This window comes from Triturus cristatus, chromosome 9 (genome assembly GCF_964204655.1).
Source record: "Triturus cristatus chromosome 9, aTriCri1.1, whole genome shotgun sequence".
Lineage (NCBI taxonomy): Eukaryota > Metazoa > Chordata > Amphibia > Caudata > Salamandridae > Triturus > Triturus cristatus.
The window spans coordinates 212,929,156-213,993,144 of record NC_140592.1 but is presented as its reverse complement, the minus strand read 5'-3'; the positions used below and the strand labels follow the sequence as shown (position 1 = coordinate 213,993,144).

The window sequence follows — 1,063,989 nt, the reverse complement described above, 5'->3', positions numbered from 1 at the left end:
TAGCGGGGCACTCTTACCAGGCATGCAGACAAAGGCTCATTTCAGGAGCCGGCCAAGCACGCTCCAAGTAGATTGCATTGCTGATGATAGGACTTATCCTGGTAAATGAGATGCTGAAAGCCTGCAGTTTCTATACGCCTTGATGCACATGATTGATAATTGGTCCGATCATATTCAGCGACTGCGCGTAACTGAGGAGTCAGACTTTCAACAATGTCGTGTTTTCAGGATTTTTGTCTGCAAGGTTTTCAGTGCCAGTGGGAGCCTCCTCCAGCATGTATCACAGCCTTCGATGAGCTATAAGTAGAATGATTCATCAGCTCTGAAGTATCTAATTAGAACAGCACATTGCTCTTGGTTGTCCTCTTCTTAAAAGTATAATTGTTATTATTATTATTATTATTTGTTGCAGTAATAGAAAAGGAACAGTGTTAGTATTAATTAATTAGTATTTACAACACTAGTATTAGTAATATAGCAATAGTGATAACAGCATTAATATTAGTAGAATAATTTGTTAGAAATTGTAATAGTAGCATTACTTGCTATAATACAATAATAGACAGTGGTAGTAGTAGAATTATTAGAAATGGTAGTAGTGGTAGTATTGTTATATTTCAGTGGTGCTACAGAAGTAGACTGAGTAATATTGGTGGTATTAATGGTAGTACAACAAATTGTAGTTTTTGTGTTTGTATTTATTTTTATTTATAAAGTAAAGCAATGTCAGGTAGGGGTAGTAGTTATGACAGTAGTAGCATTAGTAGACGCAGTATTAGTAGTAGCAGTAGATCATTTCATGCATCAGAAATACATATTGTTTATCAAGTATGTAAAGTATTAGCTGAATAAGCATCAACTCAATAAGCATTAGTTGCACAAAGCATTGGTTAAATACAGGGGTGGCTCCTCCACTAGGGAGGAGGAGTGTCGCCCCTCTGCTTCTCGTAACAAGCAGAAACATAAAATCGAAATAACTTTATGTTATTACCATTTTATGTTTGGTTGAAGGCTGGCGGGTGGGCGTGGCTGCTCTAAGAGCAGGGGAGGGGTGGTGTGCCTGCCCACTCCTGAGTGTGCAAAGGATGTTTGGTCGGCCCCCTAGGGCCGCCCAAACCAGTCATGCGTACTATGCGTACTAGCACATTCTTACGCTCTTATACGACCACTGATACAAGCACACACTCATCCATACAGCCACTCTCACAATCAAACACTCTCACTTATAGCCATTCATATACTCCAACACACATATATACTGCCTTTCACATATGTATTACTCACACATGTACCAATGAGATATACATTCACTCACTAACACACCCATACGACACTCAACCACCCATACAGTACATCACAGATGCACTCTTGAAACCATGCACCCAGTGAATCACCCACTCACACATCTATGCACAGAGTTACACACACCCCACCCACACAAACACTCATGCACCCATACAGATACTGAGACAACCAATCAATATCCCATATAGACACTCATGTAGCTATTCACAAACCCATGCAGCCGCTTGCACACCAACAGACAGACGGATACAGACATTTACACAGTTTAGTCACTAACCCATGCATTCAGAGAGATACGTTTAATCACTCACTTAAAGAGTCGGTCACGCACCTACTAAATCATTCATTCAGACACTTATACACCCACTCATTCTTCAATACACCTTTCCCTATATATATTAAACATATTTAAACATACAGAAACACACAGTCACTGGATGATGTCATGAGTGATGTCATGAGTGATGTCATTTGAGATGTCATCAGTGATGTCACTGACCATGTCATGAGTGATGTAATATGTGACGTCATCAGCAGTGCATTGCGGTGGCGCGAGTTATAGTTAGCTGAACTAACTATAACGGGGGAATTTCTCTGGTTTTGTATGAGTGAAATGTCCAACTAAATATAACTTTCCCTAAAACCTATGGTTTTTTCAGTGAATATATATATATATATATATATATATTTTTTTTTTTTTCCCACCAATCGCCACACGCTTTCAGGACGCACTCCCAGCCGATTTTAACCCTCCGGTTTATTCAATACGGCAACCAGCGGCTTCATTCTGATCTTGATTTGGGTGCCGACGCGTTTCGAGGCAGATAGTCTCTTCTTCTTGGGCAGTTTCAGGTGAGTGCACAGAGGGCTCGCATGCTTTTTATGTCCCTGCCCATAGGGCGTTGCTCAGTGCTTCATTATTATTCAAGTGCAAAAACAACAATTGATGGACAGAATGCAGAACAATGTCATACATTCACCCCAGTACAGAGATCTGGGCCTAAATCCATCGTTTTTTTGCTCACCATGGCATTCCAGTTTGAACCCAGCTATATGCAAATCAGTCTTGACCCTGTGCCTCATGGGAGCAGTCCAGCCTGAACTGCCAAGCCAGGTCCTCTCTGGACTGGAAACAAGCATCCTAGGACCGGTTTCGGGGTTTCACCCCTCTTCAGCCAGAATAGCTTGATTCCAGTGGCATGGAGAGCACGGGACTCATGTCTGAGCATACCCGTCCCACTCGGGGTGACAAATGCAAAAACAACAATTGATGGACAGAATGCAGAACAATGTCATACATTCACCCCAGTACAGAGATCTGGGCCTAAATCCATCGTTTTTTTGCTCACCATGGCATTCCAGTTTGAACCCAGCCATATGCAAATCAGTCTTGACCCTGTGCCTCATGGGAACAGTCCAGCCTGAACTGCCAAGCCAGGTCCTCCCTGGACTGGAAACAAGCATCCTAGGACCGGTTTCGGGGTTTCACCCCTCTTCAGCCAGATTAGCTTGATTCCAGTGGCATGGAGAGCACGGGACTCATGTCTGAGCATACCCGTCCCACTCGGGGTGACAAATGCAAAAACAACAATTGATGGACAGAATGCAGAACAATGTCATACATTCACCCCAGTACAGAGATCTGGGCCTAAATCCATCGTTTTTTTGCTCACCATGCCATTCCAGTTTGAACCCATCCATATGCAAATCAGTCTTCACCCTGTGCCTCATGGGAACAGTCCAGCCCGAACTGCCAAGCCAGGTCCTCCCTGGACTGGAAACAAGCATCATAGGACCGGTTTCGGGGTTTCACCCCTCTTCAGCTAGAATAGCTTGATTCCAGTGGCATGGAGAGCACGGGACTCACGTCTGAGCATACCCGTCCCACTCGGGGTGACAAATGCAAAAACAACAATTGATGGACAGAATGCAGAACAATGTCATACATTCACCCCAGTACAGAGATCTGGGCCTAAATACATCGTTTTTTTGCTCACCATGCCATTCCAGTTTGAACCCAGCCATATGCAAATCAGTCCTTGACCCTGTGCCTCATGGGAACAGTCCAGCCCGAACTGCCAAGCCAGGTCCTCCCTGGACTGGAAACAAGCATCCTAGGACCGGTTTCGGGGTTTCACCCCTCTTCAGCCAGAATAGCTTGATTCCAGTGGCATGGAGAGCACGGGACTCACGTCTGAGCATACCCGTCCCACTCGGGGTGACAAATTCAAAAACAACAATTGATGGACAGAATGCAGAACAATGTCATACATTCACCCCAGTACAGAGATCTGGGCCTAAATCCATCGATTTTTTGCTCACCATGCCATTCCAGTTTGAACCCAGCCATATGCAAATCAGTCTTGACCCTGTGCCTCATGAGAACAGTCCAGCCCGAACTGCCAAGCCAGGTCCTCCCTGGACTGGAAATAAGCATCCTAGGACCGGTTTCGGGGTTTCACCCCTCTTCAGCCAGAATAGCTTGATTCCAGTGGCATGGAGAGCACGGGACTCACGTCTGAGCATACCCGTCCCACTCGGGGTGACAAATGCAAAAACAACAATTGATGGACAGAATGCAGAACAATGTCATACATTCACCCCAGTACAGAGATCTGGGCCTAAATCCATCATTTTTTTGCTCACCATGCCATTCCAGTTTGAACCCAGCCATATGCAAATCAGTCTTTACCCTGTGCCTCATGGGAACAGTCCAGCCCGAACTGCCAAGCCAGGTCCTCCCTGGACTGGAAACAAGCATCCTAGGACCGGTTACGGGGTTTCACCCCTCTTCAGCCAGAATAGCTTGATTCCAGTGGCATGGAGAGCACGGGACTCACGTCTGAGCATACCCGTCCCACTCGGGGTGACAAATGCAAAAACAACAATTGATAGACAGAATGCAGAACAATGTCATACATTCACCCCAGTACAGAGATCTGGGCCTAAATCCATCGTTTTTTTGCTCACCATGCCATTCCAGTTTGAACCCAGCCATATGCAAATCAGTCTTGACCCTGTGCCTCATGGGAACAGTCCAGCCCGAACTGCCCAGCCAGGTCCTCCCTGGACTGGAAACAAGCATCCTAGGACCGGTTTCGGGGTTTCACCCCTCTTCAGCCAGAATAGCTTGATTCCAGTGGCATGGAGAGCACGGGACTCACATCTGAGCATACCCGTCCCACTCGGGGTGACAAATGCAAAAACAACAATTGATGGACAGAATGCAGAACAATGTCATACATTCACCCCAGTACAGAGATCTGGGCCTAAATCCAGAAACCGGTCCTAGGAAGCTTGTTTCCGGTCCAGGGAAGGCATGGCTTGGCAGTTCAGGCTGGACTGTTCCCATGAGGCACAGGGTCAGACTGATTTGCATATGGCCATGTCTGAACTGGGGTGGCAGAGTGGGCTAAAGAACGGTGATGGATCAAACCCAGATCTGTTGACTGGGTGTGAGTGTTTGATTGGTTCTGATGCTCCGTCCATCACCACCCCCTTTTGTACCGCTTTGTTCGCCATAGGTTGGCAGGGTATGCTCAGACGTGAGTCCCTTGCTCACTTTGCCACTCGATTCATGCAAGCCTGGCTGAAGACGGCTGAAATGCCAGAAACCGGTCCTAGGAAGCTTGTTTCCGGTCCAAGGAAGGCATGGCATGGCAGTTCGGGCTGGACTGTTCCCATGAGGCACAGGGTCAGACTGATTTGCATATGGCCATGTCTGAACTGGGGTGGCAGAGTGGGCTAAAGAACGGTGATGGATCAAACCCAGATCTGTTGACTGGGTGTGAGTGTTTGTTTGGGTCTGATGCTCCGTCCATCACCACCCCCTTTTGTACCTCATTATTATTCAAGGGCATGCTGGGAAAGGTAGTCCTTTCTCGAGAGCTAGTAATACCCTGAGTGGGTTCTGTGACATTCAGTTTGCAACAAAGTATTTTCCCTCTAGTAGGGGTCCAGAACTAGCGCTGGTTGAATTCTGCCAAACCAGCTGTGCTGCATATTCGGCGTTGAACAGTTCTCGCCACAGCCTCTCCAAAATTATGAGATGTTGCTGTCCTGCATGGAAGCGGTACAAAAGGGGGTGGTGATGGACGGAGCATCAGAACCAATCAGACACTCACACCCAGTCAACAGATCTGGGTTTGATCCATCACCGTTCATTAGCCCACTCTGCCACCCCAGTTCAGGCATGGCCATATGCAAATCAGTCTGACCCTGTGCCTCATGGGAACAGTCCAGGCCGAACCGCCAAGCCATGTCTTCCCTGGACCGGAAACAAGCTTCCTAGGACCGGTTTCTGGCATTTCAGCCATCTTCAGCCAGGCTTGCTTGAATCCAGTGGCAAAGTGAGCAAGGGACTCAACGTCTGAGCATACCCTGCCAACTTATGGCGAACAAAGCGGTACAAAAGGGGGTGGTGATGGACAGAGCATCAGAACCAATCAGACACTTACACCCAGTCAACAGATCTGGGTTTGATCCATCACCGTTCTTTAGCCCACTCTGCCACCCCAGTTCAGGCATGGCCATATGCAAATCAGTCTGACCCTGTGCCTCCTGGGAACAGTCCAGGCCGAACCGCACGGAAGGGCCTCCGCGTTGTAATTTTTTCCACCAATCGCCACACGCTTTCAGGACGCACTCCCAGCCGATTTTAACCCTCCGGTTTATTCAATACAGCACCCAGCAGCTTCATTCTGATCTTGATTTGGGTGCTGATGCGTTTCGAGGCAGATAGCCTTCTTGGGCAGTTTCAGGTGAGTGCACAGAGGGCTCTGCATGCTTTTTATGTTCCCGCCCATAGGGCGTTGCTCAGTGCTTCATTATTATTCAAGGGCATGCTGGGAAAGGTAGTCCTTTCTCGAGAGCTAGTAATAACCTGAGTGGGTTCTGTGACATTCAGTTTGCAAAAAAGTATTTTCCCTCTAGTAGGAGTCCAGAACTAGAGCTGGTTGAATTCTGCCAAACCAGCTGTGCTGCATATTCGGCGTTGAACAGTTCTCGCTGCAGCCTCTCCAAAATTATGAGATGTTGCTGTTCTGCGTGGGAGGGCCTCCGCGTTGTAATTTTTTCCACCAATCGCCACACGCTTTCAGGACGCACTCCCAGCCGAATTTAACCCTCCGGTTTATTCAATACGGCAACCAGCGGCTTCATTCTGATCTTGATTTGGGTGCCGACGCGTTTCGAGGCAGATAGCCTCTTCTTCTTGGGCAGTTTCAGGTGAGTGCACAGAGGGCTCTGCATGCTTTTTACGTCCCCGCCCATAGGGCGCTGCTCAGAGCTTCATTATTATTCAAAGGCATGCTGGGAAAGGTAGTCCTTTCTCGAGAGCTAGTAATAACCTGAGTGGGTTCTGTGACATTCAGTTTGCAACAAAGTATTTTCCCTCTAGTAGGAGTCCAGAACTGGCGCTGGTTGACTTCTGCCAAACCAGCTGTGCTGCATATTCGGCGTTGAACAGTTCTCGCCGCAGCCTCTCCAAAATTATGAGATGTTGCTGTCCTGCGCGGAAGGGCCTCCGCGTTGTAATTTTTTCCACCAATCGCCACACGCTTTCAGGACGCACTCCCAGCCGATAATAACCCTCCAGTTTATTCAATACGGCAACCAGCGGCTTCATTCTGGTCTTGATTTGGCCGCCGGTGCTTTTCGAGGCAGATAGCCTCTTCTTCTTGGGCAGTTTAAGGTGAGTGCACAGAGGGCTCCGCGTGCTTTTTATGTCCCCGGCCATAGGGCGTTGCTCAGTGCTTCATTATTATTCAAGGGCATGCTGGGAAAGGTAGTCCTTTCTCGAGAGCTAGTAATACCCTGAGTGGGTTCTGTGACATTTCAGTTTGCAACAAAGTATTTTCCCTTTAGTAGGGGTCCAGAACTAGCTCTGGTTGAATTCTGCCAAACCAGATGTGCTGCATATTCGGCGTTGAACAGTTCTTGCTGCAGCCTCTCCAAAATTATGAGATGTTGCTGTCCTGCGTGGAAGGGCCTCCGCGTTGTAATTTATTCCACCAATCGCCACACGCTTTCAGGACACACTCCCAGCCGATTTTAACCCTCCGGTTTATTCAATACGGCAACCAGCGGCTTCTCCATGTTAATTCCCATAGGAAACTTTAGACACGGATACAGCCCAAAGTGCTGAAGGGAATTACACCAAATTTGTCGAAAAGGTAGCCCTTGGTTCAGAAAGATCCCTTTTTTGTTAAATGGTGTAAATTCGTTCAGTAGTTCATGAGAAATTAGAAAAAGAAAAAGTTTCAATATCTGGGCGGAGCCTAACAACACCTCTCATCGTGAGATCTGATTGGCTGTCAGCACTTCATCCTGGGATTGCTGGCAGCCATCTTGGGACCAATATACATGATGGTACCCCATTGAAATGCATTGTAGTGAATCGAAGATTTTGAGGGTTACCAAAAGGAGAACTATAAAGGGTGATAACAGACTTTAGTTACATTAGAATTCATTTGTTGATGGTACCATACTAATTTCAGGAATTGTGGTGTGTTCCAAGGTGATTTTACCCTGTGAAAAACCTTCTGCTGGGATATCATGATTCATGTTTGAGAGAAAACTAAAGCTAAAATGAGAGCATATTTTCTGTAAATTCACATTATCTTTCTCAGTCATGTGAGAATGAAGTAAATCATGTACATCCAACAAGGGCAGAGACTGTCAGTTGGTTCCTTTGTGTTCTACTGCAGCTTCCCAGAGTGTTGTAAAGAACAACTAGAGCACTGACAGTCTTACTTATGACAAAAGTATGGCACACCTGAAGCCATCTTGATTAGAATAAACTGGTAACACTTAAAACATTTAATTTAAAAAGGAACAAAATGATAGGGTTCATTTTATCATAGAAATTATGGTTAGTGCTGTAGAAAGAAAAATTAGGATATGTTTCAAGTGTGATCTCAAATATCTTCCTGTTTATTTTAACAGGAGCAGCCTGTCCGTTGATGCCTTTGTGTTCTACTGCAGCTTCCCACAGTGTTGTAAAGAACAACTAGAGCACTAACAGTCTTACTTATGACAAAAGTATGGCACACCTAAAGCCATCTTGATTGGAATAAACTGGTAACACTTAAAACATTAAATTTAAAAAGGAACAAAATGATAGGGTTCATTTTGTCATAGAAATTATGGTTAGTGCTGTAGAAAGAAAAATTAGGACATGTTTCAAGTGTGATCTCAAATATCTTCCTGTTATATTTCAACAGAAGCAGCCTGTCCGTTGTTGCCTTTGTGTTCTACTGCAGCTTCCCAGAGTGTTCTAAAGAACAACTAGAGCGCTAACAGTCTTACTTATGACAAAATTATGGCACACCTGAAGCCATCTTGATTGGAATAAACTGGTAACACTTAAAACATTTGATTTAAAAAGGAACAAAATGAAGGGGTTCACTTTGTCATAGAAATTATGGTTAGTGCTGTAGAAAGAAAAATTAGGACATCTCAAATATCTTCCTGTTATATTTTAACAGGAGCAGCCTGTCAGTTGATGCCTTTGTGTTCTACTGCAGCTTCCTAGAGTGTTCTAAAGAACAACTAGAGCGCTAACAGCCTTACTTATGACAAAAGTATGGCACACCTGGAGCCATCTTGATTGGAAACAACTGGTAACACTTAAAACATTTAATTTAAAAAGGAACAAAATGATGGGGTTCATTTTGTCATAGAAATTATGGTTAGTGCTGTAGAAAGAAAAATTAGCACATGTTTCAAGTGTGATCTCAAATGTCTTCCTGTTATATTTCAACAGGAGCAGCCTGTCAGTTGATGCCTTTGTGTTGTACTGCAGCTTCCCACAGTGTTGTAAAGAACAAATAGAGCACTAACAGTCTTACTTTTGACAAATGTATGGCACACCTGAAGCCATCTTGATTGGAATAAACTGGTAACTCTTAAAACATTTAATTTAAAAAGGAACACAATGAGGGGGTTCATTTTGACATAGAAATTATGGTTACTGCTGTAGAAAGAAAACTTATGACATGTTTCAAGTTTGATCTCAAATATCTTCCTATTATATTTCAACAGGAGCAGCCTGTCAGTTGAGGCCTTTGTGTTCTACTGCAGCTTCCCAGAGTATTCTAAAGAACAATTAGAGCGCTAACAGTCTTACTTATGACAAAAGTATGGCACACCTGAAGCCATCTTGATTGGAATAAACTGGTAACACTTAAAACATTTAATTTACAAAGGAACAAAATGAGGGGGTTCATTTTGCCATAGAAATTATGGCCAGTGCTCTAGAAAGAATAATTAGGACAGGTTTTAAGTGAGATCTCAAATATCTTCCTGTTATATTTCAACAGGAGCAGCCTGTCAGTTGATGCCTTTGTGTTCTACTGCAGCTTCCCAGAGTGTTCTAAAGAACAACTAGAGAGCTAACAGTCTTACTTATGACAAAATTATGGCACACCTGAAGCCATCTTGATTGGAATAGACTGGTAACACTTAAAACATTTAATTTAAAAAGGAACAAAATGAGGGGGTTCATTTTGCCATAGAAATTATGGTTAGTGCTGCAGAAAGAAAATTTAGGGCATGATTTAAGTGAGATCTCAAATCCTCTTCTATTTCATTAGAACATTCTGACATGCAGACTGACACAATCACTTTCAATACCAGCAGTAGACTTCCAGTTAACTCCTTGGTGAGCAGTAGCTTTACTACAGTGATTGAATGAACAACTAGAGTGCTAACATTCTGAATTTATGGCAAATGTGTGTCACATCTGAATGCCTTCTTGATGGAATCAAAGTACAAAACTGAAAGCATTTCCTACTGAGGAGACTGCAGTAAATGAGGAAATTAGGAAACTTCGTAACAAATAAGTCTCCCAACATGGCTACCAGAGAAAAAAGAGCCCAAATGTAGCAGAAATATCACCCAGATGTAGCCCACATATAGCCCAATGACAGAAGTGTGCAAAACACTTTTTATTTTTAGTTTTTCTGCAGTTTTATATAGTGCAGACTGGTCAGGTATTGGAGCGTTACATCTTACTTGCAGTTTCCCCCGCTGTGCACTCTGCGCGCGGTGAGATCCTATCAGGCACGCCTGGTCTAAGTGAGGCAGTTCCGTCGAGCTCTCCTGCTGGTCTTTACGCGCATTTGGGAATCCGGTCACTCCTTTAGTGTCCGCTTGATACCCGACCAACCCTCGCCTAATTTTGACACCGCTACACGGTGATTTCCCCACACGGCCACGTTAGTGACCAGCGCCACCTGGTGGTGGTAATTGGTGTTGCGCCTCAGTCTATTCTTATAACAGCTTCGGGAAAAGCCCAGCTGTTGGAGCACTGGCGAGGGAGCTGCCTTAAGGATTTTAAGGGCAGTTGTTCTGTGCTCTTACCCTCTTCTATCATGTCTTCTCCAGAAGACCATTTTTACTCCTCCTACCAGGAATTGGAGGAGGAATGGCCCCCCAACTTCTCCCTCCAGCAGTGGACCAAGCCCTCTCTCTGGCTATTTCTAGGGCACTGGCTCCTCTTAGGGATCAGATTGATAAGCTGGTGAAAAGCATCCCTGGGGTGTTGAGTAACACAGATCTGGTGGTGAAGGGTCCCAGTAGCTCCCATATGGGGAATAAAAGGGCCGTTAAGCATAACGCGGGGTACTTGGAAGGATTTGATAAACTTACGGAGACCTTCCTCAAGAATGCGCGAACGCTAAAACATGCACCCTGCCGGGAGGAGGAGGAGTCCGGAGACAATTACGATGCTGTCACCACTATTTTAGACCCCGACGGCGGGTTTCCCTTAGAGGGAGAGGGTGTATCGGAGGACGATTTCTCCTCCGCTGAGGATAAGGACTCAGGTCATCCCTGGCATCCAGAGTCCCACTCCTCTCAGTCCTGGGTTGGGGATGGGTTCCACTCGGACATGTTCGAGCCTACCCAAATTTACCATCCTAGGTCGGCGGAGTGGACCCCTGACACCAAAGTGGCAGAGTATGTGGTGGGGAAAATCCATCAACCCCTTGAAAGGGAGGTCAGGATTAGGATGAGGGGAGAATGCCCCAGGCCCTCACTGAAGGGGAAGGTGGCACACACGCCTGAAATTGATGAGAAACTATGTACCTTTTTCTCTAAGTATATGAGGGATCCCAAGAAAGGAATTGATAGGTCTTGGACGTGGTGGGGCCCTTGAACCAAATTATTTAATTGGCGGAGCATTCAAAAGAGTCAGTATCCCCTTTGTCCACGGATATTGTGGCTAGTTGGGCGTACTACTCTAAACCCTAAAACACTACCCCCTCCACTACCCAAACACCACTGCACTACCCTAAACCCTAAAACACTACCCCCAGCACGACACCCTACACTACCCAAACATAACTGCACTACCCTAAACCCTAAACACTACCACCATCACGACTCCCTACACTACCCAAACACCACTGCACTACCCTAAACCCTAAAACACTTCTCCAGCATGACCCCTACACTACACAAACACAACTGCACTACCCTAAACACTAAATCTACCACCAGCATGACCTCCTATACTACACAAACACCACTGCACTACCCTAAACCCTAAAACACTACCCCCAGCACGACCCCCTTCACTACCCAAACACCACTGCATGACCCAAAACCCTAAAACACGACTCCCTACACTACACAAACACCACTGCACCACCCTAAACCCTAAAACACTAGAACCCAGCACAACCCCCTACAGTACACAAACATCACTGCACTACCATAAACCCTAAAACACTACCCCCTACACTACACAAACACCACTGCACTACCCTAAACCCTAAAACACTACCCCCAGCACTACCCCCTACGCTACACAAACACCACTGCACTACCCTAAACCCTAAAACACTACCCCAGCACTACCCCTACACTACCCAAACACCACTGCACTACCATAAACCCTAAAACACTATCCCCAGCACGACTCCCTACACTACCCAAACACCACTGCACTACCCTAAACCCTAAATCTACCCCATCACAACACCCTACACTACCCAAACACCACTGCACTACCATAAACCATAAAACACTTCCACCAGCATTACCCCCTACACTACTTGAACACCACTGCACTACCCTAAACCCTAAACACTACCCCAGCAAGACCCCCTACACTACCCATACACCACTGCACTACCCTAAACCCTAAAACACTACCCCCAGCACGACCCCCTACACTACTGCCCTACCCTAAACCCTAAAACACTACCCCAGCATGACCCCCTACACTACCCAAACACCACTGCACTACCCTAAACCCTAAAACACTACCCCCAGCACGACACCCTACGCTACCCAAACACCACTGCACTACCCTAAACCCTAGAAAAAAAACCACCCCATGCCCAATCCCCCTTACCTCTCACTCCTCGTGGTTCCTCTCTCCATGTGGTTCCTGCTTCCCGTCGTCTCTGAGGGGCGGTGCACATTGTTGTGAGGAAACGGAACAGCTTCTGTTTCCTTACAACAACGTGGATCGTCTACATGTTTTTTTAGAATGCATGATCATTTACCATACATACCTTTACAACAAAATTTGTTGTAAAGGCATGCGTGGTAAATGACCATGCGTTCTAAAAAAATGTGTAGTAATGACTTCACGATGTACAACGCATGCGTGGTAATGCATGCGTTGTAATGGTATCGTGAAGTAAAAAAGTCGTTGTAACGGCTGTTCACTGATCGAAGCTGGCCCCTGTTCTTCAGTGAGACATTTAGTTGATTAATTAGGAGGAAGGAATGTGTTTTTTTTATCGAAAAGTGCATTCCCAGCTGTTGTATTGTGAAAGTGTCCGCGTGGCCTGGTTTCACTTCCGGTGAGAAAGTGGAAGAGTCTGTTTGGATCTAAAGGAGTTCTGTTGTTGGACGGGGCCGGAGCGACACGTCATCAGAAAACATAGCTAATGGAAAGCATCCTCCCTGAAGTGTGGAGCAGTGCCATGAGAGGTCAACGAGTGTGCGTCCCACCGCAGTATGACCGTACCGCGTGACCCATGTGTCGCCTCCAGGGTACGGGAGGCAGAAGCAGCATCGCAGGTCTTCTTGAAGACTGTTGTAGCAATAATTCTACATTTTGGTACTAGGGCATTTTAACTTTGTTGTTCTTGCCAGATACAAAGAGAAGATCCTGTGTTATTCAGTGCCCTCGTTACCTTTTTTGTGGGTTGTCACTTCGCTGCCCCGCCGGTGCACACGACTGGGCACCCCACCTTGTGTGCCATCTGCAGGGCCTCTGCCCTCGGATCACTGGTTTCGGTTTCTGGAGTGGCAACATTAACAGTTGCTCCCAAAGGACTAGACTGAAGGTGAATATCCCCTGCACCAGCATTCCACAGAAATTCTTTCCTAGCTCTCCCACGTTGACGAGGACGTCATAATAGCACTGCTCCGCTCGTGACACCATATGACGTCATCGGAGCCATAAGAGGACCTCGTCGGCGTGCTGATGTCAGTCCAACCCATTTTTTCTGTGCCACCGAGGCAAACAGGTGGACCGAGACATTTTCACATGTATACATAGTATTATAAATATATATATATTCACTGAAAAAAACATAGGTTTCAGTCACGTTATAGTAAGAAATTAGCATTGAAAAAAACCTTAGAAATTCACTGAAAAAACCATAGGTTTCAGGGGCATTATAGTTAGTTGGACATTTCACTCGTACAAAACCATAGAAATTCCCCCGTTATAATTAGTTCAGCTAACTATAACTTGCGCGACCGTAATGCACTGCTCATGACGTCACATATTACATCACTCATGACATGGTCAGTGACATCACTCATGACATTACTGATGACATCTCAAATGTCCAACTAACTATAACGCCCCTGAAACCTATGTTTTTTTCAGTGAATCTATCTATCTATCTATCTATCTATCTATCTATCTATCTATCTATCTATCTATCTATCTATCTATCTATCTATCTATCTATCTATCTATCTATCTATCTATCTATCTATCTATCTATCTATCTATCTATCTATCTATCTATCTATCTATCTATCTATATATATTACCTACTGGCGGTAACCAGTAGGTAGTTATAGTTAGGACCTCATTTCTATTCAAAAAGTGTTTTTTCTTTTGCCAATATGTTTGGCGCCGTTTGATGAATCTTTGTGAAATTTTCAAAACTAATGGGGCACACCGGTCAGCTCCTGTCTTGAAAAGTTTCGGGGTGATTTGTTAAGTGGGGGCCGAGAAAAAAGGGGGGGTCCCAAAACATGTTTTCGCATGTTAATTTCCATAGGAATTTTGAAACAGGTTACAGCCTGAACAGCTGAACGGAATTGCACCAAATTTGGCAAAAAGGTATCCCTTGGTTCAGAAAGAGACATTTTTTTAAATGGTGTAAATCCGTTCAGTAGTTCCTAAGAAATTAAAAAAAGACATATATCTATATCTGAGCACCGAGGAGGAGTCGCAAACCCTCCCGGGCACGAGCTTCACTCTGATTGGCTGCCAACACTCCAAACCAGGAAACCAGGAAGTGTTGGCAGCCATCTTGTGACTCGGTAACCGAGTCACAAGAAAAAGGAGGGAAAAAGTGAAAAATGAAGAAAAGGGGGCAGGGTAGAAACACCCTGACCCCTAGGCCTGCTTAGTGGTTCCCACAAGGACCCCAGGGCCAAAAAAAGCATTTTTGTTGTTTAAAACTGCCGAATTAGTGCTGGGTGCGCGAATCCGTCCCCACATTTTGAAAAAAAATAAAGCACGGGCTCCTGCGCTTCGTTTCTTACAGCCCCCGGGGCCAAGTCCCGGGGGCAATGAGGATTAATTTACGGGGGCCCGCGGGGGGCCCCGCAGCCCCAGGGACCGCCACCTCCCCGGGACACTGTTTAATTATATGCGGGGGCCTCATGGGCCCCCCAAGCCCCGGGGACCGCCAACTTCCCGGGACTTTGAAAATGATGGGAGGGGGGCCACAAGTCCCCCCTCCTGGAGCCCTTGATGGCACTTGGCACTGCCAGTCCCCAGGGCCGGCTCCTGCAATGTCCCGGGGTGCCCACTCCCAGGACATTGCCGTTTGCTATGGTAGGGCGGGAGCACAGTTTCTGCCCTGCCAGAGCAAACTCAGCTTTGGTTCATTGAAGCAAGAGCAGGAAAACCTGCTCTTGCTTCAACAAAGTAAAGCAGGATTGCCTTTGAGCAAGGGGAAATGCTGACATGCAGCTCCCCTTGTTCAAAAGCAATGCCGGCTCCCAAAGGAGGCGGGGAGCCAGTGGGACCTTGGGAGCATTGGGGCTCCCCCCACGGTCCCCACTGCAAAGGCCCAGCCCCTGGGGATGGGGTCCCCGGGGCCAGAAGTGGCCCTGGAGGGGAGCAACGCATCCCCCCTTTTTCTTAAAGAAAGAATGGCCGGGCCCCGGGGGATGGGGTCCCTGGGGCCAAAATCGGCCTGGGGAGGTGGGCCCCATCGCCCCCGCCTCAAAACTAAAAGAATTAATGGCCAATCCCTGGAGGATGGGGTCCCTGGGGCCAATAGTGGCCCAGGGAAGCCCTAACTGTAAATATGAAAAAAAGAAGAGGCCATGCCCCAGGGGATGAGGTCCCCAGGGCCAAAATTGGCCCAGGGAAGGGGGGCCAGCCCCTTCTAAAAAAAAAAATAAGCCGGCATTACGTCGGTGGCCCCGCCCCCTCCCTCCATCACTCTGCGAACACGCCCCCTGGCACGTTGCAAGATGAGAAATTAAGTCCTCATGAATACTGAGGGTCCCTGGGGGCCAACTAGCCCACCAGGTACCTCCAGTAAGCGCCACATAGCTGGTTTGCAGAGAGGTGGTCTGAGGCCATGCCCCTTTTTACACCACTCTGCAAACGCGCCTCTTGGCACACTGCTGTTGGAGCGATGAGTTTCTTTTGTGTCCTGAGGACTTCAGGACACAAGTGGACTTCATCCCCAAGCAGCAGGGTACCAGGAGCCGCATTTGCAGAGTGGTGTAAAAAGGGAGCATATCCTCAGACCACTCTCAGCAATCCAGATGTGTGGCGCTTACTGGATGTACCTGGTGGACTAGTTGGCCCCCAGGGATCCTCAGGAATGGAGGGGACTTAATACCCCAACTTAGAACGCGCCAGGAGGTGCGTTTGCAGAGTGGTGGGGAAAGGGGGCATGACCTTTGTCCACCTCTCAGCAATGCCACTGTGTGGGGCTTACTGGAGGTAAGACGTAGGCTAGCTGGCCCCTAAAGAACGCCCAGCAGCGAAGGGGACTTAAATCCCCATCCAAGAGCGAGCCAGGGAGTGCGTTAACAGAGTGGTGGGCAAAGGGGGCATGGCCTGCTATGAGAACTTAGCAATCCTGCTGTGTGGGACTTACTGAAGGTAATAAGAGGGGTAGTTGGCCCCCAAGGTTGTCGTTGGGGGCCAACTACCCCTCTTGTTACCTGCAGTAAGTCCCACACAGTGGGATTGCTAAGAAGTCTAAGCAGGACATGCCCCCCTTTCTCCACCACTCTTTAAACACACCTCCTGGCAGACTACATGATGGGGGATGAAGTCCAATTTACTCCTGAGGGTCTTTGGGGGCCCTCTTGGTACCTCCTCTAAGTCCTATGCAGTGGAATTCATGAGCGCTGGTCGGAGGCGCAGCACCCTTTCTCCACCACTCTGCAAATGTGACTACTACTTAAAGAGGCATCTTTCCGCACCTCTGACTTAGAGGTAGTTTTAACTCCCCTGCCCTATTATGTACTAGGGCCTTACAGAGGAGGTCATGCCAATCAAAGGGGTACCCCAATGCATAGTGTTCCCTAGTGTATGTAGGTGTTTTCACTGTATTCTAAGTGCCTTTTAGCATAGCACTGGCTCTAGGCCCGGTTAGTCAGAGTCAGTTACCACCAGTACCTGTCAGCAAAAAGTTGGGGGCAAAGGATGACTTTGCAACAAGGCCTCTTTCTGCTCCTCTGTTGGTTTGTTGTGCACATCTCATGCTTCTTTCTGCACCTTTCTTTGTCTTTCTGGACTTCTGTTGCCTCTTTCTGCATTTCTCTTGCTTCTTTCTGCACCTTCCTTCTTCTTTCTGCACATGTCCTACCTCTGTAGGCATAGTTAGAAATTAGCATTTAAAAAACATTTGAAATTCACAGAAAAAAACACAGGTTGAATGGACGTTACAGTTAGGAATTAGCATTTAAAAAACCTTTGAAATTTACTGAAAAAACCATAGGTTTCAGAGACGTTAGAGTTAGAAATTAGCATTTAAAAAACCTTAGAAATTCATTGAAAAAAACCACAGGTTTCAGGGACGTTATAGTTAGTTGACATTTCACTCATACAAAACCAGAGAAATTCGGGCGCTATAGTTAGTTCAGCTAACTATAACTCGCGCCCCCGCAATGCACTGCTGATGACGTCACATATTACATAATTCATGACATGGTCAGTGACATCATTGATGACATCATTGATGCCATCTCAAATGACATCACTGATGACATACACCTCCTCATACCCTAATGTAACCTTTTATACACCCACTCTACAATCCAGAATACCATTTTCGAAGCCACAGACACACTAATACCAGTTATTACATACCCACTCTCTGATTCCTAGGTCTACACACACATCCACTCATTCACCCATACAGTCACTCATACATGCTGTCAACCATCAATACGGCAGTATCATATGCACTCATATACCGACACTTACACACCGCCACTCATCCATAGTTACTCACACACCTAGTCAGTCATGCAAAGAATCAATCACACTCCAATTTACTCACCTATATAGTTATACACACACCACCTCACGTATTCAAACATATACTAACACATACTTCCACTCTTATACAATTACTAATACAAGCACTCACTCATGCATACAGCCACTCTCACAAACCCTCACTCTCACATATAGTCATTTATATCCTCCAACACTAAATTATCCGAATATATATGTATTTTTTTCTCGGCCCCCGCTTGCCGCATCACCCCGAAACTTTCAAGACAGGAGCTGACCGGAGCGCCCCACTAGTTTGAAAATGTCGCGATGATTCGTCATCGGGCGCCAAAGTTATTGGGAAAACATAAAATGCTTTTCCTATGGAAACTAGGTTCTAACTATAACTACCTACTGGCGACCGCCAGTAGGTAATATATATATATACATATATACATATATGACGTGAATTCCGCTGTAGGTTCCTTTCTCCCAATATAACGGACACGGACCCAAACTGGTGCTAAAAGGTGTTTTATTCAACCGTCGCCATTACGCGTTTCAGCTCCGCAGAGCCTTGATCACATGACATGGTTGCCTCATTTCGTGTCTATTTTAAAGTAAAACACAAACATTTCCGGGAAAGTCACATGGTCATAGATGTAGAGAACAGACTTCATTGTACCATTGTATATCTATTGTACATTGTGTGTTTTAAAATATAGTGTTTTAAGATATGAAAATTGCTTTTGCGCCATTGACATTTTGAAACACATTTACTATTCATGACTTCTTTTACAATTGATATCTGTATATGTAAATCAACATAACTGAATAGTTATATAATATAGGGTTAAATACCTATGTTTGTACAAATCATTTCCTACAATATCGACCAACTTGTGTAACTCAAATATGATGTGCAAAAAGGTGCTGTATGTGAAAAAGTGCAAAAGTGCAATGTGCTGAGTTCATTGAGAATGAGGCATGTATGTAATAATAAAAATCATAAAAATCATTGTAGAATAACCGCTAGATACTATGAATTCCATATTTGCACATTCAATAACTCCATATATTTATATCAATTGTACAGTCGAAGGGGATTAACTGTGAGTTAGAATACATCTCATATTGATTATCCAGATTAATACTTTCATTTTGAAGATATCCAACGTATAAAATATAAATATATTATAGATAATTATATAAATAAATAATTTAAATAAATAGATATATATGTACATATAAATATAATAAATTCTAAAAGGAATCCCTTAAAAGTATTAATTTGAATTCATATATAACTGCTAATCAGTATTATTATTGACTTATGATGAGGCCAGTATATTTCTACCCTTCTAATTGTATTCTTTTACAGTGATAGTTTGCTGCTCATTAGCTCAAACATGTATGTAAATCTTCTGTTACATTTAACCCTGATGGTGTCTTTGAGTCAAACTGTATTATATATCTCGTTTCCAGTTTCCTCAGCTGTGTGACCCTGTCTCCTCCCCGTCTACTGGGGGGTACTGAGTCAATAACATAGTATTTGAGGGCTGTATTGTCGGAGTTGTGCTTCTCTTTGAAATGGCGCGCCACAGGATATGTGTTGTCTTGATTTGTTATGGCGCGCAAGTGTGGTAGAATGCGTTTGTGCACCTGCAACACAGTGCTGCCTATGTATTGCAGGCCACAAGTGCACTGCAATACATAGGCAGCAAACACCGTTTTACATGTTAGTAATTTGTCAATTTTAAATTCTCTATCACTGAATGGAGTGCTATAGGTAGTTTTATTTATACCATGTGTGCAAGCTTTACATGTTTTGCATCTGAAGAATCCTCTTCTCATTTGTAACCAACTGCTTTTGTCAATAATTTCTGGATTTGTCTTAACCACTCTGTCTCTTGTTGATGGCGCTCTGCTATAGGTGATAGGTACTTTTTGAGGGACAAGTGGACCAATTACTGGGTCACATAGTACCATGGCCCAATTTTTGTGTATAATTTTCTTGATCTCTTTGTACTGATTATTGTATTTCATAATCATACGATATTCTACAGTCCCTTGTTTTATGAAGTCCCCCTCTTTTTCTTTTAGGGCATCACTTCTGCTTTGTTCATATGATCTTTGAATGGCTCTGTCTATTGTACTTTCTTGATATCCTCTCTGTAAAAATCTAGCTTTACTTTCTTTTTGAGCTGCCAATAAATCACTGTTGTTACTGCAGATTCTCCGCAACCATAACATCTCACCATACGGTATACTATTGACCAGATGTTTCGGAGGCATGCTACTTGCGTGTAGAGTTGAATTGCCTGCTGTTTTCTTCCTAAACAACCTGGTTTCAATTTTGTGATTTTCAACATATATCTGGGTGTCTAGAAATTCTATAGAGCTAGAACTAATGGTGGCCGTGAATTTTAGATTGATATCATTGATGTTGAGGCATTGCACAAATTCATGGGCTTCACTTTCTGTTCCCTGCCAAATCACAAAAAGATCATCAATATATAGTCGCCACATTTTTACATTTTTCACCATTTTCTGTTTATGTACACCCATGAGAACCAGTTCCACCCATTTGCCCATATGAAGGCATGCATAACTGGGAGAGAAACTGGCTCCCATGGCGACTCCTCTAACTTGTTGGTATAGCTGGCTGTTGAACATAAAAATGTTGTATGGCATTTTAATTATGTGGGTCTTCTAGATAGAAAATGTCTTATTGCTTCTATTCCGTCTGTATGTTCACTACTCGTGTATAACTAGGTTACATCCAATGCTATCAACAGATAATTATCTTGCCATTCAAATTCAGAGATTTGCCTTAAAAAGTCACTTGTATCACGAACATAGCTAGGTAAGTCTTTGACATAGGCTTGAAGAAAATAGTCAATGTATCTGGTGGTATGTTCTAGTAACCCATCCCTTGCTGAAATAATGGGTCTGCCTGGGGGATTATCTCGGTCCTTATGAATTTTGGGGATAAAATATAATAAAGGAGTAGTTGGATGTTCTTCCTTAAGATATTTATATTCTTCTCCTGTGATTAAATTTCCTTGTCTCCATAGGGATAGTTTTCCATAATATTGTTTATATGACATAGTCAGTTTGGCTTGATTACTACGATTGTAACATGATCTGTCATTAAGTTGGCTGTATGCTTCTTTGTCGTACATGTTTCTAGGCCACAGTACGATATTTCCTCCTTTGTCACTGCTGCGTACTACAACTTCATCATTTTCTTTCAGTTTTTTTATTACGTTTCTATATTGTAGATCTTTATTCTTTAAAGTGGTTTGTTTTCTTGCCACAATTTTATTCAGTTGTATTATATATGCTATGGTGGACTCATGAAATAGATCTATAGAGTCTCTCATCATGATTGGGTTGAAGGTTGATTTTGGTCTGAAGGGGGTAGATATAGTTTCCTTCATATTTTCATTTTCCCTTATCTCTGATCCATTGTTGCTTGCTGAATTGCTGACATTCTCATTCCATAGTTCTTCCATAGTCTGAAGGAGTGTTTGATCAACTTGTGATGTTATTGACATACTTGATCCTTCATTGAACATTTGATTTCCATCTGTTTCCTGTTGTTCATCTTTATCTTTATTTGTTTTCATTTGGCTATGGTATTTTTTTAGTTTCAATTTTCTGACACCTTTATAGATGTCCAATCTTGTTGTGGCATAGTCAAAGTTCACTTTAGGGGCATATGAGAGTCCTAGACTTAACATGTTTGTTTCTTGATTTGTCAGGCTTACGTTGGACAAATTGATAATCGTGTGGTTATTTTCATTGGGTTGTTGTATAGATATTACCAATTTTTCCTGCCACCTCTTCTGTATGGTCTTCGCGTGCCTCTTGTTTGCTTGGCGCCTCTGCCGGCGCTTGTAGTTGGCAAGTCGTCTATGTTGTTCCTTTGTTGCGGCCGTGGACGAAGAGTTTGTCTCCTCTCTTGGCAAATAAAATTTAATTCTTCCCCCGGTGAGGGTTTAGATATTTGACTTGCTTCATTTGTTTTACGCATTTCTGACTCAGAGCCACTCTCACCTAGTGAACTTAAGTCATACAATGACGATTCAATTTGATTTTTCTGGCTTCGCGTAGTTTTCATAGGTCCTTCCACACGGCTAAACTTTGATGTCCTGATCATGTCATATCGTTTGGCAAATGTAAAAATCTGCCCTAACTCTATATATATATATATTATATATATATTACCTACTGGTGGTCGCCAGTAGGTAGCTATAGTTAGAACTTCGGGGGAGATTTACTAAGATTGTGTGCCGTGTTTGTGACGCACAACGGCGCAATATCTTTTTTTCTAATTAACTTTCCAGCATTTTGCATTACTTTGCGCCATGGGGGCATACCAAGGGTGGTGCATGGGCATTCCCATGCAACCACCTAAGGTTTCTCACCCTAGACCCAATTTACTAAAAACAGTAGTTTGATTTTAGTATGAGAAAACTGTGCCCTTTTCAACTAGGCGCAAGGAAGGAGAAATGCTTTCATTTCTTCTTCCTTTTCCAACTTTGCATGTGTGCTGCACTGTGCAGCATGTATGCAAAGTGGGAAAAGTTTTAAATTGTGCCTAGCATAGTATTTTGTATAGGAAGGGTACTGCTACACTCATGCACTCACCCTAGCAATGCGACGCTAAGGTGTGTGCATGGCGCACAGCAGCTGAAATCAACAGCAGTGCAAGAGAAAGGGGAGGAGAGAGCCATATCTTTAAAAATATGGTGCTGCCTTGCTCCCTCCCTGTCACGCAACGCAGCACAGCTTTGCAGGGGGCTGTGATGCGTTGCGTGGAGATTTTGTAAATATCACCCTTCCTTTCCATAGGAAAAGTGTATTTCTGACTCCCCTATATCTTTGGTGCCGGTTTCCAAATCTTCACAATAGTTTCCCCAAAAAAGTGTGCCAATGATTCTAAGTATGCATGGAAAGGTTTGGAGTGTTCTGTCGAAAGGGAGGGCAGGGGGTGAGAAAAGGGAGTGGTGGTAAAAAAAAGTGCATTTTGCACTCAGATTCTCAGAATCTGCCCCTTTGCGACCGGTATTTTTGCATTTGGGATGCATCATCCCAAATGCAAAAATCGCAATTTAAGGAATCTCTAAATTGCGATTACTTAAATTGCGATTGCATTTAAGGAATCCCAAATTGCGATTCCTTAAATGCAATGCATTAAAGTAAAAAAATTAGCGATTTCGCTAATGGGGAGAGCAAATTACCATGAAGTTGAACTTCATGGTAATTTGCAAAAACGTTGAAAAATGCACTTTTGTGCATTTTTCAAAGTTTCATGTTGCGCACACACATGCCCTTAGAGCATGTGTGTGTGCAACATATGTGCACAGATCAATTTCAGGGATGCAATAGGGTGTCATTTTGACACCCTTGCACCCTTGAAATTGCATGAGCGATTTGCGAGTACCAACTGGTACTCGCAAATTGCTCATGCAATCTCCAATTCATTCCTATGGGCCTGGAGGCCCATAGGAATGAATGGGACAGCATTCCTTAATTGCGACTCACAATTTGCGAGTCACAATTAAGGAATGTGTAGGAATCGCTTTTTTTATAGCGATTCCTACATGCATAGGCTTTTGCAATTCCTTGATTGCGATTCCTTAATAATCGCAATTGAGGAATCGCAAAAGTCTACGTTGATGCATGTGCCTGTAATTCCCTTAATGATTTTAGACACGACTACAGCCAGAACTACTGAACAAAATTACATCAATTCAGCAGAATGGTAGCTCGTGGTCCCGAAAGCGACCTTTTTGTGAAATGGTGTAAATCCGTTCAGTACTTTCAGAGATATTAAAAGAAACCACATTTGAATATACAGGGACACAGATCCTCCGAGGATCAGACAGTCCCCGTGCTGAAATTGATTGGCTGGCAGCACTTCAACCAGGAAGTGTTGGCAGTCATCGTGGAACTTGGCTTCAGCCAAGACCCAAAAAAAGTTCAAAAAAATGAAAAGTAGGCAGGGTAGGAATACCCTGACCCCGTAGCTCTGGTCCTGGGATCCCTCTTTGACCCCGCATGGGCAAAAAAGCATTTTGTGCAAAAAATATATTTTGCTCTGAAATCGCAAGTCATGATCCTGCGGCAAAAATCAAAAAAGCACTGGTTCCCGCGCTTCTATGAAGATTTGCCCCCTGGTGGGCCAGGTCCCGGTGGCTTATTTATTTTAAAAAATAATGGGAGGAAGGTGCACAAGGCCCACATCCTCATGGCCAAACTTGGCCCCTGGGACCCCCATGTCCCCAGGACTGGCCGAGTCTTATTTAAAATGGAGGAGGGCCATGCGACCATCCTCCTGTGGCTTTAGGAGCCCCAGGGAACATCACTTCACCGTGGCTTTTGAGTAAATACAGAGAGCACGACCTCCCCAGGGCCATGTCTATAATAATGGGAGGGAGGCCACCACATCCCTGGGTGGCCAGCCCATGAATTGTAAAGAAGGGGGGCCTCGTGGCTCCCCTTCTGGAGCAATTTATGGCCCTGCTATATTCCGGGGTGTGCACCTCCAGGACACAGCAGCTTGTTATCGCTTCTAGCGCCAAGTGAGACCAAACAAAATTCCACTCCCACTAAACGGGAACTGTCAAACCCAGCAAGTGGGAGCTGTTAAACCACTCCCACTTTCTGGGAGGCGAGTTTTCATCTATTTTCCTGCCCACTGTCACGCAGGCAGAGAAACAGATGAAAGATTGCTCTTGCACACAGGGAGCTGCATTTCTAGCAGCTAGGGAGCTAGGGAGCAACGTTGGCTCCCACAGAAGGCGGGGAGTTGGTTGGGACCAAGGGGCCTTGAAGCTCCCCCCGCAGTCCCCACCAAACCACACTGGGTACCCTGGGTGGACTTCAGGGCACCTATGGAGTTATTGCTGTGACCCAGGGAGGGCGGCTGTGCTCACCCCCTCTTCTATTGAATTTTGGCCATGCCCTGGAGGATGGGGTCCCTGGGGCCTAAATCGGCCCGGATAGGGGGGCTGCATGGCTCCCCTCCCCCATTGAATTTTGACCAAGCCACCTGGGATGGGATTTCTGGGCTAACATCAGCCTGGGGCGGGGGACCCATCGGCTCTCCTCCCCTTGTTTAAAAAAATAAATCCTAACTTCTTAGGCTTGAGGAACGCAAAGCAAGTGTGCTTCCACTCGTAGTCCACGTTGAAAAACAATCTGAAATCCTAAAGGGAGGTGACTGCATCGTTGCTCTTTTGGAGCGCAATCTGATCTGGGGTGACTGTAACCAGTGATTTCTCTCTCGTCTCTGCTGGTGAGAGCTGACTGCATGATTTTTCCATTTAATTACCCTGAGTATGAAAATGCCCAAAATAATCTGCAAGTCCCACTAATTTGTCCATGCCCCGTTGTTCTTAAAAGTATACAAAGGTCTTCCCACCTTTTCCCAAGTAGTATGTCATATTTCTCCAGACTTACTGGCCCTGAATTGGCTTCCATATGAAGCTCGGATACAGTTAAAAATTGCATGAATGGCACACAAAGCCATCCACTTCTATACCCCGCTTTACCTCACTCAGAAGCTTGAGCTCTCATGTGGTTCGAGAGCCTCCAGAAGTGCCAGCACCCTATTGCTCAAACAACAAAAATTCAAGAAAAAAAAGACCTACAATCGAGCCTTCGAGTGAACCCTTCTACTGCCCTCTTCAAAAAAGAAGTCAAAGGGCTCTTGATGAAGACATTTCTGCCTCAGTCACGCTTCTCCATCGGGACTGGGGCCATAGGCGCCGATTTGTGGCCCAGCTGCCTGGCTCACGAGAATGTCGGACACTATAAGACTGTGCATTTTTCGCTTTGTAGATTATGTTTTGTTTGCTTGTACCCTTCTTGATGCATAAACTGTAAAGCACTCTGATACCCTCGGTGGTCATAAAAAGTTCTAAATAAATAAATAAGTAAGAGGTCTTCCTGCATTTTACCTGCATTGAAGGAAAGCTTAACAAAAGGCCCTTGAGCGCGTTTCCACAGATTTTGGTGGCATGTTATTGATGCAGAGGAAACAAGGACATCTCCACCAAACAACGAAACACTTACATCATTTAGTTAAGGTTAGTACCCCTATTTGGTGGAGATTCACCTCTTTGCAGTCTTGTTGTCTTCTCTTGACAAGGATTCACATTGTCACAGATGCGAGGATGAAGACGCCTAAAGAACAATCATATTGCCAAAGTTACATGCACACCTCCTGGTCCTTTATGCAGCTGTAGTGTACAATATGCACGAGACATTTACCCAACGAGGTAGCACTTACTAAGTAACCAAATGAAAGTACTCCAGTTGGGTAGACATTTTCTGCAAAACTGTGGACTCTTCTTGTAAAAAATGAGATTTACTTCCGGCCCTGGTGCGGATTTCACAGAAATTAAACCTCGACGGGAAGCACTTACAAATACAAACATCGCATGTGCCCCAGTTGAAGCTTCACTTCAGTAAAACACGAACAATCCTATCTTCTTGGGGTTGACAAAGGCAAAGGAGGTGTATTTTCTCTTGTATTCCACATTGAAAAACAATTTGAACTGTTAATGGAGGGAAATTCATTGTTGATCTATTGGAGCACAATCTGATGCGTAGTGACTGTGATGAGTTGTTTCTTTCTTGTCATCTCCTGGTGAGAGCAGAGCCCATGGATCTCCCTTTTATATACACTAAGCATGCAAATGCCCAAAATGCATAGCACCACTCGCACACCCACTCAAAGACATATACAGGCACTCAGACACCCACTCACAGACCCACACAGGCACTCACAGACCCACTCACAGAGCCACACAGGCACTCAAACACCCACTCAGGCACTTGCATACCCATTCACAGACCCACATAGGAACTCACACACCCACTCACTGACCAACACAGGCACTCAAAAAGCATAAAAAAGTATCTCTGGACTCCTCTGCTGTGAAAAACTATAGGCCTATTTCTCGTTTGCCAATATATTGGAGAAAGCAATGAATAAAGAGGTTATCTTTTTTTTAGATTCCAATAATCTTTTGATTCCACACAACACGGTTTTAGCCCTGGACACCGCCTAGAGTCAGCTCTGCTGGCAGCTACAGAAAATATCGGATGTATGACGTTACAACGCACACTTTTACAACGCATGCACTTACAACGCATTTTTTACAACGCATAATCCATTACAACGCACTACACTTACAACGCATGACACTACAACGCATTTTTAAAAACTACCTTTACAACGCATACCATTACAACGCATAATATAACATTGCATTTAAGGTAAGTATTAGATAGTATAGGGGTAAAAATTACTTTTCTAACTCCAGGGGGTGCAACAGTAGAGTAAATGTTGGATAGTATAGGGGTAAAAATTACTATTCTAACTCCAGGGGGTGCAACAGTAGGGTAAGTGTTGGATAGTATAGGGGTAAAAATTGCTATTCTAACTCCAGGGGGTGCAACAGTAGGGTAAGTGTTGGATAGTATAGGGGTAAAAATTGCTATTCTAACTCCAGGGGGTGCAACAGTAGGGTAAGTGTTGGATAGTATAGGGGTAAAAATTACTATTCTAACTCCAGGGGGTGCAACAGTAGGGTAAGTGTTGGATAGTATAGGGGTAAAAATTACTATTCTAACTCCAGGGGGTGCAACAGTAGGGTAAGTGTTGGATAGTATAGGGGTAAAAATTACTATTCTAACTCCAGGGGGTGCAACAGTAGGGTAAGTGTTGTATAGTATAGGGGTAAAAATTACTATTCTAACTCCAGGGGGTGCAACAGTAGGGTAAGTGTTGGATAGTATAGGGGTAAAAATTACTATTCTAACTCCAGGGGGTGCAACAGTAGGGTAAGTGTTGGATAGTGTAGTGTAATATTATGCGTTGTAATGGTAGGCGTTGTAATGGAATGCGTTGTAAAGGTAGTTTTTAAAAATGCGTTGTAGTGTCATGCGTTGTAAGTGTAGTGCGTTGTAATGGATTATGCGTTGTAAAAAATGCGTTGTAAGTGTAGTGCGTTGTAACAGTTGCGTTGTAAAGGTTGTTCCCCGAAAATATCATATCCATTGTTGATGCAGGAGAGAATGCGGCCTTAATTTTATTAGACCCATCGGCCGCTTTCAACACAGTGGGTCAGCTCGCATTAATCAATCGTCTTGAGAAAATAGGCATAAAAGGAAAGGGTCTGAAATTGATTTTATCCTTTCTTACTAAGAGAGCAAGTAGTGATGCTCAGAAGATATACCTCCACTCCTTTTAAACTTCCCTATGGGGTCCGGTAAGGGTCTTTCTTAAGTCCAACTCTTTCAATGCGTACATCACCCCACTTATTCAGCTGATTAGAGCACACGGTTTCTCAGTCTGTTCTGATGCCGACGATACACAGCTAGTAGTAGCAATTTCATCCAATCCAGAAAAAGTTGCCTTTCAGTTCAGCACATGCATTAATAGTATTGCACAGTGGATGCAACTCTACTCTCTTAAGCTTAAATCCGACAAAACCGAGGTGTTAACATTTGGCAACAACAGAATTTTGGGGAATTCCACTTGGGGCCATCAAATTTGGGTTCCCTGCCAACTCCAGCCCAGAAGGTGAGAAATCAGGGTGTCCTTTTTGACAACAGATTAACCTTGATAGAACATTCAAACCAGGTGACCTCCTAATGCTTTTTCACGTTAAAGATTTTAAAAATGATCCTACCATTAGAATATAGGAAAACAGTAATCATTGCCTTTGGAATATCAAGGATTGATTATTGTAATGCACTATTTGTAGGATGTCAAGCACATCTTCTTAATGAACTTCAGACTCTGCAAAATGTGGCAGCAAGAGTTCTGTTGATATTACCAAAATTCTGCTAAGTTTCCAAATCCATTAGGTAACTTCATTGGCTTCCAATTTGGGAGCGCATCCAGTTCAAAGCCCTTTGCTGGTAGCAGAAGAATCTTCATCATGATGGTCTACTTTGTTACAGGAGATTTTTCACTGGTAAGTTCCCCCATGTACCTTAAGATCTATTTCAGCAAACAAAGTGCAAATACCCAGAATAAAGAAAGCTCATTGGGGTGGAATACATGTTTCCTCTATGGCAGAAAAATGGTGGAATCTACTGCCGGAACATCTATGAGCTGAACCAAACCTTTTGAAATGTAGGAGGGATCTAAAATCTTGGGTTTTCCCTTTGGACCAGCAGGTTGGTACCCCTTAAAAGATGGGTTCACTTTTGTGTTCTGATTATTGACAATGTTGAGAGTTCTTGCCACACATGCAAAGATGCTCATTTTTGGGTAAAAGCACGCTTTATAAACCTTTTTCATATAACATAACTCACAGAGCTACAAAGACACTCATATGGGTATGTGAGTGCCTTTGTAGACACTCACACAAGCTCTCACATAGGCACTCACAGATCAACCCAGGCACTCAAAGGCCCACTCACAAACGGACACAGGCATTTACAGACCCACTCACAGACACACACAGGCACTTATACACCCATGTACAGACTCACAAAGGTACTCACACACCCACTCACACACACACACAGGTACTCATACACCCACTCGCAGACACACACAGACACTGACAGACCTGCATACACACACAGGCACTCACAGACCCACTCACAGACCCACTCACAGACCCGCACAGACCCTCACACACCCACTCTCAAAGGTGACAGGTTACAGTTAGGACTAAAAAGTTTAAAAAACATAGAAATTCACTGAAAAAAATGAATGTTACAGGGACGTTATAGTTAGGCTCAGATTTAACTCATACAAAACCAGTGAAATTCAGCAGTTGTAGTTACCTGAGCTAACTATAACTTATACCCCCACAATGCACTGCTTATGACCTCACAAATTACATCACTTATGACACGGTCAGTCTTATAAACTTTTACAATAATGACTTTGTGAACATGCCCAATGATAGCTTCCCTGGCTTGTTTGATTTTATTCAGGCCATAGTGGATAGGAACTCACTTAAAAGCACTTATGTCTAGCTGGAGACTTTGATACAAAACTTTCTAACATTTACAGCGGGACACAGACGGCACTGTTAGTAGACCTGACTCCAGAGGCAGAGAACTGGAAGCCTTCCTTGCCTCCTCCAATTTGTTTAACGCATTGGATGTTGCTGGCATCAATGCCCCAGGGCTGCTTACTTACAAGGGGAGGAACTGTTCATAAGTGATTGAATATATATTTATATCTCCAAATGTGGTAGATTTTTCTTTACATGGTACAATTATTGGTACAGATTTTGGAGATCACAATCCTATAGAAATTGCTCTTGAGGTTCCATTCAGGGAGAAATTTGAAACCTCTGCAGGACTTTGTAATCTAGTTCCATCAATAAACAACTGCAGGTGGTTCTGGAAACTACCGGCTCCCCTTACATTTTTGGGGAAAGTAATCTCTGAAAATATTGATTTGGTCATGGGTTGTCTAGAGGAGACAGCGGGACAAGAGACAATAGTTAACTCTTTCATTGCCTTATGCACTTGGATCTGCCAGTCTCTTTCCAAACCCCATAGACCGCCAACCTTAACCCCGCGCTGGCTTAATCATGAGTGCTCTCTAACCAACCATCCCCTACTCAAGTCTTTAAACAAAACACCAAGAGATTATGTTGCTATAGCCACCCTGCACAAACAATTTAAAAAAGTAAGGACTAGGAAACAAAACATAATTGTTACACAGCAGTGGGACACATTGACACACATGGCCCAGTCAAAGGATAGTTGGGGGCATATGTATCAACATCTCCATTTGCGATTCTCAAATAGCGATTTTTAAAGAATCGCTATTTGAGAATTGCAAAACGGGATGTATTTAAAAAATCGCAAAACTTTTGCGATTTCTTAAAATTCCTTAATTGCGATTAGCAAATTGCGAAATCGCAATTAAGGAATACCTTCCCATTAATTTCTATGGGCCAGGAGACCCATAGGAATGAATGGGAAGTAATTCTCAAATTGCGATTCGCAATTTGCTAATCGCAATTTGAGAATAATTTCAAAGGTGCAAGGGTGTCATGATGACACCCTTGCACTAGAAGTTGGTGGTAATTTGCGATTTCTTAAGGATAATTCGCAATGCTTTGGTGCGTGTTACATGTCATTTAAGAAATCGCAATTTGCGATTTCTTAAATGCTTACGCAAAATTAAGAAATCGCTAAATTAGCGATTCCTTAAATTTGCGCTGAGAATTTGCCTCATACATCCCGTTTTGAGAATTTTTAATCGCAAACGCTGTTTTTTGCGAATCGCAACGTTTGCGATTAAAAATTCGGTTGATACATATGCCCCTAAATCGTTTTGGAGATCCGTATCAAATATCCGTGTCCTAAATCAGACTACCATAGTATAACTTGAGCGGATCCTTGCCCTATGCTGCCAGTGAGCTCGGTTCATTCTCATCAGTACAGAACACACTACAGGGAGTGACCATTGCCATACAGCAGAGGAGGAGGGGAGGGAGCACCAGGGCCAGACGAGGTTCCCATTGATTTAATCAAAAGTAGCTCTCATCTTTGGGCACCCCAGCTGCTGAAAGTTTTTAAATGAGTTAAGCTACCAATATTACCAATGTTTACCAAGTTCATGGGCCAGTTCTGAAATTGTCACGATTTAAAAAAAAAAGGGACAGTTCTAAACCAAATTGCTATCGCCCCATCTCACTGCTTGACATTGCACTAAAATTCTCAATTGAGTCCTTTACAATAGGATACTAGAAGGGGTAACAGATAACAATATTTTAAATGTTTCTCAATTTGGGTTTCACTCTGGCATTGACACAGAGGAGCAATGCCTGCACTTGAATCTAGGTATCGGTAAATACACAGTGGCAAAGGAGTCTGCTTTATACCTCACGTTTATGGCCCTGTCAATGGCCTTTGACTGTGTCAATAGAACAAAATTATGGCTACTCCTCTTCGAGATGGGATTAGATACTAAATTAATGTATTTATTAGTATCATTACACACAAACACCAAGGCTAGGGTCAGGTTCGGGCAAAATGGAGAAGTAATGGACGAAATAAGCAGCGGGTGGAGAGTTGGACAATATTGCGTACTTTCACCATTGTTATTTATTCTTTATATCAATAAACTCAGCTCCCAGCTAATTTCTAGTACTCCCGATGTTCCCAGGATAAACAGCACCCCATTGCCAGCTCTGCTTTATGCGGACAACGCCGTACTAATTGCATGCACCCCTAACGCCGTGCGCTTGTTTTTTGTTGTTGTGTTTATTGATTTTCTATTTAGTTTACACAGTCTTGGAAACAGTGGGAGTTATGCATAATATTGTATGACAACATATTACAATATAACAACTGATATGTTTGGTACAGTCGTAATATTAGTAGTGATGCCATTGTGTAATCTCCTTTAGTTCCATATAACACTATTAACATAACTTTTAACATGTTAGCGTCTGTCGTCCATCAGATGGAACGCCTTGATAATCTAATAAAGCTGACCATAACTTTGTATTAGTGTTAGTGCGTTGAGGCAGTTAGTGGACTGTGGTTGCTCAGCTGATCATGTCTGCGTGCAGGGTGGGGAACTAATAATCAATCTGTTCTTGTGCGTTTATGGGCACAAATAGATTGTGTATGATCGTGGTTGGGTGGGGAGGTTGCGAGGGGAGGGAAGAAGGGGAAAAGAATTAGCTGATGACAGCGTGGGTGAAGCCAGTGGGGGGGAAACGGCTGCCTATAAGTATTAAGTTAGGCTTGCGGTGACTCCAGGTTAGAGGAAGTACGGTCAGCTTTGATTCCATGTACTGATAGATACTTTTGCCAGTCTGGGGAATCAGTGGCAGTGGGGTGATTTATGATGTTGACCTGTGTCATCTCCTGTTCTGCCACCAATACCCCTTGAAGGTCCATGATCCATGCATGTATAGTTGGTGCTGTGTTGGACTTCCAGGAAATAGACAGATTTCGCTTGGCAAGGCCTAGTGCATGGTCTATGAATTTGCTGATGGTTTTGCGACGTGCGCTGTGTTTGGTTATTCCCAGCAAAAAGTGAGGGCCCTGTACTGTAATCATTGTGTCCGTGGCCTCATATTCCCAGCAAAAAGTGAGGGCCCTGTACTGTAATCATTGTGTCCGTGGCCTCATATTCCCAGCAAAAAGTGAGGGCCCTGTACTGTAATCATTGTGTCCGTGGCCTCAGAGGGTATGGCAGCCACCTCATTCAAGTATGTTGTCAGCTGTGGGCATGTCCATACCATGTTTATAAATGTGACATCGGGGTTGTGGCATCGTGGGCATATGTCAGGAGAATTCACGTACATTTGTGCCAGCCTTTTTAGAGTTTGATATGTATGATGAAGATAATTAAATTGGGTGTAATTATTGAGGCATTTATGGATATTATCTTTAGGAACCCTATAAATTGTTTCCACTTTTTGTTGGTTATTGAGGTTGATAATGCTATTTCTCAGTATCCTCTAAGTGGTGCTTATAGGGGGTGCAGTGTCTGGTCTCAAGGAGTTGTATATCATGGTGATTGCCCTCCTACCTGTGCTGTTTGATCCGGGGAGTGTTATTTGTTCTAAAAAGAGCTGCAATTCCGTTGTGTCGTATGACGGAGGAGCACTGTATAGGGAGGTGTAATATTGGCAGAAGGCCATGTTAATCTCGGTCTGTGTGTTAACAAGACGACCCTTCAGCAGCCTTGCTAGTGTCATGTCTTCTGGCTAGGTACTTTTTGTAGTTTAGAGCACACAACCAATCCAATGTCGTTTTGTATGACAGTCTGGCTTGGGCTAGTGTAGGCCCGATCCGTGGGCCAGCGGGTGCCATGTGCTCGCATCGCTGCATCTCTGTCTCGAGGGCATTCAGTTCCCTGGTAAGGGACATTCGAGCACCATATACTGCTTTTATGGTGTGACCTTGTAAGATCGCTTTAAATGCATCCCATTCTACCCTAGCACTGGAGGCGGAGCCCTAATTTTCTTGTAAATACAATGTGATATTTTGTGACAGGGAGATGCATAAGGGGACATCGTTGAGTGCCTCCAGGGTCCAACGCCATGTAGGAATTCTGGATTTAGTTTCCCCCCACGTCAGCTGTAGTTGTAGAGGGCTGTGATCTGATAATGTACAACTGAGACATTCTGCGCGGCACTCTGGGGAGAGCCTTCTGTGAACAGTTGATTAGGTCTATTCTCATGTATAAATCATGTAGTCCTGAGTAATAAGAGTACTCCCTGTGTTTAGGGAATATTCAGCTCCATGCATCCTGCAAGTGTAGATTGGTGGCCCATGTCTCTAAATGTTGCGACAGGGCGATGGACTGAGCACCTGGGAGCAGGGGCGTGAGCAGTCTATGTCTAGGTTTGGGGTACAATTGTAATCCCCACCCCAGTATGCTGGTACTAATGGGTCATGGAGCAGGGGTGGGGTCATCGACTGCAGAAATATGGATTGGCCAGAGTTAGGAGCATAAACTGAGATCAGCGATAGCGATGAGCCATCTAGTACTCCTTCCAGTATCACGTAACGTCGGTCCGGGTCAAGTGTGAAGTACTTGTAGTGGAGTCCTGGGTGCCCCCCATATCAAGACCCTTCTTGCTTATCTGGAGTACTTGGTTCCCATTACCGTGCCCCTCCATTGCTTGCGCATTGTGGTAAGTGTCTGTGCAGTCAGGTGGGTTTCTTGGAGGAGCGCAACAGAGATTTTGCGTCTCCTTAAATACTGGTAGACCCGGTGTTGTTTAGCATAACCTGCAAGGCCGCGGACATTACATGTCAATAGTAATATTGGAATTTCCTGTGTACCCATTTAACCTGTCCTGGCATGAGGTGAAGGCCCGGGTTCCAGTATTTCAAAGGCGTGTTCCCAACCCGCACACAGGTGTATGCGTCCCGCATATTGTGCGGCTCATTGTGTTTGTCCTGAGTAATGGATACAATTCTGTGACACTGACAGCACAATATAAACTAAAGCGAAACCCAACTCCCACACGCCTTGCACTTGTTAATGGATTCTTTTGTAAGTTTTATGGCTAACCTTGAGATGACAACTAAGTTTGCAAAATCATTCATAATGTTATGTGGTCGCAACCGTATCAAACTTACTAGCATTAGAGCTGGCTCTTACCTTTTAACAAGCACAGGCACTTTTTCTTATCTGAGTTTAGGGTTTTTCCTTCATCAGGCTCCTGGGCCCCACAATTATCCCTGTCTAGAGCAAAACTGTCTAGAGCAATAGGATCACTTCTTAGTCTCCCTTGCCCCCTGTGAGAAGTGCTATAGCGCCTCTGTTGCAAATATACGCTGCTCAATGAGTCCCGATAGCATCATATGGGAAAGAAATTTGGGGCAGAAATGACTGCAATTATAGAGCGTGAAGAAACTCGTTTCTTTAGGAAAATCCTGGCTGTCCCATTAGCTTCATCCTATTATTTGTGCCACTGGAAACTGAGTTTAAACTATATGAGCGACTATATTTGCATTAAACCGCCCTAACTATATAATCAATGACTGTTTGGAATGCAACAAGACCTATTAATCCCATGGCTGGCGTATGTCAAAAAAACCTTTGATGGGATCGGCCTAAATCATATTTTTCGTGATAGAGCACCCCATGCCACTCTCAATAGAAAGCATGTGCAAGCTTTATTGTTATCCCAGTTCCAAATGATAGTATGAATGTTGAACGCTTCGTACCATCTGTTGCTACAAAATCTGGGGCAGATTTACAAGCCCCCTGCGCCACCACTACCTCACTTTTCGTAAAGTACTGGTGGCGCAGGGGGCTCTTCCATATTTACAAGGAGAGGAAAGCAACCCTCTGTGACTTTTCCTCTCCTTATAAATACGGTTGCTTCAAACGCAGCACTGTGCGTGTAAGGGGCGTTCCATGGGTGTTGCTGTGGGTGTTCCTACGCAACACCCATGGAACAAGACACATCTCCAGATTTACGAGAAATCGTAAATCTGGAGATGCGTGTGAATGCTACGCCACCCTAGAGGTGGTGTACCGAGGCGCAACGAGGAGAAATGTTTTCATTTCTCCTCGTTTTTTCCTCTTTCAATGCGTGCTGCCTTCTACAGCACGCATTGAAAGAAGAAAAAGCCTCTTGTGATTGTTTTTGTGCAGGAAGGTGTCCCTTCCTGCACAAAATCAATCTCCCCACGACGCAGGCATCCTTGCACCATGGTGCAAGGGTGCCTGCACCAGCACATGGCTGCAGTTTGTGCGCCAGCGCAGTGCAAGCACAGAGATGCGACATATTCTTATGAATATGTCGCATCTCTGTGCTTCCCAAACTAACGCAGCACGGCGCAGCAAAATGACTTGCTGCACCGTGCTGCGTTACTTTGTTGTAAATCTGCCCCTCTGCACTTACATTTTGCGTTCTCTTCCACTAACTATTTGTGTAATATCAGGGGGTCATCGGGAGTGTTCACTGTTATTCTGCTTTAGAACTGATATGGTGAAATATTTCCTTTCCGCTCGGATACCGGAACAATCCTGAGCTCAGTGTATGCCGTCATAACCATGTATTCAGTCAGTCAATGCTACAGTTTTTCTTTTTCGTGACTTTTATACATTTTATACTAAAACATTTTTAGTCCCCTTTTTAAAACTCAGGAATCTTCAGCACTCTATTCAAGCCAATATCTCCAACAACTTGCGGACGAAGAGACCTTTGCCTCTTTCAGCCCATTTCTCCACGTAGTTGTGACTTCATGGGGCACAATGTATCTTGATTAATTGTATTTATTTTTCTTTTTTGTCGCATTTTCAGGAACAATTCTTAGCACTTTTAGTTTCAGCCATTCTTATGCATTTTTATATATTTCTGTAAGCTTGTATTGTTTATTTTATGTTTTATTTTATGAGCAGAATAAAGTTGAATGTAATTGGATAACATACACACTTACCTGGCATACACTTACTATTAAGGAATGCATTGTAAAGGCATATGCTTGGTAAAGACTTGCGTGGTAAGGGCAATGCTTGGTAAAGGCGTTGAGTGGTAATGAATGTGTGGTGAAGGTATTGTATGGTAACGACCACGCTGTAATGGTTGATTCCTATTTTCTATACCTAACTCCACATATGCATGCCTTAACAATGTATATAGCTTCAAGGTACGTAGGTGTGGAGTTAAGAATAGCAAATCTATACCTCCTTCTGTGGACATGCCTTCTCGATATTTTGGTCGACAATATTCTGGCCATGATATCGTGTGACCTCGACATTCCCTCCTTGATGTTCCATACTACAATCTCCCCCTCTATCCTGCCAGTCAAGTGCGGAAGGGTTTGTACTTGGCTCAGTTTGCAGAGACATTGTGAGATGGCCTCCAGACATTAGTGGTAAATGGCCTCAAACTCCATGACTGAGGCAGCACTGTGGCCCTCAGGAACAAAGTCTGACACCGACGATTGTAATATAATTTCAACCAAAAATGGGACTGGTGGGCCACTGTGTCAGAATTAGCCTCTAAATTTTACTATGAAGTGGTTGAGATAACTGCATGATTAATATTGTGCCATGTGTTGTAGCCATATTTAGAGTTCTCTCTTGTGCATTGATTGCACGATTAGCTCATCCAATCCTGCATTTTTCTGTTCATTTCTGTATGTATTAACCTGTTATCCCTACGACCCTCTTTCCAATATAGTTAAAAGACTCTCACATATTCTTATATTTTAAAGGTTTTTTATTTATACATTTGACTATGGTGGGGTTTTAAGCACCCTGTTACAGTAGAATGTATTAAGAGTTTAGCATATGACTAGCTTGTATTGACACACATCGTGGAACGGATGTAGAACTGTAACATTTTGCCATGTGACTAGGAAGTGTTTACACACACCAAGTGCATGTGACAGCAGCATCCCCTAGCCAAAACTTATAAATGAAGGTGTTAATCTGAGTTAGGCCTCAGGGTTTCTGAATGAAAATCAGAACATTCAATCAAGATCAATGAGTGATGGATCAAATCTGAACATTCAAGGTTAATGCGTGATGGATCAAATCTGAACATGCATTTGATGCACCAAATTTAAACATACACTACAGATTAACACATAGGGTCCGATTCCAATCATGGAAAAAGGCTGTACGAATAGTCGTACGGAGCGTTTTCTCCGTACGACTCGTACCAGGTAAACTCATTCTACAACCTAGGATGTACGATTCGTACAGAAAGCCTTTTTCTGTACGAATCGTACAAAAGACCATACAGTAAAAAAATACCCACGATTCCGATCCGGAACTGCTTGTACGCGATGTCCGCATGTATTTCAGCAGCGTTTTCCAGCCCAGCAAGTACGATTCGTACCGACGTCACTACGTACCTCGCAGTGACTACGGGAGCGAAAAACTGCCGGGAAAGCAGAACCCAACGCCACGGAGCCCCGGTATGCGACGTACAGCCATGAACTCCATCGTACGTGTCATCCCGGTCCTCTTGGCCTACGACCTGGTGCATCGCACCTGATGCACACACCGCAGAAGGTGAGAACAACATGCGTGGGTACGGTGCGTACCACACGTACCCCTATGGCGCCATGATAACAGTGGTAGGGACCGTACCCACACATGAATACGTGGGTACGGTGCGCACCCCTACGGCCCCATGAGTCCTCAGGTACAGACCGTACCCACGCATGAATGCGTGGGTACAGTGCGTACTATACGTACCCCTACGGCACCATGCCAACAGTGGTACGGACCGCACCCATGCATGAATACGTGGGTACGGTGCGTACCCCTAAGGCCCCATGAGTACTCAGGTACGGACCGTACCCACGCATGAATACATGGGTACGGTGCGCACCCCTACGGCCCCATGAGTCCTCAGGTACGGACCGTACCCACGCATGAATGCGTGGGTACGGTGCGTACCCCTACGGCCCCATGAGTCCTTAGGTACAGACCGTACCCACGTATGAATGCCTGGGTACGATGCGTACCCCTATGGCCCCATGAGTCCTCAGGTACGGACCGTACCCTCGCATGAATGCGTGGGTACGGTGCGTACCCCTACGGCCCCATGAGTACTCAGGTACGGACCGTACCCACGCATGAATGCGTGGGTACGGTGCGTACCCCTACGGCCCCATGAGTCCTTAGGTACAGACCGTACCCACGTATGAATGCGTGGGTACGGTGCGTACCCCTACGGCCCCATGATTAATCAGGTACGGACCGTACCCACGCATAAATGCGTGGGTATGGTCCGTACCACACGTACCCCGTTACGGCAGCAGGAAATGTTGGATACGAGGCGTACACACGCAAGGAATGTGGCCATAGAGGACTGGGCCAGCATGTCACCTGCAAATTGTTGTGTGTGTAGGTCCTGGCCAGCAGTGTACAGCTCCAAGGGGGTGGGTGCGTGGGTGTGTGGAGAAGCCTCCCAGCAGTGCCCAGACATATGAGGGGTGGGTGCATATCACTACCATCAGTGCCCAGACAAATGAGGGGTGGGTGCAGAGGACTCCCAGCAGTGCCCAGACACATGAGGGGTGGGTGCAGAGGACTCCCAGCAGTGCCCAGAGAAATGAGGGGTGGGTGCATATCACTACCAGCAGTGCCCAGACACATGTAAATGTTGTAGACTTGTAAAGCGCACAGCTGCCCCAGCAACGGGGCGTCCCGGCGCTGTAGACCACTGGGGAACCCGTCCTGGCTATCCCTGTGAGATGGTCCCTTTCTGGGTATCTCCAAGGTGAAACCAGGCATCCCCGGCATCTGTGGGGGGCCATTGTAGAGATGAGGCAAGCTTAATGCCCAGAGTTGCCGAGTGTGTTCCTGGTTAGAGAAGGTACAGAGGCGAGAATTATCGAGTCCATTTTGACCCTGGTCCACGACCCTGCCGCGTCGGGAATTGAACCCTGGTCCCTGGCCGATTCTCTGCTTACGGGTCTGCAGCCTCTAACTAGTGAGCCACACCTCTCCACATGAGGGGTGGGTGCAGAGGACTTCCAGCAGTGCACAGACATATGAGGGGTGGGTGCATATCACTACCAGCAGTGCCCAGACAAATGAGGGGTGGGTGCAGTGGCCTCCCAGCAGTGCCCAGACATATGAGGGGTGGGTGCAGAGGACTCCCAGCAGTGCCCAGACAAATGAGGGGTGGGTGCAGAGGACTCCCAGCAGTGCCCAGACAAATGAGGGGTGGGTGCATATCACTACCAGCAGCGCCCAGACACATGAGGGGTGGGTGCAGAGGACTCCCAGCAGTGCCCAGACACATGAGGGTGGGTGCAGAGGACTCCCAGCAGTGCCCAGACACATTAGGGGTGGGTGCAGAGGACTTCCAGCAGTTTATTATTATTATTTTGAGAATTTGTAAAGCGCGACTGATACCTTGCAGGCTTCCTGGCGCTGGAGAGTACTCTGCTGACGGATAACCGGGAGAACAGTCAGACGGACAATTATTGGGGGAAAAGCCAGGTCTTGATACGTCTCCTGAATGGAAGAAGCTGTGAAATCTGACGTATGTCAGTGGGCAGGCTGTTCCACAGCTTGGCCGCTGCAACCCTGAAGGATCTGCCCCCTGTTCTGGTTTTATTGAATCTGGGTACCTTTACCAGACAGGCCGAGGATGATCGTAAATCTCTGGCAGGAGTGTACCACCGAAACAGGGCTTGCAGAGGTTTGGGTCCAAGTCCGTGCAGAGCCTTAAAGACAGTGCAGAGGGACTTGAAGGCCACACGTTGTTTTAAGGGTAGCCAGTGTAGCTCAGCCAGAGCTGCTGTGGCCGAAGCCCTCCTCGTCCAGCCCAGAGCCAGCTTGGCGGCGGCAGATTGAATTCGCTGTAGTCGATCCATCAACGTGACTGGAGACTCCAGGAGCAGGGCGTTACAGTAGTCGAGGCGACTGAGTATCGTACACCTGACTATCGACGCCCTGGCTTGTGCCGGGAGAAGAGGCATGATTTTCCGCAGTGAGCGAAGCAGGGCTGTGCAGATCCCCACAGTTTTCGTTACCTGGGTTTCCATACTTAATTTGTTGTCAAGCATGGCTCCCAGGTTGCGAACCGAGGCAACTGGCAGAGGTTTGTCTCTAATCTCTGGGGGCCAGAATTCATTCGGAAACTGGCGGGGTATCTTGGTGCCTGAACAAAACAGGACCTCCGTTTTAGAGGAATTAAACTGGAGGGAGTTTCTGTGTAGCCATCCAGCCGTCTCTCTTAGGCAGTCGTGGAAGGTGGAAAAAGGAATGGCATCTTCACCTTCCCAAGAGAGGATGAGCTGCGTGTCATCAGCGTAATTTATTGTTTTAATCCCAAAGGATTGGATTAGCTTGATTAGCGGGATGAGGTACACGTTAAAAAGAATGGGGCTGATGGAGGAGCCCTGGGGGACTCCCTGGGGTACTGGTGCAAAGGTGGATTGGAATGGGGGAAGGGAGACAGCCTGTTTTCTGTCCCGAAGGTAGGAGTGAAACCAGAGCATTGCAGTGCCTTCCACTCCCACTTCACCAAGTCTCTGCAGCAGCATACCATGGTTGACCGGGGGTGGGTGCAGAGGACTTCCAGCAGTGCACAGACATATGAGGGGTGGGTGCATATCACTCCCAGCAGTGCCCAGACACATGAGGGGTGGGTGCAGAGGACTCCCAGCAGTGCCCAGACATATGAGGGGTGGGTGCATATCACTACCAGCAGTGCCCAGACACATGAGGGGTGGGTGCAGAGGACTCCCAGTAGTGCCCAGACATATGAGGGGTGGGTGCAGTGGCCTCCCAGCAGTGCCCAGACATATGAGGGGTGGGTGCAGAGGACTCCCAGCAGTGCCCAGACACATGAGGGGTGGGTGCAGAGGACTCCCAGCAGTGCCCAGACACATGAGGGGTGGGTGCATATCACTCCCAGCAGTGCCTAGACACATGAGGGGTGGGTGCAGAGGACTCCCAGTAGTGCCCAGACATATGAGGGGTGGGTGCATATCACTACCAGCAGTGCCCGGACATATGAGAGGTGGGTGCATATCACTACCATCAGTGCCCAGACATTTGAGGGGTGGGTGCAGTGGCCTCCCAGCAGTGCCCAGACATATGAGGGGTGGGTGCATATCACTACCATCAGTGCCCAGACAAATGAGGGGTGTGTGCAGAGGACTCCCAGCAGTGCCCAGACATATGAGGGGTGGGTGCAGAGGACTCCCAGCAGTGCACAGACATATGAGGGGTGGGTGCAGAGGACTCCCAGCAGTGCCCAGACACATGAGGGGTGGGTGCAGAGGACTCCCAGTAGTGCCCAGACATATGAGGGGTGGGTGCATATCACTACCAGCAGTGCCCAGACACATGAGGGGTGGGTGCAGAGGACTCCCAGCAGTGCCCAGACACAAGAGGGGTGGGTGCATATCACTACCAGCAGTGCCCAGACACATGTAAATGTTGTAGACTTGTAAAGCGCACAGCTGCCCCAGCAACGGGGCGTCCCGGCGCTGTAGACCACTGGGGAACCCGTCCTGGCTATCCCTGTGAGATGGTCCCTTTCTGGGTATCTCCAAGGTGAAACCAGGCATCCCCGGCATCTGTGGGGGGCCATTGTAGAGATGAGGCAAGCTTAATGCCCAGAGTTGCCGAGTGTGTTCCTGGTTAGAGAAGGTACAGAGGCGAGAATTATCGAGTCCATTTTGACCCTGGTCCACGACCCTGCCGCGTCGGGAATTGAACCCTGGTCCCTGGCTGTTGGACCCGGCCTCGTAGAATGGCCCTCCGTGCCCCCGCACCACCGAAACCTGGTACCTGCAGCCCAAGCACACGGCCCCGCCGAACCTCCCCACCAAGACACACGCACCGACCCGGACGTCCCCGTCCATGGCCTCTCTCCTTTCGGCCACCCCGGGCCCGCGTGCCCACTTCATGCACCAAAATGGCCGCCCGGCCCCGGCGCGACCCGGGCCCAGAGGCGCCACTCCGGCTGGAGGACATCACGCTTCCAGGGGATGAGAGAGGGAGGAGCAGTTTCTATCGCACCTCTGAACCCCCCTGGGACGATGGGTTTCGATCGGCCCTCCGGCCTCCCTGAGGGCTGGCTCCGTGCCTGCTGGGTGTCTGGGACTCCTCCCGACCCGGCCCTGAAAGGATCAAAAGACTATAGCAGGAAATCCCGACAAGCGACCCCCAGGTGACAAGACCCCTGCCTGCACAGACTCCGGACATCAAAGAGGGGTCGACCTATAACAAGGGGTGCTCTGGGTCTGTCCGGCAGATTCGACGCTGGAACAACGAGAGCCTGCTGACGTGGTCGCGGCTCCTGGAACTGAACCGACCGAAGCCTGCTGAGTGACTCGCGGCTCCTTGAAGATCGTAAAAACTCCGAACCTGTGCCTGAGCCTGCTGAGTGACTCGCGGCTCCTTGAAGATCGTAAGACCTCCGAACCTGTGCCTGAGCCTGCTGAGGGACTCGCGGCTCCTTGAAGATCATAAGACCTCCGAACCTGTGCCTGAGCCTGCTGAGTGACTCGCGGCTCCTTGAAGATCGTAAGACCTCCGAACCTGTACCGGAGCCTGCTGAGTGACTCGCGGCTCCCCCAGACTCTCACGGTCCCGCCGGACCCCGACTACGACCGCGCATTTCCCCAGCTCGAGGATTGTGAGCTGTGCGCCGGATACCTCCCTGCTTTGAACCTTACAAAGACTGTCCCGCTACCCCCTACCTTTCCGAGACTCTCGAGCCCGTGCTCACCTTGTACATATTTGCCGTGACAACCTACTCGATAAAGCTTACTTTCTGACAAAACCCAGTGTGGTCACTCTGTGTTGTGTGGTACTACCAGTACGATCCTAGTTGTGAGATTCCTCCTCCTGGGGAGTCTCCCGCCAGTGCCCGGCTACGATACTACGAGGGTGGGTCTCAGGGTAGTCAGGACTCCCTCCCGGGCTCCTCTGAGGTCGCCGTCTAACATTGGTGGCAAGCGACGGGATTCGGGCCCATCACCTAGAGATCGTATAGTGAACAACGGACGCACGACCGACAAAGATGGCAGAAGGAAGCGCCATGAGCCCCGCAGAAACCAACGCCAACAGAGTGTTCCAGGTGGAGCATCTAGAAGAATATACACACAAAGAGCTGAAGCAATTTTGCAAAGAGCTTAAAATCGCTACCACTGGTCTCAACACTAAGGAAGATTTGCAGAAAGCACTGAAAACTTGGGTGGAAACCGAGGCCTCCCGCTCGGAAGACACGGGGGAACACCCCGACGAAGCCGAACCCCCCTCAGGTGAAAGCAGCAGCAATCGGGTGCGAGGCATCGTACCAGACGGGGGCCTATCCCCGGAAGAACTCGCGGACAGAGAGAGAAGCCGCAATCATGAACTCGAGTTAGCCAAACTCAAAATCGAGGGCGAATTGAAGTTAGCGGAGAAAAAACTAGCGGTAGAGCAAATGCGCGTACAAGGCGAACTGGAAGAAAAGAAGCTCCAACGGGAGCACGAAGGAAGGAAGCTCCAACTGGAGCACGAACGCAGCTTAAAGGAACTCGAGCTCAAGGCCCGAAACGAGGAAGGGAGGCCCACGGGAAACCCAGCGACGGCCTCCCCAGCGGAACAGAAAGTCCACATCCCCAAGGATGTGGTCAAGGAATATTATAAAAACGATGACATTCAGCAATGGTTTCGGGCCTACGAGGTCGCCATGACCTCCCATCGGATACCGCAGAAGGACTGGGGGGCGGGGTTGTGGGGGCGGTTTTTGAGCGAAGGAAGGGACACCCTGCTCGACCTACCCCTCGCCCTGCAGACCTCCTACAGCCACATGAAGAGGCTCTCCTCACAAGATATGGCCTCACCCCAGAAATGTACCGCCAACGGTTCCGGGACTGCAGGAAGATCCCGGGCACCACCTGGGTGGAGTATGTAAACTTTTTCAGTCGAGCCTTCGATGGGTGGATCAAGGGCAGCCAAGTCACCACCCTTGCCGAACTCACTGATCTCATGTTGTGGGAACATCTGGCTGCGAACTGCTTCATAGAGCTACGTCAGCATCTGCTGGATAGCAAGCTCACCGATCCCCGGAAGCTGGCTGTAGAGGCCGACCGCTGGACCAACACCCGGGTCTCCCGGGGCATGGTAGGAGAGTACCCCCGAAACAGTCAGGGACCACCCCGCCAGAGGGGGGGAGGGAACCAGGGAGGGCCGAGAGAGTCCCAGCCTAGCCCCCCGAAGACACAACCTCCACCGTTCCCGGCGCCCCCCCCTCCAGTGACCGGGCCCCCTGGGAGACGGGGACACCGGGTGACCGTCACCTGTTTCCGTTGCCAGAAACCCGGGCACTACGCCAATGACCCCGAGTGCCCCATGACCACAATCCCCCCCGCAAGACAGATAGCCAACGTAGCCCTGGGGGAGGAGGTTGAGGAAGCCGAGGAGTGGGAACCCGCAGCAATGGCCCTAGTATCCCTGGGAGATAGGGAGATGATCCCTGGTAGCCTCCTACCCTCCAACACACAGAAATATGGGCAGCTCGTCAAGATCAATGGCCACCAGGTAGAGGCCCTGCGGGACACCGGGGCCAGTATCACCGGTGTCCTCCGGCACCTAGTCCCCGAGGAGCAGATCCTCCCCAACGTCTTTTGCCCCGTGATATCCGCCGACAATAGAGAAAGTATGTGTCAGGTAGCCCTGGTGCCATTTGAATGGGGAGGGGTGATAGGTAAACTCAGGGTGGCCGTAAGAACCTCCCAGCCGGTCGACTGCCTCCTAGGGAACGACCTGGAGAGTTCTCCCTGGAAGCACGTAGAGCGCAAGGCCCACCTAGGCATGATGGGACTCCCCGAGTGGGTGTGCGCCACCACCCGATCTATGTCAGCCCGACTCACTCCCCGGAGAGAAGCCGAGAGCACCCCAGACGAAGAAACCAGTACAGTCCCCGCCGAGGGTCCTCCCGTCCCCCCAGCCGAAGGGTCCGTCGCCCGCGACGAACCCGCCCTATCCGACCCCGCCCCGGTCCCCGGGTTGGGGGATCTACCTGAGTTAGCCCAGTGGCGCCACAAGGATGGGCCCACCCGGGAAGAATTTTGCCGGGAGCAAGCCACTTGTCCTTCCCTGGTCGGGCTGCGGCGCCAGGCCGAGGGCCAAGCCGCAGGTGACCAGACCGGGACACACCGAATCTATTGGGAGAATAACATCCTGTATAGTGAGCAGAAGACGGTGGAGCTGGGATCCGGACGGGTGCTGGTGGTACCCCTCCGCTTCCGAGATCTCCTCCTGGGCTTAGCCCACGACGTTCCCCTCGCCGGCCACCTGGGTCAGGACAAGACCTACAGCCGTCTCGTAACCCATTTTTATTGGCCCAAGATGAGAGCAGCAGTAGAGGCCCACTGCAAGTCCTGCCCCACGTGCCAGGCCAGTGGGAAGAGTGGGGGGAAGCGCAAGGCTCCCCTCCAGCCCTTCCCGGTCGTCAGTACCCCCTTCGAAAGAGTCGGAATCGACATCGTGGGACCACTGGACCCCCCCACCTCCCAAGGTCACCGTTTCATATTGGTCCTAGTAGACCACGCCACCCGCTATCCGGAGGCTATTCCCCTACGCACCATTACGGCCCCCGTGGTGGGCCGGGCCCTGATGGGGATCTTTTCCAGGGTGGGTTTTCCCCGCGAGGTCGTGAGCGATCGCGGCACTAATTTTATATCAAAGTATATGACGTCCCTGTGGCAACAATGTGGAGTGTCCTATAAGTTCACCACCCCGTACCATCCCCAAGGGAACGGCCTAGTAGAAAGGTTTAATAGGACTTTGAAAGGGATGATCGCGGGCCTAGAAGAGCCCCTCCGGCGTAAGTGGGACGTCCTACTCCCCTGCCTCTTGTTCGCTTACCGGGAGGTCCCCCAGAAGTCCCTAGGGTTCAGCCCGTTTGAATTGCTCTATGGGCACCCCGTCCGAGGTCCCCTCAGTTTGGTTAAGGAAGAGTGGGAGGCAGCGCCCCACACCACCCCCCGAGATGTGTTCCAATACGTCCTGGCCCTCCGGAACCAGACCAGGAAGTTCAGGGAAATGGCCGAGGCCAACCTGGAGGCAAGTCAAGAAGAAATGAAGCGCTGGTACGACCAGAATGCCACTCTGGTCGAGTTCCAGCCGGGCCAGCAGGTGTGGGTCATGGCCCCCGTGAAACCTGGCGCCCTCCAGGACCGATGGACTGGGCCTTACAAAGTGGTTGAGCGAAAGAGTCAAGTCACATACTTGGTGGACGTCCAGTCGCCTCGGGACCCCCTCCGGGTCCTGCACGTGAACCGCCTCAAGCCTCACTTTGTGCGGACAGAACTGAGCCTCCTGCTGGCCACCGATGACGGGGCCGAAGATGAGTCGGATCCCCTCCCGGACCTCCTGTGTGTCAAGGAGCAGGATGGCTCCGTGGAGGGGGTGAACCTCTCCCCAGCCCTCACTGACCAGCAACAAGCGGACTGCCGCCAGCTCCTAAGACAATTTGCCGATCTCTTCTCTCTGACCCCCCGGGTCACCAACTGGTGCGTTCATGACTTGGACACCGGGGACAGCCCGCCGGTGAGACACCGGGCCTACCGGGTTCCTGACCGGGTCCGGTCCTGCATTCAAGATGAAGTCTCGAAGATGTTGGCCCTGGGGGTGATCGAGCCCTCTGACAGTCCCTGGGCCAGCCCCGTGGTCCTGGTCCCGAAGGCAGCGGCCCCCGGTGTCGCCCCCGAGCTCCGATTCTGCGTGGATTACCGGGGGCTCAATGACATTACCCGAGCCGATGCCCACCCCATTCCCCGAGCCGACGAACTCATTGACCGACTAGGGGCAGCCCGGTTCCTCAGCACTTTCGACCTCACCTGCGGATACTGGCAGATTGCGCTCACCGAAGGGGCCAAGGAGCGGTCCGCTTTCTCCACCCCCGATGGGCACTACCGCTTCCGCGTGATGCCCTTCGGGATGAAAAATGCCCCGGCCACTTTCCAGCGACTGGTGAATAGGGTCCTGGCCGGGCTAGAACAGTTCAGCGCGGCATATCTGGACGACATCGCTGTCTTCAGTTCAGAGTGGAGTGGGCACCTCCAGCACCTCCGGAGAGTGCTAACCGCCCTGCGCCAGGCAGGCCTCACAGTAAAAGCCAGCAAGTGCCAGATAGGGCAAGGATCCGTAGTCTACCTGGGGCACCAGGTCGGGAGTGGCCAGGTCGCCCCTCTACAACCAAAGATCGACGCCATCCTGGCCTGGGAACCCCCCATCACCCAAACGGAGGTCCGAGCCTTTCTGGGACTCACGGGCTACTACCGCAGATTCATTCGGGGGTATGGCAGCCTTGTCGGCCCCCTCACTGAACTCACGTCTAAAAAACAGCCAAAGAAGGTGCAGTGGACAGCCGCCTGCCAGGAAGCTTTCGATGCTCTAAAAAAGGCCATGTGCACTGCCCCCGTCCTCCAGGCTCCCGACTACGCCAAGGAGTTCGTAGTCCAGACCGATGCCTCCGAGCATGGCATTGGGGCCGTCCTGTCCCAAGTGAATGACCAAGGCCTAGACCAGCCTGTCGCCTTCCTCAGTCGGCGGCTGCTGCCCCGAGAACAGAGGTGGAGCACCATAGAGCGCGAAGCCTTTGCCGTGGTCTGGGCACTCAAAAAACTACGACCCTACCTGTTCGGCACCCATTTCAGAGTCCGAACTGACCATCGGCCCTTGCGATGGCTCATGCAGATGCGAGGAGAAAACCCCAAGCTACTGCGGTGGTCAATCTCCCTCCAAGGAATGGATTTCACCGTCGAACACCGCCCAGGTACGGACCACGCCAACGCTGACGGCCTCTCCAGGTTCTTCCGCTTCAGCGAAGAGAACCCTCCAAGATGATGGGCAGTTCTCTCCGGCTTTCAGCTGGGGGGGACGCGTGTTGGACCCGGCCTCGTAGAATGGCCCTCCGTGCCCCCGCACCACCGAAACCTGGTACCTGCAGCCCAAGCACACGGCCCCGCCGAACCTCCCCACCAAGACACACGCACCGACCCGGACGTCCCCGTCCATGGCCTCTCTCCTTTCGGCCACCCCGGGCCCGCGTGCCCACTTCATGCATCAAAATGGCCGCCCGGCCCCGGCGCGACCCGGGCCCAGAGGCGCCACTCCGGCTGGAGGACATCACGCTTCCAGGGGATGAGAGAGGGAGGAGCAGTTTCTATCGCACCTCTGAACCCCCCTGGGACGATGGGTTTCGATCGGCCCTCCGGCCTCCCTGAGGGCTGGCTCCGTGCCTGCTGGGTGTCTGGGACTCCTCCCGACCCGGCCCTGAAAGGATCAAAAGACTATAGCAGGAAATCCCGACAAGCGACCCCCAGGTGACAAGACCCCTGCCTGCACAGACTCCGGACATCAAAGAGGGGTCGACCTATAACAAGGGGTGCTCTGGGTCTGTCCGGCAGATTCGACGCTGGAACAACGAGAGCCTGCTGACGTGGTCGCGGCTCCTGGAACTGAACCGACCGAAGCCTGCTGAGTGACTCGCGGCTCCTTGAAGATCGTAAAAACTCCGAACCTGTGCCTGAGCCTGCTGAGTGACTCGCGGCTCCTTGAAGATCGTAAGACCTCCGAACCTGTGCCTGAGCCTGCTGAGGGACTCGCGGCTCCTTGAAGATCATAAGACCTCCGAACCTGTGCCTGAGCCTGCTGAGTGACTCGCGGCTCCTTGAAGATCGTAAGACCTCCGAACCTGTACCGGAGCCTGCTGAGTGACTCGAGGCTCCCCCAGACTCTCACGGTCCCGCCGGACCCCGACTACGACCGCGCATTTCCCCAGCTCGAGGATTGTGAGCTGTGCGACGGATACCTCCCTGCTTTGAACCTTACAAAGACTGTCCCGCTACCCCCTACCTTTCCGAGACTCTCGAGCCCGTGCTCACCTTGTACATATTTGCCGTGACAACCTACTCGATAAAGCTTACTTTCTGACAAAACCCAGTGTGGTCACTCTGTGTTGTGTGGTACTACCAGTACGATCCTAGTTGTGAGATTCCTCCTCCTGGGGAGTCTCCCGCCAGTGCCCGGCTACGATACTACGAGGGTGGGTCTCAGGGTAGTCAGGACTCCCTCCCGGGCTCCTCTGAGGTCGCCGTCTAACACTGGCCGATTCTCTGCTTACGGGTCTGCAGCCTCTAACTAGTGAGCCACACCTCTCCACATGAGGGGTGGGTGCAGAGGACTTCCAGCAGTGCATAGACATATGAGGGGTGGGTGCATATCACTACCAGCAGTGCCCAGACACATAAGGGGTGGGTGCAGAGGACTCCCAGCAGTGCCCAGACACATGAGGGGTGGGTGCAGAGGACTACCAGTAGTGCCCAGACATATGAGGGGTGGGTGTATATCACTCCCAGCAGTGCCCAGAACATGAGGGGTGGGTGCAGAGGACTCCCAGGAGTGCCCAGACATATGAGGGGTGGGTGCATATCACTACCATTAGTGCCCGGACATATGAGAGGTGGGTGCATATCACTACCATCAGTGCCCAGACATTTGAGGGGTGGGTGCAGTGGCCTCCCAGCAGTGCCCAGACATATGAGGGGTGGGTGCAGAGGACTCCCAGCAGTGCCCAGACAAATGAGGGGTGGGTGCAGAGGACTCCCAGCAGTGCCCAGACAAATGAGGGGTGGGTGCATATCACTACCAGCAGCGCCCAGACACATGAGGGGTGGGTGCAGAGGACTCCCAGCAGTGCCCAGACACATGAGGGTGGGTGCAGAGGACTCCCAGCAGTGCCCAGACACATTAGGGGTGGGTGCAGAGGACTTCCAGCAGTGCACCGACATATGAGAGGTGGGTGCATATCACTACCTGCAGTGCCCAGACACATGATGGGTGGGTGCAGAGGACTCCCAGTAGTGCCCAGACACATGAGGGGTGGGTGCAGAGGACTCCCAGCAGTGCCCAGACATATGAGGGGTGGGTGCAGAGGACTCCCAGCAGTGCCCAGACAAATGAGGGGTGGGTGCACAGGACTCCCAGCAGTGCCCAGACAAATGAGGGGTGGGTGCAGAGGACTCCCAGCAGTGCCCAGACACATGAGGGGTGGGTGCAGAGGACTCCCAGCAGTGCCCAGACATATGAGGGGAGGGTTTAGAGGACTCCCAGCAGTGCACAGACATATGAGGGGTGGGTGCAGTGGCCTCCCAGCAGTGCCCAGACATATGAGGGGTGGGTGCAGAGGACTCCCAGCAGTGCCCAGACACATGAGGGGTGGGTGCACATGACTCCCAGCAGTGCCCAGACACATGAGGGGTGGGTGCAGAGGACTTCCAGCAGTGCACAGACACATGAGGGGTGGGTGCAGAGGACTCCCAGTAGTGCCCAGACATATGAGGGGTGGGTGCATATCACTCCCAGCAGTGCCCAGACACATGAGGGGTGGGTGCAGAGGACTCCCAGTAGTGCCCAGACATATCAGGGGTGGGTGCATATCACTACCAGCAGTGCCCGGACATATGAGAGGTGGGTGCATATCACTACCATCAGTGCCCAGAGATTTGAGGGGTGGGTGCAGTGGCCTCCCAGCAGTGCCCAGACATATGAGAGGTGGGTGCAGAGGACTCCCAGCAGTGCCCAGACACATGAGGGGTGGGTGCAGAGGACTTCCAGCAGTGCACAGACATATGAGGGGTGGGTGCATATCACTCCCAGCAGTGCCCAGACACATGAGGGGTGGGTGCAGAGGACTCCCAGCAGTGCCCAGACATATGAGGGGTGGGTGCATATCACTACCAGCAGTGCCCAGACACATGAGGGGTGGGTGCAGAGGACTCCCAGTAGTGCCCAGATATATGAGGGGTGGGTGCAGTGGCCTCCCAGCAGTGCCCAGACATATGAGGGGTGGGTGCAGAGGACTCCCAGCAGTGCCCAGACACATGAGGGGTGGGTGCAGAGGACTCCCAGCAGTGCCCAGACACATGAGGGGTGGGTGCATATCACTCCCAGCAGTGCCTAGACACATGAGGGGTGGGTGCAGAGGACTCCCAGTAGTGCCCAGACATATGAGGGGTGGGTGCATATCACTACCAGCAGTGCCCGGACATATGAGAGGTGGGTGCATATCACTACCATCAGTGCCCAGACATTTGAGGGGTGGGTGCAGTGGCCTCCCAGCAGTGCCCAGACATATGAGTGGTGGGAGCAGAGGACTCCCAGCAGTGCCCAGAGAAATGAGGGGTGGGTGCATATCACTACCAGCAGCGCCCAGACACATGAGGGGTGGGTGCAGAGGACTCCCAGCAGTGCCCAGACACATGAGGGGTGGGTGCAGAGGACTCCCAGCAGTGCCCAGACACATGAGGGGTGGGTGCAGAGGACTTCCAGCAGTGCACAGACATATGAGAGGTGGGTGCATAGCACTACCAGCAGTGCCCAGACACATGATGGGTGGGTGCAGAAGACTCCCAGCAGTGCCCAGACACATGAGGGATGGGTGCAGAGGACTCCCAGCAGTGCCCAGACATATGAGGGGTGGGTGCATATCACTACCAGCAGTGGCCAGACACGTGAGGGGTGGGTGCAGAGGACTCCCAGCAGTGCCTAGACATATGAGGGGTGGGTGCATATCACTACCATCAGTGCCCAGACATATGAGGGGTGGGTGCAGAGGACTCCCAGCAGTGCCCAGACACATGAGGGGTGGGTGCAGAGGACTCCCAGCAGTGCCCAGACATATGAGGGGTGGGTGCAGAGGACTCCCAGCAGTGCACAGACATATGAGGGGTGGGTGCAGTGGCCTCCCAGCAGTGCCCAGACATATGAGGGGTGTGTGCAGAGGACCCCCAGCAGTGCCCAGACACATGAGGGGTGGGTGCAGAGGACTCCCAGCAGTGCCCAGACACATGAGGGGTGGGTGCAGAGGACTTCCAGCAGTGCACAGACACATGAGGGGTGGGTGCAGAGGACTCCCAGTAGTGCCCAGACATATGAGGGGTGGGTGCATATCACTCCCAGCAGTGCCCAGACACATGAGGGGTGGGTGCAGAGGACTCCCAGTAGTGCCCAGACATATCAGGGGTGGGTGCATATCACTACCAGCAGTGCCCAGACATATGAGGGGTGGGTGCAGAGGACTCCCAGCAGTGCACAGACATATGAGGGGTGGGTGCAGTGGCCTCCAAGCAGTGCCCAGACATATGAGGGGTGGGTGCAGAGGACTCCCAGCAGTGCCCAGACACATGAGGGGTGGGTGCAGAGAACTCCCAGCAGTGCCCAAACACATGAGGGGTGGGTGCAGAGGACTTCCAGCAGTGCACAGACATATGAGGGGTGGGTGCAGATCACTACCAGCAGTGCCCAGACACATGAGGGGTGGGTGCAGAGGACTCCCAGCAGTGCCCAGACACATGAGGGGTGGGTGCAGAGGACTCCCAGCAGTGCCCAGACATATGAGGGGTGGGTGCATATCACTACCAGCAGTGCCCAGACACATGAGGGGTGGGTGCAGAGGACTCCCAGCAGTGCCCAGACATATGAGGGGTGGGTGTATATCACTACCATCAGTGCCCAGACAAATGAGGGGTGGGTGCAGTGGCCTCCCAGCAGTGCCCAGACACATGAGGGTTGGGTGCAGAGGACTCCCAGCAGTGCCCAGACACATGTGGGGTGGGTGCAGAGGACTTCCAGCAGTGCACAGACATATGAGGGGTGGGTGCATATCGCTACCAGCAGTGCCCATACACATGAGGGGTGGGTGTAGAGGACTCCCAGCAGTGCCCAGACACATGAGGGGTGGGTGCAGAGGACTCCCAGCAGTGCCCAGACATATGAGGGGTGAGTGCATATCACTACCAGCAGTGCCCAGACACATGAGGGCTGGGTGCAGAGGACTCCCAGCAGTGCCCAGACATATGAGGGGTGGGTGCATATCACTACCATCAGTGCCCAGACATATGAGGGGTGGGTGCAGTGGCCTCCCAGCAGTGCCCAGACATATGAGGGGTGGGTGCAGAGGACTCCCAGCAGTGCCCAGACACATGAGGGGTGGTTGCAGAGGACTCCCAGCAGTGCCCAGACACATGAGGGGTGGGTGCAGAGGACGCCCAGCAGTGCACAGACATATGAGGGGTGGGTGCAGAGGACTCCCAGCAGTACCCAGACATATGAGGGGTGGGTGCATATAACTACCATCAGTGCCCAGACATATGAGGGGTGGGTGCAGTGGCCTCCCAGCAGTGCCCAGACATAAGAGGGTTTGGTGCAGAGGACCCCCAGCAGTGCCCAGACAAATGCGGGGTGGGTGCAGAGGACTCCCAGCAGTGCCCAGACAAATGAGGGGTGGGTGCATATCACTACCAGCAGTGCCCAGACACATGAGGGGTGGGTGTAGAGGACTCCCAACAGTGCCCAGACACATGAGGGGTGGGTGCAGAGGATTCCCAGCAGTGCCCAGACACATGAGGGGTGGGTGCAGAGGACTTCCAGCAGTGCCCAGACACATGAGGGGTGGGTGCATTTCACTACCAGCAGTGCCCAGACATATGAGGGGTGGGTGCAGAGGACTCCCAGCAGTGCCCAGACACATGAGGGGTGGGTGCAGAGGACTCCCAGCAGTGCCCAGACAAATGAGGGGTGGGTGCAGAGGACTCCCAGCAGTGCCCAGACACATGAGGGGTGGGTGCAGAGGACTCCCAGCAGTGCCCAGACATATGAGGGGTGGGTGCAGAGGACTCCCAGCAGTGCACAGACATATGAGGGGTGGGTGCAGTGGCCTCCCAGCAGTGCCCAGACATATGAGTGGTGGGTGCAGAGGACTCCCAGCAGTGCCCAGACACATGAGGGGTGGGTGCAGAGGACTCCCAGCAGTGCCCAGACACATGAGGGGTGGGTGCAGAGGACTTCCAGCAGTGCACAGACATATGAGGGGTGGGTGCAGATCACTACCAGCAGTGCCCAGACACATGAGGGGTTGGTGCAGAGGACTCCCAGCAGTGCCCAGACACATGAGGGGTGGGTGCAGAGGACTCCCAGCAGTGCCCAGACATATGAGGGGTGGATGCATATCACTACCAGCAGTGCCCAGGCACATGAGGGGTGGGTGCAGAGGACTCCCAGCAGTGCCCAGACATATGAGGGGTGGGTGCATATCACTACCATCAGTGCCCAGACATATGATGGGTGGGTGCAGTGGCCTCCCAGCAGTGCCCAGACATATGAGGGGTGGGTGCAGAGGACTCCCAGCAGTGCCCAGACACATGAGGGTGGGTGCAGAGCACTCCCAGCAGTGCCCAGACACATGAGGGGTGGGTGCAGAGGACTTCCAGCAGTGCCCAGACACATGAGGGGTGGGTGCATATCACTACCAGCAGTGCCCAGACACATGAGGGGTGGGTGCAGAGGACTCCCAGCAGTGCCCAGACATATGAGGGGTGGGTGCATATCACTACCAGCAGTGCCCAGACATATGAGGGGTGGGTGCAGTGGCGTCCCAACAGTGCCCAGACATATGAGGGGTGGGTGCAGAGGACTCCCAGCAGTGCCCAGAAAAATGAGGGGTGGGTGCAGAGGACTCCCAGCAGTGCCCAGACAAATGAGGGGTGGGTGCAGAGGACTCCCAGCAGTGTCCAGACACATGAGGGGTGGGTGCAGAGGACTCCCAGCAGTGCCCAGACAAATGAGGGGTGGGTGCAGATGATTACCAGCAGTGCCCAGACATATGAGGGGTGGGTGCAGAGGACTCCCTGCAGTGCCCAGACACATGAGGGGTGGGTGCAGAGGACTCCCAGCAGTGCCCAGACACATGAGGGGTGGGTGCAGAGGACTTCCAGCAGTACCCAGAGATATGAGGGGTGGGTGCATATCACTACCAGCAGTGCCCAGCCACATGAGGGGTGGGTGCAGAGGACTCCCAGCAGTGCCCAGACATATGAGGGGTGGGTGCATATCACTACCATCAGTGCCCAGATATAAGAGGGGTGGGTGCAGTGGCCTCCCAGCAGTGCCCAGACATATGCGGGGTGGGTGCAGAGGACTCCCAGCAGTGCCCAGACAAATGAGGGGTGGGTGCAGAGGACTCCCAGCAGTGCCCAGAGAAATGAGGGGCGGGTGCAGTGGCCTCCCAGCAGTGCCCAGACATATGAGGGTTGGGTGCAGAGGACTCCCAGCAATGCCCAGACATATTAGGGGTGGGTGCAGAGGACTCCCAGCAGTGCCCAGACACATGAGGGGTGGGTGCATATCACTACCATCAGTGCCCAGATATAAGAGGGGTGGGTGCAGTGGCCTCCCAGCAGTGCCCAGACATATGCGGGGTGGGTGCAGAGGACTCCCATCAGTGCCCAGACATATGAGGGGTGGGTGCAGTGGCCTCCCAGCAGTGCCCAGACATATGAGGGGTGGGTGCAGTGGCCTCCCAGCAGTGCCCAGACATATGAGGGGTGGGTGCAGAGGACTCCCAGCAATGCCCAGACATATGAGGGGTGGGTGCAGAGGACTCCCAGCAGTGCCCAGACACATGAGGGGTGGGTGCAAAGGACTCCCAGCAGTGCCCAGACAAATGAGGGGTGGGTGCAGAGGACTCCCAGCAGTGCCCAGACATATGAGGGGTGGGTGCATATCACTACCATCAGTGCCCAGACATATGAGGGGTGGGTGCAGAGGACTCCCAGCAGTACCCCACTCCCAGGAGGATGGATGTCATTCACACACTGCATGACACACCACATGTGGGTGTGAGGACATACAACACATGTATACCCACCCATGGCGGATGCCCCACAATACACGCCCGGATTTAATGCCAACAGAATGTATAGTCATGGAAATGCATACTAAAATAAGTTAGCCAAGGGGAACATACACTGTCACGCACAACACAGGAGTGATAGGAATGTCCAGGTGCTGGTCCAGCCACCCAGTTGATGTCTCTCATGTAAAGAATAGGGTTCACTGCGACTAGAGTCAGGTTCCCAAATACCCTGCATCACACGTGCCATTTTTGTGTTAGGCCGTGATTACACACATGCATATTGCTGAAAAGGGGCAATTGGTCCCTGATGCCATTCCTACATACACAAAACACATGTACAGTGACTGGCAAGGATGGCACAGACGAGTTAGCAGGATACATCGGTGAGCATGCATGGCCATTGTTGAAGGGATCCGTCACCAACAAAGGATGTGTTGACATAGGTCAGCACAACAATTGTGCAACTGTTTGCAGGGAACATGTCAGGTGCCACAGAGGAAGGATCACTTCCTGGAACAATGTCTCATAATCCAGAGGAACACACACTACCAATTAATATTTTCACAGACATTGAGATGGCACACAGATACCATGGTCCACCTCATGATCATCATACTAAAACATTTCTCAGAACCCTAACACATTACCAGAACACCAACTTCATGGGCCTCATCACCAACATCAAGTACCTGAAATGCAATAGAGTGGAAACTAAAAGAAAAGGCTTTATTCAGCACACAAAAAAAAGAACTTGTAATAAAACACTATTTACAAAGGCCAATGGCCAGTTCATAGTTCGAGTCCAAGGGTGGACGTATGCCAGTCTGTCCACCCCTACCTTGCCTGCACAAAGTCACCTCAAGGGCTGTCGACCGGGGGGTGGGGGGGGTGGGGGGTATCATAACTGGGAGTACCAGGCACCGCAGTGTCAGGAGTGGGTTGGGTAAGTGTGTTGGGTGCAGGGCTGGACGTATCCACCACAGGGGGTGGTGCAGCGCCAAAGGTGGTGGTGAGCAGCTCGCTGCACACTGCAGCCAGGGCGTCCAGAGGAACCTCTGCACCGGAACGAACACCGGGGCCAATGGAGGGGGGGGTCCGAGGGATGGGGTGCAGCGCTCTCGGGGGAAGTGGTGGACATGGGGGGGGACTCAACTTCCCTGGCCGGAGACTTCCTCAACCGCTTGCGGGGTGGTGTCACTGTGGGGCTGAGGGACAGACTAGCCTTGAAGGACTCTTAGGGTGACCTTTTGCCAGGGGAGCTAAGGGGAGTGGATTTGGAGGAAGTGGGTCATGAGGACTGCGGACTCTGACTGTGGCTGCGTGTCTGCCGTTTGCCCCCAGGCCATGTGGGTGTGACTACATCCCCCTTAGTGTGCGTGCCAGGAGGTGTGCGCTGTGCCTTAGGTGGTGGTGTGCTGGATTTGTCTGTTGTGGTTTGTGCCTGTGACTGTCTGTGTGTGCTTTGGACAGGCATGGGAGAGGGCAGTGTGGATGGGTCCGGGGTAGGGGGGGGACGGAGTGCCGCAGGAGAGACACTGCTTCCATCAGTGAAGAGGCCATGGACTGCAGAAACCTGCGTTGCTCATTCATCGTTGATGACATGCCCTCCACGAACGACACCAACTGTGTGAGCAGTCTAGTGTGTTCATGGAGGACATGCAGCATCGATGCCTGACCAACCTGCAACTGGTGCAGTGTGTCCGCAGACTCTTCACTGAGGGCAGCAGGGGTGACAGGGGTAGGGGCTGCGGTGCCTAGTCCGAAGGAGACACGGTGGGACCCTGCACGGACAGAAGGGACCGGAGCAAGTGGGAGGGCGGAGATGGCAATGGAGGAGGCGGGTACAGATGGTGGGATGCTTCCAGATGTTGTAGCATCCTCTGCCTCCTCAAGGATGTCAGCCTGGGACCCGTCGGTGTCGTACATGCTCTCGCCTCCGGACAGGTCCTCCGACTGACTCCCCTCGCCCTCCGTGCCACTGTCTCCTGCTGACTCCACAGCACTGGTTGCACTGTCGCTGGTCCCTCCTCAAGGTCCATGCCGGTGTCTCCCTCGCGTGTGGATGATGATGCTGTGGGCAAGGAGAAGAAACAAGAAAGCATCAGTCACCTGTATACATCTGACACATGAGCACAAGAACAATAGGTCACAGTGCATATCAGGCAATGCATCATGAGTAACAGCTGGATTACTCCACACATATGTAAGCCCTGTACTGCCCAGTTGGTAGACCCACCATGCAACTTTGACACCAGGAAACTCAATACACAAAAGGCCACAACTTGATTGAGCAATACACTGAGAAGCTAGTGTCTGCGAACCCGGTGAGCACAGCAATACAATGAAGTCATGCCACCTCTTGTTTACCCTGAAAGAAACAGGAGTGGTGCACTCAAGGTTAACTAGCACACCTCAATACTCAAGGTATCACCACACTCAGAGACCTGTAAGTCCCTTGGAACACAAAATAAACAAATGTTGGTACCTTGGGACTCACACAACTGCAACCAATCTACATGTTTGGGATGTGCCAATTGGCCATTTTGCAAAAAGAACACTGATGTGCCTGCATGCAAGACGTTGCACAAGGCAGTGCACACAAAAGTACATCGACACTGTCATTGAAGAAGCTGGCACCTTTTCGGAGGAGCCACTGTTAGAAATAGATTGTGTTGCAGAAAGTACATATACATGGGCCCACGGAGGTCTGGACGTCTTGACACTCGTTAGTTTGTATCACCGACAAATAATGAGTCTCACAAAATCTAGACCACCGTGGGCACATGGATATGGAGAATCTGTGACAACATTTATTTATAACAGTGGCTTCATAGAAAATGTGCAAGCTCATTCAATGACAGTGTCAATGTAGTTTTGTGTGCACTGCCATGTGCGACATAGTGAATGCAGGCACATTAGTGTTCTTAACACAAATCAACTAATTTCCACATGTGAAACATGAACAACTGTTGACAAGTGCTGTGAGTGCCAAGGTAAAAATCATGAAGAGTAACAACTTGAATCATGTCAGTTGTCACCAGGCCATCCGTCACCTGATTACACAGTTGGCTACACATATGACCTACTGCCTGTCATCTGGAGTGGCACCCATGTCCACACCCAGGACAATGCATAAGCTAATGGGCCTGCAATTGGGTGGTATAAAGGGCCAGATGTACTGTGGGGACACCCTCATGGCAAGCCTGAATGTACACACAGATGTCAGCACACACAGTCCAAACTGCGTTGCATCTGAACCACACAAGTGCCAAAAATGTATGAGCAGGATTCTTGTTGGTAAAAAAATGACACAGGCTGCAAAGCAGGTACATTGAGCACTGGCCAGCATCACAGGGGCACTGCCCAGTGTATTTTAGTACAGGCAATTCTCCCACACAAGTCAGACCTGCCACAGAGTTGCACATGTATGCCTCTCCTGCACCCCCCCTCCCCCAATACCTGAGTCTATGTGATTTATACAGATCAAGAAGTGACACCTCTTATTCAGGGTTACAACAACTGTGTGTTAGAAGGCGACCTCAGAGGGGCCCGGAGGGGGCCCTGACTGCCCTGAGACCCACCCTCGAGGTATCGTAGCCGGGCACTGGCGGGAGACTCCTCAGGGGAGGAACCTCGTATCTAGGATCGCACACTCGGCACCACACGACAGAGAGACACCACACGAAGAGTTCTTACGAGCAAATCTTTATCAGATCGAAGTGGTAAGATCTTTATGATCAGCTAGGCAAATATATACAAGCAGAGCGTGGGCTCACAGAGTCTTGGAGGGGGTTTAGGAGGTAGCGGGACAGTCTTTGTGGATAAGAATCAAAATGCAGGAGCGTACCCGGCGCACAGCTCACAATCCTCGAGCTGGGGGATACGCTTGTCGTCGTGGGGTCCGGCGGGACCAAGAGAGTCTGTGGGAGCCGCGAGTCACTCAGTGGGGCTCGGTTACAAGTTCGGTGGTCTTACGATCTTCGAGGAGCCGCGAGTCACTCAGCAGGGCTCAAGCACAAGTTCGGAGGTCTTACGATCTTCAGGGAGCCGCGAGTCACTCAGCAGGGCTCAAGCACAAGTTCGGAGGTCTTACGATCTTCAGGGAGCCGCGAGTCACTCAGCAGGGCTCTAGCACAAGTTCGGAGGTCTTACGATCTTCAGGGAGCCGCGAGTCACTCAGCAGGGCTCAGGTGTTCCAAGGCGAATCTGCCGGACAGTCCCAGAGCACCCCTTGTTATAGGGCGACTCCTCTTTGATGTCCGGAGTCTGTGCAGGCAGGGGTCTTGTCACCTGGGGGTCGCTTGTTGGGGTTTCCTGCCATTGTCTTTTGATCCTTTCAGGGCTGGGTCGGGAGGAGTCCCAGACGCCCAGCAGGCGTGGAGCCAGCCCTCGGGAAGGCCGGCAGGTCGATCGAAACCCACCGTCCCAGGGAAGCGCAGAGGTGTGATAGAAACTGCTCCTCCCTCTCTCATCCCAAGGGGAGCGTGGTGTCCTCCAGCCGGAGTGGCGCCTCTAGGCCCGGGTCGCGCTGGGGCCGGGCGGCCATCTTGGTGCATGAAGTGGGCACGCGGGCCCGGTGTGGCCGAAGGGAGGAAGGCCACGGACGGGAAGTCTGGGTTGGGTGCGTGTGAGTTCTGGTGGGAAGGATCGGCTAGGCCGTGGGTTTGGGGGCTGGTGTGAGGTGCAGGGGTCATGTCTAGCTATGTTACGAGGGCCGGGTCTAACACGCGTCCCCCCCAGCTGAAAGCCGGAGAGAACTACCCATCTTCTTGGGGGTTCTCTTCGCTGAGGCGGAAGAACCGGGAGAGGCCATCGGCGTTGGCGTGGTCAGTCCCAGGGCGGTGTTCCACGGTGAAATCCATCCCCTGGAGGGAGATTGACCACCGCAGTAGCTTGGGGTTTTCTCCTCGCATCTGCATGAGCCATCCCAAGGGGCGATGGTCGGTTTGGACCTTGAAATGGGTGCCGAACAGGTAAGGGCGTAGTTTCTTGAGGGCCCAGACTACGGCGAATGCCTCTCGCTCGATGGTGCTCCATCTCTGTTCCCTGGGCAATAGTCTTCGACTGAGGAATGCTACGGGCTGGTCTAGGCCTTGGTCATTTACCTGGGAGAGGACTGCCCCGATGCCATGCTCGGAAGCATCAGTCTGTACCACAAACTCTTTGGAGTAGTCGGGGGCCTGGAGGACGGGGGCAGTACACATGGCCGCTTTCAGGGCCTCGAACGCCTCTTGGCAGGCAGGGGACCATTGCACCTTCTTGGGCTGCTTTTTGGACGTGAGTCCCGTGAGGGGACCGACCAAGCTGCCGTAATTCCGGATGAACCTCCGGTAGTAGCCCGTGAGGCCCAGAAAGGCTCGGACCTCCGTTTGGGTAGTGGGGGGTTCCCAGGCTAGGATGGCGTCGATTTTGGGCTGTAGAGGGGCGACCTGCCCGCTTCCAACCTGGTGCCCCAGGTAGGTTACCGAACCTTGCCCAATCTGGCACTTACTGGCTTTCACGGTGAGGCCTGCCTGGCGCAGGGCGGTCAGCACCCTCCGAAGGTGCTGGAGGTGCTCACTCCACTCGGAGCTAAAAACTGCGATATCGTCGAGATACGCGGCACTGAATTTTTCCAGCCCGGCCAGGACTCTGTTTACCAGTCGCTGGAAGGTGGCCGGGGCATTTTTCATCCCGAAGGCCATTACGCGAAAGCGATAGTGCCCATCCGGGGTGGAGAAGGCGGACCGCTCCTTGGCTCCTTCTGTGAGCGCAATTTGCCAGTAGCCGCAGGTGAGATCGAAGGTGCTGAGGAACCGAGCAGCCCCGAGCCGGTCAATGAGCTCGTCGGCTCGGGGAATGGGGTGGGTGTTGGACAGGCCACACGAAGGGCTTGCTCCCTCCCCGCACGACAGGGCCCGAGCCCCGGCCCGCCAGGCATAACCCACGAAAAGCACCTGCACCCCGTCTCCCGACGGATCTTCTGCCCTCGGACCTCTACTCATCACGGGGCCCAGCCCCACCAGCTTCCCCGGCCGGGTCAAGCCGCCATCTTGGGGCCTGCACCACAAGGCCGCGTGGCCTCGCCCCGACCCTAACCCCGGGCCTGGCCGGCCCCGACATCCCGGCACCACCATCCACCCAGGAGGTGAGCGGACCACTTGGCAGGTCAATGGGAGAACGAAGCGTCAAGTGCTCTTCCCCCGCCAGGTGCCGATCGCCTCCAGCTCCCCCAGGCGCTGGCTCCACCCCCTGCTGGGTGTCTGGACACTTTCATCCCGGGCCCTCCGACCTCCAAGTGCGAGGGTCCGGACATCAAAGGGCGCCTGCCCTATAACTGGGGCAACTCCGGAGCAAGAAGGCAGTTGTATCCTGGAGTCAAGAGACACCGAGAGAACTCAGCCTTGAAGGACTACTGGCGCTGCCGTAGCCCTATCCTGTGAACCATCGTCTTGCCTGCTGGCGCTGCCGCGGCCTTCTGCAACACCTATCCTCGTCGGGACCTGCTGGCGCTGCCGCGGCCCGTTGTAACGATCATCCTCACCGGGACCTGCTGGCGCTGCCGCGGACCGTACATCGACCATCTTTCCGGGACCTGCTGGCGCCGCCGCGGACCGTGTACCGACCATCTCGACCGGGACCTGCTGGCGCTGCCGCGGCCCGTACCAGCTAAACCACCAAGCTCGAGGATTGTGAGCTAATCATCATCTCATCCGAACTACCTGACTGGTAAACAGACTGTCCCGCTACCCCCTTCCCTACTTTGAGAGACTTGAATCGAGGGGACCCCTGAGTCCAGACCTCCTTGTACCATTCAACCGTACCTTAAGAAGTGCTTATAAAGAACGCTGAATCTTATCCTTGTGTGGTATCTGTCTGTGGTGGGGGGAAGTTACTTGTCTGTACGATCGCTGGAGACGGCTCTCCCCGGAGACCTCTCCCCCTGACCTCGGCCGACCCTCCCGGTCCGTTTAACCTTTCTAACATTGGTGGCCAGCGGCGCGATCCGAATCAACGCGTAATCGTACAGAGAGTAGCTCACCCCACGACAAAACCACGATGTCAGCCAAAGATAGCGGTTCCACTGAGAAATTCCAAATGGATAAGTTAGAAGAATACAGCCACCGCGAACTGAAACAATTCTGCATAGAACTTGGCATTGCTACCACCGGCCTGAGTACCAAAGAGGATCTAAAGCACGCCCTTGAGTCGTGGACGGAAACTGGGATCGCCGGACCCTCCGACCAAAACAGTGTCGCACCAGAGGGGAACGCCACGGCTCCCGAGGAGCGGGGAACGGGCCTCTCGCAGGAGGAGATCCGAGAGAGAGAAAGAACCAGATTGCACGAGTTGGAAATGGCACGACTCAAGATGGATGGGGAACTCAAGTTAGCCGAACAGAAAATCAACCTAGAGCACATGCGGCTCCGAGAAGAGCGAGAAGAAAAGCAGAGACAGAGAGAGTTGGAGGAAAAGAGAATAACACTCGAACACGAGCGCCAACTGGCGGAAATAGAACTTCGGAAACAGAGTAAAGAACTGGGGGTGCCTGAGCGACCGCACACCCCGGGGCCAACCGAGAAAAGAGTCCACATCCCCAAGGATGTTGTCCGCGAGTATGTCCGAGAAGACGACATACAACAGTGGTTTAAAGCCTACGAGATCGCCATGACCTCCCACCGGATCGACCGGAGCGATTGGGGAGCCGGACTATGGGGGAGGTTCGTCAACGAAGGTCGCGATGCCCTGCTGCAGCTCCCAGATCACCAAATGTCGTCCTACGACCACATGAAGGCTGCCCTCCTCACCCGCTACGGCCTCACACCCGAGATGTACCGCCAGAGGTTCAGAGATTGCACCCGGATCCCAGGTACAACTTGGGTAGAATACGTGAACTATTTCAGCCGTGCCTTCGAGGGTTGGATCAAGGGGAGCCATGTCACCACCTACGAACAACTCTTTAACCTTATGGTATGGGAGCACCTGTCGAACAACTGTTTCGTCGAGCTCAGGCAGCACCTCCTCGACAGTAAGCTGACTGACCCCCGGCAGCTCGCCGCCGAAGCTGACCGATGGGAAAGCACCCGAGTGGGCCGGAAAGGGCCACACGAGCAGAACAGAAGCAACCAAGGCCAGCACCGTCCTCGGGGAGGAGGAGGGGGCCAGGGGCGAGGGAGAGACGCCTTGCCAGCAACACCCGTGGCCAGCACCCCGCCTCCGGCCGGCCGGGGCAACCCCCCGTTGCGTCCTGGGTTCCGAGCCAACGTCACGTGCCACCGATGCCAGCGGGTCGGCCACTACGCCAATGACCCGAGCTGCCCGCAGAACCAAACACCCAAGCCCCGCCATGTAGCTGCCGCCGCCCTGGGGGAAGAGCGATTATCGGAGGAACCAGAAGAGTATGAGCCGGCCCAGCAAGAGTGGGAACCGGCCGCCATGGTCCTGGCATGCTTAGGGGGAAGAGACATGGTCCCGCGGGCTCCCCTACCCGCTAACACCAGGAAATACGGTCAGTGGGTGACCATTAATGGACAGCGAGCCGAGGCCTTGCGTGACACAGGCGCCAGTGTGACGGCCGTCCGCTGTCACCTGGTGAAGCCCGAGCAGATCCTGCCGAACATTCTCTGCCCCGTCCGCTCGGCAGACAACTCTGAGAGCATGTGTCAAATGGCCTGCGTCCCCTTCGAATGGGGAGGGGTCTCCGGCCTGTTGAAGGTGACGGTCCGGGACGACGCCCCCGTGGACTGCCTCCTGGGGAATGACCTCGAGAGTTCCCCGTGGGCCACCGTTGAAAGAAGAGAGCACCTGGGGATGCTGGGCCTCCCGGACTGGGCCTGCATAACCACCCGGTCCATGGCCGCCCGTGCCGTCCCCCGATCAGAAGAACCGGAATGGCCAGCACCTTCGCCCCCGGTCGCCCCAGTAGAAGACAACGACGAGGCCAGCCTCCCAGACCCGACGACCGAAGGGGACGCGCAACCCCAGGACCTTCCTGACCTGGCTCAGTGGCGTCAAGAAGGTGGGCCCACCCAAGAACAGTTCCGCCAGGAACAAAAGACCTGTCCCTCCCTCGAGGGACTCCGCCAACAAGCCAGCGCCCAGAGCGCAGGAGACCCCACCGGAACTCACTGGGTCTACTGGGATAACGACCTGCTATACAGCGAGCAAAGAATCGCCGAGCTGGGGGCCGGTCGAGTACTGGTGGTACCTCTCCGCTTCAGAGACTTTCTGCTCAACCTGGCCCACGATGTCCCCCTGGCTGGACACCTGGGCCAAGACAAAACGTACAGCCGCCTAGTGACCCACTTTTTCTGGCCGAAAATGAGGAACGACGTCCTGAACCACTGCCGATCTTGCCCCACATGCCAAGCCAGCGGGAAGAGTGGTCGGAAGCTGAAAGCCCCTCTGCAACCCTTCCCTGTGGTCACCACCCCGTTCGAGAGGGTGGGGATAGACATTGTGGGGCCTCTGGACCCCCGCACGGCGCAAGGACACAGGTTCATCTTAGTACTGGTGGACCATGCCACCCGCTACCCCGAGGCGGTGCCCCTACGGACCGTGACAGCTCCGGTGGTTAGCCGGGCCCTAATGGGGATCTTCTCCCGGGTAGGCTTCCCCCGAGAAGTCGTCAGCGACCGGGGCACGAACTTCATCTCCAAATACATGAAGTCCCTCTGGCAACAATGCGGGGTCACCTACAGATTCACGACCCCTTATCACCCCCAAGGGAACGGACTAGTGGAGCGTTTTAACCGCACTCTCAAGGGGATGATTGGGGGACTGGAAGAGCCCCTCCGTCGCCAGTGGGATGTACTACTCCCGTGCCTCCTCTTCGCCTACCGAGAAGTCCCCCAGAAGTCCCTCGGCTTTAGCCCTTTCGAACTCCTGTACGGGCACCCTGTGCGAGGGCCCCTCAGCCTAGTCAAGGAAGGTTGGGAGATGGCCCCCCTAAAGACCCCTCCAGACGTCTTCAAATACATCCTGGCCCTACGCCACCAGACCCGGCGCTTCAGGGAGATGGCCAAGGCGAACCTCGAGGCCAGCCAGGAGGACATGAAGAGGTGGTATGATCACAATGCCTCCTCCGTTGAGTTCGAGCCTGGACAACAAGTATGGGTGATGTCCCCCACCGAACCATGTGCCTTGCAAGATAAGTGGACGGGGCCCTTCAAAGTGGTCGAGCGCAAAAGCCCCGTCACTTACCTCATCGACATGGGGACCTCCCGGAACCCCCTTCGGGTCCTCCACACCAACCGACTCAAACCACACTTTGTGCGCTCAGAACTCAGCCTCCTGATGGCTACGGACAGTGGGGCAGAGGAAGACTCCGAACCCCTCCCGGATCTTCTCAAGACTCAGGAGAATGACGGTTCCGTGGACGGGGTCCGGCTCTCTGACGCCCTCACTCCGGAGCAACGCCAGGGCTGCCGGAGCCTCCTGCTGCAGTTCGCTACCCTGTTCTCCCTCACCCCCGGGGTCACCCCTTGGTGTTTGCACGACGTGGACACCGGGGACAGTCCCCCTGTCCGACACCAGGCCTACCGCGTACCAGATCGGGTACGGGCCTGCATACAGGAGGAGGTGGCCAAGATGCTCACAATCGGGGTCATCGAGCCCTCGGACAGTCCCTGGGCCAGCCCGGTTGTATTGGTTCCCAAAGCCGCTGCCCCCGGCACCGCACCTGAACTGAGATTCTGCGTCGACTACCGGGGCTTGAACGCTGTCACTCGGACCGACGCTCATCCGATTCCCCGAGCAGACGAGCTGATCGACTGGCTGGGGGCCGCCCGCTACCTTAGTATCTTCGACCTAACAGCGGGCTACTGGCAGATCGGCCTCACACCCAGGGCTCAGGAACGGTCAGCCTTCTCTACCCCCGATGGCCACTACCAATTCAAGGTCATGCCCTTCGGCATGAAAAATGCCCCCGCCACGTTTCAACGCCTCGTGAACCAGGTCTTGGCGGGGCTCGAAGAGTTCAGCGCTGCCTACCTGGACGATATCGCTGTATACAGCCGCCACTGGTCCGACCACCTCCGTCACCTCCAAGAGGTCCTACAGGCCCTCCAGCGGGCCGGCCTCACAATTAAGGCCGGCAAGTGCCAAATTGGCCAAGGGTCCGTGACCTACCTTGGGCACCAAGTAGGAAGCGGGCTGGTGGCCCCGCTGCAACTTAAGATTGCTGCCATCCAGTCCTGGCAGCCCCCCGTCACCCAGACCGAGGTCCGAGCCTTCTTGGGGCTCACCGGCTACTACCGGCGGTTCGTGAAGGACTACGGCAGCATCGTGGGGCCCCTCACGGGTCTCACGTCTAAGAACCAACCGAAGCGGATTAGCTGGACCCCCGATTGTCAAGCGGCCTTCGAGAAGCTGAAGGCCGCCCTGTGCACCGCCCCTGTGCTCCAGGCCCCCGATTACAGTCGGGAATTCGTGGTACAGACCGACGCCTCCGACCACGGCATCGGAGCCGTTCTTTCTCAGTTAAACCCCGAAGGTCATGACCAGCCGGTGGCCTTCATCAGTCGACGTCTCCTGGCCCGAGAACAGCGCTGGAGCACCGTCGAGAGGGAGGCCTTCGCAGTGGTGTGGGCCCTCAAAAAGCTCCGGCCCTATCTCTTCGGTACCCACTTCCGGGTACAAACCGACCATCGACCCCTGCAGTGGCTGATGCAGATGCGGGGGGAGAACCCAAAACTCTTGCGCTGGTCCATTTCCCTGCAGGGAATGGACTTCACCGTGGAGCACCGACCAGGCCAAGACCACGCCAACGCGGACGGCCTGTCCCGCTTTTTCCGCCTCGACGAAGAGAGTCCCCAAGGAGATGGGTGACTCTCCCCGCCTTCAGCTGGGGGGGACGCATGTTGGACAGGCCACACGAAGGGCTTGCTCCCTCCCCGCACGACAGGGCCCGAGCCCCGGCCCGCCAGGCATAACCCACGAAAAGCACCTGCACCCCGTCTCCCGACGGATCTTCTGCCCTCGGACCTCTACTCATCACGGGGCCCAGCCCCACCAGCTTCCCCGGCCGGGTCAAGCCGCCATCTTGGGGCCTGCACCACAAGGCCGCGTGGCCTCGCCCCGACCCTAACCCCGGGCCTGGCCGGCCCCGACATCCCGGCACCACCATCCACCCAGGAGGTGAGCGGACCACTTGGCAGGTCAATGGGAGAACGAAGCGTCAAGTGCTCTTCCCCCGCCAGGTGCCGATCGCCTCCAGCTCCCCCAGGCGCTGGCTCCACCCCCTGCTGGGTGTCTGGACACTTTCATCCCGGGCCCTCCGACCTCCAAGTGCAAGGGTCCGGACATCAAAGGGCGCCTGCCCTATAACTGGGGCAACTCCGGAGCAAGAAGGCAGTTGTATCCTGGAGTCAAGAGACACCGAGAGAACTCAGCCTTGAAGGACTACTGGCGCTGCCGTAGCCCTATCCTGTGAACCATCGTCTTGCCTGCTGGGGCTGCCGCGGCCTTCTGCAACACCTATCCTCGTCGGGACCTGCTGGCGCTGCCGCGGCCCGTTGTAACGATCATCCTCACCGGGACCTGCTGGCGCTGCCGCGGACCGTACATCGACCATCTTTCCGGGACCTGCTGGCGCCGCCGCGGACCGTGTACCGACCATCTCGACCGGGACCTGCTGGCGCTGCCGCGGCCCGTACCAGCTAAACCACCAAGCTCGAGGATTGTGAGCTAATCATCATCTCATCCGAACTACCTGACTGGTAAACAGACTGTCCCGCTACCCCCTTCCCTACTTTGAGAGACTTGAATCGAGGGGACCCCTGAGTCCAGACCTCCTTGTACCATTCAACCGTACCTTAAGAAGTGCTTATAAAGAACACTGAATCTTATCCTTGTGTGGTATCTGTCTGTGGTGGGGGGAAGTTACTTGTCTGTACGATCGCTGGAGACGGCTCTCCCCGGAGACCTCTCCCCCTGACCTCGGCCGACCCTCCCGGTCCGTTTAACCTTTCTAACAGTGGGCATCGGCTCGGGTGACTTCATTGAGTCCCCGGTAGTCCACGCAGAAGCGGAGTTCTGGCGCGACCCCGGGGGCAGCTGCTTTCGGGACCAGGACCACGGGTCTGGCCCAGGGGCTGTCGGAGGGTTCGATCACGCCTAGGGTCAACATTTTCGAGACTTCGGCTTGGATGCAGGACCGGACCCGATCAGGGACTCGGTAGGCCCGGTGTCTCACTGGCAGACTGTCCCCGGTATCCACGTCATGGACACACCAGTCGGTGACCCTAGGGACCAGGGAGAAAAGGTCCGAAAACTGCCCTAGGAGCTGGCGGCAATCTTCACGTTGCTGGGGAGTGAGAGACGGGGCGAGGTTCACTCCTTCTACGGAGCCGTCCTTCTCTTTGGTGCACAGGAGATCCGGGAGAGGATCTGACTCCTCCTCGGACCCATCATCCGTGGCCAGTAGGAGGCTCAGCTCCGTTCACACAAAGTGGGGCTTGAGGCGGTTCACGTGGAGGACCCGGAGGGGGTCCCGGGGGGACTGGACGTCCACCAAGTACGTGACCTGGCTCTTCCGCTCAACCACCTTGAAGGGCCCGGTCCATTTATCCTGGAGGGCGCCGGGTTTCACGGGGGCCATGACCCATACCTGCTGGCCCGGCTGAAACTCGACCAGAGTGGCGTTCTGGTCGTACCAGCGCTTCATCTCCTCCTGACTTGCCTCCAGGTTGGCCTCGGCCATCTCTCGGAACCTTCTAGTCTGGTTCCGGAGGGCCAGGACGTAACGGAACACATCTCAGGGGGGGCTTCGGGGCGCCGCCTCCCAACCTTCCTTGACCAGGCTGAGGGGCCCCCTGACGGGGTGCCTGTAGAGTAACTCAAAGGGGCTGAACCCCAAGGATTTCTGGGGAACTTCGCGGTATGCGAATAGAAGGCAGGGGAGCAGGATGTCCCACTTACGCCGGAGGGGCTCTTCCAGGCCCGCGATCATCCCCTTCAGAGTCCGGTTAAACCGCTCTACCAGGCCGTTTCCTTGGGGGTGGTACGGGGTGGTGAACTTATAGGACACCCCGCATTGTTGCCATAAGGACTTCATGTATCGGGAGATAAAGTTGGTACCGCGATCGCTCACGACCTCGCGGGGGAAACCCATGCGGGAGAAGATTCCCATCAACGCCCGGCCCACCACGGGGGCCGTGACGGTGCCCAGGGGGATGGCCTCAGGGTAACGGGTGGCATGGTCCAGCAGGACGAGGATGAACCGGTGCCCTTGGGAAGTTGGGGGGTCCAGGGGCCCTACAATGTCGATCCCGACCCGCTCAAAAGGGGTACTGACGACAGGGAAGGGTTGGAGGGGAGCCTTGCTCTTCCCTCCACTCTTCCCACTGGCCTGGCACGTGGGACAGGACTTGCAGTGGGCTCCTACATCTGCTTTCATTCTGGGCCAGTAGAAGTGGGTCACGAGGCGACTGTACGTTTTGTCCTGGCCCAAGTGGCCTGCGAGGGGAACATCGTGGGCCAAGCCCAGGAGGAGGTTTCGGAAGCGTAGGGGTACCACCAGCACCCGGCCGGACCCTAGCTCCACCGACTTCTGTTCGCTGTACAGAAGGTCATTCTCCCAATACACCCGGTGCGTCCCCGTCTGGTCGCCTGCGGCCTGGGCCTCTGCCTGTTGCCGGGGCCCGACCAGGGAGGGACAGGTAGCCTGTTCTCGGCAGAATTCTTCTCGGGAGGGGCCCCCCTCGTGGCGCCAATGGGCTAATTCGGGCAGGTCGCCTACCTCGGTGACTGGGGTGGAGTCGGAAGGCGGGTGTTCGTCACTGGCGATCGGCTCTGCTGGTGGGGGAATGGGGGGACCCTCGGCTGGGACCATTCTATCTTCAGAGATCGGGGCATCGTCGACTTCCCTCAGGGGGGTCAGTCGAGCCGCCATAGATCGAGTGGTGGCGCACACCCACTCAGGGAGGCCCATCATCCCTAGGTGGGTCTTGCGCTCAACTTGTCCCCAGGGGGAACTTTCCAGGTCGTTCCCCAGGAGACAGTCGACGGGCTGGGAGGTTCTCACTGCAACTTTTAGTTTACCGACCACCCCTCCCCACTCAAAGGGCACCAGGGCTACCTTACATAGGCTTTCTGTGTTGTCGGCTGAGATGACAGGGCAAAAGACATTGGGGAGGACCTGGTCTTCGTGTACTAAGTGGCTGAGGACACCGGTGATGCTGGCCCCGGTGTCACGGAGGGCTTCTACTTGGTGGCCATTGATCTTTACGAGCTGCCCATATTTCTTGGTGTTAGAGGGCAGGAGGCTCCCAGGGACCATCTCCCTATCTCCTAGGGATACTAGGGCCATAGCTGCGGGTTCCCACTCCTCGGCCTCCTCAACCTCCTCCCCCAGGGCTACATTGGCTATCTGTCTAGCAGGGGGTGCTGCCGGAGTGGTGCGTGGGGCCATGGGGCATTCAGGGTCGTTGGCGTAATGCCCGGGCTTCTGGCAACGGAAACAAGTGATGGTTACCCGGTGCCCCCGTCTAAGGGGGGGGCCGGATACAGCTGGTGGGGGTGCCGGGAAAGGCGGAGGTTGGGACTTCGGTGGACTAGCTTGGGACTCTCTCTGCCCTCCCTGGTTTCCCCCCCCTCTCTGGCGGGGTGGTCCCTGACTGGCTCGGGGGTACTCTCCTACAAGGCCCCGGGAGACCCGGGTGTTAGTCCAGCGATCCGCCTCGACAGCCAGCTTTCTTGGGTCCGTGAGCTTGCTGTCGAGCAGATGCTGGCGTAGTTCCACAAAGCAGTTGGCCGCCAGGTGTTCCCACAACATAAGGTCGGTTAGTTCTTCCATGGTGGATACCTTGCTGCCCTTGATCCACCCATCGAAGGCGCGGCTGAAGAAATTCACATATTCCACCCAGGTGGTACCCGGGATCTTCCTGCAGTCCCGGAACCGCTGGCGGTACATCTCCGGGGTGAAGCCGTACCTTGTGAGGAGGGCCGCTTTCATGTGTTCATAGGATGTTTGCATGGAGGTGGGTAGGTCGAGCAGGGTGTCTCTTCCTTCGCTCAGGAATCGTCCCCATAACCCAGCCCCCCAATCCTTCTGCGGGACCCGATGGGAGGTCATGGCGACCTCGTAGGCCCGGAACCACTGCTGAATGTCATCATTTTTGTAATATTCTTTGACCACATCTTTGGAAATGTGGACCTTCTGCTCCGTCGGCGCGGCCGCCTCCCGGTTCCCCGAGGGCCGCGTTTCTTCGCTTCTCGCTTTCAATTCTATCTCCTTCAGGCTGCGTTCATGTTCCAGTTGAAGTCTCCTTCCCTCGTGTTCTCGTTGGAGTTTCTTCTCTTCTAGTTCTCCTTGTACTCGCAACTGTTCTACTGCTAGCTTTTTCTCGGCTAATTTCAACTCGCCCTCAATTTTGAGTTTGGCTAATTCGAGCTCGTGATGGCGACTTTTTTCTCTGTCTGCGAGTTCCTCCGGGGATAGGCCCCCGTCCGGTACGAAGCCTCGCACCTGGTTGCTGCTGCGTTCTCCTTGGGAGGGTTCCGCTTCGTCGTGGGGCTCCCCCGCTCCTTCTGGGCGGGAGGCTCCGGAATCCACCCAAGCTTTCAGTGCCTTTTGCATATCTTCTTTGGTGTTGAGACCAGTGGTAGCGATTCTGAGTTCCTTACAGAATTGTTTTAGTTCCTTGTGAGTGTACTCTTCCAGCTGTTCCACCTGGAACACGGTACTGGCGTCGTTTTCTATGAGAACCACGGCGTTTCCTTCTGCCATCTTTGTCGGTAGTGCGTCAGCCGTTCACGGTACGATCTCTAGATTATGGGCCCGAATCCCGTCGCTTGCCACCAATGTTAGAAGGCGACCTCAGAGGGGCCCGGAGGGGGCCCTGACTGCCCTGAGACCCACCCTCGAGGTATCGTAGCCGGGCACTGGCGGGAGACTCCTCAGGGGAGGAACCTCGTATCTAGGATCGCACACTCGGCACCACACGACAGAGAGACACCACACAAAGAGTTCTTACGAGCAAATCTTTATCAGATCGAAGTGGTAAGATCTTTATGATCAGCTAGGCAAATATATACAAGCAGAGCGTGGGCTCACTGAGTCTTGGAGGGGGTTTAGGAGGTAGGGGGCCATTCTTTGTGGATAAGAATCAAAATGCAGGAGCGTACCCGGCGCACAGCTCACAATCCTCGAGCTGGGGGATACGCTTGTCGTCGTGGGGTCCGGCGGGACCAAGAGAGTCTGTGGGAGCCGCGAGTCACTCAGCGGGGCTCGGTTAAAAGTTCGGTGGTCTTACGATCTTCGAGGAGCCGCGAGTCACTCAGCAGGGCTCAAGCACAAGTTCGGAGGTCTTACGATCTTCAGGGAGCCGCGAGTCACTCAGCAGGGCTCAAGCACAAGTTCGGAGGTCTTACGATCTTCAGGGAGCCGCGAGTCACTCAGCAGGGCTCTAGCACAAGTTCGGAGGTCTTACGATCTTCAGGGAGCCGCGAGTCACTCAGCAGGGCTCAGGTGTTCCAAGGCGAATCTGCCGGACAGTCCCAGAGCACCCCTTGTTATAGGGCGACTCCTCTTTGATGTCCGGAGTCTGTGCAGGCAGGGGTCTTGTCACCTGGGGGTCGCTTGTTGGGGTTTCCTGCCATTGTCTTTTGATCCTTTCAGGGCTGGGTCGGGAGGAGTCCCAGACGCCCAGCAGGCGTGGAGCCAGCCCTCGGGGAGGCTGGCAGGTCGATCGAAACCCACCGTCCCAGGGAAGCGCAGAGGTGTGATAGAAACTGCTCCTCCCTCTCTCATCCCAAGGGGAGCGTGGTGTCCTCCAGCCGGAGTGGCCCATCTAGGCCCGGGTCGCGCTGGGGCCGGGCGGCCATCTTGGTGCATGAAGTGGGCACGCGGGCCCAGTGTGGCCGAAGGGAGGAAGGCCACGGATGGGAAGTCTGGGTTGGGTGCGTGTGAGTTCTGGTGGGAAGGATCGGCTAGGCCGTGGGTTTGGGGGCTGGTGTGAGGTGCAAGGGTCATGTCTAGCTATGTTACGAGGGCCGGGTCTAACACTGTGCTTGCAAAATTGCTTCTTTGACACCACATCACCTAGTGGGGCTGACAACACATATTTGTGACTAACAACCATCAACAGATTGTTGTGAATAGCCACACAGGCACTGCCCAGTGTGAGTATGCACAAGCAAAATGTTGTATCCCTGTCCAGTGGACACATGTAGCACACATTAACCAAATAAAAGTAGGGCAGGGAACAATGCCATAGAGGCAGACCTATGCAGCACACACAGAGAATGTGCACAGTGTTGGATGACACACATGATTAGGAGGCCAGGGTGTCTCAGGGGACTGTAGTGGGCACACTGCTCCATGGTCCTGGACTGAGATGACTCCACCATGTACAACCGTCATGGCACTATGCATATCTCACACTCATGCACATCATGCCTGAGGCCACAACATTGCACATGCATGCTGCAAGGGTGTCCAGTTGAAAGCTCACACTCCTATGTTGATAATCTACATCAGTGACAACAACTATGGACCCCCTACATAGTGAACAGGTCATGGTGCAGGCAAGGCACCGACACAAGTCACAGACCACCCTCCCACATGATGCAGAAAGCAATGTGTACTTAGATGTACTGGCACCCTAGATGACCATGTGCAAATGTGATTACACACACACCAGGGGACACATGTAAAGGAGAGGAAGGGATGAAAAATATCCCCAGGTGACATTTTGAAAGATAAAATGCACTGCACATATGAACTCTGGGAGTGTATTCATGCAAAATAGCACTTCCTAAAGCTGGCAAAACATAACACAACAAAAAGCCATGTACCTACCCCCTCCTTGCTGCAGTTCCTCCTGTAACTGCCTATCGAGGTCAGGGAAGACCACCGCCAGGACACGTTTCATGTGGTGGTTCAGGTGTCGGCGCCCGCCGTGGCGGCGAGGTGGAGAGAGCTTGAGCTGGACCCGGACGATCCGCCGGGTCCTGCATCGGATGTCCTGCCACCTGTTGCGGACCTGAGCCAGCTGCCGATCACGCCCCCGCAGTCCTCACGGCCCTGACGACGTTGGTCCAGATGACCCCCTTCTCGTAGGCAGTTACCTGTCAGGATGACAAAGTGACACAACATCAATACACCTGCTCCATGTCCCAGAAACACACATCAGAACATCTTTGAAATGTTGAACAGGGCATAGGATGCAGACAGGAATAGCCTCATTCACAACATGCAAGTGGCCTGTGTGCAAGCGCCAATGCAGTACATTGCATTGAAAGTCTACAGGTGGCATGAGGGGTGCAAAACACTCAATGAACATGCCACACACTGTGCAGCACATGCAACAGCAGACTGATGGGCAGCACGTGCCATGCAGTCACATGTCCCACTCCACTAACGCACCCTCAGCAGACTAGACAGACACACACAGCCACTGATCATTGGCCTGTCATTGACTACAGCGGATTCAACCCTCACTCTGCACATGTGCCATTTGACAGGGGGGAGTCACAGGTGTCGTGCCAGCTCTGCAAGTCAGACACAAAGCACGGCTCACTTGTCACATCAGATGGTTAGATCAATAGCCTTCAACATGCAGCTGTGGTGCAACACTTCACATAGACACTCACCCACATGACAAGGAACATTCACACACGTCAATGTCCATGAGGTCGTACACGTCATTTGGACACTCTCACCACAGGCAGCCGAATTTCGTAGCGCGCGCTGCATCGCATTTTGCAATGCAGCGTGCGGTACGAAATTAGTTTTATTTATTTAATTGTTTACTTACCTGCAATTATCCATATTCCGGTTTTTAGAACCCCCCACCCTGCCCCTCCCCGCCTTACCGCCCCACGGAACTCCCTCCACGGGCCGCGGCTGACCACAGGTGCACCCAACTCATACAGATGTGTGGGTACAGTCACCTGTCACACCGGGGGCACCACTGAATCACCTCAGGACAACATGAATAAAAGCCCCCAAGGATTAGCCAGGCTGAATGTCTCATGCACAATGCAGTGAAAGTCACTGTAAGCACCATGCAAGTGAGGAGTGCACACAGGAACTACATGATGCACTGCATGAGTGACATAAGCATGCACCCCCCCCCCCCCGGGACACACTCTGAACAACATTGCATGTCAGTCCCACCTGGACACAATATTGACTGTCACACAACAGGTGCATAGGCAAAGGTAGTGGACTCTGAACTCACCTGCTCCCCTGGTCTTCCATACAGGCTGGTGTACTGTGGGAGGAGGACGTCCAGCAGGGCCTCATTCTCCTCCAGGGTGAATGGCTGGGCCCTCTCCACAGCATGAGACATGGTCCAGGGAAGCACAGACAGCAGCAATATTGTCGACAGGAAAGTTGTGCAGGCAAGTGCCCTCTCATGGCTTCTGGCTGCCTTATATCTGTCTTGCTGAGGGCCATTCATTTTGAGGAGTACATAGTGATTGGTCTGAATCATTCGCATCTTACGTTTACTCCAATCCCTTTAAACATACACCAGTGACAGCATTAGCATCGTTCAAATTTAGAGCATCATGTCAAGTCAACAACCACTTAGCAACAATGTATTTAGTGGCCAACTGATTTTTCCAGGACACCTGCTGGAAAAATTTGAAGAGAAAACTCGGTATCCATGGCAACCTGCATGCATTTAGGGCCTAATACCTGTCCCTTATGTGTCCCCTATGTAAAATTGAAAGCCACACACAGGTACGGTGCGTTTCACGCGTACCCCTACGGCACCAGTTGCACAGTGCGTTTGACATGTACGTGTAAGCACTGGTAGTACACGTACGTGTATGCAACAGTTGTACACATACGTGTACTACCAGTGCCTACACGTACGTGTACTACCATGGCGTACACGTACGTGTACAAGTACGTGTACGCACTAGTTGTACTCGTACGTGTAGGCACTGGTAGTACACGTACGTGTAGGCTCTGGTGCCTACACGTACGTGTACTACTAGTGCTTACACGTACGAGTACAACTAGTGCGTACACGTACTTGTACACGTACGTGTATGCCATGGTAGTACACGTATGTGTAGGCACTGGTAGTACACGTACGTGTACAACTGTTGCGTACACGTACGTGTACTACCAGTGCCTACACGTACGTGTACTACCATGGCGTACACATACGTGCACGCACTAGTTGTACTCGTACGTGTAGGCACTGGTAGTACATGTACATGTAGGCACTGGTAGTACACGTACGTGTATGCAACAGTTGTACACGTACGTGTACTACCAGTGCCTACACGTATGTGTACTACCATGGCGTACACGTACCTGTAGAAGTACGTGTACGCACTAGTTGTACTCGTACGTGTAGGCACTGGTAGTACACGTACTTGTACGCTACAGTTGTACACGTATGTGTACTACCAGTGCCTACACGTACGTGTACTACCAGTGCCTACACGTACGAGTACAACTAGTGCCTACACGTACGTGTACAAGTACATCTACTACCATGGCGTACACGTACGGGTACGCATTTCACACGCTTACAATGGTGATACAGCCGAACACATTCTAGGAATGGACGTCTACGAGTCGCACATGGATGTCCATCAAGTACTTGTCATTGCATACTTTCTGGTGCAGGCCCTAGGGGTGTTAGCCAGTGATCTTGCACAGGTCCTTCCATCTCGTTGCACAATTGATGTGTTCTGACCTGTGGACACATGTCATGTGTGATGGGGCACGATGTGCCACACATCACCTTGACACGTGCCACATGTGTGTCTGTAGTCCAACTGTGTCATGCATAGCAGCAGTGGGTGGCACAGTCATCAACACCCGCACCTGTCTCCTGATGCCAGGGACAGGGACACTTTATGAACTGACCTGTCACGATCTGCGTGGCCCTTTGGGACTATGTCAGCTGTGTGTCTTGTGTTCACATGAGCTTCATGTCAGTGTCCCGTCAATGGCATCTGCTGTTGGTGCATCCAACAGGGGTCTGTGTGGAGATGGGCATGTAACACATCTACGCACACCATGCCACATGTGGATTCCCAAGGCTGTAGGGTCTGTGTGCATGGGACATAATATTTTTGCTGTCATACATGTGTTTGTTGTCTCAATGGCATTGTCTTTGTGTTGTCACGTGAACCCCTTCATTGCACTGTGTTTGACATGTACATTTGACATTCCATGTGACCTGTGCGTGTGCCTTGCAGTCAGCTGTCTGGATGAGATGACATCCTTCAAATGCAGTTATGTGGTTGTGTGTCACTCCGGTGATATTTGTGGCTCTTCACTCAGACTGGTACCCCAAATCTTTTCAGGGCATGTCATGTATACTTGACAATCGACAGGTGTATCATGCATTTTGTAGGAGTGCCAGCAAACTGCCATCTGTGTCCTGGATGTATTGCACCCACCCGACTCCATAGTTAGCTGATGTGTATTAGCAGTGTAGCATGTGCTATGTTCACTGACATTGATGTTTGCCGACTCTCAATCTTCATTCCTCAAAACTATGTTTTGCAGGGCACCACCTGTCCCAAGAATAATGCCAGACTTGGGTGCCATGATGGAACGTGCCTGCATCCGCCGTTACAGATTCACTCAACAGTTGATTGAGGACCTGACAAACAGGCTGGCACCACACCTCCAACCGCAACACAGGTACCCTACTGCGCTGACCCCCAAGATGAAGATGATGGCAGCCTTACATTTTTTTGCAACAGGTACATTTCAATTGACCATAGCTGATGTGGGTGGGAGGTCCCAGACTATGTTCAGCCGTGTCCTGCGTGATGTTCTAGCAGCCATGTTGGAGCACCTTGATGAATTCATCAAATTTCCGACTCCAGAGGGGTTGAGGGATGTCAAGGGGGATTTCTATGCCCTGGGTGGGATGCCCCATGTAATTGGGTCCATTGATGGTACACATGTGGCTTTTGTACCATCACAGGCACAGGAACAAGCCTATCGCAACCGCAAACATTACCACTCGATAAATGCCCTTGTGGTGTGTCTTGCTAACATGCTGATTTCCCATGTCTGTGCACGTTTTCCAGGATCAGCACACGATGCCAACATCATGAGGCGTAGCAGGGGGCTACAAATGATGCTGCGGCTGCACAACGAACGAGCATGTCTTGTTGGTGGGTATAGTCTTTTTGTCCTATGTGTTGCGGTATCTTTGTCTCTTACAGCATCTCGTGGACCACTTATTTACATGATGTTTCCATGTAGGGGACTCTGACTATCCCAACATGCCATGGCTGATGACACCCCTCCGCAACCCAAGAACAGCTGCAGATCACCGGTACAACGATGCACACGGCCAGACCAGGCGAGTGATTGAGAGGACGTTTGGCCTCCTGAAGAGCCGATTCCGGTGCCTGGACAAGACAGGCGGGTCCCTCCCTTATGCCCCGGAGAAGGTCTGCAAAATCTTCCTTGTGTGCTGCATGCTGCACAACATGGCAGTTGAGAAGGCAGTGCCACTCATCCTGGATCCGGATGAGCAGGAACATCCACCCGTGGAGGATCAATGGCTTGGTCACGAGGCCAGTGATGATGAGGAGAAGGGGGATGATATCCGGAGTCAGCTCATACGCAACTTCTTCTCATAATAGTGAGTCACTGGCTATGAGTGTGCAAGCTTGTAGCGTTAAGTGGCATGTGTTGCAATGTGTGGGTCCAGCTGACTGAATGCACAGTGACTTGGATGTGTGTTCTGATGTGTCACTCGAGTGATGATGTCATGCAACACAGTTTTGCAGAGAGACTTGATTGGCAATTTACATGTGTCCAACATTGTTGCTGTTTTGTACACTTCCATGTGTGCGTTGAGATTCTATTTTTGGTGACTTCTCGTGTGTCTGTCATTCCCAGGTATTTGGCACTTGTTGTCTGGTCGTGTCATAGTTGTCCTCCTGCTATTCCTCGTGTGGATTGCAACGTGGGCTGAATCAGCGTTCCATGCACGGACATGTGGAAATGTCAGTTTGGGTAAGTATTGCAGCAAGGCTTTTTTGTGGTGATACAGGTTGGGAATGTGTGGTGACTGCTTCTGTCATGTTGTGGTACCATGCATACATGTCTTCTCACCATGGAGCATATGACATGTAGCATCACTCCCATGACATGATAGTCAGCCTTCTTGACAGTCATCTGTTGTGGAATATGGCGTCTGATGAAGGCTTCAATGTGTGTGTACCTTGGCTCTGAAACATTGCAGATGCGACGGGTGGACATAGTGGGGGATATCACAACAACATGCTCTATGGGGAATTGCAGCCTCTCAGTGTGCAGCAGGATGTGTTTGGCTCATCCCCTTACCTTGTGTGCCAGTTCATTGGGATTGACATCATCCGTGTTGTGAAGGGGGTGTCCAGCGTATGTCCCACATGTTCTGCCAACTGACCTGTGAGTGTGTTAATATGGAGGCATATCCCTTTGTGTGTGTATGTGGAATAAAGGTGTTCAGCACAATCCAAAGTGCCTCATCTCAGTCACTGTAGATCTCTTACCAGTTTGCATGCGTCATCTATGGGTGAATTGACAAAGATTGAGCATATGAGTGTATGTGTACTTTGGCAACATGCATGCAGTGCTTCATGGCTAATGATCTCTATTGTGCATGACGTGCCTGGTTGTGTATGTATTTGTGCAGGTTGCTGCCCACCACGGGACGTGAATGCCTGCTGATGGTGTGTCTCCTTTGCGCATCTCCACATTTTGTTACCTGACACAGTGGCTGTCATTTATGGTGATTGATCATATACTTTCTGGGAGTGACCCATGAGTGAGCTGACACTCCTTCCTTGACATACACCTGTTGCACTGTGCCTTGCAGACCTCCTTGTCTTTGTGTATTGATTTTTGCATGATTTCTAACCCCTTCCGCCTGCTGCTGCCTCACCTGCGGCCCCGCCACTCCGAGTGCCCTGATTCTGCAACCCCCACGCCTCAGAAATGCTCTGCCCTTCCCCCTCCACCCATTTGTAATGCAGCCAGCAGCTTGTCTGTGCCACTGTAGCCCCAGCGCCGTGCCAAAGGCCGGACCGTCTGCGCCTGCAACATGCACAGTGCACGACCTTCTAGTCTTTGCATGACCCACATCACACAACAGGCTCATGCTGCAGCCACTCTCCAGGCAATATCCTTGTGACAATCATCCTCCTGCCATCAGGCAACCCCTAGGCACAGACACGACACCTTTGCATGCTGAGTGTACTACTCCAACTGCCTACACAGCGCTGCCCAGCCTACCAGACCCTGTCATTCCAACCAGGTTATGTGCCTCCTACTCCACACCCGCTCCATCCACCAGCATGACATTGGACTCTGTTATCTCCTCAACACTACAGCCCCACACATCACCTTCATGACAGTAACCTGGACAAAAGCATCCTCAGCACATGACGTCTTCATTGCCATCTCAGACGGATCCAAGATCACCCGCAGGGATGCCAACACCACTCCCGGGGGCTGAATTGGTAATTATTGACAAGTACACAAGTTGCACTGTGCTTTGCAGACCTCCTTGTCTTTGTGTGTTGATTTTTGCATGATTTCTAACCCCTTCCCTCAGAGTCACAAGTCCCGGTTCGCAGCAACTCCCTAGCAACCCTCGGAGTATCACTCATCTACAGATCTGCAGGCCTACTTCCACAATTCCGCGAAGCCATCACCATGCACATCTGCACGCAGGCCCTCACCTCCACAGGCTACATGTGGCTGGGTGCCAGTAACTTCTTGCTGGAGGGGACACACACCACCATCCATCATTGGTCCATCAACATTTGAATCCACGTCTCCAACAAGCAACACAGTGCCACTCACCCCGCTACCGATCCCTCAAAGATGCCGGATGTAAGTCGCCACAGACAAGCTGTGTGGGACACTCAAAACAACACCACCGCCACACCCTGCAAACTCACACACTGGATCAGCAACAGATCCATTAATCTTGCCACATTGACGGACTTTCCTGTGAAGCGCAACAACAGTTAAGGCACCTGGGACAAGGCAGACCTACTGGACTCCTACAGACCAAGCCGGACTCTTGTGCAAACCTTGCAACACAAAGAGACATAATTTTCCTTACAGCCCTGTAAAACACCACACACAGCCATCACCATATCATCAGCAAGGCCAAGTGGAGATCCTTCAGATAGTGCCGAGACACCCAAGCACACGACATCAAGGAGCTCATCAGCATTGTGAGTGAACTGACAGCAGATCTCCATCCAGGACACCCCACCCTTGCAAGGCAGATCACATCCCTTGCTACTTTGTACCACTGCAAGCTCATGGCCATGGACAACTGCCTTGGCACACAGAGGCAGACAGCACTATTTTCCGCTGGACAAACCCCCCTCAGGTCATGGACTCCCGTCAGCAGCAAATACACAACCAGGATCATGTGCACCATCCACTCTGGCTCTCCATCACGCCCCTTACCACACAACATCTCAACCACATCATTCGCCATCCTTGAAGCCCACGTCCTGCGCGTCATGAATGTCTTCTTTGAGTTAGCCACATTCCATGGGTGCAGGAGGCATGCAGAACCCCAGGCCCTTCTTAAACAACGGACGGCAGTACTGCAGGATCTCCTGGTACATCAGCCTACTTCCCTACCCAGAAAATGTCACCAGGAAGACACTCAACTAGCAACTGACCAATTTCCTACATGCAACCAGCTCCAGCCAACTGGCACCAGACAGTTTTACACAGTAATCACACCACTGCAACCGTCATCATTGCCAACACCAACGACTACTTTGCCCTGCTCAACAATGGTGAGGCCACCACCCTTGACCTCTCAACGCCATTCTACACCATGTGCTACCACACTGTCAGCTCACACATCACCAATACTGGTATCCAGAGGAGGGCCCAGGATTCACTCAGGAAGTAGCTCACCAGCAAGGCCCAGCGAGTGTGCCTCCACCCTGCAACATGTAGTACACTGGGGTCATCTGGCCCATGCCACAGGGCTCTTCTCTCAGCGTGACGATCTTCAATGTCTCCATGACCCCCCTCTCCACCATCACATGCACACACAACCTCCTCATCATCTGGTATGCCATTGACACCCAGCTGCTCCTCAAACTCACCAAAGAGTCAGCCATTGCCAGATCCAAACTTCAAGAAGGCATGAGATCCGTTGATGAATGGCTGAACATCAGCCATCTGAGGCTGGACTTTGATGGGACAGAGGTCATTATCTGAGGATTGTCCCCTTACGTCTGGGTCAACTCCTTGCGTCCCACTAGTCTGTGCACCGCACCAGCACCCAGTGAACACGCAGGCAAGCTAGTGTTCATCATGGACCCATCGCACACAATTAACATGCAACTCACCTACATCTGTACCTCATGCTGCAACACCCTCCACATGCTGCTGATGGCCCCCAGATAAATCCACTCCAAGGCAAGACAGACCATCCCCCTGGTCCAGGACACCAGCCGGCTCAAATACAGCACCGGCCTCTTCAGAGGACAACAGCACACATGCAGGAGAACTTATCCACATCCAGGGTGCATCCGCACACCTCATCTGCAACATCCCCCGCCCCAGCCACATCACTGTCCACCTGAGAGAGGTACAATGGCTCACTGTGTGCTGCAGGATCACCTTCAGACTCCTCTACCACACTCAGGAGGCACTCCACAACCCCAGACCCGAACCCACCTTGGACGTGTGTCATCCAGCACCCCGTTGGCCCTACTCCATGCAGCCCACCTTGCCCTGGCCACCATTCATCACATCCACATAACCTCTGCATGCAGGAGATAGTTCTCCCATCTCGCAAAACAGACCTGGTACTCCCTTCCCGGGTACATCAACATGACCCATGACCTCTACACCTTCATGTAACTCTACCAAATTGGTCTGTCAGAGCAATATAGCAAGCCCCCCCTCAGCAGCTTGAGGCCATCACGGGTGAGTGTTAGGCTCCATGTCTGTATTTTGTGATACATTGTGAGCCATGTGTGACCTCGACCGGACTCAGAACCAAGTGTATGGATGGCTGGAGTTAGTTCCATACTTCAACATATCCCCACACGTAGGTTGTGGACTCATGCTAAATGACTGCAACATGAAAATTCAAGTATTAAATATTTAATTTCGAGCTCTGGGGCGGGATTTGTGCACAGAAAATTCGGGAAATGCAGGGACCATAGAATCCAAAGTTCACAGGGGGAGATGGGATCCTGGGCATTTGAAGTCATCAGAGTCAAGCCAACAGTGTTTGGCATCATTGGTCAGACTGTGACCAGCAAGTCCATGTGGCAGATGATGTCAGTCAATGGGGTGATGCTGTCGCATATGAAGGCCAGGTGCCTGGCCAGGTGACCTGGGAGATGTGGATGGCCCGCTGCCTCTCACGGTCTTTTCCGTGGACGACCAACCTTCCTCCGGGGACCCTCAGATGCAGGCCTTGATGAGGTTTGGAACGCTCCGTCGGACAAATCCTCCTCCTCCTCCCTCCCTGTGGCTGGTGCTGGTCTGCGCCTGGTGTCACAGGGAGGGTTGCCCATGTTGTTGGCGATCCGACGGAGTGAATGGCTTATGTCCCTTTGCACCGCCAGGAGCTCAGCCAGTCTTGCCTCCATCCATCCTTGGTGTTGTTGTTGACTGGCGTGTTTCTCGACCTGCTGGTTTTTGATCTCTGTGAGGGTCCCCACTACCTGGCTGATCTCCCTGGTGTCATGCCGGTATGCCTCCATTATGTTGCGGATGTGTGACATACCGGTCCAGCTCCGCAACCACTGGAGAATGACTGTTCCTTGGCGCATCCGGAGGCCCTCGGCCGCTACGACTACATGTAGTTGTAATACGCCAGACGGGCCACCCCAAGAGCAGCGGTCTTAGGACAGCCGCACTCATAATCAGGCCCTATGTTGCTCATATCAATGTTAAAAGTATTGTTGTTAGGAATATCGATTTTGTATCATTTTGTTTGTATTTTACTATATATTTTATTTGTATATGTTATAAATTGTTAGTATAAATATTGTTAATGTTTTAAATTTAATGTAATACTTTTTTGTCATTTTAGTTCCATAGCGGGGTGTGGGGTTTATAAGGGTACTGGGTGGAAAGTAAATGAATTATAATTAATTAATAATTATTTTTTAATAAATATTAATGATTTAATCGAAAATTATTTCTGTTAATTGTATAATTTTTTTTAAAATGTATATTTTAGGTGTGGGTTGTGGATAATGTAGTGGTATCAGATGGGAAGTAATTTAATTATAATTAATTAATAATTTTTTTTTCTAGCAACATGAATTATTTAATTGTTAATTATTTATGTTACTTGTATGATTAAATGTGTTTTTTGATTTAAGTTGTAGGTGCAGATTGTGGGTTTTGTAGGGGTATAGCAGGGTGGGAAGTAAATTATTTAATACTTTTTAATTAATATTAATTGTTTAATTGATAATAAATAATGTTAATTGCATAATACATTGTTTTAAATTTAAGTTTTAGGTGCAGGTTGTGGGTTTTGTAGGTGGATAGAGTGGGAAGGTAATTAATTATAATTAATTAATAATTATTTATTATTATAATTACTTTATTAATTGATAATTAATTATGTAAATTGTGCACTACATTTTTCTTTCCATGGTTTGTTGCTTTTGTAAGGGTAAGGGGTGTGCAGGAACTGGGGCCGATTACGATCCTGGAAAAACCCGGTACAAACCGTGGGTCGGAGCTTTTTCTCCGTCCGACTCGTACCGGGTTGTAAAACTTTACAAACATGCAATTACGATTCGTACGGAAACACCATTCCCGTACGATTCGGAAAAAAGACCAACCGACAGAAAAATACATACAAATGTGATCCGGGACACCGCGGACGTGACGTCCGGACGGAGTTAGGCATGTTTTTACGTACCAGCAATTACGATTCGCACCGACTGCAGTCCGGATGGGAACATTTTTACGGCACCTAAAAAGTGCCGGAAAAGCTAAGTACGCAGCGATGCGAGCTGATTAGGGGGCCCGGTACGTGCCGTACCCCCCCCCCACCCCCCGTATGTACGGAGCATACCCCCGTACCCCCCAGCCCCCCGTATGTACGGAGCGTACCCCTGTACCCCCCAGCCCCCGCAGCCCCCCGTATGTACGGAGCGTACCCCCGTACCCCCCAGCCCCCGTATGTACGGAGCGTACCCCCCAGCCCCCCGTATGTACGGAGCGTACCCCCCAGCCTGGGGGTCCGCACAGTACATATGGGGGTGGGGGTACGCTCCGTACATACGGGGGGCTGGGGGGTACGGGGGTATGCTCCGTACATACGGGGGGCTGGGGGGTACGCTCTGTACATACGGGGGGCTGGGGGGTACGGGGGTACGCTCCGTACATACGGGGGCTGGGGGGTACGCTCCGTACATACGGAGGGCTGGGGGTACGGCGCGCCCATCCGCGGGGGGGCTGGGGGTACGACGCAAACATACAGGGGGCGGGGGGGGGGGTACGGCGCGTACCAGGCACTTGTTTGGACATCTCCATGGTTGCTATGGGAGTTCGCTCCGGACGGTCTTTTTTCCATACAGTTGTACAATCGGACGGATGGGACGGATCGTAATTACGCATTGGGACTTCAGTTTTCCCATTTGTACGTAAAAATGTCCGGGGACGTGTCGGAGACTTTTCCCGACCCAAGGACGTGTGGGGGAATTTTCCCAATGCGATTTGTATGGACTTTTTCCCATACGAATCGTACTTGGCAGTTTGTACGGCGCGTTTACCATTTGTACGGAAAAAAGTCCAGATTCAATTCGGTTGGGGAAATTTTTTCCAGGATCCTAATCGGCACCAGAGTATTTAATTAATGTTAGTACAAAAATGTATTTGGTTACGCGTTTGCTGTCAGCTGCTTTTCGCCCAGCCATATCGCCACACAGCCAGGACTTGGGAGGAGGACTCGCTCCCCCAGATCTGCCCAGGAGCGAGGGAGGAGCCTGCCTTCATGCCCGAGGGGCATGCGCTGAAAAGCGACTGGTGCCTCCCGCGGTGCGGCCATGGCTCTAGCCATCCAGGTGCAGAGCGTGTTAGCACCTTGCAATGCAGTATCCAAGTAAGCAATCCTGCATTAGGAACCTCATCTTGACAAATTAGTTGATCGACTACTGGGGACGTGATCGAGGCAGACCAGGGAGAGGGATTGCCTGGGCTTGAGCAGCTAGAACTAGCCTTATAAGATCTACTAGCCCAGCCACAATTGCTCTAATCTCTGCACAGGGTGAGGGTAACTTGATTAATCCAGGGATGCCAAAACAGGGAGGGAGGACGGGGGCAAAAAGGAAAGGTCCAGCTACAGGTGCAAAAGCCAAACGCCCAAGGTAAGAAGGGAACGGACATTGTGTGAGTAAACACTTCCCATTGACCAAGATGGACTTGGAAGTTTTAATGGAAGGCTGGATGGGCTCACTAATGACCAAAACCAAGTGCAAACTAGATCCCATTAGGTCACGCCTAGTCACTATTGAGCAGGAGTTAATGGAGATCAACCGATGGAGGACAGTAGGGGGTATGGACCCTCGAGGGGGGGCCCCTTCGATTATGGTTCAGCTGGTCCCAGTGGTTTTCAGTCCTTGGTTGTACCAGAGAACGTTAGCAATATTGTCTCTACACTGCCAATGGAGACCCCAAAGGATGGAGTAGGGGTGTCAAAGTCATTGTGCCCATAGCCCGTCCAGGCCTAGCTAGACCTTCAGAAGGAACAGCTGCGAGAGGTGGGGATGGTCATTCAGACTCTACCGTACCAGACCTCATGGGGGATAATCCACGGCAGTTGCTTCCACATCTCCCCCTGGAATGCTCTCCTTATGTGGTGATACTTGGCAATGTTCCAGCACTTCCCCCAGGTGCTGTTGAGGAATTCAACCAGCTAAAGAATAAGGTTTTGCATTGGCTGGATCAGAATACTTCTCTTGGTCTAAGGGTGGAGAAACACATTATTATGGTGCGTAGAGTCTCATGGGTGGGTAGGTCAATCAAATCTTGGGCAGGAGACTGCATAATCATTACTTTCAGCAGACCCCACCTAACAGAGAATTCTAAACTCGGTGTCCCAAAACAATTGAGGGGAGGGCAGTTTCAACCATAAAGCCGGTCCGCCTAGGTTACTTTTACAAACTTCCCCCGACACCCCAAGGAACTAACCGGGTGGGCATCCGGAACTTTTCCACTAACCTAGGACGGCTGGAACAGTCTCGATATGCTAGACGGCTGGTAACTCAAGACATTCCTACTTTTAAACCCTTTTCTCCCTTGGAATCATTGGACACTTGCGATTGACCCACGGCCGATGAGCCAGTGGAGCCAGAATCCTTTCAAGAAGTTATCGCGAGGTATCCCCCAGTTGGGGAGGATGTAACTAAATCTCGCAAATTTATCTCTTGGAATATAGCTGGGCTTGCAAATGAAGATTATTGACCCCGGCTGGATTTCTTTTATTAAAGGATTTAGCATTATTTGTTTACAGGAGAGGTGGGCCACATCGAACACCTTCTTCCTCATGGGTTTTAAGACCTTTTTTGTACCAGCTACTGCCTCACAGATGGGTAGACCGAAGGGGGGCCTGATCATATCTGTTTCCTTGAACATTCCATGCCCTCTGAAGGAAATTTCCACCGATAATGTCTGCTTGTAGGCCATTTCACTTTCCCAAGTGTCGACAAATATGGTGTTGTTAAACTTTTATAATGCAAATGTCTGGCATCAAACTCTTTGTAATATCACTAGATTGGGTACTTTCTTAAGGAATTTGGACAATTAAGGGTGAACTGACAGGTCACCTTGTGATCTGAGGAGATTTCAACATCCACCTTTGCGGGGATCCAGATGTAGGCTTCAAAACCAGGATGGGATGCCCCCGGTCGGTGGGGTTGCATGCTGAACACACCGTCCAGGGGAATAGTCTTAATGCATTAGCTGACAAGTTCGATCTAACTATGTCAAGGACCAGGGTAGCCCATAGTAGGAAGTACCTTCTCCTGACTTTCACTGGAAGGGGGTGCTCAACACTAATAGATGATATATTTGTTTCTAGTCCTCTTTTCCAACTCCCTTTTGATTTTTCGGTTGTGGACAGCATTTATAGTGATCATAATCCGCTGTGTATCTTGACCACCTGGTCCAAGGCAGGGAAGCCCTCCGGGGCTGTCCCTAGTGGATCTTTAAGGGTAGCAGATCAGGGTAGAAGGCTTAGGTGGGTGCAGATATCCCCAGACTCTTTTTACGAGACCCTTCTGTTAACATGCAAGAGGGAATTTGAGATTTGTACTACTGGAGGGGGGGAATCTGATACCGTATTGGAGGTATTCTCAACCATCTCACGTACAATTGGACTCCTTCTTGAGGCTCCACTCACGTCCCGGATGGGACGAGCCATGAGCTGGTGTGATCGTGGCTGCTCTAGGGCAGCTAGGAACCTGAGGTGGCCTTGCGTACCCTTCCAAAGAATCCCGCCACGATAAGGGTGTGTCGAGGGATATACAAATCTGAAATAGTTAGGCGGAAGAGTGAGCTCAAAGAGGAGACTTGGAGTAAACTCAATGAGGCTTGTCGCCAGAAAAATAGCACCCAGTTTTGGAGCACTGTCAACTGCCCTTTTTTGTCAGGGGAAAACTCTGAGCCCCTAGATGCCCATATTACAGAAGAGGATTGGGTCGGCCATTTTCAGGAAATATTTTGCCAGAAAGCAGATATACAACAGGTTGGAGTGGAAGGGAAGTCATCCCTTCTCGTAACAGTTGATGAAGTCAGTAAAGGCATAGTTGGGCTGTCCAAGAACAAAGCACCTGGCCCAGGAGGTATTCCTCCGGACCTTTTTTTTATCTAAACCCCACATGTGGAGGCCTATCCTCACTGCGGTTATAAATGCTGCTATCAGCAAGAAATTGCCTAGCACCTGGTCCCTATCGACCATAGTTATGGTTTTTAAGAAAGGTAATAGGGACAGCACCCTATGTTATAGGCCTATATCCCTCTTGAATTGTTCTGTCAAGGTGTTGGGACAGGTCCTGCCGGAAATGTTGTCCACATGGGCTGATGCTAACAATATAATGACAGATACACAATATGGATATCGCCCAGGGAGGTCCAAAATCAACCAATGCCTGAACTTGTATATGATTGTAGGTAATTACACAGTTGCTCGCTCAGGCAGGATATATCTTGCATTCATGGACTTATTGTCTGCATTCGATTGTGTCAACCGAAATAAGCTATGGAAATGTTTACAGTGCATGGGTGTGGATAAAGAGATTGTCCTTTTCCTCTGAGAGCAACACAGGGACACTAAAGCTGTGGTACGGTACACGAAAGAGGGACAGGTCACTCGGCAATTCCCTATTCAGAGAGGAGTGCACCAGGGTTGCATCCTGGCCCCTTTTTTATTTAAGCTCTATATTAATGACTTGGAGAAGGCCCTGACCGTTACCCAGGTAGATGCCCCACAAGTGGTTCGGTGTGGTCTGCCGGTACTATTGTACGCAGACGACGCTGTCCTCATGTCCAGGACAGCGAGAGGACTGCAAACCCTCCTCAATTCCTTTGTGAAATTTATGGAGGACCGGCACTTGTTAGTTAACAACTCTAAATCCTACGTGATGGAGGTGGGTCCTGGCACAGGAAAGTCCTTCGATTCTAAGGTGGGGTCCACACCGGTTCCCAAAACAGGGGCTTTTTCCTATTTGGGGGTCATGTTGGATGCAATACTAAATTGGGGCTACCTAAGAAGTAAAAAGAAAGGGGATTTGTTAAGAACCAATGAGGCAATTTTTGATTTTGCCTCCCGGCTGGGTAGAAAACCATTAGGTGCAATGCTAGAGATATATAGAGCTAAGTGCCTAGCGCAAGTATCATACGGTAGTGAAATCTGGGGTTACTCCAAGACTGATGAGTTACAAAGAATTGAAAACAGATTTCTACGATGGCTCTTATGTGTGCCTCAGGGAACCCCTACCTTTATGGTTCACGAAGAACTGGGTATGCCCTACTTGTCAGACCTACTGTAGTCTCGCCCTTTCTCTACTGGCTTATAGTGTGGGGGAATAAGGGGATCTCGTTACATAAAGATATCATAAGGGACTATATGGCTCTTCACCATGCACACCGTATCCCCTGGTTAAAATATATTGGGGATGAGTTCCGGACCCTTGGGAGGGCTGAACTCTACAGCAAATCCATTACTATGAAAGATCAGGCTTGGGCCAAGGAGCACATTTTTCGCTTGCAGGCAGTAAAAAGGGAAGAGCTAGAATTAATGAAGGCCAGCGTACGGAGATACATCATCTTAAAAACATTTAAATTGATGGAACCGTATCTCCTTGGGCTCCCTAAAACAAATGATCGTTTCTTACTGACAAGGTTCCGTTTTGATTTATTTCATCTTCTCCTTGCCCATCCCCGAGGATGTAACAAAGGTCAGACCTTGCCTTTTTGCGGTTGCGGTAATAGGTCCCCGCAGGACATGAGTATACATGTACACCTCCCACTCGACCAACACAAATTCTATTCCGGCTAAAATGAGCTCTATTGGGCTATCCCTTGTTTGTAAAATATCAAAAAATCATACAAAAATACGTATATTTATTTTGTATTTAATGTTTTATCCTGTCTATTTTTCAATCATATTTTTTCAAAAGCTTTTTTTTGAATGGTAAAATCACCATAATTTTTCTGTGTCCATATGTTCAATACAAATCAAAAGTGTTGAAATATAAAAATAATTCTATTGAGTATACAAATTTGACGATGATTAATGCAATAAATATATACAAAGCAACTATCTTAAATACATCCCCAAACCATAATCACATTTGTACTAACCTCTCATACAGTCATGGCATACCAAACATACTCATACACTCATCACATCACATTAATTATTTTCCAGCTAAAAATGCCTTGGTACTGAAAACACATGGTGAGACTTCTTCATTAAAATCCATGGTTATGCCGCCAGCTGGAAAAAATCAGGCCAACGCACATTTCAGTGGATACATGTGATTCAATCCACCTTCTTCAGGACCGCTTGCTTACTTTCAGTTAATGCAGCAGAGGTTGGGTGGGGAATCATTTGGTGTGTATCTGGCTGGCTTCTTTTTCACATTGGTACATCCATGTCTCTATCTTTTAATTCCAATTGATCATTGACTATCCATTGGTGTTTAATGCTCCAAGTGTTATGATCACTTCTCTTCTCTTTATTGTCCGGTATTTGGTTGGACGTGTCATCTGTTATATGCATAATTATTGCGGTTATGCAGGGTCCATTATTATTGTTTAACTGTTGTGTTATTCACGGTTTTTAGAGCGTGTACCACCGTCCGGACTCCAGACCGCCGAAAACCCGTCTGTCAGAAACGAGCGGAAAAGGACATGATCCACTTTGTAATGTTTTGCAGTTTTTATGAGGTACCGAGGAAGACTTTTATAATCCCACTTTTAAAAACCCTAAATTTTAACCAAGCATGTCCCGCTTTTACATTTTTATCTTTACTTCCAGGGTCCACTTTATGGTATGTTCTTAGTTTTTTAAAAGTGGCAGTTAGGCTCAGATCGAGTTGTGACTAGTACCTTATACTGAATAGGCTACTAGATACTTTTGGACTCTGTTATTTTATAATGTTTGTGAGATATTACACGTCTTTAGTTGACTGCTCATATTAATTGATTGGGAGCACCCTGTTCCTTTTTATTTGTGTGTATTGTTTTATTTGTAAATTTTATGGTTTTTATCTGAAAAGCAGAATAAAGTTTATGAATTGAATTGTATTCGATTGTTCATTAATTTTGTAAATTGTGTAATTAAGATATTGTTTGTGTTATATATTAGGTGTCAGTTGTATTTGTAGGGGTAAAGGGTAGGCAGTTAATTGAATATAATCAATTTGTTATTAGTTAATTATTATTCATTGTTTAATTGATAATGAACTATGAAATTACTTTTTTTTTAAATATATAGATTAGGTGCAGGTGGTTTGTTTTTCAAGGATTAAGGGTGGGAAGGTAATTAAATATAATTAATTTACTATACGGTAATTATTATTAATATTTTAATTAATAAATAATTATGTAAAAAGTGTTAATATTATAATTTAATAAATATATTTTAGGTGTATTTCAGTGTGTGTTGTGTAGTTTGAATAATTCTAGGGTAGGTAGTTGCTTAAGTAATACAAAGTTTAAAACTATTTAAATATTTAAAAAAAAAATGTTTTTTGTTGTGTTATCCTTTAGTTGTGGTGTGCTTTTTTATTTAAAAAAATATTGTATTATTTGTTGTGATTATTTTGGGACAATAGTTTGGTATTTTAATTATAATTATAAAATTTGTATTAATTTATAATATGTATTAAAGACTGTAACAAATAAGTCATTTGGTTACTTTTAAAATAAATTTATATATACATAATTTTTCTATTTAACAGTGAAAAAATGTTGTTATTTAATAATCGTTCTAAATTTTAAAAAAAATTAAAGTGAACTACTGTGTATTTAATGTTGCAAAGAGTGACTGGTGTGGGAATAGAAATGTTTACACCTCCTCAATCCAATACTTTTCCCTACTGTTGCTCTGACTGGAGTGGGAAAGTACATTTTACCCCTCCACAATCTAAAACTTTCCCTACTGTGCAACTGACTGGAGTGGGAATAGTACATTTTATCCCACCGCAGTTCAACATTTTCCCTTCTGTTGCACTGAATGGAACAGGAATAGTAAATTTAACCAGTCCACAATCCAGCACTTTTCCTACTGTGCAATTCAATGTGTTCCCTACTGTTGCATTTATTGTAGTGGGAATAGTGATTTGTAGTTTTCCTGACTTTTATTTTTTTTGTACTGTTTTATAAATTGGATTGGATATTCCTAATTCATATTATTAAGTTTTTGTCTAGTTAAAATTATAATATTTGTAATTAGTAATGTTTTTAATATGTAATATATTTTTAGCAAATTTTAATTTTTGTATTTTTTATTTTCTATTTGTAAATAAACTGTTATTATTTTTATTTGTTTATGTTATTGGGTGCATCTATATATATATAAATATATATATATATATATATATATATATATATATATAGTCGTTATATTGTTATATAAAACATATTATATTAACACATAAATTAAAATTATTAGTTTAATAATATTTAAAAATTAAATATATATAAATAAATGTATATTATCTACTGGCGGTCGCCAGTAGATAGTTATAGTTAGAACCGTGTTTCCATAGGAAATCTCAAAATTCTATTTTGAATAACTTTGGCGCCGGTTGGCGAATCTTCGCGAAATTTTCAAAACTAATGGGGCGCTCCGCTCAGCTCCCACCCTGAAAGTCTCGGGGTGATTCGTCAAGCGGGAGCCGAGAAAAAAGGGGGGTCCCAAAACGCGTTTTCCCCATGCATTTTTCCATAGGACCTTTAGTCGAAGGTACAGCCCGAACGGCTGAACAGAATTACTTGAAATTTGGCAGAGAGGTAGTCCTCAGGTCAGGGAAGTGCCTTCTGCAGGTCTGGTGTCAATCTGTTCAGTATTTCCTGAGAAAATAGCATTGAAAAGCATATAAATATCTATACGCTCGCACCGAATTCTGATTCGTTGTTAGATGTCAGTCAACATTCGAATCGGTCGAAATCAGGAAGTGTCGGCCGCCATTTTGTCTCTCGCACTGAAAAGGAAAGGGGGAAAAAAGGTGGAAAACGGGAATAGGGGGCAGGGAAGAGAGTTCCTGACCCCCTAGCCTTTGTCAGGGGGTCACAGAAGGACCCCCATGGGTGAAATAAACAATTTTTTATTTTTTATAAAAATCGCGGGGTGCGCGCATCGTGTGCCCAACGCGCGCGCACGGTGCAAGAAGCGCACCGTGCGCGTACGGTGCGCGCACGGTGAAAAACCTTAAAAAAATATATATATTAATAAATACATAACTTAGCATTTAAAAAAACGTACAAATTCACTTAAAAAACCATAGGTTTCACACACGTTATAGTTAGGAATTAGCATTTAAAAAACCTTGCAAATTCACTTAAAAAACCATAGGTTTCACACAGGTTATAGTTAGGTGGACATTTCACTCGTAAAAAACCAATGAAATTCCCCCGTTATAGTTAGTTCAGATAACTATAACTCGCGCGACCGCCACTCTATCACAAGGATGATATCATCAGTGATGTCATGAGTGATGCCACTGACCATGTCATGAGTGATGTAATATGTGACGTCATGAGCAGTGGATTGCGGGCGCGCGAGTTATAGTTATCTGAACTAACTATAACGGGGGAATTTCATTGGTTTTTTACGAGTGAAATGTCCACCTAACTATAACCTGTGTGAAACCTATGTTTTTTTAAGTGAATATTAAAATATATGTGTGTTCATTTTTTTAAATAAGTCTTAAACTAATTAAACACATGCAATTTTTCTGATATTACTGTTACATTTAAATATACCTTTGCGGTCTTGGGACCGACCGACCTCCGGTCGGCGGACCCGAGACCGCAATTACAATGCGACCGCACTATGGGACCAATTACCATGTTGGATGGAAAGCCTCTTCTAACAGTCGGATTCTCCTCGCACATATCAGAGCCCTTCTGACCGAGTCTGTCGGTTTATAGTCCGCCCAACCGATTACGATGTTCATCGTCGGAAGGTAAACCGTGCGGTCATTCTGAATCGGTTCCAACCAGCTCTTGGAGTATTTGTGTCGGTTGTAACCGCATCCTACACCCCTATGGACAGAGTTACTGACCTCGGGATTACGATGTCGATTTCAAACAGCTTTTCCGCGTCAGCCTGTTGGACACGAAAAGGCTATCAGAAAGTGACTTTGGGGGTCCATAGCAGGGCCCCCTTCATCCTGCGGCCTCTGGTTGGGGGCCAAGGGGGTAACTAAGGGACCCCCCTGTAAAACCCTGCCTTGTTTTGGCAGTCACCGTGGGGTGCCTGCGACAGGGTGCAGGGTTTTACACACACCTCCCATTTCCCCATAGGAGCCTGTGCTAACCCGGTTGCCGGCAGAACACAAGCTCCCATAGGAAACAATGGGAATATGGCCAAACAGTGTTTGGTCGCATCATAATCGGGCGGGCGGAACCACGGACAGCGAGTCGGTCAGTCCCGAATCTGAGTCGCATCGGGCGGATAGTTTCTGCTCGACATCGTAATGAGCCCCATGGAGTGGTTCCAAGCTCCCATTTCTCTATGGGAGCTTGTGCTGCGGTCGGAAACTGGTCGCAGCACAAGCTCTCAAGGAGAAATGGGAGCTTTTGTTAATCCCTGCACTGTGTGGTAGGCACCTCACGGTGCCTGCCACACTGTTCAGGGATTAACAGGGGGCACCATAGGTGCCCCCCCGGCCCCCAACCGGATGCCATTGAGAGATGGGGGACCTGGTAGGGACCCCCAAAGTCACTTACGGACAGGTTTTTCATGCCTTGAGCCTGTTGGAAGCCAGTCTGTAAGAACGGCCAGTTTATCCTCCGGCTGCCTACATCATAATTGGGCGGTCCGACTGTAAACCTACAATGTCGGTCGGTAAGCCTCCAATGAGCGGTCGAAGGCTTCCCGACCGACATTGTAGTCGGCCCCTCAATGTATATTATTTATTTTGGAGAACTATATTAGTGACATAGATATTTTTGATTCAATATTTATGTCATTTGCATTATAAGTATACAATGTCGATATTTTTGTGTCGATAATTTTGTAGTTTGATGTTAGTGGCCATGATATTCTGTCAGTGAACCTGGGGAATCTAAACATGGAGCTAGGGTTAATCTGATCATGAATTGAGGAACATTAACATAGATAATGATAATAAATATTAGGGCATTGTTAGCGCGTTTATATCCTCCAAAGGTTTAATGTTTGCACTAACTTGTTATATTATTGGCCCTATTTTGATGTCGGTTGGACGCTTTCTGACTGACATCTTCAGTTTCACTTTCAACCGCGCATTACAATGCCAGCAGTTGAAAGTGAAACCAGCCGGTCGTTCTGGCTGGATTTCGATGGGCTCAAGGAGCCCATTGGTCAGTTGGAGGCCTCACTGTAATCCCTAAGGACTGTGTTTCCGCCGTTGGCGTTCCATGTCGGGCTTTCTGACATGGAAACCCTGTCGGAAAGCGACTTTGGGGGCCCCTAGAAGGGCCCCCATTCCTCCACAGTCTCCGGAAGTGGTCCGAGGTGGCATCATAGGTTAATCTCTGCACCGTGTGACAGGCACCTTCAGGGGCCAGCCAAGCGGTGCAGGGATTCACAGAATCTCCCATTTCTCCATGGGAGCTTGTGCTGTGGCCTGATTTCTGGCTATCTTCTGAAACGGAATAAGACACAGTTGGAAATCTACGATCATGCACAATATGAGGATGATCGGGTTGGGAACCAGGCAGTTTATTTAGGGGTTAATATTACCCCTAATATAGATCAGGTAGTAGAATTAAAACTTGCTCCTGTACTACATAACATTAAACAGGACTTTAGAAGAATGGATAATCTCCGTCTCACGATAATTGGGCCCTTTAATATAATCAAACTGCTATTTTTGCTCAAGGTGAGCTTCCTTTTCAGGACTATACCCCTGCAGTTAAAAAAAACTGGTTTAAAAAAAAGCTAAAGTCAGGAGGGCTTTAAAGTTCATAATGCTGCCTAAAGGTAAAGGCGGCTGGGCCAAACCAAATTTCAGTTTTTATCAGTGGGCTGTCGCTTTACAGTATAGGAAGTCTCTATTCTGGGGACCATAGTATGTCTCCAACATGGCCTAATTGACACCCAGCATTTTTGAATTGCTGGTAGGGGAGTACACTAAGGTGTTCTTTTTGAAAATGACAGAACCCAGCTAATATAAAAAAATTACATTCAAGATCTTTAAAATATGGGGGATAGTCAGGAAGAAGATTGGCCTTGAGCGATCTCATTGTTATACCCCCATGTGATGGTCCCAGTCTTTATCAACAATTTTTAATGATGCATATTGCCTTAGATAGGAAGCAAAAGGGATATGAACATTTGGCCACCTCTTTGAGAATAAACAAATGCTGTCATCTAGGGAGCTACAACTTGAGTTTAGTCTCAATAAGAGAGACTTTTAAAAATATCTATAGTTTAGGGATTTTTTTAAACAGAAAGTGGGGCAAAGAAATTGGATATATTAATGAAACATTACTCTGCAGGATGTAGGATAAGTCAGATCTATGATTATCTGTGGGGGAGGGGCTAATGTCTGACGATCTTGAGAAGCAGTCAAGCAACTGGATGGGAATGGTTGGGGCCACTGAGTGCTGCTTCTATGAGTCATTAGAACTTGGCCATAAGTATTACTTTCTGCAGGGCTTCAGGCACAGCATTTCAAAGCACTTTTTAACTTATACTACACTCCAGCTCAAATAGCTAACTGGTATTTGCTGCCCACGCTGTCAGAGTTTGGAAGCAGGCATTGGTTATATGTTTTTTTTGCTCTCAGGCTCTAGACTCCCTGTTTTAGAGATATCTTGCTTTTTGCTGACCGTCTCACACACTTAAGTGATATTATCTCAACTAATGCTCTTGGGAGTGCATGACAGCGCAGGTGGGGTTGATGGACAATACCTGGTGTTTATTGCAATGGAGGTAGCTCATATTTGCATTGCCACATTCAGCCTCAATTCTAACCCTCCTACATTCCATCAGTGATAGGGCAAAATTGCGAAAAAGAGAGGAAAGAAGACCGGGCCCCTCTGGAGCAATGGCTTACCCAACAATTTAATATTTTGAATAACTAGTGTGTTACATATCCTCTGGGCAATAGTTATCATATATCTTTTTATTGCTGATAAAAATATATTATCATTACTGATGAATTCTGATATATTTAGCTATGTATCCTTCGTGCAATACCCATCTGTATTCCTCTTTGTTGCTGATATAAGTATAATATTATCATTGATGATTTTTGATTTGATTAGCCAAATAAGTAAGTATTGGTGATGAGCTAATCTTTATGTATTACTGAGCATTAAACTTTTACCCCCAGATTTTCCCACCAGGGGACTCTACCCACCAAGTTGTGTTACAATAGCAGCAGGGCTTTAAGTGGGCCGGGTATTGCCGGTCCTCAGCACCGGCAGTTCTAAAAAGCAGGTGCTGAGACAGGTCCCTATCGTGCTCTCCATTTTTGCCCTCACGCTCAGAATGAAAAAAACAATCTTAACTCTGCAGCAGTACCACCCTTCACTGATTTTGTTTAACTTCAAAGAGACTCGCGATAATTCTTCACAGTCTCATAATGTCAGACTGAAGCATTATTAATATTCTATAGAATGGAGCAATAGTTGCTGTTTATTTATCTTATGCAACTAACAACCATTGGCAAATCCAATAGTCTTGGCTTGTCCTTGGCTAGTAGGTGCAATGTTACTTGTTGTATTAGATCTTTGGAGGCAATGACAGAAGTAGCAAATTACCAGTCAGGTGGCACGCTACGCTAAGCACAGATTTTTAGCTTAGGTGTTTTAAGCCAAACCTTAATTACATTGACCACGTCACTTTGAGAGACCCCCCCCAGTTTTTTCATCCCATTTAAAGTCCTGAGTAGCAGCACATACTTTCCCAGAGCACATGCCAGCCTGTGTTGCAACCTGTAAGCTAAAAGTATCATTGTATTGCCACTGGGGTCCTGGGACTGAAGTGTAGAGCGAGGAAGATGCAAGGTTTAAGGGATGAGCAGGGCCGAACTGGGAACCCAGAGCAGCCCTGACAATTTTGTAGGTCCAGCACCCCATGGAAGAGGGGGAGCAGGGTGGGGGTGCAGGTATAAATCACTGCTGCTATTGTTACTGGGGGCCGATATTGCAGCACTGCTACAAACTCGGACCCCAGCAAAAAAAAAGTCCCATACAGCTGGAAAACCAGGTCCCACCCTTCCAGCCTCCTAGGAAAACGCGCAATGCCTGCTACAGCCTGTCCCACCCTGAGGATCAGAGAAAGACAGGAAGAGGTAATACTTGCCCCACAGTGCTACAAAAACATTCGCTGACTGAGCAAGTTCGTCATCTTGTGCTCTTCCACAATGTCAGGTATTGCTAATCTCGATTCTTGTGCAGAGTCTCCTGCACTCCTGGTACACCCACCAATTCAATGCTCTACTCCGCTGTGCAGTGCCCGGCAGCTCACCTCAACTGTTTAAGTGATATTAACATTTCAAATAGTGCTCTTGTTGTCATATCCCGCGTCCCACCATCCTGTACAGATCCTTGGGATAGGGAGCTCCCCGGTATATATATATTATATATATTATCTACTGGCGGTCGCCAGTAGATAGTTATAGTTAGGACCGTGTTTCCATTGGAAATCTCAAAATTCTATTTTGAATAACTTTGGCGCCGATTGACGAATCTTCGCGAAATTTTCAAAACTAATGGGGCGCTCCGCTCAGCTCCTACCCTGAAATTCTCGGGGGGGATTTGTCAAGCGGGGGCCGAGAAAAAAGGGGGGTCCCAAAACATGTTTTCCCCATGCGTTTTCCCATAGGACCTTTAGTTGAAGGTACAGCCCGAATGGCTGAACAGAATTACTTGAAATTTGGCAGAGAGGTAGTCCTCAGGTCAGGGAAGTGCCTTTTACATATATGGAGTCAATCTGTTCAGTAGTTCCAGAGAAAATTGCAGTAAAAAGCACATACATGTCTATAGCCGCGCACCGTGCGCGCACCGTGCGCATACCGTGCGCGCAACCTAACGTGCGCGAGCGTAATTCTGATTGGTTGTTATATGTCAGTCAACATTCGAATCGGTCGAAATCAGGAAGTGTCGGCCGCCATTTTGTTTGTTTTCAGTGCGAGAGTGGAAAAGGAAGGTGGCGAACGTGAAAAGGGGGCAGGGTAGAGAGTTCCTGACCCCCTAGCCTTGGTCGGGGGGTCCCTGAAGGACCCAGAAGGCAGAAAAAAAATTTACTTTTTTTTTTTTAAATCGCGGGGGTGCCTGCACCGTGCGCGCACGGGGAAAACCCATAAGAAAAAAAAATTTAATACGTAGTTTATTGAAAAATAAATATATAAAAAAAATAATAATACATACATAACTTAGCATTCAAAAAACCATACAAATTCACTGAAAAAACCATAGGTTTCACACACGTTATAGTTAGGAATTAGCATTTAAAAAACCTTGCAAATTCACTTAAAAAACCATAGGTTTCACACACGTTATAGTTAGGTGGATATTTCACTCGTAAAAAACCAATGAAATTCCCCCGTTATAGTTACTTCAGATAACTATAACTCGCGCGACCGCCACTCTATCACAAGGATGATGTCATCAGTGATGTCAAGAGTGATGCCACTGACCATGTCATGAGTGATGTAATATGTGATGTCATGAGCAGAGGATTGCGGGCGCGCGAGTTATAGTTATCTGAAGTAACTATAACGGGGGAATTTCATTGGTTTTTTACGAGTGAAATATCCACCTAACTATAACGTGTGTGAAACCTATGGTTTTTTAAGTGATATATATATACTTAGGGCCCACCAAACATGGATGCTGTGCTAATATCACTCTAGTCATGCAGTGCAGTGGTGTAGCTATACCTTTTGCCGCCAGTGGCTGCCGCCCCACGATGGCTGCAGGTAATGGGGGTGGGTGCTGGCGATCCTTGCGTTTGCCACCCCTCAACGGCCGCAGGTAGGGAGGGCCTCCACCCTTAAAACTCATGCCGCCTGGGGCGGACCGGCCCCCACCCTCCCTTGCTACGCATAGGTGCAATGGCGATCACTGACGCGTGGACATTTTACTGGAGAGCAGTCACGTAAATCATATTTCACAGTGACACATGTGCAAGACCATATCCTAGTAGATTGAAAATTGTAATTCTCCTGCTGCAACGTAGGGCCTGATTATGAGTCGGTTGGTGTAATACGACTCATGTATAAACATCAGTTTACGCATGGCTCGAAATTACGAGTTGGAAGGTATTTAAAGTATCTGATAATTATCAAGTGCGTTAAATACCTCAAACTTTATTAAATTTTAGAAGGTCAAAACTGTCAAAATCTAACCATGGAAAAGCATACAGTATTTACCATCATATGGATTTTGGTGAGTTAAACACTAAAATCTGCATGTTATTTCCTACAAACCTGTAATAGGTGCTATTTATCGGACCCAATAAATGACATGCCCTGTGGTATCATTATGTATCAGGTGCAATAAATAGCACCTATACTCATAATCAGTGCCCTAATAATCTACTGTACCTGAAGACTCCTACCAAAAAAGTGTAAACAGATGGAGGATGCTGAATGGGCATTGCTTTGGCACAGGGCGCATGTTTACTATGATGGCCTGTTTTTATTTATTTATTTATTTTTGGAGTTTTATATAACGCTTACATGACCCGAGGGGTATCAGAGCACTTTACAGCTGCATACATGTATAGAAACATAAACATTAGAATACAGTGACTAGCATCTAGAGTACTGGAGTTCACATAGATCATGGTCATTGACCAGATGCATAGAGATGATGCTTGAGGAGAAATTCTTTTAGTTGTCTCTTGAAGTTCGTGAAGGAGGGATTAGTCCTGATGTAGGTAGGGAGAGAGTACCAGATTTTTGGGGCATTCCCTGAGAAAGAGCGGGAGAGGGATTTTAGTTTATGTCTTTTGGGTAGGTTAGGAAGAGCGAGTTGGAGCTTCTTAGGTTTCTTGATTGTATCACTTTTGTGAGTTTGGCTGCGAGGTGGTCCGGTTTGCCTCTGTATAAGGCTTTATGGGTGGGACAGGCAGTTTTGAAAGCGCAGCGTGCTTCGATTGGTAGCCATTTTAGTTCCTGTAATGCAGGGGTGATGAGGTCGTATTCCCTGGTGCCTGTGACCAATTCTTGCTGCTGCGTTTAGGGTGGTTCTCATGGGGGCTATGTGTGTTTTAGCAGTCCCAGTTAGTGTGGCGTTTCCAAAGTCAAGTCTGGAGAGAACTAAAGATTGGGTTGCGATTTTTAGGTCATTGGGGGGTATGAAAGGTTTGATTTTGTTGAGGAGTTTTAGGTTGTGGAGGGCGCCTTTTGCTGTGGAGTTTATGTGGGAGCTCATGTTGAGACTTGAGTTTAGAGAGATTCCTAGAGATTTAGCTGAGATTGCTGGAGTAAGTTTGCAGTTTAGAGAGTCAAGGTTGTTTATCCATTCTTGGATTTGAGGGGGTTGTTTGTGATAGGGGAAAACAAGGATTTAGTTTTTTTCTTGGTTGAGTTTGAGGTGGTTGAGTGTTTTTGTGTGTCAGTTCATGGAAACATTTCACACGGACACATTATTATGTGATATTGGTCTATCCCAGCCATAGGCCCAGTGAAGGAAAAGGCATACTCACTCAAAGAAACTGGACCAAAGACCAGTAGACCATTATCATGTTAAGGTAATGAACAGGTGATGTCCGCAGACACCCAGAGGAGCAAAACATTACTCACGTGCCCAAGGGCAAGGAACTGGCCCTGCTTCTGGTCTACTTCCTCTGCATTGCCCCTATTTGATTCTTAACTTCAGAGGCACATGACAGATTCACATTGTTATTACTGTTATTGAAGTTACCCATGCACTGGCTCCTGCAGCCGCTGTCCCTGATTTCAAAAACAGCACTGATGTTGCTGCCCGTTTGTGGCCTCCAATACCACAATATTTAAATTGTATTTGAAGAACAGTACATTTTTACTTTATTTCAGACATATCAGGCTTTTCACAAATTTAAATTGCAATTAACCAGTGTATTGCACACGTTTTGCACGCAGGAGCACTTTGGTCCTCATAACTAAAAATGTTTTTGGCAAAAGCGGTTGAAATTTGTGTACTGACTTTTGACAACTGCATTGGACTCGACCAATGTGCTAATATGTGATGTATGTGAATTATTGGGAAACTGAAAACTGAGTAACCAAATTATGTAAAACCAAGTTGAAGTAAAGACAATTTTAAGTTAGTACAAGTATATTGAGAATTATAGGAAACATTATAAGGGAAAGATAATGTTAAGGAAAAATCCAAAATTACATCAAACTGGGCTGGAATTTAGGGGTAGCGCAGGTCTTTTGGGTTCAGGAATGTGCAATGTTTAAGGGTGATGACTAGTTGGGGATGGGTAGAGTTCAGCGTAAAAAGGGTTTTTTAGAGTTCAAGGATGGCTGTAGTTTAACAGTGGTAAAGGTTTTGGGAGGGATCAGGAATGGGTGGGATTTAGGGGTGGGGAGGGCTTTTTAAGGTTTACAGATGAGTGCAGTTTATAGGTGATGAGGTTATTTAGTGGTCAAAGGTAGGTGCAGTGCAGAGGTGTTGATGGGTTTTTAGGGTTCACAGATGGGCTACGTTTAGTGCTGACAAGGGATTTTAAGGTTCATTAATGGGTAGAGTTTAGTGGTAGTGAAGGGTTTTTAAGGTTTAGAAATGGGTGAGATTTAGGGATGCTGAGGGATTTTGGGGTTAGAGATGAGTGTAGTTTATGGGCAGAAAGAGTTTTAGGGTTCATGAATGAGTGAAGATTATGGGAGTAAGGGGCTTGAAGGGTTAAGGTATAGGTGGAGTTTAGCAGTTGAAAGAGCTTATAATGGTTCAGGGATGGGTGGGGTTTAAACGTGGTGCAAGTCTTTTAAGGGTCAGGGATGAGTGGTGTTTAGGAGTGATGCTTTTTTAGGGTTCATGGATGAATGGAGTTTAGGGGTGGGGTTTAAGACTAGCTTGGGGTTTTTAGGGTTCAGGAATGGGTGGACGTTTGCTGTAGTAAGAGGTTTGAGGATTCAGGGATGAGGGGAGTTTAGGGGTCGAAAAGGTGGAGAGGGGGTGCCCTGCCGGCTACCTATTTCTGCAGGAGCTTGCCCCAGCAAGAATAATGGTCAGTGGTGCCCTGTGTGGGCACTGGGGTACACCTTAAATTAAAAATATACTCAGCTCCTGCACAGCTCCAACAAATGGGGCTGTTTGCAGGGAGCCGGCAGGGGCATGGGGGCCCTGTGGCTCCCCACATAGCACCTATATAACAGTGGGTGTCTTGGGTGAGACCGGGACACCAAGAAAAACACAGCCGCTCATTTAGCACTCACTGCTTCTTCAAAGAGCACCCAATAATGCCCTGCTTTGGCTATTTACATATTTTTTGTTTTTGGTGATGTCCCTAGAAGGGGCAGGGGAACCACCTATTTGTTTTAAGTTGTGGAGGGCTGCAGGGAATTCTGTGCCCCCCCAGTACCTTTAGAAAAAAAACAATAAGTCTTTTGAGTAATTTAAACCATGACACCAGGAGAACTTACTATGGTTTTGTAAATCACTTATCAGGCTTCGGATTTTGCTCTACAGCTAGGTGTGCCGCAACCTCCAGGGCTGTTCCTTTGGCTGCATTTTATGAGGCCTGAAGATCAACCGTGGCCTGTCCATATAGGTGAAGGGTCACGCCCCCTCACCTTTTACCGGTAAAGAAGAGTTTCTGTCTGGCTAAGCAAAGGTCAGTCTGACAGACACTCTATTTGTTCATGCAGCCAGGAGCTAGACATGCACTAAATGCACAGGCCACTGGCTGCCTCAGCTGAATTTTGCCAGGCTGAGAATATCAATGCCAGGCGGGTGTGACCTCCTCAGCCTGGTAAAAGTGTCTCAAAGCCCTCCCCTGCATGATGAGGGGGAGTGTCACTGATTGGCAAGGACCTGGGTGCTTCATTTTAAAGCCCTGAAGTGCCCATGGCTGAGTGTTAATCATTGACACCTGGTCACAGAGTGGAGTGGGGTCACTGAACCCTTCCCACTCTGTGATGCGTCAGGGACTGCTATCTCCCTTCGCTGGCTGGCCTAAGGTCAGCCAGTGAGAGAAGGCCGCAGCCCCAACCTTCCTGGGACCTCTGAAGAATTCCTCTGCCAGAGCTGCAGGACAGGCAAGTTTTATGTTTTTGAATGTTCGGTAAGTGCATGTTTGTACAAATGTATGATTTTGTTATGAGTGAGTGTTGTGAATGGGTGTGCATGTGCACATTTGTGAATGCATGGGTGTAAGTGAGTGTATGTGTGTGTGTAATCCACCCCCCTTCAGGCCAAAATTACCACTTCCACTGCTGAAGATGTGTACAAAGATACAAGTCCCTCTTATGGTGTTTTTATAATTGCCTTTTTCGGCTGAAAATGTTAATAAAAGACTATTTTTAAAACAATATGTCTCTGGCTATTTATTTTCACATTTTCCTCTACAAAATGTAATAATAAAAACAATGTAAAAAGAAAGGGCAGAAGAAGCGTATTTTAATCAAACTTTATTAAATATTTTTTAAGTAATCAATATCAATGAACATTTCATTTTGTGAATTAATGAAACATAAATTTGATAAAAATTATTCATGATTTTTAGACACAGATGATAGATCTACTTTATATAAATAGAGTTTGGTGTCTGAGGAGAGCAAAAAGGGAAGGGGAAGAGAAGGGGGAAGGGGAGGGGGCAAGAAAGGGGGAAGGAAAGAAAGGGGGAAGGGAGAAGGGAAGAGGAAGTGAAGGTGAAAGGGAAAGGAAAGGTAAGGGGGAGTTGGGCCAAATCCTCCCAGTGCATGGCTGAAAGCACGCCTTATAGTTACCTACTTAAGATAACTATAACAGATGAATTTCAGTGGCTTTGTGCATTTAAAATGGCATTTTTTAACTGAAATCTTCACCTAACTATAATTACAATTTAACCTTTTTTTCAGTGAATTTATAATATATATACACAGACATACATATCTGTGTGTATATATATATATATAAATATATATACATATATATATATATTCACAGAAAAAAACATAGGTTTCAGACATGTTATAGTTAGAAATTAGCATTAAAAAAACCTTAGACATTCACAGAAAAAACCATAGGTTTCAGGCACGTTATAGTTAGAAATTAGCATTTAAAAAACCTTAGAAAGTCACTGAAAAACCATAGGTTTCAGGCACGTTATAGTTAGAAATTAGCATTTGAAAAACCTTTGAAATTCACTGAAAAAAAACCATAGGTTTCAGGGATGTTATAGTTAGTTGGACATTTCACTCATAGAAAACCATAGAAATTCCCCTGTTATAGTTAGTTGAGCTAACTATAACTCGCACCCCCGCAATGCACTGCTGATGATGTCACATATTACATCATTCATGACATGGTCAGTGACATCACTAATTACATCACTGATAACATCTCAAATGACATCACTGATGACATCACTGATGACATCAACCAGTGAATGTGTGTTTCTATAAAATGTAAATATGTTTTATATATATATGCCAAGGTGTATTGAAGAATGAATGGGTGTATAAGAGTCAGGATGGATGATTAAGTAGGTGTGTGACTGACTGTATAAGTGAGTGATTAATTGTGTCTTGCTTAATTCATGTGTTAGCGACTGATAAAGACATTCACACAGTTTAGGTTGTCAGTTGGTGTGTAAGCAGTTCAATGATTTGGTTAGCAACTAAATGAGGATCTATATGAGCTATTGGTTGCTTGTCTGAGTACCTGTATGGGTGCCTGAGTATTTGTGTAGGTGGGTGGGGGGAGTGACTCTGTGCATAGATGTATGAGTGGATAATTCACTGGGTATATGTGTTCAAGTCTGTATCTGTGAAGGGCTGTATGACTTGGTGAGTGTGTGTATGAGTGTCTTGGTGAGTAAATGGATGCCTCAGTGGTACATTTGTGAGTAACTCCATATGTGAAAGGCAGTATATATGAGTGTTGGACTTTATAAATGACTATATGTGAGAGTGAGTGATTGTGAGAGTGCCTGTATGGATCAGTGTGTGCTTGTATTAGTTATTGTATTAGAGTGTAAGTATGTGTTAGTGAATGTTTAAATAAGTGATGTGGTATGTGTATAACTCTACAGGTGAGTAAATGAAAGTGTGATTGATTATTTCCATTACCGACTAGGTGTGTGAATAACTCTATGAATGAGAGGCGGTGTGTTAGTGTATTGATATGTGACTGGATATGATAATGCTGTATTGACGGCTGACTGTATGTATGAGTGACTGTATGGGTGAATGAATAGATGTGTGTGTAGACCTAGGAATTAGTGAGTGGATATATACTAACTGGTATTGGTGTGTTCATGGTTTCGAATATTATAGTCTGTATTTTAGAGTGGGTGTATCAAGTGTTATATTAGGGTCTGATAAGGTGCATCAGATTTGGACTTGGATGATGCCATCAGTGATGTCATTTGAGATGTCATCAGTGATGTCACCAGTGATGTCACTGACCATGTCATGAATGATGTAATATGTGACATCATCAGCAGTGCATTTGGGGATTCGCGAGTTATCGTTAGCTCAGCTAACTATAACAGGGGAATTTCCATGGTTTTCAATGAGTGAAATGTCCACTAACTATAACATCCCTGAAACCTTTGTTTTTTTCAGTGACTTTCAAAGGTTTTTTAAATGCTAATTTCTAACTATAACGTGCCTGAAACCTATGGTTTTTTCAGTGAATTTCTAAGGTTTTTTAAATGCTAATTTCTAACTATAACGTGCCTGAAACCTATGGTTTTTTTCTGTGAATTTCAAAGGTTTTTTAAATGCTAATTTCTAATTTTAATGTTCATTAAACCTATCATTTTTTCTGTAGTTTTTAATTATCAACCCATTCTCAACTTGGTGAAAACGCCTCCTCGACACAGGTCCCCTGTGAACCCAGCGGCACAGCACCGCAGACTTATGTCTGTACCGACTATTGCCTTCGATCTACACTGCGGACAGCAGCGCTCACAATTCAGATGCAGTGGCGATTGCAGATGTCGCAGTCCAGTTCGCAAGACACTTTGCTTCCAGTGCGGCCCGCCCAAACCACGCATCATTGCACGGTGCGCACACGCTGTGTGCTTCAGGTGCTACTAACTCACTGCACCATAAATCATCGCCACGTAGCTGTGCGCCCATCCTGACTGCTGCCTCTGCCCTACACTGGGGTTACACGGTTCACAATTCAAGATTAGTAGAGACGCAAATTGTGTAAGACACTATAATGGGTTAAGAAGATCACATGCTCCCAATATGTGCAGCTCAAGTCAATGTCACATGCCTGTGGGCCTTTGCTGACCGCTGCCTCCGGCCTACACTGTGGAAGACCGACGACACGTGGTGCCAACTAACCCTGTTCAACGCAAGCCGATCCCACATGTGTAAGTGTGTCCTGAGTCCTAAATTGCAGCGACCACAGCACCTGACTCCCTTCGATCAGTGAGGGGTATTTCCATATGGAAGGCCGGCGACACGTGGTGCCACTGAACCTGCACTACGTAGGCCGGTGGGGCCACCAACGTATGGATGTGGCTGTGGGCCCTTGCTCACCGCTACCTCTGTCCTACACTGTAGAAGACCGGCGACTAATGGTGCCACTAACCGTCTTCAACACAAGCCGATCCCACATGTGAAACTGTGTCCTAAGTCCTGAATGGTAGTGACCCTAACTCCGTGAGACAACCACAGCACCAGACTCCCTTTGATCAGTGAGGCATATTTCCATATGCAACGGCGGCAACACGTGGTGCCAATAACTCTGTTCAACACAAGCCAAACAATCCCACATGTAGAACTGTGTCCTGAGTCCTGAATGGCGGTGACCCCAAGTCCATGGCCGCGACCACAGCAGCATACTCCCTCTCATCCGTGAGGCATACGTCCATATGCAAGGACAACAGCACGTGGTGCCACTAACCCTGTTCAACACAAACCGATCCCACATGTGTAACTGTGTCCTGAGTCCTGAATGTCAGTAACCCGAACTTCGTAACAGCGACCACAACACCACACTCCCTTCGATTAGTGAGTGGTATTTGCATATGGAAGGCCGGCAACACGTGGTGCCACTAAACCTCCACTATGCAGGCCAGTGGGGCCACCAACGTATGCATGTGGCTGTGGTCCCTTGCTCACCGCTACCTCTGGCCCTTACTACGGTCAGCACACCTCACAATTCAGATACGAGTCCTGATTCCACATGACGCAGTCCAGTAGCCAAGACACATTGCTCCAAGTGCGGCCCGTCCACACCAAGCATCATCACAAGCTCATACAGTCTCAATACTTCTGGTGCTACTAACCCTCTTTAACACAAGCCGATCCCACATGTGTAACTGTGTCCTGAGTCCTGAATGGCAGTGACCCCAAGTCCGTGGCACCGACCACAGCACCACACTCCCTTCGATCAGTGACGCATATTTCGATATGCAAGGCCAGTTACACGTAGTCCCACTAACCCTCTTTAACACAAGCCGATCCCACATGTGTAACTGTGTCCTGAGTCCTGAATGACAGTGACCCCAACTTCGTGGCAGCGACCACAGCACCAGACTCCCTTCAGTCTTATTTGTTGTTCTTTTCTTTAAATATTTTTTTTATATGTAAATCTATACATGACTAAGATTCTTCTTTGTCCAATCGCACAGGGACACTTCCAAGCCCAAGAAAATTGTTGGGGTTATGATGGTAATGTGGGAAGAGGGTGCATTACCTGCTGATGTGGGGAGAGGCAGCATCAAAGGGCTATCTATCACAGAAAGAACTCCGATATGTTTTACAAATGCCTCGGACAAATGCCAGCTGACGGACTGAATCACAAAATGTTTTTTCAATGTTTATGTAGTGTGAGTTATAAACAGTTCGCACCCAGGTTCGCAGAGTGCCAGCTGCGGCCCGTCCGCTCGACTCACAGACGCAGTACTATGAACCGTCCGCATTATTGTAGCTATCCCTGCCCTGTTCCGTCATACGCCACGCCACGCCACTGCGATTACGTTCCGACATTGGCTCCACATAGCTACCTGTCGCAGGCATACCCGCTGTTGGTGTGCAGGTCAGTGGTCTAGTTCTCAACATCTCATGGCCAATCCCTCTGGGCAGGTTTGCACAAACACCACACCCATTCGGCAAATGCGTCACAGGCCATGTGACCACGCAAATATAATAGATTGACAACGTCAGATCCTTTATTGCCGGTGCTGACTAGATGGCGGACGCTCCACGTGTCTCAACCATAAAGAGTCTTTGAAAAGTTGCACAGAAGGTTAGTTGCACCCTGATCTGTATAGCCATCAGGGGCCTACCCCCCCCCCTTGGCACGGACTTCAGAGCACAGGGTTAGTGCCACCCGAAGCTCATAAGGCCATCAGGGACCTACCACCACGTGGCACGAACTTAACTTCCACAGGCTTAGCGGTCCCAAAAGCTGATATGGTCTCTGCCATTGATGACTCAGGACTCAGCGACATGTGTGAGATCTGCCGGGCCGTGGAGAAGATGATGTGGTCTCCGCCATTCATGACTCAGGACTCAGAGACATATCTGGGATGAGTTTTGACGGGCACGTGGAGTGCCCACTGCTGCACACTCCGGTGGCACCAGGTAATTATTTGCTCATGGATGCGCAGAGGCGGCAGTGTCTCTCTCTCTCTCTCTCTTCCTTCTTTTCCTTCTATCTCTCTAACTCTCTCTCTTCCTTCTCCCTTTCTCACTCCCTTTCTTTCTTTCCCTCTCTTTTTCTCTCTGGCTTTTTTTTCCTTCTCTGTTTCTCTGTGCCTCTCTCCCTTGATATGCCCATTACACACGTTCTTATTTTGTGCTTTATTTTCCAGGCTCTGTTGTCGACATCCATGGCCCCCACAGGAGTGTCCCGCCTTCTTGTTTTCTATTATTTTTGTTACATTTTGTTTATTAGTTTATCATTTATATATATGTTAATAAAAAAATTAATTTTGCAAATAGTTTTTCGTTTATCGTTTACACATATATATTAATAATAAAAGAAAGTAAAAAAAAAAAATGTATAACATTTTTGGTTGTTCTCTTCACTGCTGTGTGACTCTTTCTTGTTCTTATTACTGTTATTTGATGAGTCCAACATGGTGTTAAATTTTGGGGCACTTATCGTGGGAATACTGGTGATGTCTGCAGTTTACACCAACTTCTGAATAGTGTGTTAGATTTATCTCAACTTTACTTACATTAAAGTGCTGATAATGAAATGCAGACTAGCCGGTCCCATACAAAAAGACACGAGGTGCATCTTTGCGATTTATTCTAAATACTAAAATCCTGTATTGAATTGCACTGAGGTAGTGGCTGCACTTACAGTGTACACCCAAAATTAATTAAGAACTCTCATTGTATTTATAGTGATTGGGAATAGTGCGTCAAGTGGTGGATCTTGACGAGATACACTGCTCAGTTCGTATATTGTTCTGCACACGAAAAAAATCACATCACAACTTTCACACCAACTGCAATGCGAAACAAATTCCGGCGATAAGCCACGTTAGCACCAGGTGATTTACACCTGCTTTCTGCTGTTGTTAAGAAGGACGACTACCCGCACCATGAAACGGAACACAGCCAAGAGCCACACCAGAACACCCACAGGTGCCATAGAATCAATGAGCATGATGTAGGGATGCCCATGAGGGCCACAAGACTCAACGCAACAACCCCAGGACCGCCAACGCCCCCCAAACCCGCATCTGAGCAAGTGTGTCCCTGTGGTCATTGTCTTAGCATGATAGGCACGAGCCCTGCAACATCACAGTGTGCTGTCACCTCAGCGTTGGCAGTGAGCCTGGACATGTAGCTATGCACGCATCCTCCTGCATGCTTATCCGGCATGTGCTGGTCCGGAGTACACAGGTCATCGCAGGGGTGTGCCTATCCGGCAAGGGGAACAGGGTGTCTCGGACATATCCGTGTACAGGAAGTGCGGTAAGTGTGTCTCTGTGTTCTGGTGTGGCCTGCCACAAAGGCCGCAGCACTCGATGTTGTAAAGTGCCACGCACAACCTCCAAACGGCACTGTGATTGTGTAGTTTGAATGTAGCAGGACATACGCGAATAGGCATTACAATGGTGTGCCGGGTGCACAAGATACAACAGCGCACTGTAGAAAAGTGTGGGGGCTCATGGGAGGGAGAAGCAGCTGTTTGGCAATGTAACACACAGTAAACTCGCCCATGTGCCACGTGCTGGGCCTCTCATCTATGATAACCACGGTCGCAGACATCCCACAACACCAACGACCGGCCTTTGTACACATCCTGTATGAATGCAGCGTGGTTTTCACTTCTATGCTCGTTCAGTGGTGTGATGTTGGTGGGTTGTGTGACTTGTGCTCCTTGTTGGTGTGTTTCATTTTGGCCATTGTTTGTCTATACTTGTGCTGTACTTAATTGTGCACGTCTGCCATTCTGCCCATCTCCCCCCGTCCCTCCACTCCCTGCTTCTTGCTCTTCCTGGTGCTGTTGTGTCTATAATTTTCTTGCTCCACACATAAACACATGTAAAGAACAAATTAGAATAGTTCCTTGATTCTTTTAGGTTTCAAAACCTCTCTCTATTGGTTTCTTTTTAATTTTCCATATAAACCGTTTTTTTAATATTCAACAACACATAGAAGTCAGAAGTGCAACGTATTCTATCAACACACTTTCTACAACACGTGCAGGTTAAAAGTTCATCACTTTTTTTTAAACTTAACGATATTTTTTTGCAACATTTTCTCGAACATTTAATGGCACGTGCAGGTTAAAAGTTCACAATTGTTTTAAGTTCAAACAGTGCCTTCCAAATGCAAGAAGCAGCTGTGGTTCAGTTGAGCAAATTTATCCTATGATATGTACTCCACGTTGAAACTGCTTTTTTTTTAACAATCACAAAGATGCTTTTCCACAAAATGAATGTGCACCCTACTTTAAAAAAAGAATGCTTTTCAACTCCCAATCACATATCTTTTTGTATGGCAAAAAAAAGTACTTCCCCCATCTTTAAACATATCTCTTATTCTACCAAGGAACTTCATGAGCTACAGACATCTTTCTATACCTTCCAACCATACCTTCAAAATGCTAGTGTGGATCGTAGGACATAGCTATATTTTCAGGTGCAAGAGGTATGCAGAACACAGATGTATTGACTTAGACCTAGGTTTACAAAATGTGGACATTAAATGGTTTACACAGAGAAGATTGAAGTTGCACCTTTGGTTAAAACCTCTTTGCATCTTCCACACCCTGACCTCATGATTGTGCACTGTGGTGGAAATGAGCTAGGCACATTGACTGTGGTAGGTTTGGGACACCTCAGCTCAGCACCATGTGACTCTGGGCAATAGCTCACTTAATAGCTCACATAATTTCCTCATGGTCATTCATCAATGCTTCCAGGGCTTCCCTTTCCATCTTCGTTAGATTGTCTCTATACTGTGGTTTTTTTCATTTTATAGAGATCATGGATAACAGCTTCTTGGAAAAGATCTATTTTGTTCCCCGGGGGCAACTGTGGGTAGGACTTTGATTTGGGTCGTTTTTTGCTCAAGCCAGCCCCTAATTGCGGGCATGCTGTTTCCAGGGATATTTCTCCCCCTCTTCTGCGTTCAAATTAAGCAATGTTAGGAAGTCATTTGATTCTTTTACCAAGAGTGTTGATGTGGGTATTTCCATTAATCTTGATGGCTTTTGTCTGTTTTGATTTTCCAGAAAATATTTCACCAACTTTATTTTACGTATGTATAGGTAGAGATCTATCCTTGTTTGTGCTAGATCCATTCTTTGCACTGAGCAGTAGTTCATACCCTGTTTTAAAAGTGAAATTTCAGCTGGAGATAGTTCATGCTTCGAGAGATTCACCACTTTTTCTTGCGACCCTATTTTCTTCTTTGTGAAGGGATTGTTGCATGTTTAGCGGTTTGGTTCAACCACGAGGGTGATGCACCTTTTTTGAACGCCAGGCAAACCGGAAAAGCGAACAGCTTCGGAAGGCATATATATAAATATATCTATATATATCTATATTCACTTAAAAAACCATAGGTTTCACACATGTTATAGTTAGGTGGATATTTCACTCTCAAAAAACCAATGAAATTCCCCCGTTATAGTTAGTTCAGATAACTATAAATCGCGCGCCCGCAATCCACTGCTCATGACGTCACATATTACATCACTCATGACATGGTCAGTGGCATCACTCATGACATCACTGATGACATCATCCTTGTGATAGAGTGGCGGTCGCGCGAGTTATAGTTATCTGAACTAACTATAACGGGGGAATTTCATTGGTTTTTTGCGAGTGAAATATCCACCTAACTATAACATGTGTGAAACCTATGGTTTTTTAAGTGAATTTGCAAGGTTTTTTAAATGTTGATTCCTAACTATAACGTGTGTGAAACCTATGGTTTTTTCAGTGAATTTGTAAGTTTTTTTAAATGCTAATTTATTTATGTATTATTCTTTTTTTTATATATTTATTTTACAATAAACTACGTATTAAAATTCTTTTTTTGGGGGGGGGTTTTCACCGTGCGCGCTCCCCCGCGATTTAAAAAAAAAAAATTAAAACAATTTTTTCTGCCTTCGTGGTCCTTCTGGGACCTCCTGACAAAGGCTAGGGGGTCAGGAACTCTCTACCCTGCCCCCTTTTCACGTTCGCCACCTTCCTTTTTCACTCTCGCACTGAAAACAAACAAAATGGCGGCCGACACTTCCTGATTTTGACCGATTCGAACGTTGACTAACATGTAACCACAAATAAGAATTACGCTCGCGCACGTTAGGGTGCTCGCACGGTGCGCGCACGGTGCGCGCTTATAGATATTTATATGCTTTTAAATGCTATTTTCTCAGGAACTACTGAACAGATTGACACCAGACCTGCAAAAGGCACTTCCCTGACCTGAGGACTACCTCTCCGCCAAATTTCAAGTAATTCTGTTCAGCCGTTCGGGCTGTACCTTCAACTAAATGTCCTATAGAAAAATGCATGGGGAAAACGCGTTTTGGGATCCCCCTTTTTTCTCGGCCCCCGCTTGACGAATCACCCCGAGACTTTCAGGGTAGGAGCTGAACGGAGCGCCCCATTAGTTTTGAAAAGTTTGCGAGGATTCGTCAACCAGCGCCAAAGTTATTCAAAATAGAATTTTCAGATTTCCTATGGAAACTCGGTCCTAACTATAACTATCTACTGGCGACCGCCAGTAGATAATATATCTATATCTATATCTATATCTATATCTATATCTATCTATCTATCTATCTATCTATCTATCTATCTATCTATCTATCTATCTATCTATCTATCTATCTATCTATCTATCTATCTATCTATCTATCTATCTATCTATCTATCTATCTATCTATCTATCTATCTATCTATCCATATATGTTTGTACAAAACTGGCTCCATGTTACGGACCCCTGGCGCTTCTATTTTCCGGTGCGAAACCCAGCAGAGCCAAGCCGTCACAAATTCACCATACAATTTCCTCCTTGGAAATGAATCGGCACGCACTCACGGGTTCTGAAATTAATATCCCAAATTTCCTTTATTCAGCCTTAAGCATCCAAAATTGAGGGACAACCAACGAGTTTCGCTATCAGCCGATAGCTTGATCACGGTCAGTGAACCTAATTCAAATCACCCTATAAAAACAAAGTGATGCATAGTCACGTGGTTAGATGATGTCACATCTCTGTTTCCCATGGACTTATGGTCCTCGTAGTTTGCACATCTAAGTTATTTTTACGCCAATTCCTAATGTATTTAACAAGTACTGTCTTTCTATCATAGTACATTTGTTATCAATCCTTTGTAAGGAAAACATCCGAACCATTATGTTTGAAAAACACAACCGTGTTGTTAACATTCAAAACCATTATACTCTGATTAGCGAGAAATTCTACCCGTCTCCGTATAATATGTGTTTATGTCAATGTTCGGATTAATACCTGTGTGCATCTTAAACCCAAAGAATGTGTTGCCCATATTTTATAAGACATTGTTGGTTTCTGTTTATTATTAAAATTATCCGGTGATGATTTGATTTTTGTTCGTATGAACAGTGGTCCATATGTTAGTAATTCCACTCCATAAAGGAGGGGATCGGAGCTCCGATTTTTATATGGCCGACACCTTATGCGGTATCAGGTGATAGTGTAAGTACACTTTCACCGATTGTAAGCCCAGTTACATTTATATTTATTCGCCCTCCGGTGGGCTTTTCCTAACTGTATATTATAGGGGCTAATTCCAACCCAGACTTGTAATTGATTAGTTGTGAGACAACATGAGTTATTAAAGAATTGATGCGTTAATAATGTGGCGACTGTGATGTGCATACTACTACTTATCATTCTGACATTCTAACATCTACACCGTCCTCACTTTCTTCATACAGGGCAACTGTATAATATGAATACACAAATCATCATATTAAAATCTTACAGATGAACATATAATTCTTCACTTTGGTTTAGGCCCCATGGGGTATAGGTCCTAAAGTTCAGAATTTGTCGTGACTCTCGACGTCTTAAGTTTTTTTCGCGATCTCCACCTCTCTCATGTGCAGGGATTGTCTCTAGAGCATAGAAGCAGAGTAATTTCCAGTCACCTCCATGATGGCTGTCCATATGTTTAGCAACAGCGTTGCTCATATCCTTGTTGACCGTCGCTCTTACGTGTTCAAGTATACTCTTTTTCAGCTCACACCTGGTACTGCCAATATATTTCAGTGAACAGGGACATTCGATCACATAAAATACGAACTGGCTTTTGCAAGTGATGAGTTCTTTTATTTGCCATTTTTTGTTGTCCGGAAGTGAGACCTCTGTCATGTTTCTCGCAATTTGGCAGACCTTACATGAGTGGCACTTCTTGAAACCCTTGGTTATTAACCATTGTGTTCCCTTCTTTTTAGTGTTGTCCTGATGGTGACTGTGCACTAATTTATCTCTTAAGTTTTTGGCTCGACGGAACGTGATGTTGGGATGTTTGCCCATAATTGCACTTACCACTGGGTCTAGTTGCAAAAGCTTCCAATTTTTGCGTAGGATATCTCCTATTTGTTTTGCTTCTTTGGAATGATCCAAAATTAGTCTTACAGGGGTCAATTGGTTGGTCTCTGGGTTTTTTCCTTTATAATCTGGGTCCAGGATAGTGAGTCTCTTCTTATCATTTGCACGCCTCCAGCATCTTTGAATGATACCTTTTTTGTATCCACGATGTTCAAATCTCATTGCTGAATTTTTGCTATGTTGTTCCCACTCATGTTATTCCGAGCAAATACGGCGTAGCCTCAAAAATTCTCCATATGGAATGTTGTCCTTAACTGATGTTTTGTGGAAGCTGTTTGCATGTAAAGTTGAATTAGTGGATGTTTCCTTTCTGTGTAGCGTGGTTTCCAACTTGTTGTTTGCAACATAAATCTCTGTGTCGAGGAAAACAATTCTTTCGTTGCTGATGTTATACGTGAATTTGATTTTCGCATCCGTGGAATTGAGAATTTTAAAGTATTCCTCGAACTCTTGTGCCATGCCGTCCCACACTATCAACAGGTCGTCGATGTATCGCAACCACTTCATAATTTTTTCCACATATTTATCATTGTTTGGATGCCATGCTACCTGTTGCTCCCACCATCCCATAGTGAGACAAGCATATCCTGGGCTGAAGGAAAAACCCATCGCGCATCCCTTTATTTGTAGATAGATTTCTTCTCCAAATAGAAACACATTTTGGGTAAGACACATTTGGATCATGTCTATCAACATTTGATTATGATGTTTGAGTTTAATGTCTCTTTCTTTTAGAAAATAGCTACATGCCATCAGACCAATATCGTTCTCAATGTTCGTGTACAGTGATATCACGTCCATCGTGATTAACATGTAAAATGATTGCCAAGGTAATTCTTGCAGGTGTCTCAGGAGATCGGTTGTATCTTTCAGATATGAGTTCAAGTTGAGCACAAAAGCCATCAAAAACGGTCGATATAACTGGCTACAGGTTCCAACAGTGATCCCTTTGCAGACACTATCGGTCGGCATGGTGGTTTCAGGGGATTTTTATGCACTTTGGGTAGGAAATATATTGTCGCTGTAATTGGATGTTCGGTGACCAAGAATTTCCTCTCATCCTCATCAATCAAATTCTGTTTTTGCCATTTATAAATTTCTTTATCAAGATTTTCTTTGAAAGTTTTTGTTGGATTCCTGTCCAATTTATTATAGTATTTTTTATTTTTTAGTTGCAAGTGTGCTTCTGTTACATAATCTTCAGTGTTTTGGATGACAATATTCCCACCCTTGTCTGCCATTTTTATGGTTATTGTTTTGTCTTCCATTAGTGCTTTTAAGGCTATCCTTTCTTCTTTTTTCAAGTTGTCCTTATATTTAGATCCCCTTATGTTGTAGATTTCCTGTACCACTGCCTCCTGGAAAATATCGATTTTATTACCAGGTGGTAATTGAGGATAGAACCGTGAGGGTTGGTTTTTCCTGCTGAGACCAGCTCCCAATTGTGGACATGCTGTGGTTTCACCAACCATGTCTGTCTCATTCATCACATCCAGATTGATTAGGGTCAGGAGGGCCGGCATGTCACTGTTTTTTAAGGATGATTCTTTTGTGTTTAATTGTGTTTTTTTCTTTTGTTTTTCACAAAAATTTGCCATTTCTTGATTTTCTTTAAAGATTTTTGCGAGTTTGATCTTTCTGACATATTTATAGATGTCAATTCTAGTCTGTGTTAAGTCCATTGATTGTATAGGACAGAAATTGATACCATATTTTAACAGGGATATTGTATCGTTTGTTAGTTTGTGATTAGATAGATTCATTATTACCAGTTCTTCCTTATCTTTTGGGGCATCTGTCCAATCTATTTCAAGGTTTTCTGCCGCATACTCCTTGTTTTGGTACCTGTCTCCTCGGATCCACTTTTTTCTTTTTCCTCTCCTTGTTGTTTTCTTGCTTCTGATGTAGGTGTCCGCTGTACCCATTTTCGCCCTCTGCCTTTTCCTCTTGGGCCTTGAAATTGGTTTTTTATTTTGTTCCCAGAATCTTTATTGTAGGACCAATCTCATGTCCCCTAAAAAATTCCTCGTGGTTTGTTCCTCACTCGATTCTCCATCTATATCACTTGCTCCTGTTGATGTCAATGATGTAAGACTCGTGGAGCCTTGTGTTCCCATTTCTACTTGGCCTCGTTCCTTGAAGATGTCAAATTTTTTTGCGTATGTGAATATGCGTCCCTGTGCGTAATCTTCCTTATCCCTCTGAAATGTGGACTGTTTTCTGGTTTTTACCACCTCCTCATGTTTGTCGACATATTTATCTAAGTCCTCTTTTAGTTTGGCCATTTCAGGATTCATTTCCATTGTTGCCAGTTCTTTCTCTAAAATTGCTAGCTCCTCTTTAATTTTCGCTAATGATATTTCAATATGCTTTACCAGAATGGCTATCAAGCCCAATGAGGAGTTTAGCACGTAGTCCCCCATTCTTGTAGTAGTTCATTGCTAGCATCCTGTTGGCTGGGCATTAGAGATAGTCTGAGTGCTGTTGGGACCCTCCGTACCTCCAGATATTTGTTTAATGTTGTGAGTTCCCACCATTTATTGATTTCCCTCTTACTCAACTTTTCCCACATTTTGAGTTTACTCCGTACGTCCGTTTTTTTATTGGTTTCTGTGTTTCGTTCTTTACGATTGGTGCCCTTTGATGATGTGTCCTGGTCGAAGAAAGAGGTGATTTGAATTAGGTTCACTGACCGTGATCAAGCTATCGGCTGATAGCGAAACGCGTTGGTTGTCCCTCAATTTTGGATGCTTAAGGCTGAATAAAGGAAATTTGGGATATTAATTTCAGAACCCGTGAGTGCGTGCCGATTCATTTCCAAGGAGGAAATTGTATGGTGAATATATATCTATCTATATATATCTATCTATCTATCTATCTATCTATATATATATATATATATATATATCTATTACCTACTGGCAGTCGCCAGAAGGTAGTCATACTTAGGACCTTGTTTCTATTCAAATGGTTTTTTTTTCTTTTGCCGATATCTTTGGTGCCGTTTGACGAATCTTCGCGAAATTTTCAAAACTAGTGGGGCGCTCCGGTCAGCTCCTGTCTTGAAAGTTTCAGGGTGATTTGTCAAGCGGGGGTGAGAGAAAAGGGGGTTCCAAAACGCGTTTTCCCCATGTTAATTTCCATAGGAACTTTAGACAAAGCTACAGCCTGGACTGCTGAACGGAATTACACCAAATTTGGCAAAAAGGTAGATCCGTTCAGTAGTTTCTGAGAAATTAGAAAAAGAAAAGTGTCGATATCTGAGCACCGAGGAGGGTTCGCAAACCCTCCTGGGCACGAGCTTCACTCTGATTGGCTGTCCACACTCCCAACCAGGAAGTGTTGGCAGTCATCTTGTGAGTAAATAAATAGGTGAAAGACAAGAAAAGGGGGCAGGGTACAAACCCCCAGACCCCCTAGGCCTGCTCAGGGAGTCCCACAAGGACCCCAGGGCCAAAAAAAGCATTAAAAAAAAAAAATCTGCAGATTTCACGCTGGGGTCACAAATCCGGGCGAGAAAAAAAAAAAATGAAGTGCGGCCACCCGCTCTTCGTTATTCTTAAGCCCCCGGGCTAGGTCCCGGGAGCATGCCTATATAAATAGCAGGGGCTGCCGGGGTCCCCCCAGCACTGGGGACCACCATCTCCCCAGGGCTCTAATATATATTTTTTTAAATGTGTGTGGGGGGCTCGAGCCCCCTCACATGCCCCGGGGACCACCACCTCCCCGGGGCTTTGCAAATTAAACACAGGAGCACATGGCCCCCGCAGCCCCCGCAGCCCCTGGGACCGCCACCTCCCCGGGGCTCTGTTTTTTAAATAAAAATATGGATGTAGAGGGGCTCAAGCTGAGGACCTCAGGACTCAAATGGACTTCATCCCCCAAGCGGCAGTGCGCCAAGAGGCGCATTTGCAGATTGGTGTAAAAATGGGGCGTGGCCTCAGACCACCTCTCTGCAATCCAGCGTGTGGCACTTACTGGAGGTACCTGGTGGGCTAATTGGCCCCAGGGACCCTTAGTATTCAAGGGGACTTAATCCCCCAATTTAGAACGCACCAGGGGGTGTGTTTGCAGAGTGGTGGAGAAAGGGGGTGTGGCATTTGTCCACCTCTCACAAATCCCACTGTGTGGAGCTTACTGGAGGTAAGAGGTAGGCTAGTTGGCCCCTAAAGGACCCCTAGCAGTGAAGGGGACTTCAATACTCATCCAAGAGCGCACCAGGGAGCGCGTTTGAAGAGTGGTTGGCAAAGGGTGCATGGCCTGCTCTGAGAACTTAGCAATCCTGCTGTGTGGGACTTACTGGAGTTAATAGGAGGGGTAGTTGGCCCCCAAGGATGTCCTTGGTGGCCAACTACCCCTCTTGTTACCTCCAGTAAGTCCTGCAGAGTGGGACTGCTAAGACGTCTTCGGAGGTCATGCTGTCCTTTCTCCACCACTCTGAAAACGCACCTACTTGCAGACTACGGGATGGGGGAAGAAGTCAAATTTACTCCTGAGTGACTTTGGGGGCCAATAAGCCCTCCTGGTAACTCCTGTAAGTCCTACACAGCGGAATTCCTGAGTGCTGGTCGGAGGCCCAGCACCCTTTCTCCACCCATCTGCAAACGCGACTACTAGTTTGTGGAAATATGAATTTTCATGATCCATTATGTCCCCTATCATAGACCCCAACGGCTCCATGTATAAGCTACAAGTACATGTATGTTCCCTCCTGCTCCAGTTTTGAAGACGCAAATGTATGTGCGTCCACCGTCAACATGTCCTCCTTCAGATCCGCTATGAATGAGTCGGATATTCCATTCCTAAGTATGAAAGGCCACCGACTTTATATGGCTCAGTTACTCTATTTTTCAGTCCAGGCGAGTAGGCCCTGATTCTGCCGTTAAGCCTTTTCCTGCCTTCTGCCTCTGACAGCTCCAGTCTGAGCTCACATCTGCATCCATGAACTTTGTCCTACTCCCTGCGCGGCTAACGGTGCCTGACTTCGGCCTGTCTGCCTGCCAAAAACTGTATTTCACCTTCAAAGATTATCTGCTCCGCTCCTCATCCAATGCATTCCTGTCTAGTAGTTTAGGTAAACATTCTTCCAGCTACCGAGCAAAGAGCCCGGCCTTGCTGTCCTTGTGCAAGTAATTCATAGCCCTGTTACTATGGAAGATTTCTGCCCTCGCATTTCATGTAGACACCTAGACGCTTGTACACGCACTCACAGTCAGTATAGAATAAGATTCCGCCCGAGAAACCTTTCCTATTGGATAACATAGTTCTTTAAACATAGGATGTTAGATATGATTTGGGATTAGGTTGACTTGACCCCCCAGACTTCTGTCTCCACATGTAGAGCTAAAGGTCAAGTCCCCTTCACCCCCTAGTTGCACGTCAATCACACGTCATGCGGCTGCGCGCGCATCCTTGCCAAATATTTCTGCTGACATTGCAAGATTCTCTTATGGATCCACCCATTGCTGACATCATGTGTAACGACGTTTTTTTGGTTACACCCAGTTACGCCTATTTTTAGTTACGCATGCATATTATTATCTGTTTTATCAGCTGTTACGCCTCCTGCATCTGTTTCACTGTAATGCCTTTTCTATAAAAATGATTATCTGTCAATAATGTATTGCCTATCCTTCCTGAACCTTCGTGGTGATGGAATATGATTGCCATGGGTCGACCCATCCTATTTCCTTTGTAAGGAATAAAGCCTTTCAGACCCTCTAATACCACGGATTCTGCCTCTCATTTTACTGAGTTATTCTTATTATATTTCCCGTATCAAAAATAGTACAGGTAATTAATTTATTTACCACATAAATTGGCGCCCGAACAGGGACACTTTCTCATCTCACGCGCCGGAGGTGCGTTGCAGGCCCGGTCTCCTGCCACAGCTGAACGGACAAAAACGCGTACCTGCAGGATTTCCTGTATCTCCCTCCGGCCAAGCGGGGGCGACTGAGGCTGCGATCAACCCAGACGAGGCGGTGAGAAGTGCGAAGTATCCCGACCAGAGCCTAGCTGAGAGAGCAAGATCCGAGGTATACAGAGGCCCGCCAGGTTCCGAAGTTCCGAAGTTCCGAAGTTCCGCGTCGAGTCCAGTCCGGTCCAGTCTAGCCCAGTTCAGTTCCGAGGCCTTCCGTTCCGAGCTACCCGGTGAGTACCATTGCCGGGGAGGCGTTCTGACGTGCACATAGGTTGTGCCGGTCAAGACGGGTTTGGGTACACAAATCCGGTCTGCACTGTTTCAGCAGTGTATCTGTACTGTTTAGCAGTATATCAAGTATGTCTCGTATATAATTCAGTATTATCTAGTATCAAGTATTATGCCGGTAACTAGTTTTCTTCTAATCATTATTGTTCGTCAAATGTTAAATGTTAAATGTATTAATATGTTTTGAAGATTGTGGTATGAATGACTGTTCATTATTGTGTTTATCGTATTAAGTGTGTTCAAGATTAAGTAACTGGATCCGAAATGCCGCTCTTCTCGAAATTAAGACAGATCAAAACTAGGAAAGGGGTACTCGAAGAAGCTGTTCCCATTCCTCCTAGGGACACTCCAGGGTACTTCATGTATCATAAACATGGCCTAGATGCCGTATTATTTCTTGATTTATGGGTGGACTACACCAAGGAATTACCAGAAGGTCAGAAGTGGCCCGCAGCTGGGACCTGGGATGCGGATTGCATCATGAGAGTAGAAGAAGAATTATGGAAAAAGAAAGCTAGACAATCACAGAAAGATGCCATTGAATTATGGCGTAAAGAATCCTATAGACGTACAGAAAAAGCACTCAGACTAGAAGAGAAAAGTAAGGAGAATTCAAATAAAGCCCAAGAAAATCTCTTAATTGAGGAAGGTACCCGAGTAAAATCAGAACAAGTAGATAGACAAAGAAACGCCCTTATGAATGGTATGTATCCTCTACTAGCCGAAGGGTTACCTAAGGCTACCCAAGAAATACCGAAAGACTTGTCACCCCCATTGTTTCCGATAAAAGTACATCCCAAAGGGCATCCCAAAACCGCAGAAGATGTTTTCCTTTCTTCTTATTTAGATGACGCAGCCCCCGAGTATGTTAACACTGCGCCACATAGACCGCTTGCCGATGATACACAACGCCAAGATCCTCCGTCTGTACCTCCACAACAACGAACTCCGACACACGTCCCGACAAGCACACCTGTTTCCACCGCTTTTCCCGCATCCACGGTTTCTGTCTTACATCCAACAAATCCTTTCACGCCCAGCACCTCAGATGGTGCTACAGGAGGTACGACAGACATTTTTTCTACGCCACCCAGAGGAAATAAACTTTCGCTTAGAGAATTAGCACACCAACGTACGCCCAAACTAGCAAATCCCGACATGCTTAAGGAACTTCTAGTAGATTGTGGATATGATCCTGTGCCCGGTAAACGGGACGAAATGCTGCTGTCATCATTACGTATCCGACGAGCTGCAATATATTTAGCGAAGCTACCAGGAATGACTACACATTTAGAAAATATATATCACTTCGTCCAGTCAGGACGAGGTCCTGAAAGTATTAGCAGAGCCATGGAGTACCAGAAAGCAGAGGTACAAGGGCAACTGTTACGTTTCCTTATAAACTGTGTAATCAGAAATCAAGACCGACCGGGGGTAAACCCGGAAGAAATGCAAAAACTTGTCACTTGGGGACAGAATATATCAGAAGGAAGACATGATAGACAGTTATGTATAGTAGCTATATACCGAAAGATCCGCAAAGAAATAGAACGAATACACGAAGACAGATTAGAGGTAGACGAGGTAGAGCTAAACAGAGAGGAGGGGGAAGAATCAAGAATGCCAACAGGACACGTAGAAACGATTGCTTACGTAGGTAGAGGAAGACCTCATAATAATACTAGAGGCTTTAATGACCCGATACGTCCGATATGTCCAGAAAGTAACAGAAATTTCCAAACACCTATAATAAATATAAGGTCTCCTGAACACTTGTTCCAAGCCGCTGATAAATTACTCCGAGAACGAAGGGGATATCATATACTTGATTCTATGGATGGACAAGAATTAGCCAGGTCAGCAGTACTATGGGCTGACAGTCCCGGAAAATACAGTGATGATGCACTAGCACACACGTTTTTGAACCTTACCCCAGACGAACAGCGTTTAGCTGGCATATACATGATCCAACACCTCCTTATATTATATAAAAGCCAACACTCAGATCCTGGTCCCTTACCTGATATATTGACTGAATTACTCACGAATAAATGGAGAGGTTCAGGTACTGATTTAATCAAAGAAATACTAGAATTCAGAAACCAGTATATTCTTTTTGTATGCCCAGAACATGTCTCACTACCCATCAAGGAAAGAACGACGTATTACATGGATAGACAGAATCCCTTACGCGAAGTACACCCAATAAAGGGTGAAGACAATGAGTTTAAACGTGTATTTGTATACGCACCCATATCTAAAATAGAATTATTAGAAATGAAGAAGGTGGTACCCAGTCATGACAAAGACCCAGCGGGATTCCACCGTGAAATTAAAGACATGTTACTCATGGGAGAATATACCTACCCCGACATTATGAAAATACTAAAAGTATTAATGCCTGCTGGCATTTACGAAAAACTCAAAGAAAAGGATTGGGAGGTGGGAGACCAAAAAATAGATTGGACAGCATTAGAAACAGAAGAGAAGACCCGAGCCCCAGGTTCAGGGCTTGGGGACAAGACTAAAATGTTACCAGGTTTGCTAGTACAGGTACTGCCACGTTTATTAACTACGAAAAAGGAAGACTGGGGTGCAATCTCAGCCTGTAAACAAAAGCAAGATGAAGACACTAGTGATTTCTATGCCCGATTCGAAAAATGTTTTGGTATAAATAGTGGAATAAAAGCAAGTAGCGAATCGTATCCACATCTGTTTGTGACAAAATTAGTTGAAAATTCCCTGCCCCAAGTTAAGAATAGAGTATTGAAATTTGAGAGTACCTGGCAAGGTAACACTCCGTCACAAATGTTACAAATGTTACAGTACCATCACAATAGAATTAGGGAGGAACAAGAACATGAACAAAGACGAATGAAAGACACGAAAATGAAAATGCTAGTCTCCCAGACAGTTCCAACTGACGGTCATAAAAAGGGTATGACACAGTCCAGTGATTCAGCAGGTCCTGTGAAAGGGACATGCAACTATTGTAAACAGCCAGGTCATTATATACACGATTGTCCAGTCTTAAAGCACAATATCGCCACAGGTGCAACAAAGGAAAGACCACGTCCACCTAGACAGGATCAGAACCAAACGCAACTCCCTCAGCATGCACAATCTAGGCCAACACCGCAACAGGCAGCTCCACAACTTACCGTAGCTGCATCACAGCAACAGCCTATTGCTGCCACACAAGCAGCAACGCAACAAATGTACCAGTATGCACAGTATGACTATCCTGATTACCAACGATACTCATGAAACAGCCTAGAGAGGGAAGTTGACTTACCCCTTATTGAGGTCCCTGTAGATCAAGAAGGACCTTATGTACATAGTGAACTATTAGGCCAAGATAGAACATTTTTACTGGATACAGGGGCAAGCCGAACAACAATAAAACGTAGTGAAGTTCCAGGGGCACCCCTCTCAGGCTCACAGAATATTTCCCTTGGTTTTTCAGGGAAACCTATCATTAACAAAGTATCACAGCCTCTTCCACTTACGATAGGTCCCTTGACACGAACTACAGATTTATTGCTTACTAAATCATGTCCAGAAAACTTGTTAGGTATAAAAACACTGAAAGCTCTAGGAGCTATAATATGTTGTTCTCCGGAAGGAGTAAGATTATTTTTACGTGATTTCAAAGGACACTATGTGTCCCGCGACATGGATCACCGACTGCAGAATTTACCTACGCATTTATGGGCACAAGGCCCCACTGATGTTGGTTGCATGAACATTACACCATATCGAGTTACACTTAAAACAGGAGTAGTATTGCCACGAATGCGACAATACAAGTTACCCCCAGATGCTGTAGTGGCTTTACTGCAAATCATTGACGAGCTTATTGCCCAAGGAGTGGTTGTGGAAACCGACTCCAATGTATGTAATTCCCCGATAATTCCGATTCTTAAACGAACTGATGCAAAAGCTCCGCCAGTATATTGATTAGTTATTGATCTGCGCGAATTAAATAAATGCATTGTACCACAATACCCCGTGGTCCCAGATATCTCTTCATTACTGACAGCCATTGACTCCAAAGCAACGTTCTTTACTGTAATTGATCTTAAGAATGCCTTTTTCAGCGTCCCGATAGATCCGGAAAGCCAATACTTGTTCGGATTCAGTTTAAATGGACGAAGTTTTAAATTTACACGCGCACCTCAAGGATTCACAGAAAGCCCCAGCATCTATAGCCAAGCACTGAAACGAGAACTTGACAGTATACACATGCCAATAAACACTGCACTGCTTCAGTATGTCGATGATCTGCTGATCACCGCTCGAAGCGAACTTGAATGTGAAACAGCGTCACTGACGGTTTTACAATTTCTGGCCGAAAAGGGGCACAAGGTGTCCCCTTCTAAGCTGCAATTCTGTGTCCAGCAAGTTGTTTACCTTGGTCACTCGCTGTCCAAGGAGGGAAGGCAGCTTACACCTGATCGCATCCAGTTAATTGCTAACATGCCAATACCCAAGACACAAAAGGAGGTGCGGGCTTTTATAGGCCTCACTTCATACTGTAGGCAGTGGATCCCTCAATATGCATTTCTAGCAAAACCACTCATTCAGTTGACAGCACAGGAGGCAGCCACATCGACTGTCCTCCCTTGGACTCAGGAGCATACACAAGCCTTTGAAAGCTTAAAGAAAGCTTTATGTCAAGCACCAGTTTTAGCAACACCATGTTACAGTAAACAGTTTACACTCTTTGTTACAGAACGCGAAGGTACTGCCTTGTCAGTACTCACACAGGAACAAGCAGGATCACACAAACCATGTGCTTATTTTTCTAGCACATTAGATCCCGTAGCTCAAGCTCTTCCTGCGTGCCTAAAATCAGTGGCAGCAACAGCTTTAGCAATCAGACAAAGCGATTCTATAGTATTAGGACATCAATTGACAGTACAAGTACCACATGCAGTAGAGGTTCTCTTGAACCGAACGCAAACACAACACTTGACTATAGCAAGACTTACCGGTTATGAATTAACATTGTTTCAGCCACATATAGAGATCAGACGCTGTAATACATTGAACCCTGCCACACTTTTGCCAGTAAATGGAACAGACCCACTAGCACATGATTGTATTGAAGTTATTACTATCACGACGAAACCTAGACAAGACTTGACAGACGTCCCATTGTCAGATCCAGACCTGACGTTGTATGTAGATGGTTCATGCATGAGAACGAGTGCAGGAGAGTTAGTGGCCGCGTATGCAGTCACAACAGAAACTGAAGTTATTGAAACAAATTGTATTAGCACTTTGTCAGCTCAAGCAGCAGAGCTCATCGCTCTGACACAAGCCTGTATTCAAGCCACAAATAAGAAAGTTAATATATACACGGATTCACGTTATGCATTCGGAGTCGTTCATGACTTCGGCGTGCTGTGGCGAGAGAGAGGTTATTTAACTTCTCACGGGGCCCACATCCAGCACGGACCACTCATTCATGCCCTATTAGATGCAATACATCTACCAACTGCAATATCGATTATGAAATGCAAAGCCCATACGAAAGTTACGATATTATTTCTCAAGGTAATGATTTAGCTGACAGAACAGCCAAACAGACTGCTCAGAATCAGACTCATACAACTGACGTGACAAAGACAATAGATCCGACACCAACACATTGTATGACAGTTAAGGATCCCGCTCTTGATGTAATTGACATACAGACACATGCTACACCAGATGAAATAAAGAAATGGACTGAATTAGGAGGGATCCAAACGGATCAAGGATGGATGACGAAGGAAAAATCTGTATGGTTCCTTCCTGATTCCATGGTTCAAGTTGTCATTAATACAATACATAGTCCAGCGCACCTAGGAGAAAAAGCTATGCTAGATAGTATTCAACACATTTGGTTCAACAAACATTTACGAGCAGCGGCTAAACAAAAAGTCCGTACCTGTATGATATGTTGTCAGTTTAATCCAGGTAAAAGCATCCCCGTAGAGCAGGGTGGATTTCAGCCTCCTGATCACCCTTTTGAAGTCCTCCAGATGGATTATATCCAGATGGAACGTTGTCGAGGATTCAAATATGTTCTCGTAGTTGTATGCGCTCTTTCCCGTTGGACAGAGGCGTATCCCGTCTCAGATTACACTGCCCCGACTACTGCCAAACAGTTAGTTCGAGAATTCTTCCCACAATACGGTTTACCACGTGTTGTCTATTCTGATAACGGCCAGCCGTTCTCATCCGAATTAATGAAACACGTTTCACTTTTGTTAGGATATCAATGGAAGTTTCACTGTGTCCGACACCCCGAGGCAGCAGGTCTCGTGGAACGCCATAACCAAACTCTGAAAATTAGATTGTCAAAAATATGTAGAGAGAAAGGTGTTGATTGGGTAGTAGCCTTACCAGTTGCACTCTTTTACATGAGAATGGTAGCACATTCTCGAACAGGGCTATCCCCTTATGAGGTGATCTTTGGCAGACCACCAAATATGTGGGGGACGCCTATACCCCGTAAAATAACTGATGTTGACTGTAATATGCTGACAGATTACCTGGCTTCCTTGATGTCTGCACTACAATCTTGTCGTTCACAGGTAGCTGCAGCCTTTCCCGATAACACCGAGGTAAAACCCCATGACGTAGTCCCCGGGGACCTGGTGCTAGTGAGGAATTTTGACCGGAAGACTCAGCTGGATCCTAGGTGGAAATCGCCGCAACTTGTACTGCTCACCACGAGGACAGCCGTGAAGATCGAAGGTCGCAAAGGCTGGCTACATTCAAGTCATATCAAGAAATTTCATGGACTACCGTCTGATGTGAACGTCACACCTTGCGTGTTTTCACCGATTGACTCAAAACTCCCTTTGGTTGAAAAGACTGAAACAGAACTCTATAAATTAAAATTACGGTCTAGAAAGTCAGACAATTTGATTGTTTAAGTCCTCTCCAAGGTGAAGCGGTTGAATTTGTCCCTGACATGTATCCCCTAGACCTGAATAGAGAAAGAAATCGGAAAATACAGTTGAGAAAGTATGCGTATTGTAAATCACTGCGTAGTCATTGTACAGTAACGTTATTAATTTTGTTTTTTCTAAGTTTTCTGATCATCATTGTCAGCATACTATTGCACATGTATTACCCTATTTTTAAGCATAATTACAATGTTACTGCTGAACATTCTTTTAGCGAATTACCACCGCATGAATTGTCCTATAGATTTGCGCTGCGTAATAACACTTTCATTAGTATGTTACATCATTCTCATCAGACCAGCAATGCTACCAATTGTTGGATATGTGGCCGACTCCCCCCCTATCAGAAATACAAGGGAGTTTTGCCTCTCTTTCCATATCCGTTCACACACAATGGCTCCTGTGGAGCATGGTTCAGTTTAATCAATTCCTTAGATTCAAATTCAGTAGTTCATCAAGACAATTGGGTATGGGGAAACCTGAACCTAGTTTTGCTCAAAGTCTGCTACCCCAACAAGGAGGGACTTCCCAAAAGAACAGGAACTGATCTAGAAAATGAAGTATATGGATTAGGTAATTTTACACTTAATCTCATGATCCTGAACGTCGAATCCGAAGCTACACCAATCTTGTCCGCCATGTCAGTATTCCCAGTAAAAGGGGAATTATGTGTAAGAAAGAATGGTTCCATACACATGGGCCATAGTAAATGCACTACTGTGATAAAATTCAGTGATCAAGGCAAATCTACATTTAGAGCTTCTCGTCATTCCTATTTTATATGTGGCCAGACCGCATATACACGCTTACCTCTAGATTGGGATGGTACCTGTTACATAGCATTTCTTCTGCCACCTGTTTTCCTAGCCCCACCTGATTATCATAGGAACATCCATTTAGTACACACTAGACAGCAGAGAGATCTCCCAATTGTCGATTACACTGAGACGGCATGGGAAAAATATACAGATTTCAATAAAGGTCTCTTTCCCTATATAGGTACAGTCACCAATAGTAAGCTGATACGTAGATTAACTAGGACCCTTGAAGCCGTAGTAAATGAAACTATTTCCGCCTTAGGCAACTTAACAGAGGAGCAGTCTGCGATGCGGATTGTTGTTCTTCAAAATCGTCTTGTCCTTGACGTCATCCTGGCCGATAGGGGCGGAGCTTGTAGGGTCATCGGATCAAGTTGCTGCATATTCATCCCAGAAAATTCGCCATCTGTATATAAAGCTATAACTCGCCTTCATAAGATTGTAAGCCAGATACACCAGAATCCAGGCACCTGGACTTGGTCCGGTTGGTTTTGGGGCGTGTTGTCAACCTGGGGATGGAGAATACTATCCTTCCTAGGTATTGGCTTTCTCATACTATTCAGTTGTTGCTTATGTCTACAATGTGGGCCGGCGATTTGTGGTCTGTGTGCCACATCGTGTATTCCACATCAAAGTTTTCGCTCAAGATTCCGGATAAAGAAAGAAGAACAAATGATACTATATGAACAAATTGATGGATTGATGAAGATCGATATCTCCTGAGGTCAGTAGGGGACAAGGAGGGAATGTTGAAATATGAATTTTCATGATCCATTATGTCCCCTATCTTAGACCCCAACGGCTCCATGTATAAGCTACAAGTACATGTATGTTCCCTCCTGCTCCAGTTTTGAAGACGCAAATGTATGTGCGTCCACCGTCAACATGTCCTCCTTCAGATCCGCTATGAATGAGTCGGATATTCCATTCCTAAGTATGAAAGGCCACCGACTTTATATGGCTCAGTTACTCTATTTTTCAGTCCAGGCGAGTAGGCCCTGATTCTGCCGTTAAGCCTTTTCCTGCCTTCTGCCTCTGACAGCTCCAGTCTGAGCTCACATCTGCATCCATGAACTTTGTCCTACTCCCTGCGCGGCTAACGGTGCCTGACTTCGGCCTGTCTGCCTGCCAAAAACTGTATTTCACCTTCAAAGATTATCTGCTCCGCTCCTCATCCAATGCATTCCTGTCTAGTAGTTTAGGTAAACATTCTTCCAGCTACCGAGCAAAGAGCCCGGCCTTGCTGTCCTTGTGCAAGTAATTCATAGCCCTGTTACTATGGAAGATTTCTGCCCTCGCATTTCATGTAGACACCTAGACGCTTGTACACGCACTCACAGTCAGTATAGAATAAGATTCCGCCCGAGAAACCTTTCCTATTGGATAACATAGTTCTTTAAACATAGGATGTTAGATATGATTTGGGATTAGGTTGACTTGACCCCCCAGACTTCTGTCTCCACATGTAGAGCTAAAGGTCAAGTCCCCTTCACCCCCTAGTTGCACGTCAATCACACGTCATGCGGCTGCGCGCGCATCCTTGCCAAATATTTCTGCTGACATTGCAAGATTCTCTTATGGATCCACCCATTGCTGACATCATGTGTAACGACGTTTTTTTGGTTACACCCAGTTACGCCTATTTTTAGTTACGCATGCATATTATTATCTGTTTTATCAGCTGTTACGCCTCCTGCATCTGTTTCACTGTAATGCCTTTTCTATAAAAATGATTATCTGTCAATAATGTATTGCCTATCCTTCCTGAACCTTCGTGGTGATGGAATATGATTGCCATGGGTCGACCCATCCTATTTCCTTTGTAAGGAATAAAGCCTTTCAGACCCTCTAATACCACGGATTCTGCCTCTCATTTTACTGAGTTATTCTTATTATATTTCCCGTATCAAAAATAGTACAGGTAATTAATTTATTTACCACAAGTTAAAGAAGTGTTTGCAATGTTCTAGGTTTCGCATTTGCAATTGGCTATTGGCAATGTAAATGTAAAAGTTTTTTAATGTTTTTCGGACTCGAGTGGATGTATGTTTTGTGTAGTGGAATTATGTGGTAAGTTGTGCATTGGAATTATGTGGATAGAAAGTATGTGGTATTTATTTTATAGGAATTATGTAGTGTGGGATTATGTGTTATGGAGAGTAATTATGTGGTATGGTAGTCTGTGTTGTGGAGTGGTAATGTCAGGTTTAGTCTTCCTCGTTTCCATAGAAGCTCGACTATGAACTCAGTGATACAAAAAAAGAAGGAATCACTGAGGAGCACTTCTGGACGTAGTCAGAGGTATGAGCAGGGCCACTGGAATTATGCGACTGTTTGGCTGCACCGACTTTCGCACAAAAATGCATTTTCCGCATTAGCCACATAATTCATCATCTGCTCCCTAATCTGTAGATTTGAACGAAAAAAGCCTTGTTTCTAGCTCCAACGGCTCAAACGTTACCAAAAATGCAGCGACAAATGTTACAGCGTGTTGGAAGGCCCTTTGCAAACCTAGAATGGTCACCTGTTACTTATTGCTAAATGATGGCATTAAATTGGTACTAATGGTGTGCAAGCCACTCTTGCTTCCTTCTGCGCCTCTCTCTGCACCTCTCTTGCCTCTTTCTGCATTTCTGTTGCTTCTTTCTGCACATTTCTTTCTTTTTATGCACTTCTCTTGCCTCTTTCTGCAAATCTCTTCTACGTTCAGCATCTCTCTTGCCTCTTTCTGCATGTCTGTTGCCTCTTTCTGCACTTCATTTGCTTATTTCTGTACCCTCTTGCCTCTTTCTGCACCTCTCTTGCCTTTTTCTGAACCCCTCTTATGTCTTTCTGCACCTTTTTTGCCTCTTTCTGCACCTCTGTTCCTTCTTTCTGGACTTCTTTTGTTTCTTTCTGCACCTGACTTGCTTCTTTCTGTATCCCTCTTGCCGCTCTCTCCACCCCTCTACCCTCTTTCTGCACTTCTGTTGCTCCTTTCTGCACTTATTTTGCTTCTTTCGGCACCTCACTTGATTCTTTCTGCACCCCTATTGCCTCTTTCTACACTTCTCTTGCATCAGTCTGCCCACCTGTTTCCTCTTTATGCCCCCCTTTTACCTGTTTCAGCAACTCTCTTGCATTTTTCTACAGTTCTCTTGCCTCTTTTTGCACCTCTGTTGGTTCTTTTGCACTGCTCTTGCTTCTTTCTGCACCTCTCTTGCAAATGTCTGCACCCCTCTTGCCACTTTCTGCACCCCATTTACCTGTTTTGCACCTCTCTTGCCTCTGTCTGCACCTCTGTTACATATTTCTGTACCTCTTCTGCCTGTTTCCGCAAGTCTCTTGTCTCTTTCTGCAGTTCTCTTGTTTCCTTCTGCACCTCTGTTGCTTCTTTCTGCACTTGCCTTGCCTCTTTCTGCACCCCTGTTGCTTCATTCTGCACTTCCCATGCTTCTTTCTACACCTGTCTTGCTTTTTTCTGACCCCCCCTGTTGCCTCTTTCTGCATTCGTCTTCTCTCTTTCTGTACCTTTCTTGCCTGCTTCTGGTTCTCACTTGACTCTTTCTGCACTTCTCTTGCTTCTTTCTACACCTCTGTTGCTTCTTTCAGCAATTCTCTTGACTTTTTCTGCACTTCTCTTGCCTGTTTCTGCACTTTTCTTCCTTATTTTTGCATCCCTCTTAGTTTATTCTGCACTGCTCTTGATTCTTTCTGCACCTCACTTGCCTCTTTCTATAATTCTCCTGCTTCTTTCTACATCTCCGTTGCTACTTTCAGCAATTCTCTTGGCTCTTTCTGTACTTCTCTTGCTTGATTCTGCACCTCTTTTGCAAATTTCTGTATCCCTCTTGCCTCTTTCTGAACTGTTCCTTATTTCTCCACCTCTTTTGCTTCTTTCTGCACTTCTCTTGCTTCTTTCTGTACTTCTCTTGCTTGTTTCTGCACCACTTTTGCAAATTTCTGTATCCCTCTTGCCTCTTTCTGAACTGTTCCTTAATTCTCCACCTCTTTTGCTTCTTTCTGCGCTTCTCTTGCCTCTTTCTGCACTGCTCTTGCTTCTTTCTGCACCTCACTTGTCTCTTTCTGCACTTCTCTTGCTTCTTTCTACTCCTCTGTTGCTTCTTTCAGCAATTCTCTTGCCTCTTTCTGCACTTCCCTTCCTTCTTTCTGCACTTCTCTTGCTTCTATCTACACCTCTGTTGCTTTTTTCAGCAATCCTCTTGCCTCTTTCTGTACCCTTGTACCCACTTTCTGCACCTTTCTTTGTCTTTGAGGATTGTATACCTCTGAGGCGGAAGCCGGAGGCTTGTTCACTCGTTTTTAAAAAACCTGTATTATTTTGTGTTGAACTTTTTAAATAACCTGCACCTTATACAGAGCTCTTCTCTGTTTTGAGCACCTTACCAGGCTTCCCACTGTCAGCTGATCGAGCGCTGCTCCGTGGGCAAGTTCTCAGGGCCGCCATCGCAGCGAACGCGAGGCCACGCCCACACGTCAGGCCACGCCCACTCCCTAAACCTATGAAAAGCGCTGATTGATAGCGCTGACATCAGGATTGTATACCTCTGAGGCGGAAGCCGGAGGCTTGTTCACTCGTTTTTAAGAAACCTGTATTATTTTGTGTTGAAACTTTTTAAATAACCTGCACCTTATACAGAGCTCTTCTCTGTTTTGAGCACCTTACCAGGCTTCCCACTGTCAGCTGATCGAGCGCTGCTCCGTGGGCAAGTTCTCAGGGCCGCCATCGCAGCGAACGCGAGGCCACGCCCACATGTCAGGCCACGCCCACTCCCTCTCTCCCTAGATGTGCCTTCCACGCAAGCGCAGCGGGCGCGCCGTTTGCGCGCCAAAGGCGCGCCTAAGGCAAGCCCGTCTGCGCCCGTCCGCGACGGGCCGGGACCAGGGGCCACAACCCCTTCATTTCCCGTCATGCAAACTCGGTATTACACCTCCAAGGAACTCCGGACCTTCAACTCCCAGGTAACTCTGACCTGCGCTCATAAATACGCCCCACTCGACCTACCTCCTCAATGCAATGATTGCAAGACTCACCTTAAGCTTAAACCCCATACGTCAAACCAACAAATGCTTAGACTGTTTCTGCTGAATTGCAGATCTCTTTCAATACACTGCACAGAGCTTTCTCTGTTAATTGACGAACAAAAACCAGACGCTCTCTTTTTAACTGAGACATGGCTAACTCCTCACTCTGATCCTGAGTTGGTTCAAATCCTGGGGCAGGAATACCAAATCATAAGACAGGACCGGGAAGGTGAAAGAGGGGGTGGTTTAGCCATCGTCTTCAGAGACTGTTTTACCTGTCGCTGCACCCCCAACCCTTTTCCGGAATGCGAAAGTATGTCGTTCACCCTGGAATTCTCCCCCAATGTAAGTTTCTCCGGAGCACTTATATACCGCCCACCAGGCACCCCCAAACAGTTCTACGAATCTCTGCCCCCGTTAGTCGCCGATTTGGCCCTATCACCCTCTAACTTCACGTTATTGGGTGATCTCAATATACATTTTGATGACCCCAATAACTCCATTGCCAATAAACTAAGCGGGGACCTATCTGCTCTGCAGCTGCTCCAGCTGGTCTCATCTCCTACGCACGCGAAAGGCCACTTACTGGATCCTGTTTTCAGCAACTGCCCACATTTAAAGGCCTGTCCCCCTATAACGCTTCCTTGGACAGACCATGCTCTAGTCCCGTTGCTTTGGACAACTGAAAAATCTACATCTCCTATACCCACTGTCCAAGAAACCCGAAACTGGTCTAAAACACCGTTGACCCAGTGGACCCTGGAACTGCAAAAAACGATTCCCCTAGTCGGTCTGACCCCCTCACAGGCCAATGAATCCTTCAATGAATGGATACAGAACTCTCTCAACACCACGTTCCCCCTGAAGAAAACAGTTTTCAAAAGATCCAGAATCTCAGCTCCCTGGTACTCCACTGAACTACGGGAGAAAAAGCGCTTTTGCAAGAGACTGGAACGCAAATGGCGACTGGAATATGCGGAAGCAGACAAAACTATCTATAGAGACGCCATCAGGACATACAAAAAAGACATAAAAAGTGCGCAATCTTTATACTATTCAAACCAGATCGCAGAGGCCAGCTCCAGCTCGAAAGAGATCTAAAAAATAGTAAAAAGCCTCCCCACCCTCCCCACACCCCCTCCTATAACTGAGAATTCTCAGCTCCGTTGCGAAGATTTGGCCGATTTTTTTTCCCAGAAAATCAATCTTATCTACTCTTCCTTTCCATCCACAGAACAGACCGCTCTGACTAAAGCAGCTCCATGTCCCCCTCAAGAACATACATCCAACGACCCTCCGGTGCTGGCGGAATTCCCCCAGTTACAGGTGGGTCTCCTCACCTCCCTCATGCACCAAGTGAAGTCAGGCTCCCCCAGAGACCCAGCACCCCCACATGTCCTAGTCTCTGCCATTCAAACCATTCTTCCCACACTGCTTAGAGTACTTAATACCTCGATCTCTACCAGTACAGTACCAGTAAAATGGAAGCAGGCCATGGTAAGGGCTCTGGTCAAAAAACCTAACCTTGACACCAAGAACCTCAACAACTTCCGCCCGATCTCCTTGTTGCCTTGGGCAGCCAAAATCTTGGAGAAACACATAAACAGCATATGAACAACCTTTCTCGAGCAACACCATCTGCTCGATCCCTCCCAGACTGGTTTTCGCCCCAAGCAAGGGACTGAGATGGCATTGCTGGCAGTCACAGAGGAGTCCAGGAGAATCTTAGATCGGGGAGGATCGGTGGCAATCATCCTCCTCGATCTGAGCGCGGCGTTTGATACCGTGAACCACGGTACCCTCCTGCAGCGCCTCCTGGACATCGGAATATATGACAAAGCTCTGGAGTGGTTCAGGTCCTACCTGAGTGACAGATCTTTCCAGGTTTATGAAGGTAATGTCACCTCCTCTAGCAAGCCTCTGAGGTGTGGAGTCCCGCAGGGATCATCGTTAAGCCCGACGTTATTTAACGTCTACATGAGGCCACTGGCTGAGATCGTCCGCCCTTATGGTATCAATATCGTTACCTACGAGGACGATACCCAGCTGGTGATCTCCCTGGCACAGGCAGGCGGACCCTCAGCTAATGTAGATCTCGCTGGCTGTATGGAGATGGTCAAGAGCTGGATGACCAAGTCTTGTCTCAAACTTAATGGAGACAAGACTGAGCTCATGCTCCTGGGTCATACCGTACCATCCACCATAGACACTCTTTGGCCTCCTAGCTTAGGTCCTGCCCCTGTTCCCAAAGATGCCATCAAGAGCTTGGGTGTCTGGCTTGACAGGTCCCTGTCTTTCGATCAACAGGCAACAAAACTATCTGCCACTTGCTTCGGCATCCTGAGAGTTATCAGGAAGATCTTGCCTCTTCTCCCCTTTGAAGCAAGGAAAACCATGGTTCTGGGTCTGATTCAATCGCGGCTGGACTATGGAAATGCCTTGTATCTTGGAGCTCCTGCCTTCACCCTGCGCAAACTGCAACTAATACAGAACTGCGCAGCCAGAACACTCTTACAAATCCCCCGCAGATCATCAGCAAAACCCGGACTGAGGACACTGCACTGGCTCCCTATAAAGGAAAGAGTAAACTTTAAATCACTCTGCATTGCTCACCAGACTTTCTGGTCTCTAGGCCCGGCAATCAATCTCCCCCTCATCACACCCTATCTCCCCACAAGACAGTTGCGCTCCACCACTGCGAATCTAGCCATTGTGCCGCCAATAAAGAAATCAAGGTCTGGAGGCCGCTCCTTCTCTTACAATGTAGCTAAGAGGTGGAACTCTCTGCCCCAGAATCTTAGATCTAATCCTGATATTCTCTCCTTCCGCAAACAACTGAAAACGCTCCTGTTCACTACATAACTGTGGAGCTGAATTTGCCTCTTCCTAACCCAAACCTCAGTTGGTATGCTTAGCGCTTGGACGCCTCAGGGCAGCTACGTGCGCTTTAGAAATCTGAGTTCATTCATTCATTCTTTCTGGACTTCTGTTGCCTCCCTCCGCACCTTTGAAATTCACAGAAAAAAACATAGGTTTCAGGGACGTTATAGTTAGAAATTAGCATTTAAAAAACCTTTGAAATTCACTGAAAAAAGCCACAGGTTTTCAGGGACGTTATAGTTAGAAATTAACATTTAAAAAACTTTTGAAATTCACTCTAACAAAACCAGTGAAATTCGGCCGTTATAGATAGTTCAGCTGCCTATAACTTGCGCCCCCGCAATGCACTGCTAATGATGTCACATATTACATCATTCATGACATGGTCAGTGACATCACTGATGATATCACTGATGACATCTCAAATGAGATCACTGATGACATCACTGATGACATCATCCAGTGACTGTGTGCTTCCGAAAAGTTTAAGTATGTTTTATATATATATACATATATATATATATATTCACTTAAAAAACCATAGGTTTCACACACGTTATAGTTAGGAATTAGCATTTAAAAAACCTTGCAAATTCACTGAAAAAACCATAGGTTTCACACAAGTTATAGTTAGCTGGACATTTCACTCGTAAAAAACCATTGAAATTCCCCCGTTATAGTTAGTTCAGCTAACTATAACTCGCACGACCGCAATCCACTGCTGATGACGTCACATATTACATCACTGTATTTAGACACTTATTTACCCATGTCTTCTTCCATTAATCTTTAGCTATACATATATTACAAATATTTATTTTTCAGAAAGACACATATGTCATCAGTGATGTAATATCTGACGTCATCAGCAGAGGATTGCGGTCGCGTGAGTTATAGTTGCCTGCACTAACTATAACGGGGGAATTTCATTGGTTTTTTACGAGTGAAATGTCCAGCTAACTATAACATGTGTGAAACTTATGGTTGTTTAAGTGAATTTGCAAGGTTTTTTAAATGCTAATTCCTAACTATAACGTGTGTGAAACCTATGGTTTTTTAAGTGAATTTGTACGGTTTTTTAAATGCTAAGTTATGTATGTATTATTATATATTTTTTTTAAGGTTTTTCACCGTGCGCGCACTGTGTGCGCACCGTGCGCGCATCCCACGATTTAAAAAAAAAAAAAAACATGTTTTTTTCACCCTTCGGGGTCCTTCAGGGACCCCCTGACAAAGGCTAGGGGGTCAGGAACTCTCTACCCTGCCCCCTTTTCACGTTCGCCACCTCTCTTTTTCAGTGTCGCATCCAAAACAAACAAAATGGCGGCCGACACTTCCTGATTTCGACCGATTCGAACGTTGAATGACATGTAACCACCAATCAGAATTACGCTCGCGCACGTAAGGGTGCGCGCTTATAGATATTTATGTACTTTTAACTGCAATTTTCTCAGGAACTACTGAACAGATTGACTCCATGTGAGAAGGGGACGGTCCCAAGTTTTCGCTTACTGGGGGGGTCCGCCTTGTACGCAGGACTGCGGGATCAGTGGGAGCCTCCGCATGACCTCGTAAGTCCATTGCGACATCCGTGGAGAGGATAACAGTCCCCCCTTGTCCTCTGCCTCCACAGGAACGTGACAGCGGCACCGAGGGCGCGGAGGAAGGAGGGGTTAAACCCGGAAGCGATGCAGCCCCGGAAGAAATAAGGGCCGGAACCCATAGAGACAGGGAGGAAGTCGATGGAGTGCGGGAAGAGTCGGGAAGCGGAGAAGAAGCAGCAAGAGAAGACGGTGGCCTAGAGGACGACGGAGCGAAAGCCGAGGGCGAGGAAGTCGGAGAGGAGGACGAGAAGTGGTACGAAGATTGGTGGTCCCCACCGGAGGACGCTGGAGAGCGGCCGCAACTCCGGAGAGTTGCGGCGGAGCCGGTGAGTACCCGTGAACAGGGAGAAGAAGGTTTTGGGGAGGTGGGAGGTGACTGAACTGGAGCGAAGGGAGGGGCTTGAATTCTGACACTGGGATTTTTGTTTGATTTTGCATGTGCCCTTTTTCTACCCGCCTCTTGGTTTGGTTAGGGATCTGTACTATCCGGGGAGAAAGGGAGGAGGAACAACGGGGGCGTAAGACTGACTAAAGCACGCAGTCGACCTCGAGCAACAAGCAGTCACCCTTCCCTGACCCCCTCTTCATTACCCAGTACCCCACTCTTGACACCCCCCCTTGAAAGAAGATTGCACATGTTGAACCACAGGTGGTGCGGTGGTGGTCACATAAGCCCTAGGGCTTATTAATATAAAAGTTACTGACGGCTCCTTATTGTCTCCTCTCTTATGAGCCTCCGTGGGACACCCTTCGGCCCTGGAGAAAAACAGCAGGAAGAAGATTCTGAAGATGAGCCACGGGAAGCAGAGGAGCCCGAGGAAAAAGCAGACAGCCCTACAAAGACTTTAACGGGTCCACAACCTATCATCTCAAATAAAACCCGTTGAGTGTCACACTATATACAGCCTCCTCGTCTGATTATCCGACCTGCGCTCCCACACTCCATATATGCAAAAGGCACATGGAGTCAAACTGTTCAGTAGTTCCTGAGAAAATTGGAGTTAAAAGCACATACATATCTATAGCCGCGCACCGTGCGTGCACCGTGCGCGCACCCTAACGTGCGCGAGCGTAATTCTGATTGGTTGTTACATGTCAGTCAACGTTCGAATCGGTTAAAATCAGGAAGCGTCGGCCGCCATTTTGTTTGTTTTCAGTGCAAGAGTGGAAAAGGAAGGTGGCGAACGTGAAAAGGGGGCAGGGTAGAGAGTTCCTGACACCCTAGCCTTGGTCAGGGGGTCTCTGAAGGACCCCGAAGGCAGAAAAAAACATTGACATTTAAAAAAAAAAAAATTATAATACATACATAACTTAGCATTTAAAAAACCAGACAAATTCACTGAAAAAACCATAGGTTTCACACATGTTATAGTTAGGTGGATATTTCACTCGTAAAAAAACAATGAAATTCCCCCATTATGGTTAGTTGTGATAACTATAACTCGCGCGACTGCCACTCTATCACAAGGATGATGTCATCAATGATGTCATGAGTGATGCCACTGACCATGTCATGAGTGATGTAATATGTGACGTCATGAGCAGAGGATTGCGGGCGCGTGAGTTATAGTTATCTCAACTAACTATAACGGGGGGGAATTTCATTGGTTTTTTACGAGTGAAACATCCACCTAACTATAACATGTTGTGAAACCTATGGTTTTTTGAGTGAATAAATATATATATTACCTACTGGCGGTCGCCAGTAGGTAGTTATAGTTAGGACCCTCTTACCATAGGAAATCCGCAACATTCTATTTTGAATAACTTTGGCGCCGGTCGACGAATCCTCGCGAAATTTTCAAAATAGGTGGGGCGTTGAGCTCCGCTCCTACCCTGAAAGTCTCGGGGGGATTCGTCAAGCGGGGGCTGAGATAAAAGGGGGGTCCCAAAACGCGTTTTTCCCATGCATTTTTCCATAGGACCTTTAGACAGAGCTACAGCCCGAACGGCTGAACAGAATTAAATGAAATTTGGCAGAGAGGTAGTCCTCAGGTCAAGGAAGTGCCTTTTGTAGGTTTGGTGTAAATCTGTTCAGTAGATTCTGAGAAAATAGCCTTTAAATCAATATATATATCTGAGCCAGCTTACAGTGCGCTTACGGTGCGCTTACCGTACGCGTACGGTGACGTGCGCGAGCGCGATTCTGATTGGCTCTTAGATCTTAGTAAACATTCGAATCGGCCGAAACCAGGAAGCGGCGGCCGCCATTTTCTCTCTCGCACTCTGAGTGGGGCAGCATAAATTAAGCCAAAAAATGTCTAAAGGGGCAGTATATTGAGATCATAACCACCCAGCAGTGATATACGGGTCCCCAAACAACCCCCAAGCCCAAAAATATATTTTTTATTTTTTCGAAAAATCGCCGATTACGCTTACCGTACGCGTACGGAAATTTTTTTATTAAAAAAAAAAATTATCCACACTCTCCACACCCCGTGTGCAAATGGTGCCCGAAGAGCACCATATGTGCATGGCACATAAAAAATATGAGAATAATAAAGAATACATTTCACAACGATGCGCATAATATGTCCCCCATGTGCGCACGGTGCGCGAAGCGCATCGTGCGTACATGGCCCATCCCGCATAACGTGGGCACGCGGTGCGCGCAGCGCACCGCGTGACCACCGTGCGTGCACGGCACTAACTGCGTAAAGTGGGCGCGCGGTGCGCGAAGCGCACCGCGTGCTCACTGTGCGCGCACGGTGCGCGAAGCGCACCGTGCGCGCACGGAACGAACTGCGTTAACTGGGCGCGCACGCCACGAATGGCGTAAAGTAAGTTAGCATTTAAAAAACCGTACAAATTCACTGAAAAAACCATAGGTTTCACACACGTTATAGTTAGGAATTAGCATTTAAAAAAACCTTGCAAATTCACTGAAAAAACCATAGGTTTCACACATGTTATAGTTAGCTGTACATTTCACTCGTAAAAAAACAATGAAATTCCCCCGTTATAGTTAGTGCAGGCAACTATAACTCACGCGACCGCAATCTTCTGCTGATGACATATGTGTCTTTATGAAAAAAAAATATTTGTAATATATGTATAGCTAAAATTTAATGGAAGAAGACATGGGCAAATAAGTGTCTAAATACAGTATTAGCATCAGCAGAGGATTGCGGTCGCGTGAGTTATAGTTGCCTGCACTAACTATAACGGGGGAATTTCATTGGTTTTTTACGAGTGAAATGTACAGCTAACTATAACATGTGTGAAACCTATGGTTTTTTCAGTGAATATATATATAAATATATATATATATATATATATATATATATATTATCTACTGGCAGTCGCCAGTAGATAGTTATAGTTAGGACCTATTTTCCATAGGAAATCCGCAACATTCTATTTGGAATAAAGTTGGTGCCGATTGACGAATCTTCGCAAATTTTTCCAAACTTTCGCCAGATCCGCTCCGCTCCTACCCTGAAAGTTTTCGTCAAGCGGGGGCCGAGAAAAAAGGGGGGTCCCAAAACGCGTTTTCCCCATGCAATTTCCCATAGGATCTGTTGTCGCAGCTACAGCCCGAACTGCTGAACGGAATTACACCAAATTTGGCAAAGAGGTAGTCCTCAGTTCAGACACGTGCCTTTTGCTTAAATGGTGTAAATCCGTTCAGTAGTTCCTGAGAAAATGTTTAGTTAAAAGTACATAAATATCTATGGGCGGGGAGGATCCGCGGAGCCTACCCGCACCGTAAGCGCACCCTCCCCGAACCAAGCGCGCACCCTCCCGATCGCGCGCTGAATGCTAATTGGCTGCCAACACTCTGAATCAGGAAGTGTTGGCAGCCAAAACGCTAGAAGGGGGCAGGGTAGATACACCCTGACCCCCTAGGCCTGCTCACGGGGTCCCAGAAGGACCCCCAAGGCCAAAAAAACATTTTTTTTTAAAAATCACGGGATGCGCATCCCGCTAATAAAAAAAAAAACGAAGCGCGGGCTCCCGCGCTTCATTTTGACTGAGCCCCAGGGGGGCCAAGTCCTGGGGGCAATTTCTTTATTATAGTGGGGGGCCCAGAGGGGCCCCCCAACCCCGGGGACTGCCACCCCCGGGGCTTTAATTTATAGTATGTGGGGGGGCTCATGGCCCCCCCGCAGCCCCGGGGACTGCCACCCCCCGGGGCTTGTTTTTTTAAATAAAAAACCTCTGTTGGGGGGGCTCGAGCCCCCCTACACGCCCAGGGACCACCACCTCCCCGGGGCACTAATTATGTAACATTGGGGGTCCGTTACGGACCCACAAGCCCCGGGGACCACCACCCCCGGGGCTTTAAATTTAGTGGGAGGGGGGCCGCTATATATATATATATATATATATATATTACCTACTGGCGGTCAGTAGGTAGTGGTAGTTAGGACGATGTTTCCATACGAAAAGCATTTTTTGAGAATGTAAATTCCAAACTCCTCTGGCTGTGGAAACCTCTAAAAGCTTCTCCCACTGCAAAGTTGGCACCAATTATAGATATTGGACCCTCAGACCCAACTCTTTAGTACACTTCTGGGCCTGTGGATACTACAGAAGAAGGGAACCCTGCTGCACTGGCGCTTCAGGCCTGCCTTGCTTGCTGAGAAGGAAGCATGGACCTGCCCCTTTCAACCCAGGCTGAGGTGGCTCCCGGGATAAGCTGACTGACCTCCTGTTCTGAGCTACAGGGTCATAACAAGCTCCAGAAGCCTCCCTGCATCTGCCCAGTTGACCTGCTGCCTGGATCTACAAGTGGACCTGTCTGAGCTCTTTTGACCTCTGCTAGAGTGAGTCCCAGATCCCCAAAAGGTGCTCCTCATGTCGTAGTGGCATCATTAGAGAACTTCTTCAAAGAAATAGAGATAGAGAAATTCTGACGTTTTGGTCTCTTCGTGACTATGAGTTTGCTGTCCATGCTGAATGTCAACACGAACCTCCGGTGAATCCGACTCTTCACCAGTGACGACCGTAAATGTGAGATCTGCACTTTGTGCCACAACATCAACAGCCCTCGTTGTCCGCCAACATTAGTTTACAGCATCGACCATCCGTGACGCCTAGCCTGCTCTTTGCGCCATAGCGACAACCATCCAAAATGCTCTTCTTGCCCCTGGCAGCCCCGCCACGCAATCTGGACTCTTCGTGCTAGACTTTTGAAGATGACTCTTTCAGCTGGACAAACCTGATCCCTGTGTCTGACCCATGCTCCATTGCGGTCAGCTTGAACTTGTGACTTTCAACTGGTCTTGCATGACTAGATTGTCGGGAGTGGTGCTTTGTGCTTTTAGGCACTATATTTACCATTTTGACGGGCACGTGGAGTGCCCACTGCTGCACACTCCGGTGGCACCAGGTAATTATTTGCTCATGGATGCGCAGAGGCGGCAGTGTATCTCTCTCTCTCTCTCTTCCTTCTTTTCCTTCTATCTCTCTAACGCTCTCTCTTCCTTCTCCCTTTCTCACTCCCTTTCTTTCTTTCCCTCTCTTTTTCTCTCTGACTTTTTTTTCCTTCTTTGTTTCTCTGTGCCTCTCTCCCTTGATATGCCCATTACACACGTCCTTATTTTGTGCTTTATTTTCCAGGCTCTGTTGTCGACATCCATGGCCCCCAAAGGAGTGTCCCGCCTTCTTGTTTTCTATTATTTTTGTTACATTTTGTTTATTAGTTTATCATTTATATATATGTTAATAAAAAAAATTATTTTGCAAATAGTTTTTCGTTTATTGTTTACACATATATATTAATAATAAAAGAAAGTTAAAAAAAAATTATAACATTTTTGGTTGTTCTCTTCACTGCTGTGTGACTCTTTCTTGTTCTTATTACTGTTATTTGATGAGTCCACCATGGTGTTAAATTTTGGGGCACTTATCGTGGGAATACTGGTGATGTCTGCAGTTTACACCAACTTCTGAATAGTGTGTTAGATTTATCTCAACTTTACTTCCATTAAAGTGCTGATAATGAAATGCAGACTAGCCGTTCCCATACAAAAAGACACGAGGTGCATCTTTGCGATTTATTCTAAATACTAAAATCCTGTATTGAATTGCACTGAGGTAGTGGCTGCACTTACAGTGTACACACAAAATCAATTAAGAACTCTCATTGTATTTATAGTGATTGGGAATAGTGCGTCAAGTGGTGGATCTTGACGAGATACACTGCTCAGTTCGTATATTGTTCTGCACACGAAAAAAATCACATCACAACTTTCACACCAACTGCAATGCGAAACAAATTCCGGCAATAAGCCACGTTAGCACCAGGTATTTTACACCTGCTTTCTGCTGGTGTTAAGCAGGATGACTACCTGCATCATGAAACGGAACACAGCCAAGAGCCACACCAGAACACCCACAGGTGCCATAGAATCAATGAGCATGATGCAGGGATGCCCATGAGGGCCACAAGACTCAACGCAACAACCCCAGGACTGCCAACGCCCCCCAAACCCGCATGTGAGCAAGTGTGTCGCTGTGGTCATTGTCTTAGCATGATAGGCACGAGCCCTGCAACATCACAGTGTGCTGTCACCTCAGCGTTGGCAGTGAGCCTGGACATGTAGCTATGCACGCATCCTCCTGCATGCATATCCGGCATGTGCTGGTCTGGAGTACACAGGTCATCGCAGGGGTGTGCCTATCCGGCTAGGGGAACAGAGTGTCTCGGGCATATCCGTGTACAGGAAGTGCGGTAAGTGTGTCTCTGTCTTCTGGTGTGGCCTGCCACAAAGGCTGCAGCACTCGATGTTGTAAAGTGCCATGCACCACCTCCAAACGGCATTGTGATGGTGTAGTTTGAATGTAGCAGGACATACGCGAATAGGCATTACAATGGTGTGCCGTATAAGTGCACGAGATGCAACAGCGCACTGTAGAAAAGTGTGGGGGCTCGTGGGAGGGAGAAGCAGCTGTTTGGCAATGTAACACACAGTGAACTTGCCCATGTGCCACGTGCTGGGCATCTCATCTATGATAACCACGGTCGCAGACATCCCACAACACCAACGACCGGCCTTTGTACACATCCTGTATGAATGCAGCGTGGTTTTCACTTCTATGCTCGTTCAGTGGTGTGATGTTGGCGGGTTGTGTGACTTGTGCTCCTTGTTGGTGTGTTTCATTTTGGCCATTGTTTGTCTATACTTGTGCTGTACTTAATTGTGCATGTCTGCCATTCTGCCCATCTCCCCCCGTCCCCCCACTCCCTGCTTCTTCCTCTTCCTGGTGCTGTTGTGTCTATAATTTTGTTGCTCCACACATAAACACATGTAAAGAACAAATTAGAATAGTTCCTTGATTCTTTTAGGTTTCAAAACCTCTCTCTATTGGTTTCTTTTTAATTTTCCATATAAAGCGTTTTTTTAATATTCAACAACACATAGAAGTCAGAAGTGCAACGTATTCTATCAACACACTTTCTACAACACGCGCAGGTTAAAAGTTCATCATTTTTTTTTAAACTTAACGATATTTTTTTGCAACATTTTCTCGAACATTTAATGGCACGTGCAGGTTAAAAGTTCACAATTGTTTTAAGTTCAAACAGTGCCTTCCAAATGCAAGTAGCAGCTGTGGTTCAGTTGAGCAAAGTTATCCTATGATGTGTACTCCACGTTGAAACTGCTTTTTCTTAAACAATCACAAAGATGCTTTTCTACAAAACGAATGTGCACCCTTCTTTAAAAAAAGAATGCTTTTCAACTCCCAATCACGTATCTTTTAGTATGGCAAAAAAAAGTACTTCCCCATCTTTAAACATATCTCTTATTCTACCAAGGAACTTCATGAGCTACAGACATCTTTCTATACCTTCCAACCATACCTTCAAAATGCTAGTGTGGATCGTAGGACATAGCTATATTTTCAGGTGCAAGAGGTATGCAGAACACAGATGTATTGACTTAGACCTAGGTATACAAAATGTGCACATTAAATGGTTTACACAGAGAAGATTGAAGTTGCACCTTTGGTTAAAACCTCTTTGCATCTTCCACACCCTGACCTCATGATTGTGCATTGTGGTGGAAATGACCTAGGCACATTGACTGTGGTAGGTTTGGAAATACTTATGAAGGACACCTTTGGACACCTCAGCTCAGCACCATGTGACTCTGGGCAATAGCTCACTTAATAGCTCACATAATTTCCTCATCGTCATTCGTCAATTTTTCCAGGGCTTCCCTTTCCATCTTCGTTAGATTGTCTCTATACTGTGTTTTTTTCATTTTATAGAGATCATGGATAACAGCCTCTTGGAAAAGATCTATTTTGTTCCCCGGGGGCAACTGTGGGTAGAACTTTGATTTGGGTCAGTTTTTGCTCAAGCCAGCCCCTAATTGCGGGCATGCTGTTTCCAGGGATATCTCTTTCCCTTCTTCTGCGTTCAAATTAAGCAATGTTAGGAAGTCATTTGTTTCTTTTACCAAGAGTGTTGATGTGGGTATTTCCATTAATCTTGATGGCTTTTGTCTGTTTTGATTTTCCAGAAAATATTTCGCCAACTTTATATTACGTATGTATAGGTAGAGATCTATCCTTGTTTGTGCTAGATCCATTCTTTGCACTTGGCAGTAGTTCATACCCTGTTTTAAAAGTGAAATTTCAGCTGGAGATAGTTCATGCTTCAAGAGATTCACCACTTTTTCTTGCGACCCTATTTTCTTCTTCGTGAAGGGATTGTTGCATGTTTAGCGGTTTGGTTCAACCACGAGGGTGATGCACCTTTTTTGAGCGCCAGGCAAACCGGAAAAGCGAACAGCTTCGGAAGGCATATATATAAATATATCTATATATATCTATATTCACTGAAAAAACCATAGGTTTCAGGGGTGTTATAGTTAGCTGGACTTTTCACTTGTACAAAACCATTGAAATTCCCCCGTTATAGTTAGTTCAGCTAACTATAACTCGCGCGCCCGCAATGCACTGCTGATGACGTCATATATTCAAGTTTCAAAAGCTTTATTCGACAGCATGTCATAAAAGCAAATACATCCTAACAGTTCCATAAATACTAAGGTAAAATAGCTTAAAAATACATTAAATCATTATGCTGGCGGATAACATCAAATAAAAACATCATCAATGGATAAAAGATCTTGAAAGATCAAACATTGAATAAAATTAATAGACATTTCTTGGTGGCAAAACACTCATTGATCAGCTTCAGTGGATTTCAAAGCACGAAGGCGTAATATCCAAGCCCACCCCAGAAATTTAGCAACAGCAATTACCAAGCAGGGGGTGCAATCAGATTCTAAGATTCTTAAAGCTTCCTTGTAGCTACGTGTTCCCAAATTTAGGCATACTGGCTTTATCCATCTACGGCGGGGAGCAATGTATAGCGGACACACAAACAACAAATGACCAGCATCCTCAATCAAGTCTAAACAGTGGTGACATTTATCATCCTTGGAGATTGACCATTTGTGGGTGAAAGCTTTTACAGGGAGAGACCCAATTCTGAACTGGAAATACAATTTCCTATCCATGGGCCTCTCTATGATATCCCAATATGCCTCATAAGATGGTAAAAATTTTATGTCAAAGAAACGGCCAGTCAAGTTAGAGCCTTGGCCAGCACAAGAGGCAGATGTCAGGGTCATATCCCAATCCAATTTCTTGAGGATTGACTTTGATGGAATACTTGAACTGTTTATATCATTCCATAAATACCCTAGCTCCAGTTTTGTAAGCAAGTTCTTAATTTCTTTAAGCCAAGTGATGGAATGAAAACAATCAGCCCTAATTATGTCCTTCAGGGCACTAGCATAATGTTCAAGTTCCGGCGTTGTCATGATCCGCCGCCAATACAGAAGTGGACGTAATTGTGCCAAATCCTCAATTTTTTTCCTCCCTAGATCGTATTTTAATGGGATCATTGGGGTACTTTGGGGAACACCTGTTAGGCTGCGTAGGAATTTATTTTCAGCCAGCCGTAAGCCACTTAGATTTGCAAACCCCCATAGCTCCGAACCATACAGCGATGCACTAATAACTTTCATATTATAAATTTCCAAGGCAGGCCTAATTGGCTTAGTCAATGAAGATCTGTGCTTGGAAATAATTGCACCTGCAAGCTGGTGGAATTTTAAGACAGTCATGTCAATGTGATTTGACCATTTCATATTATGTTGAAGCGATATTCCTAAATTTGTAAAAGCCTCAACCTGTTCCAATGGAATACCATTATATTTTATTACTCCTCTAAAATTTTGTCGTTGGTTTAGACACATAAATTTAGTTTTAGAGGTATTTATCTCGAGACCCCGGTCCTGACAAAATTCAGCGAATACATTTAACGCTTTCTGCAATCCGCTTGGGGTTCGTGAAACCAACAACGTGTCGTCCGCGAACATGAGAACAGGCACTCTGGATCCTGCCAGAATAGGGGCATCAGTAGGGGACCTGCCAAGGTAATCGACTATCCCATTTATGTATAAAGAAAACAATGTCGGTGCCAGGACACATCCCTGCCGAACACCACGTTCAACGGGAAATGGGTCCGTCACCTCCCCCTGGCTTCCCCATCTAATTTGTGCATAATTGTTCTGATGTAGGCGGACGAGTAAGGTTAGTAATTCCGGGGCCATACCTGCTTGGGCAAGAACCTTCCAAAGTTTAAAGCGAGGTACCAGGTCGAAGGCTGATCGCAGGTCAATAAAGACTGCATAAAGGGTCCCTTTGGACAACTTCACGTTCCTCCAGTAAAGAGCTAGGAAGTAAAAGACTTGATCAATAGAGCTGGTGCAAGGTCTAAACCCGGCTTGATATGGTGACAAGATGTTATTATCCTCAACCCAAGATTGGAGTTTATTTTGTACCAACCGACCTATTAGTTTTTGTGCTGAGTCTATAAGACTAATAGGTCTATAATTACTTGGGAGTGATTTGTCACCCTTTTTATAAACCGGGATTATTTCTGCCCCTTTCCATGAAGAAGGAATGGGTGCGCCCATGGCCACTGAGTTAGCTAGCCATTGAAAGTATTGGCACCAAGATAATCTATCAGTTAAAAACACATCCGCAGGTATCCCATCCATTCCAGGTGCACGGCCCGCTGTTATACTATCCAAAGCTAGGTTGACCTCTTTAATTGAAAACACCTGTGTTTGGAAATAAACAGTGGGAGGAAGTGGTTGCTCTTCTGCGGATGGGACAGAAGCATACTGTGGTTTAAAAAAATCAACCCATTGGTTTTTTGCCACGTGGTTTTGTGGGGAGGGTGCAGAACCGCCTCTGCCCCACTTTAATGTGGCCCAAAATCGTTTTTGGTCTTTAGCCAAGCATGCACGTTTCAAATCCTGCCACTGGTTCTCATCCCAGTCCTTCTTAGCTGTTACCTGAACTTGCCTATAAAGCTTCCTGGCTGATCTCACATCTTCCGCTACTCCTGATCTCAGAGCAACACTCAAGTTCTTGCGGGCTATTTTACAGGATTTGTTAAACCATCCCTCTTCAGGTGGACAACCCTTAGTGATTTTTCCACTACTAGGGGGTTTCATAAAAAACCCTTGCAGTTTAGTGAAAAAAATGTTATGGGCCTCGAGCATAACTAGATAGAAGTCAGAGTTAGTTAATTTAGGGCCTAGATTGGCCACCTCACAAATGATTGTTTTCTTGAGGTCATTCAAGATTTCCACCTTCTCAATGAATCTATCCCATTTGACATGTCGCATGTTGTTTGATGTAACGATATCCATAGTTACTTTCCCCCCCTCAGTTTTAGATTCTCTAGGGGTGTTTGGTAAATGTAACTCTAGACACAAGGGATTATGATCACTTTCATCCCGTGTAATTACAGACATGTCATTCAGACTGCTCCAAACTCTAATATCCACCAAGAAGTAATCGATTCGACTGGCAGACCTTCCGTTATCAAATGTGCTTGCACCCTGCTGATCTGATTTAGTGCGCCCATTAGCGGCTCTAAGCCCTCTTTCTAAACAAAGGGCTTTGAGTTGAATGGCTGCAGCGGACCATTTCTTAACTGGGGGAAGGTCCAACTGGGGAATACCCCACCTGTTGTCCTCTTCAATAGCAAGGAATCGGTCCTCCTGTCCAAGAGGCTCAAAAGTTGTATTAAAATCTCCTCCAACAATTTTTATCATTTCAGGGGGGAGCACTGCAAGCTGGTGGTCCAAGACATTTATCACCTCTGGCGAAGTACCCCCAACCATCCCTCGAGCATAAATATTAAAAATAGCCATACTCTTATTGTTGGGCCAGTTTAGGATTAAAGACATAATATCTAGCGATGGGAGATTAAGTTGAGTGATTTTACAACATAGTGACTGACGTACCCATATTATCAAGCCACCAAGTGGTCGGCCTTTAGCTTTTTTAGTGGCAGGTATACAAAAGTTAAGGAATCCAGGGCGAAAGACTGGGGCCACAGACCAAGATTCTTGGAATAAAATAATATCAAATTGATCCACAAAACTACTCCATACACCGGAATACAACTTGTTATTTATACCTGCAATATTCCAGGATAGAATAGCCAGTCCTGAATCAGTTATGGGAGGATAAAAAGGGTGTTTAATCAATGGTCCTATGGTCTCGCCAGTTTCCCTGTCCTGGCAATCACTAGCGGGACTTAAAATATCTGATGCGACATTTGCCAATGAATCAAATATATTACATCACTCATGACATGGTCAGTGACATGACTCATGACATCACTGATGACATCACAAATGACATCACTGATGACATCACTGATGACATCATCCAGTGAATGTGTGTTTTATATATGTATATCTCAAGGTCGATGGAATAATAAATGGGTATATAAGTGTCTAAATGGATTATTTGTTTTTGAAAAATTGATTGTGTAACTGACTGATTAAGTGTATCATAGTGAATACATGGCTTAGTGAGTAATGTTTAAATATGTAAATATCTGTATCAGTCTCTCACTTTGTGTATAAGTGGCTGCATGGGTTGGTGAGTAGCTACATGGGTGTCTATATAGGTTATTAGTTGGTTTTTTGAGTATCAGCCTGAGTGTCTGCATGGTTCGGTGGGGGGTATTTCGTAGTGCATAAGTGCATGAATGAGTGACTCACTGTTTGTATGTGTTGAAGACAGCATGTGTGCAGGACTGTATGGGTGGATGAGTGTGTGTATGGGTGTGTTAGTGAGTGAATGACTGTCTCAATAGTGTCTTTATGAGTAACTACATATGTTTTAAACTAGTATATATGACTATTGGTGTATATAAGTGAGTATATGTGAGTATATGTGAGAGTGAGAGATTGAAAGAGTTCCTGTATGAATAAGTATGTGTTTCTATAAGTGATTGTTTAAAAGACTAAGTATGTGTAAGTTTCCATAGAAGTAAGTGTGGTGGTGTGTGTATAACTGTATATGCAAATGAATGTATGTTTGATTCTTTATTAGCATGAGTGACTATGTGTGTGAGTAACTCTATGGATGAGTGGCATTGTGTAACAGGATGTATAGGTGTATGAGTACATATGATGAGTGAGTACATGTATGAGTGACTGTATAGGACTGTTGGTGAATGAGTGGATGTGTATGTGGATCTTAGAATTACTGAAGAGGTTGTTGTAACTGGTATTGGTATGTCCATTGTTTTGAAAATTTTAGTCTCTATTTTTGAATGTGTGTATCAAAGGTTATATTAGGGTGAGAGGAAGTCTGCCACTCTATCACAAGGATGATGTCATCAGTGATGTCATCAGTGATGTCATTTGAGATGTCATCAGTGATGTCATGAGTGATGTCACTGACCATGTCATGAGTGATGTAATATGTGACGTCATCAGCAGTGCATTGCGGGCGCGCAAGTTATAGTTAGCTGAACTAACTATAACGGGGGAATTTCAATGGTTTTGTACAAGTGAAAAGTCCAGCTAACTATAACACCCCTGAAACCTATGGTTTTTTCAGTGAATTTCTGAGGTTTTTTAAATGCTAATTCCTAACTATAACGTGCCTGAAACCTATGGTTTTTTCTGTGAATTGCTAATTTCTAACTATGCTTACAGAGATAGGACATGTGAAGAAAGAAGAAAAAATGCACAGAAAGAAAAAAAAGAAGTGCAGAAAAAACCAACAGAAGTCCTCAAAGACGAAGAAAAGTGCAGGAAGAAGGATAACGTGCAGAAAGAACAAAAAGAAGAGCAGAAAGAAGCCTTGTTGCAAAATCATCCTGTACCCTCAACTTTTTCAGATGGATACTGGTGGTAACTGAGTCTGACTAACCAGTCCTAGAGCCAGTGCTATGTTAAAAGACACTTAGAATACAGTGAAAACACCTACATACACTAGGGAACATTATGCATTGGGGTCCCCCTGTGATTAGCATGACCTCCTCTGTAAGCCCCTAGTATATAATAGGGCAGGGGGATTAAAACTACCTCTTAAAACAGGCCACAGGGCGTTTTTGCACACGTTAACTCAGGCCCCGTCCCCTCCCTTCACCACTGTGTAAACGCGCCCTGTGGCTGATCTAAGTTGAGAGATTAAGTCCCCTTGAATCCTAAGGGTCCCTAGGGTCAAACTAGACTACTAGGTACCTCCAGTAAGCGCCACAGAGCTGCGTTGCAGAGAGGTGTAAAAAGGGGCTTGGCCTCGGAACACCTGTCTGCAGCGCAGCTCCCTGGCGCATACTAGATGCCTGTTGGGCTAGTTAGCCCTCAGGGACCCTCAGTATTGAAGAGGAATTAATTCCCCAACTTACAATTCGCCAGGGGGCGCGTTTGCAGAGTGCTGCAAGGAGGGGGCGTGGCCTCCGGCACGATGCCAGTCTTTTATTTATTTTAATTTTTTAAGAAGGGGGGCTGTGTGGTTCCCCTTCTTATTCTAATTTATTGGCCCTGATGACCCCATCCCCCAGGGCCTGTCTCCTAATTATATTTTTTTGACCCCAATCCCCAGGGCCGGCCACTGTTTTTTATTATTTTAAAAAAATATATATTTATAGACACACCTAGGACATGCTGGACAAACCGTACGTACCTATCACCATGACGATTTGCGTGATATTCATTAAAAGGCGACTATGCATACAATTAATCCACGTGGAATGTATTTACACCACTAGTGAAGCTCTGACATGTCTGATGCCCTACCGTGCCTAATCCCGGTAGACACCCTTGTCGTTTATTTATACAAACATGGGTAGCTATTGACGGGCACATTTAATACACATGCACACCAAGCCATTCAAAGGGGATTCGACAAAAATTCGACCAAAACTATGCAAGAAACCCCCCTCACGGTTAATAAAACACACATCCACTGCCGGATGTGTAATACTTTTTATTTTACTCTCTGGAAAGGGGACGAACATCACTTGAGAGTCACAGCGCGCTCCTGGCAGAGCCCAATGCTGTGTTACACCCACCATTGCCTGCTGAGTGCCACACACCTCTGTGTTGTATTCCACTAGCTAGTGCATATGCTATGACACTCTCTAGCCCATGTGCACTGTAACACCACCCCGTGAATATGTCATGCCACACTCGTCTTCGCACGGGTTATATTGCCCCATCTAACGTGCCTTCCTCGATGCCTATGTTATAACGCACAGTGCTATGCCATACATATTACAATCTGGGATCCATATCTTTGTCACAGTGCATATGCAACGTTACACTCCCCAGCACATATTTTATATTACAACTTTAGAGACTAGTTAGGTTACACAACACTGCCCTGTGCATATTACACTCCAAGGCGCATATTGCATAGCACGCGCTAGTGCCTGTGCTATCTCGCGCTCTCCAATGAATCTGTAATTGCGCACAATGTATTGCATATTATATTTCACGCCCGGTTCATCTTATATCACACTTTTTGGTGCATAGTTTATACCATACACTATATCTAGTTTTCATTTTCAATCGTGCTCTCAGAACTATGTTCTATATAACACCTACCCTTTTCACGGGCATTACATTTTGCGATAGGGGGTGGAGGGTCAGGGGGTGTTTCTTCCAAGTGAGCCCGGAGTCACAGTCACAAACGTCCTCTTCTTCCTGAATAAAAGTGAGATTATGATGCATACTTGTTCATATTTTAAGTAGTTCGCACAGACACACGTTTTAAAAACAATAAAGTTCCTAATACCTGCCTTCTCTGAACAGTTAGCTTGCTGCCCCATCCCCCTCCTCCCTATCCTCTGTTGTGTGAATCCATGGACTAGCCTCCTGCCATGCATGGTCTGATGTGCTGCCACTGCCCTCAATTTAGTATGATGTACCAGTCCACTCCTCCTCCCCTCCATTGCCCAATTCTATGCCCCATCATTGACCTCCTGCTTAAACTCTGTGCTTAGCTTGCTGCCCCTATTCTCCTTCCCCCTGCCCTCCGATGTCTTTGTGCATGCCTCTGCTCCATCCTTTTTGCCCACCATGTTCCATGGACCTGCCACTCCTATCTACTCTGAGTGTTCTGTTGAGCTGCCACTCCCCTCCCACCTGCCTAGCATTGTCAGATGACTGTAACCTGTCCCTGCCACCTCCACCCTGCCTGTCCACATGCCATGCCCCTATCCTCTTCCTCCTGTCCTACATGGTCCATTGTACTGCCACACCCTTCTGCCCTCCCTGGTCTGTTGTGCTGCAACTGCTCCTCCTGCCTGCCCCGTGCGGTCTGTTGTGAGGCCCCTTCCCCTGAACTTTCTTGTCTGTGCACAGGTCCTGACCCTCCCTTCTATCCTCCATCGTCCTTTGTGCATGCCCCTGCACCCTCCTTCTTGCCCATCATAGCCATTGTGCTGCCACTAACCCTCCCACTTGCCAAGCATGGTCTTCTGTGCTGCCATGGCCCCTCCCACCTTCCCTGTGTGGTCAGTTAGCAGCCCCTGACCCCCTCCCACCTTCCCTCCATGGTCTGTGTGTATGCCATCACAGTCTCAGTGTTGCTCTTCATGGTGTGTCTTGCTTTTAGTGCCCATCCTGCCTGACCTCCATGGCTATCTTGCTGCTCCTGCCCTGCCCCCTTGCCCCCAGCCCTCTGTTTACATGTGCAGACCCCTACTCCCTCCCTCCTGGTTTGTCTGTTCCATTGTAATGCCCCTGATCCGTCCCTCCTGCCCTTTATGGTCTGTTATGCTGCAGCTTTCTCTCCTGTCTGTCCATTATGGTCAGCTAGCTACCATTGCCCTTGCCCCTCTGTTCTCTGTTGTCCATGTGCATGGTCCTGTCCCCTCCCTCTTGCTTTCTATGGATTGTTGTGCTGCACTCCCGTCCCGCATGCCGTGTGTGATGTATTGTGCTGCTGCAAACCCTGATGCCTGCCCTGCAGGATCAGTTTGGTGCACCTCTCCATGTCCCTCCTGTCCTCTGTTATCTAAGTCCATGTCCCTAACCCATTTCCTTCCATGATCCAATGTACCATACTTGCGAACATTTTGAACTTGGTAAGAGGGAGATTTTGAAAAAAAACTGGGGTATTGATTTTCCCCTTTGAGTTACATTGAAAAAGAGGAGATTGTAGACAGGAGACAGATCAAATAAAGCCCATTTGAGCTTAAAAACATTGGACGTTTCCTGGCTGAATCGGGTCTGTTGGCATGTATGGTTGTACTACCATTGCCTCTTCCTTCTGCCCACAATGGTCTATTACATTGCCACAGACTCTCTTGCAAGTCCTGTATTGTTGGTTTGTTGCCCCTGCCCCCCTTTCCACTGCCCTCCATAGTATGTTGTGCTGCCACGGCCCTTCCTGCCTGCTCAGTGTGGTTAAATTGTTGCCTTTGCACCCTTCTACCTGCCTTCAATTTTCAGAGTCCGTGCCCCTGGCCTCTGCCTCTCAACAGTATCCTAATGAACAACTAGATTGCTAACATTCTATATTTATTACAAAAGTGTGGAACGCCTGACGTCATCTTGATGTAATCAAAACTGTAATACCTAGAGCATTTCCTTTAGAAATTACATATATGAGAGGGTCTTATTGCCATCAAAATTATGGTTAGTGCTCTAAAAGACTAAAATAAGGACATATTTTCTGAGTTTTCAAATAGCGACAAAGCACTTTTAAATTATTTGTTATCTTTATGTTTTTTTATCCAGTTGACCACTTGATTAAATGTTGCACTTAGGGGAGAGGATGTGGTGTTACTTCCAGAACTGCAGACTTTGCAACTGGGGAACCAGGTTGGAGTTTCTGCTTCAGCTCGACATTCTGTGATTCTGGTCAAATCACTTAGTCTCCCCATGTCTACAACCAAAATGAATTTGTTCTTGTGTGATGTAACCAATGCTCATGTAAAGCACTCCAATACCTGACAAGTCTGCACTATATAACACTGCAAAAACACAAAATAATAAATGTTTTGCACACTTCTGTCATTGGGCTATATTTGGGCTACATCTGGGTGATTTTGGGCTACATTTGGGCTCTTTTGTCTCCGGTGGCCATCTTGGGAGATTTATTTGTTATGAAGTTTCCTAATTTCCTCATGTACTGCAGTCTCCACCATGGAAGTCTGCTCCTGGTATTAAAAGTGCATGTTTCAGTCTGCATGTCAGAATTTTTTAATGAAATAGAAGAGGATTTGAGAAGTCACTCAAAATGTGCCCTCATTTTCTTTCTTCAGCATTAATCATAATTTCTATGGCAAAATGAACCCCCTCATTGTGTTCCTTTTTAAATTAAATGTTTTAAGTGTTACCAGTTTATTCCAATCAAGATGGCTTCAGGTGTGCCATACGTTTGTCATAATGAAGACAGTAAGCGCTCTAGTTGTTTTTAAGAACACTCTGCGACATTCTGTCATTGGGCTATACTTGGGCTACATCTGGGTGATATTTGGGCTACATTTGGGCTCTTTTGTCTCTGGTGGCCATCTTGGGAGACTTATTTGTTATGAAGTTTCCTAATTTCCTCATTTACTGCAGTCTCCTTAGTAGGAAATACTTTCAGTTTTTACTTTGATTCCATCAAGAAGGCATTCAGATGTGTCACACATTTGCCATAAATTCAGAATGTTAGCACTCTTTTTGCTCATTAGATCACTGTAGTAAAGCTACTGTTCACCAGGGAAAACTGCTGCTGGTATTGAATGTGCATGTTTCAGTCTGCATGTCAGAATTTTTTAATGAAATAGAAGAGGATTTGAGAAGTCACTCAAAATGTGCCCTAATTTTTCTTTCTGCAGCACTAATCATACTTTTTATGGAAAAATGAACCCCCTCATTTTGTTCCTTTTTAAATTAAATGTTTTAAGAGTTACCACTTTAATCCAAGCAAGATGGCTTCAGGTGTGCAATATGTTTATCATATGTAGGACTGTTAGCGCTCTAGTTGTTCTTTGGAACACTCTGGGAAGCTGCAGTAGAACACAAAGGAATCAACTGACAGTCTCTGCCCTTGTTGGATGTACATGTTTTACTTAGAATGTCAGACTTCATTCTCACATGACTGAGAAAGATAATGTGAATTTACAGAAAATAAGCTCTCAGTTTAGCTTATAGATCACCTTCCAGCCCTCTGTGGGAAAAGCATGAGAAAATATTTTTCTCTCAATCATGATATCCCAGCAGAAGGCTTTTTCACATGGTGAAATCACCTTAGAACATACCACAATTCCTAAAATGAGTATGGTACCATCAACAAATGATTTATAATGTAACTAAAGTCTTAAAACCTTCTATTAACTGCAATGCTTTTTAATGAGGTGCCATCATGTATATTGGTCCCAAGATGGCTGCCAACACTTCTTGGATGAAGTGCTGACAGCCAATCAGATCTCAGGATGAGATGTGTGGTTAGGCTCCGCCCACATATATATATGATTTTACTTTTGATTTTCTCAGGAACTACTGAACAGATTGACACCAGACCTGCAAAAGGCACTTCCCTGACCTGAGGACCTCCTCTCTGCCAAATTTCAAGTAATTCTGTTCAGCCGTTTGGGCTGTACCTTGGACTAAAGGTCCCTATGGAAAATTGCATGGGGAAAACGCGTTTTGGGACCCCCCTTTTTTCTCAGCCCCCGCTTGACGAATCCCCCCGAGACTTTCAGGTTAGGAGCGGAGCGCCCCACCTATTTTGAAAACTTCGCGAGGATTCGTCAACCGGTGCCAAAGTTATTCCAAATAGAATGTTGCGGATTTCCTATGGAAACACGGTCCTAACTATAACTATCTACTGGCGACCGCCAGTAGATAATATATCTATATCTATATCTATATATCAATATATATCTATATATATATCTATATATCTCTATCTCTCTCTCTCTCTCTCTCTCTCTCTCTCTCTCTCTCTCTCTCTCTCTATATATATATATATATATATATATATATATATATATATATATATATATATATGTTTTCCATAAGTTTCCCCAGAGGCGGGACCGCACTCCACAACAGGTAGATTACAAACCTCTATTTCAGAAAGGCATGCGGCTTCCCTTCCCCGTATCTAGTCCTTGGCCTTACGCGTTTCAAAGCATTTGTGCTTCTCGTCAGAGGCCGTGTCAGCAGGCAGTCAATTACAGCTTTCCACTCCCTTCTGCGTGCTTTTATTTAATTGAGTGGCTTCCGGTGTGCCATCATTGTGAATAGTCATTGATGTTGCACGCTGGGCATTGTAGTTACTTCAGCTCAATTCATACCCTCCAGTGGGTCTGTCTGTTACACATACTAAAGGACAACAATGTTCAGCCCTCCAGTGGGCTTCAGGAAAGGACTCCACATGCCTAATTTATATATATATATATTACCTGCTGGCAGTCGCCAGTAGGTAGTTATACTAAGGACCTTCTTTCTATTCAAATGTTTTTTTGCCGATCTCTTTGGTGCCGTTTGACGAATCTTCGCAAAATTTTCCAAACTAGTGGGGCGCTCCGGACAGCTCCTGTCTTGAAACTTTCAGGGTGATTTGTCAAGCGGGGGTGAGAGAAAAGGGGGTTACAAAACGCGTTTTCCCCATGTTAATTTCCATAGGAACTTTAGACAAAGCTACAGCCTGGACTGCTGAACGGAATTACACCAAATTTGGCAAAAAGGTAGGTCTTGGTTCAGAAAGAGCCCTTTTTTTAAATGGTGTAGATCCATTCAGTAGTTTCTGAGAAATTAGAAAAAGAAAAGTGTCGATATCTGAGCACCGAGGAGGGTTCGCAAACCCTCCTGGGCACGAGCTTCACTCTGATTGGCTGTCCACACTCCCAACCAGGAAGTGTTGGCAGTCATCTTGTGAGTAAATAAATAGGTGAAAGACAAGAAAAGGGGGCAGGGTACAAACCCCCAGACCCCCTAGGCCTGCTCAGGGAGTCCCACAAGGACCCCCAGGGACAAAAAAGCATTAAAAAAAAACCCCGCAGAATTCACGGTGGGGTCGCAAATCCGGCAGAGAAAAAAAAAAAAAATGAAGTGCGACCTCCCGCTCTTCGTTATTCTTAAGCCCCCGGGCTAGGTCCCGGGAGCATGCCTATATAAATAGCGGGGGCTGCCGGGGCCCCCCCAGCACTGGGGACCACCATCTCCCCAGGGCTCTAATATATATTTTTTTAAATGTGTGTGGGGGGCTCGAGCCCCCTCACATGCCCCAGGGACCACCACCTCCCCGGGGCTTTGCAACTTAAACACGGGAGCACACAGCCCCGCAGCCCCTGGGACCGCCAATTTCCTGGGGCTCTGTTTTTTAAATAAAAATATGGGTGTAGAGGGGCTCAAGCTGAGGACCTCAGGACACAAGTGGACTTAATCCCCCAAGCAGCAGTGCGCCAAGAGGCGCATTTGCAGATTGGTGTAAAAAGGGGGCGTGGCCTCAGACCACCTCTCTGCAATCCAGCATGTGGCACTTACTGGAGGAACCTGGTGGGCTAATTGGCCCCAGGGACCCTTAGTATTCAAGGGGACTTAATCCCCCAATTTAGAACGCACCAGGGGGCGTGTTGGCAGAGTGGTGGAGAAAGGGGGTGTGGCCTTTGTCCACCTCTCACAAATCTCACTGTGTGGGGCTTACTGGAGGTAAGAGGTAGGCTAGTTGGCCCCTAAAGGACCCCTAGCAGCGAAGGGGACTTCAATACCCATCCAAGAGCGCACCAGGGAGCGCGTTTGAAGAGTGGTTGGCAAAGGGTGCATGGCCTTCTCTGAGAATTTAGCAATCCTGCTGTGTGGGACTTACTGGAGTTAATAGGAGGGGTAGTTGGCCCCCAAGGATGTCCTTGGTGGCCAACTACACCTCTTGTTACCTCCAGTAAGTCCTGCAGAGTGGGACTGCTAAGACGTCTTCGGAGGTCATGCTGTCCTTTCTCCACCACTTTGAAAACGCACCTACTTGCAGACTACGGGATGGGGGAAGATGTCCAATTTACTCCTGAGGGACTTTGGGGGCCAAGAAGCCCTCCTGGTAACTCCTGTAAGTCCTACACAGCGGAATTCCTGAGCGCTGGTCGGAGGCCCAGCACCCTTTCTCCACCCATCTGCAAACGCGACTACTAGTTAAAGAAGTGTTTGCAATGTTCTAGGTTTCGCATTTGCAATTGGCTATTGGCAATGTAAATGTAAAAGTTTTTTAATGTTTTTCGGACTCGAGTGGATGTATGTTGTGTGTAGTGGAATTATGTGGTAAGTTGTGCATTGAAATTATGTGGATAGAAAGTATGTGGTATTTATTTTATAGGAATTATGTAGAGTGGGATTATGTGTTATGGAGAGTAATTATGTGGTATGGTAGTCTGTGTTGTGGAGTGGTAATGTCAGGTTTAGTCTTCCTCGTTTCCATAGAACCTCGACTATGAACTCAATGATACAAAAAAAAGAAAGAATCACTGAGGAGCACTTCTGGACGTAGTCAGAGGTATGAGCAGGGCCACTGGAATTATGCGACTGTTTGGCTGCACCGACTTTCGCACAAATATACATTTTCTGCATTAGCCACATAATTCATCATCTGCTCCCTAATCTGTAGATTTGAACAAAAAAAGCCTTGTTTCTAGCTCCAACTGCTCAAACGTTACCAAAAATTCAGCGGCACATGTTACAGCGTGTTGGAAGGCCCTTTGCAAACCTAGAAGGGTCACCTGTTACTTATTGCTAAATGTTGGCATTAAATTGGTACTAATGGTGTGCAAGCCACTCTTGCTTCCTTCTGCGCCTCTCTCTGCACCTCTCTTGCCTCTTTCTGCATTTCTGTTGCTTCTTTCTGCACATTTATTTCTTTTTCTGCACTTCTCTTGTCTCTTTCTGCAAATCTCTTCTACGTTCAGCATCTCTCTTGCCTCTTTCTGCAGGTCTGTTGCCTCTTTCTGCACCTCATTTGCTTATTTCTATACCCTCTTGCCTATTTCTGCACCTTTCTTCCCTCTTTCTGCACCTCTCTTGCCTTTTTCTGTACCCGTCTTATGTCTTTCTGCACCTTTTATGCCTCTTTCTGCACCTCTGTTCCTTCTTTTGTTTCTTTCTGCACCTGACTTGCTTCTTTCTGTACCCCTCTTGCCGCTCTCTCCACCCCTCTACCCTATTTCTGCACTTCTGTTGCTCCTTTCTGCACTTATTTTGCTTCTTTCGGCACCTCACTTGATTCTTTCTGCACCCCTATTGCCTCTTTCTACACCTCTCTTGCTTCAGTCTGCCCACCTGTTTCCTCTTATGCCCCCTTTTACCTGTTTCAGCAACTCTCTTGCATCTTTCTACAGTTCTCTTGCCTCTTTTTGCACCTCTGTTGTTTCTTTTGTACTGCTCTTGCTTCTTTCTGCACCTCTCTTGTAAATGTCTGCACCCCTCTTGCCACTTTCTGCACCCCATTTACCTGTTTTGCACCTCTCTTGCCTCTGTCTGCACCTCTGTTACATATTTCTGTACCTCTTTTGCCTGTTTCCGCTACTCTCTTGTCTCTTTCTGCAGTTCTCTTGCTTCCTTCTGCACCTCTGTTGCTTCTTTCTGCACTAGTCTTGCATCTTTCTGCACCCCTGTTGCTTCATTCTGCACTTCCCATGCTTCTTTCTACACCTGTCTTGCTTTTTTCTGACCCCCCCTGTTGCCTCTTTCTGCATTCGTCTTCTCTCTTTCTGTACCTTTCTTGCCTGCTTCTGGTTCTCACTTGACTCTTTCTGCACTTCTCTTGCTTCTTTCTACACCTCTGTTGCTTCTTTCAGCAATTCTCTTGACTTTTTCTGCACTTCTCTTGCCTGTTTCTGCACTTGTCTTCCTTTTTTTGCATCCCTCTTAGTTTATTCTGCACTGCTCTTGATTCTTTCTGCACCTCACTTGCCTCTTTCTATACTTCTCCTGCTTCTTTCTACATCTCCGTTGCTTCTTTCAGCAATTCTCTTGCCCCTTTCTGTACTTCTCTTGCTTGCTTCTGCACCACTTTTACAAATTTCTGTATCCCTCTTGCCTCTTTCTGAACTGTTCCTTAATTCTCCACCTCTTTTGCTTCTTTCTGCACCTCACTTGTCTCTTTCTGCACTTCTCTTGCTTCTTTCTACTCCTCTGTTGCTTCTTTCAGCAATTCTCTTGCCTCTTTCTGCATTTCTCTTCCTTCTTTCTGCTCTTCTCTTGCATCTATCTACACCTCTGTTGCTTCTTTCAGCAATCCTCTTGCCTCTTTCTGTACCATTGTACCCACTTTCTGCACCTTTCTTTGTCTTTCTGGACTTCTGTTGCCTCTTTCCGCATTTCTCTTGCTTCTTTCTATGCCTTTCTTCCACTTTCTTCACATGTCCTACCTCTGTAGGCATAGTTAGAAATTAGCATTTACAAAACCTTTGAAATTCACAGAAAAAAACATAGGTTTCAGGGACGTTATAGTTAGAAATTAGCATTTAAAAAACCTTTGAAATTCACTGAAAAAAAGCCACAGGTTTTCAGGGACGTTATAGTTAGAAATTAACATTTAAAAAACTTTTGAAATTCACTCGAACAAAACCATTAAAATTTGGCCGTTATAGTTAGTTCAGCTAACTATATCTCACGCCCCCGCAATGCACTGCTAATGATGTCACATATTACATCATTCATGACATGGTCAGTGACATCACTGATGACATCTCAAATGAGATCACTGATGACATCATTGATGACATCATTCAGTGACTGTGTGCTTCAGAAAAGTTTAAGTATGTTTTATATATATATATATATTCACTTAAAAAACCATAGGTTTCACACATGTTATAGTTAGGTGGACATTTCACTCGTAAAAAACCAATGAAATTCCCCCGTTATAGTTAGTTCAGATAACTATAACTCTCGCGCCCGCAATCCACTGCTCATGACGTCACATATTACATCACTAATGACATGGTCAGTGGCATCACTCATGACATCACTGATGACATCATCCTTTTGATAGAGTGGCGGTCGCGCGAGTTATAGTTATCTGAACTAACTATAACGGGGGAATTTCATTAGTTTTTTACGAGTGAAATGTCCACCTAACTATAACATGTGTGAAACCTATGGTTTTTTAAGTGAATTTGCAAGGTTTTTTAAATGCTAATTCCTAACTATAACGTGTGTGAAACCTATGGTTTTTTCAGTGAATTTGTATGTTTTTTTAAATGCTAAGTTATGTATTTATTATTATATTTTTTATATACTACGTATTAAAAAAATGTTTTTAATTTTTTTTTATGGTTTTTCACCGTGCGGGATTGGGGACCCCCCCACGGCCCCCAACGGAGGCCAGGCCCCGGGGGATGGGGTCCCCGGGGCCAGTAGTGGCCCGGGAGGGGGGCCACGTGGCCCCCCTCCCAAAAAAACCATATTTTTTTAGAAAAGGGCCATGCCCCAGGGGATGAGGTCCCCGGGGCAAATTATGGCCTTTGTTTTATTTTATAAAAAAAATACAAATTGGGGGCAGGCCCTGGGGGATGGGGTCCCCAGGGCCAAAAAAAAGAAAAAGAAGGGGGGCTACACATCCCTCCTTCTTAAAAAGATTTTTTTTTTTTTAAACGGGATCGCGGAGGAGGCCACGCCCCCTCCTTTCATCACTCTGCAAATGCGCCCCTGGTGCGTTTGCAGAGGGGGAACGATTTCCCCTTCAATAATGGGGCCCCCTGGGGGCCAACTAGCCCACCAGGAACCTCCAGTATGCACCAGGGGGCTCCGTTGCAGAGAGGTGTAATGAGGCCAAGCCCCTTTTTACACCTCTCTGCAAGGCAGCTCCCTGGCGCTTACTGGAGGTACCTGGTGGGCTAGTTGGCCGCCAGGAGACCTCAGGATTCAAGGGGACTTAATCTCCCAACTTAAAACACGCCACAGTCTGCATTTGCACAGTGGTCAAGGTAGGGGGCGGGCCCTGAGGTGATACTGTGCAAACACGCACTGTGGTGCGTTTTAAGTTGGGGAATTAATTCCTCTTCAATCCTGAGGGTCCCTGGGTACCAACTAGCCCACCAGGTACCTCCAGTAAGCGCCACGGATCTGTGTTGCAAAAAGGGGCGTGGCCTCTGAATACCTCTCTGCAATGCAGCTCCCTGGCGCATACTGGACGTACCTTGTGGGGTAGGTGGCCCACAGGGGACCACAGGATTGAAGAGGAATTAATTCCCCAACTTAAAATGCGCCACAGGGCGTGTTTGCACAGGTCACCTCAGGCCCCTCCCCCTTCCTTCACCATTGTACAAATATGCCTCTAAAATCAGCCGAACTCCGAATTCCGATTTACTCACCTGAAATCAGGAGAGAACCCAGTGCTGCATCTTTTAGCTCAGCACTGACCCTGAAAAGTAATTCTAAGCGTACTTACCAGTAACTTGTATTTCCTTCCATAGGAATCCATTGTGTGGTTTTCACCAGAAAATTTTCAGTGTCCATTTTTGAAACGTACAAATATTCATCTAAAATCAGCCGAATTACGAATTCCGATTTACTCACCTGTTATCAGGAGAGAACCCAGGGCTGCATCTTTTAGCCCAGCACTGACCCTGAAAAGTAATTCTAAGCGTACTTACCAGTAACTTGTATTTCCTTCCGTAGGAATCCATTGTGTGGTTTTCACCAGAAAAGTTTCTGTCTATTTTCACAAACAAAAAATATTCCTAAAAAATCGTCTGTATGACTTAAACACATTCTTTCAACTGTTTACAGGAGGTTGGCCTGTGCTGGATCAAGGATCCACCACTGAGTAAGAAAAAGTAATGATAACACTACTTACCTGTTAAGTGAATTTTCAGCCATAGGATATCATTGGTGATTCTATGTGAAAAAATTTCCAAGTGTCAACTTTTAAAATACAATAATATTCCTTAAAAATAACTACTGTAACCAAAACGCTTTTACTCAACTGTTTACAGGAGATGTCCAAGGACTGAATCTAGGATCCAGTCCTGTGGTTAGAAAAGTAATCCATAAAGTAACTAATTGCATTTAACTAGAAATTCACATTGAGCTCAATGTTGCTTTGTGTTTCAAATTGGGTTGGCTATTGCAACAACTGTAACTACTGTACTTAAAAGTCTGTTGCCTATTTGCCAAGTATTTAAACAAAAGTAATTCATTCTGAGAAAGTATATTTTGTATTGTAATGTATAATGTAATTAAAAAAAATATCTAAAAATAAATAGTTTAAAAAATGTAGTAAATCAGTATAAAAAATCAGTATAACAATTAATACATTCAAAATTGTCATTTACAAAACCTTTGAAATTCACTGAAAAAAAAACATAGGTTTCAGGCCTGATATAGTTAGGAATTAGCATTTAAAAAACCTTTGAAATTCACTGAAAGAACCATAGGTTTCAGGCCATATATAGTTAGGAATTAGCATTTAAAAAACCTTTGAAATTCACTGAAAAAACCAAAGGTTTCAGGGGCGTTATAGTTAGGAATTGGCATTTAAAAAAACCTTAGAAATTCACTGAAAAAAACATAGGTTTCAGGGGCGTTATAGTTAGCTGGACATTTCCCTCATACAAAACCCTAGAAATTCCCCTGTTATAGTTAGTTCAGCTAACTATAACTCGCGCCCCCGCAATGCACTGCTGATGACGTCACATATTACATCACTCATGACATGGTCAGTGACATCACTGATGACATCACTGATGACATCTCAAATGACATCACTGATGATGTCATCCAGTGACTGTGTGTTTCTGTAAAGTTGAAATATGTTTTAGATATTTATAGTGAAAGGCCTGTTGAAGAATGAGTGGGTGTACAAGTGTGTGAATGGATGAGTTTGTAGGTGTGTAACTGACTCTATAAGTGAGTCATTAAATGTATCTTACTGCAGACTAGTGACTAAACTGTGTGAATGTCTGTATGTGTCTGTGTGTTTGTGTATAAGTAGCTGCATGGTTTTGTGAATAGCTATATGATTGTCTATATGGGTTATTGATTGGTTGTCTGAGTATCTGTATGGGTGCCTGAGTGTTTGTGTGCGTAGGCTGTGTGTGGCTCTGTGCATAGATGTGTGAGTGGGTGATTCTATGGGTGCATGGTTTTAAGAGTGCATCTGTGATGAACTGTATGGTTGAGTGAGTGTATGTATGGGTGTGTTAGGGATTGAATGTATATCTCAGTGGTACATTTGTGACTAACTACATATGTGAAAGGCAGTATATATGCGTGTAAGAGTATATAAGTGGGTATATGTGAGAGTGTGTGATTGTGAGAGTGGCTGTATAGATGAGTGTGTGCTTGTATCAATGATTGTATAAGAGCGTAAGAATGTGGTACTATTTTGATGAGTAAGTGAACTTGAGTGTGTATAACTGCATAGGTGAGTAAATGGGAGTGTAATTAATTATTTGCATGACTGACTAGGTGTGAGAGTACCTCTATGGATGATTGGTGGTGTGTAAGTGTCTATGTAGGTGTATAAACGCCCCTGAAACCTTTGTTTTTTTTCAGTGAATATATATATATATATATATATATATATATATATTATATATATATATATATATATATATATATATATATATATATATATTTCCAAACAAATGCCCAAAGCTTTTAGGAACGCACTCGACAAAGGAGTCCACCATCCGGTTCTGTCAAGGTTAAAATCACACTTTTATTCCATTAAATGCCCAACGCGTTTCAAAGCACACTGCTTCTTCCTCATGGGCTGCTTTATTAACAAATGTTTCACGGACAGTTTTCTTCAGCATTTTAAATATTCAGTGGCCCCACGTGGGCCTGGCTCAGTGCTTGTTAATTAATTATGCATGCCTGTACCTGTAGTCCCAGGAGACAACTTTGTTTTACCCCCAGCAGGTTCCGTGAAAATTCGTCATCTTTAAAAGCAATTAATTATGTCCTTTAGTAGGTAGGAATGCCAAGCTTTCGGGCGTTTGTTTGTTCACATCACTGCACGGCTGCCCTGCCGTGGAGGGCGGCACCATCCAAAGAATTGTGAAGGAGGCTGTTAGTGGGAACCCTCCTGCTTGTGAATGCAGCACGGCGGAGATGGCAGAATGAACTTGTTTGCAGTTACAGAGCCCACTGTGGGCAGAATATATGCTTTTAATATGTGGATTGTGCAGGACTTACTTAAAGGAGAACTTTTGTCTCAACAGGACTCAATGTCCCAGCATGCAAGTAATCATGACTCGAAGTGAGCGAGACCCACTCAGGGACATATAAAAGAAGAGCATGCAGAGACACGCCTGCGCGATCAACTGATGCAGAGACCTCCGAAGAAGGGGCGTGAGCCTTGAAACGCGTAAGGTCGACAAAACTATTCTGCAACAGCGATACAAGTTGCCGTGAAAGCCGCATGGCTTCTCTGCCATTGTGTGCGCCCTCGAAGCTTTCGGGCGTTTGTTTGTGTATATATATATATATATATATATATATAATCAGGAAGTGTCGGCCGCCATTTTGTTTGTTTTCAGTGCGAGAGTGAAAAAGGAAGGTGGCGAACGTGAAAAGGAGGCAGGGTAGAGAGTTCCTGACCCCTAGCCTTTGTCAGGGGGTCCCTGAAGGACCCCGAAGGCAGAAAAAACCATTTAATTTTTTTTTTTAAAAAGATCGCGGGGGTGCGCGCATGGTGAAAAACCATAAAAAAAAAACATTTAATACGTAGTTTATTGTAAAATAAATATATAAAAAAATAATAATACATACATGACTTAGCATTTAAAAAACCGTACAAATTCACTGAAAAAACCAGAGGTTTCACACACGTTATAGTTAGGAATTAGCATTTAAAAAACCTTGCAAATTCACTTAAAAAACCATAGGTTTCACACATTTTTTTTTTTTTCAAACGTGTTTTTATTGCAGAATTAAGAATGAGAACTCCATAATAGCGACCAGTGCCCACAAGGTATCTCAGAGCCCCCCCATCATTGTAGTGCTGTACACAGCCATTCAGCCCACATCCCGGAGGCCAGGCGGCACATCGTTACAATCCTCTGAGTATCCTAGCTATCCTGTCACAGAAGAGCTGGTCAACCTCCCAGGTTAATATCTGCTTTTTACCCAACCGCCTCAGTTCCCAGCCATCCGTCCTTATACTGCTACAACACCCCAATAACTCCCCCCCACCCTACCCACCCCCCCATTACTGCTGGCGTGGGCCCCGATCGTGGGGTCTAGCATACTGTTTCTACTGCTATTGGTTGTTCGCCTGTAGCTCCTAGGCCTCGTGGAACCCCACCCTCCCAGTCTTCCTGCTCTGTGCTCTCCAGCCGGTAGTCCTTCAGAGCCTGTACTATCAGCTCCCATGCCCTCACCCATTCCAATCCCTTCTCATCCCCTGCCCTGGTCGCCTGTCGCCTCCTAAGCACACTCTCACAGCTAGCCCACTTCAGCAACTCAGCCATCCATCTCCCATACGACGGACCCTCCCGGGATTTCCAATGCCATGTAATTTCTCTCTGGGCCAGCATAAGGCCCAAGTCAATGAATTTACTCGTCACTTTTGTCTTCACTGTGTGAGGGAACCAGAGCAATAAACAGGCCGCCATGTCGAACTCCACCTCACGGTCCGTGACAGCGTTCAAGAGCTCCCCCACCTCAGCCCAATACGTCCCCAGCCGGGGACACCCCCACAAGAGGTGGTCGAGCTCCGCTCCAAGCTCCTCACATCTCGGGCACGCCGCATCCTGCACCTGAAAATACCGTTTAATCCTTCCCGGGGTCAGATAGGCCCAATGCAGTACGAAGAAGTGTACCTTCTGGAAGCGGGCATTCCTACTCCCCTTCCATGTCCTCCGCATAATATGACTCCACACGGTATCCGGGATGGGTTTGCCTATACTGCCCTCCAACTTCTCCTTTAGTGCCGTAAGCGGCTCCAAACCCTCCCGCAGCAGTCGGGAGTGGATGCAGGTGACCGCCTTGATTCTCCCCGCCGCCAGCACCACATACTGGCAGGTCTCCACTAGTCCCTCCCTCCAGTGCCTTTGTACCGCCGCGCACACCGCCGCGTGCAGCAGGTAACTCCCATCCGGGAGGCCAAACTGTTCCTGCAGCACCCCAAAGGGCGCGAGCGCCCCGTCCACATACAGGTCTCCCACCATCTGCAGCCCCAGCTCCTCCCACTCCGCCAACGGTGACCAGTCACCGCCATGTGGCCATGTGGCAATGCTGTCAGCATCCCCAGCGGGATCTCCGGCGCATACGGGCGTGCCGCCTTCGCTCTCCTCATGCTCCTGTGCCAGCACTGCCGGAGGGTTCTCTCCTCTATGGAGAGGTCTCTCAAGTCCAGCTTCTGTTGCAAGACTATGTAGGATAAAACGTGTCTCTGGATACCGGACTCCCTCTCATGCTCCGGGCCTCTAAATACTTTAGCGACATTTTGCGTTAAAACCTGTAGCTGTGCCGCCAGGTAGTACAATTCAAAATCAGGGACCGCCAATCCTCCATCGAATTTGGGTCGTACCAAAGTAGCCAAGGCCACCCTCCGCCGTCCCCTCCCCCACAGGAAGCCGACAACCAGTGTCCTCAGCTCTGCAAAAACCCGCTGGGGGAGCCATAGGTTTCACACATGTTATAGTTAGGTGGATATTTCACTCTTAAAAAACCAATAAAATTCCCCCGTTATAGTTAGTTCAGATAACTATAACTCACGCGACCGCCACTCTATCACAAGGAAAATGTCATCAGTGATGTCAAGAGTGATGTAATATGTGACGTCATCAGCAGTGGATTGCGCGCGCAAGTTATACTTATCTGAACTAACTATAACTGGGGAATTTCATTGGTTTTTTTACGAGTGAAATATCCACCTAACTATAACGTATATTACCTACAGGCGGTCAGTAGGTAGTGATAGTTAGGACGATGTTTCCATATGAAAAGCATTTTTTGAGACTGTTAATTCCAAACACCTCTGGCTGTGGAAACCTCTAGAAGCTTCTCCCACTGCAAAGTTGGCACCAGGTATAGATATTGGACCCTCAGACCCAACTCTTTAGTACACTTCTGGGCCTGTGGATACTACAGAAGAAGGGCACCCTGCTGCACTGGCGCTTCAGGCCTGCCTTGCTTGCTGAGAAGGAAGCATGGACCTGCCCCTTTCAACCCAGGCTGAAGTGGCTCCCGGGATAAGCTGACTGACCTCCTGTTCTGAGCTACAGGGTCATAACAAGCTCCAGAAGCCTCCCTGCATCTGCCCAGTTGACCTGCTGCCTGGATCTACAAGTGGACCTGTCTGAGCTCTTTTGACCTCTGCTGGAGTGAGCCCCTGATCCCCAAAAGGTGCTCCTCATGTCGTAGTGGCATCATTAGAGAACTTCTTCAAAGAAATAGAGAAATTCTGACGTTTTGGTCTCTTGGTGACGATGAGTTTGCTGTTCATGCTGAATGTCAACACGAACCTCCGGTGAATCCGACTCTTCACCAGTGACGAACGTAAATGTGAGATCTGCACTTTGTGCCACAACATCAACAGCCCTCGTTGTCCGCCAACATTAGTTTAGAGCATCGACCATCCGTGACGCCTGGCCTGCTCTTTGCGCCATAGCGACAACCATCTGAAATGCTCTTCTTGCCCCTCGCAGCCCCGCCACGCAATCTGGACTCTTCGTGCTAGACTTTTGAAGAAGACTCTTTCAGCTGGACAAACCTGATCCCTGTGTCTGACCCATGCTCCATTGCGGTCAGCTTGAACTTGTGACTTTCAACTGGTCTTGCATGACTAGATTGTCGGGAGTGGTGCTTTGTGCTTTTAGGCACTATATTTACCATACATTTTGAAAATGTCATATCTCTGGTTCTACTGTTTGGATTTTTATAATTTTGTTGTCAAATAATTTATTACATTTTACTCTGGTCTAAATTGGTGTGGGAGGATTCTTGTATTGTGTTTTCACTCTACTACTGTTTGAAGTGGCGCATAAATACTTTACGTTACCTCTAAGTTAAGCCTGGCTGATTTTGTGTCAGGTTACCAAAGGGTTGAGCACAAGTTAATTTAGGGTTTGCTTGTGTTTCACCCTGACAAGAATTGTGGTTGTTGCTTGAGTAGGGTTTCACCCTCCTCATCCAGTAGCCCAATTACCTAAAGGTCTATTATAGCCTCCTTCCAACCCCAAGCATTTATTCTGGTGTGTTTGTGAAATAAAAAAAACAGGTAGTACTAGGATGTCAATGATGACATCAGGTTTTCTATTTAGCCCCGTTATTAGTTGAGTTGGTGGGGGCCACTGGCACTTATTTTTGGGTTGCAACACACTTTTCCAGAATATTTTTCCTGATCAAACATTTCCCGAGAACAAGAGAGAGAAAAACACACACAAAGGGTAATAACAAGGAAGTGAAGGATAGAAAAAACATCACAAAGGGGGAAAGCAGGAACTTGCAAGAGTGAGATAAAGGGGCAGGAAGTGTCTGGTAGTGAATTAAAGAGGAATGAAGAGGATTGAAAAGTGTGCGTCCTTGGATTCGGAATGCAGACATTTATAAGAGCAGGCAGTGGGCTTCTGAGTAGAACTTTGGAAACCAGCACTTATTCTTTTACACAAACTAAGCATTGGTGTAGCCATGTTTTGGTAAGGAATAGGAAATCTACATTGAGTGTAGCAATTTTATTGGATATGAAAATATTTTGTGCCTTTGCTGTCCTGAAATTGTGTAAATGGTAATGGAGAAGTTGAATTTTTTTTATGGGAATTGTTGTATGTGTCCCTAGATCAGTGATACTAAAAGTACGGCACGGGGGCCACTTGCGGCCCTCCTAACCTTTACATGTGGATACATGTGGAGTCCTGGTCAAAAGCAGGCCTGGGCTGCTGGTTACTTTACTGAGCACTAACATTCAGAATGATGCTAAATAAACTGGAAAGCATTTATTTACATGTTGTCTGCAGTTAAAGAAAGGAGAGTAACTAAGGTGTCCGGAATCACTTAACTTCAGAAACTCCTTGATTTTTAAAGACATCTTAGAACAAATGTGTAAAAGAAAAGAAGTATATTCAGAATTCAAAAAAGTGTATTTCATTAACATGTAGAAGCGTTTCACCCTAGTAAATCAGATCAAATTGCTGTAGAAAGCAAAAACAAAGATGGGATTCATGGCATGATATTTAATCTGCACAAACCCAGACTTTCAATGCCCAGATGGGAATTCATTCCACAATTGGACTCCTTGCACTTAGAAAGCTCTGGTACCCAATTTAGCATATCTTGTGGTGGGTGATTACGCATTTTGTTTTATTGTATGATGCATGTTTACAAGAAAGAATATATTTCTTACATTTGTTTGTTTGAATATTGGAGCAGTTTTGTGAAAGATTTTATAAATAATGGATGATATCTCAAAGTTAATGACCTTCTCTACAGGTAGCCAGTGAATTTGACATAGACAGAGACAGAATCAAACTTTTTCGGAGTAAAAACACTTCAACCTAAAAGGCTTTGTATTTTTTAAAGCTGACTGATGCTTTTCTTTTGGTGGAGCTAATTGATCGATTAATGTATTTCTAGGCCAGGATGAACACATTAGCGACAATTATTCAGTGTCTGAAGAAAATAAGAGGGAAGGTTCATCCAAGAGCTTGAATCTAATGCATACAGTCATGGGGATGTCTGAAATGTGTTTCTTCAGATTTAATCCAGGAACTAGAATTAAATCAGAGTCCCTCACTTTAGAAACCGGATTGGGGCATTCGCCCATTGAGGCTGGCCAAAGTTGATGGTGGCCATAGTGAGGCATCCCAGTGGTTTTCTTGGTTATAAACTGGAAGGATTTCTGATTTGGGTGGATTTGTTTGGAGATATTTTTGGTTCATCCAAGTACATGCTGCTACCACAATCGGTGTCTGTACTGAATTTGGATTTCCAGGGAAATCTTTGAGGTTACAAAAATGCGCACATCCTCTGCAAATTGATACTTGATCACATTCAATTGTTTTAATCGTGCCGCCAGGGGTAGTACATAGAAATTAAGGATTAGAGGGGACAAGATTCATCCTTGCTAGACTCTCCAGCATAAGGGTAGTGATGTAGAGAAGAAAACCCTAATTGCATTTGCGTCCTATACGAGACAAAATAATTTATCTACCGGAATGCTGTATCTTTGATATCTAAATGTTCTAGATGTTGGAGTAATAACCTATGATCAATGGTATCAAAGGTAGCAGAAAGGTCAAGGAGTATCACAACTCCTGAGAATTTGCTGTCAGCTGTCATACTCAAGTTATCAATGAGTAACATGGTCATTGATTCAATGCCAAACCAACTTTAAATTCCACTGTGTACAGTCTAAATGAGTGCATTTTCATTAATATGACTAGTTTCTTCTTGCTATTTGGTGCCCAAATCAAGGTTTTCGCTTATATTACTTTATTTTGGAAATAAAAGGATACCGTGCCCACTAACTCATCAGAGATGTTATGTGTTTTTGCCTTTTGCAGTGTGTAGGTGAGGAAGGAAGATTTTGACTGAACATGAATATAAACGCATATGATATCTCACTACGCAATAGGGAAGCTTTGTGTAGACGTTACTGGGCTTTGCCTTATGAGGCCATTTTTTTGGTTGGGGAGAGAATTAATTTAGTTAATTTTTGAGCTAGGCCACTTATTATTTTCCCTTGAGAAATTGCTGCTTATGATTACCAAAAGCACTTCAGGGCAGATTTACTAAAATCATTTTTGTCATTTACTATGCCATGCAATGTCTTGCATTTCCTTGAGTTGGGACAGTGTTCTATAGGTGGAGCTTTGGTGTTCCCAGGCATCCACTCATCATTTTGGAGCATTCCTAGATATGCAAAGACTTGTAAACCTGGGAATGCTTCAAAATGCTATGCCTTCCAGAGTAAGGGGTAAAAAGGAGAAATTTCTTTATTTCCTAACATTGTTTCCTCTTTACACATGCTCTGCATTTTGCCACACATATAGAAGAAGGAAAATGCCATTAAGGAATGTTCTGTGCATGAAGGTGTCCCTTCCTGAGCAAAAACAATGCTGTCTGTAACGCAGGTACCAGCCGTGCCAACCCAAACAAAATATTCACCATGTGAGGAGGCGGCAGGGCCTCATGCCGAGAAGTGTCCACAAGGCACTTTTGACCCAGCCGTGCCCAAAATCCTCCTCCAAAGACAGAGAAAAAAACCTTGCTGAGGCTGGTGCTGATGTACTGGGGTCACACCCCTTGATGGACATTGGCAGTTCAAAGCCTATGAAAAGAGCTGAAAATCCACTGTGTACAGAGGTTTTCAGCTCGTTTTCCCTCCACTGTGTGATATTAATTCTTCACCAGGTGACCGTGTGAAGGGAGTTGATATTGTGTGAGTTGGCAGGTCTGAGGTACCCGTGCATCATGCTGCAAGGGCACATACATTGGCACTAGGCATCTGTTGGAAAGTGGATTATTGGTAGGGGCAAATGTATATCTGCCACTGGCAATAAGGCCACTAACGCAGTATAAGGCTCAGAATAGGTCTTAGAAAATTATTCCTATGCTCAAACCTTGGTAGCTTGGCTGTGAGCAGGCCTGCTTAACTTCAAAGACAGGTATGTAAAAGCATTTAAAAACACCAATTCAGTAAATAATTAAGACACAACTAATAATTAAAATCCAACACCATTTTTTTAAAACAGGAAATATTTGTATCTTTAAAATGACACCAAAACGACAACAATCCAATGTAGGGAGCCGGCGATATGAATTCTCAAAGATTTAGCAATTTCTAGCACATAGAAACCTACAGCACCCGTTCGGGACATCTGGTCGTGATAGACCAGGTCAAAGTCAAAGTTTCAGGTTGACTGCGATGGAGCCCTGCTCGGCTACCACTCGCGGTAGGTCCCAGTCCCAGTTTTTACCTTCGACCTTAGAAACTTTTCTGGAGCTTTTCTTTGCGGGGTACCTCGATGCTCTTCACCAGGCTGTATTCGGAGAGGGTTCGATGGCCTCGGATTTCACCTACTTCCGGTCAAACTCTGGAAGTAGGACCTACAGAGCTTTTTGGCAGGACGAACCTGGACGGCAGGCAGGCTCGCGTTTGAAGGCAGCCGGCTTGGCTGGCCAGGTTGAGTCAGTCCCCTTATGGAGCTTTTTTCCAAAGTTGTTCCAGAGTTCTCCAAACTTCTGGAACTTCTTCCTGAAGTTCCCCAAAGGGTCCCAACGTGTTTCAAACTCACTCCTAGGGTGTGGAAGCTCCAAGATGGTCCTTGAAAGTTGAGGACTTCAGTTCCCACAATCCACTTAGACAAAACCCTTATAAATCCACTGGTAGTTCTCCAGGTTGAGGATTCTTGGTGGGGATGTTCCAGGTGAGCTATTTTAACCTGTAGCTTGCAGGAATACACCTATTTAGCCCTTTTACAGCAAAGTAATCCACAGGCTGTAGTTGCAGATGATGCAGAAGGTGCAGTCTTCAGAGTGCAGGCCTTTGGAAATGCACATCAAACCTCCAGCATGGCCATCTTGCTTTCTTAGGTTTCAAGCAGCATATCTGAGGGGCTCTGCCCTTCTCAAATACTTATTCCAATTTCTCTGGATCAAGCAGTAGGTCACTCTTATCCAATGGGCTGCAGGGTTCCACCCAAAGGTCTGACCACTTTCTGCAGAGCGTGGCCCTATTTTGTCCCAGAGTGCACCAATTCTTCCAAATTCATAATGGCTGATTTTCCAGCAGGGAGACAAGAGCTGGCTAAACACACCCATAGGATGGCTAATCTCCATAGTCTCTCCTCCTTGCATCTGCTCATTCCTTCCTTAATCCTAGCATCTGGCTGGGGATCACAAGGGTAGAGTTGTAAATGACACTGGGGTCCTCCCTTTCCCTTGAAGTCCATTGTTTACAACTCCTCCCCCTGCTCTGGCATTCCTGTGCAACAGGACCCTGCCCTCCCAACAGAGCTGTTTAACCCCCGGAGCTCTTTATCACATCTTCAAAGAAGCCTGGCTAATCCCCTTAACTCTGACCAATCAGGACAGACCACTGCAAGGCTGAATTTGGACTTACAAACAAGATAGTCTCATAACTTCTTGTATGTACATTTTAGGAGAAATTCAACAATATCATATTGCTGGATTTATTAATACCATTCTGGGAAGTTTTTGAATGGTACTTTTATCCTTCTCCTATCAAGAGTTATCCGTTAATAACTTTCTACCATATTAACCTATGTGGCAGGGGGTTTGCAAAGGGAAAAATGACTTGGGCAAATTTTCCAGCACCAGGACTTATAATAACATATTTTATAAGTACTCTGCCTGGATCTACAGGACCCCCACCCCTGGTATATCTAGGGGAGACTTTAGGGGTTCTGAATATGCATAAATATTGCATATCCTCCATCCACAGTGCTCCTACCACCAAAGTCGATTTTGGGTAGCACTTTATCACAATATGGGCAGTGAAATGTGCAATTTCACTTTACCCAGGGCATATAACACTCATTTTATAAGGGTCTACCTTATAGATACCTGGCTCCCCCACCCCTGGGACACCTAGGAGAGACCCTGGGGATACCTAATATGCCCAGACATTGTAGGTTAACCATTTGTAAGTGCCCCAAACAAAAAAGTCGAGTTTGGGCACAATTTACTTTTTATTAAAGCAGTCCTGCAGCACAGGGCTACTTTTAAACTGACCTTAGGCCCAGCAGTGCAGACGTGCAAGTGCAGAAAAGGGCTGCTGGGCTCTAAACTACCATTCCCTATTATATCCTAAGGACTGAGAGGTAGTTTAAATCCCCCTTCCCTATTATGTACTAGGGCCCTATAGGGTAGGTCATGCCAATCACATGGGTACCCCAACCCTTAGTGCACTATTGTGTATGCAGGTGTTTTCTCTGTATTCTAAGTGTTTTCAGCATGGCACTGGCCCTGGGCCTGGTTAGGCAGAGCCCAGGGTCAGTCAGTTACCACATGTACCAGCCAGCAAAATGTTTGGGGGTGCCCAGGGCACAGGATGACGTTGCAACAGCATCACACAGTGTACCAGTAGAGGGTGGCAGCAGAAATGTGCCACATCTTAGTTGATATGGCGCATTTCTGCTTTCTCCCTTTCGTGCAATGCAGCACAGCAACTTTGCTTGCTGCCCTGCGTTGCATGATAAATTTGTAAATCTGCCCCTTCATGTTGATGCAGAGGTGAGACGAGGAGTCCCACAATGCATACTGCAATATTCAACAGCAATCGTTTAGGGCGGTTGAGGAATAACAGATGTTATAGTCGAGTTCTTGCTATGTATTTTCTTTTGGAATGTTGTAGATTGGTTTAATACATTGCTGTGAAGTGCTGGAATTTCTTTTTGGGCCAATGCTGAGTGAGGTGCTTATGCTCACCAGAAGCGGCAGACTAGGTTAGTTTATTGATGCAGATTTGGTAGTGGTGTTTCAACACAGAGGGAGCGAAGTGTCTTAAAGAACTTTTCAGGGGTTTTCCAGATTAGACAGTAGGTGCACATAGTTTTCAGAGGCTCAGACTTGACTTCTCAGGAAAGCCATGTTCTTGACTGTGTGTATCTATGGTCTTCACTCATCAGAGTGGAAGAATGCTGGGAAAACGCTGGCGGAGGCTACAGACGAAAAAAGATAAATGCAAACCACAACGAAGAACAAAATGAAAAAAATTGTGGACAATATCCTAGATTGTCTTAGTGGCACAGAACAAATTTGCTTGACCTTGGAGTCATTGATACCCACCCATTTTGGGGTGAGAACGACATATCTATCTCAGAGGCGAAACTCTCCATTAACTAATCTGACAAACGGCCTAAAATTTGGAAGCCGTTTTATACACATGTTCTCATATGCACTTTTGACTACTTGTGATAAAGTTGCGATCATTGGAGAAGACCACATTAGGAGTGTTTCAGATAACCCCACTGTCCACGCGTCTGTTTGACTTTGACCGAATACATATTTGGTCCTGATAAAGGTGGCTCTAATACGATATCCACCGAAATGTGCGAAGACCTTTCTCTACACAAGGGAATCCTACCAGAGACATAAAACGAGAAAAGAATTGGATGGGAAACAAATCATAGAAAGGAATCAAATTCTTCTATTGTCTCTGTCAGAAGGCAATAGGATCTCATATATGTTCCAAAATTTCTCTTTTTTCAGTGATACTGTTCATGCTGTGTGAATGATAATGTGAATGTAGTATTTCTGAGAGGTGTGATTGCAGTGTTGATGAGTGGTTTTTTTTGTGGGGTTATAAACAATTGTCTAAATTGTGTTTTAAGTCAATGTTTACATCAAAATTGTAAATATATGTATGTTTATTTAATCATGACAAAACAAATATAAATGTGAAAAAGGCAGCTATATAAAAAGATAAAGAAATAGTTTTAAAAAATGTATTTTTTATAAATAATAAAACACTTTTGTATGAATTACCCAGTTTGTATGAATGTACCTTCTTTTTGGGGATATGTCCTTTTATGATAGCTTCTAGTCAGTAACTAAATTAAGTGGGCTAGTTTAGAGGTCTTTTCCCAGTTTCAGAATGCTGGATGTGGCCAGAGGGGAAGTGGCTGCAGAAGCAACTTAGCTTACGTTCTTTGCAAGTGTATTTCAATGAGGCCGATTTCCTTAGCCCTTATTTCAGGTATCCAAAGTACAGTAATGCAGTAATATGGGTAGCCACATGAGCACTGCAAGGCGATCTGCGCTGACGTTCCCTATAATAGCAGATACATTTGTATCCAAACGGCAAGCAAGGCAGACAAAAGTAACAAGACATCTCATGGTGGAAACATTTAATTAGTCACTTTTCAGGACAAAGAGAGTAAAGACAGCCATTCCCACAGGTGATGTTTACGTCACTCTTTAGGATTCAGAGCTCATGGGTACATTAAACATTTGAAAAGGTGGTGCTTGCATTTCAGGGAAACTCATTTTGCATTTCTGGGACCGATAAGGGCATACATCCTTAATTTCAGACAGGCCACACCGATTCCTCTAAGCAGAAGTGGCCTAGCAGCATATGAAGAGAAACCAGCCACTCCCAACTCAGTGTCTGGTTGTCCCTAAAAAGGCTGGAGATGATTTGGAGTTTGCCAACAAGGTATTCTGTTAAAAATGCAACTAAATATCCTGTCCACAAAACCATCAGTCACCGGCCTCATTTAGAATCTCATTTAGAATCTACCTTCGACAGTCTGATGGAGTAAGGGCTGTCAGAGGAAATAGATAACACTGTCCACCCTATTTAGGGTGGACAATGTAATGTCTTTTTTTCCTGTCCATCACCACCAGGTAAAACCTGGTGATGAGAGACAACAAAACAATAATAACCCCCCCCAGACTCTAGGGGAATGCTCCCAGGGTATGAGGGCTATTAGTTTTTTTTGTTTTTCAATAACAAACACCCACTTTGTTTTGGAAAGTTTGGTATATATCTGCCAAAACCAACAGCAGAAATAAACCAACTGTTTTGTACATTAAAAGGAGCTGCCATGATGACAGCTTCCTTCAATGTACAGAGTTGTCCGCTGAGCAGGTGGACAACTCTAAATTGGGTGTGGAGTGCCTCAGGATGCGGACATAATGTCCTCCACCATCTCAACAAACAATAGTTGGTTCGCCAAGCTTCAAATCAAGAACTTATTTGTTATAGTGAATATGGGCTGTGTTCGCTACCCGGCAGAGTAACTGTCTGTGATAATGTATGTTTGTTGGACTTGGCCCTTTTTCCAGAAACTTTTCGCTTTTCTGGGAAAATAAATGTGTAAATGGAAAGACTGAATGTGTGCAGACTGAGTTTCCCCATTTTAAAAATGTAATTTAAGATGGATGCCAAAGCTGTGTGGTTGCGCCGTTTGACTGAGCTGGGTTGACAGTCTAGGCATTCTTTCCCAGCAGCCCCAGCTTTTGGAGGGAAGCCTGGCACCCAGGGTGCTCTACCCCTCCCCCTAGGCCAGTTAGAGCCAGTTTCCCCAGACGCTTCTAGAAGCTTCTGGCACTGTCTGGAAGGTGGGGTGAGGGGCGTCTAAAGGGCGGAGCTGGGCTGCCATGCAGTCAGTCAGAGGGTGGACCTGGGAGAGAGGGGACCTGCTGCGAGGGGTTACCGCCACATAGGCCTGTGTGCTGGGCCCTGAGCCTACCTACCCCCCCCTACTGTCCACAGGGCGAGGGAAAGATATAGTTGGGGCAACGCAAACCTGGAGAAGCCCTCGCAGGAGTTTTAGGCGGTAGGATCAGTCAGGGACCTATGCCTCTGAAGGTGACAGGGTTTAGGCACTGCCCTTTAAGTGAGTGAGGGATCCTGAACTACCCACTGATCTGGCCCGGCGAGAGGAGAATCCAGGGACGACAGGCAGAGACTGAGTAGTCCGCCTGCAGCCACCAACGCAACTTCCCCCCCTCAAGGAACCCTCAATCAAGGGGCAGGGACCAGAGAGCGCTATGTACAAGCTGCCTGCAAAGAGAGAGCGCTATTTACAAGCTGCCTGCAGGGAGAGAGCGCTTTATTCAAGCTGCCCGAGGAAGGAGAGCGCTATATCCGGTGAGCGCTACATCTGAAGTGACTGTGTTCTGCTGGGGGGCGCTGTCTGTCCACTCCCCTGTGATGTCGCCATATTATTGGTAAAGCGACGCCAGTGGGAGCCCACCCCGCGAGATATCGCTGTCAGCGCGAGTGCCCACTGCCTCGGCGCTTATTCCTTACTTCGGGAGCCTACCCCGCGTGTGTGCAACCTTTGAAGGTTTAATCACCACATCGGGAGCCCACCCCGTGTGTGTGCCGCCACGTGGTGTTGGTGTTTGTGCCAGCGGGAGCCTACCCCGCGGCTCTGATGCCCAACGCGGGTGCCTACCCCGCCAGCGTCTTCGGCTGAAGGCGGGAGCCTACCCCGCACTTCAAAACTGACTAAAATCACCGCCGCGGCCCCCGGAGCGAGGGAAGGGCTGACGCGGCTGGAATCAAGGCCGCGCGGGCCTCAAGAACGCTTCGAGGCATTGCCCGGCAACAGGAGCCCCGGCCGCGTCATCGGCCGCGCCCCCGCGACAGCCGCGCACGGATTGGCTGCCGGACGGCAGGAAGCCGAGAAGCAGTCCGGAGGTCGACGGAGACTTCGCTCCGTGGTGGGGGCCCTCCGGAACCGGAGGAGAGCCCCGAGTGCTGCGTCGAAGTCCCGGGTCCCAGGAGGGGGCCCGGGGGAAGTCCTTCAAGAGTGCCGGTGAGTGGAGCCTTGGTCCGCGCGTGTTGGGGGAGGCATCGGGGCATAAGATCGCTGCTCGCCTTTCCCCCCGGGACCGCCTGTATCCGCGAGTGCTCCACCGCCCGAGTTCAAGTGTTCCTCAGCTGCCCCACTTGACAGCGGGCAGCTGCATCGGACCCCCAGAATTCCGTGAAAGCCCCTGGAGGGCAGGCTCCCCCACGGACACACCTGCCCAGCCCCCAAGGAGTGGTGAGTGGGGCTGGGCTCTGACTAGTGCTGCTTTTTTGCCCCCGGACTGGACTAACTTACCTTCCTCAGCTGCCCCGCAGGACAGTGGGCAGCTGCAACGTCCTTGGGTCTGAATAGGCGGGTGGTCCTGTCGTAGGCCTAAGGGTCGCCGGTTGGGATGATGTTGCCCCCCCCCACAGGCTTTCATTGGGGGAGTTCAACCTGCTGGTGAATCCGGGTGTAAAGCTATGTGCAGCGCTGTATTAACATGCTCTGTGGGAAGCGCTATGTTTATGTGCCATGTGCTGAGCGCTATTGCCTTGCCATACTTGAAGTGCCGGGGTAGAGCTGTGATTGCTGGCCTAATGTTATGATAGGTGCAGCGCTAGGGTAAATGCCTGATTTAAAGTGCGATTCAATTGCCCCGTGCAGCGCTATGTTTAGTTGCCATGCCCTGCGCGCTAAGGCCTTGTTTTAACGCGCTATCGCCGTGAAAGGCGCAGCGCTATCTTTGAATGTCATGTGCTTAAGTGCTATGTTAATGGTTATGTCTAGATGCCAGTTTGATGTATTGATGCTCTGCCTAACCTAATTTCCTGCCTCAGGGGATACCCAGGCCGGTCATGTACATTGTGATGCTGTGAGGTTTCCGTTACAGGTGTTCCGGCCTAATGTCTAACATCATGCCCTGAGGTATTTTATTGCAGGATTCATGTGGATGGATGTTACCTTAATTCCTGTCACGTACATTTATTCTACCTGTGCTTCGCAATGGTTCTGGCAGCGGCCCGATTGGCCCTGCCCTGTATATAATTCCCCCCTGTAAATTTGACCCAGCGCCAGTTGGCGCAGTGTAGAGATTACCTGACACCTAGTGGTTTTGACAATACAAGAGTTATTTCTACCTAAACTGGTGTAGTGTCTCTTTTTGTAGTGTGCCTTGTGTGTCGCCTGTGTGTACTGCGTGGATGCTTTGCACATTTCCTCCGGAGTTTGGCCCGCCCGCTCTGCACCACGCTACCCGTTTCCAACATTGGTGTTCAGCGGTGGGATAGGACTTGTGTTTGCGCAGTACCGCAGCGACCACGGGTTGCACTGCAAACTGAGTGTGTAATGTAATCTCAGGTTTTGGGGAATTATTGTTTTTTCCATGATTGTGATTTCCTCCTAGAAGTGTTTTTAAATTGTGTCCCCCTGTTGCACTGTGGGTGGTGTGTCCCGGGTGTACCTTGCCAGGATGGGGTTGACCTACAACGAAGGTGATCTTGGGGAGTACACGGAGCAGGAAGTGATTTATTTCTGCAGGGAGAGAGGGATACCCCCAGTAGGCAACACACGCAGGAAGCTCTTTCTCTATGAGGCCCTCAAGAGGGGGGAACCCTTAGAGATTGGTGGGGACCTGTCAGATTACCCCTCCGCATATTTAAAGGGTGGATTTAGTGGAGACCCGGGGGAGGACCTCCAGAGAGGGGAGGACTCCGACAGTGAGGGGGCCCCATCCATAACCCAGGAGGGTGGTGACACTGACGAGGAGGAGGAAGATGACCGGGGGGAGACGCCAGTAGCGAGTGAGGACACCAGAGTTAGGGAGTCCCGCGCTGGGTCCAGTCCCGGGGGCACTGCCCCGTCCCTTTCCCTGTCCCCAGAAGAGTGGGTAGATAGGAGGGAAGAGAGGGAGCATCAGCTGGCGCTGGGAAGGCTCAAGGTGGAGCTAGCGCGGCTGAGTGTGCAGGAGAAGAGGCTAGAGATGGAGAAGGTCCTAGCGCAGGAGAGGATGGCGGAGGCAGAGAGGGCCTTTGCCAGGGAGAGACCAGCTCAGGAGGGTAGGTTGTCCCCTGAGAGTGGTTTTTGTGGTCTGGATTCACCAGTAAGGGTGGGATCCAGTGGTGGCAGCGAGAGTGGATCCAATGTAGGGGGTCCCACTCCCAGAGCCCAGGAGATGGTGCCTGATTCCCAGGAAGAGGGGGACAGGTTAGAGTTCAGGGGCAGGGGAAAACTGTCCCACCAGTCCTGGGGGGAGTTTGTGGAGGTGTGTGGGACTGCATTGGAGGATTGGGTGGTGAGGAGTGCAGTGAATGAGTGGGAAGGGCTGTGCCAGGTACTCATCCGGGAGCACATGCTCAGAAATTGTTCCCCCAGGTTGCGTCACCACCTAGTACAGTGTGGGTTCTCCGACCCAAGGGAGCTTGCACAGGAGGCAGACCTCTGGGTGAGGGCCAGGGTGTCTGAGGAGGCATTGGGGAGTGACCCTGAAGAGGGTGGTGCAGGGATCTTCCAACCCATCGAGGTGGGAGAGGTGGCGAATAGCCCAGCTAGGTCCCCGGGAAAAGAGAGGGTTGTAGGGCCTCACGACCTATCCATAGGAAGGAGTGAGACGGGGAGGTGTCCCGAGGTGCCCCAACCGCAGTCTCAGGGCCTGGAGAGTTCCGTAAGGGAGCCCCAGGTTGGGAGCCTAGGCTGTCCTGATGTGCCGCCCGGTGAGGGGGAGCCCCTAGTGTCAGGAGGACCCGGGGCATCTGTAATCAGAGCTCCTGAGGTTCTGGGGTTGGCCCAGTTGCAGGGTTTAGATCCTGGGCTGGGATGCCAGGTTCAGGGGTTGCCTGACCTGGCGGGTGGGGCATCTGTTACCAGTGTCCCCCCAGAATTGACTTCCCGGGGTACTTCTCCAGGTGGGAGGGTGCGGAACTCTGGAAGGGGGTGCAGAGGGAGGAAGGTCTCACCTCGGGCACCGGCTCAGCCACAGGGCTTAGATCCTGGGTTGGGAGGCCAGGGATGGGTACTGCCTGACCTGGCGGGTGGGACATCTGTTAGCAGTGTCCCCCCAGAATTGTCTTCCAGGGGTGCTACTCCCGTTGGGAGGGTGCGGAACTCTGGGAGGGGGTGCAGGGGGAGGGAGGTCTCACCCCTGGCACCGGTGCAGCCTCAGGGTTTAGACCCTAGGCTGGGGAACCAGTTGAAGGGTCAAGGCCCTGGACTGGGGAGAGAGTGGTGGTCTGAGGGTGCCTCGCATGGGAGTAGGGTGAGGAACCCCAGAAGGAGAGGTAGGGGGAGGAGAGCCTCGCCCCTGAGGGATGGTCAGCCTGAGGGTGCGGACCCCAGGTGGGAAGACCAGTGGCAGTTCGGAGCTGCAAGGAGGAGGAGGAGAGTGGTCAACGGGTACTACGGGCCTGGGGTTACTGCCCCCCACTCTGTGAGACCGCAAGGGCCAGAGACATCTGGGTGGCCTAGGGGCCAGTCCTGGCCACAACCAGCTAGGGGACCCCCGGGTGGTGGCTCAGTCGGTCGAGGAAGGTTTGAGAGAGGGAACCTTCGGGTTCCAGAGTGGAGGAGAACCTGCGGGTGCTCCTGCAGTTGCGGGCCTGCGTCCACCTTTTCTCGCCCTAAGCAGGGAAGCCCATCAAGGCATTGATCGGTCTACCCTGGCTTTTGGCTGGAAGGGGGTTGTGTTGGACTTGGCCCTTTTTCCAGAAACTTTTCGCTTTTCTGGGAAAATAAATGTGTAAATGGAAAGACTGAATGTGTGCAGACTGAGTTTCCCCATTTTAAAAATGTAATTTAAGATGGATGCCAAAGCTGTGTGGTTGCGCCGTTTGACTGAGCTGGGTTGACAGTCTAGGCGTTCTTTCCCAGCAGCCCCAGCTTTTGGAGGGAAGCCTGGCACCCAGGGTGCTCTACCCCTCCCCCTAGGCCAGTTAGAGCCAGTTTCCCCAGACGCTTCTAGAAGCTTCTGGCACTGTCTGGAAGGTGGGGTGAGGGGCGTCTAAAGGGCGGAGCTGGGCTGCCATGCAGTCAGTCAGAGGGTGGACCTGGGAGAGAGGGGACCTGCTGCGAGGGGTTACCGCCACATAGGCCTGTGTGCTGGGCCCTGAGCCTACCTACCCCCCCCTACTGTCCACAGGGCGAGGGAAAGATATAGTTGGGGCAACGCAAACCTGGAGAAGCCCTCGCAGGAGTTTTAGGCGGTAGGATCAGTCAGGGACCTATGCCTCTGAAGGTGACAGGGTTTAGGCACTGCCCTTTAAGTGAGTGAGGGATCCTGAACTACCCACTGATCTGGCCCGGCGAGAGGAGAATCCAGGGACGACAGGCAGAGACTGAGTAGTCCGCCTGCAGCCACCAACGCAACTTCCCCCCCTCAAGGAACCCTCAATCAAGGGGCAGGGACCAGAGAGCGCTATGTACAAGCTGCCTGCAAAGAGAGAGCGCTATTTACAAGCTGCCTGCAGGGAGAGAGCGCTTTATTCAAGCTGCCCGAGGAAGGAGAGCGCTATATCCGGTGAGCGCTACATCTGAAGTGACTGTGTTCTGCTGGGGGGCGCTGTCTGTCCACTCCCCTGTGATGTCGCCATATTATTGGTAAAGCGACGCCAGTGGGAGCCCACACCGCGAGATATCGCTGTCAGCGCGAGTGCCCACTGCCTCGGCGCTTATTCCTTACTTCGGGAGCCTACCCCGCGTGTGTGCAACCTTTGAAGGTTTAATCACCACATCGGGAGCCCACCCCGTGTGTGTGCCGCCACGTGGTGTTGGTGTTTGTGCCAGCGGGAGCCTACCCCGCGGCTCTGATGCCCAACGCGGGTGCCTACCCCGCCAGCGTCTTCGGCTGAAGGCGGGAGCCTACCCCGCACTTCAAAACTGACTAAAATCACCGCCGCGGCCCCCGGAGCGAGGGAAGGGCTGACGCGGCTGGAATCAAGGCCGCGCGGGCCTCAAGAACGCTTCGAGGCATTGCCCGGCAACAGGAGCCCCGGCCGCGTCATCGGCCGCGCCCCCGCGACAGCCGCGCACGGATTGGCTGCCGGACGGCAGGAAGCCGAGAAGCAGTCCGGAGGTCGACGGAGACTTCGCTCCGTGGTGGGGGCCCTCCGGAACCGGAGGAGAGCCCCGAGTGCTGCGTCGAAGTCCCGGGTCCCAGGAGGGGGCCCGGGGGAAGTCCTTCAAGAGTGCCGGTGAGTGGAGCCTTGGTCCGCGCGTGTTGGGGGAGGCATCGGGGCATAGGATCGCTGCTCGCCTTTCCCCCCGGGACCGCCTGTATCCGCGAGTGCTCCACCGCCCGAGTTCAAGTGTTCCTCAGCTGCCCCACTTGACAGCGGGCAGCTGCATCGGACCCCCAGAATTCCGTGAAAGCCCCTGGAGGGCAGGCTCCCCCACGGACACACCTGCCCAGCCCCCAAGGAGTGGTGAGTGGGGCTGGGCTCTGACTAGTGCTGCTTTTTTGCCCCCGGACTGGACTAACTTACCTTCCTCAGCTGCCCCGCAGGACAGTGGGCAGCTGCAACGTCCTTGGGTCTGAATAGGCGGGTGGTCCTGTCGTAGGCCTAAGGGTCGCCGGTTGGGATGATGTTGACCCCCCCCACAGGCTTTCATTGGGGGAGTTCAACCTGCTGGTGAATCCGGGTGTAAAGCTATGTGCAGCGCTGTATTAACATGCTCTGTGGGAAGCGCTATGTTTATGTGCCATGTGCTGAGCGCTATTGCCTTGCCATACTTGAAGTGCCGGGGTAGAGCTGTGATTGCTGGCCTAATGTTATGATAGGTGCAGCGCTAGGGTAAATGCCTGATTTAAAGTGCGATTCAATTGCCCCGTGCAGCGCTATGTTTAGTTGCCATGCCCTGCGCGCTAAGGCCTTGTTTTAACGCGCTATCGCCGTGAAAGGCGCAGCGCTATCTTTGAATGTCATGTGCTTAAGTGCTATGTTAATGGTTATGTCTAGATGCCAGTTTGATGTATTGATGCTCTGCCTAACCTAATTTCCTGCCTCAGGGGATACCCAGGCCGGTCATGTACATTGTGATGCTGTGAGGTTTCCGTTACAGGTGTTCCGGCCTAATGTCTAACATCATGCCCTGAGGTATTTTATTGCAGGATTCATGTGGATGGATGTTACCTTAATTCCTGTCACGTACATTTATTCTACCTGTGCTTCGCAATGGTTCTGGCAGCGGCCCGATTGGCCCTGCCCTGTATATAATTCCCCCCTGTAAATTTGACCCAGCGCCAGTTGGCGCAGTGTAGAGATTACCTGACACCTAGTGGTTTTGACAATACAAGAGTTATTTCTACCTAAACTGGTGTAGTGTCTCTTTTTGTAGTGTGCCTTGTGTGTCGCCTGTGTGTACTGCGTGGATGCTTTGCACATTTCCTCCGGAGTTTGGCCCGCCCGCTCTGCACCACGCTACCCGTTTCCAACAATGTTGTGGAGATGTTCCCAGTCCTTTGTTTCTGAAAATGAAATGGGGACAGCTGTAAAACACATCTAATTGTAGCTGTGTGTGGTTGTGTGGTTCTCAGTCGTCTACACTTGAGGTAGGTGCAAGTGATGGGACAGTGAAGGAGGAATGGTGCCTTTAGATGGGTCTATGTTGCTGTGCCTAATCGTCATGGCCCCATTGAAATATGTAAGGTGAGAACCTCTTAGGTGTGTTGTAGATGATCTTTGGGGCAGTATTAAAAAAGACACAAGCACTGAGATGTTGACAGTGCTGCTATGGCATGCATAAGAGATTTAGGGCTCTTTAGAAGGATGATCTGTGGTGTTAGAGAAGCACAATGTAAGCTCTCCTGGTGTGTCGGCCACCTTACCACACGCCGCAGGAATGATCTTAGATGTGCTTGCTCTAAAGTAGAATCATAACATCTTCTCCATGAAGATCTTTTTGAATTTAATGTTATGGAAAGAGGATAGCATAAAAACAAAGTATTAGATAGCAGGCAGCGCAAGTATTTCAAATGATATTTGAACAGGAGTTTAACAATGTAAAAAGTATTGCAAATTTGCAAGACATTTGCTGCGGTGCTGCGCAAAGGATTTAAAAAGATAATTATATTACAATTCCTGAAGGATGGTTAGGCTGGTGTGAGTCTAGGCGTGGTTCTTTCTATCAATTTAGGTGCAAATAATGATGCTTGTTTTTCCAAGATGATGTCTGTCCTAGCTTTGGAAATGTATGTGTGTGTTCCAATATTCGTGTGGTGGAGAGCCGGCCATCAAAGTGTATCTATCACATACCTCTCAGCTCACCTGCCTTTGACTGGTCTCACCCTCTAGCCTCCCTTCTTTACTGGTCTTGTTGGAACAGGCACTGGCTCTGACCGATCTGTATATTACAAGTACTTTGTACAGGGTATTTTTATGAACTGTAAATATCTGATTGTTATTATTGGTCTCCTTTACCCACCTATGCTAGGATCGAAGGCTGGGTCGTCTGCTTTGAGGAAAACAAACCTACCATTCAACAATTTGATTAAGTCAAATTTAACTCATTAACCTATGCCTTCTGCCTGAATATATTGCTTAACAGCTGGTAGAGGAGTGGAGTGGGAAGAGCACATGCGTGAAAAGTTTGTTAAATATGCTATCACACTTGCATCACTCTTTAAACAGTGTGCTTTAAACATATGGGGCATATTCTCGAGAACGTGTGATAATCATCGCAAAAGTTACTTAACACAACCTACAACATCGCTGTCGATCGTGGGAATTTTATGCCGTGTTAACCATGTATTCACAACACGGCGGTACCATGCGATAGACACCAGATAACGCGTCAACTGACCGCGTTAAAATCAACGCCATGCCGCAAAAATGCGAAACACGGATGCAAAAAAAGCTGCGATGAGGCCAAGCGCAATACAAAAAGCTCCGAAAACCAGCCACAGGCCATGCAAATCCCACGCGTCTGGCGGGAAAATGCACTATAAAAGCAGAACAAGAAAAACACACCAGAAACAATCCAAAGTGCGCAGCACCATGGATGCACCCTGAATGAGTGCAGAGGCCAACGCAAACCCCACAAGCCCCACAGACCACCAGCAAGGTATAACGGGGTCAGCGAAGGCCAGGGAGAAGAGGGAGAGGAAGACTGGGTGCAGTCCGCAGCAACACAAGACCAGCGTCACGGAGGTGACAGAACACTACCCGCAACTGTCCCACAATCAGACTATCTGGAATGCATCCGGAGTGTCGAGGAGGACAATGGATGAGGCCAAGAGGCACTGGCATGACCTGGAAACCTAAACCAGGCACAAACCCGCTGCCAACACGAAGACAGCAACGGCGACAGAAGGTGGGAGTCCTGCGCCACAGGAGGAACTGGAGGCAAGTCATCAGTGTGGAGACGGTGCAAGGAGGGGGGAGTACGGACACAGCTCGAGAGGACCTGACACAACAACAACAGGGTGAGGAACAAACAGGGACTGGGGGAAGGGGGGGAGATGGGCACAATGGCACACATGCACAATCAAGTATAGCACACTGCACACCCACAATGACCCTGGATCATGTCCCTCATCTCCGTGGCACACTGCAGCAGACACACATAGCAATCAGAGCACATCCACATTGATGACAACGTGGTACAATGCGCAAAGCTGACACTGCAGAACATAGGACACAACTGGCTCCGCACACGCCTGCTACATCTGACAGAGCAGGAAACTGTGAAATAGAAAAGTACGCGTACGACCTCAAATTCGTCATGTAGTCCAAATATACACTGTTCCGCAGCAGTACTCAGCACTTCCTAAACAGTCACAATGTACATTGTCATACAGTCTGCATGTAAACCAGAACAATGCGCCAACATACATGTCAACACAATGTCAACATGCATCTCCCCTTCACATTGCAGAGGGGGACACAACACCTCCAGCAGAGCACAGAAGACAACACATCAGTGATGCCGGAGAGGACCACCACACCTTCGACACCGACGCCCTACAACAGCCCATGGACCTCTCATGCAACCAACCACCAGGAGGCAGGCAGCCAAGCTACTTAGAGGAGAACACAGAGCCTGCAACAGACCACTCAGCAGGAAGCACCCGCAAGCACAGCTGGCTCGCGACACCTCATCCACCCACACACCCATGGTACACCAATGCCAAGTGTCAGCATGCCAAAAGGAGGTTGCCAAACAGGTGTGGGTGGTCTCCGAACCCATGGAAGGTGAACTAGATCACATACGTTGGTGTCTATTGCCCTTCAGGGACCACCCACACCCCAGAAAGGAGACACACACTGCCATAGACACATGCAGATGCACATTCCCAGTATAGAACCATGCCCTGGAGCACACAAATAGCAGTCACACACCCATGTTGGCGACGGCTCAAGCCACTCCCCTTACGAATTTAGTGTGTGACAGCAAAGCTACATATCCAAGCTCTAACCCGCTGCCTGCGGTGACATGTCTGCGTCCGCTGTACACAGCACAATGCAATGCAGCTCTAGGATGATTAGATCCTTTTGTGAGGTCTCTATTCAGACTGGATTGTCGCCGTTGCCCTGCTCTCTGTTATAATCATAGACATTAAGCAGACTTTCATTATGGTGGTGAGGTAAACTTCTAGACCTGTGAAGTAAACGAAGGCACTATATGAAGGGTGTGGTCGACACTGTACTGAGAGCTTAAGGAACTGGATAGAGGACCTGCTCTCAGTCGTTCATATTTAGGCATCCATACTTATTCTGTCATGTACTAGAATATTATACATACATAAGCTTACATTACCAAGTTCATATTAACCCCATGCAATGCAAGGAAATGTTTGTGGATTTCCTCAGGAGTAGTAACGAATGCACATGCATAAGAGTAACTAATGGCCGTCATGATACGTTTGTCAGAAAAGGGTGGGTTATTTCCCACATGTAGTACAGAAAGGTATTAACCACTTGTGGTAAATACCTCCTACTCTGAATTCCTCATGATTCACCTTTTTCCTCCAATACCTTTCAGCAGGTTTGACCTCCTGTAATTTATCAGGGTAAAACTGCGAGGGTGCGAAAATTATGCAACAGGTCAAAACTCCGATGCCTGTGCAAACAGAGGTTTGCACAGGGATCTCAATATAATCCTTAACTCGTAATGAGGTCTAACTATATTATGTGTCTAACCCTCTGGCTCTTGAATCAAACTTTTAATCTTCAAACAAGTCCTGTGCTTAGTCATACTTCAGAATGTATTGAATGCCTTTTAAAGGTATTGCCAATATCTGACTATACTCTAGGAGTCCTCATTTTTAAATCCCATTTATACAAAGTAGCACATAGTAGAAAAGGTTGTCTGGTCAGTTGTGAACTGGAGAGCAAACCTTGTCCAGGGTGTTCTGGACAAGGCATCAAACTTAGCTGTTCAATGAAATCACTCGGACCCTCTAATATAAATCTTCTATAAGTCTGTAGGTCTGGACAGCAGACAAGAGGTGTCTTCTCAGGTGAGGACGGAGTCTTTCTTTGTTTGTTTCTTTGTTTGTTTGTTTGTTTGTTTGTTTCTTTCTTTCTTTCTGATGAAACTGAAAAACAACCAAATCATTCTTGCAGACCCAGCTCCTAATCGATCCTCCTGCTTCAGTCTATACTGATTTCGATCTTCTGTCCTAATGTTCTAAGCACTTACAAACCACTATTGCACACATACAGGCCATTACCACAGGAAGTTAGATGATAAAGATGTCATAACTGCAAACGTCTTCTACCTTATAAAAACGTTCTTTGCGCCTTTGTACGCCTTCCCATGTCTTCCAAATAATTAGCATTGACAGAGGAAAGGCTCTGCCATGGCAACGCCAGGCACTGAACTAGCGACCTGTTTTCCACTGACTCTCTTGCAAGCCTTGATTTGCTCAAGGTTGAGTTTGTCCTTCAATTACTAGAATAGGTGCTCGCATCTTATACAGTGAAATATTTATTTGCAACATTCCCACAAACAGCCTCAAGGAAAAGGTCAGGGGCGAAGTTATCAATAGAGTGCCATGCACAGTGGCGTCACAGCCCAGAGACATGGGGGTCTCTGAACCCCAATTATCGCTGAATGCCACTACCTAAACAGGGGGTAGGGATTCCATTTCCCTTACTTGTATCAGGGACCGTGGCATCCTTGCTAAGCCACTGGATAGACACCTCTTGCTATGCATGGGGCAGGCCCTAGCAAGGGTTGGCAACTCGGTCATTTCCGTTTTCATAACTCACCTAATTAAAACCAGCAGCACACCCCACCCACAATAAATCACAGATTTGTTAAATGCTGACTTGCTGATGACTTGCAAGGAGGGGGTCTGTTCGAGCTTGTCTGCTTTGGAAGGGAAGCAAACGTTATTCAAAGCTTGAAATAATTGAGTTTAATATGTGAGCCTTTCTAATGGAAGAGGTGATCACTAAACTAATATTAATTAAAAAATGTCTTTGAGATCTTAGCAATCAACATTCTCACTAATCCTTCTCTCTTCCTGAATTCTGAAATAACTTTAATTCCTGACATTTCGAGAAGTCCCACCTGGCCCGATGTGGGGATACACCCACACCTGCTCAGCGCCAGGATAGCCTACCTGGCCATAGTGTGCTTTACAAATCAAGGTAACATAACATAATGTAATGTAACGTAAAGCAAAGTAACGTAACATACCATATAACATACCGTGATTAGCTTTCTCAATCGATGTTGCAAAACATATAGTTCCAACTGTGGTGTGAAGCATGGTGTCGATTGACTTCTTTTCAATTTAACATATCTATCAAACCCTCCTCCTTTGGGTAAAATGCATATGCACTTCATTATGCAGATGATGCGGCCCCTGTGCAACAATTGCGACGGACTCATTATGCTGCTAAAAAGTAGTTGTTCAATCACTGGAACAGCAAAAAAATGCCATAAATTACAAATGTCTGAGGTGTCCTTACCTAAGGTATGCCTATTGGTTTACCTATCTGTTCTGGATTAATGGTAATGCTGAAGGGTCTGTTTGCATATTGCCACCTGCCTTCTTTATGAAGATGTCCAATTGCTCCCTAGGAAGAACACAACTTAAGAACACAAGCAATGATAGGCTATTTTGAACTGAAGAGTGACCAATCACTTGTCCACAACACATGCTGTGCAGTCACTCATGCTCCTCAACAAGATGTAATCCCGCTGCACTTCGGCTGCACTCAAAAGTAATATCAGCCATCAGTGGAACCACAATGGGAGTTACTTTTGCAACAAGCTTAGGAAATCAAACTCTGAATTACCATCAAGAGGGAATGTGCAGGTCCTGGTTCAGGTTAGCATAACACTTTTTCTACAACTCTGTACACCTACTTGCTGGTAGTAAACACAGGCATAGCTTCTTTGCACACTATTAAATTCCTACCTGGGAAATCTTACATCATAGAATCTATGTGAGGCGAGGCAGAAGCCTCAATTTCTACTTCCTCCACACAAAACATTTTTTTTACATATTTTTTTTATTACTGGATTTCAGTACAGACTACAATGGCTATCTCCCGTCAGGCCATTACAGACATTGTTTGAGTCCTACATTTTTGTGTGACAGCCTGATGCATTCTGGGTATTGTTACAAAGACCCAAAAGAGAAGGACAAGGCAACAAAATCCAGCACCAGTTATGATGACGTATTGTAGCTACAATATTATAGTATGACCTAGGTGCAAAGAACCCAAAACGTGACCTTCATATGTCCTGAAAAGGGTTGGTACAACCCATCCAGCATAAATTTTAAACAAAGTGGTCTTGCACTCTATTAGTGTCCAAAGTTCAAACACAAACATAGAGTTCGATCTTCCCAAACAACAGAACAGGATTCCCTTCGCTTTCTGAAATGGACGCTACTTGCAAACTCTAGGGAGACACTGATCTTTCATCTATGGACCTCCCCATCTCTTACAGATTTCCAAAAGTCCCTGAAGACCTAGCTATTCAACTAATGAACTGGACCCTGCCAATGCCTGGATACCCTCACGTCTGACAGGTAGAGCTGTACAAATCTACTGATTAATTGATTGACCTGAAACAGCAAGCCTTTTCACTAACACCGAGAGGATAGTGAGGAACAAAAAAAGGGAAAAAGATAAGGGAAAGTGGAAGGGGGGTGGTGGAAGTGGGAGTAGAGATTAAGGTCAGGTGTATGGAAGAGGACAGTGAGCGGTAGGGGAGGTCATCTACGAGGACCAGGCAAGAGTTCACAGGAAAAAGTTGAATCATACCATGACATTTAGCAGAACCTTGGGCTCTGAGGATTTGTCCAAGCCTTGTCATGCAACTATGATACCTCCTCGATAGCCAGATGAAGAGGAAGAATAGGGCACGTGCTGATAGCATTGCCAGAAGTGACAAAGCTTTCCTGTCTCAGCAATGCCGCCGGCCTCTAAGTTTTGGCTTGGCACTTGTTCGCTTGTGGGATGAAAAAATAATATTCAAGTTTATCAGACTTCAGAAGAATTTTAGAAAGAGCTTCTGCAACTTCATTGTCAGTCACAGAATGAATCAGTAAGCTGGATGGCCTCTGAGGAAGGAGACTTAGTTTGTCTTCTGGAAAATGATGGCCGTTTTTCCTTGGTTCAGAATAGCAACCTCCCTTATGTTTCCTCTTCCGGCTAGACGACAAAGGTCTTCAGAAAAAGCAAGGAAAGAGTAATTCTTCCTGGCCCACACATCTGAAATAACTCTTGCAAAACGTACTACCTGAATTAGAAACACCGTCCTCCTAAGTTAGAACCTCTCCTCTGCCCAGCTAAATTAACCTAGAAATAGAATATTCATGTGCCGCAAAGTAAGATGGCAACCAATGTCAGCCATTTTTAAATGCAGGCCTGCATTAGCTCTGGTCAATCAAACTGTGAATGCACATATTTTCTCTACAAATAACGTGCATGCCTATGTGTTAATGTCATATTGAAATAAAACATGTAATGTATGAAAGAAAACGCTTCCAGTAAATACTCTTGAAAAGGCAGCAACCTCCCCCCCACTACAAGCTGCCCTTAACACCTTAACATAAACAATGAAAACAAAGCCCCCAAAAGTGGCCTTGTTAGCAAATGGCAGATAGATAAATATAGAATCAGAACACCAGCCAAGACCACCAATTCCAGCCAGAAAAGAGCAAAATCCATCTCTGGGTGAGCAGTCAGAACAACGGGAAGCCAGTCTCTTGGGAGACACGAAAAACAGGATGGGATGGAGGAAGTACTGTCGAGGCCTTCGAAAAGGAAAGCGTTCAGGCTCTTTCTGGGAGTGTAGACATACCTGCAACTAGTAAGTACTTGTAGATAGGAGAGGGACACGTAGGTATCGAGGAATTGGTTTATTTAATTAGGTAAAGTCATGGGTTACAATCAATAATTGTGCTAGGTTAGAAAATGAATTGAGGCTAGTTTCTATAGAATGTGAAAAAGTCTAATCTGTATTAGAGGCAATATATATTTATTGAATGTGGGATCATTGAGCATGCATTTATTAATGCACAGATACACAGATATTTGTGATGGCATTATTGATGGCATGTTGTATATCTGGTTTAACCACTGCCATATTATGTTCTTTGGTCATTGTAGTACCATTTAAAGTGCGTTAAGACAGTAAGACCCAGATTTATCAAAGGATTGCACTGACCTTGCATCACGCAAGTACAACAAAACCCACAAATCAGATTTAACAAGCCACCCAAAGCGACCTTGTGTGGCCCTGTGTACCGTGGTAAATCTGTAGTAATGCAAGGCAGTGCAAGTCACTGCCTTGTGTTACCCTGCGCCGGGAAGGCATTACATGGGTGGAGAGTGGGTGTGCTTACGCATCCATCCATGTATTTTGGACCATTCCTCCAGGTTTACCCAGACAAGCAAACCTGGGAGTATATCGAAATTGTACGCCTTCCCGATAGAGGCACAATGAGGAGAAATAGCTTTATTTCTCCTTGTTTGCCCCTCTTTCTAAGGAGAGTTTTTTTATGCAGGAAGGTTCCCCTGTGTGTAACACAGGCACCCCTGCACCATGGCGCAAGAGTGCCTGTGCTGAGCCTTGGCTGACACAAGTGCGCCAGTGCAGAGAGAGAGCAGGAATATGCCATATGTTAGTCAATTTGACGCGAGTGCCCTCTCCATTTGACGCAGCACAGCAAGTTGTCTTGCTGCATTGTCCTACGCCAAGTATTGATAGATCTGGACCTAAATCTATACTTCAAACAGAGGCACAGTCATGCCATGCTTCTACACATCTGTGTTATAGGCCGTGTGGCAGGGATTGCCATCAAGTAAATATTGTGGTGTGATTGATATATGAGCCTTTCCTGCCATCAGTTTCGTGTACAACACATTGTCAATAAATGAAAATTTAGATCACGCAAATCAAGTAAAATCACATTTCCACCCGATACGAACTGCATTGTCTGTTTTGACATTTTACATATTTTGTTTTTTTTCAGCTCCCTCAATAGCTTTCTTTGACACATCAATGTAGAGGACTACCTTTTAGCAAAAGTGCAATTCATTTTTGAGCAAAGTTAAATAAAGTCCACGATTGCAACTGGGCAGAATGGTCATTTTACAATAAAGTAAATGCAGGTGAAATAGGACTGTACAAGTAATGACTGCTCCTTGATGACCAGAGATGGGATTGTTGCAATTGGGGTGGAGAGTGACTCTCCAGAATAGAAGTGGAATTGAAATGTCCATAGGGGGGTGGAGGTGGAATTGCTCAGGTAGTAAGACAAAGAAATACAGGACAGAGGACTGAGCATTTGACAGGCTTGTCTGGAGGTGAAGCTTCAGGAGTGGTAAGTGGATATCCGGTGTGCAGCCAGATTTCGATTATCTGGTGTTGATTTGGCAGTGGATGTTTATCCACTGTAAAAATGGAGGTGCAGTTGATTGCTTGTAAATTTTAACAGACTAAATATAACTTTCCTTTCTTGTCCAAATGGTTTAATTCTTACTAAAGACAATTTGGTATTTGCTTTGCGTGTCAACCTTCTCGAACTGCATCAACTATTGCAATACATCTTCTGATGGACTTTCAGTCAGATGGATTCTATACAGAATCTTGGGTTTGGTGACACTTTAATATATCGACTTGGTTTGACAGCTCTGGCTTCAACCATGAAGGGGAATCAATTTAAGCTTCATGCTCTGGTTCACAAACGCTTTATTGCCGGGGCTATTCTGGAAGCTAAAATAACCTCTTAATTGCTATGATCGTTAGAATATTAAATTCACAGTGGTATTCCTTCCCTGAAGCCCTTCTGAGATTGACATACCAACAAAGAGATACAATTCAGCTTCTGTCCAGCCACAATTACTGGACCCACCTTCTAATCATGCAGGCTTATGTGTTGAACGTCCTAAAATGTCATTTAAGATCTAATTCCAATCTTCATGGCTTTCAAAGAAGACTACTGTTAAACTTGGCATCCTTTGCATGGTTTCCCCTGACTTTTTGCCTCTACCTCCTGCATTTTTGATGGTGTACTGGATTTCGTTTTGCTGGCTTAGATGCTTTGGGCACTTTGCCTCCGCTGATAAGTGTCAAATTGCAAGTGCTCCCTATATAAATTGTTGTTGGAATTGGTAATCCATGATTGGCATATTTGATTTACTGGTAAATCCCTAGAAAAGTGCACTGAGTGTGCCAGGGCCTGTAAATCAAATGCTACTAGTGGGCCTGCAGCACTGATTGTGCGACCTACATGGGTGGCTCGGTAAATGCATATCAGACATGCCACTGCAGTGTCTGTGCGCACTATTTTGAATTGCCATGTCGACCTGTTAAGTGCACCCACTTGCCAGGCCCTAATCTTCCCTTTTCTTACATGTAAGTCACCACTCAAGTAGACCCAAGGTACCCCCATGATCAGGGTGCAGTGTATGTGAAAGGCAGGACATGCACTGGTGCATGTGACATGTCCTGATAGTAAAATACTGTGTATTTCGTTTTTCACTATTAAAAGGCTATCTGTCCCATAGGCTAACATGGGAGCTGCTTTGTACCATCTTACGAGCATAACTTTCTATTGGGACAAGATAGAGAAAAGGAATTTAGGCTCTCTCAACTCAGAATTTAATAACACATCTTTTAGGAAGATGTTTTTGAAACTGTATTTTTGAAAATGCCACTTTTAGAAAGTTGGCATTTTCTATTTAACCATTCTGTGTGACTGCTGTTTTGTGTGTTGACTGTCTGGTTTTGGAGTGATAGGGATTGGGGATGTGATTTCACTGTAGACAAACACAATGGGGGTTAAGGTGTTTTCTGCCTTTCCTGGGTGACTCATAGTTGGGCTGAATTAACTTTGGCTGCATTTAAAGTAGTGGGAGGAGATTCACTAGCACCTGAATAGGCAGCGTCTCCTCTGCACAATGCTGTCTCCACCTCCTTTAGTGATGTTGCACCAGAGAGGACAGAACTGTTTTGGACTGGGTTCAGAAACTCACGACAAAGAGAACAAAGAGAAAATGGGGTATACGTATTGGACCTTAAACCCCAGAGCAATAGATCACTTCTGAACTAAAGAGGAAATTATGCCAAGGAGAACAGCTGGAGAGCTGAAAGGAGTGCTGCCCCTTAGCTGTGTGCTATGTGGGGTTGGCCTGCAGTTGCTGCTTCTGCCAAGTAGAGGACAAAGACTGGAACTTTGCTGTGAACCTTTATGAAGAGGAATCTCCAAGGGCTTGTGTGTGCTGGCCTCCTGTTCTTAAGTCTCAGGACACAAAGACTTCACCTGCAACCCACTGACAGGACCTGGACTCCTCTGTGGACTACTGAATTCAAAAGGGCGCCAAGTCCAGTTCTTGGGCCCTGAGAATTGTGTGATTGTTGCTTCAAAGGAAATAAAAACAACTCTGATGCCGTCAGCGCCACCGCCAGTGATGCCGTGACCTGCACCAAGGCCGGGGTGAAGTGCACAATGCACCGCCCCGCCTGCACCGCAGTCCCCACGCCCTGCGACGCTTGCCGATGCCTGCAGTTATCGGCCTTCCTGATGCCAGTGCTTGTATCAACTCCGTCACTGCCAGCGCCAGCAGCCTGTTATCGCAGGGCCGATAACCGGCGAGAGTTTCTTCACAAACTCTTCAACTTTGCATTGCCTCACCGGAACAAATGCCTCACCGTTGCTGCTGCCTAACTTCCCCTGTCCTGGATTCGATGCTGTGCCTCCTTATGGACTCGACGCCTAGCCTCCCCTATGGCAACCAGGCAACCGGCCTCGACCTCGGCACTGAAGCTTCACCTCCACAGCGCCGTGCATCATCCATAGACTTTATTTTCCAAGGTACTGTTGTTTGGGGGTCCATGTGACTCCGTGCCTGACACTGCACATCCCACATTCAGCGCCATACTTTGGATTTATGCCTGTCACGACGTAGAAATAGCCCCAGTTAGAGCAGTTTGTTTCTACAAGTGCTATTTTTGAAATAACTGCTCTAAAGGTCATATTTTGAGACATGTATTTTGGATTTTTGTTGTTTTGGTCTTGTTTGGTTTAGATAAAGATACTTATTTTTCTAACTGGTGTGGTGTCCATTTGTGGTGGTTTCACTGTATTACTGTGTGTTTGGAGTACAAATACTGTCTGCTCGTGCCAACATACCCGGGGGGGAGCAGGGGTTACCTAAAGTGTGTAGCTCCTTACCCTGACTAGAAGCAAGGGTCCCTACTTGGACAAAGATGCCTACCTCTGCCAACTAGAGACCCCCATTTCTAACAACATCAATGTTGATAGCTCCACAAGGTGTCCAGTAGGCTCCTGTGATGGGTCTCACCATTAGTTCATTTCTCCTGTGATGTTGGGTAGGGGTTGAGTTAGAGAGTACTGGAAAAGAGGAATTAAAATCAAAATTTGGTTTTACAGTCTGTAAGTGAAATAGATTTATATAAGATGGATGAAGGGCTGCAATGATGTTTGTATGTATACGGATATCTGTGTAGTTCAAACCTACCTAAAAGTAATGGAGTGCTGTACACGGTCAGTGGCCATTATTGTTCACATTTGTTAATAAAGTGTAGGAAGGAAGCCTAATGTTATCTTAAAGAGCAAGGGCCTTCTTAGATGTCGAGATTTTGTGTTCTTAGAAGAGATAAGCCTCTGATTTTTCCCGTTCTGGAGGATAGTTGAGGCCATCCTGGTGGTTACTAGGATGTTGTTGCAGATTCTAGTCGCGTTGAAAGAGAAAGACTTTCCTTTTTTTTTCTTTCTTACATTTCTTCATCTCCAATCTAGTGGTGTCCTGGTTACAAGTATGTCAAGATACACCAGAGACGGGTAGTTAGTCCTCCAGGTAGAGGGTTCACTGTCATAAACACTGTGTAGATGATACAGCTGGTTTTGAAGGCAATTCGGGCATGCAAGGGGAGCCAGTGGAGTTCCATCCGGATAGTGATGAAGTAATTATGTTTCTTCCTGCCATTGATTCTGTGACATGTGGAATGTCTTTCATGTGGGCCAGTGAGATGCCTGAGAGGTTATGGAGTAAGGCGTTGCCACCATCCTGCTTCAAGAGTACTAGGGCTTGGATGACTGTTAGGAAGCAGCTTTCAGAGAGACATGTTTTGACTTTTTATAGTACAGGCGGCTGCTACAGGGGCACCGTGGTCCTCTTGATGGTCTCTTCCTTGAGAGAAGGGTCGGCATTGTGGAAGAATCCAGGTGACTTGGTTTTCGTTGATAGTTGTTGACTAAATTTTTCCAGCAAGTAGGAGGAAAGCTGTCTTGTAAGAGTGACTTTCAAGTAGCATGTCTGCAGGTGGTGTATTAGTGAATTCTGCTGTTGATATTGATGAGTAGCTTCCAAGGGGCTCCATGCAGAGAATGGAGATGATGTGGGACAGGATGAAGCCCTCGGGTACTCTGCAAGTGACGCGGAGAAATTGGGATCTTGAGATACCTACATATCTGAAATGACGTTGATTGGATGGGTAGGAGGAGACTGAATGGAGGGCACTGCAAGTGCATTCCAATTGCAACAGCAGAGTGTAAATGAAGGTGGGATGCTCGACGGTGTTAAAGTCAGCTGAGGAGTCCAGAAGAATTGTATGTCAGAATATTATAGTAAAAAATATCATCTGAGAAAAAGCTTGTGTCCTAAATATCATTTTTTTAAAAATATCATTTGGGTGTGGATTTGCCATTGTTAACTTGAATGGAGTGACATTTCGAAAAACCATTTTTGGGCACAATAATTATCTCAGACGTTATTCTGACTACAATATTCTGGTACCACACCATCCAAAAGTATTATAAGGAATCATGAATGTAAGTGGTCAGGATGGCATTATCTACTATTGGTAGTGTAGCTGAGTTAGATTTGAAGCATGATGTGAATTATGATTGGTAATCATAAAGGTGGTGAGGAAGTAGACAGCTTGTTCAATTACCTTAATGATGACAAATAGATGGGTGATGTGCAAATAGGTGGAAAGGTTTAGTGTTGGTTTCTTTGGCAGTGAGAGGATCTTGCCCAGTATTGAGGGCTTTTGAATGACCCCTTGAGAAAGGCAGATTTCGATCATGGCAAGTAGAGATAATTGAGCTTTTCCACTGGGGCCTAATTGTTGGAGTCACCTTTGAGGGAGTTTGTGATGTCAGAGAGGTCTGCCTTAAAGAGGAGGTTGAAGAGTAAGTATTGTAGGATGATGTGAGTTGTATGTATTTTGTCACTGAAGAAAAGGTAAATAAATGAGCACATGTTGGTGAAATGTGGCAATGGTGGGTGTGGGCGAGAATTAGCGCAGTGCTTGATCATCTTGAAAAGTACTCTGCTTCGGTTGAGTGCTTCATTGATGAAGTTGTTTTATGTTGTGGGTTTTCTGCATTCTGAAAGTTACAATTTAATAATATGAGGTCATCAGATAATCTGCTTTTTCCTACTATCTTTCATGTTCACAAATGATGGGCTTGTTGTTAGTGTGGTCATCAGGTTGAAATTAGTTTAGATTTTCAATTCTGTGTTTTCACTGTGGCATAAAGGCTTATGTGGCTTTCTAGGGATATGCTAAATTTGTTGAGAAAGGTAGTTGTATCAGGGTGGTGGTAATTGCACAGGAGCAAAGTTCACGTTGAAGGTTTATAATTGATATGTTCTCGAAGGAGAAGGTTTGTTGTTCTCATTTTAGTTGGCCTTGCTGCATTGATTGACCATGAAGCAGGATAATGGGGGTGGTTAGATATAGAGTGTGTGGAAGGCAGATGCCCATCTTGCAGACAGTGAGAAGTGACATGTGAGGAGATCCTTTACTTCGAGTTGTTTCTTTATCCAGAATGTAGGACAAGGATAATTTGCTGATGACCTCAAAGCTTCCCTCATCTTAGGAGAGTGGTCTGCACACTGAATGCTGTAGCCTGTTGGAACAAGAACATCTAGGATGTGTGAGGATGTGCAGTAGGCAATGTTTCTGTGATGAAGTGTGCTTAAAGGTTGTGAAATATGAGGCCTTTGATGCCCTTATAATGAAGTACTTTAGAATGTGCATTAATGAGCATGCGTTGGAGAGTGTGTTTTGTAGTTTGAGGTTGAGTGGAGGTTAGTCGAATATGGTGAGTTGTGCTACCTGTGTGTAGTGTATTTATGCTGTTCGAATATGGAAGTGATTATGGGGATGTTAAGTGTAGAGTGTGTGGTAAGGCCTAGCAAGTGCCAGAGACTGTTGAAGGGACAGGGGTTTAAGATTCAGGCCCTTCTAGGCCCCAAAGAGTAAAATCCCTGTCTTCCTTCACCCCCAGCTGAGGACACCCAGGCAACGGCTTGCTAAGGATGTTGGGTGCAAATAGGGCCACCAACTGGCTAGAAGGAGGGGAGACTGATCAAGGAAGCTTGGGTACATCCTGGGGTACTTTTTGTCTTTGCTGTGGCCTGTGTGTGGTGATTAGCCCAGCTTTGTAGGTGCAAGTGGCGGGAAAAACATTTGATAACTGCTTCTGATAGACCGAGGGAACAGTTTGTCTAACAACAGAAGGCACTGATGGCACCTACAATGCTCCTTCATTGATGCTCTACAGGTTTGAGGTGATTTTATAATGGGTCTATCATGGATAGGAGATTTCAATATGACTCCTCAAAGCAGAAATGGACACAGAAAGGGACTTTCCAGAGTGCAGGTTGCTGAGACTCCTCATGATGGATGTGAAGATTGAAATTAGACTCAAAAGGGGGGTTATAGGGGATAGAAAGCACAATTCTAGAAAGGAGTGCTCATAAGAAAACAGGCATTGGTGTGTGTGGGCACTGTTTGATTTCAGCAGATATGGAATAAGGCTGGGATATTGTGTTGTCTAATGTTCAGGTGGAATAAATACATGCATGATCAAGTTGCAATTGTTTAAAGGTAGGACATTCAGAAGCACCAGATTACACAAGGGAAACTGTAGATGTTTGCTTAATTAATGTAGGTAATCATTAATATAACTAATCATTTACTATCATCTTAAAGGAGTAGTGCACCTAAAGTAGATTAAGTTATTGGTGAGCCATAGTAATTTTTTTAAATGAGGACAAACAAATATTTGAACACCACAAGGAGAGGAAGAGAACTGCTCAACTCCTTAAACATTACATCAATATGTTATGTCAGGATACTCTCCTGGGTGAGTTATTTGCTATTCAAATAGTACGTGCCGGATGGGATACTCCATCACAAACATGATGTTTATCCTGTACGTCACATTACAAGTTCCGTAGGATATAATGGAATAGTAACATGGCGGACAAGATATCCATCACATTTGTGACGTAGTAACCCTGCCCGCCAAATTCATAGTCAGGCCCATAGTTTTCACTATAGAGTTTCATCCCCCTAATACAATGACAAGGTTCCTGAGATTAAAAGATGACAAACACAGGCATACATCACTGATACATAATTAATTTTCAGTTCCCGTTTTGTCTTTTCTCATTGACTTGACCACTTGAGGCAAATTTGTCACATGAAACAGTAATTTATTTTTCTACATAAAAGTAAGCAATTTTCAAAGCTTAATACATAACAAGAGTTACAAAAATAGATACTCCAAGTTTGTCATTTCAGAACTATAAATTCTTTGAATGGGTAATATACTGAGAGTGAAAGAATGAGACTGATATGATTTCAAGTATTACATTATCCTCATTAAAGCATGATGAAAAATAGCTTCACTAACTTAAGCATAATTCTTCTGAAACTTTAAGATACATAGTCATAAATGGCACTCATACATATGAACAATTAGTACATTCAATCAAAAGTCAAGGCTTTTAGAAGACCTACGGTTAGAAGTAGAAGAAAAGCTGTGGACTACAGTGGTTTGATGTCTGTTTTTCTGATGTAGCATGCTATGCCTAGCAAACCACACTGCAACAAGCACTTATAGTTTTACAAGAGTGCCACGGAGAAGTCATGCCTGGCATAGAGCATTATGTAGACAAAGATCATCTGTTGAGAGCTCCTGTAGCACAGATAAACTCAAGGGAGCTGGGATTTACAGAAAATACACAGCCATATGTGTTGATGGGTGCAGCACAAATAATAATTTCAAAACCTGTTCTGTAAAATTATGAATTTAGAGATCTTTTCTTTAACAAATAAAAGAGAGTAAACCCTGAAATGTATGTTTTAAGAAAGCCTAACTATTGAATTTTCGTGTCCACAAACAGGAAGTTTATTACCTATTCCCTCATGTCTGGGTGGTGTGTGATAGCAGCTGGTAAATCGGGGTTATTCCTGTTCTTATACGCTTAAGGGTCTTACCTATCTCCACCACCCACACCTGTATGAGAGTCAGTCTGTTTATTTTCCAGTTTGCACACTTCTCTGTGTGTGAATCCTCTTCTCTTGATTTTGACAGGCTCCTTTAATGTTCAGTTCCTTGCTTACCAGTTCCTTTTCTGTTTAGTAAAACAAGATGGAAAGACCTTCGTGGCCTTGAGGACAAACTAGAGAAAGCAGATGGGGATGAAGGGGTGAAGCGGCTGCAAGTAGAAAGAGTAAGACAATGGCTAAAGATGATGACTGGTGAGTGACTAGGGAATTACCTGAAAGTCCCTATTTTTCAACCCAGGCCTTACATATTTAGTAATGGACAAACTGTACCATCTCAAGTCCGTTGACCAGAAAATGTTGGATCAACACCTCCAAGGGTTTTCTTTAGGAAAACAAGAACACCCTCTTTGACACAATTTTGCTTAAGAAACTTATTCAATGCAAATATAAAGAGAAATTATTTAACTGAATGCTAACAAGTAATTAAACTGAGGCACTTTCAATCTGAAAACAATATTGAGACAGAAAATTACAGAGGGACCTTTAGATTGGGGCCCTACATAATTCATGCAAAAACACTACATGCATCTTATCCTCCAGAGGAGGCCACACCTTGGTTATTGTGGCCTAAATTACCAGTGATAGAGGGGCTAAGGCTAGTTTATTGGAATCATGAATATCAAAAGTAATCAAGCCACCCAACGTGACTTATGACTTTTTTAGGTTGAATCCAAATGTAAAGTGGAATGCCAAAATAATAAAAATGTGTCCTTTTCCAAATATAGAAAATGTGCTTCTTCCTGCTCAGGGCAAGATGAATTAGGGGGAAAATAAGGACATAATAGTTCTCGTGACTGGTGAAATTGATGCCACTGAGATAAATGTTATCGCAACATTTTTTATGGATTCAAAAGCATGAGATTGCAATGCTTTAAGTACAAACACACCAAATACCAAGGTGAAACCTTCAATTTCTGAGATGGGCTGTCCAACGCAAGTGAAAGTAGAAGACAGGATATCCAAAACATAATTTGTTGTAATTCCGCTACCAACACACAAGGGATCTTGAAAGGCTTGAAGGCTGCCCATTTAATTCTTGAGGCTCATAAAGAAATACCAATTAGAAAGTGTACCATAGAGGGCATTGCAAGTGCATTCCAATTGCAACAGCAGAGTGTAAATGAAGGTGGGATGCTTGACGGTGTTAAAGGCAGCTGGGGGGTCCGGAAGAGTTGTATGTCAGAATATTATAGTAAGAAATATCATCGAAGAAAAAGCTTGTGTTCTAAATATCATTCCCCCGGGTGTGGATTTGCCATTGCCATTATGTAATGGACCACATAAATAGGAGGAAAAGTAATGTGGTCTAGAATCAGAGTGCACCGCTTCTGAAATGGTTTTCAATTATGAAAATATGCCTGTACCCAGGCAGCCAAAATGTTAAATAGACACTCCCAAACCCCTTGGATCCTGTGCCTTTGGACCCCAATCCTCTCAACCTCCACACCAAGAAGTAGGTGTTGTGAAGAAGATGCTGAGAGAGAGAGGTAGGTTAAGGTAGCAACTGTTTCAGACCAACTATTGTCTATTGTCTAGTGGGGGACGGGAACCAATAGATTCTTAGCCAATCGGCCCCAGAAGACGTGTGAGAAACTATAGGAGCAGAGAACACTCCCAGGACACAAACATACATAGCCAGGGAATGTTCATCCTCTGACAAACCCCTTGATAAATCTTGAGTCAGAGAGTCACGTCCTGAGAGGTTTGAAAGCCCTGCTGAGGCAGTCTGACCAACAATTCTCTTATCCTGACCAAAATACTGATGAACATAGAAACCTGTCCTCTGTGATAAGTAGTTGTAGTAGGCTACATCTGTGAGAGACTCTGAAAAATGTTCCCCACTGCCCCTTGATGTGGCACACTGCTGTAGTATTGTCTGTACTAATCTGGTCCAATTTTCAGCAAAGTGCTATATAAATAAATGTGAGTGCTCTCCAACTGGAACACAACACCTTTTCTTTCCCTGACTAGTCCCCTGCATTGATACTCCCCAATGTGCGTTCACCCAAACCAGTGGAATGGCATCGATAGAAGTGACCACTAACGGAGAGAGAGAAAATGAAGCCCTTTATGCAAGTCAATGGGATGTAGCCATCACATCAATGTGTGATCCCAAAAGGAAAGTAGATGCAGTGGGTATTAATACAGTCTTGGAGAGGGAACAAGCAAAGCCATTACTACCATATGCCCTCATACTGCTAGAAAGTCCACAATTTGAGTGCCATTAACAGCACTGCCAGTCTGCAAGTATGAATCAGGTATTTGTAAAGCATTCATTGAGTTGAAAGAATGTGTTACACTGTACACAGTCAAAGACAAAGATGCAATCAATGAGTGACAGGAGGGTAGCTCGATTCTGAGAGAGGACATGGAATTTTCTGGAGTTTGTCCGCCCTTGCTGGGAGAAAGGGGTCTGCTCTTTTCCAAACCTTGAGTGTTGCCCATATGAATTCTAAGGACTAATCAAGAATCAGATATACATATGTTTAGCAGGAAGACATGACTCTTGGGCAAGTAGCAAACCATTGCTGTATCCTGGAAATCTAGAGAGAAATAGTAGGGGAGAGTAGGGGAGAGTGAAGAGGCAGGTCATCCAAATAGAGATTGGTCACTATTCCTAAATAATGAGAACTATTCAAAAGAGGAACCAGACCATTTCTGAAAATTATTGGTGAGTATTATAGCCCTTGTTATTGGAGCTGGAATGGATAACTGGCCCTCTCTCAGCAAATTGTAAAATTGCTTGGTGTAATTTCAGGGCCTGAACATACAGCCAGATTACCTTCAAATCCAATGTTTTTGGGAAGTCCCTATTTCACATCAAGGGAAGTTTCTGACTGGTCTCTATCCAGGGAATCATTTTTGAGCATCCCTGGTCAGACCTATCATGTCTATTCCTACCTGACACTCCTACTCCTTCTTCATTAGAAAAACTATTACACAGAACCCAGTGCCATTATTTCAACTGGCAAATGTAATGATTACAACTTCTATACCATTGCTTAATACTCTTCAGGAGCAGTGCTCTGTTTAAAATGTCCAGATCAATATGTTGAGACAGTGCCTGAATCTCGTAAACTCTGTTGAAATTCCATAGTGTACTCCTTTGAAATTATCTCCAACATTTGTTAGTCAGTGACAGAAAGATGACAACTGTGAAGCAGATGAAGAGTTTTGCTGTTGACAACGAGGCCTCCTGCATGATTAAATGTTATTCTCCTTCTCCGATACTTACAGTGAAGGAAGAAACAATCTGTATGAAAAGACTGTTAGGGAACAAGTATGAATAAGAGACACTCCTGTCTATACATTTCTGATGTACTGTAAAAGGCTGGACATCTTTCTGGTGCTTGCATGCTTTTGTCTCCTTAAGTTGAAAGTCATATGCAAGTTTGACAACATTTGCCAACTTCAAAAATACCTCTTTATGGACAAATTCATTTGTTGCATTGGTAAGATAAAGGTGCATCTGAAGCTAAAACACCTACTTGGTATCCAGAAAGTCACCAGAGAGGTGTCAGGTTGCTCCATGGTAGATTGTAAGTCCAAACAGAATGATCCACACATAATACTTCAAGTGAGGCAGCTCTGTCTTTCAAAAATGAATGAGTAGTACATGTTTTCTTTCATGGCTAAAGCCATGGCAGAAATGCCTTTTAGCACCAATTCAGTGAGGATATTAGTTGGTCTTGCTTGCCTGAAGCCACTAAAGATTTGAGCACTAGGCTATAAAGACCGGGATCAAGTTACATGGAATCTGGAAACACATTGTTAGTAAAAGACTTGGAAAATGAATCCTGTCAACTCTTTCCTCTTGCATTGAATTCTAAAGTGTGCAGGCAAGGATCAATGTTAAAGGAGATTAGTGCCCAAATGGTTAATTTTCCATAAAAATTAATGTTGGTGAAAATAGGAGTGCCAATTTTCTTTCACGTGATGCAGTATCTCCCGAAGTGTATCCTTCTGCATTTATTTTTCCTGTCATCCACTGTGTCGGGGTCATTGTCCGAGTCGATGCCCGCATAGCTTCATTAAAGTTAAAAGAGATTGGAAGATAAAGAGGAAAATTGTCAGTGTTTGGCTATTCTCTATGCTTGATTGTCATGCCTCTATAATGCTCCAAAACAGGAGCATAAACCAGCTTGTTCCTGTTTGATTGCTTCTTATGCCTGGTTGTGTGGCTCGATGCTACCTGACTCAAATATGGCAAAACCTGTTGCTCAGTCTCATACCGTGCATGTGTGATCGGGGTGAAAACATGGTGGGTATAGCTCAGAATCACTTAACCTTAATAAGACTCACAGCATTTCTTTGCTAGCTTCCCAGTAGGACTCAGGAGAAAACTCTCACAGCAAAAGGTTCACGCAGTGGGGGTGCCCCTTACTCATAAAAATGTGACCCTTTACATTTGGGGTCTAGCACATGAGCATCTGTAATGAAAGAACAGGACATGCTAATGGAGGGTATGACACCATAATTTCCTATAAAATATAAATAGCACGAGAAAAATAAGCAACTGCTTATGTAACGGCTAGGGTGTGGAAGATTCAGATAATGGATCTAACCAGCTTTCGCATCATTCTAATTTCATTATGGTGACCTATACTCTGGTATGAAAGGGATAGGTTAAAGTCCTGCTCGAGGTAGAAACAGTCCTGGAGATGTGGAAAATCTCATGGATTAAACTTTAGGATTTCAACCCGATCATAAATCCCAGCTAAGTATTTGCCTATTCTGCATCTTAACAAATGTAACCACTGTGTCTTTTAAGAGCTGGCGGTCTCAGCTGGTGAGTATAAGAGTCACTGTGTAAATGAGTATGTGAGCAAGTGTATGTGTCTACAAGTGAATGATGAGCAATAGCCTTCAAACTTGTTAGGGGGCAATTATCTAAATTATATGATTAAGAATTGTTTTTCAGACATACTTAAATCTTGTTTTATCAATAGTATAATTTCACATTTCTATCAGGGTCCAAATCTTATGTGTTGTGACATTTGCACCCCAACCTATCTTTCAGTAAGTAAAAATTGCACCATGGAAAATAAATCGTTAAGCGTATAATCATAGTGCTGACTGTGTGCAGACACACATTTTTTATATCAGAAAAGAATGGTGATTTCACCTTTGATTAGGCCATCTGGCCAAAAGAATGATATGACAATGGAGGACAAACTTATGCAGAAGTGTTGACTGAATTATCCAGCAAAAAAAGGCAAATTATGCTGCATAATCTGGTACATTCTATGGCAGTATCATTGTTCTGTTTTATCATTTTAACACATAATAATACTGTATGGGCAAAACGTTCACTTTATTTGTACAGTTTAACCTATAAATGGGATGACTTCATTAAAGAGAGGCATGTGAAGGGATCAGAGTGCCAGGATATGTCATAGTGCAGCACAAGATGCCCACTGGTTTGCTTCTCATGGCAGGGGCACATCTCCTTAATGTATACAAAGTACGCTCAGGAAAGGGATAAGAAAATCCAGCGAATAGTCTAAGTGACTCTTTTTATTGTGCAATGTGTGACCTGTGAACATATGCACAGTTTATGTTGGGCTAAAATGTTCTTTGTTATGTTATAATGAACAAATATACATGTGTCTATGCTTGAAAGATGGTTGCAAACCACAGATGGTCGTGTTGAATAATTGGAATGACTGGGAGGGTGCTGTTGAGGCAGACCATGGGACTATTTGCTGCAGTTTAAACACGGCACTGTTGTTAGAGGGGGAACATACTGTCCACCTCTTGAAGATCATCTACTGCACACAGTTGATGTTCGCAAGCAAATGCAGCATGAGGCAGCTGTTGTAGGTGCCTGATGACTCTTCCACTCCTCTCATTCCAGGCTGTATACTCGAAAATATTATCCACCCATCAGCTTGCTTTTAGGTCACTCATCTAGTGCCTCACATCGAAGGAAGTGGTATTAATTCAGGTTCAGGTCACCAGGTATGTGCGGAAAACCAGACGCTGATGAATCCCAAGTGGAAAGGGGCAAGGATTTTCAGAGCTCAGGGTAAGATAGCTTTTGCTTGCTGGTGCATTCTCCATGTTCTGAAAAAATGCATTTTTCAGCCTTTTGTAGTAATTTGCCCAACCACCAGGTAGTGTCCTAAATTTGCAGGCTTGCCTTGCCTCATGGAAGCGCTGGCCCATCAACCAGACCTCAGTTCTCATCTACTCTGGTGTCTCCATGTCATATGTGTAAAAGCATGAAAGAGTAACTATTTCACAACAAAGTTAAGTCGGTTTTGCAGGTTTAAGTATCACTACTGAAGACTGTCTATCCATAATTTCGTTTTTGCAAATTGATCTAATCAGAGGAATTGATTAATATTTTTAAGTATCAGGAACTGCATATAGCTGCATGGATTGAAGAGGCCTCTCTAAGCAAACAACCATGATTGCAGTGATACAGGGAAACTAGGCTTATCCTGTTTTTCAATTGGTAGCACTCATTAGCCGAGACACGTCTTAAAATTGCTATAATATTAAAACGGCAGCCTACCTGATCTTACAAAGATAACTACTTCCCACTTTATCTCGTTTCAGATTTCACACTGAGACCTTCTGTAGAGCTAGTTTTTGTTCACTACAGGTTGTAGTATAAGATAAGAAAATATTGTTTCTCCGCAATCACTGGAGCAAGAAGAATGTTTCAAAATTACACACAGTTGTAAATATTACCATCCATTTCCTAACATGACTACAATAAAAATAAACAAAACATTTTTTACAATCACTTTCAGAGGTGAATGTAGAAGGTGGTCATCATCTACCATCCTCGGGTACCTCCTAAACGAACTTAAGAAGCGATAATTAGACGCTAAGAACCCAAAAGGCTTGGACAACCAATACTGTATCAATAACTGATTAAAATGTCCCTGACCAATAGGTTTGGAAAATGCAGTTACTTTGACGAATGGTAGGAAAGTCAATAAAATAAACATGTTCACATGGAAAATAATGTATTTTTCAAATTCAGTTAGTTAATATTATTGTTAAATATTTATATTCATATCTATGCAGAGAATAAAGTCCATGTTCTTAGAACACCAGCCAGTCATCAACCCCAAAGTGGTGAGCCTAATGGAAGCCTCCTACCTAGCCTACTGAGAAAATATAATACTGATGGGAGTCGAATACTTTGGCGGTTTTTGTTTACTTTTCACACTGGATAGTTTAAATACTGTTGGATGATATCTGAGAGGACGACTTATTTTGCAACAAGGACATAACGGCTATTGAGTTTGAACAGTTCTTTTGATGTCTCTTAGTGGTCTACAATGTTTCAAATTGACTCTTTCAAAAACTCGAGAATGTTGGAAATGTTGAGAAAAAGATATAGTTACTTTGGAAGAAAAGGAGTCCTAATTTCAATAAATCTTTGTTTTATCTTTGAACTCATTTTAAGTGAAATGTATGGTCTATATTTAGTACAGTAATGCATTGTGTAGATCTGTTGTATTGTAGATGTGCATAAACGCTAAAGAGCATTTGCAGTATGAACAGTTGAGTAGGCGTCGGCCTCACATGGAGACCTTTGCAGAGTAGGGAGTTATGAGAGAAATATACCTAAAGAAAAACAAACATTTTAGGAAAACCCTTAATGTTGCAGAGTGGTAGGAAAAGATACCAGATTTCATGTAAAAATTCCAAAAGTTTGTCTATAACCTATAGTCATAGTTGGGTGTTTCCAATCCAAAGGACAGGGTCTTTTTCTGTAGAAGGCTGATGCCTAATTTTACATTTCAGCAGTGAGAACAAATTGCACTGAATCTGCTATGCCAACATGGCTTCATTGTGAAAGATGACATCTGTTTACTTCTTCGACGATGATGAGGATGATTAAAGTAATGGTTCAAGATGACTGTAGGTGGAAAGTGCATTGATAATGCAAAAAAACAGTAGAAGCCAGAAGGAAATCAAAAAAACATACTCTACTTGTACAGACAAAATTGGGACTTATGGTCATAAAGAGTTGCTGCAATGTTCAGTCAGTGTTTAAAATAGTAACTACATTTTAATCTAGAAATTAGTCACATTATCCATCAGAGTTTAAGAAAAGATTGATTTCAGCAAGTCAGTCGTTCCCCAATTTCAAGCTTATGAGAGTGAATCCTCAAAGGCTGGCCACCTTAGTGTACAGCAGAGCATAACAGATGCTGTGTAAAAGGTACTGGTTTGACAATAGGATTAAACAGCTTTTAACTCAGCCATTTTTGACTTTTTATATAAATAAGTTCCCAGTCAATAGAGTCAAATACATTCTTTTTTATGGATCAGTTTGGCTGACCAAAGGCACATACAGTCTACTAATGACCAAGAGGTTCAGTGGGTTATTTTGTGTTATTTAATTAGAAAGTGCCAAGTTCTTGGAGTGATTAATGTCTTTCAAGACCACCAAGAAGAAACTTTACTTAGAAGTGCAAAGTACTGGTTTTAGCTAGATACCAAAGAAGTGCTTCTCCTTTGTTCTGCTGCAGTTGAAGTAGGATATGCAGCTGGGTAAAGAAGTGCCTTGGAGTTTCCGCATTCCCAACACTGGCTGCTCCTCGGGAAGCATTCGACTGCCAGAACTCAGTAGTAGACCATTACATTCAAAGAGGTCTGCATACAATTGTAGCTGTAAGATTGAATGTTTCTGCTGTAAAAGTTAAAAGAAGGACAACACACCCCTTAGCTCAGTTAAAAACAATTGCCACATGCTTCAACTTAGAAAAATAACATGTTGCATGGCTGTTCAGGAAGGAGTTTTCTCGACATATTCAAAGTAAAAAATATAAATTGAATTGGATTTCAAAGGAGGTTACCATACTGTTCTTCTATAATTGAGACATAAGCTCTACGGAAATACACCTGAGGATATTAAGATATCACAAAATGAGACAAAGCCACAGTTAAACAGCTCTTAATAAATTGCTCTTGCCAGTTCCCCTTGATGGTTTTTCCTCCTTTACTTCACAAGTGCCCTTCCCTTAAACACATGTTACAAGTCACAGAGCCCACAAGAGGATTACACAAAAGTTAATGAAAATGGGTGTTGTTAGCATGCGCTGAGACACTCTGCAAAGAACTAATGAGTTGTCTTTCATGTCTTCACTTGTGATAACCTACCCAGTGAAATACTTGTCTGATATTTCAAAGTATCATTTCGCTGACACTGGAGCCCTTCTGTGCATTTCTACCGAAGCAGGCATTAATATCGAGAAGCAGACCCAAAGACATGGCTGTGAGGCTAACCACATACATAGATGTCAGTGTACAGGTAGTAGAGCCACCAGTCGTCTACACATCTGAAGATATCTTGTGAGAAGCTACACTGGGTTTTCATCAGCCGAGATTGTTGAAATCCTTCTCAGGTTTTCTTTAACTTTAATAAATTCTGGTGCAAGGCCTTCTTTACTTTCCTCTTCTTCTTTTTCAAGCTACAAAAGAAAGTATGGAAATTATTAGATTGACCAACATCGTAGGTAAGAAACAGTCGAGTTCAGCGTGATTACTGAATGAAAGATTTGTGATAAATCTCAGTTAGAATCAAAGATGGCAGCGCCCATTGACCCATGTGGTACAGTGCATAAGGCTGTCAAGGGACCTAAATATAGATATTTCAATTACCCACAAGTAGTGGAGCTACACAATATATCTCAAAGAAAATGAAGCCTTATACTAGACATAAACTTTCACTTAATATGAGTAAAAATTCACTACTTTCCACCACTGTAACTGTTTTCTCCTACACTTGCCAGTATGGATTGCAATACTCTGTTATTTTGCCAAAATCCTGTTAGACTTTGAGACTTGCAGAAGACCAGAAATTCTTTCCACAAATGGCAAATTAAATTTGGGCTCGAGAATGATTGCACTAAACTATACAAAAATCTATTGTTATTTTGCACACCATGTTGCCTCAGTTTGGACCCACCTATATGCAAATCAGTCTTGACCCCGCTTCAATCAGGACATACCAACCCGCACTGCCGAGCCAGGTCCCCACTGAAATGGAACACAAGCAAGTCAGAACTGGTTTCACCCTAGTTATGGGCACATTAGCCAGATAAAGCTTGGTTCCAATGGCACAGTTTGCACTGGACCCACGTCTGGACATACCCGTCCCACTAAGGGCGATACACTAAAGTATACAAAAAGTGATGAATGGTATGCTGGATTTAATGTCAACCACAGGTAATTACTCGAGTTGCATCCCAATCCATGGTCATTTTGCACACCATGTCACCTCAATTTGAACCTAGCTATATGCAAATCAATCTTGACCCTACTCCAGTCGGAACAGTTCAACCCAAACTCCCAAGTCAGGTCTACTCTTAATCGGAACACAAGCAACTCAGGACTGGTTTCACCCTAGTAATAAGCTCATCAACAGGGTACAGCTTGGCTCCAGCGACACAGTTTGCACGGGGCCCATGTCTGAGCATACCAGTCCCATTTAGGGTGACACACTAAAGTTACAAAAAAGTGATGAATGGAATGGTTGAATAAGTCTCAGCCACTGGTAATTACTCGGGCCGCATCCCAATCCATGGATAATTTGCATACAGTGTCACCACTGTTTGGACCCAGCTATATGCAAATCAAACTTGATCCTGCTCCAATCAAAACAGTCCATCCGGAACTGCCAAGTCGGTCGTCCCTGAATCTGAACACAAGCAACCCACGACCGGTTTCACCCAGGGCTGAGAATAATTTAAGCATTCCATTCTTCACCTTGATGTTTTTTGGCATTTGACACCCTAAGTGCACCGGGTAAGCCCAGAAGTGGATGCTAGGCTCACTGTGCCACTGGAGACTGAAGAGCCCTAACTTGGGTGAAACCGGTTCTAGGTTGCTTGTGTTCTGGTTCAGGGAGGGCCTGGCCTGGCAGTTCAGGCTGGACTGTTCCCATGAGGAGCAGGGTCAAGACTGATTTGCATATGGCTGGGTCCAAACTGAGGCAGCAAATTGGGAGCGAAAAATGATGGATTGGGGTGGGGCCCAAGCGTTTGTCAGTGGCTGAGATTAATTCAAGCATTACATCCATCATCTTGTTTTTTGCATTTGACGCCCTAAGTGCGCCGGGTATGCCCAGATGTGGGTCCCGGGCTTACTGTGCCACTGAAACCAAGCTATACCTGGCTGAAGAGCCCCAACTAGGGCAAAACCGGTCCCAGATTGCTTGTGTTCTGGATCTGTGAAGACCTGGCCTGGTGGCTCGATCTGGAATATTCCCATGAGGAGCAGGGTCAAGACTGATTTGCATATGGCTGTGTCAAAACTGAGGTGGCATGGTGGGCTAAAAACAATGGTTGGGGATGTGGCCCGAGCAATTGCCAGTGAATGTAATTAATTCAAGCATTTCATTTATCACCTTGTTGTTCCTTGCACTTGAGAATAATAGCTACAGTGCTTTAAGACTATTTAAACAGCATTGTACACAATGAAACACTAGTTCTTCTTGAATTCACTGCCTTGCTCAGAAAGTGTTCCTACATGAAGATATGATCCTAGTTATCGTTAATGCTACTTTACCATGTCATCCTGGCACTGATTTTTTTTTTGTAGGATGCCCATGTTCTAGTTAGTGCCATAAATGTATCACTAACTATAACAATCATAAACTACCACAAAACACCGCCATTTTTTCATCAACGAGAAGATCAGAGTTATTGTTAAAAAACGTTTTGAGATGTGGGTACTCAGGCATTGAATTCTGTGCTTTACTTTTAAAATTGGTTAATTAACCTTTGATAAATGTTCAACTACAACGCAATTGTTTCAGTTTTGCCCCCACTGGCCAAGAGTAAATTCTGCAAAATCTGCATTTCACATTGAGCTCCCTCAGCCTCGGGGTATGGTCGCTCGAGAGAGGTCATGAGGGCTGCTGGCTGGACAGTGTGCAAACCTTCCACATACATTGGTTTTTTTGCACCAATATAGAGGCCAGTTAGGGGCAACAGGGGCTGCAAGGGATAACTCTGCCTTGATCTTTGGCACTTCCGGCAGTCTCTTTGCAGCCTCTGGTCTTAGGGATCATTGTGGTGGTGACAGTAACATAAAGTAAACAGGGCTCCTACAGTCCTGCCTATTCTTTGCAGTTTCCACAGTTTTTTCTCTTTCCTTCACACCAGAGAAGCAAAAAGGAGACTGCTCAGAAGCTAAGCCTTGGATAAAGAAGGGTCATCTGGGGAGGGTCAAAGGGTATGTGATGTCACTTTCATTGGCCTCTGCATTTCAGTGATTTAACATTGATGTGTTCTCAGTGGTGCTGAAACAATTTTCAGAGTGGGGGAGCTACCATTAAGGATACATCACCAAAGTCATAGTGATTGTGGAAAATCGAAAAGTCTCACCAAAAACAAGTGTAGCAAATGAGTAACGGTCGTTCAATAGCGGAGTGGTAGAGTGTGGTATGTAGTCAGTGGTGCACTTAGAGGACACTGTCACACATAGATTTCTAAAGCATGGTGTGGTACCATACCGTCGTTTACTGGCAGCACATTTTTCATAGAAATGGCCACAAAACTCACACTGACACCCAGTTTTACTAACAGAACAGCACGATATAGCTCACAAATTATAATGCGTGGAAATTGGGTTTCCACAAATATTTGTCCTTTGCACACGACCATGTAAAAAGTCTTGATTTGTTTTGATCCGTATTTGTTTGCATCACACTTCAGAATACCCAAAAATGTGCTTAATTTGTGCTTTCCTGACTGCCGACATATTTTGAAATATATGTGGACAGCTAAATTACTTGCATTTAAATATTATTACGTGTTAAAAAAATCTGATATTCTACAGCCTTTCGTTTCACACTCCTTGTTAGACCTGTCAGCCTTTGGGTGGTCTTCCCACAAACATTTTACATTCACTCCTCCTCAGCTATTTGTTGTTGCCCTTAAGACTCTGCACACTATACCATTGTTAACCAGTGCTAAAGAGCGTGTGCTCTCTCTTTTAAACATGGTGAAAGTGGCACACACCCAGTTGAAACATTTAAATGACTTGTAAGTCCCTAATATATTGGTACTACTGGTACCCAGAGCCTGTAAGTTAAATGCTACTACATTTGCATTACAAAGGCACTAGCTCAGCTCACACACAAACGACTTCACACCAACCTACTGCATCCCCAGACAGAATGGGACCAGGGCAGGAAGGCAGGAAATTCCAGAAACCTCTGTAGCTAGAAACTCCAGGCGCTTTATCGACTACAAAGCTGGCACCAGGTATAAATATTGGACCCTCAGATTCAACTTTTCTGTGCACTTCTGGAACAATGGATACTACTTAAGAAGGACACCCAGCTGCCCTGCTGTTGAGGCCTGCCCTGCTTGCTGTAAGGGAATACTGGGCCTGCACTCTTCATTCCAGGCTGAATTGACTCCAAGTGTCAGCTGGCTGTTAGAGCGACAGGGACATAACAAGCTCCAGATGCCTCCCTGCATCTGCACAGCTGTCCTTTTGCCTGGACCGGAAACTGGACCTGTCTGAGACCTCCTGGCCTCTGCTTGAGTGAGTTCCTGATCTCCAAGAGGTTTTTCTCAGGTCCTGGACCCTTGGTGTGGCATCAAATGAACTCCTGTTTGAAGAAAAGGAGAAATCCTGAAGTTTTGGTCTCTTCGTGACCAAAATAGACCTATTCAGGTCAAGATCTTTCCGCCTGTGCCACCCGCAAATGTGAACTTCTGTTGCACTCGACTCTTTGCGCTAGAGCAACCACCAGCAACTACCGGTAACACAAATCTCCATCTGTGACCATCCATGATGCCTGACAGGATCTTTGTGCTACAGTGAAGACCATCTGTGACACTCTGAATGCTCATCGCTCTACTGCCCCGACCACCCGCAATGCTCTCGCTGCTCCTCACGACCTCCTCCACTGCGAACTGGAGTCTTTATGCTGGACTTTGAGAAGATAACTTTTTCAGCAGGACTAACCTGGTGCATCTATCCGGCCTGTGCTCCATCATGGTTGGCCTGAACTTGTGACTTTTATACGTTCCTGCACTACCAGATAATTGCCTGTTGCGATTTATGCTTTTAAGTGCTGCCCTTACCTGAAATCTTTAAACGTGCACATCTCCAGTTCTACTGCTTGGATTTTTGTTTTTTTGGTGTCAAGTAATTAATTACATTATGCTCTATTTCTAAATTAGTGTGGGATTTTACCTGTGTTGTTTTTTCACTTTATTGCTGTTTGTGTGCTGCATAAATACTTTACACATTGCTTCTAAATTAAGAATGACTGATATTTTGCCAAGCTACCAGAGGGCACAGGTTCATTTAGTGAGGGGTTGTAGTTCATCATGACAAGAATTGTGGTTGTTGCTTGAGAATGGCTCACACCCCCTCAACCAACAATCCAATTTCACACACTCCCTTTACCCTAGCAGGATTGTCACATTAAAGCTCAGCTCGTTTTGGGCTTGAGGGTCCAAGTGGACCTTGAGATGAGTCAGAGCCAGGCATCTGACTCGAGCTTTTAGTGGCGAATGTATGACGTTACAACGCATACATTTACAACGCATGCCTTTACAACGCAGTTATTACATCGCAACATCTTTTACAACTCATACATTTACATTTCATGCCATTACAACAAAGTTTTTAAAACTACATTTACAACGCATTCCATTACATCGCCTTATACCTTTACAACGCATACCATTACATTTAAGGTAAGTGTTGGATAATGTAGGGGTAAAAATAACTATTTTAACTCCAGTGGGTGCAACAGTGGGGTAAGTGTTGATTAGTGTAGGTGTACTATGCGTTGTCATGGTATGGTTGTAATGACATGCGATGTAATGCCTGCGTTGTAGTGACATGCGTTGTAGTGACATGCATGTCATGACTATGTTGTAGTGACATGCGTGGTAAAGGATGTTGCAATGTAATGACTGCGTTGTAAATGTAGTGCGATGCAATGACTGCGTTGTAAAGGTTGTTTCCCTTTAGTGGCTAGCCCACTTCTATTTTACATGAATTATCAGTTAAGAACAACATTTCAAACGAAGCCTTTATGTTACTTTCGAATAAAACAGGTTTTTTAAACACAATGAATTCTGTGGCTTTTTTCGCAACAATACAGTGGAAGGTCAAATCAAGGTTTCGTTTATGAATTTATAATTGTATTTAGACAGGTGATACTGGTGCACTTTGTGATGAACGAAATATCTGGGTTGATCATGCATCTTGCTACTAACCTTTCAAATTATGAACTGGATGGACAGGATGTTTACAAGCTGGAGTTCTTTCTCTTTTGTGGGCCACCCAAAGAAGCCCATGAAGCGCCTAGCTAAAGATGCCCCGGGCCTCAGGTGTTCTGGGTGCAGTACTGAAAGTGAGCCTGTTCTTAGATTAGGCTGATATTAAAATCATAAATACCTGATCTGCACGAGACCATAAAAGATTACATGTGATCTGACTACGCTTGCATTGAGGCGTATTCTTTATGAATGGGTGTGGAAAGTACATCATGTTCACAGGAACCACTCATTTACATCAGTGCTGCCCAAGGCCAGTCTGAAGGTTAAGGACTGTCATGCTGGAGAAAGAACATGTGATTCACAGCATACCCTAAGTAATGCACTTCATTTAAACCAATTAAAGAGTACTGGAAGCTGTGGCTGAGTTGGTCCTTAGTAAAGAGGCAAACACAGGCAGATGTGCTGCCATTCTGAAGCTAAAGGGATAAATATTAAATATGAAAACATGTTGCCTCAGAAATCAAATCAGCATTTGTAATTTGTGGCTACATAATAGATTGATTATTTTAAACCTGAACCCCTCAGACTTAACATTCAACTACAATTGAAAAAGAAACATTTGTAAATATAACTGCAAGTACTTCTACACTGCAGCTCTACAATACAATTAAGAGCTACTTTTTGAATAGTTTCAGAGAATAATTCCTAAATCTTTCCTTCTCACAAAATTCCCCTCGCAAGTGTTGTAAGCACTCTTTTGTATAATGTATGGTAACTGTCTAGGTGTGCAGGGACTGGTGCCACAGCTTTGTAGTATTTGTAAAACAAATGTGACCGAAGTGCAGCCAGTTTTCCTCAACATATTTAGGATTCTCAAAAAAAGATCATTGCCTTGTTCCATTTATGTCACGGGACAGAGAACCTCGTTTGTCACTTTGTCCCTTGGCTCTTTCAGTGAGTCTGAAGTCATGGAGGTGGTCGTCAGTCAGGCTTCGTCGTTGAATGCTTTTCTGAGCACAAACATCTTACTCAGTCTCAGGTAGTTTGTTCTCACTTTGAGCAGGGTGTTTGCATTTGTTCCAGAGTTGCTTTCAGTAGAAAGTCTGCGTTCTTTCTCTGTGTTTTTCGGTGTGGCTCTCTGATATCACCCAGACCGCCACATGTCTCTTACTGCTGACCTCCCAGGCTTCCCCAAACAGAATGAAGAACACCTTCTAACTCCATGCCACAGGCCATGGTACTGGTGCAGGCAGCAACTTGTGCGCTACATGATCAGGAGAGTGGCCTGATGGCTGGCACAGCACCTATGGTGTTGTTAGTTGGAGTGTGACATGAAGGATGTGTGGCATAGCTTTCCTATATCCGTGTACACCAGATGGCAGAGTGCCTCACAGTCCTTTGCCAGTTCAAGGCACCGCGTGTGCCCCTAAAGTGCAGTTGGGAGGACAGAGCATGGTGCCAGGGCATGAGTGGAGCCTAGCACGGTGCTGCTGGCTCTGTTGCGGTGTGAAGGGGGATCAGCAACACCTCCATTTGACATCTTCAGCTTCTCTTCTGGGGACCCAGAGGCTGCACAGGAAGGGGGATCAGGGACAGGGCTAGATTCAGACTACTACACACTTTTTTTCTAAGCCGGAGCAGAACTGAGCAAAAACTTTGCTCTGGAGTGAGTGCAAATTTGACAGCACAGGGCACCGTGAGTGAAGACCCCACAACGCCATGGTCAAAGTGGAAGCAGCAGGTACAGAGTCAAAAAGAGCCCCACATCTCATCATCTTCAGTGCCCGCAGCAGAAAGCTGCAATTGCCTGAACTGCCAAGGAGTCCCTCAATAAGAAAACTGCACTAGAGACATGTGATAGTTGATGGCCACCTCAGCCACCACTTTTTTAGGTCTTGTCTACGCAGCACGCATGCACTGCATAGGATGGGACCTCTTGAAATCGATCTGCGGTTTTTATCCCCAAAAACATGCACACTTTGCATTGCTTTCAATGGCAACGCGTGCACGTTTGGCGATTCCCTTGCGGGAGTGAGCGACGCCATCTGTTACCAATAATCGCGCTCGCTCCCGCAAGGTAAACACTGCTCATCCCTGCTCTCGGCCGCACTCCACCCACCCCTCCCACTTGTTTTTTTATCTTGTATTAATTTTTCCTTTTTGCTTCTACTGCAATATCTCACGTTTTACATTCTTACTTGCGCGTTGTTTTTATTACCCTAATAACTTGTGTTTTAACCCTGCCTGTGCACACCGATATATTCTGTAATCATCACTTTTTTTGCTAGTTATCAAATATTTCTTCCACAAACCAATGTTCAATGTTCAATGTCCAATGTTCTTTCTGCTTCTCTCGAACCCCGCAGCACTGAATGCATAGAAAGGGTGTGCTTTATGGCACTACCACAACAACACATTTTTATTTGAAGTATACTTTGCATATAATTACACTTTTAAGCATTTTATGCTTTGCGTTTCTGTACAGCTGCACACAGTGTTATGAACTGTTTACAGTTTATACTTTGCTCGAGGCACATGTTCGCCCTTGTTTTATTATATTTACTTTCCGTTCAGTCCTTGTTACATCCATTATGCTGGCTGCCTCCATGTGCTGATAGGCACTTTAACGGTCTTATGTAAGCAGCGTGTTATGCATAGCGCTGACATCCAACGTTTTAGACACCTCAAGGCGCTTTGCCTAAATCACAGTGGCCTGTGGCAAAGAGAACTTGTAAACGCGCGCTGCTGTGCCGTGTACATTGTCAGTGCTGGAAATTCGGGGGGTGGGGGGGCATATGTGGTCTGTATTCAGTCAAGATACTGGACTGGCTACTGAGACAGGTGGAGTTTGAATGGTTGTTTTCTGTGCACACCAATAGTTTTGCTTCTCTAGCCTGTAGGTAGTTCCTTTATTCACAGTGCTTCAAACCACTTAGATTATTGTTATTATTAAATTACATGGTTGTAGGCGGAACGCGTAGCGTAATAACCAAAATAAAACGTGTTCTTTTCACTTTTCTGAGAGATTACATTGATGTTATTTTTGTTAAGCACACACTAGGATGGCTTGGTTCTCTTTCAAATGCCTCTCAGGCTGACCTACAGACACAGCCTTTGTGTACAGTGATGTTTCTCACAGCAGGAGGCATCGGCGCACCCACAACAGGGCACAATCAAGAGAAAGACCTTCCTGAAGCAGCAATCAGGGACAGACAAAATACAGGCCTGTCCCAGTAACGTCCTCACCTTGAAACAAGCATTGGCATAGCCAATAGGTCTCGCCTTTGGGACCTTATAAGTGTTTAACCATGCAGCGGTTGATTTTGTTGCACCAAGGATATTGTGCTGCATAACTACTTATAAGGTTCCAAAAGCGAGACCTATTGGCTATGTCAATGCTTGTTTGCCTTACACCCACAATTGTTTGCCTACTGGCTTTAGAAATCTGCTCATTACCACAGTAGAGTCCAAGGCTTGTCATGACCCACTCTCCCCTCCCTGAGACCTCTGTATTTTCTATAGATGTGGAGGCAGTAATCACATACTTGTTGACTCAGAGCATCAGCGTGTAGCCACACCACCTCGGGTCACTGAATCAGGAGATTTTATAGTAGTACCTCTATATTTTCCCCCAGGTTCAAAGCCAATTTCTACATAGACCATGCGATCCCAAACTTAAGAGTGGAGAGTCTGCGAATCAAAGTTATTCTGTTTCTATTACATAACAATAAAATGCAGACAAGGAAAATATCCATAACCGGACGCGCGTAATGGAAACTTCAGACATTATGTGTGTCACTGTACCTCATTGAGGGAACAGGGTTCTTCTGTAGCAACTTACCAGACTGACTTTGCCTGCTTTGCTTTCTGTTCTTCCTATGTTGTGCTCTCTTTAGTCTCCCTCCGACGTGCACCCTTTACCCTCCCTCTGATGCAATTCTGCACCCTGTTCTGCTGTGCTCACTCTGCACACATCTACTGTCCTGCCTCTGCAAACCTCGACAGTCCTCTTCTGGCTCACTTCTGCTGTCCTCTCCACATTCCCATCTATTGTGCTTTTTATTGCCCACTCCCCCTTTGCTGTTCTCTCTCTGTCCTCCCTGCTGTGCTCCCCTTTTCCTCGCTTAGGTACTTCCAAGGGCCTGCTGTGTTATCTGTGTCTCCTTTGTTTTGCTCCCTTGCCCTCTATGCTATCCTCTCAACTACTTTCTGTTGTCTTTTTTCCACCCCTTCTGATGTGGTCTCTCTGTCCTCTGCCACTGCCCCAGATGCCCACATTTAGGAGAGAGGACTAGTCAAGGTCAAACTTATTGTTGTAAATGCTGTTTTGTCTTGTATGAGTTTAAAGATCTGCTTCTTGTGGAAGTCTTCACAGAGGATATTGCAATAGCCAGAAGAATATTAATGTCTAGATTCCCCATCCATCTGTGTACCTAATACATCCCTGTCATATTTTCTTTTTTAATGGTAGTTATAAATATGGGTAACAGAGCACTTAACCAGTTCTTTTTATTCATTCATCAAGAGTTTGTTGAAAGTGTTAGTTCTGAACTCCATATATACTCTATGGTAAAATTTCAGGGAGGCTACATGGAAAGTCTAACACAGGAGGAGGTATTACTTAACAGTTTTAACTTTGCACTCTTTGAATATAGTTTTCAACCACTTTTGTCTAATCCATCTATAAAACACATATAAACATAGTATATTTCAGGATCCCGCAAATATCCATACAACACAAACTAGTTTTCACACTTGTTACCCACTATTAGAAATTGGTTCTCTAGTTGACAAAAGTATGCACCCTCTCTAATTAGGGACCCCAAACCTAGTCAGGGCAAGTCAGATACACAACCTAAATTAACCTTTGTTCACCCTCTGGTAGCTTGGCACAGAGAAGTCAGGCTTAACTAAAGAGGCAATGTGTAAAGTATTTATGCAACACTTAAATTATATTAACACTGTGAAAACACCACAAAAAGATTCCACACCACTTTTGAAAATTAGAGAATATTTATCTGAGTGAAATAGGACCAAAATGACAAAAGTCCAATAAGTAGAAGGCGAGATATGAATTTTTAAAGATAAAGTTCAAAAACAGTTCTTAGATGTCAATAGTGCTAAAAGGTTACTTGAGGTCATGCTAGACTGGGGAAATTCCAAAGTTCAGGCTGACTGCAATGGAGGGCAGGTTGGCTACAGGAACCACGCAGGCCCCGCTGAAAAAGTACTTTACATGGAGCAAGCGTCGGCGTCGAGGAGTCCCTGCATCGGTCCCAATTCACGCCATCAGGTAGATGCTTCGGAGTCGAGACTCACAGCGCTGTGTCATAGTTGAACATCGCAGTCGAGACCTGTGTCATCGGCGCTGGAGAGCACTGCGTCGGTTCCAATCAGCGCAAAGGGGGACAATGTGTAGATTTTTCGGAAAAAAGCTGCAGACCCACATCTGAAGCCCAGGACTGGAGGGGGCACCTCATGCAAGGACAGAGGGCAGAGACCAGCAGCACCAGCAGAGTTGCAAGAAGTCTTTTGTGAGGATCCTGAAGAGGGGTGTTTTGGTAGGGTTCTGGTGCTCACTAAACGATCCCACAGTGTCTTTAATAAAGTCCTGTCTTAGTTGCTGTGCTGTACAAGGTGGGGAAATTCACCCAACTTCCCCAAATCCTCTGATCCAAAGATCAAAATGCACAGCACTCCAGCCTCAAGCACATGCTACAGTATATGTCGTAGTACAAACATGTATAAACATCACAATAATTAAATGTTGATGGTCTTTCTTTATTTTTCAGCCTGCTGGCCTCTTCTGTTTTTTAGCCTTAGAACCAACACGTGTTCTGTTGCTATAGGGAGGACCCCGCAACTTCCTCAGGGATAAAAAATACAGAAAACAGTCCCGAATGTAATGTTGCATATCATTTCAACTGAAATTACAAACAATATCCGTGACATATATGTATACAAGCATATGTTCCATATTCACTTCAGGTGATAAATAAGTGGAAACCAATAGGCAAATCCCTATACAGTCATGTCAATTATCACAATGTCATAAATCATCATGCATCAGCTACTGAAGCATCTGGGGTGTCTCTCACCCTGTTTGAAGGCTCTTATGTGCTCCCTTACTCTTTCGTACAACTACTCCTAGGAAATAGTCTATGGTAGTAAATGGGATGTCCAATCCACAAATCTATTTGAACATCTAGGTATAACTTATATCAGCAAATAGCTTATTTTAAGAGAACAAAATTACTTTTACAATTGCCCCCAAAATTTTCTACACCTAAAAAATCTATTATTTACTCAAATGTTTAGATGTAAGTAAATTTCACTGAGGAGAATAGTGGGAGTTGATATTCCACACCAATAATGCGAAGGAAGCTTGTAAACAAAATAAAAATACAATGTTGACAATGCTTGAAAACTCCTTATCCATCACTTCCTGCCTCACAAATTCACTGCCCACAAGAACAGTAGAAATGTGTCTCTCTGCCCTGTCAAGAATAATATGACACCCTATTGAATCTGGAATATGCAAAAAACATTTCAGTTACGTGAAAACCCCTAACAATACTTTCAAGAAACCAAAGAGGGGGATCCCTTGAATCAGTATGACAATATATAGTGATAAAAAAAATCCCTTGATCATGTATGCAAGAAATGTAATCGCTCAGAATATAATGTTTGATAATTGTGGTACATAATAACAAACCATGTAGCAAATCTCACCAAGTGATTCATATTCGAACTGGATGTTTGTCTTGAAGATTAGCATTATAAGGAACAGTAAAGGCACATAAAGCTATGCCCAATATTTCTTAGAAGTTTATGTTTCAGCTCTATAGAGTTATTTGAGCTGAGCCTCCATCACATCAGATCCAAATCAATATACATAAAATATATATTGTCAGAATAGTGCCCTAGAGGTGGAGCAAATAATTAAGTGGGAAGGAGAATGGTTGTGAATCTTTCTCAGCATGTTCTGTCGGTAAAGTGGGTTGACTCACCGCCACATGCTTTGTTGTACGGTGGGTCAACGCAAATTGTGAGAATTTAACAGACTAAAGGATGATGCCCACTGATCAAAAGACCATCAATGTATATTGTTTTCAGAAAAACAATAGTGTGGCAAGACAAGCTTTCTCAAAGGCCTGACCTAAAAAATACATTTTGGAAAAACTATTATGTCTTTGTGACTTAGGACACCTCATATTATGAAGAGATTTATTTTTGACAGATTTCAAATGTGTAGATATGTATGGTGGGTCGATTTTTCTTGAGATGAAAATAAGCTGAACTTATAAATGGAACCTGGAGGAGGCGACAGGAAAGAAAAAAAGGAAAGCAGCAGAGGTGGCTTGCTTGTATGCACTCTGCCACAGATGATCATGGCCATTAACGCATGCTATAGAATCTACAATAGTTGTGGAGGGGATGATGCAGAGCATCTGTGGACTTAGTAGTATGCAGCCTCCAGCTGGCTAGGGCTGGAGGCATTTGTATGGCAGTCCAGGATCCATCAACCAAATTAAGGAAGCAATAGGTGGTGTAGGAAATTGGGTTACTGGTTGACAGGGTGAAAAACTTTACTCAAGCAGCAATCACAATTCTTGTCAAGGAGAAACCAAAACCAAATCGAAATTAACCTGTGTTTAACCCTCTGGTAGCTTGACACAAAAACATTCAGGCTTAACTTAGAGGCAATGTGTAAAGTATTTATGCAGCACACAATTCGTAATAAAATGAAGACACAACACAAGAAAAATCCCACACCAATTCAGAAAAATAGAGTAAAATGTACTAAATGATATGATACCAAAATGACAAAAATCCAATTCGTTGAACTGGAGATATGCAATTTTATAGATTTAGGTAAAAGAAAGTGCTTAAAAGACAAAGCACCAAGTGTGGGTATTTGGTTGTGCCGGACCAGGACAAAGTCACAAGTTCAGGCCACCATGATGTGGCATGGACCAGACCCAGGGACCAAGTTAAGCCTGTGAACAAAGTACCTCAAATCCTTGTTGGGGTGCATTGTGAGGTCCCACTTCAAGGATGCATCGTGCAGCAGCAGTTCCGAAGTGCTGCGATGCAAGGTCCTGAGTCGAGGCTGAGTCCCGCATTGCAGTTCGAAGGAGCTGTGGGGCTGTGATGCGTGGCCCTGTATCAAGGATGCATCATGCAGTGGTGATTCTGAGGAGCTGCAGGGCTGTGATGCGAAGTCCTACACTGAGAATGTATGTGTCATCCAGCGACAGTTGTGAGAAGCTGTGGGGTCCTGCGTTGGGGATTTGTTGTACAGCATCAGTTCTCCTAGGACCACAGCTCGGCTGGTAGAGCACCTTCAGGCCCACTTCCAAGGGTCTAGGTGGCTTCATTCGGGTGGCAGGACTCACAAAATGCTGAGTCCAGGTGTGTTGTGTCATGCAGGAGATGTTCTAGTGTTCTGGAGATTGATGTAATACACTTTACACCCACCCATCACTGGCGTCACATGTCAGGTGATCCTGCTAATAAAAGAGGCTGGGCGTACGTGCCCTGGGTCAGTTGCCAGTACCCTACACACTGTCTGTGTGTTTTCTTTCCTAAGTATGTGGGCCAAGCGACCACTACTCTACAATGGCGACAAGTGGGTCAATCCCCCTGTGTGAATTGTCATCCGTTGTATGTTTTGTCATGAGGGGAGTAATGGCTAGAGCATAAGGCACCCCGCATCTGCTGCCAGCTGCCTCAGTTGCCGGCATCTGCTGCCAGCATGACGGCAACTGAGGCTGGCAGGGCACGTCCACCCAGCCAGCCCAACGATGTCTACCCATAAGGCCCCTGAAGCCGTAGTGCTAACCGTTCCTGCAGCAGGAGAATCCAGATGGGGGAGTGTGGCAGCTGACACAGGGTTCCCTCGATGTTTGAGGTGCACTGCACCAACATTGAATAAAGCCTCAACTCCTCCATATGAGGTGCCTGCGTGGAAGAAGAGATGGTACCAACCAGAGGACAGGCTGGGCCAGTCGCCCACTGCGGTAGTGATGTCTCTTTGTAAACCCCCAATACAGAGTGACTGCCATTCACCATCAGCTCACATTGTGCACATCGTGCATCTACCCCTGCAGCTTTGAGGAGAGGTGCCCACAAGGAAAGGCACAGCCAGCTGCCCCTCTGTGAGGAGGTCAACCCCGGTCCCCAAGATGTACCTGCAATCCAGGAGTTGGGTCCACTTTCCGGCACCATGATCTTTCTCTGGACACCCCCTTGCCATGTGTTACTGTAGGAAGATAAGATTTGGACGAACCCAGAACCGAAAGGCGGGGCTGACCCCAGAGGGAGTCTTGGACGAGAGAGAAAAAAGACCACTGGGAGATGAGAGGAGGAGTTCCAGAGTCGTTGGAGGAGGGCGGAACCAGCCAGAGAGGAGAATGAATCCAGTCCAACCGAGAAGAGGAAGCCCGAGAGGATGGCGAGTCAGAGGGCGAACCTGAGAAGTGGAGAGAGGAGTGGTGGAGCCCTCCGGAGGATGTGGAAGTGTGCTGCAACTCTTTAGAGTTGTGGCGGAGCGAGTAAGTACAGCTGGGACGGGTGGGTAAAAACCTGAGAAAGGGGGGAAGCACGAAGGTGAAGTCAAAGCACTCAAATCCCCACCCCTCACATAGCCACCTCCTAAAAGCACCTTATTATTGGACAATAAAAACTGCACTTTTTTGCATGCAACGTCGGTGTCTTGGAACTACCGACATGAAATAGAAACTGTTTATTTTGTGATCTACAGGTGGGGAGAATACCTACAGTATAGCCCGTCGAGAAGGTCCATTCCAAGTCTTCCCTGAAAGGTCCTAATACTTACCGCTCCTTCTTGTCTTTATTTCCGAGCCTCTGGGAGGTGCCATTGAGAGAAGACGGTCAGAAGTAGGAGAAGTAAAGAAGAAGAAAGAAGAACACTGTGAAAACCAGAGGGGGCTTTATTTGTGTTGAACACCTGAGAGGAATATTAAAATTCACTACCATTAAGAAATATATTCAACCTCCGCGTCTGTTTATCCAGCCCGCCCTTCCACACATGGTTTCAGAAGTGGGAGGGTGACATGGAGGCCGTCATTACCAAGAAGGCGGAAACCCAGGAGAAACTGGAATGGGTTATGGAAAAGTTCCTATCAGTGGCGGAAGAATACCGGGGAAAACTGCAGCAGGCCCTGACAGGCCAAAGCCAAACACAGGAAACTGCCATGTGGAAACTGGCAGAAGCCATAGGATAGCAGAGGGGTCACACTCCTCTACCCTCCGTTGTCATGCAGAGATATGTGAGTGATGAAGACCCTGACTATTTTTTTTAACAACTTCAAGAGGATGGCGTTAGCAGCCGCCTGGCCTGTTGACAAGTGGGGACAACACCTCGGTCCACTGTTGTCGGGAGATCTGCAGGCCGCCTATCAGGCAGCCAATCTACAAGGAGTGACCCCCTAGACATTAAGCAATGCATTCTGGCATGACTGGGCATCGATGAGGAATCGTACTGGATCTAGTTGCGACAGATCAAAGAGGGTGCCCCGGAGACTCAAGTGGCATTATACTTTAGAGTAAAAAGACATGGTCGACAGTTGGCTGAAACCACTTACTGCAACAAAGGAGGAAATAATGGCCATGATATATCTGGAACAATATTTGTCGTCCCTTTATCCCCCAGTGCAGAAGTGGGTTCAACAGCACGCCCGTCTTACGCTCGAAACAGCTGTAGAGAAAGCCAGTGCATACAGCCGTGCTCAGGAAATCCAAAGAGGGCGAGAGGAGACATCCTGGAGACAGGGAAGAAGCGGGGGTCAGCATACATCACGACCCGCTCCCGTGAGGAAACCAGAACCTGTCACCATTATACCTGCCTCTCCTGCTCTCAGACCGCCCTCAGCGGGCCCTCAGTGCTTCCATTGTGGGGACCTAGGGCAAATAGCGCGGTTCTGCCCGCAGAGAGAAGATCCGATGGAAATTGGAGTAGTCCGGTCCATTTCCACCCAAGAGCAAAAACCTCCTCCTTACCACTGCCAGCTCTGAGTGAATGGGCAACCCGTTACAGCTATGGTAGACACAGGCTGTTTACAAAGTGTTCTACGACCCCAAGGCCTAACACAAGGGATAACCCATATTACTGGAAATTATAAAATCCAATGTGTGCCCGCGGATAAAAAGCAATACCCTACCATGGATATATCTATCCAACACCGATCAGAACCGGCATCGACCCTATGAGTCGGGCTAATCCCACAATTGCCTGAGGAGTTAATCGTAGGAACCAATTACACTGGCTTATGCAGGTTAATTCAAGAAACCCAAGACGAGGGAGAAAAATGGTGGGACACCGCTCCTTTTGAGCAGGATGAAAAACATGAGTGGCCTCCTTCAAAGTCTAGAAAAAGTCGAAAACAGAGAGGAGAAGAAAAGAAGAATCCTGCTCGTCTTTTTCCGATCATGAGAGAAGAGAATCCCTGTTAAACAAACAGGAACTTCCACGCAGCCCAAAGAGAGGACCCTGTTCTTCAGGAGGCCTGGAGTAGAGCGACAGAGCAAGACCCCCTTCAAATAGGTCCCCAGTTCTTCCTTAAAAATGGTCTACTCTATAGAAAGGGGGGACCAACACAAAACCCTCAGTTATTAGTACTAGGGCCGTTTCGAGACAATGTTTTATACCTTGCACATAGTCATATTTTGGGTGGGCATATTAGTAATGAAAAGACAGAGAGGGCCATCTTAGAAAAATTCTACTGGCCAGGGATATACCAACAAGTGAAAACCTACTGCAGTGAATGTCTCATATGCCAATAGAATAGTCATAATAGGCCTGCCCGAGCACCCTTGAAACTCCTTTCTATCATTGACAAGCCCTTTTGTCGAGTTGGCATGGACATCATATGTCCCCTTTTACCCTCGCGAAGCGGGTGTCGTTATGTTTTGGTTTTGGACGATTACCCTACCCATTTTCCTGAGGTGGTAACCCTTCGACATCCAAACGCCTCATATATTGTGAAGACCATGGTAAATATCTTTTCCCGGGTGGGTTTCCCAAAAGAGATATTAACCGACCAAGGTACACCTTTTGTATCCAAATTAATGAGACAAGTGTGCTTGCAGCTAGGAATCAGACAAATACGTACGGCCACGTACCATCCACAAACTGATGGATTGGTGGAACGGTACAACGCCACCCTAAAGAGTACCCTGAAAAAACTCCTAGCCTTAGAAACGAGGAAATGAGAGGAGATGTTACCCCTGGCTTTATTTTCCATTAGGTTCAAAGTGCAAAAGAGCATTGGCTACTCCCTCTTTGAGTTATTATACCGCAGACAACCCCGTTCTTTATTGGAGATGGCCCACAAAGCATGGGAGAGCGAGAAAGACGGAACGAAACCCTTGGTAGAATATGTGTCCAACCTCAAAACCCATTTAGGTCAGATTAGATCTATTGTCCAAGCCAACACCAAAGAGGCGCAGGCGTGCAAAAATTCTAGCATGATCAAAAAAACAAAGGAGCGATCCTTCAGTGTTGGCGATCCGGTCCTACTGATCATGGCTTCATCTGATCACAAGCAGTTGGGCCAATGGCAGACACCTATCGAGTTCAGCTAGATCCAAACCGTGATACCTCACAGATTTACCACATAAACCTACTGAAGAAATGGCAGGGTCCTATTCCCGTGCTGGTAGGGGTAACACGAGAAACCAACTATGTCGTCATAGAAAAAGAAGCCCTTGCCATCAAGTGGGCCATCGAAACCTTGAGATACTATTTAGGAGGAGGAGAATTTGTGCTCTTCACGGACCACTGTCAACTTGAGTGGTTAGCCCACAATAAAGGAAACAACAAAAGAGTACTGAGAGGGTTTCTAGCCCTATCGTTTTCACACCCAACATCAGAAAGGGACCGAACAAGTTAACATGTACTTCTTGTCCAGATATCCCCAGGAAAACAATCCTACTAGAAAGACAGCTAGGGAAGAGGGATGTGAGTAGGTCTACCCCGGTCCCTGAGATGTACCTGCAATCCAGGACTTGGGTTTGCATGCCGCGGACCAGAGTCAGAACACGACCCGGAAGGAAAACAAACACCGTGATCTTTCTCTGGACATAAAACCCCCTTGTGATGTGTTACTGCAGGAAGACAGGGACTGGACAAACCCAGTACCGGAAGGTGGGGCTGACCCCGGAGGGAGTCTCGAGATGAGAGAGAAAAAGGACCACTGGGAGACAAGAGGAATATTTCCAAAGTCAATGGAGGAGAGAGGAACCAGCCCGAGAGGAGAAGGAATTCAGTCCAACCGAGAAGAGGAAGCCCGGGAGGACGGTGAGGCAGAGGACAAACCTAAGAAGTGGAGGGAGGAGTGGTTGAACCCTCCGGAGGATGGCAAAGTGTGGCCGTTGTGGCGGAGCGGGCAAGTCCAGACGGGACGGGTGGGTAAAAACTTGAGAAAGGGGGGAGCACGAAGGTGAATTCAAAGCATTCAAATCCCTATCCCCTCACCTAGCCATGTCCCAAAAGCAATTAAAACTGCACTTTTTGGCATGCAACATTGGAATTATCTACGTAAAATAGAAACTGGGGGGGGGTGGCCGAGCAAGATGGCCGATCCAACCTGATCCTCTTTGGCTCCCGGTCTGCGGTAGTTTCTTGGGGGCTCTGCAGCCATTATTCCAAAGCAACACTGGCAATTCTCATGTTGGGAGTTGTCCCCCGTCACCAAGCGTCCGAGAACTCCGGCGTTCTGTGAGGCGACGGCTGTGAGCCGCGAACTGAGCTGTTCTGAGCCCGGCTGAGGCGACGGCATGTACTCGGAGTCGAAAGACCATGTGGCACCCAACGACATGGCTGATCCCATGGGCCCGGACCAAACACAGCAGCGGTCTTCTACAAGAAGAATCGCTTGACGCGGAGAGACGAGGGAGAGCTCCGTGACCGCCCTCATCGCTTGCGGAGTGGGCACGACCTGGCCGAATGTCCAGGAGGCTTGGAGCCGGTCTGTGAGTTACAGGCATGATGTAGTGAGGCGGCGGTCAGTGCACGGGATGTCCTGTGAGCGGCGCTGATAACGGTGAGGCACCTGGGCCCTTGTATGGGGAGACGACAGGACGGAGATTAGCCCGAGCATGCCAGAAGACGGTTGCCTGACTTTAAGATGGCGTCCATGAAAGGTGTCTGAGGTCTCGGGTGGCAAATGAAAACTTTGGTCTGGAACTGATCCTTGGTGCTCTCTCAGGCGCATCCTGGCACGCACGGCACCTCGATCTCGGCACAGCACGTTGTCGGTGGGGGGCATTCACACTCCGGAGTACAGACCGGACCTGGGAGACACCTTCCCTCTGGCACCCCGCTGAAAGTAAAGAGGCAAATCAGTGGTGCGTGGCCCTGTCACCAGACGTTACAACTGCCCCCACAGCTTATCCTGAGGAATCTCACAAGGCGCTGACCTGCTGCTAGTGGGGCTCTGGGCATATCTTCGATCTGGAGGAGGGAGTGGAAGGGCCAGACCCTGAATCTTTTCTGGAAGGCCTCTTCGCAGAGATCATCAGCCCCCAAGTCCTTAAAATCAAGCTCAAAAGGGTACACAGGGTCGGTGGCCCTCACGGCGGTGACCGGAAGCGCACACGAGATGTCCTGGCGAAATTCCACTCCTACAAGTTGAAGGAGGCAGTCCTTTTGGGGGCCAGGAAAATAGACAAGATCTCATTCCAAGGGCACTCTTGCAGCATCTACCAGGACGTGGCCCCCTCCACATTAGCAAGGAGGTAGCAATTCCGCCCCCTCACCAGCAAGCTCTGAGACGACAAAATCAGGTATTGCTGGACTTACCCATTCAGCCTAAGCTTCGAATACAATAACAAACAACGTCACGTCACTAAAATCAAAGAAGGCATGGACCTGTTGGGCCTCCAGATCCCTGAACTGGAAGCAGTTAAAGCCGACTCGCTGGGGTCCCGTCGACGCATCCCAACCTCCGCAAGGTGGAACACGTCCACGAAAGGGAATCACGGATGATCTCGGAGGTCGGACACTAAGGGGAACGACTCCTTGTGCATACCACTCCCTGTTCCCAAGCAACTGGAGGCGGGCCGCCGCTTCTGGAGTCATTATCTCGTGGCTCTACTGGAGTCTATAGGGACTGGGGAAATTCCATCAGTGCGACTTAGCAGAGCCTAAGGCACTCGGCGATCTGCACTATTTGGGCACCCCCTAGATGGGCGCGGCTGGGACCACTGGTCACGCCATCCAACACACCACCTGAACGGGTGGATCCACCTACAGTCGAGGACTTATTGTATACTCGACGCATGTTCACATTGGTATTGTTGGGAACTTTGTTTTTCTTTATTCTTCTGGGGTTTTTGGGAGGGGGTGGGAGGGAGTTGTGGTGGTGGTATTCTCTACTCCTTCAGCAAATGAACATGAGGGTGGGCGCTGTGGGAGTTGGCGGAAGCATGGGGGTCTCTACCCCCACAGAGTCAGATGCTCCGAGACACAGGCGAAGTTATAGGCGAGGGAGGAGGGGGCTCCATTGGGTAAGATGGTTGTTACGGTAGCGTCATGGAACGTTAGGGGTCTCAACTCCCCACAGAAGAGGCAAAAGGTATGGACGTACCTCATAGATCAGCATTTTGATATAGTGGCACTCCAAGAGACACACCTCCAGAGAACGGACGAATTACGACTCAAGCACAAATCATACCCACTCATTTATAGGTCATCAGCCCATACTAAGCACCGGGGGGTGGCATTGATGTTACACGCCTCAACGAAATTCCAACCGTTAGACGTCCAGTCAGATAAGGAAGGCAGGCTGGTCATGGTGAAAGGCACTCTGAGGGGCACACTATGCACATTGATAGCGACATACGCTCCAAACACAGGCCAGAGAAGCTTTCTTCACACCCTGCTTGAAAAAATTGAGAATTTTGTCGAGGGACCAACGATCCTCTTGGGGGATTTCAATCTCACCTGGCAACCTGATGTGGACAGCACCCATTCCCATAGAGCCGAAACGGGCTCCTTCCCTGCAGACATTAAGCATAGAATGCTCGATTTTGGCTTGAGGGACGCCTGGCGTACCTTGTACCCCCAAACGATGGACTACACAATCAGAAGATTTCGCTTTTCGCGGACGATGTACTCCTGACTCTTGCAGACCCTGCATGCTCACTCCCTGGCCTGCAGCTAGAACTCGCTAAATTCAAGATCATAGACAGATTCAAGGTCAACCTGGACAAATCTTACGTTCTCAATCTAACCCTGCCAAACGATGAAGCAGGTGTCATCCAGTCCCATTCTCCACTACAATGGTCGAGCCGCTCCCTTCAGTATCTGGGGATCCAATTGACGCCCAGGGTGGAAGAGCTTTACAAAGCCAACTTCCCACCGACAATTCTTCAAATTCAAAATGATCTTAAGCGGTGAAAGCCCTATTTATCTCCTGGCTTGGCCACATCCACGCCATTAAGATGACCCTGCTGCCCAAACTGCTATATCTTTTTCAGGCCTTGCCCATTGAATTAGATTCGCCCTTTCTGCCCACAATCAAATCCTTACTCACTAAGTTCGTCTGGCAGGGAGCAAGGGCCTGATTATCTTTCTCCATCCTGCGAAGACTTAGATCGAAGGGGGGGTGGGAATGCCAGATGTCGGTCTCTACTATAAGGCGGCGCAAATGAGGATTGTGACGGAATGGTTCAAACAGGAGTTGGGGAGGCACTGGCTGCACATGGACTGGGGGGGTGGTGGGGAGGATGGTATGGGATTTGATCTGGAAACACAAGAAGGATCGCCCGGTGAACGCATACATTAGCACACCCACATGCACAGTCCTGAAGGTGTGGGACTCCTTAGCCGGAAACGAAGCATGGACCACGTTCCCCTCCCCCTGATTCATTTTAACCTGGCTTTTCCTCCAGCCCTACACAAAGGGCCAATCGATGCATGGAGAGAGGGAGGCTGCCTCCTGCTAGATAGACCACCTATTCCACAACTACGACATCTTAACCTTTGATAACTGCAGAGGGGAATTTCACCTACCGCCAGACAAACACTTTCACTACATGCAATTGCGACACTGGGCACTCACCCCCCACATACGGGATAATTCCACAAGGGAGAAAACAGGGTTTGAAAAGTATGTGAGAACTGTGGGTTCAATGAAAGGGGTGATCCCCTTCCTTTATGATTATCGTCTCTCCACCTCACACTCTGCTAAACCGAGGTACAAGTCTATGTGGGAGGGCCTGTTACACTGAGACATACAGAACAATGAATGGACAGCATTCTGGTCCGATATCGCGAAATGTAACCATTCTTTGGAGCTCAAAGAAGCAAATTTTAAAACTCTAATGTACTGGTACCTGTACCCCGCCAAACTTAAACGCATTTTCCCAACCACGTCAGACAGATGCTGGAGGGGTTGCGGGCTTCTGGGTGATTTCCAACACATCCGGTGGGACTGCCCTACTATTCACCCTTTCTGGGAGGAAATCTTAGCCCAACTCAAAACTATGCTAGGTTACCCCATACCGACCTCTATGGAGGGAGTCCTCCTAGGTCTCCGAGACCCTTCTCTAGAACAGCAGACTAGGGCTGACAAAACCATCATGTGGACCTGTATTGGGGCAGCGAAGATCACAATTGCTGCCGCATGGAAGAAGAAAGTGGCTCCCTCCATTTCGGTATGGCACGCCAGACTGTGGAAACATCTATGCCTAGAAAGAATGGCGGATATATTCCGTGATGATTACAAATGCTTCGAATATAAATGGGGTCCATTTGTCGCTTTCCTTACATGGGGCCTACCGCTGGCGGTCTGCCCCCGTCTATTAGAGACATGCATCTCTTCCAGTTCTAACATCTTAGTCTTCACCTAGCCGCTTGCTCAGCCTTCACTACCTGATTCGCCACCACACTCCTTATTAGTGGGAGGGGGGAGGGTACAGGGGGTTTATTGAGTTGATTGTTATGCCTCTTACTTATATTTCTTTTATGGAGTACCTTCCCGGTTGGAAGGATAAAGCATCGATTTAGCAGGACACTGTGGACTGTGTAACCACCAAATGGTGGGAAGGACTTATTCGGCCTCTGAACTCTTTGAACTTTACTAATCTCTATAGCATGTCCCCACACCACAGTTGGCTGTGGTTAACTATGGGAGATAATCTCCAATCTTGACTGCGCAGTCTATGTGGTTCTGTTTTGTTTCACAACAATACTCCTGTAAATGTACGGCGCTTACGGTTGACTTATGTTTTACAAAAAATAGAAACTGTAAATTTTGTGATCTATGGGTAGGGAGAAGACCTGCGGGATACCCCGTCGAGAGAGGGAAGTTCCATTCCAAGTCTTGTTTGTTGTGTTTTCTCCTTGACCCCGATACACCGAACGGGTGTGGTGAAGGGTAGACGTCTACCCTGAAAGATCCTAATACTTACAATCAATCAATCAGAACATTTGTAAAGCGCACTACTTACCCGTGAGGCTCTCAAGGCGCTGGAGGGGGGGGGGGGTATGCTGCTACTGCTCAAATAGCCAGGTCTTGAGGAGCCTTCTGAAGGTGAGGAGGTCCTGGGTCTGCCGTAGGGGGATGGGGAGGGAGTTCCAGGTCTTGGCGGCGAGGTGGGAGAACGATCTGCCGCCGGAAGTTGCTCTTCGGATGTGAGGTCGGCGGAGCGGAGATGGCGGTTGGGAGTGTAGAAGCTGAGTCGTCTGTTGAGGTATGTTGGTCCGGTGTTGTGGAGTGCTTTGTGTTCGTGGGTGAGAAGCTTGAAGGTGATTCTCTTGTTGACGGGGAGCCAGTGCAGGACTCTCAGGTGGGGTGTGATGTGTCTGCAGTGAGGGATGTCGAGGATCAGGCGTGGGGAGGCGTTTTGAATGTGTTGGAGTCGTTTCAGGAGTTTAGCCGAGGCTCCTGCGTAGAGGGCGTTTCAGTAGTCCAACCTGCTGCTGACGAGGGCCTGGGTGACCGTTCTTCCTGTTTCTGTGGGGATCCACCTGTAGATCTTGCGGAGCATGCGGAGGGTGTTGAAGCAGGAGGATGAGATGGCGTTGACCTGTTTTGTCATGGAGAGAGTAGAGTCGAGGATAAATCCTAGGTTGCGTGCATGGTCGGTGGGTGCTGGAGCTGTCCCAAGTGCGGTCGGCCACCAGGAGTCATCCCAAGCTGAGGGGGTGGGGCAGACGATGAGGACTTCCGTCTTGTCCGAGTTTAGCTTCAGTTGGCTGTTCTTCATCCACTCTGCAACGGTTTTCATACCTTCGTGGAGGTTGGTTTTGGCGGTGAGGGGGTCCTTGGTGAGGGAGAGGATCAGCTGGGTGTTGTCGGTATAGGAGATGATGTTGAGGTCGTGCAGTCGGGCGATGTGGGCGAGCGGTGCCATGTAGATGTTGAACAATGTTCGGCTGAGGGATAAGCTCTGGGGTATGCCGCAGATGATATCGGTGGCTTCGGAGCGGAATGGGGGTGGCGGACGCTCTGGGTTCTGCCGGAGAGGCAGGAGGTGGTCCAGTCCAGAGCCTTGTCTCAGATCCCAGCATCGTGGAGTCATGTGCGTAGGGTGTGGTGGCAGACCGTGTCGAAGGCGACTTACAGGTTGTAGGAAGGTGGATATCTGACTATGGTTACCCCCAATTTTTTGCCTAGTGTCTAGCTGGTTTTTCGACTTAGTTGGCCTGAGATCCTGCCATTCAGGATCTCAGCCCATCTGCTCTCTCTTTAAAATGGACTCCATGTACCCTAGGTGCATAACCCATTGGAACTAGATCACCCTGTGAGCCCCTGTACCAGTGTACACTAGGTACCCAGGGCATTGGTGTATCTAAGGCCTGCCAGGGGCTGAAGCATGTATTATGCCACCCAGGCTTGGCCTAACAAATTTGACACAACTGGCTGATAACTCAGCTGGGGTAAGTTGGTGTAACCACCTCTTACTTAGGTGTAGTATACCTATACCTAACCTTAAATGGGACACCTGGTAACCTATAAGTCACTCCTATGGCAGGCCTTAACAATCCTGAAGGCAGAGTGCTTGGTTCCATGTGAGATGGTGCTCTGGCATGAGCTGAGCCTGTCTGCAGTGGTCGGAACAACTTCCTTCTACTGTTTCCAGATATCGTCATACCATATACTCTTAAGTGCATTATGAACCTCGCGGTTAAATGCTATCTTTGGTTTGGCTTTATCAAAACATGTCGAGTAAGGTGTCATACGAATTGGAATACTAACCCCTCGCCAATTCTGGCGACGGGGTTAGCATTCCACCCTTCTAGAGGGACACGACATGTACAGTACCTGAAACCCGGGTAAAATCAGACATAGCCTCAGCTCCCCAAAATGGATGCTGCCACCACAGACACAAGTCTGCCCTCCTGCTGCTGGGAGTCCTTCCAGCTTGGGAGACGTGGACAAAGGGTTTCCTGCCAGGGGAGGTGCGAGCACCACCCCAGACAGGATTTTGTGTATTGGTCAGGTAGGGCTTGAAAGAAACCAGACATGCCTGAGGCTCACAAGGAGCCTCGGTGCATATGCCAGTTCAATCCGGTCCTGGGGCACACCAGCCCCGGACCTGGGGCGAGCTGGACAAAGGATTGGGGGTGTAACCACCCCCCTTCCTGGTCCCACCCTTAGGGAGGGACCTAGCAGGTAGTCCGGCCCCTAGAATCCGCTTAAAGGTAGGAGCTGTGTCCTAAGACTTCAGACATCCTGGAATCAACTTAACTACAAGAAGAAGACGGGAACTTCGACGCTCTGCCGCACAGAGGACTGAAGGAAATCTCCCCTGTGGTCAGGGAGTGACCACCTTGCTAACGCAAGCACCATCCAGCGAATCAACATCTGCTTTGCCGCCGCCTCCCGCCAGAGCCCGAGCCCAGAGACTGACAAGACCTGGACCTCCAGACCTCTCACCGCCCGATCCACAGTCCCTGAAAAGAAGGAACCCGTGGAGGCACCGAGACACGTGGAGCCAGCCATCTTGAAAAGACCACGACAAGCTGCAAGCGCGACAACCGAGGCTCCCTCCAAGTTGTGCTTTGGGTCCTGAGAAGCCCAACACCCGAGCAGCATCTGCATCAAAGGTGAGCCCTCCAGCATCTCCACGATCTGCGTGGGGCCCCTCTGCATTTTGCCACTCGACGCGCCTAACCGGTTGCTGGCCCGTTGGCTAGTGGCCATCTTGGCGACGAACTTCAAGAACTACACTGCTGGTCTGGTTGCTCCAGACTGGCCCTTGCTCCCCTCTAAAGGAGCAGTCCCTCTGACCTTGCTGGTCAGAGCCATCAGCTTATTTTGTTTTCCACAACAATTGCTTTTTCCAAGGCTTGTTTGCTTCGATCAAGTCGCCGACACCGCCGACAGCGAGAGCCTGCGTGGGACAGTTCGTGACCCGACTCCTGGACATCGTCGACCTTCAGGGACCACGTGGCTTCAGAGACAAGCTGTACCTTTCCTCCTGTTTGCACCCGACATCGCCTGGTACCCACCTGGTGCCACGCTGGTCACTGGCTAGTGACTGTGAACACTGTCCCCTCTGCTTACAGGTCTTCTACAACTCTGATCCACCCTTGGATCCACCGCATCTCTTCCGGGCCGACCGCCTGCAGCACCTTTGTCTTCAGGCTCCATTGAACATATAGAAGAAACCCGACGCACTTCGAGACCTATGCACCCGCTTCCTGTGGGTGAGGTAAAGCTGGCACTCCGGTGCCCAAGTGTAGAGTACCATCTCTAGTGTCTGTGTTTCCAATCTTGAGTTCATAGTCCATCCGGAAGATCCTCTTTGCAGTAACTTTGTAACTTTTACGCACCCATTGAAAACCTATGGGAACTCGCGTGTGACTATTTGCTCTGCACACGCAACCCGTGGACCTCCTGGTCACTAACTAAAGTTAGCTCCTCGTAGGCCCAGCGATTCTAGAGGCCCTAGGCCTTTTCCCTTTTCTGTTCGTGGTACTTATACCACTATTTTAGTATATGGTTCGAGTGGCCACCAGGGCCTATCCATATAAAGTGCAACTTCTGTGTATTCTAACGTATTCTTGTTTAACGATTTGTGCTCCTGTGCTCATAAAGAGTCTAGGGGTTACTTTGAGAAATAAATACATATATATTTTGAATATATATCTGTGTGGTGTCCTTTCATTGGTATAAAAGGGGGTTACATTTGGTAAAACAGCCTGCTTAACACGCTTTAACGAGTTTAGCCTCAAAGACTGCTTAGCCTACGCTACCACTAGGGCAGCTAGTCCGAAAAGGTTGACTTACAACCACACCATAAGGGTTGCTTGGCATGGTACAAGGTGGTCACTTTAACTAGTGAACATCATATACCAGGCCAACTTCTCACATTGGTGAGCAGCGGTTGGATTTGAGCTTGCTGTGTTTTACCATTGTAATCTCTCGGTTACCAATTGAAAGATCACATAGGTACCTGTAGGTACATATAAAACAAGATAGATATACTTAAGTTCTACTGAACTTAGTTGTTGTAGAGAAAAGGGAGTAGCACACCCTGACTACAACTACTAGATAGGTTTAGTAGGTAAACCTAAGTGTAGGTAGATTGCAACACATCCACCCACACTTAAGAGCAATGGAGGGGGCAGAGGGGTCCAAGGTACCCATCTCTGTCGAGAGTGACCCCCAGAGGGCACCAACTCTCTTTGCTACCCTAAATCAAAATGACCTCAGGCAGTTGGCAAATATCAGTGGCCTTAAACAGCCCAAGAAACCTACTTCTGCTGAACTCAGGGAGCTTTTACAAGCTGATGAAGATCAGAGAGCTCTCAAGAAAGCCTCCCAGTTAGGCCCCTTAGGGACTGGAACAGGAGGCCCCCCTTCTGAAGATGCTACTGAGGTACCCCTTTCCAATAGTCACCCCTTAGATGAGATTCATACTACAGAGGATGAAAGTGAGAAGGGTACTGATACAGAAGGTAGTGAGGATGAAGGGAGAACTAGCCCAGTGCCAAGTGTTATACGTGGCCCAGCTAACCTAAGGCTATTGGGGACTGACAATGGGATCATCCCATTGGATCTCCCCAGTGGACTTAACCAGGGGCTTGGGAGGCAAAGGAATCACTCAGGTGAATCTAATGCTTCTCATGCCTCTAGAGGCTCTCAAGGTCACTCCAGGAGAAGGATGACCACCCCTCAGAGGAGGGAGCATGAGGCCAGAATGCAGGAAGCCCAGCTGAGGATCAGGAAGCAGGAGCTAGAGGTAGCCCTGATGGAAGAGAAACTGAACAAGGCTAGGCAACCTAAAGAGAGTGGGTCTATACCCACTGGTGGCAGCACTGTCCCTAGGGACAAAGATAGGGTCTTTGACAATAGGAACCTGTCCAAGGTTGTGCCCCCCTACAAAAGTGGGGATGATATCCACAAGTGGATGACTGCTCTTGAGAGAGCCTGCAAAGTACAGCAGGTTCCTGAAGACCAGTGGGCAGCAATCTTATGGCTCTCCTTTGAAGGTAGAGGCAGAGATAGACTCCTCACTGTTAGAGAGGAGGATGTCAGAAACTACAGAGCCCTGAAGAGTGTCCTGGTTGATGGGTTAGGCTTAAACACTGAACAGTACAGGTTAATGTTCAGAGATACCCAGAAGACACAGACTCAGGACTGGTCTGAATATGTGGAATGTGCCACTAAGGCTTTGGAGGGTTGGTTGCTGGGAAGTAAGGTGTCTGATTATACAGGATTGTACAACTTGATGATGAGAGAGCAGATTTTAAGTAATTGTCAAAACCAGCTTCTCCATCAACACCTGGTAGACTCAGATTTGACCTCTCCCCAAGAATTGGGAAAGAGGGCAGATAAATGGGTCAGGACCAGGATCAGGCCTAAAAACCAGGGTGGTGACCAAAAGAAAGATACCACCAAGCCTCAAGAGAAGGGTGGGGATAAAGCAAAAGAGAAATCTTCCTCAGGGCCCCAAAACTCCACACAGGGTGGTGGGTCCCAAGCTCCCTCCTCTACCACAGCTAAAAAGCCTTACTGCCATGAATGTAAAATTCCTGGGCATTGGAAAACTGACAGCAGTTGCCCAAAGGCTAAAAACAAAACGGTTCCTCCAATTACTCCTGTCACACCACCTATTACTGTCAGCAGTAATCCCCCAGGTGGTGGGAGTGCCCCCAGAAATTTGGGTGGGTTTACTTGGGGAACACAGGGGGACCCTGGCTTCGCCAATTCCCCTACAGCAACTACTCTTGTCTGTGATGGTGGCATGGGGTTTGCCAACTTCACTGCCTGTCCCAACACTTTGGGTAGGTACAGACAGGAGCCCTACATCAATGGTACAAAAGCTGAGGCCTACAGAGACACTGGAGCTAGCATCACAATGGTGGCCCATTGGCTAGTTCCCTCTGAGCAGCTTTTGCCTGGTTTCTCCTACCAGGTAACTAACATTGATGGCAAACAGAACAGTCATCCCATGGCAGAGGTATGTCTCAGCTGGGGAGGTGTCACTGGCCCTAAAAGGGTGGCAGTGTCCCCAACCTTGCCTGTAGACTGCTTACTGGGGAATGACTTAGAACTCTCAGCTTGGGCTGGAGTTGAACAAGACACCCATTCTAAAATGGTAGGCCTTTCACAAAAGGGTAGTGGGGTTGTGCCATTCACAACCCCTGTCCAAATAGATTTCCTCCCTGAAAAGGTTGGAAGGGCAGTGGTAGCCACAGCCCAGGCACAGACAGACTTCCCTGTAGAGACTGGCAGAGCTGTGACAATCACAGCTCAAACACAAACTGAGTGCCCCCATGAAAGGGTTGGCAAGGCTGTAATGGTCTCAGCCTATACTCAGACTGACATAGGTGTAGTGAAGCCTGAAACTATGGATCACTCCACACAAACAGAGAGTAGTGGGGAGGAAGAAAAGTCTCCCTCTCCCCAGACATTAGGAAAAGGTCAGCCTCCTCAGGGATCTGACCTCACTCCTTGTGAAGGAACTGCCCCAGAGGTAGCCAGGCCTGGCCTGGCAGAGCCTCTGATGTCAGTGGCCCCTTCCAAGGTGGGACCCAGTCTGGTGCAGGTAGCCTGCCTCTCTCTACCCTGCCTCAGTCAGCCCAGGGCTGCAGAGGTCAGGGAGGCCAGTGGACCCCAAGAGGGCCCCTGTCCACAAGAACCCCCCCATCAAAAGAATGAGGATTGCCTGGCTAGTAGCCCTAGCCAGGTGATGGGTAAAAACATTCCTGAGGGATCTCCTTTTCAGGTAGTTAGGGACCTCCCCCAGAGGGATTCCGTTGGGCACAGGCAAACATGGGACCTTAGGGCCCCAAACCTGACCTGTCCCTCCAGTAAGCCCACAAAAGGGACCCAGCCTCCAGCTTTAGGTAGCAAGAGGCTGACCCTGAGAGCACAGTGCAACTCAGCTAAAGAGAGAAAGGCATCCATGGTGGAGGATGATTGGAGGAAGCTGAGGCCTCACTTTGAGGACCCTCACTTCAGTACTCCATCTCCACACCAGCCTTTTACTTTGCAAAGACACACCAAAGGTAGAGATTCCCCATGGTGGAGACCCTATGATACCTTTAGGGTGAGGGATTGCTTAGTGGACCATGAAACAGGGGGTAACCATGCCAGTGCTGGTTCTTCCTTATATGGCCACTTGAGCAATAGAGGCTTACCTGGTCAAGGACAGCCTTATCTCCCTTCGTTTGGGGGGGTTGTGTAGAAAGGTGGATATCTGACTATGGTTACCCCCAATTTTTTGCCTAGTGTCTAGCTGGTTTTTCGACTTAGTTGGCCTGAGATCCTGCCATTCAGGATCTCAGCCCATATGCTCTCTCTTTAAAATGGACTCCATGTACCCTAGGTGCATAACCCATTGGAACTAGATCACCCTGTGAGCCCCTGTACCAGTGTACACTAGGCACCCAGGGCATTGGTGTATCTAAGGCCTGCCAGGGGCTGAAGCATGTATTATGCCACCTCAGGCTTGGCCTAACAAATTTGACACAACTGGCTGATCACTCAGCTGGGGTAAGTTGGTGTAACCACCTCTTACTTAGGTGTAGTATACCTATACCTAACCTTAAATGGGACACCTGGTAACCTATAAGTCACTCCTATGGCAGGCCTTAACAATCCTGAAGGCAGAGTGCTTGGTTCCATGTGAGATGGTGCTCTGGCATGAGCTGAGCCTGTCTGCAGTGGTCGGAACAACTTCCTTCTACTGTTTCCAGATATCGTCATACCATATACTCTTAAGTGCATTATGAACCTCGCTGTTAAATGCTATCTTTGGTTTGGCTTTATCAAAACATGTCGAGTAAGGTGTCATACGAATTGGAATACTAACCCCTCGCCAATTCTGGCGACGGGGTTAGCATTCCACCCTTCTAGAGGGACACGACATGTACAGTACCTGAAACCCGGGTAAAATCAGACATAGCCTCAGCTCCCCAAAATGGATGCTGCCACCACAGACACAAGTCTGCCCTCCTGCTGCTGGGAGTCCTTCCAGCTTGGGAGACGTGGACAAAGGGTTTCCTGCCAGGGGAGGTGCGAGCACCACCCCAGACAGGATTTTGTGTATTGGTCAGGTAGGGCTTGAAAGAAACCAGACATGCCTGAGGCTCACAAGGAGCCTCGGTGCATATGCCAGTTCAATCCGGTCCTGGGGCACACCAGCCCCGGACCTGGGGCGAGCTGGACAAAGGATTGGGGGTGTAACCACCCCCCTTCCTGGTCCCACCCTTAGGGAGGGACCTAGCAGGTAGTCCGGCCCCTAGAATCCGCTTAAAGGTAGGAGCTGTGTCCTAAGACTTCAGACATCCTGGAATCAACTTAACTACAAGAAGAAGACGGGAACTTCGACGCTCTGCCGCACAGAGGACTGAAGGAAATCTCCCTTGTGGTCAGGGAGTGACCACCTTGCTAACGCAAGCACCATCCAGCGAATCAACATCTGCTTTGCCGCCGCCTCCCACCGGAGCCCGAGCCCAGAGACTGACAAGACCTGGACCTCCAGACCTCTCACCGCCCGATCCACAGTCCCTGAAAAGAAGGAACCCGTGGAGGCACCGAGACACGTGGAGCCAGCCATCTTGAAAAGACCACAACAAGCTGCAAGCGCGACAACCGAGGCTCCCTCCAAGTTGTGCTTTGGGTCCTGAGAAGCCCAACACCCGAGCAGCATCTGCACCAAAGGTGAGACCTCCAGCATCTCCACGATCTGCGTGGGGCCCCTCTGCATTTTGCCACTTGACGAGCCTAACCGGTTGCTGGCCCGTTGGCTAGTGGCCATCTTGGCGACGAACTTCAAGAACTACACCACTGGTCTGGTTGCTCCAGACTGGCCCTTGCTCCCCTCCAAAGGAGCAGTCCCTCTGACCTTGCTGGTCAGAGCCATCAGCTTATTTCGTTTTCCACAACAATTGCTTTTGCCAAGGCTTGTTTGCTTCGATCAAGTCGCCGACACCGCCGACAGTGAGAACCTGCGTGGGACAGTTCGTGACCCGACTCCTGGACGTCGTCGACCTTCAGGGACCACGTGGCTGCAGAGACAAGCTGTACCTTTCCTCCTGTTTGCACCCGACATCGCCTGGTACCCACCTGGTGCCACGCTGGTCACTGGCTAGTGACTGTGAACACTGTCCCCTCTGCTTACAGGTCTTCTACAACTCTGATCCACCCTTGGATCCACCGCATCTCTTCCGGGCCGACCGCCTGCAGCACCTTTGTCTTCAGGCTCCATTGAACATATAGAAGAAACCCGACGCACTTCGAGACCTATGCACCCGCTTCCTGTGGGTGAGGTAAAGCTGGCACTCCGGTGCCCAAGTGTAGAGTACCATCTCTAGTGTCTGTGTTTCCAATCTTGAGTTCATAGTCCATCCGGAAGATCCTCTTTGCAGTAACTTTGTAACTTTTACGCACCCATTGAAAACCTATGGGAGCTCGCGTGTGACTATTTGCTCTGCACACGCAACACGTGGACCTCCTGGTCACTAACTAAAGTTAGCTCCTCGTAGGCCCAGCGATTCTAGAGGCCCTAGGCCTTTTCCCTTTTCTGTTCGTGGTACTTATACCACTATTTTAGTATATGGTTCGAGTGGCCACCAGGGCCTATCCATATAAAGTGCAACTTCTGTGTATTGTAACATATTCTTGTTTAACGATTTGTGCTCCTGTGCTCATAAAGAGTCTAGGGGTTACTTTGAGAAATAAATACATATATATTTTGAATATATATCTGTGTGGTGTCCTTTCATTGGTATAAAAGGGGGTTACATTTGGTAAAACAGCCTGCTTAACACGCTTTAACGAGTTTAGCCTCAAAGACTGCTTAGCCTACGCTACCACTAGGGCAGCTAGTCCGAAAAGGTTGACTTACAACCACACCATAAGGGTTGCTTGGCATGGTACAAGGTGGTCACTTTAACTAGTGAACATCATATACCAGGCCATCTTCTCACACAGGTCTAGGAGGATGAGGGTTGCGGTTTCTCAGTTGTCCAGCAGGGCTCTGATGTCATCGGTGGCTGCGATGAGGGCGGTTTCAGTGCTGTGGTTGCTGCGGAACTCGGACTGGGACTGGTCCAGGATGCTGTTCTCCTCGAGGTAGCAGGTCAGTTGTCTGTTGACGGTCTTCTCGATGACCTTCGCCGGGAACAGGAGCAGGGAGATGGGCTGGAAGTTCTTGAGGTCCTTGGGATCAGCCTTGGGTTTTTTGAGTAAGGCGCTGATCTCGGCGTGCTTCCAGCTCTCCGGGAAGGTCGCTGTCTCAAAGGAGATGTTGATGGTTTTCCGGAGATGGGGTGCGATGGTGGTGCTGGCTTTGTTGAAGATGTGGTGTGGGCATGGGTCTGACGGAGATCCATGATTCATGATTTTGATGGTGTCGTCATCACTTATGTTGGTCCAGGAGAGCAGAGGTTCGGTGTGGATGGTGGGCGTGGGGGCAGAGGTATCAGTGGTTGTCGGGCGGTCAGGACGTTGAAGCTGTCATGGATGTCTGCAATCTTGCGATGGAAGAAGGTGGCAAGGGAGTCGCACAGGTCTTGCGAAGGTGGGATGTCGTTGGTGTTGGAGCTGGGGTTAGAGAGTTCCTTCACGAAGTTGAAGAGCTCTTTGCTGTTGTGTGCGTTGTTGTCTAGGCGGTCTTTGAAGGAGGCCCTTTTGGTGGATCTGATGAGGTGATGGTGTCTGCGGGTGGGGTTCTTGTGGGCTGTGTAGCTGTCTGGTGTCTGTTCATGGAGCCATTTCTACACTAGCTTTCGGCAGGTTTGCTTGGAGGCCTGGAGGTCTTCAGTGAACCAGCTGGCTTTCTTGTTGGCGTGTCCGATGAAGGGTTTCTTGATCGGGGGGAGGGTGTTGGCGCAGTCGTTGATCCATTGTCTGAGGTTGCGGGCAGCGGTGTTGGGGTCGGTGGGGTCGGCGGGTGGGCTCTGGGCGAGGGTGGTGGTTAGCTGGTCTTCTCTGACTTTGCTCCAGCAGTGGCTGGGGATCTGTTGGGTGCGGTGGTGCGTGGTGGGTTTTCGGAAGGTAAAGTGGATGCAGCGATGGTCGGTCCAGTGGAGTTCGGTGGTGTGGTTGAAGGAGACGTGGGCGCTTGCGGAGAAGATGGGATCAAGCGTGTGGCCGACACAGTGGGTGGGTGTTGTGACGAGTTGTCGGAGTCTGAGGTTGGCGATCAGGGTGGTGGAGTTGCGGTCATTGTTGTTCTCGAGGTGGAAGTTCCCCGAGCAGGATGTAGTCTGTGGAGGCGAGGGCATGTGTACTCATGAGCCGCTGGTAGGTGCTATCGAGAGAAGGCGGTTAGAAGTAGGAGATGGAAAGAAGAAGAAAGAAGAACCCTGTGAAAACCTGAGGAGGCTTTATTTGTGTTGAACACCTGAGAGGGATATTAAAATTCACAACCATTAAGAAATATATACAGCCTCCACGTCTGTTTAGATACAGCCTCTTTGAAGCAGCAGCACCAAGTGGCATAGACTAGGCGAAGATCAGATGAAAGACAAGTGGCCCTGCTGCACCAGCATTGAAGGAAGTCCACACTGGCATTGCAGTGCCATGTACCCCCCTCCCCACACCACCAGCGACTCCCGCTTGGCGTGGCCCAGGGCTCAAAGGAGGACTCCCACAGCCTCATGTCTCTGTGTCACTAACAGGCCAAGTAAGTGACTCGGGCCAACAATTGTGCAACTGTTAAGCCCCCCTGCCACCCATCATGAATCAAAAATAGCCCGCAGTTCCCCTGCTTACCTCCTCAAAATGCGTGCAGCAGCGAGAGCAGTCTCCCCTCTCTGCAAATGAGAGCTTACTGGCCGCAGTCTTAGGAACGAGCCACGGCCTATAAATAGAAGAGCTGCAGTGCCACCTAGTGGCTATTCATTGCATCGTGCCCTAGCCAAAGAGGGAGCGCAAAGGTTTGAAGTCATGCAAACGAAAACAGAGCACATTGGCAGGCACGTACTCCAGCCTGAACCAACGCAAAAATCAGAGACAGTGGGAGTGGCTCTCTTTCACCTTGTAGTCACAAGGGCTGCACCGTTCTTACCAGGCAGGCCCATGTACCAGCAATGCTGTGGCAGTTTCTCCCAGGGCAAAGACAGCACAGAAGAGAGAAGAGCATTGTGTACCCCCTAGAGACATTAGGCCACTGCGACAAGAAGGATAAACTGTTCTTCCTGAAGGGAATGCAGAGACTGTTAACCCAGCAAAAAGTTTCTAGTAGCCTAAAGCTGCCCCAGTAAAGAAAGGACAGCCACGTTCAGTGAAGTCAAAAGCCCCTGTTCCTCAGTAGGTGAGACGAGACGGGCAGGCAGTACACAATGTGCGGCACTAAGGAAAGAAAGCACTAAGGAAATTAAGAGGCTGCCAGTCCAGTGTTGCCAAGAACAGCCAAGCAGCAAAGCCTCAAGAGATTGCAAGCCCCAAGCAGCCACAGCCAAAAAACTGGTAGAGGAGAGTGCGGTCCACCCCCTGTCAACTGCCTAGTGGGCTGAAAGGTAAGAGACTGAACCCCTGTTGTGAGAGAGAGAGAGCACAAAGCAAGACCCATGAAAAGCACCTGAAAAGGCCTGATGGTCCGAGCACACAGACCCTGAGACAGCACCCGTTACGGGTGCAAGTGCGACTTGTCTGTGGTCCTGTTAACAGTTCCTCAGTGACGCCTTTGAGCGGCCTACGAGAGACCTCGCACAGTCCACATGGTTCTGTAGCGGCCATGCAGAAAGGGCCTCAAGGAGACTCCTGTAAGAGGGGAGTTGAAGCAGGAGAAGCAAGTCTCAAGCTGTTCTACCAGTGGGCATTGGGAATTATCATGCTTGCAAGGAATACTCCTTTTTCATTGAGGTCGTCCTCAGTCTCTGCAGGTGTGCCGTTCACTGGAGCCTGAGCACCTTCGAGAAGATCTCCAAAGTGGACTCCGAATGCACCCACGTTGAAAAACGTAAATAATCTCCAACACCGTGAGTACTGGCCGGTCTGAACTACTTCGCTGAGGTAGACTAAAACCTCCTGGCTGTGCAATCCAGAGATCCAGAACTGCCTGGCAGATGGCCTGAAGGGACTTAAGTTGTGCTGAGTATTGTTGTTTTCCCCCACAGTTTGGACTCTTGTTTGGTTACTTTTCCAATAAATTTTGGAAGGGATGTAGTGTCCTGCGGGACACGGTCTAGTTTTCTGGAGATTGATGTTATACACTTTACACCCGCCCATCACCGGCATCACTGAGCAGATGATCCTGCTAATAAAAGAGACTGGGCGCACATGCCATGGGCTAGTTGCCAGTACCCTACACACTGTGTGCTTTATTTCCTTAGTATGTGGGCCTAGTGCCCACTACTCTACATGGTGCAGGGTTCAAGGTGGTTGGAGCATTTTCTGCTCAGGAGACCAATCAACTAACTAACCTTTGGAGTCACTCTTGTGGTCCTGGGTTGAAGATACAGGTCCCGTTCTTCTCACTCAGGGAGCAGGGAAGCAGGACAGCAGTTCTTGTAGCAGAGCAGCACAGCAGTCCTTCTTCTGAGTCTTCCACAGGCCCAGTAGTGTACTGAGGAGTTGGGTCTGATATCCACTCCTTATACCTGGTGCCCATTTTGAAGTGAGAGAAACTTCTAGAGCCCTCCCCCTACAGAGGTGTATAGAATTTCCTGAACACCTGCTCGACTTATCTGGGGGCAAAAAAGACTAGTGTGAAACTCTTTGTGAGTGTGCTGAGGCAGTCTTTGTGATGTGCAAATGTGGTAGGTGACAGCCAATGAAGTCTGAGATGGCCCACCCTGCCAACACATATTCCCTTTGCCTAGCTGTCAGGGAGCAATACACAATGACTAACTGCCAGCTACACCTAGTCATGTGACCCAGGACACAGGCTGCAAGCTCCAAACGGTTGGCAAACGAAAAAAACAACTTTCCAAAAGCGGATTTTTCAGAATTGTGACTTACAGCTGACTTTACCATTAAAGAGGGTTTTAAATTAAAATTCTATATAGACCAAACACGAAATTCCCACCAGTCCCAATTGTATGTTATCACTTATTAAATGTAATTAGGCAACCCAATGTTATCCTATGGGAAATGCAGGCTTTGCAGTAGTGAAAAACAAATGTAAGAGATTTTCCCTATCAGGACAGTTAAAGATGCATGCCCAACAGATTGCACCTTTACTTATGGCCTGTTTAGGGGCTACCCTAGAGGTTGCCTATATGAATTAAAAAGGAAAGTTTAGACCTGGCAAAAGGGTTATTTTGCCAGGTCGAAATGGCAATTTAAAACTGCACACACAGGCTGGAATGGGAGGCCTGACATGTTTAAATGGATGCTTAATTGTGTTGCACAACCGGTGCTGCAGGCACTTTAGTAGCATTTAATTTACAGGTCCTGGGTACATGTACTACCACTTTACTAGGGACTTACAAGTAAATTAAATGTGCCAATTGGGTGCAGGCCAGTTTCACCATGTTTAAAAAAGAGAGCACAAACATTTTAGCATCGGTTAGCAGTGCTAAAGTGCACAGAGTGCTAAGGCCAACATAAACAAACACAGCAAAAACTGAATGAGAGGATAAAAAAACGTTTGTGATGACTCTGTAGAGAGGGCCAAGTCCAACATGTGGGTATTGAGAAGTAGGTGCAATAGTGCATGACGTCCAGCAAGCAGAGTCTCTTAGCTGTTAATGAGGACGCCTGCTCTTGCTGCACAATCTTTCAGCAATCATAAGTTCCTGCGCCATGCTTTGCCACACCGGTGCAAGCAGCATTTGGGTAAGAAGAGGCTGGCCTATGTATTGGACAGACAAAGAATGTATTAATAATTCAACTTTCTCTTACACTTTTGTTCATATACTATTGTATGATATGCTGTTTTAAACCACATTCTCTCTACTTTCTTTGAATTACTGCACAATTTGTGCAGCTAAAATGTTTTGAGTTGTTTTACTTAGTAATTGTCATTACTCATAAGCGATTGAAAATTTGGTTGCTTGGAAGTCAGAGTGCGCCACGCCAAAACCAGGAACGGTAAGACATTAAGAAGGGACATCAGGACTCCTAGTTCTGCTCAGAGACGTTTTTTAAATCACTAAGGTTGTGTATATCCATTAATAAAACATCCACCCTCACTCCCAAATTAATCTCCACATTACCTAAGGTATATAACAGTACACCTGATATGTGTGTGCCACAGCAGGAAAACCATGAGAAACCAGATTGTCTGCATTTCCGAGCACCTTCCTCAAATAAAAAAACCAGAAACAAAATTGCGAGGGTGCCAGGTACACCCAGGAAAAAGCACAACATGAGAAATTGACAACCCTCCCATTGAGCTGAACTCTTCCCTTCTAGAAAGATGTGGGAGGACAATGAAGGAGCTCTTTGAGGAGAACAGAGCTGAGCTCAAGACTAATCATGCCAGCCCTCAAGGTTTCCCCTTGCTTCAGGTTCTTGTAAGACATAGAACATGGAAATATTGTCATGGAAAATGTGGTCCATCATGATAGGGTCAGTCTCAAAACCATTTATGAGAAGAAAGTGAAGTCTGTCAGGTTTGATAAGAACATCTTGAAGAACGAAGAGATAGCAAGGAAGGAAAGAGTGGCGAGGCCAGTCAACAGCGAAGAGCAAGTGGGAGATGCTTGCCTTCCTAATACAGATAAGGCTGCATCTCCATTCCTCCGCATGGATTGTTCCCCATGATAACCACTCACCTGTCCCTACACTGCAGAAGATTGTTAAAAATCTGGTAAGGGAAATACTCATGCTCAATCTGTGAAGGAGCATGTATCAGGCCTCCTTGTGAGAATGTTTTATATTTACATTTTATGTGGGAAAAAGGCAGCATCAGTTATGGAAACCCATAGGACTTTTTAGATTTTAAATCAGCAATGCAGGCAGTGCCAGGGAATCTATCAGAGTAAGAGAACGAGAAGGGCGAATCCCTCCAAATGCAGTCTGACCTGCTCTGATTTCCTGATCCACAACATTACAAAGCAACTGGGAATAGGGTTAGAGTAAGGGAGGTCTTCTACAGATTTCAAATTAAAAAGTAACTAAAGGATCAATGATAAAAGGAATATTACAACATCTTGTGTTTTCATAAAGAGCTTCTGCTTTTTCTAAGTGCTATAAATAACAAATATTTTACTCTCCACGTTAATGGTATTCAGCGTGTGGACCTTGCAATAAAGGAAGGCTGAGTTAGCCTTGCCGTGATAGGAACTTTTGGCCTACATACATAACTTGTATGAGCAACAGACATGTAGCTCACTGAGCCACCCAACCGGCAGACAAAACTGTAAGTGTGGGCACACTGTCATTGCCAGAGTAAGGGGATGTATTTATATTATTTTTAAATACAAATATTTCATAGCTCGATGAGTTTCATAGCTTGCTATTGGTGCACAAACCTTTACAAATTAAAGAACATGAATGTTCACTGGACATAAAAGCACTGATTTACAAATTCATATTTCTCAGGGGTCAATTAACTGAGCCATTTGTGTGAGTAAAGTTGTTTTACTGGAAATAGCTTTCTGAATTAGGGCTACTGTATTTCACCAAAAGGTATAAAGGTGTGTGTTGCACAACCGGTGCTGCAGGCACTTTAGTAGCATTTAATTTACAGGTCCTGGGTACATGTACTAACACTTTACTAGGGACTTACAAGTAAATTAAATGTGCCAATTGGGTGCAGGCCAGTTTCACCATGTTTAAAAAAGAGATCACAAACATTTTAGCATCGGTTAGCAGTGCTAAAGTGCACAGAGTGCTAAGGCCAACATAAACAAACACAGCAAAAACAGAATGAGAGGATAAAAAAAAGTTTGTGATGACTCTGTAGAGAGGGCCAAGTCCAACATGTGGGTATTGAGAAGTAGGTGCAATAGTGCATGACGTCCAGCAAGCAGAGTCTCTTAGCTGTTAATGAGGACGCCTGCTCTTGCTGCACAATCTTTCAGCAATCATAAGTTCCTGCGCCATGCTTTGCCACACCGGTGCAAGCAGCATTTGGGTAAGAAGAGGCTGGCCTATGTATTGGACAGACAAAGAATGTATTAATAATTCAACTTTCTCTTACACTTTTGTTCATATACTATTGTATGATATGCTGTTTTAAACCACATTCTCTCTAATATTTTTGAATTACTAAACAATTTGTGCAGCTAAAATGTTTTGAGTTGTTTTACTTAGTAATTGTCATTACTCATAAGCGATTGAAAATTTGGTTGCTTGGAAGTCAGAGTGCGCCACGCCAAAACCAGGAACGGTAAGACATTAAGAAGGGACATCAGGACTCCTAGTTCTGCTCAGAGACGTTTTTTAAATCACTAAGGTTGTGTATATCCATTAATAAAACATCCCCCCTCACTCCCAAATTAATCTCCACATTACCTAAGGTATATAACAGTACACCTGATATGTGTGTGCCACAGCAGGAAAACCATGAGAAACCAGATTGTCTGCATTTCCGAGCACCTTCCTCAAATAAAAAAACCAGAAACAAAATTGCGAGGGTGCCAGGTACACCCAGGAAAAAGCACAACATGAGAAATTGACAACCCTCCCATTGAGCTGAACTCTTCACTTCTAGAAAGATGTGGGAGGACAATGAAGGAGCTCTTTGAGGAGAACAGAGCTGAGCTCAAGACTAATCATGCCAGCCCTCAAGGTTTCCCCTTGCTTCAGGTTCTTGTAAGACATAGAACATGGAAATATTGTCATGGAAAATGTGGTCCATCATGATAGGGTCAGTCTCAAAACCATTTATGAGAAGAAAGTGAAGTCTGTCAGGTTTGATAAGAACATCTTGAAGAACGAAGAGATAGCAAGGAAGGAAAGAGTGGCGAGGCCAGTCAACAGCGAAGAGCAAGTGGGAGATGCTTGCCTTCCTAATACAGATAAGGCTGCATCTCCATTCCTCCGCATGGATTGTTCCCCATGATAACCACTCACCTGTCCCTACACTGCAGAAGATTGTTAAAAATCTGGTAAGGGAAATACTCATGCTCAATCTGTGAAGGAGCATGTATCAGGCCTCCTTGTGAGAATGTTTTATATTTACATTTTATGTGGGAAAAAGGCAGCATCAGTTATGGAAACCCATAGGACTTTTTAGATTTTAAATCAGCAATGCAGGCAGTGCCAGGGAATCTATCAGAGTAAGAGAACGAGAAGGGCGAATCCCTCCAAATGCAGTCTGACCTGCTCTGATTTCCTGATCCACAACATTACAAAGCAACTGGGAATAGGGTTAGAGTAAGGGAGGTCTTCTACAGATTTCAAATTAAAAAGTAACTAAAGGATCAATGATAAAAGGAATATTACAACATCTTGTGTTTTCATAAAGAGCTTCTGCTTTTTCTAAGTGCTATAAATAACAAATATTTTACTATCCACGTTAATGGTATTCAGCGTGTGGACCTTGCAATAAAGGAAGGCTGAGTTAGCCTTGCCGTGATAGGAACTTTTGGCCTACATACATAACTTGTATGAGCAACAGACATGTAGCTCACTGAGCCACCCAACCGGCAGAAAAAACTGTAAGTGTGGGCACACTGGCATTGCCAGAGTAAGGGGATGCATTTATATTATTTTTAAATACAAATATTTCATGGCTCGATGAGTTTCATAGCTTGCTATTGGTGCACAAACCTTTACAAATTAAAGAACATGAATGTTCACTGGACATAAAAGCACTGATTTACAAATTCATATTTCTCAGGGGTCAATTAACTGAGCCATTTGTGTGAGTAAAGTTGTTTTACTGGAAATAGCTTTCTGAATTAGGGCTACTGTATTTCACCAAAAGGTATAAAGGTGTATTGAAAAGCTTCAAATAGAATGGGAGACTCAGAAGAGTGTGTATTAAGGACACAGGTGCAGAGGCAATTATAATGCGAATTCTGATAAGACAGATTGTGCATTTACAATTATTTGAATTGTCAATAGTGAAAGTAATTTTTGCCATTATTTATGTTTCCTCATAACTATAATGACACAATGCATTACAACCTGTCTGGTAAGGCCACCCCGAGGGTGATTTTACCAGAAGAGAGACTAAGGGACTGGTGGCGTGATTTAGAGTATGGCAGACTGGTAAATCATCACAAACCTGATGGGTGTCCTGTGTCAGCATCCCATTCGATGGGCCACGGAACAAGCAGGAGCTACTGGGTCCAACCATGGGGTTCTAGGACTTTTTACTCCTGATGTCCTGGGGCGCGGCCTACTAGGGCAACTGAGCAACTGGGCCAAGTACCACTTCAGCACCTGACTCGCAGTGGTAGCGTGGGTCAAGCAATCCAAGGCTGACTGTGGGGAGGTAGACACAGGGGCTGAACACAGGCTCAAAACTCAAAGTACGTTCAGTGGCAGCAATAAACGATTGTCCAGTCAAATACTTGCTTTTATGAAACAAGAAGTACTTATATTCAAACACAAAGTAAAATATGAAATTCACAAACAATACACATAGTCCCCTGAGCTCTAGTGTTTTATAGAAGGGTCCCTGAGTCCCAGTCCCCTCTTGCTAACAGTGATATTTATTCCCCATTCACTATAAGCGGCAATCAGATTAAACTCCACTAGTAGTCAGAGAATCAGGAATCCCACTCTGACTCTTGAATAAAGTCAAAAGTGTTCTAGTGCCGAAGCACTATCCGGCAATCAATTTTCCCCAGGCCGTCTGGCCTGTAAATCAGTCTTACCAGTAACAGCAGGATTGGAGCTACCAGAGTGTACAAGCATGCTCCCTTCATGGGCGCTGAAGCTGCAGCAGCTGTCTTCGGTAAGTTCCTCACACGTGGCCCGGGAGAGGCAGCCCTCTGGTGTCCTCGACTTCCTCACAAGTAGTCTTGCGGAGGCAGCAGCCAGGGGATCCTTGATGCTCCTCTGATGCTGGTAAGTTTTTTTGAGTCTTCCTGGGGTCTTTCCCACAAGTGGGAGGAAAGTGAGGCGAGGAGTTGTAGTGCTCCTGGTGCTGGTTATCAGTCAGGACAGCAGGAATCTTATGCATTCCCACCTAGCATACAATGTCGATGAGATAGCTCCTAAGATGTGCTATGGGCTGATCGGCACTGAAACATCTCTCACTGTGGCTCGACCCGGCATACGAGATCGTCAACTTTTACCCCCGCAGTAGCAGCCACTTCCTCACACCTCACTACCAGAACCCAATCAACAGGATTCCCCCCTGAACCGCACTCCCTCCAGCCCTCCCTTTTTCCAGCTGGGAGATTGACATGCCATGTCCCTCAGTCCTGGTCACAAGGGTCACAAGCAGAAGTTTTGCAGAGCTTCTCCTCCTAGCATAGGCCGTTTCCAGACACCAAATGTGATTTAGAGACAGAGACATTAAAGTTTATGTTGCATCTCTGCTTCCCTTGGAAGAGCCCTCTCCTCTTCCCTGCCCTTCCTTCAGAAAGCAGTCTGTCACATGAGGAACAACTCCAAATCTCATAGACCCACAGCACTGGCCATGGAGTGGACAGAGGGTCATACCTGGATGTCAGCCACAGTGATATGTTTATCAAAAAGATAACCCATTCCCTCAGCCCTGGTATTTATAATTCTCTTATCAGCCACATCTCCTTCCTGAGATGCGCCCAGGCCCCTTTCCAGTGACCACTCTCTCTCTCTGAATCAAAGAGCACCATTGAACACCACAAGCACACATATTTCCAGCATATGCACATAGCATACATGTGCTGCACAGCACTACACCCTTTACGTATTGTACCGTTCACAGGTACACATACACCCAACACATGCAAATAGTAAAAACGAATTGCACGGCACTGCATTATCCCTTTTTGTGTCACTCACAGGTACACATACCCCAACACATGTATACCATACATGGGCTGTGCAGCACTACACACCAAACGGATGTAGGCCAATTGTGAGTTAAACACACAGCAGCAGAACTTTAAATGAGTGAGCCTGTATGCCTTACTCGACTGAGACAGGTAACAAGGTCATCATCACTCCTACTGATCACTACATGGTATACTGCCACCATCACTCTCATGCTGCCAAACTCCTAATAAAGACAGTAGCCTTTTACCACTATGAGTGTAGCTCTTTGGGTGCCCCTCCTGGTCCAGTACGGCTGCAATCCGTAAGACACCTCAATGTCATGGTGCACACACATTACCCGTGTTCGCCCATAACAACAAAAATCAGTGTTAGCACTTCGGACATCGATACAGTTGGGACACTCTGGGGAGGGGTGCACGTCCATCACCATGCAAAGAACTTTTCAGTCACAACATAGAGCTTTTTTAAAAATACATTAATTTTTATAACATTTCTAGTTTACCCAATGGAAATAGCATGAGTAGTAGTTTAAGACATTGGTCAATGGTACCATATAGAATGAAAGTTCCAGTGCCCCATTGCTGTTTCTCCTGCTGTAGGAAAGACCTGTAAGAACCTTCAACATAAAGCACATACTTGGCAGAGCATGTTATTTGTGTTTTATCAATGAAGACCTGTGAGCATGAGTCATTTTTAAAGGTGTGTAGCATTGAATATATAAATAATAATGCAACACGAAAATAACATTATTAGCAAGCCTCCAGGGCAAATGCTGTCTTTAGTGGAAAATCAAACAACACGACTTTATGCAGAATACAAAAAGGGGTAACATATAATTTCAAAAACTACATTTTTCAGGTCTTATTTGCAGATTGTAAAGTACCCAACTATACAGCATCACTGCATCAGTTTGCCTTCTGTTGTCCCCTTAGGACAGCAACGTTTTTTTGTGGGTGCTGGGAAGTCAAATGTATTATTCTACCTCCAGTTTTAGTACAGTTGGGAATTTTTCCAGGGGACGTATTTACTATTGTAACTGCAGTTCTTGAAAATTCTGTGGGTAGTTGCAATTGTTCTCTTAAATTTTCAAAACTTGGTTGAAATGCTGTAATTTAGCAATGTTAGCAGCTAATGCACCACAACATATCAAAAAAAGCTAGGGCCCATTTTAGAGTATGGCGGATGGGTTACTCAGACACAAATGTGTGAAATATTCCAACCGCCTACTTATAAGTACATTACAATATAACACACTTTGGATAAGGAGGGTGGGATATCCTTCATGTTTGTGACGAAGTAACCCATCCGCCAAACTCTTAATCAGGCCCTAAGTTCTAATACCTATGAAGCAAGACTCCCCTTTGCACAGCAGGATAATTTCTCTTCATCAAGGCCGTGGTTGGCCAACAATGGGTGGGAAAGGTAGGAGGGCAGTAGATCAAAGACAGAAGCATGATACAGACGAGGTTACTCATTCATTACCAGACCCGGAAGTACCTGGTCGAGTCTCTGGTGCCTCCTCTGGAGCTCCTGTTCAAAGGGGGATGGCAGTGGTTTTGTCTCCTCCTTTTTCTGTCGAATCATTTGATCCCGCCGCCTGTGTTCTAACACTCGCTGCAGCTCCGGCTTGCTATCAAGTCCCAGGCCTCTGCGAGAAGAACAAAATTGATGTCATGTCACAATCGGGCACCAGTCTTACTATCACATTGTTTCAAGTTGAGTTAAATGAACAATGGATCAAGTGCCTGAAACAAAATTCGAAGAAAAGTACAACAGCTCTGCAATTTTATTCCTGCAGAGAGGATTCAGTTTTTCATGATCCACAACATTTTTAGTATAACATTCATAGGGCCTATATACAAGGAATTAACGCAGCGCGGTGCCGCAAGCCATTTGGCTGCGCAGCGCTGTGTTAATTCCGAAGCACAGGGATGCGTCATATCTACAACAATATGAGGGATCCCATTGCTCTCCCCTGCGCCGGTGCACAATTTTCTGCCATGCGCCGACGCAGGTGCCTTTGCACCAAAATGCAAGGGTGCCTGCGTCACAGGGATGATTGTTTATGTGCAGGAAGGCATCCTTTCCTGCACATAAACAATCTGAAATGGCAGTTTGAAATAAAGTTGAAAAACGTAATTTTTTTCAATGATTGTTTATGTGGAGGAAGGGACACCTTCCTGCACCTCTTGTGATTGTTTATGTGCAGGAAGGTGTCCCTTCGTGCACATAAACAATCACAAGAGGTGATTTCCTCATTCTGTGTGTACTGCAGAATGCAGCTCGTATAGAAAGAGGAAACAAACGAAGAGAAATAAAAACATTTCTCCTCGTTGCGCCTCCCTACGCCTCCATAGGGGAGGCGTACCATTCTGACACATTTCCAGGTCTACCATTTATCGTAAAACTGGAAATGTGGCAGAAGCCATGGGTGTTGCGTGGAAACACCCACAGCAACACCCATGGCACGCCCCTTTCACGCAAAGTGTTGGGTGTAAAGGAGCCATATTTACAAGGACTCTAAAATGTGTCCTTGTAAATATGGGGTAGCAGGTTGCCCCACCAATGCATCACAAAACGTGATGCACCGCTGGCGCAAGGGTCTTGTGAATAAGCCCCACTGTGTTCAAAGCGCCGGGACGCTCGCTGAGGAGATTTTCAAGTACGGTCAATCATTCATTCATAGCAGTGTTTAATCGCTGTAGAATTTCTTCCTGAATGTGCGGTGAACCAGACGAGATGTTTCTGGAGTTATATATGCAATAATGTACAAAAAGCTGTGTGCATTAAACACAGGGACATTGGCACCAGGTTGAGGCATTTCTATACAAAGGGTTATTTTCTAAGGTCTATGCAAGAATTAAATATATTGCTCCGTTTTGAAAGTTCCACCAGATAAAAGTGGTGAAAAATGGACCTGGTGGTTTGCCGTATGCATTTGTGTGACAAATGTGTGATGAGCTCGGCCACCAGTAAGACTTACTCATCCGTTTACATTTCAGTGGTCAAAGAAGCGAGTAATCATAACTCGTATGGGTTTGCACTGCAGCGCTATGAAACGGCAGAGCTGCTATAGGACGCGTTATATAAAAGTTGCTATTATTATCATCACATCAGTGAACAACTTCCAAACTTTCAAGTGAACATCATTTTAAAATGATGCTTTATCGAAGGAAATAAAACAAAATAACTGTTCCCTTTTTGTGTATTTAAATAATACACAACACACTTTGCACAAACTGAAGCTACCCTTTCTCTGCCACTAGGTGGCGCTGCAGAACCACTTACGCGGTTGAAGCATTAAATTGGCACATTTCAACATTAACCAAGACGCCGCATCGAATGGATTTAGTCATGAACCCTACGGAAAGCATTGATGACTGCGAACAAGATAATTTTGAGACTGTGAAAAAACGATAACCTCGTCAAATGAGGATGAATGGATTATTGGCATGTTCCCACACATCACCAGATAAGATTTTTAATGAAGAGAGAACAACCTATATATTAAAACAGTTATTGAACTATATATGGGGAATGGCACCTAAAACTAATATTATACAATGCTTGGTGTGGTATGCTCTTGTCTAGACATTCATCTTTTGTCCCCTTTTGCCAGGATCAGTTGAAAACAGAGTTCTACATATAAAATATATAATATGTAGGTTATGTTAAAACCTATGGATTTTCATATTGCTGTTGCATGCTGTAGTGCAGCTGTGTGAAGTAATAATACAATGTACATCTTTTATCATTTTGATTTAGGCTTGCTGTTTATTATCTGTATATTTATGTGGAACTCGTGCTTATTTTCCCTTTTGGAACAAATAATTAAAAAGATATAAAACAATCCATGCGTTGCACCAATTAAAATGGTTTCATAATAAAAAGCCAATGTCAGGAAACAGGTCTGGAGGCCTGCTTTCTAACTGGAGCGATGATACATTGCTAGGTACGATCCCGCAGGGCTGCCCTTGGGCATGGGCGCGCTGGGCCCTGGCCCGGGGCACCAAATATTCTGAGGGGTGCAGCAAGGAGCTGCCTGACTTAATGTTATGAAAGCAGCAGCTCGCCCAGCCCATTTGGTCCCAATAGGGTCCTATTAAAGACTTTTGAAACCAGCCCGTAACGTAGCTCAGCGTAATTGTTAGCACCCCATCAACCCCCCCCCCGCCCTTCTCTCATCTTCCTCACACTTTCTGCCCTCACACCGCAACACCCTCGCCCCCACAACAAACACCAAATTTTCTTTCCGCCCAGGGTGCTGTCCCGGTCAATCCGACTTTGGACGGACCCTGCCATCCTGCGTGTAGGTTGCAGCTGTCAAGGAAGGGCTGGTTCTATGCACAGTATCAGCGCTGCCTGGTACAGGAACGCATACTCATGGAGAGCACGTTGTGTGATAGCAAGCAGAAATTAACAATGAGATAGCAGAAAATAAAGAATTTCTGATGAAACAAAAAATCACCAAGCTACAAAAAGACATTAAAAAATTCGATAAAGAGAAGGTTTATCCATATCTGAAGGCAGACTACACATCAGTGTTAAACAGCTACTCCTCAGATGAGGACTCTAATAGCTCTAGACGCAACTCCAACACAAGTAGTGATTCCAGCAGCGGAGGCTACTCGAACAATAGGAATAGACAAGGGCAACAGAATTACCCCTCTTATCCGATGATCCCGTTTCAGGGACAATATCAACCGACTCCCCCGTTCTGGCATTTTCCCGGTTTCCAACAGGGTCCCCCTCCCCCCTTTTACCAACAAGGCCCCCCTTTTTTAGGCAGAGGCTGGGGCAGAGGAAGAGGGCGGAGAAGAGGAGAAGAGAAAAGGGTGCACTGGCAAGATCAACCCTCAACATCAATGGAAACCAGGAGCCAAACGAAGAACAAGAGATGTTAATTGTCAACCTCTCACCCCGCATACTGAATGAGACTGAAAAAACAGTTCTCCAAAAAGGTTTGGGATTTGTCCCGACACCTAGGATCGACTCGTTCAGAGATATGTGTGAAATACAGGCATTTTTTCGCAAAATACGTCTGAAGGCTTTTTTCTATGGGGAACCAGAGATCTCTATTGAAGACTCGGGCTTACACAAACCCTCCACTTTTACACCACATAGTGGGATGATCCCGAATGAGGTCCTAACCTTTGAGCAGGCAGTCCTGAAGGACTGGAAACAAATAAAACCTGCCAAGATCTTTCACAACATCACTACTGGTGAGGAATCTGCACTACGGTCTCTGAGTGACGATCCGTCGATCACTATCAAACAAGCAGATAAGGGGGGAGCAACGGTAATAATGTCAACTATAGATTACCGCACGGAGTGTCAACGCCAACTTAATGATAGGAAGTATTACTTACCAATCACAGAGGACCCTACTACTCGACTTAAAACATTGATTAACACGATGGTTTTCCATGCTGAGACCCACGAGTGGATCACTACGAAGGAAGCTACCTTTCTGGTGACTGCTGAACCAAAAATCCCTTACTTCTACTGTCTTCCTAAAATACATAAGGGGACTAATCCGGTTCCTGGCAGACCCATCGTGTCCGGAATCGGTTCTCTCCTCGAACCACTCTCACAGTTTGTGGATCACTTCCTCAAGCCTGTGGTCCAGAAAACTCCCTCTTTCCTTAGAGACACTATGGATGTCCTCAGACTTCTAGAGGGGTCTCAACACCAGGGACAAGTGGATCTCCTCGTCACCCTGGATGTTGAGGCCCTTTATACCAACATTCCACAGAGGGCTACCCTTGAGGTGATGGAGGATGTTTTTAGTGAACTAGAATGGGGTTCATCGACACCACGTACCTTTGTTCTGGAATGTGCTTCTCTAGCTCTCACGGAGAATTTCTTCGAATATGAGGGCCAATTATTCCATCAAGTACAGGGCACTTCGATGGGGAGTACATTTGCCCCGAGTGTGGCCTGTATCTACATGGCAGCATTTGAGGAGCGAGCCATTTACCACGAATCGAATCCCTTTAGATCTAACATCCTACTGTGGAAGAGATTCATTGACGATATCTTGATCCTATGGAGAGGTGACAGAGTCCGATGTGATGAATTTTGCACATGGGTTAACACCTTAAACCCTTATCTGCGGTTTACCCATACAATATCTGACAAACAAATCCCTTTCCTGGACCTCTTGATCCTACTTAATGATCAGATGATGAGCACCACACTCCATCGTAAGTCCACCGATCGAAACAGTTTGCTACATTTTGATAGCTACCACCCTGTAGCTCTTAAGCGAAATCTCCCTTTTGGACAGTTCCTCCGTATCAGGAGGAACTGTACTTCCTTGACTGACTTCATACAGGAATCTTCGATTCTGACTAACAGTCTCCTCCAACGGGGATATCGTAGTCATTATGTAAAGAAGTCATTTAAACGGGCCTGCAATAACGATAGGGAAGGGCTTTTAGAACCAAGGGAACGTACTAGCGATGATTGCCTGACCTGTGTTTCTACATACACGCCGAATTCGACAAAACTGAGAAACATCATTAGAAAGCATTGGAATATTCTTAACACCGGGACACTTTCATTGACTACCCCCCGGTTTGCTTTCAAACGCACTTCCAACCTCAAAGACAGGCTTGTACACACTAGACCCAAACAACATAACAACACCAAACAGGCCACTTTATGGAATTTACCTCCCGTAATGGGACATTATCCTTGTGGTTCATGTGTTGTATGCCCCCTCACCAAAATTATGAAAAACATTGAATTTCCAAATGGGTTCACATGGCAGCACAGAACTCATACCAATTGCAATACCCCTAATTGTATTTACCTAATCTCATGCCCTTGCAATCTCCCCTACATAGGGATGACGACAAGACCGGTTAAAACCAGAATCATTGAACACCGGAGCAATTTTAGGTGTAACAAAGTCAACACCAAAATGACAACCCATTTCTTTGATAAAAAACATGCCCCTGATTCTCTACGGTGGACGGTCCTCCAATCTTTTAAGAACATTAGTAGAGCTAAATTGTTCTCTGTTGAACAAAGGTGGGTTATGAGATTATCGTCCCACCTGGGAGGCTTGAATGAAGATATCCCTTGGTCTAGCCTGCTTAATACCTGAGTCTGATGATTTACTACTTACTGGCCTATAATTTAGGAACCATCACTCTGGGCGCACATCAAGTAACAGGTGACCTATCTAGACAATGCTGACACGATTTGGGGTTTGCTACAATAGATCTTGACACTATTGTTCTCTGACTTGTGTTTTTATCCCTCTGATAGGTGTAGTACTCGCTACTCAATCAGCAGTGCCCACCATTGTTGAGGGTCCGCCCTTTCCCTGCTTTGTTTATGCACTTTAGGCATATTTGTGATCTATAAACTTTCTTTTACTATGTTAACCCATGAGGTGAATGCTCTACTGGACTACATTCTTGGGTTCACGTCACTCTTGATATATTTATGAATACTGTGAAACCACTCTAATACGCCAGCACGTTACCTTTTGAGCGTTTTGTGCGAGGACAACACCGAGGGTTCCTTTGTCAATCTTTTGACCTTAATCATTCCTGTGTCAACCACTCGACTCTGACTATTCCTTTTTCTCGAATCGGCGCGCTGATCAGCGACACGCCTTGTCTCATGCCCAACTACAATCGACTTGGCGGTACGAGGTTCGATACTTCGTCCACAATACCTCGTTGCCTAGTGACAGTTGCCATGAGTTGCAGGAAACTAACTTCATCTCCCATTGGTTGTCTATCCTGCCACTTCAAGCCGATTGGCTTCTGACCACCACCTGACCGGACCCTAGAACCAGTGATGACGGGCTTAGCTCCCGTACGTGCTGTATTCTGGAAACACACCGATGAGCCGGCATTTCCGATTGGCTTTAAGGGCCTATGTATGCTTCGCGCCAGCGACCAGAGTTGTCCACCGAGCTGACGCGGTCAGAGGGTAGGAACGAAGGCATTCGGAACCACGGATTGCCGTAAGTACTAACCACGGTCCTGGGTAGAGCTTAGTACTCTGTCTAACTCACGAATGTATATTATCAGGACGAGACTATTATCCTCCCATTAAGATAAATATAGACCGTTCCACTGTCCTTGCCTCGATCTCATGATCTCCTGGTTGTAGCATGGTCCCTACGAGGGATTTCTAAGAATATTGCAATTTATGACTAACTTGTGAGCATTATTATAACTATTAGTTCTAGTCACATCAATCTGACTGACTCATTTGCACCCCTCTTATATTTTTTGGAGGGCGCTTTCCTGTCAATAGAACACTGCACTTTTCAGTGTTTTTCTCAACGCCATCTCGCTGACACCAGAGACCTGGGACACCAGGGTGAGTGTTACTTCCCCTTCATGTTATTCCCCATTCGTGTTTTGATCCATCTAACACGGTTAAAAACATATTTTTTTTTACTTACCATTTCTGCAGTTAAGAGCGTCACACTTGACTATTGCATTATCTTAGTCATTAAGTATTTTAGAGATCACTATTTAGCATGTGATAATTGTGCACATCACCAATACTGCATGACACCTTGTGGGTGCAGTTTATGAGGCAATTAGAAATTAAGATTGGTTTTAGCAAATATGCGTATTTAACATGTACCTTCTTTTGTCCACCCATTTTTTCTTTACAGGCGTATGATTTTATAGCTTAAAGTAACCACTTATTAGGGTGCTGTATCGGTGGTAAGTATTAGTTGCTACCACTACCAATAAGTGTGTGAACTTTCTGGTCCTGAAGAATTGCGGTCAACCTGACCGATGCAAGAAACATGTTGACCATTATTCACTAGAGCGTAATTCAGACACCCTCACTGTAAGATTACGCATGTTATTGTTCTTAATTAAGAGTGGGACCTTTCTTATTAAAACTTGTTTTCTAGGATCTCCACTACTTATTTTAAACACACTTAGTCTCACACGCACATCACAATAGGGCCCTCACTTGCACTCACCAACCGGCAATGAATGGAATAAAGATCTCCACTAAAAGGCGCCTCTAAGGTCGCCGATCGGGGATTGCAGCGCCGCCCCGATTCGGAGCAGACCTGATGATGATACTTGACATCTGGGCTACCTGCTGACGATACGTGACAGCTTGTTTGCCGGATGTGTGAGGGTCTTTTTCCAGAAGGAGAGACCTTCTCCTGACCTACTTCTTTCCCCAATCTTTAACAGCCTCTCTAGGAACAGCATACCTTCGTATTTTCATTCTCATTTTTGGACGGACCCTGCCATCCTGCGTGTAGGTTGCAGCTGTCAAGGAAGGGCTGGTTCTATGCACAGTATCAGCGCTGCCTGGTACAGGAACGCATACTCATGGAGAGCACGTTGTGTGATAGCAAGCGCCAACCCCCACAGGGCTAAAGGGCTTCAGCCTCCCCCCCCTCCTCGTGTGTCTCAGCCCGGGCTGCTGCAGCTCGAGCTGCTGTGGGCTCGTCTGGGCAGTGTCTGGAGTCTTATCTCCTGCACGCCCGAGTTTTTCACAGGTTTTTAAAGATCATTTACATACCTTTGTAAACTGGTTACGGAGATTTTTTTTTCTGGTTTCAGTATCCCCTGTGCTCTCACTCTGCCTGTTCCTCACAATTGTATGTTACATTTACTGCCGTAGTGTAAGAATGCATTTCATGAGAAGGAATATAAAGTAGGGTTGCCAAAAGACAAATGACAGCCATTTGTTGTTTGAAGAGCCAGCAAAGACCTCGTCTTGACACTAAATAAAAAAAGTAAGTATTCATTTGTAATGTGACTTTTCTGTCTTTGTTCCCTTTAATTATCAGTCATGGCTCATTCAGGCAGCCCTAGAACACAATGATGCTTTCTCTTTATATTTACTGTTCTAAGTACGCACTGATAAGTGTTGAAAATTGGCTTTAGGTGTACAGCCTGGGACATCAATATAATGAACGGGCAACCCTAATCATAAGACTGGAAGTTTGTTGCAGGATAAGCACAATATTTATTTACTCCACCCTTCATCCCCGAACAGGGCCAGACTGGGCACGCAAACCAGCCAAGGCAATTGAGTCAGCCCGTCTGCTGGGAGGGGGGGGCGAGGTGCAACTGGAAATCACTACAGCAGCTTTTGGTACAGGGAGCCGATGTTGCAGCATTGCTGCAAAACCGGCCCCCTTTACCAAAAACAGCCCCCACTGGTCCAAAACCGGCCACCACTCTTCGGGGCCACCGAAAACGCTCGGTGCCAGCTAGGGAAAGTCCAGCCCAGACCATGAACAATGCCATGATAGCAATATTTTAACTTATGTCTGAAACCATACTCCAGCTCTCAATAGCATGCTGAGTTACTTCAAGTGTCTGGGAATGTACCCTGCATTCCGACAACTCACTCCTCAATCTCGCCCTTCACTTTCACACTCAACCTGCACTCACAGTGATCACCATGCACTCCCACCATTCACCCTGCACTCACAGTGACCTGACCACACTGCACTTATGCCAATCGCCATTAATTCACACCGTTCTCCCTCCACTTACCCTGCGGTCACATGAGCCCACCTCTCACTCTGCATTCACAGTGATCACTCTGCACTCTCAATGCACTTGCGCTGTTCACCCTGTTTCTCACCCTGCAGTCACACAAGCGGACTACTCACCCTGCACTCTTGTAGTGGCTGCTACCTGACAGGGGTGGTAAGTCGGGGGCTGGGGAGGGAAGGAATATAATTTTAAAAAAAGACATACCTTTAACAGCCGCCCAACACCGTTGCAGTCTCGGAACCGACCAACCTCCAGTCGGCAGTCCAGACACTGCTATTACAGTGTGACCGCACATGGTGCGGTCGCATACTCCTATTTCTCTATGGGAGCTTTTGCTGTGCCCTTAAACTGTTAGCAGAACTAGCTCCCCTAGAGAAATGGGAGTTTTTGTTAATTCCTGTGCCGCGTGGCAAGCACCACACGGTGCCTGCCACTCGGTGCAGGGATTGACTGGGGCACCATATGTAACCCCCAGGCCCCCAAGCGGAGGCCACTTTTGCAAGGGGCCACAAAGTCGTTTTCCGACTGGCTCTTTATGTCAGAAAGCCCGACATGAAAGGCCTGTGGGAAACTGACATCATAATCCAGACAGTGTAAACACCGCCATTAAGGGGAATATAGCACTTTACTACACAATGTATTACATTGTGTGCTATTACAAAACGGTCGTTACAATGACCGCGTTGTAAGTATGCGATGCATTTACATCGCAAGTCTTTACAATGACTTCCACTGGGAGTGCGCTAGTATTATTTACTATTCCTACTCCAGTTTGCGCAACAGTAGGGAAGGTGTTGGAATTCTGATACCTGTCAGGTTTCTTAATGTTATCACGATTCCTAAGGTTGTAGCTCCTTTCGGATGGTTCCTGTTGAGGAGACCCACTCCGTGATTGTGATCTATTCTCTCTATTCTTTTGAATCAGGTACTTGCTTTGTGTTATCCTTTTCAGGTCCACCCATGAGTTGAGGTTTTGTAGCTCTAGCTCCCAAATTATCTCTACCTAATTCGGCATATGTGTCTTCGATAATTTTAGGTAATTCATTCTCCTGTTGTAAAGGAGTGAAATCCCTCAGGTGTTAGCGTATTGCCACTGCTGCTACCTCCCCTTTTATGTTTGCCAATATAATAGTTGATACCTGGGCAAAATTTCCTAGCAATTTCATCTCTAAGTTAGGAGCAGGTTCTGCTCCATACTAATTATGCATTTGTCTCAATACATCTGGTATTACTGCTATTGAAGGGGTAGCATGAGTTTTGGTATAGATGGCAGCAAAAACTGTACCCCAAGAGGTGTAACCCTCTATCTGGGGAGCTATCCCCATTGGCAAGCAGATTGTTAGCATTCTGTGTTTTTCTTCTGGGGTTGTGTGTGGAAAAACTGCCTCTAACTGTATTATTTTCTGAGCTATGCAGAATGGCATTTGCTCATGTCTAGTGGGCATTTTACCCATAAAAGCATTTAGAGATTGTGGAGTTATTTTAGTTGCAGAACCCTGAATTTGTCCTGCTAGTATAGCCCTTGTTGCCTGAAGTGTGAGTGTTCTCATAAGAAACTGTGTCAGATTTCTGTAAAGTTTTATTATTTCTTTGTGTAATGAACATAAGTCTGCTACCGGCATTGTGTTAATGTCTGGAAATGGTGTTTGAGCCGCTAGGACCAGCCAAGTGGCTCCATCTCTGCCGAGTGGACTGAGTCTTACTTTATCTTCTGTATGTTGGAGGGTGCCTTTAAACCAGTTTATATGCTCCTGGTTGGATGAGCGGAATTTCAATATCCTCATTTGAACAGTATTCCTCTGGTGTTTCATTTTCAGTGTAAGAATGAAATGTATTTGTGCGTGCATCTGCTGGTGGGAATTTGACCCATGAATAGAATACCTCTGTTCTGTATGACTTGTGTGCCTCAATCATGAATGTTACTGTCCCACCCCTTGCTGTGATTCCATAGTCTGCTAATTTTAAGGTAAAGGCAGTTCTGACATTTTCTAACATGTTTATTTCGCCTTCTTGTATACCTCCCTCCACTGCATTCGCACATAGTGCTGGCGCAGCAATGTCTTCATCAGCCATTATTGAAAAAGTTTCAAGGGAACTAAGATACGTTTTTATGCACAATAGGAACTATTTGTCCTTCAAGCTTGAATAAACCTACAGCCAATGCATAGGATATGTCTACTCAGCTGCGGCGGATTTTTCCCTTCCCTCTATAGACGTCTCTGGGTATTTTTGAGTAGGAGTCTCTGAGAAAAGCATGACTGAACTACACATATTTGACCATTAATTAAGTACTAAACCAACTTTGGCGATACCATGTCATGTAGTTCCTATAAATATATATAGGATCTGTGCATTTAGACAACATAGACTGTGGGATTGGTGTCCAGACTCCCCCACCAGATATGTTCACCTGTCCACCAGCCAGCTCACAGTGCCACTGTAAACTCCTCTTACCAAGGAGAGAATAGTTCTTGGCAACTATCGATCATGACAACCCTGTCCCATCAGGGATCATAGAAACAGTACAGTACTTTTTGCTAAGTCACTCGTGCTCACTTTGTCTCAGAGAGATACACAGAATAAACGGTGGGTACATTTTCAATAAGCATTTATTGAACCAGCGTCATTCTAGTGTAAAATAGGTGTGCTGAAACAACCATAAGACAGAAACAGATATACATGATTATAAGCACCAACAGAGTAAATGGATGATAGATTTCTACTATAGTGCTAAAAAAATGAATATAGGCAGGTATGTAAATACATGACAGTAATAATGCGTACTCCTATGATACTACCCTAACTAGATGTACCTAAGTGTACCTAGCATGTATATAGGTGTAGAGCCAAGAATCACCCTAGCCTGCAGCCAACCCCATTACCTGAAGTGAGAGACTGTGGGACCCCATCTTGGTCTCGAGATGGACACCCCGCGAGGGATGTCAGATCACTGTGAGCTGGATTGTCTGCGTGCAGGAACCTCAGCGTCTCGCATCAGTGTGTTAGCATGGAAGTCTTTCTCCTCTGCCTGCCCCAGCAAAGGTATGGTTTATGTATACCCAAAAGGTACCCTAAGGGGTTTTACCTTGCTGTGTCATGTCGGCCAAGGATGAAGGAAGGGATGACCCTTATACATAGTTATTATGCAGAAGATGATAATCCTGCTGTGAGTCTGAGAATCCTCATGCATAATAAATGAGGCTAGTTTTCTGGGAAAACCACACAACATTTATGCAGTACCTTAACCAGGTAAAAGGTCAATACCAAAAACCATTATGTAGTACAATGGCAGGGAAATGTAGGTGAAAGTTTAGGCTCACTGGTCAATCTCGGGACAGATCATAGGTCCTGGGGATAACAGAGCTAAAATGGCAAAGGAGTTAATTTATGACCAATGGTGTGGGATAAAGTTCATTACTGAGATCCTGAACAGTGTAGATCAATCCAAGAAAAGATGTTATTTGTTAATAAACAGGAAGTTTTTCAATACTTTAGAAAGGGGAGAAAGTGGATATTGTGGCCTTAAACCAGCTCCCTCTTCTCTTTTGTGCTCCTGCCGTCATTGGCCAATCACAGGAAGTAGTGTGTGCAGGCTAGCATGTCCACCATGTAATAACACAGCTTGCTGTGCAAGCGCAACCAACATGTGCAGCACTCTAGTGCTGAAACGTATTCCATAATTCATCCAGTATCAGTAAACCACACGTACTTTTCATACAAATGAAAGGAAAGAGATCACCATTTGGGGATTTGAACAACCAATGGCCAATATCTCTACTGCTATACAGGTAAAAGGCTTGTGCCCATTAAATAGTAATCTGCTGCTAATAGGACTTGTCACTATATAGTCTGGGATGAAGTTCCAGTAGGAAGGTTCCCTCATACAATTTGGGTATGCCCCAGTCACCAGAGCCCCACCAAACAGAAAAGCAGAAGGATGAAGCTCTTGCAGAGGACGCACTCGGTTGTTCAGTTCACTGGGGGCGGAAAGGGGCGGAGAGAAGCAGACTAACTGACAGCGTAGGATGGTAGAGCATTTCCAAGCAAGGCAGGGGCCTTTCATTATGTTTATTGAGCTAAACGTTTTCTGAAATAATGAAATAATCCCACTCTTTTACTCTCTCAACGTCAACCTTTCATGATAACTATTCAGAGTAAATTTCTAAATTATCTATAATTTTCCCCAGTACATTCTTTGTTATATAAATACCACATAATATTGGCGTAGAGATAGAAAAATCATTGCATTGTTGGTCTATAGGACAGAGGACATGGCTTGTTGAAAGACCCCATGCATCTTATTTATGGGCAGGAAATATAGGAGGCCCTGAGACTCAACTGCAGCACACCTCCATGGCATTACTTGTTGACTCTGAAGTCTGAGTGCTATTGTATAAAACATGCTTCTCTATTTATTAAAAAATCTAAAAAGTATTTAAGAAGAGGATAGTCAATACCCACAAGTTTGGAACATCAAATACATCATCAACAACAGGTCTGTAAAGGCTACCTTTTAAGAATCACATATTTGAAAAACAGATTACGAAGGATATATCCTTGATCCACTGTTGTGACCTTTCTTTTTAAGGACATTAGACTTGAATGACAGTATCATTGACAACCATGCAGTCTCTTAGTCATATTTAATATTTACTTGCCAAACATAGCAACAAAGGTACTTGACAAAACCACTGACTGATATTTGACTTGGTTCCTAGATTTTATTGTTTTTAAATATATGTTTGTTTTTCTTCTTGCTATCATAAGATTGGAAAAAAGATTCTTAAATATACTGTGTAGGTGACTTGTGTAATGGGTCAGAAGCAATTGTTTCTATTTTCAAAAGATCACCTCAAATAAGAGATGACACCATGCGACTAGGATACAACTTTTCCGGTTCTGCCCTTTGCTTTTAGCAAATCACTGATTTCAGGTGTTTTAGTTTGATTTGTTTAATTGGACTGAACCAGAATGAGTAATTTCAGAATTTACAGATTGGTTGCATGAAAACTCAAGGCAGAAAAAGAGGTGTTGTGTGATAGCATGAAGCTTTTTGATTATTTTGTATCTGGCCATGGTACACTCGTTTGTGAGTAAGAGTTCGTCCATAGCTGTAGAAAAGTAAACACCTTCATTTAGTCTTGCAAAGCAGCTAATCATCTAAATTACCAGCCACCTCTTCAGGCAAACTTTAAGGAGCAGGGGCATTTGTGAGTACTTGACAACTTGAGAATGGGCCTCCCGAGTCTTATCTCTTGTTAAAATGAAGTGGCATTCTGTACTATGTCTGCGAAAATAACTTGGAAACATTAAAACATTCTCTTTGATGGGCTATGGGGACATTTAGACCTATGTGTTTTAGCACTAACGTGCATAAACAGACGGTTAACAAGTGTGTTCACTCCTTTGTTTAATTTCTTCCTGAAACTGTGTGCCTGTTAAAATCTGTGCTAGGCATAATAATGCATACATTCAGCTGTTTTGTCAGCAGCCAGGTAAATAGTGATTTTTTTACTATATGCACAATTATTGGCTAAATTATGCCTACTGTCTTCTATTTAGCCAGTCACCATGTGAATTAGTCTTTGCTATTTGTACGTCTGCTGGCCAAATAGTATAATACATCATTTCTGATATTTAGACACAGCTAGGCAAATAGTGGCATTTCTTTGCGATTTGCACTGCCCAAATAGTACACAATTTCTGCTATTTAGCCAGCGACCAGGTAAAACACTGAATTTCACCTGCTATTTGCATTGCTGCTGGCAAAAGTGTGCATAATGTCTGTTGCTTTGCCCCTAGCCAGGTAAACAGTGAAGTTTCTCTGCAAGTTTGTGGCCACTGGACACACAGTGCATCATATTTGCTGGGTGAATAGTGAAGTTTCTTTGCTTGACTACGGACCAAACAGTACATAATACCTACTTTAGCCTCAGGAAGGCAAATAGTATGACTGTAGTTTGAGGCAAGATGGCGTCCGCAAGCTCAGACGTGTGAGCTGGTCGCTCCTGGGTTACCCTGCATCTACGCTTCTCACGGCCACTCTGTATCTTAAGGCCGGTGAAATGTGGCAGATGTGTTTCTGAAAAATTACTGGGGTCTTGTATTTGAAACTCACGGCTGCATCTCGGACACTCGGGATTCCGTTCCAGCCTTGATCGTAATGCTGCCGATGCTGACGCCTACATCTGACCGCCTGCTGTAACGGAATATACTTGCTCGACTTCGCTGTTAAGGAAAGCTGGTGTGCCGGTGAGCCAGCAAAAGGAAACTCAGGTGCGAGGCGTGAGAGGCTTTTGCCCCGATTACTTACCGGTAATCTTCATTACTCCGAGTATAGTCTTCCTCGCCACATGACTAACAAAGTGAGCTTCAGCTCCACACCAGAACCCTCCAAAGCCAAAAGTCAGCATCCCATGCCTCCCATCCCTTCCCAATATGGCCGACCCAGTACACCCATGACCCCTATAAGAGGCGGGCCGGCCCAACCCATCAGCCTGAAACTACCAAGCACAACATGAAGCCGATAGCCAGACAGGGAGGGAGGGATGGGAACTCATGTGGCGAGGAAGAGTATACTCGGAGTAATGAAGATTACCGGTAAGTAATCGGGGCATTACCTCCTCGTTAGTCTTCCTCGCCACATGACTAACAAAGTGAGCACATACCAAAGCCAAGCGGCTTCATGGAAACTCACAAGAAACCAACGGGCCAGAGAGAGACGCCCATGAAAGAGGGCAAACCCAACAGACCCGTCGAGCGGAAGTACCACCCAAGGGAGAGGCAACCACGAGCAGGAAGAACCCGCCCGGGAGAGAAAGACACAGGGAAGGCCGAAAACCCGGCCCCCTGAGACACGAAGTGCCGCCAGAAAAAAAAACGCCCCAACCTAAGGCCGAAGGAGGACAGAGGAGGCACAGAACCAGACCGCAAGGAGCCAAAAGCAACAGCAAACAGGCCCCAGAAGAGAAAGCAGCAAGCCGGTCCAAACGCACCAAGACGGCCCAAAGGACAGTCAAAAGTGAGAGGGGAGCAAAAGCCCAAATAGGCGAAGAAACAGAGGGCGACCCCACCATAGTGACCCAACAAACGAGCCACAGCAGGAAGAGAGATGCAGACTGACAAACACAGCAACATTGCAAGGGCGACTCACACAAAGGACCCCCTGGAAAGGAGTGCGACACCAACGAGAGAACCGAGGCAGGCACAAGGCCAAACAGACCCAGGAAGGCATAGGAAAAGACACTGAAGAGACCCGGCCACCAAGGAACCCAACCGGCCAACAGCGAAAAGCAGAAAGCCCAAAGGGCCGCCCACACAGGCCGAAGAGCGGAAGGGACCAAGGCCAAGCCCCCAGCAAGGAAGCGAGGGGCCACCAGAGGACCCCAAGCAAAAGAAAACACACAGATCCCGGAAGAAAGGGAAATGCAGCGCGGTGACCCAAGACCGCCCCGCACAGGGACCAAGCAACCCGTCCCAGGAATCACCCACAAGAAGGAAGAGAGCCGCCGAAGCGAGCACCCAGGCGGCCCCACAGCCAGCCAGTCAACAACCAGGCCCCGCCCAGCCGAACAATGAAGAACCGACAGGAACAGGAGCGCACAGGGAGAAAAAGCCACAGGCAGACCAAAGGCGAGAAGGGCAGAAGGGCAGGGCGGAACGAGACCGAGCCAAGACAAGACACCCAGGGAGCCACCCGAGCCGACAGGCCCCGGAACAACAAAACCAGGGACAAAAAACGAGGATACAAATCCACAGCGGATGCGCCGGGCCCCGCGAGAGAGACGAGAACAGGGAGCCCCAGCACCACCGGGCACCCCACAGCACCGCCGGAAAGAAAAACCAGCAAGGGAAAGCCAGAAAGCAGGGGCAGAACACAAAACCTGCACCCACAAAGGCCGAACAAGGACCAAGGAGGAACACAGCTCAAGGCAACCACCGCAGTGGCAGACGCCAATGGAGACGCACCCAGGCGAGCACCACCAACAGGACAAAAAAACCCTGGCCAGGCCAGCAAGTCCAGAACAAGTAGAAGGAAAAGGACCCCAGGAAAGCGCCATGCCGGGAGCCCGGACGAGAAGGCCGAAGAGCCAACACCGGGGACCCAAAACGAAGCAAACCGCACCAGACGCTCCCAGGAGAACACACCAAAGAGGGCCGCCACAGAACCCACGAGAGCAGACGACAACAGGAGCTCCCATGGTGGCACGGCCGGAGCCAGAAGAAAAGCGACCCAGGCAAGGACAGCACCAATGCGCCAAAATAACCCAACAGGGGCGAACCCCGGAAACACCTCGAAACACGAAGCAGGGGGGAAACCGCCCAGGAGAGCAACAAGAAGCCCCCCACAGGGCCCAGGCAAATCCCAGAGAAGCCAAGGAACGGGCGACAGAAGGCCGACCAACCGACCCAGCACCAACCGGGAATCAATGCACGCCCCAAAGGACGGCAAGGGGCCACAGCACCCGGGAAAGGGCACTAAGAACAAAAAGATCGCAGGCCAAGAAGGAAAAGTCCGAAGACACACAAGACACGGACCCCAAAGCACCAGGAAGATCCAGGCTGTCACACAACCAGGAGCAAACCAGGCCAGACCCGACCAATACCCCAGACCAGACGAGGCCAGAAGTACACAGGGCAACACGGAGAAGGGGCCCAGGAAGACCAAGCACGAGGAGCAGCAGGAGACATCCAAATGGCAAGGCGCAGCACCAAAAAGGCTGCAGCAGCCAGCCACAGCCCTGCAGAGAAAGATCCCCGAGAGGGCGCCACAGAAAGCAAGCAAATGCCACCAACACCCGGCAAGGGGGAACCAGAACAGAGAGACCACCCGCCCAACTGGCAGACAGGGCAAGAAGGGAGCCGGGAAGGGGGACAGCCACCCCAGGGAGGAGACCCGCCACAGCACATCGGACCGACCCTAGGAGCCAAACAACCGACGGCGACCCAGCAGTGGCAACAGAGACCCAACCCCAGGAACTGAGGAGAAACATGACCAGGAGGTGGGACGCAAGGCCGCCAGCTGAGACAGGCAACCGGATACGCAACCGCAGCAGACCCGGACAAGAAAGGCAAGGCCCAAAGAGCAGAAGCAAAATAAAAAAACGCCCGTAGACCACAGAAGCAGCCCAGAGAAGGACGGACAGGGGCTTTCCAGAAAGTGAGGACTATAAGAGTATAGGAAGATACTTTTCCCACTCCGAATGTAAAGCAGATCGTGAGACCATTTCACGAAGGGACCTGAACCCTCAATCTTCTAATCCGAAGTCAGGCGTTTCTTAGCCTACAGCACCTGGTATGCCCAGGCGGTCTCCCATCCAGGTACCAACCAGGCCCGAACCTGCGTAACTACTGAGAGCAGACGCTTACAAGGTGGTATGGCCGTAGGCCGAAGTCAGGCGCCTCAACCTTTAGGCCACGCGGTAATCCATGCATACAGGACGGAGGGACTGTAGGCCCAAAGCCCGGAAGGGAAGAAGGACAAGGGCCGCAAACCAACCGAAGCCACGACCCCGCGGCACGCCCCACAATGCCCGTAAAACACCGGGACATGAACACACACCCCACCGGGCAAAAGGACGACGTACGAGCGAACACCGGCACAGGGAAGGCAAACCCTACGAAGAGCGGACGACCACCCTCACGTCCCAAAGAGCGCGAAAAACACCAGAAAGGACCCAAAACAGCGACCAGCAGTGCACGCCACAGGGACACAACCCGGGAAATCGCAAAGAGCACAGGCACCCCGAAGGGCACGCCGGCACCCACAGGTCCATGTCAATCCACCAGGAAGAAAGAAAAACCGAGTGGACCAGACGAGGAGTAAACCGCGACCATGAGCACGGAAAGCACCGCGTGGAAACTCAATATCGTAGGGCACACAGTCCAGTGAGAGCCACCAGAGGAAAACAGGAACAGCTGGGCCCCGCAGGACTCTGTCAAGGAGAGAGAGGAAGGCTCAGCCAGATGGAAGACGAGCGTAGCCAGTGAGACCCGAACCCAGGCCCGCAACACAAGGAAGACCGAGCCAGCCCCTTATTAACCCAAGAAAGCCAGGAGGGAAAACCGACCCCCCCCAGGCAATGGGAAGAAAACAGAGAAACATACCACGGGTGAGGAAGCCAATTAATGATACGTAAAAGGAAAGGAGTGTTCACTCCGTGGGGCAATACACACGGAAAAAAAGAACCACCTGAAGCGAAGCAATCTGAATTGAACCTGGAATCTCGAGAGAGTCACAGACCCGAACCATTCGGCCACAGTAACTCCGTTGCACAAAATAACAAGGAGCCCCACAGCAGCCCGAGCCGGACAGGCAAAGGGAAAAACCAGCCCAACAGCGGCTCATAGAGACAAGCAACCAGAAAGCTCCACGTGTAAACCAGAAATTCCAAAGCAGGATTCCAAATGATGCCCCGTAACAAGGCGTCACAAACAACCTCAGAATCGGCACAAGTCCAATCAACAGACTAGACCACCCCCAAACTCGCTCAGGAACAGCGGAGCCGCCGCCTCAGGAGAGAAACACGCCCGTGAGAAGTCCCGCCCATCGGAGCCGTGGGCGAGGCGAGGACCGGGAAACAAACGTGGGAAGAAGTCCAGCCGCGTAGCCGAAAAACACCAGGAGAGGACCCACAGCGCTGAGGACAGCACCCGCCCCGGACGGCAGAAGGTGAGCCGAACGCCAGCCCCAAGGGGCCGGCCCACGGAGACAGGGACATGGGGGCGTTGCCGCGGAAAACGTGCTGGCTGCCCGAGGCAGAGCCGCCCCCCCCCCACGGCCGTGACGGGGCTGGGGAACACGGGGAACCCGCACCAGAGAGGCCACACAGCATGCACCAGGGGAGACACAACTCACCAAGGCACAGGTCAGGCACCGGGTGGAAAGAAATACACCAAGGCACACCAACCGATCAAAGGGAACTGTAAGAGACACAGACAGTAACCAATAGGCCACAGCAACTCCTAACGCCCGGGTAAAACAGAAGGTAAAACCAACGCACCGGCGGGAGCGCGTATCAGTGCGAGGCGAGGGGCCAGAAGGGATCAGACACAGCAGAGCCCCAGACCACCCCACCGCCCCCCTATTGACCCCTGGCTCGCTAAAGCAGAGCCTAACCGGCCCCAAAGAGACCGAGGGAAGGAAGGGGGGAGGTCCAAAAGCCCCCAGAGTCCGCTAGCGCAGGACCACCAGCCAAGGACCCATGCTCCCGCTACAGCAGGAACCACTTACCTGAAGACGCATCTGGAGAGTAATCATGCGCAGAACAAAAAAATCAGGCTGATGGGTTGGGTCGGCCCGCCTCTTATAGGGGTCATGGGTGTACTGGGTCGGCCATATTGGGAAGGGATGGGAGGCATGGGATGCTGACTTTTGGCTTTGGAGGGTTCTGGTGTGGAGCTGAAGCTCACTTTGTTAGTCATGTGGCGAGGAAGGCTAACGAGGAGGTAATGAGAGGCTTTTGAAAAGCTTCTGAGTGTGAGGAATACCCGAACGCTGTATATTGTCAGCGTTGGCTTCAGGGCAGCCCCTGCAGTACGCTGATTACGGCGGCAGTAACTTTGTCAGCGGGACTGTGGCAAATTCAGAGGAGTTGCTGGAGCATTCTACAATACCGTCGCTGGGGCACTCTCACAGCTGTAACAATCTACGGTGGCCGGCTAAGCAAAAGGTCTGCAGTGTTTGGGATGCCTCCCAAGTCTGCGAGAGGGAGAGCTCGCCCCCTGGCTGATTCGACTGGTGCTGGTCCTGGTGCTGCAGGGGTGAACAGTAGAAACTCTGCAAGCCTGAGTCTTAGTAGCAAGACAAACAAAGTGGATACTGTGTTATCGGTTTCATCTGCTGAGAAAAAGTTAAAGGACTCTGGTAAGCGCACTGTTCCTCTTCTGTTTTCAGGGGTGAAGGAAAGGAGGAAGGCGTTACAAACTTCTCAAATAGAGCATGTAGGGATACAGGACATGAAAGTCTCTGATATTACTGATGATCAACAAGCGGGGAAATCAGAGGTAATCGATTGCAATGGGGGGTCAGGCAGATAGGGCACTATCTGCATTACCCAGTTCTGATATAGGGGCTACAGGAGGGCTTACCCACGCTACTAGTCTGTCAAGTGTACTTCCTCCGGAAAATGGGATAAAGGTAAACACAGTAAATACAGTAACGGGAAACTTGGTCAATATAGGTAATTCAGATTTGGATAAAAAAAGGGGTTCACAGAGGTTAAGATACCTAAACAGACTCTGGCGATCACTTTTATTCTCTCTCAGATCACTCTGATTCCTCCAGTAACGAGCTAGAGTTAGGCTTAAAGTCTCAACTTAACCTACCCAGGAAAGTAGCAGCAACCTCAGTAGTATGCATCTGGAGGAAAAAGGAGGGGATACATCGGAAGACAGTACTCGCACAGTAAGAATGAAACAAGACTTTAGAGAGGGTCTCAAAGTGCTAGATAGTGGCAATGGTGGCAATGCTTTGCAGTGGGACTATTCCTTTACAACTGATACTGGCATTGGCGGTGAGGCGGCTAAAGGAGTTAAATCAGATCCGCAGGAAGAGATATCACTCGCCTTGATTTATCAAACTTTAATGTCCCACAGGGAGGAGACACGGTCTGAGAACCAGAGGGTGCAAAAGCTCTTGTCATAAGCTTCAAAGCTCAGTGCGCCGCATTGCCAAGACCTGCACAGAATTTACTACTAGATTTAGCGAAGCCGAGGCACGGATTTCCTCTTTGGCAGACGAACTAGCAGCACAGAAGGCTATCACGAAATCTCTGCGATCTTTAAAAGAGGACACTCAGTGGAAACTAACGGTTTTAGAAAATCGCTCCTGTAAGAACAATCTTAGAGTACTGCAGGTCCCGGAAGGCACGGAGGGGCAAGCTCCTCGCAAGCTTATCATTGAATTATTCACCGAAGCCTTTCCTGAACTATTGCAATGGGACTGGCACAGAGAAGTGCAGAGGGCGCAATGTTTCCCCTTTTCTATCCGCCCTAGCACCGGTCAAGGAACAGCTAGACCCAGAGCAATCTTAATATCCCTCAATAACTTCTTGGCACGGGAAGCGGTGTATGAGTTGGCTCGCCTTGATAGAAAGAGGGCTGGGAAAGGGCTGGAGTTTTTTGTGTGCCCCGATTACAGTCACTATACTGTAGAAAAGCGCTGGCACCTTCGTCAGCTTATTTCTTCAGTCCAAGCGAAAGGGGCTCAAGCTCTTTTACTTTATCCTGCGAAGCTAAAAGTGCTATATAAAGATCATACCAAATTGTTTATATCTGATGTTCAAGCTAAAGAGTACTTACATTCTTTGTAATATCTTTGTAATATCTAATATGTAATCTTGAATCTATTTGGTAAAATGGAGGGTTTTCTGTTTTTGTTCTTTTCTTTGTATGATTATAAATCGATGGGGTAGGTTTTTTCCCATCATATGTTTTATAGCACTTAGGGGATATGTATTTGTGTATAGAAAATTAGTTACCGCATTGGAACTTCTTAAGAGTTATGTGCTATGAAGAGCTGACGCCTTCTTTTGGTTCTACTTTATGTCCGGTTTTTGCACACAAGGGTGTTCACTGGCATGGGCGGGGTCACCTGGGCGATGGGAGCTTATCATCACTGGGAACTTGGTTCCTATTGCCTCATTGAAGGGTGGGGGAGGGGGGTAGAGGGAGGGGAGGTTTAGGGAGTTGGGTGGGTTCAAGGTCAGGGTTTGGGTTGGGGAGGTAATTGGGGTAAAAAAAGAAAAACAATCCACAGTATTGTTAAGTTTGTGAAATTTAGAGATATTAAATGTTACTTAAGAAAATTAAGCAAGGGATGGTACCCATTTTTGCTTTATGGCTAATCTAGGGCTCCGAATATGTTCGCTCAATGTCTGTGGGTTTAACAACTATAATAAAAGACAAAGAGTCGCTGCAGAGCTTAGGGTGATTCACCCAGATCTTGTGTGCATTCAGGAGACTCACATACCCAGGGGAAAACGCAAGGTTTTATCTGAGCTGAGGTTTACAGTTTTAGCTACTTCACAGCAGACAACTATGAATTGTGGGGTAGCTATGTTGGCTAAATCGACTATACAGACTTCTGGACACATAGCTGCAGACAGCCAAGGGCGATGGGTAATTTTGTAATGCATATTGGGGGGCTCTAGATTTACGTTATGTACAGTATATGGTTTCAATTTGGACGAAGCCCCAGTTCTTGAACATCTAAATCTTGAACTTGCATTATGGCCCACACCTCTTGTGCTATGTGGGGATTTTAAAATCAATTTGGTACAGGGTGAATTACTAGCAGGCATTCAGAGTTATAGTGGCAGAAAACCTGGGGTGTTTAAGGCTATATATTAATTAATGCTGGATCATGGTTTAGTTGATGTCTGGGGTGTGCTGAAAGCCCCGAACCCTGGCTATAGGTTCTATTCTCATCTGCATGGTAAATTAGTGCGTCTTGACTATTTATTTTATTTCGCCTTTATTATTGACAGAAGCCCAAATACAGGTCTTTCCCCGAATTACCTCTGATCATGCTCCAGTTGTCATGGATGTTCGAGCTCTGGGTATTAATTTTATACCAAGGGGATTTACTTTTGACAGAAAACTCCTTCTTGACCATGTTTTTATCGAGTACATGAGAAATTGAGTTAGGGATTTTTTTCAAAATAATCGTCTCTCCACAAACTATGGGAATGTATGGGATGCTTTTAAGGCCTACTGTAGAGGGGAGGTGTTAAGTTTTGGACTACAGAAACAGGCCAAACGTATAGTCCAGGAGTTGTATGACAAATTGAGAGTTGCAGAAGAAAACTTAACGTGTAGGATTCATTCAGGAAGTAATAACATTGAGCTGCAAACTGAAGTGGCTAGTTGTAAAGCTAACATTATTATGACATGGAGTAAAGAAATTGCCACAAAGTACCAGCTCTTTAAGAAAGATTGTTACGAATATGGGGAAGCAACTGGGCACTGTTTAGCGCAAAGGCTACCCTCCAAGGAAGCTTCACAAAGAATAGAAGGCATGATGAACACTTTCAGGTAACTTGGTACATGATACTCAGGAGATTTTAGAGATCTTTCATAGGTTTTATCAAGAGCTCTATACAGAACAAGATGGAGAACTTGATGCCGTGGATTTTCGGCTTCTGGATGTGCAATTTCAGCGCCTAGCTCATGAAGAAGTAGGGATATTAGATAGCCCTATATCAATGGAGGAGTTGGAACAGGCTGTCAATGGCATGACGCGGGGGAAAGCCTCGGGCCCAGATAAGCTCCCATCTGAAGTCTATCGGATTTTTTTTCAGCAACTTAAAGTTGACTTTTTGGCTGTTTGTCAGGCCGCTCAAATTGGTGAGGTACCACAGTCATGGGACGATGCCACCATTATTGTTTTTAAAAAGAAAGGCCAGCCATTGGATCTACCGGGGTCCTATCGTCCAATTTCACTTACAAACTGCGACGGGAAGATTTATGCGAAAATTCTTACTAATAGACTGGCTAAGGTTATATCCCCTCTAGTTTCACTTAGACAGCACGGGTTTATCCCTGGCAGGGGGACGGTGAACCATATAGCTAGAGTTATTACCATACTCGATATTGCTCAAGTGGAGGCCAGAGATGTAGGAATAGTGTTGCTTGATGCCGAGAAGGCGTTCGACCGCGTCTCGCGGAATTTTCTTTGGGGAATTTTACTTATGATGGGCTTCCCTCAGGGTTATATCCAGGCTCTGCAGGTATTATATCGGTCTACTGTGGCTCGGATTTGTTCTATGGGCTTAACATCTAAGGCAGTTCAGATCACTAGAGGCACACGTCAGGGCTGTCCATGCTCTCCGCTCTTGTTTGCGCTTTACATCAATCCTTTTTTGGATATGCTTGAGCGGAGTGCTAGGATAAAACCGTTTATGGTGGGGCAAGATCAGTTTTGTGTATTTGCATATGCGGACGATATTGACATAGTAACATCTGATCCAGTGATGACGTTACCCGAAATAGAACATTTGGCATTTAAATTCGGCCGTTTGGCCAGTTATAAGCTCAATACTTCCCAAAACCCAGATTCTGTGTACTAACCAAATTATTAATAACGATACTAGAGCTGTTAAGGAGGTTATTTACCTGGGTATCAAGATAAGAGTTTGTTTGAAAGAACTTGTTGATGTTAACTGGGGGGCTATCATTGGAAATATTAAACAGGCTCTTGAGCGATGGCAATGTCTTCACTTGTCTCTGGTAGGGAGAGCCAATGTTCTTAAAATGAATGTTTTGCCCAAAGTTCTATATTTCTTTAGATCAGTACCTCTGGAGATATCCCACTTGCAGCTACAACAACTATAATCTTTGTGCTCTAGATTTCTGTGGGCGCCGGGGAAACCACATAGAGTGGTACGATTCATGACGCTACCCGGAGATAGAGGGGGATGGTCAGTTCCTGATTTTGCGGTATATTACTATGCGTGTATCTTAGCTAATATGCAACTTTTGTTAACTGGAGAAGATGTGGATAATCTTGCCGAGGCCCCATCAATTTATCAGATGGTGCTTGGATCTGAGGCTAAACATTGTTTCTTTCAAAGAATTGATGGTAGCTATTATAAGAGAACACACTTTAAGATCTTGGGGGCAGTTTATAAGGTATGGAAGATAGTCCGAAAGAATTTGCAGATTGAGGGGCTCTCATTTTATACACCTTTATCGGCTACAGGGATTCTCCCTTCGATATTCCATGAATATGTGGCTGGGAAATGGAGACTCCCTGGCATCACACAACTGGGACATTTTATGGAGGCTGGGGAGGTGTTTTTTTCCTTCACTGATCTAGCGGATAAGTATCACCTTCCCAAAGGCCAATTTTTAAAATACCTTCAGATTCATGATTTCCTAAATAAGCATGTTGCGATGTTAAAACCACATAAGATAGTTGAAGCTATCAGATCTCAGAAAAGGATTGGGGTTCTTTATAATGTATTACAAGCTTCTAAAACTGACGATCTTGAGAAACATAATCTTAAGTGGGAGAACTCACTAGGAGTGCAAGGTGTGTTCTTAGAGGACTCGATCGACCTGGCCGGAGCATTTTTTATGGCTGCGAACTTAAAAATACAGCACTATAAAACAATATTCAAGTTATACCACACGCCTACGAAGATGAAGAAATGGGAGGGTCTGTACGATGGGAAATGCTTCCGCTATGGTGCAGATGATGCCGATATTTTACATTTTTTCTATTCATGCATTATTTTGGCTTCGTATATACCGCATATTGAGAGGTTTTTATCAGAGGTTACCAGAGTGACTATAGAGATTTTGGCCCCTGTCATGTTATTGGGTACTGGGTATGATTTGTCTCAAGGGACAGTGTTATATAAACATAGGTATCTTATTTTTGTTGCTATATTGTAAAACCTAGCACGGTTATGTATCGCATCTACATGGCTTCACCCTGAGGCACCTTCTTTTGAAATGTGGCGTGCTAGGTTTTACAATATATACAACCTGGAGTTCAGTCTGTACTTGGTGAAAGGTTCAAGAAAGCGAGAGCTGGGTTTGCAAATATGGGGTTCTATGCTTGATCATTTGGCATTTTGATAAGGTTTTTGTGAAGTACGGAATGTATGTATAATTGGATTTTGATATAAGATTTTGTATGGTATGGTTTAATACTGTGTTTCAATACTGTGGATTTTTTAATCAATTAAAAAAAACAAGGAAGGCAAATAGTTTAGCTTATTCACAATTTGCATGGCTGCCATCCAAAAAGTTATTCATTAGTAACTCAGCAATAAGCAACAGAAAGGTAAGCAGCAACGTTGCAAACGGCCTTCTACTTCCCAGTAAAACCTGTTGCTGTGTTTTCAATAAGTTTTCATCCGTTTTGAGCTAGACACAATTTTTTTTGTTTAAAATATGCAGATAATGCAGCAGAATATGTATTATGAGCCAAATAGGGCAAAACCACGTTTATGCAGAAAACTCTGCAGCTGCAAAATCACATAAGTCCAGTGTTCTTGCATTAAACACCTGACCCCGATAATGATGAATTGGAGAGTATTTTATTGCAATTAGTCTCAAAGTAATTAATAGATCCGAAGTAAAAACGGGTGGTTACGGTATGGCTTTTAGTTGAACTTGGAATCAGCCGCGGTCGGTAGTAGGAGTAACTGCAGGGCGGTGACGTGGGGAGGGGAGGGGCAGGGTGGGGAGTAGTAAACTATGGATTACGGAGGTTTACAGGCAAGTTAACATATAAATTAATAAAACAAATTTTGTTGCGTGCACAGCATCGCATTTGGGGATGCTGTGCACGCAGCAAAATTTGTTTTATTAATTTATATGTTAACTTACCTGTAAACCTCCATAATCGATAGTTTAGTACCCCCCACCCTGCCCCTCCCCCTCCCCACGTCACCGCCCTGCAGTCACTCCTACTACGGACCGCGGCTGCTTGGAATTAACGCAAAGGCATGTGTCACTCTGTTGTAGCCTATGTTCCCCTTATCCATGGGAAGTCCAGGTATGATTTTTAGTTGTCACTTCTGGTACGGTGTGACTGAAGGTGTCTGGAAGCGTATACAAGAGGATCCAATAGATCGACCACAGAAAAAAGGTTCCACCATTCTGAACCCAAGGGGCACCAGATTACTGCACATTTCCCCTCATTATGGAGTTGCTAAAAAAAGAAGTAACATCAGCACTCCCTAAACAGATTAGGACTAATAGGGCGCCAGGCCCAAACAACCTCCCAAATGCCATCTTTAGGGCTGATCCCGAGTTGTGGGCATTTATCCTGAACTCACTCCATAACAAAGTTATCTTTTCTGAAACTGTTCATGAATCATGGCAAGGAAGTATCTTGCAACCCATCTATTAAATCAGACCATCAGACGTACATACAAACTATCGATTAATAGCTCTTACTGATGTTGAGGCAAAAACCTTTGCCTTTCGTCTATTAGAGGAGCAAGAAGATTGGCTTCCTGCAGTGCACCTTATTCCAATTAATCAGTCTGGATTTCGTAAGGGTCAGGCGACATCTACCAATTTGCTTGCCCTAAAGCTACTGGCAAAGACCACCAAATTAAGGGAGCAAAAACTATTTATCTGTTTTATCGATCAAAAAGCAGATTCGATAAGTCCCTCAGGTCCTGCTATGGCAAAAGTTAGATGCATGGGGTGAGCAACCAAAGTTATTTAACTTCTTATGAGCCTTAATATGAACACCTGGATCTAGGTTAAGCTGGGCGATGGAACATGCCTTACCAGGAGAATTGAAGCATGGGATGGCCTTAAACAGGGGTGTGCACTTGCCCCCTGTTGATTTAATATCTTTATGACAGATCTTAATCAGCATTTGGAAAAAATAAATTCCCATTCTCATAATCTAGCAAATAGTCCTTTAAAATACCTGCATTATGTGGATGATACTATTCTACTTAGTCTTTCTAAGCCAGCACTAACCTCTTCGGGTCATTTGCTGGTGATGCCTCAGCAAACAATCTAACCCCATTGCACACTTCCATCGATGTAGATGCTCTTCATGATCTTACAACAGCAAGAGATGTTATTCCTGATTTTATAGCAGGCCTCCATTCCACGTCCTCTGCTGCCCCCCACTTAAAGATCCATCTTCTAATCTGATTACTTTCACACTTCTTACTGTGGAACAAACCCTGGGACGACTAAAGACAATAAAATCTGGTGCCCCCAGTGACCCTTGCCCTCCTAAGATTGTGCAGGTAGCACTGGACATTACAGCCACTTTCCTTACAGACATCTTCAATAAGATGTTCAGTTCAGGCCATTTTCCTACAAAATGGAAAAGAGTCCATCTTCCACTCCTTAAAAAACCCAACCTGGGACACCACAGGCCCAAATTACTATTGGCTAATTTAACGGCTGCCCTTCACGGCAAACATTGTTGAAAAAGCAGTCAACTTATACTAACCTCCTTTATTTTAACGAAAACAATATGTTACATCCAACTCAGTTCATCTTTAGAAACCATCATAGCACATAACTGGCCCTTATAACTGCCTCAGAAGAAATCAGACACACTCTGCATGCTGGAGGGAATGCTGCATTGATTTTATTAGACCTCTCGGCAGCATTTGACACGGTATCTCATACTCTGCTCAATGACCTTCTTGCCTCCTTGGGTATCCGAGGCAAAGCACTCTCTCCTAAAATCCTTCCATACAGGACGAGAGCAATCAGTTGTCTTAGACGATTTCTGTTCCTTTCCTTAATCTCTGCCATGTGGGCTCCCACAAAGATCATCTTTAATTTCTACTACTCTTTTTAATATTCATGTGACTTCACTGGCGAATCTGATGAAGTCTTTTGACTTCACTCGGGTGTCCTATTCAGACAACACCCAAATTGTGGTGTCAGTGGCTAGTAACCCAGAGGTTAACTCCACCAGACTTTATAACTGCATTCTGCAAATCAGGAGATGGACGAGTGATAATTGTTTAAAGCTGAACTCCACTAAAACTGAGGTCCTGTTATTTGGCAGAAACCCATCCTTTTGGTCTCCAAGTTGGTGGTCTCAGGAACTTGGCACCCTCCCTGCCCCTGTCACAAAGGTTAAGATCCTCAGGATTCTCTTTGATAGCAAATTGTCCTTTGAAGGCCAAATCACCACATCACCGCTTCCTCCTTCTTACTAAAACTGTTTAGGAAAGTTCTTCCTTTTATTCCACAGGAACTGCAGAAATCAGAAGTTTCTGCTCTCTTTGTCTCCAACTTAGACTATTGTAATACACTTTTCATTAACATTCAGAAAAGATACTTAAAAAAATTACAGATTTTACAGAATGCATCAGTCATCTGCTTTTAGGCATACCCGAACACAAATCTGTGTCACAAGTCTTGGCAGAGCCTAACTGGCTTCCCATTAAGAAGCGCATTGATTTTAAAGCACTTTGTATTGTCTTTAAGTCGCTGCACAATCTAGGTCCTGAAAATCTCAAACAACAATTTCAGCGCTACACTCCAGTTAGACCTGTTGGATCAGCTTCTGCCTACAAGTCGGTGATTCCTAAATTCAAGAGATCAAACTGGGGTAAAGGAGCTTTGGAATTCCATGCATCTCAATTTTCAAACGAAGACTGGTTTGCTGACCTTCAAATAGGCTTTAAAAGCATGGGGGGATATTCTCAAGAACGTGTGATAATTATCGGAAAAATAGCTTAAAGCAACTTTGCAATATTGCTGTCTAGCGTGGGAAAATTCCGCTGTGTTAACGTTGTATTCTCAACACGGCGGTACCATGTGATAGTCTCACGATAACGCGTCAAATGACTGCATTAAAATAATGCGACGCCGAAAAAATGCGAAACACGAATGCGAAAAAGTTGCGATGTGGCCAATCGCGATACAAAAATCCGCAATAACCAGCGACAGGCCTGCAATTCCCCCGCATCATGTGGGAAAATGCACTAAAAAAGCAGAATAAAAAAAAACTGCGTAGCACCGTGGATTCACCCGGACCGAGTGCAGAGGACAACGCGAACCCCACAAGCCCCACAGACCACAAGCACGGAACCTCGGGGTCTGGGAAGTCCAAGGAGAAGAGGAAGACACGGTTCAGTCCGCAGGAAAACAGGATCATCGTTAGGGAGGTGATAGAACACTACTAACAACTGTTCGTCACCTCCAACGTGTCATTGGCAACAAAGACGCAAATATGGAAGACCATCTTGGACCATGTGAATGCAGTTGCAGCATTGAGAAGGACAATGGAAGAGGTCAAGCAGCGCTGGAATGATGTGAAGGGCAAAACCAAGAAGAAACTCGATGCCAACATGAAAGCAGCAACGCTTTTTGGAGGTGGGGGTCCAGCGGCACATCAGGAGCTGGATGACATGGAGAAAATGGTGGCCACAGTCATCAGTAGGGATACGGTCCCAGGAGTTGGGGATCCGGACACTGCTCAACATGACCTGACACAACATCAACAGGGTGAGTACCGACCAGGGACTGGGGGGACGGGGGGAGATGGGCACCATGGCACACATGCACAATTAAGTAGAGCACACTGCACACCCACAATGACTCTGGATCATGTCCCTAATCCCCGTGGCACACTGCTGCACACATACAAACACCAAGTAGGCCCCTGTACCCCATGTCCCCAAATGGGTCCCACCCCACAAATCACCAATCTCACCACCAACACATGCACCCATGCGAAACCCAGTAAAGATGCGTATTTGTGAGCCACACTGACACTGCAAGTGACACTACATGACGATTAGCATGGCTGCAGTCCAATCATTATGACATTGTGCAAGCCACTACACTGATGTGGCTGAGTGTGGACCACATCCGGAAAGGAGCAGGTCACACTCTGACACATCCACGTGCACAAACAAACCCTGACGTCAACAACACATCTGCGGACAAACCATGCCCAAGTGTTACAACTCGACCAAGAGCCCAAATCACCCAAGTCCGCTACATCTCAGCACTGTAGAAGCACAGACGTCAAAGGCACACCACCTGAAAGAAATGAGGGGCAGCCAAATCAGAGCTGCAGGTGCGACTCACCCACAATGCAGCACACACACATAAGAATAGGAGCATCTCAACATTGACAACAATGTGGAACAAACTGCAACACTTTCACAACAGAACACAGGATACAACTGGTGCCGCATGTTTGTCCAAAATGGCCAATCACATCCAGCATAGCAGGAAACTGTGAGATGACAATGTACGAGTACTACCTCACAGCCATGATGCAGTACAAATGTCCACTGTCCCGCATAAAATAGGCATCTCCTCACAAACAGTCACAATGTACATTGTCAAGCAGTCTGTATGTAAACTTCGCCAATGCGGCAACATACATGGAGCACACTGTGAAACTGCATCTCCCCTTTACATTGCAGAGGGACAATCAACACCTCCTGCAGAGCAGACTCTACATAACGTCAGTGATGAAGGAGACGACCCCCAGGACATCGGCCTAGACAAACTCCAACGGTTCATGGACACCCTCCGCACCCCACCACCAGTAGCAGGTCAGCCCAGCACCATCGAGGTGAGCCAACCCCTTACACAGACCACAAAGCAGGAAGCACCCACAACCACGTCTGGCTCCCAGCACCTCACCGAAGAACAGATGGCGTTCCAACGCCGTGTGTTAGACTGCCAGAAGGAGCTGGCTGAACAGGTGCGGGTGGGGTTCGAACTCATGGCTGCCAAACTAGATCCCATACGTGGCTGTCTAAGTCCCATTAGGGACCACTTACACTTCCTAACGGACACCCACAGTCTGCCCCATGCCCTCCAACAATCCATGGCTGGTGTCACTGGAGTCATGACTTGGAGACAACAACAACTGTCTAGTCAGAGTGGCTACAGCGATGTCATCCATGATTTGGGAAACATAAGGAGGGTCATGGAGAACATGGAGCAGATGCAGGAGCAAAGAATGGCTACCACAGCTGCACACGAGAAAGCTATAGATGGGATCTTCCATGCCCTGCAGATCCTCTTCATGGGAGAGATGCCACAAGACATTGCGCAGATGAATGCTGCTGCAACTCCTACATCCACATCTCCGGCCCCTGATGTGCCAGTGTCACACAGTACTGAAGACAAAACACCACCACGCACATGTGAGGCACATGAAACGTCAGAGGCCGAAGATGAGGATGAATCTGCCTTAGAGGTAAGTAGGAAGCAGTAGCATTCATCTCCGCCATATGGCTCCTTTCTGTTTGATTCTGCCCTCTGCATCATGCCCTGGAATAACACCTTCCACTGTCCCCAGATATGCCCTGCGACACTAACCTTGCACCTCGACATGGCCCGCCATATATTGTTTGCAAAACAATGACACAGCAATCAGCCTGCGGACTGGACTCTTCACATTCCAAGTAACTTGTCAATCCCTCAAGGACTCTGACTGGCCCTCCATGGGGCAACATTGTAAAGTGTTGTCTGTATGGCCCAGTACTAAGGCAGGTTCAACACTCCACTGAACGTGAATAATACATTATAATACACACATATGCGTCATGTCTATGATTAATCAAGTATGAAAGCATGGACGAATGTAGGGTCAGTGATTCCCCCTTACGTCCATGTTGCTCATGTTGTGGGACTTGAGTCACAGGGTGCATCCCTGCACCATGGTGGTACATATCTGACCCCAAAAGAAGCCCTGTGGTCATTTGTACTGTCCCATGATTGCTAAGGACTGTGACAATGTGATGTGCTCATGTGAAGAACATGTCAATGATGGTGTTCCTACAGGCTATTCCTGCTGCAGCTGCAGTGGGGTGTGTTCCACCTGCCTCATCTTCCTCATTATCGTCCAGTGCATCTGGCACTTGTAGCCATGGGGCATTGGTGGTACAGATATGTTGTGCAACACACAACATGCAACGATCATCTTGCACACGATGTCTGGGCTGTACAGTAGCCTTCCACCTGTGATGTCCAGGCACCTGAAACGTGACTTCAACACGCCAAATATGCGTTCCACGATGCCCCTGGTGCGTTTGTGGGCCGCATTGTACTGCCTCTGGGCCTGTGTGTTCGGGGCTCGGAGGGGTGTCATCATCCAAGGGCAGAGTGCATAACCTTGGTCACCTGTGACAGTGCAGAGAGACATGAGTCAATAGTTGGTTCTGCATGATGTGTTGGCAGGCTCACTGGTTCATTGGTGTGTAATATGTGCGACTTAGTGATTTCTGTTTGACATGTACTGCTTATAGCAAATGAGCGGCATCAATGTGTATTGCGTAGCCTCACTGCTGCTCCTCCCTCCCTCCCCCCGAGCCTATTTACTATTGTGCGCAGCGCGGTTGCATCACTTGCACTCCTACGCACACCATTGTCATGCCTTTCTGCGCATGTCCACAATCCTGAAAACGACACTGTGATGTTGTGCATTGAAGGTGGGCGGCCACGTGTGTGTAGGCCTATGGTAAGGATGGGGCAGACACAGATGTAGAGTCCATGGCTGGCTGAACTCGCGATGCGGTTGAGGGTAGATCTTTGGCTTATGCTGCGGTAATAGCGACAAACACAACAGTTGGCATGTATAATCCCGGACCCCGGTTGGGCTTGCGCTCCCTCATATGCCCCTTCGGCAGAGCCTGCACTCCGGGGGCATGCTACATTGCAACATTGCCCATCGCGGGACAGGTGGCGCCGACACCACAACAGAGACAAACGCATTAGTTACTGCCTTGACAAGGCCAAGACTTAACCATGCCCAGAGCCCCGGGTTGATGAACCACACCCCTACGCTGGACTGTCATACGCCAGTCCACTCTGCTTACGCTCACAGGGGGGTACGACACAGCTACATGTCCCAGGTCTACCCCACTGCCTGAGGTGACACGGTTGCGTCCGCTGTACACAGCACAATTTTATGTGGTAGGTCCCGGGGCCCTCATGCATACATAATGACCACATAGACACACTCAGATAGTTTGTGGAACTGGCTACGGGCAAGCGCGCCCGGCCCCTTTTATTGCCAGGGTCACATATCCAGTGACGCTTGTGCTGGATGGGTGTGGGGTGAGTGTACCCCAGTCCTCAGGGAGTGGTTGGTGCTGGCATCAACTACAACAGTGATCAGACAATCAGAAGTTCAAAGTTCAAACAGCAAGGGTCCATGACTTGAGCTGCAGAGTTAGTGGCCCCGGATGCACTGCGGCCGGCACAGGCACACCGCCACGGGACAGTGACTTGCGGTGCACTGAGGTAGGCCACGAGAGCTGAGTCGGTCCTCGTCGATGTCCAAGGTGAATGTTGCGGAGTGTTTCGTGGGACAGTGGAAGTTGTTCTTCCAGGGCATGATGCAGAGGGCAGAACCAAGCAGAAACTAGGCAATATGGAGGAGATGAATGCTCCAGACTCATTCTTAACACCAAGTCAGTATCAGCTACATGATGATGAAGACAACCCCCAGGCCATATACTCAGATGCCACCAAAGTTCAACCAGAGAGTGTCCATGAATTTCGGGGCACAGAGTTAGTGGCACCAGAGCTGAAAGGGGATGCAGTCAGCGATGAGGCCTGTAAAATGATATAAACTCTGCCATAAATAAATCAAGACTCAGTTCCAAATGTGTGACCTACTTGATCGCAGTGTAGGCCGGAGGCAGCGGTCAGCAGGGGCCCACAGCCATGTTTCGTTGGCTTGCGATGCACAGAGTTAGTGGCACCAGAGCAGTTGTTGGTAGTGTTCAATCACCTACGTAACGATGATACTTTTTTCCTCCGGACTGAACCGTGTCTTCCTCTTACTCCTCTCCTTGCGTACAATGATATGAACTCTGCCATAAAGAAATCAAGACTCGGTTCCAAATGTGTGACCTACTCAACCTCAGTGTAGGCCGGAGGCAGCGGTGGAGTAAGTCAATGAGAAAGGAATGCTGGGGGCCTGTGTCGTGGAGGCCAGCGATGGTCTAAGGAGGCTGCCAAGGTCACGGGCCTCGGGCTTGGAGCTTGCACCAGCACGTGGTGGGCCCTCTTTGACACATGCCGGTGTCAGCAGTGAGGCTTGGGTGCGCAGGGGCGGGCAAGACGGGTCTGGGGACCAGCGACCTGGTGTGCAGCAGGCACACAGGATCGCAGGCAACACTGCTCATGGCGTCAGCCTCGTGGCGGGGTGAGAGGCACCGCCCTGGAAGACACGTTGGCCATTCCGGAAGAGAACCACGCCGAGAGCTACGTGCTTTTTATTCACACCCCTACGCTAGCCTGGCATACGCCGGGCCAGCCCACTCCGCTCATGCTACAGGGGGTGACGTAACAAGCTACATTTCCGCGATATTCCCCACTGGCTGAGGTAATATGGTTGCGTCCACTGTCCACCACACTCCAAACAACAGCAGTGTATATCAACATGGATATGTCTGTGGTCTGCATATTGCAGTCTGTCCAGCACTGCCACGCTTACTTGGCATTGTGTACATTCTCATTCATGGGTCACTTGCCTCCTTCGCACATGTCTGGTTCCCACCTCTCCCCACAATATGCTATTGTGTGGCTGAGGTGCCATGCCGTTGATGGCTTATGTAAATGGCTAGCCCAGGTTACCACAGTAAGTTGTGCTGTCGTGTCTGGAAGGTGAGCATGTTGTTTGGCATGTTGTATGTGAGTTTGTAATGTGTGCATTCTCAGAGTTGTGAGTTGCATGATTGTGGAGTTGAGGTGTGTGGTGTGTTCATTTGGTACTTACCAATGAGCAATGTATTTCCGTAGGTGCCAGCCTTAAAACGCTGGTTAATGATGGACTATCGGAAGATGAAGGAATCATGCACACTGCCTGGGTAGTTGGCGACGACATTGGTGAAGAGTCCCCGGTGGTCCACTATTGCCTGCACATCGATGGAATGCGTGTGATTTCTGTTGCGGTAATTGTGTTCAGTGTCAGCAGGGGGGACAAGTAGGACATGTGTGCAGTCGATTGCCCCCAACACGTGCGGGAAGCCAGCGATGGTGTAGAAGCCTTGCTTGGTCTCCAGCTATTCCTGCGCAGTGTGGGGGAAGTGAAGGTGCTGGGGTACCAAGCTGAGGATGGCATCCAAGACAGGTGTGAGTAACTTTGATAGGGCTGGCTGTGAGACTCCTCGGACTCTGGCGGTTGTTGGTTGGAAGGTACCAGAGGCCAGCAGGTGCAGCACAGCCAGCAGCTTTGTCTGCGGAGGGATGTTGGTTGTTCGCTGTGTTGGTACCGTCAGCCTGTGGGCAATGATGGTCAGGATGCGTAGGATGGTTGTCCTTTTGAGCCTGTAGGGGGCAATGACATCCTCTGGTGTTAAGTCTGCGACATCAGGTAAGAGCAGGTGTTAAATCCCTGCTGCTAACGCGCCTTATCGCATGTTTTTTAATTTTATCGCCGATCTGGCTGGTCGTTGAGAATGTTGCGAAGTGGTGTTGCTGTGGTTTTTTGCACGGGAACGCCTACTCTGCTTCTCATTAGCGTTAGTTGCCGGTGTCATTCGTGGCGATGTTTTCTGCGGCTGCTATCGCAGGAAAACTGGTGATATCGGATGTTAGCACCAGCTTGTGAATAGGGCGATAAATTTATTGCCACTTTGGCTGCGATAAAGTGTTGCTAACTCGGGGATAAGTCCTTGAGAATATGCCCCAAGGCTTTTTAATCAACAACTTGGTTCCTAATCAACAGCTGAAGCTAATTGGGCTTATCCACTCTTTCCACCTGGCAGACTTTTGCTGTTAGGTCAACGCCTAGACACCTATGGGTATTAGTGCGCTTTATACATTTTATTTTCATTTTATTTTATTTCAATTTCATTTCATTTCAATTAATTTTGTAAGACATCTAATCAATTCCCTTGATGAAAACATATCACTCAACCATTGTGAGCTTAAGATCAAAAAAACTAAACTTAAGTCAATCAGAGCATCTGCAGTCGGATCACCGTTGTGGTACTCAAGAGGTTGTGGAAATATGGATTTTTCTGGTCAGTTATGTCCCCTATCTTGGACCCCAACGGTTCTATGTGCATGTTACAAGTACATGTATGTTCCCTCCAGTTCCAGTTATGAAGACGCAAACACATGTGCGTCCATCGTTAACATGTCCTCTTTTCCGATTCGCCATGAATGGGCCGGATATTCCATTCCTAAGTACGAAAGGCCACCGCCTTTATATGGTTCACTTATGCCATTTTACAGTCCAGGCAAGTAGGCCCTGATTCTGTCATCAAGCTTTTCTGCCTTCTGCCTCTGAAAACTCCAGTCTGAGCCTGCATCTGTGACCATGAACTTTGTCTCATCCTCTGCGCGGCTCACGGTGCCTGACATCAGCTTGCTGCCTGCCAAGAACTGTATTTCACCTTCGAAATTATCTGCTCCGTTCCCTGCCCAATGCATTCCTGTCTAGTAGTTTAAGTAAACATTCTGCCAGCTACCGAGCAAAGGCCCGGCTTCTCTGTCTTTATACAAGTAATTCATAGCCCTATTACCATGGAAGACTTCTGCCCTCGCATCTAGTGTAGACACTTAGACGCTTGTACACGCACTAACAGTCAGTATAGTCAGTATAGAATAAGATTCTACTCTAAGAGACCTCTCTTTTGGATAACATAGTTCTTTAAACATAGGATGTTAGATATGATTTGGGATTAGGTTGACTTGACCCTCCAGACATCTGTCGCCACATGTAGAGCTAAATGTCAAGTCCCCTTCACCCCCTAGTCGCACGTCAATCACACGTCATGCTGCTGTGCGCGCATTTCTGCCAAGTATTTCTGCTGACATTGCGAAATTCTTTCATGGAACCACCCTATTATGACATCACATCTGATGACGTTCTTTAGTCACACCCAGTTACACCTACTTTTGCTACGTATGTATGTTTTATCCACACTATCAATTGTTACGCCTCTCGCATTTGCTTCACTGTAATGCCTATTGTATAAAAGTAATTAGTTATCAATAAAGTAGGTACTTCACTTCCTGAACCTCCGTGGTGATGGAACTTGGAGGCCACGATTCGAATCGTCCATTGGAATAAAGCCCATTCCGAACCTCTAATACCACGGATTCTGCCTCTTATTTATTGAGCTATTTTTATTATGTTCTGTATCAAATTAAGTCCCGGTAATTAAATTATTTACCACATGAATGGCGCCCGAACAGGGACACTTTCTCATCTCACGCGCCGGCGGTGCGTTGCAGGCCCGGTCTCCTGCCACAGCTGGACGGACAACAACGCGTACCAGCAGGATTTCCTGTATCTCCCTCCGGTCAAGCGGGGGCGACTGAGGCTGCGATCAACACCCAGACGAGGCGGTGAGAAGTGCGAAGTATCCCGACCAGAGCCTAGCTGAGAGAGCAAGATCCGAGGTATACAGAGGCCCACCAGGTTTCCGATGTCCCGAAGTGTCCGAAGTTTTCGAGTCGAGTCCAGTCCGGTCCAGTTCAGTTCAGTTCCGTTCCGAGGCCTTCCGTTCCGAGCTACCCGGTGAGTACCATTACTGGGGAGGCGTTCTGGCGTGCACATAAGTTGTGCCGATCCAGACGGGTTTGGGTACACAAATCCGGTCTGCACTGTTTTAGCAGTGTATCTGTACTGTTTAGCAGTATATCTAGTATATCAAGTATATAAATTCAGAATAATTCCGTTAATGTCGAGAATTATGTTTTGTGATTAAGTTTTCTTAGATCGTCATCTTCATTGTTACTCATTTAAAATGTTAAATGTTAAATGTATTAATACGTCCTGCATATTGTGGTGTGAATGACTGTTCATTATCGTGGTTTATTGTATTAAGTTTGTTCAAGACCAAGTATCAGACCAGTTCTCAATATGCCGCTCTTTTCGAAACTAAGACAGATCACGACTAGAAAAGGGGTACTCGAAGAAGCTGTTCCCATTCCTCCTAGGGACACTCCAGGGTACTTCATGTATCATAAACACGGCTTAGACGCCATATTATTTCTTGATCTATGGGTAGACTACACTAAGGAATTACCAGAAAGTCAGAGGTGGCCCGCAGCTGGGACCTGGGATACAGATTGCATCGTGAAAGTAGAGGAAGAATTATGGAAAAGGAAAGCCAGACAGTCACAGAAAGACGCCATTGAATTATGGCGTAAAGAATCGTATAGACGGACAGTAAAAGCACGTAGACAGGAAGAGAAGAGTAAAGAGAATTCAAATAAAGTCCGAGAAAATCTATTAATTGAAGAAGGTACACGAGTGAAATCAGAACAAGTAGACAGACAAAGAAATGCCCTTATGAAGGGTATGTATCCCCTTCTGGCCGAGGGATTACCTAAGGCTACTCCGGGGATACCAAAAGACTTGCCACTCCCATTATTTCCAATAAAAGTACATCCTAATGGGCATCCTAGAACCGCAGAAGATGTTTTTCTTTCCTCATATTTAGATGACGCTGCCCCCGAGTATGCTAACCCCGCCCCACATAGACCGTCGGCCGGGGAGGTTCAACGCCAAAGATCCTGTATCTGTATCTCTACAACAACAAAACCTGACACAAAATCCGGCAAGCACGTCCGTTTCCACATCTGTTCCTACAGCTACTTCTATAGCTGTGTCCACACCTATAGTTGCTGTATCGCGTTCTACGAATCCTCTCACGCCCGATACTCCAGACGGGGCTACTGGAGGTGCTACCAACATTTTTTCTACGCCACCCAGAGTAAATAAACTTACCTTTCTAGAGTCAGCACATCCACGTACCCCCAAACTCATAAATTCCCGCACGCTTAAGGAACTTCTTATAGATTGTAGATATGACCCTGTGCCCGGCAAAGAGGACGAAATGATCATGGCATCATTACGTATCAGACGAGCCGCGGTGTATTTAGGGAAGTTACCAGGAATGACTGTGCATCTAGATAATATATATCATTTTGTCCAAACAGGGCGAGATTCTGAAAGTATTAACAGAGCTATGGAATACCAGAAAGTGGAGATACAGGGGGAACTGTTACGTTTCCTCATAAATTGTGTGATCAGAAATCAAGACCGACCGGGGGTAGACCCGGAAACAATGGAAACTCTTACCAGATGGAGCCAGAATATATCAGAAGGGAGACATGATAGGCAAAAATGTATAATAGCCATGTGCAGAAAGATCCGTAAAGAAATAGAACGCCTACACGAAGAGAGATTAGCGGTAGACCAGTTTGAACAAAACGAGGAGGAGGAAGGATTAGGACCGTCCACAGGACAGTCAGAAACCATAGCCTATGTAGGTAGAGGAAGATCTTGTAATAGTACTAGATGTTTTACTGACCCGATACGTCCGATATGTCCAGATAATAACAGGAATTTCCAAACACCTATAATAAATATGAGGTCCCCCGAGCATTCGTTCCAAGCCGCTGACAAATTACTGCGAGAACGAAGGGGTTATCATTTACTCGATTCTATGGATGAACAAGAATTAGCCAGGTCAGCCGTTCATTGGGTTGACAGTCCCGGAAAATATGGTGATGATACAGTAGCACACACATTTTTGAACCTCACCCCAGATGAACAGCGTTTAGCTGGGATTTATATGATTCAACAACTTCTTATACTATATAAAAGCCAACATTCAGATCCTGGTCCCTTACCTGATATATTGACTGAATTACTCACGAATAGATGGAGAGGTTCAGGTACTAAGGTAATTAAGGAAATACTAGAATCCAGAAAGCAGTACATTCTTTTTGTATGTCCAGAACATGTTTCACTGCCCATCAAGGAAAGACCGATGTATTACATGGACAGACAGAATCCCTTACGAGAAGTACACCCAATAAAGGGCGAGGACAATCAGTTTAAACGTGTATTTGTATATACGCCCATATCAAAAATAGAATTGTTAGAAATGAAGAAAGTGGTACCCAGTCATGACAAAGACCCAGCGGGTTTCCACCGAGAAATTAAAGACATGTTACTCATGGGAGAGTATACCTATCCCGACATTATGACAATATTAAAGGTATTAATGCCTGCTGGCATTTATGAAAAACTCAAGGAAAAAGAGTGGGAGGTAGGAAACCAAAAGATAGATTGGACAGCATTAGAAAATGAAGAAAAGGCCCGAGGTCCAGGTTCGGGGCTTGGGGACAAAACTAAAGCACTACCAGGTTTACTAGTACAGGTACTGCCACGTTTATTAACTACGAAAAAGGAAGACTGGGGTGCAATCTCAGCCTGTAAACAAAAGCAAGATGAAGACACTAGTGATTTCTATGCCCGATTCGAAAAATGTTTTGGTATAAATAGTGGTATAAAAGCAAGTAGCGAGTCATACCCACATCTGTTTGTGACAAAATTAGTTGAAAATTCCTTGCCCCAAGTGAAGAATAGAGTATTAAAATTCGAGAGTACCTGGCAAGGTAATACCCCATCACAAATGTTACAAATGTTACAGTATCATTACAATAGAATTAGAGAAGAACAAGAACATGAACAAAGACGCATGAAAGACACAAAAATGAAAATGCTAGTCTCCCAGACAGTTCCAGCTGAAGGTCATAAGAAGGGTACGACACAGTCCGGTGATTCAGCAGGACCTGTAAAAGGGACATGCAACTATTGTAAACAACCAGGTCATTACATACACGATTGCCCAGTCTTGAAGCGTAATATCGCCACAGGTAAAACACAAGAAAGACCACGGCCACCTAGACAGGATCAGAATGAACAAGGAGCACCGCAGCATGCACAGTCCATGCCAGCTCCACAACAGTCTATACAGTTTGTGCCAGCTGCACCAGCGCTGCCGGCTGCTGCCACACAAACCACGACACGACAGCTGTACCAGACCGCACAGTATGACTATCCTGATTATCAACGATACGCATGAACCAGCCTAGAGAGGGAAGTTGACTTACCCCTTATCGAGGTCCCTGTAGACCAAGAAGGACCTTATGTACATAGTGAATTATTAGGCCAAGATAGAAAATTTTTACTTGATACAGGGGCAAGTCGAACAACTATAAAACGTAGTGAAGTTCCAGGGGCACCCCTCTCAGGCTCACAGAATATTTCCCTTGGTTTTTCAGGAAAACCTATTGTTAATGAAGTATCACAGCCTCTTCCACTTACGATAGGACCCTTGACCAGAACTACAGATTTATTGCTTACTAAATCATGTCCAGAAAACTTGTTAGGTATAAAAACACTGAAAGCTCTAGGAGCTATAATATGTTGTTCTCCGGAAGGAGTAAGATTGTTTTTACGTGATTTCAAAGGTCACTATGTGTCTCGAGACATGGATTCCCGACTGCAGACTTTACCCACACATTTATGGGCACAAGGCCCTACAGATGTTGGTTGCATGAACATTACACCATATCGAGTCACACTAAAGGCAGGAGTGGTACTACCACGAATGCGACAATACAAGTTACCCCCAGATGCTGTAATGGCTTTACTGCAAATCATTGACGAGCTTATTGGCCAAGGAGTGGTTGTGGAGACCGACTCCAATGTATGCAATTCACCGATAATCCTGATTCTTAAACGAACTGATCCAAAGGCTCCACCAGTATATCGATTGGTTATTGATCTGCGCGAATTAAATAAATGTATTGTACCACAATACCCCGTAGTTCCAGACATCTCTTCATTACTGACAGCTATTGATTCCGAAGCAACATTCTTTACTGTAATTGATCTCAAGAATGCCTTTTTCAGCGTCCCAATAGATCCAGAAAGTCAATACTTGTTCGGATTCAGTTTAAATGGACGTAGCTTTAAATTCACACGCGCACCTCAAGGATTTACAGAAAGCCCCAGCATCTATAGCCAAGCACTGAAACGAGAACTTGACAGTATACACATGCCAGTCAACACTGCTCTGCTTCAATATGTCGATGATCTGCTGATCACCGCCCGAAGCGAACCTGAATGTGAAAAAGCATCACTGACGGTTTTACAAGTTCTAGCCGCAAAGGGACACAAGGTGTCCCCTTCTAAGCTGCAATTCTGTGTCCAGCGAGTTATTTACCTTGGTCACTCGCTGTCCAAGGAGGGAAGGCAGCTTACACCAGATCGCATCCAGCTAATTGCAAATATGCTAATACCCAAGACACAAAAGGAGGTGCGGGCTTTCATAGGCCTCACTTCGTATTGTAGGCAGTGGATCCCTCAGTATGCATTTCTAGCAAAACCACTCATTCAATTAACAACACAGGAGGCAGCCACATCGACTGTCCTCCCTTGGACTCAGGAACACACACTAGCTTTTGAAAGCTTAAAGAAAGCTCTATGCCAAGCACCTGTTTTAGCAACACCATGTTACAGAAAACATTTTACACTCTTTGTTACAGAACGAGAAGGTACTGCCTTGTCAGTACTCACACAGGAACAAGCAGGATCACACAAACCGTGTGCTTATTTTTCTAGTACATTAGATCCCGTAGCTCAGGCTCTGCCTGCGTGCCTGAAATCAGTGGCAGCGACAGCTTTAGCCATCAGACAAAGCGATGCCATAGTGTTAGGACATCCATTGACAGTACAAGTACCACATGCAGTAGAGGTTCTCTTGAACCGAACGCAAACACAACATTTGACTATAGCGCGACTTACAGGTTACAAATTAACATTGTTTCAGCCACATATAGAAATCAGACGTTGTAGCACATTGAATCCTGCCACACTTTTACCTGTAAATGGAACAGACCCACTAGCTCATGATTGTATTGAAGTTATTACAATAACGACGAAACCCAGACAAGACTTGACAGATGTCCCATTGTCAGATCCAGACCTGACGTTGTATGTAGATGGTTCATGTATGAGAACAGGTACAGGAGAGTTAGTGGCCGCTTATGCAGTCACAACAGACACTGAAATTATTGAAACAAAGTGTATAAATACCTTGTCCGCTCAAGCAGCAGAGCTCATCGCTCTGACACAAGCCTGTATTCAAGCCACAAATAAAAGAGTCAACATATACACTGATTCACGTTATGCATTCGGAGTTGTACATGACTTCGGCGTGCTGTGGCGAGAGAGAGGTTATTTAACTTCTCACGGTGCCCACATTCAGCACGGACCCCTCATTCATGCCTTATTAGATGCAATACATTTACCCACTGCAATATCGATTATGAAATGCAAAGCTCATACGAAAGTTACTGATATCATTTCTCAAGGCAATGATCTAGCTGACAGAACAGCTAAACAGACTGCTCAAACTCAAACATCCGACATGACAAAGACAATAGTCCAGACACCAACACATTGCATGATGGTTAAGGATCCCGCTCTTGATGTAATTGACATACAGACACATGCTACTCCAGACGAAATAAGGAAATGGACTGAATTAGGAGGGATCCAAACGGATCAAGGATGGATGACGAAGGAAAAATCTGTGTGGTTCCTTCCTGATTCAATGGTCCAAGTCATTATTAACACTGTCCATAGTCCAGCACATCTAGGAGAAAAAGCTATGCTAGACAGCATTCAACACATTTGGTTCAACAAACATTTACGAGCAGCAGCCAAACAAAAAGTTCGTACCTGTATGATCTGTTGTCAGTTCAACCCAGGAAAAAGCATTCCCGTAGAGCAGGGTGGATTTCAGCCTCCTGATCACCCTTTTGAAATTCTCCAGATGGATTATATCCAGATGGAACGATGTCGAGGATTCAAATATGTTCTCGTAGTTGTCTGTGCTCTTTCCCGTTGGACAGAGGCATACCCGGTTTCAGATTACACTGCCCCGACTACTGCCAAACAGTTAGTTCGAGAATTCTTCCCACGATACGGTTTACCACGTGCTGTCTACTCAGATAACGGCCAGCCGTTCTCATCCGAACTAATGAAACACGTTTCACTTTTGTTAGGCTATCAGTGGAAATTCCACTGTGTCCGACACCCCGAGGCAGCAGGTCTCGTGGAAAGACATAATCAGACCCTGAAAATTAGATTGTCCAAAATATGCAGGGAGAAAGGTGTCGACTGGGTAGTAGCATTACCAGTTGCACTCTTTTACATGAGAATGGTAGCACACTCTCGAACAGGGCTATCCCCGTATGAGGTGATCTTTGGCAGACCACCAAATATGTGGGGGACGCCTATACCACGTAAAATAACTGATATTGACTGTAATATGCTGACAGATTATTTGGCTTCCTTGATGTCTGCACTACAATCTTGTCGTTCACAGGTAGCTGCAGCTTTTCCTGACAACACTGAGGTGAAACCCCATGACGTAGTTCCGGGGGACCTGGTCTTGGTGAGGAACTTTGATCGAAAGACTCAGCTGGATCCTAGGTGGAGGTCGCCGCAACTGGTCTTGCTCACCACAAGGACAGCCGTGAAGATCGAAGGCAGGAAAGGCTGGGTACATTCAAGTCATATCAAGAAATTTTATGGACTACCATCGGATGTAAAAACCACACCTCGCGTGTCTTCACCCATTGACTCAAAACTTCCTTTGGTTGAATCAAGTAGTCACGAACAATATAAACTAAAACTCAGATCTAACCAGTCGGGCAATTTGATTGTTTAAGTCCTCTCCAAGGTGAAGCGGTTGAATTTGTCTCTGACATGTACCCCTTAGATCTGAATAGAGAAAAAACCCGAAAAATGTTGAAACGACATGCATACTGTAAATCACTGCGTAGTCATTGCACAGTGACGTTATTAATTTTGTTTTTCTTAAGTCTTTTAATAATTACTGCAAGTATATTGTTGCACATATGTTATCCTATTTCTAGACATATTTATAATGTTACTGCTGAACATTCTTTTAGTGAATTACCTCCGCATGAATTGTCATACAGATTTGCGCTGCGCAATAACACTTTTATTAGTATGTTACATCATTCCCATCAGGTTAGCAATGCTACAAATTGTTGGATATGTGGCCGACTCCCTCCCTATCAGAACTATAAAGGAATTCTACATCTTTTTCCATACCCGTTCACACACAACGGCTCCTGTGGAGCATGGTTTAGTTTACTTAATTCCCAAGATTCGAACTCCGCAGTTTATCAAGACAACGGGGTATGGGGAAATCTGAACTTAGTTTTACTTAAAGTCTGCCACCCCAACAAGGAGGGACTTCCCAAAAGAACAGGAACTGATCTAGAAAATGAAGTATATGGATTAGGTAATTTTACGCTTAATCTCCTGATCTTGAATGTCGAATCCGAAGCTACTCCAAGTTTGCCCGCCATGTCAGTATTTCCAGTAAAAGGTGAATTATGTGTAAGAAAGAATGGTTCCATACATATGGGCCATAGTAGATGCACCATTGTAATAGAATTCAGTGATCAAGGCAAGTCGACATTTAGAGCTTCCCGCCATTCCTATTTTATATGTGGTCAGACGGCATATGTACGTTTGCCTCTAGATTGGGATGGTACCTGCTACATTGGATTCCTTTTGCCACCTATTTTTCTAGCTCCTCCTGATTATCATAGAAATACTCATTTAGTACACAATAGAGAAAGGAGAGATCTCCCAATAGTCGATTACACTGAAACAGCATGGGAAAAATACACAGATTTCAATAAAGGTCTCTTTCCCTATATAGGTACCGTTACTAATAGTAAGCTGATACGTAGATTAGCTAGAACCCTTGAAGCAGTAGTGAACGAAACTATTTCCGCCTTAGGCAATTTAACAGAAGAGCAGTCTGCTATGCGGATTGTTGTGCTTCAAAATCGTCTTGTCCTTGACGTCATCCTGGCCGATAGGGGCGGAGCTTGTAGGGTCATCGGATCAAGTTGTTGCGTATTCATACCAGAAAATTCGCCATCTGTATATAAAGCTATAACGCGCCTTCATAAGATTGTGAGCCAGATACACCAGAATCCAGGCACTTGGACTTGGTCCGGGTGGTTTTGGAGCGTGTTATCAGACTGGGGATGGAGAGTTCTATCCTTCCTAGGTATTGGCCTTCTCATACTATTCAGTTGCTGCTTATGCCTGCAATGTGGACCAGCGATTTGTGGTCTGTGTGCCACATCGTGTATTCCACATCAAGATTTTCGTTCAAGATCCCGGAAGAAGAAAGAAGAACAAATGATGCTATATGAACAGATCAATGGATTGATGAAGATTGATATCTCTTGACGGGCAAGTAGGGGACAAGGAGGGAATGTGGAAATATGGATTTTTCTGGTCAGTTATGTCCCCTATCTTGGACCCCAACGGTTCTATGTGCATGTTACAAGTACATGTATGTTCCCTCCAGTTCCAGTTATGAAGACGCAAACACATGTGCGTCCATCGTTAACATGTCCTCTTTTCCGATTCGCCATGAATGGGCCGGATATTCCATTCCTAAGTACGAAAGGCCACCGCCTTTATATGGTTCACTTATGCCATTTTACAGTCCAGGCAAGTAGGCCCTGATTCTGTCATCAAGCTTTTCTGCCTTCTGCCTCTGAAAACTCCAGTCTGAGCCTGCATCTGTGACCATGAACTTTGTCTCATCCTCTGCGCGGCTCACGGTGCCTGACATCAGCTTGCTGCCTGCCAAGAACTGTATTTCACCTTCGAAATTATCTGCTCCGTTCCCTGCCCAATGCATTCCTGTCTAGTAGTTTAAGTAAACATTCTGCCAGCTACCGAGCAAAGGCCCGGCTTCTCTGTCTTTATACAAGTAATTCATAGCCCTATTACCATGGAAGACTTCTGCCCTCGCATCTAGTGTAGACACTTAGACGCTTGTACACGCACTAACAGTCAGTATAGTCAGTATAGAATAAGATTCTACTCTAAGAGACCTCTCTTTTGGATAACATAGTTCTTTAAACATAGGATGTTAGATATGATTTGGGATTAGGTTGACTTGACCCTCCAGACATCTGTCGCCACATGTAGAGCTAAATGTCAAGTCCCCTTCACCCCCTAGTCGCACGTCAATCACACGTCATGCTGCTGTGCGCGCATTTCTGCCAAGTATTTCTGCTGACATTGCGAAATTCTTTCATGGAACCACCCTATTATGACATCACATCTGATGACGTTCTTTAGTCACACCCAGTTACACCTACTTTTGCTACGTATGTATGTTTTATCCACACTATCAATTGTTACGCCTCTCGCATTTGCTTCACTGTAATGCCTATTGTATAAAAGTAATTAGTTATCAATAAAGTAGGTACTTCACTTCCTGAACCTCCGTGGTGATGGAACTTGGAGGCCACGATTCGAATCGTCCATTGGAATAAAGCCCATTCCGAACCTCTAATACCACGGATTCTGCCTCTTATTTATTGAGCTATTTTTATTATGTTCTGTATCAAATTAAGTCCCGGTAATTAAATTATTTACCACAGGGACTACTGTCTGCCATTAAAAAATGAAACTAACACGTTTCATTTTTTCTTTTTTAAATGCATCCCATTTTCCTTTAAGGAAAACAGGCTGCATTTAAAAGAAAAAGCTGCTTTATTTAAAAGCAGTCTCAGACAATGTGGTCTGCTGAGCCCAGCAGGCCACCATCCCTGGGAGGGTCTGTCATTCCCAATGGGCTCGCAAATTGCAAGAGGCTCATTAATATTCATGAGCCTCACAATTTGCTAAGCCATTGGGAATTGCAAACAGTGTTACACACTGTTGTACATGCCAAATAGTGCCTCGCAAATTGCCAGTCGCAAATGCAACGCAATTTGCGAGGCGTAATTTGGCAGGTCGTATATCTGGCCCCTGATCTCTTTTAGAGGCCATTTTAACTTACTAAGGGCCATATGTATCATTCAAAATTGTGATCGCAAATGCTGAAATTCGCAGAATTTCGCCGTTTGCGATCGCAATTAGGCTTAATGGTATGTATAAAAGAAAAATTGCATCGCAAAATTTGTGATTCCTTATTTTGCACATGCATTTAAGGAATCGCAATTTGCAATTCCTCAAATGGAATGTGTGAGGCACCAAAGTTGTGCGAATATGGCATAAGGAATCGCAAATTACCACCAACTACAGGTTGGTGGTAATTTGCGATTTCTTTCTAAAATGCACATTTTTGCATTTTTCAAAGTGGCATGTGGCGCACACACATGCCCTTAGGACATGTATGTGCGCCACATGTGCGCCCATGCTCATTTCAGGGGTGTAAGAGGGTGTCCTTTGGACAGCCTGGCACACTTGAAATTGCATTCTCAATTTGCGATTCTCTAATTGAGATTCGCAAATTGAGAATGTCTTCCCATTCATTCCTATGGGCCTCTAGGCCTATAGGAATGAATGGGGAGGTATTCCTTAATTGCAATTTGCAATTTGCGATTCGCAATTAAGGATTATGTAGGATTCGCAACATTTATTGCAAATCCTACATACATAGCATTTTGCGATTCTCAAATAGCGATTCTCAAAAATTTGCTATTTGAGAATCGCAAAACCTAACATTGATACATATGGCCCCATGTGACTCTGGGCAATAGCTCACTTAATTTCCAAGATGGCCCCCAGCGCCTTGAGACCCGTAAGGGTGAGTAGTTCGCGCTTTACAAATACGGATTTACATTTACTTGGTTACACTACCATTGGCCATAGCAATGTTGTATATATGATGGAACTCATTTTCTACCATTCAAGTAATGAATACGAATCTACCGATCAATATGCGCTTTTGCAAGTTTTTAAATGTTTTGCATATTATTTGCTGATATGAAATATACTGGTTGCATTTTCTCTCTCCTTAGAACAGTACTTTTTTTTTAAACAGACATAGAAAAATGTGCTCAAGTATGTACCTCTCTGTATTATTACCATTGTCAAGGCAATGTTGATTTGACTTATTAGTAGGCGCCCTGCGCTTTGAGAGATTTCCTTTTTATTACTCAGACACTGCTTGGGTTTAACTTCTGGAAAAGATTTACTGCCTGTCTATAGTAATGTTAGATGTATGTTCATATCAGCATTGTATTGTATTTTAATCTAAGACCTTTTATATAATATCACAATTTTTTATATTATGATGCTCTCAGGGATTGCAATGATTTTAAGGAAGAAATATATGCATACATACATACTGCACATTTTCCACCTTTTCGACATCTATTTACCATACAAATTTCACTAGGTAGTACCTGGCAAAAGGTGAATGGGGAAAATTCTTGAATGTGCAGTAATTTTGCAGAATCCAGAATTAAGGAATTTGGGGCAATCACTTTTTGTTATTAAGAAGCCACAAGCCACTAAAAGGTGAACTTTATTTCTCAGTTTAAGGCCCTGATTTCGACTGGGTGCTACTGCTCATAAGGGATGTCCTATGCTGTTGATTGAGGTGTTTACTGGGCACACATTTACCGCACCATTCTGAGTTTGCACCTTGCAATCCTACGTGTGCGTGTTTTTCCTCGAGCCGAGGTGCACAAATTCCAAATGTGTTTTAGTTGCGGTCACGATTTGCAAAAGGTTTTATGCGGTGAAAGTTTTGCAGTAAGACATACAGTAGGTGTGCACTTAGCGCCCAAATTATTATCCCGATTTTTCCCTAAAATTGGTCTTTGCAGTCCAGTTAGAATAAGGGTCCACATCGGATCGTTTGTCTCTTGGTGTATTGCCTACCCTTAAGCCATTTTCTTTCTTTTACTTGCATTGGTATTGCACACTAATAAAGAGAGTTTTTTGGGAAATAGCTGTAAGACATTTTGGAAGGGGAACTGTGCATTATAATGTATGTAAAGTTATATGAAGCAGCTACTGCATGCGCATGTTTTATAAAAATAAAAAAAAATCATTTAATAAAAAAAAAAGAAAAATACATATCTTTTTTACAAATAGCAGGAACCCAGGAGAATGGTTACATATTCAGCGAAATCCACTACCTGTACAGAATCAAGCGTTATAACACAAAACAGATGGTGTTTAATTATTTCTTAAGCTAAACACCACTGTTTACCTTGCACCATAGTTACTATGTACACATTTTATAATTTCTTTCCTCATGCTCATTAGCACACAATAGTAAATATTGAATACAGTAGAAATCAATCTCTAGTTAAACAAATCACACCTAGTCAGAAAACATAATGCTGAACACAAGCATCTCTTAAAATAACCTATACACACCATCTTTCAAACGGCACATGGGATGTGCTAAATCCGTGGCGGCTTTATCACTATTCATGCACATGTTCCAAAAAAGAGACAAATATTTATTATGATATACATGTGTACACAATTGTGACGTCTAAACTAAAGGGTGGGGTTCTCCGCAGACGTGACCATAATGTCACCTCTTCCATCATCCAGACATACTAAAAAATCAGCAAGGCCGGACTGGCTGTAGCGGGCATCCGGCATTTCCCTGAGAGGCTCGACAGTTAGGGGCCCGTTTAGAAGCGGTGGGGGCCGGTTTTGTTACTGGGGCCTGTTTTGCAGAGGTGCTGCAATATCGGTCCCCAGTAACAAAAGCAGCAGTGCTTGACACTTGCATCACCCCCTCCCCATCCCCCTGGAGGTTGGGGGCATGGTCTGACAAGATTGCCAGGACTGCATTGAGCACCTCATGATGCACAAGCTAGTTTTGATATTTCTACCTTTAATTCCTTGTGAAACCTCTTATTTCTTAGATATATGACCGATATCGAAGACAAGCATAACGCAGAACTGAAATATTGTGGCAAAGATATTGAGGACCAAAATATTGAGAAGTTAAGTGTATACAGATGATAATAGATTTGCTATTTGTAAATCCATGTCTATGTACTTTGAAGCTATATATGTCATCAAGGTATGGAAGTTTAGAGGTAAATATAGTACACCTATGCTTACCTATAAACTTACTTACTTTTACATCCTCAATACATTTGCCACAGTATTTTGGCCCCAAAACATTGTGTATGTGATATTCTGGTGGAATACCTATCTCTCAATACTCTGCTGCCTCTATGGACAGTGCAACTTCTTGTACCTTATTTTGTGTAATCCACATTATACTAGCCTTTCTGTTTCTTCTCATGGCCAGAGGATGATGCCCTCCAGCATTCTACAGATACAACACATTTGTCTGTCTAGATAAGAGAGGACCAAATCATCACAAATGTACACATTTGGTCAATAGCTGAGGCAGAAAAATATTAAATAATAACAAACAGCCAATCAGATTAGCAAATTCCCAAAAGATGCTATTCAGACATTTGACCCTGTATTTTCTGGTTTCCTAGGTGCATAGAGAAGTTAGCAATAGTGAAGAAGCTAACGCTGGTCAGAAATTTGTAGAGCACTTACTCTGCTGAAGAGACAGAAGTTTGTAAAATTCAGCTGGTTAAATACTGGAAAGTACTCAGACAGGCTAAGTGTAATTCTTATGTTCAAAGATCTTAGTTGGGGAGCAGAAGCCCTCTAACTGCCTCTTTTTGTTGTTGAAGATCTTCTAAACGTGGCTTGCATGTTCACTGCTGTCTCAGACCTTCTGCGTTGTAGGCTATTTTCCAGAAAAGGTGAAAAATATACTCACCTCTATCATCCGCTTTCTATAATAATGAGCCAAAACTTTGCCCTTCCAAGGAAAAGTGGGAGACTTCCTGCTGGGAGTAATTCCTTCCAGTCCCTGACACAGATCTTGTGGCTCTTCCCCTTTGTAGTACATTTGGCTCACAAGAGGATTGTTGCCTTACCACATGGCAGTGGTGGCCGTGAACACTTGTACTAGCCTTCCCCGGATTGAAGGAAGAAAAGCTTTCAATGCCAACCAGATCGCCCAAAGCTCAAACAGGTTGATGTGGAGCCCGGATTCCATCAGAGACCATGATCCTCTGATCTCCACCTCCTCCAGATGGCTGCCCCATTCCAGTAGTGATGCATCAGTCACTACAGACAGCACAGGATCGCGAATCGTTAGCCACCACTGTAGATCTTTGGGCGGAACGCCCTCCGAGATCAGGTCCATGTCGTAGAGATTCCTTTGAAGCTGCACCCACTGGGATTTCAGGTCCCACTGCATAGCCCGCACATGCCAATGGGCATGTGTTACAGGCAGGATGCAGGAGGCCATGAGGCCCAACAACCTCAGGGTCATTCTAACTGAAATCCAGGATAGAGGCTGAAACATTGGTATCATAGCTTGAATATCCTGGACTCTCTGATCAGGAGGATAGACCCGAAACTGCACTGAGGGAGTCAGGTGTGATTTTGGAATGTTGATAGTGAACCTCACAGAATGCATAGGGTTCACTGTAGTCTGGAGTTGGGAGACAACTGCCTGTGGTGAGCCCGCCTTCAACAGCCAGTCATCTAAGTAGAGGAAGACTAGACCCCATGTCCCCCGAAGGTGCGCTGCAACCACTGCAATCATCTTGGTGAACAGCTGAGGGGGGCAGGTAATGCCGATGGGAAGCACAGAAAACTGAAAGTGCTCTTGGTCTACTGTGAATCGCAGGTATCATCTGTGTGTAGGCAAGATGGAGATGTGCAAATAGGCATCCTGCAAGTCCACCTCCACCAAACCGTCTTCCGAGTTCATGGCAGACAAATCTTGTGCAAGTGTGAGAATTTTGAATTTCTCCTTTTTCAGGAAGAGGTTGAGAAGGCACAGGTCTAGAATAGAACAGAGGCCTACATCCTTCTTGGGCACCAGAAGGTAGTGGGAAAAAACAACGATAACCTACTTCTCATGCGGGCACCCTCTCAATAGCCCCCTTGGCCAAGAAAGCTAACATTTCCTGATGGAGCAAAGAGAGGCGGTCCTCTGTCCGCTTGTCGTGAGTGGGTGTCATGGGAAGAGGGGTGGTCAAAAAGAGGAGGGAATAGCCCCTTTGGATGAGCTGCAAAACCCAATGGTCAAATAGTATTCACCTCCAGTGGTGCAGGTGATGGCGTATCCTGCCTCCCACTTGATCCTCATGATGTTCGGAGTTAGGGTTCCTAAACAGTAGATATGAAAATTAATACTCTGGTAGCAAAAATAATGTCTAGGAAATATCTAATCAATTGTTAAAAGAACAGTTTCTAATTACATGAAAGCAAAATTAGTTTGTACGGGTAGGTACCCCTACAGGGTGCACCTGAACAGATGTCAAAGGAACACACAGGCAAAAATGTTTGTGACAAAATAATTACATACGATCAAAGTCAGACTTTCTTACAACAGAATCGAACACGATGTAAGAGGAGGACCTATGGGATTGCCTGGTGCAGCATCAACCTCGGGGGCGGATCAGCCCAAACATTCTTTTCATTACAAGTTTTAATCTGGAAACTTCCCATCCATGGTCATAGAAATAATTTTTGTGCTGACACGTGGATGCTGAATGGCCATTGGCCCTTTGATGATCACAATGAACATAAATATGCCCTGAAGAAGCACAGTTCTTGGACGAAAAGTGTTGGCTGTTTTGTGCTGTCACCACTGGATGTTTTATACAAGCACAAAATAAACACAAGAAGTGGAAAAACTATATGGAAAATTGATTGGGACTAATTTTTGTGAAAATGCTATTTGTGGTGCACCACTAGTTGAGTTAGGAAAAGTAGATCGAAGTCTCACTTTTGTAAAACACAACACTGTTACACCCAAGAGCCAATTTTGCATAATCAAAAGGGTCAGAGAGGTTAGGTCGACAACATTTCGATCCACTAAACATGAGGGATCATCATCAAGACAACCGAGTGTTGGCCTAGATACATAAACCAATATGTAAGCAAGTTTAATCAAAATAAGAACCTGTAAAAACAAGGGAAGGAGTGAGGGTGGCAAAAAAATGTTTTTTGTAACAATTGATTGGATATTTCCTGTGCGTTATTTTTGCTCCCAGAGTATTACTTTTCTTATCTAGTGTTTAAGGAACCTTGTTTCTTATAACATAAACTACCCTTGGCCCTAGATATACTTGGGTTTCCCTAGTATGATTAAAACATGATGTTCAGAGGGCAGACTAAAGGGTTTTGGAGGCTGTGGCTGCCAGAGTGGTGGTGGACTGGCTGATTTCTGGCAGCCTATCCCACATGGTCTGTGGGAACTTCGTGCTCGGTCACAAAAAGTTTGCAAAACTTGCTGCCTGTGGTGGCAAGGAGTGTAGCAATGTGGTTGGAAACCCATTCTATGGCTGCAAAAGGGGCAGAAGGCAGAACGGTGTGGGCGATGAGCCATAGAAAGGCCCAAGGACCTGACCGTAGCCCTACTGTTCTAAAAGCATTCTAGCGATGTTTGCCTTCTCACTGAACAGATGGGAGCCAGCAAAGGTCATTGCCATGAGTGATGCCTGGGCATCTCCCAAAAAGTCAGTGGTTCTCAACCAGGCATGGAGCCTAAAGGCCACTGACGATGATATTGTTCTGCCAAGCGAGTCTGTCTTGTCCAGCCCACATCTTATGGTGAACTTGTCTGAATCTCTCCCATCAACAATTTCCTGAGAAACTATGTCTTGGGCCTCCTCCGAGACCATGGGCAGCACCTGCGCAACTGAGTCCGGATCATATGGGAGTATCGGCCCAAGAGGCACACATTGTTCACTGACTGCAGTTCCAGGTTGGCAGAAGAGAACAGCCTCTTCCCAAAAGTATCTAGGCTTTTGCATTCCGCATCCGGTAAAGTGGTAGGGAATACTCCGGGGTTAATTTTGGAAGTGGAGGGTTGGACCGCCAAGCTCTCCTGGGTAGGGTGCTGGGTGAGGGAACTGGTGTCCCCTGGGGCAGGCGATGGCAGTGGGAAATTGTCCTATTCACAGGTGCTCCTGTGCAGTGCTTGGACCAGGCCCCAAGTAGTACATCAGTAAGGGCTTCATTCAATGGTAGTAATGTAATGGTTCTGTGGGGGCACCTCCTGGTTGAAGCACCTCCACCAAGACGTTTATCTTGACTGCAACTGAGGGTAGTGAAATGTGTAGGACCTCAGCCACCCTCTGCACCACTGCAAATGAGACACCCTCCTCCATAGCCACGGTAGGGGGAGAGACCAGGCCAGCGTTTGGGGAGGTGTCCAATCCACTGGCATCCACTAGATCCTCATAACAGGTGCCCCAAGGATCTTAACATTTTTTATAACGATATGGGTCCACAGACCCCTCCTTCTCATCACCCAATTCAGGCCTGTCATAATAGTTAGGCACTGGCTCTGATATTGGGAGTATGACCCCGGTCAGCGCAAATGGCGCCCATCCGGCACTATATCGGAGTTAGGAATATTGATGGGGCAGTGCCACTGCTGGATATCGGCGGCACTGCGGGGTGTTATCACTGGAGCAGGCACCGGGGAAGATCAAGTTTGCTTGACCGGCACCGCTTCGGATCCATTATTGAATCCCAGGGGCCCAACTGGTGCAGAAGGTGAACCCATTGGAGGCCTGACCCAGACCTTTGAGGCCCAAGGGCACTCAAGAAGAGCTGGGCCACCCAAAGATGAGGTGAATGGCCAATGTGGCCATGCAGAGCTGAACAAAGCCACCAACTGGGACGCAGGGGTACTGCTTACCAAATATTTTCTGATCCAGTGTGACGCCTGGGGAACATTCTAATGTAAGAAATTTGCAGCTAGAAGTCTCTATCAGATCATAAATACATAAATAAAATGTGCTACATTTATACAGTTTAATTTATGTTAATGTTGGGCAAAGGTCCGAAACAGCTTAGCAAGCTGAGTAGTGCCTGGCTCTGTTGAGCTCCATCTCCCTTCGACATCTGACTTCCCAAGAACAGGCCCCTTAGATTTGTTTCACAAAGTGCTACCACAATGAATGTACCCTACCGCTGAAGGGAGTTACAGCATAAAACAGCCAGGCACCATTTAACTTGCTCAGGTATGTTGTAGACTTTGTCCAACATTTAAGTAAATTAATGGATCGAAGTGTACTGCAGTGCTTTTTTTGCATTCATGTTTTATTTTTCAAGGTTTTATTTCAGCATGGAAACGTTCACATAGGGCAAACCCATGTATGACCCATGTTACGCCTCCCTGGGTCAGAGTAACGTAATGCAGCAATTTTGTCTGTGTCGAGTTATTGCAGATTTATCAAGCTACTCGGCCCATGCAAGGGGGCCTTTCGCGGCTTTATAAATCGCATTTTAGGGGTTGCAGCGCTTTTGCACCATTTGGCAGAGAAGAAAGGCAGTGTAAATTCTACTTACATTTTTTCATCTCCTGCTCTGGGCTGAAGAAGACACTGGCAGAGGGCACACCCATAAGCTGGCAACACATTACTTTACCAGAACAGAAGACGAAACATAGTAGTAGAGCAACTTTTTGTTTGAGTGCATTTCTGCTATCAGATTGGACAAGAAAAGATAACTAGTCATGTTTTCTTTTGTCTTCGTGATGTAGAGTTTATCACTGGTGTCTTCTACAACTGTAAGGTAGTTTTTTGGGGAACATATTTTCTGAGTGGGTGCCTATACTTTTCTACTTTAAAGCAGTAGTTGGAATGAGTTGGATCTACGGGGAACAACGTTTCCAATCTTTTTTAATTTTACAGTAGCACCTCATATACTTTTGTTAAAAAAGCGACTGTTCCAGAACTGTTAATGCTTACCTTCAGCATTGCTGTCCGGAGCAGAGTTCCCATACTTTTTTTTACGCACTTCTACCTCTGCTTTAAATTTAAAGTGCTTATTTCCAGTCGCGGCCAGTTACAGGTAAGAGAAGTGGGCGGTGGATCAGGGCAGGGTGGGGGGTGAGTCGACAGACGATGGAATAGGGAACATTAAATAAGTAAAACCTATTCCATTGTCTGTCGACTTCACCCCCATGCTCCACTGCCCCACCGCACTTACCTGCACCGGCGCGACTGATTGTAAGCCAGCCCTACACATCAACCGGTTCAGGAAGTTTTGAAATGGTTTAGTCACTAGGGGCCATATGTAGGTAACATACTATTTACCGATTCATAAATACCGAATTTTACCGATTCGGTATTTATGAATCGGTAAATAGTATGTAGGTAAACAATCGGTAATTTTTACCGATTCGGTAAATATCGGTATTTATGAATCGGTATTTACCGAATCGGTAATAATGCATCCCTTTCCATTCATTCCTATGGGCCTGGAGGCCCATAGGAATGAATGGGAAGCCATTTACTATTACCGATTCGGTAAATACCGAATCGGTAATAGGGGAAGCATAATCATGGGTGGCAGGGTGTCACATTGACACCCTGTTGCACCCCTGATTCGTGCATGTGTGCACATGTGGCGCACATAAATGCCCTAAGGGCATGTATGTGTGCCACATGGCACTTTTAAAGCAGCCAAATTTAGATTTTTGAAAGGTATTCGTTATTTAACATCAACCTGTAGTTGGTGTTAAATTCCGAATCCTTACTACTCACTTGAGTGCTCCCTACATATGATTTAAGGATTCGGTAATTTACCGAATCTGTATTTCACCGATTCGGTATTTTACCGATCCATTACCGATTCGGTAAATTACCGAATCCTTAAATCATGCCTCCTACATCTCAAATGCCTAAATACCGGTCGGTAACGGGATATTTACCGAATTTCGGCCGTTACCGACCGGTATTTAGCTACCTACATGAGGCCCTAGGATGTATCCGCTGCTTCCCATATGTAGCAAAAAACTGAATCTGAGTCCCTCAGAGACAGCAAGAGTCTTCATCCCATCACAAGAAAGAAGACCAATTCTCACAACGTAATGAGACAATTACTAACCCCAACATGCATGATGGCTCACAGTACTGAGTACTGTTGCCCAAGCAGGTAATGTGTGTTCTGGTGCCTACCTTGATTGATTTCTGACTTCAAGTAATTACTGTGGCTGTGGGGTTGACTTTTTGCCTACTTGACTGCCCAGTACTTACATACACTTCCACCTGGAGCAGGGTGGGGTGGGGTGCTTAGAGGGGTAGAGCTCAAAGGAGGAAGGGAGTAGACATCCAATCTCTGCTCTTCCAACATTTCTGTGTATAAATCCATTTTTTTTGGCACCTCTCCAGCGTATAATGCCTAAGACTGTGAGCTTGCGAATACCCCACAGTGGGTTAATGAAGCTGCAGATTAGTTTTGAATGCTTATGACACAGCTTATCTTTCTACCCATCCAATAAAATAAAGAGTACAAGACAGGTTGACAGTAATAGCACAATTTACTAGGGGCTCAAACCATCATGCTGTAGAATGCTCTGCACTGGTGTTTATTTTAATCGCTACCTTTACGTTCCAAGAGTACTGTCTAAGCCAGTAGGTCTGCTATTGTGAGCTGGTGCAATGGTTGCATGTTTTTAATGCCTGCATAAAGCATGAAAATATAAAGAAGAAAGATACATGATACCTAAGCAAGGCGACCGTATGCTTGCATTCAAAATTTACAATTTTTCCAATAAAGAATTGCTTATAATTTTAATATACCAGAACAGGTATTTCACAGCAAGCAGGTGTATCTACACTGGCTAAAAAACACAAATGTTTAGTTTTAATTCACATCACAAGAAAATATGAGCTTTATTGGTGTGTAGTAAAGGTAATAATGGCATAGAATTAGGGTAGCTAAAAGACAGTTTAAAGATTCAGGGATGACTAAGAACATATAAATACACCAAGAATCCAAACAAAGCATTGACATAGTAATGTTTTGGCCCATCAACACAGGCACTGAAGTGCACTTCTTTTTAGTTGGATTTTCACATGTGATCAGGAAGAATTATGGCACTCGCGCAAGAGAGCCACTGCTTTATTCTGTGGTGGGTGGAAGCAAATTCTGAATTACAGTTGCACAGGCCAACAGATGAAGAGGGCTGACCCAAAAAAAGAAAAAAAGGTCTGCCAAGGACAGGATTATTGGCTTTGTCAGTGCTTGTTTTTATATGTTACCATAATGCTTTTATGCTGATTCTCCATTAGTATTATTTTAGATACTGGTGTGCAGTGACGGCCCGTGTAGGGCGTTTTACCGGGGCAGTGACGTGGCGCAGAGGAGGGGCAGGGTGGGGGGGTTGCAAAATGTGGCAAACGGCCGATTTCAGGTAAGTTACGAAAAAAATTAATAAAACGAATTTCGTTGCGCGCGCTGCATCGCATTTGCCGATGCAGCGCACGCAATGAAATTCGTTTTATTAATTTTTTTCGTAACTTACCTGAACTCGGCCGTATGCCGCATTTTGCAACCCCCCACCCTGCCCCTCCTCTGCGCCACGTCACCGCCCCGGTAAAACACACTACACGGGCCGTCACTGCTGGTGTGATTTAAATGCTATATTAAATGTTGCCTTAATAGAAAAGATATTTAACCCTTTTCATGCGTCGGACGGCTGGGGGACGTTCGACGCAACAGTTCTCGTGTGCGTCGGATGGCACCCGGCCAACAGCGCACATGAAACTGGAAATCCCTCTTGTGCGGCAATTTTGGGCGATCTACGAAAGCCAGAACTTCCTGTCCTTGCACATGTGTCTGGTTTTCAGAAATGTCTGGGCTTGGTAGGTTGCACAGTATGGCTGCCAATCTCTAGACCAAAAACACAGGTGCCCTGCTAGCTAGCACAAACGACCTGCTTTTGCAAGGGTGTGACCTGTGGTTTTGGTCCCAGGCTCGGCGGCCATCTAGGGAAACCTACCTAACTCAGACAGTTCTGAAAACTAGACATCTGGGGGAGACCAGAGAGGTGTGACTTGCATGGATCCACCTACGTTTTCTTACCCAGAATCCCCTAGAAACCTAAGATTTAACTAAAGAAATCCCATTTTCCTCACTTTTCAGTGTGGGAACGTTATGAGGTCACCAGGCCGACACAAATTTCCTACCCCCCCATTGTTCCCACAGGTCACCCGAAATAAATAGTACCTCACTTGACTGGGCAGGCCTAGTGCCCGTGACAGGAAATGGCTCAAAACCTACTGTGGGGACTTCAAAATTATCAAGCTGCCTGGTTTTGAGAGTGAGTCACCTGAGTTTTTGGTCCCGGGCTCGTGGACACCTAGGGAAACCTACCAAATCCAGACAGTTCTGAAAACTAGACACCCGGGGGAGTCCAGGGAGGTGTGGCTTGTGGGAATCCCAAAATGTTTTATTACCCAGAATCTCCTGCAAATCTCAAATTTAGCAAAAGAAAATCAAATTTTTCGCACATTTCTTTGTAGGATCACCACGCCGGCACAACTTTCCTACCGCCCAGCATTCCCCTCTGACTCCCCAGTACCATGATACCTCACTTGTGTGGGTGGACCAAGAGCCTGGACGGGGAAGGGCAGAAAATGCAGATACTGAGCGGATAGCACAGCAAGCTCTAAGTACTATATTTTTTTTATGTACGTTTTGGGCTGAATCTGCTTTGGACGCCCACACAAGTGAGGTATCTTTTTTATTGGGAGACCAAGGGGAACACTGGGTGGTAAAAAAATTGTGCCGGTGCAGGGAGCCCACACAGAAATGTGAGAAAACTGTGATTTCATTAGCTAAATTTGAGGTTGGCAAAGGATTATGGTTCGAATGCCTTTGCGAGATTTACGCAAGCCACACATCTCTGGACTCTAATTTTCAGAATTGCTTGGGTTTGGTAGGTTTCCCTAGATGGCCGCCGAGCCTGGGACCAAATACGCAGGTGACATTCTTGAAAAACCAGGTCGTTTTGTGATAGATAATTTTGATGTCTCCACAACATGTTTTGGGCTCTTCCCTGTCACGGGTACTTGGCCCACCCACACAAGTGAGGTACCATTTTTATCATGAGACCAGGGGGAACGCTGGGTGGTAGGAAATTTGTGTCAGCCCGGTGATCCCACAACTTTCCTAGACAGAAATGTGAGGCAAATGTGATTTTTTTAGCTAAATTTGAGGTTTGCAGGGGATTCTGGGTAGAAAACCATTGGGAGATCTACGCAAGCCACACCTCTCTGGACCCCTACTGGTGTCTAGTTTTCAGAACTGTCTGGGTTTGGTAGGTTTCTCAAGATGCCAGCCGAGCCCAGGACCAAAAACGCAGGTGTCTCCCTCCAAAACCAAGTCTTTTTGTGATTGATAATTTTGAGGTCTCTACAGTATGTTTAGGCCTTTACCTGTCACAGGCACTATGCCTACAGAAGACTTGGGCGAATACTGGGTGGGTGGAAGTTCGTGGCTCTCCGCAGATTCCAGAATTTTCCATCACAGAAATGTGAGGAAAATGTGTTTTCTGTTCACTAAGTTTGAGGCTTGCAAGGGATTCTGCGTAACAGAACCTGGCGAGGGCCACACAAGTCACCCCATCCTGTATTCCAACGGGTGTCTAGTTTAAAAAAAAAATTATAGTGTAAATTCTCAGGCAACCATCCTTTATAATTCTTAATACAATATAAGTACTCCAGGCCACTAACAATTTTTTAATAGAAAGGAGTACGAAATAAAAAGCTGAAGCATTTTACTAATTCTGATCTAAGGAGAGTATCATGTAATGGAAGAACAGAGTTCCATAGTTAGGGTTAGCTCTACAAAAAAAATAATTCCTTTGTAAATTCTGCTTACAAATGTGAGAAGTGTACATAATCAAATTTTGACCCTGCATATGACATATGCATCAATGACATTGTAGAAAAAATATAAAGGTCTCACAGCTTTGATATTGAGGAAGAGTATGGGTTATAAATGGCATGTATGAATGTATGGTATTAGAGGTTTGGTATAAATGTTATATGTATATAGATATGTCATGTTGTGGAGTAGATTAATAAAATGAATTTTTGATATTTTCCTGTACAATGCAGTAAACTGAGCCTTATTATGTTGTATTAAGAATTATAAAGGATGGTTGCCTGAGAATTTGAACTATTAATAGTTTTCTCCCTGTCTCAGGAACTGGTATTCTAGTACAAGGTATCCCTGCTTACATACACTAGTTTTTAAAAAGGTACTGATTTGTTAGTGTTCCTTAGGTGTTGGCTGAGCTAGGGTCCAAAATCCACAGCTAGGCACACTGCAAAAAAAGGGTCTCTTTATATTTTACCAATGTAATTGCTGTATACCCGGTACACAATGAAAAACCATTGCAAGGCGCAACTCAGTTATTGGCTCCTGGTACCTCGGGTTCCTGGTGAACCTACAAGTCCTATATATTCCTGCAACCAGAAGAGTCTAGCAGATGTAATGGTATATTGCTTCCTAAAATCTGCTATGGTTAGAAAAACTTACAGGTGAAAACCTAGGCACATGGCTGGTTTTTTCAACTCAATTTCATTCTTTTTTTTATATCAATTGTTAGTTTCTATTGGAAAACCTTGAAGGATCTGCTAAAATAACCCCCTGCTGAATTCAAAATGTTGTCTACTTTGTAGAACTGTATAGGTTTTAGGGATCCATTATTGGTTTCACACCAATTTCTACTACTAACTGGAAGGAGGTTGAAAGCACAAAAAAATAGGAAAAATAGACTATGACCCAGTAAAATGTCAAAACTGTATAGAAATGTTTGCTTTGCAGACAAAAGTCTGCCTTTTTCGGAAAGCTGGGAAGATGGTGTCATTAGTACCACAAACCCTTCATTGATACCATTTGCAGGGAAAAAAACAGAGCTTTCTGCTACAGCATTTTTTTCCATTTTTCCAGAAAAAACGAATTTAGCTCTATTTTGGCTAATTTATCAGTCCCCTAAAGGGGAATCCACAAACCCTGGATATCTTTAGAATCCTCAGGATGTTGGAAGAAAAGGATGCAAATTTGGCGTGGATACATTTTGTGGACAAAAGGTTACAGGGGGCTAAGTGCGAACTACCCCAAATAACTCCAAAGAAGCTTAGCATGGTGGGAAGGGGAAGGCCTATCAGCAAAGGGGTTAAAGGTGTCCTTTAAAATTTGTTAAATAGTTTTGTAAAACTGGGTGTAACCTTCACCCATTCACCTTTATTTTAATTGTAAGTATTATTTCGGTAAAACAATCAGCAAAGTGCTTTCATTAATCAGCACAAATTTTCATAGAATCAAGGAGCATTCTAGGAACATTATAAATAGTGACAACTTGCTACATTTTGCAAATATGTGCGCATATTTATATATTTATCCCACTGTCAGTAATGCAAGCTGAAGTTACAGTTCACTGTATTATGTTAATGAATGATGTACACAGTTAAAAGAGAAACAGACTTTACGACGCGGGCTTAAGCATGTGTTCCGTTTAACCTCATGCGGAACAATGCTTGCCATAACCACGCATATGCCTTAACCATGCATATGCGTGGTTAAGGCAGTCAGTGTTCAAGCTGTCTGAGCGGATGGGTGGGGAGATGAACCAGAAGGATTGCTGCAGGGAGAAGGACAAGGACACAGCTTGGTAAGTTGGGCTAGGGCTGGGGGGAGGTGGCGGGAGGTTTTAAGGATGGGGGCTGGTTTTGTGGCTCAGGGTGGTGGGATGGGGTCGGGGTAGTTTTTAGGGCAGGGAGACAAATGTTAGGGCTAAGGGCAGGGGGAAGGGGCAATTTTCATGGCTGGGGTGCATTTTTTTGGGCTTAGGGTAAGGGGGCAGGGTAATTAATAGGGCATGGATGGGTAGATTTCAACGCAGAAAGGCTGAATTTTAGGGCTCAGAACAGGGCTGTGGTAGGATTTTTCCAACACATATACCTTTACCAATCATGCCTTTACAATGAAACTCGTAAAGAGATGCGTGGTAAAGGGATGCATGGTAAAGACGGGGTCGTTGTAAAGAACGTGTGGTTAAGGCATGCGTGGTTTAGGCATGCATAGTTATGCCATACAACCCATTTAAGAATATGTTATATTTATGTATGTTTATCTTTCCAGCAGACAGTCATATTTCTACCAACCGTACTGTGTAAAGTGGCAGATAAATAGTGTGTGTTGTAAGGGGTGGGACCTACTTGTCCACTGGGCAAAATAATGCCAAAACTTGTTATCCAAATCAAGTAAAAGCTTTATTTTGACAACTCCTGTCATAAAAGCAAGCAGCAGCCAAGGATATAATAGAATAAAAAAAGTATAAAACTAGGATATAAAAACACTTAAAGTGCATGCAATGGACGATCCCTCTTGAAGTAAAACATAAGCATTGGAAGTTAGAGACTTTTGGTGTTTGTTAAGCATTGGTCCCTCTTGCAGTTAAAAAGAAAAAGGTACAATTGTAAGACAAATACAAGCAGCAGTTCGAGACACATGCCACAAGGTAAACACTGGTTCCTAGGGGGGAAGAGATCAGTACTGCGTACAACATGGGGACTCTTGAATGTTTGTCCAAGATCAGTTCCTCATGCTATGACTGCAGAAGTCTCCCATTGTTGATGTTAAAAGGAGCAGAAATTAGGTTAAAATCGGCTCGACAATTAAACTTTAAAACAAAATAGCACGACTGCACAAGTCATTAAAAATGACAATTCATCATAAGAAACTATAGAGATGAAATTCATTTAAAAAAGTCTTACAGTAGTTCAAAGGGGAAGTATCGCCAAATTAGACTACCCCACTACCAGTCGTCTGATGTTCGCCCTGTGGGGACTAATATATGTTGCAACATGAGCGGTCAGCTCGGCTGCTGTGAACAGTAAAGTGCTTGTGCGTCAACTCAATAAAAGGGGTATTTCAGTTGATAGTGGTACTTAGTGTTCACGGCCAGTTATGTACTTGGAACTGGCTTACTGCATTCAACAGTTCTTCTCTCTTGAGTCTTTCTCCTCGTAGCCCACATGAAGCCTAGAAACTTTGCTACTGCACAAACAAAGGTCTAGCATCTGATTTAAGGATACACAAGGCATCCCAGAAGTTCCGTGTACCCATTTGCTGACAAATGGGTTTTATCCATTTGGATCTATGGCACATGTAAGATGAACATGCAAACATCACGTGGGTGATGGACTCCACTGGTGCCTTGCATCCTGGGCAGTTGCTAGATTACACACCATTGCAATGCCCCTTAACTAGTGTCCCGTTGATAGGTAAGGTTCCAAGCCTGAATTGTATATAGAGTTTCCTGTCCTGTGGAACCTGTATTAAGTCAAGATAAGGTTCCAACAATCTAACATGGTTATGTGTCCAGAACTCTATTGTAACTTGTTATCCTTGACCCCAAACAATATGGCCTAGGCATTGCGCGATAAGAATTCTTTCTCAACAAATCTCCAGGAACAGAGCTACTGCTATCACTGTCCGAATATCAGCTTAAGTATTTTTTATCTATTTTGCAGTACTGCAAGACACAACAATAAAATATGCACTAAATAATTTGGTACTCTGGGCAGGCGATTAGGATATAATCAGAATCGACCCACAATTGTTTGAGAATGATTTAAATGAATAATGAAATGTAGAAAAAAGAATTGTCAGAAAAACATATGTATGACTCTGAGCTGGTGTAAAAAAACATCTAAAATTATTTAATGATGAGGTGAAAATTGGCAATTACAAAAGCATGAGATTTGTACATCTTCAGATTTTATTAATTTCCTACAACCTGGAGAGTTCTCTGAAAAATACAAGGGGCAACGGCCAATGTGTAAGAAGATGGAAGCAGGAGAGCATCACATATTCTGTAATTATCCCTGCTGATTTGATTTCTGGACCACAACAGATATTTGATACAAGGCACATTGGTTCGCCAGAGAGCTTCCCCTTCTTTTTTTGGGGGGGGAATATTTGGCTGGCTCGCGGTTGCTTCCACCCCGTCTGCCCAGGAGGCCAAAGAACCATAGCAGTTTCCCCTGCTGCATTTCCCTCCAACCCCCTTTTCTACCATGTCGCTGCAGGTAGGCCCTATCTCCCTGGGTCTCTTGTGGGGCTGATGCGGCTCCCCGGATTGGATCGGCCCAATGCGGCTGCCCCTCCCCCACCTCCTTTTCCCTTCCATTGCCTGATCCAGCTATTTCTTTCGGAAGGACAACTGTGCTATTGTTTAATGGTGTGTGTAGGTTGGATGCTTTCTTGGGACCAAGCTGTGGGGTGAGGGGTGTTGGGATATTTGTTTTGGTTAGATTGATAAGTCGCCTGATTGATGTGTGTGCTGCCCTACCTGTCTCACACTGCTCTACGGGAATCAGAATGTTCTATCCACATGTGTATTGTTGTAATGTGAATTTCAAGAAAATTGTCAATAAAATATGTTTAAAAAAATATATATATATGATGTATAAATCGAAGTAAGCCCTGAAGTGATTATTTTCAGAGCTGTTAACTGTACGTAGAACATCAGTCGTGTTAAATTTATTACTTTCTTTAACTATTTGTCCAGAATCTTGAAACATGTCCATTTGTACATCATGCTAGCATTGTCACTCATACCGTTCAGAAAGGATGTGAAGACCCATCTCTTGAAAGAGCATCTTGTCCATCACTGATAAGAAGTTGCCTGGCTTGTGTGCCCTTCTAGGCTTAAAACAGAAGTACCACTGAATCCCACTTTAATTCCCCATGCAAGTTACATAACCTTATTGCACGAGCAATACGTCATGCTATGTTATGTGTATTTGTAAAGTGCACTATCACCCATGAGAGTATCCTGGCGCTGAGTTATGAATTTGTTGGATCAGAGGGCAGAACAAAGGAAAGTTGCTGGGAACACATTTACTTACTCTGGATAAAAGTCTAATGATTATCACAGACCAAGCGCACAGGGTGCAACACAGTGTGCTGCTTTGTCACTTTCTTTTTTTTTTTTTTTTTTTTTTTTTGAAAACCTTTATTTCAAAATTCAGGACACAGCTATTCAGCCGATAGCCCGGAGGTTCGGCAGCATTGCAAGTTAGATACAGTGATGTGTCCCCAATGCAGTTCAAAGAGTAATGCAAAGGTCCAATTTTAAGTAAACACAGAAAAAACTAACAACAAACCCCAGCAAGGCAAGGACATTGAGAGCCCATGGCGGAGGCCCCCAGGGGAGGCCGGACCCCACTCGTCTACTAAGTACAAGACTGTGTACGGAGGAGGAAGGGGAACAGCAGAGGCCCAGAACAGTTACTCAAACCAAACTGTGCTGGAAAGTAGGTCAGGGGGAAAGCTGTTCCTCGGGAGGTTCCAGGTCCGGGGCAAGACATATTCCCCCCCTGTATTGGTTCCACCGCCCCCAGATGGCATGCCACTTCCGGGGGCGACCTCTAGAGCAGTAGACCGTCTTCTCCCTAAACATGCTCCAATCCATGTTCTCCTTCCACGCGGTCAGTGTAGGGGGTCCCGAGGAGCCCCATAATCGCGCGATATCCCTTTTAGCTACCATGTTACCCAGAGTCACCCATTGGGTCTGCGCCTCATCGAGGTCAGTGGGCCCCCAGACGTTCAGGAGGCAGCACCGCGCCTCCAGCTGTACCACAATGCCCGTCACCTCCCCCATAACTGCATGGACTCTCCTCCAGAACTCCACAATGACCCCACATTCCCAAATGATGTGCAGGAAAGTACCCACCATACCACATCCCCTTCTGCACAGGCCGTCCTCCGAGAATCCCATGTGGACCAGCCTTGGCCCCGTCACATACACCCGGTGCAGTATTTTAAGCTGCACCAGCCTCAGACGCGACGGGATCGCAACCTCCTTAGGCGAAGAAACCGCTGACTGCCAGTCCTCATTATCCAACTCAAGGCCATCCCTGGTCCACTGTTCTCTCAGCCCCAATAGCAAGTCTGCCCGGACGTTTATCAACTTCTTATATATGAGTGAGATCGTGCTCTCGGGCATATGACCATCAAGGATTCGGTCCTCAAGGGGAGAGGACTCCGGCACCTTCTCACCCTCCACGAGGACTGATCGGAGGGCGTGACGCAGCTGGATATACCTGAAATACTCTGAGGGCCCTAGCTCAAACTCAGTCTGCAACTCCTCGAAGGACTTCACCCTCCCTTTATGCAGCACATCTCCCACCTTGGATATACCTATCAGATCCCACTTATCAAAGCCCTTCGTATGCCATAGTCTTCCCAATCTTTCCGATTCAAACAATGGGGTAGCGAGGGTTAGCCTATCCTTTCAGCCCAACGAGTCAGTCGCCATCTTCCATACGCGCACCGCCACACCTGTGGGCCCCGTGAGGGACGAGTCTAAGGACCGCGAATACAACGCCCTGTAGTAAGCTTTGTCACTTTCAATACTTTTCTCAGATAGTATTGAGGATATCAGAAAAATTGGGCAAAATATTGCAAACCAGAGGTCAGGAAAAGAAAAAAACATTAATCAACTTTGGTAACGTTCTTTCTGGTAGAGACTCTATTTAGCATCCGATTCCTCACATTTAAATATTCCACAGGCATCAGACTGGAACTCGAAACCTTTTCCATAGTCCCTCCACACTCCGGAACATGGCGCAGTGCGGCTCTGCACTGATACCGTTCTGCCTCAGCTTCTTTGCCAATGTGTAGCAGATCTTAATGCAGAGCACAATCCAGCATGAGATGTCAAGCTTCTGCAAAGTCTTGCCTTTTGTTTCTCCAGTGAACCGCACAAAGAGCTGCTCAGTCACTCGGTGGTCTTTCACACGATCAATATAGAAGCCGATCACTCTTTTGGGGTCAAAACAATAGAGTCGCTCCTTCTTCAGTTGTGTGGCGGAGCATAGAAGGCTGGCAGGGTGATGGTTTGACTGACATGGAACAGCGTCCCAACTTTCAGTAGAAAGGATGCCCTAGTTTGTAGAACCAGCTTATTGGGGAAGAAGGTGGTGTATGGTGGATGAGCACACAGAGCCTGAGGATCACTCACACGCTGTGCGCAGGTGATGGTAATGAGAAGCACAGTTTTGATGGCATCAGACTGGAACTCAAAATGTTTTCCATAGTACCTCTGCGCTCCGGAACATGTTGCCGTGTACCTTTGCACTGACACAGTTATGATCTGGAAGTGACGTGTTGACGTGTTGTAACACTCCTGCATGCTGACGTAAGTTGCTTTGTTGGTTTTGACTTCCTTGGTGGGGAGGTGGAAGTCGAGGACTTAAACTGCCCTATATATAACCATAAGATAAGAGGCAGAATCTTCTGTGGCAGAGCAGGGAGGAGAAAAAGAGCTGTCTCAGGGGGAGGTATCTAACCCACTAGTGACTTGCAAGTCCTCATACCAACTGTCCTCAGCATTAACCTGGGAATTGTCGTTATTGGAATTGGTCCCAAAATGAGAAGGTAGAGAATGATGCCTGCCTTGTGGTTATGCAAGAGCAGAAACTGGTGCCTTGGTCAGATTTGGGCGCAACGTCAATCAAAGTACCACCAGCATAGAATTGGTGTCGCAAAGCACAATCGGGCTACCTCTTCTGCTGGCGAGGTCAGCCTTGATTTAACTGGGTCTGGTGTGGTTCTGGGTGCTGGGTGCAGCATTAGAATTGTTGCCGAGGGCAGGAGTGGGTCAGAGGGTTCAGCTGGCACAGAAAGCGAACCCGCCAGAGAAGGCATCACGGCTCAGGGGGTCGCAACATAGGGCATGGATGTGCACAAATCTTTGATCTGATGCAGCATTGCAGAAGTCCCCAGCAACTTGGGTTCTGCCAGAACCAGCTGCGGAATTAGCTCTGAAGTTAGCCAACTTAGAGAATGGGAGTGATGTGTTTAGTGCGATCCAAGTGCTTCGTCAGGGGAATTTGAATGGCACAAAGAAGCGGAACTCCACTTTGACTTCTTGTGTGTTTTATGCTTAGTGGAGACGTGGAGTCGCTCCATCAACTCCAGGAGGGGATTGATCCATGTATTTGGAGTGGGGCTTGGAATGGTCCAGAGGCAGCGTCTTCTTGTGCTTGGAAACAAATAAAGTTTTGCTTTGTGCTCCCTGATGGCTTTCACGTACATGACACAGTTTCTGCAGGTCTTGAAGTCATGGCCTGACCCCACACACCACAAGCAAACCTGCCGGAGATCTGTCACAGACATCCGCTTGCAACGATCCTTACAGGGTTTAAAACCTGTTGTCTAAGGGGATGACATTTCCCTTACACAGTGGAAAATGTTAGAAGAAATAAGGCAACTGAAAAGTCAAGAGACAAAGGTAGACACAGGCAGTTCTGGACCCATGTCTGGCGTTGTGGAAAGAAAGGAACTGATGTCAGAGCATAGGAGTGGGGCCTATATAAGTCTCGCACATCCCTTCTGGAGTGGAATGGTGTCAGTGTAGAGCCGCACGGTGCAAACATCTAGCGCTGGGCGAGCCATAGGGCAACTGCAAAGCATTCCATAAACACTTCTTGTTTGTTCGTGCTAAATTCACTTTCATAGATGTATTTCACTTTTTCACCAGAAAATTCCATAAGGTTCAGAAAGGAACATGTCGTAATTATGGGCCAGGTGTATATTATTAGCCAAGTCATGTTGCAGCACTGTGTTTGCACAGAGTCTGCAATGCAACTCAACATAATTTTTTTGCATTGTGTCAAGTAAACTAATCTAGCATAGTGCAGTAGAGATTTCTCAATGATGTACTGACAACCTGCATAATTAATATTATTGAGGTTAATTTATCTATGTGAATCCTTGCGAATGGCTGCAAACACAAAATTGGAATTTAGATTGACACAGAGTTACAACTCTTTTTTTCTCTAATGTTCAAGGGCTGAAATACCAAGACAACATCAAAAGGAGCATGCAGGGGTTATTGAGACTGTTGTCTTCTCGCTCTGATACCTCAGCTGCTATTCACACTACGAAAACTGTCATGGGCAGCTTCTACATAAGGTGGATGCTACAAAGCTTTCTGATTTGCTAGGTAGTTGGAGATACCATTTCAAAGTCTCTGTTGGACCTGGCTGTTTCGGCGGGGCCACCACACATTTCTGCCTTCCCTTGCATTCCTATGCTAAACTCATTTATACTGGCTTTTAGGACTCTGTGTACTTCCCCCCTGCTAATCAGTTATAAAGAGCTTCTGCTCTCCCTTGAAAACATGGTAAAAGTGGCCTACATCTGATTAATGTAATTTACTTGTAAGTCACTAGTAAATGTACTACAGTTTCCCAGGGTTTGTAAATTAAATGCTACTAGTGAGCCTGTAGCACTGGTCGTGCCACACACCTAAGTCGCACTTAAAAAACATCTCAGGGTTGTATATTATTTTCAGCCATGGGGATCAAAGAGGCTTAGGTGTGAGGGAAGTAGGTCTTCCTGAATACCCATACCTGATTCCACTTCAAAGGGCCCTGCCTGAAGCACACACAAAAGAACCAGGACCAGTCAAAATGAAAGAACATACCAGAACTGGTTTTGGGGTTAGGCCAGGGAATTCCCCCACACAAAGACTGGCAAAAGGAATAAAAGTGTCACCTTCAGAGCCACACATCAAAAGACTCCAAAATGTATGGAAAATTTAGAAGAAGGATTGCCCTGCTGTTTGAGGAAGGGAGAAGGAAGATTGGACCTGCTTGCATTGACCCCAGGTTTCCCAGACGTGGCTCCAAGGAACAGTTGGCTGACCTCCTGTTTGAGCTACAGGGACACATCAAGCTTTCAGATGTTTCTCTGCAACTGCCAGGCTAACCTACCCAAATGGATTTGCATGGACCTGCCAGAACCCTGCTGCCGACCTATGCTAGAGTAAGGCCTGATCCCCAATAGGTGCCCCTCAGGTGCAGGACCCTTGACTGGCATCAGAGTGTGCTCCTCATGAATTCAAGGTGAAGATATAGACTTTTTGGGCTCCTTGCGACCGCAAATAGGCCTCTTTGTGCTGAGAAAAAACTGCCTGTGACAACCGCCAGTACGAAGCTCCAGTGAAACGTGCTCTTTGCAAGGATAGAGACAGCCTGCGTCGACCACCAACAGAAAACTCCAGTGAAGACCAGCTATTATTGTTACAATAGTGATCGTCCGCAACACCTGACCTGCTCCTTGCGCTGACGATGTCCTTACGGCCCCCGGCACCGAGAATGACAACTCCTCGCACTGACTTGAGAAGGTAACTCTTCAGGTGGGTGAACCTGGTCCCTTTATTCGACCTGCTCTCCCTCGCGGTCAACCTGAACATGTGATTTTGCCCCAGTCCAACATGGTAACCGTGAGTGCTGCTTTGTGCTCTTGCGTGCTATTTTCACCTGAAAACCTACAAAATTCAATATCTCTGGTTCTACTGATTATATTTTCGTTGTTTTGATGCTCTATTATTTGGTCAAATGTATTCTATTTCTCTAAATTGGTTTGGGATTTTTCTTGGTGTTGTGTTTTCACTTTATTACTGTTTGAGTGCTGCATGCATACTTTACACAATCCCTCTAAATTAAGTCAGACTGCTATTGTGGCAAGCTACCAGAGTGCGAAGCACAGGTTTATTTAGTGACTTATGTGGTTCACCCTGAGAAGGATTGTGTTTATTATTTTAGTGGGGTTTCCATCCCACTCAACTCAACTTTCATTCCCCTTTACCTTGCCACTCACAAGGAATTGCAATGTTCTCACTGTAAACTGCTAAGATGTTTGTAATTCTCAATGTCACTTCTCTACATTGTTTGTCTGGTACAGCAAACAGTTATGTGAACAGCAGCAGGATACAGGAATTGAGGTATGACTTTGAAGTGTGGTTGCCTGAGTGACCAGATTGATGGATGAGTCTGTTCGTCCTAAGGGCCTTCCTATGAGGGCCCATACATAAACTATTAAAATAGTAAGCTGTTCTCATGTACTATAACATCTCTTATTTATATTCACACATATATAAACTTTAGATCTGAAGGAACAACATGAGATTTCCTGCAGGCAACCTCTATTAAGTCAGGTCAATAACAAGAGTCCTAGAGTGAAGATTACAATAACATAATATGATCTTCTTTACTGGGTTTAAGTGTATATGCCTTAATCAGGACTCTACCATCCACAAAAGAATTAAAGATTTTACAAAAGAAATAAACAGCACTGTACCCACAATAAGCGTGTCAGTGCCACATAATTAGTTTCTTTCTCAGGTGTCTCAATTTACTAGGGAGCTTACATGTTTCATAAATTCATTTTCTGCACAAGAATTATTTGTTGCTTGCATTCTCACTCCCAGAGACCAGCTAAGTCTTCACTCATACATACGCACACACACATCAGCACCCTGAAATTCAGTCATTCTTCAAGCATGAACAACAGTGTCCCAGTAATACTGCAATCTGACCTTTAAGACTAGGGGGCAGCAAGCGGCTGTGGGAAAGCATTTGAGATGCTTACACATGGGAAGTAAATCACTGATCTTACACAGAGCTAGGGAAGGACTGAGTCTTTTTTAAAGTGGTGGCTTCATGAGAAGAGTTTCAGTTTTTCTAATATGGTGAAGCCCCCCTCAGATTTTCATTATCCTCATCGGGTAGTGTTGAGAGCCTAAAGGTAAAATGTTGTCAACAAGATAGGACCAAGATTCACCAACATCTTCGTGGGCAAAACCACTGCTTCCGTAGATTAGGTAATCTGTGGCATGTAGCGCAACTTTCAATGGAGCCAGATGAACTTTAGGTATATGAGAAATTGAAGCTACATAACTTAGGGCCTGAGTTAGAGGTTAGGTTACTCCATCACAATGTGACAGATATCCCGTCCCCCATATTACAAGTTCATTTTATGCAATGGCACTTGAACCTGAAAAAACAAGGATTGTAAGAGAAAGAGCCTCTTGTTGAGAATTAATTCAAATAATTTAGTGCTGTCAATGATACCAAGCTTGCAATCTAGAATAGTTAGGGTGAAATCATGATGTAAAAAGAGCAGTAGAGAAGGAAGGGAATATGAGTACAAACTCAGCGTTGAGAAGATCAAGTTTTAAATGATGGAAAATAATTCATGCTTTGATATTCCTGAAGTCATTGGTAAGCCCGAGATATCACCTGGCGAACAGCCCTTTAGTGGTGAGATATGCCAGAGATGTTGAGGTGAGTTATGGGTGCTTGGGGATCTTCTGAAAGAGGCAGCGAGCAACAGGAGCAATAATGGAACCTTGGCACACCCTTAGGAGGACAGGGATAGAATTTGGTATAGTGTTTACAAAAATAATGTGCTAGAACAAGATATAAAATTAGGAAAGGCATCACTAAAGGATCTTTCCCCCTAATTATTTACACTCTTCCAGAGTTTCCAGTGGCATGTTGTGGTTCAATGTGTTTAAGGCAGCAGGCAGAACAAGACACAGCCATAGGTTGAAGTCACCATTAACGACAATAAACAGGGCAATATCAATTACTTGTTGCATGGTCACTGCTATGCTTCAATAGCCTCTGAATCAAGATTAACAATCATCAATGAGAACATTGATGCTGATAAAATGTTTAAGTTGTATCTTAACACAGCTTTTGGTACCGTAGCGAATGAAGAGATGTGTTCGGATTTGAGGCAGTCCAAAATGGTCACCAAGAACTACTAAGATATTAATTAAATGTGTGTTAGGACACAAGATATGTGCTTAAAACCTCTGTCAGTGTAGTAAAAAGGGGGTAATAGAAAGGATTAGAGGGTTTCAATATGGTAACAGTGTTCATCAACAAACTCAGAGTTATTGCCTTAAAATTGGTCCATTTATTGGGAGGATTTCAGCAGAGGGCATGAAAGAGGAGTTGATTGGTAGGAACAGCAAGTGAAAGGTGGATGGTTTTTGAATGTGTTGTCTAAAGATAAATGACCTGTATTAAACTTTAACTATTCTGATACAGGAAACACAACCTACCTACAGAAAAATGAGAGTTTGGCAGGAGAAACTGAAGTGAGAATAGGTTTACAGTTTGAGAGAAGCTGGAAAATATATGTCAGTAAATCTTATTGAAGGAGAGGATAACAAAAGGCATGTTACAGATATAACGCGTTTCAACTAGCAACGAGTTTGATTATTCTAACTAAGTATGATAGCACTACAGAAAGGTGACAGACTGGATGAGAGAACTGACTGACTATGCAACTGCATCAGGGCAATATGATGGGCAAGAAAACTGAATTATGAAACGTAGGGTGAGAAGAAATAGAAGGTGTGAAAGCAACGATGTCTGTTACTTCAAAAGTATATTAAGCAAATTAATTTTCAATTTCCTTCCGAACTGTAAAAGAGATCTGCAACATCTAAGTTCAATGGGTAGAGAATAGCATAATGCTGGAGATGCTACTGGGAATGGTTGTTTAGCATTTTTTTCATTTGTACCCTCCTTTCATTTCTAACATTCTTTGTTTCCAGAGTTAGGTCTTGCATGCTTCACAGTTCTCCAGCAACTCCCACAATATTCAGCACTTAGAAAGCATATGCAGGTCAATGAAGATGTAGAGTTCTGCAGGCTTTTCAGGCCAGATTCCTGCGATAAACAATTATTATCTCTAATAACTGATGCAATGTGATCCAATCTTTTTGTGTCTCAAAGCTGTCAGGCAGCAGAATGATCATCTCATCCAATTAAAGCTTTTTAGAGAATACTGCGATTCATATCAATTCCATTTTATTCCTCTTTGTGAGAACTCTTCCAGCATATTGCAAGGATAGTGGATATTTTTCAACAAAGATTCATAACTTGGTTTGGTCAGACACCTATTTAATGACAACATTGGATGTGGCTGCACTGTAAACTTCTATTGACCATACATTTGGGACATGTGCTTGTGAGTATTTTTTTAAACTAGACCAGCATGTTTTCAGGAACATAATAGGATGCTTTTTCAAACGATACAAATCTGTCTTGAAGAAAACATATTCATGGATAATGGAGCCCTGCATTGGCAAAATGTCGGTACAGCCATGGGCACCTGCTTTGTCCCTAGCTTTGTAGCTTTGTCAATTTGGTGATGGGCTGGTGGGAGAAGCATGCGGCCTGGGCGGATGATAACTATGAATTTGTACAAATTGTTTTAATTTTAACTTGTTACATTGACAATTTGTTTTTATTATGGAATCTAACAAAGGAAAAAGCATATGAGTATGTAGAAAAGCTGAACAACAATCCTTTAAACTTAAAATGTACTGCATGTATGAGTTCCAGTGAGATTACTTTTTTAGATATATCGTTGAAAGTCAGTGAAGGAAAAATCAATACATCAGTATATCATAAGGAGACTGCAGGGAATAGCACGTTGCACTTTAAAAGACAACATCCCAAAAATCTAAAAGAAAGTATTCCATACGGGAAACACTCAGACTGAAAAGAATATGTAGCCAGGAAAAATACTATAATAAACAACTGGAACTAATGAAGGGAAGATTCTTGAAAAGGGGATGCAGTTCCAAAACAGTGAATATAGCCACCAAAAAAATCCAAGAATTTTACTAGGAACCAGCTACTGATAAAAATGCTAGAAATAGAGTGATGAAACTTAGATGCCTAGAATCTAGATACATTCTAGATTTACATACAAAATTCCCTTCAGGTCTGAATAGGAATGTATAACTGAGTGTGAATTGTATGAATTACAGTCCTTGTCACATTTTCTATTAATTCCTCTAAATATGTGCCTATTTATGAATGATTTATAGAAATCAAATTATTGGTAAAATTAGAGGATGAGGTTTGTGATGTTGATGTTCAACCAGTTTACATTTTCCAGTGTTTTGTGCAATAGGGAGAGGTTTGTTTACAGTCAAACCTATAATGGACATATTAAGTGACTATTTATGTATTTTCCCCTTAATGTGATGCAGTTCAATAATTTGTATGTAATGAATATTTATCAGAAATCTCTCGATGATAAATGGGAGTATAATAATCAGGAGATGAAACTTGGAGAGAAAGTATGGTGATTGATGCTGTTGATGTTGTGATTTGGGCACTGGCCCAATACTGTATAAATCTGCTCCATCCGCCCAAGAGCTCAGTAGCATGAACAGTGAATAAAGTCTCAAAAATAAGAAAAATAGGATAGGAAAAAAAGAGAAAAAAGAAAATGAAAAAAATGTACTGTAACATGTGAAATTTGATAGATGATAATTTTACACTTTATGAATTTCTCTTTTAAAGAAAAATGAAAAATGAGAGTAGAGAGGAAAAAAGAAAAAAGTGTTTTTGAAAGTATGTCTTTAATATCTTTGATGATGTTGTTTAAAACTTGAACTGGTTTGTGGGTTTCATTCAAAGAGGCTGGGAGCAGCGGAAATGCATCAGTGATGGACGTGCTGCAATAAAGAATTTAAATTGGATACCCTATTTGGAGTGCCCACATTTGTCCTGCTTTGCCGGAAGAAAATGCAAAAAAAAAAAATATATATATATATCGCAGCAGGAACCTCCCTCAGAGAGAAAGGAAGAGGCCACACGGGGAATCCGGTTTGGAGACTTTATTGAAAAAACCAATGAAATTCCCCCGTTATAGTTACTTCAGATAACTATAACTCGCGCGCCCGTAATCCTCTGCTCATGACGTCACATATTACATCACTCATGACATGGTCAGTGGCATCACTCTTGACATCACTGATGACATCATCCTTGTGATAGAGTGGCGGTCGCGCAAGTTATAGTTATCTGAAGTAACTATAACGGGGGAATTTCATTGGTTTTTTACGAGTGAAATATCCACCTAACTATAACATGTGTGAAACCTATGGTTTTTTAAGTGAATTTGCAAGGTTTTTTAAATGCTAATTCCTAACTAGAACGTGTGTGAAACCTATGGTTTTTTCAGTAAATGTGTACGTTTTTTTAAATGCTAAGTTATGTATGTATTATTTTTTTTATATATATTTATTTTACAATAAACTACGTATTAAAATTTTTAAAAATTTTTTATGGTTTTTCAACGTGCGCGCACCCCAGCGATTTAAAAAAAAAAGAAGTTTTAATGTTTTTTCTGCCTTCGGGGTCCTTCAGGGACCCCCTGACAAAGGCTAGGGGGTCAGGAACTCTCTACCCTGCCCCCTTTTCACGTTCGCCACCTTCCTTTTCCACTCTCGCACTGAAAACAAACAAAATGGCGGCCGACACTTCCTGATTTCGACCGTTTCGAACGTTGACTGACATGTAACAACCAATCAGTATTACGCTCGCGCACGTAAGGGTGTGCGCACGGTGCGCGCACGGTGCACGGCTATAGATATGTATGTGCTTTTAAGTGCAATTTTCTCAGGAACTACTGAACAGATTGACTCCATATATGCAAAAGGCACATCCCTGACCTGAGGACTACCTCTCTACCAAATTTCAAGTTATTCTGTTCAGCCGTTCGGGCTGTACCTTCGACTAAAGGTCCTATGGGAAAACGCGTTTTGGGACTCCCCTTTTTTCTCGGCCCCCGCTTGACGAATCCCCCTGAGACTTTCAGGGTAGGAGCTGAGCGGAGCGCCCCATTAGTTTTGAAAATTTCGCGAAGATTCGTCAACCGGCGCCAAAGTTATTCAAAATAGAATTTTGAGATTTCCTATGGAAACACGGTCCTAACTATAACTATCTACTGGCGACCGCCAGTAGATAATATATATATATATGCAAAAAAATCCTCCTCTTTCAAAAAAGACAAGGGGGCGCGGCAGGGCTTAAAGGAACCATTTGTTCGAGTTCTCTGGCATGACGCGTTTCGGCGGTAGCCACTTCAGATGCCTCCAGTGTTGCAAATTTCAAAGTTTCCTTCTAATTATATGCCCCTCCTTCTAATGTATCGTGGGGCAAACTTGCACCATATCTCGTCAGAGAACACTCAGCCAGTTCATAGTTATGGACTGCAGATTCCATCATGCAGTTGGTTCGCAATGCGAACAAATGTCTCTTACAACTGGATTTTTCCCTCCTCAAGGTGAGTGGCTGAAGAATGGTTGGCTTGAGATTGTAGCACTGTGCTGGGCAAAAAATGATCCCTGAGCCCTGCACTTCCAACCTCACAGTCCCGCTGTTGGCAAAGTTTGGAGACGGTGGTGAAGTAACTCCGTCTCTCCATGTAAGTCACTTACTGTCGGCTGGCAGCAAAAGCCTCTGCCTCCATCAGACGTGGGGCGGTCCGGGTTGAGCCACTGCACCCAGAGCACTTTTGGAAGGGTCCCCATTGCATGACACTTGCTACACGCTAATTTGCAAATAAATCCTCCTCTTTCGAAAAAGACAAGGGAACGCGGCAGGGCTTAATGGAACCATTTGTTCGAGTTTTCTGGCATGACGCGTTTCGGCGGTAGCCACTTCAGATGCCTCCAGTGCTGTAAATTTCAAAGTTTCCTTCTATTTATATGCCCCTCCTTCTATTGTATCGTGGGGCACACCTGCATCATATCTCGTCAGAGAACACTCAGCCAGTTCATAGTTATGGACTGCAGATCCCATCATGCAGTTGGTTCGCAATGTGGACAAATGTCTCTTACAGCCCGATTTTTTTTCTCCTCAAGGTGAGTGGCTGAAGAATGGTTGGTTTGAGATTGTAGCACTGTGCTGGGCAACACACGATCCCTGAGCCCTGCGCTTCCAACCTCACAGTCCCGCTGTTGGCAAAGTTTGGAGACGGTGGTGAAGTAACTCCGTCTCTCCGTGTAAGTCACGGACTGTCGGCTGGCAGCAAAAGCCTCTGCCTCCATTGGACGTGGGGCAGTCCGGGTTGAGACACTGCACCCAGAACACTTCTGGAAGGGTCCCCTTTGCGTGACACTGGCTACACGCTAATATGGAAAAAAATCCTCCTCTTTCGAAAAAGACAAGGGGACGCAGCAGGGCTTAAAGGAACCATTTGTTCGAGTTTTCTCGCATGACGCGTTTCGGCGGTAGCCTCTTCAGATACTTCCGGTGTTGCAAATTTCAAAGTTTCCTTCTATTTATATGCCCCTCCTTCTAAAGTAGCGTGGGGCACACCTGTACCATATCTCGTCAGAGAAAACTCAGCCAGTTCATAGTTATGGACTGCAGATCCCATCATGCAGTTGGTTCGCAATGTGGACAAATGTCTCTTACAGCCGGATTTTTCCCTCGCCAAGGTGAGTGGCTGACGAATGGTTGGCTTGAGATTGTAGCACTCTGCTGGGCAACAAACGATCCCTGAGCCCTGCGCTTCCAACCTCACAGTCCCGCTGTTGGCAAAGTTTGGAGATGGTGGTGAAGTAACTCCGTCTCTTCGTGTAAGTCACCGACTGTCGGCTGGCAGCAAAAGCCTCTGCCTCCATCGGACGTGGGGTGGTCCGGGTTGAGCCACTGCACCCAGAACACTTCTGGAAGGGTCTCCTTTGCATGACACTGGCTACACGCTAATATGCAAAAAAATCCTCCTCTTTCGAGAAAGACAAGGGGACGCGGCAGGGCTTAAAGGAACAATTTGTTTCGGCGGTAGCCTCTTCAGATGCCTCTGTTGTTGCAAATTTCAAAGTTTCCTTCTATTTATATGCCCCTCCTTCTAAAGTAGCGTGGGGCACACCAGCACCATATTTCGTCAGAGAACACTCGGCCAGTTCATAGTTATGGACTGCAGATCCCATCATGCAGTTGGTTCGCAATGTGGACGAATGTCTCTTACAGCCGGATTATTCCAATCCTGAGATCCATAAAGAACAGGCGCTGACTCAGTGGAAAATGTTTGTCATAGAAAGATTCTTTATTCCAGAAAAATGACCTAGATGTGTTTCGGCGGCGGACTGCCTTGCTCACTACAGTAGGTATCTCTGATTTTACTGCATATAAATGAGTAAAGCACATTCAGTTGGTTGTCACAGCAACCATCTGTGGTGAAAGACATAGAAGAATTGGCTTATCTACCATGATAGTGCAAAAAGTAAATTAGAAAACATAACATCTGGCTGTTGCTAAAGCTTCTTATGCTAACGGCACAACAGAATTGTCTTTTTTAAAATGATAAAAATTAACTGTGACAATTGTTAAAACCCCAAATAGACTGATTCATATATAGTGTATTTCAAGTGTTATTCACGGGTTTACATACACAACTAAGGAGAAATGGAAGAGTTACATTCACTTTGATGACTACCCCGCATTATAGAACATATAAACCTCTTTCATCCTTTCCTGTAAATGATAACGGAAAGGCCTTTTGAGAGATGAGTGTGGAATAGATTCCTATGTATATATCAATAAATTGAGCAAACAATCCACCATCTCTCGTTTTGTGGGGGGGAAAAATAGACTGGTAATTATGGGGCTGGCAAAAAACAGACGCAGTATAGTGCCCAAGTGGGCAATTACTTCAGGGCCGCTTTCTCCTATGTTATTGATCTGATCAGATAGAAACCATCCTCGAGTACACTACAGGGTTACTAGTACTTAACTAAGATGTGAAAAAATGTGCCAACAAAACCTTTAAAAAAAGTTACTAAAGTGTGAGAACTTAACGCTACGGAAAGGGTTAAGGTGCAAGACAAGCGGTTAAAGTATCAGAGGTGCACATTGAGTGCCTCATCTGCATTCATCCCCTTTGGGTTTTTGGAATCAAGTAAAATTATGTACCTTGATTCCAATCTCCTGAGTGATAGTTGTCTATTACATCCCCTGATGTTCTTGGGGACACTGTCACTCACAAAGAAAGAAAGTTATTGAGTTTTGCCGCCATGGCATGTGTTCATGTGTCTTACTACCGGATATGCGGGGTCATCATGGATGATGGCCCTGAGATGTTGTAATATCTGCACATGTACGGGGTGTATGGTACTCCCCACGTACTGTTTTGCACATGTGCATTGGATGACGTAAATTGCGAAATCAGTTTTGCATGTTTAACTGCCTCGGATTTCGAAGGGAGTCTGTCTAAGCGGTAAAGGGATAGTTCTGGTATTTATGCCGTGTTTACACACTTTGCTCTTAAAGCATTTGTGAAACCCTCTCTGTGGTTTGAGCCAGCCAGTTCCCTTGTCAATTGATGGTGCATTACAGACTAATTCTTGGTGCATGGATTTGGCTCTTCTGAATGTAATCTGTGGGAGTTTGGAACATGTGGGACGACCTATGACAGGATCGCTATGCACTAGTTGCCAATGCCTATGCAGTATTTTACTAAGGTTCGTATGGTAAACATTGAACCCTGTAATCAATCTAGGGGTTGTTTCTTTGTTTTGTTTTTTACTGTTTTTATTACTGCTCTTAGTGGAGAATAGGAGATCTTCCCTCTTGGCATTGGCACATTTCTGCTCTGCACTGGTCAATGTTCTAGTGCTATAACCTCTACATCTGAGTCTCTCAAAGAGTCCTTTTGCAGACTGTCTCAATCCCTCATGTGTGCTGCAATTACGCTTCATCCTGAGGCATTCTGCATATGGTATGCTCTCCTTGAGGCTTGTGGGGTGGAAGCTATTGCGTTACCTGACGTGGGTTTTCTGTATGTCCTAGATTGAATTTTATTATTTTCTACATAAAGTTCTAGATCTAGGAATTTGATGGATTCTTTGCTTGTGGTGCAGGTGAATGCTAGATTAAGGCAGTTATTATTAATTTCTGTGGAGAAGTTAATGTCACTTTATTCAGTGCCTTGCCACAGAATAAAAATGTCATCTATTTACCTAGTATAGAGGAACACATTCTCAATCATAGATGTACTTTGTGTCTTCATGAGTACTTGCTCCTCCCACCAACCCATATGCAAATTAGCATAGCTGGGGGCAAAGCAAATACCCATGGCTGTACCTTTTGTTTGCTTGTAGAAGAGTCTGTCAAAGATAAATATATATGATTATCTAAACACCATTCTGCCATTTGTAGTAGCATCATGGTATGTTGGTGTAGACCAATAGGTCGTTTCCCTAGATAGTAGCTCAATACGTTCAGACCATCCCTGTGTCTTATACTTGTATTTAAAGTATGTACATCCAATGTCATGAAAACAAAATTGTCATTCCAGGTACGATCATAGATTTTTGTTAAAAAGTCCCCAGTGTCTCTGATGTATGCTGGGAGTTCATGGACATAGGGCTGGAGGAAGAAGTCTATAAACCTTGAGGTGTTCTCGAACAGTCTCCCAATCGCGGAAATGATTGGTCTTCCTGTGGGGCACTGGGCATCTTTATGCATCTTAGGTATAAGATATAGTTGGGGTGTTATGGGATAGTAATTTTTCAAAAAATAGAGTTCTTGTTTGGAAATGAGTCCCACTCCTCTCCATTCATAAAGTGCCTTGTGGAACTTTTCCTTAACTCCCATGATACTTGTAACACTGGTGCGGCTGTCACACTCTCTGTCCTGTAACTGTGTCATTGCCTCTTGGTTGTATTTCTCTAGGGGCCACAGGACTACATTGCCGCCCTTGTCGGACCATCGTACCACAATGTCTTGTCTTAGTTAGATTTTTTGAACTGAGTTGTTGTATTGTATCCTTTGTTTTAATAAAGTCTCTGCTACTGAGTTTCACCAGTTCCTTTAGGTCCTTGACTACATTATCAGCAAACATGTCTAATCCCTCTTTGGGCATCATGGGGGTAAATACAGATTTGGGTCTAAATGGCGTGTGTATATTTTCATGAATGTCCAGATCAGATCTTATTCCCACTTCCATTGGAGATATTTGACTAAGTAGTTCATCACAGTCCAGTTCTGCTAAATCTTTCAGGAGGTTCATGTCTGCCACACAGAGATTTCCAGTGTTGGTAGTTCCTGTCTCATATTCTTTAGCATTCTTTGTCTCATTGAAGAAATGTTTTTGCAATTTGAGCTTGCGTACACATCTACCCTAGTTTGTGTGTAGTCAAAATTAGATTTAGCGCAGTATGTCAATCCTAAAGATAAAATCCTTTGCTCCTCTGGGTTCAAATCCATAGTAGATAGGTTGATTGCTGTGTTGTCAGTGTCTATGTTTGTTTTTATCTCTGTCTGTTTCTTCTGTAGGTTGTTTTTGTGGTTCTGTGTGCTGTGCTTTCCCCATCTTCTGCCCTTCCTTCTCCTTCTCTTTGACCTTGTCCTTTGCTTTTTTGTTCTTGGCGTGCAGGTCGCGGTCGTAGGCTCATGATGTGTTCCATCCGTTAAAAAACAAACTCTTGAACTGGTGTTGGAGCTTTACTATTTGGGTTACTACTCCCAGTGCCTTCTGGGTCTGACTCCACTTCTGAACACATTTCTGATTCACTTTGCTCTACTGGTCTCATTTGGTTTTCTGCTGTGGAGGATAGTTGTTGGCGACGGATGTTTTCAAATTTCTTGGAGAATGTGTATATTCTTCCGTTTAGATAGTAATTTCTGTCCCTTTGGAATTTTAGGGCCTTTCTGTCTTTTATCGTTTGTTCATATTTTTACATTTTATATATATATATATATATATATATTTTTTTTTTTTCCCAATGAAAATTCAAAGGTTAAACCGCTGTTACAGTTAGGAAAACTCTATTTATTCTTTCTGTGTAAACCAAACTTAAAATATACAAAAATGTGAAGATTGAAATTTATACTTATACCTTAAATTTATAATTTATGTAACACCTTCAACTTATTATATCTTGTGCACCTCCATATACAGTGTATTCAACTCGGTAGCTACACTACATTAACTATAACTCACTACTCTACCATGCACTGTGTTCTCACAAAAGATTTGATTTGCAATGCAATAACTGTATAAGCAGTGCATGGAGAAGGCGCAAGCTATAGTTATAGAGTTTTCTAAATTTATTTTAGGTACCGCAGTACTCCGTACATTTTAAAAATAATATACAGAAACTTAGAAATATTTTTCCCTACCAATTACCACTTTAATAAAGTGGTAATATGTAGGGGAAAAATAGCAGACCTAATACTTACCTATATCTAAGTGTGAAACCCAGAACACAGCCAACGTGTACCCAAAAACAACATGGCTGCCTTTAACTTTTGTAAAAGCTGTCTCTAGCCAATCACATAATGCGTTGTTATCGCTATGTAACGTGTTAGTTCCACGACAAATCCATAAAATACCACAATATTTTGTGAAAATACAGCAACAACAGGTATCACTATGTTTAAATGCCTTATAATTGAAGACATACTTACCCTACTGACCTGTACTATCCAAAATTATCATCTGTGCACCTTAATCTCCAACCCTACCAACTTTCATGCAAATCCGTTCAGCTGGTTTCACGTTACGCGGGATACAAAAGTCTATGGAAAATGAATTGGTGGAAAAATGTGTTTGGGAACCCCTTGCTCATATATATATATATATATATATATATATATATATATATCTATATATTATCTACTGGCGGTCGCCAGTAGATAGTTATAGTTAGGACCGTGTTTCCATAGGAAATCTTAAAATTCTATTTTGAATAACTTTGGCGCCGGATGACGAATCTCCGCGAAATTTTCAAAACTAATGGGGCGCTCCACTCAGCTCCTACCCTGAAAGTCTCGGGGGGATTCGTCAAGCGGGGGCCGAGAAAAAAGGGGGGTCCCAAAACGCGTTTTCCCCATGCATTTTCCCATAGGACCTTTAGTCGAAGGTACAGCCCGAACGCCTGAACAGAATTACTTGAAATTTGGCAGAGAGGTAGTCCTCAGGTCAGGGAAGTGCCTTTTGCATATATGGAGTCAATCTGTTCAGTAGTTCCTGAGAAAATTGCAGTTATAAGCACATACATATCTATAGCCGCGCACCGTGCGCGCACAGTGCGCGCACCTTAACGTGCGCGAGCGTAATTCTGATTGGTTGTTACATGTCAGTCAACGTTCGAATCGGTCGAAATCAGGAAGTGTCGGCCGCCATTTTGTTTGTTTTCAGTGCGAGAGTGGAAAAGGAAGGTGGCGAACGTGAAAAGGGGGCAGGGTAGAGAGTTCCTGACCCCCTAGCTTTTGTCAGGGGGTCCCTGAAGGACCCCGAAGGCAGAAAAAAACATGTAATTTTTTTTTTCAAAATCGCGGGGGTGCGTGCACCATGCGCGCACGCTGAAAAACCATAAAAAAAAAAAAATGTAATACGTAGTTAATTGTAAAATAAATATATAAAAAAATATATAATACATACATAACTTAGCATTTAAAAAACCGTACAAATTCACTGAAAAAACCATAGGTTTCACACACGTTATAGTTAGGAATTAGCATTTAAAAAACCTTGCAAATTCACTTAAAGAACCATAGGTTTCACACATGTTATAGTTAGGTGTATATTTTACTCGTAAAAAAAACAATGAAATTCCTCCGTTATAGTTACTTCAGATAACTATAACTCGCGCGGCCGCCACTCTGTCACAAGGATGATGTCATCAGTGATGTCAAGAGTGATGCCACTGACAATGTCATGAGTGATGTAATATGTGACGTCATGAGCAGAGGATTGCGGGCACGCGAGTTATAGTTATCTGAAGTAACTATAATGGGGGAATTTCATGATAAATAACAATCAAATATTTGATTGACAGTTAAATGATATGCCCGATTTTGAGGGGATAAGCAATTTCTTTCCAGATAATATTAAAAGAAATGGACTTTTATTATCACAAAAGAGACATTGTATACTATCTTGGTTAATTAATTTTTCCTCGTTGTGATATAGAAATTATCTCAATTTAGTAATTTAATTTCATTTTGCAAAATGTAATTCGCGCTCAATATGTTGAATTTACAAAACTACATTGTCCATAATGCAAAGGGAGCTTTTGGGTCATCGCCAGGAAATGATGTAACAACAACTAAATTTATAGGGGGCGGACCCACAGTAACAGTTGATCGTGAGCAAGGTATCTGTGATACCGAAACGCGTAGATCAGCTCATTCCTGTATCCCGTGAAGTGAAATAATTGAATAAAGCGCAAAACTAAGTTGCTGAGAGTGCGTCCCAATCTTTCTTCCAACCCGGAGGGATTGCTGGTGGATGTTAAGCGGCGTGGTTCGGCCGCAGGGTCACGCACCCACGAGGAGCGCTGCATTGGCTCGGTAACCTGGAACCAAAGGAGTGGGATATATATATATATATATATTTATATATATTTGCTTGTTGTGCACCATAGTCTGAGCACTCGCGGACGGGTGCTGAAGTCGCAGGGGTGTACCTGCGATATTTATCAATGCTGCGTTTCTCTCGTTTAAAAAAAGAAAGACAGCACTCACGGGGGCAGTTGCTTCGATTTAATAGCAATATATATATTTATGATACACAGAAGTGGAGGTGACAATAATACAGCTATAGCTGCCTGTATAAACCTATTGTGGTAGGTAGTGCATCTCCTGCCTGCTGTTTTTTTTTAGGGTGCACTTAATGTGTAAATGGTCAGACCAGCCCACTGGGATAGGGTCATTACCCAAAACAATACATCTTTATAGATGATTAGATCAACCAGGAGGTTTTTTGCAGTGTTGTACCAGCTTGTTGATCTGTATGAAAGTGGACAATTGGGGAACATAATTATTATTTTGCTTAACCTGTAGCTGTTGAGATAAAACTTATATTATTATGGTACCTTTTGGAAAGTGGTTTGCTCCATGCATTGCTGGACAAAGGTGTGGCAGAGTAAGTCCCCTAAAATACACACTGAATCACATCCAAACAAACCATCCACTAAAAAAACACTAACAAACCATACATTGAAAAGGAAGGCAATGGCTTACAGATGCACAATCTCCATTATGGTTACAATCAATTAGTAGTAGCCAGGGATAGGATGTATTTTTCTTACCTTTTCCCTTGGTACCCATACAGAGCCTTTTAAATCCCTGGTCTTAAAGTTGTAATTCTTTTCTTTCTTTCCTTGAACCTCAGCAGCAAATAGAAGTTTGTATGAAGGCCGCCTAAGGCTGGGATAAGAGGGTAATACAGGCATGTCATGGGGAGGGGGAGTCAAAGGATGTGTTAAGTCACTTCAGATATCCCTGAAATTTTGTTAATCAATGTAATTCTGAAATCATGCTAGAATTTGTGCTACAAATTTGAGTTTACTTTGAATCTGCCGGGTGACAGAATCAAGTTCCTTGTGTCACTTTTGAAAATAATTTGTGCAAATCTATTCTGGATTTGAAAGTTTTTACTATATTCAATTTGGTTCAATATTGTTTTGAAGTTGCACCTCAGGCTCAAAACCGATCTTCTGAAGGTATTTACCTGGCATATTATATTTTACTGTCTAGTTCTGTTTAAACCTTGTTTGTTTAATTTGTTTATTAGGTGGAGAGGCAATTATCTATTTTGTTTGTCTCAGAACAGATTCTGTGAAACTGATTTCTTGGCTGAAGATCATAGATGTCTGTGTGTGGGAGGAAAACAGTTTTGTGCAAATGTTTCTGTCTGCTCTGGGTTTCTTTCTTTGAGAAATCACGAATCAACGAATAATAAACAGCAGTAGACCCAGTGCCCAATATCATAAACTATCTGCAAAACATGCAAACACAAAACAAGAGCCTGGGTAAAAATGTCCCCTTCCACATACAACAGCACACTGCCAGCATTGTAGCATTTAGTATATACGGGTTAACAACAAATTCCCACACATCTGTGAAGTGAACATAATCAGTATTCTTGGCACTAGAACCGCTGGGCTTAATTTGGATTATAACTGCATGACATCTTCCACATGCAAATGAGGGCCAGGCTTCTGCAGCATGCTGTGTTTTCCTCCTGGACCAACACTGGGTTTGAGCATTCTGATATGCACACTGTTTGATTCATGATTCATGTTGAAACCTAAGCTGGCCGCAGGAGAGATTCTAAACAACATTCATAATGTCCCACCTCTGCTTCACGTCAAGCTACTGTTAAACATTTAGCAGCCTTAAAATTATTTATTTCTTTAATACCCTAAAACTACATAGAACTTCGTCAACCATATTTTTGTGATTGATTCTTACAGGTTAAATCTACTTTAACATTTTCCGCTGCCTTTTGTGTCTATATTTAGGCTGATCTCTTTCTTCATCCTGATATCCAACGCTATCTGTACTTTTGGATCTTATGTCAGTCTTGTTCTATAGGGCTAAGCAAAATCTGATGTAGCTGTTGAGTGAAGACATCCTTATTCCACTTTCTCTCTTCATCCTATGATTTCTTCTCTGTTTTTCGGTCTGGCATTAAATTGTGTGGGTGTGCGTGTGTGTGTGTGCCTGTGCGTGTGTGTGTATACAATATATATTTTTTTAAAGCCTATCAGCAGCTTTCTTCATCCACTGGTCTGTTGTTGTGTCATTCACATTTTGCTTCTGCACACTACAGTATACAGCATGAGGCAGGGAGTCAGCCCACTTCAGCCATTGGATGACTTCACATTGAGTGACTGCATTTTGCTCTTTCATAAGGAGCACATCCACACACAAGCGAGTTTTCTTTTGTGCCAATGTTTTTGTTTCTAATTTATTACTTTGAATTTCCCTTTGTTTGTAGAGTCTGATGTGACAGCAGGAGATCTTGAGCCAGATGACAGCACGGGCCACATTCCAAACTTTATGAGTTATTGTCTCTGGACAAAACTGTTGTAAATTCCTTTTGGAGTATCCTTTATCTGACTGCTGGTATTTCACTACATAACAGACCATGTCCATTTGTAACTGTTCTGTATTAAATTGTTGAAAGATTGAATATTATACATGTTAATTCATAAGCAGGCAATTCTTCAAAACACGTTTATTCTAAGCTGAATATCACTAATGGTGGTCTAATAAAAGTTTGCCCAGAAAGAAAACCAGTGTTTATTGTGTTTAATTTGCAGCACTTCTAACAGATTTGTTTATTTCCGTCTATTCTTTCTTTCTTTCTTTCTTTGTTTTTCTTTCTTTCTGTCTTTCTTTGTTTTTCTTTTTTTCTTTCTTTCTTTCTTCTCTTTTTCTTTCATTCTTACATTTCATCTTTCTTCCTTTTCTTTCTTTACTTTTTTCCTCTTTCTTTCTTTTTTCTCATTACTTCTTTCCATTTTTGTTTCTTTAATTCCTTCTTTCTGTCTTTTTTGATTCCCTTCTTCTCATTCATTCATTCCAATTTTCTTTCCTTTTCTCTTTCATTCTTTTATTTCTGATTTGCTTCATTCTTGATTTTCTTTTTCTTTAATTTATTCTTTTCTTCTTTCTTGCATTTCCTTTTCTTTCATTTGTTCCTGCTTTAATTTTCCATTCATTACTTCTCACTGTCTTACTTGCTTTCTTTTTCCCTTAGCTTCTTTCTTTCTTTCTTTCTTTCTTTCTTTCTTTCTTTCTTTCTTTCTTTCTTTCTTTCTTTCTTTCTTTCTTTCTTTCTTTCTTTCTATCATTTACTCTTTTATGGTTTCTTTCTCTAGTTTCTCTTTTCTTTTCTTTAGTACTTTTTTCTTTCTTCCCTCCTTTCTTTCTTTCATTCTTCCTTTCTTTCTTGTGTTCTTTCTTTCTTTGTTGCTTTCTACTACTCTCTTTTTTCTCTTTCTTTCCTGCTTTTACACCTTGTTCCTTGGTTTCATTCCTTCCTTCTTTCTATCCTTCGCTCTTCTTTTTTTTCTAGTCTTTCTTCTTTCTTGACATCTTTCTTTCCTTCTTTTCTTCTTCCTTGCCTTCTTTCTTCCTTGCCTTCTTTCCATATTTCCAGCTCTCCTTTTGCTTTCTTTCCTATTTGCTGCTTTCTTTCTTTCTTGCCTGCTTTCTCAAAGGCAAAAGGCTAGCAGCCTATGGCACAAGAATTGGCTTTTTAGGTCTGAGTTAGCAAAGACCTTTTGATTTTACTAAAATTGTGTGTGTAACTTAATCACTTCCAGGAGTTTTCAGACACACTTAACCCATTTTTCTGTGGTTGTGTCATTCACATTTCTCTCTAACCCACACAAGCATGCATCAAGGTGACTTCACTATGAGCAATGGAACCCTGCCCTATCACAAGGAGCATATCCACACACAAAGTAGTTCCCTTCAGTGCCTTGGAATATTATGGTAATGCATTCTTTTTTGAGACCATAAATCATTTTTGCCATTAACCAATACTTTTTTTTTAGATTGGCAAATGCCCGGCAGCTTGCCAAATAATAAAGTTTTGCAAAAGCCATGACAAAACAAAACAAGAATTGCCAAAAGACTGACGGAGAATGCCAGACTTAGCGGCTTTGCCAATGCTTATTGTGTTTCCTGTCGCTCACACTGCAGTACCATCCTGGTCCTAGTTCATTCAAACATTCATTAACATTACAAACATTCAGCTCTGAATAAAAAAAGGGATAATCAGAGGCAGTATTAATGTTAAGATAATGAATACTTGCACTGTGATGTATATCAGGAAGGAACTGGGAAAAGGTTTAGGATAGAATAAGTGCTAAATGTTGTTTGCATGTAACAAAGAATCAGTAACTTCTAATTAGCCCTGTATTAAATTTGCATTATGCTGGCACATGGAATTTACTTTTGGAAATTTCATGCGCCTTTTGTTGTGCAAAATTCCAGAAATTACACAATGGCGCCACATCGCCTAATTGAGCACTGTTCACAGTCCACCTTTCGCTGTAGAAATGGACTGCAAACACAAGGGAACAACAGAAATGATAGAGTGCGAGCGCTGGTTTTAGCGTTGCTTTTGTTTGTTTACATAATTTTTTTAGCATAAAATGCATTCTCACTCCAAAAAAGCGCAAGGATACAATTTGCGCAAAAAACAGTGCCAAATACCAGTTTCACATAATTGTGTAAAAGCAAAGTACATGAATTTCGTATACCTCTACTTCAAATCAGCTACCAACCCTTTACCACAATCACAACAAGCATTTACAATGCAACGGTCTCGGCATTGTTAAAGTTAGAGTTATTGGCATTGCTCATGACATTATTTTTGTTTATGTTTTTGTTTTTAAAACATTTAAAGAAACGGCATTGTTATTTACAATGTCAATAGCTTAATCACTCTCAAATGCGAGACCTATTGCATTTGCACCCACACACAGAGCCACACACACAAATAGAGCCACCCACACACACAGAGCCACCCACAGAGAGCCACTCACATAGCGCAACCCACACACAAATAGAGCCACCCACAGAGCCACCTACACACACACACAGTTATTAAAAGGTGTTTATGATGGCGTGACAATCGTCTGCTGTAAATACACAAACACAATCGGTATAGCCATTCGCCGCAAAGCACGCATATACACACATCCTTACAAACAGACTAATATGCATAGATGAGTGCCCACACAAACACAATGCCCACACTCTGGAAACTCATACGAATGAAGAGTAACACACAAACACGCACCCGCGAGTGAATAGGCACACACACGCACATAGACATGAATAGGCATGAACACATACACACACATCCGTACAAACACACAAATCTGTATAGATGAGTACCCACACAGACTTCCCCAGGGTCTCTGTGGACAGCGAACAAACCAAATTGTCCTAGGTTTCTCAAATGTGAAGTAACCAACCATTTTTTAACTCACTTTTGGATGGTTCGATTAGGTCGATGGCTGATACAATGTATCTGATAAGGTTAAAGACTGACACAATGCATTGCCGTAGTCATACATGAAATACTGACTATTTGACAGTGAACTTTCCTTAATAGGCTTCACTTCTGGACACAGCAAAAAAAAAAAACCATAATAATAATAATAATAATGTGTCTACAGGGCCATTACTTTTGCTGGATATAAGACTGGTCCCACACAGATCAATTAAACTGGTAGGACCTTATAGAGGCCCCATTCTTGATGCTATGGGGATCAGTAGTAATTCTTCACTTTTTTGTTAAACTTGATAAGAACCTTCATAATGGATGCGACTAGATATTTCCTGGCTTCAAATTGAGGTGACCAGAAGAGTTGATGATCTGGATTCCAACGCAACAGTAATCCTACACTATTTAAAGCGCAGGTTATTCAACCAGAGTATGCCACTTCCTCTTCCCATCACCATAGTCTCTGCCTAATCTATGAACCAACTGTTGGTAAAGCAATGCAAATGCACCAGGCTTAGCGATCACTGTGAGGACCTATTTTCGTTTGATCAAATAAGTAGGTGTCATCTACTTAAAATTCTGCAGGGACATGTTGTTCATCACTATAAGTAGAAACTTATTTTCTTGCTTCAGAATAGGAAACTATTCAGATTTACTCCTGGCGGAAGGAAGAGGTCTCATTACAGAACAAATCAAGCAGGAGAACACCACCACAACCTGAATTGGAACGCCTAATAGATCGCCTGGCCCAAGTTCAGTAAACAAGGTGATGTGCACTCATGGGATATACGAGAATATGGGCACCATCACCTCTTCATGAAGGTATGATTTAGCAAGTAGGATTCAATCAACAATCAAAAGCCTTAATTCTTCATGTACAATGGTGGAGACAATGCCAAAAAAAAAAACAACTACAAAGATCAGTAAGATTTAGGACAACTCTTTGCCACTCCAGGAAGTTTTATAAATATAAATGTAAAACTTGTAAAAGCTGTGCTGTACAGACCGGAGGTGGGGGGGTTGGATGGAGACAGACATGGTTTTGTACATTAATCTTGATCTCGGAAGAGCTTGGAGAGAAATCTGAAGGTGTGCTCTCCTCTAAAGACTCAGTTGTAGGGGTGAATAATGATACTCTTTCGTTGTCAGTGTGTTCAAAATGCCTAGGAACACAGACTAAAGTCACACTGAAGTTTAATAATAGGGCTTCAGCTCTCACAGACATCACTTTGGCTGAGGCATTAAGGTATAGGACACCATGAGTTCACCAGTCCTGTTATTTTCTTCGTTTATGAAAGCTAAGATAAGCCTTACACAATGCATAGATATGACTACAGGTACAAGAACGCAAACATGGCTTAGGTAATTTTTATACACCTACCAGGGGGCAAGGCTGGAAGAACTGGAGGACAGATTATATCAAAATGGTCAGGAATTATGTTATAAACTTTTATACCACAGGGGCCAAACACTGCCCCCATACATTTAAAATTAAAGCGAAAGCATATGAAACATGTCTCCCAACATCTCATAGCCTTCCTTAAAGGTTATGGACGATAACTAATTGTTTACGATTCCACTGGAATAAAAGGCAGGCTGGGGAAATTGGTTGTCACACTGCAGCCACTATCCCCCTCACCATGCTTATGAGCTCATAGATACATGGACCTTTTAAAAGGCCCCTTATTCTAGAGAGCCTGGAGCGCATTTACGAGGATGCTACCTCTCTCTTCTGTATTCAAAAGGGCCGTGATCACTGAAAATGTGCAGTTTGGATGCGTTATTTTTGCTGACTGACATGCCCCGGGCAGGTGCATCTGTTTGCTCGTCAGACAGAGAATTAACACACTAGCGGTGGTTGTGAAGTTTGACTACATTTAATCCACTCCTGCTTGCCCTGGGCCTGTGGCACAACAAATACGGCTCCCATGCCTAAGCACCCCGTCACACTTCTATCCCAGTCTTCAACATCAGTGGCCGAGACTCATTCAAGCATGGCATGCATCACTTTTTTGTATCACTGGGTGGTCTCCAAGGCCGTGTCTTTCCACAAATATTCCAGCTGTCAAACTTGTCGCATGACGCCAGGTGGGTGCTCTGGAGAACAAACCTCATTGAAGCTGTTTGGGAGTTGAAAGAGCAGAGAAGGCATTATTTATTTTATGAGTAAGTAAACACTGAGGATCGGATATTATACTGTTGAGCATAGCTATGCAGCAGACACTAACAAGTAATTGTAGCTGTCATTACTATCCCCTAGCCTTGCTCCCGTATCCTCCCCAGGCGGCCTCACGCCCCCTTCCCTCTAAGGTTTCACGGCAGACCTCTCTGCCGTCTGACCGCAGCCCCTCCCCCTGGTAGGCCCCAGTACTCACTCAGGCTCCGGCGCGGGCCGCTTCCTGGCCGCCGGCAGACTCCATGGAGCACACCGTCACCATCTGAGGGGGCGGGATAGAGAGGGAAAAAAACTCAAGTGCGCCACAACCTACGTGAGGAGAACGGAAGCAGCGGCGCCAGCCCGGCACCAACAAACGGCCCATGGATGCGACGCTCGCAGACGTAAGCCGCGGTATCCTGATAGCGCGCTCCAGCAGCTATGCTGCGCGTGCGCGGGGTGAGGCGGGAGACAGTGCAATCGATCGATACTGGCTGGGATGGAGATAGCGCTCCACAAAGTTCTAATCACTTCGGCTCTGAAGAAGAACTAGAGCGTTAACCTAGTGTGTCGGAGGCACCAGCCTGAGAGGACAGTGGGAGGAGACCAGAGCAGCAGCCGAACACGGGAGCCGAGAGCAGGGGGAGAGGACGCCATGAACACCACCGCCTTTCTCCGAGGTGAAGCAGAAATGCCTCGGAGAAACGCAGCGGCGTTTTCGGATTCGGGGGCGTGTTTTTCTTTCTCTCCTCTTGCCATTGGCTGGAATGTTTACATTCCAGAGGAGAGAAAGAAAGTAAAAAACACGCCCCCGAATCCGAAAAAGACGGGGCTTCTTTGGAGAGACAAAGCTCTTCTCCAATGGCTGACCAGCATTTAAGAGGCCAGCCAATGGAGAAGAGGGAAGAAGAGGGGCGGGTTAAAGCCCCACTTCTGAAAACATTAAATCTCGCGAGCGAGACTGAGCAAGCGCAGCCTTCGCTAGCCGAGACCTAAAAAGCACCAAGAAACTGCCTTACTATGTTGCGCTTTATAAGACCTAAAATCTACTAGATCAAATCAAATTAAATTAAATTAAATCATATATTAACTTTTTCTTGAAATGAGAAACCTTTTGTGCAATTTTTTATTATATTTGTAACTGAGCTAAAATCCTGTTTTTTAATATTTACCCCTTTGTGTTAATTCAGGAGACAGTAGATATTCATTCCCAATTCCCTATGTTACTCATACTAGTCTAATTCGATCTGCTTTCCTAGGAGAGGTAAAATGACGTTTGATTGTTTTAATTTCTTATGAAAATGATCCTGGCAACTACTTGTTTCATCGTTCCATACAATTCACCCCGTTCTGATAGAAGAAGATTACCCACTACCTGGCTTCTTACTTTCTCTTTGGTACACCTGACATTACCTTGCTACCCCTGATATCTGGGTAGATAGAGGCAGGGGAAGTAACATACATTAAGAGGCCTCTGAGATTGTCGTACTTTAATATTCGGGACCGCGTAGGGGACAGGGCCCTACCCCTGTCTATCTTGGTATTAACAAACCGCAAATGGTAAATGCGGCATGTACGAGTGCTTTATATATCGTTCTAGCTATAAATGCACTGTGTACACGTTATTCTGCTTCACTATGCGGGTTCCATTTTGGAAGCAGTGGCCATCTTGTCATTGCCCTCACATAGGCTATAATGGAGTAAATACGGGCCTCACAGTACATGGGCTTTCCCTCTGACTTCTCTGTGACCTGGGCAGCTGGCTCTGCTGCCCCAGGTCAAACCGGTCTCACGAGCTCCCCTTCCTCCGTCCACCTGTGATTAGCATCAGGGCTTGACCCGTCATAAAACCCTTTCATTCTATACAATCCCCCGGCTAATCTCTTCCACGCCTGCTTGTTCCTGCTTTATGACTTGTTTCCCAAAACAGGAGATGCTCATGTTTATTGGGGGGTCTATTGACATCAAATGTGGGATCTGAACCTTACTGTGTAAATCATTGTGGGCTGGCCAAACTGGAATGTGGGATGGTCATCATGACTCTGCTTTTTCGTTTGTAATGTATACTTATAATGGCCATATCGTAAACCAAGGAATGTGTGCCTGGAGCATGATATTTTGTACTTAAGGAGAAGCCCGTTCCTATGATTTTCAGCAGTCTCCTGAGAACATACACGCTGTTGTACTTCTAGGATACCTGTAATTGGTCTGCAGCCAATAAACGAATCTTTGACTTCACCCAGAAGACTCTGTGTTTCTGTAGGTCTGGAACAGGGTGAACCCAGAAGTCATAGGGTGTGTGCCCCTGCACCGCTGGGTCTAAAATACCCAGTACTTCAGTTTGGCGCCCAACTCGGGACGATTTCAGCGGTACCAGTCCAAGCCAGAGGTTCGTGAGGAGCTTCGTGTGGAAATTCCGGAGGAAGGCCGCCACTTCATCGACCCCTGCATGTCGACGTGGTCCGAAAGTCTTTTCGGCGAGGTTCTCCGCGTCCCGACGGCTACGAAGGACTGCTGCCCTGATTAATCGACCTGTTTTGGACCCTCGACGAATCTGAGAGAGCGAAACAATCGAGAGAGTCTTCTGGTGACGCCATCGATCAACAATATTCAGTTAAGTATAAGTGGAGCGTCTCCCATTTGTTTTGGTATCCTTCGGGATCATTTGAATTAGTGATTTGGAGTTTGCAAACGCCAAAGCCAGAGGACTCGTGTATTCACGAGACTATCGTAATCGATAATCCTTTGACGTTTGGATCTAGACTAGCGAGCAAAGATGCCTGGTTCTGGACTATTTGGTAGATTATTCTGTTTGGGTTGTGGAAAAGATTTCCAGCTAGAGGAATCATGTCCGGTTCCTCCGGTTGGAACTCCAACTTATGAGCTCTATGTAAAACATGGCGTAGGCCCCATTGCATATAACGAAGTATGGATCCACTACACCAGGAAAGATGGTGTTTTAAAATGGCCCCAAAATGGTAGTTTTGATACCGATATTTTAGATAATCTGGAAATTAAATTGTTTAAGAAGAAAGCCCGGCCGGCGATGTTTGACTCTTTCCGCTTATGGCGAAAGGAAGCCAAACAAAAGGAAATTAAGTTAGCGAAAAAGAATAAGAGAGAGAAAGGTATGACAGTAATGCAAGCAGCTGTACAATTTAAAGACAATGAGGAGGAGCAGATGAGTGAGCAATTGCATAGGCAGCGCAAGTTAGGGATTGACAAATGTTACCCAGCTTTACCACATTCTAAGCAGAATGAGTTAGAAGAAAAGGAGAAAGATCCCCTGATGTCACATTTGTTGAGTTCGCCACCCCCGTATGCTCAAAATGCCACGGCGCCTCCCCAGCTTGTAAATATGCCACCTCCAGTGAATATACTGCAAGCCTTGCCGCAACCGCCAGTTGCTTTGCAGCCGGCTCTTATCCATGTAGCGCAGCCCTCTCAAGGACCGCCAGTTGTGCTTCCAACTGCCCCCGCACTTCCTGCGACTTTGCCTAATACAGCAGCTGCCTCCCCTGACACTCTTCCTTCCACCACTCCAGTACCTGTCTCTACATCCTCTTTTCTTCCCTCTGTTTTTCCCCCTGTTCTCGCCTCAGCTTCTCCTTCAGCGCGACAGCACTTAGCTAATGTGGTTACTACATTAATGTCTCCTCTCTTTGAGTCATCTGGTGCGACTCCTGGTTTACAGCATAAGCAATTGCGTAGCCAATTGCCTAACCCCGATGAGAAAAAGGTAATAGATAACATGGCGCGTAGATGGATTGTTTTTCCTTCACTGTATGATGTGGAATCAGTTGTCAACGTTTTCCATCAATGGGATGCCCCAAAACAGAGATATGTGTTTGAGAAAATGTGCGAAATTCTCTGTGAAGAATTGGAGGATAGTGGTAAAAATCCGAACCCGCAGGAATTGTGTAGAGTGAGGTTCGATTTTGGAACTGGTATAATTGTGGACCGCGGAGTAGATAAAGCAGTTGCGGTTGTATTGTCCTTTAGGAATGATGATTGCCAACAATCATTGTTTGAACAAGATGTCCTTGTGGGGAAAAAGGTAAAAGCGCGACAATACCCTATGAGAGAAGTTCCCCCGGTATGGAAGGAAGCGGTTGCAGCTGCCGGTGGTAACCCCGCTGTGGCAGCGCATTTCCAGCGTGTTTGGGTGCATGTTCCATGGAAGCGCTCTGAGGTGTTAGCGCTTAAGCAGTCCTTGCCTGATCCCCGTAAAAACCCAGCAGGTTATTATAAAGAGTTGTCACAGACGGCAGGGTCATGCGTTATGAATCTGGCCGACATAGACATGTTGTTTGGTAATGTTGTTCCACAGCCTCTATGGGGATCAATTCGTAATGTAGATCACAATGCAGAACTAGGGGATACATGGGCTAACATTGTTGCTGCCGATGCTAGACAAACTGGTGGTGCGAAACCAGAACCTTTAGTAGCTGAACTGCCTGGTAGAATCATCACGTATATGAAGACAATAATGCCAGCGATGCGCGTAAATTGGGACAAGTTATCTGCATGCAAGCAGAAGAAAGATGAGACAGTGTCAGACTTCTTTACTAGGTTTGAAGAAACGTTTATTGACCACAGTGGGCAGGATATGAGTACTGAGGGTGGCCAACGGCTGTTTGTGGATAAGTTTGTGCAGAATTTACTTCCTGACCTGTGTAAAAAGTTAAAAGATTCAGAAAGTTCTTGGGCTGTTTCTTCTTCAGCGCAGATACTGGCTACTGCACAGTATTATGAAAATAGAGATAAAGACGAGAAAGATAGAACAGAAAAGAAAACGAAGGAACTCAAGACAAAGGTCCTCTTACAGCAGGCCTATCCGCCACGTGGAGGTCAGAATAATTATAGGCAACCCCAAGGTGTCTATCACCAACCCCAACAGTTTCAAAACAATCAGCAAATGAATGGGTATTACCAACCACGTGTCCCTGTAGGTCCCAACCAATGTTCATACTGCAAAGAGGAAGGTCATTTTAAATACAGTTGCCCTAAATTGCTGCAGCGTAACGGCAATATGTATGGCGCCAGAGGAAGGGGTGGTCAGCAAGCTCCTAGAGGCAGAGGGCGTGGAAGTGTTCCCCAGAACGCGCGTCCTCTGCCGCCTCAAAGTACCATCAATAGCTTTGATCAGCAAGCTAACGCGATTAGTAATACGGCCCAGTATTATAATAATGATTATTATGCAGAGGACGGTGATGCAGAAAATAATGATTACTAGGACAGCCATAGACAGAGAGAGGGAGTTGTTTCAGTGCCAGTGGATCAGAGTGGACCGTATGTTGAGGTGACTACAGCAAATGTAACGGAGCCTTTTCTGCTAGACACTGGTGCTGCAAAGAGTTCAATCATGCATTCAAAACTCCCTGGCGCACCTTTGTCTGGCGATATAAATGTTTCAGTAGGTTTTACTGGCGCCCCAGTTAGGAACCCGATTTCTAGTCCCATGTCAATTTCTGTTGGACCTTGCGAGCTGAAAGCACCCCTGATTCTGACAACAGGTTGTGGTGAGAATTTGCTGGGATTAGATTTGTTGAAAAGATTGCACGCTACACTGTATTGTTCTCCTTCAGGAGTACAACTTACATTAGGCAAGAAAGTGATTTCCCCAATGTACTTGTCTAAAAACACAATGCCGCCTGAATTGTCATCCCTTTCGGATGCCCTTTGGGCTACTGGTCCCAATGATGTGGGCCTCTTGGAGATACCGCCATATGTGGTGACTTTAAAGGCTAATGTCAGACTGCCACGTATTCCCCAGTACAAGATCTCTAATGAAGGGCAGAAAGCATTGTTAGACATTGTCGGCGACTTGATTAATAAGGGTGTGATTGAAGAGACAAGAGGCAACGTTTGCAATAGTCCGATTTTACCAGTCTTAAAACGAACGGATCCTTCACAGCCACCTGTTTACAGATTTGTGATCGATCTCAGAGAGGTTAATAAGATTGTTGTGCCACAGTTTCCGGTTGTCCCCGATATAACCGCCTTGTTAACGATGATTCCAGCCTCTGCTGCATGGTTTTCAGTGATTGATTTAAAGAATGCTTTCTTTAGCATCCCAATTGCAGAAGAGAGCAGAGATATTTTTGGTTTTAGTCTGGGAGGCCGAAGCTTCCGCTTCAAACGCGCTCCCCAGGGCTACTGTGAAAGTCCATCAATATATAGTCAAGCTTTGAAAGCGCAGCTTGATGCACTTGTTTTACCTAGTGGCGCTATCCTGATTCAGTACGTGGACGATTTACTAATCGCCGCGGATACTGAAAAGATCTGTAAAGAAGCCACATTGTCACTGTTGCGCCATTTATCCGCTTTCCATCACAAAGTGTCTCTCTCTAAGCTGCAATATTGTCGACAAGAAGTGACCTACTTAGGTCATCTCTTATCGAAGGAGGGAAGGAAACTGACCCCAGAAAGAATTCAAGCCATTGCACAGTTGAGTGTGCCAAGAACACAGAGAGAAGTGCGTGCTTTCTTGGGCATCACTTCATACTGTAGGCATTGGATCCCTAGTTTTTCTTTGTTGGCAAAACCTTTAGTAGCCTTAACATGCAAAGACACACCGAATCCTATCCCATGGTCTGAAGAGTGCCAGAAAAGTTTTGTGGAATTGCGTAATGCATTATGTTCAGCACCTGTGTTGGGTACCCCCGACTACAGTAAGCCTTTTACATTGTATGTTCACGAGAAAGATGGTTGTGCGTTGTCAGTGTTAACACAGCCTTTTGGCGACAGACCGCGCCCATGCGCATATTTTTCATCAACCTTGGACCCTGTAGCGAGGGCATTGCCAAGCTGTCTGAGAGCGACAGCTGCTGCAGCGATGTCTATCCGACAATCTGCTGGTTTGGTAATGGACAATACATTGATTGTTATGGTTCCACACGCTGTAGACACATTATTAAATAGGACCAAGACACAACACTTGACTAGTGCGCGATTATCAGGTTATGAGCTTACACTGTTAGCAAATCACATACACATAAAGAGATGTAATACGCTGAATCCAGCTACGTTATTACCAGTTCCAGCAGACTCAGATGAGATTGAGCAACATGACTGTCTGTTCAGAACAGAAGAAGAGACGAAAGGGAGAGTAGATCTAAAAGATACTCCCCTGACTGAGTGTGATGGCACTTTATGGGTAGATGGTTCATGTTTCAAGCTCCCTAATGGTGACACGACTGCTGCATATGCTATCACGACTTTGTACACGGTCGTGGAAACTGCACGAGTGCCACATAATTCGGCCCAAGCAGCGGAATTAATCGCCCTCACGAGAGCATGTGTGTTGTCTGAAGGAATGAGAGTGAATATATACACAGATAGCCAGTACGCCTTTGGCGTGGCTCATAATTTTGGGCGTTTGTGGAAGGAGCGTGGGTTCCTGACGTCGCATGGAGCTAAAATTCAGAATGGCAAGTTGGTGAATGATCTCCTTGAGTCACTGACCCTACCGTTGCAAGTTGCGATCATGAAATGCAGTGCGCACAGGAAAGTCACAGATGATGTTGGACGTGGGAATGCGTTTGCTGATGAGACCGCGAAAGATACAGCACAGAATGTGAAGACTAGAATGTATGTTGCAGGCCCCGCAAGATGGGTTAATGACGTGGGAATGTGTGAGAACACAATAGAGAGTGTGAAGTCGCTTCAAGCTGAAGCCACAGAGGAAGAGTTAAGCAAGTGGAGAGAAAGTATGGGTAAGTTGGATGAGAATGGTTGTTGGATTGATCTGACAGAACATAGGCGATGGTTGTTGCCTGATGCATATGTGCTTCCAGTGGTTACTATGGCACATGGAATGGCACATATCAGTACGAAAGGTATATGCAAGTTGTTGGCTCCAGTATGGCAGAATGCTGGGATTCCCAAGTGTGCAGAGAATGTGGTCAAGAATTGCATAGTATGCTTGAAGTACAACCCTGGTAGGGGAACCCCAACTCCAGCTGGTCACTTTGCACCCCCATCATGTCCATTTGAAGTTTTGCAGCTGGACTTTATTCACATGGAAAGATGCAACAACCTGAAATATGTACTGGTGGTTGTTTGTGCTTTCTCAAAATGGATAGAGGCTTATCCTCTGAAAGATAACACTGCCCTATCCACAGCCAAAGCCCTTGTGAAGGAATTTTCCCCTAGGTTTGGGATGCCAAGAATGGTGTGGTGTGATAATGGAAGTGAGTTTGTGGGTAAAGTGATGAAGAATGTATGTGAAGGGCTAGGGATAAAGCAGAAGTTCCATGCTGCAAATCACCCCCAATCAGCTGGATTAGTAGAGCGCTACAATGGAGCCTTAAAGCTCAAGCTGGCCAAAATCCAGGCGAGCACCGGTCTTAAATGGCCTGACGCTCTGCCTCTAGCACTCCTGTCCACCAGAATGACCATACACTCACGAGTGGGACTTAGCCCTTACGAGGTTGTTTTTGGCCGTCCGGCCAACGTATGGGGTGTACCGAGGCCTACGAAGTTCAGTGAGATAGAGCATCCAGTACTACTCGATTACCTGTATGATTTGACTGTTAAACTGCGTGTTTTGCACCAACAGGTACATGATACTCTCCCTCAAGCCTCTGAAACTCCTGGACACCCTATCAACCCTGGTACGTGGGTGCTAGTCCGAAATTTCCAGCGAAAGAGCAACGACGAGCCTCGCTGGATCGGCCCTCATCTTGTTCTTCTTTCGACAAGATCAGCAGTGCGAGTGAAAGGGAAGAAGCACTGGATCCATGGTACCCACTGCAAAGTAGTCCCCTTGCCTCTGCCATATGACCAGTGGGTCAAGGAGGGTATCGCCGACTCTGAGACGGACACTGTACCTCGTTTTGTACCATTCAGTGACGCACGCATGAAAGACACAGTTTCAGACCAAAAGAGTGACAATATTCTGCAGGAAGCTGTGCCACCATCAAATCGACTGGACACCACTGAGCCTGAACTTTTGTTTCAAGACCAAACAGCACCTGGCCGTCTCCGCTATAATTTGAGACCTAGGCCCATGGACAAATAAAGATTTCCTCACTATTTCCTTTTTAACATTTTTGCTCTCCCATCTGAAGGACTTTCTTGATTTTTGTTTTTCGAACCACCATCCGGGTTCTGCCGCAGGGTCGCGGTGCCAAGACTTTGGGGTACAGGCCGAAGACGCTAGGTCGACGGTTCTGGTTGGTCTAGGGCGTTTCCCTGGACTGACAGGCGTACTCCTTAGCAGAAGACACTCATCCACCGCGAGCGGCCCGAGTAGAGGATGGAGTTTTTTAAGATGGAGAGACCGATTGAGGAAATGAACTTTAACGCAAGGATGTGTAGAATTGTAAAAAGTAAATGTTTTGTCTTTTTGTGCCTTTTTACACTGTGTAGCATAATAATGTTTATCGTAGGATTTGTGTTTTTCTCCGCTCAAAAGCCCATTGAACCCACTGAACAGCCTATACCTCTTTCTACCGCCTCCTCTCACTCTTTTCACCCTTTGCCTGAGCACGAACAGACCAGACGATCAGAGTTCGTAAATAACTCGTTTATCCAACTCTTGCACCAGCACCAACTAGTAATGAATACGACCAATTGCTGGGTGTGTGGGTTAATGCCACATACCATTAACAAGGGTATTCCCTACCTGGTGCTGCCGTATAGTTACAATGGATCGTCATGGGCATTCCAGACCATGTTTCTCTATGCTCTAGATACATATTCCCCTCGCCAACCGCGTTCCATCAGACCCATCACCAATAATAAGGCTTTGATAAAAGGAGTTGCCGATATGAGTAGGGATATCGATGCATACTCATCCATTCCCAAAGAAGAGTTGAGACCTTATGTAGGATGGAACGCGACGGGGTATAGTATTAGTCTGGGTGAAAGACAGCGAAAAATCTCATCTCCAATCTGGGTCGTACCCCACATGGGTCGGTTCTGCTTACAGGGTAATGGTCAGAATCCTAGAGCTCAACTGGGAAGAAGTGACTGTACTGAAACGTACACCTTCCCGTCACAGTTTTCCCCTGCGTTTTTGGCTGCCAAGGGCACATATTTCATCTGTAATGACCGAGCATATACATGGCTGCCCCCTGATTTCTCGGGCACATGTTATATTGCGAACTTGCTACCGCCGACATTTACTGCTGCCTCTGACTATCACAAGACCAGAGTTGTGAGAGGTGTGATTAGTAAGGAGGATACTGCCGGTCAGGAAGCGGGAGACTTCTTCTTGGGTTTCCTGCCGTTTTGGGGACCTATGGTCAATAGTAGGAACCTGAGACAGCTGACTCGTGTGGTTGAATCCACTGTTAATGTAACGGCTGGTGCCCTTGGTAATCTGACGGCTGAGCTCCAAGCGGATCGCCTCATGACTTTGCAGAACCTCATGGTTCTAGACGTTATTCTTGCAGACCGCGGTGGGGTATGCAAGGTCATCCAATCCAGTTGCTGCATTTTCATACCAGATAATGCTCCAACAGTGTATCAAGCCATCTCCAAAACTCCATAAAATATCTGAATCCATACACGTGGATAAGGGAGATTGGGCACTGGTGGGGTGGTTCTGGGAATTGATATCTGCCTGGGGTTGGAAAGTTCTGATGGTCATTGGAATGATCTTAGCCATTCTTTTCCTGTTCTGTCTGTGCATACAGTGTGCTCCTGCGATATGTGGCCTCTGTGCTACCTTATGTATAAGGAAACCTGTATCGAGGGACGAGCTAAGTAATAGGATGATGCTACAGCAACATCTCCATGACTTCGTGAACATTGACCTAGACTCGGATTAAGATGAGTATAGTGATTGCCTATGTAAGGGCAAAAGGAGGGTCTGTCGTACTTTAATATTCGGGACCGCGTAGGGGACAGGGCCCTACCCCTGTCTATCTTGGTATTAACAAACCGCAAATGGTAAATGCGGCATGTACGAGTGCTTTATATATCGTTCTAGCTATAAATGCACTGTGTACACGTTATTCTGCTTCACTACGCGGGTTCCATTTTGGAAGCAGTGGCCATCTTGTCATTGCCCTCACATAGGCTATAATGGAGTAAATACGGGCCTCACAGTAAATGGGCTTTCCCTCTGACTTCTCTGTGACCTGGGCAGCTGGCTCTGCTGCCCCAGGTCAAACCGGTCTCACGAGCTCCCCTTCCTCCGTCCACCTGTGATTAGCATCAGGGCTTGACCCGTCATAAAACCCTTTCATTCTATACAATCCCCCGGCTAATCTCTTCCACACCTGCTTGTTCCTGCTTTATGACTTGTTTCCCAAAACAGGAGATGCTCATGTTTATTGGGGGGTCTATTGACATCAAATGTGGGATCTGAACCTTACTGTGTAAATCATTGTGGGCTGGCCGAACTGGAATGTGGGATGGTCATCATGACTCTGCTTTTTCGTTTGTAATGTATACTTATAATGGCCATATCGTAAACCAAGGAATGTGTGCCTGGAGCATGATATTTTGTACTTAAGGAGAAGCCCGTTCCTATGATTTTCAGCAGTCTCCTGAGAACATACACGCTGTTGTACTTCTAGGATACCTGTAATTGGTCTGCAGCCAATAAACGAATCTTTGACTTCACCCAGAAGACTCTGTGTTTCTGTAGGTCTGGAACAGGGTGAACCCAGAAGTCATAGGGTGTGTGCCCCTGCACCGCTGGGTCTAAAATACCCAGTACTTCAAGATTCTTGTTTAATTTCTGTAACTTCCACTTCTTGCCACATACCCTGGCCCCTCAGACAAGTAATGTAACTGTTTGCTCTCGTATTTTGGTTAAATTATGTCCATGAGCCACCTGGTCATGTACCACCACCCAGGCAATCATCATCTCCTCTCCAATCCCCACCCTTCTCCCTAACTTTCAGAGAATGTCCTGGTCTCTCAGAACCTTAGAATCAGTCAGGATGTTAGCTTTTGAAGCTTACTGTCATATATTTGTGACACAAACAGATGTTTAGTAGTGGAAACATATTTTCTTTTAAAATACTATTTTTTTTAAATACCTGGGTCACTAGGAAAGTAGTGTTAAACAAGATTAACAGGCAGATAACCACAAGTTACCCCTCAGTTATTTGTTCCTTATTCCATCAGGGCAGCCTTTCAAGGTAAACATATCAATCTCATGTGGCGGTCGGCCCGAAGGGCTGTCTGTCTGTGGGACCGCCACTGATGGCCTGTCAGTGGCGATCCCAGGGGTTCGTAATGATGCCCTTCATTTTTTATGGTTAGACCCTCTTGGCTTGCCTAACCATGAAAGTATGTGGGGCTTCTGGGAACCTTTATTTGGTTCTGCTTAGATATAAGTATTGTTTTGGAAGAGTGAACATTTTTGGCGAGTTAGTCGGTGAAAATGACCAGTGTTCTATATTTTGCCTATTGATTCATACGCTGAATTGTAATTCTCCGCTTGAAATAATATTTTGCAAGCCCATGCAGCCCGACTCGCTCTTCATTTTTGCATGTGCTATTAATAATGTTAATAATGAATGAAACATAAAAAATGTTTATAAAAAGTGTTTTATTAAAAATAATAAAATTACATTTTTTCAGTGTCCAGCACGGCCTTACCTAAGCAAATAGGTCTTAGTATTTCTTAGGTATAAGCATTTCATTGGTTGGTGAGGTTGCATATATGGTTGTTATTATGGGTGAGTGGGTGAAAGCAAAAAGTGGTCTATTGCTTCATAAATGCATGATATGTGAGTGTGTGGATGTAGGAGGGTGAGAGACTAAGTGCCTCATTTAAGGGATTATGGCGTAGGGCAGTGCAGCAAGGCAGCTTGCTGCCCTGCCCTACACCAAAGTGACAGGGAAGGAATGCACCATATTTATTCAAAACGGTGCATTCCTGTCCTTTCCCTCTGCTCTGGCGCTGTCATGGTGCAAGGTTGCCTCTGAAGCCAATCAGTAATAAAGAGGTTAGAGGTTGCCATAGCACTTAAAAATAGCAACCTTGGAAAAGCGCTAGGGCCAGATGGGGTACCCGTCGATAGTTTTAAGTTTGTTGATCCTCTATGGGTACCCATACTAACTCAAGTATGTAATGCAGCCGCACATGGCCATTTCCCCAAAACATGGAGTGGCAATACCATCGTACACATTTTCAAAAAAGGAGACAAGGGAGACCCAAGGTGCTATCGCCCAATATCTTTACTAGATTCTTATGTAAAAACAATGGGCAGGGTGATTCTGACCAGATTAGAAGCCTGGACCCAGGATAATCACATATTGATGGACTACCAAAATGAGTTCAGGAAAGAAATAGGCACAGTGGGGAAGGGTATTAATTTACACCTGATAATCAGTAAATATACAACAGCCTGCCAGGAGCATATCCATCTCTGCTTTGAAGACTTGAGTAGCGCATTTGATTTAGTGAACCACGCTAAACTGTGGCACACTTTAACCGAAATTGGTGCCCCAGTTGATATTATATGCCATCTCTCACAGCTGTACGTGAACTGGCCCGGGGAGACTATTTATTGCATATGGCGCTTACGACGGCCATTCAAGCGCATTGGAAGGAGGGGCTGAAAGAACCTTCCACCTCAATGGCATGCCAATACGTAGTTATGGAAGCCGGCACCTTTAAGGCGGTTATGTGCTTGTACCGTTGAATGACGCACGAGAACCTCACCCCTCTGTGTTCACTTCGACAAAAATGGGAGGAAGACTTAGGTGCGGAAATCCCTGAGAAAACATGGATGGGTTTACTGGAGCGAGCGTGGAAAAGCACGAGGAATGCACACTTCAAATTGATACATTTTTTTATGCTCCACAGGGCTTATTTTACACCAGCAAAAATTAACCAGTATTTTAGAGTGAATTCGGCAATGTGCCTGCGCTGTAGTACAGTGGGAGCGGACTTCTCCCACATGATGTGGGGGTGCCCTCAACTGGGGACGTATTGGGAGGAGGTGGTAACGCTTCTGCAGGATGTCACGACTAGAGACATAGAACCCACCATAGGCCTCTGTTTGTTACATTGGTTTCCACGCACCTCTAGGAATAAGGTGTCAAGCAAATTCATAGACTTAGGGCTTTTGCTAGCAAAGAGGGAAATCACAACTAACTGGAAGGCCAAGAAGGGTCCTAGTTATCGGAGATGGCATGCCGAATTTCTTAAGTGGGCGGAATGCGAAGGGACTACAAGACTGCAGTTGGCGAATTGGCGCCAACAGCGAAAAGGCACTGGATTTGGCAAGGGCATGGGAGGCACTGGTGGCATTATTGAAAATTCCAGACACCGACTCTGACATGGATTCGGATGAGCCAGTTTTAGATGGGCTGCCTTGAGGGTTTGCCCCACCTGGGGGAGATGGGCGCTCTGTTGCCTTGCTTGGGGGCTACCTCTGACAGCCATAAACGGTGTCAATGCTTGATGTTGTACTTTAGCTTAATGCCGACCCACCTAGCTCATGTGATTACAACTGAATGTATATAGTTACGCCACTAGTGAGGGGGGTGGGATACAAGGGAGGGATGGGAGTTTATATCTCAGCAATGCCAGGGTAGAGATACTTACACTTGCTCACCAGGCTGGGCGACGAGGACATATGAATAGCAGTTTCTTGAGACTGTAATTATAGTGATATGAGCCTTTGCCTGATGTTAGTAAGTGTCCTTGATTATACCACGCCTCATTACATACTACCCTGATTGCATATTTCTATAGGTGTTGTTTGTATTAAAACAATAAACATTTATTAAAAAACAAAAAAAAATCTCTCACAGCTGTACGCTTCTTTAATAGCTTGCGTGCGCTTTGGGAAAAATGGGGAATGTACAGATAAGTTCAGGATGACGAAAGGCATTAGGTAGGGCTGTGTCTTGGCCCCTTTTTTATTTTTTAATTATACATTAATACGGTCAACCCCATGCTTCGAAGTTTTAATGCAGACGCACCAAAAATCGGTTTGCGTGCCACACGAATTTTAATATACGCAGACGATACAATGCTTTTATGCAGGACAGAAAATGGCCTTCAGCTTTTAATTGATAACTTGGTATCTTTTATGGGTGGTAGAAGCCTAAAACTTAACCTAACCAAAACATACACCATGGTCTATGGCAAAGGGAAGAAGATGGGCAAGATACAATTTGTAACAGGCCAAAATCTAGAAAGGATAAAGACCTTCAGCTATTTGGGCATCTTTTTCTTAAAGGATGGGCACTGGGGACCTCTTTTAAAGACCACAAATCTATAATTTATTTGAGCTTCTAATGCGGTCTTTAGATTTGTCAACAAAATTGGTACACAACCCATTAGAGAAATTGTGGGATTGTACAAAAGCAAATGTCTCCAAGTTATTTTATATGGGGCACTAATTTAGGGTACAATAAACAGCAGGCAGATTCAGATTCAGGAGAATACCATTCTATGTCGACTTTTAGCAGCCTATTTAACTCACAAAGAACTTGACATTTTGCACATAGAAGATCACATTCATCTTAGTAGTGTGATTAACCCCTTGAGTGCCCGCCCCTTTCCCCGCCCTGTGCCGGGCGTTTCATTAGCGGGCGGGGTTTATGACGAGCTGGTCTCGTCATGGGCACAGCGCAACCGCGGCCCATGACGAGACCAGCTCGTCATGGGCACTCAAGAGGTTAAATGGCACAGTATCTTGAGAAAACAAGGCACAAAATGTACTAAAAAATCCCCCGGTTTTGGTATATAAATGGTCTATTGAAGAAACAGGAGGAAAACCGTACTGTCCGAGTTCCCGCTAGTATCTTGCAATTTAGTAAGAAAGAGTTAAGTACCATTTTTCTATGAAAAAGGTAGGCCCACAGAGAATTAAGTAAATGAACTAAGGCCACACTAGAGAGATAATGTAAGGGCCCGATACATCAAGGGATACAATCTTATCTGATAAGCATGATTAATAACCAGGACAGATTTTATTTGATCAGACTACGCTTCCAGTTACTCCATCACACAGTGGCATTTCCCAAATTAAAGCATGGTCATCAAACTTACCTATGTGTTCATGTGATGGAAAAGCTAGGCAATCTACAATGCACTTTATATTGTTTTGCAAATTTTATAAAGATACTATACTAAGCGTATTCTGACCCTTATTTTTTACACAGGGTCGCATTTACCATCAGGTGACCTTTGATTTTCTCTGAAAATTGTCAGATATTTACACTTGTTATGTTATTGCGGCCTATATTAAGAATTCAATTAGGAATAGTAACTCACTGAGTCACCTAGAAAGGCTGTGTTATGAGGTAGATTAATTAAGGGCCTGGAATTTTATCTCTAAACAAAAGTTCCCCCTTGAATAAAATAACATGTGAGGCCCTTTTCACTGTCTTAAATGATTATTGGTTTTACATGAAGCTTTTTTACTTGTTAGATTGCTCTACATTTAACATTGATGTGTTTTAATGAATGTTTTATTATTTAAATTTTTATATAAATTGTTTTGCACTAAATATGTTTACAACCCAAATTGTGTATTTTTCAAACTGCAGAAACAAATTCTGACTATTACTTTTTATGTTGGCAAACTGCATTTATAATATCATACGCTGGCTATGTCCGAGATTTTTTTAACCCTTTTATTATGTATGTCTGTCTTTTTCCGTTTTATGCTGGCAAATTATGTTCACAAAATTTCATGCTGGCTATGGGAGAGACCCTTAAACGTATTTATTTAGTTTTTTTGTGCTTTTATGGATTTTATCTAAAAATCTGAATAAAGTTTATTTGAATTTGACTGTTCTTTATATAAATTTTAATCAGTACAGAGACATGTTACTCCCACATGTGCTCCGCTGACCTTGTTTTGGTCCTGATGATGAGCTATCAAATACACCAAGGAATGAAACACTGTTGATGTAATAACAACAAAGACTATTCTTGGAATTTCTCCTCCTAGCAGAGGACAAATTAAAGAACTACATGGACTTGATTAATTTTACGTACTCTGCAGATTAAATTGGACAGTCTGTCACCGTACCATGCTATTTAATTACACTTTCGTGCTGACTACTTAACTCACTAGTACTGTGTGTTCACCCCTTTCACACTGAGCACATATGCAACTGTTTCTTTATTTGTTGACTATTTTGTTTATGTCCTATATTATTGCGATATGTAAGCAACTTTCCTTCAGTTTCCACAGTATTCTTATCTTTATTGGTTTATATGCTCTTAAAGTTATTTTGCTCTCTGGCATATTAGGTCTATCACCCAATATCCCTTTATGTCCTTGCAAATGATACCTTGTTGGGCATTGTTGTTGCCATTAATAGTATCCATGTCCAACCAAGGTCCATACGTTGTTCCTGTAGTTTTTATTACTATTACTGGACCAATGAAACAGCTATATTCCAGGTGTTAGTAGAATCCCAAATGGATGACTGTAACAATCAACTAACAGCTACTAAGTGTGGATTGATCAATATGTGGAAGACTCAACAACCACATCTCATGAACCTGCCTTCACCCCAATACTATTTATTATTTAGTAGTAGTTTTATAAAGTGATCAGCATGAGACTTGGAACACTGATAGTGAACAAAAATTCACATTTATAAAAAGGAGGCAGAGGTCTAGTCAGTAGAGTGCATAACTGTGCCTGATATTTTGTAATTGCAACCACTGTGATGTATTGAGTAGTGTTAAAAGCATGTTCTGTGTTCTTCAGTGATGATCACTCTTCTATGCTGAGCTCAGTTGAAAGCCAGTGTGAATATATCAGTGTTGAGAAGTTTCCTGAACAGTTTGTTGCCAGAAGTTATGAATGTAGCTGTGCCAAAGTCTAGGCCTTTGTACACTCATTGGTCTGACTTCATGTTTCATACTCATGAAAGGTAGTTCATTCATCAGGTAGGTGAATGATGACAAAGGTTTCTGGTTGAGGCATAGTGCGATGTAAAGTTCAGCCGGTATTCTTGGGTCTTTGCCCCAGTATACTTTGTGAATGTGGCAGAGAGTTTTAAAGCTGATCCTAGCATCCACTCTGTCATTACTCAATAAGGTTCAGGAGGTAGCATGAAACATAAGACCAGGCAAGACATAGGTACGGTAAGGTAATTTATTATGCATGATTAATTAAAACCGTTGCATATACATAGCACATTTAGTTAACATAATTTAGACATGGTTATAAATAAAGTTACAAAACCTTAATTAGTGTATAATGACAGATTAATAGGACTTTGAGCTTAAAACCAAGGGAGAGGGTATCTGGATTCAGATTTTCTTAATTTCACTCAATGCTGTTGTTTTGGCTAAAAAGGAAACCTTCAGAAATTTGAATAATAAATGTCTTGTGCAAGTTACCGCAGTGCTGTTTAAAAGCGTATGTCCAAGTTCCCCCCAAAACTGTCATACATCCACAGTCCTTGTCCTTTTGGCTCGAGGTTGGCAGTTCAGTCCTTTTTGCTGTGATTGATGTTGTATATTGTTCAAATTATCCGATGTGCAAAGCTGGCAAAATTATGCAATAACAGGTCGCTGGGTTGGTCACGGTTATCAAGCTTGTCTAGTCTTATGTTTGTCGTTCATGCTCAGGCAAGAAATAAGAACAACAGGAATAGACAAGAAAAGATAGTGACCTGTAGACTGTGAAAGACTGACAGTTTTGGCTGCGGCAGAGATACAGCGTGGCCGGGTATTCCAGGGGGCACCGGTCTAAAATCACAAATAGATGAAGAAGGGCATTCGGTTCCCCAGCAGATCTCTACCTTTGAAGGGCCCACACAACTCATGCTTGAGGCTCAGCCTTTACAGTATCTGTTGGGACAATCTTTGAACCTGCTTCTCTCTCTCCTGATGATAGGCAAGCAGTCTCTGAGCCTTCACACCATTCCTGCACCTCCTACTATGCCTCCTGTTGAGCCATTAGCAGATTCTGTTAATGTGGGTTTCTTCCTTTAGCACTGCTACCCCTGTGGATGGTGAGAACACTCCTACAGCTCCATTAGAAGGTGAGCACCACTTTACACCTTTCCTCTACCCTCTGTTGCTTGCAATCTATCCTGATCTTATCTGCCAGGAGATTTCACTCACTCTATGATTATGTTGCCATTTACCTCAATTACTAGATGACAACCCATTGCGGCTACTTCTGCAGCTTCGTTTGCTGGGATTGATCTCCTATTGTTCCTGTATCAGCCCCTATTGACTGTAAGTATTTGCCTTTCTGAGGTGAGCTTCTAAAAAGACCCCCAACATTATTCTTTCTATACTCTTGAGGATTTAGAGCCCATGAGTACTTACAATACTGCACGAGGAGGTCAGCACTAATGGAGAATTGAAATGCTTTTAAAGACTCACCTTGGGATTTGGGGTTTTGCGGATACTACCCAGCTCCAGGTGCTTGAGAACTCCTTCCTGAAATTTATCCTCGCAGTCCCTAAGAGTTCCTCTAATTATAATTGCCATGCAGAATTGGGGCTCTCTTATATATCGCACCTCATTAAGTTAGAACCTGTACTATTATGGCATAGGGTGTGGACAAAAGAAGAACCTAAACTTAACAGAGATATATTGTTAGAAGTTTTAAAACTGGATGGACATATGAGGATACCGTGGCTGAACTATGTACGAAAGTTTCTAACTGATATTGGTAAATTGGATTATTTTTTAAATCCTCTTACTATTTCAGCAATTTCACGGAAGGAGCTCAAAAAAGAGGGTCTGATCTTTTTAGATTCAATAAGAAATGCTGCTGAGGCCTTAAAACCCACTGTTTTACAACATCAATTAATCTTAACATCTTTTAACATTCAACCCTACTTGCTTCATGTTCCGGGTAACTATGACAGATTTTTATTAACCCGTTTTAGGTTTGGACTGTTTCATAGATTGGTTAGCTTCCCAATAGCAAATGTTTGGTCTCATGTACTGTCTCCCTGCCCCTGTGATGAAATTTCCCCCCAAAGTACAATGCATGTTGTTCTATTTTGTAAATTTTATCATCAAATCAGGCGAGTTGTTTTATTGCCGTTTTTAAGGGAAATCGGGCATCGGCAATGCCACCCGGCTATGTATGATATCCAACGGTTGGATAATCACCTCTATGTTTCAACAATTACACTGTATTTGAAGCAAGTGATATTTATTAGAAATAGGATAACTGTATAAATGTATTTCTTTTTACCAACCTTAGGAAATCATGAAATTTTGACTAGTTATAAGATATTCTTCAATGAATTGTAATGACTTTTTATATGTATACTTTTATGATTGTTTTGTTTTACAATCGAATAAAGTTTTTCTGATCTGACTCACCTTGTTAATGATGACACTGTTAACTAAGGGCAATGTCCACTGACTTCTAAGAAAGGATCAAGACTCCTACTTGTTCGCTGGGAGGCATGGAGTAATCCTGCGCTTAGTAATACACGTGTTGGCTCTGCTGTGTTGTGGTATATTCGGATACCCTACAACATAATGGCAATGACCCAATACCAATTAAAGCTGGCCAAATTACACCACTTACTATGAGAACAACAAACTTGCAGAAACCAGAGAAGCAGCAAACCCAAAAAAGAAAAGGGAAGAAATACAGGACATTGGCAGGACCTGGCACTGGCAAATGCTCCTGAAAAGCTATTCAAAATCTGGTTTCTCATCTTTCCTGCAGCACACCAGCTTCAGAATCCTAATGCAACATACCTGCCATGACAGTTGCCATGCATCAGTAGTACTAGCAGGGTCAGAGGGTTACAACTCCTTCTTGGGATTATGTGCATTAGGGTGTTTTTTTAGCATTAACATGTGAAGGCACTGTCTAGCCTGACCCACCATCAACGGGACACAATAGGTACCAGTGTCTGCAGCAAATCACAGCAGTGGACATCACATGATCTTTAGCACAATTACTACATAAGAACTGTGTAAGTGTTAAACTTAGTAAAACAGCATTAACACGAACTAAAATAAACACATTGCAAATTATGTTGCTAAAGGAAAACTGCATTGAGGTGTTCACATCAATATATGCAGACCATATCATTTCCCAACATGCAAACATCACCCTTAAAGCAGTACGAGCAATGACAGTCTCCCAGAATATATGCATAGGTGCCTCAAACACTATATGGATCCATGGCACAAAAAAAAAAAAGAAAATATCAGTGCCTCCAGGCAGCACATGAAACAATCATCTACACATTATATGCATGTAATATCGCCGATGGTAATACACATCAATTGCATCATACAGTCATATGTTTCCAAGCCCCCTGATAAACATATGAGGCAATGTCACAGGCATAACATGCAAGACAAACAGTATAAACATGGTAACATAAGAATCAATTGTTGCAGACAGTATATGTCTCAGTAGCTCCAGGTAGTATATGCATCAAAACAATAATTGCTAGGTAGTATTGGTTTCAGTTATCACACCTCGTTTAAATACATCAACGTTTACTGTGGGTGAAATAATATTCAAAGAGCGACAAGAGTATTCTGGTGGTGCTATAAAGGTTTGAACCACCCTACTACCAAAGGTGAATTAACACACTGGAAATAAAACCAGTGCGTTTAACTCATCTCATAGGGAAAAAAACAAAGCATTCAAAATGCGTATTGGCACAGTAAGTACAAAGTCCAAACAGTAAGAACTTGTTTTTGAGAGTAGAATTCTTATTTATTGTAAAACACAGACAGTCAAATAATCTTTAGATACAGATGATTGAAAGACTCCTGTTCTTCAGAGAGGTACAGCTTACATGTGTTTCGTCACTTCGTGACTTTTTCAAGGCTTGAGGAAATATAAGTGGTTATCCACTCTATTGTAAGCAGCACAATCAAAACACGTCCTTAGTGTTTGGACTTTGTATTTACTGTTCTATTAAGCTTTTGAGTATTTTGTTTTTTTCATATGAGATGAGTGTATGCATCAATTACACATATCAATAGTCCTGTGATGTAAAAACCATTAATTACCTCAGACAGTAAAAAACATTACGACATTGGAAAGTTGTGAGATCCATTGAAGACCATGCAGTGGCTCGCGGCTTATATAACATTTCAATGTTTGTCTTTCAGTTTCTTCCTTTTTAATTTAGAACACTCTACCCATAGTAGGTGGATTGTTCTAACAATCTTATGGTCATTTTGCCTCGAGCTATATTGGTCGTTAAAGGCTATCTCCCTTAGGCCTACAACTAGGGCTCAGGCCTATAACTCGAGTTCAAGACCTCAGCAGTGGGCTGTAAGGGTATATTAATAGTCCCAGTAAGTGCATACCTCAGTGGCCCCAGATAATAACAAGCAACAAATATCCCAGACAGTAACACGCATCAATGCCCCAGATAGTAACGAGGTTGAATGGTACCAGACAGCAACCAAAATAAGTTACTTCAGACAGTAACAGGAAACAATGTAACAAGGGTCACTGATCTCAGACTGTATAAGCATCAATATTATCGGGCTGTAGAAAGCTTCATTTGACTCTGACAATAAATAAATCAATGGCCCCAGGCTGTAAGGGACATCAGTGGCCCCTCACATCATAGACATCATTGGCCCCAGGCTGTAACCGGACATGAATGGCAATTGACAGTATAAACATCAATAGTGCCAGACTATAACCAGTATCAGTGGACCGAGACATCCTAAGCATCGTTGGCCCTAAGTAGCACAGACAGTGATGGCCCCAAACAGTAATGACAATCAGTGACCCCAGTAGTAAAAATCAATGATGGGAAACAATAGTAAACATTAATGATAACAGACAGAATGCACATCAATTGAATATGACTGTAATAATCAACAGTGCCCCGGGAAGTCCTGGCATCAACTTCTCCAGACTGGCATGTTTATTGATGGTACCAGACAATATATTTATCAGTGGCCCCAGGCAGTTATATGCATCAATGGCACTAGGTAGTACGGAGGAGTAATGGGGCCAGGTGTAATGAACATCCAAGACAGTAACCAGCATCAAAGGCCTCAGTCAGTAGCAAGGATCAATGGCGCCAGGCACCAATTAAGATCAAGCCTGTGAGAACTGACATGCAGGCTTAAATTCAGTGCCTTCTTAGAATTAGTCAAGCATTGTGGCTCACCAGTCACAATGTCCCCTGACATGAGGGAGTGCCTGCCCTGGACCTTGTAACACTGCACTCATAGCCCAAGTGCAGATGGAAGGCCATACCACCACCCTTCTCCCGCCCTCGTCTCAGGCTTTAGTAGGCTTTGACTCTTCAAAGTAGCCTTAGACTGACAGGAATCAAGTCTGCCCCACTCCAACTTCAATGCATCATGTCCACTCCAAGTGCTACCCAGTCTGTCCTCATTCAGGCCAAGTGTCATTTGGTGTGTCAGAGCACCAATGAAAGGTCTGTAGGCTGGACTTCATTCCCATAAAACTAATAGCAAAGTAAGGGCACTGCAAAGAGCTGTAACAACAGAGGGAAACAGTAATAAAGGACAACAGATTGCAGTCTCAAATAATAAACAATTCCAAGTAAATACTGGAGAGGAGGCTAGACCCCTGCTGAAAGAATACAGGAAGAAAATGTTACAACGTGAGACAACATCACTGTGAATTACACTTATGGCATTCTGTCCCCTAACGCTGGATATAGTGAACTACAAAAGACAGGTCATTCACTGTGCGCCATTTGACCCTTTTGGTCTCATGAGCAGGAATGTGCTTTTATTTTATATTTTTCTATTCTGGGTTGTTTGTATTTACAATATTCTTCCAGTTTATTCTCAAGTTAGTAAATCAGGTGACTTATTTCTAACAGTAAGACAATAGAAACGGTTTTCTTTTTTTTATGCAACACATTCTTCTATCTTTTAGTGAAATCAGATGGACGTCTAGTGCAACTAAAGATGGAGAAAACTCAAAAGAAGGATGTTCTTACTCACCTTTTGTGGTTCATCAGAAGTTCTCTGTGCAACTCTTGGTGACTCTTTGATGCTTTAACAGGGTTTATGAGTTTCTTGGGCTTGATCAGCTCACCGTTTCCTTCCAAGTAGTCAGGGTGTGACATGATGTCCCCAATGTCAGGCGGCTCCCTCGGAAGCCCTGAATACATGGAAGCTGAAACGATGGACATGGACAGGGTGAGTAGACCCTTTTAATGTGCATCCATAGCACAAGCACAATGTACATACTATTCTGCCAAATAGAAACCATTGCTATCAAAGAACTGAAATAGGTTTATGTGAATATCTAAACATTTATGTATAGAGAAAATAAATATTGGGAATCTGAGTAACATAATCTAGTAATGCCATTGAGGGATTCTAGTGAAATCATAGCATGTTCTCTACCCGGCCTTGCAGTACAGCCAGGTGGAGAACATGCTAAGTGCGCATGACGGTTTGGCCGGCCCAAGATGGCCGGCCAAACCATCATGTGGTCTTATGGTGCAGCAACCACTCCTCCTCCCCGTGAGGACAGCCAAGCCCCACCCCGCCCTTACCTGGCTCGGGCTCTGTACAAAAAAATACAATGATAACAACGTTATTAACGTTGCATTATTTTAATTTTATTTTTACTTTGAACTCAGTGGGGCAACGCTCCTCCACCTTAGCAGAGGAGCCACCACTGGGCCATTGTTGTTTTTTGTCTTTTTTAACTTATTTTGGCCCATTGTTAGCTGTATTTTGAAGAAACATGTTTTTTCAAGCTCACTAGCCCAAAATATACATGTGATGTAAACAATTCTCAGGGCCTGATTAACAAAGGTAAACTTACACTTTTGTGTAAGTTTACGATTGTGGGCTATGCACAAGTCATGTACTTACACAAAAATGCAAGTTTACCTTCATGAATGAGGCCCAGAATGGGTAACTTGTAAAATAGGGTCTTGTATTGCCAACTGGTGGTATTTACTAACCACTTGGCCTTAGTGGATCACATTGCGCAGTTAGCCTTTATTTATTCTCTATAGCAATATATATTTATGCACAATTTGCTCGATTCATAAACAACAGTTGCAATATAAAAACGTACTGGGTTTTTCAATAAGCTGTACAGCCCCTTATTCACACCGCTGCCATCCATTCCTCATGACCTCACACTACTCACTGATGACATCTCAAATAATTCCTGCTAACATCTCAAATTGCAGCATTGATCATATCACTGATGATTAAGGTCCACAAATGATGCAAAGCCTGTGCATAAAATGATAGCACCAGAATTGGTGGAAGGCCACACTTAATGCATACTATAAGGAAAGCCTCTATTTGCATAATCACCCTCCAATTTTTGGACGCATGTTGCTGGTTTTTCAACTCTTGCACTGAATCCCTGCTAACCAGACCTAGTGCATGTGCTCTGGCCCCTAAAGATGTGTACAATTGGCTAATCCCTGATTAGCAAATTTAACTTACTTGTAAGTCCCAAGCATATGGTACCTCATGTGCCGGGGCCTGTAAATTAAATGACACTAGTGGACTGCAGCAGTTAATGTGCCACCACAAAAGTTACAATATAAAAAAAAATTCCAAGTCTGCCACAGCAGCCTAACATGGCAGTTATAAAACTATGATTCCAGTCTATTAAAACCACCCTTTAAACATGCCTAAATCTTCCTTTTTAATACTTGTAAGTCACCCCTAAGGTACACTCTAAATACCCATAGGGCAAGGTCCATGCTATTTGAAAAGTCGGACATGTGTTCTTAGGATTTACATATCCTGACAGTGAAAAATCTTCAGAGTCATTTCTCACTGCAGCAAAGGCTGGCTCTCGCGTAGAAAGGGACTGGGTTACATTATAACACCCTATAATGCATTACTTCAGTTTGGGAAAAGCTAGAACCATTGTTGAGGGGCTCAAATTTATAGGCATTCAAACTCCAATTTGATGGTCAGGTCTGATTTTAAATTACTATTTTTAAAATGCCACTTTTAAAATGTTAAAACCAAAGGGGATGATGGACGGAGTGTTGAACATTGCAAGCACTCACCCCCAGTCAACTGATCTGGGTTTAATCCATCATCATTCTTTAGCTCACTCCACCACCTCAGTTCAGACATGGCCATATGCAAATCAGTCTGACCCTGTGCCTCATGGGAAACAGTCCAGCCCACACTGCCAAGCCATGTCTTCCCTGGACCGGAAACAAGCATCCTGGGACCGGTTTCTGGCTAATCAGCCGTTATCAGCCAGGCTAGCTTGAATCCAGTGAGCAAGGGACCCATGTCTTGGCATACCCTGCCAACTTAGGGCGAACAAAGCAAAACCAAAGGGGATGATGGACGGAGTGTTGAACATTGCAAGCACTCACCCCCAGGCAACTGATCTGGGTTTAATCCATCATCATTCTTTAGCTCACTCCGCCACCCCAGTTCATACATGGCCATATGCAATCAGTCTGACCCTCTGCCTCATGTTTGGGAATAGCTAGAACCATTGTTGAGGGCCTCAAATTTATAGGAATTCAAACTCCAATATGATGGTCAGGTCGGATTTTAAATTACTATTTTTAAAATGCCACTTTCAAAATGTTGGCATTTTGATGCCTAAAACCCTCTAGTAGTTTTTTCAGAGTTAATTCCCAACTGTAACCTGGCAGCCTTTTGGGAATTGTGAATGGCTCCCATGAAAGAGAACAAAAGGACCATGGCTGGGAAGAGGTGTGAGCTCTTACTGACAGGGTGGCCTGGGGAATGTGCCCAGAAAGGGGCATCCCTTGTCATGGCAGATGTAACTCACACCTAGGCCTGCCCCTGCCATTGTCCAAGTAGTCAGTGTAGGACCAAACCTAGTGGTGGGAAAGCCTGTTCTAGACCTGGTTTGCAGGGAAGTTTCTCATTTCCCGAGACACAGCTGAGGGGTGTGCCTAGAGCACTCACAAAGAGAAGGAAGATTATGCTATGTTGGATTTTGGCAGAGCAGGGCACATTAGGATTGTTTAGGGCCAACCCATGGGAATGATGTCAAAGTGGGTTGGGTTGCCCTTGGGAACTCTCCCTATTGGACAGGGAGTTTCCCTCACCCACAAGCTAGTGTGAAACATAAAGGTGGCATCCCATGATACCTTTTGGACCCTTAGATGACAGAAGAAGAACTGCATCTGCTATTGAACCTATGGAGAGAGACCCCAAGTGCTGTACCTGCTTCCACTAGTACACAGGACTGAGAAGTAGACTCATAGGGTTAGTTGAATGACCTCCTATTCAATTACAGGGACACAAAAGCTGCAAGATACCTACCTTCCTGAAGAGCCCAAGTGACCAGTACCAACTGGACTTGAACTGGACCCTGCAGGCGACTTCCGCTGAAGTTAGTCTGACCCCCAAGTGGCCACCATGAGGTCCTGGGGCCCTTGGATAAGTGTCAGAGTGTACTACTCCCCGGCCTATCCCTAAAATCTGGAACTTAGAAACTTTTTCAAGTACTTTTGCCAAAAGAACCAAAGGCTACCACCAGACCGCTGTTGAGCTGCCGAACTGCAGCTGCTGACTTGAACTGCTGCTTGGACTAAACTTGCTGGTTTGTTCTGCTGAAAACATCCAGACTTCCCAATAATGTTTCTAAGTCCGAATTTAGAGGACTTCATAAGGCCCAATGCAGAGCAGCACTCCACCACCAACGACATCTTCCTGGGACTGATCTTTGGAATTAGCCCGCTCTGAAGTTTTCCACCTCTGACATCGAGAACCTTGAACCTCCCCCCAACGCTGAGGCTCCCATCGAAGTCCTGTGCTTCAGCTTACATTGAGAAGCTCCTATTTGGATTCAGCTGGCACCTTGACCCGCTGACAGCCTTGTCTATGACTCAGAATGTATACTTTTCACAGGACTGAAACTGGTCCATGTATCTGACCTGCTCTCCATCGCAGGTAGCCTTAACTTCTGATGTGGTCTACTAAAAAAAAAAACTTCTAGCGTGACCACACACCCTTGGTTGGCGCTTTGCACTTTTGGGTGCTAGAAACATCTAAAACTTTGAAAAATCATATCTCCTGTTCCTTGCATCTACTTTTGTTGTTTTGGTGAATATGTGTTCATTAGAATGTTCTCTACTTTTATAAACTGCAGAGGGATTTTTATTGTGTTGTGTTTTCTAGTTATTAACTGTTTTGGGTACTCACAAATGCTTTACACCTTTTCCCTAAGTTATGCCTGTCTGCTCTGTGCTACAGCTACCAAGGTTGAGCTCAAGTTTAAATTATTGAGACCTAACTGGACTTAGTCAGGAATAGTGGCAATACTATTTGAAAAGGAGTACCAACCACTGCAACTAATGATCCAGTTTATCACACCTACAAAGAAGTAAATATAGCTCTATGTTCAAAACAGTAAGGGGCCCATTCCGATCCGGGTCGGAAGGGAACGAACGCGATCCGGCCGGAAAAACTACGAGCCGTACGCGTGTTTTCCGGCCGGAAAAACTACGAGCCGTACGCGTGTTTTACGGCCGACTCGTACAGCTGTACGAGCGAGCAAGTACGATGTGAGCTACATGAAATTCACCGACCGAGTCGTTCCCGGGTCCAAACCGCTCCGTACGTCTCGGTCGGAGGCTAACCATGGCGTGCAATGGATGCGATTTACAACCGAGCCAGTACGATGCACGCGTTGGACAGCCTGTGCGAGCCGGAGTGTCCGGCTTGCAAAAGCTCCCGGAGTCGGATTTCGGGGGTCCGCATCAAACCGCCTATCACCCGCAGCCCTACGACTCGGACACAGGGGGAGACCTATGGGTCTCCCCAACACAGACATGTACGGTGCGGATGGCACCGATGCGTATCCACTGTAGGGGGTGCACTTGTTCGAGACGTACCCATTCAGTCAATGGGAGCCCATGTATGCGTCGTACGACCGGCTCCCATTGACTTCTATGGGAGTCCAACCGAACCGAGTCCGACAGCATACGTGCGCATCGTACTCGCTCGGTCGGACTGTAGGGGTCCGGCTCTGTCGGAAAACACTCCGGATCCGACTCGTTCGGAGTGCTTTCCGACCCGGATTGGAATCGTCCCCTCAGTGTTGGGAGAAGTGTTCAACGTTGAAAGACATAAGGAACTTTCAGGGTCTGTTGTCCCCCAATACATTTATTATGCAGATGACTCACAATTTTATGTAAAGATTTTCAGCATCAACAATATTATCACCTTCAAGCCATGTTTCAAAAAATCCATCCTGGGATGCCAATTTAGTACTGTCAAATTGCAAAAAATCACAACTTATTCTTGCCAACCCTAGGCAGAAAAACTAATTTCAATTAAAGCCTGACACTTTCAACCCTTTCTCTTCTGAATGTGAGTAAGTTTACTACGTTTTGCTCATTCACAAAATCTGAGTGTAAGTTACTACTAAAAAAACAGTAGTAAGTCCAGCACCACCTCTGGCCAACCATTGGTAATGCGTTACAACAAACAAATGATGGACGGAATGCTGACAATGCAGACATTCTCCCCCAGTCAAGAGATCTGGGTTAAATCCATCGTTCTTTTGCCCACTACGCCACCCCAGTTTAGACATGGCCAAATGCAAATCAGTCTTGACTGTTACCATGAGGCACAGGGTCAAGACTGATTTGCATATGGCCATGTCTAAACTGGGGTGGTGTAGTGGGCAAAAGAACGATGGATTTAACCCAGATCTCTTGACTGGGGGAGAATGTATGCATTGTCAGCATTCCGTCCATCATTTGTTTGTTGTAACGCTTTTCGCCCTAAGTGGGATGGGTATTCCCAGACGTGGGACCCGTGCTCACTACGCCACTGGAGTCAAGCTATCCTGGCTGATGACGGCTGATAGCCAGAAACCGGTCCTAGGATGCTTGATTCCGGTCCAGGGAAGACATGGCTTGGCAGTTCGGGCTGGACTGTTCCCATGAGGCACAGGGTCAAGACTGATTTGCATATGGCCATGTCTAAACTGGGGTGGTGTAGTGGGCAAAAGAACGATGGATTTAACCCAGATCTCTTGACTGGGGGAGAATGTATGCATTGTCAGCATTCCGTCCATCATTTGTTTGTTGTAACGCTTTTCGCCCTAAGTGGGATGGGTATTCCCAGACGTGGGACCCGTGCTCACTACGCCACTGGAGTCAAGCTATCCTGGTTGATGACGGCTGATAGCCAGAAACCGGTCCTAGGATGCTTGATTCCGGTCCAGGGAAGACATGGCTTGGCAGTTCGGGCTGGACTGTTCCCATGAGGCACAGGGTCAAGACTGATTTGCATATGGCCATGTCTAAACTGGGGTGGTGTAGTGGGCAAAAGAACGATGGATTTAACCCAGATCTCTTGACTGGGGGAGAATGTATGCATTGTCAGCATTCCGTCCATCATTTGTTTGTTGTAACGCTTTTCGCCCTAAGTGGGATGGGTATTCTCAGACGTGGGACCCGTGCTCACTACGCCACTGGAGTCAAGCTATCCTGGCTGATGACGGCTGATAGCCAGAAACCGGTCCTAGGATGCTTGATTCCGGTCCAGGGAAGACATGGCTTGGCAGTTCGGGCTGGACTATTCCCATGAGGCACAGGGTCAAGACTGATTTGCATATGGCCATGTCTAAACTGGGGTGGTGTAGTGGGCAAAAGAACGATGGATTTAACCCAGATCTCTTGACTGGGGGAGAATGTATGCATTGTCAGCATTCCGTCCATCATTTGTTAGTTGTAACCATTGGTAATGCAGCATGCTCCCAGAGAAAATAATGGCGATAGGGAATACAAATAAAATCCAATAGTAAGGAATGTTAAATTAAATTAAAATATTTAAAATAGTTAAAAATATGAATAGATGGGGGCGTGGCTTGATCGGCCATCGTGGCGGACGCAGCTTAGCAGAGCTCCGGTCCCCACGCTATTATCCGCCGCATATCCTACATTATCCGGCTCGTAGACGACTCACCTTGCCTCGTTGCTTCTCGGAGGGGACCGGGAGCGTTACGGTGTCACCGGCTGGGCGCCCGGCTGGGGGATTGCAGAGTTCTCCCTCGATCGCTCCTCTGGCTGGTGTTGATCGCTGCTCCTGCACCGCGGCCCGCTCGGGGCCTGATGGATGGGACGGCGGCTGTGGTCCTCGTGGTGGAGGTCATCCTGACGTCCTAGGGCCTGGAGCGGAGGTGCCCGGTGCTTTTGGTGTGTGGCCCTGGGGAGCGGAGCTGTACAGACGAGCACGGACCCTGACGCGTCCCCGCCGACCTTGCATCCGCCATCTTACCGGCGGGGTCTGGGGCGCGCCACGCCGGCAGATCGGCGCGGCCTGGATCATCGCGGGTGCTCCTGGGCGTTCTGGTGAGGCCGACGGAGTTGCGCTGCTGTGGGGTGCCTGCGGCTGCTCCATCTGTGCTCGTGGTATAGCCGCAAATATACTGCTTGCTTCTCCTGCTGTGGGCGACGCTCCTAAGAAGATTGCCCGGATGTTCAGCTGAGGCACCTAGGACGGACGTGTGGCTGCCCTGGGGGAACTGTTTATGCATGGGACACTGACAGGAGTCTCCCGACGGTGAGTGGCCTGCCGTCCTTTCATTACCTCCCGGCGCCGGCGGCCTCTGTGCTCAGGGGTCCTTTCCTGCATGCTGCGGGGCGCCTATGCTACCATCGCAGAGATTGAGGACCGTACCTAAGCCATTTCACTGGCAGATTCCTCAGGCGACAACGGCCCTGGACTGGAACATGAGGGCCTTGAGGGGGCTCTGACTGTGTGGGGCAAGGGGGTGCGGTCCTCCGCCATCTGCCCGACGAGCCCTGTGAATTTCAACTTGCAGGGGTGCTTGTTTTGTGCGCTGGTTGGGGGTGGATGCCTCCCCACCCGTGGTCTCCACTTCCCCCCTGGTTTGCTACCTTGGTAATGCCATATACTTTGTGACTGTATCCCCCTGGACTCTGGCATTCTGGTCCCATCTGGTGCGGCAGAACCCCTGCCCAGCGGGGCATGCTCCTCGTCCCCCAGTCCTTTGCACAGCCCACGGCCGCGTATCCAGATGGGCAAGGGGGGGCCCGGCGGTGCCGGTCTAAAGCAGGGCACCATGGACCAATTCACCACGGCTATCGGGGGCGCTACGGGTGGGGATGGGGGCAGCTCTGCTCCGGATAACGCTGCCCCTCTGGCTGCCATCAACAATGCCCGAGATATGCTGGACGCAAAAATTGGCGCAGTGGGGTCAGAGGTTTCCTTTCTCCGTCAAGATCTCCGCAAAGCAGTAGACCGGATCACAGAGGCAGAAACGAGGGTCTCAACGGTGGAGGATTCGGTAACCTCACTCCAAAAGAAAGTCAATAAGATGACTGTCGTCACACAGGAACTAGCTTCTAGGGTGGAGGATGCGGAGGGGTGGGCCCGGAGAAACAACCTACGCTTCGTGGGCCTGGCCGAGGGTTGCGAAGGGGCATCTATGACGGACTTTATCACCAAATGGCTTAAGGATATCCTGCCCCCTGATCTCCTGTTCTCTGCCTTCATCGTGGAACGGGCGCACAGGGCCCTGACGCAGAGGCCCCCGCTGGGTGAGGCCCCGAGGCCTGTTATCGCCAAGATCATGAACTACGCCGACAGGGATGCTATCCTGCGATTCGCCAGGACACATGAAGACAGCTTCGTATATGAATCTAGGTCTATCTTGGTCTTCCCGGACTACACGTGCTTAGTCCAGCAACAACGCCAATCCTTTATGGCCGCGAAGCCTCGACTACGAGAACTGAATGTACAATATATGCTGCTGTATCCGGCTCTCATGCGTGTAATCTATAATTCCAAGTCCTATTTCTTTGATACCCCGGAGGCGGTCTTCGCATGGTCTGATGAGCGCCCACGGATTCATGCGGGTTCCCCATCTGCCTTGGATTCGGACTCCTCTCGCAGCTCCAGACCTCTGCGGCCGCGACGCAACAAGTCCCAGAAGCGGCGAGGCCCGGGGCCGGAAAGAGCTTCACCGAGCCCTGAGCGACCGCCCTGATGGCTTCTGTCTACTCCCCTTCCCCAATGGTGTTTCGTAAGACAATGTGTTTCTTGAAATTTTGCATAAGAGATGTTGTCTTTCGAGGGGGCGTGGAGCCTGCTTCGCGGGCTGCTAGGCCATGACTGTTCTGCACCTCCTGGTCTCTTAGGTTGAGTGGGTGTGTTGGGAACCTTTGGTGTGGTACCGGAGGGTCCCCAGTTGGGGGTCCTTCATCTTCTACACCGCGGCAGATGCTTCTTGTTTTTGGTAGTGTCGGTGGGGTTAGGGGGGTATCTGTTTTCCTCTTTTTGGAAAGTTTGATTTATTTTGTTTATGTTCGGCTCATGCATACAGAAAGTGCGTTATGTTACATATGGTCTCCTATACAGATCCCTTCCTTTATTCAACATCTATCCAAAACCCAATGGCGTCCGGTGAGGCACATCCCTTTGGGGACTTAACGGTGGTCTCCTGGAATGTTGGGGGATTACAAAATAAGGTGAAACAGGGGGCTGTCTTGCGACAGGCAAAGAGATATGGGGCAGATATCCTGCTTCTGCAGGAGACCCACATGCTGGGCACGAAAGTTCCGTGCCTTGCTCGGTTTGGCTTCTATTACATCTACCATGCGGGATTCACGAGGGGCTCCAGAGGGGTGGCAGTTCTTATACACCGCAGAGTCCTGTTTCAATATATAGCACATAGAGCAGACCCTGGGGGCCGGTTCCTTTTCGTGACTGGCAAGGTACATGGCGAGCAGGTCACCATTGGGAGTATTTATGCCCCTCAACCTCTGGGTGCTACCTTCATTGACAATTCATTGGGGGTCTGGGGATCCCTTCCGACTGGCTTGACCCTGATGGGGGGCGATTGGAATGACACGATGGGACCTTCCGATAGACAGCGCACCTTAGATACCCTTATACCTCAGGGTCCAACTAAACTGCATACATTAGCGTCGACACTAGACTGGGCAGACATATGGCGTGATCTCCACCCTACGGAACATGATTACACATATCTGTCTGCAGTCCACGGATCACAGTCTCGACTCGACTATTTTTTTGTTCCGCGGGTATTTCTCCACAGATTCTCCCAGGTGCGACAGGCCGTGCGGTCTGTCCGACCACTCCCCGGTCACATTGCGCTACCACACGTGCTCACGCAGGCCCCCATTCCACTGGCGCATGTCTCCTTGGCACCTCCGTTGTCCGGCTTATCAGGACATGTTCAACGCATCGATCACTACATATCTCGCCGACAATGACCCATCTGCCCCCTCGAACACTACCCTCTGGGAGGCTCTTAAGCCGACCGTGAGGGGTTCCAACATTAGCTACCGCACACAGGAGAAACGGAAGCACCGCAAGCAACTCTGTACCCTAGAAGACTGCCAGATGTCCCTATCTGCCCAACTCAGTGCTAATCCCTGCTCCGTCCTTCGCCGGAACTTGCTTCTAGCGCAGCAAGAACTGCGTCAACACCTCCTGGGTGAAGCCAAGGAGATTTGGGAGGCATCTCAACATCGAATATATCAGTGGGGGGACAAGTCAAGCAAAATGCTCCATAGACTGTGCCAGGCGGATGGCGCTCTGGCCGTCACACCTTCGATTCAGGGCTTAGACGGGTCGATGTACACGTCGCTGGCGGAAGTGGCAGACGAATTTGCGCGGCACTTCACATCCCTGTGTGCCCCCAAGGAGCAGATATCTGCCGAGCTCATCGTGGAGTTCCTCCGGGACATTCCGCCTCGTCGGCTCCCCGATTCAGTGCGAGAGAACCTGGAGGCACCCATTACAATAGAGGAGTTGTCTGGTGCACTCGGTGCGATCCAGCCGGGTCGCGCCCCGGGTCCCAACGGGTTCCCCATGGAATTCCTTCGGTCCCATATGACCCTACTGGGACCTCACTTGTTGGCAACTATCGTGGATGCAACAGATCGGGGTAGTCTGCTGGAGGAATGTCCTCATGCGGACACAGTGCTATTTCCCAAACCTGGCAGACCCCCTGATGACCCGTCTTCCTATCGCCCCATCTCTCTTATTAATTTCGAACCCAAATTGTTGGGGAAGGTCTTGGCCGACCGCCTTCACGGGTGCATCATTGACTTGATCCACCCCGACCAGTCGGGCTTTATGCCACAGAGGGCTACGAGACATAACATCAGGCGCGTTCACAATACCATTGATGCGGCCCCTATGCTGGGTCGCCTTACCGCCCTATTATTGTCCGATATTGAAATGGCATTCGACTCCTTAAGCTGGGTCTATCTTTTCCAACTACTTGAAGCCGTCAACCTAGGGCCTCGTTTTCTGATTTTCTGAACTATGTTCGCTTGCTGTATACGAATTTGACAGCGTCCGTTCGTATTGCTGGACACCGCTCCCGCCCATTGACGATCCGGAGAGGTACCCGCCAGGGCTGCCCGCTCTCTCCATTGTTGTTCGCCCTGGCGGTTGAGCCCCTGGTGGCCTGGGTAAGGGGCGATCCGGTGTTCCGGGGGTTCGATTGGTCACGCTCGCGGTCAGATTGTATAGCGTTATACGCTGACGATGCCCTATTTTTTATGACTGACCCGTGGTACTCAGGGCCCCGTATCCTGGAGATCCTCCGAGTGTTTGGTAGCACCACTGGCATCCACACGAATCCCGCTAAGCCCATTCTCTTCCTGTGTGTGGGCACCAGGGCCGTGAATCGTGGGCTGCGCAGCTGTCCAGGGCCACGGATGGGTTCAAATATCTGGGGATCTACATTTCCCCATGCCCCAAAATCTCTTGGGCACACAATATTTCCCCGTTAATGGTTAGCCTCAAAAACGAAACAGCGGGGTGGTCTGCTCTCCCGCTGTCCCTCTATGGGCGATCAGCCATTTTTTATGGCGTCTTTGCCTCGGATATTGTATCGCCTCCAAAATTTCCCATACCCTATCCCTCGCGCTTGGTTCGCGCAGGTGAACGCAATTCAAAATAACTTCCTATGGGGGGCGGGGCTGTTTGGGTGGCGCTTTGCACCTGCTCACAGTCATCGTACTGTGGAGGGATCGCGGTGGCTGACATCTACTCCTACTATGTTGCATCTCACATCCTTGCGATTAATGAGCTATGGTACAATTCCCCCACAGACCCGGCGTATGCTATTGAACATGCCTGCATGGAGCAGGTTCCCCTTCTCCATTTATTATACAGTTATACGAAGCTAAATCATCTTCCGCCGGCAGGCAGACAAGCCATACTGCTGTGGCGGGCTAAGACCAGGCAGATGGGATGGAAGGGGCGACTGACTCGACAGACCCCCCTGTGGCAGGGTACAAGCCTCAAGTCTGCATCTGCTTTGAAGGGATTTCGAGGATGGGACCTGGTGGGTATCTCGCATCTAGGGGATGTCATGAAGGGTGTCACACTAAAATCCTTTCAACAATTACAATTAGATTTCGGCCTCCACAAGTCACAATTTTACAAATACCTGCAGCTCTGACATGCGCTCTCCCCTCAGATCCGCCATTTGGAAACCCTAACTGAGTTCCAGTCTTTGGAGGGCCGTCTATTAATGGGGGACCTCGGATTACATAAAATTAGACAGAATTACCAGACACTGACGACGCACCCCCCCACTACTTTAGACAAGACCCGACAGGCCTGGCAGGCAGATATTCCCGATCTAACGGACGACGACTTGGCTGAAGCGATAGCCAGCCCTAGGGGCGCAGCTGTCTCCACGCGCTATAGGCTCATCCAGTTCAAATATCTGCATCGAGTGTATTATACTAGGGTACGTCTGTGGCGGATGGGGGTCATTCAGTCCCCCGTATGCTTGCGGTGCGTCTGTGAGGAGGGGCCCTTCTTCCATACCGTGTGGACTTGCACGGCCCTGCAGCCCTTTTGGAACAGAGTTTGGTCATGTCTCAGCGAGGTGTTGGGGTGGGTGCTCTCATTAGATCCCCGGTTGTTCCTACTACATTCCACAAACGACATTGGGGGGAATCGCTATAAACAGCATTCTACTGTTTCTTGCCCTTACTATTGCCAAGAGGGACATAGGGCAGTGTTGGAGGGCATCCTCTCCTCCGACCATGGATAAATGGAAGGCTGCACTGGATCGGTGTATGGGAGCTGAGATTGCTGTCTTTGTGGCTCGTGGTTGCCCCTGGAAACACCGCAAGATTTGGACACGATGGGCGACTTATCGGGGAATTGACTTTCCCCCTCTCCCAGAGGAAGATTCGTAAAAGTTGCCTCTGGCTCACCGCCCTCCAATACCCCGAACTATGTTGTTTGCCTGTATCACCGCCTTATTGGACTGAATATTGGGACTCTGGAGTATTATGTACTATATTTTGGGATCTGACCACTGTCTGTATATTGCTTATGTTGCTTATATCTTTGGTTTACCTGCATGTTTGGCAGGGGCTGTATATTTTGGTGGAAATGGTGGTCATCGCATATGAGTTCCAACTGATTATGTATGCCATTGTGGGGCTTTCGCCCGATATATTGCAAAATGACCAAATAAAATTTGTTGTTAAAAAAAAAATATATGAATAGATATAATTTAATGTCAAAAAATATAAAAACTGTACATATTTATTATAATATATTTTAACACCAAATTATGAATTGGGAAAACAAAACGTGACAATAATTTGCATTAAAATACAGCTAAATTAACTTGAATTAATCCGAGACATCACGTTTAATAATTATTAATGGATAATAGATGTTTTGTTTTTCTGTAGATGTTTTGTTTAAACTTCCGAAAAATATTTTAATTTAATTTTATAAACTTCAATAATTGAAAGATGTATTTCAAAATTAAGTTAATTGTGCTGTAGCATTTTTATGTTGTTTGCATTTAACACAAATATATATAAAAAAATTACATTCATATTTTTTTCAACAATCCCTATTACTTTAGTGATGTAACATTGATGTCTGGAACCACACTGAAAATTGTACCAGCACCACTGGTGTAAAAGTGCTGAACTATGTCCCTAACTCCAGGTTTAAAACAAACCCTTGAGAGTATTACCAAGCAAGTACCATGTTAACCTTTCACTAGTTTTTGCTTTCAGATGGACAAATCAGAGATGTATGGTGAAGAATTATTTCCATGACACCTCAGGCTGCACGCACACCGAGTTTTCTTTTAGAATTCTGTAATTGTGGAACAATGATGGCGCATGCGCAGATGTTCCCTGTAAGCCCTGGCACCCCTTGTTCCGTAGAAGCGTTCTGACTGGTGGCTGGCACCGTCTTACAGTTTCTTCATCAGTGTATCTCATCGGAAGGCATAACGAAGCAATACTCATTTCATGGCTCACTGAATTTCGAAGCTAAACATTTTGCAAGAGCACAGCATACTAAGACATGCTGCTCCACACAAAACGCTTCAATAATTTTTGCTGCTTTTGTGCAATGATTTCAATCAATAGGTGACTGGCAGTGATTGCAAGCTGCTCCTTGTGTACAGTAGGCAACGTGCCAATGAGTCAGCTGTTAAATAACCCAGCGTGAGAGAGAGGAGCACGCCGAGGCCATTTGCATCTGAAAGATGGAGTGCCTACGCATGCCATCTGGCCTCTGAAACATATGTACGCAAATAATGTTTGAAATGCACAGTAGGCACTTCCCAAACGAATGGAGGGCTCCTTTTGTACTGACTTATTTCTGGCCTTTAAAAAAGATGGATGGCAAGCCATGCCTGATGTTAAATCGTGAAATTCACATTTCAAATCAACAAATCAGCACACACAAAAAAAAGAACCTTTATAAAATGTGTGCAGGCTTTACCAGGTGTAAATGTAAATGTAGTGCATTTATATAGCGCTCCGCATACCCCCAAAAGGGTCTCTCAGGCACTGTGCACATACCGCTGTGGAACCCTTCCTGGCCTTTCCCTGTGAAGTGCCCACTCCTGGGCACCCCCAAGGTGTAGCCAGGCATCCTAGCGCTTTTGGGGCCATTGTGGAGCCCGCCGTGGCAGGAATTGAACCCTGGTCCAGGACAGACCTCACCATCAGGGTCTGCCGCTCTAACCATTGAGCCACACTTCTCCACAGTTTCACCCCTCCCAGGGTTTCCAAGCAACACCTGTGTTTTTCATGCTGTCACCTATCGAATGAGTAGTTCTTGAGCCTGTAGCACACAAGAGGATATAGATAAAGGGTTCTATGTATAATCGCCTCCCTACCCCGACTCCCCGCAAGCACCTAATGGTGTAGAAAATCTGTGGCACAGGAAATGACAGGCATCATTTACCAACTCCGATGGGATGCACCTGTTCCCCAATGCCCGCTTCGAGTTATTTATTAACTCTAAGCTTGTTATGGAGCTTTTTCCAGCACTTTATCTGGTCAGTGGGGAGGATTTCCATGTGCACAATGTCTTCTGTGTCGAAGGTCACGCAATACCCTTTTCTGTGGTGTTATTGGGGGTCAAATATCACACTGTATTTTTGGCTGCCCCATAATTTTGGAATAAATATGCTAGCCTATATATTCTTACATGAGCAATAATGGGGAACTATTATTGTAATTTGGATGTGAAAGAGTAAATAACAAGAAAAAACAAGCATTTGCAAAGCCAGTAGGTTTTGCCTATTGGCGTTCTATCTACCTTGTCAATGTTTATTAAGACAAGATGCACAGCAGCACAGCCTGTATTGACTGTCACAGTGCTTTGTTTTTCTCTACTTTAAACCATGTTGCACAGCAACTGTAGCGAGCTAGTTGACTTTGTTAATGTATTAATGTTTTTTGTGCCAGATTGGAGGGGTGGGATAAGGAGCTGCAGCATAATAGACGGCGGGAGGGGCAAGCAACCTAAGGGAGGGAGGTCAGGCCAAGTGGAAGTGGTGTTATGGTTTAAGCTGCCAACAACTAGGGAACCTACTTGGGGGGTGGAGCTTGCTGCCATGCCGTAGGCAGCAGAAGGGAAGAGCTCCCCAGCAGCTTGCGACTCCCCAGCCCTGTCCTGTATCCGCCTGACATCAATCGCTGCAGGTGGCCCAGCCACCGTTGACCCTGGGGCACATGCGACCTTTGTTCAGCAGGTCAAAATGTTGCCTAGGACCGCACTGACCTAAGAGGTATCAGAGCTGCCTGCTGACTCAACATGACAGCTCCATGCCAAATCCTGCGATGCCTGTGACTCTCACCATTTCCCTCACGGATAGTTGTACCGCCGAGGACCGTGGCTTCACCCAGTAAGAGGACCCCCCTTTCTTCTTTTTACTCTTGGGGGTCGCAAATTGCCTCACCCTCCCTCCCTTTACCAAACTATATAGGCACCAGAGCCCATTTGCCCTTCCCCCCTTTCCAATTGTCAGCGGTACAGGACGGGCACTAGGACAGAGGAGGCCTGAAGGGTGGAGCAGCGATGAACTGCTCTATTTCTGCCCCCACATCCTGCCACATACCACGTACTGGGCCCGGTTAGATGACAGATAACACCCATAGCAGTCAGGGTGAATAGTGATGGGGCACAACGCATGGGCGCCTGAGCTACTGATATACTACTGGGAAGGATTTACTAACCCTCCTCGGGGTGGATTACAAGGCGGTGATGCCTTTCTGGTACATACCACCAGTGCCCCCTCTGCGAGTCTGACGGACACCCCCGCAGAGCTTCCTTGAACTGTAGAGATATGGCGCTCTGACGGAGGGTGTCACTGGTCTGGCTGTGCTATAGGAGGGGGCAGTGATCGGCCTGTCACCACCTTGTCTGCTCTTCCTGGCACAGATTTGAGGATAGCCATGTCTTGGACTGCAGACAGGTGGTGTGTGCCAGATTTGAGTCAGTGGCGGGAAAGCACAGGGTAGAGGGGAAGACACACCTGCCTGTGCCTGCTGGTAAACTCCCACCTCTTTGAATACTGCACTGATCCCAACCAATTTACATCATATTCATAACACAGAAGCTGTGGAAGCTCTATATGTTGGTATACTTTGATAACAGTTGCCTGTGGTGGGCCGCCCCCATTCCTCCTATTGCACTATGGTCCGTTCCCTTAGACTAAAGGATGACACCTCGACGGGCACAACCAAGGATGGGGTCAAGCTGGGCGTCTGGAGCAACATGGCTTCCCAATTTGATGACAAGTTTGACAAGCTGATTGCAGCGATCAATGCTTTTGTGGAGAGGCTGGCGGTTAAGATTGACTCAATAGCGGTAGATTCAAAGAAAAAGCTGGCTTGGGTGTCTACTACTGAAACTTCCCTCCAAACCCTACTACCAGAGATGGTGAGCATGGATCACCGACTCACAGAAATAGAGGCACATGCTGGTGGCCAGGATTGATGATCAGGAGGAAGGGGTACGTCGCAACAAAATCAGGATTGAAGGCCTGCTGGAAAAGGTGAAGGGTGAATCCATAACTGGCTTTCTGGAGGACTGGCTACAGGAGGTTGTGGCCCCAGGGGGTCTATCCCGATTCTATGCGCTGGAAAGCGCACATATAGTCCCTGCCCGACCTCCCATGCCAGGGGCTCCGACACATCCAATGATAGCTTGACTGCTACTTTTTCGGGACAGAGATCTCCTTTTGCAATAGGCACACAGTCATAGCCCCTTTGCTGTGAACAATGCTTAAGTCTCCCCTTACCTGGACTTCATCATTCAGGTTCAGTCACAGAGGGCATCCTTCATGGCTGAGAAGAAGAAGTTTCAGGAGCTGGGATGGCTTTAAATGGGGAACCTGCTCAGAGTATTAGCATTGGCTCAACATCCAGTGCTTCACAGCAAATAATTAGTCTTACCATGTCAAAAAATGAATTAATCTGACCTTGTGTGATGTAACTTGTGTTCCCGTAAAAGCACCCCATACCTTCTGTTTAAGTTGGTGCTATGTCCAACTTTGAAGAAAAAAAAGAGCATGGACAGTGTTAGGGGGAGTGGAGGGCAAGCAGGAATCTGACCTTGTGCAATGTCACTGGGGCTCCTGTAAAAGTGCTCCAATACCTTTGGGTCAAGTTGGTGCTATATAAAATAGCAAATCAAAAAGAGCACAGCAAGCGGGAGGAGGGCCGGGGGGACAAGCAACAAAAAGTGGGCGGGGACATACAGTTCCATTCACTCTTATCTGCATGGCAAACAGTAAAATAAAAAAATAGAACATGGAGCAGTGGAAGGACACTGGCTGCAAACAGGAAGCTGTGATAGGTCCATGTTCCACAGCAGGGATAGCAGCCTGGGAATTATGCAGGAGGAGGCAAGCAGGAAGCAGGATGCGTGACCAGTAAGAAGCAAGGAAACTAGAGTGACCTGGAAGCCAACCAATGGTAAGTATTGGTAAGTAATGGGCTGGCTCTAAGCCCATTTTTATGTTTTTTTTGCTAACAATAGCTCTCACTGACAACGCATTTGCGTTGTAGATGAAACCTAAAAAGAAACATACTCAGTATCCCAATATGGCAAGGTGGGCACCATGGAGGGCATCTTCGCAAAGCCTGCAGCCTCTGAAGCAGGTCCCTGGCACAGCCCCTCGCAGGATAAGCCTACATATGAGGTCATCCAGTGTTTCCTTCTTTTGGGCATAGCAGCTAGAGCATTTTTTGTTTAAATAGGAAAGCAAGACAAACACTATACAAATTAAAAACATATCCAACTCACCTTAGCACACCAAGCACTGAGTTTCTCTTAAAGCTTACAACTTCGAAAGTATTATTTAGTGAAATATCTATTTATAGTTAAATCGTTCTACCATGTAAAGCGCTTTATTATCCCATTGGGGAATGTATGCGCTATGAAAAAACACCAAATAAAGAGAAATAATTAAAAAACGGGCCTTAAGACACATGTTAAATAAATGATCTAACGAAGCGAGACCTCTGTCAAAATGTATGGTACTGCTCAAGGGAACAAGCAGAGCTTGTTAAGAACCTGGGTGACTAATTTTGGAGGCAGAGCCTTAATTCCATACGAGCTTCTCCTATGCCCAGAGTACCTTTTGTATGACCAGAATAGAGCCTTTCATTTGTATGCCGGCAAATGGGCTCTCATAGTTTCGGTCCAGAGGTTCCTGAAACTAGCCTTCCTCTCTCTGCGAGAGGCTGCTTTGTTTGTGGCACTTTCAATGGGCCTGGTGCAGCCGTGGATACAGGCTGCCTCAGCTCTGACCAGATTGAAACAAGGGTGAGCACTGTTGTTGAAACAAATCTCGAAAATAGATTGGCTATATTCCCAGACAGTGAAAAATGAAAAAAACTTGCTTGTAGCTTCTTCTTTCTCAGCTAAAAAGGAGCTGTTGTATTTGTGCAGGGAGGGGATTCATAACAAGCACAAAATGCAGGTTAAAAGAAGGTTTTTGCTTTGATCTAGGGCTAGTTATGTTTGAAAGTTATCTGTGCAATAAATACAAAATGTGCAGTCAGTTGCTTAATATTTATTAAATGCCCAATCTTTTATGGTTGATTTAGAGTTTTGCCAGCGGGATTTCCACCCACTACGGTGGTGGCTGTAAATGCTCCACCACACTAGAACTGGAAATTGCTCAGCATTTTAGGTTCTCCACCAAAGAGGCAAAAGTAGAGCCAGCCAGGTAGGGGCGGGGCAGGGCATGATGACAGCGGGGGAGGAGTAGTGCACACTGTAAGTGCGCATGATGGTTTGCCGGCCGTCTTAGGCCGCCCAAACCATCATGCACACTTAGGTTTCTCCAACCCAGCTGTGTTGCACAGCCGGGTTGGAGAAACAGCACAGACTCCCAGGCATTGTCTGAGCGGCAAACCAAGCCACTCAGACCAATCCTGGCACTGCTCTCATGCTATTGAAAGCAGCACTGGGATTGGGTGCAGAGCCTGTGCTGGTGTCCCAAGGACTGCTGGGACACCATCATGAGAGAAGATGAGCACCGAGGGGGCCGGCAGCGTCAGCGGCAAAACAGATACGTTTTAAAATAATTTATAATTATTGACCTAATTCACATCCCATCCCCTCTCCTTACTCCCCCAATTGAGTTTTGTGGCGCCCGACACTGCCAACCATCCCCTCCTTCACATTTTGTTCGCTATCACTGCAGTTGGAAAGTGGTACCTGGCCACTTGCTTCTCGTTTTGTGCTACTGAACCCTCTATTTTTTATTTTTACTTTACCGTTTGGAAGGGTAAAGTAAAAAAATCCAAAATGACAAAGGTGCTTCATGATGCATGCAACACATGCAGTGTGATGCATGCGCGGACATGGTGTCAATCTATGAACGTTTTTCTTAGAATAAAGACCATTCCATGAAGGCCACCATATAGGCACATGTGTCGTGATACACTCGCAGCCACTTTGGCTTTGTTACTTTACCATTCTAAAAAGTCTGACACCGATTTTTAGAACTGTAAAGTAAAAAGGAAAGATAAAGGACACAGAAGCACCAGTGAAAACAAATGTTAGCAAAGTTAATAGTTCAGCACAACCAATTTGCTTTGACAATGCTTGTTGTGTATTCGTGCCATATGTAGGGAAGATGACTGTTAAATTGGCGACCCTTTGATTGATGGAGCGGCAGGTCAAAGAGTCACATTGATGGAGGGAACTGGACCTTGGCAGTGTAAACACAGCATTCTCCCTTACTCTAAAGAGAACTGGGAAACAGCAAGTTTGCTGGTGCAGGAACATGAACAAATTCTAATGAGATCCTTAGTGTCTGGCAGAGAAGACATCTGAAAACTGACCAGACATCTGAAAACTGACCAGACATCTGAAAACTGACCAGAGTACAGAAAGCTGAACAAAGCTGTAGCTATATAGCTCAGTCAGATGCAAAAATCTTTATTTGGCTTACACAACCATAAAATAATAAAACACAATAGATTTTACAATGAAATACATCAAGTTAGCCAATTAAAACAGCGACATACTTCATCACATTAAAATAAGCTAAATGAGCCCAGTCCCGAACATCACAAATTGAGCACTAGCCATACCGCTTCACGAAAGTGCTTCTCTAACTAAACTTATGGCGGCATGACAAATTCCATGGGTTTCAAAATTGATTAAAAATCTAAAACCTTCACAATGTAAATTAAAACTGCGATTGCGCAATAGTGTCACTAAGAACTATGCTCTTGAAGATTTATAAAGTGCATAGAAAGGTCAAGGTGCGTCATCGAGAAATATTGTCAGATGGACATGGAGGAAGGTTATAGCTCAGTCAATTGGTTACAGATGCAGTTGATTTAGTTGGAGGGACTTAATGTTGGGCAGTAATCGAAAATCCTCCAATTTCTGTGGGTGAATTCTAACTAGAAAAGAGTACCCATGAGTAGAATACGCCTCACCACAGAGGCATTTCCTCCACTGGATTTTCTATTACCTCAAAATTCGAAATCAGGGCATTTCTGTAGCATTTAAGTCAATTTTTAGCCACTGATGATTGTTCACTAAGAAGGCCTAGATTTCTTTAAATATTGTGTTTCTTGGGGCCTTATGATGTACATTTCTGGCTCCTACTCCAGTGCTGCAGGGGACATTTCCTAGTCATCTGATATGGAAATTCGTAAAAAATTATGGCTATGTTCTGTGATCCCAGTTTCTAACTGCCACCTTTGGTAGCACAAAGGTTTCCCACATAGGTTTCTCTCTATAGCTTGTGACTATAGTAGGCATGAGGATAAGTATTAGGGTACTCAAGGCTCCCTGCAAAATAGGGACTTGCCTTCTAGGGTGTTCCACATACATGTAAAAAAGGATTGGGGACTATTGTGTAGTAATATAACTCTACTGGTAGGTGGCGCCCTAAGGCCTTAACTTGCCCCAATGAAGGGCCTCATTACAATGCCGGTCCGACGAGTGTCCAAGACTGTTTTTAACTAATGTGTGTTGCGCTGTGATACGGACTGATTTGGCTGATAAGAGAGCGCGTATGCGATCTCTGTATTGCACTGTCTGTGGGGCTTTTATCGGGGTTGGGAGAAGTTTTTAGTGAACTGTGAACTGTGTGAACTGTGTTCTAGCTTATGACTGTAACAGAATTTTTAAAAATACATGCACTTACCCGCACTTTAAAATCTGATTCACTCTCGCGTTTGCGAGGGATAGAGCACAGGCAACGTTCTGCTGAGAAGTATTTGTCCTCACTTCCGGGTGCCACCTCAGCGCCGCCATTTTTGTTGACGCTCTAGTGGTTCAAACCGACACAGCAGACCCTCTATTTAGGAGGGGCCATGCAAGCGCGCAGTCCTAAGACTGTTTTTAACTAATGTGTGTTGCGCTGTGATACGGACTGATTTGGCTGATAAGAGAGCGTGCTTGCGATCTCTGTATTGCACTGTCTGTGGGGCTTTTATCGGGGTTGGGAGAAGTTTTTAGTGAACTGTGAACTGTGTGAACTGTGTTCTAGCTTAAAGACTGTAACAGAATTTTTAAAAATACATGCACTTACCCGCACTTTAAAATCTGATTCGCTCTCGCGTTTGCGAGGGATAGAGCACCGGCAACGTTCTGCTGAGAAGTATTTGTCCTCACTTTCGGGTGCCACCTCAGCGCCGCTATTTTTGTTGACGCTCTAGTGGTTCAAACCGACACAGCAGACCCTCTATTTAGGAGGGCCATGCACCCAGCACCAGCCACGATGCTGGAATCGGGGTAAGTTCAGTGAAATATACTAGGGAGCAACTATTAGCCATAAGGAACAAGGTCAGTGGGGGGAAGAAAGTTACTGTGACGCCACAGACCAGCCTGGTCCTTAAGTGTGGCCTGATTAACTGCCGGTCCTTAGCAAAACATCACCAGGAAGTCTTTAATATGGTGGAAGATCTGCACTTGGATGTGTTATTCCTCACGGAGACGTGGTGTAGTAATGACTCCTCGGTGGAACTAGGGTTTGCTTGCCCGGAGGGCTATAAGATCTTCCACAAGCCCAGAGCTATTGGACGGGGTGGAGGGGTCGGGGTGATGTTTAAGGATATCTGGGGCTTTGCCCCATTTGAGGTTGATGAGGTGGCGGGTATCGAGGTACTAGGATTCTCCCTACAAGAACAGAGAGGGAGGCTCCTTACAGGGATGGTCAGCTACAGACCCCCAAGTTCCAACACACAGTACCAAGCGCTCCTGGATGTCATTGCGGCCCAGTCGCTGACTCACTCAAGAATGCTGCTCCTGGGGGATTTCAACATGTGGGAGAATGGTACCTTAGACGGCCACCTAAGAGATCTCAGGGAAACCTGTGAGAGTCTTAGCCTGCATCAGTTGGTCCAGCAACCTACCCATCAAGGAGGGCACACTCTGGATCTCCTGTTTGCTGATCTCAACGAAACTGAGGTGGTTAATATTCTACCTCAGACCTGGACCGATCATTCGCTGATCCAGTTTCGGATCTGTATACCTGACGGAAAAACCACTAGACCGCCTCCTGTTACATATCGTATGGGGAGAGACTGGGCAAAACTCATGAGGAGCAGGGCTGAGCCACTTTTTCAAAATTTGCCTCCTTTTGATCCTCATGAGTCAGTGGCCGTGAATTATCGTCTGTATCAGAATTATATCCTCGGTGTATTAGATCAGCATGTACCTCTGAAATGCCTGAAGGCCAGATTAAAACATTCTGCACCATGGTACACTGAAGAGCTGAGCATAATACGTAGATCCTGTCGACAGGCGGAAAGGAAATGGCGCAGGCATTATGCTGAGTAGGATAAAGTGGCCTTTAAAAAAGTACAAGCTCAGTATAAAGAGTTGATGGCTAAGGCTAAGACGGACTTTTTCATCAACTCCATTCTGTCAGCACCAAACAGCACCAGAGCCCTTTTTAAGATCATTAGAGACCTCTCTAATCCCACTAGTGTGGGAAATAAATTGGTCACGTCACAGGCGCTATGCGACAGAATCGCATCTCACTTTGAGGAGAAAATCGCAAAAATTGTAGGGGGGCTAAATATGTGCGGCCCCTCCCCTCTAAATGATAATGGACATATGTCTCCGGAAGAACAAGGGATGGTAACCTCATTGGAGCATTTTATACCTCTCACTAATGAGTTGTTTAACAACTATGCACAGAATGTGAGGTCAGGGTCCCCATTAGACCCCCTACCCAATAAGATCTGGAAAGAGCATGCTTCGGCTCTGCTCCCTCGGCTGTGGCAGATATGCTGCCAATCTTTGGAGGAAGGGGTGGTGCCTGAAACCTGGAAGCTGGCAGTAGTTAGACCACTGCTAAAGAAGCCCTCTCTGGACCCAGGAGATCCTGCTAGTTTTAGACCCATCTCCCTGCTGCCTTTTCCTATAAAAATTATTGAAAAGGTAGTGAGCAGATCTCTTTCTGGGTATCTGGAGGAGTTCCATCTCCTGGATAAGAGCCAGTTTGGCTTTAGACCAGGTCACGGAACGGAGACAGCCCTGGTCACGGTGTTGGATAACCTTCGGATGCGGGCTGACAGAGGCCTTTCGTCAGTTTTGGTCCTCTTAGACATGTCAGCCGCATTCAATACGGTAAACCACCGAATTCTGTTGAATAGGCTGGAGCATTTGGGAGTGAAGGGATGTGCCTTGAGATGGATACAATCCTATCTCACAGGGAGACAACAGGTGGTCTCTTGGCCCCCTTTTACCTCCAGTAAGACCTTGATGGAACATGGGGTCCCTCAGGGATCGGCCATCAGCCCCATCCTTTTCAACATTTATCTGCAGCCATTAATTCCTATTATCAAAGCGTATGGGATCGATCTTATTAACTATGCGGACAATACCCAACTAGTGTTCTCACTGGAGGGCAAAGGCGCTTTGAATATGGAAGATTTCCAGAAGTGTATGCGTCAGACCTCGGACTGGCTCAGGGCTAACTCACTGCAATTCAACGGAGGCAAAACTGAGGTGCTCTACTGCCCCCCAGCGGGAGTAAGAGATTTGCCTTTTGATTTCAAAATGGCCCCAGATGTGGAACCCATTGTCCCAGTGACAACGGTGCGGAATCTGGGGGTCATGTTTGATAATGATCTACAGATGGCCTCTCAAGCTAAAAAAACAGTGGGGGTGTGCTGTGCTCTCATGAAAGCCCTACGGAAGATTCTACCTCTCCTGCCTGTGGAGAAAAGACCTTTGGTGGTTCGTAGTATCATCCTAAGTAGGCTGGACTACTGCAATTCTCTGTATCTAGGAGCTCCTCTTTACATCTACCAGAGTCTGCAGAGGGTCAAGTCTATGGCAGCCAAACTGGCGCTGAATAGGAAACGTGGCTCCTCAACCACGCTGGCGCTTCAAGAACTTCATTGGCTACCCATGATGGAAAGGGTTAAATTTAAATCCCTGTGCATTGTCTACAGAGCGGCACACGGTCTTGGCCCTATCACTCTACAGGAGAAAATATCCTGGTACAAACCTCAAAGGACTCTCCGTTCATCGAATGCCTTCTTGCTAAACACTGGTAGGATCAAGAAGGCCAGGATGGGAGGTAGGGCCTTTAGTATAGTGGCCCCGCGACTTTGTAATGAACTCCCTCTGAATATTAGACAGGCTAACTCCTTGATGGATTTCAGGCGAAGTTTGAAGACTTGGCTCTTTCCCAGGGTGGGGCATATGGCCTCCTAATTTTCCATTCTTGATCGGTATCCGTTTTCTATCTTCCCTCGTTTTTTCTGTCACTGCTGCTACACACTTTGTTAGTTCAGAAGTTTCTCTCCATCACAGTCCGAGCGCCAAGATACCCGTTGGGTGATAGTCGCGCGGTATAAGTACAAAATACAAATACAAATACAAATCGTAGCCAAAAAGAGATCGCTCGACAAGGAGCCGGCGGTCCTGCTACCATTATTTGGATGTGACAGCTTTCACAGCGGTATGAAAAATACACTTTTGAAACTTCCATGTAGCGTGTGGCAGGTATGATGCAGTGCCTCCCACATGATTCATGGATGTTTAGGGGGCACCACAGGTGCACCCCAGGGTCCATAGCATAGGGTCACTGGGACAGGGGCCCTGCTAGTGACCCCAAAAAGACCTTTGTGCTAACCTTTTCATGGCTTAAGAAACACCATGAAAAGGCTGTCAGAATGGAATTTCATAATCCCCACTGCGATGCCTGATCAGGCACCGGCTCCATTTTGGGAATTACAATCTGCCCACCGCCCCGACAGGCTCCTTGAGCCTTGAGCAGGTGGAGTGTATCCCCCCGCAGGCATCATTCAGACCGCCTGCATCCTAATATGGTGGCCAGACAGATGCCTCCAATGTCAGGCGGACTGCCACCAATGAGCTATGGGATGGCCTGCCGCCTGACATCGTAATGAGGCCCTAAGTGTCTGCCCTGCTTAGCACAATTCCGCAGGCCCTCTTGGAATGGTAGAAACTACTAGGTGCACTGTCTTTTAGCCGGTAACCTGTCTCTACATAGCCAACCATGAGGAAAGCAAATCCTTATATCTTTTTCCCCTGAAAGGTTTACCCAAGTTGGCACAAAGGGTACACAATCTCCTGAGTGGCATATGCTCAGGACTTTTGTCACAGATCTTGTTCTGTAACTTTAATATACTCAACAAAATAGGAATCCCCTCATTTGCATCCGTAGAAGTCCCCCGACAAATAAGGATTACCCAGTAGTGGCTCGTGGAGGGAGTGCTGCGGGGTGGTGAGGCGGGGCGTAGGAGGAGCAAGGTGGGGGGTAGTAAACTACGGAATACGGCCGAAAGGAGGTAAGTAAACACATAAATAAATAAATAAAACAGATTTTGTTGCGCGCGCTGCATTTGGCAATGCAGCGCACGCAATGAAATTTGTTTTATTTATTTATTTGTTTACTTACCTCTGTTCGGCCGTATGCCGTAGTTTACTACCCACCATCCTGCTCCTCCCCTGCCCCACCCGACCGCGCCACAGCACTCCCTCCACGAGCCGCTACTTGGATGACCCCACACGTAACAGGCCTGAAATTCTCTCTAAGAATCTCTGTTGATCGACTACTTAGGACAAACCGGACGTCCACATTTTTAATACAAAAAGGCATCTGAATAAAAAAGTTGTCAGATTTTAAATAATGTAACACCTGTGAGTCCAGTGCAATCTGCATATTAAATCTTATCAATTAATATAATCTGTCATTACTCATTACAGTTATCTAGAAGGAAAGGGGACAGCATATGTTTTTTTAGCTTTTTACCTCAGGTTTTTGATTACAGGATACCTTTCAAAAACGTAACGATGGGTAAGTTTCATGAAAGCTTTGATACATTTGAGATAAATGCAGTGGCGCCTCATTGAGGGAGGGCTGCGGGGCGGTGGGGTGGGGCGGGGAGGGGCAGGGTGGGGGGTAGTAAACTCTGGTATACGGCCGAACGGAGTTAAGTAAATTAATAAAATTAATTATATTGCGCGCGCTGCAATGCCAAAGTGCGCTGCAGCGCGCGTAATGTAATTTGTTTTCTGTATTTATTTATTTACTTACTTAACTCAGGTCTGCCGTATGCTGGAGTTTACTACCTCCCACCCTGCCCCTCCCTTGCCCCGCCCACCGCCCGCAGCACTCCCTCGAGTATCCGCCACTGGAGAAATGTTTGGAAAAAGCAACTACAGGGATTTTGGCTAAAAAATACTAACAGTAAAATTGATCCTAATAAAGTGTTTTTAAATTCAACAGAATAATGTATTCCCATCAGTAGCTTATTGCATACTTTCTTATACAAATCCCCAATAAATTTTGACTAAATGGACATAACCTTGTGTCAATATTTCAAGCGCCTGCTCTCAGGTCAACATGGAATACAATCAGAGAGCCATGAAAGTGGCCCAAATAATTAAGAGACAATGTACTAAAAGCACAGTCTGCAAAAAGCAGTTGCAAATTATGCACTATTTGTGAGCTGTCTCAGGGACTGATAGGTTACATTACAAAATCTGCAGGAGGTTGCAGAACGTTAATTTGGCAGATTGCAATTTGCAACCCTCTGTGATTGTCTATAAACACATGGATGGTGGTTTGCAAGAAAAAGCAGACCACTATCACAGGCTTTTGCATTCCAAAACAGGAATCTTTTATTTTTTAAGTGTCCAGTATTCCTTAAAGGATCCAGTGCTTTTTTATAAGAAAAAAGGATATCTGCTATTTACCTAGCCGTGTGTAAATAGGGAATTGGTTCTGCTATTTACTCGGCCATTGGCTTAATAGTAGAAATGATTTACTATTTAGCTGGCAGCCTTGAAAATAGAAGAGAACCATCACTATTTACCTGGCCGCTGGCATTGATCGGCTGAAAAGAATTGCACATAGCAGAAAAACATCATTATTTACAACGCCGCTGACTAAAAAGTAGAGATTCTGCACTGTTTGACCAGGGGCCATGCAAATGGCAGAAAAACATCCTTATTTACCCGGCTGCTGGCTAAATAGAAGCGATTCTACACTGTTTAGCCAGTGGCCACGCAACTAGCAGAAAAACTTCACTTTTTACCTGGCCACTGGTTAAATAGTAGAGATTCTGCACTGTCCAGTCGACTGCTTTATAGATAGCAGGAAAATTTAATTATTTACCAGGATGCTGACTACATTTTTGAGACTTGGTGCTGGTCCGTCTGGCGACAGTGCAAGTAGCAAACTATCTTCACAATTTACCCAGCTGCTGGTAAAATAGTACAGATTCTGCACTGTTCGTTCAGCAGCTGTGCAAATAGCAGGAAAACTTCAGTATTTTCCTGCTTTTGGCTGGAGTGGAGATTTTGCGCTGTTTGGCTGGATGACATGCAAATAGCAGAAAACGTCACTATTTACCCGGCTGTTCGTCCGGCAGCTGTACAAATAGCAGGAAATATCAGGAAAACTTGAATATTTTCCTGCTGCTGGCTGAATAGTAGAGATTCTGCGCTGTTCTGCTGGCCGACATGCAAATAGCAGAAAACCTTCACTTTTTACCTGGCTGCTGGCTAAACATTAGCGATTCTGCACTGTTTGGCCAGCAGCCGTTTAAATAGTAGGCAAACTTCACAATTTACCCAGTCGCTGTCTAAATAGTAGAGATTCTGCACTGTTTGGCCATCAGTTTTTGTAAAACTCCCCCCTTGCGAGGCTGCCAACATCCTGTCCTCATCGGAAGTCTTTAAGTCATCAATGGTTTGGGACAGCTATTTTAGTTACAAACTATCAATAAATTCCTTTCCTACTTGGAAAAGGGAGGGAGAAAACCCCTCTGATGCGCCCTCGTATTTGCAATTCAGGATCCCAAATTCCTTTTACTAGTCTTAAGAGATTTCCAACTCATAAAAACGGTTTTGTACACAAAAGCATATAATTTTGCGACAGGAGGCCTTTTTATTGCTAAAACTGGCTTAGATGCAGGCACTAGCTTATATGTCTAAAGGTCCCAAATATATGAATGTTCCCAAGTTATTTTGACAGACATGATACAGAATAACACTCCATTACAACATGGGTCAAGACAAGTGACTTGGGAGGCCGTTTAGGGAGCTATCTCTTTCTCCACAGAGGCTCTTACCCCTTTACATTTAACTGCAGATGTGACTTATTGATAAGTATGATTCGAACAAGGGACAGATACAGGTTCACCAAAAGACCCCATGTTATGAGAACACCTATTTTTCTGCAGTAAATCAATCCATTTTGGAATTATTCATTTTGGTTCAGTTCAACTAAACAAATCATACTAAAACACATGAAAACAATGATCTGTAAAAGCGAAAACCAGAAATGAAAATGGTGTATCCCAGTAACATGGAGCCTTCTTATATTTAGGGAGATTATATCAAAATAGAAACAATTGCATGGTGCCCTTTAAGAAGTGACCAACACAGTACACTTGAGTGGCTGTCTTGCAATCCCATGACACAAGTAAGAAAAACTATGTGCTTGATTTAGAGTTTCGAGAACGGAGGGACATTGACTGGAACTGCTGTCATGGTGGCTCCTGTCCTGTCCTGTCATGTCCTGGCATGAAACATTTCAAGGACAGTACAGTCAGACATGATGGCCGGCTAGCAAACTTTAAAAAACATTTTCATTTTCTAAAATAAACTCCCAAAGCAGGAGTCTATTTTCAAAAAACCAAAAAAACGAATGATCCTACATGCTGTGAGTTTTCTTCCATGGTGATTGAATCATTATTTTTTTATCCTGTCCCTTTGAAGCCAGGTTTTACTCTAAATAGGGTAGATGGTATAAAGTCCTTTCTTTGATGGCCGGTACTTTGTCAGGGCATCAGAGAAAGTATGATGTTGAGAAATCACAAGAAAAGGAATGGGTCTATATTTAATTGAACAGAATACCATTGGAATATAAATGAATTTTCCACTACATCAGAGAAAGAAACGTAGGCATCCAAGACACAGAAGAAAATAAATTCACACAGATTTTCATTCATTGACTATGACAAAATTTGTAAGAAATTAGAGACATTTTATTCTTGTGATCTACTGATCGATCATTTCACAGTTCCACTTTAATACTGATTTCCCAGACAGGGGATGTGGCTCCACTGTTGAAGTTTCAGAACTGATTTGTGGTGTTTCTCTTTGAAATATGATTTTTTGGCTGTCACTCAGACACAGTCTTTGTGCTAAAGGATGGCTCTCACAGTAGTAGCAATAGTGCTGGCTTCAAGCAGATGTAGAAACTTTACCACCTTTAACAAGAGTAACCTATGACCATCCCCTTACTTTTACCATCTAGCCTATGTCATCTCTCAAGAATAACTAATTAGTAGACCTTACAGGTTTTTTAGGGGTAGCCTTTTCTCCATTCTCCCTCACTTCAGTTCTGGGTCTCCACCGCTTATCCACAGAGATGCAGTCACTACACTCCCACTGTGCAGAGAGTCTATATCTACTCTCCATCATGTCATGCAAAATGCATCTCACTGGTCCATGCACTAAGACTTTCATCACGCAGGGAGTGTTACTACTTCGCACTTTGGGGCAGATTTTTAAGGGCTTGTGTTGCCCTTGCGTCAAGCTAGTTGATGCAATGCAACACAAGTCCTTAAAGGGGATTTACTAAGCAACACAAAGCGACCTTGCGTGGCTCTGCTTGACTTAGTAAATCCAGATTAATGCAAGGAAGTGCAAATCACTGCTTTGTGTTAGCCTGTGTTGAGAAGACATTCCATTGGTAGAACATGGGCGTTTTAATGCATCCACCCATGGATTTTGACACAATCCCTCATTCAATAAGGTGTGTAAACCTGGGATTGCGTCAAAATGGTATGCCTTCCCAAGTGATGCGCAAAGAGGAGAAATATTGGTATTGCTCGTTGTTACTTCCTCTTTCGGTAGCACACATAGAGAGATGAAAATGCCTCAGAGGACTGCTTTTGTGCAGGGAGTTTCCCCTTCCTGCACAGAAACAATCCTATTCGTAATGCAGGCACCCTTGGTGCTAGGGTACCTCTGTTGCTGCTAGGCAGAACACAGTGTGACAGCACAGTCAGAGAGAAGAAACACATCATGTCTTTGTAGATATGGCACATTTCAGCTCTCTCTCGCTGTCACACAACGCAGGGCAGCAAGTTGTATTGCTGTCTTGTGTTGTGTGACTTCTTAGTAAATCTGCCCCTTGCTACATGCCCACTTCAAACACATGAAATGCCAGTGCAAAGGTCTGGGAGGGTCACACAGAATCCCTCTTTGGGCCATCGGAGCCGATCCATCTGAGGACTCCATCACTCCTCTTCTACTTATCAGAGCCTTTTTGTGAACTTTAGCTTCCCTATGTTCATTGCCATATTCCTTTGACCCCTTTGTCAGCCATTAACCATTTTTCATCACTAGAGCCAATTGAGTTTCTGAAACCCTTTCTGCCATCCTTCACAGACCACACTCATTTCACCCATCTGCCCTTAAACTCCTCTGTCAAGCTTCAGTCACTATGCTCTCAGATTCAACCTCAGACTACTGTGCCAGCATCAGACTGCGTTGTCTACACCCAGAGGTCAGTTTGTAACGGGCCTGGCTTTTTATTCACTTTGCACGCTCTGATTTTTCAGCATATACTTACCAGTTTTATATGTGGGCTGAAGAGGTGGGGGATTCTAGGAGTTGGCAGTATAAGAAGCATGAATAAGAACCATTTATAAAAGGGATTTCCTAATACATGTGGCCTACGCTCACATAGGTGTCCTCCTGCTCCTGGTCCTCTTCCTTTACTTCCTGGCCCCTCTGTGCCTTTAGGCATTATTCCTCTTCCCAGTCCTGATCGAAGTCCTCCGTTTCTGGGTTGTTTTGGGTCTCCTGATCCTCATTCTGGGCCTGGTCTAACTAGTTCTGGTCTCCCTGGTACTGGTTTCTTGAATCTGGGTTGTAGCCCTTCCTGATCCTGGTATTCCTGGCCCTGCTCCTGGCTCATCCTTGTATTAGCCCTTCCTGGGTCTTCTGATTCTTGCACTACTGATCCTCATCCTGATCGTTCTGGTCTGATGGGTCCTTATCCACCTAGCCCTGCTGTTCTGGTTCTCCTAGGGCTGGCACTCCTAGTCTTCCTTGTTTGGGTCATCCAGGTTCTCCATGGCCTGGACTTTGTGGTCCACCTGGTGAAGCTTTCGCTGATTCTGGTCCTTCTTATTAGGTCCTCTTGGGCTGGGCCTGATCCTTCTGGTCCTGATATAGTCCCATTGGTCCTTGTGGCTCAGGTTGTCCTGGTTTTTCTGATCCTTGCCAGCCTGGTCCTAATACCCCTGTTCCTAGTCCTCCTGTTCCACTTGGAATTTCAGGTTCTGGTTGGTTGGTTCTGTCCTCTCTGATCCTCCTAGCCCTGTTCCTGCTTATTCTGATCATTCTAGCCCACCTAGTTCTCCCTATCTGGTCCCTAGTCTTAATGGCCCTAGTCCACTTGCTCGTGACCTGACTAGATCCCCAGGTCTTCCTCCAACATATCATGGTAGTCTTGGCCCTGGTCCTCCTGTTCATTATCATCTTGGACTAACTTGTCCACTTTATCCTGATTCTATTTGTTTAGGTCATCCTGTTCTGAGCTGTTCTTAGTCAACCAACGTAGTCATTATGGCTCCTGTCATCCTGGCCTTCCTTGTCATAGTCCTCCTTTCTCTCCTTATTCTAGTATTACAGTTCCTGATATTTTGGGCCTCTGTGAATTGAACTTCCTTTTCTCTGTGTGTGTGGTCTCACTGGTCTTCAATGCCCTGGTTCTTTAAGTTCTTGCTCTGCTGTCTCTGGTTACCTGGCCATCTCCTCTTTATTCTTCAGGTCCTGTTCTCCTAATCTTCCTCGCTCTCAGTCTGGTTTGCCTATCAATGGTCTTCCTATTCCTGGTTCTCACAGTCCATGTTGTCTTCCTGGTTTTGTGCCCACTAGACTTGATGCTTTTGTTTCTGGTTTTCCTTCTTTGGGTCTTTGTATGCCTAATCCTCTTGGCTCTGGTTCTTCTGACTATCCTGGTCCTTTTAGACCCCTTCCCTTAGCCCTTTCCTTTCTTTACTGATTCTTTTGACCCATGTCCATTTAACCTGGTCCTTCCGATCCTTCTCAACCTGCTCATTTGATTCCCAGTACATCAGTTCTAGGTCCCTGGTATTCCCTTCAGTCTCCCTAGTTTCTTCTGTCCTGGCCAATTAGACCTTGCCCGCTTAGCTCTTGTCATCTTGCTTTGTTACATCCTTGTCCTCCTGTCCGGTGCCTTATCCTCATGGCCCTTCTGGCACTACACCCAATGGTCTGGGCTCTCTTGGTCCTGGTTCTCTTTGTTTGAGTCCTTCTGAGCCTCGTCATTTTGGTCCTGGTCCTCCTAGACATCCAGATCCAGTCGCCTTGTTCTTCCTGACGCTGGCCATTCTGATCCTCCTGATCTTCCTCGCACCAGTATCTGCTACCCCCAGGTCCTGGTCTGTCTGCTCCACCTGGCACTCTGGGCCCTGGCCTTATGGTCATGGTCCCCCTGGCACTCCTAGAACTGTTTCCCATCTTATTGGACTAATATTGTTGGTATTCACTCCCTCATCTTCCATGCTTAAGCTGGTCCCCGGTTCTATTGGCCTGGATGTTGTCTTCATGGCTCTAGTCCTGATCCTCTTTGCCCTTGTCTTCCTACTACCTACACTCGTTGCCACACAAACTCATCATGGTCCTCTTTTATCTGGTCTACCTGGGCCTGGCCATCCTGTTGCTCATCTTCCTGGCTATCCTGTCCCTAGCCTTGCGGCCTGTTCCTCCAGGCTGTGATCAAACTTGTCCTGATGTCCCTGGCCCTAATCCTCTTGATCAGCCTTTTTCTCTTCATCCTTGTCTTCCTGGTCCTCACAGTTCTGATCCTCTTGGCCCAGATCTTCCTTGTTACCTTAGTTCTTTACTTCCTGGTCCTCTTAGACCTTTTCCTTCTGACTCTGGCTGTCTGTGTCCCTGGTCTCAGCTACCAGGCACTCCTGGCCAAGGTCATGCTATTCCTGTTTTTATTATTCCTTGTCCTTCTTGAGATCATATGCCCATTGTTCCTGAGCCTTTTGGTCCTGTTCCTTATATGTGGAATTCTTCTGGACCTAGTTCTCCTGGACCTGAACCATCTGTTATCTTAGCCCCTTCAGCGCTGCGCGGATTTCCGCGCAGTGCTGAAGGTTCTGAGCGCGGGCGGGGCCATGACGGAACGGTTCCGTCATAAGCACAGCCCAACCGACGTGCATGACGGAACCGTTCCGTCATAAGCGTCGAAGGGGTTAGTCTTGGTCTCTGTGATCCTGGCCAGCCTGGTCCTTCTTGCCCTAATGTGCATGTTATCATAAACTTTGCCTTTTGGCTGCATTGCCCTTTCTGGTTCACTCAGTCTCACCCCATGTGGTCCTCTTGGTTCTGGTTACCTTTTCCTAGTTCTCCTCACTGTCAACCTCCTAGCCCTGGTGCCACCGGTCCAGGTCCATCTTGTTTCTTGTGTCAAGGCACTCTTAGTCTTTTTCCTCCTCGCTTGGATTGTCCTTGTTCTCCTGGATCTTTTCCTTGTCCATTTAGTCCTATTGTTACTGCAGCCATTGATCCAGGTCCTCTTGATTCAGGTTCTCCTTGTTCGGATCCTCCTGCGCCTGGTCATTTTGGTCCTGGTCCTTCTGCCACCACTGTCCATTCCACTTGGTCTTCTAGATGCTGGTTTGCCTTCTTACCTCAGGTCCTCCTCACCCTGGTCCTTCTACTTGTAAGGATTGTTCTGCCCCACTGCCCTAATCCCCTAGGTCCTGATCTTCATGACCCTCTTAGCGCTGTTTCTAGTCCTCCTGGTCATGATCCTTCTAGTTTACCTAGGACTCTTGCACTGGTCTTCTGGGTGCCCTTGGTACTACATCTTTCAGTCTTCCTAATGCCTGTCCTGCTTATCTGAGTGCCCTGGACGTACTAGCCATTACCCATTAGTTCCTGATCTGATTAGTCTTCTTCAACCTGGTTTTGATCCTTCTGGCACTCTCCCTTCTGCTCCATGCCTGCATGGCTCTGCAATAGCCTTGTTCTGTCACAGATCATCCTTGTCTTTCCTTGTTCTGATGTTCCTTGACCTCCGGTTCATGGCAATCGAAGAACTTCCTGGCCCTGGACTTCCTCGTTTGACTGGTCATCATTCCCATGCACTCCTGCGCCTAGTCATCAGAATCCTGCATCTCTGTTTCACAGGCTCCCGGTTCTGGACCTTTTCATCCTCCTCACCCTAATTCTTGTCCATCAGTACCTCTGGTGTATTTAGTCTCCTTGTTTGCATGCTCTTAATCCTTCTGAATCTGGTCACCTTGGTCCAAGTAGTCCTGGTCTTTGTTTTGGTACTCCTTTGTCTGGCCCTCATGTATCGCATATTCTGATGCTAGTTCCGCTGGTCTTGGGTTCTCTGGCCCTCATAGTCCCTGGTTCTTCTGCCCCATCCTACTCCTACTAGTTCTCCTGGTCTCCTGGTTGACCTATTTTACCTTGTTATTGTCCATCTGACAAATCCATTTGCCCCTCTATCATTGTCCTTTTTGTATTGGTCCTATTGGGTCTGGTCTTCCTCACCCCTCTGGCACTGTTCTTCCTATTTCCTATGTTGTGGGTCACTTTGGTTCATGGAGTTCTTACACTGATATAGCACTGTCAAGTACAGGAATGAGGGCCCAGTAGAGGCAGGGATCTTGCCCACTTAAAACACTGCTTAACATGTTAAAAATCAAAACTACCATTCCCACGATGCATTGTTCAGGTGACTAAAATATCAGTGTGGTTGAAGGGGCCGCTCATGACAGGGGAGCAATAACCATCAATGCCCTAAACCTACTCTGCTGAATGAATAGTATGAACAAGTGTGTTTATTCACAGGTAGCAGAATGAACTCCTCCTGTGAATTACCCAGATGCATTACTTACCTGTCTCCTGCTTTCACTTCCCCATTCCACAGAAACCCCATTACAGTAGCTCACTCAATTTACTTCCGTCAAGTGCCCCAATACACCGGGTACCCAAACAGCAATTACCTACTGTATGTGTCCCTCCCTTTGGAGCCCAGATATGCCCTATATGTCTTCATTCCCTGTTTGATGCTGCATGTTAACTGCTGATGTTGCCAAATTTGAGATACTAAGCAAAAAAAATCACCCTAAACAGAAGCCTAAAGCTAGTACAAGGCCTTCCATAAGAAGCCCAAAAAGAGCCCAGCCAAAAAAGTAATGAAAAGGAGAATCATGAACATTAAAAAAGACAATGTATTCTCCAGAGTGAATAATACATTAATGTAACATGCTTTAAAACAATACTCAGTATTCTTTGCTGACAGCCAAATACTCCCAGAATGAAACACAAAACATATGTGTGCCATATCCTGAAGCTTCTGTTTGATTTCTGTATGTCTTATCTAAATATTAAAATAACAGTCATGTTTCTATTCAAAATGTATTTTATGTTTTTGTTCATTTGTGTACGCACTTACTTTCAAATACTTCACACATGTTGCATTCCCATTCCCATATGGCCACCACACCACCATTGCCTGGAATCCCTTGTTTCTTTATGGCTGGCTAAATTAAGGCCTCCTTCACACTAGCTGGCCGCAGGTCAACATGTACATAATCTTTACTATTTAGTCTATGGACAGCTAAACACCAGAGATGGTGCACTATTTTTACGGCTGCTGGGTAATAGCAGAGATTTTGAACTATCTGGCCGGTGGCCAGCATCGCCCCATTTCCGAATCAGTTACCACCTCTTTTGAGGAGGAGATGGTAAATGATCAATGGTCACAAACCATTGATATAGACCATTGCAACTCAAAATTAAGAGGGACTATCCCTTCTAATTGTGATTCAGAATGGATTGCAAGATTCTTTTTGCATGTCGGAAAGGCTTCAAGCAAGAACGGTTGTGCCAGACCATCATGAAATGTTACTTTACCTTCTGGAATATCATAGAATCCTCAGATTCTGTACTAACCTGTCTGACATAGTCTTCGTAACTGCCATCAGAGTGCCACCAGACTCAAGATGGATTGTACCACACAATTATAATGAAAGTTACTCATAACACATGCCTACACCAATCAATCAATGAACTAGATGCAAAACACCATAAAAGGACCACACAATGCAGGCTAAATCACCTTTAAAAACAATGAAAAATTCAACTTGCAACCAGGAAGAAAATAATCGCACAATCAACAGGTATTTTCAGAACACAAACTGGTTAAAATTGACACACAGCACTATTAAAAGCCACACTGTCAGGGTAAAACCTCCAGAATAATGCCTTATTTGCAACATAGCATTTAGACCGCATTAAGGACAACCTTTCAATTTAAAGACCATGGAAATTCTCATAAAGTCAGCAAACAAAGCAGTCAAAATATTAATTATTACCAGAAACAATGGCAAATTTCACACAAAGTAGAATGACATTTCCTCTGCATAATGAGCATAGACATCAACTGAATACGAGCTCTTAAACTGTTACACCATAGACATCAGTGCGTTGGCAAGTGAGCAATGCTGTCTATTCTACAGAAGCGATGCATATGCCTTATTTTCAATATTGTAATTATTCTATGAGATGTGAAGTTTACATCATGTTAAAGATACAAAATAAAATTGCCTCCATGTGCCATGGTTGAGTTGTAACCACATAAAAGTTGATAATGTTCCCATGAGCCACATATTTTCGACATTAACAACTGATTTGCCTCATATGAACAATAAATATTCATAATGTTTGCTTGACTAGCCAAGCCTTAATCATTCCTTTCCTTTTTTCCACTAGGTTTTAGTTGTACTTAGGTGGAGGCAATATCTATATTATCATTCTGCACCTTCCTTTTAAATTGACAAGGCATCAGGTAATCCCTGCAGCTTTTTGAGAGGACCATGATGGGCCATGAACCCACTATCCACCAGCTCAAATAGAGAGAGGTGCATGGACTGATCCTCCAATTGCACTTTTGGCTGATCCCAGGTTGCCTTCTGTGACACAGGAGCGAAGCATTGACAATGAGTTCATTCTAAAATCTTAAATTGCCAAGTGTACTTGAAATAACAGAACACTCCCACTAACCACAATGACATGAACATGTTCGAGGTCTTGTCCCATCCTCAGGCTTTCTAAAGGCTTCACTTTGCTAAAATGGGACCTGGGAAAGGGTGATAAATGGAAACAACAGAATTCACTAGATTTCTATTATAAGCATGAGCAAAGTGTCCCAAACCTGTTCCTCAACTCTTCCTTCTCATCCAATCACACACAGAGTGACACTGGGCATCAAACAAGTCACTATCCCAGTTTGACCAATAATTCCCATCCAATCCACTCCCATTGCAAACACACAAAACATACTTCCTAGAGTCCAGCCCAGTAGCACTGTCCCCTCGACCCAACTTCCAAGCAAACATCAGGCAATGACCATGGTCCACCCATGAGCAACATTTTTTCACCTCTTCCGAGAAACATATGTGACTCTTGAAAACAAAGCAGGTGATCACCAATTTCATCACCTATTCCACATACACACACACATAGATGACAGACCAATCCCCAACCTAACACTCCATCATCCTGTCATGTGCCATTTTTAGCAAATTCCATCAGATTCAATTATGTGTGCAACTTGAGCAATTGTGGGTAAATTTGGCACCATGCATGATTGTCAAATACAGCAGTCCCTTTTGAACTGCGTTCAATGAAAGTCATCTTAATGCACCTCTACAAATACCAAAGAAGCTACATTTCATTCTGCTGAAAGATTATATGATGGAGCTAAGAGCCAAGGAGCCAATGGAGATCCTTTAGGATTGGGGAGATTGGGCAATATTTATCTTATTAGTGTTCAATTCGGCTGTGGAATGGAGGACTTCTTTTAGGGGTAGTTGGCCAGTAGCTAGGAGACCAATTTCAATGGTGTTGCTTGAGACTAATCTGGAAATGATCCGTGCCTGAGCAGCAATCTTTAATTGCACATTGGAGAAGTAAGGCCTAATTCGTTTTAGCATATATTAATTTGTTATAAGCAAAGTTAACCATAATTTCATTCCAATCTTTATTTTTTCAGTGATTTTTATTTTAATAGTATACCACATGTAACAGTTCCTTGTGCCCAACTAACCATGAGCAGCCAGCCCCCACTGTGCAATAATATGTATTGGCCACATGGACTGGCCTGTGGCCAGGCCCTGAGCCCAACCCTTCACAGGGGGGTCAACCCAAACAGCATACAACCTTTGACCATGCATACCAAGGGGTGGGCTGCAACACTTGGCTTTCAGCTTGATCCAGAAACAACACTCCATGAATAGTGACAGTTGGCTGTAGGTGGCAAGGGCCATAAAGTGCGGCCAACTACTTCTCATTCAAGTGTCTGTCTAGGGTATGAACATCCACATTTAAAATCCCCCTCATGTTCTCCAAGATCACAGGAAAGATTGTGCCGCCCACAAGCTTCTTTGGACAGGTGCATTCAGTGCAGAATATCACTAGTCTGTTTCACAATCCAGCCTTCTGGAAATATTTTTTATTAACATTCAGCAATGGATTGTAGTATGGTGTAAAGTATAGCCCACTATTATGTGCTTTGTATTTCCTGCATCTATTAAATCCAAAAGGTTATTGCAGCCAGTCACTTCTGTTTTCGCACTTTGTAAATGACTGGGCGGCAAGTCATTTTTTAATGTTTTGGGTATTCTACATGTTAACACAGCTTAGTTGGATAATTCGCCATCAATCACGGGATCCACTTTGAACATATTCCACTGTTGGTTAGGATTCTATGGATACTAAAATGTTCTTTGCTCTATCCTCTTCTCAATCAAATCATCTCATTACTTCCTTCACTCTCTAAACCTGGGACTTCCTCTCCAAAACAATTCATCCATGCTCCTTTTTCCCACTTCCTTCATGATAGCATTTTAAATATTCTCGCTGGAGCATCTAACTTTATATCTTGATATTATTAATATTTGTTTCCTCAAAAGAACCTCTTGAGTCCTACAGTTATGTTTCAAACGCAACAGTCCCCCAAAGGTTATGCTGTTTCATACTCAGATCAACCAGTGACATAAGTAGTGAGAGGTACTGCAAAAACGTTCTTGAAAAGGGATGTGTGTATCTGTTTTTCCATTACTAATACTCTAACATCAAGGTAAGATGTCTCCTGCTTACCAGTGGATCCAGTAGATTCAAGTTGTTATTCATTTTCTTGATAAACCGATCGAATTCTCCTTTAGACCCCCACTCCAATCAAAAGGTTGTCTATATACCACAACCAAGTCCCTAAATGCTCAGGATACTTGGCCAGGCCCTCACCCCAGCCCAACTGCTCCTTCCACAAGCCCATGAACATATTTGTGTAGCTGGGGGTTAAACAGGCTTCCATTGCGGAATTTGCCTGTAAATTTGTTCACTGATTAAAAAAATATTCTGCGTAAGGCACTTGGTTTAATGGAGTACTCTGATTGTGGGCTATTCTGGGGGTCTAGATAAAATCTTTTTTTTAAGTGTTTTATTCTGAGGTATTTTGCTGTTAGATGAAATACACTGTTACCTCATTCCAGAATCATAATTTACAATGAAGAGAAACAATGAAAAACTCGAAATTGACACAAGCATGACCAATGTAGCTGGATAAAAAAAAAAAAACAAGAGAGGCACAGACAGAAAAGGAAACACAAAGAAGGAAGATGATTTGATGAAAAAAGAAGGTTACAAATAGACTCAAAGCCTGCCCAAAGTCCCCTCAATGGGTCCCATATCTTCCTAAGCCTAGTTTGTCACTTATCGTTATCGATAACCCTACTCTTGAGAAGTCCTGTGTTGATGAATTCATGCCACCAGAGCAAAGGATTGGGAGCCTGGGCCACTAACCAATGGCAGACCAAAATCAATCAAACGAATGCCATAGTGAAGAAGTAAAGGCTTCCCTGATGAGCAGGAATATGAGGTGAGTGACCTAGAACAATTCGTTTTGAGTCCCACCTTAATTTAACCAGACAGAGCCAATCAAGCTTCCGGAAGACTGTCTGCCAATAATAGGAGATAACAGGGCAGGTAACAAAATTATGGACCGAGTCCGTCTGATCTCCTGCACATCAAAATCACTTGGAAAAATGAATAAGCAATGAGGGGTATAGTAAAAACCATTAATGCAATTAAACTGGTGAGTTTTGACCCAGGAGATGTTAAAAAATGTATAAGAAAGAATGTTAAGTGCGTCTCATATCATTAGAGGTAACCTTATGAAACAGTTTTGTTTATGAAAGTCTGTCAAGGACTAAAAACAGTTGTTCGCCTAAAACCAAAGGCTGGCAGTGGTACGGAAGATACATAGCACACATAAAAGAGCTGTTTGACTACAACCCTTGGGCTGGCAGTACAACTCAGGCAGTTTAAAAAACAAAAACAGCCCATCAAACAACCCCCCAATCCCTCCACTCCTCCGTAATTCAGCAGTAATATGGTCAGTGGTATGGGCCTCACAGTTCGGCACAAATAAGGGAAGGGAAAGTGGGGCAGCTGTAGGTAGGTCGGGCACGTTAATTCTCTAAACTCAGGAGAATGAAGTTGGATAAAGAGTGCCCATCTATCAGGATAGGAGGTGCAGCTCTGGTCTACTTGCACGGACAGTTTCTCCATCCCCAGGATGAACCACAGCTTGTTTAGCCAAGAGGTATAATTGGGAATCCTGTTGGTACCCCAAAGTGATGGAATCGCCTGCTGCGCCAACCCTAGAGCTATTGCAATTTGCCTTCCCCGGGTGGAGCCTGAAGGATATGTAAAGGGGTTCAGGAGCCCAAGGATAGTGTATGCTGGGAACCTTGGGATGGAGGTAATAAATGCAGTGTCAATGTCTGTTAGTACTTGGTCCCAGAAATGGTTGGGTTTTGGACAATGTCATAGAAGGTGGAGGAGGGTCCCGGTGTTCCCACATCCCTGCAGGCATTCCTTTGAGCGCCCCGTGTTCCACTTGTGGAGTGGCGCATTAGTTAGGTACCAATAAGAGAAATTTTATAAGCAGTTTTGGTGCTGGCCATGTTGTGTGCTGTGTGGTGTAACCTCTAGAAATTATCCTCCCATTCTTTGGTAGAAAGGACTTTCCCAGATCTGTCTCCCATCGTGACTGCCCGTTGGACCTTGCTGGGGAAGCCTCCCAGCTCAGAAAGGCATTTAATTCAGTTATAAGGCATTTATCATCGGTGATAGAAGTATTCATTTCTCAAAAAGAGTCATGGATCATCCTGCCGTTTGCCTGTTCTCTGTTGTCATCACCCAGTGTCGCAGCTGCAAATATTGAATGCGGTCAGAGTCTGTCAAAGAATAATTGCTTTATGCTGGTCAAAGCGGATATGCACATTTTGATCTAAGAGGCAACCTATTCATTTGCAGCCCCCATTGTGCCATTGCTGAAATAAGAGGTAACATTAACCCAGAGACGTCATCTCCACTTGTCAGCCAAATGCAAGAAGGGGTCGGGCCAGGGTTGGACCTCAGCTTGGCATGAGCAAACAGGCTTATGCCAAAGGCAATGTGTAAAGTATTTGTACCCAAACTCACAGTAACGCAGGGAAAAACCACAAATGGACACTGCACCAGTTTAGATAACTAAAGTATCTTTATCTAAACCAAACAAGACCAAAACAACAAAAATCCAACATACATGTATCAATAATATCACTTTTAGAACAGTTACATCAAAAATAACACTTAGAGAAACAAATAGCTCCACCTGCTGACATCGTGACAGGCATAAATCCATATACGTCACTGACCGCAAGGTGCGCAGGATGGGCACGGATCCACCCCCCAAAACAACAATTCCTTGGAAACAAAATCAACAGGCGATGCACAGCATTGTGGAGGTGAGGCGTCAGTGCTAAGGGAAAGCCAGTTCCCTTCTGCCACGTGTGAGGGGAGGCATGGAGTCCAAAACAGGGAAGTTAGGTGGCGTCGCCAGTGGGGCGTTGATTGCGGTGATACTATGCAACGTCGAAGAGTCCGTGAAGTCACCCTTGTATTTGCTCCACAATAACATAATGCTGGCCCTGGTGGTGACAGCATTCGTGTGCGCACTGGTGTAGGGAAGACTGGTAACTGCAGGCGTTGGCAGGTGTCGAAGGGCATTGGAGCTACGGTGCAGACAGAGCGGTGTGTTGTGCACTTCACGAGCGTTGCCCCCGGCCTCGGTGCAGGTAACGGCATCAGTGGCGGCAGAGCTGAAGGTGTCAGAGCTGTTCTTCTTGCTTTCAAGCACCAACAACACAATTTCCAGGGCCTGGGAACTGGAATTGGCGCCCTTTTGAATACAGGAGTCCACAGAGGAGTCCAGGTGCTGGCCAGTGGGTGCAGGTAAAGTCTTTGTGGTCCTGTAACTTCAGAACAGGAGGCAAGCACACACAAGCCCCTGGAGATTTTTCTTCGAACAGGTTCACTGCAAAGTTCCAGTCTTTGTCCTCTACTTGGCAGAAGCAGCAACTGCAGGGCAACCCAGCAAAGCACACACAGCAAAGGGGCAGTACTCCTCCTTAGAGCTGTTCTCCTTGGCAGAGGTTGTCCCTTGAGTCCAGAAGTGTTCTAATGTGCTGGGGTTTAGGTTCAATACATATTCCCCATTTTCTCTTTGTTCTCTTTTGTGGCAAGGGTATCTGAGCGCAGTCCAAACCAGTTCTGTCCTCTCTGGAGCAGCATAACCACAGGAGGTTGAGACAACATTGTGCAAGTGAAACTCCTCCCACCACTCTAAATGCAGCCAAGGTCTATTTAGCCAAGCTAGGAGTCACCCAGGAAAGGCAGGACACACCTCACCCCCTCTTCTGACTGTCTACAGTGAATGCACATCCCCAGCTCCTGTCACTCAAACACCAGACAGTCAATACACAAACAGCAGAGGCACACAGAATGGTTAAACAAGAAAATGCCTACTTTTGTGCCACTGTAATCAAGCTATCCTGGCTGAAGAGGGGTGAAACCCCGAAACCGGTCCTTGGATGCTTGTTTCCGGTCCAGGGAGGACCTGGCTTGGCAGTTCGGGCTGGACTGTTCTCATGAGGCACAGGGTCAAGACTGATTTGCATATGGCCAGGTCTAAACTGGGGTGGCATGGTGAGCAAAAGAATGATGGATTTAACCCAGATCTCTTGACTGGGGGTGAATGTTTTGATTTGTTCTGTATTCCATCCATCAATTGTGTGTCTTTTGCTTTCTCGACCTAAGTGCGCCAGGTATGCTCAGACGTGGTCTTGGGCTCACTGTGCCACTGGAATCAAGCAATCCTGGCTGAAGAGGGGTGAAACCCCGAAACTGGTCCTAGGAGGCTTGTTTCCGGTCCAGGGAGGACCTGGCTTGGCAGTTCGGGCTGGACGTTTCCCATGAGGCACAGGGTCAAGACTGATTTGCATATGGCCAGGTCTAAATCGGGGTGGCATGGTGAGCAAAAGAATGATGGATTTAACCCAGATCTCTTGACTGGGGGTGAATGTTTTGATTTGTTCTGCATTCCGTCCATCAATTGTGTGTCTTTTGCTTACTTTTTAAAAGTGGCATTTTCAAACACACAATTTAAATACCATCTTCCTAAAAAGATGTGGTAGAAATTCTGAGTTCAGACAACCTAAACTTTATTTCTCCATCTTGTCCCACTGGAAAGTTATACTTGAAAGATGTTACAAAGCAACTCCCATGTTATCCTATGGACAGATAGCCTTTCAATAGTGAAAAACTAAATTGGCAGTATTTCACTATCAGGACAGACACACACCAGTACATGTCCTACCTTTCACATACACTGCACCCTGCCCCTGGGGGCACCTTGGGCCTACCTGAGGGGTTCCTTACATGTAAGAAAAGGGAAGGTTAGGGCCTGGCAAGTGGGTGCACTTGCCAGGTCGACATAGCAGTTAACAACTGCACGTGCAGACACTACAGTGGTAGGTCTGAGATACTCTTACTGGGCTACTCATGTGGGTGGCACAATCAGTGCTGAAGGCCCACTTGTAGCATTCGATTTAGAGGCCCTGAGCAGACTTAGTGCACTTTGGTAGGGACTTACCAGTAAATCAAATATGCCAATCATAGATAACCAATCATAATCATAATTTACACAGACAGCATATGCACTTTAGCACTGATTAGCAGTGGTAAAGTGCCCAGAGTCCTAAAGCCAGCAAAAACAGGTCAGGAAAAATAGGAGGAAGAAGCAAAAGGTTTGGGGATAACCCTGCAAAAAGGGCCATTTCCAACACAGCCACCCTCATAAAAATAACCCTGTGTAGAAAGATGGGATGCCTGCCAACACTCAATAAAGCTCTCATGTACTTGCCGAGGAAATATAGGATTGTAAGCTAAATAAGATCATGTATTAAAAAAAGTGATGCCCAAAGATCACGTTTTCAGGTAGGCCCATATAGAATGAGGCAACCTATTCATTTGCAGCCCCCATTGTGCCATTGCGGAAATAAGAGGTAACTTTAACCCCGAGACGTCATCGCCACTTGTCAGCCAAATGCAAGAAGGGGTCGGGCCAGGGTTGGACCTCAGCCAACAAGATAATTTTATAAGCTAGACTGATGCCCTTCTTTGGTGGACCATGGCATAGCTATTCCAAGAAGGCATTTGAGGAGCAATCAAGATGATCCATCTGCAGACCCATGAGAAAATTCCGGAGGTGAAGATAGAGAAAAGATCTGGACCAAAGAAGGGAAAATCTCTGTGACAGTGTCTCAAATGAGAGAATGCTGTCTGTTAAAAATGTGAGTCTCTAGTTGGCAGAGGTATGCACCTTTGTCCAAATAGGGACCCTTGCTACACACTTTAGATAACCGCTGCTCACCCCCTTTGTAGCTTGGCATGTGCAAACAGGCTTATCCCAAAGGCAATGTGTAAAGTATTTGTACCCAAACTCACAGTAACGCAGGGAAAAACCACAAATGGACACCGCACCAGTTTAGAAAAATAAAGTATCTTTATCTAAACCAAACAAGACCAAAACAACAAAAATCAACATACATGTATCAATAATATCACTTTTAGAACAGTTACGTCAAAAATAACACTTATAGAAACAAATAGCTCCACCTGCTGACATCGTGACAGGCATAAATCCAAAGTACGTCACTGACCGCAAGGTGTGCAGGATGGGCACGGATCCACCTCCCAAAACAACAATTCCTTGGAAACAAAATCAACAGGTGATGTACAGCATTGTGGAGGTGAGGCGTCAGTGCTAAGGGAAAGCCAGTTCCCTTCTGCCACGTGGGAGGGGAGGCATGGAGTCCAAAACAGGGAAGTTAGGTGGCGTCGCCAGTGGGGCGTTGATTGCAGTGATACTATGCAATGTCGAAGAGTCCGTGTAGTCACCCTTGTATTTGCACGAGGCAACAAGCCTTGCCTCGTGCCAGCTAGCCAATTGTGACCTCGACTTCAGAGGGAAGGATTAGGCCCTTTAACCTGAGCCTCTGTAAACTAGACAATGTCTGGGGACGATATGCCCAAGACAACTGATCGATTCGGTCAGTGGATGGGACCAAATCCTCAGTTAAAGTTTTCTGGTAAAAGCTACGAAACTCCTCCTGAATAAGTCTGTGATCAGTCACTTTCTCACCTTGAGTATTCATGATCCCTTGGATAATAGAAGCATTAGCCCTATCTCTGACCCTGAAAGAAAGAATTCGAGCCATTTCTTCACTGTTCTTAGAGGTAGTTAGTTGTTTAGCACAAGCCTTCTTGATTGCATTATCAAGCATCCTTTCTGGAGGGAAGTCTGAACACCATCCATCAGAGAAGCAGAAGACCCCCAGCCTTGCATGACAGCAGTGTGTACAAGAAGAGAATCAAGGTAGACAAGAAGAGACCAGATTCTTGCTTCGGCCGGGCCCATTGTCTTCCAACAGAAGAAGGTATATTTTATAGTATGGCCACTGAAGAAAGCTTTAAGAGCATCACAGACCATGAGAATGGATGTTGTACCAAGAGTCTGCTCCAAAAAGATGCTTAACTCCCTATCCAAGGAATAAGGCCTCATCCATAAGAAACGTCCTATCAAAGGTCCACGGTCGGAGTTGAGAATTGAGTAGAGAACCCTCTACATGAACCAAAAGTGAAAGTGGATTATGATCCAAAATAACCCTAGTATTCAAAGAGATAGTAAGATGTGGAGAGATAGAAAGACTAGCGAGGAACATATCTCTCCGGGAGAAATAATTATATGAGGCAGAATAATAGGTGAACCCTTGTTCCCCAGGCCGGGGGTGTGGCCAGACATCAACAAGGGCATAACATTTCATAACTTGCAGGAGTGTGGCCCTGGAAAGTTTTTTTTCGTACTATAGATTGTCCCACTGAGTGTGCCCTGTTCCCAGAATAAGATGAAGCAATTTGCAGGTTAAGGGTAACATTAAAATCGCCACAGAGTATCATATTCAGGATACTAGGCCATGCCCTCACTCCAACTACTCCTCCACAAGCCCATGAACATATTTGTGTCGCTGGGGGTGAAGCAGGATCCTATTGCTGAATTTGCCTGTAAATCTGTTCACGGATTAACAAAATATTCTGAGTAAAGCATTTGGATTAATGGAACACTCTGAGTGATGGTTATTCTGGGGAACTGGATAAAAATCCTTATCTTGAAGACCATTGGCTGCATCATAAAGGGCTGAGCTGGCCTAATGTGTGTGAAGTGAATTCATTTAACTCAATATGTAGACCGAGGTAGTACTTGATTTTTAGACAGTACAGCTCAGAAAGAGAGAGCAAGGATTGCCCCTCTAAATATGGTATGTTCTGTCTAGAATAATGTACTAAATTGGAGCAATATTGCGTTAAAGAAATCCGCCATACAACCTACAGGCACATATAACAACCCCGCAGCACTACGCTGAGCCACATATGTGCAGGCAATGCAAGCTATTCACTTAAAATCTAGAATATGATTTGTTTGTAAAGTATTGGAAAACAATGGAAGAAATGTTTAAAGCAATCAGGAACATGCATCAAAAGAAAAACCAGTCGCAAACGGGCAGATTCTCAGAATCTGCCCCTTTGCGACAGGTATTTTTGTATTTGGGATGCATCATCCCAAATGATAAAATCACAATTTAAGTAATCTCTAAATTGCGATTACTTAAATAGCGATTGCATTAAAGGAATCGCAAATTGAGATTCCTTAAATGCAATGTATTAAAGTAATAAAATTAGCGATTTCGCTAATAGGGGGCGCAAATTACCATGAAGTTAAACTTCATGGTAATTTGAAAAACCTTTGAAAAATGTACTTATGAGCATTTCTCAAAGTTTATGTTGCGCACACACATGACCTTAGGGCATGTGTGTGTGCAACATATGTGCACAGGTCAATTCCAGGGGTGCAACAGGGTGTCCTTTTGACACCCTTGCACCTGAAATTGCATGCGCAATTTGCGAGTACCTACTGGTACTTGCAAATTGCGCTTGCTATTTCCCATTCATTCCTATGGACCTGTAGGCCCATAGGAATGAATGAGAAGCTATTCCTTATTTGCGACTCGCAATTTGCGAATCGCATATAAGGAATGTGTAGGAATCACTATTATTATAGCGATTCCTACATCCATAGGATTTTGCGAGTCCTTAATTACGAATCCTTAATATTCGCAATTAAGGACTCGCAAAATCCTCACTTGATGCATGTGCCAGAATGTCTTTTATATTTGAGCAGGAATACTGGGAAAAACGCACTTTCAATTTTAAATGTTGTTGGTATTGTTTATAAACTGAATAGATATTTTGAATGTGTTTAAGTGCTGAATAGTAGATTTAAAATTTTCAAGATGTGTGGTGAAAACTCAAAATCAAAAAAAGTGTGACTGCTTAAGTGTGCATTTGTAAAGGACAGAAGGTCATTCATTCATTGTGTCACTTAGAGACCGCAGGAAGCTTATAGCGACTCTGTTTGCTGATTCCCACTTCATCATGAAAGCAAGACCCATTTACTGATTATCTTGTTTAGTGTCAACACCTATGCTAGCATATAGGAAAGAGAGAGATCAGCCCAGGAAGATATATGGTCATTCCAGTGTGTAAGCAGAGGGTCCTACTCAGCTGTGTGGTAGTGTGGGAGAGGTACAGATAACATCTGTAACAGAAACCTGAACTGTGATAATAAACAGTAAATTGAAGAGTAAAGAGACAAAAATGCGGAGATATAAAATTAAGATACAAAAAAAGCAAGGAGGATGTGTGTATAGCATCGAAGTTGTTAAAGAATTGCCATATGGACCTTAGTTATTTTTAAAGTGGTGTTTTACCCACTTTGGGAGATAAAAGGACGAATATACGCCAGCCGAGTAAACTCTGGATCACACATGAACATGGATTAACAATGTAGAAAAACACGACCTTCGGTAAAATACAGTCCATGTGGCAATTTTTTAATGATTTCAAAGTAGCTCCATTATCTATAAAAGAGAGTTATATTGGCACAACCTGTCCTGATATGAAAAGGTTTACTGAAGAGAACATGTTCGTCCTCTAATATACAGAAAATTCTTTATGGGCGGTGATCATATCCTTATCATTGAGATAAGCCCTTGAAGGAAAGAGGGAATGCATTTGTAATAAAGTAGCATCTGCTTTTATACATAAAGTTTTTAAGACATGCAAAACTATCCTGAAGAAGGGAGGGATTGACTACATGATCCGCCGAAACGCTGCGTCAATATAATGTTAATAAAACGGACTTGCAACTGTTTGTTTTTAATAATTTGTATATGTTTATAATGCAATGTTCGTAAAGGGTGTCTACAAGAAATGGAGGGTCTGTTTTAGAAATATTTCAAGATATGTTGAGATTATGTACAGATGATGTTTGATATCTATTAAGATGTTTCCTGTTTTTAGAATTTGTATTTTGTATTGACTGATGTGTACACTGTGGGCACAATCAAATTTACTTGAATTATTTAAATAAATATATCTTTTTCTTATTACAAGGAGACATAATTGATTATATAGTTTAAGAATATATATGCAGAATTTCAGTCAGTGCACTCTATTTGATTTGAGATTTAATTTATTAATGGATATATAGTCTGAGTACAAAAGGGAAATTGTTTTTCATTGGTTTCTCTTTCCCTGTCCCTTTTGGCTACAAAGGGTGACTCTTCTGAATTTAGACTGTGTATATTAAGGAAATTGCTGATGGATAGACAGATGGTTCAGAAGACTGTCCCCCCAAAAAATGTATACAATCATTGCATGAGTATCTTGCTTCTTGATAAATGGGTTCAACCTGATCATCCCTCATGAACCTACCTTTCGAAAGATATAGCCACATAATTATCAACCGACCTGAATTTTTGTTTTTTAAAGCACTGACAGAGTAGTGTTTTCACTAGGTCTCCCGCTCAGCAAGTACTTAAAAGTGGAAAGGCAGCGAGAGGTCTCACTCAGAGGTGGGTTGGCCATAGTCCTGATTGATCGTTGCATCTGTCTGTGGTATTCTCAGGATTTGGATTAGGAACAAATTCCTCTTTTTTTAGGAAGGTACCTGCACTATAAGATTCTATGGGATTTGTGTGAGAATGACTTGGACATGTGAATACGTCAAGTGTTCAGCAATGCCCGTTTTTAACAAAGTAACACTTTTCATTCTTGAGAGCTGCAGGTTTTTTTAATCTAAATTTTATTTACATGGGATAGAAAACTCTGTGCCTGTGTTGGTAGAAACAAACAAAAATATCCTTATCCAAGAAATGAAAAAACAATTGATTTATATATTTAAAATGATTGCCATGTCTTAGTCTTTTTCATTGGTGAGCTGCACATTGTCTTTGAAGTCCATTAAATTCTGTATAACAACTAAGAGGTTGTATGATATTTGTGGAACCTCAAACACCCTTATAATCTGGCAAGAACTATTCTCGGTTCTGATTAAAGTATCCTGTTGGTTTATGATATCATGTTTGCTGGGGAATGCATGCTCTTTCTACACAAGATATATTTTTCTGGTATTAGACCAATTTAGCCACCCTTCATCTTAGGAATCTTATGTTTGGCATGGTGCTCAATCCCTTTACCCCCCTCCCGGGTCCCAGTATTCTATGCTGTACCAAAGGAGTCTCCACACAGTCTAACATGAACTACCACTGCTCACTGGCCTGCTCAAAAACTAGGGGGTTGGAGTAATGTGGATACCATGCAGATTTATCTGTGTAACATACTAATAGAAGAGTGCCTTTACGTTGTTTGCTGGGGAGAGCGTGGTTAGGCTGTAGTGCACTGAAACGTAAAGCACTTTCGTCATACCACATCTTTATTAAACAAAGTGCTGTGTCTGAATTTCCTTTTAGACACTGAGCTAAGTCGGAAACCACAAATCATCTCAGTTCCTGAAGCGATGATTTCCAAGCCCCATCAGTTAAGTTGAGATATCACTTTTATTTTGAAGGCTCTCTAATGCTTTTTTTAATTGGATATGACAAAGCCTATTATTCTAGGCTACTAGTCTACCATCTCTGTATTTTCTCTAGTGCTAGCACCGAATAAAATTGATCTGATCTCAGAGCTAAGTGGGCTCACCATTTCCTTCTGGTGAATTACGGAATGTCCTTCGTGACACTGTTTAGTTTTCAAATATTTTTCTGCCATAGTACCACCTTTTCTCAAAGATGAGATCCAGCAATACACTCTCAGGCGCCAGATCTGTTGCTACTGTTTATGTCTGCTGCATGTGGAAAAACTCACTAGCTCTCCTGTGCATATGCCAATACAATGGCAGCAGAGGGGAGTGCAAAATGCAATGCAACCTTGTTCCTGAAGCCACCTCCGCCTTTCGACCCTTCTAAGCAGCAGAATGTTGGTGATAGGTAGGATCGCAGACCAAAACTTTTGATCAATTCATAGATGTGCTAGTGGAAGAAGATCATCAAATATTTGAAAACCCTTGCAGTGAAGGAGTGAAAGAAGTGCTAAAGAAAGTCGAAACAGGCTGATGTAAAATTGTGGCTAAAGGTAAAAGATGTGTTGGAGGCTAAGTTCAATCCAATGCCAAATGTCGACTATGAAAGGTATATTTTCAACCAAGCATGACAACAGTTTGGTGAAACAATGGACGAATTTGTTGAAAGACTTGATGCACTCATTAAACATTGTACGTTCTTCAACGAAGAAGCCATGTGCCTCAGAGTCATTGATGGCCACCTTTCAGATTCGTTTAGATGGCAAATGCTGAGAGAAAGAAACGGTCTAAGAAAATGCTGATTGCTTAAAGAGAAGAAGAATGCGCTGACCGACAAGCTGCTGACATGGAAGCAGGAACAGCACACAATGAATCTGCATTGACCCTGAAAAGCAATCACAAGTATAAATAAGATGCACATGAATCTTTGTCTTCAAAGAAAAGAACGCAATGCTTCCGATGCAGATTTTAATTTCTCCACAAAGGTAAATGTTAAGCCATAGGACAAGTCAGCAAAGGTTGTGGAAAAGAGAACCATTTCATAACTGTGCGCCAAGCTAAAGTAAAATAAAGTGCGTCACGATGGCAAGAGAAAATAGTTGTGAGAACATTCCAGAAGCATTCTAGCCACGTCCCCAAAACCATAAAGCAACATCGGCTACGAGAGTGGAGACCAGGCAAAACCAATAATTTTCAAGCTCATCGTACAAAGGTTCTTCAACTTCACTATCAAGTACTAGCAAAGAAGATGGATGTGCGCTGATAAAATCTACCAAAGAACGGTGTCCGCCTGTGGAGTTGGCTGCCTGTAAAGAAGATCGCAGTTCATAGAAAACTCACCAAACAAAGTGGCATAATTCCTTTGGTAACTGGTACAAAATCACATTGAAAGCAAAAAGCCAATAACGTTCATCATAGATAGTGTTGCGTCGATTATTATCAAGCCAGTGGAAAAGTTTAGCAGCCTGTCCACTGTGCCTCGCTGCACTCCGTCAGGCATGAAGGTATATACCTGGGCCACTTCTGAGCCATTGCAAACCCAAGGGTCGTTCACAGCGACAATGCAACACAAAAATACATCGGTGCAAGCCACCATTCATGTTCTACAAGGAACTTTGTTAAGTGCCTCTTTGCTCAGTTTTGCCACCACTGCTTACAGGGGATTAAATATCCCTCAACTACAACCTCTGTGCTCAGTCTGAGATTATGAGCTGATCACCATCAACTCACATTGGAGGAGAACTGCAGGTACATTATTACCTTTTTTACTCAAGTTAGTCTGATCAGATATAAGAGACTGAGTTTTGGAGTATCTTCGGATGCTGAGATATTTCAAGATGTTATTTTACGAGCTATCCAACCTGTTACACATGCTTTCAAGTGTAGTGATGACATACTGGTTGTTGGGAGAACACGGAAAGAACAGGCCAAAGCACTTCCCAAGTGTGCAAGTTACTTGCTGATGCAGGTCTCACTCTGAATGTTGCAAAGTGTGTTTCACAAAAACAAACTCCAGTTTTTTGGGCGCATATTCTATGATGGGGGAATGACTGCAGACCCAAACAAGTTGCAAGCACTCTCGTCCATTTGCACCCCCCCCCCGCTCCAGGATGTTACCATGCTGCAATCCTTCCTAGACATAGCCAGTTATTGCTTAAGATACATTTGCAACTTTGCTACAGTGAGTGCCCCATTAAGCGACTTAACAAAACAAAATATACCATCTCAGTGGTCTCGGAAATGCATTCAGAGCTTCAAAGACATTAAACATGCGATTGAGAATGCAACTGAAATGGCCTACTTCAACCCCAAGTTACATACTGAAATAAGAGTTGATGTGAGCCCGGTAGGGCTAGGAGCAATCCTTGCTCATCACAATGGCCATCCGAATGCTCTGAGACATATTGTGGCCTATGCCAGTTGAAGCCTATCTGAAACAGAATGTGCCTGCTCTCAGCCAGAGAAGGAGAGCCTGGCTGTGATGTGGGCCTGTGAGCATTTTCATGTATTCCTCTACAGAAAACGATTCACATTCATCACAGATCACCTGGCATTGCTTGCAATTTTTGGAAACACAAAGGCTAAGATGCCTCCTCACATCGAGAGGTGGGTGTTAAGACTGCAATAGTACAATTATGAGATTGTGCTCAAACCGGGGAAGGATTACAACGCGGCAGATTACTTTTCACAAGTGCCTCTACTTCGTCACAGTTCGACCTCATGGACAGTTGAAGCATATTTCAACTTTACTGTGAGATAGATGCACATCAGCTGCTGTCTGTGGAACAAATCATTGCTGCCACCAATGCAGATAAAGACATGACTCCAAACAAATAACGTATCACCACACAATAATAGATGATATATACCTGGCCTCTTACTGATGATATTGAATTTCAAAAGTTCAAAAATGTACAGGATGAGTTAGCAATAATACTGCGAGGATCGAGAATCGCCATACCTGGAAGCCTAAGACAGCGGGTCATCAAGCTGGCCCATGAAGGACAGTGGGGTATCGTAGCAAGCAAAACAGCCTTAGGAGATTGAGTGTGGTCCCCAGGGCTAGATGAGCGTGTCGAGAAGGAGCTGAAGGAGTGCCACGTATACGATTGTTTGTACCTCAAGGTGACGCAGCACCCAGGGACAATGTCTGACCTTTCTGCCCATGCATTGTAGAGGGTTGTGGTTGGCATTTTTGGGCTTTTATGAAATGGACACCATCTTATGGTAGTCATAGACGAATATTTGCATTTCCTTTGGTGAAAGACCTATCTTCAACAACCCATGACAAATTCATAGAATGGCTTGATGACATCTTTGTGGTGGTGTATCCCCGAAATCCTCAAATCTGATAATTGCCTCCCTTTAACAGCAAAGAGTTCAAATAATTTCTTATCCAAATCACCGTTAAACAAGAAACGAGTACACCCCGCTGGCCCCAAGCCAATTGTGTAGTTCAACAATTCATGGGCTCCCTCAAGAGGGTTATTCAGGGAACGTCCATGGCAGGAATCAATCTGAACCAAGCCTTGTGCCAGGCCTTCCAGGACTATCGAACAACTTCTCACTCCACAATTGGTGAGAGTCCAGCCACCTTGCTATTTGCTTTACAGGTTGTGGTGTGCCAGGACATATGGTGACAGCACATTTTCCTGGACAATCCATCACTCAGTGCGTATCACATTTTAAACACCAACCTAAACACTTGTCGAGTCCTGAAACCATTCGTGCGGTGACCCCACCTGCAGGTTGGGTGCTAGTGCCTGAACCTATGTCGCCGTTGCCCGATCAGGGTGGACCTCGATCACCTTGGATCACTCGAGCCTGCAGACAAGTGTGAGTGCCTTGCCTAATTGAGGAAATGTGATTTTAGTGATGTCTGACACTTTTTATTCAACAAAGGGGGTGATGTAGCATATTTATGTTAAACGTACTAAGCCCTCATGGTTCTGGGAGGACTCTGAACATGAAATACGTAATATAGGGGGGAGGTGATAGGGTGTGGTTTATAGTAAGCATGATGTAATGTGCAATGTGTGTATATGCTGAAGAATGCTTGACTTCAGCTCCCGCGTGACATCTTTCATTTGCATGCTCCAGGGCTGGGGAAGATGCTACACAAAGGATCATACATATTTTCACTGATTAAATTGCCAAATAACATACAATATTATAGGCCTCATTGTCAAGGTCATTTTAAGTGCCATCAGACTCACAAACTGAGAGGGCATTTGCGACGCGGCAACTCTGCCTCTCAGTTTAGCACGGGCCTGTTGACACAAAAATAATCTTTAAAGCTTTAATAGTTTTCTTTTAATCCAGTCCCTAATAGTGTTGATAATGGCGTGGTGGATAGGGAAGGCACGCGCCGAACAGTTCCCAGTTCCACAGGGCAATAACTATCGTAAAACGCCCTCCAATTTCGTCCTTACTTCTTACACAGCTCTCAGCACAGAGGACAAAATTATTCATTGGTAGCTGTAGTTTAAAGTACATTACAGCCGCTGTAGCCAGCTGCAGGTGCTGCCTGCAGGAAAATCATGTTTAAGAGACTTGCTACTTTACATCTGAAAGACTACATTTTATCTTCTGGCTAGCAGACAGAATCATGAAGTGATGCTAATCAGCGCTAACAAATTACTCATTTCCCAGAGGCGCAGTGAACCAAGCTACTAACAAGACGGCGCGGTTATAAACGTGTCAAAACCAGAACTGAAAAAGGCTCGAGAGAATATTTAGTAACAGCCATCTAAAGGTTTATGAAGACCGTCCAGCCCTGTTTCCTGTGAGACCGGAGCTTCATGAAGCAGGGACATATCACGCTTTACCCACTAGGTAAAGTAACTTGTGTTACCCACTTCCTAGGGTTGCCACCTTTCTCGTTAGAAAACTTACCAGCCATGTTTTTAGGCTTTGCTGTTCTTGATGGGCCAAGAGCTGCTAGGTGAAAAAGAATGTGTGCAAAATTATCAGTATTCATTCTTAAAATCGCTATTATCCCCCCTGGTTGATTTAATACTCATTAACAATTAACTAACACATCTCTGAAATACTTTTTGAGTGACTTCTTCATGTGTTTTCTGTTTTAGGTATAGATTTCAAAAGTAAACAAGCATTTGCAATGCAATAGGCCTCGCATTTACTCGAGTTTAAGCTATTGGCATTGTAAATGAATGCCTTTTATTTATGTTGTTAAAACAAAAAGTAAAAGGCATTGTTATTTGCAATGACAATAGCTGAAACGCACGTAAATGCGAGACTTATTGCATTGCAAATGCTTGTTAAACTTCTTATCACTGTTTGGCAATTAGTTGCACCTCATTGGTACCAGTTTAACACCCAAATAGAGCAATAAGCTACAAAAAGGTGACCCGACAGCCTTTGCAAAGGACCCTTCCATGCGCGTGTAGCTGCGTTTTACTAACCCTTGAACCATTTGAGCTACAAACAAAATACTTTTTTTGTTAAAATCTGCAAATTATGAGGCAGGTGATGGATTATGTGACAAATGCGGCAAATCTACATTTATGCGAAAATCACTGTACAATCGCATATTTCCAGTGGCCTTGCCTATATGCCAATCCAACCTTCAACTCAATGGCAACGAATCCAAAGCCCACTCAGGGGTCATACATTCAGTTTGTGTTACGTGTCTGTCCATAACCAGACCACTACCTCACCTCTATTGTCGAAGGGTGGGGGGGTAATTAAACCACTGGCTCTATTCACATTTTGAATTGGTAATTATGTGATCTAGTGTTTCACGGAGATGCAGATCACAATGCTTGCCTCTGAGGTGTGTAAAGCTCTGTTCAAACATGTTGTTTCTGGATCATTAACAGCAATGAACTGAAAATACTCTGGCCACTTCTTCAGCGGCCATTTATCAACACTAATTAGTTTATAGAGACGTGATAATCTTGATGTGATTTATTTAGAAGTCACAAATCTCTTAAAAATGTGTAGGATTTCAGCAATCTCAGATTAGTATAAAAAAGTCCTTAATTTGTACTTAACTAAATATGGCCTAGTACAAATTTGTTGCTGTCAGTCCAGTTTATCTAACAAATTTCTCCCAACCACAATGGCCATATTCGAAAGCCGACTCACATCCTCACCCACACAGCACAGCGCCATTTAGTTTGATCACCAAACAAATAAAACACCCCAGCAAGCTGTATGGAAATGGGAAACCATTAAACCTTCTATGACTCACTCACACATATGTAAGCAATAGAACCACTTAAAAACCAACCAGAACCACCAAACACTTCAATGAGTAAACACCGACCAGACACAAAAAATACTTGGCAACATTGATTCATTTAACAGGAGACCATCATCAGGTTTGTCAAGGGTACTACAAGGCCTAACAAATATGATTAACGTGCTTTTTATAAGCAAGTCCTAAAATTGTCCAATTTACCGACCTCGGGAGGATGTAAGGCTTGTTCTACCTTGCCAACATTCAGCCTTGTTTCCTTCAGATCACTGCAGAGGTCAGCAGTGAGTGTTAACTCGCTGAACCATGTTGCCAGCTACAGAAATGATTGTGACATGAATGACGACAATAAACATAATGCACTGAGGTATAAGAATTTGGGCTTATGAAACCTGCAGGCTTTCAGGGACTTCTGCAGGTCTAGTGGAAGCTTTCTAACACTATTTGTTTTTTTAAACTTCGTATTATAGGTTCATAAATGTTGCAATTTAGAGAAGCTTCATTGGTGTCATTCTGTCTCTTGCGCTGGGTCAAAATCTGATGGTGAAAAATAAGTGCAAGTCCCCCAAAATGAGTGACGGTGCCCACCACCTGCAAGGCTATGCTTCACATTAGACTGCAATATTGAAAATCTCTGAAAATGGGTAAGATACTACTATTTCTGATGCCAGTAGCCAGACGAATAGTCATTTCTTGCTGAGTGCTAGAAGCAATAACAAGGTCTGGATAAAGATATCACATCAACAAAAACGCAGGACTGGATCGCTGTGTCCTTAGTGAGATGGTGTGATGTAGTTACCTTTTACATACACCAAAATGTATAAAAAAGATCTGTGTATCATGCAGTTTAGAAAGTAGCCAGATAACTACAAGACGACAGGACACCTTCCTAGGTCAGGGCTTCCATTCTCCAGGTGAAGAACCTTCCTGGAACGTAAAATAAGGCACTAAAGCCCCTATGGCAGAGATCAAGTTTCTCAGTTTCATGTGTTCAGTTTTTTTCTTTGCATCCTGGGATTTGTGGCCCTTTTGATCACATTTATAAAGTCAGAACTACAATTCCCAGAATACAAAGGAAAAACCTGACCCGGATGAGCTACTGGTTCCTGAACCTGTGAAATTTGAGAACTTTGTTCACCATATTTCGCAGGTGGGGAGGTCATTATAGGTTATGCCTTTGGCAGTCATGGACCAATACACCTTCAAACACACCTTGAAACAATTATATCTAAAAGAACCCCACACGACTCTTAAAGTGGCGCTGGAGTGACTTGGAGGGATTTGTTTGCATAGCTGCCAAGCGTCTCCATGGTAATCCCAGTTTTAGCCAACAGCATGCTGCATTCTGGGACTTGTAGTTTCTTATGTAGCGTTGTAAAATAAGCTAGTAAATCCAAGTAGTGTGGGTTAAAACGTAAGAAGGCACCTCACAATTCATGCTGCCACTTGGTATGCAAAAGGTTTACTCTGATTTTATTAAAATCAAGCCTTTACATGTTACACGTGACATATGAGTGATCGCGATTGCGATCAAACATCAAAGCGGCCGCAAAAGTGAAAGTAATCGCGGTCAAGCGCGGCGCGTGTGCCCGCGCACATGCACTGTAGCTCTAGGCTGGCCTGGTAGCACTTTTTGGAGCCCTCTCAATAAGTCTCGCCAGGTCAGCGCATGCGCTGGGTCAGGCGAGACCTAAAAATAACACATTTCAAATTTTTTCTCAATTCTTTTGCAACGTATGAAAACTGAACATTTAAATATAGACCAGGCCTGTACAATACTGGCCAGGTGTCCACGCCCCTCATACCCAACACAGAGACAGTTTTGGAGCTTTCATGAACAATTTGTTTGCCCTCTAATGATGGCCTCCGAGGCAGTGGCCAAGTCTTCTCTTAACCCCTTCGCTGCGGCGGAAATTCCGCCGCAGCGCTGGGGGGTGCGGGAGGGCAGCGCGGTGGCGCGGTGCTCATGACGGAGCCACTCCGTCATGAGCCACGGTTGGGCTGTGCTCATGACGGAGTGGTTCCGTCATGACTCCGCCCACGGCGCTAATCGCCCGCACAGGCGGGGAATTAGCGCCGCGTGGACGGCGCGGCCGCCAACGGCCGCAGCATGACGGAACCACTCCGTCATGAGCACACGGCAACCGTGGCTCATGACGGCGTGGTTCCGTCATGAGCACGGAAAGAGTTAAATGCCCTGTCTCCAAGCTGAGGTGGACATTGCCATTTTGAAGACATGCTTTTGACTGTCCTGCGCTATCTATTACGAAGGTCCAGTCATATCCTCCCCAACACACATGGTAAGCAAAATCAGAAAACAGCACTGTCATTTCCCCCAGACATGGAAGAATGTATTACCTCATCAAATCTTGCATCAGCCTTTTTACCTTGATAAGATATATGATTAGATTCTTCACAGGCCACAAATGTGTGTATTGCTTAGTGCTTAGAAAAACAGGGAATCCTCTGTGGTTCACAGGCTCCCACAAACATATCCACAAATCCCTGTAGGAAAAATGGAGTTGCACCCCCCTGTCAAACACCATGGCAACCATTGTGTTCTGATCACAGTTTTCAATTATACGTATAGAAACAGTTACCAAACCTATATTTGCAAAGGTATCAGAAACACACCTCTGTTCCCGCATCACACAGCCAACCAACTGTGCATATGTCATGGGACCTATTCATATTCGAATCCTTTACCAACTCAGCAAATTTACAGCCTACCTTTACTAATTTATATACAACTCATTTGACTTACTCATATTTGCTTAGATAAATCAGTGGCTGTTGCATGATCAATTAAGCTTCAAAATAAACCATACAAATCTAAACAGTACTCTGTGGTCCTGACCTTCCTTCCTTCTTTCTTCTCCATTCACAAATTGAGATAAGGTGGCAAACAAGCCTTTATTGCTGGCGTTCGTTGCAAGTATGGGTTTTCTAGCAGTATCAAACATTTCCTAAATTGGGCGCCCGCAGAATAGCTCGTTTGACTTTGTCAAAAGGATTTTGGTAATTTGTATCCCAATAGCCAGCATCGGCTTACTCCTAACAGGGAAAGAGGTTTCATGGCAAACCGAAAACAATCCCTCTCTGGATGAAGTCAGGTACACTTAATTTACCCACTCAAAACAGGAACCTGCAAACATCTAATTTGCATTCCAGTGCACTCCATACCGAGCATAACCTGGCTTCAATAGGGACTTACACCCTTGAGTATGGCATGGATTTCACTCAAATAACAAGAAAAAAAACCTGATTTAAAATGAAAAAAACATATTCGCGGAAAAAGGCAACGATTCAGCCTGCTAAAATTATTTTATCAACTTTTTTCTGGGTTTGGGGAAATTCAGGGTCTTCAAAATGAGTTTTCCAGATCACAATTTTTCTATCAATGCACAGAACCGGGACAATGCAACACCGGAAAAGAACATAACCTCAGAAATGAAAATGATTCAAGGGAGGGAAAATTAAAGTAAAACAATCTGTAAAACAATCTGCCCTGCAGGCAGGTGAGGAACGTCATCCGTCTCAAGACAGTCCTGAATCAGTTAAAGTCTATACTAGTAAGGACTGTAGGAAGTCAGCGTGCATACCCCATCTGTGTCTCTGTGCGTCTGTCAGTTTCTTGGAAGTGCTATATTGAATGGTGAATGATGGATGTCTCAATGTTGAAAAATACCACATCTTTTCCGAAAGGTTATTTCAACATAAGGTTCACACTTTCTTCTGTTTTGCTACATGATTAAAACCACTCAATTATCATTAATGTTCCTTCTAGGTAGTTAGTAACCTTCCTTTTTAGGATTATACTATGTGTTATTTTTCACTACTGATGCAGGAACTTTCAAGCCTCTCCACCGTGAAGCAACACTGACTTCAAGCAAATAGACTTGAAATGACACACAACTGTAAGTTTTGTGATAATGTTTTTTGGAAATGTGCATTTGGAAATGTCAAACTCGAGTGACAGTGAGGTTGTCACCATTACCCTTATATTTATGCTTATTAGCAAAGAAGTTCCCAAAGTGTGATTTTCTCATTATCATCAGGGGACACACCACGGGGAGTGCTTTTCTTAACAATATGGTCCTCGAACTAATTAAAGTGAGAATCAATTCTATGAAATAGAGAACTGTGTTCCTCTATTAGGAAAATGTCATACATTTCATGGAATATTCCGGAATTATTAACAATGTTTGAGTTTTTGTTGTAAACATTAATTAGTATAAACTGAAATACCGTATAAAAGTGCTGGCCCTGCATTAGAAACAGTCTATAGCAGTGGTTCTTTGCCTTTTGGCTTCTGAGGATCCCCTCTGAATCACTACAAGAAGCCGGAGATCAGCAATTCAATTTCTACTATTTAAACTCCAAAATAATGCAAAAAAAATACAGAACTGACAATCCTCCAAATAAATATACAGATTATAAAATGGTTTATTAATTCACAAACTAATAAAATAGAAAGTTTTTATTTGAATGGGAAGGTTGCAGCTTTTCAAAACTAAATCTGTTTTCTGAAAGAGAAAGTGACATGCTAGACTCTAGCACATCATATTTTTTTTTAGCCAGGTATCTTTTTGCCAGTGCATGTTAGTGCTTCAATTGAGCCCAACAATTGTCAATACTGGATTCTGTTTGCTGTACTGCTGCTGCTCACCCAAATCAAGCTAAGGATACCAATTTAATTTTTACTCTCCTATTTCAAATTCCTTCACTTCACAGACCATTTTATGTGTATATGTTTAATTAATCTGCTAGTACATGTACTGCTAGTGTATATAGATCATTATTTTGCTAATATGATACAATTTTCTAGACAGTCCAAAAGGGGGGTCCATGCACCCAAGGTTAAGAAGCACTGTTCTATACTACAGAGCTCCAAATGGAATTCAGAGAGACGGTGAAGCAAGAACTGCTAAAGACATATATGATTTCGGCCCCCGTCCCTGAGGCGGGATCCAAGTTTGTCAACATGGCACTAGCACTGGTGAAGCAGGCGACAGTGATGAACTGGAATCCATTTAATGTCCCACCTGTTGCCACTTGGAAGCTCGAACTCCAAAACTGGGTACAGGCATAGGACACAGTGGTTAGAAGGTAGCGTATCTGAGTGGCAAAAGCCCCACAAATAACGGGATGGGACACCATAATATTGGCTCTGGAACTGGGACGTGGTCTCTGATCATCATACACTAAGGTACACTCCACAGCATGAATACAACGTGACTGGTACATCATATTGACAATGCTTGTTGGTCATATGACCTAACATGCTCACCTTCATCACTCTGTCTTCCCCTGAGAGCTGAAAACTATCTATACATTTCTGCTAGGTGACAGGAGACCATTCCAGCAGGATAATGACACTACAAATACCACCTCCCGGAGTTCTGACCATCCATTACTCATACATATTGCCCTGACCATACTGTGGTTTACAATTGGTGCATTCCAAGAATATTTAGAAGCTCTGGAGTTGCTGATGCACACCAACCATGGTAGTATTATGATTACTCTATGCTGTAAATGTAAAACTCTCAATAAAGAGCAATTTAATTTTTTTTAAATCTCTTTTAAAAATAAATAAGAGATGTCCATCCATTCGTCGATAAGGCCTGAGCAAAATTTTAATTATGCCACTTCAAGTAACAAGACTTCTGTTCACGGAGGTATTGTAATACAAGATGTAGTGTTTGGTTAATTTTTGGGTGAGAGCGTCAGTGGTTTTAACGCAAGAGGCAATTCATAAATAGCAGGAGGCAGTTAATAAACATTTAGGGTAGATTTTTTACCGAAGTGGACAGTTTGGGTAACTTTTTAGCACAAAACTGAAATGCAATTCTGGATGAATGCGGCAGTGTTTTGAGTGCAAGCAAGTTCAATTGTTACCAGAGCGTTCAGGTAATTGTTGGAGTATGAGATGCATCTTGCGTAATTGCATTTAATTTTGTGGCAATTTGAATACTTATGTGACAGCAAATTATGCAAGTTTCGCAGCTATCTATCTATCTATCTATCTATCTATCTATCTATCTATCTATCTATCTATCTATCTATCTATCTATCTATCTATCTATCTATCTATCTATCTATCTATCTATCCAGGCCGGACGGGGAACAGCAACCATCCATGGCAGATTGCTGCTCAACCGGCCCTGGAAGTGCAGTTGGGGGGGGGGGTGCTAGCAAGAAGCAGCGCTCCCGCTTTTGTTAGAGGCTGGTATTGCTCCAGCCCCCAGTAACGAAAACTGCCCCCACGGGTTCAAAACCGGCCCCCACCCCTTCGGCCCAACGGGGAAATGCCCACTGCCCGATACAGCCGGTCCGGCCCTGTATCTATCTCACATACAACTCATATCAGCTTAATCTACTTCAGTTATTATTATCAGGGGTATTGAATGATAAACACGCGAAAGCTACAGACCTATCAACATGAAGAAAAATAAAGAAAAACCATATCACTCACACAAAAAATATAATAAAATATTCACTGCAACGTAAGGCACATCACACATTACTGAACAACACTTGATAATAAAACATATAAATGTTACATTATTGAATACAGAGTAAATACATAATAAAATATGAGTAACAAAATATTAATAAGTATCGCTGCTGTAAGTTTTATATATTAAACATAGAACTCAAGTAGAGAAAACATGGGGTGATTTCACAGCTATGTTTGGATAGTTATACATTGCCTGCAGTGCCCAGAATGATGTTCATTAAGGCCTTGCTAGTGTGAATTGTCACTAATACATAATTAGAACACTGCATGTTTCATAATAGTTCTACTTGGTTAATCATTACTGTCCTTTAACGATGCAGTTTCCTACTTCATCAGTTTGCATGGTCATTCCTGAACTCAGTCTTGCGGCTCTCCTCCCCCTGGACTGGAGAGGGTGCAGTTGTCTTCTCTCCTCGTTACCTCATAGTGTCCAGGCTGGAGGACCTGCTGTTTCATAAGGAGCCAATATTTCTGCATGACCAGCAAATGTGTTTACATCTTTGTGCTGGTTGTCATGCTGCCAGCTCTGACACGGGGAAGCAAAAGCCGCGACTTGAATCTCGAAATCCTGGTTGGACAAGTCTGTTTGCCAGGGGCACACGTATTGATTCTTCCCATGTGAAGATGAGGAATATAAGTTACCCAGTCAAAGAACTTCCACTCTGTCTCACACGATAAATACCATTACCCCGAGGTGAGGTCTTTACTCGGTGTGGTAATTCCCTTCTATTCTGGTTTTTCAACTTGGACTAGGCATAACATGCAAATTAGCTATTGAACACACCAATCATTGCATGTTTTGCCTATTTTACTGTCCTTTCCCTGATAGATTTTAGCAGTTTTGACCAGCCAGAATCTATCAACCAAATTTGCAGGGGTGTGCTTGTTAGCACCTCAACTTATAATGCCGATTTCCATTGATACACCTGTTTCCACAAATTCAGAACAGTGGTGTAAAGCAAAATGTTGGGCCCCCCCTGCAGAATGCATAGAGGGCACCCGATTTGCCCATTCCTCACAGATATTCATTGGCCTTTCGCTGAATGGGATGGGTGATGGATTAGGGCTTGCCCCTGAAGAGGCTGCGTCATGCCTCTGGGTCGGAATGTCGCCCTGAACTTATTTTCAGGAGATAAGGGGCTCATTTGTTGCCTGAATGGTAGGCTGCGAAGCAGATGGGGAAGTGGAGGCAATGCCGTTGCCCCTGTGGCCCACTGGTGCCTGGCACAATAAATTCATACAAGGCCCATCAGATTGGCAGCTTTTACTCACTGAAACTGCTCCCAATGACACTAAGCACCAATTTTGGCGAAAATAATCAATGCAATTGGGACAGCTGTGCATCAATGGTGAAGATTGTGTTGTTGTTTTCCTACAACAAACCCCCTAAGTAGAAGTTTGTGTTTGGAAAACAAAAAGGCAATGTCCCTGACATACTTCAAGTTTTCTCCCAGTGCGTTACGAACCTTGCTATTTTTTAATTTCCTCTACCATGATAAACTTGTGAAACACTAATTTAAAACAAGAACTGGCAAAGCCAAAATATCTTGGCTGTAAATCTACTGGCTTAGCCAGTGATATTTTGTGTACTAGATGGCTCCTGTGGCAGCCAGCATGGATCTTGAGTGGTGGGGTGAGGGGGCGAGTAGGTAAGGAGGTATCATTCTAAAAAAAAGAAAAAATCACTTACTTCCTCGCCGCTCTGTCCCACATCGTCTCTCTTCCGCCGAAGACCAGGCTCCCCTGAGACAATCACAATAAACCAATTATAACGCTGCAATGGAGAGCTGTGATTGGTCTGAGCGCAGTGGTTCAGTGGTCAAGCGGTGACTGGGAGACTGGGCATGTTCTCCATGCAGGCTGTAACACAGCCTGCATGGAGAACATGCTAAAGTGCGAATGACTGTTTGGCCGGCCTGAGACTGTTTAAGGACCTTTTTGCAATGCCTACCCAGAGTTGTTAGGTGAAATCGTGCTCCTTTAATTCCACAGAAATATAAACTAAGCAGAACCAAGTGAGTCAGACTCTCGCCCTACCTCTCGGAACCAACGAAGACCAGATGTGGAGTGCCTCAGGGATCTTCCCTCAGCCCCACCCTTTTCAACATCTGCATGGCCCCCTTGCAACCATTGTCAGAAACCACTGGCTCAAAAATTGTCATGCACGTCCTCATCAGTAGCAGACTGGACTGCAGCAACGCCCTCTGCGCCAGGATCAACAAGAAACTACTTTACAAACTCCAGACCGTCAAGAACGCCGCAGCCAGACTGACCCTAGACATCCCCCGTCGCAACCACTTCACCCAACACCTCAGAGGTCTCCACTGGCTCCCCATCAAAAGCAGAATAACGTTCAAGCTCCTCACACACGCTTACAAGGCCCTCCAAAACATCGGACCAGTATGCCTAAACAACCGCCTCTCCTTCCACGCACCCAAGTTGACACCTCCAATCAGCTGACCTCTCTCTGGCCACCATCCCATGCATCTACAAGACCAGAAAGGGAGGAATATCCTTCTCCTATCTCGCAGCCAAGCCCTGGAACAACCTCCACCTCTGGCAAATCCCTACATGACCCCAGCACTCAACTGAGCTGCCCAATGCCTTGAGACCATTGCGGTTGAGTAGCTGCGCTTTACCAACCCTGATTGATTGAGTGATCCAAGTGCATTTCTCGGTGCAAGTAACAGGCTTGTATGTCACAAGGCAGAGGTCCAAATATGCACATTAACAGAATACTTGTGAGAATGTGATACCACAAACCTTCATTGTGCATTTAATCCAATGTGCTTTTGGAGAATTGGTTCTATCAGTAATTCTAAGACCGGTTAACTAAAAAAAAAAAAAAAAAAGGAAAACAATGTGCACAGCTTCCCGCACAGATATACAGGACTATTCACAGTGGTAAGTTACACTTATAATTAATTTAGACATATAAATTTCTTCTTATAATTTTGAGTAGCTTTACTACGTTTGACTATTCACAAAATCAGAGCATAACGTTACTCAAAAATGTAGACTTACATGAGTAAGGGGATGGAGCCTAACATACAAGTGTAAGTTACTACTGAACACAAGAGTCGTAAGTTTAACACCACACATGGCTAACCCATGGTAGTGCAGCACCCTCACAGTGGGGCCGATTCACCGAACTAATCTGAGACAAAATCCTAAATTTACTACTTTTGGCATTCACAGAAGGCATTTAGTAGTAGTAAAGTTAGGATTTTGTCTTAAGTTAAGATTTTTTCTTAAGTTAACCTTAAGTTAAACTTAAGTTTTGGTCTTAAGACAAAATCTTAACTTAAGACAAAATCCTAACGTTACCACTACTAAATACCTTCTGTGAATACCAAAAGTAGTACGTTTAGGATCTTGTCTCAGATTAGTTCTGTAAATCGGCCCCATAATGGAAGCAGGGACTTAAATGTAAACCCTAGAGAAATTAATGTCAAGTTAAATTAAATTATTTTAAAGAGTTAAAAATATAAATAAATATAATTTTCTATTAAAAGTATATACAAATATTACATAATTTTAATTTAATAATAAAATATGTTGTTTATTTTTCGCAATTTAAAAATAATATAGCAATGTATGTTATTAAATATAAATTCTTTTTAACTATTTATATACATCACTTTTAACAATAATTAATGCAAAATAAAAAAAAAATTTTTTTACTTATAGTGGGATTCCATTTTTTTATTTAAACTTGAGAAAATAATTTTAGGGAAATTACATCATAGGAACGCATAAGACTACAGTAATGACTGAAAAGAATGGTAACTTCTAAATCTCCCAGAAAATAGTTATAAAAACACCACTAAGCACCTCATTACGAGTGCACTTTAAAATCACCCAGTGTATCCAGGTAATTCTGGGGATGACAGGGAGGGTTACTGGGAAATTATAAGTGGGACCTGGAACGTCTCCTAAGAAATGAGGAATTACAAGGTAACTCCAGTCGTGATTACTTCATTATTTCGTTTTTGATCTCAGCTATTTTACCTGAGTAAAACCACACAGATACATGGAGTTACCCTGGGAATCATTACGAGAGGGGTGGTAACTCACATTATAGGATCCATCTGAGTTAAAAGATCACTTGCAGAGAAGGCAATGGATTTTTCATTCCCTCTAACCAAAAACCATACAAAATTAGCCACAAATGATCTTAGTACGCCTAATATTACTGAAATAAATAATTCATTCCCCTGAAACCTTTAATAATGCGCACAGTAGCATTAGGGGCATACTAACAAGCCCCTTGAGCATACTTAGTTATTGAGACGCTCTGGTGGTGCAAATCACAATATCATATCTATAAGGCCACGCAAAACCACTATGTGTGGTTTTGAATGATCTCATAGATATGGAGTAAGGCAAGGCAGCGCAAATCGCTGTGTTCCCTTACTCTGAGCTTGGGAGGGATTCCATTGGTGTTGCAGTGGGTTTTCCCATGCAACACCCATGGATTTTGACACTTCCCCAGATTTACAAGAGCACATAAACCTGGGGTAGTGCCAAAAACCTTACCCCTCCCGAGGTGAGGTGTAACGAGGAGAAATAACTTTATTTCTCCTCGTTTTTTCCTCTTTCTATGTGTGCTCCATTGAAAGAGGAAATCGCCTCTCAGGGTTGTTTTTGTGCAGGACGATGATACTTCATGCACAAAAACAATCCGGCGTACAACACAGGCACCCTTGCCCCATTGTGCAAGGCTGTAGAAACAGCATCAGCACAGGGGAAAAGGAGAGTGATGCACAGTATTGCATGCATTCCTGCTCTTTGACTTTGGCGTTGGGCAGCACAGCAAGCTGACTTGCTGTGCTGCCCTACACCAAATCCCCATAAATAAGGACCTAAATCTCTCACATGTGTAAAACAATCAAATCTTCTTAGCAGAACTAAAATACCCACCTGTACCTGAATGTACCTGGGGAAAATACAATTAAGCAAGAACTGGCACCACGTAGCATAATTTTCACGTAATCTGGACTGAGTGGAGGAAAAAATATTGTTATCAAAAACCTCCAATACCCAATAAATCATATGGTATAACCCCATTCAGTGTGCTACCAATACTTAAAATGTCAAAGCAACAGAAAAGATGGAAACAGGAAAATTAAAAGTCAGTCCACAGATTAATTTAACAACTTATCTCACTCTACACACACCCTAATTATTTAAAAGGTAGGTGAAAAAATGTGTAAAGGAAGAGAAAGTATCTCACGTGCGCACCACCAGAGGGGCTACTGGTTGGTTCTCACCAGCTTGCCCACGTTTATTTCATCATCGATGACTTTCTCATGAGAAAAAGAGTGATGTGTCCAGTGCAAAGAGAGAAACAAACACAACAAAAAAGATGTGTACTGTGAAGACGAGAACAAAGGATGTACCAACAAAGATAAAGAAGGGGTTAGACTCACAATTGTACTTTTATTTATTTCGATTAGGAGTCTATCCCACTATTTAAAAACACAGCATGTTGTATACCTTATTGATGACGGCCAACATGTTTCATTGCCAATTAATTTGTGGCAAATTCATCAGGGCTATAGAGGTCAAAAATCACCTTCCTGGACACACAACAATAAAAAGGACTGACAAACACAAAGAGACAACATAAAGCTTGGTTAGTTCAGCGGGATGTCCACAATTAAAACCTCCAGAGTATATTCACAAGTCATCATGGAAATTTCCATGACTCTAACCTCAGGTGTATTACCTAGTCGGAGCCTTGGGCCCACATACCAGCTCCCAACCAGTCACAGGGGCGTATAACCTGTTTGCTTTCGCCTCCCTGTTCAAAGAAGCACACCCGTTGCTAGTGCCTGCATTTGTGAAAAAAATATAATAATGACGAGGATTGAATAATAGACCCCCAGTTTCCACACCATCATCATGTGTCTTAATAGAAACCAGAGATGTCATTCCAGCTGCTCTGCACCCAGACGTGCATATAAGATCTCACAGGTTTAAGCCAAATAGGGCAGCGCACGTATAACTATGGTAATTAGCCAATCGTTTCAAACATTCATTACTGGTACTCCTCCCGTATGAACCAGCTGACAACGACCTGCACAAATGCCTGCACGTTTAAAAACTGTGAAAAATATCCCCCAACTGTTGGAAAATCAAGCAGCTGTACACCTCTGATAGACACATTTAGTGATGTGCAACTAGTGCCCACAATGATGCAAAATCAAGCAGATGTAAGTTACCATGACTTGCATATCTGCCGGCACATTTAGAACCTAAGCCGGATGTCCACCAATTATTCGAAAATCAAGCAGATGTGCAGCTTATCGTACACATTCAAAAAACTGTGCACAAGGTGCCCCAAATGTTGAAAAAATCGAGCAGCTGTACACAATTAAATATCCCAGCTCCATCGTCAAGAGAGCTCTTCATAGTGCCACTCCAATCCCTACGCTTACCGTATACCTTTACACACGGGCGGTAACGCAACCCAGCATCGAGTTACCGCCCCGCCGCGTCCTCTTTCAAACAGTCCGTACTCGCACATCGCGAGAGTCTGAGGGTTCCAGTATCCAGTGTAAGCAGCATAGAGAATATGGTGGCCATCTTAGCACTGTTTTTAATATCAATGGACAATGCTGATAGACAATATTTCGGGCAACAATAGTCCATACACAGGCCCCGATATTCCATATATTTACATCAAAGCAGCAACTCGGCCAGCACCTGCAACAGTATCTAAGTATATTACACGCATATGAGCAACGCTCACAACCTTATCACTAGTATCAGCCCCTCAATGCAAACCGAAAAACGGGGGTGGCCATCTTGGCACAGTCAGTAACTCAGCCCCAAACTGATTACGTATACACTTCAAATCAACCCAGCTCCGCTAATTTAGAGCCTGGGAGTCAGTATATCCACCGCGTACATGTATATAAAAATCAGGAATAAGTGCAATGGCCAGGGTCAACATAGACGCTCTCATTCAGACCCCTCAAGATTGTATCATAAATTGGTGTCCACTACTGCGGACCCGGAGTCACACGCTGGTACAGTATTAGACATAGGGTAGATCACCTATCTACTGACCTTATTCCACTCAATTTGGTTGTTAAGTCCAGCAGTGTCCCCCTTCTCTAAATAAATCCAGCGAGCCTCCTTCACTGCCAATCTCTTCTCCACATCACCAGCATCATCAAACACCTTCTCCAAGACAACCCACTTTAATGATTTAAAATGATGTGGATGGTCATGGAAATGTTTTACCAGGCGTGTAGTGAGTTTTACTGCCCTGATCGTGCTTAGATGTTCTTGTATGCGCACCTTGACCTTTCTGGACGTAAGACCGATGTAGTGTAACCCACATGGGCAAGTAAGTCTGTATATTACGTGGCATGTATTACAGTTAGTGAATTGACGAAGAAACCAGGTTCTCCCACTACCTAGTGTGATTTCAGTCGTCTTTTCCGTCAGCTCACACACCGAACACCCACCACAAGGATGATGTCCCGGGGGAAGAGTGACACTCCTCTTATTATGGACCGGTCTCGTATGCACTAGATAGTTAGATACTTAGATACTGTTGCAGGTGCTGGCCGAGTTGCTGCTTTGATGTAAATATATGGAATATCGGGGCCTGTGTATGGACTATTGTTGCCCGAAATATTGTCTATCAGCATTGTCCATTGATATTAAAAACAGTGCTAAGATGGCCGCCATATTCTCTATGCTGCTTACACTGGATACTGGAACCCTCAGACTCTCGCGATGTGCGAGTACGGACTGTTTGAAAGAGGACGCGGCGGGGCGGTAACTCGATGCTGGGTTGAGTTACCGCCCGTGTTTAAAGGTATACTGTAAGCGTAGGGATGGGAGTGGCACTATGAAGAGCTCTCTTGACGATGGAGCTGGGATATTTAATTGTGTACAGCTGCTCGATTTTTTCAACATTTGGGGCACCTTGTGCACAGTTTTTTGAATGTGTACGATAAGCTGCACATCTGCTTGATTTTTGAATAATTGGTGGACATTCGGCTTAGGTTCTAAATGTGCCGGCAGATATGCAAGTCATGGTAACTTACATCTGCTTGATTTTGCATCATTGTGGGCACTAGTTGCACATCACTAAATGCGTCTATCAGAGGTGTACAGCTGCTCGATTTTCCAACAGTTGGGGGATATTTTTCACAGTTTTTAAACATGCAGGTATTTGTGCAGGTCGTTGTCAGCTGGTTCATACGGGAGGAGTACCAGTAATGAATGTTTGAAAGGATTGGCTAATTACAATAGTTATACGTGCACTGCCCTATTTGGCTCAAACCTGTGAGATCTTATATGCACGTCTGGGTGCGGAGCAGCTGGAATGACATCTCTGGTTTTTATTAAGACACACAATGATGGTGTGGAAACTGGGGGTCTATTATTCAATCCTCGTCATTATTATATTTTTTTCACAAATGCAGGCACTAGCAACGGGTGTGCTTCTTTGAACAGGGAGGCGAAAGCAAACAGGTTATACGCCCCTGTGACTGGTTGGGAGCTGGTATGTGGGCCCAAGGCTCCGACTAGGTAATACACCTGAGGTTAGAGTCATGGAAATTTCCGTGATGACTTGTGAATATACTCTGGAGGTTTTAATTGTGGACATCCCGCTGAACTAAACAAGCTTTATGTTGTCTCTTTGTGTTTGTCAGTCCTTTTTATTGTTGTGTGTCCAGGGAGGTGATTTTTGACCTCTATAGCCCTGATGAATTTGCCACAAATTAATTGGCAATGAAACATGTTGGCCGTCATCAATAAGGTATACAACATGCTGTGTTTTTAAATAGTGGGATAGACTCCTAATCGAAATAAATAAAAGTACAATTGTGAGTCTAACCCCTTCTTTATCTTTGTTTGTACATCCTTTGTTCTCGTCTTCACAGTACATATCTTTTTTGTTGTGTTTGTTTCTCTCTTTGCACTGGACACATCGCTCTTTTTCTCATGAGAAAGTCATTGATGATGAAATAAACGTTGGCAAGCTGGTGAGAACCAACCAGTAGCCCCTCTGGTGGTGCGCACGTGAGATACTTTCTCTTCCTTTACACATTTTTTCAGCTACCTTTTAAATAATTAGGGTGTGTGTAGAGTGAGATAAGTTGTTAAATTAATCTGTGGACTGACTTTTCATTTTCCTGTTTCCATCTTTTCTGTAAGCTTTGAAATTTTAAGTATTGGTAGCACACTGGATGGGGTTAAACCATATGATTTATTGGGTATTGGAGGTTTTTGATAAAAATATTTATTCCTCCGCTCAGTCCAGATTACATGAAAATTATGATACGTGGTGCCAGTTCTTGCTTGTTGAAATAGTATTTGATTGGAGGGTGTTCTGGCACGTCTTCCCTCTTTAGCTCCTCTTTTTGATTAAGAAAATACAATTAACCCTCAGCAGACCCAGAACAAACACCACTGCTCCAGATGTCACTGAAATTGTTTCACAAGCAGTGCCAGGAATAGTATCCCTAGATATATTGCCAAGAAAATGTGTGCGCCTAGACTCTTGCAAACAGTCAATCTGTATACTATATACAGTGCTAACAAGGCAACAATGTGCTGTTGTCGAAACACATACAAGTCATGTTCTGGTGGGTCTTCCAGGGCCTCCTAAATAGTAAAAACTGATAGGTGTGCCTGAGACTCTTCAGGAGTGAGACCCAATGAATGGTTGTGCCTCGTCGCCTGTATCCTTCATAATGCTTTTAGATGGAACTCATAATTTTTCATCGCCTGATGTCTGGGCCATGGTGGACTGAGACAGAACGAATCTGTGTTTCGTGTGGGCCGTGGCTCTACTGAATCGTGATTTATGTGTAATGGTCATACTCGTTAAATGGATACTGGAGGCTACAGGGACCCAGTTCAGCTTACACAGTGATGGAGTGATGTGGGCACGTATATGAATACTAAGGTCGATGGTGGCTGCCAAGGTTTGCAAACAGTAATGCTTTAAGTGCGATATTTAGGCGTGTTGTACAATGGTAAATGTTACCCACATCCATAATCCAGATATATCCAAGCCATAGCACATTAAAGAGACAATGCCAGAATGTTAAGATGATTGTGCCAGGATGCCAAGCTCACAACGAAGGCAACAAAGGCATAAACCCAATTTGATAATGTCACAATGTAAGCCACAGTGTGATTTGCAGACTGTCATTCTGTAACCCCATAACCCATTACAGTAAAAGTAACTCATACAGATCTCGGGCAATTTAAACATTTAAAGAGTTCCTTTATGGCACAATCAAACATTTTTACAAAAGTACTCTAAGCAAACTATCTCAATTAACATCCATGTGCAAAGTTATATGCACTACCTTCCTTAAGACCCTTCTAATGAAGCACTAAATGAAACACTAAGGCAGTTATGTCATTTAACTCCTCCAACCAACCATTCACCGTCGACTCCACTAGGGTTGTGTGATGGAACCATGCATGCATTTCCCACGCAGGCCGGTTCCATGCGGTCTCAACCACGTAAGTCTTAACCATGCATATGCCTTTCCCACTCATGCCTTTACAATGAAACATGCGTTGTTAAGGCATGTATGGCAAAGACATATCCGTGGATAAGACTTGACAGGTAAGTATTACCCACTGACCCCTGCCCTGAGTCCTAAAACTACCCCCTTCCTCCTGAAAACCAATCCTCTCCCCTCCGAGCCCTAAAGACATCCCTGCCCCAGGTGTAAAAACTTCCCCCTCCCCTAAGCCCTAAAAACGACCCCGATCTCTGCCCCCCTGAGCCCTAAAACAGCCCTTCAAGCCCAGACATGGCAACTACAACTACCCCACCTCCTAGAAACCAACCCCTCCAGCCCTAAAAAGAACCCTGCTCCCCGAGCCCTAAAAACTACCCCACCTTCCCCTAAACCCTAAACACTACCCCGACCCCCCTAAGCCCTAAAAACGTACCCAACCCCATCCCAGCCCTGAAAACTACACCGACCTCCCAGCCCTGAAAACGACCCCAACCCCCAGCTTGAAAACTACCCTGACACCTCAGCCCTGAAAACTACTCCGACCCCCCTGCCCTGAAAACTACCCCGACTCACCCCAACCCTGAAAATGCAGCCAACGCCCCCAGCCCTGAAAACTACCCCCCAACCTATGCAAACTACGCCCCAGCACCACTTACATCACCCCATCCACTGGCTCTCCTGATCCTTCCTGCTTCCGCCCGGACCAGCTCGACAGTGCACTGCCTTAACCACGCATATACGGGGTTAATGCAAGCCTGGTAGCACTTGCGTTGTGGGAACACGTGTGGCTTAGCCCATGTTGTTCCAAGTAATCCCCTCCACTAGACCAAAAATGGACAGGTTATTACATTGTGATTGTGCTTTGAGGCCCTTGTTCTTGGTGCATATAGCCTCCATCATTTTCACCTTGCTTAGAGGTTTCTCAGTTGAGGTGGTAGCCCCTTCTATATCTGCAAACCATTGCTCTGCCCTCTCCAGCCTTTTGTTGTGTTTGTCAAGTCTTTCTTTCATATACTCGAGGAGGATTGTCAGTGCATATACCTTGCCATCAACTGTTCTCAGGCTGTCTTTCATTTCCAGCAATATGGCACGTGTACCTTCAGCTAATAAGCATTGCCAAAGTCGTCAGTGGTATTCACTCATGCAGAAGTCTACCCATCCAGTCCCTGCATGTTGGTTTTGGTCTCTAAGTCTTATTGTCCCTGGTTATTATCACCCTTGCTCACTATTATAACAGGAACACTTCCATGCCAGTCCCTCCACTTTCATGCTAGCCCATCCACTTACAATTGCATGAGGCAAAAGCATTGGGATCTGTGCCTTTTGTTGTACCACTGTCCAACCCATGACTAGAAGACAATTAACCCCTTCGCTGCTGCGGACATTCCGCTGCAGCGCTGGGGGGGGCAGGGGGGCAGCGCGGCGGGCCTGTGCTCATGACGGAGCCGCTCCGTCATGAGCCACAGTTGAGCTGTGCTCATGACGGAACGGTTCCGTCATGACTCCGCCCATTTGCGTTGTCGCCCCGCACAGGCGGGGAAACAGCGCCGCGCAGGCGGAGCGGCCGCCGACAGGATTGTCATGACGGAACCGTTCCGTCATGAGCACACGGCAACCGTGGCTCATGACGGAACGGTTCCGTCATGAGCAGGGAAGGGGTTAATAAGGCACGGTTGTGATGTGCCAGACTTTCTCCATGCATTTTCAGTGCCCTACATAAATGCATGTGTGCAGGAAGCACCAAACATTGATATTAAAGGGTCTTTGGTTCCCACCAGTCAAGGATTTGGATGTTATTTATCAAAGGGGTGCTTGTGCGCACTGCACCACTTATTGAGCTGTATCATCAGTATCCATTTAAAGACAGAATTTATGGTTACGTGCCCAGCCATTGTGTTTCTGTTGAACAGCCCCTCTAATCCACCCACTGTCTGGGTATTTTGACAAAATATGGAGTTTGAAATATCGAGTTAAAGAAATATCAGAAAAAACATATTGTGATATAAAAATATCGTGATGCAGAAATATCATTGTCAAGAAAATCAATTTTATCAGTTAAGTAATATGATTGTCAAGCATATCATTGATGTTAATATAGTTTTCAAGAATATTGTAAAAAATATTGTTTTTAATTATTTTTATGTGTTTTAGTTCATAAATTAATTTTATGTGCTATTATTGTTTGAATAATTGTTAATAATACATTTTAAAATATAGTTTGCAATTTTAAGTGATTTATAATTTTATTTAATTGCTAATAGTAATTTATAGTGCTCTAGTGGGTTGCTAGGTTTGAAGGGATATAGGGTGAAAAGTTAATTAAGTATAATTAATTAACAATTCATTATTTATTAATAATTGTTTAATTCATTATTAGTTATTTAAATTGCGCAATCATTATATTGTTAAGTTATACATTTGGTGCAGGCTGCTGGGTTTGTAGGGGTGCAGGGTGGGAAGTTAATTAAGTAATAATTAATTAACAATTAATTATTAGTTCATTATTAAGTATTTGATTATTAATTATGTAAATTGTGTAATCATTATAACTGTTTCTTATATATTGGGTTCTGGCTGCTGGGTTTGTAGGAGTATAGGGTGGGAAGCTAATTAAGGTATTAAGGTATTATTAACTAACCATTAATTATTAATTTATTAATATTTTATTTATTATTAATTATGTAAATTGTGCAGTTTTAAAGTTATAGATTAAGTCTAGGCTCCTGTGTTTGTCGTGGTGTAGGGTGGAAAGTTAATTGATAATTAACAATTAACTGTTAATTTATTATTAATTATTTATTTTATTATTATTATGTTAATTCTGTTATAGTTATTTATTTTAATTATATATGCTAAGTTTTTGGGGGTATAGTGTGGGAAGGTAATTAGGTAATTAAGTAATACAGAAATAAAAAAATTTGGGTTAATTTATAATATTCATATTAAGAGATTTATATTTGTTGTAAAATAATGGGGTTATCCAAATATGTTATGGTTTTGAAGTGAAGTATGTTCCCTACTGCTGCACTGACTGGTGTGGGAATAGTAAATATTACCCATTTAGAGTCCAACGCTTTCCCTACTGTTGCACAGACTGGAGTGGGAATAGTAAATTAGACTACTCCAAAGTCCAACGCTTTCCCTACTGTGTTTCATAGGCCCAACCCTGGGAACGCCAAAGAAACGTCCGCCAGAGAGGAGAAAACTCCTAATCTGGTGGCGGTTTGTACATGGGTTTGGTGTTGCGGGAGGCCCAAATTCACAATGAGGCCCTTAATAAATCAGACGAGGACTACCTCACTAAAGACTGTTAATAAATGTGGTCATTTTGTGTGAAAGGACTCATTACTGTACACAAGTAGCAAGATTCATAATATGAGCTCTAAAACATCAGGATGTTATTTAATCATAGTGCACCTCTTGGAAATGAAATACATGTTCTAAAATGTTTGCAATAATGCAAAGAAGCTTTGAAGAAAACAAAATGTACATTAGAAATGTTATATACTCACAAAGAAATAAAAGGAGAAAAACAATCAGTCTATCTGTCTGAATGTCCCATCCATCCATCCACCCCTCCAACCCATCCATCGCATGACAACTGGGCCAAATATAGCATCCTCTGGAGATCTCATCCACTCCCATCGTTAGCTCTGCATGAAGCATCTTAACATGCAGATATGTACTCCGAGGTCTATATTTTTAGCTCATTCTCGTTCAGAATTTCAGCGCTCGTTTCCAAGAAACTGACATTTACAGGACATGTGATCTAATGAAGCAGTTGTCTGCCAGAGAGAACAAATACTAAACAGAATCTATCTCCATGGTAACTCCAACTTTAATGGATCCTTTCCCAGCCAATCTCCCAGGCTCGTTCAGAAGGTCTCACCAACTACCTTCTGCAAAGGAGAGAAAATTAGTTGCATGTACACTGTATGGAAACATGCATGGGAAATATGCCATTTCATAAACTTGTAAGAGGAATGCAAGTTCGCATGAGGCCTTCATGTGAGTTGTGAAGAATAAAATAGAATGTATTAAGAAATGGTGTGCAGTTCAGCAGGTCACAATAAGAGAGGGATTGGTATTTGGCCATTAAACGGCAGGAACGTTTCAAAGCATTTTTATAAACATGAGTCAATTGTATGGCCAGATATTAATCAATCTAAAGCTGCAAGCCAGATAAGGGGATTGCTGGATTTCTAGTGTCTGAACAACTCAGCCCAAGTATTTTTTGTTCGACATCCACAGCATTAGTGGTTACTGTACCCACTGTGGTACAGGATTCCTGCATCTAGTATGGTCTACTAAAAGGTGGAAGTGAGCTCGTGAAATACAACCGCACACCAAGAGTCATATTAATTAAAGAGCTGAGTTGCCTTTGCACAATGCAATGAGTCCCAAGAGCGACAAAACTCTTAAGTTAGATTTATCAATTCACGCAACGCCACCTTGTGTGGCATGATAAATCTACAGTAACATGGTGCAGATCACTGTATTGAGTTACTCTGCCCCAGGGTGGCATTCCATGGTTGGAGTGTTGGTGTACCCACTCACCATCCGTGGATTCTGGGGAATTCCCAGAGTTATCATCACTGTTAGACCTGGGAATTCTCCAAAATGCTACACACCCTCAGGGGGGGCATAACAAGGAGAAATATCTTTATTTCTCCTCGTTTCTTCCTCTTTCTGTGTGTGATAAATTCTGCAGCCCACAAAGAGGAAAATGCCTCAGGGTATTATTTTGTGTAGGAAGGTGTCCCTTCCTGCACAAAAACAATCCTGCTTACAACACATGCATCCTTGCACAAGGGTGCAATGGTGCCAGCGTTGCTGCTAGGCAGTATATTGTGTGCCAGTGCTGGGAAATAACAGGAATGCCCCGTATAATGTTAAGAACGGTGCATTCCTACCCTTTCCCAATCATGGAACTCAGCAAAGTGGCTTGCTGCATGATTTTTTAATAAATTTGCTCCCCCCATGGATCCAACTACAGATTGTATTTGTGCAAAAGTATGGTGAAATGTGTCCATGCTTTTGGTGTGGTGTTATCTCATTGCACATGTGATAATACCACATTAGTAGTATGCCTGTTAGAATCTGGTGCTAACTCTGAAAACTTTACATTTATTGTTTTATTCATTTGTATAGAGGTTTTATGGAGCACCATATGCCTCCTTTTGGATACTCCACAGCGTTTTGTGGCGAGGGCTAAAGTATGCGAGAAGGAGGAATGGCAATAAGATTCCAAAAGGCAAACAGAGGTTTCCAATTCAGTATTCTTAAATCGATACCTTCCCTTACCTTACCTTACCTTACCTTACCCTACCTAGATAAGCAGTTTGGTTTTAGCAGGGCTGGAACCAATACAATTGGACTCTCTTCTTGGGCTTTGGTTCAATGAATTTCACAGTCTAGTATAATTCACTTCCAAACATCTGCTGCTTCATTTGCTGTCTTTGAAGTCTAGTTGGCAGATGAGGTTTGCCGTTGCCAATCCCAAATAGAGGACAGTTTCCCACAGGTATCCTGTCTTATGCCTCAGAAATCCACTTGCTGCTACAAATTACTTTATTTCTTTTTTTGAATCTCAATTGTTTATTATTTTTTTAATACACAACAAGCATGTAACATATACATGAAGTATTCAAGCTGCATTATTAATCATCCCACAGAAACAATAATACGTTATAAATACAAAAATGAAAAGAAAATGAGCACATTTCTCCTCTATGTAGAGGGTTTAGGACAAGGAAAGTTCACCAATTGGGTAGGAAGGTAGAATGAGGGGAACAGGCTGATAAGGGGCAGGGGGGGGCTTAGAAAATACGTAGAGCCGGGCCCCTTGGCCGCCCAACAGGTAGCCTACTTCCCAGATCAAGTGCTGAGAACATTAGAGAAATCAGAACTGGTTGTTGTTGTTGGGAACAGCTAGCTACATGTTGAGGAAGGGATCCCAGTTCTCCTCAAACTTCTGCAGCTGGTCGTTGAGTTTATAATTGAGTTTCGTGCATATCAGACAGCCATGTACTGTAAGACAGTGGCATGGCTGATTTCCAATAGAACAAGATCTCAACCTTCACTGCGGTGAAGGCTGTGGCCAGCCATCGCTTTCCGTGGTGCGTCAAGTCTTGGAATACTGCGATGTCAAGTAGCAAGGCCAGTCGGCTCGCTAAATGTGGCGCTATACACAGGTTGTTCGTCAACGTGTCCCAAACCAAGCTTCAGATATCGCAGTCCAGTTTTTAGCACCTCCAACATTTGCAGTCCTCCTTCATGTGTGCCTTATAAAGCCTTTCTGGTGCCAACTACCATTGGTGTAGGACCTTGAAATAACTAAATTTCAACCTGGCCTCTCGAAGGAAACCGTCATGCTCCTCTAAAACGTTGTGCTAGTCGTGGTCAGAGAGTGAAAGGCCTAGCCTCTGCACCAGCCAATAATGTAAATTGTGGGGGTTGGGGAGCGAAAAAAGGGCGTCCGTCAGGGTAACTGTAAGAAACTGGGTTGTTGTTTGACCAGGGTGTTAAACCTGGTCAAGCAGCAACCACAATCCTTGTCAGGGTAAGGCACAAGCAAACCCCAAATTAACAAGTGTTCACCCTCTTGGTAGCTTGGCACAGAGCAGTCAGGCTTAAGTCAGAGGCAATGTGTAAAGTATGTATGCAACACTTCAAACAATAAAGTCGTGAAAACACACCACAAATGGAGTCCACAACAAATTTAGAAAATTAGGGTATGTTTTAATAAATAAAGCAAGACCAAAACAACAAACATCCAATTAGTAGAACTGGAGATATTGAATTTTAAAGTTTGTAGTGAAAATAGCGCCAAAATGTACAAAGCACCAATTGGGGATATCTGATTGCGCTGGACAGGGACAAAGTCACCAGTTCAGGCGAATCGCAGTGGTGCGTGTGCCGACTACAGGGACCCAGTTAGGCCAGCTAAACAGAGCACCTTAAATCCCGGTTGCTGAGTGTTACATGGATCCACGTCGAAGCTCCGTCACACAGCCGAAGCAATGCGTCGGTTCCAAGATGTGGCGAGGCTGCGTTGCGAGGTCCTATTGCTTTGTTGTCAACGATTTCATCGACAGGGCTTGCAAGGCAATGTCCAGTGTCATGGTTGTGGTTCACAGTTGGTAATGCGTCGGTTAAGAGGAGCTGCGAGGCTGCGATACAGAGTCCAGCATCATCACTGAGGCTGCTGTCGACGAGAGATGCAAAGACCTGGGCTGTGAATGAGCCATGTTGCTGGAGAAATGCATCAGTTCCAAGGACTGTAGTGGACAATGCGGGTCTTTGCACTGGGTACAATTCACGCAGCAATGCTGATGCGTCGGTTCTGCTATGGGATGCGCTGCGTAGCCGAGGAGATGTGCCGTTTCCGCTTGGGGATGCGTCAGTCTGCAGAGAAGATGCGTCTGTTCCACTGGCAAGCACCTTAATCCCACTTCCAAGGGTGTAGGACTGGGGTGGCACCCCTTGGCACGGCAGACTCACAGATGGCATAGTCCAGGTGCAGGAGCAAGATAGTAGGAAGTCTGTTATGTCCCTAAGGCTTCAGATCAAGAGGCCAGACAACTCGTCCTTGGAGTCACTCTGGGTTATGGGTCCAAGAGTTTTGGTCCAGTCCTTCTCACTCAGGCAAGAGGGCAGGAGGCAGTATGCAGCAGGTCAGCACAGTAAAGCAGGAGTCCAGCTGAGTGCAGTCCAGCAGAGTGACAGTCTTTCAGCAGTATATCAGTGCTTGTTATGGTATTTAGGTCTTATAAGGCGCACAGCTACCCAAAGGTTTCCCGGCAGATCCAAGAGGGACATCATATCTATTGGTTAAACAACCAAGTTTTTAAACCCTTTCGAAAGTCTCCATAAGCAGTTTCATTTTGAAGTGACAAAGGAAAGGAATTCCACATAAAGGGGCCCAGATAGGAAAAGGACCGCCCACCCATTCGAGACAGTCTGGTCCTAGGAACTGAAAATTTAGACTAAGTGGAAGAGCAAAGCAGGCATGGAGGTAGGTAGGGGTGAACCAAAGCATTGAGGTACTGAGGTGCTTTGCCGGATTTGATCTTAAACATGTAGCTCTGGGCTTTGAATTTGATACAGTTCTCCACCCTGAGCCAATGAAGATCCCAGAGGTAACCTGAGATGTAGGCCATTTTGGGAGTCTGGCAAAGCAACCTAGCGGCTGCATTCTGCATCATCTAAACTTCAGTGTCACCTCCTTATTGGCTCCCAAGTACAGGATGTTGCCATAATCGAGTCTTTAAGTAACATGAGCCTAGACCACAGTTCTTTGAGTGGAATTGAGCAACATCCAGAGGATTTTCTTGAGCCATTTAAGGATAGTGAAGCAAGTCGAGGTCACCTTTACCGCTTGCTGCTTCAGTGATAGCTGGTCATCAATGATGAAGCCTAAATTGCGCACCTGATGTTTATGCTGGGGTAAAGCACCTATTTCTGAAGGCCAGTGTTGAGGGCCCCAGAGATCTTTATTCTTACCCAAGATTAACACCTCCGTCTTTTCGCCATTAAGTTTAAGCAGGTTGGCCTGCATCCAACCTGCAATGTTCCTTAGTCCAGTCTGAAGAGAAGACGACTTAGATGCTCGTTCAGCAGAGAGAGAGAAGATTATCTGGGTGTCATCAGCATAGGAAATAATAGACAGCCCAGCATCTTCGGCGATGACAGCCAAAGGTCTAACATAGATGTTAAACAATTAAGGCTGAGAATAGAGCCCTGTGGTACTCCATAAGGTGCGACATGGATTTTGGAACTAGCTATAGGAGAAAAAACCTGGAACGTGCGGTCTGTCAGGAAATCTACAAGCCAATTTAAAGCAGAACCGGTAATGGCCATTGATTGCAGGGCTTGCAATAACACTGTTTGAGATGCCGTGTCAAAAGCAGCACTCAAATTAAGCAGTATGAGAGCCACAGTTTCTCCGGCATCCAGGCGGCTTCGCATCATTTCTGTCACTCCAAGAAGAGTAGTTTCAGTCGAGAAGCCTGCTCTGAAGCCGGACTGCGAAGGATGCAAAAATTGAAAGGAATCAATGAAATGAGTCAATTGAAGATTGATATTTTCCTAAATTAGGGAAAATATTGGAAATAAAGAGATAGGCCGAAAGTTGGATGGTTGTGCGGCATCAGCATTGGCTTTTTTGAGAAGTGGAAGGACCATGGTGTGCTTCCTTTCCGGTGGAACAGTTGCTTCCTGTAAGGAGACATTAAGTAGTTCCATGATTAACCTCAAAGACGGCAACTCCAACTTCTGCAGCACAGCAGCGGGGAGAAGATCTCTAGGAGAGCCAGACTTGTGGCTATCAAGGAGCTCTTTAAAAGTTGTTATATCTAAAAGTGACCAATTTTCCAATCTATTAGTAGATTCAGCAATCTGACAGTACAGCTATTCAGGTTTTCTCGAGGTTACAAGAGAAATTGTTGTTTGCTGTATTATTTTAGCTAGCTCAACTTCAGTGCCGAGTATATTTTATTCTACTTTACTGAGGAAAAATGTAGCCAAATCCTCACATTGTTGATCCGTGAACACGCGGGAGGTAGATTGACAAGATGCACCGGACAGTTCTTTAACTAACTTAAACAAAGCTTTTGTATTATTCTGCGATTCGGAAATTGAAGAACTTACATTTTCAGCTCGAGCGGCGTTACAGAGTGAATGGTAATCTCTTTTGGCCATTTTATATGCGACTTTGTGTTCCAGAGCATAGTCTTTCCTCCAACGTCTTTCTAACACTTTACATTTACTCTTCTCTATCTTTAACCTCTCAGTGAACCAGGGGGCAGGGGGGTAATGGTTATTCAGCTTTTTAGTAGAGAGTGGAAGACACACATCAATCGATTTTAAAATCCAATTTTGGATGATATCCAGGTCTGCCATAGAAACTTGATTGATAGCAGGGGCATTATAAGATAAAAGTTTGTTAAAAGTTTCAATATCCAATTTCCCCCATTTTCTTAATTTGGATTTACTACCCGGAGTAGTCATAGTTAAAGTCACCATTTCATTACTAACCCTGAAGCTGACCAAAAAGTGATCTGACCAGAGTACCGGGAGAGATGGGGAGCAAAGGATATTTGATAAATTGGAAAAATAGGGTCCAATAAGTAACCCGCCACATGGGTGGGACCTGAGTTACAAAGCGAAATATTGATAGCTGCTAAGTCAGAAATCAAAGTAGTGCTTACAAAACATGTTGGATCTTCTAAATGAAGATTTACATCGCCCAAGATGGTAAAATTAGTGGCGTTCAGCAGATAGGGCATAATAAGATCAGGAAATGATGTCGCCCATGGTCCAGCTGGCCCAGGGGGACGATAGAGCAAGATCCCAGAAAAAGTAAACTGAGAGGACAGGGTAAGTTTAACCAAATGGCCTCACATCCCATAAAAAGTAAAACTTCAAATTTGTATGTGTATGAGTTATTATAAATAATCGCAATGCCTCCCCCCATTTGGGCTCCCCTATCTTCCTAGCTATTACATAATTTGAGGGCAAAGCCAATGATACATTGGGGCCTGAACTTTCATGCAGTCAGGTTTCTGTCAGAAAGATAGTGTCAGGCTGCTCGCTTATCAGGAGATCAAAAATGTCCGCCCTATGCTTAGGGAGCGAGCGGAACTGATGTTAAAAAAGGTAAAGTCTGTGCTAAGAGAATGACTGTTCTTTAAAAGAGATTTTTCCTGAACATTATTATATAAAGAACTATGTTCCTTAAAAAACTGCTTATTAGGTGCAAAAGTACAGCCAAAGTTAGTGACCTCCGGGTTGAATAACATGCAGTCTTCTTCCTGGCAGAGTATCCACAGGTCCAGAAGTGTACTGAAGTAGTGGTGTCTGATGTCCTTCTATTGTGCATTCTAGCGGCATGCCTTTGAAGTGCACAGATGTCCTGACGTCCCTGCCCTAGCTCCAAACTAACTACAGGGGGTATTCAGCCCTTTGTGTGGGGACAGGACACAGCCTAGTCAGGTATAATTGAGGCTGGGTACAGCTCTTCCCTCTCATCCTGTCAGCGATGGCCCATTCAGTAACACCTAAGCCCCCATTGTGTTTGGCTGTTTAGAAGGAATACACAAAGCCCAAGTGCCAACTACATCCAGTCATGTGACCAGAGACAGGCTGCAGAAAACAAATGGTTAAGGCAAGAAAATGCAAACTTTCTAAAAGTGGCATTTTCAAAATTAATTTAAAATCTAACTTCACCATAAATTAGGATTTTAAATTAGGATTCCAGAGACAATAAACCTGAACCAGTTATATCTTCTCATTTAGGAATTACACTTATAACATGACATAAGGTAATCCCAGTGTTATCCTATGTGAGATATAGCTGTCACATATCCTATGTGAGATATTGCTGTAATGAAAATAGAATTTAAGTGTTTTTCACTGCCAGGACATGCAAAATGTAAAAGTACATGTCCTGTTTTTTAATGACGTTGCACCCTGCCCTTTGGGCTATGCAGGGCCAACCTTAGGAATGACCTATATGTATTAAAAAAGGTTTGGGCCTGGAAAAAGGTTTATTTTGCGAGGTCGAAATGGCTGTCTAAAACTGCATGCACAGGCTCTGCAATGGCAGGCCTGAGCCACGTTTAAAGGGCTACTTAAGTGGGTGACACAATCTGTGTTGCAGGCCCACCAGTAGCATTTAATTTACAGGCCCTGGTCACATGTAGTGCACTGTACTATGGACTTTTAAGTAAATTAAGTATGCAAATTGGGTATGAGCCAATATAACTATGTTTAGAGGAGCGAGCACATGCACTTTGGCACTTGTTAGCACTCAGAAAAAACTAAGTCAAAAAAACGGAGGAGTAAGGCAAAATGATGGGGGGAAGCTCAACCGAAGGCTGACAGGTCTAACAGTAATGTACAGTCACCTGGCATCCTTACCAGGTCAAGATATAGTGTAAGAGTTGGTCAGTCTCAAGGTCATAAGGAGGAGCACCAAGTGTGTGTTGCAGGCTAGGTGAAAGCTGGCGATATTTACAGTGCTGTGAATGTGTGAGGCCTTAGTCACTCTTGAGGGCATCAAATAGGACCACTTCGTTGTCCTGTATCAAGTTGTGCACATAACATATACCTCTGTCCCTCCACTGAGACCAATCAATCTCCTCTCCCTCAATCGTACTATCCTTGTTTCTCTAAATCTGCACCTTAAGATGGATCGCACTGGGTGAGTGAAGCAATTGATGAGTGCGGCGCCAGACATAGTACATGGCGTGGATGATCTGCTTACTATGTTGGCCTGTCTGTTCGTGACCCATGTAGAGAGTCGTTAGAGCTCCCTAAGTTTGCAATATGTGCTGTTTAAAAAGAAAACACGTAGGGGTCTCATTAGCTGGTTTCAGCATTTGCACTTTGTGTGTCAGCTGTGAGGCTAGCCAGTAGACTCCATATCAGGCAGGCACAGTGCCCTTGTGGTAGATTTGGAGTACAGCTTAGACGCTTTGAAGCGGTGTCTGCTACAAATTACTTTAAAACAGGGGTCTTCAGTTTTTTGTGTAATAAAAGCCACTTGTATTTAATGAAAAGTATTGCGAGCTACTTACCTTATTAGTATTGTAAAAGCGACCACCTCGGAGAAGATTACATTATTGGTCACTATATGCAAGATTACTAGCAGTGATCTCCTCAGTGCATCAAACAGGGATGCCAGCATTTCATGGGTTATGCACACCAGCCACAGCTGCAGTGCCCCTGGTCTGAAAGTAATACTATCAAAATAAGTCTTTCCACATGATTTATCACTCAAAAGTAAGTTTTAAATATATTTTGGAAATTCAGCCATTTTTCGCCAAACATCTACTTATGAGTTCTGAAAATACCTGTTTGTCTTGAATATACAACTTTGGCATACATACATTCAGTCAACCAAGCAAAAGGTTCTAATGTAGTAGGCAGTGATGTATTCAGGAGAGCTACTTACAGGTAGTTTGAGGGCTACCAGTAGCTCAAGAGCTGCACGTTGGAGAAGCGTGCTTTAAATGTTACCTTCCATTTAACTGGGAGCCAGTGGAGTGTTTTCAAGACAATTTTTACGTGCCTTTTGTCTTCACAACTTCAGATAACATTTTGGCAGTTTCATTTTGGAGTCTCTGAAAAGTGTTGAGGAGTTTCTTTAGAAGTCGGGAGTGCACGATGTTACAATAATCTATGTGATTGATTCAGGAGTGGAAGGATTCTCCGGAGTAGGAACAGCTGCAAAAACCGGCAGAAAGACTGCTTTTTCAGCATGTCATTTCCTATGTAGGCCCTGATCACAAGGCATGTAGAAAAGGTTTGGGTATTTACAGCAGTGGTAAATACAATTATGAGGTATTTACTGAATGTGGTAGACACATCCTACTGCAAGTTTACATACATCAAATTTGGCATTTTTTGCCCTATTTCTGGGATTTCCCCATCCATAGGTTTCAGCAGGTTTTACCGGACAGAATTAATAAGAGGAAAACTGGGAGGATGTGATAAATGTCATACAACTCATAATTCTCGTCCCTGTGCAAACCACTGGGTACACGGGAATATTAATTTAACCCTGCACTTGTAATCAGGGCCTTAGAGGTATATTTGTAGTAATACCACAATTACATTGTCTCATAACACAACCTGCAATTTGAGTAGTACTTTACATTTTCCAAAACAGTCTATATGAAGGTGTGCACTAAATTAATTGTATCATAAAAATATTTTTCTTGATTCATTCAAATAGACACTAACAAACATTTTGTGCATACAGGTATATGCATAACTTCTACAAACTGGAAACCAGTCATCAAACATTGGGAACCAACTTAACCCCTTCAGTGCCCGCCCCTTTCCCCGCCCTGTGCCGGCGCTTTCATTAGCGGGCGGGGTTTATGACGAGCTGGTCTCGTCATGGGCACAGCGCAACCGCGGCCCATGACGAGACCAGCTCGTCATAGGCATTGAAGAGGTTAATAGCATACACCAGTGATACTCAAATTACGGTCCGGGTGGCACATGCGACCCTCCTGACTTTCACGTGCGACCCTGTAGTCAACAGCAGCACTAGGCTGCTGTTTACTCGATTCAGCACTAACATTAAAAGAAGTAAAATAAATAGACAAGCATCAATTCACTGGTTAATTGAAGTTAAAGGAAGTAAGTTACTAGGTTGTCCTGCACGTCTTAACTATAGGAACAACTTCATTTTTCAAGATATATTGCAGCAAAAGAGTAAAAATGTATCAAAGTCTCTTTAAAATGTAAAACGTTTATTTCGTTAACATGGAGGATGGTTTCACCTTAGGACATCAGATTATATCAGTACATTGAGTAGTATTTTTTTTTAACATTCATTCTTCCTTGAACCCTAACAACAAAGCCAGTAGTGAACTAAGAGTCCTTTCAGTTATGTGCACTGTTTGGGTGAACTGAGTTCCTATTATACATGAACAATATTATCGTTTTTTAAATCAAACACAGGAGAAGGTTTTGTACAGAGCACATCCTGAAGCCATGTATTTCAAGCTAAAAACAATTGTCTAGTATCATGCAACTTGGTTAAGTGGGGTAGCCGAGATTAATCCCAGGTTTTCTGGTTTCACATTGTGCAATTCAGCCACTAGATGTTTATGTTTCACTTACCCTACACCTACCTCACTGTCAAACGCTCAACCCCCCAAACGCCACCCTGCTAGCATCAATGCGGCCCTGGGTCACATCACAGACAACACTTTATGGCCCTTGGTAAAATGTTTGTGAGTACCCATGGCATACACCAGAGTCCTTACTAATGAGCCTTTTGTTTCAGATGTAGACCATGTTAACTACCTAAACACAAAATAAAATGCTGTTCTATGGTTTGGTTCTACAGACCCCACACCGCAACACATTGATACAAATGAGGGACTAACCCTCCTCCAACTCCTTTTATCTTTTGTCTCCGACAAGACCTGGGCTCCCGACTGGTACGTTTTTATTCTTTTTTCAATATATATTCTTTGGACTTGACACACGTTTCTATTTATTTATTTAAAGGTTTATTGAAGACTGCACCCAGCGTATCCTGAGTGTCATGGCACGCAGCTGCCTTTAAACAGCTCAACTTCCGGGATTTTTTTCTTTTTTGTTTGTGTTATTTTTAAATGCCTCTTGCAATCTGTGTAAACGCGACTCAGCTGAGCCAGAGCATCTCCCTCGCAAAGTATTTCTATTGAGAGGACGGGATGGGCCAGAGGTCATCATCAGGGGTGGCTCCTCCATTAGGGCAGAGGAGCGTCACCCCACTGCTTTCCTGCAGTGCCAGAAGTAGAAATATAAAATACTATTTTAAATACAATTTTATGTTTCTACTTCTCGCACTGCGAGAGAGCAGAAGGGTATGCCTGGTTGGGGCAGGTAGGTGGGCGGGTCGGGGAGGAGTGGCTTGCCCAATGCTAAGGGCCCTGACTGAGGGCCGACCAAACCAGTCATGCGCACTCTGCCTTTTCTCTATGTAGGCTGCATGCAGCCTACATAGAGAAAATGGCCTCCCCATAGGTGTCCTGCTGGGCGCCAGTCCCCCTATCACAACGCTGCCATTGCAGCGTTGTGATTGGCCTAGGGGAGGGGAGGGAGTCTGCCTGTGGCTGCTTTCTGTTCAGGACAGCAGGACACGGCCAGGAAATGAGGCGGCGGAGGACCCGGGAAAGTACGTTTTTAAAAATGTACATTAAACCTGTAACGCCCCCCACCCCCTGCCGACCTGGGTTACCCTCACACTCGCCACCCACCCGCGATTCATGCCGGCCGCGACTGGTCAGCATGTCCGCCGTCAGCATTAGGAAGATGCAGCTGTGGAAAGCCAGCTCATCCTCCTAGATAACATTAAAGCAGGAGGACAAGCCGGTGCTAAGTCAGGGAACCTTCATCCCAAATAGAACTGTCAATGTGTCTCCCTTAAGAGCTGCCAATCAAAGAGAGTCATCTTTAGCCTAATAGTTAAGCCTTTCATTGATGTTTTCTTTAGGAATTAGGTACAGCATGCCTTTTCTAAAGAGCACTTTTAAATAGGGCTAACACTGGAAAGCAAAGTGTATTACCTTAGTTGTTGAGTGACATAGGTGTGAATGAATAGTTTGTTTATCTTATTGGAGTGAAATATGTTGTTTTGCATTTCTTTTAGGATATTCCCAGTGAAGATTATTTCTTCTGGGTTTTATTTTCTGCTCCTGGCAGAAGATATACCTCTGTGTGAAGAAAATAATTATGTCGTTTCATGAGTGAGATTTGGTTCAGATAAAGAGGGGCCATTTTGGAGACTCCTCAGTTCCAGAACTTACCTACCATAGAGGAAAGAAGGGCGGAAGGCGGTTGCCTCGGACTATCTTTACATCATTATAGGCCCCCGGGCAAAGCTGTGCACTGGGCCCTGCCTACACAACCACTCATAGGATTAAAAATGTTTAACAGAAATGTAGTGTTAAATTCTGGTCTGCATGGGGCCCCTAAGCAACTGCCCAGTGTGCCCATGCGTTAAGAGGGCATTGCTGTTGCCAAGTAAAGTCATATGGAGGAAGACGCTGATGTGAAGATTGTGGGCCAAGAGGAAGCCATCAGACAGCCATATTGTTTCACACATGATCTACTGGAGATTTAAAGCAGTGGTAGCTGCTTTAAAGAATCAGGAACCACCATGCATGCAGCTAGATTGGGTTCATAGATGCTGCTACTGATGATGCGGAACAGTGAGGTTGTTTTATACAGGGTTCAGACTCCAATGAACTGCTTAACCACATTAGACAACTTCCACGAGTGAACAAGATGTTTCTGGGCTGTATCAGCAAAAAGAAACATATTATTTGCTGGTACAGGCGGCTATCAGAGTAGAGAATGGAAGGACATTGAGAAGCCATTGTTTCCACAGTTTCTATGTAGGCAACATCAGTTGGACAATTTTCAGGAAGAGTTTTCCTTCTTCAAAAAAAGTAGACATTCTGATGGCAGCATTAGCATTACATGGCTCCATAGTATCTGAAGATGCCTTCCCATCAGATATGATGGATAAAAAAGTGGATGCAGCATTAAAAAGTTTATGCAGCTTCAGATTTTCCATTAAGAGCCTCTGCTTATGCCCCCTATCTAGTAAAGTCTCTGTTACGAGATTTAGGAACCCTAACATGTGAAATACAGGAGAGTGCAGATGGTATAGAAAGACTTTCCGCAATGGAACAACAGTTCAAGTTCTTTGTGGACTTTTTTATTATTTTTAAGTGTGTTGGCATCTACCTCAGCCTCTGCTGAGGAGACATCTGTTGGAAGACATATATGGATGCGTTCATGGAAATCAGATGTAGCTCAAAATGCCATGTTAAGCCATCGCCTTAAGTCAGATCAGCTGAAGATAGGAAGTTGATGACTTTAGCACACCCACCTGTAGAGGTTGTTTGTTTCCTAACAAAACAATCTTTGGATCCCAAATAGCATTTACAGGATCTTTTCAGTCCTTTCAAGTTAGGGGGTGTTAGGCCTGTCGGCCTTAGGGTGGTCTTCCCCCAAACTTTTTGCCTTTCTCCTCCATTTTTTCTGATCTTGTTTTTGCTGGCTTTAGAACTCTGTGCACTTTATCACAGCTAACCAGTGTTAAAGTGCATGTGTTCAATTCTTAAGATATGGTAACAATGGCTTATTCTCAAATGGTATATTTTAATTTACATATGAGTAAAATAGGAAACCAGTACTACATGTACACAGGGCCTGTAAATTAAATGCTACAAGTGGGCCTTAAGTGCCACCCACTTAAGCAGCCATCTAAACATGTTTCAGGTCTGCCATTGCAGCCTGTGTGTGCAGTTTTTAAACTGCCATTTTGACCTGGCAAAAGAAACCTTCCTTTTTAATACACATAAGTCATGCCTAGGATAGGCCCTGGACAGCCCAGAGGGCAGGGTACAGTTGTTTAAAAGGTAGGCCATATACTTTTAATTGTTCATGTCCAGGTAGGGAAAAATGTTTAAATTCGTTTTTACTACTGTAAGGCCTACCACTCAATAAGGATAATATTGGACTTACCTTATTACCTTAAATAAGCTGTAATTTCCAAATGGGAGTAGGCTTTCAGTTAATGTTTGATGTATTCGGAATTGTAATGAAAAAACCTAATTTATGGTTACGCTAGATTTGAAATCACAATTTTGAAAATGCCACTATTAGAAAGTTGATTATATAACATAAGAGCATGGCTGCAAAAATTTGGAAACATATTTTGACAGACCCAAGTCAAATTAATTCATTACCTTGGTCTGAGTATTTATTTCACATTTAATTGTACAATTGTTCACACATTCATTTATTGTAGTTGGAGATATGTCCCAAAGGCAACTAACATCTTTTTCAATGAAGACCTTTGGAGTCAACAACAATTACCAACAAATATATAAAAAACATGTGTAACTGGACATAAAAACATTTATGACAAAATGGACTAATAGATCATCATAGACAAATTACAAAACATTAACAAACCTAATAGAAATGTTTTAAACATAATAGCATTAATGAAAACAGTATGACACGACCAGTCTAACACGATTGTAAAAACTAGAGGAATATGTCACAGGTAATAATATTTATATGACCCTCTTGGAACTTGCTCAGGGATTTTTGCAAGAATGATTGGAATGTGAGTAGATGCTTTGATTTTGTTTTCCACTTGCCGTCATAAAACATCTTCTGCTATTGCCATAGCCTTTGTGGTGGACGCGTTTCGTACCCCTACAATTAATGGCTTCTGATCAGGACCTAGACTGGACGTTTTCTGTGTAATAAATGATATATACAATGAATTAGCTGACTTCCGCTCCTATCCAGGTTCCATTTTATGATCAACTTTCAAGAGATAAAAAAGCACGTAGATGGTTGTGTCTCTTTGTGTCATTACAGGAGACCATTAATTGTGAGCTGATTTGACAACTGTAAATAATATAGTCGCCATATTAGACTTGCAAGTTTCATGTGAGGTTAAATCTATGCTGTCATAAAGTGAAAGTTTGTACCTCTATTCTTAGTATCAGGGGAGTCAGCTGTTATCCACTTCTTCTCTCCTCTTGACCAGCGTGGATGAAAGAGTGCACTCGATTTGTTTATCTGTTAAGCAAATTATTTTGTTTGTAACTCAGAACTCGCTGGGACCTGTTCACATAAATTTGAATTGTGTGAATTTCATTTATCCTTAATCAAAGTACTAGCTTGATCAATCTGCTTTTCACATTAATTCATACAACTAAGTAAGCGCTCAGCTCACTGCTGGATGTATTCATCTGTTATTTTTAGTGGCTTGAAACATTGTTGCTACCGCGTTCATTGCTGTAGATGAGTTACCGGGTGAAGTAATTGTATTCCTACTTGGGGCAACGTTGTTGCAAGGATAAAAAAAAAAGTCTCAGTTACTTTCAACCTTCCGTGTGTAAACAATCAGTGATCGTGTCCAACCGCTCCATCTTGAGTCAGATGCTTGGCATTACTTGTAAGAACTTTTTCCCAAGACATGGTTAATCACTCAAGATCGAATCGTGGCAAAGCCTCATGGTACTTGGAGTTCTTCATAATGTAAAAATTGAACTTATTGTATCACAATGCATGTGTTTTTTTGACTATTGTAGTCTTTTGGTTTCTGACATCTCATTCATTCTTTGATTGACGGTATTACATTTTTAAATTAAATACGCTTCTTTTTGCATCAATCTTGTTTCAACATCGCCTCCATTAGGATTGGGCTGAATGGCAGTTGAAACTGTCCGTTTAAAGTCTTTTTCTGTATGATTCTCTTTCATGAAGTGGCTGACAAGTGGTGCTGAAATTATCTTTGTTTTAATCCGAGATTTATGCTGGATAATCCCTTGTTTAATTTCTTGATTCGCTTTTCAAATGTACAGTTTCCCACATGGGCAAATTATTGTGTATTTCTCTTGTTAGACTTGTAGTGTCATACTGGTTTTATTTATGCTATTATGTTTAAAATATTTCTATTAGATTGTTAATGTTTTGTAATTTGTCTCTAATGATCTATTCGTCCATGTAGTTTCATAAATGTTTCAGTTATCATTTTTTTTTACATATTTGTTGGTAATTTTTGTTGACTCCAAAGGTCTTAGTTGAAAAAGAGGTTAGTTGTCCTGTAGGCCATATCTTCAACTACAATAATTGAATGTGTGAATAATTGTATAATTAAATGTGAAATAAATACACAGACCAGGGTAATGAATTAATTGGACTTGGGTCTTTCAAAATAAGTGGTTCCAAATTATTGTAGCCAGACTCTTATGTTATATAATCAAATTGAAGGGGCTTATTCTGGCTGGTAGTGTTAGAGCCCAACCCCCTAGTACACAATATAAACTTTTAGAAAGTTGTCATTTTCCTGCCTTAGCCTTATAGTGCCTGTACCCTGTCTCTAGGTCACATGACTGGGTGTAGCTGACAGTTGAACTTTGTGTATTCCTACTAAACAACCACACACAAAAGAGAGCTTAGATGTGCCTGGATGAGACATCATTGGCAGGATGGGAGGGCGGAGCTGCCCCCAGCCCTACTCACACTTGAACAAGCTATGTCCTACCTCCACATAAAGGGTTTCATACCCCCCCGTAGTTAGTCTGGAGCCAGGACAGTGGATGCAAGGTGCCTGGGGACTTCACATGGAAATGTCTAGAATCTTCTCCCCACTTCTAAGATACTACTGGGTACAAATACTAAATCTCAGATCCTAACTCTTCAGTATACCTCTGGACCTGTGGATACTAGGCTAGGGAGAAGAAGATCTGCTGTGCTGCTGAAAAGACTGGCACTCTGCTGGACTGCTGCTCCGAAAGACTGCTGCCCTGCTGTGCTGACCTGCTGCCTGCTGCCTCTTGCCTGGGTGGGAAGGGTTGGACCTGTACCTCTCAAACCCAGAGAGTGACTCAAAGGGCTAGCTGGATGGGCTCCTGATCTGAAGCCTCAGAGACACAATAGGCTTCCAACAACCCTGCCCTTGGAATCTGCCATCTGTGAGTCTACGCTTCCAAATGGCACCCCAGTCTTGGATCCTTGGAAATGGGCCTAAGAAGCTAGTCAGCCTCTGTCGATTGAGCAGAACAGATACATCTCCTCTGCTGTGCGGCACAGCCCTGAGCAAAAGCGACTCACTGCCACTGCTGTGTGGATCAGACCCGTCACAAAGACCTGCATTGCATCACAGGCTGGCTCCTCATTAGAACCGTTGCTGCGCAATGAATCCTCAGTGCAGGGCCTCATATCTATCATCAACACCAGCTTTGACGACACCACCAGACTCTGATTTGCAGCCTTGTAGCTCCTTGGAATAAATGCATCGCTCCGACTGTGCAACGCTTCCTCGCCACCGGACTGTGCATCGCAAGCCAGTATCGATGAGATTTTCTACGAAAATGCAGGACATCACACCGCAGCCTTGCTGCATCTTGTAACTGACAGATTGCTTCGGTGATGCGATGCGGATCTTCGCAATGGTTCATAAACCAGGATTTAAGATTCTCTGTTCAGCGGGCCTAACTGGGTCCATATAGCTGACACATGCTCTATGGCAGTCAATCTAAATTTCTGCTTTTGTACTGGCCCGGTGCAACCTGATACCCACAGTTGATGCTTTGTGCTTTTTGAGCACTTTTTACTAGAACTTTGCATCTGAATATCTCTGGCTGCACTGATTAGATTCTTGTTGCTATGGTCTTGTTTTATTTATTGAAAATTACTCTATTTTCTAAATCTTTTGTGAGATCCTTTTGTGGTTTGTTTTCACTATGTTACTGTTTGAAGTGTTGCACAAATACTTGCACATTGCCTCTGACTTAAGCCTGGCTGCTCAGTGCCAAGCTACCCGAGGGTTGAGCACAGGTTACTTTAGAGTTACTCGCAACTTCACCCTGAGAAGATTTGTGGTTGCTGCTTGAGAAGGGTTTCTCCCTCCTCAACCAGTATTCGCATTTTTTACAGGGGGCTTGACTGGGGTGCTCCTTCCTCAGAGAAGTCACAGTCCCTACCATCAGGATCCTCAGCCTGCTTCCCAGAAATCCAGACTATTATGAGCTGGTAGGGTGTCAGATTCTTTTCTTCAGCAAATGGAGAGAATACGTCTCAGATGATAAGGTACTTGGCATAAACAGATATGGCTGCAAAACAGAATTTCAGGAAACACCATAAAGCCTTTTTTACCTTAAATCCTGCAACTCAAAATCCTCCAAAAATTAAAGCAATTCTACAGGGAATCCAGGACTTGTTACAGAAGAAGGTCATAATCCCAGTAATTTAGGAGGAATGTGGACAGGGATATTATTCCATAGTCTTTGAGGTGAAAAACAGCTAAAGGAAAATACAGAACAATCCTGGACCTCAAGAAGCTGAACACTTACCTCTATCGCAGATCCTTCAAAATGGTAACTCTTCAAACGATTCTTCCTTTGCTATGTCAGGAGGACTTTCTTGCCTCTTTGGTTCTATTAGATACATACTTACATATTCCTCTTCACAAACAGTTTCAACATTTTTTTTCAAATTTTTGTCTGGGGAGGTATTTTCAATTTAGAGTTCTACTGTTCACCTCTAACAAGAAGATTGTATGATAAGGGAATACATTTATTCTGTACCTTGATGATCTTCGAATTAATGCATTGTCTTTCATCAAGGGCCCAGAAAGATCATTCAAATGGTATGCAGCCTTCCCCAGCATTGCAGATTCCTTTTGAACTTGAAGAAATGCATCCTTCTTCCATAACAGAAACTGCAGTACATCTGAGCAATTTTTCAAACAGAAGCCAAGGTAATTGTTCAAAATTCAAGTGAGGAGAAGTTTAGACACTGCCTCTCAAATCTCCAGTATAGGAGTTGAGCAACAGCAAGAAAATAGCTAGGAGTTTAGAAGAAGGTGGCATCCTGTTTAGCTATCACTCTTGGGTCACGTCTTCACCTATATTCACTAGTCCAGCATTTATTGGGACACTGCAATCCTTGGTCACATGTTTAAGACAAAGAGAACTCCTGTAACAGACTCGATAAGACAGGGTCTGAACTGGTGGTGGAATCATTCATGGTGCCAAATGCAAAGATCATTACAACAGATACCAGTCTCAGGGGCTGGGGAGATGTAATTGAGGATCTTTTTTGGCAGCCATCCTAAGGGTTCTTTATAAGCAGGCAGTAAAAATAAGAAAAGACAACAAAATGGCCCTAGCCTATGTGAACCATCTTGGGGGAATAGTAGTCTGGGTCCACACTGTTCTGGCAAAAGAAATGGGGAATTGGGCAGAGTCTAGTCTGCTCTCTCCGGAAGCAATTTATCTTCCAGGGAAGAAGAATGGGGTGATGAACCAGTTTATCAGGATTTCACTGAAGAAGAGAGTAACAGCTGTGTTCATATGCCTTCACTTGATTTGTAAGAAAATGGTCTTGCAAAAATGAATTGATATTCTCTTAGAAAGTGACTCAAAAGAAGAATTATAAATACAAAAATTAGGATAACTTTCAAACTGGCAGGTGTAGAATTCAAGGTCAACCATGGATCTTTATAGTTATCTGAAAGATGTGTGCACAATGAGTTGCAGAATATCAACTGGTGTTTTTACTATTTTGTGTAAAGGAAAAATGTATATATAGAGTAATAGGAATAAATAATGTTTTAATTGTATATATTTATGTAAACATGTTTGTAAGATATCTTTGTATCTGTTTGTTGTAGCCCCGAAGAAGTCCTCTGGGACGAAACGCGTCGGCTACGCTGTATGTGTCTTTTATACTTGTAAAGAGAAGAAGAACCCAATAAAGAAATAATTTTGAAACAACACCTGCTGAATGGACTGATATATTATATGATCATAAAACAATTTTGTGGAGTGCTGGATTGCAGTGATTTGTTGATGAATTGTTATAATACGAGGGTCTGTCTTCGTTCAGTTTTTTATCTGCTTTCAAAAACGCCTTGTGGAACCATAATCCGGAAACAATCATCAACCATCTCCCCATCAAAGCCAAAAGGGAAGAGCAGTTCCTATATAAGATACCACCAAGTCCAGGTCCTGACGAAAACCCCAAAAGGAATTTGAAGATATAAGTTTAGTTGCCACATCTATAAACTTAAGAATTCTTTTAACCAGCTGGAGATGAGAGCCATACCAAATCTATATCATTGTGGGTCTTCATTTTCTCACGCACATATGTCTTTAAAGTCTATACCTACTAGTCATGTCTCTATGTCTCAGTGGTCTGTTTCTCTCATTTCCGTCTCTTAAGATTCCCTTTCCCCTTTAATCATCTCTCCTGGCACTACAGATTTGCAAGTCACTGATGTCTCCCTCTTTTTAATGTTTGTGCATCAAAGGCTTTCTCTTCTCTGTGTCTAAACGCAGTGTATCTGTTTTCTGTGTCTCAGAGGTTTCTGTTATCCCTGTACTTCACACTTTACTCTCATGCCCATATCTCAGAGGTCCTTCTAATGTTTCTTAGGTCTCTCTCACACTCCCCTGCATTTCATAGACCTCACTTTATATCTCTCCCTGATTCTGAGGTCTACCTGTCTAAATGAATAAAGTTTTCTTTATGCTAATATCTATATTTCTAAACCCTCTACCTCCCTCTCATCTGTGTGTGGAAAGAGGCACCACAGTAACCTTAATTAACGGCAGCTGTGAAGTATAATAAGTAGGTATAGTCAATGAGTTACTCGTCAATTTTCATGCAGAACCGTAGAACTGAACTACGTTTATTTTTACTTGACAAGTGCTGTGTATACATGAAATGCAGTGTCTGGAAAGTGCAACCAGTACTTGATAGATTTAATGTAGACAGTCCTTCATCTTATTGTGTTTGCTGGTTAGCCATAAGTTGGCAGGGTATGCCCAGACGTGGGTCCTTGCTCACTTTGCCACTGGATTCAAGCTAGCCTGGCTGATGTGGGGTGTTACCCTGAAACTGGTCCCCGGATGTTTATTTCCGGTCCAGGGAACCCCTGGCTTAGCAGTTCGGGCTGGACTGTTCATAAGACGAACAGGGTCAAGACTGATTTGCATATGGCTGGGTCTGAACTGGAGTGGCGAAGTGAGCTAAGCAACGATGATGGATTCAACCCAGAGCTAATAGTGACTTGGGGTGAGTGTCTGAAAGGTTTCAGAACTCCGTCCATCATCTTATTGTGTTAGCTAAACTCATATTATTACCTTAATGCCAGGGGCACCGCAGCTATAGCTGTTATGCATTACCCATGTACAGTCATTTAAAATTCTCAAAAGGATTTTGTACATGAGTGCTGGAAACCCTGCCTAATACACTGATGTGATCACTGCTGACAATCTTGGATGGGGTGGTTCACTATTACATCACTAATATTAGTAGTTCTGGACGATTTCCATTGAACATAAGTAGCTCCTACTACAGAAAGGGTTGAAGACCCCTTGTTTAGAATAATCATTACCTCGTTTCATAACCAAGATATACTCTGCGCTTGCCATTATTTGTTCTACAGTTTCTGTATCAATTTTAGACCTTATCCTTTTGTGATCTTAAAAAAACTATTTAAGATGCACACAATTTTAAATTCAACATTCATTTACAGAGTAAGCACTTTGGGGCAGATTTACAAGCCCCTTGCGCCAACTTTACTCCGCCATTGCGTCACTTCTGTGACGAAGCGGCGTCAAAGCAATGCGCCATGATGCGACATATTTACAACATGACGCATCCAGGGAGATGCGTCATGTTGTATATCCCTGTGCTACATTATACCTGCGTAAGGTATAATGTATTCAGGGTGGGCATTCCGTCGCAAGGAAGCCTCGTAAAAGTGACTCCGAGAAATCTACAAGATTTCACTGAGTCGCTTTTAGGACGCCACTGCGTCAAAACCTTGCTCCTGCTTAAAGCAGGCGTAAGGAGTGATGTAGCATGGTCGGAATAGGCATTCCTGACCACTGCTGGAGTTGTGCCATGATTATGACACGACTCCAGCAATGCGTTGCCTTTCCGACAAAAGATGCATCACGCATCTGTCTGTCCTTGTGCCACTGTACGCCACATTGTAAATGCGGCGCAAGGCTATTTTTCCGTCACGCAAATGAATGGGCGCATCTCTGCAAATATGCAGAGATGCGCCAGTTCTTGTAAATCTGCCCCTTTGTCTGCATCTAGTAAATGAGGAAAAAACAAATGTTTCACACATTTCATGCAGTAATGGTATAACTTCAAGCGCCTATCATTGAAATGGATGACGCAAAGGCAGAACTTGGTTTGTACCAGCACCAATTCAATGAAAACAGCAGATGACATTTGATTAATCTGACAAATAAGCTAAATTGTTTTCCTGATATATGGTGTTTGCATTTCCCGCTCATTCAACCAATTGCATGGGTACCAATTTCACATGTTGTATCCCAGCCCACATTTTATATCTCCAAGAGAGTTTTGGCAGGAACAACTAACTCAATCAACAAACAGTAAAGGTAAACCACTGAACATGTTTCATTAACTAAAATAGATTCTCTTTTCTTTACTGATCTGCACAGCCACACATGTTCTGCACTCACTAAACAGCTGGTTGCACTTCTACCTTTCTAAGAGGCAGAATGGGAAGGTGTCATGGAGTACATTCTGACTTTTAACAAGGTACCATGGGGAAACAGCGGAGCTGAGCACACAGCACCACTACAAAAAGAAAATATTGTCCATGACTTTCCAAACCACATAAGTATCCAGGTAAAAAGTTTCTGGATTCAGTGCTGGCTGAAGGTGATAAGCACCTGACTACCACACACAGCAGCATGAAAATACATACACCAGCAGGGAGATACATTGAAGGTCTGTGCATAGCACCAACAAGCAAAACAAGATACAGTGTACAGAAGGTGATTCCTCCTGGTGCAGTCACTGAAAGGCAGTCACAGCAGCAGCCCTACTCCTTTTTCTAGGAACCAATCTGTGAAGAACAACAACACCAGCATCCTAATAAGAAAGAGCTGAAGGTTTTCTTTGAAGAAAGTGGCAGAGGGAAAACACCAGTCATCAAACTGCCAAATCCTTTTCCGAATGGCAGTGAGGAGGCACTAAAGGGCCACACAAAGCACTGTTGTAGAAACAACAAGAAACATGATTCCCATGCCACTTTTACCAACTAAAGAGCTGTGACAATTTCCCAGCGATCGTGGGGTAGAGGTGCCGCGCTGCACACGGTAGTTACCACTGGAAACAAACTCACTAATGGACAAACTCCTTTAATCTCAGACACAACAATAGTTGCATTAGCAAGAGCGATGGCCGGATGCTTGGTTTTATTTGATAAAGCAGCAGAAATGAAGGCGAGGGTGCTGTGTGTTCACAGTGTAATGCACCTCCTCACTTGACAACTCTTTCGTTCTTTATGCTGTGTTCCAAGCAACCCACAACAGCAGCAAAGGCATGCTGAATGACAACAAACTGTTTCTGTGGAAAAAGAGAGCAGGGAAAAGGCAATGTCGCCCGACACATACCAGCATTCCCAAAAACATAAACAAGGCACAAAACCCAGCAGCAGACACTGAAGCACACGGCCCAAAACCTATAAACAGCAGAGGAACAACTGCACACCACTCACAAGCGTAAGCACACCAGAACCAGCCAAACCCCAAGCAACACATGCATTTGTTCTCTTTGCACTGCAGCAGGAAAAGGGCACAGAGTTGTGTTAGCTAGCACCCCCTGCCTGCAAACTAACAGCAAACCTTTTTCTAGAGGCTCTGTGTTATTTTTGGCGCAACAACCATGGCAATCACGGCAACAAAAGCAGCATGCAAAATGCTGACAGCCAGTTTTCTCATGACACGTTGGCAGACACACTGAAGCGTCCCGTACAGACCCATAAAAGAACACTCCCAGTGTACACAGCAACAAACACCAGATAATAACACTTTTTACAAGAAAGGAGAGTCCATGAAATCCACAGAAACGGATGTGCTGTAAGAACCACTTAAGCAGGAGCAGACACCATCTATGCAGTAGATGCTTTCTGTATTTTGAGCTTGCAGCTGGTTCAGTTCTTGTTGTCAGGAAGTATCTTCGTTGTGGGCATGGGAAATGCAGGCAAGTCATCAGGTTCTACAATAGGCCCAATGAAGGTGGTACCGAGCATCTGTTGACCCACTCCCACCCACCATCCAGCCGCGCGTATGTCACTGCGCATGAGGAAGGAGATGGGATGGTCAAGCGGGCGAGGCTGAGATGCTTTTTCCCCATAACATCAATATATTTGCACGTCAGTCCATAACTGTGATGTGGCGCGAACGGCAGCTTGAAGACAGAGTTAAGCAGAAATGATAGAACAAGGTTCAGAGGGAAAAGAAGGAGGTCCAGAAGAATGAGGAGGGAGGCAGAAAGAGCTAAAGTCAAGAGAAACGGAGGATGAGGCTGAAAAATTGACAGTCAATCAGTGGAGCTCACGTCAAGCTTCCCAGACATGCTTGGGTTGATTAAATTGTCACCCTTGCAACTGTCAGCAGAGATGACAATTCTTCATCACAAGACAGTTCACAGAGTTCAAGATGCAGAGTTTGAAAATAAGAGGAGTGACAGTAATGGTGTGCCCATCTCATCGAGCATTGATCGTGGCCCCCTTGACGTCGGTGATTATGTGGAGATGTTGGCCAAATGTTTAGGCATCCTTGTGAGAGCTTTGACGACAAGGGCTCCTTGGAAAAGGCATGAGGATTGAGTTCAACGTAAGGTATGTGGCATAGTCATTGATCTTGGCTTTTAGAACAGTGTGTAAAAATGGTACCTCTTTGGTAATTGGAAGTCAGACTGTTCAGGACGGTAAGGGAGTCTGGTGTGAAGAGGAGAAGGAAAGGCGTCAGTTGTGCTATGAGATGTGGCTCTATACCTAAGTAGAGCCTGGCAGAGAGGCTCAGAGCTGGAGCAGCAACTGGTCGTGGCAACTTGAAGTGGCTTTTTGAGTGTAGCCAAAAACTGCTTCACTAGACCATTAATTTGAGAATACAGCCGAATGATTGTCCAATGCTTCATGTCAAGTCTAGAAGTAAATCCTCTGAATTCCCCTCCACCGAAAACAGGGCTGCTGTCCAACTGACTACTACCCCTGAAATGGAATTGAGTGTAAAATGTTAGCATCAATGGTGCAATTAATTTATCAGGTGTCTGTTTTCAGTATGGAATCATGATCTAGTGCCTATAAAATTCAATGTATTGCATCAGAGTGTAATTGAATGCAGTGTGCGTGGGCTGGTGCACTTAAGGAGCCATGCACTGTACAGGGTTAATTTCCACAGCCTGAAGTGCTGTGCAAAAGGTTATTCTGCCTAGAGTGCAGAGCAGGGTGGTGAGGTAGAATTCCTGCATTGCCGTGTGAAAGGTGTGGTAGGCTGTAGCTATAGGATGACACAAAGGGTGCTTTGTTGGTGGTTCGTTAGTGCTCCTAAGGTTTATGCAATAAAGTTTGTTATTATCCCTAGAATGCGACTCAGTAAAATACTCTAGAGCACTGGAAAGGGTTAATGCGCTAGGGTGCAGCACAGTGCATCATGTTAGTGCCCCTAGTAGAAAAAATAATGGATATGTGTCTGTAAAATGAAGTTTGGTTGGTTAGTGTCCTAGAATTCAGTGCATTCTGGTGTGGAACTACCACTATATGCAGTGCAGTGTGGTGAGTTAGTGTTGCTAGAAGTAATCCTGCGGGAGTCGTGTTTACAGGAGACAGAGTAGTGCAGGGAGTTAATGTGCCCCAGATGCAGTGCAGTTTTTGTTGGTTGGTATCCCTAAGAAGCAGCTTGATTGGTGAGTGTCCCTATGGTAAAGCTGTCTGGAGATGTACTGCTAGATGTAAGTGCAATGTGGTGAAGTAGTGTCAATAGAGCACTGAGGTAGGTTGTGGCCCCAGGGTGCAGTACCATGTAGCAACAAAGAATTCAGAAAGGAGCACCGTGATGGACCGCCATCACATTTTGCCCTGCAAAGGACCTTATTAATGTTCCTATTGTTTATGGGGTGTAGTTTGCCGTTGCCCCTAGAAGGAAGTGCATGTGGCTTGTGACCCTAGTATGCAGCCTAAATGAGGCAGTACAATAGGGCTGGTCGACCTCCACATGTTGCTGTCTGGAGGGTTATTTTCAGTTTGATGTAGTGCTGTGTTGTGGTTTAATTTCCCCAACACATGTCATTAATATTCCTTGGTAGAAGATACCAGGTAAACACTACTACATATATAGCAATATACCCGATTAAGTCAGAATACTCCCAATATTTTAAGCCAAAAGTGCATTATTTATGCTGTCTCCCACCTGAAGTTGCATCTGCTTCAACAAAAGCCAGTGGAGGAAATACATTCCCCAGATTATTATCTTTTTAATCTTCCACTTCCCTCTTCTAAAATGTTGGAACATGTGTTAATAATACAAAAAAACTCTAACATATACACTGTAGCACGGATGATAGAGAAGACATATTCTAATAGCGTAGTGTTCGAGTATTAAAATGTCTACCGATCAATAATTAATACAAATGGGAATCCAGAAACAACTGCCCCTTGCGGCTCTTTCATTATAAAATTACACAGAACACCTTTTGCTACAAACACATTACAGAGGCAAATACAGCTAACTGTCTTTTTAAGTGCACCCAACGTTCATAACAAAAGATAGAGGGGCATATTTACAAACCCTTTGCGCCACTTTTGCGTCACTTTTAACATGGGAAAAGTGACGCAAAAGTGGCGCAAGGGGCTTGTAAATATGCCCCAGAGTGTCTGAGCACAGTTTAAAGCTAGATAAACACAAGGCCATCTAAGGGTATACTTTACCCAGCCTAATATTAGAAAGTTGAAGTGAAGCAGCAGTGCAACTCACACACACGCCCACACACACTTCCTCTCTCTCTCTAGTTCTCTTTCTACTCACCTAATCTGCTCTCCAAAATCACCAGCAGACTTCCCTCAAAAGTCAGCAGCAATTTAAGTTTCTGTCACTCAGAACATGTTCCGACCCAATGCATCGGGTCTTTTTCAAGACAAAAATAACATGGACTGATGGTGGTGTAAGAAATATTTTGTATCTACACAATACGTTTTGCTGGCATTAATTGGAAGGCACGTTATCTTTTTGTGCTTGATATATGCCGCTAGGTCATAGAGAAGGGCACCCCTTGCTATGAAGGGCAGAGAGACTATCTCTAAATACCACTGCCTAGGACAGTTGCAGGCAGGAAACCCCTCAGTGGCACCAGGTACAGGGTGGAAGGCGCATCAGGCCCAGTGAAAGTTTATTTGTTTCCCTCTTCGGGAGTTTGGTTAAAACAAACAGAAACGCTGAGCTAGGAGAAAGAACATGGCGTCGCTCTTTTCATAGAGCATATAGTTGCCCCAATGTAGGTTAAGAGATACCCGCTATGCATGCTGGGAATCTCTTAACTTAATTGGGCTGATGGGGTCATCCGTCAAGGGAGCGGAACCCATGACCTCTGCTGACCTACAGGACTGGCCAGCAAGGGCATAATGACTGTCAAGGACAGTATACTTTGTTTTCTTTATTGGATCTACTGAAAGTGAGCTCCTTCTTGTTTTTTAGGCTACTTTAACTCTGGGTTGATAAAAAAAAAAAAGCTTGGAGTCTCCCTATGTACTTTAAAATCTTTACACAACGGTTCTTTTAACTGCTATGTGTTATTGATCTGCTGAAAAAATTTGTTGTGACAAACGTAAATTGTATAGATTGGTTTTAATTGTAGGGCTGTGGGTCACTGTAAAGCCTTGAACCGTTTATACAGCGGTACCCCAAAAGATGCGGCATATATGTCAGAGCAGCGCATAGAACAAAAATACAGGATAGACGATTAGCAAGTTGGATACAGAACAGGGGAGTTGAATGATTTATGTATTTTAATCATTGTGTTTTTGTACAAGGTTTTTGTTTAATGTGTTTTTAAATATTATTATTAGGTTTTGTTAAGTGCCCATATACCCCAGAAGGGTCTAATGGCGCTGTAGCGGGTTCGATGGAAGGAAATCATTCATGGCGTAAGAGAAAACGTTCGAAACAGCCAGATTTTAAGCTTCTTTCTGAACAGTCTGTGGTCTGTAATAGTTTGAAGTTGCATTGGTAGCTCATTCCAGGGAAGAGGAGATAAGCAGGAAAAGGGTCTACCACCATTTCTGGTGGTACGGACCCTGAGAGGGGTAAGTAAATGTTTTGTTCCCGACATGAGAATCTTTTGCGTTACATACCAGTTGCGTTTTTGGCCAGCTACCTCAGCCCATTTCCATGCAGAGCCTTATGTGTCAGGCAGATGATCTTAAAACGAACATGTTTCCTGATAGGGAGGCATTGTAGGGCTTTTAAACTGGGAGCAGATGGGGACCGAGATGGAAGATTCAATACCAGTCTGGCAGCGGTGTTCTGCAGCACCTGGAGTCTGGTATATAGTTCCTTATTAATTGAGGTCATCAAAGCGTTTTCATAGTCTAGACGACTAATTATTAAACCCTGAACGAGTGATTTCCTTGGTTCCAGGGGAATCCATTGGACGATTTTACGAAGGGTTTTCATAGTGCCATAGCAGGTGCACAGGACATGATTTTCCTGGTCCTTCATGATCAATTTGTCATCTGTTTTTCCACTAAGGTTTCATGCCATGGGCTTTGGGGATGGACAGAGGCCCAGGCTTGTAGGCCACCAGTCATTTGACCAGAGTTCATGTGCCTTTCCAAATAACATTACCTCTGTCTTATTTGCGTTGAGCTGAAGATGGCTAGTTTGCATCCAGGTATTTATATGAATCAAGCAGCTTTTGTATCTGGTTCTGGTGTCTGTTGGATTAGGCCCAAGGGTGATTAGCAACTGTGCGTCATCTGCATATGAAACTAGGTCAAGCCCATACAATCTGATTACCCTTGCCAAAGGTGCAATATAAATGTTAAAAAGCATGGGGCTGAGTACCAATCCCTGGGGGACACCCTTGTCTACCATCAAACTGAGAGAAACTAGTGTGCCTATTTGCACAGTAGTAGTCGGACCTTTTAAGTAGTTTCTCAGCCAGTTAAGGGCTTTGCTTCGACTCCCATCTCCTGCAACCTTTGTTCTAAAGTTATGTGGGAGATGTTGTCAAAGGCAGCCGATAAATATAATAGGACCAGCATTGCTGACTGCCCGTTGTCTTGGACAAGTCTAATGTTATCGACTACCTCTACCAGGGACGTTTCGGTGCTGTAACCAGCCCTAAAACCTGACTGAGAAGGGTCTAGCAGTTGATGGCGTTCTAGATGGGTTGTTAGTTGTTTATTAACCAGGGACTCCAGTACTTTTCCAAAATAAGGAAGTAAGGAAATTGGCCGACAGTTATTAGGCTCTTTAGGATCTGCCGATTATATTTTAAAGATTGGTTTGACCCTGGCTGATTTCCATTTAATTGGAGCCACCTCTTGGTTTAAGGACATGTTAAAAAGGTCTGTGAGACCTTTGAGAAGAACAGGGGAGAGAGTTGACAAAATGTGGGGTGGAACTGGGTCAAACTGGAGAGCCCGATTTGGTCCTGAGAAGGGCAGCTCTAACTTCCTCCATTAAATATGAATATGTGGTTTATAAATATGTGTTAATAAATGTATATCCCTGGATGAGAAAATGAGACAGGGATAGTGGTTTTTGAATTCCAGTTGTTTTTAAATGTTTCATTTTCAATTTTGTTGCATACTAGCCCCAACATATGCTCCCTTGAAATTTGGATTGATGTGGCCAAAAAGAAGAATAAAACCACGGATATAGCTTGAAAGGGAAATGTACTTTTTGTTCAGTTGTGGGTGTAACAACAATGTGAATGACTCAACAAGAGAGGTATGGATGAAGAGGGTCAGCTGTGAAAACCCATATGACTAAGTATTATACATATATTAAAAATGCCTATTGCCTCAGTTTACCAGGGCTAGACCTATTGGTTTGTCAATGCTTGTTTTCCATTGTCTTTACCCACTGATTTTAATGAATAAATAAAGATGTTATAACATAAAGTGATGTAAGTAGACACAAGCAGTGTTAGCATAGCTCCCAGGTAATGGCAGCACTGCACTCATTTTTTTACAGAAAAACACAACTTCTCCATAGTGCAAAACGGTGCATCTGCGTTACAGCCAATAATTCGGACAGCGCCGAACTGCGGACATAGGATCATGAAGAACGGCTAGAATCAGAAAGAGTGCATAATCCAGAGGATGTGGCCCGGGGATCTCCAGCCTTTTCTAAAGTAAGAGCTACTTATGTTCAATGAAAATCATCCCAAACTACTGACACAAATTACCAGTGTTCCACCAGTGACCACTTCAGTCAAGGTTCCATAGTGGCAACTGCATGCAGGATTACTGACAGGGATCATCTCAGAGCATAACGTGTATTTGTAAAGCACACGTTCACCCATAGGCATCTTGGTGCTGAATAAGAGATGTTTCTTGTTGCTTAACTCAATCACTCTCATTTTATCAACCTCAGATGGATGAAATGCTGAGTGGACCCACTGGGGTTTGAACCTGTGACCATGAGGTCAAACACAGGCCACTGTAGTGGACACATTAGTCAACAGAGCCACCAGCAGGAAAGTTCACTCAAAATGATGTCAAATACAGCTATATCTGTTGAATTCTGAATACCTTTACATACCATAGCAGTCATGCATGCAGTGCCCCTGGTTCCTAGGAAAGAACATGAGTAATAAAACTCCAAAGCACCCGCATGAGTTACCATTTAGCTATCAGCCTTAAATATATTTTATTCTCCAAATTCCGGCTTATCAGTTCTGAAGATGCAGATATTTTACTTTTACTTTAAAATACATCCTTTCCAATTTTGGGGACATGCCTAAGTTAGCCAAAAAAAGCATTTAATTTACTAGGGTGGGCTGAACATGTAGGAGCCACTCACGGGTAGCTGGAGAGAGCTACCAGTAGCTCGTGAGCTTCTCGTTGGAGAACCATGGTGTGAACCTACATGACAGCGCATGCTACAGACAACGCAAACCAGTGCAGCAGCACCTAAATCAAACAGCACAGAACTGTGCTACAACGCCCATTCCCAACAGCCTGCAATGCTAGGATCTCACACAGATGTACACCATACAAGCACAAACATAACTTACTATTCGTGAAGGAGAACCTTAGAAGTTTGTAATTGGTTCATAGAGCACCACATGGTCAAAGGTCACTATACAAGAGAGAGACATGGCCAAAGAGTGGAAAGGCAATGACGTCTGGTGGTATGTCAACACTGGTGATCCAATAGAATGGGAATCTCACAAGATGGCAGGTAATGCCAGTGACAGTGTAGGAATCTACAATTTGTAACACCCTACAAAGAAAAACGAGAAAGTAACACCAAAAAGACTTAAATCCATCAAAGGACACACCTGTTCAAATATATCTGCCATAAGTATTCATCCGGTCCAGCGGGAACTATTGCAAGAAGACCCAAAGCACATAAGGAACAGCTCTTTAGTGGCCATTTCAGTGTACAGAAAGTCATAAAAATGAAGTCAGCATGGCTCGCAGAATTAAAAGCCTGCTGCTGACGTATATAGTGATCCATGAGTCATGCGTCTGAGTCCTGGCATGCCTTGGAGGTTGCTAAGCCGAGCATCATTCAACTGTATACTAGAAAGACGTGTTACTTACAGCTCGTTGAAACGCATCGGTGCAGTGTGAAGCACTGTATAATAATGTGATCTTATTAGCCGCGTAGCGCAGGTATGCATTCTTTAGAGGACCTTTGCGACTGAAAATGTTTATCACTTTCATCCTAATCATGGTCACTAATTTTAGTGACCTCCAAAGCATGAAAGACTATACCAGAGTGCCTTAGGTTCCAAACCTCAGATGGCTTACAATGCTACAGGGGGTACATTAAGTCATTGTGCAATGTAAACGTGTTTTTTCTTAATCAGACATCTCAGTGCATTGCATTAGAATTTACTCCTAATTACATAGCTCTAATTGCTTCTTGCCTATTTTTTTGTTTTCTTCCTCTTTAATCTTGTTCTCATGAAAGGAAATTATACTTGAAAGCTTTTAGTTATTTAATAAGCAATTACTTATCGATGTCCTTCTTGAAACTGTGATTGTTTTTTCTTTCAAATCAATGAAATGTAATAAATTAATTTTAAAAAAACAATAATTCCACTCAGGCTGGCTTGTGCTCCATATAGCCAATTAGCAATAAGGGAAAACACACGCTAATTGGCAAATGATCCACCAGAACTGTTTCTCCCTTTGTGACGTCACCAGAGACAGGTACAATGACGTACCCAAAATCCACCGTGAGACTGGAGGATCTACATTCTTTTTTTAATGTGATTTTTTTTGTTTTGTGTTTTATAGATTATAGTCATATTTTTGTCTGAGAGTCAATTTTCCATAAACATGTGTGCACCTGGTCACAACTTATTTATATATTCATTATGACCCAGTGTCTTATTTCATATAGGGGCACTAGAAGAGATTACAAACATTGTGATCAACACCACCATGTGACCCTTTGACCTCACACCACCATGTGACCCTTTGACCTCTACTACAATATGTCTAGCTCCTTAAAAAAGAGCATCTCGCACCTGACTGCTGCTTCCCTGTTACAGCCAGTGATTTCTTCACAGAGGGATGAATGCCTCGTGCACTTATGTGAACCATTGTCACTCCACATAAAGAAAAAACGCTAGACATTGCCGAAGATGTTATTTGTAGGCCAATCTCCAATAGCTTCTTCATAGATAAGATCAATGCTTGTCTGCGATGCACAAAGCCGTTCAGTGACTGATCTCAGACCTCATCAACTAAACAACTCATCTAAACCATCTATGCTGCCCACACTCAGTTGGATCTGAAGGCCAAAATTGCCCCATAAGCAGATCAACTGAATGAAAGCTCCTACCAGACATGCAACTACAGAACAGTTTATCAAGTTTTAAAAATGAAATACATGTGTTTTTCCCTTCCTGAACCACTGTCTCCACCACAGCACTGTTGTCTACATTAGCCCACTGTTGTCAGCAGTCTCCCCCTCTTGAAAATGACACTGCCAAACAGGCTCACTAATTTATTTGATGCCCATTAAAAGTAGTCTCTTTTTACACTAATAGGCTAAATACAACATACCCCTTTACCGTTATTGATATTGATTCTAAGTTCTTGCTTGCGTCTTTAATTTCCAAGACTTAATGTTAGAAATACTATTGTCACAAGTCCTGATGAAGACCTCTCAAAGCCACCTTTTGGGACTGAAACATCAACATAACTGACTGTTGACTGCCCTGGCCTACAGATGAAGAGATGTTTTGGGACACAGAGACTACATTGATTCATGGCCACAGATATTTCATACATAGACAACCATCAGAGTACCTCATCATATGCAACTTTCTTACTGTGGTTGCATATTTTACACACTTGAGAACGGCAACACCTCTATTATTGTCCATATAGCATCTTGCTTTCACTTGTAGGAGATACTCGTAAACAACACCTGCATTGAAACTAATCCAACTTGGTCCTCTATCATTATTGTAATATTAACATTGGCTGTATGTTGTAAACTTAAACTCTAAATCCAATAACTTCTAGCACCACTCCAAAGGAACTATTGTTTTTTTCTGTACCAATAACCTGGCATCTAGGGATTCAAGGTTGCCCTATCTGTTGCATATGCCTGTACTGGATCAGCTATCTTCTGTAAGTTAGTATCAATATCTGTGAAAAATGAATTCCTCGTGCAATGTGGCCTGGAGTCAGTATTTGATGATAATGCTTCCAGCAGGCCTGCCGCCCTGATACAGTTCATCTCACTCTGCTCTGAAAGCTGCAGAGGTACCTTCTGAGAAGTATTCGCTTGATAACAATATAAGTCAACATTATTGCCCTCTGCAGAGGGCATTAACCTCTGTTAAAAGTCCACACAGCAATTATGAAAACGCTAATTGACAGGGAGGGAACCTAATGAAATGAGAGGCAAATACGAGCTGTTAGTGCCCAACAGCCTGTGGGAGTAGGGCTATGAGACTCTGCCCCCATATATGACCTATCACAGGCAAAAAAGCAAACCCGTTTTCGCAGTCTCCTTCTTGTCTTCGCCAGTGAACCTAGAATTCATGTAAACATTTAAGTGGCAGAGCTCATCTCATTAGTCCACACAGGGTGCCAGCAATACCTTAGACCGGATAGTACAGTACAAGTTAGATTTGTTTACACGTAGATCCATTTTCAGACTGCTATTAGTCCATATTTGGTGCTATATTCTATCCAGCAGTTATGGTTTGCACCATGAGGTATTGATGATTATTTTGGCATTATTCACTTGGTTCAACATAAATTAATTCGCTGCTAGCATGAGGCTGTGCCGTTATCACCCAGCTCTAACCCCTAACCTTGAGGAGAAAGGCTTTTTAAACCAGAGATGAGCCGACATTATCTGTTCTGACAGAACATGATTTAACGGCGGTGTTAATTAAAGCAGCCAGTGATAAAGATGTCCTTCCTCTGGGCAGGCATGCACGTGGGCCTGGGGGCATGCTTCATCCTTCAGCACTGTGCGTCCAGAAAGGGAACTCTGCGGGTACCTCACTGTGTACAGTTCCTCTGATTTTTTAGAAATACACCTTGTGATCGACCTCGCGTTACCTGAAGCAGCAGGTTTGAGCTACAGAAATGCGCAGTGACTTTAACGCAATGCCAGCATTCAGGGAGTCTGCAAAGCGTCACCAACAGAACGGTGCCATTGGAAATGCCACCCACAGTAGGAAAAACAACAAATGGTGTCCACAGTAAAAACTGCAGTACTACGTACCCAAGTCAGCGAAAGGCCCAGCTGGCACAAGGCAATAGCGAGCTCATGTAGAAACATCTGGATAACAGAGCGGTCCGTCTCTAACCTGCGGAATCGGGTTCGAGTCTCGGCAGGGACGCTCAACATCCTGTGATTCTGGGCAAAACAATTAATCTCCCCTTGCCTATTAAATATGAAATTGTCCGTCAGTAACGCAACTGGTGCTCATGTAAAGCGCTCTGTATGATACCTTAGGGTCGAGTTCGCATTCTATAAAATTCCTCCCCGCCCCACCCTCCCCCCAAAAATCTCAATACTTGTCAACCTCTAGCGCAATTAAAGAGAAAGGACATATTGTAATCGATAAATGTACTGATTAATGTGTTGTTTGGCAACTTATGCTTCTTAAAGTGTCAGTGTACACTGCAGAACTCCTTTTCCTGACCCGCAGAGGGGGCGGGGTTGGCGCGAGCTGTTCAGTGACAGCACATCTAATTAAACCTCCAACATTGCACCTCACTAGCACCCGCGGCTGGCCGGGGGCTGCCCCCAGCGTGTTTACGTATGGCACATACCCTTCATAGCGCACGTGCCGGGCATTCTCTCGCTCGCCCTTAATTCACACACTGCCGCGGTTGCTTCCTGCTCAGACTGCGCATTGAAACAAACCTGTGCAACCAGGTTACATTGCAGAGATGCAAATGTCAAAACCAATCCCTCCAAACACGGCCACGGCCGGTGAACTGTACAAAATGCGCAGATTCGGCGCGGCCCCTCCCATGTTTTCCATGGCAATAGAAATCACAGGCTGGCTTTCGGCAATGCAAAGACGCACTAGGCAAATAGTTAAACAGCTACGGTCCGATTGCACATTCATCTTACGGTGACATGTTTTTATTGACCTCGTGTCTGCGCTGCCTGCCGAGCCTGGAGGGAGGGTCCTTTTTATATGGGTACTGTACCTAGGCAGCACGCCAGGAGGTAAAGTTGTGATCGACACCTTTTGCCTGTTAGCCTGTTGGGAATCTGGAAGAAGGCTGTCGAAAATCTAAGATGGTAATAAATCGACCAGTTACAGACCCCCAATCTAAAGAAATAACCAGCTGGCGAGGAGGGGGTCCTTTCCCTGCGCACTTGTCTGAGTTCTGTTTATGCCACGGGTTTAATTAAACCCCATCCGCCTTTTGCAAATATTCATGCGCGGGGAGTGCCCAGGGGTCACGGATGGAATGTCCACTCTCGGAGGCAGATCGGGTTTCTTCTCTGGTGCCCGGCTGCACACACACACACACACACACATCATCATCACAGGAGGCTTCCGCAAAGGCACCTGCTTACCTGACTTGACCAACATGGCTCGGTGCGCCCCCGCAGCTCCAGCCGGCACCCTCACCTGATCCCACAGCCGGTGAGACATGGCGAGGCAGGCTCCCGGGGCTCGACCGTCCGATCCCGCCGCCGGCTCCTGCAGTACCTAGCCCACTCTGCAAGTGAGCATGACTTTTGGCAGCCTCTGCAAAGCTCTCTCACTCGTGCCGAGATCTTTTCAGCTGAGAGAGAATATATGTCACGTGACTCCGCGGGCTGTTCAGCAGCTCCTGCCCTTCCCTTCCCTCCCCTCCTGACAGGCATGCTCTGATCTACCACAGCCAGTCCTTGAGTCTGTTGTGATGGCACCTTGTGCTTTTGTGTGCATGTTCTTCTTCACACCTACTGCTGCACTGATCTACTGCGGACAGTACAGAATGTGGCAGCCATCGTCACAAAGTACGTTCAATGACATGCTTTTGCTCCTTGCTATTTTTGACTCTCCAGAAGACCAATATATGAGCTTGTTTTTTTCCCACATGTTAATGTATAAGTAGACTGAACATTCACCATTTTGCACATGTATTTTACAGATACCTCAAGTCTCACTCATTGTGAGTGAGACTCACACATTGTGCGGTTGGGTTGGGCTCTCACTCACAGAAGGATAAATGTCACACCTGGTGAGGTCCAGCTCCTGATCTCTAAATGTGACTCAGTTTAGAAGGTCAACAAGGCAGTCAGCCACAGCCAGTGCCCTCATAAAGACCACTTAAGTTACTGAGGGTAGTAGTGCCGCTGCACTCTTGTTGTAAGAGGTGTGGCTTCGTTAATGAGGTGTTGGTATAGCACCTCTTGTCTTGTCATTGATGTTAACGGTGCTGAAACATGATGATGTCATTAAGTATGCTAATTAGCTCACACTCCAAGAATTTCCAAAACTTGAGAGTCCTTAATTGGTTTTGCAGCCTAAACAAAGTGCCCTGTTCTTCTAGGGCAGGGGCACTCACAAATATTTTCTGGGTGCCTGTGATATGACCCACCGCCACATTGATGCGAGCAGGGTGGCGGTGGGGGCTGGGGACGGGACTGGTAAGGTGGGTGTAGGGGAAGGGGATCGTATACATCTAGTGGCTGACTTGCACAACGTGTAACCAGAAAACCTGGGATTAATCTCAGCTTCTGGACTTTAGCAGATTGTGTGACCCTAGGCAATTGTTTTATTTCACTTTTCCTAATTTTTCTTCATTATCACATATAAGAGGACCTTGAAACGCATGACTTCAGGATGGGCACTGTGCACTACCTTCTCCTGTGTTTGATTTAACAAACTATAATGTTGTTCATGTATAACAGGAACCCAAGCCACCCAATGAATGCACACAGCAACTGACTTCCCTCTTTTTAGTTCACTATTGGCATTGTGTCAAAACAAGTGAAATAATTAATGTTTCTAAATTAATATTTGAAGACTATCACTTTTAAATTAATTCTTCTCAGTGCACTGATATAATATTATGTACTAAGATGAGAAGGTACTGCATGTTAATTTAAATAGACTTTTTGAATTTTAAAGAAACTTTATCATATTGTCACACTTTGCTGCAAGATGTCTTTATAAATGAAGGTGTTTTTAAAGTTTAGCGGTGCAGGACTCCATAGTTTCTTTTTTTCTTTCACACCAATTACCCATTAAATGACGTTTTTTATTGTTAGGGCTGAGTCGATTAAACAGTACTCTAAAGGTGCTGTTGACGACCAGGGGGCGCATGTAAAGGACAGGAGGACCGCTGGCGTCTCCCGGGCCGTACTTTGAGTCTTAAATTTGTTCTAGGGGAAAGTGAAGAAAGAAAGTCAGCAAAATAACGAAACAAACTCCTGCAAAATCACGAAGTCAGCCAGCCAACGTGTGCATTTCAACCCACTAATTAATGACAAAGACAGCGTCCAGATGAAGTCGGCATTTGATAGGTCCTGGCTAATTTAAAGCGTGATCTTGGAGTAGCACCTGGTGTCTTCGTGTTGATACTTGCACCCCCTGAAGACGGCTTTGCAGCTCACACTTGTGATTGATGTCTTCTGATGATACATTTATATGCCTAAAGTTTTTGCTATTTTTAGCAACTGCGTTGCTTTTGAGAAGATAGGCACTCGAGGGAGAACTCAACTCTGGAAGTACAGAGAGCTGGTTGGTTTTCAGAGGATAGGCACTAGAGAGAGAACTCACTCTGGCAGCACAGTAAGCTGGTTGCTTTTCAGAGGATAGGCGCTAGAGGGAGAACTCACTCTGGCAGCACAGTGAGCTGGTTGCTTTTGAGAGGATAGGCGCTAGAGGGAGAACTCACTCAGGCAGCACAGTGAGCTGGTTGGTTTTCAGAGGAAAGGCGCTAGAGGGAGAACTCTGGCAGCACAGTGAGCTGGTTGGTTTTCAGAGGATAGGCGCTAGAGGGAGAACTCACTCTGGCAGCACAGTGAGCTGGTTGCTTTTGAGAGAATAGGCGCTAGAGGGAGAACTCACTCTGCAGCACAGTGAGCAGGTTGCTTTTGAGAGGATAGGCGCTAGAGGGAGAACTCACTCTGACAGCACAGTGAGCTAGTTTCTTTTGAGAGGAAAGGTGCTAGAGGGCAAACTCACTCTGGAAGCACAGTGAGCTAGGTGCTTTTGAGAGAAATAATGCTAGAGGAAGAACTCACTCTAGCAGAGTGAGCTGGTTGGTTTTGAGAGGATAGGTGCTAGAGGGAGAACTCACTCTGCAGCACAGAGAGCTGGTTGGTTTTCAGAAGATAGGCGCTAGAGGGAGAACTCACTCTGGCAGCATATTGAGCTAGTTGCTTTTGAGAGAATAGGTGCTAGAGGGAGAACTCACTCTGTAGCACAGTGAGCAGGTTGCTTTTGAGAGGATAGACTCTAGAGGGAGAACTCACTCTGGCAGCACAGTGAGCTAATTGATTTTGAGAGGAAAGGTGCTATAGGGCAAACTCACTCTGGCAGCACAGTGAGCTAGGTGCTTTTGAGAGAACTAATGCTAGAGGGAGAACTCACTCTAGCAGCACAGTGACCTGGTTGCTTTTGAGAGGAAAGGTGCTATAGGGCGAATCCACTCTGGCAGCACAGTGAGCTAGCTGCTTTTGAGAGGAATGGCGCAGGAGGGAGAACTCACTCTGGCAGCACAGTGAGATGGTTGCTTTTGAGAGGAAAGGTGCTAGAGGGCAAACTCACTCTGGCAGTACAGAGAGCTGGTTGCTTTTGAGAGGATAGGCGCTAGAGGGAGAACTCACTCTAGCAGCACAGTGAGCTGGTTGGTTTTCAGAGAATAGCTGCTAGAGGGAGAACTCGCTCTGCAGCATGGTGAGCCTGTTGCTTTTGAGAGGATTGGCATTAGAGGGAGAACTCACTCTGCTGCACAGTGAGCGGGTTGCTTTTGAGAGGAAAGGCGCTAGAGGGCGAACCCACTCTGGCAGCACAGTGAGCTAGTGGCTTTTCAGAGGATAGGTGCTAGAGGGGGAACTCACTCTAGCAGCACAGTGTGCTGGTTGGTTTTCAGAGGATAGTTGCTAGAGGGAGAACTCACTCTGAGCACAGAGAGCTGGTTGGTTTTTAGAGGATTGGCACTAGAGGGAGAACTCATTCTGCAGCACAGTGAGCTGGTTGCTTTTGAGAGGATAGTAGGCCTGGGCAGTAATTCCGTTCTGCTCGCGGAATTTGCGCAATGTGGGTAATTTTGCGTTCCCGCGTAGAATGCGGAATTGCCCAAAATTCTGCGTTCCGTGGCTTCGTGGAATTTTTTGCTTGTTCGCGTTTTCAAAATGATATTCGCGAGATATTTCCCCCCGAGCATGCAAACAGCGATCGTGAACAGGAAAAAAGCATCGCGAACAAGCAATTCCGCGTGTTCGCGGAATTTCTGCGTGTCTGCAGAGATTTTTTACCATTTCGCTGAGCTTTGCGTGGCGCAACTACGCAATTTCTGCCCACCCCTAGAGGATAGGCGCTAGAAGGGGAACTCACTCTGGCAGCACAGTGAGCTGGTTGCTTTTGAGAGGAAAGGTGCTAGAGGGAGAACTCACTCTTCAGCACAGTGAGCTGGTTGCTTTTGAGAGGAAAGGTGCTAGAGGGGGAACTCACTCTGGCAGCACAGTGAGCTGTTGCTTTTGAGAGGAAAGGCACCAGAGGGAGAACTCACTGAAGCAGCACAAGGAGCTGGTTGCCTTTGAGATGATAGGTGCTAGAGTGAGAACTCGCCCTGGCAGCGCAGTGAACTGATTGGTTTTGAGAGGATAGGCGCTGGAGGGATAACTCATTCTGGCAGCACAGAGAACTGGTTGCCCTTGACACGATAGGCGTTAGAGGGAGAACCCACTCTAGCAGCGCAGTGAACTGGTTGTTTTTGCGAGGTTAGACGCTGGAGGGGGAACTCACTCTGGCAGCACAGAGAGCTTGTTGTTTTTGAGAGGATAGGCACTGGAGGGAGAACTCACTCTGGCAGTGCAGTGAACTGGTTGTTTTTGAGAGGATAGACACTGGAGGGAGAACTCACTTTGGCAGTGCAGTGAACTGGTTGTTTTTGAGAAGATAAGCGCTAGAGACAAAACTTATTCAGGAAGCACAATCATAAAATAAAAATGTAAACCTTATCACATGAGATCAGTGAAGGATCACAATTTAGTGGCATGGGGTGTCTGGAGTCCTCAGTAAGAATGTTAAATGTGTTCTGTGGTGCATCAATGGGCAGCAAAGTTGCTGTCATGTCAATTCTTGTGATATCATCTGTGGAGGAGCATATTAAAGGACACCTGATGTCATTCTGATTTGGGATGATATGATGCATCTGATAGGTAATACACAAGAAAATATGAATGGGCACCAACTTTCTCCTCGTTATTACAGTCTGTACACTATGCACTGCTTCTGTTCCCTGCCAAGGCCACCGAGCTGCCTAGGTGGCACTGAAAAAGAAATAACGCCCATTGTAAGCGGAAAACAAATATTTTCCTCCTCCATTTATATATAAGCACCCATCTTAGGTGAGTCTATAAAAGACAACGACCCCACAGCCATTCCTATCTTGTCAATATGTCATTAAACATAGTAATGAAAGTGCAGACCAAAGATGACCCAGAGAGAGAGAGGGGGAACAGTGAGACACTGTGTAGAGGAAAAATGACTAGGTGTTTTGGAGGGTAGGCCATCAGGGCATTCAAACGCACAAAATGTGATGGAAGGAATGCTTGCAATTTGTTTAACAACTAGCAATCGCTCAGTGTAGCATTCAAACCCATTGGTCTTTTGCTCACCACGCCTCCTCAGTTTGGACCCAGACATATGCATATCAGCCTTGATTCTGCTCCTTATGGGAACAGTCAAAACCAAACTGTTAGGTCTGGGCCTCAATGAACCGAACATAAGCAACCTAGGACAGGTTTCGCCCTGATAGGAGATCACCAGCCAGGTATAGCTTGGGCTTTGCCACAGTACACCTTTTCACCATCACACTGCTTTTAACATGAAAATATAGCACACAGCTAACCTTCATGGTTGAATAAAGGATTCAATTGCAACACACAGTGTATGATACAGAAACTCACTGGTTTATTGACAAGAAATATAAAAAAATAGCAGAAAGACCAAAAGAAATTCAGCAGGGCAAAGAATGCATAACTCCTATGAAAGCAGCCTGAATATCTTTGGGGTGGAGGGGAAGTGGGGATTTCAATGCTGCTGTAGACTTTAGAGCTTACACATTTTATAATCTTAACCAGAATCAGGGAATCTCCCCCCCTTGCACAGAACAAAAAATCACAAAAAGACTGCCCAATATGGAAACAGTGCTAGCGTGTTCTAAATAGATGAGAGCTGTCTGGCAAACATTCAGGAAGTGAGCCTGTTTCTCCTCTGGAGTGGAGGAGCAGCCTCTTGATACCTCTTGAAGGATAAAAACACTCTGAAGATAAAACCCTAGTGATGCAGCACGGAGTGCAAAATCCCTCCCTACTGTCACGGACTAAAAGATCTCACACACGCACACTATCCATACATTCGCTGGTGGGGCCCATAACACCAACACACACTCACCATCAGTCCGTGCGAGAGGCGATTATCCTTCCAAGCGCTGAATAATGAGGGAGGAAGATACCACTTTACCCTAATGAGCATCAAACCTACAAACCCTTCTTATACTCATTAGGCCCTAGATTCCACATTTGGTATTCCCCTCATAACCGGGACGGATCTGTTAGTTGTAGATTTAAGTGAAATTCTAATACTCTAATTAACCTTTTCATTAACACATTTCTATGAATAAACAACCAAACTCATTTCTGTAGATGTTCAAATCCAAATTTAGATTAATATTGCAGATTAAATCATTCATTTGATCAAGTTGCCATTCATATTTACCTATTCTGGCTAAAGTCGTCCTCTATGTCAAATTTTGCAGTCTCGCAAATCTATGCCCATCACTTTTAGCAGATTCAGTTCATCAGGAGTTTGGGCATTAGGCTAACAGCTGTCCTGCAGTGTCACCGTCCTCTCCGTCAGCATATCATCAGGAAATCGAAGGAGCGACCGTAATTACCTCTCTATTCTACCATAATTTATAGTAAAATCAATGTTAAAATGTATCAAAGTTTGGGCATCCGAGTTCGCTGATTGGACAATCAGGGATCATCCTTTTGGTTTCTCACGAAAGTGTCTTTTGTGTTATGACCCTTGTCAGTTCCGGTTCACACAACAGCCTTTGTTCAAAATTTTTGGCTGATGTCCCAGGCTGTCCTTGGAAGGTACATGTTCATCTGGGGTCAGGACAGGGCCATTGTTGCTCATCTTTAGCGCAGGCGCACTTCACCCAAGCCTGGTTCAGCGTTGGCAGTCGGGTTAGGCACCAAAAGCAGCCATCATTCGATAGGCCAGAATAGTCAACTTAAGCAAAGAAACACAAAAATGTAATTAATACATAAAAATGACTAATTAAATGTTATTCCCTCGCTAATACCCATAAGTGTGTGTATTTATCTAGCCAAAAGCAACACTCAATGTGGTTTATACTTACTAAATAAAGCACGAATCACAATTACATCACCAAAGCGACATATATCATGCAATGTTCTAATTATCTATCATTAGTATGCATACAAAATTCAGTTCACGTCATTAATTAGGCCATGCAGACGCAAATCCCACATCTATTTCAGTCATTAATAAGGTTGATTAATTATTTCCACATCACTCCAAACCATTAGTACGATTATAATTAATTTAATTAATCTAATTAATAAAACGACATGCAAAATGGGGTGGGTATACAGAATTTTGCATAACCCGCTCCAGCAATCCCCCCTTTGGTGATTTTATCACCACACCACCCAAAATATTGTTCTGTCTTTACGGAATCTTTAAAATGTTTTCTGGCCCTTAATCATAATTCAGTTTCACCCATTTATTCTCTTTTTACTGTTTTATACATACTCTCCTTCCATTCTTCTAATGTTATCTCTTCCAAATCCCTATCTTGATCCTTGTCCTTTCTTTTTAATTTTTGTCTTTTTATTCTTTTCTTATTTTTCTTGTTTCTACAGCACATACACCATAATCTTATCATTAAAACTATGCAGATTACACATGTTAATGGAAACAATATTTTACCTATAAGAGTACTACCTATTTTTACTAAGAAATTCTTAAGAGCAGCTATTTTCTTTCCAATTCTATCCCAAACACTTTCAACCTCTAGTGGTGCAAATTCATCATGCAATTCAGTAATATTCTTAATATAAGTTTTCATATCTTTGCTTTCGTCAGGTATGTAAGTACAACAATGTTGAACTTTCAGCATTCCACAGACTCCACCCTCTTTTGCCAATAAAATATCAAGGGCAAGTCGATTTTGCATTACCATAACACACATGGCAACCATCTCAGTGTTAACCAATAAAAATCCTCCAGCGGTGCTTGTTGACAAGCGATCCACTACTGTTGACAATTTTCTAATTTTGTTTGCATTCAGAGTTATTCCCACTGCTGGTATCAATGCCTGAAAAATATCACCTACAATTTCTGCCCAAGATTCTCTCTTGGTTCTAGCTAAATGAGTACTTAAGCTATGTACACCATCTTCTCCTCTATCCTTATGAAAGATTTTTGGAAAGACCAGGCCTACGTAACATGTGCCATACCAATGGTCTGGCAAACGATAATATGCCCTGTTCCCACAAATAAAATATAATCCAGGAAAGACTGGATCTCTTCCACCTTTGAATCCCTATCCACCCATGATTCGATATGTATCATGGCACTCACTATTACCAAGAAAATAATTATCATACGCGGTTTGATTCCTTCAAACGCAAAATTTCCCTTTCTGAGGCCAATCTAAAGCTATAGTTGGACTAGCTTCTCCTTTCAAATGTTTTTCTTTCTCTATATCCCAGATTGTTTTCTCCACTTTCCCTTCTGCTGCTTTTCTTTGCATTTTCAATCTCCTTTCCTCAACCATGTCTAGGAATGTATTTTCCTCCTTCTTTAAACTGCATGTTAACTTGTTTCTAAAAATATACTCCAATGTTAGTTCCTTAGTTTCTAAAAAGAATTCACCTAATACCTTAGCAGGTTTTACTTTGTTCAATTTATTATAAGAAGGCACTTGCGCAAAAATGTTATCTACATCTGAAAAATAATATTCTAATTTCCCTGTCTCATAAAATAAACTAGCTGTTACACTACATGTTATTCCATACGTTGCCGGAAGGTGATGATATGTCACTCCGTCAGAAACAGATGCAGGTAACTGCATACATACGTAGCAGTCCCGTACGTCCATTGCCTTTAAATATTCATACAATAATTTTGAAAACACATTTTTAGAAAAATCTGTTATTGACCTGTCTTTATGCAAATAATTTTTATCTATTCTAGTTGGAACTACCTTTGGAATTTTCCCTATATTTGTTTTGTTCTCACTATGTCCTTCTAATGTATCTATAGTAGCCTTGAAAGAAATGACAAGAGCAAGGATGCTCCATAAAAGCATTAATAATCCTGTACAACAACAACACATTTTACACCATCTTTTCATGAATGTACATCTACCTTTACTACTTTCTATGTTAGCCATCTTGTTAAAATGGACCGTGTCTTTTGACTTAGCCTCTTTTACTTCACAAATAGTTTTCTAACCTGAGGTTCTAACACCTATTTGGTTCTGCCAGTCACTATTTTTAATTCAATATCTTGTTTTCTTCATCAATAGTTTTCTTAACTTATTCAGTTTGGCATCTCATCGTTCTTCACTCTCCTCTCGTCTTCCAAATATTCATTTTCCTGAACTTCCGTTTCTTCTTCTCCAATGTCGGACAAGAGAACTCTCAGGATTTCCGATTCTATTTCATCCTCAACCACTTTCAGTACAGTCTCCTCTGGATTTCCTTGACTATCTGCCTCTTCTCCCTGTTCAGGCAGTGCCACGTACGTCCATTCTGGTGACTTATACTTCTGGTTAGGTTTCCTTGTTCTTCTACTCTCTTTGTCTTCAGTTAATTCGTCTTCTTTTGATTTCTCTTGACTTGTCACTTCATTCACCTGTTCAGCTCTCGGTGAATTCACTCTTGTCAATCGATATCTCAGTTTCCTTATTTTATTGGGCCAAACATCATCTCTTGCAACTCTTTTTACTTTACTTCCTTTGTCATTCTTTTCATTCCTCCAAGCTCTCTTTCTTAGAACTCGACCTTCAGGTATTTCATTTTCACTCTCTTCAGACTCTGTCTCAACTTGCTTTGTCTTTTCAGCAACTTCTTCTTCCACCACTTGTTTTGTTTTCCCTACTTCTGTCCCTCCTCGGGTCTCCGGCACGCAATCTTCCTGCTGGCTACTTATCCCTTCACCTAACTCGATGTTGCAGTTCCCTACACCTCCTCGGGGGTCTTCCGCAGAAATCTGCCCCTCTCTCTCTGTACCTGTCCCTTGTTCACTTAGATTTGTTATTTCAGGTGGAATTTCTCTCAGTCTCTCATCTGGTACTTCCTTTTCACGAATTTCTTTTGTTGCGTCTTCAGTACTCTTTCCTCTTTTCTTTCTGTGTTCTTTCTTAGAACCCTGCGCTTCTTGCTCGTTTCCAGAATCGCTGGATTCAGAAACCTGCAATCTTCTTCTCAGAGCGATACTTCTGGGAACCAAAGCTGATCTTTGTTCTGTTTCCCCCCTTTCAGAGTTTCCTTGTGTCTTTGACCCTTCGTCATCTGATTCAGTGCTTGATTCTGATTCTTTAAAGTATTATTTTCCTGTGCTGTCCACCGGATTTGGAATTCTCAATGTATGACTGGCATGGATCCAGTTTTTCAGTCCAGCACACTTCACAGCTGTGGTCATGGTCAAAATGACTTGTCGTGGTTTTCCCCACCTTGGAACCAGACAATTTCTTCTTCTGTGGACTTTTATCCTTACCCAATCACCTGGGCTCAGATCATGGGCTTGCTTCTTTTCAAGTGTGGTGGCATCTGGTCCAACCTGATGAAACACAGAATGAACTGCGTCAGCCAGGCCTTTACAGTATTCCAACACCAGGTCATCAGAAATTGTCATCAGCTTGTTGACTGGTATAAACACGTCTCATTGCACGTCCCATGATTATTTCATGAGGACTCAATCCTGTAGTTCTGTCTGGTATGGCCCTTATTGTCATGAGTACTAGAGGCAAGACATCAGGCCATTTCATACCTGTGGCCAAACACATTTTCCCTATTCTATTTTTGATAGTACCATTCATCTGTTCAACCACACCAGAAGCCTCTGGTCGGTAGGCACAATGTAGTTTTTGTTGTACATTCAATGCTTCACAAATTAATCCTACAATCTCATTATGAAAATGTCCTCCTCGGTCTGACTCAATTGTCACTGGGAACCCGAACCTGGGGATGAATTCTCTCAACAGTAGCCTGGCTACTGTCAACCCATCATTTCTGCTTGTGGGGAATGCTTCCACCCACCTGGAGAATAGGCAGACCACTACCAAAACATACCTCAATCTGTTTCAATGAAATCTACTTGCATTCTGGTGAAAGGCCCTCCTTCTCGACCTATTGTTCCCAGACTCACTACTGTCTTCCTTCCAGGATTGTACTGCTGACATATTAAGCATCTCTGACAAAGACATTCTGCTACAAGTCTGAATTTTGCATTGTACCAGGTCTGCTTAAATGATCTAATCATGGCATCTCTCCCAATATGTCCCTGACCATGATACATTCGTGCCATGGTAGACATCATGCTATCAGGCATAACTGGTCTTCCATCTCGATAGACCCACACATGATCCTTTTCCCATGGGGCACATCCTGCTTTTACCAACTGTCTCATTTCCTCATCTCTGCCTCATCCTGCAATTGTTTTACCTCTTCCCAAGTTTCCACAATGTTAGTGAACATCAATGAGCAAGAAGACATTTCTCTTTCCTTAGCCCGATTGACCGAATTCTGATTTTGTGCACAATACTGCGCCATGTCGTTTGCATACCTGTTCACAGTGGCAATATAATCACCACCTTGACTATGTGCAGCACATTTTACAACAGCCAATTGTTTAGGCAGCTGTATCGCCTCAAGCAATTTTCCAACCACTTCTGCATTCTTAATGGGAGTTCCACTCGAGGTCAGGAAACCTCTTTGTAGCCATAGTTGGCCAGTTATCACAGTCACTCTCACATTCTTCCCAATCTTGCATGCTCTAGTCAAAGCCACAAGTTCAGCTACCTGGGCTGATTTCACTCCTTTCAAATATGATGCTTCAATTACTGCTGCGACTGTACATGCTGCATACGCTGCACTTAGCACTCCTTCATCCGTCCTCAAACATGACCCATCAACGAACATCACAAAATCACTTTCAGTGGATATCCCATCACAATTCCTTCACTCTGTTCCAGACTTCGACATGTTGCAGCTACCGCTTTCAAACATCCAGGTAAACTGGTACTGGATCTAGCATTGATGAAAAATATGCAATTGGTCTTCTCATTTTTCCATGTTTCTGGGTCAACACAGAAAGTGCACATCCATTTCTCTCACTGCAATACAACTTGAATTCTTTTTCATAGTCAGGCATGCCTAATGCAGGTGCTTCACACAAACCATCTCTCACTTGTCTAAATGCTGCCAATTCTTCTTTATTTAATTCAAGGGGATCTTTTACATCACTTCTCGTCAATCGCACCAAAGGCTTTGCGATCAAGGAAAAGTTTCCAATCCACTGACGGCAGTACCCTACCATTCCCAAAAACATTCTCACTTCTCTTTGAATCATGGAAGCTCTCATTCCTTTTATTATTCTGATTCTGTCTATGGTTATTTTCCTTAGTCCTTTCTCAATGTTATGTCCCAGATACTGCACTTCCTTCTTACAAAACTGTAGTTTTGCGGGTGACACTAAGTCCTCCATCTGCCAAATGATTCAGCAAGGCTATTGTTTCTACCTCACAGGCTTCACGTGTTTTTGACGCTACTAAAAGGTCATCAATATATTGGACCAATACAGAGCTTTTTGGCATTTCTAGACTCTCCAAAGATCTCTTTAACAACGGATTGAATATTGAGGGGCTCTCTGTATACCCCTGTGGGATTCGGCACCATGCCAAAATACGCTCACCAAAACGAAATGCAAAACTTTGCTGACTGTCATGGTGCAATGGGATGGAAAAGAAAGCATGACACAGATCAATTACTGTGTACCATTCTGCATAATGGGGAATCTGATATAAAATCACTGATGGATTTGGTACAATGGGACAACATGATACCACAATTTTATTCACCTTTCTCAAATCTTGCACTATCCTGAATTTCCCATTAGTCTTTTTCAGTCCCATTATCGGTGAATTACATGGACTACTCATTATTTCTCTCAAGATTCCTTGTTTGATCATTTTCTCTATTACAGGAGTTACACCTTCAATTATTTCAGGTGTCAATCTATACTGTGGAACATTTGGATACGTTACTCCTTCTTTTACAGTTATTTTGACTGGATCTACATTTCTCATTAGTCCTACATCCTCCCCAGTGAAATCCCAAACCTCTGCCTTTACGGAGTTTCTCAGTTCTTTTGGTAATTCATCAGGGTTGAATACAGCATATGTTTCAGTAACTTCACTTTCTCTGTTAGCTAGGGTCATCTTATACAATACATCATCATCTGGTGTCTCAAAAGCTATTCCATCCGGAGTACAAAATATAGTGCAATTCATTTTGCACAACAGGTCCCTACCTAATAAATTCACAGGACTGGTGTCACACACCACAAAGCGGTGCATTTCTGAAAATTTCCCTATGCTGACTTTCACTGGTTCTGTAAGATAGGTCTTAATTTGCCTGTTGGACACACCAACTACTTGTATCGTTTCATCCGAGAGCGGAAGATTCTTAACATCAGCTGATCTAACAGTTGATCGAGTAGCACCAGTATCTACTAGGAAAGTAATATTTTCATCATTAACCCTCCCATTTTCAAAAGGTCCTGTCTGGTCTACTTCTAGAGTTGCGCCAAGTACGCACTCTCCTTCCTCCCTTCGGCACCGTCAATAACTCTCATCGCGTTGCAGCCAATACTGCGAGACAGCGCTAGCGCGTGGCAGCTTATTTACCTGTTCTTCATTGTAGAATCCCGATTCACTACTATACTTCTGTGTGTTTCTGCTCTGTGGAAAAGGCGGCTTTGGCACCTGTTTCTGTGGGGGAACAACTTGCTGCTGTTGCTGCAGTTGACCACTCACCTCATGCTGCACCTGTGGGTTCAATGATGGATTTTCATTGTTAGTACTCGGGGAAAATTTACACTCGAATTTCCAATGCCCTATCCTGCCGCAATTATGACACGGAAATTTCTTTTTAGCTTCTTCAATGTTCCCTTTGTACTTCCCATTATTTAATTTTGGTTTGGTCCCTGCTCGTTCCACCAATTGTGCTTCCTGTCTCTCCGCTACCTTTACCTGTGCCCACATTGCCTTCTCCTTTAACTTCCGCTGTTTTGCTTCAATTTCATCACTGAAGTATTTAGCATGTCTCAATCCTTCATCTATTTTCTTGTTTTGCCAATGTACCGTATGCTGTTTAATCACATCACCAAATTCTGGTCGTAAACCATATACAAATCTGTATACAAAATGGCTCAAATCCTTTTCACTCAGATTCTCGTCTCCGCTAAACTGCTTAAAAGCTTGTATTAGCCTCTCGTAGTATGCATGTACTGACTCTACTTTCCTGGTGTGTTCAATCAATTTTTACCCAGTCTGTTTCTTTAGGGGGCACTTTATTTTTCAAAAATACCATAACCTGCTCATACTTCTTCATTACCTCGGGGTCTGGTGCTCCTGTTTTAGGATCCCTTGGATATTCCTTGGTTGGCCAATTGATCATTAATTTACATTCTGACCATAGATCTGCTGGGACAATTATGTCAAACAGACTATTCAAATCAATCCATAGTACTTTAGACAATTTCACAAATCTGTCTACTTGTCTGTACCACTCGACGGGCTTTTCGCGTAGTCGAGGGAAATCATTCGTAAAAGACAAAATATCCTGTCTCGTCCATGGGACATGTACATATCCTCCTCTTGGAATCTCTCTCATAGGGCATTCTGTCACTACCATCTCCTTTTCTCTTACAGGAAAGGCTGAAAATGTCTTATCTGAGGCATCATCGCGTTTTCTATACCACCTGCTTCTCCATTTATCCACATCTCCCCATTTTCTCAGCAAAATGATTATGTCCTTAATTTGACCTATTCTTCCTCTGGTGTTCATATTCTCAATATCCTTTTCAGTGAATTCTACCCGATAAGGTTTCTGTAATGCTTTTACCTTTTCAATATCAATACCCATTTCATTTGCTACTTCTTCTAACCTTTCATGCAAGTTTTTTGCTCTCCAGGTCACACTTTTGCACAGAAATAATAATTCTTCATCCTGATAGGTTTTTAATTTTTCTGTCGGGATCGTCCCTACGATTAACTCTTCCAGTACCATTCGTAACTTGGCCACATCAATTGATTGGGATTCTTTGTCTTTCCTCTGCAAGCTTCTCAACCATTCACTTAGCTCTTCTGTTGATGGTCCTACTGGTTTTTCTACACTTCCGTGTCCAAAATCATTTTGTGTTTCTGACACTGTCTCTATCATTGTCATACGTCTTTCTGCACAATTCTGATCTACAAAAGGGTACATTGTAAAATTTGGTTCCATTACACTCATAGTCTGTCTCCATGGATTCTCTTTCTGACTCACTCTTGATTGTTCTACAGGGTTACTATTTCTGTAAGGGACTGTCAAACAATGCTCACTGTCCCTCTGTTTTTCAAAATTAGGCATTACTGGACCTATCGTTACTGGAACAGTTACAGCTTCTAGATTCTTAGTCAATTCTCTTATTTTCTCAGTTAATTCCAGGGTTGTTTTTGCTAATTCTACAGAATTTTCTCCATCTGTTCTTCCTTCTGATCTCTTCTCTTCTTCCCTGGTACCGCTGTTTTTACTCAAACTTAGGGATTCTGGTTCCGATTTTATAATTCGCATTGTTTCTCTCATTGGGGCACTTGGAGTTAACATTTCTGGTTCTGATCGATACGGTGGTGGATTTTTATAAAACATATCATCAAGAACATCATCCTCAGACTAATTCGCTCCATACCTTCTCGATTCTAAATTATGCCTCTTTTCTGCACAGTTTTGACCTTCATTCTCTCCTACAGTTCTTACAGGGAACACACCCTCAGTCATGCTCGCATCTCGCCATCTTTTCATTCGATCACTATGCGTTTCGTGTCCGTATGATCTTCCAAACCAGTACCTATATCCTCTACCACTTCTCTGTCTTTCTCATTCATGCATTTCATCTTCCCATTCTGTCAAAGCCTCAAATTGTGTCAGTCTAGGTCTTGGTTCCGAATTCATCATCTTTTCCCGTAAATTTCTTAAAACCGCCAAATTAAATGAACCATGCTCTGGAAAAGCCAATACTCCGTCGTCCTTGGTGTATCTCACCCAGTTATCTAACCAAATACAAGTATGATACCCATATTTCGCAATCATAAAGGATGCAGGGGTTTTCGGTGGAGGAAGTAACTGTCCTTCCCTAGTCTTAACTGGTTTGTCTTTCTTAAACCACTTCTTAATTCTCCCTAACCAGGTTTTCTTCTCCTTCTCCGGTGGGTCGTAATAAATTTTCTTGTCTTTCGCGCAACGCTAGTCCCTCTTTACAACTGTACCGTTAATCTATCCAATCACAGCGCGACTTCACACTAACGCACCTATTCAGAGCGTCCACGTCACTGTCACACTCCTCGAATCCTAGCGCGACTCACACTAACGCATCAATAAGGAGCGTCTACGTCACCCTGTTTCTTCTCCAATCCTAGCGCGGCGTACACTAACGCACCAATCCGGGGCGTTTCACAGTTCTGACCGACTGTCCAATCCCAGCGCGGCCGTTCTGACGTCAGTAGCGGCTGCGGCAGCTCTTGCTCCTGCTTCTATCTACCCCTCCTTTACAAATCCGCTCAGTATGTTTTTGTTTCAATTTCTACACTTCTGTTAGTAACAACATAGAAACATCTCCATTGTCCGCTTCGCTAACCAAAGAACAGCAAAAGACCTTTCTCACGAGAATTCCGTCTTTCCCGAGAGCAGCGCTTACCTCTGCCCTACTACGGAATCATTAGTTCCGTTGATAAAGTAGCACCTCCCTCTACTTCACCCTTCTAACAAGCATTAGCTAATTGTTTCTCTAGTATTTAAGACACATAGTTGGAGACCCAATGCTCCTGAGAAATAAACCCAGAGTTTCGCAATCAACCCAAATGCCTTTACATTCACACTCGTTCACACAAGAAAATATAGTACATTCACACAGAATCCTGTCTTTCCCGAGAACAGCGAACAGTCTGTTCTACTACAGAATTATGACATACGTTAACAAAGCAGCGCTTACCTCTCCTTTGTCCTTCTGACAAGCTCAGAGAGTACCTATTACCTTTCCAGTGATAAGCGTTATCGGAATGCCAGTTGGATCCCTGGTACCTAAGACCAGAACTTCACAGGTAACCTTCGCTATCATACACACTTCTCTCACACAGAAAATGTCTCTAATGGCAACACACGACGATGTCACCGAATCGAACCCAGACAATGCACCGTGCACCTTCAACTGTCACACGTTTCCCCTGTGTACCTACAGGGCAACAACAATTCCGTCTTTCCCGAGAGCAGCGCTTACCTCTGCTCTACTATGGAACCGTTACAAACTTCCGACTTCCTACATCCCAGAAGCCGTGCAAACAACATTGAACTCAACGTAACTCAACATAGAGTGTTAGTACATAAATCAATACCAATCAATAACCAAAATCAATAAGCAATGTACAAGCAATAATCACTAAACCAAACAATAACAAATCATCATACTGCTACCAGAAAAACTGATGCAGCGCGGAGTGCAAAATCCCTCCCTACTGTCACGGACTAAAAGATCTCACACACGCACACTATCCATACATTCGCTGGTGGGGCCCATAACACCAACACACACTCACCATCAGTTCGTGCGAGAGGCGATTATCCTTCCAAGCGCTGAATAATGAGGGAGGAAGATACCACTTTACCCTAATGAGCATCAAACCTACAAACCCTTCTTATACTCATTAGGCCCTAGATTCCACATTTGGTATTCCCCTCATAACCGGGACGGATCTGTTAGTTGTAGATTTAAGTGAAATTCTAATACTCTAATTAACCTTTTCATTAACACATTTCAATGAATAAACAACCCAACTCATTTCTGTAGATGTTCAAATCCTAATTTTTATTAATATTGCAGATTAAATCATTCATTTGATCAAGTTGCCATTCATATTTACCTATTCTGGCTAAAGTCGTCCTCTATGTCAAATTTTGCAGTCTCGCAAATCTATGCCCATCAATTTCAGCAGATTCAGTTCATCAGGAGTTTGGGCATTAATTCTGTCCGTCAAAGATTCAGGCTAACAGCTGTCCTGCAGTGTCACCGTCCTCTCCGTCAGCATATCATCAGGAAATCGAAGGAGCGACCGTAATTACCTCTCTACTCTACCATAATTTATAGTAAAATCAATGTTAAAAAGTATCAAAGTTTGGGCATCCGAGTTCGCAGATTGGACAATCAGGGATCATCCTTTTGGTTTCTCACGAAAGTGTCTTTTGGGTTATGACCCTTGTCAGTTCCGGTTCACACAACAGTCTTTGTTCAAAATATTTGGCTGATGTCCCAGGCTGTCCTTGGAAGGTACATGTTCATCTGGGGTCAGGACAGGGCCATTGTTGCTCATCTTTAGCGCAGGCGCACTTCACCCAAGCCTGGTTCAGCGTTGGCAGTCGGGTTAGGCACCAAAAGCAGCCATCATTCGATAGGCCAGAATAGTCAACTTAAGCAAAGAAACACAAAAATGTAATTAATACATAAAAATGACTAATTAAATGTTATTCCCTCGCTAATACCCATATGTGTGTGTATTTATCTAGCCAAAAGCAACACTCAATGTGGTTTATACTTACTAAATAAAGCACGAATCACAATTAGGGAAGTCCTGCTGACCCCCAAACCGAAAAAAGAAACACAAAGATTAGCATGTGTGACAACATTCTCTCCAGTCTCAAATAAATTGAGGAAGATGATACTCCACCATTGGCCGATCTTGAATGTAGGCAATCTGGTACTAGAGAAACCTTTATTCACATTTAAAAAGAACAAAAATTTGAAAGATCATCTTATTCGAGCCTCCTTGCCCTGTCCTGTCACTGCCTCTACTCTTGATGTTGCTTGGGGCCTTTCCCCTGTCATTGGTCATTTCAAATGTGGTTGTTGTACTGTCTGTGCATTCACCGTGGAGGGCAAAAGTTTCACTTTCAATAACATTACTTCACTTTGCCACTCTTTTTCTAACTGCAATACATCAAATGTAATCTATCTCATCCACTGCCCATGTCACAAAATCTACATTGGGCAAACCACACAGAAAGTGAAGACAAGAATCTGCCAACACAGAAGCAGAATACGATGTAGGACTCCAAATGCGCCGTTGGTCGAGCACTTCACAGAGGCTAATCACAAATGAGAATGACATTCGCTGGACAGTTTTAAAAGTTCTGAAACTACCACAGCGTGGAGGTGACATTGCGCAACTACTGAACCGAGAAGAACTTAAATCTATCATCACCTATGACTCTATTCGTAATGGCCTGAACAGGACAGAAGATTGGACAACACTGCTTTAACAACCATTCAAGTAACAACTGAACTATTCCTCCCAGTTTTCTAATATTGCTCAAAAGTCGGGTTGTACTTGTTTATCCAATGTTTTTTAAGGTTGATCATGATGTCATATTTGGTCAATCGCCTTTTTCCAGCTACAAAGGTAGCCCAACTGAATTATTTTGTTTTGAATCCTATTTTGGTTTTGATAATAACCTGTTTTTGTAATTTACCAATGTTGACCGTAACAAGTATAACCGCATTTCAAACAGTCACAATTATTTTTCTCCACTCCAAGATGTCCCCTGCTTTTACTTCCCGGCACAGTCCTATCACTATTTTCACTCCCTTGCACGGGGCTTCACGTAGTCCCACCTCCATTTTCGCTCTCGCGCGGTTTTTAAACGCACCGAGACCTCAGAGACCAGTCCACATTGAAGACCACATCGGACGCTATTACACGTCCCTTTGAGACTCTGTTGAGGTAAGCGACAACTGGCCTATTACACCCGTTACTATCTCAACTCCAACAACGTCCACTAATGAGCTTCTCCCTTCCCACCCAGCTCGTTTCCATTAACGGACAGCCATTGTAGCTGCCGTTCGCTGTTCCATTTGGACGGTTTTTTGCACTATCGCCCGCAGAGCCAACCATAGCAGGTAAGCCTGTATCGATTTATCCCCTGGCTAGGACACCTCGTCCTTATCTCCCGATATTTACCATCCCCCTTTATCCCCTTAGCTCTGCATACTTTAAATAGGATGCAGACATTGTGGTTATTACACCCGTGGATTACCGCGTCCTCTCTACTGTTCCATTGGAACTTTATCCACCTTTCAAACAGTAAGCCGTCATACCTCTTCATCACGTCCTTTGCAATTCCCCGTTCCTTGCAACACTCTAACTTCCCTCTCCCTCCCAAATCACAGTGTCCGCCGACTGCTATTGATTGCCCTGCTCAATTGAGCCCTGTTGCGAGATCATTTTTCTCTCGTCAATACCTTTAGGTAAATGGTTCATTTTTATTTTTAATTGCAAGTTGTTTTCCACCTCACAACTTCTTCGACCTAGCCTTAATCAACTCCTTAAAATAAAGGCATGAATTCACCAACGATGCTCAGCGCATGAACAGCATCTAGTCACATGTATGCAACATGGCCACGCACACGAACCACTACCTTCAGCTTCATCTACGGCGACGCCGGGCACCACGCAAATGAATTCTTCCTCCGCACTCCCGACCACAAACTTTTTTAACAAGCATCAGCACTCACCATAAGCATGAGGCACGTCCTTGGACCTCACAATTGTTGTTTTAATGTAAGTCAAATAGAATTGCTGAACAAAATTGTTTTGTCTGTTTTCTCTCCCCCTTCTTTTCCTAAAAATTCATGTTAACAGGCATCGCCAATATATACCAGGCAACTTCCTCTCAAACTCTAGTCCTGATGATGATCCCACAGTATTAGGAGCTTGGGATCGAAACGTCGTAGACTTTCTATTACAGTACCACAATTTTTATCCACTGTGAAAATGTTTTGTGGTTTCTGCTTGGTTGTGCTTACTTGAATTGTTTATTGGTTTGTAAGCCCTCTGTTTTCTCCGAAAAACTTTTTGCCTGTTATTTTCTTCCATTCAAATCTGACTTCCTTGTCTCCCCCTTTTGAAAACTTGGTACAGGATTGTGCCCTTGTTTATTTACTCTTTATTTCCTTATCTCTATGAATACCTTAGAATAAATGTTCCTTTGTCCGGCTGGACTTAGGAAAAATACACATAGGTCTCATTGTAGTCTATGTTGCAACAGTTCTTTTCCAATTCAATTTAGGCTAAGGACCATTGTTCTCTAAATTAAATGATATACCCGTGGTCCTAAGCTACCTTAATCGGGTCCCCCTTGTTAACGTTATCGTCATCTTTACCACAGGCGCACTTCACCCAAGCCTGGTTCAGCGTTGGCAGTCAGGTTACGCACCAAAAGCAGCCATCATTCGATAGGCCAGAATAGTCAATTTAAGCAAAGAAACACAAAAACGTAATTAATACATAAAAATGACTAATTAAATGTTATTCCCTCACTAATACCCATATGTGTGTGTATTTATCTAGCCAAAAGCAACACTCAATGCGGTTTATACTTACTAAATAAAGCACGAATCACAATTACATCACCAAAGCGACATATATCATGCAATGTTCTAATTATCTATCATTAGTATGCGTACGAAATTTAGTTCACGTCATTAATTAGGCCATGCAGATGCAAATCCCACGTCTATTTCAGTCATTAATAAGGTTGATTAATTATTTCCACATCACTCCAAACCCTTAGTACGATTATAATTATTTAATTAATAAAACGACATGCAAAATGGGGTGGGTATACAGAATTTTGCATAACCCGCTCCAGCACTAGCACATCCTCAGAACTGTATATCTGGACAATACTGAACTGAGGGAGGTGGGCAGAGTAGTAAAGCCTAAAGTAGTCCCATAGATCAAACTCTATTGATGGCATCCTGAAGGTCAATGCTGGCTCCAAGAAGCTTCAAGGGGATTCAGAACAATGATTTTCAATGCAGCTAGTACCAAGAGAAGATCTCAGAAATTGAAGAATTGGGCATCTGAAAATTGATGTGAACAAGGAAAAATGTATTTTAAAGGCAACCCACCAAAAGTGGAAAGGCCCACCACTCGCTGCCTGAGGGCTCTAATAGATGCCAACTGCACTGTCCAAACAAAGTGCACAAGGCAATGGAGGCAAATGAAATTGGTACAGTTGCAGAAAATCTCAGGAACTGTTTGGAATTAAACATTTACAAGTAAACCTAAATTAGAATTGTGAGGAGACCTCTTCCACCTTGAACCTGGTGTCTGAGCAGCAATCCCAAAGAGTTTGTAGACTTTCAGGATCAAGAAATTGGATTTTACTAAACTTTTTTTTTCATTAAAATGTAACCTCTGGAGGATCATAACAAGTTGCCAAACCTATCCTTAAAATTCTGAATCCTCAGAGACTTCATTTTACAGATTTTTGCCACTAGAAGCTTTCTTGGCTTGATCTCTGGGCAGTGGTCCAGCAAGTGTATTGGAACTGTTGGATCCTTTCTTAGCTGCAAGATCTACCTTCCTATACTGAAAATTTCTGACCTCCAGAAATGTTTGTAAGTCTGAAGGAAACACGTTTGACTGTGACAAACCATCAACTCTTACCTAGCTACGTAAAGGGTGTTTAGGTCCTGTTTGTCTGGTTTATCACTTCCGTATTGTTCTAAATGGAATAGTTTTCGTTTTTGCTGTAACATTTCATCCCCACATACAGTTATCTTCATTTTTGACATTTTTCACATTGCATTTTTTTGATCTAACTTGGTTGGAAAATGTTAAGTCCTTTTTTTCTTAATTGTGTTGCTTTAGCTTTTTTGTAGGAGCACCGCATGCATATGTCTGAAGAAAGCATTGCTGCTTAAGCCAAGGTACAAAGGGTGAGCCGGAGATTCCTCACTTGAAGCCAGTTTACCTTTAAGAAGTTAGATCATGGGGTGGCAGCAGGGAAAGTGTCGGAGTTTGGAAGGGTTAGATTCTCACTCCACTCCACTCTAAGCAACAGCAGGGCAGGGTTATTCCCACTTCAATGCCTTCAAAAGCAGGAAAAGTGTTGGACTCTACAGGGGTTAGATGTATTCCCACACCCTCAAAAAAAGCGGGGTAAAGTGTTAGACTTTGGAGGGGTTGAATTTACTATTCCCACTCCAATCTAAGCAACAGTAGGGAAAGTGTTGGACTTTGGCGGGGTTGAATGTACTATTCCCACTTCAATATTAGCAACATTAGGGAAAGTATTGGACTTTGGAGGGGTTACATTTCCTATTCGCACTCCAATCTAAGCTGCAGTCTGGAAAGTTTTGGACTCTGTAGGGGCTACATTTACTATTTCCACCACAACATACTAAAATCAAGGAAAGAATTGGACTTTGGAAGGGTTAGATTTGCTCCTGACTCTAATCTAAGCCACGATAAGGAAAGTATTGAACTATGAAAGGGTTACATTTTGTATTCCCACTCTAATCTAAGGAACAGTAGGGAAAATGTTAGGCTTTGGATGAATTAGATTTACTATTCCCACTCCAATCTAAGCAGCAGTAGGAAAAGCATTTGATTCTGGAAAGGTTAGATTTACTACTCCCACTCTAGCATGAGCAGCAGCTGGGTAAGTGCTGCACCTAGGAAGGGTTACATATACCATTCCAACTCCTAATCTTTTTTCAACAAACACATTTAAATACTTAACAACATAAAATTATCAAAACATTCAAAATAAAATACATACACTATATAAATGAAGACAATTAAATGTAAAAAAATATTTAACACATAAAAATAAAATAGAAACATTTAAAATAACTACACTTCCCTCTCTCTTACCCAAGTAAAACATAAATTACCCTCCAAAAATATAAAATACATTATTAATAAAACTATAATAATGTTAACATAATAATTAAGTAAAACACACACAATTAAAATCCATAATAAATATAAAACACATTTTATAATTGTTATTATTAATTAAAATGCAACATATAATCAGGTAAAAATCCCAGAAAGTAAGTTACAGGCTGATGCTCAGAAAAAGCTGTTAAGCCTGATAATTTATATATCAATAATTTGGATTTAACATACAATATCTATCTAAATGCTATTTTTTATATTATCAGCTGTATTATTGTCAGTCAGGTTACGGTAACCTAGCGGTTTCTGAAGACTGGGGCTTCATACTGGACAGCAAGTGGATTTCTCTGTTTGTCACCATCCTTTACCCAACTATTCCTCTGAGGACAATCTCAGTCTGTGTCCAATTCAGGTTGAGGAGAGTTTATGGAGACAAATAACATAATTTGACTCAATTTGCACAGTAAGAGACAGTAAAAGGGTAGGCCCTGCTTTTGTGCTACCAACTTTCAAGTATTTGGTCTACTCCACCCATAAATGATTTAGAAGGTTTGGCTGTAGTAATCAAGCCTTTTGCAAGCAGACTAGTCCTTAAAGGAAAAGATCATTGGTACTCTTTTCTGAGCTTTTGAATTAAGCTCAAGATGTACTCAGGAAATGTTAAAAATCAACTTGGCCACCTGTTCAATATTTGGCTTTGATAAATCTGTGTAGCTACAAAAAGTGATTTTGGGTGCGAGTACTAGAAAACCTGCATTTATGATAGTTGACTTCATATGCTTCTCCCTAGGCCATCTTAATAAGAATGGTGCCCATCTCATCTCCTAAATTGGTGCCCATCACATCTCATAAGTGGACTGCTGTCAAATGGGAATGGGGATAATTGATTGACATAGTCATGGATGCCTCTGAGCTCTCCAATCAAGACTGAGGTTTCAGCCTCATTCTCTTTGTTGCTGTGGTCTTTTGAGATGCAGCTACTGACAAGTCTGTGAGCCACACACCAGATCTGTGGCCAGCTTTGTCTACATCATTGTGCAATGATTGCCCTTAACAGAATCGGACAGCATAGAGGGAAATCACTGAGAAGAGGCTTGCAGCTGGAATGGTACAGTCTGGAGGTCTTAATAGATAGGTGAGATAGGGCCTGCAGAATCATTAGAAGCCCCAGGCTTTCCTGTAGATGGAGTTGTGAAAAAGTCTCGACAGAAGCTCAGATGAGTTGGGATGGGCCACATGGCTATTATCTCAATAGAATGGACACTACTCATTCCAAAGCACTGAATTCATACTTGCCTCACTATGCTGATCACCTTGAACAGGCTAATAAATTATGCATTTTCAAAGCGTAAATGGAACGAGTCATGTACTAATGAATCATTCATCTAAAATTGTCTAGGTAAAAGATGCAACAGTTTGCCTCTGCTAAGTTGTAAGCTTCTGCTTTTGGGCTCTAGTGGTTCGATTAGTGCAAAGCTCAAGTTGGCGGAGCTGTAAGTCCTGTACACCAAGCCAATAAATGGGTTAGAGATTTAGGGAATTGTAGAACTACAAGTCAATACCCTTGTCCATGAGGCCTATCCCTGCCTGATAGTGGTAGTAAGAGTTCTTACTTGCTGTTGAAGGAGTAAGATCAGAGGTTTTTTGCTGTGACCGGCTTGGAAATCCACCATTGTGGCCACTGCTATTACATCTCAGAGGACTTAGCTCTGCTGAGTGAAGTAGTACCTCTATATGGTTGCTTAAGTAAGAATGGGGAAGGGTGATCAGAAACAAGATAAACTTTACCTTTAATCCCAAGGAGCCCACAACTGCAACTAATAATTAGCACATATCTCAGGGGGAACATGAATCAAGTTCAGCAATCTTGAAGAAGTTGGGTGTGTAATCTCTCCTGTTAGATTTCGAAACTGTGCATCTGAAATCAACTGCACAATTGACTTCCTTTTGCACTGTTTGGACTTCATGAAGGACCGGCTCAACAAACATATTTCTCTCATAAATATGGTGGAGCACCACATTTCTGACGCTAAGGACAATTTGTCAGGTACAAAGGAAAAACAATTGAAAACGGAAAACGTCTTCCAACTTATTAAATATGAAGTTATTGAAGCCAGATCTCATAGGGCCAGTATCGGAATTGTTGCGGTTTCAAAGTTGACCGATACAGAATGGATGAAAACTTTAGTCGAGAAAATACTTATTGACCTCTGTGATGAGTTGAACTTGTCTCACATCTTTGTGGTGAAGTGCCCATCGGTCTCAGGTGCCAGACTGTCCTATGCACTCCAGTGATACTTATCGTAGCAATACTGTTGAACAACAGAGACTGCTGTACTGTACAGAACCTTGCATCCACAAAGAGGGAATTGTCCCATTCAGATGCTTCACTTTATTTCTATCCTGACTTCACCCAATCTGTGCAAGAAGCCATGAGAGCCTTTCTACCAGTCAAGAACAAACTTCAGCAAATGACCATCCCATACGTATGTTGCATACTGCAAAGCTAACATTTTTATTTTTGGCGGGGTGAGGTTTACATATTTGGAGACTGGATCCATCATCTGTCATCTGGGAAGGGGTGGAAATCAATTTCACTTGACTTTAGAGTAGATACATCTAGTGAGTTGTCCAAGCTTCAATGAGCAGCTATGAAGGAGGGTTGGTGTTGATGTTCCAACATTATTTCTTAGATGTGTGCTGTACTGGCAATGTCAGTTACAGAGTCTTCACATTCTAGTAGTAAATTCATGATAAATCATCCAGAGCAGATCTCTGGTTGATGGTAAAAGATGTGTTAAACTGGGTGAATGGGGCACAACATATTGCCAGAATGTACTCTCGACTTGTCCTAGTTGTATTTACTGTGAAACTTCCTGCTCAGTCTTTATTAAGTTGACCCTGGAGATGCCCATCTTGTGCTTTGCCTAATGTGGTAGTCCGGTATAAACTCAGGATTGTTACATGCTGTGGGAAGAAAAGTGTTTATGATGGTTATTTGGGAAATATGTATTTCTACTAATGCAAGGGTTTTGAGCTGTGTCCCTTCTTAAAGATCTTGAAAGTACTCTTCAGCAACTTGAGTAACGATATGAGTGCACTCAGGAGGCATCTGTTATGGATGAGTTACTCTCCAGATTAACAGAAAGCAAGGATGTGGTGGAAAGAGCAAAGTAATTTTCTGAATATGTATGACTATCTGGGTGAAGAATACTGGTCTCCAATTACGACCAGTATTTTTGCAACCATCAAAGATTTTTAAGAACCAACCTACTACTGGACCAGTTCTTAAAAATCCAAATCATACTGAGTTGCAATCTGACCACCTTCATGAATATTAACGTTGTAGGTTGCAAACTGTGACTCACTATGGATGGAGGCCCTCACAAGGATGGTGGTCTGCTGGGCTTCCCCTCTGGTAAGGTTTATAGAGGGGGAAAGAGTTTGTGAAGGCCCTTGGCCAGATTGTTCTGCTAGCCATGGACCTCCAGAAACACAGTGTATTTTGATACAAGTGAAAGAAGGAAGATTTATGACGTGGAAGGCGTACTAGATAAACTAGATGCCTAAATGCGTTGTTGTACACTGCGATTGTACAAGAAATTCATAAATATCTTCAAAGGGCCACTCCAATGTGGCTTGAAAATGCACAATGTGAGCATCTATGCTAGTCAATAATCAAAGACAAAATAAAGGTGTTGTCAGCAGTATGTAGCGTGGATGGGCCCAAGGTAGTGACAAACTGCCTATGGACAAATGTATAGACATCATTGCTCCACATCTTTAAACAATGCACATAGAAGAAGTGAACTCAAACTCACTGAGGCCCTCTTTACGGGAGTCTATCTTTACCATTCTCTGAAAACCTGACAAGTCGCCAGTTCTGTGTGATTCATACAAGCCATTGTCCCTCATTTCCATTAATAGCACAATTCTTGCAAAGGCATTTTTCACCAGATTAGTATCAGTTATGATTGATATAGCTCTACCAGACTAATAGGGACTTGCGTCAGGCAGATATAGCCTTGAAGATATGAGATCAGGTGAATCAGTGGATCCCTTTTCTGCTCTCAGTTGCTGGCTATATTGTGTTAATGAAGAAATTGATCCTTCCTAAATTACAATATCTGTTTCAAAATATTCCAATCCCACTATCTCTGAAAAGTTTTAGCAATCTAAAATCACTCATGATGGAATTAGCCAGGCCAGTTAAGCAGCCTCATATAATATGGCAGATGTTGATATTAGCATAAAGCATAGGAAGCTTTACAGCTCTTCAAGCTATATCATCTTGTGTCTTAGGCACAGTAAGTTCATTTCTGGTATAGTTCCTTTCCCCACATCCACACTTGACAGAGGAAAGAGATGTAGTGCTGTTTCTTCCTCCTAAAATGGTGAAATGGTTCCCATTTAACAGATGATCAGTTACAATAAATTCAGTAGCACAAATAAACTGGGCATAGTGCTAACTGGCTAAAATAATGGGATGGGATGAACTGTACAGTCTGCTTCTCCCCCTTTTTAGGTCTCGCCTACGCAGCGCACATGCGTTGCCTAGGAAAAAGACCTTTTGAAATCGATTCAGTTTTGGTCCCAAAAACGGGCACGCATTGCATTGCTTTGAATGGCAACGCGTGCACGTTTGGCAATTCCCTTGGGGGAGCGAGCTTTGAAACCTCGCTCACACAAGGGAAACAGGAGCAGGTCCCCTTATCTCTCCCCTCCCCCTGCTGCCTCCTCCTCTCCTCGTCAGCGCGAGGCACGCGCGCTTGTTACATTAAGGAAGTGCAGGTACCGGGCAGTTTGAAAATCTCCAGATGTTCTTCTAGGTCCTTCCCTCTCTTACCCCTGGCAGTACCCTCGGAAAGCCCAGCAAGAAAGGAGACTCCGTTAACATTTCTTCGTCTTATAAGTCCGACTTTTGAATTTTTTTTAACTTTTAGCGCGAGGCGCGCATGCTTGTTCTGCTTGCTACAGGTCTCTCTCTTCGTGTGTCCAGGGTCACACTGAGAGCTTAAGAGCCCTGTACTACCCTGATCTGTTGGGGTATGAGCGCTTCTATCCCAGTACACGTCACACACACAGACTGTTCTTAAAGTCTTGTGAATCCCGAGAAGTGCCCATAAGCCGTGCACGCCGACCTTGGGCCACAAGACACAACACTTCACCGGCACCGCTTGGAAGGTGAGCTGAAGCAGCTTGTGCGTGGCTTTGCAGGGTTAGATTGAAGTCATTGGACCCAGCTGTCAGTCACAGTGTGACGTGGGCCCTCTCCGCCCCTGGCAGGGCGAGGCAGCCCTGGGAAATTTCAGATGAGCGCTGCTGAAATCTCGGCAGTAACTCTGCATTGGGGTACACAGAGGTTCCATGTGCTTAGAAAACCCTCAGGAGCAGAGCGGCGCCTGTGCTGTGGTAGTAGCCATACCTAAACTGAGCCTGCCAAGCACACTGCCCTGCTGTCCCATAAGAGTATTTGTACACTCCCTGGAAAAGGACAAGCTCTGGAACTGAAGGGTGGAACATGCAGAACTGTCTGTACTGGGTACCGGTGAGTACCGGCCTATTTAAAGCACTGCACATAGGGCTGATGGCATAAAGGTAATGGTGTGCACAGACACAGATGTGCAGGTACCCATGAACGCGTCGGCAGACGAGCAAGGCACCTACGCAGACACAACAAAAACAGAGGCACACAGGCACAAACACACGCAAAGACTGATAACAAGCCGACCGATGGACAGACACATACCGGTCCGACCAGACTTACTTCTGCTATTTAGGGCCTCTGTGGAGGAAATCATATCTAACGTGGTAAAAGAGCGGAGTGTCCAGGACTCAGGACAGGATGTGGTCCGAGCCTCGGGGTCGCGTCCACATCCTGTGATTCTGGGAAAATCACTTAATCTCCCCGTGCCTGAATGTGTAATGTAAATACGGTGCTCATGTAAAGCGCTCCAATACCTTCAGGTCGAGTTCGCGCTATATAAATATGCAAAAAAAACAAACAACCTTGGCCTCTCCTTGTGAACATCACTTGCTACAAGCGCTTCAACCCCTCTTTCTCTTAGACATAATCATCTCTAATACGTAACAACAGATGCCCTCTACATAGGTCTTTCATCCTCGGCCTCTATGAATACAGTACGGACTGGGTGCACATACCTTCTTTGGCTTCTTTGCTACAAACTTACAACTGTGGCATTGCAATTCAATGACTGTGACTCTCGGGAACTAACCTATGTCTCATTTAGGACTGACAGATTGCTCCTGTAAAACAAACACAATGCATCCGTTACCGAGCTTTCCTTTTACAAATGTGTTAGTCCAAGCGGGCCAGTAAAATAAAGACTACAACTCCCAGATTGTACTGTTAATAACATGAAAGCTCGGGGCTAGAAAATAAATCCAAAACGTCTTCTGTGAAGATATGCCTTGTTTTTAACAGTACCACGAATGAACACGTCATGTGCAAGACCAGCGTGGTGCAACTGCTGGAACCCACTCAGACAGGCGACTTGTGCTCAGCCAGCCACAGAGCAGGCAGTGCCACTTGGCCCACTCAAGTCATGTCTTCTTACATCTTCAAAATAGCCGACACGAAATCGGAGATACATAAACAGCCCAACTTAAAACGTGAAACAAGTACAATCATGGCAGAAAAGGTGCTCCCACTGGTGCAAGGAAACTTGTTTCTGCCTCTGTGACACTGACGCCTTTGCTGCTTCGATGCATTCATTTAAGTTTTACTCAGTCCAGGTTTACAAGCAAGGACTTAATCTAGTCCAGTTGCAACTTGGGAGCTGTAGTCATCCGGTCTCCTAAAGAATAGTTCACTCGTGCTGCGAAGCCAGAGGATTGATGCTGAGATCTTGAGATTTTAGTGGCATTCGTGAGTACTTTACCAAAGCTAGTTTATAATATGCTGCATGTCTAAACACGTATAAGGTCCAAAAGGCAAGACCTATTGGCTATGCCAATGCTTGTTAATCATCCCTCTGTCCTCCTGATGGTGGGTCTGTGGGCGATAGGCCTGCAAGATGGACTGGAATGGAGTGTACTTGGAGATATCTCTCAGAAAGTTCAATTTATGAGTCTGCCAAACATTAAGGGAAAGGATAGTTTGCACGTCCTTAAATACTTTTCTAAATCACCATCTACAGATCACTCTCCAGAGTAAATAACCATAATTTCCAGGAGACACATGCCGTTTACCTGCACTATCTCTGTTACCGTCTAGTCTGTGGCCTTGAAATGCTGTGTCACACCTACACAAAGCAATGTGGGATGCTAGGTCCTGTGGGAGTGGAAGTATTAGCAGCATGTGGGAGACAGTCTTGGAACTGACATTTATAGATGTAAACTAGTAATTTTGTTGCTCTCAATCATGGAAGATTTCTCTCAATAGGAGCTGCAGACAGGTACATTATACATTTGTGCACAGGTTTTATTACACTAATTTATTATCAGCCAAATTTCAGGAGATACGCAGCTCCCCAGCCACATTTCCTGCCCCTAGCTTGGAAGTGTCTTGGACTAGTACTCTTCTGGAGTGAGCTATTGCCACAAGCTCTGAGATAGAGACCTTGATTCTGCATACCTCACACTTTTTACATTGTTAGGATATGTTGAGGATGGACCCACTTCGATACTCACATTTACTACATTTGCTTTGTTGATGGCTAAGCAAACCGTTGTCATGCATTAATTGAGTGGTCCATGTCCGAGAGGACTGATTCACTGAAGGATTTAATATTCTGTAATAGCATGGCTTACAGAGTGGCAGAGACAACTGTACATCAACTTCATTGAATTTGGAAATGTCTTTGACTCCGCAAAGTGACCAAATAAACTCTGCCGCACTACGCAGAGTTTCGCAAGCGGCGGAAGTGCGATACATTGCGCTGATCGCAAGATTTTTTGTGATGGTATTTGTCTCATGGTGTAAAATCAGCGTGAACAGCACCACGCGTAGCACAAGAGGGTGCTGCTTCTTTCTGCTGCTCGAGTAGATGTCCTACTCGAAAGGCCGCTTCCTCAATGCGAGCCGGTGGTTTGTCACCATGAGCGGTACCTATCAGCCGCGACTGCCCGTGTTGAGAAAGTTCGCCAGAAGGTGGTCCGGAGAAAGATTTTCCTTGCTCGTGTTTGCCAACTTAATGTTGTTGAGCCACGGGAGAGGATATAACTCTGCTCCACGCTGCTACATGTAGTTTTTCGGTACGCCGTGCTCTATGTGTAGTTGGAAAAACTCTGCAAACTCTACTAGTGGAGTGGAATTCAAGCCCAGGCCTAGGGATGACTGCACTGGTCTACAGTGGGCATGTCAGATTGGCAGGCTATCTTTCGATGGTCAGCCCAACATGCGCACTGTAGACCCAGCAATCCAAGGGCTGTAAAACAGCCTGGGGATTGTTGGCACAGGCCTCCAGTCTCAAAAAGAGTGCTGGGTTAGCCTGCTCTAACCTATCCTGGAGCTGCTTTCATGTTGGAAACAGCATAAGAGCAGCTCCAGGATTGGTTAGATTCACGTTCCACGAACAGGAAGTACGTTCTCCCCTCTATTTCTCTGGGACACGAGGATCCCGCCGAGGAGATATACAATATACAAGGTGAGTATTTTGGGCATTGCGCCCCACCATATTTTATTGTTTCTAGCCACGACTGATAGTGAGTATAGCTTTGAAGTCAAGACTGGTGTGAGACAGGAATGCATGATGTCAGAGTTGCTCTTCAACATGGTCATCATCTGGGTGATGCAACACAGAACTGAATACCACAGCAGAGGCGTCAGATGAATCTTATTCTCTGCACTAGAGGACATTGACCTAACCTTGCTTTCTCACATACAGCAGCATATGCAGGAAAATACATCTCTCCACCACATCTGTGAACAGAAAGTGGGCCTGAAGATCAACAAGAACAAATCAGAAGTCATGCCACTCAACATCCCAAACCCTTCTCCACTCACGGTGGATGAATAGGACCTAATCAAGACCAAAATGTTCCCCTACCTAGGCTGTACTAATAGTCATGATGGAGGGCAGGCAGTGAAATCAATAGCAGACTGAACAAGGCTAGGAATGCATTCCCTGATGCTGAACAGTGTGTGGAGGTCATCTCAGTAGAGCACGAAGGCCAAGCTGAGGCTTCAGAAGAGATGCATTCTGTCCACACTCTTGTATGGATCAGAATGCTGGTGGATGATTAAAAAGCAACATCACCAAATTGACAGGCTTCCACACCAGTAACCCGAGAAGAATAATGCACATTTTCTGGCCATGAACCATCTCCAACCAGGAACTGCTCACCTGGTGCAAGTGAGAGAGCATGGACACCATCATTATGAGAAAAAGGTAGAGATGGATAGTGCACATCATCAGAAGAGAACAAGACTCTATCACAAGACTAGCTCTCCACTGGACCACAGAAGGCAGATTGAAGAGAGGCAGGCCAAAGAACACAGACAGAGGTGGAGGTTCATTGTTGTTGCCGGTAATGCCAGTTGGCATAATGGGCAGTAAGTAGGAATGACATGGCAAATGTGTATGCCTCTACTCTCCCCATCATTTAAACCAGGGATATATGTGATCAACTACAGTCATATTTTATACAGTGAAATGAGGCAGGCAGCCTTAGTTGTCTCCAGGTATAATAAAGAACGGCTGGGCTAATGTTGCTAAAGTCTTATGTGAGGGAGGTAATCATACTAGAAGATGGTCCAAACCTAACCATGATAAAGAAGAATTGGCGACACATTTTAACAACGGTTCAAATTGATCAAATGATTTTCTGAATGATCAAGTATTATTGTAACTGTACTGCCTAGAACTATGATACCATATGAACACATGTTATAGGTGATCACTCAAATTGTACAATGGTGACTGTAGTATCTTCTCTATGGTTGTCCTATAATACAATAAAAATAAACAAATACATACTGGCTTCCCAAACTATTGTCCAAGATGGCAGAACTCAAATATAACAGGTTGGCTACATGTGGCTTGATGGTGCCCTTACTTAGGAAATCCATCCTTAAAACTGCACAAAGATGGTGAGAGATCGAAACAGATTTACGTTTTAGAACAAGTCTGATATGTAGCTCTTTACAAAAAAGTATGTCTTGGTCAAAATGTCCCAGAATCAATTTTCAAGCTGGTGGTCATCTTACTACATTTTCCATGTTGGTCAGTGAAAATGGTCACAATTTGAAAATATGACTAATTACACTCCCACATTAAGAGTTATAAAGGACAATTAAATTAATTTCTAAAATATTAAATTATTGAATTAAAGTGGCAATGAAATCATCATGTAATGAAATGTACTACATTGTTATTTTATTTTGTATTGTCTGTGTTGGCTTTTTCACCCATTTTGTATGGAATTATTTTCATAAAAAATAAATTTAAAAAAACTAGGTCTGAGTTTGCTGAGATTTTATGAGCAAGCAGTCTGAAACTTCACAGGTCATTGTTCAGGGGATAAACAGTGTTGGTAGGAAAGGCTAGCAGGTTTATATTACTTCCTTAATTACCAATATCACAGACTTTCATCCTACCATAGAGTTCTTCAAGTTGATTCAAGCTCAGAGTTAGATTCCAGTCAAGCCAACAAACATTCTATCTTCCTGAAGTTGCATGAACCTTTGAATCATTTTTTAGTTCATTTTAAAATGATGCAAATCATTTTACCTCGTTCAAACCTCCATCACTTAGGGTGGGTAGAACAAATGGGAGCCAGTTTCCACCTCTGTAACAGAAACAGTGAGATTTAAAGAATGTAATAGGAGATGCTCTATACATTTACCCAACAAGGTAGCATTTACTAATTTGCCAGTAGAAAGTACTCCATTTGGGTAGAGATGTTGCAAAAAACGGTGGCCTCTTCTTGGATAAATGCACAGGGCATGATTCATTCTGACACAATGCTCATTTCACATAAATTAAACCTCAACAGGTTACACTAAGGAAAAAAAATGATAAACACTTGAAATTCCCTGAAAAAACAAATGTTACAAGGACGTTATAGTTAGGAAATAGCATTAAAAAAAAACTTAGAAATTCACCTAAAAAAGCAAAGGTTGCAGAGTCATTTTATATGTTACCCAGTCATAGTTAAAATCCCATTTACATTGGAAAACATTTTCTGTTCCCCTAATAAGTTTGGCGTCATTGCAAGTGGTCTAAGATGTTGGGACTGTGTTCTCTGCTATTTCAAAAAGATTCCCTCTGTCCCGCCAGACTTTAGCCTATTTCCCGCTATGATATTATTTCAATCAAGACATTGAAGTATCCAGCTGAGCGGATCATTCTTTGATCATCACAGGACACTGCTTGTGGGAATACAAACCAGCCGCATGGATGTTTTCCTCTGATCAGAGGAAGTTTACACAATCTTACAGAGACATTGTGAAGGTTGCTGCACCCACTGAGGAGCTTCTTGGCCTGATTGTTGGAGGACGCTGACTACCGAGATGAACCGCGGACTGCGGCTGACTACATTGCGGTAAATGCATTGCCCTTCATATACTTATATGCTGATTGTGCGTTTTGGAACACGAGAAATAAACGCTGAATTGTGCTTGAGCAAGCGGAGCCTCCATGTGAGATTGCTGACAGGCTTCTCTAAAATTGGCAACTAAGAAGCAGTAGTATATATGAGCACCTGACTTTTATGATTAACAATGACTTCCATTTCTGAAGCAAGGAGGAAAGCAGCATCTAATAAACTTTTTTTCACAGAAACGAAGAAACAAACAAACATTACAAATCAAAGATAATGTCAAAATGAATGACGTGACAAATTAGAGAAATCGCATAAAAAAGAGATGTCAAAATGGTGGGAAGCAGAATCACTGCAAAAATATATAGATGTAAAAAGAGTCCTTAGGGGGCTGAGAATTTTCACAATTCTCACGTATGGGGATTCTGACCTGAACATGCTACAGGAATGGGCTGATAACACTAAACATTGGAGAAGTGTGGCTCAATGGTTAGAGCGGCAGACCCTGAGGCAGAGGTCTGGCCCGGGACCAGGGTTCAATTCCCCGCCTCGGCGGGTCTTGGGCTCAAAAATTCCACGGACCTGACAATTCTCGCCTCGTGCCTATTCCAATCATGGAGCCCCACTCTGCAACTCTGGGCAATAGCTTGCTTAATCTCCACAACGGCCCCCACAACGCTAAGGATGCCTGGCCTCCACCTTGGGGGTGCCCAGGAGTGGACACCTCACAGGGAAAGCCAGGATGGGTTCCACAGCGGTATTCGTACAAGCGCCTTGAGACCCTTGCGGGTGAGTAGTGCGCTATACAAGTATCAATTTACAATTACTTAATGGTGATGACGCAAATCCTGATTAAATATTAATTACGGGAAAGAACATGATTATTAGAGATATTGAAAAATTGTGTATGGAGCTAAGTAGTGAAGACTCCAAAGATGATTTTGACCTAGCGCTGGTGGACATGCAAAAAAGGATTGACAAAGTGGAAGAGGATATAAAATACAAAAAGCAACGAAAATTCATACAGGATTTTAAGGATGTTCAGGTAGGGAGGATCTTGACCTTTAATAAAAAAATATGATTGCATGTGCAAATAAGACACAGCAAATATTACATCATGTGGTAGTACCAATGGTAAAACCTTGGAAATAAATACAGAAAGTGATGCTTGAGGGAGCAATTTATCAGCTGTTTCTGATTCACCACTCACAAGAGAACAACCAACTGTGGGATGGAAGTTTTTTTCGGGAGTTCAACAGGGGAAGAACCGAATTTAAAAAAGGAATAAACTCTCAAAGAGGCATAAAAAAAATAGGGTTAAACTTATCAAGATCAGCTGAAGGAAAGAACAGCAATGCTCCACTGGGAATGATAATAAGGGTCAAAAAGAAGGCACAATGAATAAATAATGCATGAATATGGTAAACCTTCCCAAATGGTTTTTAGGTAAGAAAGAGATAGATGTACTACCACTGGGTTTATCATTCTGCCCATCGTCTAACTATATTCAAAGTAGGATTGATTTGTTCCAATTCAAAAGAAAATATAAACCCAAGAAATAATGTGAACAAAAACTTATCACTGTCTGGAGAGAAAGAACACAACAATCAAATGGGAACCTTCTTATTAGTGGTGTAGAAACTTTCCACACAATTACTCTCTTGACTCTGATACTTTGTGCCATGAAGATCCAATGATCAACTTGGATAATTTGCAAATTAAGGTGGGCATGAGTTGTTTTAGTGGGTTCGAGCCTAAGTCTGTTTTCACACCCAATGTCTCATATGAAGCAATTGAGGAATTTGAGAAGTGGGAACAACAGGATCTAAAAAAGATCAGGCTTAGGCCTTCCTTTGGGAGGAACACTTAACCACAGAACAGTGGGCAACTTTTTAACAGTTTTAAATCTGATATAGAAATTGTAATCCTCCAATCAGATAAAGATGGGAACGTGGTGGTATTACCTATTGAGAAATACATACAGGTAGGTATGAAGCAGTTAAAGGGCCATACCTGTTCTCAAAGGTTGAATAGCCAAGAGATTGCCCAATCTAAGTGCACATTTTTGGAGATGTTAACAGACTGGAAAGATGGGGGGCTCCTAGAATAAGAGGAATACCTATTCTTAAAATGTGACCAACCAAAAATTCCTTTTCTATATTTGTTACCAAAACTTCACAAGGATACAATCAACCCTTCAGGGAGGCCCATTGTCTCCTCAATTGCCTCCCCTCTTGAAATTACAGCTAGGTATGTTGACCACTATATACATCCCTTTGTTACATCTTTACCAGTATATATACAAGACACATGCCATTTTCTTTCGATCATTGAGGGGATTTATTGGGAACATGGCTTCCTTTTAAGCACTGTTTGCTTGAACAGTTGATATACATGTATTAAACATGAACAGGGAGTGAACACATGCAGGTACTTCATGAAAGCAAGACCATTATCACTCCTATTACACACAGAAATGGTCCTAGACATGATCATCTACTGTCTGAACAATATTTTTTTCATCTTTAATAATAATTTTTATTGGCAGATGCAAGGTACAGCCATGGGCACCTGCTTTACCCCCAGCTACACAAACACTGACTGTTTTTGAATTAAAGTAACTTTGTGTACTGATATTTGGAGCTGCTCTAGCACACTGCTGAATGGCGCTGCAAGCGGTCGGAATTGTCTGGACTGTGTTGTGTGCTATATATAAATATAAATAAATGAATAAATATATATATATATATATATATAAATATATATATATATATTATCTACTGGCGGTCGCCAGTAGATAGTTATAGTTACAACCTAGTTTCCATAGGAAATCTCAAAATTCTATTTTGAATAACTTTGGCGCCGGTTGACGAATCCTCGCGAAATTTTCAAAACTAATTGGGCGCTCCGTTCAGCTCCTACCCTGAAAGTCTTGGGGTGATTCGTCAAGCAGGGGCTGAGAAAAAAGGGGGGTTCCAAAACGCGTTTTCCCCATGCATTTTTCCATAGGACCTTTAGACAAAGCTACAGCCCGAACGGCTGAACAGAATTACTTGAAATTTGGCAGAGAGGTAGCCATAAGGTCAAGGAAATGCCTTTTGCAGGTCTGGTGTAAATCTGTTCAGTATTTCCTGAGAAAATAGCATTTAAAAGCATATCAATATCTATACGCGCGCACCGTGCGTGCACTGTGCGCGCACCCTGCCGTGCGCGAGCGCAATTCTGATTGGTTGTTAGATGTCGGTAAACATTCGAATCGGTCGAAACCAGGAAGTGTCGGCCGCCATTTTGTCTCTCGCAGTCTGAGGGGGTGAAAAACAAAGGTGGAGAACGTGAAAAGGGGGCAGAGTGGACAGTTCCTGACCCCCTAGCCTTGGCCAGGGGGTCACAGAAGGATCCCTAAGGTCGGAAAAAATATATATATTTTTTTTCAAATGGCGCGGTGCGCGCACTCTGTGAGCACTGCGAACCGTGGGAGCTCAGTGCGCGCAGCGCACCGAGTGCCCAAAGAGCGCGCACGGTGCGCGAAATGCACCGTGCACGCACGGTGCGCGCACAGTGTAAAACCTGAAAAAAAAACATAACTTAGCATTTAAAAAACCGTACAAATTCACTAAAAAAACCATAGGTTTCACACACGTTATAGTTACGAATTAGCATTTAAAAAACCTTGCAAATTCACTTAAAACACCATAGGTTTCACACATGTTATAGTTAGCTGGACATTTCAATCGTAAAAAACCAATGAAATTCCCCCGTTATAGTTACTGCAGGCAACTACAACTCACGCGACCGCAATCCTCTGCTGATTACATCAGATATTACATCACTGATGACATATGTGTCTTTCTGAAAAATAAATATTTATAATATATGTATAGCTAAAGATTAATGGAAGAAGACATGGGTAAATAAGTGTCTAAATACAGTGATGTAATATCTGACGTCATCAGCAGAGGATTGCGGTCGCGTGAGTTATAGTTGCCTGCAGTAACTATAACGGGGGAATTTCATTGGTTTTTTACGAGTGAAATGTCCAGCTAACTATAACATGTGTGAAACCTATGGTTTTTTAAAGTGAATATATATATATATTTATATATATTCAACTGCTCCACAATGTTCACATTTCCATGATCTCTTACTGTGGCAGTCCATGTTCTGGTGTGGCTTCCACTATATACTCTACAACAGAAGTCCTGTTTCTCCACATAAAACAAGAAACGCTCTTCATAGAAAGATTCTCCTTAGACCCGTGACTAAGGAGAATCTTTCTCCGAAACGTGACTGGAGTGCTTGTTGTCAATAAACTTAACTGTCAGTACTGGAAGGTGTGTATGACTTGTGTTTTAATTTCCTCAATGGGGGCCCCAAATGTATAGATTTGTCAGTCTTGTGTGGCAAAAGCAAATTGAAATTTGAAAATGATGAACACCATAAAGTCAAGTAGTGCTAACATTAATTTGAACTATAGCTTTAGTATAACACATTTCTGAACCAGAAATGTTTTAACTAAAAGTTGAAAAGGTGAGTGTTTGCATATATATTTTTACATTCCCTTAATATCTGCTAAACTTCACAAATGCCGTGCCACATTATGTTTCAAATCCACCCACTCAACTATTAAACATAAAACTGTATTTTTTGGATAATTTAATTTTTGTTTATCTTTTTAAGTATTCTGCCAGGTGACAAAACTAATACATATTTCTGGAACCTCTCTTTATTAATTTTGTTGGTCCAATAGAATGTGTCATCACCTCCACAGTGTCCTCCATTTCATTTCCTGGACCAAAGTGGATTCTGTAGCTTTCTTATGTGTGAACATTTGCTATTATGCTTCTCAGACAGCTTGGAAGCGCCTCTGTTCTGTGGAGAATGAAGCTGTGCAGTTCTACACATTAAGAGAGGTGGTGGTCTAGCAATAGCCTTCCGAGCTAACTCTAAACTCAGTATAATCGATACCCTCCTCTCGGATTGGGGTGAACTTTGCATTTTCAAACTAAACTGCCTCAGCAAGGGGTCCTGGAGAGGTGCCTTACTCCACTGTCCTCCGGGCAATAAAGCCTACTTTTCAAGTAACTTGATAGAGACCATCCCACCCCACGTCCTGGCTGCCGACAACTTTCTCTTATTAGGAGATTTTAATTACCATGCTGAACTCCTATCTGATACCCACACCAATACTCTCATCTCAAGCTTAAGTAATCTGGGTCTCAACCAGCTGATAGTGGGACCCACACACACAGCAGGCCACACACTCAAACTTTTAGTTACCAACTTGTCCCATATCAAGGTCGAGCCCCCAATTTCAGTTCTTTGGTCTTACCACCATATATTAAAATGTCATATTCAGGTAACCCTGACTCCAAAAAATTCACACATAGAACCTACACTAAGTAGGTCATGGGACAAGGTTAATTTGGCCACTTTCTCTCACTATTTTACCCCCCCTCCCCCCCCATAGCTGACACTGACAATCCCAACGCGGCAGTGGAGTCTTTCAAGGCAGCAATTAGTCGGACCTTAGACAGAATAGCGCCCGGAAAAAAAGTTAAACGCCACCACAAATTATCACCTTGGTTTACTGCCAACTTTAAATCTGACAAACTAGCCACCAGGAAGGCAGAACACAGGTGGAGAAATTCAAAAAGCATTGCCGATAGACTGACTTACAAATCCACACTCAGGCACTATCTCGATCACATAGCCAAGGCCAACAAATCCTACCACGGTGACAGAATCAAACAGGATTCCAATTCCCACAAGGAGCTGTATAAAATAATGAAAGAATTTACTAGCCCAAGTTCCTGTCAACCAACACAGCCCATATCGCAAGAGTGGGTGGATACTTTGTCCACTTTTTTGTGGACAAAATCAATAACATCCACAGTCATTTCATCCACTCTAGAGACAACAAACAACATCAGGGGCCTGACAGTAATAACCCACCGATGTGCACCTCCTTCAACGAATTCACTGAACTCACCCATGAGTATATCAGAATCACCCTTGGCAAGGTAAAATCCGGATCCCCCACTGACCCAGTATCCTCGCATATTTTGTCTAAAATTGGGCCAGTCCTTCTTCCTGGCCCAAGCTCCTCAACCAGTCTCTATTACACTCAACCATCCCTGCTAGATGGAAAGAGGCCATGGTTAGACCTATACTAAAGAAGTCCACTCTAGACCCCAACCAGCCTAACAACTACCGGTCCATCTCCCTTCTCCCTCTCTTCAGGAAAGTCCCAGAGTCGTTAGTCAACAAACAGCTCACCACCTACATTGAGAGTAACCATTTGCTGGACCTCACGCAATCTGGGTTTCGGGTTTCACATAGCACCGAAACCGCTCTGCTGGAAATGGTCGATAACATCAGACTTTTGCTCGATGCCGGACAGTCTGCCATCCTGGTCCTTTTGGACCTGTCGGCAGCCTTCGACACCATCTCCCATAGCACTCTTTTGAATCATCTGCGAGAGATGGGTATCGGGGGCACTGCTCTAAACTGGCTAAGGAGCTACCCGACAGATCGATCCTCCAAAGTCCTGATGGGCTCATTTGTCTCCAGCAGCCCCCATTGGCTCCATTCTGAGCCCTACTCTCTTCAACTTGTACGTGACTCCCTTAGCTAGTGTGATAAAAACACACGGCTTTGACACAGTATCGTACGCCGATGATACTCAGTTACTAATCATGCTCAGTCCCGACCCCACTGACACCAAACTCCGGTTCAGGCAGTGTATGTCTGACATACACTGCTAGATGCTAAACAATCACTTGCAACTCAATGCCAGTAAAACCGAAATTATTATTTTCGGTAAAGCACAAACTTTGTGGTCAAGTGACTGGTGGCCTCCCAACCTAGGCACACGTCCCTCTCCCAAGTGGATAGTTCGTAACCTTGGAGTGTTTATTGATAACCGACTCTCCATGTCTGACCATGTTAACCATGTGGCCAGCATCTGTTATGAGCTAATGCGCAGCCTTCGTAAGATCTTTACATGGTTCCCACTGTCATCACGTTTGCCTCTGGTGCAAGGACTAATCATTAGTCGGCTGGATTATGGCAATGCTCTTCTGGCCTCCATCAATGAAGAGCATCTACCTAAACTAACTAAACTCCAGGTTCTCCAAAACACAGCGGCCAGACTAGTATTAAACCTACCACCTCGATCTTCCTCGGCTCCTAGTCTGCGAGCTCTTCACTGGCTCCCTGTCAGAAAACATATAACATTCAAGGTCAACTTAAGCCAGAGTACTATGCACACGTCAAATTAATTCCATGAAGGTTTATCAAGTGATTGGAGTACAATTGTCAATGAGAGTCAAGATGAATCCAATTCTTGTCTTTAATTCAAAGGCTGGATGCTCTTCGTTTATTGTTTGAATTAAAGGCAAGAATTGGATTCATCTGGACTCTCTTTGACAATTGTACTCCAATCACTTGATGAACTTTCATGGAATTAATTTGACGTGTGCATAGGACTCTGGCTTAAATTTTTGTGTAGGATTCTTTTCCTTCACATACTTGGGGGTTTAGGGTGTTTCCCCCACCTATTGCACCACACTAATCAGGAGATCTATACACCACACGCATAACTAGCCAGGTGCCACCACTTCCTATACCCCTAACACCGCACAGTGAAGCAATTCAAGGTCAACCGTCTAGTTCACAAAACCCTCAATGGCCACGGCCCTCACTACCTTGTTAATAAACTGAAAAGGTATCGCCCTTCCAGAACTCTCCGATCGGCCAATAAATATCTTCTCATCCTTCCCAAGATCCACACTGCCAGGAACGGCAGAAGATCTTTTTCGTGTCTTTCCCCTACCCTGGGGAACGCTCTCCTTTTTAGGTCTCGCGAGCCAAAGGCTCGAAGAGACATTTTGTATGTGGGATTTTCAAAGTGCTACCCACAGTTTTGGCTGGCCTAAACCTTGAGTGCACGATCACATGCACGTGCACAGCTGCTCCTCTGCTCATTGCATTCCCCCCTCCCTTCTCACCCAGCCCTTTGATGCTCTGCTCGATTACTTTCACTTTCGCCGCTTTGACCCTTGCATTCCCCCCTCCCTTCTCACCCAGCCCTTTGATGCTCTGCTCGCATCTCCCTCCTCCCTGGGCGTGAAGGGAGACAGAGCCATCCTGCTTGATTAATGGCTTTGCATTCCCATGTGTTCCCGTAAGCGCTCGCGCACACCACTCGCGGGCTTTTTAGGTCTTTCTCTATAACCTGTAACCCCACCCAGTCTTTTTGCCCTCTCCATGTGTCCTGTTCTCCTCATGGGGTCGCGCTCTTTGCTCCCCATGTACCTCCCTTGCACCCTCCTTTTGCCCCCTCTTTGCCCCTTTCTCCCTTTTCACCTTCCGTACTTTTTCTCCGTTCTCCCACTTCATAAGCTCCTCCCGCTCTCACTCGCACGTACTGCTCCATCAGTGCCAGAAGCTTCCCAAAGGAGTGAGTCACGGCTGCCAGGTGGCCCCGGGCCATGCGTGGCACTTTCAATCCGAGCAGAACTCCCACCCCGCGTGCACACGCCTCGAGGCGCACGCCGACTATAGCCGCTATAGCGCCTCCACCCTAGGAAACCGCAGCAAGGATCCCTGGAGATGCAGGCAGCAGAGCCCTTTCTGGGTAGGGTTAAACATAACCGTAACTTACCAGGGCAGTCAGTGGGCTGGGCGCCTGCTGCAGAGGTGCGCACCCGACAACAGTCAGATCCCAGCTGGTTCACGCACGTTACACCCTCCCCGCCTCCCTTCCCACCCTCCTTTTCGCTCCACGCACCTTGTGTTTGCAGCGCCTGCTTGAGGTGCCCCCCTGGCTAACTGCATTCATGGCAGCTTTACTTCGCGTGAATCAATCACCCCCCTTCCCGCGCCCCCCGCCCCTGACTCCACTGCAGACTCAACACTACAGAGGAAATGAAACAAACAGGTATCAGTTTGGGAATACGACCGCTCTATTCATGTACTTTCAGCTGGTTTGGACGCTGCTTCTGAGCAAATCATTCAGCACCAGCACTCATTCACTTACAAATTAAGCACTTCTCTCTTCCCTTCTCTCATGCATTATCTTTCTCCCTAGTTTTCTCCCTAGTTTTCTATCCTCTGAACCGACCACCTTATCCCTCTCAGTTTCCCTCGATATGACTGTTGCCAAAGCGCCAACATAACATTCAACAATCCAAACAGCAGTCGCATTATTAGAATATTTGCAGTATTTTTCTCTGCATTTTCCAAAGTTTTATGTACAATATGCAATCGGCTGCACTACCTACTTTCTCATGTTTGTAAACTCGTTTTTATTTTCATCTTGGCGTCCACTTCACGGGACGCCAGGCACATAAGTGAAACATAAACAGGCGACGCCCTTTATATTTTAGTACGGCCCCTGCTTTCATCGTTATTCTTTTTATAACCATGGCACCTGAGCCCCCGTGCCGCCCGGCAGGTCCCGTGGTGGGACATGGATCAGGGGCCAATTGTAGCCCGTAGCTTCTGCTTGTTGTTGATCTGCTCCATTCTGTGCTGGTGGTGTGGCCCCAAAAGCAGCAACGGAAGCAGGAGGCTCGGGCAGAGTGGCTCTTCATGGCCCCCGCCATTGGTGGGCAGAGCAGGCACCCAAAAGCAGCAAACGGAAGCAGAAGGCTCACCCCTGCTTTCATTACATTTTTTTATATAATTACAGGCTCGTAGTTTCTGCTAGCCGTTGATCTGCTCGTTTTTGCGTTGGTGCTGTGGCCCCAAAAGCAGCAACGGAAGCAGGAGGCTCAGGCGGAGTTGCTCTCCGCTGCCCCCGCCATCAATGGGCTGAGCCGTCACCCGACAGCAACAACGGAAGCAGAGGCTTGGGCTGAGCTGCTCTCTGCGGCCCCCGCCATTGACGGGCAAAGCAGTCACCCGAGGCGCCGCGTCCTGAGCAGGTGTGGGACCCATGGGCTTGGGGAGCGAACAAGTGTTTGCCCCCGTATTGGACTTATATTTGTATTAAATATCTGTACCTACCCTTGGCCTCTTGCCGCTAAACACAATATGTATGATCACAGGAGACTTAACTTTTAGAGGTACACTCACTGCTATAAATGGAAATCAGTTACAAGGCAAAAGGGGGCACTCTATTCTAGTATTCTAGAGTGTTTCAAACAACCGAGATGTTTATAAGAAAGCAATAATGCTTGAAGTTACCAACAATTATTAGCGCACATCACCACTTCATGAAAAACGTCTTTTTTATTTAGATAGTCAAAATCGAAACGTTATTGTTAAAAACACCCCCAAAAAATGTAACGGGTGGTCAAGGGCAGCTTCCCTGTTGTTAATATCCCAAAAAAATAATAAAATTGGTTTATCCAAAGGCGGTACCTTGAAATCCTGTGCTCTGCATGAAACAGTCAACTCTAGTTGCATAAGCAGTCTTTAAACAGCTTGCCTGCTCTCGTGAGCTGTTATTGTCACTCAGTTGCTGTACGTTGATGACAGTCCCACTAATCATGTTCACTGTTGCATTGTCAAGGTGCGACAAGCAAAACAAAGTTCCTTAATATAATAAGACTTTGAAGAAGTAAAACTGTTGGTCAATAGACTAATTCACAAGTGCGATAAAAAACTACAGAATGTAAACTAAAACCAAATTGAAATAAACCATTAAAAGAACCCAATTAGCCAGAAAAAAAATAAATGCTATCTGTTGCTCTCTATTCATTAATGTCTTATACTTATGTACATTAATGTCTCATGCTTGTTATTGAAATGCCTTATCTCCAAGCATTTCATAGTGCTTACTTTAAGGAACCTACAACCCATATTAACTTTATAAATAATATTTGGTGCTAGAGGGCACTATATAGGTTTACCAAAAGGGAGAGAGTAAAAATCCCAATCAGTATACCATCCCAAATATGGAACATGAGCTGGTTTTAAATGGATTTTTTAGCTTGTGTTAACAGAACTTAAAGTAAAGGGCAAAACTAAATGTGCCATGCTAGGAGGCCTTATGACGTTCTAGCCATAGTTGATAAGTGGTATACCTCTGCATGGTGATTTTATCGTAGCGGCCCCTTTAAAATCTTACTTGTTATCAGATCAAACATATTGTACATAAAATAAAATGCTGTTTCTTTATTTTCGCATATTCTTTCTGTCACTTGTATCTAATAACATTCGTTTTTACAGGAAAGTTTTAATATATATAAGGTATGTCTTTCATCAGGCAACTCAATAGGTCTTGCATTTGTGAGAGTTTGAGCTATTGGCATTGTAAATAACAATGCCTTTATTTGTGTTTTAAAAACCTGCAAGTGGTGCACATAAATAAAAGGCATTGTCATTTACAATGCCAATAGCTCAAACTTGCGTAAATGCGAGACCTATTGCATTGCAAATGCTTGTTCATCTTCACACAGAGAACGACCACAGAAAGTTCAGCAAGTCTCTTAAAACCTGGCTGGTCTGAGTTTCTCTCCTCTTCAGCTGGACCTTCTTTCTCCCCGTTCTCTGATGTAGGCTAGCGCTTTGAGACATTCAGGTGAAATTGCGCTCAATAAAAATCCATAAATAACATAACATACATAACATAACATACCTGACATTGCTCCGGGCTGCATTTATTATGCGTTAGTGTTTTTGGACATTTTGCTCTTACAACACTGTGGTGAAATACTGCATTAAAAGCTACCTATTAGCACCTAATCGTAATTGTGCATAGCCCTGCTTCTGCATTAAATGCACATTTAAACAAATCTTCTTATGTATTTCAAGAGGAACCCTCTTTTTTGGGGATGCGCGCTTGTGACTACCGGTCCTAAACCTACATCTGGTAAATCATGTAACCCTGTATTTCAATGGGAACAAATATAAACCTACCTCCCTGGGCACCCTCGGAATCATAGGGGCAGGCCTTGTCAAATATCTATATATTTACGATATAGATAACTTTCACCAGCTGAGCCGACAAGCATAGAGAAGAGAAGAATGTGCAAACCAGATAATGAATGATACAGCATTTTCAACACACCAGACCCAGATGAAAACAATCTGAACCTTATATTTTGAGGTGCAAGGATCGTCAGTCTTATCTTGCCTCTCCCCATTCCTCCTTGTCTGCACCTAATTTGTTCTTAATCTCATCCCATTTTCCTGACTATTTGATGCCACCTTATGATTGTTAGATCCATATGCATAATTTGTCTAACTTCTCCCCACAATCCAAAGAAATTGGGCAGAATACTGGCTTTCCACTGTCATTCAGTCATAATTTCTAAAACTGAAGTAGTTTACATTACAAAAAAAGCAAATATGAAGAGGCTATGACTAAAGTTCGATGTTCAAGCCAAAAAGTGGTACAATATTAACAAGTTTAAAATGTTGCAGTTTGTCTTTTTAAATATCATGGCATAATTAAATAACTCAGATAGCACAGGGTTGGTTATAAACATGTGCCATCATCTTACATTTGCTTCTTGGGAATTCATAACTGGGCCATCCCGATATATCCGCTAGTTTGGATGAATTTACATAGAAATGATGGATTGTCATTTTTTTAATCCCCATCCAAACTTTGGTAAATGTTGCAACCACTGAGAGCATAGGGTAGTCCACAGCAGCTGCATCTTGTAATCCTCAGACTCCAAAATGGTAAAATAATAAACTCATCTCACTGGGTGCTCCCCTTAAAGCCAAAGAGCATCTGTGAAGAATATATTCCATAAGTGCCACCACTACAACAAATCAATTATCCTCTTCCATAATCTGTATTGAACCAGATTTCTTTGTAAATTATCTAATTCCAATTCCATCCTACCTTTGTGAACTTCCTTTATTCCTGCTTGCAGAATAGCGTAGGAGTGTAGACATTTGCGAATGTATTAGAGATTCTAGCGATTTTACCCTACTTTGATCACGACAAAGTCAGCTAAACCTTTAATGTGTTCAAGAATTATGGAGTTTGATGATATTTTCAAAGTTGGAGACTATGTCAGACCATAATTGTTTGCCTTCTGAAAAGGGACACTCAGATTGATCTGATTCGCAATCAGTATGCCCACCTTTGCTTTCATACACATTCGGAGATTTTGTACCTTCTGTCATGATGGCAGCACATTTGCACAGACTCTGATTAACACCCCATTCAAGAGGATTAGAGGAGAAGTCATATTCTGGAACAATTTGCTTCCACAGTCTTTATAATAGGCCTGGGCTAAATTTCCGTTCCGCTCGCGGAAATTGCGATAATTTTAAATTTTCGCGTTCCGCGGAGAGAGCGAAAATGTAAAAATTGCCGCATTCCGCAGCTTAGCGATAATTTGTTTCTTGCTCGCGCTGTAAAATAATACATTCTCGCGCGCTCGCGATCGCCTTACCTCAATCCCCGCGTTCGCCGACAAGTTTTCACGATCCGGTCGCGTTCTCCACGAGATGTTGGTTGTTGGTAGCCATTTGCGCTGTCTCGCGACAGTTCGCGCCCGCAGTAACGTCATGCGTCGCGCGATCACGTCTTTCTTCTCGCGATCATGCACCGCGAGAAGAGTGAAAACAAGATGGCCGCGCCCGCAAGCAACCGCATGGGTAAGTTGATGAGCCGCGACCACGCAGAAAATACCGCGAACGGGCGGGAAAAAAACTTCCGCATCTTCGCAATATTTCCGCGTGTTTGCAGAGATTTTTAACATTTTCGCGATAATTTGCGAAAGTAGCTTTCGCAAATTCCGCCCACCCCTACTTTATACTCAGGGTGATGGCCTCAGGTTCAATTGACCGACCTCCATGGAGCTTATCACTGCCCTATTCTGTAGAGATCCCTGTTATTGATAAGGGCGGAAGAGTTTGTTGCTCCAGAGGAGTCCATAAGCCATTTGTATTGACCGACAGCCAGACTCATTGTTTTTCTGAGTGAGCTTAAGACTTCAAAAGGACAGCCCAATCTTGAAGGCATGCTCATGATCTGTTGTCATACCTGACTCTGTACCTACAGCAGAGCCTGTTGCAGCATCCCTTTTACAAGTAAAAGGCTCCAAAGAATTCACTTAAGGACTGGAGTATTGATGGATGGGCTGAGCTGTAGGTGGCGAAATATCAAGATTGCTCAGTACGTTTCAGCTTGCAGACACCAGAATATTTACAAAGTCAAATTTGACTATCTAAGGGGCTGATTTAGAGTTTTTCGGATAGAATACGCTATCTCTGTCATTGACATACTCCCCCTACAACCCAACGGGGTAAGGGCAGTTGGCGGGTTGGCCATTCGACCACCCACCTGATTTAGATTGGGCAGTCGAGTGGCAACATTTTACTCTCTCTTACCGCCACCAAAAACGCGGCATTAAGAAACAGTACAAACATTTATATGACCCCCACACCAAAGGAAGAAAACTCCCATGTTTTTGTTTTTTTGAAAGCAAAATTCTGCTTTGGAATTTTTGTTTCTGAAAAAAAAAGCAGATATAGTTTGACGGACGGTACCGACATTTTGATAGTACTATTTGCCAAACTCATGATACAGTGGCAGGAACAGTTGTAATGGCATTTCCTTCCAATGTTTAGAGCTGACTGCAGGGCTGGTGGACAGCTCTAAATTTGGCAGATGGAGGACCCTCGGTATTGGGGGACTAAAGTACTCCACCATATTGAAAGACTTACCTCTGCCCACCAAACTTTAAGTCAGCCCCTTAATATTGTGCTCATCTCAGGGAGTCATTGGCTGTCTGTTGTGACATTAAATTGTTCTCATTAATAGAGGAACTCAATGCTCTCCCTAAAAACATCTTTCCCTAAGTTTTTAACGGGGCGTTCCAGAGAGCCTATGACTCCATAACAGTGTCTTTATTAGAAACTAGATGAAGAAAAGAGGATTGATTATTTGAGGCTGGTAGTTTTTTTGTCCTTTTTGTGTCACACTTTTTCTGGCACCGCTTTGTAAGTGGCTTCAAAGACAAAAGCCACTAATACTGTAGTCCAGACCCAAAAAAGTGAAGCCTGATTCATTTAGCCTGATCAGGCTTCACATATCACTATTCTAGCCTGAGGATTGAGCTCAGTGCCCAAACTCTTGGGAAAGCATGATGACTGTTGCTTTCACCCAAAGGTTCCCCTAGAAGATTGAAGGTATTAAGACTTGTGAAAGGAGAGAGATGGAAACAAGTACAAAGAGAAAAAGAAGAAAACTGCCAGGTGAGATACATACCCCTCACCTCCGATTATCCCAGTATATTATGGGCCTGATTTTGAGTTTGGCAACCAGGGCCACTCCATCACAACGGTGATGGATATCCTGTCCACTGTGTTATCAGTCCATTATGTCCTTTGGCACTTGTAATAAGGCAAACAGGATAGCCATCATGTTTGTGATGGAGAAACCAGTACGTCAAACTCTAAAGAAGACCCTATGTTCATTTCATCTTTTGGCGAGTCCAGTGGAAGTCACTCGCTTTGGTAGTGCTGCGAGCCCGGTGCTGAGCGACGTCAGTCCTCCGTCACCTTGCCACCCCAATTCTAGTGCAGATTTTTTAACTACTGCTTATTTTCCAAGAAAAGCGGGACAAATGATAATTGTGCCTCTAAAGTATGTTTCTCCACATGTTAATGTAATCAAGCTTCTGTCTGATTCCTATATGTGCAAAAGTGACCGTCTGGACCTCAGTGTGGCAGGACATGAGACTAACCATCCATGTGACACAATAGTTGCCTAACAAACCTTGAGGGGGCCCCCCTGTAAACTACATGGAGGTGCCACCCTCCGAACTCAATCAGATCTTATGCCAGGGTACTCTACTGTGGAAGCCCCCTGGAGTTCGCCCCCCGCACTGCGGGGGCTGCGGGTGCCTATGTTACGCCATTGGTTGATATTTAGTGTATGCCAAGGGGAGTCTGTCTACAGTAACGAGCCAAGATGTGGGCAGCTACGATATAATCTAAGGTGATAGGAAGTGCATAGAACACGCGCCACCTAAATCTGTACTTAAGTGAAGAAGCATTAGAATACAGTTAACCTAGTTGCAGTCACAGTTTTTTCTGAGCCTTACTAGCATTATGCATTAACCATAAATAGCATAGACCATACCGCTGAGTTTTTTTGGGAGGTTCATATAGGCCAAACTCGACCCGAAGGTATCAGAGCACTTTACATGAGCACCAGTTGTGTTGCAGACAGACACATTAATTTTTGTTAGGCACAGGGAGATTAAGTGATTTGCTCAGAATCACAGGATGTTGAGAGTCCCTGACGAGGCGCGAATCTGGTTCCCCAGGTTCGAGTTTGACCGCTCTAGCTGTTAGGCCACAATTAAGTGTACAGTTTTTCCTACACAATCAATGCTTGGAATTACTAATTAGTTTCAAGCACTACTTAATCTAAAGTTATCTGTATTCACATTTTGCTTGTTAACCACGTTTGAATATTCTAAAGGTTTACCATAACCAGGTAAAAATAAATTCCACCTCCATTTTTGGTATAAACACTGTCTCGGCATCACTTAGAGTGTCTCTGAGTTAGGTAACAACGTTTATATATAGTGCTACAAAATAAAAAAATTGCAACACCAAGCACTATTTAAAAACAAGTTATTATTGCTGTTGTTATGCTCCTCTTAAAATGATTGTTGTCATCATTATTAACAGTATTCGAAGAAACAAATTTAGCTCAACTACAGAGTGTAAACAATAGTTTGGGCATTATGTTACCATGGCAAAGTAGCTCGGAATACTGGGAAATGCATCCTAATGCGCCAAAGGGTATCAAAACTAAAGTTGCTGAGCAAGACACAGTGATGTTTTTCTTAAGAACACAACCGATTTATGGAAATGCTTTGAAGAAAAGTATTATACATAAATAACCTTAGAAAAAACAACAGAGAAATGGATGGTTAAAAAGTATCTTTCTTCTGCCGATCTACGCAGTGAACCCAGTTTAAACTGGCATGCTTTCGCTTCAATGCCACGTGACTCGTGACCTTTAACTGAGTTACTAGAGGATGCAAAAAATGTTCTCTCCTTTGACCAATCACAAACAACCCAGATTGCCATAGGTTGTTGTGATTATGAGTGAAATTTAGGTGCGTAAAAAAACAATTTGCAATTTCATTTTCAGAGTTGTTAGCAATTTGAAGTTCAAAGAGTCCGTCCTTTGGCACAACATCTAACTGTGTTGTAGATTTTTCACCTGTTGCGAATTCTGCATGGGTACACTTTGGGCCACAAATGATGTTTGCTGTTTTACACGGAAATGCCCAGGGGCACCGCATTGCACAGCACATTTCTTAGCATGTGCATGCGCATGCACACACACACACACACAACCACGCCCCCCCACCCCACACACACACACCTGGCACAACAGTCTTTTTGGAGCCACCATACCTTCTTCTCCACAAATTCTCACACTACCACTCTCCAAAGATGCCCCTCACCTTTCCATTCCCCATCTGTGACATACATTTCATTTTTTTTAAAGCGCAACTAATAGTTCACTCACACTCAGTTTTGTAATCTGCATGGTACACGTTCTTTGCAGCAGGCACATTAACTCTCTGTCCTTCTTTATGAGGAGTAAAAACTGCCACTAGACAGAATTCCGAACTCTCACCAGCAGTAACATTAACCACCAGAGTTATCTTGACATGTTTATTGTTGACTGAAAATTTCCAGCCGCTCAAGGAAGTTCAATTTTTTTTAAACCCATGAGTTATTTTTAAAGGCAGGACCCCCCACCAAAGCCAGCACGGGTTGCACCACCCTAAAGTCGGCCACACACACAAACATTGTTTATTTAGCATTCATGTTGCACCCTGAACGAGGGCCATTGTCAATTTTACAATTTCCAAGGTGCTTTCAGACTTCACATCTCTTTACATGCAAACATATCACTGCAGCCACACATGCCTATAGGTGTATCTGTCAGGCAAGGACAAAACACAAATTGATGACTCAACAGGTTGCTTTAATAAATTACACACTCTTAATGTTATTTACATTTCAACTATATCAGGGACTACAAAATATGTGTGACGTTATATGAGATTTTTAAGCATGTTGTGTTTTTATTTGCACTAATATTACATGTACAGAATAAATGGGGAAAACATGTATATGCTATTTACATATATTGTAAGCCATAGGTATTTGTTTCCCTTAAATGAATAATTGAATTTATATGATTTACTAAAAATGAAAACATTTTCATCCAAGTGTCAAGTTATTTTAACACGAGTAAAAGTTTTAGTTTCAGTGACACTGAGTAGATAACATATGCTGTGTGTATGTTTGTAAAAATAAAACCTAATGGTTTTGTGTGAAAATATTGAAGGATGTCTGTCAATAGCAGCATTTTGCATATTCTTAAGAGACTGACACCATGACAATAAAACATTCAAGCTGGAATTAACTTGTGTGCTCTCAGCTAGCGCCCGATTACTTGTGTGTGTGTGGCGGGAGGAGTAGCAAGGAGAAACAAAGATTCTTCTCCTTGTTAAACCATCCTTAAGTAGGTGCACCATTCTGGCACAAACCCTTGTTTACTGATTTTAGTAAATATGGGTTTACTTCAAAATACAGAAGTGGGTGCATGGGAATGCCCATGCTCTAACTATGTAATGCCTCCCCGAAGCAAGGTAGTAAAAGGCAGTGCTATGTGCTGCCTTGCACTACATTTCTTTTCACAAAGGCATGCAAAGCCACACAAATCAGGCTTTGTAAATACCAAAAGGATTTTTCGCCATGGCTGCTATAAAAAAGTGACTCTACCCTGATGCAAAATCTGGGCGCAAGGGCCATCTTCTGGTGACTATGCGCAGAGCCAAGTGGCTGTTTTTTGCTCTTGTGGGGCTGCATTATACAAGTGCCCCACGGGCACGACGGGCATTTGCATCTGCTTTGCGCGCCCCAGGGCACTTTGGTATTACAGAAGGGGCGGCAGACGCTTGTTCGGCCCTGTCTGTAATACCTATACCACTGGAACACATAAAGCGCCAGCACTATCTTCAAAGGGCATTCCCTCATTTGCATTGGTGTGTGCCCCATGCAAATAAGGGAATTCCTTAACCTGTGCACCTGCACCGTATTACAGATGCAGGTGCAGAGGCAAAGAAGCTCTCAGGAAGTGTACTGACAGTGCGCCATCTAAAAGGTGGAGCGCTGTCTGTGCACCCCCTGATGGCAGCCCTCTGAAGGGGAGAAAGGAGGTCCCATTGCCCCCCAGATATCCCCTTGCAGGTGGGTGCAGTCAGTCACTGCCTTCGCCTGCAAGGTGACCTATAATCAAAACTTCGAAGTGCAGATGGGTCGTCGTCTGCACAGTGAAACACGGAGCAGGTTTGAAGCAGCCACTCTGTTTTTCACTTGAATGCACTGCCCTAGGAGCAGCGCATTCATCATAATATGGCGTATTTTCCTTCATTGCGTCGTGTGCACCTTTTAAAAATTGCACCCAGCGCAATGAAGGAAGATGCGCTGTAGGTATTATACGGCCTGTGGTGTCTAAAAGTTCACACATATATCACCCAGAACTGCTGAGTTAATACAGACACTTTAGATAGAACTGGTCAGAAACAGAAAGAGGCAATCTCAGCTCACTGTTTCCAACTTGTACAGTACAAAAAGTACATGCATCAACTCATAGAAATTCCGAGTTATGTTAGAATTTTGGGGGGGCGTGGCTTGGACGCCAAGACATGATGGCAGTCCCGTTCTAGCTCTGTTCGGTCGCGGAGCGGTTATTTATAAATGCGCCTCTCTACTTCAATAAATCTGCATTTAGCCTGCGGTCCCGCCGAGATGAAGTGGCGGTGAGTGTTTTCCGCTGGATTCCTGTGCTTCATCGTGTCCATTGAGCCCAGGAGCTGCTGCGGTCTGCATCGCATTGCAGCCGCCATTTTTATTTTCGGCGTTCGAGCTGTGTTTCCTCTCGTCAGCTAGGCTCCGATGGTACTTATAACTTGCCTCATATTATGTCATGCTGCCAGCTAATATTCTTCTATCCCTTGCTGTACAGACATTATCCTTTTGAGTAATGGGAGTCTGACGACAAGCTGGAGGATAAGAAAAAAGAATTCCAAATTAAAATGGTTTCAGGCTTATTAAATGTTCAGACTGCAGCACTGTACAGTGTCATGCAAATGAAAAATACAAACGTTTTACACTAAAGAACACTACCAATTCTCTTCTTGAATGAATCTGCACCTTGCCTGCAATCCCGACGGGATAAAGTGGCGGTGAGTGTTTTCTGCTAAGTTCCAACACTTCACCGTGTCCTTTGAACCCAGGAACCGCTGCGGTCTGCATCACCTCAAGAAATCGCGAGAGACCGACATTTTGAATCGTGGCATTTGCGGTATGTTTCTTCACATCAGCTAAGCCCCGATTGTACTTACAGTATTTCTCTTGTTTATATATCCATGCTGCCAGCTTCATTGTTTTTTCAATAACCTGCTGCCTTGGGTCCGACAACTCGGCTTCATGTGGCATGGTAAGTATATCTTTGAGCTTATTTTTCTCTTGAAATGCTACACGTCACTAGCATTACATTAAAGGATACTACCAATGCATCATGTTTTGTTTAAGAATTTCAGCGTTATATAACATTTTGTAGAAGGTCAGTGAATTTTCCTTAATGTACTTTGGCTGGTTTTGTCTATTCTTTGAGGTGTCATTTTGCTCTTCAGTGGGGTAAATATCCACATGCCGCTTTCCAGTGGGTTATACATTTCCTCACTGTGGTAAGCTTGCCAGTGATTATTTATTACCCCTGCTGTCCTTCTCATTAGTTTATGGGCCGAATCCGCACTATACTATTCACTACTCATCGACTTATCCAGCAACCTAAGATGGCCAGTGATCACCCTAAACCAACCTCAACAGGTGCAAAGCCCAAAAGACACAAGAATGATCCACCTTCTCCTATTCTATCCTCACAAAATCCAGTTCTTGACTCTATTTTAGATGAGGTACATGGTCTTCATCCTTTTATGTCCACTACCAATGAAAAGCTCAAACAAATAGAGGACCAATGGATTATTATGGAGGGAAAGGTATTGGAACTTGAGCAATGTGTGGGGGACCTTTAAGATATCTCCGTTAAAATTCCTTTATTAGAGCAAGAGATCCACAAATTGAAACTACACACGGAAGACCTTGAAAATCGTAATCGAAGGAATAACCTACGCCTTTATGGACTTCCGGAAAATATTGAGGGGCAAGGCATGGTATCTTTTCTTCAGAAGTTCCTTCCAGAACTTTTAGGTCTTCAATCCTCTTCACCTCTCAATATACAGAGTGCACATCGTCTGGGTCGCATCCATCCTACTTCAAACAAGCCACGTGGTATTATAATGCTCTTCCTGGAATCTACTGAACTTATGCATGTTCTGAAGACTGTAAAAATCAAACGTCGTCTTACTTGGTCGGGTCACAATATCTTTATCTCCCAAGACGTATCCAACGCAACAAACACTCGTCGTAAAGAATTTCTGGTTCTACACCCTCAGATGAGACATCTGAATATCCAATATGGCATTCTTCACCCTTGCTTGTGCAAAATTACCCATGAAGGAAGCTCACGTTCATTCGATGATACTGAGAACCTCAAACTCTTTCTAAACAACATATCCTCCCGTAACATGGATACTAACGTTTAATGTTCTCTTATGTAATGAATTGATATATATCGCTATAAAAGTTTATCGATTTTGTTATTTTATTATTCTGTTTACCTCATTCACATTTCACATTCTCGTTCACCCTCTACTCTCTTTATGACTCTAATTTCTCTCATGACTTTTCTCATTTTACTATTTTTCCTCCTTTTCTATTCTCCTTTCTTTGTTATTTCTCTTTTCTTCACGAGGCCTCTTCTTACCTATTTTCTTTTCCTGCCGTTTCTTGTCTTTTTGGTGTCACTATGCTCCTCTCATTTTGATCACTTTTTTCTTTTCAGATCTGAACTCTTCTCCTTGATCTGTTTCCTTATTCTGTCTCTTTTTCTCTTTCCTCTTCTTTCTTACTTTTTCTTTTTGATCTTTGGATATTTCTTCCCACAGTTTCTTATCACTACATCTTTCTTCTCATGCTGAGTGTGTTATTGTTATCATATGGTAAATGTTGTTTATTTTTCTTTTACATTGGTCTTGCAGCTTATTGTTCCCATTTCCTTATGTTCCTTCCCTCTCATCAACATGTTTAACGTTGTCTAGTGGAATGTGCGTGGTTTAGGTAATCCTGTCAAACGTCAAAAGGTATTGTCTCACCTATCCAAACCTAATTCCCATATTGCCTTTTTAAAGGAAACTCATTGTAATGATGCGGAATCTCTTAAACGTAAACGTCAATGGGTTAATCAAATTGTGTTTTCCCCGGCTCTTGACTATCATGGTAGTGTTGCTATTTTAATTCATAAAACGATTAATACACAAATTGTATCAACAGAATATGATACTAATGGATGATGGGTTATGGTTGATGCTATAATTAATAAAACACAAATCACTGTTTTAAATATTCATGGTTCCGTCAAACCCGATCCCCCATTTTGGAACTGCATTAAATTGAAACTCTCTTCCATATCTAATCCCAATATAATTGTTGGTGGCGATTTCAACAATTGGCTGGATCCCTTTTCGGATAGAAAATCTAACTATAAATTCAAGCCTGACAAAACCCATAAAGCATTTCAATCTGCCATCACCTCTCGTCCTTTTTAAAGAATGGAAAACATGTAATCCTGACATTTCTGAATTTACCTTCTTTTCTCCTGTACACCATACTATGTCCTGTATTGATTATATTTTGGTATCTAAACCATTACTCCCTTGTCTCTATTCCTCAGAAATTGGTTCTATTTTTATCTCTGATCACGCCCCCATCTCTGCCTCTTTTGATCGATCACTTACCACTTGCAAACAGGGCAGTTGGTGTTTTAATAACCACCTACTTTCAGATCCAACCATTATCTCAGAAGCAACCTCTTTTATTAAGGATTTTTTTCAATTCAACAAACCTTCAGACACTTCAGTTCATAATAATTGGGATGCCTTTAAAGCCTCATTTAGAGCCTTTACCATTGCGTATTCTGCAAATAAAAAAACATCACTTAAAACTAAATATCATGAAACTCTCCTAAAAATTAAAACCCTACTACTCTTCTAAATCATCCTCTGCTTTGCACAAATTAATTAAAGCTAAAACTACATTAAATAAAATTGCCACTGTTGATGCTTGCAATATCCTTCTTAAGATTGAATCTAAATTTCATGGTGGCCAAAATAAAGCAGGGAAAATGTTAGCAAACTATTTCAAAATTAAATCAGACCGTAAAAGTATTGGTCCAATTCATTCAGAAATAACCAACAAACTTCTTTCCTCCGACTCTGACATTATTGATACCTTCCAATCCTATTATAAACTTCTATATACAGAGGATACTCATCCTTCTGAAAAAGATCTTGAAACATTTTTTTCAAGATATCCCCAAACCTCATTCCCCTTCTGACACATTTTTACCCCGTGAGAAGGAGCTTTCCCTTCAAGGTATGACCAATGCTCTTAAATCTTTAAAAAAGGCCAAAGCTCCGGGACCAGATGGTTTCTCAATTGAGCTATTCTCAACTTTTTCCTCAATTTTGGCACCAATATTATTACATCTTTTTAACTCATTCCTCTTAAATTCTAAAGCATGTGGCTCTTTTTTAGAAGCCCTTATTATTGTCATTCCCAAACCTGCCAAGGATTCTTCCCCGTCAGGGTTGTCTACTATCTCCACTACTCTTTCTCCTTTGTCTGGAACCCTTTCTTGAACGTATTAGAAATAACCCTAATATTACTGGTTTTAATCTTAATTCCCATCAAATTAAACTATTGGCGTATGCAGATGACATTCTTATTTATATGTCCAATCCCTGCAAATCTCTTCCACCTTTGTTCTCCAATGTCTCTGGCTATAAACTGAATTTTTCTAATTTTTCTAAAACTGAGATTTTACCTTTAAATTCAGCATGTTATCAATACATGTTTGATACCACAAATTTTACTTGGTGTCCTCAAAAAATTAAATACTTAGGAACATGTTTTTCCCCTAATATTTCGGAAACGTTATCTCATAATTTCTCTGCATTAAAACGAAAGATTACTAATTTGCTTTCTTACTGGTCCCCATTATTTTTATCTTGGTGGGGTAGACTAGATACGATTAAAATGATGATTGTTCCCCAAATACTTTTCATACTCCCAATGCTACCTTTTAAAATTCCTAATTATCATTTCTCTCAGATCAATTCTATTTGCACTAAATTTTTATGGAACAATAAACGAGCTCGTATTGATCTCTCTAAATTAATTAATGCCAAATCAGAGGGTGGTGTTTGATTTCCCGATTTTAATATGTACCATAACGCTTTTTTAATCTGTTAATTTTATGCCATGTCCAAAGATTATTTAGATCTACCTATGCCAACTTGGGTTGCTGCTGAACGTTCCTTGTTACAGAACTTTACCTTTCAGGACATTATGTTTATGTCCAATTGTACATTCATTTCCAAGTATCCTGTTTTAAAATACTCTCACCACCTTATACACACATTATTTTTTAAAGATTTTGACCTTTATCAATCCTTTCTTTCCTTCTCCATATGGTTTAATAAGCACATTACATTTTGTCACAATTCTTTTTACTACAAACATTGGAAGGAAAAGGGCATTTTCTTTGTACATCAATTGTTACTTAATAACTCGATCATGCCTTTCCTTCAACACCAAGAGAAATTCAGTCTCCCTGACTCTTGCATTCAGCAGTACAATAAATTATTTCCTGTTATTCAATCCTGCTTACAAGGTTTTAACTCCGATCCTATTCCTGCTTCGTTTACCCTTAGTACACAATTATTTCATGTTCCTCGTGATCCAATTCCCAGTGCTTCCTTTATATACAAAACCCTATCCTCACACAGTACCACCCGTAATAAATCCTCTATTGAATTATCTTGGGAACAAGACTTATCTCACTCGCTATCTATTCACCAATAGGATCGTTTATGGCAATAGATTTTTAAAACCTCTAAAGCTGCTAACATTACACAATCATTATATTTTATTTTTAATAGATTTGTCATTACTCCCCTCTTTCTTCTTAAATTGACCACTCTATTTCACCGTTATGTTGGTCTTGCCTTTCCTCCGAAGGATCACTGATGCACTTACTTTATTACTGCCCTAAGGTCCATAACTTTTGGAAAGCTTTTTGGTCTAAATGTCGATTGATTTTTTCCTGTGATGTTCCTTTTGCTATTCATAATATCTTTATAGGTACTATATCTCCTGATTTTGACCAAATCCCATCAAAAACTATTTTATGTGACCTTTTTATTGCTGTTGCACTGAAAGTTGGAAAGACAATTCTAAATTATCTGTTATGCTTTGGTGGAATGTAATCTGTGATGAACATAGAATTGCATCTGTCTCCCATTGTTCTATTTATCAAAAGATTAAACTAGATTTATTATGGTTACCTTTTACAAAATTCCTGTCCTCACACTCATCTATTTCATAAAATGTATTCTTTTTCTTTTTCATATTTCCTCCTTTTCTATCTCTCTCTTCTCCCTTCTCTTCTTCCTCTTACTTCTCCTTTTCTTTTCTTTCTTCCATCTTTCACAAAAATATATAGATTCCACAACTTCTTCTCTTATGGAACACACTTTTTTTTAAAGATATTATATTGTTATACCACTATTTCTCATCCTTTCATACAAATATTTTTTTATTATAATAATTACAAATGTGTATATGTAGCTTATTCTTATTAAATGGACTTTTCACAATGTATGCTTATTCCTTTTTAACATATTTTTTCCAGTTATGTAATGTTCAAGTACTGTGTTCATTCTTTCAATAAAAATTATTTGACTAAAAAAAAGTTAGAATTTTGGTCACCTCAAAGGCTGAAAAACAGGTGTGTGGCTCTGTGCAGAGCATCAAATTATGGCCCCTGAGGAGATTGCATGAAGGCCTGCACTGGCTTAGCACAAAGCACTGCTTCTACTATATCAAGCTCCTGCAGAGTGTAAAGTGCATTCATTTAAGTCGAAATATGTGCAGGTCCGTGCACTATTTTAGAGAGCACTGCACGGAAACTGAAAGATGCAATCCTTGCTCACGATTTTCAAGCTGTACTGTGTAAAAATGAAGCTCTAACTCAGAAAATGTTCAGATTGAATTAATTGACTTTAAAGCCTTAAGATGCATAAAAGCAGGTGATTGACTCTGTGCTGACCAGTGCACCCCATCATGACACAGCCCAATAGTGTTTAATTTGTAAAAGAAAGCGCTCTGGTGCCTAAAACTCTGCTCAGGAACCCTGCCGCTGGTGTAATTGAATGTTGGCACACCAAATGCCAAAACTGTGCCCTCTTAACTACACTTCATGCCTTTTAATTCACTTCAAGATAATTCACCTCCCTTTATCTTACTCTTGCAGATTCCGGGTTTCTTCCTTGTGAGATATTTTCTGTCTTGCTCTTCCTCTTTCTGCTTTTTGTGTTTTCCCTCTCTGCTCTTGGTAAACATTTGATGCGCAAAACAGTGGCATGACAATAGCCCCCGCAGCCCCCACAGTGCGGGGGGCCCCGACCTCTGGCCATAGAGTTTCGGACTTAGTCCGGAGTGTGTGGGGCCCCTGTCAGTACTTTGCACCGGGGCTAACTCAAGTTTTGTTACGTCACTGATGCAAAATTAAGTGCCGATTTCCAAAAATGAATGTCCTTGGCCCCCACCGGCAACCATGGGCTTCATTTTATCATTGAAGCCTGAGGATTCCAGAGCCCTGCACTGAGATGTAAACACAGAAATCCATTGCAGGTTCATTACATTTCGCTTCTCTGGGGGCAGATTTACATACATTTTGCTCCAGGCTTGAGTCACAGAGGTGACAGAAACAGGCACAAGATTTTTATTTTGAATTTACTTTCAGCGCAAAACTTGTTTTGCGCTGGAAAGTTGCCAGAAAGTAACTTAAAGCAGCATGCTGCTTTGCATTACTTTGCGTCAAGGGGGATACTTGGGTGATACATGGGCGTTATCATGCAAACACCCACGGTTTTGAAATGAAAGTCCTGTCTACTATCAATAGTAGACAGCGTTTTGCACCTAGGGCAGGTGTAAAAAGGAGAAATGCTTTTGTTTCCCCAAACTTTTCTGACTTTGCAGGTGTGCTGAACCTGTACGGCACATATCCGAAGTGCAAAAACTTTTCGAGTTTGTCTAGGCATTGTATTTTGTACTGGAAGGTATAAAACCGGGTACAAACCTGTGTTAAACATCACGCACATACCCTTGCACAATTGTGCAAAGGTGTATGTATATTTGCAACTAGGCAGCCTTATTGTGCGCCGGCGCTAGGGAGAGAGCAGGACTGTGCCCTATGTTAGTAGATATGGCGCTTTCCTGCTCTTTCCCTCCTCCCAAACTTTGGGTGATGCTGTGCTCGTGACATGCTTGAAAATCTGGGACTCTGTGTGCTGCAATTTGCAAATTCTTCATTGCTCTTTGAGAGCTTGGACGTTTGGGTGACAGCGATAAATATATTTGTTGTCTCTGTAATTTCCTATGTTCCGGCTTTCTGTTTAGTTATTCACAATCAATACATTTACCAAGCCCCATGGTCAAAGCTATCCAAACGGGAAAATGGAGCTGCCGTTGAATGACGTATTGCACGTGCACCTTCAGCTCGCGCACTGCAGAAGAGGCTGCTAAACAGAGCACGTGCACCCCAGATTGGAAGCAATCTCCCAGTCTGCGGATTTAGACGGTATCCCTTTAACTGGAAACGCCTCACAACTTCATGTTCTCATCTTCCGAGCATAGGTGATTCACCATGACAACCAGCATAATTATGAGACACACTGAAAGTGTTTATTATATATGGGAGAGCTCGTGGGCGAGCAAAGCTTTTTTTCCCATGCTCCTACTGTAGGTGACAGTTTGAAAGGGGAATCCACTGAAAATCCGCTTCCAAAGAGAACTTGCTGCGCCACGGATGAGCGCCCCATTAATGGCGAAAGCAATTTCAGCGTGGGCTGCGGCAGGATGAGTGGCAATTGACTGAGCTGAAGGTGTGTTGAACGATTAAGGGCTTTGCTTTAGAAAACAGGACATTAAATTGCAGATTTTAATCTCCACCACACCAGCACCACTTTTTCCGGAAATTATAAACCCTGTGCCTGCGCAGACTCTTGGATCCCATTTATAAAAGGCAATATGGGAAAATGCACTTCCAATCTAAGTAGTCTTCACCTTCCAGCATTTATTGTCCCAGACAGCTCTTTTGAAGATAAGAAGGGCCATATGCAGTATTTACTAGTCGCAAAATATTAGTCACAATTTGCAACCAGTATTTTTATGACCAGCAAAGAATTTTAAGAGCTGGCTCATGCACTACCTGAGCAGTTCCTAAAATTTCAAAATTGTCGTGGATTAAAATCCGCTCTACCTCATGCATATTAATGAGATAGTTTGCAAATTCCGACTCACAGCGAGTGTCATCAAAGTGACGGTGGCCTGCTGGGATCAGAAGGCTACCATGTCTTTGATTGCTTTTTAATAAAGGAAACTTTTTTTTACTGCAGTAGATTTTCCTTAAAGGAAATGTGATTGCATTTTAAAAGAAAAATAAACATATTTTGTTTTTAAAGTTTGTTTAAAATGAGGGAATCATCCCCCCTGGACCACTGCATCCTCTAAAATAAACAAGACCCCTTTCAATTTACAAATAGTTTACCACCTCATTGGAGGTGTCATGAAAAAAACAATGCTTTGCAACTGGATTTCAGTTCCAAAACATTTTATACATTAGATACTGATTCAGTATTTGGAAGGGATGCCTTCAACATGACTTTTCCAGATACCAAATCGGTATCCACTCGAAATCCCAGTTTTAGAGTCAGAAAAACTTTTCCAACTCCTAAAACGGGATGAGAATATAAGAAAAAGCATTTTAACAGTTTCAAATACCGAATTGATGCCTTTGCAACTGTTAAAGTGCTTATTACATCTGGCCCACAGTTCTTACCTGACCCTGCTTAATCAATGAAAAGCAATAATGAGCCACCCATAAAAATTAACCACCCTCACAGAGGTAGCAGATGTGATATCACGTTTATTTACATGCCTATGACAGGAAAGGAAGTGATGTCACATCACATTACTTTTACACTGAAGACAATAGTCATAGTGATAGCCCACAGCGCAGCAGCCAAATAGAGCCCAACAGGCAATGTCATTGTAAGACTTTTTGTGACTCAGGGCCTGACATATATATACGAGTTACAGTTATCTTCGAGCACAAGTTATAAGTACTTGAGATGACTGTAACTGATGATTACATTGTCGCTTAAATGTTCGTGGAACTATAATGTCACTTTAACCTTTTTGAAGGGTATGTATACATATGTATGTATATTTATTTTATATATATATATATATATATATATATATATATATATATATATATATATATATATGTATATTCACTGAAAAAACCATAGGTTTCAGGGGTGTTATAGTTAGCTGGACTTTTCACTTGTACAAAACCATTGAAATTCCCCCGTTATAGTTAGTTCAGCTAACTATAACTCGCGCGCCCGCAATGCACTGCTGATGACGTCACATATTACATCACTCATGACATGGTCAGTGACATCACTCATGACATCACTGATGACATCTCAAATGACATCACTGATGACATCACTGATGACATCATCCAGTGAATGTGTGTTTTTCTGAAAATTAAATATGTTTTATATATGTATATCTCAAGGTCGATGGAAGAATAAATGGGTATATAAGTGTCTAAATGGATGATTTGTTTTTGAAAAATTGATTGTGTAACTGACTGATTAAGTGTATCATAGTGAATACATGGCTTAGTGAGTAATGTTTAAATATGTAAATATCTGTATCAGTCTCTCACTTTGTGTATAAGTGGCTGCATGGGTTGGTGAGTAGCTACATGGGTGTCTATATAGGTTATTAGTTGGTTTTTTGAGTATCAGTCTGAGTATCTGCATGGTTCGGTGGGGGGTATTACGTAGTGCATAGGTGCATGAATGAGTGACTCACTGTTTGTATGTGTTGAACACAGCATGTGTGCAGGGCTGCATGGGTGGATGAGTGTGTGTATGGGTGTGTTAGTGAGTGAATGACTGTCTCAATAGTGTCTTTATGAGTAACTACATATGTTTTAAACTAGTATATGTGACTATTGGTGTATATATGTGAGTATATGTGAGAGTGAGAGATTGAAAGAGTTCCTGTATGAATAAGTATGTGTTTCTATAGTGATTGTTTAAAAGACTAAGTATGTGTAAGTTTCCGTAGAAGTAAGTATGGTGGTGTGTGTATAACTGTATATGCAAGTAAATGTATGTTTGATTCTTTATTAGCATGAGTGACTATGTGTGTGAGTAACTCTATGGATGAGTGGCATTGTGTAACAGGATGTATAGGTGTATGAGTACATATGATGAGTGAGTACATGTATGAGTGACTGTATAGGACTGTTGGTGAATGAGTGGATGTGTATGTGGATCTTAGAATTACTGAAGAGGTTGTTGTAACTGGTATTGGTATGTCCATTGTTTTGAAAATTTTAGTCTCTATTTTTGAATGTGTGTATCAAAGGTTATATTAGGGTGAGAGGAGGTCTGCCACTCTATCACAAGGATGATGTCATCAGTGATGTCATCAGTGATGTCATTTGAGATGTCATCAGTGATGTCATGAGTGATGTCACTGACCATGTCATGAGTGATGTAATATGTGACGTCATCAGCAGTGCATTGCGGGCGCGCGAGTTATAGTTAGCTGAACTAACTATAACGGGGGAATTTCAATGGTTTTGTACAAGTGAAAAGTCCAGCTAACTATAACACCCCTGAAACCTATGGTTTTTTCAGTGAATTTCTGAGGTTTTTTAAATGCTAATTCCTAACTATAACGTGCCTGAAACCTATGGTTTTTTCTGTGAATTTCAAAGGTTTTTTAAATGCTAATTTCTAACTATGCCTACAGAGATAGGACATGTGAAGAAAGAAGAAAAAATGCACAGAAAGAAACAAAAGAAGTGCAGAAAGAAGCAACCGAAGTCCTCAAATACGAAGATAAGTGCAGGAAGAAGGATAACGTGCAGAAAGAACAAAAAGAAGAGCAGAAAGAAGCCTTGTTGCAAAATCATCCTGTACCCTCAACTTTTTCAGACGGAAACTGGTGGTAACTGAGTCTGACTAACCAGTCCTAGAGCCAGTGCTATGTTAAAAGACACTTAGAATACAGTGAAAACACCTACATACACTAGGGAACATTATGCGTTGGGGTCCCCCTGTGATTAGCATGACCTCCTCTGTAAGCCCCTAGTGTATAATAGGGCATGGGGATTAAAACTACCTCTTAAAACAGGCCACAGGGCGTTTTTGCACATGTTAACTCAGGCCCCGTCCCCTCCCTTCACCACTGTGTAAACACGCCCTGTGTCCATTTTTAGTTGGGAGATTAAGTTCATTTGAATCCTGAGGGTCCCTAGGGTCCAACTAGCCCACTAGGTACCTCCAGTAAGTGCCACAGAGCTGCGTTGCAGAGAGGTGTAAAAAGTGGCACGGCCTGGACCACCTCTCTGCAATGCAGCTCAGTGGCGCTTACTGGAAGCACTTGGTGGGCTAGTTAGCCCCCAGGGGCCCTCAGTATTGAAGGGAAATTATATCCCCAATTTAAAACGTGCCATAGTGCGTGTTTGCACACGTCATCTCAGGCCCCGTCCCCTCCCTTCACCACTGTGTAAACGCGCCCTGTGGCTGTTCTAAGTTGAGAGATTAAGTCCCCCTGAATCCTAAGGGTCCCTAGGGTCAAACTAGACCACTAGGTACCTCCAGTAAGCGCCACAGAGCTGCGTTGCAGAGAGGTGTAAAAAGGGGCTTGGCCTCAGAACACCTGGCTGCAGCGCAGCTCCCTGGCGCATACTGGAGATGCCTGTTGGGGGCGCGTTTGCAGAGTGCTGCACGGAGGGGGCATGGCCTCCGGCACGATGCCAGTCTTTTATTTATTTTAGTTTTTTAAGAAGGGGGGCTGTTTGGTTCCCCTTCTTATTCTAATTTATTGGCCCTGATGACCCCATCCCCCAGGGCCAGTCTCCTAATTATATTTTTTTGACCCCAATCCCCAGGGCCGGCCACTGTTTTTTTATTATTTTAAAAAAATATATATTTATAGACACACCTAGGACATGCTGGACAAACCGTACGTACCTATCACCATGACGATTTGCGTGATATTCATTAAAAGGCGACTCTGCATGCAATGAATCCACGTGGAATGTATTTACACCACTAGTGAAGCTCTGACATGTCTGATGCCCTACCGTGCCTAATCCTGGTAGACACCCTTGTCGTTTATTTATACAAACATGGGTAGCTATTGACGGGCACATTTAATACACATGCACACCAAGCCATTCAAAGGGGATTCGACAAAAATTCGACCAAAACTATGCAAGAAACCCCCCTCACGGTTAATAAAACACACATCCACTGCCGGATGTGTAATACTTTTTATTTTACTCTCTGGAAAGGGGACGAACATCACTTGAGAGTCACAGCGTGCTCCTGACAGAGCCCAATGCTGTGTTACACCCACCATTGCCTGCCGAGTGCCACACACCTCTGTGTTGTATTCCACTAGCTAGTGCATATGCTATGACACTCTCTAGCCCATGTGCACTGTAACACCACCCCGTGAATATGTCATGCCACACTTGTCTTCGCACGGGTTATATTGCCCCATCTAACGTGCCTTTCTCGATGCCTATGTTATAACGCACAGTGCTATGCCATACATATTACAATCTGGGATCCATATCTTTGTCACAGTGCATATGCAACGTTACACTCCCCAGCACATATTTTATATTACAACTTTAGAGACTAGTTAGGTTACACAACACTGCCCTGTGCATATTACACTCCAAGGCGCATATCGCATAGCAAGCGCTAGTGCCTGTGCTATCTCGCGCTCTCCAATGAATCTGTCATTGCGCACAATGTATTGCATATTATATTTCACGCCCGCTTCATCTTATATCACACTTTTTGGTGCATAGTTTATACCATACACTATATCTAGTTTTCATTTTCAATCGTGCTCTCAGGACTATGTTCTATATAACACTGTGTTCACCTTCCCTTTTCACGGGCATTACATTTTGCGATAGGGGGTGGAGGGTCAGGGGGTGTTTCTGCCAAGTGAGCCCGGAGTCACAGTCACAAACGTCCTCTTCTTCCTGAATAAAAGTGAGATTATGCTGCATACTTGTTCATATTTTAAGTAGTTCGCACAGACACAATGTTTTAAAAACAATAAAGTTCCTAATACCCGCCTTCTCTGAACAGTTAGCTTGCTGCCCCATCCCCTTCCTCCCTATCCTCTGTTGTGTGAATCCATGGACTAGCCTCCTCCCTCCTGCCATGCATGGTCTGATGTGCTGCCACTGCCCTCAATTTAGTATGATGTACCAGTCCACTCCTCCTGCCCTCCATTGCCCAATTCTATGCCCCATCATTGACCTCCTGCTTAAACTCTGTGCTTAGCTTGCTGCCCCTATTCTCCTTCCCCCTGCCCTCCGATGTCTTTGTGCATGCCCCTGCTCCATCCTTTTTGCCCACCATGTCCCATGGACCTGCCACTCCTATCTACTCTGAGTGTTCTGTTGAGCTGCCACTCCCCTCCCACCTGCCTAGCATTGTCAGATGACTGTAACCTGTCCCTGCCACCTCCACCCTGCCTGTCCACATGCCATGCCCCTATCCTCTTCCTCCTGTCCTACATGGTCCATTGTACAGCCACACCCTTCTGCCCTCCCTGGTCTGTTGTGCTGCAACTGCTCCTCCTGCCTGCCCAGTGTGGTCTGTTGTGAGGTCCCTTCCCCTGAACTTTCTTGTCTGTGCACCCTCCCTTCTATACTCCAACCTCCTTTGTGCATGCCCCTCCACCCTCCTTCTTGCCCATCATAGCCATTGTGCTGCCACTAACCCTCCCACTTGCCATGCATGGTCTTCTGTGCTGCCATGGCCCCTCCCACCTTCCCTGTGTGGTCAGTTAGCTGCCCCTGACCCCCTCCCACCTTCCCTCCATGGTCTGTGTGTATGCCATCACAGTCTCACTGTTGCTCTTCATGGTGTGTCTTGCTTCTAGTGCCCATCCTGCCTGACCTCCATGGCTATCTTGCTGCTCCTGCCCTGCCCCCTTGCCCCCAGCCCTACTCCCTCCCTCCTGGCTTGTCTGTTCCATTGTAATGCCCCTGATCCGTCCCTCCTGCCCTTTATGGTCTGTTATGCTGCAGCTTTCTCTCCTGTCTGTCTATTATGGTCAGCTAGCTACCATTGCCTCTTGCCCCTCTGTTCTCTGTTGTCCATGTGCATGGTCCTGTCCCCTCCCTCTTGCTTTCTATGGATTGTTGTGCTGCACTCCCGTCCTGCATGCCCTGTGTGGTGTATTGTGCTGCTGCAAACCCTGATGCCTGCCCTGCAGGGTCAGTTTGGTGCACCTCTCCATGTCCCTCCTGTCCTCTGTTATCCAAGTCCATGTCCCTATCCCATTTCCTTCCATGATCCAATGTACCATACTTGCGAACATTTTGAACTTGGTAAGAGGGAGATTTTGAAAAAAAACTGGGGTATTGATTTTCCCCTTTGAGTTACATTGAAAAAGAGGATATTGTAGACAGGAGACAGATCAAATAAAGCCCATTTGAGCTTAAAAACATTGGACGTTTCCTGGCTGAATCGGGTCTGTTGGCATGTATGGTTGTACTACCATTGCCTCTTCCTTCTGCCCACAATGGTCTATTACATTGCCACAGCCTTGAAGGAGGGTAGATTTTGTATCACAGGGGGCCCCTGACCCGTTCTGTCCACACCTGAAGTATGAGACCCTTGTCCTTGCCCTGCCAGCTGCATTTGTAGGCCGTATTAAATTGACCAGCGGGTCCTGTGTTGCTATATAATTATCCTGAGACATCCTTACCACTCAGCCAGCATAAAACCCCTGTGTAGGCCCTTCTGTTCAATATGTAGGCCTCTTTGTTAAATTGACCATAGCTCTGCAATTTTAGTGTATAGCAGTCTGAAGGCAGGTCTGCGAGGCCTTCTGATCCAAACTAGTAGCCCCCACCCTACCCGAGTGCTCCGTGCTCGGTATCAAAGTTCAACATCCCCCTGAAGCTGTCGACATACAGTAGGCTGCATCCTGGACTGGTACTTGCTTCCTGGGCAGGTTTCCCGCTTTTAAGGAAGTGGCAACCGCAGAGCGTCAAGTTAGGAGAACTGAGGAGATTTTATACATGAATATATTGAATTCCCGTACAATACCCATTATTTTCTGCTTGCGCTATGGAACTTACGATAAGCGATTGGCCTGAGAGACTGACCTTTTCACCCAGTCCATTGTCAGCATTAAGTGGGTAAATGACGAAATGTCTGGTAAAATCTGCAGACGAAGCTTTTGGGTAGCATACGTAGGTAGATGTAGCGTGCAAAGGAGCCCACAAAATGATATAAAAAGGGAGCACCAACAGATATCGACGGACTACCTCGCCGTCTGTATGTAGGTTAACAGGCAGTGCAGGTTTTCCCCAAGAGCTGGGAGCTCTTGTCTTCCTTTGCTTAAAATGTCTTGCTCTGCTTTGCTTGAAGTATCTTATTCTATTTTACCTATATGAAATGTCATGTTATGTTTAACCATTGTTCTCTTTACTTTTGCATTTAAAAGATTTTGTATTGTAATTGCAGGAATGCTTGCTCTAAGAGTAAACGTGAGTGTTCCGAGGTAACATTTTCCTTGGTGTAACTTGTTTCTCATGATGCATTTATAGATGTGTTTTCTCTCTCTCTCTGTCAGTACATTAATTGAGATACAGAGAATATTATGACAGCTGTATGATTATCTGGATTCTGTATTTTGTACTTTATGTCTCTATTCTGCGGTTTCTTTGAAGTTGCATCTTCTCATTAAACTGCCATTGTATTCTGCCTCCAATTCCATGTCTCATATGTCTGTTTTCTTCATTTTTGGAGCAAGCGTTCCTAGGCACCCCGGCTCAAATTAAGGTGCCCCTTTTGTCCCTGACTCACTCTCCTGCTCAGTTCTGTGGTGGCTCCCGGGGATCTGGGGACCGCCCCTAGCTTCCTTGACCCGTAATAGATCTTCCCTCCAACAGCCTCTCTTGCAAGTCCTGTATTGTTGGTTTGTTGCCCCTGCCCCCCTTTCCACTGCCCTCCATAGTCTGTTGTGCTTCCACGGCCCTTCCTGCCTGCTCAGTGTGGTTAAATTGTTGCCTTTGCACCCTCCTACCTGCCTTCAATTTTCAGAGTCCGTGCCCCTGGCCTCTGCCTCTCAACAGTATCCTAATGAACAACTAGATTGCTAACATTCTATATTTATTACAAAAGTGTGGAACGCCTGACATCATCTTGATGTAATCAAAACTGTAATACCTAGAGCATTTCCTTTAGAAATTACATATATGAGAGGGTCTTATTGGCATCAAAATTATGGTTAGTGCTCTAAAAGACTAAAATAAGGACATATTTTCTGAGTTTTCAAATAGTGACAAAGCACTTTTAAATTATTTGTTATCTTTATGTTTTTTTATCCAGTTGACCACTTGATTAAATGTTGCACTTAGGGGAGAGGATGTGGTGTTACTTCCATAACTGCAGACTTTGCAACTGGGGAACCAGGTTGAAGTTTCTGCTTCAGCTCGACATTCTGTGATTCTGGTCAAATCACTTAGTCTCCCCATGTCTACAACCAAAATGAATTTGTTCTTGTGTGATGTAACCAATGCTCATGTAAGGCACTCCAATACCTGACAAGTCTGCACTATATAACACTGCAAAAACACAAAATAATAAGTGTTTTGCACACTTCTGTCATTGGGCTATATTTGGGCTACATCTGGGTGATTTTGGGCTACATTTGGGCTCTTTTGTCTCCGGTGGCCATCTTGGGAGATTTATTTGTTATGAAGTTTCCTAATTTCCTCATGTACTGCAGTCTCCTCAGTAGGAAATGCTTTCAGTTTTTTACTTTGATTCCATCATGAAGGTATTCAGATATGTCACACATTTGCCATAAATTCTGAATGTTAGCACTCTAGTTGCTCATTAGATCACTGTAGTAAAACTACTGCACCATGGAAGTCTGCTCCTGGTATTAAAAGTGCATGTTTCAGTCTGCATGTCAGAATTTTTTAATGAAATAGAAGAGGATTTGAGAAGTCACTCAAAATGTGCCCTCATTTTCTTTCTTCAGCATTAATCATAATTTCTATGGCAAAATGAACCTCCTCATTGTGTTCCTTTTTAAATTAAATGTTTTAAGTGTTACCAGTTTATTCCAATCAAGATGGCTTCAGGTGTGCCATACTTTTGTCATAATGAAGACAGTAAGCGCTCTAGTTGTTTTTAAGAACATTCTGGGACATTCTGTCATTGGGCTATACTTGGGCTACATCTGGGTGATATTTGGGCTACATTTGGGCTCTTTTGTCTCTGGTGGCCATCTTGGGAGACTTATTTGTTATGAAGTTTCCTAATTTCCTCATTTACTGCAGTCTCCTCAGTAGGAAATACTTTCAGTTTTTTACTTTGATTCCATCAAGAAGGCATTCAGATGTGTCACACATTTGCCATAAATTCAGAATGTTAGCACTCTTTTTGCTCATTAGATCACTGTAGTAAAGCTACTGCTCACCAGGGAAAACTGCTGCTGGTATTGAAAGTGCATGTTTCAGTCTGCATGTCAGAATTTTTTAATGAAATAGAAGAGGATTTGAGAAGTCACTCAAAATGTGCCCTAATTTTTCTTTCTGCAGCACTAATCATACTTTTTATGGAAAAATGAACCCCCTCATTTTGTTCCTTTTTAAATTAAATGTTTTAAGAGTTACCACTTTAATCCAAGCAAGATGGCTTCAGGTGTGCCATATGTTTATCATAAGTAGGACTGTTAGCGCTCTAGTAGTTCTTTGGAACACTCTGGGAAGCTGCAGTAGAACACAAAGGAATCAACTGACAGTCTCTGCCCTTGTTGGATGTACATGTTTTACTGAGAATGTCAGACTTCATTCTCACATGACTGAGAAAGATAATGTGAATTTACAGAAAATAAGCTCTCAGTTTAGCCTATAGATCACCTTCCAAACCTCTGTGGTAAAAGCATGAGAAAATATTTTTCTCTCAATCATGATATCCCAGCAGAAGGCTTTTTCACATGGTGAAATCACCTTAGAACATACCACAATTCCTAAAATGAGTATGGTACCATCAACAAATGATTTATAATGTAACTAAAGTCTTAAAACCTTCTATTAACTGCAATGCTTTTTAATGAGATGCTATCATGTATATTGGTCCCAAGATGGCTGCCAACACTTCTTGGATGAAGTGCTGACAGCCAATCAGATCTCAGGATGAGATGTGTGGTTAGGCTCCGCCCACATATATATATGCTTTTAAATGCTATTTTCTCAGGAAATACTGAACAGATTTACACCAGACCTGCAAAAGGCACTTCCTTGACCTTATGGCTACCTCTCTGCCAAATTTCAAGTAATTCTGTTCAGCCGTTCGGGCTGTAGCTGTGTCTAAAGGTCCTATGGAAAAATGCATGGGGAAAACGCGTTTTGGGACCCCCCTTTTTTCTCGGCCCCTGCTTGACGAATCCCCCCGAGACTTTCAGGGTAGGAGCGGAGCGTAGCGCCCCACCTATTTTGAAAATTTCGCGAGGATTCGTCGACCGGCGCCAAAGTTATTCCAAATAGAATGTTGCGGATTTCCTATGGAAACAGGGTCCTAACTATAACTACCTACTGGCGACCGCCAGTAGGTAATATATATATATATATATATATATATATATATATATTCACTGAAAAAACCATAGGTTTCAGGGGCGTTATAGTTAGCTGGACTCTTCACTCGTACAAAACCATTGAAATTCCCCCGTTATTGTTAGTTCAGCTAACTATAACTCGCGCGCCCGCAATGCACTGCTGATGACGTCACATATTACATCACTCGTGACATGGTCAGTGACATCACTCATGATAAAAATTCTTTAGGAGGGGGCTGCGTTGCCCCCCTCCTCAGGCCACTTATGGCCCCGGGGACCCCATCCCCCGGGGCTGGCCTTTGTATTTAATTATTTAAAAAATATATATATTTATAGACACACCTAGGACATGCTGGACAAACCGTATGTACCTATCACCATGACGATTTGCGTGATATTCATTAAAAGGCGACTATGCATAGAATGAATCCACATGGAATGTATTTACACTGCTAGTGAAGCTCTGACGTGTCTGACGCCCTACCGTGCCTAATCCTGGCGCCCCCGCCGGTGGGTACTCTCCAAGTAGACACCCTTGTCATTTATTTATACAAACATGGGTAGCTATTGACGGGCACATTCAAGCCAAGCCATTCAAAGGGGATTCAACAAAAATTCGACCAAACTATGCAAGAAACCCCCCTCACGGTTAATAAAACACACATCCACCGCCAGATGTGTAATACTTTTTTATTTTACTCTCTGGAAAGGAGACAAACCTCACTTGAGAGTCATAGCGTGCTCCTGGCTGAGCCCAATGCTGTGTTACACCCACCAGTGCCCGCCGAGTGCCTCACACCTCTGTGTTGTATTCCACCAGCTAGTGCGTATGCTATGACACTCTCTAGCCCATGTGCACTGTAACACCACCCCGTGAATATGTCATGCCACACTTGCCTTTGCACGGGTTATATTGCCCCATCTAACGTGCCTTCCTCGATGCCTATGTTATAACGCACAGCTCTATGCCATGCATATTACAATCTGGGATCCATATCTTTGTCACAGTGCATATGCAACGTTACACTCCCCAGCACATATTTTATATTACAACTTTAGAGACTAGTTAGGTTACACAACACTGCCCTGTGCATATTACACTCCAAGGCGCATATCGCATAGCACGCGCTAGTGCCTGTGCTATGTCGTGCTCTCCAATGAATCTGTCATTGCGCACAATGTATTGCATATTATATTTCACGCCCCGGTTCATCTTATATCACACTTTTTGGTGCATAGTTTATACCATATACTATATCTAGTTTTCATTTTCAATCGTGCTCTCAGGACTATGTTCTATATAACACTGCGTCCACCTACCCTTTTCACGGGCATTACATTTTGCGATGGGGGGTGGAGGGTCAGGGGGTGTTTCTGCCAAGTGAGCCAAGAGTCACAGTCACAAACGTCCTCTTCTTCCTGAATAATAGTGAGATTATGCTGCATACTTGTTCATATTTAAGTAGTTCGCACAGACACACATTTTAAAAACAATAAAGTTCCTAATACCCACCTTCTCTGAACAGTTAGCTTGCTGCCCCATCCACCTCCTCCCTATCCTCTGTTGTCTGAATCCATGGACTAGCCTCCTCCCTCCTGCCATGCATGGTCTGATGTGCTGCCACTGCCCTCCATTTAGCATGATGTACCAGTCCACTCCTCCTGCCCTCCATTGCCCAATTCTATGGCCCATCATTGACCTCCTGCTTAGAGTCTGTGCTTAGCTTGCTGCCCCTATTCTCCTTCCCCCTGCCCTCCGATGTCTTTGTGCATGCCCCTGCTCCATCCTTTTTGCCCACCATGTTCCATGGACCTGCCATTCCTATCTACTCTGAGTGTTCTGTTGAGCTGCCACTCCCCTCCCACCTGCCTAGCATTGTCAGATGACTGTAACCTGTCCCTGCCACCTCCACCCTGCCTGTCCACATGCCATGCTCCTATCCCCTTTCCATGTGCAGACCCCTCTTCCCTCCCTCCTGGCTTGTCTGTTCCATTGTAATGCCCCTGATCTGTCCCTCCTGCCCTTTATGGTCTGTTATGCTGCAGCTTTCTCTCCTGTCTGTCCATTATGGTCAGCTAGCTACCATTGCCCCTTTCCCCTCTGTTCTCTGTTGTCCATGTGCATGGTCCTGTCCCCTCCCTATTGCTTTCTATGGATTGTTGTGCTGCACTCCCGTCCCGCATGTGCTGTGTGGTGTATTGTGCTGCTGCCCCGTAGGGTCAGTTTGGTGCACCTCTCCATGTCCCTCCTGTCCCCTGTTATCCGAGTCCATGTCCCTACCCCAATTCCTCCTGCCTACCATGATCCAATGTACCATACTTGTGAACATTTTGAACTTGGTAAGAGGGAGTTTTTAAAAAAAACCTGGGGTATTGATTTTCCTCTTTGAGTTACATTGAAAAAGAGGAGATTGTAGACAGGAGACAGATCAAATAAAGCCCATGTGAGCTTAAAAACATTGGACGTTTCCTGGCTGAAACGGGTCTGTTGGCATGTATGGTTGTACTACCACTGCCTCTTCCTTCTGCCCACAATGGTCTATTATATTGCCACAGCCTCTTTTGCCAGTCCTGTATTGTTGGTTTGTTGCCCCTGCCCCCCTTTCCACTGCCCTCCATAGTCTGTTGTGCTGCCACTGCCCTTCCTGCCTGCCCAGTGTGGTCAAATTGTTGCATCTGCACTCTCCTACCTGCCTTCAATTTTCAGAGTCCGTGCCCTTGGCCTCTGCCTCTCAACAGTATCCCAATGAACAACTAGATCGCTAATATTCTATATTTATTACAAAAGTGCAAATACACAAAAAATAAGTGTTTTGCACACTTCTGTCATTGGGCTGCATGTGGGCTACATCTGGGTGATATTTGTGCTGCTTTTGTCTCTGGTGGCCATCTTGGGAGATTTATTTGTTATGAAGTTTCCTAATTTCCTCATTTACTGCAGTCTCCTCAGTAGGAAATGCTTTCAGATTTTTACTTTGATTCCATCAAGAAGGTATTCAGATATGTCACACATTTGCCATAAATTCTGAATGTTAGCACTCTAAATGCTCATTAGACCACTGTAGTTAAGCTACTGCTCACCACGGAAGTCTGCTGCTGGTATTAAAAGTGCATGTTTCAGTCTGCATATCAGAATTTTTTAATGAAATAGAAGAGGATTTGAGAAGTCACTCAAAATGTGCCCTAATTTTTCTTTCTTCAGCACTAATCATAATTTCTATGGCAAAATAAACCCCCTCATTGTGTTTCTTTTTTAATTAAATGTTTTAAGTGTTACCAGTTTATTCCAATCAAGATGGCTTCAGGTGTGCCATACTTTTGTCATAAGTAAGACAGTACGCGCTCTAGTTGTTCGTTAGAACACTCTGGGACTTTCTGTCATTGGGCTATACTTGGGCTACATCTGGGTGATATTTAGGCTACATTTGGGCTCTTTTGTCTCTGGTGGCCATCTTGGGAGATTTATTTGTTATGAAGTTTCCTAATTTCCTCATTTACTGCAGTCTCCTCAGTGGGAATACTTTCAGTTTTTTACTTTGGTTCCATCAAGAAGACATTCAGATGTGTCACACATTTGCTATAAATTCAGAATGTTAGCACTCTAGTTGCTCATTAGATCACTGTAGTAAAGCTACTGCTCACCACGGAAGTCTGCTGCTGGTATTAAAAGTACATGTTTCAGTCTGCATATCAGAATTTTTTAATGAAATAGAAGAGGATTTGAGAAGTCACTCAAAATGGGCCCTAATTTTTCTTTCTGCAGCACTAATCATAATTTCTATGGCAAAATGAACCCCCTCATTTTGTTCCTTCTAAAATTAAATGTTTTAAGAGTTACCACTTTATTCCAACCAAGATGGCTTCAGGTGTGCCATACGTTTGTCATAAGTAGGACTGTTAGCGCTCTAGTTGTTCTTTAGAACACTCTGGGAAGCTGCAGTAGAACACAAAGGAATCAACTGACAGTCTCTGCTCTTGTCGGATGTACATGTTTTACTGAGAATGTCAGACTTCATTCTCACATGACTGAGAAAGATAATGTGAATTTACAGAAAATATGCTCTCAGTTTAATTTATAGATCACCTTCCAAACCTCTGTGGGAAAAGCATGAGAAAATAGTTTTCTCTCAAACATGATTCATGATATCACAGCAGAAGGCTTTTTCACATGGTAAAATCACCTTAGAACACACCACAATTCCTAAAATGAGTATGGTACCATCAACAAATGATTTATAATGTAACTAAAGTCTTAAAACCTTCTATTAACTGCAATGCTTTTTACTGAGGTGCTATCATGTATATTGGTCCCAAGATGGCTGCCAACACTTCTTGGATGAAGTGCTGACAGCCAATCAGATCTCACGATGAGATGTGTGGTTAGGTTCCGCCCAGATATATATGTGATTTTACTTTTGATTTTCTCAGGAACTACTGAACGGATTTACACCATTTAAGCAAAAGGCACGAGTCTGAACTGAGGACTACCTCTTTGTTAAATTTGGTGTCATTCCGTTCAGCACTTCGGGCTGTAGCTGCGTCAACAGGTCCTATGGGAAAATGCATGGGGAAAACACGTTTTGGGACCCCCCTTTTTTCTCGGCCCCCGCTTGACGAATCACTGTGAAATTTTCAGGATAGGAGCGGACCGGAGCTGGCCAAAAGTATGGAAAATTTCGCGAAGATTCATCAATCGACGCCAATGTTATTCCAAATAGAATGTTGCAGATTTCCTATGGAAAATAGGTCCTAACTATAACTATCTATTGGCGACTGCCAGTAGGTAATATATGTATATATATATGTGTGTGTGTGTGTGTTTATATATACACACACACACGAACACACAAACACACATATATATTATTATCTACTGGCGGTCGCCAGTTGATAGTTATAGATAGGACCGTGTTTCCATAGGAAATCTCAAAATTCTATTTTGAATACCTTCGGCGCCGGTTGACGAATTTTCGCAGTAAAAAGAACATACATATCTATAGCCGCGCACCGTGCGTGCACCGTGCGCGCACCGTGCGCGCACCCTAACGTGCGCGAGCGTATTTCTGATTGGTTGTTACATGTCAGTCAACGTTCGATTCGGTCGAAATCAGGAAGTGTCGGCCGCCATTTTGTTTGTTTTCAGTGCAAGAGTGGAAAAGGATAGTGGCGAACGTGAAAAGGGGGCAGGTTAGAGAGTTCCTGACCCCTAGCCTTTGTCAGGGGGGTCCCTGAAGGACCCCGAAGGCAGAAAAAAACATTTAATTTTTTTTTTTTTAAATCGCGGGGGTGTGCGCACCGTGCGCGCACGGTGAAAAACCATAAAAAAAATATATATGTTTTTAATACGTAGTTTATTGAAAAATAAATATATAAAAAAAATAATAATACATACATAACTTAGCATTTAAAAAACCATACAAATTCACTGAAAAAACCATAGATTTCACACACGTTATAGTTAGGAATTAGCATTTAAAAAACCTTGCAAATTCACTTAAAAAACCATAGGTTTCACACATGTTATAGTTAGGTGGATATTTCACTCCAATGAAATCCCCCCGTTATAGTTACTTCAGATAACTATAACTCACGCGACCGCCACTCCATCACAAGGATGATGTCATCAGTGATGTCAAGAGTGATGCCACAGACCATGTCATGAGTGATGTAATATGTGACGTCATGAGGAGAGGATTGCGGGCGCGCGAGTTATAGTTATCTGAAGTAACTATAACGGGGGAATTTCATTAAAAATGTGAAATATCCACCTAACTATAACATGTGTGAAACCTATGGTTTTTTAAGTGAATTTATATATATATGTATACATATTCTCCAAAAAGTTTAAAGTAACATTATAGGTCGGTGAAAATTTAAATGACAATATAATGTTTTACACTAAAATACACTCTGCAACCTATCAATTATAGTTATCTCAAGTAATTATAACTTGTGCCCTAAGATAACTGTAACTAGTGCCCCGGCCACGCACCATGTTCTCATTAATAATGTCATTGCATAGGTTGCAGTGACATTATCAATGATGTCACAGAAGATGTCATGAGTGATGTAGTTAGCAGTGTATGGCGAGGGCACGAGTTATATTTACCTCAGGGCACAAGTTGTAGTTACATGCGGTCCGCGGATCTGCAGATCCTCTACAGATCCACTGAGGTGATTAAAAAAAAGTGGCTCTTGCATTGGAGTGATGGCACATCAAAAAGCATCTCTATTTCCATTTCCTGGCTGCTTGAGATTTGGGGATGGCTCATCATTTCCTAACACAAAGATAGTCATCATCATCAACCAACGTAATGCCGGCATGGTCTTCGGGAAGATAAATACATCCACTCATACAAAAGTTGGAAAAACCAGTGCTTGAGCCAGTGGTTGTAGGTGGGGCCCATCAGCACTCATTTTGTTGTCATCAGACTTTAACCCAAAGCAAGAAAGAGAAGTCTACAAAAGGGGGAAAGAGGTAGTGAACGAGGGAACAACAGTTACAAAGGGAGAAAGAAGAAATGAAAAAGAACCTGCAAGAGTGAGATAAAGGGGCAGGTAGTGGATGAAAAGGGCAGAAGATGGAATCAAGACACAGCCTTGGTATTCGGCCGCCATGATATTTTTAGCACTGTTTGTGGGATTCTGAGTAAAACATTGGGTCCCAGTACTTATTGTTTTACAAATTAAGCAGTGGGGAAAACATCACATCAGCATGAAAATGTACAAAAGATAAAAAAATCCTCAGACGATCTCTTATATCACTTATTCATTAAAAAAGATCACAGATAATTTATTAGATTTGTCTACCTCTAACAACACATAAACATTTCAAGTTTACATCTAACACACAACATGAGGCTGTATTATGCACTAAAACATTAAATTCAATGTGTATTTCATTAATCCAATAGCGCTTGCCCCCCTACGGGCACTCCATCTATAACATTTGGACTTGATTTATAGGATAAGAAGAATGCAGAAAAAGAGGGAACCCTTTAAGCCTACTAGAGCCCTAATCAATAAACATGAATTAATCCAATGTATTGTTCATCAGTCTTAAGGAGGGTGAAACAAAAGGAAATGAAGAGCATGGTCATTAGTAATGTTATCACGGTGATACAATTACAGCTCATACTGCTGGCCTCATTCTGGCCCTCTCGGAGTATCAAGAGCTAAGGGTAGGGATCACAACCGAAGACACAAGTACAACTGACTCATGGCTAGCAGGGACCCTTTATTCGACAGGCGACGAGAGAAAATTAATTATTTATTTAATTTTCCATTGTCATCGTCCGCCAGAACCCCCTCCCCCCACCGGGCCCACCGCTCTTACTAGCACGGGCCGCAGCTAGGTACAGCACTTGATGCCTCAAAGCAGCAACCAAGGGAGTCACCTGCCACTTGCCCTTGAATTTAGTGCATGTAGGAACAAATGAATAAAACCATTTATAAACAGTTCTCACCATATTGTCACGTCTTGTGTCAAGATGGTGACCTATTTGGTCTAGAATAGATAGGGTTTTATTGCTGCCTTAAATATATTATAGATGGCTAGTTCTCTAGGCCTCCAATGGAGAACATTCTACTGCCTCTATGTTTAAATTTATATCTGGCTATCAATGCTAGAAATTGCCCCTCACTCCTTAGGTTCTGGACATGATTGCTGAGTGAGATATGAAAATTAAGAACTGATGGGACCTATTCAGGGTCACATTTAAACACCCAACAAGTTAATCTATTGTGCATGCAATCCCTCACCGGGAGCCAGTGAAGAGTCACTGGCCATGGAGTCATGTTATCTGCGGCCCAACCATTCTGCAGCTCTGACCACAGCAATTTAGACACTCAGTAGTCCGGTAATTGAATGAGATGGAAAGCCCAGGTACAGGTCATTACAACAGTTCAACCTGTAATTTAATGCAGCACCTACCACTAACGCTTATGTTTGGCTGACAGCAGGGTAATACTTGGTTCATTTGATCAGTTGGAAGATGCAGTTACTATCTTTCTAATTTGTGTGTTCAATGAGAAATCCTGGTCAAATAAAAAATGTCGATTTTTATATATGTGGCGTGGATAGCAGATTAACTAAATGATGCTGGTAGCTGGGGAGCACTTACATTGCCTCAAATTTGGTAGAAAAGTGATAAACTCAGTTTTACTACCATTTAACGGCAGCTCGTTTTGGTTCATTCTTATTTTAATTTTGTTCAGAAGTTTCTGCTATTTGGTTCAGATGTTCATGCTAGGTATAGAATGTGGTAAACGTTTTGGAAGTGTGGATATAAACCTCTTTATCATCAGCATAGGAATCAGTGTTAGAGGGGAATCTTGGGAAACTCCGCTGGGAGAGGTAACTGGAGATGTTATTTAGGAGCTGGAACAAGCTTTCTGTGTCCTTTGTTAAGAAAGGATATATACCAGTTAATTATGTGCCAGCTCCTTTAGCCTAAGTAGTATAGGCTGGTGTTTTACAGTCTCAAACAATGCTGAAAGTTCTAATATGTCCAGTAGGGTACCCAATCTCTTGCCAGTCCAACTTAGGGCACCATTATAGAAGCTCATAACAGGGATTTCTGTGCTATAATACGGTCCAAATCATGCTTAGAATAGAGAGATATACATTTGTTCCTCCACAAATTGTTGTAGTTGACAAGCCACCTTCTTTTCTATAATTTTGGATCAAACCAGATGGTAGGTAATTGGACAGAAACTGGAGAAGATAGAGGAATTATAAGGTTTGTGGTGTATTATATGGTATGGTTGTGCGACATTACCATAAAATGGCACTCACTAAACTGTCTTGGATCCATTTAGACATGTTTGTAAAATCCTTGGATCAACCCTGTGTAGTTGTGGTTTTGAGTTGTAAAGCTTAAACAAAGGACCTAGTGTAAAACATTTAGAAGCATCAAACAACTAAATAAGAAAGCCCCACATGAAAGAAATCCAACACCAATTTATAAAAATTAATTATATTTTAATGAATTTTTAGACACCAAGATAAGCAAAATCCACTACAGGATTCTGGAGAAATAGATTTTTAACAAAAACGGCAATCTCAGCTTTTTAGTCAAAAGCTCAAACAGACACTGACAACCGTAAAGCTTGAAAACTTCTGAAAAGTTTAAAAGAGTTGTATTTGGCTACTCTGGCCTAAATTTGGTGACTAATTCCGACAGGGAAAAGGTCAGGGGGGCCAATAATGAGTATTTGCACATTTACTTGCTCACCAGTTCCACCTTTTACATCAAGACCGATATAGACTTCAAAAGAGTTGCCCTGATGCTAGGGATGCAGGATGCTGAGGATGCTTAAAGATGCTCTGAATGCTGTGCAGTGGACAGGCGTTGTCTTTTCAGTTATTCCTTAGTCCATGGGTTAAGTGAGGCGACTTTGGCCACAGGTTTGGTGTCACTAGAAGTCCTCTTTGAGCCAGTAGATGGCCTGATAGGCTGTGCTACCGATCTCTGTACATAGTGGGTCCAGCAGTTTCCTTTAGAGAAGGATGGTGTCTATCGTTGGTGACCAATCTGGACTCAGACAACACTCCAGAGTTCAGCAGGCTCGGGGGAGATTTGGAACATCGAGGATCGGTCTCTTGGGTTGCCCATTGTCGGATAGCGGTGATTCAACAAATGTGGCTACTGACTTGCCCGAATGGGCTACTTCAGGTTTGATGACCCTGTTGCTGGTTCCAGGGGGTCAGCTGAATGAACTTTGGAGTCACTCATTTGGCCTGGGGAGCAACATTTCCACAAGCCACAAACCTCAGGCACACTCTATGTCCTTTGTTAGCCCAAGGTGCAGCAGATGCAGTTCATCAGCCGCTCTTGCCAGATCTAGAGGTCAGTAGGGCAGTCCTTCTTTGTTCTTCCTCCAGTTCTGTTGTAATCTGAGGGTCAGGGTGCCAGGGGTCACATGTTTATGCCCAGAAAGGGCTGGTGGGGATTACTAGCCAGTGGACTACCAGGAACCCTCCCGCCCTGTGATGTTGCACTATGTGTGGCATCTAGCAATCCCAGGGTGCACTAGTCTGCCCTCTTCCAAGATGTCTGCCACCCTTTTCTTGGATATTAGGAGCTTGGTAGCTCCCCCTAGAGGTGTGGCTACCTGTGGGATACATACTCAAGGGAAAACCAGTTTGGCAACTGGTGTCCCCTCTATGTTTCCACCGTCAGCCTGTCTACCTGAATAAAGAGGCAGCCCTCCACAAATGTGATCACCATTTGCCCATCAAAAGGCAGCTTACCCATTTAAACTCGCCTTTTGGGCTAACACTCTGTTTGGCGTCCTGCAAGGGGGAGGTGACACCTCCCTCTTTGGCAGGTCTCTATTGTTCCTGAGCCTGGGAGTCAGCCACACAACCCCCAAGGAGGGCAGAAGGCTGTCTAGTGGCCAGCAACTGTGCAAGGCCACTTGACAAACTGGGCAACAGTAGCAACTTTCTAAAAGTTGGGTTTCCTTAGAAGTATCATAACATTCGACTTGGGCAACAAGTTGGCTTTAATGCCATGATTAATTTGATACCTAGAAGTATCCAATTTAGTAGTCCTACTAGGAAGTTAGCCGGACTGAGAGGTCATTTGGTAACTCCATATTAGCCAATGGGGCCACTAACCTTTCCACAGCCAAAATGACTATTTGGAAGTTTTGCTATTAGGACATATTAAAAGTATATGCCCTACTTAATAATAAGCACCTAAAAGCCTTAGGGCTCCATAGGCCTTCTTTATGGGAGTCTTATATATATTGTTAAGGGAAATGGGGGCATTGCCAGTGATTTAAATGGCAAAGTTGAACTAGCAGTTTTAAAACAGCACTTCCAGGCTGCAGAGGCAGGCTGGGTGGAACAATCAGTGCTGCAGCCCTAGGTGGACACTATGACTTACATGCCCTGGGTACTGTTGGTACCATATACTAGGGGCTTATAATTATGTCAGCTTATGCCGATTGGGGATAGCCAATTCAACATACACTTTGTAATGAATTAGAACACTAGCACTGAGATCTAGTTTGCAGGCCCCAGTACACTCTCAGCTTCGAAAAACCAGCAGCATCAGTCCAAAACTGTATGCGTGAGTCATTAGGTTTAAAAGTTTTTAAGAATTCCCTTGATGTCTAAAGCAGGGGAAGGAAACAAAGAAAAGGCAATATAAGAAAACGAAATAGATACTGTGAAGTTTGCCACAGCTGGAGCTTTATCATTTGCCTCCAGATCGTAGATATTATTTTTAAATGTTATTAATAAAGAATATATTGACGTTAGTGCAAAGTTCCTCTGAGGTAATCACAGGTGGGTAACAGTGTGACATGTTGGTAGCTGAGTTTATCAGAGCCGGCCCCAATGTTAATACAATTAATTTTTTTTCTAATCAGAAGTTGTTTCACTTAAATATTTGTATAACTTATTGGCTACACTGCAATTATGAAGGGAATGCTGACCACTTATATTTCTTCCACATGGATTCTAATTTACCTCTGTGTTGTTTAAAAAATGTTAGTTTTACAGTAAACCAAGGAGCTTTGTGTTATTGAAATCTGGATATCTGTGTCATCAGATTGGTTGATTGTTGGGTGTTACACGATGTACTAAAAATCTGGAAGCAGTCTAAGCAGGATTTCTCCTAAGTCCTTAGCTGTTCTTCATGTAACACTCAACTGGTAGTTTGGGCCCATTGATATACAGAAGACATTGATGGACTGGAAGGGAGTGAATAGCTGACATGCAGAAAATTAAAATTGATTGAGTAGTGATCTGACCAGACAACCAGAGTGGTTTTTTATGCATATAGAGATGTCTCTTTCAAAGTCCGCGTTTATGTTGTGACCATTACTATGATTTTGTCAGGTGATTAACTGTGTAAGTCCTAGGTCATTACGGGAGATGAGGAATAGAGAAGTTAAAGTGTCTCATGCCTCTTATGTCCATCCTAGGTTTTGATCAGGCTGGTTAGACCGTTGTTGAGGGCATGGCCAGCCCTATCTGGGGCTTGTAGCCTATAGAGTGGCATCTTTTATGTACAGGCTACCTACAACTCTCACCTTCCCTGACACTAGCTGCTTGCAACCTCTGGACAGCAGATATGGTCTATGGTCCGTGGAAGGAAACAAGAGAGTGCTTGATCAATGAGGCATTATGGCACTAGATAGACAGCAGCGGAGAGGAAGAATGGCATGATTGAGGTGATGACATACATAGAATTCTTCTGCACTAATTCAATTAAGAAAGAAGTAAACTGAGACAGTGAACATGCAGATCATTATTTTATTCATTCTTTGAAACAGAGCAGATTTTGCGCTGTTGAACTCATCAAATATCTACCATAGAAGAGTAAGAAAAAAAGACCAGAAAACCTCTTGTATGGATCATAAAATGTGAGATTTGAATGCAGAAAGAGATATCACATTATGACAAGTCAAATTAATTGACAAAGTCTTAATACAGGTCTTGAAAGTTTATTTTGAGAATGATGTCCACAAATTAACTATAAATATGGTCTTTTTGTTCAAAGGATGTACTGCCAGCTTCCATTAACAGGTTTCAGGATATTAAGGATATCCCCCCTTTCTCATCTTTGCAATGAGCTTTAGAGCACAGCGTCCCTCAGGGCTCGGCCCTAAGCTCCACCCTCTTTAACATCTACATTAGGCCACTGGCAAATGTGGTGAAATCTTTTGAGATGTCTCAGGTATCCTATGCAGATGATACTCGCCTGATTGTCTCTCAGACAGTGTTGTCCACAGAGGGTGCTGGCAACTTCTAGAATTGTGTGACAGCCATTACTAATTTGATGCATTCTGTCTGAAGTTGAATGCCAATAAAATGGAAATGCTCCTGCTGAGGAAGCACTGTCAGGTCTGGGGTGACCACTGGTGGCTGAGGGTATTAGGGACTTCTTTCAAGCTGGAATTTGCTGTAAAAAATGTGGGTGTCTGGCTTGATGATGCATTATCGTTTGAGTCACAAGTCAAGGCACTGTCAGGAATGTGTTTTGATACCTCAGAAGCCTGAAATCGATTATTGGCTTTTCCATCCCCAGGTTCAGCAGATGATTATACAGCCTCTAATCATCATTCAACTTGATTATTGTAACAATATTTCTCGGGGCGCAACCATGTTAGAATAAAATAGGCTGCAGGTGGTTCCAAATGCAGCTGCAAGACTACTTTTCCATCTGCTTACATTTTGCAAACATATTCAATTTAAAGCCTTGTGTGTAGCTCATCAGATTATGAGCAAGCAGGGGGCACCTAGCTTGGCATCCCTAGTGCAGCCATACATACCTACTAGGGCTCTCCACTCTGCCAACCTGAATTTGGCTCTTACACCATGTTCCAAAAGAGTTACGATGGAAGGTCGCTCTTTCCGAGCGATGGCTCCAGTTTAATGGATAAGTCTGCCATTACATCTATAGAATATTCAGAACCAACTTTGTTTTAGCAAGCAACTAAAGACCTGACTGGTTGCAGCTTAGGTCTTCTCTGTGTTGGCTCTGTGTTGTATTACCTTGGTAGTAGGTTTTTCAGGGAAGCCCCTATGCTCTTTGTAAGTCTTTATAACATAACATAAAATGACGTAAAATGACAAAACATGACATAACGTAACATACCATGGGGCATATGTATCAAAGGATTTTGTATTCGCAAATGCTGCGAATCGCAAAAAAACAGCGTTTGCGAATACAAAATCGCAAAAGGAGATGTATGAGGCATTTCAGCCTCGCAATCTTAAGGAATCACTAAATTTGCGATTTCTTAAGTTTGCGTAAGCATTTAAGAAATCGCAAATAGCGATTTCTTAATTGCAATGTAACACGCACCCAAGTTGTGCGATTTCTCCTTAAGAAATCGCAAATTACCACCAACTTCAAGTTGGTGGTAAGTTGCGATTTCTTTGAAATATGCACTTTTTTGCATATTTCAAAGTGCCATGTGGTGCACATACATGCCCTTAGGGCATGTATGTGCGCCATATGTGCACACATGCTGATTTCAGGGGTGCATCAGAGTGTCATCATGACACCCTTGCACCTTTGAAAATATTCTCAATTTGCGATTAGCAAATAGCGATTCGCAAATTGAGAAGGACTTCCCATTCATTGCTATGGGCCTCCTGCCCCATAGGAATGAATGGGAAGGTATTCCTTAATTGCGATTTCGCAATTTGCTAATCGCAATTAAGGAATTTTAAGAAATCGCAAAATTTGTGCGATTTTTTAAATACATCCCGTTTTGCAATTCTCAAATAGCGATTCTCAAAAAATCGCTATTTGAGAATCGCAAATGGAGATGATGATACATATGCCCCCATAACTGCTTCTGCAACCATGCGGCAGTTAAGGTATTCTATTTGATTCATACAGAGGCCTGACACAGTTTAAAGTGCAAAAATTACCCAGTTGTACTAAGTTGAAAGACAGGTTAAAAAGTCACAGACTAAGCAGGAATGAACAGCCTTAGAGTAGCAATGGACTCAACTTTCCTGTATAATGCCCAGATCAACTAACTAATTTCTTCGGACAAGTTATTCCCATGAGTGAATAAGCAATTGAAGTTGGGATGGGAGGGTTGCAGCAACCCCAAAATAACCCTGCTGGAGTTCAGAAGGTGAATGAGCAATAAAGATGCCTTTAAATTTAGTTTTTATTTTGTCATGTTTTGGGGTCCTACGGTCAGGCTACCTTCTGACAAATTTCTGTCTATTCTTTTAACATGGAGATTGCTATTTACTTTGCATTCTCTGACTGCAAAGTTAAAATATTTTGTAAACTGAACTGTCTGGCAATCTTGTTAGAGGCAGAACTGAGTCAAACATGTAAATACCTGTAAATGAATTGTACAAATATTTCAAAATATATCAGCGGTTAGGAAATATATCCCATTTGTTTTGTAAATCTGAAGTGTAATGGAAGCTAATATTTTAATAGGATCAAAGCAAATCAAGACACCTGGGGCCTGCTTCACAAAGGCAAACGTATACTTTTGTGTAAGTTTGCGTTTGTTTTGAAATTCACAAACTCTGATTTAATAGTAAGTTTACGACTGTGGAAGTTGCGCAGTCAGGACGGAGAACTCAACAAATAAAAAGAGAGCCATGTTGTATCTTTTTAAGTGCGGATTTCTCCAATCTGACTGCGGAGTCTGAGCAGTCATAAACTTACTACGAAATCAGAGTTTGTGAATTCCAAAACAAACATCAACATACACAAAAGTGTATGTTTTCCTGTGTCCTGGGTGATGTGCAAATGATAAATATTTGCTGAAACACGATTTGCAGACATCATCATGTGTGAGTTATTGTTTTGCCGGTAAAACTGCATGACAATGCAAATGTTATGGCCATTTCAATGGAAAATTTGCTGTCTGTTAATGACAGTGTGCTACCTCGCCATGCAGTAGTAACTTATTTGCAACAGTGTGCTCCAAAATGCTCAACTGGCTACCTGCCACACCTTTACCCCTCTCCTGCTGAATGGGCGTGGCTCATTTGCTGTACTTATCCTTTGAAAAAACGCTTGGATTTTTCACGGTCCCTTTGACTTTAGTGATGTAACATTAATGGAAGCACCACCTACTGTGGCAACTGTTCCAGCACCACTGCACCCTTGCTCCAGCAAATAGATGTACACAATGTTCTAATTATTAATATGTCTGTTGCACTTCAAATGACAATATATTTCGAAAAGTGCAAAATATATTACAGGTCCCCCATAATGCAGCCTTAGTCAGCAGCAACTTACTCTAGTTCGCTGTGAAGCAACACAATTGATTTAAAAGGCTAACTTTGCAGCAAAGATAATTCACCATAATAAACATTGTAATCTAGTCTCAAGCCTATGTTGATCCCACCCATTCCCATTGCGCTACATCGATAAGATGCTATTTTTCCGGCTACCTTCCCGTGCTAAGGAGCACATCGCTCCCACAATGATGAAAACAAGTACTGCCAAAGTCAATATATGTGATTTATTGTGCTATCCCATTCAAGCATCATTTATGCAAGCATGATTTACTAAGCTAAAGCCAGAACTATTGAAGTTGCCAATGCTTATTTCTTTTGCATCCGTGCACACATCGTGAGAGAGAAGAGTTGTAAATGATGATAATTTTTCAAAATATAGATTCTAGCCAAACACATCTATAGCTCTCACATTGCTGCTTTGGCGTGTCTGCAGCATCGGTAAAACAGGCAAGATGCCCTCACTTCTCTTTGACATGCTGCAGACGGTGTGTGTGAGGCAGGCTCCCTGGCCTGTTCGCCTGCTCCCACTCGGCTCTAACCATAAACCAGCTCTACAATCGACTCAAGCCCACTCCTAGTAAAGCATGCACCATGTTAACAAGCATTTGTAATGCATCTGTTTTGCCTATGTAATGAATAAGCGCTGTTTTCTTCAACCATCGTCCGGGAGAAGGAAAGAGCTCCCTGACAGATAAGACAGGAGTGGAGAGGATGTGGCGCAGCAGCCAGAGCTGCTGATTCGAGAGCTGGTTCGAGCCTCGGCGGCACCACGCAACATCCTATGATTCTATGCAGATCACTTAATCTCTCCGGGTGATAAATTGTTACATAAATATACGCAATAGTAAAAGACAAAAGATAGTTCCACCAAAGCGGATGTTAACAGTATTTCGGCGGCAGGAAACTGATAAGAGAAGCAGACGAGGAGCAAGCATTGGTAAATGCAATATATATGCTACAGCCAATAGGAATGGAGGAAAGTTAGGTGGTACGCACAGGAACCAATGAGAAGCCAGGAAAGAGAGGAGGCGGGATGTAAGTCCCTTTTAAGTTTCTATAAAAACAATAGGCGAAACCTAAAAAGGAAAAGAAGATATGAACAGACATCAACCCTTATTGAGTCAGCGATATTAGACTATCATGAGCTTTCATCCACCAGTGTGTAAAAAAGAATTAAGGACCAAACAAGACTTAATTTGCATGTACAAACGAATCTACTGTTTAGAAACTTAGTGCGGCTGCATTGTTAAAAGGGCCATTACAAGATGGTGGCTAAATTGTTTCAGTGTCGTTTTCTTAAAGCATTTTGACGGTCATATAAACATAAGCAAATTCTTTTCTTCCTAGTATCATGCTTCGGTGTGATCACGCCAGAAGACTCTTCTTGTTGAAATTCCAGTACCAGAGGGAAAGTTTTACTGGCGTGCAATTGCTTCACAGGGAAGAATTCATAATGGAAATTGCGTAATGCAAACATCTTTAAAATGTTTCCTATTACTCTCTTGAATGGGGCAGCATCACAATTACTTTAAATTACTCTAATTATCTTACTTGTTTTTGCCCTCTTTAGTGGAGAGGCCTGGGGCTTCTGTCTCTGACATCAGGACACCTGACAAAGATGGTCACATCAACGTCTTGCTAGATCATAGCTTTTGTTTTTTCTAGTCGGCCCCAGGGAGGCAATCTTGACGTTCGTCCTAATGCTAAAGCGAACTGCACAATACGGCAGCCATGTTAGGGTCAAGATCACACAGAAGGTCTGAAAAATTCTCTAAAAAAGCCTATTGCAGTCGAAAACGATTGTTTCTGTTTTTAAAAGTGACAGAAACTTTGATGATTGTGTTTTACTTTTAAGATGTAAAATAGTCATTTATTGCAATGGAAACGCTCCATAGGTGAAGGAAAGATAGAGCCAGCCAGTATTATGTGCTCAGAGAGTAATATACTCTGCAGGGGACGGACTGTGTATTGTTTTAGAAGAGTAGAAACACAATCTCTGGCAGGCAACTGCAGTGCACAGCCAGACTAAAAATGACTGAAAGATTTCCATTTCACAAAGGAGGAAGCCTGACATTTTAACAAAGCAAGTGCTTTACAACCTACTTCCGTTCTACCCTGCTGTGCTCCGTACATCTCCTTATATCAACCTCTGTAATTGAAAGGACTTTCAGACTTAGATGAATAAACGCTGTCTAAATATTCAAAGTAAAGACAAATGGATGACTCAAAGTTTACTGCACTAAACATGCATATACGTGCAATGCCTAGACAAAACGGGGAGCGAAATCCTTTCATGGGATCAAAACATGCTGCTTCTTGGCTTGAAATGAGTCATCAGCCATTATCTTTATTTTGCACTTACCAGAGCCATTAATAATGTTCCTGCCATTCTCATTATGAAACTTGGACTGAAGGCAATATTGCTTCTGGAAGAAAAATAGAATTAAAGTTAGCTAAAGCCTGATTAAATCCGTTTCTTTCTTTCTTATATACTTATTATGACTGTGTTACACAACGACTTTGAAGCACAGCACATAGTTTGAGCATGTAGACTTTCTAAAAGCAGATCTGCGATTGGTTACACAAAATTTACAGCCTTCTAATTTTGATGCACTTTTCTGTTTTCTACTGCAGCAGAATTTCCAACTCCCTGCCCATGAAGAAATCCTGAAAAGACCCTGAGGATGGACAGGTTACAACTCCCGCAAGCCGGCATCAAACACCACCAGGCAAGACCTCACCTGGAACCCTCAAGGGACAAAGAAAAGAGGAAGGCTGAGAAACACCTGGTGTTGAGGCCTCGAGGCTGACTGCAAGGAGATGGATTACACCTGGAGTCAGTTTGAAAGAAAAGCCCAGGACAGAGATGTCTGCAGAGCCCCGGTTGATGGCCTACCGCAGGAGAGGGAGTAGGCGTAAATAAGTACGTTTCTGTTATCTGGTAAATACCAAAGGATTCCAAAATGAACATTGGTGGAGTCACTCCTACAAGTACATTTATTTGTATCTGTTTTCCTTGTAATTCTTAGCATCCTTCATACAAGTCAGACAGTCAACAATGGCTTCAGTAGAGAAAGTCATCTAAGGCAAGAATGATCTTATCAGAATTCATAATTTGTTAGAGTGCCTCTGTAAGAAATTGGGTTACTGGTTGAAGGGGGTGAAACCCCACTCAAGCAGCAATTACAACCCTTGTTAGGGTGAAGTCACAAGCAAACCCCAAATTAACCTATGCTCGACCCCCTGTTAGCTTGGCACAGAGCAGGTATGCTTAACTTACAGGCAATGTGTAAAGTATTTAGGCAGCACTTCAAACAGTAAAAAAGTGAAAACATGACACAAGAAAATTCCACACCAATTTAGAAGAATAAAGAAAATGTAATAAATAAATCAAGAACAAAAAGACAAACATTCAATCAGTAGAACTGGAGACATGCAAGTTTAAAGATTTCAGTGAAAAATGTCGCAAAAACCCCCATGCTCTAACTGTGGTTATCAGGTTGCTTTAGACCAGGACAAAGTTCAGGCCGACCATGACGGAGCATGGACTGGATACAGGGACCCACTTAGGTTCCTTAATCCTGGCTGTGAAGCGATGAAGAGTCCCATGTCTTGGATGCACCGCACAGCAGAGTTTTTGGGGAACAGTGAATTGCGATGAGGTGTCCTTGCATGAAGATGTGTCGTGCCATGGCAGTTCTGATGTACTGCATACGACGAGGCACTGTCTTTGTGTGGAGATTCATTGCAAAGCCATGGGTCCAATGGGCTGTGTTTGGCTATGCATCAGGTCCAAGGGTTATGCATCAAGCAGCAGAGGTGATGCACCGGTTCTGCGGAAGATGCGCCGCGGAGGAATTGCATCGGTTATGCCCAATCCAAACATGGGCTGGCAGAGCACCTTCAGACCCACTTCCAAGAGTCACGAACTTGGGGTGGCGCCACTTGGGAGGGCAGGACTCACAGATGGCAAGGTGCTGGGTTCAAGGTTGTTGGATGCCTGACCTGACCTTAATGCTTCTGACCAGGAAGCCAGATAACTAGCCCTTGGAGTCATTTTTGGGTCCTGGGTTTGGAGATGCAGGTCCAGTCATTCTCACCCCGGCAAGAGGACAGCAGGGCAGCACCGCAGTGCAACAGTCCTTCTGGGCAGCAGTCCAGCAGAGTGACAGTCCTTCAGCGGCACAGCAGTCTTTCCTGGCAGAGCCTACTGGTCCAGACGTATAGTGAAGAGTTGGGGTCTGAGGTCCAATATTTATACCTGATGCCCACTTTGAAGAAGGAGAAACTTCTAGAAGTTTCCAACCCCAAGAGGTGCTTGAAATTTCCTGCCCTCCTACCCTGGCCCCAGAGTGACTGGGATCACAATAGGCTAGTGTCAAATCCCTTTGTGAGTGTGCTCAGGCAGGGATTTGTGATATGCAGGTGTGGAAAGCTCCTACCCCTCGTTAACTCAGAGTGGCCCATCCTGCCAACACCTAGCGTCCCTTTTTCTCACTGTCGGGGAGCAATATACAAAGACAAACTGCCAACTACCCTTAGTCATGTGACCCAGGACACAGGCAGCAGACACCACATGGCTGGGACAGGAAAATGGCAACTTTCTAAAAGTGGCATTTTCTAAATTGTGATTAAAAATCTAACTTTACCATTAAAGAGGGCTTTTAATTACAATTTAGAACAGTCCAGTCTGAATTGCCAAGCCAGTTCCTCCCTGAACCAGAACACAAGCAACTCAGGACTGGTTTTGCCAGGTACAGCTAGGTTTTAGTGGCTTGGCTTTTCCATTGAAGCAGGGTCAAAACAGATATGCATATACGTTGGTCCAAACTGAGGTGACAATGGATTGGGATGCGGCTCAAGTAAATACCAGTGGCTGCGATTAAATCAAGCATTCCATTCATCACTGCTTTGTATATTTATTATGCTGCCCTAAGTGGGATGGGTATGCCCAGACATAGTTCCCATGCACACTGTGCCACTGGAACTAAGCTGTACCTGGCTGATGAGCCCATATCAAGGGTGAATCCAGTCCTGGGTTGCTTGCGTTCGGTTGAAAGAGGTCCTGGCTTGGCAGTTCGGGCTGGACTGTTCCTAATGGAGCAGGATCAGGCATGATTTGTATGTAGCTGGGTCCAAACTGAGGTCACATCATGTGCAAAATAACGATGGTATGGAGATGCGGCTCAAGTGGTTATCAGTGGCTGAGATTAATTCAAGCATTCCATTCATCACTGTTTTATTTACTTATTGTGTCATCCTAAGTGAGACAGAAATGCCCAGATGTGGGTCCCGTGCACACTGTCACTAGAACTAGGCTGTACCTGGCTGATGAGCCCCTAACCAGGGCAAATCTTGTCTTGGGTTTCTTGTGTTCCAGTTCAGGGAGGACCTGGCTGGGCAGTTCGGCAGGACTGTTTCTATTGGAGCAGGGTCAGGACTGATTTGCATATATCTGGGTCCAAACTGAGGTGACATGGTATGCAGAATAATGATGAATTGGGATGCGTCCCGAGTGGTTATCAGTGGCTGAGAACAATTCAAGCATTCCATTCATCACTGTTTTGTATACCTATTGTGTTGCCCTAAGTGGGGCAGGTATGCCCAGACATGGGTCCCGTGCACACTGAGTCACTGGAACCAACCTGTACCCGGCTGATGAGTCCATAACTTGGGCAGAAATGGTCCTGAGTTGCTTACGTTGTCGTTCATGGAGGACTTGGTTTGGCATTTCGGGCTGGACTGTTCCTATTGGAGCAGGGTCAAGAGAGGTTTGCACTTAGCTGCGTCCAAACTGAGGGGACACACTGTGCAAAATAACAATGGATTGGGATGTGGCCAGAGTGATTACCAGTGGCTGAGATTCATTCAAGCATTTCATTTATCACTGTTTTGTGAACTTATTGTGTGTGTGGTAAAGGCAGGATGCTGTGGGGAGAAGCAAATTCCACTTGGCTGAGTGAGACCATTGCACTGGTCATCTTCTGACCTTCTTTTAGTTGTTGTATTTGATCAGTTTGTATTGTATGAGGAGGAAAGTTGATTAAATGAACTTTCATCAAAATAGAAAGCCGGTGTTTCACACATGATCTATTGTTAAATGCCTTTGGACGTGAGATTTGAGTCTGCATTTTGAAGATTGTTTCAGTGAGAAACTCCTAAAGGGTTATAGGATCTTTTAATGTTTCATTGAATCCTCAGCTGAGATCTGTTCATCCTTTTGCCAGATAGCATATAACCCATGGGTGGTTGTGTGTGTTCATGCTTGTGTGTGTGAGAGAAACAGAGACCAACAAATCAGTGCTGAGGGTGCTTCCTCTGAGAAGTGTCCCAAGTGTATTATAATACTTGGCTTCCTGAGTCTTGGAGTGGACAGTACATGGTTGCTATAGAGTTTATCATGGAGGGAGTTGAGTAAACCAATAGAATGTGCTCATATGAAGACATCTAGCGAGAGTACAAATGTTTTGAGCCAAACCTCTGCTCATCTAATGCTCTGGCTAAATTATATGATATGCCTTTTCAGCAACTAATCTACCAAAGAAGTCACCAGGTGTATTTCTTAAGCTCCCCCAAGTACACTAATTGGTGACAGTGTGCTGTAGACCAAATAGAACAAATTGTAACATGATGTAACATAAGATGACATGACAACATGTATGTATGTATGTATGCATGTAATATGAAGTAGTATGTATATAGAGCAAATCTAGCTTGGGAGCAATGGAGTGCGGAACAGTGGGAACAAGCTCATGAATACGATTCACATAATTATCAATGAAAGCAGGTAACAGGCACTACTGTGTGGTGTAGAATGCTCCTTGGAGATAGGTCTTCATTTTTTTCATTTGCATGAAGGTTGAAGAAGTTCTGATGCTGATGGGTATATTGTTACAGATCCAGCATGCAAGTGGAGAAGGCACGGATTTCTTCTTTTTCCACCTCTCCACCATTAATTTGACTTCAGGTGTGGTGTTGTCGATCTATATTCTTGACCAGTTATGTTGCTGTATCAGTTCCCAGGGTCTTTTTGGTGATGTATTGGTTTTGAAGCCAATAGAGGAATGGAGAAGGAGCCAGTCTGGTTCCTTAAGTGCTGGAATTCTGTTATTGAAAGTCCTATTGTAAATACAACAGTATGAGGAAAGACTTTAGGGGATTCCAAATATTGGGATCTGGGAGGACATTGAGCAAAGCATTGCCTCAATCCTATTGTGGCAGGAACAAGACCCGCAAAGGGAAGCAAGGAGTGAATACATAGAAAGGAGAAAAGGGCGCCAATGGGCTCAGAAGGAGATTAAAGATCAGAGGGAGAAAATGGACAGAAGTGGAGAGAGTGATTGGCAGAAATGTGCACCAAATGTTGAGAAATCTGGGCCTAAGTGGGTGACTGTGCCCATATTGTGAGTTGGAGGGATTGGCATCGACATCCTCACATCACGGTACCATGGTTATTAATTACAGAAAGTGTGTCTAGGAAGGGTTTGGAAGAGCACTTTAGTCCAGATTCATCAAAATGTGCCCCAACGCAACAAGACAACTTGCTACACTGTGTCAAATGAAGAGAGGAGAAATGCACCATATTTACTAACATATTGCGCATTCCTACTCTCTCTCTCCGATGGTGTACATGTGGCTGCCAAACACCAATTCAGGCACCCTTGCGCCTTGGTGCACAAAAACAATCCTCTGAGGTATTTTCTTCTTTCTGTGTGTGCTGCAGAATGCAGCACATGTAGAAAGTGGAAATAATGAGAAGAAATATATATATTTCTACTCGTTAGGTCTCACCCTGGACGGCATAGTATTTTGAGGTATTCCCGGGTTTACAAGTCTTAATAAATCTGGGAATGTACCAAAAACCATGGATGGATGCCTGGGAACACCCACGCTCCACCCATGAAATCCCTTCCCTACATAGACTAACGCAAGGCACTGACTTGCGCTGCCTAGCGATACTCCAGATTTACTAAGCCACACAGAGCCATGCATGGTGGCTCTGCGTGGCTTAACAAATCTAACTTAAGGGCTTGCATTGCATCACCTTGCGTAACACAAGGTCAATGCAAGCGCTTGATAAATCTGGCTCCCAGTTTCCTGAGATTTTGGTAACAGTGAGTTAAAGAAGAAACAGTAGTAATTATTAGTATCATAATTATTATAGGAAGAGAATCGAAATGAAGTTAGCTACTTGGAAGTAGTAAGACAGATGTAGCTCAGTAATGTAGTTGAGGGCAAAATGGGCAGGAAATTACTATGTAACAAGACATTTAAAGTGTAAATGCAGGATGGGAAAACATGAGTTGTTATTAAGTGCAACATAAGCTGTACCCATGCTCAATTAGCAACATAAGGAGCAGTGAGTGAGTAAGAGAGCATGCAAAATTATACTGATTGTTACTGTCAACATTTTCTAGATAGCATGTGCACTCATTTGTTATAAATTGTGATTATGGGTTCTAACTGTGCGGTTGACAACTTGCACTGTGGTGCTACAACACACATCATCATTGTAAAGACTGACATTAAGTTGCTGGATTAAAAGCACAAAGGTACTGATGCATAGGTCATATTTTCAGTTTCAAATTTATTGCATAATTATTTAAAATCTTTGCAAAACGTTGCTAAAATCATTACTAAGCAGAAAAATAATTGTGTAGAAATCATTGTTGAAATACATTCTGCAGCATTCAAAAGAACACATTGGAAGAACTATCCATAACCACTAAAGTTAATTCAGTTGTCCAATTCTTACCTAATGCATAGAAAGCCAGTAGGTTCTTACTCAGTATATTAGGTGCTCCCAGGTGTCCATTAGGAAGTCCATGGGAAAAGTGCTATAAAGTGCATCTATACATACTGTGCAACTAATTTTCCTATCTATGTTGAATACTGAGCCTTTCCTTGAATGTGGAGGGCAATTTGTCCAGTCTAATGTTCAAGGCTCTATTTACCAAATTCAGGCCCTTTTTTGATTGCCTATGAGATGCGATTAAGTCAGTCAGGTGTTCATAAAAGTATTCATAAAAATGTTCATGCAGTAAAAAGTGAATACCTGCTGTGCAACTGGTTTTTCTGGCCATGTTGAGTGTGAAGTTTTTCCTGAAATATAGAGAGAACTTTAAGTAGTCTAATGTTGAGAAAGTGGCGAGGACGAGAGAGTGAGCAAATTGATGAGAATCTGCCAATCGCTCCTTGGTGGTTGGTTAGGTGAGGCACTTCCTAAACACACATTTTTATTATTAGAAGTGTAAGACTGTAGTACAAGACCTGCCTTTATTTTCAGATTTGCTAAACCTGGAGTATTCACTTAGTTTGTCAATCACCTGCTGAAGGCCCACTCTTGTTTTACTTATCATTATCATATTGTCAGCATATGACAGATTATATAGAAGACTTCCTCCCAACTTTGGGGGATGAGCCTTTACCAGTGTCGATGTAAGATCTGATATATACAAATTGAATAGAGGACTGCTAAAACACACCCTTGTGTAACCCCATTGTAGTATTGATTCTGCTAGAGAAAAAACCTGCTTTAGCCCAGTTTTATCCTTGTCTAGGTATCTGTATACAAATGTTTTATGGCCCTCAGCAGCTTTGCGGGGATTGCCATGATTGTAATATTTTCCACAGAGAATTTCTTGGGACCTGGTCGAAAGCTGTCTTAAAGTCAGCAGTACACATAAATGGGAGACATCGTTTAGTTCGCATGCAATACATCGCATGTCATTACAACGCGGTCGTTACAGAGACCGCGTTGTTACATCGCATACGGTTACATCGCAAGTCGTTACAACGACTTGCTGTAGGGGGCAGAAGGTGTTGGATTTACAATCCAACACCTTCCCTGCTGTTGCACAAACTGGAGTAGGAATAGTAAATGATACTATTCCTAAGTCCAGCGCGCCTCCTACAGCAAGTCGTTGTAACGACTTGCGATGTAATCGTATGCGATGTAACAACGCAGTCGTGGTAACGACCGCGTTGTAAGGGCATGCGATGTATCGCATGCGTTCTAACGACATATATTCCACATAAATAGTAGTGTCTGCGAAAGGAGGGCTTGGTAAATAAGAATGAAGATTGCCATCAGGTTTGAAGTGCAGCCTTGATTTTGTCGAAACCCTGTCTGGTTCTGGGGTATTATCCCTTTTCTTCAACCCAGCCTGTTAGGTCTTCCAGCAGTAATCCAGCAAAATATTTTGCTTCAAGATCCAAAAAGGATATCAGCCGATAATTGCTTGGCAGGGTTCTCTTTCCTCCCTTAAAAATGGTTCCCCTCCTGGAATCTGGGATTTCTCATTTGTGTAGAGCTAACTTGTCTGCCCATAAGATAGTTTTTTTTAAAGAGCACTTGTGGTGTCTTGTTTGGTTCAATCAGTATGGAATTTTGCACATTTTTTGTATATTGCTGTTGATAAGATCTAATGTTCCCATTGGGCAGTATTCGTGCTCATCTTCACTGCTTCTGTCTGTCACTGAGGGCGGCATGTGACTGACTGGTTTCTCTGTTAGTTGGGTATGGCAGTTGAGGTATATTCTCTTTATTTGTCCTTTGGCTTCTACCTATTTGCTGCTCGGGCTTTGCGGCTGCCAAATGGGTTGATAGAATTTTAACCCACTCTTGTTTACTAATATTCACATTGTTCACCTTTGTGATCCACACTCCTTCTGATTAACTATCTGCCAAAATGTTGCAGAGATCTTGATCTTATTTTTGCTAGCACATACTAGAGAGGCCCAGGATTTGTCATAATGGTGTTTTTTAATTGTCCAGAGATCACTTTTAAGCTTTTCTTGCCCAATTTTACTGCTAATATTAGCTCGCTATCTGTAGACTAGTTCGTACTTGGCGTAGATGTTTATTTAACTGTTTTTATATATGTTTTATTTTCGCAGGAACTGTTTTGGTGCTTGTGCTTTCTCAGAATGAATGGCAGCGCAATACCTTGCTACTATATATTCTGTAAACTTCTCCCAGTTGCTTATCAAATCTCCTCCTGCATTCCTCGAAAAGAAGACTATACATTGATCCATAATTACTAGCAGCTTCCCATAATTCCATCTCATCTCTTCGTGTTTGTCGTGTGGCCATCGACTAATGGTACCTTATTTGCAGGGAAGACTGGAGTCCTCGCAGGTAGCATAATTGACTGAGGATGATGATCGCTTTCTGAGCGCTGGTCAATTCTAAATTGCAAGATTTAGTCGAACAGGGACACAGTTGCTAGCGTATAATCCAAATGAGAAACACTGTTCTCAAAGGCCAGGGTCCATGAGGGTGGAATGTCGCCTGCAAATCTGTTGTTCAGCACTCTTAGTCCTGCTGTTGTACAGAAGGTAAGGAAGCTTTTTCCCAATTTATCTCTCAGCAGCTTTGCTGGCAGGGTATGATCTGGGATTTCTCCAGAACTGCTCGCCTCGTATTGACCAAGTTTATCATCTTGACTTTGAAATGGGTTGATATTAAATTACCCTGTCATTATAATTTGAGTCCTTATGTACCTTTTTGATGTCCATTATGGCCTGAATTCGTTTTTCCACCATTATCCTTTTTTCCTTTAAATTCGGGTTAGTGAATAAATTAATTAGTATTTTCTGCAACTCAAGATCCATGGTCTATCCTTCAATACTTACTGCCAGGATCCCTGGCTATGTTTTCAAGAGCTGGGGGGAAGGGGTGTGCAAATGTAAGCTACTGTTTATATAGATAAAGGATGTCCTGATTTTTTATTGATGGGCTCATGAATTCCGTGTATCCTATTAGCGGCTCTGAGGTCTAAGCCTATGTCTCTTGCGGCATAATTATATGAAATTGTTGACAATAACTTGTCAGGTCGTGATCGTTGATTGTTTTGTTTAAGCCCCCCAGGTTCCATGAAATATTTTTAAATCATTCGCCATGGAGGTGGACGGTCTTATGCTCTGGGTTACCCAATCGCAGCTGTCTTTGGCAGAGAGGTCCGCTGCAGACCAGCTCCAATCCATTGAGTGCTGATGCGCATTCAGTGACTTATACTGATTTGTCTGAGTGTCTGAACTAGGTCGTACTTTCACGCTCGGTTTCCATGTGGGATATAATGCTGTTGTTGGCCCTACAGCACAACCTGATATTGGTTGAGGCGTAACCCATGAAAATGAGTTCAATTTGGAGTATGGTGGGGGATAATCATCTGAGGCGTAATAGGTGATCTTCATACCCCAATTTCTTAACATCCTTCTGCTTGAATAAACAAGCTCAGCAAGTTGTTGTGTGGCAAAGGTTACCACTATGGGATTGGTTAATTGAGTTCCATGCCAGGGAATAAACTCAATGGATCTTATACCTTCTGATTTTATCTTGGTTAGATTTGGAAGTTCTGCAATTAGCTTAAGAATATTATCATGATTTAAAATGTCTTCCTTTCTCCTTCATTGGTATACTTGGCACCACAGAAGCTTGTTTGAATTACTAAGCAGAAAAATAATTGTGTAGAAATCATTGTTGAAATACATTCTGCAGCATTCAAAAGAACACATTGGAAGAACTACCATAACCACTAAAGTTAATTCAGTTGTCCAATTCTTACCTAATGCATAGAAAGCCAGTAGGTTCTTACTCAGTATATTAGGTGCTCCCAGGTGTCCATTAGGAAGTCCATGGGAAAAGTGCTATAAAGTGCATCTATACATACTGTGCAACTAATTTTCCTATCTATGTTGAATACTGAGCCTTTCCTTGAATGTGGAGGGCAATTTGTCCAGTCTAATGTTCAAGGCTCTATTTACCAAATTCAGGCCCTTTTTTGATGGCCTATGAGATGCGATTAAGTCAGTCAGGTGTTCATAAAAGTATTCATAAAAATGTTCATGCAGTAAAAAGTGAATACCTGCTGTGCAACTGGTTTTTCTGGCTATGTTGAGTGTGAAGTTTTTCCTGAAATATAGAGAGAACTTTAAGTAGTCTAATGTTGAGAAAGTGGCGAGGACTAGAGAGTGAGCAAATTGATGAGAATCTGCCAATCGCTCCTTGGTGGTTGGTTAGGTGAGGCACTTCCTAAACACACATTTTTATTATTAGAAGTGTAAGACTGTAGTACAAGACCTGCCTTTATTTTCAGATTTGCTAAACCTGGAGTATTCACTTAGTTTGTCAATCACCTGCTGAAGGCCCACTCTTGTTTTACTTATCATTATCATATTGTCAGCATATGACAGATTATATAGAAGACTTCCTCCCAACTTTGGGGGATGAGCCTTTACCAGTGTCGATGTAAGATCTGATATATACAAATTGAATAGAGGACTGCTAAAACACACCCTTGTGTAACCCCATTGTAGTATTGATTTTGCTAGAGAAAAAACCTGCTTTAGCCCAGTTTTATCCTTGTCTAGGTATCTGTATACAAATGTTTTATGGCCCTCAGCAGCTTTGCGGGGATTGCCATGATTGTAATATTTTCCACAGAGAATTTCTTGGGACCTGGTCGAAAGCTGTCTTAAAGTCAGCAGTACACATAAATGGGAGACATCGTTTAGTTCGCATGCAATACATCGCATGTCATTACAACGCGGTCGTTACAGAGACCGCGTTGTTACATCGCATACGGTTACATCGCAAGTCGTTACAACGACTTGCTGTAGGGGGCAGAAGGTGTTGGATTTACAATCCAACACCTTCCCTGCTGTTGCACAAACTGGAGTAGGAATAGTAAATGATACTATTCCTAAGTCCAGCGCGCCTCCTACAGCAAGTCGTTGTAACGACTTGCGATGTAATCGTATGCGATGTAACAACGCAGTCGTGGTAACGACCGCGTTGTAAGGGCATGCGATGTATCGCATGCGTTCTAACGACATATATTCCACATAAATAGTAGTGTCTGCGAAAGGAGGGCTTGGTAAATAAGAATGAAGATTGCCATCAGGTTTGAAGTGCAGCCTTGATTTTGTCGAAACCCTGTCTGGTTCTGGGGTATTATCCCTTTTCTTCAACCCAGCCTGTTAGGTCTTCCAGCAGTAATCCAGCAAAATATTTTGCTTCAAGATCCAAAAAGGATATCAGCCGATAATTGCTTGGCAGGGTTCTCTTTCCTCCCTTAAAAATGGTTCCCCTCCTGGAATCTGGGATTTCTCATTTGTGTAGAGCTAACTTGTCTGCCCATAAGATAGTTTTTTTTAAAGAGCACTTGTGGTGTCTTGTTTGGTCCAATCAGTATGGAATTTTGCACATTTTTTGTATATTGCTGTTGATAAGATCTAATGTTCCCATTGGGCAGTATTCGTGCTCATCTTCACTGCTTCTGTCTGTCACTGAGGGCGGCATGTGACTGACTGGTTTCTCTGTTAGTTGGGTATGGCAGTTGAGGTATATTCTCTTTATTTGTCCTTTGGCTTCTACCTATTTGCTGCTCGGGCTTTGCGGCTGCCAAATGGGTTGATAGAATTTTAACCCACTCTTGTTTACTAATATTCACATTGTTCACCTTTGTGATCCACACTCCTTCTGATTAACTATCTGCCAAAATGTTGCAGAGATCTTGATCTTATTTTTGCTAGCACATACTAGAGAGGCCCAGGATTTGTCATAACGGTGTTTTTTAATTGTCCAGAGATCACTTTTAAGCTTTTCTTGCCCAATTTTACTGCTAATATTAGCTCGCTATCTGTAGACTAGTTCGTACTTGGCGTAGATGTTTATTTAACTGTTTTTATATATGTTTTATTTTCGCAGGAACTGTTTTGGTGCTTGTGCTTTCTCAGAATGAATGGCAGCGCAATACCTTGCTACTATATATTCTGTAAACTTCTCCCAGTTGCTTATCAAATCTCCTCCTGCATTCCTCGAAAAGAAGACTATACATTGATCCATAATTACTAGCAGCTTCCCATAATTCCATCTCATCTCTTCGTGTTTGTCGTGTGGCCATCGACTAATGGTACCTTATTTGCAGGGAAGACTGGAGTCCTCGCAGGTAGCATAATTGACTGAGGATGATGATCGCTTTCTGAGCGCTGGTCAATTCTAAATTGCAAGATTTAGTCGAACAGGGACACAGTTGCTAGCGTATAATCCAAATGAGAAACACTGTTCTCAAAGGCCAGGGTCCATGAGGGTGGAATGTCGCCTGCAAATCTGTTGTTCAGCACTCTTAGTCCTGCTGTTGTACAGAAGGTAAGGAAGCTTTTTCCCAATTTATCTCTCAGCAGCTTTGCTGGCAGGGTATGATCTGGGATTTCTCCAGAACTGCTCGCCTCGTATTGACCAAGTTTATCATCTTGACTTTGAAATGGGTTGATATTAAATTACCCTGTCATTATAATTTGAGTCCTTATGTACCTTTTTGATGTCCATTATGGCCTGAATTCGTTTTTCCACCATTATCCTTTTTTCCTTTAAATTCGGGTTAGTGAATAAATTAATTAGTATTTTCTGCAACTCAAGATCCATGGTCTATCCTTCAATACTTACTGCCAGGATCCCTGGCTATGTTTTCAAGAGCTGGGGGGAAGGGGTGTGCAAATGTAAGCTACTGTTTATATAGATAAAGGATGTCCTGATTTTTTATTGATGGGCTCATGAATTCCGTGTATCCTATTAGCGGCTCTGAGGTCTAAGCCTATGTCTCTTGCGGCATAATTATATGAAATTGTTGACAATAACTTGTCAGGTCGTGATCGTTGATTGTTTTGTTTAAGCCCCCCAGGTTCCATGAAATATTTTTAAATCATTCGCCATGGAGGTGGACGGTCTTATGCTCTGGGTTACCCAATCGCAGCTGTCTTTGGCAGAGAGGTCCGCTGCAGACCAGCTCCAATCCATTGAGTGCTGATGCGCATTCAGTGACTTATACTGATTTGTCTGAGTGTCTGAACTAGGTCGTACTTTCACGCTCGGTTTCCATGTGGGATATAATGCTGTTGTTGGCCCTACAGCACAACCTGATATTGGTTGAGGCGTAACCCATGAAAATGAGTTCAATTTGGAGTATGGTGGGGGATAATCATCTGAGGCGTAATAGGTGATCTTCATACCCCAATTTCTTAACATCATTCTGCTTGAATAAACAAGCTCAGCAAGTTGTTGTGTGGCAAAGGTTACCACTATGGGATTGGTTAATTGAGTTCCATGCCAGGGAATAAACTCAATGGATCTTATACCTTCTGATTTTATCTTGGTTAGATTTGGAAGTTCTGCAATTAGCTTAAGAATATTATCATGATTTAAAATGTCTTCCTTTCTCCTTCATTGGTATACTTGGCACCACAGAAGCTTGTTTGAATTACTAAGCAGAAAAATAATTGTGTAGAAATCATTGTTGAAATACATTCTGCAGCATTCAAAAGAACACATTGGAAGAACTACCATAACCACTAAAGTTAATTCAGTTGTCCAATTCTTACCTAATGCATAGAAAGCCAGTAGGTTCTTACTCAGTATATTAGGTGCTCCCAGGTGTCCATTAGGAAGTCCATGGGAAAAGTGCTATAAAGTGCATCTATACATACTGTGCAACTAATTTTCCTATCTATGTTGAATACTGAGCCTTTTCTTGAATGTGGAGGGCAATTTGTCCAGTCTAATGTTCAAGGCTCTATTTACCAAATTCAGGCCCTTTTTTGATGGCCTATGAGATGCGATTAAGTCAGTCAGGTGTTCATAAAAGTATTCATAAAAATGTTCATGCAGTAAAAAGTGAATACCTGCTGTGCAACTGGTTTTTCTGGCTATGTTGAGTGTGAAGTTTTTCCTGAAATATAGAGAGAACTTTAAGTAGTCTAATGTTGAGAAAGTAGCGAGGACGAGAGAGTGAGCAAATTGATGAGAATCTGCCAATCGCTCCTTGGTGGTTGGTTAGGTGAGGCACTTCCTAAACACACATTTTTATTATTAGAAGTGTAAGACTGTAGTACAAGACCTGCCTTTATTTTCAGATTTGCTAAACCTGGAGTATTCACTTAGTTTGTCAATCACCTGCTGAAGGCCCACTCTTTTTTTACTTATCATTATCATATTGTCAGCATATGACAGATTATATAGAAGACTTCCTCCCAACTTTGGGGGATGAGCCTTTACCAGTGTCGATGTAAGATCTGATATATACAAATTGAATAGAGGACTGCTAAAACACACCCTTGTGTAACCCCATTGTAGTATTGATTTTGCTAGAGAAAAAACCTGCTTTAGCCCAGTTTTATCCTTGTCTAGGTATCTGTATACAAATGTTTTATGGCCCTCAGCAGCTTTGCGGGGATTGCCATGATTGTAATATTTTCCACAGAGAATTTCTTGGGACCTGGTCGAAAGCTGTCTTAAAGTCAGCAGTACACATAAATGGGAGACATCGTTTAGTTCGCATGCAATACATCGCATGTCATTACAACGCGGTCGTTACAGAGACCGCGTTGTTACATCGCATACGGTTACATTGCAAGTCGTTACAACGACTTGCTGTAGGGGGCAGAAGGTGTTGGATTTACAATCCAACACCTTCCCTGCTGTTGCACAAACTGGAGTAGGAATAGTAAATGATACTATTCCTAAGTCCAGCGCGCCTCCTACAGCAAGTCGTTGTAACGACTTGCGATGTAATCGTATGCGATGTAACAACGCAGTCATGGTAACGACCGCGTTGTAAGGGCATGCGATGTATCGCATGCGTTCTAACGACATATATTCCACATAAATAGTAGTGTCTGCGAAAGGAGGGCTTGGTAAATAAGAATGAAGATTGCCATCAGGTTTGAAGTGCAGCCTTGATTTTGTCGAAACCCTGTCTGGTTCTGGGGTATTATCCCTTTTCTTCAACCCAGCCTGTTAGGTCTTCCAGCAGTAATCCAGCAAAATATTTTGCTTCAAGATCCAAAAAGGATATCAGCCGATAATTGCTTGGCAGGGTTCTCTTTCCTCCCTTAAAAATGGTTCCCCTCCTGGAATCTGGGATTTCTCATTTGTGTAGAGCTAACTTGTCTGCCCATAAGATAGTTTTTTTTAAAGAGCACTTGTGGTGTCTTGTTTGGTCCAATCAGTATGGAATTTTGCACATTTTTTGTATATTGCTGTTGATAAGATCTAATGTTCCCATTGGGCAGTATTCGTGCTCATCTTCACTGCTTCTGTCTGTCACTGAGGGCGGCATGTGACTGACTGGTTTCTCTGTTAGTTGGGTATGGCAGTTGAGGTATATTCTCTTTATTTGTCCTTTGGCTTCTACCTATTTGCTGCTCGGGCTTTGCGGCTGCCAAATGGGTTGATAGAATTTTAACCCACTCTTGTTTACTAATATTCACATTGTTCACCTTTGTGATCCACACTCCTTCTGATTAACTATCTGCCAAAATGTTGCAGAGATCTTGATCTTATTTTTGCTAGCACATACTAGAGAGGCCCAGGATTTGTCATAACGGTGTTTTTTAATTGTCCAGAGATCACTTTTAAGCTTTTCTTGCCCAATTTTACTGCTAATATTAGCTCGCTATCTGTAGACTAGTTCGTACTTGGCGTAGATGTTTATTTAACTGTTTTTATATATGTTTTATTTTCGCAGGAACTGTTTTGGTGCTTGTGCTTTCTCAGAATGAATGGCAGCGCAATACCTTGCTACTATATATTCTGTAAACTTCTCCCAGTTGCTTATCAAATCTCCTCCTGCATTCCTCGAAAAGAAGACTATACATTGATCCATAATTACTAGCAGCTTCCCATAATTCCATCTCATCTCTTCGTGTTTGTCGTGTGGCCATCGACTAATGGTACCTTATTTGCAGGGAAGACTGGAGTCCTCGCAGGTAGCATAATTGACTGAGGATGATGATCGCTTTCTGAGCGCTGGTCAATTCTAAATTGCAAGATTTAGCCGAACAGGGACACAGTTGCTAGCGTATAATCCAAATGAGAAACACTGTTCTCAAAGGCCAGGGTCCATGAGGGTGGAATGTCGCCTGCAAATCTGTTGTTCAGCACTCTTAGTCCTGCTGTTGTACAGAAGGTAAGGAAGCTTTTTCCCAATTTATCTCTCAGCAGCTTTGCTGGCAGGGTATGATCTGGGATTTCTCCAGAACTGCTCGCCTCGTATTGACCAAGTTTATCATCTTGACTTTGAAATGGGTTGATATTAAATTACCCTGTCATTATAATTTGAGTCCTTATGTACCTTTTTGATGTCCATTATGGCCTGAATTCGTTTTTCCACCATTATCCTTTTTTCCTTTAAATTCGGGTTAGTGAATAAATTAATTAGTATTTTCTGCAACTCAAGATCCATGGTCTATCCTTCAATACTTACTGCCAGGATCCCTGGCTATGTTTTCAAGAGCTGGGGGGAAGGGGTGTGCAAATGTAAGCTACTGTTTATATAGATAAAGGATGTCCTGATTTTTTATTGATGGGCTCATGAATTCCGTGTATCCTATTAGCGGCTCTGAGGTCTAAGCCTATGCCTCTTGCGGCATAATTATATGAAATTGTTGACAATAACTTGTCAGGTCGTGATCGTTGATTGTTTTGTTTAAGCCCCCCAGGTTCCATGAAATATTTTTAAATCATTCGCCATGGAGGTGGACGGTCTTATGCTCTGGGTTACCCAATCGCAGCTGTCTTTGGCAGAGAGGTCCGCTGCAGACCAGCTCCAATCCATTGAGTGCTGATGCGCATTCAGTGACTTATACTGATTTGTCTGAGTGTCTGAACTAGGTCGTACTTTCACGCTCGGTTTCCATGTGCGATATAATGCTGTTGTTGGCCCTACAGCACAACCTGATATTGGTTGAGGCGTAACCCAAGAAAATGAGTTCAATTTGGAGTATGGTGGGGGATAATCATCTGAGGCGTAATAGGTGATCTTCATACCCCAATTTCTTAACATCATTCTGCTTGAATAAACAAGCTCAGCAAGTTGTTGTGTGGCAAAGGTTACCACTATGGGATTGGTTAATTGAGTTCCATGCCAGGGAATAAACTCAATGGATCTTATACCTTCTGATTTTATCTTGGTTAGATCTGGAAGTTCTGCAATTAGCTTAAGAATATTATCATGATTTAAAATGTCTTCCTTTCTCCTTCATTGGTATACTTGGCACCACAGAAGCTTGTTTGAATTGGGGTCAGAACTGATGTTTTATTTGATCGTTGATAGGTCTCATTCATTTTTCTTCCCTCCTGTGGGTCTCAACTAACGGTTTGGGGATTGGCATTAGACTGTGATCACTTGCCCTGCAATTCCTGTTTGAATACTTGAAGCTTTTGACATAATGCAGCCTTGGTTCTTGTACTCGTTACCTGTTTCTGCTTGGGGACTACATCTTTCAACCTCATCTGATTCTCAGTTGTCTGCACTGTTTGCATGGTGGTTGATTCCGAATGCTGCACCAGATGGTTCCCTTGGCAATTTTGGTGAAACTCCACCATCTGCAATAGGTTAGTACAAATTCGGTTTCCAGAGTGGGATACTCTGAGGGCTTCTTGTGATTGAGGGCTCTCCCACTGTGTTCCTTTTTGGCTCACTATGACCATACCTGGTTTCGTGCCACTTCCTGTGCCACCTGCTATGTCCTGTCTGGAATTCATTTCAAGATTAAGGTCCTGTGATTTCTGCTGTTGTTGGTCTGAAGGTCGTCTTCTAGAATACTTATTCATCTTTTGCCATTCCAAATCATCTGTCTCATTGGATTTTCCTGTGCAGAATCTGTTGCAGCTTGCTCCTTTGTCTGCTTATATTTTTGTTTGTATTGCCATTGCCAGCGCTAGATTACCTTTTTTTGCTTAACTTTCTTGCTGGGCGTGTTACTTTACTCCTGGCCCCTGTCTGTTGCTGTCATTTGCGCCTTGGCAGGTGGGCCATTTTGTCATTTATTCACCATTTCCTTGTAATTGTCACAGATTGAAAATAATTTTTTATTATGTTGAGTGTTAGCTCTAGTAAAATCTTTATTTTGTACCTTTACGCAGCCTCTTCCGCTCACGTTCACTGAGGCATATCTTATCTTTTTTGGCTGTTGCAGCAGTCAGTAGAAACAGGTCCCCTGTTACTGTAATATGCGGGGTCAAATTTTTTGTTGTGGGCAGCCGATCCCCTGTTAGACTTTGCCCAACGTTGCTATCAGCAGCGGCTGCTATCGGACCCGGGTGCTAGGCGGGTGGGGTGGGAGACGACAAAAAAAACGCTTACCTGTAACGGCCAGCTGCCACCTCTCATCTGTCATCTTCCTTCTTCCTGCAGTCCCGGCTTACAGTAGGAAGCACCTGGGCTTCCAAGTTCCCCTGAGCCAATCACAATGCTGCAATGCAGCTTTGTGATTGTTATGAGCGCCGTGGTTCGGCGCTCAGACGGGGAATGGGAGGCTTTGAATGTTCCTGACCAGGCTGTGTAATACAGCCTGGTGGGGAAGATGCAAAGTGCGCAGGACTGTTTGGTCGGCCCAAGAGGACCGGCCAAGCAGTTGTGCACACTAAGGGAGTGTAAACCACTCCTCCCCTGCTGTGGGCAGCCTGCCCCGAGAACCACTGACTAAAATGATTATAAAGAAAGTTATTATTATTATTTTATTTTTCCTTTTGTTCAGTGGAGAGATGCTCCTCCGCCTTAGCGGAGGAGGTGCCACTGGTTGCTACTATCCTCTCCGCCCCAACTGATGCCTTACGTTTAACTGACTACCGGATGGGTGCAACCTTATCTTAATTGCTTGTCCCCTTATAATAGTTACTAGTGCTGTTTACATCATTCATCTCGCTGATTTGGTGCACTTCGGCCACCATGGTCATATCATTTGCAGGTTGTTAAATGGGGCTTGAACTTTCTTGTTTTGCCACAGTGTGTCAGTCTGGAGCACATGGCCTTTGCGTAATTACGCCCCTTGGTTTTATATGATGGTGCTCCTTCTATTTTGTTGACCTTAGTTTCACTTCGTCAATGAGTCGCTTATCATTTCTGGGAAATAACTATTTTATCCGGTATTGGTGAACAATGCACAGTGAGCTAGCACATAAAATAAGGTTAGTAAGTTGAATGAGCTTTTTGTTGATCCCTGACACAAAAACTGCAAGCTTGTTCAACAAATTAACTTGCATATCCATTTTGTATGAGCCATATTGGAAATGTTTAGCCCGGCTATTTAATTTTTTGTTGGTTATAACGATACCTTGAATTCGACTTTCCCTTTAGCTTGAATGAAAGCTAGGCAAAAGGGATCTACTTCGGTCAGGATAACTGAGGTATGGTGATTGCCTTTTGCCTGACACCAAGCTGTTGATGACCTTCTCAAATTGTGAGGGACCGCTTCAATATCACTAGCGGTTGTTAAGAACCCGATTTTAGATACTTGATCCAGACTGATCAGAACTCTGAGGCTTGCAATGGGTGTTTGCCCGCAGCTACATCCCTCAACGTCATGATCTGAGCTGCATTTGCTACTGATTCGGTTTGAATCAGTGTGGTCAACGTTGTCAGGATCAATCATGTTAGAGCCCTGCAGAGTTCATTGGTTATGACTTCATTTTTCTGTGGTGATAGGGTTTTGAAAATATTTAAGATCTAAGATGGTAAGAGGCCTGTCTTTTGATCTTTTCTTTTTACTGTGTTCCCCGATGGCCATACTAATTGCGCTGCTACTCTGTTTCAGGTTGGTTACTGGGCATTGCAGATTCGTTCGTTTGACTCCCAGTGAGATAATTGATCTGGTTCTGCCAGATCTCATGCTGCAGGAATAGCTAAAAGCCACTAGTTTAGTGTAACGTTCTTTAGTTGGCTTTCATTGGGATTCACTGGCCTTACGTTATAAGGGACTTCCTGCTCTTGGTCTAATTGGCAAGCTTTGTGTTATTGCACTCATCCCACTTTCTCCCGGCTCCTGATGTTACTGGCCCTCGCTCCTCTAGGCCTCTTTGTTGTTCAACTTCGGCTTAACGCCTAGTGATTGGCAGAGATTGCAAGTGTGGGGTGCCAAGGTTTAATAATGATGGATCTAAAAGTTGGACATACTTTTCTGCAGTTTCTATAGTTTCTGGGGCTTTTCACTTTCTTCTCTTTTGGCTTTTAAGCTCTCTTGGGCTCTATTGGTAACAACTAATATGCGTTGGTCTCGAGTTGTTTTTGGCGGACGCACTCTGTCACCTCCTGCAACTATCTCCAAGTCCTTGGATCCTTAGGTTGTTACGTCTGAAGGGAGGACTAACATGGATGTAGGCTGCAATGGCTGCTACTCTGCCCGCCTCTGTGCTTGCATTGCCCCCCCTCGCTTCTACAGCACCTGGTGCTAAGCACAGTGTCTTAAATTCATCCCCTAGTTTCAGTTTCTTACCTTTGTCCCCTAAAATTGCAAGGGGGACAGGTGATGCTGGGGGCACAAAGTGCTACTGCTGACCTTGTAGATGCAGGGCCAACTCTGTTTGCCCAGGGTACTCTGCTGGCTCTGCAGTCTGAAGTCTCTGGCACCTGCAACCGCCCACCATCCACAGTCTGAAAATACGAAGAAGGGAGAGGGGTGAAGGAGATGGCAGGACAACCGCACTACCCCCACTCAGAACAGCACAGTTCTTGCCCCTTTCCTGTACTCCTCCGCTGAGCTGCCATTGGGGTATTAGAGTTGGGGGGGGGCAGTACAGTGAGGCTCCGATACTACCTTAGTCGTGGTCCCAACATACTTGCTTTCACAGCGTACATCGCTGCATGACTGCAAACCGAGGGCCTGGAAACTCTTGTTCCTGAACCAACACCTAACATCTGATAGGTTATATTTTTGGTGACTTTGGTTCTCACTTTAGATGCTGCTTGCCTCTTATTCTAGTGCAGTAAGGGCACTGGAGCAAGTCAAACCAAACAAGACCAAAAAGTTATACAAACGTATTCATATTGCAGAAGCAGCATTAGTTCCTCCAGTGGTGGCGGCTGCCTATCAAAAGTGGTAGAGCGGCCAGGGGGTGGAGCGGGAGGGGTTTGTGGTTATGTGGAAAATTAATATAAAAATAAAAAAGAGTTATCTGCTGCTCCGCTTACGCTGACTGCCGCCTCACTGCTCCTCTCATCTGGCAGTAAGGGGATGGGCCCTCAAGGCACAGGTTCCCCACCCAATCCAGACACTGCTCTCATGGTATGAGAGCAGTGCCCGGTTTGGTCTGAGCGGCCTCGTTTGCTGTTCAGTGAATTGGAGCCTGTGGCATTTCTCCAACTCAGCTGTGCAAAACAGCTGGGTTGGAGAAACATAAGTGGGCATGTCTGTTTGGCAGGTGTAAGACGGCCAGCCAAATGGACATGCACACTTATAGGTGCACACTACTCCTCCTCCCTGCCATGCCTGGCCCCACCCAATTCTCATTAGGTAGCTTAGACAGCATAAATAAAATGCTAATAACATTGTGTTATTACAATTTCATTTATCATCTGCTGACGCTGGGCTGTGAGGTGACGCTCCTCCGCCATCACGGAGGAGCCACCCCTGAGCGCCCATATAATTAAGGTTCATGTAACAATCTATGGGAAAATCCATTTTTGCATTGTTAATAACTTTTCCCTATGACAGATCGATCGGGAGTACGTTTTCAAGGGGAGTTCCAAATAGAGGGCCTCATTTATGAAAACTGTTGGATCGCTACGTGAAAACAGCGATGCAACTGTTTTCACTGCGCCCTCCCTGTGACATGATGGATGATGCATCATATTTTCTGTATGACCAATCATGTCACAAGGAAAGACAGATACGTCAGTATTACTGACGTAACTGTCAACGCAAAAGTGCCTCATTGCTGGGGTGTGTCTGAAAACAGACACAACTCCAGCAATGTGTCCTTTCACATGGGGCAAGTCCCATGTGAAAGGGCCTGCATCAGTCTTACGCCTGCTGTGAGGCAGGCGTAAGGTATTGACGCAGTAGTGTCTTAGAAGTGGTGCAGTGAAATCTCATAGATTTCCCTGCACCACTTCTGTGAAGCTTTTTGCGGGGGGAACGCCCACGCTACATACATTATACCGAACGCAGGTATAATGTAGCACAGGGCTTTACAAAGGGACGCATCTGCTTTGTAAATAGGGCGCAACGTGGCGCATTAATTAAGCATTATTTACTCCGCCACTGCGTCACAAAAAGTGATGCAACTGCGGCGCAAAAATGACACAGGGGCTCATAAACAAGCCACAAAGTGTGTTATGTGGATCTTCACATAGGATCTTTTCCATGTCAAAATATGAAAAAAAATTATAAAAGGGAAAGCACCAGATTACAAAGTCATACGGCATCAAATGACGCTTGGTTCTTCGCAGGTTTTCTGTATTTTCGTTACGCCATTTTGAAGTTGTAAGACAAACTGTAAGTTGTTAATGCTCTTGCTTGGTTAATGTATATGTCTATTACATATTCAGGAACACTGGCAACATTTAAAAAGCAAAGAAGTCTTCTGATAGACCGAATTTTCTCAATGCTCCCAACATTACAGATAATTTAAGTGATGGAATTAAAATAGTTCAGGGGCCATTTTGTTTCACTAACATTTGATCATGAACATCAAGAAGTTCACATATCAAATGAGGCAAAAACAACAGATATGGGCTCTTTAACCCTTAAACAAACTTGTCAAACCGTAATAAACAAAGTGTAGCTGGGACTTTCTTCGACGATATAAGTCCCCTAGATATTTAACGGGCAGCAGAGGCTGTATTATGTGTATGCGTGTGGTTCTTGGTAAGCCCACTAATGCAGATCTTTCCCCAGGGATAGTTAAAAAAAGGCCCTTCATTCCATTGTCCTGGTCAATTGCCAAGACAGAGGATCAAAATACACCCCGTCCTGACGCCAGCATTGACCCAGAGTCAGGGGCTGTGTGATGAGGAAGGTATTAGCTGCTCTGGTCTCTGTTAACTATTCTGGTATGACCCAATGAATGAGAGAGTTTTTTTGGCTCCACCAATACTCCCAAGGGCAAGAGGGATATTCTTTGAACAGAGCAGCTAAAAGTTGGTAATGATTTTCTTAGTGGTCTATCCTAAGGTTTCGGAGTATTTGGCGAGCCCCTCTGTCTTACCCAAAGGTGGAAGAAGAGTGCTGGTTGGCCATCCTTGTCTTGCCTAATATCCAGGATGGTCTTGTAAGTTCCCTCCCATGCTTTGCCTGTGAAGGGAGATTTCTGCCCTGGAAAAAACTAAGCTGATTGCCAGTTCACCGTAGGAAGGATGTGCAGTTGAACCAATCTTAATCCAGTTCAGAACACTATCTCTCTGGGGTCTCTCAATTCCTCTCCCCATTCTTTATCTTGCGTTACCCCAATGTCTTATTCCCAATCCCGCCTAAAGGACATTGGGGAAATTAATAATAATTTCCCTATATGTCAATAAGATGGTATTCTTGTGGAGGGGCTCCATGAGGAGCCTATCTTTCAGTGGGGAGGCATCTTTAAAGATCATTCCCATTGCCACATGGGATGGCACAACATGTCTCACTTGAAGGTAGCTGTCTCAGCCTTGAGAGAGCACCAGAAACTGAAGCTCTTTTTTTCCATACATCTCCTAGCTTACTTATCCCCATTTGGTCCCAACAAATGTATCCTGGAAATTTCCCAACTTTTGCAAGTATGTTGCTATCCCATAGGGGTGTTTCATTCACCTGACCTTTTCCCACACTAAGTGCACAGTTGTTTCCCCTTCAAATTGTAGCTGTTTGTGTATGGGTAGACCCCTAAGTGAGCTAGCTTTGAAAACATCTTCAGGGTACCCTCTGATTTCCATTGCCATCAGCTCTCAGTGATCATTCCTTCTGTGGTGCAAACGCCCATTCATTAACTACTACAAGCTGTGACGCCCAGTGGTACTACTTTACGTCCCAGAGTGATATTTCACCATCGTAGACTCCTCTAAAAGGATTGGGAAGGGCAAGCCATGCTGCTTCTCCATTCCAGAGTAATAGCCACATTTCTGCCTACAGCTTCCTAAAGAATTCTAGGTATATTTTAAACGGTGTGTTTTGGAGGTCATAATGGCACTTGGCAAGGTAATCATTCTAAACTTTGCAGTATGCCCTAAAAGAGATAATGGAAGCTCTCCAATGGAGGATGTCATTCCTAAAATTGTCTAGGAGGGTATCTAGGTTCCTAGCCAGAAAGGTTTTTGTGGTTCTCCTGATCGCTTCCTGTGAAGACCGCAAGTGGATCTCTACAGCCAAACTTTCAGGTCCACCTATAGAAGCATATCACCAGCATACAGGAAATCCTCTGCACCCATCCCTCCTCCTTCTCAGTCCCTGTACCAGAGGGTCCTCTCGAATCCAACAGGATAGGAGATCCAGTTTCAATGCAAAAATCATAGGGGAGAGTAGACACCCCGTCTAGTTTCCCTCTCAAGCCGAAATGGGTCTGAATAATCCTTTTTTACTTTTGCCCTGACCACCAGGCACTGGTAGAGTAAATAGATCCATCGCCTGTAATGTGGACCCACTCCCACCCATTGCAGCACTCCAAACATATATGGCCTCTCCAGAGTATCAAACGTCTTGGCTGTGTCCAAGGATAACACCACTGTAGTCTCCTGAACCACTATGTTCCCAAGCAGCCAAACAGCCAGGCTAGTGCTCCTATTGGGCATGAAACTGGATTGATCCCAATGTATTTAGTACAACTGGATTACTCATCTTAGGGCCTGATTTAGAGTTTGGCAGGTAGGATACTCCATCACAAATGTGACGAATATCCTGTCTTCCAAATTTTAGTTGCATTATATCCTATGGCACTTGCGATACAGTGGGCATGATATCAGTCACGTAGTATCCACTTCACCAACCTCTAAATCAGGCCCTAAGTCCAATGGTTCGTACTTTTACCAGGATCTTAATTTCTAAATTAGGCAGAGAGATGGACCTACATAATATGCAATCGTCTAGCAGTTTACCTTCATTTAATATGGTCACTATTGTAGCCAGGTGCTGGTCATATGAGACCAGTCTCCCGGGCCTCCTGAAACACCTGGTGCATGTGCAGGGCCAGGACACCGAACATGCTATTATATAGTTCTTAGCGAGGCCATTTGATCTCGGAGCTTTCTCTGATTGTAAATCTCTAATTGCCCCTGTTATTTCATCTTCTCCAATTTCGGTGTTGAGATCTCGAGTGCCTTCTTGGGAAAGTGTAGGAAGTTATAGCTGGTGTTCTTTGTCATGTGGATATGTATAGTTTCACAGCAATTCGTTTGTTTGGCTGGATTCTGGGCACCAGGGGGTCATTCAGTTCCAATACAGTTTCTAGAACACTCTCTCATTCCTAACCAAACCAGGAGTTTCCCTGCTTTGTTTGCCGCTTTAAAGAGACTTAGCTAGCATACCAGGGAGGCAGCCCTAGTGTTAATGTCCACTAAGACTTAATATTCCTGCTGTTGAAGAAGCAACTGGTTTCTTACCAAATATCGAAACCCTGATTCCAGTCTAAGAATGTCTGCCTTTATTTTGTCTGCCCCCTTCTGTTTCTTTGTCTGGATCCCCAAGACCAGGGAAATGGTCTTCACCCTAAGGACCATCTTGTATACCTCCCACATTGTGATGTTAGAGTCAACTGTCTCCAGGTTATCTGTAAAAGGATAGAAGTGTACCTTCTTGGAACTTTGTGTCTAGGTCTTTATTTCTAAGGTACCATAGCTCTAGTGTCCAGCTCCCCACCCAATCCCCAGTGTGCCCCTGTATAAGTCCACCCAAAGTGGGGAGTGATCTGAGATTCGATGGGCGAGCATCATAACTTTAAGAAAAGTGGCCCACATGAATATAATGTTTGAGGAGCTAGTCAATACGTGAAAAACTGTTATTTTCAACGGAGTAGATGTGTGTTTTGTCTAACTTATGTTTTTTTGGTACTCCATATATTAGAGCAGCCAGAAAATCAGTAAGAGGGCTGAATCGTGTTATCTCATGATGTGCAGTGCTTCTGTCTATTTTGTCTCTCATTGTTGGATTGAAGTCTCCTCCTAAAATGTAGATCCCCATTGGTAACTGCAAGTGTTGGGAGTCCAGTGCCTTCAATGCTACCAAATGTAATCTTGGTGAGACATGCACCGAGCAGAAGTTCAGCCTCAGGCCATCACAGTGCACTGTTTTTGCAAATTATTCCCCTGACCGTCTACCCATGTTTGCTGGGGGATATGAGGTGTCACCCTCATGATCATCCAAAATGGACGTGGGAATGCATTTTGCGCTAAACAACATGAGCAGCAGCACGATCACCCGCTCACACTCACTAATTTTTTTTGTTTCTGTGCTTCATCCACTCCTCCAAATTACTCTTAATTATGTGAGTGGGCGTAATCATCTAATTATTGGTAATTCTGCATCAAAGAGTAACATAGAATTACTGAAATTACTCCAAATTACTCCGGCGTAGTTGAAGTTACTTTTCCTGGCCCAGAGGTAAACTGCAGAGCCAATGAGTGTGACTTACAATGATTTGTGAAAAATTAGAAATTGAATAGGGTAAAGTGCCTCAGTTATCCAGGAATTAAAGAGAGTCAAATTGGAAAGGAAGTCTTGTGCTCATGTATAGTATTTGCTTGCTCCTGAAATAAAATGTTTATACGCCATGAAAATAGGCCATGCTGTACCTATTCCAGTATTTGGGAAGGGGATATTCACACAGACAAGAAGCTCAAATGAAAGGACAAAGTAAAAGACAGAGTGCATTGCCAAATTAGGAGGCCATTTGCCAAGATTATCCCTTCGAAAAAAGAGAAAATCAGCTCACTCCTGTATCCTGCCTTAGGGACAGGCTCTTGCGCTTTTTAAGAAAGACCTCAGAAGTAAGAGTCATCGATCATATTAAATTCAGTTGATCAATCAAATAAATCAGTCGAGAGGTTGAATTCACCTCTCACCACAACATTGGAAGATCAAAGAGCAAAAGGGGCAACAAAGATTGACCTGCACACTTAAAGCCAAAGTTATGAGCATGCCAAGGAGGGTACAAGCGTGACTTCAATACCAGGGAGACCCTTGAAGGCATTATTGCCCCATTGGCTGAACCTCTTGTCCACACCTGTCCTATTCTGCAGTACTAGCCTATGATTCAACACTATTAATAACAGAGATACAGTGCTACTCCAGTCCTAGGAGTACCTTATGATAATTCATTTTAATGTTCTGGAATAACTACCTCTATTTTAGTACAATACCCTACTAGCACGAAGGACCAGTACTTTGTAATGGGATGACTGAATGATAAAAGACTCACTGAGTCATTTAATCATCAGACAATTCTCTACCTGACTCATATGATTTCTGTGAAATCTGCTCTTCTTTCTAACAGTCCACCAATAAGACATCAGACATAGGATTAACATGGCAAAAGAAATAACATTTACTCCTGAAGCAAGATCCGTGGATATCTCTATCTCAACCCATCACTAAGACAATTCCACAGGGTTCACGGGGTTTATCAGCAATTCTTAAGCAAAACATAAATTCCAATTCCAAAATCCAACAAAGACCAGAGGTTTATTAATGTCCAGTAAGGGTAAGGTTACATCATCCTAATCCTAATTTAGTGGTTCTCCAGGAATCAGACACTGTGGACCTCATTACGATGGCGGTCAGAGAAGTGTCCGATCGTCATCGCTGTGAAATGGAAACCGCCCGACATGTAGTCGGTGGATCCACTCACCATATTATGGTACAGCCACTGTGAAGGTGATTGCCAACATGCAGTTTACTATTGCGGCTTGTGCTACGGTCCGGAAAAGGGCCGTAGCATAAGCCGCAGTAGTAAAAGGCATGTGTGCAAACATGCATGCACCCTGTGGCAGGCACCATGTGGTGCCTGGCACACTGTGCATGGATGTTTGGGGAGGCACCATATGTGCCCCCCCGGCCACATACTGGGGGCCCAACGGGGGACAGAGGCCCTGTTGGGGGTCCCCAAAGTCCCTTTCCGACAGCCTTTCCATGGCGGTGAGACCGCCATGAAAAAGCTGTGGGAAATGGACATCGTAATTCTTACGTCGCAGGCACCGCCTTCATTGTAGAGATTACGGTCTGGCCGCCACCGTGACGAGCTCCTTGAGCCTGTCAGAGGCATCAGACTGTCCCTTCAGCATCATGATAATACATTTCCTTGACCACTGAGTCCAGCCTCAGCACGTATGTGGTTAACTACCTTGTTGGGGGGGCCTGTGTTGGCGCTTGGAAGCCACCAGTGTGCCAGTGCTAGGACAGAGCAGAACTGCGCCATATCTTTGATAATATGGTGCTGTTCTGCTCTCTCCCTTTCATGCAATGGAGCGCAGCAACTTCACTTGTTGTTCTGTGTTGCGTGAAATGTTAGTAAATATACCCCTGAATGCCTACAGACCAATAATTCTCAAGATCAAACGATGGGAGAAGTTCAAGAGTATTTGGACGCCAGACAAGATCCCTCTCAGGTTTATTGAAGACAGGGCATGCATTACATTGATGAAAAACTATTTTTTGTTAATGCATTTTACCTAGAACTAAAAGCACAGCCTTGTGTGCATCGTGTGTCAACTTGCTCATTCTCACCTCTGCTGGTCATAGCGGCACCAGTCGCCTTCATTGCAAGACACACAGTGGTCTTCCATTCCCTTGAAGGCATTATTGCCCCATTGGCTGAACCTCTTGTCCACACCTGTCCTATTCTGCAGTACTAGCCTATGATTCAACACTATTAATAACAGAGATACAGTGCTAACTACCTTATTGTGATGGCTTGCTAAATCCAGGAGTAATGCTATCACTTGAAAATAACACATTCACTGCGTAGAAGTGCAGTGTTACTCCTAGAATGGGGGCCTTCCACCCGTAAATGAGGAATAAACTGCATAAAAGCATTTATGGTTGCAGAATTACTACATTCTTTTGTTAGTGATAATTATGCCTATATTTTCTGTGATGTAACGTGTTATTACAAAATAACAAATACAATACTTTTCAGCAAGCTCATTCGCACTAACTCTCATTAGTGAAAAATAGTCAATTTATAACAATTATTTTCGAAAATTAGATCAGGTCTTTGCTGGTGTAAAACACTGTTCAAGCAAGAGCCATCTTCCCCTTTTGAAAATGCATTTTAAGTACAGCCACTACACACTTGGGATAAAACAGAGGAATGCTTTTGGCGCAGAGTTCCTCTCAGTGCCCCTGCTCATTACAGTTGTATTAATTGCCTCTGGAACTTTTTTACCAGCAGCTCAAGATTTAATGCTGGTCCTAAAAACACCACCGTTTTACGTCATGAAACCAGAAAATGTTGTGTAATACCTGTCTGAGTGGTACTCTCACAGCAGCGGTTATTCATACATCTGTAATATGGCCTGAATCAGGCCAGAAAGATAATGTCACCATTTGATGGCCAAAGTACGGTATGAGGCAGCCTAGCCGCAGGGACCATGTATTGTGAACTATTTACATTGCAGAAATTGGTACCTCACCTTTAACACAACTATTAGACATGTTCCCTGTCTCTGTCCCTCCAGAATATTGTAAATCATCTTTTTGTAGCATCATCGTGAAATGAGTTTGATGCTAGATGTTCTGCTGCTAGCTCTGAAATTTCTTCCCAGAGAAAGTTCACCTGTTTTTTTACCAATATTCTCAAATACCGCATAAATGTTCGTTTCTCACCATTATGAGTGTTCCATTATCCTTCCCTTCTCCCTGGGGAATAAATATACAGTGATAAAAAGTGATTGTTAAGAATGCGGTTCCTGCATCTCTGAAGTGGATTTAGCTGACTGCTAAGCAGGCTGCAGTCCCAAGGAAGTGAAACGCAGCCAGCGAGAGAGATTAAAAGCCTGAGAAAGTTTTGCATTAACATGCCTGCGCACTGTCATTCTGAAGCAAATGTTTGTTTATGTATCGCAGGTTTCCATGCCCAGAGGGCAGTAGAACCTGTTTTCCTGCATAGCTTAGTTTGTGGAGCAGTTTCTATTTATCTTACAAGAGCCTTGTATCATTTCGGAAGGTAAATCCAAGTGAGAATTCCCTTTGCATTCGAACTCAGGCAAATTTTTCCAATTTTCAACACTTCGCAGCACATCATCCACATTTGCTGTGCTGCATTGCACAAGGGGAAGCACAGTGCAGACGCACATCTACTACAATTGACCTGCTGCTGCCGCCATCCCTGCTCTGGCAGTCAAACAAGCAGGGCCGGACTGGGAACGCAAACCGCCCCTGGCTATTGAGTCAAACCGGCTATGGGGCTGGGGGGGGGGATGTGGGGGGCGGATGCACAAGGAAAACACTGCAGCTGCTCTTGGTACAGGGACCGACATTGCACCACTGCTGCAAAACCCGCCACCTGTACCAAAAATGGCCCCCACTGGTCCCAAGCCAGCCCCCAACCATCCGGCCCATCGGGGAAACGCCTGGTGCCCGCTACGGCCAGTCCGGCCCTGCAAGCAAGGTGTCTTACGGGCCTCACAGCCCAGTGCCATGGTGCAGAGGAGAAGGTGCGCTGTTTGGCATGGGATTTGTACTGGAATCATACTCTTTCAGGGCAAATTCCTGAGCGTGGAGAAGCTTAGAAGATACGTGCTGTGCACTGCAGTAGCCACACAATGTGCTCTTTTTCTTTTTGAGAAATGAACACACTTCCCCTCGGCTGCACCTGCTTTAAGCACAGAAAGTCGGATCTGGCTACTCTTGTTGAATGGGTTTTACAACAACCCTATGGGTGTTTTCAATCATGCGCTCCAGTAACATCCGCTTGAGGCAAAGTGGCACTGTTCTTTCTTTGTTGTGAAAATGTCGCTTTTCTCGTGCAAAACACATTTTACTCTGAAGAGTATGTAGCCTGAACCCCTTTGAGTCGTGCCTGCGCTGGTGCACAGTCTTTACAAATCCGGGCCTGTGCATTTTCTAGCACTCAAATACAAAATGGCGTGTGTATTGTTCTCAGGCTGCGTGGACACCACTCCAAATCTTTCACTGCTGAAGACACCTTCAACCGCTGTTTGATCTATGTTGCCTGGAGATTATCACTTTGGTCAATGATTGGCTTCAAATGCACCTGAATCAACAATTTGAACTTTTCTAAGTATCTTTTGTGTGGCTGCTTTGAGCAAATACATCTGCTTGCATTGCATTACCACTTGTAGCCAGGCTTTGCTTGACTTTACAAAGCGGAAAAATCACCCACTCGATTATCACTAGATGTAAGATTGTTTCAAACAGTAGTCTTATATTGAGATAGAGAACATTTATGTTTAAGTATTAAAGCGAAACTAAGATTTCGTAGCAGGTCCACTCAATGGTCATGTTCTACTGATGGTCCGATTACAAGTAGACTGGATTTAGGTGCAGTGGTTCCGGGGAGCCAGAAGTTGGAACAACAACATTTGGCCTAAGGAGGTCCCCCCTCCTTCCCCTGCCACTATGGAAGCAGGCAGCCTTGGGGTTAGATTTGACACCACGGCTTCTTTTGCCCCGTAGGTAGCAGTGATGGTAGGCACTTGTTTTGGCCTGTTGAAAATGCTGAAAACATTTCTCTACCTCCTTCCCTTGCCGCAGCAAAAGACAGGGATCCAGTCCTCGATTACATCAAGGCCGGATTACGCTAATTCTCCATACTGAGGCCTTCCTGCTCATCTCTTGAAGAGATTACAGCTGGTGCAGAATGCTGCGGCCACACTCCTATTACAGCTTCCCAGGAGAGCCCATATCCAGCCAGGCTTAAAAGAACATCACTGGTTGCCTATACAAGAATGGGTTAGGTTTAAATGGTCTAGTCCTGGCACACAGACCTTTCTACCTTAATGGACTTCAGTCCCTTGTCCAATAGAGTAATTCCCTACCAACTAGCACGTACTCTGCGTTCTTTCAATGCCTTATTGGCAGCTATGCCTCATTTTAGATGAAAAAAGTGGGATCGCAGTTCCTTTCTTATCTAGCCACCAGGGAGTGGAATGCACTTCCAGCTCAGCTTTGCGTCTTTAGAGACAGTGTGATTTTCAAGAGACTCCTTAAGACCTGGCTCTTTAATTCGGCTTTCTAGTCTCATTGTTATTTAGGGGTCAGATTTGGTTCATAGCGCCGGGACATTCTTTGGAGTAGCCAATGCACTTTAAAAATCCTAAATCCGAAAGATGAATCTTTTTGGAAAGCACCCCAGCACCAACATACTATAATCATGAGTTATTCTGCCCAAAATGAAGAATAATGTTGACCCAGCTTTACTGGATTACAAGTCACAAGCAGATCCCCTTCTAAACAGAAAAATTGTCCATCTCTGCTGCCATTTACTGCCTTGGTTGAGAAGGTGGTAAATCAAAATGGGAGGGATAGCTGCAGGTCGGAGTGCAGGTAGGGGATGCGGGATGAAAGGTATTGAGGGCATCCGAGGGCAGGGCAGGTTTTTGTCAGGTAGGGGTATCCTTTCAGGCTTCCCTGTTCCATTGATTGAGTTCCAGTAAAGCTTTGCACTCAATTTTCCCAAGTACTTTTCAAGCAAATTCAGGTCCTACATTCAAAATAATCCCAGTTGCAGGAGGACAGACAGAGGCCGCATCCCCTCTGGTATTACCGCTTTATATGACATAATTGGCTCCTCAGACTTTCCTTTGCCTAAAGGGTTCCGTGACATCTCTTCAAGGGGTCCATGACTTTTTAGGAAATTAAATAATATTAGCAGACAAATTAACTATATATAGTAACGGGTCCCCTGGGACCCCTTCCCTTTTGCGAGTGGTTTACCGCCTACTTAAAATAGGTGGTAAACAGCGAGTGTTTTGCGGCCGCATAGCATAAAGTCAGCGATTCACAAAATAACATTTGCACATGCCTGGAACCTTTTTTTTGCGATTGCAAACGGGCTGATCACCCGTTTGTGGCCACAAAAAAGGGTTGTACATCTGGCCCAGAATCTAGTATTAACGGCTGGAGGACCCAATTGAAGCACTGGAATGTACCCACAAAAAGGAAGCATGCAAAAGGAGGAAACGAGACTATGTGTGCTACAGTTTAGCATATGGCTTTATTTATTAGAAAAAAAAATTGCAAATCTCCAACATTCCCATTAAAATTACATTTTGTTTATGAATTAAATAATACAAATCACGATTATGTGTATTTGTTTGATTTGTACTTATTCTGTACAGTTTTCTGAGCCACCGAGAAGCTTTGGTGAGTGTGCTAAACGGATTAAATATTACCATTCTGTAATATAACACAACATTAAGTGTCCTTTAACTTTCTTTTTCCCAGACAGCACTTCATGAACGTTGTCCCTAATCACAAAGTGACATTATATGATACGCAGACACATAAAAGGCATTGGTGAAGCCTCTAAATTAAAAAAAAGAACACAAACTTCCAGCCCATCCTGACCATGCCCTTCCTACTGAAAGACTCGTAGAATGTTGTAGCATTTGTACACCTGGGGCTTTATAAACGTATGTCCCATAGGGGGGGCCAATGGGTCATGTTTGCATTATAGAAGAGGCTGCAAATGCTTTAGAAGCCTTTTATGAAAAACAGATTGTACTGGTGCTCATTTTACAGTCATGAAATCTCAAGGAGTGTTTCCTCTTTTGCATGGAGTGTGACCCTTGCAAAACAGGAGAGGCCTTTGTCCTTGCACTTTATTTCACATGCAGATACAGGGTGTAGGAGGCTGACATAGTATATGGTGCTCACTTATGTAGGTGTAGCACCCTGCACTAATACAGACAACCCTTATAGTGATTTTAATGGTCTTAGACAACCTTAGAAAGCTCCCTAAGTGGTAGCTGTGGAGAGCAGCCTTTAGGCTTAGTTCAGAAGGAGTGGAGAGCAGCTTGTTTTACCAGCACTTAATCGTATGGTATAGGTTAAGTGAAAAAGAACCACACAGTGTAGTCATAAAAAATATGTATTTATTATTAACACTCACTAACACAATGTATTATCTCCTACCCGGAGATATAAACACAATACACACAATACTTTGTCAATAGAATATGTAAGTAGCACAGAATACACAGTGGTCACAAGGGGGAGACCAAACCATATTCTAAAATAGTGGAATGTGAACCGTGACTTAATTCAAGAATGGACCCAGAAGACGTAGAAGAGTTGGGGACCCAAGGAACCACTCAAGACGAGTATCTAGGAACCCCACAGAGGCCGTGTGCAGAGTGGGAACACAACCGCATACTCAATTGAAGTCAGTAGGTAAGTGGTGGTTGCAATTTTAAAGAAGAAGGACCCTTCCCAGTGGACCCTGAAGAAACCTCGTGGAAGATGGAAGGTTGAAGAGTCCAGGATAACTACAACAGGGAAGCCGGGTGCATAGGTGCGAAGTGATGTCGGAAACTGCTGTAGACTACCTTGGAGGACTTCAGAAAAGATGCCGCTGGCAAATAAGGTGAAAGTGTCCGGTGGAACCCAGAGGTGGATTCAGGATGAGAGGTACCTGCATGCAGAGGGGACAGAGTCTATGTCCCTTGGGAGGCACAGAAGACGAATGCCCACCGATATCGGGAATGCAGGAGAGTTGACGGTGCCCTTGAAGTTGCACCTGCACGGACCAGGCAATACTGAGAAAGACCAGGAGCAGTTCACAAGCTGTCCCATGTCAAAAGCCAAGGGGTCAGTACCCGGCAGGGACACCAACAAGACTAGGCAGCGGCAACCAACGTAGTAGTCAAAAAAGGTGCAGTGTCAGGACCAGAAAGGTACAAGTGACTCACAACGAGCAGGTAAGTCAGAGCCGACCCCGAGCAAGCAAACTGTGGGTGAATCTAGGGACCCACCCACAGGTAAGCCTTCAAGTACCCTAAGGAAAGAGTTGCAGTGATTCAGGGGTCCCTCCCAGAGGAAGGACTGGACAGTGAGGAGGATACTCCCATGTCCTTTGTCCAGTTTCACACCATAGCAGGAGCCAACGGCTCCCTAAACTGGTTTCAACTGGAGAATGCAAGGAGGACACCAAATGTGCCCCTCAAAGCAGCCTAGTGGTGCTGGCAAGCACCCCCACCCTGTCCCACTACACTAAGTCCTGTCTGGGAGGTGGTCACATCCCCTGTGACAGGAAACCTATTGTCCTGCCTTCCCCTGCTCGAGCTTGGCTCAGCAGCAGGAGGGCAGAATCGTGACTCTGGTCGGCAGCAGCCATAGTTGGTTGTCCAGGTCTAGAAGACTTTTACCAGGAGCACTGAAGGTCTCCCGGAGGAGCTTTACAGTGCATGGAATCCTACCTCCCACACCGTTTAGTGTGGAGGTATGATTCCAACATGTTTGATATCACACACAACAGGGTTCGTTACAGCCAGTTTAGAGATAGCCATCACGTAATGATGCATGACCAGTCTATGTATCATAATGGCTGATTCATTTACAACCCGGGAGAATGGACTCTGAGGGTCGTAGGGGTGTCCTGCTCATGCAGGGGAACCCTCACACTTAGAACCAAGCACCATGCCTTCAGGATTGAAAGGCCTGTGGAGTGGTGTGGCTCACTGGTTAGAGGCGGCAGACCCGGAAGCAGAGGTCGGTCAGGGACCAGGGTTCGATTCCCGACGCGGCAGGGTCTTGGGCCAAGGTCAGCGGACTCGATAATTCTCGCCTCGGTGCCTACTCTAATCATGGATCACACTCAGCAACTCTGGGCAATAGCTTGCTTAATCTCCACTAACGGCCCCATCAGCGCCGGGGATGCTTGTCTTCACCTTGGAGATGCCCAGTAGGGACCATCTCACAGGGAAAGCCAGGATGGGTTCCCCAGCGGTATACAGCGCCGGGACGCCCCTTTGCTGGGGCAGCTGTGCGCTTTACAAGTATACAACATTTAACATTTAACATTTAAGGGTGACTTATAGGTTTAAAGTGCTGGGACCTCAGATACAAGGACACTTATATCTGTCATAAGTGGTGCTAGCACCAGCTTACACAGGCTGCAACTGCAGGCCTGTAGTCACAACTAGAGTGGATCTCATGGGTGGCATAATACATGCTTCATGGGAGACCCCTGGTGTACCTATGCCCTGGGTACCTTAGTACCATATACTAGAGACTTACCAGGGTACACCAGTAACCAATCTGGAGTATACCTAAGTACTCAAATGTCCAATTTAGGGAAGAAGCACAGAGACTGGGGTCCTGATTAGCAGGATCCCATAGTCAGAAAAATATAGCAACACCAGGCAAAAAGTGGGGGTAATCATGCAGAAGGATCCTACCTTCCTACACAGGAGCAAACTTGCCATGCATAACAATGTGTTGAACAGAGTACAGGAAATATATGAGTTCATTCAAATTGGAGAGAAAATAATTCCACTCTGTAAGCAATTGGGTTACGGGTTGATGGGGGTCAAACCCAAGGGAAGCAGCAACTACAATGCTTGTCAGGGTGCAGTCACACGCAAACCCCAAACTAACCTGTGCTCAACCCTTTGGTAGCTTGGCACAGAGCAGAAACATTGAACTCAGAGGCAATGTGTAAATAATTTGTGCAGCACTTCAAACAGTGATAAAGTGAAAACAAAACACAAAAAAGTACCACACCAAATTGGAAAAACAGAGCACATTCTCAATAAATAAAACAAGACCAAAATGACAAAAATAAAAACAATAGAATCAGGGATATGCAATTTTAAAGATTTCAGTGAATATTGTACCAAAAAGCACAAAGCTGCAACTGTGGATATCTGGTCACTCTAGACCGGGAAAAAGTCACACGTTCAGGCTGTCGGGGATGGAGCACGGGCTGGCTTCAGAGACCTACTTAGGTCTGCTTAACACGGTACCTTAATACTGGTTGCAAAGAGATGTGGAGTCCCACGTAGAAGATGCGTCGTGCAGCAGAGGCAATGCGAAGTCTGGGAGAAAAGATGTGCTGAGCAGTGGTGGTCCCGTGGAGCTGTGTCAGGTGATGAGATGTCCTTGTGTGGAGATGCATTGTGCAGCAGCAGTTCTGAGGAACTGAACAGGGTGATGTAATGTCCTTGTGTCCTTGCATGGTGATGCGCGCAGAGTAGAAGTTCCAATAAGCTGCGATGGGCGATGCAGATTCCACATGTTGGGGAAATCCACGTAGCAGTTGTGATACATTGGTTTTGCTGAAGGTTGCCCCGCGCAGCAGATATGAGGCATTGGTTTTGCTGGGTACACAAATGGACTGGCAGAGCACCTTCAAGCCTATTTCCAAGCCCAGGATTGAGGTGGTACCACTAAGCAGGACTCACAGTTGGCAGAGTCCAGGTGCAGGTTACAAGAGACTAGCCCTTGAAGTCACGCTGGTGTCCCTGGGTGCAATTAGCAGGTCCAGTCCTTCTCACCCAGGCACAAGGGCAGCAGGGCAGCAATTCAGTAGTTCAGCAGTCCAACACAGCAGCAGTCTAGCAGAGTTTTAAAACTGCACACACAGGCTGCAAAGGAAGCCCTGAGACAGGTTGATGAGTCTATTTAAGTCACAGTGCTGCAGGCCGACTAGTAGTTTTTAGGTCTCGCTGAGACAGCGAAAGCTGTCTCTTTGAGACATTTTGTAAGTGGGCTTTCAAAAGTGCTACCCACATGGTTTGCTGGCCTAAAGCTTGAGTGCACGATGGCGTGCACGTGCACAGCTGCTCCTCTGCTCATTGCATTCCCCCCTCCCTTCTCACCCAGCCCTTTGATGCTCTGCTCGTATCTCCCTTCTCCTCCTCCTCTTTTCGTCACTTGTATTCAGGCTCCTCACATTCCCCCCTCCCTTCTCGCCCAGCCCTTCTTCTTTGAGCCCTTTGATTGCATCTATTTGTCGTCTTTCAGTTCCTCAGCTGCGGTTTGTTGCTTGGACTGTTTGTTCTCAGCGCCTAGAAGGCTCTGTCAGTGACGGGCCTCCCACCGGGGCAGTTCTTTCTGTCAGGGTTATCCCATGCACTGCACCACCACATGCGTTTACAGGTCCGAGAGTAACTTTATTATGTAAAGAAATAGATAAAACATCTATTTCTTTACTTTTGCTATAATCGCGGCACTCGCGCTTTACTTTTAATGTTAAAAGTAAAGCGCGGGTGCAGTGATTATACCCAAAGTTAAGTGTGCCTCCTTTTCCCTTATTTCACTGCTCCTTTTCTCTCTGCTTGCTTGTTTTTATTTAGCCCGAGAAGCTTGTTTGTCCCGCCTGTGTAGCATAGCCTGTTTACCATCTCATTGACAGCTTCTATTCTTCAGAGATATATTTGGACACAAGTGCAATTTCAACCAGAATGCATGATGTTCAAAATAATTTAAATCAGAGCAAGTGGCTCTAAGATCAGTCAGCGAAGGAAAGCGGCAGAAAAACTGTCGGAGTGGTGAAAGGTTGAGCGACCACCTGGGCCTCATTCACAAAAAGGTTTTCTGCACCAAAGTATGCACAATCTTAAGTAAAATTCCGAACTCACGATTTGTGGTGTTTTAGACCTTAAATTCTACAGTCTGCTTCCCTGGTTGACTTCTCTGCGTGAGTAACCCTGCAGGGCCACCTCTGTAAACTCCATTAAAATTTTTATTTTCCGGTGCAAACTCCTGTGACAGTCCATGAAGTGATAACTGTATGGAAGCCACTCGTGTTTACGTGAACTGAAGCATATGGAAAACTACTCGTCAAAAGGCATGAAGTAATGGGGCTCAAGGTGGGAATTACAACAAACATTGCAGTTTTGGGGAACAGGAGTTTTGACAATGAAAAGTGTTTTTTTCGTTTCCACAAAGGCTAGTGAGGTTTTGTGGGAAACGGAATGAATTCTGCGACCTACCACTGTGGAGAGCAGTCACTTTGAATTGCTCACTTAAAAACATGGTAAATACCAACAGGATGCAAGCGCTCTATGGACAAACCAGTGGAAAGGAATGTGGCATTCCAACGGTTCATTTTAGAATGCACTTTTTTTTCTGCTCATCGCGTACTACATTTATTTAACTGTCCGAATACATAATATTATTTTATAGATTTCAGTTCTCACGTTCTCTAAGTTGCATTGGCTCCTCACTTATTTATACCTAAATTACTGCAGCACGAAGGAGCAACAGTCAAAACTAATGAGCAGAGAAGCAAAGACTTTCAGTTCTAAACAGGTCTTTTCACCTTCACATGGTTAATAGCACAAACTCCCTACGAGGATAAACAAACAACTGTCATGATAAAAACTCAGTTTCATATGAGATCTGCTGATTAGCTTCCTCTTATGGGAAGACCGAAAAAGGCAACTGGACGAGGGCAAGGCTCCAGGGCCCAATGGCCTGTGGTTTAAGTATTCAAGTGCTTACTGAGTAAGGTGCCAACAGTGGTGGCCGCTATTTTCCAGGGGGAGGGTGTAATTTTTTTTTTTTTAACTTCCCTTCAGGCCAGCCACGCGGCAGGCTGTTGCTTCACAGTCTGCTTGCCACCACCTCTTGCTCCTGGGAAGCAGGAACGAGGAAGCACCCAGGCTACTGAATCCCCTAGCCAATCACAACGCCATCCTTGTGCTCAGTCTGTGTGCCATGCTCCAGTGCTCATATGGGGAATTGGGGTCTGGGCAGGTTCTGTACGCAGGCTGTAATGCAGCCTCAGTGATGGACATGCGCATGACTTTTATGGTCAGCCCGAGAGGGCCATCCAAACAGTTATGCGCACTTAAGAGTGGAGCAACCTCTCCTCATCCTGGGCCCTGCCCTGCCAGTACAACCCTGCTGACTCCAGGAAACGGAAAACGAAAATGATAACGCTGGTTATCATTTTAGTTTTCTTTTAATTACTGCTGGCAGAGCAGTAGGTCGACGCTCCTCCACCTTAGCTTAGGAGCCGCCCCTGGGTGGCGAGACATTTAAATCAATCATTTAGTGTAGTTGGGCTAATTACCCGAGACTAGAATGGACAAACCAGGTACTAATCTTAGTGTTAAAAAAAACAAGAAGGGTCTCACGGATGTAACTCTTAATTATAATAATCTTTATTGCATCAGTAATAAAAAAAAATAGTACACAAGTTAGTTACCCGTTAAGATATGTACTTAAAACAGTCATACTTGAGTCGGATCGGTCAAGGTTACTCGTTACCCTTGGCAATTAACACATTAAATAAGGTTTGTCTTGATAGATGCAATTCACCTGTCAGTCAATATAAACATCTTAATTTGAGCATTTTGATGGTCGGTATGATTAGGGCACAATGTGCTGACTGGGGTCAGTATTCCCAGATTTCTTTTTATCTAGATTATACATTTCTTTGCTCTCACTAGACTTCCATGCTACTTTTATAAACCTAATAAAAGCACTGGAGAGATGCAGAATATAAATGAACACTGAAGCCCTCTTTGACAGCTGTTTCAAGTGTTTTTATTCCCAGAAGTCTGAACAGTGGGCGTAATAAGCCAGCACAATCTTCAGGCAAACCTGGACAGCAGCAGAGGATGTCAGTCATAGTGTCAGATTGTTAGATTTATAGCAGCACAGTCTCCACCCGATAGGATAACAGGTGCTTCTCCACTTTTGTTTCACCTATGTAAAACTCACAAAGTCTAGCACAAACCCTTTTAAGCAACAGTGGCAAAGTCTCTGTTATATATGGTTTAAGTCGACCTAGTATTTACGAGGTTAGCAGCATTTCATAATGCTTGACTGTCTGACTGCTCTTTGAATATTGCTTAAAACAAGCATTTGCAATGCACTAGGTCTCGCATTTAAGCGAGTTTGAGCTATTGACATTGCACATAACAATCTTACATGTTTTTATTCGTTTTTAAAACATAAATAAAAGGCAGTCATTTACAATGCCAATAGCTTAAACTCATGGAAATGCGAGACCTATTGCATTGCAAATGCTTGTTTAATTTACAGGCACTGGGTACATGTAGTACTACTTTACTAGACACTTACAGGTAAATTAAATATGCCAATTGGGTGTGAGCCAATGTTACCATGTTTTAGATAGTGAACACACACACTTTAGCACTGGCTAGTAGTGGGAAAGTGCACAGAGTCCTGAGGCCAACAAAACAAGATCAGAAAAATATGGAGGACAAAAACAAAATGTATGGGGGGAGACCACCTTATGGCTGACAGGTCTAACATACCTAAAATATAAAGTCCAGTCAACGGACAGAGCATTTGAAGAACAGATATCAAGATGAGAACTAGGCCAACTCAATGGTAGGCAATCTAACTCCCACCTGAAATTGATGAGGCAAACTTGTACCTTTTAGATATGGACTGCAGATGGAAGAATGTTAGAGCAATTGTTGGGGTCAAGGTCAACTATTGTAATGCTCTTATCCTCAGTACATCTAGAAAGAATATTGCCAATATGCAGGTGATCCAAAATTCAGGAATGAGAGCAGTGGCCAACATTGTCCTGAGTGAACTTGCCTCACCAGATTCAAGGTGCTGGAAAGGTCAAAGTTCAAGGTCTAAATGTTAACCCTTACATCTAAATAAGACCAGGCAGCACATTTTTAAAAGATTGCTAGCCCCACCCACCAAAGAAATTAATCCAAACGCTTAACAAGCTCTTCCGATGAGAGTTTGTTATATGAGGGTAGGAAATAGAACATTTAATACCCAGATAGCTAGACTCCAGAATAAGATTAATCTCCTTTCCTAAAGGGATGTGAGGACATAGTTCGCGTCTGCAGCATTCTTCTAAATCACAGCTTCTTGATTAACTTGAAAATATCACAGTTGTTGCCGGTTCAAAATCATCAATTCTTTGTGACCCTTTTCTAAACAAACTAAGGTCAGGTCTTTCTTCCTGCAGCAAGAAAACAGAACCTGGTGGCCCATCTGTCCTATCGCTTTGGCAGTACATCTCTGACAGCTGGAGAATAGTTGAGAGCTCAGGGGGATATGGCCTCAACATTAACCAGCCTCCCTTTGGCTTGTTTTTAAATTTAGCCTCTGCTGTCAACTTGCACACTTATGAGATATGGTTTCTCAGATTTAGGAGGCCAGATTACTACGTATGCCACAAATTCAGCACTCAGTTCATTCACTGATAGCTTATTCCAGACAATTTAGGCAGTGCTTCTCCTATAGATTATCTTCCTCCAATGGTCCTGACAACCCATGCCATTTTTCTGGGGTAGGGCATAACTCTGGAGTACAGGTTGACCTAGGCTCTGTGGGGTGTGAGTCAGAAGGAATACTCATCTAGGTGGAAGGAGCTGAAAGCAGTTCATTTGACCTTACTCCATTTTGCTCTTCTGTTCAAGAATCAGGTGGTTTGGGTCAGACCCATCCAACAATCATGTGGTTTGATAATATATCAATGAACAGGGAGTGACCAAAGTCGCAAAACTGTTGATCTTAGCCCAGGAGATATACTCTCGGGTGGAAGTGAATCTTCTGTCTTTTTCTGCAATATTTATTTTGGGGAGGGGGAATGGGCCTGTAGACCACATTAGCAGGGTTTTTCCCTAATAAGTATTTCTTTGTCTCATTTTATCTCTATTCCAGCAGATAGTGGAGAACTCGAGCAGACACTCCCCGGATCTCTCTCAACTCAGGAAAATTATTTGCTTTCCAACTTTTGCAGCCCAGTTCCATTGTCAAGAGCATAGGAGTGGATGTTCTTTCCGGGGAGGGGCCTCATGCTCTGATGTGCACTTTACCTCCAAATACATTGATTCTGAGACTAACTGAAAAAAAAACCAGGATTATTATGCAGACATGCTTCTGGTAGATCAGTACTGGAAATGACATCCATTGTGCCGTCTACTCCTAGAGATATCAATCCAGCCTCAATGAGTTTTTATATAATTTACCATCTCCTCTCACGGTTCCTTGTCTTCCAGAGCCATCCCTAACTCACATCTGGCCGAGAATATGCAGCTTGAGAGGTTGAACCATCATGCCTTGAATTTTTCAGCTGAGGTTGCTTGTGTATTCAACAACTTGGGAAGGTTTCGAGTTCGACCTGAAATGTATACTAAAATCATGAGTGTAATTTTTAGAGTTGGTGTACAACCCAGGATTTGAAAGTTTCCTCTTGTGATTCATTTAAGGTTTTAGATTTTTGTGACGGATGGAGGCTTGTTAGGCCTACCAGTTTCAACTCTATGTAGTTAGTGAGAGACTATTTAAGCCTTCAGAGGGTCCTAGATCCAGTCGACTTCTTTAGAGGATTTTAAGAAGTCTTTTCCGGGAAAGGCAAGTTGTTCATTCTCTGCTATCTTCGGTACATCGATTGGTTCAGATAATGCAGGGTCCTCGCTTGGATCCATTAGACTCAGTGGACTTAGAATTTCTTTGTTATAAAGTTTTGTTTTTGGTTGTGATCTTTTTGGGAAGAAAGATTGGTGAGATAGCTGCTCTTTTAAGTTCAGAACTTTTCTGAACTAATTTTTTACAGACAAAGTGGTTTTACATCCTACATTTGTTTAAAAAGTCCCAGGATTTGGTGGTGCCAATCACTTTCTTCTGCACCAGAAGTTAGACTTCATACTCTTCATGTACTAAGGGTACTTTCTGTATATTTTGCAGGAACAACCTCTTTCAGAAGAGAATATTTCTTTATTTGTAACCTTTGACTCCTCAAGTCGCCTTTCCTTGACAACTTTGAGTAATTGGTATAGAAAAGCTAAACAGGTATCTTACATTATGGCAAGGAAAGCCCAGTTCAAGATAGGATTTTAAAAGTGTCTTAATGAGGAACATATGTAATACTGTTACCTGAACAACCCCGCATACCTTTCTCGCTCATCCACGTCTGTAGGTGGGTGGGGAGTTTGTCTGACTTTGGTACAATTGCTTTGGATTCAGCAAAAGTTCATCATTCATGATGTGTTTTGCTACATAAATAAAACACTGATGACATTCTGCATGTTGCAATTCTATGATGTGCTGGGCCTTTCCTTTTGGTCACCCATGTTCCTCCTGCTTCGGTATACTCTAATAAGATGAGGAATGAGATGAGGAAGATAGACAAGGAGGTAATGACCAATTGTTTGTGGTAATATTTAACAGTCCAAGTCCTGGTCTTCCTTGTCACAGTACTAGTTCTCCAACTCCCCTAACTTGTTATTACAGGAAGTGCCAGGGGGTGGCTTCCTGTTTTTCTAGAGTAGGAGAAGTCGATAGCTTCAGGACCACTCATACCACTGTAGATTGGGACAAAATGCTAATAAGGTAAGTAAGGTCTGTGAGAGGGATACCAGGGGCTTATTTACAAACCCCTTGCGCTGCCGGTACGTCACTTTTTTGCATATAAAAAGTGATGCACCCAGGGGCATAACACAGACCCCCGCAGCCCCCGCGGTGCGGGGGACCCCAAGCTCCAAGGGGCCCCCTCGGCACTGCACTCTGGCCGGAGAGCTCTTGTTTGAGCCCGGAGGGGGCCCCTCTATGTACCATGCAGGGAGACTCCCTCACTTTCCGTTACGCCAGTGGATGCACCGGTGGTGAAAGGGAGCTTATTTACAAGCCCCTTGAGCCGCCGGTGCATCACTTTTTTATCGTGAAAAAGAGACATACAGGCAGCGCAAGGGGTTTATAAGGGGCTTATTTACAAGCCCCTTGCGCCGCCCGTATGTCACCTTTTCACATATAAAAAGTGACGCACCAGCGAGCAATGGGCTTGTAAATAAGCCCCCTTGTGCCGCCGGCGCATCACTTTTTTTATGCGAAAAAGTGACGCGCTGGCGGCGCAAGGGGCTTGTAAATAAGTTAGGAAGACCACCAGTAAGTAAGCAGGCCATTTGCATAAATGGTGGATGCAAGCTGTTTTTCTCATTTTGTATGAAAGGTACCAACTGTGCACAATATGTTTTTACCCAGCAGTGTCTGACAGTATTATTATATGATGACAATTTATGATAAGCGAATATTTTTACCCTGAATACATGATTCGAAGCATTGAGATTTTATGATAATAGAGCAGAGAGAAACTTTCTGTGAATGTGCATTTTTAACAGGAGGAAGTACCTAAGTACATCACGTAATAAGTGTTTCCCTCCCTTTCTTTTGGTCTCCCCACCACCCAAGTCACGAAGCAGACGAAGAGAAACGCTGCCCTGCTCCTCAGAGCTCCGAAGGCTTTGAAGCAGCATTCGCGCGTTAGACTCCTGTCGGCATGCACATTAGCCGACCATTTCCACCTACACTCTAGAGTTCGCTGGAATAACAAAAAGCCTTTGTATTTCTCCACAGCTCCCTGAAGGTTATTTTCTTAATGTCACTGGTTGCTAAGCAATATTTGTCCAGAATTTCTGCATGACAAGGCCTTTCTTATTTTAGAAGCACACGAAATTATTATCTTGCAAGCTGAAAATACCTGAGCTGCTCTTGATATCTGGAGACAGCAGGCGATATGTAAAAAAGAACACTCATTATATTATTATCCATCCTGTGTTTTCGGTAGTATGTTTTGCCTGATCACTTTATTTTCAGAATGCGGCCAGAACTTGGGATACAGAAAGGAAACTTTGGCACTCGCAGAGGTATTCATGTGAAGCGCATCAGGATTCCCTGCACTGCTTCTGAGTTTTAAGGCTTGGGTAGGTGGTGGTGGGGAGGGGAATTGGGTAGTCAAAGAAGATGACTGATATTAATAAACAGAACTTTGTAAAAGGCATCCTCTAAAAGGTGTTGATGGATGGTGTTAGACCTGGAATCCTTGGCGTGGCTCTCCGCCAAACTTTTTGCCTTAAACCCTCCTGTTTTGCTGACTTTTCTTTTTGCTGTTCTGTCCTAAGAACAGCAAAAAGCAAAGTCAGCAAAACAGGAGGGTTTAAGCTAAAAAGTTTAGCGGAGAGCCATGCCAAGGATTCCAGGTCTAACACCATCCATCAACACCTTTGTACTTTCTCCTTAAAACATCATAGAATTGGTTTATACCCAATTGACATTTTTAATTCTCTTGTAGATCCCTATTAAAGTGGAACTACCTGTGCCCAGGGCCTGTAAATTAAATGTTACTAGTGGGCCGGTAGTACTGACTGTGAAACCCACTTATGTGGCCCTTTAAACATGTCTCAAGTCTGCTACTGCAGCCTGTGTGTGCATTTTTAACCTGCAATTTTGACCTGGAAAAAATAATCTTTTTTGCTAGGCCCAAACCTTCCTTTTAATTGTATATAAGTCACCCCTAGGGTACCCCGTGAACAGCCCAGAGGGCAGGGTGTAGTGTATTTAAAACGTTGGACATGTACTTTTAAGCTTTATCTGTCCTGGCAGTGAAAAACTTTTACAGACATTTTGCACTATTGCAAGGCCTACCTCTCCCATAAGATAACATTTGAGTTACGTTATTATATGCGATAGGCTGTAATTTCCAATTGGGAACAGGTAACCAATTCATGTTTGGCATCTTTTGAATTGTAATGAGAAATCCTCTCTTATGGTAATGTTGGATTATAAACTACAGCTCTCACTGGATGTAAAACCACTTTCTCTGCCTCCAGCTATCCTTGCCCACTACCACCCAACACCCCTCCCTCCTACCAGGACCTACTTAAGCATGACCTCATTGAGAGGATCCCAGGCCCAGCTCTCACTCTCACTGCCAGACCCCGAACAGCCAAATTCTCACCCACCTTGTGCCTCGTTTTTCCTTCATCCAGACTCTGTGTTTCGTACCATTTTCCTTTGCCTTTTGTGGCTTCCTCACTGCCTGTGCCCAATCTCCTTTCTTTGACTTCACCTATGTGTGCCTTTCTCATCCTGATTGCCTGAGCCTTGTTTCCATCCTTTTCTGGCTTGCCTTTTGCACAATTTTGTTCCGTATTGCCTGTGGCTAATTTTTCCCTCCTTTTTCTCCCACTTGTTTTGCAGCTGCCCATTTCCCCCCTCCTGCTAGCCCCATCCACCACACCCAGGGTCCCCCCTCCTCCCTGGACCTACTTAATGAAAGCCACAGAGTGGCTGCACCATCTGTCACGCCTAAGACGTGCTGAAGACAAGCCCATCTGCACTTGTCAGCAGCTGGACCATACCCAACACTAGGACTCCTGCTTCTCCAGCACCATGCAGCTACACTACCACCGAACTTCTAGCCCTGGACTATGGACACCAGACCAACCAATGCTGCCACACCTCCCTACAGTCCACAGTAGGTCCGGTCTCCTGCATCCACTGCTCCATCTCCTGCAACATCAGATTGTCCTCCACCACCACCATGCAAACCAACCAGCACAATGCACCTACTTCATGTCAACTTGCCTGCCTCCTCCTCAACATATGCTCACTTTGCAAACACACCACAGAGATCTGGTACCTCATCACCACCCTCACCCCTGATGTTGTCTTCCTCACCAAAACCTGGCTCACCCTTGTATTCGCTCTCAACATCGCCACTTCAAAACCAGATGGATATAAGATCGCACACCGAGACCACACCGACAAACCCAGAGGAGGGATCGCCATGATCCACTAAGAAAACCTCCAATGCACCACAGAGACAGAAGGCACCATCCAGACCATGAACACCTCAACTTCAAACTCCAAACAGATGGCAAAACCACTATCAAAGGCACCCTCACCTGCAGACCCTCTGGACCATGACCCAGCTTCTGCACCATCAACCCTGACTTCATCCCCCTTCTCACCATTGACTCTAAAGACTACTTCTTCCTCTGAGATCCTAATTCCCACCTTGAGGACCTCACCAACACCACCAGCCTGCTTGACAGCATGAATAACATCAGGCTCACCCAACTCATCACCAACATCGCTTGACACATGATGGACCCATCTTCACTACCAGCAACAGGGTCAAGTAAAGCCTTGTCATCAAACTCACCTGGACCGACCACTTCATCATACTCCTCAACATCTCCAGACCCTGCACCTCCATCATTGAGCCTTTCAGTGTCTGCCACCACAGACAGCCAATGGACCAATACCCTCAACACATCATTCTCGAACACTGCATCAAACCTGGACCAAGCTGTCAAAAACTGAAGTCCCTGGATAACCAACTGTGCCAGCATTGTCGCTCCCATCGAGACGAGCAGACACACAAGATGGTACACCAGGAACTGAGGACTGCAAAACATCACTGCAAGCAACTGGAAAGACGATGGCACACAAGCAAGGACACCTCAGACAGAACCATCCTCAAGACATAGCTCAACCTATACCACAGGCTACTGAGAGAGCCAACCGCATTGAGTCCAGTTCCAACCACAACAAAGAGCTATTTAGCTTCATCAGAGAGTTCAGCAACCCTGCAGCAACATAAACAGCATCACCCCCTCCCAAGAACTATGTGACAGACTCGCTGAACTTTTTCACAATAAGATCACCACCATCTGTAAGCACTTCGAACTCTAGTCCAAGACCTCAAACTGCCTTCACCTTCACAGACTCACCAAAAACTAACACGCCCCACTGACTGACTGCATGGGACCAGCTCACCCCACACCACCACCATCATGAATTCTGTTCACTCAGGAGCCCCCATGGACCCCTGCCCTCACCACATTTTTAACCTCGTAAGCCACAGGATCAGCAGCAAGCTCACCACCCTCTTCAACTCCTCACTCGCCATGGCCACCTTTCGCAAAGATATGCAGATGTCAAACCACTTCTCAAGAAACCATCTGCCGACCTGAGCGAACTCAAGAACTACTGCTCCATCTCCCTTCCCCGCAAAAGTTCCTGGAAAAAGCCACCAACTGACAACTCATAAAATAGCCAGAGCAGAACCTTTTCCTAGACACCTCCCAATCACAATTCAATTCTATTGCCAACCACAGTACTGAGACTGCCTTGATCACAGCCATGACATCAGAGCCATAAGTGACCAGGGAGAAGCAACAGTTCTGGGCCTCCTCAACTTCTAAGCCAGTCTTCGACACCGTATCTCATCACACCCTGATCAAAAGACTGCATCACATTGGTATCCAGGGTAATGCCCTCAAATGGATAGCCTCCTTCCTCACCGGAAGAATGTAGAAGGTACGCCTCCGAACACAAGCACATCATCTGCAGTGTACCTTAAGGGTGCTCCCTCGACATTTGTGTGGGGCGTTTTCTTGTATTGTTTTTCCACTTTATTACTGCTTGAAGTGCTCCATAAATACTTTAAACAGATCCGCAAACTAAACCTGACTGCTATGTACCACGCTACCAGAGGGCTGAGCACAGGTTAATTTAGGGTCTGCTTGTGCCTCACCCTCACACGGATTCTGGTTGCTGCTTAAGTAGGGTTTCACCCACCGCCTCAACCAGTAACCCAATTTCTCAAACCTGACCAATAAACCACCATTTAAGGTTGATTGAGCACCCACTCTCTTCAAACCCTACATGACCCCTTTGGCCAAAATCGTGACTTCCCACAGACTAAACATCATATCCTACGCAGACGACACTCAGCTCATCCTCTTGCTCTTAGAAGATCCCACCAATACAAGATCCAGCTTCCACAGGTGCATGAAGAGTGTCACCACCTGGATGAAGGACAACTGCCTGAAGCTCAACCCGTACAAAATGGAAGTGCTGATCTTTGGAAACAACACCGCCCCTTGGAATGACTTCTAGTGGCCCTCGGAAGTAGGACCACCACCCAAACCGACAGACCATGCCAGGAACCTCAACATAATCCTGGACAGAAAACTGACCATGAAGTCCCAGATCAATGCAATCTCCTCTTAATGCTTTTTTACACTTCGCATGTTACAAAAAGTCTTCAAATGGCTCCCATGGTAAACCAGACGTACCATCACTCAGATCCTGATCACCAGACGATTAGACTACGGCGATGCACTCTACACTGGGTTAACCACACACCTTCTACAGAGACTCCAGACCATACAGATCTCCACCGCCAGACTCATACTCGACCTCCCCAGACAGACCCACATCACCCTCCACCTCAGAAAACTTCACTAGCTCCCTTTACGGAAGATATGCCAAATCAAGTTGATGGTCCAAGCTTACAAAACACCAAACAACCAAGGACCAATTTACATCAACCACCACCTGAACTTCCACCATCCTACCAGACAACTGTGCTCTGCCTTCCTCTCACTCACTCACACCCCTTGCATCCACTGAAGCAACAGCGGAGGACGTTCTTTCTCCTACCTTGCAGCGAAAACCTGGAATGACCTCCCTCTGCAGCTACGGACCTCCACCTCGCTACTGGAATTGCAGAAAGCACTTAAGACCTGGCTGTTTGATTTAGTCACCTGAACCAGCATGGCCCTCAAGTGCCTGGATACCCTCTGGGGTGATTAGTCGGGCTATATAAATCCACTGATTGATTGATAGATTGATTGAAAATACTACATTTAGAATGTAGCAATTTCCTGCTTCAGCCATTTAATGCCTGCAGCCTGTCTTGGGGTCACAAGACTGGGTTTAGCTGACAGTTGGGCTTTGTGTATTTCTCCTAGACAGCCACATACAATAGAGAGCTTAAGTGTGCCTGCATGGGCCATCACTGGCAGGGTGTTAGGGAAGAGCTGGGCACAGCCCTACTTACACTTGAATAGGCTGCACCCTGCCTCCAGACAAAGGACTGCATCCCTGCTGTAGTTAGTCTGGAGCCAGGGCAGGGGAGCCAGGTAACCTGTGCACTCCAAAGGGAAACCCCTAAAAGCTTCTCCCACTGCAAATGAGGTAGCTGGTATATATATTGGGCCCCAGACACCAATTCTTGAGTTCACTTCTTGTCCTGTGGAAACTCTGCCAAGAAGAAAGACTGCTGTGCCACTGAAAGGATTACTGCTCTGCAAAACTGCTGCCCTGCTGGACTAATGCCCTGCTGCCTGAGTCAGAGGGATTGGACCTGCAACTGAACATATGACTCCAAGGCCTAGTCTGCTGGCCTTCTGTTCAGCACAATAGAGACATAACAGGTTAACAACCACCTGAGCCAGTACACAGATCCAGCTGGAGCTAGCCCCTGACCTCCAAGGGGTGCCCCTCAGCTCCTGGACCCTTGGTCTGGCCTCAGAGAGTCTGAATTGAAGTTTTTGGGTTCAGCCCATTGGTGCCAAAACCTTGTTGCTCACACAGCCTGCCAAAGCAAAGTTCATTCAGCCTGGCTTTTCGTGCTACAGCATCGACCGATTGTGGAGAGCGCCACCGCGAAGCTACTGTTCACCCTCTCCAAATGACTACAGGATCTTTGCACTACAGCGACAACCTTCCGCTATGCCAGACCTACTCTTTGTGCTACATTGACGACTGCCCACGATGCTCCTCGCAGCCCCCTCCACTGCAAGCCGGTCTAAGAAAGTCCCTGTATCCGGTCGGCCTGGACCTGTGACTTTCTCCCGGTCATGCAAGACCAGACAGCTGTGGGTGGCCCTTTGGACTTTTTGGCTCTATTTTCAGTAAAATTTCTAAAACTGCATATCTCAGGCTCTACTGATTGGATTTTTGTTGTTTTGGTCTTGATTTATTTATTCACTTTTACTCTATTTTTCGGCATTTGTGTAGGGCGTTTTCTTGTATTGTTTTCCCACTTTATTACTGCTTGAAGTGCTCCATAAATACTTTAAACATATCCGCAAACTAAGCCTGACTGCTCTGTACCAAGCTACCAGAGGGATGGGCACAGGTTAATATAGGGTCTGCTTGTGCCTCACCCTCACACGGATTCTGGTTGCTGCTTAAGTAGGGTTTCACCCACCCCCCAACCAGTAACCCAATTTCTCAAACCTGACCAACAACCACCATTTAAGGTTGATTGAGCACCCAGCAACTGCACTGAAACGTGTCACTGAGTGTCACACACAAAAAAGTTCACTTCATTCTGTTCAGATATTACAAATGTGTTTACTTAAGTAAAAGATTTGACATGTTGCCGTTTGGCTTCTTCAATAGAAAGTATAGTACAAAGATAATGACTCTTAAAAACCGCAGCACAAAAATTGTGTAGCATATTTGCTTTTTCCGATTGGTCACACAATTTTTTTTGCCGTTTTCTGTATCCTGTTTTTGCCGGTTTTTGAACTCTGTTAATTCACCTCTTCTACACAGGAGTAAAGTGCCTGTGCTTCCCCTTTAAACATGGTTAAATTGGTAGACCCCTGATAGTCTTGTTTAAATTGCTGATTCATCCCTACTATATGGTATAGGTAATATGCCTAGGTCCTGGAAGTTAAATGCCATCTGTGACTGTGGATTGTAGCACCTACTGCGACATCCACAGAGTAGGCCTGTAAAACATGGCTTCAAACCTATCCTGTGTAGCTTGACAGCAGCAGCCTAAAACCCTGCTGTCAAGCTTGTCAAAATAAGGGGGCGTGGCTTACGCATCCAGGCAAGATGGCGGCGATCTGCTGAGCTCCGTCTCTCACGGAGCGACGGTCCGAGTTTTCAACCGCATTACAATATCGCTCAGTGGCTTCAGAACCGGTCCCATGGAAAACATTGCTGGTGCATGCTGTTGAGCTGAAAGGAGCTTCTATTTAGCTGTTTTTCATTGTTTTACAGCGCAACAAAATTTTCTCTTTGCGAGCGGCCGCCATTTTGTGCAGTGCGGCACTGGCGCTACTCTTCTCCTCACATTCCTCATGTAATGGCGATATTTGGGTGAGCTTTTCTTCTTTTCTCACCTTTTTTATCATCCCCCATGCACTCTTGATTCCTGCCATGGTTTTCTTTCAAACCATCATCACAGGAATTTGCTTTTATATTTTCCATTAATAACCTTCAACTCCACTTGGTCCTATGGATCTTACAATGTTGTCACGTTGTGAGGTCCTCTTTTGATATGCTAATACATCCAACGTTGGAACTTGTGTTCATTCGGTGCCCACTGAGTAAAGGTTTTAAAGCTGATTTTTGATGACTTCATATTTCTCTACATAATTCCTGCTACATTTCCACATCATAAACTGCCTCTTCTTCTCTTCGAACCTGTTCCTGAGGTGTAGTGTGTGTATCGGCAGCTGTGGGGAGGTGGTTTCTCAGAAACTCTCTCTCATATTTTTATGAGCAAGCTCTCTCATTTTAAAAACCCTCCTCATCATCAATCACACATTACTTCAATGTCCAACGACTCACTTAACCTTGCCAGAGCATCCTCCTCTGGCACCAAGCCAAAAAGTGTCAAGAATGACCCTCCATCTCCGATTCAGTCATCTTCGAACCCAGTCTTGGACACAATCCTAGATAAACTACATGCTCTCAAACCATTTATGAGCACCACCAACGAAAAATTGCAGTTGATTGAGGATCGATGGATCAGCATGGAAGGCAAAATCACCAAGATGGGACAGCATGTGGGCCATATCCAAGACTTGACGACTAAAATTCCTGTTAGAACAAGAAATCCAAAAGCATAAGCTTCATACCGTGGATCTCGAAAATCGTAACAGAAGAAACAACCTACGTATTTATGGTTTACCGGAGAATATTGAAGGCCCTGACCTCCTCTCCTTCTTGAAGAAATTTATGCCTGAGCTCTTAAGTCTTCAGTCTTCTGCTCATTTAAACATCCAAAGAGCACATTGTCTTGGTCGTCTTCAGCCTCACTATAACAGACCGCGAGGTATAATAATGCTCTTCCTGGAATTGACCGATCTAATGCAAGTACTGAAGAGTGCTAGAGGGAAACGCTGTCTTGTTTGGTCTGGTCACATCATATTTATTTCACAGGACCTCTCTAATGCAACCAATGCTGGACGTAAGGAATTTCTGGCACTACATCCTCATATGAGATCTCTGAATATCTGCTATGGCATATTACATCCCTGTCTCTGCAAAATTACTCACAAAGGTGTTTCTAGATCATTTGAAGACCCGACCAAATTGAAACTGTTTTATACAAACTATCACCAGGACACCAATGGACACAAATATATAATGTTTATATATCTTTACAATATGGTTATTAATTTCCTTTGTTTCTAGTTTTATTCACTAACTCTGTTTCTTCCATTACAGGTTACGTGGTTGAAATGTTCTTCGTTTACCATTTACTCTTTTCCTCCACTGTCGCTCTTGTCTTTGGGTGCTGACATGCCTGTCTCACTTCTTATTCTCTTTTTCCTTCAGATCTGGTTTCATGTTCTTGATCTGTCTCTTTTTTCTCTCTTCTTTATTCCTTTTATACTCCATTTCATCATTCCCTGTACTTTCCATTCCCGTTTTCCTTTCCTCTCCCCTCTTTCCTTTCCATATAGTTCCATAAGGGTCCTTTTTTGTCAATTTTACTTGTTTTTTTAAAACTCCTTGTATTATTCTACTTTTAATGAACAGGACTCTTTTGTTTTCATTTTTGTCTTTGCAGTGTGCCTTCATTGTACCTGTATCCTTGTCTCGATCCTACAATATGTTTAATGTCGTGTCGTCGAACGTCCGTGGTCTAGGTCATCCTGTTAAACGTCAAAAGGTATTTTCGCATTTATCGAAACTTTATTGTCAAATTGCTTTTTTACAAGAAACTCACTGTACTGAAATAAAATCTATCAAAGTTAAACGCCAATGGGTGGGTCAAGTTGTCTTCTCACCCGCTCTTAATTGTAAGGGAGATGTAGCCATTTTATGTCACAAATCCTTAAAGCTTCAAGTTTTATATACTGAATGTGAGTGGACGATGGGTATTACTTAATGCCATGGTACATAATAAACAGGTTAACATCTATGAGCCTGTTAAACCCGATCCAGACTTTTGGCATACGATTAAATTAAAAGTGTCTTCTATTACTAATCCCAATATCATTGTTGCTGGAGACTTTAACAATTGGCTAGATCCTTTTTCCGACAGGAAATCTAATTGTAAATTTAAAACTGATAAATCTCACAAAGCATTTCAGTCCGCTATTACCTCTCATCCACTCTATGATGTATGGAAAACAAGTAATCCTGATAAATATGAATTTAAATTTTTCTCCAATGACCACCACACTATGTCACGTATTGATTATATTTTGGTTTCAAAGTCTCTACTCCCCTCCGTCCAATCTTCTGAGATTGGGTCAATTTTTTATTTCTGACCATGCCCCAGTGTCTGCATCATTTGATTTATCCTTTACTACTTCCAAGCATGCCCGTTGGAGATTCAATAATACCCTACTATTGGACCAAACTTTTGTCTCCGAAGCTACCTCCTTTATAACTGAATTTTTCCAATTGAACAAATCTAGTGATACCTCTACCCACAATAACTGGGATGCTTTTAAAGCCTCTTTCAGAGCCTTTACTATTGCCTACGTTGCCAAGAAGAAAAAATTACTGAATGCCCTCTACCTATCTAGTCTACAACACATTAAAACTCTTGGACATGCATACTTTACATCCAACCACCCCACACACCTTCGAGATCTTATCAAGACAAAATCCGACTTAAATAAACTAGCCACTAACGATGCATGCAACATCTTACTTAAAATAAAAACCAAGTATCACGGTGGTCAAAACAAAGTGGGTAGAATGTTGGCCAATTACTTAAAGGTGAAAACAGAAAAGAAAACCATTAACCCAATTCGCAATAACCTCTCTAACAATTTACTGCATTCTGACTCAGACATTATAAACGCCTTCCAGTCCTATTATAACTTATTATACACAGATGACACTCATCCTTCTGATAATGATAACCAGTAATTCTTTAATGATCTTCCCTCTACTCCTTCCATACCAGATGTCATGTCTCTTCTTGAAAAGGATATTTCATTGCATGAGATTTTAAATGCTATTAAATCCCTAAAAATAGCCAAGACCCCTGGTCCTGACGGCTTTTCCATTGAACTTATATCTTCGTTTTCATCCACCTTTGCTCCTCTTCTACTTGAGCTTTTTTCCTCTTTTACCTCAAAATTCAAACCTGAAGGCTCCTTTTCAGATGCTCTTATTGTAATTATTCCCAAACCTGATAAAGATCACACCCTCTGTCAAAATTATCGGCCAATCTCATTAATTAACTATGATTGAAACATTTTTGAGAAAATTCTTGCCTCTAGACTTGATCATGTTATTCCCCTGCTTATCAAACCTGATCAGTCTGGCTTTAATAAAGGTAGGCTCGCTTCTGACACTAGAATGTTCTCTAACATTCTTACATTAGGGAAAAACTACCCTGACCCTCTTGCTGCACAATCCTTGGATGCTGAGAAAGCTTTTGACCGTATAAACTGGCAATTTATGTTCAAATCTCTCCCTAGTTTGGATTTGGTCCCACATTTATTTCATTTGTTAAGTTATTATACTCAGAACCCTGTGCTTGTGTCTCTGTCAATGTTTTTTATCCCCATACTTTAACCTGCACAGAGGCACCTGACAAGGTTGCCCCCTTTCCCCACTTTTGTTTCTTCTATGCCTTAAACCTTTTCTCCAAAGCATTCGTCATAATCCCCTTATAATAGGTTTCCAATACAACTCCCATGAAATTAAACTGTCCACTTATGCAGATGATATTTTGATCTATCTTTCAAAACCTATCACCTCTCTTCCCCCCTTTCTACAGGAAATTGATTTGTACTCTAAAATATCTGGATATAAGTTAAACTTTTCTAAAACTGAAATTTTACCTTTAAACCCCTTATGCTACCAAAATATGTTTTCGGATACTAATTTTAAGTGGTGTCCGTCTAAACTCAAATACCTAGGCGTTTGGTTTTCTCTTACCATTCTTCAAACCCTTTCCCATTATTTCAGTGCATTAAAACTTAAGATTCAAAACATACTCTCTTCTTGGTCCCCTCTCTTTCTATCCTGGTGGGGTAGACTCGATACGGTCAAAATGATGATTGTTCCTCTCATCCTATTCTTGCTTTCTATGCTACCCTTTAGAATTCCAAATCACTATTTTAACCAAATTAACTCTCTTTGCATTAAATTTCTATGGAATAATAAGCCTGCTCGCATTGCTCTATCCAAATTAATTAAGCCAAAAACTGAAGGAGGTGTGCGATTCCCTAATTTTAAATTATATCATACTGCTTTTTTAATAAGCCAATTTTATGCCGTAAATAAACAGTATGAAGATTTACCGATACCCCACTGGATTACTTTTGAACGCTCCCTATTTCATGAGTTCTCTTTGAAGGACATTTTTTTATGCCCAATTGTACTTTAATTTCCAAGTATTCCATTTTAAAATATTTTCAACACTTGATGGTACTAACTTTCATCAAGCTTTTCTTGCCTCCTCCATCTGGTACAATAAATTAATTAAGTTCCGCCACAAATCTTTTTATTTCAAACATTGGAAAGAAAAGGGTATTTTACATGTTCATCAAATGATATTCCATAATTCTGTTATACCCTTTACTACACAGCAAGAACGTTATAACTTACCCTCATCATATATTTCCCAATACTCACAATTAGCAATGAAACTTGCATCGTTTCTCTCACTTAATGATTTCCCTGATGATTCCACTCAATTTTCACCCCTGACCCCTTTATACAATATCTCCTCTGACATTTGTCCTAAAGCTTCATTTATAAACAAACTCTTAAATACACCCATAATTGATAGACAGAAATCATCAGTCGAATTAGCTTGGGAACAGGACCTGCCGTTAATCCTCTCGACTCAAAGATGGGATAAACTACGGTATAAATTCTCTTCTGCACTTGAGTTGCTAACATTACTCAATCCTTATTTTTCCTATACAATAGAGCGGTCCGAACACCCATCTTTATTCATAAAATTAATCCCACTTTCTCCTCCCTTTGCTGGTCATGTATCTCATCGGAGGGCACACCATTACATTTCATTTATTATTGCCCTAATGTTCTTAAATTCTGGAACTCCATTTCGTCCATGTTATCTAAGGTGTTTCAATGCTCTATTCCATTTTCAATTCAAAATGTTTTTCTTGTATCCATGTCTGATGATTTTTGTGATACCTCCTTAAAGCTGAAACTACTTGATCTTTTTATTGCTCTTGCTTTTAAAGTTATTTTAACTTGCTGGAAAGATAATTCTAAACTATGTACATTAACATGGTGGACCCTTATCTGTAATGAGCATAGAATTTCTACTGTTTCTGCGCTAACGCTATCTCAATACATTAAAGCTGACTTACTATGGCTCCCTTTTACCTCTTTCTTATCCTCTCACCCTTCTTTACACTAATTATTCTTCACCATCCTCCCCCTCCCTTTTTCTTTCCCTTATTTTCCTCTCCCAATCCTTTAAAAAAAAATATATATATACATCATTACTTGTTTTAATATGTACCTATAACTCTTTTATTCCTCATATTGCATAAGGTCATTATTTACTTATAACTTTTTGGCATTTAGTTAAAATGTATTTGTTACTAAGGGTGGGCTGACAACTCTGTTCCGCCCACGGAATGTGCGCAGATTTGCCCTTCCGCCTTCCGTGATAATAGGCGGAGAAACAGGGCAAATCTCCACACACTCTGGCATAACGGAAGTTTTCCGCCCGCCTCCTGCCCGCCTTAAATACATTAGAATAACAATTGTTAAGAGTAACCTTACCTTATCGGCGACATCCCCGGGCTCTGATCCTTCTCCGGTGCGTCTTCTTCTGGGAACTGCGCATGCGTGGCAGCCCGCGCATGCGCATTCCTCGGCAGCCCGCGCATGTGCATTCCTCGGCAGGAATGCGCATGCGCGGGCTTCGCGCATGCGCAGTTCCCAGAAGAAGACGCGCTAGAGAAGGATCAGAGCCCGGGGACGCCGCCGATAAGGTAAGGTTACTCTTAACAATTGTTATTCTAATGTATTTAGGGCCGGCGGGAGGCGGGATGTGCATAAGGGAACTATGCGGAGAGTGCGGAGATTGGTTTCATCTCTGTGCCTCTCTGCGTAGGTCCCTTACGCACATTACGCCCACCCTTATTTGTTACCATTTTTACATCTGTACACATGATGTCTTTATTATGTTAATTCCTCACCTTATGCTATGTATTACTCTGGTACTTTCTTTTTATATCAATAAAAATTATTTAACTCAAAAAAGAAAAAAAAAGCTTGTCAAAATAACCCCTTTCTCTGCTTTTCAATATTAATAGACAACCCCTAAGAGCACCTATTCACTCACAAAGTTAGGGTGCCTGACATTTAAAAGCTAAAACTCTGCAAAATGAATGTTGGCATGTCCCAGTGACTAGTTCCCAAAAGCTATTTTTGCTGGCAGGGTTGTAATTACTCCTAAAACACACACTTGCTGTACACAGGTGTGCTATACGCAACAGTTGTGAGTTAGATGGCAGTACATTTGTCAACGGGAAGAAAAGTTGTGTTACCTGTGCCAGTGTATATGTTGATTCCATCGTGACTGTGCCCTCTAATTGATTTATAGCCGTCAATGACACACCCATTGCAACTGAGCTGCTCAGTAATGATACTCAAAATGCAGGGCACCCCTTACCTGTTGGGAGCCTCAGTTCTTCTAGGGCCATTCTATGGTATCCATAGCACCAGAGTAGCTCACTTAGAATGCTGTTGAAGGTGCGAAAATATTTCACCTGGAGGTGTAACAAGAGATCGCTAAAATAGCACAGTAACCCCTGGAGCACAACCATTTTGGAAAGAGCAACACAGCCCGCCACCGACTGCAGCCATCTGGCTGTGGAGGGTTGTCATGTCCTTGATGACATTTCAACCTTGCCAATATTGTTCCTGATGGTAAAGGTTTATACCCAGATAGTGAAATGTGTTCCCTGCCACTGTAGTATCCTGCCACCAATGTTCCAATGCACCTCATGTGTGTTAGGGAGGTGGGGAACAGGCATGATTTGAGCCAGTGTTAGACCTAGCATCCTCGGAGTTGTTTTCCCCTAACCTTTTGCCATCAGACCTCCTGTTTTTGCTGACTTCGCTTTTGCTGGCCTTCACCCTCTTGTTTTTTTTACCTGTTAGCATTGACTTTTAGGACTCTGCACACTTTACCACAGCTCACCAGTGCTAAAAAAACTTGTGCTCTCTGCTTAAAACATGGTAACAAATTGGCACATGTAATTTACTTACAAGTCCCTAGGAAAGTGCACTACGTGTGCCCAGGGTCTGTAAATTAAATGCTACTAGTGGGCCTGCAGCATTGATTGTGAATGAATGAATGAATGAATGAATGAATGAACCAGCACGTAGCTACCTGGAGGCATCCCGGCGCTGCAGCAGTAAGGCTGAAGCCTTAAGAGTCACTAAGGAAAGAGCCTTGTTTTCAGCAGCTTACGAAAGGCCATGTGATTGTGTTCCTTTCGCAAATAAAGAGGGAGGGAGTTCCATAATTTGGCGGCGTTGTACGAGAATAGGCGGCCACCACTTCTGGCCTTTTTAATTCTGGGGACAACGGCCAGGTGTAGCCCGTCAGAGCGCAGTGTCCTATTGGCTCGATAGGGCTGGACCAAGGATGAAATGATCGCAGGTCCTTTACCTCCTATCATCTTTAATTTGATAATCAATTTTATTGATTTTATGAAGACCAACAAAAGAAAACAATACCAGCCATTAGTACAAGTATCAGTGCAAAACAAAGACAGGATAATATTACACCAGCATTTAGAACCCGACAGGCAAGGAGAAGATAGCATCATACTTGTCCCAGTCCATAAGTGCTCCTCTGAGATTATCAATCCTCTACCACCCCGGCCCATTTGCCCCACATTCTACTAAACTTCTTTGGGACACCTCTGACCTCGTACATGGGCCGCTCCTGTGCAGCGCACCAATCCACACCCCTGCACCAACGCGCCATGGTGGGTGCAGCCAGTTGGCCGCAATGTCTCTTTTGGCCACCATCATAGCCATGTTTAGAAAAAGTTTTTCCGACCAAACCGGGCCATCTCCATCCCGTGAGAAGCGGATTAGTTCGGACAAGACATGCAAAGGGCTCCATCGCCAACGCGAAGAGGAGGGGTGAAAGGGGGCATCCCTGTCTTGTGCCTCGCCTGATTTGAGAAGGGGTGTGACAGAGCTCCGTTGACCAGTACCTGGGCCCGTGGTTTACAATATAGCGTCCTGATCAGGTTGCGGAAACCTCCTATCATCTTATGGGAAATGCATAAAGCCTTAAAGTAGACTCTTTCCCGAACTGAGAGCCAATGAAGGGATTTCATGGCCGGTTTTGCAAACTGCCGGTTTGAGGTCCCCAGGAGAATCCTCGCCGCACAATTCTGCACTGTTTGAAGCTTGACGAGGACCAAGTTTCGAGCCTCAAGGTATAAGGCATTCCCGTAGTCCAGGCGTGAAGGAATAAGAGCCTGGACCGTAAGCTTTCTTGCCTGGAAGGGAAGCAGAGGGAGCACTTTACAAAGCATCCTTATGATGCCAAAGCAGGAGGCCACAACCCTCCTGGCCTGGACTTTGAAGCTAAGGTCTTGATCCAGCCAAAACCCCAAGCTCTTTATCTCTGGCTTAGGGGCAGGAGTTGAGCCCATACAGGCTGCCCACAAGATATCTGCCATAAAAAGAGAAGGGTTGCCAAGGAGAATGAGCTCAGTCTTGTCACCATTCAGTTTTATATGTGAGTGTCTCATCCATTTGGCTACTTCTTCAAGGCATGGGCAAAGACAGATAGAGGCCTTGTCTGGGTGATTCCGTGCAACGACCACAATGTGCCATCCACTTAAGTAGCACTTTAAACATGGCTCAGGCCTGCCATTGCAGAGCCTGTGTGTGCAGTTTAAACTGCCATTTCCCCCCTCACATGGTTTACATATCATACTCAACAGGATGGTGGGCTCCATGTCGCTTGGTCGCTCAGTGACACTTGTAGACTTCCTGGGTAGGGCGTTGTCAGACCATAACCCTTTGTGACTTTGATTATGATTGGGTGCTGTGGGAGCAGAGGAAATGATCTGTCTATAAGTACGTCAATTATGAAATTAAAGTCCCCAACTAATAGACAGGGGATTCCAGCCTCTTGGAACATAATATGTATTCCTGCGTCTTTAGATAAGAAAGTATAGCATAGCACTTGCTAGCACTGCGCATTCCCCTCATGTTCCTGGTTATAAAGTGAAAGTCTCCCTCCGATTGCATAGCAGTTTGTTGATGAAGCGCCACATATATTTGTAATAGAATAGTATGGGTGCTAACTATAATGCAGGTTAACTTGGAACACAATTAGAAACTCTATGTGTTTCAATGCACATCACAGGAAAATGTGAATATTACTGCCAACAAAAAAGACTATTGGATTTGAATACTATTTCTTGAAGATAAAATTGAAACAAACATATGATTTAGAAAATACTAAAGGTATTAAGAATGGAAAAAAAAACATTGGCAAAGTAAAATATGGGTCTACCAGCCCTTTTACTGAAGTCAACAGATTTTTAGGTAGATGTACACATGTGATCAGGAAAAATGCCCTCACGGTGCAAGAGAGCCAATGACTGTCCTATTGGTGCATACTGTGGTGGGCGGGAGCAAAATGTGAATGACAGTTGAACGGACCAGTGGATGAAGATGGCTCATCCTACAACCCTGGGTAAGTATATATGTATGTATTTTTTATTCACTTTTTTTGTTTACATGAAACTGTACAGACTGCTGGGGACCAACCTTGCCTCCAAAGCGCCATTCTAGTAAAATACTCCCGCAGCGTCGGTAAGGTTTAAACTGCTACTGCTGTTATTTCTTCAGCACTTTTAGACAAATGTCTAATCTTTCACTAAGACCAAATGAAGTGAACCAAAGTGATCTTGTGCTTGCAGAAATTTTATTTAATTTTATTTTCTGTAATTTCTTCCTCCCTGCCCAACACAAAGAGCTCTTGCAGATATTTATTTTTGTTTCATTTCTAACTCCGCGCTCTACATGGAGGGTTTTTGTTTTATCCCACATATGTTAGTCACTGTGGCTGCCTGTTGCGATCGGCATTAATTGGTACCCTTTGTTGAATTTCTTGAAGAAATTATGCAAAAGTACAATGTTTTGTATAAATGCATGCTTGACAGTTATTCTTGGGAAGTCCTGCTACCTCAATGTGAAATGATTTAGTGTGGAGCATTATAAGGATTTCATTTAGAGCTGAGCAGTGCTTTGAAAGGAATTATAGAAGTGCAGGTACTCTCTTTTTAGAGTACCTGTTTAGTCCTGAGTACTCATCCATGGTAACGTATTGAGGGTGTACTGGAAGTGCTGGTACTCTCTATTTAGGGTATCTGTTTACTCCTGAGAAGTGCCGGTCCTCATCCATGGTCATGTATTAAAGCTGTGCTGGAAGTGCTGGTACTCTCTATTTAGGGTATCTGTTTACTCCTGAGAAGTGCCGGTACTCATCCACGGTAATGTATTGATGCTGTGCTGGAAGTGCTGGTACTCTCTATTTAGGGTATCTGTTTACTCCTGAGAAGTGCTGAGACTCAACCATTGTATTGTATTGAAGCAGTGCTGAGAAGTGCAGGTGCTCTCTATTTAGGGTATCTGTTTAACCCTGAGAAGTGCCGGCACTAATCCATTGTATTGTATTGAAGCTGTGCTGAGAAGTGCTGGTACTCTCTATTTAGGGTATCTGTTTACTCATGAGAAGTGCCGGTACTCATCCATTGTAATGTATTGAAGCAGTGCAGAGAAGTGCTGGTACTCTCCCCTTCAAATGAAAGAAGTGCAGGTACTCAATAACGGACAGTAGCTGCCCATCTAAAGCACTGAAGCCAAACGATATTGCGACATCAATCACAATATTCCTGTCTGCCTGACTCTCAGTTTCCCTGCCTCAAGCAGAGGTTGGGACGGTTAGCTTCCTAGGACGAGGCCTCAACCAACGCCACTATTGAAAATCACTTTGCAGCGGGTCAACCACCATAGGATCATCGGTGCCATGACAGCAGAAGGCACACTCTGTCCAGGGCATGCTCTGTGTTGCTGTTGTTTTCCTGGTCAGGGCCATCTTGCAAGGCATGCCAGTTGTAAACAGGAAAAAAGCAACAATGTTCCTCAAGCTCTTGGAGAAAAACTCCAGTGCGTCATAGACATTGTTTTTGTATTTTACAGAAACAAATCTCAGCATTGAGGTTTGTTTCTGAAAAACAATGAAATGCCAACTAGGATGCTATGACTTGGGGGCCCAGCTGACATTGCAATTTCACAAAAAGTGCTCCTCTGAGTAGATGAGGACCCTTCTAGGAAACATGTCCCAACTGTACAGTGAGAACTTTAAATATGGCTGGCCACCTGCCCCTACGCTGAAAGATACAGGGCCTTCTCCACACCAGCGGCTTGGTGGCCAGCCTGCCGGAGCTTACATTAAGCCCAAAATGGAAAATGTGTTGGTGACACACTTCATGCAGTCTGATCTCTTTGGCATAAGAAGACAATTCAGATGGGGTCTATTTTAGAAGGAGCTAACCTACCATTCAATCTGCTGTTCTGGCCCAAACCATGTGATTTTATAAGCTCTATTGTATTTTTGCTATGGTTTGCATCTAAGGTTTCCCAATGGAGGCCTTTGCTTTTCCTGTAGTTGTTTATTTAGAGTTTATTTGTTTAGTGCTGTTTTTGTTTCTTTTGAGTTTTTTCAGCACGCTGAACATGTTGCCTCGCTGCTAGTTCTGAGTCTGCAGATTGACTCAGATTGATGGGTTGTTGCATGAGTGCCATGGGTTTAGGGTATGAACAAACTGACAATGGGCTGATGGTCGATGGTGCTCAGTGTTTTTTAGAAGCACACAACTAGATTTGCACGCTTGGGCTTAACCATAGAGACAGTGTTTGCTGCCCTTTGTCAGCCTGCAGAATAATTATATCCCAGAATTGTTTTGCAGGAGAAGTTTAACATTTTCCGTATGTTTTTGTTTCACAGCAAGTAGAAGCGGTGGGCGTTTTTGCTACGTTTTAATTCTTCTAGAACGGCAATCAATCATTGTCTGTTGCCCGTTCCTATGACTACAGAGTCTGCTCAAGGACGTGATGCGGATCATGTAGCGATACAAACTTACTGAAAAGGAGTTCATGTACTGCTGTTCCAGCAGAGATCAGCCGCATCTCAGAGGCATTGCTTGCAATGGAAAATCATTTGTATGGATATATTGATTTATGTAATGTATCAAATTTATCAAATACAAATCTTTATGTGCCATTCTACCTGTAGACTTAATGGGGTCCCAGGAGTCGAAAACAATACAAATAAAATAAGTCAATGTGTTAATGCAGAGGGCATATACTGAAAATCCCTTATGGAAAATGTTGCATGGCACAGATCACAGACCTGTTCAAAACTCAGTCGAGGTTGCTGTTGATATACCTTGTAAGAACAACAAGTGTAACATCGCATAAGGTACAGTGTCCAGATTTACCTGGGCCATCAATATTCCAGAGATAAAGAAATTGACATCAAGCATCCATGGTACACTGAGAGCACCAAAAGGTTTAATTCTGTTTACTTTCTGCGTCTGATAATACCTTCATGGGCCACCATGACCTAGAGTAGGAAGATCAGTTGTGGGGTACAAAAGGTCACCCCAGGTGTAGCAGCTGCAACCCCATCGGACTTCTAATTGACTATAGGGCTACTCTTGAGAAGCGGCATCGAAGAGTCGCTTGAACTTGGGGCTGTGGCGAATGTCTGCAGGTTCCATGTTGCGCAACTCTTTGTTTATTTGTATTGTTTATTAGAGCAGACAAGGGCACCAGATTCATATAAATGTACACGCTGCATAAAGCAGAGATGATCATTTTTTTCATTGATCCCTCAAGACAAGGAAAGATATTTAGCAGCATAAAAAAAAGTGAAACCGGCAGATCTGCTGATGTATTCTTAAACTTGATAGCACAGTTAAGTAGAAGCATTAATGTAAAAATAATCAAATTTTGCCCAGATTAATGCTTTCTTAGGGTCGCTGTACCCTACTAGGAGAGTGGGACACCCCATGATAAGTCTGGGTGAGTTCAGGGGCTGCGCATATCATAGCCAGAAAAGGGCTTATGTTTTTTTTTGACCAGAAGACTTTGAGGAAGACAAATATTCATGACTGTCCTCTAGTGGGTTCAACAGGACACTTTCATTCATTGAGCATCGGGTAGCTCGGGGCTTACAGACAAGTCTCTTCTTCTTGTTCAGATGGCTTTAACAGGGAGAAATGTCTTGACTATACGTGTAATTTGAAGTATTAATGATCACAGTTTAATCCAAAAGAACACCCAGATCAGATTGTTTACACACATTCTACAGGATCCAAGTGTGGTTAGACATGGGAGCTTAATAGACATAACTAGATTGACGACGAGCACATTTTCAGTTCCTTGGGGCCAGCTTACTAACATGATGGCACATCCATCTGCCAAGTCCCACGAGGCAGTCAGGAAAGACCAGCCAGTTCTTCTAGCTTCCATAACCTTTCTCAACAAGATTATCTGCATGTCATGGGCCTATATAATGAAGGAAAGTGGTAAGATTGAATGGACACATTAATAAGAGGTTGTAACAGAGCAACCTCTGTGGAACCTGCAAAAGATTTTGGTGGACACTGACTAAACAGGCTGAAATGAGATGTTTGTGTTTTTAACACAGTGAAATTAACTAAACCTTCAAAGTACCCAACATTTTGCTCCTACTTTCCACTAATCCACCAATCTGGTTAAAAGAATAGTACAGCTGATCGTGTCAATTAATGCCAACAGAGCTGACAACACAAGGGTGCAGACAGTATCACTCGCAGCCAACCACTCACATCATCCAGTACATGGCTCAGAGAGGGTTTATCACCTCTCCCGAGGTAGAAGCCTGCTTCACAAGAATTTGATCTAGCATTGCCCTGTAAAAAGAGATTTACTAGTTAAATGGCTCTCTCTCAAGCTGCGTAGCTGGGAAAGGACAATTTGAGATTGGACAGACACTTACTTGCTGCATAAAACATGTACAAAATGGACTTTATTTCACTGAAGGGGCCGCCATGGTCGACTTTAATCTTTGCCAGAAATATTCCTTTGGTTAGCAGGGCACTTAAGATTGAGCGCATTACTTTAGATGGATCACAAAAAGTTAAGAGTTCTTTGTACACTGCTGCTGGGAACAGAGATACAGAGAACCAGGGGGCTCGTGCACTGAGGTTTTTAGTGTTCTCAAACTCTCTGATTTCTTAAATGAGACAGCATAATATCCTTCTTCCCAATCGTAAAGCTACTGCTACCCAAGTGTTGCCTCTTATGTGTACTACGTTTGCAGCCACCTCTTCTCTACCTACCCCTACATACTCCATTAATTTTTAATTAATAAATACACTTTGTATATAAGCTTCTTACTATAATTAACATTCAAGCAACTCTTAACTCTGCAGTACAAGAATAATATCAACATTTTAGAAACATAGGTGTAGATGAGTTAAGCACCTTATAATTTTGTCAAACTGATCCAACCAGTAATAAATGACTCTGGAGCACTGTTTAACAACATATACTTCAACATGTCATCTGTCGTAGACTTTCCAGTACCTGTCAAATTAAAAAATCAGGTTACTTCAAATCCGTCAAAAATGTCTTTTTTTGTGCAGAAAACCACCACTTACAGCCTAAAAAGATCTTACATAAGAAAGAACAAACCCAGTTGCTAGCAACATATGGGAGGATATCATTAATATATTGTATTAATGAGAAATCCAATCCAGCAAACAAATTCTTGAATATTTGTCAGGAATTTTGCAAGCCAGATGCCAAAGCAATCCTTACATACCTCAAACTCCTTGAGTTCTGAGAGTTCAAAAGTGCCACGATTCCTAACTTCATCATCAATACCCTGAAAGTTTATATCTACCTTCCAATACCACAACCTCTTTTACAATCCATTGTCACCTCATTTAAAAACCTGAATGCTTGTTAGGTCCTAATCATGTCCAGAAAGACAAAAGCAACCAACTCTCTTTTAGTCCCTTTTCACTCTTATCCTCTTGGTAGAGAAACAGCAACCATGATTCATGCCTGTCTCCTATTAGGATTCATTTCAGGGCACTGAAATATGCATTCATCAACTGGTGTATGAAAACTACCTTCGCCACATAGAGATGTTGGCTGACTACTGACCTACCTCCAACCTCTCTTTTCCAAGCAAAAGTATAGAAAAACTCTGAGAATATGCAGAACTGAAGCACCCTCTTAATTTTAATCAGAATTTACTTATTTATTTAATAGTCTTATAACGCGCATAGCTGCCCCAGCAATGGGGCGTCCCAGCGCGATCAGAGACGCAAGAGAATGGCTAGACCGGGAGGGCATTATGCCACAGAGGAGTAGAGCCAGGTCTTGATAGCTTTACGAAAGGTCAGGTGAGTCTGGATTTCTCGAATTGAAAGCGGTAGTTGGTTCCAGAGTGTCGCTGCAAGACAGCGAAATGGAATACTGACCTGCCTGAATATCGAAACTACCAAATAAAATCTTAGGGGAGGGTGTGAACAGAGCAGCCAAGATGGCAGACGAGTTTTAGAGATGCTCTGGGGTCTACTCCACCATCCTCATCCATCAAGCCATCCCATACCGTTCCACCCCTTGATTTGCACCTACTACCTTTCTGCAGTACTTGGGGCATCACTTGTCTGCCCTGTGATACCATGGAGAGGTTTGTGGACTGTGAGCAAGCTGAGCTCTGACTCGGCTGCTCCGAGGTCAAGATGGCGGCACGGTAGGTCCCATGGGAAGCAGGACTGCCTTGCCTACCTGATCACCCTCCCGTCCACCTGTGGGCTGCATGCAGATTGGGGGGCCCAGAAAGGAGTGTGCGGTGACCCCTGGAGTGGCTTTTGCCCCTGAATTTGTGGCCTTACTCTTCGGACCTTGAGGCACCTGGCTGAGGTCTCCCCGCACCGTGGAGCCTGCCCACCTCTTGAGTTGCCTACTTGTCTGGCATGGGTGACATTGCAGTAACACCGCAAAGGTGAGGTGGGTAGACTATCATTACTTCCCACCATGTTGGGCCTTGGCTGCTCATGCTGCCCTGATTGGCTGAACCATGGGGTGCAAGAAGGGCCAGGCCTGGCCCTCCTTACGGTTGCCCTGGGCCTGGGCTGCTGGCTTTCTCTGGGGCCAAATAGCACCTCTAAGGCCTTTTGGTTTTCGTCGAAGACACCGGTGGTTGAGCCCATGCTGAGCACCAGAGACCAAGGCATGGCTGACTTTGCTACAGGAGAATTTTGGACTTCCCCATCGTAAGGGGGAGACCCTGGGACGTGGGCACCACCTTATACCCTGGAACTGTGCTGAATGGCTGGGGTTGTCCTTCTGCCCTCTCCGTGGAGCATTCTCATGCCTGGGCATCAAAAGTGACCTTTAGATTATCATCTCCCTCTTTTTCCTCTACCAATGGTGGACTTTTCCTTGCCTCTCCCTGGTAGTCACATGGCTGGGGCTCTGGTTCGAAGCTTAGGCCCGGCCGAGATCGACCTGACTATGTTCAGGCTAGAAGCACGCCCCGCATAACCAATGTACTAACTCCTGCCTGTCTACCCCTTGTGCCAGGTACCCCCTCCGATGACATTGAGATGGGGAGGGAGAGAAGGCCTGGGTCCCAGGCCCAAACAAAATGGATAAATTCACGGTTCAGCATCCGCAGATGGACCCCTCCCCACCGCACTATCATCCCACCCCCACCGGCCTAAGCACTATCGTACAGGCTATCCAGTCCACCGAGAAGCAGTTGAGGCCAAAGTGGGGGAGGTGGGTGCTAATGTGATGCTTATAGGCCAGGATTTACATAATGTCATGGATAGGGTCACTGAGGCAGTCGGATGGAATTTAGCACTGGAAGATGAAGTGCATTTGCTTAAGTGCTCGGTGTCCAAACTCCTTACAACTATCAGTACCCTGTAGGCTTGAGCAGGGGGATGCTGAAATTAGTTCCAGAAGGAATAATCTATGCTTTATTGGATTCCTGGAAGCAGCCTAGGGCTCACACCCAGATACTTTTTGGGAATCCTGGCTCAAGATCTAGATGGCAGAGGGGTCACTGTCAACCAGGTTTGTGATTAAGAGGTCCCATCATCAATCCCTAGCTCCTGGGAGAAATCCATGTACTTTGATAGACCGCATCCTCAACCACACGGACAGGGATGCCATTCTTTGAGATGCCTGCAGGTTGGGCACCCTAAACCCATGGCTCTCATTGCATCATGATCTTCCCAGACTACACCAGAGCCATCCTACAGCAAAGCAAGTCATATGATCAGGTCAAGCAAAAGCTTTGAGCCATGAATGCACAATATCTGTTCATTTTCCCGGCAAAACAGAAGGTTATCCATGACTTGAAGCCCCACTTTTTTTGAAGTTGCATGGGAGTGGGACCCCAAAAGGCCACCTCTAAAAAGCAGGCAATCCAAGATCTGCTGTCCAGCGGGCGACACTGACCGACGATCAGCAGCCAGACATCACAAGAGAACCCATTCATGCAGAGAGAAGAGAGGAGGCCCCGGCCCTTCTGGTTTTTCGGAGTGTGATGGAGCCCACTCTCGGAGCGGAGGGAGGGATGACACCTTGCACAGCCCAGATCTGGGATCCTGGCCGAGGGGCCACTGAAATGGATGACTCACAGGCCTTAGTAGACCCTAGATTTGGACATCAGCTGCCATTTGTCTGTCTTCAGCACAGAGTAGTATGTGTGTAACAGTTACCATTGATTTATTGTGTCTATCCTGCATAGGAGGAGAACCCTGGTACACGTATTGTCCTAACACAAAGTTGATGGTTTGTGTTTAAGGGTGTTGTAGGGTGATAGATACTTCAAAAGGTGAAGTATGGGGAGATGGGTGCTGGTGGATTTTACTGGGAACTGTTTTGTTTGTGATATTGTTCCTAACCATTGTCCCTACTAATACATCGTCACACCTTGTTGTGTCCTTACATAATGTTCGCTGCATGCCCTGAGATCCCAACCCCTCACGCACCGCAAGATCCTTCTCCATTCACTTACCAATTGCTTGGCCTATATTCACCCCCAACTTAAATACCACATTTTACACTTTTATTGTGGAATGTTAAGAGGGCTGCTGCCCTCTGATATGCTAGACGTTTCACACCAGCTGTACTGCTGCTGCAAGAGACGCACTTGCTGGGGGCCCACTGTCCTCTCCTGAAGCAATATTGGGTTGGTTGAGTGTTCATGCACGATTTTAGCGCGGAGATACCTCTGTGGGGGTGATTCGTGCGCTTTACAAATTCCCTACATACATATATACATACATACATTCACCTGATGCTCCCGGTGGGTTGCCATACTCCTACATAAGGCCTTCTCTTTGGTGGTAACCTCCACTATTTCAGACAGCCAAGACCTCTTTGTGAGATTGGAAGGTCTCCTAGAAGGACAGCACTATAATTTTTTGAGTGTTTATGTGCCTCCTCATCTCCCTGTCCATGCCTTAGATGTGATTACATTCTTGATCCTTGTATTTTCACATGGTATTAATTAATAACTCTCCTGACCTTACTATTTCTCCGTGGAGAAGTGTGGCTCAATGGTTAGAGTGGCAGACCTCGATGCAGAGCACTGGTCCGGGACCAGGGTTCGATTCCCGTCACGGCAGGGTCTCGGGCTATAAATTCCGCGGACCGGATATTCTCGCCTCAGTGCCTATTCTAATCATGGGTCCCACGCTGCAACTCTGGGCAATAGCTTGCTTAATCTCCACAACGGCCCCAACAGCGTTGGGATGCCTGGCCTCACCATGGGGGTGCCCAGGAGTGGACACCTCACATGGAAAGCCAGGAAGGGTTCCACAGCGGTATGAGTAAAAGCGCCAGGATGCCCCCGTTGGGGGTGGCAGTGCGCTATACAAGTACAAACACATTTACATTTACATTAATTGTTCAGGTCCCCCTATGGTACACCGTCTTTACCGTGCCAACCAATTCTCGGCTTGGCTGAACTCTATGGAGCTTTGCAAACCCTGGGGTGTGTGGCACCCCAGAGACAAAGGATTTACTCACACATCTGCTGCATATAAAATTCTCTGCAGCATAGACTTCCTCCTGCTACCAGCAACTGATATTCTGATGTTACGATCCTTCCTCAGGGCATTGCAGATCATTCTCCCATTACCGCTTCTCTAGGGTGACTAAGCATCCCACTCCATCCCATTTGTTGGTGCAACGACTGGCATGTGATGGATGCCCAGTACTTTCAATACTTACAGCCTTGCCCATAATAGGGGGATGGTCGCTTCCCCAGGGACACTATGGCTAGCCGGGAAAGCTCCCGGGGCTTGGCGCAGAGCTTTCCTTGATGTAAACAGAAAGATAAAATGAGTTAAATAACCACATTGGAAACCCAAATATTGAGTATGAAGAAACAGCTTCTCCGTGCTCCGTTGGTGGCCCTGGATCGGCAATGGCGCATCCGCCAAGCCTCACTGAGGCACCTCTCGCTTGAAGAGGCTCGGCAATGCTATAGGGCATCCATGCAGTTAGTGTTCGAATGAGGGGTCAGAAATGGCAAGCTTTCATATTGGTTGGCGACTGGAGACACGATTGTTCCCGAAACCATAGAGTCGCCAAATGTTTATAACCACACCTTCGGCGAGATTGTGTAGGCATTCATCAATTACTATTGATTGCTTTACACTCGCCATCCCTGTCCTCTAGTTGAACAATATCACTCCATTCTCAAAGATATTCTGCTTCCGCGACTCCCTGCGTTTCTTTGTGGGGACCTGCCTGAGCCACTAATGCTAGATCAGATTATGCAGGCGGTTACAGATCTGAAGTAGGGGGAAAACTTGAGACGGATGGGTTGCTCTTACAGTTTTACCAATATTTTCGCAATCCACTTGGCCGCTATCTCTTGGGCATATTACATGAGACCCTAGACACCAGCAAGTTCCTTGCAGAGCTAGATGTGCCCAAAATAGTGGTCCTCCTGAAAGCTGGGCAACTAACTGAGCAGTTTTCTTCTTACAGACTGATCTCTTTGATCAATGTGGAACTCAGGATTTATGCTAAAATGCTCGCCATACAGCGAGCCCTTTCTGTCTTGATTTACTCAGACCAGTGTGGCTTCATGCCTGGCAACAGCACTAGGCATTGGATATGGAGAGTTCAGGCAGCCTGGGCTCATGTTAAGGCTCTACCAATTCCGTGCACCCTTCTCTTAATTGACTTCGAGAAGTCATTCGACTTTGTGGGCTGGTCCTACTTGTTCGAAGTCCCAGAATGTTTGGGCTTTGGCCTCAGATACTGGGCTTCTCTGTGTTTACTCTACACTGCCCGATGGCCTGGGTCCAAGGGAATGGAACACTTTCTTGGCCGTTTCTGCTTTGTATGGGAAACAGGCAAGGTTGCCCACTCCTCCTTTTGCCCTCGTCATTGAGTACCTGGTGTGTCTCATCTGTTGTGATGGGATGGCATGAGTAGTGGTGTGAACAGGACAGGATAGCCCTCTACACCGATGATGTCCTTCTCTTACTGACTGACCCACACCTCTCCAGCCCTCGAGTCCTGGACATTCTGTCCTTGTACAAGTCAGCATATGGCCTTAAAGTAAACTGGAAAAAGTCACTTTTGATGCCTCTTCAAGGTGACCACTGCACCATTAATTGGCAATCCTGCATTGAGGTTTGGAGACTCAGTTTTCAATATTCGGGGTTTTGTATTGCCAGAGACCCCAATCTTGTGTAGGGCCTCAATCTAGGACTTTCAGAGGTGGGACCTTCTCCCTCTCAACATGCTTGTGAGAATAACTCTATATAAAATGATGGTTCTTCCCACATTTTTTAACACTCTCCAACACTTCCCGCTCAATATTCCGAGTCAGTGGTTTCTGAAGCTGAACACTCTGATCTGAATCTTCATATGGGCTGGTTGACCGCCTTGTATTGCCACCTCCTAATGCAGCAAGTTGGTATATGATGGGGGGCGATGTCAAGTTATATAACTGAGCTACACAGCTGACAGTGTTGAATGAATAGCTGACAAGCGTGTGGGACATCCGGCATACCGCCTGAAACTTTAGTGGCTGAGGATGAATGCTGGCATGGGGCTATTCAATGGGAACCCTGTTCCCTGTCACCTTCCGAAATTGACAGTGGTGGCAATTAGGTATGGATAGCCGGCCTAAGATTCCTAAGATGGGACAAAACACTCACACAACTCACTCCACTGTGGGAGGGAACGTGGCTTAATCACACAGTCTGCCTGGCTGGTTTACTGCCCTGAGGTATAGAAGAGTTCTCTCGACTCTTGGTGACATTTGGCAAAGGGACATCTCTTTTCCTGCCAATAACTCCAACAATTTTACCAATACTTGCAACTCCATCATGCACTCTCTTACCCTCTAAGTGACTCCACTGATTTACTCAAATTCAGCCCTCACGAGGCCAAGCTTCAAATGGGACGTCTTGGCAGATGGGCAATATCCTGCCTATATCGTACTCTGGTGATTCATGCACCTGTTGACTTTCCGACACTTAAACAGAGATGGCAGAGTTGGTGGGTCCACTGGATAATGCAGACTGGCGGAATGCCCAGCTGAGCCCCGTGAGATTGTTATTTCCTCCATTATTAGATGTATCTATCTCCATTACCTCCATATCTCACATCTCATGTACAAATGCTTATAGCATATGGGGACCATACCACAACAGCACTGTTTTCACTGAGCCCACTCTGACACAGATCTGTTTCATATGTTATGGTCTTGCCCTAGGCTAACTGACTTCTGGCACGGGGTGGAAAGATCCCCATCACAGGTCTTGGATCACCAGTTAGAACTCAAGGCTCGAGTGGGCCTGTTGGGCATATTAGAAGATTGTGCAGTCAGAGATGATAAAAGATTATGGTGGGAGGTGGGGCACAGTTGTGGCCAAGAGGGATATTACCAGCAAATGAAGGTCTCCTTGGTCTCCTAACCCACCAGAGGGGTGCTGAGGGTTGGATGTGTGCCCAAAATGGAGGTGCAACTTCATCAAGCATGGGGCTGCGTACCGAAACACACAAAGATCTGGCGCAAAGGGTGGGAGTACTATAGACTTGTGGGAGTTGGGTGAAGGGGCAATGGTGTAAATATGATGCATTGGAATATAGTTGCTACTTTTGTTTTGGACATGAACCAAATTGTGTTAATGGTTGTGAAGAAAACAAAAATCTGTCAATGACTAGGACAAAAGAATAGCTCGTGTTTCTTGACCTTTCTTCTACCTATGACCCTGTTGATCATACAATACTTTTGGAAAGGCTATAACAGGAGTGAGTGCATCTCGAACTTTGGCCTCAATCATATCTCACTAACTACAGCCAAAAAGTGAGTTCAGTTCTTCACACATTGAGGGGCCGATTCCGATCCTGGAAAAACCGGGTACAAACTGTCGGTCGGAGCGTTTTCTCCATCCGACTCGTACCCGGGAAAAAAACCCTACAAACTTGCAAGTACGATTCGTACGGAAACACCATTTCCGTACGAATCGGAAAAAAGACCGACCGACAGAAAAATACATACAAATGTGATCCGGGACGTGACGTCCGGACGGAGTTTGGCAGCTTTTTACGTACCAGCAAGTACGATTCGTACCGACAGCACTCCGGACGGCAATATTTTTACGGCACCCAAAAAGTGCTGGAAAAGCGAAGTACGCCGCAAAGCGTGTGGAAAAGGGGGCCCGGTACGTGCCGAACACCCCCCTAGCCCCCCCGTAAGCACGTGCCGGACCCCCAGCCCCCCTGCGGATGGACGCGCCGTACCCCCACCCGTGTATGTACGGAGCGTACCCCCAGCCCCCCGTATGTACGGAGCGTACCCCCACCCCCGTATGTACGGAGCGTACCCCCAGCCCCCCGTATGTACGGAGCGTACCCCCACCCCCGTATGTACGGAGCGTACCCCCAGCCCCCCGTATGTACGGAGCGTACCCCCACCCCTGTATGTATGGAGCGTACCCCCACCCCCGTATGTACGGAGCGTACCCCCACCCCCGTATGTACGGAGCGTACCCCCACCCCCGTATGTACGGAGCATACCCCCAGCCCCCCGTATGTACGGAGCGTACCCCCAGCCCCCCATATGTACGGTGCGGACCCCCAGCGCTACACGCTGGGGGTCCGCACCGTACATACGGGGGTGGGGGTATGGCTGGGGGTACGCTCCGTACATACGGGGGGCTGGGGGTACGGCGCGTACACACGGAGGGCCTGGGGGGGTGTTCGGCGCGTACCGGGCACCTGTTTGGACATCTCCATGGTTGCTATGGGAGTTCGCTCCGGACGGTCTTTTTTCCATACAGTTGTACAATCGGACGGATGGGACGGATCGTACTTGCGCATTCGGACTTCAGTTTTCCCATTTGTACGTAAAAATGTCCGGGGACGTGTCGGAGACTTTTCCTGACCCGAGGACGTGTGGGGGAATTTTCCCAATGCGATTCGTATGGACTTTTTCCCATATGAATCGTACTTGCCAGTTTGTACGGGACTTGTGCGATTCGGTCGGAAAAAACTCCAGATACGATTTATACAGGGAATATTTTTCCAGGATCGGAATCAGCCCCTAAGTGTCTTGCAGCATTACACAATGACCTTCTGTGCAATGTCTACAGTTCAACATCTATGTAAGACCTTGGCATTGCTTCTTGGGCATCATCAGGGGGACTTCCAAATGCACACGTATTATTTACTTCTGATTGGAAAACTCTCCGTAGAAACAAACCAATATGACTTCATGCCTGAATCACATGTTCCACTCAAAGAAGGAAAACTTCCAGCGCATGACTGGAGCAAAGACTGAGACTTCTCTTCCCTTTGACTGTTCTTAAGGTCTTGGTTACCCCTTCTTTGTCCTCCTACACTTTGATGCCTCCATCACTTTTACTACCCAAGTCAAGTTAATGCCTCATGCTGTGTATGTGCAGCTACCTGTACGTCAGTACCACTCATATCACCAAACTGACCCAGAGCCATGCTGACGAGACCTTTGGCACACCCATTATCTTATAAACGTATCTACTCTAACTTCCCCAACAAACTCACGACTTGACTTACTGAGTCAAGGTCACAATACCTACAGAAAACAGCAACTCACTATGCCCCAGTCGGAAATCACCTCATGCCTTCTGCCTATTTGATCAATTAATTAGATTAAATAATGAAGGGGATAAATCAAGGAGGTGGATATCTGGGAAATGAACGGCCTCATTTTATCTAATTTCAGCACTGCAGGGGTAATGATAGAGCAGTTTCAACTGAAACAGCTCATAACAAGGGTTGTTCTTGAAGAATTCAATCCAGTGGTGGCTGGGGACACAGGTGTGCACTCCAAAGTATGCAATATGTCAAGGTAAGTAGCATTTGAAAGTTCATAAGTATCTGGTGCTCTAGGAGGAGGAAGAGCCACCAGTGCTTCCCTTGCTGGAAAAGACCAAATATGAAAAATAGTCACTGAGCACTTAATGAAACAAGGCTGAGTTTGTGTTATCAACAGTTATGTTCTTTATTTTCACATCTGTTTTCAAACTTTGCCCTCGCCAACATGTGTTTCGTCTGTGCTGACAGTGTTGCAGCAGACTTCTTCAGGGCTGGTCCCGTTGTGATGTAACAAAAAAGGCCTAATGATAACTTAGGTCTTATTGATTCTTGAACGCGCACACTAAACGTGTATTCTGTCTGAGGTGCATATTTTAAAGGTGTGCCGTAGTATCTTCAGAAGAGTACTCCCCCACGCTGTTTCACCGGCTTTCCTTTGGCATGTCCACTCCAAGTGGGCACGTTCAAGAAACAATAAAACCTATGATATCATTAGGCCTTTCTTGCTACATCACGACGAGACAAGCCCTAAAGTAAGAAGTCTGCTGCAACACTGGCAGCACAGACAGAACAGGTGTTGGCGAAGGCGAAGTTTGAAAACTGATGTGAATACAATGAACATAATTGTTGATACTACAAACTCAACCTTGATTCATTGAGTGCTCGGAGACTATTTTTCACATTTGTGATTGAAGAATATAGTGCATGGCAGCACACAACACACAACTGGACTCCCAGTGTCTCCCTTTCTTCTATTTACCTGTATGTTTGTCCTCTTAAATAAATCTGAAGTAACTAAAAAGAGAGGCATAGCACTTTACAAAATTCCTAAAAGTGATGATGTACTTTACAAAACTCATAACATGTTTATGCTTATTTTTACTCAGCATGTACATCACCTATATTTTTTTGAAATTGCATAAGAAATAATATTACTATGTAACTTATGCAGTATCTCTCCAATAACAATGACCCCCCTGCATTTTTCCATATAAGTTATCTGATTCTGCATTAATGTGTTTTACCAAACCTTTTTGCTACATTGTGTACGTACGCTCACGTAATATGTCTGTGACACATGTTAAATCCCTAATACATTCACAAGATCTAAATCTAAAAACTGTAAATGTCTGCCTACAACTAGATAGTAAGCTGTAGAATGTAAGAGTTTTCTAGGAAGTACAGAAGATCGCCTACAAACTAGCGATCTGTATTAAAGTGTTAACAAACGACCGGGCAATTTCCACTTTTGGGAAACTGAAATACTCCAAGACCAAGTAATCTGTTAACATAAAAACAACAGAACACCGCAAGATATGTTTCCCAAACTGAAGAAGATATGTGTGCTATCACACACGAAGTAAAGAAATCTGGAATTTGTTCCACTTTTGGATTTGCTGACTAATGTCATTTCTTTATCACTGAATTACAGTTGCAGTCATGTTGACCTGCGCCGATGTCCTTCCGTTTACTGCCGTTTTCTGTGGTGACCATCAACCCATGTGAGAAAAAATGCTACCAGCCTAGAGCTACAGTGCATGTGCGCGGGCGGGCGCGCGCTTAGGAGCAGAGACTGGCAAACCTCGTCATGCTCATTAAGCGCCCGCGATCACTTTCACTTTCGCCCGCGATCACTTTCGCGGCGCCCCTTTGATGTTCTCGTTCAAAGAACATCAAACATCAAAGAACATGTTGTTAATGCTTTGCTGCGCCCGTTTGACTTACAATGTGCTTTCTCTTTCCACAAACTCGATGTTTGTGTTCCTTTTTTTTTTAGATGCTTTTAGTATTACTGTTTTGTGACTTAAAGAACATTAAGGAAATGTTACTGTGAAACTGGACAACGTTCACAGTGTTTATTTCTGATCGCAGCGACTGCTTCATGTCCGTTGCACCATTCAGGGAGTCCTTTCATTGGTGCTTTCATGAGGACATGATGAGGAAGCTGGAAACTTTTGGCACATTCTCTTTAAAAGCACAGCATGTTGGCGACTGGTTAATCGATTAGACCTATGCAGCGCTTTAGATCTCAAAGAGCTATGGTGGGTGCAGCAGTTACAACTCATGAAATATGGGGTGCAACTCACAAGGAGGGGGCAGGTTTGAGTGCACATTGGCTGCAATCGAACTCTTAAGATGATGGGCTGTGTGTATCCATTATCAGCACTCAGTTTTCGCTAAGTCATCTAGTTTGTTTTGTTGTTGTGTTAATGCTTTGCTGCGCCCGTTTGACTTACAACGTGCTTTCTCTTTCCACAGACTCGATGTTTGTGTTCCTTTATTTTGAGATGCTTTTAGTATTACTGTCACACACACAACCACAACCACACACACAACCACACACACAACCACAACCACATGCACAACCACACACACAACCACACAACCACACACACACGCACAACCACAACCACACACACACAACCACAACCACACACACAACCACACATACAACCACACACACACAACCACACACACACACACAAACACACACAACCACATACACACACACACACACACAACCACACCCACAACCACACACACACACAACAACCACACAACCACACACACACACAACCACACACACACAACCACACACAACCCCACACATAACCACACACAACCACACACACAACCACACACACAGCCACACACACACACAACCACAACCACACACACACGTACAACCACACAACCACACCCACAACCACACACACACACACAACCACACACACAACCACACCCAACCACACAACCACACACAACCACAATCACACACACAACCACACACACACAACCACACCCAACCACACACAAACACACACAACCACACACACTACCACACACACAACCACAACCACACACACAACCACACAAGCACACACACACAACCACATCCACAACCACACCCACAACCACATACACACACAACCCCAACCACACACACAACCACACATACACACACACAACCACAACCACACACACAACCACACACACACAACCACACACACAACCACACACAAAATCACACACACAACACACACAACCACACAAACAACCACACACACACAACCACACCCACACCCACAACCACACCCACAACCACACACACACACACACAACCACAACCACACCCAACCACACCCACAACCACACACACACACACAACCACAACCACACACACAACCACACACACAACCACACACACAACATACACAACCACACACACAACCACACACACAACCACACACACAACCACACACACAACCACAAACACACAACCACACACACACACAACCACACACACAACCACACATACACAACCACACACAACCACACACACACAACCACACACACACAACCACACACACAACCACACACACAACCACACACACAACCACACCTACACACACACCCAAACACATACACACAACCACACACACACACAACCACAAACACACACAACCACACACAACCACACACACAACCACACACAGCCACACATCCACACACACACCCACAACTGCACTTACAACCACACACACAACCACACACACACAACCACACACACAACCACACACACACACACACAACCACACACAACCAGACACACAACCACACCAAGCATTGGCATAGCCAATAGGTCTCACCTTTAGGACCTTTTAAGTGATTAGCCATGCAACAGTTGATGTGGTTGCACCGAGGATATTGTGCTGCATAACAAAATACTTAGAAGGTCCCAAAAGCGAGACCTATTGGCTATGCCAATGCTTGTTTTTCAATTTTATCAGACCAAAATTTGAATAAATGTATATGCCAGGGAATAGGCATTTTGCATCTGTGCTTTTTTTGTGGTTAGTGCAATGGCGCCAATTCCTACTGCAGCTGGAGCTGAACTAAGATGGTGTCCGCTTGACTAGATGCACCTTTTTAAGGCCTTGGACCATAAGCATGAAAAATATGTCAAATATGTTATTATTTTTTGAAACCATAAGGCTAAATATACCAGCACCAGGATGAACAACATATTAGATGCTAGGGAGTAACCAAGATAGCGCGATAAAGATTTAAGTACATTTACAATTCGCTCAAATTAAAAATATAAGTGAGCATGGCAAAGAGGATAGAAATCACTATTACTATTCAAGGAGATATGGTCTTCACTCCATTTAGAATAGGAGATAACATACTGATAAAACATTATACACATCGAGATTGTGTATATACATGAACACTTTTTCTTTAAATAAAGTTTTCACTCAGTGAAGACCGATTAACAGAACAACAAACGTGTATAGATAAGGATTAGTCGGGACATCCAATCAGAAATAGAGATACAAATGATGGTAGGACTAGCGTGATGACGACTAACGTACACACTAAAATAAAGAGAAACTGATGTAGGACAAACAATACACTAGATGATACCGTGACGGACGCAGAGAGACGCCGCCGGCTATCGGAGCCACAACTGAAGAAACGGGTAAGAACTTGTCGTGCCACACTCTAGATAATGGGAGAGTTAAAATAGGAAGGAGTATAATGTTTTCTAAAAATCGAAACAAAAGGGTGGCCATAGAGGGGTACGCGGAGAGGTGACAGACGGTAAAATGCATGAATAACTATTTGCATTACGAGACCTCCGGATTCTTCTTCTCCTTGTGCATAGAAGAATCACAAACAAGATTGTATTTCTATAGTCAAGGTGAAGTCTTGATCAAAAGACAAGATGTTTTAGTAACAGAAAGGCGACTACACGAGGGAGGTGAAGAAACGGGAAGTGATATTAACGGTGATATAAAAAAAGAAAAACATGAAGTCTTGTATACATTAGTTGGACATTAGAAAAAGTGATAGGTAGATTAGAATAATGACATGATTGAGCGAGAAGCAATACTCCATTCCGCTTTGTTTTTATCGACTTAAGGCCCCAAAAACAAGAAGACGGGGAACACGGAGCATATCAGAATAAGCAGCCCAGGTCCATAAGAAACAGAGAGGAAAACAAATAACGGCTTTCCGCCCCTCAGTTTCACTAAACTTAAGGAAACAAGGGAAAACGAGGATATTCCACGGAAAGAACCAGTAGGAATTCGGAATAAAAGAATCAGGTAGATACCATCCTAAGGAAGCATAATTACGCAATTAGAGATTGAGTCAGCAGGGGTAGACTAACAACAATAATCTTTGGTCTCCACAGGAGTCATCACGGCTACCTGGGTTTACGTCTCCCAAAGCATTTAAGTGGCCAACTACCAGAAATACATGGTGAGTTCTCCACAACAGAAATACGGGAAGAGGTAAGGGGAAGGATACTATACCCTCCCTGTTCCTAGACAAAAATCATTTTTTCTCGAACTTTATCACATCAGTTGGAAAATTCGGGTGCATGACAGTGTGAATGTGAAGTTTGACTATTTGAATGTGTAACGCTGTGGGTGTGTACAACACCAGAATAAATGAGGTCATGTATTGGCATACACTTATGTTTAAGAAGGAGGTTGTTTTTCCCTTTTTTGTTCTCAACATGACATGCAAGTACCAAATATACTGTTTAAAGACAATAGACAAATAGATATGAATAACTGTTGAGATTAGCATGTTTGCCCTTTTTTAGTATTAAGCAACAGAAGATGGCCTACCAGAACTATGGTATACTAAACACCGTAACATTGTTGATGAAAAACAACTCTGATCCAAATGTTAACTTAAATATATGTATATGTTTATGTTTATAGATTTTTCAAATACGGGAGTTGAAAAATAATGTCAGGTCTTGAAAAAGATGCCACAATTTGATCAGTCCTTCGAAACGCGTCGACGCCCTCTAACGAAAATCCACAATCTTTTCCATCTATTGATGGACAGTAGACCTTGATGTTTCACATTTAAACACCTTACAAGTTGGTCTAATTGTCAGTTGTGAATGTGGTAATCAATGACAGATAATTTTGTCTATTGGTTTTCTCCCTGTTAAGCAACGTGGTAGACAGTGATAGATAGGATTATGTTATATTGTGTTTTTTAATTTTGCATTTTTACATGTTTTAATTGTGACCAGATGAAGCAACAAAGGCCTTTTGAATTTTTAACTATTATTGATTGACAAAACACTATGTGTAAAGATTTATATAATAAATTGAAGTGAAAAAAGTTTATTCGTGACGTGAGGAATTTGTGTGCCAATACGTATAAATGCATGAGTGATTGAATAGTAGTGGTGAATGTATGCTAAGTGATAGCCAAAATAGCACGGGATTCCCCCTTCTTTTTCTCCCAGAGGACATCTTTTAATTTTGTTTTGTGATTTAACTCTAGTCCTTTGGGTTACCAAGGGTTCCTCTCTTTATTTATACATAAATATACCAGCACACCTCGTCCAATCCCTTGGCAGCGTCCCAGAAGTTTAAATAACTTGGATGAATGTTTTTCCTTGATAATGGGGAACAGGGTCAAGACTGATTTGCATATGGCTGGGTTTAACCTGGAATGGAATGGAGGGCAAAAGAAACGATGGATTTAGGACCAGATCTCTGTACTGGGGTGAATGTTTGACATTGATCAGCATACTGTCCATCAATTGTCTTTTTACACTTCCTATATGTTTTCTTACAAATGATCTTACATCTAAACATTGGTGTCACCTCCTTAAAGCCTCTGAGCCCATTTCATTTAGTCAATATACCTTGTGTGTGATGTGTTTCCGGTGACAGGCCGGGATGCAGAATGAGCTTCCATAGCTGCTGGCCTCTCTCCTTTCCCACCGCCAGAGCCAAGCGGGGAGATTACCTCAAACAAACAACACAGAGGCAACGGCTGCTAAGCTCTTGGGTTTTGTCCAGAAAAGTGTTGTTTTAGTAAGTCATTTTTTCAGCATTTGAGGTTTTCATAAATTCTGAGATTACACCGTGCCGTTTGTAAACGATGAGCAATATTATACACCGCGCATGTTTCATATTTTCATCCCCATCTATCCGATTAACATCAGCTACTTTTCCATTTAATTATTTCTGGCTTTGCCTTTGCAACTTAATACCGTGAGTTCAGCAAAGGGGGCTTTATGCGTTTCTCCAACAGAGCACACTTAGTTCAGAATAATTAACTCTGCATTACTGCCCTCAAATTACACCCATGCTGACAGCAGGTTTGTCCACTAGAGTCAATCAGTGCAAGTAAATAAATAGAGATTAAAAGAAATTTATATTTGGTCGAAAGCCGCCCTACATGCCTGGATAAATATTGCTAAATTATTCAAACAACGGGTCACATCAATACATTGGGGAAGATTTATGTTTCCTGGCGCATCCCTGCAAATCAGCAGGGATGCGCCAGGAAAGATTTGTCACGCAAGTTTACCCTTGCGCCACCACAGATGCGCCGCATGTACAATGCAGCGCATCGTGGCGCAAGGATAAACAGATGCGTGACGCATCTGATGGCGTAAGGGCGGCGCATTGCTGGAGTCGTGTCGCAAGCACGACGCAACTCCAGCAATGTTCAGGGGCTGCCCATACCTTACATGCTGCGTCATGCCTTACGCCTGCTTCAAGCAGGCGCAAGGTTTTGACGCAGCAGCGTCGGAAAAGTGACTGAGTGAAATCTTGTAGATTTCACTGCGTCACTTTTCCGAAGCTTTTTCCGCTGGAACGCCCACCTTGCATACATTAAACCTGACGCAGGTTTAATGTGGCGCAGGGCTTTACACCATGACGCATCTCCATAGATGCGTCGCGATGTAAATAGGGCACAACGTGGCGCAGGGTTTACGCCGCTGCTGCGTCACAAAAGTGACGCAGCGGCGGCGTAAACGTGGCGCAAGTCTAACATAAATCTGCCCCATTAATTTTAATGGGTAGCATCTCCATGTAGGTACTCGTGTTTTTGATTCACTTTGACAATAAACACATACAAACTCTCTCTTTCTCTGTTTCTCTCTCTCTTTCCTTCTCACTCTGTTTCTCTCTCTCTCTCCTAACCCTATAGATTTGTTAGAAATATTCTAGGAAGCTGTAAGCGTTGGGTTCGGATCTCAAGCATGGAAGTGGCTGTTACAGTTTACATTGCACAAACAGTAAATGATATTACATGTTCCTCATGCTACCCGAAAAGGTTCAAGGAGACTTGGTTAATGTAAAATACATGACGGAAAATGGTAGGAATGTTGGGAGGACTCTTAAAGAACTATGAGAGCTGATAAATATGAAGAAAGGTGAAAGCAAAGTGTCTTACGAGTGCAAGATGTTCTTTGGGAGAACTCGAAAGGCTGCACAATCGAAAGTGCACATGGACGGCAAACACTTTATACCAGATTTTTCAAATAACTGATAAATACTAAGGGACAGATTCACAAAGAAAAACAATATGCACTTCACGGTCACATTTCTTTGGTAGGTGGAATTTTCCATGAGAAAAAGTGCTTCAGATGAGGGATAATCAGACAGTAGAGTGGCTTTTCTACAACCGCTTGCTTGAGGTGGGACCACTTTCCCACTTTACTGTTTTCTTCAATTTATTAATATCTCTGATTTTCAATAGCTTTCTTGAGGTTCTTTGAGAGTCCCCCAAAGCTCAAAAATGTCCACTGAAGGAAACCTAAGGGAGAATATGTGTAACTCTTTCATGCTGATCTCTGTGGATCAGGCCCTAAAGTTTGTAAATTGGTCAAAGATGCCTGAGTTAAAAGGCCACCGCATAGGGGAGTGATATACACCAAACGTAATGACAAACACTTGCAATACTTGGAAACGAAGGGGCAGATTTACAAGCCCCCTGCACCACCAGTACTTCACTTTTTGTGAGTACTGGTGGCGTGTCTTACTGCTCCATATTTACAAGGACAGGAAAAGCCACCCTGCGTGGCTTTTCCTGTCCTTGTAAATATGGCCCTTTACACGCAGCACTTTGCGTGAAAGGGGCGTTCCATGGGTGTTGCTGTGGGTGTTCCCACTCAACACACATGGAACAATACACATTTCCAGATTTATGAGGAATCATGAATCTGGAAATGCGTGTGAATGCTACGCCCCCCAGGGGAGACGTAGGGAGGCGCAACAAGGGGAAATGTTTTCATTTCTCCTCGTTTTTTTCTCTTTCAATGTGTGCTGCATTCTGCAGCACGCAGTAAAAGAGGAAAAACGCCTGTGTGATTGTCCTGCACAAAAACAATCTCCCCACGACGCAGGCATCCTTGCGCCATGGTGCAAGAGTGCCGGCGCCAGCGCATGGCTGCAGTTTGTGCGCTAGCGCATGGGGAAGCACAGAGATGCGACATGTTGTTGTCTGTGCTTTGAAAGAGACTCAGTATAAACCAAAACTGGGCTCTGGCTCAAAAAATCAGCTGGACTAAGCCGAATTAACTAAACCAACAAAACATCTTGTCCAAACTGAGACCTATTAGGCAACAATCTCTTTTTAGAAAAAACCTATCATGAAGTGAAACAGGAAAGGAAGGCTTTACGAATTGCCTGTTACTCAGAAAAACTTTTATTTATTTCATATTTTTCTTTTTTGTGTGATCAGCAATTATTAATTGCACATTTGTAATTTACAAAAAACCATACATTACACGTACAAATATATTCAAATACAATGACACCGGACTAGTAATACCCTAGGGTTTTTTTTACGTTCATTCATCAAGCATTCTTGGCCAATCCATTCATACCAGAAACTGACATACACTAAACAAAACGGTCCTTATGACACCTCTCCCTTTTAACATGAATTATTATCCGCACTTTATGTGTATTGTGACATTTTTCTCTTTTTTCAGATACAGTTAAAGAACCAAAAAAGCATATAGGGCAGAGCTTTCAAAAAGGATGTACGAAGGACCGACTGGTCGACGCGTTTCGAACCTCTATCTTTATGAGGTTCTCCTCAGGACCAACCAATTTCTGCAATACAAAACAAAAAAACAAAAAGACCTATTTAGATAGGTGAACAGTTTAAGAACTCAAGCCAGCCCCCACCAGCGGCTTAGCACACCCACCTTACGAACAAGTGTCAGAATTGAACCTTGACCTGCTTTGGCCTTCAAACAACTCTAACAGCTAGAGCCGGAGCTGTGGGAACAAATAAAAAATTTATAAAAAATTCCCACTCATGTTGTCATTCTTTCTCTAACATGACAAACAAAACAGACATCATAACAGCTGCATTTCCTTTATGCTCACCCTGGAATCTGTAGTTTGACTCGTTGTATGTGCTGATGAAATATTTTCCGTACCAACGTGGTCTCTACCGTTTGCAAATTTGCTGGGTACTCAGTCGTGTACCTTTTCTTTACTCTTAACGTAAACTGAAATTGAAGGTAAAGGATGTTGTCATTAGATAAATTCGACTATTTCTAACGACGCTGGTGATTAAGAGATGAAAAAAGCATCCATAATTCGCTTACCCAATTTTTCTCTATTTACGGCATGCCACGAGCCCGTGAATCCACGTAGGGCACATCAAGCCCGACCCGGATGTAAAAACGATGGATTTCGCCGGGTCAAAAAGCTGCCATTGACTCATGAGAGTTGTAGTTACTTCTGACGGAAATGTGGGGGATGTAGTTTTCTACTGAAGTGATGCCGACCTGGCATTTTTTAAGTCCAACGGCATAGCTGTAATACACGATAAACTTAGTCGAACAAATCCTGCAAAGCTGCGCTGATTTTGTAGCACAATTGCACGCATTACATGTAAGAACAGCCAATAATAAAGGGCATCTTCATGTTGTGATAGGTCTGTAGATCTCTGCTGTCTCATTAAGACCGTTAGTTGTCGTATTAAATTTCATGATGAGAAAAGCCTCTCGTTGGCTCAAGAGCCTCTCCAAGTCACCGCCGCGGGGGTCTTTCTCAATTTTGGACAGTACTGTCCATTTGAAGTCTTCCTCACAATGTGTCTTTAAGATCCAGTGACTTACTAGCGGAGCATTTTCTACTCTCCGTCGAATCCTCGACTTGTGCTGAGTGATGCGCTGCCGTACTTCCTGAGTAGTCTTTCCAATATAAAGTTTTGGACATGGGCATGTTACTGCGTAAACGACATTCTTAGTTCTACAGTTTGTAAATGTATTATGTTTCCAATTGATGTTGTCAAAGATAAAGACGTCTCCTTCTAAGGTTTGCTCACAACACATGCAAGTCCCGCACTTGTGATGCCCGACGATTGGAGGCAAGGCTAGCAGACCTCTCAAAGTAGGGGGCTGCTGTTTCGGTAAAGCTGCTCTTACGATGAAATTTGCTATGCTTTTTTCTTTTTTGAACGCGAAGAGGGGTGGTATAGAAAAGTCCTCATGGAGGTCTTTGATCAGGTGCCAATTTGAAAGGATCAGTTTGCGAAGTTGATGTGTGTTAGGGCAAAACGTTGTGACGCAAACTGGCCTACTAACCATCTTCTTTGTTTTGCTCTCCAACAGAGTTTCCCTTGGGGTCCACCATGCTCTTTTAAGGGAGTGTTTGAGTAATTTTTTCGGGATTGTTGCCTAATAGGTCTCAGTTTGGACAAGATGTTTTGTTGGTTTGAAAGAGACTCAGTGCAGCGCAGCCAAATGACTTGCGGAATGCACTGAGTCACTTTCATTGTAAATCGGCCCCGAAGAATGAACAAACTCTGTACATTGTCAGTACTTCAGGAACGGAACAGAAAATCCGTGCTAGCAGCGAGAAATAAATCTGACAAAATAATTAAGAAACTGTCTGTTAGACTTGGCCCTTTTGGCAGGTTCACCCCATAAACTTTTTGCCTTTTAATGTGACATAATATTAGTAGTTTTTGGCCTCTGCGCAATTTAGCACTGTGGCCCAGTGTAAAGTGCGTGCGCACTCTGAGTGCGTGTAGTGAGATTGGCCTGCCCTCCCATAGGAATGCATGGGAGACATGTGTGTCCATGGTAATTCCTGGTGTGAGAGGAGTGCAGGGTAGAGTTTAGTATGTGCAAACTCGTGAGAATAAATGCTGCGCAATGGTGTGCGCAGATTTATTGTGACTGGTGGAGAGGTGCCACTTTTAGAAGTTGGCATTTCTGTGTGCTGTGTGTCTGCCTGCCTGATGTGGAGTGCATGTCTGGCTTGTGATTGACAGGTGCTGGATGGTGTGGAGAATTCCAGGAGCCAGGGTGAGTCAGCCCAGTGGTGAATAGAGAGATCTGCATCTAGATGGGAGGGAGGAGTTGCACCTGGAACCGGAATAGAACTGTGCCTTCCCTCCACAATGCTGGCTCCGGCCCCTGTGGTGCATCTGAGCACCTAGCCCCCACCTGACAAAGGAGAGAGGAGCTGAGCACAACAAAGTGCTCCAAAGCTCCCCAAACCAGTTGCACCTGGTTTTCCCCCAGCCCTGTGCTGTGTGACAAAGGGGGATATGTGTATAAAAGAAGGGGCTGTGACCCCATGAAATTGTTCTTTTGTGCCTGACTTGAGGGGGCCTGCTGCTGGGCGCCAGGAGGAACCGCCACTAGGGACTGCCTCCCTGCTAGAGGGCCCTGTGAGCTGGCCTGCCTGGGCGCAGCCTTTGCCCCCCCCTCATTCCAAAAGACTTTCTCTGGACTTTGTGCTAAAGCGCCTGGGAAGTGCTAAACCTTCATTTCTTGGGAGCGCTTTATTTTTAATTTCTGGAGAGCGCTTTTATTTTTATTAAGAAGAGCGCTCCTGTGATTCATTTTGCAGCACTGGGCTGCTACCTGGGTACCCACACAGCGGGTGCCCACCCCGCTGAAGGCTCATTTTGCGAGCGGGTGCCCACCCTGTGTTCCTGTGTACCGAGCGGGTGCCCACCCTGCAGTTTGGGAGAAAGAGAGAGAGCGGATGCCCACCCCGCTCCCTGAATACTTAAAAGAGCAGGTGCCCACCCTGCATTGCGTGCCTCTCGGGTGCCCACACTGCATATCTGCCTTATAGTGTTGATAAAAAGTTCACGCGGGTGCCTACCCCGCAACAGTCATTTTCTGAAAGCGGGAGCCTACCCCGCATTGCTGAAACCTTGAAGGAATCACCGCCGCGGCCGGGTAAAACCGGAAGTCAGGCTGCGCATTGCCTGACGTGGGGCGGGACTTCCGCTTTCCCGAAGGAAGCCCCGCGCCCACGGAATCCCCAGCAAGCCGGCACCGGGAGTGGAGCGTGACGGGAGTCCTGCCGCCAGCCGGAAGCAGAAAGGTGCTGTTGGTCCGGGCGGGGCTTCCTTGTGACGGTGGGAGCCTCGCGGACTGTCCCGTGCTGGGAGGGAGAGCCCCGTGCCTGCACCGGAGGAGGCGTCCCCAGAATCGAGGAGAGTCCCGCGCGGCAAGCCTGGAGACCAGAGGAGCGTCCCCAGACAGCCCGGTGAGTGGGGCTCATTTGTGAAGGGGTTGGGGGGTGTGTTGGGGCACATTGCCGGTTCCCGCCCCCTCCTGCCAGTACTTACTTCGTTGGGGGCACAGCTGCTGAGCGGACTCGCAGGAGGGCGATCCACTCCACCGTAGGGGTGTGATTTTTTTTGTTCAAGGAGCCCCAGAGTGGGGACCCACCTACCTGTGCCCGTTCTTTCTGTTCTTGTGGGGGCATAATTGTTTTAGAGCCTGTGTGCTCCAACGAATGGCACAGAGAGGAACTGTTCTGGGAAGAGGTGGAGAGCAAAGCACACAGACCCTAACTACAAGAATAGGCGCTACTTATCGCTTCTGATAACTAACAATACCATGGGGTAAATTATTTATTGTGACGAAAAATAAGACCTATTACGAGTTTGTGGGAAATAACTTGGGATTTTGGAGTTTAATGTAGAAAAATCCGCATGGTACGGTAAACAACGTACGTACATATTGCCCCTAGTAAATTTCGGCAGTTTGACCCGCGCAATTTAATAACGCTTGAGGTATTTAACACATCCGGATGTGCTAAATACGTGTAAACTAGTAATTCCAACCTGTACGTAAACAGCGGTTTCCACACGAGACGGCTTTAACCGACGAACTTGTAATCAGATTCTTAGAAGGTGAGAAATCTGTGGTCTTTGCAAACGCATGTTATCACAGGTTTGGTATGCACTATTGGTGGAATTCCAATCCATTCTTGATTTCTCGACTGATAATCTTTTTTTATTTCATAACTTTTATTGGCATTTTTTGCATGAACCAAATATAAAGCAAGCAAAGGATAAAACAAAGAAAATACGAACAAAGTATAACTTGCATGAGTAGTCTGGAAAAAACAAAACAAGAGTACACAAAGAAAAAGCAAATCATACATGTGGGATAACACAATTGGCAGAAGTGAATCAGTGGGGTAGGATTATGATGAGTCATATACATTGCAAGTAACTAACTACATCATGACAAGATACAGAAAAAACACTCCATCTGTGAAATATACAAACAATGTATATAGCATACTTTAAGATCATTACACATTTGCATAATAACGTATTTAGAGACACTAGATAAGAACAATGGCTCATAGTTCTTGGAATATTGCTGGATCGTAGGCGTAAAGAGGGCTATGTGCTCAACTCACTGTGATAGAGATAACATAAAGATGTGATTACGAATAATTGTGCTGACAAGACAAGCAGTAGAGGGGATAGGATGCATATTGAGGGTGGGATCTCATGGGGGTTTGCTGTTAGTGAAGGAGATGTCAAGAGTTCCCCATAAAGATCCATGTTGTGATTTCCAAGGGGTGTCTTGTAAGGCAATGTTTTCAGCACCTCTCACATGTGTAACACAGTTCAGAAATGACTTGAAGGAGGTGGATGCAGTGTTTTTTCCAATTGATAAGGATGGACTGCTAGTAGAATGTCTAGAAGTAGTGCATCATTGGAGGAGCTTAGGCAAGGGTCTAGAAACTCCACAATGATAGACTGAGATTTGAATTTAATCTGAAGGCCCAACAGTGTTGAGAGAAACCTGAATACTCGGTCCCAAAACTTATTGATAGCGCTGGACTAAAAGATAAAGTGCGGGAAATCACGTTTCTTCATTACAGTTCCAACAAGTTGGGTCATCGTTGAGGCCAATTTTATGGAGAAGAGAGGGGGTCCAAAAAATTCCTTGGAGGAGCCAGAACTTAGTTTCGGAAAGCACTGGTATGATTTTGTGACAAAATGACTGATTTCCAAATCAAGTTCCACTTCTCTTGGCATATAGAGTTATGTTGATCCCATTTTTCCTGTATGCCTAGGTGCCTAGGTTTAGTCATGTGGTGGTTGGTTGTAAGAGTTTATAGTATCTTGAGATCTGGCGACCACTTCTGTTGGCAACAGCAATCAGTTGAGGAAGAGAGAGGTCTTTGGAAAGTGGTTTGGCCTTTGATATACAGGATTTAGGTTTAAATCGAAAAAATCCACGTTTTTTAGGTGCAATTGGATCTGGAGCTCTCTGATGGGAAAGTGGGTCGTTTTTAGGACCTACTTGTGTCAAAAAGTGGATGTCTTCAAAGGACCAAGATTTCCAATAGAGTTGGGTGTCCTCGATCTTGAATAGTGTGTTATTCCATAGAGATAACATGTTAGAGGACTTTATTGGAACATCCAGCCGTATATCTAGTTTTAGCAAGGCCTGTTTAGTGTTTTGAAAAAAATTGTTTAGCTTGCAAGGAAGCAATGATGGGTTAAGAGTCTTCTATAATTGCTTGTTTAACTAGGAGCCAGGATGGAGTGTAGTCCATTGGAGGGTAACACCACATGGATCCAGGGAGGCTGTTTGGTAGATTCCAAAATTTGCCAAATTTACTCCCCCAAGGATAGAAGGGAGATGTTTTTTTTTTAATCAAGATTCTGGGTTGTTTACTTTGCCACATAAAATTGCATTACAGTTTGTTTGGTCTGCAGTGGAATTCATCTGAGAGGGTAAGTGGGAGTATGGATATAAGGTAATTTACTATAGATGTGATCATCATTTTTATAGTCTCAATGCATCCCCACTACGTAATGATTTTGGGATCCAGCTATTGAGAAGGTTCTAAACTTTCTGTAGGGTCTTTATTCCATAGTGTTGTAGGGTATCCATTATGTCAGATTCAAATTCTATCTCTAGATATTCTAGGTAGCCAGATTGCCATGCCAGACCTGAGTCTCCTGGGATTTCTTTAGAGCAGATGCTATTTAGGCCTTTAACTTCAGGTTTGTCTCTATTGAGGCTGTAGCCTGCAACCAGAGTATAACTATCAATAGGGGAGAGGATGTGACCTTACGGCTAGAGCGGTCAACTTCGAAGCTGGGAAACCTGGTTCGAGTCTTGGTAACGGCACTCAACATCCTGTGATTCTGGGCAAATCACTTAACAAAAATTAATGTGTCCGTCTGTAACGAAACTGATGCTCATGTAAAGCGCTCTGATACCTGATATCTTTGGGTCAAGTTTGCACTATATAAAACTAAAAAAAAAAAAAAGTGCTACCATGGATGGGAAGCAATATCTGTCATAATCAGAATGTCGTCCGCGTATGCCGCTACTTTAATTATGACATCATTGTAATTAACACTGGATATTAAATTGTTATTCTGGATATTGTAGAGGAGTGGCTCTAGGGTAAGGATGAAAAAGGAGGGGGAGAGAAGACATCCCTGTCTAGTGCCCTGAAGTCTGATATGAAAGATGAAGAGACAATGCCGCCTGACCTCTCTCTAGCGCTGGGGTTGCTGTAAAGCGCCATAACCATTTTGATGAAGTCATTGCCAAGATTGAATTTTGACAGGGTATCTTTAAGAAAATCCCACAAGACTTTATCAGATGCCGTTTCGGCATCTTGTGTGATGACCACCATTTCGGAGGGAGTTGTTTTGGCTCTTTTTAGCACATGGCAAAGTAGTAGGGTATTATCATTAGACATGCGACCTTTTATAAAGCCTACCTTTGAGACCTTTGGATAAGATTTTGGCATATATCTTGGCATCTAAATTAAATAGGGCGATAGGCCTGTAGTTTTCTGCTAAATTTGGGTCTTTGCAGTCCTTGGGGGTGACTCTTATGGTGGCTTCACTTGTTCTTCCAGGCGTGGATATAGATTCTACAACGTGGTAAAATAGGTCTACCAATGTGGAGAGTAATGAAGATGCAAATGTTTTGTAAACATTTGCTGTAAAGGCATCCGGGCCAGGGGCTTTGTTTCACTTAAAGGATTTAATTACTAGTTGTATTTCTTCTGCACTAAGGCCAGAGTTAAGTTTTTCTCTGTCTTCTTGGAAGAACTGTGGTAGATTTAGTTTATCTAGGTAGGGTCTGCAGGACTGGGGCGAGGGCTGAAAGTCATCCTGGTATAAATATTCAAAGAACTGTTTGAACATGTCTAGCTTCTTTTGTGGGTCCGTTTGTATGTTGTCCACTTTATCTTTGATGGAGTTGATTTGCCTTTGGTTTTGCTTATGTTTCAGATAAGATGCAAGCATTTTCCCTAATGTATTCACCTCACAGAGTTTTAGGCCTTTGAATTTGTTGATCCAGAACCCTGCCTTCTCACTTAATGGTCTGTTGTATTCATTTTTTTGTTCATTAAAAGCGTGAGGGTGCTCGGGTCAAGATTCGCTGTGTGAAGAGGTTCGAGTTTCTTAATTTCAATTTCCAAAGTGCCTATCTTACTGATATGTACTTTGTTTAGTTTCGCTTAAAGATCTATCAGTCTGCCCCTGATTTTTGCTTTTTATGCGTCCCAAATGATAAGTACTGTGATATCAGGTGATTTATTTTCTTTTATGTCATTAAGTATAGTCAATTCTATGTGCGATCTGCGTGTGTCATATTTTATAGATTTGTCATTGAAACACCAAATGTTGTTTTTGGGTTGATTATTAGTCCCTATGATTTTCAAAGATATACATTATTGGTCTGATATTAGTCGGGGGAGTATGTCACTTTGGTCAATGAGTTGAGTGTAGATGGTCGATATGAGCAAATAGTCAATTCTCGAGTATGAGGAGTGTAGAAATGAGAATAAGGTGTAATCCGTGGTGTCAGGGTGTTGAGTTTCCAACAGTCCTTCAGGTTGAATCTAGTGCAGATATTTAAAAAGGACTTGTGAGATTTTGGCGAGGGGATTCAGATTGTCTGTCTGGAGTTAATCCAAGGGGGACATTGTAATCTCCACCCAATATCATTAGGTCATCTCTAGGAATATTTTTTAGGGTGTCACTCAGGATTTCCCAAAAGTCAGGCACATCAGTGTTTGGGCCATTAAGGTTGATGAGGTGACTGTATTTTTCGTACTGGTAGCATTTAGTGTACGCTAGTCTGCCCTTATCACCAGTTAAATGAGATATTAAGGTGAGATTAGAGTTCTTTCAGATGATCATTATGACCCAGTTCTTTTTATTCACAGTGGGGAAACATATTACTTTGTTTTTTAATCATTCCTGAAGATATGATTCTGCTTGCACATGTAGTTGAGGATCAACTCAGTGTACTGGAAGCTGAGCAGCTTACAGACGATCTGCTGTGTGATTGACTTGTTTGGTGGCTTGAATGAAGGAACGCAGTGGCACGTTAAAGTTCAAGTCTTTGGCGAAGGCTATGCCGGTGGCTCCGGGAAGACATTTTTCCAGGAATGTGATGCAAGAGGTCTCAGAGTCTTCCGATCCCTTCAGGACGCCAAATATATGCAGATTGCCTCTGTGGTTCCTGACTTCCACTTCCACAACTTCTTTGTTTAGGGTTTTTGTGGATGTTTGGAGTATTTTTAGTTCTTTTTCAGCTTTGAATGATATGTCTTCCACAACGCTGATCTACTGTTCTGTATCTGAAAGCTTAACGCTAATATTGCTGATATTTGCTCTTATAGTACTTAGTTCTAGTTGCACTGCGTACATATTTGTTTTGGTTGACTTGGCTAGATGATGGACTTCAGCCAGTCTTTTTAAGATCATTTCCATAGTAATTTTAACGTCTGTTTTCCCTTTTTATCAACAGGTCTGGAGATGGGTGATCAGCCATGCATCGTTTTAGTGATGATTTCAAGTCTTTTTCTGCCATGATTTAGGCCCCAGCAGATTCACGAGTGGTAGAGAACCTCAGGAGGACCAGACCCTAGTTTGAAGGCCAAACAGCGACCACATGAGGCCCGGGGTGCGTAGAGGATTACAGAACGATCAGCAGGAAAAGTGACCTGAAATCTTAGTATAGCTCTGATGTGTTTGATTGGGCACAGTGAGATTTTACTGTTGTTGTAACCATTATTCACAGACCTGCAGTCGTAGACGGGACCTAGAGGACCTAGAGGCAGGTTATCGCTGGGTTTAGAGCACCCTTTTGTAGTTGTGTGTCATAATCTCTTTGCGCATCTTGGTGATACAGGAGCGTAATTGACATGGCAGAAGTCTAGGAGCCGAACTGACAGGCCTCCCGACCTTCAGATTCCACCCAGTTATCAGCAAAGAGGAAGTCTTAAACTATTTTTCATTTTTTATTAAAAATGGAGGAGAAACAGAAATAGTCACATGAGGTACACAGCTGCGCGAGCTCAAAATTAGCAGGTTGAGTGGACATCTGTTATTTCAGTGCCAAAATTGCACTGTGAAGTCAGGGTGACATTTGCTTTTGTACTGTTTAGCAGGCCGGAATCTCTACACAACCCATGCTCCACAACGTCATCTTGAGAACAGGCAAATCTGCATGTCAGCATGTGTGGTGGACTTCAACAGTGCATTTGAGTCACTGGTAGAAGAGCAGTGTTGGCAGTGTCGGCTAGCGGAATTGCGCTGTGAAATCAGGGTAACATTAGCTTTTGTGCCTTTTTGTGCTGTGTATCAGGCAGGAATCTCTACAAACGGTACACTCAGCGGTGCCATCATGAGATAAGGCATATGGGCATGGAGTGTTACAACAGTTCAATGGCGTGACTGGTAGAAGAACGGTGTTGGCGGGCGGAATGCGCTAAAAAGTGCTGTGGTAAGGAAAGAAAACAAGCATTTGCAATGCAATCGGTCTTGCCATTGGGACCTTATCTGTATTTAGCTATGCAGCACATTAGCCTTGGTGCTGAAACATCTACTGTTCTTTAACATGGAGGGAAAGTAAGCACCAAACTGCATGACACACCAGGTAATGGAACACATGAGAGACAAATATTTCCTTTCAGCAGGAAATTATATAGTCCAAAGCTCTGTTTTTAATATAAAATCAGGGCCTTCGGTGGTCATATCACTGAAAATACAAGCTTTGAAAAAAATACTATTGTCTACGGGTGCTCGTGGAAGACAATTTCTATGGACTGGAATCTATAGAATGCTAAAGTGATTGCTGGTATTTTACTGACCTCTGCTGGTCGTTTTCTATCCAGAAAGTTAAATAAAGGCAGTTGGCAGAAGAAAAAAAGAAAGTCCCTAAGCAGAAAGCAATTCTGGTATTTTACTGACCTCTACTGGTAGTTTTCTATCAAGACAGTTAAATAGAGGCAATTGAGCAAGCAGAAAGCAATTCTGGTATTTTACTGACCTCTACTGGTTGTGTTCTATCAAGACAGTTAAATAGAGGCAGTTGAACAGAAAACCAAGTCCCTAAGTGGAAGCAGACAGGTCCTAGGGCTGATCTCTAGAGCCCACAAAGTACATACACATATAAGTATATACTAAGTGTATACAAGAGGTTTTGAATGCTGGACCTCAAAAAGCAGCTACCTGCTTGTAGTCGTGATGTTATCTCAAGTATGTTTTGACTGTCATTAAGGTCGGAGCGAAGGGATAGATAGCGGGCATTTTTGTGGAGTAGGTCACAAGGCTGTTAGTCGCCCAGCTATTCACAAAAATCCTCATAAAATGAATTTTGAAGGGCGCTTGGAGTGTCACAACAATCCAGTGGGCATACATTAACATTTGATGTAACCTGTGACCGTGTTCAAGCAGTGTAGACCATGTAATCCTTTCTTGGTCCACACCATCAGGAGAAGCAAGAATATGCTGCCACTTGTTTTGCTAACCCAAAAACGACACGCCCCTGTTTTTTGCTGCAATTTTCCATTTTTTTCTGCAATTGCAAAGAAGAGAGTTTGTCTCGATTTACACTGTGCAGTGATATTAAATAAGTAACAGCTCATATAATGCATCTTGGTACTCAGATGCTCTGAAGAGAGAAAAGACCCTTTGCAGGGCCAAAGAAAGGAAATGGAGGAAATCAAAATTGAAGCCAGATGAATTGATGTATTGAATGGCTCATAGAGCTTACCTAGCTAGCTGCAATGCAGCTAAAAGGGCACACCTGGGCTCTCGAATCGCGGAAGCTAATAACTCCTTGAGGGACCTTTTTAAAATTCTGAAGGAATTTACAAACCCTAGTGCCAAAAAACAATCCCTGCCACCCACCCAGGAACTATGTGAAGACTTAGCCAGCCACTTCACCAACAAGATTGATTTAATTTATCGGTCCTTTGGGTCGGAAGAGACACAGGATAAGGAAGATCCTACACAGGAGACCCTCACCCCTAGCCTAGGATCTTTTCCTGACATAATGAGTGAGCAAGTGGGTTCTTTAATCATGCACATAAAATCAGGTTCCCCACTGGACCCGGACCAGCCAGCAGTTTTAGTAGAACTTTCTCCTGTTCTACTGTTGTACTGGCGGATGTGCTAGCTGCAGTTTATTACATCTCACGAGCCACGGCCACATTTCCCCGGAAGTGGAAAAATGCACCAATTAAACCACTGCCTACAAAGGAATCGGTGGACCCTAATGATCTGCAAAACTACAGGCCGATCTCTCTTCTCCCTTGTTGTTCAAAAATCTTGAAAACTATAATTAATAGGAACCTTTCCAACTATTTGGGGAAAAAAACATATTGGACCCTTCCCAGCTTTCGGGCCTCTCATAGTACAGAGGCTGCCCTACTGGAGGTTACTGACTCCATAAGGATGTCGCTGGACAAGGGAACCCCTACGATGCTGGTCCTTCTCGATCTCTCAGCCGCCTTTGACACCATCTCTCATTGAATCCTATTAGATAGGTTGCAAGGGATTGGTGTCAGAGGCATGGCTTTGAAATGGATACAAAGCTATCTGTCGGACGGGTCACAATGTGTTCAGCTGGACTCTCTTTTGTCTCAAACGACTACGGTGGACAAGGGAGTTTCCCAGGGATCTATCCTTAGTACCACTTTGTTTAACATATATGTGGCTCCCTTGGCCGCTATTATCAGAAGCTGTGGGTTTGAAACAATATCTTCCGCAGACGACACACAGCTGATAGTTCCTATAGAGGAGGATGTCACAATAACAAAGCAAAAGTTCAAAAATTGCTTGTCCACTATAGCAAGCTGGATGAGGAAGAATTTCCTTCAGCTGAACTCCATTAAAACTGAGATATTGCTATTTGGGACAGCAGAAGAGCTGTGGACCTCTGATTAGTGGCCTTCAGAACTGGGAGCGCCGCCTTCCCCAAAGAAATGGGCGAAGGATCTAGGCATCAGAATCGACAATAAACTGTCGATGGAAGAACATGTTAAATCACTCTCGGGCACCTGCTTTGGAACAATGAGGATGCTTAGGAAGATATTCCCATGGATCCCTCTAGCGGCCAGGAAGTCTCTGATTCAGTCACTTTTGATCAGTCGACTAGACTATGGCAACTCCCTGCTTGTGGGAATAAGGGAAGACCTGGCATAAAACTGCAGGTGGTCCAAAACACGGCAGCCCGCCTAGCCCTGAATAAGCCAGCACATACGCCATCTGCTCCTCTCCTACATCAACTGCACTGGCTCCCCATCAGGAAGCGGGCCATCTTTAAATTGTCATGTACGGTCTTTAAGTCCCTACAGGGGAACGGCCCTGCCTACTTGAAAAAAAAACGTAAAGTGTACCGACCAACGCGGCAGTTAAGATCTAGCAATCGCTCCCTACTCTGTACTCAGTGGATCAGAAAGGTCAAGTTAGATGGACGGACTTTTTCTTATCTTGCCCCTCAGCATTGGAATAGGCTCCCGGAGGAGATCCGTGCCTGCTCGACTTTTGCACAGTTCAAGAAGCTACTTAAAACCTGGCTCTTTTAGACTCTACTACCTATTTGGTGTCCCTCTCTCAGGCGCTGAGAGATCCCTCTGGGGATGATTCGCTGCGCCATACAAATGAGTTAAATGAAATAAATTGCATGCTGTCACTTTGGAAAAAGGCAATAAAAAGAAAAAAAAAATATGTGGTGCTTAGCTTTAATTCTAAATTTTCATTGCAAGTTTGTGTCTGCTTCTTTTAGGGTACAGCATGTTTTTTCCCTTTTTTAAAATAAAAATATTTTAAAAAATAAACAAAAATGTATGCATTATACCACCTTTCAAAGGCCAGACAGACTGGCTTTGTTAGTGCCTGTTTCTGATCGCCTTTGATGTTTTGAAGTTCTAGAATGAAGCCATTAGAATCTTACTTTGTGGTTTTGTTACTAAACTTGCTAATTTTCACACTATTGGGCTCTTACCAAGCACCGCGGAAAAACTAAAATCAGGGTCATTGTTTACCACCTACTTTAGATTCTGAGTTGAGTGCATGTTATATTCTGATTAGGAACCTCCCCGCGCAAACATATGTAGGTACAACTACATATGCTACCCAAGGCAACTTTCCAGCACAAAAGGAAATTCAAACAAACATTTTGTGCTTGTTTGCATTACTTTTCTGATGCAAATCCAGAGCAAAAAATCAGTAAATATACTCCTGCATGTTTCATCACGTATGCAAGGCCAACTCAGCCTTCCATCTTTCTAAAATTGCTAAATTGTGTATCCTTACATTTGGAAATTATGAGATCTATTTTGTACTGTAATTTTAAAAGGCAGTCATATGATATGAATTGGTTTATGAAAAATAAGTTATTATTAACTCTCAGAAGTGGTCAATTCCCCTGAGACATCATAACTCCATGGACATTGATTTACCAAAATGCCAGGTGGTAGCAGAAGTGACGTCACAGACCCTTTAATGTTAATGACATCAGAAGAATTGACATCATACAAAATTTGACAGTGAATATTCCCAGGAAGTATTGTCTCATGACTATAACCCTGACGACGTCACAACAATTGGCATAGTTTAATTTCCATTAAGTGTATGAATAATATAAGACAACAAAAGCAAATGTCCATTTCTGATACTACCTGTGCCCCCATTACATGAATTTCGTCAAGTATATCAGTGCCAACATTCTTCAATGTGTGCCTCATATGCCAAGATTTACCAGCAGTATACCACTGCCAGTATTTTACCATGGGTGGTATTATGTCAAGAATTACCTCCAGTATGCCAGGGCCTGCATTTCGTCACAGGTGCCTGTCATACATACTATTGCCATGGGTTTGCCAGTGGCAGTATTTTTCCATTGTGCTTTTATGAGTTTAGAATTACCTTAAGCACGTCAGGTCCGTCAACAGACTCATAAGCTTAACACTACATTCTCATTCATGCTCACTTACATTCACTCGCTCACACTCTTTCTCACACATTCACTCTCACTTGCACTCAGTCATTCTCACGCACTCTTGCACATCCTCTTACACTCACTTATCTCACTCACTTGCATGCATTTTTCTCTGACTCACACTTACACACACACTCACTTGGACTCACCCTTACAGCCTTGTTCTCATTCACTCTCACTTATTCTCACATGCTCTGACTCACTTATTTTATGCATTCATTCACAGTCACTCACTCTCATTCTTACTCACACTCTCTAACACTCCCTCACAGTTTCGCTTGTTTTAATTCATTCTCGTTAACCCAACCTCAATCTCTTGTAGTCACTCTCTCAACCACTCAATCTCACTCACACTGTCATTTACTATACTTAATCTCGCTCACTATCTGTCACTAACTCTCACTTACACACACATGCTTACACATACAGACACATTCAAAAATACAGACCATCTTCCTTACACAAACAGACTTTGACCTGCAAGCAACCACACAACATACTTTTAAAAGCACTATTTTCTCAAGGTGATTGGCTCCATGAAAATAATTTAACTTCCATAAAAACAAATAATGATACTGCCAATAGATCATACTTTATAAATGTACCCCATGACACTGCACAATCCAACAATGAACTCTGACGCTGCAGAATGTGACACTACACACAGATGCTGGTCTCCCAGATACTGCACAGTAACAATGCATATTGAAATTTCCCATTGCCAATAGCGGCTCTACACAAGCTGACCCTGCATATAATTATGCTGCACACCATAACAAGGCATACCCTGGTATTGTAGAATATACTGTTCATCATGACACTGCACACTTACATCACTGATCGTGAACTGCATATCTTGACAATATTCACTGATGAAGTCTAAGTAGACTTCATCCACTGTGACAGAGTCCACTCTGACATTGTACACCCCTATATTGCACACTGAGGCATTTAACACCAGGACACAAACCATACTGACAAGCTGAGTCACACCATACACAGAAAAGGGAATGGAAGGAATTCTTCCAAATAGTCCAAATCACTAAGTATTACTGTGGTGTCACTGGAGCCAAGCTTCACTGAAGAGGGGAAAATAGATAAAAACAAGTCTGGTGCTCTTTGTGTTCTGGCTTAGAATGGACCAGACATGGTGCCTCAGGCTTGACTTCTCCTTAAGGAACCAGACCAAGTCTGATTTGCATATGACTAGGTCCTGACGGTGGTGGTACGGTGGGCAAAATAAACGATGAACTAGGATGAAGCCGAAGTAATTATGAGTGTCTGTGATTATTTCAAGCATCCCACTCATCACTTTTTTGTGTTCCTCAATGCCATCTCGTTTGAAAGCAAAAATGATGGCACAGTACCTCAGGAGCAAGAGGTCTGTCATCCAGTCCTTTTTGACAACTACAACCACTGGCAGACATTGGACTGTGTCACCCTTCAATCAACTACATGTCTCCTAGTTCAAGAGAATGGTTAAAGCAAAAGGCAGAGGAAGCAAGCTCTCCATCATATCCATGTCCAGCTCAAAACGCCCAGCAAGAATGTTTATTTGGAACTCTATAATATTAAATATCCTACGGCAGACTAGTCATCATGAAGAATAACTTCGATCTAGCATACCTCACCTGCTATTTAGCAATCTCCGAAGGCTAATTTTTAGTAAAATGCATCAAAAGAGCTGACTTCAACCAGATTTGTGACTTCTTGAAAACAACTTGCATACAGACAATCAAGCAGGATTCCTTCATGGGGAAGGCACAAATATAGTCAATATTTATCTCAAATGACCTTTTCATCTTTTGCACCTGTTCATTTCTATTGCCATGGCCCACCAATATCCCCTCTACTAAGAATAAAGGAACTTGTCAATAAAGGAACCATTCCCCTTACCACTCCCACAGATAAACCATGATATTGTTGCAACCTTTTACATCACCTTCTTTCACCACCAAAACTGGGTACTTCAGGGCTCGAATATCACACACCCTCCTCTTCAGCAATTACTTCGGCCTGCTACCAGATCTAAAAGTCCCTTGAACCACCCTGCTGCAGTTACAGTAAAAACAGTCAGAAAACCATAGTTCAGGTCTAGATGACCTCCTCAGAGATGTCAACCAATGGATGCTGAGTAATCACCATTAACAGAACTCTTCCAAAACAAAGGGTCTACCCTGCACAGAATGAAAGAAGTAGGGGCCTCCATCCATCGTATGCCATTGTTGAGGCCTAACACTAGCAACATAAACTACAATTATAAACTAGAGAGTGATCATGGATGCCAGACTTTTACCGGTTTCCCAAAATGAACTATGTCACAAGAAATGTGTTCCACACATTGCAAATGCATCAATCCATCTTGTCTCATCTAGGTTTGATATAGAAGTTACAGGTCATGATCACCCTTTTCATGTCTTCTCCAGGCTACTCAATTCGTCGCCTCATAGGGTACCTCATTTTACTTGTACAAAGAATGCAATAATGTAAAGGACATCAGCAAAACAACTTGAGCACCTTAGTCTACAGGATCACATGTCACCTTAGTGCTTTAGTGGGTACCAACGGTTAAGCAAGAATCTCTGAGGTGCCCACAGGACCATCCATGGCAAGAGCCCATTCTTCATTCAAAAAGAAAATGCAAAGTTACTTACAGAGTAGAATGCTTCACTGTAGACTGGGACATTTAGTTGATCATCCCCACCTACATTAAGAAATACATTGGTGGAATCTTCATCGTCCTACAGGCACCACAACTATGCAACATATGGTGAAGACAAACATATAGCACTACATTCACTAATTTTGCAAACACTTCATACACAATGACATTGCCCACATTAGCCTTGCAACCTTCACAGTCCACATATGACAATGAATGCCCTCTGTGATTAAACAAAGAGGACTAGCTTAAGTTGACCAAAGTGTTACAGTACTCAAATTAGTTCTGTCACGGGCACCTTGTTGGTGTATTCATGAAGCCCTCACCCACCAACCTAGTTGGTGGCATGCTTCATCATCGGGCCCACCCAGTGACACCTAGTATGTCCCGGGTGTGCTACGACGCCTGATTACAGCGGAGCTGGTATATTGCTGAGAGTGCAGTGAGGTTGGGTGAGTTGTGATTTAAAACGGCTTGGTGGTGGTCCCAGTACCCGAGGGTAAATTAAATTTTTATAACTGGGCCGTCACCAGCGGTTAAAAGTAAGGCTACAGGACGCGTGAGGGTGGCGAGTTACTGCCCCCTGCGTCCTTCAGATGGTCGACATGTTTCAGCCAGTGCCTTAGAGTGTTCTGGTCTGGATGCATATTGTTGCTGAAGGACATTTCATGTGTCGACATGGAAGGTTTAATAGAAGATCTGCTGGTAGGCTTTCATGATAGAGGGGTTGACCCACAGAATGACAGCACACAGAGTTAGGTCATGTCCAATGGGCTGAAGGCTGCAAGGAACCGGGCATGGGGCATCGCTGAAGGCCCTTCCTCATGCTCAGAACAATCTGGGTTATGCTAAAGATCATGCATGGGGGCTCTGGATACAGGGGGAAGTTGTGCAGGGCACTGTCATCAAAGATATCTGTATATCTCGTATGTGTTGTGTGTGAATTCATGAGCTGTAATGCTGTATTAATTATAATTTTGAGAAATCAATGAGTTGATTATGCAACCCTAACGTTTTTAAATGTAAGCTTTTTCTAACATTAATCTTTGTAAAGTTAAGTACCCAACACCCACTACGTTTTAGGGAGAAAATGTGGCTCCATGCCCAATGCAGCTTTGCTATTGCTTTAGTTTCATACAAAACACCTCAAGACTCTGGCAGCCATATTACCTGGGGATTCACTCATCTGTTGATCTATAAAGAAGACCAGAAAATGGAATACGAAAGTCTGGGATTTCTGGGAATACTTTTTCAATTTCATAATAAACATGAAGTACGTCTTGCACTCTGGATACTGTTCCTCAATAATGAGATGCAAATTGAACAGTGATATGATTAGGTCCATTGCTATGGAAACTAGTATTATGTAAACTGCTAAATGCAGTATGAAACTGCTGCCATAGAAAGCACTCTGATACCCATCTGAATCTTGTTCTCGCTTTATAAAACTACAAAAATAAGTAAATAAATGTTCTTCGGCAATCCCTTGCCCACAGTTTTCACTATGGAAGTCTTCAGGCAAACCGTTTTGCATTTCCAATTTTCAATTGCCCTATGGGAATGTGAATTGAAAGTTCAACATTTGTACATCTTGATAAAATCTCATGACCTTAACCACTGAGCATGCACCTGTCTTATTGCCTTATAACGACTTCAGTGGTCCATTATACCTCCGTAGTCGTGGTGGCGGTCCACCCGCCATATTCTGACTATGGCAGTCAGATGGCCACTGGCCCACTGCTACGCTGGAGATCCAAGCTCCCGCGGTGGTGGTGCTGCGGTCTGAGGCCGCAATAAGCTGGGGGTGCCGCTGCAGCACCACCAAGCATATTGAGAGCTTCCTCACCACTACAGTTTTCTTGGCAGTGAGCCTTCCATGAAAAGTGCAGCGGTGAGGGAACTAAGGGTGCCCTACAAGGCCCCCTTGTTGCCTCTGTGCCAGGGGATGCATGCACATGGTGTGCTCCCCTATCTGCATGCACCCCCAGTTCCTGCACGGCATGGACTTCACAGTCCATGCCGTACAGGAATGTGCAGTGGCGTTTCCAGTGCGGTTCTTTGCTAAGGCTCACATATTAACCTTAGCACCGCACCGCTGTGGGCCAGCCACCGCAGGACCGCCGGACCTGGATTCCAGTTGGAATCTGGCATGCGGTTTACTGTGTTTGGCGATCTTGTAGTGAGGCACTGGAATGGCGGCCCGCTCCAAGTCTGCCAAACACAGAATAAGGCCTGGAGTGTCCAAAAGCGCTCAATTTATAGTCCCAATTCCACCAGAGCACTGAATGTTTCCCACTTATCTGTATCCAAGCAGTACCATACATAATAGCAATATGTTAGTCATCTATAGATTCTCATCTTAAATCCCTGCAGTATTATGATAACCGTTTTAACTATTGTGCATGTATGGTTGGCTTCATGAAATATGAAGGCATACCAATATAGGTTTTTATGGAATGTTGGTAACATGGTATGTGCTTTAGTATGTTTATTTTTATTAAATGGATTTTTTTTAAAGGATAGATGGTCAAATGTTGTCACTGATTTTACTTGCTTTTTAATGCTGTTTATGCACTTGGGACTTTACGTGGTTTTATATACCTGAACTGTTGACTCGACTTGTTAACCATTAACCAGACTGAAACAGTCTTAGACCCTGATTACAAGTTGCTCTTTAAATTCCGACCCATGTGTAATCCCCTGTTAACACATGGGTAGGAATTACGAGTTTGATTTTATTTAACGCATCCCATAATTATCAAATACGTTAAATAACTCAACATTTGCTACATTTCGGCAGGTGAAACCAAATTTAACCAGGATAAATATGTGGTATTTACTGCATCATGGGGATTTCGATGCATTAAACACCAAAATCTGAATGTTATTCCTCAGAAACTCATACTAGGTGCTGTTTATCTCACTCGTGGTATTGTTTTTTACCAGATGCGATAAATATCACCTTTACTTGTAATCAGGCCCTTAGTGGACATTATCAATGAGATTTGTCTTTACCTGGATTCAGACACCTCTGCTATTCTTATCCTCCAAGACCTGTCAGCTGTCTTTGACAATGTCTCACACCCCATATTAATCAAATGCCTGGAATGACTGACACTTTTCTCTCTAACTATGTCTAGGTCATTGTCATTTTCAATCTAAAGTCAAGAACTTGTCACAAGACTTGACGGGAACCTGTCTACTCTCCAAGTTAGCTTCAGACACTGTATATCTAGACTAGTGGATTGGATAAACCAACCTCCTCTTAGGCTAATTATTCTAAAACCAAAGTTCTTGAATTTAGTGAAACATCCATATAGAACTAAAATTGATGGTCAGATGAGCTAACACCTCATCCTCCCCACACTTTTGCTCTCAGAAACATGAGCATCATTCTTGGTACCAACCTTTTATTTAGGAGTGTATCTCAAAAATGGTCTCTTTGTACTTTTTCCTCCGTAAAGTTCTAAGGAAAACCCTTCATCTTCTTCCTAGGGACTGCTGAAAAACTATTCTGCAAGCCACAATCATATCTACATTAGACTACTTCAATTCTGTCTTTCTAGGACTATTTAAAAACAGCTTCATAGGCGCCAGATAATTCAAAACTGTGCTGCTTGCCTTTTTTTATGGCCTGAAAACATGAATCCATCCTGTTTTATCTGTACACACTTCATTGGCTTTCTATAATCAGGGCAACACCTGTATAAAACAATATTTTATAGATACTCCCTCGCTTGCCCTCTGAGATGGCGTCTGCCAGCCTGCTCTCCATTCCTTGTATAAATAAATCAACGGTTGGTGGCTGCTCATTTTGTTTCCTCATTGCATCACTTTGGAATAAATCCTCATCCACTTTTTACTTAGTTTCTTCTTATCTGATGTTCAAGAAACAACTCAAGGCACACCTTTTTTCTCACAGACTGACTAGATGTTTCTGGTCATCTATTGCTTTTCACATATAGCACCAGATAGCAGAGACTTTAAAATGCTAATGACGGAATTAATCAAACAGAGACAATGTCACTCTGGATCATCACTCTACTGGGCACTCTGAAAAGGGTGCAGAATGTCTATCTAAAGACAAGACAATCATCTCAGTACCTTATAATAACATAGAATCATCTACTACTCACAAATGATAAACCTTCAGAATCTCTCTACATCTCATACTTTCTGTTTTTCAGTGAAATACTAATAGTCCTGAAACTGGAACATGCTTAATATTTATGAAATGAGTGAAATGAAAGCCTTTTCATTAAATCTTATTCTCTTCTCTAAGAAAGTTACTACCTTCTATTTTTGTGAGCCTACACTCTCTGGCTCTGATATACACTGAAGATGTTTTTTTTGTGACACTGTAATATAAGAAATATTCATCAAAGTTATGCAGTTTACACTGATCCCATTTAATTACTTTCCTAAACACCGACCACTACCACAAATATAATATATGTTCATTGCAAATAGGTCTATAGTATTTAGAGTAAAGCAAATTATTCCCGTTTTTCTTATGTATATCGAATCTAATAAGGTGCGTGAAACTATAGTTTTATAATCCTACAAGGTAATTTATACTATTAAAGTATGTTCCAAGCAGGACTTGATCTTTTGGAATTCTCATCAGAATTCTGCTTCAAACTTCCAAGCACACTTTCAAGGAAAATAATCTCCAAGTTGTTCTCCTAACCTGAGCATAGATGTGGAAGTGGATTCACATAACCTGGATGCCTGGATTGTTACACACAAAAGTACAATTTTTCACTTTGGACAATCAACTATAACAACAGTTTTTCAAAAGAAGAAGAACTGGTATAAGATTGGGAATTATTGTGGTCCCAGGAAAGTGATAGGGAAATCAGAATCAGGAAGGTGGAAGATACACAAAAATTCAGAACCTTGGACCAAATGTACAACTAACTGTTAAAATAATACTGGTCACAAATTATGACCAGCATTTCTGAATTGTAGTGGATTGCAATACCATCTACTGTATGAACATTATTGAGGTGGGTTGCAAGTTCCAATTCACTAGAACAGGCCATCACAGATGGCCTGTTCTTGGTCAGCAGATCAACACATCTATTATTGCTTCTAAATAAAGCAACTTTTTTTGAAAATGCAGTCCTATTTGCTTAAAGGTAAAAAAGGACTGGGTTTAAAAAAAACTTTTTTGTCTAAGATTTGTCAGTGATCTTTCTAGATTCTATCAAACTTTTTTTATTTAATTTACAAAGGATTTGCGAACAGGTTACCATCACATGAGGGTAACTGTTCAGTGTTTTATGACCAGATGAAAGCATTTTACTGGTCACAAAGGCTGAATCAGTGTGTTTGTGACTGTAAAAATGCTTAGTACATCTGGGGACCAAAACACAATGACTACACACATACATGAACACCTGTTTTTTGCATGTTAGGTTTCTAAGGTTTAAAGAATATAACTCATATTTTCTGAAAGTTATTGCATAAACTTTATATAAGTCGGAAACTATGAACAGAGATTGCATTTCTGTGTTTCTGGCTTATTCTGTTTAATGTTCAAAAATCAACTCGAAATATTCTGAGGTATATATTTGAACTTTTAATACTTCACAAGCACAAATCAGGTGTGTGCCTATGCGCAAAGCCATCATGATAATGCACTTGGCACCATGTGTGTAATCACCAACATTCCTACGAGTTTTGCACACCCATTTTGTTCACATACTCTTTGAACCACAAAAGAATGGAGAAAGATTGAACATTTGGCTGACATAACAGCTCCCCAATAAATAGTTAATGGGGGTGCAGAGCAAGGTTTCACAGAAAAAAATTCCATGTGGGAAAAGAAAAAGAAATGTTATGGTGCATTTACATATTAAAAATCATCATCAACCAGCATGGTTTATGCTAATGAAAAAGCTAAATTTACAGGGTGACAGAGATATAGGCAAGGATATCTATGAGTTTGTAGATTTTTTGGTATAAAGTTTAGATTTTTGTGAATGACTCTAAATTAGTATATTTAAAAAATGTATTTTTGTAAATTCTATAATGCAAGTAAATATATGAGATATACATTTTTCTTAACTTCTCGATTTATACTCTTTCTGACACAGTTTCAGTGTTTTATTTCATACGTCTTTTCTTAGACTGAAGTGGTAATGTTAAAAGTACTTTAGTGATCGTAGACTTACACATTTTAAAATACAACATTTACTCTACATCCTTTTTCCACATTAATTCATCTATTAAAATGTGTGCTTACTGTAGTGTTGCGAGACTACGTGCACTAGGACCCTTGTGGTCATTGGTGGACTCAAGGAATTCCGTAACTTGCTGGAAGGTGTTCCGGTGCGGTTATTAACAGGTATGAGGTAATGAGAATGCAGTGTGTGATTGGACGCTGTGGAATAAATATGTCTGTTACAAATCTCCTTGTATGGTGTACACATTTGCATTCTCCCAGGCTGGGGAGGACGCTACCTCTGCCAATGGGTAGGGGATTGATGTACCAAAGAAACGAGACTGCTCTCCCTAAGACTTTTCAATGGTACATCAAACTACTTGTGCATGCTATGTGCACCCCAAGTCGATGCAAAGCAGCCTGAAATTGGCGTATGTGGAGTTGAAGCCCTGCTCCAGCCCAGACACGGTTGTTGGACAAAGTAAAGGCCTTACAGAGGAGCACATTCAAAAAGCCCCCCCAAACTTTGCTTCTAATCCAAAGGAGAGATATTGAGTCGTGCCATAATATGGAGAAATAACTCGAACAAAACATAAAGAAAACAGCAAAAACAACTAGGTGCGAGAAACAGAAAACTTACTCACCAGCAATGATGAGAAAAGTCATACACGGCCTCCAAGGGGGCATGACGACCCAAGCTGAAGCGCAAGGCTGGTGCTTGCAGAAGGAGCAGATGCAGGTACACAGCAAAAAAACCTTCATAGCAGTTTTCAACGCAAAAGAGAAACGAACTGCACCTCAGCAAGAAGGGAAAATGGACACAGAAGGTTCCAGAAGTGTTCTAGCCATGCCCACAAGGCCAAAAAGTGTCATCAGTTATGACAATAGAGACCATACAAAGTTGATTGTCATCAAGTTTACCCTACAAAGGCTCTTAAATGTCATTATATAGTGCCAGTGAAGAAGATGGATGTGCAATGATGGTTTCGACCGAAGAATGACATGCACATGTAGGTCTGACTGCATGCAGTAACTAACAAAGGATAAAGGCAAACCAACAAATCAAACTAACGAATATATTTGGACACTGCACCAAAATTACAATAAAGGTCAACGGTTGCCCCATAACCTTTCTCATAGACCAGTGGTCTTCAAACTTTTATTGCCACGCCCCCAGATAAAAAATAAATCATTGGGCCCCCCTCAAAAATGTTCACATTTATTCTATTAAATTGTATTTATTAAAAGGATCCACAGTGTGTGGCTGGGTTTTTGAAGAAGATTTGTAGTTCCTTCCCTTTTGATACACACTGCAAGCTAGGATATAAATGAAAAAAAATGTTAGTGATGGCCCAATACAGAGCATAATGCTTCATTTGGCCAGAGCCTGGCGCCCCGCCTGGGATAACCCGAGGCCCCCCTAGGGGGGCCCACCCACTAGTTTGAAGACCCCAGCCATAGACAGTGGTTTTGTCAATTAACAATATGCAAGGCGAAACGTTTAACAGCCTGTATGGTATACTCGTGTGCTGCCGCCAAACCATTGCAGAGTTAAGGATCATTCATAGCAACCATGCAACATAAAATAACATCAGTGAAAGTGCCAATTGACGTTCTGCAGGGAAATATATCCAGGTCATGCTTACTCAGTTTTGCACTTCTGCAGACATGGTACTCATATCCCTCAACTATAACCTCAATACTCAATCTGAAATTGTGAGCCAGTTACCATCACTGTTTCATGGCCTGAGAAGGCTTAAGAAAATGAAAGTTCAGCTTCATATTAACAAAGACATTTGTCCTGTTTCCCAATGGCACTACAGAGTCGCTTCTTACTTGCAAGAAGCTGTCAAGAAAGAACTGGAAATGCTGTTGAAGCATGACATCATTGAGCACTCCATCAGTCCCACACTCTGTCTCTCACCCATAGTGGTGGTGACAAAAAAGAACAGTGAAGGTGAATGTGCATCTGTGTTGATATGTGCCAGGCCAATAATTCAATTGAGAGAGAAAGACATCCTGGTCCACACATAGCGGACATGATCATGCCGCTTAACAGAGCCGAAGTCTTCTCCAGCTTGATCTGAGCACAGGTTACCATCAACTTATGCTGGAAGAGAACTGTAGGGACATTACTACTTTTTAACTCATGTTGGATTGCTCAGATACGAAAGGTTGAGTTTTGGAGTGTCGTCTGCTGCAGAAATGGTTTACGCCAAATATTTAAACCTTTACTCATGCTTTTAACTACACTGATTGCATACTGGTAATGCTGCAATCCTTCTAAGGCATGGCCAGCTATTGCTCAAAGTAAATTCGTGACTTTGCTACTGTGAGTGCCCCATTGAGAGACTTGACAAAATGAAATGTTCCTTTAAAGTGGTCTCCTGAATGTGAACAAAGATTTGAAAGAATAAAACTGAGAATGCAAACGAGATGGCCTATTTTGACCCCAAGTTACATACTGCAATCATAGTTGATACAAGCCCAGTGGGCCTGGGGGCAGTCCTTGCTCAACATAATGGTTATCCGAATGCTCAGAGACGTATTGTGGCCTATGCCAGTCGAAGCTGTCTGAAATAGAACATGCCTATTCTCAGCCGGAGAAGGAGAATCTGGCTGTAAATTGGGCCTGCAAATATGTTCATGTATTTCTATATGGCAAACGTTTCACTATCATTACAGACCACTAGGCGTTGCTCACTATTTTTGGAAACCCGAATGCCAAGATATTCTCTTGTATTGAGAGATGGGGTTTGCGACTGCAAGAGTTGACTATGCAATTGTACACATGACAGGTACAGATCAGAACCCTGCTGATTACTTTTCATGAGTAACACTAAATCATCACAGTTCGACATCCAAAATGGCAGAGGATTACATCAACTTAATTGGGAGGTCCAACACGCCAGAAGCCCTATACATTGGACAGATTACTGCTGCTACTAATGCTGACAACAACAGGTTTATCCTCAAAGACATTATTCCAACTTATGCGTGGAAGAAGAGTACTCAACTTTTTGATGACAATGTTGAATTTCAAAAATTCAAAAACGTGCAGGATGATCTGTCCATTACCAGAGAAGGTGTTGTGTTGAGAGGATCGAGAATCATCATTCCTGAGAGCCTACGACAGCAAATCATTGAACTAGCCCATGAAGGATATTGTGGCATTTTGGCCACCAACAGGACCCTAAGAGACCGAGTATGGTTCCCGCACCTAGATGAGCGAGTTGAGAGGAAACTAAAACAGTGCCATCTGTGCAACTGCCTTTCCCCAAAAGTGATGCAGCATCCCGTGAAAATGTCTAACCTTCCTGCACATGCCTGGGACAGAGTTGCAGTTAATTTCTTTAGGCAGTTAGGAAATGGACATTTTCTCATGGTAGTCATTGATGAGTATTCACACTTTTCTTTAGCAGAGGAGTTATTATCATCAACAACACATGACAAGGTAATTGAGTGGCTGGATGACATCTTTGTAGCATGGGGTATCCGCACCATTCTTAAATCTGACAAAGGTCTGCCGTTCAGTAGCAGAGAATTCAAGGAGTTTCTAGTCAGACTCAATGTCAAGATTCAGAAGTGTACACCTCTATGGGCCCATGCCAAAAGTGTTGTGGAACGATTCATGGGTACCCTCAAAAGGGTAGTTCAACAAGCATCCATGGAGGGAATCCAGTTAAATCAGGCCCTGTGTCAAGCCCTCCTTGCTTAACATTCAACTCCTCACTCCACAGCTTTTGACAGTCTTGTCAGCTGGCTATTTGGGAGGGCTATCGGAATCAAACTTCCACAGTGGACAGCCGACCAACCCTTAATTGCTGATAAGGGTCGTGTCCCAGACATTTCTTGAAAGCGCAAAATAAAAACACATGCCAATCGGTGTCAACAAGCTTAGGAAACAGTCTTCAATGAAGGTGACTGGGTCCTGGTCAAGCAGAAACGAAAGCAGAAAACCAACACTCCGTTTGCTGTCGATCCTCTGAGGGTTGTGACATGCAAAGGGGATGTGATTATGGCGCATAGTCCCAGAATGCCCATCACACCGAACTCATCACACTTTAAGCACCTACCTCGACGTTCGGCAGCTCCTGCAATCCTGAATATGGCGACTCCACCTTATAGTCCAGATCAAGCATCAGAAGCTGTGCCATTTGTGCCCAATCAAAGTGCACCTCAACTACCTCATACAACTCAATCTGGCCGACTACCTCAAGCTTCTCTATGACTTATTGAAGAACTATGATGTAACTGTTGGTTATACTTTTTATTTAACAAATGGGGAGATGTAGTATCGTGAGACTATGTGTGCTAGGACCCTTGTGGTTCTGGGCAGACTCAACAGAGGAATTATGAAACTTGCTGGGAGGTGTTAAGGTGTGGTTATGACGTAATGAGAAGGCAGTGTCTGATTGTATTATGTGGAATAAAGACGTCTGTTACAGAGTAAAGAGCTCCGTGTATGGAGTATTTATTTGCATGAATGGGGAGGACGCTACACTTACCAGCAGCCTTTGCTGTCATGAAATATTGCCCACAATTTACACATTTTGGAGGAAATCAATAGAATGACAATGTTTATTTGCATTTGTTTTACTTTTATTGTTTTGCAGAGCGACGTTCTCGTTGCAAGCTTAGTGTAGGATAGCTGAACGTGGAGTTTCCGGTCATAAAATGGTTTAGAAGGTCTTGTAGGATTATAAAAAGTGGAGTTTTAGTTTTTGTCCTAAACATTCCATACAACACGATTACTGGGCTTTTTTTGCTGTTCTGTCGAGTTCCCAATCGGGCCCATAGCTCACTCCTTCAAATGTTTGTTTATAGATATTTAATCAAGAACACACTTTGCCAGGATATATGCGATGAAGACGGATTTGCCATCCATTACTCATTCAAATGCTGCCTTTTCAGTTTGAAAACAAATCCCAGAATAAATACATTCAATACAATTGTGTACATGATCACATTCAAACAGATGCGACCGTTTTGAAAATGACACACTTTCCGCGAAAAAGTATAAAAAAAATCAGAGCTCACATACTTAAAACTTAAAAATAGTGTTGAAGCGGGTTTTGAAACATGCAATCTTGCTATTGCTAAACAGGTCACTTAAACACCTACCATTTTGTCCTATTTTTCAAAGCTCCCTTAAAAAAGTGTGTCAGCCTAGAAGCGGTGTTTTTTGTTGTCTTTCAGCAGCAAGGTCACCATTTCTTCTCTTCTTGTATCTAGTAAAGTGACTTTATGGCACGCGCGCGCCCCGCTGTTCTGACGTCATCCCGTCCTTGATCCCTCCTGTGTTTCAAGGGCAGAGTTCCCCTTAATTGGAAATGTCACCGCATATCCCAGGGACCTGTTTCAATTTCAACAGAACTGAATGTTGCCTCGTTACATAATTCCATAGACAATTGTTCCTTACAGAAACAAGGTCAGTTCATTCAGGAGCCATTGGGGAATGATAACTCTTAATAGAGAAGTTAGTGCTTACCATAAATATTTCACGTTTTCTGCCTCAACCCGATAATATTTCTGGCCTACATTCTGCCAATATTTACCCAGGGAAAAGGAAGCGCGCGCACGCACGCAGGCACTTCACACGCCACCACCTATCTATACTACATATTAAGAACATCAGTGTACAACAGAAAGGCCCAGAATACGGCAAATTAGTTAACTTCTGGCAAAATGTAAATTTGATACTTGTATAGCGCACTACTCACCCGCAAGAGTCTCAAGGCACTTGTACGAATACCACTGTGGAACCCATCCTGGCTTTCCCTGTGAGGCGTCCACTACTGGGCACCCCCAAGGTGGAGGCCAGGCATCCTTAGCATTGTGGGGGCTGTTGTGGAGAATAAGCAAGCTATTGCCCAATTTTGCAGAGTGGGACTCCATGATTGGAATAGGTACCAAGGAAAGAATTATCAGGTCTGTGGAATTTTTGAGCCCAAGACCCACCGAGGCAGGGAATTGAACCCTGGTCCCAGGCTAGACCTCTGCATCAGGGTCTGCCGCTCTAATCATTGAGCCACACTTCTCTACACACAATTATATGTGCACATTGGGACAGGATGTATTGCTCTCAGAATGGGATGGTCCTGTGGGCTGGATGGACTAGCCCCATATTATTAACTTTCATTCCAAACCTTCAAAGTGCTTAGATGCCTTGGCATTTGAAAGTGGAAGGTCGCAAACACCAGCCCTGAATTACATCCAGAAAACGAATCTGATTTCTTCCATGTGAACTCTGATTAGAATAGTTAGAAAAAATGAAAGCAGGTTAAAAAAGTGTCAATTTTTACTGTGCTGTTTGCAAATAGATTTGCAAAATATATACATACGTATATACATATATACATTACCTAGTGGCAGTCGTCATTACGTAGTTATAGTTAGGTCTGCTTTTCCATAGAAAGAGAGTTTTTTGGTTTGCTAATAACTTTGGCACCGATTGACGAATGTTCACAAAACCTTCCTCCCAAAAAGTTCATCCACCTCAGCTCCTTCCTGAGAAGTTTTGGGGTGATCCGTCAAGCGGGGGTCTCAAAATGTAAAATCCCAATGCATTTTTTATAGACTTCTTTAGACAAGGCTACTGCAAAAATTTGCTTAATGGAATTCTCCTAATTTGGAGGAAGCTAGATCTTGGTCAGCACATTGGGCTTTTTGTGATTCGGTGTAAATCGGTTTAGTAGTTTTTTTAGAAATTAAGGATGAAAAATAATTGGATATCTGATTAGTTGGGTCTGCAAGACTCTCAAGTGACTCTTGTGGGAGCGCCAATTTAAAAACTGGCCAGGAAGCTTCATTTCCCATGGGTTCTCTCGCTTCCAGTGGGAGTCGGACTCCAGCCGGAGCAAGAGCTTGAGAAAAATGTTGCTGGCAGTCTAACAGGACTCAGGGACTTACTGGCACATGCATCAACCTAGGCTTTTGCGATTCCTTAATTGCGATTATTAAGGAATCGCAATTAAGGAATTGCAAAAGCCTATGCATGTAGGAATCGCTATAAAAATAGCGATTCCTACACATTCCTTAATTGCGACTCGCAAATTGCGAGTCGCAATTAAGGAATGCCGTCCCATTCATTCCTATGGTCCTCCAGGCCCATAGGAATGTATTGGAGATTGCATGAGCAATTTGCGAGTACCAGTAGGTACTCGCAAATAGCTCATGCAATTTCAAGGGGGCAAGGGTGTCAAAATGACACCCTATTGCACCCCTGAAATTGATCTGTGCACATATGTTGCACACACACACATGCCCTAAGGGCATGTGTGTGCGCAACATGAAACTTCGAAAAATGCACAAAAGTGCATTTTTCAAAGTTTTTGCAAATTACCATGAAGTTCAACTTCATGGTAATTTGCTCCCCCTATTAGCAAAATCGCTATTTTTTTTTTTACTTTAATGCATTGCATTTAAGGAATCTCAATTTGGGATTCCTGAAATGCAATTGCAATTTAAGTAATCGCAATTGACAGATTCCTTAAATTGTGATTATAGCATTTGGGATGATGCATCCCAAATGCAAAAATACCGGTCGCAAAGGGGCAGATTCTGAGAATCTGCCCGTTTGCGAACGGTTTTTTCTTTGATGCATGTGCCTGATAGTCCCCTGCCCTGAAGTAAAAATAAAATAAAATAAAATATAATGGAGCAGGGTAGGGATGCCCTGATACCCTAGACCCCATGGGGGGCACATAGGGACCTCCCGGGACCAAAAAGAAATACAAATCCACAACAAATGTTGCGATCCTGCAGGACTACCACAGGATAGAAAAAAACACATGTCAGCCAGTCTGCATTTATGAAACTTATGCCCGAGGAGCCCACCACTTGGGCTGTATTCATAAAAGGGAGGGGAATGCATGGCCCCCCAGGACTGGCTCAGTAGCTATGCCCCAGGGAGCCCACCCCCGGGACATAGCGGTCTCCATGCCTGCAGTGGCGTGGGCAAGGAACCCTGCCTTTGATCTCGCTTGGTAGGGCATTTTTGAATACCCTGCCAAGCGGGAGCAGAAACCAAGTCAACTTTTGGCGGTGGAAGCTTTGAAAATGCTTTCACCTTCTGGGAGAGGACTTTTGATCTGTTTCCCTGCCCGCACTGTTGTACACAGGGTGAACAGATCAAAATATTGCTCCCGCCCGCAAGGAACAGCATTAGTAGCTGCTCCCTGTGGCAGTAGCAATATTGGCTCATGCCGCATGAGGAGAGCTGGCTGGGGCCTTGTGGGCCATAGGACTCCCCCTGCGACCCCCAGTGAGAGTATGATGGGTGCCCTCAGTGAGAACCAGGGTTCCCACCTTTTACAAACACAGTCCCTGGGGATGGGGTCCCCTGGGCTGATAACAGCTCGGGAGGGGGGTCACACAGCCCCCCTCTTCTTTTAATATAGGCCCTGGGGGATGGAGTCCCCAGGGCCTAAAGAGGCTCGGGAGGGGAGGCACAACACCCCCTCCCCCTTTTCATATATATATGCTGTCCTGGGGGATAGGTTCCCCCAGGTCTAACAAGGCTTGGGGACATGGGCCACACAGACCCTTCCCCGTAATTTTTAGAAATAGACCTCCCTTTAATAAAAATAAATGCCCCTGGGGAGTGGGGTCCCCATACCTAACAAGGCTCGGGGAGAGGGTCATGTGGCTCCCCTCCTCTTTAATGCAAATAAACAGCCCTAGGAGATGGGGTACATAGGGCCTAATAAGGCTTGGGGAGGTGTGGCCTCCTGCCCCTCAATTATAAAAAAGGCCCTGGGAGATGCGGACCCCAGGGCCTAAAATGGCCTTGGGAATGGGGTCCCCAGGGCCTAATAAGTCTTGGGGATGGGAGGGCATGCGGCTCTCCTCCCCTTTAAAATAAAGAAGGCTCTAAGGGAAGGGGTTCCCAGGGCTTAATGAGGCTTGGAGGGAGGCCACATAGCTGCCCTCCCCTTTGAAAAAAAAGGACCCGGGGGATGGGGTCCCTAGGGCCAAGCCCTGTGGCCAACCCTACGCTGCACATGGCTGAAGGCCTTGTGAAGTGTGGGGATGGCTGCCTTTGAGGGGGTTGTCTACAGGGTCTGGCCGCAGGCCTTGTGGTCAACTCATCACCGAGCATGGCTGAAAGTCATGCACAGCGTGGGGTTGTCTGCATGCAGGGGAGGGGTTAGCTGCAGGACCTGGACGTAGGCCAGGTCCTGTGGCCAACCTCCTGCCGTGCATGATGAACAGTTATGCACAGTGTTGGGTTGCTTCCTTCACAGGGGCTGGCTGCAGGCTGGCCGTGCACAGTGTACGGTTGGCTGCATGAGGGGGTTGGACTTAAGTATTGTAATTAAATATTACTATACATAGAAAGAAAAAATTCACTGAAAAACAAATGTTAAAGTAACATTATAGTTAGGTGTGATAAGCCGATCTGATTAAATAAAAAAAATCCTTAGAAATACACTGAAAAAACAAAGGTTAAAGTAATGTTATAGATAGGTGAATTTATGACATTACTGATGACATTATCCAAGCTTCTCCTGTACTAATTGCTCTTTCACTTTCATCTCATCCAGTGACTCTGAGTGTTTTAAAAAAGTTTATGGGTGTTAAGTATATATCAAACACAAAGAGACGACGGACAGTGATGGATTTAACACAGATCTGTGACTTGGGGTGAGTGTCTGAAAAGTTTCAGCGCTCCTTCCATCATCTCCTTGTGTTTGGTTTGTTCGCTCTAAGTTGGCAGGGCATGCCCAGACGTGGGTCCCTTGTCACTTTGCCACTGGATTCAAGCTAGCCTGGCTGATGAGGGGTGTTACCCTGAAACCGGTCCCAGGATGCTTGTTTCCGGTTCAGGGAAGAACTGGCTTGGCAGTTTGGGCTGGACTGTTCCCATGAGGCACAGGGTCAAGACTGATTTGCATATAACTGGGTCTGAACCGAGGGGGCAAAGTGAGCTAAAGAACGATGATGGATTCAACCCAGATCTGTGACTGGGGATGAGTGTCTGAAAAGTTTCAGTGCTCCGTCCACATATCCTTGTGTTTGCTTTGTTCGCCCTAAGTTGGCAGAGTATGCCCAGACATGGGCCCCTTGCTCACTTTGCCACTGGATTCAAGCTAGCCTGGCTGATATGGGGTGTTACCCGAAAACCGGTCCCAGGATGCTTGTTTCCGGTTCAGGGAAGACCTGGCTTGGCAGTTCGGGCTGGAGTGTTCCCGTGAGGCACAGGGTCAAGACTGATTTGCATATAGCTGGGTCGGAACTGAGGTGGCGAAGTGAGCTAAAGAACGATGATGCATTCAACCCAGATCTGTGACTAGGGTGAGTGTCTGAAAAGTTTCAGCACTCCGTCCATCATCTCCTTCTGTTTGCTTTGTTAAATATATATACCAAGGAGTATTGGTGAATCACTGGGTGTATGAGTGCCTGTATGGATGATTCAGTGTCTGCATGACTGACTGTATAGGTGAGTGTTTAGGTGTCTCAGAGAATGTATGTAAATGTCTGTATCAGTCTATCAGTTGGTGTCTAAGTGGCTGCATGGGTGTGTGAGTGGGTATGTGAGTGGCTGTATTGATGACTGATTTGTTGTCTGAGTACCTGCATGGTTGCCTGAGTGTCTGTGTGGGTGGGTGAGGGGGTATGTAACTGCCTGTATGGATGAGTGAGTGGGTGAGTCAGTGGCTGTATGGGTTAGTGAGTGTGTTGGTGAGGGTATGCATGGGTGACTGAGTGTGTGTATGGCTGTGTGGGTGAGTAACTGGGTACGTGAAAGGTAGTATAGGTGAGTGATGGGATATATGAGTAATTGTATGGGTGAGTCAGTGAATGTGAGAGTTACTGTATGAGTGAGTATGTACTTGTGTCAATGACTGTATAGGTGAGTGAGTATGTGTGTGGATGACTCAGTGTGTGAGTGGATGTTTGAGTGGATATGTCAGTGGCTGTATTAGTGACTGAGTGGCTGTATGAGTGAGTGAGTAGAAGTGTTTGTAGATCTATGAATCAGCAAATGTGTGTGTAAGTACTGGTATGGTTCTGTGAATAGGTTTGTGAATCGTTGTGTGGGAGTGAGAGTGGGTGTATGAAAGGTTCTATAGAATGTGAGTGGGTGCGTCAGTAATACTTGGGAAGATGTCATCAGGGATGTCAACAGTGATGTCTTTGAGATGTCATCAGTGATGTCACTGACCATATCATGCGTGATGTAATATGTGAGGTCATAAGCAGTGCATTGCAGGGGGTGCAAGTTATAGTTAGCTCAGCTATTACTTGTTTTGAATTACTGTTCTGTCTTTTTTCTTAATTCCTCTGTTTATCCCATATAGCAGCAGGGTATAACTTGTTCCAGCATCTGTTGTGTACATTCTTTAATTGCTCGTTCTGAATCCTAGTTCCAGTTTCCTTGTACCAGCAGGACATTACTTGTTCCACTGTCAGTTGGATAGATCCTCTATTTCCATGTTCTGAATCCTAATTCCAATTCCTCGTACCCTGAGGGCATTACTTGTTCCAGTGTTGGTTGGGTATAGCCTATTCTTGATTCCTGTATTCCTGTTCTTGATTTCTAAAGCCCTGTTCATAACTCCTTGTCTTGGCTTTCTCCCTGTCTCCTTGCTGTCTTGTTTGTCCTGTATTCTGGTTATTCTTAACACTCTTTTTTTTTTTCTGTACCATTCCAAATTCAATCCACTATCTATTGCTGTCCATATCCCTTTAAAGTGTGACCTCTGACTTGGTAGCTTTCTGATCAGGATAGGAAAAGACTTCTGTTGTTGGGCTCAGGTCCTTTGGAGTCTTACCTGTCTCAGTGTTGTTGTAAGTCTCGGTCCACTTTGCACCGAGTACAACAGTCTTAGTAGTAAGTCAAACAAGCCAATCATGGAAACACCAATCCATAGTCACAATTTACACAGAGAGCATATGCACTTTAGCACTGATCAGCAGTGTTAAAGTGCCCAGAGTCATTAAACCAACGCAAACAGGGTCAAAAACAGGTGGCCAAAAAGCAAAAAGTCTGGGGATACATCAGCTGAAAAAGCCAGGTCTAACAATGCATTTCAGCCAAGCCTGACCTTGCTCAAATACGCGCTGCTAACTGAAATGGCAAATTTTGTACACTCCATGTGATTAAATGCTAGTGACGGTAACTGACAACAGATTACGCGTAGTCATTATTGTTGATAAAAGACAGACTTGCGTTTTGCATGTTGGCACAATATCAACACCATTAAATCCATACACTAAGGTCATTAATATATGTACATAGACAAATAATGATAAAATCCACAGATAGAAAATTGAATAACTACATCAATAAATATGTGCAATATATGGACCACATCAAGTTAGTTCAAATATCAGGGTCTTACACATTATATATAAATATGCTGTCATAATAGCAACAAATCATTAAATATAGATAAACTGACTGATATATGAACATTATTGGTCACAAGTATCACCACATACTCCCAAAATTACGCCCTAAGTCGGCATTGTCATTGACACTACGGCAGCTTCCTATAATTGTAGCAACCCATATTTAATAGCTGCCTCATTTCAAATATATGTTTATGAAGATTAAAACAACCCTCAATATTGCCCATAACATTGGTCTAACAATTATCCCTTAATAAAATGCAAAAGTACTAAAAAGTGCAAAACTATTCAATAGCAGCCCACATTGTTCTTCGTGCAAATTACCTAACATTTCATTTCATCTCATGGTTACTCGAACATTATCATCACATTTGTACAGTACTAAAGTTTGCATTATCCATATTTATAAAAAGAATTTTATAGATCCTCACCAATATTTAAACCATTGGGCGACCTGGTATCTAGATTTATTATATATTGAGTTTCCAATTGTCTAAGCTATGCTTCTTGCTTGTCTCCCCGCCTCAAATTTGGTACTGCATCAATAAAGCGTAATTCTGATTGGTGGTTTCATGTCAGTCAACGTTCGAATCGGTCGAAATCAGGAAGTGTCGGCCGCCATTTTGTGTGTTGTGTGTGTGACAGGGAAAAAGAAAGGTGGAGAACGTGAAAAGGGGGCAGGGTAGAGAGTTCCTGACCCCCTAGCCTTTGTCAGGGGGTCCCTGAAGGACCCCGAAGGTTGAAAAAAACATTTTTTTTTTTTTCCAAAAAATCGCGGGGTGCGCGCACGGTGAAAAACCTTTAAAAAAATATATATATAAAAAATATAATAAAACATACATAACTTAGCATTTAAAAAACCATACCAATTCACTTAAAAAAACATAGGTTTCACACACGTTATAGTTAGGAATTAGCATTTAAAAAACCTTGCAAATTCACTTAACTATAACTCGCGCGCCCGCAATCCACTGCTCATGACGTCACATATTACATCACTCATGACATGGTCAGTGGCATCACTCATGACATCACTGATGAAATCATCCTTGTGATAGAGTGGCGGTCGCGCGAGTTATAGTTATCTGAACTAACTATAACGGGGGAATTTCAATGTTTTTTTACGAGTGAAATGTCCAGCTAACTATAACATGTGTGAAACCTATGGTTTTTTAAGTGAATTTGCAAGGTTTTTTAAATGCTTATTCCTAACTATAACGTGTGTGAAACCTAAGGTTTTTTAAGTGAATATATATATAGAGAGAGAGAGAGCGATTGATAAAGGCTGCTGTGTCAGCCAAAATGCGTCTCTCTTGCTCGCCGGGTCGAAGGAGGCCCTATGGAACAAAAAATGCCTATACCCAGCATTCCTCATGTGTGTGCTCTCTTCCATGTGGAGCAGGGGTTGTTTTGATATATATATATATATATATATATATATATATATATATATATATATATATATATATATATATATATATATATATATACACATGTATTCCCTACTGGCGGTCGCCAGTAGGTAGTTATAGTTCGGACCTTGTTTCTATTCAAAAAGCATTTTTTCTTTTCCCCTTTTCCCAATAACTTTGGCGCCGGTTGACGAATCATCGCGAAATTTTCAAAACTAGTGGGGCGCTCCGGTCAGCTCCTGTCTTGAAAGTTTCGGGGTGACTCGGCAAGCGGGGGCCAAAAAAAAAGGGAGGTCCCAAAACATGTTTTCTCCATGTTAAATTCCATGGGAAATTTTAGACACGGCTACAGCCCGAACTGCTGAACAGAATTACACCAAATTTGGCAAAAAGGTAGCCCTTGGTTCAGAAAGAGACCTTTTTCTTAAATGGTGTAAATCCGTTCAGTAATTGCTGAGAAAATCAAAAAATTAAAGTTTTGATATTTAGAGGTGTGGTGGATCCGCGCACCCTGCCGACCACGAGCTTTATACTAATTGGCTGTCAACACTCCAAACCAGGAAGTGTTGGCAGCCATCTTGTGCCTCGATAACCGAGGCACAAGAAAACAGGGAAAGAAAGGTGAAAAAAAAGAAAAGGGGGCACGTTTTAAGTTGGGAAATTGATTCCCCTTCAATACTGGGGGTCCCTGGGGGCCAACTAGCCCACCAGGTACCTCCAGTAAGTGCCACAGGGCTGCGTTGCAGAGAGGTGGGCCAGGCCACGCGTCTTTTTACACCTCTCTGCAAAGCAGCTCTGTGGCGCTTACTGGAGGTACCTGGTGGGCTAGTTGGACCCCAGGGATCCTCAGGGCTCAAGGGGACTTAATCTCCCAACTTAAAATGCTCCACAGGGCGTGTTTGCACAGTTGTGAAGGGAGGGGGCGAGGCCCTCGGTGACATGTGTGCAAACACGCCCTATGGCGCGTTTAAAGTTGGGGAATTAATTCCCTTTCAATTCTGAGGGCCCCTGGGGGCCAACTAGCCCACCAGGTGCTTCCAGTAAGCGCCACTGCGCTGCGTTGCAGAGAGGTGGTCCAGGTCATGCCCCTTTTTACACCTCTCTGCAACGCAGCTCTGTGGCGCTTACTGGAGGTACCTGGTGGGCTGGATGGACCCCAGGGACCCTCAGGATTCAAGGGGACTTAATCCCCCAACTTAAAATGCACCACGGGGCGCGTTTGCACAGTGGTGAAGGGAGTGGGCAGGGCCCTCGGTGACATGTGTGGAAACACGCCCTGTGGCGAGTTTTAATTTGGGGAATTAATTCCCCTTCAATCATGAGGGCCCCTGGGGGCCAACTAGGCCACCAGGTACCTCCAGTAAGTGCCACAGGCCTGCGTTGCAAAGAGGTGGTCCAGGCCATGCCCCTTTTTACACCTTTCTGCAATGCAGCTCTGTGGCGCTTACTGGAGGTACCTAGTGGGCTAGTTGGACCCCAGGGACCCTAAGGATTCAAGGGGACTTAATCTCCCAACTTAAAACACGCCACAGGGCGCATTTGCACAGTGGTGAAGGGAGGGGGGCGAGTCCTGAGGTGACATGTGTGCAAACACGCCCTGTGGCGCGTTTAAAGTTGGGGAATTAATTCAACCGCACACGCACGCACATACACACACACTCTCAGCACCAGCCAGCCCTGCTGCGAGGGATGGGGATCTGTCTCTGTCTCCCACGCCTGTCCTGGATGTCTCATCTTGGACTCTCAGGTCTGGCCGTTTGACAGGTCCTGCAAAAAGCCTTATAGCGTGATTGACAGTCCATGGCCTGTAATACAGCCAATCACCTAGAGGCTCGAGTTGCTTATTGATTGGCTGTAGTGCGAGATCTGCACTGTAAATGAATCACATTATACATGCAATGCACAGCCGGAGATTGGTTTCGACGTGCTGACCTACAGGGCATGGTTGGAGATCTCTAGAATACAATTTCAGTGGCCTAAAGCACCACTTTCTAGAGCAGTACACCGCCTCCTCTATAAGGCAGAGCATCAAAATTTCAGACCCACTGCTGGCAAAGAAACATTTGAATCCAGTATTCCGTGGTCCTGAGATGTTAGATGCTGACCTGACACGGAAGCTGCAGTGGATGCAAGCAGCGGATGTGTCTGGCCCCCAGCTATCCTCTTGCTCCAGCATGGGGGAGCAGTGACCACTCCCCACAGCTCTCAGATTTGGGCCCAGAATTAGACCCAGTAGTCTCAGGTCCATGTGTCATTTCTATTTAGGGAAAATAATTTATAATCTTAATTCCAGTATTTTGGTGCAGGGATACTGTTAGAATCAGTAATTCTGGCCCCAATATCCCCACACTGAAATATGGGAACTTATAAAAGAGGACCTAGGCCCAGGCCACTTTGTGTGTTTTCTGGTGCTGTACAAGGGAAGAAATACTAAAAGGAGAGTCTAGTACAGGAGTATATATTAGGGCTCAACCACAGAACTAAGGAGCTGTGGCTAGCACCAGCCTATTTTGTGACTTGCTAAATTGGAGCATTCTGTTTTACTGAGGCACTGGCCAGACGTGATTGACATCCGCGCCACAGAAGCATGCTCCTGCTGTGTCAACCCTTCTAAGCTAGATGTCTAATAAGCAACAAACTCTCAACTAGACTTAGTTGCTCTCCAGGCTTGTCTGAGAAAGACGACATACGCCTCTTCCGCAAGCTACTGTTCTTTCAGGGGTAAGCCTACAATCGTCTTTTCTTATGCCTTCTTGTATCTCACAAGGATTTAATAAATGTCTATGCGTCCGTTTTTGTAGGTATACTTACTGATCTTGGACCGGCAGTGTTACCGAGCAGGTAGAACTGGGTAAGATGTGCATGTGATTGTGAGCAATTGGGTTGTTGGTTAAGGATGATGTGAGCTCTTCTGAACCAACAGCCACAGTCCCTGTCAGGGTGAACTACAAAAGTCACTGAATTAACCTGTGCTTAACCCTCTGGTAGTTTGGCACAAAAGCAGTTGGGCTTAATTTAAAGGCAATGTGTAAAGTATTTATGCAAAACACAAACAGCAATAAAGTCAAAACACAGCACAAGAAAAATCCCACACCAATTTAGAAAAACAGAGTAAAATGTAATACATTTTTTAACATTAAAATGACAAATATCCAATTGATAGAGCCAGAGATATGCAACCTCAAAGATTTAGGGTAACGTTTAGCACCTAAAAGCACAAAGTGCCACTTGCGGTTATCTAGTTGTGCGAGACTGGGTGAAACTCACAAGTTCAGACTGACCGCGATGGAGCGTTGGCCTGGATACAGCGACCAGGTTAGTTCCCCTGAAAAAGTTACCATCTAAAGTCCAGCGCAAAGAGTTCTCTTCATTTTGGAGGAGGCCACAAGGAGTAGGGAGAACATCATGAATGGCCGTCGCTGTAGTTTGAAGAGCAGGCTGAGCATTGTGGACAGTGCTCACTGTAGCGTGACGATCATGTTGGGCATCGCAATTGATCGTTGCTAGAGATTTGTGTTGCCGGTCACCCCGGGCTGTCGATGCTCTAGTGCGAAGTGCAGATCTCGCATTGCCGGTCTTTGATGAGCAAATGGACCATTCACAAGCACTTTTCAGTATCATTAGTATTCATATGGTAAGATGCATTCTGTGAATATTTTCAAACTGAGGTAAATGCAGACAAGCACATCTGTAATTGACAGCACGCTCTCATCTCTGCCTTTCTATTTAGAATCGCCTGTCACTTAAAGTCAGTTCATTGACATGTCAAGACCCTCAATGTTTGGCTTTGACTCGCTGTCAGGTGGGCAGAGAGGGTAAGCTGTCACCCCCTTGGAGGGTGAAGTAAATGAGTAGTTAATAGATAGTAAATATTTTAGCATTCAATAAATGGATATTCCATTCAGTGCTACATATTTTAGCATTCAATACATGGATATTCCATTCAGTGCTATATATTTTAGCATTCAATAAATGAATATTCCATTAAATGCTATATATTTTAGCATTCAATAAATGGATATTCCATGCAGTGCTACATATTTTAGCATTCAATAAATGGATATTCCATTCAGTGCTACATATTTTAGCTTTCAATACATGGATATTCCATTCAGTGCTATATATTTTAGCATTCAATAAATGAATTTTCCATTAAATGCTATATATTTTAGCATTCAATAAATGGATATTCCATTCAGTGCTATATATTTTAGAAAAAAACCCACAACTTTATTTACATGAAGCTAAAATAATACAGTATAACGCAATGTTGTGCAAAGTTACACTTCCATCAAATGTTGGGATCTTCTAAGGACATATTTCTCCGAATTCTAGCTTCATTCGAAATTCTACTATGGAAATTCATCAACAGAAGCTCTTAGCTCATGTCGTGTCTGCGTCTACGGTGGTTGATTGTGATTGTGAGCACTGCGGTCTGTGCTGTTCCATTGCTTCCTACGCTTGCAGTCCCCCGTGCCTGTCGCAGGTAAAGGTGACCAGGAGTTTTCATGTTGTGGGGTGACAGGTGCTCATGGTCTTTGTGTCAGATTCTGGCAGATACTACTACCGGAAGGGACTGGTGTGAGGTGTGTGCTCTGTTGTGAGGTCCTGATCTTTTGGGAAGATTGTGGCACGTGCAAGGTGCAGAATCCAACCCCAAAGTAACCGACCACCCATTCAAGAGTTAGCCACAGCCCCCAGTATCTTGCTGTGATACTGCTCAGGGATAAAGGCTGTGTCCAGCACTGCTAGCAGTAAGTTCAGGTTTTGCGGGTCGATATCCACGGTGCAGCCTTCGCAGTCAAATAGCTACAGGTGACTACAGGAGGGAGGACAAGGAAGAGTTATGTGGTGGCTTCACACGTCCTGCCCTAGAGACTACAATGTTTTAAGCATACAGATTTGCCACAGTTGCCACATAATCCATCATCTGCTGTATAATTTCAAGATGTTAGCCATAAAATGTTACTAGCTAAAACATATAAAAAATGACGAAAGATGCAGAGACGTGTGTTGCTGTGCAGGGGGAGGCCGTTTGTAAAAGTTGACTGGCCATTTTTCAGTTACTTATTGCTACATATATTGTTAAACTGGAACAAATGAGGTCAAACCCTTGCCCAGACAGTGTTAACATGAGAAAATGTCAAAATAATGAAGTTATACTATCACAAAATATGCCGCATTATGCCACATAATTTGCCTTTCTTTGCTGTGTATGCAGTTACCCCTGCCGCATAATGCGGTCCCCCCCATTGTATTATTCCAGTGGCCCTGTCTAGTGTCTACAGTCAATTTTACGAAATTACGTCAGTCCTTTTGCTACTTGCCTGTGGCTACAGAGGGATCCACACAAAGTCTTACTTTCTATTGTCTTCAGGTAGTTCACGTCTTGGAGAATGTAAAGTTTTTGATTAGTTTTTAAATGATGCATGAAGATAATATTACCTCCAGTCTCTTTCCAACACATAGCAGACTCCTCTATCAAATTTCACTGGGCTCCTGGGGAGTGAGGGTATTGGCTTAACATTTCATCGCCAATCTCTTTACATCTGAAGTCACAAAAGATTGTTCTCGTTTAGATTTGAACCCAGTCCTGATGGGAGAAGGTGTCTGCGGAAATTAATTTCTGGAAAAGGAGCGCGCGCCCTCTGACTTCTCACCAACAATAAGAACAAGTATGCTGCCACTCTGAGGCCAGCCTCGAGATCTCATTACTTAGCGATTATCACATTACTGCCGCTCACAGCCGTCTGAGGATGTCAGCCATGGGGACACTTTGCAAGCTATTCAGGTAGAAAATTAGAAATGCTCCAACTAGCGTTTTGTATCACTTTGTTCATAAATAAAACACACGTGGGCACAGGTGAATGATGAACTGACCTATTGGACTTGTAGAACAAGCCTAGAGTCAGGCCAAGGAAGGCAAAATGGTACCGCCTCTATGAGTAAGCACCAGGCTTCATAATGTGAGTGTGGGAAGAAGATTCTTTGTACATAAAACAGAGTGCACTTCACATATATAAACGTCACATTACAAATGTATATCATTACTGTGTACCAACTCTTCAAATAGAGTAGATTATGCACACAAAAGTCAAATTCGAATTCGTTGTTAATCATAACTTCTATAGAATCTAAGGTATGATTAATTACTTTATTTTATTTACTGCAAAACACTTACATCTCATGAAAAATGTACTTTTTGTTAGTAAAACAAAAAGATGTAACTTCTGATTGTTTTGCTGCTCGGGGCGTGTATGTATTCCAAAATCTAGAACTGAATATTTCAAGCAATGACGCTTTATCTAATGTCGGAGACATGTATGCTGCTTTTTTTGTGTCAGTAGTATTTTAAAGTGTTGGTGGTGGAAGCTGTCAAAGGTATTTTCAATTGTTCTTAATGTTAGCAGCGCTCCCCACCACTAAAGGGTTGTTTACAAGTAATGTAAATGTAATGTAATGTAAATGATACTTGTAGAGCGCAGCTAATGCCCGAAGGTTTCTTGGCGCTATAGACGGCTGAGAAACGTGCAGCAGAGGTGGGAAACTTCTGCTGTGGGCGAGAACTAAAAAGAAGCTAGAATTATCCGGCTTCCACAAATAACGAAGGGGCATATCATCAAGCCGAATAACGCCGCTTTAGAGGCCCTTTAGGGCTGAAAAGCGGCGATTTTGTTAACGCTCAATCATCAAGGACACGCTAACGCCTGTTACCTTGAGTTAGCAGCCCTTCAAACGCCACTTTGCATCTCAGCGATGAATATCGCTAATGACATGCAAAGTAGGCGTTCCCTTACATTTCTCCGAGGAAATCGGCACGGACACAGCAGCACAATATTATCAAGCCACGAGGAAACCCACGATAAAATAAAATAAATGGCGCTAGCGGCGGTTAAGGACCCAGGCCGGGGAAGGCAAAGCCGGACCCGATAGAGGCCTAGGGTAGAACGCCGGCCGGCGGCGGGACCCCTCCACGCCACGCCCCCGCAATTAGGAAAACCCGGCTAGGCCGGGGAGGGCATGACAGGCCCACAAGCAAAGGAAGATCCCCCCCCCCCCCAATCAGGGGGCGAGAGAGGTAGGCAAGGGGGAGGTTAAAAGGGGCCAACGGCCCAGGAAATTCAATTTCAAGGCTCCCCCTCGCCGCGTAGAAGAAGAAGAGAAGAAACCGCCGTGTTTGGAGCTGAGCTGCAGGAAGAATGGAAGGAATGAAGACGGGGGCAGACCTGGAGGCGACCATCACATCCCCCTTTTTTGGCGCCAAGAAACAAGCGCTTCAAAAACTCGGATCCCACGCTTCAGGAGCGACGGGGGAGATCGTGAGCGGCGGAAGACCGGGGGAGCGTGAGCAAACGTGGTGACCTACAAGTGTCGTCGGGCGCTGCCTGCCTTCAGAGAAGTGCCCGGTTACCCGCACATCCCTAAGGCAGGAAATACGAAGGGAACAACGGCAGCGGGGGTTTTTCGCGCCGTAACAGAGAAGACGGGAAGGAAGGCCACGCCATCGCACAGAGGGCAGAGAAAGAAATGATTGTGGGGATGCTGACCGGAGCAGATGACGACGCAAGGACGCTTTGGGGCATTTCGCGCCTTTGGGCGGACGACAAAATGCGGCCTTCACCCCCGCCTCATCTGTTGTCGAGGATACGGGCAGGGTCCACCACAGATTCAGGTCTCCCGGGCACCTGGAGCCAATACGGCGGTGCTCGGATCAACAGCCGGTGGTTTGCGAAGAACGGACCCAGGGGAGGTTTGCAGATTTTAGACAAGCCGAGGGTGAAAAATCACGGCAGTAAACGGACCACGCGGGGGTCGGTGTGGGCGGCGGTGCCCCCGAACGGAGGAAGACTGGTGCGGGCGGCAGTGCCCCCACAGCGAGCCCGGAAGCTTAAATTAAAAGAAGAAAAGGTAAGGAGCGGGGCTGAGCGAAGCAGGGGGACGACCGGCTCAATCTGGGAAGAAAGGGTAAACAGTACAGAGCCTTCCCGGCTTGGGGTCCAAGCTCGAAACTGCTCTGGGAAGTAGACAGGGCCGGTTTTGGTGCCGGCGGCGCCCCGTGCAACAAGGTTTTGTTGCACTGTAGGCGAGTGTGGTTGCATAGGGAGTTGCTAGGACGACTTGGTGATTCACTTGGTTGCAGCCACAGTTTGCTGTTCGGGGAAGGGGCCGCGCCGGAGCCGGTGCTGTCAGGGTTGATTTCCCTTTGCCCCCCCCCCCCCCAACCCTCGTTCCTTTGTGGTCTCGGGTGATCTGGGGTTCTTGGTGGTGTTTCCGGCCGGATCCCTTCACATGGAGCACCCCGGTGGGGCGTGTTTGTAGTCCGGATAGGGCGCAGAACGGAAACCTGGGGCATTTGAAAGGTTGGCGGTATTTGTCAAGAGTCATATAGCCGGGCGGCCGTGGACACCCTCGGGTTGTTTCTTTGGACCGTTTTCTCGTCGCATCACTCACTCTACCTTTGTTGAGCCGCGGACCCTCTATTGTTTGTGCCTTTTTCCATGGAAGCGGAGCGTGTCCACTCCCTCGCACAATGTACAGCATTGTACATGTTTATCTGCGTTCATGCTATACTGGAGAACACCGTAACAGTCGGTATTCGCTCTCGAGGGTGGCATGGAACGGTGACTACAGGTGAGTGCGCGTGCATTTGGTCTGTGTTGAGCGCCTCTTCTATTCTTCATAAGTTATAGATGTTCCCCCATTTTAAGTACTTGGGTGTAAACATAAAGAACGGACATGGGCTTGACCTTCGGAGTATTTGTTTTCCCTCGTGTTTGACTTTTGTTAATCCGTGTAGTTGCCTGTCCCCAGTGCCTTCGGTTTCCTGATCTGACCTCTTTACCTGCGCTCGCAGGTGCATTCGTATCATGCTTGACTGGGTCGCCTGGATGCTCTGAACGGTGTTTATCAGTGTTTGACAAGTGGTTCCCCCTTTATTTTACTCATCAGACACACTTTGGGAGATGATAGGCGAGTTATGTCGGCCTCCCCCCTTTACCCGTCCCCAGCTTCTTGTTACAAATCCCACACATTAAAGGCGACTCTGTTTTCACTGTGGAAAAGCCTCAGGGTGCATATTTTTGTAATTAAGCCGTTAGGCTCAGCAGTTCTGCAGCTGGTGGTGACTGCGATTTGGGTGTCGCCCCCCAGTTTCTTGACATTCTTGCGAGGCCGGGTGAATGGGAACGGGACTAGTATATTTTGCGGCTTATAGGCAGTTCTGGGAGGAAAGTTAATAGCTCACTATTCTATAATAGGACTTAAGTTATAAATCGCAAGTGGCAAAAGACGTCCCTTTTGGATGCAGTAATATTTTCAGTTATCTGTGCGCGGCATGCTCCGGCGAGATACATTTTCCATGTTAGTCCCGTGTGGGCGGAGTTCGGAGCCGGGAGACTGCAGGAGGTTTTGCCAAAGCGGTAATTTCATTTAAGGTACACCATTGTGATAAAAGCGTTACGATAAGAAATGTATTTCACTAAGAAAGCAAGATGGTCGCGTTGACCGTGTCTCGGAGCTAGTCATGCCCAATGATTATTTTGACAACAATAATGGCACAACCCTTGCGCGCTGCTTTCATAGAAACCGTGGCTGCATTTGCCTGGAAAGATAATACAGGGAACATTTGGCGGCGTAGCTTAAGTAGATTTAACCGCCAGTGGATTATTTTCGCTCCTGTTTTGGCCGTTATTCCCCGTAACGATCATTCTGCATTTTACGTGTTTTAACAGAAAACAAGGTCAACGTGTTAAAACAGAACACAATGTGAATAGCAGATTCCACTCTATATCCAGCCAAGCGTAACCTATTGGTAATGTGCTGTACAGAAAATAATGTGGAAGTAGGTGTCCTCGAGCTAGAGAGCCACCATGTTATTCCCAAGGCACTGCACTGGAATAGGAGACTTGGAGAGTAGTCATCTTCAAAAGGTCGGTAGAAGGTTGGGAGAACTGTATCGGTTAAAAGACCGGAGAGGGCTGACTGGCCTGAGTGTGCTGTTCTTTTCGGGAGTTCGATAGAACAGGGCGTACACCCCCTGTCGCATTGGGTGCGGAGGAACCAGGGTAGGGGCGCAGACACCGTCGAATCTCCCCGTGAACGGGCGCGCGAGAGTCACGGAGACAGCGGCAGTCTCCTCCCAGTCAGAAAGATCCGCGCTTGAGGCGATAAACGCGTACAGGGCGATTTCGAGGGCAGGGAATTGACGTTTAGGCCAGATATAGGTCGAACCAGGAGGGGGGGGCCGCCCACAAATACAGCGTTGGCAACTTTCGGGACGCTGAGCAGAGCATGCAGTCTCCCCGCGACGCAATAGACGGGCTAGGGTTCGGGCATGCAGAGGCGGACAATATTATCAAGCCACGAGGAAACCCACGATAAAATAAAATAAATGGCGCTAGCGGCGGTTATCGCGGATTTGCTACGCCTGCTTTGTAACTGAATTAGCCATACTTATTATGGCAGGTGGATTGTGCGAGTGAAGTCTTAGGGGCATATCATCTAGGAAACACGATAAATATCGCATTTCCCGCTTTCCGCGATTCTGTTTCACGCTGCTATTGCAGGATTTAATCGCCGTGGAGATATGCCTTGGTAATAGCGCGATATCTCGGCGATTAAATCCAGCGATATGCGGCGTTAAACAGAATTGCGGAAAGCGGGAAATGCAAAATTTTTGGCGTTTCCTAGATGATATGCCCCCAGGTTTTTAGGCCCTTTCTGAACCTTATCAGTGAGGGTGCTGTTTTTAGGGCAGTAGGTAGTTGCGCCACTGTAATCCAGATGGGGCCAGTAATGTGGCACACCCGGTAAATAAGCAGGTCTTATGAATATGAAATAGCAATTTCAGCTTCTGAAAGCAACCAAAAACTCTGGGAGGGATATCAGGAAGTAATGTGGAATAACCAGGGGAATATGAACTGGAATTACCAGTTCCCCATTAATTCTTCATTTCTTCAGGGTTCCATGTGTAATCCCCATTATATCCACCCTGGTAGTGACCGATGCCCCTCGCACAGACAACTCCAGGGGGCAGGTTTAACAGGACTGTCTGAGAAGTGCTCGCAATGACTCCCACAATATATTTTTTAATTCGTCTTAACGCTACTGTTTTATCACATATAGTTACCTAATCTCGAAAAAAATACATATAATGGTAATTGGCTACAATTTGAGAAGTACTTCTCGCTCACCTCGTGCTATTGGCTGTTTGACCCATCATTTTGCTTTCTTGGAAGTTCTTCCATTGGTTTGTGTGAGAAACTATTTATGCACCTGAAAAGAGTACTTAATCATCACTCTGTTTGTCACATTCAGCAGTTTATCTTCTGCATACATTGCATAAAGAAAACAGTCGTTTTCTGCTACATTTCCCCAGCATTAGCAAAGCCAATTGGGCAGGTTTCAATGTGATAAATGCAAGTAAAAAAGCATTTGTAAATGCTGGTGTTTGCTGCTATGCCACAGTAAAGACAGACCGATTGGCTTTGACGTTGCTTGAACAACAAACTGAAATACAGTTGGCAGTTCTTACAGCTGATACATTCAAATACCATTGACAGACATCTGTTTACATGAAGTGGCCAAATCCACTGAAAAATTCACCTACTGCAGACACAAAATTGTTTATGTGACACGGCACCCTGGTCTGCATCGTTCTCAGTGGGGCCTTACCTAAGGAAGTTCACCTGTAGCTGGAGGCAGGGTTAAGGAACTTTAGCAATTATGATCTAGCACTCAAAGTGGAGGTTCAACGGCAGCTGAGGATGACTAACAATTCAAAGTCTTTGTTTGAGGTCAATCAATCAATCAATCAATCAATCAGTCTTTTACAGTGTGGCTTGTCACTCCGAGGGTTCTCCAGGCACAGAAATTCTGTGAGCCTTTGTCGAAAAGCCATGTCTTGAGCTTGTTCCTGAACTCTTCGACGGAAGTAGTTTGCAGGTTGAGGGGGGGTCGTTCCAGGACTTGGCAGCAAGGTAGGAGAAGGAATGACCTCTACAGCAGCTCCGACGGATGCAGGGGATGTGTGCCAATGCAAGGGTGGAGAAGCGGAGCTTCCCTAGTAGGTCAGTGGAATGTCAGGCGGTGGTTGATGTAGGTGGGTCCGGAGTTGTGGAGGGCCTAGTAGGCATATGGCATATGGCATATGGAGTTTAAAGAGTTTAAAGAGGCATCCTTTCTGGACAGAGAGCCAGTGGAGGGCCTTGAGGTGATGGGTGGTGCTGGTTTTTCTAGGGAGGTTGAGGATGAAAGTGGTGAATGAATGAATTAAGGGACATTCCTTGGAGTAACTTCCAGTCCCAGGGGGGTGCTAGATGGCGCGCTACGGTATGGCTGCACGATAGCGCCACTCCGTTGGTCAGGGAAGATATCCTAAAAAAGCCAGCGGATAGGCCGATTCCAGCCCAACAAAAAGCACGAAATATTGCATCGGAGGAACAGCACTATGCGGTGAGGACATTGGGAGGTCGCAATACTGTGCGATTACTACAGAAAACAGCTCTGTACACATCGAGCGCCGGAGCTCCAGATCAGCACAAAATGGCAGCGCAGTACGGCGCTTCACAGCCGGAATCGAGGGTACGCTTAGCAGAGGGGAGCCTGTGAGCACTCCACCTTGGACCAAATTGCGACATTGGTTGGGTGCTTCCCCAATGTGCTGCGCTATGCAGTGACCGTAGTTCATCAAGCAGATCTCTACAAAAAGAAAAACGCCGGATCGAGTCACTACCGATCCGGATTCAGATTGAGAAAGGGGAAACTTGTGGTGATGTAAAAATCAAGTTGTGAGACCAAAATGCACCGAGCTAGGATAAAACTTAAAATACAGACTCCCTCTCTGCTAACAGCATTAAGGTAAAGAATAACATTGCATATATGGGGGATGCTGGATGCACAAACACTGAGACTGTATATATAGCCACGTTTATAATCCTAGGGCAAGATTTTGGAAATGTGTGTACTCACTGCAAGATTGTATAACTGTATTATGTTGGTACATGAAACCATATCCATTAATATCGATTTACATAATAAGGTGATAAAAGGTTCTCATGCGACGGCAAATTACATTACGAGACAAACTACAATGCCCAAGTAGTTGTTGTAGACTATCTATCGATAAGGCTATATCAGATTGCTTTTCGTAATTGTTATCTGTTAGGATCTGAGCAATCTTAACCATGTAACACCCGACCACATCCGCCTGTGCGGATGTATATGTGAGCACTTAGCGGCTCCCCCGAGTGTGCTCCCCGTAATATTATTATTATTATTATTTATTTTTGTAGAGCCCATAGTCACCCTGTGGTATCCCAGCGCTAAAAAAAAAAAAAAAAAACGTAACTCTTCAGTTCAGCGGGCCAGGGGCAAACAAGAGGTGAAGAGGGGGGGAGGGGACAAAGAATCAGTGTAAGGGAAGGCATGAGTCATTGGGGAAAAAGATGAGTCTTTAGCTGCTTCCTGAAGTGAAGGTATTGTGGTTCGAGTCGCAGGTCGCGAGGGAGCGAGTTCCAAAGACGTGCGGTTTGAACTGAGAAGCGTCTTCCTCCTGTTCGGGCTTTCTTGAATCTGGGGGTAGTGATGAATTTTAGTTTGTGGGCTAGGCATAAAGCCTTGAATTTGACTCGCTCCCTTATGGGAAGCCAATGGAGGAGTTTTAGAGCAGGTTTAGCGGAAGTCCTGACAGGGGTATTTGTGATAATCCGGGCTGCGGTATTCTGGATTCTCTGAAGCTTGTTGAGGGTCGCTTCAGGAGCGCCCAGATAAATCACATTGCTGTAGTCAAGCCTCGATAGTATAAGGCCTTGAATAAGCAATTTTTGGGAGTTGAAGGGTAAGAGGGGCAGGACTTTCCTCAGGGATTTCAGGAGCCCGAAACAGGTCCCGGCTACTTTCTTTGCCTGTACTGTAAAAGAGAGGTCAGTGTCGATCCACACCCCCAGACTTTTAACCTCTTCTTTTGGGTCGGGGGGGGGCCCAAGCAGGCTGGCCAGATGTTAGGGGAGAGTGAGAGACCTTTCGGGCCGAGGAGCAGGACTTCAGTTTTTGTCCCATTTAGTTTTAGAGCTGACTTATTCATCCAACAATGGACCTGCGTAAAGCAGTTGAATAGATCTGCTGATTGTTGTCTGGGGTGGGACAAAGACACCACTAATTGTGTGTCGTCAGCATAGCTGACGACGCTCACTCCGAATGGGGTGATGACCTCCTCCAATGTGGACATATAGATATTAAATAATGTGGGGCTCAGGGAGGAGCCCTGAGGCACACCACATTGGAGGGGCATTTCGGAGGAGCAGGCGTTCTTCTCCCAGATCTGGTAGGTCCGTTGAGCTAGAAAGGATGAAAGCCAGGATAAAGCCGAGCCTTCCACACCAACTCTTTTAAGTCTTTTGATAAGGAGTTGGTGGTTAACGGTATCGAATGCCGCACTTAGGTCGAGGAGGATCACTGCCACTGATCCTCCCCCGTAGAATAGTGTTCTAGCCTCCTCAACCGCTGCCAGGAGGGCGATGTCAGTGCCCTGTCCTGGTCGAAAGCCCGTCTGGGAACTTTTTAGTTTATTATTGACCTCAAGAAACTGCGAGAGTTTCCTATTGACCAATTTTTCAGCGATCTTGCTGACTCCTGGGAGTAGGGAGATGGGCCTGTAATTAGCCAGGTTTTCGGGGTCGAGGGATGGTTTCTTTAATAGGGCTTTTACGACCGCCGTCTTCCAGCTCGGGGGTACAACTCCCTGTTGGAGTGAGGCATTGATCAAATGGGTCAAAGGGGGAATGATCGTGTGGGCTACCTCCTTAAGGATCCAGAGTGGGGCGGGGTCCCTGGGGGATCCGCTCTTCATGGATTTGAGCGTGTTTCCTACTTCTTCAGTGGTAACTTGGCCCCAGGAAGAGAGACAGATAGATGATGGAGGGTACGAGGGGTCAATTTCTTCACACGGATTCGCAGAGGGAATTGAAACAAGAATTGTTTGAATTTTGTCATGGAAGAAATTAGCCAATTGTTGGCATTTCTCCTGATCAGCTTTAGGATCAGTGGGGTGTCTCGGTCCCGGTTCTGGGGTTTTCAAAAGCTCTTTAAGGATGGCATAGGATTCCTTACTGGAGCATCCAGCTTTCTCTATTCTCCCCTGGAAGAAAATGCTTTTGGTTTTTCGGATAGCGGTTTTATAGGTAAAAAGAGAGGTGGAATAGATGTCTTTGTTAATTTCCGATTTATATCTTCTCCAAGAGCGTTCCGTTCTCTTGCACTCTTGACGCAGAGCTTTAAGCTCTGGGGTGTACCAGAGAGCAGAGGATAGTCTTTTAGGATGTTTAAGGGTCGCAGTTTTTGGGAGAAGTGTATCTAGGGAGGAGGTGATCCACTCATTAAACTGTTTGTCAGCCATGGCAGGGTCGGTTGAAGGCTCGGGGATGGAGTCTGTAAGGGCGGCGGCCCATTCCTCAGGTGCGAGTTTGCGCCACCGTCGGTCGGTAACCTGAATTTTAGAGGTTAGGGGGTTCATGGTGGAAATTTCCCATGAAATCGGGACCAAAAAATGGTCTGTCCATGGAAGGGTCACGGGAGGTCTGGTGGTGATGGTTGCTATATTAGTGAGAATGGGATCCAACAAGTGTCCCTTCTCATGGGTAGGCTCGTTGTTGACCAGTCGGATGTTTAGAGATGTTAGGTCTTGCCGAAGGTCAGAGGCTAACCGGTCCATAAGGTCCATGAAGTGGAGGTTTAGGTCACCTAGCATAAGGAAGTTGGAGGTGGACGAAGCTAGCTGTGACACTGATTCGATGACAGCATTAATGAAATTACCAGGAGCACCTGGGGGGCGGTAGATCAGTAGCCCTGACAGGGAGTGAGCTGGGGAAGTTTGGATGGAGAATTGACAGCTCTCACAGTCCTCAATATGAGCGTTGGAAGTTCTACAAGTGAATTGTTCCCTGAAGATTATAGCTACCCCCCCTCCCCTCCCTTTGGGTCTGTGTAAGGCTTGGCAAAGATACCCTGGGGGAAGGGCCGTAACGATATCCGAGTCGGTGCTATCTGATAGCCATGTTTCCGTTAAAAACAGGAGGTCGAAATCCTGATCTTGAATTAGCAGATTGGTTTCAGTCGCATGCTTAGAGAGGGAGCGACAATTAAGGAGTCCCATCTTCAGTGCTGGTTTTGTCGAGTTCGGGGGAGTCGGATTGCAGCGCATACAGTTGGAGAAGGTATAACCTTCAGTATGCGTGTGGTAACAGGCAAGAATTTTCTTAGGTTGTAGTGCGCGAAGTGCCTCTCCAGTATATATCACACGGTCACGAGGGCTACCTGGTAGAGTCACTGGGCCTGGGTCCGTCTGGGCCCGGACGGGCCCAGACGGGCTTGCCTTTGGCGCGCCTTTGGCGCGCTGACGGCGCGCCCGCTGCGCCCGTCCGCTGCGCTCCCTGAACTGACACATTATTTATGGGCGGAAGGGGTGTGGGCATGAGGTGGGCGTGGCCACCCCGAGGGGGCGTGTCCTGGTCTCCTCTCGGCCGGTAATGGCGGCGTGCAAGTGGGTCCTGTGTCCCACAGCGATCAAATCAGCTGTTCCAATCACACAGGTGAGTGCAGGGGGAAAGGTGCACGGTGGGTTTAAAAACACAGATTCAGACAATTTTAAAAAGATATTTTCGCTGTTTGTGCTATGCGTTGCTCCCGGCTTCCGCCTCAGGAGTTTAGGGTGAAGTGCGTTTATAGTTAGTATAATGTTAATGCTGTTACACTGGGCATGTCTTTGGCATATTTGGGATGCTAAAGTGGGAGGGGGCAGTATGGGAATGTGTTTTGTGTTAATCAGGCAATTACAAAGAAAGTACAATGCTCACAGCTACAGCATCAATAGCCCAATGCGAGCACAACAGAACTTGTTATATGAATTGCCTCATGCATATAAGTGGGTGATCACTACCTTAGTAGATACGTTTACAACATTCTGGTATAGGCAGTAAGATAAGATCGTCACAGATTAAGTTGCTAACTTGGAATGTCCGGGGTTTAAATAACCCCCCAAAAATACCTCAAATGTTCATGTACCTTGATAGACATCGCATTGACATAGCCCTGCTACAGGAAACACCCTTAGCGAAAGCGACTAAATACAGTTTGGGAAAAAGATGGGCTGATACCACAATAACATCGTCATACTCGACATATTCTAGAAGGGTTATACTCCTAGTGAGGAAAGGCGTGAACTTTATCGTAAATAACATGATAACGGATGAGTGTGGTCGATATATCATTGTCACTGGCCAACTTAGAGGCCATCCCATAGGACTAGTAAATGTATATGGGCCGAACACGTATGACCCTGAATTTGTTAAAGAAATACGGAGGAAATTGAGAGATTTTCCCGAGATAGAGATGCTGTGGGGAGGGGATCTAAACCTGGCCCTGAACGATAGCCTAGACAGATCAGGAGTAACTAAAGAACCACATACCCACGCAGTCCAAGTAGTGAAGGATAGTATGACAGAATTTGACATGGTAGATGTGTGGAGACTGTGCAACCCACAACATACAGAGGCCACACACAGCTCTAACATACACAATAGCTGGTCAAGAATACATTATTGGCTTGCAACCAAAGTAGCAAGCGTATGGACGCGAGAGGTCCAGCACTTACCAAAGACACTAAACAGTCCTGTTATCTATAGAAATCTCCAATTATACGCCACCACCTTATATATGGCGCTTCAACGCCAAAGCTCTATTGGACACACTGTACAACACTGCTATTAGAGAAGCCATCGAGGAATATTTTCAATTAAACCAACACTCTGTGGATGTTGCTAGTCTGCTATGGGAGGCATGCAAAGCCACTATACATGGAGTATGCATCAGCACAAATGCAGGCATACTAAAAGACATACGCACCCAACTGGCCAGCTGCGAAGACAAACTTTCTTAGAACACTTAAACAGGAATATGAGCGTACCCAAAATACTGCTATACTAGGTGCCATTCGAGAAACACTGTCTGACTACCAGGAGTTCGCAGATAGTGAACTTAAATATGTTTCAAGGAGGTAAATAGCAAGAACATATGGGGAAGGCGGCAAATCAGGATGGGTACTGGCACGTAAAATATGTCAAGGACATACACAGCATACAGTAATTAAAGTCAACGACGCATATGGCACCCCGCAATATGATACACAAGGCATATTGAAAGCCTTCATGAACACATATGGTGAATTGTATGCAACACGCAATACAGCCAACCCACCTGAAATACTAGCATACTTAGAGGACATTGCCATAGCTTGGCTGTCCGATAACCAACGAGAATACCTGGCGCAACCCATCACAATTGAAGAAGTTACAGAAATAATAAAAACACTACCCAAAGGAACAGCTCCTGGCTCAGATGGGTTCACAGGGGAATTTTATAAAGAATATGTGGAATTGTTGGCACCTCATCTTGTAAAAATGTATGGCGATGCTCAAAGTAAACAAATCCTCCAGCCCACGCTCAGAGAAGCTATGATCTTAGCCCTCTTAAAGCCAAATAAAGATCCAGAAACTTGTGAGTCATATCGACCGCGTTCATTAATAAATACAGACACGAAAATATTAGCTAAAATCATTGCCAAACGACTACAACCACTCATGTTTAATATTATATTGCCGGATCAAGCGGGGTTTATACCTCACCGTTCCACAGCTCATAACATTCACACCCTTTTCGTGTTATCACATCAACTCAATCCAGAACTCACAGCGGCAGCGGTCTTATTGGACGCCGCTAAGGCGTTCAATTCGATCGAATGGCCATACCTCTTTACAGTATTACAAAAGATGGGTATGCCTCCGATTCTCCTGCAATGGATTAATATATTATATACCGCACCTGTGGCACGCAGGAAAGTAAACCAATATGTTTCGGACACGATACAAAGTACACGAGGCACTAAGGCAGGGATGGCCCCTTTCGCCCCTGCTGTTCGCCATCGCACTAGAATCACTAGTATGCAAAATAAGACAACATCACAAAACCACAGCATTGCAATTTCCTCAATGCCCTATAAATATCTCCCTATATGCAGACAACATGGTGCTGTATGTCCGCGAACCTAATAAAAATCTATCTCCCCTACTATGGGAATACATTAAATTCGACAGACACTCAGGCCTCCAAATAAATTGGAGCAAATCCTCAATCATCCCGTTGACAGAAATTACAACACCACACCCAGCAGACTTCCCGCTTGAATTGCCGCTAGACCCTGTCAAATATCTAGGTATCTGGTATCATAGAGACCCTGCAATAGTTATACGTACGAATTACGGCTATGCAATAAGCAAACTGGAAGAAAAAGTAGAGAGATGATTACACTTGCCCCTATACCTGGCAGACAGAATGGCCATAGCAAAAATGGTCATCCTTCCCAAGTTCCTCTATCTCTTCAATAATATCCCCAATACTCCACCAACATCTGTTTTCCAAAGACTAATAGCCAATGTAACCCAACTTATTTGGGCTGGCATACAAGCACACAGACCTGCACGAATTAATACTGCCCTACTCAAAAGGGGGATTCACAGTCCCTGATTTTCTACTATAATATTTATGTGTTCAGGCGCAATATGCGCATTACTGGTACCACCCATTCCGTTATTTACCACATGTGGGGGTCGAGGATGGAGATGCACACCAGATGTTGCTTCATAACATCCTACCTCATCAACGCTCGCATTGTTGCAAGGCACAAAATTAACACCATACACACTACAAATATAGCATGGCAGAGAATGGGGAAAATGGAACGCAAACTACCACTCTATGCACTAGCATTCCCACTGGCACAGCACCCATCGCTATCGGTGACTCAAGAACAGGTTGGCATGAGACTACTGCAGCAGGTTGGGATAGACAGGATGGGAGACCTCTATAACGATGGCACCTTCATTGATGCTGAAGATCTTAATTACATCAGCCACCGAACTCTCCTCTTTAAATTTACATATCATAGACTGAGACATTTCCTGACGAACCGCCAACACTTCAAGCATTACAAATGGTTATTACCAACCCTCATAATAGACACCTAGTGACCAAACTCTACAGGCTGTTACAAGAAGATATAGCAAAAAATACACATAAAGCGCAAGAGAGATGGAACGTTACATTAGAATCGCCTCTTACTGAAGAGGACTGGACCACTTGCTGAGCTCTGACCGACATGCTCACCCCAAATGGTAACTTGCGCATAATACATTACAAATACCTGCGCCAAGCATATCATACACTGACTAAATTACAAAATGTGGTCTCCGACCTGATGCATGTTGTAAGAGATGTGGAACAGATAATGCTGATTTTATTCACTTAGCATGGCACTGCCCTCATATAAGTGAATACTAGGAAGCTATAACTGTAACACTAAGGGGTCTATTACAATGTCGGGCGGATCGCCACGGCCTGCATGGCGGTGGTGATCCGCCCGACATTATCCCCCGCCCGCCTCCCATTTCCCCCGCCATATTATGATGGCAGGGGGGAAATGGGACGGTCTTCCCGTCCACCGCTTTTCCGCCCGGTCAACGAGTCGACCGGGCGGAAAAGGGTTAAATATGGTGGAAGTGTCTGCTAGACACCGCCATCCATATTACAATGTATGCGGGAATCAGCCTTTCCGTGGCGGCAATGGTTTTCTCAGTTGGGGGCCCGTTGCTGGCCCCCAGGATGTTGGGGGGGTGGGCGGGTCACATGGGGGTACCTATGGTGCCCCCCTGCATTTGTATGCATGACGTGGCAGGCACCGCACGGTGCCTGCCACGTTGTGCATGCCAATGTACAAATGCCTTTTTTGCATTGCGGCGGGTGCTGCTGACAGCACCGCCCGCCGCAATGCAAAAAATGCAGGATTCGCCCGCCAGTGTGGTGGGCGCATCCTAATTGTGTATGCAGGACCACCGCACACATGGCGGGCGGTCCCATTTCACGATGCGATGGCGGGCGGACTTAGTGCGATATTAGAAACCAAAATAGACTGCACCATTCGGGTGTGCCTGCTAGGACTTGTGACAAACCTACGATCAGTTAAGCGTAAATTTTGTGTAATAGCCCTATTATTGGCGAAAAAAAGGGTATCAATGTATTGGAATGGCAAGAAATACCCCACTAGTGAACAATGGTTACATGATAAGGCGTACTGTAGAGACACTCTACAAACCTATGAAGAGGAACTCCCAACAACATCCAAACCCAGAGACTATTGGACACCCCTAACAGAGTATCTTCAGGCTCATCCCAGTGCCTCTACACCTCCCACTGTGTAATATGTTGTGCTCTGCTTGGAGATAAAACAGTAAGAAATATTGTATTGTATTATGTATAAATGTCATTGATGCTATTTACAAGTGTAGCGAATACTGCTGCAAGCCTGTAATGTTGTATTGTACGTTTTTAAGAGATTACAATAAAAACTTTAAAAAAACAAAAAAGTTCCAGTCTCAGAATTCTGTGCCGGCAGCAGGAGGGGCCCGAGGAGGAGGGACCCTCACATCAACACATGCTGTAAAGAGCTTTATCATCTCCCACTACGTGGGACAGAGGCAGGGCAAGCCCAAGCCAAGGGTGTGCCCAACATCTCCTGGAAAAGCCAGGACATGGCCACATCCACTTGGCTCTGTGCTGGAGTGCTCTAAAACACTTTGGGGCATACATACAAAAGCATTTGTGCGGTCTGTAATGGCCCGAATTGCAGACACAAGTTGTTGCTGACCACAATAAAATTATTTTCGTCATGTACAAAACACAAATTGTATTCAGAAACATGTTACCGAATCGCAATTAGTGTTTAGTGGTTCCATATTTGGAAGGGGCGTGTTAAGAGCGTCCCTTCCAAATACCGAATTGCTCTGCTATATGAATGCTTTGCGACGGAATTATGGTTGCAAAACATTCATTTTTTAATGACATTTCAAGGGTAGTGGTAACCACTCACAAAATGGGAAGGGGATCCCCTAGATGAATATTGAAACAATTATTTTTTAGGATCAGCCAGTGGTCCCACGGACCACTGCTTACTCCTAAATCTTCAAAAACTGAAACTTTAAAGTTTAATTTTCATTTTCTAAACGCATTTCGTTTTCCTTTAAGGAAAACGGACAGCATTTAGAAAAAAAACAGGTTGCTTTATTAAAAAGCAATCACAGACATGGTGGTCTACTGACGTCAGAAGGCGTGGCAGAAGGCGGATTGAAGGCCATGAATTTGGTCTTTGTAGTGTTTATTTTCAATCCATGCTCTCTACAGAAGTCCCCAAAACCATCCAGGACACGCTGGATTCCCATAGGTGACTTGAAGAGAAGGAGGGTATCATCAGCAAACATAATTGCTGGGACCCTCTTTCCCGCCAGCTTCGGGACATCCGAATTGGGGACCCCGTTGAGGTGGTCAATGACCCCGTTGACAAAGAGGCAGAACAGGGTCGGTGCAAGTACGCACCCCTGTCTTACCCCTCTCTCAACGGGAAACTTGTTTGAGAGTGCACCCTGCCCACCGCACCTCACACGAGCATTAGAGATTATTATTCCTTATGCAAACACTTCTACCGTGGATCTTGTGCATGATGAGTCTGGTAAACCACTTACCTGTTGTAGCTGCTGCCTTACATGCTCAAAGTTATACCACCCACCCAAAAAGGGTGTAGGACTGACTATCATTAATGGGACCTGAGAATAATAATAACCTCTCTGCAGCAAATTGCTTAACTGAGCAAGATACACCTTTCTCTTGATAGTGCAATTCACCTAATAAGATCCCTACTGTGGGTGACAGTGGCAGGGGTATCCCAATTCTAAGTACAGCCAGCACAGCGAACAAGAAATCTAGTTGGAGAACGCCTTGTATAAAAAACTCCATTAAGGGCATCATACCTATGTAATCCAGTAACAATTCACACTGCCAGAACGAAATCCTTAGGAATAAAGGTAGGGACATTTATATGACATGATTTATATAATAAAGTTAAATTACAAATATTTCCAAAACTCCATTCCCATGTAAGAGAAGACAGAGAATTATTGAAAAATAAAGCTGTTCATTGGATAAGGCATGCACACAGTTGCCGATCAGTAATTTGTGAGACCGTCATCTCAGTGTCGAGGTCCACCTTCCACTTTGAGCCATTGGACTACATTAAAATGACATTAACTAGTAAAGCTTTAGTGGAAGAAATGATTGTACTAGATCTCCATACCCTCCCGAGCCATGGCTCTAGAATGTGATTTGAACATAATCCCCTTTTCAGATTTCAGATCCTAGTAAAAAAGAGACTTGGGCACCCGCCCCCCCAACAATACTGCAGAGACACCCACTATAGGCAGAATTACCCTCGGATCTCCATGAATTGATTTGACAAATACAGCAGACACCTACAGCATACTATCAGGAGGGCTTGGCTCCCTGTATTGGTGCAAGTATTAGTGTCAGCAAGAGTGTTAAGACTGTATCTCTTAAGTAGAGACATAGGTGTTAGAAATAGTCAAAGTCCGATAGATTAGAGGACTACAATTCGAAGTCCCAAGTATTAAGAATTAGCCAACAATGGTAAAGCAACTTCTACTCTAACAATTACAAGGCAACTAAGAGCACGTAAAGGACATTCTCCCTCTGAAATTATGGGAAATTATACCTTAAGGGAAGCTCAAGTGCTAGTAAAATTGATTACATATTCTTAGTCCCCAAATTATGGTCGTTTATGATTGATATGACAATTATTGAACTGACTGACAGTGACCACAATGCTCTCCAACTGAAAAATGTAGGGGGTGAAGCATCGTATTTTAAGTTGTTAGAATGCTGGAAAAGGCCCTCTTTCGTTTGTCACAAATAATCATAGGCACATAAGATGCTCAAAAAAAGTGAATGACCTAATGACCATTGTGTGAATTTACTCCCTAGTTTTAGATGCATTAATGCTGTTTACACTCTAAGGAGATTCCTATTACAGAAATCCATTTGGATTTGTTTAAGCAGTTAAAGGGTCTCTTTCTTAGAGATTATAAGAAGGCTCCTAAAAAATGAAAATCAAATCCCTGGTATACAAAGGATTGCAGGAGGGCAAAGTCCAAATTAGTCCATGCAAAAAAAAAATCACAAATCAAATCTGAAATAAATGGAGCAAGAAAAGCCTATACGTCGACCCCTATTTCAGGGCTGGGAAGGACAAGAACTGGTTAGACATGTCAGAGGCATTGTGAAAAAGAAGGACACATGATATTGTGGCGCATTCTAGCTCACAGCTGCATACAAACCAACACTTGAGTGGAAGCTCTCATTCCACACCCCCTGCCCCAAGGTTTGGGATAATCACTTTACTACCCTTTATGCAGAAAATAGTGACACAACATAATCAGACAGTGTGTGGGTGGGCGATTGTACACTCAAGTTAGTTATTAATACCCTTATTGACCAGCCAATGTTTTTATTGCAGGACACTGGGGAGGCTATAATATCCACACAAAAAAGGCTAAAGCCTCAAGACTTGGCAAAATTCCAAGAGATGGCAGAACCTCAGATTTGGATTCCATCTGGCAACATTGTAACCAATGCAATAGCATCAAGAGATGAAATTCTTGATACTTGGAAGGGAGTGGAAATAATTCCCACACATAAAAAAGGGAGTACAGATAAACTACAGGCCTATGAGCCCATTAGATAATTCATTGCACATGCTTTTCTGTAAACATGTGTTAGTCAAAATACAGGAATCAATGGATTATTGCCACATCCTGACAGACCTACAAGCTGGCTTCAGAGAAAGGGCAGGCACTATAGATCAGATCTTCCGCTTCCAAACCTTGTTCTGGAAGTTGATATCTCTTAAGAAAGAGCATCACTGCATAGCTTTTGGTGACATGAGGGTTGCTTTTGATTTAGTACCTAGAAATCTACTATGAGAGGCGATAGTAAATGGAATTTGGTACCGGGATAGCGGGCCTGAATTGGAGATTCTGGCCTTGTAGCATCCATGCACCAAAACTGGCATACTCACAAAAGGACCTCAGTATTGGGCCATGCTGGTGAGATGCCTAAATCAAAATATTGGCCCTTACTTTCCCACATCAATTCTGGCTCATTGATTCTTCTATAAAGCTTTGCAATTTTGTTTCATCACCATTGATTGACAATGGATTCTCTTAGTTGATTGCGTACTACTGCTAACCGTCTGTATGGTAATCAATCCAGTATTTTGATCCATCAACTCTCATCTTACCTCAAAATGCTTTGTGGCACTCACTAGGTGATTTACATAGACACCAAATAAAACATACCCCCAAATAATTATGGCTGACACAACCCTGTGGTACAGATATGGAACCTCCCAACATAATTATAGTAGGTCACTTGAATTTTAATGAATTGAGTTTGAGAACTGGTTCATACTTATTGGGTTTCTTAGGCACTTTTAATAATCTCATTTGTATATTACTGCACAGTGCTTCCACTATAATATTTTGAGGGCTATCAATTGAGAAGAGTTTTCAAATAGCTTTACCGATAATACACTACACATCAGGTTTGATGGGTGCATCCATGACAAATGTATAATACCTTAGCAAAATGAGAGCAAACTTTAGTCCATCATCTACTAGAAGATTCCAAATGCCACACTACTTTATTTGAGCTGGAACAGTAAATCATTTCATTTGTTTGATATAAATAATTTGGGAGGAGGCAGCAGAGTCATATGATGTATACTCCTCTCTGCAACAGTGTTTTAAGCCCAGGATAGATGATTGATACTTGTGTGAGTTCCAGAAGTACCAGCTGCACAGCTCAAATGGTATCTGCAGGATGTAGTGTCTTACTTTAAGAGGAGGTTGTTCTGTAAGTTCTGTGACTCTGCATAGAATGTAGAATCTGTAGGCTGCTAAGGAAGGCTGTGCAACTGTTCAGTTGACAGTTACTAGTCTTCAGTGTTGGATGGGGTCTCTAATGTCTTTGACTCAATAAGGACTATTTACCCTACATCTTCTGCCTCCTGCGTTCTTGAGAGGATGGATCTTACATTTTGCGATGAGGATGGGATACGAACCCACGCGTGCAAAGCACAATGGATTAGCAATTATCTTGGTCTTGAGTGGGTGGTGTGATATAAAAGAAGGACGGCGGAGATGAACTTAAAGGCTTCTGCCACGTCAAGGATGAGTTAACTGTGGTTGATGGTGTTCTCTTGAGGGGCAGTAAATTAGTTCCTCCTCGTGATCTTTGGGAACGTTTACTGGTGAGTGCTCATGCCAGTAACATGGGAATTGTCAAGACCAAAGAGAGAATAAGGGAAGCTTATTGGTGGCTGGGAGTTGATGCTCATGTAGAAAGGGTCATGAGAAATTGCGTTGAGTGTGCTTGCAGTGATAGGATTTTAAAATGTAGTACGCAGCCCATGGTAAAAAGGAAGCAGGCTGACGGACCTTGGAGTGACATTTCCATAGACATTTTGGGCTCTGTAAGAAGGAATACGTGTGATAGGTATGTTTTGGTATGCATGGATATGCATTCACGTTGGCCTGAGAGTAAGATTGTAAACTCAGTGGAATCAAGAGTTGTAATTGACTTTTTAGACAAATAGTTTGAGAGGATAGGCTTTCCGTCTTCTTTGTTGTCTGACAAGGGCGTTCAATTTACTTCCAAGATCTTTGAAGAATTCTTGTCTTCAAGAGGTATTAAGCAAAAGAAAGCAGCTCTCTGCCATCCTGAAAGTAATGGGTAGGTTGAGAGGTTTGTGAAGGTTTTGAAGGAATCTTTTCAGTATGCTAATATCTCAGGGGTAAACTGGGAACTGGCAATGAGAAAGAAAGTAAGAGAATATAGATTTACCCCACATTCTTCCACAGGGGTTTCGCCTTTCCGTCTGTTCAAGGGAAGAGTGGCTAACATTGAGGTTTGTCCTTCAAGGGTTTTGTCTAAGAGATCTGTTGTTGATGAGAATGTTGGATGTGTTGAAGGTTGGAAAGAGAAGGAGAGGTGGGTGTTGGAGAAACGCAAGGTTTGGTTTGATGATCGTAAAGCTGTAAAATAAACTGTTGTGTCTGTGGGGGACGGGATCAACATTAAGTCACCCCGCCTGAGTACAGGTAATTCCAAATTTAGTAAACCATTTAAAGTTATTAAGGTTTTTAGGAATGCCATTAAGACCAGTGATTACAGAGTTTGGAATCTCAATAGAGTTTCGAAATGTCATCCTACAGATGTGTCTGATCCCTCAGGTTCCACCTCATCCATGTCTCCTGTGGATGGGAACTTGAGACCTCACCGAGCAATCAGATGTCCTGCCAGGTTGCAAGATTTTGTGTAAGGTTACTTTGTACAGTCACTTAGTGTTTTGGGGTGTTTGTTAATATATATATATTAGGGGAAGGCGATGTAGTGTCTTACTTTAAGAGCAGGTTGTTCTCGAAGTTATGTGACTCTGCACAGAATGTAGAATCTGTAGGTTGCTAAGGAAGGCTGTGCAACTGTTCAGTTGACAGTTACTAGTCTTCAGTGTTGGATGGGGTCTCTAAAGTCTTTGGCTCAATAAAGACTATTTACCCTACATCTTCTGCCTCCTGCGTTCTTGAGAGGATGGATCTTACACAGAAAGAATGAGAGCAGAGGAAAAGGAACGTAACCCATATTTACTTAAGCTTTGTACCAGGACAAAGTGCTCCAATGCAATGCAAAGTTTTTGAAGAGTAATTACTATCCAGCACAAAACATATATTTCACTTCATAGGTACTGTTTCCTCTGTGGAAATCCACTCATTATCTGATTTGTGTTGCTTTGCTTTGAGGGGGTTTACTGGGGCATTATTGGGATGGATCCACACAAATACCCATAGATTTATCTTAAAGCCCAATGAACTGAGGCATGGCCTGGTGCCAAGGAGCATGATGGTGATTCTGTGAACCTCTACTCAGGTCTGCCACTGGCTCAACTGAGGCATAACCTTCAAAAATCAACTCTAACCGAAAGACCAATCTGCGTCACTCCATGAGAGGATCCCTCATCCCAAAATGCTACAATAAAATTGTGTGAGTGATGAGCATGAGAGGGCCTTAGGATATGGCCAGACACCCCCAATGTCATATGCAGGCAGGAGACTAACCCCTCAAGAACTCAAGAATCCTACCTCATCTGTGGAAATCCACCAGCTTGGAATGTAGGGATGAGCTGGTGGGGGGAGAATGGTATGGAGCCTGCACAGAGGAGCACTGCAGTAGTGGTTGGCCTGGTGAGCAAAGCAGCAGGGGCTTTAAGAACTAGGTGGCCTCCTACCAGAAAATGGGGGTGGACATTGGCACAGAAGTTGGTGGGAGCATCTGTCCTGTCTGTTCCTGCACCACCGGGCTTGGGCAGCTCCGGTGATCAGCCCTGTATCATATGCAGAGAAAGAGGACTATGACCACAACAGAGTGGTGGCCATTTTACAATGGACAATTAAAGATACGCTTGCAGAAATGTTTACAAGTGATCATGATATGAAGTATTTTGTAGCCATAGATAATGCTTGACTGTCTCACATCATTGACTGCTGCATGTCAAAGGACAATGTACACCTTTTATGTGCAAGCATTATCTTCACAGTGTGTTTGCTGGTGCCACACAGTAAGAGTCACAGGCTTTTCTGCAGCCTGGCACTCCCCTGGCTACTCTTAACGTATCACAGTGGTGAAACTGGAGCTCTTCCTCTCCTGGCACACTCTTACTACCTTATACCTTCTCTGGGCCCTCAGTGATAAACAGAGTGCAGGAAGACTGCCTAGATGTCCCATATTAAACCCACAACATTGCTGCCTGTTCACAGAAGCTGCACAAGAGCAACACAAGTATGTTAGCCACAACAATGGAGGACCCTAAGGAAGCAATTTTGAAGGAACTGTTGGACATAAAACCCACCTTCGGCTTGGTGGAAGAAAATACGTCTAAGATACCCAATGGTGTCTTTTTCATTAAGACTGACATTGCTTCTCTTAATGCACACCTCCTGGCCACAGATCATTGGAACACGCTTAGGAAAATTCAACAGTTGGAAGACAGAACAGGAAGGACAACGTGTCTTTTTCAGGAATTCCCAAGAACCTGGAAAGAGATGACGTGATGAGTTTCATGATCAGTTTATACCAGACGTAACAAAAATACAATTTAACTACCCCCAGGAAAAACAAAGAGTGCACAGGACCAAACCCCAGAAGCCTTATGCATGATATGGTCCACAACAGGTGACAGCATGCTTTCTCTGACAGCACCAAGATTGCCAAATAACCATAACATTTCGGCAATGATGCACTTTCCAATGTTGTAGTTTGTATATGTTTCTCTCCTACCGGGCTACGTTTTGAGTTACACATACATGATGATAGGTGATAAGTGTCCTTAACCCCTGTCCACGGCCCATAACAGTAATAGACCAAGGTATCAACAGAACCCCTTTGCTGCAAACTATACTGAATGTGCTTATGAGCTCTCTAGAATGGTTATTATTAACCCCTCATGTTGCTGGTGTGCCTTTTCTCCTTCAGGAAAAGCCACACAGATTTACAACCCCAATTACGCTGTTGGGTTCATCCCTGAAATAGCAACACCATTGGCTGGTAGACCTGGAACCATCTCTTAATTCCACTACTTTCTACAGCTCAGTAGGACACCAATACCCAGGTCAACATTGTTGATGGTTAATTGGAACCTGGTCTTGTACCACTTTCTGGATATGTCAGACCACCTGGGTGAAAGAAAAGCCAGGGAAAGACGGATACTAAGGGACCTCATAGAAGATCATAATCTGGAGCTCCCCTTGTGATTATTCCACCCTACAGAGAGAGACTACATCTTTACCTCTTTCAATCATGGCACACACTCACTATTATATTATTTCATGGTTTTGATTCACTCACTGGATTGAATATCAAACATTGCTATTATTATCCAAAATGGAGTATCAGATCATGATGCAGTAAAGATAGACATGAATCTAAACGTAATAAACCCCTTTGCTAACCAATATCAGATGAAATTGTCTCTGCTATAGACCACCCGAACCAAAGAACATGATTGATCCATCCCAGATATATATTTACAGAAAACCGAGATCTCTGCAATGTCTATGCAAGGACTAGCGGCATTAAGCAAAGCTGTTATAGGGGAGAGCTGATGACAAACAAATCCATCCAGAGGAAAAAAGCAGGGACCATGCAAAAACAGTTTGAGTTAGAAACCCACAGACCAACTAAAATGAGCACACTTAGAACACTAACGAAAGCAAAACTTGATCTAAAGTCCCTTCACATGACCAAAGAGGAGACAACCCTATTTTATATTAAACAGAAACAGTATGGCCATGGGGAGAAAGCTTGCACATTACTAGTCTTCCAAACTTTAGCAGGTGGAGGTAAAACACACAATCCCCGGGGTGTTGTCAACAAATCTGGTAGTTTTCCCGAATACATTTGCCATGTTTATTAAAGAATGATATCCCTTAGGTATACCGTGCAGGCCAAAGTACAATTTATGTCACCACTCCCAATACCCACACTCTCGCAACATCAGACAATATCAAATTGGAAGGGATTAGACAGAAAAAGAAATCAGTAAGTCTATTGACAATTTCACCTCGACATTTTCCCCAGGATTCTATAAGATGAACAAAATGAAATTGGCCATCTTTTTATGTAATGGCCAGAGATAATTGCTCATTTCCTGGATTTAACACAGTAACACTATCATCCATTCTTAAACCAAATAAAGACCCACTCAATTGCATGTACGTATGTATATATGCATGTATGTATGTATTTATATGGTATTTCTATAATACAAACCTTACCAAAAGGCAGTGAAGTGCTGTACATGGTTAAAGGCAAGCTTAAAGTTTGCAGGTAAAGAGAAACCAAGTCGAGTTGTTGAGGATTAAGGCATTGTGATGTAATGTTCTTTAAAGAGGTGAGTCTTTAGCTGTTTCCTGTTGTCTTGTTACTTCTTTTTTACATTTCTTACTCTCTGGTCTGATGGTGTCCTGGCTGCTGGTGTTAAAATGCAGGCTAAGATCCTAGCTACTAGACTGAATACAGTCATAACCCACTCCGTCCATGATTCACAGATAGGATTTGTCCCCTAACGCTCCCCTACCGCTCCTCAACAGCTCACCTTTGCACATTGGCACACATTCTATTTAAAATGAGAGAAAACTGTGAAGAGGTAGGGGTAAGACCCCACAAAGGCTTTTGATAGAGTTGAGTGCGGATACCTGTTCAAAGTAGAATAGGCCTGTGGGAAGGATTAATGATAAAAGTGAAATGATTATGTGCAAATCCCTCAGTGATGCGCTGAATCGTTTTAATATGCTAGGCAACAGGCCAGGCTGCCCTTGGTCCCCGCCTACTGCTTATTCTAGCTCTAGAGGATTTGCATTTTCTATATGCCAGATTACGATGATCCAAATTAGTCACACAGGGGCAGAGAAACGAATAAAAGTGATGTTCTAAGTAGATGTAATGGTGTATACAAAAAGTCCAAAACGTTTGAAACTACATAACCCTGTCACTCATACATGTTGTTATGCCTGGCATAGAGCAAATGAAAAACTGAAACTTGATGACAGAATTGACTCTGAAACACCCCTCTGGCCTAATGTATGTATATGTTTGCCATCTAAGAGATAGTGAGGGACATTTGGGAACATAGTGATGTACCCCAAGTAAAGAATTTGCTCTCTGATGGGTGATTCAAACATTTGCAGAAATGTGACTTAATTTGTTCTACTCTCCATGCAGTTCTGGTGTAATCAATAATTAACACACTGCATGCAAGCAATTTATCAGATGCACCCCATAGTATTAGATACCTCTCCAATTACAAAATATTTCTGTACCTGGAGACTCTACAAAGGGGCTATATCTGGTCATTACAGAATTCTTGATGACTTCATCTATTCACAAATATAAGTAAGGGAAAGCCTACAAGGGATTTTGTTCACAGTCATAAATGAATAGTTATTTGTACCACAATCAATTTTTGTTCATCCTAATCAGTAATGAACTTGTGCTTTAAACACAGAAAAAGAACAGTTGTTTTTCTTATAAATAAATCAATTTTGATAAAAAATAATAATTATAGAGCAACGGGGCAATCTTTTCTTCAGAAAAAACAATATTTAATATGTACAGAAAGTGAAAAAAAGGGACTTATATTCGGAATCAACCAAGCATAATGTTCAAGGTATTATAACTTAACCTATATAACACATATGCAAACATCTATTCCAGAAATTCAAAGAGGTAAACGGTCTGACAAATCAAGAAAACGGTTCCTCAAAATCAAAGGATGGTGAAGGAAATAGATGTACTGTTGACGTTTTGGTCTGTGTTGTCAATGAGACCGTCAGATCATCTTCAGGACATGAAGTTGATTGTGAAGCCAAAATGTATCCTTTTATGATTTCTTTGAAGGAAGCAGGCTAAATGGAGTCAATGCGTCAAGGGGAGTTCTCCAAGTTGTTAAAGAAAAAGACTATAGCCAAACGTATTCAGGCTACAAGGTATATGGAAAACATTGCCAGCAACGTGGTCTCGTGCAGCCTCTCGAAAAATCGAATCACACAGTAAATCGGTCTTCGTAAACGCACTAACCGTCACGCTGTGTAGAATGCGCTCTACAGTGTGACGGTTAGCGTGTTTATGAAGACCCATTTACTGTGTGATTCGATTTTCTGAGAGGCTGCACAAGACCACATTTATAAGAAAAACAATTGTTCTTTTTCTGTGTTTAAAGCACAAGTTCATTACTAATTACTGATTAGGATGAACAAAAATTGATTGTGGTACAAATACCTATTCATTTATGACTGTGAACAAAATCCCATGTAGGCATTCCCTTACTTATTTTTGATTTAATTGCCCAAGCCTCCAAGGGTGTATTGGGTTTACCCTTTCCTTTATTATATTTTGCATCTATTCACGGCCTACCTCTCTGGACCTAAAAGAGCAATGGTCTCACTGATTCAACATTGATTTTACCTATGAGGATTTGCATGACTTATTAGCAACAAATAAAAAACAACCTTAGTAAAGCAAGATTAAAGCTTGGGTATTTCAAAATCATACATTCATGGCACTGGTCACCAGTGTAATTATACAAGGCACAGTGCAGTCCATCAGAGAGGTGCTCAGTGGTGGTTTGCTCGGAGTGATTCTCTGCCGTGCCGCCTCTCCCGCAGCCTCACGTCTCTCCTCCATCCTGGACGGAAGGTTTGATGGGAGCACTGGAAGCACCCTGGCTTCTGGATTCTCCCAGCCAATTACAACGCTACAGGAACAGCACTGGGATTGGTGTGAGTGTCCTGTTTGGATAATCTAGCAGTGCCTGAGAGCCTGGGCATGTTCTCTAGGGGGCTGTGCAACACAGCCCAATGGAGAATGTGCCAAGTGCGCATGATGGTTTGGCCAGTCCTAGAGGACCGGCCAAACTGTCATGTGCACTAACAGGAGTGCAAACCACTCCTCCCCTGCTCTGGCATCAGGGAGCCAGATCAGCGCGACTACCGAAAGAAAATGATAACTTCTTCTTATTATTATTTTCTTTTTTTCACTGCTGCATGAGCAGTGGGGCGACGCTCCTCCGCCTTAGCGGAGGAGCCGCCACTGGAGGTGCTGTAGTTATAAGGAACTCAACTGTGATATAGTGCTCCTACTATGGAATTGTAATACGTTGGTCTACGTTGAAAAATACTTTGGAGGTTTTTTTCCCTCTGTTGAACATTTGTACTACACAACATTTCTACATTACCAGAAGTGACTTCTCAAAATTGGAGATCATTTGCTGCTTTCATGGAGGCGGCAATAATAGTATCCTAGGATTATGGACAACACCCACAATCCACTCTTATGATACTTGGTTGCATGACATACACAATATGACATCATATGAAAAGACTATTTATCAACTGAAGGCCTGATTTAGAGTTTGAGGGACAGGGTACTAAGTTGCAAATATAATGGAGTCCCCCTGCCTGCCACACCTTTGCTCTGCCCCCTCATTTAGAGACAAAGAGACATTTAGTATTCCATCAATAGAGCCCTGTTGGATCCTTCAACAGAATACTTCCTTCGACGGATCATTGGACCACGGGCCATAGGAGGTAGGGTATTACAGCATCTGCTCTATGTAGGCTGATTGGTTTAATGCCTTTTTTTCCTTTTCTGTACAAAAGGGGGTGGTGATGGACGGAGCATCAGAACCAATCAAACACTCACACCCAGTCAACAGATCTGGGTTTGATCCATCACCATTCTTTAGCCCACTCTGCCACCCCAGTTCAGACATGGCCATATGCAAATCAGTCTGACCCTGTGCCTCATGGGAACAGTCCAGCCCGAACTGCCAAGCCATGCCTTCCCTGGACCATCTGAACTGGGGTGGCAGAGTGGGCTAAAGAACGGTGATGGATCAAACCCAGATCTGTTGACTGGGTGTGAGTGTTTGATTGGTTCTGATGCTCCGTCCATCACCACCCCTTTTTGTACTGCTTTGTTCGCCATAAGTTGGCAGGGTATGCTCAGACGTGAGTCCCTTGCTCACTTTGCCACTGGATTCAAGCAAGCCTGGCTGAAGACGGCTGAAATGCCAGAAACCGGTCCTAGGAAGCTTGTTTCCGGTCCAGGGAAGGCATGGCTTGGCAGTTCGGGCTGGACTGTTCCCATGAGGCACAGGGTCAGACTGATTTGCATATGGCCATCTCTGAACTGGGGTGGCAGAGTGGGCTACAGAACGGTGATGGATCAAACCCAGATCTGTTGACTGGGTGTGAGTGTTTGATTGGTTCTGATGCTCCGTCCATCACCACCCCTTTTTGTACTGCGTTGTTCGCCATAAGTTGGCAGGGTATGCTCAGACGTGAGTCCCTTGCTCACTTTGCCACTGGATTCAAGCAAGCCTGGCTGAAGACGGCTGAAATGCCAGAAACCGGTCCTAGGAAGCTTGTTTCCGGTCCAGGGAAGGCATGGCTTGGCAGTTCGGGCTGGACTGTTCCCATGAGGCACAGGGTCAGACTGATTTGCATATGGCCATCTCTGAACTGGGGTGGCAGAGTGGGCTAAAGAACGGTGATGGATCAAACCCAGATCTGTTGACTGGGTGTGAGTGTTTGATTGGTTCTGATGCTCCGTCCATCACCACCCCTTTTTGTACTGTTTTTTTCCTTTTCTGTCAGCACCAGGAAAAACCTAGTGGTGAAGGATAAGAAAAAAACAATAATGACCTCCACTCGCTGGGAGAAAAATTCCAGGGTGTGGAGGTCAACAGTTTTTTGTTTTCCCAAAAATTACTTTTGAAAAACTAAAACATTTCAAAACTCTAATGGTGGTTCTTTGCGCTTTACAGAGACGACCATAGTACCGGTGGTTATTTCAAAATTTTGGAGGTAGGGCGGAGAGAACCCTCAGGATTACATAAGTAATGCTCTTCATCCGACAGACAGATCTCCATCTGCCAAACTCAAAATCAAGCCCTGAATGATAAAATGAAAACATTTGAAGAAGTTTGGGGAAGGTTTCTGTCAAATAATTGTATGATTTTGAAGAAGGCATCAGCATTATTTTGCTTATATGTCCATAGAATAGATTTTTCCTATCTCCAAACCGCTCATATTTGCAAGATGGTCCTGAATGACATGCAAAGGTCATTGATTTTTGATACTCCATCACCTTAGAGTCTCTCTTGAATGTCTGACAGTGAGGTCACGGGTAAGATAGTCTGTTTTGCGTTTTATATTAGGGGTTTTTAGAGACTGCCAATTGTGGACATGTGTTATTTACTCATTTAAGATTGAGTGAGGAAGGTAGCTACAAGAATGTGGATGGGAATTAGGGTGGCTGTTTCATAATAAGTCTTAAATTTACCTCAACTAGACTGACGTTATTATTGAAGGCAAACTCTGAAGGTGTTTGTCTTTGCTAATAACTACACCAGGAGGTATCACAAGATGTTATCCCATTATTTTTGTTCATATTCTAAGATTGACAACAACAATAATGAACACCTTTCAAAGAAAATCCAATCTACTAAGATTGCCAGACTAGGTTTTGCATCAAAAGCTGACTCCTCCTTAAAGCAGACATTGCTTCATTAATGACAAAAATCCCCCACACATTGCATGTGTACTGCAGTGCACAGAGCACATTGAATGTGTAGAATCCTTCTAGTTTGTCTAGGCATAGAAATGTGAGCTGAAAGGACATATTTCCAGTACAAATACTGTCCCTGGGGTGGGCGAAAATTGCAAAATTTTACTCCAGGGAATTCAGCTGAGTTACATAAGAACACAGTGGAGTTCTGGCAACAGAAATAGGCATGGTGCACAGTTTTATGGCGGTGGCATGATGGCTGAACTAAGCGTGCCTCTACAACGCAGTCGCACGAACCACAAATGCATCTTAACCATGCATTCCTTTACCACGCATGCCTTTACAATGATTTTCATTGTAAAGGCATGATTGCTAAAGCAATATGGTGGTAAATCCCCAAAAATCACACATACACTAGACATGTCTAGCCATCAGTGAGAGAAGCCCCTTTTACCTGGAGCAACTAGAACCACCTCAAAACCATTTATCCAGATCCTCCAAAACAGACCAATTGGATAACATTAGACACCAGCACCTCAGAAACAGCTGCTTTTCTACTAGTTCCACTTGACCGATCCTTTTGAAACTTGGGGGGACACAAGTTCCACTTATCCCCGACAACTTCACCAGGCCCCATTCCGATCGAATCAAGGGAAAGGGTACAGCTTTTACTCTAAATACAGCAAATGGCAGCTGAATAGCTCTAACTCCTATATGCATGAAACTGAAACAGGGTCTGGGCCCTAAACTCGCCTAGCCACCCCTCGCCAACTCCTATGTGCACAAAACTGAAATAGGCCCTGAGCCCTAATCTCTGGGAACACTAGCCGACTCCAACCCTAAGCCCTAAAAGCTATCCCGGCCCCCCCACCTGCCCTGAGCCCTAAAACCAATCCCCCCCACTAAAAACTACCCCCCTCCTCAGCACCTCTCTTACCTGTCTGCATCGAGCTTTCTGTCCCCACGCTTTCTGTTTCTCTCCCTGCTCATTCTGACTTCTAGACTGCACACTGCCTTTACCACACATTTGCGTGGTTAAGGCATACATGTGGTTAAGGCAAGCGTGGTTCCACTTGCGGGGAAATGGCACGCATGGCTCAGCCCACGCTTGCAAGGCCGTTGCCCATGTTGCGCTGCTTGCACTCTGAAAAATCTGCACAAACTCAACCACGCGGCCCACAAGCGGGTCCAAGTATTCAAGTTAATTTTGCTGCTGCTCAAGTACATTCTCTACACGAGTGGCAGCCCTCTGACCCTGAACGGTCGTGACCTCCTAAAACCGCCCCTGTTAGAAAAATCGTGGCGGATGATCCCCTAGTGACTGGAAATAGCGCTATGAGGTGCCAGCTTACCGCGCTGGAGCCACGTGCAAATTTGTTTTTGCCATGCAGAGAACCATGGAATTTGGCCGGAACTCCACGTTACAAGAGTAACAAGGAGTCACCGAAATTCTGCCAAGTCCACTGGCGGAAAGGAATATTTCGCCCTTTCCTAACGACAGTGCACACTTACCTTTGCATGATGTTGTGAGGTGGTGTGTCACACAAGGCGTCTTGTTTGAGGCCCAGCACCAGTGATGACACTAGCAGCAGGCCAATCTTGATAGAAATGGCTCTGTGCTGTGTTTTCCTGCTTGTGCAATACAGTGCAGCAAACTTGGTTGCTGTGCTGTGCTGCGTTGCATTGTTTGAAAAAATAGTAAATCTGGCGCTGTGAGTCAAAGGATCAAGACTATGTACAGATAGAGATGTATGGTGGCTCCTAGAAAATGAAATTTGGAAAAAAAATAATCATCAAGGCAGCTCCCCATGAAATATTCGATAACAATGTATTTGTTGACTTGCTCCTCAATATTTTAGGCTCTCCATTTTAACTTTGATATTGCATGAAAGTCTTGTACATTTTTGTTAACTGAAACTACGAATCGTCGGACGGAGCGTTTTCTCCGTCCGACTCGTACCCGGGAAAAATACCTTACAAACATGCAAGTACGATTCGTACGGAAACACCATTTCCGTACGAATCGTAAAAAACACCGACCGGCTAAAATATACCCACAATTCCGATCCGGGACACCGCGTACACAACATTCGGACGGAGTCAGGCAGCGTTTTACGGACCAGCAAGTACGATTCGTACCCACAGCACTTCGCACGGCAATATTTTTACGGGACCCAAAAAGTGCCGGAAAAGCTAAGTACGCCACGATGCACGGCGAAAAGGGGGCCCGGTACGCACCGTACCCCATCCCTACACGTCCGCACCGTACCCCCAGCCCCCCCATGTCCGCGCCGTACACCAGCACCCCCCCATGTCCGCGCCGTACCCCCACCCCCGTATGTACGGTGTGTACCCCCACCCCCGTATGTACGGTGCGTACCCCCACCCCACCCCGTAGATACGGTGCGTACCCCCACCTCCGTATGTATGGTGCATACCCCCACCCCCGTATGTACGGTGCATACCCCCACCCCACCCCGTAGGTACGGTGCATACCCCCAGTGCTACGCTGGGGGTACGCACCGTACATACGGGGGTGGGGGTACGCACTGTACATACGGGGGGGTGGGGGTACGCACCGTACATACGGGGGTGGGGGCACGCACCGTACATACGGGGGGTGGGGGTATGCACCGTACATACGGGGTGGGGTGGGGGTACGCTCCGTACCTACGGGGTTGGGTGGGAGTACGGCGCGTACATGGGGGGGCTGGGGGTACGGCGCGTACCTGGGGCGGTGGGGTGGGGGTACGGCGCGTACTCGGGGGGGTGGGCTGGGGGGTGTTCGGCACGTATGCGGGCACATGTTTGGACGTCTCCATGGTTGCTATGGGAGTTCGCTCCGTACGGTGTTTTTTCCATACAGTTGTGCATTCGGACGGACGGGACGGATCGTACTTGCGCGCTTGGACTTCAGTTTCCCGATTCGTACGTAAAACTGTCCGGGGATGTGTCAGACACTTTTTCCGACCCGAGGACGTGTCGGGGAATTTTCCCAATGCGATTCGTATGGATTTTTTAACATACGAATCGTACTTGCCAGTTTGTACGGGACTTGTACGATTCGTACGTAAAAAAATCCGGATATGATTCGTACGGGGAATATTTTTAACGGATCGGAATCGGCACCTAAGTGTTACCTGTAGTCAGCTATTAGTGCTTTAGCAGGCAGCAAAGTAGAAGTGAGTACAATGTACAGTGGTGTTCTGAAGATTATACACCTTCTCATGCTAAACACAGCTTCTGCATGCAAGGGAGAAACTGGGCTTACAGATGCTTCCACATCTGTTCTTAAGTGAGGTGGTTGCCTAAATAAAAATGTTTGCTTATGACAATTGGCACTATGATTGGTCCACATGGAACAATTAGAACAATATATCAAAACACACACAAATTGATTGGTTTATACGTATTTGCATTGAGTAGTAGATTGTGTGCAGAGCTCCCATGTCCACCCAGAGGTGTGACCAGGTAAATGTGCAGTCCCCTCCCCTGTGTCATCTCTATACCAGTTCTGGGGATAGCTTCCCTGACACTGGTTTCAAAGTCAGACTGGCTAGTTTGGGTCATTGGGGATTGGCTTCTCATCTTCAGGTCTCTTCGTACATGAAACTATGAATTGGCAGGCTTCTCCTCTGCCCCTTTCAAGTTATTGAAGCTCCTGGATCCACCCCAACTGTCCCACCTGGACTGATAGGGTTAAATGCCCCATGTTCATGCCCTCCATCACAATGCCTAAGTTATTGTTCCTGCTTTGGGAGTAGTTTTCACAATGTATTAAGGTCAAGGACTTGCTGGACAGCTGCTATCAGCCTCCAAGAATTTCAGTCAGGAAAGAAGAACTTTCTTAAAATTACTTTTACTAACTATTTATTAAAAATCTAACTTTACCACTGAATTGGAATTATAATAAATATGAACAATAATCTTTGAAATATCATTTTAACTGTTTCATGTCAAAAGTTACAGATTAAAGTTTATAATTAATTTTCTATGATCCAGCTACTGACCTGACAGTGAAAATAGGTTTTGGGGTCTAGTCACTGAAGTAATATGCCAACTTTTATTTGCATGTGTTTCCCTTTTAAATCTCAGGAAACCTACCTTGTAGGCAACAAGGTATACTTAGGGATGACTTATTAAAATGTAAAAGCAAGTTTTTTTGCCTGGAAAAAAACGTTATTTTTACAGCAGGTTTTTAGGGTGCTGCAGTCAGGATATACACGGTACACCTGAAGCCATGTTTTGCAGGCCAGCGTTCATTACTTGACCTTTCCTCAGTCTTTGACACAACCAAGCACACCATTCTTCTGAACACCCTAAGGTCCTGTATGAGGATTGATGGCACAGTCTTGAACTGGACTTCCTCATATCTCAATAATCACTTCCAATAAATTAAATAGAAGGACTCCTTGTCAGCTCCTGCCATGGTCAGTTAAGGGGTTGCCTAGGGCTCCACTGTTGCCCCCACAATCTTCAATCTTTGTATGGAGCCTCTTAGACTGACAAACCAATATCGCATATCATCTGTATGCTGATGACACATACCTTTACCTAATAATCTTCTGGCAGAATTAATAAGAAGTTACGCAATGCAGCAAGACAAACTTGCTGGACTGCATGGCATAGCTACAAAGATTGGGCCGTTTTTGATCTCTCCTTGCACAGGTGTACTGTGTGCGACCCAGCATCAACACAGGCAACTTGGGCAATGGAGCAAGGATGCCTGTGTTATAGGCAGAATTGTCTTTGTGCAGGGATTCCTTCCTGGACAAAATCAATCCCTAGAGGCATTTTCCTCTTTTTAGGTGTGCTGCAGAATGAAGTGCATGTGAAATAAAGATATTTCTCGATGCTACTCCTCTGTCTGGTAGGTGTACCATTTTGACGCAATCCCAGGTTTACTGAGCGTAGTAAATCTGTGATTACATCATAATTCATGGGTGTATGCATGGGACTCCCATGCTCCACCCATGGAACACCTTCTTAATTCAAAGTCACACAAGACAGAGATTTATGAGGCCTGCCCTTCTCTGGATGTACTAAACCACACAGAGGCATGCAAGGTGGCTTTGCGTGGCTCAGAAAAACTTACTTAAGGGCTTGTGTTGCCCTGCGTAACACAAGAGCAACAAAACCCTTCGTAAATCTTCCCTCTAATCTCCAGATGATGTACTCTACTTAAGTAGCACTCTAAAAGATTATCAATCATGGCTATTAGTCAAGCAATGTAACCTGAACCCTGTGAAGTTGGAATTAATCCCCAAAATCATTGACAGCACCATATCATCTGGAATAACACTGGATAAAAACCTATACATGCTTACCCATATCAACTCAAAGATCAAAAGTGTATTATACCAGCTCAGACATCTAGAAAAGGTCAAGTCTTTCATTCCACCACTTGACTTCCAAAATGTTGCAAGGCTAGTCTCTTGAGCAAGATGCATTAACCACATTACTTCCTTATTGAACAATCTCAAATAGCTTCTGATTGAGACCCAACACATTACGAGTGGTCTTCATTACTCACAAAGCACTCCATTTAGGGACCCCTAAATACATGGCCAGTAAACTCACCCTCTTTCGAGGCAGCCGCTCCTAGTGTAGCTCTGATTCACTACTGCCTCGATTCAAGAAAGAGAGATCCCACTTATGCTCCTTCATTGAATATGTCATCATGGGTAAGCCAATTTAACCATGTTTGAATGGGGAGCACAGACACTTTCCTCCTGTTTAGGAGATGTAAAGTGCACAGTGTCCAGAAACCATCAAAATTAAGGTCCAGAAAAATATTGGGTGGCCATGCAGAAAAGACAGATTTGCTACAGGAAACATGAGTATTCACCAAAGCCACGTAGATTCAAGTAAGATAGATCACACTCATGCTCCTATCTCCAGAGATTTGCACAAGACCCTTCCTTGTCTCATTCAAAAAGAAAGTTAAATCCCTTTTGCTTGAAAGAGTTCAAAAGAACTGACAGTAGCTAACCCTAAACCCCTCCAGGATGTTGAAATGATTCTCTCCTTCTCTCTTTCTTTCCTGCATCTAACCCTTGTGAATACTCTACCATGGTATATTTATCCTCGAAACCATTCTCACTGTAACTTATTTCCTTTTACATTGTACAGTGTTCTGGTAACCTAGATCATGTATGCTATTTCTAAAACACTGAATAAGTTTAAAAAAACTGCAGATGGCACCATAGGTGCTGCAGTCCACATGTGGTCTTTGACTTCCAGGCCCTGGGTGTATGTCCTACCCTTTATACTAATAATAATCCACATTTGTAAAGCACAAACAATCTCCCATAAGGGTCTCTAGGCGCTGGGGGCTGTCGGGAAGATTAAGCAAGCTATTGCCCAGAGTCACATGGTGCTGGGCTAATCTGCCACCAGGGCCGGGGATCAAACCGTGATCCCCAGATTCCAGAGGCAGTCGCCCTGGCTGCGGCGCCACACCACTTCCCCAAGGGACTTATAGGCAAGCTAATTATGTCAATCATGGGTAAGACAAATTAACCATATTTGAAGATGGAGCACAGACACTTTACTCCTGTTTAGAAGGGGTAAAGGGCACAGAGTCCACAAACCAGAAAAAATAGGGTCCAGAAAAAGGCGAAAAATATGGGGGAAACATGCAGAAAAGACAGCTTTGCTGCAGGAAAAAGGAATATTCAACAAAGGAACCATCTGGCGGCAGTGTGACTATGAAGCTATGGCTGTCCTCTTGCCAGTGCTCAGCACAGAATGTACCCTATTCAAGCGTCCCAGCTCTGTCCTGTGGCTGCCATCTCTGAGTCAGATCATATCTGCATGCGCGCTAGCGACTGCCAAATGAGTCCGAATGGCAGATATTAAATCTTTTCTATTTTACTCAAGAACAGCACATTATATTGTGTTGCCCTTTTGTGCTTCATTACAAATCAGTATATTAACGCCATGAAACGACATATGCCTTATGTTTGCAACTTTAAAACTAGACTTCATAACAACTGTTGCTTCCCACAGGCAGATGCACTTGAAAATGTATCATAAGAGAGTTGTATCTGCACGCTGGTCCCTGGCAAGGGTTTTTGTATTGGTCCATGTTTTATTTATAAAGCACAAATAAGTGCTGTAATAGTTTAGCTTCAAGACGCTAGTCTTTAAACATTGAATTACAATAGTCCCTGCATTACCAAGATGGGGAATGACATAAGCATTCACAATTACAGGTAAAGTACACCAGCCTGAGGGTGGGCGTAATAAGCAAAGGCACCACAAGTCCATCTTCCACATTTGTAAGAATTTGCTTTTTGCTTGTTCCTGGAGGACATGGAACAAAGGCAAAATTTAAAATGGCTTTCCTTTCCCTGCTGGTATCATCTCTTCTGATTCCTCACTCAGCCCTTTTCTCCCATGTATCTTCCCTCCCTGGTGGTGACTCATTACCCTAGATGTAACAGTCATGCCTGCTTCTTGCTTGACTATGACATTTTAGAGTCATTGGTCAATAACCACACCAGCACTACTGTCTTATCCATGAAGGTCAGCAGTGTGAATGATCACCACATTCTACCGCCTGATTTAACCCCTGTAAGGGACAAACCGCACACATAGAGGGGTCTTTTTCCATTGTGTGGAGGTTAGTGTTGATTTTTCCTGTTTGACATAGCCATACCGATCAGGGGGTTGTGAATAGAAATATGCAGCATCAGAATTTTCGACTTAATGGTATGGTCTGCATACTCTGTGGAGTGTGGCGCGCTGTGGATTCCAGCAAGCACTGAACCTGTGCACGATAAGTGAGGGACTGAACTCTCCCAAAAGGTTTTGGGCGTCACATTGACAACGGGGCAAGACGTGTTGTACATACATACCTCTGGGCAATTTGGTAAGAGACCCGATGCTCCACCCTTTGATATCTGCAAATGGAGATGGTGGAACAGAAGAGGCTTTAAGTCTCCCGGCTAGTTAGAAGGACCTCTAGGGATTGGAGGTCTGTAGGCAAGGACTATCCTGCTACAGGAAATACCATCTATTTCCCAAGAGGCAGCTTATACAAGATTGCTGTAATGTATTTCCAGGTCATCATCATAAGTCTTCATTCGATTTTAAAAGATCATAAAAGACACAAACATATAACAAGGCATAACATCTGGTGCCCAATAGAATTATTAAAATCCATCAATACATACTTAAATTTTTTTAAAAAGCATTAAACAAATCAGAAAGACTAAAATAATGAAATTGGATAGTTAAAAACAACAACTTTTACTACAAGATGAAAGGATATCAATTAATGAAATTCATAATATAATACAAGAGGAGAAACCCACATCCCTTGATTTATATGTGCTAATAGGAGTACTTCAAGTATTTACTTGGAGGCTTTTTTCCTTAAAAACCATGCCCAACCCAAAAATTTGGCTAATGCTATAGAGATGATTGATGAAGTGTTTGTGCGTAGAATTCTTAATGCAACAGCACTACTCCTAGTACCTAAGGTCTTGCACATTGGAGTCAACCATACTCGTCTTGGGGTAGCAAATACAGGGCAAACAAATAGAAAATGGGCGGTTGATTCTGCTTGTAACCCACAGGCAGGACATAATTCCTCACAAGCACTAGACAATCTTTCTGTGAGAGACCTAAGTGGTAAAGAACCAGCTCTGAACTGAAAATAAAGTTTCCTATCGCCAGGTTTTGTAACCAAGTCCCAGTATGGTTCTAGAGCAGGTGTAATTTTTGCCTCCAGGTAACAGCCGGTCATCCCAGAGGAATTTGCTCTGCTCCATACATGGTGTTCAACTCGTTCCCAATATATCATTTTCAAAGATCTCTTTGGGGGGAACAGAGCAGCCGCTGGGTCACTCCACAGCCCCTCCATGCCCAGGTCTGTCAAGGTCTCATGAAGGTTCCTCAACCATCCGATCTTATGGAACACATCTAGTTTTATAACATCCATGAGACCTTTGCATAAGGGGAGATCTCCGGAGTTGTCCAGAGCCTCCGCCATTACAAAATCGGGCGGAGTTTAGCTATGTCCAGAATGGCCTTCCTACCCAATTCATATCTTAAAGGTACCAAAGGGGTACTCTGGGGAAGACCAGTTATGCTACGGAAAAATCTAATATCAGCTGCAGTTAAAGAGGTTAACTGGTCAAACCCCCATAGCTCTGCCCCATATAACGCAGAACTTAGTGCCTTGGCCTCGTAAACTTGGAGCACTGGTTTTATTGGTTTGGTAAAAGATTTTTTGTGCTCCCTGATTAAGGCTCCCGATATTTGCCTGAATTTCAGGGCAGCCATTTCTATATGCTTACTCCATTTATTGTCTTTTGCTATGTGCATACCCAGATAAATGAAGTTATTAACCAATTCTAGCGGTTGCCCATTCATAAAAAGCTTTTTCCCTCTATAGCTTGAGTGTGGATTAAAAACCATAAGTTTCGTCTTGGCCACATTTACCTCTAAACCATGACCAAGACAAAAATCCTCAAACACTAACAAGGCTCTTTGCAGACCACTCGGTGTTTTTGATACAATAAGTGTATCGTCTGTAAACATCAATATCGGGGTAATCACTCCGGCCAACTTTGGGGCATCTGTGTTGACGCTAAGCATACATTCTACTATCCCGTTAATATATAATGAGAAGAGCGTGGGGCCATGGTGCAACCTTGATGCACACCATGCTCTACCGGGAACTCAGGAGTAACATCACCAGTGCCTCCCCACTGTATTTTGGCAAAATTGGTCTCGTGTAAACTCATTACCAGGGTCAAAATTTCGACGGGGAGTCCTAACTTTTCTAACACTGCCCACAACCGTAGACGGGGCACAAGATCAACGGCAGCTCTTAAGTCCACAAAAGCGGCATAGAGACTGCCTTTTCCCAGGATAACTACCTTCCAATGTAATTGGACAAAATGAAAAACCTGATCCACTGTACTAGTTAGATTACGAAAGCCAGCTTGGAAAGGGGACAGGATCTTGTTGTCTTCGATCCACTCTAGTATCTGGTTCAAAACCATCCTCCCTATGACCTTCTGAATTGAATCAATCAGGCTAATTGGCCTGTAGTTACCTGGTAGTGCCTTGTCTCCCTCTTGAACACTGGAATTATAACTGCACCCCCCCATGATTTGGGGACTGGTGCACCTTTGGCCACAGCATTTGCCAATAATGTGATGTACTTGCTCCAACAAGCTTTATTGTGGAGAAAAACATCAGGTGGGACCCCGTCTGGTCCCGGAGCTCGCCCACTTGCAACAGATCCCAAAGCCATTAAGGCATCATGGTTACTAAAAGGACCTTGGGAATAAAAAACATAAGTTGTCTCCCAAGTGGAATTAAAATTGGAATTGCATGCATATTGCGGTTTGAAATATTTTAACCATTCCTCTTGTGTAACGTGGTTTGAGGGTCTATCAGGCAGACCACCTCTATCCCACTTAATAATATTCCAAAACAATCTTGAATCCCTGGAATAGCTTGCTCCTTTTAAATCTAACCAGTGGAGCTCATCCCATTTCTTTTTAGCCTGCCCTATACATTTTTTGTATACTTGTCTGGTCTTTCGGACACAATCGTTATTTCCACTAGAAAGGGCTGCTGCCAAATCAGCTCTGGCTCTCCTACAATCGCCATCATACCATCGTGAACGTTTAGATGGCGCCTTTTTGGCTTTCCTTGCTGGTTTCAGAAAATGCCAGCGTATTCCCTCAAAAAAGGTTTCATGGGATTCTATAACTAGAGCACTACCTGCCTCGGTTGCCATAGCGCGCTCGAGTTCCAATATAACTTTAGTTAACTCGTTATCAATGTTAGCAATGGCTTTATCATTAGTCTTGACCTCACGCCACTTAAGCCTACGCATATCATTAGAGGGGACAACTTCAGGTGGCTTGAATTCCATCACCCCTTCTTCCATTTGACCACTCTTCCACCAGCTATGCGCTACACATATAGGATTATGGTCGCTCTCAACTCTTGGTTCGACCACCATATCTTTTACAGATTGTCATAACTTCGTGCTACAGAGGACATAATTGATTCTACTTTTATAGCGACCATTATCAAATGTATTGGCCCCTATCTTGTCACCCGGCGTCCTGCCATTCAATGCTCTGAGACTTCTCTCGTAACAGAGAGCATTGACCTGGACTACAACCTCAGACGACCTTTTAATAGGTTCGAGGTCAAGTCCAGGTATACCCCAAAGCTGATCTTCCTCAGGATCAAGACCCCAATCAGAGTCTGAATTCAGAAGGGGTTCAAAGGTAACATTCAAATCCCCCGCGACGAGCACTTCCCTCTCACTCGAGTGCTGGTCTAAGAGGGAATCCAAGTTAGCCAGGACCCGTGACCTTGTCCCCTTGGTCCCTCTGAGATACAAATTATAAATATCCAAATCGCCCAGGAGACCCAAATATAACCTGACTAGTTGAATATCAGGAGACCCTGTAGATATCTCTCTGACCGTTGAAAATAAATCTTGGCGAGCCCAAATAGTTAGACCACCCATAGGACGCCCTTTAGGACCCTTTGTTGATGGAACATGGTAATTCAAATATCCCAGCAAGAACTGTGGCTCTCAGGACCAGGTTTCTTGAAAAAAGCAGACATCGTAATTACCGACGAATTCGACCCATTCAGGAGAATCCATTTTTACCTTTAGACCAGCAATATTCCAAGAAATCATTGTACCCACCCCTGATCCAAACTTGATAACCTGGTGGGTAATATTGGAACTTGCTTCGAGTTGCCTCTGGTTCTCCATGTTCTGATATAAAGTTGGGACCCTTTTTGAGTTAATCGTCCTGGGTAATACAGGCTGGGGTACATCTACTCCACCCATAAGTACATCTTCAGCTACAGTGGCATCCCTGGACACTAATAGAATCGGCCCCTCTATCACCGGTCAGTCCAGGTCATTCTTGGGGTTCTCTGCACTAGTTACTATATAAAAGGATGTTTTGGTTTCTTCAGTATGACTCAACACTTCAGGGATAATGTCCTTTCCATGTACGACGCCCATTGCACTCCAGTCCCCATGGGCTGGACAAGGAAGCAAAAGAAGCCCGGGTAAAGTTTTTCAGACCAGCCTCATACTGCGGGTAGTGAGCAAGCACAGGCGAGCCTGACCGCTGTAGGATGGGTTTGGGATGGTTTCCCTCCCAAGAATGTTTTTACTAATACGGTGCATTTTACTACCCATTATTCAATAATTCAATAGATGGATAGATGGAAACTGGAGACATACTGGCATGGTTCAAAGAATGAATGAATTAATAGTGGATCGGATTGTTGAGGAGTGGGTGGATGAATGAATTCAAGAATAAATGACAATGAATAAAGACTTTTAGTTACGTGGACCAATAGGTCTCAAGGCGCTGACCAAGAGTGGGTGCTCTGGTTTTCATTTCAACTTCTGCATTAACCCCCTCCCTGTGGGGGTAATTCCCCCGCGGTGCGGGGAGGGTGAGAGGGGGGCCGCGGCGCCGCTGTGCTTGTGACGAGCTGTCATTACTCACAGTGGAGCTGTGCTCATGACGAGCTGAGCTCGTCACGACCTCCACCACTGATTAACTCTCCCGCACAGGTGGGGAATTAATCGCGCGTGGGCGGGCCATGGCCGCTATGAAGAGCTCAGCTCGTCATGAGCACAGCTCCACTGTTACTCATGACGAGCTGAGCTCGTCATGAGCACTCAACGAGTTAAAACATCACCCTTCCAAAGCACTACCATCGCCAATTCTAATACAACATACATAGCCTAGATGATTTTAATGCTTTGTGCTGTTTTAGCATGCCAAAGAATTAAGCACAAAGCATTAAGCTTTGGTATAAAATAAGAGAAGGAAAGAGATAGCCATGTAGAGGCTAAACATCACAACGTGTAACCAGGAAATCTTGTATTAATTACGGCTTGCACTTGACTTTATTGTGTGGTCCTAGGCAATCAGTGCCTCATGTACAACAATTTGACGCAGGGCAGCGCTGCACGGCACTTTGCTACGCTGCCCTGCATCAAAAGAAAAGGGCAGGAATATGCCGAATCTATGAGATACAGAGGCTTCCTATCCTCTTCTACTGTGCTGGTGCACCAATTGGTGTCTAGCCCCAATGCAGGAACCCTTGCACCTTGGGTGTCTGCGTTGTTGTTACGAATGGTTAGGTGCAGGTAGGGGCACCTTCCTGCAAAGAGACCGTTGTTATGCCTCCCCTGGGGAGGCGCACGGTTTTGACACATTCCCAGATTTATGTTGTGTTGTAAATCTGGGAATGTGTCAAATACCATGGCATTGAGTGGGAACACCCACCATAATGGGCATGCATGCCTTCGTGATGCAGCATGAGGACACGCAGTGACTTGCGTGCTGTTGCCTTACACAATATCTACGAGGCCATGAAGAGTCATGCAGGGTGACTTTTCATAGACTTGTAGATATGGCTGTGCAATCTGTGCCGCCAGAACGTCCACAAAAGTCCCTTTATTTTTTTACACTGCCTTCTTTCCTTCATCAAGACGTGAACACCTTAAACAACATCAGTTCAGGGCGTGCAATGCATGAATGCAAAATACTATAATGTGACTCAATCTATATTAACTCCCTGGAATGCGTATTGGGAGGAAAACACAACTCACGCTCCTGTGGGCTCACTAATAAGATTGCCGTCAGGCAAGTGGATGTGGGGGCATGAATGTTTTTAAGCTCATGCTTAAAAACACTTCTAACAATTGTCCCTCAATGCTGTGGTATAATTTTATATAATAAACGGAAATACATTGCAGCAGTCACCCACTAAAGAAATACACAGTTTTGAATTTTGAAAAGTCTTAATCGTATTTGTACTGGCCACTCTGAGCCAAGCAACAGCAGACTTCTTACCCCCTCCCGTCTATACCTGAAGGTCAGCGCTGCATGTGACAACCCTGCAGTAAACAGGACCCAACCAAATGCAAAAACACCGTTTTGAAGCAAGCCTAGTCTGACAAAAAAAAAGCCTGGTTTGACACTTTACAACCATTTGTTTTGAATTGTTTGTAAACATTATTTTAGCCAATTATCTGATAACCTTAGTCCTAAAGGGTCTTTGGTTCTGAAAAATCATAAATGCATGCCTCCATAAAGTATGCATATGTTGTGGCTGGCAAAGCCTCATCAAGGACACATGGTAATGTCAGCACTTAAGAACCTGCTGCTAGATTGTGTGATGCATGCATTACTGCTGGCCACAATTGACATACATAATCTCTGACTTTGTCTCCCTTTTCTTAGCCTTCTGTCCATTGGGATAGATTAGCATTTGGCATTGTGAGGCTTTTAAACATTCATCTGAGCAATATTTGATTTTTTAGGTTTTACTACCACCCCAAATGGCCTGTAGTGTATCCCACTGAATTTGCTACTTTGAAAGGGTTGTACGCCAGTACAACGCAGGCAATTATTTTGCATGCCTTTCACACACATTTTTTAGCACGCATGTTTTTACAGCGAATATGCATTTAAAACACATGCCAACACCACGCATTGTTTTTATATTTAAAAACAATGTATTTGTGGGGGGAGACTCCCACCCTCCCCCCAACTTACCTTGCATGCTTGGTATTGACATGTGTTGTAAATGCATATTCGCGGTAAACATATGCGTGCTAAAAAATGCGTGGTAAAGGCACAACGAGGTAAAAACCTTGTTGTAACGGCTGTTTCCCCTACTAAAGTACAGCTGACTTTTTTTGTGGAAGTGTTCAGCAAAGAGGGGTTTTCTGCCGCTTATCTAATGAAGAATGACTTTCAGTTACTCTCCTAGAATATGGTGGAGTTCCTGAAGGCTCATCAAAGCGAAAATGTACCTACTGCTCTCTATCATTATCACTATAATTGTCAAATTGAATATTTAACTGTTATCTCTAAAACTTGGACCACCTAGCATTTCAAGATAATCTCTCTGTACTGAACACTAATCAAGAACATTATGGGCATAGAGACTAAGTTCATTTTCTCTTTTATAGGCATATGCGCTTTCATTTCTGTCTTCATCTTGTCTTTGCCTTTGTTGGCTCAGAAAATGGATGACAGAAGCTAGTGAGACAAGTAAGAGACACAACATTGCTTGGAAAGTGTCGGTGAAATAACTTAAGTCCAAAGCTTTGTGTGATACTAAGAACAACATAAAGGTTTCTGGGTTCAGAGTAGATGGCTGGCTCAGAATTTCAGTTCCTGGTCACATTTAGAGAGGCAAATTGACTCTTTTCAGGACTATCAAAGTGGTAAAAGTACATAAAGGCGGTGCTGTAATAGTAGGCAATGGAATTTGAGGAAAGTCACTCATTGTGGTGATTTTGAAAAACACCCAGTCATCAAACTATTTAGGGTGCTGTTCCACAGGCTGTAGATTAACTTTTTCCTATCAATATATCTGATACAAGAACTATTGAGGAACCCAGAGTGGATACAGATAGTTGTCTTCTTGTGCACTACAGAAACAAAGGTATGTCAGAACCTCATGATTCTGTAGCTCCTACGGTCAAGGCTTTGGGCTTTATTCAGAGTTTGGCAGACGTGGGACATCTGCCAGAACGTTTCAGATGTTCCATATGATCTAATTAAAGTGTATTGGGTATCTATGCACTCTAAATAGGCTAGGCCGTACAGCCATAACTTTTGGCAAATGCTCCCATATCTGCCAAACTCTAAAGAAGGCCTTATACCCTTCTATTAGGAAACCTTATTGGGAGATCCTAGAAAACAAATTCATTTATTTTTGTAAAAGAAACATATGGTACATATTGTCATAGGGCCTCATTCACAAAGGTAGGTCTGTCCTATTGTTTTAAGTGCAAAATTCTCCGCCCGACTGCGGAGTCTCTGCAGTTGTAAGCTTACTATTAAAATGCATTTTTTATGAATTTTGAAAAAGTGTACATTTACACAAACATGTAGGTTTACTTTTGTAAATCAGGCCCCTAGTGTTGATCTTTGTTATACATATATTTTCCTTCCATTCTCAGCTGCCATTCTCCCTTGTGGCCTGTACCTCCTTTCCTCCTTTTCTATACTCGTACTGCCTAATCATACTTAACTAGAACATTTGAGCTGTAAAATTTCAATTGCTAGCATGATAGTTCGTGAAGGGAGTTGATACAGTGAGGCTAAATGGGTTGAGACAAAGTAATATACTTTTCTTATTTTTTATTTTTAAATTTTTATTTTTACTCCACGTTATTGGTTGTCCCTATAGTTCTACATCTCTAAATGAGGTGGCAGAACCAAGAATGTGGCGGATGGGACATCCTCAAATGTTTGTCTCATTACCGCCTAAACCTAGCTAACCCTGAGTCATCAGTTGAAGGTGTCTGTGAAGCGGAGCACTGGAATAGCCAACTGAGCCATTAGTATCTTTGGACCCGATTCACAAAAGGTATTTTGAAACATATACAGCAGTGTTCTGGAGTTACTACTTTGTGGAGCACAAAATACAATTCACAAGCCTACAGCTGGGAATCTCTGCCTCTCCATTCTTCCTTGTGCAGAGATATCCACCCTGGTGATGGAAGTCTTCAAACAGGCATACATCTTAGTAGCAATTGTGGTTGAGACAAGCCGAAGTGGGGGAGGTGGAATAAGAATTAATTGCTACTACACTGTGGGGGGTTCACAAAATACACTTCTTATTCAATTGAATCCTTAAGAGTGAAAATATAGGTGCAAAATGTACTTCAGATCAGCCATGAAGTAAATCAAGTACCACATATAACCTGCAACATATAAAACAATGGAGGCAGGTGGTAACATTAACACCCCATAGGAGATAATGTTAAATAAAGTAAATTAATTCTAATTTTTAACTACACTTATATATTTTAAGTTAAAAAAACTTAAATATAAGGAATGCCTACATTATACATTTGCAATTTATTAATACAATCTAAAATGTCTAGAATTATTCAGTTTAATTAAAACCTATTTTTTTATATGCATGACATATTTTAAGTCTACAGGTGTAAATTTCTATTCAGAAATTGTACATAGTACCAAGTGGAGAGTTGCACCTAGATGTATGTGTAGGTCTACATGTGAGTAGATGCACAAATGTAAACTTACTAAATCAATCAGGTCCCCTTTTGGTGAGTTAAAAGGAACTAGTACTCAATGGCCAGGTATAGGAAGTTGAAGAACTGAGACAGGAGCTCACATAGGACTGGACACAATTTCAAATAATCTGTACATGCCACCAGAAATATTACTTCTATTCAAGTAGTGTATGGATGTGAGTATCTTTTTTTCCTGAACATTTGCAATAGTGTTCCAGAATATATGATCTCCTGCAGCACGAGTTTATGTATTTTTATTTAAGACGCACGCTGGATCTCCCAGGTGCTACACTTGGCCTTTAGGTGGTCTGTCACAGTAACGTCAAAGTCCCTAAACTCACATTGTGGCTTTCTTTTTTCCCCCATTCCTGTCAGTGTAGATTCCATAGCAGCCTCCTTTAACATGGCCACTTGTACGGACAATAACGCTCTAATTGCTGGTCTACTGTTACTAGGGCCTCATTGATGGTGGCCACCTTGTTTTTTATATTCCTGCTGCACTGGTGTGCTGGAATATAGCATGTTACATCGCATGCTATAACAACGCTTTCTATTACAACGTGGTCATTACAACAACCGCGTTATTAGAACGCGATACCTTTACATCGCAAGTTATTAGATCGACTTGCTGTAGGGGGCATGCTGGACTAGGGATAGTATAATTTACTATTCCAACTCCAGCGTGTGCAACAGTAGGGAAGGTTTTGGAATAGTAAATTATACTATTCCTTCGGTTAGAGCGCCCCCTACAGCAAGTCGATCTAATGACTTGCGATGTAAAGGTATCTCGTTCTAAGAACGTGGTCGTTGTAACAACCGCGTTGTTAAAGGAACGCAATGCAATGGAAGCGTTGTAAACGCTGTTTCCCATGTGCTGCAGATTATAGAGAGCCTCCAAAAACACTGAGAGGTGAGCATTAGGTTTACCTCCCTTAGAATACATTTGTCCTTATTCACAGGGAACATCACCTCTCTTGGTTTGTAAGAGCATGCTCAAATCTCAAATTCATTTTGCATTCTTACTCCTGTGTCCATCTTGCTTAGATGATATGACATTGTGTCAGTCTAGAGTACTCACTCCCTAAGAGTTTGCCAAGTCTACACTATTCTCCTTTCAACTTCAGCCAATCATATCAAGGGTTGTCTATAACATCTATAATTAGGTAAAACCTTCCACTTATTTCCCAGGCATCATCGCCACATCATAGGGAGATTCAGTTCAGGCTATTCTGGTTTACCCCCTATCACTGTTGGAAAGGAGAGCCTTCTCATCCTTCTCTGGAGATCATATGTGATATCACCACCACCACCTTTGGTAGCATCCTAGTCACTGCTATCTGGATCGCTCACTTTCCCCAGACCACAGGCTAGGCTAGTATCATTTCAGAGTTGTTGATGTATTTCTGAGAGACGTCAGTCACTAGGATACCTTTTGCCACAGAATTCAGAATTAATTCTGCAATTCTCAGAATCATTTCAGAAATACCTTCCCTAACCCTATCTTGCAGCTTCAGGTTACTCGCTTTCCCACATGCGCTATTTACTGCCTCATGAGATGGGTCTGCATCAGTGCACTGTGAAATGACCTCTCTTGAACCTGACACATGCCTCCTTTCTTCTGTACAGTGTTTTGGGATCTCACTTTCATTGACAGTGTAATGATCTGAGTAAAGACGTGATATGATCTTTGGGCCAGATGCACAACCCACCAATTTGCGACTCGCAAATTGCATCGCATTTGCGGCTCGCATATTGGTATGTATAACAGTGTCTCAGACACCAGTGACGGCCCGTGTAGGGCGTTTTACCGGGGCGGTGACGTGGCGCAGAGGAGGGGCAGGGTGGGGGGTTGCAAAATGCGGCATATGGCCGAGTTCAGGTAAGTTACGAAAAAAATTAATAAAACGAATTTTGTTGCGCGCGCTGCATCGCATTTGGCGATGCAGCGCGCGCAACGAAATTCGTCACTGTCAGACACTGTTTGTGAGTCCTAATGGGGTCGCAAATTGCATGCCTCATGAATATTAATGAGGCAGGCGCAATTTGCGACCCTATTAGGAATGGCTAGCACTCCCAGGGATGGTGGCCTGCTGGGGTCAGCAGACCACCATGTCTGGAACTGCTTTTAAATTAAGCAGTCTTTTTTTTTTTAAATGAAGCCCGTTTTCCTTAAAGGAAAAAGGAATGCATTTAAAAAGGAAGAATGAAACTTCTCAGTTAAGTTTTTTTAACGGCAAGCAGTTGTCCCTGGGACTGCCTGTTCCTAAAAATAGTTTCTCACATACTCACAAAGGGGAAGGTGTCCCCTGGGGATCACTTCCCTTCTGTGTGAGCAGCTTACCACCTACTTGAAATAGGTGGTAAACTGTGAGTGTTTTGCAGGCGCAAATCAATCGTACATGGCATGGTGACTCGCTATTCAGAAGGGACGCCCCTTCCTAATAGCGGGAGTCGGAAATGCTATTTTGCGAGTCAGTGACTCGCAAAATAGCATTTGAACATGCCATTACCCATTTTTGCAGTCGCAAACGGGAGGATCTCCCATTTGCAGCAGCAAAAAATGGTCGTACTTCTGGCCCTTTGCTCCTAAGACCACAAATGAACTGTGCTGCATAATTCTGCTCTCTGTTAGGGACACTTGTGTAACAATCGATGCAAGATGTCACCAAAGTTCGAACCGAAACAATTTTTTTCGGAGGGAAGAAGAGGAAAGAGAGAATATACTGAAGCAAGGTAGATGATAGAAGAAACATTTCATGATTTAGGGCCTGATTTAAAATTTGTTCAATAGGTTACTCTGTACGAAATGTGACGGATATCCCTCTGCCATATTACAAATGCCACTGGATATAATGCACTCGTAATACAGCGGGCATGATATTATCTGTCCTCCATAGTACAAGTGCCATTAGATATAATATACTCGTAAAACAGCAGGGGGCATATTATCAAGCCAGGCGATGAAATTATCGCCGCTTTAGCGGCAGGAAACTGCCGCTAAAACGGCGATAATGGGCTTGATAATATGCTCTATGGAATTCCAATTGAACCCATGTTAGATGTCCTTCACATCTAACATGGGCTTCAATTGGAATTCCATAGAGCATATTATCAAGCCCATTATCGCCGTTTTAGCGGCAGTTTCCTGCCGCTAAAGCGGCGATAATTTTATCGCCTGGCTTGATAATATGCCCCCTAGTGAGTTATCCGTCATGTGTGTGATGGGGTTTCCTTCCGCTGAACTCTGAATCAGACCCTAATTTTCACATATTGGAGGTTTGGGGAAGCGGGACCTGTGAGGGGTAAGATGTGAGTGTGACTATTTTTTTCTCGAGTCCAACTGTCCCAGAGATTGCACCAAATACTAACCAAGCTGCGATACATCATTCCATTTCTGGAATCCCTTTTTCACATTGTCTCACGGGAATGGAACCAGCTTCTTCGTGAAGCAGAGTTTAACTATATTATTTAACAGAGTAATAGTGACAGATTTTTACTAACATCCCTTCGTTCTAAACAGCACCGGCGATTTAATAGGGCTATAAAAAACAGGCTGTTATTTGTATTATTAGTATTACATTGCATACGACCTTTGCCTTTCGAGACTCGCAATCCTTCTATTTACATTACTTTGTGTGCATTTTAATTAATTATTACAATCGTGCTTCACGATTTTGTGCTTTTTGCTTTCGGGTTTCTAGGAAGGAATGCAGGGATACTTTTGCAACAATCTATACAAGGTGATACTACAGTCAGAACTAACATAATCTTGCATAATGTTGTTATCCCATTTAAGCGTATCTAAATGCAGCGTATATGAGTTGCAAAATCAAATTCAGCGTGAGAACAAGACAAACTGCTTGTGATGAGTTAAAACCAATGTGAGTTAAGAGATTTCTAAAAAGCAGAAAGTAGTGATAGACTACATCTTATAAGTTTCAGCATTCTGAAGCAGCGTTATTATTAACACGATAGCTCAAACGCCCCTTTTATCATGGAAAGTATATGTATTGCAACTTCTGTATTATTAGTGAAAGACTGACATCTAGAGGACAAAGCAGAAAATACGATGTGCTTTTCTGCAGGTAAATTATGGTACCACAGATTAAACGTATTCCAAATGATTAGTAAAGGTGGTATGGGACATGAAGTAAGGAAGTATGAAATCAGCTAGGTACAAACACATTGGGTCTGATTTAAAGCACCGCAGGAATATTTACTTTCCAGCTCAAAGGGTACTTTCAATGGAAAACTGCTTTATTTGGATTTGAGTTAAAGGGTGTTATTACAATGTGCTCAAATACCTTTCACGAAAGAAGGCACCTTCATCACATTGCTGATGTAGGTTCCACAGTACCAAATACATACAAAATAACCTCAGATTGATTGTCAGAGGAAAAAAATATATATGCTCAAGGCTAATCAGTGTACAGCCCATATTCTTAGGCGTCCTAAGAATATGGGGCCTCATTTCTGGCATTTTTGTATAGGGCAGTGCAGCAATGCACCTTGCTGCACCAGCGGTGACTCCTCTGCAATGGTGGAGGAGCGTTGCACCACTGCCTGTCTCAGAGCCAGCAAATGAAAAATTAAATGATGTTCTAGCATTGTTTTATTTTTCTTTTGTCGGCTCTGAGCCAGCGCTGTCGGGAGGGGCGGGCCGAGGCATGTGATGGGGAGGAGAAGTGCTATGTGCACTCCCTAAGTGCGGATATGTGTTTGGACGGCCGTCTCGGTCCGGTCAAAACACACATGTGCACTTAGGTTTCTCGAGCCTGGCTGCATTGAACAGCTGGAGAGGGAAGAGTAGAGTACGATGCCGAGGTTCCGGGTGTGGTCCGTGGGGGGGGGCTGCCGAGGGTGGAGGGCCACCAGGTGTTGGCCCATGCAGCAGGGAAGGGTCTGAGAATGAGGACCTCTGTCTTCTCCGAGTTGAGCTTCAGGCAGCTGCTGATCATTCAGGATGTGACATCTTTAATTCCTTCCTGGAAGCTGAGTCTGGTGGTGATGGGGTCCTGGGTGAGGGAAAGGATGAGCTGGGTGTCGTCGGGGTAGGATACTATGCTGAGTCGATGCTGTCTGACGATGGCAGTGAGGGGGGCCATGTAAATGTTCAAGAGTGTAGGGCTGAGCGATGATCCTTGGGCTACTCTGCAGTTGACCTCTGTGGGTTTGGAGAGGAAGGGTGGATGTCTGATTCTTTGGGTTTTGCCAGTGAGGAATGAACGGAGCCAGTCGAGGGTGGTACCCTGTATGCCAGCGTCATGGAGTTTGGCAGTGAGTGTGTGGTGGCAGACGCCAAAATGAAAGGTGCCACATGCCCAAATGTTACAAAAAGTGCTAGTACAAAACCTGTTACAAACGCAATTTAATGTTGGCGGAAAAACAATGTGCCCAACTGTGATAGTCTCTAAAATAAATGAAAGAATGACCTAATTTGTGATAAATTATTTAGCTGTGCGGCTAGGTTACAAGTGACCAATGACACTTGCAGGAAGGCTTAAATCTGAGTCGAGTCTTGTCATTTAACTCATTAGGTCTCGCCTGCGCAGCGCGCATGCGCTGCTTAGGCAAAAAGACCTATAGCAATCGCTTTGGCTTTTCAGCCAAAAACGTGCACGCGTTCCATTGCCTTCAATGGCAACGCGTGCACTTCTGGCAATTCACTTGTGGCACCATATTGTAGCAATTATCGCTCCTGTCACTGCTCGCTCCCACAAGTGAAACGCTTTCACTTTTGCCAACACTTTTTTTTTCACTTGTTTCATTTGCGAGGAATGTAAAGCATTCTCAAACAAGCATTGGCATAGCCAATAGGTTTCACCTGCCAATGCTTGTTTTTACTAGGCACAATGTAATTTGCCCACATTCACAGGATGTTGCAGGTAATTGCCGAGACTCCAATCCAGTTCAGCAGCTTCAAGGTTCACCGCTGTAGCCGTAAGGCTACATCCTATACAACACATACAAAATCTATTCATAAAGGATTAACACCACTCCAGACTTCTTGGCGCGCCATTTTGTCTTTCAGGCGAAAATAAGGTGCAAATGCACTTCAAACACCTTCACACAAAAAGGTAGCCTAAAGGCAACATTAGGTTTTTAACCAATTACAACGCAGCTTTGAAAAGCACGCAGCTTATTCGCTAGCTTAGTGAAGCAATTCATTCATTTTAGTACCTTTCTCTTTATATAACTTTCAAACATGCACAACTACAAACACTGCTTGTTTACCAAACATTGCTGGATGTAAAGAACGCCACTGAACATTGGTTTCTACTTGAAAACTTTGGTGCTCAAGGATAATCAGTGTGAAACCCATTAGAAGGGACGCCTAAGAATATGGGGCCTCATTTATGGCATTTTTGTATAGGGCAGTGCAGCAATGCACCTTGCTGCGCCAGCGGTGGCTCCTCCACAATGGTGGAGGAGCGTCGGACCACTGCCTGTCTCAGACCCAGCAAATGAAAAATAAAACAATGTTCTAGCATCGTTTTATTTTTCTTTTGTCGGCTCTGTCGGGAGGGGCGGGCCGAGGCATGGGATGGGGGAGAAGAAGTGCTATGTGCACTCCCTAAGTGCGGATATGTGTTTGGCTGGCCGTCTCAGTCTGGTCAAAACACACATGCGCACTTAGGTTTCTCCAGCCTGGCTGCATTGAACAGCTGGACTGGAGAAACCCCACAGACACCCTGGTCTGAGTGGAGCGTCTTTCCAGCCCACTCAGGCGAATCCCCGTGCTACACTGCAGCACGGGTATTGGATGGGAGTCTGTCCCAGTGGCTGCTGGGAGCAGGAAGAGGATAGGAGGCACGACGCGGGAGGCGGCAGGCGACTTTAGGTAAGTTCTTTAAAAAAAATATATATTATTACTAACACCCACCGCGATGCTCCTCCCACGTTCCCTTCACCCGCCCCACCATCCTTTGTTTGTGTCCGCTTAGGGCAGCACTGTGCTGCGCTGCCCTAAGCCAAAGTGAAAGGGCAGGAATGCACCACATTTTTAAGAAATACAGTGCATTCCAGTCCGTTCTGCCTGCACTGGTTCTGTATTGCCAGCCTAGCGTCAACGTAGGCATCCATGGTGTAAGGGGACCTCCATTGCAGGCAGAATTGTTTTTAAAAACTGTACATTGAGGGCCGTGAATTATAGCACAACTTATAGTTACTATTTTCACAACTCTATTACATCACAAGTAGGTAGTTATAGTTAGGGCCAGTTTCCATAGGAAAACGTTTTCTGTTTTGGTAATAACTTTGGTGCTGTTTGATGAATCGTCACGAAACTTTCAAGAATATTGTGCCAGTCACTTTAGCTGCTGTCTGCAAAGTTTCAGGGTGATCTGTCAAGTGGGGGCAGAGAAAAAGGAGAGTCTCAAAACACGACTACAGACCCAATAGCTGAACTAAGTGCACCAAATTTGGCAGAAGGCTACATCTTTGTCCAGAAAGAGTGCTTTTTGTAATTTGGTAAAAATCTGTTCAGTAGTTTTGGAGTTATTAAAGAAAAAAGATGTATGTATATCTAGAGATGCGAATCCACATGGTGAATCCATTCAGCAACAGCAATGCCATGATTGTCTTGTACCAACCTGAGAGAAAAGTTGTGGCTGCCATTTTGTGAACTGGGACACAGTTCCTGAGGGTTGTGAGGAATAAAGTCTAAATAGGATATAAGGGTCAGGATAGAGGCATCCTGAACCCATGGGACGTATGGAGGGGTCTGTGTGGGGCCCTTTATGGGCAAGAATTTGTCCAGAGGATCCATAAATCCATGGCGGTGCTCAGCGTGGTCCCCTGTGTTAATCTGTGGCGGATCTACGGATCCGCAGATCAAGACCCCAATTAAAAGAATACATACACCCACTCACATACTCTCTGACACACCCACACAACCACTTACACAGCCATACACCCACTCACACACCATACAGTCACATGAGCATCCACTCACAGACCCAGAGAACCACTCCCACTCACAGACCCACACAGGCACTAACACAGCCATGTACACACCTCTACAGCCACATACACACCCATTCACAGACCCACAAAACCACTTACACACCTACTCACACATCCATAGAGCAAAGCCACTGACACACACCCATACAGCCACTAACACATCTCTAGTACACTCACCCACCACACTCTCACATGGCCACTTACATACCCATGCAACCACTCACTCACACAACCACTCAGAAAAAACAGAAAACCACTCACCCACCCACTCACACATCCATAGAGACACTCACACACCTAGTCACACAAACATACAGCCACTGATGCATCCACTCAGAGACCAGAGCACCACTCACGCATGCACACAGGCACTCACACACCCAACCAGATACCCAGAAAGTCACTCAGACCCATATATACATTCATGCAGCCACTCACATACCCAGTCACATATCCATACAGGCACTCACACACCCATTCACTTACCCATACAGTCACAGATACATCCACTCAGACATCCAGAGAAATGCTAACACACCCACTCGCAGACACACAAAGACACTCACACACCCACTCACACATTCACTTACACACCCACACAACTGCTCACACACCCATACAGCCACTCACACAACCACTCAGAGACCCAGAAAAACACTCACACACCCACTCACACACCCATATAGCCACTCACACACCCAGCCAAAGACCTAACAACCACTCACACACCCATTTACACACTCACACACCCACTCACAAGCCCAAGAGAGCCAATCAGATCCAGACAGGAACTCTCACGGCCACGTACACACCCATTGGCCTGTGAATTAGCAGCCTTTTGGGGTTTGACCACAGGGCCTGGCCAGTGGCCTGGTCTTGTGACCATGCCCCTACTGCGCATTGCCATGGCAAACCAATTACAAATCTTTAAATGTGCACAATGCATTCTACTTACATTTGAAAAGATATTAAAATAAATACCTAAGCACCATAAAACACCATCACAGTCATTGAACTGCTACCTTTTCAATCAAACGTTCGGGAGTTGAAAAAATCGACATCGTCATAACATCTTATTGGTTTCTTTTAATTTACAGTAATGGTTTTCAATGCCTCTTCATCCATCTCTTTTACATGTCTAATTTTATTTCTTACTAAGTTTCAGAGGTCTTTGAGCTATATTTTTATAACACAATTACACTGTAGTAGTGTAGTCATTGCTATAAATCAGTAACATAATTGGATAGTGTGGTGTTACCTATGTACTTTTATAAGATAAAGTCTCCTCACATAATGAAAGGGCAGATGTGGAATGCTGTCACCAGTTCAAATGTGATTCCAGTCAGGGTTGGACTGGGACAAAAAATAAGTCTGGGCACCAGAAAAAAAGCGGCTCCTGTAAGCGAACCAGATAGCTAAAAAAGTGTCTCACATTTGCAAATCAGGCCAGTTTTGAACTTCAAAAGACATTCTGTATAGTTATTTTGCAAGGCATGGGAGGCAGCATGCATGTGTATTTGCTGCAGGCATTGTTTGTGGCAATATCAGGGAAATATACAGTAAAACCAGCCCACTTGTTAAAAAAACAGGGCCAAAAACTGCTAAAAAACAGCCCGCACACTGATCTGTCAGACCAGTCCATTGGGCAATGCCTGATTGCCCTATTGGCCAGTCCAGCTCTGATTCCAGTGCCACAAAGTAGTTGGTCACATGACTGAAGGCTAGGAACAAAAGTACTAGCCCATAGGTCCCACAATGCTAAACATGGATGTGGCCACAGCACATTTCCTTTTGATTTAAACTCCCGAAGTGGATGGTCTCCTTTGTAATGTACTACACAGGAAGGAGTGCATCAGAGAAGAGGTTCACTGCCACATGGTCCCAGATTTCCATTTGGAATTAGCAAGCAATGATGAGTACTGTGGCTATTACAAAGGGGAGAAATTAATTATCAAAATATCCTGAAATATCTTGCAAAAAGCTTCTACAATGTGGTGAAACACCTTACTGGAAAATTTCTGAAATAGGTGCCATTTTACCAAATACATACAAAATGGCCTCAAGTTGTAAGGGCAAAGCACATTTTCATGATCAAGGATAATTTGGTGTGCAGCTCATCTGAAGAGATGCCTAAGAATATAGAGTTTGCAGATGTCTGAACAGTAAACACATTCAGTCACAAAAGTCACATGTTTCCTGTTGCAATAGCTCCCTAGTGAGAGGCAGACTCTCCACAATGTCAAAGCAGATCTCACTGTGCCAAATATGGACATATCACGTTTTTCCTTCCACCTTTCACATATACCAACACAGCCATAAAAGGCGCACCATGCAAGGTATTTTTATACTGTTCATCTTGCTACATCCATTGTTCCTTTTTTTGTCTAGAATATGATTCCACTGTTCTTCAGGGAGCCATCAACAGAGATTCAGTGAGGCTTCATATCCCATGTCCACCTCTCACATATGGCAGGGTAAAATCTGGGGTTGAATCATGAGCAAAAGAACATTGGGTTGGAATGCTATCCTGTGCACTTGCCAGTGTTTAGACTAGCGCCTCCCATCCCTGTTTGTGCAGTTAATGTAACACCCTATATGGCAAAAGCTATGACCAGACGTGGGTGCTGTGCTCAATTTGCCACTGGAAACAAGCTGCACCCAAATTAAAAGGCCCAACTAGACCAAAACTGGTCTTGGGTTGGTTGTGTTGTGGTTCAGAGAGGACCTAACTTGGCAGTTCTGGCTGTTTTGTTCCCACTGGAGCAGGATAAAGGCTGGTTTGCAAATGGCTGGGTGAGGTGGCATGAGTGGTAAAAAAACAATGTAACGCCAAGTGATTGCCAGTTGTTAGGTTATATGCAAGCATTCCACCCATCACTTGTTGAGTGTTTAAATGTAATGACCAAATTGACGGATCACTGACAGAATATCGAGGAGCAAAATATCGACCTGACAAAATATCGATGGAAAAATATCGACTTCCTATCTACAAACAGGTAAGTACAAAAGTATCGAATCCAAAATATCGTTGTAAATATTATAGTTTGTTAAAATATCGAATTTTTTAAATGTTTTAAAAGTAATGTAAAATAATGAAATAATGAATATAATTAAGTAAAACATACCTAAAAATACTTAAATAACCATAAAATTAATAAAAAAAAATAAACATGCATTTTTATTTTTTAATACATTTATGTTAACTTTATATTATTAAAAAATATTCAATATTTTTAGTGTTGGATAGCGGGAGGGTAAAATTTACTATTCCCACTCCAGTGAGTGCAACAGTAGGGAAAGCGTTGGATAGCAGGAAGGTAAAAATTACTATTCCCACTCCAGTGATTGCAACAGTAGGGAAAGTGTTGGATAGCATAGGCGTAAAAATGATTATTCCCACTCCAGTGAGTGCAACAGTAGGAAAAGCGTTGGATAGCGGGAGGGTAAAAATTACTATTCCCTCTCCAGTGAGTGCAACAGTAGAGAAAGCGTTGGATAGCGGGGAGGTAAAAATTACTATTCCCACTCCAGTGAGTGCAACAGTAGGGAAAGTGTTGTATAGCGTAGAGGTAAACATTACTATTCCCACTTCAGAGAGTGCAATAGTAGAGAAAGTGTTGGATAGCGTAGGGGTAAATATTACTATTCCCACTCCAGAGTGTGCAACAGTAAGGAAAGTGTTGGATAGCGTAGGGGTAAAAATTACTATTCCCACTCCAGTGAGTGCAACAGTAGGGAAAGTGTTGGATAGCGGGTAGGAGTAATTTACTATTCCCACTCCACCAAATGTAACAGTAGAGAAAGTGTTGGAAAGCGTAAGGGTAAAAAATACTATTCCCACTGCAGAGAGGGCAACAGTAGGGAAAGTGTTGGATAGCGGAGGGTAAAAATTACTATCCCCACTCCAGTGAGGGCAACAGCAGGGAAAGTGTTGGATAGCATAGGTGTAAAAATTACTATTCCCCCTCCAGTGAGTGCAACAGTAGGGAAAGTAATGATTTAATAATTAAATATATATAAATTAATTATCAATACCACTAAAAAGGCATTATTAATGAACTATCAATTAAAAATGATTTAATAATTAATTAATTATAAATACCGACACATTAATTATTAAAAAGTAATGACGTATTAATAATTAATTAACAACAGATTAATTTCCAATACCAAAAATTAATAAATAATACAATTAATAATAATTTATTAACAGTAAATTAATTATCAATACACAAAAATAATTTCAATAATTACTTAATTATAATTAAATTACTTCCCACCCTATTCCCCTATAAATCCACAACCCGCTCCAAATAATAAAGTAATATAATTAATATAATTATCAATTAATACAAATTATTTACCAATTAATAAAAAAAATCCTTACCAATTAATAATTAATTTACAATAAATTAATTATCAATACCAATAAATAAAATTAAATAATTACTTAATTACAATTAAATTACTTCCCACCCTCTTCTCCTATAAACCCACAACCCGCTGCAGAACTAAAATGCAAAATTTAATTTAAAATATTTAATAATTCCTAAAAATTAATATTTAATTTACTATGATTAAATTGCTTCCCACCCTATTCCCCTATGAACCCACAACCCGCTACGGAATTAAATTACGCAAAAATTAAATAACATAAAATTCATTACTTTAAAAAAATTCAAACATACATTACAAAAATAATACATACTTTTAACACATATACTAACACTTAAAACACTATTAAAAAATTCTATATTTTTAACAACTATAATATGACTGTCGATATTACTAACTTTGATATTATAAAAATCGATATTTCTTACCTGAATTTCGATATTCTGCACCACTATATTTTTGCAATTCGATATTCTGTCCATTCTATATTAAAATCTTGATATTCTGTCCAGTCGATATTTTTTTTCCGATAGTGTGACTAGTTACCCTAAGTGACAAAAGGTATGCCAAGTGATGGGCCCCAATGCTCACTTTGCCACTAGAACGAAGCAGCACCATAACTAAAGAAGCTCAAAAAGGCAAAACTTGTATTAGGTGGCTGGTGTTTGGGGCCGATTCCGATGTCGGATGGACTCAGGTCCGTCCGACGTCGGGCAGCAGCCGTAACCGACCGACCTGCGGTCGTCGGTTACGGCCCTGCTAGTACGATGCGACCGAACAGGGTTCGGTCGCACTCGTACCCAACACAATGCAAGCATGCATTCCGAGCGGAATGCATGCCTGCATCGCGGAAAGCAGGGGTGCAGTTCATCCCTGCACCCTATGGGTGGCACCCCAAGGTGCCTGCCACCGGGTGCAGGGATCCACAGAGGGGCACCATAGGTGCCCCCAGGCCGCCATACGGCAGCCTCGCACCCATGGGGGCCCTACTGGGGGCCCCCAAAGACAGTTTCCGACCGCCTTTTCGTGCTGGAAAAACTGGCACGAAAAGGCAGTGAAAAACTGCCATCGTACTCCCTCAGTCGCAAAGAGGCGGCCGGGGGAGTACTGGGAGATTTCAGGATGGCGGATGGGATCTCCGAGCCTGTCGTCCGCAATTCGGAAATCCGTGTCGGATTCCTTTCCGACCGAGCCCATTGGAATGGCTCGGTCGGGAAGGAATCCGGCCGACATGATCCGAATCGGTAGGAAGGGCTCCGACTGTCGGTCGGAGCCATTCCGACCGGAATCGGAATCGGCCCCTATGAAGAAGACTTGACTTGGCAGTTCTCACTGGAGAAGGCCAAACGTTGATTTGCATATGGCTGGGTCTAATCCCAGGTAGCTTCATGGATAAATCAAAACAATAAAAAACAATGGGCTACAATACTACCCGAGCGATTGCCAGTGGTTAGACATTCCACCCATTGCTTTTTGTGTATTTGATGTAACACCTTGGGTGGCCAAGCATGTGACCAGACATGGTTCCTGTGCTTTCTATGCCACAACAGCAAGTTCTTCTGTGCCCTTGCTATTTCTCATCGCTGCACCAATTGTAAGAAGTAAAGCTGACTCTGACTTTCAGTAAAGATAGAGTAAAGTCTCTCTTCAGGCAGAACCTATGTCTCACGCAGCTAATCGTATACACCACATCCACATGCTCACACATACCACGTGCATGTTCCTACAAGTATCCTGGCCTCTGTAGACTATGTACAATGCAATGCCACCTATTGGGCCAATAAGATTTAGGCATACAGAGCACTCATACACTTCTACAAGGATTCAGTCCTTTGACCTGACACAACATGCAAGGATTCATCTATTCACTGACTCGCATCATGAGGGGGGGCTACCACATGGTATTGACATTTTTAAGACAAATATATGCCTATGAGAATTCACACAAAATAATTCTTTATGAAAAAAGAGACAAATGTAAATCTTGTGTGTTCGAGTAAGTGAGTAAAAAGGATATTGAAATAAAAACAAAATAGCCCTGGAATCCACCACATCATACCATTACATATTTCCACAACCAATATGGCACTTTCATAAAGGAGTCTTCTTTTCCTTATACTTTTATAGAAAAAGATCAGCTTATTTTAAGAAGTTGTCCATCTGACCTATTTGACTGATGGTGTTTAATTGTCTGTCTCTGGAAAGAGTGTGTAATGACAGATAAGTATTACTGTCTGTTACTTATGTTTAGTCTATATTTCTACTGTTTGTGATATCCTCACGTGTTGAAGACTGACAAGGAAGTGGGGCAAACCAGGATGTGGCTAACTAGTTACCGATAGACTTCATTAAAATGTAACTCTTCCCTGTCACATTTCTGCCTATTCTCTCTCCCTCCCTGGACAACACCAAGTAAAGCTTGTAGAACAAGTTGCCACTACAATGAGCTTCTACACTATGTACATGAGGGAAATTAATATATGTGTCTAATTTAAATAGATTGTATGGTTGCTTTGCCTTTCAAAAGAAAATTCCCCATATTATTTAATGAGGTCTCTTGATAATGCAATTATGCTCTTTCAAGTTTTCTTTAGTGGTGTCGTCTCGTACCAAAGTCAACCGCCTCACAATTTTAGGTAATTTTCTTTATTAAACCTAGCAAGAATCATGAAGTTCAAAGCTTCAAAGTCATGTAAGCATTGGCAATGGCAACAGGTCTGGCTTATAAATGAAAGTGCCTCCTGAATCACTGGTCAATTTAGGCACTGAATAACACATCATGCATGCACTTTGTCACTCATCCTTGAGCTCCTGCATTGATTCATGCACCTACTGAGTCGTTCTTGTATTTACCCACTAGTACCTATCGACATTAAAGCACACACACAAAAACAAGCATATGAAATAAAATTAAAAAAGAAAAGTAGTAAAAATAAAAAATGGTATCACATACATGTGAGTGGCGTGCATTTGGAACAAAGAAGAAGTTAAAAATGTATAAACAGTAGTGGGTCTCTGTTGGACTTGGCCATTTTTGCAGGGTGATCCCTAAACTTTTTGCCTTTTTGCTAGCCTTTTTTCTGACATTGTGTTGGTGGTTTTAGGACTCTGGGCACTTTAGCACTGTTATCCAGTGTAAAGTGTGTGTGCTCTCTGTGTTAAATATGGTAAGATTGATCTACACCTGTTTGGCCTATTTAATTTACCTGTCAGTCCCTTGTAAAGTGGTATCTCATATATCCAGGGCTGGTAAATTAAATGCTACTGGCGGGCTTGCAGCACTGATTGTGCCACCCACCAAAGTAGCCTTTCAAACCTATCCTAGGCCTCTGCCATTGCAGGGCCTGTGCGCACAGTGTTACTGCCACTGTGACGTGGCACCTAAAGTGTCTGCCATGTCTGTGACCCCCGTTTTACTACATGTCAGTCACCCCTAAGGTAGGCCCTAGCTAGCCCTATGGGCAGGGTGTATTGTAAGTAAAAGATAGGAAGTACCTTAAGTGTGTAACATGTCCTGGTAGTGACAAACAGCCATTTTTGGCTTCTCACTTCTGTGGGGCTGCACTCCCATAGGAATGCATTGGGGATTCCCTGATCAGTGTTTCAGTGGAAAGTTCCTGATATGAGAGGTGCAGCGTGGTCAAGTTTGGTATGTTTGAAATAGTAATAATAAATGGTACGCAACGGTGTGCGCAGATTTATTATAACTATTTTAGAAATGCCACTTTTAGAAGTTGGCATTTCTGTGTGCAATGTGTCTGCCTGTCTGAAGTGAATTGCATGTCTGGGTTTTGAGTGACAGGGGTTGGGAGGTGTGTGTGGCTCCAGGAGGATCAGGGTAAGTCAGCGCTAGGCTGAATGGGATATCGGCATTTGGAGTGGTGGGAGGAGAAGTCCCTGATCACTGAATAGGATGATGCCTGCCCTAGTGAATGCTGGCTCCGCCCCCCTGTGGTGTGTCTGATGACGAGCCCCCACCTAACAATAGAGAAGAGGAGCCCTGTCAACAGAGTGCTCCAAATCCCCTCTGAACCAGTTGCATCTGGTTCCCCCAAAAGCCCTGTCCTGAAGACAAAGCGATTCTCTGTATAAATACTAGGGCTGTGACCCCATGAAGAGGTGCTGTTCCGGAACCTTTGGGGGCTTGCTGCTGCTGGGGCCCAGGAGGAACCGCCATGGGGGTTTGCCTCCCTGCTGGAGGGCCCTGTGTGCTGGCATCTCTGAGCCCAGCTATGCCCCCTGAACCTTAAGGATTTGTTATTCCTGCCTGCTGGATTCCTTGAGGGACATTAAGCGCCTCCTGAGTGCTATATTTAAATTACCAGCCGAGGAGAGAGGAGCCTGTTTTCCTGCAGCGCTGTGCTGCGGGAAGTTTCCTGGAAGGTACCCCGGCGTGAGGGTTTCCCTTGTGCCTGGGGACGGAGCGGGAGCCCACCCCGCATTTCTGCCGCATTCGTTGCATTGCAGTGAGGCGGGAGCCCACCCCGCCTTTATGGTTCTCGAGGTGGAAGCCCACCCCGCATGGTAGGTGCCCACCCTGCGGTTTTGCCCAATTTATCGTTGGTGCCCACCCCACTTATGCGCTGTTGTGGCATGTGCCCACCCTGCACTTGAGGAAGGAATCACCGCCACGGCCGGGCCAAAGCGAAAGGAATCTCTGGGCCGCTTCTGAACGTGACCCAGAAGTCAGGCAGGATGAGCCTTACTGTGGGCGGGGCCTCGCCTGAGAAAGCCGCGCATGGAGGCAGCAGTCTTGCGGCCCGAACAGGGCTCCTGTGAGCTGTTGGGAGCCCCGGTGCAAGAAAAAAAAAAGCTAAAGGCAGGCGGGAGCCCACCCTGCCTGCGTAGATGCTGCCAGCGGCCGTATTCGAGGCAGGGCTCCCAAGAGACAGAGAGAGCCCCGCGTGTGGAAGAAGTCTGGCGGCTGTGGAGGGGGCCGAGGCACATTGTCAGTGCCTGCCCCCGCCTGCAGGGAAGGAGAACTGCTCAGGAGAAGCCCGGAGCAGGAGACCAGCGGAGTCCCCTGAGAGCCCTGGTGAGTGGGGCTCAGAGGGGGCCGTATCTTCTTTTTTTTATCAGTGGGGCCACATATTGGGCACAGTGGTGCCCGTGCCTCTTGGTCTCAGCGTCCCCGAAAGAGAGCGGGACGCTGCAACGAGGATTCCCAGGGCACCGTAGTGCCAAAGCATTTGCCCCACCTGACAGTGGGCAGCTGCGACGGTTGGGCGCAATGGTATGAACCGAGTGAGAGTTCCCAGGGCACAGTAGTGCCAAGGCATTTCCCCCAGTTGCCCCATCTGACAGTGGGCAGCTGCAACGTTGCGCATAATCATTCAGAGTCCAAGAGTGGGGCTCCCCCAGGCACAGAGGTGCCATTGCCCATTTCTACATCAGCTGCACCGTGAGAGAGCGGGCAGCTGCAACGTTTGGGAGCCATTTATCTTGTTGAGGAAGGGGTGAGTTGCACCCCACGCCCCCCCAGCGCATGTGCGCACCGTGGTTCTTGCAGCATTGTTGTTAGGTCGCAAGGCCCTTGCCAGTGCTACCAGGGTGCACTGCTGCTTTTATGCCTAAGAGATGTCCTGCCTAATGTGATGCCTCATGTGATTCATGCCCCATGATTACTGCGTAATGTGTTTATGCTGATGAGGTTTGGGCCTAATATGTTTGATGCGTAATGTGATTTAGGCATAATATGGTTTAGGCCTAATGAGATGCATCATGTGTTTTTATGCTGGTGATATCGAATGTGTAATGTATTTATGCTTAGGAGGTTTGTGCATAATGTGTTTATGCTGGTGAGGCCTAATGCATAATGTGCTTATGCTAATGAGGTTGGTGCCTAATGTGATTTATTGCCTAATGCTATGATATTTTAGGATGGTGTCTTATGCTAATATGATAATGCTTAGGTCATTATGGTACCAGTAGTTACTGGTTGTGTTTTGCATTTACTTACCTGATCTGATGGTTCTGACCATGGCCCGATTGGCCTGCTCCTGTATTTAATCCCCTGTGAATATTGCCAGTGCCAGTTGGGACAGTGTAAATGTGTGATTATGTTTCTAATGTGTTTATGATAATACAAAGGCTATTTTTGACATAACCTTGTGTGGAGTTACTTTTGTAGTGTGCCTAGTGTGTTGCTGCTGTGTGTGCGTGTTGCGCAAACGCTTTACATATTGCCTCTGGAATAAGCCTGACTGCTCGTGCCAAGCTACCAAGGGGGTGAGCAGGGGTTATCATCAGTGTGTAACTCCCTTGCCCTGACTAGAGTGGTGGTTTCTGCCTGGCTTAGGGCGCAAATCCTAGCCAACCAAAAATCCCATTTCGAACAGTCACTATCTTGGAATGGTATTGTGAATAGCATATCATTGTTGTACGAATCCAAGATGGCAAACATACAGTTTCTGAATATGACTACCAACCTGGGTAGGTAAAACAATGAAACGCTATGTACAATTCCATTTCTTCATGTCCACCAGTTGAGCACCACTGGCCTACTGAGGTCTGGAGCACTGCAGATGAAGTGCACGTAAGTGGCCCCATAGCACTGTCTGTGCCTCCCAAAAAACACGCAAACACAATAAAAAAGAGAAAGAAATTAAAACAAGCATTTGCAATGTAATAGGTCTCAGATTTGTGAGAGTTAGAGCTATTGGCGTTGTAAATGACAATGTCTTTTACCCATGTGTTTTGGTTTTGAGTGGATGTATGTGGTGTGGAGTGGAATTATGTGGGTTGGATTGTTATGTTATGTGATGTTATTTTTATTTATACCGCGCTCAGCTGCCCCAGCAAAGGGGCGTCCTGGCGCTTTGAGAAGGTGAACACAACACAGCACTAAAAGCGGACAAAAGGAGACGAGACACAACAGATGAGCTAAACAAATAAAAAGGTCTTGATAGCCCGTCTAAACTGAAGGAGCTCATCGATGGCCCGAATTTGTGGAGGAAGAGAATTCCACCAACTCGCTGCCAGGACTCGAAAAGAGCGGCCACCAATTCTGCTCAACTTAAAACGCGGGACCACTGCTAAGTTCTGGCCTAGCGATCTAAGAGTGCGAGAGGGGACATGGGGATCAGCAATTTCTCTAAGATTTGTGAGGGAGTACCCTTTAGGATTTTAAATGCAAAGCAGAAAACCTTAAATCTAATCCTCTGCTGCACAGGGAGCCAATGGAGAGAGCGCAGAGTATTGGACACCGAGCATCGCCTAGGCAGACTTGTCACCAATCGGGCCGCAGCGTTTTGAACCCGCTGGAGCCGCAGAGATTCTGACTGGTTTATCCCCGCCAGTAGGGAGCTGGCATAGTCCAGCCTGGACAGCACTGATGCTTGGACCACCAGCTGTCTTGTGGGTGCATCAAAGAACTTGAGGATTGGTCGAAGTCCTCTGATGATGCCATAACAAGAAGCCGCCACCTTCTTGGTATGACAGATGAAACTCAGAGAAGGATCAAGCCACACCCCCAAGTTTTTTATCTCTGCCGCTGGGAGGGGAGTCACACCCAACTCCGAAGGCCACCAGTTGTCATCCCACAAAGCCACCTGTTTACCAACCACCATAATCTCCGTCTTCTTGGTGTTTAACTGGAGACAGTTGGAATTCATCCAGTTAGCCACTTCCCGCAGACCATCACAGAACCTGGGAGCCTCCAGGTCTGGGTCCCCATTCAGTGTGACCGCCAGCTGCGTGTCATCTGCGTAAGAGACCATGGTCAGGCCCCACCGCTTGACGACCGCAGCCAACGGTCTCACATACAGATTGAAAAGGGTGGGACTCAGTGAGGACCCCTGTGGGACTCCCTGGTCTAGCGGGTAGGATGACGACTTACCGGGCGGGATCGCCACATGGAATGACCTATCCGTAAGGAAGGAACAAAACCAGTGCAAGGCGGAGCCAGAAACGCCCACCTCCTCAAGACGCCGAATCAGAATCCCTTGCGAGACCGTGTCGAAGGCGGCACTAAGATCTAATAACAGTAGTGCCGCCGTCCGACCGGAATCCAGCACGGAACGCAGATGCTCGACCATCGAGAGAAGGGCCGTCTCCGTGCTGTGACCCGCACGGAACCCGTTCTGGGTAGGGTCGAGAATGTTAAGCCTACCAAGATGGTCTGTAAGAGTGGCATTCACATGGGCCTCCGCTATTTTCGTGGCCCAAGGGAGAAGGGAGATAGGGCGGTAGCTTTCAGGTTTAAGGGGGTTAAGGGTCGCCTTCTTCAGAATTGGCGTGACTACTGCCTGCTTCCATCTAACGGGAACCACTCCAGAAGAGAGAGACAGGTTGATCAAGGACAGCACCGGGTTACGGCAAACCGGTGCCAGGGTCTTGAGTTGGGCCGGTTTCAGCGGGTCTGCCGGAGATCCAGACTTGATTTTTGCGCTGAGAAAGTCAAACACCTCCTGAGATAAGGGGGGTAAGATGGAAAGACATTCCCCCTCACCTAAGGTGCGACCAACCTGCTCTAGCATCAGGGAACCCGTTGGGAAAGTGTGATAGATGGCTTGCACTTTTTCATGGAAGAAAGAGGCCAAACCCTCACAATGTGAGTCCGAGCATATTTCCACTGCAGTTGCTCTCTTCGCCATCAAGTCCTTTAATACTTTAAAAATAAGTTTTGATGGATTGGCAGAGTTCTGGAACTGTTGAGCATAAAAGGAAGCGCGAGTTTGACACACTGCCCTGTGATAAATCTTGACCTTGGCCAGATAACATATTTTCAGATCTGGGTCGTACGACTTCCTCCATAATCTTTCGGCCTGTCTACAGGCCCTCTTAAGAGATGCCAAGGAAGTGTCATACCAAGGGCTCGGCTCCTTCCGGTGACACTTGGACCAACACATAGGAATCAGAGAGTCGAGGGCACCAGATATCCACTCACAGAAGGAGTCGTATACACAATCAACCTCGGTGAGCGGACCTAAAGGAACCTTCTCGAGCTGATGGTAAAAGTCTTCCAGTCTTAATTTGTTCCAGAGTCGTTTAAGAACAAGTCTATCCTGAGATAGAAAAGGAGAGTCAGACAAAGAGCATGTGGTCTGTCCAAACCAACTGGGAGGAACCAAGAACTCTGAATCCTTCTAGATTTGTGAAGAACGGGTCAGGAATATGACCACCTTTATGTGTGGGGAAAGTAATCATCTGCGAGAGCTGTAGAGCCTCAAGATCCGCCAGAAAGCTCCTAATAGAGGGTAAAGAAGGGCAGTCCAAATGGAGATTAAGATCTCCCACAACATTAAAATTTGCACATCCTAGTGCCTCTATGCTAATATACTCAGGAAGAGCAGCCCTAAAAACAGAGTCACAGCCCGGAGGCCGGTAAATTAATAGCCCAGAGAAGGTAAACTGGTGACTAAACGCTATTTTAAATAGGGCACCCTCACACCCCAAAAGTTCAGCGGCTTTCCACTCGCAGGGATAACACCGTTTGGTGGCAATCACAATACCTCCACCTCTAGTCGTCCGATTTAAAGTGAAAATAGCATACTCTGGGGGAAAGGCTAGGTTAATTATCGAGGAGTCAGAGTCCTGGAGCCACGTTTCCGTCAGAAAGAGCACATCCGGCGAACCATCAATAAGAAGGTCGTAAACCTCCTGATGGTGCTTTACCACAGATCTGACGTTTAAGCTCCAGATACTCAGGTCCCGTTGTCCTACCCTCTTTATAACAGGCCCCAAGGGGCGTATAAGAGAGGGGGATTCCAATGACCAAGCACCACACCTACAATGATATGGGCCACACAGCGGGACTACAGGCGAAAACTCGCAGGGTGAACATCGGTCCCGAAGGGCCAGTAGATCGGCCCTACTATAAGTTCTCAAAGGTATAGTCATGATGGCCAGGTCCAGAGTTCTGCCGCGAGCCGTGCTTCCTTAGCGCGGACAGGCGCAGACTGGCAGGACTCTGGCACGACTCAGGCACAGTGAAGGCACGCCCACTGCACGTACCCGCTGCGCGTTGGAGGGAGCTTTAAATAGGCGTCCCTCCACTCAGCCGGAGCGCTAGATCACTCGTCAGCAACACCCACCCAGAGTGACCACCACTCCAAGATGGCGCCCAAAGCCAATCCCACCCCAGAGACCGGACCCGCCAAAACAGCGGTGAAGGAACCGATTAGAGTGCAGGTGAGGGGGTTACAATAAATCCTATTAAAATCAGGGAAAAATACAACTAAGAAGAACACAAATAGTTATAAGGGTAGCTTTCAAAATGATAGCGCGGTATTGAGGCGCATAGCGCGATGCAAAGCGCGAATACCTTCTCAAGGCAGTCCACAGGGCAGGTCGCCTTAAATAGGCGTCCCTCCACTCAGCCGGAGCGCTAGACCGCTCGTCAGCAACACCCACCCAGAGTGACCACCACTCCAAGATTGGAATTGTTAGTTGTGGAATTTTGTGTGGTGGAATTGTGTGGTATGGAGTGGATCTGTGTAGTAGAATTATGTAGCATGGTGTGCAGTGGAATTATGTGGATAGTAGTTATGTGGTATTGAATGTATTGGAATCATGTGGAGTGGGATTGTGTGTCATGGAGTGTAATTATGTGGAATAGTATTTTGTGGAGTGGTATGTAGGAGATTTCTCAGTGCAAAAATAACTTCCTAGGCAATTAACATTTTTTGTATATTGCTATGTAAAACGTGTCCAAGTAGTATAGCCAAAAACAGTATTTAAAAATATCACATAAATGTTTATTGTTAATATGATTCTTACAGAATCATGGGCAAAATCAATAAAAAAAGCAATTCAACAATGCATTTGTACATAGTATAGACATTCAATGTATTGATGTTCATTAAACAACAATTAAAAGTAGAAACAAATCTGTGGCCATATGATCATCTTCTACGCGCGTTTCGGCGAAAAGTACGCCTTCGTCAGGAAATGCCACAATTCTTCAAGATGTGGTCTAGCGAATGGATAACAGGTGAAGGATTTATCTGGAGGTAGTGTTTGACGGTCTGATAATTGATGTAATGCCTTTAACCATGGGGTTTCACAGTAAATAAAAAGAGCGTTGCCGGGTATTATAGGTGGTGGTCATAAAGCCTGTTCTATCTGCTAGAGTGAATTTTCACATATGTCGATCAAATAACTTGAATGAACGGAGTGTTCATTCATAGGTTCAAGATATATTCTTTGTACAGCAAAACTCTTTTGTTGTGTGAACCCGATGAAGGATTGCCACAGATGATAGTTAAAGTGGTGCCGTATGGATGACGGGCGTCTGGTTTTAGGGACAGATATCCTGATCTGCGGCGTGATGGAGTGCCGATTCCTTCTTTGTGGACGTTTACTCAGCTGGGGATAATGCCGATAAGCCTAGAGCCTAGAGCGCTAGATCACTCGTCAGCAACACCCACCCAGAGTGACCACCACTCCAAGATGGCGCCCAAAGCCAATCCCACCCCAGAGACCGGACCCGCCAAAACAGCGGTGAAGGAACCGATTAGAGTGCAGGTGAGGGGGTTACAATAAATCCTATTAAAATCAGGGAAAAATACAACTAAGAAGAACACAAATAGTTATAAGGGTAGCTTTCAAAATGATAGCGCGGTATTGAGGCGCATAGCGCGATGCAAAGCGCGAATACCTTCTCAAGGCAGTCCACAGGGCAGGTCGCCTTAAATAGGCGTCCCTCCACTCAGCCGGAGCGCTAGACCGCTCGTCAGCAACACCCACCCAGAGTGACCACCACTCCAAGATTGGAATTGTTAGTTGTGGAATTTTGTGTGGTGGAATTGTGTGGTATGGAGTGGATCTGTGTGGTAGAATTATGTAGCATGGTGTGCAGTGGAATTATGTGGATAGTAGTTATGTGGTATTGAATGTATTGGAATCATGTGGAGTGGGATTGTGTGTCATGGAGTGTAATTATGTGGAATAGTATTTTGTGGAGTGGTATGTAGGAGATTTCTGCATGCCGCCACAGAGCAAATGAATGCACTGCTAAGATATCTTGGTGGGTACGTGTACCTTTGCCAGCGGTTAACTGTAGTACAGTCAAGCTCGCCTGGCACCCGAAAAATAATTCAACAGACCTGTTATGGAGATTTCTTATCAGTACAAGACTTAGGGCCTCATGTAGGTAGCCAAATACCGGTCGGTAACGGCCGATTTTCGGTAATTATACCGTTACCGACCGGTATTTAGGCTTTTGGTATGTAGGGGGACAATTTCTGTATTCGGAATTTACCGATTCGGTAAAATTACCGAATCGGTAAAATTACCGATTCGGTAATTTTACCGAATTGGTAATTTTACCGAATCGGTAATTTTACCGATTCGGTAAATTCCGAATACAGAAATGAGATGTAGGGGGAGTGTGTGGGTGATGTTTAGAGTCGGTATTTACCACCAACTAATAGTTGGTGGTAAATGAAGAATGGATGTGGAAATGCATTTCAAAGCGCCTACAAGTGTGCAATGTGGAAGACATACATGCCCTTAGGGCATGTATGTGTGCCACATGTGCACACATGGCCGTTTCAGGGGTGCAACAGGGTGTCATTGTGACACCGTGTCACCCTTGCATGTGTTCCCCCCATTACCGAATCGGTATTTACCGATTCGGTAATGAGGCATACCTTCCCATCAATGGGAAGGTATGCCTCATTACCGAATCGGTAAATACCGATTCGGTAATTACCGAATTTTAACGAATCGGTAATAATTACCGACTCATTACCTACATAGCATTTACCACTTCATAAATACCGAATCGGTATGATTCGGTATTTATGAAGTGGTAAATGCAAGCCCACCTACATAAGGCCCTAAGTTACTCTTTTGCCAGCCATGTTGCAGAAACCTTTATTTCTGTGCAACTCAAATGCTTACATTTACACAAAATGGTGTCTGTATAGACCCTTGGCCTAAAACCACAGATTAGTTTAATTTCAAGGCTGACGTTTCCACCAGACAAAACTGCAAGCTGAAAGAAAGTCGTATCTAATAAAGGTTACCGTAACAAAATATATAATATACTCCTTCATACAGTATCTCAATACACCCAGGTATTCCAACATGGCTACATATGGGCTTTACTATCCCCAGCAGTGTTGCAGCTTCCATTGGTGAATCTGGTGCAGTGGCACCGGGGCACCCAAGAGTGAGGGGCCTTAATTATTGCTGTATTTCACCGTTCAAACAGCGGTCAGCAGGCCCAGTTCCATTCTTGCACTAAGGCTTAGGACACGATGGCTAGCTATTACTCACTGCAATCCCAAAATTAATCTACCACAGAGGGCAGGCAGGTACCATGGCACATGTGGGTGAAGGAGATGGCATAGACACACAAGACCAAGAAACTTCAGGAACGGTTTTCTTTACAAAGTTGTGAAATGTAGTTATAAAGCTTACAAATACTTTCAGATCCGGTCCCACATGAGGTGAAACTAAAGACGAGTGAGGAGTGCGCACTTTACAGGGCTGCCAGAAAGTGAACAGAGTTAATTTTGGGAGGGGGAGCCCTTACGTATCTTCCAGAGTAGATGTGGGGTTGATATACAACAAACAATAAAGGGAAACCTGAACAATGTTTACGGCGACCTCGGCTGTGCAGCTTCCGTGACACTGCCTGTTCCGCCCAGCCCCACGTCGGGATTCTTAGAGTGTAGAGGCTGGCTAAGGCAAACAACAAAGCAGTAATGCCGACACTCTTGAATGATGCAAAAAGTGCCGCAACGAAGCCTGCGGCAAAGACTGAAACGCTTTCTTTCAAAAGAATGACAAAAATCCCAAAATAGCAAGGCTGCCATGCTAAAAGATTAAATCGCAACAGCCGCAAAGCGGACACTGCGCTGATCAAGAAAACCAAACATGGTAGGGGTGATAAAGGTGGGGGCATGACACAGAAGTGCAAGTAGCACGCGCATGTTAATGCGCACTATTTTATAAAATAACAATTACGCTGTGTAAGCGTAATGAGACTGTAGTGAGACAGTGCTGCTTCCGGTAGAAACTGAAGTTACGTATCGGATCGAGATCCAATAAGAAGCCCGCAAACAAAAAAAATGCCTAAGTCCACAAATGGCAAGCGGCGAGAAATTACCCTGCAATAGGCGGAGTTTCACCATCAATATAGATTACTAAATGTCTCGGAGAGACAGCGCATGCGCACTGCCTAGCCTAGACCTAAAAAAATGATCTACAAGAAAGGAAATAGAAATTATAGGGTCTAGTGCATAAGCCATGACAATGAAGCACACTCAAATCTTCCGAATGTAAAGATGTGATGAGACAAGGTTGTATGACGGAACATCGCAGGGAAATATTCTGCATGTCTTTACCACACATTTTTTACCCCACATTTTTTTTAGATCGCATATGATTTGACAATGTATGCTTTTACTACGCATTGTTTATATATATATTTATATATATAAACAATGTATTTGTGGGGGGAGACCCCCCCACCCCTTAACTTACCTAAAATGCATGGTAAAAGAAAACGTTGTAAAAGCATATGCGTTCTAAAAACATGCGTGGTAAAGGTACAACGAGGTAAAAACCCCGAGGCAGATTTACAAGCCCCTTGCAACACTTTTACGTCGCCGTTGCGTCACTTTTGTGACGCAGCGGCGGCGTAAACCATGCGCCACATTGCAACTTATTTACAACGTGACGCATCTAGGCAGATGCGTCACGTTGTAAAGCCCTGCGCCACATGAAACCTGCGTCAGGTTTCATGTGGGCGTTCTGTCGCAGGGTGGGCGTTCCCTCGCAGGAAAGCCCTGTAAAACTGACGCAGTGAAATCTACAAGATTTCACTGAGTCAGTTTTACGACGCTGCTGCGTCAAATCATTACGCCTGCTTGAAGCAGGCGTAAGGAGTGACGCACCACATTAAGTATGGGCGGCCCCTGTGCATTGCAGAAGTTGCATCGCGCTTGCGACGTGACTCCAGCAAAGCGCCACCCGTACGCCACAAGATGCGTCACGCATCTTCCCCTCCTTGCACCATGGTGCGCCGCATTGTAAATGCGAAGCATCCGTGGTGGCGCAAGGGGGGGATTACGTGACGCATCTGTTCTGGCGCATCCCTGCTGATTTGCAGAGATGCGCCAGAAGTTGTAAATCTGCCCCCTCATTGTAAAGGCTGATTCCCGTGAGGCAAGATACCTTTACTCGCAAGGCCAGGAAGCCAGTGGCTGAAGGGGGCTGACCCATTGTTCCACTCTGTATCCTATCATGGGTGAAAGCAGAATGTGAATGATACTCAGACAGACCAATGGTCCAAAGCCCCTCTATGACTGTATGTGCATGGATGTATTTTTTTATGATTCACACATCAGCAGAAAAGATCAGTGTTTAGCAGCACACACCTGCATGCCGAAAATACCTACGCGTTCGGTCCAAAGACAGAAAAGATGCATTAATCTTTAGCGATATTAGCGGTATTCACTCCTTCAGCATTGTTGTGCCCCAGACTTCACGGGATGTTTGTAAATCAGTATGTAGAATACCAACGCTCGTATTGTTCGTCACCCCGTGCCTATATGTAATTTAACTGACCATCAACAGTGCAATCAGATGAAGTTTTCGATAGCATCCTGTCATGAATGCCTCAAAAGTCCATTACTTCTGCCCAAAAAGTTGTCCCTTTACCCTTTAGAGTCACACGAATTCACATTGTTTGCATCTGACAATGTTCTACAATACCAACTGCAACGAACTACTTTCTGGTTTTAGAAACACCGAAAAACAATTTTCATTTATTGGACAGGTCTGCTCTGCCACCTAGTGGTAACTCTTATTTTCCCTCTATAAATGATCCATATTTGCTGGAATTGTCAACGAAATACAATTTAAATACATTTTGAAATGTTTCTATCAGGAAAGTGAAATATCTGTTATATAATGACTCAACGTGATTTTAATCTTTTTTTCTGAGCAATTTATGCAATTAGAGCAATCTCATGCTGTGACGCAACACAACGCTGGCCAATAGCCAATAGCCTACACAGGTTGCCATGGGCCTTAGTGCAAGTAAAGCAACTGTGTTCCTTCACTAAGGAAACCTCAGTCTGTCAGCTCCTCTCTACATTCCTTAACCTCCTTCAACGAAGTCTACATCTGCAAAATCAAAACTCACTACCATTTTCAAGCACACACTATTGTATGTCAACTCCCTGCATCAGCCAGAACTCTAAAAAGCATTACCAAAGCCAATAGGTTTAGCCCTTGTAAAGGGCATGTACAAAAAGACACAACATGCACGGACCCCACACTCACACTTGCCCTCAGAGAGGCAAATCCCTCACACTGCCCTCACGCAGGCATATGCCTGACTCTTCATTCAAATAGGCACACTGTTCAACCTGTAAACCATTTGCCCTGCACTCACAAAAGGCAATGTTAATCTTGCATTCACACAGGCACACCCCTCACAATGCACTCACCAACCATGGTGACTATCCTGCACTCACACTAAAACACTGCTCATACAAAACTGCATTGTTCACTAGGAAGGAGTATAATTTGGACAGATGGTAGCATAGTAGGCACAAGTTTGGTATCTGGTGCATCTGTCTACTAGTACAATTCACATTAAGATACACTGAAGCCTGGATGTCTACTGAGGTTATCTAACCTCTGTCAGCCACACTTGTACCAATACTCCAGTCTATGTGAGTCTGATCTTTGTGTAATTTTCCAGGGAAGAGTTTTGGCAAACAAAAAGTCCCACTTGCCTTCTAAAAAATAAGGGGGTGGTTGTATTTGTAGTGCAAGCATACGCTAAAATAAAAAAAGAAACCAATAAAGATAAGCCAAAAGAAACAAAGATGCCAAGTAAACGTGAAGGACATGTCCTCCAATAAATAATTTAAAAAGTAAAGCTTCACAATGGGCTGCCATCTTGGAAGAGTGAAAAATTATATATTATGCAGACTACTGTATCAAGATGGTCGGATGGTTTTGAAGCTTGTAGCAGTGATGCCTGCCACTCTTTTATGAGAAAGATGTGGTTGAGTAGCACTGGCAGTGAAGCTGCTGGTATTCACATTTCTCAATTAGCACTAGCAGTATGAATGTGCAGTTGAACAGCTGTGGGGTGAACTGCAGGAAATATCTACCAAGATCGGACTCCTCTTGACGCAGAGTAACACAGAGTAAGCAGGGAAAATACTGTTACTTATGTCAACTGACATCCTAAAGACCAGTGGTTGTCAGCTAGGCAGAGCCAAACACTGGCAACAAAGCCAGTGTCTGAAGAGGGCTGATCCACTGTGAAATTGTATGCAGGCTGTTTTGAAGGGCAGAGCTAATACATGAATAACACTATGTCTAATTGGTGCATAACACCTATTTTCTCTAAGCAAGATAAAGTATTATTTTTGAGGAAACATGGGGTTAATGAGACAGCTAAAACAGTCTTTTGGTCACACCTAAAACACACATAAATAGGGCAAAGGAGCAAGGGTGCACGGTGTCCTTGGCTCACACACATAAGACATACAGCATCTTACAAGAACATCACAATATCCCTGAAAGACATGGAACACATGTGGTACTGCAGAACCAGTGCAAGTTTTCTTTAAATACATGGAACAAGTGTAGTACCACTATGCAGCCAGTGCAAGCTTTCTTCAAAGACATGGAACAAATATGGTACTTCAAGGCCAGTGGAAGCTTCCTTCAAAGACATGGAACAAGTGTGTTACTCAGGGCCAGTGCAAGCATGCTTAGAAGGCACAGAACAAGTGTAGTATTGCAAGGCCACTGCAAGCTTCCTTCAACGACATGGAACAAGCATGGCACTGGGAAGCACCAATTGACACCTCCCTTAGATACAAAGAACAAGCAGCATTTCACATTTGATACTAGTCTAATAAACAGCACTGTGGTATATGAGTGCATGCTTGATTCACATGCATAGCAAGGTTTTCTCACATAACACAGGCACAGCATCGGGCAGGAGTACACACTTCCCTCCCACCCTTAGAACACATACTGATCTGGCAGAACAATACAAGCTTCTACTTCATGGACAGAAAATGGACAGCATATGCAGCAGCGGTCCAAGCCTGTGCGTAAAAACACGTGGCACGCGTACACACACCACACACACACACTGTACAGCTTTTGGATGCAGTGTAAGTTCCTCTCATGTGGAGCACAGGAACAAGATGGTCATCAGCAGTGCAAGCTAAGATATCCTCACATACAAAACTTGTATCACACTAAGCTTATTTCAGGCATAGAATACTCGGAGTGAAGTGTAGAGGTAGATGAGCCACTGAAGGCTTGAGCCAGATGCTAGGCTCTGGTTCAGCTCGAGGTCCACTTAAGTCCTGAAATCAAAAACGAGCGGAGCTTTCTTGTGGCTTCTGCCTGCTACCGACGCTCTAGCATCATGCACCAAGAATGAAAAACAAGACATTAAACGTTGATGTCCAACATGAGCGAGAAAGGGATACCAAACTCGTGGCTAAATTACACAATGTGAGACCAGAAAACGTGGGATTAATACCAGCCTTGCCACATGACCAAATTGTGTGATCCTAAGTAATTATTTTATTGTGCCTCCAATTTTTTTCATTATTGCGTAAGAGAAGACCTTTAAATACATGAGGATGTGTGTTGTACAAAACTCTCTTGTGTTTGACCTGAAGGACTGTAATGTTACTCCAGGTAAAATAAGAATACAGCCCACAAATAGTGTGTAAATGACAACTGACTTGCCTCTTAGTTCACTAATGGTGTTATCGTTGGAGTGGGGGTGAGGGCATGAATGTTTCTAAGTTCATGTTTAAAAATGATCCCTTTTAATAAATACCTCTGAATGCAGCAAATTATCTGATGCACTCAGGTGAAACGCATGTCAAAGAAATATTCTTTTTTGAATTTTGAAAAAATGTTATAATATTTTTACATAATATTTGTTGCATGATTTCCATGCCAAATGTTCCTATCGCTCAGCTCATGCCTGGGCTGCTAGAGCCAACGCTGGTTCTTTGAGCCAAGGCAGACCCTTATCTTGGCTCTCTCTGTTTATTTGTTAGATCACCCACCTCTATTATAGTACAGTGTATAACAGTTAATCGAGTTCCCCCTCTTTCATTTGCTCTCTATGGGGAGCAACATCATGTTTGCAGAGATTCTGGCAAATTTTCACGAGTCTTAGAAGGATAACTATTCTTACTTCAGGTTTTAAAAGGAAGGAATTATTCATTAGCAAACCCAACACGTTGTTTTAAAGTTACATGTACTTTTTTTGCATAAAATGAAACAAACAATGCCAGTACTCTATCTAAGTAATTCTAGGTTCTTTTACGAACTGCCCTCATCTGCCTTGCACACATCAGGCTGAGCGCAGTGATTACTGTGACTGTCTTGTCTTCAAAAGCCATTCAGCAGCATGGGCATACCTTATTCTTTGAGCTCTGCTGGCCGCAGTCAGCCAGGGCCGAGTGGAGCACTCTGCATTTTCAAATGTTAGCATGCTCGTCTACTATTCAATGCACATGCAATAAGGCCTTCACAGTGCCCCACAGGTTCTTTAGTAGATTCTGCTGCTCGGAGTCTGACTCCTGACGCTATAAGAATCAGACTCAGCTAACAGCAAGCTCCCAGTGCTGTAAGAGCTGCTGAGGCCCTAGTAGGCAGGGGTGCTGGAACATCACTGAACTTATAGAGATTCTGAACAATCCAGTCATCACACAAAGAACTAGTGTTGCAAATGAGCCACACCCATTCAGCGCAAGAGAGGTACGGCTGTGGTATGTACATGGTGTTGCTTTTAGCAATATACTGTCAAAGATATGCTAATAAAGCATGGTATGGTAGACACTGTCATATACAGATGCCACATTTTGTAATTGAGATTGCCATTAAATTTGCCCAGACATACAGTTTTACTGCTAAAGCTATATAACGTGCAAACGATAATATGTGGAAATTGAGTTTTAGTGAATATTTGTCATTTGCGCATCACCATGTAAAGTGTCTTGATTTCTTTTGATCCTTTGAAAATGTTTGTTTCTATCACATTTCAGAATTACAAAAAAAGCCATTTAAGTTTGTGCTTTCCTAACTGTATTTATTTTGAAATATTTATACAGTTCATTTATAGGTATTTAAATGTTGTTATATGTTAGAAGAAAACAACCTCCTCCAGCTGTTCCTTTCCCACCAGCAAGATTGGCACATAGTTTACTTTACAAATTCCTCACACTTTGCAGTAAGAGAAAGGAAAGTAAGCACCAGTCTCCATGTTAAAAGCATCAGCAGCAGTTGGTCAGATGCCTAGACTGACATTTGACCTCTATCTGTAAACGAACAGCAAATGTGACAAGATTAAAACAAAATGTAAAGTCTTCTCTATTGCTCATTAACCTTCCAAACTACAGCATGAATATGTACATGCCCTCTCAGGGCTCAAGGTGCTATTGTAGTTGGGCCCCCTCCCACCTCTGTGCCCCAGGGCACTGCACTTGCTACACCACTGGTAGCTACGTCCCTGAATCTGGCAGAGGATGTGGCGATACGGCCAGAGCTGTCAACTCTGGAGCTAGGGAATCAGGTTTAAGTCTCGCTGTCGGCTTAATAGCCTGTGATTCTGGGCGAATCACTTAATCTCCGATTGCCTAATAAAATAATGCATTCTTGTGCAATGTGACTAGTGCTCATATTTAGTGTCCCATACCTTTGGTCGAGTTCGCCCTATATAAAACTATGAAAACATGTTTCCAGGACCAACTCCAGCCCCCTGACCTAGAGGCAGTGCCAACAATGTAATATATGTAAAGAAGCAATCTCCTCAACCGCATTGAGGGGGACATTTACGATTTTTTCATGCAGCGCTGGTGAACAAACAAAGGGGCAGATTTACAATACCTGGCGCATCCCTGCATATCAGCAGGGATGTGCCAGTTATTGTGCGTCACGGCTCCGCCACCATGGATGCGCCGCATTTACAATGTGGCGCACTATGGGGCAAAAATGGACAGATGCGTGACGCATCTGCTGCCGTAAAGGCGGCGCATTGCTGGAGCTGCGTCACAAGCGCGACGCAGCTCCAGCAAGGCTCGTGGGTGCCCTATCTTTAAAATGCTGCGTCAATCCTTAAGCCTGCTTCAAGCAGGCCCAGGGTTTTGACGCAGCATGGCCTTAAAAGTTGCTGAGTGAAATCTTGTAGATTTAACTCAGCCACTTTTAGGAGGCGTTCCTGCGCCGGAACACCCCCCCCCCCTGCGCCGGAACGCCTACATGTGGAGCAGGTCTTTACAACATGACGCATCTCTCAGATGCATCACGTTGTAAGTACCCCGCACCATGGCGCTGGCTTCGCGCCGCCGCTGCGTCACAAAAGTGACACAACGGTGGCATAAAAGAGGCTCAAGGGGCTTGTAAATCTGCCCCAAAGTTGCAGTGATATGTTGGATGAAACGGAGACAGCAGAAATGCGCCGTATTAACTGAGATATGTCACATTTCTGCTGTCTGCTTATGCAGGTGCACTATGTGCTGCCTAGCACCATCACAGGCACCCTTGCACCATGGTGCAAGGGTGCCTGCATTACAGACGGGATTGTTTTTGGGCAGGAAGGGAGACCTTCCAGCACAAAAACAATCCTTAAAGGCATTTTTCTCTTTCTATGTGTTCTTTGCGAAAAGAGGACGTAACACAGGGAAATAATGATATTTCTCCATGTTATGCCTCATTATGCCTCGTTCAGGGAGGCCTAGCACTTTGATGCATTTCCAGGTTTACTAGCTTTGGCATATCTGAAATGTGCCAAAATCCATGGGTGGATACATGGGAACGACCATGCTCCACTCAGGGAATGCCTCACTGACGCAAAGTAATGCAAGGCAGAACTATGGGATCCATTAGCATAGCGGGCGGATTGCCACTGCCGGGCCAGCGGTGGCGTCCGCCGGCCCGGCGGTGGGGATCCGCCCACCAAATGGCCCATCTTCACCCCCGCCATATTAGCATGGCAAGGAGCAATGCGGCGGACGGAAAGACCGTCTGCCGCTTTTCTGCTGGTCGGATTCCCAGCCGGGCGGAAAAGGCCTTCAATATGGTGGCGGTGCCTGCACCGCCATCCATATTAGGATGTGCCATTTTCAGGGCCTATCCATGGCGGAGACACCGCCATGGAAAGGCATGCAGAGTTCACTTTGGGGGCCCCCTGCGGGCCCCCAGGGGGATGGGGTTCTACACGTGGGGGGTACCCATGGTACCCCCGAATATTGGCATGCACAAGGTGGCAGGCACCACGCGGTGCTTGTCACGTGTGCATGCCAATGCACAACATGCATATATTGCATTGTGGTGGGTGCTGCTTACAGCACCGCCCACCGCCATACAATATGTGCGGGGTGCCACCGCCACCGTGGCGGTGGCATTCTAATAGCCTTGGCGGATCCGCCGCACCTCTGGTGGTCGGTCCCTTGTACGGTTACGGTGTCGTGCGGACTTTTGTAATGGACCCCTATGTGTTTTGTTACTTTGTATTTACTAAACCACAAAAAAGGCACGCAAAGTGGCATTACGTGGCTTAGTAAATCTCAAAAATAATTGTGTGCCAGCGCTGCGCCACAAAAGTTATACATCAAGAGTCAAAATCTTAGCAAATCTGCCCCTGAATGCATTCACCATGAAGAAAACTTTAGCTGTCAGAGCATATACAAGAACATGGGGTCTCTTCAATAGAAGTGCAGAGGGATGCAAGATTGAGCTGATATGGAATTCTGATTGGTGTTCATTCTCGACATGGAGATGCCATCTGTCTAGAACAGTTCGATCAAATGGTGCACCATTAGAATATAGAGTATATGTATATATATATATATTTTTTGCATCTTTTATACAGCACGAACTCGACCCGAAGGTATTGGAGCGCTTTACATGAGCACCATATTTACATTACATATTCAGGCACGGGGAGATTAAGTGATTTGCCCAGAATCACAGAATGTGGACGCGACCTCGAGGCCCGAACCCTGGTTTCCTGCACCAAAGTCAGCAGTTTAAGCCGACGGACCACTCAGGGAGTTTATTGCAGTTTGTCCTTGTGACACTCTACCCCATACTACATACATTTTTAGTACATTAATAGAAAAACTGCATCGCATCTTAGTGACACAACCCGTTAAGCTGCACTTTATCGGGGAGACAATATCCTATTAGAAAGAACTGCTTCATAACAAGCTTATGAGCAATAAATCACTGGATTCTATCCTAGCATCAACAGATCCCCACACTTTACTGCATCCTAGGGACACTAGTCAATTACATCCGCTCGCACTGCATTGCACTGAATTCTGGGGTCACCAGCCCAGGGATAAGAGGAGAAAGTGCTAGATGGCAGGCCCGGGAGGTCAAAGGGTATGTGGGTAACAAATAACAAAACCAACAAAGCAGTTTGGAAAATAACGTAAATGATCCAATCAAAGTTAGTTGAAAGATTGGCAATTTACTAAGCAAAATGCTACAAAAGTGCAGGTATGTCATGTTATTAGTCTTGGGCAGAAAATAAATAAGTATTTTTCCAAGCAGACACATGGTGGTGGTAGGGCATTCGCTGAACGGAAGCAATGCTACAAGCAGTTACATTAGGCGAAAAGTATGTATGTAGAATAGATCCTTTAAAAAACCTGAAATGCTCTTCTCACTTGCAGCAGACTACCTAACTTCCTAAAGAATGTTCGCTATAAAAAAAACTTTGGTAGAAATGAGTCCACATATTCAGGACTTATTCCCCAGACATGCTTTATATTTCCTGAGAACTCTTTACACTTCCAGCACAGATCCAGAAGAAAATGTCCATTTCCACTTTTCTCCCAGGTCCTTACTCTCCCTTCATGGTGAGGCATATCAAGTGATAAGGCCCTCAGTAGGAGTGTGGTGGGGCAGTATTCCAGCCGCGGCTGCTGCAGGTAAGAGCGGTGCGGGGGCGGTGGGGGCCGGCTGGGGGGGGATTTCGAGAGACGACCATGAGAGACAATTAATTATGTATTTAATTTTCTTCTGTGGCTCGAAATTCCACCTAGTTGGCCCCACCGTCCCACCGCTCTTACCTGTAGTGGCACCAGCTGCAGTATCCGAGACAGGATACTGTTCCACCAGAGTACAAGTTGCCTGATGTTTTTCACCCCTACACACTGATCGCAGGAACAGTGGACCAGTGTTACCCAGTGTGATCCACATCTTCTATAACTGCTGGCACAAGGGGACAAGGGCTGTGGGCACAGGCACAGCCCAGGATCCCACCAACCCTCTCAAAAACAACAGAGAAACATGATCTACTGACCTACCCTGCTCTCAGGCACTCCTCTGAACCCCTGACCCCCAACCCCCTGCTAAGATTAACATTCTCAGAGCAGGTGGCATACCTGCCCTATCGCGTCTACCTGTGGAAACAAACCTATTTCTTGTATAGTTACTAGAGTTGGTTGGACATTGAGGGAATACCTTTATTGGCCATTTGGAGTGTAATAGTAGCTGTGGCCCTGGGTGCCAGTGACAAATTACAGAAAGCACATTGTATAATGCCCAGTAATCCTGGAATCCCCATCACTCACATCTAAATCCTAGGGTGCTTGCCCCTCTCAATGCACTCCAGTCTAGAAAACAGAATCACTGAAATGAATTTGTAGCTGGAGGACATTAACCCATTGCAGTGCATCTTTGGAGCACTAAACCATCCTACTACACAACACTGTAGGCAAACTAACCCATCAAATGTACTTCCTCTTACATTTATTAATCCACCACACAGCACGGCACCATAAAAACATCAACCCACCTAGGGCAACAAACACACACATCATAGTGGAACTAACTGCACAGCATCCTGTAGAGGCTGGAACAACACACTGCATACAACCTAGAGGCAATAACCCATCCATGTTGTTGCATTTTATGGATAATCACCCAATATTCAATCATATTGTATTGTATTCTAAAAACTCTAACCCAACCAATTACTATGCAATCAAAGAGCACTAGACCAGTACATTGCACCGCACCCTAGGACCACTAACCCTGTGGAATTGTATTGTAATTACCATGCTCTGAGGGAGACTAACTCATCATGCTACACTCAATGTACATTACCCCTGCACACTCTACTGACTCCTAGGGATACTATCTCAACAATGCACTGCCCTCAGAGATTGGATTCACCACACTGTACTGCATCCCAATTCACTCCATGCTAGGAGCACTCAATCACTATACTGCAAAGCATTCTTTGGAAACTAATCCATAACTCTGAGTTCATCAAAGGGTGACATCCCCCTTGATCCACTGTGCATACAGTAACTAGCAAAGTTTTTTCTATCCTAAAGTAAATTAAACAAAAAAGACTACTTTTTTCAATGCAAAGAATCCTTTAGTAGTGTATCGCTACTAAACTATCACATAGGTTCCTGTTGACCAGACCCATCACTTTTCCAATACCTCAGTTGTCCTCAGAGCAGTTCATATGTTTGTATATTGGATTCTTGCTCCACATAATGGGAAGTGAGCTCTAAAAAAGTATCTTACAGGCTTGGTCACATTTCAGCACTTGTACATATTTTACTGGTTAAATGACTGCAAGAATTTGTTTCTGGAAAGGTATCTTTTCAGTGTAATTATATTTTTGTCAGGACAATACATGTCAGATATATTCCTGATTACAGCTCAAATCATCCCCCAGTCTCTACATTGACAGTCTGTGTCACTTCTCACGCGCTCTTTCAAATTGAAAGTTACATTTCAAATATTCCTATCAGATGGAGCTGCCGCCTCTTTTTTGCCGGCCTCCAAAGAAAACACTGCTCAGGCAGGTGCAAAACGGCCTAGGTGACAGCCCTAGAGACTCAGATGTGCTCTATGATGATTATAATGATGGCCTTGGATAAGTGGGAATGGAAGAGCGGTAGGTTGGCTCTTGGGCACGAAACCTGGGGGCATATTTACAAGGTCATTGCACCACCCGAGCATCATTTGTTCCGATGCTCCGGTGGCGCAATGCTCTGCTCCATATATACAAGGCGGCGCTAAGCCAATTTGCATGGCTTAATGCCTTCTTGTAAATATGGGCATCCTCACTGCAGTTTTCTGCTGCAAAGGGCCGTGAAATGGGTGTTTCTGTGGGCTTTCCCATGCATCACCCATTGCTTTGTGACCCTGCCCCAGATTTACAAGGATATGTAAATCTGAGGCAGCGCCAAAAACGCCTTTCAAAAGGAGGGATTCGAGTGGCGCAAAGAGGAGAAATACTTTTATTTCTCCTCATATTTTGCTCTTTCTATGTGTGCTGCATTTTGCAGCATACATAGTAAGAGCAAAACACTATTAATGATTGTGTTTGTGCAGGAAGGTGTTCCTTCCTGCACAAACACAATCATTATTGCAATGCAGGCACCCTTGCACTATAGTGCAAGGGTGTCGGACAGGGCCGGACTGACTACCGGGCGTTTTGGAATGCTGCTGAGCTGGGGGCTGATTTTGTTGATGGGGACCTGCGTGTACTGAACGAAATTCGTTTTGCTTTAGTTATTTCGAAGTACACGCAGGTCTCCATGAACGAAATCAGCCCCCACCGCAGTGAAATCAGCCCCCTGCTCAGCAGAATTCCAAAACGCCCGGTAGTCAGTCCGGCCCTGGTGTCGGAACTGGCACTAGGCCGCTTTTTTAACACAGGGGTGCGTCATATTCTGGTAAATACGAAGCATCCCTGTATTTCTGAAATCACGCAGTTAAGTTGCTTGCAGCACTGCGCTGCGCCATTTCTTTGTAAATATACCTCCAGGTTTCAAACCAATTGAGGGAAACCTTTGGTACAGACTGAAAACTAAGGGGCAGATTTATGTTTAATGGCGCATCCCTGCAAATCAGCAGGAATGCGCCAGGAAAGATGCGTCTTGCAAGTTTACCCTTGCACCACCACAGATGCGCCGCATTCACAATGCAACGCATCGTGGCGCAAGGATAAACAGATGCGTGACGCATCTGATGGTATAAGGACGGTGCATTGCTGGAGCCGTGTCGCAAGCACGACGCAACTCCAGCAATGCTCAGGGGCTGCCCATACCGAACATGCTGCGTCATGCCTTACGCCTGCTTCAAGCAGGCGCAGGGTTTTGACGCAGCAGCGTCGGAAAAGTGACTCAGTGAAATCTTGTAGATTTCACTGCCTCACTTTTCTGAGGCTTTTTCCGACGGAACGCCCACCCTGCATACATTAAACCTGACGCAGGTTTAATGTAGCGCAGGGCTTTACAACGTGACGCATCTCCCTAGATGCGTCACGTTGTAAATAAGGCGCAACATGGCGCATGGTTTACGGCGCCGCTGCGTCACAGAAGTGACGCAACGGCGGCGTAATTGTCTCGCAAGGGGCTTGTAAATCTGCCCCATGGTTCGTTGAGGTTTTAGATTGTCTCACTCTCTGGTATAGGTTTTCATGTACAAAGGCTGAATTCCAGGACATTGTGAGATACAAGCCGAAATGTCAAACAGTTTGCAACATTGCAATATTTACGAGACAATGAACATGATATCCATCAAAGCAGAATCCAAAACGTAACCATTTAAATTCCATAAATATTTCTACAATCAAATCAAACCAATATGATGGATTGAGACAAAAAATAGTGTCATGGCTAAAGTGAATTTAATACTTGGGGCTTAGAATGAAAGCTACTTTAATCATCATTTGCTTTAACAGAGGACGGTAAAAATATGGCAAAAAATGTAAAGAACTTGGATTCTCAATGAGCAGAAGTGGCTTAAGAAAGTTTATTGAAGTAAATACCAAGTATTAAGTAAAGCCGGAACACCACACCACGAGCATGTTGTTATGTGCTCAGCTTTCAAAAGGTACTGGTGGAATCCTGTGCTTACACACATGTATTACATCACCCACACTAGAAATGCTGATTCCAGACCCTGTACTATATACCAGACAGGACATTAAAATCAGAGACGTTTTAAGGCATGGGCACAGTGGGCTCTGGCCTAGGGCCCCCGCCTTTCAGCCCCAACCCCCCCCCACCCCCATAGAGCCAGCTCTGTTCTGCCGAGTGTCTTGCCCTGATTACGTCTAATAATTCTTTAAAAGATTGTTTTAAATGCCTTTTACTTAAATCTATTTTTAATGCTTAGTCTATTATAGACATTTTGCAGAGAAATGTGTGTTTATGTTCCATGCAACATCCAGAAAACAGCTGCTTTTAGATCAAAACAGTACCTCACATATGAGAAATGAGAACTGGGAGGTGGGGTAACAGATTTTTCGAAGTAATATTAGTGAGCTGCTGCTGTGTTGCAATATTGAAAACACACTTGACTATCCCTGAATATTAGATGTAAACACATTTAGGATTTGTATGAGTGTTCCTGTGCAGTGTCAGTGACTGGCCTAAGAGGGTATGAGTTGAAATTGGATCATAAATTCAAAGCTGTTCCAAATACGGGCCTCAAAATACGTTTGACCTCTGGCCCCCAAAGTCCTTAACCCCGTCCACGCGTGGCAAATTCCACCGCGATGCGAGGGGGGGCGGGTCTGGGCGTGGTGCTCAGGTACCCAGGACGGCTCCCGGCTGTTATAAATCACGGTGGGCGTGTGCTCATGACGGCCGGGAGCCATCCGAACTCCGCCCACCAATTAATTCGCCCACACAGGCGGGGAATTAGCTGCACGTGGGCGGAGCGGCAACGGTCGGACGGCTCCCGGCCGTCATGAGCACATGACTACCGTGACTCATGATGGCCGAGAGCCATCCTGAGCATCGATGAGGTTAAGACGTTCCTGATTGAAATGTCTTTGTGAGTTGGAAAACCTTCAGGAAATGACTATGGCCTTGTGGAAATGATATTCTCATGTTTTCATAACGTGTGAAGCTACCCATTTGGGAGTACCATTGCTGAAAGTTCAATGAGGCAATATACTTGGCCTCAGTTGTGCATATGTGATCAGACCAAGTAACTGTGGTGCGTGTTGTAGAAAGGTACCTTCAAATGTAGTCTTGTGATAAAGTTTCAAGAATAGAGCAAGATGATCGGCACCTTAATTTTGATGTTAGTCAGTTGGAACAGTATGTTTTCCTCCCCCACAGAATGTCTTTGCTGAAGCAAAGGGTTTGATTGAGAGTATGGTAGGTTACCAGCCTGGCCTGCACTCCCCTGCCATCTTTACAGGTCTCCTGCAGGCAGGCAGACATCTCACTGCCTTCAGTGGAGGTGCTGGTGTGATGGCTCCCTTCAGGGCAGTGACGCTTTGGCAAGTTAGCACCATATTCAACGCATCTGCTGATCAACGTTTTTGTTTTTCAAGACTGATCTCGCAAAGTGAATTTTTCTTACTGAAAAAGAAAAAATTCAAAGACCAGTGGGTGAAGTTTTCTCTATCCACATGTGGACCATTGAGTGATTTCCGAGTCCCTGGAAGGATGAAGAGGAAATGTTTACCCTGAGTAGTGTGAGCTGAATGCTTAAGAGGAATTCATTGTGTTAGCCGACAGTGAGTTATACTGGCTTGTCTTAATCTTGAGAAAAAGAAAAGGAAAGATACTCAAAAATAAATATGAAAATTAGCTTTATCTCATGTGTTGTGTATTAGATAAAAGAAATGTACTGTTTTGGTGTCTTCAAATGCTGCATTATGTCTGACATACTGGTTATTTACAGGCAATTCAGCCCACCTACTGTAAACATAATCCCACCTACGGTATAGACGGTGACATTATATTATGGTGCAGCGTATGCCTTAGAAGGAAATATTTAAAAAGCCATTTTAATAACCGAGGAGTACGAACTTGTAGACAAGCTCTGGTAGTCTGTTTTAAGCCAAAAGATATAGGGCCATATGTAGATAATTTCTATTTACCGATTCATAAATACCGAATTTTACCGATTCGGTATTTATGAATAGGTAAATAGAATGTAGGTAAACATTCGGTAATTATTACCGAATCGGTAATATTCGGTATTACTGATTCGGTATTTACCGAATCGGTAATAATCCATCCCTTCCAATTCATTCCTATGGGCCTGGAGGCCCATAGGAATGAATGGGAAGCCATTCACTATTACCGATTCGGTAAATACCGAATCGGTAATAGGGGGAGCATATTCATGGGTGGCAGGGTGTCACATTGACACCCTGTTGCATCCCTGAATCGTGCATGTGTGCACATGTGGCGCACATACATGCCCTAAGGGCATGTATGTCTGCCACATGGCACTTTTCAAAAAGCACAAAATTGCTTTTTAAAAGCTATTCGTTATTTACCATCAACTTGTAGTTGGTGGTAAATAACGAATCCAGAAACCAGAAATGCACTCACTTGAGTGCCCCCTACATAGGATTTCAGGATTCGGTAATTTACCGAATCGGTATTTTACCGATTTCTTAAAATTCCGATTCGGTAAATTACTGAATCCTGAAATCCAGCCACCTACATCTCAATTGGCTAAATACCGGTCGGTAACGGGATATTTACTGAATTTCGGCCGTTACCGACCGGTATTTAGCTACCTACATATGGCCCATAATCATGAATGCAAACTTTACAAAATCTTTGACATTAGCAAAAAAGAAATTAGAATCTTGTAACATGAGTATTGCAAACTTGGTTATTTAAATTCAAAGAAACACTGTTAAAAAGGCCTCTAAACCATCTAGCGTAGCAATCTAATTTGCATAGGACTATTTGTACTTAAAAAAAAGATTTTATTTGGTATAATTGTCCTTTTATATATAATGTCATGAATTGTAGATCTGTAATTTGGAGGAATCAAATTGGCCCACATTATTTTTTTTAAATATTTTACAGTATGCTACTTTCCTGCTCATGCTTTCATTGGTCCTCAGAACTGAAGCGCTGCTTTTATCACGGTAGTGTAATTGATGATTTCACATTGTATGATTTTAATTAATCAATCAATAAAATTTGAATTGAATTGCATGCCTTAGCCCTGAGCCTATGGATTATACAACCTTTCATACATATGCAGGGCCTACTGGTAAAAGTAGAGTGAGTAAGTGGTTTGTGCATAGGCACACTTATTTTATTAAAAGTGCACATATGAATGTAGCTACTAACACGTAGACCCACAGCCTCTGCACACCTGGCGATACTGTTAAATAGATCATAGAGAAATGACTATTTCGCTCTCCTGTGCTATATCTCATGCGTGCTCAGACTTTGTAGCATGTTTTAACAAAGTAAGGCCTATTATCCATATGTTGCTAATACTGTGCTTAAATTATTGTATTTCCTTCCTTTAATAGGGAAAATCTTGATGAAATTTGAAAGGTATAGGTAAAACGTTTGGAATTATTTGGTTGGCACTTTGTTTACCAGAGGAAACATACAGCATGATTAATTCAGTCATCTCTAACAAAAACTGCCAGGTCTGAGGTTGACTTCCATATTGGTAATTGACCTTTCTGAGATGTTCTAGCGATATTTCCCGCATTGGGCTAGTTCCAAATAGGCTATAATAACCTACATTGTCAATCATTTGTTTCACAGGGTCCAGGGCAATACTGGTGGGATACACACACTGCATTGCACCCCTCCCCCATTGGATCACCACTTGGCTCCCATTTTAGGTGGACGGAGGTAGGGAAAAACAAAGATCAGCAGAGATTTTGCACTCAAGCCAAGACGTAATTTGTAACAGCCTGTGAAATATTTAAGTACATGAAAACATTTTTGATGAATTCACCTTTATAATAGAAATGATTGGAAGCCAGACATGAGAAAGCATTGCATGGGATGCTTTAGACCTAAAGCTGCTTCAATAGAAACACAGACTTTCCCAAGAGAGAGCCCAGGATCGGTCCAGAACGTGGGAGCAATCCTAGCACTGGCGTAACGAAACTCGAGCGGGCCTCCCTGCAAGGCACGTGGAGGGGCCCCCTCCGGGCTCAATCAGGAGCTCTGCTGCCAGAGTGCTGTGCTGAGGGGGCCTTCGGGAGCTTGGGGCCCCCTCCACACCGCATGGGCTGCAGGCGCCTGTGTTATGCCCCTGAATCCTAGTTCTATCAGGAGCAAGAATTGAAGGCTTGTTCTTCCTTATGCGCATATCCTAATTTCACTAAATTAAACTACCAAGACTGGAGATGCCATCTCCTCGAACATACCCAAGGGAGAAGTGACATGATTGACCTGCAGCTTCACCTGCGTGGCTCCTGTTGGAGCACTAACATACCTGGAAGCCTGTGTGACTTGCAGGCTGTGGAAAGCCAAGCTGAAGAGTGGAGTCATGGACTGCTGTAGACACACTTCGAAGCACAAGACTCTGGAAGCCCTCCAGTATTGGCTTGGCTGCAAAAGGGAGGAGCGAAAGGCTATTATCTGCCGATCCCGATCTGCCTTGCAGGAATCAAAGATTGCAAACATGAGAATATCCAATTTTTGAGAGTATTTGGAAAACTACTGGAGGATGTGTGAAGGTGTCTGCATTGACTTGCTGAAAATTCAGATTTTGAAAGCACCACAATCCAATTAGAGCTTTTTTGACTCTCTATTGTCTTCTCCAAAGCGAGGTTGGGTCTGCCCTTACCCAAAACCTGGTGCCCTCCTCCTCTCAAACTTGGAGCCTTGGCAACTGGAGAGAAATGTTCCATAATTTCCATAAAAGAGAGTCAACAGGAAGAGCAGTCTAAAGTGTTTGAAGCAATAGCCATCAAATGGCACCTTCAAACACCTCAAGAGTTTTCAGCTTTATTCTTTATCCCCCAGCTAGCCTACCAAACGCAGTGGAGCCCTTCTCTGAAGAATATTTGGGTGCTTTCTGTAGGCAATAGAAAATACTCCGATTTCTGGAGCACTTGGTACATTCTGAGAAGAATCTCCACAAAAGATTCCACCATCAACAATCCCTATCATCGACGAAAGTTCCCTGGCGAAATCTACTGTAGATTTAGCACTTCTATCCTAACTCAGAGGACATCTCCATATCATCAAATTGTAAATTATTTGGGGAATCATTTTGTTCTTTCGACTAATAAGTTATTTGTATCTGACTATGCGCACTTTGAGTCAGACCATTTTAGCCAAACTCATGCTGAGAAGTCCCTCGTCATTTTAATTCCATGCTTTCTACTTTTACCTACTGATTGTTTTTTACTTGAAAGGAGCCTGTATTGGTATGTGCTCCCATTGGTGTACATTGGAATGGTTTTTGGAAGTGTCTTTTCATCTTTACCGATAATTAATTAATACAATATTTCTGTTCAACCAGTCTTTGGTTTGAGTGTGGAAAGTCACACTGAAAAAGTTGTGTAAGACCTTAACTGTAGCAGGTGTAGACCCCTGCTGATCACTGATGGTACAGTCCATGAAAGCTATAGCATCCCAGGAAAGACGTTGTCACTACCCATGAGAAGCAAATTACAGGATATGACGCTTTAGTCTACGCCAGTCTGATATCAATAGAAACAAGTAACAAGCATATCACGGACCAAACGAAAAGCAAGGACCTTCTACTGGTCAAATGAACATGTTTCTAGAGCAGTTCAACAAACATATAATTTACATTTACATATAGCCAATGCCAACTGACAGAATTGTATTTGCAGGTGAAGCCTATGATAAATATGGACTATTCTCTGAAAACAAGGGATGTAATATAATGCATCTGCACGCATGATCTTTCAAGGTGGCCCCGTGGGATGGGTTAGTCATATGTAACGCTGGGAAAAGAAGCACAATTAAGTGTTCTTTCCCTGAAAGGTCGTGCTGTCTGAGGTGCTGAGCCGCATATTAATTATTCTTTTGAAGCTTGACAAACACAAACATTTATATAGGGTAAGGAAGATTCAACAATCATGTAAATGTATCATAATGATGCATAGGGTTTTGTATTGACCCACGTCAAAATGGCTGCGCCCAGACCATTTGCAGAGCACGCAGCCAGTGGCGTAACAATTGCCCCGCAGCACCCGCGGGTGAGGGGTGGTGCCCCCTCAAGGTTTGTTATGCCACTGAGAGCACGGTATATATTCAGATGGATAGTGGGTATTATAAAGCAAAACCAAAGGGGATGATGGACGGAGTGTTGAACAATGCAAGCACTCACCCCCAGTCAACTGATCTGGGTTTAATCCATCATCATTCTTTAGCTCACACCCCACCCCAGGTCAGACATGGCCATGTGCAAATCAGTCTGACCCTGTGCCTCATGGGAACAGTCCAGCCCGAACTGCCAAGCCATGTCTTCCCTGGACCGGGAACAAGCATCCTGGGACTGGTTTCTAGCTAATCAGCTGTCACCAGCCAGGCTAGCTTTAATCCAGTGGCAAAGTGAGCAAGGGACCCACGTCTGGGCATACTCTGCCAACTTAGGGCGAACAAAGCAACACCAAAGGGGATGATGGACGGAGTGTTGAACAATGCAAGCACTCACCCCCAGCCAACTGATCTGGGTTTAATCCATCATCATTCTTTAGCTCACTCCGCCACCCCAGTTCAGACATGGCCATATGCAAATCAGACTGACCCTGTGCCTCATGGGAACAGTCCAGCCCGAACTGCCTAGTGGGTATTATAAACAGCAGAAAGGGTGGGGGGGGGGGGGGGTTGGCAAGGCCATTACTGCACAAATCAGTAACTCTGTCTTATACAGAGCCGAATCACAAAACATTTTTGACTGGTGTTATTTTATGACTTTGGTGGTAAGTAAAGGCAGTGCATGCTTCAGCCAACTTTTACTGCCATATGATGAAAAAAGGATTTTCGAGACGGTAATGTTTGACAAGAATATTTGTGCATATTAGTTATATGGCATGTTGTAATGGTGGTGTTGTGTTGTTGTTATGTGCTTTTGTGTTTTTGAGATGCATTATTGCAATGTGATTTTAATGTGGCGCCCTGCAGTCATCTTATTGTGCTCTGTTTTGATTGTTTTATTGTGATGTGTCCTGATATGTTTTAAGTTGTTATGTTTATTTGTGTTATGTTCTGTTGTTCACTTTAGTTATTGCAAATAACATAGCTTGATTTCCAGCAAAAAGCAGCACGTCTTAAGGGTTCCTGCGACAAGCCATCATTTTCCACTGTCTACGTCGTAAAATAGCCCTGCTCCTGCTCTTCAACGACACCAGTCAGATCAAAACTGTGGCAGAGACTGCGGGCCTGATTTAGATTTTGGCGGATAGGTTACTCCGTCACAACGATGACGGTCGCCGAAATCCCATAGGATATAATGGGATTTATATTTGGGCAGACGGGCTATCCGTCACCATTGTGATGGATAAACCTGTTTGCCAAGATCTAGTTCAGATCCTGAGTCTAAACGTAGCGCTCACAGTGCTTGCTTCATTTTCTATGCCCAAATGTCTTAATGAAGTGTTTCCAAAGCTCACTTTGGGGCAGATTTACAATGAAAGTGACTCAGTGCATTCCGCAAGCAATTTGGCTGCGCCACGCTGAGTGACTTTCAGAGCACAGGAATGTGACATATTTACAATAATATGTCGCATTCCTGAGCACTCCCCTGCGCAGGCGCACAAACAGCTGCCCTGCGCCGGCGCAGGCACCCTTGCACCATGGAGGATGGGGATATTGTTTTTGTGCAGGAAGGGGCTCCTTCCTGCACAAAAACAATCACTACAGGCATTTTCCTCTTTCAATGGGTGCTGTAGAATGCAGCACGCATTGAAAGAGGAACAAACTAGGAGAAATTAAAACATTTCTCCTCGTTGCACCTCGCTACGCCACCCCCAGGGGAGGCGTAGCATTCACATGCATTTCCAGATTTACAATTCCTCGTAAATCTGGAAATGTGTCAGGTTCCATGGGTGTTGCGTGGGAACACCGAGAGCAACACCCATAGAACGCCCCTTCACACGCAAAGTGCTGCATGTGAAGGGGCCATATTTACAAGGACAGGAAAAGTCATGCAGGGTGGCTTTTCCTGTCCTTGTAAATATGGGGCAGTGAAATGCGCTGCCGGTGCCTCACGTATAGTGATGCCCTGGTGGCACAAGGGGCTTGTAAATCTGCCTCCCTGTGTGTAACAGGGCTCGCCTGTTGGCAGTGCACCTAGGCTGACAGCAGGCAATTTTGTGTTTGTACAAGGCATGGCCACAAGTACCCTACCCATAGTCGGCACAGTGTTTGTACTATGGCCATGCACAAACACATTGCGTACATGGAACCTTCAGCCTAGTCCTGTGTGATTTAGTGCACTCTAGTCCGATAAGAAATTCTCATGGGATTTGATGAAGTTCAATATCAAAGATTTATTGTGACTTTTCAAACTGTTCCTAGTCGATTAAACACAATGATTCTCCGCAGGGTTAACTCACAAGCATGAGAATGTCACATATGTGATCCATTCTCTCTGAAAACAGGTGGATATAATACAGAAAGGCCATTTTGTTTAAAGTGCCCCTTGATGTGTTATGGCCCCTTGACTGTTGTGTGTATCTTATCTTTGGAAGTCACTTCTTCAAAAGGTGAAAGACAAATAATGAGGATGAATGGTGATATTAGGACACCACTAGAAGATAGTGCCAAATTACAATAAAAAAGACCCACATTTCTTATTTCTTAGGACTAACCACAAAATGGCACTTGGTCTAGAGCACAATCCTTTGAATGTAATGTATTATCGTATTTATAAAGAGCTTGATACTCCTATGTGGGGTGCTGAGGCGTTTCCCTGCAAGGATAGCAAGCTACACAGTGTTGAGTGTGGTTAGGAATGGTGTTGTTTTTAGTTTGAGCCCATGTGGGAAGTGTTTTCATGTTGAGTTTGAAGACCACTGACGTGTGGTTATCCCGTTATGGACCACACTGCTTAATGTTAAAATAGGTGAGGGCATTTGAGAGACAAACATAAACACATATTTTACTTTTTTAATGTATTTATTTTTAAAAGCAGGCATGCTTCCTGCTGCTGAATATATGTACCCATTGAAGGAGGAAGGAAGTGGAAAAGCAATCAAGGCTGGCAACCTGAGTGGAAACAACACATATATGAAAATACTCAGATTCCACCAAATCTGCCAGGTCAAAGGAAGCAGAAATTTTGAGACGCCGTTGACGTCCCGTGCCCTTCTCAAGCTCGAAAACTTGCAAAGGTGGGCAAGCATCAGGCAGGCGAACCATAGTCGGCTCTTTGCTCAGACTCAAGTCAGCCTGGCACCCTGCACATGCCATGGTGAAAGACAAAGCTCTTGGTAACTTTCTGCACTGACAGCGCAAGAAGCGGATTGGCCCGCTCTGTGTTACCCTGCAAGCCCTCCATGCACAACTCCTTCATGCAAGCCCAATTCTCTTCTTAGACCTTAGAACTCTTCTTCTTTCGAGTTTGCATAAGGAGACATCTTGCTGACCTTCTGGAATTTCCTCCCAGAACAACTTCATCTTTTATTATTAGTAGTAAATGACATTTCAGGGTAAAAAAAGAGATATTTTGAGGGAAGGGCACTATTGTTTTGGCTTGGACAGCAGCATGGCAAAGATCTAGTAATTCTCATTTTGTTCAATGTTATCCTAGCTCATCTGAGACCTGTAGCCTTGTGAATAAACACTTTTCATATATGCCTGCACACGAGACCTGGTAGAAGAAACTCTAATTATTTTCTAATTTGTGATGGCGACACTTATTATGGAGTTTTGTAGAGCGCATGGTTACGCACCCCGGCGTGTCCCCGCGCTAAGAGGAGAAACAAAAGGCGAGTCAAGCAAGAGATCATACCAGTGCGGTGCGGAACAGGTGTGTTTTTAGTGCTTTACGAAAACTGATTTCTGAGGATTCAAGGCGCAGCTCCAACGGGAGTAGGTTCCATTTTTTTGCCGCCAGAAATCTGAAAGATCTTCCTCCCATTCTAGCTTTTCGAACTTTGGGGATGGCGACCAGTCCAGTGCCCGAGGATCTGAGCGACCGCTCAGGTCTGTAGGGAGTAATAAGATTACAAAGAGGAGTGGGTGCCTTACACATAATGATGCGATGGCATAGGCACAGTGCCTTAAAGATAATCCGTTCCCTGACAGGTAGCCAGTGGAGGGATTTTAAGGCCGCTTTAGATGATGTTCTTCTAGGAAGCCTCAATACCAATCGGGCAGTTGCGTTCTGAAGAACCTGGAGACGGTTAAGGCATTTTGTTGTCACACCCAGATACAAAAGATTTGAATAATCGAGTCTGGATGTGACCAAGGCATGAACAAGAGTCTGCCTAGCACTAACTGGAAGTAAGTCAAGAGTCTTCCTAAGACTCTTAAGCATGCCAAAGCAGATTCCGACCACCCGATTAATCTGGGCCGTGAAAGAAAGTTTGATGTCAAACATCACTCCCAGATTTTTTGCCTGCTGACAAGGTATAGGGGTATGTCCTAGGCAGTCCGGCCACCATGCCGATGACCATACATTTGGTGCACCTCCTATCACGAGCACTTCAGTTTTAGACCCATTCAACTTCAGGCAGTTGTTAGACATCCAGGATGCAAGCTCCTGCATGCAGGCACTGAAGCTGGATGCAGCGGCGTCAGGAGCTCGTGACAGTGAGATGACCAGCTGTGTGTCATCGGCGTATGACACTAGTTGGAGGTCGTGTCTTTCCACAATGGTGGCAACAGGGGAAACATAAAGGTTAAACAGGGTGGGGCTCAGGGCCGAGCCCTGAGGAACCCCTTGGTTAAGAGAGAACATACGAGAGTAATGTTCTCCCTGTCTAACCTGAAAGCTCCTGTCAGTAAGAAAAGACTGAATCCACATAAGTGCCAAACCAGTGACACCTCCTTTGTTAAGACACTGTAGCAAGGTGAAGTGTGCTACAGTGTCAAAGGCCGCACTAAGGTCAAGTAGTATAAGGGCCATAGTGTGCCCCTCATCAACCCCTTTCCTAACGGTCTCAGTGGCCAAGAGTAACGCAGACTCAGTAGAGTGTCGGGCCCGAAAGCCAAACTGAGTAGCGTGAAGCAGGTTGGCTTTGTCCACAAAAGCCATAAGTTGGAGATTGGCCACCTTTTCTGCCACTTTAGCCATATAGGGTAGGAGTGAAATGGGTCGGAGATTATCCAGCCTATCCCAACTAAGGTTGGGTTTCTTTTGGATCGGAAGTACCACAGCCTGTTTCCAGCTTTGAGGTACGCTGCCGGAGCCAAAAGAAAGGTCCAAAACCTCTCTGATGTAAGGTTCAAGGGTCTCAATACTCCCTGCCAGAAGCTTAGGAGATGCAGGGTCACGTGGGGATCCTGACGTAATTGAACGACATAACCGCTGAAGTTCTTTCGAGGAAGGAACAAGAAAGTTAGTCAAGCTGTTGGTTCCTACATCAACTGCTTTACTCTCCCTGAAGGCTGTTCCATTTGTTTTTCCTCCCGAGAAGGTGGAATAGATGGTAGCCACTTTGTCTGAAAAGTAGGCAGCGATGCGATTGCATGAGTCTTCCGAGACCAGTGACGGGTCAGCCGAAGAGCCACAAACGGAAATCTCTTTATAAATTTTAAAAAGCTCTTTAGTGGAGTTGTTGGCTTCAACTATTCTACCAGAGAAATAATTGGTTTTGGCACGCCTAATTTGGGTGTGGTATTCTCTACGTTTAGCGATATATTTCTGTTTTGCTTGATCCAAATAAGCCAGTCTCCACTGTCTTTCCAGTTGTTTACACTCAGCTTTCAACAGGCGTAGTTCTTTAGTATACCATGGGGCGGATTTCTGACGTCTGCTAAGCGGATTCTTATAGCATAGCGGGGCAATATCGTCAAGGGCCTTGTTTATACGAGCTTCTAGTTTCTGTGATGCAGATGTTGCATCCACACCTCCTAGATTGCCATCCTTGGTAAGAGCAATGTCAAACTTGGATTTAGAAAAAGCAGTCCATTTGCGACTCATATATTTAGAATTAGTGCTCTTATAGTTATGGCTAGGAGGGATGCTTAGTGTAAAGGGCACCAGAAAGTGGTCGGACCAAGAGACTGGAACGGGGGCCCGAATTTCAATATCTTCCCAGTTCATAAAAATAGGATCCAATAAATGTCCTTTTTGATGGGTAGGGGTTTCAGATTTAATCTCTAGTTGAAGAGATTGTAGTTGCTGACTGAGATCAGTAGCTCCTTTGTCCAGTGGGTCCTCCCAGTGGATATTAAGATCGCCTAGGAGCATAAATTTGTCTCTGTGTAGAGCTGTCTCAGTCAGACCCTCAATAAGGCTATTAGAGAAATGAGTAAAAGGGCCTGGAGGACGATAAATCAAAAGGCCCTTCAATACGTTTCCATCATTAACCTTAATGGAAAAAGCACCCGCTTCACTGTCGGCAATGTTCAGTGGTTCAAGCTGGCAATATAGCGGTTTTTTGTAAACTATGGCTATTCCGCCACCTCTGCCCACAGTTCTATCTAAGCGTGTCATGGCGTAACCAATAGGCAGAGACGCCACTATGTCAGGCTCAGAATCAGAATCAAGCCAGGTTTCAGTAAGGAATAATAAATCCATCTTATGGTCTATGAGTAGCTCATAAATGTCAAGACTATGTTTTCGCAATGACCTAGTGTTAAGTAATCCGCATAGGAGCCTTCTATTCATAATCTTACACGCGGGGTCGATGCGCCAGTTGTATTGACACTTTTTGCATATGGAAGTACCTTCTGCCTTGAGACTGTGGAAACAGGCTTTATCGACAGGCGGGCAGAAGGCATGGAGTTGCTGGGCGCTCCAACAGATAGCAGGGCTTTTTTGGACAGGGGTTATGGCCCCTGTCCCCGGCCGGCCGCGGACGGGCGCAGACGGGCTTGCCTTTGGCGCGCCTTCGGCGCGCCAGCGGCGCCCCGCTGCGCGCGTCCCCTGCGCGGTCACGGGGGCATCGTCCTAAATAGGATCTCGCTAGGAAGCCTAGAGCGCTACCCTCGCTGCTCCTAAGATGGCGGCTCTGTTTGAGCAACTAAGACTCACGAACTGTGCAAAAACGCTCTGAGCAGCTTCAAAGTGCAAAATAGCAGAGAAGAGTTTGTAGTAGCAGGTAGGGGAACAGTTTAATTTTAAAAACAGTGATTGATAAAACAATGCTAGATTGACTCACAACGTCGCGCAATCACACTAAACACCCGGCTCAAGCCTCAGGTGTCCTCTTGCGCGGTCGCGAGAGCAGCGACCTAAATAGGATCTCGCTAGGAAGCCTAGAGCGCTACCCTCGCTGCTCCTAAGATGGCGGCTCTGTTTGAGCAACTAAGACTCACGAACTGTGCAAAAACGCTCTGAGCAGCTTCAAAGTGCAAAATAGCAGAGAAGAGTTTGTAGTAGCAGGTAGGGGAACAGTTTAATTTTAAAAACAGTGATTGATAAAACAATGCTAGATTGACTCACAACGTCGCGCAATCACACTAAACACCCGGCTCAAGCCTCAGGTGTCCTCTTGCGCGGTCGCGAGAGCAGCGACCTAAATAGGATCTCGCTAGTAAGCCTAGAGCGCTACCCTCGCTGCTCCTAAGATGGCGGCTCTGTTTGAGCAACTAAGACTCACGAACTGTGCAAAAACGCTCTGAGCAGCTTCAAAGTGCAAAATAGCAGAGAAGAGTTTGTAGTAGCAGGTAGGGGAACAGTTTAATTTTAAAAACAGTGATTGATAAAACAATGCTAGATTGACTCACAACATCGCGCAATCACACTAAACACCCGGCTCAAGCCTCAGGTGTCCTTATGAAGAAGGCCTTGTACAATAAAATATCCTTTACAGTAATCTCTTGCCCCTGCGGGCTTCCTCAGCTTTTCTTCAATGAGCATTAGCTTGCACATTGTTCTTGGGAAGGTGTGCAGCTTTGCTGATACTCTTTCTCTGAGAATTGTTGTTCTGCCTTCTTCCAAATTGACTGTATTTCTGGTTTTTGCATGCCAACCCTCAGAATTGAATGTGATCTGCTAAATGATTAATTTCACCGTGAGCCTCAGCACACAATATTGTATTAAAATGGCAGAACCATTTTTCATCCTGGTCCATTTATCATTTGGGTTAACAATAAACTGATTTCTTCTGAGGCTCACTAGATCCGCAGGGCGTATTCATCTTCCTTACAAAGTTACTGCTAATCATGATAGATAACTAGCAGCCTGCCCTGTACATAAAAAAAAGCCATATTTTGCCTCATGGTGTTCTGCGAGCTTCTGTCTGAGTATCTATTGAGCTGTTTCCATTGCCCTTTTTAGCACCAGGAAAATCGCAGGTGAATGCTTTATAAATGTCCTTAATATAATTCAATATGACGCTTCTGAATCAAATGCCATTGACTTGAGACATTATAAATGTTTTCGAAGGCGTATAACTTCATATGGCACCCTATCACAGCAAAGCAGCTGCAGTGCCTCTGTGCATATAACAAAAATCTAATATAAATTATATTTCTGGATCCCAACGAATGCAGAGATAATAAAGGAATTTTCATGTAGGTGAAAACCATCTGGTAACATGTAAAGCCATGCCAATTTTCTCATTGAATTTCAGAAATTAATCACCATGGAGCCGCTTCAAAACATATTTTAAGAAGTCAGAAATTATTTTAGGCTTCTCCGGTGCACTGATGAAGAATGTGTGCAAGTGGTAGATGTCAATGAGCACTCCTGCTGTCTGGCCTTCAGCAGGTGTATTGTCCACAGTGCAGCGAGGCCAACATACTTGAGCATGAATTGCATCAATGTGTATTTACACATTCAACTTTGTTGGTCATTTTTCTCCACCAAATGCATATTTTTTCTGATGAAGACATCCATAGGCATCTCTCTGATAATATATGTGTGCTTGGGACTGATTCACAAAGGTAACTTACACTTTTGAGTGATTTTTCACTTTTGAGTAAGTTTACTATTTGTTGGCTATTCCCTAAAACAAGTGTATACTTACTCCAAACGCGTAACATTATTAGCAGGACATGTAAAATGGTTTGAAAATATCACTTAAAAATATCACTTAGATACAGAAAGAGAACAGTAGAAATCCTAACTACTGGGGAGGATGACTTACCTTTGTGGAACTTTGCACTTTCAGTGAATATCTAGATTGACGATGAACACATAAATAAAAAATATTTACATTTACAACATCAATAGCTCTAACTCACATTTTCTAAATGATCACTCCACTGCTAACGAAAAAATATAAGTACAAAAACATTGTCATGTACAATGCCAATAGCTCAAAATTTCAGAAATGTGAGACTCATTTCATTGCAAATGCTTGTTATGGTTCGTCTTTAGGTGGACCATGGCATTTTAGCCCACCCAAAGGGTGTCCCACTGATGCTCCAGTTTGGATTAGGTGATGTACAATTAAATAGATCTTTTGTTACACACTGCAGATTCAAAATGAAAACTAGTGTGCGTTCTTTCTGGCATGATTGACATTTAGGGGCCGATTCCAATCCTGGTAAAAGGCCGTACGAATCGTCGTACGGAGCGTTTTCTCCGTACGACTCATACCCGGTAAACTGTCCGTACAACCTAGGAAGTTCGATTTGTACAGAAAGCCTATTTCCGTACGAATCGTACAAAAGACCGTACGGGTAAAAAAAACCTACGATTCTGATCTGGAAAAGCCTGTACGCGACGTCCGTACGTATGTAAGCAGCGTTTTACGGCCCAGCAAGTACGATTCGTCCCTATGTCACTCCGTATGGCTCTTTTTTTACGGGAGCCAATAACAGCCGTAAAAGCTGAGTCCCCAGGGGTACGAGTCGTACAGGCATACACCCCGTGCGTTGCATATGAACGCACCGTACCCCCAGCGCGTATGTACGGTGCGTACCCCCAGTGCATATGTACGCACCGTACCCCCAGCGCATATGTACGGTGCGTACCCCCAGGGCGTATGTATGCACCGTACCCCCAGCGCGTATGTACGCACCGTACCCCCAGGGCATATGTACGCACCGTACCCCCAGCGCATATGCGCTGGGTATGTACGGTGCGTACATACGCGCTGGGGGTACTGTGCATACATACGCGCTGGGGGTACGGTGCATACATACGCGCTGGGGGTACGGTGCATACATACGCGCTGGGGGTACGGTGCATACATACGTGCTGGGGGTACGCACCGTACATACGCGCTGGGGGCCTGTACGACTCGCACCCCGGGAACAACTTTTCCCAGGATACGAGTCGTACAAACTTCGCTTCGTAGCGGGTAAAGTCATTCCCCGTGTACGGGCCGATTTACGTACGAATCGCAAATCGGAAAGCCGGTCCGGATCGTACTTGTACGCTCGGACTGTATTTTTACGATTCGTACGGAAAAGTGTCCGGGTCCGTCTCGTACAACTTTTCACGATACGATTCGTACGGATCGGTCCGATCCGAATGTACTTTTTCCCGTACGAATCGTACTTCATGGATCGGACGTGACTTGTACGATTCGTACGGAAAAAAATACGGATACGAGTCGTACGAAAAAAAAGGATCGGAATCGGCCCCAATATGTGCTGATTTATGGTTGTTTTATTTAGGACGTGGATGCTGTTTGTATAATTTTGCCTTCATATAAAACAGTGTTATTCACTGATCATCCTTGCACATTCAATTCAATTCAATTCAATTCAAAATAAGCTTTATTCGGTTGGGACATACAACCATAAAAGCACAATATATAGCACATAACATATTAAACTATCCATGATACAGATCTACATACAATATTAAAACACTTACAGTTATCATTTTACAGTAACCGACTGACTATAGTTATCTTCTCTTGAAACAGTGAGCACAGAATAGCATTGCATATTTACATTAGGGGGAACCCTCGGGGCTTTTCAATGTCCGGTATATAATGCGTAAGTTAAAGCAAAACTCCAGATGTAAACAATGGACTCATAGCAGCGTAACCTAATATTAATAGCGATAGCGAAGGATCAACTCGCAAAGACTTAAAAGTACAAAAGCTAAAGTGCAAAGTGCATAGCTAAAACGCAAAGTGCAGGAGCAATAAGACTGTCCCTAACTTAATGAAGGATAAAGGTTCACGTTAGAACAGCATACCCTTTCTTATCTTGATTGCACTTAAAATAAAAGTAGCAGCTTTGATGGTATTGGTTTCATACTTTTTAAACAAGGGCTTGAGATAGACGATCCTTAAAGGCAGAAAAAGATCACATAAAAACAGAAAGTGCAAAGTGCTTTGTTTTGTGGACCCGTCACAAGGACAAGGGGTAACTGTGTGCTGGTTCATCACAGGACATGCAACCAGATGGTGCACGAGGCCTAATCTCAATCTGGTTAATACATAACGATGGGAAGATCTTGTGACAAAAGAGAGATAGGATTGGAAACCCAGCGTATCCATATATTGTGGTAAAACTGGTATGTGGTTTGTTTCTCAATTAATTCCCTCCTACATGCGTTCTTCTGTGACAAAAAGATGTTCTTTAACTCCTGTTTAGATGTAACTGGTATCTCGTTATGCTTTCCCAGGACAGGTAGATTAAGAATGTCCCCATAAGTTTGAGTTAAATATTGCAGCCATGGTATCTTTAGATAATTTTCCAGGCAGAGACAGTCATTTATAATAGACTTGGTAAAAGTTGTCTCATCTTTAGACCATATCGAACGCCAAAGCTGAAGCAGTCTCAAAGCTATTAAATCACTCAAAAAATTAAGACCAACCTCGCAATGAATAGGTTCAGAGGGGGCAGAGACGGGGAGACATAAAAGCTTTTTTTAAAAAGAGTTCTCTTCGACCTGTAGATCATGGCAAGATTCTGATCCCCAAATCCCAGCCCCATAAAGGGCGACCGATGTACATATAGCTTTAAATATCTCAATCATGTCTTTAATACGACGATCCCCCAGATTAATGGCAAATTTAAAAACACCATATATACTTTTTCTCAATTTGGCCCGAACCTGGGATATTTCATCATTCCATTTCCCATCCGATGAGAAAGAGATACCCAAATAACAGAAATTATCCACATTTTCTATTTTATTACCCTCGATAAAAAACGGTTTCAAGCTTTTATATTTTGGGCCACATACCATTGTGAAGGTTTTGGTTTTATTTATCACCAGCTTCCTCTGGTTGGTAAAAGCTCCAAACCCATCTATTAACCTCTGAAGGCCAACCGGTGTTCTTGATATAAGCACGGCATCGTCCGTGTAAAGCAGGACTGGTACTTTTTTGCCTTCCACTAGCGGAGAATCCGCCTGTATCCTCTTAAGTATAGCATCAACTTCGTTAATAAACAGAGTAAAGAGTAGTGGGGCTAGTACACAGCCTTGGCGAATGCCGCGTTTTACATTGAAATTGGGGGTGCATTCACCCTTCTGGCCATATCTAACTTTGGTTGAAAGATTTTCGTACAACCTGGCGAAGAAATAAATAATCGGTTTCGGGGCCCCTAGATTGAGTAAAACAGACCATAAAATTCCATGATCAACCAAATCAAAAGCACTACTTAAATCAATAAAACATAAAAAGAGCTGACCCTGCTTGGCTTTGGTATATTTGCCGATTAAAAGCTCCAAATTAATACATTGTTCCAACGTGCCTAACCCTTTTCTGAAACCATATTGTGCCTGTGACATAATTTCATTATCTGAAACCCACTCCTCCAATCTTAACAATAAAATCCTACTCATGATTTTTACTGAAGAGTCAAGTAGGGAGATTGGGCGGTAATTCTTCGCTTCTAATTTGTTACCTTTTTTATAAATAGGGATAATAACGGATTTCCCCGAAGAAGAAGGGCAACCCTCGGTTACCGCTGCGTTAAAAACTCTGGTAAGTATGGGTCCCCACAGTTCTGGTATTGATTTGTACACATCAATGGGGACACCATCAACACCCGGTGCTTTGTCTCCTTTACTATTTCCTATTCCTATCAGGACTTCGTCCAAAGTTATATTAAGCGGGATAATTGGCCAAAAGCATTGGGTATTTAAATTTACTGAGGGGATATCACTAGGGCTAAAAATACTAGAAAAATGGGCCACCCATTCTTCACAGCTTACATGAGTTAAAAGCTCTGGGACTGATTCAATTTTAAGTAATTTTGAATTCACTGTTTCCCAGAATAGCTTATTATTTGAGGTTTCTGCTGCGAATGCAAGGTTGTCCCATGCCTCTTGTTGGAGCTCTTTCTTCCTTCGTTTTATATTAAGATTATATTCTACTCTTAGCAAATGAATAACTGAACTATCCCTTGGTTTATTTGAGAGGGCTATTTTCAAACGGTTCAGGGAAACAGTACAAAAGTGATCAGACCAGCCCCTAGCCTGTGTTGGTTTCCTGGGTAGTAACACAGTCAGTAATTTAGTGATATGTGCAGAGATTTTAAGGAAATTAAACATAATCTGTGGAGGTTCCGTCCCGAAACGTAAACAATCATCTATTTCATTACTACATGTCTTTACAATCTTTTTTTGCATCACACAGGAGCTGGAACCTCTCCATTTCAGCCTTGTACCATTAGGGCGTGTCGGTATAATGTTATTCACAATTGTACATGGTTCAGCTGTCTTACGCCCCCATATATTCAGGTACAAAGTGATTGAATTATGGTCACTTATAGACAATTCGACAACCTGTGGGGTAGAGCATAAATTTACAATATTGGCAGAAACTAAGACATGGTCAATACAACTGTGCACAGACCTTCCAATAAAGGTTGGGATCTCTTGTCCGCTCCCATCCTTAGCACACTGCAGAACATCCAGGTCATATTCTGTCATTACTGCATTTAGAGTGTTACCATAGGTAGTATGTGGGAAGTGCAGATAATCATTACCCTCTTCATTTTGACATCCGCATACTTTGGTCATCGACAAAGGACAGGTAACAACATTAAAATCACCTAGCTAAACAATATTTGAATAAAATTCTTCCCTATTGGCCATTTTGTCTAATTCTAGTTTTAATTCTAAAACATTATAGCGGGTGGAATCGAAAACATTATTATAGAAGTTAATCAAAAGCACATCCTGGGCCTCCCTATGCTGCAGCCATAATAACTGTGAATGATGCCCTTTATTAATGCCTCTTTTGACTTTCATCGGTAAGTTATTTTTTAAATAAAATTAACAAACCTCCCTTTGCTCTTTCACGGGGGGAGGGGGTTACGGGCAGATTATATGCTACATAACCATCGAAATAGACATCTACGGTACTCCAGGTTTCCTGAAAACAAACTATATCAAATGAACTAACAAATTCCTTCCATCCTAACACACCAGACTTACTTGCAATGCCGGCTATGTTCCAACTAATGATTGAATAACCATCATTCTGGTGTGTTCCCTGTTGTAATGCGGGTAGGATGGTTCCTTGGCGGGCAGGGTCACTAATGGGGGCTCCACCTAAAACCTTTGCACTGTCGTCTAATAATGCACTACTAGAGGAATTTGCGATTAAACTGTGACCGCTACTCCGATCTATATTAACCCCTTTTTGGGAGGTTATTTGCTCTCCTTGAAGTAAGGGTGCAATTTTCTCACGGGCTACACAGTTCGACATGGGGAGGCCATCGTGATCTTTAGTGGACCCCTTTACTGAGGGCAAATCTGGGTCTGAGGACCCAGGAACTCCCACCCCCCTTACATATATACTAGTTGGATCCAGTCAATCATTACATTCAAGGGTACTGAGAGGTTGGAATCCATTATGTATGGGCAGACCAGGATATTTCTGCGAGTTTAATACTGAATTAGAACTACAAGCACTGGGGTTCCTGTCTCCAAACTGAGGGTGACTTAAATGTCTATAAAAATAACCAAGAGCGTAGAGCGAGACATGGCGTTTGGTATGCAGACTTAAAGCAACTCTCTCAAGGGACATTCGCGCCCAGGACGGGTTCTTAAAGTTAATAATGATACAGTCCCCATACAGAGTCTTTCTGGAGGACCCTATCCAATTCACCCTTCTAGTAAAAAGTACCTGGTCTGCCTGCCCCACCGGGAAAAAGCATTTTTGGTGCAACCAGTGCACCACCTTATTTTTTAGGGTATCATAGCTTTCTTTTTGTTGCGCCTCTAGTTGTGGAACATTAACCATAACTGCCACATATGGGCTACATTCTGGCGGTAGGTTAATAGATGTAACTGATAGACCCACAGGCACTTCCCTCCTTTCCGATTTATTACGAGTTGGGTGTTTATCATTTGTTGCCTCTCCATTAATCTGTAGACCCATCCATCCGGCAAATCTTGCAAAAGAATTATTGGCTGCCTTAGATGTAGGATTAATACTCCCTATATCATAGATCTTCCTAATGGGGCTGTAAGATGAGGCTATACCACTAGTGGATGGAATAGATATAACTTCATTTATTGAATTTAGATTACGACCAACTGGGCAATCACTCGACGGTAACCTTACCGGTCCGCAAATGTCATTTATTGGATTTAGATTACACCCAACTGGGCAATCCCTCGACGGTAACCTTACCGGTCCGCAAATATCTTTAAGGATATTGCCAAGTTTGGTCACCTCCACATTTAAGCTAATTATTTTATCAACTAGGGGTTTGATAGTTGATTTGATTTTTTGTGTTAACGTGGATATAATAAAATTAACTTGTTCATCAGGCAATGATTTGGAACACTCTCTTTTACAGGTTCCTTACTCGTGTTGCGAGAAGTGGCCCCTTTATTTGGTTTACAACTGTTCCTTGTCTTAGTTTGTTCTTTCCTGCAGTTTCTTTTCCTTTTCAGGGCCGGGGATCCACTTGTAGAGGGTGAGTGGGGTGTCACAGTTTGCATCGATAGGGCTTGGGGAGGAAAAGGGCTCTCAGAATGCACTAGGGGGATGAGATCTTGAGCATTACCCGATGTGACATCTAATCCCGGGGCGGATGAATTCACTTGACCATTAACATCTCCAAGAGACAAACGGCGTTCAGCCCTATTTATTTCCACATCTATGGCACTAACAACCTTAACTAAATATTCGTCTATGGTTGGGCCATGGATTTCCTTATTTATAGGGGTTTTCAAATGTTAACGCTTAGACATCCTACCCCAACACAGAACCTTATTATAGGTCACTCGATACACAAGGCTACTAAGACCAGATAAACTGATGCTATGTGTATTATCACCAATGGCTACTATGACGGAACTATATAAACTTCTTGTGTAACTCGGATACTGTGGTTTAAAATACTTTATCTTAAAACGGCCGCAAAAGTAATATCCCAGTAAGCATATAATATAATTGCTTACATTTCTGCAACTAAACTAAAAACAGATAAAACTAATTCTAATAAAAAAGTCACAAAAAAAAAAAGCTTCTTCTGTTCCACCAGGGAGTAGATCAATAACTTGCTGATTATGCAAATTACCACACTCTGCTCACTGTTTATGTTGTATATTGTTTATGTTGTATAGACTACCCAAAATACCCGTGGAAACTTGAGGGACATAGTCCTTTGGAGTTGCGAAATGATCCTGTATGCACGAAGTTCAAACATTAAATAACGTGGACCTGCCCTGCCATGATCTGGTGCTGTAGGAGCCCTGGGCCGGTCTTTATCACCTCCTGGTGCTAGCGGGTGACGAAGACAGCAAGCGCCTCAGGGGGACTCTGGGAGGGGGACTCTGGGAGCTGGAGTCCACCAGTTAGTAGATGTGGCGATGCAGACCCCCCACTGACTGTTAAGCAACAGGTGGGCAGAGAGATGGCGTGACGGGCGGCAGAATTGCAGTCTTGGAACCCCAAGTCCTGTTCTTTATCGCTGACACCCCACAAAACTCTCACTGCCCTCTTCTGACCTCCGTTTTCTCCACTTCTCCGCTTCCCAGCTGGACCGCTGCCGCTATTCCCGCTCACTCAGAAACCGCGGAGCCACAAAGCGACGGGGGGCCACAGGGGAGACGAAAATGCCGCGGCGCGTTCTCCTACAACAGAAAGAGTGGTAAAGCAAGGTGCTCTCCCCGAGCTCGAGTAACTGGTCTCCCAGGCCCCCCGCGAGATCGGGATCGAGGTAGTCCAAGGTCTGGGAGCAGGGAGCAGGGAGCTTGGACTGCGGGACCGCTGGACTGCTGGCGTCTTCCTCGCCAATGCGCGGTGGGCTGCGTCCTTCCTTCCTCCTTGCACATTCATTTTGTTTACTTTGCTACCATGATAACATGTTGTAGGAGTGATGTAAAAAGACAACATGCCTAAAATAGCAATAGGTCTGGGTTTCACTTTCAGTTATTAACGAGACCCACTGGCTTTGCCAATGGCACTTTAAACAAAACGGCCTTTCTGTATTATATCCACCAGTTTTCAGAGAGAATGGATCACATATGTGATATTCTCATGTTTGTGAGTTAACCCTGCGGAGAATCATTGTGTTTAATCGACTAGGACCAGTTTGAAAAGTCACAACAGATCTTTGATATTGAACTTCATCAAATCCCATAAGAATTTCTTATCGGACTAGAGTGCAATAAATCACACAGGACTAGGCTGAAGGTTCCATGTACGCAGTGTGTTTGTGCATGGCCGTAGTACAAACACTGAGCCGACTATGGGTAGGGTACTTATGGCCATGCCTTGTTCAAACACAAAAGTGCCTGCTGTCAGCCTAGGTGCACTGCCAACAGGCATGACCTGTTAAACACAGGGAGGCAGATTTACAAGCCCCTTGTGCCACCAGGGCATCACTATACGTGAGGCACCGGCAGCGCATTTCACTGCCCCATATTTACAAGGACAGGAAAAGCCACCCTACATGACTTTTCCTGTCCTTGTAAATACAGCTCCTTTACATGCAACACTTTGCGTGAAAGGGGCGTTCCATGGGTGTTGGAGTGGGTGTTCTCACGCATCAGCCATGGAACCTGACACATTTCCAGATTTACGAGGAATCGTAAACCTGGAAATGCGTCAGAATGCTATGCCACCCAAGGGTTTTCATTTCTCCTCGTTTTCTCTTCTTTCAATGCGTGCTGCATTCTACAGCACGCATTGAAAGAGGAAAATGTGGTGATTGTTTTTGTGCAGGAAGGTGCCCCCTCCTGCACAAAAACAATCTTGCCATGATGCAGGCATCCTTGCGCCATGGTGCAAGGGTGCCTGTGCCGGCACATGGCAGCTGTTTGTGCACCAGTGCAGAGGATAGCACAGGAGTGCAATATAATATTGTAAATATGTCACATTCTGTGCTTTGAAAATGCCACAGCATGGCGCAGCCGAAGGGCTTGTGGAGCCGCGCTGTGGCACTTTCTTGTAAATCTGCCCGGGGTTTGACTGCAGACCATGACTTGTGTGCTCAGACTACTTTCTATAAATAGTATAACATAACCACATGGCACCCAAGAGTATCTTGGCGCTGAATAACAGATGTTTATTGTTACCCAAGTCAATAGTACTCATTTTATCGACCTCAGAAAGATGAACGGCTGAGTGGACCAGCAAGGATTTGAAACTGTGACCATGAGGTCAAACACAGGGCCCTAAAATGGACGCATCAGTCCACCAAGTCATTAGACTCGGTATAGACAAATTCCAATGAAAAATGAATTTTAAATTTAGTAAACATGACTGCAAATCAATTCCTCGTGTCCTAGAAGTACAATCTACAGGCTCCTCTATAGCTTGTTCTCTTTCTTTTTAATTTTTTTCCGTTTACAAATATGAGCTCAAAGTCCAAACCGATATCCTTTTCGGATCAGGTGAGATTTGTGTCAGGGGATGATGACACATGCATACAAACCCTGGACTTGGCGATGTTGCTATTCGGGCATGTTTGCTCCTGTTGATCACTGTATCGATGTGAAACTTCACTTTATGGCATAGCTGGGTCACGCCACCATTTGAGAGTGATTCCAGGGCATCACAGAGAGTCGGTTACAAACAAATGATGTCGGAGCCATGGCATGGCGTGATATTGCTTCCCTCTGTCCCATCGACTATGGGGTATAAGTAACTGACACTTTTTCAAGATTTCACACAGATTGCAAGCATCACACTTTGTGAAAATTGCAAAGTTCTTCAACTTGTATCATGACAGTGATCATTCTCACGAAAATAAGCGAAATGCCGGGAAACAAATCTGAACAACCTTTTGATAGGACAATTATCCTGCAAAATAGCGTTTATGTGAAGAATTTTCAGTTCACAACTAACCTTTGCAGGATTTTTCCCCAAATATGTTTTAAAATAGCAATGTAACCTTACAGAATGTTGCAAAGTTATGAAAGGAAAACTTCACAAAGTTCACAGAGACAAATTAGTGCAGCTTCAGAAACTCATGCCCAAAACCTCTGCAAAGAAAAATATTTTTAGCTTTAGAAACCCATTCCCAAAACCTGCTGGTGTTGCTTGTTGAAGGATTGCACTCATGCAATTGGTCTGTACAAATCTTTGACCTAGCTACCTGTTACAAGAGTGCTACCATAATACCACAGATAAGTACATCACAGTTACTACTTTGGAGGTAAGTACTTAGAAAGTGGGGTTTCACTGTCTTGTGGAAGTTGTCTTTGCAAGCAAGTCTGTTCTTTCATGGTTTTAAGTGCAATAACCTTAAGTGTATGTATGCATGTGTGGGTGAGTGGGGAAATGAATGCAAGGTCAGGCAAAACACCAGACCATGTGGCGAAGCCCTGAATCATAGTATCAACACTAGGGGTGGGCGGAATTTGCGAAATCAAATTATCGCGGAAATGTTAACAATTATCGCAAACACGGGGAAATATCGCGAAGATGCGGAAGGTTTTTTCCCGCATGTTCGCGAGATTTTCGGCATGGTTGCGGCTCGCCAACTTACCCATGTGGTTGCTCGCGGGCGCGGCCATCTTGTTTTCAGTTGTCTCGCGGTGCATGATCGCGAGAAGAAAGACGTGATCGCGCGACGCATGACGCCACTGCGGGCGCGAACTGTCGCGAGACAGCGCAAATGGCTAAAAACTATACAACATCTCATGGAGAACGCGACCGGATCAAGAAAACTTGTCGGCGAACGCAGGGATTCAGGTAAGGCGATCGCACGCGCGCGAGAATGTATTATTTTACAGCGCGAGCAAGAACCAAATTATCGCTAAGCTGCGGAATGCGGAAATTTTGACATTTTCACGCTTTCCGCAGAACGCGAAAATGTCAAATTATCGCAATTTCCGCGACCGGAACGAAATTTTCACCCAGGCCTAATCAACACCCATTAATATTGCACTCTAGGAGATGTACCTGCATACGTTCTTAATGGTACCAATTTGTGTTCAATGTATGGTTCAACGTACTGCAACTTCAGGGTAATTTATCTGCAAGATCAAGTGAAGGACGGATTTAAAATCTTGGATTGTTTGAAATATAACAGAAATGTGAGCACAGTAGGTTGAACCATACATTGAACACAAATTGGTACCATTACGAACGTATACAGGTACATCTCCTTTACATATGGGAATCAAATTGTAGTATTCAATAAATAACTGATAGAGAGCCCTCATAGTAAAATGTTTCTGGATTTTTCCCAGATTTCATCCAGTCACATGCCCTGAAGAGAACCCATGAGTGATAGAGGGGCTTGAAACGTGTCGGCGTTAACTTTCCCTGGGATAACACAATAATAATTTTCACTTGTCTATCTGGAGCATTTGTTTAAACATTTGTTTGCACAGTTAGACCCTTCAATATGTATACCCAGTGGACAACAGCCTGCATAGGTTTCCAATACTAATGATGTGGAAATAACCATTTTCGTGGCTGTCGTTGTTTATTTCTGACTGGCTGTAACAAGTATCCAAATTGTCTTATGTTGCATTCGGTACTTTATGTATGTTTTGTAATACATGTTTGTTCTATTAATTGAGTAATTTTGTGTGTAAATGTAAATGTTGTAGGTAGTCTGTCTTTTTGAAGGAAATGTTCTAATATTGCTTGAATATGCTAAAAAAAAGATGTAAATAGAAGTAAATAAATACATTTAGACCAAATAAATTAACAAAAAGGTCTAAGTCTTTTTAATCAGTAAACAGCCTCATAGGTTGGTGGTTTGTATAAAAATCCAACTCCCTAAAGGCAAACATCCAGAGGAAGCAAACCCCACGCCTCGTACAGTATTTGGTCGTGCGTGGTGTGGGTTTATTCTTGCAGACAGGAACTACTTTCAGCTTCATGCAGGCGGCCGGCACCATGCTGCATACAGCCTTTGGCCATGCTCAGTGGGGAGGTGGCCACATTGCTTGGCCTGCCGCCAGGCCTTGTAGCCAAACCCCCAGAAGGCTGCAAACCACATACCAAACACATCATTTGGCATGGGCAGCATAGTTTTGGTCTTCAGGCCCTCAGGACTCCATCTCCTGGAGCCAAAACATTAATATTAAGGGGAGGGGGCATGCAGCCCCCATCCCCAACCCTTTTTTTTATTCCAGACTCCCATTTTCTGCAGCCCGTTTGAATAAAAAGGGGAAGGAGTCTTGTGGGTGCCCCCTTCCCAATTATTAAAAGGCCACAGGGACCCTATTCCTTGAGGCAAAATACAAGTACAGGGCTTGCAGCCCCCCTCCTTGTGCTTTAATATGCCCCAGGGAACACATGCCTGGGGCCAAATACAATAAAAAAGGTGAGAGGGCCATGGGGCCCACTCCCCGAGCATTCATCCCCTGGGGCCTTTTTTTGTTTAAAAGGAGAGGGGGACTTCAAGGCCCTTTCTATCCGTCCTCCCCGAGCATTATCAGGCCCCTGGAACCTCATTCTTCGGGTCAAAGTCAAATAAAAAGGGGAGAGGACATGAGGCTCCCTTCCTTGAGCCTTTCTGCGTCCCGGAGACCCCATTCTGGGTAATAAATAAAAAAAGGGGGTTGCACGGCCCCCTCCCTTAGCCAAATTAGGCCCCAGGGACCCCATTCCCCCATGCCAAAATGCAAATAAAAGGAGAGGAGCCTTATTGGTCTGAGAAACCTCATCCTGAGTGATTAATGAAGGGAGGGGGCGCAAGGCTCCCAATCCGAAGCCTAATTAGGCCCTGGGTACCGCATCCCCTGGGTCTGAAATTTTAATAAAAGGGCTACCCAGCTAGAGTACTTTCTATTGCTTAATTAGTAAGTGCAATTGTGTTGGGTGAATGTCTAGTGCATACTGTACACTACAACTGTGTAAAGGGCCCACCTGGTAATGTCTCCAGTGACCTTGTATACATGCAATTTTGCCAATGTGACTGTTCCTCAAGTGACTTCATACACGAATCAGTAAAAAAATGAATCCTTGAATAGTAGAGGCAACAAGATGAAGACAGAGTTGAATCTCCATCAAACAAGGGTATTTTTTCTTAAGTATATGGAGTAAGTTCTTCTTTTTTGGTGGAGATGTTCTCATATGCTCCTGCATCAAGAACACGCCATCAAAATCGTCGAGAAACGTGCTTGGGTCACTTTGGTAAGTTGAGGTGTCCATCGGCCTGGAAAATGGTGGAAATTCCATTGCATACTGCTAAAGTGGAAGGGGCGAGGACAAACGGGCAGATTTTGTAGGTGATTTGGTGCCTTAGCATACTCGGTAGCAATTTAAATTGAGAGCCTTAATCTTTTAAAAGGCTTCTCTCCCCCGGCCTACACAGACACCGGGGACCCCATTCCCGGAGACATGCTTTTTTCCCCTCACGGTCCCCATGGGACCTGGGGGGCAGGGTATCCCTACCCTGCCCTCTCAATTTATGTTTTTTTTAACTTCAGGATAGGGGGCTAAGTCCCCGCATCCTGTAATTGCTTCCATTTGTCTCATGTTGCTGACAGCCAAACAGAGTGTTAGCTTCCACAGGAGTCGGACTCCCGCAGTAGCGAGCTGGCCCAAGGGAAAAAAGCACTCTGGGCTAATCAAAGTGCTCTATTGTTAAAATGGCACTCCTGCTAGCCTCTCGCAGACCCAAACATCTAGATATACAATACTTTTCAACCTTGATAGCTCACAAACTACAAAACAGATTTACACCAAATCACAAAAAGTACAATCTGTGGATCAAGAGCTACGTTCATGCCAAATTTAGTGTAATTCCGTTCAGCAATTATATAGAAAATGCATGGGGATTTTGCACATTTGGACCCCCCTTTTTTCCTCAGGCCCTGCCAATGGATCACCCCAAACTTTTCCATGCACAAACTAGTCCAAAAGTAGCACTTTTTTTGGAAAGTTTTGTAGGGCTCCATCAAACGAGGCCAAAGGTATTAGCAACACAAAAAATGCACTCCCTATTTAAAAAATACTGACCTAACTATAACTACCCATTGGCATGTACCCTGAAGACATGCTTTGAAATATACATGTCTCCACCTAGCTGTTTTCCAAAAACAGACAATCATAGGATGTTAATAATGAAATTGCCTTTTTGTTTTAATTGAGAAGGTTACCATAGTACAGCATGGCATCTGAACCCTGCAGACTCTAATTCATCTTTTTCTTCTAAAATCTCATTACGATCATTTGTATAAACAGATTAATTAAAGATAACCACTACTACAACTACCAGAATACACTGGGTGTAAGATCACACAAAGGGTTGGAAGATTGTATCCTTTATGACATAAGTTCTCTTGCAGACCCTACCTTATTAACGGACCTAAAGTCACACTTTCAATACTTGATCCATTTCCAACTTTGAGTTCTAAGCCTTAATCTCAGATCACAATATTATAAAGAACCACTGGTGATAGAAAATCTAAACTTTTACCTATGAGGCTGTTAGCAGGTCTAGGTATTATGAAATTAGAGATCTGCATTTTTGCTTAATATAACAATCCACTTCCTGCACTGGCAACAACTGAATATTATTCCTCATGCAAACCTTGAATTTCTTCCAAGCTCACGCCCTCATCTGGTCGCACAATGCTGCTGCTATATTCAGTCTGATAATTCAGAAATAGTACTCGTTTGTTTCACAGCCATCTGTGCTTTTAATAATAAACTTGTGATCAATAAGTGTTTGTTTGCTGCACAATAATACTTTCCACTCAGCCCAGATGACTACATAGTTCGTTCAGAACCCCTTTAGATATTTACTGTCCTTTGGCCAGCCTCATGTCTCCTGCTCAGCTGCATCTTTCCACGAAGCCATGTGGCGATTGCCCCAAATCCCTGAAAGGGGCATCTGTCAAGAAGGTTGGTCAAGGAAGTTTGAATCAAGGACTCTGCCACACCAAACAGTTGTTGTCTAATTCGCCATTTAGATACGAATAATGTGTAATCTAGGTTTTTTTGGGGTAAAATTGTTTATTAACGATGTTTGTTAAACTGCAAGCTTCAAAATGATTATGCCAGATTTTGAATTACATATATTTCATTTTTTTTTAAATTTAGGATTAATATAATATAATATAATATAATATAATATAATATAATATAATATAATATAATATAAAGTGGCCTTCAGCCATTCATCACAATTAACATCTAAAAGTTAATGTACTTTCCTTGAGTTGTTCCATACTAGGCACAAAAAGTTCCTCCTGTTCCTTAGTTCTCTATACACTATGGTTGTTAAAGTAAAATGGGGCATATGTGTCAAAAACGCCTTTTGCGATTCTCAAATCGCAAAATGCAATGTATGTAGGATTTGCTAAACATTTAGCAAATCCTACATATTCCTCATTTGCGAATCGCAAATTGAGATTCGCAAATAATGAATTCCTTCCCATTCATTCCTATGGGCTATGAGGCCCATAGGAATGAAAGGGAAGACATTCTCAATTTGTGATTTGCAGTTAGAGAATCGCAAATTGAGAATGCAATTTCAAGTGTGCCAGGGTGTCAAAAGGACACCCTGTTGCACTCCTGAAATATGTATGTGTGCACATCCCTAAGGGCATGTATGTGTGCCACATGGCACTTTGAAAAATGCAAAAAATGCATTTTTCAAAGAAATCGCAAATTACCACAAACCTGAAGTTGGTGATAATTTGCCTTTCCTTAAGCCAAAATCGCACAACTTGGGTGCTTCCTACATTGCATTTAAGGAATCGCAATTTGGGATTCCTTTAATGCATTTGCAAAATAGAAAATCGCAAATTTTGCCATTCCTTATTTTGCGAGGCCTTTTGGGATGATACATCCCAAAAGGCTTTTTCCCGTTCGCAAACGGGCCGATTCTGAGAATCGGCCCGTTTGCGAACGGGAATGGGCTTGATACATATGCCCCTATATGTATAATGTAGTATAATGTATAATGTTAAAGTCAAAACTAGGACTACCTGAGTTAGTGTCGGATGGCGTGAGGCAACTTGAGTGAAATAAGACAGTAAATACGTATTGAAAAGAGGGTGTGTTACAGTTGAAATACTTGCTATTGATAGAGCTAAACTGTCTGGGCTCGATTCACGGAACTAACTTGAGACAAAATCTTAAACTTACTACCATTTTAGTATTCACAGAAGGCACTTACTCATTTTGGTATTCACAGAATGCACTTACTCATTTAGTAAAGTTAGGACTCCTAACTTTAGGACTCCTAAATGCCTTCTGTGAATACCGAAAGTTTTAAAGTTAGGATTTTTCTCAGTTTAGGAGTAGTAAAGTTAGGACTCCTAAATACCATCTGTGAATACCGAAAGTCTTAAAGTTGGGATTTTTCTCAGTTTAGGAGTAGTAAAGTTAGGACTCCTAAACTGAGAAAAATCCTAACTTTAAGACTTTCGGTATTCACAGAAGGCATTTCGGAGTCCTAAAGTTAGGAGTCCTATAACTTTACTACTCCTAAACTGAGAAAAATCCTAACTTTAAGACTTTCGGTATTCACAGAAGGCATTTAGGAGTCCTAAAGTTAGGACTCCTAACTTCTGTAAATACCGAAATCAGTAAGTGCCTTCTGTGAATACCAAAATGAGTAGGTGCCTTCTGTGAATACCAAAATGGTAGTAAGTTTAGGATTTTGTCTTAAGTTAGTTCTGTGAATCGGGCCCTCTTTGTTTGCGCACTCTGCCATTAAAATTTCTTTTCAAGGTTGATAAATGATGTCAATTTGAGCCTTATGACTCGATGAGAGCTGCAAGTTTGTAGTCCATCTTTTATGTCTGTCATCAACTGACTCATTTTCCGTTCTGAACACTCTTGTCATGTAGCTCTCTGATATCCAGTGGGAAGTGGACCGACTTCAGAGAGTGGCCCCTGCAGGTTGCTAAGAGGTGCCACAGCATTCTGTAGAGGCAGCAAGCTCTTGTGCCACGTATCTGCTGCATTACTATTTTATGCTGTCTGCTCTGACATCACCCTGGTGCGACCCTGAAGTGGAAGTGCTGTAACACCCTCCATCAGTGTTTCCCCAGCGTGACTTTATTCGCTATTTTTTATTGCACACTCTTAATTTATGTACCAGTAATTACCTCCTTGTAAGTCTTCCTCGCCACCAGAATTACGTACTGATCTTTAGCTCCACACCAGAACCCTCCAAAGCAAATTAGCATCCCATACCTCCCATCCCTCCCCAACATGGCCGACCACCATCACCCTTGACCCAGTATAAGGAGAAGGGCGCCTCAACCCACTTCCTGTTTCTTTTGTTCTGCGCTGACTCTCCAAGTGCACGTTTCAGGTAAGTACGAGGTCCTGCTCTAGAAGGTCCCGCGTCCCTGGTGTGGAGGCCCTGTACGAGTGGGCTCATTTCCTGGGGTTCCCACCCGCCCCCTTGCCTTCTGGCTTTATGCCCTGCTATAGTGGGCTCTGGGGTTTGGGCTCTGCTGTCTTGCAGCCCTGCACAAGCGCGATCTGGCTGGGGATGTTTTCAAGGCATTCACATTCGAAGGTCCTATGGAAAAAGTATTTCCTTATCACAAAACATAACCGAAAATCACTGTACATCGTTCAGAATACGGATGAATCATAATCATGAGTGACTCGTCAAAAACAGAGGGAAAGGAATGCTAGAGAGGCAGAGGAAAATAGTGCATGTCACACCAGCTGTTTTAGTGCCTGTGGTTCAAACACTCACATCATCAGAAGCCATCCTCCAGTTCTCCCTACTCACCAAAGGAGAGAAATGGAGAAGCCAGGAAGCAACGGATGCCATCACATTTCCGGCACCAAGTTATGCTTAAAGCACATCTTAGGTCAAGCCCCCCAAGCCTAGGAAAATGAAACACAATTGGAGCCCTCCTCCTGGAGTGCAATGGCTGCCCAGTTCCTAGAATTGCAGTGTAGGACCCTAGTAATCAGTGCAGTAATCCCAACATGCAGCAGCCAACCACATGGCTTGAGCCACCTTGGATTAGGTAGAGTCTGCCAAGGACGGTCTCACTAAAGCACAGCCCACAAAAGGAGATGAATTAGGTGAATGGGTGGATGAATCGATAAAAACTACATTGGAGAGGAGATTTATAAAAAGAGAAGGGCAGGTGTCATTGGAAAGCATCAGACCCTTCAGACATAACACATAGGTCTGCCCACCCTCTATGCTGGAAGATAATAGAAGTGGAGACTCCTCCCTACATCACCCACGCAGGGCCTAAATTGACAAGCAAGTATATTCCTAGCCAATCAATTTGGCCAGGAGTTTAAGAAATTGGCAAAGACAGGTGACTGATCTTGGAGTCTATATCCTCCCCTAATAGCCTGCCATGACTATCATTATGGCCATACAGTCATACTTAGAATGTGATACAGCAGGCTTCCACCTTATCGGTATGCAAAGCTATGCACCTGCGAATGATATTGCAAACCACCTCCACCAGTGTGAGGTCATCTCCTTGATGTCAGAACCATCATGCAGCATGACCACCCGGCTGTCATAATCACAAGAAGTCTTCATTTCATTGAGTCAAGTGGACCAAAACAATGTCACTGTTGGCCAAGAGCATAAGCTGTGAAAAATGTCACTGCCTGACTGTCCACTCCTCCAAAACCTGGAGTTAGGATTTAGATCAAAGCGGTGCAATCACTTTGGTGTCCAGTGTCAGTCTTAAAGTATCCTAAAAAACATAGTTTGGGTTGAGCCTTCGGCAGAACCTCCTCATGGTGATAGAAGATAGTAGACCATTCCTCATCTGAAGAATCGGTTCTCAAGGTGCTGCGAAGCATTACAGCTGTCAGCAGAGAGCAGAGTGTAACAATGAGAGCCCCATACAAACCACTTCTGGAACTGACCTCACATATGTAAATATGACCTGATTAAAGAGGATGGTGGCTCAACGACAGTGTGCTAGTTGCATGTGTCTGTATTTCTGTCACAATATTCAAGGTGAAGAACAGGAAAGGTCATGAGGGCATGTCCAGCCAAGACATCTCCAATACATTGCCTGCACATCTCTAGCCACTCCTCTTGAAGAAAGGTTAGCTTCAGTTCTGACTTTGGCATTCACAAATAAGGGAGCCTCTGGGTGTATTAGTAGGTGAATGCCCAAAACATTGTGAACTGTCGTCCAGTATTTTGTAGTGTGTATTATTAGGTCAATAACTTTCAATGCATTTTGGTGATCAGTGTATGCAGAGCCCATTACATTCTTTTTTACCTCCAACCCTGCAGTGAGGGACCTCAATGGTGAAAGACATTGGAGAGATGAGAAAGCCTACACACCAATAATAAGAGTGCACATATGGAAGGATTCCAAGGAGAGGTATATCTTTTGGTCCTCTCTGTCATGTCTGAATGTGGAATAAGGTCCTTGTGTTATCATAGGAGGATCACCCAGGTACAGAACCCACATGGAATAGGTGTGTGAAGTTCAGAATTATCTTCTTAAACTTATTCACCAACAATTTGGCCACTATTTTACTATCTGTGTTTTGTAGCAAAATAGGCCAGTAACTTTAACACAGAAGTGAGCTTAGGCAACAGAGAAATGATGCCTGCTCTGTAGAATCCTGCACATTGTGAACCTGCAGAATCCACATCCTGAAACAACATGTGGGCCATTCTGCACTTATTAATTTTCTAAAACTCAGAAAGGAACCCACCCTTCTGTTCACTTTTCAGTGGGCATCTTTTCTATTGGGCATCACTTCTATCAGTGCCAGGACATCTGTCTTGGTATCAGCTGCACTTTTTAAATATATTATTAGTATTTAAAAAATATGTCCATCTGGATTTCCTCATCAGTCATATCAATTTCCAGTGCGTCCCTCATGCTTGAATCTAAGGAGGGTAAAACAACATCAGCCAGAAACCTATCTTACAATCCCAAGTATACGTGTACACTGAGTCATAGAGATGGGTATAATATTGGGCACATTCCCCAGTGATACTAAAGGTGGAGGTAGGAAAGTGTTGTGTTCACCTCTGATTGGGGGGAAATTGGAATACAGCGCCCTTTGGTGTAATAGTATGGTGGAGCCGAACCGCAATATTTCACTTCACCCCAGTATTTTAGGGACCCCAAAATTTACCTTTGGCAGCTCAACTCCAGCACCCTCGATCTCACAATAAGAGTCACCATTCTCCTCAACATCATGTCTACAAATCAACTTAGCAGTGTTTTTTTGTTGCAGTTTTATATAGCTCGAACTTGACCAGAAGGTATCAGAGCACTTTACATGAACACCAGTTGCATTACAGACAGACAAATTCATTTTTAGGTACAGGGAGATTAAGTGATTTGTCCAGAATCACAGGATGTTTGATCCTCCTACCAGACTCAAACCTGGTTCCCCAGCTTCAAGGTTGGCTGCTCCAGACGTTAAGTCACATCAGAGTAATAAAATAGCGCCTGGGTCCACGCAATCACTGAGTTCTAGATCAATGAAAAGTTAAAGGGTTTATTACAAAATCTCAAAAAAGCGTTAAATCTGCATTTGTAATGTGTGAACTACTCACCCTTATGGGTCTCAAGGCGCTGGGGGCGGTTGTGGAAATTTGGGGGCATATCAACAACAACCGGCGATAATTATCGCTGAGCGCACTTAGCGCTCGTATAATTATCGCCGGCTAGCGCCGATTTTTATCGCTGAGATAGCGTGCTATTAGCAACGCTTATCTCATCAGCGATAAAAATCCTAGCGCTAACTGGCTAACGTGAGATTATCGCTGGAAACCCAGCGATAATCTCACGTTATTGATAGGGACTCACAAACTTAGCCATGATATCCACCTTCCATAAGATATCATGGCTAAGTCAGTCCTGAAGCAGGTGTTAGGAAAGTAGCGATAACAGGGGTTATCGCTACTCTTCCTGACGCTATGCTTCATAGCGTGGGGCTTGATGATAGGAGAAATGTCACTTAGCGACATTTCTCCTATCATGTCAGGTCAGGAACGCCCACTTTGCATCTCATTAGAGATGCAAAGCTGGGCGTTAGACATCCCCACGCTAAAGCAAGGTTTCACGCGTTAGCGTGGACTTGCTAATATAGCGATAAAATTATCGCCGCTTCTCGGCGATCATTTTTTTTCTCCTTGTTGTAAATATGCCCCTAAGTGAGCTATTGCCCAGAGTCACATGATGCTGAGCTGCCGCTAGAGCCGGGGATTGAACAGTGAACACTGTGCTCTGAAGTAAGCTGGCCTGGCCCTGGCCGCTGCACCACACCTGTCCACATTACAGGGAAATGCAAAACATATATGCCATTAAGGCTCAGGTACAGAGTACATAGTTATAAATCTGAATTATTCTAAGTCCCAATAAACAATAAAAATTATAAGTGCAACAAACAGAACTCAGGAAGAATAGGGAAATCATCTAAGTTCTAACTGTCAGATACACAAGGAACATCAACAGCATCTTTAGGAGAGAATCATCATGGCTCACACCCTGAACAAAAGGTTTTCATACACATTTTATGTATAAGTAATAAGCAAAAACTGCAAATTCAGCATTGCATGACAAGTGATAACACTTATTGGTCAAATCAGAATAAATGAACGTCACAATAATAATAATAACACTAACCAATTTCTAAGGCAAAGGAATCGTTGTATTAGCTTCTATAGCAACAACACGGTCTGGAGATGTACAACACAATATGAAACACTTTCAAACAAAGACTCATATGTCAGTGTTCTAGGAAGTCTGCATCTGAACTTTCAGCTGAAGCGTCCTTCAGAATGTTACATTTGGAACACAAAGAAAGTTTCATTCACAACACATGCTCTCTCAGGAAAAACAATTGCATCACAGTGTCCTTTACTCCACCAAAACTGTGAGGAGACAAGACACACAGGAGGTCATTGGTTGGGAGGGGTAATAGCAAGAGCAAAATGAGCAGAACACCAAATCAGCAGCATTTTAATAAAACGGTGTCTCTTTGTAAATGTGTTATAACTAAACACTGGTAATATACACAGTTCTAACCTTCTAAATAAAATTATTTCAAGTGCAATATTAATAATTTATCAGTGACAATTGTATTCATTATACAAATCATCGCTGTCTCCTGCGCTTGTTCTCAAAGAAAGACCCCGGGTGGTCCAGGCCCTGGGGGTATGCAGAGCTTTGTGTAAAAAGGGAGGGGAGCGCACGGGGCTAAATGCTACATTTGGAATAGTAACAGCTAGGGAGATAATTCAAGGACTCATTTTTATAGTTATTCAAAATCCAGTTTATCTGTAAAACCTAATTTGGTCTTACTATGAAGCAACAGGTACTTTAAAACATTTACAATTCTTGGGCCACCGGTGCGTCACTTTTTATGATGCTTCAGCGACGCAGATTGCAGACCCATATCTACAAGGCCACCCAAAGTCACTGTGAGTGGCTTTTCACGGCCTCATAGATATGGTGTAAGCACAAGTCGCTGCGTTCCCTTACAGGGAGGCATTTCATTGGCATTGCAGTAGATATCCCCACACAACACCCAGATTAACAAGGATCTATAAATCTGTAAATGCAATCGACCTGTACGCCTTCCCAGGGCCGGCGTAATGAGGAGAAATATGTTTATTTCTCCACATTTACTCCTCTTTCTACGTGTGCTGCATCGTGCAGCACACATAGAAAGAGAAAAACGCCTCAATGGATTGTTTTTGTGCAGGAATCTGTCCCTTCCTGCACAAAAACGATCCTGCCAACAACAGGGTGCATGCATTGGAACTGGGCACCATAGTGTGCACCAGCGCTGGATCAAAGGACAGGAATGCACCGTATCTAGGAAATACGGTGGATTCCTGCCCTTTCGATTTGGCGTAGGCCAGTGCAGCAAAAACACTTGTAGCGCTGCCCTACATAGAATCATTGTAAATGAGTCCCCATGTCTCCAGGGTTGCATTGTGGGGCCTCGCGGGTATAAACAAAGACTCTGACAATGTATATTGATTTGCAATGCTTTATTTAAAATGCGTTATTGACAATTAATATTGTTGAATATTGCAATAGTTATGTTTCTCATTAATGCATTTTACCGTGAGGCTAAAGGGAGTATGTTAACATGTTGTTATTGTTCTTATAATGTTGTGACCTTTTGACAAAGCTGATTGGCTTGCCTTTTATATTGATATGGTGACCCCTTTACAAACCCAATAGACCTGTTTTATTTCAACTGACACCCCCTTATATTATGTCGTTGCATCCAATATAGTTGGAGGGGAGTTGTGATTATGGGGGTCATGACCCACTAGGTATCAAATGTGATTTGAGAATATCATCAGATGTCTTTCCATCCACCTTATTTATATATTTGTAAATTGATATGTAGTATTTAGTAATGTGTGTGTAATAAATTTCCTTTTCCTTTTCCAAAGATAAAGAACTGATAGGACAGTCAGTTGAGCGGTGTTACTGTTTGTTAGCAAATGAATATTACTAGCCCACACCTCCCCTGAGTAGGCCTTAGTCTGCTTGGCTATCCTGGGAGTCAAGTGATACAATAGGATACTTGGTTCCCAGTAAGGAGACAATTGTGGAACTATCACTTGCGCAGGCCTCACACCCTGCACAACTAGTACCCAACTTTATTACAAGCACCATTCCCATTACCAGCTCTTGACTTATGTTTTTTATCAGAGATCTACCAAAGTCGTGACTGAGGAAATTAGCCGTCCTCATCCTTCTGAACCAAGGAGTCTCATGCCAAGAGCTTCTACCAAGCTGCAGTGTGATATGTGCCAGGAATGGACTGGGGCAATAAAGAAAGAATTCTGTGATTCTTGCCTGTAAGATGGAAAAAGATGTACCTTTGCTGCTCTGTGCAAATTTCAAATCCAATTTTAATAATATTGGGATTTTGAGTTTTCCCGAAGGGTACTCTGTAATAACGGGTATCTCATCTGCTTTATTACAAGTGCATTTGCTCTAATGCTGGTGTGATAAGGCGGGTGGGATATCCATCACGTTTGTGACGTATTACCCAGCCACCAGCCTCTAAATAAGAGCGTATGTTTTTTTAACAACAATCGGCCCCAAGAAGAACTAAAGCTACATTTGATCAAAGCTCTGTTTAGAATGTCCTTTTGAATCGTATTTATATTTCAATATGATGGGGTGAACATTTAAACTCATCAGAATGGTAAACACAATTATATTTCACTACCAGGACATTCTGAATGTACTCCTTTACGTAATCTTTAATGTAGAAAGAGGGACATCGCATTGTATTCACAAACTGGAATAACAGAGCTGCAACCCGATGGCATGATGGAGCACGACATGTCCATGCTTTTTAAATTGAACACAGAAACTTGTCCGACTATTTTTTAAAAGATAACCATTTCAGGACGGCTGATCCCAACAGTTTAGAAACCAGAGCTGAAGAAAAAGAGAGCCAGTCTCCTGTGCTATGAAGCCGAGGGAGGGACAGGCAGCTAAATAAAGAAACACGTCTTCTTGACAGGGTGCCTGCTGCCTGCAAGAAATGAAAATGTGTTCAATTGTTTTTCCTGCAAATCTAAATGCTGTTTGGAAGCCAGTATTGGCTTTAACTGATGGAGTCACTTGAAGATTCGTGACGACAAAGACGTATTATTTGTGAAAGGTATTTTAAGGATGTTCTTACCAACTGAGTTTTGTAGTGTATGCTTTTATTTGACAGTTATAAAATGTGTTGCAATAGGTACAGTCTGAACGTGTGTTACTAAAATCAATGGGGCATATTTATAATAACTGACGCATCCCTACATATCAGCAGGGATGCGCCAGTTATTTTGCGCCCCAGCTCCGCCACCATGGATGCGCCGCATTTATAATGCGGCGCACCATGGGGCAAAAACGGCACAGATGCGTCACGCATCTGTGCCGTAAAAGTGGCGCATTGCTGGAGTTGCGTTGCAAGCGCGACGCAGCTCCAGCAATGCTCTGGGGGGCCCTATATGCACAATGCTGCGTCAATCCTTACGCCTGCTTCAAGCAGGCGCAGGGTTTTGACGCAGCATGGGCTCAAAAGTGACTGAGTGAAATCTTGTAGATTTCACTCAGCCACTTTTAGGAGGCGTTCCTGCGCCGGAACGCCCCCACCTGCCCTGGAACGCCTACATGTGGCGCAGGGCTTTACAACGTGACGCATCTCCCAGATGCGTCACGTTGTAAATACCCTGCACCATGGCGCAGGATTTGCGCCGCCGCTGCGTCACAAAAGTGACGCAACAGCGGCGTAAATGAGGCGCAAGTCAAACATAAATCTGCCCCAATATTTTTAAATCACTTAAATCTTTTCTCGTACTTTGTGGCAACCTATCTAATACTTTATGAATTGCAAGTCTCGGCCTCATTGCACTAAAAAGGCACAAGTCAATCAACCCTCCTGTAACTGATCACGATTCAATTCTGTGGCGCTCCAGTTACACACACACACACATTCTTGCAGTGATCACATTAACCAGTTGTTGTTTCATTACGTAAAATAGTGCATTTCCCACTGAATAATTTAACTTGCATTTATTTTTCATTTAAGGTACGTGTTAGTTTATATGCAGTTACCTAAAGGAGAAAGATCACCAAACTAGTTACAGAGGGGTTTATTTACAAGCTCCTTGCGCAGCTGGTATTTCACTTTTGTGAAGCACCGGCGGTGTAACCTACTGCCCCATATTTATACGGACAGGTAAAGCCACCCTGCGTGGCTTTTTGTGTCCTTGTAAATATGGCCCCTTTACACGCAGCACTTTGCGTGACAAGGGCGCACCATGGGTGTTTCTGCGGGTGTTCAAACGCAACACCAATGTCTTTTGCCGCATTGCCAGATTTACGAGAAATCCACAGGGGATGCGTGGGGAGGTGCAAAGAGGAGAAATGCTTTCATTTTGCCTCATTTTTTTCCTCTTTCTATGTTATTTATTTTATTTAGAAAGTTTTGTATAGCGCGAACGGGACCCTCGAGGGTATCAGAGCGCTTTACATGGAGATAACACGATTAGCACTTGGTCTGAAGAACATGCATACATATGCTTGAGAGACAAACAAATCAACGATTAAGAATAGGCTAACAGTGGTTGGGGTAGATTAAAGCATGTACAAGGCAGGATAGTCTACATAAGAGTTTGCTATATGAATCTATTCAAAGTCATTGATATGTTGATTTAGGATAAGAATTTAGGCAGTAGATATGATTTGGCTTCTCTTTTGAAGGCGTAGGTGGAGGAAATTAGGCGAAGGTCCGGCGGTAAAGAGTTCCATATTTTGGGAGCGACAGACGAGAATGCTCTAGCCCCAGTTTTTTTCAGTGGGTTCGTTGGGGTTTCAGCAACAAGGTGAGGGCACTTCGTGAGGATCTGCTGCCCCCTGATTTTTCTAGCTTTTATGTCAGGTAACTTTGGGTGTTGAAGTGTAGCGCTTTGTGCATCATGCAAGCAATTTTCAGTTGGATTCTTGCTTCATATGGTAGCCAATTTAAGGTTTTTAGGGCTTGTGAGATGTGTGCATTTCTTTTAGTTCCGAGGACAAGTCTTGCTGCTGCATTGAGAGAGGCTCTTAGTGGTGCTAGTTTGTATTTAGGTAGGCCACATAGTGTAGCACTACCGTAATCCAATCTGGGTAGTACTAGGGCTTGTACTGCTTGTTTTAGATCTTCATGAGGTAGGTATGGTTTTAGTTTCCGCAGAATGCTCAGTTGGTAGTTTGCTCCTTTGGTGGCAGCATTAATGTGATTCTGTATATTAAGGTGTTTGTCCTAAGGATCTGACAGAGTCTATGATGTGGGGGGAGCATTTTAGGGCTGTAAGATGATTCAGCCACAGATCAATCTTGATTTTGGTATTTGGTGGAGAGATGAGAAGAAATTCAGTTTTAGCAGCGTTGAGTTTGAGGTGGTTAACCGTGAGCCAGAGGTGTGTATTTTGTAGGATGGAATTGAGAGATATAATGTCATCTGGAGAGGCAATTTTGAGATATAGCTGTATGTCATCAGCATACATATGGTAGTCGATGTTAGCTGATTTTAGGAGGTTTGCTAGTGGTTCCAGGAATAAGTTAAAGAGAATGGGGGAGAGAGCGGATCCTTGAGGAACACCAAGAGTTATCGCTTGTGGCTTAGATAGAGATTGATTCATTTTGACACATATGGATCTGTTTTGGAGGAAAGAAGCGAACCATTGTAGTACGGCCCCTGATAAGCCCATTCTTTGTTCCAGTAGTTTTAGTAGGGTGTCGTGTTTGACGGTGTCAAAGGCAGCAGATAAATCAAGCAATATTAGAAGGCATGATTTGTTCTTGTCCAGCATTTTTAGTATGTCATCTACATTATGGGCAATGGCTGATTCTGTGCTGTGATCTTGACGGAAGCCTGATTGGAATTGATCGAGTAGTTGAAACTTTTCCATGTGATTGCAGAGTTGTTTCTGTACACATTTTTCTAAGAGCTTTGCAAGTGTAGGGATGTTGGAGATGGGCCGGAAGTAGTTAGGGTCGGAGCAGTCTGCCATAGGTTTTTTTATAATGGGTGTTACTTGACTGATTTTTAGGCAGTCTGGGATAGTGCCTTGGCATAGAGAGGCGTTTACAATCTTTGACCATAGTGGAAGGATTCAGGTTTTGATCTCTTTGAATATGCTGGGAGGTAGAGGGTCCAAGAAGTGGTTAGATGGGTTTAAAGACGAGAGAATATTGTAGATTTCCTGTTAGCTGATTGGGGCGAAGGCGTTCCAAGTGGCTTTATTTTTGGAGGAGAGGCAGGGTGGTTCCATCACTTCCGTAGATTGGGAGTTGTGAGATAAGTTGACTGAGAGGGCCGTTAGTAGTTCATTTACTCATTGAAGTTCATTCTCTATCTTTGTTGTTTTATCCTTGAAGAAGGTGGCTAGTTCTTCGTAGTTTGGTAGGGTACTGGGTCCGTAGTCTATGGGGTTTGATGTGTTACATGATTGCTGTTTGACTATTTTGAATAGTTTTTTGGGCCTATTTCTGGCATGGTCGAGTTGGGTTCTGCCTTATTCTTCGATTGTATGTGTTCCTTATTAATCTTAAGCGTTGTCGTGATTCAATTGATGGGGAGTCTTTCCAAGCTCTTTCTGCCGTTCTTAGGTTGCGTCTTTCTGTGTTCAAGTTGTCGTTAAACCACGGCTTTGAGTTTTTTAGTGGAGATGTTTTTCTGTTGTAGGGGAGCGATAGAGTCCATGACCTCTCGTATCGAAGTATTGTAGTAGTCAGTGAGGTCGTTGACATCCTCCATATTGGTCTGTGGGATCAAGGTGTTGTGGCATAGAGTGGTTAGATCATTGTGGTTTATATTACTAGGATTCCTTTTCCACTGCAGATGCAGTACACATAGGAAGAGGAAATCACCTCTTCACCTGTGTGCAGGAAGGTGCACAAAAACAATCACCCCCTCGAACAATTAAATAATTTCACCCTTTAAGTGCAAACAATCATGGTGAACGCTTCACGTGTTGAGGCCTCAAACCTTACCTCATTTGATCATGGGCTCTCGAATGAACCTTTGGCACACTAATAACCTTGCTATAATAAACTTTTTCATATAATTATTAAATTAGAAATTAGTCTCTGTCAGCCAATCAAGTCTCCTAATTGGAATCAGGCCCTGATAAATCCACTTAAGGAAAGTCAAGGATGTGCTTTAAATCCTTGGGTACTGTGGCCAGTTGTGCTGAACACATATTACTACGTTATCCATCATAAAAATATTAATGCTTTTCAGTGTGCTTTTATCCTCCACAATTCATAATAATAATTGCTGTAACAAGAATTGTGCATGAGGAGGTGCACTTCCACCCTGCAGGTTGCCCCATTTGATTCCAAACTTGGAAGATACTTCGAGTGGGAAGATGGAGGTTGTGTAAAGGGGTCTGAGGTAGGTATAGTGTACCTTAATATACTATCTTATAGGATGAGCACTGTTCACACTGGTGCATTGTGACTGTGATTATTGAACTTTATTGAGAGATGCATATTTTGACTGATAGAGCAGTATTTAAAGGGGCTAGACTCAGGCTGAAGCAAGGAAGTGGGGATTGGCCCATGAAGCTGGATAGATGGGGGCTTGTGTTGGTACCAGGGAGGCCACTGCTGTGTGATAACAAGGAGGGGGGGGGAGGTGGTGTGTGTGTGTGTGTGTGTGCGTGTGTGTGTGTGTGTGTGTGTGTGTGTGTGTGCTTGCGCGCTTGCGCTCCTGGATGGAGAAAGAGGGTATTAAAGCACTTGTATGAACCTCATTTGTTTAGGTAGACCTGTTGGTGGGGCTCTGACATGAGTTTCTGGGCCTTCATGTTACCTCCCATGCAGATACATATATGGCCTGGTACTACCTATACCCCATCCCCCCTTCTCCAGACCAACACAATATCAAGAACAAGAGTTTAGTTGGAAAAGGGGGTCATAGATAACCCCCATCCGTATTTATTAACAAACAATTAAACAATTAATAATAACATTAATTACAAAATTACGCAGAAAATCCTATAATTGACATTGATTACATTTGATATGTACAGATGTCAGATGGCTATCCTTAACATAACTTTAATACAAGTTATTCCTATCCGAAACTAAGCATACCATCATCCATAATCATAATGCTAATTATTTTCTGCGTATCAATTTTTGAGCCTACGGCAAGGTCATTAACTAGTGTCAGATCCTTATCAATGAAGCCCCCGCCCTCCTGCTGGAGTGCGCATGCGCAGGGGCCCCGTTGACCGTGAGGGTATTTCCCCCCCAGTTACCCCCGTACGCTCTGTATACTATCTCCATAAGGGGCCCGTGCAGTTCTGCGCCCTTTACTGGCGCCCCTTGTCCAGACCCACACAATATCAAAAACAAGAGTTTAGTTGGAAAAGGGGGTCGTAGATAACCCCCAGCCGTATTTATTAACAAACAATTAATCAGATCAGATTGTCAGATCCTTATCAATGAAGCCCTGCCCTCCCGCTGGAGTGCGCATGTGCAGGGGGCCCGTTCACCGTGAGGGTACTCCCCCCCAGTTACCCTCGTATGCTCTGTATACTATCTCCATAAGGGGCCCTTGGAGGTCTGCACCCTTTACTGGCGTGCACGTGTGGGGTGGCCAACCAGCCTAGGAAAAGCGTAACTCCTCCCTCCCCTGCACTCATCCAGCCAAAAAGGCTGTTACTGCCCCTGGAGTTCTAGGAGGGACGACTTGTCCCTCCCCCTTGGGCGACCCCATTCAAGAATGGCGCCGCCCCCTAAGGACCTTAAATTTACTGCTCACCAAACATGACCTTACCACCACAGGCCAGCATGGTTGCCTGACTATCTGGCCCCCCCACCACTATTCTAACTAGGAGGTCATGCCCTGTTTTTTAAGCCCACTAACCATGCCAGTAGATTCTCTGAGAGGATTGCATTACCTACCGTTGATAAGTGGACACCGTCTTTTAAGAAGCACGGATCCCCCTGATGCACCCGTGGGCGATCATCTGTAACTGAGGAGACCTAAACAACCTCTCTATCTTGTTATTGATCCTTCTTACTGAGTGATTTAGTGCCCTCACAGACTCCCCCCCCCCCCCTCCATTGACATCTAGGTACCATTTGTGACCATGCTATTGCTCATCCCTGGCATGTTTTCGCTAACCACCGCACCTCTGTTATTATTGATTCCACTAGCCCTCTTCTACCTAGATTCACCAGATCATTCCCTCCTAGGTGTAAGATAATGATATTCGGGCGGGGACCCCCCTTGTTCAATAAGTCCCCTACAAAGCCCCTGAACTGACTCAAACAGAGACCCCCTCTCCCATGCAATAAGATCTGGAAACCAGCCTGCTCCGCTCTGTATTTGTAATTTCCTGAAAAGAAAAATGCCTTCAAACATCTATCATATGAATGGTCTATAATCCAAACCACCTGTGGTCCTGTTTCTGGAAGAGGTGCATGTCCTTGCTTTGCTAGTTGTTGATGAGCCGACGCCAGTTTCCCCCCTGCGTGACAGGTTTGAGAAACTGTAGAGATAATCAGAAAAAGACACGCATCAGTACAGTGTTAAGGTCCCACTTACAACATGTGCAGCCGCACATAGCGTTTGTAACAATTGGAGGACCATCTCCCAATTCTTTTGACATTGCTGCTGTGCAAGCCCCTTGCGGTTGCCTCTGTGGCAGCCCCTATTCAAAAAGAATGGGTTCCAAAGCAACTAGGATCTAAACCTGCCTGCTGTACTGCCATATCTATTACCCTTTTAAATTGAAACCGGGTAAGAGGTGTACCGTCCGTATGGATTAATAGTGTCCCACCCCTTGTAGAAGGTCTATGCTGCAAAAATGCTTCAAATTGTGCTATGGGGCAGCACGGATTACCATGCGCCCGATTTAGAACTAACCCCTCACCGCGGGCCTCTTGGTCAGTTTTGGACTTCTTAATGGATATCAATAAGGCGTCGCCATGTACCTTTGCATGGTCTAACTGCAAACCCCCCTGTATATCCTGTTTATTCTGGGCCACCAATTCACCAATGCAAAAAGCGCCATAAAAGGCCCCAGTAAAGCTGCTAGCAGCTCCACCCCTATCGGACGTCTCGAGTCCGGTGTTGTTCCTTGGATGCACTGCCAGCCCTTTAAAGCCTTCCTGACTGTGAAACTAGCGGTGGGATCTCCCTTGTCCCTGGTTTGGGCGAAGAAGGATATTGCTGTCACTTGGCGCCTGGCTGCTGCCACTGAGCGCCCCTCATCATGTAACACCCCTAAATAACGCAGAAGTGCCCCTGTGTCTTTTTTTTTTTTAAATAGATTTTTTATTTTCATCATCATAATTGACACATAGATACAATAATGCAAACAACATACAAAAATATATATCAATCATATAAAAAAAATTAGGAAAAAGGAATTAAAAAAGAATCAGAAGAAATAGCAAGGAGAAGGAAAATAATAATCATACAATAATACAGTAAACATGAGGGAACATATAAACGCAAGTATATATAAGCACAAAATGATATGAAGTTGTATAATCAGAAGGCCATAGGTCGCCATAGCGCTTCTAATTTAACTAAGGAACGAGTTCCCCTAGCCTTTGCCAGGGCGGCCTCTAAGCCATAAGTTTCTTTGATAATAACCCAGCATTCATCAACCAACGGAGGTGTGGGAGAAATCCAAGACCTGGCAATAGCCAATCTTGCAGAGGCCATCAAAATTGAAAAAAGACGTGCTATATCTGAATGATTCTCCTTGTATCCCAACATGATTTCAAGATCAGTGAGTGGTTGATCTAACTCAAGTTTAACCTGGAGTAACTGTTCTATTTTCTGCCAAAAAACCGTAAGTACTGGGCATGAAATAAACATGTGTTATAAATTAGCAGCGTATAAACCACACTTAGGACAATATTTTTTATCTCCCACAATATTTCCCTGAGCCCATTTAGCTATTCTAGTCGGCGTGTAATATAACATACAAGTAGTACGAAATTGCTGAAGTTGCAGATTCACGGAGTGCACCGACTCCTTCACATTACCTAATGCTTGTTTAATCATATTGGGTGAAACCACTACACCCAGGGTTTGACTCTACTGTAACTGATGCAAGGTAACCTTATCCTTGGCTAGGCATTGCTGCAAAGCTGTCCTGAATTTTTCAATCTTGTCTGCCGGCAAGCAGAAACACCCTTGGACTGAATCCAACTCAATACCTAGGAATTCTATCGTTGTTGTTGGTCCAACTGTCTCTCTCGGCGCCAGGGGAACCCCAAAAGCCCGCATCACATGCAGAATTCCTGCAGTGCCCACGCACACTTCTGAGATCCCGCCGACCCCAGGATAAGAAAGTCATCTAGATAGTGCATGACAAACTGATGCCTGGTCACACGTCTAAAAACCCATTCCAAAAATGTAATGAATTTTTCAAAATAGGCGCAGGAGACCGAGCAACCCATGGGCATACACATATCCATTTAGAATTGTTCTTGAAACTTAAAACCTAGCAAGTGAAAGTCCTCTGGGTGAACTGGTAACAAACGAAAAGCTGACTCAATATCAGATTTTGCTAGCAAAGCGCCAGGCCCCTAAGCATTTCCACCGCCTGGTCAAATGATGCGTATTTCAATCTCATCACTGATGGCGTCGTTCAGTGAGTTGCCCCTAGGTGCAGATAGATTATGACTCAACCTGAACTCGCCCTCTTCTTTTTTGGGGACCATCCCCACAGGAGAACAAACAAAATGATGCACTGGGATGTGATCAAACGGGCCCATTATTCTGCCCAGGCGTAATTCTTTAGCCATCTTATTTGCCGCCACGCCTGGATTGGTCCTTATTGACAATTGATTTTTGCATTTTGGCGTCCCAACATAATAAGGTGCAGGGGTATTTGTTTAGCCACGGGGTCATAGCTGTTATGTCAATGGGTGAGTGTGAAACTTGGTGCACCCTATAATCATTCCTGTTTCTCTTGCCTTTATCCCTTGATTTTTTGAGACACATGGACTCTGGGTGTGAAGGGTTAGCGCAGATAGAGCAGGCATGTTTGAACTTACTTGTGCCTGGTGCCCTAGTGCATGTCCTCCTATTAAAATCCCAGCAAGTTCCCTCCCGCCCTCCCCCACCCCCACCCCCTGAGCTATGGGCAGTGCCTGTTGCTGGGCAGGCCGAAAGGGCTGATAGGGATGAAATGCTGGGGCTGTCTGTCCTCTGTTATTCACTTGCGCTTTACTAAACTGATGACTGGACTGTGGTGCTCCAAACTGATCCAACCAAGAGATCGTATCGACCTGGTTCCAGGAGAGTGCAGGGTCAGATGACTTAGCCCTCCTGAAGTCTATGTCATACTGCTTCCAACCCCCTCCCCCATATTTGTCATGAGCCATAGTAATGCGGTTCTGGTAACATGCCATCTCTGCCTATATGTTAGGAAAACGTTCAGCCATTACTGCCATGAATACTGAAAAACCCCTGATCCAGTTGTTTAAGTTCTCTTCCACCCTGAATCTCAACAACTCACTTGCCCATTCTCTCGGGAGCATCCAGTCCTTCTGTATCTTAGCTTCCTCTCTTTCTCTTTCATCAACTAGCAAAGAAAACATGCTAACATAGCTGCCTGACCAAATGAGTTCGTTTAACTCACACAACACATGCCTAGCCACGTTCTCCCTCCCGGTACGAGTCTCTCCCACGTCCAGCATTGGCAGCGTTCCCTGCTTATCTGCTGCGGTCACTCCAGCAGGTTCTGTCAGCTTCTCCTTCGCCTGGCTGACCACTGGTACTCCCTTGTTGACGTCCAGTGGTGTAACCCGATTGTTTGGCCCCCAGGTGTGACCACAAACTGGGCAATCAACTTCCTTGCTTCAGCCTCTGGGTCCCCCTGCATTTCCTTCACCCCTACTGTTGGCGACAAAATCCCTGCCCTCCCCAACCAAGGTAAAACCGCCGCTAAATGCGCCACCAAATCTGATGGGAACGGATTAGTGCCTGCTGGGTTATCTTTTGGGACCCCACCCTCTGGCACCCCTGTGACCTGTGGCTTAATGCCTACTGGAATCGCTCCAACCGGGATGACTGTTATCGGGGCGCTCACTGGTTCCCCCAAAGGTACTACCCCCACTGGAATTGTTGGGACCGGGGCACTCAAAGGGACTCCCCCCAGTGGAACCACTCCTGATGGTCCAGGGACCTCCCCATCTGTGGGCTGAGATACCGGAGCCGTGGCTTTCGCCTTAGTTACCCCTTTTTTGGGCCTAACCCGCTTAGGCAGGGAATCTAATTCCCCTCTGGGCTTGGGGGGTACTATGGTGCGCCTGGTCCTTTCCAACGTCCCCTCCTGACCTTCAACCCTCTCCCTGAGATCTGCCAGGTTTTGCCCCAATCTATGTACCTTCTTCCATCTCCTGTCCATGGTAACCATTTTTCGCATAATTGTCTCCATCATGTACTCCATGCGAGAGCGCTTATCGCCCCGTTTCATTTTACCTGCCATTGCCACTTACGTTCCTGCCAAATGCTTTGACCCTACTTAGACTAACACCGCGTATACAATGCTAGCCCCGTTTACCTACTTAACTTGGCAATGGTACCCAATGTAACTACATTCCCCACTAGCTTCACGACCTAGTACAACAGCCCAGGCCCTTACCTTTTGTTGTAGGTACACGACAGGCCGCAACTGTTCAGCACTCTACCACTGTAATATATGAACAAACAATATGAAGCGCAATCTCCCACCCCATTGGTCAAAACGACAAACCCATTCATCCAATACCAGGCTGAGTGCAAGGCTACCTATGAGTTGCTCACTGTTGCCTCTAATAATCATCGCACTGCCAACAGTGTGTTGTGTGTGGCTACCAGTACAACGGAAACACCAAGAACAGAGCACTTCACATTAAGGCAAGGGGCTACTTTGTGAATTATAATTATAATGCCCTCATGCGCGCTGCACTCCCTGCAAAACAAGCTGAATTCTTGAATGATGAGCCAGACAGTATGCTTGTTAACATAAATCTAACAGCCCGCGCGACTGAAAACCGATGCGCTCTTTTCTTTAGATCTTCAATCTAACGCCCTCCCAACTGAGCTAATTCAGCCAGCTTAATGAACAGAGATGATGGGGAATAAACACTTCAATGTCCCCTATCCTTAGGTCACAGTGACTCTCCTTTTGATAAAAATTGTTCAACAGCCGTGACTTGGAAAGATAAAAGAGAGAAAATGAAATCGCAGCCTCCTAGCGAGGTTGCAGTACAGGCTGGGGAGCGCGGAAGGCAAAGAGGACGAGTCCTCTATTCCCCAGCCTATTATGGCTACCACTAGCTCCAGACTGGTTGTGGCCGGCCTGGGGGCTTTGCCACTTGCTTGACCTGGAAGTGATTCACTTCACTTCCGGGTCTGGACCCCTAGCCCTTGACCAGTGAGGGTGGAGGCGCGCCTGTAGCGTCACTGCTGTGCGCGACAGGCCCGCCCCTCCGGTCGTCGGGGGCCGGCAGGACCGCCATATTACCGGCGTGTCCGATGCTGGCCCCGCCTTTTCTATCTCGGCAGCACGTGCCGTGAGCACCCTTGCTTCCAGGCTCGGAGTGCGGGGGGAGCTATCAGCGACTGGAGCAGAGGACACTTAGTAGGCAGTGACCTGTACCTGCTGCCCACTCACTGCGCTTGCTGCCGCCCCTTTACATCAATTGTAAAAACAAACGGTTTTAAAGTGTGTGCTTTCCCTGAAGCAGTTTCAAAGCTCAATTACATTTTTAAATGTACTGTGATGCATTGTTAGAAACAGTTACAACACAAAAGCAACACCAGTAGCCTTTCAAAGACACATGTGCGTGTACAATTTATGTAAATATGTTTAATGTGGGCAGTGTATGACATTAACGAATATAAGGGCAAGCACACACAAGGCAAAGGGTGAAGAAAGGAAACGAACACAAATGCAGGCAATGGCCAGGTGACTTCCGCAAACACAGATAAGCATGGCACTTATATTGCCACTCTAGCAGGCACTGAGTATCTTTGGTGGAAAATGAATAGGATCAATGGTACAACATGTCAGGACAGCAATAAGTGGGTATTGCCGACAGTAAGGGGCCTGCCTCTCTTATTAGTGTGTCCACTTAGTATGAGAGAAGTTTGTTTGTCTTTTTCTAGCTTCAGTCTCCTTTAAGTAGCTGAAAGGCTAAAATATGCACTAAAACAGTAGCAAGCGCTGGCAAAGTCAACAGGTATTGTCTATGCAAGATCTATTTGCTTTGTCAATTTTTGCACTAGCACAGCTGCTGTGCAGCATAGTTGAAAGTAAAAAAAAATAAGAATAAAGTGCAATGATGTGGCCAGCATTGGCAGCGTCATAGTGCAATTTTTAAAAACTTTTAGACATGCAACACAAGCATGCGCTTCTGTCCAATACAGCTAAAAAAAACTGACAAAGCCAAAAGATCTCGCATAGGCAATATCTTTTCGCTTTTGCCAATACTTAATAAAATAGAAACCGGTGGCTACAGGCAGACTCAAGAAACGGTTTCCGTTGCTGCAGGAGAATAATCGATTTCTGTTACTCTGAGATGATGCCGGTGTCCACGAGTAACAGAATTAAATAAAAAATAGATTTCTGTAATAGCCGCAATCTAGACCAGAAAGTGTGAGAATCAGAAAGCGAGCAGGAGTTTGAGGCTGGTAGGAAGGGAATGAAAGGGTTTTGGAGAACTGGATGGTGTGGTGGTTTGAGATGGCCTGTATTTCAGTTCACCGTCAGCACAGCAGAATGAGTGAAACATGGAAGCCTCTGGTAATGACAGACAGCACGCAGGCTAGCAGCCAAGCAGATGCCGCCATTTAGAGACTGCATGACATAGGCTTCTCGGAAGTCAGTATAGCTCTCCTATGTCAGATAGTGATGGTGCAGCTCAACGTGACATCTCACTGCACCAAAAAGTGGTGTGCACTTTGGAGAAATGCTGATTGCAAAATACATTTATGCTCAGGGGCGTAGCTTGGTCAACAAGACTGGGTGGGGGGGTGAGCTTTATATAGTGCAAACTCGAACTGAAGGTATCAGATATCAGAGCGCTTTACATGAGCACCAGTTGTGTTACAGACGGACACATTCATTTTTTTTGTCAGGCATGGGGAGATTAAGCGATTTGCCCAGAATTACAGGCTATTGAGCGTCTTGAGACTCGAACCTGGTTCATACCTTCGAGGTCGACTGCTCTAGCTATTAGCCACATCCTTTCCCTAAAATGATAAGTATTATAGGAGAAGCAACGTATATGGGGTACTTAAGGGCCAATGGAAAGGAAAAGGAGTCCGGATTGTGAGGGGGTACTTAAAATACCTGTGTTTTGAGACCTTTAAAACAGAGATGAAAGTGTGTGTGTGTGTTTTTGTCTGAGTGAGTATTTAAAAATCTCAGGTGAAATCTGACAGACACCTCACCATACCCACCTGAAAGCCCCTGTACTCAGCTATTTACTAATTAATATATTTATTAGGGGGGTTAAACACCCCAAACTCCCCCCTGAAGCTATGCCCCTATTTATGCTGTTTCACGAATAAGCTTCAGCTCTTCTCCTGGCCTTGTAGCAAACCTCTATATCTTTTGGAAGAAGTTAATTAACTAGCTAGCCTCGAGCTGCTTGGGCTTGCCTTAGTACACTCAAACAGGCACTTTATGTTCAGAAGCTGTCCTCTGACATATGACATGAAAAATAACACACACAAATTGTTTTGGTTTAATGAAACAAAATGATTGAGGGGTTTATTTCCTTTGAGACTAAATGCAGAGTCAAATGAGGTGATGTGCGGGATTGAATCTGTGGTCGTTCATTTGTGTGTTTATATGTGTGTGTGTGTAATCTAAAGAACTGAAACCAAAATCCTCCCAAAGCTGTCCGGAGCAAGGAAGAAAAATGAAACCACCTGCAACTGACGAACAAAAACGAAAGAAATGAGAATGATGAGGAGGCCAACCAACGGTAAGTAATGGTTAGGCTCCAAGGGCCAGATGTATGACCTGTTTTGCATGCGCAAACGGGTTTGCAAACCAGTTTGCGCATGCAAAAATATCAGGGGCCATGTACAAAGCCTATTTAGCGAGTCACAAGTTATTTGCAACTTGCTAAATAGGTTTTGGGACTCGCTATTTGGAAGGGACGTTCAATTCCTAATAGCGAGTCTCAAAACCATGTGCTAATGTTTTGAGACCACAATTGCGGTCGCAAAACACTTGCAATTACCTCTTACTTCAAGTAGCTGGTAATGCATTTGCAAATGGGAAAGGATCCCCAGGGGACCCTTCACCTTTGCAAATGCAAGCGAAAATATTTTTTAAAGGCAGGCAGTAAAATGAAACAAAAACGTTTCATTTTTTTTATTTTTTAAATGCCTCCTGTTTCCCTTTAAGGAAAAGGGGATGCATTTTTAAAAAAACTGCTTTATTTCAAAGCAGTCCCAGACATGGTGGTCTGCTGAGCCCAGCAGGCCACTATCCATGGGAGGGCATGTCATTCCTAATGTGCTCGCACATTGCGAGAGGCTCATTAATTTTAATAAGCCTCGCAATTTGCGACCCAATTGGGAATCGCAAACAGTGGTAAACACACTGTTGTATATTTTATTTTGCGCCTCGCAATTTACGCCTCGCAATTAGTAGCAAATTGCGAGGCGCAAAATAAAATGGGAGTACATCTGGCCCTAAGCCCTTTTTAGATTTTCTTAAAGAACAATAGAACTTACAAGTGACAGTGCACGAGCTGGCTCAGTGGAGACATAAAAAGCAATTGCTAGCAGAACGTATCATACATAAATACACAATTTGTACTGAGATCATAGTGTTCTTATGTCAGTGCATACTTATGAGTGCATTTATATCTAGGTGATAACACTGCACATTGTGCTGTTGCTGTTTGCTTACACTGAAGTGAAAAGTTTTCAATGACGGACGGTATGCAGTAAAATCCCCCATTTCAATTCATTTTTCAATAATATTCTTGCAGGGGGAGAATGCCAAGCAATCCCCTTTTTCAGTTTTACCTCACCTGCTGCTCTCACACATTATGGCATAAAATAATTGCCCACCATATTTAAAATCCGCCAGCCGCCACTGGACGCTGATTTATATTAAAGAAAAAAACACTTGTTTCAGTGGAAAACATTCATTGAAATAATAATTTCTCTCCATACGTGATTTTTTGTTGAAATCCTGCCTTATTCATGTAGAACATTTGCTTGCCTTGCTGTGTTGAAAGCTTAACTCTTGAGATAAATGGTGTGTTTCAGATATGCAATCTCCCAGCTCATGAAGTGGGCAGAGCAAATATCCAGTGACTACAATGAGCTGGAATTGATTATAAATTCAGTCAGTTGTTTGCCAATTGATGTGTGTGCAAATGTGGTTGTTATGCCGGACTTGGACTTTTGTATCAATTGCATTTGTTTTAATTTCGGTCAACGGTCATGAAGATGTACCCCAGAGCATGTTTGTAGCTATAAAACAATGGTTACAAGTACAGATAAAGAGATAGAAATGTAACTCTGAGGATTACAATAATGGCAATGCCTGCTTCAGGTTGGGGTCAGTCCAGTATTTGATGGGCCAAGGAGAGGATATGCCTAAGATAAGGTCAGTCTGTGCAGAGTGTAAGACCTCATTATCCACCTCTTGTGAGGGATACAAGTTTTCTATGCTATTCTGGTTCTGTGATCACTAATAGAGCCCTGTCTGCTAATCCTCCTTAACTACTTTGTGGCCTCTGATAGTGTTGACAGCATGACATGCTGAACATCCTGAAAATGCATATGGATTCATAGGCAAAGTAGTTGAGTGGATCACCTGTTATAGCTCAACCAAGAAACAAACTTCAGACATCTTTATGTCCCAGAAGCTGTCACCAGCATAGTGCTAGTAGGGTTTATACTGTCTCCTGTTATATTCATCTTTTTTACAGAACTCTTCAGAATCCTACTCCCGTACTCAACATCAAAATCCACCAAGACTTTGTCGACAATCAATTCAACCTGAAACTTTCAACAGCCAATGATACCAAACTTCTTAAGACACTGATGTGTATACTTTATAGCATTGTACTGAGGTGTTTGTATAATCATGTATACACCGGCAAAGCGATCTGTTTTGTATAGATTAATGGGTGACCTTCGGGAATGCAAGGTTGGAAGGATGCTGGATGTAGTATTGCTTACGGTGGAGATACTGCTTGAAAAGTTTGAGATTTAGAGACATGCTCAAAACGTGGTGCAGCAAGCAGCACAGAGTGCAAGCCTGTTTTGTTTCAGAGAGTATAACAATAGGCAGTCATGCATATCCCATTACATATTAAAGGTGCATTGTTCATACTCTGCATCGTGTGGTTATATTGATGGAGAAAGTCATACTTTGAGTGTTTTCTTTAACTGTAGGTGGTTGTCAATTTTCCAAATCTGAGCAAGCATTGAGTTCTAAAGTGTGGCTAACTAGACGGAAAAATAGGTACCAAGGTTTGTTTCATTTTGGAGGGATGTACAGTCAGTAATAGAACTAGCGTTGAGGACAGAGGTCTTGCATCATGATACTTGAGGTGGATTTGCTGAAGAGTGGTCCATTCCCATGGATTACCCTGTGACCTATGCACCTGGCATAATATGAGTCCACATTAGTAGGTTGAGAAGAGGTTCGCTAGTCACATTTAAGACTGTATGTAGTTTCCAAAGCACTGACAGCCAAGTTCTAAGATAATTCACTTTGCCGTAGTCAGGAAGTGAGAGCACAAATACAATCTTACTTTGGATTTTTTGCACAAACCCAATATACTGCTGATTTCATTGAGGCATCTCGTCAGGTGGGAGCTTTGTTTACCAACTTTATTTATTTTTAGGTATAATGTATAAATTAGAGTCCATGATCACTACTAAATTACAGAGTAAGACTTGAGCAGTGTTGATGGTTCTACTCCAAATGGCTGAAAACTGGTGTTGAGCTTGAAATGGCTAGCAAGCAACCAGAGATCACTTGCTTCTATACATTTCTTCATGGTCTGGGGTCAAGATAAGATAAACATTCAAGCTTTAGAAAGGTTTGCATATTATCAGGATAGTTACAGCAGGTGAGGTTAAAGGAAAATATCAAAGGTATGTAGCAGACTGAGATACATGTTGAACAGGAGCGGAGCAATAGTTGAGCCTTGAGGTACAACTGCTGAAAAGTCGAATGTTTCGCGGGTGTCGGGTGAAGTGATACAATGAGAATCCTATAGGAGAGCTATGATCAAATCAATTTTAGGATTGTTTGTTGAATATTTATATCAGGAAGACTCACTAGTAGTACAAGACAGTAAACTGTGTCAAAGATCAATGATCAGTCAAGTACGAGGGTGGCTACTCCACCTAAGTCAACAGTGATTTTGATATCATCCATGTCACAGTCAGTGATGTCACGTCCAGACAAAAAACATTTTGATAGTCAAATAGCAGGTTGTTATCTTTAATGAATGCTGATGTTTATTTGAAAACAGTTTGCCTAAAAATGAACATCTGTAATTGGTTAGTAGTTCGTAGGGTCAAAGGGATCCAGACCACGTTTTTTACTGTAGATTTAATGTGAATTATTTAAGTTCTCTTGGGGTTAGTTCAATGACTAGAGCATGGTTTATTAGAGCCCTGTCTGGGAAAGCCCCACAGCCTTTGGGGAGGATGTCCTTGAAGATTAAGCTTTACATGGTTCCTCCCCTGATCTGGTCGTTCCAACATCTGTAAATGTGTTGGTGAAATTTTCAAGATTAAGGGGCATATTATCAAGGGCCGGCAATAAATATTGCAAAGCGCGCTTAGCTGGTTCCTTTGTTGGAGGTGCAATTATTGAGATACGGTGTGAGTAGTGCTTTCTTTTTGCTTTTATCACCATGGCCTTAGCCATTCTGGAGTGTGGTTGATGTATTACTATCTTTTCATAACTATTGTAAGTTTGTCAAGAGCCTACTTTAAATTAAACCTTAGCAAAAACACATTTATCCTGTTTGCAAACAAATAGCTTGCTGATTTTATGCCTTGTGTGTTCCGACCCAACTTGCTTTTAACACCATATTGCTTGTGTTCACTCTCTACCTATCCTTCAAGACACAAGAAGAAAGAAAAAGCACGAAACCACCTTGCCGATTTGAATAAAGGGAAGCCTTAGCTGTTGGAAACTAACTCCAGAAAGAGAGCCACAGCTCTATCCCTGGACCCACCTGGATGGACATAAACCGCTGTTTGCTGGTGTCTCAGCTTCCATGCTCTCTCCACTGATAGTCATCGTACAAGCCACTGCTTCAGAATCTCAAAGAAACACAACCACATCACACCCACCTAGAAGGACATTATCTGTTTACCTCACCAGGCCTGCATCAATTTCAGAATCTCTTGTATCAGCTTTAAAGAACAGCGACGCCAGCCTATCAAATTGAAAACATTTGCATTTGACCAATGTAACACGAAAAGTCATAGCATTGTCAAGCTTGAAATCAAGAAGGGAAAAAGGAGAAATACAGCAGTCAAGACATCTTCATTTACAGACCAACAATCTGGAATGACATTCTTCCTTGTATGAGCTTGCATCTTCAAACCTGCAATTCATGGCAGAGATTAAGACCTGCAAATTCAGGAAACTCTTCATAAATCCCTGATATGGATCTCTATCTCTCCCAGCCTATAGCCCATCAGATGAACTCCTCACCCTTCTAATCCCTCCCTATTGTTCATAATCCTGTATCATACCTTTGACAGATCAAGTAATTTGTCTGGGACAAATGCTACATGTTTAAAGAGGAGGAGGATCTGTAATCAAAGGAATGTTTTTTAAAGAGCTCACATTTTAGGTGGGTGTAGTATCTTTCCAGAATTTACCTTATCACCCCACATCCTAATAATCAATAGAATATCATGACAATGAATTTACAAACTCAAGCCTCACACACTAGAAATTTCCAACATGTTACAAAGACCCACAGGTATTGGCTTTGAACAGTAAAGCTGTCTCATAAAGAGGCGGACAATGGACATGTTAAGGCATTTCACCAGAGCGCTATTGTTGAGGAGTGTGAGACACTACATAATAGGGTCTGTTCCTGCATATTTGTTCCCCTAAATCTACACAAATCCTACATACATTAGTCTTCAGAAAGCAAAGATTAAACCAAGGTTTAACAAGCATCACATTCTCAAAACTTACATAGAGGAGCTATCTCTCAAATAGCAGAAGAAGGTTTATTCTGTGGCAACAGACAGCAAAGCTATCCAACGGGTATGCATATTTTACATAAAGGAGCTTTACACAGCCGAGGTATCTCTCAGGTTATAGAAAACAGGTATTGGAAAAGACAGTGTATCTATCGCTCTATCTGCATAAAACCTAGGAGACAGGAGAGCTGTAGCTATTATTACACAGACTGACAGTGTGAAGCCTTAAACAGAAGAGGTGTCCTTCAAGTTGCACTGCATCTATTGACTCGTGACTTACTAAACATAAATATACCAAGAGAATTGCTCAGGATCACACTGGAGATCAGAAACAAAGCAGGACCTTGTCACTGAAAGTCCTGCCACACCACTGTCAGTTTTCTCTCCATCATACATTGAAAGTTCCTCGATGGAGCCTGTACATGGACTCTTTGTGCTCAATGTTCATTTTGGTTATTTTGATTTCTTGTATTAATTTCAGTTAAGTTACAGTGTAACTGCTGCACAGTGCTATGACGCTCAGAGACTGCTTAAGGGGTGGATGGTAGTTGGAAATCCTTATCACAATGAGGAGGGCTGTGAGAGGAGCATCCAGATCAGGCTGGTCCCTACGACTATTGATGCACAAACAAGCATAGAGACAAATAATTGCAACAACTGGCAATAGTTCACTGAAATAAATGCAGTTATTTCTTTGAACCCTAATAGCTCTCAGGAAACAACACCCAATCATAAACATAGATTAAAAAAGACATCGAAGCATTATTGTAAGTGTGGAGTCAGGGGGCGACACTTCCTGGTGCACCAGCACATTTGCCCCAGATGCATTGTGGTGAATCCAATGCATGATAACCGTCTCTTACGTTTCCTCACAAGTATCCAGGTGTTCACCACTGTTGGCACAGCTATTGCTAGGTATCTCTGGACATATGTTTTTGGATTTTTGTCCATCAACGCCAACATGTTGGTTTACATGCGCATGGAAATGCTGGTCAGTCTTTTGGTGAAGTACCAGCTGCATCTACAGGAGCTCATCAGCCAGTTACTCCAAGGAGGAGCCAATGAAAGGGGTGGAGGGCGCACACTGCCTGGCATACCAGACCACATTTCTCCCAAATTCATATGGATAACATTCAGGATAACAAGCTCTCATTGTTGAAACTTCAATTGCTGGTTATCTCTTGATGCTTGAAATGTTTGAGATTTAGACTTGATGCTTGTTTTTGTCCTTCACAGATAGAGAGCACTGCATTTACCATAATGCATCTGGGAGAAATGTGTGCTGAGATGCCAGGCAGTGTGTTCCCCTCCATCACTGCTTGACTTATAAAACAATAAGTGTCGGGGCCCAAGGTTTTGCTACGAAGCCTGCAGCTGGTGCTATATATGTCAGGGTTGCCAAATATCAAAGCTGTTTAACAGTCATTCCACCCAAGCCTCTTTCTCACATTAACCTACTCCCTGTGCCCCTTTTATTTCACTATTGAGTGTTCTATTTCGTTCCTGCCTTCTTCCTTTTTCGCTGTTTTCTATCTTTCTCTTCCTCCTCCTCTCCTCCTTGTGTGCTTTTTCTCTCTTGCTCTTGGTAAATGTCTGATGAGGAAAAATAAATACTGGCCCCCAACATCGATTACCAGTGGGGGCCATCGGCAACCATCAGCTGAAATTAGGCACTTGCCTCTACCCATTTTATTTGCTCCTTCTTGAAGTCACTGGGCTGAAAATCCAGTGGACATACCTGCTCTGGGAGGTCTACTTAACCTGTGCAAACTTTGGAGCAGATTTCCAAGCACCCCATCACTGATGTGCTACTCTCAAACATGTGTCCGGAAATACTCCGCACTGGCTATGCCAACAATGACAAACACTTTGAGACTTGGGAGTAAACTAACAAGAGTAGAATCATGCACTACATTTACCATAATGCATCTGAGAGAAATTTGTACTAATATGCCAAGCAGTGTGCTTCCGTCCCCATATAATTATAAGGTTGTTCCTCATCCCTCTGCTCTCATCAGTAGATCTTTTTAAAAGGTGTGCACCTCTGTAGGATGCCTCATCCCAGCGTTTGTTATCTCACCTCAACCATTCTTATTTAAATATAAATCCAGTCTGAAGCATTGCCTGTCTACTGACACAATACTCGCTAAGTTGTTGCATATACCATATACTATTTGTTCACCCACACACACAGTTACAATTGTGTGAGTCAGCAATTAAAATGTATTCATGCTCGCACCACACAAGAGACTAGGAGGAAGAGTGGAAACATTCCTCATGCCCACGATTAGCAGACATGTTTCAGAATCTCAGGTTACACACATTCATGGTGGTAAGTATGTAATACCCTCCATCTGCAATAGGATTTAATCTTCTTTTTCACAAGTATTTAATAGGATTTGTGTTTAGTTTCTTTTTAATTTTACTGAGTACAAGCATGGGGCATATCTACAAGGCACGGCGTTAGAATTATCGCCACTTTAGCATCCGTTTTGGGACGAAAAGCGGCGATAATTCTAACGCCCTATCGGCATGGACATGCTAACGCGTGAATCCATGCCTTTGTGCTCATTTTCTTATCACCTCGCCTCGCATCGCTAATGAGATGGGAGGTAGGCGTTCCCGACTGAAACTCAGCGGGAATAATGGCTAACAGGGCTACTCTCTATTGACCAGTTAATCGCTAACATGTCTAGCGACATTAAAACTAGCGCTAACCGGGTATTTCGCCGGTTCCTTACACCTGATAATTTCATGACTTAGCAATATGTTGCATGGGAGGTGGATCATAGTGCTAGATCTACCTCACCCTATTTACAAGGTTTTCTCTAACTATTTGTTATATCGCTGGTATTCCTGCGATCTTTTATGCCTATCCGCCGCTTTTGTCGGGATTTCTATCGCCTCGGCGATGCGCGTTGTAAATATTGCGCTGACCGGGCGATAGAATCCGGCGTTAGGCAGCGTTAGGATTTTGCACGCTATATGAGGCCAGCGATAATTATCGCTGCCGCTTGCTGATATCCCCCCAAGTGTGGCTGAATGCCAAGGCGGGCAGGGTGGTTTTTACATACTTTCACAGGCTAGTGAAGGTGATTCTTTGCACGGGTCCATGCACAGATTAATGCCTATGACCCATCAGAGATATAATTTGTGCTGAAACAGGTTAACATATTGTCCCGGTGTAGACCGGACTCATGCTGGGGGCGTACTCTTGTATAAAAGATATTTGTGCTGTCTCTTGCCCCTATTAATTTCATCCATTAAATCTATCCCCTTCTGGTGTATCATCTGAAGCCCCTCCCCTTTCTAGAAGAAATGTTTAAAGTGCAGGAAAATCACCTCGACAAATATGAACTCCACTCCAGGAGTAGCAGAGTGGAGGACATTCCAGCGGTGCATTCACCTCCAACATTAACAAATCATCCAGAAATCAGACGATTTTGTGCTACCACTCGACTTTATGCACACTGTTTCGTCCTGTCCCTTTTTCTTTGTCTCTCTATCTCTCCTCATCCATTTCTTTCTTTTTTGTTCTTTTTCTCTCACTATCTTACCTTAGGTACATGGGGTTTTATTACAAATCTAAAATGCAGAACTGCAAAAAGGAGAAAGTGTTCTCTGCATCTGGAATCTCCATACTGTCTCCCAACACACCCCTCTTGCTTACTCCTAGTTACTTTGAATGAACACAGACACATGTATACATAAAAACAGACAGGCATCTGGTAACTCCACGACTGCTTCACCCCGTGCCTTCCAGGACCCGGACACACCTGATCACCAGCTGTGTTTATGCTTTTAGACGTTTGGCTTCTTACATTGAGTCTTCATCACTCAAAAGAAACTTCATGTTTATCCACCTCTCTACAGGAATGTTCTGATCTTATCAGATGTCTCTAACACACAGTGCATTGTTGCTGCTAGCTACGGTGCCCTTTTCACCCCACTCCATTTTTCTGATATGATATCTTCACCCCAGCACTCCCTCGTGTACAGTCCATTTAGAACCAGCTCCTATTTGCTGATCTGCATGCATGGGCTAGTAGGAATTTGGCAAGTATCCAATGTGCACTGAATTCACTTTGAGGCCATTTTAGGCCTCACCTAGAGACAGCTTCAGCAGTCCCTTGTCAAACAGACCTAATGCATCCAACATAGGCTTGGTTTGCGCTTTGTGTCCATCCTTTGATCGCAATTCGAGGTCTTTCTTGTCCATCTCACTTCTCTGCTCCTGAATCAATTACTTTTCTCCCTGTTTGTGTTTTCGTCCCAGTCAAGGAGCATTTGAGTCCCATTGTGTTCTGATTAGATGAATGCCTCCTTTTACTAATGACGCCCAACCTTGCACTGCACGAGGAATTCATTTATTTGTGTCTCTTTCTGCTCTCCTGCTTCTTTCTGCCCTCATTGTGTTTATTAAAGTAATTACTACCCCCCCCCCAACTCACATTGCCCACCAAGGAAGGGATGCAGCCTAACTAGGGCGGTCAACCTCAAATCTGGGGAACCGGGTTCTAGTCTCGGCAAGGACGTTCAACATCTTGCAATTCGGGGCAGGTCACTAAATCTACCTGTGCCTAACAATCATGAATGTAGCACAGCCGGTGCTCATGTAAAGCGCTCTGATACCTTCTGATCAAGTTCGAGCTATATAAAGCTTAGAGAAAAAAAAAGGTATTGCAGGACAGAAATCAAGATATTTTTTAATCCATTTGAAGTAGGCTGTTGGTGAGTCTGCATGTGCGTGCTGCAAGGCGGCCATGTGGGAAAGATTCTCCTTAAACTTACAGAAACGCCATTTAAAGATGGCCACCAGGTGACCCTGAAAACATGTGGCAGCCATCTGCGGGGAAAACAAGCATTTACAAAGCCAATAGATGTCACGGGCAAGACCTATCGGCTTGGCTAAAGCTAAGTATCATTGGATACATTCATCTGATAGGAAAGTATACATGTTGGTGCATATTTATCAAAAGTTCACATAACGCAGGGCAATAAGCAATGTATGGTGCTGTTCCGCGCTCTCCGTGCACTGGTACACTTGAGGCTGCCTAGCACTAATGCAGGCACTATTACACCGTGGTGCAAGGGTGCCTGCATTATGGGCAGGATTATGTTTGTGCAGTAAGGAGAATCTTCCTACACAAACACAATAATTGGAGCATGTTCCTCTTTCGATTAGTGCTGTAGAATGCATCACACATGAAAAGGGGAAGTAATGAAGAGAAATAGATTAAGCCACTTTCGGATAGGCACACCATTTTGGTGCAAACCCAGGCTTACAAGTCTTTGTAGATTGTATCAAAATACACAGGTGGATGCATGGTAATGCCCATGCTCCACCCATGCAAAGTCTACTTGACGCAAGGTAACGCAGGACAACGCTATGTGCTGGGTTCCTTTTGTATTTACTAAACCAAGCAAAGCCAAACAATTCGACTTTGCATGGCTCTGTAAATTCCAAAAAGGCTTCTGTACATGGGCTGCACAACAAAAGTGCTTTAACTCAAAGCAAAATCATAGTAAGTCTGGGCCTTTATATCTGTTACACAGACAATATTTGTCAGCAGGTTCAATGCACTGTGACAGAAACATTATGCAAAAAAAAAAAGAAAGAAGAAGAAACTTTAAGCACTATAGATATATCCTACCCTGTACAGTGACATATGGTACTAATTCAAAAACTTGCTGTCCCATTCATCAGTTTATGCCTTCTATGTATCCGGTCATTGTAATTGCAGCAGAATTTAGGCAGAATGAACGTTTGTGCAGCTGTCAAACTGGAAAAAGTGGAGAGAATGTGCTTAAAATTGTTCCTTGCACAAACTTTTTGTGAGAAGAACCTAGGTCCAGTGACTGCTACCTAATTACATATACTCATCATCTTTCTGTCATTGATGTGTCAATGGGAGGGGTAAGTAGCTAAGTATGGAAATATGAAACACAGTTTTGCTTTTAATAGCTGGAAGAAAATGTTCTCTAAAGAATGTTATTATTAAAGATTGACATATGGCTGAAAAAATATAAGACATATTCTTTGAATTTGATGGGGATTTATTTATAGTTATTTATTGCATTTTTAAACATGTCCATATTACCTTCTGATGGGCACCAGTAAGTAGTTATAGTTTAGTCTGCTTTTCCATGGACGGAGGGTTTTTTGGTTTGCAAATAACTTTGGCCCCATTTGACAAATCTTCATGAAGCTTTCAAGAAAAAATGTTCAGCCACAACAGCTCCTTCCTTTAAAGTGTCGGGGTGATCCATCTAGTGGGGGCAGAGAAAAAAGGGGATTCCCAAAACAAAAAATCCCAATGAATTTTCCAGGGACTACTTTAGACAAGGCTACAGCAGAAACTGCTTTAACGATTTGCACCAAATTCAGCATGAAGCTATATCTAGGTTTGCAGAGTGTTTTTTTGTGATTAGGTGTATATCAGTTCAGCAGTTTTTGAGATATTGAGGGTGAAAAATAATTGTATACTTTAGCAGTTGGGCTCGCGAGAGTCCTGCAGGCCTCCCACAAGGGTGCAAAATCACCAGGAGGCCTATTTTTCCTGTGAGCTTTCACACTCGAGGATGTGAGAGGAACCATCGAGTCTTGCAAGAGATAGCACTCTCTGATTGGCTAGCTGTTGGAATGCTAGAAATGAAATGCCCACCGTTCCTGTTTACTGGTAAAAATTTGAGGTGTGGAAATGAAGTAAAAAAGCTATATAAGTGTGCAGCAGAAAAGCATGCTGTCCACCTAGATTTAGAGATGAGATGTCTAACGGAAAACTACTGTGAAGAAAATACATGTATATTGGTTTAAACACATTTTTACACTATCCAGGGATTGTGTGTAAGGGATAAGTACTGTGATAATTAGATGGTGAATTATTTTTTTTTTTAAAGTTACGATCTCGGCAGGCTTTCCCAGAATTGTGAAAAGTAGAAAGGAGTAGGTGATTGAATACACTCTGCTGTGCACACTTGTTACTGTAGGAAGGAGTCTAAAAGGAGGTGGTGTTTATCGGACTCTACTATGTCTTGTCATTAGTTTGAGAAGAGTTGTGAGTAGAGTTAAGGCTCATCCACACACCCTACTACACAAACCCGTCATCTCAGAGAGAGGTCTCAAAGGAGAGGGCAGCCCCTCCCCATACCCTGCTATGCACACCTGTCATCTGAGAGTGAGGTCTGAAAGGAGAGCTCAGTCCCTCCCGACCGTCTACTACACACACCTATCATTACAGAGAGAGGTCTCTGCAGAGAGATCAATCCTTCCACACACCCTTATACCCACAGCTGCCACCGGAGAGAGAGATCTGAAAGGAGACGGCAGTTCCTCCCCACATCCTACTATGCACACCCGTCATTTGAGAGAAAGGTCTGTCCCTCTCCACACCCTACTATGCACATGCATTGTTATAGAATAAGGTCCCAGCAGAAAGGCCAGTCCCTTCACACACCCTGCTACACCCACCTGTGATCTGAGAGATGATAGCCTAGAATGCACACACATGATCTGAGACAGAGGTCTTGAAGGAGAGGTGAGTCAATCCACACACCCTACTGCGCAGAGCTGTCATCTGAGAGAGAAGTTTGAAAGGAGAGGGCTGTCCGTCTCACACCCTAGTGTGGACAGCCATTATCCAAGAGAGGGTTATCAGTAGAGAGGCCAGTCACTTCTACATAGTACCATTTCCCTAAAATCTAGTTGCAATCCCACAAAAGTCTCACATTGGTAGTGTGCAAGCTTCAGAGAGTGAACCTTGCCGCATGAGGCTGGGTCGATCCCACAATATACTCACAGAACCCTTTTGGAAAATTGCTGAGCCTGCCACTAAGTGTTTTATGATCTTGCGAGCCTCTTGCAAGACCCGCATGGAAATTACTAGGTTTGCCATGAGGTACTTCAGAAAGTATACTGATGTATCACTGTTACCAATCATTGACCATTATGTAACTTTTATCTTTTTCTTTTTTTGTCTTTTTGAGAAGAAAAAATTGAAACGTGACCCTGAGGAAATACTTGTCGGCTTAAATAAGCAGCAAAGAAGAGCCTCGATAAGACAAGCAGTATTATTGTACTGTTTAGCAATAACTACGTCTTCAGGCACAGTGAACTCAGGTTGAAAGGATGTGAAGGCACCTGTACAGTTGAGTAGTTAAGAAGCACAAGCTAACTGCATGAGCTAGGCTTTGTGAACTAAAATTTATAGATATGCTGCTTTACTGAGACTTTATCACCACCTATCCTACCATCACATACCAGGAAATTGAAGAGTCTTTGGAGGGCTAAAATGGCTGCAAGAATGGAAAAGATGTGCTACCAATATCAAAATCCAGTAGACAAATAAAGCAAAAAGGGGGAGGGGAGTGTATAGCAATTGCTGTCAAGTGTCAGAAACAATGTTGTATATTTTAAAATTGTGTTTTCTTTGTATTTTAGTTGTTCATATAGTTTGATAATACAGTTGTTGTAGTTTTGTAATGTTTTTAAATTGTTCTAATAAAGAAGTTTAAAGTTCCTTTGGATTACTTTCCTTAATATGTATTTTAAATTTCAAGTTTATTATAGTATTATAATATTCAGTAAAACTGGTAGTTCCATGTTGAGGGACTGTGAATGTGCTACTACATATATATGTATGTCCATGGCACCATGCACATATTTTATCCTATAGAGAGTTGGTAATGGAGAACCCAATTATTTTGCGACACAGCTATGGTTACTTGTCATGCAACAGTGAGGTATTCCTACTTAGATTAGTTGTTGTGGATACTGTAGTATAGGGATCTCTGATAGAAGAGAGAGGTCTTGGCACAGAGAGCAGGGCATCTTCACACTCTAATACACACTCCTATCAGCTGCTATGAACACCCTATTACATATGGGTTTTACCATTGGGAAGGCATCTGAAAGAGAGGTGAGTAGGTCTCCATAATCAAATATGGACACCAGCTGTCCAAGGTGTAGTTCTCGAGAGAGAGAGGATAATCCATGTTATAATCTATTATGGCAATTCATTAGAATGAAGAGAGGTATGTGCAGTGAGAAGAGCTTCAACCCACAGTCTACTTTGCACATATGTTACTCTGGGGTCCTGATAGGTCAGTGTTTTTTCATACAATAGTCTCTATAATTGTTATGCAAGACAGACTTCCGAGCATATAGGTAATTTCAATTCCATACTTTACTTGTACACCTGCCATACTGGGGAGAGCTGCAACCAGAGATGTAAGCCATTTTTCACACCGTAATTTGCAGACCCATCATTGAAGAGACAAGTCACAAGAGAGAAACTGGTTTCCTACACTGTAGTATGTTACAATGCAAGAAACTTGTACCAGGAAACAGGGCAGTTTCTACCCACTGTCTACTATGTATACATATAAATTAACAACAAGAGAGAGAGGGAAATTAATTGGAGCCATTCTTAGTCCCCCAGGGCTGGTATAAATAAACAAAGAAAGAGTGTGTCCGTCAAGGTTGAACAAGTGCAGAAGTGTTTAAGAAAAGTGAATCACTGTGTTTTAAAAGAACCCTCACTCACCAACCTAGTTAGTGACATGCTTCATCATTGGGTTCCCACCGGAGAGACCGAATGTCTCCCCGGTATGCTGCGACGCCTGATTTACAGCGGAGCTGGTTTTTTGTGTGAAGGCAGTGCAATCCGTGATAGTGCTAGTTTAAAAAGGTGTCGCAATTTTAACCAATAGACAACTTTAATGGTCTTAAACTGGACACAGTTAAAAGTAGTGAGGTGGACACTAGACCAAGGCTAGCACTATCTGACAACACTCCCTCTGTACTGCAGGCTTGGGGGCTCCCGAAAGTGACAGGCCATTTCCCATGCGGTCAGTGCAGTGTTTGCCATCTCACGAAAGCCAGCAAAACTCTAGACCTTGAACGAGACAAAGTTTGGACCCAACGTGCACACACAAATTGTAACTCATCCAACGTAATCTATTTATTAACATGCACGTGTGGTATTAGATACGTTGGTATGACCACACGCAAAATAAAACAGCGTATTGTCGAACACAGAAGCAACATCCGTTGTGGGAAAAATATCACCAAAATGACAGAACATTATGCACATGTCAAACATACCCCTGATGACCTTAACTGGACAATAATTGAACAAATTAGACCAGGTAATAAGTCAGCGAACATCCTGTTTGAGAAAGAACAACGGTGGATCTATCGCCTTTCGAGTCACACTATGGGATTTAATGACAATATCCCTTGGGGCACAGTGCTAAAACGCTAGACATTACACTATCTTGAATACATATATGTACTAGTATGCAAAGGATTCTACCTTCACAGTCCCATTCCAAATGTCATTAACCATCTAACACATTTCCATAATGTGTTCTAGGAAGGAGCTGGTTCTTCCCTAGCCTGCTGTAATAATGACCTTTTCAAGCTCGCTACCAATAACAAGGGTACAGATCACCATGACGCTTCATAAACTAAGAATTGAGCATCGTAGACCTTTGTTTACGTGTACCCATACCTATGTTTTATTCTCCCAACCAGCCAGAGAAGGGAACACAATCACCATGATGCTCTACTAATTTTGTATTAAACATCATTAATCTCCACCTACTTGCATGATCCTATGTCAGAAAATAAGCGACGCTTTTCCAATAAGATCACAATAATAAACCTTCTGGTGTTTTTATCCATTTTTGTATAATACCCTTTCTTGCTCCTTTAGCCACGGAGAAAATCCTCGCATGGGAGGCCACTGTAGCAGTCTAGTCTTTGCTTCCGCGTCTAACGCACCACGTGACATGCGTGATGATGCTACGTCTTTTCGTAGGCAAAGCGCTTTCCATATCTGCACCACTCCCGGGCCGGACGATAACATCCGAGTCCGAAGGAGGGCTAAGTAGGTTTCCTGTGGGCTGGTGACTTTGGCGTAGTAAGTAGAGGCTCCGGCTTGCTTAATCCCGCTGTTTCACCTCTACCTCATAAGTCATTTACTTTTACTATTCTCTGTTTAGAGTGTGACTATAAGTCCCACCCCCCACTCGGACTCATGCAGTGACGTTGAATCCAACATCACGTAGGCACCTATTACCAAACTTACTGTTCCGTTTGGGTGTTAACGAATCAGTTTGATAATGCCTCGCACCTCCACTTGTAAATCCAAGCATTTTATTTCGCCTCCTACAGTCAGCCAGAGTATGCCGCTGATTAATAGTCTGATGGCCAGTTGTTTCTTTGCTTAGAGTGCACGCCACGTGAAATTACATCTCAGTCGTAATCACTACCTACTAGGGTGCAGCACTCTTGGCACCACCTGTTAGTGTTACTAAGCATCACTACAGTTACACCACGATAAATTCACTATACCGGCATGGGCTGATACGAGTGTTTATTCCCATTTGTCCAGGTATTATGGAAATTCACCTTTTGTGAACATGAAGTTCATTCACAAACTGGTTTTTCTCCATGCTTTGTTTTCTGTGAATATACATGTATGTTGTGAAGCACTGTTTGTTTTGTTTTGTCTCTTCACATCTTTTTGGCTTCAACAGAATCGAAAGCTTTCAGAAATCCTGAAGGGTTAGTTTACCATAACCGTAAGTGTTAGCGGTTCCAGACTCCACAGGTCAGGGTGCGCCTTAGCGAGCGTATACTGCCGTGGCTGTCTATCACTAGGTCCTGAAGAATGCTTCATGTAATATCGTCAGAAGCAGAAACATGTTGACCACATTGATCACATTGCACTTTGACTAGGACGTAGCTTGTCCACTTACCACCAGAGTTCACACGTCCACCTCACTACTTTTAACTGTGTCCAGTTTACCACCATTAAAGTTGTCTATTGGTTAAAATTGCGACACCTTTTTAAACTAGCACTATCACGGATTGCACTGCCTTCACACAAAAAACCAGCTCCGCTGTAAATCAGGCGTCGCAGCACACCGGGGAGACATTCGGTCTCTCTGGTGGGAACCCAATGATGAAGCATGTCACCAACTAGGTTGGTGAGTGAGGGTTCTTTTAAAACACAGTGATTCACTTTTCTTAAACACTTCTGCACTTGTTCAACCTTGACGGACACACTCTTTCTTTGTTTATTTATACTATGTATACATGTCATCATGAGAGGAGGTGTGAGAAGAGAGATACATTTTTCTCAAACCCTACTACAGACACTTCTAACCCTGGTAAGATGAACTAGCAGGTGCAGTTATGGGAACTCTAATCAGAGACATGCTTTTATGGAAAAAGCAAAAAATGCCAATCAGAGAGAACAGAAAAAGTAAAAATGCCAATTAAAGAGAGTAGGAAAAAAATATCACTGGGGGTCAGATACAATTGATTCAAATTAGTCTTAGATGTGGATGGTAGTGTACACCACATTACTGTGAAATACTGAGGAAACACAAGTCCTATCCTCACCGCTGATCACTAATGTTAGAAATTGAGTTTCTGGTTGGCAGAGGAATGCACCCAGGGCAAACAGGAGCCACAATCAGAAACACACTCTAAATTAACCTGTGCTCACCCTCTGATAGCTTGGGGTTACTTGAGGTTGCACTGGACCAGAGTAAATCCAAAGTTCAGGCCAACTGTGATGGAGGGCATGCTGACTACAGAACTCATGTAGGTACCCTGAAAAAGTCCCTTGGATGGAGCAAACGTCTCCCTCAAAAACTTGATGCATCGGTTCCGATCCAAGAAGTCAGGTAGATGCATTGTCACCAAGCCTTGCAGACAGGTCCTGCTTCATCGTTGAACCGCTTACGATGCAGGGAATGCATTGTCGTCGAGCTACGCAGTCGGGTTCCATGTCATCATCGAAGCACTTACCATGCAGGGGATGTGTTGTCATCAAAGCTCATAGTCGGTTTCCAATTCGTCGTTGAGCCATGCAGGGATGTCCTCGAAGCTGCACTGCGTCAGCGTCAAAGGGCACTTTGCCAGTTCCTATCAGTAGAAAGTTGTTACTGCATCCATTTTTGCAGAAACCTGCTGCAGAACCTACTGTTAAGGCCCAGAACTAGATTGACACCTCAGTTGGCAGAGTCCATCAGCTGAAGCAGAGTTAAAGAAGTCTTTGATGGCCCTGAGACTCAGCGGCGTCACTATGGGGGTGCGGGGGGTGCGGACCGCACCGGGTGACACCCTCACATGGGTTGACACCAACAGGGCCGGTGTACGCAGAGCAACCTAACCTTTTAGGAGGAGGAGGTGCCTGTGCGCAGTGCGCACTGTCTCCTCTCCTTTCTTTTATTTGCTTCCCTGTGAAATGGATCCAAAAAAGAAAATCACTTTTGCTGGAAATCAATGTCGTATTTTTCTGACATTTAATTCCAAAATGCAGCATCGGGAATAAAAGTTAAAAAATATGAAAAATAAATAACTAAATAAAGTAAGACAGAGTGGTAGCAAACTGTCCAGATTGATTTTATTCACACCCAAACACATTAGCGCCACTTTTACAGAGTTTGGCAGTGAAGCGCTATTTTTGTTGCTTTGTTTTCCCTTGGCTTGGAACTAGTGCACCAATCCTGGAGGTACTGCAATGTGAGGATTGAAAAACAAAATTTGTACTGCTGCTCTGTATCTAGGGATGTTGTCTTTTTTTTACCATACTGTTTACGTTTTGTAAGGATTTTTTTTTTTTTAAACCTTCTTTATTGGCATTTATATATAGTATAACACGCGGGCACAGGCGATATCGCCATTATCACATAGGTTTACATTTCGAGTGCACCCATGCACAGTCCTTACGATCTTGCAGCATTCTGGCCCCTCAAGCCGTTCGTCGCTGTCCTGAGTGGGGCCGCAGATGCGTGCCCGGGCCCAGCCTCTGGGTGCACCCTACTAGAGCGCGCCATGATCGCCTCACCGCAGGGGTGCCATGCAGTAGGACTAAACCCCCCGTGAGGGGCGTCGCAGGGGCTATAGAATTGCAGCCATTAAATAACCACGAACTAACTGGGGGCGGAGAAACCTGGGAAAAGGGGGGGGTGCACTGTGTCGCCCTTCGGGAGTACTGGTAGCTGCGCGCTCATATGCTGGACCATCGTGTGGGAAAGGGTCGGGGCGATCGCGGACGCGGAGATGAGGAGGGGGCAGGGGGGGCGGGAGCATCCAAAATGGCCTATGAGGGCTCTAGTTGTGGGGCCTGTGGTGACAACCTCTGCGAGACCCGGGATCTTGGCCTGCCTGTGCATTACCCGGGGTGGACTCCGGTGTTGCGGGTGCCCCCAGGGGATCTATCAGTCTTGAGTTCGCCACAGCCTCTGTTTCCTGCGCGAATGTGTGCATTAACATGGCCCAGGGCATAAAGATCGGGTGTTTGCGCATCCCACGGGCTTCCTCCGTTCTGAGTGTGGTTTCCTCCACCCTACCCCACTTCCTGACAGCCCCCACCCATGCCGCTAGAGGGGGCCCTCCCGGCGCTTCCAATGCATGGCAATGCATCGTTTAGCGAGGATCAACATGAGGAAGGCAAACCTCCTCTACACTTTCTGCTGCTTATGCCGGCCATGGATTCCCAGCGCGCACGCCTCCCATGTGTCCATGTCCTGGAATCCTGTAACCATTTTTAGGGCAGCGTGAATTGTGTGCCAGTAACTGTAGAGCGTCGGACAGTCCCAAAACATGTGCCTGAACGAGGCAGCAGGCTCCAGGCATCTAGGGCATCCAAATACCCCGTCGGGGAAATATTTCTGCAACTTTTCTGGGGTCAGATACGCCCTATGCAGGATATGCAACTGTATGTTCTTAAACCGATAGTTACGGGACACTTTCTTGGTGTACTCCAACGCCCTTGTCCACTCCCTATTACGTTTTGTAAGGATATAAGTAATGGCCATTGAAATGGGTCCATTCAGGGCCCTGTTGTCATGTCCTTAACTTTTCAGGCAAAAGCACTCACTGATTTCTGAACAGTGAGTGTAAAAGCGTTAAGATAACCATGTTGTTCGTGCTTACATTTCACATGGTTTGCAAAATTTTGCATTCCCTATGATTGTTTGCTTTTTCCAGGATGCTGTCACTTTTTTTTGTAGGCCACATATTGCTCTTGCCCAGTGCATAATTTAAATTGAGCCGCATCCAGGTGTTTATAGCTGGCAACAATTGGGTTGTAGTTGAAGGCAGTCTGAGTTTTTCTCAGTGGGGCAGTATGGTATTCAGTGGGGGAGAGGATGTGGCACTATGGCCAGAGCTGCTGAATTTGGAACTGGGGAACCAGGTTCAGCCTTAATAACCAGTCCGCCAGACCACTCTCCTGAAAGAGCACAATCCCATGCTAGACCTTAGAAGACTTTGCAAGACCGTAGAAGCCCTGGTGTCGTAGCACCAGCAGGTGGACCCTAGCATGACAAGTGTAGGTTAACCTTCAAGGCATGTCCACCACTATTCATACTGAAGTTCACCTCCAGTCTTGCGGGCAGGCCTATGTAGCAGTACACCCTAGAACAGTGACCCTGTCACTGAGATCACCGGACCCTTGAGAAGGGCCAGCTCGAGGGCGGTGCAACCGGTGTGACCGCACCAGGTGCTCACTTTAGGTGGAGGCATCTTTTTTGCAAGTATATTATGGTTTTAAAAGCGCTTGCTGCCTCCTTCCTGGCCTCCAGTAATTTTCTGTAACAATAAAAATGTCATGATGACTCTGGTGATTAATGTTCTTCCTAGCGAGAGATCGGAATTTTGTCTAATGGAAGATTTGACTCATGGAAAGGTAGCTCAGAGGGTTAATGTACCCGTTGCAAAGAACATGTACCATGCAGATCACAAAGTGCACATAATGTAAATAGGCCAGTGGGCTACTGCTTTTGTCAGAGAGATCCTTTTGTTACTTTCAGTTTATAAGTTAAAATCCTAACATAGAACAGTGAGCTATTAACTGTCATCTACTCCGCAGCAAAACAAGTCACATTTTGTATTAACTTTTGATACGTTTGAGCTACAAACAATTTATTTGTTTATATGGTCAGATCATGCTGCAGATCTTGCAATATGAGGCAAATATGGCAGAGCCATTATTATTTAGAAAACATTTGCAAACTAGGATTTTTAGCCATTCATGTTTGAACTGCTGTTTTGGAAAAGGGAGAAGTGCTGATGACAGAAATTCCATGGCTCGGAGACAAATGGTTTGTGCTTCCACATTTTATCGTATTTGGGGACATTCTGTGATTAGAAGCATATCCCACTTTGTGAACACATTTTACTGTCAATAACTCATTATAACCGTAAATAATCATGTGTATCCATTGGTTGATATAACGGGGCAGTGAAACCAGACAAATACAAAAAATTGGGATGTTTGCGCATTCTGGCCACGCCTCTGGCTCTGCCCACTGATCCAATCCTTGGGTTATTCCCGCCCTCTGATTCTCCGCCCACAGTTCCCCTACTTCTTTTCCCCCCACTTCGACCACGGATATATCGTGTTGCTGGATATTGGGAACACCACACCAGTAAAAAGTACCATACCTATGATATTATAAATTCCAATAAACTGTTGACTAGCAGGTAGCTCACTAGACAACCTGATTAATGAGTCATTATCACACTGTTGTTAACAGGCACATTTTGCAAATATAGGACCTACATTTACAAACGTTACTAAGGATTCTGTATGGTCCCGTTATTTGCCAACTGTATCCACTGGTGGACCCGGGGCGGAGGAGGTCCATGCGGTAAGTCGTGAGCGGGTGACACCATGAGTTACCCGCACCGGGTGACACCAACCCTAGTGACGCCACTGCTGAGACTTCATAACAGGAGGCAAGCCAGCAAGCCCTTAAAGTCACTTAAGTTCTTGGAGGATGTAGAGATGCAGATCCAGTCCTTCTCACTCCAAGACAAGAGGAAGCAGGCAGCAGGCCAACAAAGCAAAGCAGCTCAGCAGAGTGGCAGCACCTCCTGGCAGCACAGCAGTCCTTCTTCCTAGCAGAATGTACTCAGATCAAGACGTGTACTGAATTGGTGGTGCTAGGGGTCAAGTACATACACCCAGTTGTGCCTTTGAAGTGGGAGAGACTTCAAAGAGGCCTTTGAAGTCAACAGTGTTCCTACATTTCCTGCCCTGGCTCTAGACTTCAGAGGGTATGAAACTCTTTGTGTAGGGACAGGCACAGCCCTATTCAGGTGCAAGTGTCAGCTCCTCCCTCCCAAACGAACTCAGGAAGGACCATCAGGTGATGGGACATCAGGATGTGAGTGGCACACCCCAGCTATCTTTGTGTGTCACTTTCTAGAGTGAATGCAGAGAGCCCAGCTGTCACCTACCCCAGACGTGTATTCAGAAACAGGCAGGGACACAGAGTGGTTAAAGTAAGAAAATGCCATTTAAAGACTTACAATTTGAAATTCAACTGCACCATTAGTTGTGATTTTATATTGTGAGTCCAGAGACTCCAAACTTCAATCTTTTCCCAATTGGAAATTAGACTTATAAACAGGAACAAGGTAATCCCAATATTAACCTATGGTAGAGAGAGGTCTTGCAATAGTGAAAAACGAATTCAATGGTATTTCACTACCACTGCATGTAAAACGTAAACGTTCATGTCCTACTTTTTAAATTCACTGCACCTGCACTCAGAGCTGTCTAGATCCTACCTTAGGGGTGACTTACATGCAATAAAAAGGTCATTTTAGGCCTGATAAGTAGGTGAACTTGCAGGGTCAAAACGGCAGTTTAAAACTGCACACACGTGAGACGTGTTTAAAGGGCTGTTGGAGTGAGCAGCACAATCAGGACAAATGGGCATAATCCACAACCAACAGGTGGTTTTGGGACATAATTGAGAGGGGCTACAAAATAGAGTTCTCCTCTCCCCTATCCTCTCAGGGACCATTCGTGTTTCCTTATCAAAGTCCCCAGAAAAAATGGAAGCCTTGAAGGAGGGTATTCAGTCCCTGCTACGGATGAAAGCCAATGTTCCTGTTCCATAGAAAGAAGATTGGCAAAAGATTTACCCAATTGTGATAGAGAATTCGGGAGTGTGATTAATTTGAAAGACCTGAGCAAATCAGTGAAGAATATTCCTTTCAAAATGGAAACCCTCTAAAGGATCATTCCTGTAATTCAGAAAGAATATGTGCTGGTGACAACAGATTTGGTGAATGCTTATCTATATCTCCCATTGTTCAAACCCCATTGGAAGTCCTTGAGGTTCTGTGTTCAATGTCTGTACTGGCAGTACCAAGTTCTTCCATTTGGCCTTTAATTGTCCCCAAGATGTTTTCCAAAGTGGTGGCTCTGTTGGCCGCCCATCTCCATCTGCATGCAATATCAATCTTACTCAACTTAGATGATTGGTTAAATCAAGCCCCTTCTACTTAAATGTGGGATCTTTGCTTAACAAAGACTGTAAATATTCTAGACCAACCTAGGTTTGTTCTCACTTTCGCAAATGTCAACTACAACCTTTTGAATACAGCGCGTTAATAGGTGCGAGATTCTACAAGGAACAAGGCAAGGTATATTTCCCTATGGAGACAGTCACCCATCTTCAGAGCCTTCTGAATTCTTTGTTAAAACGAAAAGAGGCGGCAGTCGCCAAATCATGGGAACTCAAAGGTAATATGGCAGCTTCAGCAGTTAGGGTTTAGTGGGCAATGCTGCATTTGAGAACTCTTTTATGGATCCAACAGAAACTTGGAGTCTTACAGAAAAAGAATTTGGAGGTGACAATCTTTGTCAAGGAATCCCAATCCACCCTAATCCCACAGTAGATCTTGACAACGGATGCAAGCACCTTGGGGTGGGATTCCACAATGGGGAAAATGTCCCACCCACCCTCAATTGGGTGCTTTAAGAGAGTAGCATACTCATGGTACTTCTTGTAATCCAAAGTTCTTTGCCATAGGCCTCAGTACCAGGGAGGGTGGGCGATATATGTAATGACTTTGTCAATTACAAGTAAGACTAAGGGGCATATTCACAAGGAGCTATCGCCGATTTAACGGCACTTTATTGCAGCCAAAGTCGTGATAAATTTACCTCCCCATTCACAAGCTGGAGCTAACAGCCCACAGCACCAGTTTACCTGTGATAGCAGCAGCAAAATACATCGCCACAGAGGACCCCCGCAACTATCGCTAATGAGATGCAGAGTGGGCGGTCCCGTGCCAAAAGCCGCGACAACACCACTCCTCAACATTCTTAACGACCAGCCAGTTTGGTGATAGGAACACAAAACCGGCGACTATGATCCTGTTCGCCTGCGGACTGAGCTTTGTCTTCCTCATCTTCTTGTCCTTGCCCTCCCCTGTCCCCGAGGTCCCAGGCTGGTCGTCCGGGGTGCTTGTGGGGTTGCGCTCGTCCTGTGCGCCGGCTCCGGCTGTCTCCATGGTGCTTGTGTATAGGTCAGTTTGTATGTGGGTGTTTTTTCTGCTTTTATGGTGACTTTTTCAGCCTGCCATGTGTGTGTTGCAGGCCTGGCACTGCTTATCGCTGATTTCCTCATCGCGCTTTGGCCCATCGCGTGTTTTTTGGTGTAGTGGTTTGTGGTTTTATCACCGTCGTGGTGGTTGTATTGGGGACATTGTCTGTGGTTTCGGCAGACTATCGCTTGCTACCGATTTGTTGTGAATTCCACGTTGTCACAGGGAAATTTTTTCCCGCGATGGGCTGCAATATTGAAATTTGCTTTACGCTACTCTTGCGGTAGTTATCACACGTTCTTGTGAATATGCCCCTAAAAGTGATGAAGATTATTGGTAAGTAATCAAAGCATTATCTCTAAGCCCCTCATTCTCCACCCAGTCATTAACCGTTAGGTATACCAAAGCAGATGAAGGTCTTTGACCAACACAGGATACTAATAAATATATACTCATGACAAAGCTATAATGCAACACCTTTGTGATTTAATCACCATTATCATGATCAAAGATTGCATTGTTTTTAATTCCAGTGCATAGTAACTCCTTATTATGGCTTCATGATTTGATCATAAAAGAAGTTAGTAATATCCTAAGTAGTCTGCATCACTTAAATCACTTAATCATGTTCTGATTCATACGTGTTATATGCAAGTCATGCAGATAACTCTGTGACTTATTTTAGCAGTTTAGGAATTCTAAATTCCATGAGAAGTATAATCCTGCATGTGTCCTCCTAGAGTTGGAGTTTATTATTATTACAACTTTTATAAACCGCAACAATTACTGGGAGTCCTACCACTAATTTTCGACACTTGGTTTAAAGTTAGCTGATAACACAAAGTCATCCAAAATGTAGTGTTAATGCAAAATCCACTGACTGAGGATTCCTCTCTGGTTTAGAATCTGCCATCAGTAATCCACAGCCAGAAGTGCCTCTGCCATCCTATCGCCGTAGTGGAGGTAATTCTGCAAACAGAATCCCCACCAGAAATAAATATGTTCCAAGAAATGTTTTTCTTTTTGTCTACAAATCGAGGATTTTCTGTTGGCATCAATCTCTTGATTAATCCTTAATCCTACTCTCAGGCAGGTTGTCGAGTACGATGATAGTTCTGTTAGGTATGATGGAGCACTGCAAATGGTTTTATAACGATGCTAGCAAAATGCTTTCCACATGAAGGAACCCTTTATTGAATACCTCCCACAAATGTTATACCATTTTCATTGTTGGAACTCTAACCTTATTGCAAAGCCCCTGCCAACCCCTACTTCCATTGTCCAGCCCTAAATATGCTGAAATTCGACTATACTTTCAGGTTTTCTGCATGAAAGTCATTTAACAGGTTGCCAGGTGTTGCAACTGTGACTCCTACATTGCCTTTCTGACCCCTGGCACTGCCTCTGCAAACCCTGACCTCAGAGGTGCCAAAATATGTTCCAGCCACACAGGGGCGACTCTGCACTCCTTGTTTTCAGATGAGATAGCCGGATATCTCTTCACCTTCCTCAAATCTGACTCTCGACTTGACCCCTGCCCTCTTTCCTAGCTATAAACACTTTCATTTCCCTCATCATCAACCTATGCAATCTTTCCTTTTGCCACTGTCCCCATTAGCTGAAAACATGCTATGACCATACCTCTCCTTAAGAAGCCTTCTTGGGATTCTAATGTTCTGGGGAAGTATCACTTTACGTCGTCATTGCCCTTACCCACCAAGAGTCTGGAGAAATATATCAACCCCAGCTTTCCAATTATCTAGAGGTAATAACCTGCTTGACAGGTTCCAATATGGCTTTCTTGGAGCTAACTACTGCATGAAAACCACGCTTTTAGCCATATCATAAATCAAATGATCTTAGAACCATGATGGACAAATGCAGCTCACGACCCTGGTCTTACAAGAGCTCTCTGAGGCTTTTAACGGAGTCTCTCATTCTATATTTATCTGCCTTCTTTTTTACATTAGCATAAGTAAATCTGCACTCATCTGGCTTAGACCCTTTCTGTCAAGCAGAGAGAAATCTATTTCCCTCTCTCTGAATTGCTAAGGTTACCTATGGTGTCCCTCAGAGCTCTTTACTTAGTCCCACACTATTCAAAATCTGAATTGCTCCTCTTTCGGCATTGATTACATACTTTGACTTTTAAAATCGTGCCCTAGGCAGATGGTACCCATATTGTGTTATTTATTTAAGATAATGTCTCCTCCATTCAAGACTGCTTCTGTGACTGCATGGCTAAGATCGCTTCCTGGATGAATACTAACTGCTTTAAACTTGATAGTGATAAAACTGAGATCCTAAATGTTTGCAGTCAACCATCCATCTGGTCTTATGAGTGGTGACCTTCTGATATAGGTTCAACCCTTATACGTGCTATCTGCTTAGAAATCTAGGCATCATATTCAAGGGCAATCTTTGATTTTTCCCTCGATCACTCATCTTGCTACCACAAAAGTATTTCTATACTAAGAATCAGTATGGTAAAGTTTGTAATTAAGATTTGGAATTATGTAGACTAAAGTTTGGGATGTCGTAGAGAAGGAACTTAAGAAATTGTCAGCTTATTGTAAATTACATGATTTTATGGCCTCTCTTTGGTTTCTATTACCTAAGGAAACATCATCAGTTGTCTTGTGGACAGCAGATTGTAGCAATTAAGAAATTGCCCAATCCTCCCTCAGTTTTTCTCCCAATGTTATACATAGAATTGTCATGAAATCAGGCCAAGTTTCATGACATTTCCATTTATAAAATTGACAACAAAACCTTTCCAACTCACAAAAGGGCGTTTGCAAATTATTTCAAATCACAGTTAGGATTGGGAATGAAATGGAGATTACCTCTTAAATGTGCTTTGCATTGGTATACATCAACAGTTTGTTGTTGCAATTGGAGTCGTAAAACTTTGAAAAGATATTGACATCTTGGAGGAGGTGGTAACTCAGTTGCACGTAGGAAACTGTCCTTACAGGACAGCTTCCTCTTTGGTAATCAGATTGGTGTCCTTGAAAGAAGCAGGCAGTAGTCCAGGGGACAATTGGTTTTATCCCCAACTCAAAAGATGGAATTACTGCACTAATTCTGACTGGATGAAGAAAGTACAAAATATTTGATCATGGATACACCAGAAACTAAAGGAAAGTTTAATCAATGAATAGTAAATTACATGAAAACTAAATATTAAGTCAATCACCAACTTTTTCCTACCTGCCTGTCATTTTACAATGTAACCTATATGCTAATAGGCCACATCACAAAATGCACGATCACAGGCTGTCACAAAATGACCTGCCTAATGAACGTTAATTAGGTAGGGAATTTTTGTGATGCCTAGTAGTTGACTATACATGCAGTGATGGTGACCTGCAAGGAACTTAAGATCTCCATCCATGCGTTCAAATTCCTGAATGGGATAGCTTTTTTTTAAAGCACCCCATGTTTCTTAAATCAGCAGGGGGTCAATTAAAGAATGTTTTGCTGTTTAGGAAGAAATTAGGGGGAACAGGCAATTATACTATGTAAATGGCCCAGACTGACCATTTGCCTTTGCTATCAGTTCAAAGGATTTTGATACAATGGGGAGAGTGTTGTTGAAGGGGTTTCTTGTGCTATGTCGGATACCTGCTAGAGAAAATAATGCAGGGCTTTTTAAATATTTCATCTTGAATCACTGTCACACAGAACCTGTCCTAGGTTTGAATCAAAATCATTTCTTGAATTGATTCAATATATACCTAAAGCTGGTCCTGCTGGGCATAGCCTGCTTCTCTTCTGGCAAATTCGTCATTTAGACTGTAATTTGCTGGGAGGCAGAGACTATTGTGATCCAGAGGAAGCAAGTAGTCCATTTCAAAGTTTCCTAATTAACTGAAAGGCACCAGGAGGATCTTTGGAAACCCATTTAGTTTGTTGAAACATACCTACAACTCATTTCAAATGAACTGAGGTCACTGAGTCCAGGCTGAAAGAAATCAGTAAAAAGAACTGCCTGAAAATATCTTTGCATTAGAAATGTACATTTGTTTTACATTGTTGCACTATAAAAGAACCATATATTGTGTTTGAGAACACCCGAGGAACCTAGGAACATTCTTAAGCAAATGACACAACTACTTTATATGCAGCAGTGTCTTGTCCGACTCTGCACCGTCCTGAACTTCGCAAATTCATTAAGCAGGAGCCCAAGAAATTAACTGGTGGGGTCAAGGAGTCCTGATAAAGGACAAGCCTTCAGAAGCAACCATGTAAGAAACACAAGGTTCAATATGTCCACGTGAAAAGAACAGACTCCATCTTGCATCCTTGTAACCAGCATCCTCACATTGGGCACTGGAAGTCTTTTCACTCTCTCTGAGATTTTACACACCTCCAGAGTTCTCCATCCGCTCCTACTTGACATATAAGAGGTCCTTGAGCTCTGTTTAGACAAGGCCTTTCACTTCATTTCAGTAGAAGAATGGTTTCTCAAAGAACTTTTATAAAGCTGAAAGCAGAATCTCTGGTTGAGAACAACTAGCTTATTATATCCCATAGTGTGAAATTAGGGTCTATAATGCCAGATAAGACTTCCGTGGTTTGTCATCGCCACCTTAGCATATCATTCTAATTACCATCTACTAAATTTGAATGCCCATTGTAGAGTAATGACATCCAGGAAACGGGTAAATTCCAGGTATTTATTTAAAATTCAGGTAGAGAGAGACACAGTACATCTTAGTACAAGAGGATAAGATGCTAACTGCCAACTCTGGAACATGGAACATAAGTTGTACAGCGCAGGTACAGCGTTCCATGTTCCAGACAGGGAAATCAAGGGAGAAATAATATTACAAAGGGGACATGAAGAATGAGGAAGAATGTAACACATCCCACCCCTATCAAAAATAAAACAAGCATTTGCAATGCAATAGGTCTCGCATTATAAAAGTGTGAGCAGCTGGCATTGCTAATAATAATGCAACACTAGCTATTGGCTTTGTAAATGATAAATAAATGCCATTATGTGTTTGTTTTATAAAATAGATTAAAAAAGGCATTGTCATGAACAATGCCAATAGCTTAAACTTTTGCAAATGCGAGACCTATTGCATTGCAAATGCTTGTTTCATCCGACTTAAAGTCCTGGCCACATAAGTTTTAAATTGGTTTTGTTACCGCATGGAGCCACGAAGCTACCCTGGCAAAAAGAAGAATAGCTGGATGCACTCTTTGCTTAAGATGTAGTGCTAGTCATTGTACGCTACTCCGGGGCATTTAAATGGGCCAAAAGCTCTATTTAAGTCTGGAAACATTATGCATCCTGCCCGACCTGTAGTGACGCCAGTTTTTTTTTTTTTTTGGGGTGGGGGGGTTCATTTTGCATCTTTCTATATAGCGCGCACTCGACCCGAAGGTTTTCGTGCGCTTTACGTATCATCGTATTTACATTACACATTTATGCACGGGGAGATGAAGTGATTAGCACAGAATCACCGGCTGTGGACGCGACCTCGAGGCTCTATCCCTGTTTTCCTGCACCAAATTCGGCATTTTAATCCGACAGACCACATCCCTGTGCGTGCTTTAGCTTTGGGGCTTAATGGGAGACGCTGTAAACTGCCTACCCACTTTCTGTAATATTGTAATGAAGGCGCCTGTCCCCAAATGTGTTTTTCTTAAAGCCTCCCACGAAGAAAGCGGATTTATTATTCGCGGTGCATTGTGCACCTCGCATTTGAACCCCTTGAGCTATTGTCCCGGCAAACGACTGAGTTTGGGGAGGAGGGGGAGGAGCGGCACTTTCTCAGTTAACGGCAGGTAGTGCTTTACGTTGCATCCAGAGGCCCCGCTTGTATCAATTTGTGTGTGCTGCTGACACGTGACCTCTGTATTTTTTTTTTTCCTCCCCTTGTGTTGTGGCAATGTAGTCCCCAGTGCCCTCAGTGTGTTTTGGCTCCAAGTTTCCTAGAACTCACCAGCTGGACTGTTTTGGGATGTGCGCAACCGGACTCTGTCGAATTTGTCTCCTTTTTTTTTTTTTTAATGTTAGAAGTAGTGGTTTGTACTCACCCCTGAAATGTTCGCGTTTGAAACACGACGCGGACTGCTGAGGCAGTATTGTATTTCCCGGCGAGCATGTGTTTGTGAGCAGTTGCGAAGGAGAGGTTCGAGTGTTGTGATTTGAATCTAAGGAAAGTGTACCTTTTTCTGGTGAGGGAGTAAAATGTTATTGTTTTTCTGAGAGGGGGGTGGGTGGTGCGTGAGCGGAGAACCTTGCACCGGGATGGCCAATTCCATCCCCCCTTCAATGTGTGTCTGCCCCCCGTAGAATGCTGCCTTGAATCGGTTTACTGCCATGTATGGGCTATTAAAGTTGTGCTGCTGCCGGACCAAATGCACGTTTGTTTCTTCATGGAGTGCACTGCCAGGCAGAGAGAGGGTGTCCCAATTAACAGGTGGCGGTGCAACCCCCCCCCCCCATGTGTGGCAGCCTGGCCTGAAACAGTTTTCCGGGCACCCACACAATGCCACCGAGTACTTCACAGGTCTTTGAAAGGCCTATTGCTTGGGAATGGTGCTTTGTTGGTTTGTCACCCCTTCTAGTGCCCCCTGCCTCTCCACGCTGAGTCTTGCTGTAAGATTTCGGACGTTACACAATTGCAAGGCCTGTCAGCTGAATCTCAGAGGAATCTTGTTTGTGGATGCTTGAAACGTGAGGGGGGAGACTAGCCTTGAAATCGGTAGTCTCCCGCTTAAATCGGGAGGGTTTGCAGGTCTGTCCTTGTGACCCTTCGTTAAAGGAAACTGCTTGTGCTGTGTCCCTCCTCAAAATTGATTTTCAAAAATTTTTTGCAGGTGAGCAAAGAGTGCCCGATTGTAGGAGCCTCCTATTCCAGCCCCCCGGCCCGTACACACCTGTCCCCTTTTATAGCACCATGTTGTGGAATTGAATGTGGTGTGTAACTTACTGCAGTCTCACAGTGTTTTTTTTTGGTAATGTATCTCCCCCAAAGCTGCCCTTTGTACGGGCCGTCGTGGATTGCGCCCAGTATGTAGTCACCGTGTACTAATGCCCTTGCCACATGACTATGAATGTTTTCTTGTTACTGCATGCAGCGACTGAGCTACCTGGCAAAGAGAAGGAAACCTGGAAGCACACTTAGCTTTAGATTTTGTGCGAGTCATTTCACGCTAGTCAGGGGTATTATAATGTGACCAAAGCTCTATGGGGCATATTAACAAGGCAGGCGTGTAAATTATCGGTGCTTTAGCCTCGGAAAACTGCCGCTAAAACGGCGATGATGGGCGTGATAATATGCTCTATGTAATTTAAGTTAAAGGCCATGCTAAATGTTTTGGACATATAACATGGACTTGAATTGGAATTCCATAGAGCGTATTATTAAGCCCTTTATCGCCGTTTTTGCGGCTTTTTTGGGCCGCGAAAGCGGCGATAATTTTTTAGCCTGGCTTGAAAATATGCCCCCAAGTAACTCCAGAGACAATTCGCACCCGAACAAACGACGAGATGTTCGAACCCTTCCAGGTGTTGTGTGAAGTCACTCTAGCATGCGCAGACTGTTGCAGGCATCGCCAGGGTGCACCAGCGACAGTGTTTGAGTGTTTCTTGCTAATGCAGTTGGGAAAGCTGTGCTACGGGTCTGATTCGCAAGCCCTTTTCCCCGGCTGGACGTGTTTTTTTTTACGAGGCAAAGTGATAGACCTGCGGCGGTGCAGCCTTGTAAACTTCCCCCTTACGTTTACCCACCCGGTACACAGTGGCAGGAGTATCTCCCTTGAGGTGCGCGAGAGTTGTTTTACGAGCTTGTTGTCTTGTTGCAGAGGCGCAACGTAAGCCAAATTTCGGGGGGGGGTGGGCTTAGAATACATTTTTTTGGGGGGGGGGCTGAAACGTTAAGCAATAGGCAGCGTGGAGCTGCAGGGTCTCGTAAAAGGGGTGACACAACAGCGAGGCCTCATTAACATGCAAATGCTCTTTTTAAGACCTGTGAACTGCAACTGGCATGATGACAGGGTTAAGAGGTGTAGAGAAAGAGGGTTTAAGAGAGAGATAGAGAGAAAGCTGGATAGAGAGGTTTAGAGCTAGAGGTACAGAGAGGAATAGAGTGTGAGTATAGAGAGCGATGGGTAGAGAGACAGGTATACTGTGAGCAGAGAAAGAGGGTTTAAGAGAGGGATAGAGAGAAAGCTGGAGAGAGAGGTTTATAGCTAGAGGTACAGAGAGGAATAGAGTGTGAGTATAGAGAGCGATGGGTAGAGAGACAGGTATACTGTGAGCAGAGAAAGAGGGTTTAAGAGAGGGATAGAGAGAAAGCTGGAGAGAGAGGTTTAGAGCTAGAGGTACAGAGAGGAATAGAGTGTGAGTATAGAGAGCGATGGGTAGAGAGACAGGTATACTGTGAGCAGAGAATGCGGGTTTAAGAGAGGTAGATTTGGGTTGAGAGGAAGAGATACATCTGTCTCCACCGTCTCTGCAAAGAGGTGGGGAGAGAAGGGAGGGGGAAGGGCAATCCGAGGAGCAGGCTCTGTCTCCTCCGTCTCTGCGAAGAGGTGGGGAGAGAAGGGAGGGGGACAAAGCGGCGAAAGTGAAAGTAATCGAGCAGAGCATCAAAGGACTGGGTGAGAAGGGAGGGGGAAATGCAATTAGCAGAGGAGCAGCTGTGCACGTGCATGTGATCTCGTGCACTCAAGGTTTAGGCCAGCCAAAAGACTGGGTAGCACTTTGAAAATCCCACATATAAAATGTCTCTTCGAGCCTTTGGCTCGCGAGACCTAAAAACAAGATAATTAAGTCAAATACCTTACGGGTAATTTTTTTTGTCGAATATTACCCTCTACTCTGGATGCCATTGACTGTGTAGAATGAGAAACATTACCAGAACTATTAGGAGGTTCATGTAACATAAAAGGTTTACCACTATGCAAAGTTTTACATTTTGCAACTCTTCTTACATTCCAAACCCTACCATCCTGGGTAATGACACTGTTCTTGCAAACTTTCACAATCTTAATGGGATGGTAAAATTTGGAATAACCCTTAGCCAAAAAACCAGGCTTCTTGATCCTGACCCATTATCCTACCGTAAAGTCAGGAATTTTGACATTTATTTTAGAGTTGAACACCATTTTCATTTTGTCTTGTCTATTTTCAATACGCTTAGCAACAAGATTGATATCAACAATGTCATTGGTTTTATGAATTTTTTTTATCCACCATGGACACATTTCTGAGGAAGGTTCTTTTCACTTCAATAATCTGAAAGGGCTTACACCAGTTACTGAATGTGGAGTAATGCGATACATCCTCAACCTCTTTCTCACAACATCCATCCAAGGTTCACTGGACATGCTAGCTGATTAAACGCCATCCTTAAGAACAGGATTAAAGCATTCTACTTGGCCATTTTCTATTGGTTCATATAAAGAAGTAGTCAAATGTTTGATATTGCACATGGTAAAGAAATCCTCCATTTCATGCAACTTGAGCTGTAGCCCATTATCAGTTACAATTATCTCAGGGGGAACCCTTACGTGCAAAAACTTCTTTAAAAAAAGTGATAATCACTTGGGATGAAGCTTTAGCCACAAACTTGAATTCTGGACATTTAGAGTGGTAGTCCACCATGACTAAAGCAAAACGAGCATTCGAGGGCAGATGTTTAAAGGGCCCAGAAACATCAAAAGCCACCTTTTGCCAAGGAAAATCAGGCCAAGACACAGGTTTAAGAGGGGCAGAGGAAACACGAAGCATCTTATCACTGCTTATGCATTCTGGACACTCTCTAACAGTCCTATCTACCATTTTGTCAAGGCCAGGCCCCCAAAAATTGGCTCTGATAAACTTTTTTACTTCTAACGTGCACGATGATTTGATCCCTGATCATCTCATCAGTCATCATGCCGGCAGCCATATTGGTAAAGGTTTATCTTCAGAAACCTTCAACGGTAGGATTTTATTACGGAGATTCAATATTCAATCAATGACACTTATAGAGCACGCTACATACCCGTAGGGTCTCAAGGCGCTGGGGGGGGGGGGGGGTGCCGCTACTGCTCGAACAGCCAGGTCTTCAGCTTCTTCCTGAAGGAGAGGTGGTCTTGGGTCAGGCGCAGGTCGGTCGGGAGGGAGTTCCAGGTCTTGGCGGCCAGGTGGGAGAAGGACCTTCCTCCTGTAGTCGCTCTTCGGATGCGGGGACGGCGGCGAGGGCGTGGTTGGCTGATCAGAGGTGGCGTTTGGGAGCGTAGAAGTTGATCCGGCTGTTGAGGTAGCTCGGGCCTTGGTCGTGTAGGGCTTTGTGTGCGTGGGTGAGGAGGCGGAAGGTGATTCTTTTGTTGACGGGGAGCCAGTGAAGGTCTCTCAGGTGTCCGGTGATGTGGCTGGTTCGTGGGATGTCGAGGATGAGTCTGGCTGAGGCATTCTGGATCCGCTGGAGTCTCTTCTGGATCTTGGCGGTGGTACCGGCGTAGAGGGTGTTGCCGTAGTCCAGTCGGCTGGTGACGAGGGCCTGGGTGACGGTCTTCCTGGTCTCGGTGGGGATCCACCAGAAGATCTTCCGTAGCATGCGTAGGATGTTGAAGCACGCCGAGGAGATGTTGTTGACTTGCCTGGTCATGGAGAGGGAGGAGTCCAGGATGAAGCCCAGGTTGCGTGCATGGTCTGTCGGTTTGGGTGCGGCGCCCAGGGCGGGAGGCCACCAGGAGTCGTCCCAGGCGGAGGGTGAAGAGCCCAGGATGAGGACCTCCGTCTTGTCAGAGTTCAGTTTCAGGCGGCTGGTCGCTATCCACTCGGCTACCTCTTTCATCCCTTCGTGCAGGTTGGCTCTGGCGGAGGCGGGGTCGTTGGTCAGGGAGAGGATCAGCTGGGTGTCGTCGGTGTAGGAGATTATGCTGAGGTTGTGTTTGCGTACGATGGCCGCGAGGGGGCTCATGTAGACGTTGAAGAGGGTGGGGCTCAGAGATGATCCTTGAGGGACGCCGCAGATGACTTCGGAGGCCTCTGACTTGTACGGTGGTAGGCGGACTCTCTGTGTTCTTCCGTCGAGGAAGGAGATGATCCATTCCAGCGCCTTGTCCTGGATTCCGATGTTGCTGAGGTGCTGTACTAGGGTGCGGTGGCAGACCGTGTCGAATGCCGCGGAGAGGTCTAGGAGGATGAGGGCAGCTGTTTCTCCATTGTCCATCAGGGCTCGGATGTCATCGGTGGCGGCGATGAGGGCGGTCTCGGTGCTGTGATTGGCTCGGAAGCCGGACTGTGAGGGGTCGAGGGATCCGTTCGTCTCGAGGAAGGCGGCCATCTGCTTGTTGACGGTCTTCTCGATGACTTTCGCAGGGAACGGGAGGAGCGAGATGGGGCGGTAGTTCTTGAGTTCGGTGGGGTCCGCTGTTGGTTTCTTGAGCAGAGCGGTGAGTTCGGCGTGTTTCCAGCTCTCAGGGAAGGTGGCGGTGTCGAAGGATGTGTTGATGATGTCTCGCAGGTGGGGTGCGATGACAGCGTCGGCCTTGTTGAAGACGTGGTGAGGGCAGGGGTCGGTCGGTGATCCGGAGTGGATGGAGTTCATCGTGCGGATGGTGTCTTCGGTGCTGATCGGGGTCCAGGCGTGGAGGGTGGTGGTGGGGGGTGGTTGTTCGGTCATGGTGTGCGTTGGTTGGTTGTTGAAGCTGTTGTGTATGTCCGCGATCTTGTTGTGGAAGTATGAAGCGAGGGAGTTACAGAGGTCTTGCGATGGGGTGATGTCGCTGTTTCCTGTGCTGGGGTTGGAAAGCTCTTTCACGATGTTGAAGAGTTCCTTGCAGTTGTGTGCGTTGTTGTCCAACCGGTCCTTGAATGCTGTTTTCTTGGCGGCGCGGATCAGCTGGTGGTGCTTCCGGGTGGCAAGCTTGAAGGAGGTCCTGTTGTCCGGTGTAGGTTCCCTTCTCCAGACTTTCTCGAGGGCTCGGCAGTTCTTCTTGGAGCTCTTGAGTTCGTCGGTGAACCACGGGGCTTTCTTGCTGCCGGGTCTGCTGGGCGGGGTCCTCAGAGGGGCGAGTTCGTCCGCGCAGTTGCTGATCCACTTCGTGAGGTTGTCGGCGGCCTGGCTGGGGTTCGCTGAGCTGGCAGGAGGGTGCTGGCTCAGGGAGGTGGCGAGCTGGTCTGCTGTGATCTTGTTCCAGCTTCTGCGGGCGGCCTGTTGCTGGTGGTGGTGGGTCATCGTTCTCTTGAAGGTGAAGTGGACGCAGCTGTGGTCCGTCCATTGAAGCTCTGTGGCGTGGCTGAAGGCGATGTCTGTGCTGGAAGAGAAGACTGCGTCGAGTGTGTGTCCGGCGAGGTGGGTGGGGGTGGACACCAGTTGCTTGAGTCCAAGATTGGCGAGGTTGTCGAGCAGGGTGCTGGTGTTGCGGTCGTTGTTGTTCTCCAGGTGGAAATTGAGGTCCCCCAGGAGGATGTAGTCAGCGGAGGGGAGGGCATGTGGGCTGACGAAGTCGGCGATGTCCTCGCTGAATTGTGTGCGTGGTCCAGGGGGTCGGTAGATCAGGGTGCCTCTGAGGGTGGTGTTCGGGTTGGTGTGGATCTGGAAATGCAGGTGTTCGGCGCTGGTCAGGGTGTTGTCGGTGCTGGTCGTGAGACGGATGGTGTTCCTGTGGATGATGGCGATGCCTCCTCCCATCTGGTTGGCGTTGCGATCCCTCCGGATGATCTTGTAGCCCTCTGGGATAGCGATGGCGATGTCGGGAGCTGAAGAGGCGTTCATCCAGGTCTCCGTGAGGAAGGCCACGTCAGGGGCTGTGGCGTCTAGAAGGTTCCAGAGTTCGATGGCGTGTCTGTGGACGGAGCGGGTGTTGAGCAGGATGCACTTGAGGTGGGTGCTGCTGGTGTTCGACTTGACGGGTGCTGGAGCGAGGCAGGTCCGGATGCAGGTGAACTTGCAGGCGTGGCAGCTGAAGGGTCCGTGGGTGCGTCGTGGTGTGGCTTGATGGCATTCTGGCAGTCGGCCGGTGTTGAGTGCGATATTGTCATCGTTACCTCCTCAACGATAAAAGATTACAAGCGGCAAGGGAGAAATAATATTACAAAGGGGACATAAAGAATGAGGAAGAATGTAACACCCATGCCTCCATTAATTGAAATTGGGTGATGGTATCTTGCACAATAACATTTGAAAACTGTTGGACTTAGCCATTCCTGCAGGGTCATTCCCAAACTTTTTACTTTCACTCCTGCCATTTTTGTGGGCTTTTAGAACTCTGCGTACTTTACAATTGCTAACCTGTGCTAAAGGACTTGTGCTCTCTCCCCTAAACATAGTATAATTGACTTACACCCAACTGGCACATTAAATTTACTGGTAAGTCCCTAGTGAGGTGGTACTACACGTACCCTAAGCATGTAAATGAAATGCTGCTTGTAGACCTACGCAAAAACAACAATTGATGGACAGAATGTTGAACAATGTCAAACATTCACCCCAGTACAGAGATCTGGGCCTAAATCCATGTTTGTTTTGCTCCCCATGCCATTCCAGTTTAAATCAAGCCATATGCAAATCAGTCTTGATCCTGCTCCCAATGGGAACAGTCAAGCCTGAACTGCCAGACGAGGTCCTCCCTAGACTGGATACAAGCATCCTAGAACCATTTTCGGGATTTCACCCCTCATCAGCCAGGCTAGCTTGACTCCAGTGGCATGGAGAGCATGGGACCCACGTCTGGGCATACCCATCCACCTCGGGGTGACAAATGCAAGAACAACAATTGATGGACATAATGTTGAACAATGTCAAACATTCACCCCAGTACAAAGATCTGGGCCTAAATCCATTGTTTTTTTGCTCCCCATGCCATTCCAATTTAAATCCAGCCATATGCAAATCAATCTTGACCCTACTCCCAATGGGAATAATCCAGCCCGAACTGCCCAGCCAGGTCCTTCTTGGACTGGAAACAAGCATCGTAGGACCAGTTTTGGGGTGTCACCCCTCATCAGCCAGGCTAGCTTGACTCCAGTGGCATGGAGAGCACGGGACTCATGTCTGGGCATCCCCGTCCCACTCGGGGTGACAAATGCAAAAACAACAATTGATGGACAGAATGTTGAACAATGTCAAACATTCACCCCAGTACAGAGATCTGGGCCTAAATGCATGTTTGTTTTGCTCCCCATGCCGTTCCAGTTTGAATCCAGCCATATGCAAATCAGTCTTGACCCTGCTTCCAATGGGAAAAGTCAAGCCCGAACTGCCAGACGAGCTCCTCCCTAGACTAGATACAAGTATCCAAGATCCGGTTTCGGGATTTCACCCCTCATCAGCAAGGCTAGCTTGACTCCAGTGGCATGGAGAGCATGGGACCCACGTCTGGGCATACCCGTCCCACTCGGGGTGACAAATGCAAAAACAACAATTGATGGACAGAATGCTGAGCAATGTCAAACATTCACCCCAGTACAGAGATCTGGACCTAAATCCATCGTTTTTTTGCTCCCCATGCCATTCCAGTATAAACCCAGCCATATTAAACTCAGTCTTGACCCTGCTCCCAATGGGAAATGTCTAGCCAGAATTGCCAGGCCAAGTCCTCCCTGGACTGGAAACAAGCATCGTAGGACCGGTTTCGGGGTGTCACTCCTCATCAGCCAGGGTAGCTTGACTCCAGTGGCATGGAGAGCACGGGACTCACGTCTAGGCATACAGTTCCCACTCGGGGTGACAAATGCAAAAACACCAATTGATGGACAGAATATTGAACTATGTCAAACATTCACCCCAGTACTGAGATCTGGGCCTAAATCCATTGTTTGTCATATGCAAATCAGTCTTGACCCTGCTCCCAATGGGAACAGTCCAGTCCGAACTGCCAGGCCAGGTCCTCCCTGGACTGGAAACAAGCATCCTAGGACTGGTTTCAGGGTTTCACCCCTCATCAACCAGGCTAGCTTGACTCCAGTGGCATGGAGAGCATGGGACTCACGTCTGGGCATACCCGTCCCACTAGTGGACCTACAGCACTTATTATGCCACCTACTTAAGTAGCCTTAAAAACATGTCTAAGGCCTGACATTGCAGTCTGTGTGTGCAGTTTTAAACATTTCACCTTTTGCCAGGCCTAAACCCGTTTGTAATACATGTAGGTTCCCCCTCAGGTAGGCAGTAAATAGCCCATGGGGCAGGGTGCTGTCTAATTAAAAAGTTGGGCATGTACTTTTAACTTTTATATGCCCCAGTAGTGAAAAACTCTTAAATGTGTTTTTTACTACTGCAAGGCCTGCCTCTTCCATAACATAACACTGAGCTAACATTGCATTTAATATGGGTTACTTTCAATTAGGAGCAGGTAGGAATGTAGAACTTGGTGTCTAAAGAATTGCAATTTAAAACACTCTTTGATGGTAAAGTTGGATTTTGATTCACAATTCTAAAAAGGACACTTTAGGAAAGTTGGCATTTTCTCGTACCATTCATTTGGTGCCTGCAGCCTGTATCCTGGGTCACATGACTAGGTGTAGCTGGCAGTTGATCTTTGTGCATTGCTCCAAGATAGCAAGACAAAAGGGGAATAGATTTTGGCAGGATGGCCATCGCTGACTTGATGAGGGGTAGGAGCTGTCACCTACCACACTTGCACATTAAAAAGGTTCTGCCGAGAACACCCACAAAGGGTTTTGATAGATATCTTTTGTATCGCCAGACAAACTGGGGCCAGGGCAGGGAAAGAGGAAATTCTAAGTACCTCTGGGGGCGTAAACCTCCACAACCTTCTCCTACTTCAATGTGGGCCCAAAGAATAAATAATGGACCCTCTAACCCAGCTCTTCAGTGTGCCTCTAGACCTATGAAAACAGGGTGGGTGGCAAATTCCGTTCCGCTCACGGAAATTGCGAAATTTCGGCATTTTCGCTTTCCGCGCGGAACCCAAAAATGTCGAAACGTACGCGATCCGCGGCGGAACGGAATTTGCCGCCCACCCCTATGGTTTACTCAATCAACCCTGCCGCATAAATTGGCCCTCTACTGCCCCATCAAATTGGCACTGCTCGAGCTCATAGACTGCACTCAGTGGCAAAGTCAGGGTGGCACGGATCCCAGCGCAGGCAAAGAACATACTCCCCCACCTGCCCCAACTATTGGCTGGGTAGTAAAATAAAGCATTAATCAATTACCAATGGACTCCTCAGGCCTATGGGCCCTGGTGCCACTGCACCTGCTGAACAACAGGTTGCTAGGTCCCTGGCTGCATTAAAGTGATGTCCACCTATATTTTACAAGCCCAACATACAGATTCCTATTCAGAACAACTTAGTGAAATAAACTGTTTTGAGAAATAGTCTATGAAGAAAGCGTCAAAATCAATTTCCAATGACAAAGAGTGTCTCTGATCAACCAAAGTGACAACAGTTTTGTTTCCAAAATCATTTATGTAAATAACCACTAATAAAGCCAATTGGCCAGGCGTTGGTAATGGAACCAATGATAAATAGGTCTCGCCTAGGCAGCGCATGCGCTGTCTCGACGAGAGATGCTCTTTACACTAAATGATGTTGGTAACCGCCTCTCTTTCTTGCAGACTTTCGATTCATTTTTTGGTGTGTCACTCAAACCGTCCGAGTTCCGTTCACGTTGTTGTTGGTGCAAGCAGTCAGAAAGTCCCTCCTTTTGGACATTGTACACGCCTAAAGCTATTGGCCCCTTTACGTGTACGCCTTCTGGTCTGAAGAGATATGTTTGCATTGTTGGACTTTTTTTTAGGCTTTCTTTCGCCGCCCATGGCAAAGCATTTTCGTCTTTTTTTACATTCATGTTATCATGTGTTTACAAAAGCCGCATGTTGGGAATGGGTTTTTTATTTTCGGAGCGAACGGCTTTAAGCTTTTCTTTCGACGCCCTTGCCAATGCATTTTTCGTCTTTTTAAACATTCATGTTATCATGTGCTTACAAAAGCCTGCATCATCGAAATGGGTTTCTTTATATTCGGAGTGAAGGGCTTTACGATGTACGTCTTTAACATTATTTAATTCCAACAGAGCGGGTCTTTTTACATTTTTGTTTGTTTTTAGGTTACCATGAGCACATAACTGCGCTGCATGCTAAGCTTTATATTAATAGCAGCGCACATACTTTTTGTAGTACAAGTTAGTACTTTGCTTTGTTTACTTTGCTATTATTCCAGTGGACATAATACAACTGACCGAGCTTTCTGATGTCTGATGCCTGATGTTTGCGGATGTCTGATGACTGATGCCTGATGCCTGATGCCTGATGCTTGTGGATGGCTGATGCCTGATGTCTGATGATTGTGGATGTCTGATGCCTGATGCTTGTGGATGTCTGATGTCTGATGCCTGATGCTTGTGGATGTCTGATGCCTGATGCTTGTGGATGTCTGATGCCTGATGCCTGATGTCTGATGTTTGATGCTTGTGGATGTCTGATGCCTGATGCTTGTGGATGTCTGATATCAGATGTTTGATGCCTGATGTCTGATGCTTGTGGATGTCTGATGCCTGATGCTTGTGGATGTCTGCTGCCTGATGCTTGTGGATGTCTGATGTCTGATGCTTGTGGATGCCTGATGTACGATGTTTGTGGATGTCTGATGCCAGATGCTTGTGGATGTCTGATGCCTGATGTTTGATGCTTGATGTCTGATGCTTGTGGATGTCTGCTGCCTGATGTCTGATACTTGTGGATGTCTGATGCCTGATGCTTGTGGATGTCTGATGCCTGCTGGCTGATGCCTGATGTGTGATGCCTGATGTGTGATGCCTGATGCTTGTGGATGTCTGATGCCTGGTGTCTGATGCTTGTGGATGTCTGATGTCTGAAGTCTGATGTGTGATACCTGATGCTTGTGGATGTCTGATGCCTATTGTCTGATGTCTGATGCTTGTGGATGTCTGATGCCTTATACCTGATGTCTAATGCTTGTGGATGTCTGATGCCTGATGCTTGTGGATATCTAAAGCCTGATGTCTGATGCCTGATGTTTGATGCCTGATGCTTGTGGGTGTGTGTTGCCTGATGTCTGATGCTTGTGGATGTCTGATGTCTGATACTTGTCGATGCCTGATGTCTGATGTCTGATGCCTGGTATTTTCAAACACAGGATGTTAAAACCAACTTCACTAAAAGATGTGTTTTATCACTCTGAGTTCAGGCATACAAAATTCGAATTTCTACCGTGTTCCCTGAGTCAGTTAGGATTATAAGATGTAATAATCAAACTGCCCATTCTGGCCTATCGGGAACAGGTAGTCTTGCAATAGTGAAAACCGAAAATGGCTGTAAATCACTATTAGGACATGCCACACACACCAGGGCATGTCCTACCTTATCCTTATAATGCATCCTGCCCTTGGGCCTACCATAGGGGTGTCTGATATGAAGAAAAGGGAAGGTTTAGGGACTGGCAAGTGGGTGCACTTGCCCAGTCAGCATGACAGTGCCAGACTGTACACAGGCTCTGTAATGCCAGGCCTTAGACACACTTTTACAGGCTGCTTCTGTGGGTGGCACAACCAGTGCTGCAAGCCCACCAGCAGCATTTGGATATAAAAGCCCTGGGCACTCCTGGTGCACTGTACTAGGGTCTGACAAGAAACCAAATCAGCCAATCATGGAATCACTAATCCATACACTAACTTACAATAGGGAGCACTTGCACTGTGGCACTGGACAGCAGTGGCACAGTGCCCAAAGCATCTAACACCAGCAAAAATAGATGAGACAACAGCGAAAAATGGAAAGGAGACCCACGCCAAGGTGCCAGGTCTAGCAGGTGTCCCCTCCAGCTGAAATGTGGGGAGAACTACCCAACCTCCTGGGAGTTCTCATCACTAAGGCGGAAAAATCTGGACAGACCATAAGCGTTGGCGTGTCCTGTACCAGGGTGGTGTTCCGCCATGAAATCCATCCCCAGTTGGGAAATGGACCACCTCAACAGCTTTGGATCTCACCCCTCATCAACAATCTGAGGGGCCTGTGGTCTGTCTGAACCCGGAAGTGAGTCCCAAACAGGTATGGTCTCAGCTTCTTCAGTGCCCAGAGCACAGCAAATGCCTCACGCTCAATAGCACTCCACCTCTGTTCCTGTGGAAGCAACCTTCTACTGATGAAGGCTACGGGTTGATCTAAGCCATCTTCATTCATCTGTACCAGAACAGCTCCCACACCATGCTCTGAAGCGTCTGTTTGTACTATGAACTCTCTGGAGAAGTCGGGTGCCAGGAGCACGGACGTCGTACACATAGCAGTTTTCAGGGCCTCAAAAGCTTTCTGACAGGTGTCAGTCCAAATCACTCTCTTGGGCTGCTTCCTGGAAGTCAGCGCGGTCAAGGGTGCAACAATGTTGCCATACCCTTTGACAAACCTACTGTAGTAACCCGTGAGTCCTAAAAAGGCTCTCTCTGTCTGGGTTTTGGGGGGCTCCCAAGCCAGGATGGTTTCAATCTTGGGCTGCAGGGGCGCCACCTGGCCGCTCCCCACCTTATGTCCTAAGTACACCACGGAACCCTACCCGATCTGGCACTTACTCGCCTTGATCGAAGTGCCATCAACACTTCCGGAGGTGGCGCAGATGTTCTTCCCAACTGGCGCCGAAAACTGCGATGTCACCCAGGTATGTGGCACTGAACTCGTCCAGTCCAGCCAACACCTGGTTGACCAACCTCTGAAAGGTGGCAGTGGCATTCTTCATCCCAAAGGGCATCACCCGGAACTGGTAGTGCCCATCTGGTGTGGAGAATGCTGACCTCTCTCTGGCCCCATCAGTCAAGGCGATCTGCCAGTACCCAGACGTTAAGTCAAGCATGCTGAGGTACCGTGCAGCCCCTAGCCGATCTGTGAGCTAATCAGCTCTGGGGATGGGGTGCGTGTCAGTCCTGGTGACTGAATTGAGCCCTTGGTAGTCCACACAGAACTGGAGTTCTGGCATGGCACCCGGTGCGGCAGCCTTTGGGACCAAGACCACTGGGCTGACCCAAGGACTGTTAGAGGACTCAACCACCCCTAACACAAGCATCTTGGAGACCTCCTCCTTGATGCAAGCTCTCACCCTGTCAGTCACCCTGTAGGTTTTGTGCCTCACAGGTGCACTATCCCCAGTGTCCACATCATGGACGCACCAATCAGTGACACCGAGAATCGGGGAGAGCAGATCAGAAAACTGTCCCAGCAACTGGCGGCAGTCATTCTGTTGCTCAGGAGTCAGGGTGGAAGAGAGGTTGACACCATCAACTGACCCATCTTGCTCTGTTGCCGACAGGAGGTCTGGAAGAGGCTCGGTCTCCTCCTCCTCCATTCCACCATCTATCGCTAAGAGCATGCCCACTAGGGACCTCTCCAAGTGGGGCTTCAGGCGGTTGACATGCGGGACCCTCAAGGGGTTCCTGGGAGACCACAAGTCCACCAAGTAGGTAACCGGACTTTTGCGCTCCACAACCTCAAATGGTCCGGTCCACTTATCCTGGAGCACGCAGGGCTCCACTGGGGCCATAACCCACACTTTCTGACCAGGCAAAAGCTCTACCAAACTAGCATTCTGGTCGTACCACCGCTTCATCTCCTCCTGGCTGGCTTCCAAATTCACCTCAGCGAGTTGTCTGAAACGCCTAGTTTGGTTCCTAAAGGCCAGCATGTAGCTATATACATCCTGGGGAGGTTTCTTGGGAGATTGCTCCCAGGCTTCTTTGACCAAACTTAGAGGTCCTCTCACTGGGTGTCCATAGAGAAGCTCACAGGGGCTGAACCCTAGAGATTTCTGTGGCACCTCACGGTATGCAAAGAGTAGGCATGGTAAGAGGACGTCCCACTTATGCCTCATAGGTTCCTCAAGACCCATAATCATGCCCTTAAGGGTTCGGTTGAACCTTTCAACCAACCCATTTCCTTGGGGGTGGTAAGGAGTGGTAAATTGTAGGTTACACCACACTCCTGCCACAGGGACTTCATATACTTGGAAATGAAGTTAGTATCTCGGTCAGACACTACCTCGCGAGGGAATCCCATGCTGGAGAAAATTCCCATCAGTGCTCGTCATACCACGGGGGCCGTCACTGTCTTCAGAGGTATGGCTTCCGGGTACCGGGTGGCATGGTCCACCAAGACCAGGATGAACCTGTTGTCCATGGCTGTCTTGGGGTCCAGTGGCCCCACAATGTCAATACCCACATGTTCAAAGGGGGTGCTGACCACAGGGAATGGCTGGAGAGGAGCCTTGTGCTTCCTCCCACTCTTTCCACTTGCCTGGCAAGTCTAACATGTCCTGCAGTGAGTGTCTGAACTCCTGGGCATTTAGGGCCAATAAAAGTGGGTGACAAGCCTCTCAAATGTCTTGTCCTGTCCCAGATGTCCTGCCAATGGCACATCATGAGCCAGCCCTAGTAGGAAGGCTCTGAAGCGCTGGGGTACCACCAGCACACGGGCTGACCCAGGCTCAGCAACCTTAGGCTCAGAATACAGGAGACCATTCTCCCAGTCGACCCAATGTGACCCAGACTGATCACCTGCTGCCTGGTCTGCAGCCTGCTGCCGCAGACCCACGAGAGAAGGGCACTTGTTCTGTTCCTCACAGAACTCTTCCCTGGAGGGTCCTCCTTCTTGCTGCCAATGAGTCAGCTCAGGTAGGTCCCCCAGTTCAGCTACCTGTTGCCCTGTAGGCTCAAGGTCTGCTTCCTCCTGGACCATGGGAACTCCTGGGGCTGGTTTCTCGCGCCCCCTGTCTCCTCTCTCTAAGGCAGGCACCTGGGTCCCCCTCTCAGGCTCCAGGTCCTCTTGAGAACCCCTACGGGCTGCCATGGACTGTGTGGTGGCACACGCCCAGTCAGGCAGTCCCAACATTTCCAAATGAGCACTTCGCTCCACCTTCGCCCAAGGTGAGCTCTCCAGATCATTCCCTAACAAACAGTCAACAGGCATGGCGGGCCTTACAGCTACCTGAAGAGTACCAGAGACTCCCCCACACTCAAAGGGAACCTGAGCCACCTTGCAGTGGCTCTCTGTGTTGTCAGCGGCAACAACTGGATAGAATGCATTGGGGACAACCTGCTCTTGAGATACCAGGTGACACTTGACAGCTGTCACACTGGCTCCTGTATCTCTAAGAGCCTCCACTCTATGGCCATCGATGGTCACCCACTGCCTGTATTTCTTAGTGTTATTAGGCAGCCGGGTCCTGGGGACCACCTCACAGTCTTCTAAAGAGACAAGGGGCATCTCTGCGGGACCCCACCCACCTTGGGCAACCATCTCCTCACCCAGGGCTACACTAGCCAACTGCCGTGGGGCTGCACCAGGGGGTGCTTTCTTTACAAACTGGCGGCACCTGGGATCATTCACTTTATGACCCAGGTTTCCACATTTGTAACATCTCAGGGTCCATCTTGAACAGGTGGACCTGTCGGGCCCCTGATGGTTTCTGGGGGGGGGAGGCTGGTAACCTTTCCCTTGGTTCCCTTGGGGACTACTTTGGAGCCTTCTTTGGAACTCCCTATGTTTACCCTTGTCCCCTCCACTCTTCTGCTGGGGACCCTGCCCACTCTTGGCTGAATCTCCCACGTGACCCTGGTGGATCCTGGTACTGACCCAGGGGTCCGCCTCCTCAGCAAGCTTGCTAGGGTTAGTCAGCCTGCTATCAATCAGGTGCTGGCGTAGCTCTGGAAAACAATTACTTGCCAAGTGCTCCCATGCAATCAAATCAAAGAGCCCCTGAAAATCATCAACTTTGCTACCCTTCACCCAACCATCCAATGCTCTGCAGAAAAAAGTGACATATTCCACCCAGGTACTGTTCTCTATCTTCTTGCAACCTCTGAACCTCTGTTTGTACAATTCAGAAGTTAAACCATACCTGGACATTAATGCATCTTTCATGTGGGGATATGAATTATAGACTTCAGAAGGCAAGTCTAGCAGTGTGTCCCGCCCCTCACTAAGGAACCGCCCCCACAACCCCGCTCCCCAATCCTTGTCAGGGACCCGGTGGGAAGACATGGCTACCTCATAGGCCTTAAACCACTGCACAATATCATCATTCTTGTAAAATTCTTTTACCACATCCTTGGGAATATACACTCTAGCTTCAACAGGCATAGACAGTGTGCTGCCACCAGAGGGAGCAATCTCTAAGCTCCTGGCTTTCAATTCCAACTCCCTCAAACTTTTCTCATGATCCAACTGCATTTTCTTTTCCTCTAGGGCCAGTTTCCTATTTTCTAACTCCAGTTACCCACCCAACTTGAGCTTGGCCAGCTCCATCTCATGCATCCTGTTTTCTTTCCTGTCCTCCAGCTCTTCAGGGGACAGGCCTCTGGCAGAAACACTGCTACCTGTTGGGGAGATTGCTCTCCTCCCTTCTGGACCCAATGGCCCACCTAACAGCTCATCTGCATTATCTGCTCCCTCCACATGCTCAGGGGTGCTCCTTGCTTCAAACCAGGCCCTCAGCGCCTTTTGGAAATCCTCCTTTCTGGAGATACCGGTCATAGAAACTTTGAACCTCCTGTAGAAGTGCTTGAGCTGGTTAACAGTGTAGCATTCTAGTCTCTCCTCTTCCCAATCAAGATCAACAGATGCTATGGATGCTGCTTTCTCCATGGTGGTTAAACTTGTCAAAAATAGAAAGTCCCAGAAAAAACAATCTACCAAAGTATGTGGTCGCGTTTTGGTCTGCACTCACTAGTAGTGTTCACCAATCACTGTACATGAGTCACAAATGCAAGTCCAGAATCCTCACCGCTAACCACCAATGTTAGATTTGGGGGTCTCTAGTTGGCATAGGTAGGTACCTGTGACAAATAGGGACCCTTGCGTCTAGTCAGGGTAAAGGGGTACACTCCTAAAATAACCCCTGCTCACCCCCTTGGTAGCTTGGCACGAGCAGACAGGCTTATCTCAGAGGCAGTGTGTAAAGCATTTGTGAACACGTACAGTAATCAAGTGACAACACTACAGATGGACACCACACAAGTTTTTTATCAAAAATAAGTATTCTTTATATAGATTTAATACAAGACCATAAACAACAAAAATCCACAATACTGCTACTTTAAAATGGTAGAATTTAGCTTAGTTCTCTTAAGATGGTAAATGTGACACTCAGAGTTCAATGTACCTTAAGATGCGACACGCAGGGCAACGAAAGTGTTGCAAGGACGGTGATGCGTTAAAGATCCAGTGCAAAGAAACAAAGATGGCGCTTTCTTCTTGATGCGACACGCGCCCCGGTGATGCAGCGGCGTCTGCTGCAACGTCGATCCTCTTCTCCAGCGATGCGAGATGTTTTACACGATGCGAGCCGCGACAGGCCCTGCAACACGCTTCCCAGTGATGCGGCCGCATCTGCTGTGACGTCAATCCTCTCCCCTGGTGATGCGAGTTGCTTTCACAATAATGTGAGCCGCGACAGGCCCTGCAACACTCTTCCCGGTGATGCGGCGGCATCTGCTGCGGCGTCGATCCTCTTCTCCGGTGATGTGAGGCTCTTCGTGTTGTGAAGCGGCAGCGGCAGTTTGGCGACACGCATCCTGTTCTTGAGTCGCGCTTCCAGCTTCTTGCGACACGCAAGTCCTCAAAAGTCCAGCACAGCTGCAGGCACTTCAAGAGGACTCTTGGGGAGCTGGTGGGTGAAGTCTGTTGGCCCTGAGACTTCAGCAGGAGGCAAGCTCTTTTCCAAGCCCACCAGCAGCATTTGGATTTACAAGCCCTGGGCACTCCTGGTGCACTGTACTAGGGTCTGACAAGTAAACCAAATCAGCCAATCATGGAATCACTAATCCATACACCAATTTACAATAGGGAGCACTTGCACTGTGGCACTGGACAGCAGTGGCACAGTGCCCAAAACATCTAACACCAGCAAAAACATATGAGGCAACAGCAAAAAATGGAAGGGAGACCCACGCCAAGGTGCCAGGTCTAACAAAGCACGAAAAGGTGGATGTTAGAGAAGGGGATGAGATTTCTCTGCCCTAAAGAGACGCACACCATCTTGGAACTTGTCTTACCTGCAAGAGTATACAATTATAGTGCCTTTGTTAGAAACTGGGTTACTGGTTGACTGGGGTGTTTGCCCTGGGCAAGCAGCATCCACCATTTCTAGTCAAGGTAGGGCACAAGCAAACCCTAAATTAATCTGTGCTCACCCCAGGTAGCTTCGCACAGAACAGTCAGGCTTAACTTAGAGGCAATGTGTGAAGTATTTGTGCCACACTTTAAACAGTAGAACAGTTAAAAAAAACACAAAAAAGGATTTCCACATCAGTTTAGAAAAATAGAAGGACAAAAATCCAATGGGTAGAACCGGAGATATTCAATTTTAAGGTTTTAGACAAAATAGCACCAAAAAGCACAAAGTGACAACTGGGGATATCTTGTTGTGCCGGGCCCGGACAAAGTCAGAAGTTCAGGCCGACCGCGATGAAGCGTGGGCAGGCTACATGGTCCAGTTCGACCCGCTGAACAAAGTACCTTAAATCAAGGGTGTGGAGCATTGTGTGGATCCTTGTCGAAGACGCACCAGGCAGCCAATGTTTCTTTTCCGAGATACGGTGGGGCTGGAGTGCGAGCTGCTGTTGCATTGCCATCAAGGATCCCCTCAATGGGACATGCAATGCAAAATCCTGGCTTTGGGGATGCAACGTGCAACTGGCGATGCATTGGTTCCAAGTAGCTGCGAAGCAGAGTCTGCCGTCGTTGTTGAGACTGCCATTGACTCATGGGCTATAGATGCGCCGCGCCATTGGTGATGCACTGGCTCTGAGGACTGCAGGGGTCACGCAGGTCTTTGCGACAGGTCCTAATCCATGCAGCAGCGGTGATGCATTGTTTCTGCTTGAAGGTGTGACACTCAGCCGAGGAGATGTGTCAGTTTTACTCAGGGATGCACCGCTCAGCAGAGAAGAGGCTTCGATTCTGCTGGCAAGGACTTAAGGCCCACTTCCAAGGGTCCAGGTATGAGGTGGCGCCACTTGGCAGGGTAGACTCACAGATGGCAGCGTCCAGGTGCAAGGTTGTTGGAAGCCTGTTATGTCCCTGAGGCTTCAGATTAGGAGGCCACCTAACTAGCCCTTGAGTCACTTAGGGTTCTGGGTTCAAGAGATGCAGGTTCAATCCTTCTTACCCAGTCAAGAGGTCAGCACAGCAAACAAAGCAGGAGTCCAGCAGAGTGCAGTCCAGCAGAGTAGAAGTCCTTCAGCAGTACAGCAGTCCTTCTTCCTGGCACAGTATCCGCAGGTTCAGAAGTGGACTTATAAAATGTATTAAGGCCATCTCAATGTTATTCTATGGGAGATATAGCCTTGCAGTAGTGAAATACGAATTTGAGAAGTTTTTAGTACCAGGATATAGAAAACTTGAAAGTACATGCCCTGTTTTTTAAATAAATTGTGCCCTTCCATTAAGCCATGTTTAGAGGGCTACTGAAGTGGGTGGCACAGTCAGTGCTACAGGCCCACTAATGGCATTTAATTCATTGGTCCTGGGTACATGCACTATCACTTTACTAATGACTTATAAGTAAATTAAATATGCCAATTTTACCATGTTTTAAGAAAAGAACACAAGCACTTTAGCTCTATTTAGTAGGGGTAGAGTGCACAGCCTCCTAAAGCCAACAAAAACCAATTCAGGAAAAAGGGGATTGTTGGACTTGGCCCTTTTTGCAGGGTCATCCCTGAACTTTTTGCCTTCCTCCTAATCTTTTTTCTGACCTGGTGTTGGTGGTTTTAGGACTCTGGGCACTTTAGCACTGATGTCTAGTGTAAAGTGCATGTGGTAAACACAGTAAGATTGGTCTACAACATTTTTATTTTTAATATTTTTTTTTGTTAGGCACAGGGAGATTAAGTGATTTGCCCAGAATCACAGGATGTTCAGCGTCATTGCCGATACTTGAACCCAGTTCCCCAGATTCAAGGTTGACCGCCCTAGCCATTAGGCCAACTCCTCTCCCTATAGGGAGTAATTTGAATAATGCCATACAAATGTAAATGCGTCTGATTGGAAAACTCTGTCTATCGTGTGCTATCTGTGGTAAACACAGTAAGTTTGGTCTACACCTGTGTGGCATATTTAATTTACCTGTCAGTCCCCAGTAATGTGGTTTCTCATATACCCGGGGCCAGTAAATTAAATGCTACTGGTGGGCTGCAGCGCTGCTTGCGCCACCCACCAAAGTAGCCTTTTAAACCTGTCTCAGGCCTCTGCCAATGCAGGGCCTGTTCGCGCAGTGTTACTGCCGCTCTGACGTGGCACCTAAAGTGTGTGCCATGTCTGTGACCCTTCTTTTACTACATGTCAGTCACCCCTAAGGTAGGCCCTAGCTAACCCTATGGGCAGGGTGCATTGTAGGTAAAAGGTAGGACATGTACCTTGAGTGCGTGACATGTCCTGGTAGTGACAAACAGCCATTTTGCTTTCTCACTGTTGTGAGGCTGCCCTCTCATAGGAATGCATTGGGGATTCCTTGATAAGTGATTCAGTGTTAATTCCTCATATGAGAGGAGCAGTGTGGTCAAGTTTGGTATGTTTGGAATAGTGATAATAAATGCTGCGGGATTGTGTGCGCAGATTTATTATCACTATTTTAGAAATGCCACTTTTAGAAGTTTGAATTTCTGTGTGCTATGTGTCTGCCTGCCTGATGTGTATTGCATGTCTGGCTTTGGAGTGACAGGGGCTGGTGAGGTGTGTGGCTCCAGGGAGGGCAGGGTGAGTCAGCACTATGCTGAATGGGCAGAGTAGTGGGAGGAGTAGTCCCTGACCCTGAATAGCTCTTTGCCTGCCTGGGTGAATGCTTGGTCCACCCCCTGTGGTGTGTCTGAGGACCGAGTCCCCATCTGACAAAGGAGGGTGGAAGCTTAGTAAACAGAGTGCTTCAACACCCCCCAGAACCAGTTGAGGCTGGTTCCCCAAGCCCTGTGCCAGGGCAGAACAAAGAGAAAAGGAAGTATAAATAGTGGGGCTGTGACCCCATGTAAGGTGTACTTCCTTGTGCTGTTCTTGGGTGCTGTTTGGACCTGCTGGGCCCCAGGAGGAACCGCCACGAGGGACTGCCCCTCTGCTGGTGGGCCCTGTGAGCTGGCATGCCCGGGCCCAGCCTTGCTTTCTGGACTCAGATTCTAGCGCCTCGTGAACGCTGCACCTTTATCCTGCTGCTCCAGGACGAGAGGAGCGTGTGGGCCCTGCAGGGCTGGGCTGCGTAGTGTCTGGAGGGAATCCCGGCATGGGGATTCCCTCGTGGTCCAGGGGTGAAGCGGGAGCCTACCCTGCATTTTTGTGCTTTCCCAGAAGAAGCGGGAGTCTACCCCACATTTTGGTGCTTTCCCAGAAGAAGCGGGAGCCTACTCCGCATTTCTGTGCCGCCACCAACGCGACCCAGAAGCCAGGCTAGCTGCCTGGTTGTGGGCAGGGCTGGGAAGAGGAAGTGCCGGCCGGAAGACAGGCAGAGTTGTGCCTGAAGGAGGGCGGGAGCCTACCCTGCCTCTGTGAGCACCAGCGGACAGGGCCACAGAGCTTACACTCCGGCGGGAGCCCACCCCGCGTGCGTCTGACCTGGGAGCAGACGAGACCGGCGCTGAAGAGGACCGCAGCCTCATGGGCTCCATGCTGACGTCCTGCGCCAATCCCAGGTGCTGAAGAAGAAGCCCTAGTGAGTGGGGCTGCACTTAAACCTTTTTCTTTGTGCCGTGAGCAGCACCGGAAGAGCCCTGATGAGGGGGGAGCTCGTTAGGCACAGTTGGTGCAGATTTTGGAAGAGCATAGCTGCGCTGCCAGAGTGCGGGCAGCTACAACGAAGGGGCATTGTTGTAGGAGTCCCAACGTAGGGCTCCAGAGGCAAGTGGTGCCGAAGCCAATTTTCTAAGCTGCACCACAGGAGCGCAGGCAGCTGCAACGAAGGGGCATTGCTTTTGATGGCAAGGAAGGGTTGAGATACACTCCCCCGCCCCCAGTGCATTGTGCACATTTGTCTTCGCTGCCAAGGCAGCCGGGGGGGCCAGTTGGAAGGCCCCATTTAGAGCCCTGACTTTTTGATCAGAGGTCATTTGGGCCCCAGAGAAGGCCAGTTGACCTGGGGTCATGTGGTGTCCTGGTGTGGCGTGAGGCCCCCAGGAGATGAATGCACCTCCTTAGTGTTACTGGAGTGCACTGCTGGATTAGGATGTACGCCTAACATGATGCCTAATGCAAGTGTAATGCAATGGTGTTTATGCCTAATGAGATTGCAGAATGCGTTTATGCCTAATGAGATAATGCTGAGTTCATTATTTTACCAGTAGTTACTGGTTGTGTTGTTACTTGTGCTTTCTGATGGTTCTAACCGTGGCCTGATTGGCCCTGGTCATGTATATAATCCCCTGTGAAGTATTGCCTAGTGCCAGGTGTCACAGTGTACATTTGTGATTCTAATGTGTTTATGATAATACAAAGGCTATTTCTTTTATATAACCTTGCGTGGAATTTCTTTTGTAGTGTGCCTAGTGTGTCGCTGCTGTGTGTGTGTTGCGTAAATGCTTTACACATTGTCTCTGGGATAAGCCTGACTGCTTGTGCCAAGCTACCAAGGGGGTGAGCAGAGGTTATCTTCAGCGTGTAACTCCCTTGCCGTGACTAGAGTGGTGGTTTCTGCCTGGCTTTGGCGCATGCTCTAGCCAACCAGAAATCCCATTTCTAACAGGGAGGAGGAAGGTAAAAGGTTAGGGGGTGACCCTGCAGAAAGGCCCATTTCCAACAACCATAATGCATTTCCCTTGAGCAGGAAATAAGCCACACTTCAGGGAGTGATAGCAGAGACTGAAGGACCTAGTTAAGAATCGGTTTCCTGGTACACTGTGTTACTTTTTACAACATAAGTAGAAATGTTTTTTTCCATCTATGTATGTACCTTATCTGCACTTGTGCTGACTCAGACCATCTGTTTGTTAAATCTTTGAATATACTTACAGGTATATTTTCAAGATTTTGTCTGAACAGTATAGTAAACCCCTATATTTATTTTGTTTTTATTTTACAGAGTTTTATATAGCACAAACTTGACCCGAATCAGGTATCAGAGCGCTTTACATAGCAACAGTTGCATTGCATGAGGACACATTCATTTTTATTTTTTATCATTTTTTTTTTGTTAGGCATGGGAGATTAAGTGATTTGTCCAGAATCACAGGATGTTCAGCGTCATTGCCGATACTCAAACCCAGTTCCCCACATTCGAGGTTGGCCGCCCTAGCCGTTAAGCCAACTCCTCTCCCTATAGGGAGTAATTTGAATAATGCCATAATAATGTAAATGCGTATGATTGGAAAACTCTGTCTGGGATACCGTAGCTGACCCATCAGGGAAGGGGCTATTGCATTTCAATTTGTACATGTATAAGCGCTATTGTTCTCAGAAGACGTTGAGCAGACTGATGGCCCCAATGCAATCGGCTGCGTTTCAACCAGTGACTCGGAACAGTTATTCCATTGAAGTAGGCAGGTGGGAGTCATATCACTTAAAGAGCACTTTCCATGAAACAGAATTCTATGCCACTTTGGGATTGAGGGAAATGAAAAAGTGTAACCCGGGCTGTCTCAACATTAATCCTCAAGACTTGGTTATGCCATATTGTAGTGAAAAGAAGCATAGGCCGGCAAAGGGAAAGATTATGCTTGGGACTTGATGGCTTCAAATGTGCACCAGTAGAGGTGGCATTTCTCCTTATAAATGGTCCAATAATCCTAGAAACACCTGGAAAAGATCTGTTCTCCATAGTTCTCTTATGCTTTGCTCTCCTTTGGTCACTGTTTTGAACAGCATGTGCCACCACCCAGGAAAGCTACCATTTTTAAAAGATCAACTCGTGGAGCTGTCTCTGCTTTGTGTGGTCCACATATTGACCTCTTGTGTAAGAGGAGTGTTTTTGTTCTACATACATTAGTCAGGGCCGGCATTAGTGCAGTGCGATCGGTGCGGCCGCACTGGGCGCTGAACTGTGGAGGGGCGTTGACCTCAGGAGGGTGCGCTGTGTTTAGCAATAACTTATGATTGGAGAGATGAGGGGCGCTTTTGCCCGGTGATAGTAATAGAATCCAATAAGGAGGTCATGGGGTGTGGGGGTACCAAAAATGATTGTTGCACTGGCCGCCACCAGCGCTAAAGCCAGCCTTGATATTAGTGGTTGAGGCACTACACATTCCGCTGCCAGTGAGGAGCATGATGTGCGTTGGTATATACATGCAGTCTGCTTGCCTTCCTGGGATAATAAAAAGGGATTCCTTACAAAGTAATTGTGGATGGCAGGCACGCATTTTTTGCTTTGAGTCTCAAATGGCCTGGCACCAGTCCTGCAGATTTCTGTTACTTATAGTATTTGAGATGAATCCAGACTAAGGATCGCTCAGCCACGTAAGACAAATGATGCTTTTCTGTGCTTTGCCATTTATTTGTGACAAAATGTAATTAAAATGTCCACATAACTTCTTATAAGTGCTCTTCAGATCTAGTAAAAAGTTGTGATTTGGTTTTCTGTGCTCCAAAAACTCGATAAAATATAGCACAAATATTCATTTACTGAATGCATTCTGATATTTCGTCTTTCCTAAATCATTTAAAAAATAAAAAAAAATCAGTTGAATTCTTTTCACCGAATGTTTTATTTCTATTCTGAAAGCGCAGGTTGCAGATAAGCGCAGAATTGATCTTTTTAATGTGGAAGGCAGCCAATGCCGGCGGACTGGGAGGATTCAGAAAGATTTTTCTGAGCAGCATTTCCTTTGCTGTGATTCCAGGACTGTGGGCGAGCATTAATAGTCACAGCACCACGCCTTAGAGGGTCGTTTAAAATGCATCAGCTGCGCAAGGAGTGTGACAGGCAATTTCATAAGTAGAGGCTTTGATAATGAAAAAAGTCCAATAACAGTTCATCAGTTTGTTAACTACATGGGAAATAAATGCCAACCCTATAAGTATTTTTACTATAATGGATGACTTTAACAAACACCGAGAGAGTTCTCCTGCTGTTAGCTCAATAGTCATACCTCTAGTTGTTCCACACTATGGAAATAGTGTGTTTTTAAAGTCTTTATTAATTTTTTCACACAATAAAGCAAAACTTAAAAAACAGTCATTTTGGTCTTATTAACAGGACAGTTTTCAGGGTACAACTTCATGAAGACTACATGGGTTTTGGCATGATGGGATATTCAGGTACAGTGCAGACTGCCTGTTTGATGTGCCTGAAGGAAGTAAAGCATATTCATTTAAACCCATATTTGTCTGAGTTAGTGCTTTATTTTCAGACAGTACAGCTGGGAAACTGTGAGCAAGGTTTGTCTCTCTTTGAACAATCCGATGAAGACAGGCGCAGGGCAGCATGCGTGCCAGCTGTCAACACAATCACACTAAATGGCACCTTCTTGTCCCTCTTATGCAAAAGTACATACAAGGTGCAGGGGGAATACCCACTGATTGGACCCATACACATAGACATTTCGGAGTGCCTACAATTCGAGTCATCATGTTAGGGCTCAACATAATTTTTTAGCATGTACAACATGATTCTCTGAAATCTTTTCTAGAGTCACACATTTTTTCAATTCCAAGAACCAAAAGGTTCTTATAAGGGCCACACATCCCATCCACATCACCTTAAGTCAGTGCATGGTGAAGGCTAAATCCAATTATAGAAATGTGACCGCAGATTGGACTTTACCAGACACTAAGGGCCTCATTTACAATATTTTTACGCATGGAAGCGCAGGAAGCCTTGGTGCTGCGCTGTCGTGTGTCAAAATAAAAGGGCAGGAATGCGCCATATCTACAAGATACAACACATTCCTGTCCTTCTCCCCTGCGCCGGCGCATAAACAAAAGCCGTGCGCCAGCACAGACATCTTTACGTCATTTTGCAAGGGTGCCTGCGTTGAGGGGATGATTGTTTTTGTGCAGGAAGGACCACCTTCCTGCACAAAAACAATCATTAAAGGTATTTTTCTCTTTCTATGCGTGCTGAAGAATGCACCACAAATAGAAAGAGAAAAAAAACAAGGAGAAATAAAAGTATTTCTCCTCGTTGCGCCTCCTTACTCCTCCCCTGGGGAGGTGTAGGATTCTGATGCATTCCCAGATTTACAAAATATTACAAATCTGGGTATGCGTCAAGTTCCGTGGATGTTGCGTGGGAACACCCACAGCAACACCCATAGAACACACCTTTCATGTAGAGTTATGCGTGAAAGAGAAACATATTTACAAGGCCATGAGAAATCAGTCTTGGTGACTTTACATGGCGTTGTAAATATGGGGAAGCCCTTTACGTTGCAGATGCATCAATAAAAGTGATTCACCGGAGGCACACTGAGCTTGTAAATACGGCCCTAAGAATCTCTTCAAGGCTTGTCAAGCAATGAGCTTTACTCAATTTGTGAATTGTCCTACCCACGTTAACGGTCTTGACATTATCTTTTGTTCACTCAGCAATGCTGGTAGGATTAAGAGTGATCCTTATACCAGGTCTGTCCCTTGTTTGAATTAGTTTGATTAGGTAGCGAGCTGGCTAATTAAAGCATTGGGGGGCATATTATCAAGCACGGCGTTAAAATTATCGCCACTTTAGCGGCAGAAAACTGTCGCTTAAGCGGCGATAATGGGCTTGATAATATGCCCGTGAGAATTCCAATAGAAGCCCATGTTGACACCAGAACATGGGCTTCTATTGGAATTCTCAAAGGCTTATTATCAAGTCCATTATCGCCACTTTAGCGGCAGTTTTCGGCCGCTAAAGCGACGATAATTTTAACTCCGTTTCTTGATAATATGCCCCTGGGTTCTTTAGCCTCCATGAAGATGTTCCCAACCCAATGTTCTAGACCTTCGAACCCTGGTTCCTGCCAGAATTGATGCACTCATAGAGAGAATGTAGAAAATAAGAGCAAATTTGCAGACAATACTACAGTGCTGCAAATATGACATTGTATTCAGCAGCATTAAATCAGCACCAACAACTATCAGGACAAGCAAAGGCAAATATCTTGTACGAAAAATTCAATCCTCAGCTAATGCTACTAAAGACGTTTTTAAGAGTGCAGTTTTACTTAGCCACCCTAATGTAGTGTCAATGAAATATCCAATGCAAGAGTTGTGTAACAGTCTGGCAAATTGTTTAATTGAGAAAATAGATAATACATGTTTGCCTTTTGTCCTTTGTTTAGACGATTAACTGTCAATGTGTATATCACAATGAACCCGACACTGACATGTATCAAACACCTCTGCATCTCACAGAATTTGGTCATCTTACTTCGGCCCAGGTGAAAGAGTTTGTCTCCCTAGAAAATCAGGCTCTCCCCTTGAAGTCTGTCCAGCTTAGATTCATTTAAAAATTGATATGTTAATCCCTGTTCTTACTGCATTGGGCAGTGCTTCTCTCACAGAGGAGGTAGTTCTTCTTTGGAAACATACAGTGGTTTCCTCCATTCTAAATAAGTCTTTAGCTGATTCTAGCATCCATCTTATCTGTCTGCGGCATTTGACACCATATTGTATGATATATTAAAAATGTGATGTATGAAATTAGTATACAAATGTGGGTGATGTCTTATTTACAGAATAGGATGCACCTGGTAAACATTGCCTTTTGTTTTTCGGATATTAAATCAGTGAAGCACGGGGTACTGCCTGGCTATTCTTTGAGACTAAAGCTGTTTAATATCTATGTTGGCCACCCAATAAGATCATTCAGAATCACTTTCATTACTTACACCGATCAAATTCAACTAGTTATTCAGCTGGATGGCCCAATGGAATACACACAAGCAAATTTAAGTGTTGTTTATCTTTGATCAACTGGATCAGCAACAATGCTTTGAATCTCAACAAAAATAAAACTGAGATTCTGATTTATTTGACAATCTAAAGGAATTTGGTCTGATGACTAATGCTCATTTGAACTATGGCCTCTAACAATTCCAGGTGCCATTGTAAAAAATCTAGGCTTCCATTTAGAGAATGCTCTTACTTTTATTACACCGGCGAATAAAGTAACCTTTGCTTGCCTTCTTTTCTTAAAATGCTTGCAAAGATTTCTCCTTTACCACTCTTAGATTGAGACAAGTATTGCTAGCAATGATCATCTCTAGACTGTATGACTGTAGTATTTTATATCTTGGTTTTCCTAAAAAGTTTATTGCCAAACTATAATTGACTAAGAATATTGCAGTTCATGTAATCTTCAGTTTGCACAGAGAGATTACTGTCACTTCGTATAGTCTTAGACAACAATCTTATAGCCAGCACTTATATTGGTTTCCTATAGAGAAGAACATTTTTTTTTAAAACACTCTGGCTTACTCACTAGCCCGTAGCTAAAATCAGGCCAGGTTAATTAAAAAAGAAATTCAGAAATGCATCCTATGGGAAGGTGATTTTAGTTGGGGTGTTTGGGAGTCCATCAAAAGTAACATTGTCACTATCATGTTAGAGTAAAGATTTCAGTCATTTAAACCTGTTCTCAACCTCTGGTAGCTATTGTACAGGACAGACAGGCTTAATTTAGAGAAAATGTCTAAAGCATTTAGCAGTACTAAAACTGTTAAAAATCAAAAAACATAACACAATAACAATCCCACTCTAATTTATACAAATAGAGAATAATGTAATGAAAAATGACACCAAAACGAAATAAGCCAATAGATGAAACTGGAGATATCAATTTTTAAAGCTTTAAATAAAAATAGCATTAAAAACAGTAATTGCCAATACAGTTCCACTGGAAGCAGTAGACCAGGACCTAGGTGGCTATTTGAGGCTTACTGTGATGGAGAGCAGGTGGGACACATCAACCAGGTTCCACAGAGAGGTTTTACCTTAAGACTTAGGGGCATATGTACAAGCCCCTATCGCCACCACAACATCACTTTCACGGACGTTGTGATGGCGATAGGGGCTGCGCCTTATGCACAATGCAGCGTTAAGCCATTTAACGCTGCCTTGTACATAAGGCACCCTTTCACGCTATGGTTAGTATGAAAGGGGCGTGCAGTGGGTGTTGTGGTGGGTGTTCCGCCGCAACACCCATTGTATTTGATGGTGCCCCCTATGTACAAGGGTGGTGTACATGGGAGGCAGCACCAAAATTAGGACCAGGATAATCCTGGTCTTAAGTTGGCGAAATAAGGAGAAATGCATTATTTCTCCTCGTTTTTGCTTTTTCCATGTGTGCTGCCTTGTGCAGCACACATGGAAAAAGCAAAATGCCATGGTTTGTTTATGTACAGGAAGGTGTCCCTTCCTGTACATAAACAAACCTTTAAAAAATGCCATTTTGTAACTTTCATGTGTGCTGCATGAAGCATAACCATTCCTTTCCTGCACACAGACACCCTTGCACTCTGGTGCAAGGGTGCCTAAGTTGGCGCTAAGTTGTTAAACTTAGCGCCATCACAGGGGGAAATGCAAGGCTGCACCACATTCTTGTAAATATGGTGCAGCCTTGCATTTCAGAAGTGGCGGAGCGTGTCATTAAGCCAAGGAGGCTAAGGACACGCTCCGCCACTTCCTAGTACATATACCCCTTAAGTCTTTCTGGAAGTCTAAGTCCTTCAGCGGGCAAGACAGCAAGCTGTATCAGAGAAGGGAATAACAACCTTAGATAGGCATTGAACGAGGTCCCAGTGAAGCCATTGGTTTAAGAGGGAAAATTCACGCCTGGAGAAGTCCTCTCACCGGCCAGATACCTTTGGCACCTTCACCCGGTCCAGTATTTTATGTTCAAACAGTCTACGGCTTGTACTTTTTCAAGTAAAATTGTGCGTTTGTTGGATAGCATAAACGTTGGGATGGTGTGAGACAGATTCTGAGTAACCCCTGAGGATATGTTGACCTATAGTCCGCCTAGCTCACCGTGCACCATCTGTACCCCTAACATTACAGGGTAACAAATGCATGTGCAACCTCAGGACATGACAACCCTGATCTCCCAAGGAAATCATGGTAACAGATCTAGAACTTTTTCGCATAGTTACTTATACATACCCAAAGACATACCCAAGAAATGCACAGTAAAGTATTTCAATATTTATTGAAGCTTTGTGATTCATGAGTAAAATAATTGTGCTGCAATGATTAATAGAAAGAAACAGAAGAATGTGATCAGCATTATGAGAATGGTGAAAAAGATGAACAATTCAACTTTTTTGTTGATTACAGGAAACTATATGCTTGCATACAAGTACTGCAATATCGTGTACTCCAACCTAGTACATTCTACCCTATTGTGTCTAAGGTGAGTGGATCTGCCAAATCCCTGTCGGGTGGTCTAACTCCCCATTACCTCTGGGCAAGTGTCAGCAAGTTGCTGGTCATGGTGTAGAGCTGGACAGCATCCCTCACATGAGTTGACAGAAATCAGATGAGATGGAATTCCGGCATGGACCCACCTTTTCAATGCTAGCCAAATGCTCTGCTGAATAAACAGAGTCTTGATGTCTTATATATAAGAACATCCTCCACGTTACCATGACGAAGCCCCAGTCAGGCCGCCATTGTTTATTCTATTGGGATAGCTCTGTCACCGAGCGGCCGAAAACAAATAACAACATCTTGTGTGCTGTACTTACCGTTTGTACAGAGTGTTCAAGGTGTCCTGATATAGTTCCTACGAAGAGATATCATAAGCAAATAGAGTTTGAGAAATGCTATCCTGTGTGTATAACAAATGAATGTGTGTCAAATGTCATTGTGTTTAAGAAGAGAAAAGGCAACTTAAGAACGTGAGCATGTAAAGACACCGTTTCTTAACCTGGAGTAATACCGCCATGTGACACCCATTCCTGGGCTGTAAGGTGATAAAAATAAAGCTATCTAAATACAAAAGCATAAAAAACATTATAATTATGAAAACACGTATGCCAGTTTGAGGATGAAAGCACACAGAAAGCCATATTTAAAAAGCTTAAAAGCGAAATTTAAAAAATGCATTAAAAACGCACTGCATGAAACAATTTAAAAACAGTTTAGGATGTTAAAAACAAATCCAAATTAATAAAGTGTTACCACAACTCAAAACTGCCTGATTGTTTATTTGTTCCAAGGAGTAGACAAAATATTGCTGCTACCAGAAACCACAGACAATGATCCCAGAGGCACCCAACGCATCAGGTCTATAGAGCAAAGATGTTCTCATCCATCCACCTCAGCTTCTGCCAAGGAAGGAACATCCGGTGCTAATTCGACAGGTGATGAGCCAGGATCCAGATCACCAGGAGCCAAAACATCCCAGGGAAGGCTCATAATATGCATTCAGCATCAATGGCAAGCACAAGGGACAACAGTATAAGTGAGCTGTTAACTGGCCCACCAGTCGTGCAATGTCCGGAGGTTGAACAAATTGTGATCCCAAGCATATGTCCAGGGCACAGTCGAAAGTGCACAGTAGACAGCGGAATACAGGCTGCATGCAGTGTAGCCAGACAGTCAAAAGGACAAGAATCAATGGTCATTCAGTTCCTGAAATAAGAGTGCACCCTCAAGCACTGTATCATGTGTTCATGACACAAGAGCACGTGTGGTAGTGCTATCCTCATTTGACTTTGTAGTGGGGCATCCATTGTGGAGCAGAAAAATTAAAAACACTGTCCCAACACTTAGGTAGGACAAGCTGTAAGCCTACAAACATGATTCCAAGCACATAGTGTATGAATGATGGGAAGATGCTAACCAAACTGGAGTCAATTGACTTAAAAAATGGCACTGCTCCCACTGTATTAGACATATTAAAGATGCGGTGTACAAGCTTCCCAAAATGGAGTGGGAAATTAGTGCAGAGTAGCGACTGTATCTCAGAAGCGAACCTTGCAACTTGAAAATCAAACGTTTCCGGTGCAAATGTTAAGGCTACATCTTTCTGGAACAATAAGGCTTTCAGTCTGCTTAAAGCGGCAAAGCACAACTTGGTAAGCTTTAACAAAGTCCAAAGCATTGCACCCTAACTGTGAGGGCAGGTGGAAACAGTACTTGTGTATGGCAAGTCACAACTGCAGAGACCGTTACCAGATTACTCCTATTTGAGAGTAATCTGAAAGCCAGACGGATCACAGCAGCTGGGGAACCTTTCAAGTAGTGTGACAAGTTTGACATAGACGCATTACATGCGCGATGAAGAGAAACATTACTGCAAAATAAGGAATGTCCCAAGGTACTCTCACAGTCAGTCCCAACAAGAAAAACCTCAGTCTCCCTATTCCAAAATCGGTATTTGAAAGGTAAGATCAATGACTCATGTACATATCTCTCTCCTAGCACCTCATATCTGCCCACTTGGTGGTGTTGTAAGCAGTATTGGAAGTGAAATGTTGAAATTGGGAGAGAAATGAATCAGTGGATTATTGAATCCACAAAAGGTGTTTGAGAAACAGTGAATGGTAGTTTCTCTAGCCTCTCTGTGCATAACATAGAAGAAGTTGCATCCTTCTTTGCCATTACTGCCTGTTTTTATTTTGGTGAGATTATATGTCAAAAACAAGCTAGTGGCATTAAGGTGTCTCCATGGAACGTGACCAACCCGAAGAGTCTGCAAAGTCCAACTCAGTAGCATAGCTTTAAGCTGCGACTGCCATGTTGTAAAAAAGACATGTCACTCTGAATGATGCCAATTGCAGATGACACTATGTTACAAAGAGAATATATTCTATTGGATGGAGTAGTAATACCACTATCTACTACTGCCAGAGTCCTTTCTAAATTTGCCCTGTCAATTTTGTGCAATCTCTCAGAAGCTTCCTGATGTGAAAGTTTCCACACTTCATTGTATATTCCATATAGAAAGCGCTTTTGACGTGATCTTGAAGGACCTAGTAAAAACACCTGTAGTCCCATGCCATCAGAACGGAGGGACAAGTGTTGTTTTACCTGTGTCAATGTTGAGGTTTTTAGCCAGTCAAGGCATAACTTCTCAACATTGTAAATTGTTAATACGCCCGAGTGCTGTGTCTGCACATACCGTGGGTTGGGCCTACTGATCCTAAGCCTGTCAGTCTTACCCAGAAAACGAGCCTGATATCCGTTAGTAGCTAATGACCACACTAACCATCCACTTTGATTGGAGTCTGAAGAATTGCATGAACCATTACGAAGCATGATGTCTAGTGGTTCCTCTGTGTAATTTGTGAACAGTTGCCAGTTTACAAACCGTGCAAATGTGGGAATGTTTGAGGTATTCAAATATTTTACCTTAGCCAAGCCATTACAGGATGTTTGCTGCACAGCTTTGTTGAAGAAAATCATTTGCTGTGGTGAAAGGCCTCCTTTAATTATAGCCATGTTTCCCTGTACCTGTCAATCTTGACTTCCCCAAATGGATTTTAAATTAACATTGTCTTACCAAAAGTCAAACCCTGGTGCACATTAAGGATGCATAATATACCAGCTTGGTGTTAGTGAACATAGTTTTTCGAGCCTGTGATGGTCTAAATTTGTAAAAATAAGACTCTGGGTCAGCTGTATTATGACTAGAAAAATATGAAAACGTCTGTGCAAACAGTGTTCATAATGGTGAAGACAGAACATATCATCCTAATTAGCCATGCCCTCATAAATCTTGTTATCATTGAAAACAGTTGAATACTGCAGATCATCTAGCTTTTCATGCACTGTATAGATGTACCAATCATCAGAGATAGAACTAGGGGTAATGAAATCATGCAGAGAAATTTTAAATACATATGGAATTTGAATCAGTTCAGTATGACCAAATATATCATAGGATACCTTATCCCAAACATTTCCATCAGGAACCAGAATAGCAACAATATTCACCAGGGAAAGATCTCTTTGCACTTTGTGTGATGAAGAATGGGGTTTCAAAACCAAGTTCACCAGTTTAACAGAAAAGCTGTCTAGGAGATACTGTCTGTTGAAAATCAGGAAAAAGACTGTCACAAAACTAATCCAAAGGAAAAGGAGAAGTACCAAAATTGTAGTCCAAATGTATGTCCATGGTAGAATAAAGTATGTATTTTTCAGTCAAATGTAGAATTCACGCAATCTACCTGTGGTAGGTAGTGGTTTTGGGGCAGATGAATATGAAGAGACCTCATTAAAGTTGATGAAGTAGCCGGTGGCTGATCGATCTATTTTTGGCAGCTCTGGATTTTTCGGAGAACTGGGAATAGACTCTTGTGGTGGTACGTTGCAGTATATACCTTCTTTGTCTGTTAGTCGAATTGAAATTTGTGTTTCTGTGCATGATGTTTGCAAAGAGTTTGTTGATGTAACAGTAAGAAGTGATATTTCAGTCTTAGCTGTTCCCCGAATGTAAGAACAGGCTTCATCATAGCTTCCATTAGGACTGCCTGTAGGGTCGAAAGAGGAGGCAGATATTCACCTAAGAGTCTTCTTGGCCTACTGTGTAGAACCAGCCACATAGTGTGGTTTGATGAGATCTATTGAGAAAAATCTCTTGTTTTTACAACCAGCAAGGGGAGGGAGAAGTTCAGTTATCGTACTTTAAGCGGTCATGACAGGTACAGGCGTTCTGTAAGATGGCCTGAATTCTTTCTTGTCCATCATTTTCTCTTGGACTAATTCACCATCTTGGGATCCAACCAGGAGGTTCCTGTGTTTCCTTCCCTTCCCCAGTGGCATAACGTTTCTGCTGTGTGTTACTCTGAGCTTCTCGAAAGTTGTTCAGATCCTGTAAAACAGTCAAACGTTCACTGCTGTTAAATAGTTTTTCAGCCACCGCTGTTCTGTTACTGTCGAGGTCTGGTACCCACATCTAAACCTCAAACAGGACCTCATATGGAGTCTGACCACTCAGGGATTTTCTAGGCAGATTATTTAGGGCTCTCTGGAGCCCATGTAGGTGATAAAACCAACGGTGACCTGAACCTAATACCCTCACGGTTTTTCAATTTTATAAAGGGTTTTCATCATCCAAACATATACTGTTCTCTCACCATGATGCACTGCGGAATACCTTCAAGTTACTACACCACAGCACAATATATAACTTGTTGTTTTGTGCCTTCTAACTTGAACACTACTGAACCAATTTAGATCTACTACAAAAAATGACCCTTCCCACCCCATAATCTATATACCTGCAAAATTTCACCTACGTTTGTTCAGACATTTTCCCTCTAGGTTTGTTTACACTCCATGCAACGCCATGCGACTCCATTCTACGATATGAAGCCACACTCTTTAACACTCCATGCCACTCCACTGTATGCCACTCCACTCTATGACATTCAAGTTCACGCTACATAACCCCACTCTTTGCCCCTCTAATACAGGACACTGTACCATGTGCCAGTCTATGACATGCCACTCCACTCTATGATATCCAACTCCATACCGCTCCACTCTATGCCACTCCACTCAATGCCACTGCACTCTACACCACTCCACTGTATACTCCTCCACTTGAACTTATTCCAATCTATGCCATTCTACTGTCCACAGTTCCACTCTATGCCACTCCACTCCATTTTACTCTACTCCACTCTACTCCAGTCCACACCACTCAGTTCTATGCCAACACTCTTTGCCACTCCACTTTACGCCACTCCACTGTATGCCATGCCACTCCAATCTATGCTATTCCACTCTACACCACTACACTATATGCCAATCTACCCTACCCTAATCCAGTCTCCGCTCCTTTACTGTAACACACTGTATGGCATGACTCTCTGTGACCAGACATTCCAATCTACTGTAAAACACACCACTCCACTGTATGCCACTTCACTCTATGCTAGTCCACCCTTCTCTATTCCTCTACATCACTCTACTCAACGGCACTCCACTCTGTGCTATTGCAATCTACGCCACTCCCACTCTATGGTGCTCCACTCTACTCAATGTCACTCTAATCTAGCTATTCCACTCTATATCACTTGACTGTATGCTATTCTGCTCTACATTATTCCACTCTACGCTACTCCACTCTATGCCACTCCACACCACTCCACTATATGCCACTTCACTCTGTTATTCCACTGTATGCCACTCTACTCTATTACATTCAACTCTACATTGCTCCACTCTATGCCACTCCACTCTACCCTATTCCACTCTATGCCACTCCACTTTAGGCCACTCTACTCTACTCCATTCCAATGCATGCTGTTCCACTCTACACCACTCCACTGTATATCACTCCACTGTACGCCAATCCACTCTACACCACTCTACTTTATGCCACTATACTCTTTGCCACTCCACTCTACACCGCACCACTCTCTGCTATTCCACTCCAAGCCACCACTCTATGCTATTCAAATCCAAGCCACTTCACTCCACTCCACTCTAGGCTATTCCACTCTATGCCACTCCACTCTATGCCATCCATTCTATGCCTCTCCAATCTGCACTATTCCACTCTACGTAACTACATTCTATGCCACTCTGACGTATGCCACTCCATTTTCTGCCCCTTTACTGAAACACACTGTATGGCATGACACTCTATGACCTGACATTCCACTCTACTGAATGACATACCATTTACTGGAACATGATCTCTGTATAGGTTCTTATGCTGTCTTATAGAATGTTTTGCTGAGTACTTTTATGGTTTTAATCAGACGAATAAAGTTGATATGATGATGATGACACACCACTCTACTCTTTGCCACTCCACTATACTCTACGAAATGCCACTCCACTCTATGCCACTGCACTCTATGCCACTCCACTCTACACCACTCCACTCCACTCTATGCTATTCCACGCTACGCCACTCCACTCTACACCACTCCACCCTACGGCAGTCCACTCAATGCCACTCAATTCGATGCTAATCCACTCTATGCCACTCCACTCTACGCCACTCCACTCTACACCACTCCATACAACGGCACACCACTCAATGCCACTCAACTCCATGCTAATCCCCTCTATGCCACTCCACTCTGCTCCACACCACTCTACTCCAGATACTGTATGCCACTGCACTCTACAACACTCACTCTTCACCAAACACTACACTATTCCACTCTATGCCACTCAACTGTATACCACTCCACTCTTTCCCACTCCACTCTACACAGCTCCACTCTACAATGTTCCACGTTATGCTATTCCACTCCACGCCTCAATTCCATGCTAATCCACTCTATGCCACTCCACTCCACTCTACGCCACTCCACTCTACACCACTCCACCCAACGGCACACCACTCAATGCCACTCAACTCCATGCTAATCCCCTCTATGCCACCCCACTCTGCTCCACTCCACTCTACTACAGATACTGTATGCCACTGCACTCTGCACCACTCACTCTTCACCAAACACTACACTTGTCCACTCTATTGCCCCTCAGCTGTATACCACTCCACTATTTCCCACTCCACTCTACACAGATCCACTCTACACTGTTCCACTTTATGCTATTCCACTCCACGCCACTTGACTCTATGCCATTCCACTCTACACCACTCCAATCTACGCTATTCCACTCTAAGCCACTACACTCTACGCCACTCTACTCTATGCCACTCCAGTCTCTGCCCCTTCACCTTAACACACTGTATAACACAACAAACAATGACCTGACATTCCACTCTACTGTACGACACACAACTCCACTCTTCACCACTCCACTCTACTCTACGACATGCCCCTCCACTCTGTGCCTCTCTACTTTATGCCTTTCTAGACCACTCCACGCTGTTCCACTGTATGACACTCCACTCTACCCCTCTGTACTCTACGCCATTTCACTCTACCCAACTCCACTCTACACTTTCTTCTACGTCATTCCACTATATGCCACTCCACTAGACGCCACTCCACTCTAAGTGGAGCAATTTCAGCAGATGGGACCGGCTCAAGGGCACTAAATGTAATGGATCTGGAAACAGATCAATGAAAGTGTATACAGTCGGCAGCCAATCACAATGGGCTGGTAGGTTCTGGCTGATATGGTCTTAATATAAGAACTGGTTTTTTTCTTTGCTGAAACTCGATCGCCATTGGATTTAGGGGGCTTCTGGATCCTGTAGAAGAAGACATTCCAGATATTGTGACCTGTGTTCCCAGTAATGGGCCTTCGCTGTTCTTGGGTTCAATCGAACTTGGTGCTGGACTTTCTTGGGAGCTGCTTCCCTCATTTGCTTCCCTAGATTCGGTCCTTACCACATCCCCCTTTTCTTATTTAGTGGATTTCCTCTGCATCTTAACAATCATTTTAAACCTGCACTTCATTCTGACCTTTGATTGGATTTTAGGGCTGGTTCTATCAATGGTGGGCCCTTTTGCACCGGAACAGTAAGTGCCCCCTTTCCTCTAGATCTAAATATAGAATAAAGTCACTGTGGATCCTCGCACGTTTCAACTGGATCTTTGAACAAATCACTTATCATCATCCTTGGTTAAATCATGATTGGGGGTATCTGGCGAGTTGATATTTTGATTATCCTTTTATTGTTTTGCTGTTAGACTTTTTTCTCTCCCTACCACTTCGTGGATTTTTGATTTTTGATTTTAACCTCTTTGAGCGGTGTGGAGGGCAGACCTTTATTGCTACCTGTTATTCTTTCATCACTAGTCATACTGTTCCAAGTTCTGGCACTTTTTATTACTACTTTTGTTGCTTTATCGTGATGTGGATGGGTTGGACATCTTCGTCATCTCCAATGCTGGTCTTTGCCTCAGTCCCTATAACATTCTTCATACCACATTAGCCTTTATTGCCAGACAAGTTGCTTTAGTCCTATTATCGTGGACTAGAATGATGTGACCTTCTCATGTATTCACTACCGCTTTGGCCTTTGCACTTACATCATGGCACATACATGGCGCAAGGGATTCTCCAGGTTCAGTGACCTGAATAAAGGCATCCACACTAGTCCTTTTCAAGATAATTTCCACATTCACCACTTGTGACAAAAGAGCTACCAATCCAGTGTTATGGTCTGTGTCCCGTATTGCATTTTAAAGTAACTTTAGCACAGAATCTTCTCGATTGCTAGCAAGGATCAAGACTATAGTGTCCTGGTCCACTTGCTGGCTGGTAGGCTAGTAGACTCTGCGTTATAACATCATGTTTATGGATGTGGATAAATTGGAAATCTTGACAATAATACCTGATTCTCTGGTAGATCGATATTAATTTGTGCAGTTTCTGGTCTCAGTACTGAAATACCAGAGTTGTGCACACTGGTCTTCATATTTACTAGATTGGAGGGAACGTCTGGAGGGGTAAAGTCATTTACCAAAAGCAAATTCACTTGTGATGAGGTTTTAGGGTATTTGGTATGTTCTCTTGGTCAAACAGGTGTGACCTAGGGGAGGTTAGATCAACTGGAGAGGAAGAAGTGGGAAATGGTGTATTGTTTGCGCTATAAACTCTCCCTCCGGTAAGGGTGGTTGTTGTTATGCTAACTCTCCCATGGGGTTACAATATTGCTCTGGGCTAATTGGTGCAAAGAGGGGTACTGGTGGAAAACATCCCTCTGGGAAGTTAGGCTCTTGCAGGGAATTTGCATCCATCTTTGTCCACTCAGGCATTACTGTCTTAATAGATGTTGCAGACTCAATGAATATTGATTCATTCTTTGTATCAACAAAGATTGCATTATGTACATAATTCCTAGGACAGCACACCTGGGCTGCCACCAAGCAAGGGATAGAATGGAAAGCAAAAGCCATAATAATGGAATGGACTGGTTGGGCAGAGCACACCAACAGTTGCAGTCATAGCTTCAGTCGCAGTCTCTGATAAAATCTGTGGATCAGTAGCATCATTGTTATGATTGCAGCCACCTTGAGCTGGCTCACTACAAGGTGCACAGGATAGGGTACCATTCCTTTTGGGAGCAACCACAATATAATAATCTGGGGATGACCTGCCCCCAGACAGACATTGGCAACCACACTGGGCTACGCTGGGTAGTAGTCCTTGGTTAATGTTATCCTAAGCCTAGTACAGGACTTTTCTCGTAGAATTTCCATTTCATTTGAAGATTGTGTCAAACTCTTTGGAGTGATTTTTACTCCACATGTCTTGAGGCCCAAATCCTCACTGCAGTCTTTGCTGCTCACATGTTGGCATCCTTTCTTAAAACCTTCTGCACTGGAAAGATTTAGTGACAGTGAAAACAGCTTGTTGTAGATCTGCATTGTCCTTCCTGGAGTGATGGTACGAGTGCAAAGCTTGGTTATAGTGATTACGTTCAATGAAGAGATGAAGAGTCCAATATCCAATAGTAGTAGTCACCCCAAGAGAGGCAACAGGAGAGGTGAGGGGATGAGGGAGCACAGCTTTCCAAGCCACACCTACACGTAGACGTCTGCCTCTGTGCTAGCAGTGCTCAAACCTAGGTCCTTGGCATCTAACCACCACAACTCATTCACACAACCCCTCTCACATCCCCTTGCCTCCTTTTATGATCACTCTTGATGACACAGGGCCCAGTGAAGAGTGATCGATTCCCACAAATATTGCAAGCGGAGGCTGTGGAAGTACAAGAATACAAACTCTTCTTTATTGAAAGAAAGGAGCCCATGTCCTGCTGTTCCTCTCTCCACAGGTTCCCACCTCCAACTGAGCAAGTTGGAGCTGGCAGTCACGGAGAAAGAACACAGAACCTGGATCACATAGGAAGAGTAAACAGTGCATGCGTCGTTGAATAACAGTTAGAAGAATGCTAGTGATTTAAAGTAATATGCACATACTAACACTACATCATCCCTCTCCTTTGCAACACAAAACTACAGGAGAGGCTTTACATCAAGTCACACAATAATCCTAGTAGGTAAAGATATTTTGTGTGTAGATCTAGAACCATGAGTTGAAACAGTTGAGACATCTCATTTGTCGGAAATAAGGATACCAGAATCATGTGAAATCTTTGTACAATCCCTTATATCAATCAACTCTCTTTGAGAAGGTGCACCTTGAACATTAGCTGCCATCCAATCAGCAGACAACTCTCTAGTACCATTCAGGTGTGTCAGATTCTCTTGACTAGAATGACCAGCTGCCATCCCATTAGCAGACCACTGCCTAGTACTATTCTCCTGTGTCAGATTCTCTTGACTAGAATGACCACAAGGTGAGTACTCAGATTGAGTGGCAAACCAAATGTCACTAATGCTCTGATCAGAGCCACACTTCTCCCTACATTTGCTTATAGCATTGTCATGTTCATGAGTAAGTTTCACTACTGCCCTTTTCTCCACCACCCTCTTCTATCAATTTGAAGAGAAACTTTAGCATCTCTTATTACTCTGAGAGGAACAGAAAATCTAGTCTCTCCCTTCTTCACTTTATATGGGGTTTTAATCATTACAAAATCACCTACACAAAAACCTACACATCTAACACGATGCTTATCATCATAGTACTTCTTTTGACTATCTTGTGCCTGAGACACTCTTGACTTGACCAGATCACTGAGCTCACACCAACAGGTTGTCTAAACTTTGGTGAACATGTTTCTAATCCAATCAGGACAAGTATTAGTCTTATGCAACCTTTTCCTTAAAAGACAGAAAGGTGAAAATCCAGAAGTGCTCTGTGGTGTAATAGAACACGCCCACATTTTCTCTCTCAAAAAATCTCCCACAAGTATTTTGTTTGCTACTGGCCTTGAACACCTTCCTTGAGAAACCGATTCACTCTCTCAACCAATCCATTGGATGTAGGTAAATACAGTGCAACTTAAATGTCTTTAATATGATGTTTGGACAGGAACCCTTTCATTTGTGTAGAAGTAAAATGAGTAGCATTGTCTGTCACTATCTCTCTGGGTGGACCTTCTATAGCTAAAATATTTTGCAAAAACGTGATAACATTAGATGTAGAGGGATCCAGAACAAAGTCAAAATAGACCCACTTAGAGCAATAGTTCACCAGAACAATAAGATATTTTTGAGACAATGGTAGAATATCAAATGGCCCAGCAAAGTCCATAGCCACTTTAGACCAAACTTCATCTGGGAGCGCTACTGAATGGGGCAGTATCATGCTAGTTGTCCAATGTTTATCAGACATCAGAAAAGTAGTAGCCACCAAAAGAACTGTTCGATATTTTTTCATGTGCTTCCCATAGCTACCAAGGTTTGACATTGCTTATGTGTGACATTTTCATAGTTTCAGTGTACTTATGAGTGACATTCATCAACCAATGTGTGACACTTAAGAATGACACTTTCTCCCGAGTAAAATCAAGCAATGACATCCATGGAAACATATAAATACCAAAAGTACACCCATATGAGCAATGAGAAACTAAAAGAGGATCTTGAAACTTCTACAAAGCACCGTTACTAGTGTAAGGTGTCAGAGCACTTTACATCATACCCACATTAGAGAGAGACAATGATTCATACGTTTGTAATCAGTCTAAAGGAAATGTTACATAAAATAGTGAGGTTTACAAGTTGTAGAATCACGTCATCCATACTTGTAGGCAGTATATTTTAAGAGTTTTGGTCTGGATTTAAAACGTACCACAGTGGTTGGTTTTACTAAAAACAATGCATTTTTACCCAAACTAAACCTTATAACAAAATTATGATAATGAGAGTCTTGGGGGGGGGGGGGGGGTAAAGTTCTAACCTTACCACACAGTTGAATACAAACTCTTCACTGCAGTGCATACATATTTGTGTTATATCCCGATTGTAATTTATGAACTGTAAGTAACTAAATAATCTCTGTGACAAAAGCAGTAGCCCACTGAGCTACTCACATAAAATGCACTTTAGTGATCTGCATGTACACGTTCTTTGCAGCAGGCATATTAACCCTCTGTGCTACATCAGGATGGGTGAAAACTGCCACTGACAGAATACTGATGTTGGTCCAGCAGGAACAGTATTCACAAGAGTTATCTTGGCATGATTTTAATTGTTGCCAGAAACTCCTGGAGACCCAAGAGATTAGACAGAAGGTGTTTTTAATGGTGAAAACATTGTCGTGGTTAAAAGGGCCGATTCCCTGACTCCTTTTCACTCGCAGGTGGAACCAGTATTAAAACAAAAGTGAGCGGGTTCAGCAATGGCTGCAACCGCTTCCAAATACACAGAACACACGAGCCTCTGCACTGCAAGAAATAAAAGTGAATCAAATTGGAAAACACGCTATCAGGAGAGGGAAGCCTAACGTGCTGAACATGCGGGACCCTGCACCACAACAGCTGAAACAAACGCGACTCTATTATTAAAAGAAAAATGCTTCCTACCTTACAACTCGAACCAACTTAAAACTTTGGGAAATGGAGGCCCCTGCACTTCAAGGAAAGCCATGCCGATAGTGTGTGCTACACCATGATCCTGCTGCCCTGGGCCGCCCGGAAGTAAGCGTCCATCTGTCGAGGTCAGGGAGGACAATCAAACTCCCACCGGCTGCACGGGCATTGGCAAGAAATTGAAAAAAAAACACATAATGATGCCTGCCTCACGCTGAGTCCGGACCGTGCAACATAGTGGGAGTCTGTTCACGTGACCTGACAGACTGGCGCCATCAGTCGGGTCCCACTCTAGCAGAGGGCGCCAATTTGATAGTAAATACCCATGTGATCCTCGGCACATAGTGTCCCAGGCGGCCGCCAAAAGGTGTCAGTGGCACTAATAGGAAGGGGGTGGGGTGGAAGGCCCACTGAGGGCAGGCCCCGCCCGGCAGGTGTCGCTGTCTCGGTCCGGTGACGTCAGGTCTGGGCTGTAGTGGTGAGTGCTCAAGAATAACTGTTACTAACTGAGCTTGTGCTGGTGGCAGCTCCCGGGCCGGCAACTCTGCAGGGAGCAGCAGAGCCGGCACAGGTCACAGGCGCGCACGTTAGCAGTCTGGCGTGGCCAATACTTCAGTGCTGGTACAGCAGAGAGATGGCATTAAAATGCGTGACAATGCATTTCAGTGCGGTGATGCAGAACACTGCACTGAAATGCGTTAGAGTCACGCCTGATGCGTCATACTTGGCAGGCCTGGCTTCCCACTCCTAGATGAGTGGAATGTGCTGCTGCAATAATGCTTTATCTCCCTTAAGTTGAAGGAACACAAAAATCATTTCTCATAAGAATATCCTCAACTATTGAAAGCTCCTCTTGAATTTGTGCAAATGGTTTCAAATATGCTAGTAAAGGCCTTTCTTTAGGCCAACCCTTATTCAGGAACTCTTTAACCAATAAGAGTACTTCATCTTTACCTAGAGCTTCCATCCACTGAAGCTGAGAAATAGTACCAGAAGAGGATAAGAGAGCATCATCTAGAATAGCCGCCACACATTCAACTTAATTTTTAATGTCACCATGCTCTACATCCATTAATGGTAACCTTGAAAGGCAATCAGCCCTGACATTTCCCCCCCCGGCACATGTAAAATTGTGAAGTTGTATTCCTAGAGTCTAACCAACCTTGAAGAAGCTTTACCTGAACCATTTCCATTAAACATGTGGAGCAATGGCTTATGATCCATGTGATGGAGCAGGGTTTGGCAAAAATGAAACCTGCTCAAATTGATATTCCCCATAATACGTACTAACAGTAAGTAGTGGTAGAAAAACAAACGTACACCCAACAAGAACACAAAGGAAATTGCTTTGCACATGCTTGACCAAAAAAGTAAATAAATAATATTGTAATAACTGTTGTCTTTTGAAAGAAACGAGAAATGCTGCATGACTAGGCCGCATGTGCATCAGTAATTTTGCATCCTGCTTTGGAATAATAAATAATGCTGCTTTTGCACAAAGTTTATGCCAGCTAACAATATTGGGAAATAGTACAAGGTGGGTGATAAACAGTGAAGGTTTCATTATCACATAATTAATAAATGTTCATTTTCATTTACTGTGTGCTGGATGAAACAGCCATCTTCCTAAACTTGGCTGAAGTGGGAGGGGGTAATTCGAGGAGTGAGTTCGCTCTGCCGGAAGCAAGACATAATGTGCCATGCACCGCAGATGGCACGAGAAGGTTGAAGGCCAGTGTGTCGAACGACTGCCAAATGAATTGCCCAGGCGTGGGACCTGAGATTTATTCTGCGGATGATGTTAAAGAATGAATAGAAATGTTAAATTTTGTATCATACGAAGTAAACGTGAGAACAAACTAAAACTCAAACCCTGGGAACTAATATAGAACAATGATTTAGTTGAATTAAAGGTGAAGTCACAGTGGTGTGACAATGCCACCTCCCATGCCCACTAAACCCTTTGCGAGTTTATGAAAATGTGCAACAATTGTGGCATGGACATGTTAGTTTTAGGGTATAATTGGGGTGCCTTTAGGGGTGTGAAGTAATGCTTAGGCTGGCAGTAGAGAAAGAGGGGAGATGAGTTGTTGTCCATCAGTTTGCAGTGAGGCCTAGTTGTACTTGACCTGTCCTTTTCCTGTCCTTTTAGTCTTTGTTCCCAGATCCTATTTCGGGAAACCCCCATCATCACCTAGGCCAAGGGGGTGATTTTCCACAAACCAATAGGTTTGTATTCTGTCTCTGATTCATTCATGCAATTTGTTGCAAATGTATTTTATTCCTGAAATCTTTTGTCTCTCCACCTATCCACTCTGCTTGACTCATTGAACAAATTATTTAGATGAAACTATTGTCTCTTCATCTATCCCCTCCATTAGGCGTATTCAGTTTTTGCATATGATTTTGCTGAAACTTCTGTCTCTTAAACTAGCCACTCCTTCATGCATAATGTCATTGAGTTAATCTGATGTGCTTGTATTTCATTTATGTTGCTGATATGGATCTCTCCCTTCGTGATTTTCATTATTTACATTTGTGACTGAATGCATTGAGCAAACCGCAATTTATTAAGATAAAGCTATCTAACTTTACCAAGTGTCTGTGGGTATTTAGTTAACTGTAGGGTTAATTTAGGTATGATCATCATTATCATCAACTATTCAACTAATTGGTCTATCGACCAAGTAGAAGGAAAGTTGATGAATTAAATTGATAGGTTTTAAAAGACGCTTTACATGATTCAAAGAAGAGAAAAGTATTTGAACAAAACAAATTGACCCCAGCGCATCAGGGATTCTGAGTGAATGTGTATGAGCCATTGCAAATGTATGAATTGAGTATTGATCCCTGATCAGTTATTGACCATGCGCTGGATCACGTGTATAGTGTAAAATGTGTACCCAGAGAAAACTCTTACATTTTTCAATTGCCCATGAACAAGTCCATGCCTCTCTTTCAATATTACTGTATGCCCTCTCAGATTGTAACAAAAGGCGAGAAGCAAATGCAATGGTGCATTCATTGCCTTGCACCATTTGAAAAAGAACAGCACCTAGACCTATTTAACTAGCATCAACCATCAATGTACACTCACATCCAGACTTGCATGAGAGGAGGGATGGAGCCTGAATGACCATTTGTTTGATGAATTCAAAGGCTTGAGCTGCTTAGTTGTCCCATACAAATTCCTCGCCTTTCTTTAAAAGCACACAGAGAGGTTGCAGTACGAAGGCATACCCTTGGATAAAGCAAGAGTAGTATTGGCTCATACCAAGGAAGGATTTTAATTCCTCTTTTTCCTTGGGAAGTGGTACTTCGGAAATAGACTTCACCAGGGAAAATGTTGGTTTGATGCCATCTACAGAAATACGATGACCTAAATAATCATGTTCTTGCACAAGGAAGCGACATTTGTTATATTTCAAAATGATTCCATATTTTTTTGGAACATCCAAAACCCTAAATTGAGTATCATTATGTTCCCTGATGGCCCTTCCAAAAAACAGCACATCATCTTGGTAGGCTTGAGTACCTGAGATACCTACCAATATTGTATCAAGGAGCTTTTGGAAAACACTTGCTGCAGATGCCAACTCAAATGGAAGTCTAAGGAATTTGTAGGCTCCAAATGGGGTCACAAAGGTTGTTAACTCTTGCAAATCTACAGCGAGTGGCATTGGTGATAAGCTGAGCGTAAGTCCAGAAGAGAAAAATACATTGTCTCTGAAATATTGGCCAATATATCCTAAATGTTATGAATAGGTTGATAATTAACCAGTATATTACTGTTAAGTGTGTGCAAAGCCACACATAGACGAATATTGCCATATTTTTTTCGTACTATAACAATAGGACTGACCCATTCAGAAGAGTCAGTGGGAGTGATTATACCTTTTGTAATCACTTTGTTCAATAACTTCTTCAGCTCTCCTCTTACTGATAATGGTACAGGCCTGGGTTTATGAGAGATAGTCACGGCATGTGCCTTCAATTTGATTTTGTGCTCAAAATCAGAAATCATCCCTATTCAAACACATCTGGATAAGCATTTGTAACGCGTTTAATTTCTTTAGCCTCTTCAGACGATTCACAAACAGCAGCAATGCAGCAATACATGCAGGATTGACAACCACTGGAACACTAGAACCAGGAATAAGCCTAATTTTGCTAAATCTTTCCAGCCAATAATAAATTTACCTTTCAGAGCACCATATATCTTTGTGGTAATTTTCCTACCCAAAAATTCTACTTTTTTAAGAACGAAGCCAAGCATAGTGATATCTTGGTCTCCATAGGACTTGGCATTTCGTCTGTTGGTGACAAGACCTTAGAATTAGCCCAATGTACATTGTACAACATGTAAGAAATTATGGTAATGGGAGCTCCAGAGTTAACTATAATTTCTAACATGACCATGTTACCATTGCTTAGCACAGGGGTCCCTTGACAGACATGCTCTTACAATCAATAGAGTCTAAAGTAAGAAGAACTTTGGAAAGATCATGTGAAATACATGAAATTGACAAGTCTACATAAATAGTGTGCACTTGCGTATTTTCTTTGCTTCTATATACTCCCTGAAAATGTCCCTCTTTGCAACATTTTTTACATTTCTTAAAAAAAGCAGGACAACCTGTAAAATTGCTCATGTGAAGTTTTAAACCACACCTGAAACAAAACCCAGAATCCTTTTTGGGTATAAAACCTCTTCCATTTCTCCTTAAAAGATAACACATTTAAAGCGTTAGAAACATGAACTACATTTACAGGGTGAGAATTTAGATAATTAGTCATCCTCTCACTAGAAACAATAGACCTTTCAATTGCCTTAGCCAAGTCTGTAACCTCAGATAGAGTTGGATCTCTGCAGCTTAACAGGAGTTCCTGGATTTTTTCAAATTTGCAAACAAAAATAAATTGGTCCCTTAAACTAATTTCTATAGTGATACCAACATTGCAATTACAGCAGAATGACGAAGGGCCAATACGTAGTCTTCCACAGTTTCTTCTACATTCTGATTCATTTTTGAAAAAGGTGAGATGCTCTAAAAGAACACTGGGTTGTTCAGTAATCTTCTTTTCAAGCCTTGCTATGTTTTCAAGATATTCATTCCAACCTTCTGGTTCAGGAGAGGGTGTTATCTTGGGTAAATTCCCAAACACTTGCTGACCTTCTGTGCCCAAGTTATTAAAGAGGAAGGCTGCTTTCCTTTTCGTTGAATATATTTCAGCTTCCAATGCCATCAAGTGGCTTTCAAACACCATGAACCACTGTTTCCATGTTCCATGTTAAACAAGGCTTTCCAGGCAGTTGCAGAAAAGGCTGCAAGTGAACTAGCTGTGCTAGAGTACTATGCTTGTAGAGAAATCCAAATGTCCTTTGTAAAGAGCGCAGTGATAAGCTTCTTGTACATTAAGTCTGTTGTAAACAATTATCTTCTGCAATGTACGTACTGATGTGTCTGTATGTATTAGCCTTTCCTTTATGTCCTTTCCCCGTTCTCCGTGTGGAACACCTGTGGTGTTCTAAATGCTCGCTTGCGATCTAAGTGAGGTTCGAAAATAGACATTTGGTGTTCAGTCAGCTGGTGTGGTGTACGCTTGGTCTGTACTCCCGTAATAAACATCTTGTTAATTGAAGAAAGGTTCCAGTGTGGTTTGTACCACTTATCTACATCAAAGTCCTCTCCTTCTTCTTCTTCTTTTTTAAACTTAAGATTGAAGAAAGAGCAAGTACAGGTAAGCAGAATCATTCTTTAAATCAAGTTAAATTGGTGGAAGGCCAAGTAAATACAATAAATACCTGTCTTTGCACTCTTGCTGTGTGTAAAAACTAGTTCTCTGCTGAATCCCAAGTATTACAAGACACCGCGGCGCCTGTTGGTAAGGGCACGCTGGCTCATTGCTAGGGTAGCACACATGCGTGTCATACAGACTTGAATGATAGCAAACTTGCCTGGTCATGTGGTGAGTCGCGCGCGTCAACAGGCTTTGCCAAAATAGATGGTTGATGACATCAAGGGGCTCCATTAGAAGGTGAGCCATATCCAGTTTTCGATAGGTTGCAAAACAGCCAGAACGTAGGAAGTGACCTGCACAACAGGAATATGTTTGCCACACCGGGCAAAATGGAGATGCAGGCAGCAGACTCCTATAATGTTGAAATGTGCTCGTCGCCAAAATGAAGAGTGATGGGTTCCCACAAATAATGCAAGCGAAGGCTGTGGGAGTACAAAAATACGAAGTCTTCTTTATTGGAAGAAAGGAGCCTGTCATTCCTCTCTCCATATGTTCCCAACTCCAACTGAGCGAGTTGTAGATGGCAACCACGGAGAAAGAACACAGAACCTGGAACACATAACAAGAGTAAACAGTGCATGCATTTTTAAATAACAGTTAGCAAGCATGCTCGTGATTTAAAGGAATATGCACATACTAACACTACACTCAGGCACTACTGGCCTATCACAAAACTACGACGATCGACCAGGCCAGGCCTGGACAGCTGGTTGCCATCCAGAGCAAGGGCTAGCAAAGAGTGATGAGCAATAATCCAAAGAGGGGTATGCTGTCCGGTTGGTAGAGAAAAGACTCAGGTCCTTAATTCATCTGAGGATGCCAGAAGATACCAGAGTTTGCCAAATTATGTTGAATTGAGCAAATTAGGCTTGATGACAACAGCCAGCCAGGTTAAGTACTCTGGGCCCACAGTGTTGGCGAAAAGGATTGTCTGATGGCTGCTGGCTTCAAGCCGCACCAGGGTCACCAGCTGACAAGCCCAAATGGGCAACAGGCAACCTCTTCTTCCCAGATGCATGCCCCAAAACCACCCCAAAACGAATTCAGGCCTATATAACCCCGCCCCTCCCAACCCCCTACTTGTGACTTCTCAGTTACCTTCACAGCTGAATCATTCCAAGAACAAGGTGGGTGGCTGCAGTTGGACTCTTAGGCTTTGGGCGCATAGAGAGCCGGATTCCAGAGGGAACTGGGAGAACTAAAAGAGCCGGCTCCAAGTCGACAGGCAAGTCGCACATGAGCACTCTGGCCGCTTACACAGCTCCTCTGCAACTCGTCGTGTCGGCTCACCGCCCTTGGGTTACATCCCTCCAGTGCTTAATTTGTGCCGGTGCTTTCCGGTGCTTAGCACCGGCACTTAAATGACAGGGCCGGGTCTACGCATCTCGCACGTGCGTCACATGTTTTTTAAAATTTACACTTAAGTCTGTACTCAGTGCGTTGTGCAGCTTCAGCGACAGCATGTTCAATATGAGTCAGTCACAGCGGTTAACAGTGACTGGTTGTGGCTGTGTGTGAGAGAACTTCACTTCTCTTAATTAGCTGACGGCCCTGAGGCTGCCTGCCGTGCCGTGTAATATAATAAATTATGTCGTGATCATGGCAGCCGCGGGATGCAGCCCTTAGTTTACTTCATACAGTGAGTGGGTGCATGCAGTAGTTGACTGTGAGTGCGTTGCTGTGTTGCCACTTGCCAGTGGGCGGGCCGCGGGACACAGTACACACACACGGCAGTACTTCATACTGACAGGCACACTCACTGATTTATTGGGGCGCCAGGGGCGGGCTGGATTTGGGTTTTGATGGGGGTAGGGCGGGCTGAATGCGCAGCGCGCGGCAGCATGCGCAGATTTTTTTGTCACATGGCCACGCCACGCCCCAGCATAACCACGGCAGCGCACTGCTAACCAGGACAGCGTGAGTCATCATCCATTGTTCAAGCCAGCCGCGGGCCGGCGCTGCCCGACCCACGAAAGACAACGACGTTGAGGGCAGGGCAGCCTTTGTGCAGGCCGGCATCGGCCGGCATCGATGTGAAGTACTGTCTGGTTCTGCTGGCAGCAAACAGCATTAGTGCACCAGGCCGCCTAATCCTAACAAATCAGTTATTCACACTGAGCCCGACCGCCCACCACTGAGCCGGACAAACGGTAGGAATTTAAATGAAACAGTGAGTTAGTCAGGTGTTAATGACTGTAGTAATGCACAAAAACCCTTCATCTGGTTGTCCCATGGATTTTTTAAAGCCTTGTCTCTGTGGTGCGCAGCGCGCGCACAGATGAAAGAACGGCCCTCTTCAGCATCTAATACACCTACAGTTTTCTTCCTTGGGCAGTCACGATAGGCTTGGGGACCGGCCGTGGTAATGGTTAAGTTGAAGGCCTTTCCCGGACCTCTGCCCTTCCAGCCTTCTATGCTAGTCCTGGCCCGAGTGGGCATTGTGCTTCCAGTTGTACACGGCCAGAGGCATGATTCATTGCTCAGGGCAGGGCGCAGGCCTTGCCTTGAACTCGTCACTTACCGGTGGTACACTTCACAGTTCACTTCATATGTATACTATGAAGTGAACTGCTTCGGCTGAAATATGCCTGCTTTGCTGGGCGGTCTTCATATTGCTGCCTTATGATCTATTCTGACATCGTTTATGTCCCTGCGCTTCTGGCTGTGGGTTTATGTTTCTGTTGACTTGTAGTTTGATATTTTGGTAATTATCCCGGTTGCAGCCTGCTTTTCTGGGTACACTGGCTGTGCAATTTCTCTTTTGGGTTTCTAGTGCCTGTTGGAAGTAGAATCGGAGTTAAGGGGTTACCATGAAGAAAATGAAGCGTTCATGCTGTGCCTTTCAAGTGCCCACAGAGAGGAGAGGAAACTAATTTTATAGTGAGAGACAGTCAATCACAACATAAAAATATGTTTCTGTGATTTGATGACATATGCCGCAGTAAAGAGAAACTGTATGAACATATATATATATATATATTATATATATATATATATATATATATATATATATATATATATATATATATATATATATATATATATATATATATATATATATATATATATATATATATGAAGAATATTTAAAGATGTTACAGATTCACATAGGGTAAGAGAAATAACTAATTATGTGATGTCTTTGAAAAGGTGACGATCTCCCCAGTAGACAAACTACAACCCTGTCAGACAGATATGGTGGGGTTTTGTCACTGCTGGGACACCTACTTAAACGGTAATATTGTTTTGGACATGTTTCAAAAATCTATTCTATTAGGAATGTCCATAAATTTGTTTAATCAGTTAAATGCCACCAAGTCATTTTACTATTCAGTCTGTGTAAAGGAAAAAGTGAACACCGGGCACAGTGTCAGGTAAACACTAGTTGCAAATTGAATCCCAATTGGACAAAGCTATCTCCAATTTTACTAACAGTTAGCATACATGCCTAACACACATATATCTACATATGGAAAAACCAACAGGCTAATAAGTTCATGATATATCTCTTTAATTAATACAAAACATAAATATATTTTTTTGGGTTTTCGTTTTCAATTTATTTTTTTACAGTGAATTATTTTCTTTATATCAACATATATATTTGTGGGCAGCAATATATCAATATGTCATCATGTTACTAATATACATACAAGTTAATTCCAATATACTGTATGTGGGTTCTGATTAAACTATGATTAGTTTTTCATGATAAATTTGCATTGCCTGCTTATGATATCACAATAATTTCTCATTTCTTTTACTATAATTGTTTTTCCTTAAACATTCAATAGACAGTAACAATATTCAAAAAGCAGTGAAAACATATTTTTAACAGATTTTTACTCTATTGATGATAAATGAGCACATAGGCGGTCGATTGACACAACGCGTTTCGGCTAGGCCTTCGTCAGGAACCCGCTCTGAGTTTTACACCTTTTTCAATTGGCTGTTCTCGTTCTTGACCTCGGTTAGTGAGTTGAACCCAGATTGTATTCTTCTTTAGAAAGATGATATATGATATTTCTGCTTTGCTCAAAATGTACTCTTCTGGATATCAATGTGACTTCCAATAAAAAATATATATATGGCAGAGGATTACACCTTCTTTTCTGTCTTCACGGGAGGGATCAGATCTTGATCGCTCTTATCTTTTTGTTCTATTCATGATAAATCTTTTTCTTTTTATCGTCTGTCCTGGCGATATCTGCCGAACCAAACGAGGACGCGGAGTACAAGAGAGAGGAGGAGAACTGAATAGATCGCGAGACGCGGAAGAAAAGATATCGCCAGGACAGACGATAAAAAGAAAAAGATTTATCATGAATAGAACAAAAAGATAAGAGCGATCAAGATCTGATCCCTCCCGTGAAGACAGAAAAGAAGGTGTAATCCTCTGCCATATATATATTTTTTATTGGAAGTCACATTGATATCCAGAAGAGTACATTTTGAGCAAAGCAGAAATATCATATATCATCTTTCTAAAGAAGAATACAATCTGGGTTCAACTCACTAACCGAGGTCAAGAACGAGAACAGCCAATTGAAAAAGGTGTAAAACTCAGAGCGGGTTCCTGACGAAGGCCTAGCCGAAACGCGTTGTGTCAATCGACTGCCCATGTGCTCATTTATCATCAATAGAGTAAAAATCTGTTAAAAATATGTTTTCACTGCTTTTTGAATATTGTTACTGTCTATTGAATGTTTAAGGAAAAACAATTATAGTAAAAGAAATGAGAAATTATTGTGATATCATAAGCAGGCAATGCAAATTTATCATGAAAACTAATCATAGTTTAATCAGAACCCACATACAGTATATTGGAATTAACTTGTATGTATATTAGTAACATGATGACATATTGATATATTGCTGCCCACAAATATATATGTTGATATAAAGAAAATAATTCACTGTAAAAAAATAAATTGAAAACGAAAACCAAAAAAAATATATTTATATTTTGTATTAATTAAAGAGATATATCATGAACTTATTAGCCTGTTGGTTTTTCCATATGTAGATATATGTGTGTTAGGCATGTATGCTAACTGTTAGTAAAATTGGAGATAGCTTTGTCCAATTGGGAGTCAATTTGCAACTAGTGTTTACCTGACACTGTGCCCGGTGTTCACTTTTTCCTTTATTAGTTTATTCCCTGCTTGGGCTGTATATCAAGTTAGCAGGGGCCCCGTTGCCAAACACTATTCAGTCTGTGTGCGCACTTTCTGTTCAGTACTTCTCCAAATATTTCTTCTTTGAACTCCTGCTTGCTTTCACTTCCAGCCTCCTAGTCCAGGCCCAGGGCATTGTCCTTGCACATGGTGCCCGGCGCCGGAGGCATGATTGCTCAGGGCAGGCCTTAGGCTCGTCACTCGATGGTTCACTTCACAGGTCACTTTATATGTATGAAGTGAACTGTGAAGTGAACCACAGAGTGAGGAGTCCGAGGCCAGGCCTGCCCTTAGCAAGCATGCCTCCGGCCCTGGGCACCATGTGCAAATACAATGTCCTTAATGGCATTAATTTTTTTAGTTTGTTTATGTTCAGGATTCAATTATGATGTAGCACTGCACTGTCGAAATTCTCAATGTAGAAATGCAGGATGCAGTTAGTCTGGGACCTGGATCATTCGTATGTCTTCAGCTGTTCTGTTCAGCAGAATATGTGGAAGAGAAAATAAAAAGCTGTTTGAAGGAAAGAGACTGTAGGATTGTCAGACATTTCAGCTGCATGCAGTATCATGTGCTTTTGGCTTAGAGCCATCTCTTCAGTTTGGTTGCCTTCATTGCACAGGTGGTACTATCTAGCCCTCCTTTAGAGATGCCCGTTAGACAGACAGACATCAAGAAATATAGCGAAGAAACTTTAGGAGTGGTAGTAGGGTACAAGAGAGGTGAGTTGGACACAGAGCTAAAGTAGAAAGAGGTTAGTAAGAGAGCACTTGAGGCAGCAAGAAGTAGTTAAAGCACTGGCAGGTAGAATGTGGGCAGTTACAGTACGAGAACTATATAGGGGTGCTAGCTAGAGATATAAGGGTGAGGAAAAGAAAGGTAAAATGTGAAGTGAGGCGTTGAATGATAAGGCAGGTGTAGAGAGGTAGAAAGAAAGGTAGAATTAGAGTGCTGAAGGGCAGAAAGAGGAGATGTTGAGAGTACAGAGGTAAAGCAAAAAGAAATAGGTGAGGTAGTGAAAGAGAGCTGAAGGTGAAACAAAGCTAGAGAGTGGTTGAGGTAAAGAGGTAGAGAGTAAGAGGTGAGATACAAAAGTTCATAAAGAGAGGGAGAAGTAGAGGTATGGTTGTCGGTGAGGAACGGAGAGTGGGTTGATACTGGGAAAGGGGCACAGAAAGATGAGAGAGGGACAGAAAAAAAGAGGTAGAGAAGGAGAGGTGTAGTAAGAAAGAAGTAAGACAGTGAGAGAGGTGAAGGGAAGAGTGGCAATGTTTAGGACAACACTCTGAAAGTTGTTCCAGCACCACTGGCCTGGGTGCCTTTGTTTGACATTTTCATGCTTTCTGGCCTTGGTGCCTTTGTGTGACATTTCCATGCTTTCTGGCCTGGGTGCCTTTGTGTGACATTTCCATGCTTCCTGGTCTGAGACTGAGTACTTATGTGTGATATTTCCAGGCTTTCTGGCCTGAGGGCTTATGAGTGACATTTACATGGTTAATGACCTGGGTGCTTATATGTGACATTTCCACAGTTCATGGCCTGGGTGCTTATGTGTGACATTTCCACGGTTTCTGGCCTGGGTGCTTACGTGGACATTTCCATGCTTTCTGGCCTGGGTGCTTATGTGTGACATTTCAATGCTTTATGGCCTGAGGGCTTATGTGTGTCATTTCCATGGTTAATGGCCGCGGTGCTTATATGTGAGATTTCCAAGGTTTATGGAATTGGTGCTTATGTGTGACATTTCCATGCTTTCTGGCCTGGGTGCTTATGTCGGGTCATCATTTACGATTTACTATACTTTGAAATTTAATACAGCTGAATATGTAATGGAAAATGTGTTGTCCACCATCTTGGTCTTTCTTGTTACAAAATGTTCTTGAGGGGATAATTCCCCCCACACACCTCTAGCAATCGTTAGGCACAGGGCAGGGGAACCTCCTATCAAAACCTTACTATGAGGAATTCTCCCTTGCTGAAATTCAGATCGGGTATTACATCTGACTTTTAGCAGTGCCAGTTCAGGATGTGGGTGGAGCCAATAGAGTAAGTGGGTGGAACCCGTGGAAGAAGTGGGTGGAGCCGGGAGAGTGGGTGTGGCCTCCGACAAACATGTCAGCACCTGCACTTCATATTTTACAAATTAAGCACTGCATTCCTCGGGTTTGCTTCCCATTCCCCCGATTCACAATCCAACTAAGCAGGGCCTTGGAGCTCTGGGAGTTGAACATAAAAGTCTGGTAACCGGGCTTACAGCTCCAGGCAGCTTTAGCAGTCACCTCTCTCTTTTATGTATTATTTGTATCTCTTCAAAGGAAATTGTAAGAGTGCCTAATCTCCTATTGGCGGGTCCCATCACCATGCTTCGGTGGCTCATGGTAGCCAAGCATAACAGAGAAAGCCCACTGCTTTGTAATGCATGGTGGGCAAGTCCACAAATGCAAATAAATCGTTACACTTGCTCTCAGTATCGGCATGTCCCAATAATAAATCATCAAACGTAAAGCATGGAGGGAAAATGATGCAGCATTATTTGTCCCTGTGCGTGCAATAGATTGTAATCAAATGAGGGCTCTTTTGAAAAAAGAGAAAAGTGTTATAACTGTTGTAGAAATGGAATTGTTGTATGAAAGTTGTGCAGCACCCTTCGCCGTTTTATATAGTTCTTAAAACAAATAGTTTGCCTTTAACACTGTGGATGGTATTTCTGGCTGTAGTGATTTAGCAGTGAGCAGGAGCTGATGCCCAGTGACAAAAATGCAGTCATAACCCTGCTATGTCTTGATAATACCATTTATCACACCAATTAGAATTATTGTAACAAAACACAAATGACACCAAACTCTTCCTGAGACTCGTAGTTCACGTTTCTGAACCTCTGCAAGTGTATAGAACCTCTGAGGCTAACAATAGCTTGCCTCATTTTCTTTGCAATGTCCTCCTCGTGTTCAATGCAATGAGCTCCTTCTCTGACCCCATTTTACAGAGAGCACCCTAAGTGCACAGAGGACATTTGAGTGCAGGCAGGGGGAATATGCTAAGGTCACATTGTGCCCTTTTCCCCACCACCTCATGCCTCCTGACTCCTGTTTTTCAGAATGAGCTACACTGGCTTAGATCTGTGTGTACTGCTGTGATCACAAGTTAGGAATGGTGATGTATTATGCATGAGAACATTTAAGGATCCTATATTGATAACATCTTCATCCAAAATGCAATAGGCATACACATTAATTGAGAAAATAACAAAGCAATAACTCCAAGCAGGGAACATCGATTTTCCGCAAAGGCGATATTTAGTTTTAAACTAAAATTAGATTGGAAAAGTACAACAGGATAACATATTGTGCTTGTCCTTCAATTACCAGGGATTGTGTAACAAGCCTTGGTAGACTTATCGATCAAGGAAACAGAGTATTCACTTAATATTATTACACAAGGCATACATACAGGTAACACAATTGATTGAAAGTATATAAACTGACTACAGGGACTGGTCACAGTAGCGCGTTGGTCTTCAGAGACATTATGTTTGCTGGATTTAACAGGGGACACACACACACATGTACACACCCGCGCACACGTGCACACACACAGACAGACACACGCACACACACAAAAACATCGTGCCAGTCAATCAATCAGTCAGGGTTTGTAAAGCACGGCTACTCACCTGCAGATGTGCAGAGTATAATATGCAATTTGTTACCATTAGTTAGTGCTGGAGAAAAGGGTATCTTTACTCACTTGAGGCTTTGACTCTCGTGAGTCATGGTCTCTCCCAACACTCAACAATACACGGAAGAGGGACCCTGAAATGAGCAAATGAGGGAGGGAAGTAGCCAGGGAATAAGTACAAAAAATTACATAAAACTACCCTCACACGTAGATATTACACAGGCAATTAGTCCAACATTTCATAGAACCCACAAGACCCCAAAACATTTTTTTATAAAAAAGATTTTTACTTCATTTGTTTATCAAAAAATTTCATTTTTCATTATTTTTCTGTATGATTATTAGATTATTAGAAAAGCAGTACATCAATGAAAGAATAATAACCACAAGCCCAGCATAATAATATGGCAGGAAGCCTATTTGTAACTATACATGCCAACACCACAACCACCACATGAAAACATAAATCCAAAAATAGACAGACCCAACAAAGGACTAAATGCATCAAGCTTTGTCCCTGCCTTCTATTTTGACTCCTTTTTATTCATCCCTTTGAGCTCTTGTCGGAGGACATACGATTTACTCATGTCCCTTTGGTTCTTGGTTTTGAATGGATTACAAACCTGTTTTTTTGTGATTTGAGCCCGGTACTCAATTTAAAACGTTATGTGCTTGCAATCAAGATGGTTGCCGATATAAATAAATACTTTGCGCCCTGAAGAAGGAGATTGTGATGTACATGGGACCTCCGAAACGCGCGTCGGCGCTTCTTTCTTTTCTTCTTTTGCACTTGTTCATTGTGTTTTGTGTATTTTCCATGTCGAAAATTGTACTTTAGTCCTTTGTTGGGTCTGTCTATTTTTGGATTTATGTTTTCATGTGGTGGTTGGGGTGTTAGCATGTATAGTTACAAATAGGCTTCCTGCCATATTATTGTGCTGGGCTTGGGGTTAAAATTGTTTCATTGATGTACTGCTTTTCTAATAATCATACAGAAAAATAATGAAAAATGAAATGTTTTGATAAACAAATGAAGTAAAAATCGTTTTTATAAGAAAATATTTTGGGGGTCTTGTGGGTTCTATGAAATGTTGGACTAATTGCCTGTGTAATATCTATGTGTGAGGGAAGTTTTATGTATTTTTTTGTACTCTCTGCCAACACTCAACAGCGGTTATAAATAGCATATTATAAATATATTCCACTCAGCACATCTGCCTATATACCATACATATGGAAATGTGCAGAGTGTAATATGCTATTTATTACCATTGTTGAGTGTGTGGTGGACCATGACTGACAAGAGACTGAGAACCTGATTTGAATGTTGGTGGGGAAGGAACTCTGTTGCAACATCAAGGAAGTCCTCTCCCCAGAAACATTATGGTCAGCCTGCCCGATCTAGAATTGGGCGGACTATGGGTATGACAACGATGGAAGCTATTCTGACTCTGGCTTGGCGAAACGTCTTCGACAGCTCGTTATAGTAAGGGCTGTTTAGCTGTATTCCATCCATCTAGTTTAGATGGGTGGATATACAGCCGAATTTTAATGCCCATCACCACCATGAAAAACCTAGTGGTAAAAGGCATTGAAAAGAGCTCAATGCCCCCTGGCCATAGGAGGAAACTCTGATGGCAAGGGGGACCCTGTATACCCTGCTTAGAGATTTCCTTTTTGAAAATTGAAAACCATTATTGGTTTGCTGTACACATCAGTCTTGTTGACGGGGCTATCAGTCAAAGTTCCATTGCATTGACAGGCACCGCCATGACGGTGATTCATGCCAATCCTTTAAATGTCTGCTGGGCTGGTAAACATTTTTTTCAATTTGACGAGCAACACCTCCATTAGGGTGCCAAAATATTAATTTGTCGCTAATATTTAAGCGGTCATGATGACCCTCCATTCTCTGTGCATTTAGAAGCCACATTTTCTCCATACAAAAGCATTCTGTAGCTCAATGTACGCATTCTAAATGCCAGTTTCTAGAAATATTTCACACACCCAATAACCGTTTTGCAGTCAATGTCACACTCTTCAGACTTGTCTTGTCAGATAATTCATATGCAAATTCACACCAGCACTATTCCATCATGGAAACTTACTCTTTTCTTTCGGGTCATGGTTACAAACACCTCAGGATGGCATTTCTCCTTCAAAAGTGCACATTACTTCTCTTCACAGTCTCAGGTTATGTGATATATCGCAAACCACATGTGATACTATTTAAAGCCATGCCATGAATTAGGCAAATGCCAGCTTACTCTCTCGCAAATGAGTGTGATGAAATAGTTTTTTTCAGGAGACCAAACTTATCCCTTGCAAAAGACAACAGACCATTCCGCACCAGGAATGTGCCCATTCTGTATAGTCCATAAACAAATTGTTTCATCTGCCCTACACTTTAGGGTATGCTAAGGTGTTACAAGGGTGCCATTTATAATGCTTTGGGTGGGACATGATGTAGCTGCAGCCTTCGGCATCGCCTCAGGCCCTTTGACTCCACCCTGCTCATTAACTACCTGAGATTGCCTTCCCCCTTGGATCATATTGCTTAAATAGAATTTTAGTTCCCTGTGAAATTACAGAAGGTAACCAATTAAATTCAGATGGGTCAGGGGCACGTCATATAATGACTAGCATATGGGGGAAAAGGGGTGCATCCTGGCATCACTGTCATGGGAGAAGCATATATATCATGGCTTTACTGTCAAAACATGTATGTCTGGACTATGGGTGAAATAGGCCCACCACTGCATTTCTAGTATAAGGAGAGCACGGAAAGAGGATGACACGCTTGGCACATGGATGAAAAAGCCACAGCATGATACAGTAGGCACATTGTGAAAAGGGCACATTATGGCAAGGCTGGCAAATGGGGACTGTGTCACATTGTAGCACTGCTGGAGTTTAAAGGACATTTGGAACATTTGATGTCAATGTCTGCTCCATAAATAGCTGGCTACGCACATGGCTGGTGCAATTAAAATGAAAAGCTGATATGTAAGTAGGTAGTTACTTCACTCCTCTAAAATGGCAAACTGCTATTTAATATTAATGTGTTTTAGGTAATAATGGAAAATTAGTGTATTTTAAGAAAATTACAAGCTGTTGTTTAAGGAGAAAAATGGTTGTCTTTCAAAATTGAAAATGATTATTATGAGAAAAAATCTGTACATTCAGAAAAAGATAAGCTGACAAAAGAGCTTATTTACAAAGATTTTAATTTAAGTTGTGAGGGATAATTCATACTCATGTGGAGATGCATACTGCTTAAGGGACGACTAATTTGATGCTCTGGTGGCTATTTCATGACTGATGCAGAGGATTTAACTGATCTATTTGATCCCATGTTATAACCTAATTATCAGCACGTACCTGATAACGTGGATTGCTTAGAATTCAACATTTCGGTTTTTACAGTGTAAGAATTCATGTCTGGGGGGGGCGTGGACGAAACATCCGGAAGATGGGCACAGGCCCATAAAGCTCCGCTCATCGTCGGAGACTCTCCTACATTATGGGCAGTGGTTTGTGTGGCAAAGGACTATGCCATGAAGAATTTGGTGCACAAACGTGGGGAGAGCAGGAACTTTTCTTTGTGGGCTTTTTTAAAGGTATTTACCATGCTGTAGCTCTTTCGCGTTGTCCACCCAGCCATTTTGGGCAATAAGGAGCATGTCAGAGTTGGCTTCCTTTCTCAGTCTTGTTAGTCTTCTATGGCTCCCCAAACATTTACGAAGCAGAGTAAGTCCTTATTGTTATTTTTCAACCCATAGTTGCACATATAAGAGTGTTAATTAACTAGGAATGTGGGCAAATTACATATACAAGCACCAATGGCATTGACTTTATATCGCGTCACCCATGGCAATCTTTGAGGATACAGAGTATCCAACTGATATATTATTCCATGTGAAGCTCTTCTTTATTTTTTCCTTTTGAACAGTGAGCTAATAGTCTGGGCTATTTTTGTCATGCATTCCTTCAACAATAACTTATTTTGTGCAGTCTCCTACTTTTTGGTGCCGCATTTGACATTACTCAATAACGCACATCCTTCAGATATTTTTCGATGTGTGGCATTGAGTCTTCTCTACTGTGTTTTTTGCAATACTCTCCTCATGCTTATGGAGTCCTCTCCACCCTCTAATTTGAAGGCTGCCATATCATACACAAATATGGCCTCTGTTCGTATGGATTCAAATGCTCCTACCAAGCTTCAAAAAAAGGTCCTGGATCCCCTACAAAGTCTCGTTTACCTTTGACTTTGGAATAACTTATGGAGGCAATTAAGCATTTGAAGCCTTTTGTTATGGAGACTAACGTCACACTTCAACGTATTGAAGAAAAATGGTCTACTCTGGAGTCCAGAGTGTCAGGTGTTGAACAATGGATCAGTGAAGTGCAGGATGCGACCACAAAATTGACGGTATGACTAAAGAGATAGAGCTCTTGAAACAACAAACAGATAATTTTGAAAATCAGAATAGGCGCAATAATCTCCTAATTTATGGCATTCTGGAAGGAGCTGAGGGGTCAGACATGCTTGCTTTTCTTGGAGTCCACATTTGTAAACTGGAGGGCCTTGGGGAAGGAACACATCTCAATCTACAACTCGTACACCATATTGTCCCCAAACCTATCGGTACTTCAAGCCCTGGCCGCCCTAGAGGAATAATTGCTCTCATTCTGGAATATACTGAGCTGCTTATGGTCTTATCAGCGGCCAAGCAAATGAAACAAATACTTTGGTCTGGTCAGAGATTATTTATCTCCCAAGATGCAGCACGTACAACTGCCACTCGTCGGAAGGAGTTTTTATTTTTCCGTCCTATTCTAAGATCCATGAATGCAAGATATGGTCTTGTGCACCCATGCTTCTCTAAAGTCACGTATAAAGAGCAAACTTTCTCATTTGACTGTCCAGAAGACCTGAGGAAATGTATTCTTCAACACAAGGGTGAAGCAATGGATCTTTGAAAAGCTTGAACTTTTTCTTTAGTGTTTCTTAACCTGTTATATGTTTGTACTTTTGGACTCTTCTCTTTGAATTGACTGTATTTATTACTCCGGGAGTTAAATCTAACAATATTAATGCTAACATGTTTATTGTTAATGGTGCTTGTGATACTGTTGATATTTTTAGTTAATTTATCCACTTATTTAACTTTGCTATTTATTTCTTCCCCTTTGCAGCTGTTTGTTGTCTAGTCCGGATTCCCTCCGCTGGCGTGTTGTTTCCCAAGTACCCTTCCTAGACCTACTGTTTCCATATTATCCTAATGTCTTGGTAAGTGGTATTTATTGGTCATTTATGTGCTTTGCATTCTTCTTTATTGACATATTTGTACTGTTGTCTTATTGGTTTTATTCATATGAATAACTGCTGACTTTTTCTTTATATTCTCTGTTTCTTTTACTATTACAATGATTATCTCCATGATTATTGTTGTCCAATCTAATTTAATTTTGGCCTGTTGTCCTTCTTCAGTTTTGCGCTTCACCACACTTCCATCATAAACTCCTCGCACTGGTTGTGTCCTACTCTCTTCATGACTGAGGCTTCTTGGGTTTTTTTACATCTTCATCATCTCAAACAGATTCATTGTTCCTTTTCTCACTTTCATTTCTTTTCTCTCTTTTTCTTTCCTCTCCTGCTTCTTTTTTCCATTCTTTTTCCTTGGTCTCATTATGAATTTTAGATCTTCATTGAATATGATTGTTAGGTCATTTCTCGAGATATTTATATTCAGATGGTTTTTTGTTTTGGTTTGTTTTATGGATATAAAAGTTCAATATGTATGTCCATTAAAGTTATTTCATGGAATGTCAAGGGCTTGCGTGATCCTCTTAAAAACAGGAAGTGCTCACTCACTTAGCACGTCTTAAATATACTATTGTCCTACTACAGCAGACACATTTATTTCACAAAGATCTAAACTCATTGTGTGAAAAATTGGTTGGACAGGTTTTTTGTACTCCAGCCCTTGACCACAAAAATGGGGTTATTATACTGGTTCAAAAATCCCTCCCCTTGATAATAGAGAAAGAGGAAAGAGATGTGGAGGGGCGATGGGTATCAATACATGCCACTATTCATCACACACCTATTTCCATTCTCAATATTTATGGTCCTACTGGTATTGATGTTCAATTTTGAAAAGAAATGTCAGTAATGTTACGCTCATGTTTGAATGCAAATCTAATAGTAGGCGGTGATTTTAACCAGATTGTAGACCCTTTTTTGGATTGAAAATCCCAAGTTAAATATGTTCCTAACAAAATGCAGATAGATGGCACTTCAACAATAGTTAATTGAAAGATAAAGAATTTGTGAAGAATTTTGAATGTTTTCTGCAAGAGTTTTTTCTGCATAATATTACACCTGATATTCCATTTCATATAGTCTGGGATGCCATTAAGGCTTCTGACCGAGGACATATAATTCATTAATAATCCTCACTACTGCTTCAATCTATTAAACAAGCAGACGGTTAATGAATGCCAATTTTGAATTCAATAAAAAGTCAACAGAGGGAGTTGCTGGAATATTTTTAGAAATGAATTCCAAGTTTTACAATGGACGAAATAAGGCTGGCAAATTACTTGCCAATTACATGAAGGTTAAATCTCCAAAATAGTAAGGGTTAAAGATGAAAGCCAGATTCCTCATGTTAAAAACAATGACATTCTGAAGTGTTATTCTGATTATTATACAAATCTTCACACTGCAGATCACATTACCACAGATGAAGCATTAGATTCCTATTTTCACTCTCTCCCACCAAGACAGCAGCAGGTACAGGATCTTTCTTTTCTAGAAGAGGCTATTTTAATTTCTGAACTCAAATCTGCTCTTACTGCACTACCCAAAAATAAAGCACCAGGTCCGGATCGTTTTTCTGTTGAATTTTATTCCAGTTTTTTGCATCTTTTACTCCCGCAACTACTCACCTTATTTCAGTGCTTTCTCTCACTAGATGAAGCAAAGGGTACTTTTTTGGAGGCTATAATTTTTTATTTCCTAAAAAGGATAAAGATCTTTCCTCGTGTGCCAATTATAGACCCATCTCCCTTATTAACTTAGATTGCCAACTTTTGGCCAAGATTATATCTATTAGGCTTTCTCCTTTATTTCAGATATGGTTGGATTTGAGCAAACTGGATTTGTAAAAGGAAGGCACATGACTGATAATTCTAGGGTGTTTCTGGATACTTTACACATGGCCTCTGCTAACAAAACGCGAATAGCTGCTGTAACTTTGGATGCCGAAAAGGCTTTTGACTGTGTCAATTGGAAATTTATGATGCGGGCTCTTAAATGGCCTGGATTTAGTCCAACTTTTCTCAAACATATTTCTATATTAATATTCTTCTCCGATTACATCTGTTTTTTAAAATAGCATTCAGTCCTCATATTTTCCTCTCATACGGGGTGCCAGACAGGGATACCCTCTAACTCCTTTAGTTTTTATTTTATCCCTAAAGCATTTTTTGCATACACTGGGACATTCGTCATCATTTTACGGCTTCCGACATAAAGACACTGAGATTAAATTCACAGCATACGTCGATGATGTGATCCTCTATGTTTCAGAACTGGAAGTATCCATTTCGATTTTTACTAATCTTTTATCCTGTTATTCCAAGTTATCTGGATATAAATTTAATTTTTCCAAAGTCTGAGGTACTTTCCCTTAATAAATATTGTCGGAAGGACATGTTTGATGGCACTGGGCTTAAATGGTCTCCAAATTGTATTAAATGTTTCGGAAGTAAATATTCAACCTTCATGGCTAAGACAATTTAGATAAACTTAGATTATGTCCAACATAAAATCCTTCAAATGACAGGGAAATTGTCTCCTTTATGTTTGTCTTGGTGGGGCAGGTTGGCTACTATAAAGATGATGTTTTTACCTGTCATTAATGTTTACCTGTCCATAATTCAATACACAAATCTCTCACAAAAAGGAAAGGGGTGGGGGAGGGTCCAAGGGAGATGTTTAAAGACCAACTACAGTATAAATCCCCAAATCAACATATACTATACAAAAATACTGTGGGTCTAAAGTTCTGTATAAGGGAAACACTGACAAGACAGACAAGTGGAGGCAACAAAAAATATGATCAAAGAGATATATCAAAAAAGTTTAGTTCCCATCACCCACCAGAGGTGGCTTATCATCATCTGGGAACTAAGGACAGTACTAAGAGAACCGACCACTCTGATGGTTATGGTGGTTATCCAGTTGTCCCAGGCGTGAATATAAACGGTAGGGTGATGGTTGCAGTGCAAAAAAGTGGTACAAACAGTAAAGAGGAAATGTGCTATTAAAAATGGCTACCAAGATGCTGTAAGTTTTATTCTGGCGCTATCTTGATGTCACTTTACAAACAGTGCGTAGACAGCTTAACAAATAACTGTCAGATTGACGGTCTACATGTTTCGGCTTCTGGACCTTAGAGTCCAAGCTCTCATCAGGACCATGTTGACGCTACTGCAAAGAGGTGTATAAAAAAATAGGAAAAACAAAAGGTCATTATCCAAGTTGGTATACAATACAACCTGATTGGCTCTGTGTGTCCCTATGGAACTGTTACAGGTCAGAAGAACCCGGAAAATTGTGGGTACGCACCTCGCCTCGCCTGGCATCTGCTCAGGGTTTTGAGGCACCGCTCTGTCCATCGGTACCCCGCTCTGTCGTCCGAGCTGGAATGGGATGGGTTCTTCTGACCTGTAACAGTTCCATAGGGACACACAGAGCCAATCAGGTTGTATTGTATACCAACTTGGATAATAACCTTTTGTTTTTCCTATTTTTTTATACACCTCTTTGCAGTAGCGTCAACATGGTCCTGATGAGAGCTTGGACTCTAAGGTCCAGAAGCCGAAACATGTAGACTGTCAATCTGACAGTTATTTGTTAAGCTGTCTACGCACTGTTTTTAAAGTGACATCAAGATAGCGCCAGAATAAAACTTACAGCATCTTGGTAGCCATTTTTAATAGCACTTTTCCTCTTTACTGTTTGTACCACTTTTTTGCACTGCAACCATCACCCTACCGTTTATATTCACGCCTGGGACAACTGGATAACCACCATAACCATCAGAGTGGTCGGTTCTCTTAGTACTGTCCTTACTTCCCAGATGATGATAAGCCACCTCTGGTGGGTGATGGGAACTAAACTTTTTTGATATATCTCTTTGATCATATTTTTTGGTGCCTCCACTTGTCTGTCTTGTCAGTGTTTCCCTTATACAGAACATTAGACCCACAGTATTTTTGTATAGTACCTGTCCATAATGCCTATTAAACTGCCTTTAAATATATTTAAGTTATTAAATAAATCGCTTACCATATTTTTATGGAATGGTAAAAAATTTGCATTTCCTTACCATCTCTCTGTACGCCCAAAGAATTGGATGGTGTAAGTTTTCCAAACTTTCAACAATACCATACCGCTTTTGTTCTAAAGCAAATCCTACCCTGTATTAGAGACACTGATTCTTCACCTAATATTATTTGGCGTTGACTAGAAGATTCACTTATGTCACCTTTTCCTTTTTATTCTTTAGCACATTTTTTAAAAACTCCTTGGGCTTTTCCCACTCCATCTAATAAATATTCTATTATAGTATCTTCCCGTATTCTTACACGACCCATGTCCGCAATACAAGAATTCCTGGAATCCTCCACATGGCATAATAAATCCATGAAAATTTATAATCACACTACTTATTGGAAGCAATTGGTTCTTAAAGGCATTATTCAAATCAAACAAATATTGTGTGATATGACTCCTCTTTCGTTTTGGATAATTCAACCTAAATTTGATCTTTCTACTGCTTATGCCATCAAATATGAGTTTCTCAAAGGTGCTCTTCTGCAGGCTATTTCCATGCTCAATCAATCGCGATCTCCTACTCGTTCCTCACCTCCTGACCCGCTTATACTTTCAGGATCGCTTAAAGCATCATATATATATAAATATTTACATTACATTACCCCGTCCCGTCCCAAATCTAAAACTGAATTAATGTGGGAGTCTGATCTTCAGCATTCCTTTTCTTTAAGGGCTTGGGGTTTCATTTTGAGCAAGATACTCCACACCTCAATTAATGCTAGCATTACACAAACCATTTATTATTTTTATAATAGGTTATATATTACCCCACTCTCTTTGCAGAAGTACAACCCAAATCTTTCAACTATGTGCTGGTCTTGTAACACCCTCCCTGGCACAAATCTACATATGTTTTTTCAATGACAGCCAATTACAGCTTTTTGGCTGCAGGTTCGTAGAACTATTTCCACTAATATGCTCCATTAACTTCCCTTCTGATATCCAATGCATTTTTCTGGGAAGTTCCTCACATCCGTGGCTAGTTCACTCTAAATTAGCTACATTTCTGGACCTGTCACTTGCCATTGCTTTTCAAGTTCTTATCTCCAACTGGAAGAATGCCAAGAATGCTAATGTTACTAGTTGGTGGAATCTTCTTTATTCCCATTATAGACTTGATACAGCATCGGCTACATGTACATTACAGATGATTAATAAAGACCTCTTTTGGTCTCCGCTCATTGGTTATTTAAACAAAAAATCTAAACCCTCCAAGGATTCTACGATGGTTTTTCAGCCCCCTTGACTGTTTCTCAGTTCCCTATTTATTAGCATACATAGTTATTTTACCATTGTTATTATATGAGATAAGTTGTTATATGACATGAAGTTGCTATATGGATTAAGCCATTATATGACATAAAGTTTGTTATGTGATACATGCACAGATGTGTACTACATATTTTCTTCTTTTTCTTTTCCTTCCTTCTTCTCTTCCCTTCTCTTCTCTATCCACTTCTGTTTTTGTTTATTTTACTTTTTCCTTTTCCCTTGAATATAAAACACAAAAATGCAATTTCATAAGTGCAGAATTATGATATTAGCTTAATAAGCTTATCATACAATTTATCTCTTCTGTATTTTAAATATTATTTTTTTGTTAGTACTTCATAACCTGGATTTTAATTCTATACAAAAGATAGTTCTGTACATTTGTGTTACACTTTAATAAAGCTTTTATTAAACTAAAAAATAATAGTAATTCATGTCTACTTCATTTAGGACAATTTAGGCCTCATTGTTTATCTTTCTTGTGAGGTTGCTGTTTAACACGTGATCTTCTGAACCAATGTTTTATTCTGTGTAATAATAAAGACTCACAGACTTCTCTAGCTGAGAAAGGATTACTTGAGCAGAGTATACTTTCCCAAGGACAGATCTGCTGTCCCATGCTGAATTACTATGTAACATTTCATATACTGAGAACAGATACTGTGAGCACTAAAGACCTGATTCACAAAGGGCTTTGGCACTCGAGACATGAGAATTCTCATTATGGAGAATCCGCTCGAGTGTAAAGACTCCCCCACGACTTTTGGGCCTCCGCCACGAGTGTGGAGGCCCTTTGTAAATCAGGCCCTAGAGCTCCATGTATTAGACTAGTGAGAAAATCTTCGAATGTATTTCATTATGAACTGGTGCTCTTTTCTTAATTTCTATTGGTTGTGAGCATGTAAACCATGTACTAATGTAGTGAATCTGTGTAGCCTTTGTCAAAAGCCCTATAAAAGGATGTACTTCAATTCTTAAGTAAATCCTAAAACAGAAATCCTTGTCTGCCCAGAAATGCTTTATTCTTGCCTAATGTACCTCTGTCCCCCAAAGTCTGGTAGGGACTACACCGCTCCTGGTCTGATGCCAACGTGAAAAGAAGGAAATAAATGTATAGGTTTCCTCCAACTAATAGATGCTTGAGCATAGGCATAGTAATCTGTCATTGGCAGAAACAATTCATATTGCTGAAGGTGTTGAGTTATCCATTGAATCATTCAAACACTTAGGGCCTGATTACAACTTTGGCGGTGCGATGCCAGGTCCGCCCGCTGCCACATTGCCAAAGCCGTGGTCAGATCACCTGCCAGATTAGGAGTTTCCTCCTATCTGGTGGGCTTTATTTTTGACCTTCCATTAGCGGTGCCCTGAAAATGGGCGCCACAATGGGAACACCAAAAATAGTTCCTGTACGGCATGGACTGTGAAGTCCATGCCATGAAGGAACTGGTGTGCAAACCCACAGGGGGGGCATATGTGTATCCATTGGCCCGAGGCACCAGGGGGCAGGGTCCCCTTTGTTTCCTAACCACCACGGTTTTCATGGCGGTGGAACCCCCATGAATACTGTGGCAGAGAGGAAACTTGTAATATGCTTGGCGGGACTGTGACGGTCCCGCCAAGCATATTCTTGCCTCCTGACCACAACAGGGTCTCCCATCCGCCATTCCTCCAACTAATAGATACTGGATCATAGGCATATTAATCTGTCATTGGCAGAAACAATTCACATTGCTGAAAGTGTTGAGTTATCCACTGAATCATTCAAACACTCAGGGCCTGATTACAACTTTGGTGGTGCGACGCCAGGTCCGCCCACTGGTGCATCGCCAAAGCCGTGGTCAGGTCATCCGCCAGATTAGTAGTTTCCTCCTATCTGGTGGGCTTTATTTTTTGTCAAAATGTATTTATTGAAACATTTGTCACAAAATACAAACAATGCATAACAAATACATCATACCATGGGTTTCGTGTCGACCAGTGGGCATAGATACCGTTCTTCAGGTAGCTAACATAGAAAGCACATTTTCTAATGACCTGGGCAGGTATGACCCTTGACATGTTGTCTCAGAAGGCGATGTAGCTTAACAAAGAATAGAAAAATACACCCAGTATCTCCCCGGAGCTACTAGGCCAAATCTTCTGTGTAGCGCCTACTTAGGTAAACGTCATCGTGCGATGTGTAACTAACATCTAGTAAAACCATCTTGGAAGTGTTCTGTCAACAATGTCTATATTGCTTCAGAGCATGTAACATAAATCTAAGGAAAAAGCAGAGTACAAAGGATAAAGAAAGAAAGGTGACTAAGAAAGAAGATAGAGAAGGGAAAACCTTCAAACCACGGTGGTACCCAGGGAAGTTAATGAGGCAGTGTTACTGGCTGTAGAGGGGAGAGGATGCCGTGGGCTTTATTTTTGATGTTCCATTGGCGGTGCCCTGATAATGGGCGCCACAATGGGAACACCAAAAACAGTTCCGGTACGGCATGGACTTTGAAGTCCATGCCATGAAGGAACTGGTGTGCATGCACACAGGGGGGGCATATGATGTGCCCCTCTGTGTGTATCCATTGGGCTAGAGGCACCAGGGGGCCCTATAGGGCCTCCTTTGTTTCTTAACAACCACGGCTTTCATGGCGGTGGAACCCCCATGAAAACTGTGGCTGAGAGGAAACTTGTAATATGCTTGGCGGGACTTTAAAGGTCCCGCCAAGCATATTCTTGCCTCCTGACCGCCGCAACACTGCCAGTATTCGACGGTTTCCTGGTGACTGTGATGTGTTCATGGTGGTCTGACTGCCCCTATTGTAATAGCGTGGTCGGAGACCGCCAACACTGCGCCCCCACTAGTCTGGTGCTCTCTGGACCGCCAGACTCATAATAGGCCTCTAATGTTGAAAGTGTTAGTAATGTAAATGTCGCAGATGTTTCTAGCAGAGAAGTCTCAACACAACCAATTTAATAATTAACAAATGAGCCAGATCTAGTGCCTGATTTAGAATTTGGTGAACTGAGCAAAGGCAGTCAGGGCTGTGGAGTCTTTGGGGGATATGTACAACAGAAGTGGCGGAGTGAGGCATTAGCCGTCATGGCTTAACACCTCACTCAGCCACTTCAGAAACCCAAGGCTGCACCATATTTACACAATATGGTGCAGCCTTGCTTTTTCCCCCTGCGCTGGCACTACAATTAGCAGTTTAGCGCCGACGGAGGCACCCTTGCACCATAGTGCAAGGGTGTCTGCGTGCACATAAACAATGTTGAAATGCCATTTTGTCACTTCTATGTGTGCTGCCTAATGCAAAAAATAATTTTTTTTAAAAAGATTGTTTATGTGCAGGAAGGGTCACCTTCCTGTACATAAACAATGCAAGGCTTTTTGCTTTTTCCATGTGTGCTGCACATAGCAGCACACATTGAAAATTCAAAAACGAGGAAAAATCAAGCATTTCTCCTCTATTTGCCAATTTAAGACCAGGTTTCCCCTGGTCTTAATTTTGGCGCTGCCTCCTATTTACGCCAACCTAGGGGGCAGCGTCAAAATCAATGGGTGTTGTAGTGGAACGCACACCGCAATACCCACAGCCCACCACTTTCAAGCTAAGCATAGGGTGAAAGGGGGCTTTTTTTACAAGGCGGCATTGAGCTACGTTAAATGGCTTAACTCTGCCTTGTAAATAAGGCAATGCCCCTATCGCCACGGAAACGTCACAAAAAGTGACATCCCCATGGTGAAAGGTGCTTGTACATATGCCCCTAAGAGTTCACCACTGATCGAGCTATACCTGGCTGAGGAGCCCGTAATAAGGGGGGAAACATTCCCAGGTTTCTTGTATTCCAGTTCAGGGAGGACCTGGCTTGGCAGTTCGGGCTTGACTGTTCCCGTTGGAGCAGGGTTAATACCTATTTGCATATGGCTGGGTCCAAACTGAGGTGGCTTGGTTGGTGAAACACAATGGATGGGCATGTGGCCCAGAGGGAGGGCAAGTGGCTGAGATTAATCCAAGCATTCCATCCATCATCTTGTTGTTGCAGTCATTTACAAGGCGAACATGAGCAGCAAACCTATCTATTTGGCTAACAAATTAACCATTGTTGTATACCTTGACATACCTGTGGCCAGGACATCACCTGGTGGGCAAAAAAATAAACATGTGACACAAAATAGGTAACTTTCCTTTTGCGACTATGCACACCAGATTTGAAACAATTTTTCTTCTACCCATCAAGGTGCCACCAATCACAGCCGACTCATTACAGGGCTAAAAAGTCACCTTTTCAAAAAACAGTTTAATCTTGTAAACTTTCTTTCCCTCACCAACTTCAGTACCCCCCTCTCCTCAACCAATAAACGATCTTGGAATACAATCTGGGCCACCAGCCCTGCACAGAAATCCATTGCCTTTTTGCTAGGTTCCCACTATACAACTGTCCACACACATTATTCCCGTTTGCACAAGAGAGAAATACTTGCACAAGGAAAAATACGTTTTATGAATCAGGTTCATGAGAGGGCATAGTTGATTGGTGAATATCCATGAGTTTGTCACACCGAAGCCTCGACTTAGACAGAAATGAGGAAAGAAAATGTTTCCTGAATCAGACCTGGAGAGTTACCAGCAATTCCAAAATAAGAAAGTAGTCACTTAGGCACAAAGGCTCCCTAAAGAAAGCTTTACGAACAAGATCCAGTGTTGCTAGCCTAATGTATAGTTCCATATCTACAACACAAGAAAAGTACTAAGGCAGGAACATGATTGCATTTTAGTCCTCAGAGAGTGACCCTCGAACTAAGGGGCATATTATCAAGGACGGCGTTCTGGTGTGAACATGGGCTTCTATTGGAATTCTCTGCGGCATATTATCAAGCCCATTATCGCCGCTTTAGCGACAGTTTCCTGCCGCTAAAGCGGCGGTAGTTTTAACGCCGTCCTTTATAATATGCCCCTTAGTGCCTCGATTGTGAACGATCTTCAATCGAGAGTTGCTTGTTCCAGGTGCACATAAGCAGCGTGCTCGATTGACGTAAGCCCGTTGCAGTCAACAGTTCACTGCCGGCAGGACTACTCTATGTCAGGCTGAGAGTGATCTGGAGTGATTGACGAGATAGGCAAGTCAATGGGGTTTGGCCTCAGGGTGGTGTTTTCTCCTGGAGTCCTAGCACATTGATTCTAGGTTATCAAGTCAGTACATCAATATCCATAATATGGAAAAAGGCTTTTGAAACAGGAGTATTTCCAGTGCATGGGACTAGATCACTGCAATTTAATCCCAGAAGCAGGTGTGAAAGATTTCATGTTTGAAAGCTCAATCAAGGCAAACATTATTGTTTTGTACACACTAATATCCCAAACCTTGCTAAGCTGCTCTGTTCTTTCAGGTATCCTGATTATAAGATTCTTTTTCTCAAATGTTAGCAGGTACAACACAAGAAGCAACGTCATCCTAGTCCAAAAATAAACTTAAAGCGATGATGATGATGTAGTTAAAGTGAAACTGCAGTGAGAGAGGTAAATGTGCTTTTAAAACTTTGGCACATCACCTGTTTACAGAAACAAAACTCCATCATGAACTGACGACATTAGAGGGATTGCTGAATGGCGACATAGTTAATTCAATGTAGGGTTTTGATGTAGGTAACAACCCACTAGTAATCTTAATGGATAATTTGTTGATCAATGCTTAGAAAATCTTTTGATCTTACTTTTTAGGGGAAATGCCAAAGCATTCATGCCTGACAATATAATTATTTTTCCTTTTCATGATGTGTGTACTAAAGCAAAAAGGACAAAAGGTTGAAAGATAATTAAGATTGGCGATTATTGCAATCACTTAGCACTATCTCCATAGCTCTGTAATCAGTGCAACAATGAATAGGGTTTCTATAAGGTTGCAGGCACTCATGCCAACACGTAGATGTGGTTTGGCAACTACTTCTGTAGCACTGACCTCTGAGATGAATGGCATCTGGGAACAGGTGAAAGGTTCAATTACCTTTCTATATAAAAAAAGGACACGGTAGACCTAAGATGGTACACATGCATATCAGTGTCAAATGTTATTACATGTTTATCATCCAGATGAAGACACTGAATACACTTGGTAAACAACATTTTGCCTAAAGTTTTTCCACTGCAGACAGTCTCCGTTTCAGACATGCTTTGTTTCAGACATGCTTTGTTTCAGACATGCTTTGTTTCACACATGCTTTGTTTCAGACATGCCACCATTGAGGTGGCCACGGGGCAAGTCAGGGCTACTGGGCCTCAGCCATGGGGCCTGGGTTGTTTGCCTCTGATGTCCCTGTGCTCTTCCTGATGTGGCTCTGGGCCAAGTACGACCCTTTCAGCATTTGACTCACAGTGGTAGTGATTGTAAGCAGTCACAGATTTCTCAATGAGGTTGTGTGAAGTTCACAAAGTTAGGACTCAACAACCATCCAGCAGTGCAATTATTGAATATCCAACCCAGTGCTTTACTTCGGTAGGAAAATTATTCTTTAAGACACACACTTAAAACGGAATATCACACAGATAACGGCAGCAGATAAAAATGTATAAGGCTCCTTGAGTTGCTGAGCTTTTTTTATCTGGAGTTTTATATAGCGCAAACTTGACCCAAAGGTATCGGGTATCAGAGCGCTTTACATGAGCACCACTTGCTTACACAAGGACACATTCATTTTTGTTAGGCATGGGGAGATTAAGTGATTTGCCCAGAATCACAGGATGATGAGTGTCATTGCAGAGACTCAAACCCGGTTTCCCAGATTTGAGATCGACCACCCTAGCTGTTAAGCCACATCCTCTCCCCCTTTAGCTTTGGCTAAAGCTCTCATTTCCCCTTCTTCCCAGGTGTCTCTCCTCCTAGGTGCTGATACCCTAGTTCAAAAGCAAGTGCGCTCAATTAAATGAAGTCGCTTTTTATATAGTTTCACCTCATGAAGGTTTCCATGTCCGTTTTGGCCATTGGTGGGAAACCAACCGGCAATTTTGGTCCATTGCCTGCTTACAAAACTTGTTTTTTCAACATTCACAAAGGGGAAGAGGTCTGTTGAGGACCCCTTCCTGTTTGCAAAAGGTTACCACCAATTTTGATTTAGTGGTAAAATATTAATGTTTGGCGTCTGGATTTCGGTGGCAAAATATTAATACATATGCTACAGAGTTGATATTTGGAGGAATGCCCTTTACACACCCCTTGCAAATACTGATTCTGTATTTATTCTAAAACACAATTGTCATTCTGGAACGATGACTCAGCGATGACTCAAAAGCGCAATGAGACAAAGATAATGGAGCATTTGGAGAAGCGTTATAATGAGTTATCCCAATATATTTCCATTACGAAGGGACTAGAATAGCAGCACATCAAGGACTTGTGATATTATATCTTGTACATCGTTGAATATGAGACTTTTTGGGACTCAGTAGTCAGGAGTCTTTGTTTTTCCCTTTTCATCTAAGCCTTAAAGAAGCGGTTGCTCTGCCGCGAAACATGTGTTGGCTGTATCTGTATATCAAGCATTTATTCATGACTGTGGCTGTATCTGTTCATCAAGAATGAATTCAAGATACTTTAATTTTTCTTTGCAAGAGAAAATATTTTGCCTTTTGTATAGCAGTGAGCAATGTGTAGTATTTCTGTGAATGAAATTAGTCAGTCTTCAGAATACAAAGGAGTCTTTTGAAGGAAGATTACATTTGGGGGAAAAATCTTTTATAATTAAGTTAATTTTTGTACAAGCAAAGTTGTATGAAGTATTATATTCAATAAGCACACTGTGGCTCCCCATTAAATTGTATATTTGATTTATGTAATGACTCCCCCTTAAATTGTATATTTGATTTATGTCAGTTGGGTTACTGACCGTGGATAGGAGCCAAGCGCAGGGCATTATTAATCTGTAACCAAAAATCGAAATTGCCATTCAGCAACATGTTACTGAATGGCAATTTCGATTTTTACAGTAAAAAAAACATTTTGAGGTCGAAATGGCTCAAATTTGATCTTTGAGACCGTAAATTAACTTGGGACATCAAGTCCATAGAATCCAAGATCTAAGATACACTAAGTGGGATTTCTCCTTGACTTTGTATAAAAAGTTCTGGGTGGGGCAAAGAGGCTTTCAGTGTCCAATGCCTCAAGTGAGGAACTATGTGAGATGGACTTTCCTTCAGTCAGTTCCTCTGCTATGAGTTTCCTGGAACTCTGTTCAAGTCAGCCGGTTGAACTTGTGGGCTGTATCCAGCAAATTGAACTTACATTAAAATGATGTCTCTGGATCAACATCTCAGCTAAAGAGTGGGAATTTAAGGTCAGGTTTTATGGGTGTGGGTGGCATGTGATGAGGTACTAGAAGTCACGATTGAGCAGAAAGATATTGCTGCTTTTGTGTCCTGTTTAGGGTTGTACAATGGCCAGTATTCTATTTCCTGGTCTGTATTTGCATGCCAATGCAAATAAACAAATGTTTGGAAAATGAAGTCAAAACATCAACTACAAGAAGAATTACCATAGTGAAAAAGCATACAGATAATTTAACAGAAACCCTGTATTGGAGTGCCAGCTCTTGGCCCTCCCAGAACCTCAAGGTCTAAAGTAAGGACTGGCATTTGTCTCTGAGAAAGGTTTTCTCCCTAGTCTTGATACTGGAAGACCAGTGGATAGGTACTTCATGTAAGGACTGTGGTGTATGGCATACCTGTGTGTGAGTGCCAGTACTGGAAAAGCAGTGGGTGGGGTTAGAGGTCAAGATTTAGCTGCATTGCAAAGCTGCTTGTGTACTGATAGAAGAGTGGGTGGGTGTTGCATAGCAGTCATGAGGTGTATGGCAGAACTACACGTATATCCAAATAATGGAAGAGCAATGGGTGGGGGTACAGGTCAGAATGAAGCTGAATGACAGAGTTGTGCGAGGGTAACTGTATTGGGAGATCAATTATAGGTGCTGCAGATCAAAATTTAGATGTACAGCAGCCATTTATTTTACTCCCAGCACTGAAAGAGGAGTGGTCAGTGCAATATATCACGACTTAAGACCTATTTAGAGTTTGGCAGATTGGTATTCTGTCATAAATATAAGACAAATGGGACAAATAGCCAATCCCTTTTCTACAACTACATTCTCTTCTACTGCACTTGTAATAAGGAGGACAGGATATCCATCACATTGTAATGGAGTACCCATCCTCCAAACTCTAAATCACGCCATTAGCTGTATGGCCGAGCAGCATATGGGCTCCAGTACCTGCCGGCATTCGCACATTTTTTTAATGGATTGTGGTATACTTGAAAAATACCAGGTAGGTGAATTAGGTGTCAGGCAGAGCTGCTTGTGGTTTTCATTAAATAAATAGCAATGGTCAATACTGCAGATCAGAATTGAGGTATGCAGCAGAGTGGTTTGCTGATCCCAGCACAGCAAGTGTAGTAAATCAGAGCTGCAACTGAAGATAGAGGTGTATAGCAGAGCTCTAGAGCTCCCTTTGTGTCTCACTCCTGGAAAGAACCAGGATTAGTACAACAAGTCAGAATTGAGGTTTATGAGTCCATTGCATGTGGGTCTCGGTACTCAAAAGTCAGTGAGTAGGTGCTGCAGTTAGGGACTGAAGAGTATGACACACCTACATGTGGGTTAAGTGCTGGAGTAGCAGTGGTGGTTGCTGAAGTTCAAGATGAATGTAAACGGCAGAGCTTCTTGGGGTCCTAGTACTGCAGGAGTAGTTAGTGTATGAATTGCTGGGTGTCTTGTATGTTCCTGTACTGCAAGTGTATTGAGTGGGCTCATCAGGTCAGATTGAAGTGTACGTGTGTGTCTACAAGTCAAGAAGTTATGGAACAGGATGAAGTGTTACAGGTCAGGATACTGGTGGCAGTATTGAAAGAATAGGGGTGAATATTACTTAAAAAGCTTAAGGTTAGTGGCAGAGTTCTCTTTGGGTCTCTGCTCTTGAATAGCAGGACTGAGGTGAATGTCAGAACAGCTTGTGAGTCCCAGTACTGAAAGGAAAGTGGCAGTGCTGCAGGTCAGGAGGTAAATGGCAGACCTACATGTGTGTCCAAGTAATGAAACAGCAGAGGGTGGATTCTACAGATCAGGTTTGAGATGTTTGGCAGAGTTGTGTGTGTGTGCAAGATGTAATCTAATTGGCTGCAATGCAGCAGGTCAGGATATTTTTCATAATAAGCATGTCTGGTAATATCTTCATAGCAAATAGGGACACTTCTCTTCACTCGTTATGGTGTGTACCAATTTCAATCACAACAAGAGGGGACCAAGAGCTCATTAACGCCCAGTTTATGTGCTCCGGGTTAAACTTAATCAATTAAAGATATGCAGTTCCTGAGAGGGAGGGTATCAGGTCAGACATATGGGATCCAAAGGTGGGGGGGATAGTTCCTTTTGGAACTAGGGCCCTCACACACCCATATAGGTGTCATGCTTCATAATCGGGCTTGCTCTTCATTGGTCCGGCACTGCAATGCCCGACGGGCACCCTCGAGGGGGCTCTTTATCAGAGAACTTTAGTCCCAATGCCAGCTGTGAAGTGCAAGTGTAGGGCCCTGGGTGTAGATTGGTGAAAGTAGGCGTGAGTGTATAGTGAATAGTGACTTAAGATTGACTAAGCAAATCCCCGGAAAGAATTTTATTCAATGAGTTTGCTTGTCCAATTAAAAAACGTGATAGCCACCAATACAGAAAATGATCCCTGGTGGCAAAAAGTGAGTTAAAAGGTCGACATGTTTTTTGCCGTCATGGAATCAATAATGATCAGTGGGTAAATCTTAAGGGCCAGGTGAATCTAATCTTACACAACATTTGGGACCAATGGTGAAATGTATGGAGTCCAAACACACAGTACCCAAAATCGGTGTACCTTAATAAGAGATGCCAAGAGGCTGACCTGAAATGGTAACGGGGAAGTAGCATTGTGGAATCATTCAATCAGATAAAACATTATTGGCAAGGCATACAACATTTGGCATGCTACCAACTGTGATTATGTCACACAGGGGAGCTAAGGAGAAACATGTGGCAAGCAGGTGACAAACTTATATATGGTTTCAAACAATGTAAACATCAAGGACGAATCACTTACCCAATTTGGGAAGTCTTTCTGCCTCCTCGCGTGAGCGCTGGAAACACGCTATACTTTAGCGTGCTGTTGGAACCGAACTTAAAGCAGTGAAAAGGCACCAGGGATTAACCTGATAAAAATTGGCATGCGCTATTGTGGTACTTACGTTGTCCTGGTAATAGCATGCTGTGACATACCCTGTCTCGGGAGGGAGAACAGGGGGAGGTCAGCGGTTTATAGTCTGTCTATGGACTATAAATCACTTTCAGGTGGTGATTGGTGTGCTCTATGGTCAGTGCTAGCAGGGATGCTTGGGCGCCATATTGGACAAGTATGTCCATAGTGTAATGAACCCAGCCGGGGCTATGACGTATTCAAATATGTGGGGCCTGATGTTGTAGTGCAGTGAGACCCATCATAGCTGGACCGAGGTGTCCAGTCTCGGTCCGCCATCTAAAACCACTCACTGTGTCATAGTGGGCAGGATCATGGGGCGGAGCTGCCTAGCGTCACAGACCAACTCATGCATGGAAGTGGTCCAGTTGCTCATGGCATCGAGCCACATAGCCCACATCACAGGTGGGTGGGGTGCAAAGGGCAAGCCTTCCGCACAGCGGTGTCATTGCTAGTCAAAAATACTGGGGCCCACGTAATGAAGGGTGGGATCGGGGGAGGGGTTGCCTCCATCCTGACTCATAAGTGAAAGTATGTAACTCCACATAAGACAAAAGGAGGGGCACAAAGAGAAGGCTAGTTCCAAAGAGACAGGTGACTGATGGATAGCTAGGGAATGATGGTAATGAGGAACAAGATAACAAGGTCTTAATGCAGTGTGGAAAAATACTCAAACAACATGTAGGGGATTCCTATAGTGCATGGCATGTGTGACGTGTTGCCGATAATAAGGCATGTAAAGGAAACATGTGGTAGCCAAACACATCAATGGAAGGCTGGTATCAGAGGTTCACTTCCCTCCAAGGTATCTCCTCATTAAGCTCCTGAGCATGGGTTGACAATTGGAAAATCCAATTTTGTTTTCTATTGAAGAGAGCACCTTTTCTCAGATTTAAAGGAGCTTCGAGACACGTCCATCCTATGACTTCAGGTGAATAACCTTGATTGACAAAATGTGTGCACATCTCATTGCTAGTCTTCTTACATCTAACATTACTGCGGTGTTCAGTAATGTGTATCTTTACTGGTCTGGTTGTCATCCCTATATGCCTTTTGCCACAAGGACATGTCACTCTGTAAATGTAATTTCTAGTATTGCAGTTAGTATGTGCCTTTTGTATCCAGGTAAACCTGCCAGTTAGCTTGACCTCTTTTGTTGCAGAGGTGAGTCCACAAATCGCGCATGAGCCACAAGAAAAGTGGCCCCTCACAAGAGGCAAGGTCCAAAGGGTTCTTTGGTCCAAGATATCAGGTATCTAGGGTATTGTGTGTATCAGCATATCTTTATTGTTGGGGGTGCGTTTAAAGGTTTAGAGGCTGTGGCATTGTGAGGTTACCCGTCTGTTCGATGTCCCAGTGTTTTCTAATAATCTTGCATATCTGGTTGGAATCAGCAGTACCCGTGATTACGCAACTGAATATGTCTTCTGGAGGTTTTTTGTTGATTTCCAAAAGTGCATCCCAATTGTTATTTCTGGCTAGATTCTTGGCCATTTTGACTCAATGTGAGGGACAGTCTCTTTTTGCTATTTAGCTACTGTGCCTGTGTGTTGTAGTCATGTATGGAGCTGCAGTTGTGACATAGTTTTGTAGTTAGGTGACATAATTTTATAGTAAGGTGAATATGTCAGTGATAAAATTAATGTTTTGAACTAAACAAAACACAGAAATTCACTTCTTATAGTTAGTAGGGCTAACTATAACTTGCGCCTCTGCCATGCACTGCTTATTTCTCACATATAACATCACTCATGACATGTTCTATAACATCATTTATAACATCACTGATGACATCTCAAATTTCTGCCCAAGGACCTGGTCCCCCGGGGCCTGGAGAAGCCTGTTTGGGGAGGGGGGCACGTTCAACCCCTTTGCAGGCCAATTCGAGCACTAGGGACCTCATCCACCAGGGCCCGGCACACTTTTTATGAGGAGGGGGGCATGCTCCCCACCTGCCGTGCCCTCTTCGGCCCTTGGGCCCCATCACCCAGGGCCCAGCACAATAAAAAGTGGGTGCCCACCCAGGGCACCCACCATAGTGGCTCCAAGACCCCCACAGCTGGCTCCCCTCATCCAGCAGGAGCCGCCATTACTCCCACCCACAGGAAGCAGCTTCTAATGCCAATATTCTGTGTGAGCAGGAAAACTGATCTAAAATCTGCTCCCAGCAGGCGGAAGCAATTTTTTTTAAGATCCCATTCGCTGGGAGTAGACTTGGTGTTTGCTCCCACCTGATTTAAAAATGCTCCTTCAAAGTGAGAGCAAACAGGTTTTCCAGCCCATGCTTCTGTATGCGGGGAAGCTGCAATGTCTAGGGAGTGGGCTCACCAGAACATGGCATCTGAGCAAGCATGGGGGATGGGGTCCCCGGGGCAATTAACCGCTTAAGAAGGGGAGCTGTGTGGACCCCCTCCCTTAAAGGAATTCAATGCTGGAGGTGGGCTCCCCAGGGCTTTTTCAGGCTCTGGGAAAGGAGCTGTGTGGCCCCCTCCCTACAGGTGGGCTCCCCGGGGCATCCCGAGATTTGGAAAGGCCTCCTCATAAAAAGTCATGTTGGCCCTGGGGATGACCTCCACTGGTCCCACAGCAGCTCAGGGAGGGAAGCCGCATATCGCACCTTCCCATTTAAACAGCTTTCAGCACCCGGGGCCATTGGAGGCTTGGGATGGGGTCCACACAGCCCTTTGGCGTTCCCATTGAGTTGCCTTTTTAATAGGCGCTGCTGTGGGAACGCCAAAGGACCGTTCGCCAGACCATGCGATTACTTGTAATCAGGTGTGCAGCCGGCGGTTGAGTTTAGAAGTCCTGGCAGTGGGGCGCTGGCATGGCGGTCCGCTCCAGGACCGCCAAACTCACAATCAGGCCATAAGTCCCCGAGTCCAGTAATGGCTGCCAACAACATTTTTCTCATGTTGCTGGCAGCCAAATAAGAATGCTCGTCTTGTGGGAGTCTGACTTGTGTGGGAGCAAGATGGCCCAAGGGAAATAAAGCTCCCTAGGCCAATCAGAATGGTCTGGTTTAAATTGACGATCCCATGATTGTCTCTGAGATTCTTGCAGACCCAACCGCCAAAAAATACAATTATATTTTACCCTTAATGTCTCAGAAACTACTGAATAGATTGACACCAAATTACAAAAAACACAATCTGCGTACCGTGATCTACTTTCCTACTGAATTTGGTGAAATTCCGTTCAGAACTTTTTGCTGTATCCTTCTCCAAAGAAGTCTATGGAAAATGCATGGGGATTTTGCATTTTAGGACCTCTCTTTCTTTCGCAGCCTCCGCTTGACGGATCACCTCGAAACTTTCCAGGAAGAAGCAGAGGTAGATGAACTTTTTGGGGGGAAATGTATATATATTTATATTTATCTATATATATTCACTGAAAAAAACATAGGTTTCAGGCACGTTATAGTTAGAAATTAGCATTTAAAAAACCTTAGAAATTCACTGAAAAAACCATAGGTTTTAGGGAAAGTAATATTTAGTTGGACATTTCACTCATACAAAACCATAGAAATTCCCCCGTTATAGTTAGTTCAGATAACTATAACTCGCGCCCCCGCAATGCACTGCTGATGATGTCACATATTACATCACACATGACATGGTCAGTGACATCACTGATGACATCACTGATGACATATCAAATGACATCACTGATGACATCACTGATGACATCATCCCGTGACTGTGTGTTTCTGTAAAGTTTAACTATGTTTAATATATATAGGGAAAGGCTTATTGAAGAATGAGTGGATGTATAAGTGTCTGAATGGATGATTTATTTAGTGGGTGCGTAACTGAGTCTATAAGTGAGTGATTAAACGTATCTTACTGAATGCATGGGTTGGTGAGTAAACTGTGTGAATGTCTGTATCCATCTGTCTGTTGGTGTGTAAGTGGCTGCATGGGTTTGTGAATAGCTACATGAGTGTCTATATGAGTTATTAATTGGTTGTCTGAGTATCTGTATGGGAGGCTGAGTGTTTGTGTGGGTGGGGTGTGTGTGACTCTGTGCATAGATGTATAAGTGTGTGATTCACTGGGTGCATGGTTTCAAGAGTGCATCTGGGATGGACTGCATGGGTGGGTGAGTGTGTGTATGGGTGTGTATATCTCAGTGGTACATGTGCGAGTAACTACATATTTAAAAGGCAGTATATGTGTGTTAGAGTATTTAAATGGCTATAAGTGAGAGTGTGTGATTGTGAGAGTGGCTGTATGGATGAGTGTGTAGTTGTATCAGTGATTGTATAAGAGCGTAAGAATATTCTTGTATTTGTACGAGTAAGTGAGCAGGTGTGTGCATAACTAAATAGGTGAGTAAATGGGTGTGTGATTATTTATTTGCATAACTGACTAGATGTGTGAGTACCTCTATGGATGAGTGGCGATGTGTGAGTGTCTATATAGGTGTATGAGTGCATATGATAGTCCTGTACTGAGTGACCATAAGTATGAGTGACTGTACGGATCAGTGAGTGGATGTGTGTGTAGACCTAAGAATCAGCGAGTGGGTATGTAGTTATTGGTGTTGGAGTGTCAATGGTTTTGAGAATGGCTGTCTGTAATTTAAAGTGGGTGTATCAAAGGTTATATTAGGGTGTGAGAAGATGCATCAATTTATCACATGGATGATGTCATCAGTGATGTCATTTGAGATGTCATCAGTGATGTCATGAGTGATGTCACTGACCATGTCATGAGTGATGTAATATGCGACGTCATCAGCAGTGCATTGCGGGGGCGCGAGTTATAGTTAGCTGAACTAACTATAACGGGGTAATTTCTCTGGTTTTGTACAAGTGAAATGTCCAACTAACTATAACTTTCCCTAAAACCTATGTTTTTTTCAGTGAATATCTAAGGTTTTTTAAATGCTAATTTCTTACTATAACGTGCCTGAAACCTATGGTTTTTTCAGTGAATTTCAAAGGTTTTTTAAATGCTAATTTCTCACTATAATGTGCCTGAAACCTATGGGTTTTTCAGTGAATTTGGAAAAAAAAAATTAAATGCTAATTTCTAACTATAACATGCCTGAAACCTATGGTTTTTTCAGTGAATTTCTAAGGTTTTTAAAATGCTAGTTTCTAACTATGCCTAGAGAGGTAGGACATGTGAATGAAGAAGAAAAAACGCACAGAAAGAAGCAAAGGAAATTCAGAAAGAAGCAACAGAAGTCCTCAAAGACGCAGGAAAAAGCAAGACATGTGCAGAAAGAACCAAAAGAGGAGCAGAAAGAGTCCTTGTTACAAAATCATCCTGTGCCCACAACTTTTTCAGACGGGTACTGGTGTTAACTGACTCTGACTAACCAGGCCTAGAGCCAGTGGTATGCTAAAAGACACTAAGAATACAGTGAAAACACCTGCATACACTAGGGAACACTATGAGTTGGGGTACCCCTGTGATTAGCATGCCCTCCTCTGTAAGCCCCTATTAATAATAGGGCAGGGGGATTTAAACTACCCCTTAAAATGCGCCGCGGGGTGTGTTTGCACACTGGTGGAGGAGGGGGGGAGCCTGAGGTGACATGTGTGCAAACACGCCCTGTGGGCGTTTTAAGTTGGGGGATAAAGTCCCCTTGAATCCTGAGGGTCCCTGGGGTCCAACTAGCCCACTAGGTACCTCCAGTAAGCGCCACAGAGCTGCGTTGCAGAGAGGGTTAAAAGGGGCACAGCCTAGACCACCTCTCTGCAACACAGCGCAGTGGCACTTACTGGAAGCACCTGGTGGGCTAGTTGGGCCCCAGGAGCCCTCAGGATTGAAGGGGAATTATTTCCCCAACTTAAAACGCGCCACAGGGCGTGTTTGCACACGTCACCTCAGGCCCGGTCCCCTCACTTCACCACCGTGTAAACACTCCCTGTGGCTGTTTTAAGTTGGGAGGTTAAGTCCCCTTGAATCCTGAGCGCAATGCAGGTCTTTTATTTTATTTTATTTTTTTAAGAAAGGGAGCTGTGTGGCCCCCCTTCTTTTCCTGTTGTACTGGCCCTGGGGACTCCATCCACCAGGGCTTGACCCCAATTTTATTTATTTTTTTTAAAGAAATTGGAAGGGGGCTGTGGCCCCCCTCCTGAGGCCATAATTGGCCCCGGGGACCCCATCCCCGGGGCATGGCCATTTTCTTTTCTTTATGTATTTGGAGGGGGCCGTGTGGCCCCCCTCCCGGGCCATTAATAGCCGCGGGGACCCGATTCCCCGGGGCTGGCCCTCTCCGTTGTGGACCGTGGGGGGGTCCCCAATCCCCCCATGGTCCCGCCGGTTCCCCGCCTCCTGCGGGAGCCGGCATTGCTTTTCCACATGGGGAGCTGCTAAGATGCAGCTCCCCGTGTGGAAAACCAATCGTCTTTGGTCTTTGGAAGAGATAGCAGGTTCCCTGCTCTCTCTTCCAAAAACCAAAGCAGTTTGCTATGGCAGGGCGGGAGCTGCGAGGCTCCCACCCTGCCATAGCAAACAGCAATGTCCCGGGGGTGGGCACCCCGGGACACTGCAGGAGCCGGCCCTTGGGGGTGGCGGTCCCCAGGGCAATCACAGGCTCCAGGAGGGGGGCCGCACGACCCCCCTCCCAACATTTGCAAAGCCCCAGGGGGTGGTGATCCCTGGGGCTTGGGGGTCCGTCACGGACCCCCCAATTTAAATAATTAGAGCCCCGGGGAGGTGGCGGTCCCTGGGGCATGTGGGGGGGTTCTAGCCCCCACACACAGGTAGTTATTTTTTTTTAAACAAGCCCCAGGGGGAGGCGGTCCCTGGGGCTGTGGAGGGGCCATGTGCCACTCCGCCAATATTTTATAAAAGCCCCAGGGGGTGGCAGTTCACGGGGCTTGGGGGGCCTTTGAGCCCCCCACCCATTTACTAAAAAAGCCCCAGGGGGTGGCGGTCCCCAGGGCTGCGGGGGGGCCATGAGCCCCCCGCACATACTTTTGAAAAACCCCAAGGGGTGGCGGTCCCCGGGGGCTTCCCATTACAATCTTCACATTGCCCCAGGACTTGGCCCACCCGGGGGCTAATTAATAACGAAGCGCGGGAGTCCGCACTTCGTTTTTTAAAAAATTTTGGCCGGATCCTCCGCGGATTTTGCCGATTTTTAAAAAAATAATAATCTTTTTTGGGCCCTGGAGGTCCTTGTTGGACCCCCTAAGCAGGCCTAGGGGGTCAGGGTGTTTCTACCCTGCCCCCTTTTCTCTTTTTTCACATTTGTTTTTCTGTTTTCTTGTGCCTCGGTTAGCTGCCAACACTTCCTGGTTTGGAGTGTTGACAGCCAATTAGAATAAAGCTTGTGATCGGGAGAGTGCGTGGATCCCTCCGGTGTGGTATATATTTTTTTTTTTATTTATAGAGCCAGAAGAGTGTGAAGCACAGAAAAAGAGTATGTGAAGGCAGAATTGGAAGTGTCTCAATTTAGGCAAAGAGGTTTCACCAATGATACTTTGAAAGGAGCTTCAGGAAGGACAAGGAAGTATAGACAAGAAGAAGCACTGTTCAGTAAAGAAAAAGTGGGAGGACAGGGAGAGATAGAACACAGGCTCATCTCAACCTACAATAGGCAGCATCTCCAGGTCAGAGCTACTCTCAACCGACATTGGCATTTGGTACAGAGTTACCCGATAATCAGCCATAAGGTAATGAGAAGCCCAATGGTAAGCTATAGACAAGCAAGGTCAAAGCATGGCCATCGTGTTAAAAGCAATATAAAAAGTACTAAAAGGCAAGATATGTGGGTGAAACCCAAAGATGGATTTGTAGTGTAGAAGTTGCAAAGCATGCAGAAAATGAGAGATTTTAACTGAATATAGCGCCCACTGCAGACAAAATGTAGCAATCAAACAGGATTACATGTAAGACGAGTTATGTGGTCTACACGTTGACATATCTCTGTTCAAAAAAGTATATAGAGAGCACAACTCTTCCACTACACAAAAGAATATTACAGCACCTGAGGGCTATAAGGAATCTGTATGTTACATACTCTGTGGTCAAGCATTTTGAAAAGGAACATGTGAGAGACGAGACTAAATTGGGGTATAGTGATCTCATTTGTGTACCAAAACATCCGAGGGAGGCAATAGAGAATAGAGACTCAAAAGTCTTGAGGCCAGGTTAATCTAATGGTTAGTATTGAACCCAATGGGTTAAACATCCAGAAAGAATTATATATTTTTGTAAAGTCAACCACTATGTGAAATCTGCCAGTCACATGATCCTTTTGAAGAAATCAATAGGTATAATTGTTTAACATAGTAATTTGTTTTTATATTTGATTTTGTTTTAGATTATGTATAAAGAAGGACTGGACGTAATTGACCGTTCATATGAATATGCGAGAGGATCGAGATCTTAGAAGAAGATCAACTCTATAGCACAAAATGGAGGTTAGCAACCACAATTGATAAGTTTAGTTTGTTTTTAGGTGCTAATATTATATAATTTTTTTGGATGGGTCGTGCATAACATGGATTAATGTTGAGTGTTGCCAAGAAAGTCAGAGTATATTAGAAATGCCCACTTGGGGTTCGATAATGAAGTATGAGTATGCGGAAGGGTTTATAAATAATATGGCATTTACGTACAGTAATTTTGTTATACCCGGAAAACTGCTAGTATTAAGTATTTTCCAGTAGGAGGGTGCGAACATGTTCAATGACAGATGTAATTATTTGATGATTGACCCTTGGAATTATCCATGTGCATAAATGAATAGGGCTGAAATAGAATGGTGCACTCGAATCATGTAAGTTTGACATATCTATGAACAGATGACGCAATTTATTGTGATATTTAACAAATACGATATGTGTGTGATTAACATATGTGGAGAATTATGTTATTTCCATGCTCTTCACAACTGATAAAAATCCTTGATTCATGGTTAGCACATATGCTTTATTTGCATGTGGTTAATTACAATAAAATGGACTACACATATCATTTTACATTGACAGCGGAGGGCGTAATAAATCAATGTAGGCAATGTTTGCAATAGGGCATTATTAGGTTTCTGCACTCAGTGATGGTCCTCAGGGTGTATCCAGGATCTGACCCTCCCACAGGCGGTCTGGGGTGTGACTACAGCTCCATGAGAGGGCGTTCAGACCCTCTGAACTATCAATAAAGCAATTCCTCAGCCTCATGTTTACATGACAGCTGGAGTAGGGTCCAGTGGGGTAGTGAGAGTGCAGTGCGCCTTAATGTAAGCGAAGAAATGGACAGTCTACACCCCTGACACTCACATTTGAAATCCAATGGGCCCTCATAGGCCCGGATTTCGGCACCACTGCACCGACCGCACCAATGATAGTTACTCCCCTGGAGGACCTGGACTGATTTGGAGCAGGTCACCTGTGCTCCAGAAAGATAAAAAAAACTTTAATGCAAGCATTTACCAATTTGACATTCAAAGTTTGAAATGCTGTCAAAGAGTCCCATTGAATCTTCCAGCTCCTATTCATGCTCAGCATCTCTCCTAACACATTTATTCTAAATCCATGATTGGCTAAAGAAAGCCAGTATCCCTTTCTGATACTATTGATTCTTTTGTTTCCACACCTTTCCTATTGCTCCCTTGTTATATGTGATGCCATTGCAGTTACTTGAACAGCCCTCAATTACTTCTCTGATAGGTTAAAGCGTATTCTGCTCAGCCCCCTTTAATAAATAAAGTAATTTCCCATAATTTCATATTCAAAGCAGCACTGAACTCGTGTCTCATTTCTTGATAAAAGAGAAGCAGTCAAGATGCTTTTTTGGACCACGTGGTTAGACCCACATTCTGATATTATACTATGAAGGTGCTCACATATTTTCATCATGTCAGAAGAATGCCCTCTTTGGTGCAGTAATATCGCTTACGCAGGTCAGTGTTAGCCTTATCTGAAAATGTAAAACACACCCCGTGGGCAACATTACACGTAGGGCACACTGTCCCAGTCTGCGCAGAGGCACACCTTCAACTGGTTGCACCGGGTTCAATCCGGGACAGTGTGCCCTATTACAGTAAATGTGTTGTTCACAGTGCAGGCACAAACTCTTTCCTGCACTGTGAAGAGCACCTAAGAGAAAGGTGGCACACCTTTCACTTTTGTGAAATGTGTTGTTCACAGTGCAGGCGCAAACTCTTTTCTGCACTGTGAACATCACCTAAGTGAAGGGTGGTCCACCTTTCACTTTTGTGAACTGTGTTGTTCACAGTGTAGGCGCACACTCGTTCTTGCACTGTGAAGAGCACCTAAGTGAGAGGTGGCACACCTTTCACTTTTGTGAAATGTATTCTTCACAGTGCAGGCGCAGACTCTTTCCTGCACTGTGAAGAGCACCTAAGTGAAGGGTGGTCCACCTTTCACTTTTGTGAACTGTGTTGTTCACAGTGCAGGCGCAAATTCTTTCCTGCACTGTGAAGAGCACCTAAGAGAAAGGTCGCACACCTTTCACTTTTGTGAACTGTGTTGTTCACAGTGCAGGCGCAGACTCTTTCCTGCACTGTGAAGAGCACCTAAGAGAAGGGTGGTCCACCTTTCACTTTTGTGAAATGTGTTGTTCACAGTGCAGGCGCAAATTCTTTCCTGCACTGTGAAGAGCACCTAAGAGAAAGGTCGCACACCTTTCACTTTTGTGAACTGTGTTGTTCACAGTGCAGGCGCAAACTCTTTCCTGCACTGTGAAAAGCACCTAAGTGAGAGGTGGCACACCTTCTTCACTGATTTGATGCTCTTTGAAGCCACTAGTTTACCTTCCACTGTAAGCAGAGACATGGCCTCAGTTTCAAAGGGAGGCAGGTTCCCCACGCAGGAGGGGGCAGCAAGTGACTGTACTCATCAGCATGGGAAGCCTGCGGGCCCCTGTGGCCACATGCCCCTCTTTCAAGAAGCCTCCTGGGAGGCGAATGACTGTGGGCCTTCCTATATGTGACACACAATCATTGTGCATTCCAATACTGGCTGTCTCTGCCATTGGGCCCACATCTGCAATAAGGCGCAGTTGTAATGTTGAAGGTTCCCTCATTTACATGCGGCCACGCCCCGCCATATTTCGTGCCGGCATAATACATTTACAGAAGGGGCTGCACAAGTATCCAGAGCCCCTTCTGTAATAGCAAAGCACCTCAGGATGGAAAAAGCAGATGCCAACGCCCGTTGTATCCCTATAAATAATGCAGCCTCTTTATTCACGGTCTTAAATCGAAATTCCCCAAAGGAAGCAAGAATACTTTTCACTAGTAGCGCTATTAGAGGTTGTGTGACATATTTATCCTTGCCCTTATATTTAAATAGAAACAAACAACTAAACACTCAAACACTATTGACAATAACTCATTATCAACGTCGATAGTACGATCAAAATTAGAACCAGGTCGTATAGAAAACGAAGTATTGCAGAACATGTGCACATCTGTAGACAAAGTATACATTACAGCAAATAACCACATAACTGTTCAGCATAAACGTCCACTGTTCATTGCTGTTTACCTCATCCAGCGGAGGAGATGGCCTTATGCAAATATGATGCCCAGCCCAGTTCGAATATTGCATGGATGAGTAGAACATGATTAAATATAGATCACACCTTCAGTGTTGTCTATCCGTGTCGTCGAAAGTGACGTTGTGAACAGTGCAGGTCACATCATATAAACGGGCTTGTTGAGCGGAATTTGATTTGATAGGACCTGTGAGCGCTGTTTACATTTTTTGTTCACAATGTGTTTTTTAATCAAAATACAATTTACAAGCTTTAAGAATGCTTTGCATGGTAGGATATATGGCGCTTACATGAAGCACTGTGCAATTTACAACTGGTAACTGAAAGTAGTTTTTGTCCCTGGCAAACTTCAGCTCGGTCGACAGAAAACAATGTATGTGGGGTGCCCCCTGTTACAAGTTTTATGTTTTTAACGGTAAAGTATGTTTCAACGCCTCAGTTGCTGCTGGACCAATGATGATAAAGGCGATACTTTGAAAATTCAGGGTTTCCACTTCTTGGCCTATTGCCCCATTCAGAACAATTACCCATTTCAGGAATTCCTCTTATCTCAGCACACCGAGGGAGCGACCTCAAACAGCTCAAATGAACACACATTGTTCCCATCAGATTTGCTACAAGAGGAGAGAACGCACCACAAAAGTCACAAAAGCACCGATTCAACCCCAGTGTTTCTGAACACAGGTATCGTGGACTAACTTACTGCTTAACTGCTGTCTAATACAGCTAGATGTAATTAGGTTTGACACCAAATTAAACAAGCACTTTCAAAACCAATAGGTTTCTACTCTAACAGGCTGTTACTGGATTTGCCAATGCTTTTAAAAATAAAATCTATGTGTTATGGCACTTGTACACGTATGTCTTACAATCTTGTAATGGCTTTTCCAGAAAACCCATTACAAGATGACCGCCTATGATTTTGCATGTGTCACTATGCTCACGTGTTAGAATGATGGATTAAAAGTTGAAAAAGGTGAAAAACCATTGTGCGGAAATGCAAAAAAGGGTAAGGTGCCAAGAAGCACTTTGCAACGGTCACGCTGGTGAAACATAAATATGTAAATAGATAAATACATAACTATGCATTTGAAAATTGGAGAGATACTGGGACCACAAATGGGAACATGGGGAAGAGGACAATGATAGGCAGAGAGAGCGCATAGAAAAGAGAATCGGTGGGGTAGATAGCAAGGAAATACATGCCCCGGCTGTATGACAGAGGCACGCATGGCTGAACCACGCGTGCCCCTACTATGCAGCCCAAACCACAAATGTGTCTTAACCATGCATTCCTCTGCCACACATGCCTTTACCACGCAATTTGGTTGTAATGGCATGATTGGTAGAAGGGGTTGCGTGATTAAGACCACCACTACCCTGACCCACCCCCCCCTCCCTAAGCCCTAAAATTCTATCCCCCTACCTCGCCCCCCTAACCTGAGGACTAAAACCTGCCCTTAAAACTACCCTTACCCCTCCCCTGCCCTGAGGCCTAAAACCCTGCTCTTACCATAAACTAACCCAACCCCAGCCCTGAGCCCTAAAACGTTCCCTCTGCTCTCCGCAAAATGACCCCAACCCCTTCCACTGCCCTGAGGCCTAAAATGCTGCCGCTAATTAAAAGTAACTCGAACCCCAGGCCTGAGCCCTAAAATTTCCCCACTCCTGAAAACTCCCCCCAAACCCAGCCCTTCAAACTACCCTGAACCCCCGCCCTGAGTCCTAAAACCCTGCCCCCTTCCCAAAAGTACCCTGACCCCCTCCTGCCCTGAGCCCTAAAAGCGACCCCACCCCTAAAAACTACCCCCGCCCCAAACCTGGCCCCAGCCCCACTTACCTGTCTGCATTGGATCATCCTGTTTTGACGCTTCCTTGTCTTCTCCCCGCCCATCCTGAACACTAGACCGTTATCTGCTAAGGCAGATGCGCGGTTCAGGCAAGTGTGGTTGTGCGTGCATTGGAACGGCATGCATGACTCTGCCCACGTTGTTCCGGCCATTTCCCACATGCAGCTGTATGACAAAAACATGCATGGCTAAACCAGACGTGACTCTACTACACATCCCGAACCACGAATGTTTAACCACGCATTCCTTTGCCACACATGCCTTTACCACGCAATTTTGTTGTCATGGCATGACTGGTAAGGGGCTTTGAGTGATTAAGACCGCCGCTACCTTGACCTCACTTTTTCCAAACAGAACACTGGGAGGCTGAAACAGACGCATGAGATAACAATCAACAAAGCCTGACCCAAATAGCACGCTAAGTACATGTTACATGTGAAACAATAGTTCTGCTTCGAAACACCAAAAGCTGCCTGTAATCCAAATTTTAAATAAATATTGGGCTATTTTCTCAGCTAGCATTTCGATAGGAGAGTGCATTCACCATGGTTACAGGAGGTGTGAATTCTGGAACACTTCCAAATGCGATGGTGCTAAAAGTGTTATGCCTGAACAGATAATAACCCGGAGTGGTGTCTCCAAAATTAATTCTCATTTTCCTTACATGTGTTTACCTCTAAAACACAGTCAGCGCTAGACCAGTACACACCAATGCCATAACCAGGAAATACGTCTAGCGACGTCTAGTTAGCAGTGCCAAGAGCGAGTGTAGTGTCAATGTGTAAGAAACCCTAAAATAAGGATTTCCCAAGGCGCAAAGGCGGCTGACTCTGATGAGGGGGGAGGGCCGGATACAAATGCAGCAGAACTTCTGAAGGGAAAGCCAGGAGACCATTTTTTCCATTTACAACAAGGGGATAAATTAGACGTTTTTATTTTGGGCACGAGGAGTCCTTGAATGTCAACGATGTAACGAGCCACTCGCAGGGACTTGTGCACCTGCGCTACTGATTCCAAAAGGCATTCGGTCTCAAAGGATGTTTGAAATATAGCTGTATGGAATGGATCAACCATCGAAAAGCGCCAGCGTACGCAGGGAAAAGAAGGCACCAGCAGCACGCCCTCCCCAGAGAAAGCGGCGCAGGCGACTCGAAGCACTCTGCGGGAGCCGAAGATGAATGCAGGTCTCTGGCTGTCTCGGAGCCGCCCAGGTGAGATATGCCTGTGTCCACTGAAAAGCACGGACACTTTGTCACACAGCCGCCCTCTCCAATAAAATACAACAGCTTTGCTGATATTGAGATAACATAAGTATTTGTAAAGCGCATGTTCACCCGGAGGCATCTTGGCGCTGAATAATAGATAATTATTCTTATTCAACTGTACTCATTTTACCGACCTTAGGGGCATATTTACAAGCACGGCGTTAAAATTATCGTCGCTTTAGCGGTAGTAAACTGCCGCTAAATCGGCGATAATGGGCTTGGTAATATGCCGCACAGAATTCCAATAGAAGCCCATGTTGACACCAGAACATGGGCTTCTATGGGAATTCTCTGCGGCATATTATCAAGCCCATTATCGTCGCTTTAGTGGCAGTTTTCTGCCGCTAAAGCGGCGATAATTTGAACGCCGTTTCTTGATAATATGCCCCTTAGATTGATGAAAGGCTGAGTGGACCCACGGGGATTTGAACCTGCGAGGTCGAACACTGGGCCCTGCGTTAGGCCTCTGAGCGCTAGGTCTATCCCGCTATCTCCAGTGGCTCACAACAAGTGATCGATAAACCATCAATGTATATGAATGAGTGAACATTTGAGGTTCATTAAACTATTTAGTTTCCATATCTATGCACTGAAATAATTTCCTATACATGTCCCACTGTCTATGCAACAAGTATCATTCCACCTCCAGGTAATGACAGCGACACTGCCTCCTATCCAACGCGTGTGCATTAAATGTTAAATGTTGCAATACCTTTTTTCCATGAGCAGCTCCCATGTCATGGGTAGTTCACTAAGCAGCAGTGTCCCCACAGAACCTTCCACCGACGCCCCTGCTATGGCAGGCACTCCTGACTTATTTGGGAGTCGGCATTTCGACAACGGTATTGTTCCTCAGAGCTCTCCGAGCAGGCGGTGGGGCAACTCGCTTTGCATCCGGCACCGGGGAATATGCAAACACGCGGCTCCTGGCGCCCTGACAGCTCCAGTCTATTCCACCCAGCGAGCAGCTTCAATTAGCAGCATCAGAAGGAAGACGATCAAAAGCGGCCTCTCCTCTTTCCTCAAATCGCGGAGAAAACTCATTTTAACACACCTAATGAACAGCATCTCCGCGCAGTCCGCACGGTCCTTGCACACAATGGCTGCATTCATGGAGAGCCTGCCTGTGGGCTGGGCTCCTTCCAGAGCAAGGCTGTGGAAGATTAGAGTAACTGCACTTGATAGAACAAGATGTCACAGGCCAAGCATTTCATCTGTCAGGGAAGTAAATGTCCCTCTGACCTTCTGTCGCTGGCCCCCACCAGAAGATGCTCTGCTCTGTTGACACAGCCCTACCCTGGCCTGTTGCTCCCCAGTGTCTCTCTCTCGGTGGCTGTGCGGACAGTCACTGCGTTAGGGAGTTGTAGTCATATTTTTGGAGAAACAATGCAGTGTTATTAGCAGCTGTGAGGCTGGGACCAAAGCTGCAGCTTGTGACTTCAGGGAGAAGCAGTTCTTGAACTTTACGAGTTTAAGCCTCTCTCCTTCCCACAAACAAGCCTCTCAGACAAAGTTTCTTTATACTCAAGCTGCGCTGGGCGCTGGAGCAAGTATGTATTGTACAGTGTACACAGACCTCTTATACTACTCAAAGCAGAAGAACCCTTGTTGATTCTGGATTTATTGTAGTATCACAAGCTGGGAACAATATTTAATTAACAACAATATAGTTAGTCTGGGAGCCCTTCACATGCAAAAACACACCTTCGCTAATTAACCAGCGTTAGGGCTGTAGCAAAAAGAATTCAACAAAGGAAAACAAAACGAAGTGAGAATGCCTTACTTTTACCTGATTTACTAATCGTGTTTGTTATTCACTGTTAACTTTTGTTCCATCTGTTCCCTTTTTTTTAAGGAAAAAAATAACAGGATTAAAAACATTTAGGGGCAGATTTACAAGCCCCTTGCGTCACTTTTGCGCTGTTGTTGCGTTACTTTTGTGACGCATCGGCAGCGTAAAAGTTGCGGCTCATTTACAACGTGACGCATCTAGGGAGATGCATCACGTTGTAAAGCCCTGCATGACATACCTGCGTCAGGTATAATGTATGCAGGGTAGGCGTTCCCATGCAGGAAAGCCTCGTAAAAGTGAAATCTACAAGATTTCACTGCGTGACATTTAGGACGCCACTGCGTCAAAACTTATGCCTGCTTGAAGTAGGCGTAAGGAGTGACGCAGTGTATTGGTAATAGGCCGCAACACGCATTGCTGGAGTTGCGCCGTGCTTGCGACACAACTCCAGCAATGCGTGACTTTTCCATCAACAGATGCATCAGAATTTCTGATGCATCTGTCAATCCTTGCGTCATGGTGCGCCGTACTGTAAATACGGCGCATCCATGATGACGCAAGGGTTTTGCATGGCGGTGCAGGGAAAGTGACGCATCTCTACAGATGCGTCACTTTCTTGTAAATCTGCCCCTTGGTCTTCTACCTACCTCTTGTGAAAGCATTAATAAAAATAGTATTGTCCGGTGTTCAGCATATTAAATATACATTTAATATAGGGGATTCTGAACTCCCTTTATAAATGCACATCTCAAATGTCTTTGTTATGTATGTCTCTCATAGAGGGCCTCTATCGTTTATTTCAGTTTCTGAAAGTCTTAACATCTTGCTATGACATCACAACCGGTGCTATCAAAACTGGTTATCAACTGGTTGATGTCATGAAGGCCTTCCAGGCCAGGTGCCGGGGCTCTCTGAGAGCCTGAGCCCAGCTTTTCTTGTCTCCTTTGACTGAAAGCAAAAAGCATAGCTGGAGGAGGGGAAAGGAAGGCAAGAAAGGTAGTGGGTTTTGTTTAAGGATAGCAGATAAGATATTTATTTTTCCCATTTGCGTAAGGTAGGAGAGGACATGTTATGTATAGCTCTCCCAGTGGCCTCTGCCCCTGCACAATAGTGGAAGGCAGGGGCAGATGATTTTGAGGAGCCATACAGAACATAAATTAGAGATGGGTAAAAAGTGAATTACAGAGATATTTTTAACCTCAGGGTTCTGAGTGACATCATAGAAAACTCAAGCTTCTCTCTCATTTTCTATTTAACGTCACTCAGAACCCCTCAGTGAAGAACAACCCAGTAAGTCCCTGTAACCCATCTATAATTCTTTATATATTAGGCGACTTGGGATGCACCCAATCGCAGATTACAAAGAAAAGACGTCACAACTCGACTATTATAAGTTATTACAGACGAGTTCTGACATCACATTACCTGCTGCCAGAGCCAGCTGCTGAGGTGAAAGGCAGGTCAGATCACAGATGTTAGAAATTGGGTTTCTGGTTGGAACCACTATTCTAGTCAGGGAAAGTCAGGTAAACATCCTCAATTAACCTGTGCTCACCCTCTGGTATCTTGGCACAGAGCAGTCAGGCTTAAGTTAAAAAGCAATGTGTAAAGTATTTGTGCAACACTTAATAAAGTAAAACACTGACAACACCACAAAAATATACCACACTTGGTTAGAAAAGTAGTATTTAATTTATTGAACAAACAGACCAAAAATGACAAAAATCCATGTAGAACCGGGGTTATGAATTTTTAAAGAATATCTTGAAATGTAATGCTTAAAAGGATAAAGCGCCAACCAGGGCCATCTGGTTGCTCTTGACCGGGTCAAATCTGAAAGTTTAGGCTGACAGCAATTAAGAGCAGATCGAATGCCAAGTTGGTCCTGCTGAAAAGTACCTTGGTTGCGCCATCGATGGAGACAAGATACATGGAGCAAGAGGCAATGCATCGGCGCCGAAGTGCAGGATTTGCAGGTCATGTTCATCATTCAGCCACTGAAATTGGGGATGTGTCATCATCGAGCCGCAGACTTTAGGTGATGCATCGAGTGCTGGAGGTGAAGAGCTGCACAGACGCCATTGTGATGTCCTCAGTCCTCGTGGTAGGGGTGATGCGTTGGAGTAGGGGTAGACACATCGGTTCCAATTGACGCAATGTCATTGCTGCATGCATGTTTCCTAGCTTTAGCACTTTATACTCACTTCCATGGGGTTGAGGAATGGATTGGCACCACTTGGCAGGGTAACATTCTGAGATGGCAGAGTCCAGGTGCTGTTTGTGAGTAGAGTAAAGTCTTTGATGTCCATGAGACTTCCAACAGGAGGCAAGCAGACAAGCCCATGGAGCAACTCTGGAGTCATGTGGGATAGATCCAGTCTTCCCACCCAGGCAAGTGGGGCAGCAGGCAGCAGGAAGGTCAGCGCAGCAGAAAACAGTCCTTCCAGAGCAGCAGTCCAGCAGAGTGGCTGCCCTTCAACAGCACAGCAGTCCTTCTTCCTGGTAGAGTATCCACAGGTCCAAAAGTGTACTGAGTTGGTATGGTCAGAAGTCCAGTTTTTATACCCAGTGGTGCTATTGACATGGGGGAGACTTCAAAGAGGGAATTTGAAGTGCACAGAGATCCTCCCTTCCTGCCCTGGCTCCAGACTCAGTACAGGGGGTTGAGCAGTCCTGTGTGTGGTGACAGAACACAGCCCATTCAGTTGTTAGTGTGAGGTTGTGCCCAGCTCCTCCCTCCCATTTTGCCCTGGATGTCCCAGAAGTCACACTTAAGGTCTCCTTTCTGTGTGGCTGTCTAGAGGGAGTGCACAAGTCCCAGTTGTCAACTACCCCAGATGTCCATTAGAGATAGCCAACAGGCACACAGGGTTTAAGAGCAGAAAAAAGGCTAACTTTCTAAAAGTGGCATTTTTAAAGTTGTAATCATAAATCCATCTTTGCCATTAAAAGGTGTTAGAATTGGGGTCTCTAGTTGGCAGTGGTGTACACACGTTCCAAGTAAGGACCCTTCCTCCCAGTCAGGATGAGTAAAGTACACACTTAAGATTTCCTGTGCTCACCCTCTGGTAGCTTGGCAAAGAGCAGCTTGGCTAAATTACAGAGGCAATGTGTAAAGCATTTGTGCACACATACAGTAACACAGTGAAAACACCACAAAAAGACTCCACACCAATTGGAAAAATAGCAAATATTTATCTAATCAGAAAAAGACCTAAATGACAAAAATCCAACATAAATACATCAAAATATCATTTTTAGCAAGGTTGTTGCAAAAATACAGTTCCCAGAAAGCAACAGCTCCAACTAGGGCTATCTCGACAAAGTGACATGTACAAATTGAAAGTACAGCACAAAATTCGAGGCGTGGGGGCTGGCCACAGAGTCACACGGACCTCAAGACAAACAGTAACTTTTGTGATGATACAAACAACGATGTTGCACAGCGCCATGGAGATAATGCGGTGCCTGTGCCGAGTGACATCGGTTCCTTACTGCCACAGGGGAGGAGAGGCGGCGGTTCCTTACAACCACAGAGGAGGTGAGGCATTAGCTCCTTATTGAGCAGGGGAGATTATGCTGCATTGGTGGCGATACATCAGTTTCTTATTATGGTGTGGCATCGGGCAGTCATCCAGGTCGGTTCTTGACTCCATGATGGTGCGAGGGAGGAGCTGACATCGGTCGATGACGGGGTGGTGCTTCGTGCACTCCACTAGCGGTGCCTTCAGCCTAGGTACAGGCAACGGCCTCTGTGATGAAGTCAGAGTTAATACGGGGCCGGCTTCGGCAGGTGTCCGGGCTGCATTGTATTCGAGGTCGGTGCTGCGCTCACCCAGGGAACGATGGCCACGGTGTCGGTGCAGGTAGCGGCATTGGTGATGGGGTTGGCAACCCTTTCTTTGCAGTTACAGTTGAGCAAACACCTCCAGTGGCCCAGAACTGGCATAGGCACCACTTTCAGGTTCAGGACTCCCAGAAAGGGAGTCCAGGTAGTGTAGGTGAAGTCTTTGTGTTCCTGACAAATCTTAAAAGGAGGCAAGCTCTACTTCAAGGCCTTGGAGAATCTTTTTCAGCAGAATACAGCAAAGTAAACTGCCCATAGACTGAAGCAACAACTATAGGCCAACCCAGCAAAGCAACACACCGAAAAGGGGCAGTACTCCTCCAAGCAGCACTTCCGCTCTTCTTCTTGGCAGGGTCCTCTTAGTCTAGAAATATTATAAAGTTCTGGGGTCAGAGTCCCACTACTTACGCTACTCTCAGCCTTTGAAGTGGGCTGGTTTCAAAGAAAGTCTATCTTGCTTACTAGAACCAGTTCTGTCCTCCCTGGTCCAGCCACACTACATGGGGTGGAGACAGCACTGTGAAAGGCAGAAAGAGCCCTATACAGGTGTCATGGACAACTCCTTTCCACCACTCTAGCTCAGGAAGGCCTATCAGGATATGTATGGCATGCCTCAGCTCCCTTTGTGTGAGTGTCTGGGGTGAATACACAAACAGCCCCTGTCAGTCTAAAGCAGATGTTAATTCCACAAGCAGGCAGAGACAAACAGAATGACAAAGCAAGAAAATGCTCACTTTCTAAAAGTGGCATTTTCATACACACAATTAAAAAGCGTCTTCACTAAAATATCTGTGTTTTTAAATCCTGGGCTCAGGGAGCCCAAACTTCAAATCTCTAGCTGTTCCCAATTAAAAGTTACGCTTGTAATTTGTTACAAGGCAGCTCCAATGATAACCTATGGGAGAGCTAGTCCTTGCAATAGTGAAAAACGAAATTGGCAGTATTTCACTATCAGGACATGTAAAACATACCAGCACATGTACTACCTTTCACATACACGCCTGCCCATGGCGCTACCATGGGCCTACCTTAGGGGTGTCTTACCTGTAATAAAAGAAAAGGTTAGAACCTGGCAAGTGGGTGCACTTGCCAGGTCGACATAGTAGTTTAAAACTGCATGCGCAAGCACTGCAGTGGTAGGTCTGAGAAACACTGGGAAGGCTACTTGTGTGCTTGGCACGATCAGTGCTACAGGTCCACTAGTAGCATTTGATTTACCAGTCCTGGGCACACATAGTCGACTATACTAGGGACCTACCAGTATATGCAATATGCCAATAATGGATAACAAATCAGAATGACAATTTATACAGAGAGCATATGTACTTTAGCACTGATTAGCAGTGGTAAAGTGCCCAGAGTCCGAAAGTCAACAAAAACAGGGTCAGAAAAATAGGATGCACAATGAAGAAAGTTTGGGGATAAACCTGCAAAAAGGGCCAAGTCCAACCAAAGGGATTTATGATTACAAGCCATAGGTACCAAACATGACAGATCTACTCTCTCTCAATCAGGAATTCTAATGTATTAGGTGTAATAAGAAATTCCCAATATTAACCTAATAGAGGGGTAGGCCTCACAGCAGTGAAAAGCGAATTTGTGAGTTTTTCACTACCAGGGCATGTACAATTTAAAAGTGCATCTTACCTTTTAGTTACATAGCACCCTGCCCTATGGGTTCCCTAGGCCTACCTTAGGGGTGACTTATATGTAATAAAAGGGCAGTTTAAGGCTTGGCAAGGGATTTTAAATGTTAAGTCGACATGCCAGTAAACCTACACACACAAGCTTTACAGTGACAGGCCCAAGACATGTTTAGAGGGCTACTTAAGTGGGTGGTATAATCAGTGCTGCAGGCTCACTAGTAGCATGTAGTTTACAGGCCCTGAGCACCTATAGTGCACTTTACTAGAGACTTATATGCAAATTAAATATGCCCGTTGTGGATAAGCCAATGCCACCATGTTTAGGGAAGTGAACCCATGTACTTTAGTACTTGTTAGGAGTAGTAAATTGCCCAGAGTCCTAGAACCAAGAAAAACAATTCAGCAAAAAGTGAGGTGATAGAGATCAGGGTGTGTACAAAATTCCCACTACCACGGATAGAGTAATCTCACAGTTACACGCACATGTATACATCATACGCTAGGGCCCATTTCACTAACATACGCTCAAATACTCTACCAGCAATAAACCTGTGGGAGGGAAACACTCCTAAACACCCTGCATCTATATCGAGGTCGATAAGACCTGGTTTTTGTGACTGTCCCTAAGCATAATCTATACAAAATATACAACAATAATCAATAATGCAAACCCAATAATTGACAAGAAAGAATATCCAACACCATGTTTAAAATTATATTGCTTTATCTAAAATTAGTCAAGGGAAATCAATCAGAGTAAATCATTTCTCATAGTTACCTATTCTAGCTAAATGTCAGAACGGGTCAGGACAAGTCTCTCGGTAAATGTCTCTCAAGACGAAGTCCCTTCAGCATCAATCCTCAGCAACGCAGATTCGATACGCAGCAAAGGCAAATTGGCAAGTGGCAAGTGACCCTCTCTAGACTAACATCTTATAGCCTCTAAACAATAGAAAGATACATTGGGAACATAGAAAAAAAACCATAATGTCCGCCGGACTTGCTGAGCAGAGCGAGAAGGAAAGGATGTAACATTGCTACATTTGAGAATCTCCGCTCAGGAAAAATACACATAGCGAAAACTACGGAACAGGAACCAAGAAAATAAAACATGTATCACAATTATCCTGCTTCTCCTCGGCCATCGAGCCACAGTTCAGAGCTTCTTTCTAAGGCTCCTTTGTTTCCCAAGGCTGCCAAGGACACTTTCACTTCTCTTGGAGATCTCCCAAAAACTGCTGCCGTCCTCATGGAAAGTTTTCGACAAGGACCATGGTCAGTTAGCTTCAGAACCATTTCCAGCAGGGGTCTCCCTCGTCTCAGTTTTCAAATTATAATCACAGCCAGGCTCACTATTCAGCCATCTTTCTCAGCCAACATAGGCCTTAATAGACCATCTTAATTAAAAGAGACAAAAACAACGTTACTACAGCATAGTGATTAAACAGTGTTAACCCCACTAATACCCTTATGTGTATGCATTTATCTAGCACTTGCAACATGGAAAAGCATTAATTCAAAAGCGTTTTGTGCTCAAAAATAAACAGCACATAGCAACGTTTAAACATGAAAACACATTTAACTCGCGTGTTATTATCAGTCAGCACATTTAAGCACACTCACGTGTAACTCTCTCTTGTTAAAACAAACAGATTGATTAATATAAACGCACTTGCACAAGACAAATAATTAATTATTAATTATTAATAAATTAGTACAACGAATAGACATGCCAGAGCTTCAAAAGCCCCAGAATTTTCAAACTGAAAACTCTGCTCCAGCAATCCCCCCTTTGGTGATTTTATCACCAAATAAACCCAAAAAAAAAAAAAAAAAAAAAAATTTAGTGAAAATTTAGTCCCATTTTAGGAGAAATCGGAAATGTCTTTTCCCCTTTACACAACATTAAACACCAGTCACTCTTTCATCATCCCTTTTTGTCTCTAAGTAAACACTCTCCCTCAATTCTTCTAGTTCAATTTCTTGAGGTTCTCTTCTCAACCTCTTGTTTTTCTTTTCTTTATTCAATTTCTTCCTCCCTCCCCTGTTTTTACAACACACACACACCAATCTTATTATTAATAAAGCCACAATTATACAAGACAAGGGAAACAATATTCTACCTATAATAGTACTACCTATCTTTGCAATAAAATCCTTAACAGCTATCATTTTATTAGCTATTTTAGTCCACAAACTCTCAGCTTCAAGTGGTACTAATTCTTCATGCAAATCAGTAATATTTTTGATATAGACCTTTAGGTCTCTGCTTTCGTCTGGAATGTAAGTGCAACAATGTTGAACTTTCAGCATTCCACAGACTCCACCCTCCTTGGCCAATAGAATATCAAGGGCAAGTCGATTTTGCATAGACATGGCACGTACGGCACTTAATTCCGTATTCACCAAAAGAAACCCTCCAGCGGTATTTGTCGATAAGCGATCAACCACTGTGGACAGTTTCCGAATTCCATAAGCATTCAAAGAAATTCCCACTGCTGGAATCAAAACCCCAAAAATATCACCCACTATTTCAGACCAAGTTTCTCTCTTAAAACGCATTAGTAAGTTAACATCCTCTACATCTGTTACTTTATCTATATGAAAAATCTTTGGAAAAACTAGGCCCACATAACACGTGCCATACCAATGGTCAGGCAACTTGTAATAAGCCTTATTCCCACAAACATAATATACTCCTGGAAAAATCGTATCTTCTCCACCTCTGAAACCCCAACCTGTTGCAATGAAGTATGTATCATGGCACTCACTAGTCCCAACAAAATATGTATCATATTGGGATTTCCTTCTTGTAATACAAAGTTTACCCTTCTGTGGTGCATCCAGAGCTAAAGTTGGACTAGCCCCATTCTTCAACTCTTTTCCCATCTCAATGTCCCAAATTGTCTCACTCACTTTATATTTTCCTGCTTTCTCATGCATGTTCAATCTCCTTTCTTCTACCATATCCAGAAAAGCTTTCTCCTCTCCTTTCAAACTGCAAGTTAAATTATTCTTAAAAATGTAATCTAATGTTAATCCTTTTTCTTCAATAAAAATCTCACCAAAAGTGTTAGCTTCTTTAGCTGGATTCAGCTCTTTGTTCATTGGCAAATGCCCAAAAATACTATCTCTGTTAGACATTTTATAATCTACTTTCCCTAACAAATAAAAAACACTACTTAAAATACTACAGGAAATACCATATGTAGCTGGTAAATGATGATAAGTAACACCCTCTGAGACGGATGCAGGTAATTGCATACAGACGTAGCAATCCCTTACTTCCATTGTCTTCACATATTCATATAACAGTTTCGAAAAAACATTACTAGAAAAGTTATTAATTGATCTATCTTTGTGTGTGTAAGCATTACTAATTCTAATTGGAACTACTTTTTGTGAATTCTTCTCTACATTTGTCACATTCTCTGTATGCATCTCAAACTCTACTTTAAAAGTAACTAATAAAACTAAAACACCCCATAGAAGCATTAATAATCCAGTACAGCAGCAGCACATCCTACACCACCTCTTAAAGAAGGCACATCTATTTCTATTATCCTCTATGTTAGCCATTTTAGTTTAGCCTCTACTACTCCACTACTGTTTGAACTTTTCAATTTCAATTCTTCAGCAATTCTTCAGCTTTCAGTTTATCCAAATGATCTCTCCGTTCACTTGATCCAAGTGAATCCTTCTTTCACTCAGTTTGGATATTTGTCATTCTTCACTTCAATTTCTTCAACATCAAATTGTATCAGATCTCCAACATCAAAATCCTCAGTACTCGACTCTTCTCCAATGTCAGTCAAGAGTACTTTCAGAATTTCACCAGTATCTTCCTCAACCACTTCTCTCAAGATCTCTTCCGGATTATCTCGAGTCACTGCTTCTTCTTTTCCTCCTTCAGACAGTGCCACATAAGACCATTCCGGCGATCTGTACTTTTGGTTGGGTCTTCTTACTCTTTTTATTTCCACTGGTTCGTTTGACTCCTTTGATTCTTCTCCTTCAGCTTTTGAACTTTGACTCGAAACTTCATTCACTTGTTCAGCTTTCGATGTATTTGCTCTTATTATTTTGTATCTCAGCCTCTTAACTCTGTTGTTAGGCCAACGATCTCCTCTTAACACCTTTTTCGGCTTTATTTCTTTATTACTTCTTTCTCCGATCCAAGTTCTCTTTCTCAGAACTCGACCCTCTGTTTGTTCATCTTCATCATCTGTTTCAAGTGCCTCTTGTTTCCGCTTTCCAGCAGCTCTCTTCTTTTCCACAGATTTTTTCACCACTGTTTGAGACTTCCCTACTCCTGTCCCTCCTCGGGTCTCCGACACGCAATCTTCTTGCTGTCTACTTGTCCCTTCACCTGACTCATCAAGAATGTTACCTACACCTCCTCAGGGGTCTTCCGCAATCTGTCCCTCTCTATCTTCTTCTGACCCTACTTCTTCAAGTATAATCTCAAGTGGTTCTTCAATCTCCTCCTCTTCTGATTCAGGAGTAGTCTCTGTGTGATTTCTCTTTTCTTTTCTTTTTCCTTCGCTGCTGTTTGAAACCTCAGGCTCTCTTACAGAATTTGATCTCTTTTCTGATACTCGCAGTGGTTCATTCGAAGCTCTTCCTACTTCTTTCCCCACTGATTCTGTATCTTCATCATCGCTGGAATCTGACTCTTCAAAATACTCTTTACCAGTCCCTTCTTTTGGGTTTGGAACTCTCAGAGTATGACTTGCATGTACCCAGTGCTTCACTCCAGCACACTTTACTGCAGTCGTCGTAGTCAGAATAACTTGTCTCGGCCTTCCCCACCTTGGAATCAAGCAATTTCTTCTTCTGTGAACTTTTATCCTCACCCAGTCTCCTGGACTCAGATCATGGGCTTGCTTCTTCTCAAGTGTGGTAGCTTCTTCTCCAACCTGGTGAAACACAGAATGAACTGCGTCAGTCAGGCCTTTACAGTAATCCAAAATCATGTCATCAGTTATTGTCACCAACTTATTGACAGGCACGAATGCATGGCGCATAGCACGTCCCATGATTATCTCGTGCGGGCTCAAACCAGTAGTTCTATCTGGAGTAGATCTCATAGTCATCAGAACTAGAGGCAAAACATCTGGCCATTTCATGCCAGTGGCTAAGCACATTTTTCCAATCCTATTCTTGATTGTGCCATTAATCTGCTCAACCACACCAGAAGCCTCTGGTCGGTATGCACAATGTAGCTTCTGCTGTATTTTCAATGCTTCACAAATCAAACCTATGAGCTCATTTTGAAAATGTCTACCTCTATCAGACTCAACTGTTACTGGAAACCCGTACCTAGGAATCAATTCCCTTAACAGTAACTTTGCCACTGTTAATCCATCATTTCTTCTAGTCGGGTAAGCTTCCACCCACCTTGAAAACAAACAGACTACCACTAGAACATACCTCAGTCTGTTTACTTGGGGCATTTCAATGAAATCAATCTGCATTCTTGTAAAAGGACCTCCTTCTCTGCCTATTGTTCCCAGACTCACCACTGTCTTTTTCCCAGTGTTAAATTGCTGACAAACTAAACACCTCTGACAGATGCTTTCTGCAATTGTCCTGAACTTTGCATTGTACCAGGTCTGCTTGAATGACCTAACCATCGCGTCCCTCCCCAAATGTCCCTGGCCATGATACATCCTTGCCATTGACGACAAGATGGAGTTGGGCATCACTGGTCTGCCATCTCTGTAGACCCAAACATGGTCTGTTTCTCTTGGAGCACATCCTGCTTTAATCCAATCTTTTTTCTCTTCCTCTCCTGCCTCATCTTGCAACTGTTTCACTTCATCCCAGGTCTCTAGGACATTAGTAAACATCACAGAGAGAAAAGACATTTCCCCTTCTCTGTCCCTGTTGATGGACTGATTCGTCTTGGCACAGTATTGCGCAACATCGTTGGCATATCTGTTTCCGACCGTTATAAAATCCTCCCCTAGACCATGGGCAGCACATTTTACAACTGCTAACTCCTTAGGCAGCTGTATCGCCTCAAGCAATTTACCAATCATTTCAGCATTCTTTATTGGAGTTCCACTCGATGTCAAGAAACCTCTTTGTAGCCAAAGTTGGCCAAAATCATGCACCACTCCAAATCCATACTGACTATCAGTCAACACAGTCGTCCTCAAATCTTTCCCAATTTCGCAAGCTTTTGTCAATGCTATCAATTCAGCAACTTGCGCAGATTTCACTCCTTTCAATGGTGATGCTTCCATGACCTCTGAAACTTTGCATACCGCATATGCTGCACATAGCACACCATCATCATTTCTCAGGCATGATCCATCCACAAACAACACATGATCACTCTCATTTAAGGGTAAATCTCTTATGTCTGGTCTTGGTTTTGTACAGTACTCAAGCACATCCAAACAATCATGATCATCTTCCATCTTCACACCCACATTTTCAATGTCTGGCAAAAGCGTCGCTGGATTCACATTCACACATCTCTCGAGAGTCACATTTGATGCTCCCAGTATCACTTTTTCATATTTGGTCAATCGACTATGTGACATGTACTGAGTTCTGCTTCTTGTCAAAAGAATTGCCACATTGTGAGGAACAAATACCCTTACAGGATATCCCATTATGATTCCTTCACTCTGTTCCAGGCTCCTGCATGTTGCAGCCACAGATTTCAGACAACCTGGTAAACCCACAGCTACAGGGTCAAGTGTCGATGAGAAGTACGCAATAGGCCTTCTCAGTAATCCATGTTTCTGAATTAACACTGAAAGTGCACATCCATTTCTCTCACTACAGTACAGCTCAAATTCTTTCTCATAGTCAGGCATACCCAAAGCTGGAGCCTCACACATTTTATTCTTGAGCTCTTCAAATGCTGCCATTTGTTCTGCATCTAGATCCAATGGATCCGTCATTTCACTTTTTGTCAGTTTAATCAGTGGCTTTGCTATCAGGGAAAAGTTAATTATCCACTGACGACAATAACCCACCATACCCAGGAACATTCTTACTTCTCTCTGGGTCTTTGGAGCTTTCATTTCTCTGATTATTCTGATCCTGTCAGTAGTCACTTTTCTCAAACCTTTTTCAATATTGTGTCCAAGATAATGAACCTCTTTCTTGCAAAACTGTAATTTGGCTGGAGATACCTTTAACCCTCCATCTGCCAGATGATTCAGTAAAGCTATGGTATCTACTTCACAAGCTTCACGTGTCTTCGATGCCACCAGTAGGTCATCAATGTACTGCACTAACACTGAACTCTCGGGCATGATCAAACTCTCCAACGATTTTTTCAATAACTGATTGAATATCGAAGGACTCTCCGTATACCCCTGTGGGATTCGACACCATGCTAAGATACGCTGGCCAAACCTAAATGCAAAAATCGGCTGGCTATCATGATGCAATGGAATTGAAAAAAACGCATGACACAAATCAATCACTGTATACCACTCAGCATCATGTGGAATTTGATACAGGATCACTGATGGATTTGGCACAATAGGACAACATGCCACCACAATTTGATTAACTTTTCTCAAATCCTGTACGATCCTAAATTTCCCATTGGGCTTTTTTAGTCCCATTATCGGTGAATTACACGGACTACTCAGTAGTTCTCTCAGGACTCCTTGCTGAATCATTTTCTCAATTATAGGAGTTATCCCTTCAATTATTTCTGGTGTCATTTTGTATTGAGGAATGTTAGGATATGTGATTCCCTCTTTTACTGCAATTTTCACTGGATCTACATTATTCATCAATCCCACATCCTCTCCAGTAAAATCCCAAACTGTCCTTTTCACTGTGTCTCTCAGCTCTTGAGGCAAATCCTCCGGATTAAACACAGCAAATGCACCAATTAACTCACTTTCTCTATTTTCTAGAGTCACTCGGTACAAAACATCTTCATCTGGTGTCTCAAAGGCTATTCCATCCGGTGTACAAAAAATTGTGCAGTTCATCTTGCACAACAAGTCCCTACCTAATAGGTTCACTGGACTCGTGTCACAGACAATGAATCTATGCATGTCTGAAAATTTCCCTATCTGTACTCTTACAGGTTCAGTAAGACGTGTTTTGATTTGTGTATTGGCTACACCAACTACTTGGATTGCTTCATCCGAGAGAGGAAGATTTCTAACATCTGTTGACCTGACAGTTGATCTTGTCGCACCTGTGTCTACCAAAAAAGTAACACTCTCCTCATTTATTTTCCCATCCACAAATGGTCCTGCCTGGTCTATTTCTAGAGTTGCACCAAGTATGCACTCTTCTTCCTCTCCTCGGCACCGTCAATAATCACCCTCAGACTCACTCCCTTCACTCTTTAACAAGTACTGTTGTACTTTGTTAGAACGTCTTGGTTTGTTTACCTGCTCATCATTGTAGAATCCTGAATCCTGATTATACTTTTGTAACCCTCTATTCTGCGGCAAGGGCGGTTTTGGCTCTTGACTCTGCTGTCTCACAACTTTCTGTTGTTGCTGCTGTTGATTATTTCCTTCGTTCTGCACCTGTTGATTTAAAGGTTTACTCTCATTACTCACTAATGGTGGATTAGGACACTCCGATCTCCAATGCCCCAATTGGCCACAGTTGTGACAAGGGAACTTTTTCTTCGCTTCCTCAAGACTTCCTTTTCCTTTTCCTGCATATCTAGGTCTATTCCCTGCATTATTTCCTGGATTATTCGCCTGTTCCACTAACTGTGCTTCCTGTCTCTCCGCAACTTTCACTTGTGCCCACATTGCTTTCTCTTTCAGCTTTCTTTGTTTTGCTTCAATTTCATCACTGAAGTATTTTGCATGTCTCAGGATCTCATCTACTTTCTTACTCTGCCAATCCACTGTGTGCTCACGAATTCTCTCACCAATTTCAGGTCTAAGGCCATATACAAATCTGTATACAAAGTGACTCAAATCTTTGTCACCCAGGTGTTCATCTCCACTGAATTGTTTAAATGCCAGTATCAGCCTCTCGTAAAAAGCATGAACTGATTCTTTCGCTTCCTGTTGTGTTCGATCTATCTTTACCCAGTCTGTCTCTTTTGCAGGTACTTTACTCTTCAGGTATACCATCACCTGATCATACTTCCTCATTACTTCTGGATCTGGTGCCCCTGTTCTTGGGTCTCTTGGATATTCCTCAGTAGGCCAACTCACAACTATTTTACACTCAGTCCACAAGTCCGCTGGAACAATTATATCAAACAGACTATTCAGGTCAACCCACAGCACTTTTGACAATTTCACAAACCTATCTACCTGCCTATGCCACTCGACGGGCTTTTCTCTCAATCGAGGGAAATCATTCGTAAATGATAAAATATCCTGTCTGGTCCATGGAACATGTACATATCCTCCTCCAGGTATTTCTCTCATAGGATAATTATCCACTGGTTTCTCCTTTTCTCTCACTGGAAATGCTGAATAAGTTGTTCTATCTTCAGTCTCATCTCTTTTCTTGTACCACCTATCCTTCCACTTTTCAACATCACCCCATCTACGCAATAATGCTACCATTTCTTTAATCTGTCCTGTTCTACCAGTAGCATTCAAATTTTCAATGTCCTTCTCTGTAAAATCCATCCTATAAGTTCTCTGTAAAGCTTTCACTTTATCAATGTCAACTCCCTGCTCATTTGCTATTGCTCTTAGCCTGTCATGTGTATTTCTTGCTCTCCAGGTAACACTCTTACACATAAACATTAGTTCACCATCATGATGACTCTTCAGAATCTCTGTTGGAACTGTTCCTGTGACAAGCTCTTCTAGTTCTACACGTAACTTAGCTACATCAATTACTTGTGAATCTTTATCCTTTTTCTGTAGAACCTTCATCCAATCATTCAAATCATCAACTGTTATTTCAGCAGTTTTTCTCACTGGAACCACTCTCTTTTGCGGTTCTAAAATCGGCATCCCTGAACAACTAGCTTCACTAGCATCCAATATTTCACTACATGTGTCATGTCTTGATTGTCTCAGGTCATTTCTTTCTGCTCTTTTGCCTGAATCTCCTGAAGGACCAACTGAATTTGTCAGATTATTCCCAACATATGGAATCACCAGTCCATTCTCACCTGTCCTCTGTTTGTCAAACACAGGCATAACTGGACCTATTGTTACAGGCACTGTAACAGCTTCTAGATTCTTCGTTAACTCCCTAATCTTCTCAGTCAACTCTGTTGTAGTTCTGGCTAATTGTCTGGCATTCTCATCAAGGTAATGATCACTCCTTACCTCAGGCGTCTCATTTTCTGTCTCACTAACACAAACTGTATCTCTTATCGGAGAAACAACTGGTGTACTTTTGTCCGGTTCTGGTCTATATGGAGGTGGTCTTTTGTAAATCATGTCATTTAAGACCTCATCCTCATACTCATTAATTCCATATTTTCTTATTTCTGACTCAGGAACCCTTTCTGCTCCTCCTTCAACTGTTCTCATCGGATATAATCCCTCTGACATACTAACATCTCGCCACCTTTTCATTCGATCATGATGAGTTTCACGATCATGTCTCCTCCCAAACATGTACCTATAGTACCCCCCAGATCTTTGTTTCTCTCTCTCATGTACTTCTTCTTCCCATTCCACTAAAGCCTCGAACTGTGTAGGTCTCGGCTTCGGGTCAAGACATAACATCTTTTCCCGTAAATTTCTCAACACGGCCAGATTAAATGAACCATGTTCTGGAAATGCTAGAACACCATCTTCTTTAGTATACCTAACCCAATTCTCCAACCATATACAGGTATGAAACCCATGTCTCGCAGCCATGAAGGATGCAGGTGTTTTCGGTGGAGGTAACAATTCACCCTCTCTTGTTTTAACATCTTTATCCTTGCTAAACCACTTTTTAACTCTACCAAAAAATGTTTTCTTCTTCTTCTCTTCTTGATAATACATTTTAACGTTTACAAAGAACTCTCTACTCTTTCCGTATTATAAATATACAATACGAATTTTCAACCAATTGCAGCGCGACTCACACTAACGCACCAATCCTGGAACGTCTACGTCACTAGATAGCTCTTCCAATCCTTGCGCGGCTCACACTAACGCACCAATCCTAGCGCGAGCACTATTCTGATCTACTATGCAATCAGAGCGCGGTCTTTCTGACGTCAACAGTCGCTGCAGTTTGTCTCTTGTCTTCTGTCACTCGTCTACCCCTCCTTTACAAAATCTTTTCAGTAGACTTCGTGTCAAAATTTCTACAAAATCTATTAGTTACAACATAAAAACATCTCCATTGTCTGCTTCGCTAACCACAGAATAGTAAAAGAGAGTCTATTTCATAAGAAACCTTTCATTGACACAGTAGCACTTCTTCTACTCTGCCCTACTAACATACATTCATTAACTGTTTCCTCTAGGACTTGTCCAAAGAGTCTTACAATCAACTAAATGTACAAACATTCACGCACATTCATACAAAGGAAATATAGTACATACGCACAGAATCCTGCTTCCCGAGAACAGACAATCTGCTCCACTACAGAATTATAACACACATTAACTAAGCAAGGTTTCTTTGCCCAGTTCTTCAAATAAGCTCAGAGAATACCTATTACTCCTCCCGCGATAAGCTTTAACGGAAATCCTTACGGATCCCTGGGACTTAAGACCAGAGTTTCACAGATAACCTTCACTATCATTCACACTCCTTATATACCAGAAATATCTAATAGTAACATACGACGATGTCACTGATTCCGAACCCAGACAATGTGACGCGCAACTTCAATTGTCACACGTTATTCCTTACAATTCCGTCTTTCCCGAGAGCAGCATTTACTTCCCTCTGCCCTACTACAGAACTGCTACAGCTTCCAAGTTCCAGAAGCACTACATATAACTCAACATTACGACTCCAACATATAGTATTAGTACATATACCAACATGAACCAATAATCAATAATCAATAAAAACAATCTTATCTAATCAAGACAATCATCAAAAAACCATCAATCTCTGCTACCAGGAAATTGATAGAGATCAGGGTGTGTACAAAATTCCCACTACCACGGATAGAGTAATCTCACAGTTACACGCACATGTATACATCATACGCTAGGGCCCATTTCACTAACATACGCTCAAATACTCTACCAGCAATAAACCTGTGGGAGGGAAACACTCCTAAACACCCTGCCTTTATATCGAGGTCGATAAGACCTGGTTTTTGTGACTGTCCCTAAGCATAATCTATACAAAATATACAACAATAATCAATAATGCAAACCCAATAATTGACAAGAAAGAATATCCAACACCATGTTTAAAATTATATTGCTTTATCTAAAATTAGTCAAGGGAAATCAATCAGAGTAAATCATTTCTCATAGTTACCTATTCTAGCTAAATGTCAGAACGGGTCAGGACAAGTCTCTCGGTAAATGTCTCTCAAGACGAAGTCCCTTCAGCATCAATCCTCAGCAACGCAGATTCGATACGCAGCAAAGGCAAATTGGCAAGTGGCAAGTGACCCTCTCTAGACTAACATCTTATAGCCTCTAAACAATAGAAAGATACATTGGGAACATAGAAAAAAAACCATAATGTCCGCCGGACTTGCTGAGCAGAGCGAGAAGGAAAGGATGTAACATTGCTACATTTGAGAATCTCCGCTCAGGAAAAATACACATAGCGAAAACTACGGAACAGGAACCAAGAAAATAAAACATGTATCACAATTATCCTGCTTCTCCTCGGCCATCGAGCCACAGTTCAGAGCTTCTTTCTAAGGCTCCTTTGTTTCCCAAGGCTGCCAAGGACACTTTCACTTCTCTTGGAGATCTCCCAAAAACTGCTGCCGTCCTCATGGAAAGTTTTCGACAAGGACCATGGTCAGTTAGCTTCAGAACCATTTCCAGCAGGGGTCTCCCTCGTCTCAGTTTTCAAATTATAATCACAGCCAGGCTCACTATTCAGCCATCTTTCTCAGCCAACATAGGCCTTAATAGACCATCTTAATTAAAAGAGACAAAAACAACGTTACTACAGCATAGTGATTAAACAGTGTTAACCCCACTAATACCCTTATGTGTATGCATTTATCTAGCACTTGCAACATGGAAAAGCATTAATTCAAAAGCGTTTTGTGCTCAAAAATAAACAGCACATAGCAACGTTTAAACATGAAAACACATTTAACTCGCGTGTTATTATCAGTCAGCACATTTAAGCACACTCACGTGTAACTCTCTCTTGTTAAAACAAACGGATTGATTAATATAAACGCACTTGCACAAGACAAATAATTAATTATTAATTATTAATAAATTAGTACAACGAATAGACATGCCAGAGCTTCAAAAGCCCCAGAATTTTCAAACTGAAAACTCTGCTCCAGCAGAGGCAACAGGCAAAAAGTTTAGGGGAAGACCACCCCAAGGCTGACAGGTCTAACAATGAAGTATAATTGAAGCAGTTGTTGAAAGCAATGAAAATGAGCGTTGCTTTGCTTTCTTTGACTCTAATTTTTAGCTTACAATGAGAAATTGAGAGAGCATGTTTATTTTTGCAATCCTTCATAGTTAGAGAAATGCTAGAATCTTTCTCCATGTATCTACATATCTTAGCTGGTGTAAATATATATATTTTTAAACTGACATATATTGAACTGTTTCTAATATCTGTTTGCAAAAAAATAACTTAAAGGTTTTTGATGTGTTTAATTTTGCGCAAGAGTTTTTATTTGTATTCTTCATGTTTGCAAACATTCTCACTCTTTCATATGAAAGAGCTATGCACCAAGGTTTTAGGTTGTTTGTGGGAAAGGTGGTGTGTGTGACCATGTATTATATGGGAGAAAGTACCCCCGGCATACATGATAAGGATATTGCAAGTCACCTTGGGGTTCCATAACCTTATAAATGAACTCAGCCTAAGGCCTCCTTCTTCTTCATAGTTAGGAAACTCCTCTGTGACTTGCAATATCATTATAATTTATGGCAAGGGGTACCCTATCCCTTCTGTCACTGTTTAGCGATATTTCTGGTGACTTGCTTCTAAGAGTGAAGATAAAGGGATGAGATGAGTGCTTGAAGTCTGATAATGATATCAGCAGGGATGGGAGGGGAAGTGAGGCAAAAGATTGGCTTAAATGCAGGAGTCATATGCGTCATTTGGGGTTAGCAATGCATGTTCTATCCCTGGCTTGGCCTGTAGTACCCCTGACATTGCCCTGGTACCTCTTTTCCTGGAGGTCGTGAAGGCAGTGGCAGGATATATGGTAAAATGGGCTCAAAAAGACTGGTTTACTTTCTGTAGTTTCCATTTCTCGCTCTTTCCTTAGTCCATTCGAAAGTGCTGAGGAGCAAAAAGGGGGATGTTGGGTCAACCATGTGATGTCATTGAATGTGAAAGAGTGTATAACGGTGTTTAGACAGAACATCGGAACCAAAAATATAGTGGGACAAAAGATCGTGTCAAGAATATGGAGGACAAAAATATCATGAAGATAAGTTTCCATAAGTAAGTCAAGTTTTTCTATATATCACTATACAGATATGTACCTGGACGATATATATACCTTCAAGGTATGTACCGGAGGAGTTAAGAATAGTACATCTATAGTTATCTATTTGCAGACCTTGAAAAATCATTAAAATGTTTGTATACAACATTCAGAAGCAACAACACAATCCTTCTTGGTGTCAGGGCTAGCTGTTGTCAGGCAAATCCCTGTCCCACCCACCTTCATGTAACTTGTTCTTGGTTATTCCCCATTCACTGGTGGCCATATACGGGAATGCAAACTATTAGGCCATACTCAAGAGTTCCCATTTGACTTTTGAAAAGATGCCTATGGTGCCGCAGCACCTACAGCAGTGAATCCCTTGGAGCCCCAAAGGCCTGGTTCCTGTCTTACCTGCTCCGATGGTGTGGTAGTGTTCAGCTGTGCAGTGAGTGCCCTCTTTTTGGTCACTCCGAAGTCTGGATCCTGGACGGCAAAGTCCGGCCACTCTTGATGGACGTGGCAGCAACTGGAGGCACAGGCTCTTCCTGTCAAGCAATGCCGCCAGTCGGTTTCCAGTGATCAGAGCTGCTCCTGCATTGTGGACACAGAAGGCAAGTTGCTCTTCCCCTAGCAAAGAAGAGGTGGCATTCTCTGGGTCCACACTAGAGCTAGGGCAAGGGTGCGGCAACCTCAGCAGTGTCCAGTGATCCTCTGGAACGCAGGCAGGTATGGTTTCCCTGGGGAATGTCTAATTACCTAGCATGGAGACTAGTAGGCCTTGACCCGCAGTCTTGTTCACAGGCAGAAGTCTTGCAGAGCTTCCCCGTATCATACAGCCCATCTTATCCCAGATGGATTTGTCATTGCTGGCAGCCTAAGTTTCTCTTTCTCAAGAGTTATCCTTTCCCTTACAAGGTCACTTTCCTTTTCCTTCTGTTTCTCCCCCCACTCTCTCTGTTTTCCTCCCTTTCTCTCAGTTTCCCCTCTCTCTCTCTCAATTTCTGTTTCTGATCCTATTCATCTAATTTCTCCTTCCTCCTTTTTTCTTGTTCCCAGTGAGCTAGTCATAGTTTCTCCCTCTTGAACTCACTTGCTTTCTAATCTTCCTCAGCTTTAGCTTTCTTAAGTGCCAACTGCAAGCTTAGGGTCTCTTCTAGACTCAACCCAGCCAAGTGGTTTACTCCTGGAATTGGGGGCAGTGGTACCCTACAAATTCGAGGTGATGTGCACTACCGTAGAAACTAAAGTTGGTGAGTGTGTCGGTGAAACTCTGGAAAATGCATTAGGGACACACTCAGTGTGTGTCTGGGATATACCTGTGCTTAAGCCTGTGTCCATAGTGCTAAATAACTGAGTTCCTAGTATGGTTCCCTTGCCAGAGTCAGCTACAGCTTCCTTTCTTTCTCCCAGTATCGCCAACAGTCCCTAGTGAAATTAGCAAGGACATCTCTGTCCCTACTCCTGGGAATCCTCCACCTTCTGTCCATACATAAATCCTCCATCTGACCTATTGAGGTTCCGTGAAAACTGAACCCATGTTTCTGAGCTAATGGTACCGTGACGATCCTAGCATTAGCGAATTGCAAATAATGAGTCTAATATAAAGCAAGCGTTTTCGCAACGCTGCACTGAAGGATTCGTCATGTATTACTGATTCTTGTGCTCGAACCTACGGGTTCCATTTCGTGCACGACGTCCATTTTGTATCATTGCCCTCACATAGTCAGTGAATGAGCGATGTCCGAACAATGAACCTGATTAGGTAACCTCGAGGGCACGTAGTCCCTAGTGCGCGTTCTGCTGACTTCTGCATGACTTGGCGAAAGCTGACCCTGTCGCCTGAGGCGGACCCTGCCGTACTGGTTTTCTGTCCTGTCCTGCCTGAGCCAAGCTACTGACCCTGACACAATAGACCACGCTTCTTTTATTAGCCTACGAATATGTCTTATCTGACTCTTCTATTTTCTTCATCTGTTCCTGCTTTTCCCTTTAGCCTTTTATGATGAGGAGGTGACCAATTTTATTATGGGGCGGTCCGGCCTTTCAATAGAGGGATGTCAGAAACATGTGATTGAAGGAGATGGGAATGTGATATTGTGTGATCTTATTGTTTGGAATACAGAAACGGGAATAATTGTAAACTTGCAGGAATGTTTGCCCGAAGCAGAATATTCAGTATTTAAGGAGCGACCTGCTTTGTACAAATCGAGCAGTCTCCTTAGAATCTATCTTGCATGATACTTCTGTGACTTCTGTTCCTGACTGCAGTCATTAAAGACGATCTTTTGATGCCAGAGGAAGAACCCCGTGTCTCTGTTTGTTAAGTACGCCAAAACAGGTGAACCCCGAAGGTTTCAGGTGTTGTCCCCTGGCACCGCTGGGTCTTAGAAATTGCCCAGTCCTTCAGTTGGCGCCCTAGCGTGGTGCGACATCGAGCGGTTCCGGTCCTAGCCTGAAGATTGTGAGGAGCTTCGTGTGAAATTTCCGAGGGAGGAGCACCCCACTTCATCGATCCATTTATGTCGTATAAGTGGTCCGAAGGTCTTTTTCCGCGAAGGTTCCCGCTTCCAGACGGCTGCAAAGGACTGGCGCCCTGTCTGTCGACCTGTTTTGGCGTAGTCCTTAGTACGGCGAGACGATAGACGGGTCTTCCTGGTGACGTCATTGATCTTTCAGTTAAGTATACGTGGGTCGCTCCCAGTCCTTAGGTTTAACTCGAGTTCTTTGGTCCTTAGTTTTGGTTTGCATGGTTCCATTGCATTTGGTTTAGTTTGGTCCTTAGGATTATTTGGTAGCTGCAGTTCCCAAAAACCGAGGGTCTCGTACATTTACGAGTGTATCGATAGAGATAGCCCCTTGAAGTTTGAAACTCGGTTAGTGAGCGAAAATGCCTAACCGTAGTCTTGGTTTCTTGTCTTGTCTTGGATGTTTCAACAAGGATTCCCGATTGGAGGACTCTTGTCCGATACCTCCGGTTGGAACTCCGACTTATGAGCTCTATTCGAAGCATGGTGTGGGCCCTATCACGTATAACGAGGTATGGGTCCGCTATACGAGGAAAGATGGTGTTCTCAGATGGCCATTACATGGTAGTTTTGAAACTGCAATTTTGGATAATTTGGAGGCGAAGTTATTTAAGAAGAAAGCCCGGCCGGCGATGTTTGACTCCTTTCGTCTATGGCGCAAAGAAGCCAAGCAGAAAGAAATCAAACAGGCTAAAAAGGATAAGCGAGAAAAAGGTGTCTCGATTATGCAAGCTGCTAGGCAGTTTAAGGAAGATGAAGAAGAGAAAGCGACCGAGATTTTCACTAGACAACATAGCATGGCAATTGATAAGTGCTACCCTGTTTTGCCATCATGTCCCGATAAGCCGAAAGAGGACCCCGAAAAGGATCCTCTGATGTCTTATTTACTGAAGTCACCACCTCCTTATGTACACAGCGCTACAGCCCTTTTTGTTCCCCCTGCTGTACAACCGGCTGCTGGTCAGCCCGTGGTAGTTCCTCCCCCACCTCCTGTTCCTCAGCAAGGTTATGTTCCTCCGGCACCCCCTCTTCCTGGGCTGCCTTTTTCGTCTTTAACTGCTACACCTCACCTTACTACGCCTGTCACTCCTATTTCTGTTACCCCTTTTGCTCCTTCGCTTTCGCTGAATGCTGTTTCTCCCGCCCTTATGTCTACTTCACCTTCCGCTCGTCGGCGAGTAACCGACACTGTCCCTAGTTTTCTGTCTCCTCTTTTTGGGTCGCTAATTGCGCCCGTCGTTTCTGACTCCATGCAGAGACGTAGCCAGCTCCCTGAGTCTAGGGAACGAGCATTATTAGATTCGATGGCTCATAGATGGATTTTGAAACCCGATAGGTATAGTTGTCGTATAGTTTACGATACATTTTCCCAGTGGAATGACTCAGAGATATGTGTTTGAGGAGATGTGTAAGTTGTTGCGAGACGAATGGGACAACGACGAATTAGACTCAGCCCCTGCTAAAATGCTCGAACTCCAGAGTCAATTTGCGAAAGGTATGCTTGTGGGCTCTGATGCTAGACATGCGTTGGAACGGCTTCTTGCCTATAGGTCTGTATTACCTTCTAGAGTTTTGTTTGCGAATGATTCCTCGGCAAACAAGACGTTAGGACAGTATCCTATGAGAGAGGTTCCGCCAGTATGGCGTGATGCAGTACAGGCTGATGCAGGGAGAGGTATGGCGGCCGCTCCGGCACATTTTCAGAGAGTTTGGATACATGTCCCATGGAAAAGGTCTGAAGTACTAGCATTAAAACAGACTTTGCCAGACCCACATAAGAATCCCGCTGGTTACTATAAAGAATTGTCCCAGACAGTAGACGCCTGTATTATGAACATTGCAGATATTGAGATGTTGTTTGGCAATGTAGTGCCACTACCGGTATGGGCGCAAATCCGCCATGAGGATCATCCGAACGAGTTAGGTGGTATCTGGACTGCTATTTTAGCGGCGGATGCTCTCCAAGTAGGAGGTGCAAAACCTGAACCCCTAGTAGCGGAGTTACCAGGTAGGATAGTTAATCTAATGAAGACGCTGATGCCAGCGTTGAGAGTAAACTGGGATAAATTGTCGGCCTGTAAGCAGAAGAAGGATGAAAGTGTGTCCGACTTTTTCACGTGATTTGAGGAGACTTTTGTGGACCACAGCGGCCAAGATATGAGTTCAGAGGGAGGCCAGAGACTATTTGTTGATAAGTTCGTGTTTAACTTGCTGCCTGACTTGTGCAACAAGTTGAAAGACTCAGAAAGTGCTTGGGCTGTCTCTTCAACGGCTCAGATTCTAGCCACAGCCCAATATTACGAGAATAGAGCTAAGGAAGAAAAAGAACGTGTAGAGAGGAAAACGAAGGACCTGAAGACTAAGGTGTTGTTGCAGCAGGCGTATCCGCCTCGCTCGAATCAGAACGATTCACAGCAACGTACGCAATTTCAGCAACAGACACCGTTTCCGAGAGTACAACTGAGACCGGAGTACCTCGTTTCTAGGCCATTGTTAGGATTGAATCAATGTGCATACTGCAAGGAAGAGGGTCATTATAAGAACGAGTGCCCTGCTCTGCGACAGCGTATGAATGGTGTGCCAGTTCAGAGAGGTCGTGGTTTCCAACAAATCTCTAGAGGTAGAGGACGTGGTGTCACGCCTTCTCAGAATGAGCGTTCTCTTCCATCACAAAGTTCTCTTAATTGTTTTGACCAATCGAAGGTGCAATCTGATAGATCTCCGCAGTACCATGTAGATGACTACTATGTCGAGGGCGAGAGTACTGCGTATAATGACTGCTAGGATAGCCATGGACAAAGAGAGGGAGTAGTGTCAGTTCCAGTTGATCAGAGTGGGCCTTACGTTTCAGTAGCTTTATCAAGTGTGGTTGAGCCTTTTCTGTTGGATACTGGTGCGGCAAAAAGTTCAATCAAACATTCTAAACTCCCTGGCGCACCCTTGTCTGGCTTAACTAATGTCTCAGTGGGATTCTCTGGCGCCCCTGTTCGTAATCCAGTCTCTAGTCCTTTGTCCCTTTCAATTGGACCATGTAAGTTAGAAGCACCGTTGATTTTGACTACTGGTTGTGGTGAGAACTTGCTGGGTTTGGACCTGTTGAAACGATTGTATGCGACATTGCATTGTTCCCCATCGGGAGTACAACTTACATTGGGCAGGAAAGTAATCTCTCCTATGTATGTGGCGACAGATAGGCTTCCACAAGAATTGCGTTCGCTCCCCGAATCTCTTTGGGCTACGGGTCCTAATGATGTGGGTCTTCTGGAAATTCCCCCATATGTTGTTCAGCTCAGACCGAATGTCAAGTTACCGCGAATTCCGCAGTATCGAATTTCGAGCGATGGTGAACGAGCACTCTTAGAGATTATCCACGATTTTATCCAGAAGGGTGTGATCGAAGAAACACGAGGTAACGTGTGTAATAGTCCTGTTTTGCCGATTTTGAAACGTACCGATTCTTCCCAACCTCCTGTGTATCATTTCGTAATTGATCTTAGAGAAGTAAACAAGATTGTGGTTCCGCAGTTTCCTGTGGTTCCCGATATCACAGCTTTATTGACATTGATTCCTGCTTCAGCTACCTGGTTTTCGGTGATTGACTTGAAGACTGCCTTCTTTAGCATCCCGATAGCAGAAGAGAGTAGGGACATTTTTGGTTTCTCCTTGGGTGGTCGTAGCTTCAGATTCAAGCGCGCAACGTCAAAGGTTATTGTGAAAGTCCTTCAATATATAGTCAGGCTCTGAAAAGCCAGCTTGATACCTTTGTATTGCCTGTCGGGGCTGCTTTGATCCAGTACGTAGATGATCTTTTAGTGGCTGCTGATGACAAGACAACTTGCAAAGCAGCTACGATATCTTTGCTACAGTATTTGTCCAATTTACATCACAAGGTGTCACCTTCTAAGCTGCAATATTGTCGCCAAGAGGTAACCTATTTAGGTCATCTCTTGTCAAAGGAGGGAAGAAGGTTGACCCCAGAACGAATTAGAGCAATTGCTCAAATGACTGTGCCAAACACTCAAAGAGAAGTACGTGCCTTTTTGGGTATCACATCATACTGCAGACAATGGATCCCAAATTTTTCATTGTTAGCAAAACCTTTGTTAGCTCTCACGTGCAAAGATGTTTCGAATCCTCTGCCATGGTCTGATGACTGCCAGAAGAGTTTCTCTGAGCTACGAGATGCGTTGTGTTCAGCTCCTGTGTTGGGTACCCCCGACTACAGTAAACCATTTACACTATACGTTCATGAACGAGAGGGTTGTGCGTTGAGCGTGTTGACACAACAATTTGGTGATAAACAGCGTCCGTGTGCGTATTTTTCTTCAACCTTAGATCCAGTAGCAAGAGCATTGCCGAGTTGCCTTAGAGCGACAGCGGCAGCTGCTGTGTCTATTCAACAGTCTGCTGGTCTGGTCATGAATAATATGTTAGTGGTAATGGTTCCACATGCAGTAGATACTTTATTGAACAGAACAAAAACTCAACATCTCACGAGTGCTAGGTTGTCAGGCTATGAACCGACACTCTTGGCAAGTCATATTCAGATTAAGAGATGTAATGTGTTGAACCCAGCCACATTGTTGCCGACTACTGTAGAATCGAGTGATTCAGAACCACATGATTGTTGTTTGCGAACTGAAGAAGAAACGAAGGGTCGGATCGATTTGAAAGATACCCCGTTGTCAGATCCGGATGGTACTTTGTATGTGGATGGTTAGTGCTTTAAGTTGTCGAACGGTGATGTGACTGCCGCGTATGCTGTGACGACATTGAGTACGATTGTTGAGACTGCGAGAGTAAGTCAGAATTCTGCACAAGCTGCAGAGTTAATTGCGCTGACAAGAGCGTGCGTTTTGGCCAAGGGAAAGAGAGTCAACGTCTTTACCGGTAGCCAGTATGCTTTTGGTGTTGCACATAGTTTTGGACGATTATGGAGAGAGAGAGGATTTTTGACATCCCACGGGACAAAAATACAGCATGGACAATTGGTGAATGAGCTTCTGGAATCACTTACTTTGCCAAAGCAAGTTGCGATTGTGAAGTGTAGTGCTCATCGGAAGGTCACGGATGATGTTGGTCGTGGTAATGCATTTGCAGATGAGATTGCGAAAAAGACGGCAAAGAACATGATGAGTCAAATGTATGTTGCAAGTTCTGCAAGATGGGTTACGTATGCTGGAATGTGTGAAGACACGATTGAGAGTGTGAAGTCAATTCAGAATGAGGCTACTGAGAGTGAGAAGAATGTGTGGAAAGACAGTACGGGTAAATTGGATTCGACTGGTTGTTGGATCGATCTGTCAGAACATCAAAGATGGATGTTACCTGATGCGTATGTGCTTGCAGTAGTTACAATGGCACATGGAATGGCACACATTAGTGCGAAAGGAATTTGCAAGTTGTTGGCCCCGGTATGGAAGAATGATGGAATTTCTAAGTGTGCGGAGAGGGTGGTTAAGAATTGCATGGTGTGCCTGATGCATAATCCTGGCAAGGGAACTCCAACTCCAGCTGGTCATTTTGCTCCCCCGACTTGTCCCTTTGAGGTTATCCAATTAGACTTCATTCATATGGAAAGGTGTAACAACCTTAAGTATGTCCTTGTTGTAGTTTGTGCATTTTCACGATGGATTGAAGCCTACCCCTTGAAGGATAATACAGCCCTGTCCACAGCCAAAGTCCTTCTCAAAGAGTTTTTCCCTAGGTTTGGCATGCCATGGATTGTATGGTCGGATAACGGAAGTGAGTTTGTGGGAAAGGTCATGAAGAGCGTGTGTGTGGGTTTGGGAATTAGACAGAAGTTCCATAGTGCAAATCACCCACAGTCTGCAGGTCTTGTTGAGGGTTATAACGGGACTCTGAAATTGAAGTTAGCCAAGATCCAAACGACCACTGGGATGTCATGGCCAGATGCATTGCCTCTGGCTCTTCTATCCACTAGGGCGACTGTTCACTCTCGAATAGGGCTTAGCCCGTATGAAATTGTGTTTGGTCGTCCTGCGAACGTTTGGGGAGTCCCTAGACCTAAAGAATTCACCCAGCTCGAATATCCCATGTTGATCGATTACCTTTATGACTTGACTGCTAAAGGTTTTTGAGGCTCTGCCAAAGCCAACAGAGGGACCAGGACACAAGTTACAGCCTGGCGATTTCGTGGTCATAAAGAACTTTGGGAAATCAAGAAGCTTGGAGCCAAGATATATCGGACCGTTCCAGGTCCTGTTGTCAACACAAACTGCTGTTCGATTGGCTGGAAGAAAGCATTGGGTACACGCTGCCCATACGAAACGTGTACCGCTTCCTTTACCGTATGACAAATGGATTAGACAGGGAATTGGCAATTCTGAGACAGAGTGTGTTCCTAGGCTTGTCCCGTTCAGCGATGCACAATTTAAAGGTCTTGAGTCTGCTAACCTGAAGAACACTGCTGCTTCACCTGGAACTGTGCCTTTGCCCCTGGATTCGAACATTACTCCGTTCAAACATTCACCTGAACAATTGAACACTGTTTCGCCATCTGGTCCCTTGTTCGAAGAACAGACACAACCTGGAAGACATCGTTACTCTTTACTTTCCCATTCCAAGGACTAATAAAGTGAATACCCTTTCGTGTTTTCCTTTGCCCCCTCTGCCCTGACAACTCATCTTTGGACAATTGTATTCTCCTCAGCCAGGAAGTTTGCTGTGTGCGTTGTTTTTTTTTTTATATGTATTTAGAACCGGCCATCCGGGTTCGCCGTAGGGCCGTGACGTGTGCCTAGTTTTGATTTGCAGGTTACCAGACGCTAGGTCGGTTCCCCCGGTTGGTCTTTGGGAACTCCCAAGGCTAACGGACACATTTCCGAACAGGTACAAACCAACCGCCACGGACGGCTCGAGTAGAGGATGGAGCTTCCTGCGCTGCGAGGTGTTAATACTATGATTGAGCGTAAAGTGAAATTGCATGAAATACTGCACAACAAATGTTTCCTGATCCAGTGTGCCCTAATGTTTTTGATTGTCTTGGTAACTCTGATGGGTGGAATTGTCTTTGGTGCCCAGTTAATTTTTGTACCTACTATGTCTACGGTGCCTCCTCACGTTTCCTTTCCTGTTACGACTGCTTCTTCGCACTCTTTCCACCTTTTACCTGAACACGAACAAGCGAGACGTTCTGAGTTTGTGAACAATTCGTTTATTCAACTCCTGCACCAACACCAACTAGTGATGAATATGACTAATTGCTGGGTATGTGGTTTAATGCCGCATACCGTCGATAAAGGTATCCCGTATCTAGTTCTGCCTTTTAGCTATAATGGGTCATCGTGGGCATTCCAGACTATGTTCCTCTTTGCGCTTGAGACCTATCCCCCGCGACCACCACGCTCCACAAGATATAGCTCTAGCACTAAAGCCTTGGTAAGAGGAGTTGCCGATATGAGTAGAGATATCAATGCATATTCTTCCATTCCTATCAATCAATCAATCAATCAAGAAATTTGTATTGCGCACTACTCACCCGGAAGGGTCTCAAGGCGCATGAGGGAGGGGGTCTGCTACTGCTCGAACAGCCAGATCTTGAGCTGTCTCCTGAAGGCGAGGTGGTCCGGGGTCAGTCGCAGGTGGACGGGCAGGGAGTTCCATGTCTTAGCCGCCAGGTAGGAGAAGGATCTTCCTCCGGTGGCGGTTCTCTGGATGCGAGGGACGACGGCGAGGGCGAGGTTTGCGGATCGTAGCTGGCGGGTGGGCGTGTAGAAGGTCAGGCGGTCGTTGAGGTATCTTGGGCCAAGGTCGTGGAGGGATTTGTGTGCGTGGGTGAGGAGTCTGAACGTGATCCTCTTGTTGACAGGGAGCCAGTGCAGGTCCCTCAGATGGCTCGAGATGTGGCTGCGTCGGGGGACGTCCAGGATGAGTCGGGCGGAGGCGTTCTGGATACGTTGAAGTCTTTTCTGAAGCTTGGCTGTTGTACCGGCGTAGAGGGTGTTTCCGTAGTCTAGTCTGCTGGTGACGAGGGCCTGGGTGACCGTCTTCCTGGTCTCGGTCGGGATCCAGCGGAAGATCTTACGGAGCATGCGAAGGTTGTGGAAGCAGGCTGAGGATACGGCGTGGACTTGTCTGGTCATAGATAGGGAGGAGTCCAGGATGACGCCCAAGTTGCGTGCGTGGTCCGTAGGCTTGGGTGCGGTGCCTAGGGCCGGGGGCCACCAGGAGTCGTCCCATGCGGAGGGCGATGCTCCCAGGATGAGGACTTCTGTCTTGTCCGTGTTCAATTTCAGACGGCTGATGTCCATCCATTTGGCGACGTCTTTCATCCCTTCGTGTAGGCTGGTTTTGGCGGTGTCGGGATCTCTGGTGAGGGAGAGAATCAGCTGGGTGTCATCGGCGTAGGAGATGATGTTGAGGTTGTGTTGGCGTGCGATGGCAGCGAGGGGTTTCATGTAGATGTTGAAGAGAGTGGGGCTGAGCGATGATCCTTGCGGGACGCCGCAGATGACTCCGGTGGCCTCAGAGAGGAAAGGAGGGAGGCGTACTCTCTGTGTTCTGCCGGAGAGGTATGAGGTGATCCATTCCAGGGCCGTCCCTTGGATGCCGGTGTCGTTGAGGCATTGGACTAGGGTGCGGTGGCAGACAGTGTCAAATGCTGGGGAGAGGTCTAGGAGGATGAGTGCCGCTGTTTCACCGTTGTCAAGCAGGGCTCGGATGTCGTCGGTGGCTGCGATGAGGGCGGTCTCGGTGCTGTGGTTGGCTCTGAATCCGGACTGTGATGGGTCGAGGGATCCGTTCGACTCGAGGAAGGCGGCCAGTTGCTTGTTGACGACCTTCTCGATGACTTTGGCGGGGAAGGGAAGGAGCGAGATGGGGCGGAAGTTCTTGAGGTCGGTCGGGTCCGCTGTTGGTTTCTTCAGCAGTGCGCTGAGCTCGGCGTGCTTCCAGCTTTCCGGGAAGGTGGCTGTGTCGAAGGAGGTGTTGATGATGTCTCGGAGGTGGGGTGCGATGGTAGAGGCGGCCTTGTTGAAGACATGGTGGGGGCACGGGTCTGTCGGCGATCCGGAGTGGATGGTTTTCATCATGAGTGTTGTGTCTTCGGGGGTCACCTTGGTCCATGTCTGGAGGATGGCGGCGGGGTGCGTAGGTTCGACCGATGGGTGCGGGGGTGAAACGCCGAAGCTGTTGTGGATGTTGGCGATCTTGAAGTGGAAGTACGAGGCGAGGGAGTCGCAGAGTTCCTGTGAGGGAGTGATGCCGTTGTTGCCGGTGCTGGGGTTAGAGAACTCCTTGACGATGTTGAAGAGCTCCTTGCTGTCATGGGCGTTCTTGTCCAGTCGTTCCTTCAGAGATTTCTTCTTGGTGGTGCGGATGAGCTGGTGGTGTCTGCGGGTAGCGAGTTTGAGGGCGGTCATGTTGTCGGCGGTCTTGTCGAGGAGCCAGGCCTTCTCGAGGGTGCGGCAGGCCTTCTTGGAGTTCTTGAGTTCGTCGGTGAACCAGGGGGCCTTCTTGCTTCTGTGCCTGGTGAGTGGGTTCTTCAGTGGGGCGAGGTCGTCGGCACAGGAGGTCAGCCACTGAGTGAGGCTGAGGGCTGCTGTGTTAGGGTCCGTTGTCCTGACAGGTGGGTTCTGGCTGAGGGAGGTGGCGAGCTGGTCGACGGTGATCTTGCTCCAGTTCCTGTGGGGAACCCGCTTCGGGTGGTGGTGGACCGTGTTCTTTTTGAAGCTGAAGTGGACGCAGCTGTGGTCAGTCCAGTGAAGTCCGGTGGAGTGGCTGAAGGTGACGTGCTTGCTGGATGAGAAGACGGGGTCGAGCCTGTGGCCGGCGTAGTGGGTGGGGGTGTTGACCAGTTTCTTCAGCCCGAGGTTGGCCAGGTTGTCCATCAGGGTGGTGGTGGTGCGGTCGTTGTTGTTCTCCAGGTGGAAGTTGAGGTCCCCGAGGAGGATGTAGTCGGCGGAGGGGAGGGCGTGCGGGCTGATGAAGTCGGCGATGTCTTCGCTGAATTGTGTGCGTGGTCCCGGGGGTCTGTAGATGAGGGTGCCTCTGAGGGTGGTCTTGGGGTTGAGGTGGATCTGGAAATGCAGGTGTTCGGCGGCGTTGAGAGTGTCGGTGGAGTCAGTCGAGATGCGAATGGTGCTTTTGTGGACGATGGCGATGCCTCCTCCGGTCTGGTTGACGCGATCTTTCCTGATGATCTTGTAGCCGTCCGGGATGGCGATGGCGATGTCGGGGGCTGAGGAAGCGTTCATCCAGGTTTCCGTGAGGAAGGCAACGTCAGGAGATGCGGTGTCGAGGAGGTCCCAGAGTTCCACGGCGTGTCTGTGGACGGAGCGGGTGTTGAGCAGGATGCACTTCAGGTGGTTGCTGTTGTCCGTCTTGGTGGGTGCGGTGCCAGTGCGGAGGCAGGAGAATTTGCAGGATCTGCAGGCGAAGGGTCCGTGGGTGTGTCGCGGGGATGCTTGGTGGCACCCGGGCGGTGTTGAGTGCGATGAGTGTGGCGGCATCGTAGGTCCTGCGGGGGGGCTGGCGGGCGCGGGGGCCAGGGGGTCTGGCGCTGGGCGCGGTCCAGGCGCGGACGAGCGCAGACGGGCTTACCTTTGGCGCACCTTCGGCGCTCAGTCGGCGCTCCCGCTGCGCGCGTCCGCTGCGCGGTCGCTGAGGGGGCGTCATAAGTAGTGAGCCGGGAGGGAGGGTCAGCTGGGAGGCGGGAGGCTGGGTGGCCAATGGGAAGGAAGGGGAGGCGGGACTGCGGGGTCAGTGGCGGGAAACCGGAACTGGGAGGCGGGAAAGGAAGGCGAGTGACCGGGGTAGCGGCGGCGGTGAGCTGGCACGAAGAAGGGCAGCAGAGCAGGCAGCGAGCGGAGGGTAGTACCTGGAAGTTGCGGGGCAGAGGTCGGCGGCGGCGGATGAGGTAAGTGGCGTCAGGGGTGTCAGCAGTGACAGCAGGCGAGCAGGCAGGCGTCAGGTAGTGGCGGGGCAGAGGTCAGCGGCGGCGGAAGAGGTAAGTGGCGTCAGGGGGGTCAGCGGTGACAGCAGGCAGGCAGGCAGGCGTCAGGTAGCAGGCGTCAGGTAGCAGCAGTGGAAGGGGAGCGACCACCTTTGAGGAACAGGGGGTCACAGTGACCAGCGCGGAGTGGACCCCTTAAGTAGTGAGCCGGGAGGGAGGGTCAGCTGGGAGGCGGGAGGCTCGGTGGCCAATGGGAAGGAAGGGGAGGCGGGACTGCGGGGTCAGTGGCGGGAAACCGGAACTGGGAGGCGGGAAAGGAAGGCGAGTGACCGGGGCAGCGGCGGCGGTGAGCTGGCACGAAGAAGGGCAGGAGAGCAGGCAGCGAGCGGAGGGCAGTACCTGGAAGTTGCGGGGCAGAGGTCGGCGGCGGCGGATGAGGTAAGTGGCATCAGGGGTGTCAGCGGTGACAGCAGGCGAGCAGGCAGGCGTCAGGTAGTGGCGGGGCAGAGGTCAGCGGCGGTGGAAGAGGGAAGTGGCGTCAGGGGGGTCAGCGGTGACAGCAGGCAGGCAGGCAGGCGTCAGGTAGCAGGCGTCAGGTAGCAGCAGTGGAAGGGGAGCGACCACCTAAGGATGAGTTGCGAGCTTATGTGGGTTGGAATGCGACTGGGTATAGCATTAGTCTGGGTGAGAAACAGCGCAAGAGCTCGTCTCCGATTTGGGTCGTACCACACTTAGGTCGTTTTTGTTTGCAAGGCAATGGTCAGAATACGAGAGCTCAGCTAGGGAAGAGTGACTGTACTGAAACGTACGTTTTTCCATCACAGTCTTCTCCTGCGTTTTTGGCTGCCAAGGGTACATACTTTGTCTGTTATGACCGAGCATACACATGGTTGCCCCCAGATTTTTCGGGAACATGTTATGTTGCTAACTTACTGCCGCCTACATTTACGGCTGCCTCTGATTATCACAAGGCCAGAATTGTGAGGGGCGTTGTTAGTCAGGAAGACACTGCGGGTCAGGAAGTGGGAGACTTCCTCAAGGGTTTTCTGCCGTTTTGGGGACCTATGGTTAATAGTAGGAACCTGAGACAACTGACTCGTGTAGTTGAATCCACTGTTAATGTAACGGCTGGTGCCCTTGGTAACTTGACGGCTGGGCTTCAAGCAGATCGCCTTATGACGTTGCAGAACCGTATGATTCTAGATGTGGTACTTGCAGATCGAGGTGGAGTGTGTAAAGTGATCCGATCGAGTTGCTGTGTTTTCATCCCGGATAATGCTCCGACAGTTTATGAGGCCATTTCCAAGTTGCATAAGATCTCTGATTCTATACATATGGATGAAGGGGAGTGGTCGCTAACTGGATGGTTTTGGAACCTACTATCTGCGTGGGGATGGAGGGTTCTGATGATCATTGGGGCTGCCTTAGCTCTCCTGTTTTCGTGCTGTCTCTGTGTCCAGTGTGGTCCTGCCTTATGTGGTTTTTGCGCCACAACGTGTGTAAGAAGGCCACCTGTTACTAGAGAGGTATTGATGGAAAGGATGATGCTTCAGCAACATCTCAGTGATTTGATGAAAATAGGTATCGACTCGGATATCGATTAGTGCTTGCCTATGTAAGGGCAAAAGGAGGGTCTGAGATTCCGTGAAAACTGAACCCATGTTTCTGAGCTAATGGTACCGTGACGATCCTGGCATTAGCGAATTGCAAATAATGAGTCTAATATAAAGCAAGCGTTTTCGCAACGCTGCACTGAAGGATTCGTCATGTATTACTGATTCTTGTGCTCGAACCTACGGGTTCCATTTCGTGCACGACGTCCATTTTGTATCATTGCCCTCACATAGTCAGTGAATGAGCGATGTCCGAACAATGACCCTGATTAGGTAACCTCGAGGGCACGTAGTCCCTAGTGCGCGTTCTGCCGACTTCTGCATGACTTGGCGAAAGCTGAACCTGTCGCCTGAGGCGGACCCTGCCGTACTGGTTTTCTGTCCTGTCCTGCCTGAGCCAAGCTACTGACCCTGACACAATAGACCACGCTTCTTTTATTAGCCTACGAATATGTCTTATCTGACTCTTCTATTTTCTGCATCTGTTCCTGCTTTTCCCTTTAGCCTTTTATGATGAGGAGGTGACCAATTTTATTATGGGGCGGTCCGGCCTTTCAATAGAGGGATGTCAGAAACATGTGATTGAAGGCCAGACACCTGGAGATGGGAATGTGATATTGTGTGATCTTATTGTTTGGAATACAGAAACGGGAATAATTGTAAACTTGCAGGAATGTTTGCCCGAAGCAGAATATTCAGTATTTAAGGAGCGACCTGCTTTGTACAAATCGAGCAGTCTCCTTAGAATCTATCTTGCATGATACTTCTGTGACTTCTGTTCCTGACTGCAGTCATTAAAGACGATCTTTTGATGCCAGAGGAAGAACCCCGTGTCTCTGTTTGTTAAGTACGCCAAAACAGGTGAACCCCGAAGGTTTCAGGTGTTGTCCCCTGGCACCGCTGGGTCTTAGAAATTGCCCAGTCCTTCACTATGGGCATGGTGCTGAGGTCGATTCAAATCTGTGTTCTACATTGCTTATGCGTGTCACTTGTGTGCGAAGAAGAAAAAAACTGCACTACAATATGCAAACTGGAATAGACGTTACCATCTCTTTATCTGTGACTCCTTAACATTTGTCGTGTAGTTCCTACAAATCTATATAGGATCTGCGCCTTTAGACAACATAAACTAAGGGACTGGTGTTCAGACTGACTCTAGATCCACCCAAAGGATATGTTAGTCTGTAGACCAGCTACCTCACAGTGCCACTATAAGCCGCACAACCTTACCAAAGAGCGAATAGTTTCTGGCAACTATCGAACATGACAACCCTGACCCCTGAGTCATCTGGAAACAGTAAAGTACTTTTCGCTCAGTCACTCGTGCTCACTTCGTCTCAGAGAGATACACAGAATAAACAGTGGGGACGTTTTCAATAAGTATTTATTGAATCAGCGTCATTCTAGCGTAAAATACGTGCAACACCCATTAGACAGAATCAGATATATACGAGTATGAGCACCAACAAAGTAAATTAAAGGTAGAATTCTACCATGGTGCTAAAACAGTGAATATATGCAGGCATATACATACATGGTAATAAACATAGGTACTCCTAAAATGCTAACCTAGCTTAAGTGTACCTAAGTGTTTCTAGCATGTATGTAGGTGGAAAGCCAAGAAAACCCCTAGGAAAGAGCCAACCCCATTACCTGATAGGAGATAATGAAGAACCCCGTCTTGGTCTTTAGTTGGACACCCTGCAAGGGATGTCAGACCACTGCGTACTGGAGTGTCTGCGTACAGGGACTTCAGTGTCTCGTGTCAGCATGGAAGTTTCTCCTCTAGTTTGCCCAGCGAAGATGTGGTAATTATATACCCGAAAGGTACCATTAGGGGTTCTACCTAGATGTGTCATAGTACTGTGGAAATGTCAAGGATGATGATAGTGGTGACTTTTGTACAGAGCTATTATGCAGAAGATGGTAATCCTGCTGTGGTACCAAGAATCCTCATGCATAATAAATTAGGTTAGTTTTCGAAGAAAACCACACAACATCTATTCGACACCTAACTAGGTAAAAGGTCAGCACCACAGCTGTTATGTACAGCAAGGTACGACAAATGTAGAAAGAAGATCATGCAACTACCTAGGCCTATATTAGGGTACATTGGGGCTAATAATACATTAGGCGCTCAACCACTTGCAGCCAATTGTCACAACCCCTTTCAGAGGGTCACAGGGTACGCCTGTGGTAGTTGAAGCCTTTTACTCCTGGGTCCAACCGTAGTGGCTGAGGCCTTTTACTCCTGATGTCCTGGGGCCCGACCTACTATGGACCCTGCTCAACTGGGCCAAGTACCCCTTCTACACTTGACTCTCAGTGATAGCTGTGGTCCAGCAGTGAAGGCTCTGTCAGTGGGTATGTATATACAAGTCAGTAAACACAACTCAAAACTCAAAGTGCAGACAGTAAGAACAATAAATCAATGTCCAGACAAATACTTGTTTTTAGAAAAAGTTGTATTTTATTTATAACTCTACACATGCAAAGGGATATGACATTCAGAAGCAAAAACACAATCCCCCTTGCGGTAGGGGAATTTAGTAGTTGGCATGCAAATCTGTGTCCCATCTTCCTTTATGTAATGTGTTCAGGTTTATTTCGCCTTCACTGGTGGCAGAATCCAGTTTGTAGACTATTAGGCTGTACACAAGAATTCCCTTTTGACTCTCTAGGATTTCAGTCAAAAGTGTCTATCATGCCGCAACACCTTCAGCAGTGAATCCCTCTGAGCCCTAAAGGCCTGATTCCAGTCTTACCTACTCTGGTGGTGTGGCAGTATTCAGTGGTGCAGTGAGTGCTCTCTCCTTGAGCCATCCCAAATCAAGATCCTGGACAGCGAAGTCAGGCCACTCGCAAATGGATGCAGTAGCATCTAGTGGCGCAGGCTTTTTCTGTCAAGCAGCGCTGCCGTTTGGTTTCCAGTGACTTGTGGACCACATCGAAGGAAGCTCTAACAGCTGCAAGGAAATCTTCTCAATCATTAAGGATTTCACCTCACCCTCAGCCACTTTGAACAACACCGCTGCCGCCCAACAACTCGGCAACAACCTTTCCAGCTTCTTCCACAGCAAAATCGCAAACACCTACAGCAAATTAGCACCCTATCCCAACCGCAGAGAACTCGTTGCCAACCTACCCACCACCAACCAAGATGGCCACCTGACTGAATGGAAGCCACTCACCAAAATGACATAGCAAAAATCATGTGGACCATCCACTCAAGGGCCCCAACCGACCCATGCCCCCACTCCATCTAGAACCTGGAACATCACCAATCAGCACCACCCTGAGCCACATCATCAACACCTTCATCATGTCAGCCTCTCTTCTGGATTAATGGAAACTTACAGAAATCAACATCCTCCTAATGAAGCCCAACGCCAACCTGAATCAACTGAGCAACTTTCGACCCATCTCCGTACTCCTGTATTCAGCCAAAGTGATTGAGAATTCCATCAACAAGCCATCCTCGATCTTTACCATCTTCTAGACAAAACTCAATCAAGATTCAGAAAGACCACAGCACCGAAACAGCCCTCATCACAGCCCCTGATGATATTCAAATCATCCTGGACAGAGGAGAAACAGCTAACCTCATCCTGCTCGACCTCTCTGCACCTTCATCACTGTCTCTCTTAACACCCTTATCAGAATACTCCGCGAGATTGGCATGCAAGGATCTGCTCTCAAATGGATCTGTCCCTCCCTCATAGGAAGAACCCAAAGGGTCAGGCTGCCACCCTTCACATCGAAGACTAAGAAATTGATATGCTCAGTTCGACAGGGATTGTCCATCAGCCTCACCTTCTTCAACAAGAGCATGCCACCGCTTGCTGACATCATCTGATCACAAGAAATCACTGTCATCTTCTACGCTGATGACATCCAACCTCATCCTCTCGCTGACAGACAAGCCAACTTCTATCAGAATTAACTTCACTAACAGCATGACTATGGTAGCAGAATGGATGTGTGCCAGCTGCTTTCATCTGAACGTGGACAAGACGTAAGTATTAATCTGTGGCAACAAGACCTCCCATGGGACTCCACCTGGTGGCCTTCGGAGCTAGGACAAACACCCACACCCACAGTCATGCAAGAAAACTAGGGATCATTCTAAATGTCAAGTTAAACATGATGGCTCAAGTCAACGCATTGTGCACCTCCTGCTTCAACTTACTACGCGTGCTACGAAAGATCTTCAAATGGTTGCCTCAGAACACCATACTGACCATCACACAAGCACTCATCACCAGCAGGCTGGACTATGGCAACACTCTCTATGCTGGAATCTACAAAAAACTTCTACACAGACTCCAGACCATCCATAACATTGCTGCAAGACTAATACTTGACCTCCCATGATGCACCCACTTCACACTGCACCTCCAGGAGCTTCACTAGCTCACCATCCCAAAGTGCATCCAATTCCAACTTTTCACACACACACATACAAAACCCTAAACAACGCAGGGCCAGAATATGTGAACAATCACATACACTTTCACCAACCCACCAGATACCTGTACTCTGCACTTACCCTGCACACCTTCCCTGCATCTGCAAATGCAAAACTGGAGGTCGCTCTTTTTCCTACATTGCACCCAAGACATGGAATTTCCTCCCTCAAAACATCAGAGCCTCCTCCTCAGTACTTGAGTTCCACAGTAATCTGAGGACCTGGTTCTTAGTATAAGCATCTTGTAGACCACACACCTACACACCTGCCCAAGCACCTGGATACCCTCTTGGGTGATTAGTGCACTACAAATCAATATAACATATTATAACATAACATATAATATACCTGTAGCTGCTCCAACTTGGTAAATACAAAAGGCAAGTTGCTCTTTCCCTACTAAAGGGCAGGGTAGTTCTCTGGCTCCCGATTGGAGGTCTGGTGAGGGTGCAACATCCTTAGTGGTATCCTGCGATCTTTGGGGAAACAGTCAGGAGCAGTTGGCGGGCTAGACCCTCTGGTCATGGCAGTAATACTCTCATCCAGGCCACGACCCAAACATTTGGCCACAGTAGTACCTGCAGCTCCTCTGGCCAATTGGGTTGCCACATTGCTCACTATCGAGTGCTGATTCTTTGGCCCAATAACCCTAAACATGGTGTACAAAGGTATCATGCTCTTGCCCAATTAAGTTCAGGAGAGGCCCCTTCTGGCATACAGGGTCACCATGGCACATCCTGGTGCTTTCTGCATTGCGCATTTCATACAGCTGAAATCACGGCGGCCCTCTCCTGGCATATGGGGGTCATAAGACCATTTCTACACATAAGAAAATGACCTGACTGGTGTGCAGTTGTTTTCCTCACACCTTGTTCAGAGATTGCTCTAGGCAGGGCTTCGCACTGGACCTCACTGCCTTCAATGCTCTCCTCTTCTTCACAGGGCATGCAGATGACTGTTCCATCCCAACAAGCACTTTGTGTTTTTAGGCTCTTTACTTACCTGAAATCTTTGAAATTAGATATCTTGAGTTCTACTGATAGAGGTGGGCAAAGAATTATTTGCAAACTTTTGCTCAAACTCCACGAAGTGACGTTGAGCGGAGTTTTTTCTCTTTTGCTGCTCGCCAAGAATAAGTTGGTGAGCGCTCGTGTGAAAAAAATCACGCAAGATTTCTCAACACAGACGGTTGCGGCAAGTCGCGATTGCTTGCGTTGAGAAATCTGCTGCTCGAGTTGAGGAAGCTGTTGCTCATGTAGAATGTCTACTCGAGCGGCAGAAAGCAGCAGCACCCTCTGGCTCGACACGTAGGGCTCTTTGCACTGATTTTACAGCGTGGGACAAACTACCAGCACTACAAATCAGTGCGAGCTGCGACTCCACCACTGGAGGAACTCTGCGGACTGTGGCAGAGTTTTTTTGTCTCTTCGTGGAGTTCCGCGGAGTAAAAGTCTGCGAACTCTGCCCAGGCCTACTACTGATTGGATTTTGTTGTTGTGGTCTCAAATTATTTACTACATTTTACTCAATTTTACTAACTTGATGTGGGATTTTTCTTGTGTTGTGTTTTCACTTTATGACTGTTTGGTTTGATTTGATGCATAAATACTCTACATATTGCCTCTAAGTTAAGCCTGACTGCTTTTGTGCCAAGCTGCCAGAGGGTAAAGCACAGGTTAATTTGCAGTTTGCTTGTCAACCAGTAACCCAATTTGCAAGCCTACCTTAACTCTTCTAAAAAAGATATTATAATGATCTGCGAAGAATGAAGAACTAACAAACTCCAGCCATCTTTCTTCAGGGACTTGGCACATCATCAGCAACATCGAGTGAAGGTAGAAAGTGATCATGGACTTAAACCTTTACCCAGTCCCCAAGTGAGTCAAATCACAAGAACTATCTCTACACCATGTTAGCCCCTGACACATTATGCCTCATCCAGCCTTCCCACCTTTAGGGTTTAAAACTTGTTTTGACATGGGACACTGGGAACTTGGAAGAGATGGCACTTTGGATAGTGTACACTACACACTTGTACCTGGAAAAAACTACTCTACGCAGATGCACTTGTACAGCCCCAGCCAATTAAGAAAACGCACAATCAGGCACAAATTTAGGTCAACAGCGGCAAACCTGTTTTTCAGCGTCACCTATTTAGAGTTCTCTTGTCTGGAAATAGTGGTTGTTGTGACTTTTTGCAATTCCCTACAGTTTTCACTTTGCATGTTTTGTCTCTTCACCTTTGTTGTTTTCTTCCTTGTTCAGTTACCTTTGGTTCTCTATTTTTTTTTACCTCTTGTATTTGATTATCTGCCTTAATACCCTCTTGTAAATGTGTCTCTTTGTCCTGACTTCCTCTGTATGCAGCATGGCTGTTCATCTTCCTTTCCAGAATGAGGTCTGCGGTATATCGTGTCTAGTTATAGTGTCCCTTCTGCTTGCACCGCGTACGTCCTTCACTTTGCTATTTTTAAGTCTAATTTCTATCAAGCTGTGTCGACCCTTCAGTAAGTGTGTTCTTTCACCCAGAGGTAAAAACCTGAAGTTGATAGCTCAGACATGCTGAAATCCATTCTTGGTGTTACGAATTCCAGCCTTTTGGAGTGTTTCCCTGTTTCTCCTGCTTACCCCATTATCCTGGGTCTTCATCAACATCATTGGACCACTGCAAGGGATTAAGTTGACCTCTGGTGGGAGACGGATGGGTTGGCCTCGACATCAACACTCTCAAATTACTCTGCTCCTACAGACACTCACAGAACCAACAAGACCACCGTTGCCTGACCATATCTCATCATGACTATACAAACAGACATTATCAAGGAGCCATGCTCGTACAATTCTAAAGGCTGCAAAGAATAAAAAATGGCAACAAAAAGGTGACTACTACACCCCAACTATGTGACCACATCACACCAGCCCTCCAAGCATTGGATTCCTTATTCCCCACCATCATAATACTCTGAATTGTCAACATGGCCATCCACAACAACAAAAAAAGCCTCATCAAGATAGAACTTGAAAGAGACTTTTATAACAGATCCCTTCACTATAGACTGCTTTCTGCACTAATGTCCCACTCTACCAGAAGAAACACATTTGTGGCATTCCTTTCTTCTTACAGGCAGTAAAACTATGAATCTCCCTCCCAGCAAACACAAGACACATTCAAGACTACCTGGAATTCAGAAAGGTGGTACAGATCTGTTTCTTCACCAAGAGATGGTGACGTGCTCTTCCACCTCGCAAACAAACTGTTTCTTCAGATCACAAGCGCTATTGCTCACTTTCCTTTACTGCAGTAGATGCATAAATGCAGCTACACATGGATAGTGACAAGATATGAGCATCCTGGTCCACATAAACAAAACACTAAAACAGTTCCCACATACATTTCCACACACTTCCAATCAAACATAATAGCAATTTTTTGCCATACAAACATTTCAACCACTCACATATTTCCCACACCACTGCATGCTGATGATTAGTGAAATATTAAATTATAAAAGTTCTGGTCATCGCTAATGGCACCAAATCGCCTCTGACATATTCACTTCAAACTCACAACCATTCAACCAGGCATAACCAACATAATAACGTGCGATCCATCCTAAATGCACTTCCGCTCCTTAATAAGGGCATGAAGTGGTATGTAAGTTCAAATACTTAAGTGGCAATGCAATAATATGCAATACCCATTTTCTGCATTGCAAATGCAGGGACCTGAGGATTTACATGTATAAATTGCACAGTCACTTGTTATCAGCAACTACAAAACCCACTAACATTTTTTCTGACTTCAAACCCATAATACTTAAGTAGATGTGGTTTAATTTAGAATCTTATATCTGTTTCTAATAAGAAAGGGAAATTAATTAAATGATTTCAAAGTAACTTGGAAAAAAATGCAAGTTTCAATATTAAAATTCCCAGTAAATCTGGATTCGTGAATATGTTAAAGTAAGTGTATTATGTAAGAGAGAAGGCATGCACCTTTGGCATTTGAAGTGGAGAAAACAGGTGTCATTGATGATCTCAAACTTACAATGGAATGAAGAAAGCAGTGAGTTGAAAAAGGATTTTTGGAAGATGTCCGGCATGCGCTTAACTCTAAATAATCCCCTTAGATCTATATTGCCTTGTTAGTGGTATCTGAAAAAAATACTAAACTCCTCTCAATGGTCCCTGAAATGTAAAAAGCTTGCAAAAGCATCAGAGTAAAAGTCAGTTTCATGCTGCAAAGGCTTAATTCAGATAAAGCAAAACACAGCACCAAAGCAGCGGAACAGGAACCGCTCTTCAACGCAATATATACACTTTGAGTTATGTCGATGTTGCCCTTTTCATTAGATAAAGACTAAAGTATAAGTAAATATATAACAGTATCTCGATTGAGTCTGAAATAAGTGGCACCTCAAAAGTTTTGAACAGTGCAATATTTCGGCAGTATACTCAGCAAAGAGGAGAGGTGAGATTGCAGAGGATAAATCTGAAATTCTTCAATACAAAGTTGCATTGGCCATAATTGTGAGTACTGTAACTGGGCTTTCTCATGTTTACAAGTTAGCCTTTCGCAGACACTTGGAAGACTGAAATAGAGCGAGCGGTCTATGATAAGAAATGAGATTGGATAATTGCATATCCCCATACCCTATCGCACAGCGTTAAATTCAAACCCAAGTAGTTCAAACATCTAAAATAGGCCCCATCTATCCCCTGCTAAAACCAATATAATGCCTTCTGTCCATGCTGCACTGCTGTTTCAGGTGCTTTTCACCATATGCTTTGGTTTTGCCAGTTGTTAGTGACTACATAGTCCTGCAGAGAGTCCTGAGTAGACTGGTGAATGTTACCAGGCTAGCAAACCTAGACTTCTGGGAAGCCTGTGCCTTAGGTTTGCATAGGAGACCCAAAAATAAGGTGACAGCCTGCTTTCCTGGATCTCGCCTTCTTGGTAGCCAATTGAGTGATCACATGCTATCACTAATAAAAGGCAGCACCCCTCCGACGAACAAGACTTGGTGCCAAGCCAACATAAAATGTCCTAAAGCTGAAAGTAGTGTAATAGATAGAGAGGAGGCCAGAGACCAACAGAAACACTCAATCCCTTGGGAATGGGATGGCATGTTAATAAATCTCAAAGATGTCCACAAAGGTGACACACTGCCACCGTAAATTCACTAGTGTTAACTGACTTGTCCTGACCCAGCTACTAAATTATATTTGTCAGTACCCCTTTTGGAGGGCTTTTGGAAAGTGACTTATTAGTAGCAATAAGTAGGGACCTACCACTAGTAATAAGGCCAAAAACACAATAAAAGGTTCAGTCAAGGTTTCAATAAATTATTTCCTTGCTCAACCCTTGGTAGATGGGAACTAGCAGGCAGGCTTAACTTAGGAGACAGGTTTGTAAAGCAGTTACAACACCAATCCATTAAATATGAAAGATACAATACACAATACAAATCCAACACCAATTTATACAAATAGGTTATATTTTTATGAACAAATAGACACCAAAATGACAAAAATCCAATGAAGGGATTCAGAGATTCGAATTCATAAAGAATAAACACTTTCTAGTGCTTAAAAAAATAGTGCCAACTTGGAACATCTGGTCGCACTTGACCAGGACAAAGTCAAAGTTTGAGGCCGACCGTGAAGGAGCCCTGGTCAGATACACTAAGTGGGAGGCCTCGGTCAAATTTTTACCTTCTCATTTAGTTGTTTTTTTGGAGCTTTTTCTCTTGATGTCGAGCGCGGCTCTTCGTCAGGCAGTTTCAAGTCGATGACAGAGGCTTGGCTCAGCTCGAGGGCACTGTGAAGTCCTGGAAGTCTCGAGCTCTGGAGCTTTCATTTGGATGTACCTGAAATCCAGGTCAGCCCACGCAATGGTTCCAATTCAGCGTCTTGACAATCATCGACAATTGGCCACCTTGTAGAGCTTTTTGACACATTTTCTCCAATCTTTTCCAAACTTCTAGATCTCCTTCCAAAAGGTTCATTTTGGATTCCAAAGTGTCAGCAACACAAATCTAAGGGACTATAAGCTCTCAGATAGTCCTTGGAATGTTGGGACTACGTTTTCCATAATGCACTTGGCCAAATCCTTAAAAGTTCACTTGATACACTACAGCCTGGGTCTTCTTGGTGGAGATGGTGCAGGTGAGCTTTGTTAACCTGTTGCTGTCAGGGAGTCCACTCCTTACTCCTTATGAAGCCAGGCAAAGTCCTTAGGGTTGTAGTTCCAGATTGTGCAGCAGGTGCAGTCCTTCAAAGTGCAGTCCTTTAGGTGCAGATCAGGATTCCCGCAGGGCAGTCCTTCTTCTCCTTGTTGTTTTAGGTAGGGGATTTGGTAGCTCTTTTGTACCTGATGCTTTCAGGGTTTTCCTCCTTAATCCTTTTTAAGCATGGCAAAGACCTTCGGGCTGTAGTTCCAAAGTGTGCAGAAGGTGCAGTCCTCATGAGTGCAGCCCTCTTGGGGTGCAGACCAGGGGTTCCAGCAGGGCAATCTTTCTTCCCTTGATTATTCCAGGCAGGGATCTGAGATGTTGTGCAGTTCTTCCATATTTATCCATTTTTCCTGGGAAACAAGTAGAGAGGGCACTCCTGACCAATGGGGTATTGGGTGACACCCAGAAGTATGACAACTGTCTCCAAAGTGAGCCGTAGTCTTGTCCCAGAAAACACTATTTTTCCAAAATCCAAAATGAAGAAACTCTCTTCTGGAGGGTTAGATCTTGCTTAACCAGCCCCCTGGCGTGGCTAAGTTGCCCTAACATTCCTCTTCCTGTCCCTCTCCCAATCTAATTACAAGAGCTCTTGTCTGTCAGGGGGGTGCATGATGTGGGGGTGAGCTTGTGCTGCCTTAAACTGTCATTTTCCCACTCAAGACCAGTTTGGCTACTCCACCCTCATCCTGCCTTTTGCTCTGCAGCTTGCAGTTCTCCCTCCATAGGAAGTCCTTTGGGGCTCTTTTGCAAGCCCTGTGCGCCAGTGAAACATCACTTTTGATGATGGGCTTAATGTTGACAGAAGTAAGGAGTGATCATCAATTGAATAAACCATGTTTTACTACACTGTAAACTCATATGAAGTGAGCAGGCAGATTGTTCTAAATCATTTATTAAGCCCAAGGCAAAAGAACTAGGAAATATAGTGGGAGCCAATTAGCATGTGCAATTCACAGTGAGGTAACATGAAAGAGACATCACAATAGGGAATGTAAAAACCGCTCAATATTCCTTGATAAAATGAAGGTACATATTTTACAAATACAAGAAGTTAACAAAGTTCAAACAAAAATGTGAAAAGAACATTTCGTGGTTTGTTTTACTTTTTTACAAATCACATGCAGGTTTTCCACATATCAATGTTTAATAGAACTCAGAAATGCTGGAAGGAGCACTATTTTTAAACAGACATATGGATGTTATATGCATATGTGGACTGCCTTAAGAATGAATTCATAATTTTCTGGGTGTATGTTTTTCGCACAGTAATACGTTTACTTTATGCTGTTATTCTTTCTGCAGTTTTGGTGCACAAAGCACTACACATGTGCAGTTCATTAGGGGTTACAAGAGTTAACGGTGTGGAGTTCTGCATTACGAGATAGCCCTCACTGGGCCTCTCTTACAAATAAAAGGGATACTCCTAGTCGAAAGGGGATTTAAAAACACCCTATGGGCAGGTTACAAATATATAGCCCTGTGTAGTCCGGATCCCTTAAATGGATGATTTACAGTCTGGTTTTTATTGTTTTATTTATCCTGTTTTGAGTTGTGTGCGTAAGAGACTTGGTTAAATGCTAATTGACTTCCTGATTTAATCTGCATTCTAACTGGTGTCTGGATTGTGCTTGGCATAATTGCATTTCAGAGAAGTTTGATAAGCAAAGCTTTACATCTCTTGGAAGCAGTAAAGATTGTGCTTAACTTTCCATTATCGTTGGCGATGGAGAATTATTGGAACAGAAATTGCAATATTTTATAGAAATGTAAGAACATTGACAGGAAAATTCCATTATACAGGCAAGCAACTTTGAGGCTCTTCAACGTATAAAAGCAACTTTATGTGTTATGTTTCATGTCTAGCAAGAGAGAGGTTGAACTTTTCCACGTGATTGCCCTTATCGTTAGAAAAATACTATTTCTTTATGTAAAAGTTTGCTATGTATGTTTTTAAGTTTTTGATTGATGCTGTGGCGAATGTGCAATATATGAGCAAGCGCGTTTGACTGTGATATAAACCTTTTAAGTACTATGAATTTCTGTATCAATTCCATCAAACTCACATTACAGTCAGCTGCTGGCACTGCAAGCGTCTGTCTCCCCAACGACACAAGGAGCATTCCTCTCAGCAAATGTCTGGTTGCTCAGTTGTAGATTTTCTTGTATAATAGTCATAACATAATTACTTCTGACTACAATGGAACACTAACACCGCTTCCTGATGCAAATCACTTTTGACTACACAGAACTCTGATAACTCTGCCAACATGTCTTTCTTTACTACAGTGATCCTTTTGCTGAATTCCAGTGACCTGGGATCTTTAGCAGAGGCCTCTCCCCAAGGGGGCCTCGAGGGCCAGCGCCATAATGAGGACCAAAGCCCGACAGAGAACAGAACTGATTCGCGCAGCACAACACGCACCTGAGTGGTGCGAGGTCACCGGGCCAATGGGGGGGGCCAGGCGAGGGTTTGGATCCCCCAATCAGGGGCACCCCCTCCCCTCCCCCTTTCCAAGTGCAAATGGCAAAAAGAGGAAAGGGGGGATATAAGGCGACTCCCCCCTACGTCACCTCACTTCTACATCATGGAGGTGGGGAAGCGGCACCAACAATTTCCAGGTTATGGAAACACACCGACAGGGTGGTGTGTAGAAGGAGGGCCACTCACTTTGGGATGCCTTACAGCAGGGTGAGTAGGCCTGACAAAAAGGGGGTAGTAAACAAAGATGGCACTCGCAGCCCAGCCCCCGCCAGACGGCAGAGCACAAAAGAGACTAGCAAGGTAGCGATTTGGGGCCTAACAGGGGAAAGGCTACCCCCCACACGCAAAGGTGCGTGGAAAACAGCAAAGAACAATCGACAAACTGTCAGGGTGATTTGCAGCCCGAGGAGACGCAAATGAGCAAAAGTCAAACAAGTGATTTATGACCAGCTAATGATTTTTGGCTGATGATTTATGATGATCAGGCAGAATGATTTATGACAACAAAATGAGAACCGATTATCACAGAATGATTTATGATACCTTGATGATTTATGACCCATGATTTATGGCTGCTGATTTATGATGATCATGCACAATGATTTATGACAACAAAATGATGACAGATTGTGGCAGAATGATTTATGATACCCCAATGATTTATGACCCGAGGGGTTTATGATGTCCAACTGACACTGTGTGATACCCTATATGCAATAACGCATGAGGAGGATTTATGACCCCAGCTCCCCAAGAAGGTGTCCAGGGGAGTTGCACATGTATGACATATGTAATGAGTCATAAAACTGAGGCCAACAATGACCACCAAATACAAGGACTGTTGGCTGTGTTTAGTAATGCAAATGCACATGTATGGTACCTTTCCTGGAATGGGCACAGTGCGGGCATTATATGACATCTTGAAAGCACTTGTATAACCGAGAACATTTAGCAGATTTATGAAATTGACACATTGATGTTGTTTATGCTCAAATTTTAAATGTACTGATGATTATGATCCAATATTGATTGAGAGGTTGAAACACCGTCAATGCTGCAGGCAATCAAGTTAGATAATTTACCGTCTTGAATAGACTTGTTGAATGAATACATTCAGATTGCCCCCAACATTTCTTTCATTCTGCATTGTTTCTTTGTATATACTCATATAAATGTAGTGGCAGATTTTCACCCTGTGAGCACATATTTTGCAAATGTATTTCGCAAAAACTGTTCGTAGCATACAGGTGCCATATCATTGTGAGTTACACTGAATCAGCTCAGATCCATGTACCGTTTCTTTGCGTTGCCAATGTCTAAAGTTCTTTCATATAACTCGGAAATTCTCTGATTAAATGCATGACATGCAGACAACACAAGGCAACAACAGAAAGATGTAATCCTTGCAGACTATTTCTAACTCATGCAAAAACAGAAAGACGTAGTACTTGCTCATTATTTCCAATTCATGCTGCCTACATGTGTGAGAAAGTGCCCTCTTTCTTGCATGGTATGCCCCCACTTTTTGCTGAATTGCTGATGTACTTTGACTGTGTGTGCCCTGGGCTCCTGCCAATCAGGTACTCACGGCCTGTGTTCCTTCCCTAAAATTGCATTGAAGCCTAAACCCAATTGACATCTCTGGCCACATGTCAGCTCCTTGTAAAAGGTACCATAGGTACCCAGGGCACTGTGACCAGAGAAGGCGCCTAAGGGCTGCAGCACTTATTGTGCCACTCTTAGAGGCCCTGTACCCTGACACACACACACTGCCTTTGCAGGCTGGGTGTCTGGGTGCAGAACAAAACAAAGAGACGACATGACACACATCCCTGTGTGCCATGCCCACAAACCACTGCCCTGGCATACATCAGTCACTCCAATTGCTGGGTGCCCTATGCCAGTGGTGAGGGTACAGGTGCATGAGCCCTGTACCCCTACAGTGCACAGGTCCATTCCTGGGCCCTGTAAGTGCATTGCTGCCATTAAGAGTATATGGTGCTGGGAGGTTGTCATTACGAACTCCACAGCACCATAATGGCTGCACTGAAGACTGGGAAGTTTGGTATCAAACTTCTCAGCACATTAAACCCACACTGATGACAGTGTTGTTTTTAATGTAAAATGCACGACAGAGGGCATCTTAGAGATGCCCCCTGAAACTCAACCAACTCCCAGGGACCTGTCTGAGAGGCTGCGCAGGCTGCCACCACCAGACATGTTTCTGGACCCTGGGTCGAAATCTTGCTGCTCTCGGGGGCCTGAAACAATGCACATCCTGGGTCGAGGTGCCCAGCCTCCTCCCCCAGGATGGGCAGTGTTCACAAAGGAGAAGCTTCAAAGGCATGGCGCATTTGTGAACTTCTCCAGACCACTTGCTGTACTCAGCAACTGGTCCCCACTGGGTCTACCCCCCACTTTGAGCGGGAGACACAGAGGGAAAAACAAAGTGAGGAAGAGAGGTGTGCCCACCTCTGCCAACTTCACCCCTAAGGTGGGGGAGGCGAGGTGAAGCACAACCTCGAGTCCCTGCCATCTTGAGGATGGGGAGACCCAGCCAACCAGGGACAGGCTCCTGCCCCCCTCCCACTGGAGAGTGGCAGAATAGGGGGTGTACCAACCCTAGGGAAGAGACCCATTAGTCCCTGCCCTTTACCTGCCTGCAACTCCCCTAAATTTAGTATTTAGGGGCACCCTGAACCTTCCTTCCTTAGATCCAGCAACCACAAGAAAAGAAGAAGAAGGACGAGAAGCCGTGCAGAGCTACCAAGAGGACGACGCCCACTGACTTGGCCCCAGCCCTACAGGCCTGTCTACCCTCGAACCTGCTCCTGCAAAACCCCGGCGTGTCCAGCGGCCAGCAACCTCAAAGACCCCGGAGGACCTGCCTGCATTCACTCTCCAAGCTGTTTCTCCCGTGAACACCGGACGTGTTTGAACTGCAGTTTCTGGTGCCAGCCAGAAACCGCGAATCCTGCACACTCTGCACCCGCCGAGCCCGGCCTGTATTTGAGTGAACAAACACCACGAGGAGGTCCCCACAGCAATCCTGATACAAGATCCGATGACCCCTGACCTGCTTCAAGGCTCCAGACGATGCCTGCAGCCTCAATCCAGGAGACGCCCCCTACCGCGACCAGAGCGGGTAAGAAAATTCGACGTCTAAAGGCACCCCTGCACCCAACACCCCACGCCCGTGTGTGCCCAACCCAGTGGTGCCTAACCATCCCTCTACATCCCAACTTACCCCTCGAAGTGGTGGTCACTCCTGGAAGATCTTCGTCCCCGAGCCTGCAGTGTTTCTTTGTCTCGGAGAATCTCCATTGAATTCAACGGGGCACCCGACCTCAAAACTGCACTCTGCACCCGGCTGCCCTAGCGCCCTTGAGGGTGTCCCTTTGCTGCTAACTTGGTCCCCAACATGCCCTGAGCTTAACCATAGGACCTTTGCTCCCACAACCCTTTCGCCTGTTTGCCAGCAGCCACCAACTGGAGTCCCCCTATCCCCCGTAGGATAACATTGAGCCTCAACACTCTGCACCCGGCCACCCGAGTGCAGCTGAAGGTGCAACAACAGTGCATCGCTGACCCTGGGAGACCCCTGAGTGTAACCCCAGAACCCTAACTCAAAAGACCGATTACTTACCTTGAAACCGATAACTCCTTTTTCCTCACAGGATAACATTGACACTTTTTCTCTCAAAAAGTTTCTGTGTCGACTTTTGAAAACTGCAAATATTCCTTAAAAATCAGCTGATTAACCAAAACGCATTTTCTCAACTGTTTTCAGGAAATGTCCCAGTGCTGAATCCAGGATCCAGCACTAAGTAAGAAAAAGTAACGATAACCGAACTTACCTGCTAAGTGAATTTCCTCCCATAAGATAACATTGGTGATTCTATGTAAAAAAGTTTCTATCAACTTTTGAAATGCAATAATATTCCTTAAAAATCATACTTTTAACCAAAACGCATTTACTCACCTGTTTTCAGGAAATGTCCCAGGGCTGAATCTAGGATCCAGTCCTGTGGTTAGAAAAGTAATCTGAAAAGTAATTAACAGCATTTTTACTTAAAAAGCCCATTCAATTGAATGTACCAGGCTTGCTTGGTTCTAGAATTAAAACAACAGTATATTTTTTATACAAAACAATTGGCCTAGAGTTCAGTTCTTGAGTGTATGAGACCATTTGCTGACTGAGTGTATACATCAAATGCTTTGCACTGTCCTCTGATACTACCTTACTGCTCGACCAAGCTACCACTTTAGAGAGTAAGGCTCTATCTACCTTTAACCTCTGCCAAACCTCTGGAGACTTTTGGACTGTATACACACTGTACTTCACTTTGGTGCAGTATATATAGAGCCAGTTTCTTACATTGGTGGATCAGCGGTGGGATACACAATTGCATTTGTTGGACTACTTGGTTACCATCTGATCACATAACAGAACTCTTAAATTGCCTTTAGGATTCTGATTTTTACAAATTGGCATTTTTACCAAACTACTAAAAGTCTTGTTAGGGCCTTGCTTAAGTCCCTTTAGAATTGTAGAAAATAAAAGTCACTATAGTCAAGGGTAGAGGGATTAGAACTTTTTGTTAGAATGTCTCAAAAACAGAACCCAGCTATTAGTGAAGATAACCAAGATATCATACAGGACATGGTTGAGGAGCTCGACCTCACCCCTTACCTTGACTTGTCTTTCAGGGAGGTAAGGTCCTTATGTAAAATTTAAAATATACCAATGGGCCAGAATCCAACCAAACAAGGGATCTAGGAGCTCCTGGCTGAGTATGCCCAGGCCCACCCATCTGAGAATGGTGATGACCAGTTAGATGAGGAAGGGGATGAGGAGGACAGGGTTGGTAGCCCACCCCCAATAATCCCTAGGGAGGAAAGGGTCCCCAGACCCCTAACTCCAAGAATTAACCCCTGGGGACCTAGAGGCCTAACAGGTGGTACAGGTTCCAGTGAGGGCATTGAGGACAGCCTCAATGAGGAGGAAAGCATTTTAGCAAGGCTGGCCAAAAGATTGGATCATTAGTCCAGACTACTGGCTCTAGAAAAAGAAGGAAAGGAGATGGGTTTGGCACCCATCAATGGTGGCAGCAATACTAAAAATAAGGACAGGGAGGAATCCCCTGATCCTAAGATCCCCAAAGGGACTGTCCCTAAATTTGAGGAGGGTGATGACATCACCAAATGGTTCACAGCCTTTGAGAGGGCTTGTGAAATGAGGAAGCTGAAGAAAACGCTCTGGGGGGCACTCCTGCGGGAACTGTTCTCTAGTAACTGCAGAGACAGGCTTCTGACCCTCTCTGGGCCAGATGCAGGGTCCTATGATCTCATTAGGAAAACTCTGATTGAGGGATTTGGACTCACCACTTTGGAGTACAGAATTAGATTCAGGGGGGCTCACAAAACCCACAACCAGTCCTGGATTAATTTTGTAGACTACTCAGTAAAGACACTGGATGGTTGGTTAACTGGACACAGTGTGCATTACTTTACTGGACTTTACAATTTGTTTATGAAGGAACATATATTAAGTAATTGCACAAATGAAAAGTTACATCAGCATTTGGTAGACCTAGGTCTAATTTCTCCCAAAGAATTGGGAAAGAAGGCAGACCACTGGGTCAATACTAGGGTGACAAGGACAACCACTGGGGGTGACCAGAAGAAAGTGGTTACAAAACCTCCCCAGGGGAAAGGTGGTGAGGATCCCAGAGCTAAAAAGTCTGATTCTTCCAAAGAGCCCCACACGGGGTGGGTCCCAAACTACTCCTTATGTGCCACAGCCCTATAGGGGGGAGAACTTTGATCCTTCAAAGGCCTGGTGTAACAACTGTAAGAAGTTGGGACACTTAACTGTAGACAAGTCTTGCCCTCACAACAAGGCCCCTAGTTCAACAAGTACAGCTACTCCCGGGGTAGCAAGTATACAGATAGGATCAACAGTGTGTCCAGAGCAAATCAGGATGCACACTGAAGCAGTTCTAGTTTCAGAGGGGGAAGTTGAGTTTGCCACTGTAGCTGTGTGGCCACCCAACTTAAAGAAATACTTACAATACCCTTGGATCAATTGAACTAGGATAGAGGCTCTGAGGGATAAAGGTGCCAGTGTCACTATGGTGAAAGATACACTGTTTTCCCCTGAGAAATATTTGATTGGGCGTACTTACCCAGTCACCAATGCTGACAGTGTTACCACTAAACATGCAATGGCTGTGGTGACATTAGATGGGGGGGGGGGTTACTGGCCTGAAACAGGTAGTGGTCTCTCCAAAGCTACCAGCTGCATGTCTGCTTGGCAAGGACCTGGAAACCTCAGCCTGGGCTGATGTTGAACTAAAAACCCATGCAGCAATGCTGGATATCCCTGAATTGGTGTGTGTGTGAAAACAAGAGCACAGAGCAAAAGGCAGTGTGAAGAAGCTTTGGAGCCTGAAAGAATGGCCCAACCTACCAAGAGAAAAGGTAAGAAGACAGGGGAACCAGCTTCTGTTCAGCAACCAGATCAGGACCCCTCTCTCCTCAGGGAGAGGACTTGGACACCCCTGAGGGAACTGAGCCTATGGAGCTTGACCCTTACCAGGTTGAACTCCTGGGCCCAGGGGGACCCTCTAGGGAAGAGCTGTGCCAGGGTCAGCAAGACTGTCCCACTCTTGAAAGCCTGAGGCAGCAAGCTGTTTCAGAAACAAAGGGAGATGTCAGGGGTACCCAGAGAGTCTATTGGGAAGAGGGATTACCGTACACTGAGGCAGAAAAAAACAATACTGGAGCCACCAGGAGAGTGGTAGTGCCACAGAAGTACAGGGAGTTCCTCTTAACTTTAGCTCATGACATCCCCCCTAGCTGGACATCTGGGCCAAACCAAAACTTGGGAAAGGCTAGTTAGCCACTTTTACTGGCCCCAGATGCACCAAAAGTTGAAGGAGTTTGTCAGCTCCTGTGTTACCTGTCAAGCCAGTGGCAAGACATGTGGCCACCCAAAGGCCCCCCTGATACCACTGCCTATGGTGGGGGTTTCCTTTCAAAGGGTAGGTGTGGACATAGTGGGTCCACTTGAACCTCCCACAGCCTCAGGGAACAAATTCATTCTAGTGGTAGTGGATCATGCTACTAGGTACCCTGACACAATTCCACTTAGGACTACTACAGCTCCTGCAGTAGCCAATGCCCTCATTGGTGTCTTCACCAGGGTAGGGTTTCCTGAGGAGATGGTTTCAGACAGAGGTTCTAACTTTATGTCTGCTTACCTGAAACACATGTGGAAGGAATGTGGAGTGCAGTACAAGTTTACTACACCCTATCATCCACAAACCAATGGCCTTGTTGAGAGATTTAACAAGACATTGAAAGGCATGATAATGGGGCTCCTTGAGAAACTCAAAAGGAGATGGGATATCCTCTCACCCTGTCTGCTTTTCGCTTACAGAGAAGTGCCACAGAAGGGAGTAGGTTTCTCACCCTTTGAACTTCTGTTTGGCCATCCTGTGAGGGGACCACTTTGTCTTGTAAAGGAGGGCTGGGAGAGGCCTCTCCAAGAACCCAAACAAGATATTGTGGACTATGTGCTTGCCCTAAGGTCCAGAATGGCTGAGTACATGGAAAAGGCATCCAAGAATCTCGAGGCCAGCCAGGAGCTTCAGAAGCACTGGTATGACCAAAAAGCTGCACTGGTTGAATTTCAACCTGGTCAACAGGTGTGGGTTTTGGAGCCAGTGGCACCAAGGGCACTCCAAGATAGATGGAGTGGTCCTTACCCTATCCCAAAGAAAAAGTGTGAGGTCACCTACTTAGTTGACCTGGGCACAAGCAGGACACCCATAGGGTTATCCATGTGAACCGCCTCAAGCTATACAATAACAGGGCTGACATCACCATGCTGATGGTGACTGATGAGGAACAGGAAGCAGAGAGTGAACCTCTCCCTGATCTCCTTTCCTACAGCCCAAAAGATGGGTCAGTAGATGGAGTTGTCTTTTCAGACACCCTCTCTGCCCAACAGCTGACTGACTGCAAGCAAGTCTTGCAAGAGTATGCTGGGCTCTTTTTCCTGGCCCCTGGTCTGACCAACTGGTGTACCCATGATGTGGACACTGGTGACAGTGCACCTGTCAAAAACAAGATCTATCGACAGTCAGACCAAGCCAAAGAAAGCATCAGAGCTAAAGTCAGCAAGATGCTGGAGTTAGGGGTTATTGAACCCTCTGAGAGCCCCTGGGCCAGCCCAGTGGTTCTAGTCCCCAAACCTCATCCACAGGGTGAAAAGAGAGAAATGAGGTTCTGTGTGGACTAAAGAGGGCTCAACTCTGCCACCAAGACAGATGCTCACCCCATTCCAAGAGCAGATGAGCTGATAGACAAATTAGGGGCAGACACATTTCTCAGTACCTTTGACTTAACTGCAGGGTACTGGCAGATTGTCATGGCCCCAGTAGCAAAAGAGAAAACAGCATTATCCACACCTGATGGGCACTATCAGTTCACTGTTATGCCCTTTAGTCTAAAGAATGCCCCTGCCACCTTCCAGAGGTTGGTAAATCAAGTCCTTGCTGGGTTGGAGTCCTTTAGTGCAGCTTATCTTGATGATATTGCTTTCTTTAGTTTCACCTGGCAGGATCACCTGATCCACCTTGGGAAGGTTTTAAAAGCCCTGCAAACTGCAGGCCTAACTATCAAGGCATCCAAATGCCAGATAGGGCAGGGCACTGTGGTGTACTTGGGCCACCTTGTTGGTGGAGGCAAGGTACAGCCCTTACAGCCCAAGATCCAGGCCATCCTAGACTGGGCAGTTCCAACAACCCAGACCCAAGTCAGGGCATTCCTTGGCTTGACTGGGTACTACAGGAGGTTTGTGAAGGGATATGGGTCCATTGTGACTCCCCTCACTGAACTCACCTCCAAGAAAATGCCCAAGAAGGTTAACTGGACAGTTAGTTGCCAAAAGGCTTTTGACACCCTGAAAGAAGCAATGTGCTCAGCACCAATTCTAAAAGCTCCAGATTATGCCAAGCAGTTTATAGTGCAGACTGATGCCTCTGAGCTAGGGATAGGAGCGGTCCTATCCCAGACCAATGATGAAGGCCAAGACCAACCTGTTTCTTTTATAAGCAGAAGGCTTCTCCCCAGGGAGCTGCGTTGGAGTGCAATTGAGAGGGAGGCCTTTGCTGTGGTTTGGTCCCTGAAGAAGTTGAGGCCATACTTGTTTGGTACTCACTTCCTGGTTCAAACTGACCACAGACCTCTCAGATGGCTAATGCAAATGAAAGGAGAACATGTTAAACTGTTGAGGTGGTCCATCTCCCTACAGGGAATGGGCATTGAAGTGGAACACAGACCTGGCACTGCCCATGCCAATGCAGATGGACTTTCCAGGTTCTTCCACTTAGACACTGAAGACTCTCTAGGGCAAGGTTAGTCTCATCATCTTTCGTTTGGGGGGGGGGGGGTTGTGTGAGAAAGTGCCCTCTTTCTTGCATGGTATGCCCCCACTTTTTGCTGATTTGCTGATGTACTTTGACTGAGTGTGCCCTGGGCTCCTGCCAATCAGGTACCCAGGGCCTGTGTTCCTTCCCTAAAACTGCATTGAAGCCTAAACCCAATTGGCATCTCTGGCCATATGTCAGCCCCTGGTAAATGGTACCATAGGTACCCAGGGCACTGTGACCAGAGAAGGCCCCTAAGGGCTGCAGCACTTATTGTGCCACCCTTAGAGGCCCTGTACCCTGACACACACACACTGCCTTTGCAGGCTGAGTATCTGGGTGCAGAACAAAACAAAGAGACGACATGGCACACATCCCTGTGTACCATGCCCACAAACCACTGCCCTGGCATACATCTGTCACTCCTCCAGCTGGGTACCCTATGCCAGTGGTGAGGGTACAGGTGGATGAGCCCTGTACCCCTACAGTGCCCAGGTCCATTCCTGGGCCCTGTAAGTGCAGTGCTGCCATTAAGAGTATATGGTGCTGGGAGGTTGGCATTACGAACTCCACAGCACCATAATGACTGCACTGAAGACTGGGAAGTTTGGTATCAAACTTCTCAGCACATTAAACCCACACTGCTGCCAGTGTGGGATTTCATGTAAAATGCACGACAGAGGGCATTTTAAAGAAGCCCCCTGAAACCCGACCAACTCCCAGTGACCTGACTGAGTTGCTGCGCAGGCTGCCACCACCAGACATGTTTCTGGACCCCTGGGTCGAGAGCTTGCTGCTCTCAGGGGCCTGAAACAATGCACATCCTGGGACAAGGTGCCAAGCCTCCTCCCCCAGGGTGGGCAGGGTTTACGAAGGAGAAGCTTCAAAGGCATGCCGCCTTTGTGAGCTTCTCCAGACCACTTTCTGTACTCAGCAACTGGTCCCCACTGGTTCTACCCCCCACTTTGGGCGGGAGACCCGGCGGGAAAAACAAAGTGAGGAAGAGAGGCGTGCCCACCTCTGCCAACTCCACCCCTAAGGTGGGGGAGGCGAGGTGAAGCACAACCTCGAGTCCCTGCCAGTTTGAGGATGGGGGGACCCAGCCAACCAGGGACTGGCTCCTGCCCCCCTCTCACTGGAGAGTGGCAGAATAGGGGGTGTACCCACCCCAGGGAAGGGACCCATTGGTCCCTGCCCTTTACCTACCTGTAACACCCCTAAATTTAGTATTTAGGGGCACCCTGAACCTTCCTTCCTCAGATCCAGCAACCACAAGAAAAGAAGAAGAATAAGAAGGACGAAAAGCCATGCAGAGCTAACAAGAGGACGACGCCCACTGACTTGGCCACAGCCCTACAGGCCTGTCTACCCTCGAACCTGCTCCTGCAAAACCCCGGCGTGTCCAGCAGCCAGCAACCTCGAAAACCCCGGAGGACCTGCCTGCATCCACTCTCCAAGCTGTTTCTCCCGTGAACACCGGACGTGTTTGGACTGCAGCTTCTGGTGCGAGCCAGAAACCTCGAATCCTGCACACTCTGCACCCGCCGAGCCCGGCCTGTGTTTGAGTGAACAAACACCATAAGGAGGTCCCACCGGCGATCCTGACCCAAGATCGGGCGACCCCTGACCTGCCTCGAGCCTCGAGCCTCCAGACGATGCCTGCAGCCTCGATCCAGGAGACCCCCCCTACCGCGACCAGAGCAGGTAAGACAATCCGATGCCTAAAGGCACCCCTGCACCCGACGCCCCACAGCCTTGTGTGCCCAACCCAGTGGTGCCTAACCATCCCTCTACATCCCAACTTACCCCTCAAAGTGGTGGTCACTCCTGGAAGATCTTCATCCTGAGCCTGCAGTGTTTCTTTGTCCCGGAGAATCTCCATTGAATTCAACGGGGCACCTGACCTCAAAACTGCACTCTGCACCTGGCTGCCATAGCGCCCTTGAGGGTGTCCCTTTGCTGCTAACTTGGTCCCCAAGGTGCCCTGAGCTCAACCGTAGGAGCTTTGCTCCCACAACCCTGTGGCCTGCTTGCCTGAAGCCACCAACCGGAGTCCCCCTATCCCCCATAGGATAACATTGGGCCTCAACACTCTGCACCCGGCCACCCGAGTGCAGCTGAAGGTGCAACAACAGTGCATCAATGACCCTGGGAGACCCCTGAGTGTAACCCCAGAACCCTAACTCAAAAGACCGATTACTTACCTTGAAACCGATAACTCATTTTTCTTCATAGGATAATATTGACACTTTTTCTTTCAAAAAGTTTCCAAGTGTCGACTTTTGAAAACAACAAATATTCCTTAAAAATCAGCTGATTAGCCAAAACACATTTTCTCACCTGTTTTCAGGAAATGTCCCAGTGCTGAATCCAGGATCCAGCACTGAGTAAGAAAATGTAACAATGACCTAACTTACCTGCTAAGTGAATTTCCTCCCATAGGATAACATTGGTGATTCTATGTGAAAAAGTTTCTGTCAACTTTTGAAATTCAATAATATTCCTTAAAAATCATACCTTTAACCAAAACGCATTTACTCACCTGTTTCCAGGAAATGTCCCAGGGCTGAATCTAGGATCCAGTCCTGTGATTAGAAAAGTAATCTGAAAAGTAATTAACTGCATTTGTACTTAAAAAGCCCATTCAATTGAATGTGCTATACCTGCAATGCATTGCAAACTGCTTTCTTAAACCTGTAATCAAAACCAGTACCAGTTATACTGCAATTCTGAACTGTGTTCAAACAAGTCAATTACTACTGCAAAGTATTTATATGCTTACCTGTACCAGGCTTGCTTGGTTCTAGAGAAAAAACAACAGTATATTTTTTATACAAAACAATTGGCCTAGAGTTCAGTTCTTGAGTGTGGGAGACCATTTGCTGACTGAGTGTGTACATCAAATGCTTTACACTGTCCTCTGATACTGCCTTACTGCTCGACCAAGCTACCACTTTAGAGAGTAAGGTTCTATCTAACTTTAACTTCTGCCAAACCTCTGGAGACTCTTGGACTCTATACACACTGTACCTCACTTTGGTGCAGTATATGTAGAGCCAGTTTCTTACAACATGTCATGCATTACGTCGGAGAATTTTCAAGTTATATATTTTAACTTTAGACGTCTCAAACATTGGCTCTGAGATCAGCCAGTGTGGCTCTTAAAAATTTGGCCCCTGATGTATTGCAAAAACTGTGACTTTGGTTGTACAGTTACAATTAAAATGTAGCTTCATTTTCTTCAACTTAATGTTTAAACTTAATATGCTGATAAGATTTCTCCTGCTGTGACCCTCTGTTGCTTACCTATTACAATTACACTTTGTTACTAGTGGTCTACTGGGTAGCTGTTCTTCTAAAAGAGTGTGAAGAATATATGCATTACGGATAACATGGTTCTAGTTGTTCCCTCAACATCACATAGCATATTTCTTATGTGATTGAGGAGTGACTTTAGCAAATAGAGTGGTTATTTAGCCCCTGATGGGCGACCCACCAGCTCACCAGGTCAGTGGTTAGCTTACAACCCAGTGGAGGACCATCTGCTGACTTAGACATATCTGCCTGTATGTCGGGTGTCGCTATGCTCAAAGTGCATCCACTGATTCATTGAATGTACTTAAGATGTAGATGAATGCCCAAAGTCTGAGTTGGTTTCAGGAAGAAAGTATTGGCCCTGATGCACAGAGTTTTCTCTCTCTGCATAACAACCATTGTTTGCTTTCCCTGCCCGGTTGAATAAGGCATGGTGGACCCGGGTAGGCAAAATCAGTAATGGTCATCCTGCCCTATTTAGGGTGGGGTTCCTGGAGAAACTATCACTGTAACCTAGTGACCTTTTGATGGTTGGACCACTGGATCCAGAGTTTACGAGTCAAAGTCATCTGATCTCCACGGGAGAAAACTTGGTGGTTGCTCAACTCTAAATGAGGTGGGCAATGGGGCTATCACATGTTTAGCAAGTGAGGAAAGCCACACACTTTCTGATGGCTCTCCCATTCCACAAAACCCTAAATGGCCCCCTGAATCTGATTGATAATCAAGATATGGCCAGGCCACACTGAATTTGTTTTATGTACGAACCACAGTAGTGACTGATATTGAGATACATGCCAGGGGAGGCTAACTGCTATGGTGTGACAGCATGCAGTAATGTCAAATCATGCAGAAACTGAAAGCAGTAGGGACAGAGTAGGCACAATTTGCTTTCAACCAGTTTTGTCTATTGCTGGGATCAGAATGGTAATACTCAGGCACAGAGAAGAAGATGGAGAAGGTACTGTTCTGGATTCTTTAGTCTTGTATTGTTAGAAATTGGGTTTCTGTTTGGCTCGGATGTTATCCCTGGTCAAGCAGTAACCACAATACTAATCAAAGTACGGAACAAGTGAACCCCAATTAAACCTATGCTCACTCTCAAGTAGCTTTGCATAGAGATGTCAGGCTAAATTTGAAGGCAATGTGTAAAGTATTTATGCAACACTTCAAACACTAAAAACGCTGTAAACACAACACAATAAGATACCACATCAGAATGAGAAAAATAGAGTGGATTTTAATAAATAAAACAAGGCCCAAGCCACAAAAATCCAATCAGTAAAACTGGAGACTTTGAATTTCAAAGTTTTAAGGTAAAATAGCACCAAAAAGTGCAAAGCGCCAGAAAGGGATATCTGGTCGTTCCAGACTGGGGCAAAGTCCGAAGTTCAGGCCGACCGCGATGGAACGCAGGTAAACTACAGGGACCCAGTTAGGTCTGCTGAACAAAGAACCTTTAATACTGGTTGCGGAGCGTTGTGTGGATCCGAGGCAAAGCAGCTTCACGCAGCCGAGGTGATGAGCCGGTTCCGAGATGCTGCAAAGTACATGTTCTGCTTTTCAAATACATTGCACCCTGCATTCTGGGCTGCTCAGGGCCACTCTAGGGACGACTTATATGTATTAAAAAGGAAGATTTAGGCCTGGCAAGAGGTTTAATTTGGCAGGCCCACATGGCAGTTTAAAACTGCACACCCAGGCTCTGCAGTGGCAGGGCTGAGACATACTTAAAGGACTACTTCAGTGGGTGGCACAATCAGTGCTGCAGGCCCATTAGTAGCAGTTTAATTTACCGTCCCTGGGTACATGCAGTACACTCTACTAGGGACTTAGGCAAATGAAGTATGGCAATTATTGGTATGCCGATCAAACCATGTTTACGGGAGTGAGCACAAGCACTTTAGTACTGGTTATCTGTAGTAAAGTGCACAGAGTCCTAAGGCCATCAGAAGAAGAATCTAACATTTGAGGGAAGACCACTTTAAGGCCGTCATGTCTAACACCTATTTATAACTTGTTGCATGTACACACATGTGTATGCTCTGGACATATCCCCTAATTTGCATAGAACCTGGTAGAAGCGGTTTACCCAAATAACCTATGACTGGATTTAGAGTAGTAATTTCCCCTGTCCGAGATTTCTTGGGAAAATTAATTTGCTGCCTCAATTACGTTTTCATATATTTTTTAAAAACAGTTAGGACATTTCCTCTGCTACCGTTGACCAAGGAAGGAAAAGGAGTGAAGATAGGGGCAAGATATTCCCAACGCCAGTGCTCTGCAAATGGATGGCAACTTGGCCTGCTAATAAATGAGTAAACTTGGTAGATGTTATAGAGACATCAAAAGAGTGAGACACCTAGAGCATGCAATGACTGAGCATGGTGCTCGTGATCAGGCAATTCTGCTGCAGGCTGTCCATATGTTAGAAGTTATTGAACTAGTACACCACTTGTGTCAAGTGCTACCCTGTATGGGGTTGACACACTGTTCCATTGTAAGAGCAGATTGCACTGTGACAAGCAGCCAAGCAGGCTCTGCTGACTCTACCCACCTTTTAGCCTGGGCACATAGCTGTAGTAATCGCCATGCAAAAAGTGAGTGTGCATCTCTGGTGGTTTTCAGCACACCCAGAACCAGTTCACCATCAAACTTCAGACTAAAAAGTGTAATAGAATAAAAAAATGAATTAATGAGGCAATATACTGAGTGCACAGCTACTCAATGGAGTGTTCCGGAGCTACATCCATAAAGGCAAGATCACAAACCTGCTAAGTGAGAAACGATGAGCTTTAAGCTCGTTTCTAAATAACGATTCCTGGGATATTGACAAAGAGATACTGGAAGCCTATTCCATGCTTTTATAGCAAGTACCGAGAAGGACCACTCACCGACCCTCTAGGTGTATATAACAGAAGTGCAATTGCAGAGTGTAGAGTTCTGGGTGGGTTATAATTAGGACTCCCGGTTTTATGGTATTTATTTTTTTTAAGATTTCCGTCTGTATTTATCCATATTTAGTTTTTTGCCCATCTTATTGGTATTTATCCATATTTATTTTGTGTTTTACGTATATATGGAGTCATAAAATGGTATATTTCTACATTTATTTAACTGATAAACACGCACTCATACTTTGCTGCCTGTCGCATTTTAGCAAATTAAGCAGAAAAAATAGCAAAACTCTACACCTTCAGGTAAATATGACCATTATAACACAAATATATGTTACCACACACCTGCATTTAGGGAAATCTCAAGCTATGTTTAACTTCACATGCTGCCAATCTGCTCAGCTGTTGCCCTACAAATCACAAAAAACAGCATGGAGGGTCACCCACAAAAAGCACGCTTTCCGCTTTTAAAAATAAATACAGACAGGAAACACTTAGTTTTCTGTTTGTACTTATCTGTAAAAATCCATAAAAACGGGAAACCTGGAGCCTTAGTTATAATGCAACGCCCTAGAAATGAGGAAGAAGTAGAGGCATTCTTATAGAAGGCTCAATGAATAACTGTCAGCACCTTGGACAAAAGTATTTTCTTGACAGGAAGCCAATGTAAATCCCTATGGTAACCAGATAGAGGTTCCTTCCTGAATATGCCAACAATAAGGCAGACTGATGAATTTTGCACCACCTTCTGATCTTATAATCTGAAACACCAAGATAGAGGCAGTTCCGCAAGTCAGCCTTGAGGTTATCAGCACACAGACTACAGCTCTACGTGTGTCTAATGGCAAAACTTCTATGAATATCCTTATTGACCGAAGCAGGCCAAAACAGGTCCCCACTACTAACAGAATTTGGGGAACCCAGAGACAGCTTATCATCTATTTTAACTCCCAAATTCTTGGCAACTGATGGAGGAGGAGACAGGGGAAGATCCTCTTCCCAACAATGGTTGGTTTACAGGTCTCTAACCGTCCCAAACAATAAAAGCTCAGCTTTGTCAGCACCAGACGGATCAAAGGTGAGAAGAAGTTGGGTGTCATCAACATATGAGATAGTTACAAGGTCATACAGTTCAATTAGTTTGGCTAATGGTGACATATAGATGTTAAATAGATCAGGGCTGTAAAAAGAGCCCTGTGGCACTCTGCACGCCAGCCTCTTCCAAGAGGAGGAATGGGGGCAAGCCAAATCTCTAGTTCTCTTCCTTCAAGGAAGAATTTAAATCAATGGTTGGCTGTACTGCCAATACCTATCTCTGCTTTCCACTGCAATAGGACTGTATGAGATACGGTATCAAAAGTCCCAGAGGGATCAAGCAAACTCAAAGCAATACTTACCCTTCATCCAAAGTAGGTTTGATAGTTTCCATCACCTCAAGACGGGCCTTTTCATTGCTGCGCTGTGGACGAAAACCTGATTGAGTGCAATGAAGGAGGTTGTTTTCCTCCAGAAAGAAAGAGAAACAAACAAGGCAGCAGGCTTTTTCCTTCTATGCATTCAGGATCTGGAATAACATCCCTGTATGCATCATGATCACCCCATTGCTGTTCCTATTTGGAAAGATTTGAAGGAGCATCACAATTGATTTACAGTCCACAAACCAGCTTCTTATTCTTTCGCCTGTTAACTTTATGCTGGTGAAAACAAAGAGGAGGGGAACAAGGATCAAGGGTTTTTGTAATAAGGACCAGCATACGTACCCAAGCGACTATATATAAACAAAGAGTATGCAGTTCCTAACAAAAGAGAGTAAAGACAAATACTAACTGTAAGGTAAACACCAGTGAAATGCAGGAGAGTGATCTCCTTGTTGGAAAAAGGCCCTCACACACCTGACAAGAAGGTGTCTTGCTTCATCATCGGGCCTGCTCCTACTCGGGCCGGCGCTGCAATGCCCGATCAGGCACCCGTGATGGGGCCTACTTAGCGGAGATCTTTTTTCCGAAGCCGACAGGTGAGGTGCAAGTGAGGGTCTTGGTGTAGGTGAATGTGAATGTGAAAGTGTGTAACGAAGTTAAAATAGGGAAAAATATTCCAATCAAGACAATTTTGATGAATATGGTTCTTCCCCTAATTAAAAATAAAAAGAATCGCGTATGGACACCCAATGTTGTGCTATTATACGCTGAAATGTGAGGTCAACATGTTTCTTGCCCTGTTATCAGTTCGATGGCAATTCCTCAGGACCTAATAGAAATCCTACCTCCACATTTTTTGGTGGTGGACACCAAACACAAGTAGTGAAAAGTGACCACCCTTACAGCACCCTAAAAAATGTGGGGGTACCTCTGGTGTCAAATAAAGTTAAATGTAACCCTTGTTATTTATGGTCCGGGCCATAACAGTACCGGTCGCCGTCTGAATTCTAGTGCCGGTTCTCAGGTGGAGACAAACAGTTTTTCCTACCCCAGTGGCGCTACCGGTCCAAACGATCTGTTGGTACCTTGTACCCTACACATCTGCCTTTTGGCATGGTTTGTACTATGGAAATATCACATACATACATACTTAGTAAAAGATTTACAAGTTTTGCATCAGGTTTGAGTTACTTTTTTAACACCGACCCAAGGCAAAATCCTTTTTAGTGTTTACAAAGCAACACAAATGGCTATGTGCGTTAATTTGTTAACAAAAAAAAGTAACTCAAGGAAGTGCATTGCACTGCCTGTTGATAGTTTGGGTCAGGGGAGCATTTCATGAGTAGTAGATATAATCGTTTATTTTGGGCACAGCCCATAAAACACATGAAAACAATACAATGAATATACATTTTAGATGCTTTAAAAGTTATACAAAATAAAAACAGATGACATTAAAGTGCAATTGCATTACTATGGGAACAATAAAAACATTAGGTTAAAAATAGAGAATAAAAACTAAAAATGGGACGCCATCCAAAAACAAATTGAGGACCTATCGTCCTAACCGATTATACAGCTAGATGGGGAGTGTCCCAGTCAGTCATAAGATACTCAAAGGATCCACTGGAGTGTTGAGCAAAATAGCAGACAAGGGAGCAATAAGTATAGAAAGGTTAGCAGAAGTAACATGTACAACTATTTATAAATACTAAATAGATGAGAGTTAGGATAAAACAGTTCAGTATCGGAGTTCGGATTTATGAATAGCATTCTTTCTTAGGGCCCAAGTGGTATACAAATACTTTGAGCCTGAAAACACTAAGGGTTCACTAGTGTCACTTTTAAATAGTCTTTCTGCTTCCCAATAATGTCTCACACCTATGTTTTTGCAAGCAACCACGAGCCATTTTTTCCGAGTCTTCCTATAAGAATGGCAGAATAGCATGAAATAAGAATCTGTTTCGACTGAGTTCGGGCAGTTTGGGCAGCAATCGGCCTGACAGGTGCAATTGGCCCATTTGGAGGTGTGTGATCTCAGGGGGAGAACCCCGCACCTGTATTGTACATAGAGGCATTTTAATGGATGTGGGTGCATTCTATGCAGGTAGGGTTCAGGCCTGGGCATGCTTTTGTTTTTTAGAAATTTGCCTATAGTAGAGCTGGACTGGTATCTTTCCCAGGTTTGAAATAGGACTGCCTCCCAATAAGACTGTTTTATTTTTGGAACAATACCTCTTACTATTGTCTCCGACAGTCTATAGGTCGCTCATTCCTATTCTGTGCTTTAGTTCTTTAATGTGTTTCAGCCATGGTGTTCTCAGGTTTCTGTCAAGGACCATAAGTTCTTTCACACACTCTCTATAGGTTGTCAGTTCATTAGTGGTCCATAATCTGACCCAGTATAGAAGAGGTCTTAGTACCACTATTAGGGAAATAGGATTGAGAGCCAGATCAAAACGCAGCGGTGTAGTGGGAAAACTTGAGGGAAGCCTGTAAAGTGATTTAATAAACCTATTTTAAATTTTTGTTAAGCCCTCGGCATTAGCGTAACCCCAGATCTCAGAGCCATATATCCATGAAGCTACTGCTGAGGACTTATATACAGTGATGACTGGAGAGACTGCCCCACTGGATGCTGCTTTATAGCACATCGCTATTGTAAAGGCTTTCTGATGGAGAATGTTTTTGCTTTTTTCCAACTGAAAGCCCCATGCTTGGGTGTCACTTAGCATCACACCAAGATAGTCGAAATGGTGGACTACCTCCAGTGGAAGCTCCTCAACAGTCAGACTACCTCTGTATCCTTTATGTGGGTTTATCGTCATGTCTTTTGATTTTGACAAGTTTAACTCTAGGCCCTTTTCTCCACAAAAGGTTACAAAAGCGTTTAGTTTGGATTGGAGGACCATAGGGGTACGGGAGATCAACAGGGTATCGTCAGCAAACATTAATATAGGGATCGGTGTTCCTGCCACCCTCGGGGCATCGTGTTTGCAATCCATCAGCCTCTTCACTGCTCCATTGATGTATAAACTGAACAGTGTTGGGGTGAGGATGCACCCCTGTCTGACCCCCTTCGAGATCTCTATCTTATCAGTCATATCCCCTAGCGAATTCCATCTGACCTTCGCATATGTGTTGTAGTGTAGCAGCCTGAGCATTCTTAATAAGTCAGAGGGGATACCATAGCTAGCTAATACCTCCCAAAGAGTGTTTCTAGGGACCAGGTCGAACGCCACTCTTAAATCAATAAAAGCGACGAATAGATATTCATGCAGCAAGGTGATATATTTCCAGGTTATCACCTTGAAGCGGAGGACCTGGTCCAGTGTGCTGACCTTTACTCTAAAGCCTGCTTGAGACTCTTCCAAGACATTGTTTTGGAGAATCCACTCATTTAGTTTGGATAAGACTTGTCTACAGAAAATCTTTTGTGAGTTATCGAGTAGACTTATAGGTCTGTAATTTGAAGGAATGGTTCTGTCCCTTTTTTTAAACATTCGTATGATGACTGCACCTTGCCATGAGGGTGGGATACTCTTCCCCTTTATTATTCTGTTTGATAATACATTCAGATAAGGGGCCCAGATGCAAGGTTCGGATAGAAAGAGGTCGCCTGGGATGCTATCCATCCCGGGGGCCCAACCCATTTCTGTTTGTTCTATTGATTAGAGTATTTCAGATAGAGTAAAATGTAAGGGTAGGGTGAGTGTCTGGGGTAAAAGATGGGCTAGTAGAGGTTAGAGTTTGGGGGTATTAGCCTCTTTGGGCCAAGGGGTCGCTGCAGGGGTGTTGTAAGGTGGCAGTCGCATAGATTACTAAAATGAGTAACCCAGGTAACGGGGTTAATCGTTGGGTCTAAGGGATGAGAGTTGGAAGGATTCACAGCTAAAAGTTTCCAGAAACATTTTTGGTGACCATTCTCAAGGGCTTTGGCGATCGTTGCCTATTGGTCTTCCTCCCAATATCTCTTGGCTTTCACTAGGAGAATTTTTTAGTCTCTCCTAGTTTTCATAATCTCAGTCATTGAGCCATTTTTAATTGCACTCAGCAGGAGAGTCTTTCCCGTTTGACAGGCCTTATCATACCAGGATGGTACTGTCTTTCTGAGTGCCCCTCTCTTCTGTTCTTTCATGAAGCACGGTTTCAGTGGGTCCATGAGAGCACAGTGTATAGGGACAAAGTTAATGTCAAAAATATTACTTGTGTCGTTCAAAGAAAGTTTGGAAACAAACAGATCATACATTTTGCAAAGATAATATCCGCCTGCTACCAGTTCCGGCCACTTGATGTTTCTTAAATTATTGGAAGTTGTTATTATCGCAGTTGATACAACCGCCTCAAGTTTTGTGTCTCTAAATCTAGGCACTAGAAAGGATACACTTGATACCTGGTGATCGCTGTCTGGTCTGGGGATAACTTGCATATCCTGTAGTTCAGGTCAGAGGTCATTATCCACTAGTATGTAATAAATTCTGGATTTACTAAGGCCTCTGTTGAACGTAAAGTGTGGAGGGCAATCTGATTTGATGTTGCCATTCTCTACTCTCAGTCCAAAATCAGTGATAAAATCTACAATTTGAGTACACACCTTTAACAGTTTTGTTATTTTCTTTTGTTCGCGGGAGGGCGATAGGTCATCATCTGGACACCCTGTGGAAGTTGGAAGGCAGGTATTAAAGTCTCCCACAACAATTTTCAAAGAATTATCAGCAAACTGGCCCAGTAGATGATTTAACTTGGTAACTATTGGGGATTGGACATTTAGAGGTAATTATCTACTGTATATATTTACTAAAATTATATGTGTAAGGCCTAGACCGGTGTTGATATTAATTTGTAACGCAAGCAAATCTTTTGAGGTTGTTGGTAGGAATTTGGCCACTGGAAACGAATCCATTCTTAGCCATATTAAAAGTCCACCTGATGGTCGCCCTGCTGGAGACGGAGCTGCACTTTCACTAAAAGCAAGATAACCAGGGCGATGGACCTGCTTGGTGGCCCAGGTTTCTTGAAACAGGATAATATGATAAGAATCAATAAACGCTCTCCACTCTGGGTCCGAGCGTTTGGACTTAATGCCCGCAACGTTCCATGATAATAATGCTCACTGTCCTTTGGTCCTAGGGACCACTTGAGCAGGTTGGGGGATTTTCTCTTTCGATATTACACGCCCCCCTTTGTTGTTTGCCATGGCTAAGCCCCTGTGGCCCAACAACCCACCTCTACCCACCATGACACATGATGGAGACCTTTCGGTTGGTGTTGTGCAAGGAGATGGGGTTTACGATACACGATGCTGGGCAGTGAAAAGTGAGTCAATCGATGTCTGACGTGTAGGAGGTGCTAGCCGTGGCAATTTCCCTGGGGTTGGACTTCGTTGGGGTAGAGGGCTGATTTTGATGGAGCGGGGTATGATCGGAGTGTGACACTGTGGGTTCATTTTTAATAATATTTGCAAGTCTGTGTCTGTTCTGAAACGAAGTTCAAGTGCGATTAGGTCTTTTGCTAGTGCTGGGTCTCTAAAGGTCACACCTATAAAATCCCTTTCGTGTGATCCTGTTGAGAACCTCTTTGCTCTTGTTATGTCCTCCCTTATAATTGAACGATATCCCCATTTATTGCGAATCCAATGTGTTATTTTGTTCACTAGGCCCTCGTATGTTTCTGAGTAGGGTCTCTGAGGCTTTGGGACATTAGTCATATACAGGTCAAAGCCCTCAGTACTGTGTGGATCTTTGTTATTGGCTCCTATGGAGAAGTTCTTTATGGGGAGACTGTGGGGCTTATGAGAACTTTGCAGTACTTTGAGTGGAACAGCAGGTTTGGCATGCATCATTTCCCTTGGGTTGGCACGATCCCATGTACGTGAGTTATCCTCATATATAATGTCATTCCTAAATTGGCCTTGTGAGCGAGTACATAAGTTTGTGTAATGAGCACCGGGAATATTGTGAGGCTTATTAGTGGGCGCCTTGGGGTGCTCATTTGGTACAGAACTCTGGGAGTTGCTGTGCCCTCCAGGGCTTGACGCATCCCTCACAGCTACAGTTGCGGTCAGTGTATCCATTTTTTCAAGTAACAATTTTGCCATTCTTTCCATTGTCACCTTTTAGAGATTTAACTTCCTCCTTGAGGGCTGTCACTTCATCTGCTAAACCCATACTGGTCGAGAACGTACCTGGCTCTGGAGTAAGTGCTGCTCTAGATGGATGTGGAAAGTCATTTTCCCCTTTCTCCTGGTTTGCCAAGGCCAGATATTTATTTGCACAGTCATAGTTATTTACATAGTGGTCATTACCGTTATTTACAGAGTCTATGGTGAGCAGAGGTTGTTGCTGGTGCTCAAGGGGTGGGCTTTGGCTAAGCGGGATCATAGGTGATATTGGAGGTATGAAGGACCCAAAATAGGATGATATACTTTTGTGGTTTGAAGAAGAACGTTTCTCCATGGTGCTTTTTCCCTTTCTCTTGCTCTTTTGACTGGAGGGTGCAGAATGGGGGCTAAAAGAACCTCTACCTCCTCTATTAGCTCATCTATTTCAGTTAGAGTACAGTTTTCAGTAGCATGTCTAGAGATTTTTTTTAGGATTCCTGGGCCCATGCTTTTATCGGACGCTTTTCTTTTACCCATTATGATGACCACCGGGGAAAGTCAATGAGCATGCAAAATAAAAACTCAAGTTTCACGATGAGCAGCACTTACGATTTCCAGGAATGCTGCCAATGAGGGACCAAGGAAGGTGGCCTTGCCCTGGCTCTGTCTGGCATTGACGGGCCCGCACGTGGCCCGGGCTTCGCAAAGGTGTGGCCCAGGCACGCCCACGCGCACTCTGACCACGGGTGCCCTAGGCTGTTTTTAAATGCGCCTTCGGGTGCTCGGGACAAGTTCGGCGGCTCCTGCCCCGATGAGTGCTGGGGGATGGAGTCCCCTGTTGTGCCCCCTCGCCTTCACCAAGAAATGACAGGCTCCCTTTCATGAGTAGTACAATGGTGTTCCCCTGCACTCACCCATACATTTTGACGTGAAACCCATATCTATAAAGACTTGCAGACAGTGATTTGCACCAAACATCCTGTGCCCCCCCTGAGGCGGGCGTAATGAGGCGAAATATCTTAATTTCTGTGTGTAAGTTACTCTTTGCATCAGTGTTGTATTATATATATATATATGTATATATATATATATATATATATATATTCACTGAAAAAACCATAGGTTTCAGGGGCATTATAGTTAGCTGGACATTTCCCTCGTACAAAACCCTAGAAATCCCCTGTTATAGTTAGTTCAGCTAACTATAACTCGCGCCCCCGCAATGCACTGCTGATGACGTCACATATTACATCACTCATGACATGGTCAGTGACATCA

The 1,063,989-nt window shown here is 44.6% G+C and overlaps 1 protein-coding gene across 2 annotated transcripts; it reads right to left on the bottom strand.

Annotated features, from left to right (window-relative positions):
- Nucleotides 1–214,788: 214,788 nt before the first annotated feature.
- Nucleotides 214,789–990,569, bottom strand: FAM107A (family with sequence similarity 107 member A). 2 transcript variants are annotated; one of them, XM_085624739.1, is made up of 5 exons: nt 990,251–990,569; nt 592,011–592,074; nt 384,643–384,817; nt 265,220–265,370; nt 217,597–218,669 (listed from the first exon to the last, which is right to left on the bottom strand). In XM_085624739.1, exons 1-5 carry the CDS (start codon nt 990,272–990,274, stop codon nt 218,559–218,561), a joined length of 525 nt encoding a protein of 174 aa, XP_085480865.1. In that variant the 5' UTR covers nt 990,275–990,569; the 3' UTR covers nt 217,597–218,558. The 2 variants fall into 2 exon arrangements, with proteins under 2 accessions (XP_085480866.1, XP_085480865.1); XM_085624740.1 differs by lacking the exons at nt 592,011–592,074; nt 990,251–990,569 and adding an exon at nt 499,790–500,010 and having other exon boundaries at nt 214,789–218,669.
- Nucleotides 990,570–1,063,989: the final 73,420 nt, after the last annotated feature.

Excerpts from the sequence above, each read along its gene's own strand:
- FAM107A (XM_085624739.1), bottom strand. The coding sequence starts at position 990,274 with ATGGGAGCTGCTCATGGAAAAAAG. Across the intron at positions 592,075-990,250 it reads GAGCTGCTCATGGAAAAAAG|AAGCAATATTGCCTTCAGTC; the intron begins GTATTGCAACAT and ends TTTTTCTTCCAG. Across the intron at positions 218,670-265,219 it reads GGCACCAGAGACTCGACCAG|CTTGAAAAAGAAGAAGAGGA; the intron begins GTACTTCCGGGT and ends TTTCTTTTGTAG.